Source organism: Bos grunniens, chromosome 13, assembly GCF_055505025.1.
Source record: "Bos grunniens cultivar Pamir isolate PY7600 chromosome 13, Bosgru_T2T1.0, whole genome shotgun sequence".
NCBI classification, from domain to species: domain Eukaryota; kingdom Metazoa; phylum Chordata; class Mammalia; order Artiodactyla; family Bovidae; genus Bos; species Bos grunniens.
The window spans coordinates 82466310-83617149 of record NC_141177.1 but is presented as its reverse complement, the minus strand read 5'-3'; the positions used below and the strand labels follow the sequence as shown (position 1 = coordinate 83617149).

The window sequence follows — 1150840 nt, the reverse complement described above, 5'->3', positions numbered from 1 at the left end:
AGGATATTTGAAAGATGATAGTGAAAGTCACTCAGTCGTGTCTGACTCTTTGCAACCCCATGGAATATACAAACCATGGAATTCTCCAGGCCAGAATACTACAATGGATTGCCTTTCCCTTCTCCAGGGGAATTTTCTGACCCAGGAATTGAACTTGGGTCTCCTGTACTGCAGGCAGATTCTCTACTAACTGAGCTATCAGGGAAGCCCCTAGGACATTTACTAGGCAGTAATTTATATGTTACTTATAAGAGCTGAGAAAACAGGGTACATTCTATAGGAGAAAATACAACTAAAATTTGACTGAAGCAAAAGTTCACATTTCACAAAAATTACTAGTAGTACCACTAAAGCATTAGCATAAAGAAAGAAAATGAAGTTGTTCAGTCGTGTCTCTTTCTGACCCCATGGACTGTAGCTTTCCAGGCTTCACCATCCATGGAATTTTCCAGGCAAGGATACTGGAAGGGTTGCCATTTCCTTCTCCAGGGGATCTTCCCAACCCAGGGACCGCATTGCAGGCAGACTCTTTGACGTCTGAGCCACCAGGGAAGCACAAAAAAGATCCTAATGACCCAGATAACCACCGTGGTGTGATCACTCACCTAGCGCCAGACATCCTGGAATGCGAAGTCAAGCAGGCCTTGGGAAGCATCACTATGAACAAAGCTAGTGGAGGTGATGGAATTTCAGCTGAGCTAGTTCAAATCCTAAAAGACTATGCTATACTAGTGCTTCACTCAATATGCCAGCAAATTTGGAAAACTCAGCAGTGGCCACAGGACTGGAAAAAATCAGTTTTCATTCCAATCCCAAATAAGAGCAATGCCAAAGAATGTTCTGAGTACCATAGAATTGCACTCATCTCACACGCTAGCAAAGTAATGCTCAAAATTCTGCAAGCCAGCCTTCAACACTATGTGAACCTTGAACTTCCAGATGTTCAAGCTGGATTTAGAAAAGGCAGAGGAACCAGAGATCAAATTGCCAACATCCAATGGATCATCAAAAAACCAAGAGTGTTCCAGAAAAGCATCTACTTCTGCTTTTTTGACTATGTCAAATCCTTTGACTGTGTAGATCACAACAAACTGCGGAAAATTCTTAAAGAGATGGGAAAACCAGACCTCCTTACCTGCCTTCTGAGAAATCTGTATGCAGGTCAAGAAGCAACAGTTAAAACCAGACACGGAACAACAGACTGGTTCCCAATCAGGAAAGGAGTATGTCAAGGCTGTATATTGTCACCCTGCTTATTTAACTTATATGCAGAGTACATCGTGTGAAATGCCAGGCTGGATGAAACACAAGCTGGAATCAAGATTGACAGGAGAAATATCAATAACCTCAGATATGCAGATGACACCAGCCTTATGGCAGAAAGTGAAGAGGAACTAAAAAGCCCCTTGATGAAAGTGAAAGAGGAGAGGCAAAAAGCTGGCTTAAAACTCAACATTCAAAAACTGAAGATCATGGCATCTGTTCCCATCACTCTGTGGCAAGTAGATGGAGAAACAATGGAAATAGTGACAGACTTTATATTCTTGGGCTCCAAAATCACTGCAGACGGTGACTACAGCCACGAAATTGAAAGATGCTTGCTCCTTGGAAGAAAAGTTATGACCAACCTAGACAGCATATTAAAAAACAGAGACATTGCTTTGCTGACAGAGGTCTGCTCTAATCAAAGCTATGGTTTTTCCAGTAGTCATGTATGGATGGGAGAGCTAGACTATAAAGAAAGCTGACCCCTGAAGAACTGATGCTTTTCAACTATGGTGTTGGGAGAAGACTCTTGAGAGTCCCTTAGACTGCAATGAGATCAAACCAGTCAATCCTAAAGGAAATGAGTACTGAATATTCATCAGAAAGACTGATGCTGAAGCTGAAAGTCCAATACTTTGGCCACCTGATGCAAAGAACTGACTCACTGGAAAATACCCTGATGCTGGGAAAGATTGAAGCCAGGTGGAAAAGGGGATGACAGAGGATGAGATGGTTGGATGGCATCACTGACTCTATGGACATGAGATTAAGCAAGGTCCGGGAATTGGTGATGGACAGGGAAGCCTGGAGTGCTGCAGTCCATAGAATTACAAAGAGTCGGACCGAATGAGTGACTGAACTGATACAGTGGACTATTAGCTATATAAAAAGAACAAAAGAATACCATTTGTAGCAACAAGGATGGACCTAGAGATTGTCATGCAGAGTGAAGTAAGTCAAACAGAGAAAGACAAATATCATGTGATATCACTTATATGTCAAGTCTGAATCAGACACACCTATGCAGTGCTGGGAGCCACAGCAGTTTGTTGGCGAGAACAGGGCCGAGCACAAAAGCACCTCCCACCCGAGATGGAGTCACGCCGGATGGTGCCCACACCAATCCTCAAATCAAACTCTGTGCAGCGGGCACAGCGCTTCCCAACTCCCCAACCTCGGCCTGCCAGCATTCAGATGTTCCTCACCAGCGAGCAGGAGGGAGATACTTCAGAATTACAGACGTGGTAGGATAGATTCTGTGTAACACCGTTTAGCCCAATTGTCAGTGATTTGCTGGATCACTGATGCTACTAATCACTTGTGGGATTAACAACCCACGACCCTGAGGCTGAGAAGCTCAGATTAGTTGAGTTTGCCAATTTCTGTGTGGTAACTACTCCCACATGATTGATTTCAAACTGCCAACTTGATGTCCAAGAACTAGTAGCATTTCTGAAAATTGATCAGTTGGCTTTTATAATCTCGGGCAAGACGCCTCCAGAAGCCCACTACAAGCACTGATAATACTATGCTACCACTTAATACAATGCTTATCCTTTGTTGTTCTGAATACTATAGAGGTGGATGTAAAAACTTTAAAATACTTTATATGAATATAGGTGTGTGAATGTAAGAACACATGAATATATGTTTTGCAGATTTGTGAACTTAAAATATTACACAGGATTCAAGTCTGTGCTTTGGAGCACTTATTAAATTTCTTTTTTTTTTTTCAGTTATTTTAAAACATAACTAAAGAACACATATTTTTAGATAAACTGTTAAAGCTCTTTAAAAAAATGTTTTTAAGTGAACTTTTCAGTTCAGTTCAGTTGCTCAGCAGATTTAACTGAGGCAGAGGAACAGAAACATGAGCTGGAAGATAGAATAGTAGAAGCAACTGCTGAAGAACAGAATAAAGGGAAAAGGATGAAAAGAGTTGAGGATAGCCTCAGAAACCTTTGGGACCATATTGAACACACCAACATTAGAGTTATAGGGGTCCCAGAGGATGAATTTTAAAAAGGCACTGAGAAAATTTTTGAAGAAATTATAGTTGAAAACTTACTCAAAGTGGGAGATGAAATAGTCAGTCCAGAAGTGCAGAAAGTCCCTTACAGGATAAACTCAAGGAGAAACACGCCAAGATACATATTAATCAAATTAACAAGGACTAAACACAATGAAAGAATATTAAAAGCAGCAAGGGAAAAGCAACAAGTAACATACAAGAGAAAACCCATATGATTAACAGTGACTCTTTCAGCAGAAACTCTGCAGGCCAGAAGGGAATGGCAGGATATATTTAAACAACTGAAAGAAAAAAAATCTAAAACCAACATTACTATACCCAGCAAAGATCTCATTCAAAATTGATGGAGAAATCAAAAGTTTTATAGATAAGCAGAAATTAAGAGAATTTAGCACTCCAAACCAGCCTTGCAACATATACTAAAGGGACTTATATAGCCAGTAGACACAAGACAAAGGAAAGACCTACAAAAACAAACCCAAAGCAATCAAGAAAATGCCAATAAGAACATATGTATCAATGTTTACCTTAAATGTAAATGAATTAAATCATCAACCAAAAAATACAGACTGACTGAATGGATACAGAAACAAGACCCATATATAGGCTGCTTACAAGAGACCCATTTCAGACCTAGAGACAAATACAGACTGAAAGTAAAAGGATGGAAAAAGTTATTCCATAAGAGTGGAAACTAAAAGAAAGCTGGTATGGCAATCCAATTTCAAATAAAATAGACTTTAAAACAATGAATATTAAAAGAGGCAAAGAAGGACACTACATAATGATCAAAGGATCAATTTAAGGAGAAAACATAGCAATTGGAAATATTTGTGGACCCAACGTAGGAGCACCTCAGTACACAAGGCAAACATTAGCAGTCATAAGAGGGAAAATTGACAGTGACACAATAATAGTAGGGCACTCTAACACCCCACTTACACTAATGGACAAATCATCAAAACAGAGAATCAATAAGGAAACACAAACATTAAATGAAACATTATACTAAATGGACCTAACTGATATCTTCAGGACTTTCCATCCAAATGCAGAAGAATACGCTTTATTCTCAAGTGCACATGAAACATTCTCCAGGATAGACCACATCTTGAGCCATAAATCAAGCCTCAGTTAGTTTAAGAAAATTGAAATTGTATCAAGTATCTTCTCTGACCACAATGGTATGAGACTAGATATTACAGATATTACAGGAAAAAAAAAATTCAAACTCATGAGAATTAAACAATATGTTACTAAATAACAAAGATGTTACTGAAGAAATAAAAAGGGAAATCAAAAAATTCCTAGAAACAAATGACAATGAAAACACGATGACCCCAAACCTATGGCATTCAGAAAAAGCAGTCCTAAGAGATCCTTCATACCTCAAGAAACAAGAAAAACATTGAATAGACAACCTAGGTCTACATTGCTGGAAAAGGGGCAAAAAACCCCAAAGTCAACAGAAGGAAAGAAATCATAATGATGAGAGCAGAAATAATTGAAAAAGAAATGAAGTAAACAGTAGCAAATATTAATAAAACTAAAAGCAGTTTCTTTGAGAAGATAAACAAAATTGAAAACGCACTAGAAGACTCATCAAAAATAAGGGAGAGGGGATAAGATCAACAGAATTAGAAATGAAAATGAAGTTATAACAGACAACACCGAAATACAAAGGTTCATAAGAGAATATTATGAGCAGCTATATGCTAATAAAATGGACAACCTAGAGGAAATGGACAGATTCTTAGAAAAGTTCAAACTCCCAAGACTTAAATAGGAAGAAATAGAAATTATAAACAATGCAATTAGAAACAGTGAAATCAAAACTGTGATCAAATATCTCCCCAAAAACAAAAGCCCAGGGCCAGATTGCTTCACAGGGGAATTAGATCAAACATTTAGAGAAGAGCTAATGCCTATTTTTCTTTAATTCTTCCAAAAAGTTGCAGAGGAAGGAACACTTCCAATCTCATTCTATGAGGCCACAATCACCCTGATACCAAAACTAGGCAGAAACAACACACATAAAAAAAAATTACAGACCAATATCATATCATTGATGAATATAGATGCAAAAATCCTCAACAAAATTCTAGAAAACAGAATTCAACAACACATTTAAAAGCTCATACACCATGATAAAGTTCAGTTTATTCCAGGGATGCAAGGATTCTTCAATACATGCAAATAAATCAAAGTGATACACCATATTAACAAATTGAAAGATAAAAACTATGTGATCATCTCAATAGATGAAAAAATGCCTTTGACAAAACCCAGCACTCGTTTATGATTAAAAAAAAAAAAAAACACTTCAAAAAACAGGCATAGAAGGAACCTACCTCAACATAGTAAAGGCCATATATGATAAGCCCACAGCAAACATTCTCAATGGTGAAAAACTAAAAGCATTCCCTCTAAGATCAGGAACAAGACAAGGGTGTGCAGTTTCATCACTATTATTCAACATAGTTTTGGAAGTCCTACCTATGGCAATTAGAGAAGAAAAATAAATAAAAGGAATCCAGGTTGGAAAAAAAGAAGTAAAACTCTCACTGTTTACACATGGCATGATGTTATACATTGAAAACCCAAAAGAAATTATCAGAAAATTACTAGAGCTAGTCAGTGAATTCAACAAAAGTTCAAAGAACACAAGGTCAATACACAGAAATCAGTTGCATTCCTATATATTAACAATGAAAATTCAGAAAGAGAAAGTAAGGAATCAATCCTATTTACCATTGCAACAAAAAGAGTAAAATATCTAAGAACAAACCTACCTAAGGAGAAAAAAGACCTGTAAACAGAAAATTGTAAGACACTGATGAAAGAAATCAAAGATGACATAAACAGGGAGATATTCCATGTTCCTGGATAGGAAGAGTCAATATTGTGAAAATAACTATTACCAAAAGCAATCTACAAATTTAATGCAATCCCTATCAGACTATCAATAGCATTTTTCACAGAACTAGTAAAAAAATTCACTATTCATATGGAAACACAGAAGTCCCCCAAATAGCCAAAGCAGTCTAGTCTTGAGAAAAAAGAATGGAGCTGGAGGAATCAACCTTCCTGACTTCAGACTATACTACAAAGCTACAGTCATCAAGATAGTATGGTACTGGCACAAAAACAGAAATATAGACAAATGGAACAAGATAGAGAACCCAGAGATAAACCCATAAGGCCATGGGTAACTTATTTTTCACAAAGGAGGCAAGAATATACAATGGGGCAAAGATAGCCTCAGCAATAAGCTGTACTTGGAAAACTGGACAGCTACATGAAAAATAATAAAATTAAAACACTTCCTAATGCCATACACAAAGATAAACTCAAAATGGGTTAACGATCTACGTTTAAGACCAAAAACTATAAAACTCTTAGAGAAAAACATAAGCAGAACACTCGATGTCATAAATCATAGCAAGATCTTCTATGACCCACCTCCTAGAGAAATGGAAATTAAAAAAAAAAAAAAAACAATAGGGAGCTAATTAAATTTAAAAGCTTCTGCACAGCAAAGGAAACTACAAACAAGGTGAATAGACAACCCTTAGAATGGGAGAAAACAATAGCAAATGAAACAACTGACAAAGAATTAATTTCCAAAATATACAAGCAGGTCATACAACTAAATACCAGAGAAACAAACAGCCCAATCAAAAAGTGGAATGAAGAGCTAAAAAGACATTTCTCCAAAGAAGACATACAGATGGCTAAGAAACACATGGAAAGATGCTCAACATCACTCATTATTAGAGAAATACAAATCAAAACTTCAATGATATTCCACCTCACACTAGTCAGAATGGCCATCATCACAAAGGCTACACACAATATATGCTGCAGAGGGTGTGGAGAAAAGGGAATCTTCTTGCATCGCTGGTGGGAATGTAAACTGATACAGCCACTATAGACGATGGTATGGAGATTCCTTAAAAATCTAGGAATAAAACCACCATCTGACCCAGCAGCTTTCCTGATAGCTCAGTTGGTAAAGAATCTGCCTGCAATGCAGGAGACCCTAGTTTGATTCCTGAGTCAGGAAGATCTGATGGTTAAGGGATAGACTTTGACTGTGTGGATCACAATAAATTGTGGAAAATTCTGAAAGAGATGGGAATACCAGACCACCTGACCTGCCTCTTGAGAAACCTATATGCAGGTCAGGAAGCAACAGTTAGAACTGGACATGGAACAACAGACTGGTTCCAAAGAGGAAAAGGAGTACGTCAAGGCTGTATATTGTCACCCTGCTTAGTTAACTTCTATGCAGATTACATCATGAAAAACACTGGGCTGGAAGAAGCACAAGCTGGAATCAAGATTGCTGGGAGAAATATCAATAACCTCAGATATGTAGATGACACCACCCTTATTGCAGAAAGTAAAGAGGAACTAAAAAGCCTCTTGATGAAAGTGAAAGTGGAGAGTGAAAAAGTTGGCTTAAAACTCAACATTCAGAAAACGAAGATCATGGCATCCGGTCCCATCACTTCATGGGAAATACATGGGGAAACAGTGGAAACAGTGTCAGACTTTAGTTCTGGGGGCTCCAAAATCACTGCAGATGGTGACTGCAGCCATGAAATTAAAAGACTCTTACTCCTTGGAAGAAAAGTTATGACCAACCTAGATAGCATATTAAAAAGCAGAAACATTACTTTGCCAACAAAGGTCCGTCTAGTCAAGGCTATGGTTTTTTCTGTGGTCATGTATGGATGTGAGAGTTGGACTGTGAAGAAAGCTGAGCACCAAAGAATTGATGCTTTTGAACTGTGGTGTTGGAGAAGATTCTTGAGTGTCCCTTGGACTGCAAGGAGATCCAACCAGTGCATTTTGAAGGAGATCAGCCCTGGGATTTCTTTGGAGGGAATGATGCTGAAGCTGAAACTCCAATACTTTGGCCACCTCATGCGAAGAGTTGACTCATTGGGAAAGACTCTGATGCTGGGAGGGATTGGGGGCAGGAGGAGAAGGGGACAACAGGGGATGAGATGCCTGGATGGAATCACTGACTCGATGGACCTGAGTTTGAGTGAACTCTGGGAGTTGGTGATGGACAGGGAGGCCTGACATGTTGTGATTCATGGGGTCGCAAAGAGTCGGACATGACTGAGCGACTGAACTGAACTGAAATGACCCACTCCAGTATTCTTGGGCTTCCCTTGTTGCTCAGATGGTAAAGAATCCACCTGCAATGTGAGAGACTTGGATTTGACCCCTGGGTTGTGAAGATCCCCTGGAGAAGGGAAGGCAACCCACTCCAGTAATCTGGGCTGGAGAATTCCATGGACTGTATAATCCATGCCGTTGCAAATAGTCGGACACGACTGAGCAACTTTAACTTTCACTTTCACTTCACTGACCCAGCAGTCCCATTCCTAGGCATATACCCTCAGGAAATCAAAATTGAAAAAAGACACATGTACTGCAATGTTCATTGCAGCAATATTCACAATATCTAGAACATGGAAGCAACCTAAATGTCCATCAAAAGATGAATGGATAATGAAGCTATGGTACATATATAAATGGAATACTAGTCAGCCATAGAAAGGAACACATTTGAGTCAGTTCTAATGAGGTGGATGAATCTAGAGCCTATTATACAGAGTGAAGTAAGTCAGAAAGAGAAATATAAATATCGTATACTTATGATATATATGAAATCTAAAAAGATGGTACTGATGAATTTATTTCAGGGCAGCAATGGAGAAACAGACATAGAGAACAGACTTATTGGCACAGGGGGAAGGGAAGAAGGAGAGGGTGAGATGTATTGAGAGAGTAACATGGAAATTTACAATACCATATGTAAAATAGATAGCCAATGGGAATTTGCTGTATTACTTAGGAGTCTCAAACAGGGTTTCTGTGACAATATAGAAGGGTGGAATGGGGAGGGAGATTGGAGGGAGGTTCGGGAGGGAGGGGAGGTAGGTGTACCTATGGCTGATTTTTGTTTATGCATGACAGAAAACCACAAAGTTCTGTAAAGCAATTATCTTTCAATTAAAAAATAAATTAAAAAATTAAAAAAAAAACTAAAAGAAATAGAGGCTGAATTTTATCAAATATGTGTTCTTCACCTTTTAAAAATATCACAGAATTTTTTTCCTCAAAAATTATCATGTTGCACTGTATTAACTGACATGTGAATATGAAAGCAACCTTTCATTCTTAGGGAGAGCTATCTTATATTTCAGTTCAGTTCAGTTGCTCAGTCATGTCCAGTTCTTTGCGACCCCATGAATCGCAGCACGCCAGGCCTCCCTGTCCATCACCATCTCCCTAAGTTCATTCAAACTCATGTCCATCGAGTCAGTGATGCCATCCAGCCATCTTATCCTCTGTCGTCCCCTTCTCCTCCTGCCCCCAATCCCTCAAAGCATCAGGGTCTTTTCCAATGAGCCAACTCTTCTCATGAGGTGGCCAAAGTATTGGAGCTTCAGCTTCAGCATCAGTCTTTTCAATGAATATTCAGGGTTGATTTCTTTAGGATTGACTAATCTGATCTCCTTGTAGTCCAAGGAACTGTTGAGAGTTTTCTCCAGCACTATAATTTGAAGGCATCAATTCTTTGGCACTCACCCTCCTTTATGGTCCAGCTCTCACATCTGTACATGACTACTGGAAAAACCATAGCTTTGACTATATGCAACTTTGTCAGGAAAGTGATATCTCTGCTTTTTAATTTTCTGTCTAGGTTTGTCATAGTTTTTCTTCCAAAGAGCAAGCTTCTTTTAATTTCATGGTTGCAGTCACTGTCCACAGTGATTTTGGAGGCCAAGAAAATAATCTGTCACTGCTTCCACTTTTTCCTCATCTATTTGCCATGAAATGATGGGACTGGATGCCATGATCTTAGCTCTTTGAATGTTGTTTTAAGCCAGCTTTTTCACTCTCCTCTTTCACCCTCATCAAGAGGTTCTTTAGTTCCTCTTCACTTTCTGCTATTAGAGTGGCATCATCTGCATATCTGAGGTTATTGATATTTCTCCTGGCAGTGTTGATTCCAATTGATGATTCAGCCAGCCCATCATTTGTCATGATGGACTCTGCATATAACCTTAATAAACAGGGTGACAATATACAGCCATGTCATATTTCTTTCCCAATTTTGAATCAGTCCATTGTTCCATGTAAGGTTCTCTCTGTTGTTTCTTGGCCCACATACAGGTTTCTCAGGAGACAGGTACGTTGGTCTGTTATTCCCATGTCTTTAATAATTTTCCATAGTTTGTTGTGATCCACACAATCAAAGGCTTTAGTGTAGTCAGTGAAGCAGAAGTAGATGTGTTCCTGGAATTCCCTTGCTTTCTCTATTATCCAACAAATGTTGGCAATTTGATTTCTGGTTCCTCTGCATTTTCTAAGTCCAATTTGAACATCTGGAAGTTTCAGTTCGTGTAGTGCTGAAGCCTAGCTTGAAGGACTTTGAGCATAACCTTACTAACATGCAAAATGAGAGCAACTATACAGGTAGTTTGAACATTCTTTTGCATTGCTCGTCTTTGGCACTGGAATGAAAACTGAACTTTTCCAGGCCTGTGGCCACTTCTGAGTTTTCTAAATTTACTGGAATATTGAGTGCAAAACCTTAACTGCATCATCTTTTAGGATTTGAAAGAGCTCAGCTGGAATTATATCACCTCCATTAGGCTTGGAGCTATTACTGCTTCCTAAGGCCCTCTTGACTCAGACTCCAGGATGCCAGGCTTTAAGTGAGTCATCACACCATTATGATTATCTGGGTCATTAAGATCATTTTTGTATTGTGCTTTTGTGTATTCTTGGCACCTCTTTTTAATCTCTTTGCTTCTGTTAGGTCCTTACAGTTTCTGTCCTCTATCATGCTCATCTTTGCATCAAATGTTCCCTTGGTATCTCCAATTTTCTTGAAGAGATCTCTAGGTTTTCCCATTCTATTATTTTCCTCTATTTCTTTGCACCGTTTGTTTAAGAAGGCCTTCTTATCTCTCCTTGCTGTCTCTGGAACTCTGCGTTCATTTGGGTATACCTTTCCCTTTCTCCCTTGCTTTTTGCTTCTCTTCTTTGCTCAGCTATGTGTAAAGCCCCCTCAGACAACCACTTGCATTTCTTTTTCATTGGCATGGTTTTCATCACTGACTTCTGTAATAATGTTATGAACCTCTGTTCATATTTCTTCAGATACTCTATCAGGTCTAATATCTTGAGTCTATTTGTCACTTCTACTCTATAATCATATGGGATTTTATTTAGGTCATACTTGAATGGCCTAGTGATTTTGCCTTCTTTCTTCAACTTAAGCTTGAATTTTGCAATAAGGAGTTCATGCTCTGAGCCACAGTCAGCTCCATGTCTTGATTTTGCTGTATGAGCTTCTTCATCTTCAGCTACAAAGAATATAATCAATATGATTTTAATATTGACCATTTGGTGATGTTTATGTGTACAGTAGTCTCTTGTGTTGTTGGAAAAGGGTGTTTTCTATGATCGGTATGTTCTCATGACAAAACTCTTTGCCTGAGTCATTTTGTACTCCGAGGCCAAACCTGCCTGTTACTCCAGGTATCCCTTGACTTCCTGCTTTTCCATTCCAGTTCCTTATGACGAAAAGGACATCTGTTTTTGGTGTTAGTTCCAGAAGATCTTGTAGCTCTTCATAGAACCATTCAACTTCAGCTTCTTCAGTATCAGTGGTTGGGTTATAGACCTGGATTATTGTGATATTAAACGGCTTGCCTTGGAAACAAACTACAATCATTCTCTCATGTTTGAAATTGCACTTAAGTAGTGCATTTCAGACTCTTTGTTGACTATAAGAGCTTCTCCATTTCTTCCTAAGGATTCTTGCCCACAGTAGTAGATATAATGGTCATCTGAATTAAATTCTCCCATTCCTGTCCATTTTAGTTCACTGATTCCTATGATGTTGATGTCCATTCTTGCCATCTCCTGCTTGACCATGTCCAATTTACCTTGATTCATGGAGCTAAAATTCCAGGTTCCTGTGAAATACTGTTCTTTACAGCATCAGACTTTACTTTCACCACCAGAGACATCCACAATTGAGCATTGTTTCCACTTTGGCCCAGCTGCTTCATTTTTATGGAGCTGTTAGTAGCTGCCCTCAGCTCTTCCCCAGTAGTATATTAGACACTTTTGGACCTGGAAGGCAGATCTTCTGGTGCCATATATTTTTGCCTTATCATATTTTCATGGGGTTCTCAAGGCAAGAATACTGGAGTGATTTTCCATTCCCTCCCCCAGTTGACCACATTTTGTCAGAACTCTTAACTAAGACCCATCCGTCTTGGGTGGCTCTGCAAGGCATGGCCCATAGTTTCATTGAGTTATGCAAGCCCCTTTGCCATGACAAGACTGTGTTCCATGAAGGGCATGTTCTTGTTTAAACTGTACTAAATACTAAAATCAGTAGGTGTGGCATATAGCCTGTTGTCAACCATCTGAAAGACACTTAGAAACAGTTTGTGGCTTTAATTTATTAGAGGCCATTGTCACATTGAGCCATGTGCATTTATAGAATAGTTTCAACCTCACACGTATTACATTATAAACCCTTCACAAGCTCAGATTTGTAAGTGAGCAGCTGGTGTTAAGAAGTACACAGTGAAGAAATTTTCAGTTAATTTGTTATCAGAAAGTTACCCCTGACCCTATATTGCAGATGGGAAATATTTTGCAATATTTAAAATACAAAATTTGTAACATATACAAACACTTCTATTTGTTAAAATGGGATTTTATTCCAGAATGACCAACTTTGAATTCATAAGCAAGTCAGGAGAGAGGATGTAGAGACACCCACAGGTTTTGTAAAGTGAGTTTGTTCATTTTGTGATAATTCATTGGGTTATACACTTCTGTTTCATGTGCTCTCTCTCTATATATATGTATATGTAATGTTTAATGTTTATTTAAGTATCTACTTGCATTTTCTGCCCCCTTTATTTTTTCATGGCATTTTTGTTGTTGTTGTTGTTGTTTTGTTTATTTTTAGGCCATGCCATGTGGCGTGCAGGATCTTAATTTCCTGACCAGGAATCAAACTAATGCTCCTTCATTGGAAATGCAGAAACTTAACCACTGGACATCCAGGGAAGTCCCCGTATACTTTTATATATGCATGTATTACGGTATCTGAAGTATTGGAAATTTTCATATTCTTGAGTTTGTTTAACATATGACCATGTTGATCATGTTGGAAAATCAATACATTAGGTAGGTTATAAAATACCACAGTAGTATAATATCGTGTTGGAAAAATACACAAGCATGTTCATGCACTCATAAAAAACTGAATATATATTCACCAGTGATTTTCTAGGCTGTTAAAGAATAGTGTGCAGCTACAACTAGTCTAGTTATAGATAGTACTATATTAGTATATAGGAACAATCAAGAGTTCCTTGATTTTTTACCACTTCAGTATTTATGTATAGTTTCAGTTTTCTGTTGATGACATTTAGTTTATTTCTAAACTTTACCCTCCTAACATTGTTGCAATGAATAATTTTTACACATAATGTATTGCCTGAGTGCAAGTCTATCTATAGAAGAGTTTCCTAGAAATAGAATTGCTGACTTAAGGGTATATGCATTTGTATCTTTAACAGCCATGGCCCAATGGTCTTTCAAAGAGATAGTTTCAATTTTATGTTCCCATAAGCAATACACAAAAGTACCTGTTTCCACATCACACTATGTATGAAAGTACTTTCCTGTCAATGAAATTTGTTTGTATTCTGTTCCCCACTCCCCAAAATTTGCTTAATGCAGAAATTATTAAAGCTACATGACAAATAAATACTTTGGATGGTATTATAAATGATCACCTACCCCCCATTTTTTGCTTGGCTTTTTTCTTAGATTTTCAAATTAACAAGAAAAAAAATCAAGCTACCGAAGAGTATGCATAATATGCTACCATGTGTATAAAAATATTAGAAAAATTATATTAGTGTATATTTATGTATGTTCAGAGAAGTTCTCTAGAAGTCGAAATAGTTCATAAATTCCCATGAATCAAAGAGTTATTTCCTAGTCCTGAGCTTTGTTAAGTATGTCAAGGGCATACAGAACCAAAATGCTGAGATGAAGCAGACAGAGGTCTGTGAAGTTACAGAGCCTCCCCTTCTATCCCACATCAGCTGGAGCTTCATTCTCACTGTGGGATCCCCTCCCACAGTGGGAGCATTCAATTAGAAAGCATCTCCATTTTATACCTAGATATAGCCCATGACATTCTTCTTAAATGCCCATCTCTATGAAGCTGGGTTACATATACTATAGGCTTTCCTTAGCCAGGAACATCCACCAAGGGCCTTTAAGAAATAGTGCCTCTGCCTTCCAATAGGAATCAGTAATTCTGCTTACCTGGAGGTCCAGGAACGGAGGTCCCTTACCTGCCTTTTCCATGGGGGATAAATCCTCTGTAAAGACATGAGCAGATCTCAGGCAACTGATTTAACTCTTTCTTCCTGAAGGATAAAGTACCATGCCTTAAAAAAGTTGAATAGCTGGGAATAGGGTGAGATGGAGGTTTTAAACTGAATATATTTTTTGTCCATATAAATGTATTACCTATTAAATGATCATATAAATACAAATAGCAAAAATAGTAAGTTAGAAACATCCAGTTTATAACCATGAGAATATGATATTTCTGGATCTTTATTTTGTCTGTACTCATGGAAAATATTTCTATGTTATGTTTAAACATCACTAACTTAATTCTGGTAATGGAATATTTGGCACAGGAAAATTTGAGAATGAGAAAGAAAGTGTAACAAGATTAAACTCTTTTGGCTAAGAACAATACAGATCCTTGAGTTTGGATTTGAAGCTTTGCCTAATAATAGCTTATTTTTTCATCCTAAACTATATTAGTGGATTTTATGGGCACTCTGGTGGATTAATGACATTTCAATTTTTAGGGGTGACCATTGTATTTTATTGTGTTTTCTTAAGTAATGGTGAGGCTTCAGGACATTGTACTAGCCCTGTCCTTGTCACTTTATTGCCTTAGCAAGGCATAACTTTTTTGTCTTAGATGCAGATGTAATATGTTACAGACCTAGAATTTGGGCCACTTCTTACTTGTATGACTTCAAAGTTATTCAGCTTCTACAGGTTTCACTAATATTCTTCCCATCTGTAAAATGGGGAAATCAGTGACAACTGTTTCAGCCCAGATCCTTAGAAAACAAAGCCTGAGGCCAGATCAAAAGCAATGATGCTTAATGTGTTGGGTTCATGAAAGTCTGAAACAGTACAAAGTCAGGAGGTATGGAGTCATGGAGGTATGGAGTCAGGAGGTATGGAGTCATCAGCAGAAGTATCCACCTGGCACAGACATCCTGGATAACAGGAAAGAGTATCCTTGCACCAGATGAGTTCTTCAGAAGAAGGAAAAAGAGGGAATGTTTTGGCTAGGTGTCACATATCTCCTCTTTCCCACTGGAAAAAGTTCCCATCAAATGGACTTCAATCCCCTTCACTGCCAAGTGGCATCATTTGGCCCTTTCAGCTGCCTCTTGGGATGCTGTAACCCAAGTCCTGTGGTGTAATATTTTATCAAAATCCTCAAGTGTCTGGAGGAATCAGAACTTTAGATGGCCTGCCTAGCTACAAATTATATATTTCATCACAGGTTATATTTTTTGGAGATATCTATTCTCAATTCTCCTACATCAAGTCAGATAAGAAATGAAATTCAATGTTTTGTGAGAGAAATATTATTTGATTATATCAAAAAACCTATAGCTTTACCATCATAATTATGCCCAATATCTATACATTTTCACAGCCCAGCTGTGTTCTATAAAAATAAACTATTAATTAAAATCTTTCAAGTTTTTCTGTAGGCCTTTGATGTAATTCTTTCAACTATTTGTCTGTCCATTAACTTAGTTATCTCTGAAGAATAAGAAATGTCTGCTATGATTTATTTTAAAATAGTAAAATCATTTTAAAATAACAATTCTCAACAGTTTATAAATACTTTGCTACATTTTCAAGCTATTTCGAAATAGTTGACTGAATACACATTTTTTTCTTGTTTCTCTAAAATAGATTTCATCCCATTAGAATGCTGAAAAGTTCAATCTCTCTGTCTATATATATATATGTGTGTGTGTGTGTGTGTGTGTGTGTGCATACCATTTATATATACACATAACATTTCTTTCTAAACATTTGAGGTAGCCCAAGTCATATAGCTATGTTTCAAGACTAACTCCGGAGAAGGCAATGGCACCCCACTCCAGTACTCTTTCCTGGAAAATCCCATGGATGGAGGAGCCTGGTAGGCTGCAGTCCATGGGGTCGCAAAGAGTCGGACATGACTGAGCGACTTCACTTTCACTTTTCACTTTCATGCATGGGAGAAGGAAATGGCAACCCACTCCAGTGTTCTTGCCTGGAGAATCCCACAGACGGGGGAGCCTGGTGGGCTGCCATCTATGGGATTGCACAGAGTCGGACACGACTGAAGTGACTTAGCAGCAGAACCAGCAGCAAAACTAACTCAGCACAAGAACAGTGAGAAAAGATGAAGAGGAAATAATATTTTTAAAAGGTTTAAATGCAATAGTAAGGCCAATCCCATTCAATAGGAAAAAGAAAATCTTTTCAACAAATGACATTGGTAAAACTGGATACATAATATGCAAGGGAATGAAGCCGGACTCTTACCTTACACTGTTTTTTAATTCAAAGCAAATTAAAAAGAACTAAACATAAGGATGAAACTATTAAAGCCTTAAAAGAATACAGGGACAGCTTCAAGATAGTGGATGTGGCAATGATATCTTGAATATGATACCAAAAGCATAGTCAACAAAATAAAAAACAGATAAATTGGACTACATCAAAATTTTAAATTTATGCACAAAGGACACAATCAATAGAGTGAAAAGATAACCAATAGAATGGGAGAAAAATATTTTCAAGTCATATATTTGGTAAGGGGTTAATGTCAAAAATATATAAACAATCCCTACAACTTAATGACAACAAAAACAATGCAACTGAAAAAATGAACTTTAATAGATATTTGTGCAATGAAGATTTACAAGTGAACAATAAACACAGAAAAGATGCTTGACATCATTAATCATTCAGTTCACTTCAGTTCAGTCGCTCAGGCTGTCTTACTCTTTGTGACCCCATGGCCTGCAGCACGCCAGGCCTCCCTGTCCATCACCAACTCCTAGAGCTTGCTCAAACTCATGTCCATCGAGTCAGTGATGCCATCCAACCATCTTGTCCTTTGTCATGCCCTTCTCTTCTTGCCTTCAATTTTTCCCAGCATCAGGGTCTTTTCCAGTGAGTCAGTTCTTCACATCAAGTGGCCAAAGTATTGGAGTTTAAGCTTCAGCATCAGTCCTTCCCATGAATATTCAGGAATGATTTCATTTAGGATTGACTGGTTGGAACTCCTTGCAGTTCAAGGGACTCCCAAGATATTCTCGGACACCACAGTTTAAAAGAATCAATTTTTTGGTGCTCAGCTTTCTTTATAGTCCAAACCTCACATCCATACATGACTACTGGAAAAACCATAGCCTTGACTAGATGAACCTTAGTCAGCAAAGTAATGTCTCTGCTTTTTAATATGCTGTCTAGGTTGGTAATAGCTTTTCTTTCAAGGAGCAAGCATCTTTTAATTTCATGGCTGCAGTCACCATCTGCAGTGATTTTGGAGCCCCCCCAAAATAAAGTCTGTCACTGTTTCCATTGTTTCCCTATCTATTTGCCATGAAGTGATCATTAATCATTAGGGGAATGCAAATCAAAACTATAAGGAGATGGCATCTCATTCCATTAGGATGGGCTACTGTCAAAGAAAACAAAATAACGAGTGTTGAAAAGATGTGGAAAAATGGGAACTTTTATGCACTATTTGTGGGAATGTGAAAGATGAAGACACTGTGGATAAAAAGTATGGTAGCCCCTCAAAAAACTAAAGAGGAACTAAAGAGCATCTTGATGAGGGGGAAAGAGGGGAATGAAAAAGCTAGCTTGAAACTCTACATTCAAAAACGAAGATCATGGCATCTGGTCCCATTATTTCATGGCAAATAGATGGGGGAAAAGTGGAAACAGTGACAGATTTTATTTTCTTGGGCTTCAAAATCATTGCAGACAGTGACTGAAGTCATGAAATTAAAAATCACTTGCTCCTTGGAGGAAAAGCTATGACAAACTTATACAGCATATTAAAAAGCAGAGACATCACTTGGCTGACAGAGGTCCATATAGTCAAAGCTATGGTTTTTCAAGTAGTCATGTACAAATGTGAGAGTTCCACCATAAAGGAGGCTGAGTGCCAAGGATTTGATGCTTTTGAATTGTGCTGTTGGAGGAGACTCTTGGGAGTCCCTTGAACCTCAAGGAGATCAAACCAGTCAATCCTAAAGGAAATCAATATTCATTGAATATTCATTGAAATCAATATTCACTGAATATTCATTGAAAAGACTGATGCTGAAGCTCCAATATTTTGGACATCTGATGTGAAGAGCCAACTCTTTGGGAAAGACTCTGATGCTGGGAAAGATTGAAGGCAGGAAAAGGGGTCGACAGAAGATGAGATGATTAGATAGCAACACCAACTCAGTGGACATGAATATGAGCAAATTTTGGGAGATAAAGGAGGATAGAGGAACCTTGCATGCTGCAGTCCATGGGTTCACAAACAGTCAGATAAGACGTAGCAACTGAACAACAACCAAGTACTAAATATAGAATTACCATATGATCCAGTAATTTCACTTCCAGCTCTATATCCAAATAATTGAGAGAAAGGTCTTATAAAAATATTTGTACAGTCATGTTCATAGCATCATTATTCACAATAGCCAAGAGGTGGCAACAACCCAAGTGTCCATCAACCGGATAAATGGATAAACATAACGTGTAGTGTAAGTATAATGAAATATTATTCAGCTTTAAAAGACAAGTAAATTCTGACACAAGATGCAGTGTGAGTGAAGCTTGAGGATATTATGCTAAGTGAAAACTTCAATTCAGTTGCTCAGTCATCTCTGACTCTTTGCAACGCCATGAACCACAGCATGCCAGACCTCCCTGTCCATCAGCAACTGCTGGAGTACACCCAAACCCATGTCCATTGAGTTGGTAATGCCATCTAACCATCTCATCCTCTGTCTTCCCCTTCTCCTCCTGCCCTCAATCTTTCCCAGCATCAGGATCTTTTCAAATGAGTCAGCTCTTTGCATCAGGTGGCCAAAGTATTGGAGTTTCAGCTTCAACATCAGTCCTTCAATGAACACCCAGAACTGATCTCCTTTAGGATGGACTGGTTGGATCTCCTTGCAGTCCAAGGGACTCTCAAGAGTCTTCTCCAACACCACAGTTCAAAAGCACCAGTTCTTTGGCACTCAGCTTTCTTTATAGTCCAACTCTCACATCCATACATGACTACTGGAAAAACCATAGCCTTGACTATATGGACCTTTGTTAACAAAGTAATGTCTCTGCTTTTTAATATGCTGTCTAAGTTGGTCATAACTTTCCTTCCAAGGAGTAAGCATCTTTTAATTTCATGGCTGTAATCACCGTCACATGAAGTGATTAGAGCCCAAAAAATAAAGTCTGACGCTTTTCCCACTGTTCCCAAATTTGCTGGCATATTGAGTGCAGCATTTTCACAGCATCATCTTTTAGGATTTGAAATAGCTCATCTGGAATTCCATCACCTCCACTAGCTTTGTTCATAGTGATGCTTCCTAAGACCCACTTGACTTCACACTCTGAGATGTCTGGCTCTAGGTGAGTGGGGGTGATAATAAGTTAGTCACAAAAAGGCAAATTAGTATGATTCTAGTTATATGAGGTACCTAGAGCAGTAAAATTCATAGAGTGGAAAAGTAGAATGGTGATTGTCCATGCTCGGGGGAGAATGAAAACGGAGGTTATTGTTTAAGGCTGCATAGTTTCAGTTTTACTAGATGAAAATTCTCTACTTAATGCACAGGACTGCACACTTAAAATTTTTAAATGATGACTTTTATGTTCTATGTATTTTATCACAATTTAAATAATTATATGAAATAAATACAAATGCAATTTCCAAGAAATTGGAACACATGTACATTATGGTTGAGAATGTAAAATAATGCAGTTGCTGTGAGAAACAGTTGGGTGGTTTCTCAGTAAGTTAAATATAAAATTATCAGATAACTCAATTACACTCGTAGGCATATACTCAAAAGATTTTAAAACAGGAACTAAAATAGATCTTTATGCAAATTATCACAAAAGCATTATTCAAATAATCAACAGGTGGAAACAACCCAACTGTCCATCAACAGATTAATATATAACCAAAAAATGGCATTTACCTACCATAGAATATTCTCCAGCCATAAAAGGAATGCATTTCTGTGAACTTTAAAAGCAATAAACATCCCAAGTGGCTCAGTGGTTTAAAAAAAAAAAAAATCTGTCTGCCAATGCAGGAGATGCAAGAGACGGCTGTTGGATCCCAGTGTTGGGAAGATCTCCAGGAGAAGGAAATGGCAACCCACTCCAGTATTCTTGCCTGGAAAATCCCAAGGACAGAAGAGCCTGCCAGGGTACAGTAAATGGTGTTACAAAGAGCCAGACGTGATTGACCAACTGAGCATGGATACACAAGTGAAATAACCCAGACACAAAAGGACAAATATTGAAAGATTTCACTTTTATGAAATATCTACATCGGAAAATTCATAAGGACAGAAATGATTAGAAGTTACTAGAAGCAGAGGAGGAAGGAAGGGAGTTATCGTTTAATGGGTTGTTGTTGTTTTTCAGTCACTCAGCCATGTCTGACTCTTTGCAACCCCATGGATTGCAGAATGCCAGGCTTCCCTGTCCTTCACCATCTCCCAAAGATAGCTCAAATTCATGTCCATTGAGTCAATGATACCATCCAACCATCCAACCATCTTGTAATCTGTCATCCCCTTCTCCGGCCTTCTATCTTTCCCAGCATCACAGTCTTTTCCAATGAGTTGACTCTTCGCATAAGGTAGCCAAAGTATTGGAGCTTTAGCAACAGTCCTTACTATACTATTCAGTGTTGATTTCCTTTAGGATTGACTGTATTTGATCTTGCAGTTCAAGGGACTCTCGAGTTTTCTCCAATACCATAGTTCAAAAGCATAAATTCTATGGCATTTATCCTTCTGAGGTTCAGTTCTCACATCCATACGTGACTACTGGAAAAGCCATAGCTTTGAGTAGACGGACCTTTGTTGGCAAAGTAATGTCTCTGCTTTTAAATAAACTGTTTAAGTTTGTCATCGGGCCTCCCTGGTGGCTCAGCTGGTAATGAATCCACCTGCAATGTGGGAGACCTGGGTTGAATCCCTGGATTGGGAAGATCCCCTGGAGAATGGAAAGGCTACCCACTCCAGTATTTTAGCCTGGAGGATTCCATGGACTGTATAGTCCATGAGGTTGCCAATAGTCAGACATGATTGAGTGACTTTCACTCCTAGGTTTGTCATAACTTTTCTTCCAAGGAGCAAGTATCTTTTAATATCATGGCTGCAGTCACAGTCCTCTGTGATTTTGGAGCCCAAGAAAATAATGTCTTTCACTGTTTCCATTGTTTCCCCATTAATATGTCATGAAGTAATCAGACTGGATGCCATGATCTTAGGTTTTGAATGTTAAGTTTTTTTAAATTTTTTAATTAATTAATTTTTATGTAAGTATAATTGCTTTACAGAATTTTGTTGTTTTCTATCAAACCTCAACATGAATCAGCCATATTTATACATATATCCCCTCCCCATCCCACCTCCTAGGTTGATACAGAGCCCCTCTTTGAGTTTCCTGAGCCATACGGCAAAATCCTATTGCCTATATATTTTACATATGATAATGTGAAATACATTTCCATGTTTCCAAAAATTTCGATGTTGCTCTTTCCATACGTCTCACCCTCTCCTCCCCTCTCCTCATGTCCATAAGCCTATCCTCTACGTCTGTTTCTCCATTCAGTTCAGTTCAGTCGCTCAGTCATGTCCAACTCTTTGCGACCCCATGAATCACAGCACACCAGGCCTCCCTGTCCATCACCAACTCCTCGAGTCTCCTCAAACTCACGTCCATCGAGTCGGTGATTCCATCCAGCCATCTCATCCTCTGTCGTCCCCTTCTCCTCCTGCCCCCAATCCCTCCCAGCATCAGGGTCTTTTCCAATGAGTCAGCTCTTTGCATCAGGTGGCCAAAGTATTGGAGTTTCAGCATTACCATCAGTCCTTCCAATGAACACCCAGGCTGATCTCCTTTAGGATGGATTGGTTGGATCTCCTTGCAGTCCAAGGGACTCTCAAGAGTCTTCTCCAAAACCATAGTTCAAAAGCATCAATTCTTCGGCACTCAGCCTTCTTCACAGTCCAACTCTCGCATCCATACTCATTAGAACTGACTCAAATGCATTCCTTTTTATGACTAGTATTCCATTGTGTATATGTACCACAACTTCTTTATCCACTCATCTGTCGATGGACATCTAGGTTGCTTCCATGTTCTAGCTATTGCAAATAGTGCTGCAATGAACAATGGAATACATGTGTCTTTTTCAATTTTGGTTTCCTCAGGGTGTATGCCTAGGAGTGGGATTGCTGGGTCATAGGGTGGTTTTATTTCTAGTTTTTTAAGGAATCTCCATACAGTCTTCCATAGTGACTGTATCAATTTACATTCCCACCAGCAGTGCAAGAGCATTCCTTTCTCTCCACACCCTCCCCAGCATTTATTGTTTGTAGACTTTTTGATGATGGCCATTCTGACTGGTGTGAGGTGATATCTCATTGTAGTTTTGATTTGCACTTCTCTAATAATGAGTGATGTTGAGCATCTTCTCCTGGGTTTGTTAGCCATCTGTATGTCTTTGAAAAAATGTCTGTTAGGTGTTTTTCCCAGTTTTTGATTGGGTTGTTTATTTTTCTGGTTGTATGAGTTGCTCGTATATTTTGAAATTAATTCTTTGTCAGTTGTTTTATTTGGCATTATTTTCTCCCCTTCTGAGGGTTGTCTTTTCACCTTTCTTGCAGTTTCCTTTGCTGTGCAAAAGCTTTCTGTTTAACCAGGTCCCACTTTTTACTTTTGTTTTTATTTCTGTTACTCTAGGAGGTGGGTCATAGAGTATCTTGCTTTGATTTATGTCATCAAATGTTCTGCCTATGTTTTCCTTTAAGAGTTTTATAGTTTCTGGTATTACATTTAGGTCTTTAATGCATTTTGAGTTTGCTTTGTGTATCATGTTAGGACACATTCTAATTTCATTCTTTTACATGTAGTTGTCCAGTTTTCCCATCATTTATTGAAGAGGCTGTTTTTGCCCCATTCATATTCTTGCCTTCTTTGTCAAAAATAAGGTACCCATAGGTGCATAGGGTTATTTATGGGCCTTCTATCTTGTCCAATTGGTCTATATTTCTGCTTTTGTGCCAGTATCATACTGTCTTGATGACTCTATCTTTGTAGTATAATCTGAAGTCAGGATGGTTCATTCCTCCAGCTTCATTCTTCTTTCTCAAGACTGCTTTGGCTATTCAGGGTCTTTGTGTTTCCAAAAGAATTGTGAATTTTTTTGTTCTAGCTCTGTGAAAAATGCCATTGGCAATTTGATAGGGATCAAACTGAAACTGTAGTTTGCATTTGGTAGTATAGTCATTTTCACAACAGTGATTCTTCCCACCCAGGAATATGGAATATCTCTCCCTCTGTTTATGTTATTTTTTATTTCTTTCATTAGTGCCTTATAATTTTCTGTGTACAGTTCTTTTGTCTCTTTATGTAAGTTTATTCCTAGATATTTAATTCTGTTTGTTGCAATGGTAAATGGGATTGATTCCTTAATTTCTCTCCCTTTCTGATTTTTGTTTGTTTGTTTGTTTTGTTTTGTTTATAATTTCTATTTGATCTTGGTTCAGTCTTGGATGATTGAACTTTTCTAAGAATCTGTCCATTCCTTCAAGGTTATCTATTTAATTGCCGTATAGTTATTCATAATAGTCTCTTCTAACCCTTTGTATTTCTCCATTGCCTGTTGTAACTGCTCTCTTTTCATTTCTAATTTTGTTGATTTGATTCTTCTTTTATTTTTTTTCTTGATGAGTCTGGCTATAGGTTCATCAGTTTGTTTATCTTCTCAAAGAACCAGCTTTTAGTTTTATTAATCTTTAATATTGTTTCTTTCATTTCTTTTTCATTATTTTTGCTCAGATCTTTATGATTTCTTTCCTTCTACTAATTTTGGGGATTTTTGTTCTTTTTCCAATTGTTTTAGGTGTAAAGTTAGTTTGTCTATCTGATGTTTTTCTTGTTTCTTGAGGTAGGATTGTATTGCTATAAACTTCCCTCTTAGAACTGCTTTTGCTGCATCCCATAGGTTTTGAGTTGTGTTTTTGTTGTCATTTGTTTCTGTAAATTTTTTAATTTCCCTTTTTATTTCTTCAGCAACCTATCAGTTATTTAGAAACATGTTGTTTAATCTCCATATGTTTGTGTTTCTTACAGTTTTTCCTTGTAATTGATATCTAGTCTCATAGCATTGTGGTCAGAGGAGATGCTTGATACAATTTCAATTTTCTTAAATTTACTGAGGTTTGATTTGTGACCCAAGATGTGGTCTATCTTGGAGAATGTTCCATGTGCACTTGAAAGAAGGTGTATTCCTCTGCATTTGGATGGAATGTTCTGAAGACATCAATGAGATCCATCTCATCTAATGTGTCATTTAAGACTTGTGTTTCCTTTTTAATTTTCTGTTTTGATGATCTGTCCATTGATGTGAGTTGGGTGCTAAATTCTCCTACTATTATTGTGTTGCTGTCAGTTTCTCCTTTTATGTCTGTTAGTGTTTGTCTTATGTGTTAAGGTGATCCTATGTTGGGTGCATAGACATTGACAATTGTTATGTCTTCCTCTTAGATTGATCCCTTGATCATTATTTAGTGTCCTTCCTTATCTCTTGTAATATTCTTTATTTTAAGGTCTATTTTGTCTGATATGAGGATTGTTACACCAGCTTTATTTTGCTTCCCATTTGCATGGAATATATCTTTCCATCCTCTCAGTTTCAGTCTATGTGTCTTTAGGTCTGAAGTAGGTTTCTTGTAGACAGCATATATATGGGTCTTGTTTTTGCATCAATTCAGCCAGTGTGTGTCTTTTGGTTGGAGCATTTAATCCATTTACATTTAAAGTAATTATTGATATATATGTTCTTATTGCCATTTTCTTGTTTGGGGTTGATTTTGTAGATCGTTTTTCTTCTCTTGTATTTCTTGACTATATAAGTCCCTTTAACATTTGTTGTAAGGCTGGTTTGGTGGTACTGAATTCTCTTAACTTTTGCTTGTCTGAAAAGCTTTTTATTTCTCCATCAATTTTGAATGAGGTCCTTGCTGGGTACAGTAATATTGGTTGCAGATTTTTCCCTTTACTATTTTAATTATATACTGTCATTCCCTTCTGCCCTGCAGAGTTTATGCTGAAAGACCAGCTGTTAAGCATATGGGGTTTCCCTTGTACGTTACTTGTTGCTTTTCCCTTGTTGCTTTTAATATTCTTTCTTTGTGTTTAGTCTTTGTTAGTTTGATTACTATCTGTGTTTCTCCTTGGGTTTATCCTATATGGGACTCTATGTTCTTCTTGGACTTGATTGACTATTTCCTGTTCCATGCTGGGGAAATTTTCAACTATAATCTCTTCAAAATTTTTCGTATACCCTTTATTTTTCTTTTCCTCTTCTGAAAGTGAAAGGAAAGCGAAAGTCACTCAGTTGTGTCTGACTCTTTGTGACCCCATGGACTATACAGTCCATATAATTCTCTAGGCCAGAATACCAGAGTGGGTAGCCTTTCCCTTCTCCAGGGGAACTTCCCAACCCAGGGATCAAACCCAGGTCTCCTGCATTGCAGGCAGATTCTTTACCATCTGAGCCACAAGGGAAGCCCTATAATTCCAATGTTGGTGCACTTGATATTTTCCCAGAGCTCTCTGAGACTATCCTGTTTTTTTCTTTTTTTTCATTCTTTTTACTTTATTCTGCTCTTAGAAGTCATTTCCACCATTTTATCTTACAGCTCACTGATTCATTCTTCCGCTTCAGATATTCTGCTATTGATTACTTCTAGAGTATTTTTAATTTTAGTAATTGTGTTGCCTGTATGTTTATTCTTTAATTCTTCTTCTGCTGCTGCTGCTAAGTCACTTTAGTCATGTCTGACTCTGTGCGACCCCATAGACAGCAGCCCACCAGGCTCCCCCGTCCCTGGGATTCTCCAGGCAAGAACACCGGAGTGGTTGCCATTTCCTTCTCCAATGCATGAAAATGAAAAGTGAAAGTGAAGTCGCTCAGTCGTGTCCGACCCTCAGCAACCCCATGGACTGCAGCCTTCCAGGCTCCTCCATCCATGGGATTTTCCAGGCACAAGTACTGGAGTGGGGTGCCATTACCTTCTCCGTTAATTCTTCTAGGTCTTTGTTATTTGATTCTTGCATTTTCTCCATTTTGTTTTCAAGGTTTTTTTTTTATCATCTTTATTATCATTATTCTGAGTCCTTTTCCAGGTAGTTTGCCTATTTCCTCTTCATTTATTTGGACTTCTATGTTTTTAGTTTGTTTCTTCATTTGTGTAGTATTTCTCTGCCTTTTTTTTTTAACTTATTGTGTTTGAGGTCTCCTTTTCCCAGGCTTCAAGAAAAGTTTAATTCTTTCCTTGAAGAAGGTTGAATTCTTTCTTCCTTTTGGTTTCTGCCTTCTTAAGGTTGGTCCAGTGGTTTGTGTAAGCTTTGTATAGGGTGAGATTTGTGCTGGGTTTTTGTTTGTTTTTCCTCTGATGGGCAAGGCTGAGTGAGGTGGTAATCATGTCTGCTGATGACTGGACTTGTATTTTTATTTTGTTTATTGTTTAGGTGAGGCATCGTGCACAGGGTACTACTGGTGGTTGTGTGATGCTGGGTTTTGTATTCAAGTGGTTTCCCTTGTGTGAGTTCTCACTATTTGATACAACCCAGGGTTAGTTCTCTGGAAGTCTAGGGTCTTGGAGTCAGTGCTCCCACTCCAAAGGTTCAGGGCCTGATTTCTGGTCAAGAAGGAAGATTCTACAAGTGGTTTGTTTTGGCATTAAGTGAGATTAAGGCAACTAATCAAAGATGAACCCCAGACAAATAGCAGTTACAAAATCAGGCAAATAATAATTAAAATAATGGAATATACACAAATACATATACAGCAATGAACAAAGCAAAAACAGTCTAACAAAAATAAAGTACAGTAGATTGACTCAGGGAATGAAGGAAATCAAAAATTGTATTTACCAGTTAAGAACAAAACTAACTAAAGCACAAATGGGAAAGCAAACCTGAAGCAAAGAACCAAACGGGGTATAAAGCACTGAAAACAAAACTAACAAATATGTTGAGAGCAAAGGAAAGAAAGAAAAGAGAGAAACAGTAGATATGCAAAGTTAAATAGAGTTAGATAAAGAAGATTTATATACATTAAAAATTAACTGTAAAAGGAACAGTAAGAAAAGCAAATAAAGGAATAAATGTAGAAAAAATAATAATAGGTTTAAAAAATTAAAGCTAAAAAAAAAGAAAAAGAAAACTCCACAGAACTGTAAAAGCTCAATGTAGAGGCAGAGGTTTATAACAAAAATAAAAAATGTGACTGAGAGGCAGTCCTAAGATGGCAGAGGAATAGGACGGGGAGACCACTTTCTCCCCCACAGATTCATCAAAAGAACATTTGAGTGCCGAGTAAATTCCACAAAACAACTTCTGAATGCCAGCAGAGGACATCAGGCACCCAGAAAAGCAGTCCATTGTCTTCAAAAGGAGGTAGGAAAAAATATAAAAGACAAAAAGAGAGACAAAAGAGGTAGGGATGGAGCTCCATCCCAGGAAGGGAGCCTTAAAAAAGAGAGAAGTTTCCAAACACCAGGAAACACTCTCACTACCAAGTCTGTGGTGAGCCTTGGAACCACAGAGGGCAACATAACTGGGAGGAAAAATAAATAAATAATTAAAACCCACAGATTACATGCCCAATGGTAACGCCCCCAGCGGAGAAGCAGAGCAGATGCCTGCATCCACCACTAGCAAACGGGGGCTGGGCAGAGAGGCACTGGCTACATTGCTTAGAGTAAGGACTGGGCCTGAATGCCCAGAGGGCAATCTGAGGGCACTAACTTGGGCTAGCAAGCCAGACTGTGGGATAGAGACCACGTGAAAAGCCCTAACCTAAGACACCACCAGGCCCACTCACAGAACAAAGGACCGAGCAGAGCTAGCTGGCTGCAGACCATCCCCCTCCAGTGACAGGCAGCCAGAGCCAGAAGGGGGGAATCGCGGCCCCAGAGCGGCATTATCTACCAAACTGCAAGCAGGCTTCATTGCTAACTAAGACTTCTTGGGATTCTGGACAGTCAACAATCGCCTGAGAAGGTGCACTGGTTGTACACCCAGAAAACTGAGTGGCAGGGACGGGGGAGGCGATAAGTCACAGCGACCGCGCTCGCCAAACACCTGGTCACCTGAGCTGCTCGGACCTGGGAGGGGCACAAAACACAGGCCCAACCGAGTCTGCACCTCTGAGGAGCACCCGAGTACCTGAACCTGAGCAGCTTAGACTTGGGAAGTGCATACAACCCAGGGCCGGCTTCGGACGGTTCCCGGTGGAGCAACCTAGAGCCTAAGCAGCGTAGACAGGGAAAGCACACACGCCGTGAGCGGGGGTCAAAACCACTGTGGCCGAGACACTGCGAGCACTCCCCACAGACACCAGTGATATCTGCTTGCAGTGTCCCTCCCTCCCCACAGCACGACTGAACAAGTGAGCCTAAAAACGTGTCCACCACCACCCACTTGTGTCAGGGTGGAAATTAGACACTGAGGAGACAAGAAAACAGAAGAAGCTAAAACAGAGGGAACACCCTTGGAAGTGACAGGTGCAATAGATTAAAACCCTGTAGTTAGTACCGACTACATGGAAGGGGCCTATAGATCTTGAGAAATATAAGCCGGACCAAGAAACTATCCGACAATGAACTGACCCCACAACTGCCCACAACACCAGAGAAAGTCCTAGATATATTTTTACTATTTTTACTATCATTCTTTTTTTTTTTTTAATTTTTAAGTCCTCTATTACTCCTTTAATTTTAATTTTTATAACCTACTATTAGTTTGCAAAAAAAAGAGAGAGACGTTATTTTTTAAAGCAAACTTCATATTTTATAATTTTTGTGACTTTTTTTTCCATTTAATATTGTATTTTTGAAAATCCAACCTCTAGATTTTTAATCTTTGCTTTTTGGTATTTGTTATCAATTTTGTACCTTTAAGAACCCAATCTTCAGTACTCATTTTTAATTGGGAGCGAGATTACTGGCTTGACTGCTCTCTCCCCCTTTGGACTCTCCTTTTTCTCCACTACGTCGCCTCTATCTCCTCCCTCTGCCTTCTCTTCTCTACCCAACTCTGTGAATCTCTTTGTGTGTTCCAGATGATGGAGAACAATTAGGGAACTGATTACTGGAGCAGATATCACTGGCGTCTGTGGGGAGTGCTTGCAGGCTGGATCTGTCTCTCTCCTTTTGATTCCCCCCTCCCCTTTATCCTCCTGGCCACCTCTGTCTCCTTCCTCCCTCTTCTCTTCTCTGTGTAACTCCTTGAACATGTCTGAGTGGTCCAGACTGTGGAGCACACATAAGGAAGTGATTACTGACTAGTTTGCTCTCTCCTCTTTTGATTCCACCTCATCTCATTTGGGTAACCTCTATCTCTCTCCTCCCTCTTCTCTTCTCCATGTAACTCTGTGAACCTCTCTGGTGTCACTCACTGTGGAGAAACTTTTCATTTTTAACCTAGATGTTTTATCAACAGTGCTGTATAGATGGAGAAGTCTTGAGGCTACTGTAAAAATAAGACTGAAAATCAGAAGCAGGAGGCTTAAGTCCAAATCCTGAGAACACCAGAGAACTCCTGACTCCAGGGAACATTAATCAACAAGAGCTCATCAAACTTCCATACCTACACTGAAACCAAGCACCACCCAAGGACCAACAAGTTCCAAAGCAAGACATACCACACAAATTCTTCAGTAGCACAGGCTGCCCAAAGTCACCCCAAACCCACTGACATCTCATAACTCATTACTGGATACTTCATTGCACTCCAGAGAGAAGAAATCCAGCTCCATCCACCAGAACACCAACACAAGTTTCCCTAACAAGCCACCTGTACAACCCCACCCACAGCGAGGAAACTCCACAATAAAGAGAACTCCACAAACTGCCAGAATACGGAAAGGCCACCCCAAACACAGCAATATAAACAAGATGAAGTGACAGATGAATACCCAGCAGGTAAAGGAACAGGATAAATGCCCACCAAACCAAACAAAAGAGGAAGAGACAGGGACTCTATCTGATAAAGAATTCTGAATAATGATAGTGAAAATGATCCAAAATCTTGAAAACAAAATGTAATCACAGATAAATAGCCTGGAGACAAGGATTGAGAAGATGCAAGAAAGGTTTAACAAGGACCTAGAAGAAATAAAAAAGAGTCAATATAAAATGAATAATGCAATAAATGAGATCAAAAACACTCTGGAGGGAACACATAGTAGAATAACGGAGGCAGAAGATAGGATTACTGAGGTAGAAGATAGAATGGTAGAAAAAATAAATCAGAGAGGAAAAAAGAAAAACGAATGAAAAGAAATGAGGACAATCTCAGAGATCTCTGGGACAATGTTAAATGCACCAACATTCGAATCATAGGAGTCCCAGAAGAAGAAGACAAAAAGAAAGACCATGAGAAAATACTTGAGGAGATAATAGTTGAAAACTTCCCTAAAATGGGGAAAGAAATTATCACCCAAGTCCAGGACACCCAGAGAGTCCCAAACAGGATAAACCCAAGGTGAAACACCCCAAGACACATATTAATCAAATTAACAAAGATCAAACACAAAGAACAAATATTAAAAGCAGCAAGGGAAAAACAACAAATAACATACAAGAGGATTCCCATAAGGGTAACTGCTGATCTTTCAATAGAAAGTCTTCAGGCCAGGAGGGAATGGCAAGGCATACTTAAAGTGATGAAAGAAAATAACCTACAGGCCAGATTACTGTACCCAGCAAGGATCTCATTCAAATATGAAGGAGAAATCAAGAGCTTTACAGACCAACAAAAGCTGAGAGAATTCAGCACCACCAAGCCAGCTCTCCAACAAATGCTAAAGGATCTTCTCTAGAAAGGAAACACAAAAAGGGTGTATAAACTCGAACCCCAAACAATAAAGTAAATGGCAACGAGATCATACTTAATAATTATCTTAAACATAAATGGGTTGAATGCCCCAACCAAAAGACAAAGACTGGCTGAATGGATACAAAACAAAACCAAACAAAAAAACTGGAAATAGAACTGCCTTATGATCCAGCAATCCCACTGCTGGGCATACACACTGAGGAAACCAGAAGGGAAAGAGACACGTGTACCCCAATGTTCATTGCAGCACTGTTTATAATAGCCAGGACATGGAAGCAACCCAGATGCCCATCAGCAGATGAATGGATAAGAAAGCTATGGTACATATACACAATGGAGTATTACTCAGCCATTAAAAAGAATACATTTGAATCAGTTCTAATGAGATGGATAAAACTGGAACCTATTATACAGAGTGAAGTAAGCCAGAAAGAAAAACACCAATACAGTATCCTAACACATATATATGGAATTTAGAAAGATGGTAACAATAACCCTGTGTACGAGACAGCAAAAGAGACACTGATGTATACATCAATCTTATGGACTCTGTGGGAGAGGGAGAGCGTGGGGAGATTTGGAAGAATAGCATTGAAACATGTATAATATCATGTATGAAATGAGTCGCCAGTCCAGGTTCGATGCACGGTACTGGATGCTTGGGGCTGGTGCACTGGGACAACCCAGAGGGAGGGTATGGGGAGGGAGGAGGGAGGTGGGTTCAGGATGGGGAACGCGGGTATACCTGTGGCGGATTCATTTCGATATTTGGCAAAACTAATACAATATTGTAAAGTTTAAAAATAAAATTAAATTAAAAAAAAGACCACTATATATGCTGTCTACAAGAGACCCACCTCAAAACAAGGGACACATACAGACTGAAAGTGAAGGGCTGGAAAAATATATTCCACACAAATAGAGACCAAAAGAAACCAGGAATAGCAATACTCATATCAGATAAAATAGACTTTAAAACAAAGGCTGTGAAAAGAGACAAAGAAGGAAAAAGGATCAATCCAAGAAGAAGATATAACAATTATAAATATATATGCACCCAACATAGGAGCACTGCAATATGTAAGCCAAACGCTAATAAGTATGAAAGGGGAAATTAACAACAACACAATAATAATGGGAGACTTTAATAACCCACTCACACCTATGGATAGATCAACTAAACAGAAAATTAACAAGGAAACACAAACTTTAAATGATACAATAGACCAGTTAGACCTAATTGATATCTATAGGACATTTCACCCCAAAACAATGAATTTCACCTTTTTCTCAAGCACACACAGAACCTTCTCCAAGATAGATCACAACCTGGGCCATAAATCTAGCCTTGGTAAATTAAAAAAAATTGAAATCATTCCAAGCATCTTTTCTGACCACAATGCAGTAAGATTACATCTCAATTACAGGAGAAAAACTATTAAAAAATCAAACATATGGAGGCTGAACAACACACTGCTGAATAACCAACAAATCACAGAAGAAATCAAAAAAGAAATCAAAATATACATAGAAACGAATGAAAATGAAAACAGAACAACCCAAAACCTGTGGGACACTGTAAAAGCAGTGTTAAGGGGAAGGTTCTTAGCAATACAGGCATACCTCAAGAAACAAGAAAAAAGTCAAAAAAGTAACCTAACTCTACACCTAAAGCAACTAGAAAAGGAAGAAATAAAGAACCCCAGGGTTAGTAGAAGGAAAGAAATCTTTAAAATTAGGGCAGAAATAAATGCAAAAGAAACAAAAGAGACCATAGCAAAAATCAACAAAGCCAAAAGCTAGTTCTTTGAGAAGATAAATAAAATTGACAAACCATTAGCCAGACTCATCAAGAAACAAAGGGAGAACAATCAAATAAATAAAATTAAAAATGAAAATGGAGAGATCACAACAGACAACACAGAAATACAAAGGATCATAAGAGACTACTATCAGCAATTAAATGCCAATAAAATGGACAACTTGGGAGAAATGGAAAAATTCTTAGAAAAGTATAACTTTCCAAAACTGAACAGGAAGAAATAGAAAATCTTAACAGACCCATCACAAGCACGGAAATTGAAACTGTAATCAGAAATCTTCCAGAAAACAAAAGCCCAGGTCCAGATAGCTTCATAGCTGAATTCTACCAAAAATTTAGTGAAGAGTTAATACCTATCCTACTCAAACTCTTCCAGAAAATTGCAGAGGAAGGTAAACTTCCAAACTCATTCTATGAGGCCACCATCACCCTAAGACCAAAACCTGATAAAGATGCTACAAAAAAAGAAAACTATAGGCCAATATCACTGATGAACATAGATGTAAAAATCCTTAACAAAATTCTAGCAAACAGAATCCAACAACACATTAAAAAGATCATACACCATGACCAAGTGGGCTTTATCCCAAGGATGCAAAGATTCTTCAATATCCACAAATCAATCAATGTAATACACCACATTAACAAATTTAAAAATAAAAGCCATATGATTATCTCAATAGATGCAGAGAAAGCCTTTGACAAAATTCAACATCCATTTATGATAAAAACTCTCCAGAAAGCAGGAGTAGAAGGAACATACCTCAACATAATAAAAACTATATATGACAAATCCACAGCAAACATTATCCTCAATGGTGAAAAATTGAAAGCATTTCCCCTAAAGTCAGGAACAAGACAAGGGGGTCCACTTTTGCCACTACAATTCAACATAGTTTTGGAAGTTTTGGCCACAGCAATCAGAGCAGAAAAAGAAATAAAAGGAATCCAAATGGAAAAGAAGAAGTAAAACTCTCACTGCAGATGACATGATCCTCTACATAGAAAACCCTAAAGACTCCAGCAGAAAATTACTAGAGCGAATCAATGAATATAGTAAAGTTGCAGGATATAAAATAAACACACAGAAATCCCTTGCATTCCTATACACTAATAATGAGAAAACAGAAAGAGCAATTAAGGAAACAATTCCATTCACCATTGCAATGAAAAGAATAAAATACTTAGGAATATATCTACCTAAAGAAACAAAAGACCTATATATAGAAAACTATAAAATACTGGTGAAAGAAATCAAAAGGGACAAAAATAGATGGAGAAATATATCGTGTTCATGGATTGGAAGAATCAATATAGTGAAAATGAGTATACTACCCAAAGCAATCTATAGGCAGAGTACATCATGAGAAACCCTGGGCTGGAAGAAGCACAAGCTGGAATCAAGATTGCCGGGAGAAGTAACAATAACCTCAGATATGCAGATGACACCAACCTTATTGCAGAAAGTGAAGAGAAACTAAAAAGCCTCTTGATGAATGTAAAAGAGGAGAGTGAAAAAGTTGGCTTAAAGCTCAACATTCAGAAAACGAAGATCATGGCATCTGGTCCCATCACTTCATGGGAAATAGATGGGAAAACAGTGAAAACAGTGTCAGACGTTATTTTTGGGGGCCCCAAAATCACTGCAGATGGTGACTGCAGCCATGAAATTAAAAGACACTTACTCCTTGGAAGAAAAGTTATGACCAACCTAGATAGCAAATTGAAAAGCAGGGATATTACTTTGCCAATAAAGGTCTGTATAGTCAAGGCTATGGTTTTTCCAGTGCTCATGTGTGGTTGTGAGAGTTGGACTGTGAAGAAAGCTGAGTGCTGAAGAATTGATGCTTTTGAACTGTGGTGTTGGAGAAGACTCTTGAGAGTCCCTTGGACTGCAAGGCGGTGCAACCAGTCCATTCTAAAGGAGATCAGCCTTGGGTGTTCCTTGGAAGGAATGATGCTAACTCTGAAACTCCAGTACTTTGGCCACCTCATGCAAAGAGTTGACTCATTGGAAAAGACTCTGATGCTGGGAGGAGTTGGGGACAGGAGGAAAAGGGGACGACAGAGGATAAGATGGCTGGATGGCATCGGTGACTAGATGGACGTGGGTTTGAGTGAACCCCGGGAGATGGTGATGGACAGGGAGGCCTGGTGTGCTGCGTTTCATAGGGTCGCAAAGAGTTGGACACGACTGAGTGACTGAACTGAACTGAACCGAACTGATCCAAAGCAATCCATAGATTCAATGCAATCCTATCAAGCTACCAATGGTATTCTTCACAGAGCTAACAACAAATAATTTCACAGTTTGTATGGAAATACAAAAAACCTCGAATAGCCAAAGCAATCTTGAGAAAGAAGAATGGAACTGGAGGAATCAACCTGCCTGACATCAGGCTGTACTACAAAGCTGCAGTCATCAAGACAGTATGGTACTGGCACAAAGACAGAAATATAGATCACTGGAATAAAATAGAAAGCCCAGAGATAAATCCACCCACTTATGGACACCTTATCTTTGACAAAGGAGGCAAGAATATACAATGGAGAAAAGACAATCTCTTAAACAAGTGGTGCTGGGAAAACTGGTCAATCACTTGTAAAGGAATGAAACTAGAACACTTTCTAACACCATACACAAAAATAAACTCAAAATGGATTAAAGATCTAAATGTAAGAGCAGAAACTATAAAACTCCTAGAGGAGAACACAGGCAAAACAGTCTCCGATATAAATCACAGCAGGATCCTCTATGACCCACCTTCCAGAATATTGGAAATAAAAGCAAAAATAAACAAATGGGACCCAATTAAAAGCTTCTGAACAACAAAGGAAACTATAAGCAAGTTGAAAAGACAGGCTTCAGAATGGGAGAAAATAATAGCAAATGAAGCAACTGACAAAGAATTAATCTCAAAAATATACAAGCAACTCCTGCAGCTCAATTCCAGAAAAATAAACGACCCAATCAAAAAATGGGCCAAACAACTAAATAGACATTTCTCAAAGGAAGGCATACAGATGGCTAACAAACACATGAAAAGATGCTCAACATCACTCAGTTAGGTTCAGTTCAGTTTAGTCGCTCAGTCGTGTCTGACTCTTTGCAACCCCATGAATCGCAGCACGCCAGGCCTCCCTGTTCATCACCAACTCCTGGAGTTCACTTAGGCTCATGTCCATCGAGTCAGTGATGCTATCCATAGAATCATTCAATTTCACTCATTATCAGAGAAATGCAAATCAAAACCACAATGAGGTACCATTTCACACCAGTCAGAATGGCTGCTATCCAAAAGTCTACAAGCAATAAATGCTGGAGAGGGTGTAGAGAAAAGGGAACCTTCTTACACTGTTGGTGGGAATGCAAACTAGTACAGCCACTATGGAGAATAGTGTGGAGATTCTTTAAAAACTGGAAATAGAAATGCCATACGACCCAGCAATCCCACTGCTAGGCATACACACTGAGGAAATCAGAATGGAAAAGAGACACATGTACCCCAATGTTCATCACAGCACTGTTTTAATTGCCAGGACATGGAAGCAACCTAGTTGTCTATCAGCAGACGAATGGATAAGAAAGCTGTGCTACATATACGGAATGGAGTATTACTCAGCCATTAAAAAGAATACTTTTGAATCAGTTCTAATGAGGTGGATGAAACTGGAGCCTATTATACAGAGTGAAGTAAGCCAGAAAGAAAAACACAAATACAATATCAGTTCAGTTCAGTCACTCAGTCATCTCCAACTCTTTGTGATCCCATGAATCGCAGCACACAAGGCCTTCCTGTCCATCACCAACTCCCGGAGTTCACTCAGACTCACGTCCATCGAGTCAGTGATGCCATCCAGCCATCTCATCCTCTGTAGTACCCTTCTGCTCCTGTCCCCAGTCCCTCCCAGCATCAGAATCTTTTCCAATGAGTCAACTCTTCCCATGAGGTGGCCAAAGTACTGGAGTTTCAGCTTTAGCATCATCCTTCCAAAGAAATCCCAGGGCTGATCTCCTTCAGAATGGACTGGTTGGATCTCCTTGCAGTCCAAGGAACTCTCAAGAGTCTTCTCCAACACCACAGCTCAAAAGCATCAATTCTTCTGCATTCAGCCTTCTTTATGGTCCAACTCTCACATCCATATATGACCACTGGAAAAACCATACCCTTGACTAGACGGACCTTTGTTGGCAAAGTAATGTCTCTGCTTTTCAATATGCTATCTATGTTGGTCATAACTTTTCTTCCAAGGAGTAAGCGTCTTTTAATTTCATGGCTGCATTCACCATCTGCAGTGATTTTGGAGCCCCCAAAAATAACGTCTGACACTGTTTCCACTGTTTCCCTATCTATTTCCCATGAAGTGATGGGACCGGATGCCATGATCTTCGTTTTCTGAATGTTGAGCTTTAAGCCAACTTTTTCACTCTCCTCTTTCACCTTCATCAAGAGGCTTTTCAGTTCCTCTTCACTTTCTGCCATAAGGCTGGTGTCATCTGCATATCTGAGGTTATTGATATTTCTCCTGGCAATCTTGATTCTAGCTTGTGCTTCTTCCAGCCCAGCGTTTCTCATGAGGTACTCTGCATATAATTTAAATGAGCAGGGTGAAATATACAGCCTTGACATACTCCTTTTCCTATTTGGAACCAGTCTGTTTTCCACATGCAGTTCTAACTGTTGCTTCCTGACCTGCATACGAATTTCTCAAGAGGTAGGTCAGGTGGTCTGGTATTCCCATCTCTTTCAGAATTTTCCACAGTTTATTGTGATCCACACAGTCAAAGGCTTTGGCATAGTCAATAAAGCAGAAATAGATGTTTTTCTGGAACTCTCTTGCTTTTTCAATGATCCAGTGGATGTTGGCAATTTGATCTCTGGTTTCTCTGCCTTTCCTTAAACCAGCTTGAACAACTGGAAGTTCATGGTTCACATATTGCTGAAGCCTGGCTTGGAGAATTTTGAGCATTACTTTACTAGTGTGTGAGATGAGTGCAATTTTGCAGTAGTTTGAGCATTCTTTGGCATTGCCTTTCTTTGGGATTGGAATAAACACTGACCTTTTCCAGTCCTGTGGCCACTGCTGAGTTTTCTAAATTTGCTGGCATATTGACTGCAGCACTTTAACAGCATCATCTTTCAGGATTTGAAATAGCTCAACTGGAATTCCATCACCTAAACTAGTTTTGTTCGTAGTGATGCTTTCTAAGGCCCACTTGACTTCACATTCCAGGAGGTCTGGCTCTATGTCAGTGATCACACCATCGTGATTTTCTGGGTCGTGAAGATTTTTTTTTTTCTTTTACAGTTCTTCTGTGTATTCTTGCCAACTCTTTTTGATATCTTCTGCTTCTGTTAGGTCCATAACATTTCTGTCCTTTATAGAGCCCATCTTGCATGATATGTTCCCTTGGTATCTCTAATTTTCTTGAAGAGATCTCTAGTCTTTCCCATTCTGTTGTTTTCCTCTATTTCTTTGCATTGATTGCTGAGAAAGGCTTTCTTATCTCTTCTTGCTATTTTTTGGAACTCTGCATTCAGATGCTTATATCTTTCCTTTTCTCCTTTGCTTTTCGCTTCTCTTCTTTTCACAGCTATTTGTAAGCCCTCCCCAAACAGCCATTTTGCTTTTTTGCGTTTCTTTTCCATCGGGATGGTCTTGATCCCTGTCTCCTATACAATGTCACGAGCCTCAGTCCATAGTTCATCAGGCACTCTATCTATCAGATCTAGGCCTTTAAGTCTATTCATCACTTCCACTGTATAATCATAAGGGATTTGATTTAGGTCATACCTGAATGGTCTAGTGGTTTTCCCTACTTTCTTCAATTTCAGACTGAATTTGCCAATAAGGAGTTCATGGTCTGAGCCACAGTCAGCTCCTGGTATTGTTTTTGTTGACTGCATAGAGCTTCTCCATCTTTGACTGCAAAGAATATAATCACACTGATTTCAGTGTTGACCATCTGCTGATGTCCATGTGTAGGGTCTTCTCTTGTGTTGTTGGAAGAGGGTGTTTGCTATGACCAGTCCATTTTCTTGGCAAAACTCTATTAGTCTTTGCCCTGCTTCATTCCGTATCCCAAGGCCAAATTTACCTGTTACTCCAGGTGTTTCTTAACTTCCTACTTTTGCATTCCAGTCCCCTGTAATGAAAAGGACATCTTTTTTGCGTGTTAGTTCTAAAAGGTCTTGTAGGTCTTCATAAAACCATTCAACTTCAGCTTCTTCAGTGTTTCTGGTTGGGGTATAGACTTGGATTACCGTGATATTAATGGTTTGTCTTGTAAAGGAACAGAGATCATTCTGTCGTTTTTGAAATTGCTTCCAAGTATTGCATTTCAAACTCTTTTGTTGACCATGATGGCTATTCCATTTCTTCTGAGGGATTCCTGCCCATAGAGGAAGATATAATGTTCATCTGAGTTAAATTCATCCATTCCAGTCCATTTTAGTTCACTGATTCCTAGAATGTCGACGTTCACTCTTGCCATCTCTTGTTTGACTGCTTTCAATTTGCCTTGATTCATGGACCTGACAGTCTAGGTTCCTATGCAATATTGCTCTTTACAGCATCAGACCTTGCTTCTATCACCAGTCACATCCACACCTGGGTATTCTTTTTGCTTTGACTCCATCTCTTCATTCTTTCTGGAGTTATTTCTCCACTGATCTCCAGTAGCATATTGGGCACCTACTGACCTGGGAAGTTCCTCTTTCAGTATCCTATCATTTTGCCTTTTCATACTGTTCATGGGGTTCTCAAGGCAAGAATACTGAAGTGGTTTGCCATTCCCTTCTCCAGTGGACCACATTCTGTCAGATCTCTCCACCATGACCCACCCATCTTGGGTCGCCCCACGGGCATGGCTTAGTTTCATTGAGTTAGGTAAGGCTGTGGTCCTAGTGTGATTAGACTGAGTAGTTTTCTGTGAGTATGCTTTCAGTGTGTTTGCCCTCTGATGCCCTCTTGCAATACCTACCATCTTACTTGGGTTTCTCTTACCTTGGATGAGGGGTATCTCCTCACCGCTGCCCCTCCTGACCTTGAACGTGGAATAGCTTCTCTAGGCCCTCCTGTGCCCACGCAGCCACCACTCCTTGGAGGCGGGGTTGCTCCTCCAGGCTGCTGCCCCTGGCCTCGGGCATGGGGTAGCTCCTCCCGGCCACCACCCCTGGCCTCAGATGTGGGGTAGCTCCTCTCGGCCACCGCCCCTAACCTCGGACTTGGGGTAGCTCCTCTCGGCTGCCGCCCCTGACCTTGGACGTGGGGGAGCTCCTCTCAGCCATTCCTGTGCAGTCGCAGCCTGGCACTCTCAGCCTCTGCGCCTGACCTCGGACATGGGGTAAATCCTCTTGGCCGCCTCCTCTCGGACATGGGGTGCTCCCGGCTTCTGCCCTTGACCTCGGACTTGGGGTAGCCGCTGCCCGCACTAAATTCGCTGGTTGCAGCCGCCCGTGCTAAATACAATATACTAACGCATGTATATGGAATTTAGAAAGATGGTAACGATAACCTGTATGTGAGACAGCAAAAGAGACACAGATATAAAGAACAGTCTTTTGAACTCTGTGGGAAAGGGTGAGGGTGGTATGGTTTGGGGGAATGGCATTGAAACATGTCTAATATCATATGTGAAATGAATAGCCAGACCAGGTTCAATGCATGATGCAGAATGCTCGGCGCTGATGCAATGGGATGACCCAGAGGGATGGTAAGAGGAGGGAGGTGGGAGGGGGGTTCAGGATGGGGAACACGTATACATCCGTAGCGGATTCATGTTGATGTATGGCAAAACCAATACAATATTGTAATTATCCTCCAATTAAAATACATAAATTTATATTTAAAAAAATAAAAAAATAATGTGACTGATGGGGGGAAAAAGCTTAAAAGCTTAATTGGATTTCATATTGCCAATAAAATCGACAACTACAACAGAGGGGGAATAATGGGGGGGGGTAGAAAAAAATGCAAAAGAGTATACAGAACAAGTCAAAACATAAGAATAATAAAGGTTTTTCTTGAGTCACTGCTGTCAGAGTCCTTTCCCTCTCTGGGAGTCATAGTCCACCTCACCTCCCTAGGATGCCCTCCAACACTGTTCTGGTCTCTGGACCTGCTGTGTGGGGGCAGCTCAGATTCTAATCTGGTCCTACTCCTCTGTGTTCTTGCCTTCAATGTCCACTGCTATCAAAACTACTGAGTTTTCTGTTGTGGGAGCTCTCAGTGGCTTTTATATATTCCATAGACATAGAGTCTGCCTATTTGATCATGTGGATTTAATCTGCAGCTTGTACAGCTGGTGGGAAGGTTTGGGGTCTTCTTCCTTAGCCACAGTCCGGGATGGCTGGGAAGGCCAGCAGGGAAGGTGGCTCAGGTGCCCTGTCATCCCCTTGTCCCCCTCTCTCTCTGGAGGTGGGGGCGGGGTACTGTGGGGGCGGGCCAACCCCCGAGTGTTACAGCCCCCAGCAGCAGCACTCCCCAAATCCAAGGGCTGAGGGAGCCAGACCTGTTGCCACGCTCTCCCTCCTCCTGGTGCCCACCCCTGCAGGGGCGTTCCTGCGAAGGGGCGTTCCCCATGGGGACGCCCGGGTGTAACCTGGCCTTGGCCAGGTTTGGAGGGGCGAGCCACCCCTCCCACGGTGCGACCACAAGAGTGGGTTTCAGTTGTGGTTTTATTTCCACCTCTTCATGTGGGTGGTCAACTGGGGTTTGCTCCTGAGGCTTCCCTGGAGGACTTGGGTTTGCCCCTGTGAGGGCCTGGTGTGGAGGTGGTGCAGCTGCTTGGGTTGCAGCATTTCTGGCAGCACCAGGTACTCAGGGGAGTTGGGGGCTAGGGCAGCAGGAAATACAGTGCTCTAGAAGGGTATGGCAACCAGTATTAGCCAACACTCTCTAGTATTCTTGCCTGAAGAACTCCCACCCTGACAGAGAATCCTGACAGGCCACAGTCTACAGGGTCACAAAGAGTCAGACATGACTGAAGCAACCCTGTGCACATAGATGCAAGACATTTTTTGCCTGTGGCAGCTCTGCCCCAGTGAGGGTTTAGTTTGAAGGTGGCACACCTGCTTGGCTTGTGGGGACCCTGGCAGAATCTAGTGTGCAGGGACACGGACTGCCTCCACCACAGGAGTTATGGCCCTATCAGGGTCTTTTTTTGAGCCTCTTGTAGCTGGCCATCAGAAGGCCTCTTTGGCCATCAGAAGGCCTCTTTGGCCAGTCTTTCTCCATAGCTCTTCCAGTTCGGGCACTTAGAAGTCTCCCTTGCCTGGGGTCCTTCTCTGTTGTTCAGTCCATCAGGAACATAGAGACCTACCTCCTGGATGGGGTTCTACCCTTCAGATGGATGCATCAGTCACTTAAAGGAGCACCCTGGGTGGGGTCCTGCTCTGTGGTTCAGTGCATCAGGTGTTTGAAGGGCCAGCCTCTCTATTTTTCAGCTGCCGATGCTGGCGTGTGGGCAGAAAGGCTATGGTGATGGTTCCACCTCCTACACATGACTCAGCAGTATCGCCTTGCTTCCATGGCTGCTGGGTTTTCCTCCATAGGCATTTCCCACCACAGTCTTCTCCCTCACATCCCCTCGATCTGTCTCTCCACAGTCAACAGCAGCCTTCTCCCTGTGATTGCTCCACAAACCCCAAACTCCAACTCCCAGTCGCTGCGCCTTCCAGGGGACCTGCATCCCTGTCTGGGGTATGTAGGGCTGTGGCAAGGACTGTCTGTTTCTATTTCCATTTAGGCTGCCACAGATCAGCTGTTTCACTCTTAGCCTTAAATGACTTCACCTATGACTTAGACAACTGCCCTGATGTGGGGATCGGACCTCTGCTTCAGTTCCCCCAACCCACTGAGGGCAGGTCCAGTCCTACTAACACTCTTGTTTTTCCCCCTAGGTCCTTTATCCTACTGAGTTTTGCATGATTCTATGTATTATTTTCCACTGGTCAGGTATTCCTGTCTGCTCTCAGCTGGTGTTCTGCATGCACTTCTGTGCCTGAAGGTGTGTTCCTGATGTATCTGTGGAGAAAGATGTACTCAACGTCCACCTACTCCTCCGCCATCTTGTTCCCCCCAAATGTTGAGTTTTAAGCCACCTTTTTCACTCTCTTCTTTCACCTTCATCAAGAGGCTCTTTCATTCCTCTTCAGGTTCTGCCATAAGGGTGGTGTTATTTGCATACCTGAAGTTATTGACATTTCTCCTGGCAATCTTGATTCCAGCTTGTGCTTCATTCAGCCCAGAATTTCACATGATGTACTCTGCTTGTAACTAAAATACACAGGGTGGCAGCATACATCCTTGACACACTCCTTTCCCAGTTTTGAATCAGTCTGTTGTCAGTTATGTTCAGTTCTAACTGTTGCTTCTTGAGCTGCATACAGGTTTCTCAGGAGGCAGGTAGGGTGGTCTGGTATTCTCATCTCTTTAAGAATTTTCCACATTTTGCTGTGATACACACAGTCAAAGGCTTTAGTGTAGTCAATAAGGCAGAAATGGATGTTTTCTGGAATTCCCTTGCTTTTTCTATGGTCCAACGGATGTTGGCAATTTGATCTCCAGTTCCTCTGCCTTTTCTAAATCCAGCTTGTACATCTGGAAGTTCTCAGTTCACATACTGTTGAAGCCTAGCTTGGAGGATTTTGTGCATAACCTTCTGTTTAATGGGTAGAGTTTCTATTTCTGATGATGAAAAGTTTTGGAAATAGATAATGGTAGTGATTGTACAACATTGTAGGTGCTACTAATGGCATAGAATTATACACTTTAAAACAATTAAAGTAGAAAAAAATTTTAATATATTTTATTATAATTTTAAAATATATTGAAAAACAAAAAAGTATTAATACAGTTCTTAAAATTGGTTTTTAGGAAGTGAATGAAGGCAAGGAATTGGTGATCACCCTAAGATTTCATGGGATGTGAGGCTACTCATGCTGTCAAAACTGAACCCATAGAAAGAAGAGGGATGGAATTGTGCAAATGACAAGGAATCTGGCATTTTGATGATGTTGAATTTGAGATGGTACAGTGCAGAAATGACTATTTGGAAATCATTATCATTTAGTGGTAGCTGAGAAAAATAACATGATAATTAAAACGTGAGACAGTTTCATGAAAATTTAAGCTTCTCTTCTAGTCTAATAAATATTATTACATTTTACTGGGAAAAAAACGAATAGAAAATAGCTTCCTTCTAAATGGCAATCATAATTCTTTTCTCAACTATTCTCAGAATGGAAAAAATCAGAGAGAATATTATTATACTACTTCATAGCAACAACCTAATTTGATTTTCTTTTGATTACTGCCAAAAGTTTAAGTAGATACATAATCCATGATCATTAATAGTCTACTTATTCTAGAACACCATGGGCTTTTGAAGGTTGATTCTGAGAACTATCTTACTTAGATACCCCCGTGCCCTCTGTGGTAGTACAGACTGTTGCTAAGACCCCCTAGATATATGAATTTGGATATTGCCAGCAAAGATTAATGGACTCTATCCTGGAATGACTTCACATTATAAAACCCCGAAGCCAAGATTCAAATGGTGTAATGTGTGAAAAAAATCTTGAGAATAGTTTAAAGTTCTGTATAAAAATTATTCATTATTATGATGATGATGATACAATAAGGCTTAGTCGATCAGCTTACATTGTTAGTATAAACATGTTAAGAAGGAAGAAGTATGAGTATTTTTTTTTAATGTGTGTAAAACTAGCTGGGTGTATGACTTAAGAATTCTGATTTGGTACTTAAAATAGTTCCTTAAAAAAACATACATTTAGCATATTCAACAGCATTGATATTTTGCACCAGACAATTCTTTTGGCGGGGGGAGGGGGGGTGGGCAGGGTTGTCCTGTGCACTGTAGGTCATCTAGCAACATCCACAGCCTCTATCCACTAGATGCTGGTACCATCTCCCCCAGTGCTGACAATCATCAATATTTCCAAATTTGCCAAATGTTCCCTGGGAGCCAAAATTGCCTCTGCTTGAGAACCCTTGCTTGTATATACAGGTATGTACATCTTAACTCATTTATAATAATAAATGTACATAGTATTCAAAGTAGAGCTCTCATCATTACATAATTGAACTACTTCCTTTGAGAAATGCTAAGGAGAAATGCTTAACTACTGGGAACAAAGGAGTTAGCCTAAGTGCAGCAGTAGATAGCAGGTGCCTGACAACACAGGTAGCCTTTAGAGCCACCAAGCAGAGCCACTGAATAGTGATTAGGTGAAGATTTTCCCCCCTTCCTGGAGGCTTTTGTACTCTAATTTCTGTCTTCACTTTCTTAGTCCCATCCCTCTCCGGTCATACCAAACAACACAACAGTACCACTGTCATAGAATAAATCATCCTGGGAAGAGAATGCAGTTTGCCCTGCTCAGGGAGAGATGGGTAATTTCTTTCATTATTTTTCTTATCAGTTTCTAAGAAGTCAATAGAACATCAAGGCAGTCATAAAAATTCAAAACAATAACCTCTTGGTTCTCTGGTGGAAGCAAGAAAACATACTGCACATTTATGGATAATATATAAGCTATTTAGAAAGTCTGTGTTTTGTTGCTGTTGCTTTTAAAATACAAATGTGAAGTTCAACTTAAGGTACATAGAAAACTGAGGAGGCTTTTCTTTTTAGTAAATAAAAAATAATATGAACTAACACAAGCACAGAACGTAAGTCCAAGAAAGAGAAAACTAATGTTTAATACAGACACATACATATAGTACATCAAAATGCATAACTTTTAATTTTGAAAAGATTTTAGATTTGAAGAAAAATTATAAAAAAGAAGACAGTTCCCATTCACCCCTTACCCAGATTTCCCTGATGTTAACACCTGCTGCTGCTGCTGTTAAGTCGCTTCAGTCATGTCCGACTCTGTGGGACCCCACAGACGGCAGCCCACCAGGCTCCCCCGTCTCTGGGATTCTCAAGGCAAGAACAGCGGAGTGGGTTGCCATTGCCTTCTCCAATGCATGAAAGTGAAAAGTGAAAGTGAAGTCGCTCAGTCGTGTCCAACTCCCAGCGACCCCATGGACTGCAGCCCACCAGGCTCCTCCAACAATGATCAAACTTGTATGTTAGTCACTCAGTCATGTCTGATTCTTTGTGACCCCATGGACAGTAGCCTGCATTGCAAGCAGATTTGTTACCATCTGAGCTACCAGGGAAGCCCCTTGGATGGAACTTGGTTATGAGACAATTCTTTTCTGTAGCTGAGCTAGGGAGAGGAGGGAAGGAATCTAAAGGTTCTGGGGTCCCCTGAGAAGGAGGTCACTCCAGGAAAGCTGAATCAGAGGTGGAAGGGGCACTGAGCCTGATGACATCCCTGAGCTCCCAGACCTGAATGGGCCCTCCCACCCCTTGGCTTTTCATACATGAAGCCCATCACAGATGATTCTGTCCTCGCCACCTCAAGAGCTGACAGGACTCCAGATACCCTGACTTTGGCAGCATCCAGACCAGGGGCTGGACACTTGCAGACATTGACACTTGCAGACATGGGAGGCAAGCAAGCTTTCCCCTGGGCCTCCATCAAAACCAGGATATAAACAATTGGTACAATATTATTTGCTATGTTACTTTATTTGAAGTTCACCACTTTTCCCACTTATGTCCATTTTTCTGTTCCAAGATCTAATTCAAAACACTAGAATATATTTATTTAGCTGCCATGTCTGCTTGTTCTCCAATCTGTAACCGTACTACAGTGTCTCCTTGTTTTTCATGACCTTGGCAGGCAGAATATTTCTTGATTTGGGTTGACTTGGTATTTTCTCAGGATTATCTTGAAGTTCTGCATCTGTGTCTAGAACAGCACACCAGAGATGCTGTACCCTGCTCAGGGCATCTTATCAGGAAGGTGAGATGAAAATATGTCTTATTATCAGTTATTCCTGTTCTCTTGGTAAAGGTGTTGTCTGCTAGGTTTCTGCTCCATAAAGTTACCATTTTTCTTTTAAAATTAGTATCCTGGGGAAGACGCTTTGAAACTATGCACGAAGCCTGCTTCTCAAACTTTGCCTGCTGCTTTCAGAATTTATGTTGGTGACTCTTGCCTGCAATAATTATTTCTCTGGTGTTTGCCTTGTCATGATCTATTCCCTCATTCCTTCCATATTAGAGTCTTTCTATAGACAGAGCTTTCTGTTTTCTCCCACATATTTATTTATTCAGCTATTTGTTCTATCAGGAGGAATACATGGATATTTCCTTTATTCTGTGGATTAGAAGCCAATACATATTCTCATTATTTATTTTTTTGCTCAAAATGATGTAACTTTTGGCCTCTTTCAGTTGAAGCCTAGGTCCTCTCGACATGTCCACATCCTTTTCTGATCACTTTCTAATTTTCTGGCACCAAAGGAGATTCTCAGCTCATTTTGTAATTTTGTAATTTTAAAATGAGAATTTCTCCTTTTTTTCATTTAAAATAAAAACAATTTTCATGCAGTTAATAAAAATGACTGGGATTTACAAAAGCCAAATAATTATCCTGGAAGAAAAGTGATTTAATCTCCATACAGAAGAAAGATGGTAAGTTGTAAGAGAAAAAGAAGGAAGGAAAATACAGAAGAGCAATGTAAATGATACTTAAGAAAACAGATAAACTTGAGAAGAGAAACAAAGTGAGTGGAAAAAAGAGAAAGACTTTTTACAAAATTTAAATGACTCTAAAGCACAGTAAATGTGGAGAAAGTAAATGAAAACAAGAGGTGTAATGACAGTTTTTTTTTAAGTAATTTGTATTTGACTTTATATAACATTTTGTCACTTTATAATATTAAAATTAAACACTTAAACATCATTATTTATCTTACACAATAAAATAGAAAATCTGGAGTTTAAAAAAAATTTAAATACTTTGCATAAAATTCTTATGAAAATTTAGGAAACTAAATTTCCAGTCTTTTATTGCTCAAGCTCTTTTGGTGTAAGATTTATTAAATTTGTGGAGTTTCTTCTCTGAGATAGAACATACTTTGATTCCTTTTTTTACGTTTAAAATTTTTTCATAAAAACATGATGGAGGGGACAAAATTTCCTCCTTATCAGTTGCAAAGCTAAGCTTGGTTAGCTGCCACCCTCCCCCATTTCTCTTTCAGTCTCTCCTTGAAGTTCTAGTTCTAAGCTCTGGAGCTGGTATTGATCCCCTGTCACCAAGAACTGATGACACAGATGTTGACATTCTCTTCCCAGCCTTGGGAACGGACACATATAAATGATTATGTTGATATGATATATGAGGGAGAGTTTGCTAAACTAGCCATATGTCAAGCTTCAAAAAGGGTCCCATTCTAGACCAAAGGCCTCCCAAGGGCTAGGGCTCTGGTCTGTGAGCAAAATGCTGTTTCACCAGAAATGAAGAAATGCTACAAAGCCATTGTACTAAAGGCAAAATTCTGGAACCATATAGAAAAGTCAGAAAACAAGCACATGTGTATATGGAGACTTGGCATAATATAGAGGTGGCACTTCTAATCAGTAGGGAAATGATGACTTGTTTACTAGAAGGTGTAGTGTTGAGAAAACTGGACAAACAAATAAAAATAAACCTTTGTCACATTATACCTTCAACAAGTGTTGGGGTGGGTAAAAATGTCTTAAAAAACACACTAAAAAAAAAAAAAACACAAATCATAAGGCAAAACTATGGACGGATTAACTTTACAAACACAATTCAGAATTCCTGTTCAGTGTAGGAATCATAGACAAAGTTGGGGAAGTGAAATGCACTATAATCTATGTTATTAATATCAATAATATACAAGGACACTAGAAAAATAATGGGCAACCCATAGAAAAATAGGCAAAAAGTAAGACTGAGGCATTCTTAGTAGAAACAAAAATGACTAGAAAGACTATGAAGTTTATCACCCTAGAGATCAGATAAATGGAATGCTACAATAATGGCCCTATCTTTTTGAAAAAAAGAAGAAAAAAACACCAGTGATATACCAAGTGATAGCAAGGCCACAGGAAAATGTGAGTCATATTGAACTTCAGGTACAACTTCAGACAGTGCAACATTCAAAAGAAAGATAATAATTTTCTAAAATTATTCTTGCAAAATCCTTATGAAATACCTTTGCAAATATAAATCAGAGAAAAACCTGCATAAAGGTTGTATGAAAGGATGCTTATCTAAGGTCTCAGCGATGTCTTACTTGTGGTACCAAGCATTGAGGCAATCCTATTGGCTACCATTAGAAACACAGGGAGACAAAAAAGTGATGGATACTGTGTAATTAGATGCAAAGAGCTATAGCAGAAACAGCAAAAGGAGGATTCTAAAAAGAGCTTGGGGGTGAAAAGAAGAACTGAATGATATCTGGAGCATGATACTTGTGGTGTGAGGAGAGGGGAAAGCAAAATAAAATGAGAAAGAAATTTTGCATGAAATAATGATAGCATCCTAAGAACTGTCTGCTTGTGCAACTAGCTAAGCAAAAGCAAACATTTCTGAAGTTTTCTCCACTGCAGATATGTAATATATCTTATTTCTTCCACTGTCTACATGATTGATAGATAACAGGCTTCTCTGGGGTTCAGTTGGTTGAAGAATCTGCCTGCAATGCAGGAGACTTGGGATCAATCCTAGGATTGGAAAGATCCCCTGGAGAAGGAAATGGCAACCCACTCCAGTATTCTTGCTTGGGAAATCCCATGGATAGAGGAACCTGGCGGGCTACAGTCCTTGGGACATGACTTAGGGTCGTGTCCAAGAGCCAGACATGAATTAGAAGTAAATCACCACCACCAAGTGGTAGGTAAACATTAAAGCCATAGCCCAGCCCAAACAAGCTTTTATATCTTATACATCTCCTGTTTTTACACTCAGAAAAAAATTTAAATTATTTTTACTGTAATCATTGATCCAAGTGCTTGTCATTTTTACATAAATCAGGAAACCCAGGTTGAGACATATTTATTCAGTTACACACATGTCCTTTCCCCCAAGGTCAAGTTATGGGTCTTCCAAAGCTTAATTGGTTTGTTTTCTTAATACAATGCTACACTAACCTTTTAAACAAAGAGTTTACCTTTTTTTTTAGGTTGATCATTTCCCTGAATCTGATTTTCATCTGTTATCAAAGTCAGGAAAACAAAGTTTAGAAAAAAAGTCGTACCTTCAAACAGTTTAAATAAAAATCATCGATAATTCTCATATCTTTATTTAAAAGAAAATACTATAAGCACTGTTTCTGAAGCCACAAGTACCTTTCATATAAGAGGAAAAATAAAAATTTTCCTAAAATGATAACTTAGTTTTTATGCTAAGTGAAATGGTGCAAACATATCTTGTATTCCATTGATACAATTTCCTTCTGAACCCTTCTTTTAGAATCTAAATAAGGAACCTATACTTCACATGGTAACTCTCCAAACCTGCATACTGGCTGGGAGCAAAAAAGAAGATCATATTCTAGGGCATTTGGTTCTTGAGAACAATGCCCTGTGCTCCCAAGGCAGGTGGCAACCTGACTGTTCTGTGGATTGGTTCTAGCCAGCTTTTAAGATTTGCGCCACAAGATGGCAATAGAGTCTATAAGTATACAGTCCTTTCTTTTCTGTAGGATCTTTACAAAGCTCCATTATTCTTGCATTTGATTTATTTATTTTAGATTATTCGTTATAATACAAACATAATTGTTACTCAGATACTTGAATTTCTAGATGACAGAAGCCTTGTCTCTGTCTTTGAAGTGAAGTGAAGTTGCTCAGACGTGTCCGACTCTTTGCAACCCCATGACACCAGGTTCCTCCATCCGTAGGATTTTCTAAGCAAGAGTACTGGAGTGGGTTGCCATTTCCTTCTCCAGGGAATCTTCCTGACCCAGGGATCGAACCCAGGTCTCCCACATTGTAGACAGACGCTTTACCATCTGAGCCACCAGGGAAGTCCTATTGTCTCTATAGCTTTGTGTAATCTTTAATACTTCACCTCAGTAGTATATATTTTTTTAAATAGCATATATTTAGTAGGAATCTGTTAGAAGAAACGGAGTAGCTCTCACAGTCAACAAAAGAGTCTGAAATGCAGTATATGGGTGCAATCTTAAAAACAACAGGATAATCTCAGTTCTTTTCCAAGGCAAACCATTCAACATCACTGTAATACAAGTCTGTGCCCCAAACACTAATGCCAAAGAAGCAGAAGTTGAACGATTCTATGAAGACCTACAGAAGCTTCTGGAACTAATAGCAAAAAAGATGTCCTTTTCATCTTAGGGGGCTGGAATCTGGGAAGTCAAGAGATACCTGGAGTAACAGGCAAATTTGGCCTTGGAGAACAAAATGAAGCAGAGCAAAGGCTAACAGAATTTTGCCAAGAGAACGCACTGGTCATAGTAAGCACCCTTTTCCAACAACACAAGAGATGACTTTACATATGAACATTACCACATGCTCAATACCAAAATCATATTGATGAGTCAGCCCTTCGAATCAGGTGGTCAAGGTATTGGAGCTTCAGTCTCAGCATCGTCCCTCCAATGAATATTCAGGATTGATTTTCTTTAGGATTGACTAGTTTGATCTCCTTGCAGTCCAACTCAATGGACATGAGTTTAGCAAGCTCTGGGAGATGGTGAAGGACAGGGAAGCCTGGTGTGTTTCAGTCCAGGGAGCCACAAAGAGCCGGATATGACTGAGCAACTGAACAACAATATTTACTGTGGGCTTTCCTGGTGGCCCAGGAATAAAAAATCCAGCTCCAGTGCAGAAGATTTGGATTGCATCACTGGTCCAGGAAGATTTCCTTGGAGAAAGAAATGGCAGCCCACTCCAATAATCTTGCATGGGAAATCCCATAGACAAAGGAGCCTGGTGGGCTATGGTCCATGGGGTTGCAAAGAGTCAAACATGACTGCATGATTAAACAAACAAAACAAAATATTAAGTATGTAAATTATATATGCCACATATTATATAAATATATAATCCGTAACATAAAGGCAGGTGTTAAATAGCAACATATGCTCCTTTGTTGTGTTGTTTTAGTTGTGACTCATGTCCAACCCTTTTGTGACCCCATGGACTGTAGCCCACCAGGCTTCTCTGTCCATGGCATTTCCTACAGAAAAATACTGGAGTGGGTTGCCATTTTCTTCTCCAAGGGAAATTCCCAACCCAGAGATCAAACCCACCTCTCCTGCGTTGGCAGACGGATTCTTTACTACTGAGCCACCAGAGAAGCCCACACTCCTTTGTTACTGTCATATAAATAAGGACTTGCTGGCTTTCATGTTTGAAGAAGTTTTTTGTTCACACTGTTTATTCAGTCTGAAAACAGCAAGAACCAAATAAATATTTGTTGAATGAATGAATGTAGTCACTTGGCTCGCATCTTCTTCATTCTACCTAAACTAATAAATATCACTTCAAAAATATGCTATTTCTTTAAAATCACAATTAAGTGACTATTGAATTTGACAGCGGACAGTTACTACAGTGAAACAACACTTTGTTGCATCTCCTAAAACAATCATATTTTCCTATGTTTATTTTAAAAGTTTCCCTGTTACAGTAATCAACACACGGGGTGGGGCGGGGGAACTATCCTTCTTTGAGGGTCTAAAATCAAATGCAGCTGAAACGGACCGCGTGACTATAAACGAAAGACAGAGTGAATTCCACATCTGCTTGGCTCTTCCTGTGTAACTTGGAAAAGTCACTCCACGTAACATAATAGCCATATAATAGAATAGATCCACTTAGTAAGATGAGAGACGTACAGAATATATTCAGCCAATGGCTATATTTTCCCTACATTGTTTTCCCCACCCGAGACCAGGTTATTTCTGATCCAGTCCTGAATTTTAGAGTGAACTTTAATATGCACCCAAGTTTTTCTCACTTTCTGGGGCCCGTCCTCTGAGCCCAGAGACCCCACCACCAGCTGCCCTGTTCCTCCACACAAGTCTGAGTGGCAGGCCCACAGGACCCCTCCTCCAAGTGCAATTCACCAGCATCTTCTATGTAGAGACCCGAGGTTCAGGTCTACAGAACCCCTTCTTTAAATGTCTAGTTTTGATTAGTCCAACACTTTCCCTTTTCTTCTCTTAGCCTTATGAGTGCTAGTTGTTTCCTGCAATTTTAAGTTGAGAAATAGTTTTTTTTTTTCTTTTCTCTCTGCTGCATTAATCATTCTTTGTACTGATTTCTCACTGACAACAAAACTGGCATGATTTCTGTTCCCTGAATAGACACTGACCAATAACCCTTTTGTCACTTGGAAGCATATTTCAAATCTTCCCTGTTGAAAATTTGGTAAATTTCTCATCCAGGGTAATGAGACATGAATTAACACTTAGCAAACTTTCATCTGTATTCTAAAATGAAATTGAGAGATATTGCTTATGGCAATATAGAAAAAAAATCCAAAGAGGCATCTAGCAAAGATGCTATTTTTGCAAAATATATGCTTGGATTCTACAACAAAAGTATCTTTGAAAATTCAATTATTACTTAAACTGACTGGGAAATTACAGTTCAACAACTTCAAAAATGGGGAACATACTTTGACCCTGAAACAGAAACATCAGTATCCATAAAACAGTAAAAGAAAACTGGACATGTTTGTAATCCTGGCTTTTACATTGTCTACAAAGTTACTTCAACCCATTGTGTTTTTTACATCTTCTTGCTTCTCAGAGTCAAAAGAAACCATTCAAATATTTCATTTTCATTCAACAGCATGCCTTTCTCAAAGGGCAGCCCCAGTTTAATTGGGAAGGAATTCTGTCAAAGGAAAGTTAAATGAGCTGGATTAAGATGCAAGGATATGATTTCTCATCTGTTTTGATAGCTTTTGTTTATCTGTAACATTTCCCAGATAGCGGACTAGGAAAGCTGGCTCAGTTTTGTTTAGTTTTCTTAATGAGATGTCCTGGCTTGCTTTTCTTATTACAGTATGTGTTACCATGGCTACTATATTTTTGAAGATTTAAGGTTTTTCTCAAGCAGATACCTTTATTGAGCTTTCCCCCCAGATTACATAAATAATGCTACATATAGAAAAGTAAAGATCATCTGAAATCTCACCACTCTGCCTCACTATTAATTTACATACTTTTATGTAAAATCTATGATAAAAACTTTTAAAATACCACTTTATAAAATTATTTGTCATTATCTTGTAAAGCTAACCATATGCATAGCCTGGCAATTCAAGCCTTAGGTATATACATGATGGGGAAATTCAGCAGACATAGATTGAGATGATTGTAATAGACTCCCAAAGAGAGTAAGCAGCACAATTGTGCATCGCAGAGGTAGAAAAAATAAATTGTGGTATAATCATAACTAACAGATTATGTAGCAGTGAAAATTAATAGACTAGAATTCTCATTTGCATGAATTTTAGAATATAATTTTTAAAGGAAAAAAATGTAAGTTACAAAAGAATGCACATAATTCCATTCTTATGAAGATAATAAACAAATGAAACTCAACTTTATCTAGGGATATGTGGTTAATCTGTGAACAAAAGCAAGAGAACGATAAAGCACCACAGTCTTCTCCTGTTTCATCACCTCTACCTCACCCTCACCCTTTAGTCTTATGTTTTCACCCCTACCAAAATCCCAGTATATGTTCAGCCTTGGAAATGTGCTGCTTGGATCTCCTTTCAGGAAAGAACTGGACACTGAGCTGCAAGGAACACAGTTAGTTAAAAGCCATGAACTTCAAGCTCCCCCTCAGCTTTTGAGTTGATGCTGCACAGCTTGGGACAGAAGTCAGCCAATGACTGGGCATTTGTGCCCTACGTGGGACTTCTTCAGTGGGCAATTTTAGTTTCAGGACTTCCCATTGTACTGGTCAAGGCTTTGACAGAACTGAATTATAGTCTATGGCTTGCTTTATCCTATCCTGCATTTTCCCCCCTTCAATCTTTCAGACACTAGCCACCACAAAACTTCTTGCACTCTTAAACCCATCTCAACATCTCTTTCCCAGTGGACAGAACAAAAATATCTATTTTCTCCAACTGACCTAATTTTATAAAAAGCACACATTAGAAGGTTTAGTATTGTTTAAAAACTGTGATGGTATCACATATAATTCTATTCATTTGCTTCTGCCACTTAAGATAGTGTGGCTCTGGCTCCAAGTCCACCTTAGAGATTTAACTTGTTATTTTAATGGCTGCACAACATTTGCTGGCATAGATGTCCCTCAGTTGATCAGCTACTCCTGTTATGGGAATTTTTGTTTTCAATCATTTAGTATTTAAAAGAGTGCTGCAATAAAAATACTTGTATATATAATGCACATTTTATATACACAGATGTACCAAACTTTTTATTTCAATGGGATATATTTTCAAAGGACTTCAGGAAGTATGAACATGCATATTTTGAATTTGAACAAGTATTGCAAATTGCATTCCAAAAGCCCCTTTTACAGTACACATTCTCATCAGCCAGGGGAGAGGATACCCTTCTTCCACAACTATGCCAGAAGCAGGTGTAGTGATTCATTTCCAGTCTGAAAGATATAAAGTTTTATCTGCTGTTACTGATAATTCTACTCTCTAAGGGACTGGGAAAATTGAGCATTATTTCCACATGTTTATTGCTTATTTGTATTTTTTCCTCTATAGACTAATTTTTCATAGAGTCTAATTTTCCTATAATTCTTTAATTTGTTATACCTCATTGAGTATTATGTAGTATAACTACATACATTTTATTTTTTTAATTAAAGTGTAGTTGATTCATGGGAGAAGGCAATGGCAACCCACTCCAGTACTCTTGCCTGGAAAATCCCATGGATGGAGGAGCCTGGTAGGCTGCAGTCCATGGGGTTGCTAAGAGTCAGACACGATTGAGTTACTTTACTTTCACTTTCCACTTTCATGCATTGGAGAAGGAAATGGCAACCCACTCCAGTGTTCTTGCCTGGAGAATCCCATGGATGGAGAAGCCTGGTGGGCTGCAGTCCATGGGGTTGCACAGAGTTGGACACAAGTGAAGCGACTTGGCAGCAGTTGATTCACAATATTATGATCGTTTCAGGTCTATAACATGATGATTCAATATTTTTATAGATTATACTCCATTTAAAGTTATTACAAAATATTGGCTTTATTCCCTGTAGTATACAATATATCTTAATATCTTATTTTATTTTATTTAAATTTTGTTTTTTATAACACAAAAATATTTTGTATTGGGATATAGCCAATTAACAATGTTGCGAGAGTTTCAGGTGAACATACACATGCATCCTTTCTCCCCCAAACACCCCTTCCATCCAGGCTGGCACATAGCATTGACCTGAGTTCCACGTGCTATACAAACAGGCTTTTCTTGGTTATCCATTTTAAATATGGCAGTGCACAGTATCTTCCCAGAGTCCTTAGCTATCCCTGCCCCCCGGCAAACCCTGAATTCGTTTTCTAAGTCTGTGTGTCTCTTTCTGTTTTATAAGTTCATTTGTATCATTTCTTTTTAGATTCCACATAAAAGGGATATTGTATGATATTTCTCCTTCTCTGACTTATTTCATTCCATGACTCTCTCTAGGTCCATTCATGTTGCTGCAAATGGCCTTATTTCATTCTTTCTAATGGCTGAGTAATATTTCATTGTGTATATATACCACATCTTCTTTTTCCATTCTTCTGTCAATAGACATTTAGGTTGTTTCCATGTCCAATGTTTCCAACATTTAGTTGCTGCCATTGTAAACAGTACTGCAATGAACATTGGGGTGCATGTTATCTTTTCAGGCCATGTTTTCTCTGCCTAGGTGTGGGTCTGCAGGGTCATATGGTAGCTCTACTTTTAGTTTTTAAAGTAACCTCCATACTGTTCTCCATAGTGAGTGTTCAGTTCAGTATAGTCACTCAGTCATGTCCAACTCTTTGTGACCCCATGAACCACAGCACGCCAGGCCTGCCTGTCCATCATCAACTCCTGGAGTCCACCCAAACCCACGTCCATTGAGTCAGTGATGCCATCCAGCCATCTCATCCTCTGTCGTCCCCTTCTCCTGCCCTCAATCTTTCCCAGCATCAGGGTCTTTTCCAATGAGTCACCTCTTTGCATCAGGTGGCCAAAGTATTGGAGTTTCAGCTTCAACATCAGTCCTTCCAATGAACACCCAGGACTGATCTCCTTTAGGATGGACTGGTTGGATCTCCTTGCAGTCCAAGGGACTCTCGAGAGTCTTCTCCAACACCACAGTTCAAAAGCATCAATTCTTCGGCACTCAGCTTTCTTTTTTTTTTTTTTTTTTTCAACTTTCTTTATAGTCCAACTCTCACATCCATACATGACCACTGGAAAAACCATACCCTTGACTAGACGGACCTTTGTTGGCAAAGTAATGTCTCTGCTTTTTAATATGCTATCTAGGTTGGTCATAACTTTTCTTCCAAGGAGTAAGCGTCTTTTAATTTCATGGCTGCAGTCACCATCTGCAGTGATTTTGGAGCCCCAAAAACTAAAGTCTGACACTGTTTCCACTGTTTCCCCATGTATTTCCCATGAAGTGATGGGACCAGATGTCATGATCTTCGTTTTCTGAATGTTGAGCTTTAAGCCAACTTTTTCACTCACCACTTTCACTTTCATCAAGAGGCTTTTGAGTTCCTCTTCACTTTCTGTCATAAGGGTGGTGTCATCTGCATATCTGAGGTTAGTGATATTTCTCCCAGCAATCTTGATTCCAGCTTGTGCTTCCTCCAGCTCAGCATTTCTCATGATGTACTCTGCATATAAGTTAAATAAGCAGGGTGACAATATACAGCCTTGACATACTCCTTTTCCTATTTGAAACCAGTCTGTTGTTCCATGTCCAGTTCTAACTGTTGCTTCCTGAGTGTGCCAGTTTACATTCTCACCACCAGTGCAGGAAGGTTCCATTTTCTCAACACCCTCTCTAGCATTTATTGTGGATTTTTTTGATGATGCCATTCTGACCAGTGTGAGGTGATATCTCATTGTAGTTTTGATTTGCGTTTCTCTAATAACTAGTGATGTTGAGCATCTTTTCAAGTGCTTTTTGGCCATCTGTATGGTCTCTTTACAGAAATGTCTACTCAGGTCTTCTGCCCATTTTTTGAGTGGGTTGTTCATTTTGATTCTATTAGGTGTCATAAGCTGTTTGCAAATTTTGGTGACTAATCCCTTATCAGTCAGATCATTTGCAAATATTTTCTCCCAACTTGTGGGTTATCTCTTTGCTATGTTTATTGTTTCTTATGCTGTGCAAAAGCATTTGACTTTAAGTAGGTCCCATTCATTTATTTTTGCTTTTATATCCATTATTCTGGGAGATGGATTTAAAAAGATGTTGCTGTTATTTATGTCAGAGTATAATCCACCTAAGTTTTCCTCTAAGTGTTATAGTGTCTGGTTTAACATTTAGGTCTTTAATCCATTTTGAGTTTATTTTGTGTATGGAGTTAAGGAATGATCTACTTTCATTTTTTTACATGTGCTGCCCAGTTTTCCCAGAATCATTTGTTGAAGAGACCATCTTTCCACCATTGTGTAGTCTTGCCTGCTTGGTCATAGATTATTGACCACAGGTGTGTGGGCTTATTCCTGGGGTTTCTATCCTGCTCCATTGATCTAATTTCTGTTTTTGTGCCAGTTTCATACTGTTTTGACGACTGTAGCTTTTTAGTAGAGTCTGAAGTCAGGGAGCCTCATTCCTCTAGCTCCATTTTTCTTTTTCAAGATTGCTTTGGCTATTTGGGGTCTTTTGTATATCCATACAAATTTTGAGATTTTTTGTTCTAGTTCTGTGAGAAATTTCATTGGTAATTGGATAAGTATTGTATTGAATCAACAGATTGCCTTGGGTAATACAGTCATTTTTACAATATTGAGTCTTCCAATCCATGAACGTGGTATATCTTTCCATCTGTTTATGTCTTCTTTGATTTCTCTCATCAGCATCTTATAGTTTTCAGAGTACAGGTCTTTTGTCTCCTTAGGTAGGTTTATTCCTAGGTATTTTGTTCTTTTTGATGCAATGGTAAATGGAATTGCTTATTGAATTTCTCCTTCTGATTTTTCATTGTTAGTGTATAGAAATGAAACAGATTTCTGTATATTAATTTTCTAATCTGCAGATTTACCAAATTCATTGATGAGTTCTAGTAGTTTTCTGGTAGCATCTTTAGGATCTTCTTTTTTTTATTTTTATTTCTTAAATTAGTTTATTTTAATTGGAGGCTAATTACTTTATGTATAGTATCATGTCATATGCAAAAAGTGACAGTTTAATTTTTTTTTAGTTTGGTTTCCCTTTACTTCTTTTTCTTTTCTGATTGTTGTTTTTAGGACTTCCAAAACTATGCTGAATAAAAGTGGTGAGAGTGGACATCCTTGTCTTTTTCCTGATCTTAGAGGCAATGCTTTCAGCTTTTCACAATTGATTATGATGCTAGCTGTAGGTTTATCATATATGGCTTTTATCATGTTGAGGTTTGTACTCTCTGTGCCCACTTTCTCATGAGTGTTTTCTTTTTTTTATCATAAACAGGTGCTGAATTTTGTCAAAAGCTATTTCTGCATCTATTGAAATGACTATATGGTTTTTATTCTTCAATTTGTTGGTATGGTGCATTACACTCACTGACTGGAAGATGCTGAAAAATCCTTGCATCCCTGGGATGTATGACCTTTTTTAATGTATTGTTGGATACAGATGGCTAGTATTTGTTGAGGACATTTGCATCTATGTTTATCAGTGATGTTGGCCTGTAATTTTCTTTTTGTGGTATCTTTATCTGGTTTTTCTGTCAGAGTGATGTAGCCTCATAAAATGAGTTGGGAAGTTTTCCTTGATATGTGACTTTTTGGAACAGTTTCAGGCATATAGGTGTTAACTCTTCTCCACATGTTTGATAAAATTTGCCTGTGATGCTGTCAGGCACTGGACCTTGGTTTGTTAGGAGGTTTTTAATCATGGTTTCAATTTCAGTGCTTGTGATTGGTCTGTACATATTTTCTATTCTTCCTGGTTCAGTCTAGGGAGACTGTACCTTTCTAATAATTTGTCCATTTCTTCTAGGTTGTCCATTTTATTGGCATACAGTTGTTTATAGTGAAAACGAAGTTGCTAAGTTGTGTCCAACTCTTTGCGACCCCATGGACTGTAGCAAGCTCCTCCATCCATGGGATTTTCCAGGCAAGAATATGGAATGGGTTGCCATTTCCTTCTTCAGGGGATCTTCTTGACCCAGGGATCGAACCTGGGTCTCCTGCACTGCAGGCAGACTTTTTACCATCTGAGCCACCAGGGAAGCCCACAGTTGTTCATAGTAGTCTTTTATGATTCTTGGTATTTCTGTGGATTCATTTGTAACTTCCCCTTTTCTATTTCTAATTTTACTGATTTGAATCCTCTCCCTTTTTTTCCTGATGAGTCTGGCTAAAGGTTTACCTATCTTATCTTTCCAAAGAACCATCTTTTAGTTTCATGGATCTTTGCAATTGTTTCCCTTGTCCCTATTTCATTTATTTCTGCCCTTATATCTATGATTTCCTTCCTTCTACTGACTTTAGATTTTGTTTGTTTTTCTTTCTCTAAATTTTTTAGATGTAAGGCTAGATTGTTTACTTGAGATTTTCCTTGTTTCTTGAGGTAAGATTGTATTGCTATAAACTTCTTTCTTAGAACTGCTTTTGCTGCATCCCATAAGTTTTGGGCCATTGTGCTTTTGTTTTCATTTGTCTCTAGATATCTGTCTTATTTATTCTTTGATTTCTTCAGTGATCCAATGGTTGTTTAGTAGCATAATGTTTAACCACTACATGTTTGTGTTTCTTAGAGCTTCTGTCTTGTAGTTTTTTTCTAATCTCATAATGTAGTATTCAGAAAACGTGCTTGATATGATTTCCATTTTCTTAAGCTTGCCTTGTGACACAGCATGTGGTCAATCCTGGAGAATATTCCAAAAATATTGGGGAAAATGTGTGATCTGCTGCTTTTGGATGAAATGCTCTATAAATATCAATTAAGTCCAACTCATCTAAAGTGTCTCTGAAGGCCTATGTTTCCTTATTGATTTTCTGTCTGGATGATCTGTCTATTGATAAAAGTGGGATATTAAAAGTCCCCTACTATTATTGTGTTACTGTTAATATCTCTTTTTATGTTTGTTAGTATTTGCCTTACATATTGAGGTGCTCCTATGTTGGGCACATATATATTTATAATTATTATATCTTCTTCTTGGATTGAACCCTTGATCATTATGTAGTGTCCTTCTTTGTCCCTCTTTTGTTTTAAAGTCTATATTATCTGATTTGAGTGTTGCTGCTCCAACTTTCTTATAATTTCCATTTGCATGAGATACCTTCTCCCATCCCCTTACTTTCAGTCTGTAAGTGTCTGTAGGTATGAAGTGGATCTCTTGTAGACATATATATAAGTCTTGTTTTAGTATCCACCAGCCACTCTATGTCTTTTGGTTGGTGCATTTAATCCATTTATATTTAAGGTAATTATCAATATGTGTGATCCTATTACCAGTTTGTTAATTGTTTGGGGTTTACTTTTTGTAGATATTTTCCTTCTCTTGTGTTTCCTGTCCAGAGAACTTCATTTAGCATTTGTTGTAAAACTGGTCTAGTGGTGCTGACTTCTCTTAACTTTTGCTTGTTTGGAAAGCTTTTGATTTCTCCATCAAATCCAAATGAGAGTCTTGCTGGATAGAGTATTCTTGGTCATAGGTTATTCTCTATCATTACTTGGAATATATTATGTCATCCCCTTCTGGTTTGTAGAGTTTCTGTTGAGAAATCCACTGATAACCTTATAGGTTTTCCCTTGTATGTTGTATTTTTTTCCCTTGTTGTCTTAATATGTCTTAATAACATATTTGTCTTTAATTTTTGTCCATTAGATTACCATGTGTCTTGGTGTGTTCCTCCTTGGGTTTATCCTTCCTGGGACTCTCTGTGATTCCTGGACATGGCCGACAATTTCCTTTCTCATGTTGGGGAAGTTTTCAGCTATTATCTCTTCAAATATTTTCTCAGGTCTTTTCTCTTTCTCTCCTCATTCTGGGACTCCTATACTGTGAATACTGGTGCATTTAATGTTGTCCCAGAGGTTAAGCTGTTAGGTTGTCTTCGTTTCTTTTCATTCTTCTTTCTATATTCTGTTTTGCAGCATTGATTTCCACCATTCTGTCTTACAGGTCACTTATCTGTTCTTCTGCCTCAGCTTTCTGCTGTTGGTTCCTTCTAGTGTATTGTTCATCTGTGTTTGTTTGCTCTTTAGTTCTTCTAGGTCTTTGGTAAACATTTCTTGCATATTCTCAATCTTTGCCTCCATACTTTTTCTGAGATCCTGAATCATCATCACTATCATTATTCTGAATTCTTTTTCTGGGAGGTTTCCTATTCATTTCATCTAGTTGTTTTTCTGGGGATTTATCTTGATCCTTCATCTAGGACACAATCCTATTTCTTTTCATTTTGGGTAGCTTTTTGTGATTGTGGTATTAGTTCTAGAGATTGATTGGGTTATGGTTATTTCTTCTGTGTGTCCTCTGGTGGATGAGGTAAGAGGCATGTGCAAGCTTCCTGATGGGAGGGACTGGCTGTGGGGTAAACTGGGTCTTGCTCTGGTAGGCAGGGCTGTGCTCAGTAAAACTTTAATCCAATTGTCTTCTGATAGGTAGGGCTGTGCTCCCTCCCTGTTATTTGTTTGGCCTAAGTATATAGGCTTCTACAGTAGGGCTATTGGTGAGCTCCAAGAGGACTTAATGGTGAGACACATCTCCTGGGGCAGGCCACTCCCAGCTCAGGCCTCTGCAGAAGACCTTCAAGCACTCACAGGTGGGTCTGGCTCAGTCTCCTGTGGGGGTCACTGCTCCTTTCTCCTGGGTCCTGGTGCACACAAAATTTTGTTTGTGTCCTCCAAGGGTCTCTGTTTCCCCCAGTCCTATGAAAGCTCTGTAATCAAACCCTCCTGGCCCTCAAAGTCAGATTCCCTGGGGATTCCCAGTTCCTTGACCAAATTCCCAAGCTGGGAGCCTGATGTGGGGCCTATAACTTTCACAACAATGTGAGAACTTCTTTGGTATTATTGTTTTCAACTTTGAGTCACCCACTCAGTTGGGTATAGGATTTGATTTTATCATAATTGTTCCCCTCCTACCATTTCAGTGCGGCTTCTTCTTTGTCCTTGGATGAGGGGTATCTTTTTTTGTTGGGTTCCAGAGTTTTCCTGTTGATGACTGTTCAACAACTAGTTGCATTTTTGGTGCTCTGGCAAGGATGAGCGCACTACTTAATCTTAATCTTGTTACTCTGTATCTTATTTATTACATAGTTTGTGTCTCTTAATCTTCCATGCCAATCTTGCCCCTCCACCCCCACCATCTCCCTACTGGTAACCACTAGCTAGTTTGTGCTCTATATCTGTGAATCTTTTTCTTTTTTTATATGCACTAGCATTTTTTAACTTTTAGAGTCCACACATATCATGCAGTATTTGTCTTTCTCTATGTATTTCACTAAGCATAATATCCTCCAAGTTTTATGTTGTCACAAATAACAAAATTTTCATTTTTATGGCTTTGCAGTATTCCACTCTGTATATGTGTGTGTGCATGTGTATGTGTATCTAACATCATTTTATTCATTCATCTGTTGATAGGTACATAGGTTGCTCTCATATCTTAACTATCATAAATAATGCATTGTGATGCTTTTGTCTTTTCAAATTAGTGTTCACAGTTTTTTTGGATATATACCCAGGAGTAGAATTCTGGGCCATACAATAATTCTGTTTTCAGATTTTTGAGAAAACTCCATACAGTTTTACAGAATGGCTGCACTAGTTTACAAACCCACCAACAGTGAACAAAGGGCCCTTTTTCACCATATCCTTGACAACAGTTGCTATTTATGTTCATCTTCATGATAGCCATTCTGACTCATGTGAGGTGATATCTCCTTGTGGTCTTATTTGTATTTCCCTGGGCACTGAGAGAGGACATCAGAGAGCAGACAGACTGAAACCACAATCACAGACAACTAGCCAATTTGATCACATGGACCACAGCCTTGTCTAAATCAATGAAACTAAGCCATGCCCTGTGGGGCCACCCAACACTGATGAGTCATGGTGGAGAGGTCTGACAGAATGTGGTCCACTGGAGAAGGGAATGACAAAACACATCAGTATTCTTTCCTTGAGAACCCCATGAGCAGTATGAAAAGGCAAAAAGACAGGACACTGAAAGATGAACTCCCCAGGTTGGTAGGTGCCCAATATGCTACTGGAGATCAGTGGAGAAATAACTCCAGAAAGAATGAAGGGATGGAGCCAAAGCACAAACAACACCCAGTTGTGGATGTGACTGGTGATAGAAGGAAGGTCTGATGCTATAAGAGGAAAATTGCATAGGAACCTGGAATGTTAGGTCCATGAATCAAGGCAGATTGGATGTGGTCAAACAGGAGATGGCAAGAGTGAATGTCAACATTCTAGGAATCAGAGAACTAAAATGGACTGGAATGGGTGAATTTAACTCAGATGACCATTGTATCCACTACTATGGGCAAGAATCCCTTAGAAGATATGGAGTAGCCATCATAGTCAATAAAAAGAGTCTGAAATGCAGTTCTTGGATACAACCCCCAAATGACAGAATGATCTCTGTTCATTTCCAAGGCAAACCATTCAATATCACAGTAATCCAAGTCTATGCCCCAACCAGTAATGCTGAAGAAGCTGAAGTTGAATGGTTCTATGAAGACCTACAAGACCTTTTAGAACTAAAACCCCAAACAGATGTCCTTTTCATTATAGGGGACTGGGATGCAAAAGTAGGAAGTCAAGAAACACCTGGAGTAGCAGGCAAATTTAGCCTTGGAGTAGAGGATGAAGCAGGGCAAAGGCAAATAGAGTTTTGCCAAGGGAATGCACTGGTCATAGCAAACACCCTCTTCCAACAACACAAGAGAAGGCTCTACACATGGACATCACCAGATGGCCAGCGCTAAAATCAGATTGGTTATATTGTTTGCATCCAAAGATGGAAAACTCTATACAGTCTTCAAAAACAAGCCCAGGAGCTGACTATGGCTCAGATCATGAACTCCTTATTGCTAAATTCAGACTTAAATTGAAAGTAGGGGAACCACTAGACCATTCAGGTATGACCAAAATCAAATCCCTTATGATTATACAGTGAAAGTGAGAAATAAATTTAAGGGACTAGATCTGACAGAGTGCCTGATGAACTATGGATGGAGATTCGTGACATTGTACAAGAGACAGGGATCAAAACCATACCATGGAAAAGAAATGCAAAAAGGCAAAACAGCTGTCTAAGGAGGCCTTAAAAATAGCTGTGAAAAGAAGAGAAATGAAAGACAAAGGAGACAAGGAAAGATATAAGCATCTGAATGCAGAGTTCCAAAGAATAGCAATGAGAGATAAGAAAGCCTTCCTCAGTGATCAATGCAAAGAAATAGAGAAAAACAATAGAATGGGAAAGACTAGAGATCTCTTCAAGGAAACAGAGATACCAAGGGAACATTTCATGCAAAGATAGGCTCAATAAAGGACAAAATTTTATGGACCTAACAAAAGATATTAAGAAGAGGTGGCAAGAATTCACAGAAGAACTATACAAACAAGATCTTTACGATCCAGATAATCACAATGGTATGATCGCTCAACTAGAGCCAGACATCCTGGAATGTGAAGTCAAGTGGGCCTTAGGAAGTATCACTATGAACAAAGCTAGTGGAGGTGATGGAATTCCAGTTGAGCTATTTGAAATCCTAAAAGATGATTCTGTGAAAGTGCTACACTCAAAATGCCAGAAAATTTGAAAAACTCAGCAGTGGCCACAGGACTGGAAAAGGGCAGTTTTCATTCCAATCCCAAAGAAGAGCAATGCCAAAGAATGTTCAAACTACCACACGATTGCATTCATCTCACACACTAGTAAAATGATGCTCAAAATTCTCCAAGCCAGGCTTCAGCAATACATGAACAACTTCCAGATGTTCAAGCTGGTTTTAGAAAAGGCATAGGAACCAGAGATCAAATTGCCAACATCCACTGGATCATCGAAAAAGCAAGAGAGTTCCAGAAAAACCTCTATTTCTGCTTTATTGCCTATGCCAAAGCCTTTGATCATGTGGATCGCCTTAAACTGTGGAAATTTTGAAAGAGATGGGAATACCAGACCACCTGACCTGCCTCTTGAGAAGTCTGTATGCAGGTCAGGAAGCAACCATTAGAACTGGATATGGAACAACAGACTGGTTCCAAATAGGAAAAGGAGTATGTCAAGGTTGTATATTGTCACCCTGCTTATTTAACTTATATGCAGAGTACATCATGAGAAGTGCTGGGCTGGAGGAAGCACAAGCTGGAATCAAGATTGCTGGGAGTAATATCAATAACCTCAGACATGCAAGTGACACCACCCTTATGGCAGAAAGTGAAGAACTAAAAAGCCTCTTGATGAAAGTTAAAGAGGAGAGTAAAAAAGTTGGCTCAACATTCAGAAAACTAAGATCATGGCATCCGCTGCCATCATTTCGTGGCAAATAGATAGGGAAATAGTGCAAACAATAGCTGACTTTATTTTGGGGGGCTCCAAATTTGCTGCAGATGGTGATTGCAGACATGAAATTAAAAGACGCTTACTCCTTGGAAGGAAAGTTATGACCAACCTAGACAGCATTTTAAAAAGCAGAGACATTACTTTGTCAACAAAGGTCTGTCTATACAAGGCTATGTTTTTTCCATTAGTCGTGTTTGGATGTGAGAGTTGGACTATAAAGAAAGCTGAGTGCCAAAGAATTGATTCTTTTGAACTCTTGTGTTGGAGAAAACTCTTGAGAGTCCCCTGGACTGCAAGGAGATCCAACCAGTCCATCCTAAAGGAGATCAGTCCTGGGTGTTCATTGGAAGGACTGATGTTGAAGCTGAAACTCCAATACTTTGGCCACCTGATGCGAAGAGCTGACTCATTGGAAAAGACTCTGATGCTGGGAAAGATTGAGGGTAGGAGGAGAAGGGGACAACAAAGGAGGAGATGGTTGGATGGCATCATCGAATTGATGGACATGAGTTTGGGTGGACTCCGGGAATTGCTGATGGACAGGAAGTCCTGACATGCTTCAGTTCATGGGGTCACAAAGAGTAGGACACGACTGAGCAACTGAACTGAACTGAATGATTAGTGATACTGAGCATTCTTTTATTTGCCTGTTGGCCATCTGTATGTCTTTTTGGGGAAATGTCCATTCAGCTCTTCTTTGCTTTTTGATTGGGTTGGTTTTTGTATATTTGATATTAAGTTGTATGAGTTGTTTATGTATTTTCAATATTAACCCCTCATAAGGCATATCATTTACAAATCTCTTTCCCTATACAGCAGACAGTCTCAAAGTAGTGGTGATTAGTGACAATAGTAGGCATCTCTTTCTTATTTTTTATTTTAATGGGTATGGATTTAGTGATTCTTAATCAGAATGGTGGCAATTATTTTTTGAAGTGGGAGAATATTATTTTCCTTATTTTATTTACATTTGTATAGCAAATGGTGCTGAATTTTCTAAAATTCCTTTTTAATGTCTGTATGTTGTATTTTTGCTTTCTCTTTAACTTGTTGTTTAGTCACTAAGACTGTTTGCAACCCCATGACTGCCTCACAGCAGGCTTCTTGTCCTTCACAGTCTCCCAGGGTTTGCTCAAATTCATGTCCATTGAGTCCCTGATGTCATCCAATCATGTCATCCTCTCTTGCCGCTTCTCCTTCAGCTCTCAATCTTTCCCAGCATCAGGTTCTTTTCCAATGAGCTGACTCTTCGCATCTGGGGCCAAATTATTGGAGCTTCAGATTCAGCATCAGTTCTTCCAGTGAATATTCAGGGCTGATTTCCTTTAGCATTGACTGGTTTGGTCTCCCTACTGTCCAAGGAACTCAAGAATCCTTTCCAACACCACAATTCAAAAACATAAATTCTTCAGCACTCAGTCTTCTTTATGGTCCAACTCTCACATCCATATACAACTACTGGAAAAAATCAATCATAGCTTTGACTCTATGGACCTTTGTTGGCAAAGTTATGTCTCTGACTTTAATATTCTGTCTGGATTTGTCATAGCTTTCCTTCCAAGGAGTAAGTATCTTTTAATTTTGTGGCTACAGTCACCATCCACAGTGATTTTGAAGCCCAAGAAAACCGAATTTGTCACTGCTTCCATCTTTGTGCCTTCTATTTGCAATGAAGTCCTGGGACAGGATGCCATATATATATATATATATATATATATATATATATATATATATATATATTTTTTTTTTTTAATGTTGAGTTTTAAGCCAGCTTTTTCACTCTCCTCTTTCACCTTCATCAAGAGGCTCTTTAGTTCTCCTCACCTTCTGCCATTAGAGTGGTATCATCTGCATATTTGAGACTGTTGATATTTTTCCTAGCAATCTTGATTTTAGCTTTGATACATCCAGCTTGGATTGCAAGATGTATTCTGCATATAAGTTAAATAAGAAAGTGACAATATACAGACTTGTCTTACTCCTTTCCTAATTTTGAACCAGTCTGTTGTTTCATGTCTGGTTCTTACTGTTGCTTCTTGACCGGCATATAGGTTTCTCAGGAGACTGGTAAGATGATCTGATATTCCTATGTCTTTAAGAATTTTCCTCAGTTTTAACTACTACTAATTTTCCTCAGTTTTAATAACTACTGATTCTCAGTAGTTATTGTAGAAGTAGATGTTTTTCTGGAACTCTATTGCTTTCTCTATGATCCAACTTATGTCAATTTGGTCTCTAGTTCCTCTGCTTTTTCAAAATTCAACTTGTACATCTGGAAGTTCTTGGTTCCTGTACTGTTGAAGCTTAGCTTGAAGGATTTTGAGCATTACCTTGTTAGCATGTGAAATGAACAAAACTGCACAGTAGTTTGAACATTCTTTAGTATTGCCCTTCTTTGGGATTGGAATGAAATGAAAATTGACCTCTTCCAGTCCTGTCGCCATTGTTGAGTTTTCCAAATTTTCTGGCACATTGAGTGCAGCAGCATCTTTCAGGATTTTAAGTAGCTCAGCTGGAATTCCATCATTTCCTCTAGCTTTGTTCATACTCATGCTTTCTAAGGCCCAGTTGACTTCACACTCTAAGATGTCTGGCTCTAAGTGAGTGACCACACCATCGTGGTTATCCAGGTCATTAAGACTTTTTTGTATAGTTCTTCTGTGTATTCTTGCCACCCATTCTTAATCTTTTCTGCTTCTGTTAGGTCCTTACCATTTCTGTCCTTTACTATGACCATCTTTGCATGAAATATTCCCTTGATATCTTCAATTTCTTGAAGGGATTTCTAGTCTTTCCCATTCTATTGTTTCCCTCTATTTCTTTGCATTATTCACTTAAGAAGGCTTTCTTATCTCTCCTTGCTATTCTCTTAAACTCTGCATTCAGTTGCGTATATCTTTCCCTTTCTCCTTTGGCTTTTGCTTCTCTTCTTTTCTCACTATTTCTAAGACCTCCTCTTACAATGACCTTGCCTTCTCACATTTCTTTTTCTTTGGAATGGTATTGGTCACTGCCTCTTGTACAATGTTATGAACGTCCATCCAGAGGTTACGAGATCTGATAATTTGTTGACAACATAAATGGAAAGATTTTTCTGATATTTTACTGTCAAAATATTCCTGGTATCCACCTTATTTTTCCCAATGTATTATTTTTGATATTCTGATTTTATATAATGAAGAGGGGTAGTTTTCCAAGTTTTTCCTCCACTAAGGAGTTAATATTAAACATATCTTTTCTGAAAAACATAGCAATCACTCATTTGGTTTTAGTGCTATTTTCATATTTTTTTAAAAGAATAATTGTTTTCCTTCTGTCCTTAGGCAAAAGAATTCTTCATATTTTTTACAAATTTGGGGGTCAATTTTGAAAATATTTATTTTTCTAAGAAAGTATATATTTTCTTTAAACTTTCTAATTTTATGTCACAGAATTCCATATAATCATTTCTTTTTATTTGTTTCATCTCTTCACTTTTATATCTTCTTTTTCATTCTTATTAGTGAATATTTTTTTACTATCTCTTTTATTCATTAACCATTTTTATCTATTTTAGGTCTAGGATTTGTTTATCAATTGTTACTTTTTTATTTTCTAGTTTTAAATTTTCATTATATATCTTTATACATTACCTCTTTCTATTTTCATTTATATTAAACAACTTTTATTTTTGTTTTTTGCTGTGCCTTGTGGCTTTCAGGATCTTAGTTCCCAGACCAGGGATTGACTGGGGCAGTGAATGCAGCTAGTCTTAACCACTGGAACACCGGGAATTCCTTTCTTCAACTTCTTAAGATGAGTTTTAATATAGTGATTCAGGGTGTACAATGGAACCAGACTTCTCTAGTTTTGAAGATTCATGCTACCACTTACTATGTTACACTCATCAAGCTATTTAACCTTTCTGTGCCTCAGTTTCCTCATCTAAATAATAGGGATAATATTTCCCTCCTAAAATTCTGTGAGAATTAAATAATGTGATATAGATAAAAAACACAGAACATTATCTAGAATATACTAAGCATCTTAAGTACTGTTTTCTTCTTTATTCTCTTTCTCTTTATTAATAAAAACATTCAAACTATGTTTTCCTGAGATTACGCTTTAGTTATGTCTCAACTGGTGTGAACTCTATAGTCATTTATATGTAGCTTCTCATGTTAACTTTGTTTTTCTAATTAACTCAAAGGTCATTTGGTGTTATATTAATAGCTTGAATTCTTTAGTTTGGGGGTGTATTTTATTATGTTTAGAGATTTCAATCAGAAGATTTGGCTTATAAAATTGATTTTTTCATGTTCTGGGTTGTCAATTATGTAAGCAATTTTTATAAATGTTCCATGTATATGGGGAAGTTACATATTCTCTACATATAAATATTTGCTATATCATAAAATCCATGTTTGATTGTCCCTCATTTCCTGTTCAAGAGCTTACTGATTCTTAAAATGATGTTTATAATATCTCACCATAGTTCTATTTTATTAAGATCTCTCTGCACCTCTGACTGGTTTTGTTGGCAGATTTAGCTGTCATATTCATTAGTCTATAACTTGTTATCTTCATCAGTAATTGTACCTTTTCTTGTGCATAATGTTCCTTTATCCTGTTAGCACTTTCAATCTTAAATTCTCCTTCTTTACATTGTTATTACAAAATTTATGTTCTTTTTAGTTTTGATTACCTTGGAGCTACCATGCCAATTCTCTCTCTCTCTCTCTCTCTTTTTTTTTTTTAAGGAATTATTTTCTTTCTTTTTTAGATCTGGTATAAGTTGCTACTTATGCTTGAAGTTCAGAAATTTTTCCAGGATATGTCAAGACTCATCTTATCAGCCCTGTGAGGAACTTATTCACCCCTTTAACTATGAAGAATTTATCTTCCCTCCACTAAGAGAAAATTTATCCTATTATTGAGTTGTTACCTCTTCTCCATCCTTTCCTTTATCTCTATTTGGGGTTCTTATTAATTGCATACTAAAGCGTCCGGGGTGGTACTCAAATGGCTTTTGATTGCATCATGATTTCCAAATCTTTATAATTAATATTTGTGTTTAGAGATATTTGTTACTCAGGGTTTTCCTGCCGGTTGTTTCTGATCTCAGCTGTGCCTACTCTCCCTTTCAATATCTCTCCTGAAGCATAAATAGAAAATCATTTGATTTTGTTCTCAAAAGAACTTTCTGTTTTTTAATTTAATCCTTTTTATTTATTTAGTTAGTTAGTTAAGGTTGCCATCTGTTCCTTGAAGGAGTTCTTTTTTGATTAAAGTTACCATTTTGGGTAATCAGACCCATCACTCTCTCTCTGACTTCTGGGTTCACCACGCTTTATTGTTATTTTGCCACTTACTCATGAATCGCTTATCAGGGCTTCCTTGGTAGTTCAGTTGGGAAAGAATCTGCCTGCAATGGAGGAGACCCAAGTTTGAGCCTGGGTTAGGAAGATCCCCTGGAGAAGGGGAAGGCTACCCACTCCTGTATTCTGGCCTGGATAATTCCATGGAGTGTAGAGTTCATGGGGTCGCAAAGAGTTGGATATGACTGAGCGGCTTTCACTGACTCACCGACATGAATCTCTTACTTTTAGGACTCAACTTTAAGTATGTATTTAGTATCTATCAGAAGCTTCCAGCAAAAATCATATTTATCAGTGAAATGTAAGAGGAATTCCTATCAAAATCTTAAACAAAGCAAAGGTCATTATCAAGGTCACTATATTGGTGATAATAGCCAATGTAATAAACAAGAAAGGAGTTAAATCACATTTATTAGAAAGGAAATGACAAAACCAACATTAATAACACATGATATCATCTGCCCCCAAAATTTGAATAGAAATCAAAATATCATTACAACTGAGAAGAGAATTTGTCGAGGTGGTCAAATGTAAGATTAACATACAAATCTTAGATACTATTCATGAACAGTAATAAATACTCTTAAATGTCTAGCAATAAATCTGCCAGGTGATAACAATACAGTATATAAAAAGATAACTCTACCAAAATGAAAAGTGCATGAATATACAGAAGAACATGCACAAATTTTAGAAGAGAAAATTCAATATTGTAAATATTCCACTCTACACAATGTTCCTTAAATTCAATGCAATAATAAATAAAGTCTACATTGGTGTTTTTATATGAATTTTTATATAAACTTGAGAAAATACATTTAAATTTCATCTGGAAGAAGAAAAACAAACAAAAAATATAGCCAATATAATTGGTTGTTTTTTAGTTGCTACATCATGTCCAACTTTTTGCTATTCCATGGACTGTAGCCCACCAGGCTCCACTGTCTATGGGATTTCCCGTGCTAGAATACTGGAGTGGGTTGCTATTTCCTTCTCTAGGATATCTTCCCAATCCAGGAGTCGAACCCATACGTCCTGCATTAGCAGGCAGATTCTTTATCACTGAGTCACCAGGGAAGTCCTAGCTAATATATGTTGTTATTATTGTTCATTCGTTAAATTGTGTCCAACTCTTTGTGACCTCATGGACTGCAGCACGTCAGGCTTCCCTGTCTTCCACTATCTTTCATAGTTTGCTCAAGTTTATGTCTATTGAATCAGTGATGTTATCTTACCATCTCATCCTTTGCTGCCCTCTTCTCCTCCTGCCTTCGATCTTTCCCAGCACCAGGGTATTCTTCTGGCTCTTTGCATCAGGTGGCCATAGTATTGGAGCTTCAAGCTTATCATCAGTCCTTACAGTGAACATTTGGGGTTCATTGGTTTGACTGGTTTGATATCCTTGCTATCCAAGGGACTCTCAAGAGGCTTCTCCAGCTCCACAATTCAAAAGCATCATTTCTTCAGCATTCAGCCTTTTTATGGTCCAACTCTCACATCTGCACATGACTACTAGAAAAACAATACCTTTGACTATATAAACCTTTGTTGACAAAGTGATATAAAGCCAATGTATTATTTTCTTTAAACAAACAAAGTAATTAGTAACTTGTCTGGCCTGATAACAAAGTTTACTCTAGATCTACAGAATAAAAGCAATGTGACAATACTTTCAGAAAATACAAATAGAAAAATCAAATAGGCTGAATGATCCAAATGCAGACCTGTTTTCAATGGGAAATTTAATATATAATAAATATGACATTTAAATCAAAAGGATTAATTGTTTAGTAAAAGGTACTGAGATTGTTAATTTTGCATTTGGAAGAAAAATAAATTCAGTTAATTTTTTCTAATTCGTTGGAGATCAGTTTCCCTAAGAAGCAATTTTCAAGACGGATTTGTTGGCAGGAAGTTTATTGAGGATTTGCTCTCTGGATCAGTACCTGAGGGGTATGAGAACAAAGCAGCAGTGGGCAAGAGAGAAACTGGGTTGCAATTTAGTCTCAGTGGCTTTGGCCAACCCTAAGTGGAGCCTCTGAAGCTGAGTATCCAGCGCTGAGGTTGGAAGAAAGTGTCCTGTACAGGAATCAGTCATTGGGTGCATGCTGCCCCTGCGAAGGGGGCGTGACCTTGAGCAAGGCAGCTCTCCCCAGCTGAGGGCAAGTATTCCATGGAGAGCTGACACCACAATAGTCACAAAGTGCATTCCAGATGTATCTAAAACTATCTGTAGGAAACTAAAATATGGAATGTGAATTTTTTTAAGTAGAACATATTTATAATCCTAGGGTAAGAAGGTCTTTCTAATGATAGATTGATTAGCTGACTTAGAGTCGAGAATGTCTATAAACGTATTATAACACAAAGAAAACCAAAGGACAGACTAGGGAAAAACATCTGCAGTGTGTTTTAATGAAGGCATGGTGTAAGGGATATAACAAAAAGTAACATTACTTGTGTCTCCCAGTGGACATATTAAAGATGATTTAAATAGGAGAAGCTTTAATGGGTATCATGACTTTTCTGTACTATGTTCATGTTAAGTCAGAAACACATTCTCATTTTGGTCCAAGGTATTAATTAACACTTCAAACTTCTCTCTTAGATAAGATTTCTCCTGCTCCTCCTCTGCCTTTTTGGAGCCCCAGCTCTTAGGGAAGGGAATATGGTTGTGGTTTTAGACCCTGCCTGATGGTAAAGTGTACAATTAAGGAAGGAACGGTAAAAGGATAAAGCAGGGAAGTTCCTGTTTAGCTAGGGGTGGCCTCTGTCACAGCTGATGTCTTGTACTCTGGGTCTGATATGTTTGAAGGAGACCCTCCTGGGAAATTTGGTGTGGTCTTTGGAAACCAGGATGATTCTCCCCAGCCCCAACCATACCTTTTATGACTCTCTGGTCCATACTTCCAGTAACTGGCAGACCCCTCCTCAGGGGTCGCACAGGTGGACTCCCACCTCCCTGTACCCCTGAGTGGGAAGAAGTTATTCTTCCAATGCAGCCCTTTATACTCTCTCTCTTTTCCATCTCTCACCTTCTGTACATATTGAGCAGGAGACAACCAGCAGTCAGATTTTCCCCAACTGCAACCTTACAGGCAGCATTGCTCACTTAGATGTGAGGAGAAAACAGGACCATTTACCCAGGGTCAGGGTTGGGCAGGGATTGAACTCACATCAGAGGCTCTCCTAAGAAATCCCTTACAAACCTCTGCCCATCTTCTCAACCCCTGTGGATGAGGTTGTGTGCATGTGTTTCAAAATGGACTCTCTTTGAAAACATCCCTTCAAAATATGTAATAGAAAAATGATTAAATCTAGAACATATAAACAGCATCTACAAATCAACCAAATTACAGAAGACAAATACAAAAGGGCAATTAAAGGAAGAAAAGGTTCTCAAACTCACTGATACTAACCAGAATAGAATTTAACCCAACAAATGCTTGGATTATTAGAAACAAGGAAATTCAAAGCATCTAGCTTGACAAACATGTAGGAGAATGAATATTCTCATTTATACCAGTGATGAATTGTCAATTTGACAAGAATTATTAAAATATGGAGTACAATTTTACTAGATTATTTACATTTTAAGCCCTCATAACCTTCAATGCAGCAACTATATCAGAAGTGACTGTATTAAGTTTTCCCAATAATGAGTGAAAATGATTATCAGAGATCAGGAAAATATGTAGAGCATAAAAGAGATTTTTTTGAGGGTACATATCTAATTTGTTACTATCAAAGTTCTGGCCATAGCATATGCTTTACTGAAGTTTCTATAAGAATGTATTCCTGTAATACTATGTACTTAAAATATTTTAAGAGATTATAAAAGTTTATTATTGGTTTACAATAACTTAAGTGCAACAAATTCAACATTTATTTCATAAGACATAAATGATATTATCAGTACACTCTTGCTCTTTTCCAGGCTACTGGCTTCAGAGAAGATAAACAACACTTTTTTTCACAATCATTTTATTGCAGGCAAATGATTTTTTAAATAGAAGCATTAGAAAAGCAAGACATTTCTTTAAGCCCAGTAGGTTTCCCAATTTCACTTGGCCATTACCTATATTGTCTTAAGATTATAAACACCAGATACAGGTGGCCAATAAACACATGAAAAAAATGCTCAGTATCATTCAAATGCAAATCAAAACTACAATGAGGTATCACCTCACGTCAATCAGAATGGCCATCATCATCAAAACATCTACAAACAATAAATGTTGGAGAAGCTGTGGAGAAAAGGGAAATCTCCTGTGCTGGTGGTGGGAATGTAAATTGATATAGTCACTATGGACAACAGTATGGAAATTCCTTAAAAAACTAAGAATAAAACAGCCATATGACTCAGCAATCCCACTACTACATATATACCAAGAGAAAACCATAATTGAGAAAGACACATGTACCCCAGTGTTCATTGGAGCACTATTTACAATAACTAGAATGAAGAAGCAACCTGGATTCCCATCAACAGATGAATGGCTAAAGAAGATGTGATGTATTTATACAATGGAATATTATTTAGCCATCAAAAAGAATGAATCTGAGTCCATTTTAGTGAAGTGGATGAACTTAGAGCCTCTAATACAGAGTAAAATAAGTCAGAAAGAGAAAAATATCTAACATTAACTCATATCTATGGAATCTAGAAAAACAGTACTAGTGAAAGTATTTGCAGGGAAGGAGTGGAGACACAGATGCAAAGAACAGATTTGTTGACACAGTGGGGTAAGGAGAGTGTAGGATGAATTGAGAAAGTAGCACTGACATACATACACTATCACATGCAAAATAGATAGCTAATGGAAAGCTGCCATATAACAGAGGGAGCCCAGTCTGGCACTCTGTGATGACCTAGAAGGGTGGGATGGGAGGGAGTAGGGAGGCTCAAAAGGAGTGGATGTATGTATAATTATGACTGATTTGCATTGTTGTACAGCAGAAACCAGTAAACATTGTAAAGCAATTATTCTCCAATTAAAAAATAAAACTCTAATTCCACAATTAAAATAGTTTCTATAGACCTAAAATGGACAGCTCAGTTCAGTTCAATTCAGTCACTCAGTCGTGTCCGACTCTTTGTGACCCCATGAATTGCAGCATGCCAGGCCTCCCTGTCCATCACCAACTCCCGGAGTTCACTCAGACTCATGCCCATTGAGTCAGTGATGCCATCCAGCCATCTCATCCTCTGTCGTCCCCTTTTCCTCCTGCCCCCAATCCCTCCCAGCATCAGAGTCTTTTCCAATGAGTCAACTCTTTGCATGAGGTGGCCAAAGTACTGGAGTTTCAGCTTTAGCATCGTTCCTTCCAAAGAACACCCAGGGAAAATCTCCTTTAGAATGGACTGGTTGCATCTCCTTGCAGTCCAAGGGACTCTCAAGAGTCTTCTCCAACATCACGGTTCAAAAGCATCCATTCTTCAACACTCAGCTCTATGTTAAAACCATCTTTTAATTAAGAAGGGTCTGTAGAGCTCATTTCTCCTTTCTTAGAGTTGTTTTCTAAGAGATCCTGGGCCTCACAGTCATGTTTTTACTACAGGATCCTGTTCAACCTGTTTCTAAAGTTGACTGAATCTGAATGACCCAAGATCTATAATTGGACTATGTCTTCATGAGTGAACTTGAGGGACACAGGAGATTCTGGACCAGTTGCTTGAACAGAGGACAGAGAAGCTCAAGAGAGACAACAAAGTAAGACATGTATTCAGAAAGAGGGCAAATCATTCTGCAAAGACAAGGGTAAGATTAAAGTGGACACACAGAGAGAGGCTGAGAGGGAAATAGAGAACAGTTGCCTGGGTTCATAGTGATTTTCCTTGTGTTAGAAATAATCACTATTAGTAGTGATACTGGACTTCCTGGTGGCTCAGATGGTAAAGAATCTGCCTGTAATGCAGGAGGTTCAAGAGACTTGAGTGCAATACCTGGGTCAGGAAGATCCCTTGGAGAAGGGAATGGCAACCCACTCCAGTATTCTAGCCTGGAGAATTCCATGGATAGAGGAGCCTGGTGGGCTACAGTCCATGAGGTCTCAGAGAGTTGGACATGACTAAGCGATTATCACTTTCACTTTCTGTAGTGATACTGAGCTGGCAGTTGTTCTATTTTACACATGATGTCCTCTCTCTTTCAATTCACATAACAAAAGATGACCGAATACTCTTAGCAACCTTACAAATGTAAAAAGAGTTTATCTTTGTATGGTCTCAGAGCCCCCAAAGAGAAGAGCAACAATGTTAACCCAGGTGAATGACTCCAGAGCCTAAGTGTGTTCTCTCTTTCTCTCTCTTTTAACTTTTTACTCTATTCTTTTCCCCAAGTTTTTATTTTGAAAAGTCCTTCTTTGTCCCTAATATTTTCTTTAGGTTGTTTTTGCCCCCAAAGATGTAATGAAGATAAACATAATGAAGATACAAACATCTACATAAACAACATGTTAGTTGTCAGATTACCTTCAGTATAATTTAGTTCAGTAGCTAAGTCATGTTGGACTCTTTGTCACCCCATTGACTGCAGCACAGCACATTTTCCTGTCCTTCACTGTCTCTTGGAGTTTGCTCAAACTCCTATCCACTGAGTTGATGATGCCATCCAACCATCTCATCCTCTGTCATCCCCTTCTCCTGCTGTCAATCTTTCCCAGCATCAGGGTCTTTTTCAATGAGTTGGCTCTTCTTATCAGGTAGCAAATGTATTGAGTCTCAGCTTCAGCAGCAGTCCTTCCAATGAATATTCAGATGACTTTCTTTAGGATTGACTCGTTTCATCTCCTTGTTATCCAAAGGACTCTCAAGAATCTTCTCCAACACCACAGTTGGAAAGCATCAATTAGTTGGCATTCAGCCTACTTTATGCTCCGATTCTCACATCTGTGCATGACTACTGGAAAAAACATAGCTTGGACTATAAGTACTTGGATGCAATCTCAAAAATGACAGAATGATCTCTGTTCACTTCCAAGGCAAACCATTCAATATCACGGTAATCCAAGTCTATGCCCTGACCAGTAACGCTGAAGAAGCTGAAGTTGAACAGTTCTATGGGACCTACAAGACTTTCTAGAACTAACACCCAAAAAAGTATCTTATTCATTAGAGGGGACTGGAATGCAAAAGTAGGAAGTCAAGAAACACCTGGAGTAACAGGCAAATTTGGCCTTGGAGTGGAGAATGAAGCAGGGCAAAGGCTAATAGAGTTGTGCCAAGATAACGCACTGGCCATAGCAAATGCACTCTTCCAACAACACAAGAGAAGACTGTACACATGGACATCATCAGATGGTCGACACCAAAATCAGAATGATTATATTCTTTGCATCAAAGATGGAGAAGCTCTATACAGTCAGCAAAAACAAGACTGGGAGCTGAGTGTGGCTCAGATCATAAACTCCTTATTGCCAAATTCACACTTAAATTGAAGAAAGTAGAGAAAACCACTAGACCATTCAGATATGACCAAAATAAAATCCCTAACGATTATACACTGGAAGTGAGAAATAGATTTAAGGGACTAGGTTTGATAGACAGGGTGCCTGATGAACTATGAATGGAGGTTTGTGACATTGCACAGGAGAGAGGGATCAAGACCATCCCCATGGAAAAGAAATGCAAAAAAGAAAAATGACTGTCTGAGGAGGCCTTACTAATAGCTGTGAAAAGAAGGGAAGTGAAAGGCAAAGGAGAAAGGAAAAGATATACCCATTTGAATGCAGATTTCTGAAGAATAGCAAGGAGAGATAAGAAAGCCTTCCTAAGCGATCAATGCAAAGAAATAGAGGAAAACAATAGAATGGGAAAGACAAGAAATCTTTTCATGAAAATTAGAGATACCAAGGGAACATTTCATGCAAAGATGGGCTCAATAAAGGACAGAAATGGTATGGACCTAACAGAAGCAGAAGATATTAAGAAGAGGTGGCAAGAATACACAGAAGAACTGTACAAAAAAGATCTTCACGACCCAGATAATCATGATGGTGTGACCACTCATCTAGAGCCAGACATCCTGGAATGTGAGCTCAAGTGGGCCTTAGGAAGCATCACTACGAACAAAGCTAGTGGAGGTGATGGAATTCCAATTGAGCTATTTCAAATTCTAAAAGATGATTCTGTGAAAGTGCTGCACTCAAAATGCCAGCAAATTTGGAAAACTCATCAGTGTCCATGGGACTGGAAAAGGGCAGTTTTTATTCCAATCCCAAAGAAAGGAAATGCCAAAGAATGCTCAAACTGCCGCACAACTGCACTCATCTCACACGCTAGAAAAGTAATACTCAAAATTCTCTGAGCTAGGCTTCAGCAATACATGAACCATGAACTTCCAGATGTTCAAGCCTGATTTGTAAAAGGCAGAGGAACCAGAGATCAAATTGCCAACATCTGCTGGATCATCGAAGAAGTAAGAGAGTTCCAGAAAAACATCTATTTCTGCTTTATTGACTATGCCAAAGCCTTTGACTGTGTGGATCACAATAAACTGTGGAAATTTCTTCAAGAGATGGGCATACCAGACCACCTGACCTGCCTCTTGAGAAACCTGTATGCAGGTCAGGAAGCAATAGTCAGAACTGGACATGAAACAGCAGACTTCTTCCAAATAGGAAAAGGAGTACGTCAAGGCTGTATATTGTCACCCTGCTTATTTAACTTATATGCAGAGTACATCATGAGAAGTGCTGGGCTGGAGGAAGCACAAGATGGAATCAAGATTGCTGGGAGTAATATCAATAACCTCAGATATGCAGATGACACCACCCTTATGGCAGAAAGTGAAGAAGAACTAAAGAGCCTTTTGATAAAAGTGCCAGAGGAGAGTGGAAAAGTTGGCTTAAAGCTCAAGATTCAGAAAACTAAGACAATGGCATCTGGTCTCATGACTTCATGGCAAATAAATGGGGAAACAGTGGCTTACTTTATTTTGGAGGGCTCCAAAATCACTGCAGATGGTGATTGCAGCCATGAAATTAAAGGACACTTACTCCTTGGAGGGAAAGTTATGACCAACCTAGACAGCATTTTAAAAAGCAGAGACATTACTTTGCCAACAAAAGTCCATCTAGTCAAGGCTGTGGTTTTTCCAGCAGTCATGTATGGATGTGAGAGTTGGACCATAAAGAAAGCTGAGCACAGAAGAATCAATGCTTTTGAACTGTGGTGTTGAAGACTCTTGAGAGTCCCTTGGACTGCTAGAGGATCCAACCATTCTATCTAAAGGAGGTCAGTCCTGGGTGTTCATTGGAAGGACTGATGTTGAAGCTGAAACTCTGATACTTTGGCCACCTGATGCGAAGAGCTGACTCATTGGGAAAAGACCCTGATACTGTGAAAGATCGAAGGTGGGAAGAGTAGGGGATGACAGAGGATGAGATGGTTGGATGGCATCACCGACTCAATGGACATGGGTTTGTGTGGACTCCAAGAGTTGGTGATAGACAGGGAGGCCTGGCGTGCTGTGGTTCATGGGGTCACAAAGAGTTGGACATGACTGAGGGGCTGAGCTGAATTGAACTGAACTGACTATAAGGTCCCTATAGTGATGCCTCTGATTTTTAATACACTGTTAGGCTTGTCATAGGGGCTTCCTAGGTGGTGCTAGCTGTAAGAACCTGCCTGCCAATGGAGGATTGTCCCCTGGGTGTGGACAATCTCCTGGAGGAGGAAATGGCAACCTACTCTAGTACTCTTGCCTGGAGAATCCCATGGACAAAGGAGCCAACAGTCCATAGGGTCACAAAGAGTCACACACGACTGAAGCGACTTAACACAAGCATAAGCAAGCTGGGTTTTTCATATCTTTTTTTCCAAGGAGCATCTTTTAATTTCATGGCTGTAGTCTCCATCCACAGTGATTTTGCAGCCCAAAAAATAGTCTGGCATGGTTCCCATTTTTTTCTTAATCTTATCTGCTTCTGTTAGGTCCTTACCATTTCTGTTCTTTTTGTGCCCATCTTCACATGAAATTTTCCCCTGGTATCTCTGATTTTCTTGAATAGATCTCTAGTCTTTCCCATTCTATTGTTTCCCTCTTTGTTTGCATTGTTCAGTTAAGAAGGCTGTCTTATCTCTCCTTGGTATTCAGTTTACTTAAGTCTCCTTAAATCCAAGAAATAGTCTCTGATTTTTAAGGTGTTTTGTTTTGTTTGACCTTTTGCCCCACACGTTGTTGCAGTTATCTACCATTGCCCAACAAGCTACCCTACAACTCAGTGGTTTAATGCCAGTATACAGCCACCATCCTTTAATTATGGTCACAGATGCTGCAGGTCAGAATCATGGACAGAGCACAGTGAGGATGGCTTGTCTTTACTCTGGGATGCCTGATGTCTCATCAGTTATTTGGCTAAAAGCTGGGATCATCTGAAGGCTTCTTCACTCATACATCTCTTACTTGAACTGTTATGATTCAAAGACTGGACTCAGCTGTGTTTGTCAACTGGCGCACCTACATGTGTGTGGGCTTGCCATGTTGCTTAGCCTCCCTTACAACATGGCAGGCTCAGAGGAGTTAGGCTCCGGACTTAACACCAAGTGTTCTAGCACTATATTGTAGAAGCTGCAGAGCCCTCAGTGACCTTGCCTCAGAAGCCACATAGTGCCACTTCTGATCTACTGTACTGATTAATACAGAAGAAGGTACACAGATTATCTACCTTTTAATGGGAATAGTGTCAAAGAATTTAGGCTGTGTTTTAAACCAACAGAATATCATTAATCTCTTTGAAGAATCCAAACTGCTTAAATGCATTTCTAACATCATGACATATTGATTCTTTTGCAAATTGTGCTATTAACTCTAGCTCTCAACTTTTCTTTTATAATTCTAGTTTGGAGCAGATTTTGGTTAGTTAAGTTAAAAGAGCTCTAAAAGAGTTAATAAGGGACATATTTCAAAAATTTTTATTACATTGAATCCTAAGTAGGTTGTGTTGGTAGCAAGCAGGAGGGCCTTCAACAAAACTGCCTTTTACTGATGAAAGAAAAAGATTATGTATGACCTTCATTTCCTATTACCCACATCAGTAAATCAAAGCAACATATAACACCTGTAAACTCAGAAAGACCATTGACCCATACCACCTCATAGTCTGCACCATGTGCATTGCGGCATGCTATGTAAAGCAAGAGTGGTGTGCTGTTCTTCTAAAAAGTAAAAACAAAATGGACTTTTCAACCAAGAACAATTTTTAAATAAGGTTTGTGTGTGCTCAGTTGTGTCTGATTCTTTGCAAACCCATTGACTGTAGCCCATCAGGCTCTTCTGTCCATGGAATTTTCCAGGCGAGAATACTGGAGTGAGTTGCCATTTCCTACTCTAGGGGATTTTCCCAACCCATGGATCAAATTCATGTCTCTGGTGTCTCCTGCTTTGGCAGGTGAATTCTTCACCCCTGCGTCACAAGGGAAGCCCTATCGATAAGTTTATTAATGTATAATTTACATACAGTAAGATTCATTCTTCCTTGATACACCATTCTATGATTTTTGACAAATTAAAATATATGATCCCAGTCAGATAACTACTACCACAATTATGTTGTTGAATAATCCCATCACTTCAAGTGATAATCTACTGTGCCTTTATAGTCAGCTCTTTTCATCCATTTCCAGCCTTTGGCAACCACTGATCCCATTTCCCCATAATCTTTCAGAGGAGGTCATATATGCGGAGTCACTTACTATAATGTATTTGAGATTCATCCAGGTTGTATTTATCCATAGCTCATTACCTTCTTTTTTTTTTAATTTGTTCTTTTTTTTTTTTTTTTTCAACTTTACAATATTGTATTAGTTTTGCCAAATATCGAAATGAATCCGCCACAGGTATACCTGTGTTCCCCATCCTGAACCCTCCTCCCTCCTCCCTCCCCATACCCTCCCTCTGGGTCGTCCCAGTGCACCAGCCCCAAGCATCCAGTATCGTGCATCGAACCTGGACTGGCGACTCGTTTCATACATGATGAGCTCATTACCTTCTCTTGCTGTGTAGTATTCTAAGTATTGTAAGACTATCAGTTCAGTTCAGTTCAGTTACTCAGTTGTGTCTGACTCTTTGCGACTCCATGAACCATATACCACATTTTTAAAAATCTATTCACCCAATGAGGAAAACTTGGGCTGATTTCAATATACAACATTTAAAAAATAACAGAAAAGAGTAAAAATCTATCTTGCCATAGAGTCTTTAATTTCTCAACTGTCTTCATAGTTTCAAGTCATTTTTAGTTTTTTACTAACAAAAGTTAGAAATAATCAATCTGATGGAAACCATGCAAGTTTGGCGGGGAGCAGTGGTCTCTTTCTAATCAATCATATTCTCACTGAATTCCTTCTGGTTTAATGCAGTTGCTTTTGCTTCCCAACCAGCGTGTTTATGGAGAACATCGAAGGATGATTATGTTCCAATGAAGAACAGCTGGCCTCATAGCAACTGGATGACAAAGGGATTATCCAAGTGTATAATTTGTAAAAATTGGGCCAGAAGTCAGATTTGGGGATGGAACACCCTCTCTGGCTGATGTTTAAGGCTCAATCCTTGATAATGCTGTTGATTAGGCTATCATGAGCTTTCTGCAGGACAGATAGTGAACAGTCAAGGGCAGTGGGAGGCCCCTTGGAGAAAGAACATGAATATTTCTGCTTTTTCCATTATCCGGCTCCTTCTCAGCAATAACTCAGTGAGTCATTGCACATGGTGTACAAGATTTCAATAGGTTAGAAATGAATTTTAAATCCATTAAAAATTAGCCTGTATCTACATTGTCTCCATGACCCCTTGCCTTTAAAACAACTGAGAACAATGCTGCCTCACTGATTTTCTCCTGCTACCATACCATTTTCTTAAAATAGGGGTAACACAAACATTTCCCTGTCAACTCCACACAATGTGTTTGCCCAATTCTCTAATTTCACTATCAGTAATCTTTTCTCCTTTGTTCAAAGGCTCTCCAAATCACTGTAAGTAATGCCAATGCATGCTGAATTTAAGTTAACTCATACCTGTGCCTTTCCCACTAACTTTGAATCTGGTTTAAAACAAACAAACAAAAAAAAACAAGACCTAAAAAATTAGAGATGAGTCCTGGAGTGAGTCACTCACTACTCAAACTCTCTGATTTTGTGACAGCCAATTTTTCTAAAAAGAAGAAAAATAATAGGAAAAGAAAAATGTTACCCATCATGCTTCAAGCTTCAAGTTAGATGGGTTTTAAAGTATATTTTCAGCTCTTTTCATTTTATAATACTTCTTTGCTTTAAGGAGTTTCAATCAAAAACCTAAAATGAGTCCCAACTTAGATTTGCCTGTCATCCATCTGTTTTCTGTTTTTCTCTCCCAACTAGTTCCCACTGTTACTGTCTCAGTAACTCTCCTCAGCAGTGTGCTGGTTATATCTGACTAGACATTCAGGGTTATCCACAGATACTTCAACCAGGGACCACAAAATATACACTTATTTGTCTACAGTGTTCATTCTTTAATTGGAATATTATTGCTTTACAATGTTGTGTTAGTTTCTGCTGTACAAGAAAGTGAATCGGCCATATGAATACCCATAGCCTTCCTCTTGACCTTCCCTCTCCCTCCCCAGGCCATCCCTCTAGGTCAAAACAGCATCGAGCTGAACTTCCTGTGCTTTATAGCAGCTTCCCACTGGCTATCTATTTCACACATGGTATACACTGTTCATGTTTGCACAATGACTGGGAATGAAAGCAGATTCTATTATTTTCATCATCCATTAGACTGGTATTTATAAATAAGTACTTAACCAAATGTATTGCTTCATGGATCACAGCTTTGTCATGGTGAAGAGTTTTGCATAACTCAATGAAGATATGAGCCAGGCAGTGCAGGGCCACCTAAGACAGACAAGTCATAGTGAAGAGTTCCAACAAAACGTGGTCTACTGGAGGAGGAAAAGGAAAACCACTCCAGTATTCTTTCCACAGAACTCCATGAAAAGTATGAAAAGACAAAAATATATGACACCAGAAGATGACCCCCATAGGTTAGACGGTGTCCAATATGCTACTGAGGAAGAGTAAAGGGCAACTGCAAATAGCTCCAGAAAGATGAAGCAGCTGGGCCAAAGTGTAAATGATGTTAGGTTGTTGATGTGTCTGGTGATGAAAGTAAAGCCTGATGCTGCAAAGAACAATATTGGACAGGAACTTGGAATATTAGGTCCATGAATCAAGGTAAATTGGACATGGTCAAGCAGGAGATAGCAAGAATGAACATCAACATCATAGGAATCAGTAAACTAAAATGGACAGGACTGGGCAAATTTAATTCAGATGACCATTACATCTACTACTGTGGACAAGAATCCCTTGGAAAAAATGGAGTAGCCATTATCGTCAATAAAAGATTGCAAAGTGCAGTATTTTGGTGCAATCACAAAAATGACAGAATGATCTCAGATCCTTTCCAAGGCAAACCATTCAGCGTCACAGTAATCCAAGTGTGTGCCCCAACCACTAATGCTGAAGGCTGGTGTTGACTGCTTCTCTGAAGATTTACAAGGCTTGCTAGAACTAGCGTCAAAAAATATGTCCTTTTCATCACAGGGAATGTGAATTCAAAAGTAGGAAATCAAAAGATATATGGAGTAACAGGCAAGTTTGGCCTAGGAGTACAAAATGTAGCAAAATGAAGGGCAAAGGCTAACAGTTTTGTCAAGAAAACACACTGGTCAAAGCAAACACCCTTTTTCAACACAAGAAAAGACTACACATGGACATTACCAGATGGTCAATATCAGAATCAGATTGATAAAATTCTGTACAGCCAAAGATGGGAAATCTCTATACAGTCAGCAAAAACAAGGCCTGGAGTTGATGGTATCTCAGATAATGAGCTCCTTATTGAAAAATTCAGGCTTAAGCTGAACAAAGTAGAGAAAACCACTAGGCAAATCAGGTATGACCTAAATCAAAACCTTTATGATTATATAGTGGAGGTGATGAATGGACTCAAAGGATTAGGTCTGGTAGATAGTGTGCCTAAAGAACTACGGGTGGAGGTTCATAGCACTGTACAGGAGGCAGTGATCAAAACCATCTCAAAGAAAAAGAAATGCAAGAAGGCAAAGTGGTTGTCCAAGGAGGCTTTGCTGAGAAAAGTGAACTGAAAGGCAAGGGAGAAAGGGAAAGATATACGCAACTGAGTACAGAGTTCCAGAGAATAGCAAGGAGAGATAAGAAGGCCTTCTTAAATAAACAAACAAATAGTGCAAAGAAATAGAAGAAAACAATAGAATGGGAAAGACTAGAGATCTCTTCAGAAAAACTAGAGATATCAAGAGAATATTTCATGCAAGTGTGGGCATGATAAAGGACAGAAATTGTAAGGATCTAACATAACCAGAAGAGATTAAGAAGAGGTGGCAAGAATACACAGAACAGCTCTACATAAAATGTCTTAATGACCTGGGTAACCAGGATGGTGTGGTCACTCACCTAGAGCCAGACATACTAGAGTGTGAAGTCAACTGGGCCTTAGGAAGCATGACAACCAGCAAAGCTAGTGGAGGTGATGGAATTCCAGTTGAGCTACTTAAAATCCTAAAAGAGGATGCTGTTAAAATGCTGACTCAACATACTGGCAAATTTGGAAAACTCAGCAGTGGCTACAGGACTAGAAAAGGTCAGTTTTCATTCCAATCCCAAACAAGGGTAATGCCAAAGAATGTTCAAACTTCCATACAATTGTTCTATTTTCACATGCTAGTAAAGTTATGCTCAAAATCCTTCAAGCTAGGCTTCAGTAGTACATGAACTGAGAAATTCCAGATGTACCAGCAGGGTTTAGAAAAGGCAGAGGAATCAGAGATCAAACTGTTAACATTTGTTGGATCATAGCAAAAGCAAGGGAATTCCAAAAAACTCCTGCTTCATTGACTATGCTAAAGCCTTTGACTGTGTGCATCACAGAAAACTGTGGAAAATTCTTAGAGACGGGAATATCAGACCACTATATCTGAAGGTCAAGAAGCAACAGTTAAAACTGGACTTGGAACAACTCACTGGTTCCAAATTGGGAAAGAGTACAAGGCTGTATATTGTAATCTGCTTATTTAATTTCTATGAGGAGTACATCATTCATAATGCCAGGCTGAATGAATCACAGGCTGGAATCAAGATGCCAGGAGAAATATCAACAATCTCAGATATGCAGATGATACTACTCTCAGTTCAGTTCAGTTGCTCAGTCGTGTCCGACTCTGTGACCCCATGAATCGCAGCACGCCAGGCCTCCCTTCCATCACCTACTCCCGGAGTTCACTCAGACTCACGTCCATCAAGCCAGTGATGCCATCCAGCCATCTCATCCTCTGTCGTCCCCTTCTCCTCCAGCCCCCAATCCCTCCCAGTATCAGAGACTTTTTCAATGAGTCAACTCTTTGCATGAGGTGGCCAAAGTACTGGAGTTTCAGCTCTGGCATCATTCCTTCCAAAGAAATCCCAGGACTGATCTCCTTCAGAATGGACTGGTTGGATCTCCTTGCAGTCCAAGGGACTCTCAAGAGTCTTCTCCAACACCACAGGTCAAAAGCATCAATTCTTTGGCGCTCAGCTTTCTTCACAGTCCAACTCTCACATCCATACATGACCACAGGAAAAACCATAGCCTTGCCTAGACAAACCTTTGTTGGCAAAGTAATGTCTCTGCTCTTGATTATGCTATCTATGTTGGTCATAACTTTTCTTCCAAGGAGTAAGCATCTTTTAATTTCATGGCTGCAGTCACTATCTGCAGTGATTTTGGAGCCCAAAAAAATAAAGTCTGACACTGTTTCCACTGTTTCCCCATCTATTTCCCATGAAGTGATGGGACCAGATGCCATGATCTTCGTTTTCTCAATGTTGAGCTTTAGGCCAACTTTTCCACTCTCTTCTTTCACCTTCATCAAGAAGCTTTTCAGTTCCTCTTCACTTTTGCCATAAGGGTGGTGCCATCTGCATGGCAGACAAAAAAGAGGAACTAAAGGGCCTCTTTAGTTGAGGTGAAAGAGGAGAGTGAAATGAGGAGAGTTGATGAAGGTGAAAGAGGAGAGTGAAAAAGCTGCCTTAATGCTCAACATTAAAAAAAACAAAGATCGTGACATCTGGTCACATCACTTGATGGCAAATAGATATGGGAAAATGTACAAGGAAATCAAACCTGTCGATCCAAAAGGAAATCAACCCTTAATATTCTTTGGAAGGACTGATGCTGAAGCTGAAACTCTAAAAGTTTGAACACCTGATGGGAAGAGCCAACTCACTGGAAAAATCACTGATGCTGGGAAAGATTGAGGGCGGGAGAAGGAGTGACAGAGGATGAGATGGTTGGATGGCATCACCAAGTCAATGCATGTGAATCTGAGCAATCTGAGAGACAGTGAAAGGCAGAGGAGCCTGTCAAACAATGGGGTCACCAAGAGTCGCACATGACTTAGCAATGAACAGCAACTACTACTAATTGTGTATAAGTGAAAGTGAAAGTTTTAGTCGCTCAATTTTGTCCACCTCTTTGTGCTCCATGGACTGTAGGCTGCGAGGCTCCTCTGTTCATGGTATTTTCTAAGCAAGAATTCTAGCGTGGGTTGCCATTTTATATTCCAGGGGATCTTCCCGACCAAGGGATCGAACCTGGGTCTCCTGCACTGCACGCAGATTCTTTACCATCTGAGCCACCAGAGAAGCCCAATTGTGAATAATTATATAAATATGTATCTATATTTTAAAATGTTTATCTAATGAATATACAGATGTACAGGCATACATATGTGTATGTATAATGCATAATGTCTGTATAACTTTAGACATGAATGCAAGTTTGTGGGATTCCCATGATGGAACCTTCAGTGACTCATGGCACCTGCAGGTCTCTGACATTGTCCCTTTCTTTCACTTGCTTACTTCACTTTGACCTGCAGGCCTCTTAGTTTCTTAAATGTATCAAACTATTCCCTTCATTCTGGTCTTTGTCCTGGATGTCCTCCACCCCAGGAAGCTCTTCCTCTGATACAAGCAGCACCAACTCCTTCATGTCTTGAATATTTCAGCTGAGCATCAACACTGAGAACGACTTTTCTTTGCCAACTGAACAGAGCTACCCATTCATTCTAGTTCTTTTTTGTTTCTCTTGAATTTTCCTTTCTTCCTAAATGTACTGCCAGTCCTCTGCAGCAAGGGTGGGTCCTCTAATGGCTCCCCCTTCCCGTGTCTTCCACTCTATGGGATTCCCACTCTAAGAATCCAATATTTTCTGTATGGGTCTTCCTCTGGCTACAAATCATGCTCAACATGCACAAAGGAGCTGGCCAAAGTGCCATGTGTTCATGTCCTATGAGCAGCCCTCAACCAATGATGGCTGAAAACTGATGGGCCATGGGGTGGGACTGCTTTGAGCTGTACTTTGTGACAGAGCCTAGAAAGACAGAGCAGCACTCAGCCCCAGTTGCCCAGAGCACTAACAGTTCTTCAATATACTCTTGCCTGCTTTCCTTCCCACCTAACATCTTTCACGTAGGCCATTCATCCCATGTACTTGTTTCAGATCTATTTCTGAGACATCCAACCTAAAACATTCCATAAAGCAGAATGTAAACCTCACTAAAAGCAGGAAACATCTGAAACTATTTATCATTATATTCACACCCCACACCTCTCACCCTGCCCCATCTCACACTCAAGATAGATATTTGTTGAATGATAAGGGATTATATTTGTATGCATGTCTATGCTGTAGGACATGATTTGTATATTAAGAGGCTTTGTCGTTGACCCTAGGATCTGCCTATCTACCAATATGAAAAAAGTTCTTTATTGCTTGGGGCCTAAGTATTGAAGAGAAAACAAAACCATACAGAGGAAATGAAAGAACAGTGGGGAATTTAGGGGATTCTAAGTTGATATTTAAAATGTGTCTGAGAAGTTGGTTTGACTTTTCAGAGGAGGATTTTTTTGAGAGAGAAGAGGCTGTTTGAACATTCACCTTGTAAGAGAGATCCAGTTACATGGCAGGGAGTGAGGATCATGGATCAGGGGACCTAGGAACTTCCCACTCCACCATCATCCTGTGGTATTTCTCCACCAAACTTTTTCTGCCTCAATTAGAGAGGAAAAGGGACAATTAGATACCTGGAGATTATCAGTGGCTTTAATAAAGTCATATGTTACTATCATTCACTCAAAAATAGTTATCATGGACTTCCCTGGTGGTTAAGAATCCGCCTGTCAATGCAAGAGACACAGGTTTGATCCCTGGTCCAGAAAAATTCCATATGCCAAGAAGCAACTAAACCTATGTACCACAATGATGTGCTCTAGACCCTGTGCTCCGCAACAAAAGAAGCCACTGCAATGAGAAGCCCACTCATGGCAAATAGAGAGTAGCCCCCACTCACCACAACTAGAGAAAGCCTGCTCATAGCAATGAAGACCCAGCATAGCCAAAAATAAATAAATATTTTTTAAATAAAAATAGTTATCGTATACCTATTGTATATTCCCAGGAAATGTTTTAGGCTCCGAGGTTATTGCCATGAACCAACAGCAAAAAACTCTTGGTCTGATAGAGCTTAAGTTTGAGTGGGCAGAGGCAGTTCAATAAGTAACATTTTAAACAGCATAGATAAGAATTTCAGTGATGAAAATAAATGTAAGAGAGTAGGGAGAAATGTTGTTGTTGTTGTTTTTAATTTAAATTTATTTATTTTAATTGGAGGCTACTTACTTTACAATACTGTATTGGTTTTGCCATACATCAACATGAATCTGCCATGGGTGTACACGTGTTCCCCATCCTGAACCCCCGTCCCATCTCCCTCCCCATACCATCCCTCTGGGTCTTCCCAGTGCACCAGCCCCAAGCTTCCTGTATCCTGCATCAAACCTAGACTGGCTATTCGTTTCTTATATGATATTATACATGTTTCAATGCCATTCTCCCAAATCATCCCACCCTCTCCCTGTTCCACAGAGTGCAAAAGACTGTTCTATACATCTCTGTCTCTTTTGCTCTCTCACATACAGGGTTATCATTACCGTCTTTCTAAATTCCATATATGGAATTATATATTAATTAGAAATTAGTTATTTCTAAATAACGCATATATGCATTAGTATACTGTATTGGTGTTTTTCTTTCTGGCTTACTTCACTCTGTATAATCGGCTCCAGTTTCATCCACCTCGTTAGAACTGATTCAAATGTATTCTTTTTCAGTTCAGTTCAGTCACTCAGTCGTGTCCAACTCTTTGCAACCCCATGAATCGCAGCATACCAGGCCTCCCTGTCCATCACCAACTCCCAGAGTTCACTCAGACTCACGTCCATCGAGTCAGTGATGCCATCCAGTCATCTCATCCTCTGTTGTCCCCTTCTCCTCCTGCTCCCAATCCCTCCCAGCATCAGAGTCTTTTCCAATGAGTCAACACTTCTCATGAGGTGGCCAAAGTACTGGAGTTTCAGCTCTGGCATCATTCCTTCCAAAGAAATCCCAGGACTGATCTCCTTCAGAATGGACTGGTTGGATCTCCTTGCAGTCCAAGGGACTCTCAAGAGTCTTCTCCAACACCACAGTTCAAAAGCATCAATTCTTTGGTGCTCAGCCTTCTTCACAGTCCAACTCTCTCATCCATACAAAACCACAGGAAAAACCATAGCCTTGACTAGATGGACCTTTGTTGGCAAAGTAATGTCTCTGCTTTTGAATATGCTATCTAGGTTGGACATAACTTCCCTTCCAAGGAGTAAGCATCTTTTAATTTCATGCCTGCAGTCACCATCTGCAGTGATTTGGAAGCCCCCCCCCCGAAAAAAAATTCTTTTTAATGGCTGAGTAATACTCCATTGTGTATATGTACCACAGCTTTCTTATCCATTCATCTGCTGATGGACATCTAGGTTGCTTCCATGTCCTGGAAGCTGCGATGAACATTGGGGTACAAGTGTCTCTTTCAGTTCTGGTTTCCTCGGTGTGTACGCCCAGCAGTGGGATTGCTGGGTCATAAGGCAGTTCTATTTCCAGTGTTTTAAGGAATCTCCACACTGTTCTCCATAGTGGCTGTACTAGTTTGCATTCCCACCAACAGTGTAAGAGAGTTCCCTCTATAGATTCAATGCAATCCTTATCAAGCTACCAATGGTATTTTTCACAGAGCTAGAACAAATAATTTCACAATTTGTATGGAAATACAAAAAAACCTCGAATAGCCAAAGCAATCTTGAGAAAGAAGAATAGAACTGGAGGAATCAACCTGCCTGACTTCAGGCTCTACTACAAAGCCACAGTCATCAAGACAGTATGGTACTGGCACAAAGACAGAAATATAGATCAATGGAACAAAATAGAAAGCCCAGAGATAAATCCACACACATATGGACACCTTATCTTTGACAAAGGAGGCAAGAATATACAATGGATTAAAGACAATCTCTTTAACAAGTGGTGCTGGAAAAACTGGTCAACCTCTTGTAAAAGAATGAAACTAGAACACTTTCTAACACCATACACAAAAATAAACTCAAAATGGATTAAAGATCTAAACGTAAGACCAGAAACTATAAAACTCCTAAAGGAGAACATAAGCAAAACACTCTCCGACATACATCACAGCAGGATCCTCTATGACCCACCTCCCAGAATACTGGAAATAAAAGCAAAAACTAACAAATGGGACCTAATTAAAATTAAAAGATTCTGCACAACAAAGGAAACTATAAGCAAGGTGAAAAGACAGCCTTCAGAATGGGAGAAAACAATAGCAAATGAAGCAACTGACAAACAACTAATATCAAAAATATACAAGCAAGTCCTGCAGCTCAATTCCAGAAAAATAAACGACCCAATCAAAAAATGGGACAAAGAACTAAATAGACATTTCTCCAAAGAAGACATACCGATGGCTAACAAACACATGAAAAGATGCTCAACATCACTCATTATCATAGAAATGCAAATCAAAACCACATTGAGGTACCATTTCACGCCAGTCAGAATGGCTGTGATCCAAAAGTCTACAAGCAATAAATGCTGGAGAGGGTGTGGATAAAAATGTTGTGTTTTACATGTGGGGCTGAGGGCAGGTCGTTCTGATGAGAAGATATTTAAGCAGAAGCATAGAGGAAGCGAGGAAGCAAGCTCTGCAGATACCTTTGAGGGACAGCTCCAGGCAGAAACCATGAGGCTCAGGGCAGAAGCCATGCCTCCTGCTTGGCAAGTTTAAGCAGCTGCCAGAAGACTTGAGTCTGGGGGATGAAGAGTGAGATTCTGGGGGACAAGAGACAGAGCAAAGACCCTCTGGTGTGGAATGAAACTCTCCATTATTTTCAAATTATCTTTATTTAACCTCAAGTCAATTAATTTGACAATCGTGCATTAATTGAGGAGTGAATGTATGATGAAGTTGCTTCATGGTCACAAAATGGCTGCTCTCCTCCAGCCTCAGGCCACAAACTTAGGAAAAACAGCAAATGTTTACTTTTATACATAAAATTTCATTTGAAAAATGACAAGCATGTTGAAAAGTTTAAAGATCATGTTTGCAAAGAGATGAATTTTCATGAACTGAACACATCCATGCAATAAACATCCAGTGGTGGTGGTTAGTTGCTTAGTCGTGTCCTACTCACTGCAACTTGGACTGTAGCGCACTAGGTTTCTCTGTCCATGGGATTTCCCAGGCAAGAATATTGGAGTGGTTTGCCATTTCCTTCTCCGCAGAATCTTCCTGATCCAGGGATTGAACCCAGGTCTCCTGCACTGCAGGCAATCTCCTGCATTGCAAGCAGATTCTTTTTACCGACTGAGCCACCTGAAAAAATAAAATGTGACTCAACTTCCCAAAGGTAGCCATTATTCTAACTTTTAGCATTATCCATTGCTTATCTCTTTTGAACTCTCTATAAATGGGATAAAATAATATGTATTCTTTTGTATCTGATATGTTTTGTTCAACATTATTCTGTAAGATGCATCTGTGTCATTGAATGTAGTTGTATTTTGTTCATTTTGTTTGCTGGGTGTGAATTATTTGAGTTGAACAAACTACAATTCATTTACCCATTCTGATATTGGTGGGTGTTTGTAGTTTTGTTTGGACTACTACAAATAGTGCTGCTATGAACATCTTTATATCTTTTTGGTACACATCTTTGTGTCTATTTAACTAGGAGTTGAATTGCTAGGTTAAAGAAAAGGCATTATTTTTTAGCTTTAGTAGATTTTGCCACATAGTTTTCCAGAGTGATGGAACAATTTTTTTTTTCTCCCTAAAGCAATGTGTTAGAATTTCTACTGATTCATATCAGACAACTGACAATGTCTTTGTCTTTAATTGGGGAATTGGAGTATACTTGCTTTACAATGTTGTGTTAGTTTCACCTGTGCAAGGAAGTAAATCAGCTATACACTTATCTCCTCCCTCTTAAACCACATTTTAGCCATTTTATGTCAAAGTATTAAACTGTAGTTTTCATTTCTATTCCCTTGGTGATTAATGAAGTTAGCATTTTATATTTCCATTGGCAATTAATTGTTTATGTTTTAAAGGCTGCTAATAATTCATCCTACAAGTAGTTATGGAAATTATAAATGAAGATAATAATAGTATCTATAACACAGAGGGGGCAATAATTACATGAAAAGATCCATGTTCAAACACTCAATATGACACCTGGCAGAGAGTAAGAGCACAAATTAACATTATATATTAATGTCAGTATTTTATTTGATAAAGAATAGCCTAAAAATGTGATGATCTTTGCTACTAAATATTCCATTTGACATTTGTTGGCAAAGTAATGTCTCTGCATTTAAATATGCTGTCTAGGTTGGTCATAACTTTGCTTCCAAGGAGTAAGCGTCTTTTAATTTCATGGCTGCAGTCACCATCTGCAGTGATTTTGGAGCCCCCAAAAATAAAGTCTGACACTATTTCCACTGTTTCCCCATCTATTTCCCATGAAATGATGGGACCAGATGCCATGATCTTCATTTTCTGAATGTTGAGCTTTAAGCCAACTTTTTCACTCTCCACTTTCACTTTCATCAAGAGGCTTTTTAGTTCCTCTTCACTTTCTGCCATAAGAGTGGCATCATCTGCAAATCTGAGGTGATTGATATTTCTCCCAGCAATCTTGATTCCAGCTTGTTCTTCCTCCAGCCCAGCATTTCTCATGATGTACTCTGCATGTAAGTTAAATAAGCAGGGTGACAATATACAGCCTCGATGTACTCCTTTTCCTGTTTGGAACCAGTCTGTTGTTCCATGTCCAGTTCTAACTGTTGCTTCCTGACCTGCATACAAATTTCTCAAAAGGCAGGTCAGGGGGTCTGGTATCCCCATCTCTTTCAGAATTTTCCACAGTTTATTGTGCTCCATACAATCAAAGGCTTTGGCATAGTCAATAAAGCAGAAATAGTTGTTTTTCTGGAATTATCTTGCTTTTTCCATGATCCAGGAGATGTTGGCAATTTGATCTCTGGTTCCTCTGCCTTTTATAAAACCAGCTTGAAGATCAGGAAGTTCACGGTTCACGTATTGCTGAAGCCTGGCTTGGAGAATTTTGAGCATTACTTTACTAGCGTGTGAGATGAGTGCAATTGTGCGGTAGCTTAAGCATTCTTTGGCATTGCCTTTCTTTGCGATTGGAATGAAAACTGACCTTTTCCAGTCCTGTGGCCACTGCTGAGTTTTCCTAATTTGCTGGCATATTGAGACCATCACTTTCACAGCATCATCTTTCAGGATTTGAAATAGCTCAACTAGAATTCCATCACCTCTACTAGCTTTGTTCGTAGTGATGGTTTCTAAGGCCCACTTGACTTTACATTCCAGGATGTCTGGCTCTAGGTGAGCGATCACACCATCGTGATTATCTGGGTCGTGAAGATCTTTTTTGTACAGTTCTTCTGTGTATTCTTTCCACCTCTTCTTAGGCTATGGTTTTTCCTGTGGTCATGTATGGATGTGAGAGTTGGACTGTGAAGAAGGCTGAGCGTTGAAGAATTGATACTTTGGAACTGTGGTGTTGGAGAAGACTCTTGAGAGTCCCTTGGCCTGCAAGGAGATCCAACCAGTCCATTCTGAAGGAGATCAGCTTTGGGATCTCTTTGGAAAGAATGATGCTAAAGCTGGAACTCCAGTACTTTGGCCACCTCATGTGAAGAGTTGACTCATTGGAAAAGACTCTGATGCTGGGAGGGATTGGAGGCAGGAAGAGAAGGGGACGACAGAGGATGAGATGGCTGGATGGCATCACTGACTCGATGGATGTGAGTTTGAGTAAACTCCAGGAGTTGGTGATGGACAGGGAGGCCTGGCATGTTGCGATTTATGGGGTCACAAAGAGTCAGACACAACTGAGAGGCTGAACTGAACTGATTCCATTTGAAGATGAAATCCAGAGTCACTGCTGAGTGAAAAACAAACAAACAAACAAACAAACATGAATCACTTTCATGGAGCCAATAAAAATGAACGGGCACTGGAACAGAAATAAACTAATCAAAGTCACTTCAGACACTGTACTATTTTTGTTTCAATGATAAATATAATCTTAAATGTCAAAGTGAGGGCCAAAATAATGACATTAAAAGGTTTTATCTTTGACAATGTATATGTACTATAATTTGATTTTTGACATTTCATTGACCTAGATATTTTTATCTTTGGTCCATGAATGAATGATATTTTAATATCTATAAGATACACTGATAATACTCAGCACAATTAATCTGAGGCTTATTTTCATAATTATCACCTTTTGATATCAGTTGAACCATTAAGTGGAGTCTGGACTGTACTAGTCTACTGCATAGGCAGATGAAATAAAAATCGACATGTAGACGTTTTAATACCAAAGTAGCATATGGGGTCGCACAGAATTGGATATGACTGAAGCGACTTAGCAGCAACAGCAGCAGCATATGATATAAACCTTAAAGGATGAGTAGGATATATTGGAGTTGAAGGCAAGAAGAACATATCAAGTCATTAAAAAATAACAATGAAAGAACTGACAAAATATTGTACATGTAATGTTCAGAGGATCATAAGATCTGGAAACACTGGCACATAAAAGGTAGTAGAGGGATACAGGCTGCAAAGATTATGGTGGATCTTGACTGTCTTTCTGGATTTTGTTTTGTAGCCTTTAGGGACTAGGGAAGTGGTTTTGAATTGATAAAAAGATGTGCATATAATCTGGGAAGGTAAATTTAGAAACCTTGAAAAGAATGGATGCAACCAAATTAAGTTTGGTAGCAAGAAAACCAGAAAGACTTTTGCAAGAGTCGGTATATGATGTGAGCCTGATCATAGGCTCAGTTCAGTTCAGTTACTCAGTCATGTCCGACTCATTGTGACCCCATGAACCACAGCACTCCAGGCCTCCCTGTCCATCACCAACTCCCAGAGTTTACCCAAACTCATGTCCACTGAGCCGGTGATGCCATCCAATCATCTCATCCTCTGTCGTCCCCTTCTCCTCCTACCCGCAATCATTCCTAGCACCAGGGTTTTTTAAAATGAGTCAGCTCTTTGCATCAGGTGGCCAAAGTATTGGAGTTTCAGCTTCCATATCAGTCCTTCCAATGAACACCCAGGACTGATCTCCTTTAAGATAGACTGGTTGGATCCTCTTGCAGTCCAAGGGACTCTCAAGAGTATTCTCCAACACCACAGTTTAAAAGAATCAATTCTTCCCCACTCAGCTTTCTTTATAGTCCAACTCTCACATCCATACATGAACACTGGAAAAACCATAGCCTTGACTAGACAGACCTTTGTTGGTGAAGTAATGTCTTTGCTTTTTAATATGTTGGTGAGAGAGAAAATCTGAAAGGGTTGATTCATTTGAAGTATATTTTTGAAACAAGCTTGATTAAATTTGATAACCTGTTGAATGAAGAGAATGGAAGAGTGGTCTAAATTACACTGAAGATTTTAGGTCACCACTAGTACTTCTGTACAAAAAAGATCTTCACGACCCAGATAATCACGATGGTGTGATCACTGACCTAGAGCCAGACATCCTGGAATGTGAAGTCAAGTGGGCCTTAGAAACCATCACTACGAACAAACCTAGTGAGGTGATGGAATTCCAGTTGAGCTATTTCAAATCCTGAAAGATGATGCTATGAATGTGCTGCACTTAATATGCAAGCAAATTTGGAGAACTCAGCAGTGGCCACAGGACTGGAAAAGGTCAGTTTTCATTTCAATTCCAAAGAAAGGCAATGCCAAAGAATGCTCAAACTACCGCAGAACTACACTCATCTTCCACGCTAGTAAAGTAATGCTCAAAATTCTCCAAGCCAGGCTTCAGCAATATGTGAACCGTGAATTTCCAGATGTTCAAGCTGGTTTTAGAAAAGACAGAAGGATCAGAGATCAAATTGCCAACATCCCCTGGATCATGGAAAAAGCAAGAGAGTTCCAGAAAAACATCTATTTCTGCTTTACTGACTATGCCAAAGCCTTTGACTGTGTGGAGCACAATAAACTGTGGAAAATTCTGAAAGAGATGGGGATACCAGACCACCTGACCTGCCTCTTGAGAAATTTGTATGCAGGTCAGGAAGCAACAGTTAGAACTGGACATGGAACAACAGACTGGTTCCAAATAGGAAAAGGAGTACACCGAAGCTGTATATTGTCACCCTGCTTATTTAACTTATATGCAGAGTACATCATGAGACACGCTGGGCTGGAAGAAGCAGAGCTGGAATCAAGATTGCTAGGAGAAATATCAATCACCTCAGATATGCAGATGATACCACCCTTAAGGCAGAAAGTGAAGAGGAACTAAAGAGCCTCTTGCTGAAAGTGTAAAAGGAGAGTGAAAAAGTTGGCTTAAAGCTCAACATTCAGAAAACTAAGATCATGGCATCCGGTCCCATCACTTCATGGGAAATAGATGGGGAAATAGTGGAAACAGTGTCAGACTTTATTTTTCTGGGCTCCAAAATCACTGCAGATGGTGACTGCAGCCATGAAATTAAAAGACGCTTACTCCTTGGAAGGAAAGTTATGACCAACCTAGATAGCATATTGAAAAGCAGAGACATTACTTTGCCAACAAAGGTTCGTCTAGTCAAGGCTATGGTTTTTCCTGTGGTCATGTATGGATGTGAGAGTTGGACTGTGAAGAAAGCTGAGCGCTGCCAAAGAATTGATGCTTTTGAACTGTGGTGTTGGAGAAGACTCTTGAGAGCCCCTTGGCCTGCAAGGAGATCCAACCAGTCCATTCTAAAGGAGACCAGTCCTGAGTGTTCATTGGAAGGACTGATGCTGAAGCTGAAACTCCAATACTTTGGCCACCTCATGAGAAGAGTTGACTCTTTGGAAAAGACTCTGATGCTGGGAGGGATTGGGGGCAAGAGGAGAAGGGGACGAAAGAGGATAAGATGGCTAGATGGCATCACTGACTTGATGGGCATGAGTTTGAGTGAACTCCAGGAAATGATGATGAACAGGGAGGCTTGGCGTGCTGTGATTCATGGGGTTGCAAAGAGTCGGACACAACTGAGCAACTGAACTGAAGTGAACTGAACTAGTACTTTATAATTTTACAAAGTCTTAATAGGACTGGATGGTCCAAATTTGGGAAGAAGACAATGAGTTTAATGTGAGACTTTTTAATCTGATAATTTAATTCCTTTGAATTTATTAATGCAATGAGAATACTGATGAAAAAAAATGTATTACCAAGATCAGAGCATTGTGGGGGAAATAATAAAACATAGGAAGAAGCAGAAAAGTAAACATAAAACATGGGGTAACTTTGTTAGACAAACAAATCTGGACATTGAAACAATAGAGATTCTATACTGATGATATGTTTTATGATAGACATCTAAAACATACGATAGATTTCTCTGTGAATACAAAAATTCTCCTTCATGGTATCTTCATTCCAAAATCCCAATTGAATGGGAAGTCATCAACACCATAAAAAATGAGTAGTTAAGGGAAATCATATTAAGTAATTTCCATATTTTTGAATGCTTTTATAGGGGTTACTGGAGGGCACAAACAGAACCTTGTGCACCAGGACCCAGGAGAAAGGAGCAGTGACCCCACAAGAAACTGATCCAGACTTGCCTGTGAGTGTCCAGGAGTCTCCAGTGGAGGTGTGGGTTGGTGATGGCTTGCTGCAGGGTTGGGGGCACTGAGTGTAGAAGTATATACAAGGTATCTTTTGAAGGAGGTCACCATTTTCTTCATTACCTCCACCATTGTTTGTGAAGTGAAGTCGCTCAGTCGTGTCCAACTCTGCAACCCCATTGGGCACCAGGCTCCTCCATCCATGGGATTTTCCAGGCAAAAGTACTGGAGTGGGGTGCCATTGCCTTCTCCAAATAACCAACCTAGACAACATATTAAAAAGCAGAGAGGTTACTTTGTCAGCAAAGGTCCGTCTAGTCAAGGCTATGGTTTTTTCAGTAGTCATGTATGGATGTGAGAGTTGGACTATCAAGAAAGCTGAGTACCGAAGAATTGATGCTTTTGAACTGTGGTGTTGGAGAAGACTCTTGAGAGTCCCTTGGACTGCAAGGAGATCCAACCAATACATCCTAATGGAAATCAGTCCTGAATATTCATTGGAAGGACTGGTGCTGAAGCTGAAGCTCCAATACTTTGGCCACCTGATGCGAAGAACTAATTCATTAGAAAAGACCCTGATGTTGGGAAAGATTAAAGGTGGGAGAAGAAGGGGATGACAGAGGATGAGATGGTTAGATGGCATCACCAGCTCAATGGACATGAGTCTGGGTAAACTCCAGGAGTTGTTGATGGACAGGGAGGCCTGGCATGCTGTATCCATGGGGTCGCAGAGTCAGACATGACTGAGTGACTGAACTGAACTGAACTGATATGGGAAAAGAGATCTTCCAAATAAGTTGTCTTTTTATTATTATATTAGTGCTGTATCACTGTAGTTCATTCCTCTGGAAGATAATTTTAAATTTCCCAACTGTTTCAGGGATTGTTCTAAGCACTTGGATATAGGAATGCATACAATCAACCTCAAATCTTAATCTTTCTCAAGAACCTTTGTGCAGTTTGTTATCCAAAAAGTAACCCTCCTCCCCCCAAAATTAACATTAACTTATCTGTTTGTTTATACTCTTCCTCCCATTATCAAAGGTAACCACAGCCAAATACACCCACGATTGTAAGGTACAACCTGCAATGGACTTGGCAATCACAATGGGCTGTGTGATATCTAATAGAGGTAAATTAGTATTGAGATTTCAGTACAACTATGTTAACTGTAAAATGCAAATAAACATTTAAGTGCCTCCAGTGATTCAGTAAATGAAGTCAGTATTTTGTGAGTATGTATTAATCTATGTGCGTGATTGCTCCAATTGTTCGCATGGTGAGAGCTTTAGCCTTACACTGTTCATTTTCTCAGAAAGGACAGTGAGTCCTTAAAACAATTATTTAACTAACCTCTGAGTGAACTGGCTCTGCTGTCATTGTGAAAATTTGGATGTTCTCATTGTATTAATAGGCTTTGGCTTACTTCTCTTCTTTACTTCCGTCTTTTAAGTCTGGATCTTATTCTAAGTGGTGTCCTTTACAAAAATATAAAAGGCATATTTTATTTGTTTGTTTGAGAGAAGAACAGAATTTATTAGCGTGAGAGTTGCTGTTAGAACAGTGGGCTGGCTCAAGGGAAAGCAGACCCCTTCCAGGGCTAGTAGCCCATTTCAGTGGTAAAGAATCTGCCAACCAATGCAGGGCACGCATTCCTGGTTCAGGAAGATACCTGGAGTATAAAATGGTAACCTTCTCCAGTATTCTTGCCTGGAAAGTTCCACAGACAGAGGAGCCTAGCAGGGAACAGTCCATGGGTCACAAAGAGTCAGACTCGACTGAGTGACTGAGCACAGACACACACACAGCCAATTTCACAGCCTTAAGACAGAGAAAATTCCTACTGGAAGGATGTCATTAGGTCATTGGTTAGGATGTTATACTTTCAATAAACTGCATTGCTGCTTTTTACTATTATTTCCCCTTTGAATTTGATTCTGGAATTCTACATAGTTGTCATAAAATACAAGGCACTGCGGACACTTCACTGTGAGAAATCCCCGTATATAATGTTGACTCACACTATTAAAACTGGCTGATGCTTTATCTTAGTCCTGGAAAAGTTCCCAGGATTTGAAAGTAAATATATACTTTCTTCAATTGTCACTAAAAATCAAAATATCTACAAACAGGATGTTAGTAAATATTTATTTTAAAATCATATTCAGACATACTTTTATCCTAGTTGAACTATGGCCTCTGTGTGTTGTAAATCTTGCCTTGAAATTTATTATTATTGCTACTTATTTTGGGCTGCTTTAACTAACACAGTTCAAGGCTCACAGATGTAAAAGTTGCCTAAAATACTAAAATGTAACTGAAATAAGACAAAACATTTCAAAATAGCCATCTGAAAGAAATCCAGAATTTAAGAGGATATTCTTACCTTGAATGAGCACTATTTTAGAGTAAAAAGATTCTGTTCATTGTATTTATAGATTTTACAGCTGTCTTGAAATACGTTTTTCCTCTGAGAGAATATAAAGAAAGCTAAATATCTACCAGAAGTCTTGAAAAAGTAAGTTTAAAAAAATCTATGTGAAGAAGTTAAAAAAAATAAAAGTGATGAATAGATTTTTTATTTTTCTTAATGCCAACTAGTTTCTCTTGAAAAGGTTCCAGCAGGGGAAATCATAAAATAAAACTATAAATAAGATAGCTTGCTAAATTTATTTTGCATGAAAAGCTTCTTCTATAGTGTGTTAGTCATACATTAACTACATAATCTATTCCTTGTCACTATGTAATCCAAAATCTTTAGATTAGATCTTGAATCTCTTTATACATTATACCTCCAAGATTTTATTTGCAGTATTGGCTTAATTTTTCAAAACACATGATTAAGTTGGCTTATCTGCTCTTTTATTTTTAACACCACACTAAGTGTATCTTTAGAGGCTTAGATGTGATTGTTTCATGAAAAATACTGAATGGTTTTGATTGAAGGAATGGTATGCACAGTTTCTCTCTCTTTACTGGAATTCAAAGTTCATTTCTCACCTTACTGAAGTTCTGAATTTATTTGTCACTCTACTGAAGACTGCAAGATATAAACAAATCTTTTAAAAAATTAACTGCCAAGAGTGCAGTGGAGATGAGCAACATTTTGGTATTTCTTTGAGCAAAAGTCAATCATGTGAATAGAGCTTCCATAGTCTTCAAGTTGTTCGAAATAGCTGAAAAATATTGAGGCATGTATGTTTTGGCCATGACTTGGGATTTTAATAGTGAGCTAAAACCATCCTTTTAGCTTCCCTGGTGGCTCAGACGGTAAAGCGTCTGTCTGCCTGTAAGGCGGGAGACCCAGGTTCGATCCCTGGGTGGGGAAGATGTCTTGGAGAAGGAAATGGCAAACCACTCCAATACTCTTGCCTGGAAAATTCCATGGATGGAGGAGCCTAGAAGGCTGTACAGTCCATGGGGTTGCAAAGGGTCGGACATGACTGAGCTACTTCACTTTCACTTTTAAATCTATCCTAGTCTTGTAAACAATCAAATTGGTTGGCCAAAGCTGCCAGGAAGGTGTTCCTTAGTTTATGGCTCCTGCAAGACCACCATATTTTGAGGCTGCACGACCTAGGTCAGTAGCAATCCAGTTACTTATTTCCATAGTTTACATCATTGGAGAAGGTAACAGGCTTTCAGCTGGGCATGGGAGGTGGTGACAGGGAAAAGTCACTTTTATTTTCAGAGAAAACTGAGATGTATAACAATTGACAGAAACTCTCAGACTTGCTTTTTACCAAGGCAAAAGAAACATTTTCAGTTTTTAAATGGCAACATAGGTAAAATTCAGTGAATGGTCATGGATGCATTAGAAGCTTTTAGAAGCTTTTGATAAATATTGCATAGCTCAAAAATACATTTCTGCATTCTTAATTTTTAAAAATTATTGTTTCTAATAGAAAAGTTTGTAATGCTACTACTTATTGTTCATTTTATATTGGCTTCCTTCTTATTTTGTAAGGACCCCAACTCTTTTTATTAAAATTAAAGGCAAGTAAATTTGTAATTCTTAGGTGTTAAATTTTGGGAACCATGAATTTCCTTTATTTACAGCAAGCAAGGTAAGGAAAGTATTTTTGGATGTTCACTAACTGTTAGGTACTGGGCTGTAGATATATACATCAAGATGTGAGAAAATGGGTGCATAAATGTATATTACAAAGGAGAACATGGCTATTGCTAATAACTGGTACAGACAATAAGCACTATGTGGATTTAAAGGAGACAGATTGCTTGATGGTAGGCAGTCAGAGAAGGTTTTATGGGGTGGGAGAGAAAGCAGAAACTAAAGAGAAAATAGATAATTAAAATATGTTGTGACAATTTTCTGTGATAGTGGTACATATAAGAGTTTTGGCATCACTGATAAAGAGAGGTCTTGTAGGATTAAATCTTTAGTGAATCACATTATTTCTCATTTGTATTTATTCTAGGACATCCTGAGACACAACTGGATTGTGGAGGAGATGTCACCAGTACCCTGTTACTTCCTGGATCACCTTCCAAATATACTTCTTGCATTCAAATCTTTGTAATCGACTCTGCTAGTCAAGGCTATGGTTTTTCCTGTGGTCATGTATGGATGTGAGAGTTGGACTGTGAAGAAGGCTGAGTGCTGAAGAATTGATGCTTTTGAACTGTGGTGTTGGAGAAGACTCTTGAGAGTCCCTTGGACTGCAAGGAGATCCAACCAGTCCATTCTGAAGGAGATCAGCCCTGGATTTCTTTGGAAGGAATGATGCTAAAGCTGAAACTCCAGTACTTTGGCCACCTCATGCAAAGAGTTGATTCATTGGAAAAGACTCTGATGCTGGGAGGAAGTGGGGGCAGGAGAAGAAGGGGATGACAGAGGATGACATGGCTGGATGGTATCACTGACTCGAGGGACGTGAGTCTGGGTGAACTCCGGGAGTTGGTGATGGACAGGGAGGCCTGGCGTGCTGCGATTCATGGGGTCGCAAAGAGTTGGACACGACTGAGCGACTGAACTGACTGACTGCTAATGCAGGAACCCAGATGGAGAGAGATGGAATGGGTTATGTTTAATTGACTTAGTATTAGCTGATGGAGTCATGTTTGAGTAGTGCCAAAAACTATGCATGCGTATACGTGTAAGTGATATAAATTGCTAAAGAACAACTTACTGAAATGCAATCACTTTTATTAACTTTCTCTCTTAAGATGCTAAGTGCTCTGCTCTATCTTCACCAATAAATTTAGAATAATATTATATTTTCTCATTATCTTAAAATTGAAGCCTACTAAAAATGTAAAAAAATGTAATCTGAAAAAAAAAACATACAATTCACATTATATTCCTTTTTTTTTTTTTTGTGGTCCAGACATTACAAGCTTAAGGTGGAACATGTGACAGAAGGATAATACTATTGGTGATAATATTTGGTGGTAAGTGAGCCATTAACATGAAGGGAAGGCCATTTCCCATGTGTATGATTTGTTTCATAGTCTTTATCTTTTCCAGTGGATTTCCAGATAATCACAAATTTCATTTTATAAGAATGATATCAGATTCCACTTAGTAACATTATTAGGTTTATATATTTTTGGTGAAATGCTAATAATTCTCTTATCTCATGTTAGAAGAAAGGAAGTAGAATTAAAGACAGAAGCTATTACAGGGGCTGACCTGAGAAGGCATATTCAGTGGTCTTACTTAGTTATAACCTAAGCGTTATAGATTACACAACAGGTAGAAAATGGACTTTTATCAAATTATATTCCCAAATTATATTTACTTACCTAGTAAAGCTCATATTCATTTCAAGTCACTTTTATTACCTGCACTTTGCAGCTCCCTTGACATTAGCACACACACAAGTAGTATACAGTGAACAGACCAAGTGCTGGCAAACAAATCACTTGTTCAAATGACCAACATGATAAAAAAGTAAAATGTGACTTCTGCCCTCAAAAAAAGGAAGGAGGAGAAGGATGATCTATAAAAAGTGTGATGACTTCATTCTTTTCCCTGGAACATATTCCTGTCAAAAACTGGATTGATTTCCTCCTTAGCTGTAAAATGTAATGCCTGCCTCAAATCAAATTGTAAAGAAACAATTTGTAAATATTAGTGACTCTTATATAGCATAACCTAATTAAACAAATTACCTTTAGAAGTAAGCTGAGTCTGTCAGAGGTCCAATTTTTACAGAAAATGAAATTAAGAAGCTCTCCTAAAATCTCAAAACTGATAAATCTGGATCTAGAAACTACCCTTTACCATTATGGGATGGCTAAGGAGAAATAGGACCCAGGACAAATGTGACCTAAGGTCTGTTTATTTGAAAAACTGGAGATTGAGAACTTGAATCTCTGCCCTCATAAGCAGCTGCAACATTTTTGAACAGAGAAGAAACTAGTGTTAAATTCATTAGAATATTCATAATTTATGTACTATTCTCCAATTTACCAAAAGAATAAAAATTCAAAACAGACATTGTTATTAGACTTTGAAAATATAAGTATTTTTACTTCCTTTGCTGTGTCTTTGTTCTGGAGCCAATCATGTATATTTTGTGGGAAACAAACAACTGAGGGGAATCTCATTCCAGAAACTCTGCTCGGTTCTTTTTCAACCTTTCATTACTTAGGTCAATCTTGAAAGAAAAATCTCATCTGATCATATGGCAGTTTCTCTGTTAATGAATTAACTGTGATGACATCTAAATAGTCATCAAAAGGGACCATAGCTCATATTTTTATTTAGTTCCCATTCTTTTTCTGTATACTTGGCTATGTCTTTGAAATATAAGTAACTGGGAAGAAACAAGTCATGAATGCATTTTTAATCTTTTAGTGATATTATGTAGTTCTTGTGTAAAGCAACAGAAAGTAGTAAAATTGTGCCAAATCTACTGATTAAGCTATATCAAAATTTTCATAAGTTCAGGTAACTTTGTCTAGCAGGAGCTACACCCATGTCAAAGAAAGAAGCATATTTAAATCATTTAAAGTAGGAACAATTATGTAGGTCTTCTCTCCGGGTAACTTTCTTCCCCCTAGTGACAGGAAGACTAGTCACAAAGATCCTTGTATCTCTACTCAGGAGTATGTCTCAAATTGCCTATGGTATCAACAAATGACAGAGGGCCAAAAACTGAGCCCTGGGACGGAAACGAATTAGGTAATGACACTTGACTCAGTGCCTTTGTCACTGTCACATTAAGAGAAAAAATACATAATAAGTTTCAAAGTTGTAGAAAATAAGCACTTACAAAATATGTGCCTATTCATGATTTTTAAAGAAAACAATTCACTAAAACTGGAGTAGAAGACAATTTTAAGTTCTGCCAAAAATTAAAAAACAAAATCTAAAACTAGATTAAACATCATTCTACATGAAGCAACATTTAAAATACCCTCTTAAAATGAATTATAATGATCTCTGGTATCATTACTTTTACATATTATATTGGAGGTCTTGTCTAGTGCAGTTGAGAAGAAAAAGAAATGAGACACATAAGGATTTGAAAAGTTAAGAATTGCATTTTTCACTATTTACATGGGATGTTTGTTTCACTATTTGCATGGGTCACAGAAACCACAAAAAATTCACAAACATATTATTAGATGTAATAGAGTTGCAGCTCAGCTGGTAAAGAATCAACCTGCAATGTAACAGACCCTAGTTCAATTTCAGGTCTCCCGCATTGCAGGCTGATTCTTTACTGTCTGAGCTATAAGAGAAGCCCTTAAATACCTAGGAAACATAATTAAAGAAAATGATACCATATACAATAATATCAGAGAATACCAAGGACCTAGGAATAAATCAAACTGAGAATATGCATGACCACAACAGAGAAAATTATAAAATTGCATCGAGATAAACCCGTGGTATTGGAGAAGACTCTTGAGAGTCCCTTGGACTGCAAGGAGATCCAACCAGTCCATCCTAAAGGAGATCAGTCCTGGGTGTTCTTTGGAAGGACTGATGCTAAAGCTGAAACTCCAATACCAAAGAGTTGACTCATTGGAAAAGACTGATGCTGGGAGGGATTGAGGGCAGGAGGAGAAGGGGACAACAGAGGATGAGAAGGCTGGATGACATCACTGACTCGATGGACGTGAATTTGGGTGGACTCCGGGAGTTGGTGATGGACAGGGAGGCCTGGTGTGCTGCAGTTCATGGGGTCGCAGAGAGTCGGACATGACTGAGCGACTGAACTGAACTGAAACCAAAGAAATAATAAATAAATGGAGAGATTTTTATGATTAAATTGTTGTTATAAACATTCTAATCCGCCCCCCACCCCAATTACCTATAGAGTTAATGAAATTCCAGTTAAGATCTTGACAGAGCTTTTCCTGGAAACAGAAAAGATAAAGCTTCAATTTACAAGGAAGTATAATAGGCTGGGAATACTCAGGACTTGTTTGAAAATTCCTTCTGAAGCAGAAAGAGCCAGCTTGCCCTACCAGGAATCCACATATATTTTTAAGCTATGAAATTTAAAACAAGGAGGTAATGACACAGGAAGAGAAATATTAAATGATGAAATTTAACAAAAATGCAGAAAGAGGCCTTAGTAAGCAATGAACTTTGGTCTATAACAGGTCAAAAATGGATGGATCGTTCAATAATAGAACACAGGTAAAGTGGTTGGTTATTTGGGAAATAATGAAGTTGAATTTCTATTTCATATCATATTAAAAAAATGAACTCCTGATGGATTAAAGTCTTGAATGTTTGAAAAAGGTTGAGAGTTTTAAAACCATCAGTAACTATGTTTTAAATATTGGGTCAGGGAGAGGAAATCAAAGGAAATTATGAACATAGGATTCGGGATAATAGTTATCTACAGCAATGAGAGATAAAGGTGGGAAGGGAAGGGATCCTATTTAGGAAGGTTATGATCATAAGTTTTGGAGAAGGCAATGGCACCCCACTCCAGTACTCTTGCCTGGAAAATCCCATGGATGGAGGAGCCTGGTAGGCTGCAGTCCATGGGGTCGCTAAGAGTAGAACACGACTGAGCGACTTCACTTTCACTTTTCATTTTCATGCATTGGAGAAGGCAATGACAACCCACTCCAGTGTTCTTGCCTGGAGAATCCCAGGGACGGGGGAGCCTGGTGGGCTGCTGTCTATGGGGTCGCACACAGTCAGACACGACTGAAGCGCCTTAGCAGCAGCAGCATGATCAAAAGTTTAGCTTTTGGACTTCCTTGGTGGTCCAGTGGTTAAGAATCTATCTGCCAGTGCAGAGGAGATGAGTTTGATCCCTGGTCTCAGAAGATTCCACATCAAGGCAAATAAGCCTGTGTGCCACAACTACTGAGGTCATGCTCTAGAGCCCAGGAGCTGCAAATCCTTAGCCCATGGGCAACAACTCCTGAAGCCTGTGTGCCCCAGAACCCACACTCTGCAACAAGAGAAGCCACAACAGTGAGAACCCTGAGCACTGCAACTAGAGTAGTCCCTGCTCAGCAAAACTAGAGAAGCCCCGTGCACAGCAACAAAGGCCCAATGGAATCATAAACAAATAAGCAATTTTTTTTTTAAGTTTAGCTTTGGTTTTGATGTGTGTCCGACTCTTCGTGACCTTGTGGACTGTAACCCCCCAGACTCCTCTGTCCATGGAATTCTCCAGGCATGAATACTGGAGTGGGTTGTCATTTCTTCTCCAGGGGATCTTCTGGACCAGAGATTGGACCCAGGTCTCCTGTGTTTCAAGCAGATTCTTTACCATCTGAGCCAACAGGGAAATCCCTCTTTTTTTGGTAGTTGGCTGATTTATTATTAAGTAAATAATATAGCCACAAAGGTAAGCTGTACATGAGAGTGTCACATACCAGGGTGTGTGATTAATCCAATTCTAAATAATCAAGGTCTTAATACAAAAAATAATACATTGTCATTTTAAATATTTTTATGCTTTATAATTCAGAGTATATGAACAAAAGAAACATTATAACCATACAATGCTTATAAGCATGGACTTCAAAGTCAAGAAGACATTCTAATTTTGTTATTTCAACCTAGGATGCTAGTTTGTTACCAATTCTAAAGCCTCAGTTTCCTCATCTGGAAAAAGGGTATCCAAAATTTTGTCTTATGTTAGTTTGAGATTTAAAACAGGAACATGAGATCACTGATGCCACTGATCCCCAAATATTTCATAAAAGTTTTCCAAATAGAAAAGGACAGAATAGTTATCTCTGGGTAGAAGAAAAAGCACCTTCCACAAGCATCTGTTTTCTTGGGACTGTGGACTATTACCTCTAAAATTTCATCTAATTTTGACTATTTTAGGTCCTCTTTATAAAATGGTTTAAATTACTTATCATTAGCAATAATACGGAAAAATAAAATTGTGACAGAAGACCCAGCAAAACTCAATTTATGAGTGTGTGTGTGTGTGTGTGTGCATGCAGGGATCAAACCTGCATCTCCTGCATTGGCAGATGGATTTTTTACCACTGAGCCACCTGGAAAGTCCCAAGAGGTGGGTACATGCTGCAGGTTGAATCCTTGGAGACCATCTTAAGAGATCCTAGCATCAGTCTGAACATGGGAAGAATATTGTATAAGCCTTTGCATGACCAAGAAAATCCCAGCACAGCATAGCTCAGTGGATTGGTGCATTTTCCACTAAGAACAAACACCAGCAAGAATCAAATTAGAGTTTAAGGTCCCATTATTCCTACCCATACAGGAGAGGAAGTTTGAGCTCCATAGCTCTGTAATGTTCATAAAGCCACAAGGATTTGATTCTATAGCTTCACTAGAGAGGGCCTGACACACATTCTAATTTAATTTTAAACAATAAATTAAAATGAGAATCCTTGTGCTTACATTTTCATGGAATAATTCTTATCTGTTTCTGTCTAGTTAATAAAAGAAATTATGCTGACTCAGTCTTCCCATACCAGAAAACTGGGTCACACTGAAGAGAGCAGTTACCTTATACAGGCAATGTCCTTTTTCCATTTTCGTAAACCAATATTGTGAAAACCCAGATTTACTCAAACAGAAGATTTGGACTTTATATATATATATATATATATGTATATATGTGTGTGTGTGTATAAATATATATATATATATATAAAATCTATGTAAAAGGTAACTCAAAATGGTAATAAAAATTACTAGATGTCTAAATAAATTTGAATAAATAATCTGAAACAAAAGCTGTATAAGCCCTTTTTGGAGAAAATTTGTTTTAAAAAATTAAAAAAACAAAAGAAAGACCTTATGAAATGGTGAAATATATCCTGGATGAAATAATCCAATATAAAAAGATTTCCATTCTTTTTGTGTCTAGCCATAACAGAGAATATAGTCAATTCCAATAAACAGTAAACACAATTTATCAAATAATTTGACAAACTTATTTTAAGATGTATAGAAGAGGAAAAGTAATGGAATAACTAAGATCATTTTGAAAAAGTAGAAGAAAGATTACTTTCCTACCAATTATCAAGATGCATGATAAAGATACCATAACTAAGATATTTTTTTTTAAAGTGTAGTAGTGGTACTTCAATAAATAAATAAACTGAATAAAACAAAAGGAAACAAAATCATGCATGGGACATTGATATGAGAAAAAATGAGGATTTGAAATTCTGAGTGGCAGATGAATTAGCATATTTGGTTTCCTATATGGAAAATGTAATCCAAAATTCGTATCATAAAATATGCTAAGTGGGTAAAGACTAACTTTGAAAAAAAGTGAACCTATAACAGTATTATCTTTTCTACCTCAGAATATAGAATGATTTTTTAATATAGACTTAAAGGAAAATTTAAATCGTAAACAAGTCATTATTGAAAGTAATAGATTGACAGGTTGAATTACATCATAATTAAAAGCTTCTGTACAAATAAGATATTGAAGTAGGTAATCTCTAGCAGGGTCCCCAAATATTCATTTACCTTGGTATTAATGACTTTGGGTAATCCCCTGAAGTAGCTTGCTTCTAACCAACAGTAACCCCCAAAATACAGGCAACTCATTTCCATGATTAGATTACTAAATGTTCTGACAACTGTCTTGCCGGTACCTTCTCTCCTTTGATTGCTTTGATGAAACAAGTTGCCATGTTGCCTTTTCAACAGCCAGAAAAGAAGTTAGTCCCTTAGTCTAGCCCAAAGGGAACTGCATATTGCCAAAAATCATATCTGGGGGGAGTCTTCTTTGGCTGGTCCTTCAAATAAGACCCTGACCCTGTGTGACGTCTTGATTGTAGCTTTGTCAGAAGTTCTGCATTAAGGCACATCTAGATTGCTGACCCACAAAAACTGTAAGATAAAACACATGTGTAGTTTTAACCTAAGTTTGTGGTCATTTGTTTTACAGTAATAGATAATTAATACAGATACCAACAACAAAAAGACATGAGTCAGAGTGAGACAAGACATTATAACACACATAACAGTCAAAGATTTAGTACAGTATTCAGAAAGCATAGTACATATGAAAATTATATCAATTAACATAAAAATAATCACTAAAAATGGGCAAATGAAATGATCAGGTACTTCACAGAACAGAAACCTGCGTTGATAGTAAACAAATGAAACTGGTTATTTTTGCTAACATTCAGGGAAATAAATGAAACTTAAAGAATAAGTATATACCTATTTGATTGACACAATCTTTACAAGTTTGATAAAATCAAGTATGGCCTGAGTATGTGAAAATGAGAATTCATATGCTCTGTTGGTAAAAGTGTAAGTATCACAACTGCTGTGGAAATCAATTTAGCACCATTTTATAAAAATTAAAAGATGCATAGCTAGGAAACAGATTGCCATTTCTAGGTATATTCTCAATAAGATATGAACAAAGGTACATATTTTGGGCTTTTCTGCAATAATGAAAATAGAAAACACCCCAAATGTCCATCAATAGCCAAATGTTATAGTTATGCTTTGAAATTATATGTTAAAACATCAAAAATATTGAGATAAATAAAAATATATAATAGTGATTCTTTATTATTATTATTTGAAAAATGACCAAATATACACCAAATTCATGATAACCATCACCTTGGAAAGGAGAGAAGAAAGTGATTCCAGGAGAAACCAATAAAAATTTTATTATTTTATTTTTAGGCCTGTTTTTATTATTTCTTTAAACACATTATTATTAATATAAAATATAATCATGCTTAAATGTGGGGTGAATGATATAAACATTTTTCTTATCCTTCTATTTTTATATTATTTTTCAAAATTAAAAATAAAAAGGATTCTGTGTGGCAATTGTGTTCTCTGTGAATAATATTAGCCCAAGAGAGTAACTGGGGCTTCCTAGTGGCTCGGTTGATAAAGAATCTGCCTGCAATTCAGGGGACCCAGATTCAATCCCTGGGTCAGGAAGATCCCCTGGAGAAGGGAATGACAACCCACTCCAGTATTCTTGCCAGAAGAATTCCATGGGCAGAGGAGCCTGGAGGGCTCCCATGGACAGAAGAGCAAAGAATCAGACATGACTGGGGGACTAAAACTTTCACTTTCTTCCAAGACAGCAACAAAGATTTTCAGAAAACTGCCTAAATTAATATACATGACAACATTTCTCACTGCTGTCAGTAAAAATGTCTATGATGAAATCTCCTTGCTTTGAAGTCTTATCACATGTCACATCTCAGGCTGGAAAGCTGATGTGAGTTGGACTATTTGTTGCAGAGTTGGACACAATTGAGTGACTGACACTTTCCACTTCTCTTCACATATAAATAAACGAAGAAACTCAAAGACATATAATCTTCACTATCAGCTTTTGTAATTTAACTCACAGCTTTCTAGTTCATCGCTGTAATCTGATCACATGTAATATCACAAATTCCTGGTTAACAAATCACTCCAAATCTTAGTGGTTTAAAACAATAATCACTTGTTACTTTGCATGGATGTAGCGCTCATCTTAGTAGGTCTGCTGATCTTGTCCAGGCTCACTCATGTGTCTGATGTCAACTTCTGGGTTGGCTGAGTACTGGATGATGCAACATGTCTTCAGCGGGACAGCTCAGGTCTCATCCTCTGAAGTTTAATCCACACATGTTCTTGAGGTTGTGCAGGGGTCCAAGAAAGAAAGTGAAATACCCAAGTGCTTTTTCAGAGCTCTGTTTGGGTCAATAACTACCTGTCCAAAGCCACAATCAGTGGAGGCAAGCACTACCACAGACGCAAGGAAGTGTGAAAACTTCAGGATATTAGTAAGACTCATCTACCATACATACTCATAAGTACTCATGGTTTTTCTTGTAGCCTTATAAGAATATTTACTAAAGTGGTCAACTTCAAAAACCAATTTATTATTCAGTTTGTGACTCTATGTTATTTGTGGTACAAATAACATTCTTTATTCAGTTCCCAGACTGTTACATTTTATTCCCCACTGTTAATAATAGAAGCTCTGAAGTGAGTTTACCCAGCTTCACAATTCCAGGAATCTACTATTTGTAAATATCAAACAGACAGGGAGAAAGTGGTCCTATCCACTTCGGCCTTACATGTTGGAGGGATGCTGGCTGTCAGTAGAAGTTCCAACTTCCAATTTTGAAGCAAGCATGATTGGTGGGGTTACACTTCCGTGCTACATTTTCCTCAAGATTGAACTGAGCTCCTGCTGGGAGGATTGGTGTCCTTATTCAAACATTTTCTCCAGGTGTCATTAGACTCAGAATATTGGAGAGAGACTTGCTCTTTGATGAAGACCCTAGGAAACCCTACTGAGAGTAAGCACATGGATAATTTATGTGCAACTCACAAATCAAACATGGTTTGTAGGCCACAAGGATTCTTTAAATAAGAGTTTCAGGACAGAATTTATCAGAAGCAGCCTTATTGCATACTTGGAAGAGATAACCAAGGTTAGTCAGCTTCTGGCTTTTACATTTGATATAATTCAGATGACTGTGATTTTGCCAAAGTTATAAATAACCAACAGAACCTTGACACATTTTATCATGAAGTGTAAGTTTTATGTCTTCTACTTTGGTAAATTTTACAAATGCCAACTAGAAGCAGCCATTAGGGAGAAAACCCATGGACCCAAATAACTTTTTCTTCCTACTCTCTTGAGTGACCCTTTATATATGGAAAAAATACATTACCATTATTTTAAAGGACTGAAGTGCAGCAGTCAGTCCTTTAAAAGCATATACAAATACTTCTAGAAAACATGAAACATTATACAAGAATGCAACTCAAAGAAGAATCAGTTCCCAATATTTAGGGAATTGATTTCAACATGTAAAGAATTGTGAACTGGTATAAATTTGTCCCCAATAATTAATAATACACATGGCAAAAATTATTTTTTGAAAAAAAGAGAGAAAAAGGCTGAGATCAGCCAACCATTGGCAACTTTATATGGTCAGAAAAAGCAGTAACTCTTAGGATGCTTAATAGTGAATTAGGCCTGTGTTTTAAAAAAAAATTCTGGCAAACAGAATCCAACAACATATTAAAAAGATGATATATCATGACCAAGTGGGCTTTATCCCAGGACTGCAAGGATTCTTCAATATCCACAAATCAATCAATATAATACACCACATTAACAAATTGAAAGATAAAAACCATATGATTCTCTCAATAGATGCAGAAAAAGCCTTTGACAAAATTCAACATCCATTTTGGATTAAAAACTCTCCAGAAAACAGGAATAGAAGGAACATACCTCAACATAATAAAAGCTATTATGACAAACCCACAGCAAACTTTATCCTCAATGGTGAAAAATTGAAAGCATTTCCCCTAAAGTCTGGAACAAGGCAAGGGTATCCACTCTCATAGTTTTCGAAGTTTTGGCCACAGCAATCGGAGCAGAATAAGAAATAAAAGGAATCCAGGTTGGAAAAGAAGAAATAAAACTCTCACTGTTTGCAGAAGACATGATCCTTTACATAGAAAACCCTAAAGACTCCACCAGAAAATTACTAGAGCTAATCAATGAATATAGTAAAGTTGCAGGATATAAACTCAACACACAGAAATCCCTTACATTCCTATACACTAATAATGAGAAAATAGAAAGAGAAATTAAGGAAACAATTCCATTCATCATTGCAATGAAAAGAATAAAATACTTAGGAATATATCTACCTAATTTTATGTGTTTATTTACTTTCGGGTGAGCTTCGTCTTGGTTGCTGTGCGGGCTTTTCTCTAGTTGCGGTACGTGGAGCCTACTCTCTACCTGTGGTGTGCAGGCTTCTCACTGTGGTGGCTTCTCGCTGTGGAGCATGGGTTTTAGGGTATGCAGGCTTCAGTAGTTGCAGTACCATGGGCTCAGTTGTTGTGGTTTCCAGAAGCACAGGCTCAATAGTGTGGTGCCTGGGTTTAGTTGATCCGAGACTTGTGAGATCTTTCAGGATCAAGGATGGAACTGTGTCTCCTACATTGGCAAACAGATTTTTTACCTCTGAGCTACAAGGGAAGACCTGGCTTGCATTTTTAGAGGCATTTTTGAACACATGGTTTGATGTTTCATATTAAAAGTATTTAAAAATGAATATGGTAATTTTCCAGGATGAAAATTTTGTTTTGTTTTGATACATTTATTCTAGCAAACAATAGGAACATTGGGAATTAAATCATTCAGTTCAGTTCAGTTCAGTCATGTCTGACTCTTTGTGACCCCATGGACTGCAGCATGCCAGGCTTTCCCAGTTCTTCACCATCTCCCAGAGCTTGTTCAAACTCATGTCCATTGGGTTAGTGATGCCATCCAACCATCTCACCTTCTGTCATCCCCTTCTCCTCCTGACTTCAATCTTTCCCAGGTTCAGGGTCTTTTCTAATGAGTCAGCTCTTTGCATCAGATGGCCAAAGTATTGGAGCTTTGGCTTCAGCAGCAGTCCTTCCAATGAATATTCAGGATTGGTTTCCTTTAAGATTGACTGACTTGATCTCCTTGCAGTCCAAGGAACTCTCAAGAGCACTTTGAGTAGTCACCAATACCAGCATTCCCACCATATATGTACCCTCTCTTCTGTTTTGTGATGCTTGTATGTGGGCGCATAAGAGTGTGTGGATGTTTGTGAATACATTCAGACACTTATAAAAATATAGAAAACAAGTGCAGTTGAGTTTATTTTCCACATACTGGCCATTTGCATTTCCTTAGGTATGGATTTCCTATTTCCTATGAAATTCAAGGGAAGACCTTATAGAAATATAAATATATAGGGATTTTTGATATATGAATAATTTAATATACTTGTATCTCTATCTGGGTTATTTAGAAATGCCTCAGAGTTCTTGCCTTGTCAGAACATAAAGAACTGTTCATCTTTTTTTAACCACCATGTATAGTTGTTTTGGAGGAGAGATTGGAAATGTTTTATTTAACTGTTTCTTTGTATTTTATGAAAGTAGTTTCTTGTCTAATTGTAAAAATCATTTATATATCCTGAATATCTATTTAATTTGTGTGATATATTGTTTCCCCTATTTTCTGACTTTTCTTTTAACTTTAATCATCATATATTTTATAATTATTTTAATAATTAACTAAAATTATATGATTAAAATTCATCAAACTTTCTCTGCATAGCATTTTCAGCACTTTGCCAAAGTCTTAAACGTATTCTGTCACTTTTGCTATGTTTTGTTTATATATTTAGATGTAAACCCAGCTGGAAATAACTTTTGTGAGTAGGAGGTAGGGTTCCAGCTTTATTTTTTCCAGATGAAAAATCTATTTCCCAATATCATTTAGTGACTACTTCGCTGATGAGAGATATCACCTAATTAATACACGAAATTCTCATAGATGTATACGTATTCTTGACTCTCTAGTTTGCATGCGTGCATGCTCAGTCACTTCAGTCATGTCCAACTCTGTGACCCCATGGACTGTAGCCCGTCAGGCTCCTCTGTCCATGGGATTTCCCAGGCAAGAATACTGGAGTGGGTTGCTATGCCCTCCTCCAGGGATCAAACCCACAGAAGGATTAGGAATTTAATTATGATTCAGTTCAGTTCAGTTCAGTTGCTCAGTCATGTCCTACTCTTTGCGACCCCATGAATTGCAGCATGCCAGGCCTCCCTGTCCATCACCAACTCCCGGAGTTCACTCAGACTCACATCCATCAAGTCAGTGATGCCATCCAGCCATCTCATCCTCTGTCGTCCCCTTCTCCTCCTGCCTCCAGTCCCTAGATTGGCAATGATTAATTATGTTCTTCGTTCATTTAAGAGTTTACTGAGTGCCTATTATTTGCCAGTCACCCTCTCCTAAGCCCTGGGAGAAAACAGTGACTGAAACAGGCCAAATCCCTGCACTCTGGCTGCAGTGCTCTGTGTGGGTCAGCGTGCCCAAAGACGCCACAAAGCCAGTGGCTGACGACACAGCAGATCTGCAAGACGTCAAGCTTAAAAAGTGGTGACCTTCTCACAGGTAGTGTTTAACAATATAGATCCATTCTAGCTACACCAAAGTCTATGTAAGGTACTTGGTTGGTTGTTTGTTTGTTTTAATGACCCCATATCTAAACTGCACATCAGTAACAAGCAATATGCAAAACTCTAAAACTACAAAAAAAAAAAAGCCATGGCAAGTTCTTGGCCCCCAAACAACTTAAACTCTATCTGGAGAAATGAGATATAAACAAGACAAATGATATGACTTAAATAGAAAAAAGTAATAATAAATGAGCAGCTTCAAGACAGCACAGCATTAATTTTCAAGTAAATAGAATAAACCATAAAAACCATGCCTGTTTGGGAAAGCAGATTATTGTGCTGTGGAAAGATTGAGCTAGACTCTGAACTCTGACCGTAGCTCTGGAAAGGCAAGTACGCAGACACGATGCGCATGCGGTTCCCAATCAGGGGAGTTCCTCAATCCCTTGAGTCAGTTTATCTGAAACAGAATAAATGGAGGATATGTTATTAGAGAAAAGACCGAAAAAACAGTATATATAGATAGAGAGAGTTTTAAACAGCTAAGAAAGGACTTTCTTGGTGGTCCAGTGATTAAGACTTCTATGCTGCCAATCCAGGGGACATGGGTTTGATCCCTATTTAGGGTACTAAAATCCCACATGCCATGTGGTGTGGCCAAAAGATTTTAAAAATAAATAAATATTTAAAAAATTTTTTAAATAAATAAATAGCTAAGAAGCTGGTCATATGTTATATACGTTAAGGGAAACCAAGAGAAAACTTTTAAGCAGAAGGAGAACTTGATCCCCTTGTGATTTCATAAACTGATATACCTGGAAATCTTGAAATCAGGACTTCCCAAGACAAAAGATTGTCTTTACTGATCTTTTGTTTGAGAAAGTTGAAATCCTTTCATCTCCTCAGTGTGCTCCATGTTACTGGCCCAACCTTTTCTCCTGCACAGTGGCCTTCCATATTTTGATTCCCCTAGAAATACTAACTATTCTTCTCTGCTTTTCAACCCTAAAGAAAAGCAAATGAACCTAAAGATGATCTGTCCTCCTGACTTCTCATGTCTGCTCCTGAAAGTAACTCTCCTGTAAAACACACTGCATTTCACATAATTTGGGGATCAAGAGATAGAAAACCCTTTCCTAGAAAGTATGTGACAATATCAGCTTCTGGGGCAGCCTGGGAGAAGAGATGCTTTTTGTCTTAGGGGAGTTTCTGGTCCTACAGGAGCCTCTAACATGGCTCCTGATGACCACTCCCTCTGGAGTTTCATGACTGATATAATCCTTCTTTTGAGTGTGGGCCAGGCTCAGTGACTTGCTTGCAACTAACTGGATGTGGCAAAAATGACAGGATATCACTTCTGAGATTTAGCTACAAAAGATTAAGTTTCAACTTGCTTATCCATTCTGGCTTTCTCTTGCTCATTAGAAAGCCAATGCCACATTGTCAGCTGCCCTAGAAAGAGGCCTGAGTGAAGAACTCAAGAAGGACTCTGTCCAACAACCTGGGACAGAATCCTATCAGCAACCGTACAAGCAAATTCTCCCCCAATGGAGCTCTGACTCATAACAGGATTACAGCCCTGTGAGAAACCTTAAGATGGAAGACCAATTAAGCCACACACAGATTCCTGACCCACAGAATCTGTGAGATAATAAAGGTTTATTGCCTAAAGACTTGTTACCTAAATTGGGGGTAATTTGTTATTCAGCGTAGGTAACCAATACAGGCCACCTCACAATGGAAAATTCTGTGGGTATTGTAAAGTATCCAGAATCTTGGGATAGGAAAATACTTTAAAATCAACTAGCTCCATGCCCCATTAAATGTTTGAGAATCTCTATAAAATTTCTGCTAATGATGGCTAAAGCACACTTGAATACCTCCCCTGTTCTGAGCATTTTAGCATGATTTTCAGTTGGGTTTGGAAATTCCCCTGTAATAGTTTCTTGATAATGATAAAATTTCATATCTCTGTCATCAACTGTTATTGGGATAAAGCAAATTATATTATTGATTAAGGCTGATAGAAAAAGTATGTTATTTAGGAGAAAGTCTAATGAGTTTTTCTGTAGTCATGTTTCCTGTGTAAAACATGTCACTTCCAGAAAATGGAAATGGAAAACAATAACATAATCATGCTCTGAAAAACATGATAGAGAGTAAAAAATGAATTATCAACAGAATGGTAATAAATACCCACAACTATTTTTTAAAACAGACAAAACACATGTGATGTTTGCCTAGACATGTCGATGATTTTGCTTCTTTAGGATGAAAATTTATACAATAGTAATCCAGATCAGACTATTCGATGAACTTGTCCTTGTTAATAACAAGCCTCAGACAGCTGCAATGCATCTTGGAAACCTACAGCTTTTCCCAACTACATTACTAACCAATTGAAGTCATACACCAAATGTGGTGAAGCAATTCATTCAATAGCAGCTGGAAAAGATTGGTAGCTTAAATAGACTCTAAAGATAATTTAACTGGGAAGGACACTTGAAGGAAGGCCACATTCCTGCTTGATTTATGTAGCTGAGGCTGTTAAGAGCCTGCTTTTTCTCCCATGGTACTCAACTCTACACTAGGAAAGCTATTTAGTGCAAACACCTGCTGCTCTCTGCCTGTTAGCTTTCATTCTGGCCCATGCTCTTGGCAAGCCAGAAATGCCAGAGGGAGGATAATGTTCTGGATGCAAAGTCCAACTGATGTTGGCACAGAGATTAGAAGACAGATGCACAATCTCCCTTGCCACTCTGTTGGCATAATTCTAATATGTATTCTACGCTGTCTCCAAGAGTTCCCCAGCTACACTGAAGAAACAGTTACCCACAGTAGTAACTTATTTGATGATGTAAACTTTATTGCCTGATTTCCCACTCTGTTTCAGTTCCCTATTCCACTATCAGTGTTTCCTGCTGCTGCTGCTGCTAAGTCACTTCAGTCATGTCCGATTCTGTGTGACCGCATAGATGGCAGCCACCAGGCTCCCCCGTCCCTGGGATTCTCCAGGCAAGAACACTGGAGTGGGTTGCCATTTCCTTCTCCAATGCCTGAAAGTGAAAAGTGAAAGTGAAGTCGCTTAGTCGTGTCTGACTCTTAGCGACCCCATGGACTGCAGCCTACCAAGCTCCTCCATCCATGGGATTTTCCAGGCAAAGTACTGGAGTGGGGTGCCATGAGATAACATCTAATAACAATCAGTGTTCCTGGGGCCATCCATATCTGGACTCAACTCCATGTCTCAGGTTCAGTTGCTGGTTGGATTCAAATCACATCTCAGGAACCCGACCTGACACCTTATTTGGCAATTTTGCACATTTAAATCAGATTCTACATTCTGAAAGAATTTGGGGAAGTTTTAAACCCTCTGAAATGTTTTAATATAGGGCATACAAAAAGCAGTAAGTTTTCTTCATTTAGGAGCCAAATTCAGACTTGGTATGTCACCTTGATGTATTTATTAATTTTTGGTACATTTTCTCTTTCTTATCTTTAATTTTGAGGTGATCCCAGAAGGCCAACTGTTTTTGCTTCAGCAGAGATTTCCAGCATGGTCTCTAAACTTGCATGAAACTGAGGGTAAATATACGATTCCTCAACCTAAGAGAATTGCGGATTGACAAAAAAATGGTTCACAACACACAAAAAAATCTAACTTACTAAAAACTTACATGAGTCAGGAAACATGCTAAGTGCTTTATATATGATTACTTATTCTATGGCTAGTAAATCTTGAACTCTAGATACTGTTCTTACTGGACTTTTTTTTAATATATAAATTCACTCTTTACATGAAAACTGCACATATTTACAATGTGCAGTATTTTAAGTTTGCATATATCCATGAAACCATTACCACAACCTAGATACCCACATCCCTAGAAGTTTCTTCAAGTTTTTTATAAGGATTTTTTAAAAATCCTTTTTTATAAGGATTATTTCCTTCTCCATTCCTTATCTCTTCTCTTCCTCAGAAAATAGTCACTATAGATTAGTTTGCATTTACTAGAATCTTATATAAATGAAATAATACAGAATATATTATTTTACAACGTGATGTCTTTCACTTATGGCTATTTGGGGATGCATTCATATCATCGTGTATATCTATAATTCTTTCCTTTCCACTGCTGAGCTTAATCCATTATGTGAATATCCTACAATATGTTTGTCTGTTCATTATTGAAAGATACTTGAACTCTTTCCAGCTTTAGATACTCAGTTAGGTTAGGTTCAGTCCCTCAGTCATGTCCGACTCTTTGCAACCCTATGGACTGCAGCATGCCAGGCCTCCCTGTCCATCACCAACTCCCGGAGTTTACTCAGATTCATGTGCATTGAGTTGGTGATGCCATCCAACCATCTCATCCTCTATCAACCCCTTCTCCTCCCACCTTCAATCTTTCCCAGCATCAGGGTCTTTTCAAATGAGTCAGTTCTGCTTATCAGGTGGCCAAAGTATTGGAGCTTCAATTCAGCTTCAGCATCAGTCCTTCCAATGAATATTCAGGGCTGATTTCCTTTAGAATAGACTGGTTGGATCTCCTTGCAGTCCGAGGGACTGTCAAGAGTCTTCTCCAACACCACTGTTCGAAAGCATCAATTCTTCGGTGCTCAGCTTTATTTATAGTCCAACTCTCACATCCATACATGGCTACTGGAAAAACCAAAGCTTGGACTAGACACACCTTTGTTAGCACATTTGTTAGATATTACAAATGTGAGCATTTATGTTGTTCAGTCACACAGTCATGACTGACTCTTTGTGACCCCATGGACTGCAGCATGCCAGTGCTTCCCTGTCTATCATGAACTCCCAGAGCTTACTCAAACTCATTGGGTCAGGATGAGACAACCGTCTCGTCCTCTGTTGTCGCCTTCTCCTACTGCCTTCAATCTAGGGTCTTTTCCAGTGAGTCAACCCTTTGAATCAGGTGGCCAAGATATTGGAGCTTCAGCCTCAGCATCAGTCCTTCCAATGAGTATTCAGGATTGATTTCCTTTAGGATTGACTGGTTTGATCTTCTCGCAATCCAAAGGACTCTCAAGAGTCTTTTCCAACACCATAGTTCAAAAGCATCAATTTTTCAGTGCTCAGACTCCTTTATGGTCCAACTCTCACATCCATACATGACTACAGGAAAAACCATAGCTTTGACTATAGAGACATTTGTTAGCAAAGTAATGTCTCTGCTTTTTAACATGGTCTCTAGTTTGCCATAGCTTTTCTTCCAAAGAGCAAGCACCTTTTAATTTCATGGTTGCAGTCACCATCTGCAGTGATTTTGAAGCTCAAGAAAATGCAGCCTGTCACTGTTTCCATTGTTTTCCCATATTTGCCATGAAGTGACGGAATTGAATGCCATGATGTTATTTTTTGAATGTTGAGTTTTAAACTAGCTTTTCCACTTTCAGCTTTCACCTTCATCAAGAAGCTCATTAGTTCTCTTTCACTTTCTGCCATAAGATTCGTGTCATCTGCATATATGAGTTTATTTATATTTCTCCTGGCAATATTGATTGCAGCTTGTGCTCCATCCAGCCTAGTATTTCGCATGATGTACTCTGCATATAAGTTAAGTTAGCAAGTACAACCTCAATGTACTCCTTTCCCAATTTTAAACCAGTTCATCCTTCCATGTCCTGTTCTAACTTGCTTCTTGGCCTAGAAGAGGTTTCTCAGGAGGCAGGTAAGGTATTCTAGTATTCCCATCTCTTTAAGAATTTTCCACAGTTTGCTGTGATTCACAGAGTCAAAGGCTTTAGTGTAGTCAATGAAGCAGATGTTTCTCTGGAATCCCTTGCTTTTTCTATGACACAATATATCTTGGCAATATGATCTCTGTTTCCTCTGTCTTTTCTAAATCCAGCTTATATATCTGGAAGTTCTTGGTTCACACACTGTTGAAGTCTAGGTTGAAGAAATTGAACATTAACTTGCTAGCATGTGAAATGAGCACAATTGCACAGTAGTTTGAACATTCTTTGGCATTGTCCTTCTTTAGCACTGGAATGAAAACTGAACTTTGCTAGTCCATTAGCCACTGCTGAGTTTTCCAAATTTGCTGGCATATTGAGTGCGGCACTTTAACAGCATCATCTTTTAGAATCTGAAATAGCTCAGCTGGAATTCCATCACCTCCACTAGCTTTGTTGGTAGTGATGCTTCCTAAGGCCCAGATGACTTCACACTCCAGGATGCCTGGCTCTAGGTTAGTGACCACACCACTGTGAGTATCTGGGTCATTAGGACCTTTTTTGTATAGCTCTTCTGTGTATTCTTGCCACCTCTTCTTAATCTTTCTGATTCTGTTAGGTCCTTACTGTTTCTATCCTTTATGTGCCATCATTACATGAAATCTTTCCCATTCTATTGTTTTCTGCTATTTCTTTGCACTGTTCACTTAGGAAGACTTTCTTATCTCTCCTTGCTATTCTTTGGAACTCTGCACTCAGATGGATATATCTTTCCTTTCCTCCTTTGCCTTTCACTTTTCTTCTTTTCTCAGCTCTTGTAAGACATCCTCAGACATCCATTTTGCCTCTTTATCTCTCTTTTTCTTGGGGATGGTTTTGATCACCACCTCCTGTGCAATGTTGTGAATTTCCGTCCATAGTTCTTCAGACACTCCGTCTATTAGATCTAATCCCTTGAATCTGTCACTTTCACACTATAATTTTGATTTAGGTCATACCTGAGTGGCCTTGTGGTTTTTCCCTTCTTTCTTCAGTTTAAGTCTGAATTTGGCAATAAGTAGTTCATTATCTAAGCCACAGTCAGCTCCCAGTCTTTATTTTGCTAACTGTATAGAGCTTCTCCATCTTCAGCTGCAAAGAATATAATAATTCGGTATTGACCATCTGGTAATGTCCATGTGTAGAGTCTTCTTGTGTTGTTGGAAGAAGGTGCTTGCTATGACTAGTGGCATTCTCTTGGCAAAACTCTGTTAGCCTTTGCCCTGCTTCGTTTTGTACTCCAAGGCCAAACTTGCCTCTTACTCCGGTTATCTCTTGACTTCCTACTTTTGCATTCCAGTCCCCTATGATAATAAGGACACCTTTTTTGTTGTTGTTAGTTCTAGATGGTCTTGTGTGTCTTCACAGAACTGTTCAGCTTCACCTTCTTCGGTATTAGCGGTTGGTGCATAGACTTGGATTACAGTGATGTTGAATGGTTTGCCTTGGAAGCAAACTGTTGTTTTTGAGATTGCACCCAAGCACTGCATTTTGGGCTCTTTTGTTGACTATGAGGGCTACTCCATTTCTCCTATGGGATTCTTGCCCACAGTAGTAGATATAATGGCCATCTGAGTTAAATTTGCCCATTCTGGTCCATTTTGGTTCACTGATTCCTAAAATGTTGATGTTCACTCTTGACATCTTCTGTTTGACCACTTCAAGTTCACCTTGATTCATGGACCTGACATTCCAGATTCCTGTGCAGTATTGTTCTTTACAACAGTGGACTTTACTTTCACCACCAGACATATCCACGACTGGGCCTTGTTTCTGCTTTGACTCAGCCTCTTCATTCTTTCTGGAGTTATTTTCCACTCTTCTCCAGTAGCATATTGGGTACCTACCGCCCTGGGAAGTTCATCTTTCAGTGTCATATCTTTTTGCCTTTTCATACTGTTCATGGGGTTCTTGAGGCAGAATACTGAACTGGTTTGCCATTCCTTTCTCCAGTGTACCATGTGTTGCCAGAACTCTCCATCATGATCCATCCATCTTGGGTAGCCCTACACAGCATGGCTCATGGTTTCATTAATGTTAGATAAGACTGTGATCCATGTGATCAGTTTGGTACATTTGCTGTGATTGTGGTTTTCATTCTGTCTGCCCTCTGATTCATGAGGATAAGAGGCTTGTGGAAACTTTCTGATGTGAGGGACTGGTTTTGGGGGAAACTGGGTCTTGCTCTGGTGGGCATGGCTATGCACAGTAGATTTTTAATCCAATTATCTGCTGACTGGTGGGGCTGTGTTTCCCCATAGCCTGTAGTTAAGGCCAAACTCTGGTAGGGGTAATGGCAGTAATGGTGACCTCCTTCAAAAGGACTTACGCCAGCACACTGAGGCTCCCAGGACTGTTGTAGTCAGTGCCCCTGACTCTGTAGCAGGCCACTGTTGATCCACACCTCTGCCAGAAACTCCTGGACACTAATAGGTAAGTCTGGTTCAGGCTCTTGTGGGGTCACTGCTGTTTCTACTGAGTCCTGGTATGCACAAGGTTTTGTTTGTGCCCTCCAAATGTCTGTTTCCCCAGTCTTGTATTAGTTCTATAATCAAATCCCACTGAACTTCAAAGTCAAATTCCCTGGGGATTCTAAGTCCCTTTGCCAGACCCCCAGGTTGGGAAATCTGTTGTGGGACCTAGAACTTTTTCAATAGTGTGAGAACTTCTTTGGCATAATTGTTCTCCAGTTTCTAGGTCATCTGCTCAGAGGCTCTGTCATGGAGCTTATGATGACCTGCTGCATCTCCAGCTCTGCTGCAGCCAGAGCCCCTGTCCCCCTGGGAGGCTATTGCTGACCCATGCCTCTGCAGGAGACGCTCAGATACTCAAAGGCAGATCTGGCTCAGTCTCTTTGGAAGTCACTGCTCTTTTCCCGGGGTCCTGGTGCACACGAGGGTTTGTTTGCTCCCTCTGAGGGTCTCTGGAGGGTATGAGATTTGATTTTAAATGCAGTTGTGCTCCTCCTACCATCTTGTTGGGGCTTTTGCTTTGCCCTTGGACTTGAGGTATCTTTATTTGGTGGGATCCAACAATCTCATTCTCCTGTTGATGGTTATTCAGCAGCTAGTTGTGTTTTAGGTGTTTTTACAGAAGATGACCACATGTCCTTCTACTCTGCCATCATCTGAGACACCGTGAACTTTTATGTACAATAGCTTATATACATTTATGCTTTCATTTCTCTTGGGCAAATAATCAGGATTGGAATAAGTGTATTGTATGACAAATGAAATGTGTCATAGTTTAATAAAAGGTCATTTTATGTTTTATATTCCACCAGCAATGTATGAGCATTCTAGTTTTTTCACATTCTCACCAGTACTTGGTATAATTACACTTTTTATTTCCAGCAATTCTTGCAAGTGTGCTGTGCTATCCTATTATAGCTTTAATTTGCCTTTCTCTAATGACTAATAATGTTGAGCATCTTTCCACATGCTTATTTCATGCACCTTCTATGTGTCTTCTGTGATGAGGTGTCTGTTCAAATAATTTGCCCACTTTAATTTGGTTAGGTGTTTTATAGTTTGGGTTTCAGGATCATTTACTTATTCTAGATACAAATCCTTTATCAGATATATGATTGGCAAACATTTTCTCACAGCTTGTGGTTTTTCTTTTTATTCTCTTAAAATTGTCCTTTGAAGACAAAAAAATTTTAATTTTGGTAAAGTTCAATTTATAAATTTTTAATAGATTATTCTCTAAGTATATTACTTAAGAACTCATTGCCTACCCTAAAAGCATAAAGATTTCCTCCTATAGTCTCTCTTATAAGTTTAAAATTTTTAAGTTTATCATTGCAGTCTACAGTTCATTTTGTGTTTATTTTTATATGTGGTAAGAGATATGAAGCAAAGTTTAGTGTTTGCATATCCAACTGAGCCAGTACTATTTGTTAAAAAAAATGTTTCTCCACTGATTTCTTTCAGTTGTCAATATGTGTATGGATGTCTTTATGCACTTTTTATTCCAATGCATTTATCTAACACAAGACACTGTCAACTATTATAGCTTTATGAGTATTAAAATAGAGTTAGTCCTTAATTTTGCTCTTGTTTCTCCATTATTTTGACTCTTCTACACTTTCTCATATGAATTTTAAAGTCACTTTGTCAATTTCTCCAAAGAAGTCTGCTATATTTTATTGGTACTGCATTGAGTCCATTCATCAAATTCAAAAAAAAATTATCTTAACAATATTGAGTCTTCTGATCCATTAACATGGGATGTCTGTCTTTCCATATATTTAGGTCTTTTTAATTTCACTTAAGAATATATTCTAATTAAATCTGTAGTTTTCAGTAATTAGGATTTCTGCATGTTTTGTCAGTCTTATCCCCAAGAATTTAATATTTTGATTCTATTCTAAATGGTGTTATTTAGTTTCAATTTCTGATTATTAATTACTAGTATGTTTGGAGAAGGCAATGGCACTTCACTCCAGAAATCTTGCTTGGAAAATCCCATGGACGGAGGAGCCTGTTAGGCTGCAGTCCATGGGGTTGCTAAGAGTCCGACACGACTAAGCGACATCACTTTCACTTTTCACTTTCATGCATTGGAGAAGGAAATGGCAGCCCACTCCAGTGTTCTTGCCTGGAGAATCCTTAGTCTTTAGTCACTCAGTAATGTCTGATTCTTTGCCACCTAATGGAGTGCAGCATGCCAAGCTCCTCTGTTATCACTCACCTAGAGCCAGACTTGGACATGAGTTTGGGTGAACTCCGGGAGTTGGTGATGGACAGGGAGGCCTGGCGTGCTGTAATTCATGGTGTCGCAAAGAGTCAGACACGACTGAGTGACTGAACTGAACTGAGAGCCAGACTTGCTGGAGTGTGAGGTCACCTGGGCCTTAAGAAGCATTACTACAAACAAAGCTAGTGGAGATGATGGAATTCCAGCTGAGCTATTCAAATCCTAAAAGATGATGCCGTTAAAGTGCTGAACTCAATATGTCAGCAAATTTGGAAAACTCAGCAGTGGTCACAAAACTGGAACAGGTCAATTTTCATTCAAATCCCAAAGAAGAGCAATGCCAAACAATGTTCAAACTACTTTACACTTGCACTCATTTCACATGTTAGCAAGGTAATGCTCAAAACTCTAGCTCAAGGTAGGCTTCACTAGTACACGAACCAAGAACTTCCAGATGTTCAAGCTGGATTTAGAAAAGGCAAAGGAACCAGAAGTCAAATTGCCAACTCTACTGGATCATACAGAAAGCAAGGTAATTCCAGAAATACATCTACTTCTGCTTTATTGACTACATCAAAGCCTTTGACTGTGTAGATCACAACAAACTGGAAAGTTCTGAAAGAGATGGAAATATCAGACCACCTTACCTGCCTCCTGAGAAACCTGTATGCAGGTCCAAAGAAACAGAAGAGAACATGAAACAATGGACTGGTTCAAATTTGGGAAAGGAGTGCGTTAAGGCTGTATATTGCCACCCTGCTTATTTCACTTCTATGCAGAGTACATCATGAAAAATGCCAAGCTGAATGAATCACAAGCTGGAATCAAGATTGCTGGGAGAAATATCAATAACCTCAGATATGCAGATGACACCACCCTTATGGCAGAAAATGAAGAAGAACTAAAGAGCCTCTTGATGAAAGTGAAACAGGAGAGTGAAAATAATGGCTTAAAACTCAGCATTCAGAAAACTAAGATCATGCCAGTCCCAACACATATGACAAATAGTTGGGGAAACAATGGAAATTATGACAGATTTTATTTTGGAGATTGGGCTCCAAAAACACTGTGGATAGTAACCACAGCCATGAAATTAAAAGACACTTGCCCCTTGGAAGAAAAGCCATGACAAACATAGACAGTGTACTAGAAAGCAGAGACATCACTTTGCTGACAATGTTCCATACAGTCAAAGCTATGGTTTTTCCAGTAGTCACGTACTGGACTTGTGAGAGTTGGATCATAAAGAAGGCTGAATGCTGAAGAATTGATATTTTTGAACTCTGGTGCTGGTGAAGACTCTTGAAAATCCCTTGGACAGCAAGGAGATCAAACCAAATCCTAAAGAAAATCAATCCTGAATAGTCACGGGTAGGACTGATGTTGAATCTGAAGCTCCAATACTTTGGCCACCTGATACAAAGAGCTTACTCATTGGAAGAGACCCTTATGCTAGGAAAGATTTAGGGCAGGAGAAGAAGGGAGCAATAGACCAAGAGATGGTTTGGTGGCATCACTGACTGATGGACATGAGTTTGAGCAAACTCTGGGAGACGGTGAAATACAGGGAAGCCTGGCATGCTGCAGTCCATGAGGTCACAAAGAGTTGGACATGACTTAGAGACTAAACAACAACCAAAAGGCTCCTCTGTCCATGGAATTTTCCAGGCAAGAATACTGGAGTGGGTAGTCATTCCCTTTTCCAGGGGTCTTCCCAACCCAAGGATCAAACCCAGGTTTCCTGCATTGCAGCAGATGCTTTATCCTCTGAGCCACAAGGGAAGCCCCAATTACTAGTATATAGAAGTATGATTAATGTTTACCTTGATCTTATATCCTGCAACTTTGTTAAACTCATTTAGTTTGAGAAGTTTTTTTATAGATTCCTTTGAATTTTCAATACAGATTAGCTGATCTCAGAATGAAGGCAATTTTGTTTCATTCTGTCCAATTTGAATGACTTAAACTTGTTTATCTTGTTTAATTCAGTAGATAGAATCTTCAGTGCAGTGTTGAATATAAGTGATGAGAGTGTACATCTTTGTCTTGCTCCTAATTTAAGGGAGAAAGAATTCAGTTTTCACCATTAATTATGATGTTAGCTATAGTTTTGTCATGAGTGTTCTTTACCAGGTTAGAAAACTTACCTTTTATTCCTAGTTTCCTGATTTAGATTTTATCTAATACAAATTTGTTGTGGTCCATACAGTCAAAGGCTTTGGCATAGTCAATAAAGCAGAAGTAGATGTTTTTCTGGAACTCTCTTGCTTTTCTGATGACCCAACGGATGTTGGCAATTTGATCTCTGGTTCCTCTGCCTTTTATAAATCCATCTTGAACATCTGGAATTTCATGGTTCACATACTGTTGAAGACTGGCTTGGAGAATTTTGAGCATTACTTTGCTAGCTTGTGAGATGAGTGCAATTGTGCGGTAGTTTGAACATTCTTTGGCATTGCCCTTCTTTGGGATTGGAATGAAAACTGACCTTTTCCAGTCCTGTGGCCACTGCTGAGTTTTCCAAATTTGCTGGCATATTGAGGTCAGAACTTTCACAACATCATCTTTTAGGATTTGAAATAGCTCAGCTGGAATTCCATAACCTCCACTAGCTTTATTTATAGTGATGCTTCCTAAGGCTCACTTGACTTCACATGCCAGGATTCAGGATGCTGGGATGATGCTGGGAAAGATTGAAGGCGTGGGGAGAAGGGGACAACAGATGATGAGATGGTTGGATCGCATTCCTGACTCAATGGACATGAGTTTGAGTAAATCCCAAGAGTTGATGATGGACAGGGAGGCCTGGCATGCTGCAGTCCATGGGATTGCAAAGAGTCGGACATGACTGAGCAACCAAACTGAACTAAGTAAATATTTACAGAATTTATCAATGCTTTTTCTCCCTCTATAGAGAAGAAAATGGAGCTCTTCTTTTTTAGTCTATTAATATTGATAGATTTTAAAAATTTTATTTAGTTTAATTGGAGGCTAATTACTTTACAATATTGTAGTGGGTTTTGCCATACATTGACATGAATCGGCCATGTGTCCCCCATCCTGAAACCCCTCCTACCTACCTCCCCATCCCATCCCTCAGGGTTGTCCCAGTGCACCAGCTTTGAGTTCTGTGTTTCATGTATCGAACTTGCATTGGTGATCTATTTCACATATGATACTATACATGTTTCAATGCTATTCTCTCAAATCATCCCACCCTCACCTTCTCCCACAGAGTCCAAAAGACTGTTCTTTATATCTGTGTCTCTTTTGCTGTCTCTCATATAGGGTCATCGTTACCATCATTCAAAACTCCATATATAAGCATTAATATACTCTAATGGTGTTTTTCTTTCTGACTTACTTCACTCTGTATAATAGGTTCCAGTTTCATCCACTTCATTAGAACTGATTCAAATGCATTCTTTTAAATAGCTGAGTAATATTCCATTGTCTATATGTACCATAGCTTTCTTATCCATTCATCTGCTGATGGACATCTAGGTTGCTTCCATATCCTAGCTATTGTAAACAGTGCTGCAATGAACATTGGGGTACACTTGTCTCTTTCTGTTCTGGTTTCCTTGGTGTGGATGCCCAGCAGTGGGATTGGTGGGTCATGTGGCAGTTCTATTTCCAGTTTTTTAAGGAATCTCCACACTGTTCTTCATAGTGACTGTACTAGTTTGCATTCCCACTAACAGTGTAAGAGGGTTCCCTTTTCTCCACACCCTCCCCAGCATTTATTGCTTGTAGACTTTTGGATAGCAGCCATTCTGACCCACGTGAAATGGTACCTAATTGTGGTTTTGATTTGCATTTCTCTGATAATGAGTGATATTGAGCAACTTTTCATGTGTTTGTTAGCCATCTATATGTCTTCTTTGGAGAAATGTCTGTTCAGTTCTTTGGCCTATTTTTTGATTGGATCATTTGTTTTTCTGGTATTGAGCTGCGTAAACTGCTTGTACATTTTTGAGATTCATTCTTTGTCAGTTGCTTTATTTGCTATTGTTTTCTCCCATTTGAAGAATGTGAAAAAAGAACTTTTATTTACTATTGGTGGGAATGTAAATTGGTACAGCCATTGTGAAAAGCAGTATGGAATTTTCTTCAAAAACTAAAAATAGAACTACCATATGGCCTAGCACTTCTAATCCTGTGCATATATCTGGAAAAAAAAAAAAAACTAATTCAGAAAGATACATGAACCCCAGTGTTCACAGCAGCATTATTTACAGTTGTCAAGGTATGGAAGCAACCTATCTATATCCATCAGTGAATAAATGGATAGAGAAGAAGTGGTGGAATACTATTCAGCCATAAAAAGAATGAAAAATTTTCCATTTGCAGCAATGTGGATAGACCTGAAAGGTATTACGCTAAGTGAAATAAGTCAGAGAAACACAAATATTGTATGATATTATTTATTTGTGTTTTCTAAAAAAACACAACTAACTAATGAATATAATGAAAAAAGCATACTCACAAGTACAGAGAATAAGCGAGTGGTTACCAGTAGGGAACAGGAAAGGAGAAGCACAGTATAGTGGTAAGGGATTAAGAGGCACAAACTATCAGGTATAAAATAAGCTGTAAATATATATTATACAACAGTATATAGTGTTTTACAGCAACTATAAATGGAGCATAACCTTTAAAAATAGAGACTCACTATATTGTACAACTCTAACATATAATTTTGTGCATCAATTATAATTCAATAAAAAATAAAATAAATTTTAAAAGAAAACACAGCAAAAGTTCTTGCTTATAGAAAAGAAAAAAGATGTTTAAATAAATAAGAAAGATAATCACCATATAGTTACACATGTAGTTATCATTTCCAGGGTACTTCATTTTATTTTCTATAGATTTATATTTCTGTCTGTAGTCATTTTTTATTTGCCTAAAGGAATTTCATTAAGATTTCCTATAGTGTGGATAAGTTGCAAGAGATTTTTTTCAGTTTTTGTTTATTTGAAAAAATATCACTATTTTACCTTCATCGTTGAAAAATATTTTCCTTATGTACAAAACTCTAGGTTGATAGGATTTTTCTTTCCTTTTTTTTTTTTTTTCCTTTTCTGGCATGGGGATTGGGGAGGGTAGGGAGGCTTCAGTATTTTCAAGATGTTGCTCCATTGTCTTCCCTCTTGTGTTGTTTCTGACAAGACATCTGCTAAGTTAATTTAGTTTCCTTACACAGAACATGTTCTTTTTTTTTTTCCTCTTGCTGCTTTTAAGGTTTTATCTTTATTACTGATTTAGAGCAATTTGATTATGCTGTACCTAGGTATACTTTTGGAGAAGGCAATGGCAACCCACTCCAGTACTCTTGCCTGGAAAATCCCATGGATGGAGGAGCCTGGAAGGCTGCAGTCCATGGGGTCGTTGAGGGTTGGGCACGACTGAGGAACTTCACTTTCACTTTCATGCATTGGAGAAGGAAATGGCAACCCACTCCAGTGTTCTTGCTTGGAGAATCCCAAAGATGGGGGAGCCTGGTGGGTTGCCGTCTGTGGGGTTGCACAGAGTCGGACACTACTGAAGCGACTTAGCAGCAGCAGCAGCAGCAGCAGGTATACTTTTAAAAATATTTCTTGAACTTGTTCACTGAGCTTACTGGATTTGTTTTGTTTAACATTCTTCAAGTTGGGAAAAATGTCAACTTTTCTGTCTTTGAATAGCCTCGCCCTCTTTGGAGTCCCTGTTCACACATACAAGTAGGGCAATTGACAGTTCCGTGGCTCACTGATGCTATTTTCAAGTTTGTCTTTCTTTCCTCCCTTGGTATTTCATTGTGGATAATTTCCACTGTTATATCTTTAAGTCTCTAACATTTTATTCTGCAATTTGAATCTGCTGTTAATCTCATCCAGTGTATTTTTCATCTCAGACACCATAGTTTTTATTCCTGGATTTTTAATTTAATCTTTTACATCTTTTATTTTTCTACTTACCTTTTCAAATGTATGGGAACTATGTCTATGTCCTTCTCTACTAATTCTAACACTTGTATCAGTTCTAGATCCATTTCAATGGATTAATTTTTCTTCTTATGATGAATATTACTTTCCTGATTATTTTCCTACCTAGGAATTTTAATTGGATGCTTCATACTGATTTCAATTTTACCTTTTTGGGGACGCTAAAATGTTTTATATTACTTGAAATATATTTGAATTTTATTCTGGAAGAAAGTTACTTGAAAACAGTTAGATTATTTTTTTAGAGTCTTGCTTTTATAATTTGGCATATTCATGGGATATTTAGTTTAGGGCTAAGTATTCCCAACTACTAAGGCCTACTACTGAGTACCTTCTAAGTACTGAACCCAATGTCTTGTCCTGTGAAGCTGGAGGTAGTTGGTACAGCTACTATTACCAGTCCTGAATGAATGCCAAACAAGGTTAATGTTAACCCTTTCATATGATTTTTTTCCTGACCTTGGATAATTCCTTTTTATGCACATATTGATTGATGCTCTGCTGAATATTCAAGGGAGGTCCTCTACATATCTCCAGGGTTATCTTTCTGTTCTCTTTCTGCAGCTCACCCCTTTACAGTGCTCTGTCAAGAGATGTGAAGCCAACTTATTCTCAGCTATCTCGCCAATTCACAGAATCTGTTGGAGCCTCCTGGGTTTCTCCTTCCCTGTGCCAGAATATGGAAATTCTCTCAAGGCTGTAAACTGGGCCCATTACAAGGCTCATCTTTTTTTGTTGTTGTTTTGTTTCATGTCTCTTAAGGATTACCATTGTTGGGTTTCTGATGCCACTGTCTTGAAAACCATCACTTGTCTATTTTTTCCAGTTATTTCATTATTTCTGATGGAAAGGTAAATCTAGTCCTTTTATTTCATCTTTGCTAGAAGCAGAATAAGGAATAAGTAATGTCTTATTATAATTTAGCAAATGAATGAACTGAAATAATGGTAATAATTTCCTCAAGTGGTAAAACCATAATTCAAACATATATTTTCAGACTCCAGAGCATTAATTCTTGACCCCTACTCCCTACAAATTATGTAAATAGTATTCCAGAGCTTGCCACCTAGTTAGCACTCAACAAGTAGTCCTTATTTTAATATAATAACAAAAACTATTACATAGAAGTAAACAATTTTAATGGGACCAGAAATATGATTTTAAGGATCAGATTAGTTATATACAGGCAAGGGATTCTAGATCTTATAAACAAATTATATGAAATTTGTGAAAAAGTAAGTAATTCAAGTGTAGACTTTAAAAAATTGTTTTGAAATAGCTAAGTTTGACCAAGAAGAAATAGATCTAAATCCTAGCACAATGGATTCAGATTAAACTTTAAGAAGTTTTTATTTTTGAACATTTAAGAACTCTTGGGTTACTGAAGGTTGTGAATCTGGGATCTCTCTCTCTCTCTCTCTCTATATATATATATATATATAGAAAGAGATCTAAAATGGATTTCTCCAAATAGTTTTCTGCTGAAAGTCACTGTTTTTAATCTTATCAGAACTGATTTATGAGAAATGGGCCAACATTTCTGATTAGTTCAGTTTTGGGAAATATGTGAATGAGAGGGCCAGGTGATTATCAGAGTTAAGAGGAAAAAGGAAGGTAGATGTCACCAATAATCTATTGTCACATATTTTTTATTTTTAAAAATGGGCATCTTTATCATTTTGTTTCTGAAGCATGTATATAAAAGTTTGTACTGAATTAGTACTTACATTTCCCAAACCACAAAAGGCTGATAAACCTAGAAGTGGCATCTTAAAATCTCTTCTAGCCGTACGCTTCTATCTGATTAATTCTAACCATTTCTCATAACTTGCTGTAGCTGACAGCTAATACTTTGCATTTGCAGCTGATAAAGTGATGTTTATTGCAAACCTTGAAGTAGAAAAGTATATGAAATAGCTCCTCTTTTTCATCCCTTGTTGCCTCCAAATAGCTAGAGAAGCTTGCCTAGTGCCTGGTACAGAGTAGGTGCTAGGTGCCTAATATTTGGCCCCTTATGTTTCTATAAATGAACATTTGAGGGGATGAAAATATTACTGGAGGAGAATATAATGTGAAATTTGAGAGAAAGGAAAAGAGTAAGGGAGGACAGTGTACCATGGCTCGGAATAATTTAGCATTCACTCAGAAACAGGAAAACAGGCAGAAGGTATAGATAAAACAGTGGAGAATATAAGGAATCTGTTTTCCTTTTGGATCAAGTTACCAACTTATCAAAAAACCCTAAATGGAAGGAAATATTTAATAAGCATGGTTAGCCACCATATCAACTGACACACAGGACAACCTTTATTTTCAAAGTACTTTGGAGGCTACTGAATCAAGAAAAGAAATGCAAGGCTGAAGACTTCAACAGGATTGGGGAGCATGAAGGAGAGTTGAAAGTGGAAGTGCAGTCACTTGGTCGTGTCCAGCTCTTTGTGATCCCATGGACTTCCATATTCCTTTGTCCATGGAATTCTCCAGGCAAGAATACTGGAGTGGGTTGCCATTCCTTTCTCCAGGGGATCTTCCTGATCCAGGAATTGAACCTGGGTCTCCCGAATTGTAGGAAGATTCTTTACTGTCTGAGTTACCAGGGAAGCCCCGAAGGAGAGATAATTATATTTAAAAAGTAGATATTTCTGGATAAATGATAGGTCAGGCTTGGACAACAGATGCCTTCCCCATCTTTGGTGATTCTATGTGACTCTAATGTGTGTGTGTGTGTGTGTTTTCTAATTTACTTACTAATGCTTTAAAAAAAATGTTTTGCATATTTAACATCAGTGAAACAGGAATTGAGTATGTAAAATACTCCAAATAGTTAAAGGACTATCTACATATTTTATCAGACAATTTTATGCAGTGAGCATAAACCTTCTATTACTTTTTCCTTGTCTTTAAAAAAAGAACTACTTTCAAATATTTTGTATTAACATCTCATGATTCTTCAGATGAGATTCAGTCTTTCTTTTGGAATTTATTACTAGTTCCGTTTGCAAGCCCACTGTTCTGAATGGATTTTAACTCACATCTGTAGTCCCCTTGTGTTTTTTTTTCACCTATTCAGGAAATAGAAATATGATTTTTGTAGGCAATGGTTTTGTTATCTGTAACTCCCAGAAGACACAGTTCCTTAGATATTCTAAGTATTTCATCACAGTCCCAACCAATGCACATTTAGGAGTGAACTGAGTGTCCACTTGAGCAAGATATTTCTGTGGTTGCAAAAATTATTCTGGAGAAATTACATTTTCCTCCTCCTTCTTATCATTTAATAGCATGCTTTGAAGTGCATACACTTTAAGGGGAGATACGCTCTCTGTCCAATGGGGTTATTGCTGAAAGGGCCCCCACTGACCTTTTTCCATCAAACCGACATCTACTCTTTGTCTAAACTCATTTTTTTTAAAGAAATTATAGATGTATTTGACTCTGTATTGGAAAATAAATGGTATCCAGGGCTGAGTGACTTAGCAAACAAATGGTGCATGGAAATTGCAAAGCCATCTACTCTCTTGAATTGTCTCACAAAATTGGTTTAATGGGAACGAGATGACAATTAACTTTTTCCAATTATCATTTCTCTAATTCAACATTTGGTTGCTGAGTGTCAAAGGGAGCACCACAAATCATTCAGGGGTCAACAATTAAACTCCGTGACTAGAGTTTTAATGATCTCACTTTCTCTTTTTAAAATGAATTTGATAATCTTTTAATGTGCCTACTTCCTTTTTAAAATATCAGGGCTGTGGGCAGTGCCTCTCATTTATTCCAAAAACACAAGGGAAAGATAGCTTTAGATCCTATGGCTTCAAAGAACTCTTATATCTTTGTCGAGATGAGAAGAACCGCTGAGAACATGGCGTTTGAGAACATGGCATTTGAGATCAAGAAAAACTAGATCTGACTCTCAGATCTTTCCATCCCAGCTGTGACATAATAGGCAAGTTGCATAGTCTCTGGTTCCTATGTAACTGGCTATTTTCTAGAGCTGCAATGAGGATTAGATGAACATGTAAAGTGCCTGAGAATGAATAAATTAACACATGTAGTGTCTGAGAAGGCAATGGCACCCCACTCCAGTACTCTTGCCTGGAAAATCCTATGGATGGAGGAGCCTGGTAGGCTGCAGTCCATGGGGTCATGAAGAGTCAGACACGACTGAGCGACTTCACTTTCATTTTTCACTTTCATGCATTGGAGAAGGAAATGGCAACCCACTCCAATGTTCTTGCCTGGAGAATCCCAGGGACGGGGGAGCTTGGTGGGCTGCCGTCTATGGGGTTGCACAGAGTAGGACACGACTGAAGCGATTTAGCAGCAGCAGCAGCAGCAGCAGCAGCAGCAGCAGCAGCAGTGTCTGAGAATGAATATCAATTCCTTCTGTTTTCATGGTAAGGCACATACTGTGAGTTTGAATCATGTTATCTGTCAGTGGTGGAAGAATCAGGGAAGTATCAATACATATCTTCCCAGATTTATGACTTAAAGTGATGTATGGGCTAATTTAATATTACAAGGAATATTGCCCTCTCTTAGTAGATGTTTTCCCAAGGAACTTGTATAATTCATCTTAGTATTTCTCACCCATCACAGTCCTAAAAGCAACTAACTGCTGTGGTACATATAGAAAAACTGGGAAAAAAATATCTATTCCTTGAGCTAGAGCTTAGCAGATCCTTTGAATCTTGCTAGGCTACCTAGAAGCATGCTCTGATTCAACTCTAGGAGGTCCTAAAACCATACCCTATCCTCAAAATTTGCAATATCCAACATTTTGATGCCCAAATCAGTAAAACAGTTTGTGCAGACCATCTCTAAAATAAACTTATTTATAAATGACATATATGCTCTTCCATACTAACACAGTACACACGTTTTAAAGTATAGATAAAAAACAAGTAAAATGGAAGTGTTAGGGGAAACACTAATTGAAACGACCCGTCCTAGCCAGACACCACAGTAACCATTTGTATGTTATTTTACCACAGGTGGTCCTGGTTAGGAACACAGAACGACAAGCCACCACTAACTAGAAGAATTTGGAAAAGATCAAAAGGAGATGCCAGTCCACATTTTCTACCAATTCATCTTTACTGAGCAGTGCTTGGTCCTTGGAAGGAAAGCTATGACAAACCTAGGGAACATATTAAAAAGCAGAGAATACTTTACCAACAAAGGCCCATATAGCCAAAGCTATGGTTTTTCCAGTAGTCATGTATGGATATGAGAGTTGGACTATAAAGAAGGCTGAGTGCTGAAGAACTGATGCTTTTGAACTGTGGTGTTGGAGAAGACTCTTGAGAGTCCCTTGGACTTCAAGGAGATCAAACCAGTCAATTGTAAAGGAAATTGGTCCTGAATATTCATTGGAAGGACTGATGCGGGGCAGTATTTTGGCCACCTGATGTGAAGAACTGACTCATTGGAAAAGATCCTGATGCTGGGAAACATTGAAGGCAGGAGGAGAAGGGTGTGACAGAGGATGAGATGGTTGGATGGCATCACCGACTCAATGGACATGAGTTTGAGTAAGTTCTGGGAGTTGGTGATGGACAGGGAAGCCTGGTATGCTGTAGCCCATGAGGTCACAACAAATTAGACACAACTGAGTGACTGAAGTGAACTGAACTGAGCTTGCATATGCTACCAGGAAGAGCCCTGAGTCAGAATGATTGGCCAGAGACAACCTAGAAACTAATCCTGTCACCATAGCACCCAAGATGGTGAGCCACATGGCAGAGCAGCCCTCCTGATTTCCCTTGCCCTGCTGCTCTCCTCGCAGGTGCCCTGCCCAATAAAGTCAAGTCTTGCTGTCAGCACCGGTTTCTCCCCAGACAGTTGATTTCCAAGTGTTAGACAAGAGCCCATTCTCAGGCACTAGAAGGGGTCCCTCTTCCCAGGACAAGAGTTCAAGTCTTTTCTTGCCAAGTTCCAATAGATCATCCTGTGCGCTCCGTGGTGTGCCTTCCATGTGGTGTGAGACCTGTTGCTTTTCTTGTTGAAACTTGCCCCATGGTGGAGCACGCATGAGACAGGGCAGTGGATGCTGGAGACTAGCATTGCTTTTTATCGGCCATACCTACCACATGGTAGGTTCTCCTGACTTCATTTTACAGGCAGCTGAGTCGGGTTCCTTTACTTTGTCAACAAAGACTGGAGGAAACTGGACTTTTGGCCCAGGACCAGCCAACTCTTTTGTTGGCTTTATACTTTTCTAACCAAATATTACATCGTGTCCTTTGAGATTTACAAAACTGGCTTGAATTCCCACTCCGAGTCTTATGTAAATGTTCTTTCCCTCCTTAATATTTCCAAGTTTCCAAGGAGGGTTTATAGCCTCACAGTTGGCAGTTAGCCACTTTCTTATTTGTGAAATTCTGTCTTAGAGTTTACTCTTGTAACTCAACAGGGCTTCTATTCTCTCACCTTGTGCCCCTCAGGGAGGATAGGGGTCACTAGCATAGGACACAATTGTAACAACTGAAGAGGGTGTTACATCACAGCACAGAAGAGCAGATATTTATAATTAAATATTGCCATCCTGTGATCTTTATTTTTAGATTCCCTTAGTCCTTATCTAAGGACTGAAGGTCTTAGATATTCAGAGCTGAATTTCCTCTTAGATGTCTCTGACTTTTCACTAAAATGATATGTCAGTCTCTCTCAAGATTATCCATCCACCAACCACTATCTTGGGCAATTTTTCAGACGTGGATTACAGGATAGGGGGGGCGGGGCAAGACGAGACCTACCTGACAATACTTGATATAATAACTGTTGATCTTTATGTCTTTGATTGATGCTTTTGAACTGTGGTCAAAATTTTGTGGTGTTGGAGAAGACTCTTGAGAGTTCCTTGGACAGCAAGGAGATCCTAAAGGAAATCAGTCCTGAATGCTCATTGGAAGGACTGATGCTGAAGCTGAAACTCCAATACTTTGGCCACCTGATGCAAAGAGCTGACTCATTTGAAAAGACACTGAGGCTGGAAAAGATTGAAGGTGGGAGGAGAAGGGGACGACGGAGGATGAGATGGTTGGATGGCATCACCGACTCAATGGACATGAGTTTGAGTAAACTCCAGGAATTGGTGATGGACAAGGAGGCCTGGTGTGGTGCAGTCCATGGGGTTGCAAAGAGTCGGACCTGACTGAGAGACTGAACTGAACTGATCCTTGTGTCACTGCACTGAGGTGTCACAATCTATTGTGAAGTGAGAGCAAGTAATTTCTTACTATTGTACTGTGAATAATATTTATTATCAAGTGAGGATGGATTCAAGATTACTTCTGCAAAAAATATCATAATTAGTTCTTTGCATTGTAATATAAATTCTAGAGTGGGAGAGAGAGAGGTAGAGTTGCAACAAGTATGTTGAGAAGTGTGCATAAAAGTGGTACATCCATGAGAGTGTGCTCCTTATGTGAACATCAGCCTCATTAAGGCTTCAGCAGACAAGTGTTCTCACTTATTTAGACCAATGCATCTCCAATGTGGGGTCCGTACCCAAAGACATGAGCAAGATGATTCAAGGGGCAAAAAGGAAATATTACAGCTTATGTTGATATTTATTTTTATCTCATGGTTTTTAAATTTGTTTTTTGAGTGCATGTAATGTCACGTGCAGAAGGGTTAAAGCAAAGCCAGAAGTACTTTGACATTTCTCCTATGAAGAGATGAGTCCTTGTCCCCTTCTCTGAATTTGAATTTACTTTACATTAATAGAGTGTGGCAGAGGGAAGACTATGCAACTCCCAAGCTAGGTCACAAAAGGCCGTGCAGCTTCTATCTAGTTTGCTGAAACATTTGCCCTGGCAAACCTGAGCCACTGTGGAAACCACTATGCTGTGAGGGAGCCCAAGTTATAAAACACCCTGATCTTTCGAAAGTATCAGCTGAGCTCAGACAAGGCACCAGGCATGTGATTAAAGAAGTCTTCTGATGATTCCAGACACAGGCAACTGAATTTCCCAATTGAAACTCCAAACATTACAGAGCAAAGAGAGACCATCATTCCCCATCCAAGTTCCTGATGCACAGGGTACATGAGCATAAAAAATGTTATATTATTAGGTTTTGTGACAGTTTTTATGTATTTATTTTTTTGTGACAGTTTTTAATGCAATAACTGATCTGAATAAAAATGTATAAATATATTAGTACATAGACAGATATGTTGTGATGGTATATGAAAAAAAAACAAAAACAAAAAAACAATTTTTACTGATGGAGTTCAAGGCCAAAATATTTGAAGATTACTGAAGCTAGACATTAGATAGTGATCGTGGGCATACAGACACTAAAGATAAGAAGTTTGCATAACCAGATAGTCTAGTTTGATCCAACTACAGAGCTGAACAGCAAAGAGAAAATACAGTAAATTGGTCAAATAAGTGGTCAGAAATCAAACTGGACAAATGTAAGAATCAAAGTCTCCACAGAGTTTAGATAAATGCAATTACATAGGTGAAGTAGGCAAAATATTTCAGATAATTTGAGGTGACCTAGAGACCTACAGGAAAATTTCAGTTCCATTAAGAGCTCCCATGGAATGTCTGTTAGGTAGAAATGTAGAAATAAACATCAGGCCAGTGAGGAAGCGGAAGTCAGTAGTGAACGCACCAAACTGGAAATGAGGACTGAAAGTCAGCACTAAGTTAGGATTTTCTTGATCAGAAGAGACCTGTTACTTTCTCCTCCGACTCTGCACATTTCCTTCAAAGTATTAAGACAATTCACCCACCATAAAATTTACCCATTAAAAGTGTACAATTCAGTGGTTTTCTGTATATTCACAAGTTGTACAACTGTTATCACTATTTGATTCCAGAATATTTTCATCATACCCTGCCCCCAACCCACAAAAAAACCCTTTGAAAATATTAAAGTGGGAAGAATTGGAATTGATCTGTTTGGTTTTAACATTTTTTTATGCAGGTACAGTAGTCAAGACTGTGGTATTGACAGAAGAATCGATGTATAGATCAATGGGCCAGAATAGAGATACAATATGAATTTGATTTCGACAAATTTGTAAAAGTAGTTCAGTGGAAGAAGAAAAGCCTTTTCGATAAATGTTGTTAAAGCCATAGGCCAAACATTCATAAGCAAAAGAAAAATAAAATGATATAAAAACTTTAATTTAAACTTCACATTTTATTATGAAATTGCATCAAAACTGATCACAGACAAATATAAAATGTAAATCTATAAACTTTTAGATAAAAATTATGAGAGAATCTTTGGGATCTAGGGCTAAGCAAAGAGTTCTTAGACCAAAAAAAAAATCATAAATTTGACTTCATTAAACACTGAAAAACAGTGCTAAGAGGATGTAAAGTTAAGCTATAGGATGGCAGAAAATATTTGTAAATCATACATCTTAGTCCATTCAGGCTGCTATAAGAAAAACACAGACTGTATGGCTTATAAAAAGCTGAAATTTATTGCTCATAATCTTGGAGGCTGAAAGTCTGAGATCAGGGGACCAGTAGAGTATAGTCAGGTCACATATCAAAGGACTAGTTAGTATCTAGACTATATAAAGACCACTAAAAATTCAAAAATAAAAGACCAAGCAGTCCAATTAGAATATAGTCTAAAGATATGAAGAAACATTGGTGCTTTGCAGCCTTGGGAGTTTACTCAGTGAAATTTGAAACTGGCTCCTGTTCTAGGAGATCAAAGAGAAGAGACAGACTACTCTAGATTCGTAGGTGTCAAGGTTTGTGGATTTTTTAAAAACATTTTTTAGTTGAAGCATAATTCATTTACAATGTTGTGTTAGTTTCATGTATACAGCAAAGTGATTCAGTTATACATGTACACATACATATGTGTGTGTGCTGGTACACATATATATTCTTTTTTAGATTCTTTTGCATTATAGGCTACTATAATATAGGCTACTATATTCAATATAATTTTTGTGCTATACAGTTCAGTTCAGTCAGTCATGTCCGACTCTTTGCAACCCCATGGACTCTAGCACGCCAGGCTACTCTGTCCATCACCAACTCCCAGAGCCTACTCAAACTCAAGTCCATCTCATTGGTGATGCCATCCAGCCATCTCATCCTCTGTCATTCCCTTCTCCTCCTGCCTTCAACCTTTCCCAGCATCAAGGTCTTTTCCAATGAGTCAGTTCTTCACATCAAGTAGCGAAAGTATTGGAGTTTCAGCTTCAGCATCAGTGCTTCCAATGAATATTCAGGACTGATTTCCTTTAGGATGGACTGGTTGGATCTCCTTGCAGTCCGAGGGACTCTCAAGAGTCTTCTCCAACACCACAGTTCAAAAGCATCAATTCTTTGGTGCTCAGCTTTCTTTATAATTCAACTCTCACATCCACACATGACTACTGGAAAAACCATAGCCTTGACTAAATGGACCTTTGTTGGTAATGTCTCTGCTTTTTAGTATGCTGTCTAGGTTGGTCATAGCTTTTCTTCCAAGGAGCAAGTGTCTTTTAATTTCATGGCTGCAGTCACCATCTGCAGTGATTTTGGAGCCCTCCAAAATAAAGTCTCTCACTGTTTCCATTGTTTCCCCATCTATTTGCCATGATGTGATGGAACTGGATGCCATGGTCTTAGTTTTCTGAATGTTGAGTTTGAAGCCAACTTTTTCACTCTCCTCTTTCACTTTCATCAAGAGGCTCTTTAGTTCTTCACTTTCTGCCGTAAGGGTGGTGTCATCTGCGTATCTGAGGTGCTATACAGTAGGCCTTTATTGTTTATCTATTTTATATATAGTAGTGTGTATATGTTAATCCCAAACCCCTAATTTAGCTCTCCCTCCCTCCTCCAGCTATTCCCTTTGGTAACCATAAGTTTATTTTTTGTCTTTATTTGTATTTTGTAAATACATTCGTTTGTATCATTTTTAAGATTCCACATATAAGTGATATTTTATGATATTTGTATTTCTCTGTCTTACTTCATGTAATATGATAATATCCAGATCCATCCATGTTGCTACAAATGGCATTGTTTCATTCATTTTATGGCTGAGTAATATTCCATTGTGTGTGTGTGTATATACACACACACAAACATATACCACACTCATCTGTTGATGGACATTTAGGTTGCTTCATGTCTTGGATATTGTAAATAAGTGAACATTGGGGTGCATGTATCTTTTTGAATCAGACTCTTCACCTTTTCCAGATATACACCCAAGAGTGGGGTTGTGTGATCATATGATAGCTCTATTTTTAGATTTCTAAGGAATCTCCATACTGTTTTCCATAGTGGTGGCTGTGTTAATTTACATTCCCACAAACAGTATAAGAGGGTTCTTTTTCCCTCAATACTCTGTTCAAGTAGGTGTTTGTGTTTAATAAGCAAAGAACTTACAAATGAAGCTTTTCTTGGACTGTCACAAGATAAGTAGGTCTGCACCTGCCTGCCAGAATCTTAAGAATTTGTGTAGATGCCTTAACCAAGTTCAATCATGTATCCAGCCCAAATGGTCTCAATGACATGTTTGTCTCTTAAGGTTGTGACCTTGAAGTGGCTTCTAGTGCAGAAACCATGGGTGAAACTACATTGTAACCATAAAGGAGGGAGTAAGCAGCCCGGTCCAGTGTTGAGCTTGACCTAGCAGTCATGTCCTCTCAGCGACCTCCTCCAGCAGGCATTGAATTAAAAAGATATACAGATGGCAAATAGGCACATAAAAAGATGTTCAACATCACTAGCCATTAGGAAAATACAAATTAAAAATCCAATGGGCTATCATTAGAGGACTATCATAATGACTAAAATAAAAAATATTGATAACACCAAATGCTGTTAATAATGGAAAGAAGTTAGATCACTCAGCTGTTGCTGAATGGAATGTAAAATAGTGTATCTACTCATGGAAAGAGTGTGTTAGTTTTGTAAAAAACCAAACATGCAACAACTATACAATCCTGCAATTTTATTCTTTGGTATTTGTCCCAGAAAAGTAAAGACTTATGTGTATACAAAAACCTGTACACAAATGCATATAACAACTTTATTCATAATAGTATAACACAAGGCAGATTTTCAACAGGTGAATGGCTATATACTTTGTTATATATCCACACTATGAAATGCTGCTCAACAATTAAACTATTGATACATGCAGCCTTTTCAGGGGGCTCAGTGGTGAAGAATTTGCCTGCAATGCAGATGTGGGTTTGATCCCCGCTTAGCAAAGACCCTTTAGAAGGGAATGACAACCCACTACAGTATTCTTCCCTGAGAAATCCTGTGGACAGAGAAGCCTGCCGGGCTATAGTCCACGGGGCTGCAAAGAGTCAGAGACAATTGAGCACGTAAGCACACGCTGATACGTGTCACAACCTGGGTGGATCTCCATGATATTATGCTGAAGGGAAACAGCCAATCCCCAAAGGTTTTATATGATATGATTCTACTGTATAATATTCTTGAAAAAAATTTATAGAAATGGAGTACAGATTAGTGGTTGCAAGGGTTAAGGAAATGGAGGAGTTAGGAGGTAAGCAGGTGTGTCTATAGCAAGATGATTTGAGGGATTCTTGTAGTGACAGAAGCGCTCTGTATCTTCCCTGTATCAGTGTCAGTATTCTGGTTGTGATACTGCATTACTGTTTTCTAAGATATTACCTTTGGGGGAAATTGGGTAAAATGTACAAAGGGTTTCTTTATATTATTCTTAAAACTGGATGTAAATCTACAATGGTGTCAAAATAAAAAGTTAAATTAAAAAAATATACAGATGGAACTGACATTCTTAGTTGAAGAATTGCAAGACACTTGAGCCTGGATTCGATCATGGTAGCGTCAGGATGATACAATGCTTGTCAGCTTGTCACTATACAACTCATTAAGTAAAGGAGGAAAAAGAACTAAACTTTCAGCCTCACAGGTACAAAGCTTTTGTGTGAACAAAACAAATTTTTTCCACTTATGATGCAACCCACTGAGACACTTAGCTTAGCAAAGCAAAAACAGAGTAGATTTTAGTCCCCAATAGCTAACCACATGAGGACAACAAAAGCCCTTCTGATCTTAAATGACAGGGATTAGACACAGAACAGAAAGAGCAGTCATTTTCAGTCAAAGAGAATTGCCAATAAGAAAAGTGTTGCAAAGGAAGCATGAAATTTCAAGGGGGTTCTTTAGGATGCCATTGGTAGAAGACACTTTGCAAGGGCATTTGAACTAGCATACCTTGTTAAAAGTTCCTTCACTAAGCAGTGCACACAGGCTATTGGGGCTTTGCTTCTTTGTGACCCCATGGACTGTAGCTTACCAGGTTCCTCTGTTCATGATTTTAGGGTGGAGTTCAGTGAGAAAAATTAGAAAGTGTTTTAACAACATTCACACTCCAGATACTCATGTGGTATTCATATCTTGTTTTTGCTATTTTAGTAAATTTATTTCTAAGCCCAGTCTTCCTCATCTGTAAAATATAAAAGTATTTTATATTATAAATATTCCAAAATATAATATTTTATATTATAATAAAAAATTATACTATAAAGTATTTGGAAAAATGGAAAACGTGAAGAAATTCTCTATGAACAAGGATTTATTCCTGTACTTATATGTTCTTATATATCTACTCCTTATCTTCTCTATTCCTGATCTTATATGTACTCATATATGTACTTATATGTACTCAATAATGTTTAGAGTTATACTCAATGAAATTATCTTCTACAATTAACCGTGACAAGTATGTGTTGGAGTATTGTGTGTATCTTTTAAACCTGTGTTGTTTTAGCTGCAAACTCATAGACTAATTATAGAATTAAAGTTTTGTTATTGGTTCAAATAACTAGTTATTTCTGCTGTGACTGCCTATTATATTCTATACTGCAACTTGACTTGGGAGAAAGTTTAAAAGTTGCCTTTTTCATAGACAGACTTTTCTATTTGTGTTGCATTATAACAGATAACATTCCTGGTGTTCATACATTAGATATCGCACATCACCTGTGAAAGTTTTCTTGGATATCTTTTCAAGACATTCTACTTTATTCTTTAAGTTTCAGTGAAAATGAGAAACAGAAAACCAAAAATTTAAATTTTGTTTATTTCTTATAAAAATAATATATATATATAGAAACAAAAGTTTAAATACAATGTTACCGTGCAAATGAAAAGTAATTATTGACAAGAATAATGGAAACAAAAGCAAAAATAAACAAATGGGACTTCCTTAAAACTCAGATGATTTTGCAAAAGCAAAGGAAACAATAAAACAAAAAGACAACCCACAGATTGGGAGAAAATATTTGCAAATGATGTGACTGATAAGGGATCAGTCTCCAAAATTTACAAACAGTTTATGACACTTAATAGCATCAAAACAAACAAAAACTGGGCAGAAGGCCTGAACAGACATTTCTTTAAAGAAGACATACAGATGGCCAAGAGGCACATGTAAAGATTCTCATTATCACTAGTTATCAGAGGATGCAGATCAAAACTACAGCGAGACATCACCTCATCAGAATGGCCATCATCAAAAACTCCACAAACAACAAATGCTGGAGAGGGTGTGGAAAGAAGGGAACCCTCCTGCACTGTTGGCGGGAATGTAAATTGGTACACTCACTATGCAGAACAGTATGGAGGTTTCTTAAAATACTAAAAATAGAGCTACCATATGACCCTGCAATCCCAGTCCCAATCCAGAGAAAAATATGGCCCCAAAAGATACATGCACCCCAATGTTCATTGCAGCACTGTTTACAATAGCCAAGACATGGAAACAACCTAAATGTCCATCGACATATGAATGGCTAAAGAAGACGTACTTTGGCCACCTCATGTGAAGAGTTGACTCATTGGAAAAGACTCTGATGCTGGGAGAGATTGGAGGCAGGAGGAAAAGGGGACAACAGAGGATGAGATGGCTGGATGGCATCACTGACTCGATGGACATGAGTCTGAGTGAACTCCGGGAGTTGGTGATGGACAGGGAGGCCTGGCGTGCTGCGATTCATGGGGTCGCAAAGAGTCGGACACGACTGAGCGACTAAACTGAACTGAACTGAAAGAAGATGTGGCACATATACACAATGAAATATTATTGAGCCATTAAAAGAATGAAATAAAGCTATTTTCAGCAATATAGATGGACCTAGTGAAGTAAGTGAAGTAATTGAGTGAAGTAAGTCAGACAGAGAAGGAGAAATATCATATGACATCCTTTACAGGTGGAATCTAAAAAGATACAAATGAACTTACAAAAGAGAAAGAGACTCACAGACTTAGAAAACAAACTCATAGTTGCTGTGTGGGAAGGGATAGTTACGTACTTTGGGAAGGTCATGTGTACACTACTCTATTTAAAATGGATAACCAACAAGGACCTATTGTATATAGCACATGGAACTCTGCTCAATGTTATGTGTCAGCCTGGTTGGGAGTGGGGTTTGGGGGAGAATGGATACATGAATGTATATGGCTCAGTCCCTTCGCTGTTCACCTAAAGCTATCACAACATTGTTAATTGGCTATACCCCAATACAAAATATTTTTGGTGTTTAAAAAATTTTTTTTAATTTGATTTCAGCTATTGATCTTTTTAATTTATCCAGATCTCAGGGTGCTTTCATGTAGAAGACTTGTGTTTTCATTTAACAATGAGAAGTTTTTGCTATGATTTCTGTGATTATTTATTTACCCTGTGGCTCCAACTCCTCATCTTCAGTTTCTGTTTTCTTTTTGGGGGGAACATCTATTATGTAGATGTTATATTTCCTAAACTGAACTTTGATGCTTTTAACTGTGCTTTAAAATAATTTTTCTCCTTTACATCCATGGTTTTAGTATTAGCATTTTACCCAATACAGTAGCCAGAGTGAACTAGGCTTAGCATAAGTCAGGTCATGATGTTCTTACTCAAACCCTGTAGTGGGTCCCCATTTCTCTGAAAGCAAACACAGTCAATCAGTTCAGTTCAGGCACTCAGTCATGTCTGACTCTGTGACTTCATGGACTGCAGCAAGCCAAGCTTCCTTGTCCATCGCCAACTCCTGGAGCTTGCTCAAACTAATGTCCATTAAGTCAGTGATGCCATCCAACCATCTCATCCTCTGTCGTCCCCTTCAATGTTTCCCAGCATCTTTTCCAGTGATTCAGTTCTTTGCATCAGGTGGCCAAAGTACTGGAGCTTCAGCTTCAGCATCAGTCCTTGGAATGAATATTCAGGACTGATTTCCTTTAGGATGGACTGGTTGGATCTCCTTGCAGTCCAAGGGACTCTCAAGAGTCTTCTCATTCTTTGGTGCTCACTCTTCTTTATGGTTCAACTCTCATGTCCATACATGACTACTGGAAAAACAATAGCTTTGACTAGAAGGACCTTTGTCGACAAAGTAATGTCTCTGCTTTTTAACATGTTCTCTAGGCTGGTCATAGCTTTTCTTCCAAGGAGCAAGCGTCTTTTAATTTCATGATTGCAGTCACCATATGCAGTGTTTTTGGAGTCCAAGAAAATAGTACGTCATTGTTTCTATTGTTTTCCCATCTATTTGCCACGAAGTGATGGGACTAGATGCCACGATCTTCAATTTTTGAACGTGAGTTTTAAGCCAGCTTTTTCACTCTCCTCTTTCACTTTCATCATGAGGCTCTTTGGTTCCCTTCACTTTCTAACAAAAGGGTGGTGTCATCTGCATATCTGAGGTTATTGATATTCCTTCTGGCAATTTTGATTCCAGCTGTGCTTCATCCAGTCTGGCATTTTGCATGATACTCTGCATATAAGTCAAACAAACAGGGTGACAATACACAGCTTTGACACACTCCTTTCCCAATTTGGAACCCGTCTGTTGTTCCATGTCCAGTTCTAACTGTTGCTTCTTGATCTGCATACAGATTTCTCAGGAGGCAGATCAGGTAGTCTGGTATTCCTATCTCTTGAAGAATTGTCCACAGTTCGTTGTGATCCACACAGTTAAAGGCTTTGGCATAGTCAATAAAGCAGAAGTAGATGTATTTCTAGTTGCTTTTTCTTTTTTTTTTTTTTAATTTTATTTTATTTTTAAACTTTACATAATTGTATTAGTTTTGCCAAATATCAAAATGAATCCACCACAGGTATACATGTGTTCCCCATCCTGAACCCTCCTCCCTCCTCCCTCCCCATACCATCCCTCTGGGTCGTCCCAGTGCACTAGCCCCAAGCATCCAGTATCGTGCATCGAACCTGGACTGGCATCTCGTTTCATACATGATATTTTACATGTTTCAATGCCATTCTCCCAAATCTTCCCACCCTCTCCCTCTCCCACAGAGTCCATAAGACTGTTCTATACATCAGTGTCTCTTTTGCTGTCTCATACACAGGGTTATTGTTACCATCTTTCTAAATTCCATATATATACGTTAGTATACTGTATTGGTGTTTTTCCTTCTGGCTTACTTCACTCTGTTTAATAGGCTCCAGTTTCATCCACCTCATTAGAACTAGTTGCTTTTCCTATGATCCAGAATATGTTGATCTCTGATTCCTCTGCCTTTTATAAATCTGGCTTGAACATCTGGAAGTTCTGGTTCATGTACTGTTGAAGCCTGGCTTGGAGAATTTTGAGCATTACTTTGCTAGCATGTAAGATGAGTGGAATTGTATGGTAGTCTGAATATTCTTTGGCATTGCCTTTCTTTGGGATTGGAATGAAAACTGATTTTTTCCAGTCCTGTGGCCACTGCTGAATTTTCCAAATTTGCTGGCATATTGAGTGCAGCACTTTTATAGCAGCACTTTTTAGGGTTTGAAATAACTCAGCTGGAATTCCATCACCTCCACTAGCTTTGTTCGTAGTGATGCTTCCTAAGGCCCACTTAACCTCGCATTCCAGGATCTGGCTCTAGGTGAGTGATCACATCATCACAGTTATCTGGATCGTTAAGACCTTTTTTTTTTTTTTGTATAGTTCTTCTGTGTATTCTTGCCACTTCTTTTAATAGCTTCTGCTTCTGTTAAGTCCATACCATTTCTGTCCTTTATTGTGCCCATCTTTGTATGGAATGTTCCCTTGGTATCTCTAATTTTCTTGAAGAGATCTCTAATCTTTCCCATCCTATTATTTTCCCCTATTTCTTTGCATTGATCGGTGAGGAAGGCTTTCTTATCTCTCCTTGCTATTCTTTGGAACTCTGCATTCAGATGGGTATATCTTTCCCTTTCTCCTTTGCCTTTCACATCTCTTCCATTCACAGCTATTTGTAAGGCCTCCTCAGACAATCATTTTGCCTTTTACATTTATTTTTCTTGGAAATGGTCTTGATCACTGCCTCCTGGATCACTGATAGAGTGTCTGAAAAACTATGCATTGAGGTTTGTGACATTTGGAAGAGGCGGTGATCAATGCAGTCAATAATAGCCAATAAAATCTTACATGATCTTCCTCTGGTATCCGGCTTCACATCTTGCTACCCTCACCTTGTTCACCCTAATCCAGCTCCATAGCCTCTTTGCTCTGTCTCTACCTTCCAAGGCACACTCCTGCCTTAGAGACTTTGTGCAAGCTCGTCCCTCTGCCTGGAACTGCCATTTCCCCAAGATACTCAGTTGCCCCACTCTCTACCCTCTCTCAAGTCTTTGCTTATATCTTAATTAAACAGTAAGCTGTCCCCAGTGGTCCTGTTTAAGTTGTAAAATCTTCCCCCTTCCCACAGTATTCCCAAGTTTGTTTTCATGCTCTTGAAAGTTAAAGTCACTCAGTCGTGTCCAACTTTTTGCGACCCCACGGACTGTAGAGTCCATGAATTCTCCAGGCCTGAATACTGGAGTGGGTAGCCATCCCCTTATCCAGTGAATCTTCCTGACCCAGGAATCGAACCAGAGTCTCCTGCATTGCAGGTGGAGTCTTTACCAGCTGAGCTACTAGGGAAGCCCTTCCATGTTCTTATTTGTTGCCTAATACTCTGATGTTTATCTATTTATTATGTTTATATTTATTGTCTTTCTCCAGCAGCTAGAAGGTCAGTTCTGAAGGACAGTGATCTGTATCTGCTCCCACTGGTATAACTGAAGAACCTAATATATACTATCAGAACGAGGCACATAGTAGATATTTAATTAATAGTCATTGACTGAATGTGTCTTAGAAAATTAAATGGTTCTTTCTTCCAGTTCCTCAATGAAACATTTCATTCAATAGCTTTATTTTGAATTTACATGGATCCTTTCTTTTTCTCAAATTATTCATTGATCATAGTTTCCTATGTTTGTTTTACAACTGCAAAATCATCTCATATTGCTTTGAAAATAGTAATTAAAATATTTCAAAGTTCTTTTTTCTTCAAAATTTTTTAAGCAAAAAGGTGGATCTTATTTTCCAATTAATTCAGTTATTTTCATTTTAAGTTATATGGTGATATGCAATAATCAAGACTTGATTGTCACTGCCAGATATGTAAATCAACTTAGCTTAAGCAAAGAAAGGATTTTTCTCCTCTTCCTGCTGATGTAATTGAAAACTCCATGTGTTTATTTGGCTTAATTTATGGATGAATCATCTATCTCACTCTCCATCTTCTGAACACTCTATTCACAGGAGCAAGATGCCCGGGGTACATGGGAGTCTTTCCAAGTAATTGCAGCAGAATCGTTTCAGTGAAGATTTGATTGTCTTGCCTCAGGTCACATGACAAATCTTAAGCCAAATTTTGTGGCCATGTATTTGAGATTCTCTGACTCTTTTAGACCTGGATCATGTGTTCCCAGGTGAAGAGAGGTAAAAGATGAGCACCCTAACCTAAACTATGTGAATTAAGTTCTCTCAAAGAGATACTAATATTGCTTTAAGAAAGGGAAGACAAAAGTTGTGCATCAGACCTAACATCTGTGTATTTTGAGGAAAACAACTGATTCTTAATTCTTTTGTCAAATAGTTCAGCTAGAAGTTTAAAGTTACAGAAGATCATTTATCTGCAAGGAAAGCCACCTGAGTACAACCAGCAAACTATTTTATTAATTACTTTCTAAATTAGTTGAAGCAATGTCTTCAACTCCTATCTGGGCAGATTTATTTGTGGCTCAACAGGATTCCATTTACTTTGTGAGTTAATTTTTATCATCTATCATAAATACTGCTTGCTAAAAATGAGACTAAAGTCATAAGTTTAGCTGTTCAAAATGTTTATTCTTACTTCTTTAAATTCATGCTAGTCAAAATTTTTCCTGGAGAGAAGTAATACCTAAGTTTCTGATAAAGATGGGGAGGAACTAACACTATAATTATTTCATTTTAAAAGGATAGGGCTTCCCTGGTCGCTCAGCAGTAACGAATCTGCCTGCAATACAGGAGACACAGCAGAGGTGTGAGTTTGATCCCTGGGTCAGGAAGATCAGGATGAAATAGGAAATGATGACTCACTCCAGTATTCTTGTCTGGAAAACCTTCTGTACAGAGGAGCCTGGTGGATTACAGTACAGGAGGTCATAAAAAGTCATAAAAGGATAAGGAGTAAAGCAGATGACATAATGATAACATGATAGTAATACTTCTACTAATAACTTTACTGTTGAATATTCTTAATTCTTTCAAAGTGTTTTCACTCATAGTACCAAATAACTTGTTTTCTCATCTCATGAAATCAGCAGGACAAATATCATTGTGTTCGTTTACTGAACAAGGATACCGAAGGTCATGTAGGTAAACATAACACATATAAACCATCACATATTTGCTCATATTGTACTCAAGATCTTTATGTCTCTACCTCACCTGTTTGGATTATGAGCTTCACAGGGGTGGATATCTTGCATTTATTTTTGTATTCCCAGATCCTAGCCAGTGCCTGGCATATGTCAGATGACTAGAAAAAAGTTTTCAAAGTAGAATTTAATTGCCTGTGGTCACAAAACTAAGTCACATAAGACTGGGATGAAAACCAAGTTTTTGTGCTTTTCAGTACAGCATGTAAATGGCTCATTAAATTGCAATCAATGTCACATATGTTTCAGAATAAATGAATACAATAACCTTGAGTGGGTCTAGCGAGATGCCATCCAACAAAGAGTGAGTCAGGGGTCCCAGCAGAAAATAGATGACACACTCAAGCTGAGTAAATGGGGAGGGCTGATAAAAGGACTATTACATTATTATTATAAAGGTCAAGGAAGAAGACAAAGGAGAGTGCAGGACACTGGGCCAAGTGATCAGAACTGGGAGTTTCTACCACTCCTAGAACTGGAGAGGTAAAGAGGAGCTCCTGGAACCCATGGGGAGAGCATCACATAAGGGCAACTAAGCAGGAGTGGGCTCTTCAGGAGATGGAGCCAGCTAACTCACAGAGATCTAGGAGGCAGGGGACAGGAGAATAAACGCCCTGACTTCACTTTCCTTTCTTCCTCGCATTGCATCCTGGTGTGTACCACGGCAGAAGCCAGAAAATGAAGAGAAAGATATTTTTTTTTAATTTAAATTTATCTTAATTGGAGGCTAATTACTTTACAATATTGTATTGGTTCTGCCACACATCAACATGAATCTGCCACGGGTGTGCACGTGTTCCCCATCCTGAACCCCCCTCCCACCTCCCTCACCGTACCATCCCTCCAGGTCATCCCAGTGCACCAGCCCCAAGCATCCTGTATCCCGCATCGAACCTGGACTGGCGATTCGTTTCTTATATGATATTATACATGTTTCAGTGCCATTCCCCCAAATCGTCCCACCCTCGCCCTCTCCCACAGAGCCCAAAAGACTGTTCTATACATCTGTATCTCTTTTGCTGTCTCGCATACAGGGTTATCCTTACCATCTTTCTAAACTCCATATATATGCGTTAGTATACTGTATTGGTGTTTTTCTTTCTGGCTTACTTCACTCTGTATAATAGGCTCCAGTTTCATCTACCTCTTTCTGTTGATAAATCTGTCCAGATTAACACCCGGAGGGCCAGGGCGGAGGGCAGGAAGGAGGATGGGGAGGGGGTTCGAGGAGGTCGACAGAAGACAGCGCAGAGCACCTGTCGCCCCCAGCCTTCCGGGACAGAGTGAAGCTGCCATGAGCACTCAGTCTCCGCCTGCTGGAGACTAGGGAAGCCAGTGTACTCGGAAGGGTGTGCTGTGTTAACGAGGCTGGTGCCACGCTTTGGAAGAGTGACTCGTTCTTGTCGAGGAGCATAAACAGATGGGATCCGCGGTTTAACTCACCACGTCCATGGTGTGCGGCTGTCAGTAGCGGCTACAGTCCTGGGTTCCAGAGAGTTGCAGGCCGTAATCTGCACTGCAGATCTTCCAAAGAACAACTGGCACACTCTTTGCCCAGTAACTACAGGCACAATCTAGCCACACTGCTAGTATCAAAGGATATTCTTCATTAATTGATTATGACAGTGCATTTACCCCTCTTTTTTTGAGAGAACAAGATACTTATTCAAAGATTGTTCTGACGATGAACTCCAAACAACACACACCACAGAAGCCAATGAATCAGTTTGGTCTATTGCTTCATGAATAGATTCTTCTGTGTGGTGTGTCCAAATGAGTCCGAGCTTGAAAATTCTCAGCACCGCTCATCCAGCAGTAGTCTCCCCTTTAACTTACTTGGCGTGACATTTCCTCTTGGACCATGATGATCTCAGCTGTGTTGGTGTGCAACGTGTGCACACAGAATATTAAGGAAGTGATCTGAATAAATCTCTTTCAAGCAAAGGGTCAGACTCAAGCTTCTGGCAACAATGTCTAAAAGTGGGATGAAATACATCTGGTTCCACCACTGTATGACCCTGTGAACTTGTTACCTCTGCAAAGTTGGGTATTTCCATCTATGGATAGGAAACATTTATTTTCCGTTCCTGCATCCCCAGGGTTTGGAAGTCTCTAAAGTGCTACCTAATTATAATATAACTGCATAATACATAGTTATTAAATAATCTATAGTTATTAAACATCAATTTAAAATATTTGAAAGGGTTTACATTTGCCTTTTGTTTTCTCCAGAATAGTGCCTGGGGTTCATGAAGTAGCAATGTCTTAATTAAAATAAAGGAAATGTGCTTTTATTTTAACCAGTCAGGAAAGTTGCATGATAAAGGAAAAATTACTTTACTTTTAAGATTTAGACTTTCTTTCTATGTGAGAAATAAGGGTAATCAGAATTTATTTCCTGAATTTTCTCTAGAACCAGAAGTGCTTTTAAAAAAATGAAGTCATAAAAATGAAAGTTACTTTTTAGGTTAGTGCAGATGATGAGTCATAATATTTGAAACATCAGTTTATTTTCATGTTGCATAAATACTGTTGTGTTACTGTTGATCAATATTAGAGTCAGGATTCTAATCGGTGAAGATGGAATCTTTCAGCATTTCTAAAAAGAAAATATGAAATTCATGACCGAAGTGACTTCGGTCAAGTGGAAGAAACTTGGATTTGTAAAGAGAAAGAATACTAAAGACTTATATATATATATATTTAAGTTTTTAATAAGTTTAGCAAAATTTTGGTTTACAAGCTAGGGGTATGTGTACTCATAATTTATCTATTGCTGCTACAATTGTGTGTTATAAACCACTTCAAAACCCAGTGGTTTAAAAAAGCAGACATTTATAATTGCTTTTGAGTATGGGGTCAGCTGGCTTGGCTGGACACACTCATGTCTGCAGTCAGCTATGGGTTGGGAGGCAACTGTGTTGACCTTGGCAGGGGTCTAATGCATGTTTGGAGGTGGACTGGCTCTAAGCTGTTTTGGATAGGTTCAGCTGGAATGACTAAGCTTTTCTTCATTGGTTTCTTCCATGCATCTAGCAGGCTAACTGGGGCTTATTTTCATCATGGCTATACAGGGTTGAGGCTTGGGCTCAAAAGTGGTCTATTGCCACTTCTGCATTTTTTTTTTTTTTTTTTTTTTTGGGCAAAGCAAGTTACAATGCTGGGCTAGATTTGAGGGGTAGATAAAGACTCCACTGCTGGATGGAAGAAGCTCCAAAATCACACTGCAGTGTACAGCCACAGGGGGAGTGAGAGAACTGGGGCCATTTTGGCATTCGGCCTTCCATACTACTCAACCTAAATTGTCTTGTGAGCAATAAGCAAGGGCTTATAAACATCTGGAAGGTTTCAGAATTTTGACATTGCTATGCCAACATGCCACTGCAATAAGCGATCTGCATGCACAAAGCCAAATTTGTACTTAGAGGGATAAAACATGTCATCTATTTTTATGGATGTACAAGTTTGGCTGACTTACATTTTCTAACATCTGGAGTATTTCACTTGTGCAACCTAAGCAATCAAATAAGATACAGTAACTGGTGGTGTGACACCTTTCTCTGCCACCTTTATGACAGGATAATTCTTAAGACTATTTATTTTATGTATTGGATTTAATTTTCAGAATAAACATATGTCATTTTCTGAAAACTTCCATCTCACTTGCTTATTTTTTAGAGGGAGGAAAGTTATCTTTACTTAATCATATTTGGAAATGCAGGCCTTTGTACAAAGGGTGGTTATATAGTGCAATCATTCATAGCTTAACACTAAAAGGTGAGTGTGTAGACGGGGAAGCTGGTGGATTATTTGCAAGTCTTTGCTTCTGCAGTGTAGACACTTTCTTCATTTAAATATGGAGCTTCAAAGAGGAATTTAGATCAATGAAAATAATATATTTTTGCTTGGCCTTTGTTAATAAACTTTTTTTGCCTGTATCTTCATAAATATGGACAAAATAAAATTAAAAATATTATTAGGGTTCATCTACAGATGAATGGGTAAAGAAGCTGTGGTACATGTACAAATGGAATACTACTCAGCCATAAAAAGGAACGCATTTGAGTCAGTTCTAATGAGGTGGATAAACCTAGAGCCTATTATACAGAGTGAAGTGAGTCAGAAAGAGAAATATAAATATCATACACTGATGCATATGTATGCAATCTAGAAAGATGGTACTGATGAATTTATTTCAGAGCAGCAATGGAGAAACAGACAGAGAGAACAGACCTATGGACACGAGGAGGTGGGGGAGGGAGAGGGTGAGATAGATGGGGAGAGTAACATGGAAACTTACAATTCCATATGTAGAATAGATAGCCAGTGAGAACTTTCTGTGTGACTCAGGGAATTCACCAGAGGCTCTGTGACAACCTAGAGGGGTGGGATGGGGAGGGAGACTCCAGAGGGAGGGGACGTGGGTGTACCTATGGCTGATCCTTGTTGATGTCTGACAGAAAACAACACAATTCTGTAAAACTATTATCCCTCATTAAGCATATTAGCTATTACTATTACATTAAGGATAATAAAGCTATTATCCTTTATTAAAAAATAAAGTGGTAAAAATATTATTAGGAAAGTAAAACTAGATAATATAATAAATTCAGCTAAATCAGATATAAACTATTATATATAGGATGGATAAACAACAAAGTCCTATTGTATTGCACAGGGAACTCTGTCTAACATCTTGTGATAAACCATAATTGGAAAAGAATCTGAAAAAATACATATATATAAAACTGAATCACTTTGCTCTGTAGCAGAAATTAAATACAACATTGTAAATCAACTATACTTCAATGAAATTAAAAAAAAAAAACAAATCAAAGCAGAAAATTTTAAATTATATAATTGAGAAAACAGTGACTATAACTCCACTGATGGCTTTAGATATTTCAAAATACAGCCTGGCCATGGTCATTCTTAAGAGAAAGTTTGAAATTATAATAAAATATAGTAGTAAATATAATAAATTAAAATAAAATACAGTATAATAAAATATATATAGTAAGAATAAAACTTTCATGATATTCTGCAACCTACAGGGCTTTTACTCATTCTAGTCAGGATTAAAAATGTCAGATAGTGTATATAACATACACTTAGTGGGTTATATGAGGAAACTACTGTTACTCTAATATTTCACTGTCCAAAATTCTAATTGGAATTCTTGTTTCTCTCAAATTTTCCATCTCTTCAGCTTGTTGAACTGCCTTTGAACTCAAAGGCCTGTGACAATCTACAGGCTATGCTTGGGGATTAAAATCTTGTGTAGCCTTCTGTTTCAGAGTTCTGTTTGGCTTTTATTTACTGAACATTAACTGATTGTCTATTGTAACTTTTTGTTCACTGAATTCATGTATTGAGTGAGATATTTGCAACATTTTAAAATAATAATAACCTTTAAGGATGCAGAGGAGAAAGCTGAGTTTAAGAGTTAAATCCTAGCTCCTATGCTGCTAATTAGATGACACTGATAAGGGGGTGGGCTTCCCCAGTGATTTAGTTGGTAAAGAATCCACCTGCAATGCAAGAAACCCGGGTTTGACTCCAGGGTCAAGAAGATCCCCTGGAGAAGGGCATGGCAACCCACTCCAGTATTCTTGCATGGAGAAGCCCATGGACAGAGGAGTCTGGCGGGCTACAGTCCATGGGGTCACAGACAGTCAAACACCACGAAGTGACTAAGCATGAAAACACAAGGGAGTAGTTCACCTTCTAAACCTCATCTTCTCACATCTAAATTGGGGATAATAATGTTACTTATTTAATATGATTATTATAATAATACATGAAGTAATATATGTAAAGTCATAGTGAGCTTTCAATAAATGACGATATCTAGAATTTATGCTTTGTTTAAAACACACTCATAGTAACTTGTGGAGAAATTTTTGCTTAGAAATCTGACTAACATAAGAGGAAAGACTAAAAACATTGATACTGAAGTTACACAAGGAAATATTGCAGTCTGATCACCCTACAGAGCAAGCCACATTTCCTAAGCTTTGCCCGTGACTTTGGAAGTCTTAATTAGTTTTTATTTTTCTTTGCTGCTGCTGCCGTTGTTCAGTTGCTAGGCCATGTCCAATTCTTTGTGACTCTATGAACTGCAGTAAGCCAGGATCCTCTATCCTCCACTATATCCCAGAGTTTGTTCAAACTCACATCCATTGAGTCAGTGATGCCATTCAACCATCTCGCCCTCTGTTGCCGCCTTCCTCCTCCTGCCTTCAATCTTTCTCAGCATCAGGATCTTTTTCAATCAGTTGGCTCTTTGCATCAGGTGGCCAAAGTACTGGAGTTTCAGCATCAGCCCTTCCAATGAATATTCAGGGTTGACTTCCTTTAGGATGACTGGTCTGATCTCCTTGCAGTTCAAAGGACTCTCAAGAGTCTTCTCCAGCACCACAATTCAAAAGCATAAATTCTGTGTTGTTCAGCCTACTTTAATGGTTCAACTTTCACATCCATTCACCCCTACTGAAAAAAAACCCCATAGGTTTGACTATATGGACTTTTGCTAGCAAAGTGATGTCTCTGGTTTTTAATACACTGTCTAGGTTTGTCATAGCTTTCTTTCCAAGGAGCAAGCTTCTTTTAATTTCATGGCTGCAGTCACCATCCACAATGATTTTGGAGCCCAAGAAAATAAAATCTGTCACTGCTTCAACTTTTTGCTTCTCTCTTTTAAACAGACCACAGCCAGAAATCACCAGATATTTGTGGGAAGTTTCTGTTATGAAAGACAGACACAAAGGAAGCAGGAGAAATAACCAGGCAGGAACAAAGACCAGCCACCAGAAGACTTTAAAAATAAAAAGTCAGTTAATACCCTGGAGGGAATTGGAAACGAAACCAAGATGCTATAAAAATGATTATTCAGAGAACAAAAAAAGAGCTCCTTAAAAGTCATAATATGATAGCAAGAGGAAAACTGGAACAGAAGAGAGAAGGAAGGTAAAGTTAGAAAATACCACAGAATGTAAAACAAAAAGATAAAGCAGGCAGAGAGAAAAGATAAGAAAATTACACAAACAACCCAGAAAGTCCAATATTCAAGATAGGAAGTGTTTCAGAAGGAGAGAAATTGAGATGTGGAAGTAATAAATAAAAACATTTAGAACATTTCTCAGAATTACAACACCGTTTTTAAAATTGAAAGAACTCAATGGATGCCCAGTGTAGTGAATAAAAATAACCCAAACCGAAGTCCAAAATTCCTGTAAATTCAGAACATTGAGGGCAGAGAGAAAGTCCAACAAATTTTAAGAAAGAAAAAAAAAATTATTCATAAGGAAAATCAAGAAAGAGAACTAGCTTTTAATGCTGGAAGCTAAAAGACAAACCCTTCCAAATTCTGAGAGGAATAATTTCTAAATTAGAATTTTCTGTTCAGCCAAAATATCAATTAAGTTTGAAGAGTGGAATGAAAACATCAAAATGTTTATACATATCAGGTCCCAAATAATGTATCTCTCTTCCATACTTTCCCAGGAAGCACATAAAGATAAAATTCTTGAAACCAAAGGGTTAAGCAAAAATGAGGAAGAAAAGAATTGGAAGTTCCAGCACAGTAACAAGGCAAAGGTAATCCACTCTCAACCTTCTGAAGAAGAAGCCTGAGAAGATAGTGGAACAAAGATCTGGACAGAGGATTCAGATTGGAGAGGGTCAGAAGTCCCAGGGACGACATTTTCATGAAAAAGATTGTAAGACTGTCAACATGTTTCCACATGTCATGAGATGTCAGCAACAGAGGCTGTAACTATATGGAGTTAGCAATAAGTAAAAAAACAATCTGACCAAATGATAAAACAAGGTATAGGGAAAATAATATTGTGCAGGAAATGAAAAGCAATTATGACAGTTGCTTGACTCACCTATGATTATAATATATATATATATATATATATACATTCACATATGTATGATTAGTATTCATAACACAAACATGAAATATAACATATTTCATAACATAAATATGAAATATAAAGCTAACCAAACTTAAGATATACCTACATTTATAGTGGGATAATGACGGCAGAGGAAAGATGAGGAAAGGATGATAAAAAGCAAATTCCTTATCTTCCATATTGAGAAGTCAACAGATAGGGGACAGAGTGAATCAATTAGTCATAATCAAAATGTACTGTTCAGTGATACGCAGCTAACTGTCAAAAGAATCAGATGACACGACTGAAAGTACTTACATTTGAAGAGAGGGAAATTGGGTGGGGTTGGGACAGGAAGTTGCGCCTATGAGAAGCTCTATAAATTCATTTGGCACTTAAAAACAGAGTTTGTGTAATTCGATGAACATAAAATCTAAATAAAAGCAATGTATCCATGACATTGCTTTTATTGGAAAATGAAGACAAATATTTCCCCAAATAAGCAGGTTTTTGAGAGTTTTTAAACATGAACATTCTCTCTCTCTCTCACACACACAGAGATATTCATCACTATCACCAAGCAATTACTAGTATTTTCTAGTCATGAAACATATATTCCCCCTATGTGTGAGTACTACAGTTCTTTGTCTAACTTTTGTCTGTAGCTTTAATCTCACACTCTTGGGAACCCAAACCTGCCAAGCAACTTTATAGCTAAGGCTAGTCCACAAGAAGCAGTGACCAACCTTCTTTTGCCATTTCTCTGGAATAAAAAACAATTATGCAAGTATAGAGCATATTTTATTATTTAAAAAATGTTTCCAAAAATGAAGCAAGGTAATAATTGATCTCATCAAAATTTATGTCTTTGCCTAAATGAGGGATCAGAAATTAAATGCATACAAAGGAGACAAATCATTATGTAAACAGAAAATCTCAATATTTAAAAATTCAAATATCAACTATTAGCAAGTAGTGCATTTTTGGGGGTAGCACTGGTTGTTTTACTATCATAAAAAAATCAATACTCCCAATGCTCAGGGATGAAAAAGAGAGATTGCATCAAGACAAATAATTCTCCGAGCATAGAAATTAAGCAGCATGTTAGCTTTCTCATGTGGTGCAACCTTAGTTTTCCACAATAGCACCATTAAACGTATCCTAACATCTGCAATTAGCAAGTTGGTACGTTGCCCATGGAGTGTGGAGTCAATATGGATAGTTGCTCAACTTTAACAGTCCATCAAAGTTTAAAGTGTGACATTATATGAAGTTGACTTCAGCTATTCTGTAAAGAACACATATCTCAGGAAGTGAGGCTAAAGATGTATGCCTGGAAGGCACTACGATTTAGTATTTTATGTGTAATAAAATAGATTCTCCTCAATGCCAAGATATTCCTTGGGAAGAAATTGGTTACTTAGTAAGTTGGAATCATGACTCCAGGATACTGGACAATCGCTTGTCTATGACACTGTTACACTACAGAGGCACTTAGAGCATGCATGCATGTCCTGCATGCATACTGATCCCTTGGGCTTTGGATAAAAGCACACTATGATACAGCGGTCTGAGGTGGCCCAAGATTCTGTATTTCTAAAGAGTGTCCCAAGGCTGTTGCCAGTCTGTAGAATACAAATTGAATAGTTAGGTGCTAAGTGATATCATAAGATTCTCATTGACTAGAGAGCTAAGTTTCCTATGTTGCCATAAAAGAGAGAAAAATAAGTATAGAGTTTGAGTTTAATAGATTACCTACCACACAGTAGGAACTCAGTTTATATCTTTTAAGAGATTGTGCTATCCTTGGGTAAGTATGGAGTTGAAGAGAAACCCCAGAGAACATATGTTAGCCATATTTAGTGAGAATTGAACTCTGTATTTCTATATGTTGAGTGCATATATTTATTCAAATTTATTTAATAACACTGAGAAGTGCTATTTTAACAACTGAATTTCTCACATATTTGCAAGAATGGTTAATCTGAATAATTACCAATTAGATATACCAAACATTATTTTATGGGCAACACGATTTTGCAAGATGATTTCCTTAGATTTTCATTACTGCAGGTTTTGCTATTGCCAGTCTGTTTTTGTTGGTAGGGGTTGTTATGGGCCACATTTTATATTCACTTATATTCACCTAGTTCAGACAGTTGCTTGTCTTCATGTATAGAATATATTTTGGGTTTGATCTGCTGTATTATGTGGGCTTACTTCTTTATAGTTTACTAGTAGAATTTATTGGAGCTACACATTCCATGCCACAGAGAAATAAATGGGACATTTATGATGCAATAAATGTTCAATTACTTTCAGGGAAAGGTTCAAGAAGTCTTGAATATTTTTCTTCCTATAGAACAGAAGTTTGCAGACTACAGCCTATGGGCCAAATCCAGCCTGCCACCTGTTTTGTAAAAAGAGTTTTATTGGAACACAGACACACCCCTTAATGTACATACTGTCTATAGCTATTTTCAGTCTACAGGGATGGAATTGAATAGTGATAAGATCATGTGACCATGTGACCCACAAAGCCTAAAATATTTACTCTCTGACCTTAAAATATTTGCCCAGCAATCCTGCCATACAACTAAAGATAGTCTTCCTAATAAATTAATTTGAATAAGTGACAGGAGAGAATATTACTATCTTCAGTTGGTAAGATTAGAATTAGAATACAGGGTGATTGCAAATCTTACACTGTTTCATCCTTTGGAAGGCACAGGGGCAGCAACATAGCTCAAATAACAAAAGATGCATTTTATTTGGAAGGGGGCAGTTTCCTCCATTGTCTATTTACAAGTTAACTTTTCTTTTTAACTGTTTTCCCAAACAAAGGTGACTACTTCTTTTTAGGGCATTTTCAGTTTTTTTTCTATAGTCAAGTAAAGTGGGTGTTTTGCATCTTCAAATTTATAATCTGATTTTTTTTACTACCACTTTAAGTAAAACATTTTCCAAGTTATTTTTCTTTTAAAATGTGTGACATAGTCACTGCCATCGGTTCCTTGGCTTAGCTGTTCTCTGCTCTTTGTACACATTTGTATAAGGGAATCTGCTATTTAATGCATACCAGTGCAGGTAATCTATATTAGAGAAATGCATATATGTTCATAAAATATCTGTATTTAACCAATAAATACATGTACAATTTGACTCAATTTTTTATCTGCCTTAAAGTGCTAGCCTGGTACTTATTTTGTGAATACAAAATTTCAGCTCAACATTATTCTTAATCTATGATTCAGTTTGGCATTACAAAGCTGGATCGATAAAGATGTGGGATTATTTATTTATTTATGTCTTTAAAATTAAAAGGAAGCTGAAATGTATTTCTTTCCTTTCAGTCATGCTATTTAGTATGATAAAGAATGAAACCCTTATTCTGTCAATTCCCTGTATGTGTGCTCAGTCGTATCCAACTCTTTGCAACCCTGTGGACTGTAGTCTGCCAGGCTCCTCTGTCCATGCAATTTTCCGGGCAAGAATAGTGGAGTGGGTTGTTATGCCCTTCTCCAGGGGATCTTTCCAACCCAGGGATTGAACTCGTGTTTCCTATGTCTGCTGTATTGCAGGTAAATTCTTTACTGCTGAGCCACCCAGGAAGCCCTGTCAATTCCCTAGCATATTATAATGTCAGCGTTAAAGTAAAAGATGGTATGCAAGTTAGAAAAAGCACAAGTTCACAGTCTCTGTAAATCATCATAGCTTGACATACATGGCGACATCCATCTCTACTTATGTAGCTGCTATAGTAGCACTGGGACTTATTTTTAATAAAATGCATCACTATGCCATCTCTCTTATTAACTTCACAAATACTTTGATACAATTCTTTTCCACGAAAACCAGTGTTCCTACCCTCATCCTGAATTGGTGGAATGACTGAAAACCAGCAATTTCTTCAGGAACAGAAACCCCGAGGAAATATATGAAAAAACAAAAGACATTTTTCATAACCTGCTGGCACAGAGCACTGAAAGTCATTTAGAAAACTGATGAGGAACAAAACTACAGCATCAGAAGCTACTAGAGTGTTCATGTTTGCTTCTGAATCAGTCAGCGCTGGTTATGGCTGCATAGGTGGAAACCCATGCCCCCACCCCCAAATTGAAGGGATTTTAAACAAGATAGAATTTTTTTTTTCTGAGTTAATATCTTGGTGGTCTTGGTGATGTGATTGTTGGAAAAACCAAGGACTTTTATCTTTTTGATCTACCTGTCTATTTTCTGACTTCCATTCTCAAGGTCACCTCATGGCTCCAAGTTCAGCCCTCAAGTAGGCATTCAGTGCAGCAAGAATCAGAAAGAAGGGCAGGTGAACAAAGCACACAGCCATCCCTGATTCTGTGGGAGTCTGTTGCAGGAGGTCATCAAGAAGATGTGACCTGTTTGGCCACAAGCCGAATCTGAGCAATAGATTTTTTACCTGTCCCATCTCCTGTCCCTGAAATGTACATTCTGCCCAACTTTCACAGTGGGAGCAGTTGTCAAGAACGCAGCCCCAGAAGGACTGAGTTGTTGAGACCATCTGAATGGGCCATATGACTGAACCCCATTAAGTATAAAGTTTACGATTCTGGTGGGCCAGTGGAGAGATCCACTCTTCTTCCGGTGTCGGAGACAAACCAGGTATATAGTGGATTGGACAAAAATTTTGTTTGGTTAGTAAATATGTTGTTCAATAAAGTTCTTGGTGAAAAAAAAATGTCTATTACTTAAAATCAAATGAACTTTTTGGCCAATCCAATAGGTTCCCTTGCTTTTTAACCTGCCACCTACCAATCTGGAGTGTCTGCCTCTTTCTTTGGTCTCTTCCTGCCCTCTGGTTTAAAATCCTACCCCCCAACCCACCCCCCACCTACCCCCCGCCACCGGAAACTTTTGAAATTTGGAGCCAAAGGAATCCTTCTGCTTTTGATCTCTAGGAAAATGGATACTGGATAGGCAATCAGACTCTCTCTAACAGAGACTCCATGAGGAGCATCTTTCCCTACTGATTTTTTATGTTTTACATAATTGTATGATTGATTATAATGGAAAAGGTTGCTCTAGACCCCTAAGGTGGAGCAACCATAGTGAAATGAGAAAATGCCAGAAAAGAGAAGTCCAGATAGGAACCAAAGTCATGTTCTTGTTTGTTAAAAGACTGGGAAAATACAAAAAGATGGTTATCCATATTTTATGTATGTCAGTGTACCAGTAAATGGTGATTGAAATCTTTCCGTAAGAAGAGGCTCAAAATTAGAGAATTTAATTTCAGTTTAATTAGGTGGAGCATTATTATCTGAAACTAGTCAGTAGGCCAAAATATTTTTTTAATGTGAATTCATTTATTCATATATTCAAAAGCTCAAAAGTAACACATTTCCTTTAAATTCTGGTGAGATATCCCTAGGGACCTAAAGATTGCTGGTTATGTTGATATTTGAAGTAAGAGAGGATTAGGGGGGTTCTGACATTACTTTATAGAACAGAGAAGATAAAATGATTCATGAAGATTATATCTTGACCTGGGTGTCTCACCACTCTATCGGGGGGTCTGGAGATGTCAGGAGAGAAGCAGGTGAGGTGCAGTGGTTTTTCTCTGATGCTTCCTGTCCTGAGGCATTGCTTCCGTGGGCCATGCACTCTAACACCTGCATCTTCTGTGAAATTGAATTCTTAGACTGTCTCTCTTTAGACATTTTTGGATCTGTGCTTCTAATTTTTTCCCCCAAAATGCTGTTTAAGATGATCAGACAGATTTCAGTGAAAGCTTTTACTTTAAATGAAGGACAAAATAGAGTGTAAATGAATATCAGGTCATTTTTCTTGTTTTTCAAGAAGGAAAAAACCTACCATTTTTGTAACATAACTAAAGCAATCTGAAAGCTTTTTTTTCTTTTGTATGATAGAATTTAGAGAAAATGCATTGTGCTATTAAGAAAGGGTTCAAGCGAGAGCCCCTGGGGAAGCAAAAGCATAGCTTTTCTCCAGACACTGGTGATAATTTTAAGCTGTCTTTTTTTTTTTTTTTTTTTTTGAGTCCTTGCCCCATCTTAGGGTTTTACTTGATAACAGAACTCACTGAGTCAGAACTTGGTGATTTCATCACAATGCCCATTCTTACCTACCATCTAGGATGTTCAAATCTTAACTCATATTGATATGAAATTTAATAATGGTAATAATGATGGGAATGACATTTACTTCTTAGCTTGAGTACTCTAAAAGTTTAACTCTTGATAACAGAATTGTACTGTGCAAGTGGCCGCATGACCTTCAGCCTGCGTCCTTCAGAGACCAGGCTGACTGAGGCTCTGTCTCTTCAACACATGATCCTCAAGGTCACTGTGGGGGTCATCTTCATTCCAGACAGGCAGGCAGGGGAAGGGCATGGAGCAGCACAGATGGAAGGTTTTACATCCCAAAGACTATTTAATGTAACCCAGATGTGATTATGAGAAAGCTGGTTCTGACCACTTTTTCCTCCATATCTCTGTGTTATTTCCAAAAAGATAGAGGAACCCAATGAAGAACTGACTCATTGGAAAAGACTTTGACGCTGGGAAAGATTGAATGCAGGAGAAGAAGGAGATGACAGAGGATGAGATGGTTGGATGAGATCACTGACTGGATGGACATGAGTTTGAGCAAGCTCTGGGAGCTGGTGATGGACAGGGAAGCCTGGCAAGCTGCAGTCCATGGGGTTTCAAAGAGTCGGACATGAACTGAACTGAACTGAGAGGAACCCTGATGCTTGGATGCAATTAGAACTCATTTATTGGTAATGGAAAAGAATTTTTGAATTCTAGAAGGTTAGAGATGAAAATGGATATGATTAAAGTTTATAGAATCAGTGCAGGGAGAAATAAGTTGACTAAATCACAGACCACAGAATTAGGATGCTGTCTTTGAATAATGCTCATAAAACATTATTCTAGAGCACACAAAGGCAATATAGTACAATTTTAGAATAATTATAAGTGCATTAACTATTAGTGATTAGCACTGTGTGATAGAGACTAGCATACATGATTTCATTTGATATTCACAATAACTCTTCAAGATAGCATAGTGTGGTATTTAAATGTCTCCTCCAGGGCCAAGTCACCTGGGATTTATTTCTGGTTCTTCCACTTACTAGCTGGAAAAATCTTGTACATGTATTTAACCCTTCTCTGACTCAATTTTCTCTACTATAAAATGGAGATGATAATGATAACCCAGTTCCTGTGGTTAATGTGAAGATTAATGCATTAAAAGTGTAAAACTTTAGAAGCGTGCCTGGCACATAGTAGGCCTTCATCACCATTATTAATTACTATTAATATGTAAGGCTTATGTATTTCAGAAGGGGGAAGACACTCTCCCATTGTCACACAGCTAGTCATTGGTAGAGCTGGCTTTTAGAAAGAGCCAGCTGTTCAAATCAAAACACCCTTCCTTCCCACGGTGGCATGCCTTGAGTGAGTGATGAACTGCCGAGAGACTGGGCTACATACTAGTTTTCCAGAAGAATTGGGGTTATTTACATTACACTGTAGTTCAATAGGGGAAAACTACTCAGATCTGAGTTGTTAGTTCTAGAGGTACCTAGCATGGTGGTTAAGAGTTAAGTTATCAAGTCAGATATCATAGGTCTCAAACCTGGATCCAAGTTGGGTAACCTTAAGCAGGTCAAATCACTTCTCCAAGTCTCAATTTTATAACAATAAAATGGCCCCAGGCTTAAGCAATAACAACACTTAGTGCCTCATTTATCAGGAATTCTAGAGATGTTGAAAGGGTTAACACTCTCATGAAGGATTGATCAGCCTGTTTGCCTGTTTCTAGCTGGCTGTCCTCTTTACAGGGTGATGGAGACAGATAGGGTCAGGGAGAGGAACACACTCTATCTCCCTTAATCCACTGGGCATACCAGGGTCTCCTAATGGCCTTCCAAACCAACCATAGAGAAGACGAAATGTGATTCTATAATTGGTTTAGACCAACAGACCTATCAGAGTTCATTTTCTGGGAAGAGGAGGAGCCCCCTCCCCTGAACATGTTGCTATTTGACCAAATCATGGTTTGCTTACCAAGGAAAAGAGGGTGGGAGGCTGCTGTTGCACAGTAAGTGTTATGCTGTTGGGTATCTGGGAAGTGCTTAGCCCAGTGCCCTGGCATATGGAGAATACTCAATAATGGTTAGCTTTGCCAACTCCCCAAGGCGAGCATTCCCAAGGGCAATTCTGTGCTCTCACATAAAACAGACCTTTCTCTTGTTTTAAAAACAGAACAGAGCACTGAACTTGATGGATCACAGGCCTGGCTCACACAATTTTGGATGTTCTTGCCGAACCTTTTGCATGGCAAAAGTCCCCACCTTTAGAACTACTTCTGTCTTGTATCTTAAGCAGAGGTGTGGAAAATGAGGGAGTTGAAACAAGTTGCCTCAAGCCTCATCTTACATGTTGAAGAAAGTTATCCCACAGCTCTCCTGGATCAAACTACATCCTTCTGCTGGCAGAAGAAGCTCCCAAAGTCCATGTCTGTCTTGAAGCCAAGCACTGTTCAGAATTCTACAGCTTTACTCTCCTTACATTCACAGCAAGGAGCAATAGCTGGGAAAGATCAGGAATACTAGCTGGATGACTCAACCAGCTACTTCCACAGGAAGCGTGCATAACAAATGATCCCATAGTCCCTGGCCAGCTCGGTAGACTCAACAGAGAGCATATACTGTCATGCTCACAAGTCTGCAGTGGCTGGGCTCTGGCAGACCTAAGATGGGTTCTGCTGGATTTGCCTCCAGGCTGTAGGTCGGGCCTACATCTGCCCCATATGGCTTCTTGAGACACATTTATCTCATGGCAATAATCAGAAATCCAAGAGGGCAAGTAAACTTCAGCCCATCCTCACGAGCATATTTCAAACCTTTTCTTAGGTCAAGTCTTCTAACATCTCATTGGCTGATATCAGTGGCATGAATACACAGGTCACTATAAGGTCACATGACAAAGGGGAAGGGACAGGGAATACAGAGAGATGATGCAATCGGCCACCACGAACAGGCTGAGTCTATCTTGTCACTTAGCCTACAGTCTATTTCTAATCCTCCAAACCCCTCTTCTAGAGGGCATATTTCTGATCTGTCTTACCTTCTATGTCACTCTGGTGTAAAGCCTGCTGCTGCTGCTGCTGCTAAGTCGCTTCAGTCATGTCCAACTCCGTGGGACCCCATAGACAGTAGCCCACCAGGCTCCCCCGTCCCTGGGATTCTCCAGGCAAGAACACTGGAGTGGGTTGCCATTTCCTTCTCCAACGCATGTAACTGAAAAATGAAAGTGAAGTCACTCAGTCGTGTCTGACTCTTAGCGATCCCATGGACTGTAGCCCACCAGGCTCCTCCATCCATGGGATTTTCCAGGCAAGAGTACTGGAGTGGGGTGCCATTGCCTTCTCCGGTAAAGCCTAATAGACCACTAATCTTTTCAGTAGATAACTGAGAGATTGTGGCAGTCAGTGGAGGAATAATAGAAAAGAGAGAAGAACAAGCCTGGTAGGACGAGTTGTAAGCACAATTGAGAAGGGCAGGAATGCTGTGAGTGGAGTTGTGTTGCTGTTTTCTAGAGCAGAGAGGAGCAATGTGAGAATGTGATGGGGCTTTCTGCATGTAGCAAGCCAAGGCCGCTGATAGAGGGTCTTTGGACAATATACTCAGGTTTCAGTTTAGGGACATATGATCAAAACGAAACAAGTCAGTCTTTAAAGAGATTCTTTTTAGCAAGTGGCTTCCAGTTCAGTTCAGTTCAGTTCAGTCACTCAGTCCTGTCGGACTCTTTGCGACCCCATGAATCGCAGCACGCCAGGACTCCCTGTCCACCACCAACTCCCAGAGTTCACTCAAACTCATGTCCATCGAGTCGGTGATGCCATCCAGCCATCTCATCCTCTGGCGTCCCCTTCTCCTCCTGCCCCAATCCCTCCCAGCATCAGAGTCTTTTCCAATGAGTCAACTCTTCGCATGAGGTGGCCAAAGTAGTGGAGTTTCAGCTTTAGCATCATTCCTTGCAAAGAAATCCCAGGGCTGATCTCCTTCAGAATGGACTGGTTGGATCTCCTTGCAGGCCAAGGGACTCTCAAGAGTCTTCTCCAACACCACACTTCAAAAGCATCAATTCTTTGGTGCTCAGCTTTCTTCACAGTCTAACTCTTACATCCATACATGACCACTAGAAAAACCATAGCCTTGACTAGACGGACCTTTGTTGGCAAAGTAATGTCTCTGCTTTTGATTATGCTATCTAGGTTGGTCATAACTTTCCTTCCAAGGAGTGAGCGTCTTTTAATTCATGGCTGCAATCACCATCTGCAGTGATTGTGGAGCCCAGAAAAATAAAGTCTGACACTATTTCCACTGTTTCCCCATCTATTTGCCATGAAGTGATGGGACCAGATGCCATGATCTTAGTTTTCTGAATGTTGAGCTTTAGGCCAACTTTTCCACTCTCCTCTTTCACTTTCATCAATTGGCTTCCAAGGATCAGCCAAAACACCCAAAAGAGAGCAGGAGTTAGGACACTCGTTCACCAGATTATTCTTGGTGATTATCATAGCGTCTAGTATACAGCTGCTAATCAATACATAGTTTTTGAATGCATTGATGTATTTAATAGCAAATTTCCCCATCATATTTTGGGTAATATTTTGACCAAGTTTGTAAACACTGGGCCTTGGAAGCCTCAGGGGCAGAGGAAGAAAGAAGAAACACTTAAGAGAAAAGACTGTTTCTCTCCTTCTTTGTTCATATTCTGTTTCTTGTTTTTTAAAATTAACTTTATTGAGATATAATTTACCTACAATGAAATGTACTCATTTCAGGTGTACAGTTCTGCAATTCTGTATTGTGTACACACATGATATGGAACATTTCCATCACTCTCAGAAGTCCCCTGGTTTCCCTTCCCTGTCAATCTCTGCCCACTCCTGGCCACAGGAGTCAACACAGAGACTGCCTGTTCTGGAATCCCTCAAATAGAATTGTACTGTATGTAGACTACTGTGTCCAGCTTCTCTCACTAGGTTTAGAGTCTATGTGATTTGTCTGTGTGGTTGTATGCCCATTCCTTTTTTTTTTTTTTTAATTACTGAATATTATTCCATAGTTAGACATACCACATTGTGTTTATCCATTTACTTGTTGACTGACGTTTGTGATTTCCAGTTCTAGGGTATGATGAAGAAAGCTAGCTATGAGCATTACTGAACAAGTCTGTGTGAAGATACATTTTCATTTATCATGGGCAAATGCCTAGAAGTGGAACTTCTGGGTTTTGTGATAAGTAAATGTTTAACTTCATAAGAAACTGTTTTTCCAAGTGGATTTACCATTTTATATTCTCTGTAGCAATGGATGAAATCTCCAGTTGCTCCTCACCCTCTAAACCACTGGTATTACATGTCTTTTAAATCTGATCTGTTCTGAAGGGGGTATCTCTTTCTTTGTTTTAAAAGAAATAAGCAATGTTTGTTGAATGAGTGCAAAAAGCATCTTTACCCCTGTGTTCCTAAATGAGCAAGTTTCTATTTGTAAGACACCTTTCTTTCCTCCGCTGTCTCACACGGACACACACACACACACACACACACCCCACACACACACTCACTCGGGGGCCTTCTGTCATCCTGGGAAATAAAACCATTGTTTCTCGTAGAAAGGGCTTGCTTTCTCAGAAGCACAACAACCGGGTGCTGGGGCTTCAAGACTAGGGCGCTGCAAACTCTCAGGCGCAGCGAGCTTTCCCCAAAGAGCTCTCACTCCAAGCCTCTCAACTGCTCCCTTCTCTACCAATAAATAATAATTGTCTCTTCCAAAGAGCTGGTGTGTGGTCAGCGCTGGAGCGCTCCAGCTCGAGAGGAACGCTGCGGGTTGCCTCTCCGTTCCCTCCCCACGGTTCCATTTTCCACCCCGTTTGGACCCAGAAACACCCCGGGCTCTGGCGCCCGCTCCTCAGCCAGCCCCCGGGAACCCGGGCCCCCTGACCCCCGGCAGCGCGGGCACCGCGCCACCGGGCACCGGGCATGCTCAGAGGGCGGCGGCGCAGGCGTCGGCTGCAGTGGGGCCCGGGCGCCGGGAGGTGCCGCTGCGTCCACGCTTCCCGGCGCCTGACCCAGCGCGCAAAGTTGGGCTGGAAGCCGCCAGGGGAAGGAGGGACGGAGCGAGCGCGGCGGCGGGGAAAGGGGGCGGGAGGCGGCAGGGGAAGGAGCCGGGCGGGGGGGCGCCGGGCGTGTGTCACTCGCGCGCTCCCTCCGAGTCGGGAGGATGTGCTGAGCGCGGCGCCGGGAGGCGGCGGGGGCCCAGGAGCCGTACCCGGCGGGGGCCGAGGAGCCGTTCCCGGCGGCGGCTGGCAGCCCGGGCTGCCGCTCGGCGGCTCTCCGCCCTCCGAGGCTCCACATCCCGCGTCCCGCCCGGGCATGGCCGGGCGCCTCGCCCCCGCGCGCCCCGGCTGCTGAGTCTCGCGGGAGGCGGTGCGGAGGCCGGGAGGCCGGGGAGGCCGGCGCGGAGCGGAGGCGAGCGCCCCCGGAGCCGGGCAGGAGCCCGCGCCCCGCGCCCCGTCCCTGCCGCGCGCGCCCGGGTCGCCCGGAGCCCCGATGAGCCCTGATGGCCGGGGCACAGCCTGGAGTGCACGCGCTGCAACTCAAGCCGGTGTGCGTGTCCGACAGCCTCAAGAAGGGCACCAAATTCGTCAAGTGGGAGGATGTAAGTGGGGGCGGCCGGCGGGGGCGCGGGCGGCGGGCGGCTCGCGGGGGCGGGGCGGGGGCGAGTTACGCAACGGGCGCCCGGGCGGGCGCGGGGCCTCGGGGCGCGCGACGGCGGCGCTGGGCACACGCTCCTGGGCCCTTAGGTCGGCAGTGGGCGTCCGGGCTGGGTCTGACCGGCGCCCCGTGAGGGTCTGGGATCTTGGGGCCAGTGGAGCAGAAGCGCAGGAGGGGCCGGTGTTGCCGGTGACTGGTCCTGAGAGTTTGGAAAGTGGGGAGGGTGAAGTTGGCACCCGCTGGAAATTGCTGGGATGTGGACAAGTAGCGCCCTTCTCCGCAGGCAGATGCACACCCCGCCCCCGACCGGCACCTCCTTTGGCCCCTTTGGAGAAGGAGCTGCCTCGGAGTCCGAACTGTTGAGTGGTGGCTCACCTCTTAGCGCTTTTCTGGGTGCCCACGCGGCAGAGGCAAGAGGACACGGCGGCCCAGCCGACAGGTGGCTGGTGATGCCAAACTTCAGCTCTGGGCTCTGCAGGGAAGGGCCCAGAGAAGTGTCGGGAGGACGCACCGGGGGAGGGCACAGGAAGTCACTGAGGGGTCAGCGGGGCGCGCTGGGCCTGCAGGCTATGGGAATGCGAGTTTCTGAGAACTGAGCTGGCTGAGTCTTCAGTTCGAAATAGACATAGAACACGAGACATTCCTTCGATTTACCTTTATCTTTTGCCAGGACGGGCAAAAGCCCAGCCCGGATCTCCAGTGACCCTGGACCCTAGGACTTAAAATGAATCCCCCCATTGCTTTCAAACATTTAAATTAATAATTTTGTTGTATACATGGGGATCTTCAGATGGAGAACAATAAGTTCTGAATTTATGTCTTGGGTGTCATTTAAGGTGTCAGTCCTTAGATCCTTGAGCCGCTGGATCAGAGGATAGTTAGGTCCAAATGACTAAGGCATCTCTTAAACAGGAGAAATTATAGGAGAATCTTTTCTTGTTGAAAAGATTTTCCACTTAGTAAATTATAGTCTGTTATTCTCCAGAGTATTTTTCTTTAATCTCCTTAAGACATTTTCCAGTGTTTGAAAACAATTTAAATATTCCAGGTAGAGAATCCAGTTACTTAGCAGAGCTGGTCTGTGTCTGTATTTTATCCATTTGGAAGTGCCAACGGGACTTAAGAGGCTGAGTCCACAGCTTTCCTGAAAGCTCATACCAATTATTAAATGCTGTAGCAACCTTTTACTATGGACTTTACACCTTTCTCCTCTGTCCTAGTCTAATGACTGGATGTTTTGTATAAATGGAATATAGTAGAATCTAAACAATAAATTCAGCCACAGATGAAAGGCTTTATTTGTGTCAAGGAGAAACAAAGACAATGCAGTTAAACAACAAATAAAACAGTCTTGCTCTTCTGGAGATCCTTAGATAGAGAGCTGATGTGATGATGGATTTAGTGAGAAAAAGAATGAAGAGTAGAAGGAAAAGAGAGAGAGAGACTTTGCAGGATAGAGAAGGATATTCCAGTATAAGCTCTGGATTTATTCACAGCCATGTTTTTAAATTGCTTTTTAAGTAATGATCCAGAATGTCTTGTTTGGAAGAAAATATGAGTGTCACTGGAAGTGACGGTCTTCCCTAGAAACACATTTTGATATATCCAGGTAGATAATTTTTATTATGTGCATTTATGTCACACGTATTTCTTTCTTACCTACTAATGCCAGGCCCTGGACTAGAGCCTGGTGTGATACAGAAAACGGTAACCCTTCTGCTGACCTTATAGCAGACCTTATAGCCTAGGTGAAGGAGAAAAAATGTTTTCTAGAGGACCGGTGATATAGAGAGTATGAGGGATGCAGGGAGAGTGTTGGAGAGCCTGCTAGTTGAACGCCGCCTGCAGATGCTAAGAAGGGCTCCCTCTGAGCATTGAACAGTGAGTTTCTGGGACAGCCCTGTAGGAGGACTGTGGGGACTAAGGAGAGAGCCGGTGGAATCTCAGATTTTTCGAAGGTGAGAACCCAGGCTGCACCCAGGAGTCAAGTTATCTAGAATGCAATTCAAGTTCCTTGTTTGGTCTTCTTGGTCTCCATGGTGATCTGTGGAGTGAGAGAACCCAGACTTTCTTAGGATGGTTTTTTTCTTCCCTAGTGTCACCCTTCTCCTCTTCCCAGTTCATATTTGTTCTTCTGGGATCAAACCAGTTTTGATTATCTGGCTAATTATATTGTATATTCATGAAACTGTGTGTTGAAGATGATGGAGAACTAGATTTTTCAGTCCATGAGTACCTTCTGATTCTTTTACCAGTCAGCTGTGTGACTTTAGCTTAGTCACTTAACCTGTCTGAATCTTCGGTGTGTTTTGCACAGTCTGAGAATGCTACATTTCCTGTTTCTTCTGAAAGTTGGCAGTAGCTGATACTGTACTTCTCACACTTGAGCATACTTAAGAAACATCTGTGGAGCTTTATAGGATTCAGACGACTGGGACCCAGCCTCAATTTCTGATTCAGAAGGTCTGAAGTGAGTCTGGGAATCTGCATTTCTCATAGGATCTTGAGAATAGGATCATTTCTCACCAGATCTTGAGATCTGGTGCTACTGGTTTGGGGAACCACACTTTGAAACCACTGAGATAAGATTTGTGGGGACAAAAAAAAAAAAAAAAAAACAAAACTTAGAAAGTATGGTAGAGAGCATAATCTTGTTGGCTTGCATATATTTCCACTGGTTTGTTGATTTCATTTTATCTCTGTTTGCATTTTGAGAATTCTTCCAACTGTTACCTTTCTGCCTACCTAGGAGGTAGAACAACCTCAGTAACATAATCATGGATAATCTTTTTAGATCTTCTGGGATATTTTAGGAACGGTCTCTGATGCCCAGGTTGACTTAACTCACATTCATGCATTTCTTTTGAATTTCTTACAGTCAATGAAACGTTTTCAGCATTTTCATCTGCTTCTAGTGGGAGTGTTAGAAAAGGAAAGGAAGCAGAGAAACGTTTTGAGAGGCTGTCTAGTCTGACTTCCTGCCTTTGAGCAGGGGAGGCTGCTGTGTTTTTCCTTTTGGATCTGACTTTGGGAAATACCTGCTGCCCCCTTGCCCCAAGGGTGTGCCCCATCTGCTAATGAAGAAAAGTAAATTCTGGAAATAATTTAAAATACCTCAAATATCTGACCTCACTTAAAAATTGTAAGCCCTCTTTGATCTTTAAGAGTGAGGATGGGCAACTCAGAACAGATTTTCAATAACCCATTAGAAAGTTTAATGGTACATTTGGAAATGATGCATTTGGGGCTGTTTAGAATTGTGAAGAGACTCTCCCTTGTTCCTTGAGTGGCTAAAGCACTGTAGTCGCCAGTCCTGCTGTCCTGACCCCCATATAGAACAGAAGATGTCACCCAGAGGGTGCAGTGCCCGCATAGTCTGTTGGCTACCTACCAATGTCATGGTGAGGCTGTGGACACTCTTAAGGGTGGTAGTTTAAAGCTTTGACACTGGAGTTAACCAATCACAGCAGACAGAAAGTGGGGGTGGAGCTGGAATGGGGTCCTGGAGAGATCCTGTTCCATTAAGTCCAGATATTAACCTTTCTTTTGCCCAATCATGGGAAGGCCTGGGGGTCCCCAGTGTCTCCAGGGACAAATGGAAATATTTCCATCTTTGAACAACTGTTCTTGTTCAGTCTCTAAGTCGTGTTCGACTCTTTGTGACCACATGGACTGCAGCACACCAGGTTTCCCTGTTCATCATCAACTCCTAGAGCTCGCTCAAACTCATGTCCATTGAGTCGGTGATACCATCCAGCCATCTCATCCTCTGTCATCCCCTTCTCCACCTGCCTTCAATCAGGGTCTTTTCTAATGAGTTGGCTCTTCACATCAGATGGCCAAAGTATTGGAGCTTCAGCTTCAGCATCAGTCCTTCCAATGAATCGGTTCATTTCAGTTCAGTTGCTCAGTCATGGCTGACTCTTTGTGACCCCATGGACTGCAGCACTCCAAGCCTCCCTGTCCACCACCAACTCCCAGAGCTTACTCAAACTCATATCCGTTGAGCCAGTGATGCCATCCAACCATCTCATCCTCTGTTGTCCTCTTCTCCTCCTGCCTTCAATCTTTCCCAGCATCAGGGTCTTTTCAAATGAGTCAGTTCTTTGCATCAGGTGGCCATAGTATTGGAGTTTCAGCTTCAGCATCAGTCCTTCTGATGAATATTCAGGACTAACTTCCTTTAGGGTGGACTGGTTGGATCGCCTTGCAGTCCAAGGAACTCTCAAGAGTCTTCTCCAACACTATAGTTCAGAAGCATCAATTCTTTGGCGCTCAGCTCTCTCTATAGTTCAACTCTCACATTCGTACATGACCACTGGACAACCCAGAGCTTTGGATATATGGACCTTTGTCAGCAAAGTGACGTCACTGTCTAGGTTTGTCATAACTTTTCTTCCAAGAGCAAGCGTCTTAATTTCATGGCTGCAGTCACCATCCACAGTCATTTTGGAGCCCAAGAAAATAAAGTCTTTCACTGTTTCCATTTTTTCCCTATTTGCCATGAAATGGTGGGACCAGATGCCATGATCTTACTTTTTGAATGTTGAATTTTAGGCCACTGTTTTCCACTCCCCTCTTTCACTTTCATCAAGAGGCTTTTCAGTGCCTCTTCACTTTCTGCCATTAGGGTGGTATCATCTGCATATCTGAGGTTGTTGATTTTTCTTCTGGCAATCTTTATTCCAACTTGTGATTCATCCAGCCTGGCACTTCACACAATATACTCTGCATATAAGGTGAATAAGTAGGGTGACAGTATACGGTCTTGACGTACTCCTTTCCCAATTTTGAACCAGTTTGTTGTTCCATGTCCGTTTGTAACTGTTGCTTCTTGACCCGCATACAGGTTTCTCAGGAGGCAGGGAAGGTGATCTGGTATTCCCATCTCTTAAAGAATTTTCCTCACTTTTTTGTGATCTATACTGTCAAAGGCTTCAGCATAGTCAGTGAAGCAGAAGTAGATGTTTTTCTGGAATTCTCTTGCTTTCTCTATAATCCAGCGGATGTTGGGAATTTGATCTCTGGTTCTTTTGCCTTTTAAAAATCCAGCTTGTACATTTGGAAGTTCTAAGCTCATATACTGTTGAAGCCTAACTTGAAGGATTTTGAGAATTACTTTGCTAGCGTGTAAAATGAGTGCAATTGTGCGGTAGTTTGAACATTCTTTGGCATTGCTCTTCTTTGGGATTGGAATGAAAACTGACCCATTCCAGTCCTGAGACCACTGCTGATTTTTCCAAATTTTCTGGCATATTGAATGCAGCACTTTAACAGCATCACCTTTTAGGATTTTAAATAGCTCAGCTGAACAACGAATAATGGTGTATAGGTATATTTAGTTGAACATCAAGGCCAGGCCTTGCTGTCCAGAGCTTGGCCAGTAGATAAGGAACTAACCTACGGTGGCGACTTGTTTCATCAGTGTTTTGAAAGGATGTACCTTGCTTTTATTTTGCATTTGTATCTGATCAGACTCTGGTGGTAGGAGGTGTGTGTACAGGACTGGGCATTTGAGAGAGGTCTGTGAGATATGAGTTACTTTCCCCATCACAGCTAGGGAATTTGGGAGATTATGAGCTTGACCCCTCTCATTTCTCCATGTTGGACAGGATGTGGAGGAAAAGACAAAGGTTTCCCAGTCCTGGATTTGCCCCAAACTCATCATTTTCGAGTGCACCATTATGCTTTCTAATGGGTCATTGAAAATTTGTTTTCTAAGTTTGCCCATTCTTCCTCTTAAAGATCTGTGTCTTTGTTCCACAAACTTTGGAGCATGGAGGGCTGCTCATTTGATTGTTTCCTTTTCTCTACTCTCACCCTCCAAATTCAGAGCTCAGTTGTGGATGAATAGCTTGATGCATTGCAACTTCATTTTCCTCATGTGTAAGGTGAGGCTTGTATTATCTCCTGCTGCACAGAGTAGCTGGTACCATTAAAAGAGCAAAGGTACATGCCTTGCTCTGTGTGGTGCCTGACACACAACACTCAATAAAGTATGTTTTAATCTTTATTTTATTTTTTATTAATTTTTATTGGAATATAGTTGCTTTACAATTTTGTGTTTTTACTGCTGTACAGCAAAGTGAATCAGCTTTATGTTTACATATGTTGTTGTTGTTGTTCAGTCACCCAGTTGTGTCCAACTCTTTGCGACCCCGTGGACTGCAGCACATCAGGCCTCCTTGTCCCTCAACATCTCTTGGACTTTGCCCAAGTTCATGGTCATTGCATTGGTGATGCCGTCCAGCCATCTCGTCCTCTGAAACCCTCTTCTCCCCTGGATCTTTCCCAGCATCAGGGACTTTCTCAATGATTACCCCTCCTTTTTTGATTTCCTTCTCACTTAGGTCACCACAAAGCTTTGAGTACAGTTACCTGTGCTATATAGTAGGTTCTTAAACCATCTTTTTAAAGTGATGCATACATACTAAGTCACTTCAGTTGTGTCTGACTTTGTGACCCTGACTGTAGCCCTCCAGGCTTCTCTGTCCATGGAATTCTCCAGGCAAGAATACTGGAATGGGTTGCCATGTCCTTCTTCAGGGATCTTCCCAACACAGGGGTCGAACCCACGTCTCTGGTGTCTGCTGCATTGGCAGGCAAGTTCTTTACCACTAGTGCCACCTGGGAAGAGTGATGGTCTCCCAATAATCAGAGGGCCGTGAACTCTATCAAGGTGGTCAGTATGTGTTGGATGACAGTTTTATAATCCAAGTGGGAGGAGATAGACCTTCCTTCCATTTCCTTTAATGTGTATTTTGATTCTCATGCTTTATAATTTGAAAAGGAAAAAAAATCCATTTTTTTACCCTTTTAAAAAATGTATTTCAGAGAAATATATAAATGTATAAAAAATATATAAAAATCAGCACTCTGTCTCTTTAAAGCAAGTCAATTTCCAAAGTGTTCTAAATTTTTATTTCTACTTAAAAACCTTAATATATACCCCCCCACACCCACACACAGAATAAGTACACAGGTTTGATGCCTGGAAAGGGGAGGAAACAGTGAACAATATTCTTGTGATTTAGCAAGAAAAAGTTATATATTAATAGATACATGTAAATCTCGCATTGTACATTGTATGTCACAAGAGTAATCTGACATTGGAAAGTCATAATTGCTAGACTGGGTACATTGTTTGGGAAAAAGGCTGAAGAACTGAAGCAAGTAACGCCCTCTCCTTTCTACACCACTCTGCCCTCTGCACCAGAAAACCCACAGCTAAAACAGGTAATGATAATAAAAAACCTTAGTAGTATATCGTGCTTTTCCCAACATCCTACACAAAAGCTCAGTTAGAACTTTCGGATTATGTAGAATCTGAAGTTTGCAGTTTCCAAAGCGGTGACAAGATGACACTGACGATATTAATGAGGAAGGAGATGGGAAGGTTTCTGAGGTGGGAAGTCAGCAGCATTCACTTGGAGCGAGCTGCCTGAGAGAAAGGGAGAAACAGTGCTGGTCGGCAGATTGTGGATCCAAAGGTAGCCCCAGAGGGCTGGCAGGTGCCCTCTCAGGGAAAGTTGCTCAGTCATGTCCGACTCTTTGCGACCCCATGAAAAGTCCATGGGGTCTCCAGGAAAAGTCTCCAGGCCAGAACACTGGAGTGGACAGCCTTTCCCTTCTCCAGGGAATCTTCCCAACCCAGGGGTCAAGTCCAGGTCTCCCACATCGTGGGCAGATCCTTTACCAGCTGAACCACAAGGGAAGCCCTCTCAACTTAAATATGCTCAGATACGTCCGCTTTTCATTTCCAAAGAGCTTTTGTGACTTTCTCATTGACAGTGATTACTGCAGCCTTAAGTGTAAGAATATCACTTTTCCAAAGTGAACCAATAAACCTATTTCAAGCTGTTGATCAGAGTGTAACATTCATGAAGTTAAACTTGCAAACCTTGTGTCCAGCTGGATCAGTTTTCACCAAATGAATGCTGTGATCAGCACCAGATCGAGATAAACTGCTTTGCTAGCCCTCACCTACGAGGTCCTGAGTGCTGCCTTCCAGCCCCCTATACCCACTCCTCTGACTTATAGCTCTATAGGTTGCTGTTGCCTCTCTTTGATCTAAGAAAGCTATTTTGTTTTTATTTTCAATGAAAACAAAAACCTAAAGCACTTTTATTACTGCTTTAGGACCTTCTTCAGCAATAACAAAAATGACTTATCCTGGGTTTAGATGGACCTTGATTAGATCCTTATCTATCTGTCCTAAAGCCTGGGAAGTGAAGCAGGTAAATGCCCCCAAGGAGAAAACAGTTAAACAAAACTCTGGTAATTGAGCAAAGAAATATAATGCCTACAGGTTTTTATTGGCATAGCAAAGCATAGTAGTAAAGTGCTGTTTCTGGAATGTGTTTTTCTCTAGTAGTTTTTCTCTTATCTTCCCTGACCTGATATTCCCATCTGTGGCACATTAGGATAATTTACCCTGGCTATTAGCATATCTCCAATCCTTCCCAGGAAAGTTTTATCCTATCAGTAAATACCTTCAAATGATGTTTACCTGCAATGACTGTTTAAATGGGCGAGGAACAGTTTGCTTTTTTTATATCAAGCTTCGTTATCTATGGTTAGGTGTTTCTTATCAGGATCATTTCACTTTATCATGAACAAGGAGTGCCGGTAGAAAATGGAATGGGATTGATTGTGAATTGTTAACTAACACTCTGGGTCTCCACCTAAATGACAAATCTTTTGTAACTGAAGACCTTAGTTTTCCTGTTACTGGAGCTAATAGAAGGTCTATTTAGGCTTTGGATCCTATTGTAAATTCCATCAGCTCAGATAGATTTCATAATGCTCCCCTTTCCCCATCTATTCCTTATCAGACCCCACAATCAGAGCCAGTGCCCCTGTATTGCGCTAAGGTAAGGAACTAGGACGTGTTTCTGAGATTTACACATGAGACCCTGAGGATGCCATCGATTTCTGTAATTAAAAAAAAAAAAGTAAATGAAATAGAATATAAAGAAAGCTAGACTCTTGGAGAATTCTTCAGGTTCCCCTCTGACCACTTTGTGCTCTGAGATTTGATTTTATTATTTTCTTCACATATTATTTTCAATTTGGGGAAACTTTCATTTTGTTTTTGTTTTTGTTTTTTTTTCTGAAAAATGCTGAAATATAATTGATGTTGATTAAATCTATATGCATTTATCAAGAAACAAAATTATTATCAATGGAGAAACATTATTATATAAAATTTTGAAAAATTTAGTGTTAAAGGGCAATTAAAAGCATCCTACATATGGTTTTCAAGGATTCTTTTTTTTTTCCTTCTTAATTCCAAATGTGTGTGTGTGTGTGTGTGTTAAGTCACTTTAGTTGTGTCTGACTCTTTGTGATCCTATGGACTATAGCTTGGCAGGCTCCTCTGTCCATGGGATTCTCCAGACAAGAATACTGGAGTGGATTGTTGCCATTTCCTCCTCCAGGGGATCTTCCTGATCAGGATTGAACCTGTGTCTCCTGCATTGGCAGGCGGGTTCTTTACCACTAGCACCACCTGAGAAGCCCAATTCCAAGTATGCTTTTCTTTACTGTTATTTTTAAATAGGAATATAAGTGCTTTACAATATGTGTTTTTGCTATATAATGACGTGAATCAAATACACATATATCCCCTCCCTCTTGAGCAAGGACGTTTTTACTTCACAATATTTGCTCTTTTTTTTTTCTTTTCATCACAGTGAAGTTTTATAAACAAGTTCAAGGAGAACAAATTAGTTAGCAAAGTGCTTTTATCTAAACTAGTCATGGTGGCTATTAATATATAACATTGATACATAGATTAAGAAAATCTATTTTCAGCAAAAAATCTTTTTTGCTGTTAAAAATCAATTTTTCTTTGAAACTTGTTTATAAAATAGGTAAAGGAAAGTTAATTTGATTTGTTTTGTAGAAGAGGCCAAATAAGCTGAAAAAGAAAGATCCCAGAGCCAGTCAGCAAGTGGTCCAGTCGATTAAAAAATGATGAAGGAGGCTGACTAGGACTCTCTGTCAAGTGTGCTGTTTGGTTGAATGTCACTTAGCATCCGTCCCCTCATCCTCTTTGTGGGACTTTTTATAATACAGAGTCTGGGAATCTAAAGCCATATTTACTGGACTTCCTGGAAGCATCTACTATTTTGGCTGTAAATTCAGCCCCACTAGTATGAGATGCACTTGTATGGGCTGTGGAAGGCTGATCTGTGAAGGAGGCCCCTTCTCTGCCGTCTCTGAGTTGTTTCTGCAGACACGTGGGTTGTTGCAGGAAGAAGTGCTGTCTTCTGTGTCCTTTCCCTGAGTCTGATTGCAGAGAGGTGGTGGCCATCATGGCTGCTCCCTGTTCTCGGATTACTCTTCCTTTGTCCAGCTAAGCTGCTGTGTGTGTGACTTCAGGAGTTTCGTCTTGATTTCTCACCTTTCTGAATGGAGTGGAGGCAGCGGTTCCACTCCAGGGTCAGTGTATCACATTCCAGGGTCATTCACAGAGACCCAACCTGAAGTCTACTTCTCCGGTCCTTTTAATGATGCCGTCAAGTGCCTGTGATTAAATTCCTTTGTGTACAAAGCTTCCAGAGAGGTTTCTGTTTCCTTCATTAATACCTGCCCAACATGGCCTTTTACGGTTCTAGGATTCCGTGACTTTCAGTCCTGAGATGCAATAACTATCCACACAGCCTATGTAATTTTCTCCTTCAATATTACATTTGAGTATAATGAGTTTTGCTATAATACTACCTCTCGGGTTCAGTGTTGAGAGTGAGTCCTAGTAACAGGCCCTGATATTTACAAACCACTATCATTTATTTACGCATGCTAAGTTGTCTCAGTCGTGTCCAACTCTTTGTGACCCCATGGACTGCAGCCTGCCAGGCTCCTTTGTCTGTGGGATTCTCCAGGCAAGAGTACTGGAGTGGGCAGCCATTTCCTTCTCCAGGGGATCTTCCCGGCCCAGGGTTTGAACCCTTGTTCCTTATGTCTCCTGCATTGGTAGGTGGATTCTTTACCATTGAGCCATTGGGAAGGCCATTATTTATTTATAGCCATGCCCATTCAGTCATCAAGACCACCTCAAGTGGTAGGGAAAGATCAAGTGTTGCTGCTACTGCTAAGTCGCTTCAGTCGTGTCCGACTCTGTGCGACCCCATAGATGGCAGCCCACCAGGCTCCCCCGTCCCTGGGATTCTCCAGGCTGGAGTGGGTTGCCATTTCCTTCTCCAGTGCATGAAAGTGAAAACTGAAAGTGAAGTCGCTCAGTCGTGTCCAACTCTTTGCAACCCCATGGATTGCAGCCTACCAGGCTCCTCCACCCATGGGATTTTCCAGGCAAGAGTACTGGAGTGGGGTGCCATTGCTTTCTCTGGATCAAGTGTTACTATTCCTATTTTATGTAGATGTCAGCTGGGGCTAGTGGGTGGTGGGTTGCCCAAGTTGCCCACAACTAGTTAGAGGCAAAGTCAGGTCTTTAGGTTAAATTATGGGCCTCTTCTAGTCTCTGGAGAAGGAAATGGCAACCCACTCTGGTATTCTAAACTGGAAAATCCCATGGACAGAGGAGTGTGGCCGGCTTATAGTACCTAGGGTTGCAAAGAGTCAGACATGACTCAGCGACTTCACTTTCCAGTCTACTGTGGCAAACAGGTTTGAAATAGGAACCTTTGGGTAACAAAACGCTTTTAATAGAATTCAAATGAATACAAGCTGAAATTGCTTCACTGACTTTTCCAAAGAATCCCCCGATTTTAGGGGGCTGAGATCCTTGCAAACTCATCCCTCTTTGCTAGTGTCTTCATAAACAGCTGCAATATTTTTATGATGTACACAGAAAGTCCACTTTTGTTATACAACATAGGACTTGGAAATGTAGGAAAACGTCATTGCTGCTTTGAGGCACAAAGACAGTCTAGTCTTCAAATGTTCTACATTAGTCAGTATAAAACATGCTTATGGAAAGATATTTAAGAATGGTGTTTAAAGCAAAGGTCATTTTTTCATTACCTAGTAAGTGACACTTTTGTATCTAACAAGACTCATTACATGTGCTTTTCCATTTTTTTCTCTTCTGAACATACTTGCAAATGCTGTCTTTTGTTGGATTCCCCTAAGACTGATCCCACAGCTTCCTATAAGAAATTTTTGATCTTGGAAGATGGAAGATAAGGTGGGCATGACGGAAGTGTAGAAGTTGCCCCATGAGCCCAGGCAAGAGGCAGGAATTCAAGGTGGTGTCAACTGAGAGGTCAGATATAAGCCGCCAGGACAGGAAGGTACCTCCAGGGAGGTGGTGATACCTTAACTGGACCAGGGCTTCTGTGTTATTCATCTTCTTTCCCTAGGACAAAGCAGAGGCTTGGCACTGACTTGGTGCTCAGAGAATGTTTGTAGAATAAAGGAATCATCTAGTGTGTGCCTCCCTCACAGTGGGTTCTTGGGAAGGGAGGCAGGCGGTCTTAGGAGGACTTGGAGGACAGTCACGCTCCCAAGACCTCTTCATGCCATGTTGAGTGTGGTGCTGGGTCCATCCTTTCATTGCTCTGAAATCTCCCGCAGTCTGAGGGACTCTGCGGCCTTCTTAACTTTGGTTTCTCCATGTGAGTTCCAGAAGCAAAACGTTTACTGTCAGCACATAGATTGCAGCCACAGGCACGCATTTCCTGTGAAGGCTAAATACGGCTTAAAGTTGAGGGTGCACTCAATTGTGATTCAATATTGGTTGAAAATTATGATGCTTAGTGTATTTACATCTCTTATTCTGGATGTTACCAGTGGCTTCTGTTTTCTGAAGATACACATTTACCCAGATTTTGCAAGGAAAATTGCCCTTAAAGAAACTCGGAAGTGTTGGGAGTGATGAACAAAGGACTGACGGTTGTGAAAACATCCTCTCTATCAGGATAATGATTCACAAGGAGAAAAATGAATATGTGAGTTTTATTGCCAAAATGAGAAAAATAGCAAGTAAAAGACATATAGTTTTAAAATATTATTAATACTAAAAATTCCACCTACACTGTTTCTTCTGTATAGAGGGAATGGAAGTTACCAGGACAATAGCATTGATGTATGTCCTTCCCCACTCCTAGTTCAAGGTACTTGGATCACCTCCATGGTCCTGCCTTCTCTTCTGTTCCTGGGGAAGCAGCGTACCTTCTCTGTGTCCGGGGGCCCATGCCTGCTGGTTTCTCTGGATCCTGGATTCATAATTATCCTCCCCTTTGACAGTGTCTGTGAAAGATTCTTCTCTGCTGACGCTCTTCTAAGAACATGGAAATACGCCTTGTAGTCCCACAAATGCAGGCGTAGACTCCAGCAGAGCCCTCCACCCACCTTCCTCTTCAGCTGCCGCCCTCCCCCTCCTCCCTTCCTCTGCAGGGAGATGCAGCTCCCCCTACCCTCTCCTCCCCTCCCACCTGTCCTCCAGAGCCTTGTTCTGCCTTTGCCACTGCTTTGGTTTCTCTTGCCAATGCTATTGGCAGGTGATATTTTGCCAGCTGATATTTTTCAGAATCGACCTTGCTTCTTTTTCTGCAGTTTCCTTCCATCCACCCTTTTGTTCAGAGTTCCTACTTTAAATGTGTATTGATGCCTCTTATAAGCTGGACATTTTGCTAGTGTTGTAGATTGATGATGATAAATGATTTGGTTCCCACCTTCATGGAGTTGATATTCTGCTAGGGGAGATAGATGCTCAGCAAATAGAGGTAAGGGATGTCACTCTACTTGTGCTAAGTACTACAGAAAAAAGTGCAAAAATACAAATGAGTGTAAGAAGTTTGGAAGGAGTCCCTAGAGAAATTCTGTGTAGGGAAAGACCTGAGTTATAAGTAGTTCTTCAGCTAACAAGAGGATGGAAGTGTGTGAGTTCGAAGGAACAGCACTGGTGAGCATCCCAAGGAGGGAGGGCACAGGGGACTTTGAAGGACAGAGAAGAATAAGCAAATGGGGAGCTCAATGGGTCGGATAATGAGGAGAGAGGGCAAGGGGTTGCATATATGCTGCTTAGGCCATTGCAGGATTTTATCACGAAGGCAATGTGAAGCCACTAAGTGAAGTTTCTCAACCTCAGCACTATTTACATTTGAGGCCAGATGATTATTTGTTAAAGAGATTGGCCTGTGCACTGTAGGATGTTCAGCAGCATCCCTGGCATCTATCTACTGGACGCCAGTAAAAAACTGCCAGTGTAACAACCAAGATTGTTTCTGGGCATGGCCAGCATTTCCCTGGAGAGCAAAACTGCCCTGGTTCAGAATCCTTGATTAAAATGTAAGCCATTGATTTAAATCTTAACTGATTAAGTGTTGAGCCAGGACCTTCCTGATACTTCAATGGTTAAAACTCTGTGCTGCCATTGCAGGGGCAGGTTTGATCCCTGGCTGGGGAACCAAGATCCCACATGCTGTATGGCATAGGCAAAGAGAGGGAGAGACAGAGAGAAAGGGAAAGAAGACATTATCATATACAAAAAGTATTGGATCACTATATGTGCGTGCACATGCACATGGCTAGTAGGCGTGTGAAAAGATGTTTATCACTTGTCATTAGTCATCAGGGAAATGCATTAATATGATAAAACCACAGTGAGATGCCACCTTACAGCCACCAGACCTACATCTATATCTTCCTGAAATGATTGGTTGGGGGATCTGGATGTTCATTTGAATCCCTGGTACAGACCTGCAGTACCTTGTGTAGTATTTGAAGGCGCATGCTTTCAACTGTTTGTTGTATTTTGTTAAAAGAGATTTTTATACTTGTCAGTAAACGGAGTTATTTTAATGGCGCTTCTCTCAACTGTTTGCCTGCTCCATCCTGGACTTTCTTCCCTCCTCCACTTTCCTGTTCTTCGGGAAATTTCAGACTGGACAGACCCTGGGGAAAAGCTTCTCATGCATGCTGTTGCACCTAGGTTTACTTCACTGATCCTAGTCTCATACTCAAACATCTAAGACCACCTTTGTTGTGTGTGTGTGTGTGTGTGTGTCTGTGTGTGTGTGTGTGTGCATGTGTATCTCACAGTCAGGGCTATGTTGCTGACATCGGTTGGGCATCACATCTGATTTTCTGCTACCCTAGGAATTCTTTTTCTCTCACACGACTCTTCCCCATCATATATGTGTTTTCCATCTTTGGCTCTGCTGCTTGTCTGAGGCAAGTCTAGGGTAATCCCTTAGAGCACGGCTGGTTCTTTTCCCTTGTTGACTCTGAAACATTGATGAGTTGAGAAGCACGCATCTCTTGCTGCTTGTGTTCTCTTGTTCAGTAGCAAGAGGATGTGGACTCACCGTGGAGTCAGGCCCACAGTCAGCCTCGGTGGGTGGGTGGGCTTTCTGACAATGTGGGCTGTGGGGCTGTGGGCTGGCCCTCAACAAAAGGCGAAATGGGTTACAGCCTTCCTGTTACAGCTTGTATCAGTTTTCTGAGGTGTCCATAAAGTAGCATGGACTGAGAAGCTTAAACTACAGAAATGTATTTTCTTATTTTTTTGGAGGCTGCATGTCTGACATAAGGTGTTGACAGAGTTGGCCCCTCCTGAGGACCCTGAGGGAAGGACTTGTTGCCTCTCTTCTCAGTTTGTAGGTGGCTGACTTCTCCCTGTGTTTCACGTCATTTTCCCTCTGTATGCGTCTGTGTCCAAATTTCTTTTTTTATAAGGACGCCAATCCTACTGAATTAGGGCCCACCTTTAATAAATTCTTTTAACTGAATCACCTCTGTGAAGATTGTCTCTAGATAAGGTTGCAGTCTGAAGCACTGCATAGCACTTGAACATATGAATTTGGAGAGGGACAATTCAGTTCATTATGTACCTGGCCTGGTAAAGGAGAGCTCAGAGAGCAGCAGTGTATTGGTTCTATTCAGATACTTGAAGAATTGACATTTGGAAGCAACTAGATTTTGGACTGCTTAGATGTTAAAACTGAATGGTAGCTGCATACATAGGAAAAAGTACTGAAACTTTCTAGCTAGAATTATCTAAACAAGTTTACTGTGAAAAAGATTTCCCTATTAAGGAGAATACTTACTGTGAGCTGCTCTGCCCAGTAGAAATATAAAATAAGTCACACTAGAAATTTAAAATTTTCTAGTGCCATATTAAACCAAGTAAAAAGAAACAGGTGAAATTAATTTTAGCAATATACTTTATTTAACCCAATATATTGATTTTCATGGACTTCCCTGGCAGCCCAGAAAGTAAAGAATCTGGCTGCAATGCAGGAGACCCGGGTTCGATCTGTGGGTTGGGAAGATCCCCTGGAAAAGGGAATGGCAACCGACTCCAGTATTCTTGCCTGGAGAATTCCATGGGCATAGGAGCCTGGCATTGTAGGTGGCTGACTTCTCCCTGTATTTCACGTCATTTTCCCTCTGTAGAGAAGGATTCCCTGTAGAAGGGAATGGCAACCCACTCCAGTATTCTTGCCTGGAGAATTGCATGGGTGTAGGAGCCCGGAAGGCTACAGTCTGTGGGGTCACAAAGAGTCTGACATGACTGAGCGACTACTGCTTTCCCACTTTCATTGATTTAAATGTATAATCAATATAATAACACATCTTGGCCAAACTTGTCACATTTCAAATGCTTTGTGGTCTCAGGTGAGCCCATATTCAGCAGCGTAGGTAGAGAGCATGCCTTCTCAATTGGGACCAAATCATCTCCAAAGAAATGAAAAGTGGTTCTTAAGGGATAAAAAGCTTAACTCTATTTATTTTATATAAAGCACAGTATACACACAATGTCTAAATAAATATTCAGAACATCTGTGATATTAACATTTCATGGAGGATGATTAGAAAACTAGATTTCAAAAGAAGCTCTTCAGCAGGTCAATAATGAAATATCACTGAGTGGCAGTGGTGTAGAGTCTATCCTAAAGGTTTAATCCCAGTACCACCCTTACTAGCTTAGCTAGGTTTCCTTGGACAAGTTAGTTAAGTTAAACCTGAGTCTATTTATCTGTAAAATGGGGATAATAATAGTGTCTACCTCTTAAAATTTTATAAATACCAAAAGAAAAAATCCATTTAAAGTTTAAACGCAACTCAGATAAAAATTTTTAGGATATGTCTGTTATTATTTGGTCAGGGAGTTTTTGTAAAGAATATTCTACTATCAGGAGGGAGTTTGGATTATTTTGTCACTGCTTACCAGTTTCTTTAGGACATTTTATTTATTTGTTATTAAAGTATGGTTGATTTATTATGTTAGTTTCAGGTGTACAGCATATTGATTCAGTATTTTTATAGATCATACCCCAGGATATGTAATTTATTTTATAGTTATTCATTTTCACATTTCATCATTTTAGTGAGATATGATTGTCATATAACATTGTATTAGCATTTATTATTGCTTTATATCAACATGAGTTGCTAAGTCAGGTCTGACTCTTTTGTGACCACGTGGCCTGTAGCCCACCAGGCTCCTCTGTCCATGGGATTTTCCAGGAAAGAGTACTGGAGTGGGTTGCCATTTCCTTCTCCAGGAGATCTTCCCAAACCAGGAACTGAACCCATGTCTCCTGCTTTGGCAGGTGGATTTTTACCGCTGAGCCACTTGAGAAGCCCTCATATCAGCACATTGATGAGCAAATCATGAGCGAATAAAGCTGTCATAGGATTTTGTTGATTGTAATATTGATTCCAGTGACTTTTTCTTGCTGTACTATCTTTCATTTTTTTTTTCCCCCAAATTGAGGTTTTATGGAGGCCTTTTACTTTGTTCCTTGACTGTCTTTTATTTGACCTAAAATCTTTTTTTGGGAACTCATGTAAATAGCAAAACAGCAGCTTATATCATTATAATACATTTCACTTTTGAGGCGTTAGAGTTGAGAGTGAAATGGTTTCTAGAAGGAAAGAGAGGTACATAGAAGTTTACTGTACATTATCCACAATTACTAACTTAAGACAGTGTGTTTATTAATTTTCTTCTTTTCAAGGTGGAAGTTTATTGGAAAAATACCTTATAACTTTAAATAAGCAAATTAAAGTTGAATTCCTGGATACAAGCCATTTACTTACAAGAAACAGGGACGTCTACATTTTAAGCTTACTGGTGTTTCTTGGCATTTGCATCATTGTATTCCTGACATCACTGAAAACTTAAGTTGAAATGCAGATTCTCAAACTCTATTCCGGTTTGAGAATATCTCCTAAATGAGAAACTTAAGAGAAAAGGCTCAAGAGTCTGTGTTTTAACAAGTCCCCCCTGTAAATCTGATGCACCAAAAGTTTGAAAACCACTGTCCTATGGAATAGACATAGATATTGATGGAGAGAGAAAGAATAAAAACTAGACCATATGAGAGTTATCTCTGTTATTCTGCAGTGAAATGCTGCAGTTGCCTTGGAAATGAAGGATGGCCATGTATTTCAAACTTCAAACTAGAGCAGATATTCTGACAAGTAAGGATATTTGATCTCTGCGTCTAGTGTCTCTATTTCTGCTTTGCCAATAAGATCATCTATACCATTTCTTTTAGATCCCATGTAGATTCTTCTAATGTATATATGCATTAATGTACAGTATTTGTTTTTCTATTCCTGACTTACTTCACTCTGTATGACACTCTCCTGGTTCATCCACATCTCTACAAATGGCACAATTTCATTCCATTTCATGGCTGAGTAATCTGTTGTATATATGTACCACAGCTTCTTTATCCATTCCTCTGTTGCTAGACATTTAGGTTGTCTTCCTAAATGTCTAGATTGCCTCCTAAATGTTTATAGACATTTAGGTTGCTTCTTAAATTGACTATTGTAAATAGCGATGTTATGAACATTGGGATTCATGTGTCTTTTTGAATTATGCATTTCTCTGGGTATAAGCCCAGTAATGGAATCACTGGGAAATATGATAGTTCTATTTTTAATTTTTAAAGGAAATTCCGTACTGTTTTCCATAGTGGCTGTATCAATGTTTACTTCCACCAACAGTGCAGGAGGGTTCCATTTTCTCCACACTCTCTCCAGCACTTATTGTTTGTAGACATTTTGATGATGGCCATTCTGACCAGGGTAAGGTGATATCTTATTTTAGTTTTGGTTTCCATTTCTCTAATAATGAGTAATGTTGAGCATCTTTTCATGTGTTCATTGGCCATCTATATGTCTTCTTTGCAGAAATGGCTACATACTCCATAGCACAGGGAACTCTATTTAATGTACTATGTTAACCTGAATGGGAAGGAAATCCAAAGGGGAGGAGTTATATGAGTACATTGACTTCCCAGGTGACCGAATGGTAAAGAATCTGTCTGCAATGCAGAAGATGCTGGAGATGTGGGTTTGATCCCTGTGTTGGGAAGATCCCTTGTAGGAGGAAATGGCAACCCACTCCAGTATTCTTGCCTGGAAAATCCCACGGGCAGAGGAGCCTAGAGGGCTACAGTCCAGGAGGTTGCAGAGAGTCAGACATGACCGAGCAGCTGAGGACATACGTATAGCTGATTCATTTTGCTGTACAGTAGAAACTAACGCAACACTGTAAAGCAACTGTGTGCCAATAAAAATTAATTTAAAAAGGAATACTTGAGGTTTGGGTTGAGTGGCTACTTCACTGGGGGGAGAAAATAGACACTTGCTGCTATATGGGAGGTGGGGAAAAAACCAGTGGAATTGAAAATGGATATTCATGTATTTCTGGGTAGGATCCTGCTTTGCATGGCAAGAATGCCAAGTCCCAGCTGATCTTGGAATGTTAGAGGTGATTATGGAGGAAGTAGGCAGAGATCCGAGATAAATGATCATTTAGCAGAAGAACTGTGGCAGGAAGAGTGGGGTCAAAACAATATTGAACAAAGGAACTTTAATTTTGGAGGAGGAGAAGGAATAAGCTAGGAATAGCAGTATCAGAAGCACCAAGACAGCCTAACACAATGTTCCAGCATATAAATTTGAGCAGTTTTACTCTGCTAACTTTAAGTATTTGATTGTCTGGGATCCTGGCAGTGAACTGTCACCAAGATTTTGATGAGAATCTTATCCAATACTCTTGTCAAACACCCTGATAAGAAAAAGAACTGACATGAGAATGACAAGTTACATCTACAGGTTAATTGCAAATTTACCTGGAAATGGGGTTGTGTGTTCTGTGAAGCCTGATGGAAACTTTTATTTCGCCCAACTCTGGAAGAGTAGGTGATGTAATGGAACTGAAAATATTGCTATAATTTATTGGAAATATTGCTCTGAACTTTTCTGCATGTAATCTCATAGGAGAAGCCTAAAATGTTTTAAAAATTATTCTTGCATTATAATATCAAATTTGTTTCCAAATGTCTTTTTTTTTACATTTAGAAATAATTCTGGAATTTTAAAATTCCAGCTGAAGTTCTATGCAGCAGCACAAGCCTTGTAAAGGATATTTTCAGACTGCACATTAAGTACGAATTTTAAGAATGTCAGGGTAAAACATAATGGCAGTTCCTCAGAAAATTAAATATAGAACTATCATATGATCCAGCTACTCCACTTCTGAGTATATATGGAAAAGAATTAAAAGCAGGGATGCAAACAGTTATTTGTAGACCATTTTCATAGCAGCATAGTTCACAATAAGAGAAGGTTGGAAACAACGCAGATGTCCATTGATGGATGAGTAAATAAAAATGATCAGATCAGATCAGATCAGTCGCTCAGTCGTGTCCGACTCTTTGCGACCCCATGAATCGCAGCACGCCAGGCCTCCCTGTCCATCACCAACCCCCGGAGTTCACTCAGACTCACGTCCATTAAATCAGTGATGCCATCCAGCCATCTCATCCTCTGTCTTCCCCTTCTCCTCCTGCCCCCAATCCCTCCCAGCATCAGAGTCTTTTCCAATGAGTCAACTCTTCGCATGAGGTGGCCAAAGTACTGGAGTTTCAGCTTTAGCATCATTCCCTCCAAAGAAATCCCAGGGCTGATCTCCTTCAGAATGGACTAGTTGAATCTCCTTGCAGTCCAAGGGGCTCTCAAGAGTCTTCTCCAACACCACAGTTCAAAAGCATCAATTCTTCAGCACTCAGCCTTCTTCACAGTCCAACTCTCACATCCATACATGACCACAGGAAAAACCATAGCCTTGACTAGACGAACCTTTGTTGGCAAAGTAATGTCTCTGCTTTTGAATATGCTATCTAGGTTGGACATAACTTTCCTTCTAAGGAGTAAGCATCTTTTAATTTCATGGCTGCAGTCACCATCTGTAGTGATTTTGGAGCCCAGAAAAATAAAGTCTGACAGTGTTTCCACTGTTTCCCCATCTATTTCTCATGAAGTGGTGGGACCGGATGCCATGATCTTCGTTTTCTGAATGTTGAGCTTTAAGCCAACTTTTTCACTCTCCACTTTCACTTTCATCAAGAGGCTTTTGAGTTCCTCTTCACTTTCTGCCATAAGTTTGGTGTCATCTGCATATCTGAGGTTCTTGATATTTCTCCCGGCAATCTTGAGTCCAGCTTGTGTTTCTTCCAGCTGGACTGGAAGAAACATTCTTTCTCATGATGTACTCTGCATAGAAGTTGAATAAACAGGGTGACAATATACAGCCTTGACGAACTCCTTTTCCTATTTGGAACAAGGCTGTTGTTCCATGTCCAGTTCTAATTGTTGCTTCCTGATCTGCATACAGATTTCTCAAGAGGCAGATCAGGCGGTCTGGTGTTCCCATCTCTTGAAGAATTTTCCACAGTTTATTGTGATCCACACAGTCAAAGGCTTTGGCATAGTCAAGAAAGCAGAAATAGATGTTTTTCTGGAACTCTCTTGCTTTTTCTATGATCCAGCGGATTTTGGCAATTTGATCTCTGGTTCCTCTGCCTTTTCTAAAACCAGCTTAAACATCAGGAAGTTCACGGTTCACATATTGCTGAAGCCTGGCTTGGAGAATTTTGAGCATTACTTAACTAGCGTGTGAGATGAGTGCATTGTGTGGTAGTTTGAGCATTCTTTGGCATTGCCTTTCTTTGGGATTGGAATGAAAACTGCCCTTTTCCAATCCTGTGGCCACTGCTGGGTTTTCCAAATTTGGTGTCATATTGAGTGCAGCACTTTCACAGCATCATCTTTCAGAATTTGGAATAGCTCAACTGGAATTCCATCACCTCCACTAGCTTTGTTCGTAGTGATGCTTTCTAAGGCCCACTTGACTTCACATTCCAGGAGGTCTGGCTCTAGGTCAGTGATCACACCATTGTGATTATCTGGGTCGTGAAGATCTTTTTTGTACAGTTCTTCTGTGTATTCTTGCCATCTCTTCTTAATATCTTCTGCTTCTGTTAGGTCCATACCATCTCTGTCCTTTATCGAGCTCATCTTTACATGAAATGTTCCTTTGGTATCTCTGATTTTCTTAAAGAGATCCCTAGTCTTTCCCATTCTGTTGTTTTCCTCTATTTCTTTGCATTGATCGCTGAAGAAGGCTTTCTTATCTCTTCTTGCTATTCTTTGAACTCTGCATTCAGATGTTTATATCTTTGCTTTTCTCCTTTGCTTTTCGCCTCTCTTCTTTTCACAGCTATTTGTAAGGCCTCCCCAGACAGCCATTTTGCTTTTTTGCATTTCTTTTCTATGGGAATGATCTTGATCCCTGTCTCCTGTACAATGTCATGAACCTCATTCCATAGTTCATCAGGCACTCCATCTATAAGATCTAGGCCCTTAAATCTATTTCTCACTTCCACTGTATAATCATAAGGGATTTGATTTAGGTCATACCTGAATGGTCTAGTGGTTTTCCCTACTTTCTTCAGTTTAAGTCTGAATTTGGCAATAAGGAGTTCATGGTCTGAGCCACAGTCAGCTCCTGGTCTTGCTTTTGCTGACTGTATAGAGCTTCTCCATCTTTGGCTGCAAAGAATATAATCAATCTGATTTCAGTGTTGACGATCTGGTGATGTCCATGTGTAGAGTCTTCTCTTGTGTTGTTGGAAGAGGGTGTTATGACCAGTGCATTTTCTTGGCAAAACTCTATTAGTCTTTGCCCTGCTTCATTCTGTATTCCAAGGCCAAATTTGCCTGTTACTCCAGGTGTTTCTTGACTTCCTACTTTTGCTTTCCAGTCCCTTCAGTCTTAAAAAGGAAGGGCATTTTGATACCTACTGTGACATGGATGAAGCTTGAGCACATTATACTGAATGAAATCGACCAGATACAAAAGGAAAAATACTTGTACGATTCTACTTATGCGTGAGTGTTAGTTTCTTAGTTGTGTCCGACTCTCTGCAACCCCATAGACTGTAGCCCACCAGGCTACTTATATGAGTTATCAAAGAGCAGTCTGGTCATAGATACAGAAATGGTGATTGTCAGGGCCCGGGGCAAAGAGGGAATGGTGAGTTAGTGTTTATTGAGTATGGAGTTTGAGTTTGGAAAGGTGAAAACGTTCTGGGGATGGGTGGTGGTCATGGTTGCATAGCAGTGTGAAAGTACATTAAATACTTTGCTTAACGAACTTAATGACATTACACTTAAAAATGGTGACTTTTATATATGTATATATAAATATATATATATTTGTGTATATATATATATTTACCCCAATAAAAAAGAATACTGTAATAGTCATTTAATATTTTAATAATTCAACTTTTAAAAGTTACTACAATAATATACTACAATAATAATAAATATTTTTATGTGCCAAGAATTGATCCAGGTGCTTTACCCAAATTACCCTATTTCAGTTCAGTTCAATTGCTCAGTCGTGTCTGACTCTTTGCGACCCCATGAATCGCAGCACACCAGGCCTCCCTGTCCATCACCAACTCCTGGAGTTCACTCAAACTCATGTCCATCAAGTCGGTGATGCCATCCAGCCATCTCATCCTCTGTAGTACCCTTCTCCTGCCCCCAATCCCTCCCAGCATCAGGGTCTTTTCCAATGAGTCAACTCTTCGCATGAGATGGCCAAAGTACTGGAGTTTCAGCTTTAGCATCATTCCTTCCAAAGAACACCCAGGACTGATCTCCTTTAGAATGGACTGGTTGGATCTCCTTGCAGTCCCAGGGACTCTCAAGAGTCTTCTCCAACACCACAGTTCAAAAGCATCAATTCTTTGGTACTGAGCTTTCTTCACAGTCCAACTCTCACATCCATTCATGACCACTGGAAAAACTATAGCCTTGACTAGACGGACCTTTGTTGGCAAAGTAATGTCTCTGCTTTTGAATATGCTGTCTAGGTTGGACATAACTTTCCTTCCAAGGAGTAAGTGTCTTTTAATTTCATGGCTGCAGTCACCATCTGCAGTGATTTTGGAGCCGAGAAAAATAAAGTCTGTCACTGTTTCCACTGTTTCCCCATCTATTTGCCATGAAGTGATGGGACCAGATGCCATGATCTTTGTTTTCTGAATGTTGAGCTTTAAGCCAACTTTTTCACTCTCCTCTTTCACTTTCATCAAAAGGCTTTTTAGTTCCTCTTCACTTTCTGCCATAAGGGTGGTGTCATCTGCATATCTGAGGTTATTGATATTTCTCCCGGCAATCTTGAGTCCAGCTTGTGCTTCTTCCAGTCCAGCGTTTCTCATGATGTACTCTGCATATAAGTTAACTAAGCAGGGTGACAATATACAGCCTTGATGTACTCCTTTTCCTATTTGGAACCAGTCTGTTGTTCCATGTCCAGTTCTAATTGTTGCTTCCTGACCTGCATACAGATTTCTCAAGAGGCAGGTCAGGTGGTCTGGTATTCCCATCTCTTTCAGAATTTTCCACAGTTTATTGTGATCCACACAGTCAAAGGCTTTGGCATAATCAATAAAGCAGAAATAAATTTTTTTCTGTCACTCTCTTGCTTTTTTGATGATCCAGCAGATGTTGGCAATTTGATCTCTGGTTCCTCTGCCTTTTCTAAAACTAGCTTGAGCATCTGGAAGTTCATGGTTCACATATTGCTGAAGCCTGGCTTGGAGAATTTTGAGCATTACTTTACTAGCATGTGAGATGAGTGCAATTGTGTGGTATTTTAAGCATTCTTTGGCATTGCCTTTCTTTGGGATAGGAATGAAATTTAATTCTAACTTAAAACCTCTGAGGGAGGAATGATTATTATCTTATTTTTTTCCCCAGTTTTTGTTGCGTACATTGAGGCACAGGGAGGGCACAGGCTGTGATTTGAGCTCAAGGGATTGGCCTGCAGTTACGAGTTGACCTGACTTTAGAGTAAAGCTTACCATGTGCACAAAGCCTTAGATCCACTCTACCCATCAGGAAGATAACTCTAAATTCCAAAATTATCTCTGCAAGTTCTAAATTTATTACAGATCTTTTTGATCAAGAGGATATGACGTACCACAGTTATAATGTGTATGAAAAAGTTGGAATAAACTGGTTATTTATGTCTCTTTAAAAAAAATGCAATCCCTGCAAAGACCTCAGTGTTTCAGTATAAAAATCCATATCCAGTGACATGTGTTTTTTTGTGCAGATGGTATGCCTCTGTGAAAATTGTCAAAAGAAAAGAACACGTATTTTAGAAATGTTAAATATTGTAATTACAATGCAGGCAGTTTTTGCTTTGTAATACGCATGCTTTAAACTCAGAAGACTATGATGTTTTTTTATTGTGTGAAATTTAAATTTGAAACAATTTTGTGTATAGCTTTCTGAAAATGTAGAAGATGGCCTTATTTACTGTTACCTTGGAAATAGCAATACCTAAATGCTGTGTTAACTCTCTTTAGTACAATTAAGATCATTTTATAGAGCAAATGTAGTTTAACATAATATCCTCAAGCATGGATTTTAATTAATTTTAATCATATAAAGTGTGTAATGTTTAGTGTTGTATTTGGAAAACTAAATATAGCTTTTTAATAGAAAACATGCCAATGCCTTTAAAAACGTGCCTCAATCAATAAATACATGCATCACTGACCTTTTACTTTTTAAATAGTATTCTAATTATGAGGAGAGCATCTCCAGTTATGTAATTAATAATCCTCTGATGTTAAAGATATCATGTTAGTTTTTTGAAAGTTTTACTAATATCGATGGTCTTGGAGAAACTCTTAATTGCTAACTTGTTAAGTCATCCCAGGTAAGACTTTCTACTGTGGCATATATTGATACACATGTGTTTTCTTACACTTCTAGGACTCCACTGTTGTCACTCCGATTATTTTGAGGACTGACCCTCAGGGATTTTTCTTTTACTGGACAGATCAAAACAAGGTAAGAAGTGAGATATGTCTCTTTTACATTTTCCAGCGAGTTGTTGATTTGCAAAGTATTCAGGTTTCTATTTGTTTCATGGATGACTCTTTGTAATTTATTTAAAGATTCTACTTAAAAAGAATGCCTAAAATGGAAATGTCTGGAGAGTTTCCAAGGACTGTAGCCTGAAGTATTAGATGTGCTAAATCCTAGAACATTTGGCACTTTTCAGGACAAGAGCACGGAACCGTGAATTGCATTTGTTGTAGAGGGAAGTTAGTCGGTGTTACTGCTGTAAGTCTCCCCCCAGCTCTATCCATAGGGAATGAAGAAAAGGGATGAGAGAGCCCCTGTGGCCCAATGACTGTAACTGTGACTTTCCCTTTCTCTTCCTCTGCCCTTTGTTGCTTAGGCAGCCTCCCAGCCTCGTCAGGAATTTGGCTTTGATAATTGGTTCACATTAGAAAATCAGGAATAAAAGTCTTTCCATTTTTGGGAATTTTTTCCTGTTTTAGCTTTCTGTCCACCATATCATAAATTTAGAATCTCATTTATTATGGAACCAATTGAGCTGATTCCATATTGAATTATTAAAAAGTAGAATGTCTGCAGATCATAAAATTTATTTGGAGTTTAACAGGCAGTTAGACCGGACTATTCATAGAAAGTGGTTATTATTTCAATAGACAATGCTGTGGTTCTGCACTTGAATCTCCAAGGCGACTGACCACAGTATATTTTGGTCCTGTAAGTTCTGATATTTGGAAAGATGGGGCAGGTTTTATTGAGATTTGCCAAAGTGATACTGAAACGATAAAATATCTGGACCAAATTGTGAGGCACTATTAACCTTTTCACATCCTGGTGTTACGCCTCTATATCCAGGGTTATTGGCTGTCAGCCTAGCTTTCTGCCTTTAGGGGCGACCTGGACTTCATCAGTGAGTAATGGTACAGAGACTGCTCTGTGCAGTGGCTCGTTTGGGGTCAGGTTGGAGCCCGGGGGAATTCTTAGGGGGCTGGAAAGTAATATATGGCCCCCAGGGTGGGTCCTGAATGTGTCTCTTTAACATATCTTCCAAAGGACAGATTTTACCTGTATTGTCCTGGAGCTGCTTTCTGAATATGGGCCTTATAGTCACCTCTGGCGATAGACGTGGGGCCACAGATATAGACCCCAAGCTAATGTCAAAAGCCGCGTTTGAGTAAGATTTCATACTGACTGTTCATGTTTATTACTGGGTGTGTTAATCACTTTGGCTTTGACATTCTGTTTGGTTTCCTGCTGTTATGTATAAAACAATGGCTTGAAAGGGTTCTTTTTCTTTTTTTTTTTCCTCCTAAAGGCTATTTTTAGAACTGTTGAAGCTATATTCATGAAAGATATATTTATAATGCTTAGAGCATTTTTAAAGTTGGGTATTTGTACAAGAGACTGGACTGTCAGTTTGATTTTTCAGCTTGTAAATCAAGCTTCTACAAAAGCAGCAGAAGATATTTTGGGGATTTTAAATAATTCATAGCAACTCAGTTAAGCTCCCCTTTAAAACCAATCATAAATATTTCTTTGCTTGAGAAAGAGAAAGTGTTTAGGACCAGAGGCTCTTTGATGTACATCTCTTGTTCCATGAACCCAGTATTTTGACTAATGCTTATTTTCAAATATAGGAAAAAAACTCAGTTTTTGAATACAGACCATTTTCTCTTGGTTGTAATGCAGTTTATGACCAGATGAAACAGATGTTGTGGTAGCAATACTTCTGTCTTTTTATTACTTTTCTTTTCATGAGCATCAATCTTTCAGTTCTAGCCAAGAGATGGTAGTTTCATTTTTCACTTTCCACTTTCTAAGTCAACCATCAGTCATATATCAGAGTTTGGAGGTTTGTTTTTTTTAATGATCATATATTAATATCTAAAAGATGAGGTAATTTAAGAAAAAATGAAACTTTACATGATTCCAAGTTTGTAATCTTCTGGCTTTAAGCCCAGTTCTAGAGCCAGAGAGAGTGATGAGTCCACTTCTAGGAGATGGACCCCTGTGAGTGATGTATTAGCAGCTTAAATGCATGTGAGCAGAGATGGTGCTCACAGGTGAGCAGTGGCAAGCAAGCTTTAAGTCCATGTTTTTGCATAACATTATTTGAAGGGATGGGTTGAATGTTGCAATCATGATATTGCTTAGAGGCCCACTTTCTTTAAAATATTTTAATTGACAGTTAGTCTTAGTGATGTGAATCTATCACATGTACTACAGAGTTTACATCTCGGAAAAAAAAATATGATACTTTTTAAAGTTTATCCCCCGATTCCCTCCTCACTTCTGCTTGAAAGCTTGCATTGGTATCTGTGTGATTCACCTCTTTTCCCTGGAGCTTCTTCTTTCATCTTTGTCCGTGTTTCTCCTTGGTCCATGAAGCCTGTACCAAAGTCCTTTGTTTTTTAAAATGTTTATTTTTAGTTGGAGGATAATTGTTTTACAATGTTGTATTGGTTTCTGCTGCACAACAAACATTGGTTTCTGCTGACTCACCTTTCCGTATACATAGACCCCCTCCCTCTGGAGCCCCCTCCCACCTCCCCCATCCCCCTAAGTTATCACCGAGCACCAGCTGAGCTCCCTGTTTTATGAAGCTCTTTGATTAGTGATCAGTTGAAGCCTAGTCTGCTCAGAGGTGAGCTGAGTGGCTTAAGAAGTAAAGAATATTGTTACAGGATTTTCTTTTTATAGCCATCAAATGTGAGGGTTCTTATCCAGATGCTCTCTCCTGTCCTGACCACACTGTACCATGGACCACTGATTTGAAGCCAGTGATTTTGCTCTTTGTGAACCTTGACACGTGTCCTATAACCCAGCCTTTGATTTGCCACCATAGAATTGGTAGGTGGCAAAGAAGATTGATAACCCAGATAACAGATTGGAGAATGTAAAAAACCAGAGCTGGCTTTTAGGTAGCAGAAATGTGTTTCTAATAACTTTAGGTAGCAGAAATGTGCTTCTGATGAAACATTGAAGGCATGTTTGGGGGTTGGTGGGGAGCAGATAAACATGAACATCATCTTAAGGGAAATGTTCATCCTTGGTATCAGCTCTGGGCTTATTCTAATCATTCTTTCCCTTTTAATGTTGGCTCTGTAAATTTTACTGACTGTAATTAGCAGAAACGAGATTCTGAATATGACTATCTTAAGCATGGGGTGTTTTCTTATGTCAGTGCGTGTCATGTGAAGAGGATCAGTTTATTTGTGATCATGAGTGAGAAAGGGCTCTTGTACAGGCTGAGTATGGAAGAGGTTTCCTGAATTAAATTATGACTTTTCTTTGGAGCTATGCCGTGTCAGGACCGGAAACCAAGGTAGGAAGCATTATCCATGAAAAACATGTGAACTACAAGAAGAATCTGTATGGGAGCCAAAGAAGAAAAGGGGGGTTCATGTAAAAGGTGAACCCAAACATAGTCTGTTAGAATATGAAACAAAGTAGACCTCTGCCTTGCAACCTGAGGCCCTGACCCTGGGCCAAGATTGGTGTAAAAATAAAACTAGTCACCACCAGTTCAGATACAAGAAGTTCAGTATAGTTTAGTAAACTCTTCCTTGTATCCCTAAAACAGGAACTTGGGGAAGGGGAAAGAGGATCACATAATGAAATTAAAAAGGAAGAGAAGGAGAGATACACGTTTTAAAGGAAGCATTCCTACTACTTGATCTTTTTCTGTTACAGATATTTATTTTTCTTTTTGTTGCTAACCTGCAAATATTAATAGGTTCTTTTTGTAAGAGAGTAAAGCACTGTTGATGTCCTTGACTCCTCCCCACCTTTGACCACAATCCTGGCCTTGTCCAAAGTCAACTGCTGGTGGGACTTGCCTGGTGATCCAGTGGATAAGACTCTGCAGAGGACCCAGGTTTGATCCCTGAATAGGCAACTAAAATCCCACAAACTGTGCAGTGCAGTGTGAAGTCAACTGCTGGGAACAGCTTCATGGTATATTTCCAGGTCTCTCTTTAATGAATTTGTGTGTGTATTAACTGTGGAAATATTTTGTTTTGTTTATATCCATCTGTATCCTAAATAACATCATTCTATTTTTATTTTTCCACACACTTGATTTTCACTTTACAGTATGTCTTACAGAACTTTTCATGTAAGTACATGTGTATCCACTTTATTATTCTTATACCTCTATAATATCCCGTGGAATGGCTGTGTGTTTAGTCACTCAGTTATGTCCAACTTTCTGCAACCCCATAGATTGTAGCACACCAGGCTCCTCTGTCCAGGAAATGTTCCAGACATCAGTACTGGAGTGGGTTGCTATTCCCTGCTCCAGGGGATGTTCCTGATCCAAGGATTGAACCTTAGTATCTTGCGTCTCCTGCATTGACAGGTGGATTCTTTGCCACTGTGTCACCTGAGAGGCCCAGGGAATGGATGACCAAATTTTATTTAACAATAAAATATTCTCCTTGGTGGACTCTTGGTATTTGTTTCTAGTTTGGGGCTACACGAAAACAGTCTTGTACTTTGGAGTAATACTTCGTCTTATGTATCTCTCTCTGAGTATATGGGTCAGGCATCCCTGAGGTAAATTTTGAGAAGTACAGTTGCTGATTGAAGGCTATATATATCCTAAATTTTACTTAATGATTGTGTCATTTTATAGCTTTTCCAGTCTTGTGTGAGAGGAACTTTTTCCTCAATTCCCACCAACACTATTAAGAAACATTTTAATTTTTGTCAATTTGATGCAACCATTGTATCTCTGCTCTGATTTGCTGTTGCCTGATTTGCTACTGAGCAAATTTGCTACTGTGTACATTTTCCAGCATTATGGGCAATTTCTGTTTCCTCTTACATCAATAACCTGCTTAAATTCTTTGCCTTGTGTTGAGAGTTGTCCGTTTATTTCTGGATGTTAATCCTTTAGCTGTTAGGGATATTTCAAACACTTTCTTCTTGTCTGTGGCTTATCTTTGAATTTCTTAACTTTTATACATGACAAAAGATGACTTGACATTTTCAAATTTGGTATATTCGCATTCCAACTTTTTTTTTTTTTTTTTGCTTTATTTAAGATTTTTCTTATTCATTATACTCTTACCCATCATTTTTATTAGTTCAGATTTTTAATTCATGTAAAATTGTCTTAGTCCATTTGAGCTGCTGTAACAAAACACTGTAGAATGGGTAGTTCATAAATGACATATTTCTTACAGTTCAGGAGGCTTGAAGTCCAAGACCAGGGTATCAGCATGGCCCAGAGTGACCCCTCTTCTGTGCTGCAGATTTCTTGTGTCCTCATATGGTGGAGAGGGCTAAGGGTCTCTGGGTTGGTGCTTAATCACTTAGTCGTGTCCAACTCTTCACAGCCCCTCTTCTGTGCTGCAGATTTCTTGTGTCCTCATATGGTGGAGAGGGCTAAGGGTCTCTGGGTTGGTGCTTAATCACTTAGTCATGTCCAACTCTTCACAGCCCCTCTTCTGTGCTGCAGATTTCTTGTGTCCTCATATGGTGGAGAGGGCTAAGGGTCTCTGGGTTGGTGCTTAATCACTTAGTCGTGTCCAACTCTTCACAGCCCCATGGAGTGTAGCCCGCCAGGCTCCTGTGTCCATGGGGTTTCCCAGGCAAGAATACTGGCATGGGCTGCTATTTCTTCCTCCAGGGGATCTTCCTGACCCCGGGGTTGAACCTGAGTCTCCTGCATTGCAGGTGGATTCTTTACCATTGAGCCACCAGGGAAGCCTGAGGATCCCTCTGGAGCTTTTTTTATAAGGGTACTAATCCGATCAAGGAGAACTCTGCCCTCAGGACCTAATCACCTGCCAAAGGCCCAATCTCCTAATACCATCCTTGGGTATTAGGTGTTCAACATAAGGATTTGGCATGGAGTGTGGGGACATAAACATTCAGACCATAGCAATGATATCATGTATTTTGAGGACTGATGATCTCAGAAATCTAATTTCTTCAAATGGTTAGTCCTGTCTTTGGGTGGTCCCTGTTTTTTCTGGTTGGAACTGGTATCACTATCTGGCATGTAATTTTCTTCTGGCTGGGGTGTGGAGGGTATGGGAAGTGCGAACTATGATGGCAAATTGTCCTGATTAGATGTTCCCACTTCACTCCCAATGCTGACACCTCCCCCACCTGGTTTGGGTGGTCCAGATCTATTCCTGTTTTAATGCCTGTTTCTGGGGTGTCACCTCCTACTTGGTTTTTATTCCATTTATCTTCTGCCTTCCATGCTTTCTGATTCAAGAAGTACAACACCTTCTGTTTACCCATGATTCTAGATTATAGACATACGTTTATGCCTGTGTATTCAGTCATTTCTAGGGAACAGGACATGGGAGGACTCCACCATCTGTTCCATCTGTTGTCTTGTTCTGGCCTATTATTTTGCATGAGACAGTCATTGGGGATCCTTCAAAGTGGTAAGTTTCTGTTAATTAAAACTATAGACTGCCTTCTCTTATAGTAACCTTATATTTCTATACTGAGTTCAAATGCAAAGTTCAGAAATTACATATTTACATATTACATGGTGATATTTTTCAGCAAAGAAGTCAAGAGTTTGTAAATATTTAAACTGTTGTATCATAAACCTCTATAAAAAAAGCTAGTAATATTGTGTTAAAAAATAGTCTGGGCTCCATAAAGAACCACCAGGCACCACAGATTTTATTAATCATTGTTTATCAACAGCACTTCTTCTTTCACACACACTTCTCTAGAATATACCAGAAACATCAGTTTTGAACTTTCTTGTCTATGGTAATTGGGGTAGGACACTCAACTGTCCATTGAGCACAACAATGTGATTATAAATTAAAAGATCAGCTCTACACACTTTTATTTGGTAGCTTCCCCCGAACCCTGAAACAATAGCTGATTTATCTCAGAAAACAATGCAGAGCATGTGCATATCACTGCTGGAAGGCTGGTATCTTTGCTAGGCCTGTAGCAGGACGCCAGTCATTGCCAACAAGCAGCAGCATCAATGGATTAAGTCCTTTCCTTCACCTTCACCAGGTTTCCTTCACGTAAAGAAATTAATAGACACAACATAGTCCCAACTCTAAACCCCAGTCCTTACTGCTCCTGTGGCTGAGAGTTAGACCCCAGTGCCTTTTGCATTCCTTTGCTTTTTTTGACCTCTGGAGCTCATGACACTGCCTGGGAGCTGACACCCATACAAGAGACAACTGTACACATGGATGTCACCAGACGGTCAATACCGAAATCAGATTGATTGTATTTGCCGCTGAAGATGGAGAACCTCTATATAGTCAGCAAAAACAAGACCGGGAGCTGACTGTGGCTCAGATTGTGAACTCCTTATTGCCAAATTCAGACTTAAGTTGAAGAAAGCAGGGAAAACCACTAGACCATTCAGGTATGACCTAAATCAAATCCCTTACAATGATACAGTGGAAGTGACAAATAGATTCAAGGGATTAGATTTGATAGACAGAGTGCCTGAAGAACTGTGGACGGATCTTCATGACCCAGATAACTGCAATGGTGTGATCACTCAGCTAGAACCAGACATCCTGGAATGTCAAGTGGGACTTAGGAAGCATCACTACGAACAAAGCTAGTGAGGTGATGGAATTCCAGCTGAACTATTTCAAATCTTAAAATATGATGCTGTGAAAGTGCTGCAGTCAATATGCCAGCACACTTGGAAAACTCAGCAGTGGCCACAGGGCTGGAAAAGGTCAGTTTTCATTTCAATCCCAAAGAAAGGCAATGCCAAAGAATGTTCAAACTAATTCACAATTGCACTCATCTCACAAGCTAGCAAAATAATGCTCAAAATTTTGAACATTCTTTGGCATTGTTTTTCTGGACCTATCTTGCTTTTTCTATGATCCAACGGATGTTGGCAACTTGATCTCTGGTTCAAAAAGCAAGAGAGTTCCAGAAAAGCATCTACTTCTGCTTTATTGATTACACCAAAGCCTTTGACTCTGTGAATCACAACAAACTTTGGGAAATTCTTCAAGAGACGGGAATACCAGACCACCTTACCTGCCTCCTGAGAAATCTGTATGCAGGTCAAGAAGCAACAGTTAGAACCTAACATGGAACAATGGACTGGTTCCAAATCAGGAAAGGAGTACTTCAAGGCTGTATATTGTCACCATGCTTCTTTAACTTATGTGCGGAGTACATTATGCAAAATGCCAGGCTGATTGAAGCACAAGCTGGAATCAAGATTGCCAGGAGAGATGTCAATGACCTCAGACATGCAGATGACACCACCATTGTGGCAGAAAGCGAAGAGGAACCAAAGAACCTCTTGATGAAAGTAAAAGAGGAGAGTGAAAAACCTGACTTAAAACTCAGCGTTCAAAAAACAAAGATCATGGCATCCAGTCCCATTACTTCATGGCAAATAGATGGGGAAACATGAATACAGTGACAAGCTTTATTTTCTCGGGCTCCAAAATCACTACATATAGTGGCTGCAGCCATGAAATTAAAAGACTTGCTCCTTGAAAAAATAGCTATGACCAACCTAGACAGCATACTAAAAAACAGAGATATTACTTTGCTGACAAAGGTCCGTCTAGTCAAAGCTATAGTTTTTCCAGTAGTCATGTATGGATGTGAGAGCTGGATCATAAAGAAAGCTGAGTGCCGAAGAAATGATGTTTTTGCACTGTGATGTTGGAGATGATTCTTGAGTGTCCCTGCGACTACACAGAGTTCAAACCAGTCCATCCTAGAGGAAATCAGTCCTGAATATTTATTGGAAGGACTGATGCTGAAGCTGAAACTCCAGTACTTTCACCACCTGATGTGAAGAGTCAACTCATTAGAAAAGACCCTGAATCTGGGAAAGATTGAAGGCAGGAGGAGAAGGAGATGACAGAGGATGAGATGGTTGTATGGCATTACCTACTCGATGGACATGAGTTTGAGCAAGGTCTGGGATTTGGTGATGGACAGGGAGGCCTGGCATGCTGCAGTCCATGGTGTTGCAAAGAGTCAGACATGACTGAGTGACTGAATGAACTAACACCCACCTGAGCAAACAAGTTTGATGGGCAGATACCATAAACTTCTGGGTGGCATAACTCAAAGGTGCAAGCTTTCTGTTTTATCCTCGTGCACTCCAGAGGCAATAGGCCCCTTTACCCTCAGATGTAACTGGCTTGAGAACACACCCTTCATGGACTTCCTTCCTTTTCTGTCTCTATTCCACATGTGTCCTGGAGACACCTCTAAAATAAACTCATTTTAGTAGAATCCTCGTTTAGGAACTGCCTAACATGGATCCTTAATGTCTAACAACTTAATGGAGATGCCCCATAATTAAGGGATTTAAAAGGATTTCTTACTAAGAGGCACCGTAACTGGAACCTGTTAGGTAAATACTTTGTTTTAAGCCAGGGAGATTTTTTAGTTGAGTCTTCATATGGGAGGCCAGAACTTGAAGTCTGACTGATGTGGATTGGAGATCTAATTCTAGCTCATGTCCAGTGAGTCATATCTGATGAATCTCTTCAACCATCTGAGCCTCCATTTCCTCATCTGTAAGTGAAGTCACTCAGTCGTGTTCGACTCTTTGCAACCCCATGGACTGTAGCCTATCAGGCTCCTCCATCCATGGGATTTTCTGGGCAAGAGTGCTGGAATGGATTGCCATTTCCTTCTCCAGGGGATCTTCCCGATCCAGGGATCGAACCCAGGTCTCCTGCATTGCAGGAAGACGCTTTACCGTCTGAGCCACCAGGGAAGCTGTAAGACTGAGTGTTAACTTTCTCAGCATTGCTGTTAAATATGATACACAAAGCATGTAGCACAATGCTTTGTTGTTTAGTTGCTCAGTTTGTGTCTGACTGTTTGTGACCCCATGGACTGTAGCCTACTAGGCTCCTCTGTCCAAGAACGATGTATACCGCTTTGTAGACTCAGTCTTTGTGGTGGCTTTTTTAAGACTTAATTTTTAAATTAAATCAAAATTTAAATGTAAGTTTTCCTGAAGTATGGTTGACAAATAAACTTGTAAGATATTTAAAGTGTGCATCGTGGTGATTTAAAAAAAAATAAAAGTAAAGAAATTAATATATGTATCCATTGTGAAAGAGTTCCCTGCATCTAGTTAATTAGCACATCCATCACCTACCTCACTTATTTTCTTCTTTTTTTTGTATGAGAACATGTAGGTTCTATTTTCTGCAAATTTCATTCATATAATACAGTATTATCAACTATATTCACCATATTACACATTAGATTCTCAGCCCTTATTCATTTTGTAGTTGAAAATTCATAGCCTTTTACCAACCTCTTCCTAGTTCCCCTGGCTTCCCAGGTGGTCAGTGGTAAAGAATCTGCCTGCCAAACAGGAAGACATGGATTCGTTCTGTATCAGGAAGGTCTCCTGGAAAAGGAAATGGCAACCCACTCCCATGTTCTTGCTTGGGAAATCCCGTGGACAGAGGAGGCTGGCAGGCTGCAGTCCGTGGGGTTCCAGAGTCGGACATGGCTCAGTGTCTGAACCACCATCCCCCTGGCCCCACTGTGCCCCAGCCCCAGCACCCACATTTCTACTCTCTGTTCCTGTGAGTCTGACACCTCCGCACCTTTGAAGGTTGCACATATATGTGATGCCATGTCATATTTATCTCTCTCTGTTTGGCTTTATTTCACTTGACATAATGCCCTCAAGGTCCATTGTAGTAGTTTCTATTATTGGTATATAATTAACAGTCTCTGACTAAACAGTTAGTCCCTAACTAATTTTTAGGGACTACAAACATTCTGTTTTGAAAGCCAAGTGACTGTCTGTTTACATATATTTAAAAATATTTTTTCTTCTTGAAGGCAATAGTGATTGTTTCCTCTTTAGACTCTGTTGTGGTCTTTGATCTAAAGCATTGAGCCTTAGGTCTGTTTGAGCAAACAAGATGTTTATGTATTTCATAACATTTCAGGAGCAGAACTACAGAAGGCAAAAGAAGGGATTTATCGTTGTGAAGACTTTCCCACTGAGGGTAATCCACTAATAAATACTGCATCATAGGTGAAAGATTTTTGACCCTCAGGAATTGGAAGCATCTTGTGGAATGAACTTAAAGATGATTTAAAAGTCTTGGGTAGGAGAAATGCTATTATTCACAAGCAGACTTGGCTTCCACCATGGTTGTCTGTATCTTTTTTCCTAAGATAATCACTTTGGGATTTTCACTGCTGTATTGGCACCAGGCAGCTCCTCGTTCTCCATTCCAATAAGATCCTGAGAGAGTAAGCTTGCAGTTATTTGTGAGTATAATTTAGATAGTGGTCTGTTGGATTACTGAGGAGCAAGCCACTTTTCATCAATTTTGCTTCCAGATTAAGCTTTACTTATTTCCAACCTTTCTTTCACTGCCACAAGTCCCAGAGTTTTTGCCTCAATGAGTTCGAGCTAGTGTAGGACAGCCAGATGCTATGATTGCTTAGCCTATGTAGATGCAACAGAAGAACATGTTGTTAGAATGGAAGCCTTTACCAGGTTGTGATTCATGGTCTTTTGGTAAATGTATTTTGAAATCAAGCTGATTATTATGAAATGGCATCATTGTACTTTCTTTAGAATCGTTTTTAGGGTGTTAGTGAATTAATCTGATTTTTGTGTCTCTATCACAGCACTTCATCAGGCCGATAACAACAGCAGTGCTCATTTGAATATGTTGTAACCAGAGTTTAGAAATATATAGCACACTGGCTTTAATTCAAACTTCATCACCCCTAATATAATTTAATTACAAAATTTTGCCTCAGTTTTATGTGTTGCTTATATTTAGCTCTTCCTAGTCTTGTAGTAACAATTAAATTGGATGCTTTCCATGCTATGAAGTTATTATGATGGGTTATTTGTACCTTTTGATAAAAATTAGTTTGAGACACCAGATTAAAGGAATGTATAGAGGAAATACATCTGTATTGTTCATAATTCTATTCCTTGTTATGTGGAAACACCATTTGCCCTTATTGTGAATAGAATTCCCAGACACTTGGTATTGACCCACTGTCATGCTTCTTTGCTTGAATTATAGATGTTGTAGATAGAGTGAGCATGTTTGGTTGTCCTCTAGTTCATTTTCTTGCAAATGCAGAATTGTTTGATTCTACTGATGGGGTTCTTGTCAAACTCTTTCCATATTTAATCAGCATGGCAAGCCTCTTTTTTCCATCTGGTAAAATAAATAAAGGTGGAAAATTGTTTTACTTAAATTGTCATTTAAGTATTTACCCAAAATAGACCAAAATAAAAAATTTCCATTTTTCACATTTTATCTTTACTTTGTTTAAATAATTTTAAAAGGTTAAACAACCTGATTATTAGGAACTTGGTATCACATAAATTTCTTTTCATATGCACTAGTTCAATTTGCACACACCTTTTATCTATTGTTATTATTACTGTTATCATCATCACCAATAATAGCAATCACATATATGGAGTTTTCTGCACACCAGTCACTGCTGTGGTATATGTGTGCATGTGCATGCTGGTTTGTGTGTGTGTGTGTGTGTCGTTTCCACGAACCTGTGAGGCCAGGCCTCTTATCACTCCCGTTTCCAGGTGAGGACATTGACATATACACGAGTGCTGACCCTCATGACACAGTTCATGAAGAGAGATGGGAATAGAATCCAGGTAGCCTGGCTGTGTGTCCTGACCCTTAACTTCTTGCTTTTTAAAGATCTTGTTTAATTTGTAAAGCTGTTTTTCTCAGATTTTTTTCCCCCTTAGATCTGTCTTAAAAGAAATCTCAGTAGGCATATTGCATGTGCAAGGAAAAGGCAAACAGTGTGAAGTGGTTCTCAACTTGGGCTGCACAGGGAAACATTAAAATCACTGGGGGAGCTTCAAAAATTGTTGCTGCCTGGGTCCCATCCCCAGAGAATCTGATTTAATTGCTCTGGGGTGCAGTCAGGACCTTGGATTTTTTTTTTTTTAATGCTCCTTGTTTGATTCTAACGTGCAGCCAAGGTGAACACTGATAGGAAGCAAACTGACATTGCAAATCAATTCAGTGAAGTTCCTGAGGGGTTGTGCTCACTCTGCCTTTCCTTCTGTGGCCTCATTTCTATCAAAAATCAGACTCAGCTTAAGCACCCAGAGGCCCTACAAGACTCTGAATTATTTAGCTACAATTGAATAATATTCCCTATATTGTACTTAGGAAGGCAGGAAATTACTAACTTTTTTAGAAGGAGTCTTAGTATCCAAGATTGAAACAAAATAGATACTTTTGTTATATTCAGTTGATTAAAATTCATTTAATTTTCCATTCCCTGGATGTTCTAAGTACTAGGTATTCGTTTTATTTTTGCTGAACATGTCGTCAGCATTCATGCCTGTTTATTAACCTTTATGTTTTTCTAGATCTTCTGTTAAACCAAGTTGCTATTTGAACATATTTAATTAAACTAGCTATACTTTTGAATGAGCAAATGTGGTTTCAAAAATGATTTTATATAATTATATTATATCTTAAACTTCTTTTATGGATGCAAAGCAGATATCATCTTGGTAAATTATGACAACATGTCATTTTTTATTAATTTGTAGAAATTATTTCTTTATTGACACATTAGCCCAGCAGGGAAACCAGAGACAATGAGGTCATATGCAGGGGTGATAGGAAGCTGTGATATAATCAGTTCTAAATAATATATTTAAGTGGTAAAAATCCATATTTCTCCCATAAGAATATTTGGTTTTTACTTCAGTCTTCAATATGCATTGTTATGAGAAAGATTTTGCATGAGATTTCTCTTTAGTATTGTACATGGTGAACAATGCACCTGGTGAAGTGAATGCCTCAATGAAAAGTTTTATGGGGCAGAACCAGTTGCTATGCTAAGAAACTAAGTGTTGTGCTGATATACATAATGGATTCTATTTTTAGATGAACATATGTTCCTATAGCCTGGCTTCCTTATGGAAGAGGCCAGCAGTTTCAGCCCCACATTGTGAATATTGAGACTTAGATGATCAGAGGAGATGGGACTTTAGGTTGTGAAATTTTCATCTATTTTAGCCCTAACATATTTCATGACTGGGGGAAAAATTAAAAACAAAATAGATTAACATATAAACCCTACTATATATAAAATAGATAACCAACCAAGACCTACTGTATAGCACAGGGAGCTATATTCAATATTCTCTAAAACCTATAAAGAAGAAGAATCTGTAAAAATATATATGTATAACTTAATCACTTTGCTGTACACCTGAAACTAACACAACATTGTAAATCAACTGTACTTCAATAAACAAAACAGAAATCTAAACAAAATTCTAAAACAGTTTCAGCTTTTTAGTGTTTGTAGGGTGAGTTCTTCCAGAAGTTGACCTCAAAACAAAGATTCAAGTTCAAGTAGTTTATTTGGAAGGTGAGCTCCCGAAGCATGGACTGAGCAGTGGGGAAGTGAGACAGGCAAAGGAAGGCAGTGATAGAGGGTGAATTATCAGATACCCATTAACACTCTGGGCAACTGAATCTCCATCCCACTGGGACCTCTGGGCATGGAGCACACCCCAGCATTATCTTGATTGAGGTAAGAGAGCTTGATATCTACCACCAGTTCCCAGGTGTCTCTGTTTGAAGACAGCTTTTCCCAGGGCTGTTCTGTCCGTAGCACCTCTGCCAGCTCTTCTCTGTGTCCACGGAGCCTTCAGACTTGTGTCCCCAGACTTCGAGAAAGCTCTCAGACAAAGTTGCCTTTGAAAGCTGTCAATGGGCATGCATGGATACACAGGGCCACCAGCAGCAGTAACTACTCTGAAGGCTTTGATTTTAAGTGAGACTTAAAAAATCTCTACCACGGGTGCAGACAATTCACGGACAGATAGATCTTGCTTTGTTTGCATAACATCTTAAAATGTAAAAGCCAGCATTAAAAAATCTGAGAGTTCATATTGCAAATCTGTATTTCTCAGAAAATCAGAAGGCTTGGCAACATTGGTCACCATACCACCATGGCCACATGTGGCTACCTGCATCAGACAGGGCCTGTCGGATCCAGCCTCTTTCATTTCGGCTTTTGGGTGTACAATATCAGGTGTCTGTGGCAATATCCTTTACTGGAAGCTTCAATAAGCTAATGATTATGAAGGCTCCTGTGGAATGCAGTCAGTTCTGCTAGAGTGGGCTTGTTGGATTGCTGTGGTGTAAAGACTGATTTTACAGTAGAAAATGGCTGAAGGTCAGCAAATCCAGGCCTTACTCATAACTGCCAGAGCAAAGTAATTGATGCCCCAAGCCCATTTCTTCTCTATGAGATATGGATTTGAAGTGTGTGAGCTCTGAGCTCACTCTGAGCTTTAAAAGGTTATTATTCTAAAATGACTTTCACATGGCATTGTGCTGTGTTAGATTTATCAGTAACTCCTTGGCAAAAGATTTCTTGTTGAGTCGAGCCATTAATCTATAGGAAATAAAAATGGTGGGCTATAGGACACCAGGCAGAATGACTTTCCTTTGTGGAATGAATGGGGGTTAATTCCATCACCAGCTCAAGGCAGTGGGCACTGAGTAGCTAAGTCAGCTACACCCACCCATTCCCCACTGTAGATCTGCACTGTCCCATAAAGTGGCATGTTGAGTTTTACACTTGAATTTTAATTAATTAAAATATGAAATGCATTTCCTCAGCCACACTTGGCCACGTTCCAAGTGCTCCATAGCTACCTGTGGGCAGATAAAGTTAAAGAACATTTCCATCACTAACAGAAAGTTCTGTTGGGTGTCACTGCATAGAGACTGGGTCAGGAATAGGCTAGTCAAAGCCAGTGAAAAGTGAAAGTTTCCTTGAATTTATGGGGAAAGACCTTTCTTCTTTTTTGTTGAATCATGTCCTGTTAAGATGTTTTGTGGACATGACTTTCATATTTTGTTCCCTTGGATGAAGACGTTCAGGTGCTTCAGATACCACTTTGGGAGCCTAACAGGTAGGCTGATCCCACAGAAGACAAACCAGTGAAGGACCAGATCCTCAGCGATGTCATTTGAGACATAAACCAGACCGTCTCAAATCCATGAGCGAGTGAATCTCCTTCATTGTCTAAGCTGGTTTCAGATGGGACGTTGTCCCTTTTCAGTCAAGATTGCTAACTGAATCATAGGACATTCAGGTATTTGAAGGAAGGCAGGGACTCAGATATTTAGGATCCAGCTGCATCTGGCCCATAAATGTGAAAGAGGAAAGAGAAGACAACACTTCTGCAATCTTCTCTACAATCCCCTGTGCAAGACATCATTGTATGTTGTTTTGTGCATTTTTCTGTGTGGAGCTATAGCTCTCAGGAATGGTTGTAATGCATAATTAGAGAAGAATACATATTGAGAAACAAGGAGAACGTGGAAATTTGTGCAGCAAATGGAACTTTGTATATTAGTCTAATATACAAATTGGATTTTGTAATTGGTTTCAATTGTACCAGAAGGACTTCTAGGGAAGGAAAGGAGAGCTTATTGGTAGACCACTGTTTTGCACGCATCATGCCTGTGTGCCTTCTGTAGACTGTGTTGTTAATTTCTGGGTTGGTTTTCCCCATTTTGCACTGGGAAGCCGAGGCTGTGGCAGGGTGGCTACCCCAAGAAGGTATCCCACGCTCCCAGCCTAGAACGGGGCCCTTCCTCGGCCCCCCTGGTGTGCCTCGTGCTCCCCTTCAGCTTAGCTGTCATCATGTTCTGCTAATTGTGTCTCATTCATTATACTTGCCTAATACATCAGGAGGACAAGGCAATGGCACCCCACTCCAGTACTCTTGCCTGGAAAATCCCATGGACAGAGGAGCCTGGTAGGCTGTGGTCCATGGGGTTGCTAAGAGTCAGACACGACTGAGCAACTTCACTTTCACTTTTCAGTTTCATACATTGGAGAAGGAAATGGCAACCCACTCCAGTGTTGTTGCCTGGAGAATCCCAAGGACAGGGGAGCCCGGTGGGCTGCCGTCTATGGGATTGCACAGAGTCGGACATGACTGAAGTGATTTAGCAGCAGCAGTAGCAGCAATAAGTCAGGAAGTCTTTAAGTACTTTATCCAGTACGGTTGGCATGTCTAGTCCACTGCTAGCATACGACGATTGCTCAAATGACCGTTAATCAAATGAATGAAGTCTAGCAAGGCTGTGCCGCTCACCTAGGATCACAGGGTGCCAGGGGGTGGGAAGCCAAGTCTGTCAGGACCCAAAGCCAGTGGTTTTCCTGACTCTTTCTTGTTTATTAACAACTTATCCAGCTGCCTCTCCCCCAGTAGTTTTTGTGACCAGCTTCCTGGAAGAGAGAGGGAGTGTGGCGGTGGCGGGTGGGAGGGGGAGTCTCTCTAGCTTCTTCCTGCCGTGAGTCCCCGAAACCCACCTTCACCTTCATCTGCTCTCTCCTCCCATTTCCCTTCTCTTTCCCAGGCAGTGCCTACCTCTTTGGTCCTAGACCCTGACTTCCCAAAGATTTTGAACTAATATTTATCCCTTTTATTTCATGTATTATCAATATTCCCTCTTTCACCAGATCCATACAATCAGTCTTAAGCATGACAAGCCTGTCCCACCTCTAAAGAAAGCTTTAGGCACTCTCTTGACCCCAACTGGCTGCTTTCTTTTCTTTCTCCTTGTCATTTACATAAGCATCTTTAAAGACTTGCCTGTATTCTCTGCTTACCTTTCACTACCTCCTCTGTCCATAGCAACCTGGATTCTGCACACATCACTCCAAACTGTTCCTTCTAAAGCTACCACTGACCTTTATGTCAGCATCAGTTCAGTTCAGTCTCTCAGTTGTGTCTGACTCTTTATGACCCCATGAATCGCAGCACGTCAGGCCTCCCTGTCCATCACCAACTCCTGGAGTTCACTCAAACTCATGTCCATAGAGTCGATGATGCCATCCAGCCATCTCATCCTCTGTTGTCCCCTTCTCCTCCTGCCCCCAATCCCTCCCAGCATCAGAGTCTTTTCCAATGAGTTAACTCTTCGCATGAGGTGGCCAAAGTACTGAAGTTTCAGCTTTAGCATCATTCCTTCCAAAGAATACCCAGGATTGATCTCCTTTAGAATGGTCTGGTTGGATCTCCTTGCAGTCCAAGGGACTCTCAGGAGTCTTCTCCAACACACCACAACACCGCAGTTCAAAAGCCTCAATTCTTCGGCGCTCAGCTTTCTTCACAGTCCAACTCTCACATCCACACATGACCATATGGAAAAACCATATGTCAGCATATATTGGCCATTTTTAGCTCTTTGTGCTTGAACTTTTATCAGAATATTATTAGTATTGTTGATTGCCACATTTCTATGAAACATTTGATTTTCTTGACTTCTTTGCTTTCGTATATTTTCCTCTACCCCACTCAGTTTTCATGGTTGGCTCTACGTTGCCGTTCTTTTCTACTCTCAGAATCACATCTGTACTTGCAGCTTCTGGACACAAAGACTTGCAGATTTATGTCACCATCCAATATCTTGTCCCCTTGAAACCCAGAAGACAACATTTTTAAGGTGGGTAGTGATCTCTTCCTCCCTTCACCCTTGACCTGGTCCTTCTGCCTTACTGAAGGTACCACCTCCTTAGACCTGCACTATCTGGACCCTGGAGAGCTTCCTCTCCCCTTCCTTCTCCACCTTCCAGTCAAGCTCTTGGCCTCTTGCTTTCTGTGCTTCAGTCACACTAGCCGTACTGGTGAGACTACGCCTTCCCACTTCCTTCCACCTGGAGCCGTCACAGTACTTCCCCTCTGCTTGCAGGGTGTGTTCTTGCCATTTGCATCACTCCCTGCCTTGCTTTGCCACACTCCTCACAGTTGTCACAAAATATTTTGCACAAAGTTATATGGCGTCTAGCACCCCTGTTAGAATGTTGACTCAATGAGAGAAGTGTCCATGTTGTCCTGGTAAATGTTTTAACAACTGGCTCTCCTGCTGGGAAAAATGATTTGTTGGCATTTGCTGATTTCCATGATGTAAATTCTTCCACTGTGTCTGATTTTAAGCTACTGTTACATCACCACTGGACGCAAATTTGGGAAGAGAAGGACACAGTTGCCTCTCATAAGCTTAAAAGAAAATTCTAGCAGAGCACTAGGATATGGCCATTCTCTTCACTGCTGTGCATGTCATCATGACTTGGGGCTGTGCTAGGCACCTTGGTGATAGTGACTGGAGGGTGATAGTGATTGGAGGGTTAAATGCAGTGTCTTTATGTCATCATAGAAATGTAGTGGTAAAAATGCTAATATTTCAGACAAAACGGCATAAAATCTTTCATTTTAGAATTGGACCTGGCCTTAATTAAACTATCACAGCTAATCCCATCATTTTTGTCTCTTGTAATTGAGGGTCAGAGAATGGAATCTGGCACAATCATGTAACTAGCTAGTAAAGTAACTCAAGTTAAAGTGCACATCTCTTAATTACCAATGTGCATTCCTTCCAAAATAAGTAAAATTTTATAATACAAGTGATTTAATTCAGGTCGTGTTATTATATAGTGGCGGAGTTGAACATATCGTAAATAAACCTACTTTACAAAAGAAAAGGCACTGTTTGATCATCCTTATTAAATTTTAAGTTGTCTGTTCAGAGAGATTTCCCCTTTATCATTCCCCCCTTAATTATTTCTTGTAGTTATATACAGATTAAATATATTAGTTAGCTTTTGCTGTGCAGTAAACCACTCCAAAATATATTGGCCTTTCTTTCAGCCACTGCTATGTGGGCTGACAGTGTGGTGTAGGCTCAGGCAGACCCCTGTTCTGGTTTACCCAGGCTTCTCTGGTGACTGCAGGAAGCTGGGGATGGATTTGAAACTGTTGATCATGACTGTCTCATGTCTGAGGCTGCAGCTAGGATGCTGCTGACTTGGATCTGATCCCAGTGGTCCCTGATCCTTCATCTTGTTTTTGTGGTGGGTTGGCAGAGTTCTGAGAGAGAATGGAACTTGCAAGACCCTAGAGTCAAAATTGCTATATAGGTACTTCTGCCCCAAATTACGGAGAAGGCAATGGCACCCCACTCCAGTACTTTTGCCTGGAAAATCCCATGGGTGGAGGAGCCTGGTAGGCTGTAGTCCATGGGGTTGCTAAGAGTTGGACACGACTGAGCGACTTCCTTTTCACTTTTCACTTTCATGCATTGGAGAAGGCAATGGCAACCCACTCCAGTGTTCTTGCCTGGAGAATCCCAGGGGCAGAGGAGCCTGGTGGGCTGCCGTCTCTGGGGTCACACAGAGTCGGACATGACTGAAGCGACTTAGCAGCAGCAGCAGCAGCCCCAACTTATGTGTGAAATAAAATCATTCATAGGGTGAGGAAATAGATGCCAGCTCTTGATATCAAGGTCTGCAAAGCCATACTGCAAAGAGGTCTTGAAACACAGAAGGGGATGATTTGTAATACAAATCATCTGTAATACAGAAAAGGAATCTTTTCCTCAAATCATAGGAGACTCTGTAATAGTGAAGTGTCCCAGTGGGGCAGAACTAACAAATGGCTTCCAAGGCTTATTGAGATATTGAGGCAGTGCTAAATACCCTAGCCAGATTGTTGTGTTGACTGCATGCATGCAGCACTGAATCCTATACTGCTGTGAGGTGGGAGTCTCTCTTCATACCCTAGACTTTGGGTCTGCTGTTGATGTTTGGAGATGAAAGGATCCCTGTGAGGTGATGGGGCAGTGGAGCCACATTTCAACCCATGATGACTTGGGCAGCACCCTGTTAGTGACAGCTCTCAAAATCTGGAAGAACCCTGGGGAAGTGGAAATTAAACCTCAGGGTTCTTTACTGCTGGAAAATGATTGTGGGGAAATTTCCATAGTGGAGAGGTGGAAATCTTTCCAGATCTATTCTTCTGTCCTAGGCCGCAAATGCATTTTTCTGGAATGAGAAACACATGAGTTTGACTGAGGACGAGTTAGTCGGTTTTGTCAATGAAGCATGAGAAGGGATCAGTCCTTACTCTGAGCTCATCTTTTTTTAAGCTGAGTGTGCTCTGGGAAGACGCAGGCATCAGCATATTTGTATCCAACTGAGCCAACAGAGCCTGCAGTGAAAGGCAAGGAAGGCCATTATCCAGTGAGTGTATATTGGGCTGGGAGCCACTGAGGTTAAAACATTCACTTTATTGCCATCTCTTTATCTGTACTTTATAAAATTAGTTCACAATCTCCCTAATTGTTCTTTGGAGTAAGATCTTTGGAAGTGTTCTTTGGAAAAGATGCCCTGAGTAAGATAATTGACTCTGAAATCCAACCCCCTGGGTTCAAAACACATCTCAACATTGTGTGTGTCTCTGAGGAAGCTATTTAACCACTCTGAGCTTCAGTTTCTTCTTCTCCACAAGGAGAATAATATTGCTGCTTCATAAGAATCTGGTGAGGATTAAATGAGATCACACACCTGAAATGTTTGGTATAGCACACAGAGTAAACGCTCAGTGCTTCAGTTCAGTTCAGTTCAGTTGTGTCCAACTCTTTGCGACCCCATGGACTGCAGCACGCCAGGCTTCTCTGTTCATCACCAGCTCCTGGAGCTTGCTCAAACTCATGTCCATCGAGTCAGTGATGCCATCCAACCATCAAATTCTCTGTCGTCCCCTTCTCCTCCTGCCTTCAGTCTTTCCCAGTATCAGGGACTTTTCTAATGAGTCAGTTCTTTGCATTAGGTGGCCAAAGTGTTGAAGCTTCAGCTTCAGCATCAGTCCTTGCAGTGAATATTCAGGACTGATTTTCTTTAGGATTGACTGGCTTGATCGCCTTGCAGTCCAAGGGACTCTCAAGAGTCTTCTCCAACACGACAGTTCAAAAGCATCAATTCTTTGGTGCTCAGCTTTATGGTCCAACTCTCATATCCATACATGACTACTGCAAAAACCATAGCTTTGACTATACAGACCTTTGTCGGCAAAGTGATGTCTCCGCTTTTTAGTATGCTGTCTAGGTTGCTCATAGCTTTTCTTTCAAAGAGCAAGTGTCTTTTAGTTTCATGGTTGCTGTCACCATCTGCAGAGAATTTGGAACCCAAGAAAATAAAGTCTGTCACTGTTTCCACTGTTTCCACCATCTGTTTGCCTTGCAGTGATGGGACTGGATGCATGATCTTGGTTTTTGAATGTTGAGTTTTAAGCCAACTTTCTCACTCTCCTCTTTCACTTTCATCTAGGGGTTCTTTGGTTCCTCTTTGCTTTCTGCCACACGGGTGGTGTCATTTGCATATCTGAGGTCATTGATATTTCTCCTGGCAATCTTGATTCCAGCTTGTGCTTCATCCAGACTGGCATTTCACATGATGTACTCTGCATATAAGTTAAATAAGCAGGGTGACAATATACTGCCTTGACGTACTCCTTTCCCGATTTGGAACCAGCCCATTGTTCCATGTTCGCTTCTAACTGTTGCTTCTTGACCCGCATACGGATTTCTCAGGAGGCAGGTCAGGTGTTCTGGTATTCCCATCTTTTGAAGACTTTTCCAGTTTGTTGTGATCCACACAGTCAAAGGCTTTGGCATAGTCAATAAAGCAGAAGTAGATGTTTTTCTGGAACTCTCTTGCTTTTTCTGTGATCCAGTGGATGTTGGCAATTTGATCTCCAGTTCCTCTGCCTTTTCTAAATCCAGCTTGAATATCTGGAAGTTCACGGTTCACGTACTGTTGAAGCCTGGCTTGGAGAAATTTGAGCATTACTTTGCTAGCCTGTGAGATGAGTGCAATTGTGCTGTAGTTTGAACATTCTTTGGCATTGCCTTTCCTGGGATTTGAATGAAAACTGACCTCTTCCAGTCCTGTGGCCACTGCTGAGTTTTCCAAATTTGTTGGCATATTGAGTGTAGCACTTTAACAGCATCATCTTTTAGGATTTTAAATAGCGCAACTGGAATCCCATCATCTCCACTAGCTTTGTTGGTAGTGATGCTTTCTAAGGCCCTCTTGACTTCGTATTCCAGGATGTCTGGCTCTAGGTGAGTGATCACACCATCATAGTTATCTGGGTCATGAAGATCTTTTTTGTATAGTTCTTCAGTGTATTCTTGCCAACTCTTCTTAATATTTTCTGCTTCTAGAAGAAACATGGGTCTTCCTTCCATGGAAGGAATATAGGAATATGGGTGGAATTATTTTATTTATTATGCCTTTCATATTCAGACTTTCTTATGATGACTATGTATCACTTTTGAAAACAGAAACTAATATAATAAATAGGGTTTTCTTTTAAAGGAAAATGTCAGAGCAAACAGAAAACTAGGATATGGGGGAAAAAAAAGATGAATTTGGAGGTATAGTTGGTACACCAAAGAGCGCCTGCACAATGACTCAAAGAAATTTACCGTTTTGCAGTTTACTTAGTTTCCAAGCAGGACATACAGTTATTCTCAGTGTTGATTAAAGCCAATAGACTGGCCATTCAGAAGCTTTATGATGACTGTAGCTAATAATATCACTGCCATTGGTTTGGACTTTTCTCCATATCAATGGAGAAAACTGTTTTCTTCAAGTGTGTCCCTATAAAGAAGATCATGCCATCTCTTTTTTAGTGAGTGATACCTGCAGTGAAATCTCTGTAAGACACAGAAGCAGTAGTATTCACAGCAGTATTCACTCACAGTAAATATGAGTATTCACTCATATCTTTCTGAAATGTAGGTCAAAAACTACTCAGCACTAGCAGTTCTCTGAGAAATAAAGCATGTGAACCATGTATACAACAGCTACACTGTTGTGGAGGATATGTAGCCTCAAATTTTCCCTTGTCTTCATACCTCTGTAATTTCACTTTGCTGGTTCTCCCATTAAAAAAGTGGAGATTATTCCCTCACCTCTTGGAGTTTGGCTAGCATTGTGACTCTTGTTGTCCAGTGGAATGTGATAGAAATGATGCAGAGCCTAGACTACAAGAGTTCTTTTGTGCTTCTGCTTCTTTGTTGGTCAAGAGAACAAGCTCAGGCCTGCCTGATAGAAGCCAGCAGACCACGTGGAGCAGAGGTGAGTCCTGCTGGACTGTTGGCTAACCATGTGACTTGCTAGTTGATTGCATGTGTGTGAGCAAGACAGCTGAGCTCAGCTGAGGCTGGCCCAGATCAGTAGGTCCATTCATCTGGCCTATACCCTTATTAACAAAGTTAGATATATATTCTGTTGCCTTGAGGTTTTATGGTTGTGTCTTATGCAGCATTATTGCAGATAACAGATACAGCTGTCTTTATCCATTACAGACAAAGAGATGGACTGTATAGCCTTTGGGGTTCTAGTTCTCCATTTAACTAGATATTTGACTTTCAGCAAATATTTTAATATCTCTGATTGGCATATGTAAAATGGGAAAAAAAGATTTATCTAACTCACAAAATTGCTACTGTGAAATGAAGAATTTGTCAAAGAATTTAGTAGCTGTGAATTACAATTCAAATTTAGGTTAACTTGAAATTCTGTACTCTACACTTATATGTACACCATGTCTAAATTTTCTCCAATGCAGTTGATCTTTCACCTGCTAAATAAAACAAACAAGCATAGAGAGTATTTTAAGGCCATGCCAATCAGTTTTAAATTAATGCAGGTATGTTTTGACGGCAGCCCACCAGGCTCCCCCGTCCCTGGGATTCTCCAGGCAAGAACACTGGAGTGGGTTGCCATTGCCTTCTCCAATGCATGAGAGTGAAAAGTGAAAGGGAAGTTACTCAGTCGTGTCCAACTCTTAGCGACCCCATGGACTGCAGCCCACCAGGCTCTTCCATCCATGGGATTTTCCAGGCAAGAGTACTGGAGTGGGGTGCCATTGCCTTCTCCATGTTTTGATATACTGTTAATCAAATATGAAGTTAGCTAGAGAAGAAAATATTTTGTAGTTTTTGTAAATATGGCTTACAGAAGGGGGCCTTTAAATAAAATGAAACAAACTTTGATTTACTTTTTAGTTCAGAATGAGAAATATGACTATCAGGCTTCAGGTACATTAGGGTAAAATTTGCATGCTCTAATCAGGTAATGGCATGTGCAAAGAGAGAATTAATTATAATTGGCTTTTTAAAAATGCATTTTAGTTTTTTTGCTTCATGGTCCACAGATCACTATATGATTTTGAAGTATAGGAAATAATTTCTCAAATTAAATCTAAACAGTGTTCAGTTGTTTTATTTATAGCCACATAGATAAAAGTGACTCTTGGTATCTGATTTATTTAATTTATTTTAAATAAAAATTAAATAAAATTTTAAGATAAATTTTTATTCTAATTAATTTAATTTATTTATTAGTATAACAAAAAATTACTGTTTTATCTTTATCTTTCCAAGAAAGAAAGATGGTTTTGTTGGTTTGACCGTAAATTACATATTTTGCATATATCATCTTGAAAATTCTGACTACTTCTAGTTTTTAGAGTTTTAAATAACAGCTTTTTTTGAATAATGGTTTAACAATAAAGTTTAAAGTTTTAAATAACAGCTTTTTTTGAATAATGGTAAACAATAAAATTTAAAGTTTTAAATAACAACTTTTTTTGAATAATGGTATAGAGTCATTATAAAATGTAAAATAATAATACAATAATACAATAAAATAAATTTTTCTTCAGACACCTTCACTCAGAAACACATTAACTTTTGGAGAATATATTTCAGATATTGACCTATACATTTATACATATAGAAAAGTAACACATAAATAGAAATTCTTTTAGAAAAAATGGAAAATATGGTAATTATAATTCAATTAACATGTTAGATTTCATTTTACATCAAAGTTGCATGAAAAATAATCTGAATATAACCTAAAGGGTTGAACTCCAGATAACAATTTCACTGCAAAGTAAGTTGTTTCAAAAGGATCTCTCTAAAATTAAAGAAAAAATTTATGAAAGAAATTGAAGTTCAAGTCAGTACTTATGTAACCAAAATTTTGCCCTTTAACTGTGTGTAATTATTGCCATAAACAGTTAAGAAATTAGATAAATCTTGCATCTTTTTCACTTTACTCTCACAATCTCCAACTATATTAGTTGTAATATTAATTCTTATATTTTTAAGGCTTCTACCATGCCACGGTACTCCATGGTCATTACCCCTGAAATTATTTAAAGACCAGCAATCAAATTAAAATGGGAAATGCAAAAAGTGCTTAGATATGACAAAGAAAACCCAAGCATATTCATAATAGTAGAAATGTAAATTGTAACCACAGTGGATTTCCATTTTTTACCAATTGTCAATAATGGTAATTGTCAATAACTAAGATTGTCAATAATTGTGAAGTCTGACATAGACCTTATCGTGTATTGCTGGGAAAAGTGCAAATAAGTGCCACTCTCATGTAGTGTAATTCAGTACTATCTACCAGAACTCTAAGTGCATTTATCTTTCAATCCAGTAATTTCTCTTCTGGGTGTTTGCCTTTTTTTTGTATATCTCTGGTGTGTATGTGTTCTCAGTCACTCAGGCTTGTCTACCGCTTTGAGACCCATGGACTGTAGCCCACCAGGCGCCTGTGTCCCTGGGCTTTTCTAGGCAAGAATACTGGAGTGGATTGCCATTTCCTTCTCCAGGAGATCTTCCTGATCCAGGAATCAAACCTATGTCTCTTGCTTCTTGTGCATTGGCAGGTGGATTCTTTACCACTGCACCAGCTGGGAAGTAATGTATATCTGTACATGTAGAAAATGACATATGTACAAGGTTATTCATCTCAGAATGGCTTAACAAGTCTATCTTAAAACACCCTAAGTGTTCAACCATAAGGGACTAGTTGACATAATTTATTCTTTCATGTTTTGCAGCTAAGGAGGAGATGGGAGGAGGAGGGGAAAGGAGCAAGGAGAGCTCTTTGTATTTACGTAGAAAGATCTCTGAGATATGCTGATCAGTAAAATGTTCATGTTCAGAAAGTGTGCAATAAACAGAGATAAGAATGTTCCTTGTCTGTATTTGCATGTAGACAGTTATATGACTTTAGTGAAAGTATCTGCCTGGTGTGTGAATGGCTGGGCAGGAGACGCACTAGTGGACTCTAGCTCTCCAAAATCATTGTGATTTATTAGTCAGTGACCATTAGTTATTCCAAAAAGAAAGTTAAAGCATTAGCTGAATGGGTTCAATTCTCAGCATCACTTTTTTTGTCTCAGACTCTTCTTTCCTGACTTCTGTCATTTGGTTTACTTTTTGGTTAGCTGCATTTTTGTCATGCAGCCAGTTTAAAAGGAGGATTCATGAGGATTCTAGGTCTTAAATTGCTGCATGAATGAGAATATTTGCCTATCACAATTTGGTTTGTGAATCCTTACTAGGAAACACTTAAAATTCTTTGGTCTCACTTGTTTCTACCTCAAAATGTTGTTAGCATCATTCCACTTTCTTCTGGAATGAGATGGTGGTGTCTTTACCGAACTGTATTTTTTTTTTCTTTTAGCCTTCTAGTTTTCTTTTGTTGTTGTAGTTTTGGCGACTTTTTCTAAGATGAAAGAATTTACTAAAAATGGCTCATATTTTTTAATTTTACCCAGAAGTTTAGATTTCATTTTTAGGGAGTCTAGTATTGTTTCTTTATTTTGTGAATCTTAGTTTTAACTTTTGAATATGAAATTTATTCATGAAGGAATTTTAGTTCTCAAGTGGTTTAATTAATACATTCTTTGTGAAATTATATATATATATATATTCTCCATGAGTATGTGAATGAACTGCAAGGATAATCTGAGTTTTTGTACTTGTTTGTATTGCATGTATCATAAAACTGATGCTAATATTCTTAACTCTTTACCATATTGTTTAGGTTTTGCATGTATGAATGCTCTTTAATAGAGAGGTAGGTCACTTAATAACTTTATTCTTTATTGACTATGATATAAGCATTGAGGATAATTATTTTTCTGTGTGCAGAAGGTACAAAATGTTTTGCAAACCTCTTTGCCTGTGTGATGCTAAAACAGTCTGATTGAAACAACAAGGGGAGGAAAGTCACCTGGGTGCCTCCATGAGCCTGCAGTAGCCCAGATGATCTGAGAAGCAGATGCCAAGATGGGATTAAACCTGAAAAGGTTTAATTAGGGGAAACACCTCTGTGAGTGAACCTTGCAGAGAGCTGGGGAGGTTGGGAGACCCTTCAGCCTGCGTTGTAAGTTTGACCCTGAGTGAAAGAGAGAGGGAGAAGGGGTTGGTTGGAAGTATCCTAGACTGGCATGGCTTTTAAGGAAGGTACAACAAACTTGAAGGAGTCAAAGGCAAGAGGAGTTTCCTCACCTAGGAAAGGGTCTGCATCCGTCTCTCTCTAGGGTCAGGCATTGGTTGGGAGCGCCAGCTGGGGCTGTGGCCTTAGCATAAGTGTGGGTGATTTTCAGAGGAGCTAAGCAGGCTGAATCCATCTGTCCCAGGCTTACACTGGGCCTCTTCCTTTAGCGTTTGTTCTTGGATGACCTCTTCCATTCCTAGCACATGGACAGTCATTATTTAGTCTCAGTCTGTAGTTTTGATCACGTGCCAAATTTATTTTCCCATTGCCTTTTGTATATCTCCACTTTGCTGCCCTGCAAGCCCTCCAAACTCAACCCCCCACAATGAACTCATATTCCTTCACCCCTCCCCCATTCTGTGTCCCTATATCCCTGTTTCAGTTTATTGCATTATCTTATTTTCCTTCCCAAGTTAAAACCTTGGAGTTATCTTCACCTTTTCCTGCTCTTCATCTCAACTATCCAACCAGCTGTCTGGACCTTTTTTGTCATGACCAAAATTCTAGATTTTGGTTCCTCCTTCCATTTATTCTGTAACAGTACTGATGTAGTCTACAAGTTTCTCTTCATGATTAAAAAGATTTAACTTAATTTAATTTCAGTAATTTGATTCACATTTTGGTAAGCTAGACTTTTGTCATCTAGCTAATTTTAAAGGAGGATTTATGAATGTTTCATTACCCCAAAAATTGCTTAAGTGAATAGAATTGAATGGATAGGGCTTGCCACTCCATTTCTTTTATTTATTTGGAGTATAATTGTTTTACAATGTTGTGTTAGTTTCTGCTGTACAATAAAGTGAATCAGCTATTACATATATCCCCTTCCTCTTGACTCACCCTCCCACCTCCCCATCCCACCGTCTAGGTCATCACAGAATACAGAGCTGAGCTCCCTGTTTTATACAGCAGCTTCCAACCAGCTATCCATTTTACACATGGTAATGTATGTTTGTTTTTGTTCAGTTGCTTTGCCCTGTCCGACTCTGTGACCCCATGAACTGCAGCACACCAGGTTACCCTGTATTTCACCATCTCCCAGAGCTTGCTCAAACTCATGCCCATTGAGTCGGTGATGCCATCCAACCATCTCAGCCACTGGCGTCCCCTTCTTCTCCTGCCTTTAATCTTTCCCAGCATCAGGGTCTTCTCCAATGAGTCAGCTCTTAGCATCAGGTGGACAAAGTATTGGATCTTGAGCCTCAACATCAGTCCTTCCAATGAAAATTCAGGATTGATTTCCATTAGGATTGAAAGGTTGCAAGTTCCTTGCAGTCCAAGGAACTCTCAAAAGCCTTCTCCAACACCACAGTTTAAAAGAATCAGTTCTTGGGCTCTCAGCCTTCTTTATGGTCGAACTGTCACATGCATACATGACTATTGGAAAAACCATTGCTTTGACTATACAGACCTTTGTTAGCAAAGTAATGTATCTTCTTTTTAATATGCTGTCTAGGTTGGTCATAGATTTTCTTCCCAGGAGCAAGTGTCTTTTAATTTCATGGCTGCAGTCATCATCTGCAGTAATTTTGGACCTCAAAAAAATAAAGTCTGTAACGATTTCCACTGTTTCCCCATATATTTGCCATGAAGTGATGGGAGCAGATGCCATGATCTTGGTTTTTAAATATTGAGTTTTAAGCCACATTTTTCACTCTCCCTTTTCACTTTCATCAAGAGGCTCTTTAGTTTCTCTTCGCTTTCTGCCACAAGGCTGGAGTCATATGTGTATCTGAGGTTGTTGATATTTCTCCCAGCCATCTTGATTCCAGCTTGTAATTCATCCAGCCTGGTATTTCACATGATGTTATTTGCATATAAGTTAAATAAGCAGGATGACAATATACAGCCTTGGTGTATTCCTTTCCTAAATTGGAACCAGTCTATTGTTCCATGTCTGGTTCTAACTGTTGCTTCTTGACCTGCATACAGGTTTCTCAGGAGGCTGATAAGGTGGTCTGGTATTTCCATCTTTTTAAGAATTTCCCACAGTTTGCTGTGATCCACACAGTCCAAGGCTTTAGTGTAGTCAATGAAGCAGAAATAGATGTTTTCCTGAACCTCTCTTGCTTTTTCTATGATAAAATGGAAGTTGGCAATTTGATCTCTGGTTCCTCTGCCTTTTCTAAATCCAGCTTGAACATCTGAAAGTTTTAGTTCTTGGTGTATGTACTGTTGAAGCCTAGCTTGGAGAATTTTGAGTATTACTTTGCCAGCATGGGAAATGAGTGCACTTTTGCAGTAGTTTGAACATTCTGTGGCATTGCCTTTCTTTGGAATTGGAATGAAAAGACATTTTCCAGTCCTGTGGCCACTGCTGAGTTTTCCAGATTTGCTGGCTTGAGTGCAGCACTTTAGTGTGTATATGTCCATCCTAATCCCCCAGTTGGTTCCATCCCCTTGCCCTCCCCGTGCCCACATATCTGCTCTTTCCATCTGTGTCTTTATTCTCACCCTGGAAATAAATTCATCTGTGACATTTTTCTAGTTTCCACATATATGTGTTAATATTTGGTATTTGTTTTTCTCTTTCTGACTACTTCACTCTCTATAACAGACTCTAGGTCTATTAATGATCTCATTTTATTATTTTTTTATGGCTGAGTGATAGTCCATTGTATATATGTACTGCATATTCTTTATACAGTCTTCTGTTGGACATTTAGGTTTTTTCCATCTCCTGGTTATTGTAAATAGTGCTGCAGTGAGCATTGGGGTACATATGCCATTTTGAATTATGGTTTTCTTAAGGTATATGCCCAGTAATGGGGTTTGTAGGTTATTGACAGGTGTATCTCTCATCTTCCTAGAATTCTCCTTTTTGACAATTCTTCAGCACTTATATTTGTAATAAAGGCCAAAATCTGCAATGATGAATGAGGCAGAGTTGTGGCAGATTTTCTACCTGTAATGTTGTTGTGAATGATAATTTTTGTGTGTCATGGGAAAGTTCCTGGTGCTAGAGCAGACAGTGCCTAATCCATATGTAGAAATACAGAAAATATCAAAAGTAGGTAACTAAATCAGTAAATGTATAGTACTGTTACACATTTTATGGTGATCGTGGTACTGTGCCTGTGTATAAATATATGGATAAGATAAAGCATTACATAATTGATTACTGTATTAATAAGGTATTTATGTAACAAACAACCACAGATTCTTTGTTGCAGACAACTACAATCAATGTTTCTAGCTCTCATCTGCTGGTTGCTGGAGTTTAGCTGATTTAGGCTTGACTCAGCTAGGCTTGACTTCAAGTCTACTCCCGGGGCTTCCCTGATAGCTCAGCTGGTAAAGAGTCCACCCTGGTTCTATTCCTGGGTCGGGATGATCTGCTGTAGAAGGGATAGGCTACCCACTCAGTCTTCTTGGGCTTCCCTTGTGGCTCAGCTGGTAAAGAATCCGCCTGCAATGTGGGAGACCTGGGTTCAATCCCTGGGCTGGGAAGATCCCTTGGAGAAGGGAAAGGCTACCCACTCCAGTATTCTGACCTGGAGAATTCTGTGGACTGTATAGTCCGTGGGGTTGTAAAGAGTCGGACACGACTGAACAACGTTCACACGCACTCACAGTGAGCCTTGACTTCACGTCCACTCCCAGCTCTGGCTGTGGGTTAGGCTCTGGTCTTTCCTGCATGTTTTCACTGTGGAGCCCAAGCTCACAGACATCTAAAGAAGGCTCTCCTCAGGGTTAAAGCACAACCCACCGAACAAGTACATTTGCAGTCTCTCCTTATGTCATGTCCACGAACATTCCTTTAGCCAAAGCACATTACATGACAGACCCAACCTAGAGGGTCTAGTGAGAGGAACTGCAAAGAGACAGGGAGGGGTGAAGTACAGGAAACAATAATGCAGTCTAACACAATTATAATTATTGCTTTCCATAAAAAGAAAACAGTTATAAAAAACCTGGACTCTGTTGTGTGTACATGCCTCTCATGCTATATGTTTAATCTCATTAGGAGAAGAGATTCATTTTCCTATGAAAATTAAATTGAAAACTAAAAGAATGTCATTTAGGTTTTTATACAATAGATTTATGGCATTATTACATGCTAATTCTCTGATAAGAATAGCCACCGAATGACAAACTGGTTTCACAGTTCTTTGGAAACTTCCTGGGAATCATTCATTTTCGTTCACATTTGTAATCCTAGACCAATTCAGAGATCGAATTGATTGATAATATGATGTTTTTCACTTTTCAGACTAGTCTCAGCCACTTATGTTAGTGTCTCAGAAAATGAGATAAATAGTCAAACATTAACACATAAGCATTGGATATTGATTCCCAGGAAATGGATTCTCAGAAGGTGAACTCATAATTCTTAAAGTATTATATGGTTAACTGTTATAGTTAGTATACGACTAGTGTGATTGTGATTTGATTGGTAATTAAAATATTTTTAAGTGTTTCAGAGAAAAACTCTGCACATCAAATGATTTAGAAATTAAAATGAGATGTGTCCCAAGAGGTGAGTCATTGTAATATTTAAAAATAAGGTTGCCTAAATGAGCATGATTTAAGTTTCCTATTACTAGTATTAGGAAGAATTTTAATTTTCTTTGCAGGCAAAAGACACTTTCATTTGCATTTTATATGGAAGGAAAGACATTACACATAGAAAGTGTCTCTTCCTTCTATACCAGAAGTGTTGGCAGGTATACTTTTATCCAGTCATATGAGACACAATGAACTTGTGGTTGAATGTGCTAGAATTTTCTATTAAGTTATGAAATTTGTCAGAATTGCAGTACCTTTTCATCTGTGTCTTCTTATGAGACATGAATATGATAATGTCATTAATTTTCACTCAGATTTTCTTCAGTCATGTTATTCATGGTGAAATTCATTCAATAAACTTACCTTTTTTTAAATGAGAAGGATTCAAGAAGTGACAACTTCACACCTCTTTGATATTTGTCATTCTCCTCTCCTGTTAGCCTCAATACGTAACTGTTTACTGTGCTCTCATGGAATGTTTTATTAGGAAAAGAGTTGTACAGGTGTGGAATAGAAGAAAATATAAATTTTGTCCAATATTTAAGAAAGGGTCATGATGTGAAAACAAGGTAGCATGTCCTGAATTAATATGAAGAAGTGGCTTCACTGATCTTCTTTTCCCCATATATGGATATATAAATATATGAAAACTATAGACCCCATACCAAGCAGTAAAGTCGGAGTACTTATGTAAGTTAGTTTTTTAAAAACTAAATTCTGAATGGCACCTGACACTAGTACTGCTGTGTTCCTGAAGTATGGTCTGCATTCCCCATTTTGTTCATAACACATATTCCTAATCCCCTTTTTGTGAAACCTAGTTAATTATTAAATAGGTCAGAGTGTACACACTATTTGAAATTCTCAGATAAGTCATTTCTTAATATTTCTTTTGTATTTAGTGTTTTAAAAAGTTAGCAGTTTTTGCTTGATTCTGTGAAATTGTTCACTTTTATACTTTCTTTTTGAACTAATTGTTCCTGATTACTAATATTATAATTTTGAAGTTTGAAACACCCTGGGCCTCCCTGTCATGTACAAATTCTGTGCTCAATGAGCTCAATACCCACATATAGCTCTGTGTTTATGAAGGCACAGCAAAGTGAAGGTTTTAGACAATCATCTTGGCAGTAAGGCCTCTGGGCTGGCTGGCCGCTATGTTTATAGGCAAACCAAACTGGACACTGGGTTACCTACAAACAGCCTGGGAAGTACAGAAACTCCGATGGTTTTCTGTTCTCAGTGCCTGTGTCCCTGGCTGATAGAAGTTGGATATTTAAGGGTGAGCATTAACTCTCCAGGTTCACCACAGAACCATTTAATAAGTAACCAGAGACCTGGAGATGTTCATGTAGTTCTTTAAATACCCAGGTTTTGTTAAGGTGCAGTTCACTGAAGGTCATTCCACAGTTTCAAATATTTAATGTTCTTTCCCAAGTGAGTGACCCAGGTCTGGTAGACAAGCTGGTTGATTGCTTATTTGTAGCCGGCCAGTACATAGTCAGCAAATCAAGTTGATGACTGTAATAATTTGACAGGGAAAAGCTGATCATCGGATGAAATAGAAGCTCAGAGAGGCTGAAATAAATCTAAGGTATAATATAGCAAACTCATTAGATCAGAGTATATACACACATAAGAATTTTTGAACTGAATATCCTTTGAAGGAATACCTTTCCAGCTGAATATCTTTTTGGGTAACTTTTAATTCTGATATATTTCAAATTTACAGAAAATTTGCAAGACTAAAACTAGGAACAGCTCTATATCCTTCATACATATTCAATGATGTTTTATAATTTTTCCCACTGGTTTCATCATTCTATCTACCAAGCTATCAATCCACATATTTTTCTTTTCTGAACCATTTGGAGGTAAGGTGAAGACATAATACCTCTTGACCTCTAAATGATTCCACATATATATATATATACACACACACACACACACACAAACACATATATATGTGTGTATATATATATATATTGATATTACTAGAGTGTATAATTTTAAAAATCAGGAAATTTGATGATATATACCTAATTGTGTTTTTTAAATAATATGATATATAGAGAAACAAGAAAATGCAAGTGAATGGCTTCAATTCTGACATTAGTTGCACTGGGGCAAATTGTTATGCTACATCACTGTGAAATAAAGTGAACTTAATTATTTAATGGTCACATACTGGGCTAAATTTCAGTTATAAACTTGCTAAATGGTCCAAAAGCTGATTAGATGAGAGTCACTTATTCAATAACTCCTTTGCTTCTCTTAGTCACTTAGAAGTTTCCTCTTTTTTCCCAATGATTTGCCAAGGAAATGATTATTGGCACTTAGTCAAGCACAGTTTTTATACGCATTTGTAAAGCAGGTTTGGATTAAAGATCAAGGAAGGTTGACTTTGACCTTAATATCCAGCCATAACTGTTGTACCTCTTTGAAGCTGAATTTTCAGGTGAACTTCATTGCCGGTGTCCTGGAATTTGATCACCATATTGGATTTCTAATTTTAAGTATGGAATTTAGTGCAAATACAATTAAGATACAATAAAAAGTTGGCAAAATCTATCTAAAATAAAGAACATTCCTAACTTAACAATACAACCTGTGGGAGAGTCAGTGTAGCAATATTAAGTAATACAAACTAACTTTTAGGAAATCAGTTTTTTTTAAATGTCACAAATGTATTTAGACTTTCTAATGTAGCACTATTTTAGTAGTAATAAAGAAGGTTAAATCCTTCTACCTGATGACTTTAGGGAGATGCCTGCCCATTAGAATCATCTGTTTCTACTGACTCTCTCATGTTTATTTTTTTAAGTCTGTGTTTCAAGAAATGGTATTATGCCAAGTGGAGGTCTTTTGCCTTAGAAAGTAATTAAAAAAAAAAATGACTGGAGTGTAGACACTAAGTGGTGGGGTTAAGATGACCACTGAAGAATCTCATAAAGGGCAGGTGTAGCCAGGAGGACTGGTTTGATTCCTGGGTTGGGAAGATCCTCTGGAGGAGGGCATGGCCACCCACTCCAATATTCTTGCCTGGAGAATCCCCATGGACAGAGGAGCCTGGTGGGCTACAGTCCATGGGTCGCAGAGAGTGGGACATGACTGAGCAACTAAGCACAGCACAGCTGGGAGGATTACCCACCTGTGAGGATGGGTTAGAGGTGCAGGAGGAGGGCTCACCGTCAGCTGTACCTCCAGAGTAATTAACATGAAAGCCTCTTAGTTGGCATTCAGAGTTTTTGAAAAACAAGTGTAGTGTCACCTGGATGATCAGGTGGGTTATGGAGATATGACATGCATCAGTCCCAAGGCAAGTACGAAAGCAGAACTCATATCATGGACTGGTGGAAATGCCACCTGCCTAGCACCAGTGCAGTAACTAAGGGTTCAGGGGGTGAAGAGAGTGTCTTAGAGACAAACAGAGAAGACTTGGGAGGAATTGGACATGGACAAAGGTGGGAAGAAAACTTTCTAAGAAACAGTGTAAATAAAATGATACAGCTATAAAGAAGCAGGTAGCTACTGAGTATAGCCAAATACCATGGGAACTGGGGATGAATGCATATGTTGGAGATCTCCAGTTTGCTGTCAGTTCTAATGAAAATAGGGTGGAAAAGGAAGTGGTCCCTAACATCCTATAAGTATAATAGTGAAGTCTCTCAGTCGTGTTCGACTCTTTGCGACCCCATGAATTGTAGCCTACAACGCTCCTTTGTCCATGGGATTTTCCAGGCAAGAGTACTGGAGTGGGTTGCCATTTCCTTCTCCAGAGGATCTTCCCAACCCAGGGTTTGAACCTGGGTCTTCCGCATTGTAGGCAGTTGCTCTACCATCTGAGTCACCAGGGAAGTCTATAACTATAATAGATTATCCCTAATGGGTGAGTGACTTCCAAAAATCCATTTTTAGTACCTTATGTATGTACATTTTATTATATCTGTAACTCTGCTAAGATTTTTGTTCATGCCCATTACCAAAGCGATGTCCAGCCTTTGGAATTTTTGCCTTTGCATATAGAATTTATGATATAATAACAGGATACAGTAAGATGCTGACAAAAAATATCCAGGATAAAGAGAACTGTTAATTTGACACATATTTTGTAGAGAAGGCTGTGGGAAAACAGACACATTCACATGTTGCTAGTAGGAGTGAATCATAATGAAACATATGGAGAACACCTTGGTGATATCCATCAAAATTACAAATATGCCCTTTGTGCTGGAAGTCTAGCTTCTATAATTTTTCTTGCAGATTCACTTATGCACAGTGTAGAAAAACTGCACTGTGGTCCATTGTAACAGAAAAAGATAACAGCTCAAACGAAGTTAAAGTTTGAAAATGAGGACTGAACAAATCAACCCTGGTCGATCCAGCCATGCAATACTATGAGGTTGTAAAAGAAAAATTTCAAAGGGAAGAAATGAAGACGTGTATTATGTACTGATTTTGAAATAGCTCCTAGAGGGAAGGCAGGGATAATCTCATTTGCATGTACTTGCATGAAGAAACTGGAAGTAAATATAAAAAATGAATAAAAGTGTTGTGTGGTAGGTGGAAACTGGCAGATGGAGCCAGGGGTGGGTGTGAAAGTCTCCACTGTGTAAACCTTCTTATACTTTCAAATTTTTGAACTGTGTTCACATACTAGTTATTGAGAAAAAATTAAAAAGAGGACTATTGGATTCTTATAGGAATGGCAGAAACTGCAGATTTTCCGTCCAAACATCTATTCTGATTGTTTTGATTTTAAATCAGAACATTGTCCTCTAGGGTTAAAAAAATGTTTTCCTAGCTTCCCTTGCAGCTAGGTGTGGTTCTGTGACTAGTAAGATATCTTAGAGTTGCTGTGTACATGTTAGTATTTTTACATGGATCTCTTTATCCATGAGGGAGGGTCTTTCTCCCTTGCCTTTTTCTTCCTAAATATAGGTTTGGTGTCCAGAGCCTCAACAGACATCTTGGGCAGTGAGATGACCTTGAAATCAGAAACCATACGCTAAGCCAGCAGAGCAGAAAGATAGAATCATGAACCCCTGTGGGTGCTGTGGGGCCAACAGCATATGAGCCGCTTCCTGTTTTATGTTACATGCAAAAGAAAAAACATCAGAGCTAAAAACTAGCTTCTGTCTTGTGTGCATCACTCTTACTTTGACCATTATGTTGTGGAACATATGTAACAATCTAATCCAGTATTCACCCTCAATGTAGGAAAATCATGTTTCCCTTAAAATCTTTTCTTTTGTGAACTTCACTGGGGCACTCTCAGTCTCTGCCCTTGTTCCTTTTTCAAATTTAGTCCCTCTTTGGGTTGAAATAATATGGTTTGTGATAAATCTTTCCAGAGAATCATGAGATGTGACTCTTTTTAAAAAATTTTTTTACTGAAGGATAATTGCTTTACAGAATTTTGTTGTTTTCTGTCAAACCTCAACATGAATCAGCCATACGTATACATATATCCTCTCCCTTTAGAACCTCCCTCCCATCTCCTGCCCCATCCCACCCCTCTAGGTTGATACAGAGCCCCTGTTTGAGTTTCCTGAGACATACAGCAAATTCCTGTTGACTATCTATTTTACATATGGTAATATAAGTTTCTGTGTTACTCTTCTGTACATCTCACCCTCTCCTATCTATCATTGTGTTTTACAGTCTGAAGTGCTGGTCTTGGAAAGATTCCCATAAGTGCCTCATGTCATTTTTTAAAATATAAATGTACAGCTGCATTTTTAATATTTAATGGCAGTTAAAATAACCGTGCTTGCCATGTCAGAATAAATGTTCAGATTCTCAATCATGGACTTAAGGATGTGGAAATACATTGATTTTTGGAAAGGGACATGTCTGTGTTATCATATACCAATAATTCAGGCAAAAAGTATAGTGAATGATAAAGAAAAATACATGGACACATGGATGAAATTTATTTCTTCAATTCATGGTATATTTGTTTGATGATGGGAAGGACTGATCTATTTTCACCAAGACATCTGTTAATGAGACTAAATATCTATTAAGTAAACATTATTAAGTAAACATTAACCTTTTTCTTAAAGGTATATTGCTATCTCATTGCTGGAAAACTCATAGTTTTTTTCATATCAGAAGGGACAGGCATTTCTATCAGTGGTTGCACAGTACCATTTGTCTAAATCAATTTCTGCTCACTAAAAAGTGTTGCAATAACTTCGCTAAAGAGAAATCTAATAGATTGAAGAAGTAAACAGATTCAATTGGTATTTCATAATTTCTAATTTTCCATAGACCTTGAATGACTTCTTCTGGGGCCCTTATACTGATTTTATTTTGTACATACAATTTAGAAGCCACTTTCTCTGCTTTAAGTAGAAAAAAATATTCTACAACACATTTTTACATAATTATTCTACATTATGGAGATGGGCTTTCCCACATGCTATTAAGTGAAAAATATTTTAAGAAAGTAAAGAAGAAAATATGCAGAAAGAAAGTAGTTTTAGGGAAAGAAGTTTAGAAGATATAGCAGTCATTTGTCTTTATATCATTGAAGATAAGGCTTCTTCTCATTATAACACAATAACTTACACAGCTAGAGGTGATATGATCTTTATACCAAGTATATTCTTTATTCATTCATTTCTGTATTCATTATTCTGAAGGTACTTACTGATCATCTACTCTGTGCCAGAACCTTAGAGCTGGAGATAACAAAGTTGGTCTCTGATGTCATTAGAACTATGTAAAGGAGTCTTTATCATTCAGTGATAAAGTCATTCATTCAGTGAATGAATTCCTTAATAAATACTGGTGATTATAGACTGAGATAGGTGTTAGGGATGATAGACCATACTATAAGAGTGAATGATGAAGGAACCTGAGTCCATGGGCTCAGAAAGCATTTAGCAGGTGGGAGCTGAAGTCTAGGTAAAATGTGGCTCAAGGTCGGGTGCACCTCGTGTTCTAGGCAGATGAGTCCTGTGGATCTTTGCTTTGTAGGGAAGCTTTACTTTTGCCACATGTAGAGCTTACAGTATGAGGCCAATGAGGCTAGAGCTTAGAGAGCAAGAGGAAGAAGCAAATGAGATAAAGAGGGAGAGAGAGACTGAGCTTTAAAGACTTCCTTCTTTATCCTACAACCCTATATATTTTGTAACCTTTTACTTGCATGTAGTTTTAGATCTACATAGATCTAAAGTTGCAAAGGTAGTACAACTTGCTCTCATGTTACATCTCACATCCTCATAGTATAATTTTAAAAGCTAGGAAATTAACATTGATTCAATACTGTTAACTAATCTACAGACCTAATTTGAACATTGCTGTATTTCAGCTGTTTTTTGTTGTTGTTCTTGTTCCAGAATCCAATCCAGTATCCTGTGTTGCACTTGGTTATCAGGTTTCCTTAGCCTCCTGCAATCGGTGACAGTTCCTCAGTCTTCCCTTGACTTTCAGGTCCTTGACACTTTTGAAAAGTATGGGTCAGTTATTTTGTAGACTGTATCTCCATTTGACTTTGGAGATTTGGGGTGTTTTCTCATGATTAGATGAAGTTATGTGTTTTTGACAAGAACATCACAGAAGTGATCATGTACCCTTCTCATCATAATCAGGGAGAAAATGATCTTTTGCAGTATCATTTGACAAGGGGCTGTTTGACCAATTTTCCTCTAATTCAAGTTCTGCATCATCACTGAGCAAGCTTTTGGTGACCTGTAATTTTAGCTGCCTACTCTTGTATTTTACTCACAAAAGCATAAGGGAGGAGAGATGGAATTACAATTTAGCATTTTAGTCTGATATTTTTTCCTATACATATTGAAATAGGAAATTAAAATTTCATACCCAAATATTGCAAAGTGTTCTTATAAGCTAGGGTAAGAGGAGGGGTAAAGACAGTTGCTCGGAAGTGGGCTTGGGGAAGGGGCTGCCTCTCAAGTGCACCTCCCTTTGCAAACAACCTCCAAGACATTCCTTGTAGTCTTGCTGTAGGTCAGAGCATTTTTCTCCTTTTTCAAGGACTCCTTTATCCATTCTGGGTTGCCAAGACTGTGGGCCCTGGGAGGAAGCAGTGGTAATGGACAAATGGACAGGCACAGACAGACAGATGCACTGGAACCCACTGTCTGGACAGAAACACGTTAACTTTTCAGTATATTTTGAGATTTTTTCTATGTGTTTATGTAATTGTTTATACAATTACATTTACCAAAAGTGAGATAATTATATATACCCACACTATTTATTTGTTTTTACTAATAGAAATATTTTCCTTGACTATGAATACAGAGCAATAGATCATTTTTCAAGGCTCAGTAATGTTCCCTTCTGTATTCTATATTCCATACTGTCTTGAATTGGTCTCATATTGTTGAAAATGTCACCATTCTCAACACTGTTGCAGTTGGCATCCTTGTATGTTGATTTTGTATTCTGCCCATATATTTCCTTTTTGATATAACTCTAGGCTTGGATTATTAATGCAAACATACACATGTTTGAGTCTTTGGTTGCATATATTTAAATTGGCTTCCACAATAAGATTTTCTCAATTTTAACTCCCACCAATAGGAAATTGTCCACTTCTGTGGACATTTGCCATAATAGGAAAATTTCAACAAAATGAAAATAACTCATTGCTTCATTTTATTTCTTTGATTACTTTGAAGTTGAACCTCCTTGTATATATTATACCTTCTATTATCATTCATAAAGTGTTGGTTATAGTTTACTAATTTTTTAACTAGGTTGTATATCTTATTCTTATAAAGTTTATAGATTTATGTTTTAGTGATATATCAGTTATATTGCCAAAAATCTTCTATTTTGTAACTTATCTTTTAACTTCATAATTACTTAAATATTACTTACAGAAAAATTAAAAACATAAATGACAGACATCTTTGTACCTATGACTCATATTTAACATAAAATAATGAAGCAATACTTGTGCTTACTGTGACAGGTACTTCTCCAAGAATTTATGCATATTAGTTTATTTGATCCTTGGAAAACTTTTTAAAGATAGGTCCTGATTTTATATCCACTTTACAAATCAATATACTCAGGTACAGAGAGACTGAATAAGTTGCCTAAGCTCACATAGCTACTGGATGGAGACATGGAAATTCAAAGTCAGACAGTTGTTTTTAAAGTTCATGATTTTACCACTGTATTCTATTATTAATTAAAAATATGTTCATTTATGATAGATACTAATTTTTGTTGAATCATTTGCACTGTGAATATCTTATCCCATTTGGAAGTCTCTTTTTTAATTTTGTTTATGCTATTTTTTGACATGAAGAAGTATCTTTTAACCATTATATGATCATAATAATGAGATGAGTTTTATGAATCTTTCCCGTGGTGGATTATGTTTTTTTGTGTGACGTGCTTAAGAAATCCATCCCAGCTCTTGTATCATGAGGATAGATTCCAATACTTTCTTCAGAAAATCTATAATATTTATTTTTTAACATTCAGAGCCTTAATCAGCATGGAATTAATTTTTAATTTGGTATGAGACAGGAATTTTATCATTTCACTTATGTTATAGAAAGTATAGTTTCAGCAGTATTTGTTAATCTAATTTCTTTATAAAGGTCTTAGACCTGATATTTTATTATTTATTATTATTATTTATTATTTCTAGGTGTTTTTAAAGTCTTCTTGTGACAGAAAATGAACTCATTTTGTTTTTTACCTTTCCAAATTGGTTATTCTCGTGTGTAGGAAATGCTATAAAGTCTTAGGATGTTGCTTTACTAATCTTGATCAATTGTCTTTTGTATTCTAATAATTTTTTTCTGAATATTTTCTTGGATTTTCTGTGTAGGAAAGTAATAAGTATATAATCTGTACACAGCGACATTTTTCTTTCCAAACTTTTTACCATATTTTTTTCTTGTCTTCTCAACTTGGATATCTGGCACAATACTGAGTAAAGGCAGAGCTGCCTGGATCTGTGTTTTCCTTCGCCTTAGAGGAACCGCTTCTCATGGTTACTGTTAAGCATGATGTCTTCTTTAGATTTTTAGGAGATACTCCTTAACAAGTTAAAGAAATTCCCTTTTATATCTGATTTGCTAAGGGCTTTAGTGTTAATTTTTGTCAGAGACTTCTTTGCATATATTAAAATCAACTTTTATTATATGTTAGGATAAACTCTACTGCTCACTGCTAAAATCTGCTTGCTAATATTTTGCTTCTATATTCACAAGTGAGACAGACATAGAATTATTCGTTTTTGTACTGTCCTTTTCCAATATCAAGATAATATAGCTTCATAAAATGTTTGAAATATTTTCGTATTGGTTTCTTTGTTCATTGTTTACTGTTTTTAAAATATTTCCAAATCTTCTCAGTTATTTACTTTTTAGCCCCTGGTTTGAGTGTTATTAAGAAAGGGCTCCCTTGCCAACATGATAAAGAGTCACCTCCCTTTTTCTTCTATTTAGATACTGTATTTTATTGTGTTAACCTTTGAAAGAAAGTGAAAGTTGTTCAGTCGTGTCCAGCTCTTTGTGGTCCTATGGACTATACAGTCCACAGAATTCTCCAGGCCAGAATACTGGAGTGGGTAGCCTTTCCCTTCTCCAGGGGGTCTTCCCAGCCCAGGGATTGAACCCAGGTCTCCCGCATTGCAGGCAGATTCTTTACCAGCTGAGCCACTAGGGAAGCATGTTGACCTTTAAATTTTAAGTAATAAGCTTTGCTTCTTATCTGTTATAGAATTTCTTTCTTTATATACATGACCAAGACGAGGTTATGCAATTTTTATTTTAAAACCAGAGAAAAAGTCCAAAGCCATTTTTAGCAGAAGCCTCAAATATATTCTTCATGGCACCAGCTGGGGTGCCCAAGAGAATTGCTATAGTTTCAGGCTTAAAATAAATGTAGGTGTCTACCTAATTCAACAATGTGATTCCATACTTAACACAGAAGTAAGCCTTCATCTCAAAATATATTAAAAACAGACAAGAAAATTTGCTTCAGGAATCTTCCTAACTCATACAAACTATTACTCAGGTAGAACTAAAGATTTACTTTGCAAGCAGTTAGAATTCCCACGTATACATAAGCAAGGTGAATAGCTCAAAAAATGTGATGTTTTGCACATCTAGAGCAGCATTTACTTTAAGGATTTGCAATCAATGACACCAGTGACATTATTTTAGATTAATGTTGAATAAATTGAAAAGTGTAACTTAAAAAAAAGAGCAGATGCGTGAGGAACACAGTTTACCTACAGTATGAATAAAAACTCAGTTTTACCTGTACTAGGTTTTATAGGTCCTTCTTTTTTAAAAATTAATTTATTTTTTAATTGAAGGATAATGCTTAACAGAATTTTGTTGTTTTCTACCAAACCTCAGCATGAATCAGCCACAGGTATACATATATCCCCTCCCTTTTGAACCTCCTTCCCATCTCCCTCCCCATCCTACCCCTCTAGGTTGATTCAGAGCCCCTGTTTGGGTTTCCTGAGACATAGAGCAAATTCCTATTGGCTATCTATTTTACATATGGTAATGTAAGTTTTGATGTTTCTCTTTCCATACATCTCACCCTCTCCTCCCCTCTCCCCATGTCCATAAGTCTGTTCTCTATGTCTGTTTCTCCATTGCTGCCCTGTAAATAAATTCTTCAGTACCATTTTTCTAGATTCTGTATATATGAGTTAGAATTCAATATTTATCTTTCTCTTTCTGACTTACTTCACTCTGTATAATAGGTTCTAGGTTCATTCACCTCGTCAGAACTGACTCAAATGTATTATTTTTTATAGCTGAGTAATATTCCATTGTGTATATGTACCAAAACTTCTTTATCCATTCATCTGTTGATGGATATCTAGGTTGCTTCCATGTTCTAGCTATTGTTAAGTAGTGCTACAATAAACAATAAGAATACATATGTCTTTTTCAGTTTTGGTTTCCTCAGGGTATATGCCTAGGAGTGGGATTGCTGGGTCATATGGTGGTCTTATTTCTAGTTTTTTTAAAAGAATTTCCATACCGTCTTCCATAATGGCTGTATCAATTTACATTCCTGCCAGCAGTGCAAGAGCTTTCCCTTTTCTCCACACACTCTCCAGCATTTATTGTTTGTAGACTTTTTGATGATGGCCATTCTGACTAGTGTGAGGTGATATCTCATTGTAGATTTGATTTGCATTTCTCTAATAATGAGCAATGCTTTTGATCTGTCGTGTTGAAGAAGACTCTTGAGAGTCTCGTGGAGTGCAACGAGCTCCAACTAGTCAATCCTAAAGAATATTCATTGGAAGGACTGATGCTGAAGCTGAAACTCCAATACTTTGGCCACCTGATGTGAGACGACCCTAGAAAAGACCCTGATGCTGGAAAAAATTGAAGGCAGGAGGAGAAGGGGACGACAGAGGATGAGATGTTTGGATGGCATCACTGACTCGATGGACATGAGTTTGAGTAGGCTCCAGGAGTTGGTGATGGACAGGGAAGCCTGGCATGCTGCAGTCCATGGGGTCACAAAGAGTCACACACGCCTGAGTGACTGAACTGAACTGAATAATGAGCCATGTTGAGCATCTTTTCATATGTCTGTTAGCCATCTGTATGTCTTCTTTGGAGAAATATCTGTTTAGGTGTTTTTCTCACTTTTTCATTGGGTTGTTTGTTTTTCTGGTATTGAGTTGTATGAGCTGCTTGTGTATTTTGGAAATTAATTCTTTGTCAGGTGTTTCATTTGCTATAATTTTCTCCCATTCTGAGGGTTGTCTTTCACCTTGCTTATAGTTTTATTTGCTGTGTAAAAGCTTTTAAGTTTAATCAGGTCCCACTTGTTTACTTTTGTCTTTATTTCCAGTATTCTAGCAGGTAGGTCATAGAGGATCTTACTTTGATTTATGTTATCGAGTGTTCTGCCTATGTTTTCCTTTAAGAGTTTTATAGTTTCTGGTCTTAAACTTAGGTTTTTAATCCATTTTGAATTTATCTTTGTGTATGGTGTTAGGAAGTGTTCTAATTTCATTCTTTTACATGTAGCGGTCCAGTTTTCCCAGCACCATTTATTGAAGAGGCTGTCTTTGCCCCATTGTATATTCTTGCCCCCTTTGTCAAAAATAAGGTACCTATAGGTGCATGGGTTTATTTCTGGGCTTTATATCTTGTTCCATTGGTCTATATTTCTGTTTTTGTGCCAGTATCATACTGTCTTGATGACTGTAGCTTTATAGTATAATCTGAAGTCAGGAATGTTCCTTCCTCCAGCTCCATTCTTCTTTCTCAAGACTGCTTTGGCTATTCTGGGTCTTTCGTGTTTCCATATGAATTGTGAAATGTTTTGTTCTAGTTCTGTGAAAAATGCTGTTGATAACTTGATAAGAATCACATTGAATCTGTAAACTGCATTTGGTGGTATAGTCATTTTCACAATATTGATTCTTCCTACTCAGGAACATGTAATAAATCTCCATCTGTTTTTGTTGTCTTTGATTTCTTTCATTAGTGTCTTATAATTTTCTGTGTACAGCTCTTTTGTCTCCTTAGGTAAGTTTATTCCTAGGTATTTAATTCTTTTTGTTGCAATGGTGAATGGACTTGATTCCTTAATTTCTCTTTCTGATTTTTCATTGTTAGTGTATAGAAATGCAAGTGATTTCTGTGTATTGATTCTGTATCTTGAAACTTTGCTAAATTCACTAGTTAGCTCCAGTAATTTTCTGACAGTATCTTTAGGGTTTTCTATGTACAATATCATGTCATCTGTAAACAAGAAGAGCTTTACTTTTTCTTTTCTGATCTGTATTCTGTTTATTTCTTTTTCTTCTCTGATTGCTGTAACTAGGACTTCCAGAGCCATGTTGAATAATAGTGGTGAAAGTGGACAGCCTTAAATTGTTCCTGATCTTAGGGGAAATGCTTTCAGTTTTTCACCATTGAGAATAGTGGTAAATTATTAATAATGATAAATTATTCTCAATGATGAAAAACTGAAATTATTCTATAGGTCCTTCTTGATTCTTCCCAGTATTTAATACATATATTAGAATGAAAGTTTCCAACATGGTTGATCTTAATTTTATTTATCAACTAGGATATTCAGAAAGGCAGTATTTTGGAATGTTTTTCTTTATTTCTTGGTATTTGGTTAGTTATTTTTCACTCTTGTTAATATTTAGAACTTCAGCCATTGTATACCTGCATAATGCTCACATTATTACAAAATCTATTTCTACAGTGATATGTATCTGTCTGTGGATACTTGCAACATATTTGCAGACATTCAAATGCAGAAGATGTTTAGCTTTTTGGATGAAATTATTCTGATATCATACATAGGAGGTTGTTTGTTTAATTCAGTAACATATATTGAGAGAACATTGTGTGTGAGGCAATGCATTGTGTTCTGAGGTTTCACATACAAATAAAAGGTTTATAATAGAGTGGAGAAGGCAATGGCACCCCACTCCAGTACTCTTGCCTTGAAAATCCCATGGACGGAGGAGCCTGGTAGGCTGCAGTCCATGGGGTCACTAAGAGTCAGGCACAACTGAGGGACTTCACTTTCACTTTTCACTTTCATGCATTGGAGAAGAAAATGGCAACCCACTCCAGTATTCTTGCCTGGAGAATCCCAGGGACAGAGGAGCCTAGTGGGCTGTCGTCTATGGGGTTGCACAGAGTTGGACATGACTAAAGTGACTTAGCAGCAGCAGCAGCAGCAGAGAGAGGAGATTGTTTACAAAAACAATCACATCAGATAATTTGATGACTGGGAATCTAATGTCATGAAAAATGTGTTGAAATAGCACAGGAGAGAAATCAGTCAGTTTTTCAAAGGTTTGGTGGTGGATGTCAGGGCAGAGATGAGGAAAGACATACAGAGAAAATAGAATTTGGTCTAGGCCTGGAACGGAGGTGTCTTTCAGGTAGAAGGGGATGAAAGCATTGAATCATGGATGTTCTTTGCTTCTTTGGGGGAGGGCAGATTATATAGGGAGCGCAGTGAACGTCAATTATGGACCAAAGAAGTTTATGCTGAAAGGGTTTATGTATTGTGTTGTTTTTTTGTATAGATTGATCTGGTAGTTGTATGGAGAATCATGTACAGTCTGGAAAATGTTAAAAATTACTACCTGGTTGAGGATTCAGTTCATAGTTTGAACAATGGTATTAGTACTAGGAATGTGGGAGACAGATGAAATTGACGGCACATTTAATGTGGAGAATAAGAAAGAGGAAAAAGCAGAGATGATCTGGAGGTTTCTGGTTTGAGAAACAGGAGGGAAAATTATGTCATAACTGGAATGGAGAATTGGGAAGGAAAAAAAATGTTTATTATTATTATTTTTTAAATTTTATTTTATTTTTAAACTTTACAAATTGTATTAGTTTTGCCAAATATCAAAATGAATCCTCCACAGGTATAAAGTGGTTTCCAGTGTGGTGATGAGTAAAAATAATAGTGAATTCTGTTTTGAATAGGAGCTTGTCTATTTAGGTGAAGATGCCAGTGTGCAATGGGGGCAGTGAGTTTGGAGCTCAGAAGAGTGAGCTGTACATATCAGCAGGACCTGGGTAACGACTCTAGCAAAGGGAGAAGATGACCTTGTCCAGAAAGAGATGCACAAAGAGACCAGCTATCTGATCAGCAGAAACTTTTAAAGCTTATAATGAGAAGGAGCCAGCCCGCCTCTTGCTAAAGAACAGTCAATGAGATGGGGGAGAAAAGTTGGAGAATATTTTTTGAAAATTGAAGAACAAGTTTTTCCAGGGGGAATGCCCAAGAGGACTGTGGGCAGCAGTTGCTTCATAAATCCCCTGGTTCTTTGCCCTTCCTTTGGTACCACACTAACGCAAATTCCACAGTGTTCAAGTATCCTCCTGCAAGATTCAGCCCCAGTAAATCAGTTGTTCATTAGAACTCACCTTTCGTCACCTTCCTCCCTCCCGTGACTCACTTCTCAACTCCCCTCCCCGGGGTCACCTCCGGATAACCAACTTGCAGTCAAATCCTTGAGTTAGAGTCATTTCTGGAGAGCAACAAACCTAAAACAAAATGGAAATAAGGGTTCTTTTCTTCCTAAAAGTGAAAAGCTGATACAGGTCACACTTGAGGTGTGGAGATGTGATCATTCTTTTTTGAGGGGTAGGGCATGCTGCATGTAGCTTGTGGGATCTTAGTTTCCTGACCAGGGATTGAACCCTAGTGTTGGGCAGTGAAAGCACAGAGTTCTGATCACTGGACCAGCAGAGAATTCCTGAGGTGTGGTCATTCTTGATCATTTATTCTATTATTTCCTACAGAAAGAGACAGACTTGTTTATTGAGCATACCCCAGGATACTCTATTCATCCTTTGTGTATGATTATTATTCATTCAACAAATACTATTTATAAAGTGCACACTATGTGACACACTTGTGATTTTCTGGCTTAAGACACAGGTTCCCTTTCCATCTTTTTTCTTTTCCTTACCATTTATCTGATAGCACTGGTTGCTTCTACTTTTCTGATGCTGAACTCAGTTCAACTTTCTCTACTTTTACCACCTATGATAATAAAGTATTATCTTGGAAATATTTTTTGCATTTAAATTGAATATCCCTCTTGAAATTTCCTGTAAATTCTTTGTACTAAAATCCATTGATCATAATAATCAGGAAAGACAAAACTAAAAAATTTAATTATTTAAAATAGTTGATTTAGGAGTGTTGCTTTGAAATATAGCAGGACCATAGAAGGCATTAATATTCTAAAATTTGCCAAAATAAAGAAAAATTAATTTTTTTCTTGTCTGATTCTCTTATCTGGTTCTTCTCTGACTGCTAACGTTATTAGCATACACATATTACCTTTATATCATTAAAAGACTAGGTCCAACTATTGATTTTTTTTGGAACTACTAAGAGGAGAAGCATGTGACTAGTCCATAGGGGATACAAAGGCACAATACATACTACAGAAAATAGGAAACTCTTTAGGACAATCAGCCTGGCTTAGTGAACAAATAAATTTCAAGAAGAAAGATGACAGAAAGAGAAATTGTAGGTTAAAGTACTTAAAGGAAAGTAAAGGAAAGTGAAGTTGCTCAGTAGTGTCCAACTCTTTGTGAGCCTATGGACTGTAGCCTACTAGGCTACTCTGTATGCATAGCCTATATTTTGATTGTAGTTTAAAAAGAAAATTATGACATTTATGAGATAATTTGAACATTGAGTACTTGATGGTATATAAGAATTATTGCTAATTTGATGGTGTTTTATTATGTTAAGAGATAGAGTCCATTGCAAACATTATCCTCAGTGGTGAAAAACTGAAAGCATTTCCTCTAAAATCAGGAACAAGACAAGAGTGCACACTCTCACCACTACTATTCAAAATTGGTTTGAAGTCCTAGCATAGCAATCAGAGAAGAAAAAGAAATAGAAGGAATCCAGATTGGAAAATAAGAAGTAAAACACTCACTGTTTGCAGATGACATGATCCTCTACATGGAAAACCCTAAAGATTCCACCAGAAAATCACTAGAGCTAATCAATGAATATAGTAAAATTGCAGGGTATAAAGTTAGTACACAGAAATCTCTTGCATTCCTATACACGAACAATGAAAAAATAGAGAAATTAAGAAAACAATCCCATTCACCATTACAATGAAAAGAATAAAATACTTAGGAATAAATTTACTTAAAGAAACAAAGGACCTATACATAGAAAACTATAAAACACCGATGAAAGAAATCAAAAATGAAACAAATAGATGGAGAAATATACCATGTTCATGAATTGGAAGAATCAATATAGTGAAAATGAGTATACTACCCAAAGCATTTTAGAGGGTTGAATGATTTGAGAGAATAGCATTGAAACACATAAATTAACATATGTGAAATAGATGACCAGTGCAAGTTCGATGCGTGAAACAGGGCACTCAAAGCTGGTGCACTGGGACAACTCTGAGGGATGGGATGGGGAGGGAGGTGGGAGGGGGGATCAGGATGGGGAACACAGGTACACCCATGGCTGATTCATGTCAGTGTATGGCAATAACCACCACAATATTATATAGTAATTAGCCTCCAATTAAAATAAATAAATACATTTTTTTTAAAGTGTACAAACAATAAATGCTGGAGAGGGTGTGGAGAAAAGGGAACTCTCTTACACTATTGGTGGGAATGCAAATTGGTACAGCCACTATGGAGAACAGTGTGGAGATTCCTTATAAAACTGGAAATAGAATTGCCATGCAACCCAGAAAGATGATAATGACAATCCTATATGCAAAACAGCAAAAGAGACACAGATGTAAAGAACAGACTTTTGGACTATGTGGGAGAAGGTGAGGGTGGGATGATTTGAGAGAATAGCATTGAAACATGTATATTACCATATGTAAAACAAATGACCAGTGTAAGTTCAATGCATGAACCAGGACACACAAAGCTGTTACTCTGGGATAACCCAGAGGGATGGGATGGGGAGGGAGTTGGGGGTGTTCAGGATGGGGGGACACGTGTGCACCTGTGGCTGATTCATGCTGATATATGGCAAAAGCCACAATATTGTAAAGTATCCTCCAATTAAAATACATTAATTAATTTTAAAAAAACTAAAAAGGAAAAAAAAGCTGGAAATTAAAGTATAATTGTGAAAAAAAAGAGTCCACACCTTTAGAGATGCATCTTAAATTATTTACAGATAAAATTACATGATATTTGGGATATAATTAAAACAGAGTAGAGCAGTGGGGGGAGAGGATGATCTGTATATATGGTACAGATGGGCCATGGTTGGTAATTTGAGGATGGTTTATGGCTATGAGTGTTCCTTATACTGTTCTGTGTACTTTTGTGTATGTTGAAAATTATAACATGAAAATTAAATTAATTCTATAAGAATAAATCACCTTTGATGTTATGTTTCTATGAAAAATGTCTTATTATATGATACCATGGACTTTTAAATTCTCTGACAGAAATAATTTTAAGTAGTTCAAGAATCAATTAAAATCATACTATGATGTTTCATTGGAAATCCAGCTTTGACCTGTGTTCACAGAAGAAAAGAATATGAAAAGAACACATTGGTACATGTTCTTTCCCCTACTCATGGCTTGATAAATATTAGCACAGTGGTTTCGTTTTTTTTTTTCCAAAGGTATTTCGTCCCTCTCCCATCTTCCTGTTATCCTTCTTTATATTTTAATCATTACTATATATTGCCAGTATTTTGAATAAGATGTTTAAATCTTATGTATTGTCCCTCCATTAAATTTGCTTAGTTTTAGAATTGCCAATTTCAATAAAATGAGGTAGAAATGTTGGATGTTGGGTAGTTTAATAACAGAATGTAGAAATCTTTGTTACATTTGTAAAGGAAATGTCCATAGCTTGAGTTGGAAATTGTTACAGTCGCTTGTGTAATAGAGCAATTTGCCAAAATTAATATAATTTATTTTTGGAGCTGCATCTAGATTTTGCTTCTACCTAAAATATGAGATATGAAATAAATAATGCATTGTACTATGTCTTCATTAACACACTGTTTTAAATTATTTTTAGTCCTAAGTATGATAAGTATGCAAAATTATCAGAATTGCTATGCTGAATCATATAAATGTAACCCAAGAAAATATTTCAAAAAAGAAAAAATGTAAATACACATGAAGATAGTCACTATAGTATTTTCAAGACCAAAATAATTAGATATGAGTTGAATAGTAAAAACTTGTAAGAAGTAAATGTAATTCATGGTATTTCAGCAAAATTAATTAGTGAACTACTGTGAGAAATATATTTTTAAAATGAGGCAATATGGAAATATTTAGATATGAAATGAGGGGAAAAGACAAGCAGAAAAAATATTGTGCTTTCACCCTGATAATAAATATGTGAAATATGTTCATTTATAGATAAAGACTGGGAGGGTATATTTACTAATGAAGCCAGCTTTTGCATTAGAGTTGTGGTATTAAGAACGATTTATTTTTTTCTTTAAAATTCCCTTCTGTTGTTATAATGAAAAAAAGTTGAAGTGAAAAAAATGTGCATAAAACAACAAATTCTGCCATGAAAATCTCTAAGTTTTGCAAATAAAGTTCTAAAGGGAAGAAAATGGAAGATTAATCTTAAGTTAACACTAAGAAATACAATACATAAACTGCGATGGACTGGCTGGGTTTTAAATCTAGTTTGTATTATAAGAGACAATGCAGGACTTGTAATACATGGCTCTGGCCTTAAATAGAAAGGGAAGTGCTCTGCAAATTTTGTACTCTGAATGAATCACTGAATCACTATAAAGATAAACTCGATCCATTTCCCCTTCTGCAGTGACCCAGTACAACATCTGGCCCCAGGTGGGCACTTGAACACTAGTGGAGAGGTTGAAAGCATGGTTTTGAGGCCTTGCATCTCAGAGTCAGTGCTTCCCAGAAGCAGTAGTTTCTTCAACAATGTCATATTTTATTTTTCTTTAAAATTGCATTCCTTTTTAAATAATTGCCTTCTTTCTTCGTCTGCATTACAACTTTGGAATCGCAGATAATGTTTTCAAGTGCTAGCATTTGAGTCCTACTCTCCCCGTAGTCTTGAGGGGTATTTGCAATGCTGATGGATGGAAGAGGTTGGGGAGGGATTTGGCTTTTTGTTGGGGGTTATTGTACTCCTCCAGTGTTCTTGCCTGGAGAATCCCAGGGTCGGCGGAGCCTGGTGGGCTGCCGTCTGTGGGGTCGCACAGAGTCGGACACAACTGAAGCGACTTAGCAGCCCCAGCAGCAGTGTTGTATTCCTGGCATTTACAGAACATTTGGTGGTTTGTTTCCTATTGTCAGGATCCCAAAGAATAGACAGACATTGGAACCAAACTGTAGAACACTATTTTTCTTTTTGTCTTTCTTTCTTTTTCCCTCTGAGACACTGTAGGTGCTGTTCTAGGATCCAGTGGCTTGTTCCATTGACTTGAAGAAATTCTTGGAATGTAGGATCATAAGGCAAGATCATGTTTTGGAGTGTTTCTTTGGCTAATACCTTTTTAAAAAAATAATTTATTTTTTAATTGAAGGATAACAAAGAATTTTGTTGTTTTCTATCAAACCTCAACATGAATCAGCCATAGGTATATATATATCCCCTCCCTTTTGAGCTTCCCTCCCATCTCCCTTCCCATCCCACTCCTCTAGGTTGATACAGAGCCCCTGTTTGAGTTCCCGAGACATACAGCTAATTCCTATTGGCTATGTATTTTATATGTAAGTTTCCATGTTACTCTCTTCATACATCTTAGCCTCTCCCCCTGATCCCCATGTCCACTTAGCTAATTCCTTTTTACTGTACAATAAATTTAAAATTAGAAGTTCTGAAAAACCAGCTGTATTTTAAATGAAAATTATAGATACAACCTTTGATAAGGGTTGGCAATGGAAGGGGAAGGGAGTAGGTGTCATTTTCCCATATATTAGCAAACACAGACATGCTTGGTTCATTCTGCCACTCACATATTGCTGCTAGGAAGCAAATATTTCCCTGTCTCTTGTTTACGTATGCATTTTAAAAAGTTAATGAAAGGATTTAACAGGCATTATTTCACTAATATACAAGCAGGGCTTCCCAGGTGGCCCAGTGGTAAAGAATCCATCTGCCAGTGTCGGAGACACAAGAAACTCTGGTTTAACGCCCAGGTCAAGAAGATCCCTTGGAGAAGGAAATGGCGACCCACTCCAGTATTGTCTGAACAAGTCCATGGACAGAGGAGCTTGGTGGGCTACAGTCCACAGGTTCTCAAAGAATCAGACACAACTGAGTGAGCCCACTTACACACATAGAAGTCTTAATAAAACATAGACTTAATATCATTATATCCATTTTAGGGTGTACTCTTCTTCAGGTATAAAAGTATGGTCTCTGTCCCAAGGAGTTCATACACGTTTTTTGATATGGTTGTTTATAGATATCAAATATAAAAAATATGCAAATCAAATTAGCAGTGAGGACTAAAGCAATGTTTTTCATTTATTTCATGAGATTGTTGAAAATAAGGAAAAATGAAAATACTGTTTAAGATAAGTTAGTGTATAAAATAAACATTTTTATCCATGAACTTTATTTAATCAAATCCACAGATCAATTAAGTAAAATATGCAAGAGATTTTGGTCCTGCTTGATATGAACATTTTCCTCAGCTTTTCTTGGCTTTTTCAGTGAAGATTATGATCAGGTAGTCAAGATTGAATTTATGTGTTTGTTTCTAAAAGTGCTTTGCTGGCGGTTATATTTGGAGAGGATGATTAATACTGGCAGAGATAATATTAAAGAAAAACTTGTTCTATGGACTGTACAGATGGTCTTTGAGGGGCAGCCGCCTTGACCATAGGAACTTTGATTGCTATTTTAATTAAACTTGGAGGGCAGAAGAAAAGAACCTTTAACAAAAATAGTATTGAGGTTACACAAGGTGTTTAACCTTGAGGTTTGTCAACAGTTGTAGAATAAAATGAACAGTTCTCAGGAACCAGTATGCAGCTTTTCAGTTCAGCAACCAAATAACTTTTCCATTGTAAATAAAAGTAGGAAAGAAATTTCCTTGGCAAATGTAGCCTTTGCTCTCAGAGGAGTTAGTTATTGTCTTAAAACAATGGGTGTATGTAAAATGTAATTTTGGAAAATAAAAGGGATGTGTCATTTTATGGTAATTTTACTGTGATGTGTTGTATTATTTTACTTCTATAAGCTTAAAAATGCTTTTGTCATTTTTTAAAAATTACAAATGTAGTACTTGCTTAATGAAAGCAGTTGATGATAGTCAAACTGCAAAGTCAAAATCTCTATTGGAAAAAAAAAATCAAATGTATCTATATGTGATATAAAAGTATAGTTTGTCTTCATTTCCTGACCTTCCCAGAAGTCATGTTTGGGGTCAGTTTGGTGTGTTGCTATACAGAATATTTTATTTTAAGTAAGAGGAAAACTTAGAAATACATATAATCATTGTATTTAACATTGATGAGTGTTTACCCTAGCCCTGCCTCTACTTGAATGCTTTTGTAAACATTTATCATTTAAATTTTACAACCTTTTATGATATAGGTGCTATTATAAACCTCCATAATATACAGGGGAAAACAAGACAGGGAGAAATTAAAAGTAATTTGTACAAATTCACATGGTGAAAGCCTGAATTCGAATCCGAACCTGGCAGTATGTATACCAAGTCAAAACACTTAACTATGACACAGAACACTAAAAAAATAAACTGAATAGCTATGTATGTCCAGCTGTATAATATTTGTTTTTGTAAAAAAAAAATATGGTCATTAAGTGCATCGGCTGCATCTTCCTTTTTTTATTTTACAATAAGTCAATCCCAACTTTCCAATGTTTGTATATATAGCTCTATTTGTATTGTTCCTAAAAGTTTTATGACTTTTTAATAGTTCCATAGTTGGTATACACTATAATTTGTTTTAGAGATCTGCTCTTTCTTTAAGACACCTACGTTATTTCTCTTTGAGTTCTATTAAAAAAGTGACGGGCTCTTTTTTTAATATACATCCTGGTGCTCAAGTTGGACCATAAAGAACGCTGAGCACTGAAGAATTCATGCTTTTGAATTGTAGTGTTGGAGAAGACTCTTGAGAGTCCCTCGGACTGCAAGGAGATCAAACCAGTCAATCCTAAAGGAAATTAGTCCTGAATATTCATTGGAAGGACTGCTGCTGAAGCTGAAACTCCAATACTTTGGCCACCTGACATGAAGAACTGACTCCTTGGAAAAGACCCTGATGCTGGGAAAGATTGAAGGCAGGAGGAGAAGGGGATGACAGAGGAAGAGATGTTTGGATGGACTTGAGTTTGAGTAAGCTCTGAGAGTTGGAGATGGATAGGGAAGCCCAGCGTGCTGCAGTCCATGGGGTCGCAAAGAGTTGGACACGACTGAGGGATTGAAGTAACTGAACTGGTTCTCAAGTGGAGATATTGCTATAGTACTGATTCTTAGTAGTAGTATTGTTGAGTCAAAAACTGTGTTGAGGGACTTCATGGTTAAGAATCTGCCTTGCAGTGTAGGGACATGGGTTGGATTCCTAGTTGGGGAACAAGATTCCATATGCCACACAACAACTAGTCCTATGCACCAGAACTACAGAGACTGTGTTCCACAGTGAGAGATCCTGCATGCTGCAGCTAAGACTCAACTCAGCCAAATAAATCAATTATAAAAAAACTGTGGTGATTCGAAATTTGTGAAAGATACTCTAAATACTTTATCAGTTTACACTGTCACCAAAGGGCAGTTTGTAATAAAGTAGGAAGGACCATCCAAGAGAAATTTAATCATATATTTAATAAGTTAATTGACTCATATGCCATGCATTCAAGAGTACTGTCAAAGAAGAACAAAACATGATTCTTTCTGCCTGGAAACTTCTGATTTACACAGGGCAGAAATATAGTCAAACTGACACAGGCAATTTTTTCAGGAAAGCCAGTCTATAGTTAATGATGTTTCACAGTCTCTTAACTTTGACCTACTTTAGAGACAACCATCATTGGTAGAACAGACTTGAGCTCCACTTTGCCTGATCTTTTAGATCCAAGGTGACCAAGTGTTTCAGCTAACATACCCTTGAAAGAGCCTTCTTGTTCAGACACTCCGTCATGTCTGACTCTTTGCAACCCCATGGACCGCAGCATGCCAGACTTCCCTGTCCTTCATTGTCTCTTGGAGTTTGCACTGAGTTGATGATGCCATCCAACCATTTCATCCTCTGTTGCCCCTTCTCCTCCTGCCCTCAGTCTTTCCCAGCATCAGGGTCTTTTTCAGTCAACTCTTCTCAGTAGGTGGCCAAAGTATTAGAGTTTAGCTTCCAATGAATCAGTCCTTCCAATGAATATTCAGGGTTGATTTCTTCTAGGATTCATTGCTTTGATCTTCTGGCTTTCCAAGGGACTCTCAAGAATCTTCTCTAGTTTCATGCCTGACCAGGGATGGATCTTAGTTCCCACACCAGGAATTGAACCTGTGCCCCCTGTATTGCAAGGCAGATTCCTAACCACTGGATCACCAGAGAATACCCAAAGGAGCCTATTCATTGGAAAATATCCTGATGATGTGAAAAATTGAAGGCAAAAGGAGAAAGAGCCAGCAGAGGATAAGATGGTTTGATAGCATCACAGACTCAATGGACATGAATTTGAGCATACTCCAGGAGATTGTGGAGGACAAAGGAGCCTGGTGTGCCACAGTCCATGGGATTGTAAAGAGCTGGACGTGAAATAGCAACTGAACAACTACAACCACCCTTGAAAATAACTTTGATAATCTGTTGTCTCTTTACAAGTGTTTATGGTAATGTCTACATTTTAAAATCTGAGCTTAAGTAGCTGCAAAAGATGTAAATTCCACCTTTATTATAAATACTAAAAAAATTGATCTCCCAAAAATTGACCCTCCTGCTGTCTCCCATGGAATCCAAAAACTTTTTTTTTTTATGCCAACATTATCCAATTAGAAAACACTTAAGCTGGGACTTCTCTGGTGGTCCAGTGGCTAAAACTCTATGCTCCCAGTGCAGAGGGCCCAGGTTCAATCCTTGGTCAGGGAACTACATCCCACATGCCACAGCTAAATATCCCACCTGCCTACAGTGACGATCAAAGATCCTGTGTGCTGTAACTAAGACCTGGTGCAGCCAAACAGATAAATAATAATACTAAACAATGGAAAACATCAAAGTCCCCTTCTAATAAGAGATCTATGATTGCTTTCTGCTTTAACTTGAACTTCTATACCACTCCTGTAGAATTTTAATCCAAGATATTTATACTTGAAATACTTATATTATTTTATTATTTTTTCTGCAGCAAAGGTATATATATATATATGTGGGTATTTATATATGAATTTAAAAAATTCTGTGAACATAGACTCCAAGTGTTGAAAACATTATACTGGATGGAATAGTTTAATTATTATTAGTTATAATTGACAAACACAGCTATTTCTTGATAAATGATGATTAAATATCTATAATTTATATATTATAATAATTCTAAAATAAAAAGTAAAACTTTATTGGAATTATATCTATTAGTGAGACAATGCTATCTTTAAAAAATTGATGTATCTGTGGTGAAAATTATGATTGTTAAAATGAAATAAGCTTCAGCATCAAGAGTATTCCTTTTATTAACATACATACTGATAAGTATGCTCATAGATAGATGCTAATAGAAATACTTTTCTTATAGCAATGCCCCTCGATTCTTTGGACTCCTATGCTATATATCAAAAAAATGTTACTGATATATCACTAAAAGTCATTTTATTATTCTATTGACTGACAGACTCTTAATAAGACTCTCTAAATTTTGTTAAATTATTGGAAACAGTTTTACTTGTAAAATGATTTATTTGCCAATTTTAAGGTCTTTCATTTTCTGAATTTAAGGGAAAGACATCAAGAGATAATTCTCTCTACCAGTTAGTCTTTCACCTAAAGGCAGCAAGTGTAACCTTTGCAGGTTTTGGAAAATCAGCTTGTTGGTAATCTCAATACACTTTGAATATATAATATTTTCTGAGAAAAGCTTTTATCACAATTTTATTTCTACCCAAAGCTTGGTACTACAGTCTTAACTCATTCAGTTTATGGGAAATGTTCATCATGTAATTTAATTCAGAAACCTGGCCATCATTGTCAGAAAAAGCCTGATTTAATTTTACAATTAAAATAAACATGTTAATACAAACTGCCATGATATGCATCTAATTTTTGAATTCTGAGTGGGAGACAGAAGAGGCGTGAAGCTTTGCTGTGCATTTTTGTCTTGGTGAAGGGGCCCTATACTGCTGTTTAGACGTATTTCCACTTTGTTTCCATTTGTTCTCATGGAATGCCCCCTCAGGATGGGTGCATTTATTCCCTCGGGCAGGGGATGGGAGAGACACGTGTGTTAAATGAATATTGTAGCCCTCAAATTGCCTTACTTGACAACATATCTGCGCTTAGAGTGTACTCATGACAGACGGTCCAAAGCACCGTTACAAGCCTATGAATGATGTCTTAGATGCAGGAGCCTTTTATCATCCCTTTGTTTGGGTGCCCATGGGATAATACCTTTTAGTAAGATTCTGACTGGATGAGGGGCAGGCTTTGCTTGGTAAACAGTGCATTTCTTTCGGAAAATGTTGATGTGTTCACATGTCAGGAGAGTTGGTTATTAAGAGGAAAATGCCAGTGATGAGCCTTAATATATTTTCTTGAAGTTGAACTTTCAGATTCCCTACACATAATTATATTCAAATGAAATAGTCAGGGGGTGTGGACTGGTCTATGCTGTTGCTGCCGCTGCTAAGTCGCTTCAGTCGTGTCCGACTCTGTGCGACCCCATAGATGGCAGCCCACCAGGCTCCTCCGTCCCTGGGATTCTCCAGGCAAGAACACTGGAGTGGTTTTCCATTTCCTTCTCCAGTACGTGAAAGTAAAAAGTGAAAGTGAAGTCGCTCAGTCATGTCTGACTCTTAGCAACCCCATGGACTGCACTCCTCCATGGGACCCAGGCTCCTCCATCCATGGGATTTTCCAAGCAAGAGTACTGGAGTGGGTTGCCATAAAAGTCTTCAAAACAGGAATAGATGCAGAACTGTGAATACTAATGATGAAATAAATTAGGAAAATATTGACCAAGTTGTCTTTGCTTGCTGAAATTCTTTACGTTTTTCTTAAGTTTGTATTTTATAGTGGTACATATGTTTATTCCAGTTCTTACTGAAATCTATTGCAGTTCTTCCATGAATTATTATTGGGAAACATTGAAAAATCTCTTGTATCAATTTTCCTAAAATAAATTATTCAAAGCAGTTCATTATCTATAATTCTATCCTGAGTTAAAATAAAAATCTGCTTTCTAGGTCAATCTTCATTAAGCTATTAATATCCTTTTCATATTATAAGACTTTTTTATTTCCTTTATTAGCAACTAAAAGCTGCTGAAATACGAATGTTGTTGCTTTGGGCATTAACTGGGACTTGAATCCTGCTGATGTTAGCAGCCTTCAGTCTGGTATGCACAGGTACAAGATTTTTATTTACTGAACCATTTTTTAATTTATTGAACCATGCTTTTATTTAACTTCTGATGATGGATGTGCCTCTCTTGTATAATTTGCATGAGAGCAAGATTTAGAATTATTACAGAGACACTTAATTATGGGTACATTAGAAAAAGCTGCAATTTTATTACCCTACTTTATGTTCAAGAACATCAAAACCTTGAGCATAAATAAATGAGAAGCAACTTACAAAGTTTAGAACAGCATCTGATTTTTTGGCTCACTATATTAATTGATACGTAGTTTCTTCAAAAAGAATATCTATACATTTTAAATATATTTTATTCTAAACAAAATTTATATCAAGGAGATATGATTGGTGTAAAGACCACTGGAGTGAGAGTCCAGCTTCTCTTTCAGTTTTGTGGCCTTTGCCCAACAAATCCATCTCTATGTCTGTTTGTTGAGTCCCTTTGTCTCAAATTTATAAAATGAAATGATTGAATGATGGTGATTATTCTTATTCCAAGTTCTGTATTTTAGGACCTCATGGAGTAGCAATTTTAATTATTATTGTGTCTTAGGCTTATAAGTTCAATTCAGTCTCTCAGCTGTGTCTGACTCTTTGTGACCCCATGGACTGCAGCATACCAGGCCTCCCTGTCCATCACCAACTCCCAGAGCTTGCTCAAACTCATGTCCATTGAGTCGGTGATGCCATCCAACTATCAAATTCTCTGTCATCCTCGTCTCCTCCCGCCTTCAATCTATCCCAGCATCAGGGTCTTTTCCAATAAGTCAGTTCTTCGCATTAGGTGGCCAAAATATTGGAGTTTCAGCTTCAGCATCAGTCCTTCCAATGAACATTCAGGACTGATCTCCTTCAGAATGGGCTGGTTGGATCTCCTTGCAGTTCAAGGGACTCTCAAGAGTCTTCTCCAACATCACAGTTAAAAAGCATCAGTTCTTCAGGCTCATCTTTCTTTATAGTCCAACTCTCCCATCTATACATAAGATTATATTTAGGATTATAAAAGTGATATCAAGAAGAAAACACAAACCATATAGACAATATAACACAAAAGGCAAAATATCTCTACAGTTTCTAACCTTGGAAAAAAGGTTGTTCACTGTTTGCTTATGACAGATAGATGTGTCCTTGCATGAACACACCATTGCTTATTTACCTAAGAAAAGACATTTAGAGCACTTTTAAGTTTTAATTACACCCCACATACAGAGATTCCTAAAGAACATTCTTTTATATTGTTTGGAGTTCTTATGTGAATTTTTTTCATCAGAGTATGTGAGAATTTAATTTTTTACCTGTGCTGCCACAAAAGCCATTCTAAAAATCAACATTATGAACTTTTTATTGTTTGCAAATTTGAAAATTGTAAAGCAAGTCACTTCTTGTGTTCCTTTCCCCACTCTCTAAAGGCTCTTCAGCTGCCCTTCAGATACCATGTTTCTTGCTGGCACATAAGGACTCTATATTATCTCAAAACTGGATAGTGATCAAAATTATATTCAATAATTCACCCAAGAATTTATTAGGTCCAGAATTGCATTGGAGGCTGAAGCCACAACTGTGAACAAAAGCAGTATCTTCCCTAGCTTCCTTTATGAAACTTACAGTCCAGGTGGTCAGGGACACAGATGCGATGGAGATAATTGAAGGAAGGCATGTGCATTTCTTACCTGTGGGAAGAGGCCTGGGAGTACAGAAGGAGCTGGCTCAGTCTGATGCTGGTGACTGGCGGGGAAGGGCTCGCTGGGGACAGATCCTACCTCTGAAGATGCCTTAATAGAGAATTGCCATCATGGTGGTGGGTCTGGGAAGAGATCTGTAATCAAAGAAGACTGAATGTGCAAAGGCTTTGGGGCAGGAGGCAGCCAAGTGAGCCTGAGGAGCTGAAAGCATGTTTGGGACTGAGCTCAGAACACCAGGTGAAGGCTGGTGCAAGGTCAAGCCAGAACAAGGACTAGAATAAAGATTGCCTGGTTGGCCACGTTTATTTCTTCAGTGCAGTAGGAAGCCAGTGAAGAATGTAAGCAAAGGTGGAAGTCAAGGTGAGGTTGATGTGTATCTGTGTGTGTTTTCATAAGCAAGTAACATGATTCAGTTCACTTCAGTTCAGTTCATTCGCTAGTCGTGTCCGACTCTTTGCGACCCCATGAATCGCAGCACACCAGGCCTCCTTGGTCCATCACTAATTCCTGGAGTTCACTCGAACTCATGTCCATCAAGTCAGTGATGCCATCCAGCGATCTCATCCATTGTCGTCACCTTCTCCTCCTGCCCCCAATCCCTCCGAGCATCAGGGTCTTTTCCAATGAGTCAACTCTTCATACGAGGTGGCCACAGTATTGGAGTTTCAGCTTTAGCATCAGTCCTTCCAATGAACAGTGAGGACTGATCTCCTTTAGAATGGACTGGTTGGATCTAACTGCAGTCCCAGGGACTCTCAACACCACAGTTCAAAAACATCAATTCTAAGGCGCTCAGCCTTCTTCACAGTCCAACTCTCACATCCATACATGACTACTGGAAAAAGCATAGCCTTGACTAGATAGACCTTTGTCGGCAAAGTAATGTCTCTGCTTTTGAATATGCTATTTAGGTTGGTCATAACTTTCCTTCCAAGGAGTGAGCATCTTTTAATTTCATGGCTGCGATCACCATCAGCAGTGATTTTGGAGCCCCCAAAAATAGTCTGACATTGTTTCCACTGTTTCCCCATCTATTTCCCATGAAGTGATGGGACCAGATGCCATGATCTTAGTTTTCTGAATGTTGAGCTTTAAGTCAACTTTTTCACTCTCCTCTTTCACTTTCATCAAGAGGCTTTTAGTTCCTCTTTACTTTCTGCCATAAGGATGGTGTCATCTGCATATCTGAGGTTATTGATATTTCTCCCGGCAATCTTGATTCCAGCTTGTGCTTCTTCCAGCCCAGCATTTCTCATGATGTACTCTGCATATAAGTTAAATAAGCAGGGTGACAACTTATAGCCCTAATTACTCCTTTTCCTATTTGGAACCAGTCTGTTTTTCCATGTCCAGTTCTAACTGTTGCTTCCTGACCTGCATACAGGTTTCTCAAGAGGCAGGTCAGGTGGTCTGGTATTCCTATCTCTTGAAGAATTTTCCACAGTTTATTGTGATCCACACAGTCAAAGGCTTTGGCATAGTCAAGAAAGCAGAAATAGATGTTTTTCTGGAACTCTCTTGCTTTTTCCATGATCCAGCACATGTTGGCAATTTGATCTCTGGTTCCTCTGCCTTTTCTAAAACCAATTTGAACATCTGGAAGTTCATGGTTCATGTATTGCTGAAGCCTTGCTTGGAGAATTTTTAGCATTACCTTACTGGTGTGTGAGATGAGTGCAATTGTGCGGTAGTTTGAGCATTCTTTGGCATTGCCTTTCTTTGGGATTGGAATGAAAACTGACCTTTTCCAGTCCTGTGGCCACTGCTGAGTTTTCCAAATGTGCTGGCATATAGAGTGCAGCACTTTCACAGCATCATCTTTCAGGATTTGAAATAGCTCAACTGGAACTCCACTAGCTTTGTTCGTAGTGATACTTTCTAAGGCCCACTTGATTTCACATTCCAGAATGTCTGGCTCTAGGTGAGTGATCACACCATCGTGATTATCTGGGTCATGAAGATCTTTTTTGTACAGTTCTTCTGTGTATTCTTGCCACCTCTTCTTTATATCTTCTGCTTCTGTTAGGTCCATACCATTTCTGTCCTTTATTGAGCCCATCTTGGCATGAAATGTTGCCTTGGTATCTCTGATTTTCTTGAGGACATCTCTAGTCTTTCCCCTTCTGTTGTTTTCCTCTGTTTCTTTGCATTGATCATTGAGGAAGGCTTTCTTATCTCTCCTTGCTAATCTTTGGAACTCTGCATTCAAATGTGAATATCTTTCCTTCTCTCCTTTCCTTTTCACTTCTCTTGTTTTCACAGTTATTTGTAAGGCCTCCTCAGACAGCCATTTTGCTTTTTTGCATTTCTTTTCCATGGGGATGGTCTTGATCCCTGTCTCCTGTACAATGTCACGAACCTCCATCCATAGTTAATCAGGCACTCTGTCTATCAGATCTAGTCCCTTAAATCTATTTCTCACTTCCACTGTATAATCATAAGGAATTTGATATAGGTCGTACCTGAATGGTCTAGTGGTTAGATATATATTAACATATAAATTGTAATAAAATATGAAAATAATGCTTAAAGTTTAAAAAGTTACTATCTTGCTCACCTTGTCCCAGTTACTCATGTTAGCTGATAGTTCATAATTCTTTTGGAAGTAGTTCTTTTCAACAATGCAGTAATTTTCCAGAGGTTAGCAAAGAAATAATACTAACATCAATTTCCTACTGGACAGAGAGTCCCAGTCCAATGTAGTGTCTACAACTAACAGTGTCAATATAATTTAATCCTTAAGTACTTGACCAAAGCCAGGACATTCGTAACCGTGTTTTTAAAATCCTCCTCATTAAGGCTGTTAGTAAGCAAAAGTTAAGCAAAGGTGGTGGGAGGAAGGTACCATTTTGGATGGAATGTTTCAACTCTGTGAACAATATGCAAATGATATTGGTAGAAATAGGTCCAATGTCTGCTGATGAAAGTATCTGTGTCTTTATTCATTAAAGGGCTCCCTAAATGTACCTTACGTCATTTTGCAGTATTGCTTTCCCCCGATTTAGGACTAATGTTTTTTGTTTTAAGGACTAAAGTAGTCTCATTCCTATTTTATGTTCTAATATTCTCTGATGTGGCCTTTGTGTTGACAATTAAGTGATTATGGGGTTTGGATGGTGGTTTGGGGATAACGTGCTATTTAACTTGTCTTTTATTTTCTCAGATACAAAGGGCCCAGCACTGCTTCTGAATTATTTTGGAGACTCTTTGCACTTTCTTGCTTGAGGATTGTGTCTGTGGGATTGCTAAGCCTCTTCAAAGAAAAACTAAGCTAATTTGAAAATGGTGCAGTTATGGATGAAATATGTCTCTCACCATTTAATTTATTTGTGTGCTACTAGCTAATAAAGTCTTTTGTGTCTCCAACTGCACTTCAACTTCTTCAGGACTATTTACATCTAATCTACTAGGCCTAGTGCAGCAGCTAGGGTTTCCCTGGTGGCTGAGTGGTAAAGAATCCGCCTGTGATGCAGAAGATGAAGGAGATGTGGGTTCAATCCCTGGGTCAGGAACATCCTCTGGAGGAGGGCATGGCAACCCACTCCAGTATTCTTGCCTGGGAAATCCCATGGACAGAGGAGCCTGGGAGGCTACAGTCCATACGGTCGCAAAGAGTTGGATATGACTGAAGTGACTGAGCACACACTCAATGCAGAAGCTGTGTGCTTGCCCTGTGCGTTTAAGGCCACTTAAACAGCTGTTTTGTTTTTGTGATCTCTTGACTCCCAGAAAGCTCCCATCCCAGTTTTTTCCTCCCGCCTACTGCCACCAGATTATGAGTAGAAGCCAGCCCATAGGCTTTTTACATTTATGAATCTTGTGAATCTCAAAAGGCCATAAAAATCTGAAAACTTCAACAGCTTATGCAATCTGTTTGGAATTCTAGTTTGAGGCTCAGGCGGGCTTGTGAACATTGAGAGATCTGGGCCTGTCTTGACAAACTTGAATTTGCTGTATGCTCTGTGACTATCAGCCTTGTTTTGATTATATAGACCAAGTGCTCTGGGCATAGATCCAAAACTTGCACAAAATGATCAATCCTGGAAACAAGTTTGAAAATCTTAGAGAAGGACTTAAATGGGGCAAAATATTGAATAGTCTGCTGTACTTTAAATTTTATATGTAGTACATGCTTATATAGATATATTTACACTTATATAAAGGAGTAACACACACACCATGAATATAAGAGAAATATCTATTTTATGTATGGTTAATGTGATGATACTCTAAGCACTCAATAATTCAGTGTTGGACTGTCTTTTATTCTTATCATTTAAACAGCTATTTACATGATTTTGAAGAGTTTGTTCAAATTAGCTGATATTTTAGGATCCTTTGACATTTTGCATAATTCTAGGACATGGGGACATAACTTCAGAGAAGCTGGAAGGCTCCCACAGTCACAGAGATGCCGTATTTGGGAGTTCTTACAAAGTGTTATGTAAACTGTATGTTTTTGACCCAGGGAGTCTTTATAATGGAGCTAAGTCCATATTTTGTGCATAGACTTCTAGCCAGAGGATGAATATAGAAAATCTACTGGGGAAGATAGAATTTGAGGTTAGAGAACAAGAACACTATACAGACCTAAGGGTGTGGTGTGTCTCAAGCTCAGCATCAGGCTGTAGGACTTTTTCTTGACACTTGAAACAGATAGGAACCTGGGGCTACACTGGAATGGTGAAACTGTCTTCCAAAGAGCCAAAGCAGAGTTTATTGTGTTCTGTTTTGGTCTCCACAGTTTGAGAGGTATTTCTAAAACTGGGTTAGAGTTCAGAGATGCATCTGAGTTTCAAAAGAAAATTTGGAGAAAAGATATGAAGTGGGTATATTTAAGTAGGAATAGAAATCTGATCAAGATTTATGGTGCCCACTCTGCTCAAGATAGATTTCTGGGAAGTAGAAGATCCTTGCTATCAAAGAGGTCAATGTATACTATAGAACCATGCATACAAAAGATATATCATAAAAGAGAAATTGAGCTGATCCCCCTTGTTATACATGAACACAAAAATATCTGTTATGAGTATGCACGTACTTGGAGTTCTGTCTGCTAGTGGAACATTCAGAAGCCAGAACAAAATGAAATGGTGTTTAAGTCAACCAGTTTCTCTGACCTGCCATGATCAGGAGTGGAACCTCCGCATCCTCCTCCCTCCCCAGAGATGTTCTTCATGACGTGTCACTGGTACACAGCATGCCTCCGGTGCAGTTTGCCTCACTCCCTTTCTCAACATAACCTCTCTAATCATGTCCACATGATGGTGAGCGGCTGCTGTGCAGCCTCGGTCTACCTCTCCTAAACCTTGTTTTAAATACACTCTGCTTTACTAAAGGTGACATTATTCCCAGTCATTCCCAGACCACATCCCTTATCCACATTTCTTTTTAAAGTAGTTGGGACCTTGACCCAGAAGCTAAAGTATGTTCTCTAATTCTGAGTAAAGACACCTTCTGATGCAAGGGGTCTAGGATTATTATTAGCAGAGGGTCTCCACCACAAGTGGGGGTGAAGAGACTGGGTCATGGTGTTCAGAGATGGAAAGAGTTGACAAACAATAAGCTGACTGATCAGTTGACAGGGAAGAAAGCTCAGAGGAGGCTGAAGGGATGTGGTTCCAGAAGGAAATAGGTGGACAGAGGCTGGGTGGAAAGAGAGCAGCACAGAGGAACCTGCAGGTGGGGGAGTGGGTGGAGCTGCACGGTAACCTGGAGGTGATGGGAAGGATTTATGGGCTTTTGATGTCAATGACCCCAAGCTTCTTACCAAAGTAAGAGATAAAGACATCTGACCAGAGCATGAGTCATAAAATTGAGGATTCTGAGGAAAGTTGGAAAGAGTTGGATTAATTGCTGAAAGAGATGAACTTCTTCCCATTTACTCGCCCATCCATTCAGCAGTAGTTAGATTGTGCATCATATGGCCAAGGTTCAGAGGGGCTCACGTGGTGAACAACGCACGTGTGTGTAGTCTTTGCTGACATCAGTGGGGAATGTGGTGTGGTACTTTGCTATTCGAAGTCTAATGAACAGATGAGCAGCATCTGCTTCCCTGGGAGGATGTAAAAAATGGGCAATTCAATGAATGTTAAATTCTCTGTATTGGTACAGAGTATTGATTCTAGGTTCAAATCTCAGCTTCCGCTTCTTACTAGTTGTGTGGTCTTTGTCAGGTTTCTAAATCTTTTTTTTCCCCTTACCTAAACTGGCAAGAACAATAATACTTATTTCATAGAGTTTTGAAGATTAAATGAATTAGTATTGATATTTATAAAAATGTCTTGGCACATAGCAAGCACAATGTAAGTATTGGTAAATAACAATAGGTAGTTAGCTAGACAAAATCCAGAAAATAATAGAAAACACAGAGTGTGAATTAGTGGGTCTGAGGTAGTACCATGGTCTAGAATGTGTTTCAGGATTTTGTGGAGGGTGGTGGTTCTATTGCTTGGGGGTATGATGGGAAAGGGCTAGCGTATCCTGTACAGTTTTCAAATTTCCTAGCACACACGCAAGTAGGTAAAAAAAAAAAAAAAAAAAAACTTAGAATGTTCTGAAGTTACATATAGCTCCATCTTACACATAATTGCAAGAGTAAGGTGTTACGGAGTTTTATTACACACTGAGCTTTCCAGGACACAACTGCCTTGTGAATTGAGGGATGATCATACTTTATTTGGTTCAGAGCATTACCAAGAATTATTCAGCGTTTCAGAATGTCACTAATGCAACATCAGTCCCAGCGTAGGCATCCCGATGCAAGGCAGCCCCGTCAGCCTGAAGCACTCAGTGTGGGTCTCCTTATTTGTACAAAAATCTGAAGACTTCCCGTGTCTTCTAGTGAAGCTGTGCCAGGCACTGATATATTGAAATGCATGTGCTTTCAGAGTAACTCACTTTCTTTTTCTTTCTTTGTTCTTAAGCCATTTGTAAGTGGATGGCTAGATAATGGTTACATTCTAAACAAATTTTATTTTATTGCCAATATTTGTTAGATGGTGGCAGAACTGCGATTTATATGGGTGGGATCCACTGGTACAAGCAAGTGCCCTGGGGAAGCGTCTGTGAGAGGTGTGGAGCCTGGGCAATTGTTGGAGGCTGGACGGTGGCCTCTGTCCATGAGGAAGGTATTTGTTAAATGGGCACAAATTGTCCCATGAGGGATTTAATGTAATCTTAGCTTGCCAAGCTCTGTTTATTTGAGGATGATGTTGATAATTCTCTCTGAACTTTCGTACAAAAGGTAGAGGTTAGTGTCTGGTGAAGAACAGGCACTTCACCTAAAGCACGCTTGAATTTATGTCTAAACCCATTCACATACTCACACACTTCTGTATTTAAGCTCAGTTGCTAACACAAGACTGTTTCCCTAGATACTTTCCTTCTGCCTAAGAGTGTGACATTAGACAGATAGATAAGAATTTGAATCGTTATATGTTAGAAACTTACTCTTTCACAAGTGTAATACATTGTTACTTCTAATAGGTTTATATGGTCAGCTTAAACAATCTGGATTTCACAAGTGATTTTTGTGTGTGTGTGTGTGTCTAGATTGCAAACTGTTTGCAGACAAGTAGTCAGTTTTGAATATCATTGTGCATCTTGTGATTAAAACAGTGCCTGAGGTAGAATAAGAATGTAGTTTATCTTTGGGGAGTGGATGAACCCTTGCATGGGGCACTGGTGGGCTTGGGAAGGTAAAATGAGTTGGAGTCATATATTATAGGTATCACTTCCAGATACGACATTGAACTGAGTGTTGGACTTTGAGTGACTTAAAATTTTGTTTTCATCATCTAAAAGCTGAGGTATATATATTTAAATATATTTCTTGCCCAGTTTATTTTTAAAATCAAAAGAGAGAAATCAGATAAACCATAAAGTCCTAACCTAACTTGAAAACCATCAAGTCCTAACCAAACATTCAGTTCAGTTCAGTCGCTGAGTCATGTCTGACTCTTTGTGACCCCATGGACTGCAGCATGCCAGGCCTCGCTGTCCATCACCAATTCCTGGAGTTTTCTCAAACTCATGTCCATTGAGTCGGTGATGCCATCCAACCGTCTCATCCTCTGTCATCCCCTTCTCCTACTGCCTTCAATCTTTCTCAGCATCAGGGTCTTTTCCAATGAGTCAGTTCTTAGCATCAGGTGGTCAAAGTATTGGAGCTTCAGCTTCAACATCAGTCCTTCCAATGAAAATTCAGTACTGATTTCCTTTAGAATGGACTGGTTGGATCTCCTTGCAGTCCGAGGAACTCTCAAGAGTCTTCAACACCACAGGTCAAAAGCATCAATTCTTCGGTGCTCAGCCTTCTTTATAGTCCAACTCTCACATCCATACATGACCACTGGAAAAACCATAGCCTTGATTAGATAGACCTTTGTCGGCAAAATGATGTCTCTGGTTTTTAATATGCTGTCGAGGTTGGTCATAGCTTGTCTTCCAAAGAGGAAGCGTCTTTTAATTTCATAGCTGTAGTCACCATCTGCAGTGATTTTGGAGCCCCCCAAAAATAATCTCTCATTGTTTTCATTTTTTCCCCATCTATTTGCCATGAAATAGATGAGACAGGATGCCATGATCTTAGTTTTTTGAATGTTGAGTTTTAAACCAGCTTTTTCACTCTCTTCTTTCACTTTCATCAGGAAGCTCTTTAGTTCCTCTTCGCTTTCTGCCATAAAGGTGGTGTCCACTGAGGTTACTGAAGTCTATCTGAGGTTATTGATATTTCTCCTGGCAATCTTGATTCCAGCTTGTGCTTCATCCATCCCAGCATTTTGCATGATGTACTCTGCATATAAGTTAAATAAGCAGCATGACAATATACAGGCTTGACGTACTCCTTTCCCAATTTGGAACTAGTCTGTTGTTCCATGTCCAGTTCTAACTGCTGCTTCTTAACCTGCATATAGATTTCTCATGAGATAGGTAAGGTGGTCTAACCAAACATAAAGTTTAATAATTCCCACAGAAAGCATGGAATCGAATTTGGGTTTATTCACAGAGGAGTGGTGCATTCATAAGGGGTGTAGTGGGCTTAATAGTTACAAAATTCACACACGCCTGTAACCTCAGACTCTAACCTTATATAGAAATATTATTGTTTTTTTGCAGATTAATTAGTTAAGATGAGGTCATCCTGGATTTAGATGGGCTCTAAATCCAATGACTGGTGTCCTTATAAAGAGAAGAGACAGCAAACAGGGAAGAGGCCCATATAAAGACATTATAGAGATTGGCATGATTCAGCTACAAGCCCGGGAATGCCAAGGTTGTCACTGACCTCCAGAAGCTAGGAGGACTTCCTCTCTAGAGCCTTCAGAGGAGCATGGCCCTACTGACACCTTGACTTTGGGCCACTAGCGTCCAGAACTGTGTAAAGTCACCCAGTGCTTTGTGAAGGCAGCTCTAGGAAACTGATACAAGGTGTGGTTGTTTTTTCCTCCTGTGAAGAATGGGGCAGGACCAGAGGTAACTTCATGCTTCTGGAAGTTTGCCTAGCATCTTCGGCACCATTATCATTAACCAGACGTTCGTGGAAAGAGAAGCAGTAAGCATAAGATTTAAAAGCACCAGCATTTGAGACTGACATAGATGGGATCTCGGTTCTACCACTGGCAATGCTTTGGAAGCTTGGGTATACTCCACCTCTCAGCTGCAAAATCCAGGTGGTAATAGCTGTATCCTATTAAATGATCTGAAGGTTAAATGAGGCTTGGAAGGTATGTGTACATGTCATTTGGAATATTTTTTGAAGATTTCTGGTTATTTACTATACTAGGTAACTTGAGACAAAAATGAAAGTGAAAGTCACTCAGTCATGTCCGACTCTTTGCGATCCAATGGACTATTTAGTCCATGGGATTCTCCAGGCTAGAATACTGGAGTGGGTAGCCTTTCCCTTCTCCAGGGTATCTTCCCTACTCAGGGATCGAACCCAGGTCTCCTGCATTGCAGGCAGATTCTTTACCAGCTGAGCTACCAGGGAAGCCCAATAGTCCAATTCCATATATTTATTCTCTACCAAGGTATCAAAAAAGAGCTTAAACAAATGACATTTTCCATTTTGATTTCAGAGTTCTTGATCACCTTGCCTTCAAAGCATCAGAATATGCCTTTGTTGTGAGGATGATAACCCAAACTGGTCAATTAAACTCATATGACTGACTTCCATTTCAATTCTGGATGTATTTTTCGTTACATTTTTAAAGTAATTGCAGTAGCTTTTTGCCATTTATTGAGTAGGAACCCAGGAATAGAAAGTTAGGAGGAATTTGAAAAAGTCCTTGACCTTGCAGTTGCTTTGAAGTCTTGGTTTATGTTTCAAAATACAAGCAAGATTTGAAATGTCAGCTCCCAGAGTGGCTTTTTCCAGCATTTTTGATTGAGAGAGGAGCAAGCCAGACCCTCCTCACGCACTCTCACTACTTTCTGTGAGTCAGGCCAGGCTCTCCCGTCTCTCTGTCAATGAATTGTTCTCAAACAGCAGTAAAGTCTCAAAATAGCAACCTGAATGCATTTACAAAATAAGTATTACGAGAAACTTATAGAGGAGATCAAAGTCAAAGTTCAGATTCACTAAAAGTTTCAATATTTAAAGAGACCTGAAAATTCCATATTCCACAGGCTTGTATATTTATCAATACTTTTCAGACATCTGTTTGCTTGTTTTGTTAGACTGAAGTGAAAAGATCAAATGTCTGGAAATTTAGGCTTAGCTTAAATTTTTTTCATTATTTTAATATTGTGCCATGTTGTATAGATTACCAAGCAACCCTATAGGGCCATTCATGTGGTTCTTGGTTCCCTAGTATTAATAGTTGTGTGATAATTACATCTACGTACATTCTGACCCCAACAGGATAATGTTATAATTTTTCTTGAGCAGTATTATATATTTTAAAGAAATTCAAAAAAAAGTTATCTTTAAAAGAATTTACTCCCGTATTTACTGCTTCCAATGCTCATTATTCATTTCTGAAGATTCAGGTTTTACGTTTTGTGTCACATCCCTTCACTCTGAAGAGCTTCCGTTAGGATTCATCCTCAAAACATCAGAATTAACCTTTGTCATATTGACAATAATGAGAACTGGTCACTTAACCTCATTTGACGACTAACTTTCCATTTCAGTTCTAGATGTCTTTTCATTACATTTTTGAAGTAAGATCTGAAGAAAAAAATCTTAGTGTTTTTGCTTTGGAGTGTCTCTATTTTCCTTTCATTCTTGAATAATACTTTTCCTGGATATAGAATTCTAGGGTGACATTTTTTTTTTTTCCTTTCAACACTTTAAAGATGTTTGTCCAACTCTTGTCCCCATGATAGTAATTCAAATCATTGTTCATGTGTAGGTAGTATCTTGTTTTACTCTTTTAGCATCAAGGTTTTTTTTTTTTTTTTTCCCCCTCTATCTCTGCTTTTCAGCTTTTTAAAAATGAAGAGTCTAGATGTATCTTTCTTTGTATTAATTCTACTGAGGTTTTGTTGAGTGTCTAACTGCAAATTCATAACTTCACCAAATTTGGCAAATTTTAGCCTTTTTTTTTAAATATATATTTTGATATTGATTCTTTCTTCTCTCTCACTCCTTTCCTTCTGGGGCTCCAATAAATGTATGTTAGACTTTTTTTATATTGCCCCATCTTACATTATTTTAAGTATTTTTTTTAACTTATATCTTCAATACTGTAATCAGATACAAAAAAATGGTCTTTCTCAACCTTGGTTACTCTGGCCTTCTTGGTGAAATAAGTCCAGTGCTTTCACTGTATTCTTTTCATGTTGGGTCATTATTTGCTTGTTTTAAAAAATACTGTTCAACTGTCCAACAAGTATGCATGACCAGTCATTTATATAAACCAGCTAAATTACCACTTTAGTCATGAGCAATATATATAACTCAATATTTATTGACTTTCTCAAGCAGCTTTACTCAATTACATGATCAAGCTTCCACTAATAGGTAAATGTTCCAATCTCACTGGAGCACTGAGCAGTGGTTCTTTTAAGTGGCATTCTCTTTGACTCCATCTTTATTAAGCTTTTTTTGTTTATGTTCCATATACAGAGTTAGTTGCATTTCTACTGTAGAAAACATAGGGCAATTCTCAGGAGACTTACCCTTTTAGGATACTTGTCAGTCAAGTCAAATGTCTTCTTTGAACATTTGTATTGTCTCACAGCTCTATTACAGCTCTATTGGAGAAGGCAATGGCACCCCACTCCAGTACTCTTGCCTGGAAAATCCCATGGATGGAGGAGCCTGGTAGGCTGCAATCCATGGGGTCGCTAAGAGTTGGACACAACTGAGCGACTTCACTTTCACTTTTCACTTTCATGCATTGGAGAAGGAAATGGCAACCCACTCCAGTGTTCTTGCCTGGAGAGTCCCGGGGATGGGGAAGCATGGTGGGCTGCCGTCTATGGGGTCACACAGAGTCGGACACGACTGAAGTGACTTAGCAGCAGCAGCAGCACAGCTCTATTTAGAAGGAGGCTATAAGACTGTCCTGAACAAGACTTACAGATTCATTCTTACCGTCACATTGGCAAATACCCTGGAGGCCAGCCATTTGGAGGAACCCGAGTTGAGCTTTCAAGCCTGAAGGCTTGGTAAAGTCCCAACACTGACCTTCCAGTCTTTCTTTTCTTAAGGAAATAGAAGAATGACTGCTTACAATTGATTATAATGTGTATCAACTTTTAAAATTCAGCAGTTGAGCATTAAACTTGTTTTACTGTGCACATTTGCTTTTGTTGAATTAAGTCCAGGTCTCTTCATTTCCCAGGGCATAAAATCTTGGTTAAATTCCATGGGAAAGGATTAAGTTCTGGATATATAAACATCCAGTCAGATACTTGTAAAATTTGAAAAGAGCATACATTCTTAACAGTGACTCAATTCAAACACATGCATGTAGATTAAACTTCCTTTTCAAGGAGGCATATTGTGTTAATAGTTTTAAAAGTGACTTTTCCAAGAGTGATTCAAAGAACTCCATTCTTCAGAATAAAATGCATGTTCAGTTCAGGTGAGGGAATTAGCATCTACCCTAAAGTACTTGCTTGGAGAGAGACAATTAAATTTTAGAAATCACAAGAGGCATAGAGTCAGTACATGAATTCAGGAGACTCAGCATGTGTGATTCGCATGTGTGAGGTTGATGGAATTTTTAAAACCAAACTATTGCTTACAGTTTCAAATTGTTTTCATTTTGAGTTATTTCACTTAAAAACAGAAACCCAAATTTAAATAAACATTCTGCTTGATGTAAAATAAACATGTAACTTAATTTTCACATTTGATGGATGCTTGTTTTGGAAATCATTGTGGTGAAATGGAAATAGTCACATAGTTTTCTGAGCCAGGTAAGTGTGGGTTTGAATTCTGGATGACTAGCTCTGCGGCTTTGATCAAGTAACTTAACTCCTTTGAGTCACAAATTCCTTTTCTATACATGAAAAATGATGCTCACCTCTTAGGATGGATTGAGGGGTTAGGAATTCAACCAGCACCCAGTGGGTCTCCAGTAAATGTTATCATTATTGGGAATAGACAAGACCAGAACATGAAAGCATTTTGTTTATGACTAATACTTTTTAAGTTATTTTGTTTTCATAGTTGTGATGTTAGGTTGAAACAACTGAGACTATATATTAAAATCTCTTAGTGAACCTTGTGTCTGCTAAGTTGCTTCCGTGGTGTTTGACTCTGGACTCTGTGACCCTAGGGACTGTAGCCCTCCAGGCTCCTCTGTCCATGGAATTCTCCAGGCAAGTGTACTGGAGTGGGTTGCCATTTCCTCCAGAGGATCTTCCCAACCAGGATCGAACCTGCGTCTCTTATGTCTCTTGCATTGGGCAGTGGGCTCTTTACATCTAGTGCTACCCGGCAAGCCCACATAAACCATAAATGTATGTTTATGGATTGAATGGTAGCCAATACTCAATGTTTCAGCTTTCTGAGGAAATTTTAAAACATTTTATACATAAACATATGGAGTTATACATACAGAAGAGTATGTGGGTAATGAATACTCAATTCAAGATAACTTTCACAAAATGAACAAATCCTGTAACCATTGTCCAGATCAAGAAATACGACATTCTCAGCACCAACCAGGGTCCCTGTCTGCTCCCTCCATTCCATCTTCTCCTCACCAAGAGTACTGTGACTTCTCTTACGTAGATTAGTTTTTCCTGTTTTTCAACTTTATATGTGTGGAATCATATCATGTGTACTCTCTGATGTCTGGCTTCTTTAGCTCGGTATCATATGTTTCTGATATTTTTTATTAAAAAAATTTTTTTTTAATGAAGTATAGTTCATTTACAATGTTGTATTAGCCTCTGCTGTACAGCAAAGTGATTCAGTTATATATATATTTTTTCATATTTTTTCATTATAGTTTATTGCAGAATATTGAATATAGTTCCCTGTGCTGTACCATAGGACCTTGTTGTTTATCCATTCTCTGCTATTTATTTTTAAAGACTTATTTATTATGGAAAGTTTCAAATGTACCCAAAAAGAGAAGCACAACAAACTCTAACATGTTCAGTTCAGTTCAGTTCAGGCACTCAGTTGTGTCCGAGTTTTTGTGACCCCATGAATCACAGCCGCCAGGCCTCCCTGTCCATCACCAACTCTCGGAGTTCACTCAGACTCATGTCCTTTGAGTCAGCGAAGCCATCCAGCCATCTCATCCTCTGTTGTCCCCTTCTCCTCTTGCCCCCAATCCCTCCCAGCATCAGAGTCTTTTCCAGTGAGTCAACTCTTCGCATGAGGTGGCCAAAGTACTGGAGTTTCAGCTTTAGCATCATTCCTTCCAAAGAACACCCAGGACTGATCTCCTTCAGAATGGACTGGTTGGATCTCCTTGCAGTCCAAGGGACTCACAAGAGTTCCCTCCAACACCACAGTTGAAAAGCATCAATTCTTTGACGCTCAGCTTTCTTCACAGTCCAACTCTCACATCCATACATGACTACTGGAAACACCATAGCCTTGACTAGACGGACCTTTGTTGGCAATGTCTCTGCTTTTGAATATGCTATCTAGGTTGGTCATAACTTTCCTTCCAAGGAGTAAGCGTCTTTTAATTTCATGGCTGCAGTCACCATCTGCAGTGATTTTGGAGCTCCAAAAAATAAGGTCTGACACTGTTTCCACTGTTTCCCCATCTATTTGTTCACTACCTTTTAAAACCCAAATTTAAGTCATAAATACTTTGTTTCATCAGAACAGCCACCTAATTTCTGCTGCCCCAAAGCACTAGATGACTTTATTGAACTACCCTATCATTTCATCCATAAATATTTCAGTATGTGTCACAAGAAGAGGATTCTTTTTGTCACACCTAAAAATGTAGCAGTAATTACATTATATCAGTATCCTATTAGGAGTCAAATATTTCCCCATTGTCTCAGAAGTGATTTTTTTTCCCAGTTGGATTTTTCACAACAGGGTCTGAATAAAGTGTGCATAAACCTTTTTTTTAAATGCCCAGTGTAAGGCTGGGAATTGTGTTTTATTTATATACACTGAATATTTGAGTGGTTGTATGGTTCTTTTTTTTTTTTTTTTTTTTTTTTTGCCACCTCTTCTTAATATCTTCTGCATCTGTTAGGTCCATACCATTTCTGTCCTTTATCGAGCCCATCTTTGTATGAAATGTTCCCTTGGTATCTCTAATTTTCTTGAAGCCATCTCTAGTCTTTCCCATTCTGTTGTTTTCCTCTATTTCTTTGCATTGATCACTGAGGAAGAGTTTCTTATCTCTCCTCGCTATTCTTTGGAACTCTGCATTCAGATGCTTATATCTTTCCTTTTCTCCTTTGCTTTTCGCTTCTCTTCTTTTCACAGCTATTTGTAAGGCCTCCCCAGACAGCCATTTTGCTTTCTTGCATTTCTTTTCCATGGGGAAGGTCTTGATCCCTGTCTCCTGTACAGTGTCAGGAACCTCAGTCCATAGTTAATCAGGCACTCTGTCTATCAGATCTAGTCCCTTAAATCTATTTCTCACTTCCACAGTATAATCATAAGGGATTTGATTTAGGTCATAGAAGAATGGTCTAGTGGTTTTCCCCACTTTCTTCAATTTAAGTCTGAATTTGGCAATAAGGAGTTCATGATCTGAGCCACAGTCAGCTCCCAGTCTTGTTTTTGCTGACTGTATAGATCTTCTCCATCTTTGACTGCAAAGAATATAATCAATCTGATTTCAGCGTTTACCATCTGGTGATGTCCATGTGTAGAGTCTTCTTTTGTGTTGTTGGAAGAGGGTGTTTGCTCTGACCAGTGCATTCTCTTGGAAAAACTCTGTTAGCCTTTGCCCTGCTTCATTCCATTTTCCCAGGCCAAATTTGCCTGTTACTCCAGGTGTTTCTTGACTTCCTACTTTTGCATTCCAGTCCCCTATAATGAAAAGGACATCTTTTTGGGTGTTAGTTCTAAATTATCTTGTAGGTCTTCATAGAACTGTTCGGAGAGTGAAAAAGTTGGCTTAAAGCTCAACATTCAGAAAACTAAGATCATGGCATCTGGTCCCATCACTTCATGGGAAATAGATGGGGAAACAGTGGAAACAGTGTCAGACTTTATTTTTGGGGGCTCCAAAATCACTGCAGATGGTGATTGCAGCCATGAAATTAAAAGGTGCTTACTCCTTGGAAGGAAAGTTATGATCAACCTAGATTGCATATTCAAAAACAGAGACATTACTTTGCCAACAAAGGTCCGTCTAGTCAAGGCTATGGTGTTTCCAGTAGTCATGTATGGATGTGAGAGTTGGACTGTGAAGAAAGCTGAGCGTCAAAGAATTGATGCTTTTCAACTGTGGTGTTGGAGGGGACTCTTGTGAGTCCCTTGGACTGCAAGGAGATCCAACCAGTCCATTCTGAAGGAGATCAGTCCTGGGTGTTCTTTGGAAGGAATGATCCTAAAGCTGAAACTGCAATACTTTGGCCACCTCATGCGAAAAGTTGACTCATTGGAAAAGACTCTGATGCTGGGAGGCATTGAGGGCAGGAGGAAAAGGGGATGACAGAGAATGAGATGGCTGGATGGCATCACGGACTCGATGGACGTGAGTTTGAGTGAACTCCGGGAGTTGGTGATGGACAGGGAGGCCTGGTGTGCTGCACGCATGGGGTTGCAAAGAGTTGGACACGACTGAGCGACTGAACTGAACTGAACTGATGGTTCTTTTTGACACATATGAAGAGAGAAAAAATTTTAATCTAGTCATATTAGATCAGTTACTGGGCTTTACAATAGCTTGAAGTCCTAAAAATTGAGCAGGTCCTTAATTTCCTGACATTTTATGTCTTTGCATACTTTAGATACCTCTTCAGCTTTGGAGGTGAGCTTTTAGGCAGATCTGTTTTTTTTTTTTTGCCTTTGGTATTATAGAGTTCTTTTTTTTTTTTTTTTCCTGCTGTTTTACTGCTTTGATTTACCTACCAAGTGATAAATACAATGGGCTATTTTAACTCCGCTTGTCTGAAGAGATTCTTCACTGATCCCTGAGAAGGTTCCCTGAAAAGAGCTCTGTAGAGAAAGCCAATGTGTTCACACCTCAAGTTCTCACTTCTCCAAGTGGGGCTGGAATTTAAAAGTAAACCTGATTAAATTTTATCTTATTTTCAAGCTGTTAATATTCCTGAACACAGAAAACATTTGAAGTTTCCAGGTAAATATCTCTCAGTTTTTTTCTAGTTTAAACTTCAGCTCACTCATTGGTCTTTTAAAGTTTCCACTTCATCACCTGTCACTTGTGTGAGAATTTGGCTTTTTGTCCCTCCCATCACAAGATGGCAGTTGCGTGCACAGGGAGGGGCATCTTGCCCGTAATAATGCTCACAGGTTGATGGAGGGCTCTCGTCTTGTTTGATGTGAAGCCAAGTCTTCTGTGGTCACTGAGAATTCAGTATCTTTTGGAGGTCGCCCTGGCCCCCGTTGTTAATGACCTTCTCAGTTGCCTCTAGTCACAAGCTCCCCTCCTGATCTGGTCTTCCCAACCCCAGTCCTTCATCTTTGCACTGATCCTTGGAACTTGTGTGCTCTTGGCTGTTGTCTCCTCTCCCTGTGTGGTTTGCTGGGCTCTGTGAGGTCACCCTTTGGCCCAGTCATCTCTCTCACCTTTGCATTAGATTGTGCCTGGGTCACGCTGAGAACACTGTCATGCGGATGGCTTGTTGCTATTGTTCAGTTACTCAGTCGTGTCCAACTCTTTGCAATGCCGTGGACCGCAGCACACCAGGCTTCCCTGTCCATCAACAACTCCCCGAGCTTGCCCAAACTCATGTCCATCGAGTCGATGATGCCATCCAGCCATCTCATCCTCTGTTATCCCCTTCTCCTCCTGCCCTCAATCTTTCCCAGCATCAAGGTCTTTTCCAATGAGTCAGTTCTTTGCACCAGGTGGCCAAAGTATTGGAGTTTCAGCTTCAGCATCAGTCCTTTCAATGAATATTTAGGATTGATTTCCTTTAGAATTGACTGGTTTGATCTGCTTGCAGTCCAAGGGACTCTCAAGAGTTTTCTCCAACATCAAAGTTTAAAAGCATCAATTCTTCGATGCTTATCCTTCTTTATGGTTCCAATCTCACATCCATACGTGACTACTGGATAAACCATAGCTTTGACTAAATGGACCTTTGTTGGCAAAGTAACGGCTCTGCTTTTTAATGTGTTGTCAAGACTTGTCATAGCTTTTCTTCCAAGAAGCAAGTGTCTTTTAATTTCATGGCTGCAGTCACCATCTGCCAACTCTGTTTTTCCCTCTCCTCTTTCACTTTCATAAAGAGACTCTTTAGTTCCTCTTTGCTTTCTGCCATAAGGGTGGTATCATCTGCGTATCTGAGGTTACTGATATTTCTCCTTGCAATCTTTATTCTGGCTTGTGCTTCATCCAGCCCAGTATTTCACATGATGCATATAAGTTAAATAAACAAGGTGACATTATACAGCCTTGATGTACTCCTTTCCCAATTTTGAACCAGTCTGTGGTTCCATGCCCACTTCTAACTGTTTCTTCTTGACCTGCATACAGGTTTCTCAAGAGGCTCATAAGGTGGCCTGGTATTCCCATCTCTTGAAGAATTTTCCAGTTTGTTGTGATCCACAGTGTCAAAGGCTTCAGCATAGTCAATGAAGCATAAGTAGATGGAGATGACTAAGCTTAGATTATACACTGCTGGATTATACACATTATTACTTAGATCATACACTTATTATTATACTATATTATTATTATTATACACATTATTACTTAGATTATACACTTAGACTCTACACTGTGGAGAAGCAGTGTGTATGTATATATATATATATATATATATATATATATATATATAGTGAATATATATATATAGCAATGAACCATAATTGAGTGCTTCTCTCACATCTTCTAGGTTATACTTGGAGAAGTTCCCAGGACTCTTTGAGCTTTTTCCTCTTTATCTTCTTTACATTATAGCCTCCTACTTCTTTTTCCAGGGCTTACTGTTAAACTCTGTGCATTTAAGTCTTTCAGGATTGATTTGGTGCTTTCCTTAAAGTTACATGTGCTTGCTAAGTCGCTCCAGTTGTGTCTGACCCTGCTTCCCTATGGACTGTGGCCTGCCAAGCTCCTCTGTTCATGTGATTCTCCAGGCAAGAATACTGGAGTGGGTTTCCATGCCCTTCTCCAGGGAATCTTCCTGACCCAGGGATTGAACCCATGTCTCCTGTGTCTTGCGCATTGGCAGGTGGGTTCTTCACCACCAAGTTACATAGGTAATATTAAATATTCTTGTTGCCACATTATGAAAAATAAAAGGAAAATATGTGAAACTAATATAAAAATATTTTTGATTCAACTCCATATCTAAAGTATTTATAATTTCAGCATGTAAATAATATAAAAAATGATTGAAGTATTCTACATTTCTTTGAACAGAGTCTTTGAATTCCAGTGTGTATGTTTTACACATATGACAAATATCAATTTGAACCAGCAGCATTCAGGACTAATGGCCACCATATTGGACAGCCACGGTTTAGGTGACCCAAGGTCCCCTAGAAAATCTCCAGATAATTTAAAAGAAAAACAAACAATAGATAAACGAAACAATTAGAAGAGTGCTGTTTTCACTGCCTAAGTTGACTTCTGAATGAGTACATTTTAGTTATTTAACCCTAGATTCCCAATTCTGTACCTTCCCTTTTTTTGGTTTAAGGTTCATACAGCCACACTTGGGGAAGTTTTCATTATGCAGCGTTTGGGAGTTAATATAGAGAAGTTGAAGTTGTACAATAAAAGTGGAAATTTTAGGGCTCGAATGAAGAGTGCCTCAAGGATTTAGGAGTCAGAAGCTGTCCCTTAACTACGTATAAAATAGATAACTAATTCTACTGTGCAGCACAGGGAACTCTACCCAATGCACCGTGGTGACCTGAATGGGCAGGAAGACCAAAAGGGAGGGATTGTATGTACCTGTGTGGCAGCTTCATTTTGCTGTACTGCTGCTGCTGCTGCTAAGTCGCTTCAGTTGTGTCCAACTCTGTGCGACCCCAGAGACGGCAGCCTATCAGGCTCCTCTGTCCCTGGGATTCTCCAGGCAAAAACACTGGAGTGGGTTGCCATTTCCTTCTCCAATGCATGAGAGTGAAAAGTGAAAGTGAAGTCACTCAGTCATGTCCAACTCTTCGCGACCCCATGGACCGCAGCCCACCAGGCTCCTACGTCCATGGGATTTTCCAGGCAAGAGTACTGGAGTGGGGTGCCATTGCCTTTGCTGTATAGTAGAAACTAACACAACATTGTAAAGCAAAAAAACTCTACTAAAACTTAATAAAAAAAAAAAAATAGTCACTGACTTTAACACTCACAGAAATTCAAGAAAAATATATGGTATTAGCAAACTTTCTTAAACAACTCACTCAAAAAGATGATTTATCAATAGAAGGATGAGACTGGATTAATTCTTATCTAAAAATAAGATACGATGATATATGAAAGTGATCATTCTAATTAAGTGCATTTCAATATGACTGAGCTACTTTCACTCCAGTAAGTCAGTCAGCTACATCTGGTGGTGGTGGTTTAGTCACTAAGACGTGTCCGATTCTTTGCGACCCCATGGACTCTGTCCATGGGATTTTCCAGACGAGAATACTGGAGTTGGTTGCCATTTCCCTCTCTTCCACACTCGGGGATTGAATCTGGGCCTCCTGCATTGCAGGTGGATTCCTTCCCGGCTGAGCTAGCAGGGAAGCTCCACATCTCTTATGAGTGAGGTATTACTCTAATTACAAAACAGATTCTGCCCCTGTAGAGGATGCTGGGTTCAGTGACCATACAAGCACATGCCCTCCACCCACACTCATGTACTCAGTCACCAAATCTTGGGGATTATGCCCCTTCCATTCCTCTTGGAACTGCACTTGCTTCTCTATCTTCACTGTCCACCAGGATTTCTGGAATGGCTTCTAAAAATCCCTTTGATTTGCATCCCTTCCTCCATGTTTGTCCGCAGGGCTAGTGATTTGCAAATGCTCACTGGAGAAGACCACTCTGTGGAGGAAATTTTGATTGGACAGTGCTAGTATAGTCTCTAGTTCAGCATCCAGAGGTCAGCATCATCTATCCCCTGCCTACCTCTCAAGCTCCAAATCCTGCAGTGCCCCAGGTTGGCCTTCTCTCTGACGTGAATGATTATGTATTAATAGTTGAGTTCTCATGTGTTTTCATACCTGCTGATCCTTTGTCTTGAACACAATTGTTTCCTTTACTTCTCTCTACCAAAGTCCCCACATTCTTCAATTAACCTGTATGTTCATCTCATGGGTAAACTGCTCCAAAAACCTTTTCTAGAAGCCATCCATATACCCCACCCCCACACGCATGCACAATTTTACATTGTCCCCCTTCATTTCTTAGGTATAAGGCTATGTGTGCATATGTTGCATTCTTTGTTGTGGTTGATTTATTCTCTCCCTTTAGATCAGCATTTCTCAGTCTTGATACTTTTAACATTTTGAGCCAAAAGTAGGGAGGTGCTCTGTGCATTGTGTGATGTTTAGCAGTGTCTTTGACCTCTACCCACCATGTGCCGGGTAATACCCCCAGTTGCAGCCACCAAAGATATTTCCAAACATTGTTGTCTGTTTCCTGAGTGACAAAATTACCAATGATTGAGAAGCACTACTTAGATCTATAAACTCTATAAAGGGAGTCTCTCAAGGTGTATGTGATACTTTGAATTCATAACACTTCAGTTTCTGCACACAACTGGTGTATGTTGGTACAAATATTGAATGAATGATTGTAAAATCTATCATCAGGTCTTTCTTTACTTTCTTCCTCTGTCCCCTTCTTCCTTTTTCTTTTATTTCATTCTTTGCACAGTAAGCAATGTATTCTCATGTCTATAATTTGATATCCTGAGTGAACTCACCAACCCAGAGGGAGGGTCCCACAGAAAGGATCGTCTCTGGTCAGATGTATCTCCCAAAGTCAGTCGGTTTGATTGGCTGATCCACAGTAGAAGGATGGACAGTCATCAGTCTCCTAAACTGAAGACATAGCCTGGGAGTGAATCAGAGGTGACAGTCCCCCTGTGATGCTCAGTTTAATTGTTTTAACTGTGATCCAGTATTGGCATATCTGTTAGCTTTTTAAGCAGCTATTAGCTAAAGAATTTAGAATTTGGAGGAACCTCAAAGATCATGCATTCCAGACTCCTCATTTTATCTGTGGCTGTGTGGATGTTTTGTTACGTCGTACGCTGGTCACCAATAGCATCCTAGATGAACATAGAGTTTTGTGGCTCCATCATTTATAGCTAAATAATACAAAGTTACAGAACGGTGAAATTCATGATCTGAAAGTCCCAAGCATTGTATTCTGCTGCTGTTCTGCTCTCCAGAAAGGGCCCTGGCACTGGAGAAGGGTTATGGGATGGTGACCCAGCTTAGCTCTCTGGTTGTGCTCCAGCCAAGCAGAAAGGACCCAGGAGTTATATCCTAAGTCTCCACCATCACTGGGGTCTGCTTTTCTGCTTTACTCTTCTTTCTAGAATCCTCTGAGAAGACTGAATCAGCCCTTCTCAACATTCGGAAAACCTGGGCTTCATAATATCTGCCCTTCAGGCTGGGCACTATCTCTCCCCAGAGGTTTCCCATGTCTTAATGCCAGGCTCTGATGGGCACGACATTGCTGTTCTCTTGTTCTGGACTGGGAGGGTGATGAAGTCCTCTTCCCATCTTAGTTCATCACTCTTGCCACTGCCTGTCTAGACTTGATCATATTTGATCCTAGCAGACTCTGGGGTCCCCTTGCAGCAGCTTGTGTTAGCATCTCACTCTGACATTGCCTTGATGCTATGGTCAGGCTCTAAATGGAAATGTGTCAACATTTCTTTTTCATGTATGGTGGGTAAAATACACATACTGTATAACTTACTATCTTTATCCTCAGTTCAGTTGGTATTGTTGTTCAATCGCTGCCTTGTTTGACTCTTTGCAACCCTATGGACTGCAGCATGCCAGGCTTCCCTGTCCTTCCCTAAGTCCCAGAATTTGCTCAAACTCATGTCCATTGAGTCAGTGATGCGATCCAGCCATTTCATCCTCTGGTGCCCCCTTCTCCTCTTGCGCTCAACCTTTCCGGCATCAGGGTCTTTTCCAAAGTGTCAGCTCTCTGCATCACATGGCCACAGTACTGGAGCTTCAGCTTCAGTATCAGTCCTTCCAATGAATCTTCAGGGTTGATTTCCTTTAGGATTGACTGGTTTGATCTCCCTGATGCCCAAGAGGCTCTCAAGAGTCTTCTCCAGCACCACAGTTGAAAGCATCAATTTTGGGGCTCTCAGCCTTCTTTATGGACCAACTCTCACACCTGAACATGACTACTGGGAAAACCATACTTTGACTATATGGATTTTTGTCACCAAAGTGATGTCTCTGCTTTTTAATATGCTGTCTAGGATTGTCATAGCATTTCTTCCAAGGAGCAAGTGTCTTAATTTCATGGCTGCAGTTCTCATCTGCAGTGATTTTGGAGCCCAGGAAAATAAAACCTGCCACTATTTCCAGTTTTTCCCATCTATTTGCATGAAGTGATGGGACCAGATGCTGTGATCTTATCTTCTTTTTTTTTGAATGTTGAGTTTCAAGGTAGCTTTTTCACTCTCTTCTCTCACCTTCATCAAGAGACTCTTTAGTTACTCTTCACTTTCTGCCATTAAATTGGTGTCATCTGAATATCTGAGGCTGTTGATATTTCTCCTGGCAGTCTTGATTCCAACTTGCACTTCATCCAGCCCAACATTTTGCATGAAGTTAAATAAGCAGGGTGACAGTATACAGCTTTGATTACTCATTTCCCAATTTTGAACCAGTCTGTTGTTCTATGTCCAGTTCTAACTGTTGCTTCTTGACATGCATACAGATTTCTCAGGAGACAGATTAGGTGGTCTGGTATTCCCATATTTTAAGAATTTTCCACAGTTTGTTTTGATCCACACAGTGAAAAGCTCTAGCGTAGTCAATGAAGCTTCTGATAAATCATCATTCTACTTTCTGTTTCTTTGTATTTAACTCTTTTTTTTTTTTTTTTAAATGATTTCACATGTAAGTGAGATCAGGCAGTATTTGTCTCTCTCTGTCTGGCTTATTTTACTTAGTAGAATATCCTCCTGGTCCATCCACATTGTTTTAAAGGGCAGAATTTTCTTCTTTTTTTTTTCAAGACTGAATAATATTCCACTGTGTTTGTGTGTGTGTGTGTGTCTGTGTGTGTGTATGTGTGTGTATTCTTTATCCATTCATCTGTTAATGGACATTTGGGTTATTTCTGTGTCTTGGTTATTGTGAAGATGGCGATGAATATGACAGTGCACGTACTGCTTTGAGATCCAAAGGAAATAAAATCACTATCGTGAGGGAATGTGTATACATTTCCTTATCTGTATACACATTTACATTTCCTCATAGCAAAGTGAACTCCCTCCCCAACCCAGGATGTACCTTTCTCAGCCTGAGCACACTCTCATTTCTGGATGGCAATTTTTGCTTCCTTTGTAACTCAACTACATGGTCAGTTAAATGGACTGAGAAAATAACTCACATGTCACCTGGGACCTGCTAAGCAGTCCTGGAGCTTTGTTACAGACTTTCATTCTATCCCATCAAATATTTATTAGATACCCACTCTGTTCTAGCCCCTGAGGGTATGGTTAAGATGTTGTCCTGTGCTTCAAGCTGCTGATCATCTAGTGGGAATGGAAATGAAGTAAAAACATGATTACAGCACAGTGACAAATAATTATATAAAGTGATATGTAACACAGATAAGGTGTGAGTTAGAGAATGATAAGAATAAATACACTTTGGGGGGCAGTCTTTATGCCAGGGTCTGTACTAGTTATTTTATACAATATTTACACTTCTGTTTAAAGTCTCACAACCTTTTGGTAGGTGGACAGGTGTCTGAGATAGGGGAAACTCCCTTGAGAAATTGATATCTGTCTGAGCTTTCTTCTTTCTTTCTTGTATATATTTTATTGAGATACAAAATACAGTTAGAAAAGTACACAGTTCCTGAACTTTTACAACATGAGTATGTCCATGTAATCTGCACCCTGACACCCAGATTAAGGAACAGGACATTCCCAGCATCCCAGAAGTCCTCACTTACTCCCAACCTAACCCTCAGTACCCCTGCCCTCCTTACCCTGCTCCCATCCAGATGCTCCTGCCCCTCCGCACAAGGGTCACCTCCTGCCTTGAACAGCATGGATTAACTGTGTCTGCTTCATACTTTATATCAATGGAAACATAAGGCAGGGCCTCTTTTGCTCTGGGTTCTTTCACTCAACATAGTCTGTAAGACTAATCCATATTGTCATATGCAATTGTAATTCTCGTTGTTGAAAAGTATTCCACGGTGTGATTGATCCAATATTCATCTGTCCATTGTAAAATTATGAGCATTTGGCTAGATCTAGTTTGGAGCTGTTGTTAATAATATTACAGTGGATTTCCTAGTGCATGTCTATGTTGCACATGTGGAGAAAGCATGTCTTCTGGGCATGTCTGTAACACAGAGTGAAATTACTGAGTTATAAGCAGTCATGTACTCAAACGTAGAATAGAGAGGACATGTGTACAGTGTGCTCATGAGCTGGTGGATGCCAGCCTGCACACCGCTAATAAATAGACCGTGCATACATACAGTTTCAGTAAATATTAACAGTTTTCCAAAGTGGTTTTACCTAGTGCTCAGTTTCAAGAAGCAAGTAAGAGCCATAGAGTTAAAAAGGAAACAGGAAAGAGTTTTCCAGCAATGCACAGTGTATGATTGTCAAAATTGGTTGTTACTGGTTTAGCCATGTGCATGAATTTGAAATCCTGCCATGAGTTTGCCTTGCTTATTCTGGCCTGAAATTTCCAGCCATAATGGAATGTAACACTTCACCCTTTTTGAACTTCTTCCTTCTCAACATAGTACTACATTAAAGGTCAACTGTAAAATTTCCACATCCTATTAAATCTTGTTCCTGGAGCCTGATATAATGCTTCACAATGCTACTCCATTCAAAGACATACACATACTCATTGTCATGGAAGGATCTAGTGAATGTGAATTTTTTTGTTTGAAAATCTAGGGTTTTTTTGGCCTCTGTTGTTATTGCTGTGACTTTGTGGCTCTGGCAACAATTGGTAAAGTTTTTTGGAGTAGCAATTTATTAGGTTGAAAGCAGTATTTTACTAAAAATAGACCTCTTGGCTGATCCTCAGTGTCTCAAGAGACAGTGTGAGTGTCTGTCTCTATTTACCACGATGTTAAGAATCACCGGGAACATAATGCTGACAGCTTAACCCCTTTTGTCTACGATGTCATGGCTAGAACTTATTTTTCTCTTTGTTAGAATCTATCTTTGGGAGGTTCAAAATTACCTAGTGAATGTGTCAGATGAATAATGATTTCCGAGGTAGTCATTTAAAAAAGAAGTAATTTCCCCTAAAAGGGAGCACTCCTTTAGTGCTATTTCACCAAGTCCAGTTTGTGTAACTTCTTTTGGGGCTAAGAGACTAGTTATTGGACGTTTCTGAATATGTACTTTATTTATGATTTTCTTGGAAATTATTACCTATGATAATTTTAAAGCCTTTGTTCCAACAATGTTGAAATATATGTGGAGCATTGAGGAAATGAAAATATTTCCTGCATTACTTCCTATTCATTCATGTAATGTATTTCATTTATAAACCATGATGCAGAATTAGTCCTTTAGGTGAACAAGATTGAATGTGTCTATACATACAATCTAGCAGGATAAGAAAAATACGACATAATAAAGTAGAGATTGATCCTGAAGTGTAAGAATATTCTAATACTGGAAAAAGTATCCATATTAGCACTACCTCAACAGTCAAAAGGAGGAAAATGATGAGATCATACTGTGCTGTGCTGTGCTTAGTCGCTCAGTTGTGTCTGACTCTCTGTGACCCCATGGACTGTAGCCTGCCAGGCTCCTCTGTCCATGGGGATTCTCCAGGCAAGAATACTGGAGTGGGTTGCCTTGCCCTCATTGAGGAGATCTTCCCAACCTAGGGATTGAACCCAGGTCATACTGATAATGTGACAAAAAGATGGAATAAAATTCAACATCTACTCCTGATAATCTTTAAGAGATCTTGCAAATTAAGAATGGTAAGATTCTATGTCAAACTAGCATCCAACATCATATATGATAGTAACATTCTGGAGACATATTCCCATTAAATTGATAAGGAGCCAAGTTTTTAACTGTCATTCATATTAGTGAACATTGGCCAATAAAATGAAATTGAAAACTATAAATATTAGAAAAAAATCCACTTTATAATTTACATATAGTATGATTGTCTACTCTAAGATTACAGGAACAACTAAAAAGATTAATGCTAATGAAGAATTCAGTAAAGAGAATATTTCCAAAACAAATTTATGAAATGAGAAGCTTCCTTGTGTTTGGTAATGAAAATTTTGTGAAGATGATAGTCAAAACAGCAACCCAACCCAAAAAATAAAATACCTACATTAAAAAAAAAATCTTATGGAGTGGATGGAATCTATACATTAAAAAAAGAAACAAAAACTAAAACATTTTCAAAGGAATAAAAAACAGTTTTAAATAGAGATACCATATTTATAGATATAATAAAATGTTAAAGATACACACCATTCCCAAATTAAATGAATGCAAATTCAAAGTTAAAAAGTTATTTTATAAATTTGGAAAACAGCTCAAGAGAACATGAAATTTTGGGGGGAAGCTACTTGCGAAACACTAAAAGGGAATGTTGCTTTTAAATTGATTAAATTTTCAAACACAGTGTAAGACAGATAATGCAGCGTTTTATTGACAATGGAAATCAACACATCAGTAAAACAAAACAGAAAGTCCATAAACACACCTAACAACTATAAAACAAATAGACAAACAAAATTAATACGTAATAAAGATACTAAATCAGTTGGTTAATAGTAGATTATTCAATAAAAGGTAGAATCTACAAAAAGAAAGTTAAATTTGACAGCATTGTAGATTTGAATTCAGTATTTACTTCTTCTCTGAGGACATAACATCTTTCTCAGAAAGAAAGTGAATGGTCCAAAGACTTGACAAAATACTTTCTGAATTATGCCCTCAGGATGGCCCTGGTAGGAGTGAGTTGAATGAAGTGAATAAATGATGATTTGTGCTCTTGAGAAATTTATTGAAAAGAAAGGTGACTTGGAGTGTGTAGGGAGGACTAAATGATGTAAGACTGGGATTTCAGTTAAGCTGACTTGAGGAGCTGGCAGACTACCCAGGTGGAAATATCCAGCAGGCACTTGGGATTATGGAATTGCTCTTGAATGAGAAGTAACAGGGCGATGATTCTGATGTGGGAACCAGTTGCCGAAAGTGACAGTGGACACACTGGGAAAGCAGGGGTTCCACGTGGGTTCAGAGACCCCTGATTGCACAAGTCCGAGTCCAAGGACAGCTCTTCTCATTCTGTTCTCTGAGGGTATGCTCGAGGGCAAGCCACTCACATAAGCTATAGTCAGATCAGTGTCCCTTTATGCCTTCATCATGCAAGGTGGCACATACTAGATGAGTTCTCTAAACAGAGCAAGACAGAAGATGTGTAAGGACTGTCACATTACATGAAAGATGAGAGGGGGAGACAGGAGGCAGTGAGCTCCTGGGAAGAAGGAAACGGGGCAAATTTCAGGGAGTGTTAGGATCGTGGTGTCAAGTGATTTTAGGCAGTAAGGAATGAGACAGGCCACTGGGCCTAAAAGTATAAAGAAATGGACAGTCTTGGAGACAGTGGAGTCTACGGAGTAACAGGAAAGATGCCATCAAGGCACCCGGGAGCGGAAGCCAGTCCCTGGGGAGGGAGAAGGACGCTGTGTTCAGAGGGGAGTATCCTTGATTGAAGGGCCTTTATTTCTATTTAGAGAAGCCTGAACGTTTCCATGTAGAACAAAAGGAATCAGGGGAAAGGGGAAATTGGAGGTGCAAGAGAAAGAAAGGAAGTTTCGTAATTAAAGTCCTGAGGAAGGCGGGATGAGATTGGATTATCAAGCTCAGTATTGAACCTAGAAAAAAGGAGAGACTCTCTTTTCTCAGGATGAGACTGAGAGGGACAAGGAGCTAACTTCTTCCAGAAGAGAAATCAGTTAGGTCATGGAATTCAACTTAAAACCTAGTTGGAATGTGAAATAAAGTCATGAACAAGGTCTCTCACGAGTTCTCAGACACTTAAATTTCTTGTGATAGATGCAGAAATACTTTTAAGCCGTTGCTTGCAGTACTAATAATACTCTTTCATAGTGTCACCATCAACGGGTGTAAGACATAGGGGACCAATTTAGAGAGTTTTACAAATGAACCGGTAATGAGCATGGAGACATTGGAGATTGTGCCAAAGGTAATTTGCAAAAGTCTTACATTTTGCCTCCAGTAAGTTGTACTTAGTTTTACTAAATAGTGCTTCAGTTTTCTATAATTGTGTTTCCTCTCTCTAATACTTGGGGAAGAAAGATAAAGTCAAATTAGGTATATTCTGAGATGAATCTTGAGAAAAGAATATTGATTGGATTATTGAGTTGATTGGTTAATACTTTTGAAAGATATGATGCGTTATAGCAGTCTTTTTTACTAAACACAAAATAGCATTTCATTCTCTGTGTTAGTAATTTGTTACAGAATTAGCAACACCAGTGTACTTTGAGCTCTTTCAGTCCAGAAGAGCCCAACACTGTAGCCACTAATATGCTATAAAGTGGGTCCTTTGTTGATGCTGACTTGGAAACTGTGGTAAAAATCCTGCCCAAGGCTCTAAGAATTTGGTTACAAATCTATAAAACTATTTCACATTTATGTCACTTCCTTTTGAAATGATAAGTAACTATCTGCAACTATTTGCTTATAAATCAGATATGGTTTTACAAAATACTAGACTAACAGATATTAAAGACTAGTTAAGTTTGGTGTTAGTTGCTTAGCTGTGTCTGACTCTTTGTGACCTCGTGGACTGTAGGCCACCAGGCTCCTCCATCCATGGGATTTTCCAGGCAAAAATACTGGAGTGGATAGCTGTTCGCTTCTCCAGGGGATCCTCCCGACCCAGGGATCAAACCCAGGTCCTTACATAGCAGGCAGATTCTTTACCATCTGAGCAGCAAGGGAAGTTTAGGTATGTTAAGATGTGAGATATGTTAAGATTTCCAACTAAGAAATCATCCATACTTTCTCAACAAACATGGAACTCAGAAAGGGCTTTGAGATTGTCTAGGCTAAGACTTTAATTTAAAAAAAATAATTGTAATTATACATAGAATCTATGAATGCCTTCTCTGTCTAAAAACCGAAAGCAACAAAATGAAGTCAGTGTCCACTTTGGCATTTCCCAGCTTCCCAAAGAAGCACTGGCTATGTGATCAGTCTACTCTGCAACCTTCTGAACTTGTCTTGAACATTGAGATACGAATATGTGTATCTACAGAAAATACATATTACCATTTAGTGTGTGTGTAATAAATAGCACCATGTTTTATGTAACTTGCTTTTTATATTTAATGATATGTCTTAGAGACATTAACTCTGCCTATTAACAAACAGCTGTTTCACACGTTTTATCAGATGTGGTGCAACTGTTACCCCATGTTTTAACACCGTATTTCATCATATGGATGGCCCATAGTTTGTTTCATGTCACTCTCTCAGATGGATATTTGGCTTGTTTCAGAATTTCCCCTGTTATGCATAGTGCTGGAATGCACAAGCCTCTTTGCACTGGCTTTTTTTAGGACACCAAAGAGAAGGGGGATGCTGGTATTAAAATGTAAGAAGTTTATAGGCACTTTACATTTTAATAGACATTGCCCACTCCAGTACTCTTGCCTGGCAAATCCCATGGGTGGAGGAGCCTGGTAGGCTGCAGTCCATGGGGTCGCTAGGAGTAGGACACAACTGAGCGACTTCACTTTCACTTTTCACTTTCATGCATTAGAGAAAGAAATGGCAACCCACTCCAGTGCTCTTGCCTGGAGAATCCCAGGGATGGGGGAGCCTGGTGGGCTGCCGTCTCTGGGGTCGCACAGAGTCGGACACGACTGAAGTGACTTAGCAGCAGCAGCAGCAGCAGCAGCAGCAGCAATTACCTTTTAAAGGGCTTCCCTGATCATTCAGTGGGTAAAGAATCTGCCTACAGTGTGGGAGACCTCGGTTTGATTCCTGGGCTGGGAAGATACGCTGGAGAAGGAATAGGCTACCCACTTCAGTATTCTTGGGCTTCCCTTGTGGCTCAGCTGGTAAAGAATCTGCCTGCTAATTTTCTCTCCGACCAGCAATCTTTTAATTTTAGGAATGAGGAAAATGAGGCACAGAAATTATATAACTTGGCAAATATAAAAATCTAAGGAATAGGAATCAGGTGTACTATCTCCCTGACAGATTTTTAATGCCTGCACCAGCGAAAGAAAGTGAAAGTGAAAGTCATTCAGCTGTGCCTGCTCTTTGCGACCCCATGGACTGTAGACTGCCAGGATCCTCTGTCCATGGAACTATCCAGGCAAGAATACTGGAATGGGTTGCCATTCCCTTCTCCAGGGGATCTTCCTGACCCAGGGATCAAACCCAGGTCTCCCACATTGTAGGCAGATTCTTTACGATCTGAATCACTAAGTAAGTGGACCAAACTGCCTCCAAATTTATAAAAGAGGAAATGTATGTCGGAAATTATTAATGTAAGTGTATGTTCAGTTCAGTTGCTCAGTCGTGTCCGATTCTTTGTGACCCCATGGACTGCAGCACACCAGCCCTCCCTGACCGTCACCAACTCCCAGAGCTTACTCAAACTCATGTCCATTGAGTCAGTGATGCCACCCAACCATCTCATCCTCTGTTGTCCCTTCTCCTCCTGCCTTCAATCTTTCCCAGCATCAGAGTCTTTTCCAATGACTCAGTTCTTCACATCAGGTGGCCAGAGTACTGGAGTTTCAGCTTCAGCATCAGTCCTTCTATTGAATAGTCAGGACTGATTTCCTTTAGGATAGACTGGTGGGATCTCCTTGCAGTCCAAGGGACTCTCAAGAGTCTTCTCTAACACCACAGTTCAAAAGCATTAGTTCATCTATAAAAGAAGGAATGTATGTATGAAATTATTATAGGAATGTATGTAGGGAATTATTAATGTTTGTAGGAAATGTGTATATGAAATTATTAATATGTATTAAGCTGCTGCTGCTAAGTCACTTCAGTTGTGCCCGACTCTGTGCGACTCTATGTACAACAGCCCACCAGGCCCCTCTGTCCATGGGATTCTCTAGGCAAGAATACTGGAGTGGGTTGCCATTTCTTTCTCCAATGTATTAAGCTAGCCTCCTTGAAACTTTGCTCTATATTTGTCTTACTGTTTGCTAACTTGCAAAACCATTTCTGATTGGTCATTTAAATCAACAAGTTGAAGAATAATATAATTATAGTTTTCAATTTAGGAGTTATGGGAAACTATTAAAAACAAGGTTCTTTACTTATTGGTTTTATGTTTTCCAGGTTGTGTGATCCTGTAATCTTGTGTCTACTAAAATTTTCATGGTTGGAGTATTTCCTAATGTAATTGAAATTCTTCTGGTTTAGAAATTTTATTTTCATATACTTATCAACTAAGTCATCTTTATTTTTTCGCTTGATATGTTTCCAAGTATAAGAAAATCTGCAGAGTGAGTTGATGGGAAAAATACAAACAAGTAATATACTTGAAAAATTAAATCTTTAGCTTCTAGAAAAAAAAATCATTTTAATGGAGTGAGGATTTACTCTCCAGAAGTCCTTTCATATCCTGGGGTCAGGATGGGTCATAGCCACCTAGTGATCTAGGACGGGCATTCAGTCAACTTCATTTGGGTTCTCTTCACTTCTTGACATGGAAGAATATATCACTTGAACTTTCCAATATTGGAAGGAAATTGGGCCCGCATCATACATATTTCTGAAGAACTGATATGTCTTTGTTGCTGCCTAGTGGCAGCTTGATGTTGAAGCAAAAGTTCTATAGGAACCAAAAAAATGCAAGAAATACAATGAACTTTTCAGTAGACCCTGAATAGAACCAGGAACTGACTAGACATTTTCATGTATGTTGTCTAATATAGGCTCACAAGAGACTCATGGAGGGAATTTTATTTTATTCAAGTTCTGTATTAGGAAATAGAGTCTGAGAGAAGAAAGGAATATATAACAAGTAAATATAAAAGTTCTTAAGCCTCTTCTCCTTCTTTCTACCACCTTGCCTCCCATCTCAGCAGAAATCAGTGAAAGCTGGAGCAAAGAGAGCCTCTAGGAAGAAGTGCAGTGGAGCTTGAGTTAAGTCTGAAAAAGCGATGTTAGGAGTCTGATGAAGAGGGGTGGGTAGCAGTTAAGGCAGAGGAGGAGTCTTTACAGAGACACACAGCTGCGAGCAGGTAGGGTGTCAAATATGGCTTACTCACATTTAACAGCGAGGATCAGAACCCTGTGCACCTGGCTTTGGGCAGCATGATTTTGGAGGATAAAGGACTTTGGCGAGAAACCCAGTGGGGACTGATGAGAAATAGCAGCTAGAAATGCGGAGTGCAGAGCTCAGATGACTACCTGTGTCTCTCGAGGGAAGTTAGTGTCTCTTCCCTCCTACTACTTCCTTCCTGCTACTTTCTTTCTCTCTAGGAGAGCTCGTTTGCTTTGCCCTGGGTATGGCTGCCCCACTGCAGCAGAGGTGCACTAGCATCGGTGGGCTGCGGTGCCAGATTCCAAGGGCCAGAGGTCCACCTCAAGTGCAGTCAGCTTCCCGTGCTCACTTCCCTTGGCCTGGGAGCGGGGTCTTGTATATCGTGGCACAGGCAGCTTCTCTAAGAAGGCATTTGAACTACAGGAGTGAGAGATGGGAGGTGAGTGTGGTCAGACTTATGGAGTATCTTGAAAGCCAGTGAAAACACATGCACTTGGCTCTCTAATTGAGAGAGGAAAGTGTGCAAGGTGAAGGGGTTTAGTGAAGGGTAAGTTGCAAGGGTGCGAGACTGGCACAGAGATGAGCTAAGAGATAACAGAATAGGCCGTGGCGACTAGATTTGGAGAGATGGGAGTGGAGCAGGGATGGCAAAGCAGACAGAAGCTACTTGGAGAGGACAAGCAGGATTATTGACTGGTTATAAAGAAAAGACAGCTTTCAGGTCCAAGTATTAGACAAAGCTGTGAGCCTTTGGGAGATAAAGGAGGAGAAGGAATGCAATTTTGAGGAGAGGGAGAACACATCTGTTGGGAATGTGGTTTCAGATCTGTCTGTGGTGGGTGAACACTGGCCATAGGCTACACGTGCAGTGGGCAAAGGGAATTTGATAGGGTGGTAAGCCATGGTAATTTGAAGTTAAAGAGATGAGATGGGGTTTGGGTTTTGGAGGACAATGAGGAACTGAATCAGTGGCCAATTGCCTTCCATCCAAATTTGCATCATTTTGTGCTATCTCTGCATTTGTTGACTGAGCTTCCAGGTGGACAGGTCAGTCTTGAAATACCTGAGAAATATCATGACCTAATATTGTACTGAAACAATAGTGATAAATGAGGTCCCTCCAGTAGGGAAAAATCTAGAAGAAAGTCCAATGTTACTGTGAATAAGACTGAGGGTGAGATGGTGGGGATGTGAGGCAGGCTCAAGAGGGAGGAGGTATATGTATATTTATAACTGATTCATATTGTTGTACGACAGAAACCAACACAGTTTGTAACAGGGTAAAGCAGTTACCCTCCAATTACAATAAAAAATACCTATGCTGGAATCTGCTTTCATGCCTGTGCTAAGGCTTATGTCCAGTGGTTCCCAAACTGTGCCTTAGACTACAAAGGCAAACAGGAGATGGTTAAATTTCAAATACGGGGATAAACGTTTCTTCCACTTCTACTAGTGGGACTTAGCCTAATGCAGATAACATCGGTCTCAAAAAATGATTGTGTTTTGGCCAAGACACAAACTCCTTTTTGAGATTCTGCCAGTTCCTGGTGGAAGCCAGGAAATGTATTTTTAGATCTCTATAACTCGAGCTAAGAGGACTATGTACCGCTTAATGGTTGTCATCCGATGTGTATAAATAGAACCTTTACGGAGACAAGCCATATGCTTTGTAGTGGTTACCTTATTTAACTACAGATCTGACTTACAATCACTTTAATTCCTAAAACCACTCAATTTTATTCATTAAGAATATGATTGCACATAGGAATGCTTTGTAATTTGGCTGTAGAATCAGAAACCAAGAATATTTTCCTCCCCAAAACTTGCAATAAGGTCAAACACTAAAGGATTATAATAATTGTTTTTAGCTGTTCTCTTAGAATTGAAAACAAATATCATCTAGTTTCCAAAGAGCAGTGTATTGCTAATCATTTATTTGTATAATAAATTTCAATTTCTTCAACATTTTTATGCATTACCTCAAAATTAAATGTGGCAAATGCTTTAGTTCTCTAATTTTTGAACAATTAAAACAGTAGTCTTTTACTGATTAAGATCAGATTTATCCTTTGTATCTGAGATTTGTATGGATTTTGTATGGTAAAAATTAATATAGCAAACTAATAATGATATACACTTTTAATCAGTATAAAGATATGCTGCATGACCACCAAAATGGCAAAAAAATTGAAAACACCAACATTACCAAATTTTGCAAAGATGTGGATAATTGGAACTCTCATGCATTGCTAGTGGGAGTGTAAATTGGTTAGGACCACACTGGAAAACTTTTTATTAGTATTTGTTAAAGGAAAGCATGTGTCTACCATATGAATTTAAGATAAATGAACATATGTGTTCTTAAGGAGACAGTTATTAGAATGTTCATAAAATTTTTTATTTGCAATAATCCCAAGCTGCAACTACCTAATCATCTATCAATAAGAGAAAGGATAAACACATTGTTAGAATGAACTATTAATACATGCTGTATTATGAATGAAATCTCAATAATGTTATATTGAATGAAAGAAGCCAGATGCAAAAGATACAGCAAATTCCTTTTGTATGAAGCTCAAGAAGAGGCAAAACTAATCTCTGGTGATAGAGATCAGAATAGTGATTTACTTTCCTTCTGGGGAAGATAATGTTGGAAAGTGGCACCTGAGCAGTTGGGAGTGATATAGAGATGCTGCAGATCTCAGTTCAGATGGTGTCTCCATGAGTGTAAACATATGTAAACATTCATCCAGCTGTGCCTTAGAGAACCTCACCACATGCATATTATACCCCAGTAAATGTATGGAATTCATGCTGTGTTTTCCTCTTTCCAATTCTGGTGAGCATGGACAAGCTAATTCTAATGCAGAAGGTTGCTACTTGGCTAAATTGAGGAGGAGATGGGTGCAAATGAAGTATTGAGACAAATACAGGAGGCTTTAACTTCCTTGTATTTATTGCAAAGAAGTACATTGGTTCTATTGGGAAAGTAGCAAAATGATGTGGCTTTGGAGATATTATGTTTTTTGGCCTGTAGACTAAGTAATAATATTTTTATATTTTATACCATATTATATATATTCAATAAAAGAATATTTTCAATTTTCAGTATATTTTTACTTAAAAATTGTATATCTGTGTATCCATATATACATACATACATACATATATATACACCATGTCATGTAAATAGGATCATATGCTTACTTGGAGGATTTTTTTTTAGTGCAGTTTATTTGAAGTGGTTCTTCTCCCCATGTCACTTCCTCACTTGGTGTCACAATCTACTGTGTATCTTACCTAATTTTTTTATGCTTATATGGTAAGGCACATTTATTTCATATATATAATTAGATGTATATATGTATGTATATGCCCATAGATACAAATTTCTTTGTCCTTGTGCTGCAAAAATAGTATAATATCATATACATTTTATTACATCTTGCTTTAATCCTCCCAATAAAACTCCATGAAAATGCCAGCAAATCAAGTGATATGTTATGGTGCTTAATTGTTCATGGGGTAGATATGCCATAATTTACTCAAACAATCCTGTGTGTCTGGGCTTTGGTTGAGCAAGGTCTTTTGTGCACTGTGGTGAGAAAGTCTTGAATTCAAAAGCAGTGAGTAGATTGTGTCACTTACATTGTCTGAGCCTGTCTCTTCATCCATCAAAGGGGGATATATTTATATCTACCCCCCCAACAATACAGGGAAGATAAAAGAATAAAAAACATGGTATATAGGAGTATACATGTTTGATGTGAGCACCACGTGAGGTGCTGTATGTTATTATTTTTCCCATTTTCCAGATGAAAAAAGTTGAGGTAATTTATACAAGGTCAACAGGAGATGTCAGATTAGAATTGTGCATGTCCCATTTTGAGAGCCTATGATTTTAGCTGCCATGCAACACTGCCTCTCAAACGTAATGTTCATTAGACATTTTATTTTATATATAAATATCTACAGAAAACATAAAATAGAATGCCTCTCAAAAAAACGTTGGAATTACACTATCAGTTGTCAATGTTCATAACAAAAGCAGAGGTTTGTATCAGATAACTATTTATGTGTAGGAAATCATCCAAAATTCAGTGGCTTAAAACAACAGCCATTTATATTGGTCATGATTCTGTGAGTCTACAATCTGGGCTGGGCTTAGTTGGATGGTTCTTCTGGCTTAATCTGGGATCACTCAAGAATCTGTGTTAGCTGCTGGGTCCGTTGAGCAGCGCAGCCTGGAGTGTTCCTGACTGTAACTGGGACTGTGGGGACAACTGGTCCATGGGGTATCAGACTTTGTCAGGTGTATGCAAACAGTTACCATGTAGTTTCAAGAGGGAGAACGGAAACACAAACTCTTGAGGCCTACACTTAGAACTATATCACCATGGTTTCTTCCACATTCTCTAAATCAGAGCAAGTCACAAGCCTATCCCAGATTCAGCCACTTGATGGGAATTGCCACCAACTCACAGGGCAGGAAGATCTAGGATGATGAAAAATTTCTCTCATCCAAAATGGGGAAAAAAAAGGGAAAAATAAGTTTTACTCCTTTTGTCCCATAGAACTTGGCACTGATTTCTTATCAGTGCTGTGTTTGTGTTTCTGCTGAAAATGAGATGTGTATTCTTTGGCTTGCAAACAGCTGGTTTTCTTTTGGCTCAGTCTGTATGTCTAAGCTGAATTAAATCTCTCAGGCTTTTGAGCCGTTCTCATGTTCTTGATTGAAGTTCCTCTGTATTGAATGATTTTAATCTCTATTTCTCAGGAAGCCAGAGGACATGCCATTATTTATGGCTTTTCAAAGGAATGTGACTATTTGGCTATATAATCATTGTATCACAACTAAATTCTCTAATTCATGCGGCTTATAATGTACGTAAGTTGTGCATTTCCCAAAGAACACTGTCATGCTTTCTTTGGAAGACAGGTACCCTTCTTACATCTTCAGCATCCTCTCGTAATACTCTCAGTTCCCAGCATCCTTGCCCACTGTGCTAAAGAAGGGCATGCATTTAACAGTTAAATAATCTGAGGCATAGGAAAATATGTCAGTTTCATACAGCATTCATTGACTGAGATGCAGGATTTTCTCACTTCTTGGTTGTTGGCCATATACACTGTCTAATTTGATTTTCACGTTGTTTGAGGATTTTCTAGGAACCATCTCTGTTTTTCTTTTGGAAGCTTAAAATGAGATATTTGTTAACTCATCCTTTCAACATGATATTTCTACTAGCTGAAGTGAAGTGATGGAGGCGTAGAAAACCATGTAAAATTTGTTGGTTTAGTAAATGGTCCTTTTTTGTTTTAGTCACATGGTATAGTAGATGAAGATATGGATTCAGGAATTGACCAAACTGAGATTCATATTACAGATTTTCCACTTATAAGATGTGTGACATTAGGCTACACACACACATGTTAGTCTGCCACATTGTGGTAAAAAAAAAATAGTAAATGTTTATTATTATTATTACTCTTTCTTACTGAGGAATAGTTAATGTTATTCATTATAATATGTAACACTATGTTAGTTTTATATATATATATATGTATAACATTATATTAGTTTCAGTATACAATATAGTGATTAAATATTTGTATATACTAAGAAATGATCACCATAGTAAGTCCATCCATTACCATATATAGTTAATAATTTTTTCTTGTGGTAAAAACTTTTACAGTTTACTCTGAGCAACTTTCAAACGTGCAGTGCAGTTTTAACTATATTAACCGTGATACACATTACATCCTATGACTTTTATAACTGGAAGTTTGTACCTTTTGGCTCGCTTTTACCCATTTTTCCACTCCCTTCCCACTGTATCTGGCAAAGAACAATCTGTTCCCTGTATTTTTGAGCTATTTTGTTTTTCAGAGCAAAAATATGTTAGAGTGTATTATATTACTTTGTCTGACTTATTTTACTTAGTACAACACCCTCCAAGGTCCATCCATGTTTTCACAAAGGGCACAATTTCCTTTTTATCGCTGAATAATATTCCATTGTATATCAGTGCCATATTTTCTTTATCTGTTCGTCCATCAGTCCACACTTAGGCTGTTTCCCATACCTTGTCTATTGTAGATAATGATGCAGTAAACCTGGGGTATGTATAGCTATTTGAGCTAGTGGGGTTTTTTGGTTTCAGATAAATATTTAGAAGTGACATTACTGGATCAGATGGTGGTTCCATTTTTAATTTTTTGTGGAAGTTCCATACTGTTTTCCATGGTAGCTACACCAATTTATATTCTTACCAATAGGGCAGAAGGGTTCTCTTCTCTTCACACTCTCACCAACATTTGTTGTCTGTTTGATGATAGCCATTCTAACAGGTATGGGATGATCTCTCATTGTGGTTTTGATTTGCATTTCCCTGATGATTAGTGACTTTGAGCATCTTTTCATGTACCTATTTCCATCTGTATATCTTTATTAATCTTACTCTTGAAAACAAGGAGCAGAATAGATGTATGCCCTTATTATGTCAGATATTGGAGGCCACAGGACAGTGGATCACTTGTGCAGACTTTCTTGTGCTTCTCTATCTTAGGTTTAGAGTTTTCTTTTAAGTGTCCAGACACTCCATGTATCATATTTTGGTAAGATCCAATGAAATAATGCATATAAAGCACCTAGTGCAGGGTCTATAAATACTGACTTTCTTTCTCTTTTACTCCCTCTCCTGGCAACTGAACAGCCCTTACATCAGCCTTTTATATTAGTTTGGGTTCCCCAGATTCAGACTCCGAGATGTGGGTTTTGTGCAGGGGATATCAGGGAAGGATCCCAGGAAACAGTGCAAAAGTGTGGTGGCAACAGGCCAGGGGTGGGGAAGAAGCCAAATAAGGGCTTCATTTCAGGGGTAGTTTGAGCCTCAGCATGGTCTGTGGGGTGCTCTAGAGTGTAAATGTGTCTTGGAATGTGTCCTGCCTTGAGGTGAGAGAGCCTCTTTTCATTCTCCTGCATCAGTCTCTACTGGTCATGGGTCATCCTGGGGTAACTTCCAGGCCCTTCCAACTCTTCATACTGCATGGGCAGCCCTTAGTGGCCCTGGGGAAACCTGTGAGGAAGGCTATGGTCGCAAGCATTTAGGAACAGAGCAGATAGAAGCTGGAGGCAAGTGTGTGGAAGTTACAGAAAGGATGGAAGTGGCAGATCTTGGTGGGCAACAGCAGTGTTCACTGCACCCTCTCTAGGGAACAGCAAGACAAATCTCTGGTTAGATAGTGGCCCTCCGGTAGCAAAGACAAGGCTATTGCTTAGGTCAAAGTCACGCATTATTCTGGGGAGCAGCAACTAAAGCAATATCAAACAGTAGGAACAAGTCCATCTCTAAATATCAAACACCCAGGAAGTCAGTGTCAAGCTTCAGTCTCCCCTGTTAGTCTTCTGGCAGGTGTCATCTGAGTGTGGCTAGGGATATTTGATGAGGGGATTAGAGACCAAGGAAGATTGTGTTCAAGAATCAGCTTTCTTACTATTCCTTTTAAGGAAATAACTGGTGATTCGTTTTCAGGTCATATTGGGCTCTTCCTCCTAAAAGAATGGCTAACCTAAGAGATTTACTTCTAAAAGAGTGAACTTTTAACTAGAGCTTTTAGGAATGGGCAGCTTAGAAAGCAAAGAAAGTTTCAGGATTGAGAAGGAGTTCTAAAATTCCTCTTTTAGAAAATGAAATACTAAGTTTCATAAATATTTATTAAAATGAAATATTCTAGTTACAGAAATTTTCCATTATAGTCTTTTAGTTGAGAAAATTAAATAATAAAATCTGAGGGCTTGATTTAAATAAGAGAATTATTACAAATAGGAAATTGCCAAAAAGCTGCTCATGGTGTTTGACATATTTAAAAAGGCACTTATATTTGTGAAAAATGAGCTATTTAAGATATAATTATTTCCAATGATCCTTATGTTTGGGTCTCATGAGAAATTAGAAATTGCCAATAACCAATTTTGATAATTTTGGAGATAAGTTAGTAAAACACTTTATCTGTGACTCATGGCTTTTGGCCCATAAAGAAGGCTGAGCACCAAAGAATTGATGCTTGCCAATTGTGGTGCTGGAGAAGACTCTTGAGAGTCTTGGACAGCAAGGAGATCAAACAAGTCTATCCTAAAGGAAATCAACACTGAATATTCATTAGAAAGACTGTTAATGAAGTTGAAGCTCCAATACTTTGGCCACCTGATGTGAAGAGCTGACTCACTGAAAAAGACCTTGGTGCTGGGAAAGATGGAAGGCAAAAGCAGAAGTGGGCAGCAGAAGCTGAGATGGTTAAATAGCATCACTGACTCGATGAGTTTGAGCAAACTCAGGGAAAGGACAGGGAAGACTGGCATGCTGCAGTCCATTGAGGTTGCAGAGTCAAACATGACTTAGCAACTAAACAACAAGAATATGGTTTTTATTCCTCGTACATTATTCTTGTCTGAATGAAGGACTTGTCTATCACTGGAAGCAGCTGGAAAAAATACTTTGTCTAAAGCTGCTTGAGAACTGGAATCAGAATCTTCAATGGTGAATGGCGGCAAGATTCCAAAATTAATTATGAAGGCTATTGAAATGATGTGGCATTTTCAACCTATTTTGACTGACAAAAGGTATCACAAATGGAGAGCTCATTTTCCACTTCCCCTTGTTTCCTGTGACTTTGGGTCTCACCCACTCTGAAATGGCAACCCACTCCAGTGTTCTTGCCTGGAGAATCCCAGGGACAGGGGAGCCTGGTGGCTGCCGTCTCTGGGGTCGCACAGAGTTGGACACAACTGAAGTGACTTAGCAGCAGCAGCAGCCACCCTGAAATCTGAGCCTCCGTGGAAGCTATGTCTTCAGGTATGTCAGTCTGAAACAACAATGATGAGATGGCTTGTCTAAGTATCTGACTCCATCAGTTCTCATACTCAGAAGGCCTTAAGCTTCAATTTGTTTCTTTTGATTATTGGCAGATTGCTGTCTGTGCCATCTCTCTGATGTGACTGCTTGAGTGTATTAGCTATGCCCTCCCTAATTATTCATGCTTCCAGTGTTACCCATTCAAAATTTATGACAATGAGGACAGTGGATTAGAAGCCTGAGGAACTGAGGCTTAAGTCTGCTGCCAGAGAGTTACCGTCATTGTTTTCGGTGCAGAGTACTAACAGGACAAATCACTCCAATTTCTGGCTGGGTACGTTTTGTGTAGAATTATCTAAGAAAGAGCACATTTTCTCTTATATACCAGAAAATCAAACAAATCAGGAATTGTTGAAACCTAAGATTTAGGTCTAAGCCTATTATTCTGTGTCTGATGGGCATCACCCTGTATATGTAAGGATCTGAAGCCAGGGTTGTAACATGCAGGCTTAGACAGAGGTTTCAAGGTATGTCTCAAAGGCTGTCTTACTGCTTTGTGTTCCCCATTTAATACTTGGCAATTATTCATTAGTTTATTAAAAAGAAAATTATTGACTAATCATATAGCATCAGTTGTGTTCAGTCACTCAGTCTTGTCCAACTCTTTGCGACCCCATGGACTGCAGCACACCAGGCTTCCCTTTCCATCACCAACTCCTGGAGCTTGCTCAAACTCATGTCCATTGAGTCAGGGATGCCATTCAACCACCTTATCCTCTATCATCCCCTTTTCCTCCTGTCTTCAATCTTTCACAGCATCAAGTTCTTTTCTAAGAGTTGGTTCTTTGCGTCAGGTGGCCAAAGAATTAGAGCTTCAGCATCAGAACCACTCCTTCCAATGAATATTCAGGATTGATTTCCATTAGGATTGACTGGTTGGATCTCCTTGCAGTCCAAGGGACTCTCAAGAATCTTCTCCAACACCACAGTTCAAAAGCATCAATTCTTCGGCACTCAGCTTTCTTCACAGTCCAACTCTCACATCCATACATGACTACTGGAAAAAGCATAGCTTTGATTAGATGGACCTTTGTCAGCAAACTAATGTCTCTGCTTTTTAGTATGCTGTCTAGCATACAGCATAAATCACCACTATAAATACTTCACCTTCTGTGATACAGTCTTATTTATTTTACTTTATTATTGTATTTATCAAGATTGCCAGGAGAAATATCAATAACCTGACATATGCAGATGACATCACCCTTATGGCAGAAAGTGAAAAAGAACTAAAGAGCCTCTTGATGAAAGTGAAAGAGGAGGGTGAAAAAGAGAGTTGGCTTAAAACTCAACATTCAGAAAACTAAGATCATGGCATCCAGTACCATCACTTCATGGCAAATAAATGGAGAAACAATGGAAACAGTGAGAGACTTTAATTTTGGGGCTCCAAAATCACTGCAGATGGAGACTGCAGCCATGAAATTAAAGACTACCAGGTCGAAAGAACAAAACCCTCCAGAGCCGCCATAGCTACCAGTGACTCTGCTTTATTGGAGAATGAAGTGTAAGTCAAGGAGCAGCTCCAAAAAAAATGTTAAGCAAATCTAAAAAAATAAAAGAAAGAATAGATGTAGTTGAGAGTGGGTGGAGCTCAGATCATAAAGAGCTATAAATGCTGTTCAAAGTGGTTCCTATCTTCATTGCCTGGCAGGTATTGGAAGGATGTGTCTCCTTCTGGAAGGCATCTGTTATGATTCAGACAGGAAAGAGAATGTGCCAGTAATGGAACTTACATACTTGTGACTTATACTCAAACCCAAACCTTTAGAGGTGGAACGGATTTTGTGATGATGAAGTTTGAGCTCATTTGTTTGTTTCAATAGCAATTATTGGATTTGAGAATGGCCATAAATGAATGGTGTTTATTGCCCTAGACGTAGGAATCATGGTATGAGTGCTTTCTCATTGTTGGGTCAACACTGACAACTGCTCTTTGTAAGCCCTTTGAAAAGGCAGGAAGTTCTGGAGCACCTGGATGATGTTGCTTGAGGGCTCAATTAAAGGTCACTATTGAAGACTTCCCTGGTGGCTTAGACAGTAAAGCATCTGTCTACAATGCAGGAGACCTGGGTTTGATACTTGGGTTCTATCCCTGGGTCGGGAAGATCCCCTGGAGAAGGAAATGGCAGCCCATTCCAGTACTCTTGCCTGGAAAGTCCCACGGATGGAGGAGCCTGGTAGGCTGCAGTCCATGGGGTCAAAAAGAGTTGGACACGACTGAGCGACTTCACTTTCACTTTCACATTCAAGGCTAGAGAGGAAGGTAGTCCGCAAAATATTGATGATGAGAGATCAAGGATAAAGTGATACATCCACTGTAGACTGGAAAGGGAAAAAAGAAACCTAAGAAGAACTTGGGGCCTCCATATACAGCTGCTCAAATAAACATGGAGATGCTGTCTTTGGCCAAGCTTAACTCTCAAGGGGCAATACTTGGAATCAGGCATCTGGTGGTCTCATGTCCAATGGGAACACAGTACTTCCAGTTTGTAAGGAGTGATATCCAGGTCTTGCAGATGGCATGAAATGACTGGCTTCATTTGGGAAAAACTATGTCTAATTCAACACAAGTGTTAGGGTTACTAACACCAAGAACACCTTATATGGTGCACGCATGCACGCACAGTCGCTCAATTGTGTCTGATTCTTTATGACCCCATGGACTGTAGCCCCCCAGGCTCCTCTGTCCCTGGCATTCTCCAGGCAAGAATACTAGAGTGGGTTACCGTTTCCTCCTCCATCTTATATGGTATCTCCTTTCTATTATGCCTGAAGAGTGTTGAGGAAAATAGGATGAGAAGTGGGTCTTACAAATCTGTAATGGCTAATTCTGATCTAGTGATCTCATGTATCAATAGAATAAATATGAGCTTCATTTTGAAGACATTTCAGATTTATTCAATAGCTGTTTTCATGCATAAGCAATGCAGCTGGACTACACTATTCCTGAGATTCCTTTAATCATACCTCATTGACACACCGAGGCAGATCGAATTCTCACTTGATTAACCCTCCCACCACCCCTCATTTAAGTCTGCAGTACAAAGCTCTGAGTTAGAATTCCACGAGCCAGTACACTGAGTATTTGATGGAGAAGCGCATGAAGGGAATGTACTTTGTCTACATCCTATCTTCCTCTCAAGGCTAAAATTAGTATCAATTAAATAGGTGTGAGATAAAACAGTATCTATGGTGCCATTGTAGTTTTTGTTTGACTTGTTTGTATTTGGTGTATTTAGGTGACCACATATTTAAATTTATTGGGGACAGTCCCATTTGAATGACTTTATATATGTGAGTTTATGCACTCCCTTCTATTATATTGATCTGTGTCTTTTACACTGATACAAGAGAACTGTATTTATCCCCACATGACTATAATATGCCATCAAAGTTAGACAAGTCGTGACTGATTGCCTATGGCAGAATGCATTGCTGATCTAACTGAAATTGGGATTTTATTCACCAAGTAGGGATATTGAATTGACAGATAACAGTGACTGCTGCTGCTGCTGCTGCTAAGTCACTTCAGTCGTGTCTGACTCTGTGTGACCCCATAGACGGCAGCCACCAGGCTCCCCTATCCCTGGGATTCTCCAGGCAAGAACACTGGAGTGGGTTGCCATTTCCTTCTCCAATGCAGGAAAGTGAAAAGTGAAAGTAAAGTCATTCAGTCGTGTCCGACTCTTCGCGAACCAATGGACTGCAGCCTACCAAGCTCCTCCATCCATGGGATTTTCCAGGCAACAGTACTGGAGTGGGGTACCATTGCCTTCTCCGAACAGTGACTGCTACATATACATTTAAATCAAAGGTTGTATTTAAGAAAAAAAGTGTTATGTATAATGCTTTTATTCGTTTCGTAGAACCTCCCCCACCCCCCAAATCGTCACATGACTTTTGGGAATATAGCCCTTTTTTTTTAAGCCACTGGAGCATCTTTTGGAGTCCTCTAATTGAATTTTGAACTTCCCAGGTGGTTCAGTGTTAAGAAGCCACCTGTCAATGCAGGAGCTGCTGGAGATGCAGGTTCGATCCCTGGGTTGGGAAGATCCCTTGTAGGAGGAAACGGCCACCCGCTACAGTATTCCTGCAAGGGTGACCCTGTGGGGAGAGAAGCCAGGAGGACTGCAGTCACGGTGCTGCAGAGAGTCAGACGCTGAGCGGCTGAGTGCACACACACACAATTAAGTTTTCTGGGGTGAATCTATCCAGTTCTTTTTATATTATTTGAAATGCAGCAATTTTTGGAACCTCAAATGATACAGCCACTGGAAATTTTAGCCCAAGCCATAAATATCATTTGCAAAAATTAGGATAGATGTTTTTGGCCAAGAATCCTGCATATATTAGAGGAGATATGTGAACTTACTTTATGTGTTTATTTTAAAAATGATCCTGATAAGGTCCCTTTAAATTACATACAATATTTGCAATTGTCACATCATGCCCACCTAGGACTAATCCCCTTACTTTCTGTTATACTAGTTCTATTTAGAGAAACCTCTAAAGGTATCAAAACTAGGATTAATAAGAGGCAATTACAGGCTAAGTTATCATTCCCATATATTGTACTATTATTCAAATTAAAGTAGTTAAGAAACCATGGTAGCATTAGTGACTTTATTCAGTTCAGTTTAGTTCAGTCACTCAGTTGTGTCCGACACTTTGCAACCCCATGGACTGCAACACACCAGGCCTCCCTGTCATCACCAACTCCTGGAGTCCACCCAAACCCATGTCCATTGAGTCAGTGATGCCATCCAACCATCTCATCCTCTGTCATCCCCTTCTCCTCCTGCCCTTAATCTTTCCCAGCATCAGGTTCTTTTCAAATAAGTCAGCTCTTCTCATCAGGTGGCCAAAGCATTGGAGCTTCAGCTTAAACATCAGTCCTTCCAATGAACACCCAGGACTGATCTCGTTTAGGATGGACTGGTTGGATCTCCTGGTAGTCCAAGGGACTCTCAAGAGTCTTCTCCAACAACACAGTTCAAAAGCATCAATTCTTTAGCACTCAGCTTGCTTTATAGTCCAACTCTCACATCCATATATGACTACTGGAAAAACTATAGCTTTGACTAGACAGACCTTTTTTGGCAAAGTAATATCTGCTTTTTAATATGCTGTCTAGGTTGGTCTTAAATTTCTTTCCAAGGAGTAAGTGTGTTTTAATTTTATGGCTGCAATCACCATCTGCAGTGATTTTGGAGCCCCCCAAAATAAAGTCAGCCAACTATTTCCACTGTTTCCCCATCTATTTGCCATGAAGTGATGGGACTGGATGCCATGATCTTAGTTTTCTAAATGTTGAGCTTTAAGCTGACTTTTTCACTCTCCTCTTTCACTTTCATCAAGAGGCTCTTTAGTTCTTCTTCGCCTTCTGCCATAAGGGTGGTGTCATCTGCATATCTGAGGTTATTGATATTTCTCCTAGCAATCTTGATTCCAGCTTGTGCTTCACCCAGCTCAGCATTTCTCATGATGTACTCTGCATATAAGTTAAATAAGCAGGGTGACAATATACAGCTTTGACAGACTCCTTTTCCTATTTGGAACCAGTCTGTTGTTCCATGTCCAGTTCTAACTGTTGCTTCCTGACTTGCATACAGGTTTCTCAAGAGGCAGGTCAGGTGGTCTGGTTTTCCCATATCTTTCAGAATTTTCCACAGCTTATTAGGACTTTACCATAAAGCAGGCCCTTTGTTTCTGAGGGACACTTGTCAAGAAAAAATTTGCCACTTATATCTAGGCTTATTAATTGTTTTCTAACTACAGACTTATTTTGTAATTGGAAGATAATTGTTTCACAATGTTGTATTGGTTTCTGCTGTACAACAATGCGAATTAGTCATAATTATATATATATTCCCTCTTTCATAAGCCTCCTACTGCCTCCCAATGTTCATTACAGATCTTTTTAAAAATCTTTATTGAAATATAGTTGATTTACAGTGTTGTGTTAGTTTCTGCTGTATAGCAAGGTGATTCAGTTGTGTTCACTGAAAAATAATTTTCTTATTTTTTCTATTATGGTTTATCACAGATTGTTGAATATACTCCCTGTGCTACACAGTAGGATCTTGTTGTTTATATATCCTTTATGTTGTAGTTCGCGTCTGCTAATCCCAAACCCAATCCTTCCCTCCGTTATCCCCCTCCACTTTGGTAAACACAGCCTGTGACTATAGGTCTTTGACTTTGAGAATTCTTTAGACCATGGCTCAAAGTAGTAACTTCTAAACAAACGAGCTGCCAGTCCAGGTTCGATGCACGATACTGGATGCTTGGGGCTAGTGCACTGGGACGACCCAGAGGGATGGTATGGGGAGGGAGGAGGGTTCAGAATGGGGAACACATGTATACCTGTGGCGGATTCATTTTGATATTTGGCAAAACTAATACAATTATGTAAAGTTTAAAAATTAAAAAAAAAAAAAAAAACACTTACCCAAACCAGAAAAAAAAAAAAAAAAAAAAAACTGCAGTCTGACATGGTTGATTTATTTTATATGGCTATGAGAAACAGAAAGTGAAGAAGAACTAAAGAGCCTCTTGATGAAAGTAAAAAAGGAGAGTGAAAAAGTTGGCTTCAAACTTAACATTCAGAAAACGAAGATCATGGGATCTGGTCCCATCACTTCATGGCAAATAGATGGAGAAAGAGTGGAAGCAGTGACAAACTATTTTTTGGGGCTCCAAAATCACTGTAGGTGGTGATTGCAGCCATGAAATTAAAACACGCTTACTCCTTGAAAGAAAAGCACTGACCAACCTAGACAGCATATCAAAAACAGATACATTATTTTGCCAACAATGGTCCGTCTAGTCAAGGCTCTGATTTTTCCAGTAGTCACGTATGGATCTGAGAGTTGGACTATAAAGAAAGCTGACAGCTGAAGAATTGATGCTTTTGGACTGTGTTGTTGGAGAAGACTCTTGTGAGGCCTTTGGACTACCAGGAGATCCAACCAGTCCATCCTAAAGAAGATCAGTCCTGGGTGTTCAGTGGAAGGTCTGGTGTTGAAGCTGAAACTCCAGTGCTTTTCCCACCTAAAGCGAAGAGCTGACTCGTTGGAAAAGACCCTGATGCTGGGGAAGATTGAGGGCAGGAGGAGAAGGGGACGACAGTGGATGAGATGGCTGGATGGCATCACCAACTCAATGGACATGGGTTTGGGTGGACTCCAGGAGTTGGTGATGACAGGGAGGCCTGGCATGCTGCAGTTCATGGGGTTACAAAGAGTCAGACACGCCTGAGCAACTGAACTGAACTAAAGATAGGCGTTTTGGTTCAAAGACTGTGTATTTCTTTGAGAAAATCCCTGTGCATCACACATTCAAATCTAAATTACTGTGACATGTGAAAATGGTATGAGGTATCTTACTTGCTGAAGGTTCACTTTATCTTGAATAATAAAATTACAAGATCTACCACAGTTAAACTTAATGGCAGAATATTGTGTTTCATTTGCCAATTAACCCAATCGAGGTTTGAAGTAATATATATGAAAATGTTTTGTAATCACAAAACCACTAGGCAGTTGTTAATCGTTGTCATTACTGTATTGAAAAAACTGCCCATGGCCACTCAGAATAGAGAAAAAGTCTTAATTGTGAGCAAAGAACAGCTTAACCCTTAGGCAAGTACTTTATCATGAAAATGTTTTTCAATGACTATGATTCATAGCAGATGGAAACTAACTCCTGAGACAATGTTTTTCAAACCAGAGGTCTTGAGTAGGTTGTAAAATCAGTTTATTGGTTAGAGATCAGGATTAAAAGAAAGAAAAAAAAAAAGAACAGTAGAATAGAATACATATATAACAGAGATTTTAAGTATAGATATTGTTTTGAGAAATATATACATATTTATATACATATATTTATATCTCACAGAAGAAACTAAATTATTATTTTACTTATAGTATATAGGGGGGCTTCCCAGCTGGCACTAGTGGTTAAAGAACCCTCCTGCCAATGTAGGAGACATAAAAGACATATTTATATAAATATATATAGATTGTGTAAATATATATATGTTTACCCAAACACTGGATGGAAATTAAAATATCCTTATTGAAAATCACTGCTGAAAAGCAAAGCAAAACAAACCCAATACCAATGAATACAACTGCCTTAATCTTTGTTTAAAATTTTTTATTTTTAGGTAATTATTTTATTAAATGTAAATTGTGACAAAAAATCTTAAGGTATTTGTATGTCATAAGCCTATTATTTCTGAATCCAGAATAAAGGTTATTGTCTTTGTTTTTATACATTTTTAAAATTTATTTTTAATTAAAGAGTAATTGCTTTGTAATATTTTATTGAGTTCTGCCATATATCAACATGCTTCCCTGGTGGCTCAGACGTTAAAGTGCCTGTCTGCAGTTTAGGAGACCCAGTTTCGATCTCCGGGTTTGGAAGATCCCCTGGAGAATGCAATGGCAGTCTACTCCAGTAGTCTCGCCTGGAAAATCCCATGGACAGAGGAGCCTAGTAAGCTACAGTCCAGGGGGTCACAAAGAGTCAGACATGACTGAGTGACTCCATTTTCACTTTCATAAATCATTGAGTGATTGACAACCAGATATCCAGTTCAGTTCAACACATTTTTTGAGAATTAAATATATATATAAAAGTTACATCAAACAAATGAAATTGAGATTATATAATTGTTTGCAAGTTGTGTCTGACTCTTTGTGACCCTATGAACTGTAGCCTGCCAAGGTCTCTGTCCATGGAATTCTCCACGCACAAATATCGGAGTGGGTTGCCTTGCCCTGCTCCAGGGGATCTTCCCAACCCAGGGACCAACCCTGTGTCTTTTATGTCTCCTTCATTGGCAGGCAGTTTCTTTACCACTAGTGCCAGATGGGAAGCCCCTCTATATACTATACGTAAAATGATAATTTAGCTTCTTCTGTGAGATATAAATATCTCATAAATAGATGATATTTAAAAGGCTGTTACAGATTTTGAAATATCATTTAAATTATTTTTACATGTATTCTCCTGTGTCAGTTATTGCTGTGTAACAAACCATCCCAAAACAAGCAACTTAAACAACAGCCATTTATTTAGTACCAGCTCAGCAGGGCTGTGCTTTAACCTCTGCTAGCCTGGGTTGCTCTGGATTTGGTTGGCTCCCTTGTGTGTGTAGTCAGCCCTGAGCCTGCTAAGCTCTGGTTCTAAGGGTTGGCTGGCTGTTGACTGGGGTGCTTCAGCTCCTACCCACCCCAATTGCCTCTCATCCTCGAGTAGTCTGTTCAGAAGTCAGAGACAGGGTTGTGAATGAGAAAGAAAGAAAGAAGAAGAGAAATAATGGAAAGCATGCTGAGGCTAAACTGGATCTGGAACAGAATTACTTTGACTACATCCTTCTGGCTAAAGCAAGTCACAGTTCAGCCAGTTTTAAGGGAAGAGCAAATAGACTCTACCTCCTGATAAGAGAAATGGCAAAGTAGTCACAGGGCAAAGGACAGAGATACAGAATGTTATTAATTGGAACCATCAGTGCAATCAACCTAACATTATTTTTCTCTTGCTGTCCTCTTCTTCGGAGCAAGGTAAACGGATTTTCAGATAAATGTCCATAAGGACCATCTTTCCTGCTTCTGTCTGAACTTCTAGTAAAAAGAAGATAAATGTGGAAATTAATATTACTCAGCCATTAAAAAGAATACATTTGAATCAGTTCTAATGAGGTGGATGAAACTGGAGCCTATTATACAGAGTGAAGTAAGCCAGAAAGAAAAACACCAATACAGTATACTAACGCATATATATGGAATTTAGAAACATGGTAACAATAACCCTGTATGCGAGACAGCAAAAGAGACATAGATGTATAGAACAGTCTTTTGGACTCTGTGGAAGAGGGAAGGGTGGGATGGCACTGAAACATGTATAATATCATATGTGAAATGAATCGCCAGCCCAGGTTCGATGTAGGATACAGCATGCTTGGGGCTGATGCACTGGGATGACCCAGAGGGATGGTACGGGGAGGGAGGTGGGAGAGGGGTTCAGGATGGGGAACACGTGTACACCCGTGGTGGATTCAGGTAGATGTATGGCAAAACCACTACAATATTGAAAGTAATTAGCACCCAATTAAAATAAATAAATTTAAATTAAAAAAAAATAAAAGTTCACTCAAAAAATGTAATTGATGCATTAATAAGTAGAATATTTACTTTAACTGGTCAGTTTTTCTCTCAGTTTGATCGCAATAAATACTATGCTTTAAAAGTTGACTGTTTCTAATGGAAGGACTGTGTTTATTCTCAGAACATTATAAAGTATGCCTTACTGAATAAATGCTTTCTTAAAAGAGTGTGGGTAAATAGGACTGTAAGTCAAACCAGATTTTGATATTGAGGCTAAAATTTAAAGAGGTCCTTTTACATATGTTTTCTTCCCACAGATGTATCTGGAAGTCCTAGTTTTTGCAATGACACGTTCTCCAAAGTGACCTTCACCTGTTGAACGTAATTGCTATATTTAGCCCAAAACTTGGGCCAGAAAGGCTAATGTGTCATTTAAAACTTGCAGATAAAATGAATATAATCTGCTGAGAATAGTTTCATCAACTAAGTCTAGAAATAACTAGGTACTCGAGTGATTTTTACATAATCATTTGTTTCATTTTGAACAAATTAGAAAGGAAATTAGAGGCAACTAGAAGGGAATTAGAAAGGGTGGTGCTAAATGCCTATTTATATGGCAATAATTGTATAAGGAAAACTTAAGCACAATATGGCATTTGTATATACTTGTCTTGCCTGCAACTATTGTATGTAGTCTAATATAATTAGCAAGTTAGTCTTATGAAGTAGAGGAAGGTGACTGATTCCAAAGACAGACTGCTTGGATTTGAATTTGAATTCTATCACGCGTTACCTGTGTGTCCCACATTATCTTATACACCTCTCAGTAGAATGGGGATTATACTGGTACCTGACTTATAAGTTTTTGTGAAGATTCAATAAGGAACAGTGCAGTGGCCATGGGTGATACACATTCAATAAATGTTAGTTCTCACTATCATTTTTATTTCAACCTTCATGCATTTTCACTGATTCATTCCAGACTTGCTTGAACTCATGTGTTCTGTCCTGTATCAGGAGTCTGAGAGACACAAACATAAAACAAAGGTATTCTCCCAAAGAGCTGGAAGCCTTCGATGAATGCCCCCGCCCCAACACAGATGCACGCGTGGTGCTGCCGCCCATAAAGGGGATGTTAGCTTGAAGGTCATTGAGAAACTGTTTCTTTTTTAAAACAAGAAACTTGTTTCTTTTTTAAAAAAAGATTTCACACATACAGTTCTCTGAACCAAGGTGTATACTCTTAGCTGTCAACTAAGGTATATTGAATTAACTGGATTTATTGAAGTTTATACTCAGCTTCTATATTTCTCAGAAATATACAAAAAGTATATTATTATATTATTATATTATTAAATATTATATTGTTAAGTATCATAAATCATTATACAGAAATGTCCCAATATTATATAAGGCATGCTTTTTACAGAGAGTATATTAAGCCTTGGACATGTGACTCATCCTTCACTCTTGCAGTGTTTAAGGACTTTAATCTTCATTTGGTGGTTTCTAATTATCCCCTGAAAATGAGCCCTCCATACCAAATTTAATATTGACTGAACTCTGCCACAAAGAAAAGGAAGTAATTATAATTCTCTTCATAGATCCTTCGACCCCATAAAATGCATTGGTTGGTCGTGGAGCTGGCCTGGATAACAGGTTACGTCAATACCGTAAAATTTTTACTACTGACTTTGCTACTCTTGATTTGGTTCCACCCCCTTCCCTGCTGTGGATTTGTTTTGAGAGGGGTGAGCTATGTGGTAGGAAAAATTGTGGAGTATGACTTTCATTTGCTGTTTGAAGAAATGGGTCTCGAGGTCAGCCTTTTCCTGCCATATGCCCAGTCACTGCATCAGTCCCCAAAACATAGAGCTGACAAAGACCTCCCGTACCCCATGCCTGTGGAGAAATCAAAAGATGCGTTGACTTTGGCTTTTATCTGCTCCTGGTCCGTGAGAACAGCAAGCAGTGTCTGAACAACTTCCTTGTCAAACAGATATAGTGAAACAGATATTTAGATGGGATTGATTTTTTGGAGGGCTACTTTAAATGTTTTTTCAATAAATACTCCAACAATCTGATATGCAATGGATTAGGATTAATTAATTATGAAGAAATATTCATTATAAATTAAAAGTAATTTTTGAGGACCCAGTGTTTTCGAATTTCTCTTAGAATTCAAGATTCTGAGGCTCACAAATTGAAAATGGGCAGAGATTCTTAAGGCTATAAATAAGTAAGTGAATTATGTTTTTTACTTTATATTATTTTTTGCTTATATAACAAAGAATTTATTGGTAAATTGTCCATTATTTTTAAAATTTTAGGTATAATTTGCATAGAGTTAGATTTACGTCTGTAAGTCTACATTTCTGTGTTTTAAAATACTAAATGTTATAACTGTCACCACAACCAAGATATTGAACAGTTCTGTCATCCCTCTCCCCAAATTCCCATGGACCCTTTCGCAATTAGCCCTTTCCCCCCAGCCCCTGGCAAAAACCGGTCTGTTTTCCTTCCCCATAATTTTACCTTTTCCAAAATTAGAATAAGTGGAATCATACAGTATGTAGCCTTTTGAATCTGGCTCCTTTCATAAAGCATAAGGCATTTGAAATGCATCTGTATCGTTGCTTTTGTCAGTAACTCATTCGTTTTCTTGCTGAGTAGTATTTCATTGTATGGATCCAGCACGGTTGGTTCATTCATTTTCCCGTTTGAGGGAAATTTGTTATTTGTTTCTAGTTTCTGTTAATAATAAGTATTCTCAATTATGTTTTTACTCATTTTGGAAGCAGTGAAATAAGATGATAAAAGAAGTACTAATACTTTTTGTGTGGGGAGTGAGGGTTGCGGTGAGGAAGTGTTAGTCCAAAGGTGTTGTAAGAACAGTGTATGTTGCCAGCTCAAACAATCACCACTGCTCCTTTGTTGCTTAAGTTCAAAATTTGCTTCTCTTTTTCTGATTTTCACAATGTAGTTAAAATGTTGCATTTTCAAAATCTTAAGTGTACCTCTAATGAATTATGTGAAATGCTTTTGTCTTTCACGGAACATAAAATGATACCAGGTTTGACACAATAGCACTGCCCTGGCTTTCCTGCAGTTGCATCAGGTAATTTGGGGGTAAATGACATAATCATGTAACTGCCAGGTGCTCTGCCCCCCAAAAAGAGGGTGTTGTATGCAAAATATTCCAGTTCATCAGGATGTTAAAATAGGACTCTTGTGCCCTCTGATGGAGAAGGATAAGAGGCTTATGGAAGCTTCCTGATGGGGGAGACTGACTGTGGGAAGACTGGGTCTTGTTCTGATGGGCCGGCTGTGTTCCCAACCTGTAATTGGACCTGAGGCCAAACTATAGGGGAGGTAATGAAGATAAGGGCACCTCCTTCAAAAGGGCCCATGCACGCACTGCTGCTCTGAGTGCCCCTACCCTGCAGAGACCACCGTTGACCTGCCCCTCCCCCAGAGACGCCTCGACACTCATGGGCAAGTCTGGCTCAGTCTCTTGTGCAGTCACTGCTCCTTTCTCTTGGGTCCTAGTGCTTAGAAGGTTTTGTATGTTCTCTTCAAGAGTCTGTTTCCCCAGTCCTGTGTAAGTTCTGTCAGCTCTCTGGTGGGGTTAATGGTGACCTCCTCTAAGAGGGCTTGTGCCATACTCAGGTCTGATGCATCCAGAACCTCTGCCCTTATGACAGGCCATTGCTGACCCGTACCTCCACAGGAGACACTCAAAGCCCAATCTGGCTCTGTCTCTGTGGGATCTCCTGGTGCGCAAAAGGTTTTGATTAAGTTTTCTGAGTATCTCTGGTGGGTATGGGATTTGATTCTAAATGCAATTTCATCCCTCCTGGGCCTTAAAAAGCATCACTATGAACAAAGCTAGTGGAGGTGATAGCATTCCAGTTGAGCTACTTCAAATCCTGAAAAATGATGCTGTGAAAGTGCTACACTCAATATGCCATCAATTTGGAAAACTCAGCAGTGCCCACAGGACTGGAAAGATCAGTTTTCATTCCAATCCCAAAGAAAGGCAATGCCAAAGAATGCTCAAACTACCACACAATTGCACTTATCTCACATGCTAGTAAAGTAATGCTCAAAATTCTCCAAGCCAGGCTTCAGCAATACGTGAACCATGAACTCCGAGATATTCAAGCTGGTTTTAGAAAAGGCAGAGGAACCAGAAATCAAATTGACAACATCTGCTTGATCCTCAAAAAGGCAAGAGAGTTCCAGAGAAATATCTATTTCTGCTTTATTGACTATGCCAAAGCCTTTGACTGTGTGGATCACAATAAACTGTGGAAAATTCTGAAAGAGATGGGAATACCAGACCGCCTGACTTGCCTCTTGAGAAACCTATATGCAAGTCAGGAAGAAACAGTTAGAACTGGACATGGAACAACAGACTGGTTCCAAATAGGAAAAGGAGTATGTCAAGGCTGTATATTGTCACCCTGCTTATTTAGCTTACATGCAGAAGTACATCATGAGAAATGCTGGGCTGGAAGAAGCACAAGCTGGAATCAAGATTGCCGGGAGAAATATCAATAAACTCAGATATGTGGATGACACCATCTTTATGGCAGAAAGTGAAGAGGAACTAAAGAGCCTCTTGATGAAAGTGAAAGAGGAGAGTGAAAAAGTTGGCTTAAAGCTCAACATTCAGAAAACTAAGATCATGGCATTTGGTCCCATCACTTCATGGCAAATAGATGAGAAACAATGGAAACAGTGTCAGACTTTATTTTTGGGGGCTCCAAAATCACTGCAGATGGTGATTGCAGCCATGAAATTAAAAGTCACTTACTCCTTGAAAGGAAAGTTATGACCAACCTAGATAGCATATTGAAAAGCAGAGATATTACTTTGCCAACAAAGGTCCATCTAGTCAAGGCTATGGTTTTTCTAGTGGTCATGTATGGATGTGAGAGTTGGACTGTGAAGAAAGGTGAGCGCCAAAGAATTGATGCCTTTGACCTGTGGTGTTGGAGAAGACTCTTGAGAGTCCCTTAGACTGCAAGGAGATCCAACCAGTCCATCCTAAAAGAGACCAGTCCTGGGTGTTCATTGGAAGGACTGATGCTGAAGCTGAAACTCCAATACTTTGGCCACCTCATGCGAAGAGTTGACTCATTGGGAAAGACCCTGATGCTGGGAGGAATTTCGGGCAGGAGGAGAAGGGGACAACAGAGGATGAGATGGCTGGATGGCATCACCATGTGTTTATGTGTTCATAGACATGAGTTTGAGTGAACTCTGGGAGTTGGTGATCGACAGGGAGGCCTGGCTTGCTGCAATTCATGGGGTCACAGAGTCGGACACGACTAAGTGACTGAACTGAACCATCTCGCTGGGGCTTCTGCTTTGCCCTTGGATGTCGGAATCTTTTTTTGCTGAGATCCAACATTCTCCTGTCAATGGTTGTTGAGCAGCAAGTTGTAACTTTGGAGTTAGCAGGAGATGAGCACGCATCCTTTACTCTGCCATCCTTTATTTTTTTATTTTTTTTTCTCTAATTTTATTTTATTTTTAAACTTTACATAATTGTATTAGTTTTGCCAAACATCAAAATGAATCCGCCACAGGTATACATGCGTTCCCCATCCCGAACCCTCCTCCCTCCTCCCCCCCCATACCATCCCTCTGGGCCGTCCCAGTGCACCAGCCCCAAGCATCCAGCATCATGCATCGAACCTGGACTGGCAACTCGTTTCCTACATGATATTTTACATGTTTCATTGCCATTCTCCCAAATCTTCCCACCCTCTCCCTCTCCCACAGAGTCCATAAGACTGTTCTATACATCAGTGTCTCTTTTGCTGTCTCGTACACCGGGTTATTGTTACCATCTTTCTAAATTCCATATATATGCGTTAGTATACTGTATTTATGTTTTTCCTTTTGGCTTACTTCACTCTGTATAATAGGCTCCAGTTTCATCCACCTCATTAGAACTGATTCAAATGTATTCTTTTTAATGGCTGAGTAATACTCCATTGTGTATATGTACCACAGCTTTCTTATCCATTCATCTGCTGATGGACATCTAGGTTGCTTCCATGTCTTGGCTATTATAAACAGTGCTGCGATGAACATTGGGGTACACGTGTCTCTTTCCCTTCTGGTTTCCTCAGTGTGTATGCCCAGCAGTGGGGTTGCTGGATCATAAGGCAGTTCTATTTCCAGTTTTTTAAGGAATCTCCACACTGTTCTCCATAGTGGCTGTACTAGTTTGCATTCCCACCAACAGTGTAAAAGGGTTCCCTTTTCTCCACACCCTCTCCAGCATTTATTATTTGTAGACTTTTGGATCGCAGCCATTCTGACTGGTGTGAAATGGTACCTCATAGTGGTTTTGATTTGCATTTCTCTGATAATGAGTGATGTTGAGCATCTTTTCATGTGTTTGTTAGCCATCTGTATGTCTTTTTTGGAGAAATGTCTATTTAGTTCTTTGGCCTATTTTTTGATTGGGTCGTTTATTTTTCTGGAGTTGAGCTGTAGGAGTTGCTTGTATATTTTTGAGATTAGTTGTTTGTCGGTTGCTTCATTTGCTATTATTTTCTTTAGTCTAGCCTTGTCTAACTCAGTGAATCTATGAGCCATGCCCTGTAGGCCACCCACGTCCAACAGGTCCTGGTGGAGAGTTCTGAGAAAGCGTGGCCCACTGGAGAAGGGAATGGCAAACCACTTCAGTATTCTCCCTTGAGAACCCCATGAACATTATGAAAAGGCAAAAAGATAAGACACTGAAAGATGAACTCCCCAGGTCTGTGTGTGGCCAATATGCTACAGGAGATCATTGGAGAAATAACTCCAGAAAGAATGAAGAGACGGAGCCAAAGCAAAACAACACCCAGTTTCTGATGTGTCTGGTCCAATGCTATAAAGAACAATGTTGCATAGGAACCTGGAATATTAGGTTCATGAATCACGGTAAATTGGAAGGGCTCAAACAGAAGGCAAGAGTGAACATGGACATTTTAGGAATCGGTGAACTAAAATAGACTGGAGTGGGTGAATTTAACTCAGATAACCATTGTATCTACTACTGTGGGCAAGAATCCCTTAGAAGAAATGGAGTAGGCCTCATAGTCAATAAAGAGTCCAAATGCAGGGCTTGGATGCAATCTTAAAAATGGCAGAATGATCTCTGTTCATTTCCAAGGCAAGCCATTCAATATCACAGTGATCCAAGTCAATGCCCCAACCAGTAATGCTGAAGAAGCTGAAGTGGAATGGTTCTATGAAGACCTTCAAGACCTTTGAGAACTAACACCCAAAAAAGATGTCCCTTTCATTATAGGGGCCTGGAATGCAAAAGTGGGAAGTCATACGATACCTGGAATGACAGGCAAATTTGGCCTTGGAATACAGAATGAAGCAGGGCAAAGGCTAATAGAGTTTTGCCAAGAGAACGCACTGGTCATATCAAACACCCTCTTCCAACAACACAAGAGAAGACTTTACACATGGACATCAACAGATGGTCAATAATGAAATCAGATTGATTATATTCTTTACAGCCAAAGATGGAGAAGCTGTATACAGTCAGCAAAAACAAGATCAAGAGCTGACTGTGGCTCAGATCATGAACTCCTTCTTGACAAATTCAGACTTAAATTGAAGAAAGTAGGGAAAATCACTCGACCATTCAGGTATGTACTAAATCAAATCCCTTTCAATTACACAGTGACGAAGTGACACATAGATTCGAGGGATAGATCTGATAGACAGAGTTCCAGAAGAACTATGGATGGAGTTTCTTGACATTGTACAGGAGACAGTGATTAAGACCATGCCCAAGAAAAATGCAAAAAGGTTGTCTGAGGTGACTTACAAATAGCTGTGAAAAGAAGAGAAGTGAAAAGCAAAAGAGAAAAGGAAAGATATACCCATTTGAATGCAGAGTTCTAAAGAATAGCAAGGAGAGAAAAGAAAGACTTCCTCAGTGATCAATACAAAAAAAAAAAAAAAATAGAGGAAAATAATAGAACGGGAAAGACTAGGTATCTCTTCAAGAAAATTAGAGATACCAAGGGAACATTTCATGCAAAGATTGGCTCAATAAAGGACAGAAATGGTATGGACCTAACAGAAGCAGAAGATATTAAGAAGAGTTGGCAAGAATACACAGAAGAACTATACAAAACATCGTAATGACCCAGAAAACCATGATAGTGTGATCACTCACCTAGAGCCAGACGTCCTGGAATCTGAAGTTAAGAGGGCCTTAAGAAGTGTCACTACGAACAAAGCTAGTGGAGGTGATGGAATTCCAGTTGAGCTATTTCACATCCTTAAAAGAGGATGCTGTGAAAGTGCTGCACTCAATATGCCAGCAAATTTGGAAAACTCAGCAGTAGCCACAAGACTGGAAAAGATCAGTTTTCATTCCAATCCCAAAGAAAGGCAATGCCAAAGAATGTTCAAACTATCACACAACTGCACTCATCTCACACGCTAGCAAAGTAGTGCTCAAAATTCTCCAAACCAGGCTTCCAAAGTTTGTGAACTATGAACTTCCAGATCTTCAAGATGAATTTAGAAAAGGCAAAGGAACCAGAGATCAAACTGCCAACATCCGCTGGATCATCAAAAACGCAAGAGAGTTCCAGAGAAACATGTACTTCTGCTTTACTGACCACACCAAAGCCTTTCACTGTTGTGGATCACAACAAACTGTAGAAAATTCTTAAAGTGATGGGAATACCAAATCACCTGACCTACTCAAGAAGCAACATTTAGAACTGGACATGGAACAGACTGGTTCCAAATTGGGTAAGGGGTTCGTCAAGGCTGTATATTGTCACCCTGCTTATTTAACTTATATGCAGAGTACATCATGCAAAATGTTGGGCTGGATGAAGCACAAGCTGGAATCAAGATTGCCAAGAGAAATATGAATAACCTCAGATATGCAGATGACACCACCCTTTTGGCAGAAAGCAAAGAACTAAAGAGCCTCTTGATAAAAGTGAAAGAGGAGAGTGAACAAGTTGACTTCAAACTCAACATTCAGAAAACTAAGATCATGGCATCCGATCCCATCACTTCATGGCAAAGAGATTGGGAAACAATGAAAACAGTGAGAGACTTAATTTCTGGGGGCTCCAAAATTGCTGTAGATGGTGACTTCAGCCATGAAATTAAAAGACGCTTGCTCCTTGGAAGAAAAGAATAGTAAAGTGAAGTCACTCAGTCGTGTCCGACTCTTTGCGACCTCATGGGCTGTAGCCTACCAGGCTTCTCTGTCCATGGAATTTTCCAGGCAGGAGTTCTTGAGTGGGTTGCTGTTTCCTTCTCCAGGGGATCTTCCTGACTCAGCGATTGAACCCAGGCCTCCCGCATGGTAGGCGGATGCTTTACCCTTTAAGCCACCAGGGAATTCTTTGGAAGAAAAGCTATGACAAACCTGTGGCTGCTGCTAAGTCGCTTCAGTCGTGTCCGACTCTGTGTGACCCCATAGACAGCAGCCCACCAGGCTCCCCCATCCCTGGGATTCTCCAGGCAAGAACTCTGGACTGCGTTGCCATTTCCTTCTCCAGTGCATGAAAGTGAAAAGTGAATGTGAAGTCGCTCAGTCTTGTCTGACTCTTCGTGACCCCATGGACTTCAGCCCACCAGGTTCCTCCATCCATGGGATTTTCCAGGCAAGAGTACTGGAGTGGGTTGCCATTGCCTTCTCCCTATGACAAACCTAGACAGTATCAAAAGCTGAGACATTACTTTGCCAACAGAGGTCCGTCTAGTCAAAGCTATGGTTTTTCCAGTAGTCATATATAGGTGTGAGAGTTGAACTATAAAGAAATCTGAGTGCTGAAGAATTGATGGTTTGAACTGTGATGTTGGATAAGACTCTTGAGAGTGCCTTGGACTGCAAGGAGATCCAACCAATCCATCCTAAAGGAAATCAGTCCTGAATATTCATTGGAAGGACTGATGCTGAAGCTGAAACTCCAATAATTTGGCTACCTGATTGGAAGAATTGACTCAATGGAAAAGACCCTTAAGCTGGGAAAGATTGAAGGCAGGAGGCAAAGGGAAAGATATTTCATGCAAAGAGGATGAGATGGTTGGATGGCATCATGGACTCAATGGACATGAGTTTGAGCAAGCTCCCAGAGTTGGTGATGGACAGGGAAGCCTGGTGTGCTACAGTCCATGGGGTCTGCAAAGAGTCAGACATGACTGAGTGACTGATTTCGTGTAAGCCAGTGAAAAAACAATGTAACAAATGTAACAATGTAAAAACAAGGGGTAAAAACAATGCCTGCTACATTGGTTCATGTAGATCACCAGGAATAGCCCGATGCTTGGAAAGAGTGAGAAAGTAGAGACTAGAGCTTGGAAGAAAATTTGTGTGAGAGCTCTTAATGTTCTCTGATTCCAATCATACATGTCTAGTGTCATGAGACAGGATTCAGTTGGGCTTTTTTCAGAATAACCTGTGGCTAATATGGGGTCTCTCTCTATCTTTTCCATGGGGGCTCTCAGGAGGGGCACTTGGAACCCAGCAGAAAAGAGCTAGGATTATCTATGCTTAGGGGCTTCCCTGGTGGCTCAGACAGTAACGAATCTGCCTGCAATGCAGGAGACTGGGTTTGATTCCTGGGTTGGGAAGATCCCCTGGAGGAGGGCATGGCAACCCACTCCAGTGTTCTTGCTGGAGAATCCCCATGGACAGAGGAGCCTGGCAGGCTATAGTCCATACAGTAACAAAAAGTTGGACTTGACTGAAGAACTAAGTATAACACAGCATGTCTATGCTTAATGTCAAGGAGGGAATAGAAAATGAGCTGCTAGATAATATATCGTGCCCATCAACAGAGTTGCAGGTAGAAGAGCCCTGGGCAGGGGAGAGAGGTTAGCATGTGATGGTGCTCTGGCCTCATCTGTACCTGAGGAGCTGCATGCATCGGCAGGCGACTGTGGGTGCCAGCTGCTAGCAATTCATAGTTGCTCTTATTCTCTGAAGGACCGCCCTGGCTGACAGGAGCCTCCTTGCCCAGAAGTGCCTTGTGGTTTATGGCTCCCATCAATCTGGAGGCTGCCCATGGCCATTGACTGAAAAATACAACAGTGTAAAAACTCAGCATCTTTGCCTCAAGGCATTAGAGCCGTGCTCCAGAGCTCTCCAGGGACCAGGCAGATAATAAACTTCAGCTAAAACAAGCTCTTTACCAACCTCTTTCTTCTGTCTCATCTTACTCATCTTGTTTAGAGGTTTCTTTTGAGAGCTCTCTCTCGAAAATCTTGTGCACAAGAATCCCTGTCTCAGGCTCTACATCTAGAGCACCTAACCTACAATCGGGATCTCTGAAGAATCCACAAAAGCAGGAAAGAGAAAGTGAGAATGAGAGAGACAGACAGATGTGGATTGTGTATTTTGAACATGTGCAGTTTACAGAAGTTAATTTCAGCTTACTACCATAGCAGTGAGGGAAGAGCTGTCCTGCCTCCCCCAAGTCTTCACTGTTTCTCAGTTGTCAGGAACCGTGATGGAAAGGCAAGAAGGCAGTACCTGACCAAGCTGCTCAGGGAAGGAGAGCATTATGAACCTTTCCTTCCTCCAAGATTCCAGTCTTGTCACTGGCCTCGTACCATGGGAGGTGAAGCCTTGACATGAAATCAACATGACATTTTTATGATCTGAGGTACTGATTGGGTGCCCTTGGAAAGTGTAGCTGAAAAATCCATGGAGTCTGCCTAAGTTTTCATCTAGGAGTGGGAGAATAACCAACTCCCTCTGTTCACTTAAGGAGGTAGTGGGGAAAAGTGAATCTTGACCATTTGGTTACTTGTTACCCTGGAATAATTGAAAGGACAAAGTCTAATGAATTGCTGGACCCTGACAGATGAAGGCACACAACTCACTTTCCTTCTTAAGCAGAGGGTATGAGTATTCTAATTAGTACTAACGTTAATTATCAGTGAGATATATTCTATCAAACACACAAGTCTCTATGCCTTGGTCATCCTGGCAGACCCAGAGACCTCTGACAGGGAACTCTGTGGGTGTGGGGAGAATGCTTGGGATCTACCCAGCACCCTTCAAGTGTACAGTGATGCATTATTAATTACAGTCACTGACAGGGTGCTCTTGGTTGCTCTCTTCTTGATAGCAGCTGGATCTTTTCCTTCCTTTCTTATCAGAAGAAATACCCAGACACCTGGAGGAAAGAAAGAGTGGGGAATGCATAACCATGAGGTCCTTGCTTTATGAAAACCTCAGTGAAGGAAACAGGAAGACAGTTTAGAGCACAGAACTGAGCAGAAGAGAATCAAATTTAGAATTGCCTCCAATTATTGGAAAACCCTTGCTGTAACTGATGCTCTTAGATACCTAGAAGCCCAGTTTTATTTTGTGAATTTCTTATGTTCCCCTGTATTTCTGGTTCTAATGCAGCATAGAAATAATAGAGTCAGCATTCCAATCATATACATCATACAGTCGTAAATTGACTACCTGAGGACCTTGAACAAGTTAATCTCTAAAACTTGATTCCGTCCTCTGTTAAATGGGGAAGAATTAGTAAATGTCTACAGCAACTAAAATTGTGTGTGACACATGCTAAACATTCAATATTATTGTTGTTATTTAGTCACTGAGTTGTGTCTGACTCTTTTGCGACCCTATGGACTGTAGCCTTCCAGGCTCCTTTGTCCATGGGATTTCCCAGGCAAGAATACTGGAGTGGTTTGTCATTTCCTTATCCCGGGGATCTTTCTGACCCAGGGATCGAACCTGCATCTCATGTGGCTCCTGCATTGGCAGGCAAATTCCTTACTACTGAGCCAACAGGAAGCCCTGTTGTTAGTTTAGATTAAACCCTGAAATAGTTAACTGAGAAATATTAATAACAATTATTTCATCTATAAGGAAACACTGGACATCATATTGTCAACAAAATATTCAGCTGATATAATATTTCAAATTGTGACATTAAATGTCCTGAGATTGTTTCCTTAAATATGACATCAGTTGACTCAATAAATTCAGAAGAAATTTGACTGCCTACACTCTGTAACACAAAGCTGAGAATTCAATTCTTACTTTACATTTATAAATATATAATATGTACATATATATATATTTCTTCAGATCAGTCACTCAGTCATGTCTGACTCTGTGCAACCACACAGACTGTAGCACGCCAGGTCTCCCCGTCCATTACCAACTCCGGGAGTTTACTCAAACTCGTGTCCATCATGTCGGTGATGCCATCCAACCATCTCATCCTTTGTTGTCCCCTTCTCCTCCCACCTTCAATCTTTCCCAGCATCAGGGTCTTTTCCAATTAGTCAGTTCTTCACATCATGTGGCCAAAGTATTGGAGTTTCAGCTTCAGCCTCAGTCCTTCCAATGAATATTCAGGACTGATCTCCTTTAGGATGGACTGGTTGGATCTCCTTGAAGTCCAAGGGACTCTCAAGAGTCTTCTCCAACAGCACAGGTCAAAAGCATCAATTCTTTGGTGTTCATCTTTCTTTATAGTCCAACTCTCACATACATACATGACTACTGGAAAAATCATAGCTTTGACTAGATGGATCTTTGTTGGAAAATTTGTGAATTTGTCTCTGCTTTCTTTTTTTTTAAATTTTTTAAAAAATTTTATTTTATTTAACTTTACAATATTGTATTGGTTTTGCCATATATCAAAATGAATCTGCCACAGGTATACATGTGTTCCCCATCCTGAACCCTCCTCCCTCCTCCCTCCCCATACCATCCCTCTGGGTCATCCCAGTACACCAGCCCCAAGCATCCAGTATCGTGCATCGAACCTGGACTGGCGACTCGTTTCATATATGATATTATACATATTTCAGTGCCACTCTCCCAAATCATCCCACCCTCTCCCTCTCCCACAGAGTCCAAAAGACTGTTCCATACATCAATGTCTCTTTTGCTGTCTCGTATACAGGGTTATTGTTACCATCTTTCTAAATTCCATATATATGCGTTAGTATACTGTATTGGTGTTTTTCTTTCTGGCTTACTTCACTCTGTCTCTGCTTTCTAATATGCTGTCTAGGTTGGTCATAACTTTTCTTCTAAGGAATAAGCGTCTTTTAACTTCATGGCTGTAGTCTCCATCTGCAGTGATTTTGGAGCCCAAAACATAAAGTCTCTATCACTTTTTCCACTGTTTCCCCATCTATTTGCCATGAAGTGTTGGGACTAGATGCCATGATCTTAGTTTTCTGAATGTTGAGTTTGAAGCCAATTTTTTCACTCTCTTTCACTTTCATCAAGAGGCTCTTTAGTTCTTCTTCGCTTTCTGCCATAAAGATGGTGTCATCTGCATATCTGAGGTTATGATATTTCTCCTGGCAGTCTTGATTCCAGCTTGTGCTTCACTCAGCCCAGCATTTCTCATGATGTACTCTGCATATAAGCTAAATAAGCAGGGTGACAATATACAGCCTTGACGTACTCCTTTCCTGATTTGGAACTAGTCTGTTGTTCCATGTCCAGTTCTAGCTGTTTCCTGACTTGTATACAAATTTCTCAAGAGGCAGGTCAAGTGGTCTGGTATTCCCATCTCTTGAAGAATTTTCCACAGTTTGTTGTGATTCACACAGTGAAAGGCTTTGGCATGGTCAGTAAAGCAGAAGCACATGTTTCTCTGAAAGTCTCTTGCTTTTCCAATGATCCAACGGATGTTGGCAATTTGATATCTGGTTCCTCTTCCTTTTCTAAATCTACCTTGAATATCTGAAAGTTCATGGTTTACTATATAGAAGGTTAATATTTATTGGCATCAAAGGATGTTTCCTCTCAACAGGAGTCAGATTTGAAGTCTCATGCTAAAGATTTTTGGTATTTCCTTCATATTTCCCTAGGAAAATCTATCAGTTCTGCATGAGTCACCAACATCTACAATTGGGATGCATTATGAGAAATGATTAATAGGGAAACCTTGAAATGTGGATCCAGATTCTCCAACTCCTTGAGCAGAAACTCTTCATAAGGCCAGGACCTGGCCATGTCAAGAATTACCAAAATTCAAAATATCAAAATCATGTCAAAATTTGTCAAAAACTTATCATTTGTCTAACTTTGTACATAATTCTGAATGTTTAAGAGCAAACATACTTGAGTTCAATCCTACCAGTTATTAGCTGTGTGATTTTGGACAGTGTCAGTTTTCTCATCCATAAAACGGGAATAGCAGTGCCTAGCCTATAGGACAGTTGTGAAAATTAAGAGTAATGCATATAGAACAATTGGTCCTGAATCTGGCATGTGGTGGGACTAGGGTAGTTATTGTTGGAATTATCTAATTTAAAACACTTTCATTTTAAAAGGGAATGACTAAATATCATTTGAGATTTGCCAAAGGGTGGGGGAGCTGTTTAACATCCAATAATGATATCACTGATAATTTCTAAGTTGAGGTCATTCCATAATTTTTAGTACCAGGGATCTTTGATGGAATGTAGAGCTAGCTCTTTCATAAGTATTTTCATCCTTTCATCTATGCTTTCAAAAATATTTTCAGAGCACCTATTCTTGTTGGTAAAGCCCAGGTTTACATCTTAATGTTATCTTGTACTTAAACTTTTTTGGTTCTGTACTGCCTATACTTCAGTAATTTCTAAAATAGAGAATTTTGGAGCATAAATACAATTTTCAAATATGTTGCTATGTTATCACAATATTATTAACAAAATCATAAACTTTTCACCATAACAGTGACTTAACAGGATGAGCATGTGCCAAGACAGAAGTAACAGATTTTAGTGATTTTTGAACCATTGTTTTATTTTTTTCTACAGTCACCATTAGGAAATCATGTGAGTGTCATGGCAAAAATAACTCATTAAGATTAGAGTGGAGAATTCATTTTTTAATTGTAAAAATAGTTGTATTGACCTGGATGTTTATGTAGAGTTTAAATAAGATTGTCTAACTTTTAAAGTTCTTTACTTTATTGAATGCTGTCTTAACATGTTGACAAACCTCTGAATTCTCCTTGGTCAGCCAATGCTGAGGCTTTGTGTGTTGGCAGTTGAATTGTGTATCAGTTTGCTGTTGCCTCAGTAATGCTGTGTAACAAGCTACCCCAAAACTCAGGGCTTAAAACAACAACTACTTGTTGCTTCTTGCAGTCCAGATGTGGTGGTCCTGCTGATTTGAGCATGTCTCAACAGCATACATGCAAGTATCTGCAGTCAGCTGTAGGTTAGCTCTTAATATGTGGTGTCAATGAACTTGACTAGGCATTCACATGGCCTAGCCTGACACTTTTCTTGGTACCACATCAGTGATAAAAATTTATGTGTATTTTGAGTCAAAATAGGGTTAAATTGAAAATAATCTTTAGGGTTGTGGCCAGAATGATTGGTAAATAATTTACCAAAAACAATTGTTTATTCTTCCTGAAAATCAAATGCTAATGGGGATTTTTCAAAACACTGTGCACCAAATTTACATACTCAGAGGGCCAGTGTCTGCAAGCAGATCTCCTCTTAAAATCACTTTTCTAATCACATTGCATTGACTTATTCATTCTTTCTTTTTCCTTCCTTTTACTTGGTGAAATACACACTGTATGTCCTTTCTTAAATACCTTTTTTGTTCAAAAATATCTTTTCAGAAATTTGAAAAGTTCAAGAGAAGGGAAAAGTGTTGGCAGACTTAGATTCCAAAAAAGGCTGACACTGATTATGACATAATGGTGGATATGGTGGATATGACATACACGGGCTTGAAAATCGCCAAGGTTGTTGATACTGGTTAATATGTGGGGTCTTTGGACACAACTGTCCACATGTAGTACTGCATGTTCATTTAATGAAGGAAAGATATATGTTTAGATCAAGCAATAGATTGATTAATCTGGGGGAAAACAAGAGAATGGAATTTTGCAAAGAAAACCTTGGATTGAGAATTCCTAAGATTAAGATTTTAAAATTCTTTTTCCTTGAATCTGCTCTCTGGTGTGTGCTAATCTTGATGTCTGTGATTAAAACCCAATGTTGCTCTTCTTCTTCACTTCTTCACTTTTTGAAAGTGAACACTGGCGGAAGATTTTTGTTTCTTTGTCAATAATGTTTGGAATAAGTCATCTGTTTTTGGATGAAATGCCTCAGTCATTTAAAATTTATAGAACTGCTGTTATATAACTGACTTCAGGCTCATCTTGCACCACTTCTGCTGACAGAGCAAAACAAACCTACGCAAATATGGAAGAAATTATCCACAGTGGACACCAACCCCTGTGCCACACAATAGAATGCATTGTTGCACCTAAACTCAAAATGAGAATACTGAACATTCTTCAACCAGGACCGTGTGTTACTTGCCATGCCATTGTGTTTTGTTTGCTATTTAAATTTTTTTCTTTACAGTAAGTTTCACTGAAGGTGGTAGGGATCATTCCCTTTGAAGCTTTGGTTTGCCTAGAAGAAATGTCAGGAAAATAGAGAGAGAGAGAGAGAGATGGAAATAATAACATTCTGGCTAACTCCCATTTCCCTCCTGGGATTTGGTCTAATCTCATCATTTTTTGTTGATTGTATAACATTAACATTTAAGGCATTCAATAGCAGGTTATATGATTGAAATTTCTGGCCATCTGTTGTATATTTCTTGAGCTTTCATGAAGATTTTGCTACATCCCTCCCCAGTATAATCACAAAATCATGTTGTTTTATTGCCACCCTTGAGAGAATTAACCATATTCTAAACTTAATTAAAACTTGAAAATTAGGTTAAATTATTTTAAAACGATGCTGTTGCCTTAAACTGTGGTCAGTCCTTGTTTCTTACATTGTTATTACTTCCGGACTCATTTGATCTAAGGTAGAGACATTTCTGCGTAAGATTATTTAAGTAGCATATAAAATAGCTGGGGCATAAGAGAGCTTGGCTTATGAATTGTTTGATTAATAGAAAAAGAGGCAGGGCAGAGTGTCTTGTATTCAAAGAAAGTTGTCCTTAAAAGTGTAAAATTAGAGCTTGAAAGCCTTGGAATCAAAGGACAGAAATAAAACTAATATTAATGTAGGTGTATGGGCTTAAGTAGATCTTCCCTGGTGGCTCAGATGGTAAAGAATTCGCCTGCAGTTCAGGAAACCTGAGTTCAATCCCTGGGTTAGGACGATCCTCTGGAGAAGGGAATGGCAATCCACTGTGGTGTTCCTGCCTGGAGAATGCCATGGACAGCGGAGCCTGGCGGGCTGCAGTTTGCAGGATCCCACAGAGTCAGACGTGACTGAGCGACTTAACACTGTTGCCACTGCTATGGGCTTACATATCCTACAACCCACTTACAAAACAGGGGAGAAATGAGGTGACTCTGGTATACCATCTTGTAAAAGAAGAAGTGTAGTTATATAATTAGTCTACATTTATCAACCAGCCCATTCCACCTACCTAAGCTCCGAAGATGGAGGAGGTGGATAGGGAAGGATTTCTAAGGAATGACGACTAAGAACAGTTTGTTATGTGCCTTGGTTCCTTTCAAACTTTTTTTTTTTTTGGTATCCTGCATAATATCAGTCAGTTGCCTGGTGATCTATAGTTTTATTCTTTAAAGTCCTTGATCAAGACAACCTTTGAAACAACAACAGAAAAAATGAGCTCAGTGATTTGAGAAACACCCAATACTTGCCCTTTAAGATCTGAGTCTACGGAAGAAAAGCAAGAATCTCTACCTAAGAACATATTTTATTTGGATAGATTGATTTTTGTATTGGGAAGGAGAGGTACTAGGTATATGGAGAGCATGTTATTGTGCCTTGGGATGTGTGAGCTAGAAAATTGGACTAATATATGATTAGCACAGTTAAAAATAATGCAGGTAGTGGCATATGTTTTGTTAGTCAAACAGCATCTTGGGAAGATAGAAAAGAGAGGGAAAAAAGGAAGATGATAATAAGTGGTTTTATTGTAGGAATCAGCGGTCCTGGTTCTAAGGGGCAGTTGGTACAGCAGAATCGTTCCAACTGCCATGTTCATAGTTCTCCTGTTCAGTAGCAGTCTTAATAGGACTTTTCTCTCTCCTGTGCTATTAAGTCAGAAACAACAGTAATTCCTGATGAAGATGTTTTCCTGATAGTCCTTGAGTACACTCAATTGGAAAAATCTGAACCACTTTCTAGATTTTTTCCTACTATTTTCTCCAAAGTCAGAGTTTGTTGACAGCAATGAACCATCTAGAAATATGTCCCGATACCATTTCTGTCAGATACCAGGAGTTTAGTGCCTTTTGATTGCCTCAAATTTTGGGTGACAACTTTTAGTTTAAGAAATAAAAAATTAAAGTGTCTGATGAATTAAATGTAATTGCTGAAATTGACAGCATTGTAATTCATACATAGCCATTTTGCTACCTTCTACATTTGTAATCCTCTGAATGCCAAACATCTGGTGATGAAGATACAATGCATCTGTGACTTCCCTGTTTTCAAGGGAATTATTCACTCATTGACAGAATTTTGAAACTCAAAGGAGAACAAATAAGAGTTAAGCAGTGACAATAAATACATGAAAACAGTTCCTGAAACCAGCTAAAGAGATAGTAATAAATAGAAAATAAAGTTGATCAAACAGGTAAGAAAACTTGCTTCAATTTCTACCCTTTAGAAATTACCATCATTAATGTTGGATGAACTAAATTTTAATAAGGGAGGTTTGCAAATAACCAATTCATATTTAAAGATATTGGTGGGTAATATAATCATTTCATAGTATTTATCTCTCATTTTATGACTTGGCTTTTTATTTCATTAATATTAATGAACAGCTACTTACTTTTGGCTGCAATGAACTTCAATCTGAATGTCTCAGAAATTGAAACTGGCAAGAATGAATTGCTTTTAAAACTCATTTCTGATTGTTAATTTGACTCATTTCAAAATGGGGGCTATATTTCCCATATATGCCATTTGGCAACAGTAATTTGCTGCTAAACTTTCACAGTGGAAAATAAATTACCAACTTGGTGGTAATGTAGGGAGGCCCTGCATCAGTGAAATGCTCCCACTTTGCTGCTTCAAAGCATCCAGATTGAGAATGTTTGTTGTTGTTGTTGAGTTGCTAAGTCATGTCCAACTCTTTTCTGAGCCTGTGAACTGTACCTTGTCAGGCTCCTCTGTCCATGGGATCTCCTTGGCAAGAATACTAGAGTCGGTTGCCATTTCCTTGTCCAGGGGATCTTCCTGACCCTGGGTTCAAACCCTCATCTCCTGCACTGTCTGGTGGATTCTTTACCACTGAAACACCTGGGAAGCCCTAAGAATGTTTATAAGCAGGCGAACTGCCCGATGGCTGAGCCAAGGCAAAGAATTGCCTCGCATGTGCTCCCTGTATATGAATTTTTCAAAGCTCCTTCAAAATACTGGATTTTAGGAATATTAAAATTTTCCATTTATTTCATGAATTTGATTTTCAGTACATTTCAAAGGCATTAGTTTTCTACATGGATACATTAAAAAAATAGAGTAAGATAATAAATAATTTCTAAAATAATATGGTATAAACACCATCATGGGCCGAGACAGATCTGGGCTCTGATGTCACCTCTTCTGTATAAGATGTACTTGGACAGACCTGTTTCCTAATCTGTGACATTCAGATAACAATAGTTCAAGGGGTAACAACATAGAAGATGGAAAGGTATCTCCATATATAAACACTGTTGAAAGTGATAGAAAAGGAAATACAAGACAAAAAATCCTATATTAATAGATGTGATGAGTGAAGACAGGAGAAACTGATGGAGATTTTTAATATAAAAACTTATTTTAGATGATAAAGAGCCAGCATTAACAACTTTCCACAATAACCTCAGATATGCAGATGACACCAGCCTTATGGCAGAAAGCAAAGAACTAAAGAGGCCTTTGATGAAAGGGAAAGAGGAGAGTGAAAAAGTTGGCTTCAAACTTAACATTCAGAAAACTAAGATCATGGCATCTGGTCCCATCTCTTCATGGCGAATAAATGGGGACACATTGGAAACGGTGAGAGACTTTATTTTTGGGGCTCTAAAATCACTGCAGATGGTGATTGTAGCCATGAACTTAAAAGACATTTGCTCCTTGGAAGAAAAGCTATGACCAACCTAGACAGCATATTATAAAGCAGAGACATTACTTTACCAACAGAGGTACATCTACTCAAAGCTATGGTTTTTCCGGTAGTCATGTATGGATGTGAGAGTTGGACTATAAAGAAAGCTGAGCACCGAAGAATTGATGCTTTTGAACTGTGTTGTTGGAGAAGACTCTTGAGAGTCCCTTGGACTTCAAGGAGATCCACCATCCACCCAGTCCATCCTAAAGGAAATCAGTGCTGAATATTCATTGGAAGGACTGAGGCTGAAGCTGAAACTCAATACTTTGGCCACATGATGTGAAGAACTGACTCATTTGAAAAGACCTTGATGCTGGGAAAGACTGAAGGTGGGAAGAGGAGGGGATGACAGAGGATGAAATGGTTGGATGGCATTACCGACATGATGGACATGAGTTTGAGTAAACTCTGGGAGTTGGTGATGGACAGGGAGGCCTGGCGTGCTGCAGTCCATGGGGTTGCAAAGAGTTGGACACGACTGAGCGACTGGACTGATATTTACTTTCAGTCCTTTTTTAAAACACGGCACTATTTTTGTATTGCACACACATATATTCATGTATGTATATATGTATATGTTTGACAGATAATAAAATAAGACAAAAATAAAAATTTCAAATACTGCCTGAAATCCTAATGCCCAGAAATAGCCATCATTAACATTAGGTCAATGTCATTCCAAATATACTTATAAGCATTTATATATAGATAAAAATATAGCTAGAAGGATTAAAATAGTTGTATAAAAATAGGATAATTTTGAAGAAACTGTTTTAACATGGAGTCTTAAAATTTCGACCTGTACTGAATACCTGTCTATGAAGCATGAAAACATTCATCCCCCAGTGTCTCTCCCTTTCCACCTGGCCCCATCTCTCCGTATTTGTTACCTGTGTCATGTTTACATTAAAACAATCAGATTTTTTAAAAATCGCATTGTCCTAGAACTATAATTTCCATGTTTGATTAGTTTTAATCCTGTATTTCAGTGAAGTCAATATTGTCCATCCACCATTCACCATGGGTTTGCATTTCTAAACTGTTTACAGTCCTCTCTAAATTGGCTCTGTTTCATGGTCAAAGTCTATGTAAAGATATATTTCGGAGGGGTTCAGAAGTAGATGTGTTTCATGAAGGCTTCCATTTTTGCCAGTATCACTCTTTTATGTTAAAATACACCTTGATGTGAAATTCTTGGGTCACATTGCAGCCGTTATTCCAGTATCTTCTAGCACTAGATGTTGCCTGGCAAAGAGTCTAAGGAGAACCTGATTTTCCCCGGCAAAAGGATACAGTATTTGTTTTTGATGCCCAGATGTTTTAAACATTCTTTTCTTTATTTACCTCTATCCTGGGATATTTTGCATAGTTGCTTTGCTCTTTTCTTGATTGAATGGTCCTTTTGAGACATTCTGGTTTTTTTCCGAATAAAGTATTGGTGACGTCTGGACTTCTTCCTTTATCTGAGACCAGAGTGTTTTCCCTTCACAGGCTATGGTTTGAGAGCTGAGAGTTGTGAGTTCTTTCTGTTTTTCTTCAAAAAGAAGGCTGGCCAAAGTACTGAGGGGCCTGTACATTCTTTCTTTGAATTCTAGGGTTTATTTTCCCTTCTGACATTTTGGTAAATGTCCTGTATCAAGGACAAGGGGTGCCTCCCTTTCCTATAGGCAGGCATCCTCAGTCTTGAGATAGCTTTCTCAATTCATTCTGCAACACTTGATGGATTCCTCCCTTATTTCAGGGAGAATCATTCTCTATCATGTCCCTTACCCAGAGGCATGTCTGTATTTCTCAGACAAGGGAAACTATAAGGAAAACTTATTCAGCCTATTTCTTTCTTGATTTGTGGGTAGGACACAAACTCCCAGTAAGTTGGACTCCCTCATCGGCTTGTGGGAAGGATTGGTGTTTGAAGTTTAACAGTGACTCACAGCAACACTCTGCACCAGAAGTTTCTCTTATTTTCTTAGCTGTCTGAGCTGTTGCACTGGGTCAAGCTTCATTTCTTGTTTATTTGCTTTGGTTGTATCTTGTGTTTATCTGTTTTTGTTCTTTTTAAAAAATGTGTTCTGCAAAGCAGCTTTCATCCTTCATCTTAACCTGAAAATCAGTACAGGATTTTGACCTAAGCCCAGAAAGCTGCTTCTCTGGCCTTTGAAGGTGGTGTGTTGTCTCTGTGGGGAGGCAGTCTGGAGGAGTAGAGTCTCCTGTGTGAGCTCAGCTTCTGAGAAGGATATTTAACTGAACAGCCGCTTTCATATTTTTACTCTTAGCTCTTGACAGTGTCAAGGGTCTCATATCTTTTCCAGTTTCTTTTTTTTTTTTTTTTTATTGTTGTTACCACTAAGAAGCTGGATAAGAAAGAAAATTCACACCTCCTTGACTTTTCTGTGGTTGGAAATTCTTATTTTTTTCTCTTGATTTATTTTTCTTTGCTGTGAGATTTATAAACCTAAAGGGAAATGGTAAGCAGTCAGATAAGATACATTATCAAGACTGTTTAAAACTCCAGTATCTTTAATGCTTTGAAAGCAAAACGTTAAAAAGGAAGTAGCTAAAATAAAGTATGTCTAAAATTGGAAGATCTTTTTCTTTCTGAAATATATTCTGCAGGAATTCTCACTGATTTGAAAGGCAGAATGACATTGGATTAGTATCTCCAGGTGAAGAGCTAGGACTTTCTGTACTTTCAAATGCTAATTGATTTTTTTTTTTTTTCCCATTGAATATCCATCTTGTTTACATGTGAGAATAACAGGGTACACTTAGATTTTCTTCTCATCTTTTTACTCTGTGTAGAGCGCTGCTTGAGAAACCTGCCTCATACTGCAGCTATGAGAGTGAAGTGAGCAAATACATAGAAAGCACTTGGTAAGTGCTTTCTGAGTATTGTCTACAGCAGCAACAACTGAAGTCTCCTCATTTGGCTTTGTTATAATAAAAACATTCTCTTTGAGGAGTTTTGGCCTTCAATGAGATTTTGCATAATATTTAAAGTGTAAACTCTATAGGTTTTCCATTTGAACTTTTGTCTGGAACATGTTGGTTTCACTGGTTAAAACATGATGTAAGTAAAGTCAATGGATTCTGTTGGGGACGGACCTCAGATGCACTTTCTATCAGTACAGTGGTCCCCAGGAACAGGTTTAGTTTTCTCAACCTGTGTCCAGGCCCAGGGCAGTAAGGAAATCCCATATGTGACCACACACCCATGGCCCTTCCATGAAAGGTCACTAGAGTTGAGGATTTGGATTGCTACATCCTTGACTTGATCTCAACCTCACTTAAGCATAGCTCACTGTTCATTATGTTGCATTTCTCCAAGAGGTTTATTCCCTTTGCTCACACAGAAATTATACATGGAGTCAATTTTTATGAGGATGCCGTCATACTTAGCTACATAAAATGAGAAGGTATTTTGAGTGTTGTCTTCCCTGGTTTGGGAAGATCCCCTGGAGAAGGCAATGGCAACACGCTTTAATATTTTCACCTGGGAAATCCCAGGACAGAGGCGCCTGGGGGCGGGGTAGGGAGCTACAGTCCCTGGGGTCACAGAAGAATTAGACAGGATTTAGTGACTAAACAACAAAATTTTGAGTGCAGCATCTTAAATCTGGATTATTTTAAATGAATGACTGTTTTACTTGATTTGCTTCTCTAAGTTGCTTTGAATGTTTTGTACCATCCACACTACTCAGCTGGGCACTTGGATCTGCAGTGTTAGCACTTCCTGAGAGTGTGTCAGGAATACAGAAGCTCACACCCCAGCCTAGATATTCTGAATCAGAATTTTCATTTTTCCAAGATTCATGAGAAATTCACATATTATACTTCAATATTATAAGTTCAATATTATAGTTCCTATGTATCTAGATGTTCTTTGATAAGGGAAGTCATATCACTCAAAAGAAACCTGGATATAAAAGACTTAAATCTATGACATAGAAGCTCATTATGAATTTTATACTTCAAATGGTTAAAATAGTCAGTGTTATAGTGTGTATGTTTTTACCATAGGAAAACCCGTTACAATATATTCATAGAAGAGAACAGAGATGAAAATAAAGGTGTTACAGCTGCACTCAGTATGATGAATCTCTCAAACCCAATGTTGCACACAGGGAGCTCTACAGGACATAATGCATAATGTTAAATGTACATAAGGCCATTTATATCCATGATAAAACAGGCAAAGCTAAATTATAGAGTGTAGGGGTGTAAGTGAAGTGATGCGAGTAACGCAGGCTCTGCAGGAGTTACAGCAGCAGCAGGGTGGAGGCTGTCTTTTGTGAGGGGATAGAGTCAGGACGAATGAGGGGTCCTCCGAGGTGCTGGCAGTGCTCCGTTTCTCTGGGTACTCACTTTATAAATTTTTTTTTTTTTTATAAAATTTTAACTGTACATTTTGAATCCAGTTTTCTGTGTTGTTATATTTCACAATAATTTTTTTTTTTCTAATTTTATTTTATTTTTAAACTTTACATAATTGTATTAGTTTTGCCAAATATCAAAAAATAATAATAAAAGCGGTTATGTGGTAAAGATAGTAGTGGAAGAATCGGATGGAGTGAGTGCGATTTTCTTAATTTTATTCCATTCTATTTAATATTTTAGCTATGTCATTAGTATGTTTAATTCTTAAAAATTTAAATCGTATATCAATAAGCTATCAATAACCTGAATTAGATAACTGCAAAAAAAATCTTGATTTTACATATTCAATCTCTATCACTTTCCAGAAAATATAAACAATTGTGCAAATATTTAAAAAAAAACATGTATCTCAACTATGAATGTTAAATTTTATTTTTCTTCAGAATCCAACTTTCTGTATTAAGTTTCCTTGGAGACCCTTTTTGACCTAGGTCATTGAACACTAGGCATTTAAGTATTACAAATAAAAAAAAACTGTGAAGGAAGATGGATTTCTTTGTTTCTTTTTTAGACTGAACACTGTTTGGCCAGGGCCTGAACCAGAATAGCAGTTCTCCCCACAGACAGGCCTCACAGCAAGCCAAATTGACTTCTTTGTTTGGATCACACATTAAGTTTCTGAATAAAGTCATTTTCCCCATTGAAAATGTCTCATTTTGCAGTAAGATGGCATTGAAAGTTGAATCAAAAAATCAGGGTAAACAATGTTAGCATGTTTCTTTTGAAAATATGCATTTAGCTCTGAAAGCAACATCCTGTTGGAAATGTTATCATGGACAGCTTATCATGGACAGTGAGTTTAAGAAGAGGTGTGGTACTTTAGGACGCTCAAGGGTTATATGTAGGAAGCCATTCTTAAAATCACTGGGACTTTTTATTTATGTTTTTAAAAAAGTCATCTAAGTAAACCTAAGACTCTTTTTTTTTTTTTCTTTTTTAAGTGTAGTTGATTTACAGTGTTTCAGGTAAAATGATTCAGTTTTATATATATATTCTTTGTTGGATTCTTTTCCATTATAGATTATTACAAGACATTGAATATCGTTCCCTGTGCTATGCAGTAGGTCCTTGTTGTTTATCTGTTATATATAGAGAGAGAGAAGTACATGTCTATTAACCCCAAACTCCTAGTTTAGCCCCTCCCCCTCTTCCTCTTTGGTAATCATAAGTTTGTTTTCTCTGTAGGAATCTTTTAAAAGCAGTTTCTTCCTGTTTTTCTCCTGTGCTATGTGTTTGATTAAATTATTTTTGAAAATCATTTTGTTGTAGACACCATGAACTCTACTCAGTAAATAATTCCGCAGCAAAGATCAGATTTTTAAAAGTGCATATGAAGGGACGATGTTTGTTTACTGGATACTTTAAACTGTCAGACTCATTTTACCAATAAATCTTCACACATCCAAAATTAAATATCTACACAGAGATTTCGATTAGGTAGCCTTTCTTTTTTCCCCTTAATTCACTTCCAAATTGACTTTGTGTCTTTGGCCTTAAAAATTTTCAAAAATATAGGTAGAATTTGGATGAAGGTGTTGCCTGCTGCTATTTTCTTTTATTTTTTTTTTTCTCTTTTGGTATGGTGGTTTTCAATTATTCCCTTTTACTTTTGTCCTATTTTTCTTTTAAGTTAACAAATAATAACTGATATACTTATCTCCATTTAGAATACTCCCTTCTTTTTATCCTTTACCATTCTAATTGACAGGGAGGCCTGGCATACTGCGATTCATGGGGTCGCAAAGAGTCGGACATGACTGAGCGACAGATCTGATCTGATCTGATTCTAATTGTGGAAGGTATTGCATATATATTACTGTAACAGGCAGTATTCTAAATGCTGTCTACTTAGTAATTCAGAATTTAGAGATGTTTGATTTTTCACTTTATTTTTGTGTTTTCCTAGTATATTTGTTGTACAGCCACAAATTATTTTCATTAAAAAGAAAATTTTAGGTAAACTATCATAGTAAAATCTAACCAGGAACTTTTAAAAAGCCATTTAAAAATTTTGTGTTCAAATGCTCAGGTTTTCGTTTCATATTTAATACCTTGTAACTGTTGTGTACATTGGTTTGCATTTGATGTGAGTCGCTGTGATCTCCTATCGGAATGTATCATTTTTATGCAGCAGTTTCTCTGGCAGCATAGATAATACCTACTGTGGGAATCAGCTGTATGTGAAGCATTAATGTTGTCCTTCCTGCTATTTTTAGTTACAATAAAAGGGGGAAGAGGATAAAGATGAAACATAAGCAATCTAAAGTGTGTAAATCATGCTTTCTCCCTTATGATCCTAATCTTGGTTTTTATTGCCTCTTTTGGGGACAAGGTTTTATATATATATATATATATATATATATATATATATATATTTATCTATCTATCTCCAGGCTATTTGACCTAGGTTAGGTCAGCTAGCCATGTTGGGTAAGAGAGCTCTTTGGCTCTCAGCTTTAAAGTCATCTGATATTTTAAATTTGCATTGAGAGACAATCAAGAAGTGTAACTCATATTCTCTTTTCCTTTCTTCATCAGGAAGCTATTTTGTCAACTCTTGGTTCAGATTTTTGGTTATCAATGAAATAACCTTTATTTTCTGCTATATCCAGCAAAGAAAATGACAGCAGCGATATGGAGGCAGGATGTAGATAGATTTTATTACCTCAAATCTACTTGTTTAAAAAATAAGGAAAGTAAGGGAAAATAATCTATCAAAAGTTTATAATTTGCTTTATTTTTTGACTGTGTGCATCCAAGTTGTCAGACAAGCTGCTTTCAATTAAACCTCCATTTCTCTTTATTTTGGTACTATTTTTTCTCCCATAAAATTAATAAGGTTTTATGGTAGAAATTTTGAAAAGTGTGAATATTGGTTAGAATATCATCTAGTTACTATAACAAAGGTCCAAGTGTCTTATGATTAGAGTTTATTTCTGTCCCACATTAGTCTGAGATGAACAGTCAAGAGCTGACGTGGTGCCTTTGGTACTGAGGACGTGGACTCCTTTCATGTACTATGTTGCCCTCATCAAACGTTGCTTTTGGCTCGTAATCTAATATGGCTGCTTCCACTCCAGACTTCATAGTTACCTTTCAGCGAGGAGTAGAATAGAGAGAAGAATATTCTGGACATTCTTAGAGGTAGTATACATTGCTTCCATGTAAATTTCATTAATATATGCTCAGTGACACAACAGAAACTGGAAAATTTAATTTCAGATAGTCATGTACTTAGGAACAATTAGTGGTTCTATTACTACAGGAATAGCTGGTGATCTTTGCCACCATACATAAAAGTATAAAGAAGAAAATAAGTATCTCTCATAAACTCACCACTTAAAGATAATCTTGCCCTTAACTTTTGAAACATTTCCTTTCATTACTTTAATGCAGTCGATATTGTAAAACAGAACTGTACTACATGTTAAAATATACTGTGTTCATTTTTTTATAATAACTTACTATGAACACCTCTCCCCAAATTTAATGAACTTCACTATATTCTCTTAATGACTGTATGATATTTACCTACAGCAGCAGCAGCATGATAAATATATATCATATATTTAAATGAGGTCATACTTTTGAATATATTTTTTAAAATCATCCACATTTATAAATCTTTTCATGTCAAAATCATTAACTTAGAGATGAAATGACCATTTTGAATTTGTTAATAATTTCAGACTTGTGATACAAATTTAGACTGTCACAGTTATATCTAAGTGTACATATTATACCAAGTGTTTCCTACTACTAACTAGTATAATTTTTTAAGATTGGAAGTTAATAAGTGATCTCTTATTATTGTTTTAATTTCAAATGCCTTGATATTGAACAACACTGAACCTTTAAAAAAAATTTCTTGGTAATTTGAGAATCTAGTTTAAATTTCCTCTTTATGCCCCATATCTCTTTTCATACTTATTAAAGTATGAAAATACTTTGTATTTTATACTTTGTATAATAAAGATATTAACATGTCTTTAATTATGGTCAAATAATTTCCCAGTTTCGGTTGCTCGTTTGTTTCAAGTATTTATATTCTTTGAAATGTGTTTTGTTACCAAATTTGCAAGTCTTTATTCACATTGAGTAAGCAATTGATAAATGTTTATTTAGAAATAATGCCATTTGCAGAAACATGGGGAACCTGAGATTATCATACTAGGCAAAGTATGTCAGAAAGAGAAAGACAAATACCCATATATCACTTATATGTGAAATCTAAAATACAATGCAAATCACCATATCTATGAAAAAAAAAACAGACTCACAGGTACAGAGAACAGACTTGTATTTGCGAAAGTGAAGGGGTGGTGGGGAAGGGAAGGGTTAGGAGCTTGGAGTTAGCAGAGGTAAACTATTATGTATAGGAAGGATAAAGACAAGTTCCTACTCTATAGCTCAGGGAACTATATTCAATATCCTATGATAAACCACAATGGAGAAGAATATGAAAAAGAATACATATATATTGTATATATATGAATAATATATGCATAATATATATATATACGTGAAAGTTGCTCAGTCGTATCTGACTCTTTGCCACCCATGGACTATATGTCCATACAATTCTCCAGACCAAAATATGAGTGGAAATCCCTTCTCCAGGGGATCAAACCCAGGATTAATCTGCCTGCAATGTACAAGATCTGGATTCGATCCCTGGGTCGGGAGGATCCCCTGGAGAAGGGAAGTATTCTGGCCTGGAGAGTCCCCTGGACAGAGGAGCCTGGCGGGCTATAATCCATGGGGTTGCAAAGAGTCAGACATGACTGAGCAACTAACACGAATATATATATATTTTTTATATATATATTTGTTATATTGCACTCATCTCACACGCTAGTAAAGTAATGCTCAAAATTATCCAAGCCAGGCTTCAGAAATACGTGAACCATGATCTTCACGATGTTCAAACTGGTTTTAGAAAAGGCAGAGGAATTAGAGATCAAATTGCCACAGTCTGCTGGATCGTCGAAAAAGCAAGAGAGTACCGGAAAAACATCTATTTCTGCTTTATTGAGTATGCCAAAGCCTTTGACTGTGTGGATCAAAATAAACTGTGGAAAATTCTGAAAGAGATGGGAATACCAGACCACCTGACCTGCCTCTTGAGAAACCTGTATGCAAGTCAGGAAGCAACAGTTAGAACTGGACATGGAACAACAGACTGGTTCCAAATAGGAAAAGGAGTACGTCAAGGCTGTATGTTGTCACCCTGCTTATTTAACTTACATGCAGAGTACATCATGAGAAACGCTGGGCTGGAAGAAGCACAAGCTGGAATCAAGATTGCCGGGAAAAATATCAATAACCTCAGATATGCAGATGACACCACCCTTATGCAGAAAGTGAAGAGGAACCAAAAAGCCTCTTGATGAAAGTGAAAGAGGAGAGTGAAAAAGTTGGCTTAAAGCTCAACATTCAGAAAACAAAGATCATGGCATCCGGTCCCATCACTTCATGGGAAATAGATGGGGAAATAGTGGAAACAGTGTCAGACTTTATTTTTTTGGGCTCCAAAATTACTGCAGATGGTGATTGCAGCCATGAAATTAAAAGACACTTACTCCTTGGAAGGAAAGTTATGACTAACCTAGATAGCATATTCAAAAGCAGAGACATTACTTTGCCAACAAAGGTCTGCCTAGTCAAGGCTATGGTTTTTCCATTGGTCATGTATGGATGTGAGAGTTGGACTGTGAAGAAAGCTGAGTGCTGAAGAATTGATGCTTTTTACCTGTGGTGTTGGAGAAGACTCTTGAGAGTCCCTGGGACTGCAAGGAGATCCAACCAGTCCATCCTAAAGGAGATCAGTCCTGGGTATTCATTGGAAGGACTGATGCTAAAGCTGAAACTCCAATACTTTGGCCACTTCATGCAGTGAGTTGACTCATTGTAAAAGACCCTGATGCTGGGAGGAATTGGGGGCAGGAGAAGGGGATGACAGAAGATGAGATGGCTGGATGGCATCACGGACTCCGTGGACATGAGTCTGAGTGAACTCCGGTAGTTGGTGATGGACAGGGAGGCCTGGCGTGCTGTGGTTCATGGGGTCGCAAAGAGTCAGACACGACTGAGTGACTGAACTGAACTGATACACACACATATATATGTATGTATGTATAACTGAGTCACTGTCTGTAGAATCAAGTAACATAAAATCTGGTAATGAATCTAATTGCTTACTCTTTCAGCCTTTTATTAAATGAACATTTATATTTTAAAATCATATTCAATATAGTTGATTTACAGTATTGTGTTAAATTTCTGCTGTACAGCAGTTTTTCATCTTTTTATCACAATTCCCCCATTCTTAAGCTATAATTTTGATTTGTATCTAGTTGACTAGAATATACATTTTAGTGATACTTTTGAGAAATATTTCATATATATTAAGCTTGATATTCTCATGCATATCAAAATATCATTCTATTAATTTTACCCAAGTACTAGGATAATTGTATAGACTCCTTCATTACAGGATTTTTCTCTGAAACTCTGTTGACCTGGTATGTGATAAAAGAAGTCCAGGTATCCTGATTTTTATTTCTTTGTAAGAAATTCTTGCTGCTTTTATCTTCCTTAATGTTCTAAGGACTTTTTTTTTTATCCCCGTGAAGTATTTTTGTAAAAATCAAGTCATTATCATATGTATTGACATTGATAATATTTTATAACTTTCACTTGGAATCTCAGGAATTTTTTTAGATGGACAGATTTGGAAACGTTTCCTTCTGCTTTTTCCTTAATTCTTAATCCTGCTGGATTTATCTGGCCTTAGCCTGTGGAGTATCAGTTTGCACTATTTGTGTGTACTTTTCATATGTGTTATCTTCTTTCTCATTGATTTTATCTTTTTAAAATAAAAACACTCTGAGTTTAAAAGATTTTTTTTCTGTATCAGTGGCTCAATTTTTCTGCTCTGACAATTAGGCACCGTATTTCTAGCAAAGACTAATGTTGCTATGATATTTTTCTTTCTTGATGTTGTCTTCTGTCTTCTTTGGCTATTCAGCTCTGATATTATTTCTGCCTGTGTCTTAGCTCCTGTTTTATCTCATCCTCTGGCCTTGTGTTTTCATTATTTATATACTTCTTGTTTCATGGAATTTTATCGGTGTCATAAAGCAGATGCTTCACTTGTTTTTCTCTGTTAATGTTTCCCCAAATATATGTTCCTTCTCTTTGTTTTATATGTATACATATATGTAAATACACACACACATAAATGCAGTATCTTTAGGGATCAAACTTTTAAAACATTATTATTTGTTTTAATATTTCTCCGTCTTTGAACAAAGAGTCATCTGGATATAGACCCGACATTTGTCTGTAACACTGAAATAATGATGATTGGATCCTTTCCTATTTTTACAGTAAAAAAAAAATTAATTTTTAAAAAAGGAATCCTTTTCTGGGTGTTATATTAATATATTTATATTGCTAGTTCAGTGACTTAGCTACTTGAAGGTGTATTGCTGATCCTGTTCATGATGCCAGTTATCTTGCTGTTCCCACTGTCCGCACTGTTTGCTGAACCCAGGATAGGCAAGACTTGAGCTAAGAGGCTGGAAAAAGACGCGAGGAGCCGTAGGAACTGCAGACAGGTTTATTCTCTCCTGGCTAGCATGACGGCCATAACACAGCCTCTCTCCTGCTGACTCAGCAGCCGTAGCAACAGCCATAACATAGCCATAGCATAGCCATAACATAACCTCACAAAACATAACCATGATACTGCCCCAGTGTAGCCCCAGTGCCGCAGCAAAGCTTTCCCAGACGGTGCCCATAGAGGCAAGCTGCACAAAGTAGCCTGCGACCAGGTGAGCACTTTGGGACGTGCTTGTGTAGTGCCATAAGCAATCTCAGCTGTTGAACAGCTGTGAACAGTCATTGCTTGTAGAACATGGGGTGAGAGGGTGTGAGATTCTGGGGTGAGAGGGCCTGACTGACACAGTCTTGTTAATTTCCACACAAAGGACATGGTGGTTTTCTGTATTTAATTTTTCTCTTGGACTAGTCTCCTTGTCAGGCACACAATGGGTCCAGACTTGACGTTCTACTTGCTGCATCATCGAAATATACTGCAAGTTAGGAAGATAATAAAAATTTTGTTTGAGTAGATGGTTCATAATGCTGGGGACTCTCCACTGGGGTAGGCTGCTCTTGCGGCCTTCTCACTTGTATCCACCATTTCTAGGGATGTGTTCCTAAGATCCTGCAAAGATCACTTTCGACTATGTTGTGTTTGTTTCTCAAGATGGAAACATGCAAGGTAGCCCTTGGTGTTTTCCTTCAATGTCCCTTCCTTTTATGTGTAGTGTAAGTTTAATTTTTAATATTGTTGGTATTGTTTCAGGGCTGATCTGTTATTTCCTGCCTGTTATAGTCCATTGGTGATTTTAGATGGGATCTGAGAGGCATAGCATAAGATAATAAAGTGTGTTTTCTCAGATTGCCTTATATATGTGTCACTAACTTAAACTATAAATATATTTATGACCTGCATAGTATACAATAACCATGTGAAAAGTGAAAGTATTAATCACTCAGTCATGTCCAACTCTTTGCAACCCCTTGGACTGTAGCCCCTCAGGCACCTCTGTCCGTGGGATTTCCCAGGCAAATACATTTACATACTCCATTTACTCTATTTACATACTCCTAAATGGAGTAGGTAGCCATTTCCTTCTCCCGGAGATCTTCTTGACCCAGGGATCAATCCAGGGGCTCCCTCATTGCAGGTAGATTCTTTACCATCTGAGTCACTAGGGAAGCCCTATAATGACCATATTTCTATATTATTTGGTATTCTTGCAAACATTATTTGAATGATTTCTTTCTAGTCTGTCAAAGTATCATACATTGTTTTTCTACCTCCTCCTGTTGCCTAGACATCTTTCACCCAAAAGAGTCACTGTTTAGCTGAGGTTCTGTCGGTTCTGGGTGAGGCAGCTCACGTTTGCTCGAAGGCAATTTTCAGAAAGGGCCACTAGGAGCTGTTAGCAGGCAACATTCAAGAGCCGGGTGATGGTGATTACAGCACCCCATATGTGGTCCTGCATATTGCCTTCCCTGTAAATTGTATGTGTGTGCTCTTTACCCATTTCCCTGTTTGGTAGTTAAGTGTTAATTATTGAAAAAATAAGTATATAGTACCTATTATATGTTAGAGATTGGGAATATTTCTAAGAGATTTACTTCGGTGCAACTCCAGAGGTCCAGAGCTCTTTATATTGAGAGGATCTCTTCACAATAATCATAACACTTTTATCTATTAGATTTGTAGTGAAATATCTTCCTAACTTCCTGTTTTCTTTTTAAGACATACAGTGGTTTAGCCTAAAGAATTTGAAAAATCTTTTCCTGTTGAAATTATCCGTGGCTTTCTTTATAATTCTTCCATTCATTTTATGTATGAAAAAAATATTCAAGTGACCTATAAGACTGATATATACCCACATCCGTATTTTTCATCTTTTGTTTTAATAGTTACCTTTAAAAAAGTTTGACAGGACTTTATTACATTTTTGTGATAAGTAAGATTCAGATGAATATATTTTCTTCAGAAATCAGTAGCCAATTTTTACTGTGCTATTTCTTTAAAAAAATAATAATAATTAAAAAAAATTTTTTTTACTGTTCATGTGTGACTTTCTTTATCCTGTACTCCAAAGGATCACACTTCAATATTTTATATATATATATATATATATATATTTATATTTATGTATGCATATATTTCTGGAGAATTCCATGGACAGAGGAGCCTTATGGGCTACGGTCCATGGAGTTGCAGAGCTGGACACAACTGAGCAACTAACACTATACACTAAGTGTATTTTTGTATATTATTTATAATACATGTAATATATCTATGATATAATATTATTGGATGTAATATGAGCATAAATTTATAAATTTGTGTATATATATATTTAGCATTGTGTTACAGGTATCAGGAATGTTTAATAATATAAAATTTGTGATGTGAATAAAGAAGGAGATAGGGTGTCCCCAGCTTATTGATGAGCACAGCCACCCAAAATCTTCATCTGTCCCAGGAGGCTGGCTGGGTGTGGATGGAGGAGCCTGGTAGGCTGCAGTCCATGGGGTCTCTAAGAGCCAGACACGACTGAGCGACTTCACTTTTACTTTTCACTTTCATGTATTGGAGAAGGAAATGGCAACCCACTCCAGTGTTCTTGCCTGGAGAATCCCAGGGACAGGGGAGCCTGGTGGGCTACCGTCTTTAGGGTTGCAGAGTCGGACACGACTGAAGCGACTTAGCAGCAGCAGCAGCAGCCACCCAAAATGCTTCATCTGTCCCGGGAGGCTTGCTGGGCGTGTGGGGAGGGCAGGGAGCCAGATGGCACCCGTGGTTCCGTGCTGCTGATCCCTATGGGGTGGAGAGCAATCCCTCAGCACTGGTCCTCTGGGAAGCTGCCGGCAAGGCAAGCATGTTCCCTGTCTCCACCAGGTGTAATAAGCCAACAGAATCATAGTATCTGCTTGATGGATGTACAGAAAATCAGCCTGGACCCTTTCAACCTGTTCATCATCTCAGCATCACCTATACAGACTGGTAATTGATCAAGGAATTTATTGCATTGACATATGACCACGAGTTTTGCCTCCCAGCTACCTCAGAAACCTAAAGTACTCTGGACAGTTAAAAACTTGTTAGTGACCAGTGAATCTTAAGCATTAAGGGTTGAGACCTTCTCATCCTTCTAGAAGAGGGCCATAGGTACGTGCTGCCTTTGGCGTTTTGATACGTATAATTGGCACCTGTGTGTGTTAAGCACACTGTAAGCTAGAGGATTCCTCTGTTCACGCTGTAATCCTCAGTCGTGTGTCTCTCCATGCCTCAGGCTGGTCGCCAGTAAGCTGGACAGCAGGGCGCTCTCCCAACCAGGATATCAAGAATTCTTGGCAGACCTTGAGGTCTGTCTTTTAGGTCTGCCCTTCTCCACTCCTGCCTTTCCATCAGGAGGCCAGTGCGAGTGGAAGTGGGGCCTTTTGCTACCCTGATTCCTCTCCTGGAGGGCCTGGAGGCCGTAAGCAAATGAGAGCAGTGGCTGCTCATTTATGGCTGGGACTCTTGCCCAGGGCTGTGTAGGGAAAGAGAATTCTGGGGAGAAGAGAAGTGGCTGTCTTATGTAGGGTCCCTTCGAAGCAGAGTGGGATTCCCCCACAAGCTGTGTATTGAGGGGATGCTCTCAGGGGAAAGAGAGTGAGGGAATCCGAACAAAGTAGGGCTGGAAGGAAGTGAGGAAAGCGCGAAAAGGGTCCCGCCTCAGCCTGATCCCTCAGCTAGCTCCGGAGTAGGAGTTGTCCCTCATGGACTGCAGCCCATCCTTGGCTCCCCACAGCCTCTCTGGCCCAGGGGTGGGTTCCAGCTGCCTCCTGCCAGAGTGGTGCCCTTCTGCCAAGCTGTACTCTTCAGAAAGGGACCATTCTCCCCAGCAGAGTGTGGGTGGGGCTGGTAGCAAAAACCTGCCACGTCTGTGGAGGTGGGGCTCCTGTCCAGCAGAGGGGATCCGCGTGGGGTGCTGCAGTTCCAACTGCAGTTACCAGCTTCACTTCCTCTCCAGGCCCCAGAAGTCAGTCTATTACTCTGCATATACAATCTTAGCAGGTATCAGTGGTGGGAAGTATCTTCTACATCTGTGTGTTTACTGCTTATTATTGTCTGTTCTCCATAGATTTCATAAGCCCCATATTTCATCACTACTCTATCACCAGTTTCTAAAACAGTACCTGGCACTTAGTAGATAATCGGAACATAATTTGTTGACTACATGAATGAGTGCCTGGGGGTGGCGCGAGGTAGGGTGTCAAAGGGGCCCATTTGGGATCATCCGACATCTGGGTAGTGCCTGGCTGTATTGGGCCGTGTCAGCTTCGTGCCCAGATGGTCTTGGGTCCCTGCTTCTCGGTCCTGGGTTCCCATCCCCCCCTTTCACATGCTTCACTCCCAGCACCTGCTCCCTTTTCAGAAGACAGCCCTTGACTCCTCTTCAAAGGTGCCAGGAGTGCCTGGGAGTTTCCTCCTGGGGACGTTGTTGGCCAGCAATTGACTGGAGTATGAAGATGAATGTTCAGCTTTCTCGCCTCAAGGCTAGAAACGCTGATATAATCTACACTCTGGAGCTCCCTATAGGATCAGGCAGAGGCAAACTCAACTTGGCTTCTATATCCTGTATTTCCCCCCCTCCACTATCTGTTTCCCCTTTAAGTCAACAAATCACATATCCAAGTACCTTCCCCTCAAGGATTTCCTTTTAGGAAATTGGGTCTGTGACATGAGCTAATAAGTTAATGAGAAAGATGTGAATCAGGTAACTATGGAAAATATATAAAAGGGTGACTGTAGCATGTGCCGTAAAAGAATGGTTTCATAGAAGCACTTACATAGTTTTTGGAGATCACAGTCCATGGGGTCGCGAAGAGTCGGACACGACTGAGCGACTTCACGTTGACTTTTCACTTTCATGCATTGGAGGAGGAAATGGCAAGCCACTCCAGTATTCTTGCCTGGAGAATCCCAGGGACAGAGGAGCCTGGTGGGCTGTCATCTATGGGGTCGCACAGAGTCGGACACGGCTGAAGCGACTTAGCAGCAGCAGCAGCAAAGACTTTCCTAGGGTAACATCTCATTAGCTGAGATAATAATAGTGAAAATTGGACACTTTTAGCCTGTTGAGCTCTGCTTCAAGCACTTGACGTTTGTTAGGTCAGTGCTTCTCAGACTTTAATGTGTACACAGTCCCCTCATGATTGTAAAATGCAGCCTCTGGTATAGGCGGTCTGGTGTGGGGCTTGAGGAATTGTATTTCTATCCAATTCTTTACTGCCAATCCTGCTGGACGTAGCTCAACTCATTAATCTTTATAACAGCTCCATGATGTAGATTCTATTATTATTTCCATTTTATAGATGAGAAAAGTAAGGCACAGAGAGGTTAAATAATTTGCTCAAAATTACACAGCTGGTTAGAGGTGGAACCAGGGTTTGAACCCAGGCATATTGACTCCTAAATATGCCATCTTAAATGCTATTAAAAGGAAAGTCTTTGCTGAAAGATGAAGTTCTGAGTAGGGTTGATCAGGCCAATAAGTGAAGCCTATGTGTCTGATCTCAAGATGAATGAAGCCTTGATACGGCCCCAGGAAGCTCCGGCTCATTGAGTGTGTGTGACTCAAAGAAAGGATTTCCAGCACTGTATCTTCTAGCCTCCGTGATTTGAACCCATTAGGTGCTGGGTTCTGATAGTGTTTCCCAGCTGCTTAAAAGTAATGAATGAGTGAGTGCCAGTGCCTAATAGAGGTGAATGATAACAGTTATAAATAAGTTCTCCAAGATCATTTGATTTGTCTTTTGCGATATTTCAACATGTAATGTTAAACAGCAGGCAACTGGAGATTTATAGCCCGATTCACTCTAATTGATTTCTTGGCTTCTTGTGTCTCATTAACTTTTTCTGGGTACCTAAAATGGTGCGGTAGGCTTCCTGAAAGCTGTTAGAAGGAAGCTGTATAATAACAGTTATGAAAATTTGAGACTTGCCTTTTATTTGATAGGTAAGTAGAAATTGATTTTACTGTTGAGGTACAGACAGAAAGGAAGAAAATTGACTCCCAAACCTCAACAGAGCACTCTGGATTACCCCTATCCTGGTTTGAGTTTCTCTGGCAGGGTGGAGGGGGAGGAGATTCTGAGATAAGGGTCTTTGTGCATGTAGTTTTTTTTGGAAGGCAGTGCCAGGAAACCCCTGTAGGTGATGGGAGGAGAGAAAGGGAAAGAAGACTCTGTAACACCCATTCATTGTGGGTTCATTGTCAAACTAGTTACCACTATGGGAGCTCCATCTCTGGGCTTCTCTGAGGGACAGCATAGGTCTTCTACTTTAGAGTGATTCCAACTAAGGAAAAAGTCAGCTAGGATATTCATTCACCGCTCCCACCAGCCACGTGTGGAGGGGTAGGCCTTGGGGGAAAGGCGTGAACCCCCAGCCCTTCTGCGCATAGGCCTGGCAAGCGAAGGCAGCCAGAGAAAACCATCAGTCGAAGAGATGGAAGTGCTTTGGCACTTAGGGCAGTGGCCTCGGGAGGACGTGAGAATGGTCAGTGTCGAGGGGGTGTGGGCCGGGCACCTTCGGCATCTGTTAGTGTCCATGTATCAAGGGCTTTGATCTTATTTTGTGTACCAGCAGTGCCCTGCCTCCTACCAGTCCCCAGTCTCTTGCCCCTAACCTTGCGTAGTACCCAGAGTCTGACTGTGTCACGACTCGGAGACATTTAACTAGGGCTGTTACTTATCTTACATTTTATAATACAACTGTCTCCCAGTCTAGAATAACAGAGTTAGACTCTGTCTATGGATGAGATTATACAGACCATAAAGTGCTTTGGGATTTTTTTTCATCAGTTTATTCAGAAAGCTATCATGATGGCAAGTTGGCTTCAAGTGGACCCTTGAAAAAACAAAGTATTTCCAGCCAAACTAAAAATTGAATAGAAGCTTCTATGTTGTAATATTTTTAATGGGTTTAAAAATTAATCTTGCAAATGCAACATTTATGTTTAGCACTGTCAGAGGAGAAGGAGGAAGAAGAAAGTACATTCCAGGGCAAGGAGAAATAAATTCAGCTCATTCCTAGGGACTGCCAGCTCTGCGGTGTCATCCGGCTCTCCTGACTGGGACCACGTGGGCATGGTGGTGCCACCATGCCACCTCTTGTGACCTCTCAGACCCAGCTGCTGTTTGCTCACCTGTGTGCCTTTGTCCTGGCCACAGGAAGAAAATAAAACAGAAGCAGTGTGGTCTGACACCAGACTCAAGGTTTGGGAAAGTCTCTCCCCTCTGACTGTATTGTCCCCACTGTGAAGGTACTCAGAGAGGCCAGGGAGTACTCATTGTTGACATGTATGCTCAGCCACCCGCTAAGAACACGTTCCTGATGGGCCTGACGGACCCGAAGGATGCATGACCTCTCTCTGATTTACTCTGAGATATGAGAAATGTGTGTTCATCTTTGTGTGCTTTATTATGTAATTCAGTAAGACAATTTCATTTTCCTTATATTTTAATCAACAAAGCACAGTTGTTCACCATATGCCAGACAAATATCCCAAGCATTTGTCAAATTATCCTCATTTCATCTTCATCACTTTGCCATGACGTAGGTGCTGTTTTTACCCCCGTTTTACAGTCATGGAAATTGAAGCACTGAGAAGTCAGCACTCTCGTATCTCATGAAAACAGCATTATGAATGATGAAATGCATGTTTTAAATAATTCTGTTGTCATTGTTTAGTCTCTAAGTCGAACCCAACTCTTTATGGACTGTAGCCCACCAATCTCCTCCGCCCATGAGATTTCCTAGGCAAGAATACCGGAGTGACTTGCCATTTCCTCCCCCAGGGATTTTCCTGACTCAGGAATCAAACCCATGTCTCCTGCAATGGCAAGCAGATTCTTTACCGCTGAGCTGCCAGGGAAGCCCTTAACCCATTTTGACTCCTAGGTTAATCCTCTGTCCCTTCTTGCTGCCACCCTACATGGCTTCAGGAGTGCTTTTTGCTATAGATATTGGAGGGTTTTTCTGTGTTCTCTCTGGATTATTGTAAGAAAAAATGTTGCTCTGATTTAGTTACAGTGAAGGATGATTGTAAAGTCAGTCCATAGGGGAGAAAATGCCACATCGTCAAAATTGCCCTTGAAAGTACTCCCAAATGTCTCCAAGCCATTTCTATGTAATTTTAAGTGCACAACCCTCTGCAGTAATTCTAGGACATTCTGAAGTTCTAAAACAACAGAGCTCGACTAAAGAAAGGAACAAAAAGAAAATCTAGAGAGACTCTTGATGACTTTCTCAGATCAGCGAATTTTAAGATAACCATCAAATCCCTAAGTATCAATGAAGGTTGGATGAATGAATCAACAAAGGTTTTGCTTGCCTGCCAAGTTGATTCCTTTCTATTTTCACATCAAGCTTCTCAAATCTTAATAACTGGTAATCGGTTTGTCATTTCTGAAAATGTGAACCCAAGAACAATTGGACTTTACAAGAAAGTATAGCCTGCTGCTGCTGCTGCTAAGTCGCTTCAGTCGTGTCTGACTCTGTGCGACCCCAGAGACGGCAGCCCACCAGGCTCCCCCATCCCTGGGATTCTCCAGGCAAGAACACAGGAGTGAGTTGCCATTTCCTTCTCCAATGCGTGAAAGTGAAAAGTGAAAGTGAAGTCGCTCAGTTGTGTGCGACTCTTAGCGACCCCATGGGCTGCAGCCTCCCAGGCTCCTCCGTCCATGGGATTTTCCAGGCAAGAGTACTGGAGTCGGGTGCCATTGCCTTCTCTGAAAGTATAGCCTAATGGTTAACAAAAGGATCTCAAAGGGCAGAAGGGCTGAATTTAACGCTCATCTTCTTGTTAGGTATTTAACACTGACAAATTACATTAAGTTTTAAACCTCAGTTTCTTCATCTGAGCTATCAGGGCTTCCAAGCTCTGATAGCTCAGTTGGTAAGGAATCCATCTGCAATGCAGGAGACCCTGGTTCGACTCCTGGATCTGGAAGATCTGCTGGAGAAGGGATGGGCTACCGACTCCAATATTCTTGGGCTCTGCTTGTGGCTCAGCTAGTAAAGAATCCGCCTGCAAAGCAGGAGACCTGGGTTTGATTCCTGGGTTGGGAAGATCCCCTTTAGAAGGGAAAGGCTACCCACTCCAGTGTTCTGGCCTGGAGAATTCATGGGCTGTATAGTCCATGGGGTTGCAAAGAGTCGGACACGACTGAGCGACTTTCACTTTTCACTTTCACTTCTTCGTCTGTTAAATGGGCACATAATCTACACTTAACTTCCTAGGATTAACTTCCATTAAGCTGTTTGAAGGGTCCCTAGAACTTACTAAGGATGCTCTGAATGTTTGGTGTTATTGTTTTTCTAAAGTCAGAGGGTAATTTAAAGAATTTGTAATGAGATTAAACTGTATCATATTGTCCTGCATAATAGTACTATGATGAATAGACTTAATAAGCTCTTGTTTCCATTCCTTGCAAGCTTGTGACCTAATCAAGATACTCAACCTCCCTATGGCTCATTTTCCCCAACTGTAAAATGAGGTCATCAATACTGCTTTTCTCATAACATTATTTTAAGCATTAACTTAATTAATACATACAGAACTTCTCTGAGGTGTCTGGAATTTTTGTCTTTTTGTTATTACTAATCTGTACCAGGACCTAGCCTAGCGTAGGTGCTCAATAATGAATGGATGGTCAATAGCCACTGTAGAGATGAGCTTTCCATGTTAAAGTATATTCTTTGGTTGTTGCCATAGTTCCCAGGACATATTATTTGGTCTTAGCATGAACGGATTTCATATATGAACCCATTCATTAATATTATTACTACCACTGATGTCATCAGATAAGTGTATATGCATTGAAAGCTGTGAAGCTCATGGTGATGGATACAAGTTTTTCAAAATACTTTGTGTTCAGAAGCTTGCATTTTATCTCTGGCAACAAATGCTGTCAGTTATTTACCTCAAAGTGACAGACTCTATTCATTTTCAGGAAAATATCTGCTATGTCCCCAAGTCTAAATAACCATGATTTTCCTGTCAGGCATTTTTTCAAGTAAAAGCAAGGTTTCACATGGGAAGAACAGCTTTATTTTGCAATTCAGTCAACCCCATTATGCTTCAGTATCCTACAGGAGTAAAACTTCCGCATACTTCCTGTTTGCCACACAAAATATTTTTTAAAACATGCTTTAAAGAGTCAAGTTGTAATAAAATTGGTAAGTGTTACTACTTCAAGAAGGACATATTTTCTAATAGTGTGTGAGAAAGAAGAATCCAATGACTTCGGATACCCTAGAAGCTGGTGCTATCATCTTGATTCATGTGAAGTTACCAGCAGTATTATCTACTGTTGCTTTTGTGTAAAAAGTGTGACTGTCAACATATTGAAAAAAAGGAATGACCTCTTGGGATCCTTATGAAATATTTTTGACCTCAGGGATGCTCCAAAAGGGTCCTAGGATAACTGAGTGTCTGTGGACCATGCTTTGAGACTCACTGAGCTACAGATACAGTCAGGAGGTAAAACTGTCAGGATTCTACCTTTAATAAATGGTATAACAGAGTCAAGGTTATATGAAAGGTATATTAAAGGCATGGAAGGTATAACAGAGCCAAGGGTGACTTACTGTTCCATTCTGAGAATGTGCGTCGGCACAGACAGCGCCGCAGAGAAAGCAAAGGCTAGAGGAAGAAAAGCAAAGGCTTGGGGTAGAAAAGATCATTTCCACTTTGGAGCATGAAGTGGTTGGAAGATATCCGTTTTGAGTTGCTCATCTTCGGGCATCTTATGCAAGTGTTCATTCATGAAAGATTTCATGATAGAGCAGCCACTGGTGCTGGGGACAATAAGAATGTACTTCATTCTGAACTTTGTTCATGCAGGAGTCATTTTCTAAGTGAGATTGTAAGCTTCCTTAGAGGATGACCTAAATTATATATTTAGAAAAAAAAATTATTACCTGGTCATGGTGCAAGGCAATGACAAAGTATCCCAGTTTACCAAAGACAACATTCTCCTCCCTACCTCCCCACAGTGATGTAAATTTTTCCTCCCTCCTTTGTCTCTAATCAGATCAATATATAGTCATTCTAATCTCATCATTAGTCAGAGAAATGCAAATATCCCAGGAAATGCTGTCTACTCAATAGATTGGTGAAAATGTAAAAGGTGGTCAATCCCAAGATGGTGTGCATTATCAAGACTGCTTTTAGTCTTCCAGTTGGGTGTGGGGATCACTCTTGCAATTTGGAAAACAGTTCCATAACATTTTGTGAAATTGAACATTATATTTTGTACAATCCACAAAATCCACCAGGGATAAACTAGCAAAAGTCTGGCACAGGTTCACCAAGATAACTGCAAGAAAATGGATAATAGCATGCTCACGATGGCAACAGAAAAAAAGATGGTAAAAATCGGAATGACCCTCAGTTAGAGATTAGTGGTGTATTCCTACACCAGGGTACTATGCTACAGAGAAAACAAATGAACTGCTAAATGCGATAATATCTGTAAATCGAAGAAATACAAACTTGAAAAAAATAAAATTCTAGAAAACTACATACTGTAGATACACTTTTTATAAAGTTCAAAGCAAACAAAACTTAGGTGTGCTATTTATGGATATTACCTATTTGATAAAACTGTACAAGAAATAACACCGGCCTGCAGTCAACTCCGAATTTTAAGGAAATGTTTTCTTCTGGCAGCTGTGTAGACAAAAAGATGTGATATGGAAGGCAAATATAGGTCATGCAATGGTATTGGTCGTCTACACTTTCAATTGGGGAGGTGGATAAATGGGTGTTTATTTTAATTATTTAGAGTACATGCATATATATAATATATATATTTATAACAAAACATATACAAGTTTTATACATATATATTTGTAACACAATATTACATCATGTTGGAGAAGGAAATGGCAACCCTCTCTAGTATTCTTGCCTGGAGAATCCCATTGAGAGAGGACCTTGGCAGGCTACAGTCCATGGGGTCGCAAAAGTTGGGCTCAACTTAGCAACTAAACCACCATTGTATCATGTAATATGTCATTTCAAATATAAATATATATATAGTGACAAAATAGTATTAACACGTAAAAAAGAGAAGTTTGCTTATTAAGGTTCTCCCTCACTATTCAGTCATTTCGTGTTTTTTGCCTTGTGTTGTGAATTTGAGTTTATCTGCATATTTCCTGAGAATTTTCAGAGCTTCCAGGGCAAAATGTGACCTTATTTTAGTCATGTTTATATCCTGCCTTAAAATAAAAATATTTTGAGGATATATAAGGTACCAAATCTGTTTGTAACCAGAAATATTTAATATAGTATACATAAATAAATAAATCGAACACATTTTCTGGGTTGATCTGTAAGTTCGAAATTCACTGATTTTTCAATTATGTCTTTGACCTAAAGACATTAGCTATCATTTGGCTATATTCAGAATATATATAAAATCCTCAATTATTTTTCCCACGTAGGATTTCAGGTAAATATTCTATGGGTTATATTTTACATGCATTCACATGAGAAGGAATGTCTCTTTGTGTTTGGTTTAATGCTATTAAATAGTTATTCAACCTACTGAGATGAATAAATTTTAACATTTTTTTTTAAATAGGAGAAAGATCGCTGAACTGATTTTGACTGTTTACTGAATAAGTTTGCCTTGACCAACTAAGTCAGGGAATTGACATCTATGCTAAGATAATTACTATAGTTGTTTTCATGGTAAGACCATCTGTCAGAACAATGCCATATTTTACAAACAAATATGTGTTATAGTAACCAGCCATTGAATATGTCAATCTAATTGCATCCACTAAGCCTTCGTGTGGCTTGATGTGAGAAATACACAGGTTCATTTAGTGCAATGCTGTATCTTAAACAATGTGTGTATATGTGTATCATGTCCAGCTATCTGGCAAAATTATCTGTAGTCATTCCCCAAACCCATCAGTGTTATTCGGGCATCGTAAGGATTATCACTATCCTCATTCCTCTGTGTCCTGCCCTCTTAACCTTCATATAGTAAGGATGGTGGGGCATAGAAACAAATACATACTCACCAAGAACCAGGAGTTCTCTACATCTCGTCCAGCTGAGGCAATAACACAAGCTTATTTGCCTAGCAGATTTCTCCTAGGTCCTTTTACCCGTTAAACTTCAGAGTTATAAAGACCAGTCTTGAGGTTAGGAGGAAAGGTGACTTGAGGAAACAAGGGAGAGGATGGAGGGAAGACATGAATAGTCATTTTCTCCTGAATTACGTCTCCTTGTTTTGTGTTCCTTCCTCTAGGTATTTTGTTAAGTCAGCCAAGGTGTGTCCAGCCTTTATTATCCTGTTCTTCTGCCACCAATCATGGCACAGATGGAAGGTCTCTGGAGTAGTTACCACTCTTCATAAAGTGTGGGGCAGGTACAGAGAGAGGTTGTAAGAGTGTGTAGTAACTGCACATGCTACAGCTTCATCTAGACATGAGCTGTAGGTGATGAAAGTATCATATGTTTGAGTGGCCATTTATATAGAAAATGAGAGGGTTTAAATGTTTACTTTTTTTGTATAGCAGTTCTATTGATTTGGGAACCAGTTAGAAGTGTCCTATTCTTTTAATTTTATGATTATTGTCTCTTGGGTTGACTTCCTCTACCCCCAGATTTATTAAGGTATAATTGACAAGTAAAAATTGTGCATATTTAATAAAAGTGTGTATATTTAATTATATATATTTAGTTGTGTGATGATTTAATATGTGTATGAATCGTTAAATGATTACCACAATCAAGCTAATTAATATAGTTATCACCTTATTGGTTCCCATTTGTGGAAACGTTTACTTTTTGATACAAAATAATTTTTATTCAGCTATAGCCTGTGTTATATTATTGTACCAACTTTTCCCTTAGTTTGAAAGATAACAGTAAATTTATTTATCTACATGTAAAATCAAGGATTAGATGGCCCTGGTATTGAACTATATCACTTGAGGATTTTTTCCTTTTATTGAAAACTATCAGCCATTTTCCTTATCTGCAAGGAAAGATGAAGCTAAATTCAAAAAAGGAGAATAGCCATGTGAGTGGTAATAATGTCCAATATACCGAGATCAAATGAGTATACTGATGTTCGAAATTATCAATACCAAAGTAGTAGGAAAAAGTATGCTAAATAATGTGTTCTCTTTAATTGTTTATTGATAAGAAATTCCAAAGAGGAATGGGAGAAGATGGGGAAGAGCAATTTAAAGGCAAATCATAATAATGATGACCACTGAGGGATGGCTGAGAGAGGATGGTATTGATTGGCCACAAAAAGCTTTCCTGGGACTCAGGATGTCGGTATCATTAGTACATGACCATGGGGAAGGAGTTTTGACATTGTTCAGGAAGGTCTGAGGCATTCTGGTCAGTCAAGACCTGTTAATTTCAGTGCATTCTGCCGGCGTTATATGAGCAGCTCCCATATGGGGCCACCTTTGCTTTTTAACGTCCACGTGCATTTGCTGTCTCAGTACCTAGGGGTGTCCTTTTTCATTTTGCTGCCCAAAGCTTCTCTATATGATTTGGCAGGCTCTCACACTTTTCATTTGTCATTTTGAATCACAATCCCACCAAACTCTGGTTTTCTTTAATAAGGTGAAGTAAGAATTTGAATCAAGACTGTAAAGCTGAAAACACAGAAGAATCACTAATAGCTTCTGTTTTCCATTCAACAGTCCTTGAAGCTCACAGGTACTGAGGAAAAAATACATATTGTTTTCCTGTTCCTCAAAGTATTCATTATTTTAAGAGATAGGACTCAGTCATAGTCATAATATTTGTTGTTTAAACTGATATACTTTAAAGTACTGAGAAAAGGCTTTATTCAGTGACTGAACAGGGACTTCCATTTAGAAGTGTGGAATCTGGGTTTCTTTTTCCCCATGGCATGAACCAGTGTGAACCACTGATTCTTTATTTAAGTATTTGAATTTTGTTCTTTTTACTCTTTGTATATGTTATGATTTGTTGCTCAGAAAAATGAATCAATTCAGTTCAGTTCAGTTGCTCAGTTATGTCCGACTCTGCAGTCCGGAGGACTGCAGCACACCAGGCTTCCCTGTCCATCACCAAATCCAGGAGCTTGCTCAAACTCATGCCCATTGAGTCAGTGATGCCATCCAACCATCTCATCCTCTTTGCATGAAATCTCTTTCCCTTCGCCTCCTGCCTTCAATCTTTCCCAGCATCATGGTCTTTTTAAATGAGTCAGTCCTTCGCATCAGGTGGTCAAAGTATTGGAGTTTCAATTTCAGCATCAGTCCTTCCAATGAATATTCAGGACTAATTCCCTTTAGGATTGATGGGTGTAATCTCCTTGCAATCCAAGGCACTCTCAAGAGTCTTCTCCAACACCACAGGTCAAAAGCATCACTTCTTTAGCACTCAGCTTTCTTTATGGTCCAACTCTCATATCCATACATGACTACTGGAACCATAACGTTGACTAGACGGATGGACCTTTGTGGCAAAGTAATGTCTCTGCTTTTTAATATGTTGTCTAAGTTGGTCATAGCTTTTCTTCCAAGGAGCAAGTGTCTTTTAATTTCATGGCTTCAGTCACCTTCTGTAGTGACTTTGGAGCCCCAAAAATAAAGTCTGTCACTGTTTCCATTTCCCCATCTATTGCCATGAAGTGATGGGACAGGGTGCCATCATGTCTTAGTTTTTTGAATGTTGAGTTTTAAGCCAGCTTTTTCACTCTTCTCTTTCACATTCATCAAAAGGCTCTTTAAGTTCCTCTTTACTTTCTGTCATAAGGGTGGTGTCATCTGAGTGTCTGAGGTTATTGATATTTCTCCCGGTAATCTTGATTCCAGCTTGTGCTTCATCCTGCCCAACATTTCCCATGATGTGCTCTGCATATAAGTTAAATAAACAGGGTGACAATATACAGCCTTGATGTACTCCTTTCCCAATTTGGAATCAGTCTGTTGTTCCATGTCCAGTTCTAACTGTTGCTTCTTGACCTGCATACAGATTTCTCAGGAGGCAGGAAAGGTGGTCTGGTATTCCCATCTCTTGAAGAATTTTCCACAGTTTGTTGTGATTCACACAGTCAAAGGCTTTGGTGTAATCAATAAAGCAGAAGTAGATGTTTTTGGGGAACTCTCTTGCTTTATCTGTGATCCAACAGATGTTGGGAATTTGATCTCTGATTCCTCTGCCATTTCTAAATCCAGTTTGAACATCTGGAAGTTCACAGTTCATGTACTGTTGAAGCCTGGCTTGGTGAATATTGAGCATTACTTTTCTAGCATGTGAGATGAGTGCAGTTGTGCGGTGGTTTGAACATTCTTGGGTATTGCCTTTCTTTGGGATTGGAATGAAAACTGGCTTTTTCCAGTCCTGTCGCCACTGCTGAGTTTTCCAAATTTGTTGGTATATTGAGTGCAGCACTTTCACAGCATCATCTTTTAGGATTTGAAATAGCTCAACTGGAATTCCATCACCTCCACTAGCTTTCTTTGTAGTGATGCTTCCTAAGGCCCACTTGACTTTGCATTCTAGGATGTCTGGCTCTAGGTGAGTGGTCAAACCATTGTGGTTATCTGTGTCATTAAGCTCTTTTGTATAGTTCTTCTGTGTATTCTTGCCACCTCTTCTTAATATCTTCTGCTTCTGTTAGGTCCATACCATTTCTGTCCTTTATTGTGCCCATCTTTGCATGAAATGTTCCCTTGGTATCTCAAATTTTCTTGAAGAGATCTTTAGTCTTTCCCATTCTATTGTTTTCCTCTATTTCTTTGCATTGATCACTGAGGAAGGCTTTCTTATCTCTCCTTGCTATTCTTTGGAACTCTGCATTCATATGGGTATATCTTTCCTTTTCTCCTTTGCCTTTCACTTCTCTTCTTTTCTCAGCTATTTGTAAGGGCTCCTCAGACAACTGCTTTCCCTCTTTGTATTTCTTTTTCTTGGGGAATGGTCTTGATCACTGCCTTCTGTACAGTGTCATGAACCTCTGTCCATAGTTCTTCAGGCACTCTATCAGAAAAATAAATAATTGCATGTAAAACCATTTCTTCTTTAATTTCAGAAGTGTTTATTCAGCACTAATTGTATTCCAAGCTTAGATGATATTACACAACACATGGAAATTTAAATGCAGTGGAGCATCCCAAAGGACCCAACAGATGCATGGGGCATATGTTCTGCTAAAAGAAAGAGATATCCGAAGTACCACTCTAACAATAAACATGCTTCATTACAATTAAAGAAACGCAGGGAGAGAGAAAGAATAAAAAGAGAGAGCGAAGGAGGCGGGAAAGGAGGGAAGGTGAGGGGAGGGTAGACAAACCACATTTATTCATTAACTTTTTACTGAAGAAATAGCAAAAGAAAGACTGTAAAAGTTCCCCAGTTATCTTAGACAAAGTCCCAGTGTTACAGCAGCTGTTCTTACCCTGATTCATTCACACCACCACGGCTCTCTGGATCTGTTTTCTTCCAGGAGTGTCTCCGTGACTTTTCTGAAAGACATCTGTTTGGAATCTTTTCTTAGACTATGCTTTGCATTATGCTGACCAACTGTAATGGCTAGGGGGAGTCAAGCAACCCAATAACTGTGCCTTAGAATGGTGTCTTTGAGTTTTGGGGTTTTGTTTCTGATTGAAGTCACAATAAAACATATTCTTCAACATACCTCAATATACAAATGAACAACAACAATGCACACACGCACACACACACACACACACACACACACACACACTTCTTTCAGGCCCACACGTTCCTTTATTTTCAGCCAGCAGTCTTGCTCAGAGGCGTGTCATTCGGTCTCACAGGCGGAGATAAACCTGCTGTCCTCTCGCAACCACACTCTTAGCACCTTCCTTCTCCGGCCTCCTGATCCCGGGGCTCCAACACTGCCGCCCCTTGTCTGCCACACTCCCTGACTCCACGTCCGCGCTGAACCCGTAGCCTCCACACACCCCAAATGGCATCCCCCTTCTAGTAAATTCCATACCTGTCTCCTGAGTGGCCTACCCTGGATACATAGGGTCATCCCTGGGTGCCTCTTGAAGCCTTGTCTTCCACTATCTGATCTATCACAATGTCCTGCTGATTTTATATCCAGTATCCGTCCTGAATCCACACACGGCCCTCCATGTGCACTTTCTCTCAAGGCCAAGGACTTCCGGTGGATTTTCTTGGCTGCCCCTTCCTTAGCACTCAGCACCAATGTAACCTTGTATGTCAGTGATCTCTTGTCACTTAATGCTGTTTCATAACCACGAAGCCTCCCTGGCATGCAGGACAACAGTGGGCATTTGTTGTTCACGTATTTTGGGGGTGGTGTTTGCCCTGCTCACTCTGCCAGGCTTAGCTGAGCTCACTCGCCTGTCTGGTGCCCGGCGATGTGTTGGCCGATCTGGGATGGCATCAGCTAGGAGGCTGGGTTGTCTTGGTCCTAATCTATGTCTCATCCTCCAGCAGCCCAGCTGGAGAATATTCTCCATGTGGATAGCAGAACTCAAGTAGAGACCCCAAATCTGTTACTCTGGGTTATCACATCTCCTAGCATCCTATTCCTTAAAGCAAATCACATTTTTGAATTTGGGATCAAAGGACAGGGTATCAGACTTTGCTTCTTGTGTAAAACCTGCAGATTCCACGGCGAGAGGCATGGATGGAGGGAGGAGGATGAAATGGACCCATTAATGCAGTAAATCTGCCATACCAAAGTCAGAGATGCCTTTCTCCCCAAATTAGAGTCCTACCTCTCTAGGGCACCCTTTCAATTACATCATAGCCGTATGTTTGGAAGTGGTTATTTTAAAATTCCTGTTTACTACTTCCATTTATTATCCCTGAGATAACAGGAAGAGATGAGCTTCCTTTTGTTTCTTCCATCTCAGAGTCTAACACAATGCCTGGTTCATGGTTAGTGCTTGTTGATGTGGAATATGTGACAGGACAGAATCAGCAGTAGGGGTGGGTCTCAGTGTGCCCCAGAGTAGGGTGCTATTACATCCGCAGCTAGAGATAAGGACTTCAGGCCCATGGTGAATTGGCGCATTTCCCATGAGACCCTTCATTGTGAGCCTTTGAGAAATGCCCCACTTCCTGTGGCTGTAACTGTGATGGCTTTTCTCCCTGGACCAGAAATGCGGGCAGGAATCAGCACTATAATACTGAACTCAGAGGAGTCTTCCCTGTCTATTTCTGCCTGTTACACTCTTGGCTAAAATCACAGGAACCAGTCAAGGGAGCTGGAGAAACCCTACTGTTACCTGGAAATTCAACTCTCCTTTCAGGGAATGTATCCTAAGGAATGTACACCCTGCTAATGGTGAGTGAGGCAGTATCATCTTCCACTAAAAGGGCAACATTTTTGTTAGTAAAACTTTCTTGCAGTTCAAAAGCAAGCCATTTCCAAGAGCTGAGTTTGGTAAATCACAGTTTAATAGTTAAGTCATCCTCTGTCTATTGTAAAGCGTTTTCAGAAGAATTCATTAAGAACTAAGGAGCCCTTGAAAGATCCATAATATTCTTTTTTTTTTTTTAAACAAATAACCAGTGCAAACTTCACAAGTACAATTGAGCAGTTGCATGGATTCAAGAGGAATCTAAATCCTTTGAGAAAAAAGTCATTAAGAGATGTGGTACTTGAGCCCCATCCACTGCTCTGCCAACCAGCCACTACGCATCCCATTCCACCCTCTGTACACTGAGCAAATGAACCGCCTATTGCTGCTGGATCCTGAGCCCCATCAGCCTGCTGCTCATGCTGTTTCCGCCATCTGGAATACCCTCTGCCTCCCTTCCTAGTCTCTGCGACAGGAAGCACCAGATATTATGAAAATTTTGTGCATATGCTTTGAGCCAGTGGATTTGTTTTGAAGGATAGAACTGAGTCTGTTGCTTTGAGATTTCATGGTAAGACTCCAGAACATCAGCAGTTTTTCTGTCATTTCCCGAGTGGAAATCTGTCAACCAGGGATGTGACTTTGGCATCAGATTTCCTGGGTTCAAATCCTGGCTCTGCTATTGGCTAGCTGTATGACCTTGGGCAAATCACTTAACTTTTTTGGCCCAAATATCTTATACTTAAAATGAAGTTAATATTAGCACCTTCCTCCCAAGAGTAGTTGGGAAGATTTGACGTGTCAGTAAACATGATATACTTTGAATGGTGCATGGCACACAATAAGAAACTTTGCACATGTGAATACTTATTGTTTTCAGATGTGTTTTCATTACTTGTGGATTTTTCTACTTTTTTTTTCTTGCTGCAGTTGCTACTACTAACAGAATTACATTGTACTTTTTGTATTCTGTGAAACATTTTACCTGGGGCTTTGGCTAGTATAGATGTTCCACAAATAATTCTTAATTTGTCAAGAAAAATAATAAAGGTCTAAAATTAAACTAATTTCTCTTAGAGGAATGCATGCCAACTCTCTAATTTGAGGAAACTACTTCTCTCTTTTTTTTTTTAATGGTCCTATGAAGACCTACAAGACCTTCTAGAACTAACACCAAAAACAATGTCCTTTTCATCATAGGGGACTAGAATGCAAAAGTAGGAAGTCAAGAGATACCTGGAGTAACAGGCAAGTTGGGCCTTGGAGTACAAAATGAAGCAGGGTAATAACTAACAGAATTTTGCCAAGAGAACGCACTGGTCATAGCAAACACCCACTTCCAACAACATAAGAGATGACTCTACACATAGACATCTCCAGATGATCAATACCCAAATCAGACTGATTATATTCTTTGCAGCCAAAGATGGAGAAGCCCTATACAGTCAGCAAAAACAATACTGGGAGCTGACTGTGGCTCAAATCATGAACCCCTTATTGCAAAATTCAGAGTTAAATTGAAGAAAATGCTTTTTCTCTGAAGACAGTAGGTCATTCCCTACAAACCATTCAGGTATGAACTAAATCAAATCTCTTAGGATTATACATTGGAAGTGACAAATAGATTCAAGGGAGGGATTAGATCTGTTAGGTAGAGTATACAAAGAACTGTGGATGGAGGTTTTTAACATTGTATAGGAGGCGGTGATAAAAATAATACCAAGAGGAAGAAATGCAAAAGGATTGTCTGAGGAGGCCTTACAAATAGCTGAAGAAAGAAGAGAAGTGAAAGGCAAAGGAGAAAAGGGAAGATACATCCATCTGAATGCAGAGTTCTAAAGAATAGCAAGGAGAGATAAGAAAACCTTCTTAAGGGATCAATGCAAAGAAATAGAGGAAAAGAATAGAATGGGAAAGACTAGAGATCTCTTTAAGAAAATTAGAGATACCAAGGGAACATTTCATACAAAGATGGGCACAATAAAGGACCGAAATGGCATGGACCTAACAGAAGCATAAGATATTAAGAAAAAGGTGGCAAGGACTGGAATGCAAAAGCAGAAAGTCAAGAAACACCTGGAGTAACAGGCAAATTTGGCCTTGGAATACGGAATGAAGCAGGGCAAAGACTAATAGAGTTTTGCCAAGAAAATGCACTGGTCATAACAAACACCCTCTTCCAACAACACAAGAGAAGACTCTATACATGGACATCACCAGATCGTCAACACCAAAATCAGATTGATTATATTCTTTGCAGCCAAAGATGGAGAAGCTCTGTACTACAGTCAGCAAAAACAAGACCAGGAGCTGACTGTGGCTTAGACCATGAACTCCTTATTGCCAAATTCAGACTTAAATTGAAGAAAGTAGGGAAAACCACTAGACCATTCAGGTATGACCTAAATCAAATCCCTTATGATTATACAGTGGAAGTGAAAAATAGATTTAAGGGCCTAGATCTGATAGATAGAGTGCCTGATGAACTATGGAATGAGCTTCGTGACATTGTACAGGAGACAGGCATCAAGACCATCTCCATGGAAAAGAAATGCAAAAAAAGCAAAATGGCTGTCTGGGGAGGCCTTACAAATAGCTGTGAAAAGAAGAGAGGCAAAAAGCAAAGGAGAAAATGAAAGATATAAACATCTGAATGCAGAGTTCCAAAGAATAGCAAGAAGAGATAAGAAAGCCCTCTTCAGCGGTCAATGCAAAGAAATAGAGGAAAACAACAGAATGGGAAAGACTAAAGAAAAAGAGATACCAAAGGAACATTTCATGCAAAGATGGGCTCGATAAAGGGCAGAAATGGTATGGACCTAACAGAAGCAGAAGATATTAAGAAGAAATGGCAAGAATACACAGAAGAACTGTACAAAAAATATCTTCATGACCCAGATAATCACGATGGTGTGATCACTCACCTAGAGCCAGACATCCTGGAATGTGAAATCAAGTGGGCCTCAGAAAGCATCACTAAAAAAATAAAAATAAAAATAAAAGAAAGCATCACTAAGAACAAAGCTAGTGGAGGTGATAGAATTCCAGTTGAGCTATTCCAAATCCTGAAAGATGATGCTATGAAAGTGCTGTACTCAATATGCCAGCAAATTTGGAAAACTCAGCAGTGTCCATAGGACTGGAAAAGGTCAGTTTTCATTCCAATCCCAAAGAAAGGCAATGCCAAAGAATGCTCAAACTACTGCACAATTGCACTCATCTTACACGCTAGTAAAGTAATGCTTAAAATTCTCCAAACCAGGCTTCAGCAATATGTGAACCGTGAACTTCAAGATGTTCAAACTGGTTTTAGAAAAGACAGAGAAACCAGAGATCAAATTGCCAACATCCTCTGGATCATGGAAAAAGCAAGAGAGCTCCAGAAAAACATCTATTTCTGCTTTATTGAGTATGCCAAAGCCTTTGACTGTGTGGATCACAATAAACTGGAAAATTCTGAAAGAGATGGGAATACCAGACCACCTGATCTGCCTCCTGAGAAATTTGTATGCAGGTCAGGAAGCAACAGTTAGAACTGGACATGGAACAACAGACTGGTTCCAAATAGGAAAAGGAGTTCGTCAAGGCTGTATATTGTCACCCTGCTTATTTAACTTATATGCAGAGTACATCATGAGAAATGCTGGACTGGAAGAAGCACAAGCTGGAATCAAGATTGCCAGGAGAAATATCAATCACCTCAGATATGCAGATGACACCACTCTTATGGCAGAAAGTGAAGAGGACCTAAAAAGCCTCTTGATGAAGGTGAAAGTGGAGAGTAAAAAAATTGGCTTAAAGCTCAGCATTCAGAAAACGAAGATCATGGCATCCAGTCCCTTCACTTCATGGGAAATGGATGGGGAAACAGTGGAAACAGTGTCAGATTTATTTTTCTGGGCTCCAAAATCACTGCAGATGGTGACTGCAGCCATGAAATTAAAAGACGCTTACTCCTTGGAAGGAAAGTTATATCCAACCTAGGTAGCATATTCAAAAGCAGAGACATTACTTTGCCAACAAAGGTCCGTCTAGTCAAGGCTATGGTTTTTCCACTGGCCATGTATGGATGTGAGAGTTGGACTGTGAAGGAGGCTGAGCACCAAAGAATTGATGCTTTTGAACTGTGGTGTTAGAGAAGACTCTTGAGAGTCCCTTAGACTGCAAGGAGATCCAACCAGTCTATTCTAAAGGAGATCAGCCCTGGGATTTCTTTGGAAGGAATAATGCTAAAGCTGAAACTCCTGTACTTTGGCCACCTCATGCGAAGAGTTGACTCATTGGAAAAGACTCTGATGCTGGGAGGGATTGGGGGCAAGAGGAGAAGGGGACGACAGAGGATGAGATGGTTGGATGGCATCACTGATTTGATGGACATGAGTCTGAGTGAACTCTGGGAGTTGGTGATGGACAGGGAGGCCTGGTGTGCTGCGATTTATGGGGTCGCAATGAGTCAGACACGACTGAGCAACTGATCTGATCTGACGTGATACAAAAAAAGATCTTAATGACCCAGATAAACATGATGGTGTGATCACTCACCTAGAGCCAGACATCCTGGAATGTGAAGTCAAGTGGGCCTTAGGAAGCATCACTACAAACAAAGCTAGTGGAGATGATGAAATTCCAGTTGAGCTATTTCAAATGCTGAAAGATGATGCTGTGAACGTGCTGCACTCAATATACCAACAAATTTGGAAAACTCAGCAGTGGCCACAGGACTGGAAAAGGTCACTTTTCATTTCAATCCCAAAGAAAGGCAATGTCAGAGAATGTTCAAACTACCGCACAATTGCACTCATCTCACATGCTAGTAATGTAATACTCAAAATTCTGCAAGCTAGGCTTCTTGATTTACATCTGGAAGTGAACTGAGAACTTCCAAATCTTCAAGCTGGATATAGAAAAGACCAAGGAACCAGAGGTCAAACTGCCAACATCTGTTGGAGCATAGGAAAGAGAGTTTCAGAAAAACATCTACTTCTGTTCTATTGACTATGCCAAAACCTTTAACTGTGTGAATCACAGAAAACTGTGGAAAATTCTGAAAGAGATGGGAATACCAGACCACCTGACCTGCCTCCTGAGAAATCTGTGTGCAGGTCAGGAAGCAACAGTTAGAACAGAATATGAAACAATGAACTGGTTACAAATTGGGAAAGGAGTATGTCAAAGTTGTATATTGTCACATTGCTTATTTAACTTATATGCAGAGTACATCATGAGAAATGCCAGACTGAATGAAGCAAAAGTTGGAAATAAGTTTGCAGAGAGAAATATCAATGACCTTATATATGTATATTATACCATTCTAATAGTAGGAAGCAAAGAAGAACTAAAGAACCTCTTGATGAAAGTGAAAGAGAGTGAAAAAGCTGGCTTAAAACTTAACATTCAAAAAAAGAAGATCATGGCATTAAGTCTGATACCTCATGGCCAATAGGTGGGAAAACAATGGAAATGGCAACAGACTTTATTTTCTTGGGCTCCAAAATCACTGCAGATGGTGACTGCAGCCGTGAAATTAAAAGACACTTGCTCCTTGGAAGAAAAGATATGACCAACCTAGACAGCATATTCAAAAGCAGAAACATTACTTTGCCGACAAAGGTCCATCTAGTCAAAGCTATGGTTTTTCCAGTAGTCATGTATGGATGTGAGAGTTGGACCATAGAGAAAGCTGAACGCCGAAGAATTGGTGCTTTGAACTGTGGTGTTGGAGGAGACTCTTGAGAGTCCCTTGGACAGCAAAGAGATCCAACCAGTCCATCCTAAAGGAAATCGGTCCTGAATATTCATTGGAAGGACTGATGCTAAAGCTGAAACTCCAATACTTTGGCCACCTGATGCGAAGAACTGACTCATTTGAAAAGACCGTAATGCTGGGAAAGACTGAGGGCAGAAGAAGGGGACGACAGAGGATGAGATGGTTGGATGGCATCACCAACTCGATGGACATGAGTTTGAACCAGCTCCCGGAGTTGGTGATGGACAGGGAGGCCTCAGTTGCTGCAGTCCATGGGGTGACAAAGAGTCGGACACAACTGAGTGACTGAACTGAACTCATCTTCTCTTTTATGGTAGCATCTGAAGATTTTATGACAATTTTTCAAGGCCCTGGTAACTTGAAATTAAGGCCCAGATAAGTGATCAATTTAAATAAGCTCTGAGTCCAATTTAAACAGGGTACGTTAAGTCAAAATTAGCCTTTTAATTATACTGTATTTAACATGAGAAATCAGTGTTGTACTTTATATATTTGAAACTTTGGCTTTCCATGAGAAATGTAATAGTAATGCATTGTATCTTCTCATTGCATGTGCAGAATATAGCTTTCTAGTTTTTTTTCCTCCTTCCATTAAAGAACATTCAAATCACAGCTGCTGACAGAAGTTGATAGTTGCATACTCTAATGACTCTTTCAATTTTTAACTTTCATTTCATAAACTCTTGTTTATTCATATACAGGATTGGTGCTACATGGGCACCAGTATTTGGAACGTCTTCCAAAAAAAACCCTAAACTTATGGCCAACCAAATATGAACTCTTCAAGACAAATTATTTTTGTCTTCTCTTTCAGGTAAAAAACCTAGGGTCTTTTTTTTTTCCCCCAAGCAACAATTTCATTGATCAAATACCATGTTAAGTCGTTAATATAGTATCTGGACAAAGGGATAGAGGGTTGAAAATGGTAGGAGACAGGCCTGGTATCAAAAGATGAAAAGGATAAACAGATATATAGAATTGTAACAGATTACTTGGATTTCACCATTATTTGTGAGGTGGGTACATATGGCTTGGTACACGTGGAGAGAGTCAGTGGTCTCTACTAGGAGAACAAATAGAGAATATTCTTTCCTGGACCAGGCAGGATTGACCCATCTCAGTATCCTGTGTACATGCCTAAAGTGGAAGTTCTGCTGCCATAGACACCCCCCGAAAATAGAAGAGTGTCTGGGCTGAAAGAAGGGTTCCTGCTCCCTTTATGTTACATAACTCTTTGTATAGATCTGGGATTTCAGAGGAAAGATCATGATTTTATTTCCTGGGTTGTTTTGTCTCTCAGTCAGTTTGTCTTCGCAGCAAGGGGAGCTGCTGCTTCCTGACCCTGCCAAGAGGGCTGGGCTTCTCCTCCTGAGCAGATGCACATACATTTTAAAAGGGGTTTGGGAGAGAAATGAGGGAAATTCAAAGCAGATAAATCATTAACTTTTTACTACCCTTCTTATACATGGTACATTACTTCTTTCATAAAAGAACTAGAGAAGCATAATATTAAGAGGGTCATTTTAAAATTTGCAAATGGGATGTTCTCATATTTTGTCCTCCAAATTGGCCTTTTATGTCCAGCCTTAGGTAGACGTTTTTTTTTTTTTTTCCTGGCAAAATCAGCAGGAACTTCCAGGTGGCTAAAATCCACCCTGTGCATTGTCGCTGAGAACATTTATAGCACATTGTTCGGACCAGAATAGCTGTGAGCGACAGGGGGCTCTTGAAATGCCTCTTTGAGCCCTAAATTGGAGACATGTTTTTGTCATTTCAAACTTTCAATGGTGGGGTCTAGTATTCAAAGCAAATACCACTCCTGTGGAACACCAGCTTTAATTAATTTCCAGCGGGAGATGAGCGATTGCCAATAAGCCATGAATTAAAATGGAATGGTGCACCGAAGGCCAGGTTCTCATCTCAAATGAATAGCATTTCTTGCTGTTTTCTTGAAAGATCGTCTCAGACAGAGAGGTGAGCAAGCTTCCACGCCAGCTCCCCAACTCTGAGGGGTGAGCAGTTAAGTACCAGCAGACACAGAGAAGCAGGTTCTAGTTGCAGCAGGAAAGAGGGAACAAATCTGACAGGCTCAAAGGCATTTTGTCAGTGTCTCCAACATTAATCGCTGGCGTATTTATGGAGCATCTATGTTCCTGAACTCATTATTTCTTATATCGTCATAAACCTCAGGCTCGGGAGGATTTGTGAAAGTTGTCAGTTCCCATCACTTGGTTGATGCTTGCAGGGACCATTTCTGCCAAAGGCGTACCCAGTGCTGCTTGGATTCTCCTGTGACCTGAAACTCCTCCTCCAGGAGCAGCTTCATCTCTGAGTGGCTAGGCCAGTTTACATTTTTTTTTTTTTTTTCTTAAACTGGAGCCAAAATGAATCCCCTGCTGCTTTAATCCACTGAGGCTGATTTATCCCTGAGGGCCAAACACAATGAATCAAAACCCTTGTTATGCCCAATAGCTCTTTAATAAAAGGGAAGGCATGTCTCACACTCTCCCCCTTCTATGGGCAAAACATCCCTGAATCTTTCAAACAGGCTTCATGGGGCATGATTGTGTGTGTGTGTGTGTGTGTGTGTGTGTGTGTGTGTGTGCACCTGGTCTTGTGCAAATGATAATTATTATTATCATAAATAGTACATGCATTGGTTCAGGCAGTGTTCTAAGAGCTCATATAAATCCCTACAGCAATCTTCTGAACTGATTACTAGGATTATCCCATTTTACAGATGAGGAAAAATGAGATAAGGATTTGAATCCAGAATGCACACATCTCCTATGCTCTTATTTGTCTGTTTCAACCATACCTTTTCGGAAGACAGAAGCCATTTACAATTTCCTGTGGGAAATTCATGTTTCTAAATTTGTTCCACATGAACATGTGCTTGTAACTTGTAATGTGTTGTCTTGATTAAGCCTCTCAACACTCAGCAAACACTATCAGCCCTGTCTGTCCTGCTGAGAAATAGACTCAAAGTGATTAAAGAATAACAATTCAGTAGAGAGAAAAAAAAAAAGATCAGGCACTTCTGGGTCAAAACCATGGAGGTTCCATTCTACTGAGGTTTGCCCTGGGCTCCAACTGCCTGTGGTGAATGAATAAGGAGCCCCTTCCTACATCGCACAGCCAGGCCCCCCATGACTAGTGACCCCTAGCAGTATGAGAATGGGGCAAGGGGCTTTCTGGTTTATGGTTTGTTCTCAGGCATTCAGAGGAAAAATCACCCCCAAAACTGGTTACCTGAACCTCCTTCAGCCTTACTATTTATCTTTTCCTTAATAGGAAAAGATACAGAGTCTTTAGGAAATAGGAAAGTCTACAGAGACAGACTTTAGGGGAATAAGTGATTTGTTGGAAAAGGAGGAATCAGAAAGGGTGGAAAGATCAAAGGGTGTCTCAGGCTTGTCATCTCTTGGCTTTCTCCAGCTCTTTCCTCTCCATCTTAATTATAAATCATTAGGTCTGGAAGGTCCCACTTGGATTCCTGGACACATTTAGGTCCAGGTCACTAGTCACTGATCATGCCAACCTGTGGAATCTTGTACATAAGGCAAGTGTAAGAAAGACACTCATTATCTTTTGATCAAATTTACCCAAGTATTGGATTGAATGCTGTGTCAGTTTCTCACTTTGGGCAAATTCTTCAGTGTCTGCAGTCCACAGTGTTTTCTTCTGAAAGTGAAACTAATACCGACTTTTTGAGACTTGGGAATTGGGCTAATGTCTTACACTGTCAGAGTAATGCTTGGCACGTGGTAAATGCTCAGTAAAATACAATACCATTACAATTATTGTTGTTTGAATATTAGATTGTGTATTTATTGAAAAGTGAATGAAGATTTCTCCTTTTACATAGTTTTCTTTTCAATTTAAATAGATATTTGATTTGGAAACAGAGAATCCTTAAAAATTATGTTGAAACGGTACATCAGAGAACTGCCCCTGCAGTTTAGAAGCGTTAACCAATCCTCTAGAATTAAACTAGAACTGAGTGGTTTCTTAGCAAGGAAGTTTGGAGTTTTCAGACACATCTTTTTTTCTTTTACCTCATTTGCAAATACTTATCTCTGATTTAAATCATTCAAATGACTTCAGAAACACAATGGAAGCAGAGCAGAACTAAGTGTTTCCAACTGTCAGGTCTGCTGAGGGATGATGTAAAATGGGACATTTAGCTGGCATCCTGCAATTATCTGTAAATAGAATAAACTAAGCATCCACATTTAGTGGTTAAAAATAGTGTTTCTTGTAAATGCAGTGTGCCTGGAGACCTCAGGGTTGACGTGGGTGCCCATGGGTCTGGGCAAATGTGCTTGCAGGCAGGAGCACTCCGATAGGTCAGGTAAAAGGTTCTTAGTCTCTGGATTCAACTTTAATTGGATAAAATGAAGTAAAACTGGCCTTTCTTCTTTCTCCGATGTCATCTTCAAATGAATTATGGACTGAATCTGCAGAGGTAAATCTGGTGGAAGAATTGAACAATCCATTGCTTTACTACCAATTATCAATTGAAATAGTCCACTGAAGACCTGACTACAAAGACAAGGCTGCTCCCCTTCATCCTTCAGACAGTATTTCAGTGTTAATAAGGTTTTGGTTTTTTGTTGTGTGTGTGTGTGTGTTTAGCAGACTCCCCTCACTGTCCTATTCATCGTTAATTGTGTTGTTAGTTAAGAACACGTGTAGTTGACTTATGGTGCTTTATTTCTTTTCTACAAATTATACAGTAGAGCTATTTATTGTCTGTTTTACAGGGAGCTTTAAAAATAAAAGTGGGTTAATCCAGAAACTTTTGCTTTGATTGAACAAGCAAAATATGTTACTACTTTATGCATGAGACCTTCTTTCAACAAGGGGACAGTGTTTCACAGCCAACAATGAAAAGCCACATGAGATAGGAAGGCCATATCAATTTTTTTTTTCCTGAGTAAAACATTTGCTTTTAATTTATTATTCCACGCATGTATATATAGCAGTTACCATCTTCCAAGTAATCTCTATTCTTTGCAAATACCATTTAATCTGCATAAGGATTAAATGAATAAAGCACTGTAAACTTTCCTGTTTTATACATGGGAAAACAAAAACACAGAGTGAAGCTGAGCAACTTGTCCAAAATTGTACAGGTACTAAGTGGGAGAAGTGGATCTGAACCCAGGCAGTGTTTATGAGCTCAGTCAGCACTCTATGAGTTGTTCACACCTCTAAATTTAGTGTAATAAAAGCTACAATAAGCACAGCAATAAAGCCTGCCAGTGTAAACATTGTCGCTCTTGTGCCTTTATAATGCTGTTCGTTTTGAATCCCATATACAAATTCTCATCCATGCTTTCTTTTTGATATGAAAATAACATCAAATTTGGTGATTTTGAATAAACAGCCAAATAGGAAATTTTGAAAAGGTGGACCTAAAAGCAAGTAGTATTGGGAGAAAACATTGTAGACTTAGAACTGAGTGTTATCGGGAAAAGCTTTATGTTTGGATCTGTAGGGAAAGAACAGATTGGCCAAGATGGCCGTGGTCAGGCTCTCTCGACCCACGATTTGTAAATACATGGTAATGTAACAGCTGAGATCACTTATCGCACTGCGATGCACCTCACATGTACCTGCTTGGCCATGGGCCACTTTTACTCCGTAAACATATGTAAGCTCCAGCTGAAAAGCCCTTGTGGCTATGTTATGGCCGCATTATGGCTGTGTTATGGCTATGTGCCCAATGGGTCAACCGCGAGAGAATATGGCATCTCTGCTTCTACTACAGCTACTGTGCCAGCCTGGAGAGAATAAACATGTCTGCGGTTCCTATGACTCTGTAGGTTTTCTTTCAGCTTCCCCGCTCATGCCTTGCCTACCCAGAGTTCATAAACAGTGAGATACAGCGAGACACGGTCAATAGTGCGGCCCTTGGGATCATCACCTGATGGGGCTGGAGGCTCAGTACTTTTTTTTAACCTTTATTTTTGGAGATGAAGAACCCGAGGTAGGGAAGGGGGAGTGACTGAACCAGAGTCATACCTCCCACTAGATGTATGTGCTCTCACAGAGCTCCATCTGGACACATGACTTCCAGCTCCTAAACCAGCCTTTCTCGTGGACCATTCCCCTGAAATAGCTTCAGACATCGCAGCCCAGAAGACAGGTCAAAGACATGCTGATGTCTGAATCCAACAGATGCCCTTGGTCTTTTCCATATTCTCCAAGCAGTTTAACAGTTTTTCCATAGAATCTAGAACAATATGTGTGCCAGGTGCACAGGTTGTCTGGCTCTTTGGCACGGAGGAGATATCTATTTTTTGAAAAGATGAACAACTGGTGATTATCACCTGGATTTGTCTTCTGTTAATTGATGATGAGTGTTTTCAGTTCATTTCAGTCACCTAGTCGTGTCTGACTCTTTGAGATCCCATGGACTGCAGCACGCCAGGCTTCCGTGTCTTTCACCAACTCCTGGCGCTTGCTCAAACTAATGTCTGTTCAGTCGATGATGCCATCCAACCATCTCATCCTCTGTCATCCCCTTCTCCTCCTTCCTTCAATGTTTCCCAGAATCAGGATCTTTTCCAATGAGTCAGATCTATGCATCAGGTGACCAAAGTATTAGTTGTAGCTTCAGCATCAGTCTTTCCAAGGAATATTTAGGACTGATTTCCTTTAGGATTGACTGGTTTAATCTCTTTGCTGTCCAGGGGACTCTCAAGCATCTTCTTCAACCCCACAATTCAAAAGCATTAATTCTTCAGTGCTCAGCCTTCTTTATGGTCCAACTCTCACATCCATTCTCACGGGCTTCCCTTGTGGCTCAGCTGGTAAAGAATCTGCCTGCAATGTGGGAGACCTGGGTTTTATCCCTGGGTTGGGAAGATCCCCTGGAGAAGGGAAAGGATACCCACTCCAGTATTCTGCCCTGGAGAATTCCATGGACTGTATAATCCATGGGGTCACAAAGAGTCGGAGATGACTGAGTGACTTTTTGTTTCACTCACATCCATACAAGACCACTGGAAAAACTATAGCTTTGATTTTACAGAGCTTTGTCTGTAAAGTAATGTCTCTGCTTTTTTAATATGCTGTCTAAATTTTGAGAGAGTCAATTCTTAGGTAGATTGATAAGAAATCTGGGGTCCCTGAGGAGGAGAAAGGGGTCTGGGGCTCTCAGGGAGAACAGGACAAACATTTATGCTGCATTGCTTTGTCTTAGTCAATATAGCCATGTATCTTGCTCAAGGACATGTTTCTCTTTCTTTACAGGAACCTTCTGACTAATTGTGTTATTTTAAGACTATGTTGTGAGAATGGGTCTGATAAAACCTTTCTATTGCTAATTCTAATCTTGTTAAATTAAAATGTATGTTGTGGGAGTGGGTTGGTAAAAGTGTATAAGGCCTTGATAAGACTAGTGAGGGGGCTCTCTGCCCCCCTTCTGTCTCTGTGTCAGAAGCTTTCTCTGTCCCTTATACTTTAATAAAACTCTGCTACACAGAAGGTCTTAAATGATCAAGCCTGATCCCTGGTCCCAAAGCTAAATCTTCTTCAGAGATCGCGAATCTGACACCATTCACGGTAAGCTATCAGATTGTCATAGATTTTCTTCCAAGAAGCAAGCATCTTTTAATTTCATGGCTGCAGTCACCATCTGCAGTGATTTTGGAGCCCAAGAAAATAAAGTCAGTCACTGTTTCCATTGTTTTCCCATCTATTTTCCATGAAGTAATACTTTGGCCACCTCATGCAAAGAGTTGACTCATTGGAAAAGACCCTGATGCTGGGAGGGATTGGGGGCAGGAGGAGAAGGGGACGACAGAGGATGAGATGGCTGGATGGCATCACCAATTTGATGGACATGAGTTTGAGTGAACTCCAGGAGATGGTGATGGACAGGGAGGCCTGGTGTGCTGCGATTCATGGGGTTGCCAAGAGTCTGACACAACTGAGCGACTGAACTGAACTGAATAGGACTGGATGCCATGATCTTAGTTTTTTGAATGTTGAGTTTTAAGCTAGCTCTTCCACTCTCCTCTTTCACTTTCATCAAGAGGCTCTTTAGTTCTTCTTTGCTTTCTGGAATAAGGGTAGTGATGAGTTTTTTAACATGGTTCAGTTTCAGTTTTCTCAACTATCAATGGTCATGTCAGATGAACTTCTAGAGTGAGCCTGACTGGTACTTGATTTTGGAAAACCAGAGTGAAGACACCCTTTGGTGGAACACAATTATCAGTGTCCCTTACCATTTTCCAGAGGTGGGAATATCACTGCAGCATTGGGGGCTCCGCTGCACCAGGGCTCAGGGTGGGATGTCACGTGCTTTAGCTGGAGGGGGAATTTTCTCTCAATCCGCCATGGCCTTGCAAGGTGTCCAAGCATCTGCTCCCATCTGTCTTGGGCTGGGGAGTGCATGGAACACTGAGTCTGAAGATTGTTCATGTAGGGTGGGCTAACTGGATGGGGGCCTGGAGAGACTCTCTGGGCAGGGCTGTGGATGCTCACCCTGGGTCACTTATGAGGTCTGGGCAACTCAAGGGCCAGTTTGATGCTGATGTGGCTTTCCTGCAGCTCCAAGACACTGTTGGGAGATTAGTGGTTGTTAACCTCTTCCTAAATATCATATTGAAAAGCAGAGACATTACTTTTCCAACAAAGATCCATCTAGTCAAGGCTATGGTTTTTCCAGTGGTCATGTATGGATGCGAGAGTTGGACTGTGAAGAAAGCTGAGTGTCAAAGAATTAATGCTTTTCAACTGTGGTGTTGGAGAAGACTCTTGAGAGTCCCTTGAACTGTAAGGAGATCCAACCAGTCCATTCTAAAGATCAGCCCTGGGTGTTCTTTGGAAGGAATGATGCTAAAGCTGAAACTAGTACTTTGACCACCTCATGCGAAGGGTTGACTCATTGGAAAAGACTCTGATGCTGGGAGGGACTGGGGGCAGGAGGAAAAGGGGACGACAGAGGATGAGATGGCTGGATGGCATCACCGACTCGATGGACATGAGTTTGAGTGAACTCCGGGAGATGGTGATGGACAGGGAGGCCTGGCGTGCTGCGATTCGTGGGGTCACAAAGAGTTGGACATGACTGAGCGACTGAACTGAACTGAACTGAACCTCTTCTGAGTTGTTGGCCCCTTTGATGAAGCCCCTGGAATAATATTGTTGTCAGCATTTTATTAAGGTAAATTTTCATATTGTAAAATGAACATATGTTATGTGCAGTTGTGACAAATGTATGCATAATCACCTCCCTATCTTAGAGGCAATAACTGTTATTTCTACCACCAAAGATACTTGTGAACTGCATGCTATCTGCAGTCTTTTGTGTGTAGCTTTTTTCCCTCCTTATAATGTTTTTGGGCTTCATGTTATTGTGCATATAGCTGTTTGTTGGTTTTATTATGGCATAATTCAATAAGATTTTTAAAATAAGATTTTTAAGTATATAATTTTATACATGAACAGGAAGCTATTCTGAAATACAGTTGTCAGCATATTTTTGGAAAATATTATGTAATATTTGGTAATTATTCCTCTTTCCTAATGCATCTGATATGTATTTGGTATGTATGCCTCTTTTTTAATGCATTAATAGTAAGCTCTAGCCATGGGTCTAATAGTCGAGTAAGTACTGTAATCGTGAAGTAGCCCTGAGCATGTGTGATGGACATCTGGCATATCTGTAATCCCATATGAAAACATCTGTCATGGTTTTATTGGTGGAAAAATAACAAATATTACCAATATTAAAGTGGTTTATTATCTACACCCTTAATTAAAGAAATTACTTCATTAGAGGCTAGTAAAAAGAAAGCTGTTTTGCCCTCCTGACCATGGGCCCCCTGACTTCCATGGACAGCATGCTGTAAACCCTGGTGATTCATTGTTGTTACATGTGCTGGTTGTCTTGGCTGCATCATTCCTGTCACTGTGTTTTTGGCCTTTGAAATCTCTAATGCAGTCTTTGGGGGCTGGACAACTGTCTTCACCAACTCTTCTCTTACATGTGGAACGGAAGCTTTTAGTCAAAAGGTCTGTTCAGGTCTCTGAGTGGACTCGGGGAGGCACTATGGATAAGAGAAATACTTCTGTGAACAAGAGAGTCACATACAGTTTTCTAAGAGAGTAATGATTAGTCCTTGGAAATATCCCTTCTGAGGCATTAAGAGAGAAATTCTCTCTTCCCCCAGAAGAATGCCCAAGACATTCTTAGACCACAAGGGTCATGCCAGTAGAACCAAGGACAAGAGAATTCCTGTTGCCCACATAACAACTGACATAGAAAAGCATTCATTTTATTGTTTGAATGCAAAGCATAACATTATATTTCTATAAATATATTCCTTAGATCTGGAAATAGTAACTAAAATAATGTCACACTTTGATGTCTGTATTCTAAATGACTAAAAATTTTGTCAGCTGAGGCTACAAATGAGAAGTAGAGGCCCCATGATGATCTAGTCCACTGAAGTGTCAAGTTTAAGTTTCCTAGTTCAGAATTAAGGGAGCCACAGGGTGAGAAGCAATCTGTGTCCCTAATCGTGTTGACAGCACTTTTCTTCAGGCTCTGATTCAGAGCTCATCTGCTCCCTGCAGATAGATAGCCCTGAGCTCAGCATTGCCAGGCTGGTTTCCATGGTGCTAATTTGCATACCAAACCAGGACTTGTATTTTTGTGTTTGCCTCACACATTTCCAGTGCTAAGTGTTCTTCTAAGAAAGGGATTAGCGTGCTAGCCAATTAAGAGAGTATGCCAGAAATAAAGCACCCAGGGAATTATTCTTCAAGTTATAGTACTGCTGTTATGCCCAAGAACAGAAAAATGGTCGGTTGGCTTTCTTAGGCCAGCTCTGAGTCTTAAAGATAAAATGTCTCCAGTGAGATCTGGAGTGGTGTTTTTTCTTTCTGTATGTTTTAAGACATTTGCAAATGATTAAAACAGATTGTGTGTGTGTGTGTGTGTGTGTGTGATCTTATTGTGGAGCAGGAGTGGATTTCTGGAAGATTGACTTTCAAGATTTTGTTTGTTTTTGTGGCTGTGGGTCTCTCTAGTGGAGACATATTGCCCCGTTCACTTTGAAATATTTTCTTAAAAGACATCATGTTTTTTAGAAATTTTCCAAATTCTCTGAATCAGTGTTTTTAATCAGCTTTAATCATCAGGACTATAGCTGGAAGATGTTTGGTTCTAGAATGTCTCTATTGAATACTACCTAGCAACACAAAAGATTGAAGGTCTGATACAACCACATGGATGAATCTCGAAAACATGGTGCTGAGTGAAAGAAGCTTTGACAAAAGAGTGTATACTGTTTGATTCCATTTAAGTGAAGTTCTAGAACAAGGAAAATTAATTGATGGTTTAAAAAAAGGACCAGTAGTTGCTTTTCAGTGGTGGGGGCAAGGATTGGGGTGATAAATATGTTTAATATTTTGATGGGGTTTGAGTTACATGTGTGTACATTTAAGTCTCAGGAAGGTATAGTTAAGATTTGTGTGTTTCACTATATAATGTATATTCAGTTCAGTTTTATCTCAAAAGTATGCTTCCCTCATAGCTCAGTTGGTAAAGAATCTGCCTGCAATGCAAAAGACCTGGATTCAATTCCTTGGTTGGGAAGATCCCCTGGAAAAGGAAATGGCAATCCACTCCAGTGTTCTTGCCTGGGAAATCCCATGGACAGAGGAGCCTGGCAGGCTATAGTCCATGGGGTCGCAAAAAGTCAGGCATGACTTAGCGACTAAACCACCACCATAAATTAATAAAATATTTTATTGCAAAATCTGGGGTTATTGTATTAGATATTTAGAAAAACTAAGAGCTCCATGGTGCAGTTGGTTAGCATGCAGTACTTAACACACAAAAACTGGACTTTGAACTAAAGTAGCATAATTAGTGGCAGTTCAATCAACAGTACTTGCAAATCATGCGTGCATATGTTCATTCTGTTACTTCAGATATTTACCTGAATCTCTAGATCCCTGTAGAAAGGTGTCTGCTTCCAGAAACACTATCTTGGTTTATAATTTTTATGTGCTCAACCATGATTTGATTGGATTAGAAAGTGGACCATTTGGCCTTCGTTTTGATCCATCTTCCTTCACCCTGTTTCTCAGGGAAAGCTTAGTTTTTAATCTCTGTAAAATGCATCAGTTCTCAGACAGTGAGCTGACTGATGGTTCAGAAAATCTTGGCTTCTAAAATGCTACTATAACTCTGGAGTGATCTTTTGCTTTTACCAATACTTTGGCTTTGAAAAAAGCCACTTGAACTTGGCAAGGAACCTGAGGAAGTGGGACATGAGGCAGATGGGTCTGATGGAAGTTGGCTCTGAGTTCTTGCCTTGAAGTTACAGTCAGTCCTTATTACACAGTTGATAGAAACGTGAATGCACAGATGAGGGCTAGGAAAGTGAGCAACAGAACACACCTTCAGTAATGTCTAGGTGCAGAGAGAAGGACTCCTCGCTCTCCATCTATCTCCTTGGTGGATTTTTTCCTCTGCTGATGCCTCTCTCTCCTCTGACTCCATGCTGCTGGAGAAATCACAGGCTAGCTCATCCACGTTCCCTACACAAGGCTGTGCATTTCCATCCCAGCTGTGATGCTTTCTGAGGCTTCCTCCCTCCGCAGAGAATTACCCTTGTCTGATGGAGCTGTCTTGTCAGAGAAATACAGATCCACCCCCAACACACACACACACACACACACACACACACACACCCCTCTCCCCTCAGCCAACAGGCCTGTTAAAAGTAGTCCAGCTCCAGAGTTCCCTTGGGGATCAGGGCAAAGGCTGTGCTCAGACACTTGTCTTCCTATTTATCTTCCCCATGAGAATGGTGAAGGGCCTCAAAGGAACTCTAAGGGAACTGATACTAACCAGACTTCTTGGCCTTCTCCAGTCAATATAAATTGATCAGAGGCCAGTCAGGAACTTCAGGCAGGGCTTTACTGGGGCCCCTGCACCCACAGGAGGGAGTAAAAATAAATCGTTTCCTTTCCTAGCTACCCAAGGCAGGTGTGGGAGAGCTCCTTACATGGGGTGAGGTAGAGGTGTGTCCAGGGGTCGGATCGGGAGGGGGTGCTTGGGTGGTTTGCCCAGCTCTACGGTGGTGTCGAGTGCAAGGTGCGTGTGCAGACCCTGCTTTTGCTCCCGGCACCATTTATGCTCCCAGATCTTCCGAAGTGGCAGTTGGCCTTTTTGGGTCCTTTCGTATCTTATTGTCCATAATTTGTCCCAAATGTGCACACACACAGTAATTTTTAGTCCCTTGTAGTTTCTTTGTATTTTTTTGCTTGAGGAGATGTTTTTCCAGGTGCAGGCACTGCAGTCAAGGGTCCCAGGTCCCAGTGTGTCTCAGGACCAAGGGACCCACCTTAATCAGTAAGTAATCTTAATATTAGAGTCAGCAGCAGTGCTGGCTGCCTCTAATATGAATTTACATGTGGTACTTAGGTCTGTGTAATTAGGTATTGGCCGTTTTCATGTTTTCCTTACCTGAAACCAGCTGCATCTTATGCTTGGGGAGAGTGACTTTTCTTGTATGAAACAGAACCAAGAATAATCACCCTCCCACATATTATTAATAATATATGAGAGAAAAACAGGAAAAGCATGCTTTCAACATTTACTTGTCTTGCTTCCTTACACCATCTGAAAAGTCTTCATTTACACTCATTCCATCTGTAGAACTTTCAACAGGAGGGACACATACAGAAGTATAAATCCTTGAGTCATTAGCACATTCATTCCAGACACTTTGTAACTCCTGGGAGCCAAGAGCCTCTATGTTCTCTCTCTGGGGAAAAATGACTTCATCCTTCAGTCACCTCTTCTGTGTCTGAAAGGGCCACCATTTGTTGCAAAGTGACTGTTCTCTTCAAAGTAACTGTGATGATAGAGTCATGGAAAAAATTTACCTGTTTACTCTGCTTACTTTACATTGAAAATAATGTTTATGCTCATTTGCATTTTAATGAAATGTGAAAGGAAGGGAAATCCATTTCTTTGTCTCTAGAGAAAAAGTTGGGGTGCCCTGGAGGGCTTCTCAGCCTACTTGCAGCATGAATTTTGTTTTAAGCAGAAACCCTAGCAGTTTCTTTTTAAGTAAGGAGAATCAACAAGAACAGTAAAAGACTGTTTCAAATAGCTACAGAACAGCACTGCGTGATGATTGCAGAATCTGCATTTCACCCACAGGGAGGACGCTCTTCCGGCAGTTCTTCCGGTCCCAGGGGGCTCACTCCTGTGCCTGGTGGTCAACTGGTTATTGTTTGGAGCCATCCGGATGGCTGAACTGTCTCTCTCTCATTCTCCAGCAGCCAGCCTGATCATGTTCTCCTGAAAAACAAGGATGAGAGCAAGCAAGCTATCCACTCTTCATGCCTCTGCCTGGGTCACATTTGATGAGATCCCACTGGCCAAGCTATGTAACGTAATCAGGCCCGGGGTTACTGTAGGAGAACCTGCAAGATGAGTGGGCAAAGGTGTGAATACTGGGAGGGATTAAGAATTATAGGCATTGATGCATCAGGTTTACACAACTCTAGAATTTTATCAGGTGAAATGCAAATCTCCCTAGTTGGAACCTTAAAACTCGAATTTTAACTTCATATTTTCTTTCTTTTTTTTTTCCTATCCAGACACCTGGCTCCTACTCATTTTGATCTTTTTCATTTACCATTAGAAATTTTGCACAAATCATTTCTCCTCTTGGAATATCTTTCCCCCCTCTTCTGTTTATCTATCCAAGCCCCACGTACTTCTCAAAACCCAGCTCAAATTCACACTTTCCTGGAAACCAAATGTCAGTATCATTGCTCAACACTGACATACTACCTGCTATTAATGATCATGTTTATGTGTGTAAATGTCTTATGACTTCAATATAAGTTCCAGTAAGTTTCTTAAATTCAGGGTCCATGTCTTATTTGTCTTATTTGTGTCCCCAAAATGTGTTTATTCTATGTTATTGTTCAGCCACTCGGTCATATCAGACTTTTGTGACCCCATGGACTAAAGCACAGCAGGCTTCCCTGCCCTTCACCATCTCTGGGAACTTGCTCAAACTATAGTAAGAGCTTAATAAGTATGTTGATTAACTGGAGGTCTGTTCTCCAAATTCAATGCCGAGTTCCTCTTCCTCATCTCTACCTACATTATATTCCTTTTCTAAGTTAGCTTCTTGAATATCATCTTCAGTCAGTACCAGCTGCCTTAGCTATGATATTGAGAACAACTCTACAGTTACACGCAGAGTACATCATGTGAAATGCCAGTCTGGATGAAGCACAAGCTGAAATCAAGATTGCCAGGAGAAATATCAATAAACTCAGATATGCAGATGACACCATGCTTATGGCAGAAAGCGAAGAAGAAATAAAGAGCCTCTTAATGAAAGTGAAAGAGCAGAGTGAAAATGTTGGCTTAAAACTCATCATTCAGAAAACTAAGATCATAGCATCCAGTCCCATCACTTCATGGCAAATAGACGGGGAAACAGTGGAAACTGTGACAGACTTTATTTTTTGGGGTTCCAAAATCACTGCAGATGGTAACTGCAGCCATGAAATTAAAAGACACTCGCTCCTTGGAAGAAAAGCTATGACAAACCTAGACAGCATATTAAAAAGCAGAGACGTTACTTTGCCATCAAAAGTTTGTGTAGTCAAAGCTATGGTTTTTCCAGTAGTCATGTGTGGGTGTGAAAGTTGGACTATAAAGAAAGCTGAATGCCGAAGGATTGATGCCTTTGAGCTGTGGTGTTGGAGAAGACTCTTGAGAGTCCCTTGTACTGCAAGGAGATCCAACCAGTCCATCCTTAAGGAAATCAGTCCTGAATGTTCATTGGAAGGACTGATGCTGAGGCTGAAGCTCCAATACTTTGGCCACCTCATGCAAAGAACTGAATCATTGGCAAAAACCCTGATGCTGAGAAAGATTAAAGGCAGGAGGAGAAGGGTCGACAGAGGATAAGATGGTTGGATGGCCTCACTGACCCAATGGACATGAGTTTGAGCAAGCTCTGGGAGCTGGTGATAGGGCAGCCTGGCGTGCTGCAGTCCATGGGGTTGCAAGGAGTCAGACACAACTGAGCGACTGAACTGAAGTGAACTACAGTCATAACCAGAAAGAGCTGGAATGAGCATCATCACGGATTACTAACATCTGTTATGGATGCAAGAAGGGGATGAACCATTCATATTTGGTACCAAAGCAATTCTTAGTTCTTCTTTGAATGGCCTTACATTTTCTAAGCTCTGGAGGAAAGTAGTGATGATAATCATTAAAAAAAAAATTCGTTCAAGCACAGTATCTTCATAAGAGGCAGTAAAGTGCTAAGGGTGGGGCCTCGGTTGACCAACCTGACTATAGATTCTGGTTTTGCTGATTTCTAACTCTGTGTCTTTGGGAAAACTATATAATCTTAGGTTTCCGGCGTTTCCTCATGTACTAAGAAATAACACTATATGACACATGATGAATAGGGTTGTTCTTGGTCCCTAGTAAGCACTCAACAAATACTAGCTACTAATTTATTAGTAAGCAGCAGAAAAATTTGCAAATGAGGCAAATATACATTTAAAATGAAAATAAATACAACTCCTAAGTTGGAAGTCTTAGATGGTGATAATTGATGAGAGGAATGGGAGATTGTTGAGCCTGGGTCTAACAACATGTCAACCACCTGCAAGAAACCAGGAACTACTTTGAGCAATGATTCCATCAGCACCTAATTTCAGTCAAGTTTAATTCCAGATGGGGCACCACCAACTCAGATTTGTTACAGGGATTTATAGCAATTGTAACTTAGACAATTGTGGGGGCTACTAAACAGTGTCTGTTGGTCTGTCATTTGCACATCTGAAGCTGGAACTTGAAACCTACAAGGAAGAGAAGACAAGTGTAACATGGGCAAGAACAGTACAGGCTGGAACTCATGACCAGGAATGGGACAGATGCCACCAAAACAGACTGAACCTGTGACAATTCTCACTTCCTCTGACCTTGACAGGCAGGTATCCAGGAGAAGCCTCTTCATGGAGCTAGACACATGACTGACCAGGAGGCATAGAATGTAAGAGCAGAAAAAGGCAGAGTCATTGTGTGTCCATTAAGTGATCCATCAGATAAGGCAATGGACTTGAACTAGAAACATGGTGTGTGTGAGCTTCTGAGTGTGAGGACCAGTATGGTTGTCGCTCCCTTCTTCCAGCTTCTGCACAGCATCTCTTGGGACCCACCCTCATCAGAGATATGCAGGGAAGGAAACTGGGACTTTGGTTCAGCTCAGCTAAGCTGACGCATGGCAGAGTGGCCACTAGTCACCTTGTCTGACAACAGGAAGAGAACCAGCTTCAGCTTAGGAGATCTGTCCGTGTGACCTTAGGTACAACCACATAACCTCTCTGTCTCGGTTTTAGGTCTTAATACTCAGGAAGAGAACCAGCTTCAGCTTAGATCTGTCCGTGTGACCTTAGGTACAACCACATAACCTCTCTGTCTCGGTTTTAGGTCTTAATACTCTCATGTGTAATAGGGAATGCAGGGGTGACTTTTTCAACCCTCGAGGCCCCTTCCAGTTCTAAGTCTATACTTTTGTCATCCTGCCTTTGTTCCATTTCTTGTGTCTGTCAGTCTTGCTTCCGTATTTACTGCAATTCTGTGAGCTCAGCCAGAGGGAAAGCCAGGTAAGAACAATGGAAGGAGCCCGTGTGTTAGTCTAAGCGCTCAGAGCCGCTGAGGTAAATGCTGGGGTCAGAGGGCAAGTGTCAGTGCTGGAATTAAATATTTACTGCGTTAACCATGACCACTCGTGGACTTCCGGGGAAATTGACCATATTGACTGAGATGTTTCACTCCGGTTTTTCTAATGATTAGCAGTCTTGACTCAGTTTGCCAGCTCTCAGGGGACTTCATGGTATTCATCTCCATTAATTTCTTTGCCTCCCTCCGGTTATAAGCAATGATCATCCTGGCAGTTTTACTCCTCGAGTAAGCACTGGCGCGCCTCTTGACGTCCTCGGGCTGGTGCCCTCCATGCAGACGCTCATTTAGGTTCTGACATGAACTCAACCGAGTGCTCTCACCGCAGAACCACGCTGGGGGGGCGTTCTCGGGGAAGATGCTATCATGGCATACTCTGGAGCAGAAGATTCTGGGAAAGCTGAAGGGAACTGTTTTGGGGGCTTTTACTTACGTCTTTCCCCTCTTACCCCAAACTGGTGAGTTAACCAGTCCTAGGTACTGGTTCACAGTCTCCCCCTGGCAGTCCCCTGTCTGGGGATTGGTGTTGTCCAGAGAGAGCTGTCTTGCTCATCATTACATCCTTTCTTGCTGCAGACATCCAGTAAGTATTGATTCCAGTACAGGAATCAACCTGTACTGGATTCCACCCCGCTCTCCAGTTCAGGACAACTCTGTAGGGTCATCTCAGTTCATAGCTCCAGTAGGGTTGGCTGAGACTTCTTTAGCAACTGCGTCACAGACTAAGTTCTCCTTCCTGGACCTGCTTCCTTCCCTTCCTACTTTTCCTCCTTTCTCCTCCCTTCTGTAGGTGCTGATCCCATAGGTATCTCATAATAGATACTTGTGTAGAAATCTCTATCTCAGTGTCTGCTTTCCAAGTAAGCAAAGCTGCAACTGCTGGAACATGGAGAGACATCAAAACTGGGGAGGCAGAGACACATGGGATGGAAGCTACCTAGTAACTCCTGGTTCCTGGATGTTGAGTTTCTTCTCCCATTTATAAATTGGCTTTGTTGAGAGGATTAAAGGCCACTTGCTTACTAAACAAGCACTCTGCTTATAAACACTCTCCTTTTAGCCCCTCACAACACTTATCACCTTCCAGCCTATCTAATCTGCTCAGGTATTGGACAAAGATCTTTGTTTTGTTTGATAATATGTTATAAACACATAGTAGGTGTCGAGAAATACTGAATGAATGAATAACTGAGTAAAAAGAGGCAGTGTGAGACTGTGAGAGCAAAATAGGGCAGAGGCCACAGAGGCTGAATGACACAAGAGAAAGGAAATGAGAAAAAGCAGAAAGTCTCTGAGGATTTGGGGGAAGTACAGTACATAGAGGGCTTCCCAGGTGGCACTTGTGAAGGAACCCAGCTGCCAAAGCAGGAGGCACAAGAGACGTGGGCTCAATCCCTGATCGGGAAGATCCCCTGCAGGAGGGCATGGCAACCCACTCCAGTATGCTTGCCTGGAGAATCCCTTGAACAGAGGAGCCTGGTGGGCTACAGTCCATGGGGTCGCAAGAGTCGCACGTGACTGAACGACTAAGCAACCAGCACACATGCAGAGGACACAGAAGAGCTTTAAAAACAACCTCAGTTTCTCAACTTTAAGGTGCATCCGATTCCCCTGGAGGGCTTGCTGGGCTCCACCCCAGAGGGTCTGATTCTAGAGGTCTGGGTGGAGCCTGATGATTTTCATTTCTGATGCCTTTCCAGCTGAGGTTACTGTGCTGGTCTGAGTTCACACTGGCTGAGAGCTGGCCTCTGGCTTCCCCCATGGTTTCCAGCCTTGTCCTCTGCTCTTGTCCACTGTGCTTACCCTGCTCTGCTCACTAATGTCTCCTTGCGGTTCCTTGGACTCATCAGTGTTCTCACTTGGAAGAGGTTGTGTCTCCTAATCTTCCTTTGGCTTTGAGACCTTTTCTTTGAGATCTCAGCTCACTTGGGGAGTTCTTGGGAAGCCTTCTTGAGCCTCTCAGACTAGAATAGACCTTCTGTGAGTCACTGCAATAGGCATTCTGTAATCACGACCTCATTTCAATAATGATGTCTTTAAGGAAAGTCCACCATCATGGACTAACAGCTCCATGGTGGCGGGGGTGGTCATGCTTAGCACACTCTGTCTCCTGGTACCTCCTGGAATGCTTGGGGTAAGTATTCGTTGAGTGAGCAGTTTTACCAACCCTCCCCCCAAACACATGCAAGTATGTGAAATTAGAGAAATTGCAAATCCTTTGTATCACAAAATTAAAATAACAGTTCCTATACCCCATTTGTTCCCAGAATTGATATATAAAAGCTAAAAACCAACCCAGGTTATTGTTAAAGCTGTACAACAGGAGAGGATCCTCAGCCTCTTCTGGTACCTGCTTTTACTATTAATTGTTTACCCATCTTGATTCAGTTTAATTTTGGTTATTTTGTTCATTGAAGACATAAAGCATAAAATGTTAGTATTCACCTTGTAACAATAAAACTATAGTTTTAAAGATAATTATTAATAACTCATTCATCTGTTCTCTTTTAGTCTATTTGAAACTCTCATTTCTTATTTCCTCTCAAGCATTATTAGCATTTTTTTTTATTCCAAGGAGAATACATTAAGAGTTATTTCTTTTATTTTCTTCTTTTTAAATTTGGTATCTCAACTTCTATATCAGAATGCACAGGCCAACAGTGAACTTGGAATTCATAAATAAAATGGCAGTTATAACCAGGCATTATTTCTCTAAAGCCTGAGCTCTATCATAATATATCCCAGTATTCATTCTAGGAGTTAATAAAACAATTTTTTTCTAATTTTTTGTACAGTTTATAAGACCTTCAGGGTTTTTATAAAATTCTTTAATCACATCAAAGATAAGTATTTGTATCATTATTAACTCCTCCTTTGATGTTACTGGGGAAAATTTTTACTGAATACAGTGCATCGGAATTAAGACCATTTTGACTAGTCAAAAGCAGATCTTCTGAACCTTTCATTTTGGAATATTTTTAAAAGTACTAGGCTAGATGTTATTTTTTAGAAACTCCCCATTCTTTTTTTTTTTAAAGTAGCTTCTATGTTGCTACTCAGTTACACAGAACAATCAGGAAAGGACTAAGGCTGGTTTATTCATCCCTGGGTTAGCAGGGTGCCTTCCACATGGTAAATGCATGGTCAGTGTGTGACGGGTGCCATTAACAAAGTTTCATTATTATTGCTTTACCCAAGGGCACTGCATTTCCTTATGTATGTATTTTGTGGGTTTGCATGACAGTATTATGTTCCTTGAAGAGCAGATAAGAAAAAGTTAGGAAAACGATGTTTTTGATAAACCAATAAAATGCTTATCTTTGTGTATAATTCTGTGGTCTGATTTCAAATAATATTGAGAGTCAAATAGTAAAATCCTTAAATATAATGCTTTATAATCTGTTAAGTATTAAAAGTGAGAGTTATGCTCTCTCATTTTTTAAAAATTGTCACTTATTTTTTGTTTGGCCAAAGTGATATATTTTTATTCTCCTTTCCACAGCTAATCCACCCCACTTAAAGTAGGCTTTGTTTAGTTGTATGGTAGTTTATTTTTATCTGCATGTGTGTTAAGTTGCTTAGTCATGTCTGATTCTTTGTGACCCCTTGGACTATAGCTGGCCAGGCTCCTCTGTCCATGGGAATTCTTCAAGCGAGAATACTGCAGTGGGTTGCCATGCCCTCCTCCAGGGGATCTTCTCTACCCAGGCGTCGAACCCATGTCTCCTATGGCTTCTGCACTGCAGGTGGATTATTTACCCCTGAGCCACTGGGGAAGCCATTATCTGTGTCTACTCAATATATAATTTTGTAATGTAATGTATTTTATATATACATACATGTACACATATATTTTAATTATGCAGTGACTGTTTTTGTACAGCTTCAAGGACATAGGTCTAGTATTGGAATCTTACCCTCACTATTTTATCAGTTATCTATTGCCAAATAATGCTGCATGACAAATTATTCCAAACCTTGGTTGCTTTAAACAATAAGCATTTACTTAGCTCCTGTACATTTGGGTTGGAGTGGGCAGAGGCCACCTGGGCAGCTCTGGCCTTCTGGTGTGGCTTACCTGTGTGTCTGGCTGTTGTCCTCTGTCTGTCACCAGTTGGCTGACTACGGTGGCAGGGGTGAATGAGTCACGGGTCTCATCCTTCAGCCAGGTGGTCCAGGGACGTTCACACATTGGCTAGCCTGGGCTCTGAGAGAGAGACAGAGACAGAGACACAGGAAGATTGCAGGTCTAGGCTCCACATGACACGCTGTCACTTCTGGTGTGTTCTCATGACCAAAGAACATCACAAGGCTAGCCAGATTCAATCTCATGACCAAAGAACATCACAAGGCTAGCCAGATTCAAGATCTGTTGGAAAGAGACCCAGTTTCTTGCTGGCCGAAGGTGTGGGTATGGAGAGTCTGCTGACCTGGGGCCATGCGTGCAGTCTACCAAGCTGTTCATGAGCCAGTTGGAGCAATGTCCTCACACCTCTTCTGGGTAAGGAGGAATGGTTAATGCTTTTCTTTTCTGTATAGTGGTGCTTTTCTGTCATGGTAGTGCATTACTTTGATGAAATAAAGACCCTCTCCCTCACCACTAAGGCACAGAGTGAGGCCCATGCCCAGGGTCACGGCCCATGTGATGTGATGAGGGGAGGAGCAGCTTATTGAAAGTATTAGCACCAGGTTTGCAGTGACAGGGTGAGATCCGTGACTTGGTGTTTTGGCTGCCTGTGTGCACCTGGCTTTAGATCAGTGCATGGAACTTTTCTCAGAGGTATACAATGCATGAATGAATGTGCTTCTCTTTATATTATTATTGTGTTGTTATTAATAAAGTAAATAAGTTTTCACTTTAGGATCTTTCAGAGGAACATGGACACACGTACATACAAAACTGAGGATTGTAGGAATCAACCACAAATATCTGAAAGTCCATACAACAACAGTTAATGCTTATGGAGTATCTGTTATATGCTAGTCTCTGTTCTAGGAGCCCCCTGTATTAGCACATCTGAGTTTTAGAAGATACATATCAGGCATCATGAATGTCCCCTTTTTGCAGATGAGGAAATTGAAGTTCATAGATACTGTGTTGTTCCAAGTTACACAGCTCATAAATGGCAGTGGCGAGATATACTCTCAAACAGGGTCGTTCCAGGCTCAGAGCCCTAAGCCCTTGCTCCAGGGGGGACTGCCACACGTGGTCCCCTCGCTGTTCTGGCTGCTTTCCTTTAGGTCACCGCTCAGGAAAGCCCAGCCACGACTGCCAGCTGATTCCGTGGGCACTGTTCACCAGGCTCTGAGTCTACCCTGTTCCCCGCTCAGTACCTAACTAACAGGATTTTCCTTTGCCGTCCATTCACATGTTATCATGAAATGGAAAAGGATTTTAATGAGAAATAGTTTCTTTCACCTTTACTGATTTATGAGTGACAAATAAAAATTAAGTATACTTTAGTGTACAGCATGATGTTTTTGTATACAAAAAAGTGTTTAACATAATCAAGCTAATTAATAAATCCATCACCTCATATGACTTTTTTATGGTGAAAACTTTTGAAATCTACTTTCTTTACAAATTTCAAGTATACGTTAGTATTGACCAGAGTCACCATGCATGCAGTAGGTCACAAGAATTTAATTTTCTTGGAACTGAAAGTTTATATCTTTTGATCCACACTTTCTCTTTTTCCCTGCATCCTAGTTTCTGGTATTCTCCATTAAAAAGAAATAAAGGAAAGAAATAAGGGAAAAAGGAAGAAAATAAAAATAAAAGGACAGAAGGATAAGAAGAGATGGAGGGAGAGGAAAACACAAGAGAAGAAAAGCAGAGTGGATTTCAGTATTTTTCTATTGTCCTCAGTTTGGGGTTCATCCACCCATCACTCTGAGGTGCTCTAAAAGCACACATCATTGAAATAAATTATTTAGGTAGTAAACTGGTTTTCTATGTTCGAAAGAAGATGGTATATGATCTTGCAACTTGCAAAAGTATTCTCCTTGGTTTATTTTGTTTTTATGGTTCTGTACTTGTTTCATTTTATAACAGAATGTAAACACACATGAAAAAATTGCAATTTAAAACAGATTTAAAATCAGGCAGCCCTTTGCCTGCTCCCAGTTGTTACTCATCAAACCCCTTATTGTTATTCTCCAAGTACTTCATAAATTTGTTTTTCAGTCCTCTGCTTTCCTCATATAAACTTTTATGTTCTGCTGCCTGTGTGTTTGGCATATTTGTTAGTAAAAATAAACTTTTTCAATAAACAGTTTTGCTTCCCTGGAGGTTAGGAGAGACTCTGAAGCAGTTGGAGGGGTGATATGGGTCCTGGGATAGAGACAGTAGGCTTCTGATAATAAGCCAAAAGGGCAAGGGATCCTTTAAATATTTTTATCAATAGTCCCTGGTTGTTAGAATATCACCTAAAATATACTCCATTGGTACTGGATTAGCAATAAAATTAGACTGACTTTGGTAGCAATGCTGCTGCTGCTGCTGCTAAGTCGCTTCAGTTGTGTCTGACTCTGTGCGACCCCAGAGACGGCAGCCCACCAGGCTCCCCCGTCCCTGGGATTCTCCAGGCAAGAACACTGGAGTGGCTTGCCATTTCCTTCTCCAATGCTGAAAGTGAAAAGTGAAAGTGAAGTCGCTCAGTCGTGTCCGACTACTAGCGACCCCATGGATTGCAGCCCACCAGGCCCCTCCGTCCATGGGATTTTCCAGGCAAGAGTACTGGAGTGGGGTGCCATTGCCTTCTCCGTCGGTAGCAATAGAGCTACGTTAACCAAGTCATCAAGATGTCTCCGTGGAAGTGAAAATTCCTAGTTAACGATCACTGCCATCCTCTGGTCTACCTTGCACATGGGGTTGGGGAGGAAAAGCATTGATCACCACCATCCTCTGGTCTACCTTGCATGGGGTTGGGGAGGAAGAGCGTTGATCACCGCCATCCTCTGGTCTACCTTGCACATGGGGTTGGGGAGGAAGAGCGTTGATCACCGCCATCCTCTGGTCTACCTTGCACATGGGGTTGGGGAGGAAGAGCGTTGATCACCACCGTCCTCTGGTCTACCTTGCACATGGGGTTGGGGAGGAAGAGCGTTGATCACCGCCATCCTCTGGTCTACCTTGCACATGGGGTTGGGGAGGAAGAGCGTTGATCACCGCCATCCTCTGGTCTACCTTGCATGGGGTTGGGGAGGAAGAGCGTTGATCACCGCCATCCTCTGGTCTACTTTGCACATGGGGTTGGGGAGGAAGAGCATTGATCACCACCGTCCTCTGGTCTACCTTGCACATGGGGTTGGGGAGGAAGAGCGTTGATCACCACCGTCCTCTGGTCTACCTTGCACATGGGGTTGGGGAGGAAGAGCGTTGCTGCGGCGGAGGTGTTGGTTCCACCACCCGTGGCCCCTTGGCAGCGTTGCCTCTTCTTGCTGTAGGTACTTGTGACTTCCTAGCTAAGAGATCTCTCTGGCCTCCGGAATGTTCTTAGCATGTGCTGGGCAGGCCGAAAGTGTAGAGTTAAAGCACCTGGAAGCAGCACTCTGTCAGTACGGATGGGTTTGGTCGAAGCCCAAGTCGCCAGGCTCTCAGCTGGGCAAACCCGTGGTGCTTTCTCCACAGCAGGATGGAGACCCATCACCAGTAACGGTCCCTGTTTAATAAGTACCGGCTTCTGGCTTCCTTTACCTCCCTGCCCCACAGCCCCACTTTCCTCGACGAACTCCTGGCACTTCAGCCTTTATCTCAGGTGTGTTTCATAGAGAGCCCTACTGAAGACATCTACCATAAGATTCCAACAATTAAATGAGTAAACCATCCTAATTTTTCAATTAATTTTTCTATGATTTTTTTCCCTCTGTCAACCCTTCTCCTTTTCTCCATTTCCCTTGCATTCTAAGGTTACATAGCCTCATCCTATAAGGTAAAGATCACTGAGATAATGTGTAAGAACACTACCAGTGAAGGGATAATGTATAAATTGAGACAGTCGGCAGGTAGAATACAGTGCTGTATGTAGAATGTGACGCTGGACTCTTAATAATTCTTGTGGATGATGCCCTTAAGAAACATAACTCATTAAATTATAAGATGGTTATGCTGCTGCTAAGTCACTTCAATCGTGTCCAACTCTGTGCGACCCCATAGACAGCAGCCCACCAGGTTTCCCCGTCCCTGGGATTCTCCAGGCAAGAACCCTGGAGTGGGTTTCCATTCCCTTCTCCAATGCGTGAAAGTAAAAAGTGAAAGTGAAATCGCTCAGTTGTGTCCGACTCTGTGTGACCCCATGGAGTGCAGCCCACCAGGCTCCTCAGTCCATGGGATTTTCCAGGCAAGAGTACTGGAGTGGGGTGCCATTGCCTTCTCCGATAAGATGGTTATAAAAATAGAATAAAGAGTAGGAGATATTCTACAAGCATTTCTTAAATTACTTTTAAAGAGCTTTTATGTCATCAGACATAAAGTAGAAAAACACTTATACTTAAAATCAACACTTGGTATTTCTCAGAAAGTAGAAGTGCCCATAAATTTATTTCCAGTGTTTTGAATGAAAAATAACAGATGAAGGAGAACATTCGGGAAGGTTTCCTCAGAATTCTCCTGCACTGAGTGGGGTGGGCAGCCTCCGTGGTCTGTCAGAGGAGAGGGAATCACTGCTACTGACCAGACAGATGTTGAATTGTTTGGGGCTGGACTGCATGTCAAAGTCCAACAGACCTGACATAAAAAATATACCTTGTGATGTGTCAGAATTGAAAGGAACTGTTTGTGTTCATTAAAGAAGTGAAGCTTTTCTGAAAATTTTATTGCGGTAGTCAAATGTCCATCCCACCGTGTGAAAAGAGTTTCCAGTCCACACTAGATCACCAGTTGCTTCGGAAACTGAGTCCCAAGATGGACTCAATGCCAGAATTACCTTTGATACACACGCATTTGAAAAATCTGGCCATTCTTTTCTTTTTGATATTTGGCATCCTTTCTAAAATATAGTCATGGGTACTTTAAAGTAGGACAATTTATTTACAAGTACACAATGTGACTCTTTTTTAATTTTATTTTATTTTTAAACTTTACATAATTGTATTAGTTTTGCCAAATATCAAAATGAATCCACCACAGGCACAATGTGACTCTTAAAGGAAATAAACCCTGAATAGTCAGTGGAAGGACTGATGCTGAAGCTGAAGTTCCGATACTTTGGCCACCTGATGTGAAGAGCCAACTCATTGAAAAAGACCCTGATGCTGGAAAAGGTTGAAGGCAAAAAGAGAAGGAAGCAGCAGAGGATGAGGTGGTTAGATAGCATCACTGATTCAATGGAAATGAACCTGGGCAAATTCTGGGAGATAGTGAAAGACAGAGAAGCCTGGCATGCTACAGTCCATGGGGTCACAAAGAGTTGGAAACAACTTAGCCACTGAACAACAACACGTAATGTAACAGTTATCTATGGGTATATAATTGTTGTATATAGATATATAACATATCTCAAATGTAGTTCTGTAAAACAGCAACAATCATTTGTTACTATTATTTATTATGATTCCAGGTCCCAGATGGTAATAATCATTGGAAATCTCTAAGGAATCCTCACTCAAAAGGTGCCTGGAGCCCGAATTACCTCAAAGGCCTCCTTTTCCACCCATACATTTTTCATGACTCATTTTTATTTACTTGTTATTATTTATCTTTAAAAAGTCTTTACTTTTTGTCTGTGGCATACAGCACGTAGGATCTTAGTTCCCTGTCTAGGTATTGAACCCGCATGCCCTGCGTTGGAAGCTGGGAGTCTTAACCACTGGACTGCCAGGGCAGACCCTCCACTCAAACATTGGTTATCTGGCAGGAAAGACGCCAGCAGCTGGGGTGTGGAGCAGCTGGGGCTCCTGGGCATGAGCATCTCTGTGTCTGTTTTTTCCATGTGGTCTTTGAGCAGCGTGGATTCAGGAGAGCTGGGCTTCTTACCTGGGGCCCCAGTGTTCCAAAGGGGCAATGTCAAGAGAGAAAAAGAGAGAGAACCAGGCAACCAGCTGATTTATGACCTCGGCCTTTGTCAGTTAGAAGCAAATCATTAAAGCCCCATGTGTAAGGAAAAGACTCCACTTCTTTTTTTAAAAAAACAATAATTTATTTATTTTGGGGGGTGCTGGGTCTTCGTTGCTGCTTCGGCTTTCCCTCTAGTTGCCAAAGGCGGGGGCTCCTCTGCAGTTGCCCTGCTCAGGCTTCTCTTGTGCAGAGCACAGGCCCCGGGGCCCTCAGGCTCCAGTGCTTGTGGCACGTAAGTTCAGTAGTGGCAGCTCCCACGCTCCACGGAGCAAGCTCAGTAGCTGTGACACACAGCTTCGTTGTTCCATGGCATGTGGAATCTTCCAGGATCAGGGATTGAATCTGCATCTCCTGCATTGGCAGGCAGATTCTTTACCCCTGACTCACCAGAGAAGCCTGAGACTCCGCATCCTGAGGAAAGGATTATCAAAGAATTTTAAGATTCTCAAAACCATGTGTGCAGTGCTCTTTCATCATTACAGGGCCTTATCAGTTTTGCAATCCCATTGCCTCTGGCCTAACACTGTGTTTGGTCACTGCTGGAAAAAAAAAAAGGCTAATTTATCAAAATTATTATACAGCAGTACTTTTGCTAATTTGAATGTGGTGTCTAGCTGTTCTTTTAAATGTATTTATCTAGAGGGCAGTGTTAAACAGGAAAACTGGAGATTCAGAAGGAAGATGTTGACTTCTAAGTCAAGAAGAAACTCATACTCTTGCTTTCTCCCTTGAATTCAGCTGACATCTGCAGTGGGTGCTACAGGCATAACACTGGGCTAGGCTGCTGTGATGAAGACAGCTATCTAACACTGTAAATCAATACCTTAGTAATGTTTTAACTCAAAGAACATTTATAATATAGAGGAACTAAACACAAAGGAATGCTGGTGAGGACTAAGGAAACAGAAAGAACAAATAAAAATAAAATAAAATTATGAATAGAAGTAGTCCAAGGTCTTTCAGGAGCTCACAGTTGTTTGTCAACTCATTAACAAAGATTATTTACTCATCACTGCAGAAGTCACACTAACAGAATATTACAGAAAAATGGGTCTTAATATCCTGTAGAAGCACCAGGGAAAACTTCCCAACATTCTCCCAAATCCATAATCAACCCAAAGAATGCTCTAAATAATAGACCTTGTTAGAGAGGGTACAAAAAAGGCTAATCACATCAGCCAACAATTACTTGGCTGATATGTTTCTGTCCTGTAAATTATAATTTATGTATCACAAATATCATGCAAATGTTTGCTGAATGAGTGAAACTTTGCCTAGTATTATTGGACAAAATCTGCCATTGACAGGTCTTCTACCTGGGGACCAAGGAGTCCTGAGATCTCTTGAGAGAGAAGTGTTGCAAGAGAATAAGAGCACTGATTTCCTCTCACTTTATTTTATTAAAGTGTAATTGAAGTGAAGAGGCATTTTCTCATTGGTCTTCAGTGCTATTTTGGTCTCAAGAGTGGGTAGGCATCAGTATCCCAATCCATTTCCGGAATCACTTTCTCAATGAGCAGACACAGGTTGTGTTTATTTCTTAGGTTCTTTCTCCCAATTATTTAAGTTCTTTTCCTTCTGGAGCTTATAAATGCACGGAGGATTGACCAGGCATAGTGGATGCCATCAGCACCCACTTCTCTTCCCCTCAAACCTGTCAGTGCGCTCAGTCCCTTTCCCGATGCTCAGATATACAACGTGTGTCTGAATTCTGCTCCTTTTATTTTTTCTCAAAATTCTGAATTGCTCTGCTAGAACGTGTAGCAGCCGGATGTGCCACTGAGTGTTGATAACCACTGGAGCAGGCCTCAAACTGCAACTTTTGGAAATCGATGTGCAAGTGCCTGGCTCCCTCCGGCCTTGGGCGTGACAATTTGACACATGTTTTACTCTGGCTCTGAGAGTTCTAATGAGATCTTTCCAAAGGTCTGCAGAACCAGTCTTTCTTGATATCACACATTTATTGGCTTTCAGCCCCTCCCTCCCTCCCTCTCTCTCTTCACATTCCAAGAAAAAATGACTGTGCTCAAATCCTTGTCACAACCACTGCTTCTAGAAGAAAACCCAAACTGTGATGCTATGACTGGGGTGCTAGATATTTGCCAGGTACTCATAGGGACTATCTATATAAGGAGAATTTTCTTAATGATTTTCAGAGAGTGAAAATACCAATTTTTTAAAATAATATTAGACACTGACACAATAAGGAGACATGCTTTCAGTTACTTTTCTTGTGAAACATTGCCTTTAAACAGAAGTTTTTCATGTAACAATCATGGTACAAGCAGTTAGAAGGCACTCACTATTCACTAACTATTCATAGAAGTGAAAGTCATGGGAGTTAACAAGTGAGGCGAAAGAAAAGAGAGATTTCAGACTTTCTTTCTAATAAGTAAATGACTTAAAACTACTACAACTTAATGTCTTGGTTAGATATATTAATGCTTTAAAGATATATTCTTTAAAGCAGTCTTTTAGATTTCAATCTCAGGTCTTCAAAGGAAGGACAGACATTCTGAGCTAAGATTTTGCATTTCAGACCATCCTTCTGGAATCTACTCTTGAGATAATTTTGTTAGGTTGTGGCCATCCCAGCGTTTCATGGAGTTATGTTTCCATTGGAAAAGTTTTGAATATTTGAACAGCAATGCTTGCTTGTGAGATTCATATTATCCTTGAAGCTAGCTTGCTATAGTGTTAATCTACCTTTAAGTTGTTTTTAGGCATTTGTGAAATCAGGAACTGATTTGAAAAAAACACTTATATGGCACTTACTATGTGCCAGTAATTTGTCTGAGATATTTATTATTAATTCATTTAACCCTCAGACTTGCTTGCCAATTTAATAATGTCACCTGTTTTAGAGATCAGGCTCTGGAAGGTAAGGTAACATGCCTAAAGTCACATGCATATGATTTGATGTAGCTAGGATTTGAACGCTGGTTGTCTTAAAAGTTCATGCTCTTGAACATCTAGAGCTGTTTTCAAGGAGGTCCTAGTTAAATGGGATGATGGTGGACAAACAAATAATCACACAATTAAGTGGTATAGCATAATGTTAAGAAAAACCTTGAAAATGCAGAGGATGGGAGGCTGACTTTGCCTGGGGATTTGAGAGCTCCAGGAAGGACAGCACCCTTGACCTGAATTGCAAAGGACACACCATTTGCCGTGATTTTGGAGCCCCAAAAATAAAGTCTGTCACTGTTTCCATTGTTTCCTCATCTTTTTGCCAGGAAGTAATGCATATAAGTTAAATAAGCAGGGTGACAATATGTGTTGGATCATAGAAAAAACAAGAGAATTCCAGAAAAAACAACTACTGTTTTATTGACTACATCAAAGCCTTTGACTGTGTGAATTGCAACAAACTATGGAAAATTCTTAAAGAGATGGGAATACCAGACCACCTGACCTGCCTCCTGAGAGATCTGTATGCAGGTCAAGGAGCAACAGTTAGAACTGGACGTGGAACAACAGACTGGTTTCAAATTAGGAAAGGAGTATGTCAAGGCTGTATATTGTCACCCTGCTTATTTAACTTATATGCAGAGTACATCATGTAAAATGCTTGGCTGGATAAAGTACATGCTGGAATCAAGATTACAGAGAGAAATACCAATAAACTCAGATACGCAGATGACACCACCTTATGGCAGAAAGCAAAGAACTAAAGAGCCTCTTGATGAAAGTGAAAAAGGAGAATGAAAATGTTGGCTTAAAACTCAACATTCAGAAAACTAAGATCATGGCATCCAGTCCCATCACTTCATGGCAAATAGATGAAACAATGTTAACAGTGACAGACTATTTTTGGGGGGCTCCAAAATCACTGCAAATGGTGACTGTAGCCATGAAATTAAAAGACACTTGCTCCTTGGAAGAAAAGCTATGACCAACCTAGACAGCTTATTAAAAAGCAGAGACATTACTTTGACAGCAAAGTCTAGTCAAAGCTATAGTTTTCCAATAGTCATGTATGGATGTGAGAGTTGGACTATAAAGAAAGCTGAGTGCCAAAGCATTGATGCTTTTGAACTGTGGTGTTGGAGAACACTCTTGAGAGTCCCTTGGACTGCAAGGAGGTCCAACCAGTCCATCCTAAAGGAAATCAGTCCTGAATATCCATTGGAAGGACTGATGCTAAGGCTGAAGCTCCAATACTTTGGCCACCTGATGTGAAGAACAGACTCATTAGAAAAGACCCTGATGCTGGGAAAGATTGAAGGCAGGAGGAAAAGGGGACAACACAGCATGAGATGGTTGGATGGCATCACCGACTCAGTGGACATGAGTCTGAGTAAGCTCTGGGAGTTGATGAGGGACAGGGAGGGCTGGCGTGCTGCAGTCCATGGGGTCTCAAAGAGTCGAACACGACTGAGTGACTGAACTGAACTGAACTGAGCAGTTTATTAAAGAAGCTGTTTTTTCCAGGGAGCAAATCATTTTAGAATATATTTAAAATCTGTATGAAGCTATAAAGTACTTCTACTTGCTTTTCTACTCTAGTTAAGAGTAATTAAAAGTTAATTCTTTTAAAAGAGATTTACCTTTTGGGATAGTGTAAGTAAATATTTTGCTCTCTGTTACGTGTTCCTACTTGGAAGTGTAAATATCTCCGTATGTGTTTACATGGGCCTCTCTAACTTCAGAAAGATTCCTAAGCTATATTCTTAAAACTCTTGACACTAAGAACTAATTCTCTGGAAATGGTGGAGTAAATATTGACCTCTATGTAATAGATTTTCAATACAAAGCAATTTATGTGGTTTTAATTTTGTATTATTGCTCATTTGTCAGCTTATAAATGTTCACCCATGTACCAAGAATAAGACTCCAGTGCTGGAAGATTTGCATTCCAGACCAGCTCCTGAAGCAGAGCAGAATGATGCCCAGAGCTGGTAATTTGCAAGTGTTCTAAGGCTTTCTAAGAATAATAGGTTATGGTTTTCCTTGGCCTATGATTTAACCAGTCTCTAAAAGTACATTTCTTTCTCATGATTCAGAAAATTGTTCTTGGTACAGGCTGTTTACTTCAAATTTCTACTCTGACTTAATTCAGCTAGCAAACAATGACATTTTGAAGCCACAGAGTACCTGTTACTAGACATATCTTCTGTCTAGGTAACCCTCAATGTCTCCTCCTTTTAAAAACAAATTTTAAAAAGAAATCAATAACCAGGTCACATCTTGTTTTTATTTGCTTCTGTGCCTTTCCAGAAGTTCCTCAAAAGTATACCAGATTATCAAGCCTGAAACATACACTGAAGCAAAAGTTAATATTTGATATTGGATAAACGTTGAATGTTGGTGGCTCAGACAGTAAAGCGTCTGTCTACAATGCGGGAGACCTGGGTTTGATCCATGGGTTGGGAAGATCCCCTGGAGAAGGAAATGGCAATCCACTCCAGTATTATTGCCTGGAAAATCCCATGGACAGAGGAGCCTGGTAGGCTATAGTCCATGGGGTCACAAAGGGTCGGACACGACTGAGGGACTTCACTTTCACTTTTCAAATGTTGAGTGTTGCCATGGATACTTTCATGGGACCCAAACAAAAGAGGTAAACAAGATGGAAGGTTTCTTTCTTTTCCACGTTCTTTCCCATGTGTGAACCTATGGACAGTTGAAGGTGACCCTGCCCCAAGTAGTACAGATACGCTTCGTTCTTTTACCTCGATTCTGCCCTGTGTGTGCTGGAGTAGTTATGTGGCTGAATATGGGTCACAGCACCATATGCTTGTTCCAGCTGGGGAAGGGAGAAGAAAGTAGAGGACAAGTGGTTGTCTTTTAGAGGCGTGATTTAGAGTGTTAATAGATCATGGTGTTCACATACTATCATCAAAAATAGAGTCAAATCACCAGGCTTGCTGCTGCTGCTAAGTCGCTTCAGTCGTGTCTGACTCTGTGCGACCCCATAGAGGGCAGCCCACCAGGCTCCCCTGTCCCTGGGATTCTCCAGGCAAGAACACTGGAGTGGGTTGCCATTTCCTTCTCCAATGCATGAGAGTGAAAAGTGAAAGTGAAGTCCCTCAGTCGTGTCCAACTCTTCGTGACCCCATGGACTGCAGCCCACCAGGCTCCTCCGTCCATGGGATTTTCCAGGCAAGAGTACTGGAGTGGGGTGCCATTGCCTTCTCTGTCACCAGGCTTAGCTGCAAGGAAAGATGGGAAATGCAGTCTCTAGATCAATGGCCAAGAGTCCAACCAACAGTAGACGTTGCACTTACCAAAAGGAAGAAAAGCAGTCTGTATATTGGAGACCAGTTAGCAGTCCCCACCAGAGAAAGCTTTCCCATCATAGTTTAGGTTGGTGGATAAAAGGGTTTTCCTAATTTGGCTTCATGTGCAATTCTATATTCCAATTTTGAAATGCTCTTGGGGAATACTTAGGCCTCCAGATACTTTTCTGAGGCTTTTCTGTGGGCTTCCCTCTTGCTCAGTGGTAAAGAATCTGTCTGCCAATGCAGTAGACATGGGTTCAATCCCTAGGTTGGGAAGGTCCCCTGGAGAAGGAAATGGCAACCCACTCCAGTTTTCTTGCCTGGGAAATCTCATGGCCAGAGGCAGGCTACAGTCCATGGGGTTGCAAAGAGTCAGATGTGACTTAGCAGCTAAACAACAGCAAATTATTTAATAGATAGTTGAAAAGGTTATTGTGTTCTAGGTTTCACCATATAAAACCAGTTATCTTTAATTCATTTCACTGATATATAATACATAAATACTAGTATATATATGCATATGTGGTAATACACTTGCATGCACACATAAACACACACATGAGAACATAATTAGGGGTGATTTTCTTATATTGGTCACCAAAACTCTGTTCCTCTCATTCCTTTTGCTAAACTTCTTTGTCATAGCTAAAATCTGAATTCTGCTGCTTATGCAGAGTGCTCAAAATGGAAAGAGGAGGCAGATGCAGGAATTGCTGGTGTCTGCAGCCAGCCTTTCTTGCCACTGTGTTGGCTTTTCTTATCTTAATTTTGAAGCATATGACTCGTGTTTCTTTTTTTTTTTTTTTTTTGGTGCATTGCTTGATAGTGGTCCTAGCCATTCCATTTTAATTTTTGTTATTCTGCATAATTTCTCTTGGTTTGCTTTATTTTTTATGTCTTTATTCTAGGAGGACATATATTTTGTGCCCAGTGCCCAGTCATGTTCGACTGTTCATGACCCCATGGACTGTAGGGTACCAGGCTCCTCTGTCCATGGGATTTCACAGGCGAGAATAGTGGATTGGTTACCATTTCCTCTTCCAGTGGATCTTCCTGACCGAGGGATTGAACTTTCACCTCTTGTGTCATCTGCGTTGGCAGGCAGGTTCTTTACCACTGTGCCACCGAGGAAGATGTATATATTTAGGCATTATTATATAGGAATTATATAATATATGAATTAAATAAGTACATAGACATGTAAAACCATAGCTTACTACAGTTCTATTGCTTTGCTACCATAGGCATGTTAAAGTTGATGCTATTTTGAATTGTAATATGCTCTGAGGTAGACTTCCCAAAATAAAATATCTCAAGAGAGTTCTTGCTGCTCCAGGGTTCCTAGAAGACTCCCTGGGGAAGGAGCAGGGAGATTGCTTAGAAAGAAAAATGAGCCATAAGCATAATATTATATTATGATATCACCAACTAATAATGGACATCTATTCAACTAATTGGGCTTCCCAAGTGGCAGTAGTGGTAAAGAACACACCTACCAATGCAGGAGATGTAAGAGAAGTGGGTTTGATCCCTGGGTTGGGAAAATCCCCTGGAGGAGGTCATGGAAACCCCCTACAGTATCCTTCCTTGGATGACTTCATGAATAGAGCAGCTTTGTGGGCTACAGTCATGAGGTTGCAAAGAGTCAGTCATGATTGAAATGACTTAGCACACAGCATGCATTCAACTAACTGCTGCTAAGTCACTTCAGTCATGTCCGATTCTGTGCGACCCCATAGACGGCAGCCCACCAGGCTCCCCCGTCCCTGGGATTCTCCAGGCGAGAACACTGGAGTGGGTTGCCATTTCCTTCTCCAATGCGTGAAAGTGAAAAGTGAAAGTGAAGTCACTCAATCGTGTCTAACTCTTCTCAACCCCACGGATTGCAGCCCACCAGGCTCCTCCACCCATGGGATTTTCCAGGCATGAGTACTGGAGTGGGGTGCCATTGCCTTCTCCAATTCAACTAACTAACTAGATACAAATAACTCAGCCTTGAGTGCAAAATCAGGAAACACATTCAACCTTCAGTTTGGTTCAGTTCAGTCTCTGAGTTGTGTCCGACTCTTTGCAACCTCATGGACTGCAGCACACCAGGCCTCCCTGTCCATCACCAACTCCCAGAGTTTACTCAAACTCATGCCCATTGAGTTGGTGATGCCATCCAACCATCTCATCCTCTGTCACACCCTTCTCCTCCCACCTTCAATCTTTCCCAGAATCAGGGTCTTTTCAAATGAGTCAGTTCTTCATATCAGGTGCCCAAAATATTGTAGTTTCAGCTTCAACATCAGTCCTTCCAATGAACATTCGGACCGATTTCCTTTAAGATGGTCTGGTTGGATCTCCTTGCAGTCCAAGGAACTCTCAAGAGTCTTTTCCAACACCACAGTTCAAAAGCATCAATTCTTTGGCCCTCAGCTTTCTTTAAAGTCCAACTCTCACATCCATACATGACTACTGGAAAAACCATAGCCTTGACTAGATGGAATTTTGTTGGCAAAGTAATGTCTCAGCTTTTTAATGTGTTGTCTAGGTTGGTCATAGCTTTCCTTCCAAGGAATAAGCATCTTTTAATTTCATGGCTGCAATCACCATCTGCAGTGATTTTGGAGCCCCCCAAAATAAAGCCTGTCACTGTTTCCATTGTTTCCCCATCTGTTTGCCATGAAGTGATGGAATCGGATGCCATGATCTTAGTTTTCTGAATATTTAGCTTTAAGCCAACTTTTTCACTGTTTTCTTTCACTTTCATCAGGAGGCTCTTTAGTTCTTCACTTTCTGCCATAAGGGTGGTGTCATCTGCATATCTGAGGTTATTGACATTTCTCCCAGCAATCTTAATTCCAGCTTGTGCTTCATCTAGCTCAGCTTTTCTCATGATGTACTCTGCATATAAGTTAAATAAGCTGGGTGACAATATGCAGCCTTGACATACTCCTTTCCCTTTTTGGAACCAGTCTGTTGTTCCATGTCCAGTTCTAGCTGTTGCTTCCTGACCTGCATACAGATTTCTCAAGAGGCAGGTCAGGTGGTGTGGTATTCCTGTCTCTTTCAGAATTTTCCACAGTTTATTGTGATCAACACAGTCAACCTTGAATGGCGCCAATATTTTCAAAATCCAGAGTCCAGTAAGAATGCAACATTCAAGTGATATCCTCACTCAATACTACTGCTCAGTTGGATAGCTTTGGGATGTTTTAAATAACATTTAATTCTGTGTTCCTGCACTTATAGCCAGTATTCTATAAGGGAGAAGTTTGGTTTTACATGTGTCCCTGTTAATATCAGCCTCTTTCAGAGATGACTTCTAGAATATTTACTTGCCTTTCTACCAGATGTTTTTGGAAATGATTGGAAGTCTCTCAACTAGAGATGCCAGATGTGAGGTCAGGCAGCATTTTGTCCTACCAGCCTAAAATAAAGACTCATTTCTATCAGCCACATTTGCAGCCATTGTTTTCTTTCCACCTTGCATGCAGACAACAGTACCATTCCCTTCTTTCAACTGCAAGAAAAATCTCAGTGATCCAGCTTCCTCTTGAAGCTACCATATTTTGTCATATATACAATGATAAGGCCACCAGTGGCAAAGATATCTTTCTCTGCTGGTGGAGCCCAAAGCTACATTTGCAGTGAGACTGTTCAGCGTTGTTCTTTTGTGAAAATCACCATTTGATTGGGTTGTGGTTCACTCACGGAGTTTGCCTCAGACTTGACCTGAACAATACTCAGAGCTCTGTCCCAGCATATACACTAGAGTTAGATCTCCCTAATTCTAGGCTGGCTCAACATAGTGCCATGTCATTAGGACCCCACATTATGAATTTCATGAAACCTCTGACAGCATAAATGGGCATTAAAATAAGCATTACTTCAGTGTTTGTAAAGGAACTGTGTTTCAGATTTCTTTCTTGTCATTAAATGCTTTTTTTGTATTTAAAATAGAAAAATAGGTGACAAGGTCTTCAAGAATAATTCTTTCTTGGTTGCAAAACCCACTTAGTTAAAGACCCTCTTTCACTCCTGCTTAAAAAAAATGTAGGATTCAATTTGGGGCCTTAGAATGAATGGAAATAGTGATATTAAATCATTAATAATAGTTATCATTTATCAATTGTTTATCCTGTGCTGGGCTATGTTCTTAGAACTTTACACTGTATTAACTCACTTCATCAGTGCAGCAACTAGAGGGGGCATACCTTACTCTCATTTTCGGTTTTAGATGGGAAACTGGAGAAAGGAGAGATTAAGTAACTTGCATCGAGTCTCACAGCTACAACTATAAAGGTGATATTTGAACCCAGACAGTCTAATTCCTGAGCCTTAACAAGGACATAGTTCTTGAGCTTAGCAAGGACATAGTTCTTTCTTATTGCATGTAAATATTCAAGAGGATGAATTTTATAGCCATAGAAGAGCCATGCTGCCTTAGTACAGAAGATTCATCAGAAGCCTCTTGAGTGTTGCTCTAGGTGACTGGATGGGGTTAACCAAGCTCCTTCCATTGGTTCAGTGGCATCAGACCAATGCTCATATCTTATATCCACTGATTAGCTCTAAGTTCTGTGATTCTGATGAACATGTCATTGTTTAGAGCTTTCCTGTTTCTGTAGAAGAGACTGGTTCGGATTTCTATTTTCTCAATAGTGTTCAAAGTTTCCTGAAGTCAGCAGAGCGTTCTGTAGGCCTACTTTAAGGATAAGCTCATTGTCACATAACAGATTCTGAAAGCCTGTGTCTGGGCATTTTGATGGCATTTTTTATTGGTTGAGTTTGAGGAATATTATCTGGATCTTTGATAAAAACCTCTAAGTTCTTTGCTGTGTCATAAAGGATGGATGTAAAATAGAATGAACTATGAAGGAGAGAAGTAGGAAGTATGATGTCATATTCTTCTAGGGCATGAAGTAGGTTTTCAGTGTACATTGCATTTTTCATATATATTAGGCATTTCTTGAATATGTGGGGTTGAGCCCTAAGAAATAGCCATTTTTGTAATTCAAAAACAGTGGACTAGCAGAAATTTCCTCACATACACATGCACACATATACACAGACCCACATATACATACACATCAAAAGATATTTATAATGTAAACTCAGCCAATAAAACAAATAAACAAAGCTTTAATATACCTAGTGGGATTTTGCTTGACTTCCAGATGATATTAAAATCTTGCATAGCTGAAATTAGGAGTTGGCCCTGAGAACCAATTCTTAGGGTTTTATCTGAAAAGAATGTTTTTGACATAGAGACTTGCTTTTGTTATGTTATGGTTGCTATCATATTCTCAAGGCCAGATTTACACCTTAAAAGAATGAGACTCAATCCATGTGAAATTTTTTCTTATTAAAATCACTGGAAGCATATTACCCAGAGCTGACATTTGAGATTTTTCTTTTTTACACTATTCTGCTGAAGATGAAGCCTCTGTTCTTGGCAGGCTGATGCTGTTCATGAGGTTTTGTGGTTGGGGGAATATGTTTGCCAAACTGGTGAGAGCTGTTTTTCGTGTCCATCTTTTTGACGGAAGTTACTGAGTTGTGACATCCACATGCACCAAACCATTTCATCTTTCATTATCAAGCCTCCAATGGAAAGAGGGGCTTTGGAGTATTTTGATCTTTAACAAAGAGGTTGTTATTGGAGTAAAGTTGCTGGTTTCTGTTTTGTTTTTATTAAAGAAATAAGGTCAAATGCTCACAGAAGGTGGGGACTCACTGTCATTTTGGGAGAAATATCTCTTAAACTGGAAGAGGTGTTTGTGTATGGGAAAAACTGGCAGCTTCTGCACAGTTACTCTGTAGACTTCTGTATTTGCCTCATGTGGCTTATATAACTTCCCTCTGTAGAACGTGGAGTATAAAGTAACACAGATAGGAAAGCAGCATAGATAAGGCAGTTGGCCCAAGAATTAGCAAACGTGAGTTTGGGATTCTTGTCTCTTATTTAACCACCCTTCTGTCTGGGCCTTTGTTTCCTCATCTGCAAAATAAGATAATTCAAAACCACGAACTGGAAAGCGAGGTTGGGTGCGGGGTTTCTGTTCTCGGCCCTAGAGTTTCTGGCCAGTGAATTGACAGAAGAACACGCAAAGCATTTGGTCTTGCTTGCATCTTTCATAATGCTGAGTGCTGCCCTTGGTATTTAAATGAACATGATTCTTCTGCCTTGCCATCAGTGGGGCTTGCACTCTGGGCTGCATTCCAGTAGGGGGAGTGGATTTGCACTGATTCATCTGCACTTTCTTTCCCAGTTGCCTCCTCTCCTGGTTTCTACTGTAACTAGCAAATCTGCCAAAGTCAATGAGCCTTTACTTGTTCTTTGTAAATGTGGACGAACCTGAAAAGTGAAAGGGAAAGTCACTCAGTTGTGTCTGACTCTTTGTGACCCCATGGGTATACAGTCCATAGAATTCTCCAGGCCAGAATACTGCAGTAGGTAGCCTTTCCCTTCTCCAATGGATCTTCCCAAACAGGGATCGAACCCAGGTCTCCCACATTGCAGGTGGATTCTTGGATTCTTTACTATCTGAGCCACCAGGGTAGCCCAAGAATACTGGAGTTGGTAGCCTATCCCTTCCCCCTGGGATCTTTCTGACCCAGGAATTGAATTGGGGTCTCCTGTATTGCAGGGGGATTCTTTACCAGCTGAGCTACAGTAGAGAAGCCCTGTGGGCAAACCTAAATAGACTTCCAAATTCATAGAACTAATGTTGATGTGTATTGGGCAGACAATTCTGTAAATTTGCATATCATGTATTATTTCTTGTGGCATAAAATCAATAGCCAAAATTTTGGACATTGTATTAAGTACTTTCTATATATCATCTCATTTAAAGTTCATCTCCACCTCTATGATTATCCTTAGATGTGGAAATGGAAGTCTGAGGGACTAAATTACTTGTCTGATGGCACATGTAGCTGTTAATGGTACAGACAAATCAGACTCCAGTGACAGTGACTATAACACCATTCCTCTTTTTAGCTAATGTCACTCTCTGTTATTCTTAACACACATCACCTGTGCTGTGGTTGGAAACCCTCCACTGAGACTCAGATTCTGGGGTTCTGTCTCTATGATATCACCCTCAAGTCACAGGAACTACCCATGTCTAAACTTCACCATATATAAAATGGAGAAATAAGACATATACAAGTGCAATCATATTTGTCTAACTTACAGGGTTCTTATTAGGCTGGAGTACTTATGTAGCTGCCTTTGGGAAATACAGAATCGTGGCACAGATGGCTAGGAAAACACTAAAAATACATATGCCTTTTCACGATGTTGGAAAAAGTTTTCCAGTAGTGCAGGACTGCCGGACCGTTTTTCCCCTAAAGACGTGAGGGCCTATGTGGGTGCGTCCTGGTTGATGTGGTTACAGACGCCCTCCTCACCATCCCCTGCTCACTCTCACTGGCCAATTAAATGGAGGGGGTTCCAGTCACGCGTTAAAGATGATGGGACCAAAGACATCTGAAGATGGGGGTCCTGAGTGAGCACCTGGAGGAACGCCGTCTGACAGGCACACCTCACTGGATTATAAGGATGAATCTTGCAATGAGATAAGATACTGGGATTTTGTCTGTTACAGCAGCTGGAGTCACTTAGTCTATCTTCTATGAAGGCCCAGGACAAGGGTGCTGTTGCCTTAATCTAGGTTCAGAGTCAGAACCAACGATTCTGTTATTGTCCACCCTTTAAACTGCTGAGCAAGTCATTGAATTTAGCAATGCCTTATGCCACTCTTCGTAGAGAAGGGGTTTCCCTGGTGGCTCAGTGGTAAAGAAATCTGCCCGTAATGCAGAAGACTCAAATTAGATCCCTCGGTCGAGAAGATCCCCGGAGAAGGAAATGGCAACCCACTCCAGTATTCTTGCCTGGAAAATTCCATGGACAGAGGAGCCTGGTGAGATACAGTCCAAGGGGTCACAAAGAGTAGGACACGACTGAATGACCAACACTTTCGCTTATGTTACTCTTCAGTAAAGAAAACGTTTGTTTCGTGTCTTCAGGGCAGTGTTTCTCCAATCAGAGCAATTTTGCCCTGTCCTTCCCTCTGCAGGAGGCATTTGGCAATGTCTGGAGACCTTTTTTGTTGTCACAACTTGAGGGAAGGCATGTCATGGGAGCCAAGGCTGCTGCCCAGCACCCCACAGTGCATGTGGCAGCCCCGTACAACAGAGAGATCATGCGGCCCACAGGTCTGCAGTGCTGAGACTAAGACAGTTTCGAAGTGTATTTCTTTCCAAAGAAAAACTAAATTAAACTTAATATTCAGCTGCAACTCATATGGTTCCAGTTTTTATTCCAGGCCCTTGACAAAGAAGTAGGAAACCCTCTATCAGCAGTGACTTGGAAAAATGTTGCGATCCTGCCCACTCCCCTGTGGTCCTTCTTGTTCTTTGTGGGCTCTGGCTCTTTCGTTTCTCATTCACATCCTAAGCTAGTCTGTGCCCATGCATCACTCTGCTCCATGCTTTTCCATGCATGGCTGCTCCTGTTCTTACATCATGGTTGGTAAGACCGTGCAGACTGTGCCCAGGTGCTCTTTGCAGGGGCTCCAAGTTCAGACACTGGGTTAGAAACCTCATCTGTTTTCCACAGCCATTGCTATTTCTGAACGCAGTGGTGTCAGCCCAGATTAACACAGTACTAGGCCTTAATGCAGAGAAGGCAATGGCACCCCACTCCAGTATTCTTGCCTGGAAAATCCCATGGACAGAGGAGCCTGGTGGGCTGCAGTCCATGGGGTAGCTAGAGTTGGACACGACTGAGCGACTTCACTTTCACTTTTCACTTTCACACATTGGAGAAGGAAATGGCAACCCATTCCAGTGTTCTTGCCTGGAGAATCCCAGGGACAGGGAAGCCTGGTGGGCTGCTGTCTATGGGGTCACACAGAGTCGGACACGACTAACACGACTTAGCAGCAGCAGCAGCAGCAACAGGCCTTAATGAGTCTTCTCTGGTGGCTCAGATGGTAAAGAATCCACCTGTAATTCGGGAGACCTGGGTTTGATCTGGGTAAGGAAGATCCCCTGGAGAAGGAAATGCCAACCCACTCCAGTATTCTTGCCTGGAGAATCCCATGGGCAGAGGAGGCTGGCGGGCTACAGTCCATGGGGTCGCAAAGAGTCAGACACGACTGAGCGACTAACACAGGCCTTAATGAACAAGAGTCTACCCATCAAGGCTTGCACTATACGTGTGTCTTTCTGTTGCTTGGGGAATATTTTCTTTGCTCCACTGCTATAATATATGTTTTCAAAATAGCCTTGAAAGTTGACAGGAAAAAAAATATCTTTTTATACTAGGGTTTCTGAATAAATATTTTTGTGCGGGGGAAGGTGGATCAACATACACAGGAAAAATATAATGTGTCTGCAATTCCCTTGGTGCTAGAGGTGACCAGCTGGGGTCTTCAACTGACCAGGCCTCACCCAGTTATGCCAAGAGGCAGACCTGTCACAGCCCATCTGTGTCATGCTGACTTGTTCTAGATTTCCTTGACATTGAATTATGAAAAGTGAGTTTCACACAAAGTTCTACATACCCACTTCTAACCCCTGGCCCCCTAACTATTTCCTATTAAAGTTCTTTTCTTGGTTTATATTTTCTAGGCTGTTACATCAGTTGTCACCTTATTTGTAGGAACTCAATTACATGTTCTCGACTACTCCTGTTGGCTAACCTTGAGTATCTCTGTGTGCAGATCTCCCCCTGCTACTGCTACTGCTAAGTCACTTCAGTCGTGTCCGACTGAATTCTTGCTCTCTTCCTGTCTTGAAAATTGCAAAGTGCCCCTATATTGTCTTCCTGTCTTCAAAATTAAATGTTCTCAACTGTTCCTGTTGGCTAACCTTGAGTATCTCTGTGTCCAGATCTCCCCCATGATACCCCAATTCTTGCTCTCTTCCTGTCTTGAAAATTGCAAGGTGCCCCTGTATTGTCTTCCTTCAAGGACTGTACACAGGACAATTATTCTTTTGCTTCTGTTCCACAAAATTAATGCATTTTAGGGCTCTTCCTAGCATTGACAATACGTTTGGAGCATCTCAAACAAAAATAACTCTAATCATTTATGTTATTTAGGACTAATTTCTATCATGGCTTTTAAAAATGACATTTCCAAATGAAGTTATTAGCTAAGAAGAAAGCATTCCTGGAGATCAGCTGATTGCTAGTGCTTGTCAACAAGACCTGGGTTCTGGCATTGCTTCTTAGAGACCTGTTTTCAGCACGGAGGGATCTAGAATGGGGATGTAAGGATGTTGCAACAGCAGGAGCCACTGAGAACATTTGGAACCTTTAGCTTGGAGAGAAGAAGTCCAAGGGGAAGCAGGGAGTTATTTCAGCTCTCTGAGGAAGAATTAATAGAAAACTGATCTTGAATTTTCCAATGGATAAAAACTAGAGTAAAGGGTTAAAAAAAAATATAGTCACAGTCAGAGATTCAAACAGCATATTTAAAAGTTACTTACTAGCAGCAACAGTAGGGTGATATCTTTCTAGAAGTTTCTTTTTTTTTTTTACATAAACTTAAACCTACATCTATTTACTTATATGTATATATACACAAAAATATATTTAACCTAATGTGTGGATCTGGGAAATAGGCACTATTATCCCATTTTATAGCAAAATAAAGTGAGGTAGAGAGAAACTAATAATTTTCCCAAGGTCACCCAGCTCTAAAGCTAGCTCCGCAGCTGGTGATCTCAATCATTATAACCACAGTGGGATAATTCATTAGGATGATCTGAAATATCACAGTGTGGGTTTTCATTTTATTATCAATAGAGTATATTTTTGTGATAACTTAGTCTTTTAAATATACTTTGCTTAGCCTTTGAGAGATCTGTGATGTGTTTTGTAAATTCTGATTTATTGGTGAAAAGGTCTTGAAGGTATGGGATCCTTTGGACTAATGGTTCATTAAATAAAACTTAAAATAGCATTTGTAGGATGCCTATGAGACTTTTTTTTAATTTATAGATATAATTTTATGACATTTGCTAAAACTAAAGGATATCTGCATCTCAGCATTGATTTGAGTAATTTAATTTTTTTTGCAAAATTATACATAATGCCTGAAGTATTCTATATCATCTTTAAGAAAGAAGTTAATTCATATATGCATTTTTTTTCCAAAGAGGCTTATTTTCTTAGTAAGTTAACTATGCTTAAAATTTAGTATTCATTCTTTAAGGTTGTTGTTGTTATTTTTTTTTCTGTAAGCAAGATGAAAAGGAGTAATTAAATAAGAGTGAGTTCCTGGTATCATAGGGCTTCCCAAGTGGCTCACTGGTTAAGAATCTGCCTGCCAATACAGGAGATGCAAGTTTGATCCCTGGGTTGGAAAGATCCCCTGGAGTAGGAAATGACAACCCATTCCAGTATTCTTACCTGGAAAATTCCATGGACAGAGGAGCCTGGTGGGCTATAGTTCATGCGGCTGCAAAGAGTCAGACATGACTGAGTGACCAAGCACACACCCCTGATAACTTAAGCCACAAATGTGTCCATAGCAAGGAAGTATACCCATTTCAACAGATTGTGGCCACTGCTAAAAGTTGGAGAGAAAGATGAGAAGTGGAATAAGGCCAATGCCCCAAAGGTGCCCATGACGAAGATTCTGATGCCCAGAAGTGCTGTTGACATGGGGACATCGGTGTTCCTTGTGGAGTGAGTGAGTCATAGTTCTAGGAATTAGCGGAGGCTGTTTGTTTCTGTTTTCCGAATACTGAAGTTTATTAAATTTTAATAACAGATAATACATTCCCATGATTCCAAAACCATTTAAGGCAGGATTTTAACAATGAGAGGCATGTTGATTGTTCATAGAGCTTGGCACATTCTCAGGAAAGCTCACGTACCGTCCTTTTTCTCTGCAGGAGGGTAACCCGCCAATGGAGCCCCAGCATGATCATTCAATTGTTAATGTTAACGGTACATATGTGTTTTTATCAATACCGTCATATAGGGAAAAATCGATAAAATGATCCAGGGCAAAATTAGTTGTTGAGTCGCTCTGGTGCAAGTTCCTTCATGTGTTGGTTTTCTTTGCATTTTGTGATGTGTGATGATGCTATGAACTTGATTAGCAGACCTGAAAAAGGATTATAGAGTCACCAGGGAAGTCACTTAAAAGTCACCAGGGAAGAGGTTTTCTTTCCCCAGTTCTCTGAACAAGGACAGTTTTTAATATTTTTATTTTGCATGCTAATGGTCCTTCTTTGAGACATAATTTATATATAGTACAATGCACAAATCTCAAATATGTCACTGAATTTTGACAAATGTATACACCTGTGTAACCATAGAGTAGCTCAAGATAGAAGACTATCCTGACACCAGAAATTTCTATCTTGCCCTTTCCAGGCAGTGTCTATCCTGCTGCTCCCACACATTCCTAATAACCACCCAGCTTCGTTCTACTGATTCTTAACCCTTCTTCTGAATGGCATCACACAGCATATTTTTATGTGTCTGGCTTCTTTCACTCCACACATTGTTTTCGAGATTCATCCATGTGGCTTCATGTTCTGTTGCTCATATTTATTGCTGTGTCATATTCCTTTGTGTAACTTTACCACAGTTTGTCCGTTCTCCAGTGGATGGATGTTTGGTTTGTTTCCAGTTTTGAGCTATTATGAGGAAATTTGCTATAAACAGTATATACATACTTTTTGTGAAATACGTTTTTCACTTCTTTTGGGTAGGGGACTTGTTGAGTCATAGGGTGGGTGTCTATTTAACTTTATTAGAAACTCCTAGTTTTCCAAAGAGTCTGTGTTACTTGTATTCTCACCAGTAACGTGTGAACATACAAGGACGGTCCTGATCACAGTGATAAGCTCCCTTTGCTCCTAATGTGGGAGAAGGCAATGGCTATCCACTCCAGTACTCTTGCCTGGAAAATCCCATGGACGGAGGAGCCTGGTGGGCTGCAGTCCATGGGGTCGCACAGAGTTGGACACAACTGAAGTGACTTAGCAGAAGCAGCAGCTCCTAATGTGGGCAGCTCCTCAGCCTTATGTATCCTTGAGCTGGAGAGAGTAGGAAAGAGAGAAGGCTGGGGATGGGAGACATGGAATGAGAGTTAGTGCCCAGGAGAGGTAGCTGCCCTTTCCCATCATTAGGACGTAATCTCTTTGCAGCCTGGTGATGCCTGCCAACCTTCCATTAAAAATGACACCATTGGCAGACTGGCTGTGTTACAGAATTAATTCTGGGACTGGTTTTCATCCCACTTGCACCTTGACCTCATCTCTGCTTGTTCTCTCTCCACACCCACATTGCATTCTTTCAGCTTTACAAAATCCCTGTCCTTCTATTTTTGGTGATTAAATTCATTGGCCCTCTAACCCTGAAGCACTGGAGTCACATGTTCACAGGAGCATGTAGCTTTGGGCAAGTCACTGACCATCTCAATGGTTCTGTGCCTCACCTGTGAGACGGGGATGAGGATGCTGTGAGTGATGGACAGTGGGTCCCGGGTGCTGCGCCGGCTCTGGTGACACAGCCTCTGCTCTGCAAGTGCTGAAGGCGTTGATCCCTGCCCGACCCTTGCTGCTCTGCTTCTTATGTGTGGCCTCTCCAGTCCCGTGGGTCTCCTAAATGATCATTCCTGTCAAAAGCCCTCCTTGGAACTGCTCTATGAATACTTATCCAGGTCCCTTCCCTTTTCAAGGCTCAGCCAGAAACTTACTCTGAAAAATAAGACAAAACAGGAACCATTTCCACTGTAGACTTTCAAGTCCTGCCTGTTTGGTCTGGGGCCCTTCAGAGTTCCTCTTCCCTACTTCCCAGGATAAGGATTAAGTTTTAAGTACCTTAGGCTAAATATAGATCCCTCTTTTGCATTTTCTAGGGTTTTAATACATTGGTTCACTCTGTTCTTGACATGTAAAGAGTGCCTCCCCTTTAAAACTTGTTAGCACATGCTGAGCACATGCACAGAGTTACCCTACATTATCATCATCCTAGGATCACACAGATGCCAAGGCTGCCTTACAGATGATGACAGAGGGCACTTGGTGAGTCCTGGGGACAGAGAGGTCATGGCTTTTGTGTTAAACTCTGCCATCTAACAGCTGCTCACTTACCCAAGGTCTTCATCATACAGCATTCAGGCAAGAGGCCCGTCCCTAGTCTGGCTCATGTGCTCACTCCCTGCTGCCTCCTTCTTCAGCTCTCTGGAGCCTGCTCGTGGACCTCCCTCCTTCCGCTGTGATCCCCCGCCCCGGGGACACAGTCCAGCCCTGTGATTCTTGTCTCTGTGCCTTAGGTCGCCTCACCCCATCTCTGATTAGTGCTTCCTTCTCACCATCTTGGAGTCAGCTGACTTGCCGTATCCGTCATGATAGGACTCCAGTGTGCCCGTCTCTCCCATTTCTTCTTGCTCCCCTTCTGCTTCCCTCCCAACTCTGCTGAAAAGGTCCTTTCACAGTCACCCTTTCCTACGCCTTGTCATCTGTTTTCATCTCACTTGATGCCTTAACATCACTTGACATGGGATGTGGCTCAGGGACCTACTTCTTCCATGAAATTCTCTCTTCTTTATCATTTCTGCAGCACCATCCTTGCCAGTTTCACCTCCTGAATTCTCTTCTCCCAGATCATCATGGCAATGTTACTTCTCATGGATTTAACCTGCTTACAGAGGCTTTCTTAGTTCTGGACTGTCCTAACCAAAGCAGCTTATGTTGTTCCTTTGCCTCAAGTTCTACCTATAAAAAAAACAGCATTTATCTGTACTTGACACTCTCATTGATTGATATGCGTGCTAACATTTCATGGCACACTCTCTGTCAAATTGCATGTCTGGCAATACTGATAGGTGACATTTATGACCTGCTGCGTGCTGGTTACTCTTCTTAACATTTCGCATACTTTCATCTATTTCATATTCACAATGACCTTGGGAAGTAGGAACTATTATCTTCATTTTATATATGTGGAAACTGAGGTACAGAGAAGTTCAGTAACTCGTGCTTGTCAATAACTGTAGATGTCAGAGCAAAGATTCCCATCTCGTCATTCTGACTCCAGGAGCTGTCAGCAGAGTTGCTGCAGTGAAAATCCCTGCATCGCGCTGCTTCCGCGTGCTTTCTGAGAGGATGGGGAAGACTTGGTGGGTTAGAACATCTTTTGTGACAGCAACTGGGAAGGACCAACATTTTATGTTTCCTTGGGAGTGAGCGCGGAGAAGGCAATGGCACCCCACTCCAGTACTCTTGCCTGGAAAATCCCATGGATGGAGAAGCCTGGTAGGCTGCCATCTATGGGGTCGCACAGAGTCGGACACGACTGAAGCAACTTAGCAGCAGCAGCAGGGAGTGAGCATTGAGAATTTCAAGGTTTGGCTTTATAGTGACTCAAAAAGGAATATATCAGACACCAAGAGACATTCATCTCATTTTGCACTGAGTGTGGCAAAGAATCATTACCTGATGAGGCAGTGCGTTGTAAGTCCTGTAACAAGTTTTCAAGTAAGAATATACATCTGTGAAACTTGCAGCTTATAAATTACAAGATATATATGAGTTTACTTGTTAATGAATCAATAATCTAGGATGAACTGGAACTAGCTTTTAATTAAAGCAAAGAGAGGAAGATGAGCCGATCTCCGTTTTCTTCCCTCTGACTCTAGTTAATCATGAAATCCATGCTCTCCGTGAATTACTGGCATGGAGCAGCTGGCTGTAAGACACTCTGTGGCGAGAGAGAGCAGGTGTTGCCTGCGTCGGGTTCTGTGTCCCAGGCTGGACTTTGCCTTCTCTATCCAAATCTGCAGCACACTCCCTTGGCTTGTTCACGCTCCTGTGAACTGTTGACCTGTGGCTGGCAAGCGAAGGTAGCTCTGAGTCATGGCTCAGAGCTCTGAGCTGGCACCCAAAAACCTCAAACTGGGGATCATCTGATCGCAGCAAATCCCATCTCTGCCTCTCTGGTGGCTCCACATGGCACCCTCACCTTCTGCCTGTGCTTCCCAAAAAAGAGACGAAAAACTCAGATGCATTGTATTAATGAATTCATATATAACTTCCCCCAACCCCAAAATGTTTGCATTTGAGGCAAAGAGGACAATTGGAAAGGCTGATTGTGGAATTCCACAGGAGGAAAAATCGCTGTCATTCAGCTGTGGTAGACCCTGGGGACCCTCAAGTCTCAACAGGCCAGCAAACCCAGTCCTCATGGGTATCTGAGGGGTAGTTTTATATTTTGTATTGGATTAGATTATAAATGAAATATCAGTGCTGTTCACTAACCCCCCAAGGCATTCTTCCAATCTGCCCGTCCTCCCCACATCCACAGTGACTCCTTCTTCTAGGATCTTATTTACTACCTGGTCCAGGTTTTCAAACTAATAGACCAACTAAGCACCTGGACTCTGGATAAGACAGAGATGATGACTCATCGTCATCTCTGGGGTAGGGCCTGAGATTCCCCATTTCTAACCATCTTGCTGACTGGAGCCCACACACTGAGAGCCACTGCCCTCAATTATTGTAGCAGCCCCTGACTTGTCTCTCTGCCCCCTCTACTTTCTTTATCAAATCACCAGAATTCTCCTTAAAACCCTAAAAATGAGGATTTTCTCACCTTGTTTATACAACTGCCAATGAAACTCAGTGGGCTATTGAATGCATTTCTAGACACTTCAGCGTGATGTCACATATGTCTGGGGACAAGCATCCTGAGATGGGATTTTGTCAGAAGCCTGCCTCTTGGGCTGTCTATTGGCAGCGGTAGCCACCGTCTGCCGGGCATTCATGCCTGTATGTATCAGGGCCTCAGGCAATTCTTTATTTCAGGGACTTCTGCAGACAACAGAAGCCTTTGTTGAGAATGAACAAACATACAGTAAAGAATGATGTCTGTAAACTTTTTAGTAATCTGTAATAAAAACATGATACCAATGATGGGCTCATCAGACCATACATCAGAATTTTACTGTCAACCCTGAGTCCAGTGTCTTGGGAAACTGACAAGTGTCAGCAAGAGACACTTCCTCCCTGTCTCCTGACCTGAGCTGTTCTGTGCTCTGCAGTAGTTTTGCCAGTTCTCTCCTGTGAGACCCCAGCTATTTCTTTTCCAGACTGCTAGATGTGAGGCTTATTTGTTGCTGCTGCTACTGCCTATTTTGTTGTGGGGATCTTGGTCCTAATTCCTTTTCTTTGAATCTGTAAATACTCCAAATGCAGCCCATAAAGAGGCTTGACTGGCCTCCAGAATGCACTGCCAGACGCAGGCTTCCAGCTTTCCTGACCCACCGGAGAGCTGGATTTCATGGGTTGGTTTAGTCTTGCAGTCTGTGCCAACTGGGCACCCTGTCCTCGGTCCACCTTCTTCTTTGCACACAAGTAAAAGGGAACACGTTATTCTTTCCTGTGGGTGGAAGCAGTCCCTTTATTTATGGAGCTGTACTAAAATTTGGTTTCCCGATGGCCTGATGCTCTGGCTTTGTCTGTGTCAAGTGACCTTCCTTGCTATGTTTCCATTTCACGGCCAAGTTCTTCTAGGCTTCTGAGAGCATCTGAGCCCTTGGTGGCCCTGGTCTTCCTCCAGCCCCTGGCACTGGGGTTCTGCTTCCTGGGGCCCCAGAAATATCACAGACTGATACCTCCCTTGCCTCTGCTCTGGTTCCCTCCCCAGCCTGCTGACACCCACATGTGCAGGCCTCTTTCTAAGCCCATTGGAAATCATGTGCTTTGCCCCAAAAGGCAATAGCCTCTGTCGTGTCCGCATTTTTATTTGGTCTGGTCTTCCTAGGAATGTGGGAGGGAGGGAGGAGGTATTCGCTGCAGGCGAATGTCTGACCATCAGCAGACTGAGGGGAGCAGGATGTCTTGGCACACCGAGAGGAACGTCTGCCCCTTAATGATCTCCACGTTCTGTTTGTAAGACCTAAGGCAATTAAAAGTGGGAAACTGCTCTAACCAAACTGACGTTTATTTTTCAGTATATGTGGTACACTGTATACTCATTCTCCATATTTTGTAGAGTTTTTGAAAAGTAAAAAGCTTGAAAACTGTCAGGAGCTGACTCTCCCTTTACTCTTCACTGAGCCTTAGAAGGAAAAAGGGAAGTGCTGGGCTGTTTGTTCTGGGTTTTTTAGGTGTTGACACAGATGCAATTGAAAGATTTGAAATGAATTGCAGGCTGAAATTTGAGTTTCTTTTGCTCATTACATTCTTCTGCATTTTCGCCCATCAGTACCCTTGTCGTACAGTCTCTCAGTCGTGTCTGACTCTGCAACCCACGGACTATTGCACGTCAGGCTTCTCAGTCTTCCACTGTCTCCTGGAATTTGCTCAGATTCGTGTCCATTGAGTCAGTGATGCCATCCAACCATCTCATCCTCGGTTGTCCCCTTCTCCTTTGCCTTCAGTCTTTCCCGGCATCAGGGTCTTTTCCAATGAGTCAGTTCTTCGTATCAGGTGGTCAAAGTATTGGAGCTTCAGCTTTAGCATCAGTCCTTCCAGTGAATATTCAGGGTTGATTTCCTTTAGGATTGACTGGTTTGATCTCCTTGCAGTCCAAGGAACTCTCAAGAGTCTTCTCCAACACCACAATTTGAAAGCATCAGTACCCTTGATTAATATTATATATTGTTCATTTCAGGAAACAGACTACGTGCTTAGGATTTTGATGTTTTTAGTGAAAAAAGCAGAATGTCCTTACCCCCAAAAGGGAGCTAAAAATCATCACATCTGAGGTTTTGAGATAGTATTTTTTAAATTATGCACATATTAATGAGTAGTATCTTCACTCTTTAGGACTATAAATTTGGAAGCCTTGAGAAGCTGATGACATCAGTCTTCTGACCAGACCCCTTTGGGGTCAGTGCACCATCCCTCTGCTGGTACAGATTCTGGCCTGGGCATTTGAGGAAGGGCAGCCGTACCAATGTCCTTTATCCAGAGATGCCAGTATCATGCTACCACACTGGCAACCAAACTGTCTCCAGGCTTTGCTAAATGCCCAGAGCTCAAGGTGGAGGAGCAGTGAGTAGCAAAACTGTTCCCTGTGGACAACCACTGGAGAAGGAAATGGCACCACTCCAGTATTCTTGCCTGGAGAATCCCATGGACAGAGGAGCCTGGGAGGCTCTAGTCCACATGGTAGCACAGAGTCAGACATGATTTAGAGACTAAACCACCACCACCATGGAGAACCATTGGTCTACTGAGAATCTAAAAGTGAGCTGGACGAAAGCCAGGTCTTTCCCTAGAATTTTTATAAGAACGAAGGACAGAAGAGATAGTCTGCAATTTCTCTCCTCTTCAATTTTAACCAAACTTTAACTATGATGATTTCCTCACACATTCAAAATGACTGGAGAGAGAAGATGAGATGCTTTCTAGTTTGATGAGAATAAAGAGGTTAAAAATGGTCCTGATATAAAGTAGGGAGGCCAAGGATATTCATGTTTTATGTTAGATTGTGGCAGGGTACAAAATTGTAAAAGAGCTTTAATAGTGTCACAGACTTCTACAATATTTTTTGAAAGAAAAGAACTTACTGAATATAATTGCCTGATGTTATAAAGACGGAGACACACTATTCAATATGTTACCCCCAAATCATGGGCCTGACTGAACTAATCTTAACCTTTTCCTGCTGATAAATTTCACCCTTCCATGTTCTTCCTTAGTTTTTATCTGCCTCTGCAACTCAGTCCTTCACATTTATCCTTCCACGCGTAGGAAGGCCTACACGTGGTAGAGATAATTAAGCCAATCTGATTTTCAAGGCTTGAATAATTAATTACTATGAATTTGACATTTTAAGACTGTGATGTTGACCTTGTACTTTGCTCAGTAGTGAGAATTAGATGTAAGAGATATGCATCAGAGGAAGACCCTTCGCATAATAAAGATTCAGTTTATACTGTTTCCTGGTGTTCTTTTTGGTCTGCACTGCCCACATCGTGCCTTTTCCCAAGGTAATCATTAGTTATTATTTGAACTGTTAAGCACGCACCTCTGTCATTTAGTATTATGTTGTTACATTAATCAAGGCAGTAACAAGCAAAATTTTGTCCCCACATCCTAACCTGCTTTAAAATAAAACTGATGTTCACTTTTTAAATGAGCCATTAAACATATCCACTGATTTGGGGGGTGAAAAGTATTCTTTCTTGGGAGCTCAAATTGCACTTGACAATTGCCTTTGGAATGTGTTCCTTCTCCCAGAGAGACAAACAACAGTAGGATTTGTGTCCTTGGAACACTTCTTCAGTTCCAAAAGGCAACTTCTGTCCTCTCCAGAGAGAAATCAAAGAGGAAAGGCAAGAATCATCTGGAAGAGAATTCAAAAAGGAAATGCACAGCTTGGTAAAAAGCTGGCCAGTGAGAGAGACAGAGGGAAGATACAGGATTAAAAGAGAAAAGGGAATTTTCAAGTGTTTGTGGGGTGGAGGAGAGAAAACTATAAACAAAGCCAAGACTCTAAATATAGAAACTATGAAAATAAATAGTCTTTGCTCCCTGGATAGTCTTAGCTTTGATGTTAAGCAGTAAAACAACTCTGAATGGTTCCTGTGTAAAGCTACAAATAGGAAAGGGTTAAGAATATGCTGATTAAGAAAAGCAAATATGTCTTACCTTTGAATTTTGCTATTTATTAAATAAAAGGCAAGAACGTCCAAGCAAGCGTTTTTGTACAATGAAAATTCTAGTGTATGCAGGGTAAAAGCATACTGTCCATTGTCTTGAAATGTCTTATTATGCAATTTGTTGCAAAAGAGTAGGTGTCTTATTTTAATTATCTGTGCTGACCAGGAAAGAAACCATGGTTGTGAACTCTGAGGAGCAGGACTGAAACCAAACCCGCAGGTGGAGCTGGACTAAAGGGAGAATCTAACTGGAGCTAGATGACGAGTCTAAAGTACATGTCATGAGTGCTTTTTTATTGCCATGGATTGGTTTTCATGGAAATTTTCATTAGTTGGATGATACTGGGTACATAATGGAGACAGGCACTCCTTTATTTGCTGTTAGTTGAGAATGTGGCTATTTTAGGGGAGTTGGAATGATTGAAAAATAAATAGAACAGCTCCTCAAAATATTGTCACACTTACTGTTTCTTTTAGAGCTTCTTCCAATGTTTACTGACAGTGTTACTATTACAAGGGACTGACTTAGACATTAGAGTTAAGAAAGCATAAGGTTGATGAATTTTTTTAAGTTAAATTTGCACTTAATTCTATGATGAGAGATTTATAAAATCTCAAGTTTCCTTTAGTTTCAAGTAAATCAAAGACAGAAAAGTCACAGGTCCTTAAGAAGCCAGGTACTAAGATGGTTAATTTTTCGCCCAAGAGAAAAAGATTGGGAGTACTCTGGGGGGAGATGTAGGCATATTGCAAGTTTCTGTTGGAAAAGAGGTGTTTGCAGTCATCTCTGAGAGATCATGTTCTTGAGAAGGTCATAGGACAATCCCAGAGAAGGGGGGGATTGTTCATGCACTGACTCTATTGTCTTTTAGCAAATGCTTATTTCTTTACTGTTGAACACACAAGTTGTGTTAATACACACATGTGCAGAAATGTCCTACTTCCAGACAGAGGAAGTCAGCTAGTAACTGAGCTCTTCACACTTCCCGATGTCCCTAGCAGCTAGTGTGTGCCCGTGAGAGTAAATTCTGGCTCAGAGGTGTAAGCAGAAGCCTGTGAGCCTTCGCAGATATTTTCTTAGAAGAAAGGGCATATGCTGTTTAACCCTCCCTCTTTGCTGAAATGGGAGGGTTGAAAACTCCATCACATATTGGCTGAAGTGTTCCCAATATAAATTGTGTTTGAGCAGCTATCTCTACCATGAGGTCTATATCACACACTGAGGACAGAGACACTGTCAGTCAGAAAAGGTGGGACACCAGCCGCCTTGCAGTGCAGCCCTCCCAGACCGTGCTCTTGTCTGCAGGACTTCTTTACCTGAGAAAGAAGTGAGTCTCTAGCCTGTCTAAGCTACTGTTATTTTCACCAGTTTTTTTAACTTATCGCTGAACATACATTCACTATGATTATAGGTAGGATTAAATGACATTTATATTCAGAAACTTACATGATTTTCCCAGTTCATGCTAAAATTAGGGCAGAATGTTTGCTTAGAAACAGATATTAATCAATTAAATGTATTTGTATATGGATTGAAAAGAAGTGTGAAATGGAATTTTGGCCTTTAAGAGATTTTCTTTAAGGTGAAAAAGCACTGAAAAATGTGCATGCGTGCACACACACACACACATACACACGCTCACACGCAAAACAATAGAAAGCATCCCATTGTGTAGCACTTCAATCCAATAGAACCAGTGGAGCAAAGAGCAAAAGATTAGCACAGGAAATGAAATCCTCAGCCCTTCAGAGGAAACAGCTGAAAAAGACTGAAAGAGACCAGGGAGTTTGGGCAGAGAACTAGATTTTGAAGATTAGAAGGAAAGATTAGATAGGTGACAAAAAGAGGAAATGGGATACAGTGAATATATTGTCAACAGAATGAAGGGATTTTAGATGTTTATCTTAGTATGACATGTTTTCCGCTGACGTCCTGGTGAAGGATCTTTTGCTAATGCTCATTTCCTTCAGCTGCTCTTGATGGAGTGTCACACCGCCATGATAGACCGTGTAGTTCCCCTGGCTGTATTTCCAGGAAAACTTTGCAACTGGTGCCTGGATTCTTTCTATGAACAAACCTTACTGTTTGCATTTCAACTTGCAATTCTGTGGTCAAAGAAATGAGTGGATGATTGCAGTGTGATGACTGTATCTGCAAAGCAGAAAAGTGAAGCAGGGTGCTTTGTTGGGGGTTGGCGGCATTTCTCATGGAAATTGGAAAGCTGGGGCATTTAAAATGACTCAAGTGAGAGGAACAAAGTAAGATGGAGAAATGTGACAAGCTGGTTTGAGGGGACCAGGTGGAGAAACAGTACTCTGAGGAGAAATATGGGGTTGCTGGTCAATGGAAGAAGTACCATTGAAGTTTTGGCAAGGGTTCTCTGATACCAGTGTCTTAATTACTATAGCTTTATAGTAAGACTTGAAATCTGGCAGTGTGAATTTTCCAACTTTATTCTTTCCTTTTAGTGTTGTGTTCACTAATTCCCAGTTCTTTGCTTTTCCATAAACATGTTTAAGTGTGTTGATACCTTAAAAAAAATGGTTTCTGGATTTTTAGTTGGGACTACATTAAATCTGTAGTTTAGTTGGGAAAAACTGTCATCTTTACCATATTGAATTTTCCCATCCATGAGCATGAAATATTTCCCAGTTTATTTACAACTTCTTTGACTTCATTCATCAGTATTTTGTAGTTTTTCACATGTCAGATCCTTGACATAGATTGTCAGACTTAACCTGAAGTGTTTCAATTTTTGGTGTGATTATAAATTTTATATATATATATGTATTTAAACTTCCAATTTTCATTGCTGGGATATAGAAAAGTGATTGACTTCTTATACATTGACTTTCTTGCTACAATTTTACTGGAGTCCTTATCCAGATGTAGTTTTTTCATAGCTTCTTTGGGGGTTCCTGTGTAAAATATCTTGTCATTTGTGAGTAAAGACAATCTGAGTTCTTTACTTTTTTTTTTAATTCACCAATTTTCTTCTTCCTCAGTTGGGCCATCATTGGTACTGTTTCCAGGCCCTTAGAGGATTCAGTGATACCCAGCCACATGCAGAGGGCAGTCTGCTTCTCTCAGCCTGTGTGTGATAGTCACTCAGTCATGTCCAACTCTGCGACACCATGGACTGGGGCCCTCCAGGCTCCTCTGTCCGTGGATGTTCCAGGCTCCTGCCCACTGGAGTGGGTTGCCATTCTCTTCTCCAGGAGATCTTGCTGACCCAGGAATTAAACCAGGGTCTCCCACATTGCAGACAGATTCCTTATCATCTGAGCCACTAGGTCAGCCTACTGATTCTAATGCTCATGTCATTCCAGAAATACCCTCACAGACACACCCAGATGTTTGGCCAATATCCAGGTACACCATGGCCTGGTCAAGTTGACAGCACATATGATTAAAATGACAGTGTGTCTCTGATGTTTTATGATCTGAAATGGTTGGGTTTGTCTTTTACTTTTTTTAGATAAAAAAGTTCATATGAGCCTTATATTACCTGGAGTATCCTAACTATTCATTTCAGTTCAGTTCAGTTGTTCCATCATGTCTGACTCGTTGCAACCCACAGACTGCAGCATGCCAGGTTTCCTTGTCCATCACCAACTCCCAGAGCTTGCTCAGCTCATCTAGTCAGTGATGCCATCCAACCATCTCATCCTCTGTCGTCTCATTCTCCTCCCACCTTCAATCTTTCCCAGCATCAGGGTCTTTTCAAATGAGTCAATTCTTTGCATCATGTGGCTAAAGTATTGGAGTTTCAGCTTCAGCCTCAGTCCTTCCAGTGAATATTAAGGACTGATTTCCTTTAGGATGGACTGGATGGATCTCCTTGTGGTCCAAGGGACTCTCAAGAGTCTTCTCCAACACCACAGTTTAAAAGCATCAATTCTACTCTCACATCCATACTTGACTACTGTAAACACCGTAGCTTTGACTAGATGGACCATTGTTGGCAAAATAATGTCGCTACTTTTTAATATGCTGTCTAGGTTGGGCATAGCTTTTCTTCCAAGGAGCAAGTGTCTTTTAATTTCATGGCTGCAGTCACCATCTGCAGTGATTTTGGAGCCTCCCAAAATAAAGGCTCTCACTATTTCCACTGTTTCCCCATCTATTTGCCGTGAGGTGATGGGACCAGATGCCATGATGTTAGTTTTCTGAATGTTGAGTTTTAAGCCAACTTTTTCACTCTCCTCTTTCACTTTCATCAAGAGGCTCTTTAGTTCTTCTTCACTTTCTGCCATAAGGGTGGTGTCATTTGTGTATCTAAGGTTATTGATATTTCTCCCGGCAATCTTGATTCCAGCTTGTGCTTCATCTGGCCTGGCATTTCTCATGATGTACTCTGCATTTAAATTAAATAAGCAGGGTGAGGATATACATCCTTGATGTACTCCTTTCCCAGTTTGGATACAGTCTGTGGTTCCATGTCTGGTTCTAACTGTTGCTTCTTGACCTGCATACAGATTTCTCAGGAGGCAGGTCAGGTGGTCTGGTATTCCCATCTCTTGAAGAATTTTCTACAGTTTGTTGTGATCCATACAGTCAAAGAGTTTGGTGTAGTCAATAAAGCAGAAGTAGATGTTTTTCTGGAATTCTCTTGCTTTTTTGATGATCCAGAGGATATTGGCAATTTGATCTGTGATTCCTCTGCCTTTTCTAAAGCCAGCTTAAACATCTGGAAGTTCATGGTTCATGTACTGTTGAAGTCTGGCTTGGAGAATTTTGACCATTACTTTGCTAGTGTGTGAGATAAGTGCCTGACTTGGAGAATTTTGAGCATTACTTTGCTAGCGTGTGAGATGTGTGCTATTATGCAGTAGTTTGAACATTCTTTGGCATTGCCTTTCTCTGGGATTGGAATGAAAACTGTCCTGTGGGCACTGCTGAGTTTTCCTAATTTGCAGGTGCATTGAGTGCAGCACTTTAACAGCATCATATTTAGGACTTGAAATAGCTCAACTGGAATTCTATCATTCACTAGCTTTGTTCGTAGTAATGCTTCCTAAGGCCCACTTGACTTCACAGTCCAAGATGTGAGGCTTTAGGTGAGTGATCACACCATCATGGTTATCTGGGTCATGAAGATCTTTTTTGTACAGTTCTTTTGTGTATTCTTGCCACCTCTTCTTAATATCTTCTGCTTCTGTTAGGTCGATTGTGCTCATCTTTGCATGAAAAGTTCCCTTGGTATCTCTAATTTTCTTGAAGAGATCTCTAGTCTTTTCCATTCTATTATTTTCCTCTATTTCTTTGCATTGATCACTGAGGAAGGCTTCCTTACCTCTTCTAGCTATTCTTTGAAACTCTGCATTGAAATGGGTATATCTTTCCTTTTCTCCTTTGCCTTTAGCTTCTCTTCTTTTCTCAGCTATATGTAAGGCCTCCTCAGACAGCCATTTTGCTTTTTTGCATTTCTTTTTGTTGAGGATGGTCTTGTTCACTGCCTCTTGTACAATGTCACGAGCCTCCATCCATAATTTTTCAGTCACTCTGTCTATCAGATACAATCTCTTGAATCTGTTTGTCACTTACACTGTATAATCATAAGTGATTTGATTTAGGTCATACCTGAATGATCTAGTGTTTTTCCCTACTTTCTTCAATTTAAGTCTGAATTTGGCAGTGAGGAGTTCATGATCGGAGCCACAGTCAGCTCCTGGTCTTGTTTTTGCTTACTGTATAGAGCTTCTCCATCTTTGGGTGGATGTTTGGGTACTATTGGATTGGGAAGATTCCCTGGAGAAGGAAATGGCAACCCACTCCAGTACTTCTTGCCTTGAAAATCCTATGGACGGAGGAGCTTGGTGCAGGCTACTATCCATGGTGTTGCAAAGAGTCGGGCACAACTGAGCACTTCACTTCACTTGGGTACTATTATAAAATATAAAATCTGGGATGTCAAAGTATTAACGTAAGTATTCTAGTATTTCTTATTCACTTCAGAGTTCAGTGTCAGTATATCTGGTCTAAAGATGCCTATTCTCTACCGATGACCAGGGACATAGGCTGTGTTCAATCTTGTGGTTCCAGTATCTCTTAGGCTCTCTTTGACCTCTGTGTAATATAAGAAGGGGGACAAAAGGCTCGGAAATGGTCCTCATCCCTTCCATTTATGTTCTGCTTATGAAAACTTCTCATGTGACCCTCCTTAAATTAAAAGGGTGCTCTGAAATGTGATTTATGATTGGGTGGTGAAATTCCTGCAATTCCTTGCAGTTTGTAAGGCAGAGTGCAGACTTTCAGTGGACAGTTCTCCACGCTTCCTTAGACCCTGCACTGGCCATTAATGCTGATCTTCAGGAGCCCACCCACCTGGGTACAGGAAGCAGTTGGCACTATGAGAACACAGTCCTTCAGAATTGCCAAGTGCCATGGTGCAGTTAACCCTTTAGTTCTGTGCCCTGTAAATGACTTAATAATAATTCTATCAGAAAGTGTTGTTAAAGCTCTTGGGAATGCTTTCATATTACTAAAATAATATTAAGGAAATCACTCACTCCAGTCTCAGCATCAAATGATATTTTATGTAACAAAGAACCTCTTTGTGCTGTATTTTTCTTTCTTAAATACAGACTTGCAGAATGAATATGAGATAAATGAGGACTGTCGTGTCTGTAACATACTTCCCTTTGTACTTGAACTGGTAGATTTTCTTCCCTCTTTCTCTCACTTCCTCTCTTCCCTGGCATCTCAATTTTCAATTATTCACATATTTTTATTTTAAAATAGCATCTGATCATTATCAACATCAATGATTTTCTTTAAAGAATGTGAGGTACTTTTTCTTTAATTTGTGTGCTTTCATTTGAATGTGAGCTTTTATAAGTGAAGCAATTACAAGCAAGAAAGCCACATGCTGTTTGTTTCCGCTTTATGTGTGTCCATGTCACAGTGTTTCTAAAACTTGAGAGGATATCAGGATCATCTGGAGGGTTTGTTAGAACACAGATTTCTGGATCCCACTGCCAGAGTTTCCTCTTCAGTGAGTCTGGGATGGGACCCATAGATTTCTTTTTCTAGCAAGTTCCCAAGTGATGCTGCTGCTGCTAGCCTAGGGACAGTACTTTAAGTAAAATTATCTTTCTATCAAATAATATCAAAGAAGGAGGGATAAAGTTACTGAATTTATACAGTTTCTTGAAGGTTGGAATATTTGATATGTCCCAGCTTTTGTACTAAAAAAAAAAAATAATACGAATGCCAAAAGACATACAGTGCTTAAGACTCAAGTTAATTTAATTCCATAATCATAAGGTAGAACAGTACCAAATTTGGTACATGGAGACTTCTGTACTTAATTTTGACTGACCCACATAGAACAAATATGATTTATCTGACTTAAAATTGAAAACCCAAATAAGCTAGGTTGGAAAATGCAATTCATTTTTATTATGGGGCCTAAAAGGAGACAAACTGGTTATTAGAATTGTAAGAGTGATTGGGCCAACGCTACAGGTGAGTAAGTTGCTCTGACATTAAGCAAAATAACCAGAAAATTATGCAAATGTTATGAAAAATCAAGCTACAATATTTTCCATAAGCATGAGTGCAGGGTCTGAGCTATACAGATTTAAGAATTTTCTCCTAGACATTTACTTTCTTAAGTAATTCTGAAGACAATTTATTTTTAAGGCTTTTACCTAAGCGAGAAGAAATCTGTTGTACAATAATGAAAAAAGGAAAAGAGCTCTGTTCTCTGGATGTTCAACCGTTCTGTTAAGGATTCATAAGTTATTTGTTTGGAAAATCATATACCCGGGGGCTCTGAATGTGGTCGAGGTGGTGCTGGTGGGAAAGAACCTACCTGCCAATGCAGGAGACATGAGGTGGGTTGAAGCCCTGGGTCAGGAAGGTCGGCTGGAGAAGGGCACAGTATCCCACTCCAGTATTCTTGTGTGGAGAATCCCATGGACAGAGGAGCCTCGCAGGTTATATTCCATGGGGTTGCAAAGAGTTAGATATGACTGAAGTGACTTAGCATGCATGCATAGAAGATTATAAAATTCAATTGTTGTATACTCTAGAGAATAGAGTAGTTTAACCTAACATGAAAAACTGTGGAATGAAAGAATAAGAATTACATTGGGTTGGTTTTTTAAGTATGGAGCCTGCCTAAAGTCAGCATATAGGACTCACTTCAAAAGGTGACCAGTGATGATCAATATGTGATTCTTCAAGGAGATGATCTGGAGTAAAAAGACAATTTACACACCAGCAAGGTAACATTCAAGCAGCCAAGGAGAGTCAGAATATTTCTTTGGACTTTTTTCTTTTCATAAAAAATGAAAAATTTTATGTAATTATTTATCTCAATTATATTTACAAAAGAGGCATTAGCAAGGAAAATGTCTTGATTTGAAGGAAGGAAAGGATACAAAGAAATTCTGCCCTGCCTTTTGCCAGTTTTATTTGGGATCTATTCCATTCTCCCTTGCTTCTTCTTTCATCACCTGATTTAATATTTCAGCAAGGTTATCCCAGGAAGGGTTTTTATGGTTGTTTTCCTTGGCACGACTCTACACTTCCTCTGTGTATTCAGAGTGTTCTGCCTTGAGGAGGTGCATCTCATGCCTAAGCATGGACAGAAACCCAGGGTCCAGTGCCCCTCTGTGCCTCAGAGTCAGTTTTCAGGGAGTCACATTGGCACGCTTGCCAGTGACTGTCATCACACAGCTTCATCACGCAGCGAGGTTGTCCTGGGCCCCCTGCTTCTTTTCTCCTTCTCGATTTTAGTCTTGGGTTTGCCCATTCTGCTGTGACTCTGCCCGGTAATGGCCAGCCTGGGAGCTGACCCCAGCATATCTGATCTCCTGAGATGAAATGCCACATGAATTTCATGTAAAGGTCAAGACAAGGATGGGTTGGAAAAAGACAGTATCTTCTATTAATTTTCCTTCTGTCTTGTTTCTACCTGCTGTTCTGAAGCTGTAATTGGAGTAAACATTAGGCCTTGTGAAAGAAATTTTACAAAGTATGAGTACCTTTTTTATGTATGGAGTGCAAATGTGGAGGATATAGGTGTGTTGCTTCAAGCTGGGGTCCAGCAAGTTCATTCACTCAAGCTTCCTTTGAACAAGTAGCCTACTTCCCACCTCCCATTGCTGTCCACATCTTACTCTGGTAATTTAAAATTCTATAATTCCTCCTTAAAACATTTTAATATTTAGTGACCTTTTAGAGTTCATTAAACTTTATGTTTAATAGAATTCCTTCTTTCCATGTTAGCCACTAAAGTCTGATTCCTATAAATGTGTAAATCCCAATTTTATCTCTCTTCTAAATCTGTGCTAGCTCCATGTTATCCCCAAATTCCTGTGATAAACTTCATGCAGCCACTTGCCTTCTTCTTGATCTTTATCCTTGTCTGACCCCTTAATGGTAGTTCGGTCTTTTCTTTCCCCTCTTCCTGTAGGACTCTCCCCTCAAGAGCTGTAAGTTTCCAGTTTAACAGTCTTCCCTACATCGTCTTTCAAATCTGCCCCACTCTAGGTCTTACTGTGCTTGCTTCTCACTTACTCCCTCACCATTTATAAAGAAGTAGTAATACCAAAATAATAGGGTTTGTGAAAAATACCTAGAAAAGTGATGTTGTTTATAGGAAGGTTTTTTTTTTTTTTTTAAGTCATCTTTATTCACATTTAAAGTTTTGATAAAATTATAAAATGAATTATTTTTATTCACCTTTGGAGTAAAGTGTGTATGTTCTCCCTAGGGGTATATTTTTTTAAAGAAGGGAAACCATAGTAGGTGGTTGAAAATAGAATAAATCTTTACCAAAAAGAAAATGGCCTGAAATATAGTGGGTATGAACATATTTCTTTCCAGCCCTAAATATGACAAAAGGGAACTCTAGTTTGGAAATTAGGTAAGCTGATGTTTTTTATAATCTTTTTCTCACTAGGAAAAAGAGAAGACTATTTACATGTTAGATTAGATGATATATACTCATATAACTATTTCCAGGAAATAATCAAAATATTTTAACACTGGATTAAGGATGACACAAGATAAAATACCGTGTACAGTGACCAAGAATCACTGTCTCAAAAAATGCTCATTTTAGTAGATGTATCATAATAGTTCTTCAAAGAAAATTTAAGAATTCCAAAAGTACACAGAATATATCAAAGGTCAAAGACAATAATAAATATAAAAATGTGATTTTAAAATTTGTATGCACGTGATTCAGAATGCTTTTGAGTTTAACATTAATTTCTAAGTTGATTATTTGGAAATGATAGCTATCTTGGATCATGTTCTCCAAATAGACCCAAATACAAGTGGTAGCGAGCAAGAGATTTTATTAAGGTAGGGCTTCCCCGAGACAACAAGAAGAGAGAGGGAAACAGGACCATGAAAGAGCAGACGCCAACCTAAGGGGAGCCTTGGCCTGGGAATGTGCTCAACCCGAGACAAGGTGGCTGAGCTGTGGTGCTCCCGTCCCTCCTGAACTCTCGCCCTCTGCTGCATTGCCCCCCAGGCTCTTCCAAGTCTCTATGCAAATGGGCTGAGTGCTCCAGGAGGCCAACGGCAGTCAGGGTCAGTGCTTAAGAGAGGATCACTCAGGCACTGGGAATGGTGTCCAGTCAGGAAAGGGAATTGGCGAGCATCAGAGTGGGCATCAATAAAGTTTCCTACAGGAAGTTTACTAGAATTTCCTGGTAAGCAGGACATGACCCTGGATTTAGTGAACTTTTTCTGTTATTTACAGTTCTCGGTATGAATAGCTGGCTTTTTTATGTGTACTTGCGTTAGGTTGATCAACAGTCAAATAGAAAGGAGTTTACCTCTGATGAACTTAGAGCACACAGTCAAGACCTTAGGAATGATGTGTTCACTGACTCAATGACTATTCGTCTTCTAGGGACAATTCATTAAGCATGTTACTCCTCATTGGACATATACCCAGTCCTTATCCCTACACGTGAACATTGGAAAGAGCTTTGTTGGCTTTTGTCTTGCCAGAAAATGAAAAGTGATCTTAAGAAGGAAGTCTTCTTTGAAAAGAAAATGATATGTTGTATACTTGTCAACTTCAAATATCTCATTTTAGAAGCTACATTAACTCCTTGCGTGTTCAGGATGTCATGTGAGATTAAAAGATCACCAAAACCCCAGGGTTATTCCTTTTCCCACATCCCATACATGCTGATGTTGTGTTTTCCTTCTGTTTGTTTTAAGATATTGTCTATTTTCACTTTTGATTTTCTCTTTGATTAAATTGTTGCTCAAAAGTATGTTGTTTAATTTCCATGAATCACAGATTTAAAAAGGCTTTAGAATATCCTTCATGAAGCCATAAAAGTTTTATTAAATCTTAAAAAAACAGATGTGTGGTTGCCAGAACACTGGGAGAGTCATGGCAAGATAAAAGCAAACTTTTGGACAGAAACATTTGTGATAATGTGTTGGAATGTGTAGCTGAGGGAGAAAACATGAGACTCTGATGTGATATTGTTAATACAGTGTGATTACCAGGGAAAGCAAGGACAAAGACGTTTTTGTATACTTCAGAAAATTTGAAAGTCATCATACATGCCATGACTGTGTGATTGAAAAGAAAAGGAAGTATCTCAGTTACCAACCTGGCTACAGGGTTGAATCACAACATCTGACAATAGGCCAAGCATCTTTAGAACCTCTCCTTGACTTTGTCCAGGCTCTAGGGCATGATAAGGAAATCACTGGTTTAATCTGTAACGATACTGATGCTATTGATAAACTTAGTAGTCTGGAGACTTTTCTCAAACAGTCTTATTATCAGTTCTCTCATTGCTCTGGGGACTCTGATGCAGTTATTTCATATTACATGATATAGGCAATTTGTCCAGCCTTCTACAGAATGTTTTACAAGCTCCAGCCCTGGTGAAGTAGCCTTCTCTATGCGCAGCTGTTGTCTCCATTTAATATCTAGGATAGAGGATCTCAAACTTAAGATTGCTTCTGAATCACCCCAAAGCTTAATTAAAATACAGATTTCTGGGCCCCACCCCAGAGGTTAAGATTCAGTAGGTCTAGGCTAGGGCCTGAGAATTTGCGTTTTGCACATATTCCAAGGTGATGTTGTTGTTGATCCTACTGGTCCAGGAACCACATTTTAAGAACTACCAGTTTAGGGAAATGAAAGAGTTTAGGTCATGGAAGCAGATAAATGGTATGCTCAAATATTCTAGTATGGTAAGATTAAGAGACTAGAAGCAGCTTGAACTACCAGATAAAAAAACTTGGCTGGCTGTTCAGCCATAGGGAAATAGGTGTAGACCAGAGATAACATTTTAGATGATTTAAGGGGAAAATCTGACTGTGTTTAAATTATCTGGACTTTTCAAGTGGAAACAGCTTGTTTGCCTGATTAATCTATATTATTTCCATATTTCTTTTTAAGAGACATTTTATGGAGATTGGATATTATGCTCACCTAAATATCCATAAAGATAGTTTTCTACATTTATGAAACTATTTGCCAATAAATGCTGTTTCTAGTTCATCTGATTAGCCTGAAATTAGGACTTTCACTGAGAAAGGGCATAATAGAAAAATTTGACAATGCAATATTTATCACTGTAATACAATTTTTAAAAAACCCTGAGTCTTTAGCAAATGCAATATCATTATTTGTCCATAAACATGCCATGAATCCCTCCTTGGGGATACATATCCTGTTAATAGATATGAGCTAGGAAAATAAAACATATTTTCATAAACTTTCATTATACTCCTGAATATATCTTTAGTATATGTATAGATTTTCCTTGTTGATTATAGTCTTTTTCTCAGTTTTTAAAATAATAATCAAATAAGTTTAAAGTAAATCCAGCTACTATCCATTTAAGTCTCTCCAGGTTTTCATTCATCATTTTAAAAAATTGCTAAAATATATTTTCTGATATTATATGCTCTAGATCTCTTTTCTCCCATAGTCTTACATGCATGGGCTTATACATGTGTAATTATAACCATGTATGCTGTTAGAATTAAGTTTTATTAATGTTATATTGTAATAATAGGTTTGGTGCTATGGATATAATTTTATGTTCAGTTGCATTAACTTTCAACCTAAGCAGCTTTTTTATTATTAGATGAATATATGAAAGTTTTTCAGAGAGTTGAAGAAGGAAGTTAGAAGGAGGAAATTTGGCTGTTGCATAATAAGGGGCTGAACTATCTTTCTGGTTATGTACAAAGGAAAAGTTAAGTAGGTATTTGTCAGTATACTTCACATATTGTGACCCAGTTTCACAGCCTCTTTAAACTTCTGTTACATTAAAGACAATTATCATGAGAATCATGATAAAGAATCATTTATCATGATTCTTTTTTTTTGGTACATGAATAAAGACACATGTTCATTTTCTACTTGTATTATTCTGCTAATATTCCTGCTATTTTTTAATACTGAAAAAGATTTCTTTAGTGGAAAAAAAATATAGATCTGGGGGAAAATGAATTCTTTTCCTATCCCGTATTCAGTCTCAGTGATCTTTGGCAATGGATATATTTTTCTCTGAAACTCAGTTTCCTCACCTATGATCTCCTCCAGTACCAAAAGTCTATGGTTACATTACAGTCATTGTTTCCTGTTGGATGTGTCAAAAAAGATGACAGCTTTGCAGTCATTTTTATGCTGGGGAGAGTGCCAAGATATGTAAAGTCATTTACATTTTAATTAAATGCCTTAGAATGTGGAAACAATGGGATAGTGTCTTAGTTATCCACTGCTGCATAGGAAGTGACCACAAACTTAGTGGCCTGAAGCAACTCACATTTATTAATATTATCTCAAAGTTTCAAGTGGGTCAGGGTCTCATCTGCTTAGGGTCTCACAGGCTGCAACGAAAGCATCTACTGGTCTGCGTTTCCATTTGGAGCTAGACTTTCTTTACCAAACTCATTCATATTGTTGCCACAGCTGACAAAGGTCTGTGGTTCTTTGTCACCATAGGACTGAGGCCCTTAGCTCTTAGAGGCCTTCCCTTTCCAGAGACAATCCAGGACCAAGCCAGCACGTGAGCATCTCTATGGCTTCGAGTCTATCGCTGCCAGTCACTTCTGAAGGACTCACCCAGGATGTCTTTGTTTTAATTAAATTTAAGTTATCTGTTCAGAGATTTCATGACGCCTGCAAGATTCCTTCACATTTGCCACATAAGGTAACATAATTGTGGGAGGGAAGAATAGCCTTTGCTATATTCTGTTGCCTTGAAGCAAGTTGTAGGTCCTGACCACAGTCAATGAGAGAGGTTTCCACAGAGGCACAGAAGTCAGGGGCAGGAGTTCTGGTGGTCAGCTTGGAATTCAGCTTGCTACAGGTGGGCAAAAAGTTGAGATTCGTGATACAGTTATTCAACTGATGAGCAGTAGTCATTTAAGGTCTCCGTTAGTTCTCCTATCTTCAAAGTAGAGGAACATGGTACCGATGCTACAGTGGTGCAGTCAAGACTAACGAGATAATATGTACAAATTATTTACAATTCTTGGCACATTGTCAGTTCTCTATTATTAGTTAAAATTATTATTATTGTTGTCATATTAATTATATTACTTGATTTTGGTTCTTTTTGTCTCATTCAATAATTTTTCAGTTTTATTTGATTGGCTGAAAACTATGTCAATATTTATAATAAAATTCATAAGACATGCTAGTTCACGTGTTCTCAATTTCAAATATTAATTTTATTTTGCATTTAACTGTGACACTGAAAGTAAAACCAACTTCCTTTCCAAGTGGACTCAACGTTTAATGAAATATCTCAAGTACTAGATTTTCATTTTTGTTTGTTTTCTTGTTTGCTTTCTGTGCTTTTCGTCTAGGTGCTTTACTTACACGTTACTGGCTTTTCTCCTGGGGTCCTTTCCCTTTCTCTTGGCATGACAACTATTGCCAGCATAAGAATTTATATAGATGCAGGAGTCCCTGCTAGCTAAGTGGAGATCTCAGTTTAATATCTCAGTAGATTAAACAACAGCCCACTGAGAAAGATATTGATGGCATTGGCATCTCTGTTTGATGCACAAGGATTTAAGAAACAGGCATCTGTAGTAACTGACTTAACGGTACACAGATTACAAATGGTAATTCCAAGAGACAGCTTAAGTGTTCTGCCTTCTAGTTCTATGAAATTTGCACTATATTACACCAAGAATTTTTTAAATAAAGAAATCCAGATGTGTCATCTTTCTCTTTCCTCTGCTGTGGCTGGTATTGGTGACCTGGGCATCTCATTTCCTTGTGTGTTTCCTCCTGAGGCTCCGTTGCAGACTGGGGAGGGAAAGACATCTGAGGCTGGGCAGCAAAGAAAGCAAGAGACCAGGTGAAGGTGGGTGCAGGGAATATTTTTTTGGGAGGTATACTAAACAGATTTTCACTCCCTCAGGATAGAAATCAAGTTAAAGAACACAGAGTCTATTTTATCTGCTTCTCTTTAAATTAAAACACTTCATTGAATGATGCTCAAGTTGCTTTATTTAAACATTGGACATTTTAGGGGGTTGGCAGCCAATAAAACATATTAATGTCTTCTACTTTTGGTAAATTGGGGTTGAACAACTTAATGTATATAACACATGGGGAAGTATACATACCCAGCCATTAATATCTTCCCTGTGTAATATTTATGACTGTAATTGCTGCTCTGATTGTATATTGTGTGAACTTGAAGCACATTAATGTATTGGATGACTAATAGAATTTGGTGACAATGCATAGAAATTGGTATTCTGGAAGAGGGCTGAGTTTTAAATTGTATTCTTTCCTGAGTTTGCAGTGCATTTCATGACTCATCTACCTCACAGTGTATTGGTGGCTGACGAATTGAAGTCTTTTTGCTGAATAATAAACATCAGAGACAGTTTGGTCTTCTCCTAGCTTTTCTGTCTTGGTTTTCTCATCATTCATTCAAAGTATCAAAAATAAATCATTGATTACTGTTAATTGACTTTTATCCATTCTGACTTAGAGAGAAGGCACGTTTGTCAATATGTCACTGTATGTATGAGGGGGGGGGTGCTAGGAATATGGTCTCTGAGCTCTGCAGGGGCCATTGTGTGCCTTGGAAATAAAAGGGGGTCTGTTAGTTCATTCTTCATTGACTGTTCCAGGTTGATCACAGGCCTTTGCGCACCTCAACCCTCTTTCCTTGTTGGGTGGGCTTAGAGGTGAGACAGAAGGACACATTTTCTTCTTTTACTTTGCTAAATGTCTTTAATGTTACAAAGTGTAACACAAAAGTTGTATAGTGTAGCAATTTTCATCAAAAATCAATGATTGCTTAAATTTACAAGCAGGAACATTTATTCTATGGAGTAAAATCTAATGGTAAGTACACATTAGAATAGGAGATAGTGGCTTTTGTCATTCAATAGTTTATCTTCAATAGATAAGATCTGAGCCTAGGTTAATCACCATTAGTCACACTTTTGCTTTTAATAAGTGTAAATTTTTATTTGCCCATTCTGTGTATAAAGAACTAAGCATTTAAAATTTTTCATGCAACATAGTATAACATATAATGCATAGTTTTATCTGTCATGTTCACCTAAAAAGCCTTATAATAGCAATTCTGTGAATGAGTACATCCACGTTTTCCATTATGGTCCATGGAACAGCATCACAGGAGAGCGGGTTAGAGATGTGGACTCTTAGGTGAACCCAAGTCCTGCTGAACTAGAAATGCTGATGAACGGTGCTCAACCGTCTATGTTTTGCACGTGTTCTAGGTGACTCCAGTGTGGTCTATGAGAACCACTGATGTAGAAAGTATTATCATACTCATTGTATAGATGATACAGTTGATGCTCACTGTGGTCTGATGATTGCACAAATAAATGGCTAGTTCATTTTAGGGCCCTTCCTCAAACCCAGGTATTAAAAATCATGGGGCCTCCCTCTCTTAAAGAAAATAATAAAGAAATAGTGAATTCCATAGACCTGGAAAACAGTCACTCTTAAATGAACTGAGAAAGGGGCCATTTCCTTGCTTTCGCATCATGAAAGTGGGTTGTTAAAACTATTAACACTAGAAAATTAACCTAGAAAGAGTTTTAATGGCGCAAGTAACATTTTTGCAGTCCCTCCATTGTGTTCCTCATTTTCTTTTTAGTGGAGTGCAAATAGGATGTAGTTAAATCCCAGAGGGGTGGCGGTTGCATGTTAATAGAAGTGGGAGGCTGTTTTAATCATGTCTTCCTAGCCCAATGAGTCTGTGGATAGATTTCCACCGGGGCCTTTCGCACACCACATTACCCATGCTCAGAGTGCCCTGTGGTGGTTTTCCTGCATGCACAATTTTACACACGCAGCAGAGAAGTTTCTAAGTTGCTGTGGTATCAAAATGAATGTTAACTACCCCTCTGTGACTTGGGAAATGAGTGTTTGCTCTTGAGCTGGAAGCAGAAAACAGTGGCCATTATCTGTAATAGGACAATCTGTAGAGCGCTGCTTGCGGAGGCCTGTTTCTTTGCGAATTCAATTTGGGCTTTGTGCTTAAAACAAATAAGTGAAGTTTAAGTCTATTGTTTATTCAACTAGGAGAAATTTCCTTGAATAGAAGATGTTAGTGTGCAATTAGGTAAATGTACCATGTATCTGGGTGTGATTTTTATTCTGCATATATATATAACATGATGCTACGTTTATGGGGAAAAAAAGCTTGAAAAACATGTCAGTGTTTTATGAATAATTACAAAGAGAACATACAGGTAACAACTGCTAAGTTTGGAAGTGATTGGTGACTCTCTACGCACTTCTGCGGTGTGTCCAGAGTGACCTGTTTTCTGCTCAGGACTCCTGCCTCTTCGCATTTGTAATTGCTGTTTCCTTTCCCTGGAGCCCTCCCCCCAAAACGCAGAATTAGAAGGCTGGCAGACTCCTTTTCATCCTTATTTGGCTGAAAAGATGCCTTAGCCCTTTGTGGCCCATGTCTGCAATGCACTTTGAAATGTCTCCTTTAGAGTATATCATCAGCTTTGTGCATGAGTGTCTCTTTATATTTTGAGGTGTCATTCCTCAGTATCTAGTCTGTACCTGACACATTGCTGGATTCAATAAATAATGCTTCCTTGAATTAATGACGGGTATTTCCAAATGGATGAAGTCCTCAAACCAGCATCTCCTCTATGCACTGTTGCTTTTGCCCAAACTTCTGAGTCCCAGTGAGGAAGCTGGAATCCCTAGAGCTGTCAATGCCTTCTCTCTTTACTTTAGTCAGTTCTACCTCCTATCATCAGTTTGGTTCAGTTCAGTCCCTTGGTTGTGTCTGACTCTGCGACCCCATGGACAGCAGCACACGAGGCTTCCCTGTCCATCACCAACCCTCAGAGCTTGCTCAAACTCAGGTCCATCGAGTCGGTGATGCCATCCAACCATCTCACCCTCTGTCTTTATTCCTAACACCTTGACCTTCATCTGGTCTCTGTCTCTCAACACTCCACTCAGTTCTTGTCTTTTAGATTAAGTTTCTTCAAGCTTGGTTCCCTTCCTGTTTCTCCTCTTTCAGTAAATGTTTTGGCTGCTGTTGCCATGAAGATGAAGAAACGTGGGCCAGTTGGCCCACCTCCTATCTCCTGAATCCTCTGCATGCCTTTGCCTGGGTGAAGTCTTAATTCCCACATTTGAGAGCTGTCCGTTCCTAACTCTCACCAGGTGACCTTTGATACTGTGGATGGTGCATCCTTGGAGGAAGCATCATGCCCGCTACTCTGTCCTGCAAGATCCTTGCTGGTTTTGCTTCCTGTCACACACCAGGGTTTGGGAGGGTCTCCACAGAGTCACGCACAATAACGGGTTAAGGAATTCACTAAAATGGGGGAAAGCAAATTGTGAAGGCCAGTGTGAGTGAAAGCAGAAAAGGCATTGTTTGCTGTGCTCCCTTCCGCTCGTGGAGAGCTGTGCAAGGCCCGGGGTTCTGTTGTACCTGCTGTGGGGTTTGCACCCCAGTGTAGAGTCCATCACATCTTTGACCCTTATTGTCCTGCAATCATGAAATCAACCTTCAGTTCAGCTCAGTTCAGGAAAATAATCAGACCATTTTGCACCAAACATTTGGAGTCGGGGGCGGCTGTTTGAAGGGATTGGCTGGGAATCCCAGGTGCTGGTCCTCATAAAAGCCGGGGCCTATGAGAAATTACCGCCCCTCCTGTGAGGGTGCAGCACCTCCCGCTGGGAGAAGGGGCGCAGAGGAGCCATCCCAGTGGCTCCTTGTCTAACGCCCAGCTTGGATGTCTCTGCTCACTGCACCAGTCTCATCTGGCTGGTGGCAGAGTTCTCTGTGTAACTCGGTGATGTGCATGTCCCAGACTCCATGGCTCAGTGTCCCTCGCCAGACTTTTAGGGTTTCTATCCTTCTACCCAAATCCATTCTGGTCTTCTCGCTCCCTTTTATACGTCCTGTGCCCACGGCGGAATTCTGCATGCCGCCTGTGCACGCACCTTCCTGCACCACCATTGTGGCTTCCCTTGCGCCTTCCCTCACTCACTCGTTTTTTAATTAATTAACAATTTTTTTAATTGAAGGATGATTGCTTTATGGAAATTTGCTGTTTGCTGTCAAACCTCAACATGAATCGGCCGTAGGTGTACACAGATCCCCTCTCATCCCTTTCTTCCTTTGCGTCTCCCCCTCCCATCTGCTTCCCACGCACTGTCATCCTTCTCTGAGCAACTAAGAGTCACGAAGACCTCAAGGTTCTGCTCAAACCTCTGGTCCTCTCTTGGCTGGATGTTTGTCCATGAGGGACCTCCAGTTGGGGGAGACCTTTATCTCCTCACTTCTCTTCTCCAGACTCAATGACTCCTCCACAGAATTTTTTTTCTGAGCCTCTAGGGGAAAAGTAATCTTTTCTTTTTAACCCCCCTCCATCATAGCAGTTAACTTTAAAGTTGGCGTTAACACACTCTCCCTTGTCTTATGTGTATATATATTTCTTTACTTTGCAAGTCCATTCAGAGAAGCTGCCGTATCTTATGTGTCTTATATCCTGGAGTAACTTGAATATTATAGACATTCAATAATGTATAATGAATAAATGAAAAGATAGGCCTAAAGGGTGTGTGCAAAAGGCTTGGGGTGCAGGTATGGGAGGCGTACCCATCTCTTTAGCTTGGCCATGTGGGCTGGGTATGCTGCGAGCTGGGGGTGGCACTTCCTCCAACTCCCACCCTAACACCTCACCCCACTCACAAATCCTCCAAACACTCAGAGTGACTCTCAGGATTATATTTCAACAAGGGAACAGGAAAGCCTGACTCATCATGACTTAGGAATGACTTATAGGATAGACTGGGGACCCAAACCATTGTACTTTCAGAATGCATTATGATATATGAAGCTGAGAACTAGTAGGTAGCTGTCTTTTCTTTTCCACTCCCATTCCATTGACAGGCAGTGCCTGTAAGAGGAGAAAAATATCCCAACTGCAGGGAAATTTTCAGGCAAGTCTCAAGATAATATTATTTTTAAAGTGATGTCAATGCTATGAAACAAAAGAAAAAAGATCTGTGTGGATGCTTAACGATCTCACACTTTTGCCTTCCAGGAGACGGAGCTGTTAGATCTCAGCCTTGTCAAAGACGCCAGATGTGGGAAACATGCCAAGGCGCCCAAGGTAGGAAGTGGAGCATGCTATACACACCAGATGCTGCCTTGATTATTTAGCTGTGTCATGGTATCAATTAATTGCCCCAATTAAAAGTTTCTCTGTTGTAGAATGACATAAAATGCAATAAAACAGCCAGTCCTTCCAGAAGCCAGTATGTCCAAACAGTACCATTTTTTATAAAAGATGGAAACAATGAGCAAATATACAATCAGTGGACATAGGACTTGCTTTATGCCCTTGGATCTTTTTTTTTTTTTTAAATAATAATGCAAAAGTTATTGGGTAATTCTAAATACTCAAAATGTGCTTTAAAGTGTTTGAAAAATTCCCTGAGCCTTTTAAGCGTATGTGAACCTACCTTTTAGACAGATAAACAGGATCTTTTAGCTCAAATGTTTTGCAGTTGGAGGCATTTCATCCCTGAAGCCAGAGTGTCAAATCTTTTTGCAAATGTTCCTAGTGAACACTCACAGACATTGGGATCAGTTATATGGAATGTCAACTTACTTGGATTTGAAAAACTTACTGAAGAAACATCTAAAGCAGTGTTTGCAATTTAGTTTTGGAAGATTGTTTTAAAACGTTGAATATAGGACTTGCCTGGTGGTCCGGTGGTTGAGACGCCGTGCTTCCACTGAGGAGGGTGCAGGCTTGATCCCTGGTCAGGGAACTAAGATTCCACATGTCATGTAGCATGGCCCCCAAAATGTTGAATAAAACATTACATATATTTTAAAATTTTAGATTATCTGGTAGGGTATAGTAGCAGGATGTATTGACTTGTTATCAAACTGGGAAACTACGCGTTAGTGTATTTAAATTTTAATACTTCTTTAGTATTTTAAGGACTTCTTCTGTAGCACAGAGAGAATGTTGGCAAATAGGAAAGTGCAGGTGCCATTCAGGGACTCTCCTCCTTCCATAATTGATATAAAACCAGCTATTTTCTATTTGAGTATCTACCTGCATGTTTTGCTTTATTCCTTAAAAGTCAAAACATATACTTTGACATCAAAAATTATCTGTTGCTGTGGAGATGCAGCGAGGAAAGTCACGCAGAGTGATAGTCTTCAGATACCTAACAGTGTGGTAGTTGCTGGCAAATTTTGTCATAGAGCAAACAGCCAAATACAATACAAATTTTATTGCTGAAGAGGTTAAAATGACCTACAGGAAAATGTGGTAAATGAAAAGAAAGAAAAATCAAAATTATTTTCAGAAAGGTTTCTGTGTTTCACCTGAAAATTGTCCATTATTTGCATCAATCACTTAGAAATATGCCTGCAATGCAGAACACCTGGGTTCGAGCCCTGGGTTGGGAAGATCCTCTGGAGAAGGGAAAGGCTACCACCCACTGCAGTATCCTGGCCTGGAGAATTCCATGTACCGTATAGTCGATGGGGTCGCAAAGAGTCGGACGTGACTGAGCAGCTTTCACTCACTTGCTCACTCACTTAGAAATACAATGGTATTCCAATAGTTTGGTCTTTCATTTTCGTATCAAGCTTATTGTTTTTAATGTTTTGTTGCTGATTCAGAATTGTTCAGTTTTCAGGGTAGACATTTTATTCTTCTCCCAAGATTTTAGACAGGTTTTACATAAGCCTATTAGTTCCAAGAATTATATTGATAACAATTACAAATGTTGTCTTTTGATGCAAATTCATTGGCCTAATTTGAAGTTTCATGGTCATTATTGGCTAAAGTCAGTTGCCTGCCCTCCATCGGACCCTTTTTGTTTCTAGGCTTTGGGAGTTCAAGTCAGTCCCTCTGGCACACAGAGACCTTTTAGGTTTGATTCTTTTACTGCAGCCCTCAGCCTACTTAAGTTAAATATTTCATATATGGACACAGTTTGATAAATGTCTACTGAATGTTGAGAAATGAACAGCACTAGGGTATGTATTCTGTTTGGTTGATAAACCACTATTTGATCCTAAAATGCTACCCTTCAGGACAGATTTCAACCTCAGAATACTCTGGCTTTTAAAGTTTGCTCAACCTAGGTTTGTGTTCTCTATTTTTTTAATCCACATTCTTGATTTTTTTTTAACTTTACATTCCTTGCTGGAGTTCAAGCATCTCAATATACTTTAACGTTTTCAAAGCCAGTTTCTTTGCATGTTGTCATGGTTGTTCAGTCACTCAGTTGTGTCCGACTCTTTGCAACCACATGGACTGCACCACACCAGGCTTCCCTATCCTTCACCATCTCCGGAAGCTTGCTCAAACTCATGTCCATTGAGACAATGATGCCATCCAACCATCTCATCCTCTGTCATTCCCTTCTCCTCCTGCCTTCAATCTTTCCCACAATGAGAGCCTTTTCTAATGAGTTGGCTCTTTGCATCAGATGCCCAAGTACTGGAGCTTTGGCATCAGTCCTTCCAATGAATATTCAGGACTGATTTCCTTTAGGATGGACTGGTTGGATCTCCTTGCAGTCCAAGGGACTCTCAGGAGTCTTATCCAGCACCACAGTTCAAATGCATCAGTTCTTAGGCACTCAGCCTTCTTTATGGTCCAACTCTCACATCCATATATGATACTGGAAAAACCATAGCTTTGACTATACAGACTTTTGTTTGCAAAGTAATGTCTCTGCTTTTTAATATGCTGTCTAGGTTGGTCATAGCTTTTCTTCCAAGGAGCAAGTGTCTTTTAATTTCATGGCTGCAGTCACCATCTGCAGTGATTTTGGAGCCCAAGAAAATAAAGTCTGTCACTATTTCCATTGTTTCTTCCTCTATTTACCAGGAAGTGATGGGACTGGATGTCATAATCTTCATTTTTTGAATGTTGAATTTGAGGCAAATTTTCACTCTCCTCTTTCTCCTTCATCAAGAGGCTCTTTAGTTCTTCCTCGCTTTCTGCCATAAGGGTGGTGTCACCTGCATATCTGAGGTTATTGATATTTCTCCCAGCAATCTTGATTAAAGCTTGTGCTTCATCGAACCCTACATTTCACATGATGTATTCTGCATACAAGTTAAATAAGCAGGGTGACAATATACAGCCTTGACATGCTTCTTTCCCAATTTTGAAACAGTCCATTGCTGCATATCTGGTTCTAACACTTGCTTCTTGACCTACATACAGGTTTCTCAGGATGCAGATTAGCTGGTCTGGTATTCCCATCTCTTGAAGAATTTTCCACAGTTTGTTGTGATCCACACAGTCAAAGGCTTTAGCATAGTCAATGAAGCAGAAGTAGATGTTTTTCTGAAATTCTCTTGCTTTTTCGATGATACAATGGATGTTGGCAGTTTGATCTCTGATTCCTCTGCCTATTCTAAATCCAGTTTGAACATCTGGAATTTCATTGATCACATACTGTTGAAGCCTGGCTTGGAGAATTTTGAACATTATTTTGCTAGTGTGTGAGATAAGAGCAATTGTGCAGTAGTTTGAGCATTCTTTGGCATTGCCTTTCTTTGGGATTGGAATGAAAACTAACATTTTCCAGTCCTGTGGCCACTGCTGAGTTTTCCAAATTTGCTGGCATGTTGAGTGCAGCAACTTAACAGCATCATCTTTTAGGATTTTAAGCAGCTCAGCTGGAATTCCATCACCTCCACTAGCTTTGTTTGTAGTAATGCTTTCTAAGGCCCACTTGACTTCACCTTCCAGGATGTTGGGCTTTAAGTGAGTGATCACACCATCATGGTTATCTGGGTCATCAAGATCTTTTAATAATTCTTTGGTGTACTCTTGCCACCACTACTTAATAGCTTCTGCTTCTGTTAGGTCCATACCATTTCTGTCCTTTATTGTGCCCATCTTTGCATGAAATGTTCCCTTGATATCTCTAGTTTTCTTGAAGAGATCTCTAGTCTTTCCCATTCTTTGTTTTCCTCTATTTCTTTGCACTGATCACTGAGGAAGGCTTTCTTACTTCTTCTTGCTATTCTTTGGAACTCTGCATTCAAATGGGTATATCTTTCCTCTTTTTCTTTGCCTTTCACTTCTCGTCTTTTCCCAGCTCTTTGTAAGGCCTCCTCAAACAACCATTTTGTCTTTTTGCATTTCTTTCTCTTGGGGATGGTTTTGATCATCACCTCCTGTACCGTGTTACAAACCTCCATCCATAGCTCTTCAGGCATCTGTCAGATCTAATCCCTGAATCTATTTCTCACTTCCACTGTATAACTGTAAGGATTTTGATTTAAGTCATACCTAATGGTCTAGTAGTTTTCCCTACTTTCTTTAACTTAAGTCTGAATTTTACAATAGGAGTTCATGATTTGAGCCACAGTCAGCTCCCAGTCTTGTTTCTGCTGACTGTAGAGTGCTTCCCCAACTTTGGCTGTAAAGAACATAATTAATGTGATTTCAGTATTGATCTTCTCATGATGTGCATGTTAGAGTCATCTCTTGTGTTGTTGGAAGAGGGTGTTTGTTATGACCAATGCATTCTTTTGGCAAAACTTTGTTATCCTTCCCCTGCTTCATTCTGTACTCCAAAGCCAAACTTGCCTGTTACTCCAGGTATCTCTTGACTTCATACTTTTGTATTCCAGTCCCCTGTGATGAAAAGAACATTTTCATAGAACCGTTCAACTTCAGCTTCTTCAGCACAGTGGTTGGATTACTCTGATATTGAATGGTTTGCCATGGAAACGAACTAAGATCATTCTGTCATTTTTGAGATTGTACCCAAGTTTCAGACTCTTTGTTGACTATGAAGGCTACTCCATTTCTTCTGAAGGATTCTTGCCCACAGTAGTAGATATAATGGTCACCTGAATTAAATTACGCATTCCAGTCCATTTTAGTTCGTTGATTCCTAAAATGTCAGTGTTCACTCTTGTCCTCTCTTGTTTCACCACTTCCAATTTGCCTTGGTTCATGGACCTAACATTCCAGGTTCCTATGCAATATTGATCTTTACAGCCTTGGACTTTCCCTTCACCAGCAGCACATCCACAACTGAGCATTGTTTCTTAGACACTAGATACTAATAATAAAAATGAATACTTCATATCATTGTTGTAATGGTTAAATCAAATAATTCATTAGCAAACTACCAGCAGCAGAGTTCTCAAATTTAAGCGCTTATAGAATTCCTGGGGAGTTTTAAAAAATGCTGACCCTTGTTTTCTACTCCCAGAGATGCTACAAGAATCTAGTTACTGTGTGTAGTGTGGACATTGGGTTTTGAAAAGTAAATTTGTCACAAAATTTGAACACCACTGCCTGAAGTTATCACTACTATATAATAAGCACTCATTAAATAGTAACCATTATCATCACTATTATCATCATTATTTTTTATTTATCATTATTTAAATCTCAAATTTACAGAAATCAGTTTCATTTCACTCAAACTAGAAAAGCTTATGTTGTAAAAACAGTTTGGAGCAGAGGCTTGGCTGAAAGGGACTTGGTGGAATGACAGGCAAGAAAGAGTAGGTTATTAATACCAGATTTAAGATCTTTAAATTGCAAAAGAAAATCTTATCTTGAACTGAATAAATAAAAAGTTAATTTATTAAAAATGATTGGAATGTGTTCAACAATTCAATGAAATTTCTGAGTTTGCATTGAGTCTCATCCAGCTGCTCAAGAACTGTTACCAAGGAATATATGTCTTTTTCTTTCACTGAACTGGCTTCTAAGGTGTTGGAAGGAATTCCTCTTTCATCCTCAGGGTCCTCATGGTGGCCATCTCTGCACATCACCCCTGGCAGCACCCGGCTTCCCACACTGCAGCAATTCTGTGTAGCAGGCACCAAAAGAGAGGTTAGCTTCCTACAGAGTATTCCAGAAAGACTGAAGCATAACCGCCTCATAGAAGGAGGCGTCTGGTCCGGAAGAGGAAAGCTCAGTAGGAGGGGACCATTGTGTTGGCGAGACTAGATGCAGCAGGATGACGATTAGTGAGAAAAGTTGGGAAGCTTAGGACAGGAAGGTGATGCAACATGGAGACAGACTGAGAGGAAGGCTTTCTGTGGGGACTAAGATCAGAGGAAGGCAGAACATGTGTGGAGCAGAGAGTGTTTATCAAAATACGCAAGCACCCCACAGATATTTATCCATGTAGTCCTATTATTTTTGTTTTTCACAGCATCTCATTATAGAAAAATTCACAATCTAGTTGAAGATGACTATTTCCTATGCCTGCTGTGATTTGAAATAACATTTATAGGAAATAAAAAAGCTTCTATGTGTTAATGAATTTTAAATGTCTACTCCCGACACAATGCATTCAATTCCAGATCTGCTTTGCTGTATACAGCTTTTGTTCAGGTTAGCAGGTCTGCAGTTTCTCATTGGAGAGAAATTAGGAAATGTTTTATTCAAATAGAAAAGCTAAACTAAAAGTACCTTATTTTTTGAGATATAAAATGTGTTTATGTTTCCCTTTTTATACTCTCCCTCTGCTCCCTTTCCGCTCCTCTCCTGTCCTCTGCACCCCCAGGTTTATAAAACCATGTAAGAAAAGGAGTCTATGTTATATGCATCTTATCTATGCCATATACACACACTCACTGGATCTTCATTTCAAAAGGAGCTTTGATTTTTAAAGGAGTGTGTATCACTTTGGTTTCTGATCTATTACTGGTATAGCATTAATTAAATAAAATAGGCTTGACTAGAATGAAAAAGATCAGAGTCTTGTGCAGAGCAAATTTTGTGATACTTTTTTTGTATGTGTGAGTTTATGCTCTGGAACAGAACAAAAAGTATATTTTTTGTATGGGCTATCCCAAATCCTCATTGCACACATGCTCGGTAGTGTTCGACTTTTGCGACCCCGTGGATTATAGCCCACCAGGCTCCTCTGTCCCTGGGATTTCCCAGGCAAGAATACTGAAGTGGGATGCCATTTCCTTCTCCAGGGATCTTCGCAACCCAGGGATTGAACCTGCATCTCCTGGGGGATTCTTTACTTGTCCCAGAAAGTTTTCAGAAATGCTGCTAAAAAAGGTAATTCCTTTACCTCTTAGGAAGTATCTCATCCTTAGGAGTGTTGAAAAGTAGATGGGCCTAGGGAAGTGGAGCTGTGGTCTCCGATGCCTGCCCTGCCATTAACGAGCTCAGGTTGTTCCATGCCTCTGCTTTCTTATCGATGAAAGCAGTGTCAGGGGAGCACGTGATTTTATGCGTGTAAGTTTTGTTAGCTGCTTATTCCAACGTTTAAGGGCAGTTAATCAAGCCAAGGCACTCCATCTTTCAGTTTATAAAACTGAGGTAAAACTTCCTACCCTGGTCATAGCAAATCATGAACTTAAAAAGAAGAAAGACATGTCAAATTTTGCACATGTCTTCTTGGAAGCAGTTCTAAGATTGCCCTGGATTCCAGAAGGAGCAACACCACACTTACACGCTCCCGGGTTTATTCAGGTCTCATGATACATATGCCGCAGTATCACTGACAAGGATTTCCATGGTTGTACTTTCAAACTGTGCTTTATGCAAAGTAAACTGTTTCTCTTGCTCAACGGATAATTACCCAGGAGATGCAAGAGACGTGGGTTTGATCCCTGGTTGGGAAAGATCCCCTGGAGAAGGAAATGGCAACCCACTCATTTTCTTGCCTGAAAATTCCATGGATGGAAGAGACTGGCAGACTGCAGTCCATGGGGTTGCAAAGAGTCGGAGATGACTGAGCACAGCACAGCAGAGCCTTGTATGTATCCAGGTTGCAGTTAAATTCTAAGTGGTACAGCGGGTCCCGGCACAGCAGTGCAGCAGCAGCGTGCAGTGGTACCAGAGCACACCTCGGGCACATGGCAGCACAGTCAGCAGGACAATGGCACAGAACAGGGGTACAGTAGTGGGGTGCAGTGGTATAGTAACAGAACAGCAGTGAAGGGCCCAGCACAGAGCAGCAGTATAGGTGCCCCATGCTTTTCCAAAGTTCACTGTACACCACTTCATTTTATGAAAGACCTACATTAGCACCTGCTTTGGCTCTATGAAAGAAATCTGAAGAGGATTTTCACTTTTACAAAAAAGAATAAAAGCAAAAAGTGGGAAAATGACACTCAGCACTTGTTTGCAGCAGAGGAGCCCTTACAGAGGCAATATACTGTGAGCTTTGAGGGGGCACCACCAAGCTCCTTCCCCGGGAACTGTCCTCAGCAACTCAGCAAGCTTTGCATTGCCTCTGTGAGCACCGGTGCTTTATCTCGACTTATTTTGTGCCTGGCTTAGCAAGATGTGTCTGAAGGCAACTGCTTCTCCACTTTATGCCATTTCAGCTTATGGAAACTTTCACAGGAATGGTCTACTTTTGGATAATGCGGGAAACCTGTGTATATATCACCACACTCACATAAGGCAGGTTAGGGTAAAACTAAATACAAAAAGCTGATCGGGTTTTGTTTTTCTAATCCTTATAGCAGAATGATGCCTTTTCAATTTCACTGTTGCTTTGACACATGACCATTGACTTTCTGCTTCTGCCAGGCACTGTTATGGGCACTAGGAAAAAAACAACTCTGTTCTCATATAACATACTTTTTAGGAGCAGGAAACAGGTGGTGGTGGTAAACTGGCTTTCCAGGAAAAAAGCAAAAGAAAGAAAGACAGGGAGGGAGATAGAGAGAGAAGGAGGAAGGGAGGGAGGAGTAGGAAGGAAAGAAGGGAGGAAGTGGGGAGGAAATCCCTGATCTGCTGTGTTTCTTCATTTCCTTTGGGTGAATATTCCAAACCTGGGGAGTTTCAAACCAGATCCTGCCATCACCTAGAGCTCGAAAGCAATGTGCACACAGCCTAGAGCCCTGTGAGCAGGTTCCCTCCAGCACCCCTTGGGGTCGGGAAACAGATGGCAGATAAGTCCCACTGAAGTGAATCAAGCAAGGATAAGGGGCCACAGGTCTTGAGTGGCAGAGAGGATTGCTGGTTTTCTGAGCCCTAGCAGAGTAGGCTCTCTTGGTGAGATCAGGTGAGCAGAGACATGAATTAAGGGAAGGGGAAGGATTCCAGGCAGAGGGTGCAATAAGAGCAAAGACCCTGAAATAGGAACAAGCTTGGCATGTTTGAGGAACCAACTCTGTGCGCAGTGTGGCTACAGCGAAGTACAGCAAAGAAAAGCAGAAGTCAGATAGGTGGCTGTAGGTGGCTGGGGGCCACATATTTTGGGCTTCATAGGCCGTGTTAATGATTTTGGCTTTTCCTCTGAGAGACATGAGCAAGGATCTGAATGTTCTGAGCAGAGGAGTGACAAAGATCTGACCTAGCTTTTAAAAAGCATCATTGGCCACAGCCTTGAGAACAGACCACAGAGGACAAAGGAAGAAGGATACCAACCAAATGGCTGTTGCCAGTGCCCAGGCAGTGTTGATGACGATTTTTGACCAAAAGGTGTAGAGAAAGCCAGAGTCTAATGTGTTTTAAAGACAAAAGGTTTTGCCAGTGCCTTGGGTGTGAGGGATGGGGTAAAGAAGGGATTCAAGAACAACTTTTAGCGTTTTGACTTTGGAAAGTGTGGGAATTGGGTTTTCATGCAGATGGGAAGGAAGAAGCTCATTTAAACAGAAAAATTTAGTTTGGTTTTTGGATATTTAAAGCTTGAGATGCTTATCAGGCTTCTACCTGGTATCGTATTTGAATCTACAAATCTGGAGGTGGGGTAATGTTGGCCATGGAGTTAATAACTTTGATTCTTCAAAACTCAAAGTCAAGGGAGGCCTTTAAGGATTATAGGTATAAAAGAAACTTCTGATATCTAAACCATGCTATCTCCAGCATTTAGGCTTCAAGGGGATGAGGAGGAACAGTGAGAGAGACTGAAACTGGTTTATTCCCCAAGGAGTGGAAAGCAGGAACCGTAAAGGTACTTATATACCAGTGTCCATGGTGACGTTACTTACAAAAGGTGGAAAAACCCAAATGTCCATCAGAAGATGAAAGGATATACAAAATGCCCTAGATACACACAAGGGAATAGTATTCAGCCTTAAAAAGGAATGCAATTTTAACTGCTACAGTAAGGATAACCCTAGGAAAAGGTATGCTAAGTGCAATAAGCCAGACACAAAATGACAAACATCATGCGATCCCTCTTAGAAGAGGTACCTAGAATAGTCGGGTTCAGAGAGTCCAGAAGTAGCATTGGCGGTTTCCAGGGGCTGGATTGAGGGAGCACGGGGAGTTCCTGTTTAATGAAGGCAGAGTTTCAGTTTGAGAAGATGAAAGATTCTGCCGATGAACGGTGGTGATAGTGTATACCAATGTAAATTTGTTCAATGTCACTAAACTGCAACACTTGACAATCACTAAAATAATAAATTTTATGGTATGTGTATTTTGCTACAATAATAAAAATAGAGACTGAGAAGGAAGGAGAATGAGAAGAAGGTATACCTTGGAAGCCTAAGAGCATTTAAAAGGAGGAAGGAGTCATCGTTTGAATAAAATGGTAGCTTCCTGCTACTCTTTTTCTTTTTAGTTTTGCATACTTGTAACTTTATTGAAGATAAAATTTTATACACACTTTTAATATTTTCCTTATATGATCAGCATTCCTTGCTAATATTCAAAATAGGCTACTTATTTAAGGGTTGTCAAATCTTAAATAGCTCATCATAGAATCTGGATGCCAATATATAAAATCTCATAATGAGCTGTTATTTGGATGTTATACAACAGTGGTTTTAATGAATCATCCTTGAGGCCTGGAATTGTGCTTTCTTTATTGTCTCCCTTTGCTGATTACAAGCTATTTCCCTGATTTTTGAAGATTCCACCATTATGTGAAACCACAGTCATAATTTGATGTAGATATTTGAGGTTTACTAAAGAATAAGAAAACCCTTTATACAACAAGATAAAGGTCTCTCTCTTTCCACTCACTTGCTGAGGAGATTTACCTTTGGCCCATAATCTTGGTTCCAACTGTTTCGTAATTTACCCGACATGGTGCCACAGCTGATTTGGGGTAAGAGGGGTACAGGATTTTCTTCTGTCATTTTATTTACATAAATGTTTATTTACATCTTTACCAAATGGAGAAAAAAAGGGTTAAAAATTCACAGAATTATCAATGTGTGCTTAATCGTTTTGACAGCTAATCACATTTATCTCCAGATGTAAATTATATGGCATAGCTCCTTTTTCATGTTCATTAAATTCCATAGATGTCAGTGGTTTCCTTGGAAACAAAAACCTTTATGTAACTAGTTGGAGATTTAGTAGCAGAAATATCAGGATGCTAAGGAAGGTAAGGAATGGTTCCTTTGGTAGATCTTTGTGTTTAAAACTCTTCAGTCTCTTCCACCTGCCCCTCAACCTCATGGACATTCTATAATGAATAAGGGAAGGCTTTTAAAGCTACCATTAAATTATAGAATATCTTCTCTAATGGTTACAAGTTTTTAACTTCTTCATAACCAGTCACAGATAGGATAAGTCTCTTCTGGGATGTTGGTATAAATTACTAAATTTGCGAAGGGGTTGGTGTGTCTCTTATCAACAATTAAATCTGAATATTTGAGTGATACCTCCATTACTCAGTGTACATAAGTGTGTGTCCATCTGTAAAACATGGTGAACTAAATATGTGTATGGCTGAGGAAAGATTCTGTTTTTAAAAAAGAATAGCAAGCCTCTGTCTTAGTATCTACTGCCAAAGAGTTCAAAGGCCCCTGAAGAGTTCTTGAGGGGCCAGGGAGAGGTCACAGTTTTGGCGGAGGTTAATAGTGGGTGAAGGCCTTGACAGCTAGGAGCCTTCTCCTTCTGGCCGCGACGGACCTCCTGTGGAAAGCAGGGTGACAGGATTAGTACCACGCGTTAACTAAACTTCAGGTCTTTTTAGAAGGTTCTGACTCATTCCATCATTGCTCCTGTCTTGTGTAACTTCAACCTAAATGCAGTCTGCTTTGCATGCAGTGGTACAGAGTTGCGTTTTGGAAACATTTCTCAATTTTAATTCTTTCAAATGCCATAATACGCCACCTTGTGGATATAGCTGATAATACTTTAATTCTACACAGTGAATTTCTCTCTAAACTAGGGTTTGCAAACTTTGTTTCTAATATAGAGATATGAGAAACACTGGGGAAGTTTTAAAAATCTCAATGTCCAAGCCTCACCCAGATAAATTAAATAAGAATATCTTTTGTGGGGCTCAAGCACTGATACTTTCTTTAAAGCTCCCCACAATGGCACCCCACTCCAGTACTCCTGCCTGGAAAATCCCATGGACAGAGGAGCCTGGTAGGCTGAAGTCCATGGGGTCGCGAAGAGTTGGACACGACTGAGCGACTTCACTTTCACTTTTCACTTCCATGCATTGGAGAAGGAAATGGCAACCCACTCCAGTGTTCTTGCCTGGAGAATCCCAGGGACGGGGGAGCCTGGTGGGCTGATGTCCATTGGGTTGCACAGAGTCGGACACAACTGAAGCGACTTAGCAGCAGCAGCAGCAGCAGAGATTCCCATGTTTAAATTTCCTTGGTTAAAGTCTGCACTGCTTTCATTAAAAAAAGAAAAGAAAAAAAATCGGCTTAAATAGATGTTTCTCTTTTTAAAATAAGGACTTTACACAGTAAGGTACTGAGAACTTTCCTATAATATTCCCTCATCAAAAGTCTAGTTTTGAGTCTAGTCTTCCCTCAACTTTCCCAGCTGTACTTAATATAACAAGAAGTGTGCTTCTCGTAGGAGTGTTTTCCAGCTGCCTAACAAAGTTCCAAAGATGGGGTGAATTAAACAATGGAAACTTGTATTCTCATTATTCTGGAGGTTTGAAGCCTGAGATCAGGTGTTGGCAGGCATGGTTTCTTCTGAAGCCTCTCTTGTCGACTTGTAGATGGCTGGCTGTTCCCTCTGTCTTCACACGGACCTCTCCCTGTACTTAACTGTGTCCTGATCCGTTTCTTGTAAGGAGTCAGTGTATTGGACTAGGGCCCACCCTAATGGCCTCATTTTATCATGATTTCCTTGAAGGATTCAGGACTTTAATGAAGTGAAGTCACTCAGTTGTGTCCGACTCTTTGCGATCCCATGGACTGTACAGGCTCCTAAATCCATGGAATTTTCCAGGCAAGGATACTGGAGTAGGTTGCCATTTCCTTCTCCAGGGGATCTTCCCAACCCAGGGATCGAACCCAGGTCTCCTGCACTGCAGGCACACTCCTTACTCTCTGCATTCTGGTTAACAGATATCTGTGGTGCGGGTGGCTAGGAATACAGGGGAAGGGTGGGAGACACAGTTCAGCCCATAACAATATTTTCTCACTACATGCAAAGGATTATTTCACAATAGATCTAATATAAATAATTAGATTCTTTATAATCAATTTGATTGTTAAAGTGGATAGAAATGTATAGTTGGAATTATTTCAGAAATACACATTATTTATTGCTTTTGCAGAGGATCCGTATTGCAGCTTATATTATTTTTGTATCATCATTACATTTGTGCCCATTCTTCTGTACCCCAGGCCCCCAACATGTGTCTTTGCACATCTAAGTGCCTACTATAGTATAGTCATTACTTGTACAAGCTTTGGGTCAAATGGCCAAGCCAAATCCAGTTACTAGCTATATATAACCCAGGAAGTGATTCCACATCTCTGAGATTTAATTGCCTGCCCCATATGAATTATGAAAATAATCTCTATGTTTATCTTATTTGGTTGACGTAAAGACTCAGTGGTTAAATGTATCTGAAGCACTTGACACAACTCCCATGTCCACGTGTATGTTAAATACATTTTAGCCTTCACCCTAAATGACTTTTAGTAAGTAAAATGTATAACTGATGCTCATGCCATGTATTGTAGCAGGCAAAAGCAAGTTAGTTACCTATTTACAGTAGAATTCAGGTACTGCTATGACTTACTCCACATGAGAGATTTATACCTTTGGAGAAAGCAATGGCACCCCACTCCAGTACTCTTGCCTGGAAAATCCCATGGATGGAGGAGCCTGGTGGGCTGCAGTCCATGGAGTCGCTAAGAGTCGGACACGACTGAGCAACTTCACTTTCACTTTTCACTTTCATGCATTGGAGAAGGAAATGGCAACCCACTCCAGTGTTCTTGCCTGGAGAATCCCAGGGACGGGGGAGCCTGGTGGGCTGCCGTCTCTGGGGTCGCACAGAGTCGGACACGACTGAAGCGACTTAGCAGCAGCAGCTCTACTTAAACCTATCTGTAAACATCTAGTTTTATATATTAACTGTAGAAAAATGAACTTGAAGCATACTTATCCTTGCAGCCAAACACCTGTCTGTCATGGACCATCACAGCAACTCGTTGTGCTAAGACTTAAAATTCTTATTTAGAAAACTGCCTAGATTTGTAAAGAGTTAAATAGATTTTCTCAACAATCAAAATAATGTTCAGTTCAGCTCAGTCGCTCAGTCATGTCCTACTCTTTGCAACCCCATGGAGTGCAGAATGCCAGGCCTCCCTGTCCATCACCAACTCCCGGACCTTACTCAGACTCATGTCCATTGAGTCGATAATGCCATCCAACCATCTCATTCTCTGCCATCCCCATTCTTCTCCCACCTTCAATCTTTCCCAGCATCAGGGTCTTTTCAAATGAGTCAGTTCTTTGCATTAGGTGGCCCAAGTATTAGAGTTTCAGCTTCAAAACCAGTCCTTCCAATGAATATTCAGGGCTGATTTCCTTTAGGATTGACTGGTTGGATATCCTTGCAGTCCAAGGAACTCTCAAGAGTCTCCAACACCACAGTTCAATAGCATCAATTCTTTGGTGCTCAGCTTTCTTTATGGTCCAACTTTCACATCCATACATGACTACTGGAAAAACCTTGAGTATACGGACCTTTGTGGGCAAAGTAATGTCTCTATTTTTTGATATGCTGTCTAGGTTGGTCATAAGTTTCCTTCCAAGGAGTAAGCGTCTTTTAATTTCATGGCTGCTGTCACGATATTAGAGCAATTTACTTTCAGTTAAGAACAGTTAAGAACATGTTGGTATCTTTTTCTGCACTTTGAAACCACTGAAGTAAAATTAGAAGCACTGTTTGGAAAGGGAAGACCAAAGTTATTTAAAGAGACTCAGAGTCAAATCCCAGTGCGTCATCTTAACTGAGAGATCCCGAGAAGGTTTCTTAGCTTCTCTGTGAGAATAATACCAGTTAGATTTAAGGTTGTCTGGTGAGTTGAATTATCATTGGTAACAAGACACACATCCTAATGTTGGATACACTCTAGGAGTTCACTCCTTGTGACTTAACTGCCTGCCTGCCTTGGGTTCAATATTGGTTTATTCTTCTTAAGTCTCAGTGAATCTGATGGGTAATTAAGCACATGTATTACTTGAACTACCTTCTTGTTGGAGATTAGCTTCTAATGTACTTTTCCTGTAATTTAACATGTGCACAAACAGGGTGAAAAAGTGGAATGTAGTTTGACCCGTGATGTAAGAGAAGAAAAAGTTGGGGGAGTGAAAGTAATGTTTATGACTACCACGGAGTCATTGTGAGAATTAAATGATGCATATACCCGAAATGACTTTGCCAGCCACAGTCACGAGCAGCTTGGTATAATGGAAGGAATTTGAAAATGTATACAAGATAGATAAACAAGGTCTTATTGTATAGCACAGAAAATTATATTGACTATTCCATGATAAACCATAATGGAAAATTGCTATATTTAAAATTGATGGCCAACAAGGAACTCCCTGTGTATAGGATAGGGAACTTTGCTCAATATTATATAGAAACCTAGTAGGTAAATAATTTGAAAAAGAATATATACATGTATATGTATAACTTAATTACTTGGCTATACAACTGAAACTAACACAACATTGTTAACCAACTATACTGCAGTATAAAATAAAAATGTTTAGGAAAGTCATCCTGAAGTTTAAAAAAAGAATGTATATAAATGTACAACTGATCACTTTCCTGCACAGCAGAAATTAACACAATATTGTAAATCTACTATATTTCAATGAAAATAAATACAAATAAAAAAGAATATATAGTAATTCATTTTGTTACCCTTCATTGGAAAATGACTGAAAATTCCTTAATTCCTTTTGTCTACCACAATAGTACAAAATCCCAGATTGCAGATTTTTTTAATTTATTATTTTAATGGGAGTATAATTATTTTACAATGCTGTGATGGATTTCACCATATATCAACATGAAGCGGCCGTAGGTATGCATGTGTCCTCCCCTTCCTGAGAATGAGATAGCTGACACAAAGGTATTTTCAGGGATGAAAGAATGCTTTCGCTGTAGTTTTCTCTTGTTCCTGAATATGAACATAATTAACATTCTTGCTATCTAAAATACAAAATTTCAGGTACCCTAAGAAATAGCCTTGATTTTGTGTAAAAAGTGACATTTAAAATAACATAGTGAACTATTTGCTACTTAACAGATCCTTGTTAAAGGCAGAAATGAGCTTTCCAGAGGCTACTGAAATTAACATCCATAGAGGTTTATAGAAGGTAGAACAGCCTAACTAATTAAGCAAAATATTTGTTGTTTACCTGTGAAACAGCACCATTGGTCCTAAGAGGTTAGGAAATTCACCTTTGATTCTCACACCAGCACATCTTCTCAGTGCCATTTCATGTTTCAGCATCCAGTTGTTTCCTGATACCGTAAGTTGCATCCAAGCTTTACAGATTTTAGGAAGACCAGTGGAGCTGGAAGAGCTTGTTGATCACTGTTGGCCATGAATGGATAGATGTAACTTTGTGAAGATGATGTATTTTACTTTTTCTTAGACAGAAAATTAAAAAAAAAAAAAAACAGGACCATATTTCTCCACATGAGTTCTGGAATACTAGCAGTTGTTATGAGTAAAAAATGTCAGCTAAGCTTCATAAATGTTGGGTTTCTCTATTACAGGACTTCTCAGAGCCTTTGATGTATTGGACATGGATTGCGGCCATTATCCTTTTTTGTTTTGTCTTGTTTTGACAACAGGCTTCTTTGTCAAGCATATCTCACAGGAGTAGTGTTCTTGCTGAATTACCTTTGGTGAATATTTTAATAGTTGGTTTTTATGAAGTTAATCACACTCCATATTGAGGCTGAAACACTAGTTTAAGAGTGGTGCTTATTCCTATTCAGTAATACAGATACCTAATTAGAGATGTTTAAAGATCAAGGTTTTGAGTGATCTAAACCAGATAAGTCTTTCTATAGGTAAATATCCCTTGATGATATGCAGTTTAATTTTATCTTGTACTATATCATGTGTTATTTTTGATTTTAAACTTTATTAGCATTATCCTCCTCATTTTATTAAAAAATGTAGACCTTGGCTTATGATAAAAGGTCATCAGCGGGGCTTCCCTTGTCTCAGTGGTAAAGAATCCAGCTGCCATTGCAGGAGACAGAGTCCAAGCCCTGATCTGGGAAGATCCCACATGCCCCACTGAGCCTGTGTGCCACAATTACCAGGCCTGTGTTCCAGAGCCCAGGAGTTCCAAACACTGGGCCCATGTACAACTCCTGGAGCCCGCGTGCTTAGAGCCCCTGCTCCGCAAGAAAGAACCCACTCAGTGAGAAGCCTGTGCTCCACAGTTAGAGTAGCCCCAGCTCGTGCAACTAGAGAGAGCCCGAGCACAGCAGCAAAAACCCAGAGCAGCCAAAAATAAGATAAAATTGAAGAAAAAAGTCATCAGCGTTACCAGTATTCAAATTGACAAAAGAATTGATTTATTTCCATGGTATTTGGGATGTGGTTTGGCATTTAGACAAATGCTTGTGTACTGCTAGGAGGGCATTCCAGGTCTGCTGATAATTCTGGAGATCAGTTTCCTACAGCTTTATATCTTATCACTTGTTTAAAATTGACACCGCTTAGATTTTGGGAAGGATGTGAAATCAAGATAAAGCTTGAATTGAGGTTAAAGTAAAAGTAAGTTAAGTATTACTTGGGGACCAATAATTTTTCCAATCATCTCTTCTTCTGGTTCCCTTATAGGTGTGTGTGTGTGTGTGTGTGTGAGAGAGAGAGAGAGAGAGAGAGTCTGTCTGTCTGTCTATGTGTGAGATGACTATCTAGTCACATAAATTGACTTTAATGCTTTGAAGTGAGACTTTAATTCTGTTAACCTCCTGTTAAAGGGACAGCAGTGATTCAGAGCCCCAGTCAATGTTATCTTTGGGGCTACAGTCAGAAATCAATTTCTCTGTGACTTGATTTCCTTATTCGTAAAATGAAGCTCATAATACTGTTTTTCAGGGTTGTTGTGAGAATTAAAGAACATGATGTATGTTTCACAGTTGGGACTCTGTAACTGCAGCTATCCTTACTCCAAAAGCTAAAGGTCTTTGGCATATACATTTAATAGAATTGAGGTCAGGGCTATTATTTGACAAATTAGACTCCTTTCTTGATCACCTATAGTTTCAATATGTTCCTTTAGATACTTGCATTTGCTATCCACATTACACAGGCTTTCCCCTCTGTAGCAGATTTCGTTTTAATCATATCTTGAAAAACATTTTTTAAAAATAATTTTTGCTCATTATTCATATTTTAAATATTTAATTTTTAAATTAAACATATCCTTCCAAGAAGTTTTCGGAATTTGTAATGTCTGATCCAACACTGCCAAGCACAGGGCCTTTGCTTGTGGTTCAGGGGTTGAGCCTCTGCTCCTGTGCACATGTGCTCAGTTGCTCAGTCACGTCCAACCTGTGAACTGGAGACTGTCGTCCCAAGTGAAGTAAGACAGACAGAGAAGCAGAAGCATTGTATGGCATCCCTTATATGTGGAATCTTAAAAAGATATCGTGCAAAAAACTTTATTTCCAAAACAGACTCAGATACTTAAAAGACAGACTGTTGTGGGGAAGGATGGCAGAAAGCGATCATCAGGGAGTTTGGGATGGACAGGTGCACATTGCTATGTTTAAGATGGATAACCAACAAGGCCTTACCGTATTGCACAGGGTACTGCTCCAGCTATGTGGAAGCCGGGACGGAAGGGAGTGTGGGAGAGAATGGATGCATATATACGCATGCATCCCTTTGCTGTCCACCTGAAACTATAACAACATTATTAATTGCCTATACTCCAAAACAAAAAACAGTTTAATAAAAAGAAAAAAAACAAGCATAAATTTTCTTTTTACAAATATTAACTAAAAATTGAAATTCACCGTTTTTAGTAGAAATTGTCATTTTCTATCTGTGCATGAACTACATTTGCTTTCATTATTAGAATACCTTAATGTGAATTTAATAAAGTTTCCTGGGTTAGGACAGATACGCTGATTTGAGAAATTAATTAATTATTGACAATTAGTTTTCAGTGCAGTTCAGTTCAGTCACTTGGTCGTGTTTGACTCTTTGTGACCGCATGAACTGCAGCACACCAGGCTTCCTTGTCCATCACCAAATCCCAGAAATATTCAAATTCATGTCCATCAGGTCAGTGACACCATCTAACCATCTCATCCTCTGACATCCCCTTCTCCTCCTGCCTTCAATCTTTCCCCAAATCAGGGTCTTTTCAAATGAGTCATTTCTTTGCATCAGGTGGCCTAAGGATTGGAGTTTCAGCTTCAGCATCAGTCCTTCCAGTGAATATTCAGGACTGATTTCCTTTAGGATGGACTGGTTGGATCTTCCTGCAGTCCGAGGGACTCTCAAGAGTCTTCTCCAACACCACAGATTAAAAGCATAAAAAATTCTTCAGCACTCGGCTTTCTTTATAGTCCAACTATCACATCCATACATGACTACTGGAAAAACTATAGCTTTGACGAGATAGAGCTTTGTTGGCAAAGTAATGTGTCTACTTTTTAATATGCTGAATAGAAGCACAGAAAAGAAAAGCATAGCTTTTCTTCCAAGGAGCAAGCGCCCTTTAATTTCATGGCTGCAGGCACCATCTGCACTGATTTTGGAGCCCCCAAAAATAAAGTCTCTCACTGTTTCCATTGTCCCCCCATCTATTTGCCATGAAGTGATGGTCCCAGATGCCATGATCTTAGTTTTCTGAAGGTTTAGCTTTAAGCTAACTTTTTCAATCTCCTCTTTCACTTTCATCAAGAGGCTATTTAGTTCTTCTTTCCTTTCTGCCATAAAGGTAGTGTCATCTATGAATATGAGGTTATTGATATTTCTCCCAGAAATCTTGATTTCAGCTTGTGATTGATCCAGCTCAGCATTTCACATGATGTACTCTGCATATAAGTTAAATAAGCAGGTGACAATATACAGTATTGATGTACTCCTGTCCCGATTTGGAACCAGTCTGTGGTTCCACGTCCAGTTTTAACTGTTGCTTCCTGACCTGCATACAGATTTCTCAGGAGGCAGGTCGAGTGGTCTCCTATTCCCATCTGTTGAAGAATTTTCCAGTTTGTTGTGATCCACACATACAAAGGCTTTGGCATAGTCAATAAAGTAGAAGTAGATGATTTTCTGGACCTCTCTTGCTTTTTTGATGATCCAGCAGATGTTGGCAATTTGATCTCTGGTTCCTCTGCCTTTTCTAAATCCAGCTTGAACATCTGAAAGTTCACGGATGACTTACTGCTGATTCCTAGCTTGGAGAATTTTGAGCATTACTTTGCTAGGGCACCCAACTCCGGTACTCTTGCCTGGAAAATCCCATGGATGGAGGAGCCTAGTGGGCTGCAGTCCATGCTAAGGGTCAGACACGACTGAGCGACTTCACTTTGACTTTTCACTTTCCTGCATTGGAGAAGGAAATGGCAACCCACTCCAGTGTTCTTGCCTGGAGAATCCCAGGGACGGGGGAGCCTGGTGGGCTGCCGTCTATGGGGTTGCACAGAGTCGGACACGACTGAAGTGACTTAGCAGAGATGAGTGCAATTGTGTGGTCGTTTGAGCATTCTTGGGCATTGTCTTTCTTTGGGATTGGAATGAAATATGACCTTTTCCAGTCCTGAGGCCATGGCTGAGTTTTCCAAATTTGTTGGCATATTGAGTGCAGCACTTTCACAGCATCATCTTTTAGGATTTGAAATAGCTTAACTGAAATCCATTACCTCCACTAGCTTTGTTCATAGTGATGCTTCCTAAGACCCACTTGACTTCATATTTCAGGATGTTTTGCTCAAGGTGAGTGATCACACCATCGTGGTTATCTGGGTCATGAAGATCTTTTTTGTATAGTTCTTCTGTGTATTCTTGCCACCTCTTCTTAATATCTTCTGCTTATGTTAGGTCCATACCGTTTCTGTCCTCTATTGCACTCATCTTTGCACGAAATATTCCCTTGGTATCTGTAGTTTTCTTTGAGAGATCGCTAGTCTTTCCCATCCCATCGTTTCCCTCTATTTCTGTGCATTAATCAGGGGGGAAGACTGTCTTATCTCTCCTTGCTATTCTTTGGAACTCTTCATTCAAGTGGGTATATCTTTCCTTTTCTCCTTTAACGTTTGCTTCTCTTCTGTTCTCAGCTATTTGTAAGGCCTCCTCAGACAACCATTTTGCATTTCTTCTTCTTGAGGATGGTCTTGATCACTGCCACTTCTGTACAGTGTCATGAACCTCTGTCCATAGTTCTTAAGGCACTCTGTCTATCAGATCAAATGCCTTAAATCTATTTGTCACTTGCACTGTATCAACATAAGGGATTTGATTTAGATCAAACCTGAATGGTCTACTGGTTTTCCCTAATTTCTTCAATTATTATGATTATTGTTCTTCAATTAAAATGATTATCTTTGCTACAGGCAAATCCCTGCTGTCTAAAATAGGAATTGAAAAAAGTTTATTTTTATTGAAGACTCTGAAAACACTTCCACTGTATAATCATAAGGGATTTGATTTAGGTCCTACATAAATGGTCTAGTGGTTGTCCCTATTTTCTTCAATTTAAGTCTGAATTTGGCAATAAGGAGTTCAATACAAATAGCTGTGGAAAGAAGAGAAGTGAAAAGCAAAGGAGAAAAGGAAAGATATTCCAATTTGAATACAGAGTTCCAAAGAATAGCAAGGAGAGATAAGAAAGCCTTCTCATATAAGAAACAAATCGCCAGTCCAGCTTCGATGCAGGATACAGGATGCTTGGGGCTGGTGCTCTGGGATGACCCAGAGGGATGGTACAGGGAGGGATGTGGGAGGGGGGTTCAGAATGAGGAACACGTGTACACCTGTGGCGGATTCATATTGATGTATGGCAAAACCAATACAATATTATAAAGCAATTAGCCTCCAATTAAAATAAATAAATTTAAATTAAAAAAAAAAGAAATAGAGGAAAACAATAGAATGGGAAAGACTAGAGATCTCTTCAAAAAAATTAGAGATACCAAGGGAGCATTTCATGCAAAATGCATATAATAAAGGACAGAAACGGTATGGACCTAACAGAAGCAGAAGATATTAAGAAGAGGTGGCAAGAATACACAGAAGAACTGTACGAAAAAGATCTTCACTACCCAGATAATCACGATAGTATGAATACTCACCTAGAGCCAGACATCCTGGAATGCGAAGTCAAGTGGGCCTTAGAGAGCATCACTATGAACAAAGCTAGAGGAAGTGATGGAATTCTAGCTGAACTATTTCAAATCCTAAAAGATGATGCTGTGAAAGTGCTGCACTCAATATGCCAACAAATTTGGAAAACTCAGCCATGGCCTCAGGACTGGAAAAGGTCATATTTCATTCCAATCCCAAAGAAAGGCAATGCCCAAGAATGTTCAAACGACCACACAATTGCACTCATCTCACACACTAGCAAAGTAATGCTCAAAATTCCCCAAGCTAGGCTTCAACAGTATGTGAACTGTGAACTTCCAGATGTGCAAGCTGGATTTAGAAAAGGCAGAGGAACCAGAGATCAAATTGCCACATCCGCTGGATCATCGAAAAAGCAAGAGAGTTCCAGAAAAAAATCTACTTCTGCTTTACTGACTATGCCAATGTCTTTGACTGTGTGGATTACCTCAAACTGTGGAAAATTCTTTAAGAGATGGTAATAACCTGATCTGCCTCTTAGGAAACCTGTATGCAGGTCAGGAAGCAACAGTTAGAAATGGACATGGAACAACAGACTGGTTCCAAATCAGGAAAGGAGTACAACAAGGCTGTATATTGTCACCCTGCTTATTTAACTTATATGCAGAGAAACGTTTCTCTTACATCATGAGAAACGCTAGGCTGGATCAATCACAAGCTGGAATTAAGATTACTGAGAAAAATATCAATAACCTCAGATATGCAGACACACCACCCATATGGCAGAAAGCAAAGAAGAACTAAAGAGCTTCTTGATGAAAGTGAAAGAGGAGAATGGAAAAATTGACATAAAACTCAACATTCAGAAAACTAAGATCACGGAATCTGGTCCCATCACTTCATGGCAAATAGACGGGGAAGCAGTGGAAACAGTGACAGACTTTATTTTGGGGGGCTCCAAAATCAGTGCAGATGGTGCCTGCAGCTATGAAATTAAAAGACACTTGCTCCTTGGAAGAAAAGCTATGACCAACCTAGACAACATATTACAAATAGAGATATTACTTTGCCAACAAAGGTCTGTCTCGTCAAAGCTATGGTTTTTCCAGTAGTCATTTATGGATGTGAGAGTTGGACTATAAAGAAAGCTGCGTGCCAAAGAATTGATGCTTTTGAACTGTGGTGTTGAAGAAGACTCCTGAGAGTCCCTTGGACTGCAAGGAGATCCTAAAGGAAATCAGTCCTGAATATTCACTGGAAGAACTGATGCTGTAGCTGAAATTCCAGTCCTTTGGCAGCTGATTCAAAGAAATAACTCATTTGAAAGGACCTGATTTTGGGAAAGATTGAAGGCAGGAGGAGAAGGGGATGATAGAGGATGAGGTGGTTGGACGGCATCAATGACCCGACAGACATGAATTTGAGTAAGCTCCGGTAGTTGGTGATGGACAGGGAGGCCTGGCGTGCTGCAGTTCATGGGGTCACAAAGAGTCATACACAACTGAGCGACTGGAGTGAACTGTACTGAAAACACACTTCTATATTAATCTAGTTCTACCCATGTAATTTTATTTGAAGATTAAAGATTCTTTAGAAGTCATTATCTATATATTTTTGCTTACAAATATGGATACCAGATGAAAATTAAGTAAAATTAAGATCTCATGTTAGTTTTGTCTCACACATACACCTAAGAATGTGGAATAGCTGAACAATGAAAGAAAATTTCTTTCTTTACACATTTTAATAGTTAGTGATGCTTTCAAATAAATTATCAGTGCCCAATATTGAAAGAGAAAAAGTTCTTAAAACATCAAGAAAGATGATTGCATGAGAGATTTCATGAATTAATGATTGATGGATATTTTGGAAAGCATGTTAAAGAATAAATTGTGTCAATAATAGCAAACTAGATTGGATATCTAATTTTATGGGTAGCTGCTCAAATTTTCATGTTTCTAGTTGATAATTCTTAGTCGCATAATTTGTTTGAAGGATACTGTAGAGCATAGTGGAGATGTACAACAAGATCTCTTATTTTTTCCATGAAAAAAAAAAAGCAAATTAAATTATTATTCTGGTGCATAAATTACAAGAAATCATATAGTTCGATTCTCTGCTCTGTAAATTTTTTGACTGATACTTAGCTTTGCTACATTACCCCAAATTATTTAGGTAAATTTTCAGAAATGCTTCAAGAACTGAGAAATTTATCAAGCTTCTTTTAATTAGATTTTAAAATGTTTTGGTTTTAATTTACCAATATCCGTGCCCAATTTGAGATTATGAATTGAGAAAATATGAAGTGGCAAGAGAAAAGTAATATGTTGTGCTGAACCAGGCCTTGTCTTTGTAAATTGAGCTAGCTTATCTGGCAACAAGATGTTAAATGATAAATAATGTATCAAAACCATGCAGTCTTGGAGGCAGGGAGGAGCAAGAAGTTCAGGGCTGTTACTTGACTTACGTTGATGGTGTCTTTGCCACAGTGAATAAGTTGTGGTCTGGTTAACTCAAGGGCAGAAATTCAGACTGGTGAATCAAAGTCCATCACAATATTTTCTTTAATCATAACAAAACATATTGCTTTAATAGAATTTGTTGCTATTAGTTGCATGAGGCAAAAAATTCATGCGCCATTAGTTCTAGCAGTGCACTGAAACACTAGAATTATGCTGCCTTGACTCTAAATAAATCCTCTTGGCTCTGAGTGAGGAGAGAAAGCCAATTATTTTAGAAGCCAGTTCTAAATTATTGCCTTAATAAAGACTCAGTCACCAACAATGAGAACTTGCATAAGGAATAGTTTAAGAACAAGCTAGAGAGAGTGATGGAAGGAGATTCGGTCTTCAATTTTGGCAACACTGAAGCTATTACAAAAATGTATTTAAAAAAAAAAAAAACTTAAGTTACATTAAAGCTTGAATAATTCCAAATATGTTAAAAGAAAAACCCAATCATGTGTTTATCTTCCAAAAGATCACACTCTGTTCATCTATGCATTTGCATACATGACACAGTAAAGTTCTTTTATTTAACATGACAAGGTAAGCACAGACATGGTGCTAAATACTTTTCATACTTATCACTTTTATGGCTGAATAATAATCCACTGAAATGGGAAATATTTACCATCAATTCACTATGTAATAATTACACAATTTCCATTTTATATCTGTTATAAATAACTCTGAAACAAACCTCTATTATTTTGTGTCTTTATTGTTATTTCCTTAAATTGTAGTCCTAGCAGTGGAATTACTCGTTCAGATACATCTGATCACACCTGCTATCATGGAGTTCGTTTTCTCTCGGTCCACGTGCGTGTGTCTTCTTTCTCACAGTGGCAGTTCTGTTCCCTAAGGGCGCCCTGTGGGTACCCACACCTGCTGGTGTACAAGCAAGGAGGGCCCTCTCTGTTGGTCCTGGGGTCTTTCTCGTCCCTGTATACAACAGTATATTACTCCACTGCATGGGGTACTGTAGTTTACTCAACTGGTCTTCTGTGGATGAGCATGGAGGTTGTTTCCAGTAGTTTACTGTATGAAGCTGCAATTTCAAAAACAGAACCAACAAGCACGCAAAACTTCATGTATGTCTTGCCATACATATGCAGAGGTTTAGTTTCAGGATAAATTCCTAGGATTGATTATTTTGCTAAGCTCTCCTTCATAGGATTTTTGCTTTGTTTCATTTGCTTTTATTCCCCCTGTAATGTATAAGAATATCTTCCCCCCCTTACTCTCAGCCTTAACACAAGGTATATTGTTAAGTTGTATATTTTTGTCAGTTTGATAAGATATGTTATTAAAACAGTTTTAACTTGCATTTTTCTTACTCTGCTTGAAATTAAGCATTCTTTCATGTGTTTAAGAACCATATTTATTTTTTCTGTCAGCTTCTGTTCATATATTTTGCATTTTTCTACCTGCTTTTTTAGCCTCCTTAGTTTTTTCTTACAGTTCCTTAAGATAGTTACCTCTATCTATCATAAAGCTGCAAAAATGTTCTCCTGCTTTATCTTTTGCCTTTTGATATTGCTTATGATTTTCTGCCATGCAAGTAAGTCTTCACTTGTTATTTTTATGTAGTCAACTTGTTAAATTTTTATTTTATTGCCTTTGGATTTTGAGTCACAGAAAGTCTTTTTCTGTATCTAAAAACATTCACCTGTAGTTTTCTCCTAGTGTGGTTTCGTGTTTTTTCGTTTAGATGTTGGATCATCTAGAAATCTTTTATGTTGTATTGTTTGAGGTATGGATCCAATTTTATCTTCTTCCAACTGGATATCCTTTTGTTAAAACACTATTTTTTAAATTTTAAATTAAGTAACTTATTTTAATTGGAGGCTAATTACTTTACAATATTATGGTGGTTTTTGCCATGCTTCGTCGACATGAATCAGCCACAGAGGCACATGGGTCCCCATCCCGAATCCCTCTCCCACCTCCCTCCCTACCCCGTCCCTCTGGGTTATCCCAGTGCACCAGCTTTGAGTGCCCTGTTTCTTGCATCGAACTTGCACTGGTGATCTATTTCACATAAGGTAATATACATGTTTCAATGCTATTCTCGGAACCCTCTTACACTGTTGGTGGGAATGCAAACTGGTACGGCCAGTATGGAGAAAAGTGTGGAGATTCTTTAAAAAACTGGAAATGGAACTGCCATACAACACTATTTTTTTAAGTCCATCTTTTGCATTAATCTGGTGTCAAGGTGTTTCAATACCATTTAAGAATCGCATTGTATCTTTTTTCAGTTTGTTGTGCACTTGTGCCAACACCATTTATTATAAAGTCCATTTTTTACACAATTTATTTAGCTGTCTAACTTTTGTCCTAGTGAGTTGAAGTTCTACTCTTTTCATATATTAATCTTTTGACATGTGCCTGAGCCTATTTCTGGACTATATTCTATTTCACTGTTCAGTAAACTTGGGTTCTACAAAGGGAAAGTGAAATATTACTCCAAAATGACAACAAAAAAAAGGAAGTTATACTTTTTTTTTAATCAACCCATATGTCTGCTGAATTTTGCTCTCAATACTAATCTCTCCTTTACTTTAAACTTCTCATAGAAAAATTATCTTGCCCTGAGGCAATTCTTGTTTATTTTATGTAGTTATGACATGACTTTGCTAACTTAAAAATGTTTAATTTTTTTAATTTTATTTTTTTAAATCCCTAGAAATCAAAAACAAAATCATTATCAGATAAGCAATTGATATTGACATCTTGTAAATTTAACCACAAGATGCAAGAAACAAAAACAAGAGAACATGTGTGGTTTTCTGCCTTACAGTTTTGACTTTTAGAAAACTATGCCATCCTTGAGTTGTCCATTGTATAATTTTTGAGCATGTTTTATGTAAAAATAACTCCTGTGCATTATTCATGTTGGCAGGCCCTTTAAATAGCCATAAAACACGTGGGAGCAGATTAATGCTGCATCTGCCCTGTGCTTTTTAAGTCTGTCAACTTTATGGACTACAAATCTTACATAAAGTCTTTTTTACATGCCCTTTTGCTTGTGGTGGCCGAGGGAAGTACTGGAGCTGCATTATGTAGGTGAAAATGTCACATTTTCTGATTGGATTTTCATCTAAGGAAGGTGAGAGCTGTCAGTTTCCCATTCTAACAGTTAAAATGATGTTCCAGGTTGACTAACTTTTCTTTTCAAAGATTAATAGAAGTAGACAGGTCTGTGACCTGTCTATTTGAGTCAGAATTTTTCTTAACAGTGATCACCAGGAACATAACCATTCTTACCATTTATAACCTTTGAGATGTGAGCATTCAAATGTTATTAGTCATTTGAATAACAGGAGAATTGGTCTAGCTTAATGTATTTAAATTGTTTTTATTCTTGGAAAAAAAGCAATACATGCATCTAACTAAAAAAATAAATTCTAACAATGTTAAAGGTTATCATTAAAAAGTATACATTCTACCCTTATTTCTTCTGCTCCCTTCCCAGAAGCAGCAGTTCATACTTATTTCCTTCCCACCACTACCCCCCCACTGCCACACCCCACTGCCCAGGAAATCTATGCATTTACCAGCCCAATTAAAAACATTAAACTCTATATAAATGATGACATACTATCAAATGCTATTTAACTCCAACAATATGTCTCAGAAATTATGCCATATATCTACTTCATTCAAAACTCTATTTTATTTTATAGATGCACCAGCATTTATTTTTTGAGTTACTTCTTAATAAGTATTTTATTATTTATAAGTTTCTGCTGCTCCAAATAATGCTTCAATATGGATTTATTGAATATATTTTGGGTTATAATATGGGTACATTTGAATTTCCTACAACTGAAATTCTTGTATCCACATGTATTTTAAATTATAAAACATATTACCAATTTGCTTTTGAAATTGGGTCGATTTATACTTCCATCAATAACATTCAAATTACCTATTTATTTACATTGTTAATAGTGTTTTACTAACCTTTTTTGATTTTTGTAAATATGATAGATGAAACACTGATAGCTCTTTATTATTAAAATTTGTGTTTCTCCCATGATGAGTGAAGAACTTTTTCTTCTATGCAGTATATTTGTATTTCTTCTTATAACCTTTGCCCAACTCTATGGATTGAGTTTGAGTAAGCTCCTGGAGTTGATGATGGACAGGAAAGCCTGGCATGCTGCAGTCCATGGGGTCGCAGATAGTTGGACATGACTGAGTGACTGAACTGAACTGAACCTTTGCCCATTTTCCAATGGATTATTTACTTTTTTAAGAATTGCTTTATATTTTGATATGTTAAGAGCTGTCTGTCATGTGTTATTTCCAACTTTTTAATTTGATTTTGTGGAATTTTTGCTTTCCAGATTTTTTGGTCATCAGATTTGTTAATCATTTTCTTTGTGAGCTTCCAATTTAGAGTGCTACTTGTAAGAGTCATCCATTATAAAATAATAAAGATAATTTTGTGATTTATTCTGATCTTTTTATGTTTTAATTTTTTATGATTGTACCTTTAAAAGCCATCTGGACCTTATTTTATGACAGTGACAAAGGGATCTTCATTAGTCAGGATAGGCTAAGGTAGTCCCTGAAAACAAGCAGCTGCTCAATGTCAGTGGACTAGCACATCAGAAATTTCTTACTTCCTCTGTTTGCTGGAGGTCTGAAACCTTCCAAACTACCCTTAGCAATATAGGCTACTTATATTTTGAGCTCTGCCATCTCAACAGAAGGCCTTTACTTTTGCTGGGTAAGGAGATGAGAAGCAGCTGTGGAATCAACAGAGACTTCAATGGGTCAGCCCAGAAGTGACCCATATTCCCTCTACTCACATTTCATTGGCCAGATCTAGTCACATGGCCCAGCTCAACTGCATGGGGACTGGGCAGTATAGTTTCCAATATGCCCAGAGAAGAAGGGAAGACCAAATACAGTAAGTCCAGTATGTACAAACCTTCAAGTTGCTGATTTTCAAAGATCTGACCTTGTGTTGGCATGTCCAATCACGTAAGTTAGTTCATGCGTCTCACGCAAAACATCACGTGCGTGCATGCTGCACAAGTGGTTGTGCTTTCGTCTACTTTGCAGCACTGTACACAACACAGTAGTGCAGTATCTTTATTTCAAGCCCAGGATGTCCAGAAGGAAGCATAAAAACAGCAGTGATGTAAATGGTACTGCTAAGCAATATGTGTACCTATGGCTGATTCACGTTGAGGTTTGACAGGAAACAGCAAAATTCTGTAAAACAACTATCCTTCAATAAAAATAATATAAAAAAGTGAAAATAATTGAGAGATTGAAGTGAGGCAAAAAGATGATAGGCTGTACTTGTTCTCATAACATAAATCTTTCAACCATTGGCATGATTCTAAAGAACAAGGACAAAATCATGGAGCATGTGAAGTTTTCCGTGCTGATTATGTCAGTAATAATACTGAAGAATCATGGAAAAGGATGGAGGAGATGGAGAAGCTTCTCAGTGTGTAGAGGCAGAATCAGCGTCACTGGTGAGTATTGTTCAGCTTAATGCTGATTCAAGAGAAAGCTAAAAGCATTTACAAAGACTTGAAGAAGAAACATGGTGAAGAATCAGAGTGTGCATCTTTTAATATGAGCCATGCAGGTTTCATCAGTTCAAGGCTAGAACCAGACTTCATTATGTAAAAGTAAGTGCAAGACAGCAGGTGCAGATATGGTAGCTGCCCGGGAATTTCCTGAAATGCTTCAAGCAATTTTTGATGAAGGCATGTATTTACCCAAGCATATTTTTAATGTGGTGAGATAAGACTATACTGAAAGAGGGTGCCAGACCAAAGTTATTCTGTATCAGTAAGGAGGAAAAGTTGATGGGAGGGTATGAGCAGCAAAGGATAAGCTCAATCTGCTGTTTGGTGGCAGCGCTTCTGGCAATGTAAAACTGAAGCCTATCTTAGTTTATCATTCACAGAATCCAAAAACCCTTAAAAATATAGCCATGGGCTATTTTCCTATTCTGTGGAAGAGTAACCCCAAAGCCTGGTTACAGAGGCCATTTTCCAAGACTGGTTTTTCCACCACTTTATCCCAGAGACAGAGAAATATTGCTTGGAATAGAGCATCCTATTCAACATTCTTTTGCTGCCTGACAAATGGGCCACACTCCCTACACATGGCCGACTTTCATTCCAATGTCAAAGTAGTACATCTAACACCCAATGCTACATTGCTCAGCCAAACTATGGACCAGGGAATTATAGTGACTTTTGAGAAATATTATTTATGTCATACTTTTCATCAGTCAGTAAAGGTGAGCGACAGATCAGGAATAGCCTTGCAACAATTTTGGAAGGACTAACATCTACAAGGCTATAAAAAAACATTGGCTTTGCTTGGTGTGAAGTTATGGCCATCACCATGACTGGAGTTTGTAAGAACATTTGCCCACAGTTTGTTCATGAGTTTCAGGGATTTGCAAAGATTGATGAGGAGTCCAAAGAAGTCTTCAGCAGCTTAGTGACTCCCAGTGAGAAGCTGGAGCTAGACCTCCAAGAGGACAACTTCACTGAACTTGTGCAATGTGAGGAGCTGACGAATGAAGCCCTGATGGAATTGGAGCCCAGAGAAAGGAAGAAGAGAGACAAGCGGGAGAAGTAACTGAAGCACTGAAGAGATTCATGGTACAGGAAATGGCAAGGGGATTTTCTTTATTTGAGGAGGCGTTGTTAGATTTTGTGGCACAGGACCCAAACTTAGAACAACACACAAAGGTTGCAGCAGCCATTCAGAATGCAGTCCACTGCTACTGTGTCATCTATGACAAGATGAAAAAAGAGCTGCTACCTCGACATCCGGAGAAGGCAATGGCACCCCACTCCAGTACTCTTGCCTGGAAAATCCCATGGACGGAGGAGCCTGGTGGGCTGCAGTCCATGGAGTCGCTAAAGGTCGGACACGACTGAGCGACTTCACTTTCACTTTTCCCTTTCATGCATTGGAGAAGGAAATGGCAACCCACTCCAGTGTTCTTGCCTGGAGAATCCCAGGGACGGTGGAGCCTGATGGGCTGCCGTCTATGGTATCGCACAGAGTCGGACACGACTGAAGCGACTTAGCAGCAGCAACCTCGATGTCACTGGATCATTGTTTCAAAGGGGTAGATGCGATTGAATCCAGCAGAATGTATGTCATGAGTGTCAGATGTGAGTGAAACCCCAGCTTACTTCACATCCTATTGCTGCTGACCTCTCAGCTCCACCATCTCCCGCCTCCTCCCCCTCCTCTGGTCGGAAACTCTTCCTGCCTGTTCACTCAGTGCCAGCCCCTGTGTGCCAGCTGTTATACTTTGCAAGACACTGTACTGTAAAGTTAAAAAATGTTTTATTTATTCTTGTGTTTGTTTTTTATGTATTATTTGTGTGAAAATTATTATAAACCTGTTACAGTACAGGACTGTGTAGACAATTGTGTTAGTTGGGTACCTAAGCTGACTTTGTCGGACTTACAAGCGAACTGAAACAGAACTCATTTGTATAATCTACAGGGAACTTACTGTATTACTGACCTCGTAATGTCTACTACAGTATCAATATTATTGAACTCTACATGGCTACCTTGTTGTCCAACATTAATTATTGTATAATCTCTCTTTTTCTCACTGGTTTTAAATGCTATCCTGATTATATTCTGAAAGCCTCTCTATATTCTGGTATCTTTGAACTTTCTATATAGTTTAGACTAATACTGAAGTGTTTTAATTTTTGTAGCTTTCTAATACATATTATTATTTAATGGAGATAGTCCTACTTCATTAAGTTTTTTTTAACTTATTTTTATTTTCATATGAATTTCAAGATCAATTTATATTATTTTCCTAAAATTCCCGTTGATTATTTATTCTGGTCTAGTCTGCATCTGCACTCAGTCATGTCCAACTCTTTTGCGACCCCGTGGACTGTAGTCCACCAGACTCCTCTGTTTATGGAACTTTTTAGGCAAGAATACTGGAGTGGGTTGCCCTTTCCTTCTCCAGTGGATCTTCCTGACCCAGAGATTGAACCTGAGTCTCCTGTATTCCAGGCAGATTCTTTATCACTTAAGCCATCAGTAAAGATTACTTATTGGTATTACTAAAGTGTTTAGATTAATACAGTAGCAGTTTATATATTTAGCATACTGAGTGTTTCCATTCAAGTAGAGCATGTCTGTATTTTTATTCCGGTTGTCTGTTACATGCCCTCTTAATGTTCTCAAGGCTTCATTCAGTGGTCTCTGATCTTTCTGGCACCAGGGACTGGTTTTGTAGAGACAGTTTTTCCGCAGGTGCGGGGTGGTGGTTTCGGGATGGTTCAGGTGCATTCCACTCATTGTGTAGTTTATTTCCATTATTATCACATCAATTCCACCTCAAATCTTCAGGCATTAGATCCCAGAGGCGGGGGGCCCATAGAACGTACACATTTAAGTTGTTTTCTTGGATATTCCATCACTTTGATGCTGTTCTAAGTAGAGCTTTCATTCATATTTCTAAGTGCCTTGTATTTAATGAAGAAAAACTGATTTGGGGTATATTGTTGCATATCCAGGAACTTCACAGAACTATTTTCAGTCTTTTTCACTTGATGTTTTTCTTTCTAACATGTATATAGCCACACCATATGTAACAAATGAAAATGTTGTCTCCTCATTTTTAAATTTTATATCTATTTTTTTTATATTTGAACTTAAGTATGTATTTTGATGATTTGATAAAGTTCTCCTCCCTTTATTGCTGGGAAAAAAATTAATCAATGTTGTATCCAATATTTCACTAGATTCTAAACTCTTTTTGAATTAGAACTGTCTAATTCAATAAAGGGCTTCTTTGGTGGCTCGGGTGGTAAAGAATCCGCCTGCAATGCAAGAGACCTGGGTTGGATCTCTTGGTCAAGAAGATCTCTAGATGAAGGGAATGGCTACCACTCTAGTATTCTTGCTTGGAGAATTCCATGGACAGAGGAGCCTGGTGAGCTACAGTTTATGGGGTCACAAAGAGTAGGACATGGCTGAGCAACTAACACACACACACATACACAATTCAATAAAAATTTTAAACACCTCCCACTGGAACATCCCTATGATTTGTCCCAAATGATATAAAAAGAGAAATGAAACAAAGTCCTTGCTCTCATAGTTCTTATACTTGAAACAAGAAAGCGGCATGTAGTATGCAGATGTCTATAATTCAAATTCAGATGTGGAAAGTGATAAAATAGGAAGGCAAAGAAAGCATTCAGGGATAACACGAATTTAATTTTGTCCTTTGGGGCTGGGAACTGAGATGACAGGAGTGGGAGAAAGCAAGCAAGGCTGCACTGCAAACATAGCATTTAAGTGGAATCTCAATAGATGTTTGAAAAGGAGACAGGGGTGCGTTGCTGCGGTGGCCAATCTAGGTCCAGAGGTCAATCAGGACTCATTTTTGAAGGATAATTTTATTCAGCACCTAGAAACAGTCTGCCAGTGCTCATTCAAGATCATTTGGAGACTGCATCTCTGTGGGGATGAGACACAAGTAGCTCATTTTTCTTAATTTGGATGTCCATTCTATTGCAAATTAGAATAATTTCTTTTTCATTAATTGAGAGCCAGAGATTGTCTATAATTTCATTTGTTGTTCAGAATCCATCCTGAACTTGGACTTATAAATCAGGCTGATTTTGGTCTCATAGATATTTACGTATGAACAGAAGTTTTCTACTTTTTACCTGTTTTTAATAAGTGAAAAGGGCAATATTCATTTTGTACGAGTAAAATTGTTGTTTTCTTTGCAGACAAATTTTAGTTTAAGGAATATTGCCAGTCTGCCATCATTAAAAGCAATGAGTTTTATGATTTTATGGAAAGAATACTCTGTGCTAAGAGTTTGTTGGCATAAGTTTTTATTTCGGGGAAGTATCTGTGGGCATGAAACCAGTTGCCATCAGGTTCCTATTGTGTTCAATCAAGATATGGAATCATAACATTCCTAGGTCTCGTCTCTCCTGAATGGTTTTAACCAACCCCGATTTTGCCTTGTACATCCCATGGTTTGTATTTCTCTATGCAGAGAAATGCATAGAGAAGTTCTGGTGCTGACCTAAATATAAGAGATTGAAAAGAACCTTGTACAAAGGACAAAAGGACGATTCCCAGGATTGTTTTCTGTTATCATCCTTCTTTGCTTTTTACCTTATTACTCTCAGAAGCAAGGTATTAAGCTCTTTGGGGAGTTAAAATGTTTTGACAGATTATTAATCCTCAGTTTATCGTACACATGACAATCTTCTCCACAGCACCTGTATCTTTTAGTACGTTTTTTTTTTTTTTTTAAATTGGGATATAGTTGCTTTACAACAATAAAGTTGTAAAGATTAGTTTTAGTTGTACAATGAAGTGAATCAGTTTTTTTTGTACATGTATATGCCCTTCCTCTTGGACTTCCCTTCCACCCCCAATACCATCCATTTAAGTCTCTTAGTGTTGTTCAAGACATACTTTGCCTTTCCATAAAAATGTCTGAGCAAGACAATGCATAAGATTCTGCAAAGATCCAATCATAGAAGGGAGTTTGAGTATTCTATGACTTTGCTGTTAGATATTTGAATTTATTCCTCATCACACTGTTTATTTCAAAGCTTTAGACAATTAATCTTCGTGATCAATTAAAGTCACTTGTTACTTATTTCCCTTTCCTTTTGAATACTCTGCACAATAAGAAAATGTGTATTATAGAAAGAAAATCTAAGAAGTCTTCAGTTCAGTTCACTTCAGTTGCTCAGTCGTGTCCAACTCTTTGCGACCCCATGAATCACAGCACGATAGGCCTCCCTGTCCATCACCAACTCCCGGAGTTTACTCAAACTCGCGTCCATCGAGTTGGTGATGCCATCCAGCCATCTCATCCTCTGTCGTCCCCTTTTCCTCCTGCCCCCAATCCCTCCCAGCATCAGAGTCTTTTCCAATGAGTCAACTCTTCACATGAGGTGGCCAAAGTACTGAAGTTTCAGCTTTAGCATTATTCCTTTCAAAGAACACCCAGGGCTGATCTCCTTTAGGATGGACTGGGTGGATATCCTTGCAGTCCAAGGAACTCTCAAGAGTCTTTTCCAACACCACAGTTCAAAAGCATCAACTCTTTGGCTCTCAGCTTTCTTCACAGTCCAACTCTCACATCCATACATGACCACTGGAAAAACCATAGCCTTGACTAGATGGACCTTGTTGGCAAAGTAATGTCTTTGCTTTTGAATATGCTATCTAGGTTGGTCATAACTTTTCTTCCAAGGAATAAGCGTCTTTTAATTCCATGGCTGCAGTCACCATCTGCAGTGATTTTGGAGCCCAAAAAAATAAAGTCTGACACTGTTTCCACTGTTTCCCCATCTATTTCCCATGAAGTGATGGGACCAGATGCCATGATCTTCGTTTTCTGAATGTTGAGCTTTAAGCCAACTTTTTCACTCTCCTCTTTTACTTTCATCAAGAGGCTCTTTAGTTCCTCTTCACTTTCTTCCTTTAGAGTGGTGTCATCTGCATATCTGAGGTTATTGATATTTCTCCCGGCAATCTTGATTCCAGCTTGTGCTTCTTCCAGCCCAGCGTTTCTCATGATGTACTCTGCATATAAGTCAAATAAGCAGGGTGACAATATACAGCCTTGACGTACTCCTTTTCCTATTTGGAACCAGTCTGTTGTTCCATGTCCAGTTCTAACTGTTGCTTCCTGACCTGCATATAGGTTTCTCAAGAGGCAGGTCAGGTGGTCTGGTATTCTCATCTCTTTCAGAATTTTCCACAGTTTATTGTGATCCACACAGTCAAAGGCTTTGGCATAGCCAATAAAGCAGAAATAGATATTTTTCTGGAACTCTCTTGCTTTTTCGATGATCCAGCGGATGTTGGCAATTTGGTCTCTGGTTCCTCTGCCTTTTCTAAAACCAGCTTGAACATCTGAAAGTTCACAATTCACGTATTGCTGAAGCCTGGCTTGGAGAATTTTGAGCATTACTTTACTAGCTTGTGAGATGAGTACAATTGTGTGGTAGTTTGAGCATTCTTTGGCATTGCCTTTCTTTGGGATCAAAATGAAAACTGACCTTTTCCAGTCCTGTGGCCACTGCTGAGTTTTCCAAATCTGCTGGCATATTGAGTGCAGCACTTTCACAGCATCATCTTTCAAGATATAAAATAGCTCAACTGGAATTCCATCATGTCCACTGGCTTTGTTTGTAGTGTTCTGTGGCAACCTAGATGGTTGGGGGGAGGGTGGGGCAGGAGGGAGGTCCAAGAAGGAGGGGATATATTATGCTTAGAGCTCTTTCACTTCATTGTTCAGCAGAAACTAACACAACATTGTAAAGCAACTGTACCCCAAGTTAAGAAATATATATGCTTTTAATTACCCTTCCCCTGAAATACTAGTCTTTACTAGTGGTGTTTCTTAAAGAGCAAGTCTTAGCTTTCAGAAGCTATTAAATTGTATCAACTTTAAAGAAAATGCATTACCTTGAAAGTAGGCAAATTTACTAAATAAAAAAAAAGTAAAATTACTGAATACCCCTACCATGTCCTGCTTATTTTTATTATTATCTATGCTCTCAGTGTTATTTACAATTATAATATCTAGATAGTGGAAATGCTATATAATGGATCACTATTGCATATCAGTGCTCAAATCTGTGCCTCATGTTGATAGCTTGAAATTGACCACCAAAGTATTTACAGTTCTAGAATTGACAGACACTACTAATCAGGGCCCTTTTTTTTTTTTGATATATGCTTTTTAACATTTATCAACACATCAGTGACTGTAAGTGTGATGGAGGATTTGGAGGCTTAAGTCAAGTCCTTCCTTTGTAGCATGAGTTACAAATTCACCTTATCTATTCTTTTTTTAAATTGAGATATAATTGATATAAACATATTAGCTTAATATTTGTATGTATTGTGAAATGATCATCACAATAAGTCTTTTTAACATTCATCACTACATGTAGCTACAGAATATTTTTCTTGTTATGAGAACTTTTAAGAGATAATCTCTTAGCAACTTCAAATGTGCAATACAACACTATTAACTATCCTCTGCAATAATCCCATGACTTAGTTATTTTATAACTGGAAGTTTGTATATCTGACCCTCTTTACCCATGTCACCCACCTCCCAGCACCACCACCCACCTCTGGTGAGCACACATCGGATCACTTTTTCTAAGTCGGGCTTTTGTGTTGTTGTTGTTGTTGTTTTAGATTACAAATACAAGTGAGATCACATACAGTGCTTGACTTTCGCTGTCTCATTTACTGTACTTAGCGTAATACCTTCAAGGTTCACCCATGTTGCCACAAATTCACCTTAGTTATTCTTATATGTTCTATTGCTTCAATTTAAGAAAGCAAAAATACAGAGTAATTGCAGAAACTAAATGTCCTAAATGTGCAGTTTAAAGTCAATGAAGACCATAGTGGGAACAGCTGCTTTTGTCTTTCTTTGGTGAACTCTAATGTTTAGAAATGAAAACGTAAATTAATTCAAGTTACTAAGGTACAAGCCTAACATTAAGGTTGTGTGCAGGAATAAGGTGGCATTATTTCACATGATAGCCACGGTCATAGCATAGGGTATATATGTTCATGCAGGAGAAAATTGCCTTATATTAAGTGTTTTCAACACATTATTTTAGGACAAGCTTTATGCCTTAAGAATCAACAGAAAGCAAGTTACTATGTTTTATCTCTTTGTGATTAGAGACCAGGTCTTATTTATTTTCCCAAGTTGACATTTGCCTTCCAGTATTCCCACACGGCAAAAGGTCATTCCATCTACACAAAGCCTGTCAAGCAGAAAGCCTTTTTAGAAAGAAAGCTCACTGAAGAAGCACTAGAAAATAGATAAAATACAAAAAGTAAGGCTACTCAAGTCCTATAGTTTGGTCGTATTAACTTCATTGTGAATTCCCAGAAAAAGCAAGAATTTGCAGCAGTTCTGTGTGAGGATCAGCTTCACTGGGCTATACATTCTTTTAAAAATCCTTTTATTAAGAGTGCTTTGATGAATTGTTGGACTATGGTATTGCATGGTGAGAACTTAGGATAAATGATATGATGTTTTAGAGTGGGAAAATAATAGACTGGTAACTAAGTAAAGAATCAAGATTCAGTTTCTGCCTCTAATAGCTCTTAAGAAGGTCGTTTTCTTAACTTTAAGTCCATTGCATCACATGTGTTTGCTCAGTCGTGTCCGACTCTGCAGTCCTGTGGACTGTAGAGCACCAGACTCCTCTGTCCATGGATTATCCAGGCAACAATACTGGAGTGGATTACCATTTCCTTCTCCAGGGGATCTTCTTGACCCAGGAATCGAGTTTGCATGTCCTGTGTCCCCTGCATTGCATGCAGATTCTTTACCGTTGAGCCATTAACTTTCGGTCCATAATCTCCTAATATTTTATTTGTTACAGATAGCCAACGGCTAAAAGGTAGAATGAATCTTGTGATATTATAATGAGACATTGGTATGAATCCATGTTCAGCTTAACAAAGATACACATGATAATAGGTAAATAATATAGATATGTGTACATAAACAAGTATATATATATATAAGTGTTTTATATAAATGTAAATTGGGAAGATCCTCTGGAGAAGGAAATGGCAACCCACTCCAGTACTCTTTCCTGAAAAATCCCATGGATGGAGGAGCCTGGTAGGCTACAGTCCATGGGGTCGCAATGAATTGGACACAACTGAGCGACTTCACTTTCACACAAATGTATGTGTGTGTGTGTGTGTGTGTGTGTGGTAAAAGAATCAACCTGCCATTTCAGGAGACATGGGTTTGATCCCATGGCTGGGAAGATCCTCTAGAGAAGGAAATGGTAACCCACTCCAGTATTCCTGCCTGGGAAATTCCATGGACAGAGGAACCTGGTGGGCTACTATCCATGTGGTTGCAAAGAGTCAGGCACAACTTAGTGACTAAACAACCACCAGAACAACACATATGTATTTATATGTATACACATACACACATATATTCTCAAGCTCTGCCCCCTAACAAAACTTAGGAGCAATAATACTCCCCAGAAGCAATAAGAACATCAAGTTCGCAGAACTTGGTTTCTAATACCATTCTCTAATAACAAGAACAGGGCTCCGGGGAGAGGTGGCTGATCCTGGAGCTGTGACAGAGAATTGACATGATAAGCTTGGCTCATTTCTGAGTCCATAAAGTAAGTAGTCAAAAAATTAAACAATGAGGGTGTATCAAAGGAACACTAGAGCAATCTGAAATAGCTCCCGAAGGTTATGCTGGAACCATGTGAGCAAGAAAATAAATAATGTAATATTGGCTTATAACCCAATGTATTAAATACATTTCTGTGAGTATATAACTATATGATTGAATAAAATTTTAAAATGGGAAATAATAGATAATAATAGAAAATTCTCCCATAGAGAAGAGTCCAAATAACTGATGTAAATAATGATCCCTTAATATGGTAGAATATTAAGACTCTAAGTGTGGGCTTCACATGTTGCCTGCATTCCAAAGAGAAAACTATGGAAAGGAGGAGAAAGAGAAACTTTACGTTAGGGCAACCCACCAACCACTGCCTCAAAGTAGTCAGGGTCAGGATATCAGCACTGAATCAGGTTGATGACTGTTGTTCTGTAGTCACTGAGCTGTGTCTGACTCTTTGAGACCCCCCCTGGACTGCAGCATGCCAGGTTTCCCTGTTGCTCACTGTCTCCCGGAGTTTGCTCAAATTCATGTCTTTTTAAGTCGGTGATGCCATCCAACCATCTTATCCTCTATCCCCTTTCTCGTCCTGCCCTCAAGCTTTCCCAGCATGATGGTCTTTTCTGATGAGTTGGCTCTTCGCATCAGGTGGCCAAAGAAGCATAAGTCCTTCCAATGAATACTCAGGATTTATTTCCTTAAGGATTGACTGGTTTGATCTCCTTGCTGTCCAAGGGACTCTCAAGAGTCTTCTCCAGCACCAGTGTTCGAAAGCATCAATTCTTCGGTGCTCTGCCTGCTTTATGGTCCAAATCTCACATCCATACATGGCTACTGGAAAAACCATAGTTTTGACTATACAGATTTTCATTAGTGAAGTGATGTCTCTGCTTTTTAATATGCTGTATAGGTTTGTCATAGCTTTTCTTCCAAGGAACAAGTGTCTTCTTTTGATTTCATGGCTGCAGTCACTGTCTGCAGTGATTTTGGAGCCCAAGAAAATAACATCTGTCACTATTTCCATTTTTTCCCCATCTTTTGCCATGAAGTGATGGGACCAGATGCCATGATCTTAGTTTTATGAATGTTGAGTTTTAAGCCAACTTTTTCACTCTCCTCTTTCACCTTCGTTAAGAGGCTCTTTAGTTCCTCTTCACTTTCTGCCATATGTAACCTTTATATGATGTCATAAAGGTGACACTTTAGCTAGTGGTCTTTCTCCTTAAAATTGACAATTTCAGTCCAGTCATGAGCCAAACATCAACAAAACATATTTTTCAAAATGCCTGAACAGTACTCTAAACTGAAAGTCATCAACAAAAAGGAAAATCTAAGAAACAGGCACAGTAAAGTACACTATGGAGACTTATAGGCTGAAGATTATCTAGTATCCTGGGTGGAATCCTGGAACAGATTAAAAAAAAAAGTAGATAAAAATTAAGAAAATTTCGCTGAAGTATGCATGTTCGTTCAAAAAGATGCATCAGTATTTGTTCTTTGTGTCTCTGTGTGTCATTCGCTCAGTCATGTCCAAGTCTTTGTGACCCCATGAACTGTAGCTCGCCAAGCTCCTCTGTCCATGGAATTCTCCAGGCAAGAATACTGGAGTGGGTTGCCATTCCCTTCTGCAAGGGATCTTCCCAACGCAGGGATCAAACATAGATCTCCCACACTGCAGGCATATTCTTTACAATTTGAGCCACCAATGAAGCCCATTGGTTCTTTAGTTATAACAAATGTATCATGCACTGCCTTCTCCTATAAGATAGTAACAACTGGGGAAACTTTATGTGGGGTTTAGTCAGATTTTCTCAACCATCTTGGCAACAGTTTTTGTGTGTCCATTGACAGAAACCTAACATAGTTGCTGTAAAAATATACCAAATTGGAAATTTATTATTTGTATTTTATTGATGTATAATTGACATATAATATGTTATTAGTTTTAGATGTATAGCATAATTATTTGAAATACCTATAAATTCTGAAGGAAATTTTATTAAAAAATTACAGTGACATATGGGACTTCCATGGTAGTTCAGTGGTTGGGCATCCACCGTGCAGTGCAGGGGACACAGGTTCAATCCATGGTCAGGGAACGAAGATCCCACATGACGTGGGGCAGCTAAGCCTGCGTGCCACAACTTAGAGAGCCTACGTGCGACAACTGTGACTCAACCAAAGTAAACAAATAAATATTTCTTAAAATTGCAATGACAGAAATGCTAGGCTTCCATTACCAAATGTTCTTATATTTTAAAGATGTTTGGATATATTATCTTGTTCGATTTTAAAGTTAAGTGTAGTGTCAATTTGTAGGTAGTAGATAAGACATCCTCAATACAATGATGCTTAATTTGGGGAAGCTTTACACCTTGAAGCATATTAGCACTTTAATCTAAGTAGCTGAAGTCACACTGTAAAAATGACAGCTTTGTTACAGTCTGTTTCTAGCTGTGCCACTACCAAGCGTGGCAGCTGAGACAAATTTCTTAGTCTCATACTCATCAGCTTTTCTAACCATGTTGTTGTTTTTCAGTCACTCAGTCATGTCCGACTCTTTGTGACCCCATGGACTGCAGCCCGCTAGGCTTCCATGTTCTTCACCAACTCCCGGAGTTTACTCAAACTCATGACAATTGAGTCGGTGAAGCCATCCAACCATCTCATCCTCTGTCATCCCCTTCTCCTCCTGCCTCCAATCTTTCCCAGCATCAGGGTCTTTACAAATGAGTCAGCTCTTCACATGAGGTGGCCAAAGTGTTGGAGTTTCAGCTTCAACATCAGTCCTTCCAATGAACACCCAGGATTGATTTCCTTTAGGATGGACTGGTTGGATCTCCTTGCAGTTCAAGGTACTCGCAAGAGTCTTCTCCAACACCACAGTTCAAAAGCATCAATTCTTCGACGCTCAGCTTTCTTTATGGTCCGACTCTCACATCCATACATGACTACTGGAAAAACCATAGCTTTGACTACATGGATCTTTGTTGATGAAGTGATATCTCTGCTTTTTGATACACTATACTTGTCATAGTTTTTCTTCCAAGGAGCAAGCAAGTATCTTTTAATTTTGTGGCTGCAGTCACCATCTGCAGTGATTTTGGAGCCTAAGAAAATAATAATAGTCTGTGAAGCAGTGGTGGATGATTTTTGGAATTCCCTTGCTTTTTCTATGATCCAATGGATGTTGGCAATTTGATCTCTGGTTCCTATGCCTTTTCTAAATCTATCATGTATATCTGGAAGTTCTCGTTGGTGTACTGCTAAAGCCTAGCTTAAAGGACTTTGAGCATTACCTTACTAGCTTGTGAAATGAGCTTAAAAGTCGACATTCAAAAAATAAGATCTTGGCATCTGGTCCCATAACTTCCTGGCAAATAGATGGGGAAACAGTGGAATGGTGTCAGATTTTATTTTGGGGGGCTCCAAAATCACTGCAGATGGTGACTGCAGCCATGAAATTAAAAGACGCTTACTCCTTGGAAGAAAAGCTATGACCAACATAGACAGCATATTAAAAAGCAGACATTACTTTGCTAACAATGGTCCATCTAGTCAAAGGTATGATTTTTCCAGTAATCATGTATGGATGTGAGATTTTGACCATAAGGAAAGCTGAGCACCAAAGAATTGATGCTTTTGTGCTGTGGTATTGGAGAAGACTCTTGAGAGTCCCTTGGACTGCAAGGAGATCCAACCAGTCCATCCTAAAGGAAATCATTGGAGGGACTGATGCTGAAGCTGAAACTCCAATACTTTGGCCACCTATGCGAAGAACTGACTCTTTGGAAAAGACCCTGATGCTGGAAAAAACTGAAGGCATGAGGAGAAGGGGACGACAGAGGATGAAATGATTGGATGGCATCACTGACTCGATGGACATGAGTGTGAACAAGCTCCGGGAGTTCGTGATGGACAGGGAAGCCTGGTGTGTGGCAGTCCATGGGGTAGCAAAGAATTGGACATTACTGAGCGACTGAACTGAAGTGAACTGTGTTGTAGTTTGAGCATTCTTTGGCATTGCCTTTCTCTGGGATTGGAATGAAAACTGACCTTTTCCAGTCCTGTGGCCATTGCTGAGTTTTCCAAATTTGCTGGCATATTGAGTGCAGCACTTTCACAGCATCATCTTTTAGGATTTGAAATGGCTCTGCTGGAATTCCATTATCTCAACTAACTTTATTTGTAGTAATGCTTCCTACAAAGTCAGGAATGTACTTTGCACTGACTTTGCACTCCGGGATGTCTGGCTCTAGGTGAGTGACCACACCGTTGTGGTTATCCAGGTCATTAAGATCTTTTTTGTATAGTTCTGTATATTCTTGGCACCTCGTCTTAATCTTTTCTGCTTTTGTTAGTTCCTTGCCATTTCTGCCCTGTATTTTGCCCATCTTTGTATGAAATGTTCCCTTAGAGAATACAAGCCTATTATTTAACACCTTCTGCTTCCTCATCTTTAAAACAGAGGTAACACCGTGCCTGTCTTATAAAGTTATCAGAAGATTCATGTGGTTAGACCTATGAGGAATGTGCACAGCACCTGACACAGAGATTATAGTTCTTGTCTGCATCTGTTTTCTTGTCCACTTAACTAATTAGTTTGCCCTTAATTTAAAATAATGAAATATATGTATATGTTTATGAACTTTTCAAAGAAAACCAATATAGAAGAAATACACTAGCATGTTAATAGTGCCTATATTCGGGTTTTGGCATAATGATTTTTTTTAATGAATTTAGATAGTTTAAAAAATTTCCACAGTGATCTATATACATTTTAACAGATAATTTACCCAGTGTATTGAATCACATGGGGAAATTCCAGCTCCAATATTGTTTATTTCCAAAAAATTTCACCAAATTATGTAGATAATCATGCAAACATTGAAGCTTGTTTTGTTTTCGTACATTGGATTCCCTAGAAAACTTCTATTATGTACATATATATGTGAATTTGATTTCTAATAATTGATTCAAAGTTTACTTTATATTACATCTTTTCATCTGTGTAACCAGTAATATCATCCATTTATTTCTTGCCTTACCCTCTTGTTTAAAATGGTACAGGATTACTTGTTTCCCTCTCTCGGGCAAAGATGGGTATACTGCCACAGTAAACCTTTACTATAAGCAGATACTCTCAGGTTTGTTTTAATTGTTAAAATTTAACAGCAGTAACACAGAACAGTGAACAGCCTGGGTTTTTCTTTTTTTCAAGTTGTCAATATAAATAAATTAGGACCTTTGAAAATATGAGGTTCTGCTTCCACTACCAGTCTGCGTAATTAATGTGCAGGAATTTTATCAAACACTTGAAATAGGCTGAGTGTTTTGTTGAATTGGCTCCAGGTCTTGGAGTTGAGTTGATTCCTACTTGCTACTTTTCACAGGCTCTGTCAAAGTACTCTAACTAAATATGAAAGGACTCATAGTGGTTTTTATTTGCATTTCTCTGATAATGAGTGATGCTGAGCATCTTTTCATGTGTTTGTTAGCCTGCACTAGGACGACCCAGAGGGATGGTACGGGGAGGGAGGAGGGAGGAGGGTTTAGGATGGGGAACACGTGTATACCTGTGGCGGATTCATGTTGATATATGGCAAAACCAATACAATATTGTAAAGTTAAAAAATAAAATTAAAAAAAAAAATGAAAGGACTAACATTGGAAGCTTCCCATCACTGCTGTTTGACCATGAAGGTTAAGGACAACCGGGAGACAGCCCAGTTCTAGATCCTTCTCTATTTTGAGGATCAGAAATATTATGTTCTAATTTTTTTTTAACCCTCCATGTCTCAAATTTGATTTAGAACTCAAGAGCTAGAAGGATTGAACTGGTGCCATTTCTAGCACCTTCCATAGAAGAGTTGCCTACAGCATATTCTGCCATCTACTATAGTTCTCTAAATCTAAGTGCTTTTCATTATAATCAGGCAATTCATGCTGCATTTGAACTTTGGGTGTATCTATATATTCTAGAAAAATTGTTATCCAACAGCCAATCCTAACTTTCTGAGACATTAACAGATTAACCAAGAAACAAACAAGTATGTTTCTGAAGTATTTTCAGCTTAGGGAGATAAATTACAATATGATTCATTTAGAAGTATCATTTTTATGAAAAGGTAGTTTGAGAGAGCACTATCAGGACAAAGGCAGAAATCTTTCTTTTTTTATTTGAAGTGCTTTATTTTCTCAGACTTGACACTAAGACATGAATGACTTGTACAAATATTGTGTTTTGGTTAATAAAACTGAGAAAGATTATTGCTGTGGCTAGTATTCTAAGAGGACATTTAAGCCATATCACATTTAGTGTGTTTGCCCCAAACTGTCTAAATGAATATGCCATTCACTAAAGCTTAAAATATAGACTAGAAATAGGATAGTTATGGAGGGTCCATCGTTTAGATAGCCTGTGGAGTTTCAACCAATTCTTGGAGAAGATGTATTCAGAGAATGCCTGTGAGTCCCCCATTGCAGAATTCTTATGAAAGTGTAAAAAACAAGAACAGAAACTCCACAGTGTAGAGAACTGGAGGGGAGTAGGGAGTGGGGAAGGTAGGAGAGAAAGATTAAAAGAGTAATAAACAAAAGATATCTGCGAACATCTCTCCAGTGTTTAAGGTAATGTATCCAATGAACTTTTTTGCATGGCTGGAAATGTTCTCTGTTTGTGCTCTCTAGTATGGTAGGGCCACTTAGCCTTATGTGGCTACTGAACACTTAAAACATAAGTAATGTGGGATGATTTGAGAAATAGCATTGAAACATGTATATTACCATATGTGAAATAGATCACCAGTCCAGGTTCGATGCATGAGACAGTGCGCTCAGGGCTGGTGCACTGGGATGACCCTGAGGGATGGGATGGGGAGAGAGGTGGGAGGGGGGTTCAGAATGGGGGACACCTGTACACCCGTGGCTGATTCATGGCAATGCATGGCAAAAACCACTAAAATATTGTAAAGTAATTAGCCTCCAATTAAAATAAATAAATTAAAAAACATAACTAATGTGACTGAGGAAAATGAAATTTTAATTTATTTAATTTCTAATTTAAATAAGCACATGTAGCTAGTGGCTGCCTTAGGGGAAGGCACAGGTTCACAGCTTTACAGCTCAACGTGTGGTCTTTGCATCAGAAGTATCAACATCTGGGAGCTTATTAGAAGTGCAGAATCTTGGCTCCCACTCAGTCCTACTGATCCAGAATATGCATTTTAACAACATCCTAAGGCAAGTAGTATGAAAGCTTGAAAGGCCCTGCCCTGGAGCAATTTTCACTTTGCTATAATCACCCATTCAGAAAGAAACTCTATTCTTTATTTTACCACGGGCTAAAACGCATTAGGAACATGCTCATTTTACCCACAGAAGAGTGATGCTGTCAGGGTGAGCTATAATAGCGCTGGAACTGCTTACTTTAAATCTTTTCCAAGCATGAATAAAATGTGTCCCCTTGAATGATCCGTTGATTCATCCATTTATGAGAGAAACACAAAGTCCTTGCATAGGAGGTGCTGTCTGATATTTACTGAGCATCTTCAGTTAAATCTGAGCATGTTCTTTATTTCTCTGAAGTGAAGGGAAAGGGAGGGAGGGATAAACACGTTGCCAGTTTCATTCTTGGGACTGAGATTTTAAAGTTATCATTAAAAACTTCGAAGTAAGACAATGTCCTGAGAGCTAGAATTGGAGAATGATGTTGGTTAAACAGTTTATTGTATTTGAGCCCTTATTATATGTCTTACTTTGATTTCCCCTAAATCTGACTCTGAGACAAGAACCTGGGGACGTCTGTTTGCCAGTGATCCCGAGAACCACGGTGAGTGCAGTGGTGAGAGCAAAGCAGGGATAGGAAGGAGGGCAGTGCAGGGCACACTGCCTCCTGGGTCACAGATGTGGTAACTGGGGTTCAGTTCCTCTGGGGAACATCTGAGAAGCTGTGGGGGTTCGAGGGAGGAAGACGCCAGCATATCTGGGAACTGTCTGCCTCAGATTCTGGTGACTTCCTAAGTGGTGATGATGGTGGGGAGGGGCCTGCAGATTTTTGACCATAGTGTTCATTGCTTCTGTAATAGGCTCTTACCCTGGAGAAAGATAATGAGAGCTACTGGGGAGTGAGGACTAAGAACCAGGACAGTTGAATCTCACCTAGGTCTCCTAGTCTTTAATTATTTGGCTTAGGTACCTTGCTCTGGGCCCCAGAGTACAGCAGCTTTTGTAAACCCTAGACAGTATTCTCTGCTCTAATGTCATTATTCTTCTGTACCCTTCCTCATCAATAACTGTGTTATCTATTATCTGAGATATCTGTTATCTGTTATCTGAGATAACCATCAGTTATGTCTGTTTTACTGAGACTAACCCTTTCCATCTCTTTCCCTACTCCTCCAGAAACACAAAATAACCTAGATGCTAATGAATGTCAAAAAGCATAGGCATGATTTGGGTTGAAGTTCCATTTGGCCTGTGTGTGTTTAGCTACTTCTAAGTTCAAGATATTGTATTTGAATTATACTTACAGAAGCAAGAGAATGGACATGCATGGTATGGTAAAGGAGTTCTTTATTCCTTGTGTGCCTTCATTTATGTTTATCTCAAAAATTACTGAAAACCATTTGCATAAGTTCCTAGTACAATAAGTTCTGGATGGGTAGAAAATAAGGGCAAGTATTTATAGAAAAAAAAGTCCTTTAGATTTAAAAATATTGCATAAAATCAGATTTAGTTATATATTATCAGGTTGACTTTCCTACATAAAACACAATTCTGAAGGCTCTACAATAAAACCCAGGACAAGTAGTCCTACTAATTGCAAAGGATGCAAAGATACGTTCCCTTCCTTTAAGCAACCTGTTGTCCCTTTGGGAGGTAAGATATTAATATATCCCTAAGAAGAAGAAGCATAACCTTTGAATGAATATATTTTACCCACAATCACATGAGTAGGACCAGAAGGAGATTCTGTGGATATTTGGGAGAATGTGTGTGTGAGAAAGCCAAGGGGAGCACCAAAGCTGTCTCAGTAAGGACTCTTCTGGACATGGGAGCATTTGAACCAATGCTTGAAGAATTAGAAATAGATATAGAGACTTCCAAGAGGTTCATGCAAACAGAGCTGGGTTTGATTGTGTTGGGCTTAGAGGACTGAGTGTAAGTAGACTGACGAAGGAGACTATTTGGCAGAAAAGGGAAAGTTGAACATGCCAGGGGGGCCGTGAGTGCCAGGAGTATAACGACTGCTGTAATCCTAGGGACCTCTTCCGCAGCTCAAAGGACCAGGTTCGCTACACATGTAGTTTTTGCAAGGTGGACTTGATCATGGCAGTAGGACGTTATTGTCCCAGTAGTTCTTTTTTTTTTTTTTTTTGTCCTGTATAAGACCAGTGTTTGGGGGTTATTCGTTAAAGAGTTCATCCATTTATTACTTTTGTTGAGTCCTTGAATTAGAACTGCAACACTGAACAGAAGACCTCACCCTACAGGTTGACAAATGATTTCAGTTCAGTGTAATAAACCTAAATAAAAAAATGTCCATGAAACTGTATACAGCCTAATTAGATTCTCTAATTGATTTGTTATTTAATTTCTATTTTCAATGGAATCCCACATACTTTGTAACAAGACAGAATGTCTAGCAGAAAATCTTACAAGAGAAAATCCAGTTCATCAGATACTAAAAGGCCATTTTTATTCTTGCATAATAATTCTTCTAGAAGGATGTTCTGAGGCATGCTTAAATAGCCTGCAGACCTACCTCTAGGAAAGCCAAGCTGCCCACGAGCCTTATACATGGTGTCACTAGTCTGCAGTTGACCAGTTGGAGTGGGCAGCAACCTGCCGTCCTTGAACTCAGGGTGGATCCTTTTCATCAAGTTCAAGCCTGAAGCTCATGGGTGTTCTGCAGGTCCGCGGAATATAAGGTTGAAGGTGCTGGGAGTCAGACCTGGTTGCCCTCACTGTTTCCCGCTTCGTTCCCATCTGTCTTTCCAAGTTGCCTGATGTACAGCCATGTGGGTCCCACCAGTAAATGCAAAAGCACCAATCTTCCATAGACCCCTTCACCAGCTCCCACAGTTTTGTGAGATGGACTTCCTCTAGTAACCCTGCTTCCCTGTCACTCTGAGTGGCTCTGCCTCCTGGATCTTGTGCCAGCTGCATTAGCATCTGTTCCCTCCATCCCACTCGTCAGGCTGCCTCCAAGCCTTAAAGCATCATGAGATCAGGGACACTTATAAAGTCACAGACCAACCCTGGGATTGAATATCTTCAGAACATGTAGATCATGGCTTCTGTTCACATGCTCTAAAAAGAACTTAGAAATGAGCATATGTAAATTCTTACTTTGTTGAAATCTGTAGTGAGTGATTAAGGGCAGTCTCTTAGTGGAACACCTTCTGAAAGCTTTCTTTGTTCTTTTTCTTTGTTTTTTCAAAGATGATCTTTGGGTTTTGAAAAAGTAGGCTATAATGAGAAAATAAAAATCTACATTTTAGAAAAAGGATAACTACTTTGTGACCTTCTTCTCTAATTATAGTCTAATTTTCATACAATGACTAAGTATTTTTGATGTCTGGGTTGACTCAAACACACTGATGATTCTGACTATCTTAACCTAGCTATCCTGGAGAGAGACTGGAAAAAATGGTTTTGGGTTTCCCCAAAACCCCCAAAGCCACCTTGCCTACACAGAGAAGAGGGAACAACACTGAGCTTTCTAAGGGTCCCACGAACCTTAAAATCCCCACCAGTATTTTATATTTTTATATTTTTTTTTATATTTTATATTTATAGGATGTTTCCATTAGTTCATTAATATAATTTTCACATGATAATTGCAGTTAAGCTCATTAGTGTAATTTTCACATGATTATTGTAGCTATTGTTTATGTAAGCATCCCTGATCATGTGGAAAATTAAAGATGTTAAAATATTGACATTGTGGAGAAGGAAATGGCAACCCAGTCCAGTATTCTTGCCTAGAGAATCCTGTGGACAGAGGAGCCTGGTGGGCTCCTGTCCATAGGGTCGCATTGAATCGGACACAATGTAAGCGACTTAGCATGCATGCCTTGGAGAAGGAAATAGCAACCCATTCCAGTGTTCTTGCCTGGAGAATCCCAGGGACAGAGGAGCCTGGTGGGCTGCCGTCTATGGGGTTGCACAGAGTCGGACACTACTGAAGCGGCTTAGCTGTAGCAGCAGCAGTGTCACAAAGTGAAAATATAGGTCATTAACTACAAACCACCAAACGGTTCCATTTCCACTTAAACCAAGGTCATACACTTTATGTCTGAACCTTTTTTATTTTTTGTCTTCATTCATATCTTGGTAGTTTTCCTTGCTTTCCAATAAAGTTTTTCTATGAGGGCTAAAAAAAAAAAATATTGACATTGATGACAGTAAGTAGTGGTTGTTTATAAGATGTCTAAGTTTTGAAAGCTTTTTCATATAATCTTTTAAAATCAAAGTTAACATGTCTTTGATGTATAAAATTAAACTTGTGACACTTATTTTGAACTTCACACAATGTTTAGCAGCTTCTGTAATACTTTTTTCTTTTTTTTTTAAGTTGAACTACAGTTGATTTGGAGAAGGCAATGGCACCCCACTCCAGTACTCTAGCCTGGAAAATCCCATGGGCAGAGGAGCCTGGTGGGCTGCAGTCCATGGGGTCGCTAAGAGTCAGACACGACTGAGCGACTTCACTTTCACTTTTCACTTTCATGCATCGGAGAAGGAAATGGCAACCCACTTCAGTGTTCTTGCCTGGAGAATCCCAGGGACGGGGGAGCCTGGAGGGCTGCCGTCTCTGGGGTCACACACAGTCAGACACGACTAAAGCGACGTAGCAGCAGCAGCAGCACAGTTGATTTACAGTGTTGTGTTAGTTTATGTGTGCAACAAAGTTATTCAGTTACATATATGTGTATATGTACTCTTTTCAGATTCTTTTCCATTATAGATTATTATAAGATATTGAATATGTTAAATAGTTCCCTGTGCTGTACAGTAGGTCCTTGTTGTTTATCTGTTTTATATATAGTAGTGTGTATCTGTTAATCACAAACTCCTAATTTATGCCTGCCCAATTTACCCACTTGGTAACTATAAGTTTGCTTTCTATGTCTGTGAGTCTATTTCTGCTTTGTAAATAACTTAATTTATATCATTTTTTGATTCCACATGTAAGAGATATCATATAATATTCATCTTTCTTTGCTTGAATTCCTTAGTATGATAATGTCTAGGTTCACCCAGTTCAGTTCAGTTCAGTCTCTCAGTTGTGTCCCATATTTTGCGACCCCGTGGGCTGCAGCACGCCGGGCCTCCCCATCCATCACCAACTCCCAGAATTTACTCAAACTCATGTCCATTGAGTCGGTGATGCCATCCAATGATCTCATCCTCTGTCACCCCCTTCTCCTCCCGCCTTCAATCTTTCCCAGCATCAAGGTCTTTTCCAATGAGTCAGTTCTTCACATCGGTGGCTCAAGTATTGGAGTTTCAGCTTCAGCATCAGTCCTTCCAATGAATATTCAGGACTGATCTCCTTTAGGATGGACTGGTTGGATCTCCTTGCAGTCCAAGGGACTCTCAAGAGTCTTCTCCAACACCACAGTTCAAAAGCATCAATTCTTCGGTGCTCAGCTTTCTTTATAGTCCAACTCTCACATCCATACATGACTACTGGTAAAAGCATAGCTTTGACTAGACTTTGTTATCGAAGTATATCTCTGCTTTTTAATAAGCTGTCTAGGCTGGTCATACAGAGAAGGCAATGGCACCCCACTCCAGTACTTTTGCCTGGAAAATCTCATGGACAGAGGGGCCTGGTTGGCTGCAGTCCATGGGGTCTCTAAAAGTCGGATGTGACTGTGCGTCTTCACTTTCACTTTTCACTTTCATGCATTGGAGAAGGAAATGGAAACCCACTCCATTGTTCTTGCCTGGAGAATCCCAGGGACGGGGGAGCCTCGTGGGCTGCCGTCTATGGGGTTGCACAGAGTCGGACATGACTGAAGTAACTTAGCAGCAGCAGCAGGCTGGTCATAACTTTTCTTCTAAGTAGCAAGCATCTTTTAATTTCATGGCTGCAGTCACCATCTGCAGTGATTTTGGAGCCCCCCAAAATAAAGTCTGTCACTGTTTCCACTGTTTCCCCTTCTATTTGCCATGAAGTGATGGGACCAGATGCCATGATCTTAGTTTTCTGAAATTGTTAGCCAACTTTTTTACTCTCCTCTTTCACTTTCATCAAGAGACTCTTTAGTTTTTCACTTTCTGCCATAAGGGTGGTGCCATCTGCATATCTGAGATTATTGATATTTCTCCCAGCAATCTTGATTCCAGCTTTTGTTTCATCCAGTCTGGCATTTCTCATGATGTACTCTGCATATAAGTTGAATATGATGTTAAATAGGTTCATCTATGTAGCTGCAAATGGCACTATTTCATTCTTTTCATGGCTGAATAATATTCCATTGTGGGCTTCCCTGGTAGCTCAGGTGGTAAAGAATCTGCCTGCAGTGCAGGAGACCTGGGTTAGATCCTTGGGGTGGGAAGATCCCCTGGAGGAGGGCATGGCAACCCATGCTAGTATTCTTGCCTGGAGAATCTCCATGGACAGAGGAGCCTAGCAGGCTATAGTCCATGGGGTCACAAAGAGTCAGACATGACTGAGCAACTAAGCACAGCACAGCACAGTATTTCATTGTATATGTCTACATCTTCTTTATCCATTCCTCTCTTGTTGCACACTTAGGTCGCTTCCTTGTCTTGGCTATTGTAAATAATGCTGCTATGAAATTGGGATACATGTATCTTTTCAAATTGGATTTTCCGTCTTTTCCACATATATTCCAGGAGTGAGATTGCTGGATCATATGATAACCCTATTTCAGCTGTTTAAGGAATATCAATACTGCTTCCCACGGTAGTTTCCTCAATTTATATTCCCACCAGCAGGGTAAGAAGTTTCCCTTCGTTTCACACCCTCACCAGCATTTATTGTTTGTAAACTTTTCAATGATGGCCATTCTGACCAGTGTGAGGTGATACCTCATTGTAGTTTTGAAGTGTGTTTCTCCAATAGTGATCTTGAGTACCTTTTCATGAGCCTGTTGGTGCTTCTGTAACACTTTCTGTGGCTTTTGTGTTTGTCACGGGAAACATCTTTTTACTAAGTAAGCTTATATTTTCAGAAATGTGACTTAAATAGGCCTGGGACAGTGCTTACCTTATAAAAACCATCCAAAAATGTTCGTGATTGTTAGGATAATTTCACAGGGAAGTAATAGCAGGAAATTGGACTATTTGCTCAAAAGTACAGTTTATTTGTAACTCAGATATTTATGTATCCAGTTTGCTTATAACGTTTGAAAATTCTGAGATAACTATTCTCTTAACACTGTGGTAGGTTTGTCATTGTCTTTGATTTGTAGGCCTTGGGCATCTATGTGAGCATCAGTTTGTATCTGAAATTATTATGAATGTATTTGCATATTAGAAATGAGCCTGTCGAAGTTCCATTATTTAATAAGGTCACAGCAGTAATTCTGATTAATGGAGCTGACTCTTGACAGCTCTGAGGATACCGCTAAGACACTTATAAATATACATTTTCATAACAGAAAATGCCCTTCATTTCCTTGCCTGTAAAGAATGGGTAATAACATCTACCTTATGGATAATAATGAAAATGAGAGAGGTTCCTGAATTAGCTCAATGAGAACAAGCGAGCAGAGCCGAGTTGCAGGTATTGGGCCGTCACCGTCACTGGTCTGCATGTCCTGTTCCTGCCCCTGATCCTTGCAGAGGGCATGACTCCAGTTTATAATGTTTAAATATTCCGTGACCCCTCCTCCAGGTTTGTTTGGGAGTATTTGAAATATAAATGTGAAATCTTAGAGTAACCAGAGTTTACTGAATAGCTTTAGTGATGTTTTTAATGTTATCTTCAGTAAATACTGCTTCCCTGCTGGCTCAGATGGTAAAGTGTCTGCCTGCAATGCGGGAGACCGGATTCAATCCCTGGGTTGGGAAGATCCCCTGGAGAAGGAAATGGCAACCCACTCCAGTAATCTTGCCTGGAAAATTCCATGGACTGAGGAGCCTGGTAGGCTACAGTCCATGGGGTCGCAAAGAGCCGGACACGACTGAGCAACTTCACTTTCACTTCACTTTCACTAAACACAATTTTGAAAGCCTGTATATTAAATCAGTGCACCTAGGTAGCTAAAACAATACTATCATAAGACAATGAAAGGCTGTACTTCAGAAATCCAAGTGTGTCTGTGAGAGTAATGGAAAGATTCCAGTCAGAAAGAGAAATTTGCCATCACCATTCTGAATTTCTTAAGCTTACTAGAAGTGCATATTTTTAAAGTCTATTTGTATTTTAAATACCTCAATAAGATAGACCAGTTTGACACTCTAAAAGAAATTTAAAAACTCAGCTGTCAGACAAATATCATGTCCCACGTAAGAGGCATACTGAGGGAAAGTCACTATTTAGAGAAATAACAGAGGACTGAGTTTCCCAGTTAAGCTAGTGAGAGGAATGAACAGCATTGTTACGATGTGGGAAAAATGAATCCTATAAGATAACCATTATTTGTGAAACTCATTGATGCCAATAATTTACTTTCATAGGTTACATCGTACACAGCTTTCTAGCTACCCACTTTTCTTTGTTTTTAGGCATTAAGTTGCCAATAATGTAGAATCTTAGCCTTCTGGCCCTGAAAGTTCATGGACTCTATAATTTCAAAAAGGTAGAAAAAGAAATAAGGAATATGAAACAATGGGAAGTTTTGTGTTTTATTTACTTTGTCAAGATAATCAAACGCTTGAGAGAGCTTCCTTAGAAATACTAGAAGTTTAGGTTCAGAAGGATCTACAGGGTCCCTTCACCCTACTGGATAGGCAGTGGACCTATCTGATGCTCTTCAAAAAAAGTGCTCCTTGATCTAATAAACATGGAAAATTTCATATACCATAAGTAACAATTTGCATTAGCCTGTTAGGGGTTCTATGAGTCCTATCTTAAAGAAACCATTTTAAATTTAACCCAATAACCCCTAAATTTATTTTAGCAGAGTCCCTTTTATGCTCTAGAACTTTGGCACATCAGTAAATGTTTATTTAATCCGACCTTAAATTTGTCCTGAGTACTCACTCAACTTGTGGTCTTTGGGCTACTAGCAGCAGCATCACCCAGAACTTTGTAGAAATTCAGACAGGTATGGGCCCAGCCCCATACCTGCTGAATGATAACTTGCATTTTAACAAGATCCTCCGATAGTCCATAGGCACATTCAAGATTGAGAAGCACAGGCCTATTTTCATTCTGATTTACCACCTTCACTTCCATGAGCATGGCATCCGGTCCCATCACTTCATGACAAATAGATGGGGAAACAGTGGCTGACTTTATTTTTGAGGGCTCTAAAATCACTGCAGATTGTGATTACAGCCAATAAATTAAAAGCCACTTACTCCTTGGAAGGAAAGTTATGACCAACCTAGACAGCATATTAAAAAGCAGAGACATTACTTTGTCAATGAAAGTCTGTCTAGTCAAGGCTATGGTTTTTCCAGTGGTCATGTATGGATGTGAGAGTTGGACTATAGAGAAAGCTGAGCACCGAAGAATTGATGCTTTTGAACTGTGGTGTTGGAGAAGACTCTTGAGAGTCACTTGGACCGCAAGGAGATCCAACCAGTCCATCCTAAAGGAGATCAGTCCTGAATATTCATTGGAAGGACTGATGTTGAAGCTGAAACTCCAATACTTTGGCCACCTGAAACAAAAAGACTCATTTGAAAAGACCTTGATGCTGGGAAAGATTGAGGGCAGGAGGAGAAGGGGATGACAGAGGATGAGATGGTTGGATGGCATCACCGACTCAATGCACACGGGTTTGGGTAGATTCCAGCCATTGGTAATGGACAGGGAGGCCTGGCGTGCTTCGGTTCATGGAGTTGCAGAGAGTTGGACATGACTGAGTGACTGAACTGAACTGAACTTCCATGAGTTAGAGATCTGCTGAGAAAATACCTCCTGTGCAGATTTTAAATAGTTTGGGAACTTCAGGGAAGGTGTGGAACCCAAATAGTATCTGTATGTACCTTCTCTCTAGATTTTAGGATGGTAGGACACATCTTCAGAGACCTGCTCCATAATCAGTGGGCTGTGCGTGATGAGAGTCTAGATTACAGAGGACAATGGAGCCCAAGCCTTTGCCCAAGCACCGTGTCAGCAGGTGGAGTTATGGAAACAGAGGTATTGAACCAAAATCAAAGTGCAACTAACACTTCTGAAGAAGATATGCATATGAATATTATGAAACAGCAAAAAGATATGACACTGAAAGATGAATTTCCCAGGTAGGTAGGTGCCCAATACGTTATGGGAGACGAGTAGAGAAATAACACCAGAAAGAATGAAGAGACGGAGCCAAAGCAAAAACAGTGCCCAGTTGTGGATGTGACTCATGATGGAGGTAAAGTCCAATGCTGTAAAGAGCAATATTGCCTAGGAACCAAGAAAGTTAGGTCCATGAATCTACTTAGGAGATGGCAAGACTGAACATTGACACTTTAGGAGTCAGTGAAATAAAATGGACTGGAACAGATGAATTTAAATCAGGTGACCATTATATCTACAACTATGGGCAAGAATCCCTCAAGAGAAATGAAATAACCATCATAGTAAAGAAAATACTCGAAAATGCAGTACTTGGGTGCAATCTCAAAAATGACAGAAACATCTCTGTTCGTTTTCAAGGCAAGCAATTCAATATCACAGTAATACAAGTTTATGCCCCAACCAATAATGCTGAAGAAGCTGAAGTTGAATGGTTCTATGAAGACCTACAAGACCTTCTAGAACTAACACACAAAAAAGATGTCCTTTTCATTATAGGGGACTGGAATGCAAAAGTAGGAAGTCAAGAGTTACTGGAGTAACAGGCAAATTTGACCTGGGAGTACAAAATTCAAAGTCAAAGGCTAACAGAGTTTTGCCAAGAGAACACACTGGTCATTGCAAACACCCTCTTCCAACAACACAGGAGAAGACTCTTCACATGAACATCACCAGATGGTCAATACCAAAATCAGACTGATTATATTCTTTGCACCCAAAGATGGAAAAGCTCTATACCATCAGCAAAAACAAGACCAGGAGCTGACTGTGGCTCAGATCATGAACACCTTTTTGCCAAATCCAGACTTAAATTGAAGAAAGTAGGGAAAACCACTTGACCATTCAGGTATGACCTAAATCAAATCCCTTACGAATATACAGTGGAAGTGACAAATAGATTCAAGGGTTTAGATCTGATAGAGTGCCTAAAGAACTATGGACGGAGGTTTGTGACATTGTACAGGAGGCAGTGAACAAGACCATCCCCACGAAAAAGAAATTCAAAAAAGGCAAAATGGCTGTCTGAGGCAGCCTTACAAAGAGCTGAGAAAAGAAAAGACATAAAAGGCAGAGGAAAAAAGGAAAGATATTTTCATTTAAATACAGAGTTCCGAAGAACAGCAAGGAGAGATAAGAAAGCCTTCCTCAGTAATCAGTACAAAGAAATAGAGGAAAACAATAGAATGGGAAAGACTAGAGATCTCTTCAAGAAAATTAGAGATACCAAGGGACCATTTCATGCAAAGATGAGCACAATAAAGTACAGAATTAGTACTGACCTAACAGAAGCAGAAGATATTAAGAAGAGATGGCAAGAGTACACAGAAGAACTATACAAAAAAGATCTTCATGACCTAGATAACCATGATGGTATGATCACTCACTTAGAGCCAGACATCCTGGAATGTGAAGTCAAATGGGCCTTAGGAAGCATCACTATGAACAAAGCTAGTGGAGGTGAATTCCAGCAGAGCTATTTTAAATCCTAAAAGAAGATGCTGTGAAAATGCTGCACTCAGTATGCCAGCAAATTTGGAAAACTCAGTAATGGCCATAGGACTGGAAAAGGTCAGTTTTCATTCCAATCCCAAAGAAAGGCAATGCCAAAGAATGTTCACATTACCCCACAATTGCACTCATCTCCTATGCTAGCAAAGTAATACTCAAAATTCTCCAAGCCAGGCTTCAACAGTACGTGAACCGTGAACTTCCAGATGTTCACGCTGAATTTAGAAAAGGCAGAGGAACCAGAGATCAAATTGCCAACATTTGTTAGATCATCGTAAAAGCAACAGTGTTCCAGTAAAACATCTACTTCTGATTTATTGACTACACCAGAGCCCTTGACTGTGTGAATCACAACAAACTGTGGAAAATTCTTGAAGAGATAGGCATACGAGACCACCTTCCCTGCCTTCTGATAAATCTGTATGCAGGTTAGGCACGAACAGTTAAAATTGGACATGGAACAACAGACTGTTTCCAAATCAGAAAAGGAGTACGTCAAGGCTGTATATTATCACCCTGCTTATTTAACTTATATGCAGATTATTGTGCAGAATGCCAGGCTGGATATAGCTCATACTGTAATCAAGATTGCTGGGAGAAATATTAATAACCTTAGACATGAAGATGACACCACCCTTATGGGAGGAAGTGAAGAACTAAAGAGTCTTTTGACAAAAGTGAAAGGAAAGTGATAATGTTGGCTTCAAACTGAACATTCAGAAAACTAAGATCATGGTATCTGGTCCCATCACCTTATGGCAAATAGATGGGGAAACAATGAAAACAGTGACAGACTTTATTTTGGGGGGGGGGGTCCCAAAACCAGTGCAGGTGGTGACGGCAGCCATGAAATTAAAAGACTCTTGCACCTTGGAAGAAAAGCTATGACCAACCTAGACAGCATATTAAAAAGCAGAGGCATTACTTTGCCAGCAAAGTAATGTCCATCTAGTCAAAGCTATGGTTTTTCCAGGAGTTATGTGTGCATGTGAGAGTTGGACTATAAAGAAAGCTGAGGGCTGAAGAATTGATGCTTTTGAACTGTGGTGTTGTAGAAGGCTCTTGAGAGTCCCTTGGACTTCAAGGAGATCCAACCAGTCCATCCTAAAGGAAATAAGTCCTGAATATTAATTGGAAGGAATGATGCTGAAGCTGAAACTCCAATACTTTGGCCACCTGATGTGAAGAACTGACTCATTGGAAAGGACCCTGATGCTGGGAAAGATTGAGGGCAGGAGAAAGAGATGACAGAGGATGAGATGGTTGGATGGCCTCACCGACTCTATAGACATGAGTTTGAGTAAACTCCGGGAGTTGGTGATGGACAGAGATGCCTGGCGTGCTGCTGTCCATGGGCTCGCAAAGAGCTGGACACGACTGAGCAACTGAACTGACTGATATGCACACAAAAGGGCAAGAAATACAGAATTTCAGCTTGCTTTTGAAAATTGCAATGGATATTGTAACTTTCAAATATGACTATTGGCTTGTACTGGCAGGTGAAACATTGATGAGAAATCTAAGCACTGTTTGGATGCAAAACATCAACAGAAGCAACTAAAATGGATACAGTTGATTGAGACGGGACAGAATGGACTCTTCTTGGCTGATGGAAATGGTATCTTGATAGATGTTCCATGGGTATATGTATTTGTCAGATTTGGTAACTTTTTTCACTTAAAACCTATATATTTTATTATATTTTAATTACTCTTCAATAAAAAAAGTAAAAGATTTTATCTTATGAAATTTAAATACAGTTGATATTAGATGCAGCAATGCATTTTCCCTTGAAAATGTGCATTTGGTAATACCCTTTACTCGGTATAGGGCAAGTATTTCATTGCAGGGCATAGCCACATGGGTTGTGTAGGCTGGTTTATGTTAATGTTATAGGCAGGCCAAGTGGGGTGCCAGATCTCCAGGGAAGCCATGCCTAGGGGTTAGAGTTCATGTATAAAACGGCAGTGATAAATGTATTTTTTGGTAGTCATATTTTCAAGAATGAATGATTTAATATTTTTAAAGAACTTAGAGTAGTCCTTGTTGTTGTTACTCAGTGGCCAAGGTGTGTCCAACGGTCTGCCATCCCATGAACTCCAGTATGTCAGGCTTCCCTGTCCTTCACTATCTCCCTGAGTTTGTTCACACTCATGTCCAGTGAATCAGTGATGCCATCCAACTATCTCATCCTCTGTCACCCCGTCTCCTCTTGCCGTCAGTCTTGTCCATCATAAGGGTCTTTTCCAGTGAATTGTCTCTTTGCGTTAGGTGGCCGAAGTATTAGAGTTTCCACTTCAGCATCAGTCCTTCCAATGAATTCCAATTCAGGGTTGATTTCCTTTAGGGTTGACTGGTTTGATCTCCTTGTTGCCCAAGGGACTCTCAGGAATCTTCTCCAGCACCACAATTTGCAAGCATCAATTCTTTGGTGCTCAGCTTTCTTTATGGTCCAGCTCTCACATCCATATATGACTACTGGAAAAACTATAGCTTTGACTATATGGACCTTTGTTGGTAAAGTGATATCTATGCTTTTTAATACACTCTCTAGGTTTGTTATAACTTTTCTTCCAAGGAGCAAGAATAATCCTGCTAAGTCACTTCAGTCGTGTCCGACTCTGTGCAACCCCATAGATGGCAGCCCACCAGACTCCTCCATCCCTGGGATTCTCCAAGCAAGAACACTGGGGTGGGTTGCCATTTCCTTCTCCAATGCATGAAAGTGAAACGTGAAAGGGAAGTCGCTCAGTCGTGTCCGACTCTTCGCGACCCATGGAGTGCAGCCCACCAGGCTCCTCCGTGCATGGGATTTGCCAGGCAAGAGTACCGGAGTGGGGTGCCATTGCCTTCTCCAAAGAGTAATCCTAGCACATAGCAAAGGTTATATATGTTAGGTAAGTAAAATGGCTCAAATAAAGTAGCTACTATAACTACCATTTCTCTCATCTTCGCCAGTTTTATTTTCTTAACCGCACTTTGCACTGTTTAAAATGATCTTTTTGTGAAATTTTTTGCATGTTTATTGTCAGGCATGCACCCAGCTAGTCCATGAGCCTCAAGATATAATGAACCAATCTGTACTGTTCATTGCTGTACCTACCACCCCCATCCCCTGTCACCACAACTCAGCACGGAACAATGCCTGACACATAGTAGATGCTAAATGACATATTGAATGAATGAATATGTGAATAAAGTTTAAACCAAACCAGTTCTTAAAGAAGTTAATTCTGAGATGTAATCTCATTTTCTTCGATAGTGAATAAATTATTATGGACCTATCACATGTACTTAGTGATAACAGCTTCCTGAAGCTGAGGAGTCTGTTTTGATGGGATTAAGAAAGCATCATTAATGAAAGAGGAAACATTTGGAAAAGCCAAGAAATGAGCATTTCAGGTTGAGGGAAATGCCATTGCTAGGCCCTGAATCTCCAGTGGTAGTAGCTCATTCCAGAATCTGAAGAAATTTTGTTTATCAATATTTAGAATAAGATTTTATTTGTCTCAGAGAAACAAAAAATTCTGCTTTTCAGAATACACAGAAGCTTAGCCAAGACGTTCATTATAGCATCTAGTTATGCTAGATTTACCTTTTTCCCTTTAGGATAATACGTCATCTAAGATTAGGTGGTTTATATTATGATTGCAGTAAAGCCAAGCTAACAACAGAAAAGTTTTGACCTTCAAATTCGGCAAGTGCTGTATTTCCATTAATCTCTGCACCTGGCTTCAGACTCCAGGGGTCATTCCTCTGTGTACCTTTTAGAAACTTCCCAAAGTGCTTTGTACATCATAAGCACAATCAATATATAATGAACGTATATGAATTGAATTTGAAAATGTAGACCACAGGCCCAAGAGCTTGAGACCCAGGATTTACAAAGAAAGGTTTAGTGTTTTACTAAGATTCTGGGAGGACAGAGGGGTCACCCCACAATCCAGGAATTAGACACACTCCTTATAGCTTGCAATTTTCTTATTGACCCTGCTCGGCCTGCGGTTTATCCCCCTACTCTCAAAACACCGACCAAACATAGTAATGAGCGTGGAGTTGCTTCCACAGCTATGAGTTATGAGATAAGCTGCTAGAGGCAAGATTTTACAACACGGCAGAATATGTTGTGAAGATCTATGTTTGAGTCAAAGAACAGGAACTCAAACATATATTTCCACGGAGCTCAGATAACACACTTATGTTTGAAAGACAACAAGGTATGTTCAATAACACATTTATTATTTTGTTGAGATGAACTTAATTTCTCTGATTTTCACTGTGACAGCATCGTTTTAATACAGGAGGTGGAGGGGGGCTCTTTTTAGCATTTGTAGAATGTTTTAGGAAAAACAGTATTTGATATAAGACCAAATCTCCCTTTTGACTCTCTCCTCGTACCTGAATTTCTGAATATTTTTATGGTAAGAATACATTAACCCTCTAGGCTGTCTTCCAGCTTCACCACTATCATTTTTAATAGTCTGAGTTAAGCACAGATGGTTTAGTTTAGCAGAACTCCTCCACCTCTATACTTACCAACACTCAGAGAGACCCAGTCTAGTCAGCTAGGACAACTACAAAGTGTATCCTGCTACTCAAGCTACAAAGTGCATCCAGATCCCCTGGAGAGCCTTTTAAAAGGTCCTTCTGCTTCCACAAGTCTAGGCTAGACCTGAGATTCTGTATCTCTAACAAGTTCCCAGGTGATGCCATGGAAGGAAATACATCTGTCACTTATCTGGAACTGATCCCTTTTTCTTTTTCATTTTTTAAAGAAATCTCATCTTCATCCTTGAAACATCATTGCATATCCTTTGCCTCTGAAATGGAAGGATAAAGCTGCTAGGCAATGTATGCAAAAGTCTTACACACCATCAGCAGCTACGTCCAGAAGAGCTGAGCCCTTAATTTCTAGACTCTCCATTCCACTCAGCTGGTGTGTTATGTCTACACTACACAAGTTTAGAAAAAAAAAGTTTTTGCAAGTTTTTCAAGAGAGAGCCCTACTGTGCTGTTTTTAAAACTTCCTTCTCATTTTTCTGGTATCTTCCAGCAAGCAGTGGGGAAACCTGCTTAAGTTCATCCCTCTTTCACTTTGAATTTCATGGTGACACTTTTCTGGCACCACTGTCAGCAGATCCTGCTTTTATGCAAAGTTGAAAAGACCATGGAAAGTACTGCTTCTTCTCTGTCTGGAAAAGCAAGAGGCTTGGTGACAATGTGATTTCTTTCCCTGAAATGTGGAAGGATGATTGGAGAAAATGAAACACAGCACAGAGATCATTCTTCACTGGGGACCAAGGCCATGAGCTATGCGCTTCTTTAACTTTCAGTAGTTTCTGGACAAGGCTTAAAATAAATCATAACACTAAGGCAGGAAGAGGTCTATTTCTTTCCAGTGGTATTTAAGAAAATAGGAAATCTATGCAATTTGATTTTCACTCCATTCATGAAAACCAAAGAATTTAACTAGTTTCCTTTGTACACACACATGCTTGTGTATTTATACACACACATACACACACACACCAAATTTGAAGCTCAAAAAAGAAATGATAAGGAAAATGGAATTTAAATGTAAGCCCATTTACAGTTCTAAGCTTCAGACTGTCATATAGGCTGAGATATTCAGAACACAGAGGAAAATAATGAGGATGAGAAAGTGCCCAAAGTGGAAAAAAAGATTATTATCACAAGAGAATAATAAAGACCAGGAACATGGATACACCCAGATTCCCAGTGTAGACTCATGAAAGATGAAAGTCTAGTCTGTTCCCCCAACTAGAGGGTCTAAAAGGAAACCTGGCGTCTGAGCACCTTGAAATTTGATTCGCTAATCATAATTGATCTTCACTGAGTTAGAGAATAAAGGGGGATGGGGTCAGATGGAGCTTGAGGAGTGAGGGATTCACAGAGAGCTGTCTGAAGAGGGAAGTGTTTAAAAACTGTTTGAATAGGCAGAAAACTCGATAACATAAATCAAAATAAACATAAAGCAAAATCTTCTATGGCCTACCTCCTAAAATAATGGAAACAAAACCAAAAATAAACTAGTGGGACCTAATTAAATTTAAAAGCTTTTGCACAGCAAAGGAAATTGCAAACAAGGTGAAAAGACAACCCTCAGAATGGGAGAAAATAATAGCAAATGAAACAACTTACAAAGAATTAATTTCCAGAATATACAAACAGCTCATACAACTCAATACGAGAAAAAAAAAAACAACAACAACAACAGCCCAATCAAAAAGTGGGGAAAAGACCTAAAAAAAGACATTTATCCAAAGAAATTCTTGTTGATTTTTGTTAATATATGACAGAAAATCACAGTTCTGTAAAGCAATTATCCTTAAATTAAAAAAAAAAAAATTTAGTGGCAAAAAAAAGCAACAGGTTCCAAAAAAAGGAAAAAAAAAAAAAAAAAACTGTTTGAAATAAAACTGAGGCAGGAAGATAAGACCAGAGGTGGGCCCAGATGGACATACTCAGCTGAAGCTTTCATAGCCTGAGTCTCAAAAAGTAAATCTGAGGTCAATGGTAAAGGTTTTTATGACTATGTTTAATTTTTTTTTTAAAAAGAAAGAAATTGCACAGTAAAGAAATGTGTAGTGTCAGTAGAATGGGCAGTGGGATTATTAACCTCTGGTTTGTATTCTGTATCCTCCCAAAACACTTAAACTGCAAAGACATACTAAGCATTATGAAGAGGGAAGTGTGACACATTAAATATTAAAGATGAGTTCAGAAATCTTAGTGAAGGGGTGAGTGCAGACTCAGGCGATCCATATTGTCTTTGAGAAATGATGGAGAATAGGAGTGTGTCAGAAGTTAGGAGCTTCTTTGACTTCTATCTAGAATTTTGCTTGGTATCTTTGTCAAACAGTTCTCAAAAATATTAGAATTAAAGTGGAAAAAGTTTTCATTCTGTGCCATGGCAATTGATAAAGAATTTGTGTACTGTGGGTTAGATTTTTGATTCAGCCATCAGTGGCTCCTAAAAGAGAAACATTCATAAAAGCCTCCAGGACATGACACCCAGTAAGAAAAGAGGAGTTCCGTGTCTATACAAGCATTATCTGTGGATCAAAGTTGTAAACAACTTTACTCATTTGTGTCCTTTCCTCCTCTGACCTGGGAACATGCTTCAGATAGGAGATGTCTGGATATACCTTCTTGCTTGTCTTCAACATTTTAGGAGTTTGCTAGGAACATCGAGTAGCTACCCAGTTACTTACTCATTCAATTTTAATTTCCAGAGGAGGGACAACTCTCTTGGATTTTTTTAAATTTTCTAAACTCTTTAATAACTACACAAAACAGCTCAAGGTATGAAGACTTCCTATAGCTTTTCGGAAGTAGCATCATAGATTTCACCCATCCATCTCTAAGGTCATACAATGAGGTTATCTGTCAGGGATTTTCAGATCCTGACCTATCTGTGGGTTATGAAATCAATTGTGAGGGTTGTCTTTTTAAAAATGAAATAGAATACAATGGAGTATAATATAGTAGAAAACAACACAGTGTAACACAGCTAATAAGGTTAAGGGCTAATTTGTGTATGTTTCACATACATATATATCTATACGTATCAGTGTACTGAGTGATGATGTGCATTTTGACTGAGAGGGATAATCAGAAAAATGTAAAACCTCTGACAAACATCAATGTATCTCAGTTAGGAAGATTTTTAAATGATCCTCTTTAGAGTAAAAGGAAGGAACACTAAAAATGGGAGGATCTCTTCTACAGTCCTTTTAACCTCTACTCTCTAATCCTCTTAACCTGTGATTGTTAGATAATAAATACTAAATGGACTGGAATGGGTGAAGTTAAACTCAGATAGCCATTATATCTACTACTGTGGGCAAGAAACACATAGAAGAAATGGAATAGCCATCATATTCAACAAAAGAGTCCTAAATGCAGTACTTGGATGCAGTCTCAAAAACAACACAAGATCTCTATTCATTTCCAAGGCAAACCATTCAATATCACAGTAATCCAAGTCTATGGCCCAACCAGTAATGCTGAAGAAGCTGAACTTCAACGGTTCTATGAAGCCCTACAAGACCTTCTAGAACAAACACCTAAAAAAAGATATCCTTTTTGTTATAGGGGACTGGAATGTAAAAGTAGGAACTCAAGAGCTACCTGGAGTAATAGGGAAATTTGGCCTTGGAGTAAAAACGAAGCAAGTCAAAGGCTAACAGAGTTTTGCCAAGAGAATGCACTGGTCATAGCAAACACCCTCTCTCAAGAACACAAGAGATGACTCTACACATGGACATTGCCAAATGGTCAGTACAAAAATCAGATTGATTATATTATTTGAGCCAAAGATAGAGAAGCTCTATGCAGTTAGCAAAAAAAGGCCAGGAGCTGACTGTGTCTCAGATCATGAACAGTTTTTGCCAAATTCAGACTTAAATTGAAGAAAGGAGGGAAAACCACTAGACCATTCAGATAGAAGTGACAAATAGATTCAAAGGTTTAGATCTGATAGACAGAGTACCTGAAGAACTATGGATGTAGGTTCAACATTGTATAGGAGGCAGTGATCAAGACCATCGCCAAGAAAAAGAAATGGAAAAAGGCAAAATGTTTGTCTGAGGAGGCCTTACAAACATCTGAGAAAATAAGCTAATAGCAAAGGAGAGAAGGAAAGATATACCCATCTGAATGCAGAGTTCCAAAGAACAGCAAGGAGAGATAAGAAAGCTTTCCTCAGTGATAAATGCAAAGAAATAGAGGAAAATAGTAGAATAGGAAAGACTAGAGATATGTTGAAGAAAATTAGAGATACCAAGGGAACATTTCATGCAAAGATGGGCACAATAAACAACAGAAATGGTATGGACCTAACAGAAGCAGAAGATAATAAGAAGAGGTGGCAAGAATACACAGAACTATACAAAAAAAGATCTTCATGACCCAGATAACCATGATGGTGTGATCACTCACCTAGAGCCAGACGTCCTGCAATGCAAAGTCAAGTGGGCCTTAGGAAGCATCACTATGAACAAAGCTAGTGGAGGTGATGGAATTCCAGGAAAGCTATTTCAAATCCTAAAAGATGATGCTATGAAAGTGCTGCACTCAATATGCCAGCAGATTTGGAAAACTCAGCAGTGGCCACAGGACTGGAAAAGGTCAGTTTTCATTCCAATCCCAAAGAACGGCAATGCCAAAGAATGTTCAAACTACCACACAGTTGCACTCATCTCACACACTAGCAAAGTAATGCTCAAAATTCTCCATGCCAGGATTCAACAGTACATGAACCGTTAATTTCCCAGATGTTCAAGCTGGATTTAGAAAACGCAGAGGAACCAGTGATCAAATTGCCAACATCAAAAAAGCAAGAGAATTTCAGAAAAGCATCAACTTCTGCTTTATTGACTACAACCAAAGCCTTTGAGTGTGTGGTTCACAACAAACTGTGGAAAATCCTTAAAGTGATAGGAATACCAGACCACCTTCCCTGCCTTCTGAGAAATATGTATTCATGTTAAGAAGCAACAGTTAGAACTGGACATGGAACAACAGACTTGTTCCAGATTAGGAAAGGAATACATCAAGGCTGTATATTGTCACCCTGCTATTTAACTATGCAGAGTACATCATAAGAAACACTGGGCTGGATGAAGCACAAGCTGGAATATGGATCAAGATTGCTGGGAGAAATATCAATAACTTCAGATATGCAGATGACACCACCATTATGGCAGAAAGTGAAGAAAACTAAAGACCCTCTTGATGAAAGTGAAAGAGGAGAGTAAAAAAGTTGGCTTCAAACTCAACATTCAGAAAACTAATATCATGGCATCTGGTCCCATCTCCTCATGGCAAATATATGGGGAAACCGTGGAAACAGTGACAGGCTTTATTTTTGGGGGTTCCAAAATCACTGCAGATGGCGACTGCAGCCATGAAATTAAAAGTCATTTTCTCCTTGGAAGAAAAGCTATGACCAACCTGCTGCTGCTAAGTCGCTTCAGTCGTGTCCAACTCTGTGCGACCCCATAGACGGCAGCCCACCAGACTCCCCCGTCCCTGGGATTCTCCAGGCAAGAGTACTGAAGTGGAGTGCCATTTCCTTCTCCAATGAATGAAAATGAAAAGTGAAAGTGAAGTCGCTTAGTCGTGTCCGACTCTTAGCAACCCCATGGACTGAAGCCTACTAGGCTCTTCTGTCCATGGGATTTTCCAGGCAAGAGTACTGGAATGGAGTGCCATTGCCTTCTCCAATGACCAACCTAGACAGCATATTAAAATGTAGAGACATTACTTTGCCAATAAAGGTCTGTCTAGTCAAGATTATGGTTTTTCCAGTAGTCATGTATGGATGTGAGATTTAGACTGTAAGAAATCTGAGCACCGAAGAATTTGTGCTTTTGAACTGTGGAGTTGGAGAAGACTTGAGAATCCCCTGGACATCAAGGAGATCCAACTAGTCCATCTTAAAGGAAATCAGTCCTGAATATTCATTAGAACGACTGATGTTGAAGCTGAAATTCCAATACTTTGGCCACCTGATGTGAAGAACTGACTCATTGGAAAAGACCCTGATACTGGGAAAGATTGAAGGCAGGAGGAGAAGGGGACGACAGAGGATGAGATGATTGGATGGTATCACTGACTGGAACATGAGTTTGAGGAAGCTCCGGGAGTTGGTGATGGACAGGGAGGCCTGATGTGCTGCAGTCCATGGGGTCACAAAGAGTCAGACATGACTGAGCTAGTGAACTGATTAGGTATTATGTTTTACTACTTTTATGGTTGAACCCTTAATGGCTTATAAAGGGGAATTGATGTCTGTGGCTTAAAAAACCAAGTTAACTTTAGTCTCTTTGTTGCTTTTGTCAGAGCCTGAATTCGAACATGGATCTGCATTAGCCACAGTAAATCGGTTGTTAGAATTCAAAATTGGGCAACAGAAGCACAGATCAGACTGAGAAACTGGAAGCATTTGGTGAGGGTGAGAGTCTGAAACCTAGAGTAAAGCCAAGGATTATTTACTTTGTGATTGGGCAATTAAAAGTGTGAATCTGAAGACATGTCTAAACTAGAAGACATGTATATATATATACATGTTTAATTTCTCCATGGGAGAAGCAGAAAAACGTACAATGTGTTTTCAGTTAAATTTGCAAAAGAGCAAAGTTGGGTTCAAGATGGAAGAATTTCTAAAGTAGAGAGGGTAGAGGTGATCAGCAAAGGTTTAGGTCACTGGAGAGAGGCTGCAGGTGATTTGAAAACCAGACATAGTTAGAGGCAAAGGAAACAGGAGGTTCTCCCAGATCGCTTTTAAGGCTGAGATTATACTTCTCAGGAAAATTGGGCACATGGCTAGAGCAGGCTGAGCTGGTACACCTGTGCACACTAACCTCAGGACCACCTTGCCAGGGAATGGAATGGATGCAGAGCTGGGCCAAGAATGCAAGTTGCAGGTAACATGTTTGATGAAGCTAACTGAGAGCATTAGGGCACCAAGGATGTTAGGACTCAAAGTGACTCGATGTAAGAATTTACTTTTCAAAAACTAAGCTAACAAAACTATAGCAGTGCTAATGAGGGAAATTTCCATTTTACTTTTTCGTCGAAAGAAAGATGAGAAAGTGGAAATCAGGGGAAAATATTTTCCCACAATTTCTCATTGTTTATTGATTGTTGTTGTTTAGTTTCTCAGTTATGTCCGACTCTTTGCAACCCCGTGAGCTGCAGCACATCAGTCTTCCCTGCCCTTCACTATTTCCTAAGTTTACTCAAACTCACGTCCTTTGATTTGGTGATGCCATCCAATCATCTCATCCTCTGTTGTCCCCTTCTCCTCCTGCCCTCAATCTTTTCTAGCATCAGACTCTTTTAAAATGAGTTGTCTATTAGGATAAGGTGGCCAGAGTATTGGAGCTTCAGCTTCAACATCAGTCCTTCCAATGAATATTCAGGACTGATTTCCTTTAGAATCGACTGTTTGGATCTCCTTGCAGTCCAGGAGACTCTCGTGAGTCTCTTCCAACACCACAGTTCAAAAGTATCAATTTTTTGGTGCTCAGCCTTCTTTATGGTATAACTCTCACATCCAAATATGACTACTAGAAAAATTATATCTTTTACTAGACAGACCTTTTTCAGTAAAGTAATGTCTCTGCTTTTTAGTTTGCTATCTAGGTTTGTCATAGCTTTTCTTTCAAGAAGCAAGTGTCTTAATTTCATTGCTTCAGTTACCATCTGCAGTGATTTTGGAGCCCAAAAAAATAGTCTATCACTGTTTCCATTGTTTCCTCATCTATTTGTCATGAAGTAATGGGACTGGATGCCATGATCTTAGTTTTTTGAATGTTGAATTTTAAGTCAGTTTATATAATGTATATTGATTTAAGATATATTGTTTTATTCAATATTAAGCTTATATATTTTTAAGTTTACTTAATTCTATGTTCCAAATGAGGTAGAAAAGAAAACCAAACAAAAAACCTACTCAGTTTGAAGCATTCTTCCAAATGTTTAAGTTCTTTAATGTGAATAACAAAACCTCTACAATTCTTATCATTAGACTATTTTCACTGTCATCGGATAGACATGAACAGTGGGTTATGATTATCATCAGAATGCTATACTAGAAGAATGTTTACCTGAGTGGGAATGTCACTGCTTTTTACTTTTGTAAAAAGAAACAATGGAAAGGCAGATGGAGAGGGAGGAGAAAAAAGAAAAAAAATTATTTCCAACCAAATGCAACAGATGTATGGATCCAAGTGTGATTTTTAAGTACCATAAATTGTTTTTCATTCTTTCTTGATAAGTTTTGCCACCAAATGAATTTACTGCAAACTCACGGCCATATTTGTGGTTTCCAGAGATTTTAAAATTTCCAAATTTTTAATGGTGGACTTCAGATCCGTATTTGGCGTGTGCAGTGTGGGGAGGGCTTCAGTGTTCTTTGCGATGTCTCCTTTCTGGATTTTTGTCCATGTTGGCACATTCTGCACAATGCTATGAAGATCTCCTGATAACAGTGTCAGTAAAGTTTACTTTGGAGTTCAAATTTTCATGTGAATGTTTCACAAAGAACAAATTCTTAGATGAAGTTTAATTTAACAATTTGATTTGAAAGGGCTTGGATGCTGTAATTAGTCTGCTTGGGCTGCCATAACAAAATACCAGAGGATGGAATTTTTAAAAACAGAAATTCATTTCTCATATTCTGGAGGCTGAGAAACCCAAATTCAAGGTGCCAGCAAGGTGAGGTTCATCTGCAGGCTCCTTACCGTGACTGGCAGATGGCCGCCATCCCCTGTGTGTGCCTTGTGAGTACAGACAGAGAAAGAGGGCCTTCTCGGTGTCTCTTCAGGTAGGACCGCTAGTCCAACAGCCCCAGTACTGCACTCTTATATTCATTTGATTTTCATTAATTCCCTGTTTATCATCATGCTGGTGGTTAGGCCTTCAATGTGTGATTTGGGAGAGTCACAAATCAGTCTGTAGCGTATGCTAAAATTCAGAAGTGGCTTTCACTGTTTGTCAGATGATTAGGGGCTGTGGTTAATGATAGTCTTTTTAAAATCCTATTTTCTTTCAATTCCATGTTTGCTTCTTTTCTAAGAATCTCTTTCCTGCATGATCAAAGAGACAGGAACCCAGAAGTGTCATTTGAAGTTGCTAACATTAAACCTGTGATGGATGGCGCCTAGCTCTCAGTAGAAAAAGGAGGGAAGATAATCACTCAGCCTCCTAAATTCACAGCACAGAGGTACAAAAATTCAGCTGGCATGGAAACTACTTCCTGTCCTGAGTTAAATTTAGTGCTGAACCCACCATTTCTGACTGATTTCTCCCTAGAGTGTCCGCAGGGGTGTGCGGTGTGACTCCCCTTGCCTGTGCCATCTGCAGGCTTTTCTCATCACACATGGGATCCGTTCACCAACCCTGGCTAGAACCAGTTTCCTGGAATGAATGGATTCAGCATCATGGGTACAGTCAGCTGAGGTTAACCAAACTCCTAATTAGACCCAGAATGGTTTATTAGCGCAATTAACTTTCTGGAGGACAGTTACAATAGGAAGTAAATTCCTTGCAACATACTCTCCTTTTTTTACACAATGTTAGTTGGTCAAGAGAGAAAGGCCTCAGAATCAGGAGTGCAATTGTTAACATCTAGGAACTTAACTTTTTAATAACTGTAAAATTTTAACTATAAAGTTTCTAGTAATTGTAAATGAAAATCTAACTTTCTAAGAACTGTGGAGTAAGAATGGATTTTAGAAAAATTGCCTGGAAATTAATTGTTAAAGTCTGATGGTTTTAAATTTGGGGAGAATATGGTTATTTTGATTTGCAATATGGAATACATTTTTGCACATGCTTTCTGAAGGTCTCTCAAAAAGAGAGGACCTATGAATTAATTGCAAAGTCAAGCACAGGTGGTGTGGAGTGACTTTGCTGGTGTCGTATTCTGTCTGTGTGAACTTTGGCAAGTTTTCTAATCACCTGTGCCTCAGTTTCCTAACTTTTAAATGCAAGTAGTAAAAGCAACTGTCTCCCAGGATTGTTGCAAGGATCAAAGGAGAAAATATACAAAGAACATAGAGGAGGAGTTGGCACTGAGTGAGCATTCAGTAAATGATGAATACACCACCACCAGCATCATCACCTTCTGTATCATCAGCATTATTGTAATGGGTGGGTTTTATCAGATGATAATGGTTGTATCCATCTTATAATATTCCACTGCTAATTGTCCCAGGAAATAGTGTGAAAGAACCTGTATATAGATGCTAAAAGTGTTTAGTTCTAACTCTATGAATCTATGATAATTGTGGGTGGCACCAGGGGACAAGCTGATTCTCTGGAAGAATAGTAAACTTCCTTCTATTGAAAAGGATGTATTAGTCAGCCCATCATGTTTTTTGTTCTTGCCCTTATTACCAGAAAATTACAAGATGATCTTCAATCACAGTGACTATTAGTTTCTGTGATTAACATGCTTATTTCTTTTCCTTCTTATGAATTTGATTTTATATTCATAAACTAAAAAGCACACACATTCTAAAATGTGTGTTCCTGGAAAAGACAAAGTGAGTTGACAATTTTTTAATTCCTGAATTGATTCCAGTTAGTTAGTGTCTGCACTTCCTTCTGAAATGTAAACATTTTTGAAAGCATGGTCTTTATCTTGTGGGTTTTTAAAAAATTTTTTCATTCATATGAAATTTGGATGAATTTATTCAAAACACTAGACACTAAGGTTGCACAGTAATGAAGTACCAAGCCTCTATCTTTTATGGTATAGCATGTAGCAGAGGACACAGTTAAAAGAAATAGTAGTAATAATATCTATACTTTCTGTATGAACATGTAGGATCAGGAGAGTGAGCATTTCTTTCTTATTAACTGCTTTATCTCTACTCCTAAAACAGTGCCTTGAATAGATCAGATGCTCAATTAATATTTCTTTAATAAATTGCCATAACAAACATTTTGTATATATTAAAAATATAAGAGCTAACATTTATTGTGCAGTTCATATCTATACACTATGCACTGTACGTGGCATTTCAGCAATACTATGAATCAGAAGCCATTATTAATGTTATAAAACAGAAGTGAGCATCAAGGTCTTGAGAGGTTGTATAGTTCACGCATGGTCATACAGCTTATAGGAACCAGATGTCACTTCCTGGTTCCAGAGTCTGTAGCCTTAACCAGTACTGCCATCTTTCACACTGTCTTACCCTAATAGCACAGAGGTGGAAGGACTGTCCCTTCCCCTTTATGGGTAATGCAGCTGAGACTTCCTAAGGCAGAACTGTTTAGTGGAAAGGATGTTCACACTGACAATGTCAGGACTCCAAATGTGCACTGTTTCCACTCTATCTACCTAGCCTCTTAAGCACTTGGACAGTAGACACACACACATTCTAGTGAAACTGTGTACACATTGTCCTGGGACCTTGCCATGTAGTCACAGCTCTTGATCCTATGACATGTGACATGTCTGCAGTAGGATACCTGTTGAATTAAGCTACATAGTTAACCCATCGGGGATGGAATTTGGTGTGAAACTTACAAGCTACCTGCTGATTTGAATTGTTCACCCTTTGCTACTCTGCTTAGTTCTTGCATAATTACCTTCTAAACAGTAAGACACTTTGTATTCTTATACGAAACTGTAGAACATAGATGTGGTAGGTGGAATTCTAGATGGCCCCTGGGTCCCCCACCCTCTGTTTCCAAATCTTCCATAATTCTTCCCCGCCCCCCAGAGGGTGGGCAGAATTAAGGACTTGGTTGTAGAATATGACAAAGGTGAAGGGATTCTGAAGACATAATTAAAGTCCCACATCAGCTGACTTAGAGTGATTTAAAATGGAGATCACACTGGGTGGGCTTGACTTAAGTGGAAGCCCCTAAGAAAGAGACTGGGCCATCCCTAAGTTCATAGACTGGCCTTAGAGACTTGATGAAGATTGTGGCCATGTTGCAGGGGGTCCACATGGCGAGGACATGGCAGATTCTAGGAACCATGGGCAGCCCCTGGGATCTATGGAAGCCAGAAAAAATCCAGGCCCTTCAAGCACACAGGTCATGGAATTGAACATGACCAACAACCTGAATGATCGCAGAACAGAATTACTCCCCAGTCCAGTCTCTTCTTGATAATTTAGCCTGGCTGATACCTTAGTTGCAGCCTGGTGAGCCTCTGACAGAAGATTCAGCAAAACTTTTGCTCATACTCAGACATGGAAACAGAGAAAATGTGTGTTGTTGTAAGCTGCAAGATTTGTGGTAATTTCTTACATAGCAATGAAAAGCTAATAACTGTGGTTTAGTGACACATCAGTTGTAATCAGTTGTAATGCAAATATCACCATTATGTCACTGGTTTTATTCCTGTGGTTCTATTTCTCACAGGTAAGCTTTTGGATTCAGAGAAGTTAATATTCCATTTCCCCCTATCAGAGAGACTAAAATTCAAACCGTTATTTCCCAAAGAAGCTGTTTTTCTTTTTAATTAATTAATTTTTTTTAATTGGAGGCTAATTACTTTACAGTATAATAGTGGTTTTTGCCATACATGGAGGTGAATCAGCCACGAGTGTACATGTGTCCCGTATCCTGAACCCCGCTCCCACCTCCCTCCCTACCCCATCCCTCTGGGTTGTTCCAGAGCATGAGCTTTGAAGTGCCCTGCTTCATGCATCAAATTTGCACTGGTCATGTATTTTACTTATGGTAAAAATACATGTTTCAATGCTAGTCTCTCAAATCATCCCACCCTCCCCTTCTCCCACAGAGTCGAAAAGTCTGTCCTTTACATCTGTGTCTCTTTTGCTATCTTGCATATAGGGTTGTTACCATCTTTCTAAATTCCATATATATGCGTTAATATAACGTATTGGTGTTTCTCTTTCTGACTTACTTCACTTTGTATTATAGGCTCCAGTTTCATCCACCTCGTTAGAACTGACTCAAACATGTTATTTTTTATAGCTGAGTAATATTCCATTGTGTATATGTACCACAACTTCCTTAAGCATTTGTCTGCTGATGGACATCTAGGTTGCTTCCATGTGCTAGCTATTGTAAACAGTGCTGCAATGAATGAGGTACATGTGTCTCTTTCTATTCTGGTTTCCTAGGTGTGTATGCCCAGCAGTGGGATTGCTGGGTCATATGGCAGTTCTATTCTATTTTCTTAAGGAATCTCCACAGTGTTCTCCATAGTGGCTGTACTAGTTTGCGTTCCCACTAGCAGTGTAAGAGGGTTCCCTTTTCCCACACCCTTTGCGGCATTTATTGTTTGTAGTCTTTTTGATGACAGCCATTCTGACCAATGTGAGATGGTACCTCATTGTGGTTTTGATTTGCATTTCGCTGATAATGCGTGATGTTGAGCATCTTTTCATGTGTTTGTCAGCCATCTCTATGTCTTCTTTGGACAAATGTCTGTTTAGTTTTTGGTGCATTTTTTGATTGGGGCATTTATTTTTTGGTATTGAGCTACATGAGATAATTGTATATTTTGGAGATGAATTCTTTGTCAGTTGTTTCATTTGATATTATTTTCTCCCATTCTGAAGGCTACCTTTTCACTTTGCTTGTAGTTTCCTTTGTTGTGCAAAATGTTTTTAAGTTTAATTAGGTCCCATAGGTCCCATGTAATATGCCAGCAAATTTGGAAAACTCAGCAGTGACCACAGGACTGGAAAAGGTCAGTTTTCATTCCAATCCCAAAGAAAGGCAATGCCAAAGAATGCTCAAACTACCACACAATTGCACTCATCTCACATGTTAGCAAAGTAATGTTCAAAATTCTCCAAGCCAGGCTTCAACAGTATGTGAACCAAGAACTTCCAGATGTTCAAGCTGGATTTAGAAAGAGGAACAAGAGATGAAATTGCCAACATCCATTGGATAGTGGAAAAAGCAAGAGATTCCAGAAAAACATCTACTTCTGCTTCATTGACACTGTCAAAGCCTTTGACTGTGTGGATCACAACAAGCTGTGGAAAATTATTAATGAGATGGGAATACTAGACCATCTTATCTGCCTTCTAAGAAACCTGTATGCAGGTCAAGAAGCAACAGATAGAACCAGATATGGAACAATGAACTGGTTCCAAATTGTGAAAGAAGTAGGTCAAGGCTGTATATTGTCACCCTGCTTATTTAACTTATATGCAGAGGACATCATGCAGAATGGAGGGCTGGATGAGGCATAAACTGGAGTCAAGATTATAGGGAGAAATATTAATAACCTCAGATATGCAGATGATACCACCCTTATGGCAGAAAGTGAAGAGCAACTGAAGAGACTTTTGATGAAAGTGAAAGAGGAGAGTGAAAAGTTGGGTTAAAACTCAACGTTCAAAAAACTAAGATCATGGCATCTGGTCCCATCACTTCATGGGAAATAGATGGGGAAACATCTATTTGTGGCAGATCTTATTTTCTTGGGCTCCAAAGTCACTGTAGATGGTGACTGCAGCCATGAAATGAAAGGACACTTGCTCCTTGAAAGAAAAGCTATGACCAACCTAGACAGCATATTAAAAAGTAGAGACATTACTTTGCCAACAAAAGTCCATATAGTCAAAGCTATGATTTTTCCAGTAGTGGTGTATAGATGTAAGACTTGCCTGTAAAGATAGCTGAGCACTGAAGAATCGATGCTTTTGAACTGTGGTGTTGGAGAAGACTCTCGAGAATCCCTTAGACTGCAAGGAAATCCAGCCAGTCAATCCTAAAGGAAATCAGTCCTGAAAATTCATTGGTAGGACTGATGCTGAAGCTCTAATACTTTGGCCACCTGATACAAAGAACTGACTCATTGGAAAGACCCTGATGATGGGAAAGATTGAAAGCAGGAGGAGAAGGGGAGGACAGAGGATGAGATGGTTGGATGGCATCACTGACGTGATAGAAATGAGTTTGAGCAAGCTCTGGGAGTTGGTGATGGACAAGGAAGTCTGGCATGCTGCAGTCCATGGGGTTGCAAAGAGTTGGACATTACTGAGCAACTGAACTGAGCTGAACTGAAGTCCCATTTGTTTATTTTTTTAAATTTCAGTTACTCTGGGAGGTGAGTCATAGAGGATCTTGCTGTGATTTATGTCAGAGAATGTTCTACCTGTGTTTTCCTCTAAGAGTTTTATAATTTCTGGTCTTACATTTAGATCTTTAATCTATTTTGAGTTTATTTTTGTGTATGTTGTTAGAAAGTGTTCTCTTTTCATTCATTTACAGGTAGTTGACCAGTTTTCCCAGCACTATTTGTTAAAGAGAATTTTTTTTCTCCATTGTCTATTTTTGCCTCCTTTGTAAAGATAAGGTGTCCATAGGTATGTGGATTTATCTCTGGGCTTTCTATTTTGTTCCATTGATCTATATTTCTGTCTTTGTGGCTGTACCATACTGTCTTGATTACTGTAGCTTTTTAGTATAGTCTGAAGTCAAAAGGTTGATTCCTCCAGTTCCATTCTTCTTTGACAAGATGGCTTTGGCTATTCGAGGTTTTTTGTGTTTTCATACAAATTGTGAAATATTTGTTCTAGTTCTGTGAAAAATACTGTTGTAGCTTGATAGGGATTGCATTGAATCTATAGATTGCTTTGGGTAATATACTCATTTTCACTACATTGATTCTTCCAATCCATGAACATAGTATATTTTTCCATCTATTTGTGTCATCTTTGATTTCCCTCATCAGTGTTTTATGGTTTTCTATATATAGGTATTTTATTTCTTTAGCTAAATTTTTTCTGAAGTATTTTATTATTTTCATTGCAATGGTGAATGGAATTGTTTCCTTAATTTCTTTTTTCTCATTGTTAGTGTATAGGAATGCAAGGGAATTTCTGTGTATTAATTTTATATCCTGTAATTTTACTACATTCATTGATTAGCTCTAGTAATTTTCTGGTGGTGCCTTTAGGGTTTTCTTTGTAGAGGATCATGTCATCTGCAAACACTTAGAGTTTTGCTTCTTCTTTTCCAATCTGGATTCTTTTTATTTCTTTTTCTTTTCTCATTGAAGCTGTGCATTTTGAAATACCATTATTGTGGTTGACTAACTCCAGGTGAAAAGATGAACTATAATAAGATTTCAAGCATCTCTAAGGATAAATTAGAAAAATGCTGGATGATCCCTAGATGAGTTGGGTTAAATTTCATTTCCATATGAGAAAGATAATGATGTGTTTCTATACTTATTTTGAAAGTTCCTGCATTAAGAATATTGATATGTGAGTACATACATTAATTTTTTGATCAATGCCTATTTCTGCTTCACTAAATCTAGAAACCTCACTTTGTGTTCAAGCAGGCAAGCACTTCAAGGCAATGCTTTTGCTTTGTTATTACATGGAAAGAGGTTTGTAATTTAAAAAAAATCTGTTATCATCTAATATGTTTCTGTTCCTTCTCTTCTTCTTCTCTCTCCCCTCCCCTATCATCTCTCAGATCATAATATCTGTTAGCTCCCCTCCATGCAGTCCTGCCCAGTTCTAGACTTACATACTTCTAGCTCCAATTCAAGAAAGAGCCTTGGTTCCCTTTGCTCCAACAAGAACCCTGGTCTACCTTTCCTTGAACCATTTTATATCATGGGCCAACCCCTGACCTAGTCACTCTGGCCATGAGCTTTGATGATCTGGTAGCTTGGCTTGAAATCCAATCCCTTCCTTGTAGCCAGAAGCAAGGTTGGTTAATCAAAACCATGTGGACTGGAGTTCTGTTTGCAAATAAAGGGAAATGAATGAAATTTTTTTTTCTCTGAAAAGACTTCAAAAAAATAGAAGTTTTTTCAAGGGGTGGAAGTTGGAAAACATATTTACAATCATCTGAAGGTTTTGAGGGAGTTAGGGTTAGAAGAAAGAACATTCCAAAGAGCCTATTTACTAAAATATTAATATCACTTACTAGTATAGGAAGAGAAAACTAGATTAGTGGAGTACAAAAGATTAGAAACTATTCAGATAGGCATGACTCATTTAGAATGGCTGCACTGAATGCTAATTCATTATAAAGCTATTGTTTTAGAAATGTTTTTAATAAACTATATACAGACATATGAACACACATCTTGTTGTCCTTAGTGCATTTAATATATATTTCTCAAATAGCCAGTCATCTAGTAGAGTGAAAGCTTATTGAATTCACATCAATTTATTCTCTCTGATGTGGTGTCTCTTTCTAGCAGTATTTTTGTATTATCATGAACATTTTTGAGCCAAGATGGCTAATAAAATGTGCATATGTTAGCTGTGGCAATATGCACAAAAATGGAAAAGAAAAATATCCAATTTGATGTTAAATACAACTTTTACTGGGCCCTTGGGTGCTCTCAAGATGATTATCAGGAAATATTAGGTAAAATTACCAATCATATAGTAATTAGGTATTAGGAAAAATCTTTGAGAACTTAGTAGGTCATGTACACATTGTTGCAACCCTAGAGGATGGACAGCTGGGGGAAAAGAAATTACCCTTAAGGGGTACTGAGATCACATCTCTTTATAGACTATACAAACTATGCAATGTTTGAATGTCATGCATTCAAACATAAGTAAATTACATGAATAATTTTATACACTTTATATATTTATCAGATCAGATCAGATCAGTCGCTCAGTCGTGTCCGACTCTTTGCAACCCCGTGAATCGCAGCACACCAGGCCTCCCTGTCCATCACCAACTCCCGGAGATCACTCAGACTCATGTCCATCGAGTCAGTGATGCCATCCAGCCATCTCATCCTCTGTCGTCCCCTTCTCCTCCTGCCCCCAATCCCTCCCAGCATCAGAGTCTTTTCCAATGAGTCAACTCTTCGCGTGAGGTGGCCCAAGTACTGGAGTTTCAGCTTTAGCATCATTCCATCCAAAGAAATCCAAGGGCTGATCTCCTTCAGAATGGACTGGTTGGATCTCCTTGCAGTCCAAGGGACTCTCAAGAGTCTTCTCCAACACCACAGTTCAAAAGCATCAATTCTTCGGCGCTCAGCCTTCTTCACAGTCCAACTCTCACATCCATACATGACCACAGGAAAAACCATAGCCTTGACGAGACGAACCTTTGTTGGCAAAGTAATGTCTCTGCTTTTGAATATGCTATCTAGGTTGGTCATAACTTTCCTTCCAAGGAGTAAGCGTCTTTTAATTTCATGGCTGCAGTCACCATCTGCAGTGATTTTGGAGCCCAGAAAAATAAAGTCTGACACTGTTTCCACTCTTTCCCCATCTATTTCCCATGAAGTGGTGGGTATTTTACACCTCTATGTTACATTTTATTTTGTATATATTAGTATTTTATATGTGTATGCATTGAGAGGGAAATGGCAACCCACTCCAGTATTCTTGCCTAGAAAATCCCATGGATGGAGGAACCTGGTGGGCTACATTCCATGGGGTCACAAAGAGTCGGACACGACTGATTGACTAACACAACATATGTATACATAATTTCATGTATGTTTAGTTTTGGTAATTAAGCATGAGATGGTTGGATGGCATCACTGATTCAATGGACACAAGTTTGAGCAAACTCTGGGAGACAGTGAAGGACAGGAACCCTGGTGTGCTTTAGTCCAAGGGGTTGCAGATAGTTGGACATAAGTGAGCAACTGAACAACAACAAGATAAGTGACATTTCCAATTATTTGGGAAATTGTATCTTCTGTAAGGGTTTTGGGCAAAACCTTTATATTTTGTAATGTTTATATGTAATGCAATTCATTTTGGCACCCTGCCTTACACTGTGTAAATAAAAAAGTTCCAGAAGGAATAAATGTCTAAAACATTGAGGGAAATACAAAATTACTAGAATATGTAGAAAATGTGCTTTACATTTGTGGAGGGGAAGAAGACATTTCTAGACATAATATAAAACTCAGAAATCTGAAAGGAAAACGCAGGCAGGCTGTCTGTTTAGGACTGTTGAATCTTGGTTTGGCCAGTCATGCTCAGTCGTGTGCTCAGTTGTGTCCGACTCTTTGTGACCCCGTGGACTGCAGCCTGCCAGACTCCTCTGTCCATGGAATTTTATAGGCAAGAATACAGAAGTCGATTGCCATTTCCTGTTTCAAGGAATCTTCCTGACCCAGAGATCAAACGCACATCCCAACCCAGAGATCGTCTCCTGCATTGACAGGCAGATTGTTTACCACTGAGCGACCTGGGAAGCCCAAAAATGCAGACAAAGGTAAAAGACAAGTTATAGATTGAAATAGAACCTTATGAGGTATATAGATAGATACAGATGTATATGGCTTATATCAACATGAAAGGAGGTTCTTGGGCATCTCAGTGCAAGCCTCACTGTCTCCTGGCCACACAGTCTTTCAGCAGTCAGTTCCTTCTGCCTCTGGCTGGGTGCTCTGAGGTCTGCCTTTCCATGGCTTCTGTACAGGAATCCTTCCCAGAGGATCCTTGGGACCCAGCTCATCTCCTTGCTTCTTAAGCAGCCACAGAATTCTCAGGCCTCACCCCAAACCACAAGGAGAGTGTCTGCTTACTCAGTGACCGCTGGCTGTCTCATCTGGCCCTGAGGTGAAGGAAACCAAATCCCCTGCTCTTCCTAAGGAACTTGGCACAGTGCTTCTGACCTTACGTGTGCCCTCCAGACACTGGCTGTTTGGTCTCTGGTTGTTGACTTCACTCCAGAAAGAAAACTGGGGAGAAAAGAGGGTCAGAACACACTCTCAGAAGACCATGTTCTTCAGATCCCCCTCTCAACAGTAATTTCTGAGCATCTCTTGAGAGCCTGTAAGGTTCCCTTAAACTACCTTAGCATCCCCAGTGCTTTGCATAGAACCGACATGCAGTCAATATTTCGGCAAGACTGAGCAAACAATTTAGCCTTTAACAGAGAGCAAATTGCCGGCTCCCTCTGTTTTTTCCATCCACAGGATTCAGAGTCAGTGGCTGAAGTAGCTGTGGTAGAGGTGTCGGGCTTTGAGGTGGTCATTAGCACACTGGTGTGTTTCTTATGACCAAGGAATTCTTTTACTGACCCTTTCCAAACAATACCTAAAACATAAAGCTCTTCTTTTATAGCCTTCAAGAGATGGCAGGATGTAATTTTTCCCTAAATACATAAATACAATCAACATAAGCTTACTATTTCAGAAGAAAAACTGTGCTACATAAATACTCAGATACTTAACCAAGGAAGCTGGATTTTCTATCAGAATTTTTTTTCAAAGGCGTATATGGCTCATACTATTCAGACCACATCCCAAGCAGGCCTTTATTACTCTCTAAAATCACAACTTGGCATTTGGATATTTGGATGTATGACATTTAGATATTTAGGTAGATGATATGTGGATAGGAGATCTGTAAATAAGACTTGAATCTTTTCTAATATTATCCTCTTCTACTATGTTTTTTAAATTCTGCCTTACATTTGATTTAAATCTTTCCCCAATTCTTTTGACTGGCTAGATTTTTTTCTTTTCTTTTTTATGTATCATGTACTGAAGTTCTTAAACTTTTAAAAATTTACTTTGACTAAATCATCCCTGGTTCATTTTTGAAACTATCATGACCTTTACTTTCTATTTTATAGTTGGCTTAAAGCTCAACATTCAGAAAACTAAGATCATGGCATCCAGTCCCATCACTTCATGGGAAATAGATGGGAAAACAGTGGAAACAGTGTCAGACTTTATTTTTGGGGGCTCCAAAATCACTGCAGATGGTGACAGCAGCCATGAAATTAAAAGATGCTTACTCCTTGGAAGGAAAGTTATGACCAACCTAGATAGCATATTCAAAAGCAGAGACATTACTTTGCCAACAAAGGTTCGTCTCGTCAAGGCTATGGTTTTTCCTGTGGTCATGTATGGATGTGAGAGTTGGACTGTGAAGAAGGCTGAGCGCCGAAGAATTGATGCTTTTGAACTGTGGTGTTGGAGAAGACTCTTGAGAGTCCCTTGGACTGCAAGGAGATCCAACCAGTCCATTCTGAAGGAGATCAGCCCTTGGATTTCTTTGGAAGGAATGATGCTAAAGCTGAAACTCCAGTACTTGGGCCACCTCACGCGAAGAGTTGACTCATTGGAAAAGACTCTGATGCTGGGAGGGATTGGGGGCAGGAGGAGAAGGGGACAACAGAAGATGAGATGGTTGGATGGCATCACTGACTCGATGGACGTGGGTTTGGGGTGGCCTCCGGGAGTTGGTGATGGACAGGGAGGCCTGGCGTGCTGTGATTCATGGGGTCGCAAAGAGTTGGACAGGACTGAGCGACTGAACTGAACTGAACTGAGAGATTTGCTAGTTTATTTGTAGGGACATATATATTATCTTGTTAAGTGTATAGGAATGATTCATATAAAGGATTATCTTAGTTTCAAAGCATTTTGTCCTAAAGAACCAATGGGATCCTGAAAAGCAGAATTTCACATATTCAGAGCTTTCATTAGAGCATTTGAAATATAAGCTGATCACATCAAGGTCACCATGAAATGGGATGATTTAAATTAGCTGTATTTGGATAGAAATGCTTGTACTTGAAAGCCAGCAATCAATCAATGACTGGAAAACTTATCTCTAAAGCTGGAAAATCATTTTAATGGTGACCAATATTTTGCTGGTAAGAAAGCCTTAAACATTTGGAATCCCATAGTTAATATTTTTATAGATGATGATAAATAAGAATTTATCATTTTTATTGTAGTTCTCATTCTTCAAAAAACTTTGAACTATTTTATTCACATTTTTTTGTCTAAGAAAACTGCTTAACAGTTATAGCTGGTTCACTGAAAAGAGAAGGCGAACTCAGAGCAAAGGCGTCCCCAGAGATTACTTGTTTTCTGGACTTTCCACAGGAATTGACTGCTATTGTTGTTTCTTCTCACCCTTTTAACCAGTAAAATACTTGTCTCTTCAGGCCTTACTCATGTTTGCAAATATCTGGGAAGTCTGTGTATTACAGCTAGCACACAGCTAAAAATTAACACAGTTGCACTATTTTACAGTAGAGAGACTTTAAACAGGACAAATTCAAAAGTCTTTGCTGTCATTCAATAGTCTTTTCAGAAAAAGCATCTGATACAAGAAATCTGATTGTATCTCTGCAAATAAATAGCTACATCTCCTGATCACCATGTTCCAGTTATTATTATTATACACAGTTCAGTTCAGTCGCTCAGTCGTGTTCAACTCTTGCAACCCCATGGACTGCAGCATGCCAGGCTTCACTGTCAATCACCAACTCCTGGAGCTTGCTCAAACTCATGTCCGTCAAATCAGTGATGCCATCCAACAATCTCATCCTCTGTCATCCCCTTCTCCTCCTACCTTCAGTCTTTCCCAGCATTACAGTCTTTTCTAATGAGTCAGTTATTCGCATCAGGTGGCCAAAGTACTGGAGCTTCAGCTTCAGTATCAATCCTTCCAATGAATATTCAGGACTGATTTCATGATTGACTGGTTGGATCTCCTTGCAGTCCAAGAGACTCTCAAGAGTGTTCTCCAACAGCACAGTTCAAAAGCATCAATTCTTCAGCACTTGACTTTCTTTATAGTCCAGCTCACATCCATAATATGACCACTTGAAAAATCATAGCTTTGACTAGATGGACTTTTGTTGGCAAAGTAATGTCTCTGCATTTTTGTATGCTGTCTAGGTTGTTCATAGCTTTTCTTTCAAGGAGCAAGTGTCTTTTAATTTCATGGCTGCAGTCACCATCTGCAGTGATTGTAGAGCCCAAGAAAATGTTTCCCCATCTATTTGCCATGAAGTGATGGGACAGGATGCCATGATCTTAGTTTTCTGAATGTTGAGTTTTAAGCCAAAGATAAGTCATTGTTTCTAACTGTTGATGGTGCAATTAAGGCAGTATCACCATTTGTTCATTGGCTTTGAGCAATCTTATTTCTGAATTTGAGTGCAAAATTTTACCCATGTGATTCTCTTTAATAAAAAGAATAAATTCAGAATTAGATGGTAGTAGTTGAAATCTATAGGAAAGTATCAATTTCAAGCTTGCAGACCATAATAGGATACTTACAGAAGAGTCTGATAATAAAGGCCATCAACCAAAGACTTCCTGAATATGACATAAATTTCTAAAGGGTAGAGAGATTGGTTATAAGAAAGAATTGCTTTGAGTTCATTTTCTAACCAACACTTTTGATACCCTGCAGTGTACTGGTTGCAAGATAATCTGATCACAGAGTAAGGAATTTAATCAGTGTAATTCCAACTCATGAAAATAGGAAATAATAATTACTCCTTAATCTGGAGGTTTGCTGAGTAACTTAACATTTCTCTAAATATAGATGGTTATGCATGAACACTTGGAAGTATGTTTCCTTACTAATTAATGAACCAAGTAGATATGAAACATGAGCAATGACCAAACAGGACAGAAGATGGCTCTGAAAATATTCATGTTTCCAGTGGGAGTAAGAATTCCTAAAGGGTAGGTGGGAGAATCGATCATCTTCAAATTCTGGTTAGGAAGAAGGACCATTCCCCTTGGCTTGCTCAACTATGAAGCTCTTTGTGTTGGAAATTTTTCTTAAGCCAACTTAATTATCAGTAAGGAGGATTAGCTGAGCAGTAGCAATAAGGTACCTTATCTTTACCTGTTATATAATTAATATAAGGAAGCACTGTATCAGGATAAATGAATGTACAAAGAAAGATTTGGTTTTAAGAAATACACTTTGTTCTAGTTCTGATTTCATGTAGAAGAAAATAAGATAAGACACAACGAGTATAACTGAATTTTATTTTGAGAGTTTTCTAAAGAAGTCTGTATGTATCTTTAATACTTAATTTGCCTCTTTATTTTTAAAATAATTTCTTGATTTAAAAAAAAAATTAAAGTCCAGTTCAATGAATAGCTATATTAAAAGTTTAGTGAAAGCCCAAATCAAAATTATCTTCTTTTGCAACTGATTCAGTAGATATTTCTTGACATCAGTTATCAAGATATAATATTATCTTTTCAATTCTTCTTGGTTTTATTGATGAAACTCAGGAGATTCAAGTACTTCTGCCATGCTATAGAAAAACTAGTAAAACAGCCAAACATAAAAAACCAAGTGTGCTGGGATAATACTATTTAATTATGAAATAGCTACTGAGTCATCTTTATTTTCTTGAACCTTAGTACCACCCAAAACAACTCAATAAAGCTGTTTTCCAGAGAACAGGAAAAAATTGCATTTGACATTTTGATTCTAAAAGTGCATTGTGAAGTTTAATGCAAATGGCGCTTGATGGTGGGTCCTGGCCTTAGCCTCTATTTTTCTCTAGAATTGCTAGCTGGTATGGAAGAGGCCAGTTCCTGCATCTTGATGGGGTGAGACCCCTGATTTTTACCTGGTAATGGAAGAGTATGTCATTCAATATCAATTTAAAAATCACATTTACCAATGTGATAAAGGAATTGGCAAGAAAGTTTTTGACCATTAGCCAAGCTGTAGAAGGGACAGATGCTGATTTTTCACTCTGCTTCCTCCCACTCATTTCGCCTCCCCTGAGGTCAAGTCTCCACCATTGTCTTCTCGGCTGCTTGCCCTGGGACGGTGACTGTTGGGGAAAGTTTGAGTTTGGCCAGGAGGAAACCTATCAGGCTATTGGAGGGCAGGGGGAGGGAAATGCAGGGTGTTTATCGTCTACTCCTGTCTCCTTCAGCACCACATTTCTGGCACTGGTGGAATATCTCCTCACCTGTATCTCCCCAAAGGTAGCCTGTCTTTTATGGCTGCAGCTCTAACCACATATAGTCCCTCTTTTCCCATCATACCTCTCCTTCCACTTCACCCCATCTGTTCAGACCCAGCTCCCCACAGGGGCTCATCCTACCTATACCAGCTTCCCTTATTGGCTGTCCTAACCTGCCTAGAACACTGTGTTCTATACCTTCATTAAAGTCTCTTCACTTCATGTATATTGTGATTAAAATTGGGAGGGGGGCATGAGTGGGTGGGATCTTGACTGATATGGGGTTTTGTTTAAGTCCCTTGCTTGCGGATACTTAGACAAGAACAAGATGAGCATCAAGAGACTGCAAAAGTAGGTCATTTAGCCAAGTAAATTAGTATCTCTTTGTATAGTCATCCCCAATGAATGGGTGTTTATGATGGCTTATATCTCAGGAGTATAACCTTCTTCTGATCAGTTATTTTTACCAAGAAAGTCTATGAAGGTATCATGGAAGATGTTATTTTCAAATATGTGATACACAATTTTGGAGATGCAGTTAATTCAATGATGATTCAAAGAGGTCTCAATGATCTAGAATCCTGGATATATAGAATTGGAGTTGCATTGAAATTGGACACAAATTACAATGTGCATATATGACTGGCAACATACTGAGTGAATTGTTTTGATCATAAATCCAGTGTCAGGTAACTGTGATTTGGCTGTATAAAAGTATTCATCACATTCTAGGCAGCATTAAAAGAAATCAAAAGCCAGCTATACACAGTACCAACCAGACCACAGCTGGAGACATGCTTCTAGTTTGGCACACTCCCATGAACAGGTAAACAAACAAGAAAGCTGTATAGCAAATGGTTCCGAGCAGAGGATTTGAGTGCTGGATTTTAGTGGCCTAGGTTTTACTCTCAGCTCCTTCACTTACTGGCTGTGAAATTTGGGACAGAAGGATGCCTCATATTCCTCTTCTCTGAAGATCCCAAGACATGATGATTATTCAATGAGAAAAAAATTACATAAAGCTGTGCTGACCACATACTCTACAAATTATACCTAGACAACTACTGATAATCACTAGGGTGTTAATGGTCTGCAAACCAAGTTACATGAGAAACAGTCCAGGATATTGGGGAGAGTTTTGTTTCTGGTTGAAAAGACATACTGAGGAGTGGCATTGGCTTTACGAAAATGTGAAAGATTGTTCAATAGGAAAGATGTTCTAGAGAGTCAGAAGAAGACACAGTGGAAATTACAGGGAATGTCATTTTGCCTGTCATCACAAATACCTTTCTAGTTTCCTGATGTCCTACAGGAAACAGACTAATGAAAGCCTTTTTGTCATTGTCAGTAAAACTGGATAATTACTATGTGGAATATGATTTTAGCAGGAAATCCTGTAATAAAGATAGGACATGGAAAGATGAACACCCCAGGTTGGTAAGTGCCCAATATGCTACTTGAGATCAGTGGAGAAATAACTCCAGAAAGAATGAGGAGATGGAGCCAAAACAAAAACAATACCCAGTTGTGGATGTCACAGGTGATGGAAGTAAAGTCTGATGCTGTAAAGAGCAATATTGCATAGGAACCTGGAATGTTAGGTCCGTGAATCAAGGCAAATTAGAACTGGTCAAATAGGAGATGGCAAGAGTGAACATAAATATTTTAAGAATCAGTGAACTAAAATGGATTAATGGGTGAATTTAACTCAGATGACCATTATATCTACTACTATGGGCAAGAATCCCTTAGAAGAAATGGAGTAGCCATTTTGGTCAACAAAAGAGTCCAAAATGCAGTACTTGGATGCAATCTCAAAAACAACAGAATGATCTCTGTTTGTATCCAAGGCAAACCATTCAGTATCTCAGTAATCAAAGTCTATGCCCCAAATAGTAATGCTGAATAAGCTGAACAGTTCTATGAAGACCTACAAGACCTTCTAGACATAACACCCAAAAAAGATGTCCTTTTCATTATAGGGGACTAGAATGCAAAAGTAGAAGTCAAGAGCTACCTGGAGTAACAGGCAAATTTAGCCTTGGAGTACAGAATGAAGCAGGTCAAAGGCTAACAGAGTTTTACCAAGAGAACACACTGGTCATAGCAAACACCCTCTCTCAATACAAGCGAAGACTCTACACATGGACATCACTAGATGTTCAATACCAAAATCAGATTGATTATATTCTTTGAGCCAAAGATGGAAAATCTCTATACAGTCAGCAAAAACAAAACGAGGAGCTGACTGTGGCTCAGATCATGAACTCCTTATTGCCAAATTCAGACTTAAATTGAAGCAAGTGGGGAAAACCACTGGACCGTTCAGGTATGACTGAAATCAAATCCTTTATGATTATACAGTAGAAGTGGCAACTGGATTCAAGGGATTAGATCTGATAGACAGAGTGCCTGAAGATCTATGGACAGAAGTTTGTGACATTGTACAGGAGGCAGTGATCAAGACCATCCCCAAGAAAACAAAATGCAAAAGGCAAAATGGTTGTCTGAGGAGGCCTTACAAATAGCTGAGAAAAGAAAAGACATGAAAGGCAAAGGAGAAAAGGAAAGATATACTCATTTGAATGTAGAGTTCCAAAGAATAGCAAGGAAAGATGAGAAAACCTTCTCAGTGATCAGTGCAAAGAAATAGAAGAAAACAATAGAATGGGAAGCACTAGAGATCTCGTCAAGAAAATTAGAGATACCAAGGGAACATTTATGAAAAGATGGGCACAATAATGGACAGAAATGGTATGGACCTAACAGAAGCAGAAGATATTAAGAAGAGGTGGCAAGAATACACAGAGTTCAGTTCCATTCAGTCGCTCAGTCATGTCCAACTCTTTGCGAATGCACAGAAGAACTGTACAAAAAAGATCTTCATGACCCAGATAACCATGATGGTGTGATCACTCACCTGGAGCCAGACATCCTGGAATGTGAAGTCCAGTGGGCATTAGGAATCATCACTAGGAGCAAAGCTAGAGGAGGTGATGAAATTCCAGGAGAGCTATTTCATATTCTAAAATGCGATGCTGTGAAAGTGCTGCATCAATATGCCGCCAAATTTGGGAAACTCAGAATTGGCCACAAGACTAGAAAAGGTCAGTTTTCATTCTAATCCCAAAGAAAGGCAATGCCAAAGAATGTTGAAACTACCACAGAATTGCACTCATCTCACAGGCTAGAATGGAGAAGGCAACAGCACCCCACTCCAGTACTCTTGCCTGGAAAATCCCATGGATGGAGGAGCCTGGTGGGCTACAGTCCATGGGGTTGCTAAGAGTCAGACATGACTGAGCGACTTCACTTTCACTTTTCACTTTCCTGCATTGGAGAAGGAAATGGCAACCCACTCCAGTGTTCTTGCCTGGAGAATCCCAGGGATGGGGGAGCCTGGTGGGCTGCCATCTATGGGGTCACACAGAGTCGGACATGACTGAAGCAACTTAGCACATGCTAGAAAAGTAATGCTCAAAATTCTCCAAGCCAGGCTTCAATACTATGTGAACTGTCAACTTCAGATGTTCAAGCTGTGTTTAGGAAAGGCAGAGGAACCAGAGATCAAATTGCCAACATCTGTTGGTTCATTGAAAAAGCAAGGGGGTTCCAGAAAAATATGTAGTTCTGCTTTATTGATTATGCCAAAGTGTTTGGCTGTGTGGATCACAACAAACTGGAAAATTCTTCACGAGATGGGACTACCATACTACCTTACCTGCCTCCTGAGAAATCTGTATGCAGGTCAAGAAGCAACAGTTAGAACTGGACATGGAACAGCAAATCAGGAAAAAAAGTACAAATCAGGAAAGAAGTACATCAAGGCTGTATATTGTCACCCTTCTTATTTAACTTATATGCAGAGAACATCATGAGAAATACTGGCTGGATGAAGCACAAGCTGGAATCAAGATTGCTGGGAGAAATATCAATAACTTCAGATATGCAGATGACACCACCCTTATGGCAGAAAGCAAATAAGAACTAAAGAGCCTCTTGATGAAAGTGAAAGAGGAGAGTAAATAAGTTGACTTAAAACTCAACATTCAGAAAACTAAGATCATGGCATCCGGTCCCATCACCTCATGGCAAATAGATGGGGAAACAATGCAAACAGTGACATACTTTATTTTTGGGGGCTCCAAAATCAGTGCAGATGATTCCTGCAGCCATGAAATTAAAAGACACTTGTTCCTTAAAAGAAAAGCTATGACCAACCTAGACAGCATTTTAAAAAGCAGAGACATTATTTTGCCAACAAAGGTCCATCTAGTCAAATTGTGGTCTTTCCAGTAGTTATGTATGGATGTGAGAGTTGGACTATAAAGAAATCTGAACACCAAAGCATTGATGCTTTTGAACTGTGGTGCTGGAGAAGACTCTTGAAAGTCCCTCGAACTGCAGGAAGAGCCAACCAGTCCATCCTAAAGGGAATCAGTCCTGAATATTCATTGGAAGGACTGATGCTGAAGCTGAAAGTCTAATACTTTGGCCACCTGATGGGAAGAACTGACTCATTGGAAAAGACCCTGATGCTGGGAAAGATTGAAGGCAAGAGGAGAAGGGGATGACAGAGGATGAGATGGTTGGATGGCATCACCAACTCAATGGACATGAGTTTGGGTAAACTCCAGGAGTTTGTGATGGACAGGGAAGCCTGGCGTGCTGCCGTCAATGAGGTTGCAAAGAGTTGGACATGACTGAGCTACTGAACTGAACTGAACCTGTAATAAAGGCTGGCATGGGGGAGTGGCATGACAGAAGGAAAAGGTGACAAGATGACCTTTAATTTCCCCTTGTGACTCTGTGATTTTCGAGTCTAGTGTGTTAGATAGAATATCAGGAAAATGGCTGCAACCTTTGTTTATATTTGTGTTGCCTTTTTCACATGGGCTCTTTGGAGGTTGTCCTGAGACATGTTGTCCCAACAAGGCCTGACAGTACCAGTTATATTTTCCTGTGAAGAGGATTTTGCCTGCTGGATTTTGCCTTTGGGTGGCACACAATGGCTTCTGTCTCACCAGCTTTGCAGACTTCTTCAAGAAACTGTATTTGGTGCTAATATCTCACTGACTTGGAACAAAGCCCTTTGAAAAGGGATTTCTTTTCTTGACCAGAATGAAAAATGTACTGAGTGGGAAGAACACGTCACAGAGTTTGTGTTTTCCTTTTGGCCTCACCTGGTATTTTTACCCCGATGGAGCAGCCTCTGGAAACCTGTGGCACACATCAGTCTTGCATCTATTTCTGTTTGTACCATTAGGAATGGATAATTACAGCTTTTCAAAGATACACAACACACGACATATTTTTGATGAAAGCAGAGCTTTTGTGTGGAAAAGTGGCTAATATACTTTCAAGCAAATCTGTAGATGTGTTGTGTTTAGGAGGCTGCCGAAGAGATCTGAGCTGGCAGAGTAATCGCTGTGCTAGGGCACCGCTGAAGACAAGCAGTGCCCCCCGACCGTGAAAGCCCTTCTTATATAAACTTGTTTCATCATCCGGGTGGAAGTAGCATGCCTACCATTTCTGATCAAATCTGGAGAAAATGTCAATGTAATATCTCAAGGGTAATTCATTTTTGAAAAATGAGTGTCCTTTCTACTGACTACTTCTTTTTGGAAGAACATTTTTAGCTTTTCAAACTGTGCTTTGCTGCCCTGTCTGGATTTTAGCTGTTTGTATGAGAGGTGATGAAAACAAAGTAAAGAAATGGCTCTCACCCAAATCAGTCTCAATTACTGAGGTCAACAGGCTTCTAGTTAAGAAAGGAATTTTCATCTGTGGAGAGGCAGGGCACAAGCCTCTGGATGGGCTGGTCTTGGAGCTCCCTTTCTTTTCTGATCTTTTCTGATTCCATAGCATAGCAACTTCCAGGGAGTGTGACATTTCATAACCCATCAATAGGCTATTTCAAATGCCAACTAAAGGGAAAAGGAGTGTAGCATAGGCTTCGGGGAAAATTAAAGTAAAAAGACTAAAAGAAATTGGATACATTTTCTTGGCTTGGTGAGCATTTCTGGTGATCAAAAAAAGATGTTTAGAAATATTTCTTTAGGAAAATGAAATCAATTCATTACCCTGAATGCTTCCTACATGCTAGGTCCTCTATCAGACACTTTATGCGCATTGTAGACTCTATTATTATCACCATTTTATTGATGAGGAAACTGCAGAGTATAGATAATCTGTAACAGTGCCATGGAACTGACACTAAACAAACACTATTTCAGCTACTATTCCATCCTTCATCTCTATAACTGATGGTGGTAATTCACCATTCATCCTTGGCCCCTAGACACTGGAGCAGGTGCCACCAGCCCCTCACCTCTAGTGCATGTGGGAGGTCAGAGACCAGTCAGTGGGCAGGTGCAACATAGAATACAGGGAAGTTAACGTCCTCGAGGGACAGCCTTCAACCTGTGGAATGATAGAAGATGTTTTTTGGGTAAACTCACAGGCGGTCTATCCCCTAAGAGAATACTTCTTAGGCAGAGTTTCTGAGAATGTTACCAGCAGGACTCAGCCACCACTCAATGCACAGTTGTAATAAACTCATTATTGTATCCTTCATCAATAATTTTTCCTTCCCTGTCTCATTGTCCACAGCCCTCTTTTCTACTTCTGAGATCTTCTCCCAGATAAGCTTCCTGCACTCACATCCCGAAGTGAAGATGCTGTTCTGGGTGAAAAACTAAGACATACCCTAGTTACATGTAACTGCTGTATTTGTCACAGCCACCTCACTAATGGACTACAAGGTCCATTGCACTGTGGTGTCGACTTCAGAAAACCTAAGTTAATGGGGGATTATTTCTGTGGCATCGAATCTCTAATTATATAATAGTTAATATATTGAGCTTTGCTCTTTGGAATTCAATTATTCAATAAAATAAAAGAGAATCTTTACCCTTTGAAGTCCTCAAAAAGCCTAATGATTTAGCAGGAATATTTCAAGATCATTTTTCTAGGCTTCCTACCAGCCCTCTCCCGAAAGTGTCTGTTGTTTATTTCCTGTGGTCTTAAATGAGTCAGAGATTGTAGGTGAAATGATTGTGTTTTCATTTCTTTTGAAAAATTGCATGCCAAATCTCTTTCCACATACTTCAAACCTAATATTTAGATCTAATGGATTAAAACAGCTACAAAAAGTTTTATTGAAAGTAGTGAACAAAATCATCACATATATTTTTCTTTCAATTTCTTGTCAATCTCTGAAATTAATGAACAGGTAGAAGTATCCATTGGGACCATTTATTTTCTTTTAAATTTCTGGGCTCTGTGTTACCTTCCATTGCATTGGGACCATTTTTAGATGTTTGTTTGTTTTTTTTTTTTCCCTTACATGAAAAAAGTACAATTCTGGAGTAATAAAGCTTGTCCACATTTGTCACATCAGAATTCTACAAATGTACCACTATTTTCATCTTTTCTTTCTTTAGTCTCTGCTCCTCTGGTATCTGGAGACTTTGCTTTATGCTCCAAGAAGAGTACTAGATTATGCATACTTTTTTCCCTTAGCCTTTAGAAAGCATGCTTCTTTTTAAGGACTCTGTTTTTAGTAAAGCAGCCACCAGAGATTCTACATTTTGTGCCAACAGTGAATCTAGCTGGAAGATTTTCTTTGAGAAATTCTACCATCCTCCACTAATCCACCACTAATGACTCAGTGAAAGTGAAAGTGAAAGTGTTAGTCGCTAGTCATGTCCTACTTTTTGCGACCCCATGAACTGTCAGGCTCCTCTGTCCATGGGATTCTTCAGGCAGAAATACTAGAGTGGGTAAAAATAAGAACTGGTTCCTGGTATCTATGCTACCTCAGACAGTTGACAAACATTTTGTGAAGGAACTGTGGTACTAGAATAAACCCCAACTAATAGAAGCCCCCACACTAGACTTCATCACTTTGCTGCTAAGCTGTAAAGAGAGAGTTTGTACCTAAAGGAAATACTTTACAGATTTGGACGCGATGCCTGTAGGAGATGTGTACCAAAGGGCAAGGTGAGATAAGGTCCTCATGCCACCGTGCTCTAGACCTATCCCAGCAGTTGAATACTAAACTTTGCAATAATACACAAACCATAAGCTTGCTTCTCATCAGTGGTAACACAGTCTTCATTTTTGAAACACGGTATTCATTCATGGATTCTGTATTCAGCTATATCTTTTTGTGTTCATATCAAATGTTATTTTCCTTTTAATAATGCACTCTAACCTTGTGATAAGAAATAAAAGAGTTAGTTACAAGAAACAATTGCAATTTGTATTTAGATACAAATTTTAAGTGGACTTGGTTATTTCTGACTCATCCTATAAACCTGCAAGAGCTTGCCTTCTTTAAAAAAGCTTATACTTCTTATGAGCAATTTCTTCCCTTCCTTCTTTCCTTATTTCTTTCCCTCATCTAAAAAAAATCCTGTGATATAGATGTTTGGGGGGACTGATATCCTCTGCAAAGTTCCTTGCAACTCAGTTTTAGAGTTCTGTCATATTTTTATAATTTCTACCAAGTATAATGAGATCTACTAGGAAAATTTGAAACCATTTCTATGGTGAATTTTTGCTTAAATGGTAATATTCATAAAACAACTGTACTTCAGATGGTTATTAATTTGCAAAACATCATTCCATTTAACTTTAACTTTCTTTTTTTATGCCTCTGCTAGGAAATAAATATTCTCTGGTAGAAAGAGATTATTCTTTTTAAGTTTTCTTTTCTGAAGATGATTTTCACTCAACTCTTAACCTTCTTTGCCAAAGCTGGAAGTTCAAGGTGAAAGGTGAGTAGGGCCCTCCTGGGAATTTGTTAGCCCTGTGAGAACATATGCTGAAATGACTTAAAAAGATGCAATATAGCCTACTGGAAAACATTGAAATTTTAGGGAGAGGAATTAGATTCATACCCCAGCTCTGCTATTAGTTAATTATCTTGGGCAAGTATCAAGATTCTCATTTGGGAATTGAAGTTGAATTTCCAAGCATTTATGGTGTTTCTCCGGAGAAGGCAATGGCACCCCACTCCAATACTCTTGCCTGGAAAATCCCATGGACGGAGGAGCCTGGTGGGCTGCAGTCCATGGGGTCACGAAGAGTCGGACACTACTGAGCGACTTCACTTTCACTTTTCACTTTCATGCATTGGAGAAGGAAATGGCAACGCACTCTGGTGTTCTTGCCTGGAGAATCCCAGGGACAGCGGAGCCTGGTGGGCTGCCGTCTATGGGGTCGCACAGAGTCGGACACGACTGAAGCGACTTAGCAGCAGCAGCAGCAGCAGCATGGTGTTTCTCAAAAGTGCTAAGCACGTGTTGGCATGCTGAAGATGTGAGTTGAATTAACATATAGGTGGTGTATTTCAGGAATATCACGGAAGAGAGTCTGAGCTAAAACAAATAATGGTTTATGTGCCAGAACACAGCCAGCTTCTACAGTGGGAAGCTCTGCTAACACAGTTCAGTGAACCCTGGAAGAGTAGCATTTGTTTCTGTACAAAGATGAAGAGGCAGAAAAAACCAAGGAGAATAAATATTTCTAAGCCTGCAGTGTCCACCTCTGACTGCATTCTGGTTGAATTTATCTCAGACCTGTAACTCTTGGTTCTGTGGCTCTGTGGTATGTGGTGGGGAAGCAAGCGGTGAGGGAAGTGGCTGTGGATGGTCTTTGTCCTTGGGCAGCCCCCACTCACCACTGTCATGCAGATGGATGCTTATGCAGATTGCCTGCTTCCTTCATAAGCGCTCATCCTTGTGCTGAGTATTAATTCTCATCTGTGTTCAAGGATTGTAATCAAGACAGGACAGTAATCAAAATGATGTGTACATAAAAATCAAGGCTTTTTACATCAAAATCAAAATTGCATGGTAAATTAGAGGAATACATATTATAGTTTAATCAATGACTGTGATCTTGCTTTCATGATTGATGCAGAAGGAACCAAAGATTAGGTTTAAGAGTGGCCAAGAGGAAAGTATAAAGAATTTATCTCATAATCTTAGCTTATTAAGACTTGTTTTTAAGAAAGAAAGATTTTGATGTATGTCTTACCATATTATCCTTCTCCTTTGAAACATGGGACCCCCCAAAAAATCCATAAAACAAAAAAACTTTTAGTATCTGCCTTTACTTAGTTTCTTACAGAATAACCTGCACCCCAGGGGCAGAAAAAGTTCTTTACAAGTGAAATGATATAGGCATGAGATAAAATGGCTAATATGCTTATTCACAGTGTTAAGTAGATTCCTGTCTTTGCTGTGCTTTTTAAGCAAAAGATTTGAGGTGAATTTTTTGCTTCGTTCTGGTAAATGACAGTGTTGTTAGTTTGGTGCCAGTGCCTTATCTTCACAAGTTGCACTGTTGATTTTCTTTTTACCTGATCACCCCCTTTGAAGTAGCAGTTAAGGAATAGGTTTTTCTGCTTTTAAAAGCATGTACTTCACACAGGGAAAATTAAATACATTCTAATATGAAAGAAAAGAATTAACATGCATAGAAGGGAAAGAAAAACATCCTACTATCTTTATATATGGTGCATTTTATCCAGAATTATCCTCCTCGGACTTGGTAGAGGTCGTTAGATTTCTTAACCGATTATCCTTTTATACAAGAACATGTATTTTTGTGTATGTCACCTCCACCAGCAAAGGGAGAGAGAGTTCAAGTGTAGAGCACGGTCCGTTGTCATTCAGCATCTAAGTCTACCTGGGATGTAGCATGTTCAGGGGTGATGTGAGCTTCCCAGGCTTCCATCATCTTGACCTTGTGCCCCACCTCTACCACTTAGCAGATGTTCTTAGTTATTGTTGGGATTTACTTCCTAAGTTTTTATTCTCCATGAGCACGTGGCCTAGAAACCTGGAGTAATTCTTAGTCTTCTCTGGTTTACTCTGTACCATGGCAGTTGTGTGTCTGTAACGTAAGTATAATTTCTAACATACCGCCAATGTTTAGGTCTTTAGCATCTGTCATCTGGACCACAGTGATGATTTCCTAGGCATACTCACCTCATGGATTCCCTACCACCCATCCATCCCCCATCCTGTTGCTACAGTAACATTTTATAAATTCAAATGAAATCCCATTAGTTCCTATTTAAATGTTTTGACTGTTCTTATAATTAGAGGATAAATGTATATAGACATGCAAGTTTGTCATTAAAGTCCTCATGATCTTCCTGGCTTCTTTGTTCAAAGTCATCTCATACTTATACTCTCAAGCACACACACACACACACACACACACCCCTACACACCTCTTTACCCTCCAGATACACTCAGCTGTCAGTACTGTCCTTAGCATGCCATCCTGTGTGTCACTCTGAGTGCCTTCCTCTTTGTAAAATCACTCTCTTCATTCACTTTCAGGATCACTTTTTTGTGTGTGTGAACTGCTGTTTTTATTAAATTTTTGTGAATATGACTGAATGATATGAATTCACTACACTTTATTTTTTTAATTTTATTATTATTATTATTTTATTTTACAATATTGTATTGGTTTTGCCATACATCAACATGCATCCGCCATGGCTGCACACATGTTCCCCATCCTGAACCCCCCTCCCACCTCCCTCCCCATACCATCCCTCTGGATCACTTTTTAAAGTTGTTTTAAATATGTGTTTGTGGAAATAAATGAAGACCGTGCAAATGTGAATTAACAAAACTATTCATTTAGACCTGGCAAGGGTGTCAGCAACGATTACTTGTATTTGGCAGAGACTCCAAGGCAGGCAGAAGAATAGGAAGCCTTTACATTAAAACAAAGAAGTTTTCAGGTAGGGTTTTCTGGAAGGATTTGGGCATGGGGAAGCTGGAGTTCAGCTGACTAGAAGTGGGCATCTGATGTGCTTGAGGAAGCATACTTGGCTTCCTCTGGTTGATCCTGAGTTGGAAGGATGGTGGGGACGTAAGTAGGAAAGATGAAAGTCATTGACCAAATAATGGTTGTTTGTAGCCAGTTGTTGCAGAGCTTTTGGTTTTGCTTCATAGTCTGGTTACCACAGAGGTCGTGGTCAGAGTTGTCTTGTCATATATGGTCTGGCCGTTGTCTGTTTGTATGTTCAATTTGTCTGGTCAATTAATATCTGTTGAATGAGCAGATGAACATTTTAGCTTACTAAGTGTTCATTCCCTCCACTTCCAACTTAATGATAAATTCCAGTGTTCCAGCTTCTTTATCTGTCAACAATTATAAGTCCTTTGCTTAATGTATAGAAAGGGAACCTTCCACATAGGTCTGGACATGCTGATTCCAAGGGGAAGGAGATTTCCTTGTCCAAAGAAATGTCCAAAGCTTTTACCCTTAAGCACTAGGTGACCCCACCATCCTCAGGTGAAATGGAAAACTTGAGTTCCGCAGTCCGTTACTGCTGCTTGTCCCGTTTGGTCAGTGATGACCTCACTGACATCACCTGCCTGAGATGAAAGACGTGTACGATTGTCGTTCTCGATTCTTATGTGACTTCTTCCTTTACAGATAAAGAATCTGACCTTCAAAAATAACTTTTCTTACTTAAAAACAGTGATAATAATGTGCCATCCAGTCCAGAAAGATCACTCAGATGCATGAAATGTTTGTATAGAGCTTGACACTCTACCAAATATTCTAATAACGTGGTGTCTACTCTATGAAATGTTTAGATTTTATTTCAACAGAATTAAAAGTCAATGTAGGATAAAATGTAAATTGCTTGTCAAGATTTTTTTCTAATTTTATTTTATTTTTAAACTTTACATAATTGTATTAGTTTTGCCAAACATCAAAATGAATCCGCCACAGGTATACATGTGTTCCCCATCTTGAACCCTCCTCCCTCCTCCCTCCCCATACCATCCCTCTGGGTCGTCCCAGTGCTCTAGCCCCAAGCATCCAGCATCGTGCATCGAACCTGTACTGGCAACTCATCTCTTACATGACATTTTACATGTTTCAATGCCATTCTCCCAAATCTTCCCACCCTCTCCCTCTCCCACAGAGTCCATAAGACTGTTCTATACATCAGTGTCTCCTTTGCTGTCTCGTACACCGGGTTATTGTTACCATCTTTCTAAATTCCATATATATGCGTTAGTATACTGTATTTATGTTTTTCCTTCTGGCTTACTTCACTCTGTATAATAGGCTCCAGTTTCATCCACCTCATTAGAACTGATTCAAACGTATTCTTTTTAACGGCTGAGTAATACTCCATTGTGTATATGTACCACAGCTTTCTTATCCATTCATCTGCTGATGGACATCTAGGTTGCTTCCATGTCCTGGTTATTATAAACAGTGCTGCGATGAACATTGGGGTACACGTGTCTCTTTCCCTTCTGGTTTCCTCAGTGTGTATGCCCAGCAGTGGGATTGCTGGATCATAAGGCAGTTCTATTTCCAGTTTTTTAAGGAATCTCCACGCTGTTCTCCATAGTGGCTGTACTAGTTTGCATTCCCACCAACAGTGTAAGAGGGTTCCCTTTTCTCCACACCCTCTCCAGCATTTATTATTTGTAGACTTGTGGATCGCAGCCATTCTGGCTTGTCAAGATTTTACATGGAGGCATAAGGCTACATCGATGTTGTCGTTGTCGTTCAGTCGCTAAGTCGTGGCTCTTTGTGACGCCCTGAACTGAAGCACACCATGTAGAGACAGTCCATCGTTATTTCCATGAGTTTGCTGAAACTCACGTCCATCAAATCAGTGAACACTCAACCATCTCATCTTCTGTCACCCCCTTCTTCTCTTGCCCTTAATTTTTTCCAGCATCAGGGTCTTTTCCAATAGTCAGCTCTTGGCATCAGGTGGCCAAAGGTATTGGAGCTTCAGCCTCAGCTTCAGCATTAGACAGTGTCAAAGCTGAGATCTAGCAGTATCTCTGAAGAATGTGATTGGTTTGAAGCGAAGGAAGTGACAGTGGTATTTATTCATATCCATCTTTGTAGGAACACAATGGGCTACAAGGTGAACCAAAAAAACCCTTATGCAGCTACATCATGGAAATCTGTCTACTTATCTCCAAGAAAAAGTTTTGACTAAGCAAGTTAATTTTATCATAAGGTATTTGCATAGTAATTGTATTTGGATCTGAATGTGCATCTGTCTGGAAGTCATCCTTTGCTTTTTGATAATATTCTTTGGACAGGGATTAATATAGTTCCTAGAGAATCGTTATATAGTAAATTATTGACATTGAGTACTTACTTTTGTGGTCTGGTCCTTTGTAATGTGATGCTTGAGACTCTAGTCTGTTATGTGTTGCAGCTGCCTTTATTGTTGTTACCAGGTTCTGGTCACTTGAATTTTGTGTGCAGACTTGATTTAGGGTCACTAATAAATGCTCTTATATAGTATAAGATTTCAAGTATTAAAAGAATGATAGTTAAGTATGCTTTTATGAAATAGGTGTGTGATATTAACATTTTTAATGTGACTACCATGATGCTCATGAAAAATGTGACCGAATTAATTATCTATTGAGATTGTTCCAGGAACCTCAGATGACCTCAGATCATTGAAACCATTGCATGCCATGATCTTCCCTGGAGGTCACGACATTTCTACATGCCCCCACTATATTCGAGATTATTTCACAAACCACTACTTTGAATGGTACAACTCCTAGGCAGGGTTTCTAAAAATTACCTTGGAGTGATGAATGAGAGTACATTCACCAATAGGATTTCCTAGAATTAGTGAAAGGTGTGTAATCTACTTACTGTGTAATATCTTCCCCAAGTCTAATGAATGTAAATATCAGACAACTGAATTACATTCATATTATGCCAATTTCATTGGTAATTCTTAGTTTAGAAGATGTTTGTGAACTAATGTATTATGTTCCTAAGCCAGTTTGGTCTCTATGGATAGAAAAGACTTATTTGTGCAGATCTTCTTTGTTAACAGAAAAGTGGTAGAGATTTTCTTCCATACTCAAGATTAGAATGAGGCAATAGCAGAGACATTATCATGGTGGGTTCTGATTTCCAGTACACCCTTCTTAATCACAGCATTCACAGCATTTTCTAGACTTCTTGGCTATAGTCACATGTGGAGATCACCCAAGAGCAATCAGAAGGGGCCCCACAACTACTTTCCTGGCCTTCCCTCAGAGCTGGGAAGTGATCCTGTTCTTACTCAGGGCTTCGAGCATAATTTCTAGATACATGCTTGCTGACTCTCAGTGCGTCTACCTCCAGTACACCCTGCTCAGAGCCCTGTGAACGCCTCCTGGAGATTGTTCTGCTTGCTCAAGTTCCATTGAAAACAGTCCCTCTTCTCAAACATTTGTCAGAACACAAGGTGAATGTGCTGTCTGCACCAAGCACAGTCCAAAATTCTGTCCACAAGAAGTGGTTGCTTTTAACATGAGCAAATCTCTGTTTGCTGCTTGATATGTAGGTTATCCATATTTGATGACCATTCATTTTATTACTGACACTTTAAAAAAATTTTATTTATTTAGCTGAGCTGGATCTTCACTGCTGAGCACAGGCCCCTCCAGTTGCAGTGAGAGGGGCTGCTCTCCAACTGAGGTGCTCAGGCTTCTCACTGTGGTGGCCTGTCTTGTTGCAGAGCAGGGCTTTAGGCATGTGGGCTTCAGTCATTGTGGTGTGTGGGCTCAGTCGTTGCGGCTCACAGGCTCCAGAGCACGGGCTCAGTAATTTTTGCCCACAGGCCCCGTTGCTTTGCAGCATGTGGAATCCTCCTGGACCACGGGTTGAACCCACTACCCCTGCACTGGCAGGTGGATTATCAACCACTGGACCACCAGGGACGTCTGTTATTATTGACCTTCTAGTGTTTGTTCTGGATATAAAATCCTCTATAGTCTTCTAAATATTCCTCACTGTTGCCCTCTTCCACACACTCGCCATCTCACATATTTTACTTGGTTTGAGTGGGGAAAGCTTTAAGCTTTTCTATAAAACACCTCATTTAAGATTTGAATATTCATAGCAATCACTGGGGGCTTTTGCAATTGTTCTGATTCAGTAGGTTTGGTATGGGGCCTGAGATTCTTCATGACTAACCAGCTCCCAGGTGATGAGATGATGCTCAGAGCAACCATGAGTCCCAAGGCCCTCGAGCAGTGCCTTTTCATAGAACTTTCTGCAGCAGTTAAAATATTCCATATCTGCATTGTCCAAAGCAGTGACCACTGCCCCGTGTGAGTACTGAGCACTTGAAATGTGGCTAGTGTAACTGGGAAACTGAAATTTTATTTTACTGATTTTAATTAGTCTGTATTTTAATAGCTGCCCACAATATTTGACTACATCAGAGGACTTACAATAAGGTCTTTACAGTTCATTGATTTTCCCCAGTCTCGAGAAGGGTGATCTCAAGATTGACAGCTTTTTACATAGACAGCATATTAAAAAGCAGAGACATTACTTTGCCAGCAAAGGTCGATCTAGTCAAGGCCATGGTTTTTCCAGTGGTCATGTATGGATGTGAGAGTTGGACTATAAAGAAAGCTGAGCACAGAAGAATTGATGCTTTTGAACTGTGGTGTTTGAGAAGACTCTTGAGAGTCCCTTGGACTGCGAGGAGATCCAACCAGTCCATCCTAAAGGAGATCAATCCTAGGTGTTCATTGGAAGGACTGTTGCTGAAGCTGAAACTCCAGTACTTTGGCCACCTGATGCAAAGAGCTGACTCATTTGAAAAGACCCTCATGCTGGAAAATATAGAGGGCAAGAGGAGAAGGGGACAACAGAGGATGAGATGGTTGGATGGCATCACCAACTCAATGGACATGGGTTTGGGTTGACTCCAGAGTTGGTGATGGATAGGGAGGCCTGGCATGCTGTGGTTCACGGGGGTCACAAAGAGTCGGACACTACGGAGCGACTGAACTGAACTGATCTCTGAACTTCCAGAATCTTGCATAGGGCTAAGAACATTATGTGTCCATGTAAACAGCATTCCTAGTGAGAGATCTATTTCCAATTTTGAAAGCAGGTTCATGGAACTGTCATACAACAAAAAATTGTTTTACTTTAAAGCTACATGGCATAGTGTGTAGGTAGTTCTGCCTCCACCAATTACAGGATAATTTCTGACAAGTCACTTAATCCCTCTAAGCTTCAATTTACTCATCTCAAAATAGTAATCATGATTATGGTAATACCTATCACATAGGGTTGCTATTCACAGGTGTTATTCACATGAAATTTTTGTCAAATCACTTTTTCAAGTGATATTTGTTCTGGAAATGCTAGTTTTTGTTGTTATATTAGCATGTGTTCTTTCCGTCCCCTAAATATTTTTATTTCTGGTGAACTAATAGAGAAAGATGTCTTATGTGGACAGGATGGCAGTCTTAATTGGGAAGTGAAATGATACCACAAACTCATGTGCAGTTTGTATATTTCTTCATGGGGAGAAAACAGATCAGATGGTCAAGGAGGAAGACTTTTACAAGTTTCTCTCACTGTATGGCATTGCATTGCTTTGTTTTAGAAATGGATATAGTATTTTTGCTTGGGAACTATGTGCTCTTTGATTAGATTTGCTAATAAGTGTGGGTCATAAATGTCTTGCTAAGTGTAATTGGAATTGTATGAATCCATTTCATCTTAAATATACCCCACTCCAACTCGCCAAAAGCCTAATGTCCCACTTGTTTATAGTGATCAAATGAACAACAGACATATTTTCTTGAGCAGATTGGCTTTGGAATAGCCTTTTTTTCCCCACATCCCTTTTCAATAAAGCATTGTTTGCTTCATGAGCATAAGAAAAATCACAATAGCTAACATTTAGCAAGTGTACAGACTATTTGAAACACTTTACATGTATAAACACATTGAGCTGCCATTGAGACTGAATAAACTTTTTAAGCTCTTTTTTTTGTTTGCAAATGTGTTGAGTTCTGAAAATATTGATGGCCTTCTTACTACTGGTGGTGGCATGGAACAGCCATCCAGTGACCTTTCTACAATCATGATTTATAAATGCATTGAACTGAGACCTTCATCAGAATGATTTAAGAATGATTGATTAAGACAAATCAAGGCATTTCTGAAATAGGATGGATTGATTTTATGTTTCTCAGTTGAAGTGTTTATAGCTTATAATGCAGCTGTCTGATTTTATGTATTCTTAAATAAGCTCCATGAACGTGAACGTGAAAGTTGCTCTTTGAGACCCCATGGACTATACAGTCCATGGCATTTTCTAGGCCAGAATACTGGAGTGGGTAGCCCTTCCCTTCTCCAGGGGTTCTTCCCAATGCAGGTATCAAACCCAGGCCTCCCACATTGCAGGCAGATTCTTTACCAGCTGAGCCACAAGGGAAGCCCTAAACCTTATTAAATACATTGTTTTGTTTAAAACTTGATATTGCAAAATTCATCTTCCTCTTTGCATTCATCAGTGTTTCTTTATAGACATTTTACCTTCACTATACATTACATTTTAAAGTAAATCAGCCAGCCTTGATAAACTAAAAACCAACATGGTGTGTTAACTGTTAACAGTTTCTTAAGACTGAGTCAACACTGTCTTTGGTCTGAGTTTTTATGGCAGGAAAAAGGGCCCAAACTCCAACTGTCTCATCACTGAAGTGTGTTTTCTTTCCACCTCCCTCCGCAGTAAGACTTGGATGAAAAATACTTTATTTTCCTAATCATGTCTCAAATGTTATAGACCATGAACTACCACTGGTCAATAAGCAGAAAACACTATGAAGAGCCTCCTTCCATGAATGAAAAAAACAAATAATTCTGAGAATACCTTTTTGTGTTATTCCAGTCTCATTCAAATGAAAAATTGAGGCCTGGTAACTATCTTGTGATCATGGAGACAAAATCCACAGTGTGAAAATATCAGAGCAGAAAAACCTAAAACCCAGAACCCTAAACAGCTGTAACAGCCCTACAAACCTGCAGACATTGTTATGTAAGCAAAAGAAAAACTTATATGTTTGCTGTTTTTTTCTGCATCAAGCATCCATAATTAGGAGTTCCACTATCAAAGAGGAAACCAGAGAATTGCAGGCTGTTGTAGAAATATCATGTGAAAAATGACCATATGGGTATAAAACATGACCATAAAAATGTAAAACATAGTTCTGGACAGCCTCTGAAAGCCTGGTATCTATAAAGCAAGAGAGATGTTTCCATGAAGTATAAAGTGACCCAAAGGGAAATTTTCATATCTGAAGATTGGCTATGCATGCAATGGCAACCCACTCCAGTACTCTTGCCTGGAAAATCCCGTGGGTGGAGGAGCCTGGTAGGCTGCAGTCCATGGGGTCGCGAAGAGTCGGACACGACTGAGCGACTTCACTTTCACTTTTCACTTCCATGCACTGGAGAAGGAAATGGCAACCCACTCCAGTGTTCTTGCCTGGAGAGTCCTGGGGACAGGGGAGCCTGGTGGGCTGCCGTCTATGGGGTTGCACAGAGTCGGACATGACTGAAGTGACTTAGCAGTAGCAGCAGCATGCATGCTAAGTCGCTTCAGTCGTTTCCAATCTTTGCAACCCCATGGACTGTAGCCCTCCAGGCTTCTCTGTCCATGGCATTTCCAGGCAAGAATACTGAAATGGGTTGCCATGCTTGCGTCCAGGAGATCTTCCTGACCCAGGGATCAAATCCACATTTCTTACATTTCCTGAATTTGCAGGCGGGTTCTTTACCACGAGTGCCACCTGGGAAGCCCAGGTTGATTATGTGCTCAGTCTCTCAGTCGTGGCCGACTCTTTGAGACCCCATGGATTGTAGCCCGCCAGGCTCCTCTGTCCATGGAATTCTCCAGGCAAGAATTGTGGAGTGGATTGCCATTTCCTTCTCCAAAGACTGACTATAACATGTTTCAAACGTTATCTAACACCAGAAATCCCATAAGAAGGCTAAATCTGTCCTTATGCAAATATTTTAACTCCTCCTGTGTTGCCAAATTTCAGCTCTGAACCATGTCTGAGATAGAGAGCAGAATGTCTGCCCTTTAATAAACCTGAATCTATATGACTTCATAAATTGCCATGGATCAATACTAACTTTTTCCATGGATCCGTCTAACCAGTTGACTATAAAAAGCACCTAAATGCTATAAAAAGCGTCCTGAAGCCATTTAACTTCTCCATTCTTAGATGGAAAAACTGCCGTTAGTTCATGTAATGATATTTCCAATGCCCTCTGATTTCTAGACACCTCCCTGACATGATGACCTTTATTTTTTCAGATTGTGTTCATCTCCTTAAACTAAGGTTTCTACAAATAAAGGCATTTTTTTCCAGGAACAATCTGACCTGGCACAGAACAGCATATTAGTGTGTGTGTCTGTGTGTCTGTGTGAGTTTGTACTTGCACACACATGCTTTTAATTGTGTATTGCATATATACTGAAATGTTTATAATGCATATAAAATATTCAAAGAATAATAATAAAATGGGACTTCCCAAGTGGTACAGTGGTAAAGAATCCACATGCAGTGCAGGAGATGCAGGAGATGTGGGTTCAATCCCTGGGTCAGGTAGATCCCCTGAAGAAGGAAGTGGCAATCCACTCCAGTATATTTGTCTGGAAAATTCCATGGACAGAGGAGCCTGGCAGGCTACAGACCATGGGGTCACAGAGTTGGAAACGACTGAGTGACTAATCAGCACATACATGAACACCACCAACTTGCCCTATCTTGGAAGCTGTCTGTGCATCCCACCCTATCTCCAGCTTTTCTTCCCCAGCAATAACCGCTGTTATGAATTCCATGCTTATTTTTCCCATCCTTCTCTTTATAGTTGTACTACAGACCAAAAAGCTCTAAAAGTATGTTGTTTAATTTTACATGCTTTTAGGAGCCTTTGACAAAAAATCACACTGAATATAAACAAAATCATATTGTATACATCCCTGTGAAACTTGATTTTTCATTCAGTAGCGCTACTTGTAATTTATTTATGTTGATGCAATTAGCTACAATCATTCATGTTTCACTGCTCTATATTTGTCTCAGTTTTTCCAGGTTTATTCTTTTTCTTTTCCCTGCTGAGTTAGTTTGAATTTGCATATTGTATTCTTTTCTCTAATCTCTTGGTTATCCTGGAAATTTTAACTTAATACTTAATTCTTATTTAATCAACATCTTTATATTTGTCTTAAATAATAAAAATGTTAAACATTCAAATTTCAGCTATTATCCAATATTTATTTATTTTTTATCTTCTTTAGCCACACAAATAGTTATTTTAATATAATCAATGCTTATTTAAACTCACTTGTATGTTTACTGGTTTCTTAGTTTGCCTATGTGTCTCTGATTTTTCATTTGCATTTGTAATTATTTTCCTTCTGTCTGGAGCATTCTGTACAAATTTCTCTAGTTAGGATCTGTTGTTAAACATTTACCTTTTTTTTAAAAATGAAAATAACTTAATTTTATCCTTTATACTGAAAGATTCACTGGGCTCTGGTTCTGGGTTGACACTGGTTGCCTCTTGGCACAATGACAAGGATCTCCCACAGTCTGGGACCCACTAAAGCTGTTGACAAGTTGGCTGTCAGTCCAGTTGCTCTACCTGAAGTTACCTTTTCTTCTGGTTGCTCCTTAGGAGAAAAGCTATGACAAACCTAGGCAACATATTAAAAAGCAGTGACATCATTTACCAACACAGGTCTGTATAGTCAAAGCGATGGTTTTTCCAGTAGTCATGAATAGATGTGAGAATTGGACCATCAAGAAGGCTGAGCGCTGAAGAATTTATGCTTTTGAACTGTGCTAATGGAGAAGACTCCCTTGGACAGAAAGGACATCAAACCAGTCAATCCTAAAAGAAATCAATCCTGAATATTCCTTGAAAGAACTGATGCTGAAGCTGAAGGTCCTGTGCTTTGGCCACCTGATGCAGTGAGCCAACTCACTGGCAAAAACACTGGTCCTGGGAAAGATTGAGGGCAGGAGGAGAAGGGGGCGACAGAGGATGAGATAGTTGGAAGGAATCATTGATCCAACGGACATGAGTTTGAGCAAGTTCTGGGAGATAGCAAAGGACAGGGAAGCCTGGTATGTTGCAGTCTACAGGGTTACAAAGGGCTGGACACAACTTAGCGACTGAAAACAACATTTTTACAGTGCCTCGCTTGTTCTCCGGTTCCACTGTTACGTCTCCAGATGTGGGTTTTCTTTTAGGTATCCCTCAGGATTTGTTCACCTTCCTAAAATGAGGATGGGTCGATCAGTTCTGAGGCATTCACATCTGTGGTGTCTTTGCTGCCTCTCTCCCATGTCATTTCTCTCTGCTATATACCAAGGAAAGTGTCATATGGTAACTCTGAGTTTAAATTTTCAGGAAGCTCCAGATTGTGTACACAAAGAGTTGCATTTTTTACTTTCTTATCAGCAGTCAGTGGGGTCACAAAGAGTCAGACACGACTGAGTGACTAACACACACCCACATCAGCAGAGCATTACAATTCCAGTTTCTCCCTATCCTCAGCAACGCCTGTGATTATTTGTCTTTTTGTTTATAACCGTTATCCTAGATATGAGTTGATGTCTCATTTGCATTTACCCAATCTTAGAGATGGTGAGCATCTTTACATGTGCTCGTTGGTCATTTCTGTTTCTCATTTTGGAGAATATTTATTCAGATCCTGTTCTCATATATTTTTTTAGAACTGGGTTATATATCTTTATAATTGAGTTGGAAAAATTGAGTCGGAAAAATTGAGTCGTGATTTTTGTGGGTTTGTTTACTTTGCTCTGGTTAACCATTTGCTTTTGTTTGAAAGTGATTAATTAATGAAATGAGCACGGTGAAAGAAAGGAAGAGGTGAGGGGAGGGACGAGCTTTCCCTTGTAGCTCAGCCAGTAAAGACTGGCTTTCACTCTTCTCTTTTACCTTCATCAAGAGGCTCCTTAGTTTCTCCTCATTTTCTACCATTTGAGTGGTATCATCCACATGCCTGAAATTATTGATATTTCTCCCATCGGTCTAGATTCCAGCTTGTGATTCATCCAGCCTGGCAGTTCACTTCATATAGTCTTCGTGTAAGTTAAATAAGTAGGGTGACATTATACAGGCTTGTCGTACTACTCTCCTGATTTTGAACTGTTCCATGCCCAGTTCTAACAGTTGCTTCATGACCCACATACAGGTTTCTCAAGAGCCAGGTAGGTTAGTCTGATACTCCTGTCTCTTTAAGAATTTTCCACCATTTGTTGTGTTCCACACAAAGACTTTCAGTTCAGTTCAGTTCAGTTGCTCAGTCGAGTCCTACCCATTGCTACCTCATGGACTACGGCACACCAGCTCTTCCTGTCCATCATCAGCTCCCGGAGCTTGCTCAAATTCATGTCCATTGAGTTGGTGATGCCATCCAACCATCTCATCCTCTGTTGTCCCCTTCTCCTTCTGCCTTCAATCTTTCCTAGTATCAGGGTCTTTTCCAATGAGTCACTTCTTCGCATCAGGTGGCCAAAGTATTGAAGTTTCAGCTTCAGCATTAGTCCTTCCAGTGAATATTCAGGACTGATTTCCTTTAGGATTTACTGATTTGATCACCTTGCAGTCCAAGAGACTCTCAAGAGTCTTCTCCAGCACCGCAGTTCAAAAGCATCAATTCTTCAGCACTCAGCTTTCTTTATAGTCCAACTCTCACACCCACACATGACTACTGGAAAAATCATCGCTTTGACTAGACAGATCTTTGTTGGCAAAGTAATGTCTTTGCTTTTTAATATGCTGTCTAGGTTGGTCATAGCTTTTCTTCCAAGGAACAGGCATCTTTTAGTTTCATGGCTGCAGTCACCATCTGAGGTGATTTTGGAGCCCCCAAAATAAAATCTGTCAGTGTTTCCATTGTTTCTCCATCTATTTGCCAGTAAGTGATGGGACCAGATGCCATGATTTTAGTCTTCTGAATGTTGAGTTTTACCAACTTTTTCACTCTCCTCTTTCACTTTCCTCAAGAGGCTCTTTAGTTCTTCTTTGCTTTTTGTCATAAGGGTGGTGTCATCTGCATATCTGAGGTTATTGAATTTCTCCCGCAAAGACTTTAGTGTAGTCACTGAAGCAGAAGTAGATGTTTTTCTGAAATGCCCTTGCTTTTTCCATGATCCGACCAATGTAGGCAATTTGATCTTTGGTTCCTCTGCCATTAAGAAGTCCTCAGTTCCTGTACTGCTGAGCATAGCTTGAAGGATTTTGGAGCATAACCTTGCTAGCATGTGAAATGAGCACAATTATATGGTAGTTTGAACATTTTTGGCATTGCCCTTCTTTGAGACTGGACTGAAAACTGACTTTGCCAGTCTTGTTGCCACTGCTGTTTTCCAAATTTGCTGACACACTGAGTGCAGCGTTTTAATAGCATCATCTTTTAGGATTTTAAATACCTCACCTGGGATGCTATCACCTCCACTAGCTTCATTTGAAGTAATGTTTCCTAAGGTTCACTTGACTTCAGACTCCAGGATGGCAGGCTTGTGGTTATCCAGGTTATTAAGATCTTTTATGTATAGTCTTCTGTGTATTCTTGTCACCTCTTCTTAATCTTAATCATGATAACTAAGATTTGCCAATTAGTAACAACAGGTCAATATTTGGTTTAATAGAGTAGGGGAGGAAAGCGTTTTCTTTGACCCGCTTAGAGTCCCTGGCTAGATCTGAAAATTAAAGTGATAGAGACAGATTAACAGGAGAAAAGCATACAAATTTATTTAATGCAAGTTTTACATGACACAAGAACCTGCATAGGAAAAAAACAAGACCCAAAGAAATAGCTGATTAGTATTTTAGGCTAGATTTGTTGAAGAATGACAGGTGTAAAGACATATGATAGATCCAGGAGTACAGGTAAGTGTTATAAACTGGGGCAAACTTAGGAAGGCCTGTTTGTTCAGAATCTTCTGGACATCTCTTTATCTTTGGATATAAGGATGCTCCTTTCCTCCAGGAGGAGAGCACTTCCCTCTGGATGGTCTTATAACCTGTTTCACGGAAGAAGAGCAGAGGAGAAGTCAGAATTACCATCCTCTTTATGCTACTTTCGAAGAAGGCAATGGCACCCCACTCCAGTACTCTTGCCTGGAAAATCCCATGGATGGAGGAGCTTGGTAGGCTGCAGCCCATGGGGTCGCTAAGAGTCGGACATGACTGAGCGACTTCCCTTTCACTTTTCACTTTCCTGCATTGGAGAAGGAAATGGCAACCCACTCCAGTGTTCTTGCCTGGAGAATCCCGGGAACGGGGGAGCCTGGTGGGCTTCCGTCTGTGGGGTCGCACAGAGTCAGACACGACTGAAGCAACTTAGCAGCAGTAGTAGCTTATGCTACTTTACAAACTCCTTTCATTTAAAATACTTAGAATGTCATGGTCCCGTGTTTTGGTCTGCGACCCCATGGACTGCAGCACACCAGGCTTCCCTGTCCTGCACCAGCTCCTGGAGCTTGATCAACCTTAAGTCCATTGAGTCAGTGATGCCATCCAACCATCTCGTCCTCTGTCAACCCCTTCTCCTCCTGCCCTCAATCTTTTATTTTTTTTCACTTCTATACTATATTCAGGACAACATTAATATGACCTACTGTTTAACACATGAGAGTTTTTTCATTTTCCTAACTGTAGTCTTGGAATGCTTAAACTGGGAACTTTTTGTATAGTTACTCTTGCATTGTTTTAACTTCTACTTAGGTAATATCACAACATCAGTTGCAAAGAAGCACGTTTTACTTAATGTCATTATCTAGAAGGGGAAATAAATATTCCATAGATCTTATTTTTAATCATCCTCAAATAATAAGCTTGTGATTTTTGTACAAAACTTCCTTCAGGAGTCTTTAGAACGTCTGCAAGATTTTATTTTATTTTTTTTTTTTGCTTTGGCATATGGGTATACAGATTTATTCATTCATAGTATTTTTAAAATATTATCTAGAAGATACAGTATGAGTCTCAGAAATTGAATGTTTCACCATTTACTGTAACTTTCAGTTGGAGTGTCATGTTGCATTTAAAGACATTAATCAAAATAAAATTTATAAAGCAATTCTTCAGTGGAAGGAATAGATATGTATTTTTTTAAAATTACATAAACCATGCACATAGTTTGATGAACTTTACTGTAATAAAGGAACAAAATAGGTAGAAAAATTCCATAATATAAATAGTTTAGATTTTGATAACTTCTATTGATGCCCAAAACACTTGATAATGATTCTGGAGCCAATGGGACTGATTGTTGTTGTTATTCAGTCTCTCAGTTGTGTTGGACTCCTTGCAACACCATGGTCTGCAGCACACCAGGCTTCCCTGTCCTTCACCATCTTCCAGAGCTTGCTCAAACTCACATCCACTGAGTCAGTGATGCCATCCAACCATCTTATCCTCTGTTGTCCCCTTCTCCTGCCTTCAGTCTTTCCCAGTATCAAGGTCTTGTCCAGTGAGTCAGTTCTCATCAGGTGGCCAACGTACTGGAGCTTTAGGTTCAGCATCAGTCATTCTAATGAATATTCAGGACTGATTTCCTTTAGGATTGACTGGTTTGATCTCCTTGCAGTCCAAGGGACTCTCAAGAGTTTTCTCCAACACCACAGTTTAAAAGCATCAATTCTTCTGTGCTCAGCTTTCTTCACAGTCCAACTCTCACATCCATACATGACTACTGGAAAAACCATAGCTTTGACTCAATGGACCTTTGTTGGAAAAGTAATGTCTCTGCTTTTTAATATCCTGTCTAGGTTGGTCATAGCTTTTCTTCCAAGGAGGAAGTGTCTTTTAATTTAATGGCTACAGGCACAAACTGCAGTGATTTGGGGGCTCAAGAAAATAAAATATCTCACTGTTTCATTGTTTCCCCATCTATTTGCCACGAAGTGATGGGACCAGATGGCAAGATCTTAGTTTTCTGAATGTTGTATTTTAAGACAGCTTCATCACTCTCCTCTTTCACTTTCATCAAGAGGCTTTTTAGTTCCTCTTCAATTTCTGTGATTCAAATGGTATCATCTGCATATCTGAGGTTATTAATATTTCTCCTAACAATCTTGATTCAAGCTTAGGCTTCATCCAGCCTGCATTTGCATGATGTACTCTGTATATAAGTTAAATGAGCAGGGTAACAATATACAGCCTTGAAATACTCCTTTCCCAAATTGGTACCACTCCACTGTTCCATGTCCAGTTCTAACTGTTGCTTCCTGACCTGCATACAGGTTTCTCAGAAAGCAGGTAAGGTGGTCTGGTATTCCCATCTCTTCAAGAATTTTCCACAGTTTGTTGTGATTTACACAGTCAAAGGCTTTAAAGTAGTCAATAACGCAGAAGTAGACTTTTTTTTTAGAAGAAATAGAGTAGCCATCATAGTCAACAAAAGAGTCTGAAATGCAGTACTTGGATGCAATCTCAGTTCAATAACATGGTAATCCAAGTCTATGCCCCAACCAGTAATGCTGAAGAAGCTGAAGTTGAATGGTTCTATGAAGATGTACAAGACCTTCTAAAACTAACACCCAAAATAGATATCCTTTCATTATAGGGGGCTGAAATGCAAAAGTAGGAAGTCAAGAAACACCTGGAGTAACAGGCAAATTTGACCTTGGATTACAGAATGAAGCAGGGCAAAGACTAATAGAGTTTTGCCAAGAGAACACACTGGTAATAGTAAACACCCTCTTCCAAGAACACAAGAGAAGACTCTACACATGGACATCACCAGATGGTCAACAATGAAATCAGATTGATTATATCCTTTGCAGCCAAAGATGGGGAAGCTCTATACAGTCAGGAAAAACATGACTAGGAGCTGACTGTGGCTCAGATCATGAACACCTTATTGCCACATTCAGTACTTAAATTGAAGAAAGTGGGGAAAACCACTAGACCATTCACACACACACACACACACACACACACACAGAAGTCGCTCACTCATGTCCGACTCTTTGCGATCCCATGGATTGTAGCCCACCAGCCTCCTCTGATCCATGGGATTTTCCAGGCATGAATACTGGAGTGGGTTGCCGTTTCCTTTCAGGTATGACCATTCAGGTATGACCTAAATCAAATCCCTTATGACTATATAGTGGAAGTGGGAAATAGATTGAAGGGACTAGATCTGATAGATAGAGTGCCTGATGAACTATGAATGGAAGTTTGTGACATTGTATAGGAGACAGGGAACAAGACCATCCCGAAGAAAAAGAAATGCAAAAAGGCAAAATGGCTGTCTGAGGAGCCTTTCAAATAGCTGTAAAAAGAAGAGAGGCGAAAGGCAAAGGAGAAAAGGAAAGATATAAGCATCTGAATGCAGAGTTCCAAAGAATAGCAAGGAGAGATAAGAAAGCCTTCCTCAGCGATCAATGCAAAGAAATAGAGGAAAAGAATACAATGGGAAAGACTAGAGATCTCTTCAAGAAAATTAGAGATACCAAGGGAACATTTCATGCAAAGATGGGCTCGATATAGGACAGAAATGGTATGAACCTAACAGAAGCAGAAGATATTAAGAAGAGGTGGCAAGAATACACAGAAGAACTGTACAAAAAAGATCTTCACAACCAAGATAATCACAAAGGTGTGATCACTCCCACTCACCTAGTCCCGGACATCCTGGAATGTGAAGTCAGGTGGGCCTTAGGAAGCATCATTATGAACAAAGCTAGTGGAGATGATGGCATCCCAGTTGAGCTATTTCAAATCCTGAAACATGGTGCTGTTAAAGAGCTGCACTCAATATGCCAGCAAATTTGGAAAACTAAGTAGTGGCCACAGGAATGGAAAAGGTCAGTTTTCATTCCGATCCCAAAGAAAGGCAATGCCAAAGAATGCTCAAACTACCGCACAATTGCACTCATCTCACACACTAGTAAAGTAATGCTCAAAATTCTCCAAGCCAGACTTCAGCAGTACGTGAACCGTGAACTTCCAGATGTTCAAGCTGGTTTTAGAAAAGGCAGAGGAAGCAGAGATCAAATTGCCAACATCTGCTGGATCATCAAAAAAGCAAGAGAGTTCCAGAAAAACATCTATTTCTGCTTTATTGACTATGCCAAAGCCTTTGACTGTGTGGATCACAATAAACTGTGGAAAATTCTGAAAGAGATGGGAATACCAGACCACGTGACCTGCCTCTTGAGAAACCTATATGCAGGTCAGGAAGCAACAGTTAGAACTGGACATGGAACAACAGACTGGTTCCAAATAGGAAAAGGAGTTCGTCAAGGCTGTATATTGTCACCCTGCTTATTTAACTTATATGCAGAGTACATCATGAAAGATGCTGGGCTGGAGGAAGAACAAGCTGGGTCCAGATTGTGGGAGAAATATCAATAACCTCAGATAAGCAGATGACACCACCCTAATGGCAGAAAGTGAAGAACTAAAGAGCCTCTTGATGAAAGTGAAAGAGGAGAGTGAAAATGTTGGCTTAAAACTCAATATTCAGAAAACTAAAATCATGGCATCTGGTCCCATCACTTCATGAGAAATAGATGGGGAAACAGTGGAAACAATGGCTAACTTTATTTTTCTGGGATCCCAAATCACTGCAGATGGTGACTGCAGCCATGCAATTAAAAGACGCTTACTCCTTGGAAGGAAAGTTATGATCAACCTAGTTCAGATCACCTAGACAGCATATTAAAAAGCAGAGATATTACTTTGCCAATTAAGGTCCGTCTAGTCAAAGCTATGATTTTTCCAGTAGTCATTATGGACTATAAAGAAAGCTGAGCACCGAAGAATTGATGCTTCTGAACTGTGGTGTTGGAGAAGACTCTTGAAGGTCCCTTGGACTGCAAGGAAATCAACCAGTCCATATTTAAAGAGATCAGTCCTGGGTGTTCATTGGAAGGACTGATGTTGAAACTGAAACTCCAATACTTTGGCTACCTGATGCAAAGAGCTGACTAATTTGAAAAGACCCTGATGCTGGGAAAGATTGAGGGCAGGGGGACGGACAGAGGGGATGACAGAGGGAGGGGACGACAGAGGATGAGATGGTTGGATGGCATCACCAACACAATGGACATGGGTTTGGGTGGACTCCTGGAGGAGGCCTGGACAGGAGGATGGACAGGGAGGCCTGGCGTGCTACGGTTCATGAGATTGCAAATAGTTGGACACGACTGAGCAGCTGAACTGAACTGATAGGTTTTACGGAATTCTCTTGCTTTTTCTGTGATCCAACAGATGTTGGTAATTTTGATCTCTGGTTCCTCAGCCTTTTCTAAATGCAGCTTATACATATGAAAATTCTTGGTTCACATACTGTTGAAGCCTGAACTGGAGAATTTGGAGCATTTCTTTACTAGCATGGAGATTAGTGCAATTGTGTGGTAGTCTGAACATTCTTTGGCATTGCCTTTCTTTGGGATTGGAATGAAAACTGACCATTTCTAGGCCTATGGCCACTGCTGAGTTTCCAAATTTGCTGGCATATTGAGTGTAGCACTTTCATAGCATCATCTTTATGGTTTGAAATAGCTCAACTGGAATTCCATCACCTCCACCAGCTTTGTTTGTAGTGATGATTCCTGTGACCTGCTTGACTTCACACTGGAAGATGTCTGGCTCTAGGTGAGTGATCATACTGCCATGGTTATCTTGGTCATTAAGATCTTTTTTTTACAGTTCTTCTGTTTATTCTTGTCACCTCTTCTTAAAATCATCTGCTTCTGTTAGGTCCATACCTTTTCTGTCCTTTTTGTGCTCATCCTTGCATGAAATATTCCCTTGTTATCTCTAAGTTTCTTGAAGAGTTCTCTAGTCTTTCCCATTCTATTGTTTTCCTCTATTTGTATTGTTCGTTTAGGAAGGCTTTCATATCTCTCCTTGCTATTCTTTGGAACTCTGCATTCAGATGGGTATATCTGAATGAATGTTCCTAGATGTTAATAGCAATTCTGCAGCTTGAAAGTCTGTAGAACCTTAGATTCAATAAGTAGAATGCAGTGTCTTAGCTAAAAAGCTTCCTAGAAACTTTAATATGTAAATGAGCATCATAAGTGTTTTCTGTGGGGGTTGGGCTTGCGTCTACAATAGTCTCCCCTTATCTTGGGGAATATGTTCCAAGACCTCCAAGATACCTGAAAGTAATATATGTTCTTTTCTCCTATATATACACATTAGAGTTGTTAGTCTCTCATGATGTCTTATAGGTATAATTTCCTACTGTAGATCTTAGCAACCTCGCCATACATATTTTTTTCCCTTTCTCTAGGAAGTCAAAAATTTTTATTAATACCTTTGCATGTAAAGGAAGCACTTTACCATATAATTTATATATAAATTATATGACAAATATAAATATACCTATGGTATAATTTATAAATAATACATTATAAGAGACTAACAAGAATAACTAATAATTAAATATGACAATTAAAGCAATATATTATAAAACAATATATTGTAATAAAAGTTATGAGAATGCAGTCTTTCTCACAAAATATCTCATTGTCCAAATTTAATCCCTTTGCTCTTTAACTATGCAATGACCAAGCACTGTGGCTATTAGTTTTGCATTGTTACAGCAAAATTAGCAAATATTTGTTTTTCCTTGTTCACAATATCACAGGTAGCAGATATCTTCCTAAAACCTGAAACTGTTAGTTGCTCAGTCGTGTCCAACTCTTGTGACCCCCATAAACTGTAGCCGTTCAGGCTCCTCTGTCCATGAGGTTTCCCAGGCAAAAATACAGGAATGGGTTGACATTTCCTTTTCCAGGGGATCTTCCCAACCCAGGGAGAGAATCCAGGTCTCCTGCATTGTAGGCAGATTCTTTACCATCTGAGCCACCAAGGCAGCCCTTAAAAATACTAGATTCCATGATAGAAAGGGAGTTACTCTTGGGAGCTCTGATGGTGATGATAGGACAGGGATGACAGCCAGGTGGAGAAGCAGCAATTGGTAAGTCACCTGTTGCTGCTGCTGCTGCTAAGTCACTTCAGTCGTGTCCGACTCTGTGCAACCCCATAGACGGCAGCCCACCAGGCTCCCCCATCCCTGGGATTCTCCGGGCAAGAACACTGGAGTGGGTTGCCATTTCCTTCTAAGTTACCTGTTACATTATCATAATTAATATTGGAAGGAGCCTGAGATTTTACCAAATGAAAGTTAATATTAATTAAGCAGAAAGGAAAACAACTGGGAATTTTTGAGACAAATAGTTTGTGATTCCTCTCTGCTAGCTGCCATGTTGATTTTTCACTAAAGTTCATGATTGACCTCCTGGTAAGTGAATTGGAATATGCAGGCCTTCTTTGTTAGGTATTTCAAAGAGCTTGAAACTCAACACATGCTGATTTTCAAGGTGTGAGCTTTGACCAGCCTTCCACTTATGGGCTATAGGTCTAGCTGGGAAAGTTTCTCTGTCCCTATTAAATGAAACCAAAATCTTCTTTTTAATGAAGCAAATGTAATTCTGGGAAATATCATTTACATAATATTTTGGTGAACCTGAAATTTTCTCATAAATGTGTAGGGAATACAGCTATTTCTGGAAATAGGAATTGAGAGTTTATTTGTTCCTGGCTCTCTTATTGCCCTCACCCAAACCACAAAAAAATAGCTTTTGCCAGTTACTGTTGCTTCGGGTTGAAGATATAAAAGATTTTTAAATGATCCAATGTTCATAATACACGCAAAAATGATCATCTAACAAATTTCCCCTAAGGATACTAGTGATGTGCTCCTTAGGAAATTCGGCTTTTAATTTTTGTTTTGTTTTTGGCAAAGTAGTTGAATTTTTGTTTCAAGGCAAATTAACCATAGATAACTTGATTCTAAAGATATTATTGTTTGCAAACCACTGTGGAATTTATTTTCGGCCAAAATAAATTACTGCATATAACTCAGAAAAGTTTTTTTTTTTTCTCTTTTTGTTATTTTATTTCATTTAACTTTAACATTTTGCTTATTTCATGTATTATTCATTTTATTTTTGTGCCCATGGTACTAGTGATGGTGTTCTGATAATTAGTTTTATTATTAGGTAGAAGGTAGATGTTGTGTAAACCAAGCTCTGATATAATAGTTAAAGCCATCTCGACCAGCTACACTGATGCCAGGAATACCATCATTTTGTAGAATGACTCTCCGAAATGAAAAGTGATCTTAATCATTGAGATTTGTTGATTGAAAAAAAAAATTCACAACCTGAAATTTGAGAATCATGTTTTATTTGGTGGACTTTCTGAGGACTTTAAGCCCCGGAGACAGCTTCTAGAATAGGTCTGAGAGACTGCTCCAAAGATTTAAGAGGGGAACCAGAATGTGTAGGGGGTTTTGCAACAAATACCAGGTAGCTGGAAGATCAAAACATTAAGATTAAAGAAACCAGACATCTCAAGTTGATGAATTTAGCACTTTTCTGTGTCTGGGAAGATGCAAGAGTCTGGGCTCCTTGAAATAGTTGCTTTGATCTGGGCCTCAGCTGTCTGGGGCTAAGATCTCGTTCTTTCTCATTCTGAATCCCCCAGGGTATACCAGTGGGGGCAGGTGCCCTGGCTGAGGGCTTGGCAGCTGGCAGCCCATTTGTCTCCATCCGGAGTCCCCTCAGGGCTCACTCTGGAGGAAACTAATGAATTGATGGCGGTGACATTCTTTGTTATGGCAGGCAACAGTTTTCATTTACAGATCTTACAGTGATCACTCAATTATTCTGGATGATTAAAGAATGACATCAAAGCACTAGATTATAAAGACGGGATGCAGGTAGAAGAAGGGTAAGAAAGGAGTCCATTTTCCTCCCTGATGCCAGATGCTAGAAAACATGAACCTCCAAATCTCAGGAACTTGACTCTACGTGTGTTGTTTACAAAATGCTCCAGATGGTGGATTGTTCTTTTCAGGCCATGACTTACAGACCCAGGATTCTTACATTTTATAGCTCATCATCTTCAAATAGAGACTTCCAGTTTACCCTGCTAAGCTGCAGCAGGCCAAAAGGGAAAGGAACATGGAGGATCACCAGTGGAGGTTGGTTGTTAGCACACACTTTAGGTCTTATTCCACCAGCTAGAGGTTGGTCACTTGACCACATCTTCCCTCTGGAATATGTACCCCATGGGGATTCCTAAAAGAGGAAATGCAGCTGTGTTGGCCACAACTCTCTCTGGATGTTTGCTTTTTTGTATTTTTTCATGGTGTTAAAATTAATTTGAGTCATGAAAAGGAGTTAGTTATCTACAAAGGAAATAAAACATACACATTAATTATGCATTTTAAATTCAGCCTAATAATTAATATATATCATTTTAAGTAATTTCCTAAATAAGTTCTTTTCAAATTGCTTCAAAGATTTTTTTTTTTTTTTTTTGGCATTCCTGGTAAGGCAAATTTTATTGAACAAAGGATCTAGTTTCAATTTACAAACAAATAACTGGCTCATTTTTATATCTCTGGAATCCCTTACAACATCAGACTGAGTAGCTGAGCATCACACCTGACTGGAGAATGGATTTTGACAGCCCAGCCTTGTTATGATCATTCAAACAGCTACCATTAGCAGGAAGATTCCACCACCTGCCATATCTCCAGCGTGCTAATGGAAGTAAAGACCTACCCAAGCACCCTGGCCTCCTTTCTGAAATAGAAAATGATGTCATGTAATTGGTTTTGTCTGAACTGCCCAGTGGCTGAAAATGTGATTCTGAGGAGTTAAGGCATGATGTCATTATTCCCAAAGCAGATTCTCAGGGAGACTGGGCACTCAGCAGTCTGATTCTTGGAGCCAGAAGCAGTACATAGACCTGGTGAAGAACTTTAATCTCTTTTGTATAATGTAGTGACTTTTTTCTCAAACGGAAATGTTACCAAATCCATGGTTTGTCGGCTCACCACGTGACTGACCAATAATCAGACTAGGTGTTGAGGCAAGGAATAGTAACTTTATTCAGAAAGTCAGATATCCTAGAAGATGATGGACTAGTGGCGTAGGGCACCATCTTACTGGGCTCTGGATGACAGTTTGTTTCATAGACAGAGAGGGTGAGGAGGTGAGACTATTAAGTAAAAAGGCCATAAATCTTGCAAAACATCTCCTGGCTTGGCTAGCATTGGGGAAGAGGGTATGCTGAGTTCTTCTTTTCTGCAGCCATTCACAGGTGAGCAGGGTCAGAATGTCTCCCTGTAAGCTGGACAAAGGCACTTTAGCTTAACGTTCAGGCAGAGGGGCAGGGTTCCTGAGGCATGCCATTATATGCTTACAGCTATAGACAGAATCCTTTTGGTGACTGTATTAACAAAAGCAATGAAAAGCAAAGGTTAAAGTAAAGGAAACAGATCCAACGTATAGTCAGATTTTGTTCCTCCCTATTACAGAAACCTCATGCAAGAGCTGACTCATTGGAAAAGACTCTGATGCTGGGAGGGATTGGGGACAGGAGGAAAAGGGGACGACAGAGGATGAGATGGCTGGATGGAATCACCGACTCGATGGACGTGAGTTTGAGTGAACTCCAGGAGTTGGTGATGGACAGGGAGGCCTGGCGTGCTGCGATTCATGGGGTCGCAAAGAGTCGGATGAGACTGAGCGACTGAACTGAACTGATTACAGAAACACGGTGGGTTATTTTTAAACACAGGAAATGTGCTCCAGAGCACCACTGATGCCTCTAAGAGAATTTATTGAATTGAAAAATTGTTATGATGCTGACTCTGGTCAGTGTCTCACCTGAGCACATATTGGAGACTAGGTAGGCACATCATGACAGCCTTCCTCTCATTCCAATCCCAAGTGGCAAAGAAGGACAGAATAGCGAGATGGTTTTTAGTTACATATTTAGCAATACTGACCACCTGCTATGTGTCTGATAGTAACCTAAGTGCTGGAGATTTAGCAGGGAATAAAATAAAATCTCTCTTCTTATGGATAATAAGCAAATAAAGCTGTTGTCTAATGCCAGGTCGGAGGTACATGACGGGAAGAAAAAGTGGTCTGAGTGTATGACATTGAAGCAGAGAGAGAAGCAAGGAAGTGAGGGGAAAATTATGCGGAAATCTAGGGGGAGAAGGTTGCAGGTGGTGGGAACAGCCAGAAGACAACTCCATGGGCTGTCAGTGTGCTTGACAAGTTTATAGAGCAGCAACAGGGAAGGAGAGGGAGAGGGGTGGAGAGTCTGCTTGGGTGAGCCGGGACGCAAAAAAGCCTGTAGGTGCTGCTGTCGACTGCCGTAAAGACCCACAATGCTACCCCACTGAGGCCTCTCTTTCGTGAGGGAATACCAGGAGTGATGATACTTGGCGCTGACATAGCTGAGGACTGCTGCTGCTGCTGCTAAGTCGCTTCAGTCGTGTCTGACTCTGTGCGACCCCACAGACGGCAGCCCCCCAGGCTTCCCCATCCCTGGGATTCTCCAGGCAAGAACACTGGAGTAGGTTGCCATTTCCTTCTCTGAGGACTACAGTTTGTCATTTCTGGGCCTTGGATGATTGGAGAAGGTGGAGAGGGCTTGGATTCAGGCAATAAGGACATACATCGTCCATGAAGAATTTAAAACAATTATAAGTGCTCTTAGAGTTGGTCTACTCTTTGTTATCATAATGCTTGAACAATTTCAGGGATAAAATACTCTTCCCTTCAGGGCCAGACCACTGCTATCTCCCCGCGTCCTTTGGTATATCACTGCTTTCTCCTGAAGATTCCTGTCATAATCAAACATTGACTAAACAAAAGCCTCCAGACATCTAACAACAATATATAGTTGTTTCAAAAAAGAAGACTATATGTACATGCACATACACACACAAACATACATATATATTCTTTAGCATATGTAGCAAGGACAAATAATGAAATATTAATATAGGAATTTAAAATGAAATTTAAAATATTTGGAATCAAAGATCTTACATGGAAAATGTGAAATTATTAAGCTAAACTAATATTTACTCAGTACCTAGGATGTTCTAGGCAGCCTTTTTCCTTACATTTTGATTTGTTCAAGAACCATTTTGCGACCTGTGGACACGGGGAGAGGGGAGGAGGGAGAGGGTGTGATGTATGGAGAGAGCAGCGTGGAAACTTGCAATCCCACTTGTGAAATAGACAGCTGACGGGAACTTGCTATATGGCTCAGGGAACACATGCAGGGCCTCTGTGACCATCCAGAAGGTGGGACGGGGAGGCAGGTGAGAGGGAGGTTCAGGAAGGAGGGGACATGGGTGTAACTATGGCTGATTCTTGCTGATGTTTGACCGAAAACCACAAAATTCTGTAAAGCAATTATTCTTCAATTAAAAAAACAAAGTGGTGAAAAAGGAAACCATTTTGTGGCGCTTACCTGAGTTTCTGAAGAAATAAAGAACAAAAGCAAGGTGCTTGTATCACACCACAAAGTATGGCTTGACGATTCCAATTTTACAAACGAGAAAACTGAGATTTGGAGGTTCAATCTGTACTCAATCCACAGAGCTAATAATGAAGAGTTGGAATTCAAATGCCATTGTTTTCTACATGTTTTCTTCTGGGAAAAAAAAAAAAAAAACAAAGTTCAGATACTTGCACTAATTTTAATTTTTTGAGATAATTGGCATTGTGAAATATCACTATCCATATAGAATGCGTGTATATTTGGATGGATATATAACATCTAAGCGGAGAAGGCAATGGCACCCCACTCCAATACTCTTGCCTGGAAAATCCCATGGGCAGACGAGCCTGATAGGCTGCAGTCCATGGGGTCGCAAAGAGTCAGACATGACTGAGTGACTTCACTTTCACTTTTCACTCTCATGCATTGGAGAAGGAAATGGCAACCCACTCCAGCGTTCTTGCCTGGAGAATCCCAGGGATGAGAGAGCCTGGTGGGCTGCTGTCTCTGGGGTCGCACAGAGTTGGACACGACTGAAGTGACTTAGCACAGCAGCAGCAGCATAACATCTAAGAAAATACAATTAACATCCATTTGGGAGCATTGTTTATATGCAGTATAAAAACATACAGGATAATCCAATACAAGTAGAATCAGCTCACACAGAATTAATTAATACTGGGATATATGGCAAAGCATACATGATTTTTTCTTTAAGAACAAGTCTTCATCCCCCTGAGATAGCTTCTATTAATTCTGTGACTCACAATCACACATATGGCTGCTTCTCTATCTGGACAGTATCTAACACCATATCATATACCAGTGCTTCTCAATTTTTAAGATATTTATGACTCTCTTAGAGATCTTGTTAAACTGCAGATTCTGATTCACAGGACTAGGCTGGGGCCTGAGATTCTGAATTTCTAACAAGCTCCCAGGTGACACAGACGCAATGGTCTGGACACTTTGAGCTTAAGGTGGTTACAGTCATTTCTGGCACCAACCAGAAGCTGTATCTGGGTCCCCATCTCCTCCACTGGTTACTTTTGCAAGAGTGTTTACTGGGCAGACTGTCCAGTAGAGCAACTTCCGAAATTTGAAGAGAGTGTAGAGTAATGGGAAAGGGTTAAAAGAAAAGGGTTAAATATACAAAAGGAACCTGGACCTCACTCCTGAAGCAACCACACCCCAATCATTTACTCCTTGTTAGGAGAGTCAGCACAGCTGATCTGAAGACATGTGCCCTTAGGTAGAAAAGCTGTATGTAACCTTGAGGAATGAATATTCTGCTCTTTGCTGTCACCTCAGTTTTATTTTGCTGAAGCAAGACAAGAAGAAGCCAACAGTGCATTCCCTCATATTACTCATTCTGGCTGGATGCTAAAGTTAATTTTCTTAATTGCTTTGGTCCCTGTATTAAAGTCATCCCATTTGTGAAATGAATCAATGTGAATCATTTGAACACATGCAGGAGAATTTCTTCATTTGAGCACTGTTTCTGAAATTTTAATGAGCAAACCTATCACCTTAGAATTTGATTAAAAATATAAATTTTGATTCATTGAATTTGAGGTGGAGACTGAAATCTTGTATTTCTTAGAATCTCCTAGGTAAGGCTAACACCATAGATCCTTGGGTCACTATGAGTAGAGAGGCCTTACTTGACCTTATCTTGCATTAAAATGTCTCATGTATCTATATATGTGTATGTGTGAGGTATTCAAAGTGGTGAGGAAGTTATATACTGTCAAATAATTTGAAATGTTAGAAGGGAGGCATCCTCCTTATCACACAGAGCAGTGATCAAAAGTTTCACAATCACAATATTTTCTTACCATGAAGGACTGTTCAAATACCAGTGTTACAAAAAAAGACTTTTGTTAGTAAGATAAGAGTGCGTTCCAGTTTTTGTCAGTTCAAGATCTTCTTTAGATCACTCAGCATGTTCTAAGAGCGTAGATACTCAGGCCACCCCGTCTCCCCACCTCCGAGACCTCTAACTCAGAATCTTTAGGCCTGGATCTAAGAAGTCATCTCTAGACCCGCAGCAGTGGCACCTGCAAGCTTATCACACATAGAGACTCTCACACCCCATCCAGATCTAGTGAACATGAATCTACAGTCCAAACAGTCCCCCAAGCATTCTAATCCACGTTCAATTTCCAGAGACACTACTGAGTGGGAGGCAAACCTGGATAGTTGCCACAGCAACATAATTGTAAGGTATTAAATGCCTCCTTTCCTGTCTGATAGTTTGGGCCTCTGCCTGATACTAAGACTAAAAGAAGACAAATGGACATAATGGTACTTCGACCTAACCTGAAGCTTCTGAGATGCTGTAAAATAATAGGAAGAAGGTACGGAAGTGCACCCAGGTCACTATAACTAGTGCTTTATATCAGCAATCCATCTCTTTTTAGCCTTGTTTTTCATGATTTTTCCTCAACTTTTTCACAGACATTTTCATCACTTGCTTTCAGCTTCAAATCTACTGAGTATAAGGTAATCCGAAGGAAACTGAATAGACAGTTGAAGTCTGGAATTTCTTGGCCATAAAGACAGCTATCCTCATATTCTTGCTACTTTGCAGGGAGGCAGTTCCTGTCACTGGGCTAAAACCCAGGAGAGGCAAGGAGTGATTTGCTGAGTATTTGCTGAGGAACTACATTATGCCTGGCATCATGCTAAAGATGATGGAGATGAATGGGAATAGTCACCTGCTTGAAACTTGTTGAAGTCATGAGTATTTAACTAACAAACAATATGTAAATAGTGTATTATTAAGTTCTGAAGTAGTGAAAAAGCATCAAGGAAAGGCTTAACAGCAGAGTATAGATAGTCTGAGCAAAAAAAAAAAAATAGAGAAAGGCAATGTCAGGTTTTTTTGTTTTTATTTTAAATTTTTATCTGCTTTGGGTGTGCTCATTGCAGTGACTTGTCTCTTGTTGCCAAGTACAGGCTCCAGGGCGCATGGGCTCAGCAGTTGTGGCTCAACTGCCTGTGGCGTGTGTAATCTTCCAGGGGCCCTGGATCAAACCTGTGTCCCCTGTATTGGCAGAAGGATTCTTAACCACTGGACCACCAGGCAAGTCCAGGGCGATGTCAGTTTGAGCTGAGCTGGTGGGCCTTGACTTGAATAGATACAGGGTGGAGGACATTCCATTTAGAGGCAACAGTTTTAACAAAGGCAAAAGAATTAAGCAGCACATGATGATAGGGAACAAATAGTATGATAAATTACTCTTAAACACGTAACATTAATTTAGAGCTCGCATTTTTAATTGTGGGTGCAGAATTTTACACATATTGGGAAAATTGTAGCTGTTTTTCTAATTCTTATTAAGGAAGGGAGTTAGTTCTAAATTAAACATATTTTCAAAAGTTATCACTTTCATTATTTTTTCCTCAAGGGTATGGATTATGGTGTTTCCTAGTAATTTTTGCTAACTTTAAAATGGAAAGTATAAAGATTCAATAAAATTTTAATTTTTTAAAAAAGTTTTCCTCTAGTAATGATCTAAAAAAAACTGCAAATGTTAATTTGAGTAGGTTCTTTATATAAATTAAAATTGCTCAAGATTGCTTGGATGTTATGGTCTGATATTTCATGAACTTCATTCTGTTATACTTGTAAAATCTTCACTATGTAGTTTAGAGAGACAATTTTGCAGTCTGGCAGTCACGCCTAATTCTTTAGATAGATGCTATTTGGAATCCCTGTTCTCAACTCTCCCATGTAGAAAATGGGATTTATAATTCCAATATAAATAAGTGTGCTTTATTTTGGGGTAATAATGTGTTAATAGTAATAATAATATTCAAAATAGTACAGAATGATATGCTGAATAAATTCACGTGTTTATTTCATATCTTTTTTATTATCAACTGCACTTGTTTTACCTTATCTACTTTAGAATGCTAATAGTAACAAAGTATACTGTTTATAGAATGGAAGTAGGCCACCAAATTATGTATTTATATGCAAACACTTTTATTTAGGCTGTAGAAAAATGCAGTGTGCAGAAGGAAATGTCAGCCCACTCCAGTATTCTTGCCTGGAGAATCCCACGGACAGAGGAGCCTGGTGGGCTGCAGTCCATAGGGTTGCACAGGGTGAGACACGACAAACGACTTAGCACTCACACAAATGCAGTGTATTCTCAACAATAAGAGTGCTGAAATGTATTTCAGGAGATACAGGATTACTAAAACACACAAGAACTTGTAAAATACTGGCTTACATGAAATAATTTCTATGTTTGACCTTTGATCGAACAGCTGTGATCTTATAAAAATCTGTGACTATAAACTGGCAGTGGAAAGTTGTGGGAGGAAAATCGTTGTGTGCTGTGTCTCTGCCTCCACTCACAGAAGATGCTACAGAACGCACATGGTGGCTCACTAGACTGCAGGCTTGTTCGGAACAGACTTGTTTATATGCTTCTTACTCTCACAGCCTGAACACCCATGTAAACAGCATCATGAGTTCGCATTTCTTTTGCTCCCCATCTTTGCTACGGTTGGGTGTGTGGAATAAATAGTAGCAGATCCCACCATAGTACAGGTCCTGCAGACACCAGTCTGTACCCAAAAAGCACCTGCATGCTGTCATGGTTCTGGGATTTCTGTGAATGGGCATCCTCTAAGCTGAACTCTAGCGTGTGATGCTGGTAGGGAAATAGCCAAATACTGGTTACTAGAGGTTTTATGTGTAGTGAGACAGTCGCCAAGAAACAGAGGAGAAATCAGCCAGGCCAGCAGCCTTCCCCATCTCTGGGGCTCCTAAGTACTCAGTAATACAAAGGAAAAACATTGGGGTCAAGCGCTTGCTACCGGAAGATTCCACAAGCTGTGAATTGGTGCCTGAGTGGGTGGCAAGTCAGAGTCCCTGTCCAATGCCCAAGCTGGGCCGAGGGTAAAAACTCAGGGATGAGATCAAGTGCTGTTCATTCAGCAGTGCAAAATGAACAGAAAAATACCAATATAAGTTTAGCTGACAATTGGTAGTTCAAGGGATAAGGAACAAACTTTAAGCACTGGGAAAAGGTTAGTCCAGAAACTGGAGGTGGAGGAGGTGGAGAGGAGCTGTTCCTAAGGAGATTACTGAGAAAGGCATGTTTATCTTCGAAGGAGTCCTCTGGGGCCTCCCTGCAATTTTATAGTAGTTTTGGTGTGGACAGATTACAGTCTTTGTGTACAACCTCTGTCACAAGCGGAAAGCGGAAGGTTCCATATCTACTGATAACCGCTGTACAAGGGGGGTTTCGTATCAAGTCCTCCAAATTCTAACCAGACAATGGTCCCAGGAGTGGGACAGCAGCTGGGTGGAGGGAAGCTTCTGATGATAGCTGAGAACCACAACAGGAACTGTGTTAAGGTTGGCTTTAAAAAGTAAAACCAGGGAACTTTGCTCAATACCATGTAACAACCTAAATGGGAAAAGAAGTTGAAAGAGATTAGATACTTATGTATGTATAACTGAATCACTTTGCTGTATACCTGAAACTAACATAGCATTGATAATCAGCTATATCCCAATATAAAATAAAAAGTTAAAAAATTAAATTATAGTGTATTAAGGTTTTGTACATGTTATCACCAGGCAAACAACAAAAATATCCATACATATTGCTTTAAAAGAGTCTTGTGGCATCTTCTGATATTAATTGCTAACAAATTCCTAGTGAAATTGAACTAATTTGAAAATACTAAATACTGTGGATTTTTGGATGACTTCTGATATGTATATTTTATTTTGAAAGTATTGTTTTCTTTCCTTTGTTAATAATAATAGTGTTAATAATACTAATACTCAATATTCATCTTATTTTCATTTGTAGCTGATTACTGCATGCTGTTTGCCTTGTACTTAAAAGGTAATGATTTAGGAAGCCGTAATTAGTTGCTGCTAACAGGGGTTGCGTTTAGTCTGACCAAAGTGAATCCTTAGTAAGCATTTTACATTGATTGTTCTTTCTTGGCTGTGCAATGAATTTAGTTCATTTTTGTTAATTTTTTCAAATGGAATCATAGACTACTTTATATGTGCATGCATGCGAAGTCTCTTCAGTCATGTCTGACTCTTTGCAACCCTATGAACTGTAGCCTTCCAGGCTCCCCTGTCCAGGGGATTCTCCAGGCAAGAATACTGGAGTGCTTTGCCATGCCCTCCTCCAGATTGAACCCATGTCTCTTACTTCTCCTGCATTGGCAGACACATTCTTTACCACTAGCAACACTGGGAAGCCCACCTTATATGTAATAGTCCTTAATTACTATTTTGGATGGGACTATTTTTTATTCTATTTGTTTTTTCCTCGACTAGATTGTGCCTTATTTGTCCTTTACTTTGATAATATTACTTTGAATGTAGTAGGCACTTGGCTGGATGGCATCATTGACTCGATGGACGTGAGCCTGAGTGAACTCCGGGAGTTGGTGATGGACAGGGAGGCCTGGCGGGCTGCGATTCATGGGGTCGCAAATAGTCGGACACGACTGAGCGACTGAACTGAACTGAACTGAGGCACTAAACAAATAATTTGAACTGATTCCTTGATCTGAAATTCACAGATAATAACAGCAACTGAAAGCCAGTGCTTTTGTGAATAATATTTTACTTTAGTAAAGTAAGAGTTGGTGTCTATTATATACCCTTCTCTTATGAAAGATGAAAAATTAAATATCAGGAAATCTTTCTGGCTTAGAATTAAAAGAAAAAATAAAGCTTAATAGTGATATGAATTTTCATGAATGGCTACAGCTAAGAAATTATTTAAGTATGTCATTTATTCACAGTTCAATAAAAGCTATGTTTTTCTGCAGCTCAATTTATTTTGTGCTTGAAGGAAATGATTTTAAAACTGTGATTCTGTAAGCCTAGGGTGAAATGTGTGTCTTTTGTCAAGCTTCACAAAGCAGTATGCCCATTAACCTATAGCAGTGAATTTTAAAAGGTTATTTCTCAATATATTTGTATAACATTCAATAAATGCCGCTAATTGAAAGTGATAAGAGCAATATTTTCAAAATTATTTAGCTATCCAGTCAACCACATATAGTCTTGATTGTAGAGAAATGTTTGAGAATACTGCCTGCAGATATAATTTACACTCAGAAAACCAGAAAGCAATTTAATTACAAAGGACTTGATTTTATATATTGGGATATATATATATATATTGGAATATATTATATTTCTATATATATATGTGTATGTGTATGTGTGTGTGTGTGTGTGACTGCTTGCCAAATGGGACTGTACATAATAAAGTGGGTTTTGAAAACTTATGTTCAAAACATAATCAGAAAGTCACAGAGTGTGAAACTGCTATAAATGGCAAATAGATATTTGGCCGATGTGAACAGAACAGGATGTTTAACTTTCTTTCTTACCCCTTTTTCTAAAGGTTCTCTACTAACTGAGTGGAGTTACCTAGGCTGAGGAAATGGTGGAGGAAACAGTGTGGGAGCAGCTTTCTCTCTACTTGTCTGAAGCCTATCAGTTCAGTCAGTTCAGTCGCTCAGTCATGTCCAACTCTTTGCGACCCCATGAATTGCATCACCTCCCTGTCCATCACCAACTCCCGGAGTTCACACAACTCATATCCATCGACTCGGTGATGCCATCCAGCCATCTCATCCTCTGTCGTCCCCTTCTCCTCCTGCCCCTAATCCCTCCCAGCATCAGAGTCTTTTCCAATGAGTCAACTCTTCACATGAGGTGGCCAAAGTATTGGAGTTTCAATACTTTAGCATCAGTCCTTCCAATGAATACCCAGGACTGATCTCCTTTAGAATGGACTGATTGGATCTCTTTGCAGTCCAAGGGACTCTCAAGAGTCTTCTCCAACACCACAGTGCAAAAGCATCAATTCTAAGGTGCTCAGCTTTCTTCACAGTCCAACTTTCACATCCATACATGACCACTGGAAAAACCATAGCCTTGACTAGATGGACTTTTGCTGGCAAAGTAATGGCTCTGCTTTTGAATATGCTATCTAGGTTGGTCGTAACTTTCCTTCCAAGGAGTAAGCGTCTTTTAATTTCATGGCTGCAATCACCATCTGCTGTGATTTTGGAGCCCAGAAAAATAAAGTCTTGCACTGTTTCCACTCTTTCCCCATCTATTTCCCATGAAGTGATGAGACCAGATGCCATGATCTTAGTTTTCTGAATGTTGAGCTTTAAGCCAACTTTTTCACTCTCCTCTTTCACTTTCATCAAGAGGCTTTTTAGTTCCTCTTCACTTTCTGCCATAAGGGTGGTGTCATCTGCATATCTGAGGTTATTGATATTTCTCCCAGCAATCTTGATTCCAGGTTGTGTTTCTTCCAGCCCAGCGTTCCTCATGATGTACTCTGCATATAAGTTAAATAAGCAGGGTGACAATATACAGCCTTGACATACTCCTTTTCCTATTTGGAACCAAGCTGTTGTTCCATGTCCATTTCTAACTGTTGCTTCCTGACTTGCATACAGATTTCTCAGAAGGCAGGTCAGGTGGTCTGGTATTCCCATCTCTTTCAGAATTTTCCACAGTTTATTGTGATCCACACAGTCAAAGGCTTTGGCATAGTCAATAAAGCAGAAATAGATATTTTTCTGGAACTGTCTTGTTTTTTCAATCATCCAGCAGATGTTGGCAATTTGTTCTCTGGTTCCTCTGCCTTTCTAAAACCAGCTTGAACATCTAAATGTTTACGATTCATGTATTGCTGAAGCCTGGCTTGGAGAATTTTGAGCATTACTTTACTAGCGTGTGAGATGAGTGCAATTGTGTAGTACTTTGAGCATTCTTTGGCATTGCCTTTCTTTGGGATTGGGATGAAAACTGACCTTTTCCAGTCCTGTGGCCATTACTGAGTTTTCCAAATTTGCTAGCATATCGAGTGCAACATTTTCACAGCATCGTCTTTCAGGATTTGAAATAGCTCAACTGGAATTCCATCACCTCCACTAGCTTTGTTCATAGTGATGCTTTCTATGGCCCACCTGACTTCACTTTCCAGGATGTCTGGCTCTAGGTCAGTGATCACACCATCGTGATTATCTTGGTTGTGAAGATCTTTTTTGTACAGTTATTCTGTGTTTTCTTGCCACCTCTTCTTAATATCTTCTGCTTCTGTTAGGTCCATACCATTTCTGTCCTTTATCGTGCCCATCTTTGCATGAAATGTTCCCTTGGTATCTCTAATTTTCTTGAAGAGATCTCTAGTCTTTCCCATTCTGTTGTTTTCCTCTATTTCTTTGCATTGATCGCTGAGGAAGGCTTTCTTATCTCTCCTTGCTACTCTTTGGAACTCTGCATTCAGATGCTTATATCTTTCCTTTTCTCCTTTGCTTTTCACTTCTCTTCTTTTCACAGCTATTTGTAAGGCCTCCTCAGACAGCCATTTTGCTTTTTTGCATTTCTTTTCCATGGGGATGGTCTTGAACCCTGTCTCCTGTACAATGTCATGAACATCCGTCCATAGTTCATCAGCCACTCTATCTATCAGATCTAGTCCCTTAAATCTATTTCTCACTTCCACTGTATAATTGTAAGGGAATTTTTTTAGGTCATACCTGAATGGTCTAGAGGTTTTCCCTACTTTCTTCAATTTAAGTATGAATTTGGCAATAAGGAGTTCATGGTCTGAGCCACAGTCAGCTCCTGGTCTTGTTTTTGCTGACTGTATAGAGCTTCTCCATCTTTGGCTTCAAAGAATATAATCAATCTGATTTTGGTGTTGACCATCTGGTGATGTCTGTGTGCAGAGTCTTCACTTGTGTTGTTGGAAGAGGGTGTTTGCTATGACCAGTGCATTCTCTTGGCAAAACTCTATTGGCCTTTTCCCTGCTTCATTCTGTATTCCAAGGCCGAATTTGCCTATTACTCCAGGTATTTCTTGACTTCCTACTTTTGCATTCCAGTCCCCTATAATGAAAAGGACATCTTTTTTGGGTGTTAGTTCTAAAAGGTCTTGTAGGTCTTCATAGAACCGTTCAACTTCAGCTTTTTCAGCGTTACTGGTTGAGGCATAGACTTGGATTACTGTGATATTGAATGGTTTGCCTTGGAAATGAACACAATATTCATCTACACAAACAAAGAGAAAGGAGACTGGTTAAATCAAACTTTAGTTGATTAACCAGACCAATATTCTTTGAGAGCACAGTCTTCTGCACCAGCCGTCTTTTTTCATCTAATATACATTAAATTCAAACACACTGAAGCGTGTGTACTCTCTTTCTAATTCTGCTGTAAGCTCAAGAGAAAAAGTCTTCTACTTTGTCCTCTTGACCAACAGCTGATACAATATTTTATCCACAGAAGATCCTCCAGAAATACTTTCTGCTGAGATTATTGATGTTACTCTTCCTAAATGTGTACCTCTGAGCATTTAACCAGCCTCCCACCTCAGTCTGTTCAATTGTACAATGAGGATAATAAATTTCACCTGCAGTGAGCATTGCAGATAATGGGTACAAAGTACGTGGTGTATAGTAGGGCTCCATGACTGATGGACCCTCTGTCTCAGCATAACATTTCCTGATTATTCTTGTTCCGTCCTTTCCCACTGTTTCATTTCCCTGCTCCATAATGTGGCACTCACACAAAGATTGTATAAATATACATATAATTTATTTTTTAAATTTTATTGTATCCAAGTATAGTTGATTTACAATGCTGTATTGATTTCTACTATACAGCAATGTTGTGCTTTGATGCTTTATTACACAAAGTGATTCAGTTTTATATTATTTTATCAGTATTACTCTCCCTCACCCATTCTTTTCCATGTTCTTTACCTTTATAGATTATAATGGGATATTGAGTATAATTCCCTGTGCTATACAGTAGGACCTTGTTTATCCATCCTATATATAATAGTTTGCATCTGCTAATCCCAAACTCCCAATCCATCCATTCCCCCAACCTTTTCCCTTTGGTAACCATAAGTTTGTTTTCTGTATCTCTGAGTCTGTTTCTGTTTCCAAGATAAGTTCACTCGTGTCATATTTTAGAATCCACATATGAGTGATATCATACTCATATATTTTCATAGTTTCATTAATTACATGCCACATGCTAATATACCAGCTGAAATTGTTTCATCAAATTGTTAAAGTTAACATTAGTGATATGAACTTGGTCCTCAAAAATGTGGAACACATTTTTTTCCAGTGATTTGCTGTTTAAGATTATTCTTCTAAATTCTTGCCAAGTGATTCACCTGATCAACCCTTCTCTACTTCTGATCAAAGCACTTGAATCAATAGTTCTTTGAGGTCTTTCTGATTAAAATTATGGAGTTAGTACCTTAAATTTATAAGCAACTTTGGGCCATTTGATTTGAGTAAGGTTAGAATAATACTTCACTTCATGGGAAATAGATGGAGAAACAGTGGAAACAGTGTCAGACTTTATTTTTGGGGGCTCCAAAATGACTGCAGATAGTGATTGCAGCCATGAAATTAAAAGACGCTTACTCCTTGGAAGGAAAGTTATGACCAACATAGATAGCATATTCAAAAGCAGAGATATTACTTTGCCATCAAAGGTTTTTCCAGTGGTCATCTATGGATGTGAGAGTTGGACTGTGAAGAAAGCTTAGTGCTGAAGATGTTTTTGAACTGTGGTGCTGGAGAAGACTCTTGAGAATCCCTTGGACTGCAAGGAGATCCAACCAGTCCATCCTAAAGGAGACCAGTCCTGGGTGTTCATTGGAAGGACTGATGCTGAGGCTGAAACTCCAGTACTTTGGCCACCTCATGCGAAGAGTTGACTCATTGGAAAAGATCCTGATGCTGGGAGGAATTGGGGGCAGGAGGAGAAGGGGACAACAGAGGATGAGATGATTGGATGGCATCACCGACTCAGTGCACATGAGTTTGAGTGAACTCTGGGAGTTGGTGATGGACAGGGAGGCCTGGCGTGCTGCGATTCATGGGGTCGCAAAGAGTCGGACACAGCTGAGTGACTGAACTGAACTGAGAATAATACTGTCCAATAGAAATTCAGTGCCAACCACACATGCAATTTAAAATATTCTGGGCAAACAGTGTTGCAGAGAATGTACTAGGGCTTTGAACAAAGAATTGTGTCTTGCCAAAACCATTTAACTCCTTTGGCAATCTTTCTTCATTCTGTAAAAGACCAAAGACAACTGAGGCAAAGTATATTCAATAAAATAACTATAAAACAAGAATTAGAGCCCGTCCAAAAAATAAATTAGGAAGCCAAAAGCAAGGCAAACAAAACCCGGATACACAGACCTAACAGCCACGCTGGCCTACCTCTCAGAGCCTTTGCTCTTTCCTATTCTTGCACCGGTCAGTTTCCCAGATCTTTTGATCACTCCTTTATGTGCTGTGGGTCTCTTTTGAGATATCAGTTTTTCAGAGATTGTCTCACTGACCACCTTGTCCTCATAAGCTTTTCAGTCACCTCTGTCACCTCCCTTTGCTTTATGTTCTTTGGAGCAGTCATCAAAACCAAGTAGTTTCTTGTTCACATATGTGTTTATGTGTTGTTATCATTCTTCCACAGCTGAAATACCAACTCCAGGAGAGCAAGGGCCTTGCTCACTCCAACTTTGAAAAATGTGCCCAGGGCAAGAGGATTCTTTATAAATAATGTTAAGTGAAGGAATGTTCTTATGAAGCTGTCATGCGGCCCTAAGCTTTCTGGAAGTCAAAATTGAGAGAAGGATGCTTCCCAGAACTCCTATTGCGTGGGACCCCATTCAGGGGGAACTGACTGAGGCAGTTAGATTCCTACAGTAAACATGGAAACAGAAGCCTCCCAGCTATATCTTAAGGTTTCTTCAAATAAAAAATAAATGGAATGTGAAAGGCACAACTGTCACATAGAATGTTGCCTTGGAGACAAATTTACATATCTGCATCTGAAACTTTCTGCTAGGTTGGCTTTGTCTGAACATAGACCTTGGATTAAAAGAGTAAATAATTGCATATTCCTCTGCTAACCCTCCACAAATCTCCTTTCTCACTATTGCAATTGTGACAGGAGCGGGAGAAAAAACAAACAGTAACAACTGAAAGGAAAGAAAGGCTATTCAATATTTAACTTTTTGAAGTTTCCTTTTCTTCTTGCATTCATGATTCATTTTAATGCCTCAGATAAATTGTAAGCTGATTAAGGGCAGAAACTGTAGCAAATTTTATATTTCTTCTTATTCCTAGAACATAAAATAGTCCCTATACTTGACTGGTATTAATTGAGAATCAAGGTTTGCTTTAGCTATTATATGCATTCATTAGTCACATAAAAATCTGTTATATGCATAAACAAATTTTATCATCTGTACCTTTTCAAGCCAAGTTCTAGGAAACAACATGAGCCAGAGTTGGGCACAGAACTTCAGAGCCAGAGGGCTTCAGCCAGTGAATTTGGATCTGAACAAACACACCTAGTTATTGACAGGTTCATTCTGCTGTGCCAGTGTTAACAGACAAGTGGGAACATATTTACAAAGTTAAGATTTTATGAGCAAAAATCAACTGGAATCAGCAGCATCAATTGAAAATGGTTAGGAGTACTCTACTAACAGGGGCTGGGGCAAGGACTTTTATAGAGAAGACATGGAACCAAAGTGAAGAAATTGTTTGATTGGCTGTAGTGTGAGCGGTTGCCTTCTTTGGGAAAGTCTATTTGGTGTTTGTCATGGGTTGTAATTAGGTTTCAGTTTCCTAACTTTGAGGCATTACAGGCTTAGATTTTTGGTTTGCTGCTAAGGCATTAAGGTCACTTCAATCTAATACTCTTATTGTTTAATTAACTTAATACCAGTGATTCTTCAAAGTTAATGTACATCTAAGTTACAGAAGGAAAGCATTAAAAATGTAGATGTCTGGACTCTACTCCATATTCACAGATGCAGGATGTACAGAGATAGCCTTTAAATTCTCTCCAGATCTTGGCAGAATACACTGCAATTCAAGGAAAATAGATAAAGTATCTAGGAGAAGTAGAGAAACTTAGATAGAAGGATCTAATTAGCTACTGCACATAAAAAAACTACTCCAAAACTTAAGACTTGAAACAACTGTTTTATTACTGTTATTGCCATGGCTGTGGGCAGAGTATTGTGGGTAGAGACTTGTCATAGCTCCACAGTGTCTGTTATATCCTGAGCCAGAGAGTGGAAACAGCTGGGAATGGTTAGCATCACTGTTTTCCTGGAGAAGGAAATCACAACCCACTGCAGTATTCTTGCCTGGAGAATCCTGTGGACAGGGGAGCTTGGTGCCATCCATGGGGTCGCACAGAGTCGGACATGACTGAAGCGACTTAGCATACATGCATGCATTAGAGAAGGAAATGGCAACCCACTCCAGTATTCTTGCCTGGAGAATCCCAGGGATGGAGGAGCCTGGTGGGCTGCCGTCTATGGGGTCACACAGAGTCAGACATGACTGAAATGACTTAGTAGCAGTAGCAAAACCTCTCTAGATGTTTCTCAGGTGACACTCCCCCAGCATGGCAACTTTAGATAGTCTGACTTCCCTTGGCTCAGGGTGTTCTGAGACAAGAAGAGGAAGCTGTCAGTCTCCTAAAGCTCAGTCTCAGAAACTAGCACGATATCACTCCCACTGCATTCTATTAGTCACAGCAGAGCCCACTGAGAACTGTGGGTGGGAGAGAGAAACAGAAACACCTCCTCTCCTTGGGGGCAGTGTCAAAGATTTCCTGATCTTCAGTCTACCACAGATACCTTAAACAAGTACGACTTCGGGAAACCTTAGTCTGACTTCACAGTTTTAACAGGACATTTGTTTTTCCACCTCACTGAACCAAGAGCAGGAGCTGAAAAGTTTTCTAACAATACAAAATATTGCTTTTACACCATAAACCTTAAAATATGTGGGACTGCAGACCCTGTTAAAATTAGACTTAAAACGTTTGTTAAATGTTTTGGACTGTACATAATAGAGGATTAGTAGGATGATTAGTCCTGTTTTCATTTATTATAGATTAGTTTTTTATTTGACTTGGTAACACAGAAAGGACCATTTAAATGATAGACAAAATGTTTCAGTGTTGTGTTAGGAAATAGAGGTTCTGTTAAAGTAGCTATTTTAGGAGTTTTTTCAGTTGTTGTTCAAGTCCAAAAAATGTTATATTGTTATGAGGAAAGAAAATATAGAAATTAAACTTTACTGAATTGAATGCAGATGTCAACACAGGCAGTGTTTACAGTATATGTGTCAAGTGGAAAAATAATCTGGGTGGAGTTAGAAAATTTAATTTCAGTGTAGGCATAGAACTCTGGAGTGTTTTATGCTCAAAATAAAATGCCAAAACATTTCAAGGCCAATGAGAATGTTAGTGTTGCTTGCCTGTGTTTTCTGTCCTACCCAGTCCCCTCCCTGTGCCTTAAACCTGTACACTCAGAGTTTTCACAGGCATGAATAATCATTTATTGTCTTAAACTTGCAGGATACTTTTAACTCAACAAGATGTTTTAGTAGGAGTCTGGCCATTGCACTTTAGGTAACTAAAAACTAGTCAGCTTTCTCACACTTTAATCTCTTATCAAATTAGTCATCTATAATGGGAGGTTTTGTTTTGATTTTTGGTGATGATATTTCATCTCTTTCATTAAGAACGTGTTTTAGAGCACCCTGAAATTCCCAATTAAGTGCCTGACTCCCTGCTTTCATCTCTCTCCTGTCTTTAACTGTAGGTGACTGTTATGGTGCATGGTAGTTTTGTTTTGTTTTGTTTTGAATATGATGGTTTTGTAACTGGCAGAGGCTCCCTGTGTGGTTTTGAGATTAGAATGAGATTAAAAAAACACTGAAGTAGATTATTTATATGAGTTAGACAAAAACAATCATTGCTTCCACTGGAAATGCAATAGTTGTAGACTTTTATGAGAAGTTTCTATACTTCTTTATTCTATACTTTCTATATTCCAAATTCTCATCATTTGGAAATAAATGGCGTGCTACTTGGTAATACAGATGGCTTTTTAAATAAGGACATATGACTTGAATTTAGGAAGAGTCAGTGTGAACTGACTCACTGTGCAATAGATGCCAAATACAGTAAGATCTTGATTGTTCCATATTGGAGCTCAAATTATTGCTATTATCTGTAACACATTCATTTTCTCTAACTGGCTTCCCCATTTTATCCAAAATCTTTTGCATTGTTTATTTCCCCATCAGTTACTTTGTAATAACCAAGTAAACAGTTATTATTCACCCTTATGGCATAAACTAAAGATGTTCTTGAAAGATGTACTATTTTCCCAGATGGTAACAGACAGAAATAACATATAATTTGCTGATCAAACCATACCATGAGCACTTAATAGTCAATCGGATTATGATTAAGACCATCCCTCTGAAACACTAAAGGAACTATAAGCTTTTAGTTCTAGAGTTTGTTATTAGTGGCATATTTAGAAGGATCTTTCCTTTGATGAATAATAAAAGATTAATTTCAATAGGAATCAATAAAAGAGAAGTAGCTTGATGTTGTCTGTATACCCATTACTTTGAGTTTCTGAATATTTTCTGGGAACACAGAAATTTGTTATGAAATTAAATAAATAGTCAAACCTGTTTGGAACAAGCCACTGCACGTACATTCCAGAGAAGCAGGATGGCCGGGAGCGGTGGGTTTCCACTGTGGTGTCCCCAGAACCTAAACAAATGCCTAGTGTGTAAGTGCCCACTATCTGTTGGATGAATGACACTTAATGTCCTGGCAGTGGCAAAATCTGAATGTTCCTGTTCTAACTCTACAATTTAGCTACGATATGAGGAGGCATATTAGTTGATCAAGCTGTTCTTGTCCACTAATTTAAAAGGATCTTAATCTTTTCAGGAAAGATAAAGCAGAGAAAAGGCAAACTCCAACCGAGTATCTCAGATATCTGTGATTCTAATCCATCCAAATCTATACCTTTGTTCAGTGCGATAGTTACTTTCCTAGTTTAGACTTCCAAGGTGAAAAAAAAAATTGAGATTCAGAAAGATAAAATAGCCATATAGCAAATTCATTTTTCATTTTTTCCTCTCAATTGTTTCTATTCTAAAATCTCCAGAGTTGCTGACACCTGTGAAGGTATATGTTAATAAAAGAGAAATGGCATCTGTTTATGAACATATCTCTTTCATATCAAGAGATATGTTCAAACATATCTCTTGTGATATGAACAGTAGAAATAGATCATTGCATCCTCATCAGGACTGGATGCAAGTGACATTGGGTTTGCTATTTCATATAATCCTTGTCCTCTAAACTCCACATGGAAAGAAATCTTGTTGCATTTGCAGCAGTAGACATCTTTACAGAAATGTGAGCATTTCAAGTGCTTTATGTTCTCAAGTCCTTCCTAACACTTCTCTTTCATATTAAAAAATGAGCCATGTGACTTTGTATGCATGTGGATACATTTGCATGTGCACACGTTTGTGTGAATTCAAAATCTTATCCAGTTACAAGATATTAATAGAATCAGAAGATGGAGTCCTTGCTATTCTCAGGTTTTTTTTTTTCTTTGTTCATATATATTTTTAAAATTTAAGTAGAAATACTTATGTAACACATGTTAGAGATGTTTTGTGACTAAATCCCCAAAATTGCAAAATAGGTCCAGCATGACATTTTTTCCCCCACTTTGGGTACTGGTTTGGCCATATCTGATTGGATTTCTGAAAGAAAGGAGTGGAGGACTGCAGCTGCACCTTTATCAGTGCTTCCAGAAGACATAGCAAAGACTCCAGCTACTCTTGTCCTGGACTTCTCCAGGAGATCAGCACTTGCCCTGCATCATCTGTGGTGATGACCCAGATTCAGAAGGGTTTGAAGAACTACTTTGTAAGATGAGATTGGCTGTCTTCCACTTCCTCTGGGATGACCAGCATTTTTCAACATAGGATAGGCACCAAGTCTTTCTTAACGGGTTTGATCAGATGCAGGGGGATGAGCAGACATATGAGACTTCCAAGCTAGAGCTCTTCTTACCTGCTGCAGAGAGTTTCTACAGCAACCCATGGCCCATCTCTTTGGACAAAGGAGACAGGTTGATGAAATTATCTGTTTCAATAGATGACCCATTTCAGAGGTTGGCCTGGAAAAGTGGAGTGGTTTTTAAAGATAACCATTTATTTTTTTTACCAGCTTTCTTAAGGTATAATTTAGACACATTTTTGTAAAAACATTTGAGGACTGAAGACAAAGAACCTATTCATTATAGAAAATTTGAAAAGTACAAACAAATATAAACTCACAATTTTCCAATAATACCCTCTTAAAAATTTTATTTATTAACACCACTTTTTTTCTCTATCAAACTATTTGTGTGTGTGTGTGTGTATACATACACAAAGTTATTGGGATAGCATTTTATATAGATTTTTATAATCTGAGTTTTCATGTAAAACATTAAAAGTTTAAGAGTTCATCATAAATTCTTCAAAAATCTTGCATTAATGTTTATGATGAAAACATTCAGCTTGACAATTTCTTCAGAATAATCAGAGAAGGGGAGTGAGGCCAATGAAACAGGTCTAGAGAATACAGGCTAGCACTTGGTTGATGTTTGTTGCGTGCAAGTCCTTATGGGACCTCTGTGTGCTTCTTCTGTACACTTGTGGACTTCCGTGGTGACTCCGATGGCAAAGAATCTATCTCCAGTGCAGGAGACCTGGTTTCAACTCATGGGCTGGGAAGATCCCCTGGAGAAGGGAATGGCTACCCACTCCAGTATTCTTGCCTGGAGAATCCCATGGACAGAGGAGCCTGGTGGGCTATGGTCAATGGGCTGCAAAGAGTCGGACAAGACTGAGCAACTAAAACTTTCACCTTTCTGTACACTTGCATAAGTTTGATATTTTCTGTAGTAAAACAATGGAAAGCCTTGTTTTGGGTAGCTATGCTATACTTCAATTTGGATGTTTTTTAGAGATTTAGATTGTTGATAGTTCTCTACTATTGAAACCATCACTATCATAAACAGAAATATTTTTTTTAAAGCAGCGAATGTGTTAGTGTCCAGCCCACATCCCTTTCACTAGGGTGGTGCTCCCTGCTCTCAGTTAGACTCCTCAGATCTTTTAAAACTTCATGGTTCTGAAGTAACCAATGAACATTTTTACAGTTTTTCTGTCTTCTCATCATAACATAGTGTCAAAATTTATTGAACTGTATTTGGTAACTATATTTTTGGTGTTAAACACAGTAAACCTCCTAATAAAAGAATTCAGTGAATCTATGTAAATTTCCTAGATTTAATGACTCTGTTTTAAACAGTGTTGTCATTGATATGAATGTTTGATTGATAGCTCATATAATGAAAAATGCAACACGACGAAGACTCATAGTCCTGTTTAATCTCAGCAGTGGCATGTTAAGAAGACAGATGGAGATTAGGAAACATTTTCCTAAATAAAATACCTCATTTTACATGGTTCTGATAAGCAGTGTTTACAACATTAAATAATTTAGTGCTCATATATTTATTGAATACCTTAAAAGTATATACACTCTGCTAAGGTCTGGGGGAAACCAGAAGAAGTAGAATATGGATCTTACTCCCAAGAAGAAATGCACAGTCTGTTGGGGGAGGGAAGGGGGGTGGTTGAGGGTGATCTCAGATCTGTAAATAATTTATAAGTAAACATCTGTACCTCAGACCTGTCTATAACATGGCAAAACAGAGAATCTGAGCAAAGTGCAAAAGAAACTCAGAGGAAAGTTCTGCTAAGAACTGAATATTATTCTCAAGATCAGTATTACATAACTAAAATATTTCAGCTGAATGACCTAGAAAGATAAATAGTCACGGGAAATGAAAATGTCTTCATATCTTTATATAGCTGCTCATTTTGTAAAACACATAACTTGGCACACCTTTTCTATTTACCCTCTTCCTCCAATAAATTCTTGGAGTTCAAAAGCTATCTTTGATTTAGTAGGTTTTTCAAAATGTTTATATTGTATCAAGTTATGGATTGGATCAGGGAGGTGGTAAAAACCATAAACCCCTCCAGAAGTCAGGTGGGTCTGAGCCTTGGACTGGCGGGGTTCTGGGTGAACTGAGGTTGGCCAGAGCACAGATGCAAGGCCGCGGATCATATTAACAGCACCAGGGTAGCTCCAAAAAGCTCTCACTTTGGGGAAGTACTGGTTTGAAGAGAATTTTGTAGGGTTATCATGTTTACCCTGGAACCTTCAATATCTGAATCTAAAGAGGAGCCCTTTCTTCTCTGCAGATTTGGGACTCTCAGATGGGGCTGCAGGAGTTCCACTGGGGTAATTCAATTCAGTTCAGTTCACTCACTCAGTCGTATCTGACTCTTTGCGACCCCATGAACCGCAGCATGCCAGGCCTCCCTGTCCATCACCAACTCCTTGTGCATCACCAACTCCTGGAGTTTACCCAAACTCATGTCCATTGAGTCGGTGATGCCATCCAACCATCTCATCCTCTGTCATCCCCTTCTCTTCCTGCCCTCAATCTTTCCCAGCATCAGGGTCTTTTCAAATGAGTCAGCTCTTTTGAGTCAAATGAGTCAGCTCAAATGAGTCAACCCCAATGGCGATGCTACCATTGGGGTAGATATTTGGCTTATTTATTAAGAGTCTTGCCTCCTTGCTGGCATCTGAGAACTCATTCACAGTGATCTAGTCACCTCTGGAGGTAAAAATAGAAGGAATCCAGGGAGAACACTATAGAAAATACCTTGAACCAGGCAAGAGAGGATTCCAGTACTGTGGTGAGTTAAATTATTGTCAGATATTTACTGCTCCTTCCATCTGTCTTCCCTGTTGAGTCCTTTCATTCTAAAGGACTATTCTTCATGCCCCATTGCTGTAAGGATGGGACGCATGTCTTGCTTTGAACTCTGATATATAGGAGAAGCAGTGTAAACCATTTTCTCACAAAAGTTTTAAGAGACAATTAGTGATTCAGCTATGCAATTCCATCGGTCATGGATTTTGATTGGGATTGTGCTAACTATATAGATGAGTTTAGAGAAAATTTACAATTTAAAAAATATTGAGTTACCTGACCCGTGAACATGGTATGTCTTTTCATTTATTTAGTTCTTTTTCAAAAAACTCTCTATTTTTGGCTGCACTGGGTTTGTTGCTGCACTAACTTTTTTCCAGTTGCAGAAAGCGGGGACTATTCTGTGGTTGCGGTGTGCAGGCTTCTCGTTGCGGTGGCCTTTCTTATTGTAGGGCACTGGCTCTCTAGGGCTCTCAGGCCTCAGAAGTTGTGGCCTGTTGGCTCAGAAGTTGCATCTCACAGGCTCCAGACAGAGGCTCAGTAGTTGTGGCGCCCTGGCTTGGTTGCTCGGCGGCATGCGGGATCTTCCCAGATGAGGGATTGAAAGCTGGTCTCTTGCATTGGCAGGTGGATTCTTTGCCATTGAATCACTAGGGAAGAACCTATTTAGTTTTTCTTTAATTTTTTCAATGATTTTTTTAGTTCTCAGTGTACACATTTTTTGCACCCTTTTTTTCCCCCAAGTTATTGCTGAAAATTCCATGCTTTTATGCTTTTGCTTTTTTCATTTCAATTTTATGTTCCCATATACGGAAAAAAAAAATTTACAGAGATAAAATTGATTTTTGTATTGGTCATGAGTACTCCAATTATGCTAAACTTATTTGTTATAATAGTTTTTAATAGATTACAGTAAATTTTCTACAATCTTGTCATTCTTTCTAATCCAATTGCCTTGCCTTATTGCATTGGCTAGAATGTCCAGGACGATGCTAAATAGTAGTGGCAAGAATGGTGATGTTTATCTTGTTCTTGATCTTAAAGGGAGAGTATTTAGATTTTCATGATTAAATATTGATATTACCTGTAGATGCCCTTTATTTAAGAGACAAAAATCCCTATTTTGCTGAGGGTTTTTTTTTTTTTTTATCAAGAATATATTTTGGATTTTATCATTTTTTTTGCATCCATGAGGTGAGCATATGATTTTTCTTTTTAGTTTGTTTTTATGATTAATTGCATTGATTAATAAGCCCACCTTTGCATTCCTAGAATAAAGCCCTCATTTGATCACTCAATATAGTTTTTTGCATATATTATTAGATTCGATTTGCTTCCAAATTGGCATCTGTACTGATAAAGCATGTTGAACTCTGATTTTCTTTTCTCATGATTTTGTCTGATTTTGGCACTTGGTAAAGCTGGACTATGAAATGAGTTGGGGTGTTCAATTTTCTTTTAATGTTCCATAAGAGTTTGTAAATTATCAGTATTATTCATTTTTTGAATGCTTGATAGAATTCACCAGTAAAGCCATCTGGGCTTCAAGTGTCATTTGTAAGATTTTTCATCTCACATAGTGTAATTTTGTTTCTAGAAGTTTTTTTTTTTTTTTTTAATTTATATATTTTTAAATTGAAGGATAATTCCTTTATAGAATTTTGTTGTTTTCTGTCAAACCTCAGCATGAATCAGCCATAGGTATACATATATCCCCTCCCTTTTGAATCTCCCTCCCATCTCCCGCCCCATCCCACCCCTCTAGGTTGATACAGAGCCCCTGTTTGAGTTTCCTAAGCCATGCAGCAAGTTTCTGTTGGCTATCTAGTTTACATATGGTAATGTAAGTTTCCATGTTACTCTCTCCATACATTCAGCCTCTCCTCCCCTCTCCCCGTATCCATAAGTCTGTTCTCTATGTCTGTTTCTCCATTGCTGCTCTGTTAATAAATTCTTCAGTACTACCTTTCTAAATCCATATATATGCATCAGTATACAATATTTATCTTTCTCTTTCTGGCTTATTTCAGTCTGTATAATAGGCTCTAGGTTCATGCACCTCATTATGACTGACTCAAATGCATTATTTTTTATGGCTGAGTAATATTGCATTGTGTATATGTACCACAACTTCTTTATCCATTCATCTGTTGATGGATATCTAGGTTGTTTCCATGTTCTAGCTATTGTAAATAGTGCCACAATGAACAATGGGATACATACGTGTTTTCCAGTTTTGGTTTCCCCAGGGTATATGCCTAGGAGTGGGATTATACAGGGTCATATAGTGGTTTTATTCCTAGTTTTTTAAGGAATCTCCATACCATCTTCCAGAGTGGCTGTATCAATTTACATTCCCACCAAGAGTGCAAGAGCATTCCCTTTTCTCCACACCCTCTCCAGCATTTATTATTTGTAGACTTTTTGATGATGGCCATTCGGACCAGTGTGAGGTGATATTTCATTGTCGTTTTGATTTGCATTTCTCTAATAATAAGCCATGTTGAGCACATTTTCATGTGTTTGTTAGCCACCTGTATGTCTTCTTTGAAGAAATGTCTGTTTAAGTATTTCTCCCACTTTTTGATTGGGTTGTTTGTTTTCCTGCTATTGAGTTGTATGAGCTGTTTATATATTTTGGAAATTAATCCTTCGTCAGTTGTTTCATTTGCTATTATTTTCTCCCATTCTGAGGGTTGTCTTTTTTTCACCTTGCTTATAGTTTCCTTTGCTGTGCAAAAGCTTTAAGTTTAATCAGGTTCCACTTTTTGACTTTTGCTTTTATTTCCATTACTCTAGGAGGTGGGTCGTAGAAGATATTGCTTTGATTTATGTCATCGAGTATTCTGCCTTTGTTTTCCTCTAAGAGTTTTATAGTTTCTGGTCTTACATTTATGTCTTTTATCCATTTTGAGTTTATCTTTGTGTATGGGTCTTTTTTAATATCTTCCATGTCTCTACTTGAGTGGCTCAGTGGTAAGGAATCTACCTGCAAAGCAGGAGACACAGGTTCGATTGCTGGGTCAGAAAGACTCCCTGGAGAAGGAAATGGCAACCCACTCCAGTATTATTTTAGCCTGGGAAATCCCATGGACAGAGGAACCTGGCAGGATACAGTTCATGGGGTCGCAAAAAAGTTGGACACAACCTAGCGACTCAACAATATGTCTCTACTTAACATTTTGCACATGTGTAATATAGTCATGAACACTGTTTAATATGTCCTTGTATGTTACTTCTAACATTTGTATGGTCTGAGTCAGTTTCAATTGCTTGATTTTTTTCCTTTTTGTGTATTTTATATTTCTACTTATTTGAAAATCTGTCAAGGTTTAATTGGATTTCAGACATTGTAAATTTTACATTGTTAGGTGCTGGAAATTTTTCTATTCCAATGGCCATGGCTTTGTTCTAGACACAATTAAGTTACTAAGAAACTATTTAGTCCTTGCGAGTCTTGCATTTAAGATTTTTTAGACTGCAGGAGTATTCATCCAACCTACTGTTAGATATTTCTTATTATCAAGACAAAAACCTTTTTGCTTTGTTTCTCCCTGCAGCTCTCCTTTCTCCAGTCCTCTTGACTTAGTCTGCCTATTTACTCAGCTCTATGTCCTCAATTCAGAGAATCCCTGGAATCCGCGTAGGTCCCTTCTCCTTGCACCACAGACTGCCAGCTCTCTCTAGACAATAGCTGGGTTATAATAAGACTCACCTCATTTGTTTACCATCACCCAGATACCACTGTTCTTTATTTGATTTTCTGTGTCTTAAAAAGAGTGGCTTCATGCATTTTGACTGTTGTTTCAAGTAGGAGGGTTATTCTGATCTCTGTTACTCCATTCTGCTTAGAAGTAGAAATAACTAAATTGACTTAGAAATCAGTACATAGTCTTTTATTTTATTTTTATAACACCAAAAATATTTTGTATTGGTGTATAGCCAATTAACAATGTTGTGATAGTTTCAGATGAACAGCTAAGGGACTCAGCCATACATATACATGTATGGTGGACGAAAGACAGGTCCAAATTGTATTATTTATCTTAGCCACACCATTTGCTAGCAAACCTTCTCATTTCTAATGAATACTTGCTTTGCCAACCATTTTTATCCAACCAGCACCTCTCGATTGTTTTTTCTTTTAAAAACTTGTTGCCCACTTCCTGTTGACTTACAATAGAGCTCCATTATTTAGAATTCTGAAAATAGCCTTTCTGTCATGTAAAGAACATATTTGACTGCGTGTGTGAGTTACTCACTTTTGTGTAGTTTGGATAGTCAACTGCATCTTCCAAATGGTCATTCCAAATGGAATTCTGGTGATGTTGATAAACTGTTCAAATAAATCTTTTTAAAGTTTGCATCAAAGAAAGTTTTATGGACATGTTTGGCATAACTGTCTTTTCTTGCCTTTTAAAAAATAGCATGGCATAACGGTAAATAATTTAAGCAGGAAATTTTTTTTTTAGTCAGATTTCCTCCTGTACCAGTGTTAAGGAATAATTTTAGCAGCATATAGTTTCAGTGTGATAAAAAGGAGGAAAATGATGCATTTCCTCTGGGCTCAAATTATAACGTAGACATAAGTCAGGATCTAAGAATATCGCTTTGGAATACATAATAGGATTAAATTTAAGCACAGATATTCCCAGAGGTAGATTTTTTTCATGTAATAACTTAGTCTTAAGTTGGGACTTTGTTTTCGTGCCTTAATTTCCATAATACAAAGGTTATTTTATATGTGCTCATTTTTCTGTTTATTTCTTGAATTACATTTTTGACTACGTATGTACATGAGTAATAATAGCATTCTCATTGTAACAAAGTCAAAAAATTCAAATAAAGTAAAATGTATTTTCTTATCTCCAATATCCTTGTATTTTCTTTTTTTTTTAATTTAAATGTATTTATTTTAATTGGAGGCTAATTACTTTACAATATTGTATTGGTAGTTGTATTTTCTTATCTCCAATATCTTTCTTTCCCAGGAAGTCATCACTGAAATGAGTTTGCTGTGAATGATTCCCAGTGGTAGTCCCCAAATCCCATTCTTCATCCATACTTGCCACCTTTGAGGTGTGAATTCTCATAGGCAGCTCTCTTCTTTTGTAAAAGTCTGTTTCTGCATTATGATTTTTTGTTTCAGTCAATTCTATATGTCATTCATCTTTCACTGATTTCTTGATGTTTCTGATCATCAAGGGCCCTACATGTTCTATTGCTTGGAACAGAAAGTGGCAAAAAAGGAACACAAACTTGGATTATTACAAAAGCAAGTTTTGAATTTAGAATGAAAGTAAATATATCATTGATTAAATCTTCTCTTTAAGTTGTACAATGAATTTAATTTTTATCTAATCCAAAGATTATGCATCATTAGAATTTAATTATGGAAAAGGCAATGGCACCCCACTCCAGTACTTTTGCCTGGAAAATCCCATGGACAGAGGAGCCTGGTGGGCTGCAGTCCATGGGGTCATGAAGAATCAGACATGACTGAGCGACTTCACTTTCACTTTTCACTTGAATGCAATGGAGAAGGAAATGGCAACCCACTCCAGTGTTCTTGCCTGGAGAATCCCAGGGATGGGGGAGCCTGGTGGGCTGCTGTCTCTGGGGTCACACAGAGTCAGACACGACTGAAGTGACTTAGCAGCAGCAGCAGCAGAGTTTAATTAATGTTTTGATTTTATGGCAGTTTCCAATTGTGGCACAGTTTAGGATAGATGAAGGACTCTGGTTTATTCTGGGTGTCTGGATAAATTCTTAAATCTCTGAATGATTTTCAGGACCTAGCAAATAAGAAGCTTTTGATAGTTCATTTCTTGTACAGTTTTCAGAGTACTGTGTGTTTTGGCATGATTAAAAGGTGAACATCAGGTAGTCCTTACCTTGATCTGCCTTTCCACTTTAGAAGATTATGAAAATGAATTAACAATGTCTTGAGCGTTTGATACATTGGAAAATTAATAGCATTTTGGAAAACTGTTTTCCTTCTACTTTTTAAATGTTTCTATTTTGTTTTCTCTAGATTTTTCAGTATATGTTCAGAAGTATTTTGGTTTGAATTATTGTATGTTTAAGGAATTCTAAGATGATAATTAGCAGGAAATTAACTCAAATTATATAAGAATACATTCGAGACAAGATAGGTCTTGTATTGTTGTAGTGGGGGAAATGCCAGGATCCATCATAACATTTTAAAATTAGTAATGTATTTTAAGTACTTGAATGTTTTCTTTCATCTCAGAAGCTAGCTTGCTCTTAAATCTGAAAACAAAGGCCAGCTGCCAGAGTGAAGGAAGTACTTTAGGAACTAAGAGAGGAGGTAAAATAGACCATTCTCAGGCTGTGATTCCGGGAGTTGTTTCAATGTGTCACAATGCTCCCCTAGCTGACTTTTTACATAAGTTTCTACTTCTTTCTTTATTAGGCAGCGTTCAATAATGCTTTTCCCCCAGGACAATTGGCTTCCACCCCTTTGGCTTTCTGGCCCTCCCTTCCTCCTGTCTCCCTCCTCTCTCTCTCTCTTTCCTCCTTTCCCTCCCACATTTCTTTCATTCTTTCTCTTTCCTTCCTTCATGCCTTCCTTCCTTCCCTCCCTACCTCTTGTGGTTTACAGACCAGCTCTACTACTAGGTTCTTTTGGAGCTTGAATAGTAACTTAACTTTTCACTTTCAGCCTCCTGATCTGTAAAATACAGATGATACTTTTCTATGTCAGAAATTTCTTACAATGATTGAGCCACAGTGAGAAAGCCCAACATGATATTTAGTACCTAGTCCTCAGTAGGGCTTTTCTGGTGGCTCAAATGGTAAAGCATCTGTCTGCACTGCAGGAGACCTGAGTTCGATCCCTGGGTTGGGAAGATCCCCTGGAGAAGAAAATGGCAGCCCACCCCAGTATTCTTGCCTGGAAAATCCCATGGACGGCGGAGCCTGGAAGGCTGTCCTTGGGGTCGCAAAGAGTCGGACACGACTGAGCGACTTCACTTCACTCAATAAATATTATTTTTCTTTTTCCTTTCTCTCTCTCTCTCTCTCTTTTTTTTTTTTTTTTTTTGTTTTTAAACTCTACTCTGTGATTTTTCCCCTCATCTCAGATTTAGTTCAAAATCTTTAAAAAAATGTTATGGAGAAGAAGAGGTATGAAACCATGAACAGAAGGAAAAGAATAGCACCAGCCACTGAGAATTGAACACTGACTCACCATTTTAAGCCCTTCCCTTGCATAAATTTGTTTTATCATTGTCTGTTTTATACTGAAGGAAACAAGACTTTAGAGAGGATAAGCCAGTAATGAGTGGAGTCGAATGTGACATTTTGGTTTCAGACCCTACAGTCTCAGTTCAGCTGGGCTTGGGTAGCATTGATGTCTCTATAATGTGCTCATGCTCTCCTCGGTCAGGCCTTACCTGCCTTTCTTAGCAGTCATGCCACTGACCTGCACTGGCCTCAAAATCCAACTTCTTTCCTACCTCAGAGCTTTTGTATATATTTGATTCTCACCACAAATTTTCCAGATCTTTGCAGCTTAGCAAAATATTATTTTCCCAAAAAAACCTTCTGTGATCACTCTCTTCAAAGTAATAGAGTCTCTTCCCACCAACCACTCATGTTTCCATGGTTTGCTTTATTCAGAATACTTATCGCAGTAAGATATTATCGTCTATATTTACTAGATTTTCTTCCTTGTCTTCTGTCCGCCATCTGAAGGAGGGTGTTACAGAGTTTGGACGTTGCTTTTTTGCTTCCTGTTTTCTTTTCAGTGCCAAGTATTATCCCTGACATATAATAAATGTCTGCTTCTGCTGCTGCTAAGTCGCTTCAGTCGTGTCCGACTCTGTGCGACCCCATAGACGGCAGCCCACCAGGCTCCTCTGTCCCTGGGATTCTCCAGGCAAGAACACTGGAGTGGGTTGCCATTTCCTTCTCCAAATAAATGTCTACTGTGAATGAAAAACTGAGAGGCTTGTATTTTACACTGCAGTGATGGTTTGTCCTAGACTTAAAGCATTTAAGGAGAATTTACTCTTACAAATATGGGGTCATTTATACGTATCACAACTTTGCCATAATTAATAACTAGAGATGTCCTCAGTTCTGTCTATCTTCTGGGCCTTTTAAAGAGAAGCTGATGAACAGTGTCAAAAGATACCTTAAGGCCACTATAGAAGTAGATTTTCTTCCAGGGTTAATTTTTGGCACAGGGTTGGCTAACGACATTTTTAAATGCTATCTACATTGATGTAACTTGGAAACTGGTCAATGACAGCCTGTGGTAGAGTGGACCCTAAGTAAAAGAATGAACCCTGCAACGTATAGTCTTTTGTTCATACCAAACCTTCATACTCAAATGGATGCCTCAAAAATTATCCTTCATTTTTGAGAATAATACAGTTAGGCTAGAAATTGAAGAGATTGAAGGCAAAAGGTGAATGGAGCAGTAGAGGATGAGACAGTTAGGCAGAATCACTGACTCAATGGACATGAATTTGAAAACACTCCCGGAGATAGTGGAGGACAGAGGAGCCTGGTGTGCTGCAGTCCATGGGGCTGCACAGAGCCAGGCACAACTTAGAGACGAAGCAACAATTTAGAGACACAACGTGGAGAACAGAAGTGTGGACACGGCAGGGTGAGAGGATGGGTGAACTGAGAGACCGAGATTGACGCATGTTCTTGGCCAGGTGTTAAACAATATACAGCTGGTGGGAACCTGCTGTAGAGGGCAAGAAGCTCAGCTCAGTGCTCTGTGATGACCTGGATGGCTGGGATCGGGGGTTTGGGGAGGGAGGTTCACGAGGGAGCGGGTATATGGATACATATAGCTGATTGATTTTGTTGTATAGCAGAAACTAATACAACATTTTAAAGCAACCATACCCCAGGTGGAAAAAGAACAGTGCCTGGCACAAAGCAAAAGGTACATAAATGTTAGCTCTTAAAAAAAAAAAAAAAAATGCTAGCCTGTATGAGATCTCTGTGTACTTGGGCTGAACTATTGTGAAGATATTAGAAGCTTGCTTGACATAAGGTTGTAAAGGACCATTCTGTTTGCAGGGATATTATGTATATGTAATATATATGTCTCTGAGGAATCTGATACCTAATTATACATTAGATGAGCTAATGAGGGTAATTGCTTGGAAAAAGGAAAGGTCTACAAAATTTTTATTTAAGCTCATGCATTTTATGTAGAAAAAAACATTTAATTTTGGAAGCAAATAGAAAATCTGCATATTACTTTGTATATACCTTCTGTTCACATGTTGATAGCAAAATATTTTAATTTATTAAATGCATTATCAGATATTTGAAATACCCATATGTTACTGAACTTAAAAATGATATGTAAGGATTAATGTAAATACTGTCTGTCCAAAAGTAATTTTGGAAAGTAATTTAGAAGATAATATTTTGAATACAGTTCTGGCAACAGTTACTAAATATGTTTTGAGGAGAAAATTACTATCCAAATTACCCATCTTATCCTTGGCCTTTTCTGAAAAGCAAGGCAATTTTTTTTTTTTTTTTTCCATTTTGGAAGGCTGCTCACAGCAGTAACAAGCCAATTAATTATAAATGATTCAACCATGCACTTGACCATAAAATGGATTGGTTGTGACTGGTGGATTATACTTTTAGATGATTTTATGAAGATCCAAGCATTACTTTGACTTCCTGATGACTACAATGATTATCTGTGCGTGCCTACTCAGTCACTAAGTTGTGTCCAACTCTTTGTGACCCGCAAGGCTCCTCTCTCCGTGGAATTTTTCAGGCAAGAATACTTGAGTGGGCTGCTGTTTCCTTCTCCAGGGGATCTTCCTGATAGAAGGATCAAACCTGTGTCTCCTGCACTGGCAGACAAATTCCCTACCACTAAGCCACCTGGGAAGCCCAATTATCTCTATGAATGATCAAAACAACCCAGTAAGATTAACAAGATATTTTTCCTGGTAAACAAACTATGTTTGAATAAATAAAGTTAAATAAATAAGGCATGGAGAATATCTAAGCTCCTTATGAATTTTTAAAATTAGTTAATAAATAGTAAACAGGTGAGAAGATCACTAACTACAGACATTTAGTCTTATTTCTTAGGGAGTGTTTCTCTTTAATCACTACATTCATTTGTTCATCTAGGGCATTATATTTTTCACAAACGTGTAAGTTCTGTTTGCATTTGTCTTTTTATGTGATAGTGACTGTCGTGTGTGTGTGTGTGTACGTGATTTCCCCCTTGGTCACTAGTTATCTTTTAGGAAGATCATGAAGTCTATAACAAAAATCTATTCTTATAGTAAGCTAAATGCCAAGAATTGAAATGTTCATTTTATAGGTTATTTCATTTAACCTTCAAAATAATTGTATGAAACATTCATTTTTTTCACTCCACAAATGTGTATTGAGCTACTGATAATTATGAACTCTTTTGAGACTTTGGGGCACATGGTAAAATAAGGCTGCCAAAGGCCCCTGTCCTTATAGAAATTATGTTCTGAAGGGAAGAAACATCCAGAAGGAGGATAGTTAAGACATATGACTGTGTAATAGTGACCAATTCAGTTATGCTTTACTGCGTCACAAGCTGTCTCAAAATTTAGTGACTTAGGACAACTCTTCATTTAGGCTCATTTTCATCTGGTTGCAGTGTGGCTAGGCTTAGCTGTCTGGCTCTGCTGATCCAGGCTGGGCTAAGTTGATCTCAGTTGGAGCAACTTCTGAAAGTGCTCTCAGCTTCCAGATCAGCTGGAGACTGGCCAAGAGTATCTTCAACTGAAATGGTTCATGCCTGCTTCTGATGGTCTATCCTGTTAGATTTTTCACATAATGGTGGTTAAAGGGGTTTCAGCTGCAGCAGAGATCCTTGGGAAAAATAGCATTTTTGCCTCAGTTTCATTCTTCTGAGTGTATGCTGAATAAAAGTAATCAGATTATCCACAAATCTTCCTGTTTCATTTGTCAGGGTTGAAAACCCATGAGAAAAATAAGACTCAATCTGCTGAGGGAGTGGTAGAAGTGAACTTTTGAAATCTGCCCTTGTGCCAAGATGTACATTTGTTGAACTTCAAACCAGTTATGTGATTTTCATTTAGAGAAAAACTATTTTACTATGACCACTCTAATGAGTCAAGTCTATAATAACAGGGACTTATGTGATATTCCAGGTAAGGGTAAAAAAAAATAATTTGGGGGAAAATACAGATACTGCTTTTTTATAATATTCTCCTACATATTTCTCTTACACTTGTCTCAGTGAGATGCCTTCTCATCTATCCACCTGGCCTGTCAAACACTAATGCAATATTAAAAAACACAACACTGAGCAGGAGTTACATTGGGAGAAGTCAAAAAACTATGCAATTTTTATTATCATAGGGAAGCAAGAAAGATATACAGATGTCCTTACAGATACTGCACATTTGCTTCCAGACCACCACAATGAAGCAAATTCAAAATGAAGTGAGTCACACAACAATTTTGGTTTCCCAGTGCATGTAATAGTTATGCTTAGACTATACTATAGTCTATTAAGTGTGCAATATCATTATATCCAAAAAACAATCTACATAACTTAGTTTTAAAACATTCTATGCCAAAATATGATAACTGTCTTCCTGAGCTTTCAGTGAGTCATAATTATTTTGCAGTGGTAACATCCACTGCAATTGGAGATCACTGATCACAAATCATCATAACAAATATAATCAAAAGGAAAAGTTGAGAATAATGGTGAGAATTACCAAAGTGCAACACAAAGACATAAGGTGAACAAATGCTGTTGAAAGATAGTGCTGATAGAAATTGCTTGACAGAAGGCCATCACAAACTTTCAATGTGTAAAAAGGCAGCAAATTGAGATACAAGGGGGTATGCCTGTACAGAATCAGTGCCAGACACTTCGTATCAAGTGTTCAGTGAAGAGAAGGAACAGAAGATCATCATATGGGGAAGAATCATGTATACACTCTAGAAAATTTAGGGTTATTTTGGTCCTTCTTTGAATTCATATAACACATGTAAAATAAAATTCTTTATTTTATTGTGTGGAAATGCTATAATGTGGAAAATACTAGAACGTTACATTGGAATTAGAAATATCAATATTCACTCATGTACAACAAAATTACTTCTTTGTTCTGTGGAATAATCATCATATTCCAGCAGCAGCAGCATGCCTAGCACCCAGATCATGGTTTCTCATGTTAGCCACTTGGATATCTTCCGTTGTGAAATGTCTGCTCAAAGCTTTTCCCTGTTTTTATTAGATTGTTCCTGTTTCTTGTGATGGAGTTTAAGGACTTCTTTCTATATTCTAGGAAAGGGTTCATTATCACATTTATGTTTGGGGAATATTTTCTTGATGAGCACTTCTTAATTATGATGAAGTCCAATGCACTTTTTAAAAATTTTATTTGTTGTTCAGTTGCTAAGTAGTGTCCGACTCTTTGAGACCCCATGAACTGCAGCACCCAGGCTTCCCTGTCCTTCACAATCTCCACAAGGTTGCTCAAACTCATGTCCATCGAGTCAGTGATACCATCCAGCCATCTCATGCTGTTGCCCTCTTCTCCTCTTGCCCTCCATCTTTCCCAGAATCAGAGTCTTTTCCAGTGAGCTGGCTCTTCACATAAGGTGGTCAGAGTATTGGAGCTTCAGCTTCAGCATCACTCCTGCAATGAATATTCAGGGTTGATTTCCTTTAGGATTGACTGGTTTGACCTCCTTGCTGTCCAAGGAACTCTCAAGAGTCTTCTCCAGCACCACAGTTGAAAAGCATTAGTTCTTTGGCACTCAGACTTCTTTATGGTTTACCATTCACATTTGTACATGACTACTGGAAAAACCATGGCGTTGACTATATGAACCTTTGTCAGCAAAATGTCTCTGCTTTTTAATTTGCTGTCTACGTTTGTCATAGCTTTTCTTAGAAGGAGTCACTGTCTTTCAATTTTGTGGCTATAGTCACCACCACAGTGATTTTGGAACTCAAGAAAATAAAATTTGTCACTATTTCCACTTTTTCCCCTTCTATTTGCTATTAAGTGATGAGACCAGATGCCATGATATTAGTTTTCTGAATGCTGAGCTTTAAGCCAACTTTTTCACTCTCCTCTTTCACTTTCATCAAGAGGCTCTTTAGTTCCTCTTCACTTTCTGCCATAAGGGTGGTGTCATCTGCATGTCTGAGGTTATTGATACTCCTCCCAGCAATCGTGATTCCAGCTTGTACTTCTTCCAGCCCAGCGTTTCTCATGATGTACTCTGCATATAAGTTAAATAAACAGGGTGACAATATACTGCCTTGCTGCTGCTGCTGCTAAGTCGCTTCAGTTGTGTCCAACTCTCTCCTACCCCATAGACGGCAGCCCACCAGGCTCCGCTGTCCCTGGGATTCTCCATGCAAGAACACTGGAGTGGGTTGCCATTTCCTTCTCCAGTGCATGAAAGTGAAAAGTGAAAGGGAAGTCGCCCAGTCATGTCCGACTCTTCGCAACCCCATGGACTGCAGCCTACCAGGCTTCTCCGTCCGTGGGATTTGCCAAGCAAGAGTGCTGGAGTGGGGTGCCATTGCCTTCTCCATACAGCCTTGACATACTCCTTTTCCTATTTGGAACCCGTCTCTTGTTCCATGTCCAGTTCTAACTGTTGCTTCCTGACCTGCATATAGGTTTCTCAAGAGGCGGGTCAGGTGGTCTGGTATTCCCATCTCTTTCAGAATTTTCCACAGTTTATTGTGATCCACATAGTCAAAGGCTTTGGCATAGTCTATAAAGCAGAAATAGATGTTTTTCTGGAACTCTCTTGCTTTTTACATGATCCAGTGGATGTTGGCAATTTGATCTGTGGTTCCTCTGCCTTTTCTAAAACCAGCTTGAACATCTGGAAGTTCATGGTTTAGTTCAGTTCAGTTCAGTTCAGTCGCTCAGTCGTGTCCAACTCTTTGCTACCCCATGAATCGCAGCACGCCAGGCCTCTCTGTCCATCACCAACTCCCAGAGTTCACTCAGACTCCTGTCCATCGAGTCGGTTATGCCATCCAGCCATCTCATCCTCTGTCGTCCCCTTCTCCTCCTGCCCCCAATCCCTCCCAGCATCAGAGTCTTTTCGCATGAGTCAACTCTTCGCATGAGGTGGCCAAAGTACTGGAGTTTCACCTTCAACATCAGTCCTTCCAATGAATATTCAGTACTGATTTCCTTTAGGATGGACTGGTTGGATCTCCTTGCAGTCCAAGGGACTCTCAAGAGTCTTCTCCAATACCATAGTTCAAAAGCATCAATTCTTCGGCGCTCAACTTTCTTCACAGTCCAGCTCTCACATCCATACATGACCACTGGAAAAACCATAGCTTTGATTAGATGGACCTTTGTTGGCAAAGTAATGTCTCTGCTTTTCCATATGCTTTCTAGGTTGGTCATAACTTTCCTTCCAAGGAATAAGGGTCTTTTAATTTCATGGCTGCAGTCACCATCTGCAGTGATTTTGGAGCCCCAAAAAATAAAGACTGACACTGTTTCCCCATCTGTTCCCCATGAAGTGATGGGACCGGATGCCATGATCTTCGTTTTCTGATTGTTGAGCTTTAAGCCAACTTTTTCACTCTCCACTTTCAATTTAATCAAGAGGCTTTTTAGTTCCTCTTCACTTTCTGCCATAAGGTTGGTGTCATCTGCATATCTAAGGTTATTGCTGTTTCTCCTGGCAATCTTGATTCCAGCTTGTGCTTCTTCCAGCCCAGCGTTTCTCATGATGTACTCTGTTTATAAGTTAAATAAGCAGGGTGACAATATACTGCCTTGCTGCTGCTGCTGCTAAGTCGCTTCAGTTGTGTCCAACTCTCTCCTACCCCATAGACGGCAGCCCACCAGGCTCCGCTGTCCCTGGGATTCTCCATGCAAGAACACTGGAGTGGGTTGCCATTTTCTTCTCCAATGCATGAAAGTGAAACGTGAAAGGGAAGTCGCCCAGTCATGTCCGACTCTTCGCAACCCCATGGACTGCAGCCTACCAGGCTTCTCCGTCCGTGGGATTTGCCAAGCAAGAGTGCTGGAGTGGGGTGCCATTGCCTTCTCCATACAGCCTTGACATACTCCTTTTCCTATTTGGAACCCGTCTCTTGTTCCATGTCCAGTTCTAACTGTTGTTCCTGACCTGCATATAGGTTTCTCAAGAGGCGGGTCAGGTGGTCTGGTATTCCCATCTCTTTCAGAATTTTCCACAGTTTATTGTGATCCACACAGTCAGAGGCTTTGGCATAGTCAATAAAGCAGAAATAGATGTTTTTCTGGAACTCTCTTGTTTTTTACATGATCCAGTGGATGTTGGCAATTTGATCTCTGCTTCCTCTGCCTTTTCTAAAACCAGCTTGAACATCTGGAAGTTCACGGTTCACGTATTGCTGAAGCCTGGCTTGGAGAATTTTGAGCATTACTTGACTAGTGTGTGAGATGAGTGCAACTGTGTGGTAGTTTGAGCATTCTTTGGCATTGCCTTTCTTTGGGATTGGAATGAAAACTGACCTTTTCCATTCCTGTGGCCACTGCTTAGTTTTCCAAATTTCCTGGCATATTGAGTGCAGCACTTTCACAGCATCATCTTTCAGGATTTGAAATAACTCAACTGGAATTCCATCACCTCCACTAACTTTGTTCATAGTGATGCTTTCCAAGGCCCACTTGACTTCACATTCAGGATGTCTGGCTCTAGGTGAGTGATCACACCATCGTGATTATCTGAGTCATGAAGATCTTTTTTGTGCAGTTCTTCTGTGTATTCTTGCCACCTCTTCTTAATATCTTCTGCTTCTGTTAGGTCCATACCATTTCTGTCCTTTATTGAGCCTCTGTTTGCCTGAAATGTTCCCTTGGTAACTCTAATTTTCTGTAAAAGATCTCTAGTCTTTCCCATTCTGTTGTTTTCCTCTATTTCTTTGCATTGATCACTGAGGAAGCCTTTCTTATCTCTTCTTGCTATTCTTTGGAACTCTGCATTCAGATTCTTATATCTTTCCTTTTCTCCTCTGCTTTTCACTTCTCTTCTTTTCACAGGTATTTGTAAGGCCTCCTCAGACAGCCATTTTGCTGTTTTGCATTTCTTTTCCATGGCGATGGTCTTGACTCCTGTCTCCTGTACAATGTCACGAACCTCCATCCATAGTTCATCAGCCACTCTATCTATCAGATCTAGTCCCTTATATCTATTTCTCACTTCCACTCTATAATCATAAGGGATTTGCTTTAGGTCATACCTGAATGGTCTAGTGGTTTTCTCTGCTTTCTTCAATTTAAGTCTGAATTTGGCAATAAGGAGTTCATGATATGAGCCACAGTCAGCTCCTGATCTTGTTTTTGCTGACTGTATAGAGCTTCTCCATCTTTGGCTGCAAAGAATATAATCAATCTGATGTCAGTGTCGACCATCTGGTGATGTCCATGTGTAGAGTCTTCTCTTGCGTTGTTGGAAGAGGGTGTTTGCTATGACCAGTGTGTTCTCTTAGCAAAACTCTATTGGCCTTTGCCCTGCTTCATTCCATACTCCAAGGCCAAATTCGCCAGTTACTCCAGGGGTTCCTTGACTTCCTACTTTTGCATTCCAGTCCCCTTTAATGAAAAGGACATCTTTTGGGGGTGTTAGTCCTAGAATGTCTTGTAGGTATTCATGGTACTGTTCAACTTCAGCTTCTTCGGTACTACTAGATGGGGCATAGATTTGGATTACCGTCATATTGAATGATTTGCCGTGTAAATGAACAGTGATCATTCTATTGTTTTTGAGATTGCATCCAAATAGTGCATTTCGGAATCTTTTGTTGACTATGATGGCTAGTCCATTTCGTCTAAGAGATTACTGCCCATAGTAGTAGGTATAATGGTCATCTGAGTTAAATTCACGCATTCCAGTCCATCTTAGTTCACTGATTCCTAGAATGTCGATGTTCACTCTTGTCATCTCCTGTTTGACCACTTCCAATTTGCCTTGATTCATGAACCTAACATTCCAGGTTCGTATGCAATATTGCTCTTTACAGCATCGAACTTTGCTTCTATCACCAATCCATTCACAGCTTACCGATAGTTGGATATTAAGTGGATGACTCAGATTTTCTACTTTTTAAAAAGAAGGTACTGATATTTTTTTTAACAATAATCATCATATAAGAAATTTACCAGGGAATTAAAAAAAAAAAAAAAGAAATTTAGCAGGGAATTGCATGACAGTTGAGCTGGATCAAGTATTCCAGTGCTTTTTTAAAAGTAGTTTATTCATTTAGGGAAAGGTCACTTTGATATGAAACATCTATTAAAATCAGGCCATGACCTATAAAGAAGCTAAGGAAAAAGAAGCAGAGTCTAAGCATTTACACAGAACATGTTAGAGATTGTTCAGTTTTCTTTCTTATCATACAGATTGTTCTCTCGAGAGTTCAAAAAGTCAGATATCTTAACCACCAATACAGCCAATGTTTGGGTATGGGTTCTATATACTCTTCTAGGCTCTAGGATTTAAAGCCATTTAAGATATATGAAAGACCAGTCCTTGCTGACATCTAGAGCTTTGCACAATCCTTGTCCCATGAGTAGTAATGGTAGCTGTGTGCCAAGTCACTCAGTCGTGTCCAACTCTTTGCGACCAGGCTCCTCTGTCCATGGGATTTTCCAGGCAAGAATATTGGAGTGGGTTGCCATGCCCTCCTCCAGAGGGATCTTTTGGACCCAAGGATTGAACCCACATCTTACGTCTCTTGCATTGGCAGGCGGGTTCTTTACCACTAGCCCCACCGGGGAAGCCCGAGGAGTGATGGTAGAAATGACAAAATGACAGGGATCATGGAAGTCATAGTTAGAATTCACTATGTGCACAAAGAGTTCATAGCCTTTAAGTACTGGTTTTTCTGTCAATTTAGGAAAGTAAACTTTCACCAAATCCTTTATTCCTTTATTATGTATCTCTTATTAGTGATTACAAGCCCATATGCAGATCAGATTTTTTTTTTTTTTTTTTTTGCCTGAATCCAAGTCTTGGAGTCAATTTTACTATTATTACCACTGTGGGCAAGTGGCTTAACCTGCCTAAAATTTAGCTTCCTCCTCTGTAACATGGAATTCATAGGGTTGACTCTAACTTGCTGGTACAGTGATTTTGAGGCTTAAAGGAGATCATGCCTGAAATAGTTTACAACAGGGCCAGGAGCATCACAAGCTAAAACTAACACAACATTGTAAATTAACTATACCTCAGTTTAAAAAATTCCAAGATATCCTAACCTTTAGGTCCAGACAACACATTGATACCTAGAGCTGATCCCAGGCCCTCCTCCTCTCTCTCTCTCACGGCCAGCTGCTCTGAGAGAAATGTAACGTGGACCAACCAGACAGAGGGCATATTCCCTTCAGGGCCGGGGACAGACAAAGACCAACCTTGCCAAACCAAATCACTTGGCACAATTTCCAACTCAAAATTCACTTCACTGATTTGCTCAGGAACTTCCTTCTCGGCAGTCAGACAGCCTGGGAGAGACAGTGAACGTTCCTGTACACAGCAGGTGCCTAGCAGAGGCCCTCAGTGTGCTGCTAAGAAAGCAAGATGAAGTGCACTCTGCAGTCGGATACAGTGTGCTCATCCAGGCCACCTCCACTGTGCCCCTGCGAGGGCTTCTGGATGCTGCCCACCTTCCGGGCTTGCTCTGCAGAGAAGGCCCTGCCCGCCTGCTGCACAGCCCCTCCTACACTGCAGGGCGTCAACCCCAGCCCCACGAGATTTTCAGGCTGAGGCAAGTGGAGTGTCCGTCTGTGGTCATGTCCCTGCTGCAGTCCTAGGCTGTTCCATGAGTCTTCTGTGGAGATGAGCTTCCCCTACACGAGTGCTTTTTGCTTGGTAGTGGAAATGCTTACGGTCTTAAGAAGTATTTCCAGACAGTCTCCTTTCTAAAAGATATTAAAAAGTACAGCAGTGTTTACCATGCTACTGTTTGTGGGACAAGTTTTATACATATATATCCTTTGGGTTTCTCTTCTATAATGCCTGTGTTTTACCTCTTCTAAGGTTGGTACTTTCTTCTAAGGCATGAAGAATACAATTCAAAAATAAATAAATAATCAAATATAAAAGTATATAAAATTTATAGTCAATGACTTCCCTTTCTTTGTTGAATGAATTTAACATTTGTCTTCTTTTTTTTTAAGTTTGAAAATATATTTATTTAGTCATTGTTGAGTACATTCATCTGTAATATCAATTCAATTTAGTTTGTTAATAGTGTCCTTCAGATCTTTGAGATCTTTTCTAGTTTTTTTGATTACTTGTATTAAATGCCAAAAGAAAAATATTGCAATCTTCAATTGAACTGCAGTTTCATCTACTTCTATTTGACTTCTATCAATTCTTGCTTTATGTATTTTTAACATATGGTAATAGTTGCATACACATTTAGGATTGCTATATCTCCTTGATTAAGCAATGCTTTCATTCTTATAAAATGGTCCTTTATTTCTAGTAATGTTCTGTTTCTCAAACTTTGATTGATATGAATATAACTCCATTAGCTTCCTTACGTTTGGATTTTGCATCATATATCTTGGTTCCAAACTTTTACTTTTAATCTAGCTCTTTATACTTAATATACTTTTTGGAATCTTCTTAGATTGCTTTTTGGTATTTATTTATAGTTTAATATTTTTATCTTATCATAATCTGAATGATATACATCCTTTAATGTGTATCCAGATATGTTTAATGTCCCAGCATTTGGTCAAATGTGTACATGTAAATGTCAGGATTATTCTTAAGTGGTTGGCTATGATGTAGGTCTATGTGGGTGACAGTGGTTTTCAGGCATCTGTGCATTTATCTTCTTTATTACTAACTGCTCTCTATTTTAAATACATATAATGACTACCGCATAAAAATACCACTATATAAACTAAAATTAACAATGCTTATGCTAAAGATAGCGTAACTATGAATATATGTATATATTTAAAGTATTCCGAAAAGGAAAAATACTTGACATGAACTGTTCTGACATTTAAATCTTTTCTTACTCCTGTCAGCTCTGTCACAGTGAATGACAAAGGTAGTATTAATAGCCATACGTTTTTCTGAAAATTAATTTCCTAACATATTTGTAACATTTTCTAATTTTCTAACAATGACAAGGCAGATATATATGTTTACACTTTGAAAATCTTTAATTTACAGTTATATATCATATTTTACATGCATACGTGTCCTTATTTAGAGGAAATAAAGTGTTTATTTATTTTTTGGCCCACTGATTTGCATTTAATTTAGTTTTTCCATATCTAAGTGCATTTATCCACTGAACATTTTCAAGTTCTTGTTATTCTTTAAATAACTGCATTCTCATAGATTATAAAATTTGCAAAGTTTTGGTTTATACTAACTCTATTGTTTGCTGTGAGTAGTTTTTCAAGTGCTACTCTCCAGACCTTGGAGAAAATATTTTGTTCTGTGTGAATTTTGAAAAATTCTTGGACTATTTCTTGGTGAATGTGTACAGATCCCAACCCAAGACAACATTTTTCCATTTTGTTGGTAATTTTTAGAATACGTTCACAAAACTATGTAATTTTATTTTATTACCATGTCTCATGTTTTCCTATTTCCTTTCTCCAAGTTATAGAAAATCCATAAGCCTTGGGCATATTCAATGTCCTCTACAACTCAATTTCAGTCAGTCACTACACTTCCACAGTCCTGGGCAGGGCTAAACAGGAAAGAGTGTGACCCTTTACTGACCAGCTATGTGCTGGGAAATCTTGGTACCTGAGTTGACCATTATCTGAACAATGAGAAAATGAGATCCACCTTACAGCTTAATATGAAGATCAAATTAGTTAATAGAGAAGAGGATACACTGGACACTTAACCATGAAAGCCACCAATAGTAAAGGAATACTAAGAAGTAATCTTTACAGTCTCCAATTGATGAAATGTTTCCTCCAACACACTTCCAATAATACACAACACACCTCCAATAATATAATGTGTCCAGACTCCTAGAACAACATCCAACTCTCTAACCATGGTGGTAGCTGCTCAGATCAGCTATTTCTTTTATTTCTAAGAGATGCTACCTTTCCCTGGGAAACATGCAATTAAAACTATGCCTTTGAAGTAAAGCTTTAGTTTTACTAAAAACTATAGCTTCTTCCTTTTCCTGGGATTTCTGGCAAGATGCTTCTGTCCAACTCCTACATGTAGCTCAATCCCATCCCCTCCTTGACATCACTTCTTCCCTCCAACTCCGTTAATTTCTCTCTTACCTGAAGGGTCAGTAGACGCTCTATCTGCTACATCAAAATACATGAAAAATACTCCACAGACCAAATCTTAAGAATATCAGTTTTGTCCCTTCTCTTTTCTTACCTATTGGACAACTTTTTGGATGAATATGGAGAGAAAAGAAAGTTACTTAATTTCTTATCTCATAAACTTTTAACCAAACTCTATTGGTTTATTTTCCTTTTTTCCTCATAAATTACAATGATTTAGATTGCTTATTTACAAATAGTCTCTCTTAAAAAAAGATATTTAATATGACAGTGTGTGGGGTCTCCTGCATTGCAGGCTGATTCTTTACCTTCTGCGCTCTCAGGGAAGCCCTGATACTTCCACAGACATAAAAAGTAAAAGTCTCTGGAAGGAAAAATGTGTATATTTAAAACAAACAAATGAACAAGGACTTCCCTGGTGGTTAAGACTTCACTTTCCAAGGCAGGAGGCGTAGATTTGATCCTTAATTGGGAAACTAAGATCCCACATGCCTCCTGACCAAAAAACCAAAACATAAAACAGAAGCGATATTGTAACAAATTCAATAAAGATTTTAAAAAGAAATAAAAAGGAATTGAGGGTTAGGATTGGGCTGATAGAATCAAGCCTTGGAGAAAGACTTCATTGTTTACATTTTTAAAATTTTGAATCATGGGAGTATATTTCTCATTTAAATATTAAACATTTAACATAAAATTTTAAAAGCCCAGGAGAGTCTAATATGAAACTCATTCATTTAAAAAGCCTGTAAACTGGTAAGTTTGCAGGAGAGAAAACAATGTAGCTGGGTTTGTCCCTGTTTCTACCCTTGTCTATTTTTCCTTCATTATGCAGGATGACACTCTGACATCTCTAAAGGGCTGGAGCTGGGACAAGGAGAGGAAGAAGGGACATGAGGCTTTACTTCAAAGGCATAGTTTTAATTGCCTGTTTGGCAGAAGAGTTTAATACAAAGCATATTTCTCAGTCGAGCTGCACTGCAGTCGGGTTCTGCCTGTGGACTGGCAGGCGCTGTGCTCTGCGTCACGTTCACTCTGAGGACCCTGTGACGGAGCAGCCCCCATCGGTTGCATCAAATCACTCCGCCAGTTACTGCAGCAGAAGGAAGGAGCAGTGACAAATCATGTCGTAGTTCTTGAAAGTGTCCACTCAAAGTGACCCCGGCCACTCCAGTTGACATACCCTGGGTGGAGACTTGCAGTTCTTCCATGGGTCCAGAAATATCAAATTGATGGCAAACACACTGATAAATATTTTCTGAGGAATATCAATCAAAAGCAGAAGTCCTTTTAAGTTTTAGTTGTTTCCTGAGCCCCAATATTTTGGGGGTTTCATATGAAATTCACATAACTAAAAAATAATATGCCTGTGCCTCAGCCCCTGCTCCAGACTTTCTTCTCTGTCTCTCTTATTCGCCTTCTTTTGAGTTTCTCTTATCTTTTTCTTTGACCTCACCCTAAAAACAGTTTTTCCCATAAGTCACCAGGAAAACAAAAAGCAACATAAAATGAGACTATCTGGAGGCCCCTAAAGCCTGAATTGTCCAGTATTTCCAGAACAGCATTGAGACCTGAGCAGCTCTGCTCTTCTGTAGCTTTTCTCTCCAGAAGGCACATACAGGGTAGTTCCTCCTACGAAGATGAAACTACAAGCCCTTACTCAAGGAGGACCGGTGGCAATTATTTTTGCCCTATGCTTTCTTCCAGGGTCATTTCTTTTTCTTGTGTCTGTTGCCTCTTCTCTAAGTGAGGAGAAGACACTCTTGAGGCTCAGTAACTTGCTCTGTGTCAACCCTCTGTGACTATGAGGGAAACATGTGCTGGGATGTATGGAATAGATATTGATGTTGGTTATCCCACCAGAGACATTTTGAATTAATGCAGTTGGTGAATAAAATAGAAATTAAATGTGTATGTCCTTTTCCAATTAGTGGAAGAAAGAAGTAGAAAGAATAAAGAAATAGAACCTTGGTGTCTGTTTGGTGTGTTCAGATAAAAATTTAAAAGCCTATAAAGTCTTTACAATGCCAAATTTCTCATTGCTGGGATATCAAGTGAAATGCTCTGTAAAATATATCCTGTTTTGCTAGATTTGATGGAGACAATTTTCTGAAATCGTCAAATTGCTCAGTGACATTAACTCTTCTCCAAGAAGCCATGGAAATTTTAGCATGTAAAAAAGAGAGGAAGGGAAATACAGTGGGCTCAGCTGAGAAGCAATCTTCGAGCTGGTAATTATGTCACATCTGTTTGGAGATACAAGTTGGCCTTTAAGGGAGTGAATGGGATAACAACTTAATTAAAGATGGGTTAGATTACATGCAAATTACTTGCTATTATTACTGGAGAAATCTGTTAAAACAGACAACTGGGAAAGCACTGTTTTTCATTTTTCTTGAGGGAATAACTCGACACAGGAGAAGAATTTAACTTGTTTTTCTGGATATAAGTTTTAACTCTGGTGTGTGGATGGATATCATCTGCATATCTGATGTTGTTGATATTTCTCCTGGCAGTCTTGATTCCAGTTAGCATTTCATCCAGCCTGGCATTTCACATGATGTACTCTACATGTAAGTTAAAAGAACAGGATAACAACAACAGCTTTGTCGTAATCCTTTCCCAATTTTGAACCAGTCGGTTGTTCCATGAAGGTCTTTAACTGTTGCTTTTTGACCTACTCATGGTTTCCCAGGAGACAGGTAAGGTGGTCTGGTATTCCCATCTCTAAGAATTTTCCACAGTTTATTGTGATGCTTTCACGTAGTCAAAGGCTTTCACATAGTTAATGAAGCAGATGTTTTACTGGAATTCCCTTGCTTTTTCTATGATCCAACAAATATTGGCAATTTGATCTCTGGTTCCTCTGCCTTTTCTCAATCCACCTTGTACATCTGTAAGTTCCCAGTTCATGTACTGCTGAAGCCTAGTTTGAAGGATTTTCAGCATAACCTTACTAGCCTATGAAATGAGCTAGTAAGATAGTTTGAACATTCTTTGTCATTGCCCTTCTTTGGTATTGGAATACAAACTGACCTTTTCCAATACTGTGGTCACTGCTAAGTTTTCCAAATTTGCTGACATGTGAGTGTAGCACTTTAACAGCATTTTAAATAGGATGTTATTATTGAAATATTATCTTTAAAATATCTTCAATACAGCTGCTATATGTGGCTATTAATATAATAAATCCTGCTCCTTAGTCAAAATCCTTTTAGTCTCACAAGTGTCATGGTTTCAACAATAAGTTATAAGATCATGGTCATACTAGGTAGGAATTAGTTGACCTCAGTAAATCTAAGGTTACTTCAAGGCTGATCTGAGAAAGTAACAGTTGTCAAAATCATAGTAAGTAATACGTTGCAAACCCTTTGGGATAGTTAAAATGTTAGGGAGTATGTTTTCCCACATGCTGCAATCCATAGTAAGCAATTATTAAAGTCAAGGTAGAATGAGAATATATAGTTAAATAAATATTACGACCACATTATGGAACACTGTTCACCATCATTTGTGGCTATGATTATAAATTCCAACCCACAATTGAGAACTGCATAATGCTTTATTTGATTGACTAATTAATGTAGATCTCATGGCTAACAAGGGGCAAAGAGTCTGAGAAGATTATCTAGGAATGTAAAAGTCACCACTTTGTCACTGTGTTGAGACCCAAATAAATACAAACAGTTACATTTATAGAGAGAATTGTATTTCATATGTGTCTTATGAAAATTCAGTAGGAAGCTCAGCAATTGTTTGAGCCAACAGAGTTTTCTTTTGCGGGAGAAGGGAGGAGGTGAGAGCGAAGTATTTTATCACTGACTTTGTTAAGAATTGCCAGGAAAGGATGACAGTAATAATAAAAAAAACTTGTAGTTATAGATGTTTAGAAGTTCTTTCAGATAATCCATTCCTCCGTTATCTGCTCCTGGGGCAGACAACTTCCTCCAATTCACCTTTGTCTACATGACTGCCTAAATATTTATATTTTAGTATTTTCTTTTAATATCTATTAAAAAATACAATTAATTGACTACCAAAGTTTTGTACTTTTTCAGTAGTAGCAATTCAGTGTTTAAACTTCACTGGTATTACTAACGTTTGGGGTCTTCATGCTGTATTGTAGCAGAAACATCATACGAATCCTCTGCCTGGGTCTGGGTAGACAACGACAATGCACTTGCTTCAGAGTGCCTCCAAACAAAAATTACAAGAACGAGCACTAATCCTTGTAAGATAACTGGAAATGAAGTCATCACTTTGAGCTGAAAGCAGGGAGGTTATTGAACGCATTTTCCATGTGCTTTGTAAATACACACAAATTCAAATGAAAAATCCTTCAGTGAGGTCTAATCAAAGGCAGTTGATGGTTACCATCTTGCTTATATTCTAACAGAAAGCTAGTTAATGCTGTTCATTGAACTATATTATTCTTTCTGCTTATAAAATATAATGAAGAAAAAAATGACAGTAGCTGTAGAGTTAACTAACATTAAGTTGGTTTAGTTTTTAGATAGTGACACCCTCTACTAAAGACACTGGCATGAGAAAAACCATTAAAAATATTAGATGTCAGTTAAAAAAAAATGTTGTTTTGTCAGTACTTAGACTGTTGAGGTGACTTCAGGCTAGCTTTGCTTCTGAAGACCCAGGAGTAAATGTACATTTTCAGGTGAATGCTTGGTACCCCATTGCTCCATTAAGCCACTTAAGGGCTGGTGGAGGCATGAAAAAGCATTGCCATCTGCTTTGTTTATATATCTGCTCATCTCTTTGTTTATGTTTCTGCTTTCTTTTGAGGAACTACATTAGGGAACACTTACTCACCATCATTTCTGACAGTGACTATAATTTTATGATCCACAGTGCAGGACTGAATAATATTTGACTAATTGATTAATACAGATTTTATGGATAACAAGGGACAAAGAGTCTGAGAAGATTTTCTCAGTATGTAGAAGTCATCATTTTGTCTACTATGTCTGAGCCCTAAAGATTCGGTGATATCAGAGGGAGTTTAGTGTCGAGTATAATGAGGATCTTGTTTGTTCTAGTAACCAAATGACTTCAGAACTGGGACAGGTTGCTTCCAAGTGAGAAATTTTCACTAGCCAAAATGAATCCTCTATATTTATAACAAAATTAATTGTCTGAATTGTATTTTGGCGGATAATACTGATCTTTTTTAATCTGTAATTTTTAAATTTACTCTTCTCACAGAAGAAGAGAATTAATTTTTAATTACTTTTCTGCAGAAGTTAATTAAACCTCAGCTGGACTACTTCTAAAGGAGAGGATTTTTACCATGTTTGCACCTATTTTTTTTTAGATAGAACAATCATTATTTTAAGTAGAAGCAGAAAAAATATTTTGTATTCTAAAATTTCAGTCCATATGACTTAAATTTTATTGGATTTGTGGTTAAGTGATTGATTATTTTGGAATTAAAAGAATGATGAAGTTCTAATCACAAAACTGTAAAGTGCAATCACCACTTTTAAAATATTTCTTATTCATTGAGATAGTGTGAGCATTTACAGAAAAATATGTAAAGAAACTATAAATAAGTTACTGTTTCATAACAAAAATCACAATTTAGACATGGGTGATATAGTTTCAGTTTGTTGTTTATTCAGTTGCCAAGTCATGTCCAACTCTTTGCAACTCCATGGACTGCAGCCGGGCCTCCCTGTCCCTTACCATCTCTCGGAATATGCCCAAGTTCATATCCATTACATCGGTGATGCAATCCAACGATCTCATCCTCTGTCGCCTTCTTCTTCTGCCTTCAATCTCCCAGCATCAGGGTCTTTTAAGTTCTTTTAATTATTTCATAGAAGTTATTATTACTAAATAATTTCTTTTCTTTGCTGTGGTTGTGTTTGGGGAAAGTATTGAAGCTGTGTAAATATAAACCTACTACAACTTCTCCAAAATATTCTTTAAATAAATTGTTTTAGATTTTTGAAGAATTTATATCAACTTTTCTCCCCTTTTTTATTATGTGGCTTCTTTCTTTAAATGTTGAAACAAAAAGTTTCAATATATAAATCTGACATAAACAAGTCCATATGTCACAGCTATGGTTTTTCCATTAGTCATGTATAGATGTGAAAGTTGGACCATAAAGAAGGCTGAGCACTGAAGAATTGATGCTTTTGAACTGTGGTGTTGGAGAAGACTCTTGAGAGTCCCTTGGACTGCAAGGAGATCAAACCAGTCAATCCTAAAGGAAATTGACCCTGAATATTCATTGGAAAAACTGATGCTGAAGCTGAAGCTCCAATACTTTGACCACCTGATGAGAAGAGCCAAATCTTTGGAAAACACCCTGATGCTGGGAAAGGTTGAAGTCAGGAAGAGAAGGGGACGACAGAGGATGACGTGATCAGATGGCATCACTAACTCAAGGGACATGAGTTTGAGCAAGCTCTGGGAGATGGTGAAGGACATAGAAGCCTGGCGTGCTGCAGTGCATGAGGTCACAGAGCCAAACACAGCTGAGTGACTGAAATGAACTCAACTGTATTATTCTATGCATGTGATGGACAAGAACAGGCAAAATTAATCAAAGAGAAGAGACCAGAGATATTTTTTCATCTAAGAGAAAGTCACATGAGCTATAGATGGGGACAAATTTCTTAAGCCATGAACTCAATATTAGAGTCTCTGGCAGTAATGAAGGGCGTACATGTATACTCACTCATTTACTGCAGGAAAAGTAATCTATTAAATGACAGCAGGGTACAGAATGCATTTCATGTTAAGTTTCAGTAAGACAAATTACATTCTATAAATATAAACAGTTATCTTTGTTTTAATGCACCAAGTATGTTAGAATATCCTGAATAATTCAAAATGTTTGAATTGAACTCTACTTACAGCAAGTGCTGAAAACAAGAGTTACATCCCCATTAAAGTCTTGTAAAAATTCTATTCCCCCTACTGCTAGTTGCTGTCATTAAATAGCATAGTGTTTCCTAAAACTTACTGGGTGAAGATAGGGCCAAATTAATAGTTTCAGATGAATGTAAAGGATGCAAGAGGTGAAGAAGCAAAATCATTTTAAATTTCATTATTAAAAAGAAAGTTAATTTCATTATTAAAAAGAAAGATAATTTCATTATTAAGGAGATAAAAATAAGAAATCCTATCCCTAAGCAATATTGTGCCTATTTTCCCATAATGTTGTTTCCGCCCTAACAAAGAAAACTATGGTTAAACATTAAAACAGTAAATTTTAGTTTATTCATGATATAGCCCATATAGTATGGATAAATGAATATTCCTATAGTATTATATTTTGCTTCAGATGTAAAGAAATTCTTTAGAAAGGAAACACAGAGCTCAGCTTCTCAAACTGTAATATTCATACAAATCACTTGAATATCTTGTTAAAACTGAGATTATTCTACAGTCCTGCAGGGATGGGCTGAAGTGCTGGGTTCCTAACAGTTCCCAGGTGATGCTAAAACTGCTGCATAGACCACGTTGTTACTATTGACTTTGATTCAATTATATAGAAATAAACCCTGGATTTTACCATGTAATTTTGGACATTAGATTTTTAATACATTTTTGTGATAAGGAGCTATTTTTACAGCAGTTTTGCATATTTTAATGTGCATATGAATCTTGCTGTAGTCAGACTCTGGTTCTGCAATTCTGGGTTAGACCTAGAGATCACATAGCTAGGTCTTAGGTTAAAAGATATTTCTACTTACTGACATGAATTAACTTATAAAAGTCAGGAATGGCGGTGAAGGAGAACCAAAGGCAAATGTTAGTCAAGACAGAAAATGCAGTTGACCTTTGAATAACATGAGTTTGAACTGCTTGGGGTCCACTTAGGCGCAGACTTTTTTTCAATGAATGAATAGCCACTATAGCTCCACATCCTTGGTTCCTTGAATGCAGAAACACAAATGGGTGCCACTAACGCCCACATTGGTCAGGAGTTAACTGTATCGCTATGTAAAAAATGGTAGCTGTTTAAATATATTCCGCCCAGGAGAAACAGTCCCGCACTCTAACAGTAGTACCACTTCTTTAATGTTCCGTTTTAAGGTGATTGTAATAATAGCCCTTCAATTAAAAACTGTTTCAGTACTAGCATCTGCTTTATTAGAGCAGTGATTTTATTAAACTAATAACTGTTAGCATGAAGACACCATTACTGTAATTGTATTTGTAATTATGACAGTAAATATACTCAGGTCATATATAATTATTAGAAATGTTACCCTAATCATTTACCTCTCCCACAACTTTCTTCCTGTCATACAGTCTGAATTTGTGTCAGTGTTGGCCAGCTTTCAAATGTAGCTGTTTTCCTGTGTCCCATAGAGTTATGCAAATTGATGCATGCTCTGTCCAGAAACTTATATCATCCCTTTAAAGAGTAGTTAATTAGAACTTCCTTCCCAATTTCTACTTCCCCCAGCATGGATCAAGTCAGTGTTTAGGGCTTCAATCAGAAATAACTTACTGTCTAGCTGGGCATGTCTTTGGCTTTGAAGGAGGCACCGTATAAAGAAATGTCTTTATAGAAAATGCACATATTAAGTGTTAATGTGTAACAAACACCCCTAAGTGCAGAGGTGTAAACAACATTTATTCTCACTTCCGTCAGGTCAGCTGGGCAGCTCGGTGGGGAGACTGGGGGCCCATCTGCTCCTCAGGCTCCTCCTCTGAGCCTTGCCCTAGCAATGGCTGGTGCATAGAAGAGTACTTCCAACCCCGCAGGCACATTGCAAGCCTCCTCCGAATCTGCTCCTATTATTATATTGGTCAAAGCCAGGCTCTCAGTTCATCCCAATGTATAATCCCTCTGCTCCTGATGAGGTTAAACCAAGTCACATGACCACGCCCAGATTATAAGGAGCAGAGAGATGTCATCCTTTCTTGGGTTTGAAGGATAATGAGTGATCCTTTCAGGACAACAATCTAACCCACCGGGGGCAGTTTGCCTTTTACATGTGTAAATACAAGTCATGTCTAAAGTCTGTGAGTCAGTTAATTTTATAATATGCCAAATAGCCATAGCTATATTTAGCCAACTTGGAACACTAGGATTGAATTGTTTCTTTAAGAATCTCAGATGTGTATAGGCAGAAAGAAATTAACGCCCTAACATCCATTTATGCATTATTTTTTAGTTTAATTTTCCATATTACTAATTGCAAATAAGGGTTTTAAATTTCAAAACTCTGGTAGCTAAAATCTCAGGCAAGATGGATGTAATAGTCAAGTCATGGCAACCCACTCCAGTGTTCTTGCCTGAAGAATCCCAGGGACGGGGGAGCCTGGTGGGCTGCCGTCTATGGGGTCGCACAGAGTCGGACACAACTGAAGTGACTTAGCAGCAGCAGCAGCAGCATAGTCAAGGTGGCAGGTCATTCATTCAACCAGGAAACCACTCCTCAAAGCTTTTCCACGTCCCCTTTATTATGGCCACAGAGAGGAATTCGACACAGTTCCAGGCTTCGCAATTCTTACAGTTACAGATGAATGAAGAACACATTCAGTAAAAGGTGACAGGTCCTGTATACTGTGTGTATGCCACTTCTTACAGAGAGTGAGTTTAACCACTGAAGGGTGGGAACTGGATCCAAATATTGAAAAGGAAGAAAAAAATCCATCAGGAGGTTAGAGGAGTTAGGCAATTTGCATAGAGAGATAGCATCACACTCCATTCAGGAAACTGCAAGGAGTGGGTCAGGAGTATTTTGTTAGGACTAACGGTCCCCAGCCTTTTTGGCACCAGGGGCAGGTTTCATGGAAGACAATTTTTCCACGGACTAGGGTGGGGTGGGAAGATTGTTTCGGGATGATTCTCATAAGGAGAATGCAGCCTAGCTCCGTCACATGCCGATTCACCATAGGGTTCAGGCTTCTAAGAGAATCTTGTGAACCCGCTGAGCTCAGGCGGTGATGTGAGTGATAAAGTGGCTGTAAATGCAGATAAAGCATCTCTGCCTGGCCCACCGCTCACGGCCTGCTGTGCGGCGGGTTCCTAACAGGCCATGGACCTGTACCGAGGGCTGGGGAGCCCTGCGATACCTTCTCCCTGGCATCTTGCCCCTAGGGTGTCAGACCCTGAAGGGACCTGTGTCAGAAGCCTGGAGTCTAGGATTGCCAGAACATGGGAAGACTTGAAACAGAGGTAGATCCTCTCAGAGGCATTGTCTACATTTGGAACTGAAACCAGTGCCAGGCTGATGAGACCGCAGGGTCACCGGTCAGAGCCATGGGGTCTGACAACCAGTGAGAGTTCACCTTTTTATGAGTGGTGTTGGTCCAGTTCAGGATGGAGAGCAGTGAAGTTAGAGGCTCCAGTGACTCCTGTGTTGCAGAAATAGTTTCAGCAGCTCCAGCAGCACTCACATCCTTCCCTCCTCTTCCTAGGCACACGTTAGGCTGCATTTCAGGCCTGCCAAGTAGTTACGGTTGTTGTTCAGTCACTGTCCTGTCTTTTTGCAATCCCATGGACTGCAGTGTGCCAGACTTCCCTGCCCTTCACTGTCTCCCAGAGTTTGCTCAAACTCATGCCCATTGAGTCAGAGATGCCGTCCAAACATCTCATCCTCTGTTGCCCCCTTCTCCTTCTGCCCTCAGTCTTTCCCTGCATCAGGGTTTTTTAGAGAGTCAGCTCTTTGCATCAGGAGGCTGAAGTACTGGAGCTTCAGCTTCAGCATCAGTCCTTCCAATGAACACCCAGGACTGATATCCTTTCAGATGGACTGGTTGGATCTCCTCGCAGTCCAAGGAACTCTCAAGAGTCTTCTCCAACACCACAGTTCAAAAGCATCAATTCTCAGTTCAGCTTTTTTTATGGGCAACTCTCACATCCATACATGACTACTGGAAAAACCATAGCTTTGACTAGATGGACCTTTGTTGGAAAATTCATGTCTCTGCTTTTTAATATGTTGTCTAGTTTAGTCATAGCTTTTCTTCCAAGAAGCAAGCATCCTTTAATTTCATGGCTGCAGTCATCATCTGCAGTGATTTTGAAGCCCCCAAAAATAAAGTGTCTCACTGTTTCCATTGTTTCTCTATTTTGCCATGAAGTGATGGGACTGGATGCCATGATCTTCATTTTTTGAATGTTGTGTTTTAAGGCAGCTTTTTAACTCTCCTCTTTCACTTTCATCAAGAGGCTCTTCAGTTCCTCTTTGCTTTCTGCCATAAGGGTTCTGTCATCTGCGTATCTGAGGTGATATTTCTCCCGGCAATCTTGATTCCACCTTGTCCTTCATCCAGCACGGGATTTGACATGATGTACTCTGCATGTAAGTTATATAAGCAGGGTGACAGTATACAGCTTTGAACTACTTCTTTCCCAGTTTTGAACCAGTCTCTTGTTCTAGGTCCAGTTCTAACTGTTACTTCTTGTCCTTCATACAGCTTTTTCAGGAGGCAGGTCAGGTGGTCTGGTATTCCCATCTCTTTAAGAATTCTCCACAATTTTGTTGTTATCCACACAGTCAAAGGCTTTACTGTAGTCAATGAAGCAGAAATAGATGTCTTTCTGGAATTCTGTTGCTTTGTCTATGATCCAACCGATGTTGGCAATATGATCTGTGGTTCCTCTGCCTTGTCTAAATATAGCTTGAACATCTGGAAGTTCTCAGTTCACATACTGTTGAAGCCTGGCTTGGAGAATTTTGAGCATTACTTTGCTAGCGTGTGAGATGAGTGCAATTGTATGTTAGTTTGAATATTCTTTGCCATTGCCTTTCTTTGGGATTGGAATGAAAACTGACCTTTTCCAGTCCTGTAGCCACTGCTGAGTTTTCCAAATTTGCTGGCATATTGAGTGCAGCACTTTCACAACATCATTGTTTAGGATTTGAAATAGCTCAGCTAGAATTGCATCACCTCTGCTAATTTTGCTCATAGTAATGCTTCCTATGGCCTACTGACTTCATACTCCAGGATGTCTGGCTCTGGGTTAGTGATCACACATCATGGTTAATCTCAGACTACTGATTTATCCCTCCCTCCTTTCCCCTTTGGTAACCATGTTTGTTTTCTATGACTGTGAGTCTGTTTTGCAAATAATTTTATAATTATAAAATTATAATTTATAATTTTTTTAGATTCCACACATAAGTGATAGCACACAATATTTGTCTTTTATTTAGTATGATAATGTCTAGGTTCATTCATATTGTCGCAAATACCATTATTTCATTCCTTTTTGTTTCTTAGTAGTATTCCATTGTGTGTGTGTGTGTGTGTGTGTGTACCACATTTTCTTCATCCATTCATCTGTCAATTAAAGGAATTATTAGAAAAACCAGTTGGGTTCCTGTATTCATTCATATAAATGAAGTTTTACACAGGCCTGAAATTTTACTTAAGTATTGGCTGCTTCATTTTAATTGATGATGTCATGTTTTCTAGGTGCACGCATTTTTTATCAAATGTATTCTAACATTTTCTCAGTTTTTTTTTTTTAAACTGGGGCCTTGTTTCTGTAATGCAAAACCTATTTGCAATTTCCAATATATTATACAAATTAATATCATCTGACCAGTTGGGATTAGAAAGTCTCTTGGTTTATATGGTGCCCAAGCTTCACCTCTAAGCCTTAGCTCTGATTTTTCTTTATATCATCCATTCCTGGGTAATGAACATCTTTATTGTCCTCCAATATGGTAAAATTGTGTGAGAGTTGTCTTTACTCAAAGTATACTTTTGAATCCATGCTGCTCTTCCAGGATACTCAATTCATTACATTCTGAATAATTTTGTATACTGATGTCTTGGGGGCAATAATGCCATTTTAATGAAAAATGGCCCCAATTAGCAGTAATATGATAAGTTGTCTTATCATTCACCCACTGTTTCAGTTTTCTAGTAAAGCTTGTGGTGACTGAAGATAACAGTTTATTCTGAAAATCATGCCTGGTAATTACATCTGTCATTAAATTGGCTTTCGATCCTTCATCTCTGGCACCTTGGCTTTAGCTTTTATTGAAGAGTGGAGAAAAGCAGGGCTAGTGCTATCATCCTCTGATAATTGTTTAGATTTTTACCTGGTGCTCAAGCATTTGCAGTTCTAAAGGACTGATCTCAGGTAATTGTTAAGCCATGCACAGGGATATCAGAAACAGCTGCTAAGTCGCTTCAGTCGTGTCTGACTCTGTGCAACCCCATAGACGACAGCCCACCAGGCTCCCCCGTCCCTGGGATTCTCCAGGCAGGAACACTGGAGTGGGTTGCCATTTCCTTCTCCAATGCATGAAAGTGAAAAGCAAAAGTGAAGTCGCTCAGTCATGTCCAGAAACAGCTAGATGATGTTAAATACACCTGGGTATGCATTCTTGCTGAGTCACATACTAGCCTTGTGACATGTGCAATCAATCTAGTTTCCACTCAGCCTCAGATTTATTATCAGAAAATGGACATAACTGTCCCTTGCTTATTGGGTTATTGAAAAGAGCAAATCAGATTATGGATGTAAATTTCTTAGATAGCACCTGGTATGCAGCTCTGAGCTCCACAAATGGTGACCGTTATTTTTATGAAATACTGGGTGGTGCTCATTCCAATCAAATTAAAAATTAAGCTCTACTTTGTCTTTTAAACCTTGCATATGAGAATAAATATGTATAAACGGTTTAACTTATATGAAGTTTAAACAGAAGCACAGTCATTTTACAGGATCAGTGTCAGAGTAGCAGTTGCTTCTGTAAGCCCTGGTATAGTCTAGGAGAGATGTAGTTTCTAAGGTGCTAAAAATATTCTTTCTTGATCTAGGCCATAGGTAGTGAATTTTATATTTGTAAAAAATTCACTGAGCTGTATGCTTAAGTTCTATCCTTGTTAAAACTCATTAAAATAGAAAGAAGTGGCTTAAAAACAGTAGATTTCTCAAAATTTTGAGGCAGTGTAAATTACTCCAGATTTTTGTAAAGTAAAAAGTGATGATAATACACTAACTCTTCTCCTGTTGTCTCAAATAAATATCCCAACAGCAGAAATATTCCAGCAACAGATAAAAATTAATTTCACGAAGGCATTAATTGCAAAATTTTCTATTTGTTTTAAGACAGTAGTATTGAAAACAATATAAATTAATTGTCCAACAGTATAGAAAAATTACATATTTGATGATGCATCAATTCTAGAATTATGCAGTCATCAAAAATAACTGCAAAATAGTGCTGTAGCCATTTTAGAGGGAGCAGTATTTTGTAAACCTAAACATACGTTGGACCTATGACCCAACAATTCCACTTCTGGATTTTTACCCAATAGATGTATGAGTGCACACAAAGACGTGCACATGAACGTTCATAGCAATCTTATTCAAACAGTAGCACAAAGCTGGACACAATCCAAATACCTATCCATAGGAGAATGGATAAAGAAATTATAGTATATTCATACCACATGATACTATTCAACAATTACTGTCATGTGAATGAATGTCCAAAAAAAGTTAAAGAAGCCAAATATAAATGATTAGATACCGTGTGATTCCGTTTATATGAGATCCAGAAGAGGCACAGTTAGTCTATAGTAATAGATACTAGAACAGTGATTGCCTGTAATTGGAAAGTGCAGAATTGCCTGATGATGCAGAGTCTTTATCTTGTTTGGCAGCATCTGCAGCAGCCATATTGTGACCTTGAGGGTCTGCCCAGTAGAACTGTAAAGATGCCAGTCCTGAAATTGTTAAGCTGGTAAACCAATGACAGAATCCATATACTTCATACTTCTCGTGTAAAAGAAGATAAAGTCCTATTTGTTTAATCATTGTAGCTGATAACATCCTGTAAGAGAAGACTCATGGAATTGCTGCTTTGATTTGTGTCAGTGTAAAAAGGAGTTATTAATGAGAGTTACAGGAATTCTAGAAGCCACTAGTGGTCACGCTAGCATTATAGAATGATAGGCATAGAAGGGACATTATCATTTACCGAAAATGACACTAAAACCCACAGAGGTTATGTGTCTTCCTTATGGACACATATGGCCAAGATTAGATCATATAGTATTCAATTCTCAATCTCCCTAATGAGAAAAAAAGGAGATTAAAAACTGTGACAATTCCTATAGAAACTGAAAGGGTATTTCCTATATAACTCTAAAAGATCACAACAGACAAGATAAAAAAGTTTGAGGAGATTCTGCTAAAGTTGTGACTGTTTGACAGTGAAAATAGAGCTCCACACACCAACCTCTTAATGATTTCTCATTGTGGAGGCACAGGTAGGTCCATATGTGGATATTTGCATGTTCAGTCTCTTCAATAATAGATTTGTATCATATCTCAAGCACACATTAGTTCAGTTCAGTCACTCAGTTGTGTCCAACTCTTTGTGACCCCATGAACCGCAGCACGCCGGGCCTCCCTGTCCATCAACAACTCCCAGAGCTTACTCAAACTCATGTCCATTGAGTCGGTGATGCCATCCAACCATCTCATCCTCTGCCGTCCCCTTCTCCTCCCACCTTCAATCTTTCCCAGCATCAGGGTCTTTTCAAATGAGTCAATTCTTCGCATCAGGTGGCCAAAGTACTGGAGCTTCAGCTTCAGCATCAGTCCTTCCAATGAATGAATGTTCAGGTCTGTCTCTCCCCTGAGGAAGCTTCCATAAGCCTCTTACCCTTCTCCATCAGAGGGCAGACAGAATGGAAACCACAATCACAGAAAACTAACCAATATGATCACATAGACCACAGCCTTGTCTAACTCAATGAAACTATGAGCCATGCCCTGTGGGCCACCCAAGACGGACAAGTCATGGTGGAGATTTCTGACAAAATGTGGTCCACTGGAGAAGGGAATGGCAAACCACTTCAGTATTCTTGCCTTGAGAATCCCATGAACAAACTCACATACTTGATGTTTTTACTTTTCACTGATTTATTTTGCCTGTTTGTTCTTGGTCTATTTTAAGAAGTGTTGATAAATTTTAAATTGTGTTCTCATCAAGAAATTTATGAAAATCTGTAGTAATTTCATGATTTTATTTAATTATATCTCCATTTATCATTTTCCAAAAGACTAAAATATTCACAAATGTGCCCCTCTGTGTTCTTGATGGCAATATTAACAGTTTCTTGTATCTTTGAGAAAAAGATAATTTCAATTTTCTGTCAGTTATTTTAAATATATTTTACTTCTTCTCCAAGACACTATGAACAACAGCACTTCCTGCACAACTTATGACACATGCCCAAGGAACATTTGCGGGGGTTTTCAGTAACCCTGTGGCTTCTTGTGATATGTTTTTATAGATCAGGAAAAGTTCCTTAAAAAAGGAAGTGCCATTTCTATGGTATTTGGCTAATCATTGACAGATTTTTTTGGTTCAGTCTCTTAACAGAGTCCTAGTAAATGAGAACTGGATGGTTTTATTTTTATTTTTTCATGGTCTTTTATTTTATCAGTAGTTCATATTAGTGTTGTCTTGCAGTCACCAAATTCAAAGGGAACAAATAAACGATGGATGATAAAAAGCATGAGTCTCTCTCACATCCTTCTCCAGTCCATTCTGTCCTCTTCTCCAGAAATAAAATATTCAAATAGTTCAACATCCCTTTGTTGTCTACCTGAAGCTATCAGAACACTGTTAATAGGCTATATTCCAATATAAAATGAAATGTTTTTTACAAAAGGAAAAATGTATAAAATGATGCAGAATAAAAAGCCCACTCTTAGCTGTTTCCCATCCACCCTGTTACTTTCCCTTCAAACAATGATCTTGATTTTTCACATACTTTAAAATAATTTTAAATTTACAAGTATATATATTTTTCATCCTATTTTATGAGTATGTTGTTGACATATTATATACAATGCTGTAAGTCTTTTTTCAACAGTGCCTTTGAAGTCTTCATGCACTAAGTCATAAGGAGCTTGAAGGATCTTTTCTTTGGCTCCGTTGTATTTCATTGCATGGATGAACCCTAGCTGAGTCAACCAGCTACTCTAGAATATGACTTAGAAAGTTTCCAATATTTTACTGTTACAAACAGTGCTGCAGTGAATTACCTTAGATGCACATTACTATCTGTGGGGGGTTATTTTTGGTACTTAGTTTTATAAGAGTATGTGCTTTGGCGATTTTAGTAGATATTAGCTTGCTCCGTGGGTCGGGAAGATCTCCTGGAGGAGGAAATGGCAACCCACTCCAGTATTCTTGCCCAAGAAATCCCATGGACAGAAGAAACTGGTGGGCTCCAGTCCGTGGGTCACAAAGGGTTGGACACGACCAGTGCGCGCAGGCGCCATGCTCGCTGTAGGGCGATTCTGTGCTATCAGAGAATGTCCCTGGCGCCTGGACACTCCCCGCGGGCCCCTCCAAACCCATCCCGACGCTCCTCCCTCCTCTGTCCTGAATGTTTATTTATGATGCCCTGTGTTTTCTTTATATTTTTACCACTTCTATGAAGTGAAGTGAAGTGAAGTCGCTCAGTCATGTCCGACTCTTTGTGACCCCATGGACTGTAGCCTACCAGGCTCCTCCGTCCCGGGGATTCTCCAGGCAAGAGTCCTGGAGTGGGTTGCCATTTCCTTCTCCAGGAGATCTTCCCAACCCAGGAATGGAACCAGGGTCTCCCACATTGCAGGCAGATGCTTTATCATCTGAGCCACCAGGGAAGCTCACTGTATATAGAAGAACCACTTCTATATATGTGTATATTTATAAGTAGCATAGTGTAATGTTAGTCACTCAGTCCTGTCTGACTCTTTGGGACCCCATGGACTGTAGCCCACCAGTCTTCTCTGTCCATGGAATTCTCCAGGCAGGAATACTAGAGTGGTTGGCCATTCCCTTCTCAAGAATAAGTAGAGTAGGTATACATATATATATATAGATTCATATATATATATATGTATACATATATAGGTTCCTAAATAATGTATTACTTTAAAATATAGGTACCTAAATGGAAGCATTCAGTATAAATTCTTCTGCAGTTTGCTTCTTCCTCAAAGCATTCTATTTCTGAGATCATTCATATTGATCTGTGTGAGCATAGTTCTTCTGTCTTTGCTTATACGATATTCCATTGTAAGAACACACTGTAGTTCATGTATCCATTCTAGCAGTAGACATTTTTGTACCAATCAACATTTTTACTATTTCTGTATTGCATGAATCTTCTTGTCAACGTCTTCCATTGTACATGTTTTCAAAAATTTTGTAACTCTTGGAGTATAACTAACAGTGAAATTTCTGCATTATGGACTGTGAGCATTTTCAACCCAATTATGTTATTATTAACTTTTCCAAACAGGTGGTCTAATTTATCTTAACATCAGGAGTAGGTGAGAGTTGTTGTGAAACCATATCCTTGCTAGTACTTAAAGGTTAAGCTTTTCAGTTGAGTGAGTGAAATGATATCATTTGTCAGTTATATTTTGTAAATCTCTAAATTGGATGTAGCATTTCTTAATTTCAAGCCTATTTTATTCTCTGATTTAAATATATGACTAGTTAATTTTTCTTGAACTGTTATTTTGTCTCGGTCTTACCAACCTTAATGCATAGTACGTCTGTAATTCATCTCTTAATACATATAGTCTAGTTCCATTAATATTTACACTTTGACTCACAAACTGTTTAGAAGTGTGTTTTCTACCTATAAAAAAGTGGGGCATTTCTTGTAATTTATTTAAATTAAATTGCATGTGGTCAGAGAATATGTTGAATATGATACTAATACTTTGAAATTTGATAACATTAGCTTTATTGCTAATATGTGATCATTTTTCAAAAATGCCTACATATTCTTGAACACAATGTATGAACAGGGCTTCCCTAGTGGCTCATTTGGTAAAGAATCTGCCTGCAATGCAGGAGACTCGGGTTTGATCCCCGGGTTGGGAAGATCTCCTGGAGAAGGAAATGACAACCCACTCCTACAGTATTCTTGCCTGAAGAATCCCATGCACAGAGGAACCTGGTGGGCTACAGTCAATGGGGTCACAAAGAGTTAGACATGACTGAGTGACTCACACTTTCACCTTTTTAAACACAATGTATCTTTTCCTCTAAATCAAAATTCAAGATTGTACTTTTAAACAATTCTACATCTTTACTATTAGACCAATCAATTATTAAAAAGTCTTATCTGTTATTAGCATAACTAATGCTTTCAGGTTTTATATACAAACATATTTGGTTGTTATTTGGTTGTTCTGGGTTTATTGTGATATAAAGTGTGAGTCTGACCCAACTTTTTCCCAGATCCTAATAATGATAGTAACTTTTATAATATATGTATTTATACAATTGAAAATATCAGATCAGATCAGATCAGTGGCTCAGTCGTGTCCAACTCTTTGCGACCCCATGAATCGCAGCACACCAGGCCTCCCTGTCCATCACCAACTCCCAGAGTTCACTCAGACTCACGTCCATTGAGTTGGTGATGCCATCCAGCCATCTCATCCTCTGTCGTCCCCTTCTCCTCTTGCCCCCAATCCCTCCCAGCATCAGAGTCTTTTCCAATGAGTCAACTCTTTGCATGAGGTGGCCAAAATACTGGAGTTTCAGCTTTAGCATCATTCCTTCCAAAGAAATCCCAGGACTGATCTCCTTCAGAATGGACTGGTTGGATCTCCTTGCAGTCCAAGGGACTCTCAAGAGTCTTCTCCAACACCACAGTTCAAAAGCATCAATTCTTTGGCACTCAGCCTTCTTCACAGTCCAACTCTCACATCCATACATGACCATTGGAAAAACCATAGCCTTGACCAGACGGACCTTTGTTGGCAAAGTAATGTCTCTGCTTTTCCATATGCTATCTAGGTTGGTCATAACTTTCCTTCCAAGGAGTAAGTGTCTTTTAATTTCATGGCTGCAGTCACCATCTGTAGTGATTTTGGAGCCCAGAAAAATAAAGTCTGACACTGTTTCCATTGTTTCTCCATCTATTTCCCATGAAGTGATGGGACCGGATGCCATGATCTTCGTTTTCTGAATGTTGAGCTTTAAGCCAACTTTTTCACTCTCCACTTTCACTCTCATCTATACAAATATATAGTTGTTTAATATTTATGTATAAGTAATATATGTATCTAATATAATAATATTTTATAAAATTTATTTATACAATAGTGGAATAATTCATCATTTCCACTACCTACTTGTTATGTCAACTTAATTATGGACCAAATAATTGTGTTTTTGGTTTGCTTGTGTATTTCTATTCTTTTCTACTGATCTATTAATATAACTATGAATCTTTTTGATTAGATGACAGTCAGCAGTAAAAATTAAAACTGAGCTTTGATGGAATAATACACAGAAGGGCTAAAGGATGGACAAGTGAAGTAGAGACTTTAGAAAGATAGGTAGAATCATAATCTTTTTGCCTAAAGAGGAGTGAACCTAGAATGGATGAAAATGCAAGTTTCATCAGAGGAAAATACACACTGTTAGCAATTTATTTAAACTCTATAGAAAGGACTCTGCAATGCTTTCCTCTTTAAAAGGCATGATGTGAGGGAGATAAACATCATACTAAATTACACTTGCAGCACATATTTGTGATCCAGAGAAATGGTGAATATGGTTAATGCATGTTCTGTGCTGTTTTGACTCTAGTCTAAATCAATTAGATTAAAGAAATTTACTTTATGAACAAAAATGGCAAGACATAGTAGCTGCAATTAGAATGTTATGTTGAAGTTAGTACCTGTATTCCTCATTCCTAGAACACATCTTCCTAGTAAATGAGGCCGACATTCCACATTTGTATTTATAATCTACTCTCTAGGATATGTGGAGCTCATGTAAAATTAACGCTCTTTTATGTAATTTCATCAATGCTTCTTAAAACTCTGTTTCTCCCCTCATGCATTAAATAATTCATCCTGACCACCCCAGTAGGGGCTTCCCTGGTGGCTCAGTCGGTAAAGAATCCAACTGCAATGCAGGAGACCTGGGTTCAATCCCTGAACTGGGAAGAGTCCCTGGAGGAGATCATGGCATCCCACTCCAGTATTCCTGCCTGGAGAATCCCATGGACAGAGGAGCCTGGTGGGCTCCAGTCCCTGGGGCCGCAGAGAGTCGGACAGGACTGAGCGACTGAGCACACACACGTGCAGCACCCCTGGGTATGGCTGAGTCCCTGCATTGTTCACCTGAAACTGGCACAGCACCCGAGCAGACTGTGGGTAGAAGGGAAGATATAGAAAAAGTGGTTCACCAAGAGTTTATAACATTTTCTAGACTAAAAAATATATATCTTGAAAATGTTGTGATGATGTTATATCAAAAACAAAATCATTACCACTTATCCAAGATTTTAGGACCCATGAAACTGTTAAAGAATAAGTAATTTTTTAAAAACAGTTTTAGTTTAATTTTATTTGACTATATTTTTAAAACCTAGAAATTAAAAATAACATATATATATATATATATATATATAGCAATGTTCAAATAATAGTGGATTTAATGGTAAAGTCTGATCTACTGGCCTCTGCTTAACCTGTAAGTTGGGGTATGGAGAGACCCATTACCTTTTCTGAGACATTATTATTTTGTTTCCTTTCTTACTCTAGAAAGTGCCTTATCTGACAGTCTAATATGCTTTGTGAACCAACTTTACATTGCCTGCATTTATTTCTATTTAAATAAAACAAAATGAGCATCTAAACTGGAAACTTAGTGAGGTCTTCTGAGCTATTGGTAGTATTAGATTCTTCAGCAAGAAAGCTGTTGTATCAGTCACTAAACACACAGACACTGTATAATCTCGCCCATTAAAAGGCAGGTGAGGTACACGTCTTGGTTGCCAGGTGTCAGGAGGAGAAGCAGGTCCTCCCAGACCCGTGGCGCACAGGCCTGCCCTCCACACCAGGCTCCCCAAACTGGCCAGAGAGTCGCTAGGGAGGCCCTGGTGTCCCTTCCTTTGTTTGCCGTTTCCCTGGCACAGACACACCATTTGTGTGTCCGCTTTTGTCAAGGGCATTCCTGGGTGAATTTACATGGTAAATTTATATTAACTGATTATGAAGACTCACAGTGAACAGAAATAGAATAAAGCCATAAACCCATTTGTGGAATTTGAGAGTATGCTGCTGCTACTGCTAAGTCACTTCAGTCGTGTCCGACTCTGTGTGACCCCCTTGACGGCAGCCCACCAGACTCCCCCGTCCCTGGGATTCTCCAGGCAAGAACACTGGAGTGGGTTGCCATTTCCTTCTCCAATGCATGAAAGTGAAAAGTGAAAGTAAAGTCGCTCAGTCGTATCCGACTCGTAGCGACCCCATGGACTGCAGCCCACCAGGCTCCTCCATCCATGTGATTCTCCAGGCAGGAGTACTGGAGTGGGGTGCCACTGCCTTCTCCATTTGAGAGTATGGATGAGAATATATTAAGATTTAAAGACAATCTATGTTTCACTTCTATTTTCATGAAATTTGGCAAAAAGTCTTTAGAAGAAAAGGAAAAAATGGGACAGTGAAGGGGAGAGAAGAAAAAAAAAAAAAAAGAAAAGAGGGATTTGGGGAAAGAAGAAAGGAAATGCGGGAGGAAGGCAGGGGAGATGGAAGGCCAAACCACCCTGATCGGTCCTGGTACGTGAGCGTGGACTGCCGTGGAACGTTCTCACAGGCAGACTTTATGCTGCTTGTCTACCTGTACTATGTCAGTTCCTTTCTTCAAAACACACTAAAAGCCATTCAGTTTCATTAATGAACATATATTAATTTCCCATATAGTCTCAATAAAGTCTTTCACAATCCACTGTATGATCCTCAATCAAAATTCAGATCACAGGAATTCAGAATCATTCTTCTTCTTCTGATACAATACTCTGAGAATTGTGAATTTTATGTTTTACATTGCAGAGGCTATTCATTAAGTAAATTTGTAAGTGTACATTAATTTTGTGATCTCTTAGGGAAGGATTACCTATACTTTTCTTGGGTATCTGTGAATATGTCTTTATATCAACAATGTTAACTAATATTTATGACTTCTATCTATTGCTTCTATGAGTATTTGTCAGAAATTTGATGAACAGTCATCTTTTCATCTTAAAAAGTAAATGGCACATTCTTTTAAAATTTAAACAGATCCTCTGTGTGCAGGCTGCAGTCCATAGGATTACACAGAGTCAGACACAGCTGGTGACTTAGCACGCATGCACAGCCTTACTTTAATACAGAGACTGATTCCTTGAACTCTTACCTAATATTCACCTATAGGAATATTTTAGATCAATGACAACATCATCTCCACTTAGCTTTTCACCTAACAACAGTACCTACCTAGTGGCTGAGAGCTTTGGCCATCATAGCTGAGCAGGAGCCAACGGCGAGGCAGGCCTATGGGAGAAGGCTTGTGGCCTCCTCAGAGACAAACCCCATTGGGCCAGGCAGCTCAGAGAGGCGTGCCCAGCTCCTTAAACACTAGGAAACTGGAGTAAAGCAACCGGAGGTAATGTTTCCAACATGTGGGAAAGAGAGTCAGGCTTGAGAGATTTCTGTCAGAGACAGATATTCACAGCAGGCATCAGAGCAAAAAAGCCATGTTTTAGATTCTCTTACTGACACATAAAAAGTGAAATCTTTGTTGATCTCTGGGGTTGGGGGTGCAGGGGGACTCCAGAGCTGCAGTTCATTTCCACCATGAGGTGGAGACCCAGGCTGGCGAGCCTGCTCTATCTTCCCTGTGCAGAGAGCGAGCCCAGCAAGAAGCCAACAGTGTCCCCAACCCAGCAGGCCCATCACACTGAAACAGCTTTCCTACTTGCTTTCTGAATTCACATATGGGCTTTCCTTGCGAAGGGCTAAACTGGGCAGATAGTGAGGGAAACAACACACTGGAATGATGTTTTCAAGTCCCTTCTCCTGGTTGACAGAAGTAGAACGATTCTGTTCCAAAATATAAATTTTTTACTTTTAAAGTAAGAAAAGGGGGAAGAGTCAATTCAGAATTTCTTTGCTGAGCATTCTATAGGAGGGTAGACTATGAGACAAAGTTAGAATTTATCAGCAAGATAAGTGACTTAAATATAATCATATAACTATATTGTCTAGCTTAAACATAGTACTTTGTGATTCATTATAATATATAATTATATGATGAACCTACATATATACTAACTTGTGTTGCCCTATAATTAAGATAATGGGAAGGGAATTTGACACTATACATCAAAAGCCATATTAGTGCCATTCTCTTTAACATAATAATTCCATTTCTAAGAGTTTAACTTAAAAAGTTAAAACTTGAACAAAATTATATTCATGAAAATGCTTCAATTATAATGGAAAAAAAGAAATAATATAAGTAACCAGAGTAGGACTTTTATTAGGGCAGTGGCTCTCAAAGGGAGGGGCAGTTTTGCCCCTGAGGAGACATTTGGTAATGCACAGAACTATCCACCTCAACAAAGAATTACCCACTCCCAAATGAAAATATCAATAGTTACAAGGTTCAAAAACTCTGCCTCAGGGCAAGTAAAGGACACTAACTCAAAAGGAAAATATGCAATCTTTAAAGCTCGTATCATAAAGGCTAGGCTTTGACATGGAAAATTATTTTGATATATACTATGAGAGAAAATAAAATATAAATATATGTGTGTATTCATTATGTGCATGCATGCTAAGTTGCTTCAGTCCTGTCCTACTCTTTGCAGCCCTGTGGACCCAGGCTTCTCTGCCCATAGGCTTCTCCAGACAAGAATAATAGAATGTGTTGGTAAGAATCCACCTGTCAGTGCAGGGGCCATAGAAGAGGTGGGTTCTATCCCTGGGTCAGGAAGATCCTCTGGAGAAGGAAAGGGCCACCCATTGCAGTATTCCTGCTGGGTAATTCAATTCCATGGACAGAGGAGCCTGGTGGGCTACCGTTCATGAAGTTGCAAAGAGTCGGACACGACTGAGCTGCTGAGCATGCGGCATGAGTGTAACCTAATCTATAGGGCCTCTCGTTTATACAAGCCCCTCTAAAAGCTCCTAGAGACTTTGTAGCAATGTGTTTCATATGGTTATATATTTTTGGAAAGAAAATTTTTAAGTAAAAGTATTTAAATTTCCTCTCGAAATAAGATTTTTCCTTCCCCCCACCCCAATTACATTATATAAGTTTCAGGTACCACTAGCCTAGATCCACCCTTGGTTATAATGCTAATATCACAAAATGCACATGATCAAGGGGAAAAAAAATACTGATGGTAATTTCCCAAAATAGCTAACTGCAATGATGTAAGCCTGGTGGAGTTAGGAGAATACTTTTTTCTTCTCCAGTTTCCAAGTGTTTTGCTAAACTGTTGTATTAGTTTATAATGGAAGAAATTATTTTTAAAAGAAAGAAAATGTATAGCTATATATAAAAAAAATGTGAGGAAAATCACCATTTTAAGCCCCTAATAAATTTTTTAAGGTTTAAATCATGATGAGCTTCTCATGCTGCGCCTTCTGGCTTATAGTTTACCTTGGTCTCCATCAGTCATACTAGTGTTCAACTATTTCCCTAAAAAGGCATGTGGCCCAAGTTGCCTATTGCTATATGTCAAAGTGCCCCAGTCTATCGGGTTTGACTACTTAGAGCTTCCTTGGTGACTCAGACAGTAATGAATCTGCCTGCAAAGCACGAGACCCAGGTTCAATCCCTGGGTCCGGAAGACCCCCTGGAGAAGGGACTGGTAACCCATCTTTGAACATCAGCTGCCGCTTTCTGGAATTGCCACAAATTAGACAGGGGTCTGCAAGCATCTTTCTTACAATAAGGATGTGATGAAAATGCTTATTACCGTATGGTGATATCCTCATGCCCATTAAGTTCAAAACTTTTCTTCCTACATCCAGAAACTTTGCTTAAGAAAAATATTTAGGATTGGGAATAACCTCAACAGATGTCAGATTCCCTTATTTATCAATAAATTTGGGTGTATTTATTTAAAATTTCATTTACTTGAAATACCTCTCTTGTTTGACCAAGAGAGTCTTTACTGTCTGAGCCACCAGGGAGCCATAGCGATCCTAAGCATATCCACTTCTTTCTTAGAGTCAGGCATCCATATCAGGGAATGACTTCCACAGCTGGGTACTACTTTCCCTTGTACTCGTGCCTCTCCCTTGTGGCTCAGCTGGTAAAGAGTCTGCCTGCAATGTGGGACACCTGGGTTCAATCCCTGAGTTGGGAAGATCCCCTGGAGAAGGGAAAAGCAATCCACTCCAGTATTCTGGCCTGGAGAATTCCATGGACTGTATAGTCTGTGGGGTCACAAAGAGTCAGACACAACTGAGCGACTTTCACCTTTCATACCAGTCCTAAAGATTCTGTTCTTAAGCTGTGTTATACTGTCATCAAATATGAGAATATCTTTAAAAGTCAATGGATTTATTAGAAGAAAAAATGAGTCTTACACTGAAGTTCACAGTTCCCGTCTTCCTCAAGTGTTTGTGTGCAAACACTTGTTTGTGAGGAATTTTGATTGATGGGTATTGCAGATCTTCCTGGGCATTCAGAGTGAATAATGAATTATATGTAGAACTGAATTGCATTCTCAAAAGAAAAAAAATAGTATCAAGATATGCATGGGAGGGGAGTCTGTGGAGAATGGACACATATATGTGCACATGTGCTAATTCGCTTCAGTTGTGTCCAACTCCTTGCAACCCTGTGTACTAGCCTGCTAAGTAGACTCCAGGCTCCTCTGTTGAGATTCTCCATGCAAGAATACTAGAATGGGTTGCCATGTGCTCTTCCAAGCGATCTTCTCAACCCAGGGATCAAACCCACATCTCTTATGTCTCCTCCTGTTCTTTCACTTGGTAAAGAATCTGCCTGCAATTCAAGAGACCCAGTTTTGATCCCTGGGTCAGGAAGATCCCCTGGAAAAGGAAATGACAACTGACTCCAGTATTCTTGCCTGGAAAATCCCATGGACAGAGTAGTCTGGTAGGCTGCAGCCCATGGGGTCCCAAAGAGTCATACAGGACTGAGTGACTGAGCACACACACACACAGCACCTCCTGGCATGGCTGAATCCCTTCGTTGTTCTCCTGAAACTATCAAAACATTATTAATTACTATACTCCAATACAAAATAAAAAGTTTTTAAAAAGACATATCCATACTTCAGTTCAGTTCAGTTGCTCAGTCGTGTCTGACTCTTTGCGACCCTGTGGACCACAGCACACTAGGCCTCCCTGTCCATCACCAACTCCCAGAGTTTACACAAATTCATGTCCATCGAGTTGGTGATGCCATCCAACCATCTCATCCTCTGTCATCCCCTTCTCCTCCCACCTTCGATTTTTCCCAGCATCAGGGTTTTTCCAATGAATCTCATCGAGTGGCCAAAGTTTTGGAGTTTCAGCTTCACCATCAGTCCTTCCAATGAATATTCAGGACTGATTTCCTTTAGGATGAACTGGTTGGATCTCCTTGCTGTCCAAGGGACTCTCAAGAGTCTTCTCCAACACCACAGTTGAAAAGCATCAATTCTTCAGCACTCAGCTTTTTTTATACTCCAACTCTCACATCCATACATGACTACTGGAAAAACCGTCACTTTGACTAGACAGACCTTTGTCAGCAAAGTAATGTCTCTGCTTTTTAATATTCTGTCTAGGTTGATCATAGCTTTTCTTCCAAGGACTAAGCGTCTTTTAATTTCATGGCTGCAGTCACCATCTGCAGTGATTTTGGAGCACAAGAAAATAGAGCCTCTCACTGTTTCCATTGTTTCCCCATCTATTTGCCATGAAGTGATGGGACCAGATGCCATGATCTTCGCCTCTCACTGTTTCCATTGTTTCCCCATCTATTTGCCATGAAGTGATGGGACCAGATGCCATGATCTTCGTTTTCTGAATGTTGAGCTTTAAGCCAACTTTTTCATTCTCCTCTTTCACTTTCATCAAGAGGCTCTTTGGTTTCTCTTCTCTTTCTGCCATAAGGGTAGTGTCGTCTGCATATCTGAGGTTATTGTTATTTCTCCCAGCAATGTTGATTCCAGCTTGTGCTTCATCCAGTCCAGCATTTCACAGGATGTACTCTGCATATAAGTTAAATAAGCAGGATGACTTAAAGCATACTTAAAACATCCATACCTAAAACACGCAGAGTATCTGACCATCAACTATAGAAAGTGAAAACTCTTAAGCAGCATTTTGCCAAGTAGAATGCTCTAATAAAAGGACCTTCCTGAAATCCTTCAGTATAATTTTATATTATGGAAAAAGCATTTAGGTGAAATTTTTAAATATTTACTTATAATAACACATATAGTTAAATGGATAGCAAACTAATATTTGGATTGAAAATTTTTGAAAGAGAAGATACAAATTATTTTCTACTGAAGATAAGTTTCTCAACCTTAAAATCACTGTCTTTCCATGACTGTGGAGTGCCTGGGAGAGTGAGTAGAAGCAGAACTCACTAAAGGCCACCCGCATCAGCACTGACTCAATCAAGACTAGTGACTAGTGTTCCTCTTTGTGAGATCACTGGAGATTCGCATTATGTGTCTAAATGTATGAGTAAATGGTATTTTGTTTGCATTGGGGATTGATATTCCATGGATTCAGTTAGTCTTATGTGTAATTAATGAGCAAATAGTCAATTAAAATATGTACATGGGGTGAAACAGACAATTTGCAAGTATCAACACAGAAGGACAAACTAAATCCACTTATTAGAAGCATGCTGCTGCTGCTAAGTCGCTTCAGTCGTGTCCGACTCTGTGCAACCCTATAGATGGCAGCCCACCAGGCTCCCCCGTCCCTGGGATTCTCCAGGCAAGAACACTGGAGTAGGGTGCCATTTCCTTCTCCAATGCATAAAAGTGAAAAGTGAAAATGAAGTTGCTCAGTCCTGTCCAACCCTCAGCGACCCCATGGACTGCAGCCCACCAGGCTCCTCCGTCCATGGGATTTTCCAGACAAGAGTACTGGAGTGGGGTGCCATTGCCTTCTCTGAGAAGCATGCTAATACACCACAAATTAACCAGCACTTAGCTGTATTTTTGTTTCTTTGTACTATATTTCACGCTACATCTGACATTTTGTCAAAGCTCTCTAACAATCCTATTTCTTGATATCAAAGGACAGTGCCTCAGTTCTGGGACTGTAAGAGAATAAATTTAAAATATCTTACCCTTACCAGTCCCCCATTTCATTTCATGGCTAACTTCTTAACTGTCTCACCCTAAAAAAAGTCATCAAATATTTTCACCGTACTCTTAATTCTCACAGATAAAGCAGAAGTGCCATTTACAAAGAACAGACAACCATTTCTTTAGTCAATTTTATGGCAAAAGAAACCATTTAGTAAAGTGCTAGTTCTGATGTCATGAATACTCTAAAGAAATGCTTCTGGAAAAATAATCTGAAATCATATTTCTCTGATTTTTGATGCATTTCAAATAAACTTGTGAAATATGTTTTCCCAGCCTGTACCATACCAGTTCATGTTCATTTATTCAGGGACCCAGTGAACACATATTTAGTAACTATCTTAGGTACAATGCTGATGCTGAGGATAAACAGAACTAAAGATAATAAATTACAATCTCTCCCCTGGAGAACAGGAAAAGACTCACCTGTCTTGTTTGCTGTTATATTGCCAGTGCCTGAGATTATACTTGACACGGACCAGATGCTCACAATGGTCTTTTCTTCCTCTCTGTCTTCCTTTCTATCTTTCTCTCTTTCCTTCTGTTTGTCCTTTTTTCTTTTTGTTGTTTAATTGAGTGACATTTTAAAAACACAAACACCAATGGAAATACACAGAGATAAGAATGTAACAAGCTTATCAGACTGAGAGTTGACCAAATGGTCTTCCGTATCTTAACAGCCCTGATGGAGTCGAGGTCATGTCAGTCTTATTCCCTACTAAATAATCAATTAATAATTGATAGTAAGAGGAATGATTCAATATATTTTCCATCTAGGACAGCATACTCATGGATGCTCATAGAATGATATTAGTTTATTTTTTAAAATGTTAAGTGCTCTTTATACTCAAGGCAGAAAAGAAAAAGGTTTACAGATTTTTTTCATTCATCTGAAAAATTCATTTATATTGAAGTCCTTATTTAACTTTGGGGTCCAGTGAATGAGCAATTCTTTGATATTGTCTTTCTGTGTCAATAACCGTCTCATCCAGAGAGCAGGGTGGGATTTTTCATCCCTCTAGCTTTCTTGATGTGGTGAAGCTTCTGTCAAAACATGTTATCTCACTGGGAACACACGCCACAGTTTGCAGAGACCCACAGGTGGTTGAAACCTAACCCAGTTGTAAATCACAACATGGAAAAAGTCTTGCATATTTTAGAAGACAGAAAAGGAAATAACTTTTCAGCCAGCAATTAGAAGCACATTGTGTCTCAGAAAGCCTGTGCCTTGTACCTGTCAGGCTAAATGGCTCCTTTCACACAAACCTTCCTCCTGATTCATTTGGAACCTCCAGACAACTCCCTCCCTCTCATCTCTCAAGTTACCCCTCAAGCCTTCATGACCCCACAAGCCTGTTTTCCTTTAAAATGTTTCCAAACCACTGGAGCGCACCTGGTCATAAACCCCCATTGATGAAAAGTGGAATGGAGGTTGTGTCAGATACTCTAATGACTGGAATTATTCCCACCTTCTCCACATTGTTGACAGACGGTGAATAAAGGCAGCATTGTTACACCTTCAATTGAGCTATTGAAGTTAGTACTTGTTTTTGGCTCATGAAAATACCACTTTTTTCCAGGGCTGTTACAAGCCAGTGATTTAGAACCCTGATTCCTTATATTTATTTGTTTGTTTAATAATTCTCCTGCTCATGCAGTGAGGTGTGCTATTTTTTATCATGTGGACAGCCTGGCCTCGGACAGTGCTCGTGTGTCATATGTGCAAACACGTGACAAGAAAAGGCATTACCGACCCTGCGTTCAAATAGAAAAGGAAGGCACACCGACCTGTTTTTGTTCCGTCTCCTCTATTTTAAGTAATGAGGTTCTTGCCTCGGTTGTGTGGTTGCTCAGTCGTGTTTGACCCTTTCTGACCCCAGCCTGCCAGGCTGTCTGTCTCTGTCTGTGGAATTCTTCAGGCAAGAATGTAGGAGTGGGTTGCCATTCCCTTCTCCAGGGGATCTTCCTGACCCAGCGATCAAACCCACGTATCCTGCATTACATGCAGATTCTTTACCATCTGAACCACTTTAATGGATCCCTTATCTCAGTTAAGCACTTCTAGATTAAACATAGATTGTATGATAAGCTGTATGATTAGAAATTAGTTGTTAAGGCTTTAGAACCAACCCTGTGAGGGATAGTATCTGGGCGCCATCATTTAGTAGTAATATGACTTCTGGCAAACTGCTAACTCTCTTCAAACCTTGAGGGAGGTCTTGAAGGTCATTCCAAGACATTCAGACTTTCTTGAGAGCCGAGCCTTTGGTGGTCATGGGACAGAAGAGTAACATGCTAAGAGGGCAGACTTGCAATGACTTGCAAAGTGGAGATGTCAATGCCAAGGGTCACTAAGCCCCACTCTTCTGGACACACAAGTGTGCTCTATTTCTGGCAGTGTTGTTCTCCTCATTTTATAAACAAACAAATAAAAAGTGCTGTAAATGGTTGTGATGATTGAATAATTAATCAACAAATCCAAGTGAAGAAAGAAAGATGATAAAATGGGGGTGTGTACTGATGAGCATTCAGGACAAGGTCTATAATCTACTGTTCTTTTGGATGATTTATATTCATTTTTTTGGAAGTAGCTGAGTAAAAACATAATTTGCTCCATGCCTCATGTAATGGTTTAATAATCCAGTACTGAATCAACACTGACCTTTAAGCAGTGTCTCAAATCCAGAAGCCACAAAGACTTCTGAGATGTAATTTTCCCTTCAAATTTCCCTCCCTTTATATTTGCATAAAATTTTGAAATAGCAGTAGAGTTCAGATCAGATAAATAGGAATGAGGTGGTTTCAGCTAGCTACTGAACACAGATGTGACTTTGTTACCCAGCTGTGAGTAATTTTCCTCCCAATCAGAGGTAGAATTTTAAATAGACTGAAAGCACATTCTGTAGCAGAAGCACTGCACACAAGATGCCCTGTCAATGCAGGCACTCGTTGATTTAACTCATATAGTAGTCTCAGACAGCCCCCCTTCCTCTTCTTTCTGCCATGCTGAACATGCATATGAATGGCCAGGTCAACATTTCAGAAGTGAATGGTCTCCAGGCTTCTGTGTTGGCATGACATTTTCTTTCATAGACAAGAATTTGACCATGTGACAATCCATTTGTGCCTCAGGTATTCACCTTATCTTTGCCTAAATGGAAAGGGTGTATTTCTTAAACCCCAGCAAGTAAAACCCAAAAGCAAGCATCAGTGGGAATCCTGACAGTGAGCTAGCGAAAGTGGCAGCCACTTTTGATCGTTTTGAACACAATAGATGTGTTCTTCCCACATTCTCCACATTAATGGATCACTCTTGTCAAACGTCTCAGTGGCTATTATGTAGATTTGCCTAAGTATCCTTGTGGCTGTGAGTATGGTCTAGGACCTGTTCTGAAATCACATGATGGAAGCTTTTGACCAGAAATGGTGGAGTTCAGGGGAAAGAACAACAGAATAAAAGGGTTCAGTGACATGAGCAAAATTGCCTTTCTTTCTGATTTGATTGGAAAATTATTTTTCAAATTCTAGGGAGTTATTGTTCTCATATACTTAATATAATAATATACTTCGAACCAAAAAGGTCCTTAGAGGTGATGTTCAGTGTCTTTTGTACAGATCAGGACATTGAGACCCAAAGCTAATTGACCTGCCCTATAGTTGCAAATGCAAAGCACAGCTTCAAATGTTAGGCAGAGAGCGGATCAGTGGTGGCCTGGAAATGGGGCATGGGCTACAAAGCCTGATGGAAACAGTCTGTATCTTGACTGTGGGAAAAACACACATAGCCGTTTGTCAAAACCCATCTATGCATCCACAGAATGAATGCATTCTATGAAAATTATCCCCAAAAGTTAAAAATAAAAAAATGTCAGGCACATCCTACCAAGGATAAATTTAAATAATGTAAAATAAAGCAGTGAGATAAAACGTTTTATGAAGTGTTACAGTTGAAGCCACACTTCCCTCCAAACTTGGGGAGAAACAGCATGTGTGGCATGTATAAGATTGTATGCTGCAAAAAATCATTCCTGGATCCCCAAAAGCTTAGGAGTTGGCAGAATAAAAGAGAATCCAACGAGATACTGAAATGAAGAAACACCTAATCAGCATCTAGAAGACATAGTTTTCTATTTCTGTTTCCACTTCTACTATTTCCCAGCTTTGTGACCTTGGGTGAGTCACCTCTCCTTGGGAAGACACTTTCTTCTCTCTCAAGTAGTGATCAGAACCCCTGTTCCCACTTTACGGCTTAAGGGTCAGGTGCACCATAAGAGCTGGGAAAGTGCTTTGAAAGTTCAAAGTGACCGTATAGATGAAAGTGGTTACTAACATTTCCATCCTTGTTTACATTCATGTCAACGAGACCAAGAAGCTGGAAATGACTCCAAATATTGGGTACTAGTGACACTGACAATTTCAGGATGTGGTCAGCTTTTATGAATGTTCACATACATGTGCTGCTGCTAAGTCACTTCAGTGTGTCCGACTCTGTGCGACCCCATAGACGGCAGCCCACCAGGCTCCCCCGTCCCTGGGATTCTCCAGGCAAGAACACTGGAGTGGGTTGCCATTCCCTTCTCCAATGCATGAAAGTGAAAAGTGAAAGTGAAGTCGCTCAGTCGTGTCTGACCCTCAGCGACCCCATGGACTGCAGCCTTCCGGGCTCCTCCATCCATGGGATTTTCCAGGCAAGAGTACTGGAGTGGGGTGCCATTGCCTTCTCCATACATGTGCTGCTGCTGCTGCTGCTAAGTCACTTCAGTCGTGTCTGACTCTGTGTGACCCCACAGACGGCAGCCCACCAGGCTCCCCCATCACTGGGATTCTCCAGGCAAGAACACTGGAGTGGGTTGCCATTTCCTTCTCCAATGTATGAAAGTGAAAAGTGAAAGGGAAGTCGCTCAGTCGTGTCCGACTCTTCGAGACCCCATGGACTGCAGCCTTCCGGGCTCCTGCATCCATGGGATTTTCCAGGCAAGAGTACTGGAGTGGGGTGCCATCACCTACTTCTAATACATATTTTAGGTAGATTCTTCTCAATAAAAGAAAAAATGGTGAAAGGCAAAAATGTGTTTAGTAAAGAAAGGACACATGTAACAAATTTGAAAGTCACAAAGTAGATTTGAAAAGATATTTACATTCATGTATTCAATGACCTTTTTGAGATTCTAGCATGAGCAAGGCCTGGAATTATATACAAAGATGAATAAAACACAGTCACTGCTGCTGCTGCTGCTAAGTCGCTTCAGTCGTGTCCGACTCTGTGCGACCCCATGGACAGCAGCCCACCAGGCTGCCCCGTCCCTGGGATTCTCCAGGCAAGAACATTGGAGTGGGTTGCCATTTCCTTCTCCAATGCATGAAAGTGAAAAGAGAAAGTGAAGTCGCTCAGTCGTGTCCGACTCTTTGTGACCCCATGGACTGCAGCCTACCAGGCTGCTCCACCCATGGGATTTTCCAGGCAAGAGTACTGGAGTGGGGTGCTATTGCCTTCTCCAAAAACACAGTCAAGGAAAAGATAAATAAAACACAGATTCAGTGTCATCTGGAAGGATGGATCATATATGTCTAAAAGTAATTTGAATGCAAAACCATATGTGGAAAATATCAGAAGAAAAAACGTAGTACAATGGAGTTGGAAAAGGGATAAACACTTGTTTCTTGGAAGACTTCATGAGAGAGATGGTGTTTGAAGTGAGCATTCAGGAGTGAGTAGGGATCCCCTGAGAACAGGAAAGGAAGCTCTGGTGGAAAAGTAGGAGTCCAAAAAATACAGGGCATTTTAGAATGGTGTTCAGGGCACTAGTGCGGGAGACCAGGCTGAAGAAGGGGAATTGAGGACAGGACCCTGGAAGGCTTTATGCGACAGCCTTTCTTGGCTGGAAATGAGAAACCACTGGAGATTTCTGAGCAGAAGTATGACTTGAAGTGTGCCAGTGGAAAATGAATTTGGCAACTTTGCTGTGTGTGCACTCATGTTGGGAGATATCAGTAATAGGGAGGCCAACTAGGAAACTAATGCAATGATCAAGGGGACAGAAAGTGAAGCTTTGAACTAGTACAGTAGGTAGGGAGAAGAAGCTAAGTGCTGCAGGAAACTGAGGTGCCAGAGGAGGGTCAAGTCCCAGGTCGCAGGTGAGTCCCTGGGATGGGCCACCACATGAGGGGCCTTGGTCTAGTGCACGAAAGAATTCAACAGTGAGTCATAACAAAGTGAAGGCAAGTTTATTCAGAAAGATATGTACTCCACAGACAGAGTGGGGGCCATCTCAGCAGGAGAAAATCGTCCCAAGGAGAGGGGTGATTTGATTGTATGGGCTGGGTTGTTTCATAGGCTAAAGAGTGGGAGGAATATTCCAACTGCTATGGGGAAAGGGCGAGGACTTCCAGGAGTTGGACCACCATCCACTTTTTTGGCCTTTATGATTAGCCTCCGAATAATCATGGCCCCTGTGCGTGCATCATTTAGATTCTGATGTATTACAGTGAGTATATAATGAGGCCAAGGTCTCCTGGAAATCAAATCTTCTGCCATCTTGGGCCTAGTAGGTTGTAACTGGGTTTTGTGGTTGTATAATATTCTTTTTTTGGGTTTTCTGTTTTTCTTAGTGGTTATATAATATTTTTTAATGGTTGTGCCTTGCCCATTTCCTGTCTCATAAGCACAAATACAAGTAACATTGATATTAAAAAGGGGCTGGACTTTAAAACTTCCTGGGTGTGGGAGGTAAACAAGAAGTATCAAAGAAGATGTTCAGATTTCCAGCCAAAATGAAAATCCTTGGAAAGAATGCTTTGGATGAAAGATAGTATATTTATTTTTAACACATGCCAAGTTAGTTGTGCCAGTGGTACAGCTAATATTATTGGGTATTTTTTCTATACTGAATACATATGCATCTGTTATCCTATTTAATCTTCAAGATGGCTTTGTGAGAAGAGTAAGGTCATGTCAGTTTTACAGATAGAGGGATTTAAGCTCAAGTTAAAGTAACCTACTTAAGGTGGCAAAATTATCAAAAAAAGAAATAAATATTGCATTCTTTGTGTATCACCATTGCAGAATATCTAGCAGAAAGCTGTATGTGGAATCCACATGGTGGCTTTACTGGAAATTTTTGAGAAAATGTAGTTTTCTCCTTCCTGACACAGTGCAGAACACTAGAAAATCTATTCAATACATCTGCATAGTCTTACACAATCTAGAACATAGAGATGATTTCCTGGTCCAGTGATCACTTTGGATGGATATCAAAGATCATTCCAGTGAACTTCTTGGTTGTATTTTGTTAACATATGATACATTCACAAATTAGTTCCTAAACTGTGTTTTGAGACAACACTGTGATTCAGAACATTCTTATAATGCCAAGAATGCCACTCTGATTCTACAGATAAACTCATATCATACACTTACAATGTGGGAGAAAGAGAATATAATGCAACCTGTGTATCAAAGCTTAGTCACCCCCTAAACAGACCTTACTACAAAAATAAGTATATTCAGAACATGGATGACAAATCTCAGATCTGTGGCTGAAATTAGCAGTTGATGATATTTTAATAAACATTATTACCATTGTTGTGGGCTGGCTGCTTCTTATTCAAGTGGTGTGTTTGTAGGAAATAACTAGTGCCATAAAGCTTCCTGACAAAAATCACATTTCTATTTTGCAAATAAGAGGTTTTTATTTTTTTAATGTCACAGCAAATGAGTTCTTCTTTGGAATTCGCCTGTGCTTTTCTTAATATTATCTGCTGGCAGTGGCTTTGTATACTTCATTGTTTCCACAGAACATATTTTGCTATATGTATCTGAAGCTGTATATAATTGCACCTCCTGGTTGTAAATCAAGAGTTGGCGTTAATTAACAGTTAGTGCTGTAATGCCCCACTGATAAAACAAATGTACCCATTTCTTCTCTGAAGAATCAGAAGTGGCAGGCTGTCACTTTGCAGAACTTTCTCATTTCCCTAAACTCGTAATAAAGCCAGCTCGTTGTCTCTTCAGGCTACTCAGTCAGCATCCAGCAGTTTGTGTCTGTGCTCATTCCATATCTACTCTCGCTCTTCTGTTTACTGAAGCGCTATAGCTGATTTCAGGATCACTTTTTAAAAATAAACAACTACAGTACTTTCGAATTTGGGGTTTTACCCAAAAGAGGATCTAATTATCCATCACAGATCTGGACCAGACAGTTATTCCTTACGAAACCTAAGGTTGATTCAAAGGAAATTATTCCTGCATGGGGACATGTGTCAAGTGCATTGTAACAGTGCTGCCTCCTTGGTTTATATGGTGTCCCCTCCTTCCGTCCAGTTTTGTAGGCTGGGGATTTAAGTGTCATCTTTTATACTTTGTCCTTCCAGTCCATTTCCAGACCATTCAGTGTTCCTGAATATTACCTCTGAAATCCATTCTAGCATGTCGTGGGTGCACTCATTTTCTCTTTTCCAACCATCCCTGCTTTGTCGGTTAGTGTTTCACAGTGACTTCCTAACTGGTTTACCCACCATTCACTTGTGCTCCTGTCTAGCATTTGGTCCACATTATAGTCAAAGTGATATTTTCAGATTAACTAGTATATCAAGTGAGCCCCAGATTTAAACCCCTTCAATAGCTTTCATTGCTCTAAGTACCAGGACCAAAGTCCTGTTCTAGACCCATTTACTTCTCCAGACAATCTGTTACTATTCTCCTCTCCTTCAAGAGAAGGAGAGCCCCTCCATCAAGACTGCATTTTATCTCCCATCTCTTCTCTTGGTTCATTCTTTTCCTTCACCTTATATCTCAAGTGCCAGTTCCTCAGAGAAGTCTGTGTAACTACTGAGACTCTGCCTCTAGGATCAATCTTTATCTGTGTGTCTGTCTGTCTATCTATCCCTTATTTATCCTATATGCACATGTTCAGTGGACTGACTCATTGTACTTCAGAGCCTTTATTTCCATTTGTAAATTTATGTTTATTTGTGTCCACCATCTCCACCACTAGACTGTAAATTCCATAAGAACATTGGTTGTATCTATTTAACTTTATATATTCAATATCTAATTCAATATCTAACCCATGTGGGTTCTCATGAATATTTGTAGAATAAGTTAGAGTGTTTTGCTGTGCTTTGAATGTTGATCAAGAAGACTTAACCACTGGAAAATTATTGGATTCCAAGAAAGTGAAGTATTTTACCATTTCTCAACAAATAGTCTTCAGTGATGCAGAAAGGAAAAGGAAGACATATTTCTTGAAGACCAAAAGAAATTAAAAGGGATATGAGGAGATAAATTAAGCACATAAAAATGAAACCCTCCCTTCAGCTACTCTTATATTTGAGAGAAAGTGGAATTAAAGAAGGAAATCTAGACCCAGTTGTCAGTGGTTGCTTTTATGTATTCTTATTTTTTTAAGCCAATTAGTAATTAAAAACAGTTTCGGAGCAGTTCAGGACACACTGGAAAGTCCAGATGGCAAAGTGACATTTAACTTTTTAAATTTATTTTATTGAAGTATAATTGATTTACAATGTTGTGTTAATTATGTAATCTGTGTAAAGCAAAGTGATTCCATTGTACATACCATTTAGCTCTGACTACTAAAGTAAGCCCTAGCTCATACTCTTCCCAAACCTCCCTTCGTTCTCTGGACCATCACAGTGCCTTGAGTTATTCTTAGTGTCAAACTTTAAACCAATGCTTTGCTTTTAAGTTTTTTCTATGGTTTCTTGCAAACCTTGCACGAAATTCATGATGTGTAATGAATTAAAAGAATAACCCTGAGCAGTTAAGATGTTGGAGAATCCCAGCTTACTAGCTAATCCATTCTCTCTCCCTCTCTTTCTTTCTCTGAATGATGAAATTTTTACCAGGACCAAACTAAGAGCTATACCAATTTAGATTCTAAAACAGAGAAGTGAGGTGGACAAAGAACAGACATTTAGACTTTGCATTAAATAAGATCTGGGCTGATTAACAGGAATAATTTGAATTAAGTGTAATATCAAAATTGTCTTGAATGTAAAATATTAGTGACTGCATTTCACCACAAATCACTCATAAATTCCTTTCTTGCTAAATTGGGATTTTTTTAGTTTTAGTTTAATTGGGATTTTCTAGAAGGGTAGAAATTTTACCTTTAAGTTGGCTCTAACAAATGCTACAAAAAAAAAAAAATCTTTATATGAGAAGAGATCTACTGTAATTTTTTTTTAATGAGTAGATCAGAGCAGTAAATAAATATCTGCTTTAAAAAGTAAATATTCTCAGTCTTTTATTCTAATTTATGAGAAACATTTTTTGTATTTCTAAACACTTGGTCACTTTTCTTGGTTCCAACTGAAATGTGTACTCAGCTTTCCTCTTTCATGGGCCTCATGTCTTCTAAAGGCCTGATGGAGGTGTTCTGGGTGGTGGTGACCTTTCCTGTCTGTCCTGCGCTCCCTGCTGTCTCCCACCCTGTAACTGGATGTTTTTGCCCAGGGCTTTCTCTGATGGACAGTCCATTTGGGCACTGGGGGTGAGCACTCCCAGAAGCAGCCTGCAGCCCGTGCTGTCCGGGAGTTAACACTCGGTTCCTCAGCCCCAGCTGGCCACAGCGTCCGCAGAGGGCCCCAGTGACAAAGGCCTGTCATCTAAGTGCTCACTGCTGTGTACCACTGCCTCACTGCCCCATACCACTGCCTCACTGCCCCCCTTCCCTTCTCACTTCCGTTGCCCACCAGTATTTTCCGAATAAATTACTTGTGTTAGAATCCTTGTGTTGGCTTTAGATTTTTCTGTGAAAGGGAATGACTTTGGATTTCTGTAAGAAGGTCTACTTCTGAAAGAACAATCCAAACGGAGAGAGCGGGCTTGGTATTCTTGAAAAGCTGAGATTAAATTGAGATTTGAGGCTTAAGGCTAGGCTTATCAGACTATTATGTCCAACTAATTGTTAAAATATTGAAGTACTTTTATATCAGTTAGTAAAGAGCTGCTTCTCCAAAGTCTCTAGAGGACTTGGCCACTGCCCTGGTACGAGTTTCTGCCCGTGATTCCACAAATGAGGGTCAACATAGACCACGACAGGAGATTCCAAGACCCTCGTCTTGTGTTACAGACACCAGCTGTTCTAGGTGATCGGTGTGCCTGCCGTGTGGGTTACTAAATATTTTAGTATTATTTGTGATTAATTTGGCACCTGCCCAACCCAGATTCAAAGTACATTTCTTCTGAGGACTTCCCTCGTGGTACAGTGAGTGGCTCAGACTCCATGGTGCCAATGCAAGAGTCCCAGGAACTCAATCCCCACCTGTCACAACTAAGAGTCCTCATGCTGTGACTAAAAAATAAATACAGAAATAAAATCCCACATGCCACAGGGAAGATCCTGTGTGCCACCCCAGAGACCTGAGGGTTCAGGATGGGGAACACATGTATAATTTTTTTTTAAATTAAAATTGAATAAAAAATAATAATAATAAAAAAAAATTAAAAAAAGACTAAAAAAATAAATAAATAAAAAGAAAAAAGAAAAAAAACAAATAAGTAAATAATCAATAAAATAACTATTAAAATGTAAATGTGGTTTAAAAAAAATAAAAAGAGATTTCTTCCTTTGCTTACTGTGTAGAGAAGACGTTGAAGTTCTATTTCCCTAACTCAGTATTTATTACTTCTCTGAATAGACATCCTTGGCTCTTGGTGTTCCACCATATTTGCTAGATTTTTAGGGATGTGGATAAGAGGAGAGAAATAGGAGAATGAAGGATGGGGAAAACAGTCAATACCTGATTAACTTCTGGGAAATTGTGTCAGCATTTCAGGTTGAACTGCCCTTACAAAAAATAGGATGCCGACTAGAATACAATGGATTGGACTTTGCTGGGATTACATTTCTACCTCTGCTTTGTTTTATAAATTTAAAAAGTTCATTAGGAAAGAAATGTAAGGCCAATCCCCCCCCCACCACAACCACCACACACATACATGTGCAATTGCATAGTGAATACTTGCTCTTTGACCAAGTGAGTGTGGTAGACTAAATTCCAGGTGCATAGCCAGATGCCAGAGCCACTCCCTGCCACCACACACAGACATGTGCAATTCCATAGTGAATACTTGCTCTTTGACCGGCTGAGTGTGGTGGACTAAATTCCAGGTGCATAGCCAGATGCCATTCCCCTCATCGCCACCCCCAGGCAGCAGACATTTCACATGTGGCCCAGCACTCCCAGTTCCCCATCCAGGTTGTAAGTTTTATACCTGGAAAAGCATTTTCAAGCTGATTTCATAGTGATTATGTGTTAATCACCTTGGGGAGTTACTAAGAATCCAGGATAATCTTGGGTTGGTAAGCAAGGAGCATGTGTCTAAAGAAAGCTCCTCCTGAGCTGCACACTCATAGATGCAATGACCCCCAAAAACAGTCCTATTTGCATCCATAACTGCCTTCTGTGGTGTGGGGCTGAAGCTTCAGCAGCTGAGCTTTGTGCCCAGTTCCCAAGTGGAGGCCATAGTTATGTCAGATATCAGGACCAGGGTGATTTTATAACCTGTGTGCATTCAATAGTTTCTCATGACACACACAGTAATCACAACTCAAAAGGCACACTCGTTACAAGTACAAAAAAGGCAATTTCAGGGTTCCTTTGGGTTTTGCTGTAAGGCAGAATGTGGACAGTTTCTCACTGTTTAGATTTGCCATTGAAGTTTTAGTGGAATGCCAAAAATCTCAGTTAGCGAATGTTGGTCCGTGAGGGCAACACAACTGCAAGTTCAAAGTGAAATAACTTCCTGAAATAAAACAAGAATCTGATGCCTAGAAATCTTGTTTTAAGATCCACAGAGTTCTCAGTCTTTGAATGCTTTTTATTAAAATAACAAAACAACCGGACTTTCCTAGGGACTCTGCTCTCCCACTGCAGGTACAGCAGGTTCAATCCCTGGTCTGGGAACTAAGATCTTGCATGCCCAGAGGTGCAGCCAAAAAATAAAATTTAAAAAAAATCAACCCCCTCAAAAAAAAACAACTCCAGATTCTTATACAGGTGTACTTTCTGCCATGTGCCTGCTTCTGATATTTGCACACATAAACAATGAAACATTTGTTTTTCTAATCTTGTGTGCATAATGTTTTTCTTATTCTTGTGTGCAACTATTGATAGCATTTGGGAATGTAGAAATATTTTAAAAACAAAAAAATTAGCAAATGAATCTAGAGAAAAATAGGAGCCTTAATAAAATCATTTACTACCCACCCCCCCAAAAAAAAACTATTCTACAACTATATATTCACTAAAGTGGCTTAAATTTTTAAAGGTACTAACAAGATTCAGTTCAGTCGCTCAGTCCTGTCTGACTCTTTGCGACCCCATGAACTGTAGCACGCCAGGCCTCCCTGTCCATCACCAACTCCCAGAGTTTCCCCAAACCCATGTCCATCGAGTCAGTGATGCCATCCAGCCATCTCATCTTCTGTCGTCCTCTTCTCCTCCTGCCTTCAATCTTTCCCAGCTTCAGGGTCTTTTCAAATGAGTCAGCTCTTCACATCAGGCAGCCAAAGTACTGGAGTCTCAGCTTCAACATCAGTCCTTCCAATGAATATTCAGGACTAATTTCCTTTAGGATGGACTGGTTGGACCTCCTTGCAGTCCAAGGGGCTCTCAAGAGTCTTCTCCATCACCACAGTTCAAAAGCATCAATTCTTCGGTGCTCAGCTTTCTTTATAGTCTAACTCTCACATCCATACACGACTGCTGGAAAAGCTATAGCCTTGCCTAGATGGACCTTTGTTGACAAAGTAATGTCTCTGCTTTTGAATATGCTGTCTAGGTTGATCATAACTTTCCTTCCAAGGAGTAAGTGTCTTTTAAGTTCATGGCTGCAATCACCATCTGCAGTGATTTTGGAGCCCAAGAAAATAAAGTCAGCCACTGTTTCCCATCTATTTGCCATGAAGTGATGGGACCAGATGCCATGATCCTCATTTTTTGAATGTTGAGTTTTAAGCTAGCTCTTTCACTCTCCTCTTTCACTTTCATCAAGAGGCTCTTTAGTTCTTCTTCACTCTCTGCCATAAGTGTGATGTCATTTGCCTATCTGAGGTTATTGATATTTCTCCTGGCAATCTTAATTCCAGCTTGTGCTTCATCCAGCCCCATGTTTCTCATGATGTACTCTGCATATACGTTAAATAAGAAGGGTGACAATACACAGCCTTGACATACTTCTTTCCCAATTTGGAACCAGTCTGTTATTCCATGTGCAGTTCCAGCTGTTGCTTCTTGACCTGCCTACAGAATTCTCAGGAGGCAAGTAAGGTGGTCTGGTATTCCCATCTCTTGAAGAAATTTTCACAGTTTGTTGTGATCTACACAGTACATTGGACTGTGAAGAAAGCTGAGTGCCGAAGAATTGATGCTTTTGAACTGTGGTGATGGAGAAGACTCTTGAGAGTCCCTTGGACTGCAAGGAGATCCACCCAGTCCATTCTGAAGAAGATCAGCCCTGGGTGTTCTTTGGAAAGAATGATGCTAAAGCTGAAACTCCAGTACTTTGGCCACCTCATGTGAAGAGTTGACTCATTGGAAAAGACTCTGATGCTGGGAGGGATTGGGGGCAGGAGGAGAAAGGGACAACAGAGGATGAGATGGCTGGATGGCATCACTGACTCGATGGATGTGAGTTTGAGTGAACTCTGGGAGTTAGTGATGGACAGGGAGGCCTGGCGTGCTGCGATTCATGGGGTCGCAAAGAGCTGGACATGACTGAGTGACTGAACTGAACACAGTACATTATCTGTATATCAATCACATCTCAATAAAGGAATGCTAAGGCAATGGCAACCCACTCCAGTACTCTCACCTGGAAAATCCCATCGACGGAGGAGCCTGGTAGGCTACAGTCCATGGGGTCGAGAAGAATCAGACATGACTCAGCGACTTCACTTTCATTTTTCACTTTCATGCATTGGAGGAGGAAATGGCACCCCACTCCAGTGTTTTTGCCTGGAGAATTCCAGGGACGGGGCAGGCTGGTGGGCTGCCATCTATGGGGTCGCACAGAGTCGGACACAACTGAAGCGACTTAGCAGCAGCAGCAGCAACATTAACTAAAGATATTGCCCAGCTTCTGAGTTCCTGATTAACAATACTGGTATTATCTGTTTGGGGTTTTTTTTCTACTTTAGCTTGGAAGCTAAATTCAAATTCAGCCTATGGTATGATCTAATTCATGTGAAATTACTGGAATCAGTACTGTTCTATTTAAAGAAACTCTCCAGAAAATTGAAACTTACCCTGTCAATGGCCAAGTTAAAAAAAAAAAAAAAAATCAGTTTCTTGGTAAAATCTGTGATTGCTTTTATTTTGTTCCCTTTTAAAATAGGGCCTCATATTGAATATCTAAAGTTGCATTGAGAAAAATTTTCCCACATTTTAATATCCTTCAAAGTAGCCAGATGAGTAAATTCTACACACTGACATTTCATACATCAGAAAGATTTCCAATATGTGGAATATAGCACAATTCCGTTTACTTGTGTCTTTCTCTAGTCCTATTGCCCTATTGCTTGATATTAATGAATAGGCAGAATTGTTTATGATTTGAAAAAAGCAAAATGATTAAACTGGGAGAAGAGAGATGGATGTGATCACAGGATCAGGTTGAAGGAAGCTGACAGATACCCAAGAGATTAGACACATTAACTAAAAGAATTTTTCTTTTTTTTCTTAAAAAAAAAAAGAAACCTTATTGAAGTATAGTTGATTTATAATGTAGTGTTAATTTCAAGTGTACAGAAAAATGATTGACTTATTTTTTTTTTGATTGACTTATTTATATACATATATCCACTCATTTTTAGACTCTCCTCCCATATTGGCCATTACAGAGTGTTCAGTAGAGTTCCCTGTGCTATAATTAAATCCTTGCATGCGTGCCTGCTAACTTCCTTCAGTTGTGCCCCACTCTTTGTGACCCTATGGACTGTAGCCCACCAGGCTCCTCTGTCCATGGGAGTCTGCAGGCAAGAATACTGGAGTGGGTTGCCATGCCCTCCTGCAGAGAACTTCTCCAGACTCAGGATCGAACTTGAGTCTCCTGCACTTCCTGCATTGCAGGCAGATTCTTGAGCCACCAGGGAAGCCCAGCAGACCCTTAGTAGTTATCTCTTATATATAGTAGTGTGTATAAGTCAATCCCAGTCTTCCCAGTTTTCCCTCTCCTGTTTACCTCCTGTAACCATAAGTTTGTTTTCTACATCTGTAACTCTATTTCTGTTTTGTAGATTTGTTCATTTGTACTCTTTTCTTAGATTCCACATATAAGCAATATTATGTGGTATTTATCTTTTTCTGTCTGACATACTTCACTCAGTATGACAATCTCTAGGACCATCCATGTTGCTACAAATGGCATTACGTTGTTCTTTTTTATGGCTAAGTATATGTGTACCAAATCTTCTTTATCCATCCCTCAGTTGGTAGACATTTAGGTTGCTTCCATGTCCTGGCTATTGTAAATACAGCTGCAATGAACACTGGGGTGCATGTAACTTTTCCAATTATACTTTTCTCCAGATACATGCCCAGGATTAGATTGCTGGATCATATGGTAGCTCTATTTTTGGTTTTTTAAGTAACTTCTATACTGTTCTCCATAGTGGCTATACCAGTTTACATTCCAAGCAACAATGTAGGAAGGTTCCCTTTTCTCTACATCCCCTCCAGCATTTATTGTTTGTAGATTTTTTGATGATGGTCATTCTGACCAGTGTGAGGTGATACCTCACGTACTTTAGATTTGCATTTCTCTAATAGCAACCTAGATAGCATATTCAAAAGCAGAGACATTACTTTGCCAACAAAGATTCGTCTAATCAAGGCTATGGTTTTTCCTGTGGTCATGTATGAATGTGAGAGTTGGACTGTGAAGAAGGCTGAGCGCTGAAGAATTGATGCTTTTGAACTGTGGTGTTGGAGAAGACTCTTGAGAGTCCCTTGGACTGCAAGGAGATCCAACCAGTCCATTCTGAAGATCAGCCCTGGGATTTCTTTGGAAGGAATGATGCAAAAGCTGAAACTCCAGTATTTTGGCCACCTCACGCAAAGAGTTGACTCATTGGAAAAGACTCTGATGCTGGGAGGGATTGGGGGCAGGAGGAGAAGGGGATGACAGAGGATGAGATGGCTGGATGGCATCACTGATTCAATAGATATGAGTCTGAGTGAACTCCAGGAGTTGGTGATGGACAGGGAAGCCTGGCGTGCTGCTATTCATGGGGTCACAAAGAGTCGGACACGACTGAGCGACTGAACTGAACTGAACTGAACTGAATAGCATCTTTTCATGTGTTTTTTAGCCATCTGTATGTCTTCTTTGGATAAATTTCTATTTAGATCTTCTGCCCAGTTTTGATTGGTTTGTTTGTTTTTTAATATTGAGCTGCATGAGCTATTTATATGTATTGGAAATTAATCCCTTTTTGACTGCTTTGTTTGCAAATATTTTCTCCCATTCAGAGGGTTTTCTTTTCATTTTATGGTTTCCTTTGCTGTGCAAAAGCTTTTATGTTTAATTAGGTCCCATTTGTTTTTATTTTTATTTTCATTAATAGTCTCTTCAATACATGGTGCTGGGTAAACTAGATAGCTACATGTAAAAGAATGAAATTTACTCCCTAATACCACACACACAAAAAAGCTCAAAATAGATCAAAGACCTAAAAATAAGGCCAGAAACTATAAAACTCTTAGAGGGAAACATAGGCAGAACACTCTTTGACATAAATCACAGAAAGATCTTTAGTTCAAAGAATTTTTCAATCATAACATTAACCTAGATGTTTTGGTTATTATCAGATAGACCTTTGATCATGCAAAGATGGGGTGCTCAGCATATCCACAGACACTCATGGTCACTGATTAAATTTCTGTTTATTTAAAATTCAGTCATATGACTGACTCACTGTTCTTTCATGTAATTTTAGTCAGGTCTAGAAATTACTCAAAAAATTCTTTCTGAAAATAATATGCTAATTTTTGATGGAAAAGAGAAAGTTGGATTTATCTTTATTGGTAAGAATTGTCTGAGTTGTCAGTAACTGATTATTTGGGGCAGACATGGAAATTATAGTCTATTCCCCTCCAACTTAAGCAATTTTCTGATGCTTGTAATGAAGCCCTGACAACTAATAGCTCCTGTAGCATTTATGATGACAGCGGGCACCTTAACCTACCCTAATATACACACTGGATCCAAACTTACCATTAAAGCAAATTGTTTCCACTTGCTTTTAACTTGTCACATTTGAGAGAAACACTTAAAAATTAAAATACAGCCAGAAATTTATAGAAAATGCAAGTGTGTGACCTTGCCAGAGAAGTCTTAAGACCAAGTAGGAGGGAGAAAGTATGTCTTAGAAGTACTTACATTGTAAAAGCTGCCTCAAACAGCTAAAGCTAAGTTCTTACATTCAGTGAGATGCCACCCTCCAGGTGGTGGTGGATGGTCAGACTGTGAGTTGGTGTTTACCTCATGCTTCTGAATTATATGATGTAAGTTGAGAAGAAGGGGAAAAAAGAGGGGATGTGTGTCCAGATTGTATCAGACCTGCCTCTTTTACTTCAAAGCTCATACCACTGGCTTGACATCATAATCCTCTGCTTGACCTGCCGTGTCAATCCAATTCAACCCTATTAAAAAGGTTAAAACTGACTGGAAAAGGTCAGTTTTCATTTCAATCCCAGAGAAAGTGAAGTCGCTCAGTTGCGTCCAACTCTTTGCGACCCTGTGGACTGTAGCCCACCAGGCTTCTCCATCCATGGGATTCTCCAGGCAAGAATACTGGAGCACATTGCCATTTCCTTCTCCAAGGGATCTTCTTGACCCGGGGATCGAACCCAGGTCTCCCGCATTGCAGGCAGATGCTTTAACCTCTAAGCCACCAGGGAAGACTTCAATCCCAAAGAAAGGCAATGCCAAAGAATGCTCAGACTACCACACAATTGTGTTCATCTCACATACTAGCAAAGTAATGCTCAAAATTCTCCAAGCCAGGCTTCAATAGTATGTGAACCGTGAACTTGCAGATATTCAAGCTGGATTTAGAAAAGGCAACCAGAGATCAAATTGCCAACATCTGTTGGATCATTGAAAAAGCAAGAGAGTTCCAGAAAAACATCTATTTCTGCTTTTTTGACTATGCCAAAGTCTTTGACTGGATCACAGTAAACTGTGGAAAAGTCTGAAAGTGATGCGAATAGCAGACCACCTGACCTGCCTCTGAGAAATCTGTATGCAAATTAGGAAGCAACAGTTAGAACTGGACATGGAACAATAGACTGGTTCCAAATAGGAAAAGGAGTCTGCCAAGGCTGTATATTGTCGCCCTGCTTATGTAACTTATATGCAGAGTACATCATGAGAAATGCTGGGCTGGATAAAGCACAAGCTGGAATCAAGATTGCTGGGAGAAATATCACTAACCTCAGATATGCAGATGACACCACCTTTATGGCAGAAAGTGAAGGGGAACTAAAAAACCTCTTGATGAAAGTAAAAGAGGAGAGTGAAAAAATTGGCTTAAAACTCAACATTCAGAAAACTAAGATCATAGCATCTGGTCCCATCACTTCATGGCAAATAGATGGGGAAACAGTAGAAACAGTGACAGACTTTGTTTTCTTGGGCTACAAATTCACTGCAGATGGTGATTTCAGCCATGAAATTAAAAGACACTTGCTCCTTGGAAGAAAAGCTATGACCAACGTAGACAGAATATCAAAAAGCAGAGACATTACTTTGCCAACAAAGGTCCATCTAGTCAAAGCGATAGTTTTTCCAGTAGTCATCTGTGGACTTGAGAGTTGGACTATAAAAAAAGCTGAGTGCCAAAGCATTGATGATTTTGAACCTGGTGTTGGAGATGGCTCTTGAGAGTCCCTTGGACTGCAGCCAGTCTCCCTTGGAGATCCAACCAGTCCATCCTACAGGAAATCAGTCCTGAATATTCATTGGAAGGACTGATGCTAAAGCTGAAACTCCAAAATTTTGGCTACCTGATGCAAAGAACTGACAAATTTGAAAAGACCCTGATGCTGGGAAAGATTGAAGGCAGTAGGAGAAGGGGATGACAGAGAATGAGACGGTTGGATGGCATCACTGACTCAATGGACATGAGTCTGAGTAAACTCCGGTAGTTGGTGATGGACAGGGAGGCCTGGCGTCCTGCAGTCCATAGGGTCGCAAAGTCGGACACGACTGAGACACTGAACTGAACTGAACTGAATAACCCTATTAAAAGTATAAAGTTATAAATGTGAGGTTTAGTGATAAAGTCAGCAAAAATAGAAGACTGGGAACTCCAAGGGTCCACTCCTCCACAGAAACACCAATAAAACTAGTAAAACTTATCATAATCAAACATGAAAAATGGTCAAAGATTTAAAGGAACCAAGCAAAAGGTAAATCAAGGCAAACGCCACTTAAACACTATATGAGAGCTCTGTGACATTTAACCTAGCCTTGCCCCATACCCTCCTCAGGAAGTGGCTGCAGTCTGATGGCTGCTGGATGGCAGGTGTTCTTTCCTTCCTGTTCCCTCGGGGCTCACCGGCTCACCATCTGCGACGGCTGCAGTTGCTGATGACTGTGCCATCTTTGGTTTACTGATATGGCAGGCAATCGTCCATTTCTCAAGGCAAAAAGTAAAGTGGTAGTTTCCATGGGCTGTTGAGGAGAATGAGGAGTTATTGCTTAATGAGGACAGAGTTTTGGTTTGCGAAAATAAAAACGTTCTGGAGATGCTGACAGTGATGATAGCACAGCACAACAATATGAGTTCACTTAATGCCACTGGACCAAATACTTTAAAATGGTTAAAATGGGAAATTTTAATATGTATATTTTACCATGGTTTATATAATTCACTAAACAAAGAAACAATTCCAGCCCATAACAAGCAGCAACAACAAACACTGAGAAGGGGAAAGAATCTGATTTTCAGAGTCATCACATAATATTCAAAATATTTAGTTTTCAACAAAGAGTTATGAGGGAGGCATGCAAAGAAATGAGAACATCTGACCATTCACAGGAAAAAAAGAAATTACCTGGAATTCTTCTCAAGAAAGAGCAGATGTTGAACGTATTAGAAAAAGACTTTAAATCAACTCTTAAATATGCTCAAAAATATAAAAGCAACCAGGGTCAAAAAAAGAGCTAACTAATCATACACGTTTTCCCATCCAATCTTGGCCATGTGCGTATGTTTTATCCAAATCATACATTTTGCAGTTTCAAATTCTGCAAGAGTATCTTTAAGTTGCCGGGGACCAGCCCCGGCTGAACCAGGGTATTCGAAGGAGAGACGGCGTCGGCGAAGATCAGGAAACAATTGCTTAATTAAACGTTAATTAAGGATATAAAGAGTAATAGAATGAGGATAGCTCAGTAGGAAAATTCAGTGGAGAAAAGAGGCTGAGATAAGGATAGCTCAGTGAGGAAATTCAGTGTAGAAAAGAGGCTGAATAATTCAGCCAGAAGGTAAGAGAAAGAACGACATGGTGAGACCAAGTTTCGGTGAACAAGGCCCACACTTTATTTTTCAAAGTAGTTTTTATACCTTAAGTTATGCACAGAGGATAATGGGGGAAGGGGTAGAGTCAGGCAGCAAGCCAGGCTTTCTTCCTGCAAACTTAGCATATGCAAAAGTTAGGTGATTTGCATCATCTTCTGGCCCGGAGGCCTGTTAACATTTTAAGACCTTTTCTTCAGAAAACTTATTTTTCTCTAAAGGTGATTGGTCAGGAGCCACCCTCCAAAAGCATTAGATAAAGTTGCATTCCTACAGAGCAAAGGTGTGGTGGGCTATAACAAGAAAAAGAATTAACTCAAGGGTCCCAGGTTACAAACATTAAAGCTACTATTTACACCAATTATATTAATCAATACACTGCCAGGGACACAGCAGGTAAGGGATATGGAAACTTAGCAGCAAACATTGGCCCAACAAGTGAAAATCCCTTCACCAATACAATTTCTAATCAATCTTTTAACTACTCAAAAGAATCTGTGTTTAGACAGTTTAGGACATCTCCTGCCTCTCACAGTTGGGAGGCTCCGAACAATCACATGAGGCCGGAAAAACCTATTCAGGCAGGCTAGAGGATTTCCAAAGGAGTTTGTAGGTTAAACACTGTCACACCCAGGAATTATTAACTGGAGCTGTAAGCTAACTTTTTTCAGAGAGGTAGTGGGGGACAGCCCCCCGTAAAGTCAGAGGTGTAGGTGAAAGCACAAAGCAGAAAGTAGGCAAACTCTGGTTTTGGGGGTAGATTGCTCGAGAATTTCCAGGGAGACTCCTGAGGCTTGATCCCGCCTTTGCGTATGCCAAGCCTCCTTCCTCATGACCGTTGCCAGAGGCAGAGCTCGCTCCCCGCATCTCCCCCTTTTTTATTTCTTAAAACAGCCAGAGGCAGCTCAGTCGCGAGCTTTTGAATGCTCTGCCGAAGAATCCTGACAATACAAGGAAGAATGATTATGAGAAGCAAAATTAGAACTAAAGATATTAGACAGAATGCTTTTTCCAGAAGTAAAGTTAGAGAAGGTGTGAAATAAGTCATTAGCTGCTCCAGCGGTGGTAAAATCCAGTCGACAGTGTTCCAGGGTCTGTATTTGATTATGAAATTTCCCTAAGTCCAGGCCAATGTCAGAGCTGTTGCAAACACCTGAGATATGTTTTTTTATTTTTTCCCCTTCATAATCTGTCTCGTTTACCTTTAAAGATGTCACGCATATCCACCGGTAATCAGAGTGGCAAGACAGAGCCATTTTCACTTTTAAAGCCTGTAACTCAGTCCCAATATGCATTATTGCCTCTTCTAAGGCCTCTACTCTCATCTCCAATTTTCTATCTATAACTTTCTGTGTTGCTAGAGTTAAAGAAACATTTTTAGACATGGTATCAACATATTGGGCAGTATGCACTTGTTGAGTCAATGATATTGCTGCCACAGTAACAGAAGTAATTGCTGCTATTAAAGTTGATATTCCTAAAATAAGTAAAGCCCACAAATCGTCGTGATCACATTAAATCTTGTAGTTGTTGTAACATAGCAAGACTATAGTTAACATATCAATAAGTGGTTACATCATAAGATAAGGTGGACATTGTAACACTATAAAGGAGCAAACATTATATTGAGGGTTTAAACAAGATGAGAGCACGCATTGTTCACAAGTCACTACATTGGGTCCACCAGTGAAAGTCACATGTACATTAAGTTTTCCAGAATCATTGGTAAAGAGAAAAACATAAGGAGAGGGTAGACAAGCCAAAACAGAGTAAGTAGAATTATTTTCTGGTTGGAGTTCGCGCTGCAGCAGCCCTGTCGGTCCCGCCGGGATCTCGATGTTTATCTTGCCTCCCCTTCAGGCGGGCTCCTCTTTTGTGATCGAAGCAATGGGGGAACTGGATGTCTGGGGGTCTGCAACATGGCGAATCAACCTGTCCTGGATCTAAATTGGAGAATCTGCATCCTGTGGAAAAATACAAGCACATCCTCTACCGCTAGTTAATAATGGGTCAGGACCCTTCCATTGTCCTGAGAGGAGGTCCTTCCATTTGACTAATGGTTTTGCATTTAATTGCTCCAGGCACCAATGACGAAGCATTGCAGTAGTTCCAGCCAGATCAGTATTTAGAATATTTATTACGAAAAGAGCATGTTGCAAGATTTGATGGGGAGAACTATACTTAAACTCCCCTTCTTTTAGTTTTTGAATTTGGATTTTTAATGTTTGATGCGCTCTTTCAACAATGGCCTGTCCCTGGGGATTATAAGGGATGACAGTATTATGTTTAATTTGAAACTTTATACAAAATTCCTGAAAAGACTTAGACGCAGGAGCATTGTCAGTTTTCAGAGCTTTTAGCAGGCTCAAATATGAAAAACAAGTAAAGAGATGTTGTATTACATCTTTAATTGCTTCCCCTGTATGAGCAGTTGCAATAATAACATGAGAAAAGGTGTCTACAGTTAAAGAACAAAGGACAGTTTTCCAAATGAAGAGACATGAGTTACATCCATTTGTCAGAGTACGTTAGGTTTGAGACCGCGAGTATTAACTCCCATAGGTAGACTATTATAAACAGTGGGGCAATATAAGCAAGAACGAACTATCTCTCGAGCAGTCTCTCTGGGAATTTGGAATTGATATCTTAAAGCAGTAGTGTATTGATGATGAAGTGAGTGAGAGGCTCTGGCCTCCTCAATCACAGTAGCCACTGTATTTCTGGTTAACAAGTTAGCCAAATCATTAAAGGCATTTTAAGGGCCGGGCAATCTGGAATGAGCCCAAATGTGTCCAATGAAAAATATTTTATTTGTTTTCCAAATTTGTTGCTGTAATTTAGTTAACAAATGAAATATGGTAGTTTTATTTTCAGGCAAAACCGCAGTTTCAATGTGTGGAAACAACCTGACAATATACTGAGAATCAGAATAAAGGTTAAATTCCTCATCTGCAAACATAGCAAAAGCCTCTATGACTGCTATTTCAGCGCTTTGAGCTGAAGTTTCCTGTGTTTTTAAAACCTTTTGGTGATTTTTAGTAACTATGGAGGCTTTACCGTTTGCTGACCCATCAGTAAAAACTATCTGAGCATTTGGAATAGGAGATTGTTTACATCTGACAGGAAAAATAATTGGATGTCTGGATATAAAATTCAGCAAAACATGCAGGGTAAATGATGCAAAAATTTTGACCAAAATAGTTTCCTATAGCAATCTGCCAATTTTCAAACATTAGAAGAGCACCAAGTTGTTCCTTATTATATGGAATTACAATTTCTGATGGCTCTTTACCAAATAATCCAATGTTCCGCTTTTTTCCTTTAATATCAAAGTAGCTGTCAATCCTGGATAAGAAGCCACTACAGTTTTAGTTTGAGCGGGAAGATGGACCCACTCTAGGGGACTGTTTTACTATAAAACCAATTTTTTGTCTGGTTACCCCAATTACACCTATGGGGGTTTTATTGCAAAGGAATTATCAAGCAGTTGTCAATTTAATTTTTAAAATTTTTAAAAATTTACATTTTAACAACATAAATTTAGAGATATGTTAATTTAGGTCTAATGTTTAGTTTAGGTCTCTATAAATTTAAATAATAAATGTATAACCTCCTTATCTCATTTTGGTATACAGATATACCTAAATGTAAAATGTATTTATATATGGCAACAAGTATAAACTTATTGACATACAATATATATAAATCAATATACTTGAATTAATCTTATAATTAATATATCAATTCATATATATTACAGCAATACAACACACACACAGCCAATACCAACCAACACAAACCAATGTACTGTAATAATACATGTCACACATATATAATTATACAGCATACAGAACATATATCATCACAGCACATCAATCCATACCAATTAATATCAGCCACACACATTATATTACTGCAATATACATTTAATTATACAGTATATATATAATACATATATTGATTTATATACAAATTAAGTAAGTATAGATCTATAAATAGAATTAGGTATACCTTTATTATATTTTATTTATACCCATATCTAATTAGGCAAACTGTAGTTAGGCAAATATATTTATATTACGTATTTATAACAATATATAAAGTATTGTTAATTGTACCACCTGTTGATAACTAAGAAATTGAGAAAACCCTTCTCTGAGTATCTCCTATTTGAGACAGCACGTCCCTCCCCCATAGGGTAAAGGGGAGCGTAGGAACTACATACGGTTGGAAAGTTCCACAGGTATCCTCAAACTGCCAATCTAACATTTTTGAACTTTTAACGACTGTGGGGGCTTGAGGGCAAATGAAACAAAATTTGACCCCTGAAATCTATCAGGGCAACTTGCCAATCATCACTATTTTGTAGAAGACTTGCAGTTGATCCTTATTGAATGGAATTACTATATTTGCTACTCTTTTTTTTTTTTTTTTCTCTAAAAAGTTCCACACTTCTTTTTTCCTCCTTTTATAATTAATTGTGCCACTGAGCTAGGATAAGATAAAACTATTTTTCTTGGGATCACTGGTAGATGGAACCAATGGGCCTTTTTGTCACAAGCACCCTGTAGGTGTATGTTTTGTTGGAAGAATAATTTAATCTCATCTTTTGGTAGTATTAATCCTAATTAACTGATCATTTAAAGTCTCATCTACTTTAACAAGAGCCAACTCTGTCTCACTAGTCAACTTAGAACTGGAATTAGGGTCACTTTTTAAGCAATTAAACAAAGGCTTTAAATCTGCAGTAGTCAGTTTTAAATGTGGGCATATCCAATTAATGTCCCCTAATAATTTTTGGAAATCATTTAAAGTTAGTAAACAATCTCTCCGCAGCCTCAAAGGGGCATTACCAGTTTTTAAAAGTTTTGGCAGACCTAAATATGAGAAGCAAGTAAAGAGGTGTTGCACAACATGTTTATAAGCTTCTCCAGTTATCGTTTTGTAACCTAAATCTGGTCTATAGCTTTTTAGATGACAAGCAACCATCTAATATTTGCTTGAATACTTCCAGCAACGGGGAACTCACTACTCTTCAAGGTTTTAAACTCTCCCTCACCTTTTTCTCTACAGCATTCCCACCCCGCATACCAGTTTCTCTGATCTCAACTCATTTTTAGTAGTATGTGTTGGCCAGGAGCTGGGTCAGTCTTTCCCAGCAATGTTAAGAGACGTCTGTTCCTGTGTCTAATAGCCCTGACATTTTATTTTCTTGAATTAAAAGATCTTTTAAAGGCCTTGGAGCTGTAATTTCCTGCACCCAAAAGGCTGGATCACTAGATCTAAACGCTCTGTGGCTCTTAGCTTGAGAAGTCAAGTTTTTTCCTGCCTGATAAGGTAAAAGCAAAAACTGTGTTATTCTTTGACCTTTATTAATTTGCACAGTTTTGGTAAGCGGCGAGATCAAAACTATAATTTCTCCAATATAATCAGAATCTACCACACCATATACCACCGAAATTTCTTGAAAAGAAAGCGAGCTACACCCTAGCACAAGTCCTATAATGCCCTCAAGAAGAGGGGCCAGCCACTCCCCTTGGAATCGGAGCAACCGGCATATCAGGGGTTAATATTGTTGCTATATCCCTTTACCGTCCGCTTTTTTCTTAGCCTGGGTGAAGGAGCACTGCATATTGTGCACGCAGTCTGTTTTAAAATCTCCACTGTTCAAAAACCTTCTTATCTTCCTCAGGCTTAGGCAACACTTTGAGAGGCTTTGGGGGCAAAGTGGGGAACTCTTGGGCCCTGGAAGGCGCAAACGGAGGCGGCAGCAATGGCCTTAAATCAGAAAGTGGTGGATAAGTTGTTTTTTTTTTTTTTTTTTTTTTTTTTTTTTTTTAAGGTTTGCGCAGAGGGGGTGGGGGGGAGGGGGAGCTCGCCAGGGCACCTGGTCACAGCGTCTCTTACAGTCTCTCTCTTCCTCTCTTCCTGCTTTTCTCACTTTTTTCTCCCCCTTCATTTTTCGCTACCCTTCTCTTTCCTTCGTTTCTTTCCCTTTACCCTCTTTCTCTCTTTTTCTTCCCTCCTCCCTCTCTTTCTCTCTGTATCTCTTTTTCTAACTTCCTTTCTTCCTTTCTCAATCTTGCTGCATTCCCTGATTCCTTCCTTCTCTGTTCCTCCTTTTCACTCTTTAGCTTTTTCTCTATCTTTAGATCTTTCTCTATTTTTTCTTTTTTTTTTTTTTTTACTTTTTTTTTTTTTTCTCTTTTTATTTATTTATTTATTTTTGCTTGGGTGAGGCCCCCCTGAGGGGGTTTTCTTCAAGGAGCAGGCTCTGTATATTGTGTATTTTTTTTTTTAAAAAAAGCTCCTTTGTTTAAAAGAAATCTTTTTTATCTTTTTCAGCTTTAGGCAATGCTCTGGGAGACTTTGGATGTAAACTGGGGAATTCTTAGGCCCTGGGAGGTGCAAGCGGAGGTGGAGTAGTCACCTTAAATCAGAAATTGTTGGATAAATTTTTAAAGGTTTGTGTAGAGGGGGAGGGGGCTCGCCAGGGCGCCCGGCCGCAGCGTCCTGTAAGCCCTCTCCTTCCTCCGAAGGTAGAGCACAGTCTCCCTCCTTTTCTTCGTCAATGGCAGAAAATATGATCTGCGCAGAAGGTGGAGACCCACTACCATCCACCGCTATAGCCTCTCCCATAGACTATCCCACAGCCTCATGACGAGGGTCCAGAACATTTTTAATCATATTTATAGGATAAGTTTTAGTTGTTTTTTACCTTCACCCAAGTATCTAAATTAACAGTAGCCTCTTTAACAGTTTCAAGATTACTTGTGTAAAGAGTTGCCATTCTTAGTTTCAGTGTTACCCATGTCAGAAAATTAAGTATAATAGAAGATAAAGCTTTTAGCTTTTAAAAGATCAGGCTCTTCTTTGGCCTTTTAACTTCAGAAACCGTTTTCTCTCTCTAAGTCTAACTCTTTTAACACTTTCAACACTTCCCACTCCTCTCGCCCTGTCTATCCTACAGGGGGGTCCGCGGCACCCTTGAGTGGGGTCCTAGCCGTCCCGAACCCTGGAAGAACAATAGGGCTGGTGACCCAGATTGTCCCGGGGGAGGAACAGTAGGCTGATGGCCCAAACTGTTCCGAGGGAGGAGCAGTAGGGCTGGTGACCCAAACTGCTCCGTGGGGGAACAAGAGGGCTGGTCACCCAGTTGTTCCGAGAACGGGGAGCAATAGGGCTGATGGCTCTGATTGCTTTGGGGAGCTTACCTTCGAAAGTCCCTGTTTCGGGCGCCACCTGCCGGGGACCAGCCCCGGCTGAACCAGGGTATTCGAAGGAGAGACGGCGTCGGCGAAGATCAGGAAACAATTGCTTAATTAAACGTTAATTAAGGATATAAAGAGTAATAGAATGAGGATAGCTCAGTAGGAAAATTCAGTGGAGAAAAGAGGCTGAGATAAGGATAGCTCAGTGAGGAAATTCAGTGTAGAAAAGAGGCTGAATAATTCAGCCAGAAGGTAAGAGAAAGAACGACATGGTGAGACCAAGTTTCGGTGAACAAGGCCCACACTTTATTTTTCAAAGTAGTTTTTATACCTTAAGTTATGCACAGAGGATAATGGGGGAAGGGGTAGAGTCAGGCAGCAAGCCAGGCTTTCTTCCTGCAAACTTAGCATATGCAAAAGTTAGGTGATTTGCATCATCTTCTGGCCCGGAGGCCTGTTAACATTTTAAGACCTTTTCTTCAGAAAACTTATTTTTCTCTAAAGGTGATTGGTCAGGAGCCACCCTCCAAAAGCATTAGATAAAGTTGCATTCCTACAGAGCAAAGGTGTGGTGGGCTATAACAAGAAAAAGAATTAACTCAAGGGTCCCAGGTTACAAACATTAAAGCTACTATTTACACCAATTATATTAATCAATACACTGCCAGGGACACAGCAGGTAAGGGATATGGAAACTTAGCAGCAAACATTGGCCCAACAAGTGAAAATCCCTTCACCAATACAATTTCTAATCAATCTTTTAACTACTCAAAAGAATCTGTGTTTAGACAGTTTAGGACATCTCCTGCCTCTCACAGTTGGGAGGCTCCGAACAATCACATGAGGCCGGAAAAACCTATTCAGGCAGGCTAGAGGATTTCCAAAGGAGTTTGTAGGTTAAACACTGTCACACCCAGGAATTATTAACTGGAGCTGTAAGCTAACTTTTTTCAGAGAGGTAGTGGGGGACAGCCCCCCGTAAAGTCAGAGGTGTAGGTGAAAGCACAAAGCAGAAAGTAGGCAAACTCTGGTTTTGGGGGTAGATTGCTCGAGAATTTCCAGGGAGACTCCTGAGGCTTGATCCCGCCTTTGCGTATGCCAAGCCTCCTTCCTCATGACCGTTGCCAGAGGCAGAGCTCGCTCCCCGCAAAGTAAGCCACAGGATGGTCTTCTTTTCACTATGTTCATTGAGGAATGACAATAAGAATAAACTCTCGTATCAGCAGGATAATTAGGGTTTTTCATTAGAAAGAGCTTAATGGTCAGTAGAGTTAAGCTGTCCAAAAGATGAATGTGTGGATTAATCAAGTTATGGGAAGACATGAGCAGAGTCCTGTCTAAGAGGCCAAGTGATGGGGAAATTGCCGTGGAGAGATGACCTGGGATTTGTCAAGGATGGTTTCAGGTAGAATGTTGAACACTATGGGTAGAAATTATTTGCCTATTCATGTATCTTTTAGTTAGAGAGCCTTCTGTGTATACTTTACCATCTTGTTGTGATGTGTGACTATATCTTCTAGCCTAAAGTAATGGAACTAGATTTACATTTTCTATTGTAAAATTTGGTATCTTTAACTTAGAACATAATATGATTGTGACTCATGTAAATAAGATTTGTATTGAGCAGTGGAATGATGTATAATTCTGGGACCCTCATTCTTAGTCTCGGAGAAGGCGATGGCACCCCACTCCAATACTCTTGCCTGGAAAATCCTATGGATGGAGGAGCCTGGAAGGCTGCAGTCCATGGGGTCGCAAAGAGTTGGACACGACTGAGCGACTTCACTTTCACTTTTCACTTTCCTGCATTGGAGAAGGAAATGGCAACCCACTCCAGTGTTCTTGCCTGGAGAATCCCAGGGATAGGGGAGCCTGATGGGCTGCCATCTATGGGGTCGCACAGAGTCAGACACGACTAAAGTGACTTAGCAGCAGCAGCAGCAGCATTCTTAGTCTGTACTTCTAAGACAGTTGGGACATAAGCAGTTTGAAAATATGTCTATTAGTTAGCTCAAGTTGGCACCAAGCCCACATAACAATGGAAACTAGAAATCTAATAGGTTTGACATTTCAGGTAGATGTCCAAGAACACTTTCTGTTCTGTCATGTTGAAATAACTACTAAGGCTTAATTCTGTCAATAAAAGTAAAGTGTTTTTTTTGTTTTTGTTTTTGTTTTTAACATTTTTCCTCTACTCATTACCTTTCATTTGTGTACATAAACTTGTTTTAGTGCCTCAATTTGCACAAAGATTAACTTTCATTAACAGATGCAATTAGAGACTGTAGTTTATAGAATAAACATGCTTTATATTGTAACCAAATTAACATCAAGTCATCAATTAAGAAATCCCTTAAAGAAAGTCAAGTCTACAGTTAATGGAATTTTTTGTATAAAATGAAGAACATTCACTACAGTCAACACACATGAGCTAATATGTCATCCCCCACACACATACTGCGTCACTTGAAATTATAGAGCTAAGTCAATTTGATATCCTTGCAGCAAGAAATTCTCCCTGGTATGAGATAAAACAAAGTCTTAGCATGCTTTCTGATTTCCTTTTAGCAGATTTTCCCCTGGGTGAAGAAAGATGGAGGGGAGGGAGATCTTTGCTCAGTTAGCTCTTAGCCTGTTTAACCACACTCCATCATAGCTAAATGAGGAAGGGCTGCCTGAGTGGGACACATAAATTAAACCCACATTCTACACACACCTTGAACCGTGTCCTTTTATAGCAGTGGTGCTCAACCATGGCTGCACGTTGGAATCACCTTGGGTGCCTTAAAAGCTTTAATGTCCAGCCCCACTCCAGGATCTTGATGTACTTGGGATGGAGTGAAATCCAGGGACTAGGAATCTGAAAAGTTATTCAGTGATCCAAATGTATGGTCGTGTTTGAGAACTTCTGCTTTATAGAAAGCAGTGCTTTATCTGTGGCCTGGTAAAGCAAGGGTGTATCTGAGAGTTTGGGAAAGGAAAGGTAATTGTTTCAATAAGAGCAAAAAAGCAGACTAAGTGTCCCTGCTCATTGAAATAGTTTTTGCTTTTGCTGCATATTTAAGCAAAGACCATGCCAAAGCAATCTCGTTTGCTCTGGCTGCATTAATTTGTATGAAGCCAACTCTCCCAACAGAATGGTATGCAGTCTTTTAGCCAAATTGTACACCAACTCCTCTGTGGACAGGAAATAGCTCTTCAAAGAAAAGGGTGGCATTTTTAATAAGCATAACATGGATTTAAATTAGGCAACATTGGGGGGATAATCTTAATATTAGAAATCCCTGAAATGAAGTAATTTCTAAAATATTTCTAATCTCAAATGACTAAGTTTGGGTGACACTCTATTTTTACTAACTAGAATAAATTCTAAATCAGGAAAAGTACAGCATGGAGATCTGGATTGTTAAAGTAAACATCCTCTCACCTTTATGAGAGACACATTTCTGGCCAATCTGTGGACCATGAATGACATTACCTCTCCACTTGCCTGAAACTGCACCTTCCTGGTGGCTTATAATGTAGACCTCTGAGGCTGACAGCCAAAAAAAAAAGGAGTGTACATAATATATTAAACCACAAGGTAGGAAGGCAGATAATTTGTAAATGATTTTCAGTTGTAACTGTCCTTCTGTGAATTGGAAAATAAGACTTGCATTCACTCAATGAATTGAAACTTTGCTTAAGAATTAGAAAGCAAGTACTTGATTTTCTTAAAATAGTATGGGGAGGGGTGGTACAACTTTATCAAAGAAAGAAGACAAATCGAGTTAAAAGATCTCATTTGAAGAATAACAAGTTTCCATCTGTAAGGGTTTGGACTTAGCTTGAGCAGAAGGAATAAAGGCTCTTTCACTTCCCTCCCCGCACTTTCAGTCTCCCATTGGGGTGTCTCATTGTCCAAACTCCAAGGAAAGCCACAGATTGAAGGCTGATGGCTATACGTCATTGAGGTCTCTCTCCTGGAGCCCATAGCAGGATGAGGAAGACTGGAAAGTAGGTCTGAATGAGCACACATATATACACAAATATACAGTGTATTTGCTCAACCAATACCCTTTCCCTCCTTTTTTTCAGTAATATTCACGGTGGCAATGTAATCAGCTGAAAGACTAGGTTTGGTTGTGTGACTAATTTATGATCAAATGATGTAGGCAAAAGCATAAGGTAGGACTTTAAAGTTTTTTCCAACAGGGTATGTCTACCAAGGTCAGGTTGTCCCCTTTATCCTCCCTGCCTTTGTTTTTCCTGATGCCCATAGGACAGAGGTAAAGGTTGAAGCTCCAACTGCCATTTTGGACCATGAAGCGACTTTGCAGTCAGAAGTCATTGCTAAGGATGGTAGAGCCGGAATTTACAAGGCATTTGTATGCCTACTGAATGAAGCCACCACATCAGCCTGGATCCCAACTCTGGGTTTGCTTCATAAGAAGGAAAATCAGTTCTTATATATTAAAAGAAAACAAAAACAAACTCAACAGTTCCAAAGTTTCACCTCATTTTTTGCTATCAACTACATAACTTAAATAAAGAATCAGCCTGCAAGGCAGGAGACGCCAGAGACATGCGTTCAATCCCTGGGTTAGGAAGATCCCCTGGAGAAGGTTACGGCAACCCATTCTAGTATTCTTGCCGGGAAAATCCCATGGACGGAGGAGCCTGGCAGGTTACGGTCCATGGGGTTGCAAAAGAGTCAGACACAATTGAAGTGACTTAGCACACACACACAGAATTTAGATATGACATAGATATTTTAAAATAATTCCTTTTTTAATTTTTATATTAGTTTTAAACCTCCAAATTGGTTCCAATTTTACACAGTATATTTGACAACCTTACAGTAGCCACTGTCTACTTGTGAGCTGTATTTCTTTGAGAAATGTACCTCAAACCAGCCTGTACCTCATTCATAGATGGAGACATCATTATATATAAAGAATGTTTGGACTCAGCAGGAGAAGGCAGGGGTGGGATGATTTGAGAGAATAGCATTGAAATATAAAATAGATGACCAGTGTGAGTTCCCTGCATGATGCAGGGCATCCAAAGCTGGTGCTCTGGGATGACCTAGAGGGATGGGGTAGGAAGGAGGGAGGTTCAGGACACATGTATACCTATGGCCCATTCATGTTGATGTATGGCAAAACCCATCACAATATTGTAAATTATCCTCCAATTACAATAAATAAGTTTAAAAATATATGCCAAGTGAATGGGTGAACCCACACTTACAGTGTTTTTTTAGTCTATGAATCAAGTGCATACTTCACCTAAAAGTTGCTTTTTACTAATAAACAGGACAACAGATATCCCAGCGCCTTCAAAGTCAAACAGGGCTGAGAAATAATGGAATAATGTGTGGTTTATCTTTGGAAATGTGAAACATAACGTTTCTCCAGAATCATGTGACTATGAGTGAGATGGTGATCATTATTTAAATATCACCAAAAAATATAACGTTTCCATTGGACACCTTTTAAGCAGTTGAAGTTCCCGTAGAATATATTTTAGCTTTGTTGTGCTTGCTTGATAATCATAGCATGAAATTTAATAAACAGGCATTATTGAGTTTCCTTGGACTATTCCCAGTGATGTAACATAAATTTAGTGCACAATTAGCTATGATATGTGACTATATAGTACTTAAGGGTGCTGGAGCCTGTTTTAGAGTTTCTGGATCTCAGGTACCTAGCTTGAGCTATCTTGAGAGTATAATTCACTTCTGATTTTTAAAAACCACACATTCAGGAAACATCACATCTATATAGAAGATCCTTTCTGTGATCCAGTCAGAATATGCTGATACTCCAGTTTTGATAGTATCAGTTGTACTTCGGGATTCCTCAGATTACTCTGCAACAGACAGTTTAGATTTGCCGGGAGAGCTGGAGCAGGAACAGCACTTGGGACTCTGGCTTTGCATCAGGTAACTTGATCAGACCACATCTAGTTTTTCACAATGAGGGTATTATTGGTATTTGGAGCCATTATGTGATATGGACCTAGGAATTTGCCTCATAAACATTGGAAGGGAGTAGACTTTTCAGCCAGCTAAGCTAATATAGGTTTCCAGGAAGCCTCTTGACTGATGTGTTCTGAATCTTGAGCTCCGATTAGGATGGACCAAACCGGGGATCAAGTATTTCAGTTACAAGATAAAGAGGACTGTTAAAGCAGTGGCTCTGGTGGAGGTCTGTGGTGATTTCATTCAGTCTCCCCCTCTCTCTTGAACCCTTTCACTCAATTATACTAACAGCTTTTAGCTTAAGTTATTCAGACATCCCAATCTTTACACCTCATTTTGGCCTTGTAGAAAGCCCGAGTCCTGAGCACATGATGTTCATAAGTGCAATATTCTACAACAATGTTAAGATCTGGATGGAACATCTCTCTAAATTATAACGGCAAAATCTTCCTTACAGGTTTCATACATTTTGAGTGAGTATTGTGATTCTATAAGCCTGTAACATCACTAGTATACATCAGAAACAATTTCATTATGCTTTGAAATAAGTTAATCAATAATCATTATTAGTAGGTGGTACATGCTCCTGTTCGCCTCAAAAGCAACAAGTGCTGAAATGCCCATTGAAGTTGTAAAAATTTCTTTAAAAATATTATTTAGAAGTTGTGGCTTAGCAATCAAAGACATGACTTTGAAGTAAATGACTTTAAAGGGAATTTAAGATCAGTTGAATTATGGATCTCATACTGAACTATCCAAAGAAGTTAGAAGTTCTAAAATGCAGTATTTGGAAAGGATACACATGTATAGCTGTGATATTGTCTTAGCAACAAACTATCTTTTGAAAGAAGAATTTCTTTTTATGTTATGAATCCTTAGAACAGTAGGTCATATATACCTGGATAATAGACTCTTCATAAAATCTGTAAAACACCATCTAAATTCCAGATGAACTTCAAATAGCACAAACCAAATATATTCTGGAAAAAAGTGCATTGTGGTTGTTGGAAAACTTTAAAATATGAAAAGTTCCCATTACTCTTGCTGTTTTACCTCTGAGAATTTCCTAGCCAAAGCTCTATTTGAACTGAAGTCAAAAACCAGTTATTATGTGGGCTTTTCTTACAGGATAAATTTAATGAAAGGGCCTAGTTATTGCAACAGATGCTGCCTTCCTTTCAAAAGATTTCCTTAAAGCATGACGATTGAAGCCTAGGGAGAAAGAAATTTGTACTTATCAAAAACTCTAAGAATTCCCCCAGAGGGGAAAAACAAACAAACAAACAAATCCCAAAGCTACAATATAACAAATAAATATTCCTTTTAGATTAAAAATCATAACAAATCATTAGCTATTTTTACTTCTTTTTCTTTAATGTGTTTTAAGAAATTTTAAATAGTGAATGTACATTGTACAAGTACTTCTGTTTATTTCTAAAGAAAAGTGAACTGCTTCATTTTGAATTTGAGGAGTTCTAATGTAGAGTAGGGAAGATTTTATATTCTCTGTAAGTATTAAGTTATTATACCATAATAAATCTCACCTGATGCGTGTCTTAAGTTGCATACCCTAGAGAGAGACAGACTGGGAGAAGGTTTTGAGCACAGAATTTATTTGGAAGGTGATGTCAATAAGCACCAATATAGGAGTGAGAAATGATGCAGGAAAGGGAAAGCAGCCAACATGATGTGAATCATCAAGAAACTGACAATATGGACAACTGGAACTCAGTCCCACTGGGGTGCTCTGAGCGAGAATGTAAAGACTTGGCCTCACTGTTTTCCACATGAAGGAGAGGAAGCTGGGGTAGTTATATGCTAACTCCTATCAGATTTTGAATGATGGATGCTTCTGCTTTGTGTAAGGGCACTTGAATCAAGCATTTCATGCTTGTCCCATTCTTGGATCAAGTGAACACCAGCAACAAATCTCTTAAGCAAAGAGCTTCTGCTGTTTTCTGGGAAAGTCATTTATCTGGGTACATGGGAGTGATGAGAACTCAGAAGATATCACTAGGATACTGATAGCATTGGCCGCAGTGAGTTTGAAAAGCTCACTATAAATTCCAACTATGAAGTGACAAATGTTTCCCAAAGGAATAAATATCAATGATAAAATATATATGAGAAATTATCCAAACATTAAGAATCAGAGAAAATGCAAATTAAAATATACAAGAAATCAAATATTAAATGCATTTAAATTTTTTTTAAAAAGTGAAATTGTGACAAAGTCCAATACAAGCAGAATGCTGATGGTATTAAATATTTAAATCATTTTTATGTAAGGTGTTAGAAAGTGTTCTAGTGTCATTCTTTTACAAGTGGTTGACCAGTTTTCCCAGCACCACTTGTTAAAGAGATTGTTTTTAAGCCATTGTATATTCTTGCCTCCTTTGTCAAAGATAAGGTGTCCATATGTGCGTGGATTTATCTCTGGGCTTTCTATTTTGTTCCATTGATCAATATTTCTGTCTTTGTGCCAGTACCATACTGTCTTGATAACTGTGGCTTTGTAATAGAGTCTGAAGTCAGGTAGGTTGATTCCTCCAGTTCCATGCTTCTTTCTCAAGATAGCTTTGGCTATTTGAGGTTTTTTGTATTTCCATACAAATTGTGAAATTATTTGTTCTAGCTCTGTGAAGAATACCGTTGGTAGCTTGATAGGGATTGCATTGAATCTATAAATTGCTTTGGGTAGTATACTCATTTTCACTATATTGATTCTTCCAATCCATGAACATGGTATATTTCTCCATCTATTAGTGTCCTCTTTGATTTCTTTCACCAGTGTTTTATAGTTTTCTATATATAGGTCTTTAGTTTCTTTAGGTAGATATATTCCTAGGTATTTTATTCTTTCCGTTGCAATGGTGAATGGAATTGTTTCCTTAATTTCTCTTTCAGTTTTCTCATTATTAGTGTATAGGAATGCAAGGGATTTCTGTGTGTTGATTTTATATCCTGCAACTTTACTATAATCATTGATTAGTTCTAGTAATTTTCTGGTGGAGTCTTTAGGGTTTTCTATGTAAAGGATCATGTCATCTGCAAACAGTGAGAGTTTTACTTCTTCTTTTCCAATTTGGATTCCTTTTATTTCTTTTTCTGCTCTGATTGCTGTGGCCAAAACTTCCAAAACTATGTTGAATAGTAATGGTGAAAGTGGGCTCTAAACGTAAGACCAGAAACTATAAAACTCCTAGAGGAGAACATAGGCAAAACACTCTCTGACATACATCACAGCAGGATCCTCTATGACCCACCTCCCAGAATATCAGAAATAAAAGCAAAAATAAATGGGACCTAATTAAACTCAAAAGCTTCTGCACAACAAAGGAAACTATTAGCAAGGTGAAAAGGCAGCCTTCAGAATGGGAGAAAATAATAGCAAATGAAGCAACGGGCAAACAACTAATCTCAAAAATATACAAGCAACTCCTACAGCTCAACTCCAGAAAAATAAATGACCCAATCAAAAAATGGGCCAAAGAACTAAATAGACATTTCTCCAAAGAAGACATACAGATGGCTAACAAACACATGAAAAGATGCTCAACATCACTCATTATCAGAGAAACGCAAATCAAAACCACTATGAGATACCATTTCACTCCAGTCAGAATGGCTGCGATCCAAAAGTCTACAAGCAATAAATGCTGGAGAGGGTGTGGAGAAAAGGGAACTCTCTTACACTGTTGGTGGGAATGCAAACTAGTACAGCCACTATGGAGAACAGTGTGGAGATTCCTTAAAAAACTGGAAATAGAACTGCCTTATGATCCAGCAATCCCACTGCTGGGCATACACACTGAGGAAACCAGAAGGGAAAGAGACACGTGTACCCCAATGTTCATCACAGCACTGTTTATAATAGCCAGGACATGGAAGCAACCTGGATGCCCATCAGCAGATGAATGGATAAGAAAGCCGTGGTACATATACACAATGGAGTATTACTCAGCCATTAAAAAGAATACATTTGAATCGGTTCTAATGAGATGGATAAAACTGGAACCTATTATACAGAGTGAAGTAAGCCAGAAAGAAAAACACCAATACAGTATACTAACACATATATATGGAATTTAGAAAGATGGTAACAATAACCCTGTGTATGAGACAGCAAAAGAGGCACCGATGTATAGATCAGTCTTATGGACTCTGTGGGAGAGGGAGAAGGTGGGGAGATTTGGGAGAATAGCATTGAAACATGTATAATATCATGTATGAAACGAGTCGCCAGTCCAGATTCGATGCACGGTACTGGATGCTTGGGGCTGGTGCACTGGGACGACCCAGAGGGAGGGGAGGGGAGGGAAGAGGAAGGAGGGTTCAGGATGGGGAATGCGGGTATACCTGTGGCGGATTCATTTCGATATTTGGCAAAACTAATACAATATTGTAAAGTTTAAAAATAAAATAAAATTTAAAAGAAAAGAAAAAAAATAAAAAATTTAAAAAAATAAATCATTTTTACGAGCAATTTGGCATTGTCTTTCAAAAGGAAAAACAATTTACATACATTATGACCTAATAATTAAATTTCTGAGTAAAAAGCATTAAGAAATTAAATTCAGTTCAGTCACTCAGTTGTGTCCGACTCTTTGTGACCCATGGACTGCAGCATGCCAGGCCTCCCTGTCTATCACCAACTCCCAGAGCTTACTCAAACCCATGTCCATTGAGTCAGAGATGCCATCCAACCATCTCATCCTCTGTCATTCCCTTTTCCTCCCACCTTCAATCTTTCCCAGCATCAAAGTCTTTTCCAATGAGTCAACTCTTCACATCAGGTAGCCAAAGTATTGGAGTTTCAGCTTTAGCATCAGTCCTTCCAATGAGTATTCAGGACTGATTTCCTTTAGGAGTGACTAGTTGGATCTCCTTGCTGTCCAAGGGACTCTCAAGAGTCTTCTCCAACACCACAGTTCAAACACATCAATTCTTCAGCACTCAGCTTTCTTTATAGTTCAACTCTCACATCCATACATGGCCACTGGAAAAACCATAGCCTTGACTAGACGGACCTTTGTTGGCAAAGTAATGTCTCTGCTTTTCAATATGCTGTCTAGGTTGGTCATAGCTTTTCTTCCAAGGAGCAAGCATCTTTTAATTTCATGGCTGCAGTCACCATCTGCAGTGATTTCAAAGCCCCAAAAAAGTAGTCTCTCACTGTTTCCATTGTTTTCCCATCTATTTGCTATGAAGTGATGGGACCAGATGGTGTGATCTTAGTTTTCTGAATGTTGAGTTTTAGGCCAACTTTTTCACTTTCCTCTTTCACTTTCATCAAGAGGCTCTTTTGTTCCTCTTTGCTTTCTGCCATAAGGGTGCTGTCATCTGCATATCTGAGGTTATTGATATTACTCTCAGCAATCTTGATTTCAGCTTGTGCTTCATCCAGCCCAGTATTTCACATGATGTACTCTGCATAGACGTTAAATAAGCAGGGTGACAATATACAGCCTTGACATACCCCTTTCCTGATTTGGAACCAGTCTATTGTTCCATGTCCAGTTCTAATTATTGCTTCTTGACTTGCATACAGATTTCTCAGGAGGCAGTTCAGGTGGTCTGGTGTTCCCATCTTTTTAAGAGTTTTTCACAGTTTGTTGTGATCCACACAAAGTCTTTGGCATAGTCAATAAAGCAAAAGTAGATGTTTTTTTCTGGAACTCTTGCTTTTTTGATGATCCAGCAGGTGTTGTCAATTTGATCTCTGGTTCCTCTGCCTTTTATAAATCCAGCTTCCATCTGGAAGCCCATGGTTCATGTACTGTTGAAGCCTGGCTTGGAGAATTTTGAGAAGAAATTAAAGCATAAGTGATAATACCCTATGTGTCTGAAAAATGGACAAATGGTTAAGTTATAGTGTATGCAATCAGTGGATATTTATATAATCAACAAGACTATGGTTGTGAAGATAAGAATTAGCATGAAAGTCAATATTTATGCTATAACAATAACTAGAAGAAAATTATATGAAGCTATATGTGCATTCTGGTTACAACTATCTTACCTTTTAACAGCTTTAAAATTTACTGGAAGAAAATATACCCAAACTGCTAATGGTAATTAGAATTTAGCGCCATTGTCAGGTACAGTGTTTTATTTGCAAGTAACAGAAAATCCAATTTGTACTTGCTTGAGCAGTGAATGAGTGAACCCAGTGCCCTGTGTAACTGGAAAGCCCATGGTTGGGCTTCAGGCTTGATCCAGCATGTCAGTCAGTTTGTTGAATCTAGTTGGTTACTTTCTCTTCACTCTGCCTTCTGGAATGTCTGCTTTCACATGCAAGCAGGCTCTTCTCTTGGTTGTCACTCTGATACCAGCAGAAACTAGAACTAGATGCTGCTTTGGTCATGTTGAGGCTCAGAATAGGACTTCTCTTCCTCAAGCATTGAACAAAATGCCAAAGTTCTGAGTTATATGCCCACCACTGGGTTATATGTGAGAGCTGGACCATAAAGAAGGCTGAGCATCAACGAATTGATGCTTTCAAACTGTGGTGTTGGAGAATACTCTTCAGAGTCCCTTTGACTACAAGGAGATCCAACCAGTCCATCCTAAAGGAAATCAACCCTGAATATTCATTGGAAGGACTAATGCTAAACCTGAAATTCCAATACTTTGGCCACCTGATGCAAAGAGTTGACTCATTGGAAAAGATCCTGATGCTGGGAAAGACTGAGTGCAGGAGGAGAAGGGGATGACAGAGGATGAGATGGTTGGATGGCATTATCGACTCAAATGAACATGAGTTTGAGCAAACTCTGGGAGATGGTGAAGGACAGGGAAGCCTGCCGTGCTGCAGTCCATGGGTCACAAAGAGTCAGACAGGCCTGAGTGACTGAACAACAACATGGCCATCACTGAATCAAAAGTATGGCCAGATGATAAGACTGACTTTAAGGCAATCAGGGCACTGCTCTACAACTGTAGATGGGCTGATTCCATTCAAAATTGGTGGCTATTACACAGTGAGCATAAGTGCTGAGGAAACAATGCCAGTACCTACTATGGTATGCAAATATACATGTATACAGGTAGGTACATATATGCACAGATATAGACACACATACACACCCATCTCCAGAGGAAGCACAACTGAGCCACCAAGCTGATTCATTTGTTCATACACATTTAGTATATACATATTCACTAAGTACCAATCTGATTCCAGATACTATTCTAGCTACTACATACACAGCATTAGATGAGACAAGTAAGCTCCCTGATCTCATGGAGCTGATATCTCCATGGGAGAAAACCAACAATAAACAAATAAACAAATAAACAAGACACACGATGTGAAGGAATTAAAGAAAGATGCCTGTTAGAGTAACAAGATGAATTTTTTTCTGTTTGGAAAGGTTGGTTAAAGGACTCTTGAGGAGAAAAGGTTTAAGTTGAGATGTGCATGAAGAGAAGAGCTTTCCAGGCAAACAAAGTCATGGTATAGATCAAGAAGGTCCATTAGTATTTTTTTTTATCTTTTTATTTGTATTGGGGTGTAGGCGATTAACAATGTTGTGATAGTTTCAGGTGCACAGCAAAGCCACTCAGCCATACACATACATGTATTCATTCTCCCCCAAACTCCCCACCCATCCAGGCTGCCACATAGCATTTAGCCAAGTTCCCTGTGCACAGGGACTTTGTTGTTTATCCATTTTAAATATAGCAGTGTAAGAAGGCCTGTTAGCATAAGAGGCCTTCCCTGGTGGCTCAGATGGTTGCAGTAGAGAATCTATCTGCAATGCAGGAGACCCTGAATTGGAACCCTGGGTTGGGAAGGTATCCCCTGGAGAAGGGGATGACTACTTATTCCAGTATTCTTGCATGGAGAATTCCATGGAAAGAGGAGCCTGGAAAGCTACAGTCCATGGAGATGCAAAGTGTTGAAGACAACTGAGCAACTATATCTTATCTGATCTCTTATCTTAAAGTTCAAAAGAAACACAAATGTAAAGAACAGACTTTTGGACTCTGTGGGAGAAGGCGAGGGTGGGATGATTTGAGAGAATAGCATTGAAACATGTATATTCAGTTCACTTCAGTTCAGTCACTCGGTTGTGTCCGACTGTTTGCGACCCCATGAATCGCAGCACGCCAGGCCTCCCTGTCCATCACCAACTCCCAGAGTTCACTCAGACTCACGTCCATCCAGTCAGTGATGCCATCCAGCCATCTCATCCGCTATCGTCCTTTCTCCTCCTGCCCCCAATCCCTCCCAGCATCAGAGTCTTCTCCAGTGAGTCAACTCTTCACATGAAGTGGCCAAAGTACTGGAGTTTCAGCTTTAGTATCATTCCTTCCAAAGAACACCCAGGGCTGATCTCCTTCAGAATGGACTGGTTGGATCTCCTTGCAGTCCAAGGGACTCTCAAGAGTCTTCTCCAACACCACAGTTCAAAAGCATCAATTCTTCAGCACTCAGCTTTCTTCACAGTCCAACTCTCACATCCATACATGACCATTGGAAAAACCATAGCCTTGACTAGACGGACCCTTGTTGGCAAAGTAATGTCTCTGCTTTTGCATATGCTATCTAGGTTGGTCATAACTTTTCTTCCAAGGAGTAAGCGTCTTTTAATTTCATGGCTGCAGTCACCATCTGCAGTGATTTTGGAGCCTAAAAAAAAAAGTCTGACACTGTTTCCACTGTTTCCCCATATATTTCCCATGAAGTGATGGGACCAGATCCCATGATCTTCATTTTCTGAATGTTAAGCTTTAAGCCAATTTTTTCACTCTCCACTTTTACTTTCATCAAGAGGCTTTTTAGTTCCTCTTCACTTTCTGCCATAGGGTAATGTCATCTGCATATCTGAGGTTATTGATATTTCTCCCGGCAATCTTGATTCCAGCTTGTGCTTCTTCCAGCCCAGCGTTTCTCATGATGTACTCTGCATAGAAGTTAAATAAGCATGTATATTACCATATGTGAAATAGATCACCAGTCCAGGTTCAGTGCATGAGACAGGGTGCTCAGGGCTGGTGCACTGGGATGACCCAGAGGGATGGGATGGGGAGGGAGATGGGAGGGGGGTTCAGGATGGGGAACACATGTGCACCCATGGCTAATTCATGTCAGTGTATGGCAAAACTACTACAATATTGTAAAGTACTTACCCTCCAATTAATTTTTTTTTTTAAAAATGCAAAGGATCCTGAGCTTCTGGAGAAACGACAGTCCTGTGAAACAAAGATATGGGGTATGAAAAAGAGTGTGGGCTGAGAAGAGTTTGGAGCAGTTCATAGATACCAGATTATGTAGAACTTTGGAAAGCATAGTAATTTCATCTGAGTTTCATGCAAAGAACAGTGAGACATACTGGAGTATATTTAGCAGGGAAGGGCAAATCTCTGTATGTCTTTAAAAGGTCTCTTGAACCTATTGCAAATTTTGTATATCTTTTCTAAACCATTGGACATTTAGACTATTTCTAAATATAATTTTTTCTATTTTAAAACAAATATATGTATGGATGCTTACATATACATCTGTTTTTCAAAGTGGTTGTACCAGTTTACACTTCCATCAGTAACAAAAAGAATTCCCAATTAGTCACATTCTAATTCATGAGTGTTAGACTCTGGCCACATGATCCTTATGATCCCTCTGTAAAAAGATCAACATCTAAATGGTTTCACTTTGAGTTTCATGTCGATATCTGCTAATCAAGCCTTGCTCCAAGCTCCCAAAATCATGAGTTCTTTTTTTCTTTTTCTTTTTTTAATTTCACTTATTGTTTCTGTCCGAGTGGAACTCTGGAGTATCAGTGGGTGATTACAGCGATATTTGCTGTCATGACTTTCAGGGAATGATCAAAGGTAGACAAGGCAAAAAGCCAAGAATTCCACTCCTTTTTAAGCCTGTTTTTTCATGATAATTGAGCACTTATACTTTGCTGTCTGTAGTTGATGATCATCATTTAGTGGGCAAAAGAAGAGTAAAATAAATGTGAACATTTTAAATTTTCCTCTAAGACTTTGTTTTTATAGTCTGATTCATGTTTGAAGCATATATTAATAGATCTCAGAAATTAATAGCAATCAGTGTACACAGCAAATGCTAAGGTTAAGACTAGGGAATCTTCAGATCATAGAATGTCAGAGTCAATAGAAAATAGAAAAATAAACATTTATGATCCTGAATTATTTTTCACTGCAAAACACTTAGTAGTGGAAAGTATCTTAGTTTGTTGCAGGTCCTAAGTCAGGGATTTGACTGGAAATAGTTTATTCTGAAGGAATTCTCAAGAAATAACCCTGGAGGTTTGGGAAAGTGAAACGGGGAAGTGAGACAGGGAAGGAATATAGTCAGTAAAGGATGTGTTATTGAGCTAGTTACCACCGTGGGCAACCAGAATCAATCCCACTGGAAACTGGAAACTGGGATTGAGTACAAAGCTCAGGTTTCCCACCTGAGATGCAAGGGAGCTAGAGTATTTATCCACAAACTTCCTTTAGTCACTGGTTGAGGGTGTTTATGCTGCTGCTGCTGCTGCTAAGTCGCTTCAGTTGTGTCCGACTCTGTGCGACCCCAGAGATGGCAGCCCACCAGGCTCCCCGTCCCTGGGATTCTCCAGGCAAGAACACTGGAGTGGGTTGCCATTTCCTTCTCCAATGCAGGAAAGTGAAAAGTAAAAGTGAAGTCGCTCAGTCATGTCTGACTCTTAGCGACCCCATGGACTGCAGCCTACCAGGCTCCTCCATCCATGGGATTTTCCAGGCAAGAGTACTGGAGTGGGATGCCATTGCCTTCTCCGGAGGGTGTTTCTAGGGAATATTAATTCTGTGGCACTTCCAGGCTGCTAGAAACTAAGCAGTCTCTGGACACAGAAAAATCACTCCATCCAAAAAGATACAAAGGCTGGCAGTTGAGGTCAAGTCTAAACACACAATAAAATGATAATGGGGGAATGATCAGGATGCCAGCAGAGGTTTGGTGGAAGGAGACACATGGAAGTTAAAACAGAGTTCCTCCAGTGCTTGTTGCTAGTAGTCCAGATGAGGCTCCCATGACCCCATTGGAAATCAGCCACCGAGGGACTTCTTTGGTGGTGCAGTGGCCAAGAATCCACCTGCCAATGTTGGGGATGCAGGTTCAATCCTTGGTCACGGAACAGGATCCCTCATGCCACAAGGAAACCAGGCCTGTACACTACAAATGGAGAGCCCATGCCACAGCTACTGAGCCCACAGGTTACAATTAGGGAAGCCTGTGCACCACAATGAGAGAGAGCTCACACACTGCAATGAAGACCAGTACAGGGAAAAAAAGTCAGCCACTGAGTCTAAATCACTGATCAACATATTGAGGTCATAGTGACACTTAGTGACTTGCTCCAAGATGCACAGATGTGATAGAGAAATCAGACATCCTGATTTTTAATATATGAGTCTTATGGAAATCAGTGAATTGTGCATCTTCAAATATTTAGAGAGGAAGAAATTAGCTGTCTTGGACTTTCAAGTGAAGCATTCAACGTGGGAACTGCTTAACATATGTTTAGTCCCAAGCAGAGTCAGAAGCAGACACGGAGACCTGAGTAGACAGCATCAGGACCCCATGGGGAGTTCTCCGTTCTCCTCTTACCATGAAAGCTGATTATTGTGCCCACAGCATGTATCTGGGAATACATAGATTTCCTGTGACTGCCATGTTTTTGTTCTTGACTCTGACATAAATTGGGCAAAGAAAATTTATAAGAAGTGGGGCTAACATTCCTTTTGTCTTTTGAACTAGACCTGGACCAAGTGGTGACCCCATCTTAGCACTGTATCTGGAAATAAATTCTCCTGGATTGGTGTTTTGGTCATCACTTTGGTGGATGGAACTGATTGACCATAAGTGGGGAAACTCTTGGTTGTTTCTCAACTCACCTGAGTGCTCACAGAGGGGCTCATGTTCATCTGCACATGAGGATTTCAGTTTGAAATTTTGAAATTACAAATTAAAGCTGGATTTCAGGTGGAATTCTGACCCGTAATCATCTTGGTTTGATTTGCCTTTCCCCCAACATTGTATATGAGTTGATGTTCAACCCACCTTCAGAAATGGTCCGTGCTATGTTTTATCTCTTTATTTTACACCAATAACAAGTTTAGAGATGTACATCAAACACCGTTTGAAACCGATTGATCAAATTGAGTGAGGACCAAGTCTTCCTGCTTCATGGGGGATACCCATACTTCAAATATATGCATATTAACTAGGTCATTAACAGACTAGACTAATTTATACAATACAATAAAAATATCATCCCAGTTAAAATCACACATGCTCACATATATTCAGGGGCAGAATGCTTTTTTTTTTTTTTAATTGTTTAAGAAATATAATTGCTTTAATTGTATAAATTACTTCACAATTGTAATATTTGAAAAACATCTGATTGTTGGGGATTTCTGTCTAATTTTCATGAAAGGCAAGTAGCTTAGCTTGTCCTCCTGAAGCACTTAACCTGATTTCATATCTTAATTTTCAAAAATGCTATTTAGGAGTTCAAAGACTGTGCCAGACTGTTAAAGGCTTTCCTATGAACCTATCTTCATTACTGATGCAATTCCTCTGTCTGGGATGAGCAGAGTATAAAGCAATAAAAAAGACACCAAGGAGAATAAAAGAACTCTCTCTGACTAGATATTCTTAATTTTAAAACAGAGATTAATAATCTCTTTTCTCAGTTTTAGCAAAAGGTTTGGAAACAACATAACACTGACATACTTTCAAACAGTATTTCCAGACAATAATTTAAATTTATAGTTTCCCAGTTTTTCATGTAAGTATATGTATATTTACTTTCATAAGTATATATGTATACACATAGACACATATCGGAGAAGGCAATGGCACCCCACTCCAGTACTCTTGCCTGGAAAATCCCATGGATGCAGGAGCCTGGAAGGCTGCAGTCCATGGGGTCACTGAGGGTTGGACACGACTGAGTGACTTCACTTTCACTTTTCACTCCCATGCATTGGAGAAGGAAATGGCAACCCACTCCAGTGTTCTTGCCTGGAGAATTCCAGGGAAGGGGGAGCCTGGTGGGCTGCCGTCTATGGGGTCGCACAGAGTCAGACACGACTGAAGTGACTTAGTAGTAGTAGTAGTAGACACATGTATGTGTGTGTATATATATATACACACACACTTAAATAATGGAAATTCATTTTAGAAATATTTGTATAACATGGATATATAAGGCTTAGAAAGAATTCATTACTCATTTTTCCTGGTAATATTTTTAGGCATTCACTCATTTTTAACTTTATCTAGCCAAACTAAAATTGAATGTGGGATCATGTTTCCTGCCATTTCTTGTTTCAATTTTTTAAGTGGTAGTCCTCAATGAACTACATAATATTCTATAAACCTCCTAAATTTCTGAGATTTTAAAAGCTATGTGTGATGGTGAATGATACCTCTAGTTGAGATGAAGACCAAACAGAGGTCACTATAGGAAGTAAATAATATTGCAGAATTGATCTTAATTCTATAAGATCAAGTCATGGAAAGAAAGTAGAGAACCCTAACAGAGGAGATGGAGATAAAGAATGAATGGTAAAATAAATTCTGTTAAGGAAATACCAGTAATCAAATCATGTGTTATATGTAGATGTATCACAGATAAATATTTTTCAGTCTTGAAGGCAACACATTCAGTCATAAGACAGTTTCACATATTCTTTGATGACCTTCTAGCAAAAGAAAAAATTAATTAAAATTATCTTATGATACAGTGTCCTAGTTTAGTATCTAAAGAGTCTGATGAGAGCTGGTATTAAAAAAAAAAAAAAAAAGCTTAAAAAATAAATTTAAAAGACTAAAAGTAATCAAAGAGGACACTAATAGATGGAGAAATATACCATGTTCATGGCTCGGAAGAATCAATATAGTGAAAATGAGTATACTACCCAAAGCAATCTATAGATTCAATTCAATTCCTATCAAGCTACCAACGGTATTTTCCACAGAGCTAGAACAAATAATTTCACAATTTGTATGGAAATACAAAAAACCTCGAATAGCCAAAGCAATCTTGAGAAAGAATGGAACTGGAGGAATCAATCTGCCTGACTTCAGGCTCTACTACAAAGCCACAGTCATCAAGACAGTATGGTACTGGCACAAAGACAGAAATATAGATCAATGGAACAAAAGAGAAAGCCCAGAGATAAACCCACACACCTATGGACACCTTATCTTTGACAAAGGAGGCAAGAATATACAATGGATTAAAGACAATCTCTTTAACAATTGGTGCTGGGAAAACTGGTCAACCACTTGTAAAAGAATGAAACTAGAACACTTTCTAACACCATACACAAAAATAAACTCAAAATGGATTAAAGATCTAAACGTAAGACCAGAAACTATAAAACTCCTAGAGGAGAACATAGGCAAAACACTCTCTGACATACATCACAGCAGGATCCTCTATGACCCACCTCCCAGAATATTGGAAATAAAAGCAAAATTAAACACATGGGACCTAATTAAAATTAAAAGTTTTTGCTCAACAAAGGAAATTATAATCAAGGTGAAAAGACAGCGTTCAGAATGGGAGAAAATAATAGCAAATGAAGCAACTGACAAACAACTAATCTCAAAAATATACAAGCAACTCCTACAGCTCAATTCCAGAAAAATAAACGACCCAATCAAAAGATGGGCCAAAGAACTAAATAGACATTTCTCCAAAGAAGACATACAGATGGCTAACAAACACATGAAAAGATGCTCAACATAACTCATTATCAGAGAAATGCAAATCAAAACCACAATGAGGGACCATTTCACGCCAGTCAGAATGGCTGCGACCCAAAAGTCTACAGGCAATAAATGCTGGAGAGGGTGTGGAGAAAAGGGAACCCTCTTACACTGTTGGTGGGAATGCAAACTAGTACAGCCACTATGGAGACCAGTGTGGAGATTCCTTGAAAAACTGGAAATAGAACTGCTTTATGACCCAGCAATCCCATGGCTGAGCATACACACTGAGGAAACCAGAATTGAAAGAGACACGTGTACCCCAATGTTCATCACAGCACTGTTTATAATAGCCAGGACAGGGAAGCAACCTAGATGTCCATCAGCAGATGAATGGATAAGAAAGCTATGGTACATATACACAATGGAGTATTACTCAACCATTAAAAAGAATACATTTGAATCAGTTCTAATGAGGTGGATGAAACTGGAGCCTATTATACAGAGTGAAGTAAGCCAGAAAGAAAAACACCAATACAGTATACTAACGCATATATATGGAATTTAGAAAGATGATAATGATAACCCTGTATGCGAGACAGCAAAAGAGACACATGTATAGAACAGTCTTTTGGACTCTGTGGGAGAGGGAGAGGGTGGAATTATTTGGGAGAATGGCATTGAAACGTGTATAATATCATATAGGAAACGAATCGCCAGTCCAGGTTTGATGCAAGATACAGGATGCTTGGGGCTGGTGCACTGGGATGACCCAGAGGGATGGTACAGGGAGGGAGGTGGGAGGGGGGTTCAGGATGGGGAACATGTGTACACCTGTGGCAGATTCATGTTGATGTATGGCAAAACCAATACAATATCATAAAGTAATTAACCTCCAATTAAAATAAATAAATTTAAATTACAAAAAAGACTAAAAGTAAATGCATATACAGAAAACCATGCTAATTCTCTTCTCTAAACTAATTTATAGGTTATTAATTACTTTTGGCTTCTTCCCTGTGTCGTTTTTGTTTGATTTTGTTTTCAAAGTTAAAATGCCAAGGAGCTCATTATTGCTAACTGTATTTAACTGCCCTGTGAAAACCACTTGTGCTTTTATATATACCAGATTCTCATTACAACTGGGTCCATGCAGTGTGGGCTGTGGGGCCTCTGCCTTTGTGATCACTTCTTAAAAATTTGCTCCAGCAACTAATAAACCTGGTCCTCTAGGCCATAGAGAGCTCTTTCATCTCTTTATTCTAATAAAACTTAATAACAACTATAATCTTAACCTTTGTAAGCCTTTGTAATTTACTTTGGTGTACTCATTTCTTTGTCTTCACTGATGAATAGCTTAGTCAAGGCAAGGACAATGCCAACATTGTGCATGTGTGTGTGTTGTGTTTTCCAGAGGCTAGTCCAGTGCTTGGTATATATTATATCTGCCATTAATATTTTTGCTGAATGAACCAACTTTCTTTGGATGGACTTGAGACAGGCACTTCTATATAATACCTTTTTCTCTCCAGGATGATTAAAGCAATATTTCGGTGAAGGTTGTACATGATCAGAACTGAATAGTCTTCAGTCTGTTGAAGCACAGAGTGAAGGGAACAAAGATATTGACCCATAAAAATTAATCAACAAGAAATAACTTCTCCTAAGTAAGCAATGGAAACAAAGGATGTGTTGACTGATCAAAAGGATCATGATTAGAAGTTATGATAGAGAACATATCTAAGTTATTTATAAGAGAAGTAAATATATTACAAAGTTGTATGCAAATTTGTTCCAACCAGTATTGTTTAAAGGACTATCCAGAGTGTAGAAATGAAATTAAATTCTTAGGTAAAATATCCCTTTCTTACTCTTCAGTTTTCTCTAGGTTTTTAAACAGTACACTTTTCTTCTATGTCCATTACCAGTCAGGGTCATCAAAAAAAGAACCCAACTGTGACCTGGATTCCTGAGAAATAAATCACAATTTCATGCAATGAAGCTCTTGATTCAAACTGTTTTTTAAGCAATGATTCAAGCTCTCTTTAAGCCTCTCATATATAATCACAAGTGAGTAGATCAATAATAAAATGGAGCAGTCACAACATCTTGATAGGAATAAATATTAGTTCAGTGCAATTAATTTAATAAACATATGTCTGCATTCCCAAGCATTCATGACAGATGGTAGAATATTAATCTAGTTTGTTTTCAGAGCATCTATTTTCCTTTAGATATTCTTGCTGCTGTTTGCTTTGTTGGGAGATTGATTGCTTTCCTGGCCCCAGCTCTTCACTGTGATGTGCTCCTCGTCCTACAGCCATGCCCTTAGACATGTAACTTTATAATTGCCTTCTGCTCTGACTTCAAGCTCAACCAATGTGATTCACAGTGGCAAGTGAAGTGGTGGCTAATGTGAAATTCACAGACAGGAATTCATAGTGCAGTCAGGCTTACTCTTAGAGTTGCCCTCAGATGCCATAAGAAGAACTTGCCCAGGCTAACCTGCTCGAAGAGGAAGCACGTGGAGCAGAGCTGGTACCCTCAGCTGTCTCAGCCAAGACTAGCCTAAGTCAGCTGACAGCACTTCTACCTGCAGGCACGTGAGCATACCGGGTTGGGACCAGCAGAACCACACAACCCACCCACAGAAGTGAGAACCAAAGAGCTGCCTATTGTTTTAAGCCATTATTTGTTGGGTCAGTTCATTCCATGGCATTAATATGATAATTCCTACCTGATACAATTTGATTTCTCAATATGCAAATATATAATTAATTGTCACTTGTTAATTATAAGTATAAAAGCACCTGGGCAATGAACAGAAATTCTTAAAATATGTCCATGATTCTATTTTAAGGATATGGTATCAAATTAAAGTAAAAAATGCAATAGATTTATTTTTGTAAGTTCTGAGACTGTTCAAACTGTGATCTCTTCATTTTTCCCCCATAACAAGAATTGAACAAATACAGAGGAATGCACCTGGCCTGCTCTTGAATTCTCTAGAATTATATGAAGTTTTTCCAATTGCTGGTATGACAGTAGACTTTAGTAATGCTCTGGAAGGCAGTTTCCTCAGCTGCATGGAACAGAATGGGACAATGAATGCTTATTATTTCTCACTATTCTACAGGTTGACTAGGCAGATCTAATCTGAGGTAGCATCTTGCCAGTCAGCAATGACCTCACTCACATGCCTAGGCTCTCAGCTAGGATAGCTGAGACCTCTTGCCAAGAAATCTTTTGTCTTCCAGTGGGCCAGCTTGAGTTTGTTCCGATGGTAGCAGAGGCACTCCCAGCAGCAAAGGAGGATGTGACCAATGGTCAGGAACTTTTAAAACCTCTGTTAGCATCACGTTCAGTGCTGTCCCATTGGCCAAACCCAGAGTTAGTCGTTGGGGTAGGAGAGACATGAGGGAAGGGAGCCTTGCATGGTCATTGTTACAGAGGGCAGAATCATGACAGCCATTTTGTAGATAATCTACTTACATCACACTTGTATCTTCTTGATGGGGGACTAGAACCCTACATGCCTATATGTCCTTCCTACATTCTGGCTCATGGAAGATGATCCCACCCCTGTTTTACAATGTAGGTTTTACTATTCATAGTTATGGTGAGACCAACAGATCAGAAGACAGCTGCCACTGGAAAGCCAGTTTGCTACTCATAGTGCCTGAAAGGAGGGCACACACCATGGCACAATTGGCCTTATGGAGAAGCAGTAGGGTCAGTCAGAAGGAGAAAGAAGAAAAGGGAAGATGTAGACAAGAGCCATACTGTGGCTTCTCCTAGAAGGAATGGGCGATGTGGGGTCAGCAGGCCAAGGATTGGCTGGTTTGAATAATTTCAGTGGGAGCTGGGGTGTAAGTGTTAGCCCTGGGTGATCAGGGCAGGGAGTAGAAGGGCCCAAGAGTGGAAGTGGGGTGGGCTGGGGGTGTGGCTCTGAATTGGTTGGTTTGTATATGAACCTTCAGCATGAACTGTTTACTCTTCTTGGTAAACTATCTACTGGCCTGGAAGGGGCCAGGAAGTTAACCCTGGAAGGGGCACTCCCTTGAGTGTCATCAAGGCCTGAGGAGATGTCAAACATCAGAAAAGTAGAAAATAAAAAGGCTTGGTTAATACAACCCCCATTTGAAAATTATATTCCTAAAGCAATAATATATTACTGTTCTGAGAGAGTTCAGTAAGTCTCAACTTTATTTCATAAAATCATGTAAACTGGCCCCCTGGTGATACAATGACCACAGCATTCTCAAAATATTTTTAAAGGATTTCTCAGTCCCATTTGACTTCTGGCTATCCTGTCTTTTTTCTGTGATTTTTTTTTTTTTCCCCGCTGTGTTCAACATTAACACAGGCCTATCTTAGCATTCTGCTAAATGTGTATGGAAAATATATGACATACTCTCTGAATGGACAAAAATGTTTCAGGGGAAGCTATCTCAGGTAAGTAGATGGCAGGTCAGCTAAATACACTTTAATGATGATTTATTTAGTACCTGCTATGTGCCAGGCACTATGATAAATGCTGCGGGATTTTAATCAAATGGCACTTAGACTCTCAAGGGGCTCACAATTTACTGAGCACAAATTATAGGAAAACAAATGATTGAGCTACAGTTAGAAGTCAACTCTGTTGAAATGAGTCACAAACAGCTTCAGATAGATCTTCAAGGATGAATTTGATGCTTGGGTGTGGGTAACATCTCAGGCAGTGGGAACTGTATATTCAAAGCCACAGAAGTAGAAATGAGCTAGTCATAAGGAGCTAAAAACACTTCCTGTATGACCAGAACCTGGATGCCTATGGAAAAGTGGTGAGAAATTAGGCTAAGCAGGAAGTTCAGGATCAAGGAGGGCCTTAAATGCTGTACTAAGGAATTTACCCCACCAACAGTAAGGGACAATTTATGAGTTTTAATCAGAAAAATAATATGAAAAAGCTTCATTTTTTAAAGGTTTTAGGGGCTCTACTATAGAGGATCCTGTACTCACTTAGGGTAGGGACTCTATCTGTCTTTTCCACATCTGTTCCCCAGCACCTAATGAAGCGCCTGGTCCTTAGTACACACTCATGCAGTTGAGACCACTGTGCTAATTATGTGTCCCAAATGCTTTCCTGCATTTCCCAGTTTTCCTTGCAGTTAAATTGGAGCCTTGTAATTAGCTCTGGCCAATGACTGTTAACAGAAGTGATCTGGTGACCATTTGGATATGGATGGTGAAGATGAGAGATGAACCTAGAATGACTCTCAAAATCTTGCTTGGATCATTCAGAAATGATTATGAGGAATAAGTTTGGGGATAAAGATAATTGGCTCCATTTTGGATATCTTGAGTTCAAATAGCTTTTCATCAGAATAGAGCTAAATGTTACAATGCATAATATAGACAATTACTATGGGCAATCAGAAAGAACAATATTAAAACATATAGCACTTTATGGGGAATGCTAGGGTGGCCTACCAGCCAAGGTTGCCTGTCCAGGATTGAGGAGTTTCCCTGGGATGCAAGAGAAAGTTTCTGTGCCAAAACTGAGATAGCCCAGGTAAACAAGGATGGCTGGTCACCCTTAGGTCTGCTTTGCAAGACCACCTGAATTCAGAAATCTGGATTAGAGAGATCTAGACTCTTCCAAACTTCTGTATCTCAGCTACCATTCAGTTCCAAAGACCATGAATCTTGATTTGGCAAGATAAGGAATAAAATGTGAATGCTGTAAGCCAGAGTCATGCTGGTACCAACTCACATCAGCTCACAAGAGCTAATTCTGCTCATTTCTTCCCAATTCCATATTTAGGGAGTCAGGCTGATAGGTCAGAATTGGCTATGCTGGTAGAATTCCTATGCTAGACATTGGCAAATAGTACTACAAATCAGGGCCACCCAAGGACTGGGTTTTAAATGTTTACGAGCACACCACTGCCCAAAGCTGAGTTGAAAAAGTGTGGCAGACGTTGCATGATGGGCTCAGTCATTGGAGGTGCAGCTGGTGCTCCACACCATCCCTTTCCTAAGGCAGTGCGTCTGTCCTCCAGATGCTGTGTGTCCTGGCTGCCAACAACTCTTAGCCACCCCCTTCATCTGAGAACTGTCCTCAGCTGATGGGAGCTGCCTTGCCTGGAAATGCATGGATGGTAATATCCTGCACCCAGTGGTGGCCTGTAGCCAAAGACTGACTCATAGCAGTAGCATCCAAGGTCAGCCCTCCTGCCACGAGTTGGGACAACACTGTGGTACCCTGTGTGTGCCAGTGCTCCCTCTGGGATCATGCTGAGACTAGTCACAGATGAAATCACATCCTTGCCCACCTGCTTCCCCTTCCCCATCTTGCTTCTCTTATTTCCTTATGTGTTTTTTTCCCCAAGAGTCTCTTTTAAAAAATCACTGGCTTAAGAGTTCCCATCTTGACCTGGAGATTTTCATACTCAGTGAAGTAAGGCAGACTGAGAAAGACAAATATCATATGATATCACTTATATATAAAATCTTTTAAAAAGGATACAAATGAACCCATTTACAAAACAGAAATAGAGCCACAGACATAGAAAACAAACTTATGGTTACCAAAGGGGAAAGAGGCACGGAATAAATTAGGAGTCTGGGATTAACATATGTAACTCCTATATATAAAACAGATAACCAACAAGGACCTACTGTATAGCACAGGGAACTCTAATCAATATTTTGTAATAACCTAGAAGGGAAAAGAATCTGAAAAACAGCATAAGAGACTCCCCATTTTAGGCTCTGCTTTTAGGGAACATGACTTATCATACCCAGTCCAGAAGAACCTCCATTGAATGAGCATATGATCCCTGGTATATCTCATGTGCTAACTAATGAATTGTCTAGAGAACTTTTGATCTTCATCCTTCCTTTGAGCAAAGAGCATCCCTTTGATTCTTGAGGTTTCTGGAATCTCATTTGTAATTCTCCCTCCTTCCTTTGTACATATCTAGTAGTAACCTCAAAATGTTTTTGAGGGGAGTTTTCAATTTTGCATTTTGAACTTTGGATCCTCCTTTGTTTAACCAAGTTGAGAGAAGGAGAAATGAAACTCCAGTGTATTAGCATGACATTTAAGGTAGAGCAATTTAGAGGCAATAGGCAATCACGTGGAGCAGCCATTAAGGGCTAAATTATACCATCTGTAGCTACTTAACATGCTGAACCATTCCTCTCCGTCTGGAAAAATCATAAAAAGGGGCCTGTCAGCACTATGAGTCACTGCTAAGAAGCTTATGCATCCTCACACCTGCATTTAAATGAGTGTTTCCGGGGCAAAATACAAAAACCTTAGAGAAATTAAATGAAGCACTTTAGCAGTGAAAAATAATATTAGTTTCCATCTGCATTTGTAAATTAACTGCAGGAAGAACACTTCTGGAATTAGCTTATTAATAAGAATCATTTTGAATACTTTCTAAAAAGTAACACGTATTTTTAAAACATGGATAGATTGTATAAGGATTATAAACAAGTGGCAAAATTTGATGATATCCAAAATATGAAGGAATAGTAACTGGCAGGATGCCTTGATCCATTCCAAATAGGAATTCTATAAATATGGAAATACATAAATCATATCAGCAGTAGGATTCAGAACCAGAAATTGTGAATATCTCATCTTTAGTTTCCTCTTTCTTAAATTTTGGATGGAGGAACCTGGTAGGTGACAGTCCATGGGGTCGCAAAGAGTTGGACACGACTGAGCGACTTCACCTTCTTAAATTTTATATTTTATTAGGGTATAACTTACATTGAGTATAGGGACTAAATCTTAGCGGTATGTCTTGATAAATTTATAGACACATACATACACACAGTCATCACTTACATAGAGATAGAACATTTCTAGTACTCCAGATATCTCCCTCAATTATCTCCCCACCAAAAGCAACCACCATCTGACCTTACACTGTAGATTTTCCTAGATTGTCATTTATCTGTGGAATAATCGTTTCCCTTAATACTAGGACTAGTAAGTCATAGTGACCTTTCATTGCCTATTTCAAACATCTCTTTCATCCACCATTATCTCAAGACTCATTAGCCTTTTGCTACTTGGAAGAGCGCACCCTCTCATCAGCCCCACTGGGCACCCTTACCCATGTGATAGTCACAGTCTCAATGTGATCCTTGGAGATTTTGCCCAGTTTCTGGAGCAAAACACATCCCAGACTCTTAGCACTTCTGTTCTGGATGCATATCTGCAAGTTGTAGGACCCAAATCTAGATCCTTTCAGGATCTCTTAGCTGCCAGAGGTAAGTCACACTCAAGCCAGTGCCACCGTACCATCATATGAGCAAGGGCCATAAGGGATAGACTCCATTGCCACTCCTCAAGTTTACTAACTTAAATATGCACACCTCAGAAGACGTCACTGTTTGACTCCTCCTTAGACCAGCCTCTTGCAGAATTGTTCAGGATGAGATGGAGTGGCAAAAAACTACAACCTCTTCTCTTTGCATGGTGCTGTATACTCATTTCACTCCGTTACAACCCAGCAGTGTCTAATTTCTGGTATACCATGTTGGTTCATGTCTCCACACCTTTAATCATATTGTACATCTTTTTAGAACTACCAAGTTTTTACCTTTCTTGACTTCAGTTCTTTTCCTTTCCCTCCAGTCTTGGGTGAATTGTCACAACCTAGAATGCCAAGTTTTTGCCTTTTCATACTGTTCCTGGGCTTCTCAAGGCAAGAATACTAAAGTGGTTTGCCATTCCCTTCTCCAGTGGACCACATTTTGTCAGAACTCTCTACCATGACCCGTCCGTCTTGGGTGGCCCTGCATGGCATGGCTCATCGTTTCATTGAATTAGACAAGGCTGTGGTCCATGTAATCAGATTGGTTAGTTTCCTGTGATTGGGGTTTCCAGCCTGTCTGCCCTCTGATGGAGAAGGATGAGAAGTGCATGAAAGCTTCCTGATGGGAGAGACTGACTGAGGGGGAAACTGGGTGTTGTTCTGATGGACGGGGCCATGCTCAGTAAATCTTTAATCCAATTTTCTATTGATGGATGGGGCTGTGTTCCCTCTCTGTTGCTTGACCTGAGGCCAAACTATGGTGGAGGTAATGAAGATAATGGCACCTCCTTCAACAGGTCCCATGCATGCACTGCTGCACTCAGTGCCCCTGACCCTGCAGCAGGCCACTGCTGACCCACACCTCTGCCAAAGACTCCTGGACACTCACGGGCAAGTCTGGGTCAGTCTCCTGTGTGGTCACTGCTCCTTTCTCCTGTGTCCTGGTGCTCACAAGGTTTTGTTTGTGCCCTCCAAGAGTCTATTTCCCCAGTCCTGTGTAAGTTCTGTTGGCTCTATGGTGGGGTTAATAGCAACCTCCTCCAAGAGAGCTTATGCCATACCCTTGCAGGTCTGTTGCACCCAGAGCCCCTGCAGCAGGCCACTGCTGACCTGTACCTCCACAGGAGGCACTCAGACACACTTTTGGCTCAGTCTTTGTGGGTTGGGCATGCGTTTTTGCCTTCCCAGCTCTGAGCAGCTCAGACGACCAGGTGCTTGGTGAGCGCACTGTCCCAGGTGGGCCGTGTGTCTTAATCACTTCCCCGGTCCTGGCCACTCAGTTTCTCAGTGTGCCGCAAGAGCACCATCTCCGATGTGCTGTATGTCTCCTCTGGGGAGTGATCTCAGGCTGTATCCTCCTGGATGATATCAACCATCCAGGATCTCAGGAATATGTGGTTAGCAGCTGGGAGCCTGCTCACAGTTGGCTGGAAGATACCGTCTCTGGGGCTGAGATTATAGCAGTCCCTTGTCTTCTGACTCTGGCTGTCATAAGCCTGCGTCTCTGCGGGGAGGGGCAGTACCCAGCCGGCTAGCTCTCCTTTGGTAGTCACTCAGTCCTTTGTTCTGTGAGTGGGCCAGGCTGCCCATTAAGTTGTTACGTTAGAGTCTTTCACAGGAAATTTCTCTTTTCGGCAGTTGTGGTTAGCTGTGTGTTATGTTGTTTTTTTGTTTTTTCTTCCAGTTTTGTTGCCTTCTGAGATTCCAAAACTCCCCACAGACCTGCCTGTTAGAGGGTTTCCTATTGTGTGGAAACTTCTCCTTCACAACTCCCTCCCCAGGACAGGTTTCCGACTCTCTTTTGTCTCTCTTTCTGTCTTTTATATTTTGTCCTACCTCCTTTCGAAGAGAATGGGCTGCCTTTCTGGTTGCCTGGTGTACTCTGTAAGTGTTCAGAAGTTGTTTTGTGGAAGTTGCTCAGCATTCAAATAATCTTTTGATGAATTTATGGGGGAGAAAGTAGTCTCCCCATCCTATTCCTCCATCTTGGTATGAAAAGGTAAAAAGGTATGACACTGAAAGATGAACTCCGTTGGCCTGTAGGGGCTCCATAAACTACTGGAGAAGAGTGGAGAAATAACTCCAGAAAGAATGAAAATAAGGAGCCAAAGAAAAAACAACACCCAGTTGTGGATGTGACAGGTGATGGAAGTAACGTCCAATGTTGTAAAGAGCAATACTGCATAGGAACCTGGAATGTCAGGTCCATGAATCAAGGCAAATTGGAAGTGGTCAAACAGGAGATGGCAAGAGTGAATGTCGACATTCTAGGAATCAGTGAACTAAAATGGACTGGAATGGGTGAATTGAACTCAGATGACCATTATGTCTTCTACTGTGGGCAGGAATCCCTTAGAAGAAATGGAGTAGCCATCCCAGTCAACAAAAGAATCCAAAATACAATACTTGGATGAAATCTCAAAAATGACAGAATGATCTCTGTTCATTTCCAAGGCAAACCATTCAATATCTCAGTAATCCAAGTCTACACCCCAACCAGTAATGCTGAAGAAGCTGAAGCTGAATGGTTCTATGAAGACATACAAAATCTTATAGAATGTTCATACTACCACACAATTGCATTCATCTCACATGCTAGTAAACTAATGCTCAAAATTCTCCAAGCCAGGCTTCAACAGTACATGAACCGTGAACTTCCAGATGTCCAAGCTGGATTATAAAAGGCAGAGGAACCAGAGATCCAACATCCTCTGGATCATCAAAAAAGAAAGAGAGTTCCAAAAAATATCTACTTCTGCTTTATTAACTACGCCAAAGCCTTTGGCTGTGTGAATCACAACAAACTGTGGAAAATTCTTCAAGAGATGGGAATACCAGATCCCCTGACCTGCCTCTTGAGAAATCTGTATGCAGGTCAAGAAGCAACAGTTAGAACTGGACGTGGAACAACAGACTAGTTCCAAATCGGGAAAAGAGTACGTCAAGGTAGTATACTGTCACCCTGGTTATTTGACTTATATACAGAGTACATCATGAGAAATGCTAGGCTGGAGGAAGCATGAACTGGTATCAGGATTGCCAGGAGAAATATCAATAACCTCAGATATGCAGAGGACACCACCCTTATGGCAGAAAGTGAAGAACTAAAGAGCCTCTTGATGAAAGTAAAAGAGGAGAGTGAAAAAGTTGGCTTAAACCTCAACATTGAGAAAACTAAGATCATGACATCCAGTCCCATCACTTCATAGCAAATAGACAGCAAAACAGTGGAAACAGTGACAGACTTTATTTTCTTGGGCTCCCAAATCACTGCAGATGGTGACTGCAGTGGTGAAATTAAAAGACGCTTGCTTTTAAAAGCTTGGAAGAAAAGCTATGACCAACCTAGAGAGCCTATTAAAAAGCAGAGACATTACTCTACCAACAAAGGTCCATCTAATCAAAGCTTTGATTTTTCCAGTAGTCATGTATGGATGTGAGAGTTGGACTATTAAGAAAGCTGAGCGCCGAAGAATTGATGCATTTGAACTTCGTGTTGGAGACTTTTGACAGTCCCTTGGACTACAAAGATATCCAACCAGTTACTCCTAAAGGAAATCAGTCCTGAATATTCATTGGAAGGACGGATGCCATAGCTGAAACTCTGGCCACCTGATGCAAAGAACTGACTCATGGGAAAAGACCCTGATGCTGGGAAAGATTGAAGCTGGGAGGAAAGGGACGACAGAGGATGAGATTGTTGGATGGCATCACTGATTAGATGGACATGAGTTTGAGTAAGCTCCAGGAGTTGGTGATGGACAGGGAGGCCTGTCATGCTGCAGTCTATGGAGTGGCAAAAAGTCAGACACAAGTGAGCAAGTGAACTGAACTGACCTGAGAATGCCAAGCTAAGTCCTTATCCTCTGAGTCCTCATGCTATTTTTTTAAAGTATTACTTCCACTGTTTCCCAAACTTGAGGCAACCCTGCTCCTTAACATCTCCTGCTCCTTGACAGCTCCATGTGTTCAATATTCTCCATTCTTTAAATTCAAATTTGGACACTACCTCTTATTTCCAGTTCCTATCGAATCAAATTTATTGCTTCCTCTCTATGCAAATTTAACAGTTTGTTAATACTTCTTCATGGTTTTCACGTTTTATATTTCCTGCCAAATTGTAAAAACTCCTTGAGAGAAGGAACCATGTCTTATTCAATACTGTATTTCAATCCACTCTAGCACCCAGCTCAGCACCCCCAGATTCAATTAACCCCCCCTGCCAAATGCATGCAGACCTAGTGAAGAAACATGCCTTATTGATTAATTACATCAATTAAACTGGGTCAAAGACATTTTATGATATTGTTTCCACTGTCTGACTTTTAGAAAAGCAGTATGACTTACAGAATTGACATGTCCTTGATGTCACAGAAGATATGTCTGAAGAGTCAACTTTCTGGATCATTTCACCAATCTCAGTCTTTGACTTTTATTCTAGGCACATTTTTTCACAAAGAAAACATGTTAAACAACTAAATGTAATGATGGAAGATTTCTTATCAATATGAAACAGAGTAGAAAAGGAAATTTGCCTTTAAAAGCAGATGATGGGCCAGTGGCTAGGCCAGGCTTGCTAATTTCCCTACTCCCTGATGGCCTTGTATAGTCTAATACTCACCATGACAAATCCCAATGTGCCATAGACCCTAGTGATCATTCTCAAATAGGAAAAACTTGTAATATTAAATTTGCAGGTTTGACAGGTCTCCTTTTCACATTTGTTGTTGCAATATTTGTTTTGATGAAAATTAGATTAAGAGCAATTTAAGTTTCCCTCTATACCTTGTGAGTCCAGAAATCCAGAACCATGATATTAACTCAAAACTCTGAGCTATAAACACGGAGACCCTTATATAAATACACTGTGGAATCTTTGAGACATATGTCTTCAGCATCACATGGTATGTTTTAGTTTAAGAGTTCATAAAAGTGTAGAGGATGAGCTCTCAGAAGTTATATAATGATGGTATTTTTATTAAATTTGCAGGCCTAAAAATATCTTTTAGTAGATGAAAGTATTTTTACTTCAAAAAAGCATTATATAGTTTGTAAAACTGTGCCAAAATCTTAAGAACAAAAAGTGATCTGCTGTCTTTGCTATTTTAGAAGACTAATGTCAAAGCTATAAAATATAAAAACTGTTGGGAACTCCAAAAGGGAAATGATGAAGGATCCACTTAGCTCTGAGCATTACCAATAGAGAATTCTCCTAGGGCTTATACTAAATGAGTTGGGTTATTATTAATTGATAGAAACTAAAACAATTATCTGACCATGCACAGCACTATTCTTACTGTGTACCCTGCCAGGGACTCTCTCGAGAGGGAGTGTGTTAGTTTAATTCTATTCTTTCTTATATAATAATATCATTATGGTTCAAGTAAGGGGGAATTCCAACAAGAATGTATTCCAGGGACTTCACTGAAGATCCAATGGTTAAGACTCCACACTTCCAATATAGGGGGTATGGATTTGATTCCTGGTTAGGGAAATAAGATCCTGTGTGACTGAAAAAAAAAAAAAATATATATATATATATATATATATATATATATATATATATATTCCAGCCCATCCAAGGGAGAACTCCATGGCATTCCAAGGAGTTAGAAAAAACCAAACATGAAGTAGCAAAATAAACCTGGGAGCAGAGACACCCCTTATTGAAGACCTCGGAAGTCTTTTGTTTTTCCATTTTCTAATTTTTCTTTCTATTTTTGAGAGTACTTGCACTCATCCTGCAAGCTTGAATGGGGGAGAAATAACATAGCTGTACATTTTCACCATTGTGTCCCATGGCGTGTTGCAGTCCATGGAGTTGGGAAGAGTTGGACACAACTGGGCGACTGAACAACAACGACGACACTTGTCACCATTGTGTCCCAGTTAATAACACTCTTACCTGAGGTTGTAAATTTTCCAAATTAGTCGAGTAGTAATACAGAATTGCTTATACTGGCATTTGTGTAGGTAACATAATAATTAAAACCCAAGAAACAAGTTGCACATGAAGTCAGAGGTCCTGAGTTCTAGTTTTCCCAAGCAGGGTGGCCATGGACTAATTATTTGTTAAATGTTCCAGTCCATGACTGTAAAACAGAAATGTTGAATCAGGTGACTTTTCAAGTCACTTTTAAAATTGTAAGATTTCACATTACCACTTCTATATCCACTAAAATAATTTCAAAAAAAAAATCAATTGAAACCAATTGATTTTTTTTTTTTTTGAAATTATTTTAGTGGATATAGAAGTGGTAACCAAGTTTGCTTGTCCTTTTGGACAAAATTCCTTCTAGTCAAAGCTATGGTTTTTCCAGTAGTCAAGTATGGGTGTGAGAGTTGGACCATAAAGAAGGCTAAGTACCAAAGAATTGATGCTTTTAAACTGTGGTGTTGGAGCAGACTCTTGAGACTCCCTTGGACAGCAAGGAGATCCAACCAGTTGATCCTAAAGGAAATCAATCCTGAATATTCTTTAGAAGGACTGATGCTGAAGCTTAAGCTCCAATACTTTGGCCATTTGATGTGAAGAACTGACTCATTGGAAAAGACCCTGATGCTGGGAAAGATTGAAGGCAGGAGGAGAAGGGGATGACAGAGGTCGAGATGGTTGGATGGCATCACCGACTCAATGGACATGAGTTTGAGCGAGCTCCAGGAGATGGTGAAGGACAGGGAAGCCTGGTGTGCTACATTCCCTGGTGTCATAAAGTGTCAGACTTGACTGAGCAACTGAAAACAACAATGGGGCAAAGCAAAACTCACCCAGGGGGTCATTTCTAAACCAGATGACCCTGAGCTAGTTTCCTTTGTATCAGAGTAAAGTGGAGGCATCCATATTTGTTGGAAAACTTTTAGATGTTGATGGAGAGCCAAGTTTGAAATGACAAGTCATCTAAACCTCCTTATGTTAACTGGTGTGATCTCCCCTTACTTTGAGACAAGGTTTGTTCTGAAAAACTCATTAGTTTCATGGTTCTATTTATGTCTCTCGCCCTCCTTCCCTTTTTCCAGCTCTACCACCATTGCTACTACTATTTAATCTCCTACAACTGCATGAGTTCTACTTTAAGGAGACTTGAAGTTCATCTAATTTCACATTCTTAAAAACACATTTTAGGGACTTCCCTGCCAGTCCAGTGGTTAAGATGTTCCCTTCTAATGCAAGGTGTATGTGTTCATTCCCTGGTCAAGGAATTAAGATCCCATATGCCTCACAGCCAAAACAAATAAAAAGAAAAAATAGAAGCAGTATTGTAACAAATTCAATGAAGATTTAAAAAATGGTCCACATAAATTTTTTTTTAATTGTAAACACGTTTTCAAGTGGGGCATCACCTTTTCTAAGATAAGAATTCAATTTGTCTGATGAAACTGGTTTGAAAACTGATCATAAAAAACAAAGCACAGTTTTCTAATATCCATATGGATGTTCTATATAAAGGACAGTGTTTGACACCAAATTTTGAAGCCTTTTTTTTTTTTTTTTTTCATTAGAAAAGGCAAGTTTGACTGGCAAATCCCAGAAGAAGGCTTCTTAAGTTAAAGGAGGTATATAAACTACAAAATGGCATTTAAAGAGGGTTGGAGATACTAATTAAAATGGGTTTACTGAAATGCCAGGAATAGCATCACTTCTGAAAATTGAATTAAACACTGAATGTCAATGGTGAATTAACATGAATAGACTTATCTATCCCTGTCCAAAAGTATTTTATCTACAAAATGTGTAATACACAACCATTAATCAGAGGTCATGGATTCTAGCTGAAACCAAATCAAAATTTTTAGAATTCTAATAGATGAATGCATTCAGGTCAAAGAATATTAACAGAAAAGCTTCCATTACTGAAAGGGCAAACAGAGAGAGTCTTTAAAGAAGCTTAGAAATTATGCTTAATTGTTCTCTTGATCTATTGTTCTTGATGATTTAGAAAACCTGTGCGCTGTGAGTTACACTACATTAATTACAGTAGTGTCAAATATGTAGGCTTTTCTTTTTTAAAAAGAGCTTAATTTCTATAGCTTCTAAAAGTGAACTGAACAGTTTAAAGCTGGTGTCTCAGTTGAGATCTTTCCTTGCTCTTCCCAAGCAGTAGAATTTTTCTGAAGGCTTGCCTATTAGAGAACCGGGCTCCAAAAAACAGTTAAATCCCCCGTTAGAGGCCCAGCATATAGCTTTTGTTTTGTTTTTTTGTCCATAGCACACCTTGGTTTCAAACACCCCAGATACATAAAACTCACTGTTAAAGCACTACATTGTTTGTATTGTAGGATCATTGGAACTGTATTAAGAACTCTGCAACCATAAAGAATGAAAGATTTATTGTCTATGGAAAAACAGGATAAGTGCTCTAGCAAGAACCCACTCCAGTGTTCTTGCCTGGAGAATCCCAGGGACAGAGGAGCCTGGTAGGCTGCCATCTATGGGGTCGCACAGAGTTGGACACGACTGAGGCGACTTAGCAGCAGCAGCAGCAGCTCTAGCAAGAAAGAAATTTTGATTTTCACTTATTTTGAAAAACTGAAATATTCCAGATGCTTTTGTTTATTTTTTATTATTTTTGCTCATTGACTTAACTCACTATGAAAGGAACTTGTCAGTAAAAATACATTTCAAGAATCAAGTGCCCTTTTTTTTGGTATACATTCCTCTAAATCTATGATTAAGCCCAATGTTTAAGGTTTTCAAAGTGGCTCTAGTCCAAAATCAAGTTAACATTTGCACTTTTCCTGAAGTGGAACTCCCAAGATAGCTTTTGAGCTATCCCTGATGGTGGGTTTTAGCATCACCAACTGGCTCCAACTGGGCCATTTGCTCTCTCTACGAAGAGGAGGGAGTCTTAAAAACTGAAACAAGAGTCAAAGTTTGTCAGTTCAACTGTTTCTGAATTCATAGGTCAGTGGTTATCAAATTTTGATCCGAAGACCAGCATCCTCTAGGAAATTCTTAGAAATGCAAGATCTCAGGTCTCACCTTATTGAATCACACTCCTGGGATGGGGATCAGCAATGTGTATTAACAAACCCTGTAAGTGATTCTGATGCATATATAAGTTTGAGAGCCACTTTTGCACTAATAGATACTTGTTTCAACTTGATACTAACCAATAATTCCATCGTTTAGAATTAGCAGGTTTTGCTTTTTTTTTTAATGTTAATATTTTATTTAACCTAGTATATCCAAAATATCATTTCAGCATGTAACTATTTTTTAAATAATTAGTGGATATTTTATATTCTTTTTTATACTCTTTTCAAAATCCAGTGTGTATTTTTTTAATTTTTTTTTTATTGAAGGATAGTTGCATTATAGAATTTTGCTGTTTTCTGTCAAACCACAGCAAGAATCAGCTGTAGGTATACATATATCCCCTCCCTTTTGAACCTCCCTCCCTTCTCCTTCCCCATCCCACCTCTCTACGTTGATACAGAGCCCCTGTTTGAGTTTCCTGAGCCATATAGCAAATTCCTGTTGGCTATCTATTTTACATATGGTAATGTAAGTTTCTATGTTACTCTCTCCATACATCTCAACCTCTCCTCCCCTCTCCCCATGTCCATAAGTCTATTCTCTATGTCTGTTTCTCCATTGCTGCCCTGTCAATAAATTCTTCAGTACCATTTTTCTAGATTCCGTATATATGAGTTAGAATACGATATTTATCTTTCTCTTTCTGACTTACTTCACTCTGTATAATAGGTTCTAGGTTCATCCCCCTCATTAGAACTGACTCAAATGTGTTCCTTTTTATGGCTGAGTAATATTCAATTGTGTATATGTACCATGACTTCTTTATCCATTCATCTGTCGTTGGACATCTAGGCTGCTTCCATGTTCTAGCTATTGCAAATAGTGCTGCAGTGAACAAAGGGATACATGTGTCTCTTTCAGTTTTGGTTTCCTCAGGATCATCTATGTTGGACAAGTAAAAGTGACCAATTTCAACTACTTAGAACACTAGGTTTTATTCTGCGGTCCTGAAAATGTTTTAGAGCTAATTAGAGGTTAACAGTTGTGTAACATTGCAAATGTACTAAATATCACTGGATGCTTCACCTTAAAAAATGGTTAATTTTGTTACATGACTCTTGCCACAGTTTTTAAAAGATACAATAAAAATGAAAGCACTTTGAAATGCAATTGCTCAGTTATGCCAATCTAGACCATAAACCTAGAGATGAAAAAATTCTCTAACCCATAATCATTTGATATGGGATATATCATAATTTTAATATTTTTTATAGATACATGATACAGTTTAAATGCATGATTACTAAAGTTTTCTGAGTATACAGTAGAACATAGAGTATTCATAAAACTAATTTGAGTGCTGGCCATGGAAATTTTCTTACTAGAATTTCTTCATGAGTCAAACAGGATTTTGAACTATAAACAGAACAAGGGAAATTTTTTGTTGCCTATCATTGTTAGCATGAGGATTAGAAAAGAGGCAGAAAGGATAAAAATGAGCCTTTAAAAATTTAATTTCAGAAAATGTTCTACAGGACCCCCCTTCTGATACTATAAAGCAATTATATAAACAGTTATATATATTCCATGAGTAGAGTTTTATTCCTTATGGAATCTACTTGTTTTAATTTTTAATATTCTTTTCCATAGTGATTTATCACAGCATGCTGAATATAGTTCACTCACTGTGCTGTAGAGTAGGACCTTGTTGTTTATTGTCTTTAAGGACTCTTATATAGATGTTATCTTTTATGATATGCTCTCAGAGTGTCCCCTACAGTTATGCATCATAAAATTCTTCAAGTATTGTCTTTTGTGCGTAAAGAATTTGTTAGCTACTGGACATATATTAGTTTTATTAGGATATTTTTTCAGTAAATAAAAAAAAATCTTATGAAGATTCACTTAGAGTGAAAAGCAAAGATTAAGTCTTAAATTAACATTTTATTATATAAACCTCCCAACCATCTATTTATCTATCTCTAATATAAAATATATTTTATATTAGAAATATTATAATTTATGTATTAGAAATATTATAGAGACAAATATAAAAAATAGAAAACAATTTTCCTGAATCATCACAACTAAGAAATAACATCCACTGTATCTTGTGAGCACAGAGCACACATGCACACACAGATACAGTTAATAATGCACAACAGATTCCAGTTTGAAACCTGTTTTCCCCTTAGCATATCATATTTCCCTTGACAGGAAGTGTTCTTCCATATTATGAGTACCACTTTAAAGGCTGCCTAGTATTCCAGCCTACAGATGTAATTTACTAGATTAATTGATTAATTGTCCACAAGTGAATATAATCGTTGTATCACTGTGAACTAATATCCTTAGTTGTCATTGTTCAGTTGCTAAGTCATTGCCAACTCTTTGTGACCCCCCAGGCTACAGCATGCCAATCTCCTGTGTCCTCCACTGTCTCCCGGAATTTGTTCAAATTCATGTGCATTGAGTCAGTAGTGTTATCTAACCATCTCTGTTTCTGCCACCGCTTTCTCCTTCTGTCCTCAGTCTTTCCCAGCATCGGGGCCTTTTCCAGTGAGTCAGCTCTTCACATCAGGTGGCCAAAGTGTTGGAGCTTCAGCTTCAGCAATAGTTCTTCCAATGATTATTCAGAGTTGATTTCCTTTAGGACTGACTGGTTTGATCTTGCAGTCCAAGGGACTCTCAAGATTCTTCTCCAGCACCACAGTTCGAAAGCATCAATTCTTTGGCACTCAGCCTTCTTTATGGTCCAGCTCTCATATCCATACATGACTACTGGAAAAACCTTAGCTTTGACTGTAAGGACCTTTGTAGGCAAAGTGATGTGTCTGCTTTTTAATATAGTGTCTATCTGTCTAGGTTTGTCATGGCATCCTTATACCTACATTTTTGTGCTTTTACTGAGTATTTTTCCACTGTATTGATATGTAAGGTCTCTGTTTACACTAAAAAATATCAACCTTTCTCTTTATCTGTCAAATATTTGTTCCAATTTTTTCCAATATTCTTTTTAATATTGTCTTCCTATCTGAATATTATATGAAAATATGTCTGATGCAGAATAAGCACTTGATCAGCATTAGATTACCACTACTGCTATGAGAAGTAATATTTAATTATTATTGCCCTCTCCAGCTCAAAATGCTACTATTCTTTCTAAGACATTTATATATTCAGAAGTCAGTGGTCTGTTTTTGTTTATGCTAGCTTTGTCAAGCTTTTAATAAGGAACTTGTTAATTTCATTTTTATTTCTAATTATTGATGTAAAATTGATTTTACATTACATTTGACAGAATTCCTCTCAAACTTGTATGAGCCCTGAACCTTTCTTTAAGAAGTTGAAAACCATTTCAGAGTTTTCTTTGATTTGGAGATCTGTTAAAAATTTTCTTTTCTTTTAGATCAGCTTTGGTAAATAAGATTTTTGTCTAGAATGAGTTGCTAGAAACATGCCGAAAGGTATCCATCACTAAGGAAGTTTTTCTAACAGTCTATTCAGGCGATATTGGTCCTGTCTCCTAAATTTATCCTTTTTATATAATCTCAGTCTCAGTATATGGCAACACCTTCATCCCTATTAGAAGGCTCCCTGGAAACCTCCCTAATTCCTTTCTTCAGCACCACCTGCCACTGTGACTATATCCCATCCCTCAATAAGGCCTGTCGCCTCTTGTCCAGATCACATCCAAAATGACTCCACTGCCATCCCTACTCCACGTTAATCCAACCACCATAAAATAGACTGAAATAGCTTCCTAATTGGCCCTCCTGTTTCCAGCTTTTCACATGGCGAAGTGAATTTCCAAAAGTGTAAATCAAATCACGTCAACCCCCTGCATTAAGCTTAACAGCTTTCCTGTGTTCCATACAAGTGGACTTCCATACAAATCCAAACTCCATCCTGACAAGAGCCCACATGATGGCCCAGCCCAATTAACCTCACCATAGATTACTGTGCCCTTCTCCTGCTGTATTCCAGCCTTTTTGATCTTTATGTTCCTTGCATAAGCCAGTGCTTTCCCACCTCAGAGCACCGCCACTGCCTGGAACATCCTTTTCCAGACTTTTGTGTGGCTCCTTCTTCTGCAGTCTGGGCTTTGCTATGGAGCCCTCATTTGTCACTCCATCTAAAATTGGCCCTGTAACCTCAATCTACTCGCTATTTCACCTTGTCTCACTTTATTTTCTTCATAGAGTTATCTCTTTCTGGAATTTTCTTATTCATTTAGTTGTTTGTCCATTGCTCTTCTATACTATAAACATTATATGTGTTGTTTACATGTCTCTGGCACATGTTTGCCTTCAATAATATGCATTGAATGAATGAATGCAGTCAGGATGATAAAACGTGAGTGAATTTGAGAGACTGAAGAATGAGAATATTTTTAAAATAGATATAAATGTGACTAGAAAATATGTATGTCAAGCTGTAGACTTAAAATGAATGCACTCTGTACTCTTTAATGTGCGTAGGTTATCTCTTAAAATAAATTCATGAATATTTCCTTAAAATAGAGAAAGCATGAAGCGTAAGTAACATGCCCAACTCAGAAGATTCCATTTTCACATACTCTAAGACCTAATACCCTCCTGTACAGTGTCACAAACCTCCTTCCATAGTTCTTCAGGCACTCTGTCTATCAGATCTAATCCCTTGAATCTATTTGTCACTTCCACTGTAAGGGATTTGATTTAGCTCATACCTGAATGGTCTGGTGGTTTTCCCTACTTTCTTGAATTTAAGCCTGAATTTGGCAATAAGGAGTTCATGATCTGAACCACAATCAGCTCCTGGTCTTGTTTTTGCTGACTGTATACAGCTTCTCCATCTTTGGCTGCAAAGAATTTCATTAGTTGGATTTCGGTATCAACCATCTGGTGACGTCCATGGTTCAGTCTTTTCTTGTGTTGTTGGAAGAGGGTGTTGGAAGAATATTCATGACCAGTGTGTTCTCTTGGCAAAACTCTATTAGCCTTTGCCCTGCTTCTGTCTGTACTCCAAGGCCAAACTTGCCTGTTATTCCAGGTAGCTCTTGACTTCCTACATTTGCATTCCATTCCCCTATAATGAAAAGGACATCTTTTGGGGGTATTCTTTCTAGAAGGTCTTTTAGGTCCTCATAGAACTGATCAACTTAAGCTTCTTCAGCATTACTGGTAGAGGCATAGACTTGTATTACTGTGATATTGAATGGTTTACCTTGGAAATGAACAGAGATCATTCTGTCATTTTTGAGATTGTACCCAAGTACTGCATTTCGGACTTTTTTGTTAACAGTGATGGCTACTCCATTTCTTCTAAGGGATTCTTGCCCACAGTAGTAGATATAATGGTCATCTGAGCTAAATTCACCCATTCCAGTCCATTTTAGTTCACTGATTCCTAAAATGCAAATGTTCACACTTGCCATTTCCTATTTGACCACTTCCAATTTATCTTGATTCGTGGACCTAACGTTTCAGGTTCCTATGCAACATTGCTCTTTACAGCCTTGGACTTTACTTCCATCACCAGTCACATCAACAACTGGGTGGTTTTTTTTGTTTTTTGTTTTTTGGTTTTTTTACTTTGGCTCTGTCTCTTCATTCTCTCTGGATTTTTCAGACCATCTCCAAGGTAAAGAAATGCAAAAGGGCAAAATGGTTGTCTGATGAGGCATTACAAATAGCTTAGGAAAGAAGATAAGCTAAAGGCAAAGGAGAAAAGGAAAGATATACCCAACTGAATGCAGAGTCCCAAATAATAGCAGGGAGAGATAGAAAACGTTCCTCAGTGATCAGTGCAAAGAAATAAAGGAAAACAATAGAATGGGAAAGACTAGAGGTCTCTTCAAGAAAATTAGAGTTACCAAGGGAACATTTCATGCAAAGATGGGCACACTAAAAGACAGAAATAGTATGGACCTAACAGAAGCAGAAGATATTAAGAAGAGGGGCAAGAATACACAGAAGAACTATGCAAAAAGATCTTCATGAACCAGATAATCACGATGATGTGGTCACTCACCTAGAGTTAGATATCCTGGAATTGTGAAGTCAAGTGGGCCTTAGGAAACATCACTAAGAACAAAGCTAGTAGAGGTGATGGAATTCCAGTTGAGCTATTTCAAATCCTAAAACATGATGCTGTGAAAGTGCTGCACTCAAGATGCCAGCAAATCTGGAAAGCTCAACTGTGGCACAGGACTGGAAAAGGTCAGTATTCATTCCAATCCCAAAGAAAGGCAGTGCCAAAGAATGCTCAAACTACCACACAATTGCACTCATCCACGTGCTGCTGCTGCTAAGTTGCTTCAGTCATGTCCGACTCTATGCGACCCCATAGATGGCAGCCCACTAGGCTCCACTGTCCCTGGGATTCTCCAGGCAAGAACATTGGAGTGGGTTGCCATTTCCTTCTCCAATGCATGAAAGTGAAAAGTGAAAGGGAAGTCGCTCAGTCGTGTCTGACTCTTAGCGACCCCATGGACTGCAGCCTACCAGGCTCCTCCGCCCATGGGATTTTCCAAGCAAGAGTACTGGAGTGGGTTGCCATTGCCTTCTCTGCATCCACATGCTAGCAAACTAATACTCAACATTCTCCAAGCCAGGCTTCAACAGTACGTGAACTGTGAACTTCCAGATGTTAAGCCAGATTTATAAAAGGCAGAGGACCCAGAGATCAAATTGCCAACATCCACTGGATCATTGAAAGAGCAAGAGAGTTCCAGAAAAACATCTACTTCTGCTAAAGCCTTTGACTGTGTGGATCACAACAAATGGTGGAAAATTCTTCAAGAGATGGGAATACCAGACCACTTGACCTGCGTCCTGAGAAATCTGTATGCAAGTCAGGAAGCAACAGTTAGAACCAGACATGGAACAACAGACTGGTTCCAAATTGGGAAAAGAGTATGTCAAGGCTGTATATTGTCACCTTGCTTATTTAACTTATATGCAGAATACATCATGCAAAATGCCGGACTGGATGAAGCACAAGCTGGAATCAAGATTGCAGGGAGTAAGTAATATCAATAACCTTGGATATGCAGATGTCACCACCCTTATGGCCGAAAGTGAAGAGGAACTAAAGAGCCTCTTGATGAAAGTGAAAGAGGAGAGGGAAAAAGTTGACTTAAAACTCAACATTCAGAAAACTAGATCATGGCATCTGGTCCCATCACTTCATGGCAAATAGATGGGGAAACATTGGAAACAGTGAGAGACTTTATTTGGGTGGGCTCCAAAATCACTGCAGATAGTGACTGATCCATGAAATTAAAAGACACTTGTTCCTTGGAAGAAAAGCTATGATCAACCTAGATAGCATATTAAAAAGCAGAGACATCACTTTGCCAACAAACGTCCATCTAGTCAAAGCTATTGTTTTTCCAGTAGTCATGTATGGATGTGAGAGTTGGACTATAAAGAAAGCTGAGCACCGAAAATGGATGTTTTTGAACTGTGGTGTTGGAAAAGACTCTTGAGAGTCCCTTGGACTGCAAGGATTTCCAACCAGTCAATCCTAAAGAGTATCAGTTCTGAATATTCATTGGAAGGACTGATGTTGAAGTTGAAACTCCAATACTTTGGCCACCTGATATGCAGAACTGACTCATTGGAAGATACCCTGATGCTGGGAATGATTGAAGGTGGGAGGAGAAGGGGATGACAGAGGATGAGATGGTTGGATGGCATCACCAACTCGATGGACATGAGTTTGAGTAAGCTCCAGGAGTTGGTGATGGACAGGGAAGACTGACGTGCTGCAGTCCATGGGGTCACAAAGAGTCAGACACGGCTCAGTGACTGAACTGTACTGAAGACCTGATATTTTTTTTTTTTTTAAACTTTACAATATTGTATTAGTTTTGCCAAATACCGAAATGAATCCGCCACAGATATACCTGTGTTCCCCATCCTGAACCCTCCTCCCTCCTCCCTCCCCATACCCTCCCTCTGGGTCATCCCAGTGCACCAGCCCCAAGCATCCAGTATCGTGCATCGAACCTGGACTGGCGACTCGTTTCAAACATGATATTATACATGTTTCAATGCCATTCTCCCAAATCTCCCCACCCTCTCCCTCTCCCACAGAGTCCATAAGACTGATCTATACATCAGTGTCTGTCTCTTTTGCTGTCTCGTACACAGGGTTATTGTTACCATCTTTCTAATTTCCATATATATGCGTTAGTATACTGTATTGGTGTTTTTCTTTCTGGCTTACTTCACTCTGTATAATAGGTTCCAGTTTCATCCATCTCATTAGAACTGATTCAAATGTATTCTTTTTAATGGCTGAGTAATACTCCATTGTATATATGTACCACAGCTTTCTTATCCATTCATCTGCTGATGGGCATCTAGGTTGCTTCCATGTCCTGGCTATTATAAACAGTGCTGCGATGAACATTGGGGTACACGTGCCTCTTTCCCTTCTGGTTTCCTCAGTGTGTATGCCCAGCAGTGGGATTGCTGGATCATAAGACAGTTCTATTTCCAGTTTTTTAAGGAATCTCCACATTGTTCTCCATAGTGGCTGTACTAGTTTGCATTCCCACCAATAGTGTAAGAGGGTTCCCTTTTCTCCACACCCTCTCCAGCATTTATTGCTTGTAGACTTATGGATGGCAGCCATTCTGACTGGAGTGAAATGGTACCTCATAATGGTTTTGATTTGCATTTCTCTGATAATGAGTGATGTTGAGCATCTTTTCATGTGTTTGTTAGCCATCTGTATGTCTTCTTTGGAGAAATGTCTATTTAGATCTTTGGCCCATTTTTTGATTGGGTCATTTATTTTTCTGGAGTTGAGCTGTAGGAGTTGCTTGTATATTTTTGAGATTAGTTGTTTGTCAGTTGCTTCATTTGCTATTATTTTCTCCCATTCTGAAGCCTGCCTTTTCACCTTGCTAATAGTTTCCTTTGTTGTGCAGAAGCTTTTAAGTTTAATTAGGTCCCATTTGTTTATTTTTGCTTTTATTTCCAATATTCTGGGAAGTGGGTCATATAGCACATGCAAAATAAATATTTCTTTGAGAATAAGCTTGTGGATTTTGTGAAGATTTGGGGTTCTACCATAAGGTTGATAAACAAAATTCCTCACCTTACTCAGGTAGTAAATGGGCCTCAAAATATAATCATCTCTAGCTTAAAATAAAAGGATATACCCATGGACAAACTTGTTTCAGCCCCAAAAGGACTTTATCATGCTCACCTTAAATTAGATAGCTCTATATTACCATGCGACATTTGCTAAATATCCAAGTGAAATATTTTCCTGATGTTTAGACAGTGATACTTTGATTAGTAGAGTGGTTGTTGCATGAGACACTAATGCTTTTCATATGAAGCTTCAAAAACACAGTTTATAAAAACATAAACATGAGCCATTTGGCATAGGGAAATGCACACTGTAGAAACTCAAATATTTTCTGAATAAATAAGTAAATGAGGGTTAAAAATTTTTTAAACTAGAGGTAGTTATTTGGGGTTCCAAACAAAGCTTTGTTTTATTTAAAGATTCAAATATTTGAATGAATTCAATTTTCACTTAATCATAATTGTTGATCAATTGTACAAGAGTGGTGAACTGTATATTTGTTCCTAAAATGTTTTGAAATATAAATAGATACCCTAATCTTTTAAATATACCCTAAAGAACTGACCTCAGCATTCCTAGGACTTTTAAGTTTAGGGAAATTTAAATACCTTTCTCTGATTCCTTTCCCAATGAGAGAAACTTTATTGGTTGATAAGTGTTCTTTTCCTCCAACTTTTTTGCATTTTTTCATTCATTTACAGAGCAGGCTGGGCAGTAGAACAAAAACAATGTTAGTTACTGGGGATTAGATTCCCAGTAGATAGACATCAGATCAGAGCAGATCAGATCAGATCAGTCGCTCAGTCGTGTCCAACTCTTTTCGACCCCATGAATCGCAGCACGCCACGCCTCCCTGTCCATCACCAACTCCCGGAGTTCACTGAGACTCATGTCCATCGACTCAGTGATGCCATCCAGCCATCTCATCCTCTGTATTCCCCTTCTCCTCCTGCCCCCAATAGGCTGTGACTATATATTTCCCAAAGAATTTAGTCCTAGTTTGAGCATTTTTATCTGTGGCTTAGAGCTTAAGAATGAGGAGATGGACAGTTTAGAAGCTCCTCAGCATTTGAAAAAGTGGGAATGGTGAGGATTAGCCTAAAGGAGTTGTCATTGAGCCAGGCTAACAGTATACATTAAAATTCTAAAGTAATTAGCCTTCAATTAAAATAAATAAATTTATATTTTAAAAATAAAATAAATTAATTTTTAAAAAAAAGCTGTGGTTGTTATAAATGCTGACCACAGGGCATCTTCCTAGTTAGCCTCCATTGTTTTAAGCATCTTCTTTCCCTTCAATTCACTATTAGTCCAAGAAAACTCTTCAGTTACCAAGAATAACTATATTTTGACGCCTTCTCCAAAAACACTAAATTCCATTTTTACTCATGTCTTCTGTCTGAGACATAGAGCCGATTTTTTCACAGCATAGTAGAGGTACACAGATACTTTAGGGGGCACCTGGGTGAACATTTGTATTCTCACACCAATTAATTCACCCCAAGAATATTCTCACCATTATAAAACATGAACAATTGCACCCTTTCCTGTGCTCATGAACAATCGCACCCTTTCCTGCCTCCAACCAGACCCTGATAATTATTAATCTACTTTCTTTCACTATAGATTTGACTATTTTAGAGATTTAATGTCAGAGAAGGCAATGGCATCCCACTCCAGTACTCTTGCCTGGAAAATCCCATGCACGGAGGAGCCTGATGGGCTACAGTCCATGGGGTCGCTAAGAGTCAGACACGACTGAGCGACTTCCCTTTCACTTTTCACTTTCATGCATTGGAGAAGGGAATGGCAACCCACTCCAGTGTTCTTGCCTGGAGAATCCCAGAGACGGGGGAGCCTGGTAGGCTGCCGTCTATGGGGTTGCACAGAGTCGGACACGACTAAAGCAACTTAGCAGCAGCAGAGATTTAATGTAAACAGAATCATACAATACATGGTCTTTCATGACCTGATTCTTTAGCTTAGCATAATATTTTCAAGATTCACCCATACTGTGCTGTGTAAAATACTTTGTTGCTGTTCATTGCAGTATACTATTTCACTGTGGAGACAGACCAGCAGATGGACATTTACTTTGTTTCTACTTCTTAGCTGTTTTGAATGTTGCTACTATGAGTTTTCATGTACAAGATTTTGTTTGTACATGTTTTTATTTCACTTGGATGACTACATAGGAGTGGAATTGCAGGATCACATGATCATGTTATGTTTAGCAACTTGAGGAACTGCAAAGCTATTTTCAGTGACTGCAGGATTTTCCATGGCCCCAGCAGTGTATCTATTAAATTTCTTATCATATAGAATTTACAAATATTTTCTCTCCATCTATCACTTTTTACTTTTATGGTGCTCTTTGAAGCACAAAGTTTTCAGTTCTGATGAAATCCAAATTATCTCTTTTTTCTTTTGTTGCTTGTGCTCTCAGTGTCTAAGAAACCAGAGCTGAATCAAGGATTACATAGATTTTTCTTCTAAGATTTTTGTAGCTTTATCTTTTACATTTCAGTCCAGTTCAGTCACTCAGCAATGTCCAGCTCTTTGCGAACCCATGGACTGCAGCACACTAGGCTTCTTTGTCCATCACCAACTACTACAGCTTACTCAAACTCATGTCCATTGAGTTGGTGATGCCATCCAACCATCTCATCCTCTGTCCTCCCCTTCTCCTCCTGCCTTCAGTCTTTCCCAGACTCACTGAGTCTTTTCCAGTGAGTCAGTTCTTCACATCAGGTGGCCAAAGTATTGGAGTTTCAGCTACAGCATCAATCTTTCCAATGAATATTCAGGACTAATTTCCTTTAAGATGGACTGGTTGGATCTCCTTGGGACTCTCAAGAGTCTTTTCCAACACCACAGTTCAAAAGCATCAATTCTTTGGCACTGAGCATTCTTTATAGTCCAACTCTCACATCCATACATGAATACTGGAAAGACCATAGCTTGGACTGGATGAACCTTTGTTGGCAAAGTAATGTCTCTGCTTTTTAGTATGCTGCCTAGGTTGATCATAGCTTTTTTTCCAAGAAGCAAGTGTCTTTTAAATTCATGGCTGCAGTCACCATCTGCAGTGATTTTGGATTTAGTGATTTTACATTTAGATCTCTGAGTTATTTTGAGTTAATATTTTTTAATATAGTGTAAGTTTTAGGTACAACTTCATTATGAGCATGATAATAAGTTTCATTTTAAAATACTGTATTTTAATTTAAGAAATTTGACAACCAAAAAAGAAAAAACCTTAAATGAAAGCTAAACTATAAGCATCTAAGAAATATATCATATTTTTAAGCTTTATAGAAAAATCAGTCTATGTTCCATATCACTGAGGGAATTTATACCTAAATTTTTACTTTATTTTAATTTATAGAGGGCTATGGCAGAATATAACCCTCTATATTCTTGAGAAACCTGTACGAAGGTCAGGAAGCAAGTTAGAACTGGACATGGAACAACAGACTGGTTCCAAATAGGAAAAGGAGTATGTCAAGGCTGTATATTGTCTCCCTGCTTATTTAACATATATGCAGAGTACATCATGAGAATCACTGGGCTGGAAGAAGCACAAGCTGGAATCAAGATTGCCAGGAGAAATATCAATAACCTGAGATATGCAGATGACACCACCCTTATGGCAGAAAGTGAAGAGGAACTAAAAATCCTCTTGATGAAAGTGAAAGTGGAGAGTGAAAAAGTTGGCTTAAAGCTCAACATTCAGAAAACGAAGTTCATGGCATCTGGTCCCATCACTTCATGGAAATTAGATGTGGAAACAGTGGAAACAGTGTCAGGCTTTATTTTGGGGGACTCCAAAATCACTGCAGATGGTATTTGCAGCCATGAAATTAAAAGATGCTTGCTCCTTGGAAGGAAAGTTATGACTGACCTAGATAGCATATTAAAAAGCAGAGACATTACTTTGCCAACAAAGGTCCATCTAGTCAAAGCTATGGTTTTTCTGGTGGTCATGTACGGATGTGAGAGTTGGACTATGAAGAAAGCTGAGCGCTGAAGAATTGATGCTTTTGAACTGTGGTGTTGGAGAAGACTCTTGAGAGTCCCTTGGACTGCAAGAATATCCAACCAGTCCATTCTAAAGGAGATCAGTCCTGGGATTTCTTTTGAAGGACTTATACTAAAGCTGACACTCCAGTACATTGGACACCTCATGCGAAGTGTTGATTCATTGGAAAAGACTGACACTTGGAAGGTTTAGGGGCAGGAGGAGAAGTGGACGACAGAGAATGAGATGGCTGGTTGGCATCACTGACTTGATGGACATGAGTTTGAGTGAACTCTGGGAGTTGGTGATGAACAGGGAGGCCTGGCATGCTGCAATTCATGGGGTCGCAAAGAGTCGGACATGACTGAATGACTGAACTGAACTGATGGTGGAATAGGGAAGTACATATATATATTTGTGTGTGTGTGTGTGTGTGTGTGTGAAGCTGTGTATTAGTGCATAATTTTATTTTAAAGTAAAAGCCCTTGTGTTTTAAAGGTTAGAATATGTATGCAAGATGGCCTCATCAGACTCTATCTTCTTGAGCTATTAGTTATGAAATAAAGAAAGAGTTCCATGTACTCATTTCATTCACATCAAGTTACCTTGTTGTCTATCTGATAATGTTAGAAGCCTCTATTAAGGCTTTATTTTAATAATAAAATTATGAGTTCCTCAATTCCTAAAAACATGATTTCCATATATTTTTCACTTGTAGAAGCTATAAAAACAACTTTTTAATGAGGACTAGGATTACCGTGAAAGCTAATAACATGAACTGGAAGTAATTTTATTGGTCAAACACAGCTTAAGGAGTTTTATTGGCTGGGTGTGCAGAAAGCACTGACCCTTTGATCAGCATTCCAAGTATTTCTACTGGTGTTTTCAGAACAGTTCCTTAGCATTATTCATGTGTCTGCAAACTCTTAAGAGCTATAGTCTTGAGACAACTTTTTTTCTGTTGATAAACCAACCAGCTTTATACATGTGGAATCTAGAAAAAAATGGCATACATGATCTGATTTGCAAAGCACAATTAGAGACACTGATGTAGAGAACAAATATATGGATACCAGGGGAGAAATAGTGGGGATGGGAGGAGTTGGGGGATTGGGATTGACACATATACACTACTACGGATAAAATAGATCTGAGAACAGACTGTACAGCAAGGGGACGCTACTCAATGTGCTGTAGTGACCTGGATGGACAGAAGTCCAAAGGGAGGGGTGTGTGTATACAGTTGATTCACTTAGCTGAACAATAGAAATGAATGCGACAGTGTAAAGTGACTGTACTCCAGTAAAAATTAATTTAAAAAGAAGATAAACCAACCAGCTTTAAAGCTGGTTTTAACTTCCTTAAATATAGTCGGTGGCCTTCTTTAGTGCTCCCAAAACATTTCTCCCATTACACGCTAAGCGTCTATGTACATTTCTCCTCTACCTGATTATCAGAATCTTGAGAGCAAAGAGTATGCCGTGATACTAACATAGCACTAATACAGAGCAAACTCCGGGAGATGGTGAAGGAAGGGAAGCCTGGGGAGCTGCAGTCCCTGGGGTTGCAAAGAGTTGGACATGACTGAGTGACTGAACAACAAACGTATAGGGAAGGAAAATAGAAGCATAAAGTTTGTTAAATTAATGGAGAGAGTACAACTGAAAGAATACCTCAAAAAAGCATTTTTGTGATTAAAGCTCTCAGAATATTGATTTGTACATAGGTGAATCAGTTCTTATACTAACGGTCACCAGAAGTAAATATTCACCGTTTTCCTGGGATTCTGTGATATAAAGATACAAAAAGCAGTTTTGAAGAAGGCTGACCAGAAGGCCTCATCTTTGTTGCTCACTGGATGGGCACAGTAGAGAAAAGGTGGTGTGTAGACCAAAGCTAGCTGACCCTCCTCAACCCAGTACCCTGTACATTCCAGGTCCTGTCTCCTCATGGCCTTATTTTCCGTAGCCAAGAGCCCTGTCCTCTACTATGACCAAGCGGAGTTCTAGAGTTGGAGGAGAACCATCACCCTCTGCTTGTAGATCCTGGAGGCATTACATGGAGCACCCTGTGTTCCCTGAGTGCCCTGGGTTATCACGGACCCACTGAATGCCGCAGCTCTGCAGGTTACCACTGACCTTTCTGCCCCAGTTACAGCTGGATCTCAGCATCTGTGGACCCCCATAGCCCACCCTGTGAGCTTTAAGCCCCTTCATGGCAAAGCTTCATTATGCAAAAAGGAAACTACCAACTCAATTAATGAAAAAGCCACCCTTCCTTCTGAACAAAGGGCATTTTCTGAGATGATCTGGAGAAAGTTACCTTCTGTCAAAGACCTTCCAGGAAGAACGTGAGGGTCCTACATGGATGGTGCATTCAAGTATGTCAGCCAGACAGGTTAGGGCTTCACAGAGAAGTAGAAGTGAATCTGGATGTGAGGTGGGTGCCTGCAAGGCCATTCTATTTGCTTTCTTTTTAACCATAAAGCAATGAAGCTTGAAACTGTGAATATTGGCTCTACTGCATGTATTAAATATCTAAATATGAGTCTCTTTATTTCTCTAAAAGAAAAAAGATGTTTAAAGGTCTTCAAGTTATGTCCAATACTATGTTGAATTTGTAATCTCTCCTGAACATGATAAAGCTGTGTGCCACACACATAGGAAAAACAGCAGTCATGTAAAATGACCACTATCAAGTATTTTTTTTCAGCATCCCATCTAATGCTTAAAAGCTGTGTATGTGCATACATGTATATATTTCAAGTACTCAGGTATTAGAGCATGATTATTGCAGAGCCATTTCAAGGACTTCTAGAAGTATATTCAACAATGATGACATTTGGGTACTGACTTCAGGAACATTAGCTGTATTCATTAAGCAACCCTATGGGTATTGCAATAACCTCAAAGGGGAAATTCAGAATGTATGCTCACAGACTGCTCCCTTCTATACTAATATGTAACCTTCAGTCAATAGCATAAGATTCTCTTACAAAGTCTAACATTTGTGAATCCCCATCTATCAATGGAAAAGAAAATGGTAGCACAAGTTCCCATTTAAAAGAAAACTTGATTTTTAGTTTTTTTAAAAAGCGTTTTCCTCATTTTATTTTTCTTGTTATTACAGTAATGTATTAAGAATGCATGATTCTTGTAAACATTTTCAAATTACAGAAAGGATAGAGAAAAAATAAATTCTTATAAACTGATTATTTCTGTAATATCACACATGACAATATATCAGAAAATAAATGAAAAGACTGAAAGATATGAATATCAGAATCTGAAAATTTTCTATCAAGGAAAAATGCATCATGACAAGCATTTATGACAAATGGCACATTTGGAAAAAAAATATTGCAACATATATACCAGGCAAAGTGTCAATAAAAGCAAAATCTTCTTATAAATTAACCAGAAAGAGAAATATCCTACTAGAATGAGATAACAGCCTGGACAAACAGTTCATACTATAAAAGACATCTGAATAGCCAATACATAGATAGATACTTATCCTCACAAATAATTTTAAAAACAAAATAACAATATATTATCTTTCTTCCAGTAAACTATCAAAGATGAAATTGCCAACAACCCGTGTTTGAGACCTCATCAGGCATTTATGGAGTTATAAACTAGTAAAAACTTTAGAGGGCACCTAGCAATATGCCTCACAGTACAGATCATGTATTGCAGATACCCGTGACCCTACCTCAAGCAGATCTTCAGTCAAGTACATGATAATGTAGATACAAAGATGTTTGTTAAAGTATTGCTTATAAAAGTAAAACCTATCCAGTGATGAAAGACATACTAAATAAATCATGGTATATTTATATAATGGAATATTGTGGGGTCACTTCCTCAGTGGCTCACTGATAAAGAGCCAACATGCAATGCAGGAATTCTAGAATTGTCCAGGCAAGAATTCTAGAGTGAGTTCCCATATGCTTTTCCTGGGCATCTTCCAAACCCAGGGATTCAACCCAGGTTTCCTGCATTGCAGGCAGGTTCTTTCCTGACCACCAGGGAAGCCCCAAGTATTCAGTACTTGAATACTAATTGTGGCTAATGCAACCCTACTGGACAGCAGAGACACATAAGAGTGCCGTCAACACAGAAAGTTCTATCAGGCAACACTGATCTAGAAAGGTGCTTTCCGACGTATTTTTAGTGGTTGCTTCAGGCTGGTGGAATTTACAGTTAATGTAGTTTCATTACCCTTTTCTGAATTAGTTGACATTTTATGAGTATGCAACATCTTCACATTCAAAACTTATTTTCATTTGAAAAAAATAGCATCTCACAATGTAGGCCTGAGCACTGCTAATACTGGGTTTGCCAAAAAGTTCATTAGAGTTTTTCTGTAACACATGATGGAAAAGCCCAGACAAACTTCTTGGCCAACTCAATCAGTTCAGTTCAGTTCAGTCACTCAGTCATGTCCGACTCTTTGCAACCCCATGAACCACAGCATGCCAGGCCTCCCTGTCCATCACCAACTCCCAGAGTTCACTCAAACCCATGTCCATTGAGTCGGTGATGCCTTCCAACCATCTCTTCCTCTGTCGTCCCCTTCTCCTCCTGACATCAATCTTTCCTAGCATCAGGGTTTTTTCAAATTAGTCAGCTCTTCACATCAGGTGGCCAAAGTATTGGAGTTTCAGCTTCAACATCAGTCCTTCCAAGAACATCCGGAAATGATCTCCTTTAGAATGACTGGTTGGATCTCCTTGAAGTCCAAGGGACTCTCAAGAGTCTTCTCCAACACCACAGTTCAAAAGCATCAATTCTTCTGTGCTCGGCTTTCTTTATGGTCCAACTCTCACTGGAGAAACCATAGCCTTGATTAGATGGACCTTTCTAGGTAAAGTAATGTCTCTGCTTTTTAATATGCTGTCTAGGTTGGTCATAACTTGCCTTCCAAGGAGTAAGTGTCTTCTAATTTCATGGCTGCAATTACCATCTGCAGTGATTTTGGATCCCAGAAAAATAAAGTCAGCCACTGTTTCCACTGTTTCCCCATCTATTTGCCATGAAGTGATGGGACCAGATGCCATGATCTTAGTTTTCTGAATGTTGAGCTTTAAGCCAACTTCTTCACTCTCCTCTTTCACTTTCATCAAGAGGCTCTTTAGTTCCTCTTCATTTTCTGCCATAAGGGTGGTGTCATCTGCATATCTGAGGTGACTGAGATTTCTCCTGGCAATCTTGATTCCAGCTTGTGCTTCCTTCAGCCCAGCATTTCTCATGATGTACTCTGGATACAAGTTAAATAAGTATGGCAACAATATACAGCCTTGATGTACTCCTTTTCCTATTTGGAAACAGTCTGTTGTTCCATGTCCGGTTCTAACTGTTGCTTCCTGACCTGCATACAAATTTCTCAAGAGGCAAGTCAGGTGGTCTGGTAGTCCTATCTCTTTCAGAATTTTCCACAGTTTATTGTGATCCACACAGTCAAAGGCTTTGGCATAGTCAATAAAGCAGAAATAGATGTTTTTCTGGAACTCTCTTGCTTTTTTGATGATCCAGCAGATGTTGGCAATTTGATCTCTGATTCCTCTGCCTTTTCTAAAACCAGCTTAAACATCTGGAAGTTCATGGTTCACATATTGCTGAAGCCCGGCTTGTAGAATTTTAAGCATCACTTTACTAGCATGTGAGATGAATGCAATTGTGTGGTAGTTTGAGCAATCTTTGGCTTTGCTTTTCTTTGGGATTGGAATGAAAACTGACCTTTTCCATTCCTGTGGCCACTGCTGAGTTTTCCAAAATTGTTGGCATATTGAGTGCAGCACTTTCACAGCATCATGTTTCAGGACTTGAAATAGGTCAACTGGAATTCCATCACCTTCACTAGCTTTGTTCGTAGTGATGCTTCCTAAGGCCCACTCAACTTCACATTCCAGGATGTCTGGCTCTAGGTGAGTGATCACACCATCGTGATTATCTGGGCCATGAAGATCTTTTTTGTACAGTTCTCCTGTGTATTCTTGCCACCTTTTCTTAATATCTTCTTCTTTTGTTAGGTCCCTACCATTGCTGTCCTTTATCGAGCCCATCTTTGCATGAAATGTTCCCTTGGTATCTCTAATTTTCTTGAAGAGATCTCTAGTCTTTCCCATTCTATTATTTTCCTCTATTTCTTTGCATTGATCAGTGAGGAAGGCTTTCTTATCTCTCCTTGTTATCCTTTGGAACTCTGCATTCAAATGGGTATATCTTTCCTTTTTTCCTTTGCTTTCCTCTTCCTTTCTGTTCAAAGCTACTTGTAAGGCCTCCTCAGACAGCCATTTTGCCTTTTTGCATTTCTTTTTCTTGGGGATGGTCTTGTTCCCTGTCTCCTGTACAATGTCACAAACTTCCATTCGTAGTTCATCAGGCACTCTGTCCATCAGATCTAGTCCCTTCAATCTATTTCTCACTTCCACTGTATAGTCATAAGGGATTCGATTTAGGTCATACCTGAATGGTATAGTGGTTTTCTCCACTTTCTTCAATTTCAGTCTGAATTTTGCAATAAGGAAGTGATGATCTGAGCCACAGTTAGCTCCTGGTCTTGTTTTTGCTGACTGTATAGAGCTTCTCCATCTTTGGCTGCAAAAGATATAATCAATCTGAATTCAGTGTTGACCATCTGGTGATGTCCATGTGTAGAATCTTCTCTTGTGTTGTCGAAAGAGGGTGTTTACTATGACCAGTGCATTCTCTTGTCAGAACTCTATTAGTCTTTGCCCTGCTTCGTTCTGTATTCCAAGGCCAAATTTGCCTGTTACTCCAGGTGTTTCTTGACTTCCTACTTTTGCATTCCAGTCTCCTATAATGAAAAGGACATCTATTTTGGGTGTTAGTTCTAGAATGTCTTGTAGGTCTTCATACAACCATTCAACTTCAGCTTCTTAAGCGTTACTAGTCAGGGCATAGACTTGAAAATCCCTGATATTGAATGGTTTGCCTTGGAAATGAACAGAGATCATTATTAATATCATGTGTATAACTTCTTAGAGTTGCTCTTACATATAATATTGAATCATAAATATGACTTCTAAATGCTGCATAAAATTCCATTCTATGTGCTTAAGTGATTTTTGTTTTATATGTTGACTTGAAATACCACTAAATTACTTAAGAGTTTTGCAAATCACTTGGATTTTGTAAAATCAAATTCATAATAAAGACACTAATTCATAGTTCTTTTGTTATAGTTACATAAATATCTAATATATCACACTTTGAAGATGCTTTGTTTATTCTAAATCAGTATTCAAAATGACCCTCTTAAAATATAATGGGCTTAGAAATCAGTATGTTTGATAAAGTGCCTTATAATTCAATCATCTACTTCCACTAACTAAATGTAACAATGCAGAGAAATCTTTGTTAACATCTGTCTTGCGGGGAGACCTATTCAAAATGTGTCACCTCTCTTTAAGCCATTTAAAAATTGTTCTTTAAATGTATATACTTCATTTGGCTTCCTTAGGCTACATTTTGATAAATATAAAATGCTTTTAATGATATGAACCAAAGGAAAAAATATATATTTGACAGGTTAAAGAACAATGACCTGAAATCCATGGAAGAGGAGAAAGTAACAAATCCATTTGACATCTTGCTCTGCAGGTTGTTTTGCTGTATTTAGGATCTAATCCAGGGTAAACCTGAAGTCAGGGGCTTTCTTTCTGTAGCCATTCTCTGGTAGAGAGGACTCTGGCAATCAGATTCCTTCACAAGGAGGAATGATCTCCAAGGCACCTCAGACTGGCGTATTAAAAACCCAGTTCATGACCGTACCATCTACTCCCCCCAGACCTAAATTTGTTACTGGTTATTAAACATAGCCATTATCATAAATTCAAAAAGATGAATTTACAAGCAAAGAAATTATATTAAAAACAAAGGTAATAAATGCTCAAAACATTGCTTTCTATGTATTGTGTTGTATTTTGTGATTATCTGTGATCTTGAGGCTATCTGTAGCTCTTATATCTGTGCAGTGAAATATTATATAATAGCGTGCTGCTGTACATCTCTTTCCACGTCTGACTTCAGTGATGTTATTCAGGCAGCTCGCATTTGCTGTGGTGATAGTATTCGCACTATGAAAAGCAGGAAATGCCACAACTGTGGCCCCCACAGGGCTGTGGGAGCTTTCTTCTTGTTTGCTTGCTTGGGTTTTGTTTTTGTTTTTGTTTCTTTTTTACCTTTGAAACCCTTAAACATGTACCAGCATACCATGAGAGGCGACCGATTTCCGCATGCGTGTGTGTTGTTTCTGTTGTGTCCACTCTTTCTGACCCTATGGACTGTAGCCCACCTGGCTCCTCCGTGGAATTCTCCAGGCAAGAATACTGGAGTGGGTTGCCATGCCCTACTCCAGGGGATCTTCCCCACCCGGGGATTGAACAAGCATCTCTTGTCTCCTGCATTGGCCGGCGGGTTCTTTACCACTAGCAGCACCTGGAAGCCCACCCTATTCATGGTTCAGTGTAATCTATTTTTGTCCTTAATTGTTGAAATTTGCCAACAATGCTAGGAAATCACTGGACTGAAATGAAACTGAAGAAATCTTCCAGTATTGTCTGAAGCATACTTTGCACGAAAAATAGTGAATGGGAATCATTAAAGAAAAAAAAAAAAGGAAAGTGCGTGAATCAATCCTCTTGATTCCATTTTATATACTGCTCTATTTTTGAGCCCCCAAGTCAGTTTGCTATGAATTAATCATAAAGCAAATATTTGAATGAATTAATTAGAGAACTCAAGAAGTGGAATAATTTGAGCTAATCCTTGACAATAGGATGGTTTCTCTTGATATGAAACTGGGTTACTTTAAAATTCATTCTAAAACAGTCCATGCATTAAATGTTAATCTTCTTAAGATGATGTCAAAACATTTAGTTTGCCAGTTTCCAAAGGATTTAAAAAATCCCCCAGGGCCTACTTTGATAGAGAAGAGAAAAGATGACTGAAAAGAGTGGGAAGGAGCAGAAAAGATGAAAAAGAGGGTAAGTGATATTTGAGAACAAAGTTAAAGTAAATGACTTTAAAAGTGATCAAACGCTGCTGGTAAAACTGGTCAACCACCTGTAAAAGAATGAAATGAACACTTTCTAACACCATACATAAAAAGAAACTCAAAATGTATTAAAAATCTAAATGTAAGACCAGAAACTATAAAACTCTTAGAGGAAAACATAGGCGAAACACTCTCTGACATAAATCACAGCAAGATCCTCTATGACCCACCTCCCAGAGTAATGGAAATAAAAGCAAAAATAAACAAATGGGACCTAATTGAACTTAAACACTTTTGCACAATGAAGGAAATTATAAACAAGGTGAAAAGACAGCCTTCAGAGTGGGAGATAATAATACCAAATGAAGCAACCAACAAAGAATCTCACAAATATACAAGCAGTTCATGCAGCTCAATACAAGAAAAATAAACGAGCCAATCAAAAAATAGGTCAAAGAACTGAACAGACATTTCTCCAAGGAAGACATACAGATGGCTAACAAATACATGAAAAGATGCTCAACATCACTCATTATCAGAGAAATGCAAATCAAAACCACAATGAGGTATCATCTCACTCCAGTCAGAATGGCTGCTATCAAAAAGTCTACAAACAATAAATGCTGGAGAGGGTGTGGAGAAAAGGGAACTCTCTTACACTGTTGGTGGGAATGCAAACTAGTACAGCCACTATGGAGAGAAGTGTGGAGATTTGTTTAAAAACTGAAAATATATCTGCCATACAACCCAGCAGTCCCGCCTGCTGGGCATTCACTCCAAGGAAACCAGAATTGAAAGAGACACGTGTACCCCAATGTTCATCGCAGCACTGTTTACAATAGCTAGGACATGGAAGCAACCTAGATGTCCATCTGCAGACAAATGGATAAGAAAGCTGTAGTACATATACACAATGGACTATTACTCAACCATTAAAAAGAATGCATTTGAATCAGTTCTAATGAGGTGGATGAAACTGGAGCCTATTATACAGAATGAAGTAAGTCAGAAAGCAAAACACCAATACAGTATATTAATGTATATATATGGACTTTAGATGGGCTTCCCTGGTGGCTCAGAGGTTAAAGTGTCTGCCTAGAATTCAGGAGACCCGGGTTTGAGAAAGATGGTAATGATGATGCTATAAGCGAGACAGCAAAAGAGACACAGACGTAAAGGACAGACTTTTGGACTCTGGGGTAAGGCGAGGGAGGGATGATTTGAGAGAATAGCATTGAAACATGTATATTACCATATGTGAAATAGATCGCCAGTCCAAGTTCGATGCATGAGACAGGGTGCTCAGGGCCGGTGCACTGGGATGACCCTGAGCGATGGGATGGGGAGGAAGGTGAGAGGGGGGTTCAGGATGGGGGACACATGTACACCCGTGGCTGATTCATGTCAATGTATGCAAAACCACTACAACATTGTAAAGTAATTAGCCTCCAATTAAAATAAATTAATTAATTTTTAAAAACTGAGTGCAAGTGGACAAGTAAAATGCAAAGAATTGGCTAATAATGTCCTGGGAATACTTAATTGCTTTTTTGTACAATTTTTGTAAAGTTTTGAGAGCTTCAAACTCATTGAATTCTCGTTTCATTCCTGTTTAGAAATGTACTAACAATCTTGGTGATATCATAATGGCATGGAGATATTATTGACCTGCCTAATATTACTGACTAGAAACATTCAAATAACTCTCAAGATAATTGTTTTCTCATTGAAAGTTCTGGTCTTAGAGATGACAACTTTGGGCTTCAGGTAAAATGTTGGGTTATTTTGAAGGATGGATAGCAAAGAGCTTTAGAAAACATTTTCTTACTTTCAAAGAGAAGCATGTGCATAAAAAGGCATATTTAATACAGGACTTGTTTAGATGCTACTAGTTATTTCTTGTAAAAGTAGGCATCAGACCTCCTCCAGACTTTGAATTATAAAGAGCTTTATAGCTCTATGTTCCTGAATTAATAATACATTATTGATCTCTATTCATTATGGAATATAGTTAATTTATCTAGAATAATGGAAAAGAAAAGAGATATGAGTAAAACTAGGATATAAATCTGAAAATTTGAAATATTTTTAGAATCTTTAATAAACACATATTCCATCTATTGGATTGGCCAAAAAGTTCATTTGCGTTTTTCTATAAGGTGCTATGGAAAAATCTGAATAAACATTTTGGCCAACTCAATATATTTGGGTTCTAGATAAATTATCCAATTCACTTCAAACTCCTTCAGTTTCCTATAACACATTGACAGGAAAATTTCTCTCCTATAAACTTCTTTGTGTGCATGCTAAGTTGCTTCAGTCATGTCTGACTCTGTGCTACGCTATGGACTGTAGCCTGCCAGGCTCCTCTGTCCGTGGGATTCTCCAGGCAGGAACACTGGAGTGGGTTGCCATGCCCTCCTCAGGGGATCTTCCCAGCCCAGGGATGGAACCTGTGTCCCTTACGTCTCCTGCATTAGTGGCACCTGGGCAGCCCCTGAGCTTCCTATTTCTCTATAATTTTAATAAGGAGAGATAAGGAGGTAAGCAGCTTACAGTCTTTTCACTGCTATTTTTCATGTGATACTTAAGTTTATTATGTCAGTCATCACAAGAAATATATGAATTATTTCTTTACATGTGACACAGTACAGTTGCAGATTTAATTTTGATCACCACACTAATGCTTTAAGGTGAGTAGGCATCATCATCAAGCATATGAGTGAAAATTAAGCTGAAGCTCAGAAAAAATAAGTCGAAGCTGCTTAAACATAGGAGTCAGAAACATAATAGTTGTAGAAGTGTCTTTTAGCACTCTTTAAATTATGCTTCTTGTGGAAGAGCAAGTTAAGGAAAATATAAAAGTTAAGTGTGTGTGTGTTTAAAATATAGGTAGAAGCTGTAAATATATGCATGTAAATATAAATATATGTTTTTCTTGGTAAGTCACAAAGTAGATAAATAAATATATATATTTATAAATAAACATATATATAAATATATATATTTGTAACTAAATATTTATAAATATTTACATATATTTATCTACTTTGTGACTTACCAAGAAAGACATATATTTATGTTTACATGCATATATTTACAGCTTCTACCTTTGTTTAACATGTTCTGGTGCCCTTAAGAAATTAAATTATCCAGTAGATGCCCCCATATTGTATTTCATTTTCAGGCTATTGATTTCTTTTTCAAGTATTGATTTCTTGTTATGTGCTGCCCTGAGCACTTAACGTATAATTATTCATTTATTCCTGTAACAAAGAAACTGAATCACAGAAGGGTTAAGAAAACTCAAGAAGTTGCATTACTTTTAACTGGCTTACTCAAAACTCAGTCAGTGAAACAGGATACAATTTCCACAGTCTCCCTCCAACTGTCAGAAGTCCTTAGCATCTATGCTAAGCACTCAGATTTTCCAGAAATGGCAAAGGGAGCATTGTTTGTGTTTGTCATTAGTAGGGAATTTTTGGACCTTCTTTTTTTATATGCTTAATTTAAACTTATGTTCTGAGGTTTCAGAAACCCCGTGGGTGCCCTCTAACTGTGTCAAATAAGGAGGCAGATCCCACAACAAAATAGGAAAAAAAAAAAATCTAACCAATAAAGGACTCACGGCCTAGAGACAACTTAGTAAACATTATCTGCATTCTTTTAACAAACAGGGCTCATTATTCTAAAACTTGGGCACAGTGATATTGAAACTTACCCAGAAGCAGCTCACACACACAAAGCTGAAGGGGACTACATGTCACCTTTCTATGGTGGATTTTAAACAGGAAGGAAGATACGAGGGCTAATTGCCTGATTTGCACAGACCACGAGCCCTCAGGACGTGTGGCTCTTCATGCATTGGAGTGGAAATGACTGTGCATATGAATTTAGCTGAGAGTTAGGTGGTGGCTGCATGTGTCAAAGAAGGCCACGGGGAGAGTTTGAGGAATGAATGACAAGCTGTCTATACTTTAGAATTTTTCAGTTTGACAAATACTGACTAGATGTGGTGGAGGAAACTGACTACTTTTCCCACTGACTTTTCGAAAAAAAAACAACTGCTATATATTTCATGCATTTGACATTCCATAAAGATGATTGACAGGCAGGCCTGGCGTGCTGCAGTTCATGGGGTCGCAAAGAGTCCGACACGACTGAGCGGCTGAACTGAACTGAACTGAAAGATGATTGTGCTAATAATGATTGAACTTCGCTGTTTAGCTTCCATTCTTTCTGAACAAGACAAGAGGCGCCATTAGACCATATTTCTTTCCTATTTTAATTTCACATTTGGATTATTTTATATTTTAAGGAGCTGCCTAAAATATCACTACAAAACATGACTTGAATGGATGCCAGTTTATTTAAGTTTGTTCTGCCATCTGAACTATTTGCTCAATTTTTATACCAACTCCATCAAATTGTATTTATATTTATATTTCAACAGTTTGTTAGTCTTTAGCTCAATAAAATAATATCTGGCATCTTCAAGGCACTTTATTTTGGATGGATATGCATAGCCGGGCCAACTAAACTTTCTCTTCACCACTGAAAGATTTCTTTACTCGTACATGGAAGTCTCCCATGTGCGGTGGAGATTGTATGCAACTTCATCACCACTATACCCAAACAAGCTATGATAATGATAATGCCTCTGTAAGATAAGAAGGTTGGTACCGCTCTTTTTCTTTCTAGTATTTGCTGATAGTCACTTTTCTTTGCTATAGTCAGTCTATTCTCACCTAACTCTTCCTTCCATCTAAAAGAAAAGCTGAAAATATTCAAGCTCCCCCATTGTCACTTACAGGAAAAAATGGATAAACAACATCCACCTGGGCTTCCCAGGTGGTAGTAGGGGTAAAGAACCCACCTGCCAATGCAGGAGACATAAGAGATGCAGATTCGATCCCTGGGTCGGGAAGATCCCCTGGAGGAGGGCATGGCAACCCACTCCAGTATTCTTTCCTGGAGAATCCTAGGGACAGAGGAGCCTGGGGGTCTACAGTCCATAAGGTTGCAGAGTCAACCACACTGAAGCAACTTGGCGTGCACGCACAGCTCGCACGTACTCCAAGTCTTCCCCTCTGTGGAGGGGGGTGTTCAGGGCTCGGCATTTTGGTGTTCAGTCCATGCACGTGGTGAGTGTTTATCCAAAAAGGCTTGCTGGCTGTGTGAGCTAAAAACTACTGGTACATCCTGAAGAAGAGAATGGTATTCCTCATGACATTTGATTCATTCATCTATTTTTTTTATTTTCCAAAAGTCAAAAATTAAATTCATGACTTTTATGGAAAACCATCCTCAGCATAAGTTTATATCTTTCTTTCACAACAGAGTTAAATAAAGCATAAACATACTAACGTCATTTTAGTTTAATAATTAATCTATCTCTTTCATTTCTGATTGCTGTACTGAGTTTTAATAGACTTTTACATACCTGGCTTTTATGTAAATGATGAATTAAAGTTACATCCATTTAACTGTAATTCGGATTGAAAACGCTGTATTAAGTGATAGGAATGAAATTAGCCTAATATGTAAATTGCCTCCATAAGCCTAACATCCAGTCAAGATGTATTTTATGGGGATAAAAAATGAGTGAGGTATGTTTTCTGCACCAAGAATGTTTTCTTGTGTCAAAATGAAATCTAAAGGTATTGAAAAGATTTTTTATTTTGTGAATATCTGAACTACAAATAGTTTTTCTTTAAAAGTCATATAAATCAAAGAATGAATGTTGAAACTGGAATTTGACTGTTTTAAAAATCATCCTTTAGCTTGTGATGTTCTCTTTTATTCATTTCAACCATGTTGAATGATATAATTATAGTAACACACACTATCTCAGGTGTAGACTAGTCTTGACTTTTTCAGTTGCCTTTTACCTGGAAATGGGAATCATTAATCTGAGCAGTTTAGCTTTCTTTGCAGTAGAACTGAAGTAATTTAATCATGAATCCTGATGATTGAGAGAAAATGAGTTTATTTAGTCAGACAGTCTCTATTTTGTAACTTTTATGGCAACAGAGATGATCCAGCACTTAACTTTAAAAGTACATTTAACTGCCAGGAGTCTTTGTTGGTCTGGCTAATTCCAGCTGTGGAGACATCATGAGGGCTCTTCTCTGGGGAGAGTAGGCCTGAGTGACAGATTCCTGAAACTAGAAATTCCAAGTTCACCTCACCTGATTTTTTTCTGAGCTATACTCTTTCAGGCTCTGCAACAGAGAAATTTAATATTTTTATAGAGTTGTGGAGATAGCATGTTTTTTTCTTTGTAAAAATTGCAAAGAATGTTTATCATTTCAGAAACTAAGAAATATGTCTGAATCTCGTAGTAACCCATGTAGGTAAATCCTTTTCTGAAAACTGGTCAGGAGATTCCATCAATGAGAAGCAAGATATAAATTTCCTTAGTAGAATAGGTTCTGGGGAGGGGTTTTATGCAAATTGTCTGTAGATTTTTGTTATTGTTACAGCATAGTTTTATTTTGTTTGTTTTTGAAATGCAGCCACTCATGTCCCCAGATCTGAGAAACAGTCCCCCAGAGGCAACCATAGTTTAGACATGCTTATTTTATTTTTTGTTTGTTTTTGTTTATTTGTTTGTTGGCTGTGCTATGCGGATCTTTGTTCCCAAACCAGGGACTGAAACTGGCCGGGCAGTGAAAACGCCAAGTTCTAGCCACTGGTGCCAGGAACTCCCTAGACACGTTTACTTTCAGGCTGTTCCACTTAGAAGTTTCTGCAAACACTGGATGCCTTTGATCTTTATTCTTCCAGATAATTTCCCTCTTTTGCCTACTCTCCTAGGATTTCCTCTGCGGAAAACAATAGAGGGCAACTTTTGGTACTTGAAAGGATCAATATCTTTTTCGAAAATACCCTTCACATATCAATCTGCTCAGGAATGAAGAATGAGGCTTGAAGCCACCACATCGGATTGAGCTGTTGTGTTCAGAATGAGAAAACTTTTAGAGTTTAGGGGAAAAGAAAAGTGAAGTCATGTCTTCAGGAAGGCATTTCTAATATAATCAAGTTTGGTGTTGATAAAAATGAAATAGATGAAGAAAAGGGTCAGTTTTAAAGAGAAATAAAATCATTAAGGATGGAAAAGAAAGATACAGTTTAAAAATTCTGATCCATCACCAAGAAAGGGTATTAGAAAGTTGCTTCTTATATATTTAAATGATTTCTCTGTTTACTTTCAGAACTACATGACTCTAAACTAGTGAGGTTTCCCTTGAAAAAATAGTTCCAAATGTCTTGCTTCTCCAGTTCATGCTCAATAATCTTCTTTTCATTTATTGTATAATTGTTAACTGGCTTCCCTGGTGGCTCAGCTGGTAAAGAATCTGCCTGCAATATAGGAGACCTGGGTTCTATCCCTGGGTTGGGAAGATCCCCTGGAGAAGGGAATGGCTACCCACTCCAGAATTCTGGCCTGGAGAATTCCATGGACTGTATAGTCCATGGGGTTACAAAAAGTCATACATGACTGAGCAACTTTCACTTTCATCTCAGATACATAGAGATATAATAATAAATCCTCAAATAACTACCCCTCATATTCAATCATCACTGTCATTTGCCAGCCTGCATTATCCTTGCAATCCTAGATATCACTTCTAAATACTTCATTACAAAATTTTAGTTACATAAAACCAATAGCTTTTAAAAATATGTATGAACAGTCATTAGTGGGAAAACTTAATGGAAATTCCACAGAGTCATCTTTCTTATAAATTCTGTACCTAACAGTATTGTTAGAGAGAGTGGGAATTCTAGAAGTCTTTCCAGAATTATTTTCTATTCTGGGCACATTCTTTGGATGCTTTCTACTTGCCTATTTCTCAAGGGAAATTCTAATGAATCCATGAATCAACTATTGATTGATTTAATCAATATTCAACTATTGATTTAATAAGTGGGCCAAAGTATTTTTAATGGACATGTGAATCAGGCAGGAAAGTGTATAGAAGGAAGAGAAAATACTTGAGAGAGAAAAGAGCCAGAGGATAGATCACGTGGCTCTCACTGAAAGGAAGGAACGGTACAAAGTCAGAGCCCTTTCATTTCCCCAAATTGTCCCATTCAATGTAGAAATAAGGATATCAATGAACGCTACAATCACTAGAGATTTATAATTACAAGTTTCAGGTGGTTTCTGAGGATTATGATTTTCTTCAAGTACACACAAAACAATTTAAGTACTGATCAATGTGCTTTCTCTCTGAACCTCGCCTCAGTGGTGTTCAAAACCTGGACGCAGTTAATTGTTTCACAGAACAGCTGGTATCATTCTTTAATCAGCCTTCAGAAAAAGTTCATTCTTTCTGAACATTTTTCCTTAATCTTACATTAATGGTAAAGTGATAAAAATTTCCCGTTTTGCTAGGTTTGTTTGTTTAGCATTTTTTTTACTGTATTCCTTTCCTTTTCTAGGTCATGCAAATTATGTTTTTGTGATAGCGTTTGATCTTTCACAAAGACCTGATGTTCTTGATAAATTATCAACGTGTTAGTCAAACTGAAGTTTCTATTATATTGAGTGCAGCTTTGAAATGAAATTTTCTCTCTTCCTAAATTACCTGAAAGGGTTCCTCTTCATGCAGCCAAACAGAGGAGAAAGTTTATTAAGTAAAGGGAGAATTAATGTCACCAAATAAAATAACTCACCTGGAAAGATATTGCTTTCTTCTTTTTTGTTTGTTTGTTTGTTTTTATAGTTCTCTATTTCTTTACAAGGGTGCTGTGTATAAAAACCTCAGAAGGGAGATCAGAATAACCAGCCTAAGTCATTAAGCTGTGTTGATCCAGCATGTAGCTAAATAAATAAGAATGTAAGTTATTCCTTGCTCAGAAGCTGGCTGCAAATTTGCTAAGTGATTCATTTGAGGCTAATTTTCTGCATGACCCTCTCATTGTCTTCAGGACCTGTCTTATGGAAGGAAAATAAATTCAGCCAAACCAACAGAGCACTAGGGTAGATTTTATTATGAATTCAGAAACTTTGGAAACATCCTTTTCCCAGCAGGTCTAGGTCTTCAAAAGATACATGCTTCTGATTTCCTAAAGAACATCTGCTCTGCAAAGACTGCAGAATTTCTCTATGTCCAAATCCCAGTATTTGTGAGGCTAGAATAGAGATACCAAGGGAACGTTTCATACAAAGATGGGCATAATAAAGGACAGAAATGGTATGGACCTAACAGAAGCAGAAGATATTAAGAAGGGGTAGCAAGAATACACAGAAGAACTATACAGAAAAGATCTTAATGACCAATATAAGCATAATGGTCTGATCACTCACCTAGAGCCAGACATCCTGGAGTGTGAAGTCAAGTGGACCTTAGGAAATATCACTAAGAACAAAGCTAGTGGAGGTGATGAAATTCCAGCTGAGCTATTTCAAATCCTAAAAGATGATACTGTTAAAGTGCTGCACTCAGTATGCCAGCAAATTTGGAAAACTCAGCAGGGGCCACAGGACTAGAAAATGTCAGTTTTCGTTTCAACTCCAAAGAAGGGCAATGCCAAAGAATGTTCAAACTGCTGCACAATTGCATTCATTTCACATGCTAGCAAAGTAATGCTCAAAATTCTCCAAGCTAAGATTCAACAGTATGTGAGTCAAGAATTTCCAGTTGTTTGAGCTGGATTTAGAAAAAGCAGAGGAACCAGAGATCGAATTGCCAACATCCATTGGATCATAGAAGAAGCAAGAGAATTCCAGAAAAAACATCTACTTCTGCTTCACTGACTGTATACTAAAGCCTTTGACTATATGGATCACAACAAGCTGTGGAAAATTCTTAAAGAGTTGGAAATACCAGACCACCTCACCTGCCTCCTGAGAAACCTGTATGCAGGTCATGAAGCAACAATTAGAACTGGACATGGAACAACGGACTGGTTCCGAGTTGGGAAAGGAGTACGTCAAGGCTGTGTATTGTCACACTGCTTATTTAATGTATACTCAGAATACATCATGCAAAATGCCGGGCTGGATATGTAGAAGCTGGAATCAAGATTGCCAGGGGAAATATCACTAATCTCAGATATGCAGATGATACTACCCTTATGACAGAAAGCAAAGAGGAACTAAAGAGCCTCTTGATGAAAGTGAAAAAAAAGATTGAAAAAGCTGGCTTAAAACTCAACATTCAGAAAACTAAGACCATGGCATCCAGTCCCATCACTTCATGGCAAATAGAAGGGGAAACAATGGAAACAGTGACAGACTTTATTTTGGGGGGCTCCAAAATCACTGCAGATGGTGACTGAAGCCATGAAATCAAAAGACACTTGCTCCTTGGAAGAAAAGCTGTGACAAACCTAGAGAGAGTACTAAAAAGCAGAGACATTACTTTGCTAACAAAAGTCCATCTCATTTATGGAAGTGAGAGTTGGACCATCAAGTAGCCTGAGAACCGAAGAATTGATGCTTTTGAACTGTGGTGTTGGAGAAGACTCTTGAGAGTCCCTTGGACTGCAAGGAGATCCAACCAGTCCATCCTAAAGGAGATCGGTCCTGGGTGTTTAGTGGAAGGACTGATGCTGAAGCTGAAACTCCAATACTTTGGTCACCTCATATGAAGAACCGACTCACTAGAAAAGACCCTGATGCTTGGAAAGATAGAAGACAGGAGGAGAAGGAGATAACAGAGGTCGAGATGGTTGGCTGGCATCATGAGTTTGAGCAAGCTCCAGGAGATGGTGAAGGACAGGGAAGCCTGGTGTGCTGCAGTCCATGGGGTCACAAAAAGTCAGGCAAGACTGAGCAGCTGAACAGCAGCAGTCGCCTGTGCTGGCATCTTGTTGCGTCTCACAGCCGTGCTTTCTCCATTGCTGATGCTGGAGGCGGCCCGCGCTGCGCCCTCAGCTAGTTTCCTGACCCAGCCCTAGATGGCATTGCTGTGCTTTGATTCCGCCAGAACCACCTTTTTCATTTAAAATGTGTCCATGAGGAGAGGGATGAGATTTTTGCATTTCAATTCATGGGTTGATTGGAGGAAATCGAGGGAGAATTGTGACACATAAAAATGTGTTACTGAATGACAGAATGACCTTGACTGCAGAGGTCTTCCTTCCAGTTCTATTGAGATATAACTGACATCACCTTGTGGAAGCTTAGGTGTACAGCATGTTGGTTTGTTACACTCATATGTTGCAAAATGGTTACCAGCAGAGTGTTAGCTAACACCTCCATCACCTCACATAATTATCACTTCTTTTCTTCTGGTAAGAGCATTTAAGATCTACTCCCCTCCTATTTTTCAAGTATGTAATATAACATTATCAATATTAATTATAGTCACATGCTGGACAATAGATGTTCACACCTTATATCTGGAAATTTATACCCTTTGACCAACATCTTCCCATTTTTTCCCATCCTCCAGTTCCTGGTAACCACCACTCTATAATCTCTGTTACTATGACTTCAGAACTTATAGATTACAGCTAAGTGATATCATGCGGTATTTGTCTTTCTCTTTCTGACTTCTTTCACTTACCATGAGACCATGAGGATCATAAATCTTGATCCAGAAATCCTTTCTCCACAACCTTTGGGCAAATTGTTTCACCTCTCTGGACCTTTCTGTGGTGAGAGACTTCAAGTCATACCAATTTCTATTAAGAATAAAAGGCAACTTTGTCCTGAGAGTATCATACTAAGTGAAGTAAGCCACACAGAGAAAGACAAATATCATATGATATTGCTATATGTGGAATCTAAAAATATGATACAAATAAACCTATTTACAACGCAGTCATAGAAAACAAACATGGTTACCAAAGAAGAAAGGAGGGAGGAAGAATAAATTAGGAGCTTGGGATTAACATATACACACTAGATATTCTGTAATAATGTATGAGGGGAAAAAATCTGGAAAAGAATATATACATATGAAAAGTGAAAGTGTTAGTCACTCAGTCATGTCTGACTGTTTGCAACCCATGGACTGTAGCCCATCAGGCTCCTCTGTCCCTGGAATTCTCCAGGCAAGAACATGGAGTGGGTTGCCATTTCCTTCTCCAATGCATGAAAGTGAAAAGTGAAAGTGAAGTCGCTCAGTCATGTCCGACTCTTTGCGACCCCATGGACTGCAGCCTACCAGTCCGCTCCATCCATGGGACTTTCCAGGCAAGAGTACTGGAGTGGGGTGCCATTGCCCTCTCCCTCTCTGTCTCTGCTGCTGCTGCTGCTGCTAAGTCGCTTTGGTCGTGTCTGACTCTGTGCGACCCCAGAGACGGCAGCCCACGAGGCCCCACCCCATCCCTGGGATTCTCCAGGCAAGAACACTGGAGTGGGTTGCCATTTCCTTCTCCAAAATGTTATATTACATAGGGAAGCTTTACATATGTGTGTATATATATATATATATATAAACCAAATCACTTTACTATACACCTGAAACTAACACAACATTGTCAATCAACTGTACTTCAATAAAAATTTTAAAATTAAAAAAAAATCAAAGAATAAAAGGAAACTATTTTGGGGGCATTCTAGCTCTAATTCTTCTGAAATTATGCTGCCATGTTGGGATCTCTAGCTGACTAATGTTTTCAATCTTTGTTTATTATCCAGGACCCTAAATTACGTGAACTTCTGGATGTGGGGAACATTGGGCGCCTGGAACATCGCATGATCACAGTGGTGTATGGGCCTGACTTAGTGAACATCTCCCATTTGAACCTCGTGGCTTTCCAAGAAGAAGTGGCCAAGGTATGGTGGATTGAAACCTTTGAAGCTGATCACCTCAATCTGAATTCGTATATTATCCTGATTCCTTTGAAAGACTTTGAGTTTTCATCGTATTTATCTTGTGTTAAAATTCCATCTAAAAATCAACTTGCTGCCAATTAGAAGTGTGATTCAAACACTTTCAAATAATGGCGTTGACTTAAAATTATGGATTTTTTCCTTAGAAATTGGGCATTTGATATCATTTCTTTTCAAACGAGAATATAGATGAAACCACATTCCATTTCATCTAAACATCTTATCCCAACTCATTTTCTCTTAGCCTTACCTTCTTCTTTCCATCTGTCTCCTCAAAGGCAGACATTTTCAATACCTATTCAATTTCTTTTACAATGGGCAGCACCTAATCCATGATTATGTACATAGTAACTGCTGAATTAATATGAGAAAGGATGAAAAATTCTTAAAATTTTAAATAAAAATCTTAAATAATAAAAAATATTTATTCAGCCATGTACTAGAAAGATGAATTAGATAAGGATTCTTCATTAAAGAGTTTCTAATTTACTAAGATAGTGGGCCTTTCAGACGAATACAGAAATAATCAGAAGAAAGGCAGGGTATATCAAATAAGAAGCTATGAACTTCTGGGCAACTTGGACTCAAGTAATTTGATGTTTTCTCTAAAACTATTCAATTGCCATTAAAAGAGCTTGAAATGAACATATTGAAGGGAAAGGTTTCTTTTTCCATGATTATAGTTTGTAAGATACTAACGATGGTCCTGGGGCTTCCTTGGTAATTCAGCTGGTAAAGAATCCGCCTGCAATGCAGGAGACCCCGGATTGATTCCTGGGTTGGGGAGATCCACTGGGAAGGCATAGGCTATCCACTCCAGTATTCTTGGGCTTCCTTTGTGGCTCAGCTGGTAAAGAATCCACCTGCAATGTGAGACACCTGGGTTCAATCCCTGGGTTGGAAAGATCCCCCTGGAGAAGGGAAAGGCTACCCACTCCAGTGTTCTGGCCTGGAAAATTCCATGGACCATATAGTCCATGGGGTCACAAAGAGCTGGACATGACTGAGCAACTTTCACTTTCAATGTTGATCCTGACCCTACACACAGTTTCTTTCAAGAGGGGACATGGCTGTAACTATGGCTGATTATTGTTGATGTTTGACAGAAAACAACAAAACTCTGCAAAGCAATTATCCTTCAATTAAAAAATAAATTAAGTGGCAAAAAAAAGTATATGAATCTAAGTAAAAGTTGAAATCTGCATATCATATCTGTGGCCTTATATAGCTTCTCACATCATGGATGACAACTATGGGGTCATGTCAGGCCAGTGTTCATTGTCTGAGCATTATGATCTATAATTTTTTGACCTTCTGTGCTCTGACATTTTTCTGAGCTACATGCACCAAATAATATGTCCTGACTTCTAATTTATTAGTGATTATTTGTTGTTCAGTCGCTCAGTCATGTCCTACTCTTTGCAACCCCAACCCCATGGACTGCAGCATGCCAGGCTTTCCTGTCCTTCACCATCTCCCAGAGTTTGCTCAGGCTAATGTCATTGAGTCAGTGATGCCATCCAACCATCTCATCCTTATCATCCTCTTCTTCTCTGTCTTCAGTCTTTCTCAGCATCAGGGTCTTTTCTAATGAGTCATCTCTTTGCATCAGGTGGCCAAAGTATTGGAGTTTTAGCTTCAACATCAGTCATTCCAATGAATATTCAGAGTTGATTTCCTTTAGGTTTGATTGGTTTGATCTCCTTGCAGTACAAGGGATTCTCAAGAGTCTCTTCCAACACCACAATTCTAAAGCATCAATTACTGATTATGGTAGAGGTTTATTTCCAAAAGTTGCATAATAGCAATTTCAATTCTTACAATGGAATGAATAAAATACTATCTAGTTTTGATACTCTGGAGTCTTGAGAAGCTACTTTTTAAGGCTGTTTTACAAACTCAATCTATTTTATATCTTCAAGAACTAAGTCACCCATTTACATCTATGGTATAATTTGTGCTTGGAGAGACTTCAGTTCAGTGAAACACTGTCTGTGTGGCCGCATTGTACTTGCTTTGCAATCCTTATTCCGGTACCAGCTGGTAATCAGTTGAGTGTATACACTTCACTTCTCAGTATATGTATGTATGATTGGATGGATGAATGAACATAGATAAATAAATACTAAATATTTCTACAATAATTTTAAAATATCACTGCTAGACTACGATCATATTCAGTTCTTAGTAAAATGACCAATTTATAATATTCATTAACTCTCAGTCAGAAGGATTTACTAAATGACAGTAACTTACAGGGAGGCTTTTCCTATGAGTGAATATAGATTTCATATTACAAACCAATCTGCATATTTTATGTCACAATAAACCTTTGTGCACTTATGTTCTAAACATTTTAATTTTCTCCTCTCTGTGGTCTTCTGCTCATTAATTTCCTTTAGAGATTGTGATTAGCAAGCCCTGTAGTATTCCCTGTCAGAACTACATCTATAGACATTTTTCCAGCAGCTACTTGCCTGGTATAATTAATGAAGCTACAGAATATGTTTTGCCTTCCCTGACTGTGATATTCTGTAGGGTATTTTTCCCCCATTGAAATTGCTCATCCAGAAGGTTTAGATTTGCAAACACCATGTGCTCTGAAAACTTAATTTCCACCCTTGTAATTGTCAGTACTCTCTCATAACATCACACCCTCTATTTAGTCTCGGGAGCCAACGTACATAGTACCTTGTGTAGTGGCCGCACCGAAGGAGACAGTTTGCCTCATTGTATAGAATGCCCAACAGGAACCTGAGCTGCTCTGAAAGCCAGATGTCTCCGGAAGAAATTGTTGACAAAGGGATTCGGACTCATTCATTCATTCAACACGCATTTGTCAGGTGCCTTCTCTGTGCCAGTGTCAGGGACACAGCATTCTGTAGAAAATAGAGAAATCGTGATGATGAAGCACACTGATTGTGGGTCAGATGGAGGTCTGTGTGGAGGGATAAAGCAGAAGAAGAGTGTGATGGTGGAGGAAGGGGAGTATTTCTTGATGGAGTGCTCAGAGAAGGCAAAAATCTGAAGGAAGTTGCTCAACTGCAACAGTATCATCGATTCCTGAGAAATCTGTTAATTTTTTTTGTCAGAACCAGGACTTCAACTTTCCTAAATATATTTTTCCAGATTTTCATGCTTTCTTGTTACATAAATCACTTGAGATTGACTTTTTTATTTATTTTTTTAGACAAGTGACTCCTTTCAAAGATGGATTGGGGAGAAAACTGTATCTTTAAATTTTTCCCTCTGTGGTTGGACTACAAAAGTGGTATCTTTTGTAGTTAAACAACAGTATTCTTCTTGATATGCAGCACAATTTGCCAACCCTGTGTGTCCTAAAGATCAGATCTCTCTGCTCCCTCAAGGGATACCTCCCTTTAATAGACTTGGAAAATAGGGGGTTTGTTTCACCTCTGTCCTCTGAGTCTCACACTTCTTCCTGCATCTCCTACTGCCTTGAGGACCGATGAGCACATCCGTGTTTGTTGTCCCTGACTTCAGCCCCCCTCTCTGGGATGCCCTGATTCCTCCTCAGAGCTACAGAGAGATGGAGGGTATCATCATCCTTCCCTTTACCCTCCACTATTAACTCCCAACAGTCCTCCACACACTTCACACACAGGTATTAATACAGGACTCCTGGCAAAGTTGGAGGTACCAGCAAAGGAAATTAGCAAAGGCAATAGAAGTTGATTTCTTGTTTTGTGGTGTAGGCTTTTGAAGGACTTTATTTTGAGGGATATGGAAGCCACTGGAGGGTTTGGAGCAGGTGATAGACATGATCTGACAACTCTTCAGTCAATGATTGACGGCAAGGGAAGAGACAATAATGGAAACAGGAAGATCAGTTAAGAAGCTATAGAAATGTTTTAATTAGATTGTTAGTGTCTTGAAGGAAGAGGGAGCTTGTAGAGATAAGAAGGGAATCTGAGTATCTATATCTACATCTACTTAAGGGTACCATCAAGAGCATGAACAATTGTGATTGTATGTTGCATTTAAGAGAAAGAGAAGAATCAAGAATGATGTTAGACTTGTGACCCAACAGACAGAAAGGATGGAAGTACCACGTACTCCATAGGGAGAATTTAAAGTAGAACACATTTGGTGGTGTACAGCAAGGGTTCAGCTTTGATTATGTTTGGTTTGAGATTATTATTAGATACCCAAGCAGATATGTTGAGTAGGCAGTTAAATATATGAGCCTGGCATTGAATGCATCAATTTGGAAGTCATCCTGTTATAGATAGTATTTAATGAGCCAGGATGAGATCAGCCAGGAAGCAACTGTAGATAGAAAAAATGTTCAAGGCCTGAGTCACTGATACGCCAACTTGAAGAGACTGAGGGGATAAGAGAGAATCAGAAGAAGCAGTCTGACAAGGAGTGGTCAGTGCCCTGGCAGTGAGGCAAGTCTGTGAGTTTAGAAGTCAGGGGAAGACAGAATTTCAAGCAAAGAGTGATCAACAGGGCCAGCTGTTGCTCTCAGGTCAAGTAAGATGACGGCTGACAACTGACTGTCGGATTCAAGGGTATGGAGGTCACTGGTGACCTTGATTAGGGCAACTCCGTGGAACAGTGGAATCAAAAGTCTATTGGAGTGGGCTCTGCAGAAGGAATGGCAACCCACTCCGGTATTCTTTCCTAGAGGAGCCCAGTGGGCTGCTGTCCACAGGGTCCCACAGAGTCGGAAACAACTGAAGCGACTTAGCAAGCATGCATGCCTTGGAGAAGCAAATGGCAACCCACTCCAGTAATCTTGCCTGGAGAATCCCAGGGATGGAGGAGCTTGGTGGGCTGCCGTCTATGGGGTCACACAGAGTCAGACACGACTGAAGTGACTTGGCAGCAGCAGCTCAGGAATCAGTGGAGAGAAATGAAGAAGACAAAAGAGATTGTTCTTGTGGGAAGTTTTGGTGTAAAAGGTAGGGGAAAGATGAGAAGATTGCTGGAAGAGGGAAGCAAGATCAAGAGATAGTTTTAAGATGGGAGAAACCACAACATGCATGTATGCTGGTGGCAATGATCCTGTGGACGGTAAAGAATACAAGAGAGTTGGAGAACTGCTGGAGCATGTCCTTAAGTAGGCAAGCATGGCAGGACCTAGTATAGCATTCAGGAAAGTATAGCCTGAGGTCAAGCCTGACCTATCACTTGTTTTTATATAGTTTTATTGAAACACAACAAACCCATTTCTTTACATATTGTCTATGGCTGCTTTCTCTAGACATAGTTGAGTCATTATGACATAAACCATATGGAGTACAAAGCCTAAAATATTTACTATCTGGTCCTTTGTTAAAAAAAAATTGTGTTAAAAAAAAAAATTGTGGAATCTGTCTTAGTTCACAAATAGAGGGACTGGGCTCAGACAGGAGCAAGGACACTTGACTGATAAGAGGAGGAAAAGTGGAGTCCATCAGTAGAGATGCTGGTAGGCGGTCCATGTGGTAGAGGGAATGATGGAGGTTTTCTGGTTGCCTCTGTTTTCTCGGTGACAAAGGGAATAGAAGTCAGTAGCTAAGCATAAGTAAGTAAGTATCCTAAGTAACTTTTAAATCCTCAAGGCTTTTTCTGCACCAGTTGGTGAATTTCTTTAAAGAGCTGACTGGTGAGGACTTTGCTAGTGGTCTGGTGGTTAAGACTCCACGCTTCGAGTGCAGGGGATCTGGGTTGAATCCTTGGTCAGAGAACTAAGATCTCACATCCTGCAGAGTAACTAAGCCCACGGGTCACAACTGCTGAGCCTGCACGCTGCAACTAGAGAAGCCAGGTGCTGCAATGAAGACCCAGTGCAGCCAAAATAAATAATTGAAATAAAATTATATATATAAATGATCTTACTGGTAAGGTTAATATGGACTGCAAAAGACAGATCATTTACATCAACCCAAAAATCTATATCATGTGAACAAGTTAACCATTCATCAGGTCCATGCAAATTTTTCCATTGGTCAAAGAGTCTGAAGATAAAATAATTTTCCTCTTCCTGACCAATTCTAGTGCCTCTTTCTAATATTCTGCTTTCCTTTGAGGTGGGAGGCGATGCAGAGGCATCTAATTGTGCTTCTTCCTGAAGTCATGCAGCCTAAACACCACTGTGTGGGTTGGAAAACAGATTGCTCTGAACCAGGGGCAGGATTCACAGGATTGCAATATGTTGGTGTTTGCTATCAAGTCTCAAGGATCCAGTGGGAAACCTGTCTTCATCAAAAAATTTCAGTAAGAAATGGAATCTGTCTTATGATTAGTGAAGAATCTCTGTGTGCAAAGGCAGCAGAGGTGAAGCCTTCTCTATTTGGATTAAGAAATCTAAAATTATTTTCTGCATGTCTTCCTCTGGGTTCAGGTCCCTTTCCATGGCTGGGTCCCTGGACACTCATCCACCTGCCCAGTTCCTATCCCAGATCCTTGTTCAGTGCATTATGATAGCGAGATAGCCCATCACCCCAAGAGACAGAATTCAGCTTTGGCATGAACACTGAAGTGGGTAACCATTCCCTTCTCCAGGGGATTTTTCTCAACCCAGTGATCAAACCCGGGTCTCTTGCATTACAGGCAGATTCTTTACCATCTGAGCCACCAGGGAAGCCCAAAGCTTAGATGGATATTGCCAATTTTCCAAACTGTTAGAGTTAGTTTTTTAAATGTTAACTCACTCATGCAAAAAAAAAAGAAAAAGTTTAATAGAGGATCTCTGTTAAAATGTTAGCTATTAAAGTAGCTGTCACAAAATAAATGAGCTCTCCAAAAAAAATGTTTTATATACTGACATCAGCCTTCAGGGTATATTTTAGAATTTGGGGGTAACATCTGTTACTTGAGCAGGTATGAATATCATAGAGAGTCTAGTTCACTCATTTGGGAAGTGTCATCTGGAAGCTTGCCTTAACTTCATCCACACCAGTTGGTTACCCTCCATCCAAATATGTTGCAAGCTCTCTGAATTTCCTTATTAGCTCCCACCTCTCCTTCCTCATCCTGCTACCCTCTCCCATCTTGTTCAAGTCCATGACAGGTCTTCTCTGTAACTACCTTCTACCTCCTTTTCTAGAATTCTCTCTTTGTTCTCCAGCTCTGTGTGTCTATCTGCTAGCAATGATCCTTAAAAAGCCTCAAACCTGATCAGACTTCACATCATTTCTGTGGCATTATTACCTACAAAATGAAGTTTTCTGTCTATGTGGTTGTCATTCATTTAGTGAGTAAATATTCTTTGAAGGCCTAGCATGTGCCAAGCACTAGGGAGTTGCCAGTGGTGCAAACAAGCATAGCCTGTGCCCTTAGGAGCTGCCGAATCGCTGCCTGGACCCAGCACCATTCCGCCTCAGCAGTTCCTAACCACTTGCAATTCCTCCTGCCTTCATAACCAGTGCCTTCGGACTTACGTGCTTTCCTAGATATCCTTTCTCCACTCTGTCCATCAGCAGAATTTCCAAGCCTCCTTTAGAGACTCACCGTGTATACAACTCACCTGTCTCCCCTCTGTCCCATGATTTCCATGAATAACTGAGTTTCTTCCTTTTCTTTGATCATCCCATGACTATTTTCTATTGCATTTATCACACTATAATTATCTGTCACTATGTCTGACACCCTATCCTGGATTTGTGAGCTGCTCAAAGTCAGAAAATATAGTTCAGTCATTTGTGTTCCCAAGATCTTAGTCTCAACTGATAATAGGTACCCAATAAATGTGTCTTCTGCGGGGGCAGAGGAGGACGTTTAAAAAAGGAAAGAAGAAAGGAAAACAGGACAGAGTGCAGGAACGAAAGGACCAAGAAAGGAAGAAAAAAGCTGGTGGGTCCTTGAAAACAGTCAATAGCTCATGGAATATTATAGAGCTCCCGAGACTTTGAACATCATGTGCTCTAATCCCCTTGTTTTTAAGTTGAAAATATTGAGGCCCTTGAGCTAGTTATTCCAGATTTCTTGCTCTGAACACGGGCCTCTTCCAAGGTCTGCTAGGATGCCCAATGGCTTCCACCTTCTTCATCCTTCCAAGCACAACCCAGAATCATTTATTGTCCTCCTCCTCCTCTACCCATCAGTTACCACATTTTTCTGAAGAAAAGGAAAAATATCTTCAACTGGCCAAATAGTTGAGATGGTTAAGGGAAGGGAATAAGAGATTGTACCACAAAAGGGGCGCTTTTTAAGAAAAAGAAATTATAGTCTACTAAATGAAATAGAAAAGGGAAAGTGGGACTAGCGAATGGTCCTGCCTCAGTCCTCTGACCACTCCTGATATAGAACTTGATTCCTCAAAAACTTTCCACTTTTCTTAGACTTCCCTCCTAATTAATAGTATAGATATTTTAAAATAACCTCAAGAGACATGAAGTTCATATATTTCTTTTTATTCTGGGGACATATATGTTGAGATAAGAATTTTCAAACACTAACAGGTTTTCTGTACACAATTAAGTTTATCTCACTTTCTTTTTGAATTTAGCACCAACTTATGGTGGATGAACAGTGGCTATAAGTTTGACTTTTTAAACAAAAAGTGATGAAGAAAAAGAGAATAAGGTACCATATATTCTTTTCGGCAATATACTTTGGAACATAATGGAAAACTGTGCTGATGTCCTTGGAGGTAGAATATACATGCCAAAAATATGACTGTATTGAATATATATTGCTTTTTACACATGTGAAAAGTTAGCCCTCTTGGTTATTGTGTTTCATGAGATCTTCATTCACTGGCATTCTCACTTTCTCATATTAATAAGCCATACCTATATCATCTTAGGATATTCCTTCATCCAGTCATAAATAAGGCCCAAGTTCTTACAAGGTCCATATATTTCTCTGTTAGTCTTAGGATTTGATAGTCGTGGATGTTCTTTTTTGGAAAATGAGATCCACCCCACATTCTGCACTTGAATTTCAGATGATTATGGGGCAGATAAAGGATATATATTTTAAACTTTTAAATTGTGAAAATGTCACCCGTCTGGAACATCCATATAAAGGTTTAAAAGTTCAAAGTCACACCCCCCCAAAAAAAAAAAACATTCGTTTTAAAAAAGGAAGAAGAAAAAAAGGCAATTCAGAAATTAATCTCTTCTTACATCCAGATAAGAACAACCAATTGCTATTCTGTTGACTGTGGCAGAAATCATACCTACCCACCTTCCCCAGGAGAGCTTCTTTTGAGCCAGGCAGTATTCAAGGGTGCCACAAAGAGGAATCAATGCCCAAATTAAGGGAGGATATATATGCCCAGACTCAGAAATAAGCATGATTTCAGACTGTGGGCTACTGTGAGTGCAAGTCTGCTTTTCCCCAGGAAAAAAGTCAGAAACTGATTAAGCAGCAGCATCTTCCCTTTCTTTCCAGTCACCCAATAAAACAGAAATAAGCTGCTTCCTCCTTATTCCTCTGCCTCTCTGGCAGCTGAGAAAGCCCTGATTGTATTTCCTGTGTATCTAGCCTTAAAGAAGACACAAAAATACTTTTTAAAAAACTATAATTTTTGGAAAGGAAGAAGAAATCTAAGAAAATTTGGCTACCATGCTTCATTACTATGGAAAAATACCTGACACCCTTTGAAAGTGGCAGGTTGATCTGTTTCATCTACTGCCTTAATATCGGTTGTTACATTTATGTTTCCAATGCATCAAATGCTCCCAAGGAATAGGCTGCCCTTAAGAATAAATTTTTTTTTGAAAATTACATTTTAATATATTGGTTATATAATAATAATCATTCACTCAACAAATACTTCATTGCCTACTCTGTACCAGCCACAGTTTTGAGTGCTGGGGATAAAATAAACAAAAATGATTGTCTTCATGAAGCTTACTTAATGGTGGGGTAGGGTGATGATAAACAAAATAAATAAGACGGTAATAGGGGCTAGGAAGGAATAAAGCAGAGAAGGGAGATAGGAAGCATTTGGGGGGATACATAAGAAACGAATCACCAGTCCAGGTTCAATGCAGGATACAGGATACTTGGGGCTGGTGCACTGGGATGACCCAGAGAGACCGTATGGGGAGGGAGGTGGGAGGGGGGTTCAGGATGGGAAACATGTGTACACCTGTGGTGAATTCATGTTGATATATGGCAAAACCAATACAATATTGTAAAGTAATTAGCCTCCAATTAAAATAAATTAATTTTAAAAAAAGAAAGGAAAAGAAAACAACTGAATTTCATACTTTAGATGGATGAATTATATCTCAATAAAGTTTTTTTAATCTATATGAAAATAATAGCAGTATGTTGTGTAGTATATTTTAAATTTAGAACTAAACATGTGCCAACAATAGTCTGAAGCATAGAAAGAGAAAAGTGAAACATGCTGTTGTAAAGTTCTCATATTTTACCTGAAATTGTATAATAGTATTTGAACACAGACTGTGATAAGTACATATTTCCCTAAACACACAAGCACATAATACAGAGGTAAAACTAATAAGGTAATAATGACTATGAAATGGAGTCATAAAATAAATAACTAAATCAGTTCATCAGCCAGAGTCACACTAAGATACGATGATCTGTGAGGGAGACCTTGCAAATGATGGAGTGTGTCAAGTGGTCATCACAGAGGAGAGTGGTGCTGAGGTAGGTATGACCCAGCACATTGGTGGAGGGAATGATGAGCAGGGAGAGAGCAGAGGGAGAGGCTGGGTGTGTCGGCAAGTGACCCAAATAGCGGTAGGTGGCCACTGTGAGAATGATTTTACTCTCAATGACACAAGTATCTATTACATTGTTTTGAGTAAGGGATGGATTTGGGGTGACATTTTGACAGGATTGTTCTGATTCCTCTGTTGAAAAGTTGTAAGTAAGGGTATAGAAACAGAGATAGGGAGAGCAGAGTCCTGGAATAGAGGTGGTGAGAATGGTTAGGTTCCTGACACATTTTGAATGTGAAGCCAGAAGATTTACTGAATGAACCAGATACATGACATGAGAGAGAGAGAACTAAGGATGATCTCAGAGGTTCTTTTAATTTAATTTATTGAAATAAATATTCCTATCTGGGAAGATCAGAAATTTGGTTTTGGACACAAATTTTAAAATAGTATTAGCCCAAAACAGCAAAACAAGCATAGGTATGACGTCTTATCTCTCTTGAGGTACTGTGAAAATAATGATAAAGGAACATAAATACACAATGATGAAGAGAACAAGATAGGTCACTAGGACATGACATATTTCACTAAGTTCGCAGAGGGGGAGAAAAATGAAGAGATGTCATAGTGGAGAAAACAACAGATGAGAAAGTCCCTGACCTGCTCAGAAACAATCAAGAGATGCTCCAGGCTTGAGTTCCACCAGCCCAGCAGAACATGGACTAAGAAGTGGGAGTGAAAAAAACAGCCTTTCATTCCCTACTCCTGATCCTCATATAGAATAATCAATAACCAATTACTTTCTGCATCAAAAATTTGAGTGGTGTGTCTTTTATGAAATTGGATAAATGATTGAAAAGTATCATTGTGGGTAGCACTGGAGTTCAAGATCCAGAGTAAAGTTCTCATTCTAACATTTGTGGATACCACACCATGGTGGCTGGAACCCACATGCTCACTGGAAAAGAAGTCGGCTCGCTGGTCAACCCCACTCCCATACTCAGGGCTCCCAGCCAGCACTTCTGTTGCCCCATCTAAGATGGGAACTGACAATAAAATATCCAGAAGCTATTGAAAAAAACCTACAATACTGATTGATAAGGATGCAAAGATGAACAGAAAAAAGAAGTAATAATAAAGTGAAGTTGCTCAGTCATGTCCAACTCTTTGCAACCCCATGGACTTTAGCCTACCAGGCTCCTCGGTCCAGGGGATTTTCCAGGCAAGAATACTGGAGTGGGTTGCCATTTCCTTCTCCAGGGGATCTTCCCGACCTAGGGATCAAACCTGGGTCTCCCACATTGTAGGCAGATGCTTTACCGTCTGAGCTACCAGGAAAGCCCCATTAGTATAACTAAGTAAACAGTTAAAAAAAAAAAAAACTAGGAAGTATCTTCAGAGAGAATTTTAAATATATTTTACCCTTAAGAAAAGAACAAGATGTAATGAAAAGCGGGTAACAAAAATAAGAAAGTTCTCTTAGAAATAAAATATAAAATAATGAAACAATAATTAAAATTCTACTAAACTACTAAAAGAGGAGGTGAGGGAAATGTCTCAGAATGTGGAACCAAGCAAAACAACAACAATGAAGGCAGCAGACAAACAACTAGAAAGTGAAAGATAAAAAAAGGATAAGAAAAGTGAAGATATAAGAAATATAGGTATAATCAGTCTAGCTAGGGTGGTAGCCAATGAAAAGAGAAAGCAGAAGAGAGGAAAATATGAAAAACATAATACAAGAAAACAAGTTAGAGCTCAAGGAAGGTGTGGTCTTGAAGCTGAAATAGAAAGTGTAGGATTGGAATAGGTTCAGGAAATATGAGTAGGAAGCTACAAGATATAAGATAAATGCAAATGGCTTAAGCTTCTTCTCCCTAAAAGAAAATTAAAGTTGAAAAAGAGATAAATGTATAAGAAATGCACTAGTTAAACTCAAACCATGCTGAAAATATACAGGATTTTCAACAATAGAAGGAGCAGTCAAAAAAGATCCATATTGTGTTGGTATTAGGAATGTTTTCTTTTGAAAGTCATGTAGTTCATGGTGGTATAACTACAGCAAGTAAAATAATCAAAGTCTAATATATGACCCAACAGAAAAGTATATTTGCTTTTTATGCAGTCATGTAAATTTTTATTTTTATTAGTTTTAAACTTTTAGACTCAATCTATATGCAAAATATTAAAGTCAGTTGTGGATACTGGATAAGACAAACATATTTCAACTTTGACAAGTTAGAAAGTAAATTTAAACAAGAATCAGTGGTGAAAAGATTTGCAGGTAAATGTCCTTTCACAAACAGAGAAGCGAATGATACTATCTTTAATTGGTGGATTACAAAGTGGTTTGAGTATGTTGCTTGAAGTTATAGTGATGGGGAAAAAGAAAACTAGTGATGACAATTCTATCAGGAGGAAGGAGAAAGGGGAGATGGGAGATATGGTAACAGATTTAAAACCTCATCAACCTCATCAGTGCAGAGTGTGTAAGTCAAAGAGAGAAAGACAAATACTATATATGAACACATATATATGGAATCCAGAAAGGTGATACCAATGATCCTACATACAGGGCAGCAAAGGAGACATAGATGTAAAGAACAGACTTTTGGACTCAGTGAGAGGAGAGGGTGAGAATAGCATTGAAATATATACATTACTATACATGAAATAAATGACCAGTGGGAGTCCGACGCGTGAAGCAGGGCACCGGGAGCCTGTGCTCCGTGACAGTGTAGGGGGTTGGGGTGGGGAGGGAGGAGGCTTCAGGGTGGAGGAGACACGCATACCTACGGCTGATTTATCCTGATACATGGCAAAAATCATCACAGTGTGGTAAAGTAATTACCCTCCAATTAAATAAATTAAGAAAACCTCATCAACCAGAGTGAAAATCAATAGTTAAGTTCTAAAACCAGTCAATTAAAAAAAAGTACTGCAAATATATTGTTTATAAATATTAAAGAAACCCCACAAAATTTAAGAAGAGGAATGCCTCTGCCACTCCAGCTATCCGTGTTCCCAGCAGCAAGACGACAGAACCCCTAATCAGGAAGCACACTTGCCCAGAGCCTCCCCGTAGACTCCCGACGGCGCCAGACACCGTGTGTCACCTTGCCACTCTCACTGCTGGAGACGCTGGGGAAAAGTAGATTTTTCAGTTATATTTTCTGGCCTGAATAATGTTAGATTTCATTCAGGACAGAAGGAGAAAATGGACATTAGCTCTCAGTAGGGGTTCCACAGCTAGACAGTGGCAGAGTAGGGTTCTGAAACCCAATGAAATATATGTTTAAATAAACTAGTAAAAGCATAAACAATATAAGAGTCAATGAGAAGCATTAAATAAACAGGTATCAGTATTGTAAATTTAAATGAAAAGACAAGCACAGATTGTGTTTAAGACTCATCCTTCCTTCACCCTCATAGGCAGTGAAAATTGACCGAAGGTGAGGCCATCAGAACCAAGGACAAAGACTAGTTATCAGAGAGAAAGGACTAACAGGTGAAGTCAATTACCAAGGGCCAAATACTCCTTCATTAAAAAAAAAAGAAGAATCTGGCTTGAAAAAAGTTTTAAAATAAACGTGGAGGTGGGCATAATTAAGTTTATTTGAAACAAATTGGTTTCCAATAGAGAAAATTATATTTTAAAATTTTGTGTACTAAGTTTTAATGAGCAAGTACCTGCGTGTAGTTACTAATCAGTTTCATGGAATGCAGTTTTGGCTTTGTCAAACAAATTCCATTTAACAAAAAGCAGCACCACTTAACTCCCAAGAAACTGTGATTGCTCCTCTTTTTTCAGCCTTGATATGCATCTTACTAAAGAAATTAGCTGTTTTTTCTCTTTTAAATTTTTTTCATTTGATCTCCTCAAATAGACTTGCTTAAAAAATATAGTATCAATTATAATTTCAGAACCTGGTTACATACATTTTTACTGTCTATAATACATAATACCTTGGTAAATGCAATCAAGGTAGTAATTTGCATGGATACTGCTAGGCTTAGGGTTCATAATAGCAAGTGTTTTTGTAAAAGTGAGATGAGCGTTTTGGACAGAACCACTTTAAGAATATGGTGGAATGACATGAACGCCATGGAAGCAAAGCTTTGGAAATTTCATCTGAGGCATTTGATGGACCTTTCTCAGTTATACAAATAAACAATGACTCAGGAACTAGCTGGACAGAGAGGTGGATGTCTCCTGGATGCTTGGGGCTATTGCACTGGGACGACCCAGAGGGATGGTATGGGGAGGGAGGAGGGAGGAGGGTTCAGGATGGGGAACACATGTATACCTGTGGCGGATTCATTTTGATATTTGGCAAAACTAATACAATTATGTAAAGTTTAAAAATAAAATAAAATTAAAAAAAAAAAGAAAAAAAAAATACGTGAGACTCACAGTGATACAGCTGAAAACCTCTCATCATGAAAACGTAACCAAAGCAAACATTTTTCTCTTTTTCCACTCTGTACCAAGTATGTTGCTCTTTGGGGGTTTTTCTCCCCTCTCTGAAGAATTCTCTTAAGATTTTTTTCAATTTGCTGTTACCACATTAAGCTTTTCCCATTGCTCAGTAGAATGTTAAAAGGTGTAAGAGCAGAGATTAGGGATATAGTAGACTGTTAGCTCTCAAAGTGTGATTCTTGCATCCATATCTTGAACACTGCACTTGAACACTGAACTCTTCCTTAGACCATCAGGTACCATTTATTACAGCGTGCTTCACTTATCCAGGGAAAAATAATTGAGCAACAAGTCTTCAGAAAGCATTCCCAAACAGAACAAAGCATAAAGCATATCTATGAAGCCAATGTAGATGCTCTAGGCCCTAAAACTAAAAATTCTGTACTTTATTAATTGGAAATTGCTATGCACAGGACTCTGAGTTCTTATAACCTATTCTAGCACAGTTCAAATTACAATAGGAAATGTGTGAAGCTATTATCCAAAACACCAGAGCAAACCATGGTGACTAAATACTTATAACAAGGGATACATAAAAATGAATTTCACAAAGCATAAATTATATAGCATGGATGTAATTCCCTTTTATTTACAGATTCATTCACTCATGCAGTCAACTCAGGTCATCAAGTGCATATCTATTTCTTGGGATATAAAAAGAAGGGTTACAGAGCTGTGAGATCCCACACAGGTTGTGGGATAACACATATCCTTTTTTCCTCCTGCTTTTTCATATACTCCCATGAATGGCTATATGCAGTGTTTTCTATACTCTTCATGCTTCTACTCACTGCTTCTCTTCCAGGCCCAGTGATCTGGTTCTCATGGACATCCAAATGGATTGTTCTAGAGGTAGAGCAACCAGTCAGAGACCTTTCCCAGGATTTTTCCTACTGGAAGTAGGAAATCAGTCAGACTCTCTCTAGTGATGAGAGGAGCCACATGTGACAATTCTTGGTGCAATTGGTGACCATGGAGAAGAAGCTGGTCAATCAGGAAGAAAGTAATGATATCAGGAAGAGAGAGAAGTGAAAAAGCAATGAAGAAAGTCTTTCTGCCATTCAGGCCCCTGGTTCCTTATGATCTTATAACTACACAAGTTTTTGCTGCAGTTTGTCAGATGTTCCCTCCAGTTACAGTAATGATCCAGTGTCCTTGGCAAATTCTCATATTTCCTAGGCTAATTTGAGCTGTGGTTTGGGCAACTATAGACTAAAGATATTTGAATCACATCGTCTGAAAATAACTATGCACCTTTCCTTGATATTATGTCATTTGAGTAATATGATTTTTCTAGTATCCCAACTCTGATAATATTGGGTTGTTATATGCTTCCTGGTTTTTGTTTTGTTTTGGTAATTATGTTATATTTGTATCAGGTGAACATTTTGAATGTAAGATATAAGATCAGCACTGCCACCTAAAACAAGGGAACTGTATCAGAAATTTTGCCAAAATTCTAAATACTCAATATAGACCCATAAACTCGGTTACTACTCAGACAGTCTTTTCTGCTTTTAATGAAAGTCTTTGCAGCTCATATACCGTCTTTCATGATGAAAACATTCTTTACTGTGCCATTAAGGCAAATGCATGGCAAGATGAAATCTGATGCCTGCCAGCAGGTAAGAGAAACATGCTCAGCCAGGCAATGCAACCCTGAATGAGCCAGGTTGGGATTTCTTACTCAAATCCCAACCTGCTGCCTGCTCATGAGCAGAAGTAATAGAAATGACACCATTATCAATTATGGCAATAGGAGTTTGCCAACAAACTAAAAAATAATGGAAAGCTATTAAAATTGTTAGGACTTTCACATAGCTCACAAATATTAAAATATTCCATTTTAAATTATTATTTATTCCAAGAATCTTTTATTTAAAAAAAAAAAAAAAACATAGATTGAGGTTTCCAAATCAGGTACTTTGAAAATACTTGCTTTTAGATTATCATTTGTGACTCCTTTTATTTCATTAGGGTAACCATTGGCTCATAATTGGTTATATTCAATATATGCAGAGAGATTGATTCAGTGTTCCTTTTAGAATGTTTTTGTTTCCCCAAAGATCTCACTGAACAAATACATGCTTCTGAGGACAGAGTTCACACTCTGCCTTTTCTTTGTGACTCCAGCTGCTTGGTGTCAGGTCACAGCCGTAAACTGGGTGCCTGGCATGACACGATCGTAGGTGGCATTTACAAGACAGTCATTGTGTGTCTCTGTTTTTGTCAGTAAGACTGAGACTGACTATTACCCTGTGTTTGAGCACAAACCTCCAACAAACAAAACTTTCCTCTTTTTAAAGACAATAAGCACAAATAACCAAAAGAAAAATGAATGTTAACAGGACATTTGCAGAAAAGATAAAGTGGAACAGCCCTGACAGGAATTAAACAAAGCCAACCAGACAGGTAAATCAGTGATGGCAATTAAGGCCAATCCAAGGTCCCACATTGCATCTATCAGATTTGCAAACAATTTCTGAAAGGCTGATAATAGCAAGTGTTTTTTAAAATGTAGAAAAACACAAGCTCTCCTACACTGCCAAAAGGAACATAGAAGGTCCTTACTGCTTTGGTGAGCAAGCAGCGAGCGGCATCTGGTACTGCTGAAGATGCCGCATCCAAAGAAAACATCACGATAGTAGTTACCCGAGAGAAACTTCTGGATGTGGCTTGAGGCAGCAGGAAGTTGGTTTGTGCAAAGAAACCATGTGTGTCCATCAACAAAAGAAAGGATTAATAAATTTTATATTCTTATATATATAAGAAGCAACTGGAGGGCTTCTCAGGTGGCTCAGTGGGTAAAGAACCTGCCTGCAATGCAGGAGATGCCAGAGATATGGGTTCAATTCCTGGGTCGGGAAGATCCCCTGGAGCAGGGCATGGCAACCCACTTCAGTATTCTTGCTTGGAGAATCCCATGGACAGAGGAGCCTGGCGGGCTACAGTCCATGGGGTCTCAGAGTCAAACTTCAAGCGACTGAGCACACATTCTTATAGTGGAATAGTTTAGTAGTTAAAATTAATAACTTTGATCTAAATGAGAAGTAGGAACACATTTTAAAGACATAATGTTGATTGCAAATAGCAGCTGGGCAAAGGATGCATCCAGTTTGATATGATTTATGTAATACTTTATATAGCCATATAGGAGTCCATACCAGGACTGGCAAAATTTTTTTCTGTTAAGGGCCAGTCAGTAAATACTTTGCCCTTTGGGAGTCTGTGTTGGCAACTATTCAACTTTGCCCCTGTAGAACAAAAGCAGCCATGGACAATATGTAAATGAATAAGCATGGCTGTGTAGCAGTAAAACTTTATTTACAAAAACAGGTGGCAGGCTGGATTTAGCCTTCAGGGGTTTGTTGAACACTGATAAAGACCATTGTCCTCAGAATATCATATGAAAATAGATATTCTTTATGTCTACTTTTCAAAATAGAGCTTGCTCCTAAGAAAGCAAGAAGAATGGAATCAAGCAGAAGAACAACACAGAATAAGTCTGCACCAGGGTCTTAAGTATATAACAGTTAAAAAGCACTAAAGCAAATATCACAAAATGGTACCAGTTGTTACATTGGATATGTGTTAGTTACACTATTTTCTGCATTTTCAGGTATAACAGAGATATGTAGTGCTGAAAAAAGGAAAGATTAACAATACATTAAAATATTAAAGATAGTATGCATCAGAACAATGGGAAACAGAAATATCTGTATTTCAAACAGAAATATCAACTTGTGTTCATAAGTTGAGCCAAAAAGTTAAGAAGTGTGAATTGCCAATAGGAGAAATGTTCTCTAAACTGTGAACACTTGTTGAACAACAGCATGACTGGTAGACATGGCATGACTAGATCCAAAAGTTTGGACTGAATCTCTCTCTTCATGTGAGTCCAGTCAAGTTTGAGTTGAATCTGTGACTTCCTCTATCCAAGTTCAAAGGCTTTGGACTGACACTTTGTGATCAACCTCAGCCCTGTTATCATTTCCCCTCTACCATCATTATGACATAGTGGTAAGGTATTTATAAGCTTTGCAGTTTGTTTCATCACTGTAGCATAGTTAGCAAGGTGTTTAGTCTCCGGAGGCAAGCTTCTTGGTTTCAAATCTCAGGTGTGCCTGTAACTAGATGTGAGACTTTACGCTTGAATTGAATGCCTCTGTGTCTCAGCTCTCTCATTGGTAAAACTGGACTGATAATAACATTAATATCTCACTGTGTGATTGTGGGGATTAAATGAGTTAGTTACTTACAAAAATGTTAGAACAGTGCCTAGCCCGCAGCAACTGTAAATCAGTGTTTTAAATACAGTAACGTGGACTTATCTTTTTTTTATCTTGTTCAACTATATGTTCAGCCACCCTAAAATTATCTAGGACAAAATGATAAAAAGCATAGTATCTAAGAGTATAGGATTTGGATCCTAAGAAACCAGTGATCCAACCCCAAACTTGTTTTATTAGCTCTGAGGATATAAATAAGTTTTATAAGAGCTTTGAAACCTTAAATTTTCATCTGTAAAATGAGGCTAATAACAGTACCTGCCTCCAAGAGAATTACTATGAGAATTAAGTTGTTGGATGCAAAGTATCTACTAATACTAAATAGTACGTGCCTCAGTGCCTAGTAAATACTTAAACAATACCAATGAGAGTAACTGAACATTGTGAAACAATTGTTAGTAATATTAAGCAAACACATAAATCCTGTGGCAAGAATGACAGAACTGAAATAACTTTAGAAATAAAAGTAGAGTAACTTTGTGAAGCAAAAGGCAAGGAAGAAAGGGAAAGGTATACCAAACTGAACACAGAGCTCCAAAGAATAGCAAGGAGAGGTAAGAGAGCCTTCTTATGTGAGCACTGCAAAGAAACAGAGGGAAACAGTAAAATGAGAAAGAGTAAAAGTCCCTTCAAGAAAACTGAAGATATCAAGGGAATATTTCATGCAAGGATGGGCATGGTAAAGGACAGAAACAGTAAGGTGCTAACAGATGCAGAAGACATTAAGAAGAGGTGGCAAGAATACACAGAAGAATGATGTAGAAAAGGTCTTAATGACCCAGATAACCATAATGATGTGGTCATTCGCCTAGAGCAAGACATCCCAGAGTGTGAAGTCAAGTGGCCTTAGGAAGCATGACTACAACTCATTGGAAAAGACCCTGATGCTTAGAAAGATTGAAGGCAAAAGGAGAAAGGGGCAGCAGAGGATGAGATGATCAGATAGCATCAGTGATTCGATGGACAGGAATCTGAGCAAACTCTGGGAGACAGTGGAGGACAGAGGAGTCTGGTACACTGCAGTCCATGTGGCAAAGAGTCGGACGTGACTGATCGACTGAACAACAACTTTGTAACAGGTTTGGAAAATTTAATAGTGTCAAGACTGAGATCTCAGTAATGACCCTGGGGTGAGGGAATTGCCGAAGTCATCACAGAACACATGCATTTAAGCTCCAGATGAAATTCCATGACAGGTGATTTTTAGATCTGTTTTCTCTAGTTCAGGCCTCTGTAGTCCTCATCAGGAAAAGAGATTGATCCTAAGGCAGAAAACTTAACTTAAAGAGTTTCAGGATTTAGACAGCAGGGGCTGAACCCAGCTTAGTGGTAATCATCAGAACTTTGCCTGGGAAAGTTGAAATACAAATCCTCCAGATTAAATAAGAAGCCATCCTTCCAAAGCTATACTAACTAGGGCCCAGCACTGGAGAAATGAGAACACTGCCAGTGTAGGATCCATCTACCCTGAAGCAAAGCCTGTGTCATAATCTCATGATAAGCCAAGGCTGCTCTAAGCTGCTTTGGCCACACTTCTTAGCCACATTGTTCTTAATACAGCTGGAAGGGCTTTGGGGTTATTCTAAAACTAATAGCCAAAATTATTTCCTTCTTTGCTTGGGAAGCAAGTAGACAAAGATTAGAGTAATGCTTCCTAAGTCAGGTCCTGGAGCAGGTTGCTCCTCAAAGTGCTGTCCCTGGCCCAGAAGAATGCTTACACTTTAACATGCATGAAATATATACAGGTTTCTTGGGGAAATGCAGAGTTTCAGTCAGATGATTTGGTGTGGAGCTTAAAGTCCAACATTTCTACCAAGTTTTTGGTCAGGGCTGTAAATCCTCCTGCTTCCAGCATGGCCCTCCCCTGGGATGAGGATTCTCTGCCTCCAGTCCCCAGCATCCGCATCAGCATCTATCTACACAACAAGAATCATTAAGTGATCTGTATGCACACAGAAGTCTGAGCAGCCTGGTTCCAGAACCTGTGTGAACCAGTTCTCCGATCCTGTGGTTGCCCATCTCCCATTTACACAGTGTAGTTTCTTCTGGTACACAAACAAACGTCCTGGAATTTGTTATCCTGCTGCTGCCCATAGCAGTGCCCTGCCAAGATCCCCTCCAACCGTTTCACCAGTTCACACACAACTGGGGACTGGCTTTAACTTTCAACAACCTGCACCCATGTCTCTTTGTTGGCTGTGCCCTCTGGATGCCAGATCCCCCTTTGCTATCAAGGAAAGCAGAAAAGGCCTGAGGATTGCCATCCCCTTCAGCAGCCCTGACCCAAGACTGACAGGCACAGTTCAGTTCAGATCAGTTGTTCAGTTGTGTCTGACTTTGCAACCCCAAGGACTGCAGCATGCCAGGCTTCCCTGTCCATCACCAACTCCTGGAGCTTGCTCAAACTCATGTCCATCGAGTCGTTGATGCCATCCAATCACCTCATCTTCTGTCATCGCCTTCTCCTCCTGCCTTCAATCTTTCCGCATCAGTATTTTCCAGTGAGTCAGTTCTTCCCATCAGGTGGCCAAAGTATTGGAGCTTCAGCATCAGTCCTCCGAATGAATATTCAGGACTGATTTCCTTTAGGATGGACTGGTTGGATCACCTTGGTTGGATCACTCACCCTTGGAAAGTCTAAGGGACTCTCAAGGGTCTTCTCCAACACCACAGTTCAAAAGTATCAATTCTTCAGTGCTCAGCTTTCTTTATGTCCAATTCTCTCAGCTTTCTTTAGTCCAACTCTCACATCCATACATGACTACTGGCAAAACCATACCTTTAAATAGATTGACCTTTGCTGATAGAATAATATCTCTGACTTTTAAATATGCTGTCTACGTTGGTCATAGCTTTTCTTCCAAGAAGCAAGTGTCTTTTAATTTCATGGCTACAGTCAACGTCTGCAGTGATTTGGAGCCCCCCAAAAATAAAGTCTGTCACTGTTTCCATTGTCTCCCCATCTATTTGACATGAAGTGATGGGACCAGATGCCATGATCTTAGTTTTTTGAATGTTGAGTTTTAGGCCAACTTTTTAACTGTCCTCTTTCACTTTCATCAAAACGCTTTTTAGTTCTTCTTCACTTTCTGCCATAAGGGTAGTGTCATCTGCATATCTGAGGTTATTGATAGTACTCCCGGCAATCTTGATTCCAGCTTGTGCTTCATCCAGCCCAGAGTTTCTCATGATGTACTCTGCATATAAGTTAAATAAGCAGGGTGACAATATACAGCCTTGACATACTCCTTTCTCAATTGAGAACCAGTCTGTTGTTCCATGTCCAGTTCTAACTGTTGCTTCTTGACCTGCATAAAGATTTCTCAGGCAGCAGGACAGGTGGTCTGGTATTCCCATCTGTTTGAGAACTTTCCACAGTTTTTTGTGATCCACACAGTCAAAGGCTTTGGCATAGTCAATAAAGCAGGAGTAAATATTTTTCTGGAACTCTTTTGCTCTTTCGATGATCAGGTGGATGTTGGCGATTTGATCTCTGGTTCCTCTGCCTTTTCTAATTCCAGCCTGAACATCTGGAAGTTCATGGTTCACGTACTCTTGAAGCCTGGCTTGGAGAATTTTGAGCATTACTTTGCTAGCCAGAGATGAAGGCAATTGTGTGGTAGTTTGAGCATTCTTTGGCATTGCCTTTCTTTGGGATTGGAATGAAAACTGACCTTTTCCAGTCCTGTGGCCACAGTTGAGCTTTCCAGACTTGCTGGCATATTGAGAGCAGCACTTTTACAGCATCATCTTTCAGGATTTGAAATAGCTCAACTGGAATTCCATCACCTCCACTAGCTTTGTTCATAGTGATGTTTTCTAAGGCCCACTTGACTTCACATTCCAGGATGTCTGGCTCTAGGTGAGTGATCACACCATCGTGATTACCTGGGTCATGAAGATCTTTTTGTATAGCTCTTCTGTGTATTCTTGCCACCTCTTCTTAGTATCTTCTGCTTCTGTTAGGTCCATACCATTTCTGTCCTTTATTATGCCCGTTTTTGCACGAAATGTTCCCTTGGTATCTCTAATTTTTTTGAAGAGATCTCTAGTCTTTCCCATTCTATTGTTTCTTCTATTTCTTTGCATTGATCACGGAAGAAGGCTTTCTTATCTCTCCTTGCTATTCTTTGGAACTCTGCATTCAAATGGGTATATCTTCCCTTTTCTCCTTTGCCTTTCACTTCTCTTCTTTTTACAACTATTTGTAAGGCCTCCTCAGACAACCGTTTTACCTTTTTGTGTTTCTTTTTCTTGGGGATGGTCTTGATCACTGCCTCTTGTACAATGTCACAAACCTCCATTCATAGTTCTTTAGGCACTCTGTCTACCAGATCTATTCCCTTGAATCTATTTGTCACCTCCACTGTATAATCATAAGGGATTTGATTTAGGTCATACCTGAATGGTCTAGTGGTTTTCCCTACTTTCCTTAATTTTAGTCTGAATTTGGCTCATGATCTGAGCCACAGTCAGCTCCTGGTCTTGATTTTGCTGACTGTATAGAGCTTCTCCATCTTTGGCTGCAGAGAATATAATCAATCTGATTTCGGTGTTGCCCATGTGGTGATGTCCATGGTTGTCTTTTCTTATGTTGTTGGAAGAGGCTTTTGCTATGACCAGTGTGTTCTCTTGGCAAAACTCTATTAGCCTTTGCCCTGCTTCTTTCTGTATTCCGGCCAAATTTGCTTGTTACTCTAGTATTTCTTGACTTCCTACTTTGCATTCCAGTCCCCTATGATGAAAAGGGCATCTTTTTTGGGTATTAGTCTAGTAGGTCTTGTAGGTCTTCATAGAACTGTTCAGCTTCAGCTTCTTCAGTATTACTGGTCAGGGTATAGACTTGGATTACTGTGATATTGAATTGTTTGCCTTGGAAATGAACAGAGATCAGTCTGTCATTTTTCAGATTGCATCCAAATACTGCATTTTGGATTCTTGTTGACTATGATGGCTACACCATTTCTTCTAAGGGATTTTTGCCCACAGTAGTATATATAAATGTCATCTGAGTTAAATTCACCCATTCTAGTCCATTTTGTGGAGAAGGCAATGGCGACCCACTCCAGTATTCTCGCCTGGAAAATCCCATGGGCGGAGGAGCCTGGTGGGCTGCAATCCATGGGGTCGCTAAGAGTCAGACACAACTGAGCAACTTCACTTTCACTTTTCACTTTCATGCACTGGAGAAGGAAATGGCAACCCACTCCAGTGTTCTTGCCTGGAGAATCCCAGGGATGGTGGAGCCTGATGGGCTGCCGTCTCTGGGGTCGCACAGAGTCGGACACGACTGAAGCGACTTAGCAGCAGCAGCAGTCCATTTTAGTTCACTGATTCCTAAAATGTCAGTGTTCACTCTTGCCATCTCCTGTTTGACCACTTCCAATTTGCCTTGATTCATGGATCTAACATTCCAGGTTCCTATGCAATATTGCTCTTTACAGTATCGGACCTTGCTTCCATCACCAGTCATATCCACAACTGGCTGTTGTTTTTGCTTTGGCTCCATCTCTTCATTCTTTCTGGTGTTATTTCTCCATTCTTCTCCAGTAGCATTTTGGGCACCTACCAACCTGGGGAGTTCATCTTGCATTGTCTTATCTTTTTGCCTTTTCATGGTGTTCATGGGGTTCTGAAGGCAAAAATACGAAGTAGTTTGCCATCCCCTTCTCCAGTGGACCACGTTTTGTCAGAATACTCCATCATGACCCATCTGTCTTGGGTGGCCCTATATGGCATGGCTCATAGTTTCACTGAGTTAGACAGGGCTGTGGTCCATGTGATCAGATTGCTTAGTTTTCTGTGATTGTGGTTTCCAGTCTGTCTGCCCTCTGATGGAGAAGGATAAGAAGTGTATGAAAGCTTCCTGATGGGAGAGACTGACTGAGGGGGAAACTGGGTGTTGTTCTGATAGGTGGGGCCATGTTCAGTAAATCTGTAATCCAACTTTCTGTTGATGGGTGGGGCTGTGTTCACTCCCTGTAACTTGACCTGAGGCCAAACTATGGTGGAGGTAATGAGATAATGGCACCTCCTTCAACAGGTCCCATGCATGCACTGCTGCACTCGGTGCCCCTGACCCTGCAGCAGGCCACTGCTGACCCACGCCTCTGCCAAAGACTCCTGGACACTCATGGGCAAGTCTGGGTCAGTCTCTTTTGTGGTCACTGCTCCTTTCTCCTGGGTCCTGGTCTGCACAAAATTTTGTTTGTGCCCTCCAAGAAGGTTAGGCACAGGGATCTTCAAACTCCAGCTCCCTTTCTGCTCATCAGAAAGTTCAAGTTTTAATAGTGTTCTGCACAGGGAAGAATTACACCAAAATTACCATCTGCAGAGTTTGCTTGGTACTTCACCCTTCTGGCTCTTCCCTTCCCATTCCTGCTCACTTCCTGATAATGTTGCCCAAGAACACTTCATAATAAACCCATTTCTCCTAAATCCTGTCTCAGGTTCTGGGGAGCCCAAAGTAAACACATGTTGTTTTTTTGTTGTGCAGTTGCTAAGTCATGTCCCACTCTTTGTGACCCCATGAACTGCAACATACCATGCTGTTTTAGCTCCATATAATATGGACTGACACCAGTACCTAGCCAAGGATTGTGTTGTTTCTAAAGTTGTCTTGGTCACTGCTTGAGACCTTGAGTCTTTGATTCAGGCTGGATTAGATCTTCTGCATACCTCAAAAGGCTACAGGAAATCAGTGGATTCTAGGAATTCCATACTTGGAAATTTAGATGCTCACATTCTGAGAATGTGATGAAATAAGTTATGCCTTACTTTCTGAATGAGCTACGACTGTTCAGTGAATGTGGTAATGATGCAGTCCTTCAACTGGCTTTATAAAGAACCCATAGAAAGAGCAAAGGATCTAGAAGACATGTCCTGACCAATAACGCAGCCACAACTCCCAACTATGTGTGGATATTGAACCCTTGAAAGGTTGCCAGGGCAAATTAAGATAGCTGTAAGTGCAGAATGCACACCTCATTTCAAAGACCAAGTGCATAAGAAGAAAAGAAAATTGCCCAATAATCTTATGTTGATTATATAGCAAATAATATGTTTGAAATATTGGGTTAAATAAAATTTATTATTCAATTTATTTCACCTGTTTATTTCTACCTTTTAAAAAAGTGGCTTCTGGAAATTTTAAATTATTTGTGTACCTCCCATTATATTTCTATTGAACTGAATGTAATAGAGGTCTTAGCTTTCAACCTTAAATGTCAGGCCAAATTAAATCTCCTTAGCTCTTCATAATACCTTCACTGTACCTATTTCTGGTGTGCAATTGGCCCCCAGTAAATATACAAAATGGTACACTGCCCTCAATTATAAATACTTTTACCAATGCATAAGGTTGCCATGGACTTCCCTGGTGGTTCAGATGGTGAAAAAGAGTCTGCCTGCAATGTGGGAGACCTGGGTTTGATCCCTGTGTTGGGAAGATCCCCTGGAGAAGGAAATGGCAACCCACTCTAGTATTCTTGCCTGGATAATTCCATGGAAAGAGGAATTGGCGGGCTACAGTCCATGGGGTTGCAAAGAGTCAGACATGACTGAGCAACTAACACACACACACACACACTCAAGGTTTCCTTGGAGTTGGAAAAGTCTACAGTTTGACCCCTAACCTGAAAAATATTAAGTATTATACCAGAAACATATTTTGAAAATCAGTGCCAGTAGTTATTACTCTTAGTTTAAAGTAATCTAATCTGAGAACATTTTATTTTAAAGCTATTAATAGTTATTCCAAAGTTTTCCTCTGTGTCCATCAAGTTTACTTCACTGACAGCTCTTCTGTACTGTCTTCCCCAAGCCCTCCACTAACAATCTGTAGAGTGTCAATACTTCTCACCTGGACTATGACAGCTTCATAATTGAGCCCCCATAATTGAGCATGGAGTCTTAACCAGTGAACCACGACAGAAGTCCCCAAACTCTACTTTTCTTTTTTAATTTATTTTTCCCCAACTCTACTTTTCTTGTTACAACTTCCCTTCTTTTTTTCCAATTCATTTTAGGCTACTCCCCATTCTCACTAAATTCTGCCAGTAAGTTATAACCCACAGAATAATGTGAATCTTTTTACAGAACATATGGTGTATAATGTTATCTGAGATTTTTCTTTGAAGTCCAAGTTATTTCAGGTGATAATTTAAGTGGCTTGATCACACTTATTTGTGCAAAATTGATCTGTGCTTAATGTGAATGTTTTTTGCTTAAGTTTATATAACCCCAGAATTTAAAAGTCTTCAGGGAAAATTCAGTTCAGTTCAGTTGCTCAGTCATAGCCAACTCTTGGACTGCAGCACACCACGCTGCAGTCAGTTCTTTTCCAATCAGTTAGTTCTTCACATCACGGGGCCAAAGTATATGAATCAGAGCTTCAGATTCAGCATCAGTACTTCCAATGAATATTCAGGACTGGTTTCCTTTAGGATTGACTGGTTGGATCTCCTTGCAGTCCAAGGGACTCCCAAGAGTCTTCTCCAACATCACAGTTGAAAAGCATCAATTCTTCGGTGCTCAGCTTTCTTTATGGTCAAGGAAAATTCAGTTCAGTTAAGTTCAGTCGCTCAGTTGTATCCGACTCTTTGTGACCCCATGGACTGCAGCACACCAGGCCTCCCTGTCCATCACCAACTGCCGGAGTTTACTCAAACTCATGTCCATTGATTCAGCGATGTCATCCAACCATCTCATCCTTTGTCATCCCCTTATCCTCCCACCTTCAATCCTTCCTAGCATCAGGGTCTTTTCCAATGAGTCAGTTCTTCACATCAGGTAGCCCAAGTATTGGAGTTTCAGCTTCAGCATCAGTCCTTCCAATGAATATGCAGGACTGATTTCCTTTAGGATGGACTGGTTGGATCTCCTTGCAGTCCAAGGGACTCTCAAGAAAATTAAAGATCTTTAATTTAAGGAGTTACATATCTATACTTGAATGGATAGGAGCATCTGTCATTGATAACTATTTGTGTGGCAGTTTATATTGTGCTGATTTTTCTAAATAAGCTCAATATTTTAAAATAAAAACAAACACACAAAACTCTGCTTAAAGTGTCCCTTTCCCTCCCTCATCACTTGGTACCCCAAGTTTTACCTCTATTATTTCTGTATTACATGATGGCATATTATTTGCATATTATCATAAACCAGGAGGCAAAACACAAAATAACAGTAAAAACTATAGTAGAAATAACAAAATTAGATGGAAAAGCTGTTGAACATTGAAGAGGGAGTCAAGTCAACTACAACATCAGATGATTACATTACTTAGCTCTTATCTCATCTTCTCTTAGAGACTTTTTTTGCAGCCCAGAATGTTGAGTGTTCCAGATCATCACCCAGAATGGAACTTCAGCTTTTTTTGTAGATTTGTTCTTTTGCATTTTTTATTTTGGATGCCAAGAGAAATCAGAGTTGGATGGTGTGAGGTAGGGATTGGGATTAGGACAGCAGTAAGGAATGGACAGAGCTGAGGGGAGGGAACAGTACTGAGTACCGTGTGACACTGGGACTGCAGCTAGTTGAGACATTTCTAGAACTGTACTTAACATTTAAAGATTCCCTGGTGTAGCTGTTTTGACTTGAGTAGTAAAATAGGAAGATCTTATTTGCAGATGTGTTGAAAATATGCATATGTGCTAAGTTGCTTCAGTCATACCTGATTCTTTGGTACCATATGGACTGTAGCCCGCCAGGCTCCTCTGTCCATGGCATTCTCCAGGCAGGAATACTGGAGCAGGGTGCCATTTCCTCCTCCAAGGGATCTTCCCAACCCAGGGATCAAACCTGCATAGGCAGGTGGCTTGTTTACTACTAACGCCACCTGGGAAGCCCTGTTGGAAATATAATTGACTACATTTTAAAATTCTCTATGTGTTAATAATGCAAGAAAAAGAGTGAGACATACTTGGTTATTAAAGGCAATACATCAGTTCTCTTATCTCTAGGTATTTTAAAAAGCAGGTAAAATTTTGTTCATGGGTAAAGAACATTTCCTTAGGAAAAGAGTAGTCATTCCGTGATCTGAATTTAATTGTGTCATTTTAACAGAGGGAAAAAAAGGGAAAAAACCCTTAGGCATACAAATTGAACTAATTTGTCTTCCTAGTAGCCTCGCTAAAAACATATGTCTAATGACTGCACAGTATTTAAGCTAATGAAAGTGTGATTCACATTTTTCAGGAATGGACAAATGAGGTTTTCAGTTTGGCAACAAACCTGCTGGCCCAAAACATGTCCAGGGACGCATTTCTGGAAAAGGCGTAAGTAGCTCTAATTTTATTGCAAAGGGTGTTGCTTCATCTGAGTCAGTTTCCTTTCTCCTTTGTGAGTCTTTTGTTTATGCTGCACTGGCTTCTCACATTGATAAACATAAATTTCCCTCTGGGACTTGTTAGAGAACTGATAGGTTCACTGCTTGGAATTGGAATACTTCCAGTAAAGATTGCTCTTTCCTCTGAGCTCTACATCTGTGTTACACTGAGAATGTCAATGCCTTTGACACTCAGTAAGGAGATACTTCTAAATCCTGGCAACTATGCCCAGAATCAAAAATTATTCATCTCAGAGAGTCTTCAGCCCTACATCTGCCTGCATTGTATTGATTATTAATCTGAGGAAGAGAACGAACAACATATGGGACTCAATTCTCCAGAGTCTAAGATCTCTGATAGATGCAGCTTAAATCAGTTAGCTGATGTCCTGATTCCTGTTCTTCTAGACAATCATAGCAACTGTTAGTAAGAAAGGAGAAAAAGAATGTAAGGGGAAAAGCAGAATGAAAAGGAAAAGAAAAAAAGCAAATCAGGAGTACCCAGTCACTCTTGAATTACATAGTTTTTCTGAAATTTATTTGACCAAGGAAAATAATGATTTCTGCCAGATGAGCAAGTAGGAAAGCTGGTTGTGATCAGTTTGGACACTGGATGTTCAGGAGGTTGGAAAGCCTTGAAATCAAAACCACAAATGGAAACATTACTAGGTGGTCCTCTATTTTTATTTAATAACTTTCTGTCTTCCCTCTTCTGTAAGACATACCCATCATTCCAAACCAAAGACTCCAGTCCACATTTCTTTCATACTCTTTCTTGAATTTCTTTTGCTGTTAACCCGGACTTCACAGGTTTACTCAAATGCTCTTTCGTGTCATCCTCTCATCGCATTACTTTGTCACCTTCAGGACCCTTTCTACATGCCTTCCCCTCTCCTCCTCCCTTTATTCTGCTTTTTTTTGTTGTTGTTTCAATTGTCTCCTTACCATTCTTCATCTAACAGACTTTCTGGAAAATCTGCTGTGCCACACAGAATGTTGGTGGAAAGTGACACGTAGACATAGCATGTTACAGCTAGTAAAACAGCTAGTTGGCTCATCATGCCTATTGCAGATGTCCACTTCCAACAGGCATCTCCCTATGAATAGCTGCTATGGTCATTCTAGAGCGTGCCTTTTGGGGAACACGCTGTAAGCATTTCTGTCGCATCTACACCTAGGAATGGAATGGCTGTGTGCATGAGCAGTTGGTGTCCCAGTTATATACTCCTCAATAGAGTTTGTAAGCATATTAAAAAGCAGAGACATTACTTTGCCAACAAGGTCCATCTAGTCAAGGCTATGGTTTTTCCAGTAGTCATGTATGGATGTGAGAGTTGGATTGTGAAGAAAGCTGAGTGCCAAAGAATTGATACTTTCAAACTCTGGTGTTGGAGAAGACTCTTGAGAGTCCGTTGGACTGCAAGGAGATCCAACCAGTCCATTCTAAAGGAGATTAGTCCTGGGTGTTCATTGGAAGGACTGATGCTAAAGCTGAAACTCCAATACTTTGGCCACCTCATGCGAAGAGTTGACTCATTGGAAAAGACTCTGATGCTGGGAGGGATTGGGGGCAGGAGGAGAAGGGGAAGACAGAGGATGAGATGGTTGGATGGCATCACCGACTCAATGGATGTGAGTCTGAGTGAACTCCGGGAGTTGGTGATGGACAGGGAGGCCTGGCATGCTGCGATTCATGGGGTCGCAAAGAGTCGGACACGACTGAGCAACTGAACTGAACTGAACCGAACCGAACTGAAGCTTTCCTATGCCTTCTCTCTGTCTACATGCCCAGAAGCAGTGAAAGAGATAAGTGCAGTTTTATATTCACACAATGGAATACCATACAGCAATGAGAGTGAAAGATTCATAGTGAAAAGCAAATATATGGATGGATCTTGAAAACATAATATTGAGTGAAAGAAGCCATAAAAGAGTGTGATTCTATTATGTAAAGTGCAAAATTAATCTGAATGTTTAAAGGCAGGATAATGGTTTGCTCTTGGGGGACCAGCTCTGGAAGGGGCATGAGAAGGGCTCCTGGGGTTCTATTAAAATAAGAATATTCTTTTTCTTGATGTGGGTGCTGATTGCAGAAACCTGGACAATAGGTGAAAATTCAGCCAACTGTACATATGAAAAAGCCTTTTTCTATGCATTTGATTCTTCAATAAAAAGCTTTTTTTAAAAAAATTAAACACTGTTTTCTGCTTCTCCAACAGGTATACTAAACTTAAGCTGCAAGTCACTCCAGAAGGACGCATTCCTCTCAAAAAGTAAGCTGTGCAAGCGATTCCCATTATTTTCTATTTCTGTTTCCTCAGAGACCTGAATCTGTGCTGTGCCTCTGCTCTGGTCCAGGGGAGCCTGGAGCTGTGTGGTCGCCAGGCCCCACATGCACTGTATGTGCATTGGTGCAGCTGCTTTCCTCACAGAGGTTTCCTGGGCTTCCTCCTTCCCCGTGGCGTCACTTTCAAGGAACACCAAAGCAGGAAGTGGGTGGAGGGGATGGGAGACCTTTGCTGTTAAACCTAAAAGAACATCTGAGACCCAGATTTAGTGTAGGAATGGGAATTAGGCAACCGTGATGCCTCTTTCTTCCAAGATGACACTAGCCTTGAAAAAAGGGTTGCAAACTCAAATGTCAACAGAAGTTAGGCAGAGAACATCCATGACAAAGCAGGCCAGGGGCAAGAAGGAAAACTGAAGAATGAAATCTGTCTCAAAGAGACAAGGATAACTCAGCTCTACCAGATTTCCCATGGGGCTAGTGGTTTCCAGGTGATAGATTTCCTAATGTTTCAATAGAACCCATAAATCCAAATTATTAAACTGTCCATTATTTAAGTTATATATTTTAAAGCAAAATCACTGACCAAAAAAGTGCATTTCTAGACCATATTCAGTCAAAAGCCTTCAACTTTTGACAGCTACCAGTGAGCTTCTGCTCATAAAAAGGTATTAATTAATAATAATATTAACAATGTACACTTTCAGAGCAGTGGGTAGCAGCAAGGAAACAAAATTGTTAAGATATTTATTTTAAAGCTTAATACTAGAAGCATTTTTAATGCAATGGTTTTTAATTGGGTCATCATTGTCTCAAAATATTAATTTTCTATTAGACACTTTGATTTTGAAAAGCACACACATATATCTCTCAGAGCGCAGATGCTGATACTGGAGCAAGTGTTATATTTTAGGTCTTTACAGGTGAGGGATGCCGAGGTTTGAGTGAGTGGGGTGTTGCGGCTGGCATCTGCAGCTCTCTCACCTGGCCTGCTTTCCCTTCACAGCATATACCGCCTGTTCTCAGCAGACCGGAAGCGAGTCGAGACAGCTTTAGAGGCTTGTAGTCTTCCATCTTCAAGGGTGAGCATGACGCCTTCCTAAAATTACCACTGCTTAATAGCTCTGGATAATCATGCTAAAATATACCATGCCCTGATATTATCCAAACATTTTTAAAGTTAAGAATATGACTTATTTGTTAATATTTACAATATATGGGTCTCTATGTATCTTTTTCAATCCCGTAATCCCAGTATTTTCAATAAGAAAGCCCCTTGTTCTTTGTAAATTTTTTAAAAAAATAACCAACTAATGCCAAAAATGTATTGGCAAAAAAATATTAACATTATCAAGAATTTAAGCTGCTCATTAATAACAAATCCTTTCTTGATGTTCCTTGAGATATTAACTGATGATTAAGAATTATGATTAGGAGGATTTTAAAATATTAATTTCATTTTATCTCCCTTTTAAAAGTCTAGGTTTAAGACTGATAAGTTAATAAGTAGAATGGCAGTACATTTTTATAAATAAATGTTATTTGCATACTATGCAGGGCAGTGCTCAAAAGGCTTTGTCTGGGAAGGGTGCAGAATCAAAACATTTTGGATGTTGCCTACTTTGCACCTAAGTGACAGATAGGTGAGAGGACAAGGATGTGAGATGCTTTTGGTTTTTCGCCTAGTGCGTTTGAGGCACGTAGTATATTACGGAGAAGGCAATGGCACCCCACTCCAGTACTCTTGCCTAGAAAATCCCATGGATGGAGGGGCCTGGTAGGCTGCAGTCCATGGGGTCGCTAGGAGTCGGATACAACTGAGCGACTTCCCTTTCACTTTTCACTTTCATGCATTGGAGAAGGAAATGGCAACCCACTCCAGTGTTCTTGCCTGGAGAATCCCAGGGACGGGGAGCCTGGTGGCTGCCGTCTGGGGGGTCGCACAGAGTCGGACACAACTGAAGTGACTTAGCAGCAGCAGCAGCACTATACATTAACCTCCTAAAAAAAGTAATTTGCCTTCATTTAAATGCATTTCTACATACTTGGTTCTAAAACAATTTACTGTTGTTTCTGGGGTAACTGGGTATATTGCATAAAACCTTTTTCTTGTCCTCTATGCAGAACACTCCTTTCTTTTACAAATTATTTTTATCCTCGTATCTAAGCAACAAGTAAGCAAAAATAACACTTATACCCAAGAAAGAACCTCTGAGTCTCTTGAAACATACTGGCAACATTGAAGTTGCACTGAATGAAGTTGAGAAAACATTCTTAAATTGTGAATAAGTTATGAAAAGTGTCAAGAGCTGTTGCGTTGGCCAGTTCTTATTGAGAATTTTTTTGAAAAAAAAAAATGAAACAGATTAAAGACTTTTGTAGGTAACAGAAAAGAAAAGAGTGACTGTTTGCTGTCAGTCTCTTGCTGTCTGTGGAAAAAGTTGCTGATGCTGCAAACAGGACAGAACTATGGAAGGGCTCCCCAAAACGTTTCAGCATCACTTTAATAAGCAAAAGAAAATGATCAAGCTTGTTATTATTGCTCTTTTGTTTCATGCTTTGGAGCCAGAAGATGTAACAGTTAAGATCCTGTCCTTGACTCAACAAATATGTCTTTTTTAAATTCGACCTGTAGTATTTTTTCTTATTTTTTTAATTGAAAAATAATTGATTTATGTGTGTTGATTATGCTCTACAGCAAAATGATTCCACTATGAATACAGTTTTTTCCTATGCTATACAGTAGAACCTTGTTATTTATTTATCCTGTATATTAATATAATAGTTCAGTTCAGTTCAGTTGCTCAGTTGTGTCCGACTCTTTGCGACCCCATGAATCACAGCACACCAGGCCTCCCTGTCCATCACCAACTCCCGGAGTTCACTCAGACTCACGTCCATCAAGTCGGTGATGCCATCCAGCCATCTCATCCTCTGTCATCCCCTTCTCCTCCTGCCCCTAATCCCTCCCAGCATCAGAGTCTTTTCCAATGAGTCAACTCTTCGCATGAGGTGGCCCAAGTACTGGAGTTTCAGCTTTTGCATCATTCCTTCCAAAGAACACCCAGGGCTGATCTCCTTTAGAATGGACTGGTTGGATCTCCTTGCAGTCCAAGGAATTCTCAAGAGTCTTCTCCAACACCACAGTTCAAAAGCATCAATTCTTTGGTACTCAGCTTTCTTCACAGTCCAACTCTCACATCCATACATGACCACTGGGAAAACCATAGCCTTGACTAGACGAACCTTTGTTGGCAAAGTAATGTCTCTGCTTTTGAATATGCTATCTAGGTTGGTCATAACTTTCCTTCCAAGGAGTAAGCGTCTTTTAATTTCATGTCTGCAGTCACCATCTGCAGTGATTTTGGAGCCCAGAAAAATAAAGTCTGACACTTAGCATCTGCTAATCCCAAACCACTAATCCACCCCTCCCCCCATCTCCCCCTCACCTCACCTTTTCCCTTTGGTAACCCTAAATTTGTTTTTGATATCTCTGAGTCTGTTTCTATTTCATAGGTAGATTCATTTGAGCCATATTCTATATTCCACATATAAGTAAAATCACATAGTATTCTTTCTCTGTCTATTTTATTTCACTAAGCACGATGCTCTCCAAGTCTGTCCGTGTTGCTGCAAATAGCATTATTTAATTCTTCTTTAAGGATGAATGGTATTCCATTATATACACCACGTATATTCCACTATATTTTTATCCACACCTTCTTTATCCATTCAGACTCAAGGAGTATCTCTTGAGCTCTTATTGTGTGCCCTCCATCCCTGATAATATGGTAGTGAGAAAAATAAAATTCCAGTCCCAGGATTCAAGGACTATACATTCTCTGAGGGTGCCAGTTAAAAAATTCAACTGACACATGTAAATTGGGGAAAACGCCATGAACAAATGGAATGGAGCATTGCTATTGAGAATAAGAGAAATTCATTCCAGAAAAAGAAAACTGTGCAGCACCATGAGTCTGGAAAAAGTTTACCAGTTTAAGTAACTGTAAAAATATCACTGTTTTAAGCATGAAAAAAGAAGCGTGAAACATTTAGAAAGATGTGCAAAGAATTTGTTTTCTCTGTAGTTGTTCCTGATTTGACCTTTACCTGATTTGACCTAACATCTTGTTGTGGGGGAGGAGATAAAAAATGTTAACTTGTTACTATAAATCTAGCCAAGGGAAAAAGGAATAGAAGAAACTGAATAGAAAATCAAATCCATCAATCAGTTCTCTGCAAATTACAACTTTCTAAACAATTGGATTCTGAGAATTCAGTCAATAATTACAAATTGAGTCTTTATAATCCACTGTGTCTTTTATTTATAGGTTTGCACTTTCAAACCAGTGTCAACTGGAGACATTTTTAAAGGAAAATGAGATTCAAATAGCAGGGTTTAAATTGAAACAATATTTATCTTTAGTAAATTAAATGTTATGACAATTTTCTGAAAACAAATTGGAGATTTAAAAAAAAATCAACCTCCATCATAAAGTTTTTAAAACTCATTATTCACAGTAAAGTATACTCTACTTGGAGGAGTGGTAGAATTAGATGCTGTGAAAAGATCTATAAACCAAAGTCAGTTTCAGAGCTAGGAAACACATGTTTCCTGGAACTGGCTATATATTTTGAATCTTTGCTGTAATTTCATATCTACAGAACAGTGGCTCTAGAAAATATCCACTAATTACCAAAGGTGTACTGACAAGAGGTGTTTTAAACGCTTCACAGAAGAAAAGGTTACATAAATGGCAGATTGTGTTAATTACGGTACATATGGGGAGCCTCGTACAGCCGGTGGTTGTGCAAACTCATTTGAAAGGACCCTGATGCTGGGAAAGGTTGAAGGTGGGAAGAGACGGGGATGACAGAGGATGAGATGGTCGGATGGCATCACCGACTCAATGGATATGAGTTTGGGTAAACTCTGGGAGTTGGTGATGGACAGGGAGGCCTGGAGTGCTGCAGTCGCAGAGAGTCAGACACGACTGAGTGACTGGACTGAACTGAACTGTTCAACTAGGTTTAATTGTGTTCTGTAAATAGATACATTACCAGAAATACTGTGGATATCCTGTTGTGATTTTTTTAAACATTATCTTTGTGCACATTGTTAGGGATAATTAATGTGCTTGAACTCGTATCCTGATCAACATGATCCATCGAAATAACAATAACAATAACCTTAATGGGTACTCCTTTAGCTATTTCAATTGCTTATTAAAGTTACCTTAATTGTTTAAAAGTAGTACTGTATGTAAAAAGAGAGGCAAACCAATGACTGTCTTCTATTAATAATCCAAATATATATTTCAGTGAGAACTTTGAGACCTTTCCATATTCATAAAATTGGTACTTTGCCCACAAGCTTTCTGAGAACAGAAAATAATTTACTTGCACCAAATTCCCTTAGATTTAAGGCTTTTTTAACTTGAAAAAAAGCTTAGTGACATTTGGAATCACATTATAATCTTGGCATAGCACTGGCCTTTTAATGAAAAAAATAGGAATAAATCTATGTATTTTTTAAATAATAAATTTTACTATAGCTATCAACATACATGTAATACAACCCCCCCAAAAAAAGTGATTATTTTGGATTTACAGAATTTGATACATTTTAGTAAAGAATAGTATGAATGAAATTCACAAAAGAACTTCTCCCAGGATAACTGCAATATGTTGACTTTCTCCTATACCTTATACCCAGAATGTAAATTAGGAATAGAGTTACTTATTCAACTGTGAATGTTAAAATCACTAATACACAATTCCATTTTAGAACCACATTAAGTATTTGGTTCATTATCAGTAGCTTACTTGTAATTATTTCACATCCTCTCTGGCTGTAACTTTTGTTTTATCTCTTTAGAACAAAAATATTAAGAGCAGGTTGAAATCCTGAATTTACTGGAAAATGATTCATTTATTAGGCAAGATAAAATGTGCATGTGGACTCCTTATTCATTAGAGTCCACTGAAATTAATGTTTCAGAATAACACTTCTGAATGTTAAATAATTATTTATTACAGAGTTTTTAAATCTATAAATGTATAAATAAGAAAATACAAACAATATCCAAAAACTGGCTTGAAATTTAGTTTTCTGGATTACAGCATGAGTTGAGGAATCAAGAAACCTTAATTTAAAACATAGAAAACCTGCCCCCACCAACTTGATGCCATAGACAAGTTTTCAAAACTCCCATCTCCTTAGTGTTTGTATCTGTAAAAGTGATCACTAACCATTCCGACCTCATAGAGCTGACAAGGAGTTAAATGAAAGCATTCAAGTAAAGCTCCTGGATCTATATGCTTGGCATATAGTAAGTGCTCAATAAATATTTATTCTTATTATCCTCTGAGAATTATTTATATGCATATATAAATATGCATATCTCTCTCTTTTTTATGTACATGTATTTTTTCCCAGATTCTTTTTTTCCCTTATGGAGCATCATGAAATACTGAGTATGGCTCCTTGTGCTATGCAGTAGGTCCTCGTTGGTTATCTACTTTACGTACAGAAGTGTGTGTGTATTAACCCCAAGCTCCTGGTTTACCCCTCCTCGCCCTTCTCCTTTGGTGACCATAAGTTTGTTTCTATGCCTCCGGGTTTATTTCTGTTTTGTATGTAAGTTCATTTGTGTCATTTGTTAGGATTCTACATATAAATGATATAATATTTGTCTTTGTCCGGCTTACTTCACTTTGTTATTTTTAATTTGGCACGTAGGTATTTCATAACGTGTTTTTGGGATCTGGAAATGTGAACACCATCGGTACTACCTTCAAGTTATGCTGAAGGTAGATTCTTTGTATTCAACCACAGAATTGAAGCAACTCCATTTTTAATGAAAATACTTTGTAGTTTCTGGAATAAATGGGCCTGATTCAGACTGTATTAGCCTTCTTAATCCTTCTTCCAAAAAAGTTTGATAATAATGGCAACAAATAATCATTGATGATCTGTTTTGTGTTGGAGGCATGATGAGGTAAACGAAGTCCTGGACCACAAGACAGATCTAAGGTCTGGTGCCATAGCCTGAGGGAATTCAGCAAACATTCATCAGGTGTATATTATCTGCCAGGCATTATTCTAGAGACACAAAGGAATTAAATAAGAGCTAGTGCGCCTTATTCAAAAACACACAGTCTAGTCGATGATCAGAAATATAAAAACTAAAGGAAACTGTGTGGTGGGTGCTATAGAGAAGGTACATGCAGGTGGATTGCAGACACGCAAAACAAGAACGTGTCATCTCTACCTGGTTGGTTAAGACGTGTTCACAGAAGAGTGTCTGACGTTTTGGTATGCTCTTGAGCCTCATCCTTGGGTTTCGTCCTGCTCAAACACAATGAGTCTGTTCTATCCACTTTACCAAATCATGAGACCCTGGAAAATAAAATACGTGAATGATCTTTGCACATTCCAGCCTTACTTAAAATGTAAGGAATTATTAACTGACCATAGCTTTTCCCTCAATATCTCCTCCATATTCTTTCACTTTAGCTTTCAGTGATGCTCATTTCAACTTATTGCTCCAAAACGTTTTTCCCTCATTTTTACCCACTGACCCCAAAGGGTATCCTCATCAGTCAAGTTGGGCCAAAGAAAAATGAAACTGTATTGAAACATTTTCCATTTTCTAGGTGCTAACATCCGACTGGTAATAAAAGTAATATTGTGTTTATTCAGATTATTTCATCAATGTGTTCCCTCTAATAAGAAGTTCTAATTTATAGCTGGTAAATTAAAAAATAGAGTTTTAGTAAAGTATGTCATTTTATGAAATGTGTATGGACTCTTTTGTAAATGGCTTTAGTTGAATCTGATGTCTTGTGGGAAGCATATTTGCTATCAACTTCCATCTTTTTCATAAATTACATTCATTCATTTAGTAAATATTTATTATGGACCCGCTATATGCTACAGAGACTGAGAAGTTAACAAGCAACACACAGGTCCTAGTTTGTGTCGGTCTGCAGGTTAGCAAGTAACACGGAAAACTGTACAGTTGGAAGCACAAAACCACGTTAAATAAGAACTGAAACAGGAGACAAGATGGTGTGAGGGTAGCACAGAATGGAAATTAAAACCTGGTGTAGGAGGAAGAGGTTTTAAGCTAAGACAAGAAGGGAGGAAGATAAAGGAAGCCGCTAAGAAAAGGAAGACAATGATTGATACCTTCGACAAAATCTGCTTGTATGCTTTTAGTGAGATCAGGAGGAGGGCAAGTAGAGTGAGCTCTAAATAGTAATGAAATAGTGGGGAGTATAAGAGAACAAATTTGGGGTTCATCAACTCCAATAAAGTCTGATGCTTGAGTTGGCCAAATGAGGCACTGATTATTTCCTGGAGATTTGTTTTTAAATCTCTCTTCCCTGTATCTCTCGGAATAGCAATGCTCATTTTTGTCTATTTTCAAAGCTACTTATAAGAGACATGGGTGTCTAACTCAGAGAGTGTGGCAGTTAAAAAAGTGTACATTCTCCAGTCAAAAGGATTTCTCTCACTTTGTAAATTAAATGGAATTTTGGAAACCTGTTCATAGGTTAAACTTTTCCCCATTTTATGAGTGGCAAAACATCATGAAACAATATGTTGGAATTTCCTTCTTGGAACTGGCTGCTTGTACTCATGATTTCAAAGTTAGTGTCCAGGTAACTGAGCTTAATCATTTAATGCTTCTTGCTATATATAAATGATATGCGTTGTTTGGTTGTCTCAAAATGCTATTTTGCAAAATGGACTTTTTTCCTGTTCTATAAATCAATTTAGTAAAGAAAATGTTATTTTATTTATTCATTTCTCAAATATAGGACTCCTGCTGTTTGCCAAGTGGTGAGCTAAGTTTTCTTATCTGTTAGCAAGCAGTGCAGTCTCAGACAATAATTTTTAGATACTTCTATAAAAATATATTTACAAAAATATGTATGTGGTAAAAGGAAGGATGTTTTCTTTGATTTAAGGGCTTAAAAATAAAAATAATCATATAAACACATACCCGAAATAGGAAAAGCGGCGTGAAGAGTGTCCTTCCTGTTAACAAATGCTGGAAGACATGCTTCCAGTTTCCATGGCAGCTGCACTAAACAGACAGTTTAGTCACAGAAGTCAGCTTTTATATCAGTGACTTGCTTTCTAAACAGTAGGACTGAGGGGAATCAGTGACCAATAATGACTGGTGTCCTACTTAGGAAAACTGTGTTGCAACTTATCAGTTTACTTTAAAAAAGAAAGAACACTGTTTGAAAAAAAAAAAAGACACAAAATTGGAATTTTATGTTTTCATTTTGAAAATATCTTTCTCCAGGTTCTTGAAAGAAAAATACATTCATTCAAAAGTCTGCTAAACAGCACATAAGCAATGTGAATGTCCTTCATGCCACTGATCTGTACACTTAAAAGTGGTGAAAATGACTTATTTATGTTCTGTGTATTTTATCACAATTAAAAATGAGGTTAAAGTCACCAGGAAAAGCAACCTAAAAGAAAAAAATTGCTGAACAGACCATGTTTCACTAGGTCTAACTTACTTTAGAAATTGCCTTAACATCCCTTCAGAAGGAGAAAACTCTTAAGCTTAAAATATAATGAGAAAACAGAAAATTAGTTTTTGGTACCTCAAAAACTAGTGTCCCTGTAATGCTAGCCCATAGATGCTTTCTGAGTGCTTACCCTGAGCTCTTAAAAGAAAAGAAAGAGGAAAGGAGGAGGGAAGGAGGAAAGAGAGACAAAACAGGGAGGAAAGATAATGAAGAAAAAGACCATTTACTGACCCTCTTATTTTATTCCCCAGAATGATTCGATACCTCAAGAAGATTTCACTCCTGAAGTGTACAGAGTTTTCCTGAACAACCTTTGTCCTCGACCTGAAATTGATAACATCTTTTCCGAATTGTAAGAGAATACATTTTAACCTGTTTGTTCCTGCTTACAGTGGTACTCAGTGGTACTCAGTGTGGCTGTAGTGGAGTGGTAGAGGGAGATGTCAGAAATTCTTTGTACAATGAGTAACAGCAGTGTTTCTGCGTCATTTGTTGGAGACCATCACACATTCCTACCTCTGAGGTTCAATCACTGCTTGTAATGAGTGAAATTTGCTGTGACTTGTTGCAGGGTGTCATTGTCTTAATATTCTCGAGGGTCTCTGCATGGTTTGAAGACTGTGGCTAGAACTGAGTGGCATGTAGGCAAGAGTCTTTGCAGAGATAGTCTCATGTTGTAGAAAGAATGCTGAACCGGGAACCTGTCATCATACTTCTCTGCATTGCATCAGTGAAATGAGAATTTCAGATCACTAACCCTCCCCCCCAGCTGAAAATTGTTTGCTTTTATATTAGAAATTATACAGACATTACTTTTTTTAAATGATTTTTTTAAGAAGCAAATCAAAACACCAAGGCAAATATGGGGAAGTAGCAATTTAACCTCCTTGATACACTGAAATCCACATGCTGACAGACCAATCCAAAATTGATAAGCTAAATAAAAATTTTTTTCATATGGAAATCAAGCACAGTACTTTGCTGAGTTCATTGCCACCAGTTATTGATAGAACATCTGCAACATCTGTACCTCTGAACTTGTCTTTGGGTTGTCAACGGGATTGAAATGGGAAGTTTGAATCACACTACATTTCAGAGTTATAGACTCTTGCTGAAACATAATGTTAATGAAAAGGAAAATGTCCCCAATCATATTTGTTCTTTTTAGTAATGAGTAATAAATACATCTTTAGGGTGATTAAGCAGAATATGAGAATTTGATGACTAAACCAGTTTAGCATCATAATCAAAACAGCAACCCATAACCTGTGTTCCCTTTAGAGTGCTGCACCTTCACACACAGAATACATGTTCCCTACTGTGGTTTTCTTTTGCATCTGGTATAGTTCAAGGGCATTGGGATTTGGTGGCAGTCATTGCAAAGTGTTTGCATCCCACAGAGATACAGCAGTTGTGATGGAGCAACACAGTGTGTTTAGGGCAAGATAGGAATTCCAGTATAGCATGCTCTTGCCAGGTATGGCAGGCATTTATTTCTACAGAGCTGCTAAATGCAAATACATGCATGAGACTTGACAGAAAAACCTGCTAATTTCCTGGTGTTTAACTGTTTTTAGTGGTGCCAAAAGCAAACCATACCTTACAGTTGATCAGATGATGGATTTTATCAACCTCAAGCAGCGAGATCCCCGGCTAAATGAAATACTTTACCCACCTTTAAAGCAAGAGCAAGTCCAAGTGTTGATTGAGAAGTATGAACCTAACAACAGCCTCGCCAAAAAAGGTCAGTTCACTTTTTCCCACACCAGAATGAGGCTCGAGTTCTAATTGTGAGTGGGCCACTCTTCATAGTCACGGACATCAAGGGTCATTTAGGGTTTTTTGTTTTTTTTTTTTAAGTTTGGTATGTGATGTTTATCTGGTGGCTCATTTGGTAAAGAATCTGCCTGCACTACAGGAGACCTGGGTTTGATCTCTGGCTTGGGAAGATCCCCTAGAGAAGGAAATAGCAACCTACTCTAGTATTGCTGCATGGGAAATCCCACGGACAGAGGAGCCTGGTAGACTACAGTCCATGGGGTCACAAAGAGTCAGCCATGACTGAGCAACAAAGCCGTCGCCATCACTGTGTGATGTTTGTGTTGTTGTTATGTATACATGTGTATGTAACATCATTTTGGGGACTTCCCAGGTGGTGCTCGTGGTGAAGAACCCACCTGCCAATGCAGGAGACTTAAGAGATGTGGGTTCAATCCCTGGGCTGGGAAGATCCCCTGGAGGAAGGCATGGCAACCAGCTCCGGTATTTTTACCTGGAGAATCCCCTGGACAGAGGAGCCTGACGGGCAACAGTCCATGGGGTTGCAAAGAGTCAGACACAACTGAAGTGACTTAGCGTGCATGCAACATTGTTTTTTAAATGTCTAATCATTTGTTTTGTTTTAAATTTTCCCCATGACTGAATGCACCTTTCTTCAGACAGGATACTCACTATCTTAAAAATTACCCTTTTGGTTCTGTTTCTAGTTCTGTGACATGACCCACAGATATTTCTAAATCACTAACACTGAAGAGAATACTCAATCCATTAGAACCTTATCTTATTCTAGCTTACACTATTGAATTTTTCCACTTGAAATAATATTTTAAACTTTGTTCTTCTGTGCTTAAAGAATTTAGTGTTTGTAAGAGGAAAAAACTGGTATCAGATTGATGAACTAAATTGCCAGAAAGTTATTGAAATATTTATATCTTTGATTCTGGAGAAAAGACTTGCAAAAATAAATCATGAAAATTCAGTTTCAAGGAGTTTCTAATCGTATTAATATGTGACATCATTGTCTCTGAACTGGATCATCAGTTCTTCCTTTATCACTAGTGACCAAGTCTCCCTGGATTGAAATTCCTTCACTGAGAAAATTAGTATGTTATTACTGATGTTACTGTAAATTGCCTAGATATTGTCCAACTTGGACAATATTCCATAAGGAGTAAAGAAAATAAAGTGCAATTAAATAATTATTAAGAAGAAATATATTTCCTGTTAATATGCAAGTAATTCATAAGTAACAGACAGCTCTGGTAAGCTTATGGTCATTAATAAGAATAGTTATCATAAAAGTAGATTTAAAAGTTAGTTTTGCATATTGCATTTTTTTCTGGAACTAGTCCTCTAAATGAGAAATGGAAGTATTTATTAATATCAAAGTAATATTCTTTCCTGGAGAATCCCATGGATAGAGGAGCCTGGTGGGCTACAGTTCATGGGGTCGCAAAGAGTCGGACACGACTGAGCGACTTCACTAACGAACTAATATCTTATCATTAATTCTATTCTACATGTTATTAGTTGAGAATTTAGAGATGATTTACTTTAGTTTTTAGTTTTATTACTTTACATATTTTCATTCTAGTCTGTTTCTGTGTCAGGCACTTTGCCTTTGCTGTAGCATCATTCTTGCCGTTGCTGACGTTGAAGGAAACGACTGGCCCAACAGCACATGTTGGTGTTGCCAGGCCAGCCCTCCAGCCTCCTCAGGTCTGGTGCTCTTTCTTCCCTGGTGCCATAGACTTGGGATTTCTCCCTATCATTAAACCAGAGACTCCTCGGGAATTTCGCATGGATAGCTTGACCGTTCCCTTCTGAAGTCCAAACTTCGCCAAAAATAACTAACAGTGTTTTAACAAGTCCGACAAGACTTCTAAAAACAGCCCATGACACCAGGAAAACAAAAAGCTCTTGTGAAACCGATGAGGCCCTTCAGAATCTAAACCGTGCCCGTTTCTCATCCCCTCACACCACACTGCTGATGGTCCGAACTTCATCTAGTGTGTGACACCCCATACATGACTCAGACAAAGTAGAGGATACAAAGGAAAATGTTCTGATAGGTTATTGTAAAACTCTGTCATCCTGGAGAAACCAATTTTGATTCTAATGGAAATTAAGATTAGACTCTTGCAAATGCAAGAGTGTTTAGTGCCGTTTTGCAGCCATACTAGATATAAATTCCATAATCATGCAGACATATATAATTCAGGTATATTTAATACAGCAACTCTGAGGACTTACCTGGTTAAAGACTCCATGCTTCCACTGCAGGGGGTTTGTGTTCAATCTCTGGTCAGGGAATTAAGATCTCACAAAACAAAACCAATAAATGAATAAATAAAATTTAAGACATAAAATAGCAATTTAATTTATTTTTCTACAACTTTATTTTTTCTACACCTTCATATGGTAATTGATTGTGAAGTCTCCATGTCAGCCTTGATGTGATTTTTTTTAACCACAGTATTCATTTCTCAATCCCAAAACTTCAATAAGAAGATGAACTTGTGATGTCTCACACCAAGTCGTTTTGTCTGCTGCTTGGGCTCTGTTTATGTGAACAACAAAGATTAGAGAAGATTGTTTTGTTTTTCTAGAAACTGTTGTAACATTGTCAAAAGGATAACAATTTTGAAATATGTGTTTGTAGTAATAAGAAATAGTTGGATTAGACTTCAATTTTTTAGTAACGAAGACTTTGAGATATTTTTTCCAAATTTGTTCAAAGTTTTTTTTGACATTGCAGTTCATATTATTTGATGTTTGACTTTTAACATATTTTTAGGAACTCCTTTATATGTCCAACAAAGTACAATTTAATAAAGTATTTATTATATGGCTTCATTGATTGATATGCAAGGAAATTAGCTTTCATTTATTATGTGACTTTCAAAATATACATTATCATTTTGCAAAGCAGGAAACCAAATCTTTGAGATCAAATGTATACCTGTGGCGGATTCATGTTGATATATGGCAAAACCAATACAATATTGTAAAGTTAAAAAAAAAAATAAGATCTCATATCAAGATACTCTTCAAAAAAGCAGTTTTTAATTTTCAATGAGCTAATATCTTTTTTAATTAATTTATTTTTTACTGAAGGATAATTACTTCACAGAATTTTGCTGTTTTCTGTCAAACCTCAACATGAATCAGCCAAAGGTATACATATATCTCCTCCCTTTTGAACCTCCCTCCCATCTCCCGCCCCATCCCACCCCTCTAGGTTGATACAGAGCCCCTGTTTGAGTTTCCTGAGCCATACAGCAAATTCCCATGGGCTGTATATTTTACAAATGGTAATGTAAGTTTCCATTTTAATCAATAAACACCTAAGAAAATAAGTAGTGAAATTTAATATTATATTTTTTTCTGTTGTACTTTACATTTTGCCTAGTTCTTCAAATGTGTTCAAGCATTAATTAAAATGACCCCCAAACTCAGTCTCAAAAATCTGAGAAAAACACTTCCATATTTGCCTATATTTGATATAAAATGATGGGAATAAGATACATACAGAATATACAAGCAGGCATGCTAAGTTGCTTCAGTCATGTCCAACTCTGTGACCCTATGGACTGCAGCCCATCAGGCTTCTCTGTCCATGGGATTCTCCAGGCAAGAATACTGGAGTGGGCTGGCATGCCCTCCTCCAGGGAATTTTTCCCACCCAGTGATCAAACCCACATCTCCTGCTAATCTTGCATTGCCAGGTGGGTTCTTTACCACTAGCACCACCTGAGAAGCCAGAATATACATATGTAATAACAAAAATGCACTTATACCCTCTGATATCAAAAAACGTATTCTAAAGTTAGGTGCATAACAAATAGACAACACACAAACTTGACATGTGCTAATGTTTAGTATTATGTGCATTTTATAAAATTTCAACATAGAAGGTAATTTTCATTTAAATGAAAAAATTTTAATGTAGCTAAAAGCCTAATGGCTAAGACTGAGCATAGGCACAGCACCTGGAAACATGAAATGAAAACCCGGAAGAGCTGACCATGGGTGATGCTCTGTGCTGCTATCGTCAGTGTGTTATCCACATTCCACACTGGAGTTTCGGTCTCTGTGGATATGCACTGGTTATAAATAATTGGAAGGTTTCTGTGCTGTCTAAGGCCAAACGTTCATGTGTTTGGGTTGCACAGAGTTGGAATCTTGTTGCAGAAGCTACTGTTCTCAAGGGAGTTAGATTTTAGATTTATTTCTATAATTTAAAATCACACACTAAAAAATTCATGCGGCCCCAAGTCAGCAAATGTTTCTTCCTTACCATGTTGTTTGCACTTGAGGACTAACTATGCTTAACATAGGGCTACACAATGACCCCTGCCTCTATTGAACAGTCATGAATGTAAGTTTGAAGATTAATGTTTCTTAAACTGTTAATTTTTTATCACTTAAATTCTTTAGAAGGAAGACAGTGAGTAAAATTCATATGAAAAATGAAATATTTGTATTGGTGCCTTAGGTAACAGCCTACAGACCTCTAGATTCAGCAGTTATGTCTGTGAAAGAAGACCAAATACTGTTTAAGCTGCCAAACCAAAAGAAAAGTTTAATTTGTTCATACTTTTATTCTTCTGTGAAAAGCAGGTGTTCATAAGTATTTGTTAAACAATTGAATTAATATAATAGATTATAATATGAGCAAATGTTTCAAGGTAATTTTCTTTTTTAACATGTTCTTTCCCTGAAATTTTTACGAGGTGTGGCATATGAAAGCTTCCCTGCTTTGTTGCAATTAAATTATTAAAATACTGTGAGTTACTAGTTTAATAGGTGAACTCAAAATGAATAATAGCAGAGCTATTTTGTTTTAAACCAAGCAAATAGAAGTTCAGGTATAGAAAGCATTTTTGTTCCAAATCCACCTACACTAATAATGATTTGCATCACTAGAAATAACCCCATTGTATTTTCAATATCATTTTAAGAAACTCCTACAAGTGAACTATATTGTGTCATTATTATCAGCAGCAAGAAGCACTCAGAGTGTGCTAGATTGGGCACTGGGTTTGGCAGTCTTGCAGCTTGCAGTATTAGGTGGAACTCCTTTAGTTGAAAAATGACAAACTTAAACAAGCACAGAAAGAAATTGATGCATATAAACATATATGCTTATAATTGGTGCATAAAGGCAAAAAGCGAGTGTGTTAATGACTTGCAGCATAACTTTATCCAGGGGCTCAAATGATGTTCTCAAGACCCATCTTTCATCTCCCAGTGACGTTCTCTGTACTGACCGTAATTCTTGGACAGACTCTCCTGGCAAGAAACCCACCAGCAGCTCCAGGCCTGCCAGTCTCAGTATGCAGAAACTCCTCTTACTCATAGTTCCATCAAAATCCCAGAAACCAGAGCACGGCTTAAAAGTCACCCAGGACCACTCCTGAACTAGGACCCCTGTGGCCTGGAGGATGGAGTATACCAATTGGACAAACACTGGTCACATGACTCCCCCTAGAGCCAGTAAAGAGTCAGATACCTAAACTACTTGGATTGAGAGTGGGAGAGAGGTGGTTCCCTGAAATTAAGCCTGAGTGTGCTACCTGGAAAAAAACTAGTCACCAGGCAGATAAAACAGCAGGTCTCACTAAAACTGGTCAGAAATCAACAACTTATCATCACTGTTTATCCACCTATTATGATACCTTAGGAAGCCATTTAAACCTTTGACTGTTTCCACCCCCTACTTTGCTCATCTTTGAATATATTCTGAGAGATTTACTGGAAGAATTAAATAAGTTGCTCATGATAAGAAGGTTGCATATCTTAACTGTTGCCCATTGAACTCTTGTTGGTCTGAACTAATGAAAAATAAGAATTAGTATTTATGCTGAATAATTTCAACCCATTTGTGGGTCTGAAAGTGAGATTCAGAGCACTGGGCAAGACTTTCCTGAATGCTCCTGTGTCTTGGCTAACAGGCTTATTTAACTTATTGCAATTAATAATAAATTAGACTCATTTGATGATGAAACCTGAAAAAATATGGCAAGTCGTTTCTGTGCAGAAATGTTCATTTCTGACTCAAATATTTTATCTATATTTTTATTAAGTTGAATTATAATTATATTTTAAAGTATAAATATTTATACTGGAATCTTACTATTTACTTTAACACTTAATTTTCCTACTAGAATTTTAAAAATCATTATTTTCCCAGCACCATTTCTCTTTACTAGGTAGAAGTTATCAAAATGATGATTATTTTTATAAATGTGTATTGTGTATCCTCAAGAAGTGAAACATGCCATAATTTTAAAAAGAAGCTGGTGTTGTGTTATGGTTAAGCCAGTTAAGTGACTTTGACTTGTCTTGTTGAACTTCAGGTTCCTCATCTGTAAAATGGGATGATACCAACACTAGTAAACATCAGTGCTTACTCCCTATCCCTTGGCATTCATGGTTCCAATTTAGTCCACAGCATCTTCTGCAACTCTCCAGGTCTTTCTTTCTCTCAGCCCAACTACAGCCAACCTCCAAGGGTCCAGGACTTCATGTCCCCAGGAGTAAATTTCCCTCGGGAAGTAGTACCTCTCTTCCTTGCCCACTGTGTGGGACAGTTAAATAAGTATTCTCCATATCCTCCAAAGCTCTCAAGTAGGTTTAAAACCCAGTTGCCAACAACTGTAACCTACTTTATAACATTCCGTTTATTAGCTGCCTTTTCGTCCCTTCTCGTTTCTGCACTCCCCTGTTAGTTCCTAGGTTACCTTCCACTGTTGCATTCAAATCCTTATCTCAAAGCCTACTTTTAGAAGAACCTAAACTAAGGCAAACACTTTTCTACAAATGGCCTTAACAGAATCTAAAGTGAAAGATGGGTAAGGTCAGTGTAGCTGAACACTGAGAGGAAAAAAATAAATAAAGGGCTGTGCTCATGGCTCATCCTTTCTCACCTGTCACTAAGGTCTTAGCTGTTATCACTCCTGAAGTCCTGGCTGGAAGCCTCAAAATCACAGGATCTCTTGTGTACAAGCAACTTATCCCTTTAGCCCTATCTCACTGGTCGTAGAAGAGGCAGCTAAGGAAGTGACAATGTTGAGAGTAGAACTGTATTTTCTGTGTCCCAGTGCGGAGTTCTCTTCACTACTCTGGACTCCACTTGGAGCCCTCTGTTAGGACTTGCTCAGAAAAGGCAGTGTCATCTATTTAGAAGTTAGCAATTTGCATCCATAGCAGTAGTTTTCAGACCACCTTTGACACAGGATACTTCTTCTAACAATGGCTCACTCATTGGTCAATGTGTAAGAAAAACTTTTTGGTTTTTCCAACCAGTAGAAGCACTATTTGGTTGAATTGGGGACCGTGCATTGTAGCTGAAGACAGCTGCCCTACTCCTGTTTCTTCTTCTGCTCCATACCTTCCTCTGAAGGCACTTCTGCCAAACCCCAGGAGATTCAAGATGCTCAGTCTAAAACCACTCATCTGGAGGTGATATTGACTGGCCTAATGATCTGTCTCACCGTTAAGGTGGCATTCACTTAAATATTTTTATATGCATGATCTGTGTAGCAATACAAGAAATAAAAGAACAGAAATCAATGAACAGAGTCAACTCAAATAAGATAGGTTTTCTTCCCAAAAGACAAAGACAGATAAAAGCTGTGTGATAAAGCCAGTTCTTTTCATGCCTTAAAGTTCCTATACTGAGAAAGCTGCTGAAAAGCCACTGTAGTATTTTACTGATTATGAGCCCATTTAAATCCCACCTATTGACTTTCTAACCTCTGTGGAAGGTCATAGAAGAATGACATTAGCTTCTGTGAGTATATTCCAAGCTCCTCTTAACTCTGTGTTTCATCTGTTCATAGACTTCTCTGAAATATTTGAGATTGGCAGAAATGAAAAAAATATATATTTTTTTCTAGAGAGCCATTATGAGTCCATTGTTTGTTAGTTCACTTGGTAACTTCCTTGGATTTCCTTTTCTGATTGCATTTCCTTGTTTCCCAGGAGGCAGGAAGTGGGCTTGAGGAAGGCAAATGCCTGGTCCAGGAGTCCTAGTGTTTTTCTCTCAGTAACCTCAGTGTCTGCTAAGAATCACAACTCTAGCCAGAAAGCCACAACTGGGTTCATTCACAGCTGAAGTGGCCTCTGTTCAGAAAACAACCAGTCTGGTTGTTTATATCATAAAAGACGAAAACAAATGCAAGTTTTAAGAGGTAGGGAAGGGAATTGGTAGCGTATTCCACCCCAGTCTGCCAAGTCTTTTTAAAACATCTTTCCCTCATCAGATTATGCCTTCCCAAGATGCGTTGCCATTGCGTGTGAGAACTACTGGGACAAAGCAGATAATGGCTGTTTTCCTCTAGATCTCTAGACCTCCCATCACAAAAAAGCATTAGCAGTCAGTATTACACATTTTCCCTTCTCAGCAGGGGTAGGGATGGAGGCCAATGACTCAGTTAGAAGAAACAGTTTAGCAGTTGCACTGTGCTGTAGAAAAGCCTTGAAGCCACAGGCACTTGGCCCCAAAGTGTGCCACAGCTGAGTTTGGCTGATAGTTGATTTTATACCAAATAAGTGGGAAGGAAATTGAATGCAAAGGGAATCAACTCCATGGAAAATATATGATGACCACAAGGAAGCCAGATGAAGTGAGGTGTGGGCTGTCTACCCTAATGCTTCACAAAAAAAGCTGAAATATATGCCATGGCAAAGGCTGATTAATGTCAGGAAGCTGAGACTGATCAATAATTTCATTCATTCATTGCAGAGATGGTAGGAGGCCTGTCTCTCTGAACCAGTGCCATCTGTAGGACTCCAGTTACAGAAGCAAAATTACCTGTAGTGTAGGGATAGCACAATTTTAAGAAGACAAATGAGGATGTTTGAAAAAAATCAAACTCCTCACCTAACACTCTACCTTAAATGTAGAAAAGGAACCTAAAGTGCTTCTTTTTCATGTTGCTATTTCTCTTTGTTTAGATTCGAAGAATCTAAACAGACGTCCTGGTCTAGGACCTAGAACATTTTGGTTTCCTTTGTGTTATTGTCAGCGGGCTTCCCTGGTGGCTCAGATGGTTAAGAATTTGCCTGCAATGCAGGAGACCCAGGCTCGACCCCTGAGTCAGGAAGATCCCCTGGAGAAGGGAACAGCTACCCACTCCAATATTCTTGCCTGAAGAATCCCGTGGACAGAGGAGCACGGCACGCTACAGTCCATGGGGTTGCACAGAGTCGGACATGACTGAGATTCATTGTGAAGGGTCTCCTCTGATAGAGCAATGTGATGCGCACTAATAAAATGTGATAGACTGGTTCCCTACCCTCTGTGTACCTCTAGCTTTAAATGATCAATCAGCCCTTACATAAATTTAGTGGAAAAAAAAAAAAACACTCCAAACCCATGTTTAAGAATGTGGAGTTTTAATCTGGATTTTGTTCTTATCTAATCATGTCAATTTAAAAGAACTGCTTAATCTCAGTCAAAGTTTATCTGTCCTGTTAAATAATAAAATGCCGTCTTACCTACCAAGTAGAACAGTGAGATGCAAAGAAATTGCAGATGTGAGAATACTTTGAAAAAGGAAAAGTGCTAATTCAAAGCGAGGTGTTATTATTAAGAACTTCCATACAAACCACATTAACAAGTTCAACTGAATGCAAGTAGAACTACATACAGGGGCACAGAAGCCATGACAGCTGGGTCATGAGGTTGATCTGCAGAACACATATCCATTTAATGGATATTATCATTGGTATCTTGGACTTGTATTTTTATATAGTTACGGTTATAGAGAGAAGGAAATGACAACCTGCTCCAGTATTCTTGCCTGAAGAATCCCATAGACAGGGGAACCTGGCAGGCTACAGTCCATGGGGTCGGAAGAGTCGGACACGACTGAGCAACTGAAGAGAGAGAGCGAGCGAGCAGTTTTTGCCATCAAGATAGATTAAGAATGCATGACACTTTCCAACCTAAGATAAAATAATAATGTGTGAGGACATTTATGGAGTATAGTAACTCCAGAATTGGAAAGAAATGGGTAAAATAGACAAAGAAGCCAGCAAAGTTCACATATTACACAAAAACACAGCTAGTTGGCAAACATAATAGGCAAATTTGTGCCTGAGAAAAGATCATTAAAAAGGGGGCATTTAATAGATTATTTCTGAAATAACAGGCAAATAGATTTTGGTGAGCCCTGGGATATTGAACTATCTGCACTTACTTTCTCCTAGCTGGTCTAGCAGAACACACATCACAGTCACAGCACTGAGAACCAATATGAGCCAAGGAAATTACTTCTGAGGGCTCTGCTTGGAAGTGGTTTTAGGAGGTGCTAAGCCGTCGGACCAGTAACTTTCCAACATGCTCTGGTATCATTACAGTAAGAGCAGGGTTTGAATGATGATGAATGGATTTTCAACTGCCTAATCCCAGTGACATCCAAACATGTGAGTGCCAGATCCTGCCCAATTGGCATTTGACTCCAAAAAGTGAGGCTGGTGGCCACGCTAGCTGGCAGAGATATTGTCCAGTTGCCCATCTCAACTGTGTGATAACTCTGTGAGGATTCTTAGGCCATCTGTTTTCCAAAGCATAATTTGTAGAGATTTCTCTGTGCTTCCAGCCTTGAAAGATAATATTTGCATGCATTTGGCTGTTCCTTTTAAAAGGTAACCTGTATATTTTTTTTCAAAACCCACAAAGCAATATCACAGCCTCTGTTTAGCACTTTTGCTGTGCTTACCTTGGCACAACATGTTTTTCCTGTGTTTTATTTTTCTTTCTAAGAGTTAGACTCATGATTGGGAGAATAAAAATGCTAGCGGGTGCCTCTAAATTACTTGCAGAGAATAGAATGTAAATTAAGTCTGGAAAAGAATTTTAGACCTTGATAGACAAAGCCAAATCAAAGAGCTAATCCTTCCTTATGCCTCTGCCAGATGGGTCATTTGTCCTGCCTGAGCCCAGCTTCTTTTAACAGAAAGATTAAAGTCACACGTTTTGGAGAGATAAGTAAATCATGGGAAAAAATGCTTCCTTGGTCACATTTGGGGCTATTTTTAGGACTAATCTGTGGTGCCCAGATTGACGCCAACTGCTACAGAGGCAGGGTTCTCTCCTTTTCATCATCCTTGTTTCTCATCCGGGCTAGTGCTGGGAAAGTTATGGAGATAAAACATCGTCAGTCACACTCACTACCATCTGCCTTTCTGTTGCCCTGGCACTGCCTCCAGCACTCAAATTGAGTACCCCTGTGACCTTAGACAAGTTGCTAACCTCTCTAAGCCTTAGTTTGCTCAACTGAAAATGGGAATTAAAAAGTACCTTTCTTATAGGATTTCTGTGCCTGGCACATGATCACTGCCCAGGTAATGCTAGCCCTTCCTGTTGGGATGATGATGATGGTGATGATTTATTGATGCCTTTTTCCAGTACTAGAGTATGTGCTCTACAGCAGGCTAGCATAGTAGTTAATAGCATGGAACAAAAAACCTGGTTTTGCATTCAAATCCCATTTTATTCACTTGTAAGCCATGTGACCTTGAGCAAGCTACTTGCCTGGAGTTTCTCATTCATAAAATAAGCATAAAAATAGTACCCACTTCAGAGAGTTACTGTGAGGATGGAATGAATATTTGCTTATAGCAAACAGTATACGGGCTTCCCTGGTAGCTCAGACTGTAAAGAATCCGCTGGAAATGCAGGAGACCTGGGTTCAGTCCCTGGGTCAGGAAAATCCCCTGGAGAAGGGAATGGCAGTCCACTCCAGTATTCTTGCCTGGAGAATTCCATGGACAGAGGAGCCTAGCAAGCTACAAATCCATGGAGTCACAAAGAGCTGGACACGACTAAGCGACTAAGCACGCAAACAGTATATAAAGATTTGTTAAGTACTATACAGGAAATAGACTAAATTCACTAAACTCTTCAAAAGCTGGTTCTCTTTTTCCTTACCATCTTGCTTGCATATATATAGTATATTTCCTTTCAAGTAAGAATACATTCTTTTTCTTAGCATTTTTTTTTCAACATAGACAACCGTATCGTCTTTTTTTGGCCCTTCACGGCATCATCACTGTTTTTTACTTTAGCGCTGTGCCACTGTTCCCTTATGTCTGCTGTCAGGATGAACTCAGCAGCCGTCCCGTGTTGCTGCTTGAATGCCATGATGAGGTCATTTGCAAGGTAACCATCCCAGTAAAACACATACACTGAACAGGAAAGAGCCTGACCAGGAACTTTCAAAACAAGGCACCTTAGTAATGAATCATGAATTTTGTTTAGAGATTAGCTTACAACCATTCCCTGCTGTCCTTTTCCCTCCTGGCCAGAGAGCCCATGTAAAGTATCATGAGTGAGTCTGGTGCTACGGACTTGCCATCACCTCCTCATCAGTTCAAGGAGGACCATCAGCTTTTGTTATCTAACGTCACTGAAAGTCACTTTTATAAGCTTCTGGGTAGAAGGCAAGGGCCTATGGATTTTTTCAAATAAACTTCTTACTTGTGAATTTCAAAAGAAATTCTAGCAATACTGATCAAAGAAGTTAGGAGGAGAAAGTATTAATAGAGCAGGTAACTTATGTCTATGTCAGGCAGGACAGTCAACTCTTTTATTGTTTGAGGATTGACTTACTCTATTGTGAATTATTTTAGTCCCCTGCTTCTATTTTCATGGTTTTAGACATTTAATGCTGACTGTGCCAAAGCCTTTACCGTGTGGATCACAATAAACTGTGGAAAATTCTGAAAGAGATGGGAATACCAGACCACCTGACCTGCCTCTTGAGAAACCTATATGCAGGTCAGGAAGCAACAGTTAGAACTGGACATGGAACAACAGACTGGTTCAAATAAGAAAAGGAGTACATCAAGGCTGTATATTGTCACCCTGCTTATTTAACTTACATGCAGAGTACATCATGAGAAACGCTGGGCTGAAAGAAGCACAAGCTGGAATCAAGATTGCCGGGAGAAATATCAATCACCTCAGATATGCAGATGACACCACCCTATGGCAGAAAGTGAAGAGGAACTAAAAAGCCTCTTGATGAAAGTGAAAGTGGAGAGTGAAAAAGTTGGCTTAAAGCTCAACGTTCAAAAAACAAAGATCATGGCATCTGGTCCCATTACTTCATGGGAAATAGATGGGGAAACAGTGGAAACAGTGTCAGACTTAATTTTTTGGAGTTCCAAAATCACTGCAGATGGTGATTGCAGCCATGAACTTAAAAGACGCTTACTCCTTGGAAGGAAAGTTATGACCAACCTAGATAGCATATTCAAAAGCAGAGACATTACTTTGCCAAGAAAGGTCCATCTAGTCAAGGCTATCTTTTTTCCAGTGGTCATGTATGGATGTGAGAGTTGGACTGTGAAGAAAGCTGAGTGCCGAAGAATTGATGCTTTTGAACTGTGGTGTTGGAGAAGACTCTTGAGAGTCCATTGGACTGCAAGGAGATCCAACCAGTCCATTCTGAAGGAGATCAGTCCTGGGTGTTCTTTGGAAGGAACAATGCTGAAGCTGAAACTCCAGTACTATGGCCACCTCATGTGAAGAGTTGACTCATTGGAAAAGACTCTGATGCTGGGAGGGATTGAGGGCAGGAGGAGAAGAGGACGACAGAGGATGAGATGGCTGGATGGCAGTACTGACTCAATGGATGTGAGTTTGAGTGAACACTGGGAGTTGGTGATGGACAGGGAGGCCTGGCGTGCTGCAATTCATGGGGTCACAAAGAGTCGGACACGACTGAGCGACTGAACTGAACTGAACTGTTAGTGCTTCCCTCAGGGGCTAGGCAGAGGGAAAGAATAAAGATAAAAGTTTCCCTGTGGTCCAGTGGTTAAGACTCCATACTTCCAGTACAGGGGGTGCAGGTTCAATCTCTGCTCTGGGAACTAAGTCACCGCCATGCCAAAGGGCCAAAAAATAAAATAAAACTCTTCTGCTTTTCCAGCTGATGGGGAATATGGGGGCTTGGAAATTTCTGGAGCATCTCTGGGGAAAGGAGCCATAGGTTTCTTTCTTCAGGACTTGGGATGTCCCCTAGACTTGGGGACAAGGAACCCAATAGAGTATCCTTAGAACCAAATAGAAAAGGTATTCTTTAGTTTTCCTTCTCCTCTGTCTCTCCATTCCCTGAGACAAAGCTATAATGCTTTGTTGCCACCTGTATCAGAGCAGGGTAAGAGGGTCTTAGAAGAAAGGAAGTATCTCACCTGTTAAATACTCCCACCTGATAAGTACCTGGGAGCTCAGGCTGCCTTTGTGACTGACCTCCTACCTGGGAAAAGATACAGCATGGAAAATATGGCTGACAAATTATCCATACAATGCCATTTGTGGTGATATGAATCACTGCATACTTTTCACCAAAAATATATGAATTAAAGAAAACCAAGGAGATTCATCATGAACCCCTGGCCAGGTAAAGCAGGACTATGACAGAGAGCCTTCAGTTTCTCTCATTTGATTTCCTTTTGCCTAAAAATAGTGGGATTAAAGAACAAAGCATATGAAATCTAACTTTTTAAACTTAATTAGCAAAATTTTGCAGTCTGGTGTAGTAGAAAAACCATGGAACATCAGGATAAATAGAATGGCCTAGACATATTCATATAATTAAACTCTCTCTTAAGACTACATGAAAATTGCATTAAAAGAGATATTTTAAGGCATAATTGAGCAAGGGTGGAAATAATAATAGGATGAAAGACAATAGCCTCATAATTTTGGCAGCTACGTATAGGTTTCTAGCTATATCATATCTGAGAAAACTGATCATAGGTTACTGTGTGAGACTTTGGGGACCAACCTAAGTTATTCTGTGAAAACCTTAAAAGTCTCAGAAATTGATCATGTTAATTTCCTCTGAAGTGGGTTTAGAGCCACAGTCTAAAATAAGGAGAATCTGTTGACAGCTGTGTAAGCAATAATCAGAACTCCCTGAACTTGCCTGAAAAATTCCGTGGACAGAGGAACCTGGCAGGCTATAGTCCACGGGGCCTCAGAGAGTCAAATAAAACTGAGCGACAAAGCATGTGCGTGTGCACACACACACACACACACGTACACACATAGAACTCCCACCTGGGAGGAAACTAAAGACTCACTTATTGGAGACAAGAAAACAGAGGGTCTGGGGAAGACAAAGCCCCAGGTGAAAGCAGAGCTACCTATCATTTGAAAGCAAAGCAATATAAGGATCATAAACATACTGGCTACTTCTTCCCACATTAGCTCTGGAAGGCTGGCGTCCAGGCTTTTATTCTCCCTGCAAGTAATTAAACAGATTTCTCAGGACTTGATCAGCTCAAGAAGAAAGACCTAAAGGTATTGACATTAGGAGTTACTCCAAAGAGACAAAGACTGATGATCCCTCTACAATAATGCCTTATTAGCTCTCATACTTTTAAGATTCACTTTCAGATATATTGATGATATGAAAATTCCAATTATCTTTTTAGTCCACCAATTTGAAATATGAACAGACAATTAAAAATCACTAGATATATAAGGAAAACTTCCTTAAAAAGTAGAAATAAATAGGAATAAAACTACCTTGGGGAAAACAATGAATATGTAGTGAGAAGAAAACTCCAAATATATATATATATATATATATATATATCTCATTAATATCCTTAGAATGATAATAGAATATATTAAGCCATTGGAAAAAATGCTATTTTTAAAAGAAATGTCAGAGAATATAAACTGACTTTTAGATATTAAATAGAGGGTAACAGAAACAAAACACTCAAAGAAGAATTGGAAATAAAGTTGTGGAAAGCTCCTAGAGAGTAAAGCAAGGAAATAAAAAGAAAACTTGGAGGGATATGTATAAAAATGTAAAATTTGATCAAATATTCCAGAATAGTGAGAACAGAAATAAGTACAGAGATAATTTATAAAAATGTTCCAAATAGGAAAATAGCTTTCCAACTCCAAAGGCTCCAAGAATATCCAGTACAGGGGATAAACCAATAACAAAGCATATCATTGTGAATTTTAAGAAACTGGGACTGAATAAGATATTTGAAATTTCCAAAGAGACAAAATAAACAAATAAGAAAACAGGAAAGTGAAAGTGAAGTCACTCAGTCGTGTCCGACTCTTTGCAGCCCCATGGACTATAGTCCACCAGGCTCCTCCGTCCATGGGATTCTCCAGGCAAGAATACTGGAGTGGGTTGCCATTTCCTTCTCCAGGGAATCTTCCCGACCCAGGGATCGAACCCAGGTCTCCCGCATTGTGGAGAGCTACCAGAGAAGCCCCAAGAAAACAGGGCATATATGTTTTCAGGATGATCAATCAATAAGTCTTTAAATCTCTTAATAGCCATACTAGAAGTTAAAAGACAATGAAGCCAATTTTCTGTCAAAAACTAAAAGAAAATATTATACCCAACTAAACCATCAGTAAAGGATACAAAAGTCATGAAGCGATTTTTAACCATCCAAGGCTCAAAAAATTCAAAAGCTAGGAACCCTTTCCCAGGAAGCTACTGACAAATGTGGTCACACTAAAATGAAGACTAAATATGAAGGAGGAAGACATGGTCTAGAAAAAATGAAAGAGATTCAACAAAGAATAGAAGTGGGAAAAAAGTGACTGAAAATGAAACTGGGAGAATACTTATTGTGTTTGAACAAATTGCAAAGAGGTTTAGATAACTGTGTCTTCTTGATGTAGAGACTTAAGCTGAAATATCTTTTCTTAGATGCCTGGAACAGGAAGTCAAGCTTGAAAGTTCTGTGGGAAGTAGGTTTCTAAAAGTTAATAGATAATGAGTGTCAGGACTAGAGAAAATAAGAAAACAAGTCCAGAAAGCAAAGATTGTTCCATTCTGTTCTCCAGAGCTCCCTTTTCTGAACACAGATCTTCCTATTCTTAATTGTTCCAAAGGTCCACAGGATGCTTCCCGGTTTAAAGAAGGCAGTGGAATAGCTTGTTCCCCAGTATATATTTAAAGGCCTTGGCATGCACTTGTAAACATGAAATGGATCCAGCTGAATGTCCTAGATTTACTGTAAGATATAAAAGCTTCTCTGGTGGTCCAGTGGTTAATAATCTGCCTTCCAGTGCAGAGGACATGGGTTCAATCCCTGGTCCAGAAACTAGGATCCCACATACCATGGCTCAACTGAGCTCATGTGCCACAACTATTGAGCCAGCACTTTAGAGTCTGCAAGTCACAACTACTGAGCCCACACACTACACCTGTGGAAGCCCATGCCCTAGAGCCTGCTCTCTGCAATGAGGAGCCACTCCCATAAAAAAAAGCCCTGCAGCTAGAGAATAGCAGTGCTTGCTGAAACTAGAGAAAGCCCTAGAGCAGCAGCAAGGAGCCTGTGCACCACAACGAAGGCCCAGCAGAGCCAAAAAAAAAAAAAAAACACTTTTTTTCATTAAAAATAAGTAAATAAATAAAAGCATCCCTGGAAGGTCTCCTTTTGTCACAGAATTTCAAATTTCTGTCTTTCTGACATGTTCAGGAAGATACCAGTGGAGCCTCAGTCACTATCTACAAGGGGACAGAGAGGTCAAAGGAGGCAGAGGTCCAGTTCCTGGCATTCCAAAGCCACCTGACATTTGCCAGTTTCTTTGCAGTGAAGATATTGCTGAGAAATGAGAGGTCGTATAAATGGCCATTAGGGACCATCATTTTGTCATTCCACTTTCCTCTCATATCCCTTTATAAGATGGTTCCTCCCCATTTAAATCAGATCTTTTCACTTTTGATCACCAGCCTTTTTTCTCAATATACATGAGAACTTCTTTTGAACCAAAAAGCTTTGTAGAGCATTGTTTCTACATTCTGTGAGAGATGTATTTTTCCTACTTTGTTCCAAGAAGTTCAGATAATGTATATGCTTATAAAGATCTTTAGGTGCCATTATAAGAGTGACATGTCCACTTGGAAGCATATCAATCTTTTATTAAGAAAATATGTAAACGGCTTTATTTTTAGCCTTTCCCAGCTGGCATTATCCTTCTGAACTTCTTTTCCTGTTGATTTTATTCCATAAAATCATCACATTGCTTTTAATTTTGGTTTGATGTTTCATAATCTCATTCTAATACATGACATTTTGTTTTATCTGGTAATTATCCCTAATATATTTAACTACTTGAATTCGTAGTATTTTAGAATTGAAAGAAACATACGAGCCCATCTAGTTTTCTCTCCTGTAGTTGAAGAATTTGTCACTGATCGGTTACTGCTGGCAGGAAAGGAAGCCACATATCTTGTACTGTTACTAATTTTGACAAATTTGTTTAGAAAAACACTGTTTTTCCTATCTTAATTCACAAGGCTTTTCTTTTGTCTGCATGCCTCAGTGGACCTGAAAGAAAAAATCGTAAGCAGCTTTGCAAAAACAGTAAGACATTGGTGGAAAAGTACTGGTGCATTTAAGTCAACAGCAACAGCAATATTCCAGCTGTTGGTTACATGCAAGGAAAGAACATCCTCTAAGGGTGTGTTTTATTCTGAAAGCCTTTACTAGTCAGAACTTTATTTTTAGGCTAATTCATTATGTCAAACATATCTACATTTTTGCAAATGAACTTTTGACCCCTTTAGCTGATGCCTTGTAACTTACAAACCTCCAACTCCCTCTTTACTTTTTCATTGGCTTTTCTTGATTTCAACATATCCCTGTCTAATCATTTGACACATTAAAAGTCTTGCATATTTGCTCCTTTAGTTAGCAAGACAAAGCTTTGCGGTTGAAAAGTTACTCCCAGGTGTCTGCCTACTTGCAGTCTGCAATCATATTCTGAACTGTCCTCCAGACTCACATGTCCTTATTCAGTGAAGGCAAATTCCTTCACTGCTGCTGTTGCTGCTGCTGCTAAGTCGCTTCAGTCGTGTCCGACTCTGTGTGACCCCATTGACGGCAGCCCACCAGGTTCCTCCATCCCTGGGATTCTCCATGCAAGAACACTGGAGTGGGTTGCCATTTCCTTCTCCAATGCATGAAAGTAAAAAGTGAAAATGAAGTCACTCAGTCGTGTCCGACTCTTAGCGACCCCATGGACTGCAGCCTACCAGTCTCCTCCATCCATGAGATTTTCCAGGCAAGAGTACTGGAGTGGGTTGCCATTGCCTTCTCTGAATTCCTTCACTGGGGATTTTGAAATTATTTGATATAATTAATTGTAAATAATCCTTACAAACACTGACTCACTTAACTCTGTTTTTTACTGATGTCAATCTATGCTAAAAATTATGTTAAAATCTTTAATTTCCAGGAAATAATAAAGGTAGAGTAGATAACCCAAAGGATACACTTAATTAACCTATAGAACTTTAACCAGGTTTATATTGAATTTAGCTATATTTTTATAAGTTTGGTTTTGGTGTTGTTTGTTTGTTTGTTTGAGAGGGGTTCTGACATACATATATGTATGTGTCAATATTTCATAGCCTCTTTTGAAATAGATTTGTCATGTTCCTGATTTCCTCATTAATGAACTAAATAAAATTTTGACACGTGTTCTTTGGCATGTTTCAGAGCACCAATTGACCATAATTTTAATATTCTCATTTGGGAATAACTTTCTATCCTGTACCCATCACTGTCATAAAAATTAATCACAAGCATGGTTCAGAACCTTTCTCAACATAAGGCACTAGAGGTAATACATAGAAATTGAGGCTAAAAAGTTAAAATTAACTTATTACCCAAACCATATTGGCATACAGTTTGTTTTAATTGCTTTTACAAGTTGCTGATCAGATCAAAGAATGTTTATTCTCAAGATATCAGACACAAACACAGACTCAGTGTTCACTGCAGCAACATAAAAAGTGATATTTGTGGCCACACCATATTTGCATGCCTTTAGAAGAAGTATACACTTGCGAATTTTCCTTGGGGCACACTTTATTCCGGGAGTCATATTACCTTCCTTCGTTGGCCCCAAAGACACCTGCATTTACTGTGTGCTTTGAGGAATAGCAGTAGAAATTGAGTTGTATGAAACTGTAGGTTAAAAATGCCAGATTTTAACAATTTCGTATGATTCGACCTAAGCAGATAAAAGAATCAAAATTATGCCATCCTTGGTGATTTTCCAGTTTCAAAACAATTTCTCTTCTATTTTGAATCACTAATCATCAAAGTAAGTGCTGACTTTGTACCAACTGTGCACAGAGAATCATGGTAGTTCCCAAGGATGACAAAGAGACATGCATGTCCTGCTCTGGAGTAGTGCATGCCTGCTGTTCAAGGGGTGAATGGTCTTATTTTCTGTTACATTATGATCTATTTGAAGGCAGAGGCTTTGCTGTGCTTTATATTTCTGTGAATTCATTACATTGCAGAGATTCAATAAATGTTAAGTGAGTCGAAGGTAAGCAGACAGAGGAGAAGGAAGAGATGAGGGAGGGAGGAACGGAAACTCATTTGAGAAGAAGCTGGCAAAATGGCATTAATCAGAGTGAAATGATTATTGTACACAATGCAGATGAAGGACCACCCAAACTTCAAATGACAAACTGAAAATCACTTTACAAAAAAATAAGTAAAAATAACACCCATTTTTTCTATTTTAAAAAGTCCCAATGAGGCAGAGCAGGAAAAGACCCAGGACCTGGCGCCCCAGTAGCCCTGATCCTAGCAAGGCTGTCTCACCCTGGCTTCTAAAGCTTAATTTAAGTATCCCAGATCTTCATCTTTTGTACTCCTGCTATATGATCTTTGTTCCTACTAATAAAAGGGATGAAATAGAAAACTAGGAAGAAATTCAATTTTTTAACAAATGTTTTACCTCTACATGTTTTAAGTTTTAAAATATTGTTGGAAACTACCCACTGAAACAACTTTGGCCCTAAGTGGCATTGACATTGACTTTGGTTTGCTTACAAAAATTGAAACCAGTCTGAAAGAATATAGGCATCCCACTGTAAATGAATTTCAAAGGAAGGCTTCAAAGGTAGTAACCGAAGAGTACTCATCAATCAGAATGATTGAAATGATCACTTTGGTAGGTGATGATTATTTGAAGATATAAACTTTTGCCTCTATTAGGAATTGGTCACACAAATATAACAGTGTAAGGAATGTTGTGTCACATTTCTCATTTCTAATGCAAGAGAAACTATCTTAGCACTTTTTCCTTTGGTAATTATTGATATTAATCAAGGTGCATGTTAGAGTAGATTTTTAAGCAGTTTGTAGTGCAGATAATTGTTCCTCTTTAAGATTTCCATTTAAATAGCTCCACTCATTCAAATCCAATAACCAGATTTCTTCTTTTCATTTATTTATTAATTCCTGGAAAATATAAAGGACAATTTAACTATAATGTTTCCAGAATTAGGGAATGTACTCATCAGTTATTTTGAGAAATTTATTGGATATAAAAAATTTACACTGTGAGTAAACAGTTTTTCCATTTACAGGTGACGTATCTCTTACCATTCAAGGATAGTTCAGTTCAGTTTAGTTCAGTCGCTCAGTTGTGTCCGACTATTTGCGGCCCTATGAATTGCAGCACTCCAGGCCTCCCTGTCCATCACCAACTCCTGGAGTTCACTCAGACTCATGTCCATCGAGTCGGTGATGCCATCCAGCCATCTCATCCTCTGTCGTCCCCTTCTTCTCCTGCCCCCAATCCCTCCCAGCATCAGAGTCTTTCCCAATGAGTCAACTCTTCGTATGAGGTGGCCAAAGTACTGGAGTTTCAGCTTTAGCATCAGTCCTTTCAATGAACTCCCAGGACTGATCTCCTTTAGGATGGACTGGTTGGATCTCCTTGCAGTCCAACGGACTCTCAAGAGTCTTCTCCAACACCACAATTCAAAAGCATCGATTGTTCAGTGTTCAGCTTTCTTCACAGTGCAACTTTCACATCCATACATGACCACTGGAAAAACCATAGCCTTGACTAGATGGACCTTTTTTGGCAAAGTAATATCTCTGCTTTTGAATATGCCACCTAGGTTGGTCATAACTTTCCTTCCAAGGAGTAAGCGTCTTTTAAGTTCATGGCTGCAATCACCATGTGCAGTGATTTTGGAGCCCAAAGAAATAAAGTCTGACACTGTTTCCACTGTTTCCCCATCTATTTCCCATGAAGTGATGGGACCAGATGCCATGATCTGCAAACAGTGAGAGTTTTAGTTCTTTTCCAATCTGGATTCCTTTTATTTCTTTTTCTTCTCTGATTCCTGTAGCTAAAACTTCCAAAACTATGTTGAATAGTAGTGGTGAGAGTGGGCACCCTTGTCTTGTTCCTGACTTTAGGGAAAAGGCTTTGTTTTTCACCACTGAGGATAATGTTGCTGTGGGTTTATCATATATGGCTTTTATTATGTTGTTGTATGTTCCTTCTATTCCTGTTTTCTGGAGGTTTTTTTTTTTTTTTATCATAAATGGATGTTGAATTTTGTCAAAGGCTTTCTGTGCATATACTGAGATAATCATATGGTTTTAAGTCTTTCAATTTGTTAATGTGTTGTATCACATTGATTTACAAATATTGAAGAATCCTTACATCCTTGGGATGAGGCCCACTTGGTCATGATGTATGATCTTTTTAATATGTTGTTGGATTCTGTTTGCTAGAATTTTGTTAAGGATTTTTGCATATACCCATCAGTGATATTGGCTTGTAATTTTCTTTTTTTGTGGCATCTTTGTCTGGTTTTGGTATAAGGGTGATGGTGGCCTCATAGAATGAGTTTGGCAGTTTACCTTCCTCTGCAATTTTCTGGAACAGTTTGAATAAGATAGGTTTTGGCTTTTCTCTAAATTTTTGGTAGAATTCACCTGTGAAGCCATCAGATCCTGGGCTTTTGTTTGTTGGAAGATTTTTGATTACAGTTTCAATTTCTGTGCTTGTGATGATTTAGATGATTTAGCTTTGTTAAGATTTTCTATTTCTTCCTGGTTCAGTTTTATAAGGTTTTACTTTTCTAAGAATTTGCCCATTTCTTCCAAGTTGTCCATTTTACTGGCATATAGTTGCTGACAGTAGTCTCTTATGATCCTTTGTATTTCTGTGTTGTCTGTTGTGATTTCTCCATTTTCATTTCGAATTTTGTTGATTTGATTCTTCTCCCTTTTTTTCTTGATGAATCTGGCTAATGATTTCTCTATTTTTTTAATCTTCCCCAAGAACCAGCTTTCAGTTTTGTTGATTTTTGCTATCATCTCCTTTGTTTCTTTTTCAATTATTTATGCCCTAATTTTTATGATTTATTTCCTTCTACTAACCCTGGGGTTCTTAATTTCTTCTTTTTCTACTTGCTTTAGGTATAAAGTCAGGTTATTTATTTGATTTTTCTCTTGTTTCTTGAGGTAAGCTTGTACTGTTATGAACCTTCCCCTTAACACTGCTTTTACTGAATCTCATAGGTTTTGGGTTGTTGTGTTTTCATTTTCATTCATTTCTATGCATATTTTGATTTCTTTTTTTATTACTTCTGTGATTTGTTGGTTATTCAGAAGTGTGTTATTTAGCCTCCATATGTTTGTATTTTTAATAGATTTTTTTCTTGTAATTGACATCTATTTTTCCTGCATTGTGATCAGAAAAGATGCTTGAAATGATTTCAATATTTTTGAATTTACCAAGGCTAGATTTATGGCCCAGGATGTGATCTATCCTGCAGAATGTTCCATGTGCACTTGAGAAAAATGAGAAATTCATTGTTTTGGGGTGAAATGTCCTATAGATATCAATTAGGTCTAACTGGTCCATTGCATCATTTAAAGTTTATGTTTCCCTGCTAATTTTCTGTTTAGTTGATCTATCCATAAGAGTTAAAGTGAAAGTGAAGTCGCTCAGTCATGTCCAACTCTTTGCGACTCCATGGACTGTGGCCTACCAGGCTCCTCCGTCCAAGGAATTTTCCAGGCAAGGGTTCTGGAGTGGGTAGCCATTTCCTTCTCCAGGGGGTCTTCATGACCCAGAGATTGAACCCAGGTCTCTTACATTGCAGGCAGACGCTTTACCATCTGAGCCACCAGGGAAGCTGGTTTATCCATAGGTGTGAGTGGGGTGTTAAAATCTCCCACTATTTTTGTGTTACTGTGAATTTCCCCTTTCATACTTCTTAACATTTGCCTTACATATTTGCATTGCTTCTAAGTTGGGTGCATATATATTTGTAATGGTTATATCTTCTTCTTGGATTGAGCCTTTGATCATTATGTAGTGTCCTTCTTTATCTCTTTTCACGCCCTTTATTTCAAAGTCTATATTATCTGATATGAGTATTGCCACTCCTGCTTTCTTTTGATCTCCATTTGCATGAAATATTTTTTTCCAGCCCTTCACTTTCAGTCTGTGTGTGTCCCTTGTTTTGAGGTGGATCTCTTTTAGACCATATATAGAGGTCTTGCTTTTGTATCCATTCAGCCAGTCTTTGTCATTTGGTTGGGGCATTCAACCCATTTACATTTAAGGTAATTATTGATAAGTATGATCCTGTTGCCATTTACTTTGTTGTTTTCGACTTGAGTTTATAAACCCTTTTCTGTGTTTCCTGTCTACAGAAGATCTTTGGCTTTTGTTGAACAGCTGGTTTGGTGGTTCTGAATTCTCTCAGCTTTTGCTTGTCTGTAAAGCTTTTGATTTCTCCTTCATATTTAAATGAGATCCTTGCTGGGTATAGTAATCAGGGTTGTAGGTTTTTCTCTTTCATCACTTTAAGTATGTCCTGCCATTCCCTTCTGGCCTGAAGAGTTTCTATTGAAAGATCAGCTGTTATATTTATGGAGATCCCCATGTGTGTTATTTGTTGCTTTTCCCTTACTGCTTTTAATATTTGCTCTTTGTGTTTGATCTTCATTAATTTGATTAATATGTGTCTTGGGGTGTTTTGCCTTGGGTTTATCCTGTTTGGGACTCTCTGGGTTTCTTGGACTTGGGTGGCTATTTCCTTCACCATTTTAGGGAAGTTTTCATTATTATCTCCTTGAGTATTTTCTCTTGGCCTTTCTTTTTGTCTTCTTCTTCTGGGACTCCTATGATTCAAATGTTGGGGCATTTAACATTGTCTCAGAGGTCTCTGGGATTGTCCTCATTTCTTTTAATCTTTTTTTTCTTCTCTGCTTCACTTATTTCCACCATTCTATCTTCCACCTCACTTACCCTATCTTCTGCCTCAGTTATTCTACTGTTGGTTCCCTCCAGAGTGATTTTGGTCTCAGTTATTGCATTATTCATTATTGATTAACGCTTTTTTATTTCTTCTAAGTCCTTGTTAAACAGTTTTTGCATCTTCTCAATCCTTGTCTCTAGTCTATTTATCTGCAATTCCATTTTGTTTTCAAGATTTTGAATCATCTTTACTATCATTATTCTGAATTCTTTTTCAGGTAGACTCCCTATCTCCTCCTCTTTTGTTTGGTTTGGTGGGCATTTATGTTTCTTTACCTGCTGAATATTTCTCTGCCTTTTCATTTTGTTTAGATTGCTGTGTTTGGGGTGGTGTTTCTGTATGCTGGAAGTTTGTGGTTCCTCTTTATTGTGGAGTTTGCTCCCTGTGGGTGGGGTTGGACTAGTGGCTTGTCAAGGTTTCCTGGTTAGGGAAGCCTGCATCTGTGTTCTGGTGGGTGGAGCTGGATATCTTCTCTCTGGAATGCAATGAAGTGTCCAGTAGTGAGTTTTGAAGTGTCCATGGGTTTGGTGTGACTTTGGACAGCCTGTATTTTAATGCACAGGCCTATGTTCCTACGTTGCTGGAGAATTAGCATGGTATGTCTTGCTCTGGAACTTGTTGGCTTTTGGGTGGAGCTTGGTTTCAGTATAGGTATGGAGGCTTTTGGATGAACTCTTGATTAATGTTCCCTAGAGTCAGGAGTTTTCTGGTGTTCTCAAGTTTTGGATTTAAGCCTCCTACCTCTGGTTTTCAGTCTTATTCTTACAGTAGCCTCGAGACTTCTCCATCCAAACAGCACAGATGTTAAAACATCTAGGTTAATGGAGAAAAGATTCTCCACAGTGAGGGACACCCAGAGAGGTTCGCAGAGTTACATGGAGAAGACAAGAGGGAGGAGGGAGATAGAGGAGGCCAAGAGGAGAAGAGGGTGAATCAAAAGGGGAGAGAGCAATCTAGCCAGTAATCAATTCCCTATTTGTTCTCCACAGTCTGGAACACTCAGAGAGGTTCACGGAGTTACATAGAGAAGAGAAGAGGCAGGAAGGAGACAGCAGTGACCAGGAGGAGAGAAGGGGGAATCAAAAGGAGAGAGACAGATCTAGCCAGTAATAGGTTCCCTAAGTGTTTTCCATAGCCCGGAACACCCAGAGAGATTCACAGAGTTGAGAAGAGAAGGGGGAGGAAGGAAATATAGGTGACCTGGGGAGAAAAGGGAGAGTCAAAAGGGGAGAGAGCAATCAAGCCAGTAACCACACCCCTAAGTAAAAATGTGTACTGAGGATTAGATTCTTAAAGGTACAAAATTGATAACAAATGCCAAAAAGCAAAGATTAAAAATCTAGAGTAGAGGTTAGACTCTCAAAAATACAATAATAAAAAAACAAAATAAAATTGCAAAAATTATGAAATATATATATATATGAATTTGCTTTAAAAATAGTATTTTTTATAAAGTAATAGGTTATCAAAATGAAAATTAAAGGAGTAATAACTTAAAAATTAAAAAATGATAATATTAAAAATGTATCTAGGAATTTCTCTGGAGCTGTTGAGGGCAATGTGGGATCAGTTCAGTTTCAGATAGTTCCTTGTTCCAGCTTATACTTCTTCTCAAGGTCTATAGGCCCCTTCCAATGTAGTCAATGCTAATTATAGGGTTTTAATCTGTTGCACTTGTCACTTCCAGAGCGGTTCCCTCTTCTTTGTTTATTTTGGCTTCCTCTGTTTGCAAGTATCTTCAGTGTCTAATTTCCACCCTGACACGAGGGGGCAAAGGTGGTCACTTATTTAGGCTCACTTGTTCAGTTGTGCTGTGGGGAGGGAGGAGCACTGCAAACAAATATACTGGCGTGTGTGGGGAGTGCTCGCAGTGCCTGGGCCACACTGGGGTTCCGCTGCTCACGGCATGTGTACTTCCCCAGTCTACACTGCTCAGGCTCCAGGTTGCTCTGCAGGGAGCTGTCTAAAGTGGGCCCTGGGTTGCGTGCACTTCCCAGGTCTAATCTGCTCAGGTTCAGATTTTCAGGTACTCCACAAAGGCACAGACTAGGTTGGGCCTGCAATTTGTCCCCTTCCCAGGTCCGAGCAGCTCAGGCGACCAGGTGCATGGTGAGCGCAGTCTTCCCAGCTGGGCGGGGCATTTTATCACCTCCCCTGTCCCAGCCTCTTGGTTTCCTGGGTGCGCCACGAGAGTGCCATCTCAGGTGTGCCTTGTGTCTCCTCTGAGGAACTTATCTCTAACTGCGACCCTCCTGGTGGATGTCAACTGTCCAAAATCCCAGGAAGATGTGGTTAGCAACTGGGAGCCTGCTGACAGTTTGGTGGAGGATGCCATCTCTGGGGCCAAGATTGCCCCTTGCCTTCTGCCTCTGGCTGTTGCCTGCCTGCCTCTCTGCCTCCGGCGGGGGCTGGGCTGGTCTGTAGCTGGCTAGCTCTCCTCTAGTGATCTCTCAGTCCTTTGTTCTATGAGTGGGCCAGGCTGCTCAAATCAAAAAGATGTGAGCTTTTTGTGGGAAAATTCTCTCTTTTTTTTTCTCTCTCTGGCTATCCCACAGTTTGGGTTGCTATCTCACATTAGCTCCCTCAGATTTCCCTCAGGGCATTCAGGCCCAGTCCTTACCCTAAGCGTGCAGCCTGCACCTCACTGTTCAGCCCCCGCTCGCTGGTGGTGAATGCGAGTGTCTGGGCTACTTCTCCGCTGGGAGTTGCGGTTAGACACATAGTCTGTGGGTTTTTTTTTTTTCCCCCTCTCAGTTATGATGCCCTCTGAGATTCCAAAACTCCCCAGAGACCTGCCAGTGAGAGGGTTTCCTGGTGTTTGGAAACTTCTCCTTCAGGTCTCCTTCCCCAGGACAGGTCTCCATCCCTAATTCTTTTGTGTCTCTTTTTATCTTTTGTATTTTGTCCTACCTCCTTTCGAAGAGAATGAGCTGCCTTTCTGCGTGCCTGGTGTCCTCTGCCAGCATTCAGAAGTTATTTTGTGGAAGTTTCTCAGCATTCAAATGATCTTTTGACGAACTTCTGGGGGAGAAAGTGGCCTCCCCATCCTATTCCTCTGCCATCTTAGGACCACCCCCCTGCTATCATGTTTTTACCTCTGAGTTTGACATCGGGATGAAGAGAAGGCAAACCATTGGTGAAAGAGTAAATTGCTAGAACTTTTAACAGAAAGCAAATTGTTACGTATACTAAAAGTCTGAAAAATATGCAGTCTTTGAACCAGCAATTCTATTGCAGAGGACTCATTCTGAGGAAAAAGTTTATACAAAGATTCAGCTACCAGAGTATTCAATACAATATTATTTATACTAGTGAAAAATGAGAACTCCAAAGATAATGGAATATTCGTTAGTCATGTTATAGCTCTATATATTTTATAATACAGAGGTTTAAGCCTCTGCCCGCAATGCAGGAGACCTGGGTTCGATCCCTGGGTCGGGAAGTTCCCCTGGAGAAGGAAATGGCAACCCACTCCAGTATTCTTGCCTGGGAAATTCCATGGCTGGAGGAGCCTGGTGGCCTACAGTCCACAGGGTCGCAAAGAGTCAGACATGACTGAGCAACTTCACTTTCAAAATATAAATATTAATATTATATGATGATGTTCATAATATATTTTTCAGTATATATATATATGACTGCATCTTCATAAAAGAACTATACATACACATGCATACATACATTTCTTCCTCTGGAAGTGTATATACTAAGATTTTAATAGTAATTCTCTCTGAATGAAGAGTTAGGCATGTTCAGAAAAATTTCAGTTTTCTTCCCTCTCTGCTCTTGTCATTTCCTATTTTTTCTTCCATAAACATATACTACTTTTATATTAATAGAAAACTTTTTCAACAAGGAAAAAGAAATACTATCCTCTAATATTTACCAGAAAGATCTTCACTATTCACAAATGACCTGGTGGTTGTGTTTGTTTTGTTTCTTTGGTTGGTTGGTTGGGTTTTGAGGCTTTGATTGTTAATATTGAAAAAACAAGCTCTGATGATGAGCCAAAACCGTGAAGATGGCTCTCTCCATGTATTATATAAAAATTACTTTAGTAATGATAAAGAATTATCTCAATATTTAGTATTAGTCACCTCAGAAATATTACAACAAAAGAAAAATTCTAAATAGAATCTGAGTAAGCTAAAGTGTGAGTCATATTTCTTTCATTTGAAGAAAAGTCATTCTAAATAAGAAATGTTAAGGACCTTCATTTTTATGAACATTCAGATTTTTATTCCTCAGTTATGGTCATATTTATTTCCTTTTTCAGAGGAAAAAGATTATTATTTGAAAACATTTTCACTTTATTTTAAATAATAAAACCATGTGTGAATAAGTCTTTTGATCATAAAAGTAACATGTTTTTATGAGAGAACATTGGGAAATGTACCCTTAACTTTACTACCCAGAGATAAGCACTAAAAACATTTTGGTGTCCATGCATAGGATTGTAACCATTCTTATATTTTAAAAGCAGTTGATCCATGTTTAGGTATTTAAATTCTCCGAAAGTGTGTGAGACTCTTGTAATTACATTTTCTCTATAATTTCTGGCATTCGGGGATAAGTATAGTAAAGCAGCATGACCCTAGACTACTGTTTATCCGTATCAAATTGCAGTTGTGGCTAATGTTTTCCATCTTGGATGCTACAAGAGTTTTCTGCAAAATAATAATAATATGATATCAGAAACCCATAAAAATATTACATTCACATTCCTCTTAACTCTTCATTTCCTCTAGGACAGATATCAGTGGATGGATTTATGCGCTATCTGAGTGGAGAAGAAAATGGAGTCGTTTCACCTGAGAAACTGGATTTGAATGAAGATATGTCTCAGCCCCTTTCTCACTATTTCATTAATTCCTCACACAACACCTACCTCACAGGTATGAATTTATAGTTCTTTGACAATTATTGTAGCCAGTCTCACTGAATGTCACCAACCTCTGCTTTCTGTTATTCAGAAGTACAGGTGGATTTCCTTTCACTTCCTGTGAAAAATCCTTTGAGAACTGGGGGTTCCATGACTAAAGGCTCTTCCCAAAAGTAACAATATCATTTATTCACATGTCCTTCTTGCCTGGAGATCGCCATGGACAGAGGAGCCTGGCAGGCTACAGTCCATGAGGTCGCAGAGTTAGACACGACTGAGCAACTAATACTGTAACATACTTCCTACATTTTCAACTCATCTGAAATGTATCCATGTCTGATATCTTCAGACCAATGGAATTTTTATGTAACTGTATTCATTCTTCAATGGACTTCAATCCATTTATTATCCTGTCTAGTTCTCTGGACTGTTTTCATCTACAGAAAATTTCCAAAACCCTAAATAACTTTGGCTTTAAGGTAAATTAATAATTTTTCTCAAAGTGGACAGGGCTTTATTATTGCTGTTGTTTAGCTGCTAAGTTGTGTCTGACTTTTGTAACCCCATAGACTTTATCACACCAGGCCCTTCTGTCCACAGAATTTCTCAGGCAAGAATACTGGAGTGGGTTAGTGGGTTACCATTTCCTTCCCCAGGGGATCTTCCCCACCCAGGATCAAACCCGCATCTCCTGCTTGTCAGGCAGATTGTTCACCACTGAGCCAGGGAAGGTACAGGGTTTTAGACATAAACAAATTTCTTGTGGGCAACAACTTATACTTTGTTGTAAATATTATAAGGCTGCTGCTACTGCTGCTAAGTTGCTTCAGTCGTGTCTGACTCTGTGCGACCCCATAGACGGCGGCCCACCAGGCTCCCCCGTCCCTGGGATTCTCCAGGCAAGAACACTGGAGTGGGTTGCCATTTCCTTCTCCAGTGCATGAAAGGGAAAATGAAAGTGAAGTCGCTCTGTCATGTCCGACTCTTCGCGACCCCATGGTCTGCAGCCCACCAGGCTCCTCCGTCCATGGGATTTTCCAGGGAAGAGTACTGGAGTGGGGTGCCATTGCCTTCTCCAAAATATTATAATAAAGGAGGAAAAAAGCAACACTATGTTTCCTAACTTGGCCCTAAATTGAGGAATATCAATTGAGTAGATTGACAATCTAGTCTTTAGTAGATTTTTAAATAGAAAAAATATTAAAACATATATATATATATATATATATATATATATATATATATAATCTCTATATAGTTTAGAATTAAAAGTTTAATAAATACCAATTTCTATAAGCTAAAAATGTTTTTATAATAAAAATATATTTCTTATAGAATACTCTCTGATTACTAGCTTTGGAAAGACTGTAAAAAAAGACCTACTGGTTAAAAAAAAAAAAAAAGACTTTTAAAAACCTTACATGCTCTTTCTTCACATAATCCATTATCCAAATGAATATAAGATAGTCAGACCTTATGTACCATAATGCAAACAAAGTAAAGTCTGGGGTCTCATTTGGTATCTGTAAACAGTAGCTGCTCACCATGCCTTAGGGGTGGTTCTGATGCGTTTATAGCTTATTGTCTGGGGGCATGTGGTTTGTGTAGCAAGACAGACCAGCAGTGCCATGCACATAATGGCAGTGAGATCCAGGCACTTAATATGTGTGAGGTTTTCACAGGGCTCAGCCATCTGACAAACAAGCAGTTCTTTCTTCTAAATTCCTTAAAGGAATTCATTCCTCTAGACACAAATGTATGTTGTGCTGGCATCAAATCCAGGGTTGGCCTGGTAGCCCATACTTGGTGAAAATAGCTTAGAGTAGAAATGCCTCTTAGACAGATATGTGGCCGCCGGAAAGCTGGAATGGGCACTCTCAGGATGGTTCCATATGATCCTAGACCATCTAGTCAGAATCATATACTGAGTTCTACCATCAACTGAACTGCAACGGCATGATTTTCTTGAAAATTGGATGGCTCTCAGACTATTTGTGTGGCCTGTTTTGATTCAACCACATTGCCTACTAAGAGAGATTCATGGTATAAAACTAATTAGATTCATGTTTGGCTCATCATAAACCCATTCTGGTCATCTCTTCTCGTATCACATAAACACTCATGGGCATAAAAGAGCCACCGTTTAATTTTGGTCCATATTCTATAGGTCAAGAACTCAGACAAGGCACAGAGCAGATGGTTTGTTCCTGTTCTCTGTTGTCTTGGGCTCCAGCTGGGAAGCCAATGCCTGGGGTGATGCAAACACCTTGGTTGTGGGAATCATCTGGAAGCTTCTCCACAAGCATGTCTGGCTCTTGGGCTAGCGACACAATAGCTGGGCTTAGTTAGGACTGCTGACCTAATTGCCTATAAGGCCTCCCTGTGTGGCTTGGACTTCCTCAGGTTAGGTGGGCATCTTACATGGCAGCTTATAGCTGCCAAAGCAAGTGTCCCAAAGAACACGGAGGAAACTTAATTGTCTTTGTGCACTTAGCCTCTGAAGTTCCATACTGTCACTGCTTTGTCAAAAAAGTCAGAACCCTGCCCAGTTTCAAGGTAGGGGACACAGACCACAGCCCTCAGTGGGAGGAGTGTTAGAATATTTTTAGTCTTCTTTTAAAATTACTACAGGTTTCATAGCTTCAAGAAGAGAGTCTCCACTTAGCCCACTTTCTTGGATTCTGTTTCCTAGGCTTATTACAAAAGTTTTGCAGCTCCCACTCAAATTGTTAAGACTTTGTAAAGGACTTTTTTCCCTCTCAGAGATCCTTAATCTTATTTGGTGTCATTGATGTATATGGCACTCTGGTGAAGCCTATGAACCCTTCTAAGGATGTTAAATGCATAAAATAATGTATGTAAAATTAAAGAGGAAATAAATTCCATTGAAATATTTTTATCAAATATTAAAAAACAAATTTTTGATACAGTTGTGTACATTTTACTAACACAATTTAAATCATATGTATTTTATTAACACAATTTTTAAGAATCATAAATAATGCATGTGATATTTGTAACAGTTGAAATATGATATGAAAATGTCTGTGATTTCTAGTAGTTACAAAGTCATAGTATCACTAATACTACAGTGATTTGTGACCTACATTCATAACTGAAGAGAATGTTAAACTGCACATGGTGGTTTGAGTTGAAGATGTAATCATTTTTCTCATCTAAGTTTGAGGAGATCTATGGAAACTCAAGAATCAGCCTGCAAAGCAGGAGACCGCAGTTTAATTCCTGGGCTGGGAAGATCCACTGAAGAAGGCATAAGCTACCCACTTCAGTATTCTTGGGCTTCCCTGGTGGCTCAGACAGTAAAGAATCCGCCTGCACTGTGGGAGACCTGGGTTCCATCCCTGGGTTGGGAAGATCCCCTGGAGAAAGGAAAGGATCCACCCACTCCAGTATTCTGGCCTAGAGAATTCCATGGATTCTATAGTCCATGGGGTCACAAAGAGTCGGACAGGACTGACATGGAAGCTCAAGTTAAGAGTCTAGATCTTTGACTTAATAGGATACTAAGAAATGTAACTGTGAAGACTTTGACACATGATTGAATCTTGCATTCATCATATACTTAGGACCACAAAACTCATAAAAATGTATGTTCGGGTGAATTCTAGATGTTGTTTCATCTAGAAGTCACAGTATGCAGTAATTTTACAAATAGCCCCTTTTAAGTCCAAAAATGAATATATTTACATCCATTAGTATCTATATTATTTGCCATAAAATAAAAGAGGCAATGGTACCAAAACAATTGAGTTGCAAGATTGACTGGGTGTGTCAATTAATGTGTATCATTATGGACCTCAAGTTTTCAGAGTTTATGTAGATTCACTCAACCACAGCCTCTATTCTCCTTTTGATGTCAGATTGTCTCAGCTGTGGTCAGTGGGAACATTTTTTAGGTTGGCTGCTCTCTCTTCTTCACATGACCCATTAATCTTTGAAGATGGCCTTATTTTCTGGCACATAGAGATCTTGCAGACTCACCTTGTTCCTTCCTGCACCATGCATGGAATCAGACTTTACCCTCAATGAGTCCTTGTTGCTTTTAGTGTGAAAAATATGTGTATGGATAACAGCAATTTGAACCCTGTGCTATGGAATGTTTCTGGACCATTTCAGTGAACAAAGCAAGAAAAGATACTTTTTGTTTTCTTGTGAAGGCACAAGAGTTCACTTAACTATTTCTATTCCTTCCAATTTAAATTCTTGATTCTATAGCTGTGCTTCCTTTATCAGTCTTGATTCCTTCCAAATTATGCATAATCACTCATTTGCTTGACTGGCAACACAATAATAACTGTAAGAAACTTGTTCAATATCAATGCAAGCAATAAAACTACAAAATACTGTTAACTTTTTCTTAGCAGCTCTGTTTTTTTAACTGCTTTTTACTAAGTATTTTTAATCCAATTAATTTCTTAATTTGCCCTCCCTCTGATTAACTTGTTTAAGCACATATGAGGTAAAGAACTTGGCTTCTTTGTGTAAGTTGGGTTTGGGATGTTAGCATATTAATGGCCGATAGTTTTCAGAAAGTGGGTCTTTCAGCTACTAAAAAAGTGAAGGGTCCACTCTATTTTTCATTGAAGAAAGAACTCCAATAGCTAGCTCCAAATTTCTAAACAGTGATTTCATATCACCACCATCTGATATACATGATTTCTGACCAAGTATACCAACTCTCCCCAATTTTTAAATTTCTTGTAGTATTAGAATTCACATATTTTTAAATATTCAATTTTTAAAACTGTTACTATGTTAGATCATGTTCTGATCTTTAAGGTTGTTTTTAAACTAATCTTCTTCATTTTTCAGAGCCATATATTGTCAAACTAAAGTTTGCATTATGTAAATTTCCATGCTTAAAACATTATTTTGTCCCAATACCAGTCAAAATTTCTTATTTTCCTTCTGTGGAATTAAGGAGAATTCTATATTATTAATTTTAAAAACGACATATAAATTCTAATATAGGATCTTGAGATTATGACTGAAATCCTCTTTTGAGGTAAAATTTGGTTTTACTTTGTATGATATTCATATGATATTATTAGTGTCCTTGTTTTAAATATAGATAAACCTCATGTACAACTCATCTTTCAGAGATCTTTGGGTAAATATGAACATCTGTAATACAGAAATTCAAACTTCAAAAAGCCAATCATGAATATTATAAAATTTTAATAACACCATAGAATCCAGTTAAATGTTAAAATCAGTATCTAGAAAATGAATTAGATTTTATACTTTACAAGCAGTTCCAGAAGAAGTAGAAACATTTTCTATAGAAACATTATTTCATACAAGGTGTATTTGGTGGAAAAAGAAAAGTTTTTCTATTCACGTGAGCCTTTAAAATGCTAGGCACAAAGAAAGGTTGGCACTTACTGCAGTATGTTTCAAATACAGGACAAAAGACTTACAGAGACACTCTCACTAAGGTTAAGATCAATCCTCTCCCCCCCCGCCGCCCCAAGTCATGACCACACTACTTATTTCCTTGGAACATTTTAAGAACTTATCTCCTTGGAGTATTTCCTGAGAAATACCAGTCTAAATTCAAAGGAGAATTTCAATATTTCAAATGTTTTCTTTTGAGCATTCTAAGGAAGTGTAAAAATTAATAAACAGTATAAAAACCAATCCATTTAGCAATGCATTATTGATTATTATGTCTATTTCCCTGCTCATTATTGCCCCTTTGTTGACTATCAAGACACCCAGAAGGAAAAATAAAATTGGATCACTGAGAGAAATACACTCACAAAATAAGTAGATTTTTAATTACAATGGTCATTTTCTAGGGTTTTGGATAGACTTGGCAGTACATCAAGTAGTGACTATGATTTAAATTATTGTTTTCCTTTGAGAAATCTACCCTTATGACTCAAAACAAGATTGTTTCAGGACTGAACTGGAGAAGGCAATGGCAACCCACTCCAGAACTCTTGCCTGGAAAATCCCATGGACAGAGGAGGCTGGTAGGCTGCAGTCCATGGGGTCGCTAAGAGTTGGACACGACTGAGTGACTTCACTTTCACTTTTAACTTTCATGCATTGGAGAAGGAAATGGCAACCCACTCCAGTGTTCTTGCCTGGAGAATCCCGGGGACGGGGGAGCCTGGTGGGCTGCCGTCTATGGGGTTGCACAGAGTCGAACGTGACTGAAGTGACTTAGCAGCAGCAGCAGGACTGAACAGTGTCCATTCATTTCAACCTAAAATTTTTTAGCTCTAAGTAAATCTTTCCATACTCCAAACAGTATGGGAGGTGTTGTTCAGTTGCTAAGTAATACCTGACTTTTTGAGACCCCATGGGCTGCAGCACCTGAGACTTCCTTGTCCTTCACTATCACCCTGAGTTTGCTCAGACTCATCTCCATTGAGTCAGTGATGCCCTCCAACCATCTCATCCTGTCACCCCCCTTCTCCTCCTGGCCTCAATCTTTCCCAGCATCAGAGTCCTTTTCAGTGAGTCAGCTCTTTGCTCGGTTGTCCAAAGTATTGGAGCTTCAGCTTTAGCATCAGTCCTTTCAAGGAATATTCAGGGTTGATTTCCTTTAGGATTGACTGGTTGGATCTCCTTGCTGTCCAAAGGACTCTTGAGTCTTCACCAGTGCCGCAATTCAAAAGCATCAACTTTTTGGTGCTCAACCTTCTTTATGGTCCAGCTCTCACATCCGTACAGGACTACGGGAAGAACCATAGCTTTGACTATATGGACCTTTGTCAGCAACATGATGTCTCTGCTTTTTAATACACTGTCTCTGTTTATCATAACTTTACTTCCAAGGAGCAAACAACTTTTCATTTCATGGCTACAGTCAGTGTCCACAGTGATTGTGAAGCCCAAGAAAATAAAATCTGTCACTGTTTCCACTTTACCCCCATCTATTTGCCGTAAAGTGATGGGGCCAGATGCCATGACCTTAATTTTTGGAATGTTGAATTTCAAGCCAGCTTTTTCACTGGCCTCTTTCACCCTCATCAGAGGCTTTTTAGTTCCTTTTCACTTTCTGCCATTAGAGTGGTATCATCTGCATATCTGAGGCTATTGATATTTCTCCCAGTAATCTTGATTCCAGCTTGTGGGAGATAATGGCTGCATATACTCAGGAAAAGCAAAGTGATGTTATCTCTGAATAATTCACATTTTTTATTCAGCTTAGGAAATAAAGCAGTACATTGGAGGTTTTAGCTATCAGTCTAATGAATTAAACTATCTGATTATTCGACTCCTAAGATGTATGTTCTTGACTGCAGAAAAGCTCTAAAAATATACCTATACCCTTTAAAATAGTTTCACTCTTGTCAGAATCAGTCATTCCAACCTCGGTTGGTTGTCAGTCACTACCAACCCTGGCTTACTGTCACTCCCTCTCTTCATCTCTTCGACTCATTTAGTCCTTGGCATATGCAACTTTTCATAATCTATTTTTTGTTTAAAGAGCACATATGTCAATTGAAAAAATGCACAAGATGGAAGTTGTGAATTACGTTTTATTGGGGGCAAAATCAGGACCATAGCCTGGGAAACAACATTTCAGATAGCTCTGAGAAAGTGCTCCAAAGAGAGAGGGAAGATAGTATTTATGATTTTAGTGAAGATGGGTATGTGTGGTCAGAGGCTATGGAGGCTTTGACAGAGGCTTGCTGCTAGTCACAAGGAGCTGGTGTCACTGTTAGACATTTTAGTGCTTTTCTAGGGATGAGAAGATGCAACAATTGGGCTTATAAGATCTTCTCCTGGAGATATATAAGTATCTGAAGACCAGTTCTGCTAGTTTTTTCCCAGAGCATACAGTGGTCTCCACCCTGAACTCCTTTCAGTGTGTATGAAGGTCTACAGGGACTAGTGACCTAATTCTTGTAGAGGCAGATGGCAAGTGCCAATTTTTAGTTAGCACACAGGCCAATGAAAGTTGGGTGGTAGAATGTAAAGAGTTGAGCTTAGCAAATAATAAACAGACCACGTTTAATTTTGTGTTTAAGTAAATGAACTCTTCTCAACTTTAACTTCTTCATTTAGAAAATGAAAGGAAGTTGAAACAGCCAGTATGTTTTGGGTGATGTGTGCCAAGTCGCTTCAGTCATGTCTGACTCTTCATGACCTGATGGACCGAGGGTCACCTGTCCACCCCATGGGATTCTCCAGCCAACATTACTGGAGTGGGTTACCATGCCCTCCTCCAGGGGATCTTCCCAATCCAAGGATGGAACCCATGTCTCTTCTGTTTCCTACACTGGCGGATGGATTCTTTACCACTGGTGCCACCTGGTTATGTAAAAGGAAACTATTACTCCGTGGTTTAAACATTAAGAAATTTATTACCTCATACAACAAGAAATCCAGAAGCAGAGTGATTGAGGGTCGATTAAATCCGGAATTGTTGGTGTCGTAAGAGACCCAGATGCTTTCCATATTTTCGCTCCTCTTACAGTTTCAAGACGGCTGTGCACCCGGGGCATCACCTCCTAAGAAATAAGCTCCACGTGTGGCCCAGGGACATCTCTGTCTTGTGGCCCTTTGTGTGAGTGAGGTTCCCCACTCCCCACCCAGTAGACTTTCCTTTATTCCCTACTGGATGTAGAGCAGAGTTACACCATATAGCAATGACCTACAAATAGCATTAGCAGGGGCCACAGAACGACTATGACTGGCTGAGAAGAATTAAGATTTACCCCAGACCTGGGAAGGAGACCCTAAAACTTATTAGAATCTAAACAGATTATTCTGTTGCCAAGGAAAGAGAGGAAGAAATGACAACCAGAAGTGTGATAGTGGGGTGTGGGTTTAAATTCCCTGACACATAAGAATGTTCCCCTAAAAAAAAAAAAATGTTCTCCTTTCTTTATACAATACTTACCTCCCTGCCTAAATGGTAAGGGTAAGGAAGATGTCTTGTGTCATTTTTGCATCCTAAGCCACCAGTATTTGCCTCCCACGGAGAATGTTTGAGAATGTGCATAGACCCTAGTGGTGAGGCTCCTATAATCAATAAGGAATATGCTTAAAGTTGTTTTCCCACTTGCCTAAGCCATCCCATGGCAATTGGGTCTATTTCAAAAGAGCTTCATGGTGATAAACCATAATGGAAAAGATTGTAAAAAAGTATATACACACACATTGTGTGTGTTTGTGTATAACTGAATCACTTCGCTGTACCATTAACATGGCGTGGTAAGTCAACTATACTTCAATTTAAGTATAAGTTGGCAGATAGAAAATATGGAAGAGAGAGATCAGATCAAACCAATAGTCCTAGAGATGGTCAGGATGAACAACACATCCTCTGTATTTTGAATAGTTTTCTCAAGTGTAGCTGTTGGTTTCACAGAATTTCAAGCAAGGAGAAATGGTCCCATCTCCATTTTTTGAAGGAGACAGTGTTTACTGAAGAAAGCCACTGAATTAACAAATGCATCACATTCTATAACCTTCTTTCCCTGAGGTTGAAGAGAAGACAATAAATAATAGTAAATATAAATATAGGCAATCAATCATCATAGTCCACAAGATGAGAAATTTCTCAGAAGACTGTGTTAATGGAGGAATTGTTATTTTCAGTTTTTGGTCTCTTCCATCTATGGATGCCTTGGATAATCTGAGACAAAGCTCAAGCGAATGGAACCAGCTGCCCGAAATGAATGCAGTCAAGTGAAAAGGTGCAGAGCTATGACTCCGGGTGGTATTATGAATTAATCTGAGATAGAGTTTCAGTTCCAAAGTTCAATCATGGGCTTGGAATGTACTCCAAAATATGTTCACAGCCAGGCAGAGATGATGTCAGATACTAGTTTCAGAAACAACAAGGGTTGAATGACTCATGACATATCATTAATCCTAACCCACAGCAATCCCCTGGCCCCAGAAGGTCAATTTATCAGATCTAATAAAATGAAAATATAATGAGTGGATGGAATATAATAATGAGGAGTTAGAAATTTTAGAGAACAATAAACCAGCTTTGAGGCTTTAAGCAGAAATGGAGTAGGGGAGAATATCAGTAATAATTCATATATTTGGAAAAAAGCTCCATAAATGAAGGAAAACACGGAGAACCAAATATGCATTCCAAGCAATAAGGCAATTATGGATAAATGCATGGTTTTTAATGCTTCCTTTGAGAGGTTTCCATTTCAAATACAAATTGTTCATTTTGAGAATGAACCAAATTACCTTAGAGAAATTTTGGGAGTCTTAGATATTGAAGAGTAAACACCACACAGACACACACACTCACACACAAACACACACATATACACTCTCCCCCTTCCCTTTCTTTGTTTTGATTTGTTTTTCTTCTCAGAATCTTTCTGTCTCACAAACTCAACTCCATGCCTTACCATGTCTTTCAAAATATTAACTGATCAACATTCAAAATGTATATCAAATCCCTTCTATTTGAATGATAAAAAAATATATGTGTAGAAAGCAAATCCAAAAAAAAAAAAAAACTGTTTTGGAAACATTTTGAATCTTTTATGACAAACACTCTGCTGTGGGTTAAGTAAGATATACCTTCAGTGTGAAACCTTGCAACTCAGGATGGAATTTGAGCCCACAGTCTTTTAACTGAGATCACACACCTGGTCTCAAGACTTAATGAAGTTCTGGTTCTTGATGTCTCATTGTAGAAAGAATTCAGTGAGAGACAGTGATAGGTAAGAAGTGGACTTATTTAGAGAGAATTACACTCCACAGACAGTGTAGACCATCTCAGAAAGCAAGAGCAACCCTAAAATGTAGTGTGGTTAATTTTTATGGGCTGGATAATTTCATGGGCTAATGAGTGGTAAGATTATTCCAACTATTTGGGATAAAGGGCAGAGATTTCCAGAAATTGGGCCACTGCCCAATTTTTTGGTGGTCACCCTTGGATTATATCATGCAAAATGCCAGGCTGGATGAAGCACAAGCTGGAATCAAGATTGTGGAGAGAAATATCAACAACCTCAAATATGCAGATGACAACATGCCTATGGCAGAAAGGGAAAAGGAACTAAAGAGCCTCTTAATGAAAGTGAAAGAAGAGAGTGAAAAAGCTGGCTTAAAAATCAACATTCAAAAAAAAGAAGATGATGGATCTGGTCCCATAACTTCATGGCAAATAGATGGGGGAACAATGGAAACAGTGAGAGACTTTATTTTCTTTGGCTCCAAAATTACTGTGGATGGTTACTGCAGCCATAAAATGAAAAGACACTTGCTCCTTGCGAGAAAAGCTATGGCAAACCTAGAGACATGGACTTCGCTGGTGGTCCAATGGTTAAGAATTGGCCTGCCAATGCAGGGGAAATGGGTTCGATCCTTGGTCCAGGAAGATCCCACATGCTATGGAGCAACTAAGCCCCACCACTGAACTCATTCTATAGAACCTGTGCTCTGCAACAAGACAACCAATGAGAAGGCTGTGCACCACAACTAGAGCGTAGCCTCCCCCCAACAACTAAAGAATGCCAGCACACAACATTGAAGACCCGTGCAGCCAAAAATAAATAAATAAAATTAAAAAAAAAAAAGCAGAGACATAAGTTTGCTGACAAAGGTCTGTATAGTTCAAGCTATGGTTTTTCTAGTAGTCATGTAAGGATGTTTGAGTTGGACCATAAAGAAGGCTGAATGCCGAAGAATTGATGCTTGCAAACTACGGTGTTGGAGAAGACTCTTGAGAGTCCCTTGTACTTCAGGGAGATCCTAAAGAAAATCAATCTTGGATATTCATTGGAAGGACTGATGCTGAAACTCCAATAGTTTGGCCACCTGATATAAGGAGCTGACTCATTGAAAAAGACCCTGATGCTGGGAAAGATTGAAGACAGGATGAGAAGGTGACCACAGAGGACAAGATGGTTGGGTGGCATCACCAACTCAAGGGACATGAGTTTGAGCAAATTCCGGGAGATGGTGAAGGACAGAGAAACCTGGTGTGCTGCAGTCCATGAGGTCACAAACAGTCAGACATGACTGACTGAACAACTACTTGGAGCTGTCATGGTGCCTGTGGGTGTGTCATTTAACTTGCTGATGTGTTACAATGAGTATATTCTGAGGTTTGAGGTATAGTGGAAGTGGACTTGTCTACCATTTTGGACGTGAACTGGTTCTAATCAGTTTATGTCATGTCCTTGGGCTATGTCATTCTTCTAAAGCTTGTTTGCTACCGACAACTTCCTTACCGAAGTTCAGATCAGTCACTCAGTCCTGTCCGACTCTTTGCGACCCCATGAATCGCAGCACGCCAGGCCTCCCTGTCCAACACCAACTCCTGTAGTTTACTGAGACTCACGTCCATCAAGTCAGTGATGCCATCCAGCCATCTCATCCTCTGTTGTCCCCTTGTCCTCCTGCCCCCAATCCCTCCCAGCATCAGAGTCTTTTCCAATGAGTCAACTCTTTGCATGAGGTGGCCAAAGTACTGGACTTTCAGCTTTAGCATCATTCCTTCCAAAGAACACCCAGGACTGATCTCCTTCACAATGGACTGGTTGGATCTCCTTGCAGTCCAAGGGACTCTCAAGAGTCTTCTCCAACACCACAGTTCAAAAGCATCAATTCTTCTGCGCTCAGCTTTCTTTATAGTCCAATTCTCACATCCACACATGGCCACTGGAGAAACCATAGCCTTGATTAGATGGACCTTTCTAGGTAAAGTAATGTCTCTGCTTTTTAATATGCTGTCTAGGTTGGTCATAACTTTCCTTCCAAGGAGTAAGCATCTTTTAATTTCATGGCTGCAGTCACCATCTGCAGTGATTTTGGAGCCCAGAAAAATAAAGTCTGACACTGTTTCCACTGTTTCCCCATCTATTTCCCATGAAGTGATGGGACCGGATGCCATGATCTTCGTTTTCTGAACGTTGAGCTTTAAGCCAACTTTTTCACTCTCCACTTTCACTTTCATCAAGAGGCTTTTTAGTTCCTCTTCACTTTCTGCCATAAGGGTGGTGTCATCTGCATATCTAAGGTTATTGATATTTCTCCCGGCAATCTTGATTCCAGCTTGTGTTTCTTCCAGTCCAGCGTTTCTCATGATGTACTCTGCATATAAGTTAAATAAGCAGGGTGACAATATACATCCTTGATGTACTCCTTTTCCTATTTGGAACCAGTCTGTTGTTCCATGTCCAGTTCTAACTGTTGCTTCCTGACCTGCATACAGATTTCTCAAGAGGCAGATCAGGTGGTCTGGTATTCCCATCTCTTGAAGAATTTTCCACAGTTGATTGTGATCCACACAGTCAAAGGCTTTGGCATAGTCAATAAAGCAGAAATAGATGTTTTTCTGGAACTCTCTTGCTTTTTCCATGATCCAGCGGATGTTGGCAATTTGATCTCTGGTTCCTCTGCCTTTTCTAAAACCAGCTTGAACATCAGGAAGTTCACAGTTCACATATTGCTGAAGCCTGGCTTGGAGAATTTTGAGCATTACTTTACTAGTGTGTGAGATGAGTGCAATTGTGCGGTAGTTTGAGCACTCTTTGGCATTGCCTTTCTTTGCGATTGGAATGAAAACTGACCTTTTCCAGTCCCGTGGCCACTGCTGAGTTTTCCGAATTTGCTGGCATATTGAGTGCAACACTTTCACAGCATCATCTTTCAGGATTTGGAATAGCTCAACTGGAATTCCATCACCTCCACTAGCTTTGTTTGTAGTGATGCTTTCTAAGGCCCACTTGACTTCACATTCCAGGAAGTCTAGCTCTAGGTGAGTGATCACACCATCGTGATTATCTGGGTTGTGAAGATCTTTTTTGTACAGTTCTTCTGTGTATTATTGCCATCTCTTCTTAATATCTTCTGCTTCTGTTAGGTCTTTCTGTTAGGTCTTACTTACCGAAGTTAGTAACACTTAACAAAATATTAATGAAATTGCACATTTGTAACACTATTGGATATAGTCAGTAATATACTTAAATAATATCCTAGGTAGTACACAAGAAAATCTGCTCTACTCTTGAATAGCTGTGCAATTTTCTGCAGGAGCTAGCATTTTTAATGAGTTAACCTGATTAATTATTTTAATTCTTCACTTCTTTAGCTAAAGTAGCCCTCCCTTAAGTTTAACATGTAAATGAACATCATTTTTCCTTCATTCCCACTCTCCCTTTTTTGTTTATGCAGAAAAGTCTTTATTACAACAAACTTTGAAGCTATTATCAATGGTAAATTAATTATCTAGCATCAGAAACTTTCTAGGGTATTTTGTCAGCATTTCTGCTTTTGCAAATATTTGTGTATTTAAAATGCCTTATTTTTTCCAGTAAAGAAAAGTGATTTTGCAAACCTACTTATTCAGCCTTTCCATGCATTTACTAGGGCTCTATAGAACTGAAAAATGTCACCCTATTGCTATGCTGATACTGGATGTTGTGAAATGCATATAAAACTAAAATTAAGCCATAGGTTTAATCCCATTTTCTCTGTCCTGTGTGTCTCCACTAAGCAGATCTTGTCCATTTCAAAATCATTTTGGCAGTTTTCATTGATATATCAGTTTTAAATTACTGCTGAAAAAATGGAGGCACATAGAATATAAGTCACAGGAAATCTTTAATGTGGAAATCCAAAAACTTCCACTTGTGTGTTGATGGTAGTGGACTTGCCTCAAAAATTACTTATTATTAATCTTCAAAAAACTTTATCAAAGAAATTTCCTGGTAATCCAGTGGTTAGGACTTGGAGCTGTAACTGCCATGAACCGAGTTCAAGGCCTGGTCAGGGAACAAAGATCCTGCAATCTGCAAGGTGCAACCATAAATAAATAAATAATTTATCAAGAAATTACAACCTTCCATTGACTTCTTAAGTGAAACAGAAATAGTTGGGCTTCTACGCCTGCCCACAGATTTCTCAAGTGCTTGTTGACTACAATTCATATCACTTTACTGGAGATTTTCAGTTCTGCTTCCAGGGGTTTTTTATTTTGGTACATTTTGTCTATTTTCTTTGCTATTTGTACTTTTGATGTCTTATCTATGAAACAATTGCCTAACCTAAGTCACAAAAATTTACCTCTACATTCTCTGTGTAGAGTTTTATCATTTTAGCCCATACAATTAGGAGCTTCATTGATTGCGTGTGTGTGTGTGTGTGTGTATTCTTTGTATGATGTAATAGGAATCCAACTTCACTATTTTCCATATGGCAATCCAGCTGTCCTAGCATCATTTCTTAAAAAGATGATTTTTTGCAGTGAATTGTTTTAGAATCCTAGCTGTCAGTCAGTTTAACATAATTGTGAGGGCTTATCTCTGGAGTCTCAATTTTATTCCATTGACCTATGTATCTAATCTTATGGCATTACCACTCTGCCTTGATCACTGGAGTTTGTAGTTAAGTTTGAAGCTGGGAAGTCTTCCAACTTTGACCTTATTTTTTACGATCATTTTTGCTATTCTGGGTCCTTTAAATTTCCATATGAATTTTGGGATCAATTTATACAAAAAAGACTGATAAGATTTTTATGGGAATTGAATTTGTAAATCAACTTGAGACATAGTGCCACCTTAACAATTTTAAGTCTTCTGCTCCGTGAACATGGGATGTCTTTCCATTTATCTAGGTCTTGTTTAATTTTGTTAAACAGTGTCTTATAGAGTACAAATTCTACACTTCATTTGTCAAATTTAAATTTAGTTCTACAAAGTTATTTCCATTTTGCAAAGATAATGTTTAGCTATGCTAAGTGTTTGTGCCTCGGACAAAAATGACAGAAAGTTTGACTTGTATAATACAAGAGCCTGTCAGTAATACTTACTCATAGGGAGGGTCAGAATGACAAGACTGAGGTTTGAAGTTATAATCCTGATCTTCCACTTACAGGCGTTGGGAACTTGGACAAATAAAATGTTCTATGCCATGTTTATTATCTGAAAATAGGCATTTAATAACAAAGATATTGGGCAGATTTTTGTGAAGATTGAATGTAGTAATATATATAAAGTTCAAAGAATTATAGCTGGCACATGGTTAGCAGTTAATAAACATGAGTTGCTGTTATTGTTACATATCCTTTTAGTCTCTCTTCTCCAAACCCCTGCTAGGGGGCAACAGTTCCATTTGGGATTATGTTACTACCTCTGGTATGTTGAGACAGAAGAAAGGCTGAGAACTACTCAAGGTCTTGAACTCTTTGCTTTCCCATTGTTGAAGATCTCTTCTAGGAAACCATCAGTGTGTTCCTTGCTTTGTGTGAGTCTGAGATTCATTTTATTGACATTTTACAGCTGGCCAGCTGGCTGGAAACTCCTCTGTTGAGATGTATCGCCAAGTGCTCCTGTCTGGTTGTCGCTGTGTGGAGCTGGACTGCTGGAAGGGACGAACTGCAGAAGAGGAGCCAGTCATCACCCATGGGTTCACCATGACCACAGAAATATCCTTCAAGGTAGAGTGAATGAATATTACTAAGAGAAGAAGCTAGAGAGACCTGACCCCCTTTTTGGGTAAAATCTGCTTCAGCAGGTTTAGCAGTATAAGGATCACAGTTAAGTCCATAGGCTATTAATCATATTTGTAATTTCTGAGGCTAAAATTTAGCAGTTTTCACATGAGTGATTGGCATTAGATGAACTGATCACCAAAATCTAAGGAAATTGTCTTATAAAAGGAAATAACAATTTATTTGCCTATTTAGCACATTCTCTTTTTTTAAATTGTATTTTGTCATTGCAAAATACAACATATATAAAGAATTTGCTGTGCTAAGTTGCTTCAGCCATGTCTGACTCTTTGCAACCCCATGGACTGTAGTCCACCAGGCTTCTCTGTCCATGGGATTCTCCAGGCAACAGTACTGGAGTGGGTTGCCTTCTCCACATTGGGAGCATTGGGAGCAAAAAGTTTCCAATTCCCAGCTTTTAGCCCTGGAACACTTGGGATGTGATAAAATGAACATCTATCATTTGAGAGGGCAGCAAAAAGAACCAAGATTTTCAAGGGACAGCCAGGATTCAGTTTAGACAAATGGATTTCCTAATATTTTACTTGACAGCATATATATGTTCAGAAGGAATATTTACACCTTAAAATGTATTTACTATGTTATGAAATTGACTTTTCATGATTTCTGAAACTTCAGTTCAGTCACTCAGCTGTGTCCAACTGTTTGCAACCCTATGGACTGCAGCACACCAAGCTTCCCTGTCCATCACCAACTCCTGGAGCTTGCTCAAACTCATGTCCATTTAGTCGGTGATGCCATCCAACCATCTCATCCTCTGTTGTCCCCTTCTCCTGCCTTCAGTCTTTCCCAGCATCAGAGTCTTTTCCAGTGAGTCAGTTCTTCACATCAGGTGGCCAAAGTATTCTGAAACTTAGGTTACTATATAGCAATTACCCACTCCAGCATTCTGGCCTGCAGAATTCCATGGACTGTATAGTCCATGGGGTCGCAAAGAGTCAGACATGACTGAGTGACTTTCACTTTCACAAAATTTTACAACAATGTTTAATATGGGGTTGACCTTAATTCTGATGAAAATCTTTAGAAGTTTTATCTGCTCCTGAAGTTGAGCACTCTTTTTTTTTTTTTGGTATTTCACTGCTCAGATTTTATTGAGCTGGTAATCAAAGAAAAGCAATAGAAAACTGTTCAATTCTATCTCACTGTGGAGCAATGAATTTGGGCATCAACATAGCTAAGTTTGAATCTTGTCTTTGCTTTTATCAGTTGGGTGTCCTTAGACAAATTATATTAATTGTTCTGTAAGTTAACTTTTCATCTGTAAAACTGATACAATATTACCTTCACCAGGTCATTCATGGGGTGAGCACTCAATGTCTTTTGGTTTTTCTTTAATGGAAGATCCATGTGTTTTGGTTCCATTTCTGTAGTCCCCCACCTTCCCATCTCCTGCCATGGTCCCTTGTCGGCTAAGATACCAGCCCTAACCTGTTGGGATCTTTTTAAAAAGTGGGGGACACACAACCATTGTGTGGAGTGGATGCAATATGGGTTCATCCATCTGTTGATGGATGAAGAGGATCATGCAATGGGAGACAACACATCCAGATGGAAGCCTTGTGAGCTAGGGGACCGATGGACTTGTGCACATACCCACTCCAGGAGGGCCACTCACAGCCCTGCCCACCACCCACTCATGAGTCCATGTGAGGAGCAATTATATTTTCTTAAACATTTATAATCTTCAAGGTTGTCTGAGTTCCTTTAGGGGTAAGGGGGACTACAGGGGGAATATAAACACCAAGCACATTCTAAGGCATATTTATTTTATATGAAGCTTTTGCTTCTTGCCTCAGCCATCAAGTCAGCTTGGAATGAATCTCCCTGTTCACTCGACCTTACAAGTGGTCCTTCAATCACATTTGTGACCCCAGAGTCACGGGCTGGTGAGCATCTATTCCTGGGCTCCAGAAGCACAATTTTTCAACCACATGCACACACTTGTTGACAGATTTAGAGACTAAAAAACTAAATCTAGCTCAGAATTCTGCTTCCTCTCTCTGCCTACGGCAGTTGAGGGTGAGGTACGGCCAAAAAAGAGCAGGAAACTCGTCATCCTGGCGGTTGATTGGCACAGCTCTGCTTCCTGCTATTGTGTGTTTGCAGGATAGATAATTTTGTCAGAGATGTGAGTGTCTGGTGGTGGTGCTGGGTGGGGATGAGTGTGAGGAATAGAAATTCCAGCCTGTTTTGCAGAAACAGAGCAGGAACTCTCTGCATCAGGATTAGGACTAGAGGGAGGTGAGCGAAATGTCTTACATGCAAAACTTATAGAGGTGTCTATTCTCACTGGTGTGTAAATGCAGAGGTGGCACCTGAGATTGAGCATCTCTTTAAATTTTGCACTTAGGCACCTCATCTGCCTCACCCAAGTCCCAGCCCCGCTCTGCCTGATTATCAGCATGCAGCCTGCTTTTCCAGCACCGACTGTGTACAGTGACTTTTTCATAAAGGGTAAGAAGAGAAATGGGGCCACGGCCCTGTGCTCTCTCACCCTCAGTCACCCTGCCCGTGACTCCCTGGGCTGCAGCTCCACGGACCTCTGTGCCATTTCCTGACCAAGCTAGGCAGGGACACCTCCCAGCCTTTGTCAGTTTGTGCCTCTGCCTGAGACAGTCTTCCCCAAGTTATCTGCATGGCTCACCGCTCAACTCCTTGCAAGTGTTAGTTGCTCGGTCGTGTCCGACTCTTTGCCAGGCTCCTCTGTCCATGGAATTCTCCAGGCAAGAATACTAGAGTGGGTTGCCATTCCCTCCTCCAGGGGATTTTCCTGGCCCAGGGATCAAACCTGGGTTTCTTGCATTACAAACAGATTCTTTACCATCTGAGCCACCAGGGAACTCCTTGAAGTCTTTCTCAAATGCCACCTTCTCAGGGAGGCCTCCTGGGACCTATTTAATACTGTGACCAGCCATCACACCCACTCCTACCTCCCTGGTCTGCTCCCATCACTTTATTTCTTCCATTTACCAAGTGGCACCTTCTAACACTCTGCTTAATTTACTCAGTTATTTATTGAGTTCCTTCTTTATTGGCTGTGGTGTGTGTTCACTCAGTCATGTCCAACTCTTTGTGACCCATGGACTGTAGCCTTGGAATTTCCCAGGCCAGAATACTGGAGTATGTTGCCATTTCCTTCACCAGGGGATCTTCCCAACCCAGGGATCAAACCTGTGTCTCTTATATCACCTGCATGGGCAGGCAGATTTTTTACCATTAGCACCATTAGCTGTGGCCTTCTAATAGCATTGAGCACCATAAAAAATAGGGATCTTTGTTTTGTTTTCTAATCTTCCCCAAGCACTTTAAAAAGAGGCTGGCAAAGGGCCTTCCCTGGCAGTACAGTGGCTGAGACTTCACCGTCCAATGCAGGGGGTGTGGATTCAATCCCTGGCTGGGGAGCTAAGAGACCATATGCTCGTGGCCAAAACAGGAATAGAAGCAATATTGTAATAAATTCAATAAAGACTTCAAAAATGGTCCAGAAAAAAAATCTTTAAAAAAATGTTTAAAAAGAACTGGCATGTAATAGGTACTGGTGAAAGGAAGCCTGGCATGCTGCAGTGGGGTCACAAAGAGTCGGACACGACTGAGCGACTGAACAACAATAAAATTTTTTAATTAATTTATTTTTATTTAAAGATAATTGCTTTACAGAATTGTGCCACTTTTTCCATCCCTGGTGGCTCAGACTGTAAGGAATCTGCTTTCAATGTATGAGACCTGGTTCGATCCCTGGTTTGGAAAGATCCCCTGGAGAAGGGAAAGGCTACCCACTCCAGTATTCTGGCCTGGAGAATTCCATGGACTGAGGAGCTTGGTGGGCTACAGTCCATGAGGTCTCAAAGAATCAGACACAAATGAACAACACTTTCTCACTTTATTTCCACCCCCAAACAAATAGACAAACTATAGTGGAGACTTCATTTTTAGTCTTTCTTGCCTCTGTTCATCAGGAAGATGAATTTTGTCTTTCTCCATTTTTGCTGTAAAATTCCTATGTTGATAGGTGGTGAAAAAATTCTCTCAATGTTTGCCTGTCTGGGCTATCCTGTATATTTGGACCTGATCTGCATGGTGTAATTAGACTATATTCTATAGCCACAGTGTGTATTGCAGCAGCAAAATAAACCAAGTGCAAAAGTCCATCATTTTATGTCACACAGTTTATCTGCTCTAAGTCTATGTGATCTGGAAAGCTTTGTGAGGTCTATGATGTATCCCCACAGCGGAAGTTCCTATTGGCATCTACCGCCTATTTATTGTTGGGCCAAAATAAAAAGGTGTGTTCTGGGAAAGTGGACATGCTGTAATTCAGCCTCTTTATGGAGGACTTTTTATTTTGCATTCTGGATTTATTTATTACACACCCCATATATCTGCCCGCTGGTGTCTTTGCCTCACTGCCTTAGTCTCTCCAATGGTCACGACATAGTAATTCGCCGTTTGGTCTGCATTCTCTCTGCTCCCATGCAGTCTTCTTCCTCCCACCCTGGACGCCCACCTGCCTCCTCCACCCCCAAGCTGCTCCTGCCCCCCTCCCCCAGCCCAGGCAGCTCCTTTGTAACAACCAGCAATTATGTAAGATGGAAAACAGAGTCAAGTGATAAAGTATATAATAAAAATATATTAAATTTGAGTATGTGGTTAAATGGAGCATTTCTGGAAATAAAGCATCATTCTCTGGGAGAAGTAATAATAATTTAGGATGCAATTTAACTGCTACATAAATGCTCACATAAAATGGATATCCAAATACACCCTGCTATTGTCTGTCAAGGGTAAAGGATTTCAAGGGCAGTTTTTCCCACTGGAAGCTAGTAATTGAGCCATATAGTGTATAGATTACTGGATCCAGTATTAGAAATCTATGAAAAAAGTGATTTTGGCTTAATAAGGGGCAATCAACCACTAAGGTACTTTCAGGCCCGTCGTCCACTAAGGACAGCTTATGTGAAAGAAGTGAAGTGAAGTGAAGTCGCTCAGTCATGTCCAACTCTGTGCGACCCCATGGACTGTAGCCTGCCAGGCTCCATCCATGAGATTTTCCAGGCAAGAATACTGGAGTGGGTTGCCATTTCCTTCTCCAGAGGATCTTCCTGACCCAGGGATCGAACCTGGCACCAAACTTAAAAATTATGACTGGTCTCATCTTCAGCAGAATCCTCATCCTCGGATGCCCCATGCAAAGTATTCCAAAGGTATGAAAAACCAAAAGCCCTCACAGGGAACTTGTTTTTTAAGTTCTCTCAAGTAAAATTGTTAGGGTTTCCCAGGTGACTCAGGTATAAAGAATCCTTCTGCCATGCAGGAAACACGGGTCCGATGCCTGGATCAAGAAGATCCCCTAGAGAAGGAAATGGCAACCCACTCCCAGAAGGAAAATCCCAAGGACAGAGGAGCCTGTCAGGCTACAGTCCATGGGGTTACAAGAAGAGTCAGACACGAGTTAATGACTGAAAAATAACTAGTAAAATTGTAAGATGAAATTCGGCAGTGTTTAAAGGTTCAGAAAGGTTTCCAAGGCTAGAGCTATGGTGGAGATGGGGAGAGCGAGGAGGGCGAGTCTGGGAGGAAGAGAGCAAGGAGACTGTTGAGGTTCAGAGTGCAGTTCTGGAGCTGCCGGCTGGGGTTCTGGCACTGACTGCCTGCACGACCAGGGGAAGCTCCCTTACAGATCCAGCCTCTTTCTCAGGAGAATATGGGGATGATAACAGTGCTTACCTCCTAGAGGTGTGCTGAGCATTCAGTGCTGTGCTTAGTCGTTCAGTCGTGTCTGACTCTTTGCGACACCATAGACTGTAGCCCGCCAGGCTGCTCTGTCCATGGGATTCTCCAGGCCAGAATACTGGAGTGGGTTGCCATGCCCTCCTCCAGGGGATCTTCCTAACCCAGGGATCGAACCCAGGTCTCCCACATTGCAGGTGGATTCTTTACCAACTGAACCACCAGGGAAGAATTCAGTGACCCTACTTAATATACAACATGGCTTAGAATGATACATGGTACATAGTGAGTACTCTATAAATGTTAGCTACTGACATTATAATTGAAACTTTTAAAGCCACACTTTTAAATAGTAGCAGTATTAAATATGCAAGGTGTTATTAAGTCAGGGTGAAGTTGGGGGTTGAATGAAGTCATTTGTAAAACTGTCATGATAGAGGATGTGGGGAGTGCCCAGACACAACGTTTGGCCTCCACTTCACCTCTAGGAAGAGGCCAGAAGGCCACACTACGTGGCAAATGAAACATAGCCCAGTCTTGGTAAGAGGCCCAGTGGGAGCTGAGAAGGATGTAAGTGGTGTGTTTGCAGGCTTCAGTGTGAACATGGGGCCCTCAGTCAAATGCAAAGACCAAATGTGTACAGTATCAGGGGCAGGAAAGGGGCAGGCAGGATACACAAAGGGCTTCCCTGGTAGATCAGTTGGTAAAGAATCCACCCCCAAGGCAGGGTTTGATCCCTGTATGGGGAAGATCGCTTGGAGAAGGGAATGGCTACCCACTCCAGTATTCCTGCATGGAGAATTCCATGGACAGAAGAGCCTGGTGGGCTACGGTTCATGGGGTCGTGAAGAGTTGGACATGACTGAGTGACTAACACTTTCACTTTCTCAGGATACATGAGTCAAGAAGGTCTAGGAAACCTAGAATTCAGCAGCATTTCAGGGCACACCAGAATCTCTACTATGGGAATAGAGAGAACACCACCCAGAGAACAAGAAAGACAGGTGGGGACACGGACTCTACAAATGTGTGCATTTCATTGGTCAAACACAAAGCGACATAGGCCCTTGGGTTTTCACTCACCTTCAGGCCTCTCATTGGCCTAAATGGTGATACGCAGGTCTGGAATTCAGTTCAGTTCAGTTGCTCAGTTGTGTCCAACTCTGCGACCTCATGGACTGCAACACACCAGGGCCTCCTTCCATCACCAACTCCCAGAACTTGCTCAAACTCATGTACATCGAGTCAGTGATGCCATCCAACCATTTCATCCTCTGTCGTCCCCTTTTCCTCCCACCTTCAATCTTTCCCAGCATCAGGGTCTTTTCTAGTGAGTCAGTTCTTCATATCAGGTGGCCAAAATATTGGAGTTTCAGCTTCAGCATCAGTCCATCCAATGAATGTTCAGGACTGATTTCCTTTAGGATGGACTGGTTGGATCTCCTTGCTGTCCAAGGGACTCTCAAGAGTCTTCTCCGACACCACAGTTCAAAAGCATCAATTCTTTGGCTCTCAGATTTCTTTATAATCCAACTCTCACATCAATACATGACTACTGGAAAAACCACAGCTTTGACTAGATGGAACTTTGTTGGCAAAGTAATAATGTCTCTGCTTTTTCACATGCTATCTAGGTTGATCATAGCTTTTCTTCCAAGGAGCAAGCATCCTTTCATTTCATTCTGGCAGTCACCATCTACAGTGATTTTTGGAGCCCAAAAAAATAAAGCCTCTCACTGTTTCCACTGTTTCCCCATCTATTTGCCATAAAGTGATGGGACCAGATGCCATGATCTTAGTTTTCTGAATGATGAGTTTTAAGCCAACTTCTTCACTCTCCTCGTTCACTTTCATCAGGAGTCTCTTCAGTTCTTTGCTTTCTGCCATAAGGGTGGTGTCATCTGCGTATCTGAGGTTATTGATATTTCTCCCGGCAATCTTGATTAAAGCTCGTGCTTCATCCAGCCCAGCATTTCTCATGATGTACTCTGCATATAAGTTAAATAAGCAGGGTGATGATATACAGCCTTGACATACCCCTTTCCTGATTTGGAAACAGTCTGTTGTTCCATGTCCAGTTCTAACTGTTGCTTCTTGACCTGCATACAGATTTCTCAGGTGGTAGGTCAAATGGTCTGGTATTCCCATCTCTTTAAGAATTTTCCACATTTTGTTGTGATCCACACAGTCAAAGGCTTTGGCATAGTCAATAAAGCAGAAGTAGATGTTTTTCTAGAACTCACTTGCTTTCTTGATGATCCAAAAGATGTTGGCAATTTGATCTCTGGTTCCTCTGCCTTTTCTAAAACCAGCTTGAACACTGGAAGTTCACAGTTCATGTACTGTTGAAGCCTGGCTTGGAGAATTTTGAGCATTACTTTGCTAGCGTGTGAGATGAGTGCAATTGTGCAGTAGTTTGAGCATTCTTTGGCATTGCCTTTCTTTGGGATTGGAATGAAAACTGACCTTTTCCAGTCCTGTGGCCACTGCTGAGTTTTCCAAATTTGCTGGCATATTGAGTTTCATAGCATCATCTTTTAGGATTTGAAATAGCTCAACTATAATTCCATCACCTTCACTAGCTTTATTCGTAGTGATGCTTCCTAAGGCCTACTTGACTTTGCACTCCAGGATGTCTGGATCTACGTGAGTTACCTGGGTTATCTACCCAGTTATCTGGGTCATGAAGATCTTTTTTGTATAGTTCTTCTGTGTATTCCTTCCACCTTCTCTTAATATCATCTGCTTCTGTTAGGTCCATACCATTTCTGTCCTTTATTGTGCCCATCTTTGCAGGAAATTTTCCCTTGGTATCTATAATTTTCTTAAAGAGATCTCTAGTCTCTCCCATTCTTATTGTTTTCCTCTATTTCTTTGCATTGATCACTGAGGAAGGCTTTCTTATCTCTCCTTGCTATATTATCTGCAATCCATACAGAAAAAGCAGCACCAATCTGAGATTGCTCATTGCAATCAGAAAAGAAAAATGGCAAAAACCAAGATGGTTCTCTAAAACCCGTTCAACAAAACTCTGTGTCATTTTCACATGCATTTCAACAACCAAAACAAAACACAAGGCCATGCCCACTTTCAACAGATATCACAGGAAGGGGAGTGAATATGTGGGGATGACGACAAAATCTATCCCAGCAGTTAGTACAAGGATTTTTGACCAGGATGATAGAGGTGGGGGTGCTAATATTTGGTTATATTCCAAATATATATTTGGACAGGATTACATATGAATTAAAAGATGTGATAGAAAGAGGAATCAAGAGTGGCTCTCATGTGCTTTGCCTGTAGCCAATAAAACAGTGCCAAATTTAGGAAATAAACAAAATCTAGCCCCCTTTTATCCCATGTATCTACCCACTTCCCTTATGATATCTCTTTGCAGTTCTTTTTTTTTAATTGAAGTATAGTTGATTTATAATGTTTTGCAAACTCTGCCATACAATATGACTCAGTAATATACATATATACATTCTTTTTTTATATTCTTTTCCATCATGGCATATCCCAGGAGATTAGATATAGTTCCTATGCTATACAGTAGGATCTTGGTGTTTATCCATTCTATAAGTAATAGTTTGCACCTACCAACCCCAAATTCTCAATCCACCCCCCCTCTCCCTTCTCCCCTTTGGCAACCACAAGTTTCACCTCTATGTCAGTGAGTCGGTTTCTGTTTCATAGATAGGTTCTTTTGTGCCATAATTTAGACTCCATATATAAGTGATATCATATGGTATTTGTCTTTTTCTGATTTAGTATGATAACCTCTAGTTGCATCCATGTTGCTGCAGAAGGCATTATTTTGTTATTTTTATGGCTGAGTAGTATTCTATTGTATATATATACCACATCCTCTTTATCCATTCATCTGTCAACAGACATTTAGGTTTTTTCCATGTCTTGGCTGTTGTGACTAGTGCTGTGTGATTCTTTCGAGGCCTTTGATCTTAGGTGGCTAAGGTTATTAGCTGCATGCTGCTGCTGCTAAGTCACTTCAGTCATGTCCAACTCTTTGCAACTCCATAGATGGAAGCCCACCAGGCTCCCCCATCCCTGGGATTCTCCAGGCAAGAACATTGGAGTGGGTTGCCATTTCCTTCTCCAATGCATGAAAGGGAAAAGTGAAAAGGAAGTCGCTCAGTCATGTCCAACTCTTAGTGACCCCATAGACTGCAACCTACCAGGCTCCTCCATCCATGGGATTTTCCAGGCAAGAGTACTGGAGTGGGGTGCCATTGCCCTCTCCAATTAGCTGCATGGGATTTAGCAAAATAGTTAAGCACACAAACTCTAGAGTCAGACAGAATTTCCTGGGGTTTCTTGGACTCTCTTCTCTGTGATCTTGGGCATATTGGTTAATATCTCTTGAGTTTTCATTTTATAATCTGTAAGATGACATATAGTATTTTCCTTAGGGAATGTCTATGACATGAGATAAGATCTTTGTCTGGAATGTAAATGCTCATCTAATGGCAGCTATGTTTGTATTAGTTGGGTTTAGGGTGAATGGAGAAGGAGGCATCAGCAAGGTAAGTAACCTTGGTTCCCTTGAGACTATCTGCCCATCACAAGCTGCGTCCTTTATCTCCTCTCTCTGCATCCTCACAAGCTTGTGGAATGAGGCTTATTACTCCCACTTTGCAGGCCAGCAAGCTAAATGTACAGAGGTATTAAGTGATTTTTCTCAAGGTCACACAGCTTGTAAGGCTAAGAAGAAGGATTCAAATACAAGCCTGTTTGAATCCAAAGCCCACACTCAAATAAATCAAATAAAGAGTTTAAAATCTGACCATTGCTTGCTATTTATAGCACACTTATTTTTGATGGTATCAACTAAAATAATGTATGAAAGGCAATCTGTGAATTCACTGTTAGAAACAGTGAGTGATTCTTTTGCTCCATGCAGTCAATTCCTTCTTAGAGGGTATATGCAAATGCAGTCTAGAATTAGAAAGCCTTATTTATACTCTGCGGCCAGAGAAATAGCTTCCTGGCATGGATAGAAAGCAAGCTATGAATTCTTCAAGGAAAGTAGAGAAGATAATGGAAAGGCCTCAGGCATAAGGATTCAGAGTAAAAATTCCTACTTGGAAGGAGAAGATGTAAAGAATAAATGTAAACAAAATTAAAAAAAAAAAAAGGATGTGAAGCCACAAGAGTATTGACAGTGATATAATTAAAAATAAATAAGATCCATCCTTTAACACCAGCTCCTTTAATACCATCCTTTAATACCAAGGAAAACATTTTGAAAAACTAATGTCCAAAGTTGGTGAATATGCATTGAAAGCTCCTCTATTATTCTAGGGAGTCTAAGATGAAAGGTAATTTGGAGAAACACAGGAGACTAGAAAAATATTCTTATTTTTAATTTGATAATTCCCCTTCTGATAATTCATTCTTTAAAAATAATTCAAAATTAAAGGGAAAAATGAAGAGTTTCTTTGGAGAATTATTTGAATGATAGCTCTTAAAATATGGCTGTCCAACAATTGGATAGTGGTTAAATAAATTATGATATTGCCACTCCCTAAAATTGTATACAGATATTAAAGCTGTGACCTATACATTAAAAAAATAGATTAAAAAATGAAGTACTGACACATATTACAGAATGGATGAACCCTGAAAGTAGGCTCAGTGAAGGATGCCAGACATAAAAGGCCACATGTCGTATGATTCATTTATTTGAAATGTTAGGAGTAGGTGAGTCTATGGAGATAGAACATGGATTAGTGGTTGCCTATGTCTGAGTGTGTGGGATAGGGTTGGGAAAATGTAGAGTGACTGCTAATGGGGACATAGCTTTGTGGGGGGGTGACTAAATGTTTTAACTTAGACTGGTGAGATGATTGCAAAGTGTGAATATTAAAAATTTTCAGCTGTATACTTTGGATGACAATATTAACAATACATAGCAATATTAAACAATATAAACAGTAAACATAACAATAAACAATATTCATAACAATATAAACAATAAACAATATTCATAACAATATTAAAATACAAATAAAATATTTACTAAGTTATGCAAATACACGAGAAACAAATGTAGAAATAAATATAACAAAATGCCTGCAGTGGTTTGATTCAACAGGTGAATTTATGGATGAAAAATTTTGCCTTCTCTTTGTCCAAAATTCTTATAATGAGATTAGAATTCTTTTATTATTAAAAAAAAATAAATGTAATTACCAAAGAGGAGAACCATTCCCCTTCACAATTATGACTCCCCTCCACCCAAATCCAGTTTTCTTTCTTTTATCTTGCTAAGATAAGAGTAATAAAATTTACAATCCAGCAGCCCGCAAACCCCTTCTAGCTATTTTAGGCCATTTGATACAATTCTATGAATGAAAAAGACAATGGTATTAAAGGGTTTAACTCAAAAAATAGACACATTAAACTTCTGGCTTATTGAATACATATGTTCTCATTTCTAGGAAGTGATTGAAGCCATTGCTGAATGTGCATTTAAGACTTCACCTTTTCCAATTCTGCTTTCATTTGAGAACCATGTGGACTCGTAAGTATTCAGCACATTCAGTAGTGAGTCCTTTCTCCAGACAGAGCAAGTTTAATCATTGTTCATCAGATTTAAGATATTTGACATTATTAATGCTGTTCCTCAATTAAGCTGTATATTAAGTGGCATATGTTCATCTGTATATGATGGGATTCATCGGTTTAAATTTCATTAATATTAGAATGATCCATTGGACTTGTGGAATCTATTTTCTTGCCATGATAGGGTTTTAATTTAAGGACTCCTCTTTTTACAATGAAATGAAACCCATTTCCTTATATAATACATGTCTCTATTTCAGTGGCTGCTCTTATAACCCTCCTTCATTAGCTCTTTCTACTGTGTGCAAATTTATAGTCAGTTTTGCCACCCTAAAATGGCCGGTTCTGTACACACTAGAGCTGATAGAGGTGAGTTAAATATATTAATTATATTTTGCCACTTTGTACTTACACAGAACTCAGACCACCAAATTCTCCCTCCTTCCTATTTTTGTTGGTTTCCCATTTGTTAATATTTTATTTCAAAACAATGTGAGTTTTTTGCTGAGCCACATAAAAAATAGGTAATTTTTACTTACCTCTTTCATTCATTTTAAGGCAAAGGATCAGAGTTAGGCACATTTACATCAGATACGTACATATTAATTTATCACACAGTTACTCAATCTAAAGAGCTTCAACGTGAAAGATTTTCATCTAAGTTGAGTCAAAATTGAACAAACTAAAATTCTAGTCTCTGGAATTAATGTCTGGAGACTAGTCAGACACTATGGTCACTAGTACTGACCACCACTGCTCACAAGAGCGTTTGGGAAGCTCTCTGTTTCATTCAAGCATCTAAGCTGCCACCTAAGCCAGTTTTCTCCACTAAAAGCCTACAACACCTATCCCAAGTTGGCCCACAGATTTCTTAGATCTCTTTTTATCCTCCTTTCAGTAGAAAATCTTTTCCAGGCCACTGATTCCCTTTGTCCAACTAATTTGCAACACAGGCTTCAATTCACTAATTCTTAAAGAATTCACTAAACCTTAAAGAACCAGTTAGGTAGTGACCGAATTTCAGCTTGAGCAATTTCAAAATAGTTAAATCATTTGTTTATATATATGTGAAGAGAGACCTTATTTAGAAGTAACCAAATTATAATTATTTGTATTTCTAGTTTGCCCTCAGGAAATCCATACTACATTTACCAGCTCATGACTCTATTTCATTAGGAAACAACACCCAGTGAATAATGTAATCATTTGGCACATAGTTTTTCTAGCACTCCTGCACTCCTGAGGGGCAACTGAAGAGAAAAGCATTTATTCTGTTTCATTGCAATTTCTTTTCTAATGAAAGGAGAACCTCTTTAGTTCCTGTATTTAGTACTTCACTTGCTGTGACAACTCTGGTGTGCGTGTGACTTTCCTCATCTTGGCCCATCTATTTGTAATTGGGCTCTAACAATGCCTTTTTTTCAAGAACACTACTTCCTGGAGAGATTGACGTGTCCTTTCCTTTTTGCAGAAATATCTCCAAGTCTAGTACACTCATTTTCTTCAGGAAATGTTTCTATGTAAGTTAGACAAAATGAAAAATTCCGGTACCATCCTTGAGTGTCATAACCGTGAGTGTCCACCCTTGAGTGTCATTGGACTTTACCATGTAGCCAGAGAGGCATCAACAACCACCAGCACCACAAACTAAACAATGGCTAATATTTATTGACTATATATTATGTGCCAAGCAAGGTTCCAAGCATTAGCTCATGTAACCTCACCACAAACCCAGGTGCTCCCAGAAATAAATATTTTTATCATTGTCCATATTTTACAAGTGATGAAACTGAATCCCAAAGAGGGTGAGTAACTTGCCCAAGGCCAGGCAGCTAAAATGTGAGAGTGGGGATTTAAATTTGGCTAATGTGGCTTCAAAACTCATCTGTTTAAGCAATACCACCCCCAAGCCTAAACCAAAGGATCATGAGCATTCCAAACATGGATAAAGACAAGCAGAGCATTCCACAAGGCAACAGCCTGCAAGTGGTCATGTTTTTGTGGCTCATGACCTTAACCACAGCATATTTTTTTAGTCTTCAACCCCAATCATACAGAGAGCCAAACTGAGCATGAAAACTAAATCTACAGTGGACATAACATAAAAAAGATTGTCCCCTAATACAGCCCTTTCAGGTTGGAAAAAAAAATGAGAAATTGAGCTGCAGAAGTTCATTAATAATGCATGAATAACAAAAGAAATCAGGAAAACAGCCTTCCTAGGATGCTATGATATTGATCCCAAACCACTGAGATGATGGAATGGCAGTGAAATCCTGAGATGCTGAATTGTATTGTGGGAGGAAGTTTTTTGCTTCCTATTTCCATTGTCCTTGAGCCTCACACACATATCAACATCATTCAGCTACAGTTCTTTCCTGGGAGGACTGTCACACACCCCAAGAAAATTGACAAGCTTCCCCTTTGCCGGTAAAACATTATGTTTGACTCGTGGGCCATCCCACCTCATTGCTGAACAAATCAGTGGTGGATACCATTCATCAATTATAGCACTCCTCTCCACTGAACTAGATACACCAGATACAGAATCTTACTCAATACAGGACACACACACCCAAAATATCTGAAACCTATATGCCATCTCTGCTGCTAAGTCACTTCAGTCGTCTCCAACTCTGTGCAACCCCATAGACGGCAGCCCACCAGGCTCCACCGTCCGTGGGATTCTCCAGGCAAGAACACTGGAGTGGGTTGCCATTTCCCTTTCTAATGCATGAAAGTGAAAAGTGAAAGTGAAGTCGCTCAGTCGTGTCCAACCCTCAGTGACCCCATGGACTGCAGCCTACCAGACTCCTCCGTCCATGGGATTTTCCAGGCAAGAGTACTGGAGTAGGGTGCCATTGCCTTCTCCATCTCTAGCAAGTAATTTTTTTCTCCTTTGTACTGTGTATACAAAATGCCAGAATCAGAACCCTAGTCCCAGCCCACTTGAGCCATGCATTCAAAACAAACCCACATTGGAAAAAAAGGAAGGAAACCTCTGAATTTTTTTTGGTTTTCTCTCCTAATATTTGAAACTACCTATCAATGAGTGACAAGGAGAAATCTTCAGTGAGCAGCTGACAAATTTTCTTCCACCTGCTATGTCACAGCCCCATAAAATGCAGAATTCCTGAGCTTCACCTCCACACCTGTATTTGAATTTGTATAGTAAGACTTTGAATCATATTTTTTACAAGTCCCAGTTAACTGATGGGCCACCTACTTTGTAATTTGTAAACTAGCACTTTCACTAAAAGAATTCTCCACTACACTCAAGTGAAGAAACCACCACACCTGGTTCAGCCACAGAGAATGTGAGATTTTGGATGAAGTCCTTAATTGCCAGAAGTTGTAAATCCTTTATATATAGGAAGGGATTTGTAAATCCTTCATATATATTTCATATATAGAGAAGGAGGTTGGTTTAGTTCACCTTGGATGATGTGGGCTTGCTCCTTGGTCAGAAAACTGATCATCTTGCCAATGTTTAACATGTCCATATAAGTCTGGTGTGGCCTGAAGCTCAAAATGTATTTGTGAATATTTTCCTCTCACTGTATCTCCATGGTAGCCAGTGTTGATGTTCTAAATGCTTTAGGATTTTTTTTTTTCTCTCTCTCATGGCAAATGTAATGCCTTGTTTGTGCAATTATGACCCACAATTAAAGTTTCTTTGTTCTCCTCTGACTTCTTCTGCTCAGTTTGCTTTCTGTTCTAGTTAGGTCCCCTCTAGATGTGCATGTGTGTTTGATCTTCAAACACATCTTCCTTTATCCATGGACACTGCCTCTTGTTATCCCCATCTTGGCTCATGGTGAAGCAGGTTTTAGAGTTTAGGTCAAACACAGATCCTTGCTCTCCAAAGTGTGGTTGATCCATGGACCAGCAGCATCTACATGATCAGGAAGCTTGTTAGAAATGCAGAATCTCAGGCCTCACCCCAGTCTTTGCCTTGGAATCTTCATTTTCTTAAGACCCCAGGTGATTTGGTGAAGTGATAGAGCACTGCTCTAAACACTGAGGTTCATTAACCAGCTGTTTATTACCTGCAGGCTTGTTACAAATGCAAGTTCCAAGGCTTCACTGCCAGCTCAGTGAATCAGGGGCCTGGGGACAGAGCTCTGGCACCTGCAGCATTAAAAGCCGAGGTGATTCTTTAGTGGAATCGAGTAAGATTTTGGCTTAGCAAAATCCTCCCCAGGGTCTGATTTGGGGACCGCATGACAGAGGACAGAGTCTACCTGCCACCTGTTTAGACACACCTGGGACATCATCTTGAAGTTCCTCTAAGAGTGAGAATATAGCTCCACTAGAAATCCCAAAAGCAGGGTGTTAGGGAATAAATCCTTCCTTTTCACTCCAGGCTTCTGAGCAAAGGAACTTGGGGCTCTCAAGGAAAGTGACATCCTTGAGGAACCTGGTGAGTTAGTTCACCCATCACAGTGGTTCCCCAACTTGAGTGTATATGAGAATCCTCCAGAGGGGGCCTCTTGAGACCCCTGAGCCCTGCTCCCGTCTTTCCTTCCTTTCTGACTCAGAACCTGAGATTCCAACATGGAACTTGCCTGTCTTCCCAGGAGGCCTTGAATCTGCTTTTCTAACCAGCTCCAAACCCTGTTGATGCTGCTAATCTGTGGACCACACTTGGAACAGAAAAACTCCATTTAATAGCATCATTCCATGAAAGTGAAGTGGAAGGGTTGGACAGTTTCTTTTGTGCAGCCTGGAAAGTAGTTGCTGTTGTTATTCACATTGTTATTGTTGTTCATGGACCACAGCTTTGCCGTGGTGAAGGGGCTTGTGTAACTCAACGAAGCTAGGAGCCACGCAGTGCAGGGCCACCCAAGACGGACGAGTCATAGTGAAAAGTTCTAAGAAACCGTGGTTCACTGAAGGAGGGGATGGCAACCCACTCCACTCACCTGGAGAACCCTGGGGCAGCATGGAACATGTAGGCCCAGGCTCAATGGGCTTTTCTAATCTACAGCTGCAGAGCCCACTGGCTTGGTGGAGCCCTGGAACCAGCTGTCTTTTGGGCAAAGGCGTCTGAACTGTGAATGCCCAGGGATGCTTTGCCAAATCAGCCACTTCTGCTTGTCCCTCAACTATAACACGTTATCCTTTAACAACCACTCCCAGTGCTTTTAGGATCAGTTCTTCAGTTGGCAGGGTTTCCTCCATCAGTGATACTGCTGGGAGAACTGCAGGATATTCCAAAGGCTGCGTGAGTCACACAGGATAATCCCCAACTGGTCAAAACGGGTGTCATGAGAATTTGGGAGTTGTCGTGTAGAGTTTTGCAAGTTCTGTGAAGCTCTGCTTTGCCTCCCCTTGCAGTTCAAGAAGGTAGTGAACTTGGGCTTGAATGTGAAGCCCAGAGAACTCATTTGACACCTCCTCTAAATATATGTTTTTTAGAAAGGGGATATGAAGAGTGCTTTCCCTATGGATCCATTGCAATATGATTTGACCCCCAAAACATCCCCCTTCCCAGGAAAAAGCATGGTCCATGATCCAGGTATAATAGTCATGGTAAAAGGAATGAAAATTAGAATTACATTTGTTAATCAATTTGCACTGTAGTAAAGAAGTTTTATCACTTACTTATTCTTACTACAGCCCCAGTTCTGCTAAAATGTATTAACATTGCAGCACGTAGAGACAACTATTGGAAATCCAGTCCAACAGCCTATAGATCAAAATCACAGTCCATAAAACCTGATGGAATTGGATACCTTTATAATGATATTTAACATCCTACAGAACGAGAATGGCTTTTTAAAAGGTCAAGGGAAGCAGTTTTCAAAGATTATGGATGTTCCTTCGTATCAACTCTGTTTATACATGAGCAGGCTCTCATTCCTCCCGTCTAGCTGGCTGAGGCTTCCTTGCAGCATTGGGATCATCTTCCTCTTCAAAGGTGTTTGCATCTATGACTTCACTTCGTCTCCTCAGCATCCTCTGCCCCTTTCCAAGAACAATTATTTTCCTCTACTTTTTATAGACCCTGAGAGGTTGAGAGCCTGGAACTCAGCTCAACTAACTTAACAGCTCCAGCCTTTTCCCATCAGACCAAGTTACCCTGGCACCTCATTAGGCTGACACCAGCTTTGTGCCCCTCTTGTGCACAAAAGGGCTGCAGACACCGTTCCCCAAGATGCCTGCTTCACTTGTCTTTCCTTCAGTGCCCTCTCCCAAGTGGACACACTTCTGCCTGTCAGCCTTTTCGCTTCTGCATTTTTAGATTCTCTCTTTTTCTCTGTCCACCTTCCTCCCTGTTTCTTCACCTCCTTTTAAATACTTCTTTGCAGTGCAACTCCATCTGTTAGACAAATCTCACCCAAAAATTCACATAGAGTCATGAATGAGTTCTACCCCCAAGTATCTGGCATTTGACTTAGAATTGGGAAATTAACCAAAAGGGACTGAGTCTCTAACCCTGGGACATTCAAGCATCCAGGAATAGGCAGGTGACCTGCTGTCCCCTCCATCTGTGTCCTCGGTGGAAGAGCCTCCTCTCTCCACCTCCCTGTGGCATTCACATCCACACAAGTGGGAATTGCAAGCAGGAATTCAGAAAGATGAAAGCAGTCCCAACGGTAAGGGGAGGAATGCCGTCTGTCTGTGACCTGTACGGTGCAGCCATGCTGAGTGAGGCGCCTCTTGCATCACCGCCCGCTTTCGCCTCTCTCCCCTCAGGCCGAAGCAGCAAGCCAAGATGGCGGAGTACTGCAGACTCATCTTTGGCGACGCCCTCCTCATGGAGCCGCTGGACAAGTACCCGGTAAGCGTTCTGAGCCCATCCCTATGACCGGCTTAGGGGGGCTCCCTTAGCCCGCTCCGTGTGTCTGTCTCTTGGTGTGTGTCACGCAGTTGACTGTGAGCCCTCGGGAGGCTGGCGGGGAGCCCCTGAGGGGGCAAACCCCTGTCTGACTGCTCCTCTGCCCTCACCCTGCTCCGCTCCCTGCCCCTCGAGAGCCAGCCGGGGCTGCAAAATCCCCACCACAGCATCCGCCCACGGAGGGAGCCCCGGGGCGCAGGCTTTGAGCACGTCTGGGATCCTCACCTCTGAAAGACGCGGGCCAGGAAAACAGGACGTTGAAGGCGGTGGGGGGCATTCCAGCCTGCCCCTGCTGGCCACGCTTCTCTTTTCCGCATGTGCCCAGCACAATCCAGGCTGCCCTGTTGCTGTGGCCGTATCCCTGCTTGGGGAAGGAAAGCAGCAGAAAGATGGTCTCGTTGCCTCTTCCCTCCTCAGCCCCTGCCCCACTCTCCACCCGTCTCTCCTGTTTTCACACCAGTCCTCAAATTGGTTGCAAGTGAAGAATCGAGGACCCGCTTACAGAAGCCCATAGACTTTCTAAAAATAACGTGTTTTGAGACTTGCACACATGCTGTCTGATATATAATATCCTTCTCATGGGAAATTGATTTTCCCCATTAGATGGACAAGCTGAATACACTAGAAACAAGGCTTGCAAACAGCTTGAATCTCAGGGCAGTAGGTAAATCTGAAGCCACCCAGTCCACTTCTGCTGAGGCCAAGAATATGTGCCACTTTACAGTCTCATGCCAGGATGAGGACTTTGCTGCTTTTAAACTGCATCATCTGAAAAGTGGATTCTGAGGACTTTCCCAGAAGCTCCTGCTTGTCTTTGCCATCTTCCTGGCAGGAGTCACACTGTGACAGGTTTCCATCCTTTGATAATCCAAGCCGAGGCCTTCCAATCTGTTCTAAATCAAGATGGTTGGATTCATACCCAACAGAAAACTCATGAAACTTTAGGTTAGCAGGCCAAATCACCCAATACATGTCTATGGCTGTATTCATGTGTATTTCTTGTGGAAAAATAAAGGGTACAGTATTTAAAATATACCTTTCATGTGAAAAAAGGAAGAGCTATGAACCAGCCCCTACATAAGATACTTTAATGAGCTGTGTTGAAGGTAGTAAAGAACAGTCTAGAAGCTTGTGGTATCTAATGCAGTCCTTGGGTTTGGGGATAGAATCTGAAAGGAAAAGTCAGTGTTTTTAAAGAACGTGTTTTTCTTTCTTAGTTGGAATCTGGAGTTCCCCTTCCAAGTCCTATGGATTTAATGTACAAAATTTTGGTGAAAAATAAGAAGAAATCACACAAATCGTCAGAAGGAAGTGGCAAGAAGAAGCTCTCAGAACAAGCTTCCAACACGTACAGCGACTCCTCCAGTGTGTTTGAGCCCTCGTCCCCAGGAGCCGGTGAGAGGCTGGTAGACTCTCATTCCTCTGTTATGTGTGGGTTTAAGAACGGCTGCTCTGGAAGTAACTTAGAAGGACTTTTAACATTTCCACCTGGGCACAGTAAACTGTGTTGGTTTTCTATTTCTGTTTTAAAGCCAGTGGTTTAAAACTGCACAAACATATGAGCCCCCAGTTCTGTGAGGCAGAGGCTCATGTGACCTCACCAGGCTGAACTCCAGGCATCAGCAGGGCTGCTTTTCCTTCTGGAGCTTGAGGGAATCATTCCTTGCACTTTCAGCTCCTAGAGGCAACCCACATCCATTGGCTCATGGCCCCCTTCCTCCAAATTCAAAGCCAGCAAGATCCCATCTCACTTCTTCCGTCACCATGTCTCCCTAGGACCACAGTTGGAAAAGGTCCTCTGCTTTTAAGAACTCACGTCATTACACTGGACCTATCCAGATAATCCAGAATAATCTCTCCCGCTTCAAGGTCCTTAACTTAATCTCATCTGAAAAGTCCCCTGTGCCATGTATTCACAGGACACAGGAGATGTTCACAGGACATGGACATTTTGGGGAGGTCGCCATATAAGCCAAATAATCTCTGGAGGAGCCAGGTGATTTTTAAGCTTCTCAGGACAGTGATCCCTTGACATTAACTGCAGATCTGGACCCAAGATGGTCACCAAATGCATTCTCATTGTTGAAGAGTTCTGAGTCATTCAGTTCATCCATATTTTCCAGAACTCTTTTAAAATGTAAATGGTAGGTTACTTGAATTATCTACTAGAGCTACTAGATGATGTTTAGTATCATTTATTTTCATATTAGATTTAAGTTGAAATAGACTTTTGTGATTGACGAAAAAAGAATTCAAAGCAGTCACCCATTTCCTTTGAATTATTTGTCATTCAGTCTAAGTTTTTTTCCAGTTCTAGTCAGAATCTTGGTAGTCTGAAAAGATCTGAAGTGATGGCATTATGAAGATCTCCTGATTGGAGGCTGAATATGTGAAGCAAACTTTAAGCTTGAATCTAGAAAGTTCTTCAATAAAAATTTAGCTAACATTGGGACAGTGGCTTTGGAAAAGGGTTTGGCAGCCTCTACAGAAGCTAAACTGAACAGATGCATATGAAGTCCCTGTACCCCAGAGAATTCTATTCCTAGGTCTATAGCCAACAGAAGTACATGTAGATGCTCACCAAGAAGTATGGGCAAGAACTGCTTAAAGCAGCACTATTCAGAATAGCACATCAACAGATAAATACATTGTGCAATATTCACCTCATGGAATAATGTGTAGCAGTCTTCAGTGCACACAACAACATAGATGACTCTCATTTAGAAATATAATGTTGAGGAAAAGATGTCAAATGCAAAAGTAAGTATCCACTGTCTGATCCCATTTATATAAAGTACAGAAATGGCAGAACTAACCAGGACTTTTGGAGGTCAAGAGAGGGTTACTCCTGGTGAAGAGGTGACCGGAAGGGACCCAAGGAGGCTTCTGAACACTGGTTATGTTTTGATCTGGGTACCATTACTGTACACATGTGGTATGCATACTTCTCTGTATATCTATCATATGTCAATTAAAAGATTTAAAAATAAATTTAAAAAGTTAAAATACAAACTCTAGGTAAATCAGAAAAAAAAAAAAGATTCATCAAGAGCCTGACTTATCTTTTCTTCTACTTTTCCATCATAGTTACCAATTACTTTTATTGTTTACATTAAAATCCTTGTCCACAGACATTATGTAATTCCTAGAAAGATTTTTTTGGTAGTTTTTAAAAGTGTGTTTAAAACATAACTACACAATTCTGATTCTTTTTTTCAAAAATAACTTCTAGTCTCAGTGAGAATGTTCTTTTTGAAGTTTTGGAAAGCAAGTCACTAACAGGCCACCAATCTCCCAGCACGATTCTATCCCTTGAGTAAACCAAGTCTTCCCTTGTGTGTGGGAGCTTGTTGTTTTACCTTCGCCAGTTCTCTTCTTCTTATTAACTGGATGCATGACACAAATGACGATTTTTACAGGCGATGAACATTATTGCTTAATTCAGAGAAAGAGCTACAATCTGTTAGTAATTCAGTGGATTTCCTAAACCAGCCCCATTCTTTGTTGTGCAATATTTATTTATTGTGATGGAAATTTTTTGACATTTATATATGTAAGTGGGCCCCTGAATAAAGACTGCTACTAATTTGCCATTTGGCTTGTCGGTGTGCTCAGTATTGGGAAATCAAGTAACTTGAAAAATGAAATATTTCTTATACCAAAGCTAATCTACTTTTCTTAGCACCTCTTGGTGGGATCTTCCCCCAAGAGATCCAGCCCTTTGCCTGTACGCTTGTTTAAAGAACTAGGATAATTTATTATTATTAACATTACGCAACAGGATTCCTTCAAGTTCCCTCCAAAATCTAAGGGAGAAACCAGATCCCTACTCATAAAGGATGACAAATCCTTTCTTTCTCACATAAACCGGAGAATGGCATGATTATTTGAAATTCTGGTGTGTTGTAGCATGAAGCACACTTAAATTAGTCAATAAAAAGAACCTCCTCTTTAATTTAAAAAAAAAAAAAAAAGTGGTTACCAAAACTTGAGACAATAAATTTGACTGTAAGAAATTTTGCATCAACCTCTTAAAAGAATGTATCTCTATAGAATAAGCAGTGTTTTCTATTCAAAGTGGAATTGATTCACCCTTATTAACTAACACAATATTAGCTTCATAAAACAGTTATATGTGGCTTTCTTTAACAAACAAGCCGTAAATAATAAACCATGTTGGTCCCAGACAACTTTTTCCTCTGAAGATTATTTCATGAATACTTTGCCCACTGCTCTCGTTGTCAGCCAAATGAAAACATTAATAATCTTCTTGGAGGCAGTGGCAGTGCCTTTTACAGAGCCCGAGCAGGGGAGTTAATTTATAGATGGCAGGAAGGGGAGGTGCTGGCCCATGTAAACTGCCTTGTTGTCGAGCCATGATTGCCATCTACTGGGTTTATTATGCTATTGCACTGTCTGGACACTGGAAGTCAAATCAAACAATTTAGAAGTATGCTTTCATTACTTTTTACTTGAAAATCTTGTTATGTAACTGATATCACTGGGTCTAACTGAATCCCAGAGCTGTGAAGAACATAATGCTGCATGCCAATGTGACTCTTTAAGTATGTAATGATGATTAAGGATGTAAACATCCACCTCAACTTTAGAGAGAAAAACAATCTACTGAAAAGCCAGCATATTGGCTAAATATGAAACTGCATGAGATCTGACTGAGGGAGATTCCCATGCATAATTACTTAAGATTCATCCATTTTATTCTGCCCTTTTAAATAGAATATGCCATTTGTAAAGATACATGCATTGTTTAGACAACAGTTCATGCCTGTGTGCCTGCTAAGTTGCTTCTGTCGTGTCCAGCTCTTTGCGACCCCATGGACTGTAGCCTGCCAGGTTCCTTTGGCTGCGGGATCCTCCAGGCAAGAATACTGGAGTCGGTTGCCATGCCCTCCTCCAGGGATCTTCCCAACCAAGGGATCAAATCTGCATCTCCTGTCTCCTGCATTGGCAGGCAGGTTCTTTACCACTAGTGCCACCTGGGAAGCCCTTAGACAACAATGCCTCCATCAGATAAGCCTGCGGGCAAATCACAGGATACAGTCAGTACCTTACAGTTCTGGAGAATCAGGTTGCTGCTATAGCCCCTGTTCCTGTCCCAGCTCTTGTCCTCTACTTCCACTTTCATGAAGTCCTCTCTGGCCAAGGTCACTGAGCACTGGCCAAGAATCGCATGAAGAGTTAGGGCTGAGAAGAAAAGGGAAAGATGGAAAAGTGATTGTTTATCTGTTTTAGGTCATAGAGACCCTGAAAGAGGATGTATACATCAAGATAGGATATGTGTACCAGAGAGAGCTAACTGTAAAAGATGCCCTATGCTTTGCAAAACATAGATAAAAATGCTAAGACAAGCATCTTTTATAGAGTTTGGAAATTTCACACATCAAATATAGAAAAACAATTCAAACCCAGTATAACGCTTTATAATTAATAAAATTTAAATATCCAAAAGGATAATTTTAGTGAAAGGCCAACTTTCAAGGAAATGTTTGGTAAATATACATGTCACATGTGCTTCAAACCTGTAATTGCTTGTTTACTTCATGGTCTGTTATTAAAATTTGACAGGAGAAGCTGATACAGAGAGTGACGATGATGACGATGATGATGACTGTAAAAAGTCTTCAATGGATGAGGTAGGTTTCTAGGGCTTGACTTCTGGTCAGAGAGTTTTCACCAACTTGCCATTCCAGTCCGCTCACTCTGAATGTAGTTCTGGTCACATTCTGCCATCTAGTGGTAAAAATAGTTTAAAACTGAAAATGCAAAATTGATCACTAAACCAAGTATTGTGTTAAGCAAAGTTCTAAGGAACAGTTTTGCTGAGGCTGTCTTTCATCAAATGTAGTATCTTGAGGGTGAGTTCAAAATTTGTGATCTCCATCTTCCCACTTCAGTTTTCGAGGCAGTTAAATGGATGTCATGGTCCAAAGTCCAGAGAAGACATGAGGTTTGGAAAAATGTTTGTAAACTTGACATTAATTTCCTCGTGGTGATTTTGACCTTTGTTTGGCTGCCTGGCTTGTAGGATCTTAGTTTCCTGACCAAGGATTGAATCCAAGCCCCAACAGTAGAAGCCTGGGGTCTAATCACTGGACCTTCATGGAATTCCCCATTCTTATAATTTTGGAACCACTAGAGATTTCTACTGAATATTTACGTATGTTTAATATTTAGAAGTTCAAGATTCCCCAAATAACTCAGAAGTATTAATTGCACAGACTCTAGAAGCAAATCAAGGATAGGTCAATTGACATTTTAAAACTTTTAGCAGGAGTCCTGTTCAAAACATTTATACTGAATCTGCTTTCAAATATATTGAAAAGTATGTCTCAGTAATTATATCTTTACAATTTAATTAATAAAGATAAATAACAAATAATAAGCTGTTCTGACATAGTGTTCTTCCTCTTATAATTATTTCCTTGAATGTAGTCTAAATTCTTAATTATTTTTTCCCCACTAAATTTCAACTTAATACCCAGAAGAAAAACTATTGCAAAGTAGCTTTTCTTGAGAATTATTTCAATTGTGTGAACTTTTTATCAGTAACTTTTGATCATTTTAAAACTATTTGGATAACCATTTACAATGGCTGTTTCCTATTTAGCATTTAATACTAATCTTGCTACAGAAGTTTTCAGAAGAAACCTTGTCTCCCTTGTACTCTGCCTTCTAAAAGTGGGAGAAAATGTTAAATCAGCCTACAGAGGTCTGCCCATATCAGTTACTGCAGTGTAGGTTTTCTTCTTTATTAAAAACTTCATCAAAGTGGTATTTATAGAATAGCTAATATTAGCTAAAGTAACATGAGGCTTTAATATGCCAGGCACTGTTCTGAGCTCTTTCACATAAGTTAACACACTTAATAATCACAAGAATTCTATTTGTTATTGAGACTGATTTTTTCCTGATTTTATAGGTGACCAAACTGAGGCACAGAACAGTTAAGTAACTTGCCTCAGACTGGCTCTAGAACCTGAGCTCCTGACCTTCTATGTATTGTTGTATAGTCGCTAAGTCGTGTCTGACTCTTTGTGGCCCCACCAGGCTCTTCTGTCCATGGGATTTCCCAGGCAAGAATACTGGAATGGGTTGCCATTTCCTTCTCCAAGGGATCTTCCCAACCCAGGGATCGAACCTGTCTTCTCCCACACTGCAGCCGGATTCTTTACCACTGAGCCAGCGGGAAAGATGCATTGTGCTGCTTGCTTAATCGGCGCCCAGGAGCTAGGAAGGGAGGCCGATCGGAAAGGTTCTAAAGAAAAGCAATATTTGTTTGTCCACCCCAACCCACTTTCACTGGCGACCCTTTTCAATAACAATTTTCCATTCATCCAGTGATCACCTACATGCTCATTTTCGTATTGTATGATGACTTCTTTTTAAACTATTGATTTATCTGGCTGTGTCAGCTCTTAGTTGTGGCCTGCAGGATCTTGGTTGTGTCAGAGGGACTGTTTCCTGGCAGCGCACAGACTTTCTAGTTGCAATCCAGGAGCTCCAGAGTGAGCGGGCTTCAGTAGTTGCAGGGCACGGGCACAGTGACCCCTCGGCATGTCTTGTACAATGAATTCTCGATATATTAACTTCAGACATCACCTGCAGACTCCCTGCTTTGACAGACGGGACACAGCTCGAGGCTTCTTCGACTTTGCTGTGCGTTTGGGTCACCTTAGTACATTACAGATCCTGGTTCAGGAGGGTTGGGAGGCTGCTCTCCTGCAAGCTTTCGGGTGGTCCTGACGCTGCTGGAACTGGGTGCTCGGGGAGCCGCCCTGGCCCACCCCTCACTGTGTAACGCGAGGTGCTGCTTTTCCTTTCTCCTCGGATCCATTTTCTGTTGGCAATAACTGTTTTCAGAAAAGGAGTGATCCTTTTCTGCCCTCATGGGTCATTTGATCATTGCCCTGGGAAAGCAACCCTCAGTAACATAATGCTGACTCTGGGAACACTGCTTTTACTCCTGCTTCCAGGGGACCGCAGGGAGCGAGGCCATGGCCACAGAAGAGATGTCTAATCTGGTGAACTATATCCAGCCAGTCAAGTTCGAGTCATTTGAAATTTCAAAAAGTAAGTTTGCCCTGGAGAAAAACCCCTGGTGTAGTATATAATGAGTATATTATACCCGCAAGATAATTAGACCAAAGAAATATTACCCTTATTAGAACTATTCTATGAAGTTTTTAAAATATGCATGTCTTTACTGTTTGATTTTTATATATCTAAATAAACATACATGGTAAGTAGGTTCATCGTGTCCAGCTTTTTGAGACCCCACCAGGCTCCTTTGTCCATGAGATTCTCCAGGCAAGAATACTGAAATGGGTTGCCATGCCCTTCTCCAGGTGATCTTTCCAACCCAAGGATCAAACCAGAGTCTCTTAAGTCTCCTGCATTGGCAGACAGGTTCTTTACCACTAGGGCCACCTGGGAAACCCCAGATATACATAAGTATATATTTATATGTATTGTATACATCTATATAACCATATGAGAACATATTCCATGATATTTTCCCAAAATTCTAAATAGACCTATAGGCTATATATGATTATCTAAAAGATACCTGACCAGAGTACAGTTAATTGAGGATTTTACATTGTTTTTCATTCATGACCACACAGGGCAATTATATAAATGACAGTGTTGAAATAAACTATTTAGCCATCCTTTAAAAGGAAGCAGAGACTTGATCGATCCTGATAAATAGAAATGGAACCAAATCGGTTGACCCACATTTCATTTGTTCAGCCTATGTTTTATATACTTAGGGGAATATATAATTAACTTCACATCACTTGATGTTTTACTTCATCCGACAACCCATCCATACTGGATGCAAGAGAAAGGAGCCATTTTATCAAAGTGTTCAGTCGTGTCTGACTCTTTTTGCAACCCCATGGACTATAGTCCACCGGGCTCCTCTGCTCATTGAGTTATCCATGCAAGAATAGTGAATTGGTAACCATTCCCTTCCCCAGGGATCAAACTGGGGTCTCTTGCATTGCAGGCAGATTCTTTACTGTCTGACTCACCAGGGAAGCCTAACTTTCAATAAGGTTTAGACATAAAAATTTCAACAGTTTGTTTGATGTTACAATTACTAGTCTTCTTACCACAAGCTGTGAAACATCCTATAAAGTGGTTATTTTTATATTACTATGACTGTCTTTGGCTGCTAAATGTTTGCTTAATTCATGATTCAAAAGCTCCCAGACAAGTAGCCAAACTGGGAAGGAGCTGGTACATTTAGGCCTTAAGAACCTGATAACAACAGCACCAGCCAAAGATTTACAAACAAGTACTTTCTCCTTGTATCTTACACCATTTTCTCACTTTTTCCAAAAGAACACTGCACATAGTTTACAAAGAACCTATTAAAGCAACTTAATTTTAATTAACAGCTGTGCTTAAAATAGTCATATGAAAGTAGAATTTTGATGGGCCAAGAGAAGCAAGCGTTTCCTTTAGAGCTGACTAAATCGGGAAAGGTGAAGAGGTGGATAAAGGAGGAATGTGGGAATGACTGGGAAGAAAAATGAGGCTTTAACTCTGGAAAATGGGCATCAAAGAGGGAACAATGCCTGACGGTAACTTGGTTTAAATCACTGAGCTCCAAGTCACATGTCTTTATATGTAGCAGTGTGATTTCTAGTTGGAAAGAGGTCAGAGAAGCTGTTTGGCTCTTTGTCTTTCTAAACTAAGATAACTTCTTTTGCTTTCTCTCACTCTAATTGGAAGCTTGACTTTCGCTTTCAAGATGTTGCTCCGTGTCCAAGAATATTGAGACCTTCTAGGATATTCACCTCTGTGGCCCCTGACATGTAATCTGAAAATGAGGCCATCCAACTGGAAAATGTTCAAGGATCCTTCTGCTTTAAAATAACAAAATTCTAAGGTCACATTAGTTCTTTCAACCAAAAGGGTACCTACAAGCTTGCGGTGATGACAATGTGGGTATAGTCAAGTGCTGACATCTGGCAGGAATGTACATGTGGTCGTGGTCTGTATTGTTAATTCTCAGTGATGGCTTCAAGAAACCAATCCAAATGGATTTAGAACAAAAGGTCCTCTTTTGACAGATCAGCTTGCCTGGCCACACTCTCCATGTCTAAAATTCATCTTCTAACACTGAGGCCACCGTGTCCCTCACTTGCACAACACCTAACCAGGTAGCAAATATTAGAAGATACAACTAAGACTGAAAATTAAAATTAAATATAAAAGTTATTTGAGGGTCTTTGCCCTCAGTTTCATGGGACATTTGCCTACTTCTTATATGCTATTATTTATAACACTGAATTTTATTTCTCACTTGTTTTGCTGTCGTTAACACAGAAAGAAATAGAAGCTTCGAGATGTCTTCCTTTGTGGAAACCAAAGGTCTTGAGCAACTTACAAAGTCTCCGGTGGAATTTGTAGAGTATCCTTGGACATGTGCTGAATTGACATAAATGAAGTCTTGTGCTATTGGTTTAATTTTTGTCTTTTATAAGGGAAAGCTTCATGAAATGGCTAAAGTCTGTCACTTGGGAGTGATAAATACTTTCAGGTTTCATATGCAGTGGTGAGAAGGATAGTCTGGCCCGTGGAAGAGAACTGGCCTTGGAGTAAAGGACAATTTCAGGTTACCTTCACACCATCAAGCTCTATATCCCTTGGCAATTCCAAGTTTTCTCACCTATAAACAGAAATGATGATACCAGCTTTGTGGCTTGCTGTTTGGGTTAGGGATCACATATGTAAAATGTGTGTGTGTACTTTATACATATGTAAAATATGATGTGCGTAAAGAATATTATATAGATAATAGAGATACCTTTCTGGTGTCTCACATGCTTACGTGTAATAGACATCCATTTGGAAAATAGTTGGGATGATGAGAATATAAATATATATTACTAATAATATATAATATATATAATAAATATATATTACTAATAATGGCTTTGTTGAGACTCCTGATGACAGTTTTTTAATTTCATTCCTGAATTAAAATAAAATGTCATAAACATTAGAATTTTTTTCATAAAATTAATATTAAATGTCCTAGTTATATAAAAGAAAAAATATCATCTTTAAAGTTCATTAACAATAGGAGAGGAAACAGATGTAAACTCCATAAACAAAGTGATGATAGACATAATCATTAGTAATCAATAAGTACTAACTACATGGTAGACTTTTGTTATGTCTTAATGTAATCCTCACAACAGCCCTATGATATAGGTATCATATATATTTTATAGATGAAGAAACTGAGGCACAGAAAAGGGAAATAACTTGTCCTGGATCATACAGCTAACAAGTTTCAGAATTAAATTTCAAACCCTCTTTGGCCTAAGTCCCCTGTCAAGCCCAGAACCTGAGCTGACCTCTGCCAAACTTGGTAATGTGTGTGTGTGTGTGCGCTCAGTTGCTCAGTCGTGTCTGACTCTTTGCAACCCCATGGACTGTAGCCTGTCAGACTCCTCTGTCCATGGGATTTTCCAGGCAAGAATACTGGAGCAGGTTGCATTTCCAGGTTGATCTCCCCAACCCAGGGACCTAGCCTGTGTTTCTTGCATTTCCTGCATTGGCAGGAGCAGTCTTTAAAGCTTGGTAATAGCAATAGTTAATTGTGTTTTAAAGATATAGCATCATTCAATAACTAAAAGGTTCTCAGGATAGAAAACTGATGATGGTAGGAATCAAAATATGAGTCAAAGTCTTCTGTGCTATATTAACCTTGTTATCAGTCATAAAGAGTACCATAGTTTTGGCAAAGAGCATTTCCTGAGAAGATTAAGAAAATGAGCAGAGAGCATTTCAAAAATAGCTGTACAGTTCATGTTATCTGCTTCTGCCAAGCACAATATCATCCTGTCCTATGATTTGCTACATTTGGATTTCCTTTTATGTCCTTAATCACTAAGCCAGTCCTTAATAATCTCCAAAAAATTGCATTGACTCAACCATTTTTGCTGCTTCATTAGTTTTTACCCACAAGGCTCTGCAAAGATGACACTCCATTTGTATTATAAAAGCACATTTATTCTGTTTGTTCAGAAAGCTTTTTACGTATTTCACTCACTAGTTCAATGAGATCATCCATCTTTAATTCATTTCCCCCTCAGAGAAAGATGGGAAGCAGCTTCTCAGTTAGTATTATTGGCTAATTCTTTTTGTAATTGTATTCACTACTTAACATGATGGCCCAGATATAACAAAATGCAGCTTAGCAGGATATATCCAAAGGGAACACGCGTGGATTCATCTAACTATATGCCTCAGCTCTTCTGGAATGCAGGCTGCCAAATGGTTGCTCTTAATTTCCAAACAGTGGGTAAGTCACAGTTAGTATTCATTTCCATCCTATAAAAGCCACATTTCCAAGTGCCTGAAAATCATCCCAAGGAGGAGAAAGACTGCCACACTGGATTGAAAAAACAAACAAAACACATTTTCATAAGGAAAATATCATTACAAAAAAGGCAAATTTTGAATATTGAGGAATTATCTCTGATAGTTTATAGATGTCTTTATTTAGATTTGTTTTACTTATTTTCAAACAAATTTTTACACTTTTAAAAGTAATACACATTTATTCTAAAAAATATTACAAATTCAAAATAAGTATAAAGAAAATAATAAAACTTCCAGGAATGTTTCCACTCAGAGATTCTCTCAACATTGTTAACTTCTGGCTTTGTGATCTGTAAGTTTTTGGCTATGCATATATATGCTTTTTCACTTAATACCTTGTTAAAATATATATCTTCATATATATTTATTATATGGAAACATGAATTTTAGTAGCTATATATTAAGTACATCTCAGAATTAACAAAAGCAGATTTCCTATCACTGAACTTTAGGACTTTTTTTTCTGCTATAAATAATGCCCTGAGAACAGGCTGAAATATAAATTATCAAGTTTATCTCCTAATGTTCTTTTGGAAAAGTTCCTAAAATAGAATTAAGTGAAAGTTTTAAGAGCCTTTGTACAATGCCAAATTGTACATCAAAAATGTGGCACGAGATTTCTTCTCAATCAGCAGTATATGGTATGTTTTTCCCTCACATTTGTGTTCTTGGTTAAGTATTATTAAATAATAGTAATAATTCAGACAAATATCTCCTTGTTCTTTTTCATTTCATTTCTTTGAGTGTTGAACATTGTAAGTTTGTGCTCTTATTTTTGTTGTTGTTAAGTCACTAAGCCTGCAACCCTCTGCAACCCCATGAACTGCAGTACCCCAGGCTGTCCTCCACTCTCCTCACTGTCCACTGTCCTCCGTTATCTCCTGGAGTTTGCTCAAATTCATGTTTGTCCTACACAATCTCCTGGAGTTTGCTCAAATTCAAATTCATCGTAGTCAGTGATGCTGCCTAACCATCTCCTCCTCTGCTCCCCTTCTCCTTTTGCCTTCAGTCTTCCCCAGCGTCAGGGTCTTTTGCATTGAGTCAGCTCCTCCATCAGGGGGTCAAAGTATTAGAGCTTCAGCTTCAGCATCAGTCCTTCCAATGAATATTCAGGACTGATTTCCTTTAGGACTGACTGGTTTGGTGTCCTTGCAGTCCAAAGGACTCTCAGTTCTTTGGCCCTCAGCCTTCTTTACGGTCCAACTCTCACATCCATACATGACTACTGGAAAAACCATAGCTTGGACTATAGGACATTTGTCTGCAAAGTACTGTCTCTGCTTTTTAATAATGCTGTCTAGGTATGTCATAGTTTTCCTTCAAAGGAGCAAGCATCTTTTCATTTCATGGCTGCAGTCACCATCTATAGTGATTTTGGAGCCCAAGAAAAGCAAATATGTCACTGCTTCCACTTTGTCCCCTTCTATTTGCCGTGAAGTGATGGGACTAGATGCCATGATCTTAGTTTTTGAATGCTTAGCTTCAAGCCAGCCTTTTCAATCTTCTCTTTCACTTTCATCAAGAAGCTCTTTAGGTCCTCTTCCCTTTTTGGCAGTAAAGTGGTATCGTTTGCATATCTGAGGCTGTTGATATTTCTCCCAGCAATTCTGACTCCAGCTTGTGATTCATCCAGCCTGACATTCCACATGATGTACTCTGCATATACTTTAAATAAGCAGGATGACAATATACAGCTTTGTCGTACTTCTTTCCCAAATTTGAACCAATGAGTTTCCATGACAGATTCTAACTGTTGCTTCTTGACCTACATACAGGTTTCTCAAGAGATAAGATAGTCTGGTATTGCCATCTTTTTAAGAATTTTCCAGTTTGCCATGATCCACACAGTCTAAGGCTTCAGCATAGTCATTGAAGCAGAAGTAGGTGTTTTTCTGGAATTCTCTTGTTTTCTCTATGATCTATTGAATGTTGACACTTTGATCTCTGATTTCTCTGCCTTTTCTAAACCCAGCTGGTACATCTGAAAGTTCTCAGTTCACATACTGCCGAAGCCTAGCTTGAAGGATTTTGAGCATAAACAGACTAGCATGTGAAATGAGCATAGTAGTACAGTAGTTGAACATTCTTTGGCATTGCCCTTCTTTGGGATTGGAATGAAAACTAACCTTTTCTAGTCCTCTGGCCACTGCTTAGTTTTCCATATTTGTTGACATATTGAGTGCAGCACTTTAATAGCATCCTCTTTTAGGATTTGAAACAGCTTACCTGGGATGCCATTACCACCACTAGCTTTGTTCATAGTAGTGCTTCCTAAGGCCCACTTGACTTCACACTCTTGTATGTCTGGCTCTAGGTGAGTGATCACACCATCGTGGTTTTCCAGGTCATTAAGACCTGATTTCCTTTAGGCAATTAATTTTTAGGCTTTTGAAGTTAATTTTCTATAGTTCTTCTGTGTATTCTTGACACCTCTTCTTAATCACTTCTGCTTCTCTTAGGTCCTTACCGTTTCTGTCCTTTATTGTGCCCATCCTTGCATGAAATATTCCCTTGATATTTCCAGTTTTCTTGAAGAGATCTCTAGTCTTCCTTATTCTATTGTTTTCCTCTGTTTCTTTGCATACTTCATTTAAGAAGGCCTTCTTATCTCTCCTTGACATTGTCTGGAACTCTCCTTTCGTTGGGTATATCTTTCCCTTTCTCCTTTATCTTTTGCTTCAGTTCTTTTTCAGCTGTTTATAAAGCCTGCTGAAAACCACTTTGCCTTCTTGCATTTCTTTTTCTTTGGGATGGTTTTAGTCACTGCCTCCTGAATAGGGTTATGAACTACTGTCCTTAGTTCTTCAAGCACTCTGTCTACCAGATCTAATCCCTTGGATCTATTCATCCCCTCCACTGTATAACCATAAGGCATTTGATTTAGGTCATACCCAATGGCCTCATGGTTTTCCCTACACTTTTCAATTTAAGTCTGAATTTTGCAATAAGGAACTGATGATCTGAGCCACAGTCAGTTCCAGGTCTTGTTTTTGCTGACTGTCTAGAGCTTCTCCATCTTTGGCTGCAAAGTATACCATCAATCTGATTTCTGTATTGACCATCTGGTGATGTCCATGTGTAGAATCCTCTTGTGTTGTTGGAAGAGGGTGTTTGCTATGACCAGTGTATTCTCTTGGCAAAACTCTTTTAGCCTTTGCCCTTTTCCTTTTGTACTCCAAAGCCAAACTTGGCTCTTACTCCAGGTATCTCTTGACTTTCTACTTCTGCACTGCAATCCCCTATGATGGAATGATATGGTTTTTATTTTTGCATTTCTGCTTTTATTCAGGACTGCTATCAATTTTTCTGTTCATTTATAGCAGTACTTTTAATATAAAAGTTATGTTGTCTTATTTTATGGGACAAATGAGATGGGATTGATTAATGTTTGGTTTTATGGAATCTTAGTTTACTCTAACAATCACAAGCTCCACATCTGAAAATCAATCCATGCTTACTCCTATTTCTTTCGTAGTTTCTTTTTCACATGTAATTTAACCCTTTCATCTACACAGATTAAATTTTCATGTATAATCTTGGTAAGAGATCAGTCTTTTATACTAGAGGTTGCCTTTTTCATTGTTAATTTGGGTCCATTTTTTCAATTTATAAGTCTTCTCCATTAATAAATTTTTCACCTTCCTGGAGCCAATAACCTTGTTATTATTATAATGTTTAATAATATGGTTTAATATATGTAAAAGGAAATTCTCCTTTTGTATTACCGTTCAGTGTTTCTTTGCCTTGGACTGACTGTTCTAAAATAATATTAACAAATAGTATTAAGAGTGGACACTTCATCTTGACACTAATGAGAATTTCACATCATGATGCCTATGAGTAGATGCTAGCTGTGACTTTGAGACAGTCTTTTACACACTAAAGGAATCTACACATGGCCTAAATGACAACACTGGTTTTAGGAATTTATGTTGAATATTATTAAATGTCTCTTTGGCATCTATCAGGATGATCATATGTTCATTTCCTCTTTGTGAGAAATGTGATAAATTTTATTAGTATATCTCCTAATATGTAAGTATCGTTTTGTTCCTGAGAAAAATTCTACTTGCTTATGTATTGTTTTTTTAGAAAATATGACTTGGCAATTAATTTTTAGGCTTTTGAAGTTAATTTTTCAAGCATAATTTTGGTAGTTTATCCAATTTTGGTATCACAGTCATAATAACTTACAAAATGATAAATAAAAATTCACTGACTTTTCCCTGTTACATGAAACTTTGAAATAATTCTACTATCAAATTCTTTTTTGTCCATCTAAATAGAGATGAGTTGTAACTCAGACAATCTGGAACAAATTGATAGCTTCTCAAATTCATTATGACTTTAAAGCTTGTTTGTTTAGCTCTAGCAATTGCAAATAATGTAGACATTTATTTCATACATTGATCAAGTCTTAGCAAACTTTGACCAGGAATCTTTGTCCATTAGAAACAAGTCAAGGAGTGATTAGATATTGGTAGTAAGTAATCAAACAAATAAAAAAAATTAAAAGAAAAAATTTTTCCTATAAATTAAAAAAAGAATTATAGTATCTACTGTTGGTTAAGTATGAAGAAGTCCATCCTCAAAAACATGGATTGGAGATTTAAACTTTCTGAAGGGCATCTTAGTAAGAATTATCAAAAGGCTTTTGCAATAAACATATTTTCTGACCTAGAGAATTCACTCCTAAGAGCATCATTAATGATGTCTTCAAAGATTTCAAAGATTTCACCTCAACAACGTGGTAAAATCAAAACATTATATGTAATGATAAAAATTTGGAAGAGGCATAAATATGTCCAGAGTGGGGCCTGGTATAGTCCGTGTATTCAGGTATATCTATCCAAAAATATTTTATACAGTTGTTAAAATTAAAGCAAATGAATATTTAATGAAATGGACATACTGCATATAATTTATATATTCAAATATATGAATATGTTTTAAATAGAAAAACAAAATATACACCAACCTGTTGGCAGTGGTTTACCTCTGAATTTGGAGATGACAGCTTGGTTTTTTTTTTCTTGTCTGTTTCCTAAGTTTCTATAATAAGTCTTTCTTCTTAAAGGGGGAGCAGAAGTGTATTGTAATACAATCTTATGTTCTTGCTCCAGGTGTAAATACAGTCCCAGTAAGGTTTGTGTGTTTTATTCACAGACCTGGCTATGCAGATAAACATGGGGATGTATGAATACAATGGGAAGAGTGGCTACAGGCTGAAGCCGGAGTTCATGAGGAGACCTGACAAGCACTTTGATCCATTCACAGAAGGCATCGTGGACGGCATAGTGGCCAACACTTTATCTGTTAAGGTATGTTCACCCCATCACACGACTGTACCCAGCAAAAGTCTTCAACAACACCTATTTTGTGTAAAGTAATTTAGTCATTAAGCATTTACTTCCCAATAAAGTCTTCACTTCCTTCATATTCATATTAAAAGTTTCAGAAAGTTCATATTAAAAGTTTTAATATTAAAAGTTATATTCATATTAAAAGTTTTCATTCACATTAAAAGTTTTCATATTCATATTAAAAATTATTTAAAAGTTTTCAAAAGCTATATGCACAAGATGCCCCACTTTTTAATGGGCTAAAAATTAGATCCAAAATCAGTGAAGCAAGTTGCTGAGATTCACCTAAAGAAAGGCTAGTCCTTTCTTTAGGTGCAAAGATCCTACAGAGAAATGTACCACAAAAGCTGTGTGCGTGTGTGTGTGTGTGTGTGTGTGTGTGTGTATGCGCTTAGTCACTCAGTCGTGTCCACCTCTTTGCAAACCCATGGACTGTAGGCTGCCAGGCTCCTCTGTCTATGGGTTTCTCCAGGCAAGAATATGGAGAGGGGATTCCCTTCTCCAAGGGATATTTCCGACCCAGGGATCAAACCCAGATCTCCTGCATTACAAGTGGATTTTTTACTGTCTGAGCCACCAGGAAAGCCAAAACCACAAAAATCAGTGACTCATATTGGAGAAATCTGGTCTTCTCTCCCACCGTTAGTTTTAGAAAAATAGCCACACTGAGCAAAATTAGAGAAAATAAAGGTATTCTCTAAATAAATTATTAAATATTGAATAAAAGTCCTCCAGTTACCATAGCAGGCTTTTGAAAATCTATCAGAGTATTCAGGAATTTATAACACATAGTGAGTAATGGTATTAAGGGCTTCCCTGGTGGCTTAAATACAAGAATCACATCATTAAACATATATCTGACCCTCAAAAAATTAATTGCAAATGATTTCTGCAGTCTTTGAAATTGATTTTATAGGAGATACAAGGTATTTTTTAGCTGTGAGAAAATATTTTTAATACTACAAATGGGAAATCATTTTTATAAAAAACTTTTTACATGAACCCTATAAGCCATTGATTGTTGTAGCTAAGTTTCATTTACTTTTTTTTTAATTTTATTTTATTTTTAAACTTTACAATATTGTATTAGTTTTGCCAGATATCGAAATGAATCTGCCACAGGTATACCTGTGTTCCCCATCCTGAACCCTCCTCCCTCCTCCCTCCCCATACCTTCCCAATGGGTCGTCCCAGTGCACCAGCCCCTAGCATCCAGTATCGTGCATCGAACCTGGACTGGCGACTCGTTTCATACATGATATTATACATGTTTCAATGCCATTCTCCCAAATCTCCCCACCCTCTCCCTCTCTCACAGATTCCATAAGACTGATCTATACATCAGTGTCTCTTTTGCTGTCTCGTACACAGGGTTATTGTTACCATCTTTCTAAATTCCATATATATGCGTTAGTATACTGTATTGGTGTTTCTCTTTCTGGCTTACTTCACTCTGTATAATAGGCTCCAGTTTCATCCACCTCATTAGAACTGATTCAAATGTATTCTTTTTAATGGCTGAGTAATACTCCATTGTGTATATATACCACAGCTTTCTTATCCATTCATCTGCTGATGGGCATCTAGGTTGCTTCCATGTCCTGGCTATTATAAACAGTGCTGCGATGAACATTGGGGTACACGTGTCTCTTTCCCTTCTGATTTCCTCAGTGTGTATGCCCAGCAATGGGATTGCTGGATCATAAAGCAGTTCTATTCTTTTCTGTTTAACTGGATAATTGCAGCACTAAGAAACCTTTTTAATAAAGCATAAATGCAATTTTCCGATTGACCCTAAACCAAAAGCATATAAAAAACTGTGTTAAAAAAGTACTCTATATAGTCCACGAGGTCACAAAGAGATATGACTTAGTGACTGAACAATAACAATAACAATTTCACTAATTTATATCTATTCTAAGCTTGTTGAACCCTTTTTTACTTTAAAATTTATGTCATTTACACTAGAGATTAAAAATAAAGTTGCACTGGAGTGTTTCTCAATGATATCATTTGAAATTATTTCACCCCATATATCTGCCAAGTGGAGTTGGCAGAATTAGAGCTTCAAGATTATATTTAGTTTCGGAAATTGTTTTCAGCAAAGGATGTTTAATTCCTGTCAAGTTTGATTAAGATAAACTCAAACATCACTCACAGATAAAATGCTATTTTAGAATTCTTGTTAACTGTAGTTGTAGTCAGGTCAAACTGATAGTGATATTTTATCAAAATAATCTTTTGTCCTTGTTTGACAATTCATCTCATTTTATATGTTTGCTTTGTTGTTTATTCTTTCTTGAAAATTCTACCATGACAATGTAAGTGATTATAAATAAACACATAGAGAAACTGGGGAAAACAGTTGAGTCCCAGACAGGTGTACACTGCTGCCCGAGTCCAGAGTGGAGACGCTGCTCTGGAGATGTCAGTGTCCTCTGAATGGACAGGCCATAATGCCTCAGAGACCCTGCAGCAGAATCCTGCCTTCACCATGACGGCTGGAGCCAAAATGCAGCTCACATCCACCCAGTATTGCCTTTGTTTTGATCCCCTGACATAGACTTTATAATGCCAGAGTGGACCTCTGAGCTCTGGTTGTGTTCCATGATCCTATTTTACTTAAGAGAATATTGAGCCTCAGTGTTATTAATTTAGTTAAGAAGTCTATTTTAATCAAAATCTTAAGCATATTGTCACTTCCCTGGGGGTCCAGTGGTTAAGATTCCACACTGCCAATGCAGGGGGTGCAGGTTCAATCACTGGGTGGGGAACTAAGATCCACATGCTGAGCAGATAAAGTTAAAAGAAGGAAAAGAAAAAATTTAAAACTCATTTTAAAAAAATCTTAAGCACACACCGTCTTTGATGCATCTGAATTCCCAGCATGACTCGTTTAACTTGGAAGTTTCAAACATACTATAAAATGTCTGCTACGTTGTTCTCATGTAGAACCTCAAAGGAAACAAAGAGATTGTTCCTTGCAGGTCTCATGCACTCAGGCACAGAGAATATTCAGGAGAAATGCATTTTCCCAGGGTAAATGCATTCCCAGGGTAAACAGCCTCCTCCTCATAACTTTCTAACTTGTGTGGCATCTCTAACCACATCAGCATGCAGCTGCCATTGGCCTCCCCAGTCACCATGGCCATCCCCAGGCTGCCATTGTGTCCGTTTCCAGCCCAGCCATCATCTTGGTGATTCTGTCTCCTGTCACCGACTGGAGCTCAGAAAGTGAAGCTTTGTCAATCAGATAACACAGATCACTGAGTCCGTTCCACCAACACTTGCTTTCCACATTTCCCTCTCTGTTGTTAAAGCAGAAGGACATTGTGTCTGTCTCCATTAACTTTTATAACATTTGAGAACCCCTCAGATTCTGAAAATTATGAGCGTGTAGTTTTAAAACCTCATTTAATTCCATGATATTCATTAGCTTTATAGCTAGGCAAAGGATACCACAATCATGTGGATGGTTAACCAGTGCAGTTAGGAGTGATGATAAACTGAGTTTAATAGTTTAAAGTTGGTATTTGTTTTTAGTACTTTTATCATTATTGTGGCTTTTTATTAAAGTGTAACAATTTTGAGAATTGGAGAGCATGGTATTATAACTAGTCTGTCAAATTGAATTTTATGAACAAGAAGATTTTTTTAATCCTAGACTTTCTACTATGCTATGTGTTAAATTTGTACTCTTAAGCAACCTTTTAATTTCATCTACAATCATGGTTCAACATCAGTCCTTCCAATGAATATTCAGGACTGATTTCTTTTAGGATGGACTAGTTGGATCTTCTTGCAGTCCAAGGGACTCTCAAGAGTCTTCTCCAACACCACAGTCCAAAAGCATCAATTCTTCAGCACTCAGCTTTCTTTATAGTCCAACTCTCAAAGCCATACATGACCACTGGAAAAACCATAGCCTTGACTAGACGGACTTTTGTTGGCAAAGTAATGTCTCTGCTTTTTAATGTGCTGTCTAGGTTGGTCATAACTTTCCTTCCAAGGAATAAGCATCTTTTAATTTCATTTAATTTTCATTTTCATTTTGGAGCCCCAAAAAATAAAGTCAGCCACTGTTTCCACTGTTTCCCCATCTTTTTGCCTCAAAGCGATGAGACTGGATGCCATGATCTTAGTTTTCTGAACGCTGAGTTTTAAGACAACTTTTTCACTTTCCTCTTTCACTTTCATCAAGAGGTTCTTTAGTTCTTCACTTTCTGCCATAAGGGTGGTGTCATCTGCATATCTGAGGTTACTGATATTTCTCCCAGCAATCTTGATTCCAGCTTGTGCTTCATCCAGCCCAGCGTTTCTCATGATGTACTCTGCATATAAGTTAAATAAGCAGGGTGACAATATACAGCCTTGACGTACTCCTTTTTTCCTATTTGGAACCAGTCTGTTGTTCCGTGTCCAGTTCTAACAGTTGCTTCCTGACCTGCATACATATTTCTCAAGAGGCAGGTCAGGTGGTCTAGACTGATGTTGAAGGACTGAGGTTGAAGCTGAAACTCCAAAACTTTGGCCACCTAATGCAAAGAGCTGACTCATTTGAAAAGACCCTGATGCTGGGAAAGATTGAAGGCGGGAGGAGAAGGGGACAACAGAGGATGAGATGGTTGAATGGCATCACTGACTCAATGGACATGAGTTTGAGTAAACTCCTGGAGTTCTTGATGGACAGGGAGGCCTGGTATGCTGCAGTGCATGGGGTCACAAAGAGTCAGACACGACTGAGCAACTGAACTGAACTGAATCATGCTAAAATGAGAATTTTTTTCTCTTATAAAGTTATTAAGTATTAGAAAAATCCTTATATTCAGTTGGCTCTAAAAATCAACTTTTAACTTTTAATAGATAGTATCTCTCAAATGTAAAAGCCATAATCTCATCAAACTTTTCATGCTTGTTCATGTATTTCACCCCTATACAACTTTGTCTTATTAATTAACCCCTAACCCTGGCATTATCATTATTCTTCTAACAATTCTTTAACCAGAAAAGAAATAATATTTGTACTGTTGTTTATGTTTTACTTTGATTATGGCTCAACATTCATCATTAGCATTTGTCCCTCCCTGAAGTTTTCTCTTGTATAGTTGTTATTCATTTTTAAGAGTTTTTTTTTTTTTAATTTAAAAAAACTTTCTAGATTATTTCAGGTCAGTTTCTCTCTGATAAGAAAGTCGGGACTTATGTGGAAGTGGATATGTTTGGTTTGCCTGTGGACACAAGGAGGAAGGCATTTAAGACCAAAACATCACAAGGAAACGCTGTAAATCCCATCTGGGAAGAAGAACCCATTGTATTCAAAAAGGTTGGTCTTATGTCCTTCACGTTAGATGTTAATGCTTCTTCTAGGTGTTTTATGACTTACCTGGTGGTTCAGAGAGTAAAGCATCTGCCTACAATGTGGGAGACCTGGGTTCAGTCCCTGGGTCAGGAAGATCTCCTGGAGAAGGAAATGACAACCCACTCCAGTATTCTTGCCTGGAGAATCCCATGGACAGAGGAGTCCATGGAGTCGCAAAGAGTCATTTCAGGTGTTCTATACAGCAGCAGCATACTGGAAAAAATATGAAATGAGGAATTACTTATTGTTTCATTTGGGAAGTTACACATTAATAATATAATAGCATTTTCAAAACTATCTTGAAAACCTCAAGATTTCTGTGAATTGCTTGCTTGGATTTTTCATAATTGTGAATCAGTTAATTCTAGGATACCTCATTTGGAAGACCAGAATAACATGTAATTTTAACTCATAGCCTCTCGTAATACAAGTGATAAATGATATATCTTCACTACAATTCGAATGAAGTGGAATGGTAAGTAGGGAGTAATACGGTAGCCAAAATAAAGGAAGTCCGTGCTGCCTTTAAAAAGCACAGCAATTAAACTCCTGGAATCTCCGTGCTTCCTTTAAAAAGCACAGCAGTTAAACTCCTGGAATCTCCGTGCTTCCTTTAAAAAGCACAGCAATTAAACTCCTGGGATCTCCAACCACTGGTACTGGTCTTTGTAACTTGTCTGGATTCTATCTGATAGAGTCACCTTTTACATTCAACTTGTCTTTCCCTCTGCTTTCACCAAAAACCAGATCTTTTTCACACATGGTTTAAACAAAAAGTAAGACATTAAGTGCAGTAGAAAGTAGAGTGCACTCTTTATCACTTTGCTTTTATCTGGCCAAAATATCTACAAAGGCAGTCTTCTGCAAAGAGGGTATCCTATCTGTGGTAAAGATCTCTGCACTCCAGCTTTTTTTTTTTTATGTTAATTGGATTTAGTAATACTGTCTACACCATAGCATTCTTATATGAGTATTTTCTAAATATACTGAAAACATTTAGAAAATATCTAACCCATTGAAAGTAGTCAATAAATGTTAGTTTTCTTATGATCTAAAGAAATACATATCTAAGGTATAATTGGCCTCATGGTCTTGACATGTTGATATAGTATAGTTGCATATGTACTCCAGATGTTTTACACTGAGAGAAAAAAAAAAGTAATTTTTTTTTTTTAAGTCGCTCGGTCGTGTCTGACTCTTTGCGACCACATGGACTATAGCCTACTAGGCTCCTCCAGCCATGGGATTTTCCAGGCAAGAGTACTACTTATGGCTAATTTGGGAATTTACAAATAAATAAAGCAATCTTATTTTGAAAGCTATCCTTGAAAGCTACTTTATAATTTTTGCATTTGCTCCAAAGTACAAAGGTAGTTTGCTTTGAAAATATAATAGTGAATGCTCAAACTGTGATTAAACCATTAACTCACAGAATTTAAACATAGAACTTTTGTCATTTCTGCCTTGAGAATGTTCATGTCAAAAGAAAATGGTCTGTTTGTTGAACAGATTCCTCATTTTGAAAAGGTGATAAAACACAGATGAAGCCATATCTCTGGTAATCCTTCTCTTTTTGAAAATCTAAATTATAGAGCAGTAACTTAACTTTTTATCAATTGGCTCAGCAGAAACTTCTACTTGGATTTGGAAAAGTAGGGCCTGTTTGAATATTACCTTTCTAATTCTCTCTGGGAGTCACTCCTTTTTGTAACCACATGTATTCTCAATGTCCTATAGGTGGTTCTTCCTTCGCTAGCCTGTCTGAGGATAGCAGTTTATGAAGAAGGAGGTAAATTTATTGGTCACCGAATCTTGCCAGTACAAGCAATTCGGCCAGGTATGGATAGCATTGTGGGAAACTTTTTATCAAAGTTGTAAAGAAAATCATCACTGCCTTAGAAGATTATTAAAGAATGATGTAGGAAGCTACTTGTTGTTTTGGTGTTTCACTCTGTAAAAAGGATTATGAGATTATATATTTCATCTGGCAATATTATGTTTTTGTGATGTGCTATGACTACTAGGCCAGTCGACTCTTGCCAGATGTAATGTGTAACAAACTACCTGAAAATTAAAAGGCTTATAAAAGGCGTTTCATCTTCGTGCTCACAGGCATGGAGTAGTAGGGCTTGGTGAGGTTTGGCTGTGCAGCTGTGCTTCAGGCTGTGGGCTTCCCACACCTGCTCACGCAGGGGCTCCAGGTGAAGAAGCAGTTGCACTCCCAGGCATCTCACGGCAGCCCAGTGGGATGCACGCTTGTATCTGCAAGTGCGTGTGAAGCCTCTGCTTGTACACATCACTAACATCCCATTGTCCAAACAGGCTAACCCCCCAACCAAGAAATCATATACAGGGCACAAATTTGGACTGATAATTCAATCTGTGACACATGGTTTCAAATTCTCTCTTGTGGGGAAAAACAGGGTTGGAAAGGGAGAAAAAAAATCAGAGTCAACATTAGTTTCCTGTTTGATGAGAAAAATAATAGCCTATCAGTCAAGAGCATATGATTAAAATGAGGTAGAAGTAAGCTGTTGGTCATCCAGAGTCATCTGAAATAAGTACTCCGATTGAACAGATGTTTCGCATTATGAGAAACTGTGATGCATGGTATCATGTCACCCCCCAGGCTATCACTACATCTGTCTGAGGAATGAGAGGAACCAGCCTCTCATGCTGCCAGCGCTCTTTGTCTACATAGAGGTGAAGGACTATGTCCCAGACACATATGCAGGTAAACCACCTAACCCGGAAGGATAGCTCCATCTGGGGTCATCCGTATTTTTGTGACTCAGTGGAAAGAAAACAGGACTAAACAAAGGCAAGAGAGTGTGACCTCAGAATCACCTCTATGTTTGTATGCATGTTTAGAAGTAAATTCATCAAACCTTTGTGAATAAATTTTAGTTTAAATCTCAATAAATTATTGAGCATTTTTATCCATTGGTAATATTATTCTCATGAGTTCAGTACTTTCTAACCAATGCTACCTGATACTACACAGTCTATCTAGGTCTGTGCAGTGAATTTGCCTTCAGCCAGTTTTAGAATCCTGACCCTTTCTATGAGTGAAATCTTAAACTATAGAAATTAACTTATGATGATGTCAGCCTGGAATCATACATTTAAATGCTTGTGGTGCCAAGGTACCTGAGTGGAAGATCCTGGGAAGTGGTGGAGACTATGGCAGTCTTGGAGCAGGTGTCCAATCTGAAGACAGCAGCCATAACTCATTCCAGCTAGACAGCATCATGTTCAAATGATACCCATATTGCTAAATCACTGGGTTGTTTCAACAGTCTGTAAAGCAGCCTTTCTATGGGAAATGTCTCCCCTGTGAATCACCAGTGTGGGAAACAGGACAGATTTGTGGGCCATGTCTGAATTGGATGAAATGCTCAAATAAAACTTAAAAATTTGGAGCACTGGCACATCCTGAATTGGAGCTTGTCCAGTGTGACTCAGAGATGACCTTTGAGTTCTGTCTTCCTGAGGTTCAGCCAGTGGGCTCTTGTCCATTTCCAAAGTGTTGGATGGATAAGTAGATAGTTATATGGGTAGATGGAAGATGGATGGTGAATCAGTAAATGGATGGACAAGTAGAGAGATGATGAACAAATACATGGATGGATGGGTGATTGGAAGGATGGATAAAGGGATGGATGGATAGATTGATGCATGGTGGATAATCAGTATCTCCAGGACCATCAATCTAAAATGTCTCTTTCCTATTTAGATGTGATTGAAGCTTTGTCAAATCCAATCCGATATGTGAATCTGATGGAGCAGAGAGCTAAACAACTGGCTGCTTTGACACTGGAAGATGAAGAAGAAGTGAAGAAAGAGGTGAGAGGGTTGTTCTAGCCTTGTGCATGGCATGAAGCATGATTTCCGAATCTTGTTGCTAGCTTTTCCTACATAACATCACCCTCAGGAAAGGAAAAGAGAACACTGGAAAACCACTTTAGTGGAGTTCAGCCTCATCTCCCAAAACATCTAGAAGATACCCTGAATTTTTCATATTTCATTCTCTTTTGGCATTCTGTGGCCACCACCAGCATCTTCTTTTGTGACCACATTAAACAGTAGACATCTTGCTGTTTGAGGGGAAATTTTCTAGATCATTTCATGTTGATTAAAGGTGAATAAAACATGTAGAAAAGAAGAAGATCATCATCATTTTCTTTTGTCTTTAAAGTACAGGGTTTTCGAAGTGCTTTTGTGATTTCTTATAGTACAAAAGTTAACACAGTACCTGTTGTTATATAGGCCACAAAGTGGCAACTATTATTACTGTGTATTTATGTATTATAATACATATTCCCAAAATAATTGGTGTGTTATTCTAAATTAGATGTCACAATGCAAAGAATAGGTAAGAAAGGGCCTAGAAATATTAGAAGTGAAGTTTAAAAATATGAAGCTTCCTCAAAATCCTGGTGAATTTGCCTTGTCATCTGATTGATTTAGTAATTAATCGAGTTGAATAAAATCTTTGAAGTGTTTATTTAAAAAAAAAATATGAAGTTTCCATGTAGACTGAAATAGAATTTCATGATTATTGGGATGACATAAACATTACAAATAGTGATTAAAAACTAGCTATTTTCACACTTCATTTGAATATTCAGAGGATAGATTCAGGGAAACAGATGAAAAATTGGAGAATTATCAGTATAGGAAAAAACCTTGAAATTTGTTTGGGTTTCTTTAATAGCAAGTCCACTCAAGTTGATATTATTAAATCAGCTTTTTCTTATTCCAAAAGAATAAAGAAACCTAGAATTGTCATAGAAAAATTTTTAAATGGAAATGAGAAAAGAAAATCCCAAATACATCACCTTTAATCCAAACACCCAAGCCACACAGAGATAACACTGTACACGTGTGCGTCATGTGTGCTAAATCACTTCAGTCATGTCTGACTCTTTGTGACCCTATGGACTGTAGCCCTGCCAGGTTCCTCTGTCCATGAGATTCTCCAGACAAGATTACTGGAGTGGGTAGCCATTTCCTCCTCTTAGGGATCCCGACCCAGGGATTGAACCCACGTCTCTTATGTCTCTTGCATTGGCAGGTGGGCTCTTTACCGCTAATGGCACCTGGGACTCCCAACACTGTACACGCAGCTAGTCTCTTTATGCACATAAAGGGTATACACGCAGCTAGTCTCTTTATGCACATAAGGGGTATACACGCAGCTAGTCTCTTTATGCACATAAGGGGTATACACGCAGCTAGTCTCTTTATGCACAATTAGTACTTTTTCATAAAATGGGATAATATTCACAATCTGTGTTTTAACCTTTTATTTTCATTTAATGCAAACAGTTCCATGTCCTAAAATATTCTATGACATGACTTTTAATAACTTTGTAATCTTCCATTACATAGCTGCACATTATCTTTCTAATCTCTATTTTAATTGGATATTTTGAATACTTTAATATTTTAAATAGGTCTTCAGTAAACATATAACTATGTTTTTTAGCACATTTATGATTATTTCTTTGTTTTTTGTATAGAATTTTAGAAATTTGTGATCTAAGATGTTGAGTTAATTGAATGTGAGAGAAAATGAAATGAAAAAAAGAAAAATATGGTTTTCCCTGGTAGTCCAGTGGTTGAGAATCTGCCTTGCAATGCAGGGGACACAGGTTTTATCTCTGGTCAGAAAACTAAGATGCCACATGTCTGAGGAGCAATTAAGCCTGTGTGCACAACTAGAGAGTCCATACACGACAGTGAAAGATCTTGCATGTCACAGTGAAGATCCTGCATGTCAAATAAATAAATATTCTTTAAAAAAAGAAAAATATCTAATGTCAAAATAAAATTTTTCAGGCTCTTATTTACACTGCAAGCATCATATCCTATAGAACCCATAAATATATTGTCCTGTTTGATGAAATTTGAAGTTAGCCTGGAAAGTTTCATAAATAATGTTTTTATTTGTATGCAGAAAATGGAGTAATAGGGAAAGTTTACACTCCTGGAAAAGTACACCTAACAGTAGACATGAATTACTTCCAACGTTGTGTCTTTGACACCTATACTTAGCATATGTTTCTTTTTCATATGTTAAAAGCCACTTAGCTTTTACTTGTCTGTAAAGCTTTTCCTTGTATACCTGTGGCCAATTCATGTTGTTGCTTTGCTGTGCTTAGTCGCTCAGTTGTGTCCAACTTTTTGCAACCCCATGGACTGTAGCCTGCCAAGCTCCTCTGTGCATGGGGATTCCCCAGCCAAGAATACTGGAGTAGTTTGTTAGGCCCTCCTCCAGGGCATCTTCCCAACCCAGGGATCAAATCCAGGTCTCCCACATTGCAGGTGGATTCTTTACTGTCTGAGCCACCAGGGAAGCCCAAGAATACTGGAGTGGGTTGCCTATCCCTTCTCCAGGGATCTTCATGATCCAGGAATGGAACCAGGGTCTCTTGCTTTGCAGGCAGATTCTTTACCAGCTGAGCTACCCGGGAAGCCCAATTCATGTTGATGTATGGCAAAAACCATCACAGTATTGTAAAGTAATTATCCTGCAATTAAATAAATAAATAAATTTTAAAAAGAATTGAATAAAAAAACACCACTTAAAAAAAAAAAAAGACAGCACCACTTAGGCCTACTGCTTGAATTTGAGCAGTTAGTCTGAGCACTCACTGCTTGGCTGGTCCAGAGGGCACAGAGAGCAAGCATGTCATCCATGCTCTAAGCAGATTTTGCTGGTACCAGCCCAGAGTTCCTTTGCAGAGCTGCTGCAGGGTGGGCTGAAAACAGCTCATGGCCGCACACTTCTCCAGAAGCCTGGCCTAGGCTGATAGGAACTGCCTTGCAGATTCTATCAGATGTCTAGCAGATTCTTCTTTCAAGGAGGTGACTGTGTCCTGTGACTGTCAGATACAGAATAACAGCTCAGGCTCTCGCTTCTGGATGGGCACCTTCAATGCTGCAGTTCAAGCTCCCATGCCCCACCCCACCCGCCACGCTACAGGATCAGGCTGAGGCTAGACTCCAGCTGAAACCACTCTGGGTTTATCTTGTTTCCCTGTCTTAGTCTGTTTTCCTCACTTCCCTGCAGTTTTCACCTGAGAACATCTTCTCAATTTATCACGCAAACAAGAATCCCAAGTACAATTCTGCTAATAAGGAATCCCAAAGATTGAATACACTTTCTGTTTTTTTTTTTTCTGGGAACTAGAATTTAAATGTTTGACAATAGTTACATCTTTAATTTCAGTGTTTTTTCAAAGATAATATTGTTTTTTTTTTCTTTGTAATGGCCTTTGAAAAGATTAAGACTAGTGAATTTCTTGTTTTACTCATATAAACACCAATATGAAATTAAAGGCTCCCCTTAGATATCAGTGGGTTTCCAAGCTCTGAAACTCTTTTCTCTTCTACTGACTTTAACTTAATAACATGTTTCATAAAATATAATTCATGGTAAAGATAATATGCTGCTGCTGCTGCTAAGTTGCTTCAGTCGTGTCCGACTCTGTGTGACCCCATAGACGGCAGCCCACCAGGCTCCCCCGTCCCTGGGATTCTCCAGGCAAGAACACTGGAGTGGGTTGCCATTTCCTTCTCCAACGCATGAAAGTGAAAAGTGAAAGTGAAGTCGCTCAGTCATGTCCGACTCTTCGTGACCCCATGGACTACAGCCTACCAGGCTCCTCCGTCCATGGGATTTTCCAGGCAAGAGTACTGGAGTGGGGTGCCATCACCTTCTCCGAAAGATAATATATGGAGATATAATTAGATTACTATTAAGCCTTCTCTAATTAGAAAACAGGAATCTCTTTAATCAACTGGATGCAATTTATTTTCTTAAAAAAATAGGTGTTTAAAGAAAGCATTTTCAGATAAAATTATGTTTTACTACTATTTCAAAACAATACTTTCTGTATCATCGACTTGTACCTAGATGTTGGCCATCTTCTCCAAGGAGTAAGCTCTGACTTGAAGAGATTTCAAGACACCACCAATTTCAGCTTATATAATATAGTAATAGAGGTAAAAGCCTTGTAATGAAACAGTTAGAGACTGTTTCTCTAATGAGAAAAATGTCACTTTGCAGAGTAGGAGACCTAAGGCCTTTGAGACTGCAGATCTTTTATGTCACTGTCCTTTCAAAGTACCAGATACCACATACCAAAAAGCTATTTGGATTCCACGTATATGTGATATCATGTAATATTTTTTTTCTCTGTCTTACTTAACTAAAAAGTGATACAAATAAACTTATTCACAAAACAGAAATAGACCCACAGAGGTAGAAAACAAATGAGTTGCCAGTCCAGGTTCGATGCACGATACTGGATGCTTGGGGCTAGTGCACTGGGATGACCCAGAGGGATGGTATGGGGAGGGAGGAGGGAGGAGGGTTCAGGATGGGGAACACATGTATACCTGTGGCGGATTCATTTTGATATTTGGCAAAACTAATACAATTATGTAAAGTTTAAAAATAAAATAAAATTAAAAAAAAAAAAGAAAGAAAACAAACTTATGGTTACCTAAGGGAAAGGGAGGAGGGACAAATTAGGAGTTTAGGATTAACAGATACACACGACTATATATAAAATAGATAAACAGCACACATAGCAAACAGAACTGTAACAGCCTATAATGGAAAAGAATCTGAAATATATATATATATATATATATAATTGACTGCTTTACTGTAAACCTGAAACTAACACCATTGTAAATCAACTATACTTTAATTTTTTTTTTAAATAAAAGCTATTTGTGGAGAATATAAGAATAATGGATATAAAAATACAGAAGTAGAATTTTAGGTCAACATTACTTTTGTTTTTCCTCTAAAACAATGGTCATAAGGATTTTCAGTAAATGTATAATGTTGGTTACACTCAAATAATATTTGAACATTTTCAGTTGCAGAAATAATTTTAGAAGCATTGAATCACATAAATTTCACATTGAATCGCATAAATTTTACATGGTCCTGTAGAAAATACATTTTTTTTTCCTTTGAAATGTCTAAACCCTTAACTGACCTCATTTCTAAAACTCAAGAAGAAAAATTATTTGCCCTTACCATATAGTGCTGCGAGAAAAATGGCATTTCACACCTTTGAACACCAGCATGCCCTTTATTTTGTCTTGTAATAATGTAAGTTTGTTTGAATGAGGCCACTGAAAAGAAGTAACTATGGTTTTCTCAAAAGAAAATTCTATCTAGGACATGGCAGACACTGGAGACACTATTTTAGCAGCAAAGACTTTTTTAGTATAATCCTTTTAACTTGGTAGTTATAAAGGTCATTTCTATTTGAAAATGAAAGACATTATTGAACTACAAAATATTCCCAGAATTATAATAGTCTAATAAATTGTCTTCATAGGTAATTGGCAAACCAAAAAAGTAGGAAATTTAAAAATTCCCCCATTGCTTTGAACAATAGACATTTGTTTCAGATCATGTGAAAAAAAATATATAGTTACATATATATATATATAATTCCAGTATATAATTAGAAATTAAGGAATAATAGATTTGAGTTGCTGAATTTATTTTGTCTCTTTTAAAGTCATAAATCAGGATCGTGGGTTAGTAAAGTCGTAGAAAGTTACCTAATCTGAGTCATTACTAAGGCTTTATAATATTTTTAGTTACTTCTCTAGATAAAATGGTGTATAAAAATTTTAAAACATAATAAAGAAACAAAAAGGCCTCTCAGTAATCTTGCAGATCAGGTTAACATTTTTGGTGGTCATCATTCTAGCATGTTTTCTATGAATGTATAGTATTCCTTTACAAAAGTTCTTAATTAAAAATAAATTTTCCACAGCTCTACTAGTTTAATGTGGTTATTAGAGATGACTGATGAGCTCAGACGGTAAAGTGTCTGCCTACAATGCAGAAGACCTGGGTTCAATCCCTGGGTCGGGAAGATCCTCTGGAGAAGGAAATGGCACCCCACTCTAGTACTCTTGCCTGGAAAATCCCACGGATGGAGGAGCCTGGTAGGCTACAGTCCATGGGGTCACAAAGAGTCAGACACGACTGAGCGATGCCACTAATGAGATATCAGTACCACTTTTATTTTCTCTTTTTCAAAATAAACCTCTGAAGAGCATAAAGTAAATATCCAGTGGCTTGACTGCAAAATAGTATGTGATATTCCAAATGCACTATTTGAACATGACTTCTTTTCAGCACAAGGAGTGAAGAAATATTTTACTGAGTGTTTCCTGTGAACTTGGCACCATTCTGACCCTTTTCATCTATTAACACATGTGAAGTCCTAAAATGTCCGTATTTCTTAATGATTATTTATTATTCCTACTTAACAGATGAAGAAACTGAGGCACTGACTGATTCTATTCCTTGCCCAGTGCCACACAGATACTAAGGAGCAGAACTGAGATTGAAATCCAAGCAATCTGGCTCCAGAATTCATGTTCTACATCAACACTGCTGGAAGTTTATGTGCAGGGCGGGGCATCATGACAACATGCTGACCCTGGTTTAGTGTGTCTGGGCTAGGACGTGGGCCTCAGCATCTCTGACAAGCCCCAGCGATGGGATAGCATCGTTGCATGGCTCACACCCTGAGTAGCAAAGGTCAACACTACACCACATTGCACTACCTCAATAACAAAACTGTAGTTTTCTACTAACCTTTAATAAGGACTAGCCCTTGTTCATCTTTCTGGCCCCTTTAGCAGGTCACCTGGAAGACTGAGCACGGAATATAAGACATTTACCTTAAATAGTAATACTTTGAATTCAGTATTCTGTTTAATCAAATGTCAAGATTTCTTCCTTTAAATCACTGGATATTATTAGCACTTGACTCTTCAAAGAGTTCAGTTTATATATGTGGGATCTGTTAGGTTAATTTGTACACTGCCTGCTAGCCCTCTATCATCTGTATGTGCATGATACAGGTGAAGTGTGTGAGTGATCTTCACGTCCTTTTAATGTTGAAAGAGAAAGCTATTTGCTAATACTCAAATTTCAGTTATTCCAAGAGGCCTACTTTTTTAGTTTTCTCACCCATGCTCTTATAAGTGAGCTGAAATTTATCTAAAACCATTTACTTCTTAGTTCTGTGTGTAGCACACTGGCCATCTTCAAAGGGTTTAATTATTCAGGATGAAAAATATCCTATGGTCTAGTGTGAATTTTGGCAGTAAAATAATCCAATAGCAAAAAGTCCAAGGTGGTGCTCTCAAAAACGTATAGTGTTTAAACTCAATAAGGCATTGGATGTCATTTAAGTTTTCCAAGATGGAAGCTTGACACTTTATCCACTATTTAAGAATTTGGCACTAATTTTAAAAAATGACAGTTTTTCACTCTGCCTTAGAGCAAGACTTCTCAAATTTTAATCTGCATACAGATCTTGCTGCTGCTGCTGCTGCTGCTAAGTCGCTTCAGTTGTGTCCGACTCTGTGCGACCCCAGAAAAGGCAGCCCACCAAGCTCCTCTGTCCCTGGGATTCTCCAGGCAAGAATACTGGAGTGGGTTGCCATTTCCTTCTCCAATGCATGAAAGTGAAAAGTGAAAGTGAAGTCGCTCAGTCGTGCCCGACTCTTAGAGACCCCACAGACTGCAGCCTACCAGGCTCCTCCGTCCATGGGATTTTCCAGGCAAGAGTACTGGAGTGGGTTGCCATTGCCTTCTCCGGCATACAGATCTTGCTATCGTGCAAATTCAGATTTAATAGGTCTGGAGCAGGGCACAAAATTATGCATTTCTAATAAGCTTCCAGGTGATGCCGGTGCTGCTGGATCATGCTTTGAGTAGTGGAGCTCTCAGACGTTAGTATTATTGTGAATCAGGATCACCTGGATGGCTCCTAGAAACACAGATCACTGGGCCTGCCCCCACAGTTTCTGGTTCCGCAGATCTGGGATGGACCAGGAACTGGCACTCTGACGAGTTTGCAGCAACGCTAATGCTGCCGGTCCAGGGCCACACGTTGAGAACCATTGGCTTGGAGCCCTATGTCTGTCTCTCAAGCACGTGGCTCTCCCCACATGGAATCAAAATGAAATTACAAAGTCAAGAATTCTATGCATTCTCAACTGTCGTCTGGAAACTGGGAAGGGTGACAGGAAAAACTCTTCTTGGGGAATTGTCCAGAATCTGTTCTTTTTCTGTAATTGGAGGATACTTGTTTCACAGAGCTGTGTTGGCTTCTGCCCTACAACAATGTGAATCAGCCACAAGCATACACGTCTCCCTTCCACACACCCCACCCCACCCTCCATGTCATCACAGACCCAGAATATGTTCTGTGAGTGATAGGCCATAGTCATTGCCAAATGATTTCACTTAATTAATATGAAAGACACAAAAAAATGAATGTGAAGGGTGGTTGGTCCACGACTTCTTTAAAGGAGAAATCCATGATTTCTGCCTGACTCAAAGAGTTTGTTTCTGCTGATTTCTTTGGAGACTATATCAAAATATTTCCAATAAATTAAATTTGGTAAAAAGAGTAACATACGCAACACAAAATACTCAGCAGAGCTATGTCCTGTCACCATTTAATCTCCTTCTAAATAAATTATTGCAACTATGAATTAAATGCAGATTCTCTAACCACAGACAACAGGAAGAGCAGCATCTTCATATTTTTCACCCATTGATTCATTCATTCAAAAAATATCTTTTTATCATAACATTCAAGTGGTTCTTTAATTTCAGGACTCTGTCACTAATACTTCGTTTATTGATTATACATGAGGAGGAAACAAACGATTTCTTCATGCATTCATTTTAATAAATTTGGGTTTTTTTAACACACTGTGTCAGTTTCCATACTGGGCAATATAGAGATATAATGATTAGAAAAATCAGATGCTTTTATAGTCCTTACAGTCTGGAGGAAGAAACTGACTTTAATTAAAATTCACACATATGCATGTAACTTGCAGCTGTCACTAAGGCTTCATCAAAGAGATACCTCGTGAATGCTGATAGTTTCTTTGAATGATGATGACACATATGATGACAAAAACTGAAATCAACAAATGAATTTGCTCAGCTCCTTAAAGCTGTCTTTTGCTTCTAACTCACTCTGATAGACTCTTAAAAAGATAGAGGCTTTGTCGTAACGTATTATAAAGATTTTCAAACATGCACTAATGTTGAAAGAATTATACAAAGAGCACCCGTATATCACCTGGATTCCACAATTCCGATTTTGATGCATTTTCTTTATCACATATATATCCATCTGTGTATGGATATATAGATCACACATGTAACCCCTCTATTCTTTCATTATTCCATCTGATTTTTAATGCATTTAAAAGTAGGCTGCAAATATTAGCATACATCATCCCTCAGTGCTTTAGAACACATACATTAGGATACAGGTTTTAGAAATGTAAATTTTTTAGAAATGTGGGGCAGATACATAATCTAATTTCACTCAAGTAGTATAAATTTAAGGTACCAATTGTACAGGTGTTTAAGAAAGCTCTTTGTTAAGGGAAAGGCTGGTTTTGATGTAGCCACTTCCACTGCCTGAATTAATCCTGAGTGAACTAGATCTCTACATGGTGAAATTATGAGCCTTGACCTAAATATTCTGGAGACAGTAATGACTTTGCCCTTGCCTTCACCCTTCTGGCATCCAAGTGAAGATAGTATTATCCTAACAATGACATGGAAGGCACTGTGGTTTTTTTTTTTTAATTAATTGATTTATTTTAATTGGAGTCTAATTACTTTTGTATTTTTAGATGACTCAGGCAGAACACCAACACCACCAATAGCCTAGTCACACATCTGGTATTTGGAAAACCTTTTACTTTACCATATGAACCTCCTCCCTAAATTCCCTAAATGCTAGTTCTCTATTGCTTAATTGTCAGACCCAATTTTTAATGCCTGGGACTGAAGTCTTTTTACCTAGCATTCCACGTAGCCTTTCCTCCTCTAAAACTTGTGAAAATGGTCTTTCTAGTTATATTTTTTACTGATCCACTTATGTTATATTTTAAGGTTTTTCTGTTCATATTGGAAATAGGAAGGATAAAAATATTTTTTATAAAATCTTGGCTTTAAAAACGTCTACTATTTCATGTTTTGAAAGAAAAATAGTGTAATGCTTCCACTTGGCCACTGGAGAGTAGTGAACTATTTCTGTTGTAACTCATTTTTCTCTACTCACATAAGCAAAATTTAGTGCAAGTGAAATAAACTTCTGAAACTTCTTTCCTTGAAAATTTGTTTAATTGGATCCCAAGAGTCTTGCCATTAAATTGAGAAAATATTTCTAGTTCTTTTGTTTCTATTGTAATTTTCAGTGCAATGAGAAAGGATTGCAGGTTTATTTTATTCTAACTCATGAAAAAGAATATTTGGACTGGGGAGAAATAAAGTCACAAGTATTGCCTTCCACTTATGCTTGTGAGTGGGGCAAGGGATCTGGTTTTTGCATTTCATCTCATGTGAATTATTCAACCTTTCAATGATATTAGAAATTATAGTATTGCATTGGGCTCCCTCCCACAAATTCTTGTGTTTAGCTGTTTTATTCAACTCATTTTTAATACACGAATGCTTTTTTAGTGCAACAGAGTAAGCTCTTTGAGAATAATGTTTACATTTATACATCTCTGTAGCTCATCAATAAAGTAAGTTACTATTATAGTTGCTTAAGTTGCTCTTATCAGAATAGAGGGTGAACTAATGCGGTAGAAAAACCTAGACTTTAGACTGTAACATATATTCAAACATTAATGCCCCTGTTAACATTGTGGCTTCCAGCAAGTTACTAGTGACTTTTAACAGAGTCTTTAGTAAAGACACTTACTAATGCCCCTGATGGTTTGAGCAAGCTCTGGGAGATGGTGAAGGACAAGGAAGCCTGCATGCTTCAGCCCATGGGATCGCAGAGTCTGACCCGACTGAGCGACTGAACAACTAATCTCCGCCGTCTGATGGAGTTGAGTGACTGCTTTCCCTGCTGGCTGAGATGAAGCTGGCATGTGTGACAGTGTCTGGCACATGGTGATCTTCATCAGGGAGATGCCAATTCAAATCTGTATATACTGCCCTTCTTTAGCAACATATTTTAAGCATCAGTCTGATGCTTATGCCACTATAAATTCTCACTAGCTTATAATCAGTTTCCAGGAAATCCTAAGAGGTCTCTGACAAGGGTCAGTCTGCACAAGGGGCCCCGAGTCCTTAGCGTTCAGCATTCTGCCCTCCTTTGCTGGCCCCGATAAGGAAAGTGGGCGGGGAGTGCAGGCAGGTGGCCCCACCCACTCGGTTTCCAGCCGTCGGGTGGGCCCACAGCTGGCCCAGACGGACTGAAATCCTGGCAAGCTCTCTCCTCCGAGCGCAGAGCCCAGGTGCGCAGCTTCTCAGCCAAATGCACTCTGAAGATGAGCTTTGTTTGGCTTCTCAGTGGTTTTAAAATGGGAGACAGCTGACAAAAACGCAGTTTTCCAACTTTCCTGGAAGCCCGAGCTGAAAGCAGTCACCGCTCTAAGCGGCTCCTTCTCCAGGTCTGGGCACAGCCTCGCTTCGCCCTGTGGCATTCCATCTCGTCTGCTTTGCTCATCTCCATCATTTCTACCAACTGCTTGTTACAGTGCAAGGGGCCCCACGTGACCCTGGGATTATGTATGCCATGCAGCCTGCCCTTCCTGGAGCAGGACCCCCGGACCAAGCATTTATCCAGAGCCTGCCCCAAATCCAGCTCCAGGCTTTGACGATCTCTTGATCCTCAGTTGTAACTACAAAATTTTTGCCAGTTGTATTTCCTCAACGTTAATCTGCTTTAAAAAAAAAAAAATCTGTTTATTTTTCAGCTGTGCTGGGTCTTCCTTGCTGCACACGGGCTTTCTCTAGTTGCGGGGGGTGGGGGCTTCGCTTCGTTGTCCTGTGTCTGCGATCCACTGCGGTGGCTTCCCCAGAGCACCGGCTCCTGGGCGCCTGAGCTCAGTCGTTGCGGTGCACAGGCTTAGTTGCTCCAAGGAATATGAAATCTTCCTAGATCAGGGATCCAACCAGTGTCCCTTCCGTTGCAAGGTGGATTCTTAAGGGAAAGCCAACATGTATCTGCTTTTTTAAAAATGTCTTTGAATTCATACATTATATCAATTTCTGGAATGTAAGGGCTTTGTCTTACACACCCTTGATAAGCACAGGTTTCTATTTCCTGCATCTCAACTAGAGTTAATGATTGAACTTGATTTCCCAAGGGGACACATTGGCATGGAATACCTGCAAACTGGATACAGGTGAAATAACCTTCTGCGTTCATTTTGAATATGCCTCCAGCCTGAGGGCCCCTGACACTCCTCCTAATTGCCAAAAAGCAGCCACACATGATTGCCTTCATGGAAACTGACTTTCCACCACCTCCATTCTTTGCTCCATAAAAATTGTCCTCTTCCCTGTCTTCCTCCAGATGGCTGGTATCAGCTAGCTGTCATACCGGAAAGAATCTAGTTTATTCCCCTCATGGTTCCAGAAACCTGCCCGGATATAAATGGGTTCCAGATTGCCCATGGAACAGAGCACCTTCTGTCCCTACTTCCCAGGTGGCTGAGTTTGATGACGGTGGAGACCCCCTACAACTGGGAGGCGTAAAATTTTCCCTCACAGTATTCAAGCCAGAGGACAAAGCTGAGGGTAACTTTGCTGATGACCCAGTCCTCTTTCCAGCACTCCCTTTACTTCAGCTCTCTTCTGTGCAATGTAAATACACTTTCTTTAGGAATTTTGTGGTCAAACATCTCTGATAGTTCATTCTTCTCAAGTGTCTCCTGCAAACCCAGTGACTACAGGACCAAGGCAGGTAAATGAGTAAGATGGAATTGTGCTAAAGGAGCAGAAACCCCTCTGTTCTCATCCAGAGTGAGATTGCAGGTCCAGTGGTACCCTATATGATTTTTCAAGTGAAGTAGGAAATCCATTTTATTAAGGTAAAATCTCCTTCATTTTAAAATCTGGCAACACTTAGCATTTCCATGCACTCTAGTGGAACCATAAGCCTTCAGGTTGCAATCTCTTGCTGAACAAAAAATATGCAATCCCCTCCTGGGCATCATGATTTTAAGGAGAATTTTCCTGATGGATGTAACTGAATAACACACACCAGAACTTCCCCCTTCAGAGCAGCCATCTTTCAGAAGCCAGCGTTCTGTATCGTGAGTTCCACAGGCCTAGGTTCTTGCCTCCCTGCCCCACCATCACCACTGACCCCAGCTCATCTCTTGCATCTCAGCGTCACAGCTCTGAGCAGAGCAGGCTGTGGTAGGTAAACAGGGATTGTTCATTGAATTAAAATAAGTTTGCCATCCATCACCAAAAGCAGTGTTGGAACATGTTTTAAAGATGCTTTGGGGGACAGATTAAAAGTCACTTATATGGCAAAAACCACTACAATATTGTAAAGTAATTAGCCTCCAATTAAAATAAATTTTAAAAAAGCCACTTGTGACAATGAGAGTAATTATTTTCATTCTCATCTTACATTTTCTAAAAATGCTATTGTAATACAACCTGCTTTCTGTAATTACATGACAAAATGTCATAACATTGGGCTCTAAATGACTTCTGGCCATTTCCTAATTATATTTTTAATGATACTGCAAAGTAGAGCATTGGGGTAGCCTCATTGTCAGGAAAATCCACCCTGAACTCAGAAGGTAATTCTGAGAAAAGAATTGTAGAACCCCAGAAAGCACCACTGAGATGGTATATAATTATGGAGGCAACTGTTTTATTAAGATCAACATTTATTCATCAAACATTAAATGTTTGCTCTGCACAGTGCATAGCAGACTCGCTGCTACAGGGAATGCAGTAGAGATTTCATAGAAAGTGAAAGTGAAGTCGCTCAGTCATGTCCAGCTTTTTGCGACCCTGTGGACTGTAGCCTACCAGGCTCCTCCGTCCATGGGATTTTCCAGGCAAGAATATTTGAGTGGGTTGCCATTGCCTTCTCCAGGAGATCTTCCCCACCCAGGGATCAAACCCAGGTCTCCTGCATTGTAGACAGACCGTCTGAGCCACCAGGGAAGTCTTGAAATTTCATACATGTTAATAGGGCTTCCCTGGTGGCTCAGAGGTTAAAGCATCTGCCTCCAATGTGGGAGACCCAGGTTCGATCCCTGGGTCAGGAAGATCCCCTGGAGAAGGAAATGGTAACCCACTCCAGTATTCTTGCCTGGAGAATCCCATGGATGGAGAAGCCTGGTAGGCTACAGTCCATGGGGTGGCAAAGAGTCGGACGTGACTGAGCGACTTCACTTTCACTTGATGTATTTGTTACTATTATTCATTGGTAGTGTTATACAAGCTTAAATGTTTTGTCTCTTTAACATGCACATATATACTGTGGGCCAGGAATTATTCTAAGCACTTTATAAATAGTAACTTACTTGATTCTCTAAACAGCATTACAATGTAGACAATATGATCCCCAGTACATATCGAGTTGGCCATAAAGTTTGAGTTTTTTTTGTAAGGTGTCTCAAAAAATGCAAATGAACTTTTGGGCCAGTCCAATACATATCCTCATCAATAAAGATGAGAAAAATGAGTGGCAGACAGTTAAGTGACTTGCTCAATATCACACTGTTGATAAGTGGCAGGGCCTTATAGCCCAGATAAGTCTGACTTTAAAATCAACACTTATAACCACTGTCAGTTGGTTACTGCTGCATAACAAATAGTCCTACAATTTAGTGGCTTACAACATCAACTGCTTATTATTGTTCATGAGTCATTTGGTTAGCTGGGCAGTTCTGTTGATCTGGACTAGTCTCAGCTCATCTGAGCTGGACTCACTTAAGTTTCCATGGTCAGCTTGGGGCTGCCTGGTCCAGGATGTCCTTGCCTGTGTGACTCAGCTCGCCTCCACATGGATTCTCATGCTCCATGGCTATAGCAGGGGTCTGAGAGAGAAGAAACATTTGCACACGGCTTTTCAATCCATTGCTTACATTAAGTTTGCTGCTCTTTCATTTGACCAAAGCAAATCACATGCTCAATTCCACTGTCAGTATGGGAGGACACACTCAAGGGCCAGAACACAGGAAGGCATAGATATTGGGGCTTTAATACAATTAACCTACCACAATCATGGTTCAATACCATGCTGTTTTTATCCTGCTTTCCACATAGATTCAAATGTGATAATTCAGAGTCCAGATGCGTTGTGGAAATGGCATCAAATGTAACTTTGTGGGTTTCAGAAGATAACAAAAGAACTGTAAGAAGTGTGGAAAATGAAAGTATGTCTATGATTTTAGGCTGATCCTGGGGAAACACCATCAGAAGCTCCAAGTGAAGCCAGGCCAACTCCAGCAGAAAACGGGGTGAATCACACAACGTCCCTGACACCCAAACCACCCTCCCAGGCTCTGCACAGCCAGCCAGCTCCAGGTAAATATTCCGAGGAAAGAGCTGCACTACGTAAACAGCAGTCTCTAGTGTGTCCACACTAAAAGCGGGCAGCATGACTGAGTTAGCATCATGAGGCGAGGGAGACACATGGACTTAGGAGGCGGTCCAGGAATGTTTGCTGAGGGATGAATAACAGAAGGAAGGAAGGGAGGGAGGAAAGAAAGAAGGACTCGTAAGTCCTTTATGAGACTCGTAAATGCTCATCTGGCTCTGCTGATAACTTGTGAAACCAAAACAAAATATCACCCAGATTCCCCATATCTTTATTTATTAATGGATGTTGGTCCATCTGCTGGCAGGGTGTTGAGGGGTTCTTCAAACACCTTATACTTTATGCTTTAGAAGTACATTCTTAGTTCTGCTTCACTAAATTAAGTCTCTACCAAGAATTCCTTCCCGTCTTTCTCCAGCTCACTTTTCACTGATTTTAAGTGCCAACCACGTGCTGAGCATGCTCAGCCCTTCACATGGATTATCTCATTTCACTCTCAGACCAGGCCTCTGAGGGCTGATTCCACCATCGTCCCCACAGTACAGATGAATAAATTGCAGTTTTAAATTGCAGAAACAAGTTACTTCTTGAAGGCCATGTTGCTAATGTAGAGTGAAGGCAAAACTGACACCATTCTCCATGATCCTAAAATTCTTCCCTTTAGCTTCTCTGCTCCTACGGAGGCTACTTAAGAAAGGAGATTGTTGAGATTAATATTAAGGAGTGACAAGTATAAACAAGACGTGATATTTTCAAATGAAGATTTTATGTACCAAATACAAACATTCTGTGTGTTTCTAGAATATGAATAAGTTTTTTAAATAGCGAATAACCTTGTGCTTTTGAGAGTAGGATAAAACTTAGCATTTTAGCATTTGATTTTTTTAACTGGGTGTTTTAGAACCATTTTTGAAATAACACAGAATACATTACAAAGATGGATTCCTTTTCTCTGGTGTTAACATCGGTCAGAGTCAGACCAGGAAATTAACATTGGCATAGTGCCTTGAATTAAACCATAGACTTTGAACCTCACCTGCCTTCCACTAATGTCTTTATTGTTCCAGGTTCCAACTCAGGATCCCACACTGTATTAATTGTCATGTGTCCTTAGCGTCTTTGAATCTGCAACAGTCCCTCAGTCTGTTCATTTTTCCATGCCCTGTGTACTTTTAGAGTACTGGTCCGTTATTTTGTAGACGGCACCTCAACTTGGATTGGCCCGATGTTTTCTCACAGGTAGACTGGAGGTGTGCATTTGTGACAGGAACGTCACAGAAGCGATGCTGTTCTCAGAGCATCATGTCAGGAATACCTGATGTTGCTGTACCTCATGTTGGGTTACTTGATTAAGGTGCCACCTGCCTGATTCCCCCACTTAGAGTTGTACTTTTCCCCTTTATAGTTAATAAATATCTTGGGGGAGAGACTTCAAGACCATGAGACTATCCTGTTTCTCCTTAAACTTTTAACCAGTGACTTTGGCACCCAATAGGTCTTGCCTGAAACTTTGTTCCTGCCTGCTGACCTACCAGTGGTCTTCACTTGTCACTCCTGATTTTGCCAGAAGGTGGCGGTAGCATTGTCAAAACTGAATTTGTTGACAGAGTTTTGATTCAAAGTGGAGAGATGTCCTTTCTCTCTATAAATGGAGCATATAGGTTCACATTTAATTTGTTTGACACAAAATTACAAAATGAAGACATGTCTTAGAATGTTTTTAGGATAATTTTCTTCAGGAATTTGTAATCTGTAATAAAGAAACTTAGAGACCAGAGCCAAACGTTGTTTTACAGGAAGAAGATAATTTTAAAAGTTATAGGAGGCTATTTATTTTGTCTTTTTATTTTAGGTTCTGTAAAGGCACCTGCCAAAACAGAAGATCTTATTCAGAGTGTTTTAACAGGTAAATACCATCTTGCCCCCTATGGATTTAGACACCTGAATATTACACAGTGTAAGTATTTAGAAGAGAGGAAATTTTATCTTTGAAATATAACATGATTGGTATTTCTTTTCTAAAACCATCTACAGATATATCCTGGTTCAACCCATGTTACATAATGTAATCACAGAGAAGTAACCATACTTGGTAGATAGGACCTTATTGATATAAAAAATAACATATTTTCATATATTTTGGAATCAAGGAATAGTTTCATGTTGGAAATGTGACCCAATGAACAGGAATGCAGTCTTCCCGAAGTACCCACAATAAAGCATGTTTTAGAAATGCAGAATATGGACTATTTGTGACCATAGAATACACGGTGTTTGAGAATGATGATACAGTTTGCAACTACTTATAGTCAGTAAGTTTCTTAAACTAGTAGGACTAAAATTGGTATGACCTTTCTTTAATACAGTGAGCAGTGTGTAGCTTTATGTAGCATGTTGGCCCAATATACAACAGAAATGTACACCAAAAGCAGAACTACAGGTCAGAAGCCCAAACCGTAAACAACCCAAGTATCCATAACCAAGAGAGTGGATAAATAAATTGTGGTTGAGTGACAGAATAAAATAGGATTCATCTGTAGATATAAACTACAATTACACAGAACTACATGGATGAAATTTATAAGCATAATGTTGGAGAAAGGAGAACAGGCACAAAAGAGCACTTTCTTTACGATCCCAGCTACATAAAGTGCAAAAACAGGCAAAAGTGATTTGTGTTCTTAGAAACAAGGATTTGGATTCTACATGGAGGGTGGGTGCAAGGGCAGGAGTCACAAAGAGGCCTCTGGGGTCTGATAATATCCTGATTTTGGTCTAAGTGGTGGCTATAGAAGCCTGTTCACTTTGTGAAAATTGAAAGGAATGTGTATTTATGATTTCACCAAAATAACACATAAAATATGCATCAAAATTATTTTAGAAATGTATGAAAAGAAAACATGTGTTTATAGACTTCATTCCATGAGAAACAATAAAATGTTCACACACAAAACGAGAAAAAATAAATCAGAGCATGATTGCAATATTATTTAAAAATACACAAATGCATAGATGAAAAGTGGGTATTTGTATCAATATATTAGCAGTGATTATATCAGGGTGGTTTGCTTATGAGTGCTATCTATTTCCTTATATAAATGGACATTTTCTTTATGTTTAAGGACATATTCAAAAAGTAGCCTTTTATCCACAGGTTTTTTTTTTTTTTAAATAGTACTTTCAATGGGATTATTTTAAATCATAAATTGGAACACCTGGAGCCTTGTTCCTAAAACTTGCCACAGCTGACACATTGCACATCATTTTTAAAGAAGTGGGGTTGAATATGTCACCAAAACGGCAGTGATTCCTTAGGATTATAAATTTTAACATAATAACTCATTATGCAACCATAGTAAGTTCACTCAGGCCTGAGGGAAACTGTTAAACAAATGGACGTGTTTCTTTCCCTCGCCTCTTTCTCAAAAGGAATTGAATGTCAGGAGAATAGATCCATTATTAAAAGGGAAGCATATTTCAATTGCTTAAAGACCTTAGCATTTAAGAACATAAATTATTACTCTGATATCAATGTTTATCCACTAGACATTCCATTTTCTATTTAGGTCTGTTGTTATTCATGGCATATATTATCTCTGAATCTCTTGACAGTGCTAAATATTTATAATGACTTATTTTTGTTCCCAGAAGTGGAAAGTTCACATCAAAGGATTGGAAACATGTGAACCATGACTTAATCCAGGTCTAAATAAATGATAATTCATTGAATTTAAGGCACCATCCGTTTTCAGGTCTCCCGTTACTCATGGAGTGCCTAGAAGGAAAAGCACCAACAAATTGTGACTATCCATTAACTATATGATGCATCTTAGTTTTAGAAATGTTAACATATTTTTAAGTGCATATTCTAAAATTGATTAAATAAATCAATAAAATGCAGACTGTTTTAAGCTCAAGCTCTGTCACATTAAGTGTTTTCTTGGCATTAAATAAAACAGTATGTAGTCATGTAAGCTACCACTAACCTCATGGTGCCTTTGGGCAAATCACAGTAAGGACCTTCCTTCATCTTACTGATTTATACTGGAGCAATTTATGAGAAACATACAAACCTGCCATGTCCATCCTGTGAATAGTGCCCCTGAGAAATGGTGCTCAAGAACCTGTGCACACATTTGTTAAGCCAGAAACTGTTAAAAACTGCATTAATTCTTTCATCATCACCATAACAACCTTAAGAAATAGACATTGTGTGATCCTTGAAGTGAATCCTTTTGGTGCCCACCCAAGTTGCCTCTGCCATCTGGTGCTCCCAGCTCCCAGCTGTAGTGAACGTTGGTTGCTAACAGCTCAGAACTTCCTCTGCTTTTGAAAACTGCCTTCACGGAAGGCACACTGATCGGGAAGAGGGATTTCTCATCTGAGAAATATCTAGCTGCTGTGTCAGGTACTCGATCATGCAGCATATCTCATTATATCCCTTTGAGCTACTTGTTACACAGCTGTGTCTCTGACAATGCCCTGATGCATTTGATGTTCTAGGCATCAAAGATTTGTATCAAAGCAGGTGTATTGCTATTTGCAAACATTAGCAAACCACACGGAGAAGGCAGTGGCAACCCACTCCAGTACTCTTGCCTGGCAAATCCCATGGACTATGGAGGAGCCTGGTGGGCTGCCGTCCATGGGGTCGCACAGAGTTGGACACGACTGAAGCGACTTAGCAGCAGCAGCAGCAAACCACAGGGATAGATGAAGATTGTGTAGGAGGTCTTTCATTAAAAGAAAGAAAATTGCCCCCAGCTGAAAGGAAGCCCCCTCTCCAGGGAGCTTATGCCTCTCCCACTGTCATTGCCAAGTATGTTGCTTCAAGGTGAAACTGACGCTGTAGTCTCAGCTGCAGAGCGCCCCCTGGGGTCAGGCAGAGCAGACCCCGGCCGAGACCGCATCAGCTGCTGCTGCTTCTGTACACGCTGCCCTCACTCCCCTCCTGAGGGCCCCGTGGTAGATCACACATGCCTGAATCCCTCCCTTGGGCTCTGTTTCTGGGGAACCCTAACTTGCCTGGAGAACCCCATGGACGGAGGAGCCTGGTAGGCTGCTGTTCACGGGGTCGCTAGGAGTCGGACACGACTGAGGGACTTCACTTTCACTTTTCACTTTCATGCATTGGAGAAGGCAATGGCAACCCACTCCAGTGTTCTTGCCTGGAGAATCCCAGGGACTGGGGAGCCTGGTGGGCTGCCGTCTCTGGGGTCGCGAAGAGTCAGACACGACTGAAGCGACTTAGCAGCAACGTTTAAAAAACTTACCAGTAAAGAAACTGAGTCTGAGAAATTTGGTAACATAGTCACAAAGTTAGCACGCAATAGCCAGCAGCCGGGAGCACCGTCCAACCTCCAAGCCCTGCCCTCCAGCCTGTGGGCCAGGGTCAGACAGATAACTGCTCAGCAGCCGCGGCTCTGCCCGCCCAGCCCTCCCACTCTCTGAGCTTTCCTACCCATTTGTTGCAGAAGTAGAAGCGCAGACGATTGAAGAGCTAAAGCAGCAGAAGTCGTTTGTGAAACTTCAAAAGAAGCACTACAAGGAAATGAAGGACCTGGTTAAGAGACACCACAAGAAAACCACCGACCTCATCAAAGAGCACACTACAAAATACAATGAAATCCAGAACGACTACTTGAGAAGGAGAGCAGCTCTGGAAAAGACAGCCAAAAAGGACAATAAGAAAAAGTAAGTTGAATGGGTATTTTTTGTTTGTTTTATAGTATAAAGAAAGAGTGTTATTTGTGTGCATTTTCAATGTTTTTTTAATGGACAAACTACAATTTATCTAAATGATTTTCTATTGTTGAACATAAGGGTTGTACCCCACTCCAGTACTTTTGCCTGGAAAATCCCACGGACGGAGGAGCCTGGTAGGCTGCAGTCCATGGGGTCGCTAGAGTCGGACACGACTGAGCGACTTCACTTTCACTTTTCACTTTCATGCATTGGAGGAGGAAATGGCAACCCACTCCAGTGTTCTTGCCTACAGAACCCCAGGGACAGGGGAGCCTGGTGGGCTGCCGTCTATGGGGTCGCACAGAGTAGGACAAAACTGAAGCGACTTAGCAGCAGCATTGCAACAAATGTAGTGATAAATATGTATGGATAAATCTTTCACATATTCTTAATTATTTTCTTAAAATTCTAGAAATGAGATCCCTAGATCAATTTAAAGACATTTCTATTTCAGTTTGTAGCTATCAGCAAGATATGAAAGTGCAAACTGATGGAGGAAAAAGTGATGCTTTTAGTATCTTAATCTGCACTTCTTTATTAAGTTGAATTTTTGGTATATTTATTGTCAATATATATTTCTTCCTTTGCAAATTGTCATATTGTGGTTTTTACTTGACTTTTTTCATTGAAATATAGGTGATGAATTTTCAGTGTTTTGTACCATGGTTTGGATCTATACCACTGCAAGAAGGAACACCACCCAACCCCCTCCTCTCTCTACAGCTCTGGTGTCCCCTCAGTTCACTTTTGCCTGTAAATTTCTTTCTTTGACCAGATTTTGAGACTAGATACACAGGAAGTTCTACCCTTGAGTTCTAGCCTGTAGGCCCAAGACCAGCTGGTTGACTAGCCATATTGCAGCTGATACACAATGCAGGAGACACAAGTTCCATCCCTGGGTCAGCAAGACCTCCTGGCGGAGAGAATGGCAACCCACTTCAGTATTCTTGCTGGGAAAATCCCATGGATAGAGGAACCTGATGGGTTACATACGGTCCATGGGGTTGCTAAGATTTGAACATGACTGAAACTATATGCAGGTCAGAGCAACAGTTAGAACTGGACATGGAACAACAGACTGGTTCCAAATAGGAAAAAGAGTACGTCAAGGCTGTATATTGTCACCCTGCTTATTTAACTTATATGCAGAGTACATCATGAGAAACACTGGACTGGAGGAAGCACAAGCTGGAATCAAGATTGCCGGGAGAAATATCAATAACCTCAGATATGCAGATGACATCACCCTTATGGCAGAAAGTGAAGAGGAACTAAAAAGCCTCTCGATGAAAGTAAAAGAGGAGAGTGAAAAAGTTGGCTTAAAGCTCAACATTCAGAAAACTAAGATCATGGCATTCAGTCCCATCACTTCATGGGAAATAGATGGGGAAAAAGTGGAAACAGTGTCAGACTTTATTTTTTTGGGCTCCAGAATCACTGCAGATGGTGACTGCAGCCATGAAATTAAAAGATGCTTACTCCTTGGAAGAAAAGTTATAACCAACCTAGATAGCATATTGAAAAGCAGAGACATTACTTTGCCAACAAAGGTCTGTCTAGTCAAGGCTATGGTTTTTCCAGTAGTCATGTATGGATGCGAGAGTTGGACTGTGAAGAAGGCTGAACGCCAAAGAATTGATGCTTTTGAACTGTGGTATTGGAGAAGATTCTTGAGAGTCCTTTGGACTGCAAGGAGATCCAACTAGTCTATTCTAGAGGAGATCAGCCTTGGGTGTTCATTGGAGGGACTGATGTTGAAGCTGAAACTCCAGTACTTTGGCCACCTCATGCGAAGAGTTGACCATTGGAGAAGACTCTGATGCTGGGAGGGATTGGGGGCAGGAAGAGAAGGGGATGACAGAGGATGAGATGGCTGTGTGGCATCACTGACTTGATGGATGTGAGTTTGAGTGAACTCCTGGAGTTCGTGATGGACAGGGAGGCCTGGTGTGCTATGATTCATGGGGTTGCAAAGAGTCGGACATGACTGAGTGACTGAACTGAACTGAATTGAAGCAAGTAAGCATGCAACTTGCAACCTGGGGGATATGACATTTTGCTGTGGACTAGAACCTCACTGAAGGGGCAACTGGTCTTACTGAAAAGAGAATCTCTACTACCCTTTGCTGCCCTATCTGAAACCCACAAACCTCTGTCCAGATAATGCCTTGTCAGGGCCTAAGCCCCACAGCTCCAGGTACTCAGATAGTTCTGGGGAGAAGCATCTCTCACACATTTATTCAACCAATGGGGACATAGCAGTGAACATGACCTATTCAGTTATCACCCCAGTGTGCCTAAGGTGGTAATGTGGGAAAATATGAGAGCATAAAAACTGAGTCAGGAAGACTGTACCATTCCTTCCTTTTACTTCCTTACTCAGTATTCCAATCCTGATGCCAAGTTAGAGAGAGGTAAGAGGCCTTTTCCAGATGCATCTTGTGACATATGTTTTAACATGTGTTTAACTTTAAAACAATCAAAATCTAGTACATGGGCTTTTTAAATCTGCAAAATCATCATGTTTTAGACCTGGAGCAGCCTTAGAAGCCATCTAGGTGAACTGCTGTCAATTCTTCAGGGGGGAATCTGAAAACTAAAGGCTTAACATTTACCCACAGTTACAAACAGTTAAGGAAAACTTGGCCTAAAACTTCTCCTGAATTTCTCTTTTAGTGCTATGTATGTAGTCATTTGTTTATTCCTATATTTATTTACTTATAAGTCATATCCTGCAAACTTCCAATAGAATACTGAAATAACTTATCATAGAAGACATAAAAAAAATCCTATAAAAGTAGGAAAAAAACCCAAACGCACACACATACACACAGCCTGTCTACCAGTTGCCAGACCTGCTGCCTAGTACGTGAGTCACCAGCCACAAACAGCGACACAGTGTAATTAAAGTGTTTTTCAAGTACAAGATACACACCAGAATTCAAAGACTTTACTAAAAAACTCATGTTTTTAAATTAACATATATTGATTTTAGTTTAATTCTATACTGAAATAATCAGGCTATGCAAAATACATTATTAGAATTTATTTTACTCATTTCTTTTTTCTTCTTAAGATAGCTATGTCAAAAAAAATCAAATACATGGCCCATATTATATCTCAACTGGACAGCACTAACCTTTTAATGTAATTTCTGTCCTTGAACCCTGAAGTTAGGTCTTAGCTTCTTAGAAAAGGAAATATGGGTTAGATAATTCTCCTTATCTGGTTAAAGGAAACTTGCTTTCTTTTCTAAGAGGAAGAAACATTTTCCTGGTATCACTAATAAATTACAAAGAAAAAGATTCAATGCATCTCTTGGATCATATGCAGGCAAAATTAGGCATCAGGGAATAATGTCTTCAACCTTGTTTTTGAAGATGATGCAGAAACATCATCCCTTGGTTATTTTCCTATACTTTCTTTCAACAAACAAACAAAAATTCTTAAGCATCTAGCATCAGAAAATACATCAGGAGAGACTTTTTTTTCCAAGAGGCAAAGCCACTGAGATCTGATTGTTTGTCCATCTCCCTATGATACATGTAAAAATCCTGAGAACACCTCAGAGTAATAAATGGATGCAATGTCCATAAAAATCCCACTAACTTTCTTTGTGTTTAGAAAGTATGGCTATTTTTCACAAAATATATTAATGTGTGTGTGTGTGCTGTGCTTAGTCACTCAGTTGTGTCTGACTCTTTGTGACCCCGCCAGGCTCCTCTGTCCATGGGGACTCTCCAGGCCAGAACACTGGAGTGGGTTGCCATGCCCTCCTCCAGGGCATCTCCGCAACCCAGGGGTTGAACCCAGGTCTCCCACAGTGCAGGCAAATCTTTACCACCTGAGCCATCAGGGAAGCTCAGGGAATTAATACATATTAATATGTAATCAGCTTGTTCTTTTCAAATGAATTAATAACTACATTTTAGATGTATTTTTTATTGAGGTAACATTGGTTTGTAAGTTTCGTGTGCAAAATATTAGATTAAATTAGTTTCTTATTCAAATACCCATCATCTCAACTGAGCTTTCACCTAATGCAAAGAGCAGATCATTCAGACAGTTTCCATCGGGCACTGTGTTGTTCCCAGAGCATAGACTGCAGTTTCTAGACGGCTGTCCTGTGGTGAGCAGCACTGCCGCTCCCTTGTACTGTGTCCTCAGGAAAGTTGCCTCACTGAACCTCAGTTTCCTCAGATGCAAACTGGAGGTGGTTGTGCCTTCTTGTTGGCTTACTGTGAAAGCCAGAAGCCAAGCAGAGCACCCCTGTTACCTGCTGAGTGGTCACGAAAGGTTACCCTGGTGTCTCTGCTGGCGTGGTTGTCACTCATTCAAGCATCACCTCTGTTCTGGCTGCACCAACTTCCTGCTACAGAAGATGACAAATGTATCTCATGTCCATGCCAAGATGGAGGTTGCCCCACCAACACTCTGATGCTGATAAATAGACTTATATTTGTGCAGAATAGAGGGCCACTTCAGTGCTGCCATGCGATGCTGATGTTTAGATCTTTGAGGGAATCCTGAATGCCTTATTTGACAAATTAGGATCTTAACACTAGCTTCTACCAACTGCTTATCCATATGGCACTATTGTGTTGGCCTAATCCGAAGAGAAAGCAAGAGGAATCAGTACCAGCTGATCCAAGAAACCTCTTCCACTTGGTCACAAGTGAAACCACAGAGACAGAATCTGATATTCTGGGTGGTTCTTCCTGCAGAGGTTTCTATGTAAATGAAAAGAACAGACCTGCTCTTAGTACTGTTTCCAACACCGCCTCTCTATTTGACCTAAAGAAGTAAGAGCACAAAATTTGAAGGAACCACACTATATACTTTAGCACAATAATAAATTAGTGAGAACTGCTTTGTTTTGTTTCAACATTAGTCCTAAGCGTCTAAATATCTGTGTAATTATCTATGAATAACTCAAAGGAACTCCCCTTGCACAGAGTGAGCTCTTGACAAATGTATTATAATGAACTCAATTCATCTTCCTTTCTCTTGGAACCAAAGTGCTATTTGGGTGGAGATATCAATGAAGTTGGTTCAGCTCCCAGAGAAAACTATGTTAATGACAAATCTTTGTTATTAAAAGATGTCAAGAAACAGAACATGTCAGGTGGGAGTGTTGCCGTGCTGTCTGCCTATGCTCTCTGTTGTCGATCTGCATCATCTGGAAGCAAAATTCAGCATTTCTCCCCTACAGCATTATCAATGTTGTAGGGGAGAAATGTATAGGAAATGCATAGAAGAGATGTAGCTGGGAATTGTGTTATACATCCTATGTTAAAAAAACAAAAGCCTCAAAAAGTCCTTATTAGACATTGTTTTTCCCAAGGAGGTTTATCCTCTTCGGCACCATCGTGAGGAACCCTAGCTACCTGGCTTTCCTTTTCAGCCCCTACCTCTTTGTACAGCAACACAAATTTCCTCCACTTTCCGTGTTTGGAGACCCTCTCTTGCTAAGCTTGTCCTTGGGGTATCAGCCTCTGTCTCAACCACTTGACTATTTATTTCCAAACACATTCCTCTCTCTAGGAAGGACTTTGGTGAGCAGCCCTCTCTCTACCTTGCTCTGAACTGCACATTTTGTGAGCCGAGCTCTTTGTCTCTGCAGATCAGAACCCAGTAGCCCTGACCACGTCTCATCAACAATTGAGCAAGACCTTGCTGCCCTGGATGCCGAAATGACCCAAAAGTTAGTAGATCTGAAGGACAAACAGCAGCAGCAGCTGCTTAATCTTCGACAAGAGCAATACTATAGCGAAAAATACCAGAAACGAGAACACATTAAACTGGTAAGCCTTAAAAATGTGATTTATGTGTCTATACCCAAACCTTTTTCTCTATAAAGAATGTTAAAATTAATTTATGTATTTCAATTTAAGGAATAATTACTTTACAATATTGTGATGGTTTTCGCCATACATGGATTGGCCATAGGTATCCATGTTTGATGCTCTTGGATAATGTAACAGGAGGCAGCAGCAAGTTTGGCTGGCACTTTCATTTTGCTTCCTTATTGAATAATCTTATTTTGTTACCAGGTTATAGAGAGAGGTAAGATGCGTTTCTCAGATCCATATTGTGACATGTGATTTAACACATGCTTGACATAAAAGCATGATCAAAACTCAGGAGCTGGATTTTAAAAAGCAACAAAGACATCATTTCTTAGAAATGGAAATTACATGAGGCAAATAGCATCCACCCTACTAATATTTTGTAAATTCCATTATTCTAATATCTTTTCCAAATTCTTCTCTATTCTCCAATGAGGCTATGTTTTATTTTTATTTTCACTAATTCATTTCTTGGTTATAATCATTTGGGGGGATATTTTGAAAATCTTACAAGGAATTGGAAAACAGTTATATTTAAGAAAATTAAGAACACACTGCAAATAAAGGTTCACTTTTTATGCAGTAGTGTAGCTTTGCAGTGGTATAAAAAGAGCAGAAAAGTTTATACAATCCACTTGCCTAGATTTAGAAAAGGCAATATTTAAGTGGCCAGTATGGAATGTTGTCCACTCAGTTTCTGAGGCTCCCTATGAAAGGAAATGCCACCATTTCCATGAATGATCAGTTTTGTCCTCCAAAACGTTTTCTCAGTAATTGTGACACTCCATTTTTTTCTTTTTTTTAATGAAAGTGAAAGTGTTAGTTGCTCAGTCGTGTCCAACTCTTTGCAACCCCGTGGACTGTAGCCTGCCAGGCTCCTGTGTTCGTGGAATAATGGACAAGAACAGTGGAGTGGGTTGCCATTCCCTTCTCCAGGAGATCTTCTCAACCCAGGGACAGAACCTAGGTCTCCAGCATTGTGGGCAGATTCTTTACCATCTGAGCCACCAGGGAAGCCCTTTATTGAAATATAGTTGATTTATGATATTGTATTAATTTCTGCTGTACAGCAAAGTGATTCCATTATATATCAGTTCAGTTCAGTCCAGTTGCTCAGTCATGTTTGACTCTTTGCGACCCCATGGACTGCAGCATGCCAGGCTTCCCTGTCCATCACCAACTCCCAGAGCTTGCTCAAACTCATGTCCATTGAGTCGGTGATGCCATCCAACCATCTCATCCTCTGTCATCCCTTTCTCCTCCTGCCTTCAATCTTTCCCAGCATCAGGGTCTTTTCAAATGAGTCAGTTCTGCACATCAGGTGGCGAAAGTATTGGAGCTTCAGCATCAGTCCTTCCAGTGAATATTCAGGACTGATTTCCTTTAGAATTGAATGGCTGGATCTCCTTGCAGTCCAAGGGACTCTCAAGAGTCTTCTCCAACACCACAGTTCAAAAGCATCAATTATATATATACATACATGTTTTAAAAATTCTTTTCCATTGTGGCCTATCACAGGATGTTAAATATAGTGCTCTACAGTAGGCCTTTGTCGCTTATCCATCCTCTACATAATACTGTGCATCTACTAATCCTAAACTCACAGTCTGTCCCTCTCCCACCTCTTCTTGGCAAACACAAGTCTGTTCTCTGTGTCTGTAAGTCTGTTTCCTAGATAGGTTCATTTGTGTCATATTTTAGATTCCATATATAAGTGATATCAGATGGTGTTTGTCTTTCTCTGACTTCACTTCATTTAGTATGATAATCTCTAAGTCAATCCATTTTGCTGCAAATGGCATTAATTCGCTTCTTTATGGCTAACATTCCGTTGTATATGTGTACCACATCTTCTTTATCCATTCATCTGCAGATGGGCATTTAGGTTGCTTCCCTGTCTTGGCTACTGTCAATAGCCAATGTGCTGCTGCTGTGCTGTGCTCAGTGGTGTCCAACTCTTTGCGACCCCCTGGAGTATAGCCCACCAGACTCCTCTGCCCATGGAATTTTCCAGGCAAGAATATTGGACTTCCTACTCCATGGGGTCTTCCTGACTCAGGGATTGAACCCACGTCTCTTGTGTCTCCTGCACTGGCAGGCAGATTCTTTGCCACCATGCCATCTGAGAAGCCCCAGTAGCCAGTAGCCATTGGCTATGAACACATGGATGCATGTATTTTTTTGAATTATAGTTTTGTCCAGATACATGCCCAGGAGCGGTATTGCTGGATCAGGTGGCAAGTCTACTTTTACTTTTTTGAGCAACCGCCAGTTTTCCATAGTGACTGCACCAACTTGCATTTCATTGTTGTTGATGGCTTGACACCTAATAGGGACATGATAAATGTTTGGTGACAGGTAAATTAAATGAATCAAGCAATAAAGTAGCCTTGAAAATAAGTTTATGCCAAAAACAAAACAAATGAGTAAGTGTAATAGAAATTAGTGTACCTAGGGTAAATGGATTCTAAGAGGTGTTTATATGATTTGTTCATTTCATTGCTGGAGGCCTCTCCATGAAAGAGAATTCTGAAGCTTTCTCTGCTGGTAGGTGGTAAACAGTGGATGGTTTCGTCACGACTGTGTGTTAGATGGTTCAGGGTAATGCTCTTGTTCTATTACTGGTCTAGCTTGCAATGATAGTATGTGAAAGAGCAGGTCAAAATCACAGGAGGAGCTTGTCAAAAATCAGATTCCACTTGGTCAGTTAGTGTCAACCTGAGAGGCATCAGAATCACCTGGAGGGTGGTTAACTCACAGATTGTTGGACCCTATGCTGAACTGTCAGTTCAGCAAGCCTAGAGTGGTGCTGGCAATTCTGACACTTCTGGTCCCAGGCCCCCCTTTTGAAACCCACTGCTTTAAATCTAAACATTGGGCTCAAGGATTTATTTTTAAAGCTTCACATGCTGTTGAGGGGCTGCCTTATTTTTGAACTATTGAAATAAGATCAAGCAGTGAAATTACAGTTGGGTAGAGGTCAGGTTTCCTATAAGCTAGAGATTGCCTTGCCAGGCCTGAGAAAGTACAAGTGAATTTTAACAGGAGAGAATAGCTTTGGGAGCTACAGTCTACTACCATTGGTCTTCTCAGTCCCGCATATCTAGGACTCCAGAAATAATAACAATCATAAAAATTAAAGTAGCAACTGTATATTGAACACTCCCCATGGAACCATAGTAAAGTAAAGTGAAGTGAAGTTGCTCAGTCGTGTCCAACTCTTTGCGACCCCGTGAACTGTAGCCTACCAGGCTCCTCTGTCCATGGGATTCTCCAGGCAAGAATACTGGAGTGGGTTGCCATTGACCATACGCTGTGCTAAATCATAGAGAAATTATCCAATTTAATCTTCAGAACACTACCAGTTGGTACTGTTGTCAGCCCATTTTGCAGATTAAAAACTTGAGAGAAATGTAGTGACTTTCCCAAGTTTCCACGACGAACTAAATTAGTTAGTTTTTGAACCACAAAGACTTAAGCAATCCAGGCATAATCATTTGGAGTTTCCTCAGAGCACCAGTCCACAGCAGGATCCTTTCCCCAAGGAAAGAAACATGGCTATTCAGAAGAGATATGGTGGAATAAGAGGGAATCCCAGGATTCATAGCAGATTCCTGAAATAAAAATTAGGGGTGTGAGTGGAAACAGAAACCCACATATTCCAGAAAGGCCTCCTGGGGACAAGGAGGCTTGAGTTTCAGAAATGAGGTGCAGAAATCCCAAGAAACAGCTACACGAGCTCAAAGTCCCAGGGGTAATTTTATGTGAGTGTTGACACCACATCAGATACCACTAGATGGGGCATAGAAAGCTGCTGGACAGACTGTCCCCTGAAGGAGAAGGTTGGCAGGGAGCTAAAGAAGACCAAGCTGAACTTTTAGGTGGGAAAACCCACCGGAAGGGCCTGGTGCAGGTGACATCCCAGAACACGTGCTTCTGCCTCCTTCTCCCCAGGAAGGAATGAGTGAGTCCATAGTGAAAGCTTTAAAGGGTTTTCAGAAAAACAAATGCATATGTCCAAGCCAGGCTGCCCTTTCAGGCCAAATGTATGGAACCTGCTTGAAATGCTGCCTCTTTCACCACTGTGATTGTGGATCTGGGGTTAGAGAATGCCCCAGTGCCTTTGAACACACTTGTGTGGGCGCTTTTAAGAAGGCTCAGATCCAAACATCTTGGATTTAGAGCAACACAGAGTTTATTTTAAAGTCATTTCAGAGCATCCTCAATTTATATGACATGTCTTTATAGCTGACATGTGGATTAGAACTTTGTGTCAACCCCATTTGTAATAACTAGAAATTGTTCTACCAGGAAGTATTTTGATTGAAAGACGCCTGGAGGTGCCAATTCTATCTTTGGTTATGGTTCTGAATTAAAAATGTCCTTTTAAGCTAAATGAGACAAATGGAAGTGTAATTAAACAGCAAGTAGGCCGCAGGTAAAAAGGAGTATTTGGGTGATGAGGAAATTAAACAGAAGATATTTTATCTCCTAAAATTGCTTTGGGAATTAAATGCAAATGTAAACCCACAGTTTAAGCATTGAGAAAGAAACCACATCATCTATAAACTCCCTGCCAAATATTCATTACAACTTAATATCTGCCAAACCCTCTGATAGACACTGGAGATACAGATGAGAAAGGCGTGATCAGCACACACGCAGGGAACGTGTACTCCAGTCATGACACCACACGAGAAATGAAACCACAGATACCAGCAAACTGATACAGAGACACAGGTGTGGGAACAATTTGCCTAACCATAAAAATAAACACCAAAAGAATATTTTTGAGGTGACTGTTCATGTTTTCGTAGGAGGCACACCAAGCTTGATTGATACACTCTGTAGCTTCAAAGGACTTGTTCTACTGTCCAAATAAGAATAATTAGCCTTAAAATTCTATGTGCAAACAGCTCTGTAGCCCAATTACTCACAGTGCGATCCCCAAATCACCTGAAGCCAGCCTGTTAGACATGCAGAGTCTCAGGTCCCACCCCAGGCCTGCTAAATCACAATTTGCGTTTTGATAAGATGCCCAGGTGACTTGCTATACTTTAAAGTTAGAGAAACAGGTTTTAGAGCCTTTTCTCAAAATGCATTTTAGAATAAGCATAAGGTTCTAGGTTGAGATAGAAAATTTGTCTCTACTTCTCACACCTTGACCGTCAAGCTGAATGGTTATCTCTTAGTCATAAAGGGGACAGATGCTATAGAAATCCCCTCTGTGATTTCCTGCCTGTGTTCATATGATAGAAGCAAACACTTTCAGTTGGGCATAAGTGAAAATAAAGATGTCAGTTCTCTGACCCCATTCAAGTGTTTGCGCCCTCTGAAAAATTTTCATAAATATCTTGGGGGTTTGTGGAACCCAGTGAAGGCTCTGTGTTCAGGAAAGAACTCTTATGTTTGGGGAATCTGCTCTAACCTACCTGTTTTTCATCAGCTGCCATAGGCTGACCCTGACACCATTAGGATAAGGTCTTAATTTTAAATGTGAGCTTGATAAGAGAAATTCCTAGGGGGTCCCTCTGAGGGTTCTTGATTACTTTCAGAATCAGCCCCAGCATCACATTCAAGGCACAATACCCACAGCTCAAGAAAAAGAGGTTTTACAGTGACATCCATGGGGTCGCTTCTCAGTTGCCACAGGGTTAGACCCACTGTTCCGTCTCCCCTCCTCTTTCTCCCTTTCAGGGGCATCCCCTCTCACAGCACCCTTCTGTTTACCCTCTGCAGAGGCTGAGTGTGCTTTCCTCCCTGCCTTTCCTCCTCTTCTCATACTCTGTATCCCAAGTGTTCCAAGCCGTTCATTTCTCCTTCCTTCACGTGGATCTCATGGCGGGGATTATTCTCATATACCCTCCTATCCGTCCCATCGGCAAGCAGTCTCGGGCCTCAAACCCACAGTAGCACCTGCTGAGTGTTCACTGGGTGCCCCAGTTCCCTGTCAACTCTGGGGAATGGAAGTTATGTTTCACAGTGAAAGCCCTGGGTGGATACTGACCAGCTGCTAACGGAAAGGCCCATCAAGGTGTAAGTGGTGATGAGTGAGGGTGTGGGGTCAAATGTCATCATTTCTGGCCACCAGTCCCCCACCGAGTAGCTATGTGACCACTCAGGACTTCTGTTTTCTCATCTGTCCAGTGGAGATAAGAATAATCCTCACTTTATTGAACTGTAAGAAAAAATAGTGAGATAATGTACACAAATCACTGCTTTTAGTAAACGCCACCCCCCCCCTTTTTTTTAACAATACATGGATTGGCTAGGAATTCTTGAATTCAAATATAAACTTGTATTGCAATTTTTGATGTCCTGTTACAGACTGAGGGAGCTCAGCATCTTCTTTTCTGATGATTTCTATCAGCGTTATTTGCTGCTGCAGCCTTTCTGGAAGCCAATCTTGAGTTTTCTGCTGTCTCTGGTTCTATGTGTGCCAGGAGTAACTTCAGTGTCAGGAAGTAACTAATCTGCTGTGGCTGTGGTGGTGTGATCTGTCTTCTTCCAATATGCTGACTTTAATGTAGGTCATTTTTCTTGGGAAATTGATGATCTAGCTTTCCTGAAAACTTTACTTTCTCTACCAAAAAAGAAATGACAAATAAATAAAAGGCTTTAGTAGTGAAATAAAGAATGAAATAATTGTCAAAATGTGTTCTTATTTGTCAGTCTTCCTGATCATCATTGCATAATTCATTGAACTGATGTTGTTCTAGATTAGATAGATAGATTGAGTGAGTGAGTGAGTGAGTGCGTGCTAAGAACACTGGAGTGGGTTGCCATGCCCTCCTACAAGAGATCTTCCCAACCTAGGGATTGAACCTGAGTCTCTATGTCTCCTGCATTAGCAAGCAGGTTCTTTAACTCTAGTGCCACCTGCGAAGCTCAGATAGATAGATAGATACGGATAAATATATAGAAATGATATTTATTGTCATCTCTATTGATTTAATTATGATAAAAAATGAACATATTTCCATATGTGTATTGCCCATTTGTATTTCTTTTTTCTACAAACAATTTATATCCATTGCCTACTTTTCTGTTGGACTGTCTTATTCTTTTGACCTACAGAGTCTATGCTATGTCTTTTAATTTATTATTTTGGGAAGTTGGGCAAATTAGAGAGTATAAAATATGCTTATGTAATCATATAAGCTATAGTTACTGAAGGCCTACCACAGCTCTTATACTGGTAGGGGGATTCCCGTGGCCCCAGCCTAAATGTAGTCCCTACCCTCAGGGGCTCACCATGGTTAAGAACACAGTTGCGAAGACAGACGAACCTTCTAGTAGTATGCCTATCCATATTCGTTAGCTTTGTTGCATAATAAACATCTCAAAACTTAAAACAACAACTATTTATTTAGTCCATGTTTCTTTGTGAAGCAATTTGAACTTGACTCTCTGGAAGGATCTTCTACTCTTGGCTGAGCTCATTCATGATCTGTGGTTCAGTTGCCAGTTACCTAGAGGCTCTGCTCCTGAAGTTTGGCTGACTGTCAGCTGGCCCAGGCAGGTGACTGACACACATCTCCCATCATCTAGCAAGGCTAACTGGGCTTCTCTGTATGGAAATTGGAAAGGATTCTAATTGAGAGCAAGCAGAAGGGGGCAAGTTCCTGACAGGTCTTATAACATCTTCCTCCAAGCAGGTCGTAAGGTTCACCCAGATACAGGGGTAGGGAAATAGACTGTATCTTTTTCAGGGGACCTGCAACTCATTGCAAAGAGTGAATTCAGGGAATGGTGGAGCATGAGGGCCATTTTTCTTTGCAAAAATCAACACATAGCCCTCACAGTTTGGATGTGAGAGTCAATAAAATAATCCACAGAAAACCTAACACCGTGCCTAGAACATAGTCACCATTCTTTATCAAAGGACAGTTTGCACAAGATTTACAGTGAGAAGACATGGCTTCCATTTTTAGTTATGCAGCTTGAGCTAAATCATTTCACCATTTTAAGTGTATGTATCCTTATTTCTAAAAGAAAAAGTTTGTACAAGAATACTGGTTAAGTTTCCCTCTGACTTCTGGTTTCCCTCTGACTTCTGGTTTCCCTCTGACTTCTATAGACTACAGAGATCATTCAATTCTCATATCTATTAAAATGATAATTAGGGATTTCAGTTTAAATCAATAAGCAAATGTTGTTGTTGTGGGTGTGTGTGTGCACAATATGTCAGTGTATTTTTTGTGTTAACTGATAACTACTTAGGTAAGATGAAGGGAAAAGAGTCAGTAAACAGAACCCATCCCCAAGGCAAAGAAAATAATAGTCTTGTCTTATACCAACTTAAAGGATCTTAGAGAACAGAAGAAATTTTGCTGAAAGGATAATTCCAAAATAGAATCCACAAGTCTGATAATTTAGTTTGTGCCCTCTGGAATTACAAGACTCATTGCACTCCATCTGGTAAGTGAGAGATGTTTGAAATGATGTATTTTGCATTAAGAAAAAAAGGAGCTGACATGCTGTGCTGTTTATCTTCATGGGCAGATCTTCTAGGTCTAGCTTTCAAATGGACTACTGAAATATTAAGGGCTTCCCAGGCAGTGCAGTGTTAAAGAATTCTCCTGATAATGCAGAAGACGCCAGAGACGTGGGTTCAACCCCTGGATCGGGAAGATGCCCTAGAGTAGGAAATGGCAACCCATTCCAGTATTCTTGCCTGAAAAATTCCACAGACAGAGGAGCCTGGCAGGCTACAGTCCATGGGGTCACAGAGTCAGACACAACCGAGGGACTGAATACACACATTGAAATATTAAGCCCTTGATTTATTGCATTATTTCAGTTATGATCCATAGGACAAGTCTTGCCTCTTTTAGGCATGTCTCCTTTGCTAATTATTTGAAAACCTCCAGTTTGAAAGGTTATTGCTGTTTTCCCACATCTGACTGATAAGCAATGTTTGTTTATTTCATTTATTCTAAATTAAATGGTCTTGACATCTTTCAGAATTGTGAAGCCTTATCCTAAAATTTTGGTGGTTTGGATTTTTGTTTCCAATTGGTTTAACCAGATGTGATGATTCCAACTGATTTGATCCTATGCAATCTTTTTCTTTCAATTAAATCAAAAATTGTTGTTTCACCAACTTTTCAAAACTCTTACAAGTAAGTTCATTAGTCTTTTACAATTACAAAGGGATAAGTCTTTGCTTGTTATAAATTTTTACTTAAAGCTATATATAAATTATTTTTAATGAAACTTTTATCATAACATAAATTCCCTTTATCATTAAAATAAATATTTCATGGCCATAAATATCTACTTTTATTATTTTAGGACATTTTAAAATCATCATTGAATTCTAAAAAAATATTTATAATGATAGAATAACATAATTTTATAATTTATCAAAGGAATCTTAGCGATCATTTAGATGCCATATTTTACTGATGAGGAAACAAGGCTCAAGAGTTAAGATAGCAAAATGTAAGCATCATCTAGGGTGATAAAACATCTCAACTTCATTCAGTTTCGTTTACCAAATTTCTTGATTTTTTTCTTTCTTTTTTTATTTTTTTAATTATTTATTTTAGTTGGAGGCTAATTACTTTACAATATTGTAGGGGTTTTTGCCATACATTGATATGAATCAGCCATGTGTGTACATGTGCTCCCCATCCTGAACCCCCCTCCAACTTCCCTCCCCATCCCATTGCTCTGGATCATCCCAGTGCACCAGCCCTGAGCACCCTGTCTCATGCATCAAAGCATTTCCAGTTGATAGCCTCATAAAAGAATACCAGAAATATCATTCAAGGGAGTATGCTACATTGACCCATTTACATTTCCCAGAAACTAAGAAAATGACATTTACTTTGATATATTTCAAAAGCGAAAAATAATTTTAAATGTTATAGATTCATTAGGCCAACTTATTGACATTGATTAAGAGTTGCGATCAGATTTTCATTTTCATTTTTTGCTTTGCCCAGCAAGTAAAAAAGGAAATTTCAAGGATTGTTTAAATCTTTAGATTCAAATGAGCAGCTCCAAATTCTGTTTAGCTATGGAGATATAAAATGAAATTAATTTCATAGGTATGACAGACTGCCTCAGAAATGATCAAGATGGTTGCTCATTTAGTCCAAGACTTTCTCCTCCTTTGGAGAAGAGAAGGGAGCTGGTGGGTGAAATGAGCTCCACCTGGACAGGACTTGTCCGCCAGCTCCTAGCTGGAGCATCACACAGTATCCAGCACATCATAGGTGCTCAGAAAATACAAGTGGAATGAATAAATGAATATTTCTCAATTTGAAAAGCCAGTTTACATCCCAGTATAAACATTCCCCTTGTTTTAAAATTATCAATAATGTATGTAATACATAGATTGTTATTTAGTTTAGAAGCAACATAAATTAATTCTTCATAGAAAAAAAAATTATGGTAAGAGCTCAGAATGGATGCTTTGACTAGCACAAAAGAAAGTGCTGTCCAGGGAGGTCTGCTCAGCCTGGTCAGGAAGGGAGTTTGGGGGAGAATAATACATGTGTATGTATGGCTGGGTCAGTCTGCCGTGGCCTGAAGCTATCACAACATTGTTAGTCAGCTATACTCCAATATAAAATAAAAAAGTTTCTAAAAAGGCAAGAGTAGGTGCTCTCTCTCCCAGCTGTGAGTGGAAGGAGAAGGGAAATGAGTTTTCCTGAAGGATGAACATTCTATTGGGCTTCCCAGATGGTGCAGTGGTAAAGAATCCACCTGTGATGCAAGAGACACGAGAGATGTGGGTTCGATCCCTAAGTTGGAAAAAAACCCTGGAGTAGGAAATGGCAAGCTGCTCAAGTATACTTGCATTAAATTCCATGGACAGAGTAACCTGGTGGGCTGCAGTACGTGGGCCACAAAGATTTGGACAAAACTGAGCGCAATCATGAACATTCTATAGTTGGCTCTTTGCCCACTTCCCCAAATTATCCTTCTTAGAAGAGTTTCCAAACATGGCAATTTCCGTCCACATACTTTTTTCTTTTAATCCCTTTCCAGTTAGAGTTAAGGAATTATTATTCTCCTTGGAAACCATTCTTTCACCCTCAAATGACTTAACCAAGTGAAACTCAGCATGGAGCTGAGAATAAGCATGACATTATATTCCCCAGGGCTTTTCTTTTTCATTCCTTAGAAGGTTTGGAATACTTAACTAGGAGAGTTGTCATGAGTGGTAAATAAATAAGCAAAATAATTTAAATGTGTCTATTCCTTTGGGTCAGAAAAAAAATCATATTAAAAGTTAAAATTAAATGTTATTTACTGCATTTCAGTTTACTATGTACTCTCCTGATTTTTCTCCCCTAGGAATTCTAAACTAATCCTTTGTTCTTTTCTATCTTCGGTGAGTTTTGTGACTAATATATGATGTAACGGCTCTTTGATTAGAGCCTGTCTGCTTAAAAATACATTGAAATGAGGGTACCCTTAGGTTAGTTAAAAAGCACTTCAATTATTGTGTGAAAAATCCTTCTGGGTTCAGTTTTCATGCCTCATGCAATAGAAATCCTAGGCCTAATACTCAGAGTCCTTCATCTTATTTAGGGTTTAAGAGGTGAAATTTTTATGTATTTATTTATTTTTGTCAAGATTCTCTCAGTTGCAAGTGTTGGAAACCTATATTGGACTTGGACAAGATGAGTATATACTATAAAATTACACAGAGTAGATCACGTGAGAAAGGACTGACCTAAAAGGACTGACAAGGGAGGAGGAAAGGAGTGGACAGACACTTGCCAGAAATCACTTACAGCTCTTTCTATGTCTGTCTGCCTATCTACCTCTCTCTCTCCTGATTTTCTCTGTATATTAGTATTATTGTTGCTGTTGTTTAGTCACTCAGTTGTGTACAACTTTTTGTGACCCCCATGGACTGTAGCCCGCCAGGCTCCTCTCTTTATGGGATTTCCCTACAAGAATACTGGAGTGGATTGCCCTTCCCTCTCCAGAGGGTCTTCCTGACCATGGAACTAACTTGTCGCTCCTGCATTACAGGCAGATTCTTTACTGCTGAGCCACCAGGGAAGCCTGTATATTAGTATTATTCCTTTCCAAAGCAGCACACAGGCTTCTCCTTACCAGAAAATATATGCATAGATGTAATCTCATTGCTAGTTTAATGTGAGTCCGACAATGTTGTGATTGTTGAGTCGCTCAGTCATGTCTAAACCTTTGTGACCCCATGGACTGCAGCATGCCAGGCTTCCCTGTCTTTCACCAACTCCTGGAGGCTGCTTAAACTAATGGCCATTGAGTCAGTGATGCCATCCAACCATCTCATCCTCTGTCGTCCCCTTCTCCTCCCATCTTCAGTCTCTCCCAGCATCAGGGCCTTTTCTTATGAGTCGGCTCTTCACATCAGGTGACCAAAGTATTGGAGTTTCAGCTTCAGCATCAGTCCTTCCAATGAATATTCAGGATGTATTCCCTTTAGGATTGACTGGTTTGCTCTCCTTGCAGTCCAAGGGACTCTCAAGAGTCTTTTCCAAGACAACAGTTCAAAAGTATCATTTCTTCAATGCTCAGCTTTCTTTATAGTCCAACTCTCACATCCATACATGACTACTGGAAAACCAGTATTATTAACAAATTTATAATATTAATCACTCTGCCTCCTGGAATTTAAGTAGAAGAAGTTTAAATGAAAACAGTAAATGCTATAAGAGCAGAATTATAGTAAGAGTTTTTAAAAACAGCTGGAAAAGGCAGAATGTTACAGGGAAGGGTCTATAGTATGGGAGTGTTGGGGAGACACAGGGAAACTGAGCAGAGTGGAAGGACATTTGTCATATTAAACACAGATATTATCCTTTTTAAAACACATTTTTGGGATGCTAGGGAAATACTATTTTCATTAATTGCATACAAAAGCCACATTAAAAAAAAAACACATGCCTGGATTTCACAATAAGGCATTTGTTCCTAAAAGCTTAGCTTGTTAAATATCAAAATTATGTAGTTTTAAAAGTATTTTCAACAAGACAGACCATGGCTTGGACATGATGCACCAGAACTATCACCAAGGTCAGGGTCAGTACAGTTCAGTTCAGTCACTCAGTCGTGCCCAACTCTTTGAGACCCCATGGACTGCAGCATGCCAGGCCTCCCTGTCCATTACCAACTCCCAGAGTTTACTCAAACTCATGTCCATAGAGTCAGTGATGCCATCCAACCATTTCATTCTCTGTCATCCCCTTTTCCTCCTGCCTAAAATCTTTCCCAGCATCAGGGTCTTTTCAAATGAGTCAGTTCTTTGCATCAGGTGGCCTAAGTATTAGAGTTTCAGCTTCAGTATCAGTCCTTCCAATGAATACTTAGGACTGATTTCCTCTAGTATTGACTGGTTGGCTCTCCTGTAGTCCAAGGGACTCTCAAGAGTCTTGTCCAACACCACAGTTCAAAAACATCAATTCTTCAGTGCTTAGCTTTCTTTGTAGTCCAACTCTTACATCCATACATGACTACTGGAAAAATCATAGCTTTGACTAGACAGAGCTTTGTTGGCAAAGCAATGTCTCTGCTTTTTTACTATGCTGTCTAGATTGGTCCTAAGTTTTTTTCCAAGGACCAAGCGTCTTTTAATTTCATGGCTGCAGTCACCATCTGCAGTGATTTTGGAGCTCAAAAATAAAGTCTGTCATTGTTTCCACTGTTTTCCCATCTATTTGCCATGAAGTGATGGGACCAGATGCCATGATCTTAGTTTTCTGAATGTTGAGTTTTAACTCAACTTTTTCATTCTCCTCTTTCACTTTCCTCAAGAGGCTCTTTAGTTATTCTTCACATTCACATTCACCACTGCCATAAGGGTGGTGTCATCAGCATATCTGAGGTTATTGATATTTCTCCCGGCAATCTTGATTCCAGCTTGTGCTTCATCCAGCCCAGTGTTTCTCATGATGTACTCTGCATATAAGTTAAATAAGCAGGGTCACAATATACAGCCTTGACGTACTCCTTTTCCTATTTGGAACAAGTCTGTTGTTCCATGCCCAGTTCTAACTGTTGCTTCCTGACCTACATACAAATTTCTCAACAGGCAAGTCAGGTGTTCTGATGTTCCCATCTTTTTAAGAGTTTTTCACAGTTTGTTGTGATCCACACAGTCAAAGTCTTTGGCATAGTCAATAAAGCTGAAATAGATGTTTTTTCTGGAACTCACTTGCTTTTTTGATGATTCAATGGATGTTGGCAATTTGATCTCTGGTTCCTCTGCCTTTTCTAAATTCAGGTTGAACATCTGGAAGTTCACAGTTCATGTACTGTTGAAGCCTGGCTTGGAGAATTTTGAGCATTAATTTCCTAGTGTGTGAGACAAGTGCAGTTGTGCGGTAGTTTGAATAGTCTTTGGCATTGCCTTTCTTTGGGAAAGACAGACTGAAAACCACAATCACAGAAAACTAACCAATCTGATCACATGCACCACAGCCTTGTCTAACTCAATGAAATTCAATGAGCCATGCCATGTGGGACCACCCAAGATAGACGGGTCATGGTGGAGAGTTCTGACAAAATGTGGTCTACTGGAGAAGGGAATGGCAAACCACTTCAGTATTCTTGCCTTGAGAACCCCAGGAACAGTTCAGTTCAGTTCCGTTCAGTCACTCAGTTGTGTCTGACTCTTTGTGACCCCATGAACCACAGCACGCCAGGCCTCTCTGTCCATCACCAACGGCCGAAGTCAACCAAAAGCCATGTCCATTGAGTCAGTGATGCCACCCAACCATCTCATCCTCTGCCATCTCCTTCTACTCTTGTCCTCAATCTTTCCCAGCATCAGGGTCTTTTCAAATGAGTCAGTTCTTCTCATAAGGTGGCCAAAGTATTGGAGTTTCAGCTTCAACATCAGTCCTTCCACTGAATACCCAGGACCGATCTCTTTTAGGATGGACTGATTGGATCTCCTTGCAGTCCAAGGGACTCTCAAGAGCCTTCTCCAACACCACAGTTCAAAAGCATCAATTCTTTGGCGCTCAGCTTTCTTTATAATCCAACTGTCACATCCATACATGACTACTGGAAAAACCATAACCTTGACTAGATGGACCTTTGTTGACAAAATAATGTCTCTGCTTTTGAATATGCTGTTTATGTTGGTCATAACTTTCCTTCTTAGGAGTTAGCATCTTTTAATTTCATGGCTGCAATCACCATCTGCAGTGATATTGGAGCTCAAAAAATAAAGTCAGCCACTGTTTCCCCGTCTATTTGCCATGAAGTGATGGGACCGGATGCCATGATCTTAGTTTTCTGAATGCTGAGCTTTAAGCCAACTTTTTCACTCTCCTCTTTCACTTTCATCAAGAGGCTCTTTAGTTTCTCTTCACTTTCTGCCATAAGGATGGTGTCATCTGCATATCTGAGGTTCTTGATATTTCTCCTGGCAATCTTGATTCCAGTTTGTGCTTCCTCTAGCCCAGCATTTCTTATGCTGTACTCTGCATATCAATTAAATAGCCAGAGTGACAATATACAGCCTTGACATACTCCTTATCCTGTTTGGAACCAGTCTGTTGTTCCATGTCCAGTTCTAACTGTTGCTTCCTGACCTGCATACAAATTTCTCAAGAGGCAGATCAGGTGGTCTGGTATTCCCATCTCCTTCAGAATTTTCCACAGTTTATTGTGATCCACACAGTCAAAGGCTTTGGCATAGTCAATAAAGCAGAAATAGATGTTTTCCTGGAACTCTCTTGCTTTTTCGATGATCCAGTAGATGTTGGCAATTTGATCTCCGGTCCCTCTGCCTTTTCCAAAACTAGCTTGAACATCTGGAAGTTCACAGTTCACATATTGCTAAAGCCTGGCTTGGAGAATTTTGAGCATTACTTTACTAGCGTGTGAGATGAGTGCAATTATGCAGTAGTTTGAACATTTTTGCATTGCCTTTTTTGGGGATTGGAATGAAAACTGACCTTTTCCAGTCTTGTGGCCATTGCTGAGTTTTCCAGATTTGCTGGCATATTGAGTGCAGCACTTTCACAGCATCATCTTTTAGGATTTGAAATAGCTCAGCTGGAATCCCATCACCTCCACTAGCTTTGTTTGTAGTGATGCTTCCTATGCAGAGTATATCATGTGAAATGCCGAGCTATATGAAACACAAACTGGAATCAAGATTGCTGGGAGAAATGTCAGTAACTCCAGATATACAGATGACACCACCCTTACGGCAGAAAGTGAAGAGGAACTAAAGAGCCTCTTATGAAGGTGAAAGAGGAGAGTGAAACAGCTGGCTTAAAACCCAACATTCAAAAAACAGATCACAGCATCCGGTCCCATCACTTCATGGCAAATACATGTGGAAACAATGGAAACAGTGACAGAATTTTGGGGGGGACTCCAAAATCAATGCAGATGTGACTGCAGATGCGAAATGGAAAAATGTTTGTTCCTTGGAAGAAAAGCTATGACAAACCTGGACCACGTATTAAAAAGCAGAGATATTACTTTGCTGACAAAGGTTGGTCTGGTAAAACTGGGTTTTTCCAGTAGTCATGTATGGATGTGAGAGTTGGACCATAAAGCTGGACACTGAAAAATTGTTGCTTTGAACTGTGGTGTTGGAGAGGACTCTTGAGAGTCCCTTTGACTGCAAAGACATGAAACTTGTAAATCCTAAAAAAATCAATCCTGAATATTCATTGGAAAGACTGATGCTGAAGCTGAAGCTCCAATACTCTGGCCACCTTATGCAAAGAACTGAGTCCTTAAAAAGACCCTGATGCTGGGAAAGATTGAAGCAGGAGGAGAAGGGGATTACAGAGGATGAGGTGGTTTGATGGCACCCATCCAAAAATGGATATGAGTTTGAGCAAGCTCTGGGAGATGGTAAAGGACAGGGAAGGCTGGCCTGCTGCAGTCCATGGGATCACAAAGAGTCAAATGCTACTAAGCAACTGAACAGCAACAACAGATAACATATTTGAGGATAGCCAGTTAAGACTCTGGGACATATGAAAAATGCAATTTGGTATGGAGTAGAAAAATTCAGAAGAGACTGAAGGCAAGGAAGGAATGCTTGCCAAGTCCAGATAGGATTAATGAGAATCTGCACAGAGTATTGTGAACACAAAGTTAAGAGATACTTCATGACGAGATAAATGAACAAATTCCCATGACTCACTAGATGGGGAAATCACTCAAGGGGCCAGTCAAATGTAATGTACACTTTTTAAACTGAGTGATGATACCTAATGGGAAAATACGATGACTCATCTTCTATGAGAGATGTTGAGATGCTGGGGAACTGTCCTCAGCTAGAGATGCTCAAAGGCCATTGACACAAAAATGTACTGAAGCAGTTAAAAGAGTCAGAGAAGACTGATGTGGGAAATGTTGAAGATCCTGTAAAGGAAGAGAAGAGAGTTTCTTATGAGAGTGGTTGGCAGCTGACATACTATCAAGAAGATAAAGTCATGATTCCCAAACCGTGTGCTGTGGCACCACAAGATACCATGTTGAACTCATAAGGGCATTGTGAGATGTTTGCATTTTTGAAAGAAACAGCAGCATCTATTGGAATCTGTTCAAAGCACTTCTATTGAGTTATTTAAACCTAATCTCTTGATAAATGGAACTGTTCCTTCTTTTTTGGCTTAGGGGTGCCATGAAAAAATTATTGAGATCTTAAGGGTACTGTGAACTAAAAAAACTTGTGGATCTCTAGAATAATAAAAAGTTCACTACTGAGACTTGGCCAATGAGTTCAATAACAAAAGAGTTTTTGTAATCTTAAAGCGAAATCAGGTAAATGCCGATGGTTGGAGTGGAAGCGAGATGGTGGAGTTGAAGGGTGTGAGGTGGGGCATTACAGTTGTGGAAGCAGCCGCCAGTCTTCCATGTTAGGCACAGAAAGAAAAGGAAAGTCAAAGATGGAACAAAAGTTTAGTGCTCTGGAGGATAAGAAAATAGAGATGTGTTTTTAGGCAAAAGGAAAGAGTGTGTCCAATATGAAGAAAGTTTGAGAGAAGAAAGTGAAATGGTGGTCTTCCTGCAGGGGGGAAGATGGGAAGCAATGCGAGGGGAGCCCCTTTTTTCAGGGAAGGCAGGGTAAGGAAACCAAGAGCCTGTGACGTGGTGCATGTGGAATCGCATGTCCATCTCCAGCTTTCACAACCACCAAGGAAGAAAGCATTATCCCTGCCTCAGGGGTTGAGGAAGCTAGCTGAGTTTGGGGTAATGAAGACAATGAAGATAAAGTTTCACAGCTCTTTTGAGACAGAGAAGAGGGAATTTGAAAGGGTGCCTTCGAGCCTGGGTGGCTTAAACAACGCACATTTATTTTTCACAGTTCTGAAGGCTGAGAAGTACAACATTAAGATGCCAGTAGATTTAGTGTTTGGAGAGAGCCCAGTTCCTGGTTCATAGAGAGCTTTATTCTGTGTCCTTATGTGGTGCAGAGGGTATGGGAGCTCTTGGAGTGCTTTACAATTATGGGCACTAATCCATTCATGAAGGCTCCTAATCACCCAAAGTTCCCACCTCTTACATTGAGGGCCAGGATTTCAATATATTTATTGATATTTGGGAGGGACACAACATTCAGTCCATAACAGTTTCTATACTGTTTCCGTCTTCTTCAATAACGTGCACATGAATCTCCTGGGAATGTTATTAAAATGCAGATCTTTATTTAATCTAAAGTGGTAGGGGCTGAGAACTTGCATTTTTTGTTGCATTCTCTGGCAATGCCAATGCTGATGAATCCTGTCCCACACTTCAAGTAGCAGAATCTGTAAAGCCAATGCATAGCTCAGAGTTTCTAGAATAATGCCGGGTATTAAGTAAGCATTTGACAAATATTTGCTGAATGGTGGCTGATTTGAATAGTTTGGATGAATGTGTGTGTTCTGGGAGCACAGGAGGTGGGAACTAGCTCTGAAAAGAATAAGCAGCAAGTGCAGATGGTCCAAGGGAGGAGCAAGGAGGAAGGCCAGGGTGTGCAGCGCGCGGGAGGGAGGTTGGTGCTGGCAGCTGTGGGGGCGCTGAACACAGATGGAAGTCAACCTCAGAACCGAGTGAGCTGAAGGGCTGAGCGGTCTCAGGCTCAGTGGCTTCACTGCCTGGATGTTGGTGTTGCTGAGAAAGAGGGTGGGAGGGAGCTGTAAATGTGAGCAGGAGCTGGCAAAATCGAGAAATGATCCTGGACAAGGCTGAACGTTGGAGATGAGAACATGGCAGCAGAAGCATGGATATCACTGAATTCAGAAGCACTGCTGGGAGACTTAGCAGGGGCTATCAAATGAGAGACCACCGAGACCCCCTATATCTGGCAAAGAATCCAGAATCAACAGAGACTTTGGAAACACTGATTCCCCAGCCCTGTCCCTAAACATGTAGCGGCAATAGGCCTAGGAACAGGCCCTGAAATCTGTGTTTTCAAGCAGTTGCTCACAAGAGATTCTGATGTTGCCAAGGTTGGGGATCCCTGGATTACCCTCGGTAATTCCTTGGGCTGAACTGGGGAGGAGGAAGGTCCCCTGTGAGGGGAAAGCCCTGTGGGTACCTCTCAGTTAGAATAGAGGTGTTGTGAGAATCCTCAAGGAAATGGCAAGAGTCTGCAGTGGAATTTTACATCTAACTCATTTGATAAATAGCATTAGCAGGATGTAATATTTCTTGATTTCTTTAATTGTGACAGTCATGATCAGGTACTGTCTTTTGAATGATCAAATAGGTTTTCTGCTGCCCCAAGCTCCAGTTAATATTTGTTCAGATTTAATCTGCCTCACGGATGAGTGCATTCAATTTCATGTTAATGTCAAGTTAATGTGGATTCTTTATGGCAATTCTGTAAAAGAATTTCTCCCGCAGCTTCTTTTATTCTTTCAGATAAGAAGAGGTTATTAAAAACAATTTCTAAAATCATAACAAAAAGGTGGCCTGGGAAAGTGGTGACGACCACAAGCTTGGGAGCCTAATTTATCTGGGTTTGTACCAAGTTCCGCTCTTCCCAGGTGGTTGTTCTGGTGGTAAAGAACCTACCTGCTAGGAGAAATAATGAGGCACAGGTTTGATCCCTTGGTCTGGAATATCCCCCGAGGGAAGGCCTAGCAACCACTCCAGTATTCTTGCCTGGAGAATCCCATGGACAGAGGAGCCTGATGGGCTACAGTCTATAAGGTCTCAAAGAGTTGGGCACAACTGAAGCGACTTAGCATGCATGCACACACACATCCCCAGTTCTGCCAAGTACTTCTCTGTGGCCCTGAGCCCCAAATTTGAGTCTCATGTGTCAATATGACCTCATAGGACAACTCTTAGGACTGAATAAGTAAAATATTATAAGTTAGTACATTTAAAACTTATCAAACTGTGCCTGGCATGTGTAAATTATCAATGAAAGTTTGCTAGCATTATGATTATATTGCCTTTACTGTTGTAGCTACGGCATATATATGAATGGCAGCTGTATATGAGAATCTCCATCTCTGGGGAACAGGGTAAATGTTCAACAGGAAGTCCACACCATCTATTTGGTGCACCAGTAAGAAGGCTTAAGTCCAGGTGCTACTGCTGCCTAAGCAATGGCAGAAGGTTCCATAGGTTCTTCATGTAGAATAAAGAAAGAGCAGTGCTTGGAAGGCACAGTTACTCTCCCATAATTGACAAGCTTTTATTGAGCACCTACTGAAAGCTAGAAATTGTGGAGAGCTGGGGATTTGAAAACATAGCCACTGCCCTCTTGAATCTTAGTCTGGTAAGCAAATAAATGCAAGACAAAATTCAAAATGGTAGCACAGAAGAGAATTTCCAGTGCTCTTTGGAAGTTGCCCACACAGGATACAAAACATCAGTTTCCAAGATGGGTAACTCATATTATCCTTGAAGTGATTAAGCAATGAATAATAACTGGAAACCAAGAATTATAAATCACAGTTGATTATAACTTATGCCGGGAGCCGGCATGAGGACCTCCACCCATGGCAAAGGTCGTGAGGAAGGAGGCTCGACATATGCAAAAGCGGGATCGAGCCTCAGGAGTCCCCCTGGATATTCTCGAGCATCTACCCCCCAAAACCAGAGTTCTGCCTACTTTACTGCTTTGTGCTCTCACCTCTGACTTTACTGGGGGCTGTCCCCCACCACCATCTCGCTCTCTCTGATAAAGAGTTAACTTACAGCTCCAGTTAATAAAGTTCCTGGGCATTAGGAGTGTTTAAATCCAAACCCCTCAGATAGCTCTCTGACTCGCCTGACAAGTTTACCCAGACTCCTACAGCTATGCATAGGACTGTTTTCAGTCTCCCAGCCTCGAGAGGCATGGGAAGCACGGGAAGATATTCAAATCGCTTAGAGCCTCTCAGAGAGTTAGAAACTGTCAGAATAAAACTAGTAAAGGATTTCATTGATGAGCCAATGCTTGCTGCCAAGTATCCTTGAATGTGTATTAATTAATATACCTGGTATGTAGAAAAAATAAGTAGTGGCCTTGGTGTTAAAAACTTTAGACCCTTAAGGTAATAAATTTTTTCCTTTGTTGTAAACCCACTGCACCTCTGCCCTATAGGAATGCAACTTTATCTAACACCTTCAGAGGATGGTGCCAAACCTTAAAATAATTACTCTTAGAGAAAATAAGTCTTACTGTTGACAAACCTTTGTCAAGAGTCATAAAATGTTAATAGGCCTTCTGGCCAGAAGATGATGTAAATCACCTAAACCATTTGTGTAAGATAAGTTCACAGGAAAGAAACCCTGGTTTCGATAAGGATCAAAGACTGCTGACTTTGCATGATTTCACATCTCCTATTATCCTCTATGTGCAACTTAGGGTATAAAAGCCCCTGTTGAAAATAAAGCTACGTGCCTTGCTCACTGAAGCTTGGTCTCCCCATGTCATTCTTTCTTTTCACATTCTGGCTGAGTCTCCATATGGAGCGTGGAGGTCCTCTGCGACCATTTATTTGCCTGGGCTTCTAAGACCCACTAGAGAAGGTGCCTAAGGTGGGGCACCTTCCGCTATTCGAGAGGGCGCCTGCGGCCTCCATGGTCAGAGCTAACCTGATGTCACAGGTTATATTGATTTTCCACGTAAACCAAGCTACTCAGCCTCTTTTCTCCGCTGAATTTTCCTACTGAGCTATCCTCATTCTATAACTCTTTATATCTTTGATGAATATTTAAATTAATCGCCGACACTGTCTCCCCTTCGAACTCCCTGGATCAGCCAGGGCTGGACCTCGGCAAACTTACATTTGTATCACACTCACTTTTATTTTAAACTTCATAGTACCTCCAAGATAGAAAAGCATTGATTATCTCATTTATAACCAAGAAAATGTGGGTTCAGGAAATGGAGGCTCTATGACCAAAATCATAGTTTTAGTAGGTCATAGAGTGGGAATTGGTACCTGGGTCCACACTGTTAGCTATCATTGCACTTGGCAAAAGCAAGCCCAATAATCTAAGAAATCCTGTTTAATTAGAAAGAGATAGTAAGAATTACATATTAAAACCTAGATAATGTATAGTCTAAAATTATTTCCTTATTACCAATGTGTTGTAAAATGTTTGACAATTTTACTCTTGCTAACCTGGAGAAGCAAATGGCAACCCACTCATATTCTTGCCTGGAGAACCCCCTGAACAGAAGAGCTGGGTGAGCTGCTGTCCACAGGGTCTCAAAGAGTCAGAAACATCTGAAGTGACTTAGCACACGTAGCACAGAAACATCAATCACAGATTTTTCTAACCTCAGATACTGTTTGATGTGGGGTGGGGGAGGGAAAGGGTGCTTTGCTTGTGATCATGTAAAATAGCCACCTGGCGTGTTTTTTTTCTCCACCCCCCCCCCCCGCCCCCGCCAGCTTATTCAAAAATTGACTGATGTTGCTGAAGAATGTCAGAATAATCAGTTAAAGAAGCTCAAAGAAATCTGTGAGAAGTAAGCCTCCATTCTCTTACATTGGATTTGTATATGTAAATGTATTAAGTACAAATTGCTATTGAATTGACCATTTTTCCCTTTTGCTTCCATTTTGTCTTCAGAGAGAAGAAGGAATTAAAGAAGAAAATGGATAAAAAGAGGCAGGAGAAGATAACAGAAGCAAAATCCAAAGACAAAAGCCAGATGGAGGAGTAAGTAGAAAGAACCCTTTCTCCCACCTTTTACTCGGGGATTGTCCTATACAGAATAACAGCGGCTCAACCGTACAAAGACCTACCTGCGAAATTTCTCCTCAAATTAACCTACCAAAGACTCACTTTGTAAGGGTTTTCGGTGAAGCACTGAGGTGCCCACAGGCCCTAAGGAAAAAGCTCTATCTTCTCTTCTGATATTGTCAGACAGCCTTCCTGCCATTTAGTGAAAATAGAGCTTGTACCTTGGGTAGAACCTGACCTCTGTCAGAGCTGACAAGTTGTATCTTCCTTGCAGCAGTAAGAAGAAAGTTGAGAGTTCCGTAAACTTTCATCTGGAAACCTGCAGTTCCCATGTTTGTCGATGATGGATGAGTGCATGTGATGATTTCTTTGTCATTCACTTTCAGGGAAAAGACAGAGATGATCCGGTCATACATCCAGGAGGTGGTGCAGTACATCAAGAGGGTATGTCGTGTTCATGAATCCCTCTCTTTTGCAAACCGTGTTTGATGAGTACTGTGTGAGTCTCTGGAGGGAAATGCTACGCTTCACGGTAACTCTTTATCACCAGCACCCAGCCAAGCAACTGCCCAGAGCAGCCAGTGTGTAATCAGTGTTTCTGCAAGTTTAATTGCAAACCTCTGTATAGAAAGGTTCATCTCAAGATAGATGTTAAGAATCTTTTCTAGAGTCAGGAACCTAGAAACATGATGTCAAGGGGACCTCCCTGAAAAGAACCTTTTGTTGCTGCTGTTGTTAAGTTTCTAAGTCGTGTCTGACTCTTTTGCGACCCCATGAGCTGTAGCCCGCCAGGCTCCTCTGTCCATGGGATTTCCCATGCAAAGATACTGTAACGGGTTACCATTTCCTTCTCCAGAGCATCTTCCCACATCAGCGATCAGACCCGCATATCCTGCATTGGCAGGCAGATTCTTTACCACTGAGCCAGCAGGGAAGCCCCAAAGAAACTTTAGTTGTCACCAATGGTAGATGACAACTTCTAAAGGTTTTTAATTAATTTTAATTGGTATTATGGAGATTTTCAGACATTAACAAAGCTGTGAAAATGGTATATCCAGTGGTCATATCACTCCCACCCCTGTGTGCCCATCACCCAGCTTCAACACTTACATGTCTCCTATAAGGACAGTTCTGACCAGGATGTGAAATAGTTAAATGCATGCCAGAGATCTGAAAAGTTTTTTGTTTTTTTTTTTTCCTGAAAACATTCACTTGAATGTTTAGATGAAAATGACTTTCTCTGTAACTGTCTTACAGTTAGAAGAGGCGCAAAGTAAACGGCAAGAAAAACTCGTAGAGAAACACAAAGAAATCCGCCAGCAGATCCTGGATGAAAAGCCCAAGGTAAACTGAACCAAATAATCATACACAGTAACTTCATTTTCTTTCCATTTAATTAGAATAAAAGCTCCCTAGTTCATAGATCCCTCTCACACAGTCTCAGACCAGTTCTTGCACGTGAAAGTCATGTAACTTTCTCAATGATGGAAAAAAATCTTGACAGCAATATTCAGTAAGCATTTATCATCATTGCTGCTGCTGCTGCTGTTGCTGCTAAGTTGCTTCAGTCGTGTCCGACTCTACGACCCCATAGACAGAAGCCCACCAGGCTCCTCTGTCCCTGGGATTCACCAGGCAAGAACACTGGAGTGGATTGCCATTTCCTTCCCCAATATTGGTCAGCTTTAAAAACTGCAAATACATGAAACTCAGATCCTGAAGTTTGATTTTAGTTAGTCTTGGATGCAGCTCAGGCAGAGATATTTTTAAAGCACACCTTCCCCCTCCACCCCCTCACCCCCTACCTCCCAGGAAAGAAAAGAGAAGTTAGCTAAGCCTCTGTAGCTCTAAACAGATGATGTAATATTGTAATGTCAGGCTCTGTCCAGCAGAGGATGTCTTGTACCAAAATCACCCTGGTATTTAATCTAACAAAATATTCTCTTAAGCCAAAACAAACAAACAAACAAAAAAAAACAGAAAGAAAATAATTTTTTCCCCATAATAGTTTATTGGGGCTCCACTTTAAAATTACCTTATGTTTATTTGGTAAAAATCAATTGTTTCATGAATATTAACTTTAAATATACATATTTAAACTAAATATATATAAATCAAATACTCTCAGCCAAAACCTCAGTTTTAGATCATTCCATTAATTTTGATTTGTCATTGACTATTGTTCTGTTTGTGGAAAGTGTGCTTTTCAGTTTTCCTGTTCTTCTTTAACAGAAGATACCTTCTTGTAAACACCTTCTAAATTACCTTCTTTAACAGGCTCTGCCATTAAGTACCTGCAGAGATCAACTGTCACTTTTGTTTCTTTGAATAGTCCATTCCTCAGTCTACTTCTTAAAGGTTTCTTGTGGCTAATTTAAAATATTAATACATTTTTGTGGTTGTGTCTGCTCTTATCCTTTCATACTTGTTGGACAGAACTTTTATTTAATGTTGCTAATTCAAAGTTTTTTGACTTGGGAATATAGATTCTCTAACTGTGAGGAAAACCCAAGAATTAATAATTACTGAGGCATGCTGTTAATTTTTATATTTTTATATAAATACACAATTTAATACTGTTTCAGACAGCAAGGATTGAAAATGTATGTATTTGAATATATAACTGGGGAATCGTTATTGTTAAGGTGTTTCTGAAATTTCAGTCAAACCTGGATGTCTTGCTCCAAACATTTGAGCTTTTAAAAAATAAAATCAATCCTAAATAGAGAGCATTGCAATGTCTAAAATTATGTTAAAAGGTATTCCACCTTACTAATGCATAATCGACTTGAGAGGGTGGCTAAGAATATTTAATATTCTTATGTTCATGAATATTTATGTTTTATGTTTAAAATTTATGTTAAAAAATTTATATTTAAAAAGATTTATGTTTTTGTTCAGTTGCTAAGGTGTGTTCGACTCCTTGTAACCCCATGAACTGCAAATGTTTGGAACAAGAGATCAAAGTTCAACTGAAATTTCAGAAATGCCTTAACAATAATGAGTCCCCAGTGATATATTCAAATACATACATTTTCAATCCATGTTGTCTGAATTCCAATTTGTCATTGCTTTGTACACTGGTATGATATACTTAGCTTAAGATTGATATTTCACTAGCCAATTTTTATATTTCTACAAAATCTCTCTTGGAAAACATTGTTATTCCCACAAAGTTTTGCTTCATTTTCATTTTTGTCCAAAAATGTCAACTACTCTACGTGTGTGTGTGTGTGTGTGTGTGTGTGTGTATGTGTGTGCTCAGTCATTTCCAGCTCTTTGCACACTTCTGCCCATGGAATTTTCCAGGCAAGGATACTGGAGTGGGTTGCCATTTCATACGCCAGGGGATCTTTCTGATCCAAGGATCAAATCCACATCTCTTGTGCCTCCTGCATTGGCAGGCAAATTCTTTACTACTAGTACCACCTCAGAAGCCCACTTTACTCATAAATAAAATGCAATCACAAATGTGTTTAAGTCTCAGTATAAATAACTCTACAAAGGTTTTATGTTACTGCTCTGGTTCACCATGATTAAAATCAACTTCAGTAGTAAATGTCTTCATTAATATAACCAAATATTAGACCAAATAACTGTTGGATAATATATCAGTCAGTGTGCATATAGCAGCAACTTTACAGAAAACCCAGTTAAAACTGGATTATGCAATAATGTTTAGTAAATCACATTACTGGAAGTTCAAAGGTGATGAAAGTTCAAGAATAGTTAATTTAGTGGTTGAATAACCTCATCAAGAATCAGAGTATTTTCAGAATTTTACCTGTGTTATTTTATATTGTTGCTTTTCATCCCCAGGCTGCAAACCCACAGTTACAAGATAGCTGCCATAGCTCCATGCATTACAGCCTTACATAAAACTATTCAAAGGCAAATAGTCTTCATCTTGTAACTGATTATAAGTTTGAGGAAAACTTCCTAAATCTCCTCAATAGGCCTCCCCTCATTGGCTAGAATTGTGTCATATGCCCATTCCTAAACTAATTACAAGCAGGAGAGTGTAATTTTCATGATAGGCTTAAAGTAATTAGGACTTACCCAGAAGGGGAGAGGAAGTTCACTTTCTCCTCAGTTCCACACTCACCAGGCCTCTGAACAAAACTGATGTTTTCTTGTTAAGAGGAGAGACACCAATTAGGTAGGTAATTAACTGTGTGTGCCCTACCACATGTACAACAAGTTTCCATTTCTTTCTTGACCCCTTAGAAAGAGATCTGAAGTGTTTATGAATTTTTAGTCATTCAGTTGTCTTTATTTTTTATTGCAAATAGGTACCATAATGGTTTCTCTTTGCTTTTCACTCATGAGGTTGCTCTTAATGACCATCCTATTGTGTCTGGATTTGAAGGTTGCCCTCGAAGATCATTGGTTCTATATCCAACTAAAGCATTTATTGAGAAGTGTTCTTCAGGGCCTAAAAATTTTGTGCTTTGACAGCATGACATGTGCTTTGGAACCACACTGTAATAAGAAACCATGATTTTTAATATTGTAGGACACAGTGACTAATAAAGGGAAATGACCGTGACCAGAAGGAGCACTAATTATCAGTGGAATAAAACAGTAAGATCAAGTGCCTTTCAAATGGAGGACCAAAACACAGGATGGCTAACTGAGCAAGTGAAAGGCCAGGCCAGAAGAGCAGTCCTCCTTGCTCATGTAACTACTGGATGTGGACCAAAAATAGAATAGCACTGGCTTTGAAATAATCCCTCTTCACATCCAGTATTGGAATGCCCTTTAAAACCTGACATAGATGTGAGGGAAACTAACAAAAGTAGAAACAAAATAGAAAGAGGGGCAACTCAAGGAAATGAAAGTGACCAACAGTGTCTAAGAGAAAGGTTAATTGAGTGAGTTCCATTCAGTCAGAAAGATGAGAAGACAGGGTGATTTTATGACATGTAGAAATTTATAAACTGTTTCATCACTCAATGTTGGACAGGGAAATTGAGTTGACAATGTAGTAGGTAATATTAAGATAGCTGCAATTGTATGAATCCAACTCGATGGACGTGAGTTTGAGCAAGCTCCAGGAGTTGGTGATGGCCAGGGAAGTCTGGCTTGCTGCAGTCCATGGGGTCTCAAAGAGTTGGACACGACTGAGCGACTGAACTGAACTGAACTGAATTTTATGAAGAGGAAAGATGACAAACTTTGCCAGAAGTTGCCGAAGAGAATAAAGTTCCTCCTTCAAGTGTTTTTTTCAGGTGGGATAAGCAATTTTTAATTAGAAACCAGGAAAGGCTAATCTTTCACTTACAGCAAATCATGCACTACATGGCATCATATTTCTTCCCATTCATTAGTGGCTTTTGCCGTACTGTTGATCACAATCATTTTCTTCCTCTTCATACACTTATTCTAATGATTGTGATCATGTACTTTCTGTTCTTAACCTCCACTTAAACAAGGAAGATGCCCTTTTTCCATTCCTATTTTTCTCCAAGTGTCACTATTTGCAGTTTTCCTGAACCACAATCACAATCTGTGTGATTTTCCAAGTGTTTGGTAACCAAACAGTTCCTTTAAAAGTGAACTAACAAGTATAAAATTTTTTTTTGACCAAAGAAATTTGAAAATCCAGTTGCTCAAAAACAACCGTTCTTCAGAGGCAAGGAATTCTAGCTAGATTTAGAGCTAGTTAACGGATGTAGATTAATTGAAAATATAGCCTTTTATTCAACCATGTGCTTACGATCTTGAAGGATCAACTCAAGTTCCAAACGTTTTTACCCTTGCACAACAGAACAGAATAAGGTGCCTCAGGCAAAACCAGGTTAAAAATCCATTTCATTTCCACTCATGGGCAAGAACTTTCATCCTGCTGATATGTATTTGGTAGGGGACCAAATTTAGCAAGCTTCCTCCGCCCCCGCCCAGTGTGAAAGCTTATGTGTAGAATCCATTTTTCACATTTGAAAGGAGATTCAGTAAGTCTGTTTCTTTTGTGTGTAATTTTTGAGAGAGTTGAGGAAACTGGAAGTAAATGATCCCTAGAGGCAACTTATACAATAGAAACATTTTGGCCCTCAATTGGGCATAACCTTATATTGTACATTCCTGTACGTAAATCCCACGGAAATTTATTAAGTTCTTAAGAAAGAATACTCAGCACCTTGTCAATAGAGATCTAAATTCTGGAGATATGCTCAACTGCATGTTTATTTGCAGCCAGGTATTTGATTCAGTCTTTGAATGGCTGCTGTTTTTAGATTCGTTCAAAGTGTCCTTTTTTTTAAATCTATACCTTCAGAATTCTTAAGATGAATGCAATAAACCCTAACCAGTCTTTCAACTCAGTGACATAATTGCTTTCCTTGGGATTTCCATACTTGGGTTTGCCAAAGTCAGCAGGAAAGAGCTTATGTGTACAGTGTTAGAAACAACTCAAGGACCCAACTGCCAGTGCAAAGAAATAACACCTTTTGTGGTTATGTGCGACTCAGAATTGATTCGTTCTGAAAAAGATATCTGCCTTTTTCTTGAACACTTCAAAGAGATTTAGTTTAACATGTTGAAGCATCATTAATCAGGAATTGCCCTGAATCTGCTGTGGTTCTTCCAATATCTATTGATCATTTTGCAGCTATGGGCTATCATTATGAGAAGAATCATCTTTTCAGGGGACTTTTTAATGAACCATCTCCATAACCTCATAAAAGTCGATAAATATGTAATTTGCTTTTTCTCTGACGCTTAATTTGTCTTTGATGCTTCTTAGAACACAGGTTTTCTGTTTTAATTGAGCTCATCAGCAAGAGAGAATTCCAGGAAGCTTTAGGGCATTTTAATTTCTACCCAAAGAACATTTCATCATGTAGCTACTGTTGTTTCCCCCTCCCCCCCTCTTCACCAGGGGAATATAGACTGATTTTCCTCATTTCTCCTCTGACATCTTTGTAACAGGGTGAGTGTCTCATCCCTCTGGGTGAAGTTAGTCTTGTCAGACCCACCACTGGGCCCTGAGGTAGAACCCTACACGCAGTTATTTCAGTCTGCCTTCCCAGTGTTCAGAGAGAGACCAATTTAGGGATTTAAAGTAGATGCTCCTGTATTCCATGATTCATTTGTGCCTTCTCTGATCCTCTGGAAAAATGTGCATTCTCTCTGCCAGCATTCATTGGGCCCTCTCATAAAAGCCAGACCAAAGAGTACAAACTGGATGCTTACCAGTTTTACTTTTGTCAAGTCCTGGATGATCCATCCGTTGGTTTGGTTTTTTTATTTTTCTGGTTGGAAGAAATTTCCTTTTAATTTTTATCAATGTGAAGAATTGCCTTTTAAAAATATATATAGCTATTCATTATTTTCTTTAAAGTAAAGCTTAGTCATGCTTTACTTCCTTTGGGCAATATTCAAACATTAAAACAGTTTTTTAAACACCATTTGTCTCCTCTTGATTTATTTTTGAAATTTAATTATATAGATTTTTACACCCACAAGACATTATTATTTTGTGTTATATAGGCAGCATTCATTTAGATTTATCTTTATATTCACAAACTTCTTAGCTGGATACTTGTGTCTCAGATCATCCATTTGGGATCATTATCTGCTACATCCTTTAGAAGTTCCTTTCATAGAGTCTACTCATGGTAAACTCCTTGGATTTTTTTTGTTTGTTTGTTTGTTTTCATTTCTGTGTATAAATGTCTTTATTTGACATTCATTCTGCAGCTTTCACTGGGTATAAAATTTTCACTGGGTATAAAATTTTAAGTTGGCACTTATTTTCTTTTAGAACATTGAAAATAAGATTCATCCAGTTGCTCCTGTTACTGAGAAGTTAACTATAAATCCTAGTGTAATTCTTTTGGTGATAACCTGTATTTTTCCTCCTTTGCATGCATTTAGATTTTTTTTTAAGTTTTATGTAATGTTCTTTATGTTTTATGCACATTCCTTTAATGTATCTATATAAGCATTTGAGGTGACTGGATGGTTAGATTTCACTAGTCCTGTGAAATCTCAGCTATCATGTCAGTAAAATGATTTCTGATATGTATTCTAAAAAATTCCTTCCATCACATTATTTACATATAAGATAGAATGGACCTTCTTATTCTTTCTCCTTTTTTTAACTCTTTCTAGTATTTTCCATCCTTTGTGCTGTGGACAATTTTATCTCTGGTCCTTTTTCTAATTCCCTAATTCTTTGTTTATACTGCTATTTCACTCATCCACTCTGTTAATTATAGCTTTTGTATTTTATTTAATTCTAGAAATTCTATGTATTTTATTTTCAAATCTATGATTTGTGTGTCTGGCTTATTGTAGGAAAGGTTTCCTGTGAGATTCCTCATTCCTTCAAGCCACAGGCTTTCTTTGAATTTTGTCCTTATCCTAGAAGGCTGTCAAAAGATAAATTCAAAATTTCCAACATTAGCAAAAGCCCCTTAGGAAAAAAGCAACTTCCCTGCTAATTACCTGTGTAGGTTTTGCCATCCCTTGGAGTTTAGGCCTGATCATTCCTTAAATTTTTGTGATTCTTAGTTTCTTTAAAGAATATGGTTTTAATATCAAATTCAGCTTTTCTAGTTGTTTTTCAATGAGAATAATGGTCCAAATAACCTAACCATTACCAGAAATAGAAATTTTCCACATAGTGTTTCTAAAATACATTGGGTTTAGTGTCAGTTTGGACATTATGTGAGCATCTGTATCAGTTGGGGTTCAACTAGAGAAGCAGAGCCAGGAGGAGGTTATGTGTATGTGTTACAGGGGATTGGCTCATGTCATTGTGGGGGCTGGCTGTGCAGTCTCCACAAGGCTGTCTCTCAGTCTAATGTTGGACCCTGGCTGGCAGGAAGTCTGGAAGAGAAGACCACAGTGGGGCTTGGCCATCAGGATAACCTGAAGAAGCTGAAATTCTGTCACAGGGTTGAATACACACATGCACACACACGCCTAGCTGGCCTAGGAGTCAGAACAACTAAAGCAAGACCCAAGCAGGAGGGAAAGTGATTACAGGCCCAGTTGCTGCTTCACCCCAGGACAAGTCAACAGATCAGCAACAAGGCATGTGTGTTGTTATGTGGCTGCTGCCTTTCTAATCAGCCCTCCAACCCACTCTAACTGGGAACATACAGAAAGGAAACTCTGGCATATGTCCAGCCTAGCCAGGTTGAAGCCAGGATGAAACCATCTCACAATTATTTTTAAATCAGCACTTTTCTTATTCAATTTTCTTTCTTTAAAGATTAGATTATATAATTACAGGGATCCAACATGGAAACACATTTCTAGAACTGAAAGGAAGCTGCTCCTCAGACCTGCAGGGCATTCCCCAGGCTGCTGCATGCATCTCTGTTATCTGTTGGCCCCTACAAGACAACTGAGTTTGAGATTTAAACAGATTTGGAACTGAGATTCTCCTGGGCACCATTGATTACTCCCCTTTTCCTCCACCCTATTAACTTTCTTTTCCTTTCCTTTGTCCTTATTTTCCTTTTCTAAGGATGAGAAAATGTGTGGGAGTGTGGTGATGGGTGTAATGGATGGAGGAAAGTGGATCCAAAGACAACACTCAACACCTGCTATAACAGATAACATTTATATTGGTGGAGTTGAGTCTTCCCAACAGGCACTGAGTTTACCATCAATAAAGATGCTATCAATAAAGAAGTCCACTGAGATGGACTTCAACACCACTGACTTTCATCTACCCACCTGCCATAAACCAGAAGTCCAAAACCATGGATGGCCCACAGAACCTTTTGGATTTACTTTTCTTTCAACACTGTGTGCCTATCACTGTGCATGATTAATATGAATTTTGCCAACAGTCATTAGATGTTTTGTTCCTAATTTAGCTCCAGTTCAGTTCAGTTCAGTTTAGTTGCTCAGTCGTGTCCGAATCTTTGCGACCCCATGAATTGCAGCACACCAGGCCTCCCTGTCCATCACCAACTCCCGGAGTTCACTCAGACTCACGTCCATCGAGTCAGTGATGCTATCCAGCCATCTCATCCTCTGTCATGCTCCAGTTTGTTTTTAAAGCCCTGCTCTGATATAACTAGCATAGTAAAAATAATCAAACAGACTATTAAATGTAAAATTTAATAGATCTCAGGACACCAATATCTGATCTTTCTATGACCTTCAACATTTTCAGGGTGAGAATGGCCAAACTCAACCCAAGACAAATATTTACTTATAGAAGTTCCAAAAGGAAATGTGTTAGTGCTTTGAAATTTTTGATGAAGTGATATGTGGAAACTAGAGAAAAGGCTAGTGCAAAAAGGCACATGCTGAAGAAAGTTTCCGTTCAGATAGGAAAGCAATTTCTCAGAACAAGAGTCACTCTAGTTTCCACATATTAAGGCCAAATTAATGTAACAAATCTACCTACCACTTAGAGTCCTGCTTATACATTTCCTGTCAACAAAAAGCAGTTGACACAAGGTCCTGCATTTATTATACTCATTTGCTGAGAATAATCTTTGAATTTGACAAATCTTTGATTTTATAATTGAAACCAAGATGAATAATATTTTATATTTCAAAGAGTTTTATCAATAGAATTGGTTTTAACTTTTTCTGACTCTAGAATAGTTAAACAGTTTATCATGTTTCTGATAGTTTGGATGGGTTTTCCACTATGTACTCTTTATGGCCATTTCTCACACACATATACAACTTGATGCACTTAGGGGGAAGCTTAGTGTGCCTAATCATTTGGGCATCAAAACAGATTTTGATCTAGCTAATTATGCTAATAAATGGAAAAATCATATCTAAGATAGTAGCCATAGCACTAATATATTTGGTGACTAAAAAATAAATATGTTGTCTTCTAGCTTTGGTTGAAAAGGATTTCACTAGGTTGGGGAAATACATAATACGCTGTTTCAAGTCTTAAATTTTTATGGAGTCTCTGTTTTTGATGGAATGAAAATAACCCTAGGTCTTGAAAAATATTATAAAAGCAGTTAGGACATGTTTATAATCATTAAGCTATCAACTGCAGATCAATCATGCAGTGCAAAGTCACTGCCATCTTTCACCAGGATTTCTTAATAACCTCCTAAGGGGTCTTCCTGCTTCCATGTGTGCCCAGTCACAGACAGTTCCCAGCACAGCAGCCAGAGTCACCCTCTGGGAACATAAACCAGACCACTCTTCAAGATCCTTGCACGGCTCCCTTTATATCTCAGAGTCAGAGTCGACAAGGTGTGACGTGATCTGACCCCACTTAGCTGCAGCCCTGCCTGTCCTCACTGACCCTCCTCTCTGCTCAGGCCATCCTGGGCTCCTCTCTGGGCCCCAACAAACCAGGCCAATTCCACCTTGGACTACTGCACAGATTCTTTCTGCCAAGAATATTCATTTCTCACATGTCTGCTTGGGCAACTGTCTCCTGCCTTTCAAGTCTTGGCTCAAATCTGTCTTTTCAAAGAGGCCTTCCGTGACCACTTTAAGTTTACACTCCTTGTCCATCCTCCCATCCCTGGCATCACCTCTCTCCTTTATTCTGCTGCACTTTCTGGCTTTTATAGCATTTATTACCTCTCTTTAGTTCACCGACTTCTTTCTTAGTGTATTACTCAGTATGGGTTTCTCTCCATTAGAAAGTAAGCTCCATGATGGCAGGGCTTTGACTCACTGATGCTCTTGAGTTCTAGGCATCTAGGAACAATGCCTGATTCACAGCTGGTGCTCAATGCATATTTTTTAAATTCAATTTAATTTTCAATTGCTTATGCTGACAGATAACGAAACTAATTTCGTATGTTAAAAAATAGTTCTGTCTTTTCCAGAGGAAAGTATAGTCCCTAAAAGTATAGCTGTTAAGCAAAGACTCACTGGACTGTATTGTTCAACTACTGTCTGTGACTCAGTGCAGTCTTTTCTTAGGTTTCTTGACAGTAGTGCACTTTCATGGAGAATTTCTCAAAAGCAGGAGTTGTGAATATCTAATCCCTACAAAGGGAGGGAAGAACCAAAGAAAATTCCATTGCCAGTTCCACTGCATCTGTGACAGAAGTGTTGAAGCATAAAGGCACTGGAGGTTTTAAATCTCCATTCTAGAAGGCACTCTAACAGAGCTCCCAGACAGAGAATTTGAAACAGCACATGACTCGGAAATCAGTTTCAGTGTCGCAAAAATGACAGCCTCGCTTTTTTTCCACACAGGGGGACGGTTCCTCCTCATTCTTGTCGGAAACTTGCCATGAGGATCCCTCTGTTTCCCCCAACTTTACTCCCCCCAACCCTCAAGCTCTCAAGTGATGACCAGTGAGACCGGTGTCCTTCCGGCCAGGTAGGACACGATGGGAGGGGGCACTTTTAAGAGAAGGATGGCGTGTGGCCGTCCGGGTTACAGGCACTGTGCGTGGCCCTGCACCTCTGCTCCGCGCTCTACACTCTCACCATTTTCCTGCGTGGTCGGGTGGGTGATGTGTCTCTAATCTTCGCCTGTCTTCCTTGGGTGTTTACTGCTTCCTCACTGTTCTCTCTTCTTCTGTCATAAATTCCCTTCTTCCATATTGCTGTCTTCTGTCATCTTTTTGTTTTTCTCTTTGCAATACTGGCTTCCCCTTTGTCCTTGATCTTTCCTACACTCACACTATTATTTCCACTTTTGAAACATGTTTTAAATTCCTCCTTCTCAAAGCACTGGTTTCCAATCTTATGAACTTAAAATCCAATGGGGTTAAATTAACTCTCAGGAAATCTTCTTGATTCACTCCACTCAATTCATCACACCTCTCCTTTTAAAACTCCAGTAAAAGTCGTTGTATTCCTGCATGGTACTTTGACTCAAGGGGATATCTCAGGATTTACTGATTCTTTAGAACCAAGAACTCTTGTAACTATCTCACCAATAGGGAGCTTGGGCCAGGGACTTCTAGTTGGAACAAATTGAAGCTTGAAAATTAAAGAGGTTTTTAACTTGCTAGAGGAAATACATAATGATATCTATTTTCTAATAAGAAAATGAACTATGCCATTGCAATCGGTGTGCATTTCAGGGATAAAAGAGGCTTTGTTATGATTACAGAGAAAGCAAACTTCTATTCTGATGCATTGAAAATAGATTTGTAGTGAGATTTTTATTTTTTTTATTTATTTATTATTATTTTTTTTTGTAGTGAGATTTTTAATGGTTTTGTCTTCAAGTACTTGTTGATCTGTGAAGCAGTGCAGTTTAGAAACATGTTGAGGAATTAGTGAGAAACAGCTATTTTATTGAGAAAGAGGTATAAGTTTTTTGTCATCCTCTACATCAGTTGCCACATACAGTGATGCTGTAGCTCAGAGCATCATGAATTACCTGGAGGTCCTTAAAAAAAATGCAGATTCTGATTCAGGAGGTCTGGATGGGATCTGAGATCTGTATTTCTGACTCACTCCCATTGGTATCCTGGCTGCTGCATCTCCAGAGACCACATTTGAATAGCAGGGATCTAATGCTTCTGGCTGAAGCACCTGGAAGGAAAAGCTTTAAGCTGCCTTCATGATGTTTTATTGTGTTTTAATTTTTTGGCCGAATCAAGAGTCTGACCCTTTGATATCTTTTTATTTTGTACTATTGACTGTGACTGTAAATATCAATAACCTCAGATATGCAGATGAAACCACCCTTATAGCAGAAAGTGAAGAAGAACTAAAGAGCCTCTTGATGCAAGTGAAAGAAGATAGTAAAAAAGTTGGCTTAAAGCTCAACTTTCAGAAAACAAAGATTATAGTATTCGGTCCGATCACTTCAATGACAAATAGATGGAGAAACAGTGGCAGACTTTATTTTTTTGGGCTCCAAAATCACTGCAGATGATGACTGCAGCCATGAAATTAAAAGACGCTTGCTCCTTGGAAAAAAAGCTATGACCAACCTAGACAGCATATTAAAAATCAGAGACATTACTTTGCCAACAAAGGTTCATCTAGTCAAAGTTATGGTTTTTCCAGTAGTCATGTATGGGTGTGAGAGTTGGACTATAAAGAAAGCTGAGTGCCAAAGAATTGATGCTTTCGAACTGTGGTGTTAGAGAAGATTCTTGAGAGTCCCTTGACTGTAAGGAGATCCAACCAGTTCATCCTAAAGGAAATCAGTCCTGAATATTCATTTGAAGGACTGATGTTGAAGCTGAAACTCCAATATTTCAGCCACCTGATGTAAAGAGCTGACTCATTTGAAAAGATCCTGATGCTGGGAAAGATTGAAGGCAGGAAGAAAAGGGGATGACAGGGGATGAGATGATTGGATGGCATCATTGACTCAATGGACATGAGTTTGAGTAAGCTCTGGGAGTTGGTGATGGACAGGGAAGCCTGGCGTGCTGCAGTCCATGGGGTTGCAAAGAGTCAGACATGACTGAGCAACTGAACTGATTGACGGTGACACTAGAGGGCAGAGAATGTTAACTGAGAGTCAAACCACAGGGTGGCTATGAATTCTGTCCATGTCCTCCCAGCAGTGATGATCTTGTCCCTGTAGTGACCTTGTAATAAAGCTCACATTGGAAGATGGGGTGCAGGAGGGGTGAGTAGATTTCCCCAGGAAGGTGTCAGGGAGACCTTGAAGATGTCTTCCTCACTGGGTTATCAATGTTTAGGCTGCCTTTAAAGTCATTTATTATAAGCATTGGATTGCTTTTTTGTTGCACTTGCTGGTCCTGGTATTTTTGAGTTATTGTGAAACATTTAATACCCCAGGTAGAGTATTGAATTCTCTCAGAATGACAGTGAATCACAGACAAATGACTTGGGTTTTGTCTTTCAAAACAAATGCAATAGAGACTTAAAGGTTACATCTGTGCTCCATCAGACTTGTAATGGCTGGTTCGCAATTTGATCTCCCTTCAGAATGTGAGTGAACTTCCTGCTTAGCAACAATAATTATTTTCAAAAGAGAGAGAGATTCCCACAATACCTGGACATTAAAAAATCATCTAATCACATAGTTAGTTTGACCCCTTTAGTTTCCCATATATAAAAAGGCAACATAAAAATAAGCCAATTTCACACTTTCCATGGAAAAATAGATCTCATTGCTAAAATTTAAAACAATTACACTTTTTCTATTTGCAAGAGAGCAAAATTTTCTTCTTTTACAGCAGTATATGGAAAGTATATTTTGTACTGATAGCTTACCGTGAAGGATATCAGATTCATGGTCTCCAAAGAAGATTTAACTTCAGGATCAGGGACCAGGCTTGACCTCTCAGAGCTTTTGTGTGGCAGAAGTTTTATTAGTGAAAGAGGACAGAGGAAGCTTCCAACACAGATGTCAGAGGGGGACGGAGAGTACCCTGTCACTAGTCTTAGCAAGGGAGTTCTATACTTTTTCTATTAGTTATTAACAATAAATCAAAAGAATGTCTCAAGTTTGTAAAGGTCTTACTAGATCTACTCCTACAACTTACATTTTAAGATGACAAAATTAGTCAGAAGGTTCTTAAGAAGGACTTCCCTGGTGGCTCAGATGGTAAAAGCGTCTGCCTACAATGCGGGAGACCCGGCTTTGATCCCTGGGTTGGGAAGATCCCCTGGAGAGGGAAATGGCAACCCACTCCAATACTCTTGCCTGGAAAATCCCATGGACGGAGGAGCCTGGTAGGCTACAGTCCATGGGGTCGTGAAGAGTAGGACACTACTGAGCAACTTCACTTTCTTAAGGAGAAACATGTCCTCAAGCAGAATACATTGGTACAGAGTTTAAGGAAAAACATACCCTCGAGCAAGATGAGTTGTTTTGTTGTGTAATCAATCATTAGCTCTTGGCTTAAAGAAAAAAAAATGTCTATGTGACTAAGGTGAGTGAATGTAGAAAAAAAGTGTGTCCTTTTCTCTTCCTTAAGAGCCCCAGACCCCTTTTTCCTTGGACTTATCAACCTACCTAAGTCTCTCAGGACCAAGTTTAATATTTCCCTAAATGTCCCTTCTTCACCTTAAATGTATCTCCATTGATAAAGTTAAAAACAAAATGAATAATGAAAAGTAATAGTACCTAAAACTATCACACATTTGCTGGAAAGGAATGAGTTTTTTTTGCTATGAAATTGATCCCAAGAATATTCATCATATAAACACTTGAAATTTCACATCTTTTCATTCGTGAATGCAAACCTTCAGGGATAAAAAAATATATTTCTTGTTATTAACTAAAGACTAATAGGTGAAGCTGATCAGGTTGTCATTTTTTTAACTCTGTTAACTATTTTTTAATAAATATAAATCACTAAATAGGGCAAGATTAAAAACAAAAAAGGATGTTTTCTCATTGTATGTATGCATTAACCTTTAGGTAGAGTTATAAAATGATCTATTTAAATAATAATAATAAAAACAAAAATAAGTAAACAAAATTAATTTCTGAAAATGACAATGATAAAGCTTTGGAAAACCATCAATTTGCATTAAGTGTCTGCTTTATGCCTATTTTAATAGGGAACACAAAAACCACAGTTCTTACACACTCTTAAAAAAAAAAAAGAGCAATTCAAGGCCATAGAAGCACATTAACATTTTTTCCTGACACTTAAATAATAAAAACAAGAACAACCAGCATTTACTGAGCACTTAACTATGTTGCCGACACCTTCAAAGTGTATCACATGTGTCATCTTATTCTTGCCATTATACAGTTGAGTAAAGTTTGGAAAGCTTAATTACTTTATTAAAGTCATACAAGAAGTGTCAAGCCTTGGAGACTCCATGTTTTGAATCTTTCAGCCTCCCCAGTGAATATCAGAAACTATGATTTTGTGATATAGATGTCAGGGTGTGATATCACTTTCTAACATCTCATGGACAGGCAAGCAATAAGGGCACACCATCTGTGCCTCAGTATACTCATCTGTAAAATGGAGAGACTCCCAGCCTCTCTGCTGCAGGAAGCAGGTCTCTGGGTGTTTAGAAGGGCCAGACACCAGTCACATGGAACAAAGCTTGTTTGCTGGTGGCACACCCCAGCCTCTACAAATCACCACCAAATGTTGCCAGGGGTTTAGTCCCCAAATTGGTCACAACAGCAAGAGGAATTGGCAGGACATTAAGTTTCTCAAAATCACTTGTTATTAACAAATGTCTTGGAGAAGAACCTCTCCCAAGATTAAATGTTAGAAAACTTCCAGCCTGGTGAAAACAGGCCTCATCTCCAGGAAACCTGTGCTTGAGGTATGGGTAGCTGTTTTCTGTGTCTGATGCATCCAGTGGGAATGGTAGGCAGGGATTGTGGGAGGGAATCAGACATGGTGGGGCCTGCATGAGTACATTCAAAGGATCCATGCTTGGTGAACGCCCTCCCCCCCACTCCTTAAAGCACTGGGGTTGAGGTCAGACGTCCTTACTTCCTCCCAATCTTGTCTTTCCTCCTCCTCCCCGCGTCTCCACTCACAGACACCCAGCTTGTGTGTGTTGATGCTGAGACCAACCAGAGACTGAGGGGGCTTGCTTCCCTTGAGAATACCTTTCTTCTCATCTCTTCACACTCTGTCCTCTTAAACCCTCCTCTTTGCCCAGCTCTAGAAGAGCATCCTTGTTAACTTACCTACTTCTCCCATTTGGAAAGTCACATCCTGCATTATGAGAAAGGAGTTGGGGTCCACACACAGCTCTGCTCTGTGGTCTATTTGTATTTGTTAAAGAATTATTTTTACAGCTTTCAGTTTTTCATTCAAATAATATTTCTACTCAGTCCTAGTATTTACCCTGAGATTACTAGGAAATCCAAAGCAACATCTTGGAAGAGCAGTATCTCCTTTCAGATTGTTTGGGTTGTCCAGAAAGTTCACAAATGAACTTTTTGGTCAGTCTAATGTTTATGTCTGAGTTAAAACACAGAAAGGGGTTTCTCCAGAGCATAGGACGGGGGGCCCTGTTTTCCTTTTGCTCTGGAGTTAGAGTGAGAAGAACTGCTTTGGTCTAAATTATGAAAGACTTAAGCAAGAGAGAAAAGTTTCTGAGAGGTAGAATATCTAAACACCCAAAGAGATTCCCAAGGATTATTCCATGTCTTTTTGAGGATCTTTAAATGCGGCATCAAAGAGATTGTCTGAAAGTTGTGTACCAACTGCGTGACTTTTTATGGTCTCCTTTAGTCCATGAAGAATACAGTTAATTAAACTCAGAAGTTTGCCACTAAAATAATAGGTATGAGATCCAGAGAATTCAAGGTGTTGGAGGACTCATTAAATAGGTTTGCATAAATATCGTGCTGAAAGATTTAATGAGTCCATAGGGTCAGTTATAGAACAATGGAGCATAGATGACCTAGAAAAAAGAAATTAGAATCAATACTGGGCTTCTGAGTTAACAGCTATAGATTGCTATATGAACACCTGAGAGAGAAATTCTATAATTATATCTTAATGCTGCATATGGGTGTTCTCATCCCAGGGAAAATGAAATTTCTTAGTTTTCATTTACTTGTCAGTAATAAAAATAAATGTTTATATGTGTGTTCATTTCTCTGGTCTCTAGGAACCATGAATGCTTACGGAGCTACAACTATGTAAATAGCATCAATTTTTTTCTTTTAATTCAATTATTTATTGAATGCTACTGCATAGCAGGCACTGGGCTACGTGCTGGGAAAATAAAATGATGTAATAAGATTGCAGCCTTACCACACACACCCCCATTGGCCCCACCACAGATTGCTTACAGTCTAGTGCAACCCTGTCCAATAGAACTGTCTGCAGTGATGGAAATGTTCCATGTCTCAGAGTTCAGTGCAGTAGCCGCAGGTGTTAATTAATGTTTAAAATGTGATTAGTGTAACTGAGGAATTGAATGTTTAATTTTATTTAAATTTAATCATAAACAGCTCCATGCTGCTAGTGGCTAACATATGGACAGCCCAGAAAGGTAACATGCTGAATCTGGATTTCTAATGTATAATCTGCCTTTCTACAAAGGATTTGTGTTGGAACCAAACTCTTATTATCATCTTTATAATAGAGCTATTTATAGCAGAGGAAGGGCTGACTCTTCCTGGGGAAACCTAGGAAAGTTTCCCAGAGCTGGTAATCCCTGACCTACAGGATGAAGTCTGAGTTTATCCAGCAGAGGAGCAGATGGGAAGGAACTCCTCATGACATCATGAAAAAGTCTGCGGTGCAAGGATCGTGCAACTGCTGTGGAGTTGCACATAATTTCATAATTTAATGTTGTATTAGCTTAAGCTGCCATCACAAAATATTTCCAACAGGGTGGCCTAAACAAGAGAAAATTATTTTCTTACCATTCTGCAGTCTGAAGTCCAAGATCAAGGTACCAGTAGGGATGGCTTCTGTGAGGCCTCTTGGCCTCTTGTCTCCTTGTCGGCTGTGGCTTCTTGCTGTGTCCTTACCCAGCCTTTGACCTGCACTCGAGAGAGAGAGAAACTCTGTACATCTTGCTCTTTTTATAAGAACACCAGCTCTGTCAGGTTAGGGCCCTATCCTTATGACTTCATTTAACCTTCGTGGCTACCCCTGTGGTTCAGATGGTAAAAGCATCTGCCTGCAATGCAGGAGCTGCTGCTGCTAAGTCACTTCAGTAGTGTCCAACTCTGTGCGACCCCATAGATGGCAGCCCACCAGGCTCCCCCATCCCTGGGATTCTCCAGGCAAGAACACTGGAGTGGGTTGCCATTTCCTTCTCCAATGCATGAAAGTGAAAAGTGAAAGTGAAGTCGCTCAGTCGTGCCCGACTCTTAGCAACCCCATGGACTGCAGCCCACCAGGCCCCTCTGTCCATGGGATTTTCCAGGCAAGAGTACTGGAGTGGGGTGCCATTGGACCAGGGTTCAATTCCCGGGTCAGAAGATCCCCTGGCGCAGGAAATGGCAACCCACTCCAGTATTGTTGCCTGAAAATTCCATGGACCAAGGAGCCTGGTGGGCTACAGTCCATTGGGTCGCAAATAGTTGGACTCAACTGAGCAACTTCACTTCACTTTACTTCACTTCCTCAATGGCTCCATTTCTAAATAGTCAGTATGTTGGAGGCCTCAATATATGAATTTTGAGAGGACACAGTTCAGTTCATAAAACACATCATTCAAAAAACAAATATCTTTTTTCTGTTTTTTTTTTTCCCTGAGAGGAGATACATACCTCACACTCAGTTAACATATGTATGCAGAAAACTATCACCTACTGATCTAGCAACCCATGATTTTAATTCCTGTATTTTATTGGTCTATTAACCTATAATATAGGGTTCTGGAAAATTAGCAAGTTAAAAAAAAAAATCTAAAGCAAAGTTCCACCTCTCATAACTTGAATGCAATTAAATATTGCTTCAGTTCAGTTCAGTCTCTCAGTCATGTCCAACTCTGCAACCCCATGAACCGCAGGACACCAGGCGTCCCTGTCCATCATCAACTCTTGGAGTCCACCCAAACCCATGTCCATTGAGTCGGTGATGCCATCCAACCATCTGTCGTCCCCTTCTCCTCCTGCCCTCAATCTTTCCCAGCATCAGGGTCTTTTCAAATGAGTCAGCTCTTTGCATCAGGTGGCCGAAGTATTGGAGTTTCAGCTTCAACATCAGTCCTCACAATGAACACTCAGAACTGATCTCCTTTAGAATGGACTGCTTAAGCAATATTGCTTAAGCAAATATTAATATTGATTTTCCTTTTTTTCTGAGGAAAAACTAGAGGTGAGCTAGAGTTGGTTATACTAGCTCACAGGAACTTATTTAAAATTTTTCCAGGGATTCTGTGAGCTGGTTGTTAAACACAAACACTATTAAAAAGTGAAAAGAAAGTGAAAGTGAAGTCGCTTAGTCGGGTCTGACTCTTTGCGACCCCATGGACTGTAGCCTACCAGGCTCCTCCATCCGTGGGGTTCTCCAGGCAAGAATACTGGAGTGGGTTGCCATATTCCTTCTCCAAGGGATCTTCCTGACCCAGGGATCAAACCTGGGTTTCCCACATTGCAGGCAGATGCTTTACCCTCTGAGCCACCAGGGAAAAAATAAATTATATAAATTTACAGTTAAACAAATCATACTAAAAACAAAGGGATCTATAAGGGGAAAGATTCTGAAAAAGAATATACATATATATAAATCACTTTGCTGTACACCTAACATAATATTGTAAACTAACACATTGTTGTACTTCAATTTATAAAAAAGAGATAAAAAGGAAAAGGAGAAAAAAACAAAAGAAATAAATATCCCAAAGTCACCATTGCTAATTAGGTAAGACATTTCATTGTCGTCTGTGCCCTGGAGGTAAGTAACATCTACGGTGGCTGTAGCGGCACCGCAAAGGATTCCTACCACACACCTCTTCCTAACTCTCAGTTCAGGAGCATCATGTTAGAAACTTGAAATAGGCTACAGGGGGTATATTTACACCAAATCAACAAATGCTACAAAGCAGGCTATTTTCCCCCCAGGAGAACGGCCTATTAATATTGACCAGCATACCACTGACACAAATCTTAACTGTTTATGGCATAAGTTTTTGTCAGAATTACGCAGAGTTCCTTTTGCAAACATTCTTACTCATCTTTTGTAAATTAAACTTTCTACTAAAATGTAATATTGATATTGTTGTTGGTGTTCAGTTGCTCAGTCGTGTCCAACCCTTTGCAACTCAACTGAGGCACACTAGGTTTCCCTGTCCTTCACCATCTCCCAGAGTTTGCTCAAACTCATATCCATTGACTCGGTAATGCCATCCAACCATCTCATCCTCTGTCGTCCCCTTCTCCTCCTGCCTTCAGTCTTTCTCAGCATCAGGGTCTTTTCTAATGAGTCAGCTCTTTGCATCAGGTAGTCAAAGTATTGGAGCTTCAGCATCAGTCCTTCTGATGAATATTCAGGGTTGATTTCCTTGAGAATTGACTGGTTTGATCTCCTTGCTCTCTAAAGGACTCTGAAGCACTCAGTTTGAAAGCACTCAGCCTTCTTTATATATATTGATATATTACCTTTTAAAACCTTTTTTTATATGTTTCCTCCACCAGAGTCAATGCTGCTTTCTGGCCTGTGAACTCTCAGGCTCTGCACATGTCAAAAAATTGGAGAGCGACAGAAAAGTCCCCTCAAAACTAATCCAAGCATTGACAACATTTTTCTAACCCACTTAGCAATGTCTCCCACTGGAAAACTGCCTCAGCTATAACATAATATCCCCCCCACTGCTAATACTACCCCATAGTGAAAACTAAGCCAACACTGGCCTTGTTCATTTTAAAGAGGCCATTTTTGTCTCTACTAACAGTTTTAAGTAACAATAAATGAAATAAAATAGAAAACTACTGGGGTAAATAACAGCTTTCAGATGAAATTTTATTTTTTGTAGTAAACATTTCATTCCAATGTTACCCTTTTCTTCCAAGCCAGTTAGAAGTAGCTCAGACTTTGAAAATGAAATGTCACTTGGCACAATTCTCATTCAATCTTTTATTAAAACTAAAAATAAGTCACACCTATGGCCTCTAAACTCTGTAGCCCAGGAGGTAAAAGTGGTTTGTCCGAGTCACAGAGGGACAGTACTCATTGCCTACCCACGTCTTTCACTCCAAATTGACACCCCAGAACAGCTTGTTTTCTGACTACAACCCTGTTCATTTACAATTTATTTTATCATCAGCATATTGTATGAGGCGATCATGAGGGTGATGAGAGAAGAAGGCATTCAAGCAGAAAAGATTAAGTGACTTGAAGTTTTCACCCTTTCTCCAGATAACCTACATGTGCAAATGTTTGAGAATTGTGAATCTAGGTTGAACTGAAGAATAGGATGGATAAGATCCTTGGCATAGAGAGGGAAAAGAGAAAGTATCCTAGGACTGTTTCCAGACAACTCTTCATTTTAAGAAGTTTGGTAGAGGAGAAAAGGCCTGAAAGGGACAGGAAAGGGACAGAAAAGCTACACCCTGTGAGTCGGGAAGGAAACCAAGAGAAATAAAAGGCCTCCCTAGGAAGGGAGTCACCCATAGTGTTTCTGGAACTGAGTAGATGCTACTTCAGTGACCAGGCGTCACTTGAGTTTAGTGACCAGAAGGTTATTGGTGCCCTGGGTTTGAGTGAGGGGTCACAGGCAAGGTGGGAGCAAAGTGAAACAAGAGTGGGATGAGCCAGAGGCAAGGAACAGTAGACAGCTTGTCTAACCCTCTTCTCAAAGCCCAGACTTGAAGGAACCCAGAAATCTGGAATAGTAACGAGGGATGTCAGGAGTCAAGGGAAGACACACTTGAGAACAGATGAGTGAGCACATGTAACCTAGGATCCAGGCTAGTTTATCATGAGATTACTAAATAAATGACTGCCAAGGAAGTGGTTGGCAGGGTTATGTTTTCATCTGATGAATCAATAGTCAGCATAAAAAGGATATATTAATGAGAGTGCAGCATCAATTCAGTTCAGTTCTGTTCAGTCACTTAGTCGTGTCTGACTCTTTGAGACCCCATGAACCGCAGCATGCCAGGCTTCCCTGTCCATCACCAACTCCCGGAGTTTACTCAAACTCATGTCCATCAAGTTGGTGATGCCATCCAATCATCTCATCCTCTGTCGTCCCCTTCTCCTCCCACCTTCAATCTTTCCTAGCATCAGGGTCTTTTCTATTGAGTCAGTTCTTCACATGAGGTGGCCAAAGTATTGGAGTTTCAGCTTCAACATCAGTCCTTCCAATGAATATTCAGGACTGATCTCCTTTAGGATGAACTGGTTGTATCTCCTTGCAGTCCAGGGGACTCTCAAGAATATTCTCCAACACCACAGTTCAAAAGTAGCAATTCTTCTGCACTCAGCTTTCTTATAGTTCAACTCTCACATCCGTACATGACTACTAGAAAACCAGAGCTTTGACTAGATGGACCTCTGTCAGCAAAGTAATGTCTCCACTTTTTAATATGCTGTCTAGATTGGTCATAGCTTTTCTTCCAATGAGCAAGCATCTTTTAATTTCATGGCTGCAGTCACCATCTGCAGTGATTTTGGAGCCCCCAAAAGTAAAGTCTCTCACTTTCCATTGTTTCCCCATCTATTTGCTGTAAAATGATAGGACCAGATGCCAGCAAGGAAGAAGACCCTAATTAACAGGCCAGAAATCTTGGAAAAGAGAGATTTCAAGAGAGAAAGGAATTTCTCCAAATTCCTTTAGTTTCTTTTAACTCCAGGCCTGAAGGGCTAGAGCCTTACTAACCACCCACCCCAGGACTCAGGATATGACACAGGGAGAGGAGGGCCTGCCTTTTCCAACCCTAGGAATTGTGGGGAAGGAAAGGACAGTGAGGATAGAGCAGGAGGTGAGATGTGTATGTACCTCTCTGATTTCTTCTCTCCGGGCCAGCATCTGGAAGATTCTGGGCAAAGCTCCTGGCTCCCATATCATGTGTGCCTTGGAAGGACTGGGGCGTCTCTGAATGCCCCAGTGATGGGAAATGGTGGTGGTGGGAGTGGCCGGTAGAAGCTTAAGAACAAGACAAAGCGGTTTCCCCAGGTCAGTTGGTCCAGCCCATGGACTAAAGCAGCAGCCACCAATCAATCATCCCAAATGGGCAGTAGCCATTAGTCCATGGAAAAACCTAGAGCAGGCCCTTCACACTAGGGAAGCCTAGTGGGTCTCAGCCACCACCAACTCTTCTCCCACTTTGAAGACCCATGATCTATAGAGATTTAGCCACCATCTTGGAGAATTGAAAATAGGAAGAACATCTTGAAAGACTGCACTTTAGCTAAAGAGAGTGATACATGCAAGAAACATACGACTAACAGTATAGGAAACTGGAATTTTGAAGCAACTCTAAGGAAACTGACATTTCCTTTAATAGAAAGGCTAGCACAGTTCCTGGAGAAGGCAATGGCACCCCACTCCAGGACTCTTGCCTGGAAAACCCATGGACGGAGGAGCCTGGTAGGCTGCAGTCCATGGGGTTGCTAGGAGTCGGACACGACTGAGCGACTTCACTTTCACTTTTCACTTTCATGCATTGGAGAAGGAAATGGCAACCCACTCCAGTGTTCTTGCCTGGAGAATCCCAGGGACGGCGGAGCCTGGTGGGCTGCCTTCTCTGGGGTCGCACAGAGTCGGACACGACTGCAGCGACTTAGCAGCAGCAGCAGCACAGTTCCTCTCACCGTCATTTGAAGAACAGCTCCGATACCTCTAGGGAGAGTGGTTTGGGGAGGTGCCTCCACTGTGACTTAAATGACAGCCGCTTCACAGGCAGGGAGCTCAGGCACTGCGCTGTGCAGGGCCAGCCGCTCAGAGGCATTTGAAAAGGAATGGGTCACCTGGGAGTTTTCTAACCTGTTTGCAGGTTTCCTGGACACCATGTCCTCTCCTGACCCAGCACTTGCTGTGACACAGAGATGTTTGTAGTGAGGTGAATGACAGACAGTTTCATGAAGGTTAGGTCGCACAGGAACAAAAGGCATCCTTGCCTGGGTGGCGCGAACCTTTCCCTGTTCTCGCCCATCAACTTCTCTACCAAATTGAACTCTGCTCAAATGCTTCAGCAAGATTTTTAGTCAAAACCTTTTAAATGCTTATTTTTAGAAGAAGAAATGTTTACTGTTTTGGGGCTGAAAATTATGCTCAATTCTGCTGAATTTAATTCTGCAGAAATTTATTTTTAATGCCCATTTCATATGTAAGAGCTCAGAATACCCTTCTGTTAAGAGCAGCTCTAATATTAGATATTCCTAATAGATTAATAAGACTGGCTCTTGACAGCCACTTCTCTGTTATTTCAAAGGGTTAATCCTGTAGATGCATCCATAGGTGAAGGTACCTCCCAGCAAGGGCGCGAAGCCAGCAAAGCTTTCGGTCTGGCCTGCCAGTCTCCTCTCCATGCTGACACAATCCCCAGAACTGTGGCTCAGCTGCAACTTTCACAAATAATCACTTCTTTTTTTTTTAAAGCTTTGTACCTAAATATACAAAGTGTGTTGGCCAGAGTTTTATTATGATCATTTACATACTTACAATTCCTGAGTATTTAAATACTATTGGCAAACTAACATGGGTAAAAGCTATTATGTGAGATTTTGTAGGAGCCCAAGATGAAGAATAGACACTTGGGATGGTCCTCAACGCCCTTCTATCATTGCATTACCAGGATTCTGGCTTTCAGGAACATTCTCTCTAAGGATTAGAGCTAATTTAGTTGAAAAACCTAGGAATTGTTTATTGAGAACTATTTTATCATAGAGATCTCTAATCTAGGAATTATAGTACTCACATGTCAAGGAGTAAAATAGAAAATGGGTTTTCTTTTTAATATTTTTTTGTCTCTTGAAACTGGAGGGCAGTGGATTTGAAAGCAGTCCGTTTGTCTATTTGTCCATCCATCCATGACGCATACTTATACATATATATATTTATTTACTTAAATATGTTGTATATATTTAAAATATTTTCTCTACGTATATTGCATGTATTAATATATGTAAGCAGAAGCAGACTTACTCATTGTTTGGGTACATGCTATGCATGCATGCTAAGTCGCTTCACTCATGTCCGACTCTGTGCAACCCCATAGACAGCACCCACCAGGCTCCCCTGCCCCTGGGATTCTCCAGGCAAGAGTACTGGAGCAGGTTGCCATTTCCCTCTCCAATGCAGGAAAGTGAAAAGTGAAAGTGAAGTCACTCAGTCATGTCCGACTCTGTGCAACCCCATGGACTGCAGCCCACCAGGCTCCCCTGCCCCTGGGATTCTCCAGGCAAGAGTACTGGAGTGGGTTGCCATTTCCCTCTCCAATGCAGGAAAGTGAAAAGTGAAAGTGAAGTCACTCAGTCATGTCCGACTCAGCGACCCCATGGACCGCAGCCCACCAGGCTCCTCCGTCCATGAGATTTTCCAGGCAAGAGTCCTGGAGTGGGGTGCCATTGCCTTCTCCTACATACCTTTAATCTAAAGAAGCCTGTGTTGAAACTTAGTAACCTATTATCAGTGAAATTGTATTATAATACAATGAGGGTATGAGTGCCCCTAAATAACCTCTTACTCACTTTGGGTTTTGTACCATGTATATTACCTATCTCTTAAATTGGTTAATCGATTGACTTTTTAAAAACATGTGTAAATGTTATTATACACATACTTCTACTATGACATCAGCAAACATGTTCTAAAATGAGTGCATCTTGCTGTGTCCTGCTACACAGCTGTATCTACCCTGATTATATCCAGGTATAAGGCCCACTACTTGAAAAATCCAGCTCCCTTTGATTTCAGATCACGTTTCCCTTCTCTGTTGCGCAGACATCAGATAAATGTGATTTCTGCTCTATTTTGTTGTTTGTTCCATTCTTCTTCCTTCTGTGTTCTTTTCTTTATTCATTCTCAGCTGCTATTAATTTATACACAATTAAAAGGACAGAGAAGCATATTAATTGAAAAATTGATTACATAACCTTGAAGGCTTGCTTGCAGTGTCCAGGAACAGCATTTTCCCTGATTGATTTATCTGCCCTGACTTAATAGAGGATTTTTCTACCAACCTGACAACATCTTGTGTTCAGACTCTGGTGTCATGCTCTGCTGTTCTCATTATTCATGGAAAAATGCGTTGATGGACTGTGGACAAGTTGAATTTATAATCATTCAAAGGTGGGATAACAGAGCTATTGCTAACTCTGGTGATCCTAAGGTAGAAAATTTTAGAAAATCACATAGACAGCAAGAAGTGCGAGGGGTTTTGAGATAAGCTGAGCTGACACCTTCACTTAGCAGATGTAAAAAGCGGCCCAGAGGGTCCACTTACAGGCAGTGAAGGGACCAGGCCAGAAATCAGTCTCCTGCTTCCTTTGTCTTCCCGAGCCCACTCCTTTCTGCTCCCAATCACGTTGCATCTTAGCAAGTTATAGTGAGACCCAAGGAAAGAAAAAAGACCTATACATTTTGAACATTAAATTATCTGTTGATCAGAGGACAGCTGAAAACTTACATAAGAAAAAATATTATTTTTTGCATCCAGACAGACAGACACTGGATGCAATTTAAATAGTAAAAGTCAACAACTTTCTTCTATAGTAGCAATAATCACACACATGTATGTACATACACAGAACAATCATGTAAAATATAAAACAGCAGAAGCCATAAGATATGGTTTTACATACCTATTTATGCAAACTATGTATAATATTCTTAAGGAGGCTTGTATATTTCTGTAGGACAGATTCCTAGAAATGATGTTTTAAGTGGTTTCTCATAAAATGATAGTGAAAAAAAAATTGAAGAATACAAAGGAGGAGATAATGGTGTTTAGAAGATCAATATACAATTGGAAGGTAGAAGGCAAATAGAAGGGAGGTAACTGATTTTGCAGAAAAAAAGAGGGAGAAAACTAAGCACCCAGAGCATAGGACCCCCTTGTAAGACGGAAACCAAAAAGAAAACCAAGGGAAGCAAATTATCAAAGAAATATGATAGGAAAAATTTTCACAATTGAAGGACATTAGTTACCAAATTGAAAGGTTCAGCAATAAGAAAGGAAAAATCTACAGTAAGTTCCAAAGCTGGGAAGTTTTGGAGCACCAAAAACAGTTTCCAGAAAGAAAACTATAGGTCACAACTTGAAGGTCAGAATGAGATCAGGCTTCTCTAAGAAAAAGTGGAAGTTTGGAGGGAGTGAAGCAAAGTCTCCATTAAGTGATTTAATGCAGAATTACATATCTGTACTATTAAGCAAGAGAGTAGAATTTTAAAATATCTTCAGACACCACCTATATATTTTTTAAAAGCAGAACAAACTGTATTTCTTTCTGTGTATATGTATAGATATGACTATGAAGAATAGATATAGAAGTTCTGGACATTTACACAGCAAAGTTTTAAACTGTGGTTAACTTGAAGAAGGGGCTGAGATTGGAGAGGGTGGGCAGGATGCTATACACTTTCTATATTATGTATTTGCATGCGTTTCTTAAAATAATCTATCTCTATATATTATGTAGGTGATCAAAAATATTCTGAATTTTAATGTAAAAGACTCCATTACTGGTAAAAGTTAGTTCAAAATAGGAGACTGTTTGAAATTGTAAGCTTTTCTGTAAGTGTCCATCTGGGTCCACTTCTTTGTAGTGCCCTCTTTGTCTCATTTTCTAGCTTTAAAAAAGCCGGTTTAGACTAAAAGGAGCAATTATGGTTTCTGGATATCACTGCATTTCTGATAATAAGCCCTTCAAACTTGATAAGTTTTTAGTAGAATTACAGTGATTCCGAAGCAATCCTGAAGCCACCTGTTTTCCTCTGCCATATAAAAACCTACATCTGCTGTTGATAGGATCTAAAATGTAAAAACGTCCCAAAGCAAGTTGGAGAGTCCTGAGTTTCCAATGAAAACAAAGATTCTGTATTACTTTTAAAATATGTTTAAATAAGTCAGTGAATGGAAAAGAAATCAAGGAATGCTCAAAGAACATGCTCCTAGTGAAAGCAAGTACCCAGAGAGGCAGACAGAGCAGTAAAGCTGTCTTTCACCTTGAAGTTATCTGCCAGTTACTGAGCTTAGATTTTTCATGATGCATGAGGAAGGGGAAAACAGGAAATGAAGCGAAAGTGGGAAGTCTAGTAATAGACTCACCACATAAACCTGGGACTGCAAGAAGCCACATAATCTCAGGGAAGGCATGAATAAAGAAGCCGTCATCTCAGAGAACTGCAAGAAAATTGTTACTCGCACAACTAGGGTTTTAAACAGAGGTAGAAAAAAATCCTTCCTGAGAATTTGTGATTAAAAGCTCTCCCTCATGTGAACTTGAAGCCTGAATTCAATTCACACCACCTGACAAATTCAGAATTTAGTGTAAATCTGTCTCATCTTGGAAATCCTCTGGTCTCCTGGCATAACTAATCAGTTTGTCTATAAAAGAGGCTGTTTTCAAAGCAGGCTTTAAGCTATTAAAGTTCCAAGAAATATCAACTCATCAAAGCAATTACAGTGAATATAGAGAAAGTCCATGAGTGAGAACCACAGCAGAAACAGAAGACTGTAGAACGAGCCCTACAAAAACTTAGTATTTTGGTATTATGAGAACAGGATGTTAAAGAAGTACGTTTAAGACTGACAATACGAGTGAAGATCAGTCGGCTGAAAACAATGATGTATGTTTGAAAACAAACTGAATTTCTATAATTGAATAGATAATTACATTTAAAATGTAATGCATCGTTCCAGCAATAGAGAGAAAAGTAGTAAATTTAAAAAGAGGTCTATAATATGACTCAGGAATATAGAAGAATGTCAAAGAGAAAATACAATACAGAGATTAAGAGGCATGAAAGATAGAGTGAGAAAAAGAGGTGAGCAAAAATGAGGATAGTAAAATATTCAAAATATGTTGTGGACAGAATTGATGAAAGACCCAAACTCATAGATTCAGAAATCCTAATCAAGAAGCGTTTTAAACATCTCTATATCTAAATACATCACATTGATATTTCAGAAGGGAAAGGAAAAAGTTTAAAATCTTAAAGGAAATATCTTTAAAACAACTAAAGAGAAATAAAAATTAGATAATTGATTTCTTGGCAGTAACAATGGAAGAAAAAAAAAACAGTGGGATGATATCATCAATGTGCTGAAGGAAAATATTTGCTAATCTAGCAATTTATATCTAGGGAAAGTATCACTTAGAGTGAAAGCAATAAACGCACCTTCAATCAACTCAAGATGACTGTAGATGTTTAGGTGAGAGTGTGGCAGGAAGGGCTGAGTGTTTGCCATAAAAGGACCTTCACTGAAGGAAATCATAAATCTATATCCTAGTTAGAGGAATTAAATAAGTATGTCTGCTAAATTTTTCCATTTATAAACATAAAAGATTTTCAGCTCAGCTTTTTTGTTATGTTACTGTTGTTGTTGTTATTTTTAGTTACTTTGTTTAATAAGAACATAGCTGAAGAATGAGGACTAGGAAAGGAAAAGAAAAAATATACCAGGAAAATGCTAATCTAAAGAAACCTGCATGGGCTATGTTTGTATCAAATAAAATGAATTTTAAGGTAAAAAGAAAGAGGGCTGTTATGTCATGGTAAAATTTTCAGTTCTCTAACAGACTATAACAATTTTAAACTTCTGTGCACAAAATAATGTGCAGTCTTATAATGGATAAAGCAAAAATATTGGCAATATTGAATCTACCTCTCTAGTAGAAAATATTCATATTTCTTTTAGCAATCAATATTTCAAGCAGACCCCTCCAAATATATCCAAACCCTCCAAACCCCTCCAAAAATATCATTAAAGTATACAAAATTCAGATAAAACAACACAAATTGAAAACTTTAATAATGTTTTTATGTGCATGTACAACAAGACAAAACTCAAATCCAAGGGAAATTTCATACTTAAAATAGTCCTCTTAGATAAAGATGCCCACTGTTATTCCCTTATTATTCCCTTCTATCAAAGAAAAAGAAAAAAAAGTGGTATAGCAATTAGACATTATGTGAAGAAAAATATAATTTGCAATTGCTATGACTCTCTATTAAAAAGGATTTCCATATAAACTATTTTAATCAATAAGAGTTTAGCAAATTTACTGAGTATAAAATCAATATACAAAAACCAATTGCATATCTGTAAGTAAGCAATAGGCAGCTAGCATAATTTTAAAATTTCTAATACTGTAGCAGATATACAGTACCCAATAACTTTAGCAACATGTATTAGAGATCATGGAAAAATATATAACACTCTATTGAAAAACATCAAAGAAGACCTATTATAATATGCTAATGAATTAGAAGAGTCAATAGCATAAAAAAATGGGTTCTTCCAAATTGATCTATAGATTAAAGGCAATGCCAAAAAAAAAGTCCCCTCAACATTTGTAGAATTGGACAAACTGATTCCAAAATTTACATGGAGAAGCAAAAGCCCATAAGTTGCTGAGTCTCCTAAAAGGAACAAAGTATGAGTGTAAAGACTTATCATACACAGTCATCATGAAAATATAGTAGTTAAGATATTGGTGGAATTTGGCAAGTTGAACATTGACACAATAGGTGGTGTATAAACAAATGTACTGAGATGTGAAAATCTGACTTATGATAAAATTGGCACTCAAAATTTTATCTAAGAGACTAAGGGTTTTGGAGAAATGCTGTCAGGGCTATTGGTTATTGATATGCCAAAAAAAAAAAAAATTGGATCCTTACCTCACATCATACTCAAAAATCAAGTCCAAATGCATTTAAGACTTAAATATGAAATATAAAACTATGAATCTTTAGAAGGTAACGGAGAGTATGTTTGTGAACTGGGGAAAGGGAAAGCTTTTTCTAACAATATCAAGAGAAAAGAACAAGACATAAAAGGAAATATTGATGATTTGGCCTAAATTAAAAGCTATTTTGTTCATCAAAATACTCTAGAGGGCTTCCCTGGTGACTTGGTGGTGAAAAATCCACCTGCCATTATAGGAGACATGGGCGCTATCCCTGGTCTGTGATGATCTCACACGCCATGGAGCAAAACCAAGCCTGTGCACAACTATTGAGCCTGTGCTCCAGCCCAGGAACCGCAGATACTGAGCCCAGCACCACAGCTCCTGAAGCCCTAGAGTCCACGCTCCACAAGAGAAGACTGCAGTGAGGAGCCCACACACTGCAGCTAGGGAGTAGCCCCCACTGTCTGCAGTGAGAGAAAAGCCCACACAGCAACCAAGACCCAACAAAGCCGAAAATAAATAAGTAAAATTATGTATATGTATACATATATATATATATATAAAACTCTTTAAAGAAAGTGGAAAAATGTAACAGCAATACATATAACATCAAAAATTAATGTCCATAAGATATATAAGATTTCTATAGGTTAAGAAAAAGTATGTCAATTATACTTCAAAAATAAATAAATTATAAAATTAAAATATAATTACTATTGAAAAAATTACGACAATTATATAATACTTCAAAATTTAAAAATAAAAATATAAACTTAATTTCTATTAAAAAATGAAAAAGACAAACAATTGGAAAATGTGCAAGAACTTCCATGCTTCTGTTGAGAAGCACAAATGGCCAGTAACATAAGTACGCTGAACTTCACTGGTAACTGTGCTGTGCTGAGTCTCTCAGCCGTGTCTGACTCTCTGTGACCCCATGGACTGTAGCCTACCAGGCTCCTCTGTCCATGGGATTCTCCAGGCAAGAACACTAGAGTGGGTTGCCACGCCCTCCTCTAGGGGATCCTCCCAACCCAGAATCACACCCAGGTCTCCCACATTGCAGGTGGATTCTTTACCATCTGAGCCACCAAGGAAGCCCTCTTTGGTAGTTAAGGAAATGCACATTTAAGCCCTAACGTTATATTACTGTATACTGTCAGGTTGGCAAAAGTTTTATGTCTGCTGATGTCAGGTGATTTGCAAGAAAATGGTACGCCTAGGACAGTTCTAGATTGCTATCACTAGCAATGTAAACTGGTCCAAATACACTGGGCAACAACTTGACACAATCTAGGAAAGCTGAAGATAATACATTCCCAGGACCGGAAATTCCTCACCAAGGTAGAAACTCCCTAGAGAAGTTCCCACTTACATGCATCTCGAGAACTGGGCAAGAATTCATAACAATACTCTTTATACCAAAAAAACATTGGAAATAACTATACTTCAAGAATAGAATGAAGAAATTTTAATAGTATGTACACAAGAATATTACATGGCAACAAAATAAATATGAAGGGCTCCCCTGATGGCTCAGTTAGTAAAGAATCTGCTGGCAATGCAGCAGACCACCTGCAATGCAAGAGATACAGGTTCAATCCCTGGGTCAGGAAGTTCCCCTGGAGAAGGAAATGGCAGCTCATTCCAATATTCTTACCTGGGAAATCCCATGAACAGAGGAGCCTGGGGGGATACAGTCCATGGGGTAGCAACAGTTGGACACAACTAAGCAACTGAACCACCACCACCAAATAAATTTGACTTAGAGCCACAGACAGCAACCTGGACCACAGTATTTAGTGGAAAGCAAGTGGCCAGAGAACATGCTTCCACTTTTATGAGTTTAAAAACCTGCAAAGCAGATTAGTATGTTGCTTAGGAATGCAAACTTGGTAAAGTACTTTTTAAGTGTGGGAATGATAAGCAAACAAACAACAAAACCCTAGACTGCTTTTCCTTCTGAGTCGTCAGAGAGATGAGATTGTGGAGAGGCACAATAAGAACTTGAAGCCCAGTGTTTTATAAACTGGTCAGAAGGCAATGGCAACCCACTCCAGGACTCTTGCCTGGAAAATCCCATGGGCAGAGGAGCCTGGTACGCTGCAGTCCATGGGGTCGCTAGGAGTTGGACACGACTGAGCGACTTCACTTTCACTTTTCACTTTCATGCATTGGAGAAGGAAATGGCAACCCACTCCAGTGTTCTTGCCTGGAGAATCCCAGGGACGGGGGAGCCTGGTGGGCTGCCTTCTCTGGGGTCGCACTGAGTCGGACAAGACTGAAGCGACTTAGCAGCAGCAGCCTCAGCAGTGGGTATTAATTAGTAATAAACTGTTCTTGATATCTTATGAGTATTTTACCCACTTTTATATTTATTTAATATTTAAGAAACATAGGTTTTAAATAGAAAGAAAGAGTAATTATGATGTTTTGACACACTAAATTCAATTTAACAGGTGGGATTTTTCATATGCTGCCATCTTTAGTATTTTTCCTAGGATTGAAATGATTTGCCATGATTACATGTAGAAAGGGAAAATAAACTCACTCAAATCAAGTCGCTCCTTTGCTAACCGCCCTGTGGGCGTGTCGGAAAGTATTAAATGAAGCCCGCCTTCTCCGCGGGCTTCTCCGCTGCCTCACTCCCTCTGCAGTCTGCCCCTTCCCTCGTGCTGCGCGGCTCAGCCCAGCGCAGTCCTGGGCCAGTCCTCTCTGCCTTCTGCTGCCAGCCACCACACCTCCAGATTTCCCTGTGGCTGCTCCTTTTTCTTCAGTCCTCAGTTCAAATAGCAACTCCATACAGAGAACTTCTCAGACTACGTAATAGACTCTTATTGCCTCTGTCTGTTTCCTTTTATTTGCAACACTATCCCCTATCATGTTCATGTGGTTACGTGTTTGCTAGCGGCCTTACTTCTGCACAGGGGCCACATCTCTTTTAGTCTTGCCCTAAGTACCTGGCAGATTCCCAGGTACCTCAAAAGGTAAAGAGTCTGCCTTCGGTGCGGGAGATTTGGGTCGGGAAGATCCCCAGAGAAGGGCATGGCAACCCCCACTCCAGTATTCTTGCTTGGAGAATGCCATGGACAGAGGAGCCTGGCAGGCTATAGTCCCTGGGGTTGCAAAGAGTTGGACTCCACTGATCAACTTTCACTTTCACTAAGGTTGGCATGTAGATTGTCAATTAAAAATAATGGGGACGTCCCTGGTGGTCCAGTGGCTAAGACCCCATGCTCCCAATGCAGGGGACCTGGATTTGATCCCTGGTCAGGGAACTGGATCCCACATGCTCCAACTAAAGATTCCCAAGGGTCACAGCTAAGACACAGCACAGCCAGATAAGTAAATACTTAAAAAAAAATAATGGCATTAATAAATATTTTTGTTAAATATTTTGGGCAAAAAACTTAGCACTTTTTATTTTTATTGGAGTATATTGACTTACAATATTGTGTTAGTTTCTGCAGTACAGCTAAGTTATACATATATCCACTCTTTCTTAGATTCTTTTCCCATATAGGTCATCATGGAGTATTGAGTAGAGTTTCCTGTGCTATACAGTAGGTTCTTATAGATATCTGTTTTATATATAGCAATGTGTATATATGAATACCCATCTCCCAATTTAACCCGGCCCCTTCTTCCCTCTTTTGGTAACTGTTAGTTTTTTCTCTACATATGTGACTCTATTTCTGTCTTGTAAATAAGGTCATTTGTACCATGTTTTTAGATTCTACATATAATTTCGTCTGTCTCTGGATAATTTTTTTTTAATTTGGGAAACATTAAATTTCAAAGAGCCAGTTCCTTCCTTCCTTCATTCAACAAGTATTTGTCATCTTTAATGTGTTAGGCATTATACTAGATGCCAGGATGTAGGTTGAACAGAAAGGTAGTACCAGGAACCTCATGCTGGGGATGGACAGGGCTCCAGCTCTTAGGTGCAAGGGCTTGTAGAGGTCAGTGTAAAATCAAGAACAGAGTAATTTAGAGGCCAAGATACTGAAGAACTAAGGACAAGATTCTGGGTATTTCTGTTTAAGGATATTTGGGGGTATTTCCATAGTGACACCTCAAGACATCATGAAGATTAGAGGATGAGAATATCAGAGATAATGAAAGCTTTAGGATAGAAAGGTCATCATAGCACCAAATGCCAGAGCTTCCACCAGACAGCAAAAAATAAGAAGCAACAAAACATGAGTCACTGCATCAGTTTCTGAAATAATGGTCCTACATCTCTCTAAATGTTTCCTCATAAATATCATTGAAAAACCCAGCTGAGAAAACCCTTTTTAATTCCAAGACTGATTAGTGAAATCATGCTTCTACTTTTGGTCTGTTGCAAGAAAGATGAGAAATGACCCGGGGAGAACAAAGAAGTTGCTGCAATATCCCTGATACAATGCTACATTAGCTTCCTAGTCAATGCGCTCTACCCAGTTTTATATCATGCTAAAATATTACCATTTGATTAGACATATCTGTGTCCAGTTTTGAACAAGGCCATTTTTTAGCATAACTGGTTCACTGGTTGATGTAGGGACACTCGCCCCAACTATATCTTTGTTTTTATGGAATGCTCTGATTCCATTCATATTTTTTTTATTTACACCCTTTCCAACAGAGAACATGCTCAAAGCAAGAGGGTATAAAGGATGCAGTTACCCTCTACAATCTCTGTGAGATAGTTCAGAAATTCTTTGAGGAATTTGTGCTTTCTAACTACTGTAGGACACTACTGACCATGCCATAGGTTATCACAGTTGTCTGCTAGTGACCTTTCACTCCTTAGGTGCTGAAATGTGCACTCTTGGTTCTCAATGATTTTTGTTACCACTGCACTAGATTGGTAATGACACCTACCAACACATCCCATCACCCACCCTTGGGGAATTAGTTTTGCATTTTATGTCAAACCGATGCACTCAGCATTCAGACTATTCATGCTGAGTATAAGATAACCAACAAACCAATCTGCATTTTTAACTCAAAAGCTCAATTCTTTTATTTAATATTAAATCACAGATTGTTCAACTTCTAAGTGGGTCACACATTGTGTTAAGTGATCCAGCTCTGTCCTCTGCCATCTGGCTACATGAATCAATGTCAGATGGATGCAAATATATCTCTGAGAGGGAACCTTGGGAAAGAGTGCTGATATACCAAGCGTAGACCCTCAGACATTTACCCACTCCCAGAAGAATACATTGAAGGTAAATCCAAAGATCACAGCACAGGTTGAAATACTGGCTGTATGATTTCACTATTACTTTCATTGGATGCTATGAGTCTGAGTAAGTCCTATCTCTGCTTCGTTTACCTTAATTTTGTTGCATGCCCAGAAATTCAGGGGCATTCAAGGACAGCAGGGAGCAGATGATAAAGAATGTGTGATAAAAACTACAAGTAGCCTCAAGGACAAAAATAATAATAATAATACTAAGACAGAGAGGCTTGTGTATCCAACTGGCTACTGGGTTTTCCTTTGACCGTCAGAACTGGTTCCCAATTTGAACTTCAGACCTTTACTGGTACAGTAAGGACTGAGATTAATAAGTATAATTATAAATGTTATTTTATAAAAAGATTCCAATAAGATGGAACACAGATTAAAATAGTGTGTTCAGAATAGAAAGATAAAAATCAATAGAAAATAAATGAGGGAAATAAGATCAAGGGAAAATAAGAAAGGTAATTTAGAGGCAAGAAGGATTGAGTTTGTAAACCGTACACAAGAGCACACACCATGCTGCTACTGCTGCTGCTAAGTCGCTTCAGTCGTGTCCGACTCTGTGCGACCCCAGAGACGAGAGCCCACCAGGCTCCCCCATCCCTGGGATTCTCCAGGCAAGAACACTGGAGTGGGTTGCCATTTCCTTCTCCAAAGCATGAAAGTAAGAAGTGAAAGCAAAGTCATTCAGTCATGTCTGATTCCTCGCGACCCCATGGACTGCAGCCTACCAGGCTCCTCTGTCCACGGGATTTTCCAGGCAAGAGTACTGGAGTGGGGTGCCATTGCCTTCTCTGGCCCACACCATAATAACCTGTATATTAATTGGTGTTGGGCCACAGAGTCCACAGGTCAAAACTAGCTATATAGGAGAAAACCCCTTGAAGTACTTTGGGCTTGCAAAGAAGGTTGATATTATACACTTTCCCATATCCAGAGCCCTCCATGGACTCAATCACACTACCTCCAGGTCTCCATTGCTGCACTCACTCATCTACTCAAACATTTTGTAAATGTACTGACGTGCCAGCACCATGTCAGGTTCTTGGGAAACCATGGTTTGTGAAAGTAGACATGATCCCCGCTCTAATGGAGCTTCAGAGAAGTGACAGAGATAGACAAAAGCATATAATCACAAAAATGCATGAGACAAAATAATCACATAAATGAATGAGACACCTCTGTAGGAAAGAAACGTGGTTCTAAGAAGAAAACTACAGAATGATCTAATAAAAAGATAAAGATTAGGGGGAATTTCTTGAAGCAAGTAATGTTTGAACTGAGAGCTGAAGCTCAGTAGGACATAACTGAGTAAATGTTGCAGATCCATGGAGCAAGGGGGAGTGTATGGATGGAGGGAGGCCCTTGCTGTTGTTGTTGTTGTTCAGTCACTCAGTCATGTGGACACTTTATGACCCCATGGACTGCAGCACGCCAGACTTCCCTGTCCATCACCATCTCCCAGAGCTTGCTCAAACTCATATCCATTGAGTCGGTGATGCCATCCAACCATCTCATCCTCTGTTGTCCCCTTCTCCTCCTGCCTTCAACCTTTCCCCAGCATCAGGGTCTTTTCCAATGTGTCAGTTATTCACATCAAGTGGCCAAAGTATTGGAGCTTCAGCTTCAGCATCAATCCTTCCAGTGAATATTCAGGATTAATTTCCTTTAGGATTGACTGGTTTGATCTCTTTGCAGTCCAAGGGACTCTGAAGAGTCTTCTCCAAAACTACAATTCAGAAGCATTATTTCTTTAGTGCTCGGCTTTCTTTATGGTCCAACTCTCGCATCCATACATGACTACTGGAAAAACCATAGCCTTGACTAGACAGACCTTTGTTGGCAAAGTAGTGACTCTGCTTTTTAATACACTGTCTAGGTTGGTCATAGCTTTTCTTCCAAGGAGCAAGCATTTTTTAATTTCATTTTTTAATTTTTTAATTTCAATTAGTCACTGTCTAATTTAATTTAGATTTCATAGCTGCAGTGATTTTGGAGCCCAAGAAAATAAAGGGAAGCCCTTCTAGAAATAAGAATTAGTACTTGCAAAGACATTGTAGCTGTAGGGACCATAGTGTGTTCAAGAAACTGAACCAGTAGGGCACAGAGAACAAGGAGGAGAGTGTATGATGGGAAAAGAAATGTTGACAGAAGTGAAACCCATACAACCTTGGTTGCTGCCTTAGCAAGGTTGGTTTTTATTCTAATAAGCCTTAACCCTGGGTAGAGGTAGTGATATGATCTGATTTAGGTTTTGAAAAGGTTTCTATTGATTGAAGTGGAGAACAAATAGAAGGGTGGAAAAGTCAAACAGGATGCAAGAGGTTAGTTAGGACTCAATGCAGCAACAGACATTCACAGTATGGACTTGGAGATGGAGAGAAGTATAAGAATGTGAGAGGTAGAGCTTAGTACTGGGTTGATGATACAGTGTAGCGCAAGGAAGAAGTCAAGGAGTGATGTGGGTTAATAGTGTGTGCAACTGGGAGAGTATTGTCATCTAACACTGGCCTAGAGAATGGCAGGAGACAGCAAAGCTGAAGATGAGGAGAGGTTAGTACTGGACATGGTATGATTGAAATCTAAGTAGAGAAATTAAGGAAACGGTGAGATATATCCATTTGGAATTGAGAGAAGTCTTCTGGAGGAAAAAAAGATTTGAAAATCATATATAATATAAATATGGAAGAATGCCTGAGCATTAAATGAAGTTTCCAAGAGAAAGACTATCAAAAGAGAGAAGAGACCACAGATGGAGCCTTGAAGAGATTTTAAGATGCTCCTTGGGTTGGGGTTATTCTGAAAACAACACAAGATTGCAGGGGCAAGTCTTTTTCTTTTTTCCCCCAAAATTAACTTACACTTCTTTCCTATTTTGTTTTGTGTTGTGTTGTTTTACCAAGGATAGACAACTATCATCCATCTCTCACTCTAGAATTTCCTTAGTTAACCATGAATTGCCTCTTCCAGGGATGATAGGAGAAGTTTCACCATACATGGGTTTAATCAAAAGATATTTTATAATTGGGTTAGAGTTTCATGAATAGGACTTCATATGCCTGCTAAATGATGCTTGTTATCAAACCCATTTAAATGTTAGTGACTTTATGCTTTTGTCTTTTAAGGGTCAATTACTCTCTTCTTGATCTATCTGTGAGATCTGCATGAGGTGCTGCCCAGAGATGCTCTGAGATTTTATTTGAGATGACCTGGAGTTTTCACTGTCATTTACTTAGAAATGATCCTTTTGCATATTGTAGAAGAGGACACCCATTCAGTCAGTTTTGCAAGTTCATTATTGCAAAGTATAGCTAAAGAAAGTATAGAATTTTGTGACAAATAATTGAAGAAACCAACTAAAAAGCTTAAGTTCATGCTATACAATGGTTTTCATTGTCCAATATTGTGTTTCCATAGTAGGCAGTGCATGAGATGGAAAGATCCTTATTGATAAGCATGGTTTTCTTTCCATGATTATTCATTCACTGAACATGGTAGTAATGTCATGCCAAGAAAGAGCTGCATTGTGTTCCTGTGTGCCTGTGTGCACTATGAATATTCGCATGTTCTCTGTGTGTTTGCCCATATTTACTATGTAATTAAAACCAAAACACCAACCTGCAATATCCCCAGAAGGAGCACTAACTATATAACTTAAGCAGCAAGTAGGATTCCTTTTCTTTTGCTGTTCATTTTAATATAGGTAAGAGGAAATCATGTTTTTTCAAGATAGTAGGAAAGAATATAATGGAACTGCATGTCCAACATGGAAGCCACTAATCCACAAATAGTGACTTAATTTTAAATTAATTAAAATTAAAAATTAAGTTATTCCATCATACTGGCCACAATTCAATAGCGTCTACAGTATTGGACAGTGCCAATATCCAACTTTTACACCATCGCAGAAAGTTCTGTGAAACAGCTCTGAACTGAAGAAAGAATCAGAATCCAGGCTCCTACCAGTTTTTGCAGAGCCCACAAACTAAGAATGATTTTACATTTTGAAATGATTGAAAAACAATCAAAGGAAGAAACTTTTATTTTTTTTAATATGTATTTATTTACTGTGGTTGCACTTAGTTGCAGCAGGGATCTTTGATCTTCATTACGTGGCATGCAGGCAGGCTCTTTAGTTGTGGCGTGGGAATGCTTAGTTGTGGCACATGGAATCTAGTTCCCTGACCAGGGATCAAGCCCAGAGCCCCTGCACTGGGAGCAGAGTCTTAACCACTAGACCGCAGGGAAAGTCATTCGAAATTCAAAATTGAGTGTCATTAAATAAAGTTTGTTGAACACAGCTGAACCCCATCCTTTTCATTCTGTTTTTGACTTTTCCCCTGGCAGCAGCCCCATTGAGTAGCCATGATAGAGACCTTAAAGCCTGCAAAATCTAAAATATTTACTCGGGCTTTTCAGAAAAGTTTGCCCACATTTGAGTTAAAGGAGGGAGGGTAATAGTGTTGTTACCAAGTCCAAACTCATTCTGCTCACCACATGACAGGCCAGTTCACTGGAGACGAGGTATTGAGGCAAGGAATAATGACTTTATTTCAGGCTGACTGAAAAGATGGTAGACTGATCATCTCAAAATCACCATTTTATTGGGGTCTGGATGCCTGCTGGAATCCAGCAGGGTAGGAAGTGGGACAGTAAAGCAGAAAGGTCACAAGTCTTGCAAACATCTCCTGGAATGGCCCGCCTCAGGGAAAAGACATGTTAATTTCTTACTTCCTGTATTCGTTCACAGGAGTACAGGGTCAGATGTTTCCCTGAACAAAAGGCATTTTGGTTTAACATTTCAGGCAGAAGTGCAGGGTTCCCTGAGACAGGCCATTATGTATAGACAGTGTCCTTGCAGTGAACAGAAGCAATGAGTAGAAAAGGTTAAAGTAAAAGAAACAGATCCAACATATAGTCAGATTTTATTCTTCCCTGTAACAGTGTCACAACCCACTTTACTAGAGGCTGACCTGTATGGTTTGAAAAAGGACATCAGAGGAAGAGAACACGTGTGCAGAACCCATGTCTTGACTTGATTGCTGTAGGACACCACCCTGCCTTTCAGGATGTGACTGGAGTGTTAAGCCTCCAGAAATACTGGGAGGTCACCTTTAACATGAATCCTAAGGGCTTCATCAAACCCTCAGCTTTCTCAGTGTCTTTTTGTAATTTTTTAAAAAATACTGTCTAAAGCTCACTTCTCTCCGTGGTCCACTATCCTCCTCATTGTCAAAAGGCAAATTATATTCTCTCAAAGGCTTGACAATATGAAACAAGGAAATTCACTTACCCTCTTGACAGCAATGCCAATTATCTTTTTAACCTTCTCTTAGGCTAATGGCTGAGACAATGAAAAATTAGTTTGCAGTGGGACCTGGCCAACTCAGTATCCTTCAGCTCTTAGTCTATCCTCTCTTCCCACCTCTTGAGAATACATTCACTAAGACGAATTTGTAGTCTCTTATTAGGCCAGGCTTAAATCCATGCAAGAACTTAATGAAGTCATTCTCTATTAGAAATGCCACAAGGCTATCGAGAATTTCTGCAGGAGTAGGATTGTATCTTCTATACCTGTGAGTTGACTGGTCTGTTACAAAGCACCCTAGGGAGCCCAGCCTATGCATTTGATAAGTTGCTGGACAAGATTGTATCTGAGGGGCAGGGGAAATCCTTAGCAAATGTATTTCTTGTTTAAGCCTCTAATTCTTTAGCATTAGCTTTGAGCCTAATTGACTTCACAGGAATAATCATTAAGAAGAGTCCATGACCCCAAAGATTGCTGTCTAGGTTTTCCTGGGCATGACTCAAGTTCAGGCATGTGTACAAGTCTCCCCTTAGAAATGTGTGCCCACTGACCTCTCATGTCAGTTGACCTCAACCTGTCGTTGGCTGCTGGAGGGAATTCAGCTTAAGAACATGAACACTTATACTTCAGTCTCTAAGGTTTCAGAGCCTGAATCCTGTATACCTACCTTAGTTTGCACTTTCTTTATATCCTCCAGCCAACAGGTATATCCAGTGTCCCTGATTCATTAGAATGTTAACAGGAGCACTCCCGGAAGGAATCATTGATCCAGTATTTCCATAGTAAAAGGGAAGTGGTAAATATCATCCATTTTGACATTTAAATTTCCCACTGACATGCATCTGATTTACTTGATTTAATATTAAAGAATGGGGAGAGTAGAACAAACTAGAAATGTATAAGCTATTTGGCTTTATTTAGGCCATTTGGCTTTTAAATAAAACAAAACAAAAACCTTAGCATAAAACTTTTTATTACTGAAAGCATTTTGAAATTATTATTGAGATCCCTGGAGCACAGAAAAACATCTATTTCTGCTTTATTGACTATGCCAAAGCCTTTGACTGTGTGGATCACAATAAACTGTGGAAAATTCTGAAAGAGATGGGAATACCAGACCACCTGACCTGCCTCTTGAGAAACCTGTATGCAGGTCAGGAAGCAACAGTTAGAACTGGACATGGAACAACAGACTGGTTCCAAATAGGAAAAGGAGTACGTCAAGTCTGTATATTGTCACCCTGCTTATTTAACTTATATGCAGAGTACATCATGAGAAACGCTAGGCTGGAAGCAGCACAAGCTGGAATCAAGATTGCCAGGAGAAATATCAATAACCTCAGATATGCAGATGACACCACCCTAATGGCAGAAAGTGAAGAGGAACTAAAAAGCCTCTTGATGAAAGTGAAAGTGGAGAGGGAAAAAGTTGTCTTAAAGCTCAACGTTCAGAAAACGAAGATCATGGCATCTGGTCCCATCACTTCATGGGAAATAGATGGGGAAACAGTGGAAACAGTGTCAGATTTTATTTTTTGGAGCTCCAAAATCACTGCAGGTGGTGATTACAGCTGTGAAATTAAAAGACACTTACTCCTTGGAAGGAAAGTTATGACCAACCTAGATAGCATATTCAAAAGCAGAGACATTACTTTGCCAACAAAGTTTCATCTAGTCAAGGCTATGGTTTTTCCAGTGGTCATGTATGGATGTGAGAGTTGGACTGTGAAGAAGGCTGAGTGCCAAAGAATAGATGCTTTTGAACTGTGGTGTTGGAGAAGACTCTTGAGAGTCCCTTGGACTGCAAGGAGATCCAACCAGTCCATTCTGAAGGAGATCAGTCCTGGGTGTTCTTTGGAAGGAATGATGCTAAAGCTGAAAGTCCAGTACTTTGGCTACCTCATGCAAAGAGTTGACTCATTGAAAAGACTCTGATGCTGGGAGGGGTTGGGGGCAGGAGGAGAAGGGGACGACAGAGGATGAGATGGCTGGATGGCATCACTGACTCAATGGACGTGAGTCTCAGTGAACTCCAGGAGTTGGTGATGGACAGGGAGGCCTGGCGTGCTGCAATTCATGGGGTTGCAAAGAATCAGACACGACTGAGCGACTGAACTGAACTAAACTGGAGCACAGAGTATGGACCTAACAGAAGCAGAAGATATTAAAAGAGCTGGCAAGAATACACATAAGAACTATACAAAAAATATCTTCATGACCCAGATAACCACGATGGTGTGATCACTCACCTAGAGCCAGACATCCTGGAATGTGAAGTCAAATGGGCTTTAGGAAGCATCACTACAGACAAAGCTAGTGGAGGTGACGGAATTCCAGTTGAGCTATTTCAAATCAAAGTGCTGCACTCAATATGCCAGCAAATTTGGAAAACTCAGCAGTGGCCACAGGACTGGAAAAGGTCAGTTTTCATTCCAATCCCAAAGAAAGGCAATGCCAAAGAATGCTCAAACTACCGCACAATTGCACTCATCTCACACACTAGTAAAGTAATGCTCAAAATTTTCCAAGCCAGGCTTCAACAGTATGTGATCCGTGAACTTCCAGATGTTCAAAGTGGATTTAGAAAAGGCAGAGGAACCAGAGATCAAATTGCCAACATCTGCTGGATCATCAAAAAAGCAAGAGAGTTCCAGAAAAACATCAACTTCTGCTTTATTGACTATACCAAAGGCTTTGACTGTGTGGATCACAATAAACTGTGGAAGATTCTGAAAGAGAGGGGAATACCAGACCGCCTGACCTGCCTCCTGAGAAATCTGTATGCAGGTCAGGAAGCAACAGTTAGAACTGGACATGGAACAACAGACTGGTTCCATAGGAAAAGGAGTATGTCAAGGCTGTATATTGTCACCCTGCTTATTTAACTTAAATGCAGAATACTTCATGCAAAATGCTGTTCTGGATGAAGCACAAGCTGGAATCAAGATTGCTGGAAGAAATACCAATAACCTCAGACATGCAGATGACATTACCCTTATGGCAGAGAGTGAAAAAAAACTAAGGAGCCTCTTGATGAAAGTGAAAGAGGAGAGTGAAAAACTTGGCTTAAAACTCGACATTTAAAAAACAAAGATCATGGCATCTGGTCCCATCACTTGATGGCAAATAGATGGGGAAACAATGAAAACAGTGAGAGACTTTATTTTGGGAGGGGGGCCTCCAAAATCACTGGAGATGGTGACTGCAGCCATGAAATTAAAAGATGCTTGCTCCTTGGAAGAAAAATTACGACCAACCTAGACAGCATATTAAAAAGCAGAGACATTACTTTGCCAACCAAGGTTCATCTAGTCAAAGCTATGGTTTTTCCAGTACTCATGTATGGATCCGAGAGTTGAACCATAAAGAAAGCTGAGTGCTGAAGAATTGATGCTTTTGAACTGTGTTGTTGGAGAAGACTCTTGAGAGTCCCTTGGACTGCAAGGAGATCCAACCAATCAATCCTAAAGGAAATCAGTCCTGAATATTCACTGGAAGGACTGATGTTGAAGCTGAAACTCTGATAATTTGGCCAGCTGATGCAAAGAACTGACTCATTGGGAAAGACCTGATGCTGGGAAAGATTGAAGGCAAGAGGAGAAGGAGACAACAGAGGATAAGATGGTTGGATGGCATCACTGACTTGATGTGTCCATCAAACTCCGTGATGAGTTTGAGCAAGCGCCAGGGGATGGTGATAGACAGGGAATCCTGGCGTGCTGCAGTCCATGGAGTCGCAAAGAGTCGGACACAACTGAACAACTGAACTGAATTGAACTGGAGCACAGAGTGGCAGTTTTGGAAGCACTAGGTCTTTTTTCACCACACACAGTACCTGAGACCAGATAGATGGATGGCTTTGTCAGAAAATATCATGAGGCCAAACTGTCTTTCGTAATTATTTCAAATTGTCTGTGTTTATAACCCTAGGTCTCTTTTTAAATGCTTATTGGACCAGTGGTCTTTGATATATAACTGCTGTAGCAAGGAATAACCTGTTAATAATAAAACAGAGTCTTAGCTTCACCATGTGTCATTCCTAGAGGATGTGAATGCTGAGGCACTAACAGGTGTGCGTAAGAGTGAGGACTCTAGAAGTTGTGAGAAGAGGTTCCAGGCAGAGGGAGAGCAGGTATGGCTGCCCAGAGGTGAGGGGACCGCTGGCGGAAATGAAAAAAGTCCATTAGGATAGCGATGAGGCTGAGGAGGAACATGGAGCCAGAACAGGCAGATCACAGTAAGAAGCCATAAGGGCTTTGGAGTTTTACTCAGAGGACAATAGCAACCATTGAAGATACATGGTCCATTTTCCATTCTAGTAGAAAAGAGAACCAGGAGACTAGTTAGAAGGCTATTCGTGTCTATGCCCTTGAGAAGAAAGCAGAAGTAAGGATCACCCAATATATCTTTTGTAGAATAAGACTATTCCACAACCAATGATGAAGAAAGATAAAGAACACATTAGCAGACTGCTAACTCATTACTTCCCTGTTCCTTTATGTAACAGAACAACCACCCTTTCTAAATGAAACAAAACTATATAATTGCTTTTTAAAAATATTTGAGTCTCATGGTTACCTCTTAAATGTGAATCTCCATGTGTTATTGCAATCAAATGTATCCAAAGGCTTGCATCAGTATATCTAGGCAGAAGGTATATTCTAGCCCAGATTCCACAGGGATGACTCTGAGACCAGATGCAACCTTTAGAAGCAATGCTGTTCTCCGCAGGTGGGGCCCTCTGCGCTCAGAGTGTATGACATCTTCTCAAGTTCAGGACAGCCTGCGCAGGGAGAGGGCAGCCCAGCTTTGTCACTGGCTCACACGCCTGTCTGCCACGTGATAAGCCATCCCATCAGGTTTCATCCAGATGTCAACCAGAGGCTAACCAGTGACCTTTCCTCTTCTCAAGACTTATTTAGACTCTCCCTGCTGTTTATCCAAATCACTGCATAATTTGACCTTGGCTTCCAGTGCCTTCGGGTTATCAGCATGAAGGTCAGGTCATTATAAAAGAGTGACGTCCATCACTAATGACCTCAGGACATACCTTAGATATTGGGATGTTGAGTAAATCTCACCAGTTCCTTTTATTATAATGTGCCTCTTTTTCTTAAAAGCTAAGCCCTGAAATAAAAGAGTTTAAATGGGAATTTATTTTTTGATAAATGAATTTTGTGAAGTAAGTTTCACAAATACTTCCCCATTCTTCCAGTTAAAATGTAATTTTCATGGGATTTTGAAAGTTAAGTTCAGACTGTTCAGACTAATGAATTCACTTGGTAGCTATTACTTGCCATTTGTATATGACCTTGTAATAAACATGTTATTGACCTAGGGATGATGAGGACTAAGACTTAAGTGGTTCCATTTCTAACAGCAAAATAAAAACTATTACTGGCTGCAATAAAATTTAGTGGTCTTAAAATTGAAATAGAACAATTGTTTATACTTAATCAGAGAAATGGAGAGTTAGTTATGTATGATACTTAAATAAATTGTGGAACACTTGGTCCTAAAAAGTGTCCATTATGATACTTTAAACAAATTAAATTTCATTTAAAAGTTTCAGGTCTCCTGAATGTCAGGGGAAGGTGAAAATGCAGTCAGGAGATATAAAGGCTAGCACCAGGAAATACAGCCAGAAATTCTGAACTTGGATTTCTTTGCATGTCCTTGTACGGTATCATGGCTTGAAAAATGATCTTGATGACTACTGACATTTTGTAAACTTGAGTGGAAAGTGCATTGTATTTCTTTTCCATGGACTGAAGCACATGGTAGCTCTTGAGCCAGATTGTAAGAATCCCTATCATAAGATTATGGGAAATGAGTGGAAAGAATCCGGACTGAAAGCCTGACCCACACTTGACTCCTTGTTTTAAGGAAAACGTTTGATAATGCTTTCAACACATGGCTTCCTGAGCAAAGATTTTCAGTAAGTAGTTGTTTAAAATTTAACCACATGAATTAATCTGGGTCCTTAGGGAAATCCAAGCAGATGTGGACAAAGACTCACATCCCTCAGAAAGCAGCCCATATTGGCAGCTGGAAACAATAAAGAATTGTTGTATAATCATAGCAAACTCCAATTCTTTTCAAAACTATGGTGGATTGAAGGGTGTCCTCTAAAAGACACGTCCACATTCTAATTCCCTGGATCTATGAATATTACCTTATTTGGGGAAAGGACCCTTGGAAAATGTAATTAAGTGATGAATTTTGTGATGAAGAGGTCATCCTAGATTTCCCAAGTGGGACCTATATCCAGTAGGTCATGTCCTTATAAGAGTGAGGCAAGGATAGGTTTGACACACAGAAAAGAGGAGGCAATGTGACCACAGAGGCTGAGACTGGAGTGTTGAATGCCCAAGTCAAAGAAAGCTGGCGGCCACAAGAAATTGGAAGAGTCAAGGGACCAGTTCTCCACAAGAGCCTTTGGAAAGGTTGTGGTCTTCCCAACAACATCTTGATTTCAGACTTCTGGCCTCCAGAACTGTAAGAGAATAACCCGCTTAATGTATGATAATTTGTTACAGTCCCCACAAGAAACTAATATGCTATCTGGGTATGCTACCCCCCACCCTAGAGGAGGTAGCCTCTCCTAATGTCTGCTTTCTGGGTGAGATATCTTGAAGGTCTTTCTCCCTTCCTGCGCTTGCACATCCTTATCTGGAACATTCTCTGTGGCAGTAGTCTAAACCATTACAACCTCATTTCTTATAAATTGTATGTGTGAAATCTCTAGAGCTCAAAAAATAGTATTTGGCAAAAAGCAACTCTTATACTTTTTTCTCAAGTTCATTCATTCAACAGATATTTGAGCATCTTCTGTGTGCCAGGCATAGTTCTAAGTGGTGGGGATACAGCAGGGAAGAAAATGGACAAAAATGTCTGTTTCCATGAATTGTTCATAAGCAAGTAATAAGTAAAATAATGAAGCAAAATATATAACATGATGGGTGGAAACAAAAACTACAGAGAAAATTAAAGGGAGAGACGGGATGGGGAGTGGAAGTTCTCCATTCTTACTAGGATGGTTTATTGTAGTTGCTATTCTCTAAGTCGTGTCCAGCCCTGCAACCCCATGGACTGTAGCCTTCCAGGCTCCTCTGTCCATGGGGTTTTTCAGGCAAGAATACTGGAGTGTGCTGCCATCTCCTTCTCCAGGAGATCTTCCTGGAACAAGGATTGAACCTGCGTCTCCTGCAGTGGCAGGCAGATTCTTTCCTGCTGATCCGCCTGGGAAGCCTAACTACTAGGATGGCTGGGGAAGGCATAACCAAGAGGGTGACCTGGTGGAGGTGGCTCTCCAGAGAAACGGAGCCAATAGGAGATATAAAAGGATTTATTATAAGGAATTGGTTCACACACTTATGGAAGCTGGCAAGTCCAAAATCTGCAGAGTAGGTGTCCTAGTTCAAATTCAAAAGCCAGAAGTTGCTGTAGAACCAGGAAGATGCTTCAGTTTAAAGACCATTAGACAGGAGAATTCCGTCTTACTTGGAGGAGGGTCAGCCTTCAATGGATGATCCAGCGGGGTCTGGATTTAACATTATGTGTCATGTCCCAGTAAACCCGGGAAATAGATACTATCACAACTACACACACACACACACACCATGAAGAAACAAAGAGCTCAAACCAGCTAAGTGACTGATCTCACAACACACAGGTAGTAGGACAAGACATCAGACATGATTATAGCAGGCTCCAAAGCCTACTTTCTTTTCATTATTAGTTTTTTTTTTTTAAGTACTTCTAAAAGAAACTGCTAAAGCTGTGAACTCCAAAACATTCAAGGCTGATGTGTGTGTTGTTTTTCTTACGTACTTCACCAAGTGTTTTGTTCTCATTTCACTGCTGAGAATTCTTCAGCATTTGCGGTGCTGTCATAGGGCGCAAAAGTATCTCGCAGACTATTCTGAAGCAGCATTAATAGGCCTTCTCCTGTCTGAGCCCATGCACAGCCCTGCACCTCAATCAGCCAATCCAAAACTAGTGGGAGCATCTAAAGATGAAGGGCCTGGTCCCTGCTTTCAGTTGCTGGTAATCTCATTATGGTGATATAACAAAGTGAAATGATGAGAAGAGATAAGGGCCAGGCTGTGTGACTCTGACCTTCGGTAGACAAAAATTTAATAACAGCAAAAGAGTGATTAGTCTATGGAAGCTGCACAGGAGAAAGGGCATTGCAAGCTGGGTGGAGAAGAATATTGCAAACACCTAGGGAAGGTGCAAAGTCTTCAAAGGCACTGGGAAGTTGAGTGAATTATCTCAGAGCAAAGTATGGACTCTGTCTTTGAAACTTCCAGGCTTTCAAAACTTCCCAATAACTTTGGTCAGTATGCTTTTTTTTTTTTTTTGGAGGCAATAAATTCACAAATGCTGTAAGAGCAAATTGAACATGAAATCCTCAGTTGATTTCATTTTCTTTTTTAATTTAGTAAGAGACCTCTTCAGAATGAATCTCATCAAGAATAATGTGATCTGAGCCACCCATTGTACTGAATGACTTCCCCTTCTTTTTAAAATTGAAATCAGTTTTTATTTTATATGCAGGTATAGCATCCACAATTATAAGTAAAAAAAAAAAAAAAGAGAGAGAGAAAGCAACTAATAAAAACCTTTCTATCAGCATTTCTAGGATTGCAATCTATGTGCAGAAGTAGCCTGTTGTTAACTCATGAGGCAGTTTCCTTAAAATAAGTAAGTAATGGCAATTAAGTCACTATATGGAGTGATTTCTTAAACAATACACTCCATCATGTTACCTTAATTACCTTAAGCTATGGCTGTATTTTAAAGAAAAGAACCTCTTCTCATGACTGTTATAAATACAGACAAGTTATTTCTCCTCTTGTGGGAATCATGAGGCTAATGTTCTCACCTTTTTCTTTCTAAAACCAATCTTGATTTTTAAAAAATCAGAGCAATCATAGTACCTGGGATCAGCAGTTCTGTTGATTCTGTGTTCAGGTGGATCCCGAGTGTTTTCTGCCTTCATAATTCTGTTCTTCCATAAGACAAATCCTTTTGCTGGCAAGGGCTTTTCAGCAAGCACTGGGTAAACGTGTGCAGGCCACTCCTGGTTTGTAATTTCCATTCTTAACACCTGTGCCAGTATATATTAAGACCAGGATTCCAGAGTAAATGTCACTAAAGGAAATAAATCTGAACTATGCAGGTCATGATATCTGTTGGTTGTGTGTGTATATATATATATATATATATATATATATATGTGGGAGGCTCTCAGGTTCTGCAGTTTCAAATTCAGGTTCTCCACTGACTGAGCTCATGCCCTTGAATGTGTGATTCATGCTTGTTGTAACATCTTGGAGTCATTTTATAGGGATGTTGAACTTATTTGGAGCAGCTTTGACTGGATTCTTTTGCTTGGTGCCAAAAGCTAGTTATCTGATGTGGTCTCTGTTTTAGAGTAACAAGGGGGTAAATGTAAATAAGACATTAGCATTGTCCAACCTTTCTCATAGCTGGAACGAATACCCTTTGTCAGTAGTTTTAAGCACCTTGGCTTGTGTGGCCACTGTTGCCAATTGTAATAAAATCTGGACAAAACAAGGAAATGATGACATCAGTGTAAAAATAGAATGAAATTTGACCACTGCCAATACCGTACTTTACAACATCCTCAAAGCCTGAATAAAATGACCAGGGCCAGCTTCCTCATGGCTGAGTAATATTCCGTCATGTATGTGTGTATACATATATATGTGTATATATATGCATGTATATATACATACATATGCATACATATATATGTATGTATTAAAAAAGAAGAAACTTAATACTCTAAGCATCCGTCTCAAGAAAGTAAAAAGGAAAGAGCACCTTTAACCCAGAGAAAGTAAAAGGAAGGAAATATAAAAAATGAAACTAGGAATCAGCAAAATAGAAAATAAGCAATAGTCAAGAAAGTCCACAAGGCTAAAGGGTTGGTTCATTATTCTAACATGCTTAATAAAATTGATAAACACACCACTCCAAGACTGATATCTCTCTAATGAACTTAATTGCATTTGTTGCCCAGATACCAAGAAGTTTACTTTGAAATTGTAGTTGGCTAAACTTTCATCCAAGTCAATTCTCTTTCCATTATGCCAGGCTTCTGAAAGCCTGTTTTTCGTCAGTTAAGTTGAATCGTAATGATAAGAGCATGATCCGGATAGCAAAGGTGCTGAGAGCGGGAAGAATGCTCGGGAAATGAAGTGAACACGAACTGTGAACATGCTGCGCGCAGGGAGCAGGACGTTTAAAACGAAGCCTTCTAGGGGCCTCGGTGGACAGTGCAGGGAAGGAAGAACAACTAAATGTGAATGTTTTAAAGTTGGAAAAGAGCTTCTCTTACATTTCACCTTTCAGAAAAGTAGGAGAGCAACATGAGCAACAGAGCACGAACATTGGTGTTAACAGCGGAGACAGAGCAGAGCTGTAGGTGCCGTCTGATGCCCAGTCTCCTCCCGGGCAGGCGCTGACTGTTGAAGTAACACAGCAGGAAGTATACAATTCTACAACCAGGAAACTCAGGCAAACTGGTGGCACATAAAGGAAGCACTCCTACAGTTTGGTCTTTGCTGTCACCATACTGTTTAACCTGCTAATCAGTTTCTCAAACTTTAATATGCATGCAAATCACCTGGGCAATCCTATTAAAATGCAGGCTCTCATTTAGTAGGTCTGTGTAGCTGCTGCTGCTGCTAAGTTGCTTCAGTTGTTTCCGACTCTGTGCGACCCCCATAGACGGCAGCCCACCAGGCTCCCCTATACCTGGGATTCTCCAGGCAAGAACACTGGAGTGGGTTGCCATTTCCTTCTCCAATGCATGCAAGTGAAAAGTCAAAGTGAAGTCACTCAGTCGAGTCCATCGCTGAATGACCCCAGGGACTGCAGCCTACCAGGGATTTTCCAGGCAAGAGTACTGGAGTGGGTTGCCATTTCCTTCTCCAAGGCATGCATGCACGCTAAGTCACTTTAGTCGTGTCCGACTCTGTGCGACCCCATAGACGGCAGCCCACCAGGCTCCTCTGTCCACAGGATTCTCTAGGCAAGAGTACTGGAGTGGGTTGCCGTTTCCTTCTCCAAGGTCTGTGTAGACTTTATAACAAGTCTACCTTTATAGTCTGACTTTATAACAAGCTCCCAGGTGAAACCGATGCTACTATTTGGACTACACTGCGAGCAGGAAGACTCTAACTCAGACGCCCAAACACCAAATCATGACAGTAGCTGTTTCACTACTGCTGTGTAGAATTAGCTACTAACATATCCAAAGTGTGAAATCGCATGTAAGCACCTGGAGCTTCCCTTGAAAATTGGGATAAGCTGGCCAGAGCAAGCCTTCTTCCCACCTGGCCTCAGTCAGCTGGAGCCAGGTGGAGGCTGACACTTTTAGGGATGCCATGATTTACCCTCTAAAATAATCCCCAGCTCTGTCACACTGAGCCCTGGCCCACGATCCATCTAATCTTACTAACCTCAAGGGCTCTCACCCTTGGCTAAATACTACAATCACAGGCGATCTTTGAGAAGAGCTGATGCCTGGGACCCACCCCCTAAGAGCCTGATGTCATTGGTGTGGGATAAGGCCTGGTCACATTGAAAGCTTCCAGGCAATTCTGATGTGCAGCCAAGGTGAAGTACTTCTGTTTAAATAAATTTAGCAACCACTCCAGCAAGGTTCTCAGCCACGATCCTTAGATTGTGATTCAGAAGGTCAAGACCACCCATTTCATAATATTGGCAGGACCCAAGACAAAAGGAGACTCTCAACCCATGGCCTTCTCCCTTCCCTTCGAATGCCTCACCATCCACTCAACTCATTTTCTTGTATCCAACAGGATCTTCTGTCCACAGGAGGGGGCACCTCAGCACATGTGTCCAAGATCCGTCCTTATTCCCATCAAGCATCCTCCCTTGGTGATGCCCCAGACTTAGGTATATGCAAAATGGCAGCAAGGTCTGCCCTCAGGAGGACTGACTAAGAGAAGAAGACTATGTGGGCCTGGAAAGGGCGCCCAGAGCCACTTGGGAAGGAAAGCCTGGTTTCCCAGTGATGTGTTTCATGACACCAGCCAATTTTCTGAGAGTAGCTGGGGTCCTCCCATTCAATGCTGACCCTAACTTCTCCAAGTTAGCACAGACTCCACAGCTTAAGGTTTCTGTCCACAAGTCTGCTCCAACTTGAGATGCTCATCACAAGTCTTGAGCTCCCCATACTTCTGACCAATAAGCTATAAATTGGGAGTTTCCTCTTCAGGTTTGACAATTTGCTAGAACGACTTATAGAATTCAGAAAGGCATGTCACTTTCGTTAACCAGTTTGTTAAAAAGGGTACAGATGAACAATGGATAAAGAGGCACACAGGGCAAGGTCTGGAAGCATCCAGACTGCAGGACCTTCTGTCCCTAGGAGCTAGGGTATACCCTCCTCCCAGCAGGGTTTCTCCAATGCAGAAACTTTCTGAACACTGTTGTTCAAAAGTTTTTGTAAACCATTCTCAAGCTAACTCCTTCCTTCCCTGGTGATTGGTACTAGGGGCTGAAGTTTCCAACCCTGTCATCACTTGGTCCTTCTTTTGATTAGTCTCATTCTGATATTACCCAGGGGCCCTACTCTAAGTTACCTCATCAGCATTAACTCAGATATAAAGACACTCCAATCACTTAGGAAATTCCAAGGGTTTTAAGAGCACTGTGTAAGAACCAAAGACCCACTATATTTCTTACGACACACCACCTAAGTGTCCCAACACTGAGGAGGCCACACTTGGAATGTCAAACCAGGAATTCATCATGCTTTTTGCAGATGCATCATGTTTTGGGAGCTTGGTAGCCAAAGAGCTAGAGTTTCCAAACTATTAATTTGAGGAGAGTGGCCACAGGCTTTGAGAAAATTAGAGATTTAGGCTGGCTGCACCCTCAGCTTATGGGAGCTCTTTCTGCTAGAATGCTGTTATCACGTGTGACTTAGAAATAGCAGATTCATTTTGATATTTGGCAAAACTAATACAATTATGTAAAGTTTAAAAATAAAATAAAATTAAAAAAAAAAAGAAATACTGGAGAAGCCAAACAGCCAACTGGGCACTGCCTTCATCTGGATGTTCCCCTGGAAAGTGAAGCCCACCTTGGCTTCAGGATTTTGAATAAAGAGAGCTTATTTGAATGAGTTCTTTCTAGGGGCTTAAGCACTGAGACTTCTCCTGTGACCTTCCACTCTGTCTGTGGGGCTGATTCAGCGTCTTCATGTTATGCATGGAAACTGAGACTGAGATTCAGAGACGGGCCACTGGCCCAAGCTCCTGCAGCTCCTCACTGGCAGAGGTGAGACGTCAATCAAGGCACCTGGAACCTGGAAGTCCTTCTGCAAACCATTCCCCTCCACGACCTCCTAGAACTCACATGTGCAGTAAATGTGCTGCCGTTTTCAACTGGGAGCTGTGTGACTCCCAGCAGAGTTTCTGTCCCTTGAGACCAAAGGAGGTGACACTGTGAATGTTAATGTTTGTCACAGCAAGAGCAGACCCTGTAGCTTCAGGGTGGACCAAGTTGCTCAAAAACACCCACAAGACACATTTCTCCCTGAGCTTATAGAACCAAGAAATGCGCTTGGCATTTAAGAGGCTGTAGTTGTACCAATAGCCCTCATGAATCATGGATGAGGCAAATGTTCCTTAGAAACAAGGCTACTGCTGCTGCTGCTAAGTCGCTTCAGTCGTGTCCGACTCTGTGTGACCCCATAGATGGAAGCCCACCAGGCTTCCCCATCCCTGGGATTCTCTAGGCAAGAACACTGGAGTGGGCCACCATTTCCTTCTCCAATGTGTGAAAGGGAAAAGTGAAAGTGAAGTCACTCAGTCGTGTCCGACTCTTAGTGACCCCATGGACTGCAGCCTACCAGGCTCTGCCATCCATGGGATTTTCCAGGCAAGAGTACTGGAGTGGGGTGTCATTGCCTTCTCCAAGAAACAAGGCTAGGCTCCTTTTACTTGGTTAGGAAGAGATAAAAGGCTAAACTCCCCAGGGCAATTGATTGGCGAGTCTCAGCCTAAGTATCTGAAGAAATTACCCAGCCTGCTGTCAAAGTTAGTCTCTGAAAATCCTGCTCCAAGCAAAATCCATGAGCCAGATGTTGCAGACAGACAACCAGGCTGAAATAAACAGAAGAAACAATTTAGCTGACTCACCGTTGTCAGAGTACTTTTTCTTTACTATAATTTTCTCTTTGAACTGATTTCTAACTTCTAAAAATCAAGGGATTTCTTATTTTAAAATGTTTTCTGACTTCTTTTGAAATATTGGAGATCACAGCTGCATTGAGTCAATGTCACCAGTTGGCAGTGATTGGCTGGACCAGAGCAGTGGGTTCCCACTTTAGATGAGCATATGCGCTCCCTGTAGCCCAAATCACCATCTTTCATTGCTGCCTTACAGACACATACCACCACCACCATCACCACTGCTTTATACTCCAAACTTTACATCTCCTCCTTCTATAGGTGTTTATCGTTAATAACTGCAAGTTTCCTGTTGTTCAACATCCCTTGTCATTTATGATATGAGTATTTCCTTATATATGAACCTTGCTTCAACAGGTCACACTAGCCTGAGAGATAGTCATTGCTTGGCCACTGCTATACTGGGTGGCAAATAACCCCAAGTGCCCATCCAACCTTTAGTCCCCAAGTGTCTTATCCTGATGACATGTTTCTTCTTCCTTGCCACCTCCAACATATCGTGGTAGATGTCTGGCATTTTATGTTGATGAGGATTCCATGGCTATGCAGACTCCCCCAGAGAGACTGCCACAGTTGATTAGTAATGTCTGCCATGATCACCACAGCTGTGCTATCAGAGCCATCAGCTCTTTGCACTTTTTCTTGATTTTGTGCTTCTTCCCTGCCTCTCAATTATTCTGTCACTTCAGCCACACCTGGGATTACTAAGTGTCATTTCTAAACAGTAACTACTGACATTGGCATCTTCTCCTTAGGTCTCCCAAGAGAAAGGTTGATTATTTTTCTAACTGCTAATTGAAGAGCTTGAGCAAACTGCCCCATCACAGGCTGTACCTCTTCATCGACAACAGAGCCATCCTCAGGCCAGAACCCGGAAACCCTCACCCCCTCTAACCGGGAAGAGTCTGCTGCCGCCGGCCTGGGCTGCTCCCCGGAAGTGACGCCTGCTCTCCTATCCGCTTGTTCTATCGCCCCTTTCCCCTTCCTCTGGAGACTCATCAGGCCTAGAAGTGGGGACCCTCACCCACGCAGGCGCAGCTGGCTGAATCTCAGCGTCCTCAGGGTGGGCCTGTGGGTCCTCACCTTTCCCTTGCTCTCAGAAAGCACATCATCCAGGGGTCGGTCCTAGACAGATAACGAGCCCCAAGTTAAGAGGCATTCCTTGTTCTGGGATTGATTTGCTAAGTGTGAAAAGGGTCACTTTTAGAGCCTAAGAAGGGAAAGGGCCAGAGGTCCTCACAAACCTACAGAAGCATTGTTTTCTTTCTGATTCCCTCCACTCTTTCCTCTCTGTGTAATGTTTGTTGTTTTCTTGTACTCTTTGCCTGTCATTTGTACCTCCCTAGTGCTAGATACGGAGAAAGCAATGGAACCCCACTCCAGTACTCTTGCCTGGAAAATCCCATGGGTGGAGGAGCCTGGTGGGCTGCAGTCCATGGGGTCGTGAAGAGTCGGACACCACTGAGCGACTTCCCTTTCACGTTTCACTTTCATGCATTGGAGAAGGAAATGGCAAGCCACTCCAGTGTTCTTGCCTGGAGAATCCCAGGGACGGGGGAGCCTGGTGGGCTGCTGTCTCTGGGGTCGCACAGAGTCGGACACGACTGAAGCGACTTAGCAGCAGCAGCAGTGCTAGATATCCCAGACAGAGGATGCTTAATACGCCAGCACTACATCCAAGCAGCCCCTGGACCACCCCAGTGTCCGGGAAGTGAGCTCTGGTTTTAGCATGGCCCCAGGGTGGTGACCAGAGGTCACAGTGTCGTTTACAGGGCAACAGTCCATAGACCAGTGGGGAGATAAGGACCGGGGAGGAGAGATGAGCTTCCTTCAGCAGGTGAGTGGGAAGTAGCCCTCATAATCACCCCTACCAACCAGACACATTTCAAGATGGCACAAAAATGTGTATACACTTTGAAGTTTCTGAAAAGTAGCTCATCCAGGGAAAGCATTTCAAATAAATGACAGACATATTAAAAGTAAAATAGAGTATTTCCATGTTCACCTATTTCCATAGGGAATAAACATGGGAAGAAACATTAAATGTCCAGGCCGTAAGTGAACAGCTTGACAAATTTTTTAAAAGGTAATGAAATTGCCACTTATATCAATATAAGATATTGTACTGATATTATATAGATATCATATATATGATATATATTAATAATATATTATTAATATAATAATTATATATTAATAAATAATATATAATTCTGATATTATAATATATATCAGAATATTATCAGTGTCCTAGAACTCTCCTTATCCTCAGCTCCAATCAATACTACCTCCATAGTGAAGTAATCATTCCAACTTCAGTCAACTTAGTGATTTTTTTTTTGAAGTTTTGAAACTCTACATTAGTAGACTCATGCAGTCTGTGAAAGTGATAGTCGCTCAGTTGTGTTTGACTCTTTTATGACCCCATGGACTGTAGCCCATGAGGCTCCTCTGTGGATGGAATTCTGTAGGCAAGAATACTAGAGTAGGTAGCCATTCTTTTCTTCAGAGAATCTTCCTGACCCAGAGATAGAACCTGGATCTCCTGCACTGCAGTTATATTCTTCACCATCTGAGCCACCAGGGAGGTCCATGCAGTTTGTAGTCTTCTGCATCTGGCATCACTTATTTGTTGTATGTAGCCACAGTTGGGTGTATTTGAATACATCACAATTCATTTACCCATTTCACTCTTGATGGACTATTATGAGCAGTGCTGCTCTGAACACTTTACAGCAGAGAAAAATGTAAAGACTTAAGGATAACTGCCTCTAAGTTATAAATTCAATACAAGCAAGGGTGTGAAATTTCCCTGGAAAAAATCTCTTACTTCTGTGTGAATCTCCTGAACAATGACAGCCAGAATGGGATGTTTTCTGCCCCTTCAGCAGTCTTCTGTGCTGAGACATATTATGATTGGGTGGGATCCAGCAAAAGCATTCTTCTACAAAGAAAATGCTAACATTATTTGTCATAAACTGTTTCTAGTACAGGATCCCCCGCTTTTCCAAAGTTCACTTTATGCAGCTACATTTTTGTGAAAGACCTACATTAGGACCTGTTTGGCTAACCTAAAGAAATTCAAAGAGGATTTTCACTTTGAAAAAGGAGGAGAATAGTGTCCAGCATCTGTTTTGCGGCAGAACTCAACTCAGGAGATGGGTACCACCAAGCCACTTCACGGAACTACACTCAGCATCTAAACGCCAGAGATGTAAACTGTTTCTGTGAATGTCTGTACTCTAGCTTGGTTTATTTTGTGCCTCAGTTAGCAAGATGTACTTGCTTCTTCCTTCGCTGTATGCCGTTCTTGCTTACAAAGATCTCATAGGATCTTTTGAGGATAACCGGGAGACCTGCACGTTAAGGTAGCCTTTCACCACTAGAGGGCGAGAACGACTCCGCAGCACTTCCCTTTGCCAGACCTGAAGTCAAAATGATTTATCGCAAAACAAGGCAAAAACAAGAAGTCAGAGAGGAAAGGGGAGAGGAGCTGCTGCTGCTGCTAAGTCACTTCAGTCGTGTCCGACACTGTGCGACCCCACAGACGGCAGCCCACCAGGCTCCCCCGTCCCTGGGATTCTCCAGGCAAGAACACTTGAAGGCAAAATATACACCCATAAACTGAAACTTTTTTTGGGGGGGGGGGGGTGGGTATGAAAAAATTCACCTGTGAGTCACCTTCTAACTTTCTTTCTTTCCATCCTCCTTTTTAAAAATTAATGCCGCAATTCTCAGTTGTTGAAACTACAGCTCAGTAGGGTGGGACTGAGTCGGACAGATCTCAGCGGGCCTTTTTCAGCTCAACTTAGAGCTTTGATGAGGGTTAGAGGGAAGTTTATGAAACTCCCAAAGCGCCAGGGGTTTCAGCCAGCTATAGGGAATCCTGCCACCTCCTCTTCTTTGTAAGTGATATTTCTTCCAATAAAGCCACCGTGTTTACCAAAATCGAGCCACTGATGGGTAAGGCTGCCGGCTGTCACACCTCTCCTCTCTCCATCCTCTTTACCTCCTGCAAAATTAACCAAGATCACAGCCCAAGATGTGTTGTTTTTGCAGTGGGAGGAGAGGTTGGGAAATTCATTATGAAGGCGAGTTGCCTTGAGACTATTTATAATAAATTTCTACTAGAAAAGGACATTTGGCTGACAACCGTTTTCTTCTGCCTTCGCATGACCAAATACAGTAAGAATTCAAAATGCGAACGGTAAAGCAAGGAAGAGGAGTCTACAGCTGGAGCAGTCTGTTTTCACATCGCACCCTGGTGAATGACGAACTGGGAAAGGAGCCCCCTGTGTATTCCCTGTCCCCGTTAGCTCTCTCTGCTCCTCCGAAGGGCTAAGACGCCTTCTCTGTTAGCCAAGACTCCTTTGTGCTGCAGCTTAATTTTCCTGGCATAATTTTAAATACAGATCGTGTCTACAGTGCAGCAATTAGTGGATAGCCTAAAGACTTATTATTTCAAACTAATTGATATGTAGGAAAAGTTTAAATAACCTAACAGGGAGGGGGGGATTTTAAATGATGTGTGTGTGGTGAAATTTAGAATTTCTCTCTGCTTTGGAAGTAGCAAAAACATCAGATTAAGAAGGGAAAGTGATCAAAATGTAAAATTGATCTGGAAATCTTTCTCTATTGACATTCTTGAGCTTGTGATTAGAAAAGAGAAAGATTCAGACATTTCAGAAAAGGGGGGAAGAGAGGCCTGGTCCTCCCTGAAATCCACCCCTACAAATTCTAGGCGATTGTCTAATAAGAGAAATGAAGCCCAGAGTATACTTTGAATTGTGCTCTGAGGTAAGCAATAAGTGATATAAAAACAATGCCAGTTTTCCATTGAAACTCTGTGGTCAAATCTTCCTCTTGATTTAAACTTGAAGAGGGAAGTCTATAAAGGCCAAGTTTGTCCAGCTGCAACAGAACTTACCCCAAATCATCAGTGCTTCCCCAGGCAGGATTGCCTCCAACTTCTAAGAAATGTAAGAAATGTGATGCAATTCATGACATTACTGGCAAAACAGAACAAAAAGCCTACTTTTATAATTTCCTCATTCTGCGCTCTAGCAAGTTCGATAAGAAAGTTCAGCAAGTTCAATAAGTTCAGAAAATTTATCTGAAGAAAGAATACACTTCAAACGGAAGAAAGCAGGAATATTTAATTTTAAGAAGCAATTGATACCTCCAATGCTAGATTATGTTGGCAACATTTTCAACATCAGAACTTGGCATTTGTAAGGAAACAGAATTCATGCCATGCATAAACCATAGAGAAAGAAAACCAAACTGTCTTTACAATGTTTTTCCACAATGGATTCATGTCATGAAAAATATCTGAATGACTTTGGCCAAGTCATTTAAACTTCATGGTCTTCGATCTTTTCAAATATAAAATTGCCACATAGATTGGTGACTTTTGGGAAGCCCTTCTGATCAAACTGTATCCTTCATTTAGGTACCTCTACACATTTTTAAATGGATACTACATCAGGTGTACAGAATTGTGTACACCTGATAATAATCCTTAGTTCACGACACACCCTTCTCAGTGGTTCATACAAGACCATACTGGTCTATATGTTGTTTTTGTTTTTAGTTACCAAGTCATGTCCGACTCTTTTGAGACCACATAGAGATGCAGCCCAACAAGCTGCTCTGTCCTGGGATTTCCAAGGCAAGAATACTGGGGTGGGCTGCCATTGCCTTCTCCAGGGGGTCTTCTCGACCCAGGGATCGAACCACATTTCCTGCATTGCCAAGCAGGTTCTTTACCACTGAGCAACCAGGGAAGCCCCACTGGTCTGTTTATAATATAATACAATATAATATAATATATGCAGAAATGTGCACATATAGTCACCAGAAGACAAATACCAGAATGTTTATAGTTGTACTGTTTGTAATAGTCCCAAGTTGGAATCAGCCTGATGTCCATCAAGTGTTACATGGATAAATGGAGTGTAATATAGTCACATCATTGACTACTGCACAGCCATGAGACTGGATAGTCTGCAATGGCGCACAACATAATGAATGCTTTTTACAAGTGATATATTATGTGAAAGGAGCCAGATACAAAAGCATACATGATATTACTACATGTAGATTAAGTTAAAAGTATAGTTACTTTCAGTGGGGGACAGGGTGACTAGCAATTGAAAGATGGTAAAAGGGAAACTTCTCAAATGCTATTCTTGTTCTCCTGATCTGGGCACTGGTTAGATGAATGTGCTTACTTTATGAAAGAAAAAGCATAAATCCATTGACTTATTGTATTATCTGTGGTTGCATAACAAATATCAGTCAAAAACTCAGTGCCTAAGCAATAAGCATTTAGCCTTAGTCACAAGTTTTAGAGTTGGGACTCTTCTGGTCTTTCTCGACGTCACTCACATGTCAGCTGAACTCTGCTGAGCTTGGCTGGACGCTCTTTCAGGATTGGGAGTCAACTGGCTCTAGGCTGGTCTAGGTTGGCTTCAGGGAGCTCAGGGTCTCCCCACCTAGCTTCTCATCTGACAACAGGCAAGCCCAAGCTTATTCATGTGCTGGTGATGGTGTTCAAAGAGCAGGAATGGAAGCACAGGGGCCTTTGAGAAATAGGACGCGTACAGTGCCACTTTTGTCATCCTCTATTGACAAAAAATAAAATGCACAGGTGAAGAATGAAGTGTGGCCTTTTAAAGTATCAGTCTATCACACTTAGGATATACGTACTTTTCTCTGTGCATACTATGACATCACTGGCTCAATGGACATGAGTTTGAGCAAACTCTGGGAGATGGTGAAGGACAGGGAAGCCCAGCATGCTGCAGTCCATTGGTCACAAACAGCTGGACACGACTGAGCAACTGAACAACAACTATGTATAATAATCAGGTCAGATCAGTCGCTCAGTCGTGTCCGACTCTTTGCGACCCCATGAATCGCAGCACGCCAGGTCTCCCTGTCCATCACCAACTACCAGAGTTCACTCAGACTCACGTCCATCAAGTCAGTGATGCCATCCAGCCATCTCATCCTCTGTCGTCCCCTTCTCCTCTTGCTCCCAACCCCTCCCAGCATCAGAGTCTTTCCCAATGAGTCAACTCTTCACATGAGGTGGCCAAAGTACTGGAGTTTCAGCTTTAGCATCATTCCTTCCAAAGAATACCCAGGGCTGAACTCCTTCAGAATGGACTGGTTGGATCTTCTTGCAGTCCAAGGGACTCTCAAGAGTCTTCTCCAACACCACAGTTCAAAAGCATCAATTCTTCAGTGCTCAGCCTTCTTCATAGTCCGACTCTCACATCCATACATGACCGCTGGAAAAACCATAGCCTTGACTAGACGAAACTTTGTTGGCAAAGTAATGTCTCTGCTTTTGAATATGCTATCTAGGTTGGTCATAACTTTCCTTCCAAGGAGTAAGCGTCTTTTAATTTCATGGCTGCGATCACCATCTGCAGTGATTTTGGAGCCCAGAAAAATAAAGTCTGACACTGTTTCCACTGTTTCCCCATCTATTTCCCATGAAGTGATGGGACCCGATGCCATGATCTTCGTTTTCTGAATGTTGACCTTTAAGACAACTTTTTCCCTCTCCTCTTTCACTTTCATCAAGAGGCTTTTGAGTTCTCTTCACTTTCTGCCATAAGGGTGGTGTCATCTGCATATCTGAGGTGATTGATATTTCTCCCGGCAATCTTGATTCCAGCTTGTGCTTCTTCCAGCCCAGCGTTTCTCATGATGTACTCTGCATAGAAGTTAAATAAGCAGGGTGACAATATACAGCCTTGATGTACTCCTTTTCCTATTTGGAACCAGTCTGTTGTTCCATGTCCAGTTGTAACTGTTGCTTCCTGACCTGCATACAAATTTCTCAAGAGGCAGATCAGGTGGTCTGGTATTCCCATCTCTTGAAGAATTTTCCACAGTTGATTGTGATCCACACAGTCAAAGGCTTTGGCATAGTCAATAAAGCAGAAATAGATGTTTTTCTGGAACTCTCTTGCTTTTTCCATGATCCAGTGGATGTTGGCAATTTGATCTCTGGTTCCTCTGCCTTTTCTAAAACCAGCTTGAACATCAGGAAGTTCACAGTTCACATATTGCTGAAGCCTGGCTTGGAGAATTTTGAGCATTACTTTACTAGCGTGTGAGATGAGTGCAATTGTGCAGTAGTTTGAGCATTCTTTGGCATTGCCTTTCTTTGGGATTGGAATGCAAACTGACCTTTTCCAGTCCTGTGGCCACTGCTGAGTTTTCCAAATTTGCTGGCATATTGAGTGTAGCACTTTCACAGCATCATCTTTCAGGATTTGGAATAGCTCAACTGGAATTCCATCACCTCCACTAGCTTTGTTCGTAGTGATGCTTTCTAAGGCCCACTTGACTTCACATTCCAGGATGTCTGGCTCTAGGTGAGTGATCACACCATTGTGATTATCTGGGTCGTGAAGATCTTTTTTGTAATAGTAAGAATTTTTAATAAAATTAATTAGATCTGCATATGTGTGTTTATACTGTTGAATGTGGCTGTAGTTTGTTTTGCAGTCTAACATTTTACTCCATGAGTATATTACAGTTTATGCACTCTCCTTCTGAGGGGCACTTTAGGGATTTTTCGTTTATTACTGTGATACACAGATCTGCTATGAATGTTCCTGCACCTGTACCCTAATGTAAGTTTTTCTTTTATATATATATTTATTTGAGCATGTCAGATCGTAGTTGCCGTATGTGGGATCCATCATTGCAAATCTCAGACTCTAGCTGCCACATGTGGGCTTGGGCTTTGTTGCTCCACAGCATGTGGGATTATAGTTCCTGCAACAGGGATTGAACCCACATCCCCTGCACTGCAAGGCGGACTCTTATTCCCGGGGTCACCAGGGAAGTCCGAAGAGTTTTTCTTGATTGTATACCAAACTGTGAAATTGCTCCACTCCAGCACTCTTGCCTGGAAAATCCCATGGACAGAAGAGCCTGGTGGGCCGCAGTCCATGGGGTCGCTAAGAGTCGGACACGACTGAGTGACTTCACTTTCACTTTTCACTTTCATGCACTGGAGAAGGAAATGGCAACCCACTCTAGTGTTCTTGCCTGGAAAATCTGAGGGACGGAAGAGCCTGGTGGGCTGCTGTCTATGGGGTCGCACAGCGTCGGACACCACTGAAGCGACTTAGCAGCAAGGAATATGAATCTTCAATTTTACAAGACAAAGCCAAATGTCTTCCAAAGTAACTCTATCATTTTACACTTCCTAAGCAGTATATAAGGAACCCTGATCCAGACACTTGCCAACAGTCAATATTCAAGTCAGATTTCTAAAGAGTTCCCATTAAGATGGGAATACAGTGACATCTCATGAATGAGTGTATGTATTCTCATTTCTGTTTCTTTGCTGTAACTCTGGTTTTGGCTAGATGTGTTTCTTAAGTAAAATGCCTTTCTTATACTCATTTTAAAAACTGGTCATTTTTTCTTATTGCTTTATAGAAGTTTTTATACATTCTCAATACTGCACCTTTGTCGGGGGTCTATTGTGAACATCTTGGCCAAATTTATAACTTGTTTCTTACTTTGTTGACAGTGTCATTTGATTAACAGATTTCTTAATTTTAAGTGTTAAAATTTTTGTTTTAACGCTTAGTGTTAGCTTTTGAGGCTTGTTTAAGCAATCCTTAACTACCCTCAAGGTCTGAATTATATTTATTTATATTGTCTTCTAAAAGACATATTTGTGTATCAGTTCCTCTTTTTCCCAATGATCTGTCATGTCACCATGTTCATATATCAAAGTTGCATACATACACAGGCCAGTTTCTTAGCCACCCATCCCATTCCATTGGTTAACGTGTCTATCCGTGTGTGTGAACTGACCTCTTGGTTATGATAACTCCATAACACCCTGTGTCTGGTAAGATAGCCCTTCCTATTCCTAGTTGGTTCATCCACTTCTCAGGCCAGAACTTAGGAAGAAAGGATTCATCCTTAACTGGCTCAATACCTTGAATTTATCTCAAAAAAGCCCTGTATTTGTAACTTTCTTATAAATAACATCTATTGAAAAATAGAAAATATTTCAAAACAGCACAACTTAAACATTTTTCAGTTTAACCCTTCATATCCATATTTTAAAAATAATAAATATATTTAAATCCATGTTTCTCAAACTTTTGTATACATATGAATTACCTAGAGATCTTGTTCAGAATAAAAATTCTGATTCTCTTGGTCTGGGGTAAGCTTGATAAGATACTTTGAGTAGCAATGTACTTTGAGTACAAGCAAAAAAGTACTTTGAGTAGCAATGCTTTTAAGGTGATTTTATCCCACATAGCTGAGTTGGAGAACTTTTCCTTCTAGAGATGGCATTCTGGCTATCTTTGGAAAACCTCTTGAATTTTTTACCTCAGACCTATATTAATTCAAGAACCTGCTTTTTTTTTTTTTTTTTCCTTCTTTATCTGTCTGGTTATTTGCAGAATCTCTAATTCTGAGGTATTGGTATTGGTTTTTTACTGAAGTCTTTTTTCCAGTGTAGACTCCAAGTTGAAGTATATTAGACCATGTAAAATATTTTCAAAGATTATGGACTGTTCAGCAGAATAAATATCTACTTGAATGTGGTAAGACCTGGATAACACAGTGGGAACAGGAGAGGGAAGAAAAGAGAATATAATGTCCTGTCTCCATTCCACCTACCGTGATAGCATATATCAGTTTTGCCTTTGTTCTTCCTCCAGTCTATAAAAAAGCTCCTGCCAGCTTTCTGCTTTAGTGAATCCTTGAGGGAATGCACATATATGGCTTCTTGCTCATGTTTAATAGAAGAGACGGTTATTATAAGAGAAACTGTAGTGTAATAATAACATAGTTTGAATTCGGACTTCATTATTTACAGCTGTGTGACATAGCTACTAATTGATGGTAGTATTTACCTCATAGAGTAATGTACGAATTCAAAGAAGTAATAGATGCAGGTGATTCATGTTAGTCGTTTAACCAGTACCCAGCATATAATAAAAGCTTCATAAATATTCATAGTAAGTCATTGTTATTTGACAATATTACAGGAACATCGCTAAAGGCCTAGTGAAAGGAAACTTCTCTGTGCTTAAGACACTGGTGATTAGTTCATTTTCATGGTAACTAGAAGCTTTAATTTGATGGATTAGCTCAGAGGCAGGTCTCCCCACAGTGATTCACAGTTCCCAAATCAATAAAACATACTGAACAGGCAGTTCATCTTGTATGAATAGCTCATGTTATTTTGTAACTTTGACTTGGCTCACCAATTATATTTTAAGTTTCTAACCCTTAAGAGACAACTGTGAAACACTATTCAGAATTCCTCAAGCCAACTACCTCAGAGCCAACCATTTACATTAGTAGATGCTCAATAAATATTCATTAGCAATCCAATGATTAACTGAAAAAATTCATACACTTCAACAGGGACACAAGTGAAAAAAGCAGGAAAAGCATCTGCTTGAATATAATGCACTTCAAGACCAGTTAGATCTACGTAGATTCAGAAAGGAATGGCTTTTTCAGTCTAAATCTAGGCATTGGATGATTTAAGGTAGATCTTCAGCTCAAGTAGTTTATAAGCAAGTCAAATAATATCAATGTGCATTAGACACTGGGACACATCAATCTCAAAATTATAATAACCCCCCTGCAATTTTTATATGTTGTTGTTTTTGTTTAGTCAATGAGTCATGTCCGACTCTTTGCAACCCCGTGGACTGCAGCCCATCAGGTTCCTCTGTCCATGGGGTTTCCCAGGCAAGAAAACTGGAGTGAGTTGCCATTTCCTTCTCCAGGGGATCTTCCTGACCCAGGGATCTAACTCTCATCTCCTGCAGTGACAGGCATATTCTTTACCGCTGAGCCACCAAGGAAGCCCACCTAATATATGCCAGCTAGTAATTCAAAAGCTGAGCTAATGTCTTGGTTTGGGTACCCCCAGAGGCAAACCCTGAGACATCGACTTAAGTACATGCAGTGATTCTGAGAAGTGATTCCAGGAAACTAGTGGAATGTAGGGAAGGGAGATGGGAAAAGGAAGGTAGCAGTATAGGGTGTGTGTTTGTTAGCAAGTTAGACATCCTAGACAACGATGGAGCTGCGTAATGAAAAGGATATGGTTCTCTAAGTTTCCATGTGGAAGCATGCTGTCTACCAACCAGAAACACTCACACTGAATTGTTACATGACAGAGAAATAGAATTCTACCGTATTTTGGTGCAATTTATTACAGCAGCCAGTGTTATGCTAACTAATACATTCTCACATAATTTGTGTTGCATGATTTATGTTAAGGTTAAGGGAATATGTATAGATATGACAAATGTTTCTCCTAGTTATGATTCATATTTATTAGGCAATTTTGTACTGTAAAGATAGCTTCTTAAAGTTGCTTGGGAAATATTTGGTTATTCTGCATTTAAAGTAAAATTAGAGACTAATTCTAACAATAGATCTTGAGTACTTTATATACCTACTTTAACAGCTAAAAGAAAGAGCTGATGTTATGAATCCCAAAGGCATTATCACTTTCCATCAGTCTTTATTTCTCTTCTACAAGGAAATTATGGGGGTGAAAAAGTCTCTATTTTCTTCCATTGTCATCACTGTATTAAAATGTATACAGAACATACAGTCTATGGCTATCATGAAGCTATGCTTGTAAGGACAGAACTGGGTGACTTCCCAATTAAGTATTATTATTGCAAACCGATGTTAAAACGTTATTCCTTTTTTATCTGCTTGGAAAACAAGCAGAGCTAATTTACCAAATCTTACTTTCTGCTTCCACCTTCCCATGAGGTAACCGTCTCCTGGTGTGTATAACCCTGAGGCTACTTTCAAAAACCTGGGTGATTTCTTCAAATCACCCAATCAAGGGGATTAAAAGCCCTTCTGATGGGTCATGGGCATCTTTATTTACACAGGAATAAGTGGCTATTTAGGGAAAGCTACTTGATTCTACCAATCCAGTTCTAGTTCTCAGTTGACCTTGCCAGCCAGCGAGCCATCCTAGTCCCAAATATGTCACGCAAAACTCAGAACTGGGGATGAGGTGGGGCCTTGGCCGGCTTAGCCCTCACCCTAGACTGGACTAAGGAGCCGCGGCTTGGACCTGACCGAGAGTCAGGGGCAATCTACTCCAAAGGTTTCTATGGTATAATCACTTCTACAGTTATCCATACTTCTGAATAAATGAGAAGCGTCCCTGCCTTCCAAGATTATAATGCTGCAGCCTCCATAATCCAGAGTCCAATGGTATTGTATCTGGTACTTTATATCTGACATTGTACCCTGACAACAGTCAAATGTGTTTAGGTTTACAAAATAGTTTCCAAATCTGATGCTACTTTCTTAGCAAGACTTAATCATTAAATATATAAATGATTCTCAACAATAGTAGACAGCATGATTCCACATGGTAATTTAGATAACTATATCCTTTTCATTATGTAGCTCCATTGTCTAGGACTCTGCTGGAAAAGGGAAAGAGACAGTAGAGATGCCCCTATATGCCTGGAAGAAGCCAATCCTGATATTTCATTTGCAAGGGCAGGTCAAATGCCTACCCCCATCCCAGGGGCGAAGATGGTGAAAAGGACCTATAAGCACCGTCCCTGTCAAGGCAGCTGCCATCCAGGCACAGCAGACACTTTGGAGGGTGACTGTAAATTCAGGGGATGGCTGGTCATTGTCTACAATGTAGACACTGAATTAACTGCCACTCATGTAAGCGCTTCCCTGGTGGCTCAGGTGGTAAAGAATTTGCCTGTAATAAGGGAGACCCATATTCAATCCCTGGGTCAGAAAGATCCCCTGGAGAAGGAAATGGCTACCCTCTCCAGTATTCTTGTCTGAAGAATTCCATGGACAGAGGAGCCTGGTTGGCTACATACAGTCCATGGGGTCGCAAAGAGTCGGACATGACTGAGTGACTCTCACTTTCAGTTTTTGCTTTTCATGTAAGACCCCAAAGGTAAATTCAGCAGAGCAAACACTTTGTGTTCCAAATCACTTCTGTAGACTTCATGAACAAAAAAAAAAAAAAAGAAAGAAAGAGATCCATCAGAGAAAGAATCTGGCCTTAAAGACTTTAAAAAAAGCATTTCTATAAAAACACCTTGCAATTAGTTTTATCAGATTCCATATTCCAGACCCCATGGGTTTAGTAGTCATATCACCAGCTTTTGATAAAGAAGGAAATAGAAAAATAGACATCAAATTATTTAACAAGTTCCTTCTGGAGGAGCTGCCTAGAATAGGGTCAAAAGCTTATCTCATATATAAAGGGACTTCCCTGGTGGCTCAGACGGTGAAGCGTCTGTCTACAATGTGAGAGCCCTGGGTTCGATCCCTGGGTTGGGAAGATTCCCTGGAGAAAGAAACGACAACCCACTCCAGTACTCTTGCCTTGAAAATCCCATGGACAGAGGAGCTTGGTGCAGTATAGAGTCAAAAGCTTATCTCATATATAAGGATCTTCTTTTTCCCAATGATGAGCATCCTGCCACAGATTCAGGACACCAGCACAATATGGTTATGTCTCCATTCATGCAGCAAAGAGGGTGGTAGCCAGTTCCTGAGTGGGGAGGCCTTGGTAGACTTCTGGGTAGTTACCTATCAAGTCCAAAGACATACCCACAGAATATAGTACCCAGATAGTCTAGAAGTTGCAAATTGACCTGCAAGGTGTTTTTTAAATTTCTAATATAAATGCTAACACTGACAAACCAGAAGATTTAACAGGATGATCCAGACTGCTAGTTTTCTTTGAAAAATCAGATGTACCAACTTTGAGTAAACATGGAGCAGTCTAGTTGGCAAGATTGGGCAGCTCCTCTTGGTAACCAAGGACCCGAGGACCACTGTCTGTGATTGTAGCCTGGCCCCAGTCTCTCATTTACCTTTCTTCTCAGCCTTGTTTCAGTTTGCTGTCTCTAAGAAAATTCATCATAGTTTCCAACTTGACCTTGGATAGAGAATTCAGGAGTAACAACCAGACTTCTCCAAACCCCTCTGAGGCCAAGAGATCAAATGTCTAGTTTCCTCTCAGATCGAGTTATAAATGGTCAACCTAAAACCACAGCCTTTTAGGCAGAAGACATAAACATCATGTTTAGAAGGCGTGACTGTCTAGAAAATACTCACTCCCTAAACATCAAGATCAATTATCCTGATAAAACCCAAGTACAGCTAACCACTTGTGAAATACACATTTATAAAAAGAAAAACCAAAACTAATTTTAGGTGATCAGGAGAAGAGCATTCTCCAGGGACGTGGCTGAGTTCATTCAAGGACGCTCGACACAGTCTGTCTCTTGCTTTTTAAATGCACAGGCTTTAAGTCAAGAAAGAGCATTTTTAGCTGGAGATCAAGCGGGGCTAATTATGAATTAAAAGAAGTTAAGACAGAAGTGTGTACAGGTGAGGACACTGATCCAAAGAGAGGCCCATCAGGGCAGGACCTCCTTGAGAAAAAGCCTTGGGAGGCCACTCTGGCAGGTTTTAAGGGCTCCTATCCCAAGACTGCCAGGAGGACAAGTCCCTGGGACTCCCACTTATCTGAAATGATTACAGCACCATCTGTACTATAGACATTTGTTTCTAGTATGACTCAGCATAGGAATTGAAATCATAATGCAAGTTCAATTCTTCCCTGCTGGTGGCATTCCACTTGATGGAGAAAATGTACACACTTCATCTAAAAATAATTAGCCCTTGAATGACCTTATATTTCCATTGACCAGAGGCTTTTTATTGATCTTTCAGGGTTTCTGTGGTTGAGAGAACGAGATTCTTCTGGTGCTGTCTTCTTAGCATCCCTCCTGTAGACAGAAAACACCCTTTGTTGTCATGCCCTTGCTCTTTATAGAGCAGCTAAATCAGGAGCCACAAACTGCAGACTAAATTGAGCCTTCTATTGGGCTTTTGGTACATATTACCATTTTTTAATTTGAGTATTTTATACAGGAAATACAATTCCATTCGGCCACAGGTGTTGGTATTTCTCTATTGCCGTATACCAAACTGCTTTATGCCATATGCCAAACTGCTTTATGTAGCTTTATGTTGTTTCTGAATTTAGAGATTTTGAAATTAATGTTCCTGTATTAAATCAATTCATACATGAAAAGTCCTAAGAACTGTGCATAACAAACAGTAAACACACAGTAAAACTGCAATTACTATTTTCACTGTGTTACCATCGTTATTTTTGTGGTTCCCTATTTCATTGCAATTTACTAGCTATATATACTGGATAGGTTCTATCCCAAGAGATCTTTATTTTCTCTTTTAAACTAGAATTTTTCATTATTCCAGTTTTCCATTTGCTTATCCTTTCTTGGAGTAGCTGACTCTTTACAGAAATAGTCTGATTAAATTAGACTGCACTTAATGACAAACAGGAAAATAGCCAGCTGACCAAATAAACAGATCCTAAACTGAAAAATTGCATAGGGGGAGTGAACAGCCAGTGTCTTCCAAGCATGACAGACACAAACAGAAAAGCCCAGTGAAGGTTTAGAAATAAATCAGGCTAATTGCAGCCAGATTGGAGCCGTTATTATTTTCCATGGACCCATACAGGCATACCTTGTTTTATTGCACATCACCTTATCAGACTTTGCAGATAGCGATTTTTTATTTTTATTTTATTTTTTTACAAATTGAGAGTTTGTAGCAGCCCTGTTTCAAGCAAGTCTATCAGTACCATTTTTATAACAGCATTTGCTCACTTTGTGTTTTTATGTCACAGTTTGGTAATTCTCATAATATTTCAAACACATCACCAGCAAAAAGATTCTGATTCATGGAAGGTTCAGACGATTGCTAGCATTTTTAGCAATGAAGTATTTTTAATTAGGGTATGCACATTGTTGTTTAGATACAATACTTTTGTATACTTAGTAGACCATAGTATTGTATGAGTGTAACTTTTATACATGCTAGGAAACAAAAAGTTCATGCCACTTGCTTTGTTGCAATATTTACTTTATTGTGGTGGTCAGAAACTGAAACCACAGTATCTCCAAAGTATGCCCACACTCTGTTGTTGTTATTTTTTTAGCTTTTTGTTTTCTATTGGTGTATAGCCAATTAACAATGTTGTGGTAGTGTCAGGTGAACAGTGAAGGGACTCAGACCTACGTGTACCAGTATCCATTCTCCCCAGTGTACTCTATTATTAAAAGAGCATGTCAGTTAGACCCTATACTATGAAACCCCTCCTCAGCATCACTTTTCAGTAAAAGACACTTCCCAGTTATTTGTGACAGCAACTTTAAAATCCTAGACACATAAGGGAAATACGCTGAAGTTATTTGTTATACTTCTCTCAATGTGCAGAATATTAAAATCTTCACAAACCATGTTTTTACAGAAGGAGGAGATTGGCCTGGAATGGTAGGGGTGGAGCCTTGGTTAGAAGGCAAGAATTTGATGTTTAGACCTTGAATCTGCCCTAGACCGCTTAGATGGTAGGCTTCAGTTTCCTTATTTAAAAAATAATGGTTAATAATGTACAGAATATGTGTTCATTCAAGTTACTTAGCTCCCACAGCCTGGAGCACAGGTCTTCAAAGATTTAGACCATCTTTTGGTATTTTAAGTACAATAGCATCTTTCAGTTTGACAGGGTGTCTCTGGACTATGAATAATCATTTTGTTAAAATCAAAATTGTTTTTCTCTTTCACAGTCATTTTTATTCCCAGCTGTGATAAGCCCCAGTTGAGTCTTCCTACAGAAAGCAGCAAACTGAAAACAGAAAATTCCTAGTGTTACCAAGCACGCTGGGATCCACTTGCTTGCTGCACAGCAAAGCCAATCTGTTAACACTGGGTTGTACTGAAGCAAAGTACAGCATTTATTTGCAGGGCACCAAGCAAGGAGAGTGTGCAGCTCAAACTCAAAAGACCCAGACTTCCCAATGGCTTTCAAGGAAGGGTTTTTTAAGACAGTATTTGAGGTGAGGGCTTCAGGTTAAGTGACTTTCTTGATTGGTAGGTGGTGAGGTAACAGGGATCTTAACAGGAATCTTAACCATGAGGCTTCTAGTTCCAATCAGTCTGGAGTCTCTGTGCTTGTGATCAGCATATAGTCACCATCCTCCACCCGGGTGGGGGTATCTTATTTTTTACAGAACAACTCACAGGTATGTGTCAAACTGTGTGTATATCTCTGGAGCAGAAACTAGGACTCTGTTTTGTCACTGACTATTGTTTAAATGATCATTTCTTTTCTTGTTTAAATGTGTTTCCTTCGTTTCTGCATTCCTTCACTTCTCTAATTAGTAACTCCTTTGTGCCTGCTCTTTGGAACTCAGGAAGATATAGAAAACTAAAGGCTTTTTCTGCAAACAAGAAACAGGCGACAAAGAGGGGCTTTTATACCCAGGAGAGTCCAGCAGGGTCCTGCTCAGTTTCAATCTCCCCTTTTCTTTGGTATTCCTCAGTCTTAAAGGGAACCAGGGTGAACAAGAAATGGAATAAAGTTTTGAATAGAGAGATTAATCATAAACTCAGCAGGGGAACTCTGTTTTAGGAAGAGTCAGTTTCACTAGGATTTAAGAGCAGGCATCCATAAGACAAGAGTACCAAAGCATGTTCAAACTACTGTACACTTGCGGTCATTTCACATGCTAGCAAGGTTATGTTCAAATCCTTCAAACTAGGCTTCAGCAGTACATGAACCAAGAAATTCCAGATGTACAAGCTGGGTTTCAAAGAGGCAGAGGAACCAGAGATCAAACTGCCAACATTTGTCACATCATAGAGAAAGCAAAACAGAATTCCAGAAAAACAACCACTTCTGCATCACTGATTATGCCAAACCATTGGACTCTGTGGATCACAGCAAACTGTGGAAAATTCTAAAAGAGATGGGAGTACCAGACCACCTTACCTGTCTCCTGAGAAACCTGTGTGCAGATCAATAAGTGACAGTTAGAATCGGACATGGAACAATGGCCTGGTCCAAAATTGGGAAAGGAGAACTGTTGTACTTATATGCAGAATATGTTATGTGAAATGCTGGGCAGGATGAATCACAAACTGGAATCAAGATTGCTGGGAGAAATGTCAACAACCTCAGATATGCAGATGATACCACTCTAATGGCAGAAATCAACATGGAACTAAAGAGCCTTTTGATTAAAGTGAAAGAGGAGAGTAAATGGGCTGGCTTAAAATTCAACATTAAAAAAATTAGGATCATGGCAGCTGGTCCCATCACTTCATGGCAAATAGACAGGGGGAAAGTGGAAGCAGTGATAGATTTTATTTTCTTGGGCTCCAAAATCATTGTGGACAGTGACAACTATGAAATTAAAAGAAGCTTGCTCCTTGGAAGGAAAGCTATTACAAACCTAAACAGCATATTAAAAAGCAGAGACATCACTTTGCCAACAAAGATCTATCTAATCAAAGCTGTGATATTTCCAGTTGTCATGTACAGACATGAGAGTTCAACCATAAAGAAGGCTGAGCACTGAATAATTGATATTTTCAAGCTGGTGCTGGAGAAGACTCTTGAGAATCCCTTAGACTTCAAGGAGACCAAACTGGCCAATCCTAAAGAAAATCAACCTTGAATATTAATTGGAAGGATTGATGCTGAAGCTGAAGCTCCAATACTTTGGCCACCTATGTGAAGAGCCATTTCATTGGAAAAGACACTGATTCTTGGAAAGATTGAAGGCAGGAGGAGATGGCGGGGACAGAAGACGAGATGGTTATATAGCATCACTGACTCAATGAACATGAGTTTGAGCAAACTCCAGATGCTGGAGGACAGAGGAGCCTAGTGTGCTACAGTCCATGGGGTTGCTAAGAGTCAGACATGACTTAGAGACTGAACAGCAAAAACAACTCCAATTCTAACACAAAAATTTCAAGGTCTAGAATGCACAGGTTAGCTGGGATGAAGTGGCTTACCAAATGGCATAATTATTGCCTTACATTTTTGTATAGTCAACCCTCTATATGCATGCGTTCCATATCTGTGGAGTCAACCAACTTCAAATTGAAAATCTTTGGGAAAAAATTCCAGAAATTTCCAAAAAGCAACACTTGAATTTGCCATATGCCAGCAACTATTAGAATTTACATAGCATTTGCATTGAATTTACAGCATTTACATAGAATTGACATTGTATTAACTGTTTAAAGTAATCTAGAGGTGATTTAAAGGATATGGGAGAATGCTCATATGTTATATGCACCATTTTATATAAGGAACTTAAACATCCTCAGATTTTGGTATCCTTCACCACAGAGTTTCATGAACACTTTTGAGAGAAATTATGAGGGTCATGAGGAAATGCTACAATAACCACTGCGTAACAAACCACAAATCTTCACTGACATGCAATATTTATTTAATTCATGACTTTTCAGAGTTCAACTGATCTGGGCTGAATATAGCTGGTCTTAGTTTGGCATGTTCAACATCTATGATTAATAAAGTAGGTCATGTATGTGACTCTACTAATCTCAGCCAGACTTGTTCACGTCTCTGGGTACCAGTCAGCTGCTCTTTGATCTTTGGGCTGTGTGACTGGGATGACTGGGGTGACTAAGCTCTATTCCATAGGCCTCGTCCTCTACTAGACTAGTCTAGGCATGCTCCCATGCCCATGGCAGAATAACAGGAGTGAAAACTGAAATGTGCACGTGCTTTTCCAAGTGTCTGCTTGGGTGGTTTCTGCTAACATTCTATTGGCCAAAAACGGTGTTTGACCACCTCATATTCAAGTGGTGGAGAAATAGACTCCTTCCTAAGAGAAACTTAGAGTTATAAGGCAAAGACTGTGGGTGGAAACAGGGAGAGGTAAGCATCAGGCCATTAATCCAGTCAGTCTATTGTAGAGGAGAATCAACTAGGTTCTGGTCCTGCTTTTGCTATTAGCAAACTAAGTCCTTGAGAAAACCACTTAACTTCTTTCAGTCACAGGTTTGTACTAAGGGGAAAAAAGGTTTGACTATATAATTTCTAAAATTCCTTTCCAATACTACCTCATCTTAGAAGAGCTCACTATATAATTGCTAATGTCCCTTTCAAAGGTTTCTACAATAATCTCTAGACACCTGTAAATTGCTTACAAAAGAAATTATGAAATACATTTTAAGAATCAAAAAAGGTATAAATTACAGGTTAAGTTGGGAAATTGCAGCATTTCAAGAGACATTTATCTCAGAAAGGACAGTGAAGAAGAAATGAGGTTGGAGCTAGGAAAAAAGTCAAAGGAATCTGATTTTCTTTGATGTATGAAGAGCCACTTTTCTCGATGGGCAGTTTCATGGAGTATATGTATGTATAGAGGAGTTTACACACAAAAGCATCACCAACTCAATGGACACGAGTTTGAGCAAACTCCAGGAGACAGTGAAGGACAAGGAACGCTGTTGGACATGACTCAGTGACTGAACAACAACAACATATAAAAGCTATGCATTTGGCTTTTGGTTTGAAATAAAATTTAAAATGCAAATACATGTTAGGAACTATGCTTAGTAAACCACGGGATCTCTAGCTCCTGTTTTTCCTCTTTTATTGATTCAGTGTTTGGATCTACCACTTGATTCAGTTGTGTTGGTGGAGGGTTTTTTTGGTGGGGAGCAGGGAGGTAGTTGGCCATACCACACAGCGTGTGAGATCTGGGTTCTCTTACCAGGGATCAAACCCATGCCTCTGGCAGTGGAAGCACAGTCTTAACCACTGGACCTTCAGTGAACCAAGGAAGCCCCTGATTCAGCACTTGGATCTGTTGCCTACTTTGTCCTTGATCCCTCCATCTTTCCTTTCTATTGACTGGAAAATCCTCATTCTGCCTTTACTCAATAGCCACCAACAAATATTTTGAATCCAAATCTGAACACTGGCCAACTTCAGAGATTCAGAGGTATGAAATTTACAAAAAGAGGGTTTTTTAAAGATAAATCCAGATCTTGAAATAATATTTGAGTAGGGAAACCCAAAAAGAGAACTTTGTTGGACATCCTTTGTCTAAAGTGGTGTTATTCAAACAATGGTCCTTAGACCAGAAACATCAGCACCACCCCAGAACTCGTTAGAAATGCAGAATCTCAACGCCTCCACCCCAGATCTACTGAATCAGAATCTGCATTTCAACAAAATCATCAGGTGCTTTGTATGTACATTAACTTCTGAGAGGCACTGACCTGAAACTTGCTTATCATGTCGCTTCTAACAGGCAGCCATATTTTTGAAAAGTATTCTCAACCACAGACCACAAGGCTCCTCCATTGTAATCTGTGGCTAATTACATACACTAGAGAAATTTGGTAAAGATTTAATTTATATATTAGAGCAGACGCAAAGATATAGATATATAGAGAGACATATCTATATCTACTTACAGATGTATCCATATATAGATAAACTTGTACTTATACAAGAGAAGTTATAGCTAGAGAGCTCCAGCACCCCACCCTGGAAATTTCACTTATTATATACCCCATGGGGAGAAGTTTGAAAGCTTCTGCCCCAGGATAGTGATAATACCAAGTGTATTAGCAGACTCCCACAAAGCCCAACGATTTAAGCCCCACTTCCCTTGTGGCTCAGCTGGTAAAGAGTCTTCCTGCAATGCGGGAGACCTGGGTTCCATCCCTGGGTTGGAAAGATCCCTTGGAGAAGGAAAAGGCTACCCACTCCAGTATTCTGGCCTGGAGAATTCCATGGACTGTATAGCCTATGGGGTCACAAAGAGTCAGACACGACTGAGCGACTTTCACTTTCACTTCCTTCATAAAGTATTTCTCGGATCACTTCAAGACTCTGATCTACTCTTCATGTTTAACACCCATAGCACATCTTGTGGAGAAGGCAATGGCACCCCACTCCAGTACTCTTGCCTGGAAAATCCCATGGACGGAGGAGCCTGGTAGGCTGCAGTCCATGGCATCGCTAAGAGTCGAATACGACTGAGCGACTTCACTTTGACTTTTCACTTTCATGCATTGGAGAAGGAAATGGCAACCCACTCCAGTATTCTTACCTAGAGAATCCCAGGGATGGGGGAGCCTGGTGGGCTGCCGTCTATGGGGTAGCACAGGGTCGGACGTGACTGAAGCGACTTAGCAGCAACAATAGCAGCAGCACATCTTATCATGGCAGCCATTCAGCCTGACTTACGTGCCCGTCCACATCACTTGTCTCTCTGGAAAAATTCTAAGGTTTTCATTCTTCACAGCATGAAACACAAGACCTTGCACCAATCAGGGTGCTCAAAAATATTTGTTAATAGATGCTTCAAAAATCAACAGCAATCCAGAACAGAGTCCAAAAAAGAGAGATTTAACAAGCACCATAATTATCTTGCATTGACCAAATAATGACTCAAATGATATAAATGGAAACAACAAAGACCACTTAGTAAACAGGGTACTGGATGTTTTCATTTGTGAGTTCTTTTCTCTCTCTTCAGAGATAAAGTTACACAAAATTAATTAACAAGCAAGCACAATATGCTAGTTATTTAACATGCATTTTCTTATTTAAACTTTCCATAACAGCCTTGTCTATGGAAACTGATATTATTATTCCCATTTTATATATGAGACTATTTAAATTCCAAGACATTAAATAAATTGCCCAAGGTCAATAGTAAAATGCAACCACCCTGTGTGGCCAGAGGATCTTATCTATCCCTCAATGAAGAATCCACTTGTGTTGATCTATGACATCAGTTTAATTTGTTGTTGCTTTCCTTGCCCTTTGCAACAGGCTCTATTGTTTGTTGGCATTTGTTCAAAAGATGAAAATTCATTTTAACATCATTTTCAAGAAGATGTAATTATTTAGGAAAAATCTGCCAAAAATATAGGCATGCACCACAGTCCAGCACTTGATTAAAAGCATCAGGAATGTACCCCTATTATGAATTAATTGTATTCTTCCACATTAGCGTGAACTATTCCATTTATTTGTATGTTGGTCTGGAGTACTTTCCATTTTGACCTAGAAATAAGCAGATCATCATTTACTCATTTTCTTTAGATTTCCGTTGCTGATAGCAACCTTGAATCACAAGGTTGAACAAATGCTGCATTTTACCTGAGTGGTTTGTAATTTTGAACTTTGAGTTCAAGTTCAGTGGGAATTCTTTATCTACAGAAGTTATTCCTATCTTGGGTTGTAGAGACTCCAAATAGTCTGAACTTGCTGTGCCTCTGCTCTGAGACTCTTAGGTTTTATTAATTTTTGAACAATTTTTAAAAAATATTTTATTTATTTGGCTGTGTTGGGTCTTAGTTGCAACATGCAAGATCTGGTTCCCTGACCAGGGATGGAATCCAGGCCCCCCAGCACTGGAAGCTCAGGGGCTTCGCCAATGGATCCCCGAGAAGTCTCAATTTTTGAACAGTTATTTCTTTGTTTTATTGACACTGAGTACCCTTGAACAGGGGTAATGTGAATTTGGAAATTTCTCTCACTACTGTGCTGGTCTGGGTTATTGATTCCTTGTTGCTGACATTTTTCCTCCATTTAGCCCCATGAATCACTAGCTTCTTCAACTTGTCCCCAAGATTACAGATTGTGTTTTATGAGTCCTCATTTCAAGTGTGGAGACTCCAGGCTTTCTGCAGGGACTTTAGTTTCAGCACTTCAACATCCCAAGTTCTTAGGCCTTCTCCCCGTCGCCTTAGAACATGAAACCACCCAAAATAGCCAATCTACTTTGCCATCCATGAGCCTTTTGGCTTTGAGTTCCTCGGTATCCCCATGACTTTGGGGTTTCCTTTTCTCATATGAGAAATCATTTACAAATTTAAATAAATGAATACACTCTGTTTCATTTAGCATTTCCCTTTTTTTGGAGCAGAAAAAGGAATTGCTCCACCATTTTTACTCAAAGTCCCATTGTAACTTATTCTACAAAAATTTAGAGGAAAACAAATAAACACAACCAAGAATGATTGGGATATATAATGTAGTCCCATTTTCCCATATCCCATTTTCTGTCTATCCTCTGATAACCTGACTGACCTCACTCTGTAATTTTTATGTGATTCTGTTATTTCTATTCTTGGTCAAAGTACAAATTCATGAGATTATTCTAAAAATAAGACAAAACTTTGCAAGGTTGTTCAGACTGATTTTGAAACCATCCACTCTGAGTATGTACTTTTTTATACTTTTGTTTTTGATAGCCTCTTTGCTAATTAACTGAAGACATTAACGTTAAAATACCATAGTCTCTGTAATAATTTTTCATCAGGTTTTCCTATTCAGTCATCCACATTCACATCCACATTTGTGTTTTTCTATTTTGTATTTTTAAATATATATTAAATTTTGTTTTTCCTTTATAATGTTATTTTGTGCTAAAAATAAATATTCACATTATCATAAATGAGAAGTAAAAAATAAAAATATTCATAATCCCACCACAGTTTATATATCAGGATTTCTTTTCAAAATCATTCTATATTCTTAGAATATATTCTCATAACCACAGTACATATACTCCTGTATGTCGACTTTCTTCATTTATCACAGTAACATAATTATATATCCCTGTTTTCAGGAAAATTTATTGGTTTACATTTATTGGATAAATTATATTTCTTTAAGTGGAAGCCTTCTGTTGTATTTTACACAGATTCTAAGTTTCATTGATTTTTATTTGCTTGTTTACTTGTTTTATCATTTTCCTAACTTTTAGCATTAAATTTCAAAATACTTTGAACAAGATAATTATAGTACCATATTACTGTATCTATTTCCTAAAGGCCAGAGATATTTTTAAAAGGTAAAAAGGCTTTGAGCACTTAAATGTTTAAAATATAGCAGATGCTCTCAAAGAAAGAAAAAATGAAATAATCTAAAATGTCTAATGAGAAAACAAACTAAAACAATGACCTTATGTATGTATCAAAGCAACACAACTGTGCAAAGAATATAATTGTTTCAAGTGAATTTAGGAGTAATGTAATTACATTCTTCATGGGATTTATTCTGTGGAAGAAAAAAAAAGAACTTCAAAAAAGTTACAAGTTTCACTTGGTCATTTTATTAGGTCAGTTCAGTCTCTCAGTCGTATCCGACTCTTTGCGACCCCATGAACCGCAGCACACCAGGCCTCCTTGGTCCATCACCAACTCCTGGAGTTCACCCAAACTCAGGTCCATCAAGTCGGTGATGCCATCCAGCCATCTCATCCTCTGTCGTCCCCTTCTCCTCCTGCCCCGAATCCCTCCCAGCATCAGAGTCTTTTCCAATGAGTCACTCTTCGCATCAGGTGGCCAAAGTACTGGAGTTTCAGCTTTAGCATCAGTCCTTCCAAAGAACACCCAGGGCTGATCTCCTTTAGGATGGACTTTAGGGCAGTCCAAGGGACTCTCAAGAGTCTTCTCCAACACCACAGTTCAAAAGCATCAATTCTTTGGTGCTCAGCCTTCTTCACAGTCCAACTCTCATATCCATACATGACCACTGGAAAAACCATAGCCTTGACAAGATGGACCTTTGTTGGCAAAGTAATGTCTCTGCTTTTGAATATGCTATCTAGGTTGGTCATAACTTTCCTTCCAAGGCTGCAGTCACCATCTGCAGTGATTTTGGAGCCCAAAAAAATAAAGTCTGACACTGTTTCCACTGTTCCCCATCTATTTCCCATGAAGTGATGGGACCAGATGCCATGATCTTAGTTTTCTGAATGTTGAGCTTTAAGCCAACTTTTTCACTGTCCACTTTCACTTTCATCAAGAGGCTTTTTAGTTCCTCTTCACTTTCTGCCATAAGGGTGGTGTCATCTGCATATCTGAGGTGATTGATATTTCTCCCGGCAATCTTGATTCCAGCTTGTCCTGCTTCGAGCCCAGCATTTCCCATGATGTACTCTGCATGTAAGTTAAATAAGCAGGGTGACAAAATACAGCCTTGATGTACTCCTTTTCCTATTTGGAAGCAGTCTGTTGTTCCATGTCCAGTTCTAACTGTTGCTTCCTGACCTGCATACAAATTTCTCAAGAGGCAGGTCAGGTGGTCTGGTGTTCCCATCTCTTTCAGAATTTTCCACAGTTTATTGTGATCCACACAGTTGAAGGCTTTGGCATAGTCAGTAAAGTAGAAATAGAGGTTTTTCTGGAACTCTCTTGCTTTTTCGATGATCCAGAGGATGTTGGCAATATGATCTCTGGTTCCTCTGCCTTTTCTAAAACCAGCTTGAACATTGGAAGTTCACGGTTCATGTATTGCTGAAGCCTGGCTTCGAGAATTTTGAGCATTACTTTACTAGCGTGTGAGATGACTGCAATTATGCCATAGTCTGAACATTCCTTGGCATTGCCTTTCTTTGGAATTGGAATGAAAACTGACCTTTTCCAGTCCTGTGGCCACTGCTGAGTTTTCCAAATTTGCTGGCATATTGAGTGCAGCACTTTCACAGCATCATCTTCCAGGATTTGAAATAGCTCAACTGGAATTCCATCACCTCCACTAACTTTGTTCCTAGTGATGCTTTCTAAGGCCCACTTGACTTCACATTCCAAGATGTCCGGCTCTAGGTGAGTGATCACACCATTGTGATTATCTGGGTCATGAAGCTCTTTTTTGTACAGTTCTTCTCTGTATTCTTGCCACCTCTTCTTAATATCTTCTGCTTCTGTTAGGTCCATACCATTTTGTCCTTTATCAAGCCCATCTGACAGAATGTGGTCCACTGGATAAGGGAATGGCAAACCACTTCAGTATTCTTGCCTTGAGAACCCCATGAACAGTATGAAAAGGCAAAATGATAGGACACTGAAAGAGGAACTCCCCAGATTGGTAAGTGCCCAATATGCTACTGGAGATCAGTGGAGAAATAACTCCAGAAAGAATGAAGGGATGGAGCCAAAGCAAAAAGAATACCCAGTTGTGGATGTGACTCGTAATAGAAGCAAGGTCTGATGCTGTAAAGAGCAATATTGCATAGGAACCTGGAATGTTAGGTCCATGAATCAAGGCAAATTGGAAGTGGTCAAACAGGAGATGGCAAGAGTGAACGTCAACATTCTAGGAATCAGCAAACTAAAATGGACTGGAATGGGTGAATTTAACTCAGATGACCATTATATCTACTACTGTGGGCAGGAATCCCTTAGAAGAAATGGAGTAGCCATCATGGTCAACAAAAGAGTCCAAAATGCAGTACTTGGATGCAATCTCAAAAATGACAGAATGATCTCTGTTCGTTTCCAAGGCAAACCATTCAATATCATGGTAACTCAAGCCTATGCCCCAACCAGTAACACTGAAGAAGCTGAAGTTGAACGGTTCTATGAAGACCTACAAGACCTTATAGAACTAACACGCAAAAAAGATGTCCTTTTCATTATAGGGGACTGAAATGCAAAAGTAGGAAGTCAGGAAACACCTGGAGTAACAGGCAAATTTGGCCTTGGAGTACAGAATGAAGTAGGGCAAAGGTGAATAGAGTTTTGCCAAGAGAATGCACTGGTCATAGTAAACACCCTCTTCCAACAACACAAGACTCTTCACATGGACATAACCAGATGGTCAACACCGAAATCAGATTGATTATATTCTTTGCAGCCAAAGATGGAGAAGCTCTATACATTCAGCAAAAACAAGACTGGGAGCTGACTGTGGCTCAGATCATGAACTCCTTATTGCCAAATTTAGACTTAAATTGCAGAAAGTAGGGAAAACCACTAGACCATTCAGGTATGACCTAAATCAAATCCCTTATGATTATACAGTGGAAGTGAGAAATAGATTTAAGGGACTAGATCTGACAGACAGAATGCCTGATGAACTATGGACAGAGGTTCGTGACATTGTACAGGAGACAGGGATCAAGACCATTCCCAAGAAAAAGAAATGCAAAAAAGCAAAATGGCTGTCTGAGGAGGCCTTACAAATAGCTGCGAAAAGAAGAGAAGCAAAAAGCAAAGGAGACAAGGAAAGATATAAGCATCTGAATGCAGAGTTTCAAAGAATACCAAGGAGAGATAAGAAAGCCTTCCTCAGTGATCCATGCAAAGAAATAGAGGAAAACAACAGAATTGGAAAGACTAGAGATCTCTTCAAGAAAATTAGAGATACCAAGGGAATATTTCATGCAAAGATGGTCATTTTGTTGATAGATCATAATTTTCTATTTCAGTGTATTGCATGCAAATCAAGTAAGTAAATAGCTTAATGTTATCAGAAAGCCAAATACACAAACAAAGTACAAAATTTTAAAACCACAAATAAAAAAACCAAAGTTAAGAAAAAACTCTATTATGTGACATTTAAATTTGAAATATGTACTAATGATTTTTTCAAAATACGCATTCTGTCCCCTGAGATGGCCTAAACACAGCGACAGTCCAGTCGCAGTCAATGTTTTAGCACCCAGAGCTTGGCTTACCTTCTGCACAGGCTCCTTCGAAAAGTGCCTGATATCAGGTCTGAGGCAAGGAAAATACACAGGATGTCCAAGGTACCTTGTTAAACCTCAAAAATCAGCAAGTGCTCAAAAACTAAGAGGGGAGGGTGTATGGCAAAAGCACCCACGAGGCAGCCTGAAAGGAGCCCCCTGATCACATATGACAGAATGTGAGCTTCGGAAAGAATGATGACTGCAACTGATTTGGACAACAGGAATTAAAATATCATCTCCTGTTATTTTCAAAGGAAGAAAAGAAAAAGAAAACAGTTGCCATCTTTTGAAATAATTATTGTTCCAACTCCTTAACCACAATATATGTAATTAAACAAAAATCATTAAAAGATTGTCCTGCCTTTTGAGGAGGAATTATAGTTCATCTCCACGTCTTCCTTACAGAAAAATGCTAGGTAAATAAGGAAGAGTTTACCTCCAAAGAGATAAGCAAGACTCATCACATTCATGAAAGGGTTCGAAGGAAATTTTACGTGGATAGAGTTTTACCCCTCAGAATAAGTGTTGATTTCAAAAGAAAAAACATTAGACAAAGTTGAGGTCTGTTAGTTACTACTTTTAGCCAAGGGATCAGTCTTAAAACCAGATAATGCAACCACCTGGCACTCTGTGCCCTGAGGCAATGCAGACATATTGGGCTGGACAAAAAGCTCACCCAGCTGTATATAAAACAGGTAATTAGTGGAGCCTGCTGTATAACCCAGGGAACCTGGCCGGCCCTCTGTGATGACCTGGCGGGGGTGGGACGGGGAGGGGGTTAGTGGGAAGGCTCAAGAGGGAGGCTCGATGAAGTTACAACCGATTTGCTTTGTTTTACCCCGGAGGATAACACATTTGTGAAGCAATTACCCTCCAATTAAAAAAAAATTTTTAAATAAGTTCTTTTAGGCTTTTCTGCCTAAATGAACTTTTTGGCCAACCCCAAAAAGAGTTCCTACTAACTGTTCTTGCCCAAACAAATGTTTAACCTCCGTCTAACCAAGTCTAGATTCTTACTTCCAGTTTACAGAGAATTTAGGGTTTCTAGGATCAACTTAAATGACACCATAAGGAAATAATCAGACAAATTCCAAATGTGGGAATTCCACAAGGAAGTTGAATAGGGTTCTTCAAAGAAATCTAAAGTCATAAAAAAAAAGTAAAACAATAAATAATTCAAGTGCTAAGAATGAGAAAGACATAACAATCAAATGCAAAAATGAACTTTGAATTTTAGTTAAAAAAAAAAAACTAGAAAAAACTAGGAAGAGTAATGGGAAAATTGAACATGGTTGGGTGTTAGCTAATACTAAGCAATTATTAATTTATTTAAATGATTAAGGTATTGCCACTAGGTAGGAAAATTGTCTTTATTTTTAAGGGTGAAGTGCCTTGATGTCTGAAATTTATTTTCAAATGGTTCACTCCAAAATATAATGATAAACAATGACAATACACAGGTGGCAAAAATTTATTGAGGGTTTTTTTCTGGGTGTTCACTGCTGTTATCTTAGCTGTTATTTTTTCAGTTTTTGGCTCTACAGTGCTGCAGTAAGTAGGACAAGGCAATGGCACCCCACTCCAGTACTCTTGCCTGGAAAATCCCATGGACAGAGGAGCCTGGTAGGCTGCAGTCCATGGGGGGTCGCTAAGAGTCAGACACGACTGAGCGACTTCACTTTCACTTTTTACTTTCATGCATTGGAGAAGGAAATGGCAACCCACTCCAGTGTTCTTGCCTGGAGAATCCCAGGGACGGGGGAGCCTGGGGGTCGCACAGAGTCGGACAGGACTGAAGCAACTTAGCAGCAGCAGCTGCTGCAGTAAGTATGTTAGTGTTTCCATCCTTACCAGTTAGTATTTCTATTTCTCTGGGCCAGATTCCCAAACGTGGAGTGCTGAGTCGAGAGCTATGTACCTTTTCCTTTTTATAAATATAATCAGATTATTGTCTAATGTTTGAAAGTGTCAGTTACCCACTAGATGTTATTGCTTATCTCAAAAAAAAAAAGTTTTTTTACCAGTATAATGCCCTTTAAAAAGGCATTAGGCTATGGCACATCCCTGATTGCTAGTGAGAGTGAACGTCTTCTCATATGTATATTGAATATTTGCTTTTCTTCTCCTATGAACTGCTTGGGTTTTGCCCATTTTCCAGAAAAGGCTATTTTCACTTAGATAAATATACCTATAATACTTGTAGCTTATGATTTTTCTCTCTTGCTTAAAATGTCTCTATGTGTACATGAGTGCTAAGTCGCTTCAGTTGTGTCTGACTCTTTGCAGCACTATGGACTGTAGCCCGCCAGGCTCCTCTGTCCATGGGATTCTCCAGGCAAGAATACTGGAGTGGCTTTTCATGCCCTCCTCCAGGGGATTTTCCTGACCCAGGGATTGAACCCATATCTCCTGTGGCTCCCGAATTGCAGGCAGATTCTTTACTACTGAGCCACCTCTGAAGCCCCATGGTTATACAATTATTTCCCTAAGTCTTCTCTGCAAATTCTTATTGCTTTATGTTTTATGTTAAGGTCTTTGATATACTTCATTGGGTAAAATGACTTGAGTTGGACTTGAGGTCAAATTGTGACTATCTTCTTAATATCTGTGAATTGTTTGTAGCATTTTTTTAAGCTTCAGTAGTTCTTCTGTCTTCATTATCCCACTGTAGCTCATTATTCTCTGATTTTGTTTCCTTAAAAAATTGGTTTTGATTATATCACTTTAATAACTCAGTCATCTGGCTTATTTTTTATTTATAACACATTTATGCTATACTGAGTGTTTGAATTCATTTGTAAACGAATCTTTAAGAGTAACTTTGCTTTCTCCTTGGTTTTCACTTATATTTATGTATCTAAAAACCTTGCTTAACTAATCAGATCTCTATTTCTTAAGGCAGCTGAAAATAATACCAGAGACAGAAGAGCTCTGAGTTAAAAAATGTTGGACAATATAATCAGGGAGCACTGAACACATTTGAACTTGACTGTGTTGCCTTTTCCTGCTTAACTTTCCAGAGTTCACAGAAGCAATGAGTGGGCAACATCTTTTGAAAAATCAAGTTAACTAAGAAATTTAGAAATTGAGTCTAGCTAGTCAAATTGGCGGAGAAGGCAATGGCACCCCACTCCAGTACTTTTGCCTGGAAAATCCCATGGACGGAGGAGCCTGGTAGGCTGCAGTCCATGGGGTCGTGAAGAGTCGGACACCACTGAGCGACTTCACTTTCACTTTTCACTTTCATGCATTGGAGAAGGAAATGGCAACCCACTCCAGTGTTCTTGCCTGGAGAAGCCCAGGCACAAAGGAGCCTGGTGGGCTGCCGTCTATGGGGTCTCATAGAGTTGGACACGACTGAAGTGACTTAGCAGCAGCAGCAGCAGTCAAATTGGAGAACTCAGTCTATAAAACAAACTCTGACTATGCTTTTATGTATTAATATCTGAGTATAATGTAACAATTTGCCTTAAAATTGGAGATTAAATTCGACAGTGTTCTTCCCTGTTTTTTCCCATTTTCTAGAAATAGATCTTACAAACCTAAGGTCAAGGGAGCTCATGTTTACTAATATAGACAAGCTCCAAGGTATATCCTGCAAAATCAACCTTCTCATGACGATGTGTCTGTTCTGCGGTGATTTTTCCCTCAACAATGTGTTTAGAGGTCATAACAATAGAAAGATGGCACCAATTGAATAAAATTGTGTGTGATTCATGGATTTCCCCCCACTATATGTTATTGTCATAATACTGTTGATCTAACAAATAACCATGAAACTTTAAGTGCATAAAGCAAGCACTTCCTGAGCTCATGAGTCTGTGAACTGGCACAGCAGTTCTAATCTGGGCCAGCTGATCCCAGTAGCCTGGCTCTAGTCTCTGTTTGGCTGAGGGGTCAGTTAAGGGCTGGTTGGTTTATAATAGCTCCACTTTTATGTCTGGTGTTTGAAGTGATGGGAAAGAGTATAACTGGGCCATGTGTCTCCTCCTCCCGCAGGGTAGCTTGCGCTTCTTCACACAACACCTGAATAAGCTTCCAGCAGTGAGAGTGGAAACACACAAAGCTTTTTGAGGTCTAGGCTCAGAACTGCATACTGTATCTCTGGCTTATTCTACTGGACAAAGCAAATCACAAAGCCCCCCCAGACTCAGGAAAATGAAAAATACACCCCACTTTTGGTGGGAAGAGCTGCAAAGGTTATGACTACAAGGAGGGGTGAAGAATTGCTGCCCATTTGTACAGTCCATCTATGCAGAACACAAAGCTTGAGTTGCACAGAATTGAAGCTCGCTGTATTTGAGTACATGAACCATAAGGTGGCAATTAGATGGGAGATCATCCCCCTGGACACGAGCAGAGAGTAATCAAGAGTAAATGGTGGTGGTCAGTGGAGCTCACAATTGTAGGGAGAAAAAATGAAGAGGGATCCAAACTGAAATTCCACAGTGGGACCCAAACTCTCAGGTCCTCTGATCTCAGTCACATTTAAGTCTGTGAGGAGGGAAGTTAGAAACTCTCCACAATAGGACTCATGAGTGTGAACTGAATTGATTGCCAGTAATAAAAACTCAGGAGATCTTACATGAAAATTTGCATGTCTGACTTCTCTTGAAAATTAGAATCTGGCAAGCTTCTGTCTGAGCGAGGGTCTGGCACCCCTGTTAGATCTTTTAGACTGGTGTGTCCTCCCCAATGCCCACTTCCTTGCACACAGCCCACTTCTCTTTTTTTCCTGACTTGCCTTTTCCCCCGAACACCTGACTTTGCAACCCTTGGACCAGAATAGCTCTAGATTCCTCATCAATGGGGCTTTTAGGAAACAGAGCCAGATCCTGCACTACATAGTTTTCATGTTTTCTTACAATGAATAAGTGTTCCATTTACAAGAAAAATAAAAAAAGAAAAGCTCTAAGTTGGAATTCAATAATAAATGCACTTTTGTAATTCACTAATAAATAAGACTTTTTAAAGAGTGAAATATATGGTAATTTAATGTACATTTAATTTAGCTTATAAATTAATCGTTTGGATTTATTACAATAGTTTAGAGCATAATAAACCCATAATAAACTAACCCATGATAAAAGGAGGAATCTACCAAAATTATAGTTTAGCCACAATTGGATCAATTTTTAAATTTAAAAAATTACAATTAGATTATTATTATTATCATGATATTGTGATTTATAATAAGGAATATGCATTTGGTCTTCATCCCAGTTCCTGGCACAGAACTCCTGAAATCCTTGGAATTCCTAAGTATTAAAAGCAATAAAGGTGTCTTTTGTCATGTTGCTGCTGTTGCTGCTACTGTTAAGTCACTTCAGTCGTGTCCGACTCTGTGCGACCCCATAGACGGCAGCCCACCAGGCTCCCCCATCCCTGGGATTCTCCAGGCAAGAACACTGGAGTGGGTTGCCATTTCCTTCTCCAATGCATGAAAGTAAAAAGTGAAAGTGAAGTCGCTCAGTCGTGTCTGACTCTTAGCGACCCCATGGACTGCAGCCTACCAGGATCCCCCGTCCATGGGATTTTCCAGGCAAGAGTACTAGAGTGGGTTGCCATTGCCTTCTCCTTCTGTTATGTTAGGGAGGTGATTTAGGGGAGGCACCTAAGGATGGGACTGGTTATCAGGGGAACCATTCTAGTGATTGGAGAGTTGATACTTTCAGGTACTTCCTCTCAACCTGTGGAGAGAGAAGAGGGTCTGGAGATGGAGTTCAGTCACCAAAGGCAAGGAGTGACATCAGTCATGACTACATAGGAAACCTCCACAAACCCAAAGGACTGGGTTCAGAGCTCTTCAGGTTGGTGAACAGGTGGAGACTGGGCAGAGGGGCCCACCTGGGAAGGTCACGCAAGTTCTGTGCCTTTTTCCCATACCTTGTTCTGTACATCTGGCTGTTCTTGAGTTAAATCACTTTATAATAAACCGATGATCTAGTAAGTAAAATGTTTCACTAAGTTCTCAAAGAAACAGATCCCAGTGAGGGGCTTCTGGGAGCCTCCAAACTAGAGCAGGTCAGGCAGAAGTACAGGTGGCAACCTGGACTTAAGATCCGCATTAAAGTTGGGTGGGGGTGAGGGCAGGGCACAGTCTTGTGGACTGAGCCCCTAAACTGTGTGATCTGACTCTATCTCCAGGTAAATCATGTCAGAACTGAGTTTAATTGTAGGACACCCAGCTGGTCACAGAGGATTGCTTGGTGGTGTGAGAAAAAATAGCCACATATCTGAACTGGGTACAAAATCATAATTATTAAATTAGATTATTAAAATATTATTAGAAAATGTTAGTTTAAATGTTTATTTGGCATTTTCTCACATTTCATTTTTTTTTCATAAATTAAAAAAAGTAACAGCCTACCAGGCACCATGCGGTCTTGTCTACCAGTCATCTAAGAGAAATTGGTTGCTAGGTCAGGTACAATATATTTATAGCTGAAGGCTGCCCAAACTAACCTAAATGAAATCTGCTGTTTCTTAAATACAGGGCTCCATGCTTTCCTCCTTTTCCCTACATTCCTTGGAAGCAAAACTTTAATTGTCCATGTTGCTGAACTAAAACTGAGGCAAATCCATGATGAGGTCAGGATGGAGGTAAATGGAAAACATCAGACACCACACTGAGATTTCACTTATGCCTGAGTGGGACAGTGTAAAAACCCAACCTGGGGAGGAACTGGCCATGGTCTTGCGTCTGATCCTCCCATGGTTTGTCCCCTGACCCTGAGGGTGCAGCTGTCTGTGAAGGTGACTTGACCATCATGGCAGTGTGACCCTCAGGGCCCTGTGGGTATCACTGTCATAGCACGCTTCCTTCCTGGCTGATTGGAATTCATATGCCAGCAAAACATATTCATAAATGCCCGACATTTAATATTTGAGGAGAATAGGGAACTTTCAATACTCAGGCCAAGCAATTTTATTACGTACTTTTTGATATGAAAAGGAAAAAAAAAGGTCATTTAAATATATCCACAATTCAAGACTCTTGGGGCCTCTTGTTTTTCAAAATTCATAAATTTGCTGATTTTAGAAAGAGAATATGATGCATATACCATAAGCATGATATACCCCAAGGGGGCCTGGGTCACCCTCATAATCAAGCAAATTAATATAGCTACAGTACCATGTATGGATATTCACATGAAGTGGGATTAAACAATGATTACGAATAGCCTTATGATTATAAATACCCTTACAATTATAAAGTAGAAGTGACAAATAGAATCAAGGGATTCGATCTGATAGACAGAGTGCCTGAAGAACTATGGATGGTGTTTCGTGACATCAGAACAGGAAGTGGTGATCAAAACCATCCCCAAGAAAAAAAATGCAAAAAGGCAAAATGGTTGTCTGAGGAGGCCTTCCAAATAGCTGAGAAGAAAAGCAAAAGGCTAAGGAGAAAAAGAAAGGTATATCCATCTGAATGCAGAGTTCCAAAGAATAGCAAGGAGAGATAAGAAAGCCTTCCTAAGTGATCAGTGCAAAGAAAGAGAGGGAAACAATAGAATGGGACAGGCTAGAGATCTCTTCAAGAAAATTAGAGATACCAAGGGAACATTTCATACAAAGATGGGCACAATAAAGGACAGAAATGGATGGACATAAAAGATGCAGAAGATATTAAAAAGAGGTGGTAGAAGAACTATACCAAAAAAGATCTTAATGACCCAGATAACCATGATGGTGTGCTCACTTATGTAGAGCCAGACATCCTGGAGTTCGAAGTCAGTGGGCCTTAGGAAGAATCACTACAAACAAAAATACTGGAGGTGATAGAATTCTGGTTGAGCTATTTCAAATCCTAAAAGATGATGCTGTAAAAGTGCTGCACTCAGTTCAGTTCAATTGAGTTGCTCAGTAGTGTCTGACTTTTTGTGACCTCTTGGACTACAGCACGTCGGGCTTCCCTGTTCATCACCAAGGCCCGGAACTTGCTCAAACTCATGTCCATCAAGTTGGTGATGCCATCCAACCACCTTATCCTCTGTCATCCCCTTCTCCTCCCTCCTTCAATCTTTCCCAGCATCAGTGTCTTATCCAATGAGTCAGTTCTTTGCAACAGGTGGCCAAACTATTGGAGCTTCAGCTTCAGCATCAGTCTTCTCAATGAATATTCAGGACTGATTTCCTTTAGGATTGACTGGTTTGATCTCTTTGCAGTCCAAGGGACTCTCAAAAGTCTTCTCCAACACTATAGTTAAAGCATCAATTCTTTGGCAATCGGCTTTCTTTACAGTCCAACTCTCACATCCATACATAATTACTGGAAAAACCATAGCTTTGACTAGATGGACCTTTGTCAGCAAAGTAACGTCTCTGCTTTTTAATATGCTGTCTAGATTGGTCACAGCTTTTCTTGCAAGCAGCAAGCATCTTACAATTTCATGGCTGCAGTTACCATCTACAGTGCTTTTGGAGCCCCCCAAAATAAAGTCTGTCACTGTTTCCATTGTTTCTCCAACTATTTCCCATGAAGTGATGGGACCAGATGCCATGATCTTAGTTTTCTGAATGTTGAGTTTTAAGCCAGCTTTTTCACTCTCCTCTTTTACTTTCATCAAGAGGCTTTTTAGTTCCTCTTCACTTTCTGCCATAAGGGTGCTGTCATCTGCATATGTGAGGTTATTGGTATTTTTCCCAGCAATCTTGATTCCAGCTTGTGCTATATCCAGCCCAGCATTTCCCATGATGTACTCTGCATATAACTTAAATAAGAAGGCTGACAATATACAGCCTTGTTGTACTCCTTTCCTGATTTGGAACCAGTCTGTTGTTCCAGGTCCAGTTCTAACTGTTGCTTCTTGACCTGCATACAGATTTCTCAGGAGGCACGTCAGGTGGTCTGGTAGTCCCATCTCTTTTAGAATTTTCCATAGTTTCTTGTGATCCACACAGTCAAAGGCTTTGGCATAGTCAATAAAGCAGAAGTAAATGTTTTTCTGGAATTCTTTTGCTTTTTTCTATGATACAACAGATGTTGGCAATTTGATCTCTGGTCCCTCTACCTTTTCTAAATCCAGCTTGAACATCTGGAAGTTCTTGGTTCATGTACTGTTGAAGCCACACTTGGAGAATTTTGAGCATTATTTTGCTAGCATGTGAGATGAGTGCAATTGTGCAGTAGTTTGAACATTTCTTTGGCACTGGCTTTCTATGGGATTGGAATGAAATTGACCTTTTCCAGTCCTGTGGCCACTACTGAGTTTTCTAAATTTGCTGGCATATTGAGTGCAGCACTTTCACAGCATCGTCTTTTAGTACTTGAAATAGCTCAAGTAGAATTCCATCACCTCCACTAGCTTTGTTCATAGTGATGCTTCCTAAGACCCACTTGACTTCAGACTCCAGGAAGTCTGGCTCTAGGTGAGTGATCACACCATCGTGATTATCTGGGTCGTGAAGATCTTTTTTGTACAGTTTTTCTGTGTATGCTTGCCACCTCTTCTTAATATCTTTTGCTTCTGTTAGGTCCATACCGGTTCTGTCCTTTATTGTGCCCATCTTTGCATGAAATGTTCCCTTGGTATCTCTAATTTTCTTGAAGGGATCTCTAGACTTTCCCATTCTATTGTTTTCCTTTATTTCTTTTATGTTGATCATCGAGGAAGGCTTTCTTATCTCTCCTTGCTATTCTTTGGAACTCTGAATTCAGATGGATATATCTTTCCTTTTCTCCTTTGCCTTTAGCTCCTCTTCTCTTCTCAGCTATTTGTAAGGCCTCCTCAGACAGCCATTTTGTCTTTTTTGCATTTCTTTTTTTGGGGATGGTCTTGTTCACTGCCTCCTGTACAATGTCATGAACTCCATCCATAGTTCTTCAGGCACTCTGTCTATCAGATCTAATCCCTTGAATCTATTTGTTACTTCCACTGTATAATCGTAAAGGATTTGATTTAGGCCATACCTGAATGCACTCAATATTGCAGCAAATTTGAAAAACTCAGCAGTGGCCACAGGAGTTGAGAGGTCAGTTTTCATTTCAGTCCCCAAAAAAGGCAATGCCAAAGAATGTTCAAACTACCACACAATTGCATTCATCTCACAAGTTAGGGGTCACAAAGAGTCGGACACAACTGAGCGACTAACACACACTTCACACGTTGGTAAAGTAATGCTCAAAATTCTCCAAGCCAGGCTTCAAGAGTACATGAACCGTGAACCTCCAGATGTTCAAGATGGATTTAGAAAAGGCAGAGGAACCAGAGATCAAACTGCTAACATCTGCTAGATGATCAAAAAAGCAAGAGAATTCCAGAAACATATCTACTTCTGCTTTATTGACTATGCCAAAGCCTTTGACTGTGCAGATCACAACAAACTATGGAAAATTCTAAAAGAGATGTGAATACCAGACCACTTTACCTACCTCCTGAGAAATCTGTATGCAGACCAAGAAGCAACAATTAGAACTGGACATAGAACAACAGACTGGTTCCAAATTGGGAAAGAAGTATGACAAGGCTGTATATTGTCACCCTGCTTATTTAACTTATATGCAGAGTACATCATGCAAAATGCTGGGCTGGATAAAGCACAAGCCAGAATCAAAATTGCCAGGAGAAATATCAGTAACTTCAGATATGCAGATGACACCACCCTTATGGGAGAAAGCAAAGAAGAACTGAAGAGCCTCTTGATGAAAGTGAAAGTGGAGAGTGAAAAAGCTGACTTAAAACTCAACATTCAAAAAATGAAGATAATGGCATCTGGTCCCATCACTTCATGGGAAATAGATGGCAAAACAATGGAAATAGTGTCAGACTTTATTTCCCTGGGCTCCAAAATCACTGCAGATGGTGACTGCAGCCATGAAATTAAAAGACGCTTGCTCCTTGGAAGGAAGGTTATGACCAACCTAGACAGCGTATTAAAAAGCAAAGACATTACTTTGCCAACAAAGGACCATCTAGTCAAGGCTATGGTTTTTCCAGTAATCATGATTGGATGGGCAGGTGTGCTGCAGTTTTGGGGATCACATGAGTCGGACATGACTGAGCAACTGAACTCAACTGAATGTACGGATGTGAGACGTGGACCTTAAAGAAAACTGCACCAAAGAACTGATGCTTTTGAACTGTGGAGTTGGAGAAGACTATCTGGGAGTCCCTTGGATTGCAAGGAGATGAAACTAGTCAATAATAAAGGAAATCAGTCCTGAATATTCTTTGGAAGGACTGATGTTGAAGCTGAAGCTCCAATACTTTGACCACCTGATGCGAAGTGCCAACTCATTGGAAAAGACCCTGATGCTGGGAAAGATTGAAGGCAGGAGAAGAAGGGGATGACAGAGTATGAGATGGTTGGATGGCATCACCAACTTGATGACCATGAGTTTGAGCAAGCTCTGGGCATTGGTGATGGACAGGGAAGCCTGGTGTGCTGTAGTCCATGGAGTTGCAAAGAGTCAGACACGCCTGTGCGACTGGACTGAACTGATAAATAGGCTTATATCAATTAGTGTCACAAAGACCATTTTGTGACAAATTTTTAAGCTTCTTAATTATAGAACCTCGGAGATTTTAGAATTGCAGATAAGGGATTACTGATCAGTATTAAATAACAAAGTTCGGCCATACTTCCCTGGCATAGAAGCAAGGAGAAAAAGCAAGTGAACTAAAGGGGATGTTTCAAGCTGCTGGTGCTGTCCAGAATGTGGGTGAGAAAAGGGAATCAGGACATGGTGGGGCAGGTACCCTGAGGACTGTCTGTGCCCTCAGTGTTCCTCGGCATTCAGACTGCCCTGAAGTTGCAGATGGAAGACATACAGCCAAGTCAAGACCAAAGCAAAACTGGGAGCTCAGAGTAGAACCAGGACAGGAAGATCATCAGGGTGTCTGAATCAGGGACCAATCAGCCACATCCACATGGGAATTACCCGTGAGTTGCTGAGAAATGCAAGATCTTGGGCATTTAGAAAAAGCATTTGGTCTCACATGCGGCTTCTAAGATTAAGCCCCCTGCTTACCATTCAATAAATAAAGAGAATTCTATTCAAGATTCTGGGTTTCAATTGAACTCTGCTCAGCAGAGCTTCCCAGCAGGCAGCACGCACCTCCCCTCACCCCATTTCAGCCAGACTCCAGGCTTTTACCTGTTTTATGGCTGAGGCCACCGTACGTCTGCATTTGAAGAAAAGTTCTATAATTTTGAAATACCGAAAGTTGTCCAGAACATTAAACAGATAAATCTGAAGGAAGTTTAAAATTCAACAGAAACAGTTTACAAGGCAAATAAAAATTAGAATTAAAAAAGGAATCAGAATAAAGAGATGTTAAAAGAAGTCACTATAAAGTTCAAGTTGGTTGCCTAACTATGCCGGGTTTGTGAAACGCACTGAGCTCCTGTTTAGTAGAAGTGTTGGCTCCCCAGCCTCTGGGTGAGGCTGCACATCATAAAGCCCACTCCTTGACCATCTGTCGACTCCAGTGGACTCCTTGGCTCTCACAGCCTGACTTCTGGCTGACTTTGCACCCCCAGCTATCAGGAGTTGCCAGTCTCTAAATTTAAGAACTTCACATCATGGCAGATTACTTCTGTAAACTTTTTCAGCAGACCCACCTCTGCATGTATGTATTTATATTAAATAAATGGCCTTTAACTTTATTTTGCCACACATAACTCAGAATTGACTTTTAGGTAAGGACAAATGACATGTCCAACTCCCCTCGGATTTACATCTTCTCTGTAAGTAACCAGTTGTTATTGTTGTTGCTCAGTTGCTAAGTCATGGCCAACTCATTGCAACCCCATGGACTGCAGCACGCCAGGCTTCCCTGTCCTTCACTATCTCCTGGAGTTTGCTCAAACTCATGTCCACTGAGTCAGTGATGCCATCAACTATCTCACCCTCTATCACCCACTTCTGCCATCAATCTTTCCCAGCATCAGGGTATTTTCCAATGAGTTGGGCCTTCACATCAAGTGGCCAAAGTATTGGAGCTTCAGCTTCAGCATCAGTCCTTCCAGTGAATATTCAGGACTGATGTCCTTTAGGATTAGCTGGTCTGATCTCCTTTCAGTCCAAGGGACTCTCAAGAGTCTTCTCCAACACCACAGTTTGAAAGCATCAGTTCTTCATTGCTCAGCTTTCTTTATGGTCCACCTTTCACATCCATACATGACTACTGGATAAACCATAGCTTTGACTGGACAGACCTTTGTCAGCAAAGTGATGTACCTGCTTTTTAATACACTATCTAGGTTTGTCATCGCTTTTCTTGCAAGGAACAAGCATCTTTTAATTCATGGCTGCAGTCACCATCTGCAGTGATTTTGGAGCCCAAGAAAATAAAATCTGTTACTGTTCTCAGTTTTTCCTCTTCTATTTGCTATGAAGTGATGGAACTGGTTGCCATGATCTTCATTTTTTGATTGTTGAGTTTTAAGCCAGCTTTTTCACCCTCTCCTTGCACCCTCATCAAGAAGCTCTTTAGTTCCTCTTCACTCTCTTCCATTAAAGTGGTATCATCTACATATCTGAGGTTGTTGGTATTTCTCCCTGGAAATCTTGGTTCCAGCTTGTGATTCATCCAGTCCAGCATTTCACATGCTGTAATCTGCATAGAATTTAGACAAGTGGGGTGACAATACAAAGCCGTGACATACTCCTTTCCCAGTTTTGAACCAGGCCATTGTTCCATGTCTGGTTCTAACTGTTGCCTCTTGACCTGCATACGGGTTTCTCAGGAGACAGGTAAGGTGGTCTGGTATTTCCATCCTTGAAGAATTTTCCGTAGTAGGGACCAGTGGATGACATTAAAATTAATTGATTCCTCCGCAGTCTTTGTCCATCTCTCAAGGAGCTCCTCCATGGGTGTTCATAGAAACCTAAATGACATAAAATCACCCTCTGTCTCTTGCTGTCTCCCAGCTACAGGTGGAACTGGAGCAGGAATACCAAGACAAGTTCAAAAGGCTGCCCCTGGAGATTTTGGAATTTGTGCAGGAAGCCATGAAAGGGAAGATTAGTGAAGACAGCAATCACAGCTCTGCCCCTCCCCTGATGACCTCAGACTCTGGAAAACTAAACCAGAAGCCTCCTTCCAGTGAAGAATTGGAAGGAGAAAACCCAGGAAAAGAGTTTGATACCCCTCTGTGATCATTCCTGCCAGGCCTTCAGAACACGCATTGTCGCTCCAGCTCCATCAAACTCTCTCTTCTTACAAAGATCACTGCCCAGGAGCATCTTCCTGAGAGGCATCCCTTAGATTAAAATCCACCTGGAGGGAGAGTTCCAGAAGGATCCATGCAGCTTCCTGTGCCCAAGCTCCATGTGTCATGTGGAAACTACTGCAGATCTGCTAGTAAAGAGTGCATGTATGTGGGCTTCTGGTTTTCTTTCTAATAGTACATTCAAAGCAGGTAACTTCCAGGCTCAATGGAACATTTAATGAAGGATAGTGTCTTCTTTGAAGAAAAGCAAGCTCATGTTTTTATTTGAAGCTCTGGTGTAAAGTATGTCAAAGTAATAGAAATAGTTGAGAAATGCATAGCATTATTTAACACTATTGCACAGCCAACTTTGAGCTTTTTTTTCCCCTAACTGCCCCTCAGCTACCATATCTTTGGGTTAACATGCGTATTAAATTGTTTCATCCTTTGCTTTGCAAGCACTGGTGGCTTGCTGTTTGCTGATTTGTTTATCATAGAGGCATCAATGTACTTGTTGCTGACACGGCTTTATTGGATACCACAGTGACTTAATATGCTGGCTTTCTGCCTTCATGTTCAGTGAAGCCATCTCCAGACTTGACAACATGGCTTGTACATTTGGCTGCATAAGCAAGGTGGCTGCACACTTCCAGGCAGTGTGCTATCTGAGTCAACTATTGCACTCAGAGTCTGGGTATTCATTGGTCCTTGGCCTAAAATCATTAAAAAAAAAACTGCAAAGATCTGTTCAGTTGAATAAAACTCATTGAGCCAATGTCTGTTGAGCAGAGATTCAATCAGAGTGAACAGGTTCCAGCAGTCATTTTGCTGTCTGACTTCTTTATGGTTCCTTTATTTTAATACAGAGATAAAGATTGAATATTTATCTAGAGACTACACAGACCTACATATAAATGTTACAAGTTAATCTCCATGTATATATATATGCACTCAGCCATATAAGTGCATACACAGCACACACACATTCATATGAGTTTGGATATGAGTTTCTTAATTGGCAATGACCCAAATCTCTTCCACAAGACTTAAAACCAAATTCAACATAGAGAAGAAAACGGTCAAACATATAGATTATATGGAAATTAAATTGTGTCAAAATTCTAAGAAACAGTTGACAGATTCTGATGCAAGTTGAGGTAGATTGAAAACTTAGAATATGGTTTTGATGTGTATTTTGCAAGATCAAAAACTGGATTTTAAGTATTTTAAGCTTGTTTTAATGGTAAGAATATACAAAAATATATAGGACAGCAATATGGAAATGTATTAGTATTTTCCATAACTTTTATGTCTGACAGATTTCAATTTATTTCTCACATTAAAAAATCTTTCATTATATATTTGCTATGTACATTTAATTCACTTAACTGTTTTTTAATTAAGTTCCTATGTTAAGTGGTGTAAGAGAAACAAATTATATTATAATAAAATGGATCTAAAACATTATTGAAAGGTCTTAAGAGAGAATAATTATATAGAGGAAAATATAATTAAGAGAGTAACACAAGTAGCATTGAAGTTAAAGCCCTGAAGCAAGATGCTCAGTTTTATTTTACTTTAAAAAAACCTGCCTGATTGTAGCTTAGCAAAACATTTTAAAACACAAAAGCTAGTTGTGTCCTGAAAATTGTGTTTCAAGAATTTCATATTTTTATGAAAATTATTCTATTTAACTTTAAGCAATAACTAGGGATCACGATTAAGTTTTAATCAAAATGAAGGCTTAGTTTAAACATTAGGAAAGAGTATTTGATTAAAAAAAACACATCTAGGGAGACACAAGGGGAAAAAAATCCCATCCCCTTTGGAGATGATTATATTTTGATCTAAAGGATTTGGGGTGTTAATTAGACACTTAATAAAGCTTCACTTCTACTGAATGAGAACACTTTTGTACATCATTCAACTTTTGCACTTTGAAAGAAAGGCATTAATCATAAGGAAGCAAGAATGGTCAAAATAGAATGCTGCATTTTTATAAACAAAATTACAGACTGTATAAAATTGCAGAAGAATGAACTAACAATAGCATTAATAACCAAAACACACAGTGGTGATTATTACAGAACGTCATATCACATTTTAGTCCAGAGATAGACTGAAGTTGAATAACCTTGACTTACACAAAACTGTTTAGTAGTTGGATTCCATTATCTTAGTGACTGTAACCATTTTGCAATACGTTTGTATTTGGCCATTTCCTGTAATCACATTTTTAAATCTGTACAGTAACACTTTTTGCAGTTGTGGGGCTAGTGTGTAACACTGTCCATCTTGCATCATTGAAACTACTACAGTGATACTATCATTTAATAATATTAATATTACTTGAACTAGAGTAAGATAAAGAAAAAGGGTCTATATGGTGTGCAGTTTGTGCCTTTCTGTATTTGCCTTGTTCCTTGTTGAATGTGTGAAATTCTGTACTGTGGTTTTCCTATAATAGAGAGTAGAACTGTGTATTAAATTAGACTGTGCCCCTCTGATCCTTTACACTACTGAGAATAGCGTGGTTTTGGCCGTGTAAACCAATTTTCAAAGTTCTAATGACATGCCATGTGGTTTTGGTTTTTAACAGTTCATTATAACATTTCAGTATCACCATACATTAATTAATACTCCTGTGATAGATAAGCAGTCATTAAATAATTCCAAAAGAAAGGGCCATTGCTTGCATTACTTTGAATTTAATGTTGCGCTTGTGCACTGTATAAATATTGTTTGTGATGGATTGGACATTGTGACTTTTGCCTTTTCAGAAGAAAAAAAAAGATAGGACAAAATATTTGAAGCTCTTAAAATGTACATATTTTGGTTCTTCTATCTCAAATTATTTAAAATGCATAATTCACATTTTTGTAATAATTCTATGCAATTTTGTGGCATGATGTTTCTTCCACTTGTAATTTTATGTGCTTTCATCACAAATCCAAAGGAAACAATAAAAATTTCTTAACACAACCCAGCTATTATTTCGTGGTGTTGGGAGCAAGCTTCTTTTGATGGGCAGGAAGGTGGGAGCAGCTCTGATGCCAGTTTTTAGGGCCATAATGCCCACCCTCATGGGGCGCTTTAGTGCCTGTGCAGGAAATCCAGAGGCTGCAGTGCCTGTGCTCAAGGGCCCGGCTGCCAGCACTCCGCCAGTCCACCCCTCCATCCGGAGTGGCATTGAACTTGCCAGTTGCTCCTGTATTCAGGACTCTCCCTTATTCCCTTCCTTCTTCGACCAAAGGTAAGGAAGGCGAAACTGTCAAAGGATTTTTTGACAAAGAATGGATGTGACAAGCACTGACAGGGTATTTGATGTAAGTTTTCTTATACAAAAGATAAAAAAGAGTCTGCCACGTTGATTTTTGAAAAAGAAATATACATGTGAGTCATGAGAATGTCTCATAGGCCTCCAAATGCTTCCCAGGTGGCTCAGTGGTAAAGAATCCGCCTGCCAGTGCAGGAGATGCAAGAGATGTGAATTCAATCCCTGGGTTGGAAAGATCCCCTAGAGGAGGAAATGTCAACTCGCTCCAGTATTTTGCCTGGAAAATTCCATGGACAGAGGAGCCTGGCGGACAACAGTCCAGGGGCCACAAAAAGTCAGATGGAGCACATGCACGCAAGCATGCACATTTCACATTTCACACACACATTTCACTTTGGGAGCAATGTCACTCACATTGAAGTATATGAAAATATATGCACGGCCATCTGTGGAAAATTGAACCTGCCGCATACCGTATGCACCAAACCGAATTTCTTTACACTCAAACCTGCTCTATAGCCTTTGTTTTCTACATCAAAGAATAAAATCATTATCAATTCAGTTGCCCAAGACAAAAGGTGGACATCATCCCTGACAGTCCCCTCTCCCTCATCCCCCTTCCAATAATCCACCAACCTGGGTCAGTTCTGACCCTGTGGAATAGCCTGCGGATCCATTCTCTTTCTATCCCCTCTGCTAATGCTAGTTTCAGCCTCCATCTCCTCCCACCTGCCAAGGTTCTAAATGGTTTGCAGCCTCTAGTTTTAAATCATGTAACCATTTCTACGTGTTGGAGCCAGACTGATCATATACAAACAAAACTGAGATTAACAGCCTTTAAAAAAACCCCAGCTGTCTTCAGGATAAAGTCTAAATCCCATAATAAATGTTTAAGATCTTACATGATTTGGTTTGTACGTAACTCTCCACTCCTGCCTTATCACCTTCTGGGCTTTTTAAATACTATTCCCTCAACTACTTAGATTCGAACTTTCTGTTTCCCTTCCTTGAACCCTCCTGAAAACACACTTATACACACACTCAAGTTCTCTCTTTTCCCTAACTCTGATTGAACTTGAGGTTTATAGAATAAATTTCACTTCTTCTAGGAAGCTTTCATTGATCTTCCCAAGCTTCCCTTCACCTGTGCTTTATCAGTTATCTCTTGCTGCATTACAAACACCTCCAACACTCAGTGTTATATTTTTTAAAAAATGTTCCATTTATCGTGAGTCTACAGATAAGTACCTGGTTCTGCTCACCTGGGCTTGGCTAGGCTGATCTCATCTGGGCTCATCTGTCAACCTGCAGTTAACTATGAGTTCCTGGTGGTTAACCCTGGCTGGGCTATTTTACATGTCTGGAATGTTGGCTGGAACAACTAGACTGATTTGGCTCTTCTCTATGTGATTTTTTTCACCCTTCAGCAGGCTAGCAATGGGTTTTTCACATGTCCAAGACAGCAACCAGAGAACAAGCTAAAGCCTTTCAAAAGCCTTCAAGGCTTCTTGAAGTCTAAACTCAGAACTAGCACACCATTACTCCCAACACATTCTGTTGGTGAACATAAGCCACAAGACCAGTCCTGTATAAGATTAAAAGGATACTACGGTGCTATAGAGAAAATCATGTGGACACAGGGTGGCCACTGACACAATGAATCCATCAAAACCATGTAATTTCTTCCACATATAGAGACGTACCAACTGCAGTGTACTGGCCCATCCTCCATTGACAACCTTTCATATCAGAAGTCACATCTCATCCCCAAACACACCATAATTAAATCCCTCAGTAAATTTTCATTTATTGTGAATAAATTTGTTTACTTATCCAGTTATTAGTGCTAATGTAGAAAAAAATAACAATTTATATATGAAGAATAAGAGTTACTAACGCAAAGCTACAGTATTATTTATTCACAGCTCTCTGATAACAGGGCTAGACCGCACAGAACCACCCTTAGTTGCCGGACCAACCCCAAAACACAACACTGCGAGAGACAGATGAAGTCCATCAGTCACCAAATAGTAGATTCTGGAACACAGATGGAGAAAGCTAGTCTCACTTTGCATTCCAGTGCATATACTAACAGCCCCAATTTGCCCACAGCTGTGAACTCGGGAGCCATTCTTTGTCCCCTGGAATTCACGTACAGTTGTTTCTTTGGGCATTCTGCATATATTTTTAATTACAGTTTTATTTAGCAGTTTATTCACATACACAAAGTTCATCTTTTGAAAGTACACCTTCAATAGCTTTTAGTTTAGTCAAAAGTTATTCATCAATCACCACTCTAATTTCGGAACATTTTCATCTCCCCAAAAGGAAACCCCATCTTCATCAACAGGACTTTCCACTCTTCCTTTTCCCTGCCTCCTCTCTTTAACCCCCAGAAACCATTAGGCTATCTTCTATCTCTGTGGATTTATCTACTCAGGACATTTTAAATTATCAGATTTATATAATTCGTGGCCTTTTGGGTCCGGATTGTTCCATTTGGCACAAAAATTTTAAGGTTCAGTTTACAACATGAATCAGTAGTTATGTCCTCCTAATAGTTGAATAATACACCATTTTATAGACATTTCATTCCTTCATTCATCACTTGATGGACATTTTAATTATTTTTACCTTTTGACCGTTATAAATAAACAGTCACGTACAAGCTTTTGCTTGGAAATGTTTTCAGTTCTCTTGGGTATATACATAGAAGTAGAATTGCCCATTTGTATATTAACTCCATTTAACTTTTTGAGGAACAGCCAGGTAGTTTTCCAAAGTGGCTGCACCATTTTAGAACCCTAGCAATGTATGAAGAGTCCAGTCTCCCCTCATCCTTGCCAATGCGTGTTGTTCTCTGTCATGTTGATTATCAGCATTCTAGTAGATGTGAAAAGTATTTCACTGCAGTTTTGATTTGCATTTTCCTGATGACTAATGATGTGTGTCTTGACCATATGCATATCTTTTCTGGAGAAATGTCTATTCAAAATCTTTTTGAGTTTTTAATTGGGTAAATATTTTAAAATCTGGGTCCCCTTTCTTGATTTTTGTCCTCCAATCCCTTTTGTGCCTATCTATCCCAAAGCTTTATCTAAGAAGCCTCTCTCAATTATCATTCCTCCCTTAGTTACTGAATACCTGGAGTTAATTTGGAATATGCTCCTGGTTATTTTCTATGTGAAGCCAAAAAGTAATTGGTCTGCTTATTTTTTTTCACTAAATCTCATGTATGTGTTTATTTTCCAAGATTTGACTCTGCCTTTCAAGAACAAACTAAAAATTAAGTCCCATAAAAATGGGCTGAATTCACTGAGATTTAGTGAATTTTTTATGGAAGGAAATTTATTAAGGACAAGTGAAAGTTTGAATATTGCTAAGGAAATATTTACCACATAACCTTTGAGAATTGAAGCTAACAATTTATGTTATCAAACTTATGTTATCAAAAAACTCAATGTGTCAATAAGAACTATATCAATAATCTAGAAAAATCTTGCCAATAAAACTATGACTTTTCATCAAACATAAAGGCACACCCCAACTTCAGAAAGTTAAAAGTAAAAGTGTATCCCAGCATACTACTAAAGAAAATCATCAAACTATAGAGGAAGAAATAAAAAGAAGAAGAAATGAACAGAGAACTACAAAAACAAAGAGAAGACAATAAAATGCCAAAAGTAAGACTGATCTATACCAGAGGGAGGGTATGGGGAGGGAGGAGGGAGGAGGGTTCAGGATGGGGAGCACGGGTATACCTGTGGCGGATTCATTTCGATGTTGGGCAAAACTAATACAATATTGTAAAGTTTAAAAATAAAATAAAATTAAAAAAAATAAAAAGCCAATGAAAGAATAAAATAATGCTATTAGAAGCTAAAAAAAATAAATTAAATGCCAAAAGTACATATTTATCAATCCTTTAAGTGTCAATGAAATAAACATCCCAATCAAAAGACAAAGGGTGGCTTATTGGTTTAAACCAAAAAAACTCATCTATATGCTGGCTATAGGAGACTAATTTCAGAGCTAAAGACACACAGAGAATTAAAATGAGGAGATGTAAAAATATTTCAAGCAAATGGAATTTACAAGAAAGTAGAGGTAGAACTAAAGGGAACAAAAAAGCCTCTTGATGAAAGTGAAAGAGAAGAGTGAAAAAATCTGGCTTAAAACTCAACATTCAAAAAACGAAGATCATGGCATCTGGTCCCATCACTTTATGGCAAAAGATGGGGAAACAATGGAAACACTTACAGACTTTGTTTTTGGGGGCTCCAAAATCACTGTGGATGGTGACTGCAGCTATGAAATTAAAAGACCCTGCTCCTTGGAAGAAAAGCTGTGACAAACTTTAACAGCGTATTAAAAAGCGGAGACAGTACTTTGCAACAAAGGTCCATATAGTCAAAGCTATGATCTTTCCAGTAGTCATGTATGGATGTGAGAGTTGGACCATAAAGAAGGCTGTGTGCCAAAAAACTAATGCTTTTCAACTGTGATGCTGGATAAGACTTTTGAGAGTCCCTTGGACTTCAAGGAGATCAAACCAGTCAATCCTAAAGGAAATCAACCCTGAATATTCACTGAAAGGACTGATGCTGAAGCTGAAGCTTCAATACTTTGGCCACCTGTTGAGAAGAGCTGAGTCTGGAAAAGACCCTGATTCTGGGAAAGATTGAAAGCAGGAGGAGAAGGGGACAACAGAGGATGAGATGGTTGATGGTATCACTGACTCAATGGACATGAGTTTGGGCAAACTCTGGGAGATGGTGAAGGACAGGGAAACCTGGCGTGCTACAGTCCATGGGGTTACAGAGTCAGACACGACTGAGACACTGAACAACAGCAAGCAAAATTGGTCATAGCTTTCTGGGCTTCCCTCATAGCTTAGCTGGTAAAGAATCCACCTGCAATGCAGGAGACCCCAGTTCAATTCCTGGGTCAGGAAGATCCGCCGGAGAAGGGCTAGGCTACCCACTAGAGTATTCTTGGGTTTCCCTTATGGCTCAGCTGGTAAAGAATCTTCCTGCAATGTAGGAGACCTGGGTTCGATCCCTGGGTTGGGAAGATCCCCTGGAGAAGGGAAATACCTCCAGTATTCTGGCCTGGAGAATTCCATGGACTATACAGTCCATGGGGTTGCAAAGAGTCGGACAAGACTGAGCAACTTTCACTTTCTTTCCAAAGAGCAAGTGGCTTTTAATTTCATGGTCACAGTCACCATCTGCAGTGATTTGGAGCCCAAGAAAATAAAACCAGTCACTCTTTCCACTTTTTCCCCTTTTATTTGCCATGAAGTATGGCAAGATGCCATCATGATATCTTGATGACAAGATATCATCATCTTAGTTTTTTGAATGTTGAGTTTTAAGCCTTCTTTTTCACTCTCTTCTTTCACCCTCATCAAGAGGCTCTTTCATATCTGCATTTCTGAGGTTGTTATTTCCTCTGGCAATCTTGATTCCAGCTTGGGATTCATCCAGCCCAGCATTTCACATGATGTCCTCTACATAGAAGTGAAATAAGCAAGGTGACAATATATAGCCTTGACATACTCCTTTTTCAATTTTGAATGAGTCCATTATTCCATTGTTTTGTTTCATCATGTCCAATTTTTGTGACCCCGTGGACTATAACTCGCCAGTCTCCTCTGTCCATGGGATTTTCCAGGCAAGAATACTGGAGTTGGTTGCCATTTCCTCCTCCAGGGAATCTTCCCCATCCAGGGTACAAACCTGCATCTCTGTGTCTCCTGAATTGTAGGCAGATTCATTACCCACTGAGCATTGGTTATAATTGTTGCTTCTTGAGCCACATACAAGTTCTCAGGAGGCAGGTAAGGTTGTCTAGTATTCACTTCTTTAAGAAATTTTGCACAGTTTGTTGTGATCCACACAGTCAAAGGTTTTAGTGTAGTCAATGAAGCAGAAGTAGATGTTTTTCTGGAATCCCCTTGATTTTTCTATGATCCAATGGATGTTGGCAATTTGATCTCTGGCTTCTCTGCCTTTTCTAAATCCAACTTGTACATCTGGAATTTCTCAGTTCACATACTGCTGAAGCCCAACTTGAAGGATTTTGAGCATTACCTTGCTAGCATGTAAGATGAGCACAATTGTACAGTGGTTCAAACATTTCGAACATTTTGGCATTGCCTTTCTTTGGGTTTAGAATAAACACTGACCTTTTCCAGTCCTGTGGCCATTGCTGAAGTTTCCAAATTTGCTATCATGTTGCAGCATTTTAACAACATCATCTTTTAAGATTTTATATAGCTCAACTGGAATTCTATCACCTCCACTAGCTTTGTTCACAGTAATGCTTCCTAAGGCCCACTTGATTTCACACTCCAGGCTGTCTGGCTCTAGGTGAGTGACCACACCATCATGGTTCTCTGGGTTATTAAGACCTTTTTTGTACAGTTCTTCTTGACACCTCTTCTTAATCTCTTCTGCTTCTGTTAGGTCCCTGCCATTTCTGCCCTTTGAGTTCAGTCGCTCAGTCATGTCTAACTCTTTGTGACCCCATGGAGGGCAGCACGCCTGGCTTCCCCGTCCATCACCAACTCCCAGAGCAAACTCATGTCCATCAACTCGATGATACCATCCAACCATCTCATCGTCTGTTGTCCCCTTCTCCTCATGCCTTCAATCTTTCCCAGCATCAGGGTCTTTTCCAATGAGTCAGTTCTTCACATCAGGTGGCCAAAATATTGGAGTTTCAACTTCAGTATCAGTCCTTCCAATGAATATTCAGGACTTATTTCCTTTAGAATGGACTGGTTTGATATCCTTGCAGTGAAAGGAACTCTCAAGAGTCTTCTCCAACGTGGGAGACCTGGGTTTGATCCATGGGTTGGGAAGATCCCCTGGAGAAGGGAGAGGCTACCCACTCCAGTATTCTGGCCTAGAGAATTACAGTCCATGGGGCCACAAAGAGTCAGACACAACTGAGTGGCTTTCACTTCTGTCCTTTACTGTGCCCATCTTTGCATGAAATTTTCCCTCAGTATCTCCAATTTTCTTGAAGAACTCTTTCATCTTTCCCATTCTATTGTTTTCCTCTATTTCTTTGCATTGTTCACTTAAGAAGGCTGTCTTTTCTCTCCTTGCTATTCTCTGGACCTCTGCTTTTTCTTGGGTGTATCTTTCCCTTTCTCCTTTGCCTGTCACTTCTCTTCTTTTCTCAACTATTTGTGAGGCCTCCTTAGACAACCACTTTGTCTTCTTGTATTTCTTTTTCTTTGAGAGTGTTTTGGTAACTGCCTCCTGTACAATGCTACAAACTTCTGTCCAAAGTTCTTCGAGCACTCTGTCTACCAGATCTAATCCCTTGAATCTATTCATCACCTCCAGTGTATAATGTATAATCCCTTATGACTATAAGGGATTTAAGTCATACCTGAATGGCCTAGTGGTTTCCATACTTTCTTCAATTTAAGCTTGAATTTTGTGATCAGGCACTGATGATCTAAGCCACAGGTAGCTCCAGATCTTGTTTTTGCCTAATGTATAGAGCTTTTCCACCTTATGATCTACGATATGATCTCTATCATATAATCTTCCATATGTTCAAGCATTTTTACTCCTGGGTATATAACCAGAACAAAACAAAAACCACTAATTCAAAAAAATGCATGCTCTCCAATGTTCATAACATCCTTATTTACAATAGCCAAGATACAGAAGCAACCTAAGTCCTCTCAACAGATGAATGGGAAAAGAAGATACAGCATATTATTCAGTCATAGAAAGAATGAAATGCTCCTGTCTGCAACAGTGTGGATGGACCTGGAGAATATTATGCCTAGTGAAGTAAGTCAGACAGAGGAAGGCAAATATTCTATGATATCACTTATTCTTGGAATCTAAAAATAAAGCAAACAAATGCGTATAGCATAAAAGAAACAGACTCAAAGACATTGAAACCAAACTAGTGTTACCAGTGGGGAGAGGAAAGGGAGGAGGGGCTAGATAGGGCTATGGGACAAGGAGATAGAAACTACTATGTATAGAGACAGGTAACCAACAAGGATATATTGTACAGTACAGAGAATTATCTCCATTACTTTGTAATAACTTTTTTAAGAATTTATTTTTTATTGAAGGATAGTTGCTTTACAGAATTTTATTTTCTGTCAAACCTCAGCATGAATCAGCCATAGGTATACGTATGAACCCTCCCTTTTGAACCTCCCTCCCGTCTCCCTCCCATCCCACCCCTCTAGGTTGATTCACAGCCCCTGTTTGAGTTTCCTGAGCCATACAGCAAATCCATTGGCTATCTATTTTATATATGGTAATGTAAGTGTCCCTGTTACTCTTTCCATACATCTCACCCTCTCCTCCCCTCTCCCCATGTTCATAAGTCTATTCTCTATGTCTGTTTCTCCATTGCTGCCCTGTGAAAAATTCTTCAGTACCGTTTTTCTAGATTCCATATATATGTGTTAGAATATGATATTTATCTTTCTCTTTCTGACTTACTTCACTCTGTATAATAGATTCTAGGTTAATCCACCTCATTAGAACTGACTCAAATGTGTTCTTTTTTATGGTTGAGTAATATCCCGTTTTGTATATGTACCACAACTTCTTTATCCATTCATCTGTCAATGGACATCTAGGTTGCTTCCTTGTTTTAGCTATTGTAAATAGTGCTGCAATGAACAATGGGATAATGTGTCTTTTTCAGTTTTGGTTTCTTCAGGGTATTCACCTAGGAATGGGATTGTTATGTCATATGGTGGTTTTATTCCTAGTTTTTTAAGGAATCTCCATACCATCTTCCATAGTGGCTGTATCGATTTACATTCCCACCAACAGTCAAGAGCATTCCCTTTTCTCCACACCCTCTCCAGCATTTATTGTTTGTAGACATTTTGATGATGTCCATTCTGACCAGTGTGAGGTGATATTTCATGGTAGTTTTGATTTGCATTTCTCTAATAATGAGCAGTGCTGAGCATCTTTTCATGGGTTTGTTAGCCATCTGTATGTCTTCTTTAGAGAAATGTTTGTTTAGGTCTTTTTCCCACTTTTTGATTGGGTTGTTTTTCTGGTATTGAGTTGTACGAGCTGCTTGTATAGTTTGGAAATTAATCCTTTGTCAGTTGCTTCATTTGCTATTATTTTCTCCCATTCTGAGGGTTGTCTTTTCACCTTGCTAATAGTTTCCTTTGTTGTGCAAAAGCTTTTAAGTTTAATCAGGCCCCACTTGCTTACTTTTGTTTTTATTTCCATTCTTTTAGGAGGTGGATCATAGAGGATCTTGTTTTGATTTATGTCATCGACTGTTCTGCCTATATTTTCCTCTAAGAATTTTATAGTTTTTGGTCTTACATTTAGATCTTTAATCTGTTTTGAGTTTATCTTTGTGTAGGTGTTAGGAAGAGTTCTAATTTCATTCTTTTACATGTAGCTGTCCAGTTTTCCCAGCACCATTTATCAAAGAGGCTGTCTTTGCCCCATTGTATATTCTTGCCTCCTTTGTCAAAAATAAGGTACCCATGGTGCATGGGTTTATTTCTGGGCTTTCTATCTTGTTCCATTGGTCTACATTTCTGATTTTGTGCCAGTACCATTCTGTCTTGATGAGTGTAGCTTTATAGTATAGTCTGAAGTCAGGAAGGTTGTTTCCTCCAGCTCCATTCTTCTTTCTCAAGATTTCTTTGGCTATTCGGGGTCTTTGGTGAATCAATATGAATTGTGAAATTTTTTGTTCTAGTTCTGTGAAAAATGTCATTGGCAATTTGATAGGGATTGCATTGAATCTGTAGATTGCATTTGGTAGTATATTTTCACAATATTGATTCTTCCTACTAAAGAACATGAAATATCTCTCCATCTGTTTATGTCATCTTCGATTTCTTTCATTAGTGTCTTACAATTTTCTGTGTACAATTTGCCTCCTTCAGTAGGTTTGTTCCTAGATATTTAATTCTTTTTGTTGCAGTGGTGAATGGGATCGATTGCTTAAATTCTCTTTCTGATTTTTCATTATTAGTATATAGAAATGCAAGTGATTTCTGTGTATTGATTTTGTATCCTACAACTTTGCTAAATTCAATGATTAGCTCTAATAATTTTCTTATATTATCTTTAGGGTTTTCTATGTACAGTATCATGTCATCTGCAAACAATAAGAGCTTTACTTCTTCTTTTCTGATGTGGATTCCTTTTATTTCTTTTTCTTCTCTGATTGCTGTAACTAAGACTTCCAGAACTATGTTGAATAATAGTAGTGAAAATGGACACCCTTGTCTAATTCCTGATCTTAGGGGGAATGCTTTCACTGTTTCACCATTGAGAATAATGTTTGCTGTAGGCTTATCATATATGGCCTTTACTATGTTGAGGTAGGTTCCTTCTACGCCCATTTTTTGAAGAGTTTGAATCATAAATGGGTGCTGAATTTTGTCAAAGGTTTTTTCTGTATCTGTTGAGGTTATCATATGGTTTTTATCTTTCAATTCGCTAATGTGGTGTATCACATGGATTGATTTGTGTGTAATTGAAGAATTCTTGTATCTCTGGAATAAACCCAATTTGATGATGGTGTATGAGAGTTTTAATGTGCTGTTGAATTCTGTTTGCTAAAATTTTGTTGAGGATTTTTGAATCTATGTTCATCAGTGATATTGGTCAGTAGTTTTCTTTTTTTGTGTTGTCTTTGGTTTTGGTATCAGGGTGATGGTGGCCTTGTAGAATGAGTTCTACAAGAGGATGGAAGTGTTCCATCCTCTACAATTTTTTTAAAGAGTTTTAGAATGATAGACATTAGCTCTTCTCTAAATGTTTGATAGAATTCTCCTGTGAAGTCATCTTGTCCTGGGCTTTTGTTTTTTGGGAGATTTTTTAAATCACAGCTTCAGTTTCAGTGCTTGTAATTGGGTTGTTCATAATTTCTATTTCTTCCTGGCTCAGTCTTGGAAGATTGAGCTTTTCTAAGAACCTGGCTTTTTCTTTCAGGTTATCCATTTTACTGCCATATAGTTGTTCATAATAGTCTCTTATAATTCTTTATAGTTCTGCATTGTCTTTTGTAACCTCTTCTTTTTCATCTCTAATTTTGGTGATTTGATTCTTCTCTCTTTTTTTCTTGATGAGTCTGGCTAAAGTTTGTCAATTTTATTTATCTTCTCAAAGAACCAGCCTTTAGTTTTATTAATCTTTACTACTGTTTCTTTCATTTCTTTTTCATTTATTTGTGCTCTGATTTGTTTCCTTCTACTAAATTTGGGGGCTTTTTTTGTTCTTCTTTTTCCAGTTGTTTTAGGTGTAAAGTTAGGTTGTCTATTAGATGTTTTTCTTGTTTCTTGAGTTAAGATTGTATTGCTATAAACTTCCCTCTTAGAACTGCTTTTGCTGCATCCCACAGGCTTTGAGTTGTCATGTTTTCATTGTTGTTTGTTTCTAGAAAATGTTTTATTTCCCTTTCGATTTCTTCAGTAACCTGTTGGTTATTTAGAAATGTATTGTTTCATCTCCATGTGTTTGTGTTTCTTACAGTTTTTTTCCTTGTAATTGACATCTAGTTCATAGCGTTGTGGTTGGAGAAGATGCTTGATATGATTTCAGTTTTCTTAAATTTACTGAAGTTTGATTTGTGACCCAAGATGTGGTCTATCCTGGAGAATGTTCCATGTGCATTTGAGAAGAAGGTGTGTTCTTCTGCATTTGGATGGAATGTCCTGAAGATATTACTTCCATCCCATCTAATGTATCATGTAAGACTTGTGTTTCCTTATTAATTTTCTGTTTTGGTGATCTGTCCATTAGTGTGAGTAAGGTGTTAGTCTCCTACTATTATTGTGTTACTGTCAATTTCTCCTTTTATGTTTGTTAGGTTTGTCTTATGTATTGAGTTGCTCCTATTTTGGGTGCATAGATATTTACAATTGTTATGTCTTCCTCTTGGATTGATCCCTTGATCATTATGTAGTGTCCTTCCTTATTACTTTTAATATTCTTTATTTTAAGGTCTATTTTATCTGATATGAGGATTGCTACTCCAGATTTCAGAGAAGGCAATGGCACTGCACTCCAGTACTCTTGCCTGGAAAATCCCATGGACGGAGGAGCCTGGAAGGCTGCAGTCCATGGGGTCGCTGAGGGTTGGACACGACTGAGCGACTTCACTTTCACTTTTCACTTTCATGCATTAGAGAAGGAAATGGCAACCCACTCCAGTGTTCTTGCCTGGAGAATCCCAGGGACAGGGGAGCCTGGTGGGCTGCCGTCCATGGGGTCGCACAGAGTCGGACACAACTGAAGTGACTTAGTAGTAGTAGTAGTACTCCAGATTTCTTTTGCTTCCCATTTGCATGGAATATATTGTCCCATCCTCTCACTTTCAATCTATACGTGTCTTTAGGTCTAAAGTGAGTTTTTTGTAGACAGCATATATATGGGTCTTGTTTTTGTACCCATTCAGCCAGTCTATGTCTTTTGGTTGAAGCATTTAATCCACTTACATTTAAAGTAATTATTGATAAATATGTTTCTATTGCCATTTTCTTAATTGTTTGGGATTGATTTTGTAGATCTTTTTTCTTCTCTTGTATTTCTTATCTATATAAGTCCCTTTAACATTTCTCGTAAAGCTGGTTTGGTGGTACTGAATTCTCTTAACTTTTGCTTGTCTGAAAAGCTTTTTATTTCTCCATCAATTTTGAATGAGATCCTTGCTGGGTAAGGTAATCTTGGTTGTATATTTTTCCCTGTCAGTACTTTAAATATATCCTACCATTCCCTTCTGGCCTACAGAGTTTCTGCTGAAAGATCAGTTGTTAAACATATGGGGTTTCCCTTGTATGTTACTTGTTGCTTCTCCCTTTCTGCTTTTAATGTTCTTTCTTTGTGCTTAGTCTTTGTTAGTTTGATTAGTATGTGTCTTGGCATGTTTCTTCTTGGATTTATCCTGTATGGGACTCTTTGCACCTCTTGGACTTGATTGACTCTTTCCTTTTCCATGTTAAGGAAGTTTTAAACTATAATTTCTTCAAAAAATTTCTCATAGTCTTTCTTTTTCTCTTCTTTTTCTGGGACCCCTATAATTTGAATGTTGCTGCATTTTATATTGTCCCAGAGGTCTCTGAGACTATCCTCAGTTCTTCTCATTCTTTTTACTTTATTCTGCTCTTCAGAAGTTATTTCAACTGTTTTATCTTGCAGCTCACTGATTCATTATTCTGCTTCAGATATTCTGCTATTGATTCCTTCTAGAGTATTTTTAATTTCAGTAATTGTGTTGTTTGTATGTTTATTCTTTAATTCTTCTAGATCTTTGTTAATTAATTCTTGCATTTTCTCCATTCTGTTTTCAAGGGTTTTGATCATCTTTACTATGATTATTCTGAATTCTTTTTCAGTTAGTCTATTTCCTCTTCATTTATTTGGACTTCTGTGTTTCTAGTTTGTTCCTTCATTTGTGTAGTATTTCTCTGCCTTTTCATTGTTTTTTAACTTATTGTGTTTTAGGTCTCCTTTTCCCAGGCATCAAGGTTTAATTCTTTCTTCCTTTTGACTTCTGCCCTTTTAAGATTGGTCCAGTGGTTTGTGTAAGCTTTGTATAGGGTGAGATTTGTGCTGAGTTTTTGTTTGTTCATTTGTTTGTTTGTTTTTCCTCTGATGGGCAAGGCTGAGTGAGGTGGTAATCCTGTCTCCTGATGATTTGGTTTGTATTTTTGTTTTGTTTGTTCTTTAGATGAGGTGTCCTGCACAGGGTACTACTTGTCATTGGGTGATGCTGGGTCTTGTCTCTGTGTGAGTTCTCACTATTCAGTACTCCCTAAGGTTACTACTCTGGCTGTCTAGGGTGTTGGAGTCAGTGCTCCCACTCCAAAGGCTCAGGGTTTGATCTCTGGTCAGGAACAAAGATTCCACAAGTGGTTTGTTATGGCATTAAGTGAAATTAAAACAAATACGCAAAAATGATAAACCAAAGATGAACCCCAGATAAACGGCAATTACAAAATCAAGCAAATAATAATTAAAATAATGGAATATACACATATACATAAACACTCATAAGCAAAGTCAAAACAGTCCAACAAAAATAAAGTACAGTAGATTGACCCAGTGAACAAAGGAAATAAAAAATTATATTTACCAGTTAAGAACAAAACTCACTAAGGCACAAACTGGAAAAAGAAACTAGAGCAAGGTGCCAAGTGGAGAATAAAGCAATGAAAACAAAAGTAACAAATACGTTGAGAGAAAAGGAAAGAAAGAATAAATATGCAAAGTTAAATAGAGGTAGATAAAGAAGATTTATATACCTTAAAGTTTAACTGCAAGAGGAAAAGAACAGCAGTAAAAGCAAACAAAGGAATAAATGCAGGAAAAATAATTATAGATTTAAAAAATTAAGATTAAAAAAAGAGAAAACTCCATAGAACTGCAAAAGCCCAATGTAGAGGCAGAGGCTTATAGCAACAATAATAAAATGCGACTGAGGGGAAAAAAACCTCAAAAGCTTAATTAGATTTCATAGTGCCAATAAAATCGACAACTACAATGCGGGGAGTGGGGGAAGCGGGGAGAAGGAAAAATATCCAAAACAATCTACAGAACAAGTCAAAACATCAGAATAATGTTTTTCTTGAGTCACCGCTGTCAGAGTCCCTCTGGGAGTCACAGTCCACCTCACCTCCATAGGATGCCCTGCAACACTGTGCTGATCTCTGCCTGCTGTGGGGGCAGCTCAGATTCTAATCTGGTCCTACTCCTGTGTGTTCTGGCCTCCAATGTCCACAGCTATCAGAATTAGTGTGTTTTCTTTTGTCTAAACTTTTCTTTTGTCTCAATGCCCTTTTATATAATCCATAGACAAGAGTCTGCCTAGTTGATCATGTGGTTTTAATATGCAGTTTATACAGCTGGTGGGAAGGTTTTGGGTCTTCTTCCTTAGCCACACTGCCCCTGGGTTTCAATTGTGGTTTTATTTCCACCTCTGCATGTGGATCATCCAATGGGGTTTGCTCCTGAAGCTGCCCTGGAGGACTTGGGTTTGCCCATCTGAGGTCTACGTGTGGAGGTGGTGCAGCTGCTTGGGTGACAGGGGTTCTGGCAGCACCAGGTACTCAAGAGAGTTGGCGGCTAGGGCAGCAGGAAATATAGTGCTCTAGAAGGACATGACAGCCAGTATTGACCAATACGCTCCAGTATTCTTGCCTGGAGAACCCCCCTGACAGAGAAGCCAGGCAGGCCACAGTCTACAGAGTTGCAAAGAGTTGGACACGTCTGAAGCAACCCTGGGCACAAAGACACAGACTTTTTTTCCGCCTGTGGCACCTCTGCCCCAGTGAGATTTGAGTGTGAAGGTGGTGCAGCTGCTTGGCTTGCAGGGACCCTGGTGGTGCCAAGTGTGCAGGGACACAGACTGCCTCCACCACAGGAGTTACAGCCCTATCAGAGTCTTTTTTCAAGCCTCTTGTAGCTGGCCATCAGAAGGCCTCTTTGGCCATCAGAAGGCCTCTTTGGCCAGTCTTTTTCCATAGCTCTGCCAGTTCGGGCACTTAGAGGGCTCCCTTGCCTGGGGTCCTTCTCTGTTGTTCAGTCCATCAGGAATATAGTTGCTTGCCCCCCTGGGTGGGGTCCTACCCTTTGGATCGATGCATCAGTCACTTAAAGGGGCACCCAGGGTGGGGTCCTGCTCTGTGGTTCTGCGCATCAGGTGTTTGAAGAGCCAGCCTCTCCATTGTTCAGCTGCCGATGCTGGCGTGTGGGGAGAGAGAGGCTATGGTGATGGCTCTACCCTCTACATGTGACTCAGCAGTATTTCCTTGCTTCCATGGCTGCCTGGCTTTCCTCCACAGGCATTTCCCACCACAGTCTCCTCCCTCACATCCCTTTGATCCATCTCTCCACAGTCAACAGCAACCCTTTCCTGGGATCGCTCCACAATCCCCAAACTCCAGCTCCCAGCCACTGCACCTTGCACAGGACCTGCATCCCTGTCTGGGGTATATATGGCTGTGGCAAGGACTATCTGATTCTCATTCCGTTTAGGCTGCCACAGATCAGCTGTTTCACTCTCAGCCTTAAATGACTTCTCCTCTGACTTAGACAACTGCCCTGATGTGGGGATCGGACCTCTGCTTCAGTTCCCTGCCCCCTTCCCCACTGAGGGCCGATCCAGTCCTACTAACACTCCTGTTTTTCCCCCTAGTTCCTTCATCCTACCAAGTTTTCCATGGTTCTATATATTCTTTTCTGCTGGTCAGGTACTCCTGTCCACTCTCAGCTGGTGTTCTGCATTAACTTCTGTGTCTAAAGGTGTGTTCTTGATGCATCCGTGGAGAGAGATGTACTCCACGTCCACCTACTCCTCCACCATCTTGTTCTCTGTAATAACTTTTGAAGGCAGTGGCACCCTACTCCAGTACTCTTGCCTAGAAAATCCCATGGATGGAGGAGCCTGGTGGGCTGCAGTCCATGGGGTCGCTAAGAGTCGGACACGACTGAGCGACTTCACTTTCACTTTTCACTTTCATGCATTGGAGAAGGAAATGGCAACCCACTCCAGTGTTCTTGCCTGGAGAATCCCAGGGATGGGGGAGCCTGGTGGGCTGTGTCCACACAGATTCGGACATGACTGAAGCGACTTAGCAGCAGCAGCAGTCTATAAAAATATTGGATCACTGTGCTGCATACCTGAAAGCAGTATAACACTGTAAATCAATGAGACTTCAATTAAAAATGTTAGCAATTTTTAAAAACGTAAAAGTGTGTTCTAGAATCAATAAGATATCATAGTTTCCTTTCTTTCACTTTATTTCAAAGAAATTTCTACTTCATAAGAACCGACAGTTGTACATTTCATTTATTTAAAATTGCTAGAAAGCTCAATCTCCAGAGAGCACTGCATTCAAAGCAGCAACAGTCCAAGATCCAAAAAATAGCTGCAAAGGAAATAAATTTGTTGTGAAATATCTATAAAACATACCAAAATAGGATTTGGTTCATAACATGCTACAAAGTCTCTTAAAACTGTTTTTCCCATTTCTTTTTGTCTCTCTGTATATGATTATCAGGTATAAAGGATCTTTGGAAGTTCCCTGGTTGTCTTGTGGTTAGGACTCAGTGTTTTCAGTGCTATGGCCAGAGTTCAAACTCTGGTTAGGGAACTAAAATCCTGCAGGCAGCATGGCACTGCTTAAAAAATTAAATAAATAACTACATGCATACATGTATATGTATATAAATTCAAATTGAAAAAGTATTTCTCTCCAAATTTCAAGCTCTTGCCTTCTCTCCCCCATACCTTCATCTCTGGATTTATCCTATTTTCTTTAACCTTCTGAATGATCCTTTAACCTTACCAATGTAAATCATCCTATCCTTCTTGAATGCTCCAGTCTTGCTTAATTCAGCCCCCAAAAGACTCATAAGTGAAGTGAGCAAAAATAGAATTATTCTTATAATGGGAGAGGCTTTAAATACTCCAGTACCAACATTTTCCAAACATTCAGTTAACACAATTTAATAAACACCTACCATGTTCCCAGGAACCAGTTCTGCCCCAGACTCAATTGGATTGGAAGCTCAGCTTTTTTCTTGATTATAATTGTTTCCAGAAAAGTATATCTTTAAGGTTATCTCCTAAAAATGAATCATATTGTAAGGCTGTATCCCAGTAAAGATAAAAAGGGAAGGTTTAATTCCCTTTTATTGTGAGAGTGCCTCACATATGCATATGCACTCACACTCACCCAGACCAGGACAGAGGGTCTTCAGCATCAAATGGCATTTAATGCCTTTTGATCCTCCAAGAGTTGCTTCCCTAAGTGGTTCCCCAGTTACCTACAGCAAAGGGCAGACCCAGACCTGGCCACACCTGAATTTTCTCTTGAATATGCTTGATACTATACTTTGCTTTTTCTATTCCAAAGCTGTAGACTTTGGCAAAATGTAAATAATGTGTAAAGCAATTTGTTCTGATTAAGGAATCAAATTTATTTAATTTTATTACTGAAAGTTAAGACAACAGGTGTGAACAGAAATAATAAAAGAGTATATTCTTTTCATAGTAAAAACATTCAATATATTGAATTATTCTTATTATGTGCTAGATTCTAATTCTAAGGTTATAATATTATGCTTTTTGCTATTTGTCTTTTTTGTTACCTCCCTTGGCTCCAAATAGTTCAGTTCAGTTGCTCAGTTGTGTCCGACTCTTTGCAACCCCATAGACTGCAGAAAACCAGGTTCCCCTGTACATCATCAACTCCCGGAGCTTACTCAAAGTTATGTCCATCAAGTCGGTGATGCCATCCAACCATCTCATCCTCTGTCGTCCCCTTCTCCTGCCTTCAATCTTTCCCAGCATCAGGGTTTTTTCCAATGAGCCAGTTCTTCCCATCAGGTGGCCAAAGTATTGGAGCCTCAGCTTCAGCATCAGCCCTTCCAATGAATATTCAGGACTGATTTCCTTTAGGATTGACCAGCTTGATCTCCTCACAGTCCAAGGGACTGTCTTCTCCAACACCACAATTCTAAAGCATCAAATCTTCTGCACTCAGCTTTCTTTATAGTCCAACTCTCACATCCATATATGACTACTGGAGAAGCATAGCTGACTAGATGGACTTTTGTCACAAAGTAATGTCTCTGCTTTTTAATATGCTGTCTAGGTTGGTCATAGCTTTTATTCCAAGGGGCAAATGTCTTTTGATTTCATGGCTGCAGTCACCATCTGCAGTTATTTTGGAGCCCAAAAAATAAAGTCTGTCACTGTTTCCCCATCCATTTGCCATGAAGTTATGGGACTGAATGCCATGATCTTAGTTTTTTGAATGTTGAGTTTTAAGCCAACTTTTTCACTCTCCTCTTTCACTTTCATCAAGAGCCTCTTTAGTTCTTCTTCACTTTCTGCCATAAGAGTGGTGTCATCTGCATATGTGAGGTTATTGGTATTTTTCCCAGCAATCTTGATTCCAGCTTGTGCTTCATCCAGCCTGGCATTTCTCATGATGTACTCTGCATATAAGCTAAATAAGCAGGATGACAATATATAGCCTTGACGTACTCCTTTCCAAATTTCTTCATTTCCCAATCTCCTCATTACCTGTAAGCAAATATTTTGGTTTCTACTTTAACATTTTAGTTGTTCTCTACAGGAGAGTTACTCAGTTTCTCTTGGGTATATTTTGAAAATCTTAAGCTATTTGCCTAAAGGACATCCTCAGTTCTGCCTAGACCAGGTCCTACATCTGGATAACATGAAAATATTGCTACCAATAACCAGTTAGTATTAGTCAATTGGAGTCTAAAAGTTAAGTGGCTCATTTGTCGTTCTACAGTCTCCCTCATACATCTCACCTGAAATAGCAATTACATATGAAATATCAAATAGAAATGGTAAAAACTCTCCATATAATCTAAAGACCTTCAGATTGTCAAATGTACCTATGATATCCCTGGAAGCTAAATTTAGCATTTAGGGCTCCAATTTCTCCCTTAGATGTGTAAAAACTCATCTAGCCTGACAGTTTCCTGTTGGCTGCACCTCTGAGAAGTCAATTAGTCTCACTAAAGTCAATTTTAATTTATGTACACTATTTTACTCTTGAACTTTTTGCATGATTTTTAATAGAAGGTATAATATCAAATTTAAGGACTAAAGACTTTCAGGACAGTGATTTAAAAACAAACAAACAAAACTGATCCTGAGTTACCAAATTACCTAAAAAAAAAATGATTTGGTTATATGATATTTTTGACTAGGAAACAAGTAGAGGATTGACTTTATTATATCCCTAATGCTTATTGTAGCATTAGGCCAGACACAATCAATAAAGTATTACAAAAGACAATAAAGTTTGAATGAATTAATTAAGTTATGGTAGATTGATTAAAGGGCTTCCCAGGTGGCTCAGATGGTAAAGAATCTGCCTGCAGTGCAAGAGAGACAGGTTCAGTCCCTGGGTGGGGAAGATCCCCTGGAGAAGGGAATACAACCCATTCCAGTACTCTTGCCTGGAGAATTCCATGGACAGAGGAGCCTGGTGGGCTACAGTTCATGGGTCTCAGTCTGACATGACTGAGTGATAAACACACACACAAATTGATTGAAAACAAATGGCACTAATTTTTTTACAGCTTCTCTATGTTTTGGTATTGTGACTTAATAGATTCTGCCCTCAATGGGGTGATGTCTCATCTTCAACCATGAATCTGGGTAGGCTTTAAGATGGGCTTTGGATAATGGAGAGGGATGATTCCAATAATCCATTTCACAGACTAGATTCTACCTTTTGGAGCCCTGAGATCACCATGAGAAAAGGTCTGCGTAGCCTGCAGAAGAATAGAACCTCATGAAGCAGAGGTGACCTCATTTTCCCAGCTGAAGCACCAGATGTGACATTATATCAGATAATGTGTGATAGAGCCCAACCGAGACTGGCTAAGCCACCGAGCCAACCAACCACTGAACATGGACCTGTAGTGAGCCCAGTTAAAGAGGCAGAGAAAGCCCAATGCAGCAGAACCACTCAGCCAACCTGCATACTTGTAAACATGAATAAATGATTTTGTTTTCAGCTGCTAAATTTTTAGGTGGTTTGTTACACAGCAGTAACTAACTGATACAAAATATTTGTTACAAACCTTCCTAAGGTGTTTTAGAGGAGAGGATACCACATTGGGAATAAGAAGTCTTCAGTTTCAGTTCAGTCTCTGCCATAGCTTGCTAATCTTGTAAAATACTTCACCCTTTCTAAGTCTCAGACTTGTGGTTTCTTTAAGTTCTAATGTTCTGGAATCTAAGTTCTATTGTCTGGAATCTCCCAAAATGTTTTACTCTACATTTTGCCTAAATAGCAAGAAAATAGTGAGAAAAGTTGTTTTTTTTTAAATAGTAGGAAATTGTTTTTTTTTTTAATTGTTTTTTTTAAATAGTGAGTTAAATCACCTCCTAGGAATCTGCTTATGCATCAAGTATTGGAAATTGTAGAAACCTGAGCTGAATGTGGTCTTATTCTAAGCTACTCTCACCCCAGAAAGGGTATTTCTAGAACAAATCCTTATTGGAAGCAGTCTGTTATTTTTGTTTTCTTTTGATGTTGCCATTCTGTTCTCAAAGTAAAAGTTAAACAAAAAATCTATTAAAATAAGCATTCTTGTTAATCAAGGCTTTAGTGAACTTTATATTTTACCATTATCCCACAGGAGGACACAAAACAGGTTTCAGATCAGATCAGATCAGTCGCTCAGTCGTGTCCGACTCTTTGCGACCCCATGAATCGCAGCACGCCAGGCCTCCCTGTCCATCACCAACTCCCGGAGTTCACCCAGATTCACGTCCATTGACTCAGTGATACGATCCAGCCATCTCATCCTCTGTCGTCCCCTTCTCCTCTTGCCCCCAATCCCTCCCAGCATCAGAGTCTTTTCCAATGAGTCAACTCTTCTCATGAGGTGGCCAAAGTACTGGAGTTTCAGCTTTAGCATCATTCCTTCCAAAGAAATCCCAGGGCTGATCTCCTTCAGAATGGACTGGTTGGATCTCCTTGCAGTCCAAGGGATTCTCAAGAGTCTTCTCCAACACCACAGTTCAAAAGCATCAATTCTTGGGCGCTCAGCCTTCTTCACAGTCCAACTCTCACATCCATACATGACCACAGGAAAAACCATAGCCTTGACTAGACGAACCTTTGTTGGCAAAGTTTAGCAATAAACAAAAATACCACTCTTGTATCCATCTGGCTTTTACTAATGAGTTATGGTATTGGAGTAGACAGAGGTAGAAAATTGAACCTCACAATCTTCAATTCTAAAAAGTATAAAGGATTCATGTACACAAATGGACACAAACACACAGATTTGTGTCTCTGCAAGGGAAGTCCATATAACAGTGATTCTTATTAGGTAAGGATTAGGACGCTCTCTGAAGATATCATGAAAACTAGGAAACCTTGATTCAGAAAAGTCCATGCATGTACACATTCATATGGTGGACTTTTTTGTGATTTTTGCCTCCTCAGTACCTTATAAACACTGTTTTTGTGCTTGAGGATTTTTCCACCTTATGAACCTGCATATCCCCAGAAGAGATGCTAGAAATTCACTTCCTATAGATGCAACCGTGGTACAGACACATGGCCTAGGACCAACCATTCAGGTACAAATGTACAAAGCATTTGGAAGCAGGGATGTCCAGATTCATTCTGGCTAGGATAAAGGCCAAGATGGTGAGCTTTCAGAAACAGCATGGGTGGAGGTCCTGGCACTGGGCTCCGTGGCAGCTGGTGAGGTGTTGTGAGTTCATCCAAGAGCAGAGGCAGGAGTTTTTCCCCAGAGCAGTCTGAGCTATAACGTTGGAGTTGTTCCTAGCTGTGTAGTTTCCAAGCCTCGTTCTCAGACCCTTTTAGGGATGTGATGAGCTATCTAAACCCTTTAATAAATTCTTGAACTACGTCTGTAACAGAGAGCTCTGACTGTCCAAATTGTGTGCAAACAACTTTTGCACATAATTCCAATATTTTTTAAGACCTTTAGAAGACCATTCTTGGCTTACTTCTCTTAGAATACACAGGTGCTCATACATTAATAATATAATATGTGTAATAGTGTAATGCAAGTGGAAAAATCAAAAGTGAAATGGAGACTGGAGACACATAGGGCTTCTTGGAATGAAAGAATGCACATTGAGTGGAATAACAGATTTGGCTCTGGTCACTAACTGCCTACTCATTCAGCACTGGGTGGTATCTAAGTTCTGTTCCCTGAATCTGGGTGACATCCTGACCAATAGAATGAGATGATAGTAATTGCATGTCACTACCGAAGCCAGTGCCAGCTAGGTGTTACAGCCTCTGCCTCGAGCACCATGTAAGACTTTGAACAACCAGAGACCATCATGCTGTGAGCAAAAGACTGAATGAACAGGCATGTGAGATGCATCTAAGGTACTAAAAGCCAGTGTCACCTGCCAGATGGGCCTCCATAGCCATTCATGCAAATTGATAAACTAACCCAGAACAAGAGACATCAACCTGGACTATCTTGGGCAAAACTGATGTAGGGTCACCCTACTGAGAATCTCCTCTGAGCTAAACAGGGTGTCTTTCTTTACCTCTGTAGATTTCCTTAAAAGGAAGAGAGGGTTGTTGAGTTAGGAGATTATACAATTCCCAATGCCTGGTCCTTAAGGATGAGACAAGCAGCTGAATCACACTAGACAGCTGAAAATGAGTAACAGAACACAGCAGGGACTTCACAAGCTGAAAAGCATAACTAAGGGGAACGACTCAGCTCTCACATTTGTTATCGGCAAGAAATGTGAGCTCACCATTTTCTGGCATTCTGATTTTTTCTAAGAGATGCTAGAGATTCTAAAATTTAAGTTAAATTTTCAACTTAAATTTGACTTAAGTTAAATTTTCAACTTAAATTTGACTTTTTAAAATTTTCAACTTAAGTTCACACTTTAGACAGTTTTTAAGGTAGTCTGTATGGGCCAGAGGGGTTCGATGAATTTTTCAGCCTTATGGACCAAATTAACTTAAATGCTCTGACACTGCCGTTCAGTGTCTGCTAAACCTGGCTGTCTGTGGACTCACTTCAGGGCAATTGATGTTTGTGTTAGAGTGTGGCTTGCTGTGTCACAAGCCTCTGCTTTCTTTGGTCTCAGAATTCTAAATTGAAGCTAATTGAAGCTCCCTTCCATACCTTGTGTGAAAGGAGTTTTAACTCTATCATAGTAGTCTACATAAACATCCACCCCCACACAGAAAAAAAAATAGAAATTATTAACTCCATGTATTAGTCATCTACCGTCATCATAATGCTATGTAATAAACATCCTAAAGATCACAGATCTGGGCTGGATTCAGCTGGATGGTTCTGCATTAGGCTGTGGGTCCACCAGACTATGCATTGATTTCAAATTTGCTCTTCATAGGAGAGGCAGCTACCCAAAAGAAGCTCTTCTGAAAAATCACCAGGGTGAAAGAGCCATGCTGAACTGCACAAGTTCAGTTAAGACCTCTGTCTGCCTCCTACCTGCAAACATGTTATAAGCCAAGTAAGTTACGTGGCCAATCCCAAAATTAAAAGAGCAAAAGAGAATCCTCTGCCCACAACAGAAAGGGGAGAGAAGTGAATACTTACTAAAATAGAATCCAAATTCTAATACCCAAGAGGTCTTTTTCAAAAGCTCATTTTCTTTCTAAATAATTCCCCAAAATAAGCTCTCTCCCAGGCTTTGCTTGCTCCCTGTGGGGCTGACGAACTCTGGGACTTCACCACCAGCGGACTCTGGCCCACTGCAAAGCACGCGGTGGGTGGCAGTGGACGCCGGGGGCTTGGAAGCTCCCAGTACAAGTGCTCTAAATTAGGAACAAAGCATTCCTCGGACTGCGTCAAACTTTAAAAATAAGACTTTGCTCCATACACAGCTAATGACCTTGGTGAGGACATTCAAATGCCTCAGATGATGTGTTCAAGTAATTACTTACGAGCAGTTTCCATAAGGTTTTCCCATCCCATCTGTCCCTGCCTCTGAGGTCTTCATCCTCCTTTTGTCTTGGTCTCTGTTCCCAGGCAGCCTGTTCTGCACAGAACGTGATCCTTGGCCAGTTTCACAGATGTAATCTGTGCAGGAGAACTTCTTAAGCACATCAAGAGATGTCCTCCTAATGGAAGAAATCTGAAAGTAGGTTCTTTGATATGAATGTTGCTTGCTTATTCTACTGTCATTGTGCATTCTAAGGAGAAAAGTCAGCCACTTTCATGGTGTCATTTCTCTAAGACAGAGTCAAGGGACTAGGGAATCGGACACAAACTCCTTTCAAACATGTTTTTCTGAGGAAATTGCGGAGCAAGGTGAACTTATTGTGAATTCAAGCCTGAGCGGAAGTGCCCTGCCCCCCGAGATGCCCTAATGTTTCATAGCGAACCCTGGAACCAAGCTGCACAATAAAACCTTGAAGCAAATATTAGTCAGAGTGGATTGACAGACAGGACCCATCTCCTCAGCGACTCTCTATTCACTGTAGATCCCAGAGGTAACTGGATAACCGTGGCCAGCTATCAATCAATGTATGTGATCACATTCCAAAGAAACACAAGTCCCTAATTTTTTTAGAAAAAATTAAATGAATCCAAGAAGATGCAAAAGGTGTCAAGGTAGAGGTAAATATTATCACATGAGACAGTTTTCTCCCCATCATCAGCTTCTCGAAGTCCTAAATATCCCAGCAACTATTTAACCATATGTGTTTCTTCCAGTTCTTTCTATTTCTCCAAAAATCACACACACACAAGGCCTAGAACCTAAGTGGACAAACAGGAGATTTCTTGGGAGGTACAGAGGCAATGGATACATTATCCGTGAAATGTATGTCCTGGGCACACTTACTCTAGTCAATTTCCACGCCTCAGACCAGTGTTCTTTTTTACACTGGGCCCTAAGCCCCTTTGGTCAAGCATCATATTTAAAGTCACACTGTGTTACATGAAATAGATAATCAACAAGGACCTACTACATAGCACAGGGAACTCTACTCAATACTTTATCATAACCTACATGGGAAAAGAATCTGAAAAAGAATATTGTATGTATGCTGCTAAGTCGCTTCAGTTGTGTCAGACTTTGCAACCCCATAGATGGCAGCCCACCAGGCTCCTCTGTCCCTGGGATTCTCCAGGCAAGAACACTGGAGTGGGTTGCCATTTCCTTCTCCAATGCATGAAACTGAAAAGTGAAAGTGAAGTCACTCAGTCATGTCCAACTCTTCGTGACCCCATGGACTGTGTAGCCTACCAGGCTCCTCTGTCCATGGGATTTCCCGGCAAGAGTACTGGAGTGGGGGGCCATTGCCTTCTCCGTATTGTATGTATATGTATAACTAAATGACTCTGCTGTATGTACCCCTGAAACTAACACAACAGTGTAAGTCAACTATACCCCAATATAAAATTTTTAAAAATTTTAAGCCATATTTGTGATTAACAAAATAAAAATTCAACCTGAAGATCTTGGGTCAAAACTCAGTCCCATCACTTAACTAGCTGTTTGAATTTGTACAGGTTCCTTTGTTTTTGTTAACTTGTTTCCTCAACTACAAAATGGATAAAAGTTCCTACCTCACAGTATCATGGCCGAGATTAAATGATACACGGACTTCCCCAGTGGTCCAGGGGTTAATACTCCATCTTCCAGTGCAGGGGCAAGGATTCCTGGTCAGGGAACTAAGATCTCACATGCTGTAGGGCATGACCAACAATTTTAAATAAGTAAATAAACAAAAGTGGATCTATCATTAAAAAGTAACAAAAAATTAAATGATATAGTGAACGTGAAATCTGGAGACAAGTGGGCACTCTATAAACCTGTGCTAATCCTGAGACAGTCCAGGTGGGAAATATTACCTAGATAAATCATTTCTTGAACTTGCTCCCTCACTTTCTTCCTGATACTTAAGAAATATCAAAGCTCCCTGAGAAAAGGGCTTCCCAGTGTCTCGGTGGTAAAGAATCTGCCTGCCAATGCAGAAGACGCATGAGACACAGGTTCAGCCTCTGGGCTGGGAAGATCCCCTGGAGGAGCAAGTGGCAACCCACTCCAGTATTCCTGCATGGAAAATCCCATGGACAAAGGAGCCTGGGGGACTATAATCCATGGGGTCACAAAGAGTCAGATAGGACTCAGCAACTAAGCATGCACACACAACTTCTATAGGCAGGACATCCATTGTTGAGAGTTCTTCCCCATGTACTAGGAGTACAGTTAGAGTTTAAAAAGATGATGGGGGATGAGTCAGACTCCCTGGATCATCACTGACAGAAGGGCAAATTCCAAGGAGCTATCTGAATCTCTCCATATACCCGCTCAGTCCCACTCGGAGGTTTGCTCTGTTGGTGGCCCTTGTAAACTTCATTGAGCTTCAGTTTGTCTTTCCCTCCTTTATATGACTATCAAAACCATGCCTGAAATGTCTGGTCCTTGGAGAGCATTAACCAAGATATCTGGATTTTAGAATAGATTGCCATTTATCCAACTTGGTGTCAAACCCAAGAGGAGGTTTTCTGAATTGAGGAAATCAGGACAGCTGCATGAGCATATGGAATCTGTGGACCCAATGAAGGGGTGCTAAAGGATAAAATGAAACCTTGAGTCATAACCACAGCAAAAGGGATGTCGTTTTCATAACTCTATGCCTGTATTTTTAAATTACTCTCACAGAAGTTCTGTAGGATCTGGCCACAGTTCTGGAGAGTTTGATAAACTTTCTGGTCACTGATCTGAGGATATTAGAGAAAGGCCGAAACTTAATCTTCTTAGAGGAAAGAAGTTATTATGTGGACACGATCCATAATTGCTCTCAGGGCTTTTCAAAGAAGTCATTACCTACCAAGGAGAGAGAAAGCTTAGCTACTGGCCATAGACTAAACTCACATATTGAGTAGAGGGCCTCAAAAAAAGAGAAAGTACGTCATTTCAAAACAACAAACATTAGTTTTCACAGGAGAGTCAATCTGGCAGGTTGTCAAGAATTTGTGATTCCGTTTCATTCACTTAAGCTTCTGACGTTTTCTCACTGTTAGACAGTTTCCTGTACTAAGAAAACAGTCATCTGTTGCAGCCATATGCTTTCCAGGATAAGAATTCTTTCTCATTTTGCACCTGCTTTGTTGAAAGTTTCAATAACAAGTTTGTAAACAGAAATGTCTTCTCAGACATATGGAGAGAGAACTTCAGTGTTATAAAATTACCACACTGCCTAGAAACGGGTATCTGTCTCTTACACAAGACTCTGAATCACCATCCCCCGCCCCAGAGGTAAGGACATTATCTTTCTTGGCTTCCAATGCTTGAGATACAATAGATACCCAATCCATTCTTGCTGATGTCATAAACAAAGGGACTAAAGTGATGCAATCAGTTTGCATTGTCTTTCTTTTCAAAGGCCACTGTGAAACTTGTTCTACATTAGTTTAACAGGAAAGTATAAATGGCACATTCTTTTTAAAATTAATTTATTTTTAATTGAAGGATAAATGCTCCACATTATTGTGTTGATTTCTGCCAAACCTCAACATGAATCAGCCATAGGTATACAAATGTCCCCTCCCTCCTGAACCTCCCTCCCCCTCCCCATCCCACCCGTCTAGGTTGTTACAGAGCCCCAGTTGGAGTTCCCTGAATCACATAGCAGATTTCCATTGGCTATCCAGTTTGCATATGGTAGTGTGTATGTGTCCATGTTACTCTCTCCACACAGCCCACCCTCTCCTTCCCCCACTCCCCAGCGTCCGTAAGTCTGTTCTCCATGCCTGTGTCTCCACAGCGGCCTACATAAAGGTTTGTCAGTACCATCTCTCTAGATTCCTAAATGGTAAATTCTTGATGGATGGAGTCAGTTTTATATTTACACATATATGTGTGTTTGCTTTAGTATGTTAAATATTATATAGTATATTCTTTATATATATACATGTATGCATAGAGTCAGGCTTTGCCTCAGACGGCAAAGAATCTGCCTGTAATGCAGGAGTATATACAGAACCTCTTTCATTTTTTTTTAATCAGTACTTATAACTAGTAATTAACCTTGTCTAGCCACCAGTAAGTATCAGAAAGTAGATGGAATTTGTCACTGTTTCCAATTGATGAGCCAGAAATTTCCAAGTACTCCCTTTCTTGTTCAGGTAGTTGTAACCTGGTAAATCAATGCATTCAAACACTCTAAGGATGTCTCTCTAAACACTTTGTCCCCAGGTGTGGTCTTTGGACATCATCTAGGGGTTTATTATAAATATGGGACGTTGTCTCTACCCCAGACCTACTCAATCAGGATCTGCCTTTTAACAATATTTTGGGCTGCAGGCCATGGTTGCAGGGAAGTTTACAGGACTCTGTGATGGACTGCCCCACTATACCCGGAGAGTTAGCTTAGGCCTAAGAAAAGGAAGTTGGACTTCTAACAAAGAGGAGACTCCCATAGCCCCGCACAGATCTTGCATCTCTCTTCTTGGATTTGAAATCAATGCAAGGCTGGTCACTCCCAGACCCATTCCCCTCTCTTAGAACTGTTGACTGGGGATATTAAGTTCTTTGGATAGAATAGATTAAAAATGTTAATATTAACTCTGAATTTGGGAAATTATTTCCCCCATGCTTTGTTTTTTGTGCCTTGTCAGCCTGGGCTGTTTTTTCTTCAAATGAGGTAATTGTATACTTCCTCTCTATTTGACCTTGCACGGAGCTTATGAACATGCAGGTTTAGGTTTTTAGTGTTTCTAAAGATGATCACGATAGTGATGATGATAGTGATAATGCCATGTGGAGAGTACTTCAAAAGCTCTCTGCTAATCATTCTTACCCATCTGCTCAGAATTCTAGGGAACCCATGACTTTCAAACCAAGTTGTGTGGAGCCCAGGGTCTTACGGTCACACAGGCGAAGAAGAGGAGACAGATGGAGGGAGACAGACATGGGAAAGGAGGCAGCTGGACAGCTTGGCAAACCCCACAGAATGAGGCTACTATCCAGAGGATGAGGATGAGTGAGCATCTTGGCAATAATCAGTTTTCTATATTAAAGACAGTTTCTTTGCAAATAGTTTTATTTGGACATAGATTCTCCTCTTAAAGTAAGTCTTCAGCCTCAATTATTGTGGTGGCTGTATAGTTAGCAGATCTTGGAATATCTAGCGTTCGTGTTAGAGGAAACACTGAATCCGCCCACCCTGGCTGGGCACCATAGAAACCACTGGCGTGAGTTATTTTACAACAGGCGGTCCTGGAAAAGAACACGAAATTAACAAGCCACACCAACTGGAGGAATTCAGAAAACATCAAAAGGAGACACCGCATGTCTTACCAAACTCTCAGAATCCTACTGGCTGGAATCCCTTTTGGCTGAGCAATGCGTGAGCCACCAGGAAGGGCCCTGGGTCAGAATGATCGGCAGAGACAACCCAGAAACTAACCCCTTACTGTAAAACCTGAGACTGCAAGCCATGCGGTGGAACAGTTCTCCTGGGTTCCCTCACCCTGGTGCTTTCTGCCCGGGGAGCCCCTTCTCAATAAAGCATCTTTGTCAACATGCATGTCTCCTCAGACAATTCATCCCCAAGCATTAGACAAGAGCCCATTCTCCAGCCCTGGAAGAGGTTCCCCTTCCTGCAACAGTAAGATATTTCTGGAAAGGAAAGAGGAACATTTAAGAGAATGAAAAGCTACATTTTGGTTTAGAGCAGATTTTTCACCCCATGGATATTGACAGAATCTGTTTGCATATTTCAGATTTAGACCTAGGTTGCAATGATACCATGAGATGTAATGGTGAGGGAAATATAAACACTGATAGCATTTTAAAAAATTTAAAGGTTTCAAATTCTTTAATAAACCTGTAACACGCAATCAAAAAATTCTATAGAATCTCCATGTATGGGTACATTCCAGACAGGGTGATTTTTAAATCTCTCCTTGGAATGTGCTGCACTTGGTTTTGTCTGGAGTTGAGGGAATGTGCTAGATATTCCCTAATGACATGCTTCACCTCAACAGTTTCATCATTCTGAGTTTACTTTTCTTTCACTGAGGTAGAAAGCTGTATCAGTCCAGAATCTTAAATCTGGTTAAATCCTTATAGCAACAATTCATACTTCTGATCTCTCCTTTTGTTGTCCATTCATTTTGCCCTCATTCTGGTTCATGTTCTTATCAATTCTTAGAAATACACCGAAAAAAGAGAAGAAATAGGAATTACCTCCACCTTTGAATTGTTATTTTTCAAAGATGGCCACCAAATCCCATCCCATATGTTCTTCTTACAATGTGATGGTGGCATCCATTCCATCAAGTCATGAGGCTGTTTCCTTTCCCCTTGAACCTGGACAGATGTTTTGTGATTGCCTTTACCAACAGAACAGAAAGGAGTAACACTGTAAGACTTCTGAGACTGTATCATAAATAAAGCACTTACTTCTGCCTTGGTCTATTGGGAAACTTGCTTTTGGAATCCATCTACCAGGCTGTGAGGAAGTCCATGCCACAAGGGAAGATCATGTGTAGGTGTCTCGGCTGACATTGTCAACTGAGCTCCCAGTCTCTGACCACCAGACATAAGCCCAAGGAAGTCTTCAGAGGACATCAGCATCCCTGACATCATGACCGCAGCTCCATGAGCTACCCTGCCAGCCTGAGCCCTCTGAGCCCTCAGAATCATGAGAGATAACCAGAAAATCTTTACAGTTGTTTTAAGCCACCAATGTTGGGGTTATATATTACACAGCAATGGATCAAACCCTCAACATCCTATATTTATTAGGACAGAAGAAGCTGTGATCTGTGCTCAACTGAATTTTGTGTCCTGAATAAGTGATTCGTCATTAGAAATGGATGCTATTAATTTTAGGCTTATGCTTATAAACCAAGCATCACTCTACCCTCATAACTAATTTGACTAATTTCTCCACTTTCATCATGACAAACCATTCAGTTGTCAAGGTCTTCAGATACTTGATATTTGCAATGTCTTCCAAATATCCACATCCAGGGGCTGGCTATTCTCCAGCTCCTTAGCCTCCTGTCTCCATATTCCCAGTTCAACACACCACTACCAGACTTTTTTTAAATTACATTTATTTTGTCATTCTGTTGCCCCCAAATGCCCCCAAGATACCTACACTATTTAAACTAGAGTTCCAAACTCAGATAAAGGCAGAGATGAAAGACCAAGGGTCCTGACACTGTTCAAGTCTCCACTTCAGCCTCCTTCCCATACCTTAGTTCAGACAAAAACAAAAAAAAATCTATTTCTGTGTTTATTTACAGCAGTTCAAGTTGAGTTTCCTTCATTTGCAAGTAGAGAGGTCCTGAAAAATTGGGAGCATCCCTCAGAATCCAGCATAGTCCTGGGCCCATACCAGGTGAATAGGAAGGAATACAATGTGATATCGGACAACTGAAAAGGCTGACTAAAGTTTAAATAGACAAATAAGACCAACGTTGTCAAAGATGTGGGGAAACTGAGACTCTCCTACAGTGCCATGAAAATGAAAATTAGCTCAATCATTTTTGAAACCTATTTGACATTAATGAGTAGAACTGAATATGTAGGTATATTTTGGGAACCAGCAATGCCAACTTTAAGTACAGACACAATAGAAATGTAAAAGTTACATTAGTTGCTAAGTCATATCCAACTATTTGCAGCCTCATGAACTGTAGCATGCCAAGCTCCTCTGTCTTCCACTATCTCCCAGAGTTTGCTCAAATTCATATCTGTATAATCAAAGCTATGGATTTTCCAGTAGTCATGTATAGATATAAAAGTTGGACCATTATAAAAAAGCTGAGTGTCGAAGAACTGATGCTGTTGAAGTGTGGTGTTGGAGAAGACTCTTGAGAGTCCCTTGGACTGCAAGGAGATCAAACCAGTCAATCCTAAAGGAAATAAACCCTAAATATTCATTTGAAGGACTGTTGCTGGAAGCTAAGGCTCCAATATTTTGACCACCTGATGCAAAGAAAAAGACCCTGATGCTGGGAAAGATTCAAGGCAAAAGAAGAAGAGGGTGGAAGAAATGTAAATAGAATTCACAGAAGACATACAAGAAACCACTCTCTTCTTAGTAGCCTCAAGCTAGAAACAATTCAAGTGTCCTATGGTAGAATGGACAAATAAGTTGTGTATTTATACAAGGAGATATTATACAGCAATGAGAATGGATAAACCAGTCAATGTAACAACATAGGTAAGTCTCACAAATGCAACGTTGAGCATAAGAAGTCAAATACAGAAGTGTACATATTGCAGAATTTTTCTTATAAAATACAAAACAGGAGAGACTAATTTTCACTGTTAGAATCAAGGAAAAGCATTAGCCTTATGGAGGAGTTTTAATGGGAAGGGGACCTCAGGGCCTAATATATGGACTCCAGTGTGTGTAAACTCATGGTCTGTAGCACTTTTTTGAAAAATGTATTTACAAAATCAGAGTAGAAATGGTATTGTGGTTCCCTGGACAGTGACATGCCAGCCAGCTTCCTCAATCCCCTCTGGCACATCCTTTCTCTGCAGCTGACAGGGGAGGAGATGAGAACTGTGAGAAGCACAACTGTGCCCATAAAGGAGCAAAGCCATCAAGAGAAAACACGTCTGTGACAAGGGAAGAACACATTCCCCAATTTTCCCATCTGTCACACCATATGCAGCAGCATCTATCAACACCCAATTTGCTGTATGTAGTTAAGGACGCTCCTTCCGTGTAGGAGAATAACTCGTCTCAATTAGATCCTAAGATTTACATTTTTTGAAGTTTGATGTTCTGTGAGTCAAGTCATTATCATTTCAAGCAGCCTCAAGTCAACAGAATTGGATCCTGGACTTAATCAAACTCAGAACTCCACACCTACAATCTAAAATCCCAGTGACACCATCTCAGTCCACAATCTTTCAATTTTCCTTCCTTTTCATCATTTTTCTACACTTATTTATTTATTTATCTTTTTTTAAGACCTTGACCCACAGGCTGTTCAACTCTCAGGCATTATATGAATACCTTCTATGCATGGTAATTCCCCTGACCCATCCTCAGGGATTTAGTAATTCCTACTAGTCTGATTACTAACTTTTATTCTTTTGTTCTTTTGATCTTCAATAACATATACCTAGAAAAGCCTCAGTCCTACTATTCAGGTTGTTTAAAGCCCTATAACTAATCTTCTGAAATCCAATAGTGAAAAGTCACAACCATATTCTTACAAAGTCAGGTTCTCTGACAAATGCTGGGCCTTTATCTCTGCCCAGTAACTCTTTTTCAAGTCCATAGTCAGTATGATCTCCAAGTCCCCTGAAGGACAATTCCAAATTTCCACCCATTCCCTCATTTCAGCTACTCCAGTGCCTTCTCTTTCTTCCTATTTCCATAAGAAAATCCATCCAGTGAGATCTCCCTCCTTTAGTGTGGTTTCATGGGTGTTCAGCCCATCAGATCAGATCAGATCAGATCAGTCACTCAGTCGTGTCCGACTCTTTGTGACCCCATGTATCGCAGCACACCAGGCCTCCCTGTCCATCGCCAACTCCCAGAATTCACTCAGACTCATGTCCATCGAGTCAGTGATGCCATCCAGCCATCTCATCCTCTGTCATCCCCTTCTCCTCTTGCCCCCAACCCCTCCCAGCATCAGAGTCTTTTCCAATGAGTCAACTCTTCACATGAGGTGGCCAAAGTACTGGAGTTTCAGCTTTAGCATCATTCCTGCCAAAGAAATCCCAGGGCTGATCTGCTTCAGAATGGATTGGTTGGATCTCCTTGCAGTCCAAGGGACTCTCAAGAGTCTTCTTCAACAACACAGTTCAAAAGCATCAATTCTTCGGTGCTCAGCCTTCTTCACAGTCCAACTCTCACAACCATACATGACCACAGGAAAAACCATAGCCTTGACTAGATGGACCTTTGTTGGCAAAGTAATGTCTCTGCTTTTGAATATGCTATCTAGGTTGGTCATAACTTTCCTTCCAAGGAGTAAGCGTCTTTTAATTTCATGACTGCAGTCACGATCGGCAGTGATTTTGGAGCCCCCCCAAAATAAAGTCTGACACTGTTTCCACTGTTTCCCCATCTATTTCCCATGAAGTGATGGGACCCGATGCCATGATCTTCGTTTTCTGAATGTTGAGCTTTAAGCCAACTTTTTCACTCTCCACTTTCACCTTCATCAAGAGGCTTTTTAGCTCCTCTTCACTTTCTGCCATAAGGGTGGTGTCATCTGCATATCTGAGGTTATTGATATTTCTCCCGGCAATCTTGATTCCAGCTTGTGTTTCTTCCAGTCCAGCATTTCTCATGATGTACTCTGCATATAAGTTAAATAAACAGGGTGACAATATACAGCCTTGACGTACTCCTTTTCCTATTTGGAAGCAGTCTGTTGTTCCATGTCCAGTTGTAACTGTTGCTTCCTGACCTGCATACAAATTTCTCAAGAGGCAGATCAGGTAGTCTTGTATTCCCATCTCTTTCAGAATTTTCCACAGTTTAATGTGATCCACACAGTCAAAGGCTTTGGCATAGTCAATAAAGCAGAAATAGATGTTTTTCTGGAACTCTCTTGCTTTTTCCATGATCCAGCGGATGTTGGCAATTTGATCTCTGGTTTCTCTGCCTTTTCTAAAACCAGCTTGAACATCAGAAAGTTCAAAGTTCACATATTGCTGAAGCCTGGCTTTGAGAAATTTAAGCATTACTTTACTAGCATGTGAAATGAGTGCAATTGTGTGGTAGTTTGAGCATTCTTTGCTCAAACTGTGTTCAGCCCATGTAGGCACACAAAGCCCAGGCTTGGTTTAGTACACTGCTGACACTATCTTAAAATTCTTAATAACTTTTATACAGGCTCCCACACTTTCATTTTGCCCTGAACCTCACAAAATCATGTAGCAGATACTGCCCCCCTTCCATATGTGAACTCTAACTTCCTGTGTGACGGTTTTTGGCAGCAGGGTCTTTAGGAGATGAAGAGGTCACAAGGGTAGAGTCCTCACAAATGGAATAAGTGCCTCTATAAGAACAGGCCACAGAACTAGCTTGCTTTTTTTCAGCCATGTGAGGATACAGTGAGAAGGAAATAGTTTCTAAAACCCAGAAGAGAGTTCCCATCAGAACTCAACTAAGCTTGCATCCTGATCTCAGACTTCCAGCCTCCAAAACTATAAGAAATGCTTTTTTGTTGTTTAGAAGCCATCTGGTGTGGTACTATGTTATAGTAGCCAAAACTGACTGAAACACGCATACCATGAACAGCATTCAGTACACACTCAACTAATGCCTGATAAATCACTTTCAGAAGTTCCATATGATTCTGTGGTTATGTTACCAATTCTTAAGGAATTTTATATAGGAAGCAACAAAACATATCCAATGGGTTCTATGGAAAAAAACAGAATCTTACAAACTTAACTGGTTTTTGGTCATTGATATCTTTAAGAATCTGATTAAATCTGAACTCTGTCCCTAAAGAAATGGTCATATGAATACAGGAGGTTGAATAGAATTTTGTTAAATTCTTAAAATTCATCCATCATCTCTAACTTGAATTATACTCTCTCCCATGTATTTCTTGCCCTGAGAAACACAAGCTCTAGCTTGAAGCTGGGCAACAGAGAATTAGGTACCACCATAATTTCTGACCCAGAATTATGCCAGCTTTGCCAGCAAGGATGAGATCAGCCTTCACTTGAGAAATTCAGTACACAACCCAGCCCCAACCCTGTTCCTGAATAACCCAGGGAGCCCTCCATGCATCCTGGCCCATCTCTCCAACTCTGGGTTGAACCCAAGGAGCCTCAGTCAGCTTGGCCGAGAGCTGCCTGCACTGTTTCCCCAGCTGAGAGGTGGGCCACTGTCACAGTTGCTTTAATACTCTGGAGTCACACTGGGGCTAATATGGAAGCAAAACCCTTCCCCCTGCACCAAATACCCTCCCCTACAATGACCCAGCAAGAACAGCTTCTGCACCGCAAGCATGTGTCCTCCAGCATAATCTGAATACTGAGATGACATGAAGGCAGGAGATAGGACTTCTCACAATCAAAGCTGTAAGCGTGCAGTGATCCCTGGGCAGACCCTATGGAGGGCACAGAGCCTTGGAGGAGGAGCCAGGTGGCCACTGTCCTATCTACTAGGACATTTTGAGGTTTGAAGGGAAGGTAGGACATTTTTCTAAAAACAGCAAATATTTTCAGTTTTGTGGGCTTTATGATCTCTGTCACAAGTGTTCAACTTTCCCTTTGTAGCAGAGAGCAGCCCTAAACCCTCCTTAAAGGCATGGGTACAGCTGGGCTTGGCCTCCTGGGATTACTTTGCCAACCCCTGGGAGTGAGCGCTGCATTCTAGGAAACTGCTTCCGGGCACCGCCATAGGAGCTGGACCACACAGGGACGTTCCATCCTTCCAGCAATGTAGCCCTGGTCCTGTCCACAGGGAGACCGTGAAACCGTGTACATTGAAGTAAAAGATTGACTCGAGAGTTAATGGCTGGGAAATTTGAAGATGTAGAAAATAGCTCTTGGGCTGGGAAACTGCTAACAGTTTAGATCATAATTCTGCCACATAGCCAAACCACCAAATTCTCAGTTTCCAGAACAATATAGATAAAGGCCGGACACACATTCCTAAGTTGTTTTCACAGGAAGCAAACCTCTGGATGAACACTGCTGACCACAAGAACATTGACCCAAGACTGGTTGGAACCAGGAGATTGATAATGCCTGAAACTTCAGCTTGAAGCCAACTAATCCTAGAATTGTCCATGAGCTCCCTGAACCACACCCTGCTCCCTGAACACTGTAAAACTCACTACCCCCTCCAGATGGGCCACACAGTCTTGGGGGCATTAGCCCACTGTGGCCCTCTTTGTAGGGCAAAGCAAGAAAAGCCACTCTTTTCTACTTCACCCAAAACTGTCTCCACTTTTCTATTCAGCACCAGTGAACAGAGGCCAAGTTTCAGGAAAAAAAGGAGATATTCAGATTTCTGTGCCTCTTAAACTAGCAAATTTGGCTATGCTAAGTCCAACCCCAGGTGAGTGGATTCATTTGCACTGGAGATCTCACGGTCATTTTAAATTCTCCAAAGTAACAAATACCTTGCATTCAATACTTCTGGGGAGTGGCTGGAATTTACTTCTTTGTTGGAAGCGTAGAATTGCCAGTAGTATCTAGCCACCTCCTTGTTACGGTGTAGAATGTGGAGAGAGGAGGTGAGATAGTAGGACTCACCTGATACAGTGCCAAATCTGAGCCCAGTCTCTAAAGTTTTAGGAACCTTTGGTCTCTCATCTTCAACCAGGTGTTAAGGAACGCACGTGCCCCAGCACCCACAGAGCATCGCAAGACTTGAATAAGAGCCCAGGGGAAATGCTCTGCAGAAGCGGGAATCCTGACTCTTAGAACCACGGGACTCAGTATGCACAATGCCCTCTGCTAATTCATCTTTAACATAGAGAGTGCGTACTCCCCACCGAACTGTGATGAGGACTAAACAAGGAAACCACGTGAAGGCTGCAACATGGTCTCTGGCACATTCTGAACCCAAGACTAGCTGGCAGCCAGTCAACCAGCAACCAGCTGCTTGGCCTGTTCCAGATGAAACCACCACAGCCCCACCCATCAGTGCATTCCCTAGATGAGCTGAATTTTAAAAAACCAAACCAAACCCCTGTACTACCTTCTCAGCCATCTAGGTTAGGAGGCAGAAACTTAGAGTTGTTTCATTGCTTCATTTGGCCTCAAAAAGAACTTTTAATTGTTCATTATTGCCTGCTATTTCCATGGGGCCAACAATATACTCTAAAGCAAAATCTGCTATTTTAGCCTATGGAGGGTCTAAGGATGACTTTTTAAAAAAATTTTAAATAGGAACTGCCATTTCCTACTGATCTTTAACTCTCACTTCAGTACTTAAGTATCTCCTCCTTCATTCACTCATTACCGCATTCACAGTAGGTGCCTGAGCACCTACTGTGCGCAGGACCATTCATAGCAGTGAATGGACCTTATATTACAGTGTAGCTAAGAGGCAATAAATAAAAATGTGAAGTGTAAAAGTATTCAGATGCTGGTAAAGTGCAGTAGAGGAAAGGCAAACAGAGAAAGGGGGACAGGAAAGCTAGGATGGGGGGAGTCTGGCTACTTGATGCAAAGCAGCTGAGGAAGGCTGCCCCGGGAGCCCTGAGGAACAAGCTGTGCAGATAGAGGCAGGAAAGGTGATTCCAGGGAATGTGAAAAGGGAACTTCAGAGTGGTTTGTTACCATACTTAAAGGGTAAGGAAGTCAGTGTGAATGGAGCAGAGTGAGCAGGAGTAAAGTGCTGAGGTCACAGAGGAGAAAGCAAATGGCCATTATGCAGTGCCTTGTGGGTTTTGATCTGAGTAGGCTAGGAAACTCTGATGGTTCTAAGTAGAGCAACACCCTCTCTTCATAGGCTGGCTGCTGTTTGGGAGACAAACAGAAAGACAGAAGTATGTAAGGAGTCTACTGACAAATCCAGGGAGAAGAGATGGAGCTTGAGAACAGGGTGATAGCAGTGGGGGAGGTGAAAGTATTAGATTCTGAATGTATTTTAAGTAACAGTTGCCAGAATTTGCTAATGGCTTGGATGCCAGGTATGACAGAAGGAAAGGAGTTTAGGATGACTCTAAGTTATGCAAAGTTAAGGTGAGCAGACATATACCACTCTGGAGCAGCACTCCTCCAACATGAATGTGCCCCCAAAGGAGAGAGAGGGGCTCCAGGTAGGACATTTGCAATCAGCTAGCCTCCTCTTTGCATTTCCTGAGACAAGAGAGAGGTGGGTTCCAGTTGAGGAGTTTACAACCAGTCTCCGGTTTGCCCTCTGAAATGGAAGTAACAGCAGAAACAGGGTAAATAGCCAGTCTTTGTCTCTTGTAAGCATCTCAAGAAAATAATTATGGCAAGGACAAAGAGAGGCAAAACTCTATTTGAGCAAAGGATTAAGGGATCTCCACTTCCCCCTTTCTAGGATAAGAGAGACACAACATGTATGCAGAAAGGTTCCTTGGAGTCAAAAGTCAGAGGATAATTCCAGGCCATAAGCAGTCTTGCTCCTTCCAGAAGCCTTCACTTCAAGATCCATCTTGGCTAAGTGGTGTGCACACCCCAAGGGAGGGTCCTAAGGCAAATTAACCAGGGAAGGGGACAAAGCAAGACAATGGACCTGAGGGAAGACAAGTCCCAGAAAACTGCCCCTTTTAAAGAATTTAAACTTCCCAAAAGTGTGACTCTCTCTCAGCCTGCCCACGCACCTTTCTGCATGCACTTTTCAAAAGCTTTCTTTACTCTTTACCTTGTATGTCCTCACCTGAATTCATTCTTGACTAGGCAGGCAAGGACTAGGGACACTAGCCCTCACTGCCGGCCCCTCTGGTCCAGTGGTTAGGACTCCTGGTCTGGGAAAGTACTTCCAGCTACTGCTCACTGCTGCTTGCTACAAGCTGCCATTTACTGCTGTGCACGTTCAAAATCAAAGTCACCTGGGGTTAAAATTCAGGGTCTGAATCAACAGCTTTTGGAAGGGCCTGAGATTCCTCATCTCTAACAAGCTCCCGGGTCCTACTGGTGATGCGGGTCCATGGATCAAACTTTGCCCACTGTTAAAGGATGCCATTCAGCTTAGTCCAGGTAAAAACCTGAACTCTGGAGCCAAAATACCTAGTAGGTCCATGTCCTGGTGACACTCCTAACAATGTCACATGGACAAGCTGCTGCCCTGCTTATGTTTCAGTTTCTTCATCTGTTAAGATAAGAAATCACTGTGAAAATATAATGGGTTAGAAATATAAAGCACTTAGAACAATGCCTCAGTTCAGTTCAGTTCAGTCACTCAGTTGTGTCTGACTCTTTGCGACCCCATGAATCACAGCACACCAGGCCTCCCTGTCCATCACCTACTCCCGGAGTTCACCCAAACTCATGTCCATCGAGTCAGTGATGCCATCCAGCCATCTCATCCTCTGTCGTCCCCTTCTCCTCTTGCCCCCAATCCCTCCCAGCATCAGAGTCTTTTCCAATGAGTCAACTCTTTGCATGAGGTGGCCAAAGTACTGGAATTTCAGCTTTAGCATCATTCCTTCCAAAGAAATCCCAGGACTGATCTCCTTCAGAATGGACTGGTTGGATCTCCTTGCAGTCCAAGGGACTCTCAAGAGTCTTCTCCAACACCACAGTTCAAAAGCATCAATTCTTCAGTGCTCAGCTTTCTTCACAGTCTAACTTTCACATCCATACATGACCACTGGAAAAATCATAGCCTTGACTTGATGGACATTTGTGGGCAAAGTAATGTCTCTGCTTTTGAATATGCTATCTAGGTTGGTCATAACTTTCTTCCAAGGAGTAAGCGTCTTTTAATTTCATGGCTGCAGTCACCATCTGCAGTGATTTTGGAGCCCCGAAAAATAAAGTCTGACACTGTTTCCACTCTTTCCCCATCTATTTCCCACGAAGTGATGGGACCAGATGCCATGATTTTAGTTTCCTGAATGTTGAGCTTTAAGCCAACTTTTTCACTCTCCACTTTCACTTTCATCAAGAGGCTTTTTAGTTCCTTTTCACTTTCTGCCATAAGGGTGGTGTCATCTGCATATCTGTGGTTATTGATATTTCTCCCGGCAATCTTGATTCCAGCTTGTGGTTCTTCCAGACCAATGTTTCTCATAATGTACTCTGCATATAAGTTAAATAAGCAGGGTGACAGTATACAGCCTTGACGTACTCTTTTCCCTCTTTGGAACCAGTCTGTTGTTCCAGGTCCAGTTCTAACTGTTGCTTCCTAGCACATAGTAAACACATAAAGTGTATTGTTTGTTACTGTTGTCATCACTATTATCCTTATTTCCTTTTGGCCAGAGTTTGCCCTTTCCTCAGTCCTTTGGTTTGTACTGTGTTTGTCTTAGAAAAGTTGGGAAGATTCCACTGGGAACCAAGAAGTATTCTAGAAGACAAACTATCTAGAGATGGCCTGTGTCTTTGGAAGTTCTAAGTCAGTAAGATTCTGTAATAGTCTAGGGTGATCTTGACCGGGGTTTATCAAGAGAGAAGGAAACCAAATTCTTCAAAACACTCCTAATATGGTGGTAACTAAGATCTAGAAGTTGGTGAAAGGCAGGTAGGTGTTTAGCTCTGTGCCTGGCTGTATTTGGAAATCTTCTAAACCCAAACTCCTTGGCATTGTGGTGATATTTTGTAAGAACATCTAAGTAAGTAAAGAGAGATGTGGATGGACCTGCTGCTGCTGCTGCTAAGTCGCTTCAGTTTTGTCCACAGCTGCCACCCACCAGGCTCCCCCATCCCTGGGATTCTCCAGGCAAGAACACTGGAGTGGGTTGCCATTTCCTTCTCCACTGCATGAAAGTGAAAAGTGAAAGTGAAGTCACTCAGTCATGTCCGACTCTTTGCGACCCCATGGACTGCTGCCCACCATGCTCCTCCATCCATGGGATTTTCCAGGCAAGAGTACTGGAGTGGGGTGCCATTGCCTTCTCCATGGATGGACCTAGAGACTGTCAAACAAAGTGAAGTAAGTCAGAAAGAAAAACAAATTTTGTATACTAATGCACATATGTGGAATCTATAAAAATGATAGAGATGAGCCTGTTTGCAAAGCAGAAGCAGAGACACAGGTATAGGGAACAAATGTATGAACATCAAGGGGGAAGAGGAGGCAGGATGAGCTGGGAAACTGGGACTGACATGTATACACTACTGTGTACAAATAGATAACTAACGAGGACCTACTGTACGACACAGGGAACTCTGCTCGGAGATCTTCCTGACCCAAGGACTGAACATGCACCTCCTGCGTCTCTTGCATTGCAGGCAGATTCTTTACCCACTGAGCCACCTGGGAAGCCTATCATAACCCAATAGTGTTCCCCTGAAAATCACGTTGAAGCTCTAATCCATAATGTGATAATATTTGAAGATGGAGACTGGTGAGCTACAGTTCATAGGATCACAAAGAATTGGACACGACCGAAGCAACTCAGCATGCACATACATGCATAAACACTAAACAAAACTGATTTTCAGAGACTAACCTGGCGCATAATGCCAACACCTATAAGATTGAGACCACCATCCTACATCAGTGGGCAGTGTTCAAAGAGCTGTGTTTAGCAATGACACCGCATGATAGCAGATAAAAGCGTTAAACTGACCAAGTCTTCTGGACCCCTCTCTGCTTGGTCATGGGAAATAATGCTGACCCTTTGACCTGAGCTAGTGACCCATCTGCACTGGAATTCTAGACAATTCAGGAAGGAGAGAGGAGCCTCAAGAGGTTTCTTACTTGCTGAGACTGTGGCAAATGTGGTATCCTGTAAGTCCCCTACATACAAACCTTCAGGCTGTAAACTTACAAAGATGTGAATGGCATGCGCGTGTCCAATCATGTCAGCTGTGAGTGAAATTGCAGCTCTCTCTCCACCTCCTACTGCTGACGTTCCTTTAGCTGTGCATCTCCACACCTCCTCTCCCTCCTCAATGCCAGCCCCTGAATGCCAGCTGGGTTTTAAGGTACTGTAATGTAAAATTTGAAATGTTTTCTTTATCTTTTGTGTTTGTTGTGTATCATTTGTGTGAAACATATAAGCCTATTACTATACACTGCTATATGGCTGATTGTGTTAGCTGGGTACCTAGGCTGACTTTTCTGTGCTTATTGGACTTACAAACGTGCTCTCAGAACAGAACTTGTTCATATGTAGGGAACATACTATAATATTAAATAATATCTCTACCCCCAATGAGGTCAAAATGTTATATTAGTAATAAAAGATTTTCTTAAATAAAAAACTGAACCCTCAAAATTTCATCAGAGAATGTCTTATTTCCTAGGAAAGTCCTTCCAGAGTGGAAGGCATCAGGTGGATGTGAGAAAGTTACGCTTAGAAAGTAAAAAAGGTTATAGGTAAAAATAGATTGACTTGGTGAATATACCTCAGGGGTGTTTTGTGTAATATGACAAGCATATGACACCTGCTGTCCTTAATAACTGTTAACTTCTCTGCTCTTAATTTTATACTAGTTCAAAGAATAAATATGCTCATTTGGGTTTTGATTGGCAAATCTGAACAAGAAAGCTCTTGTTTCAGCAGGGTAAAATTTCCCCTTTTCCAAAATGCTACAAGTATCAGTGCCAGTACTGGTTGTGACAGTGTAGGCTTCTGTCCCAAAATAGCTATTAAGAAGCTTGATATCAAATGGAATAAGTAGAGAAATAATTGCTTCAATTAGTTTTGCAGAAACTGTAGAGGGAGAGAGAGTGGAGGAGGCTGTCTTGGTGTAGATTCAAATTCCAGTCCTGTCTGAGTATGGTCTCAGCCTTCTCTGCTGTAATAGGTTCCCTAAACAGTCATATAAACTTTGGGAGACCATTTACCACCTGAAAAATCTCTCTTTCAGATTATGATTGTGGTGATTTTAAAACATGACCCAAAATTCTTCGGGACCCTTCCCATCAAAAGGTGAGCTCTGTGTCTCCTCCACTTGAATCTGAGCCAACTATGGTGACTTGATTGAAATCAAAAGAATACCACTTCCAAAGTGGAGTCAGGAAAGGTTATCTAGCTTCTGTTGCCTCTCTTAGGGCACTTGTTCTGGGAAAGAGAGTTACTATACAAGAAACACAACTTCTCTGAGACTACCATGCTGGAAAGGCCATATGGAGCTGTTCCCATCATCAGCCGAGATGAGCTTCTGGCTGACAGTCACGTGAGCCCCCATGGACCTCAGACCCATCAGGCATCAAACATCAGTCAGGCCATCGGATGACTCTTGCCCCAGATATTTGACTTCAACCATATGAGAAGCCCCAGGAGAACCCTTCCCAATTTCTGAGCCACAAGATGGTGAACAAAAATTAAGTGACTGTTTTAGACTGCCACATTTTGTGGCAACTTATTCATGAATTATTGAAACAAAATAGTGATTATGGGGAAAGAGTTAATAGTTACTGGAATGACCATCAGCGCTGCAAGCAAACGCTCTGCCAGACTGTGAGCTCTCTGAGGGCAAAACCACATCCACTCTGTTCCCCCTTGTATCCTCTGGGTCAAGCCCACAGCAGATGTCTATAATAAGTTTGGAAAATGCTTTATTGCTCTTGTGCTTTAAAATAAATTAGCTTTGGTTATCTTTTTAAATCACAGAAATAAATGTTTACTGAGATTCCCTAACTGACTTCAGGTGGTAATTTTTCTGCTTATAGCTGAAATAGGCATTACAAATTAGGGCTTTGCCTAACTGCAGAGACCTTAGAACATAAACCTATATATAAGAATAAGAATAAACTGGGGTTGATTTCTTGAACATTGACCTATGCTTGCTGATTAGTCAGCTTACACTCCAGCTGTAGTCATTTGTTTATTATGAGAGCACACTCGCTTTGGTATTGATCTAAGGTACCCGGTCCGTGTGTAAATCTTCACGTCCTACACTGGGATATACACACACACAACTGAAATTTGCCTCAACACTTACAAAGTAGCCTGAGGCAGTTTGAAAAATTAAGCAAACTGTCAAATAGCTGAAGCCACTTTGAAAGCGCAAAGGCTGAAATTCCTGGATACAGCAGATGGGTAATCACCATCCTTTGTCAAGGACTTGACCCTGAGGTTACTGGCTGTGAGGAAGAAAAATGTGTGCGTTTCATGACCTGATCTCATATTCGCCTCTTCAGGCAAGCTCCTCTGAGGAACCAAACGCTACTTTTGTCTGCATATTTACAGCCAGGACAGTGTCTCCAGACACAGCTTTGCATAAGCATAGAAATATGTCACTTAGATGAGTCATTCTTGCTCATTTAGAATGACTGAGAGGATGGCCAATGAGCCAGACACCCACGGCAGACAGGGTATCTTCACAGATGCTGCTGTGATCCTGCCCTGATGGGTTAGTGGTCCAAATGCCGACTCCTGGTGGGGCATCCTTGAAGTTGTTGCTAGGGCACAGATCCCTGGCAGGAAGAGGCTCTGCTTCCAGGCGAGCTCATCAAACACCCCTTCATCTCCCCATCTCCAGCTCCCACAGTGCACTTCACAATCTCCTTCTGCTGTGGTCCCTCTGCCACCCGAGTATTCAGAGTAATGGAAAGACAGTGCCAGACCAGGCCCGCATTGGGTAAATGACCCAAATTCAAAAACTTAAAACCTTCTCTGTGCCCAAAGTGGAGGCAGGGCTGCTCTACTTCCCCTCCATGTCTTGACAATTACCTTCACTTGTGCGAAGTGTCAATGATCAGAACTACACATGCATGGAGCTGTCAGGCACAGCGAGGAAGTCCCTCTTGCTTCCAGGTAACAAGCCTCGTAGGCCCTTCTCACCTGGCTATGGGGAGGAAAGAGTATCTCCTTCCCACATCTCATAGAAGGGAGTAGTTTTCCACCGAAAACTCAATCCTGGTGTCTCCAATAAATTCCACTAAGACCATTTAGGCCGCAATAAGGAAGGGATGAGAAGATAGTTGAAGCAAAGTTGGTCCTGACCCTGTGAGATGTGTCGGGCAGCTCTTCAGTGTCTATGTAGTATTCACCTCCTACCATCTGCCATTCAAAGACAACGGGAGAAGTCCTGGACACTATTCTGCTTATTGTAAACGCCCTGGTTTACTCTCTGCATGGGTCTAGTTCTTTGTGCCCACTTTTAGACCATTACCTCCTTGAAGACAGGCACTGTGTCTTTCTGTCCAGCGTCTAACATATTGATAAATATTTCAGTGAACAGACACCAGTTAAGACTGGGGTTTCATTTACTTTGAAACCTTTACTTTCAGCTTTTATTTTAGCAGAGTTTTGATGATGCATGTTCTAGTTCTACCTACTAAGTCTGTAGGTATTTCTGAACTTGTCTGGAGACGGAAATGGCAACTCCCTCCAGTATTCTTGCCTGGAAAATCCCATGAACAGAAGTGTCTGGTGGGCTAGTCCTTTTGTCATTTTGAAATGGGATCAATAAAAACCTTAGTGTGAGCAGAGATGAGTCTATCTGACTGTGGGGATCTGGGTGTATGTGGCCCCATAGTGACCACAAATGTCATCCCAGGGGGTTGGATTGACCAGATGTAGATCTAGAAAGTACAAAGGAGCTCTGGTCCTTTAGAGACAGGCTCAAAAAGGATCCAGGCACCATTTTAAATCCATATGGAAACATGTGCCAACTGGTACCTGTTTCTAGAGAAGAATTTGACAGCTGGTACACTGAGAACCTGAAAGTGTGCACTTTAGAACCAGCAATTTTACTTCTAGGAATCATTCCTAAAAAAATTATCAGGAATAAGACACAGATGTGTGTAAAATGATGCTCATCAATGTGTATTAATTAAATTACTATATTAATTAATACGATGGGATATCATGCAGTTGTTAGAAGCCACACTGTACTTAATAAAACAGGGGAATGTTCATGATACATTAAGTGAAAAAAGCCAGCATGAAATAATACTACAGTATGATCTAGTTCTACGGAGGATGTGCAGAAGAAGATAGGAAAAAAACATTAACAGGTGTTATCTCTCAGGTCCAGAGAGATTTTGGATGGTTTTACTTTATTGCCTATACTTTTCTGTTTCCCATATTTTTTTCAGTAAGTGTATACTACTTTTATAATCAGACGAAAACAATAAGTAATATTTTAAACAAGAAGAAATAAAATACAGATGAACAATTAATTTATCATTTATAGCTGAAGGCAATAAGATTGAAGGAGATTTGGCCCAGAAGGGATTTGTAGGGGGATAGAAGGATTACCAAAAGGGATTACTTTGTTTTGATGATAAGGACATTCTTCTGTGATCTCGAGTTAGCTCAAGCAACATTCCAATTGTGTGTGTGTGTGTTCACAGGAGAATTATGAAAAGGAAAAAGAAGATGAGGAGGAATTTCCTGGGATTTAGCATGGCAATAATATTGATAGGTGAGGCTCCAGGCTAACCTCATGGTAACCCTGAATTATATTTAACAGTCAATATTTATCCATGGGTTACAGAGGCTAAGAGCTTGATCTCTTAATTGAGTTTGAATTGCAGTTCTATTACTATCTACCATGTGATCTTGAAAAACTGTTTAATCTCTCCCAGTCACTACCTCAGCAAATAACAACAACAATAATAACATCTACCACATATGATGGTTTTGAATATTCAGGGAGTTAAAACATATAAAGCACTGAGAACACAGTCTTGCATATAATACAAGTCTAATAACAGTTCAGTTCAGTTCAGTTCAGTCGCTCAGTTGTGTCCGACTCTTAAGTTACCTGTTACAACAATTATTATCGCAAATAAGTCCCTGTAACACACTGCAGTGGAAAACAGCAGGCTGAGTGTCAAAAAGTCTGAGCTGGAGGACAGATCCCACGATTTCTGAGGAGTGTGACTTGGACCAAGCACTCACATTTTCAGAACCCCCTTCTCTAAGATGGGCATAGGATATCTGTCTTCCCTCTTCCATAACACTAGTGAGGAGTGGGGGCGAGGCACAATTATTGAAAATGCTGATGAATAGAAGGAGGCTGGAGAGTTCCCACTCATCTTTTCCTGTGAATCTAGGTTTTCAGACTTCCCTGTGTAGAGAACTTTAGGCTGGCTCCGTTAGGATAAATCCAAGCTCTGGGATTATAACCAGGTGTCTGGATTAATAGCTTTTAAACTCTATCCCCTACACAGTGGAAACATCGAATGCAGTGACAATAACTCATCTGTAAGAACTGGTTGCAGAAATATGACATTCAGAACTTTCTTCTTCATTTATGAACATGACAAACCAAAAAATATCTAGGTGCTCAACAAAACACTTGGTTAAATGTGCAAAGGGATGTTGTGTTAGGACATTATAGACAGAAATTTATTGGAGAGGGAAATTGCTCATTATTATATAGTCAACAAAGCAGGTTCATAAAAATATAGTTTTATATATAACATGGGTGGAGTATGTATGGGAAAAAAAGATGAAGTTAACCTATTGAAGTCTTGCTGTACAGCAAGGGATTTAGGGAGTGGGTTATTGTTAAAAGAAATTCTCATCCATTGAAGTATGGTGAAGTCATTTTGGCTTGCACACGAGTTAACTGAATTTTATACTGACTAGAACAATCTGTTTGTGGCCTGCTGCTGCTTCTGCTGCTGCTAAGTCGCTTCAGTCGTGTCTGACTCTGTGTGACCCCATAGATGGCAGCCCACCAGGCTCCCCCGTCCCTGGGATTCTCCAGGCAAGAACACTGGAGTGGGTTGCCATTTCCTTCTCCAGTGCATGAAAGTGAAAATTGAAAGTGAAGTCGCTCAGTCGTGTCCAGCTCTTAGTGACCCCATGGACTGCAGCCCACCAGGCTCCTCAGTCCATGGGATTTTTCAGGCAAGAGTACTGGAGTGGGTTGCCATTGCCTTCTCTGGTTTGTGGCCTAGCAAACATATATTGCACACCTTCTTTAACTATTAAACAAAAGGGCACATTGACCAGAAGCAAATAATGTCCATGTTAAAAATAAAGATTAAATGCCTATCTTCCTGGGAAGAATTTCTGGCACTTCTTTGATAATAAGACTGCCTTCTCAGGTGCCAAGGCCATACTGACTCTCTGTATATATGTGGCTAGTCTGGTTCTTCAGTTTTTTTTTTTTTTTTTTTAATCTTAAAGGAACATATCCTTGATTTATTTAATGTTCTTTGTTCTTTTTGAAAACTAATTTTTATTGGAGTACAGTTGCTTTACAATCTTGAGTTAGTTTCTACTGTACAGCAAAGTGAATCAGGGATTCATATACAAATACCTATCATTTTTGAATTTTCTTCCCATTTAGGTCACCACAAAGCACTGAGTTCCCTGAGCTGTACAGAAGGTACTCACTAGTTTTCTATTTTATTCATAGTATCAAAGAAGAGAAAAATGATCAGTCATGTCTGACTTTTTGCAACCCCATAAACTGTAGTCCACCAGTCCTCTGGAGCCCAACAGTCTCCTCTGTCTATGGGATTCCCCAGGCAGGAATACAAGAGTGGGTAGCCATTTCCTTCTCCTGGATATATATATACACACACACACATATATATATATATATATATATATATATCCCCTGGAGATATGGTTCAGTGGCTCAGGTTCAATCCCTGGGTCTCAAAGATCCCCTGGAGGAGGGCATGGCAATCCACTCCAGGATTCTTGATTGGAGAACCCCATGGACAGAGGAGCCTGGTAGGCTTCAGTACATAGGGTCACAAAGAGTCAGACATGACTGAAGCAGCTGAGCACACCCATAAATGTGTGTGTGTGTGTGTGAGAGAGAGTTCCAATATAATTGCTCCCACTCCCTCTTTCTCCCTGGTTTTCATACATTTGTTCTCCGCATCTGTGTCTCTATTTCTGTTCTTCAAATAAGATCATCAATACCATTTTTTCTAGATTGCACATATATGCATTAATATACAATATTTGTTTTTCTCTTTCTAACTTACTTCACTCTGTATGACAGTCTCTAAGTCCATCCATGTCTACACAAATGGCCCAATTTTGTTCCTTTTTAATGGCTGCACTGGGCTTCCCTTAAATGGCTCAGCAGGTAAAGAATGCACCTGCAATGCAGGAGACCTGTGTTCAGTCCCTGAGTTGGGAAGATCCCCTGGGGAAGGGAAAGGCTATCCACTCCAGTATTCTGGTCTGGAGAATTCCATGGACTATATAGTTTGTGGGGTCACAAAGAGTCAGACACAACTGAGCAATTCTCACTTTCATGGCTGCATAGTTTCCCATTGTGTATATATATGTTCCCCATCCTCTTTATCCATTCCTCTGTTGATGGATGCTTTGGTTGCTTCCATTGTCCTGGCTATTGTAAATAATGCTGCTGTGAACACTGGTGTGCATGTATCTGTTTGAATTATGGTTTTCTCTGGGTATCAGTAGTGGGGTTGCTAGGTCATGGTAGTTCTATTTTTAATTTTTAAGGAACCTCCATACTGGTCTTCACAGTAGCTGCATCAATTTTAATGTTCTTTGCTCTGACAAGATACAAAACTGTACTGAAAACCATGCTTCTCTGGAGCAGTTTCTCAGAGTAATCTGGGGATAATGTGGCTTCTAGGTTACAGTCCTCAGTTTGGCTCAGATAAAACTCTTTTCTATTATTACTGATTGCTTATTGATTACTTTTAGCAACCCTGTAAATCAACACTACTCACCTACAGACCTCAAAACAATTAGAAAAATCAGGTGAAGTGTAACAAAAACTTAACAATGAAGCCCAGAACAGGTAGGAGACAAATTCTGTTTCAGCAAACAGCATCAGGGCAATTTGTTCACTGAGGGGAAAAAAGTCATAGTTACGTTACTATAAGGATTACAGATAGACCAGATGGAGATTTCAGAAGGAAATAAGTCTTGTAAGGTGGGGTGTGTTTTACTTCAGATACTCAGTTGTGTCCATTTTTTCTAGATTGCACATATATGCATTAATATACAATATTTGTTTTTCTCTTTCTAACTTACTTCACTCTGTATGACAGTCTCTAAGTCCATCCATGTCTACACAAATGGCCCAATTTTGTTCCTTTTTAATGGCTGCACTGGGCTTCCCTTAAATGGCTCAGCAGGTAAAGAATGCACCTGCAATGCAGGAGACCTGTGTTCAGTCCCTGAGTTGGGAGTCCAGAGTAGAAGTGCCTATTGTTTCTTCCATTATCCCATGATCTTGGAGCTCACCTAACCTCATAATGTCTTCAGAGCCAGCATAGTAGAGAAGGGTCAGGAAGTGAGCAAGTCCACTAGAATACCCAGGGCATGCTCACTAGACCCTGAGACAGTATAGGAAGGAGCTTCTAAACTGTCCTAGATACTATACTGATGGAATTTCTGCCTGGCCCTCTGAATATAGAAATGCTTTAAGTTCATTTAGAAACAAGAGAGTGACTTTTCTTTCACTGGGAGAGATGACAGAGTGAGATAGACATTGGTAATTTACTCACTGTGGATTTTCTGGCAGTAAGGGGCAGTCTCCAGTTAGATGAGTGGGCCTTTTTCCACTGAGAGGTGTCTATCCTCTTTTCCCCTTTCAGAAGGTAGCTAGAAATTCACCTTATGGAATGGAAAAGGAAGAAGCTAAATGAGTTAATGAAACTGATTCCAGAATGACTGTCCCACAGATTCCAAGTTTTTTAGTGTGCCCAAATGCCCCTCAGATTGAACTAAACTTTATTGATCACTACAGAAAATGTTGTGTTAATGGCCTGATTGTTTTTGCTCTCTATAAGTAAGCCCTTGGCCTTGTGAATTGCCATTCTATTCCCTCTGCTAAAGAAGTAGAGTCAATATCCCCAGTCTTTAAGCCTGGACTAGGCTGTATGACATGCTTCAGTTAGCAGAATGTAGTAGAAGCAATGTTATGCTACTTCTGAGCCTTGGCTCAAGAGCATTTTCTTGTTTCTGTTACCCTCTGTGCCCTTGTTCTCACCATAATGACATTTTCAGGCTAACCTGCTAGGATGAGATATAAATGGAACAGAACCAAATTACTCAATCATCCCAGCCAAGGCCAGCCTAGATCAGCTGACAGCCAGCCTAACCCCAGATACATAAATGAGTCCAGTCAAGAGCAGAGTTGCTCACCTGAACCCCAGCTGACCCCATATATGTAAGCAATCAGTTTACTGTTGTATGCCACTGTGGCTGTGTGGTTGTCACTGTTACATATTGCTGCAACCACAGACACCTGACATAATTGCCTTAACTCACCACCTGGAAGAGGTAATGGCAACACCTCCAGTATTCTTGCCTAAAAAATCCCATGAATGGAGGAGCCAGGTGGGCTACAGTTCGTGTGGTCAAAAAGAGTTGGACACAACTGAGCATGCATGCACATATAATCATTTAAATCTTCCAGTCACCAGTAAGACATGCATCATTATTTCTAGTCTGCAGATGAGGAAACTGAGACATAGTAAGACTAAGTGATTTTCCCCAAATCACAAATATACTAAGACAAAGACTTTTCATATGCCGAGTCCAGGAATCTCTCTAAGGCACTGCAGATGAATTGGGAGAAAGCAACATATTATACATATTTTTAAAATACATGTGAATGCAGATTGACTGTCCAGGTTAAAATTCTAGAACTCTCAGGAGGGAGTAAGAGGCTAGTGTGTGGATGTGTCTGCAAATACCTGAAGACAGAAGAAAGATCAGCTTACTAGAAAGCAGCACTCAGCTAAAACCTCACAAAGCCCAGAACTACAGAAAGAAGGCATTGTGGGTCTCCTGATTCTCCATTATCATCACACTGGCCCTGGTGGTGGCTGCCTTTAAAAGGTGGAAGCTAGAGGCAGAAGAAGATTGTGGAGGAGTAAGACAGGGAGATCACCAGCTTACCCACAAATATGTCAAAAATTCATCAAGATATGGAACGACTCCTACAAAGCAACCTCTAGGCGACAGCAGAAGACCCCAGGCCTCCAGGGGGGCCAGGTTAAGCTCCCAGAAATGAGAACATGGGCACAAGCCACCCCAACCAGCTGCTGCTGCTGCTAAGTTGCTTTAGTCGTGTCTGACTCTGTGCAACTCCACAGACGGCAGCCCACCAGGCTGCCCCGTCCCTGGGATTCTCCAGGCAAGAACACTGGAGTGGGTTGCCATGTCCTTCTCTACCCCAACAAGAAATCAACACAAACCATTCAACCAACCATTCCCTCCAAGGGCAAAAATCAAAAGGAAGAAGGAATATAACCCTAAAGCCTGGATAAAGGAGACCTCAAATGGAGCAAGTTGGAAAAATGATGAAAAGACAGAGAAATATAGCACAAATGAAAGAACAAGGTAGAAATTCACAAGAGCAAATAAGCAATCTACCTGAAAGAGAACTCAGAATAATGATAGTAAAGATGTTCTAAAGACTTGAAAATAGAATGAAGAAAATGCAAGAAACATTTAGCACAGTTAATACAGTCACCAAGAAAATGCCAATAGGAGCATATGTATCAATAAATGTAAATGGATTAAATGCACCAACAAAAAGATACAAACTGACTGGAATGGATACAAAAACAAGACCCATATATATACTTCCTACAAGAGACCCACTTCAGATCTAGACACTCACACAGATGGAAAGTAAAAGGATGGAAAAATACATTCCACGTGAAAGGAAACCAAAAGAAAGCCAGAGAAGCAATCCTTATTTCAGACAAAATAGACTTTAAAATAAAGAATATTATGAGACAAAGGACACTACATAATCAAGGAATCAATCCAAGGAGAAGCCATAACAATTGTAAATATTTATGCACGCAACATAGCAGCACCTCAATACATAAGGCAAACACTAACAGGCATAAGAGAGGAAATTGACACTAACCCAATAATGGTGGGGGACTTTAACACTCCACTTACACCAGTGGACAGATCATCAAAACAGAATCAATAAGGAAACACAAACCTTATATGAAACATTAGTCCAAATGGATCTAATTGATATCTTCAGGACTTTCCATCCAAATGCAGAGCACACTTTCCTCTCAAGTGCACATAGAACTTTCTCCAAGATAGGCCACATCTTGGGCCACAAGTCAAGCCTCATTAAATTTAAGAAAATTGAAACTGTTTCAAGTATCTTCTCTGACCACAAAGCTATGAGACTAGATATCAACTACAGGGAGGAAAAAAAAACCTGAGAAACACTAAGTCATGGAGATTAAACAATACATTACTAAATAACAAAGATGTTACTGGAAAAATAAGAAGGGAAATCAAAAGATTCCTAGAAACAAATGTCAATGAAATACAACAACCAAAAGTCTATGGAATTCAGCAAAAGCAGTTCTAAGAGGGAAGTTTATAGTGATACAATCATAACTCAAGAAACAGGAAAAGCATTGAATAGACAACTTAACTACATCTAAAGCAGCTTGAAAAAGAAGAACAAGAAAGTCCCAAAGTCAGCAGAAGGAAAGAAATCATAAAGATCAGAGCAGAAATAAGTGAAAAAGAAATGAAGGAAACACTAGCAAAGATTAATAAAACTAAAAGCCGGTTATTTGAGAAGATAAACAAGCTTGACAAACCACTAACCAGACTCATCAAGGAAAAAAGGGAGAAAAATCAAATTAACAAAATTAGAAATGAAAAAGGAGAGGTTACAACAGACAACACAGACATTCAAAGGATCATAAGAGAATATTATGAGCAACTATATACTAACAAAATGGACAACCTAGAGGAAATGGACAGATTCTTAGAAAAGTTCAACCTCCCAAGACTGAACCAGGACTAAATAGAAATCATAAACAACTCAATTACAAACACCAAAATAGAAACAGTGATGAAAAATCTCCCAAAAAACAAAAGCCCAGGGCCAGATGACTTCACAGGTAATTCTAGCAAACATTTAGAGAAGAGTTAATGCCTATTTTTCTGAAACTCTTCCAAAAATTGCAGAGGAAGGAACACTTCCAAACTCATTCTATGAGGCCACAATCACCCTGATACCAAAACCAGGCAAAAACAACACATACAAAAAGAAAATTCCAACTGATGAACATAGATGAAAAAATCCTCAACAAAATTCTAGCAAACAGATTTGATTAAAAAGCTGATGAAGCCAGATTTATTCCAGGGATGCAAGGATTCTTCAATATACTCAATCAATCAATGTGATACACCATATAATAAATTGAAAGATAAAAACCATATGATTATCTCAATATATGCAGAAAAGCCTTTGAAAAATTCAGCACCAATTTATGATAAAAAAAAAAATCTTCAAAAAATGGGCATAGAAGGAACCTACTTCAATATAGTAAAGGCCATAAATGATAAGACCACAGCAAATGTTATTCTTAACAGTGAAAAATCAAAAGCATTCCCTCTAAGACCAGGAACAAGACAAGGGTGTCCACTCTCATCACTATTATTCAACATAGTTTTGGAAGTCCTAGCTATGGCAATTACAGAAGAAAAAGAAATAAAAGAAATCCAGATCTGAAAAGAAGAAGTAAAACTCTCACTGTTTGCAGATGACATGATACTATATGTAGAAAACCCAAAAGAAACTACCAGAAAATTGCTAGAGCTAATCAGTGAATTCAGCAAGGTCAATACACAGAAATCACTTGCATTCATATATAACAACAATGAAAAATCAGAAAGTGAAATTAAGGAATCAATCCCATTCACCATTGCAACAAAAAGAATTACATATCTAGGAATAAACTTAAGGAGACAAAAGACCTGTATATGGAAAATTATAAGACACTGATGAAAGCAATCAAAGATGACATAAACAAATGGAAAGATATTCCATGTTCCTGGGTAGGAAGAATCAATATTGTGAAAATGACTATACTACCAAATACAATCTACAGATTCAATATGACCCCTATCAAATTACCAATGGCATTTTTCACAGAACTAGAACAAAAAATTTCACAATTCATATTGAAATGCAAAAGGCCGTGAATAGCCAAAGCAGTCTTGAGAAAGAAGAATGGAGCTGGAGGAAACAACCTTCCTGACTTCAGACTATACTATAAAGCTACAGTCATCAAGACAGTAGGGTATTGGCATAAAAACAGAAATATAGACCAATGGAACAAGATAAAGAAACCAGAGATAAACCCACGTGCCTCTGGGTACCTTATTTTTGACAAAGGAGGCAAGAATATACAATGGACAAAGTTAGCCTCTTCAATAAGTGGTGCTGGGAAAACTGGATAGCTGTGTGCAAAAGAATGAAATTAGAATGAAATGAAACATTTCCTAATGCCATACACAAAGATAAACTCAAATGGATTAAAGACCTAAATGTAAGACCAAAAACTATAAAAAGCTCAGAGGAAAGCATAGGCAGAACACTTGATGACATAAATCAAAGCAAGATCTTCCATGACCCACCTCCTAGAGTAATGGAAATAAAAACAAAAATAAAGTGGAACCTAAGCTTTTGCACAGCAAAGGAAACTACAAACAAGGTGAAAAGATAAACCTCAGAATGGGAGAAAATAATAGCAAATGAAACAACTGACAAATAATTAATTTCCAAAATATACAAGCAGCTCATACAGCTCAATACCAGAAAAACAAACAGCCCAACAAAAAACCCAATCAAAAAGTGAGAAAAGGACCTAAAACAACATGTTTCCAAAGAAGACATACAGATGGCTAAGAAACACATGAAAAGATGCTCAACATCACTCATTATTATTAGAGAAATGCAAATAAAACCACAATGAGATATCACCTCACACTAGTCAGAATGGCCATCATCAAAAAGTCTACAAACAATAAATGCTGGAGAGGGTGTGGAGAAAAGGGAACGCTTTTGCACTGCTGGTGGGAATGTAAATTGATACAGCCACTATGGAAGATAGTACGGAGATTCCTTAAAAAGTTAGGAATAAAACCACCATATGACCCAGCAATCCCACTCCTAGGCATATGCCCTGAGGAAACTTCAATTGAAAAAGACCCATGTATCTCAATGTTCATTGCAGCACTATTTACAATAGCTAGAACATGTAATCAACCTAGATGTCCATCAACAGATGAATGGATAAAGAAGCTGTGGTACATATACACAATGGAATATTACGCAACCATAAAAAGGAACACATTTGAGTCAGTTCTAAAGAGGTTGATGAACCTAGAGCCTATTATACAGAGTGAAGTAAGTCAGAAAGAGAAACATAAATATCATATACTGACACATATATATGGAATCTAAAAAGATGACACCGATGAATTTATTTTCAAGGCAGCAATGGAGAAACAGACATAGAGAAACGACCTATGGACACAGGGGGAGGGGAGGAGGGTGAGATGTATGGAGAGAGTAACATGGAAATTTACAATACCATATGTAAAATAGATAGCTATGGGAATTTTCAATATAATTCAGGGAACCTAACATGTGCTCTGTGACGATCTAGAAGGGTGGGGTGGGGAGGGAGATGGGAGGGAGGTTCAGGAGGGAGGGGACACAGTTGCATCTATGGATGATTCTTGTTGATGTACGACAGAAAACCACAAAATTCTGTAAAGCAATTATCCTTCAATTAAAAAAATTCTGGACCTTTCATTTACCAGTTTTAGAAATTTTTTGAAGATTTCTTAGCATTATGAAGTCACAGAATTTATTTCTATAAAATGGGAATTGTATGATCTGTCTTGAAAGTAATTCATTCCTCACAAATTAATGACTGATGACTAGGTCCCAAATACTGTTTTTAAGTTCTGGATATCCATTATTGATGGAAAGTGCAAGGGTCCAGAGGCAGTAATATAGTTGGCAAGTTTGAAGAACAATCTAAACTTTAGGAAAAAAGAGAGGATCTCAGTTTACATAGAACATTTTGGCCAGAAATGTGAAAGAAGAAGGATTTCTCTTGCTAAAATTTCTAACTAAATTCCTCTATTTGGAATTAGGATTAGGAAATTAGTGCTTGAGAGCATTCTGGGATCTGAGCACAAAGAGGAACAGAATGCCATCCCTTCAGTATTTCTTTTCTAAGAGATTCATTTGTGGGAAAACCCATGAAAATTCCCATGCTCTGAGAAGAGCTAAACTTTCTACTATAGAGGATATTTCTCAAAGACCTATGTCAACAGATGAATCAATGGTAATATTCCTGCCTGCTCCCTGCCCTCTAGAACTCTAGAATGCTAGAATTTTTCCAAATAATTTTGGAAAAGGCATACCTTGGATAGCTGCCCCCCACCCCAAATTAAATGACTGTGCCATACTAGAGGCATAGAGCTTCAAAATGTAAGTTATTCTGAATTATAAAAGGTAAAATTATATAGTTTTGCACACCCAATTTTTATTTATTTATTTATTTTTAAATTATAGAATAACTGCTTTACAGAATTTTGTTGTTTTCTGTCAAACCCCAACTTGCACACCCAATTTTGAAGTCTTAGATCTTATACTTTACTTAAAACCCACGTTGGCTTTTATAATTTTTCCTTATAAAATAAGGTAAAATGTACTATCCCATCCTTTCTATAGAAAAGATGGATAGCTCTCCACCAAAATTTGTGCTCCCTACTTAACTGAAAAGCAGCTGCCCACAAAGAGACTATATTTCCCAGAGTCCTCTGCATCTCACCAGGGCCAGATGATTAGTTCCCTGTGGATGGAGGTGATGTATGTCCTTTCCAGAATCAATTATCTTCTCTATTTTTCTCTCTTTGTTTGCTATCTAAATTGCAAAGGTCTCTAAACTTCTTCCTCTCTGGGGAGGGAGAAGCACAGAATGGGACTCCTGGATGTCACCTTCAAGGCTATCTGCTGACCAAGGATACTTGCATTGTACTACTGTGTGGGTGAGAAATAAATGTCTATTGTCTGAACCACTGATATCTGTGGCTTATTTGAAATAGCAGTTAATATTCCCTCAGTTAATAAAAAATCACCCCCAGCAAACCACAAAATGAACCAAGCCAAAAAGCAATGTCTAGGTTTTAAGAAACTAACTTTAGGAAAAATGGATTCACATTGTAAACATGCAGAATTAATGCTAGATTAATTAGAGGGTGTAGAAGTAGAATCCTTCCTAAAATAGCATTGCATAAAGTTGTGACTTAAGGAGTCTGAGTAAAGAGAATCTTTAGGTCTGACACGATGTTTCCTAGTTTTATACAAAAGAAGAGTCAACTAGTCAGATAGGGGTCTAAGTTGTAGGGAGACATCACAGCCTGTTTCCGTCCTATACCCTTGTTGATCCCAAAAGATCTCCTTTGTTTATCACAATCATCATTGCTGTTGGAGAGTGTTATTGAGCTTGCTTTTTTCTAACAGGTGTGAATTGCATGGATTCTATTTCCTAATATGAAGGTAGTGTCATTTGATATTTTCACATAAAGAGAGTTACCTCACAGCATGGCTTCTGAAGCTAACATTAACTTGTTCTTCATGAGTCCACTAACACTGTAAACTGCAATCAGAACTTTGATTTGGTTGGTCCTGTGAAACCTTATGAGCTCAAGGATTTCCTTAGTTCAATTTTTTTCTTGCCATAAACTTACCCTCAACAGAAAGCATAGACATTTTTAGAGCTGTATGCTAATGGATGCTAGGTCCAGAGGATTTCCGTGACTCAACGAAGATCATTAACATGGCACACAAAGAGTCAGCTCTGCATCTTTTGCCATTAAAAAAAATTATCAAAGACAATGGTTGCCATTCAGAAATTCTCCATGGTGGGAGATCAACAATAAGATCATAGTGAGCCCATATTCCAAAAACCATCACATTGGATATTTAAGATCTTCAGTGGACTTACTCCAGCTAAAGCAGAAAATTCTTCATTAAGCTGAATAAAATATTATAAACCCATTGAGGCCATCAATAGAATGGGTAAGTAAATTATGGTATTATATATTGGCATACTGGTGTACCATACTGCAATGAGAATTAACAAAATTCAGCTGCATCTGACCACATGTACAAATTTCACAAACATAACACCGAGTAAAAGAAACCCATACAAAATGATACATAATTTATGACATTTTTATATGATGTTCAAAAACAAGACAAATTAATTTATTGTGTTAAAGGTTAGAATAGGTAGAAACTGGAGGAAGATACAGACAGACTCCTAGGGAAATGGCAGTGTTCTGTTTTCATACTTGGGCTCTGATTTCCTAGGAGTGTTGAGCAGTAAAAAAAAAATCATTGAACCATATTTAGTAAATTTTTATATATATATATATATATATATTATATTTCAATAAACAACAAAAATCAAACAACACACTTAATGACCCTTGTAGAGATCTCAGGTAATGAATCAGGTCTCAGGTAATGAATGAACTCTCAGATACTCCCCATATACTTTTGAATAAAATTGCATCTTGAGTTTTGTCGTATGTCATCTTTAAATTCAACCAGATTAAAACCATTTTACAAAAACAGAGTTTACACAGATGTTTTTGAAATTGGAATCCTCTTCTTCCTTCACATCTATTGCAGTTTTCTTTTGTTTTGTAGGCAAACGTCACATTTTAAAGTGGTTATTAAGGTTCAAACGTGGTCTATGTTTCATAGATAATTCATGGAAGCAAAACCAGTCCTTGCTTGACAGTATGAAGCAGTCATGACATTTATAAGCTCAAAGAAGTCAATACTGTGAATAAAATGGTATCTCTAACACCCTAGTGGGGATGGGAGGCCACCAAGGCTTGGCCCTCAACCCAGTACTTCTGTCATGCTTTTTGTTTGAGTTTACCCTGGTGACAAAACTGAGTCACAATCAGTAAGTGTAAATGTAACATTTTAAAGCTATGTTATTTCACCATCACTTCCAGCATCTTTACCAACCATCTTGGTTGGTTACAATCATATCCATCTGGTATTGTTACTGCGTTTTTGGTTTTTACTGCTGGCAGTATTGCTACATACCAGGTTACCCCCCTGTTAAAAACATAGCAGCTTTAGTTTTTTTGTTTTTGGTTTTGTGGATCAGGAATTCAGGAATAGCTCAGCTGGGCAGTTATTTCTTAGGGTCTCTCAGACAGTTGCAATCAGGTGATATCTGGGTTACAGTCATCTGAAAGTTCAGCTAGGCTGGATATCCAAGATGCTTCACTCAAATGGCTGGCCAGTGGGACATGCTGTCAGCCAGGCTCAGCTAGGGCTGGTAACCAAAGCACTTCACATGCCTCCTCAGCATGACGGTCTCTGGGTACAGTAAGTCTCCTACATAAAAACCTTCAAGTTGAGAACTTACAAAGATGCAAGTGTGTGTTTGCATGTCCAATTACATGAGCTGGAGCTAGACATGCAAGAGGACAACCTCATTGAACTTCTTGCTGTGGAAGACGAGGAGGTTACTAGTGAAGATTTGATGGAATTGGACCCCAGAGAAAGGACAAAGAGACACAAGAGGAAGAAGAAGTAACTGAGGAGATTCAATATGCAGGAAATGGTGATGGGATTTTCTTTATTTGAGGAGGCACTGTTGGTTTTTAAGGCTTAGGACCCAAACGTAAAAGGGTACATGAAGTTTGCAGTTGTTCAGAGTGCAATCCAGTGGTACCATGTCATCTATGATGAGAAAAAAAGATCTACTACCCAGACATCACTGGGACATTTTTTCAAGAGAGTAGATAGAATTGAACCCAGCAAGGAACCAGAATCTATGCCATCAATGTCAGGCATGAGTAAAAGGGCAGCTCGCCCTCTGCCTCCTATTGCTGATGGCCTGTTAGCTCTGTCATCTCCCACCTTCTCTCCCGCCTCCAGTCAGCAACTCTTCTTGCCTGTTCAATCAGTGCCAGCCCCTGTATGCCAGCTGTTGTACTGGATTACTGTACTTTCCAAGGTACTGTACTGTAAGATTAAAAATATTATCTTTATTTTTTGTATTTGTTTTTTATATGTTTGTATGAAAAGTATTATAAGTCATTACAGTACTATATAGAAAATTGTGTTAATTGGGTACTTAAGCTAACTTTGTTGGACTTAGGAATGTGCTCTTGGAATTGAAGTCATTCATATGCAGGGGACTTACTCTGTTTTCTTGATTTTCTTTCTTTTTTTAATTAATTAATTTATTTTAATTTGAGGATGATTTCTTTATAATATTATAGTGATTTTTGCCATACATGGGCATGAATCACCCATGGGTACACATGTGTCTCCCCATCCTGAACCCCTCTCTGACCTCCTTCCCCATCCCATCCACCTGGGTTGTCCCAGAGCATTGGCTTTGAGTGCACTGCTTCATACATTGAACTTACACTGGTCATCTATTTTACATATAGTAATATTCATGATTTAATGCTATTGTCTCAAATCATCCCACCCTCGCCTTCTCCCACATAGTCCAAAGTCTGTTCTTTACATCTGCATCTCTTTTGCTGCCTTTCATATAGGATCTTCATTACCATCTTTCTAAATTCCATATATATGTGTAATATACAGCATTGGTGTTTCTCTTTCTGACTTACTTCATTCTGTACAATAGGCTCCAGTTTCATCCACCTCATTAGAACTGATTCAAATGCATTCTTTTAATAGCTGAGTAATATTCCATTATGTATAGGTACTACAGCTTTCTTATACATTCATCTGCTGATGGACATCTAGGTTGCTTCCATGTCCTGGCTATTATAAACAGTGCTGTGATGAACATTGGGGTACACATGTCTCTTTCAATTCTGGTTTCCTCAGAGTGTATACTCAGCAGTGGGATTGCTGGGTCATATGGCAGTTCTATTTCCAGTTTTTTAAGGAATCTCCACACTGTTCTCCATAGTGGCTGTACCAGTTTGCATCCCCACAATCAATGCAAGAGGGTTCCCTTTTCACCACACCCTCTCCAGCATTTATTGTTTATAGACTTTTTGATGGCAGGCATTCTGAACATCATGAGATAATACTTCATTGTGGTTTTGATTTGCATTTCTCTAATAATGAGTGATGATGAGCATCTTTTCATGTATTTATTAGCCATCTGTATGTCTTCTCTGGAGAAATGTCTGTTTAATTCTTTGGCCTACTTTTTGATTAGGTTGTTTGCTTTTCTGGTATTGAGCTGCATGAGCTTCTTGTACATTTTGGAGATTAATTCTTTGTCAGTTGCTTCATTTGCTATTATTTTCTCCCAATCTTAAAGCTCCCTTTTCACCCTGCTTATAGTTTGCTTCATTGTGCAAAGCTTTTAAGTTCAATTACATCCCATTTGTTTATTTTTGTTTTTATTTTCATTACTCTGGGGGGTGGGGGGCGGTCATAGATGATCTTGCTGTGATTTATGTCAGAGTGTTTTGCCTATGTTTGCTTCTAAGAGTTTTATAGTTTCTGGCCTTACATGTAGATCTTTAATCCATTTTGAGTTTATTTTTGTGTATAATGTTAGAAGGTGTTCTAGTTTCATTCTTTTACAAGTGGTTGACCTGTTTTGCCAGCACCACTTGTTTAAGAGATTGTCTTTTCTTTATTGTCTATTTTTGCCTCCTTTGTCAAAGATAAGGTGCCCATAGGTGCATGGATTTATCTCTGGGCTTCTATTTTATTCCATTCATCTATATTCTTGTCTTTGTGCCAGGACCATACTGTCTTGTTGACTGTACCTTTGTAGTAGAGCCTGAAGTCAGGAAGTCTGATTCCTCCAGTTCCATTCTTCTTTCTCAAGATGGCTTTGGCTAGTTGAGGTTTTTTTGTGTTTCCATACAAATTGTGAGATTATTTGTTATAGTTCTGTGAAAATTACCATTGCTAGCTTGATAGGGGTTGCATTGAATCTATAGATGGCTTTGAGTAGTATACTCATTTTCACTATATTGATTCTTCCAATCCATGAACATGGTATATGTCTCCATCTATTTGTGTCATCTTTTATTTTCTTCATCAGTGCTTTATAGATAGATAGTGAAGTTGCTCAGTCGTGTCCAACTCTTTGCGACCCCATGGACAGTAGCCAACCAGGCTCCTCCATCCATGGGATTTTCCAGGCAAGAATACTGGAGTGGGTTGCCATTTCCTTCTCCAGGGTATCTTCCCGACCCAGGGATTGAACCCGGGTCTCCTGCATTGTAGGCAGATGCTTTACCATCTGAGCCACCAGGGAAGTCTTTGTAGTTTTACAAAAAAAGTCTTTACAGTGCTTTATAGTTTTCTATGTATAGGTCTTTCGTTTCTTTAGGTAAATCTATTCCAAAATATTTTATTCTTCTCATTGCAGTGGTGAATGGGATTGTTTCCTTAATTTCTCTTTCTGTTTTTTCATTGTTCATGTATAGCAATGCAAGGGATTTCTGTGTCTTAATTTTATGTCTTGAAACTTTGCTATATTCATTGATTAGCTCTGGTAATTTTCTGGTGGTATCTTTAGGGTTTTCTATGTAGAGGATCATGTCATCTAAAAATAGTGAGTGTTTTACTTCTTTTCCAATCTGGATTCCTTTTATTTCTTTTTCTTCTCTGATTGCTGTGGCTAGTACTTCCAAAACTATGTTGAATAGTAGTGGTGAGAGTGAGCACCTTTGTCTTGTTCCTGATTTTAGAGGAAATGCTTTCAATTTTTCACCATTGAAAAATTGCTGTGGGTTTGTCATATATGGCTTTTATTGTGTTAGGTATGGTCCTTCTATACCTACTATCTGTAGAGCTTTTATCATAAGTGGGTGTTGAATTTTTTCAAAATCTTTCTCTGCATCTATTGAGATAATCATATGGTTTTTATCCTTCAACTTGTTAATATGGTGTATCAAGTTGATTGATTTGAGAATATTGAAGAATCCTTAATCTCTGGAATAAAGTCCACTTGATCATGATCTTTTTAATATATTGTTGGATTCTGTTTGCTTGAATTTTATTGAGGATTTTTCTATCTATATTCATCAGTGTTATTGGCCGGTACTTTTCTTTTCTTTCTTTCTTTTTTTTTTTTGTGACATTTTGGTCTGGTTTTGGTATTAGGGTGATGGTGGCCTTATAGAATGAGTTTGGGAGTTTACCTTCCTTGGCAATTTTCTGGAAGAGTTTGAGTAGGATAGGCATTAGCTCTTCTCTAAATTTTTGGTAGAATTCACCTGTGAAGCCATCTGGTCCTAGACTTCTGTTTGTTGGAAGATTTTTGATTACAGTTTAAATTTCCATGCTTGTGATGTGTCTGTTAAGATTTTCTATTTATTCCTGGTTCAGTTTTGGAAGGTTATACTTTTCTAGGAATTTGTCCATTTCTTCCAAGTTGTCCATTTTATTCGCGTATAATTGCTCATAGTAGTCTCTTATGATCCTTTGTATTTCTGTGTTGTCTGTTATGATTTCTCCATTTTCATTTCTAATTTTATTGATTTGATTCTTCTCCCTTTTTTTCTTGATGAGTCTGGCTAATGATTTCTCTGTTTTATTTATCTTCTCAAAGAGCCAGCTTTTAGTTTTGTTGGTCTTTGCTATAGTCTCCTTCGTTTCTCTTTTCATTTATTTCTGCTCTAATTTTTATGATTTCTTTCCTTCTACTAACTTTGGGGTTCTTCTGTTCTTGTTTTTCTAGTTGCTTTAGGTGTAAAGTTATGTTGTTTATTTGATGTTTGTCTTGTTTCTTGAGGTAGGCTTACATTGCCATGAATCTCCCTCTTAGCACGACTTTTACTAAATCCCATAGATTTGGGGTTGTGTTTTAATTTTTGTTTATTTCTATGCACGTTTTGATTTCCTTTTTGATTTATTCTGTGATCTGTTGGTTTTTCAAGAGTGTGCTGTTTAGCTTCCATATGTTTGTGTTGTTTATAGTTTTGTTTTTTTTCCCCCTGTAGTCAACATCTAATCTTGCCTCTGTGATCAGAAAAGATGCTTGAAATTATTTTGATTTTTAAAAATTTACCAAGGCTAGATTTATGGCCCAGGATATGATCTGTCCTGGAGAATGTTCTTGTGCACTTGAGAAAAAATGTGAAATCTACTGTTTTGGGGTGAAACACCCTGTAGATATCAGTTAGATCTAACCAATCCATTGTATCATTAAAGCTTGTGTTTCCTTGCTAGCTTTATGTTTGGTTGATCTATCCATAGGTGTGAGTGGGGTATTAAAGTCCCCCACTATTATTGTGTTATTGTTAGTTTTCCCTTTCATACTTGTTAGCATTTGCCTTATGTGTTGAGGTGCTCCTATGTTGGGTGCATACATATTTATAATTGTTATATCTTCTTGGATTGATCCTTTGATCATCATGTACTGTCTTTCTTTGTCTCTTATGATTGTCTTTATTTCAAAGTCTATTTTATCTGATGTGAGTATTGCTACTCCTGCTTTCTTTTGGTCCCCATTTGCATGAAATATCTTTTTCCAGACCCTCACTTTCAGTCTGTATGTGTTCCTATGTTTGAGGTGGGTCTCTTGTAAACAGCATATATAAGGGTCTTGTTTATGTATCCATTTGGCCAGTCTTTGTCCTTTGGTTAGAGTAGTTAACCCATTTACATTTAAGGTAATTATAGATAGGTATGATCCTGTTACCATTTACTTTGTTGTTTTGGGTTTGTTTTTATAAATCTTTTCTATATTTCCCATCTAGAGAAGATCCTTTAGCATTTGTTGAAGAGCTGGTTTGTTGAGGTTGAATTCTCTCAGCTTTTGCTCATCTGTAAAGCTTTTGATTTCTCCTTCATATCTGAATGAGATCCTTGCTGGGTTGAGTAATTTCGGCTGTAGGTTTTTCCCTTTCATGGTATGTCCTGCCATTCCCTTCTGGCCTAAAGAGTTTCTATTGAAAGATCAACTGTTATCCTTATGGGGATCCCCTTGTGTGTTATTTGTTACTTTCCCTTGTTGCTTTTAATATTTGCTCTTTGTGTTTAATTTTGTCAGTTTAATTACTATGTGTCTTGGGGTGTTTTGCCTTGGGTTTATCCTGTTTGGGACTCTCTGGGTTTATTGGACTTGAGTGGCTATTTCCTTCCCCATTTTAGGGAAGTTTTTGACTGTTATCTCAAATATTTTCTCATGCCCTTTCTTTTTGTCTTCTTCTTCTGGGGCACCTATGATTAGAATGTTGGGGTATTTAACATTGTCCCAGAGGTCTCTGAGGTTGTCCTCATTTCTTTTAATTCTTTTTTCTATTTTCCTCTCTGATTCAATTATTTCTACCATTCTATCTTCCACCTCAGTTATTCTAGTGTTGGTTCCCTCCGGAGTGCTTTTAATCTCAGTTATTACATTGTTCATTATTGACTGACCCTTCTTTATTTCTTCTAGGTCCTTGTTAAACATTTCTTGCATCTTCTCAATTCTTATCTCTAGTCTATTTATCTGTAACTCCATTTTGCTTTCAAGATTTTGGATCATCTTTAATGTCATTATTTTGAATTCTTTTTCATGTAGACTCCCTATCTCCTCTCCTTTTATGTGCTTTGGTGGGTTTTTTATCATGTTTCTTCATCTGATATATATTTCTCTGCCTTTTCATTTTGTTTAAATAGTTGTGTTTGCACTGCCCTTTCTGCAGGCTGGAAGTTCATGGCTCCTCTTAATTGTGGAGTCTACTTCCTGTGGGTGGGGTTGGACCAGTGGCTTGTCAAGATTTCCTGGTTGGGGGCACTTGTGTTTGCATTCTGGTGGGTGGACCTGGATCTCTTCTCTCTGGAGTGCAATGAAGTGTCCAGTATTGTTTTGGGGTGTCTATGGTCTTCGCATGGCTTTGGGCAGCCTGTCTTTTAATGTTCAGAGTTGTGTTCCTGTTTTTCTGGAAAATTAGCATGGTGTTTCTTGCACTGGAACTTGTTGGCTCTTCTGTGGAGCTTGATTTCAGTGTAGGTATGGAGACTTTTGGGTGATCTCTTGTTTATTAATGGTCTCTGGAGTCAGGAATTCTCTGATTCTCTAAAGATTTGGATTAAACCTCCTTGCCTCTGGGTTTCAGTCCTTCTTTTACAGTAGCCTCAAGACAGGTGAACACAGCAGCAATGCTCCTGCGAGCACAGCACTGGCAGCTTTGGATTTTTCAGCAAATGTTCCCCAGTGTGGGTGAGTGAAGAAGAGGGGCCATTCCAGCCACTGTGGGATAGGGCAGACAAAAGGAGCAGCTGCCCAGTCCCACTCCAGGTCGTGCTCTGGCAAGAACCCATTTTCTTGGCTTGAGTGTTCCCTGAGAACCCAGGAGAACTGACACTGACTCAGAAGATGTGCAACATCACTACTGCTGCATTCTGTTGGTTACACATGAGACACAACCCCACCCAAGCTAGAGGGGAGGGGATTAAACCCCACTTTTTGAGGGGAGGAACAACAATGAATTTCTAATCATTTTGGTCATGCTATGTGACCAAAACAATAACTATATTAAATGTAACTGATTCCTTCCTTATACTGAAGTTCCCTGGGGTCTTCATCTAGAATGTAACAAGTAGTCACAGAAATGCAAAACAACTAACAAAATTTCTTCAATATTTATCAAAAAAGAAGCAACAAGATGCTCCCCTGTAATGAAAATAGATCCTTGATCTGATAATGTAGAATAAGCACTGTTATCTAACTGCTCCATTTGAAGAAACTAAAACCTAGAAGGGCTCACAGTCCCCTAGCTGTTAAGTTGCAGGGTTAAAATCTCAACTTATGTTTTCTGACCCTACATCCAATGTTTATAGCTACAATTCTGTGAATTCAGAGTTTACATGAGTATCAGTCATTTCAGTGACCAATTCTGCATTAAGCCCCTAGATGCTTTGAACATGAGGATATCTTACTTCCCTGCACTGTATCCTGGGATATTCTGACCCATTTGCTTAAGCTGGGCATTGTACTAGTGCCAACTAAGTGAATTATTTGCTACCTTTCTGAGCAAAGAAAATGGAATAAGCAATCCTTAGGTTGTGCACTGGAACTATGCACCCAAGAGGGAAGAATATTTTACTCTGGATGCAGAATATCTTTATCAATTGCCTAGCTGAAGGAATTGAGAGTTAATAAGGATTAAAACAGCAAGCAAGATGAAACTAGATGGAGTTCCAAAAGCCTCAAGGGACAAGACTAGAATTCAATATAATCCTGGACAAATTAAAAAGCAGCTGGTTAGAAATGAAATAAACTACAGTGGCATCCGGTCCCATCACTTCATGGGAAATAGATGGGGAAAGAGTGGAAACAGTGTCAGACTTTATTTTTCTGGGCTCCAAAATCACTGCAGATGGTGATTGCAGCCATGAAATTAAAAGACGCTTACTCCTCGGAAGGAAAGTTATGACCAACCTAGACAGCATATTCAAAAGCAGAGACTTTACTTTGCCAACAAATGTCCATCAAGTCAAGGCTATGAGTTTTTCCAGTGGTCATGTATGGATGCGAGAGTTGAACTATAAAGAAAGCTGAGCACTGAAGAACTGATGCTTTTGAACTGCGGTGTTGGAGAAGACTCTTGAGAGTCCCTTGGACTGCAAGGAGATCCAACCAGTGCATCCTAAAGGAGATCAGTTCTGGTGTTCACTGGAAGGACTGATGTTGAAGCTCAAACTCCAATACTTTGGCCACCTGATGCAAAGAGCTGACTCATTGGAAAAGACACTGATGCTGGGAAAGATTTGAGGGTAGGAGGAGAAGGGGATGACAGAGGATGAGATGGTTGGATGGTATCACTGGCTCAATGGACATGGGTTTGGGTGGACTCCGGGAGTTGGTGATAGACAGGGAGGCCTTGTGTGCTGCAGTTCACAGGGCCGCAAAGAGTCGGACACCAATGAGCGACTGAACTGAACTGAACTGAACTGAACAGTGGAAACAAATGTAAAGATAGTTTATCTCAGTGAAAATCCAAGTAGCTGCAAATGTGGATAAGACTATCTGGATACAATCGTAGTAGATAAACCATTTGTCCCAGAGCCAATGGCACCGTGTGATGGGGGTGGGGGGTGCGGTAGAGGAATTAGCAATGTTAGTTTCAGTTGAGGAGCCCATGGGATAGAAAGAAACATTACCTTAAATACATACGGGCTTTCTCTGACTCCCTTGAATTAGAGCACCTACCCTTGTAATACATACTCAAGTTCCTCAGTCTTTTCTTTACTGGCCTTTATCACTATTGAATTTTTTTTAAATTTTGACATGAATATTTGACTAATATTGCATTCCCACTAATGGTGAGTTCCATAAAAGCAAAGTCTAAATCTATTTTCATCATGTATGCAGTGCCCACCACAATGCCTATTATATAGCTGGTGTCTTCTCAATGTTTATTGTATACATAAACTAATATTAGGATAAGAATAATTTAAACCATGGGTTAGCAAACTATAGCCCCCTAACCAAATGTAACCTGCCACCTGTTTTTGTTTGATTTCTGAACTAGGAATAGTTTCTACTTTCTTTATTTTTTTTTTTTAAAATCAAAAGAAGAATGGTACTATGTAATGTGACGATTATATGAAATTCAAGTTTCAGTGTCCACAAAGTTTTCTTGGAACACAGTGATTCCCATGCACCCACATACTATCTTTGTAACATGAAGCTTTTACACTTCAGTGATTTTCTGCTAAAACGATAGTGTTGAGTAGTTGTAATGGAGACCCTATGGCCCACAAAATCTAAAATATCTACTACCTCGCCCTTCACAAAAAAGTTGGTTGATTCCTTGATAAAATGTTACTTTCATCATTCTTGGGGTTCCATCTGTAGGGAATATATTCCTAACCTTTCAGCTGAACCCTAATAGTTAAAATGATTCTGTGACTCCCATATTGAAATACAGAAATAGTCACTCCTCTTTTCTAATAGGATAGAGGTTATTTTTAAAATGTACTCAGCCCTCCAGACTTGAGGGAACAATTATTGAATTAATAGATTAAAAATTGAGAATCATATAGACCAGGCTTTGGCAAGACTGTGAGCTTTGACATCATGGACAGCTTCATTCACACCCTCTACACATGTAGTCTTGGCAATTCTCTGAGCCTCAGTGAAACTTTTTTGTAAAATGGGAATAAAATTATCTTCCTTGTGAGATGCTAGGGTGATTAAATTAGAGACGAGAAATCCCTTCTAGGTGTGCTTGCCCATCCCAAAGTCCTTTCTCTGAGAACTGTCCCCCAGCTCCCAAGGTAGTCAGGGAAGGTCTCTCAACCTTCTCTGCTCTGGCCACAATCAACGGCATAAAGCACGAACACCAAATGCCAAATCTGTCCTGGGCCAACCATACCCTTCCTCCTAAATTACTGAAAATGGAACAGAAATTCTAGTTCGTTCATTTGAGGCACTTAGATTGAGTCACCTGTTTGGCCACAAGCAAAGGTAGAAGAAACTGGTTTGTAGACTGAGGATAATGAACAGACATGTAGCAAGATATTTATGTGGAGAGAATGAAAGCAGTCTCTTCCTGCTGGATGGAGCACTCTTGAACCATTCCCCTTGTCTCCAAGCCGCACACTCATCTCGGTCCCTCAAGCATCCACATCCTCTCATGGATAAGCCATAGAAACCAGGGAGACAAAGCATCTCCTGTGCTTCACTATGCATGCTAAACACTAAGTGCAGAGCCCTGCCTTTGGAATCCTCCAGTGTCAGAGACACGAGACAGGGAAAGAAAACAACTGTACCCAGAGACAGATGACCCCATAAAACCGGAGCTTTGGAACTTGAGCATCAAGACCAGCGAATCTCAGGAATGGTATAATCAGCAACACGTTGTTAAAAACTGCGCTTCAGACTGAAGTTGTTATAACAACTCCCTCACCACACACCCTCAAGTTCTGAGGACTGTATAGGAGTAGTGGATATATGCAAAATTTGATAAGACAGAACAAAAGCAGAGGGACCAGATTTCTCTTGCTATAGATTTGTCAGAGAAACATGACGGCTCTGAGAAACTTCTATTCCTGACAACTTTGCATTTCCTGCTTTCATGCCTTTGGGTTTCAACCAGATACTTTTGCCCTTGGTTCAGGGAGATAATGATGCACAGATGCTGCTTTTAAAATTAGTTCTAAGAAATTCCAGCCTCTTGTCACAAACATGCCCTGACTGAAGCAATACATAGTTTCTAGATCATAACTCCTCAATAATGTAATGGTGTTTATTATTTTTATTATTAGCTGACATTAATCCTGTGGAAATCAGTGGCCGTAATTTTTATGGATGCATATATATAGTACATAGTACTACAGTTTATACTGCAGTGTGTAGGCACAAATTGACATTTCTGATACTTGCTTCATAATAAATTCATACAAGTACATACAAGTGTTAGTCACTCAGTCATGTCCAATTCTATGTGACCTCATGAACTATAGCCTACCAGGCTCTTCTCTCCATGGAATTCTCCAGGAAAGAATACTGGAATAAATCTATAATAAAACTTAAGAAAAAAGAAAAGAAATAGATGAAGCAAGTGTGGCAAAATCTTGATAATCGTTGAATCTGGTGGTGGGTATATAGGAGTTCATTGTACTATGCATTGTAGTTTGTGTGTATTAGAAAATTTCATTAGAAAAAGTATAAAAATTATTTTTAGAGTCTAAAAAATTAGATTTTAAATATATTAAGTTGATTAAACAACAGCTCCAAAAAGCCAATTCGTCGTGCTTGTGTTTTGTTTTTGTTTTGTTTTTTTAAAAATTCCTTTAGAACAATTTATTTACCAAAAAAGAAAAAGAGAGAGAGAGATCAGTCATGGATGATGTGGACTGGCCCAGAAACACAGAAATGGACCAAGAGGTGTCTTAGAATTTCTCCTGCTGCAATCACCACACACACACACATACTTTTCCGCTCCACTACACTATCTTGGAAATTGAAGTGTTTCTCCCAAAACAAAGGCCAAGGTATTCTCCTGTCTGAGAACACAGAAAACCATCAATAATGCAGCGTGTACCTGCAATCTCTAGGTGGGAGAGGGAAGCATATTACTGATTTTTTCTTTTTCCAATACAAAATGCCATTGGAAATGAGAGATTTAGCGTCTATGTCTTCAAGCGTTCTTGTCGATGGTGGGTAAATCATCCCCTGGAAACTCCCCGTGCTGCCCTGGCCAGCTTCCTTCCACAAGTACATCCACCAATCTCCTTTGAGTATTGGTTAATTAAATCCAATTGCTCAGCACACTGGGCTTTTCTCAGTTTGAAAAAATGGGAGAAATAGAGACCAGATATGGTCTAGCCTTAGTCAGAGAGTATTACTTTTCAGCTGCATATTTGAGGGAAAGACAGGGAAACTGGAAAGAAAGAGGGAGAAAACCAAGACTGCAGCAGACTGAACCCCGAGATCCTCTGTAAAGCATTCATGCTCTCCATGCCAGAGGAGGCAGGAGGAGAAGTTGACCCATCCATCCCTGAGAGGGAGAGAGCGGCTGAAGCTGGCACAGCGCCTCTGCAACCCCTCATTCAGCCACTCATGGCTGTGGCCTGAAACTCCAAACTTCTGCCCATCCAGGCTGGAGAACTGACATGAAAATTTTCTACTTGAAAAAACAGATGATTCCTGGAGGCAAGTCAACAGAGGAGGTTGCTGAAAGGCATTCTCCAGAAAGGAACGAGGTGACACCCAGGATAGAACCTGGCCCAAAGGCAGTTTCTCCATAAATTCATTCATTCCTTAGAAACAATGATGAGTAGGTGTCTACTATGGTTCTGTACTAGAAATTCAGCTGTGAATAAAAGGGCATTTCCTGGAACAGATAGTCAGCTGGGGCGGGGGGGTGGCGCAGGGGTGGTGCAGGGGCTGGTGGTCTCACAGATGAACCCACGTTTGCTAAGAGTGGTAAGCAGAACAGCACTGATCTAGAGAAACTCTGGGATTCTCTCAGCGTTTTGTGCCCAGAGGCCCCCAGTGGCAGTATAACATGGTAACAAGCAGTTCAGAGTCTAGAAGGAGACTCTCTGGGATTAGAATCCCAGTTTCTATCACTATCTACCTGGGCGATTATAGGCCAGTTATTTAACCTGTTTCCCTATAAAATAGTGATGATAACAATAAAGTGAATATGAGATCCTGCCTAGCCCAACTCTGTGACCCAAGACACTGGTCTGTAAGGACTGAACCATCCGGCTCACTTGGCCCCTGGATTCTGGTTGGATTTGCCCAGTAGGAAGGCATTCCAGGAGACCGGACAGCCAAGGAAATGCCCCTGTTCTCCTGTCTGGTGGTCCTTTCCGAGGAACTTTAAAACTCCACCTCCTTCAGGCCAATCAGTGATAAAGACTATTGCTAGCAGGACAATATCCACTGTTACTTTACCCAAATATTTCCCCTCATTAAACACCTTTCAATCACTACTTTTGAGTGTATGCTGTGCTTTACACTGGGCTCCTGACCAGAGCACCTAAAAATATTCCCTGGCCCTAAATAAGAATTCAATAAACAGAAGATAATATTATCCAAGTAAAACTTTGTTTTAGACCTGTGCTATTTCATAGAAAATATCTATGATCCCCACACTAAAAATATACTCAGGGGAGGTAGCCCAACTTTTCCCAAATTCTTCAGGAGCATATCAAAATAAAATAAGGAAGTTAGGACCCCTTGAAAAAAGGGTAAGTGCTGGGATTAAGAACTAAGGAAAATCATGGTTCAATATCTTCTGGAATTCTCCTTTATCTAATTCATCGTTTGTAATGCAATGAAATTTCTATTTAATAAAAGTTTCAACTGTCTTCTTTTAAAAAAAAAAGTTAGGACCTGTGAAACACTCATGTCAAGCAGCCAGACCTGTGTAAAGCATTCATCATTTTGACCCCTCACAGCCTTTGCCCTGTGTCCAAAGATCACAGAGTCACTGTAAGAAACTGTAATGCTGTGGCACCTCTGACAACGATGAGAAAAGGGAGATTTTCCAGCAAGGCAGCCCTGTTATTTAAGGCAGTTATTTACCCACTTAAGACAGAAACTGTCCTCTCCCAGCTCCACATGATCTAATCCCTTAAGCCTCCTGCTGGCACTGGAAACAATGTTAAGCTTTGGGATCGGGCTTTTCGGCTTCTATAATCCTTGGGAATTTGAAGATGATAAACGTGTGGAAAGACTGAAAGCTCCTGACATGTAATTGGGGCCCAAGGGGAAAATAATTAGGACCGAGGCATGTAACTCCACCAGCTCTTCTCCAAAGCTCTGAATTGTGTAAGTCTCTTGCTGCAGCCTCCCTCTGCGTGCCCTATTTTGCCATGGAACAAGGAGAAAGGCAGAGGCGATGAAAAGCAGTGAGAAGATACTACTACTTATTAGCATCTGGGCTGAGGGATCCGATAGGGAACAAATTCCAACTGCTGTCACAAATACGCAGCAGGCTCAGCATCACCCTGAACTTACTCGGGTTTTCCCAGCCATTCCCGACCCTTGGTCACTCTCGCCAAGGATAACTGGCGTGTAAGAAAGAAGATCTAGTGCATAAGATTTGTGGGGGCAGGCTAGTCTTCATCACGGTGGCTAAGACTTCAGTACTGAACTTCAGAGGATGAACTATAGTTCCATTCATTTTGGCAGTAACTGTCACTGTAAATCGTAAATGGGGCATCTGCTAGGAGAACGGGCTTTTGCAGGATGTTCAAACAGTGGCCATGAAAGGTTAAGCAAAACCTCAGAAGATGAATTCTTATTTCTCTAGTTGTCAGAGACACTAACCTAAATTTGTCATCCAACCCAGGCCCCAAAGAGAGCCTGGGAAGAGCTGGGTGGGCACTGCCAGGGGGTCTGAAGTTGAGAGTATTGGCTGGGGTCAGAAAAGAGGGTGATGCCCCACATCTTGTCTGGTGTTTGCATCTATTTCATCTCTCTCTCACCTACAGTCTGATGAGACATTATCTGACCCCTTTTTATTCCATCAGATTTAGTTACAGCCTACATTGACCCAGAAAGGAGAGATCTTTGAGAGCCATCCCTGACTTTTAAGCCCAAATAGCTCTGAATAATATCTGGCACAGAGCGTGTTCTTTAAAAATGTTTGCCAGATTCAAATGGTGTCCTCATGCAAGACCTGTGGATGAACCAGCACCTGCTAGTCTAGCTGTTGGCTTGTCTCCTCTGGAGATAACCAGCATTCTGGGGGGCTTTTAAGCCCTGAGGAGAACAGGCTCAGCCATAAGCAAGGATGGAACCAGCACATTCAGGTATAAGGCACAATCTGAAGAATTGTAGGCCCACCCTATTTCCAGGCACTTGAACTTCCACTACTGGCAAATCAGTTTGGCTAAAAGGTAGGACCCCTCTGGACAGCAAATCCCATACAAGGACATTTTCCCCCCAGCACTTTGGACTTTTCTGTTTTCTCATCCCTTAACTTACTTGATTCCCAAAACTAGGTGGAATCTTTATTGGTAACCACTGGTTTTGGGTAAAGCACCATTTTAGCAATTTGACACGGGGATTTTAGAACAGGTGGCATTCAGAGTGTGCATGTATTTGGCAGAGCAATTTCTTTCATCATTGGAGATTTTAAACAGTAGGAAGCCTCAGGATCCCTGAGTTGGGAGCCAGAAGCCAAATCCATCAATGACTGCAAAAGAACTTGGCACTTCTGCCTATGGTACATTCTGAATAATTTAGTGAACTATTCTCAAATTTAAAACAGAGCCTAGACCACAAAATAATGAACCAGTTTTAAGAACACCTCGCCTGGGCACTGTGTGTGCACTGTCAGAGTGCAACTCTCCTTCCACCTGGCTGGCAGCGAGTCTCCTGCCTCATAATGGAGATTGATGCCTATGTCTCTGCTGGCCCTGCCACCTGCACACAAGATCCATCAAGTGGCTTGATTAAATATCCTAATTAGAGAGTTTCTTGAAAAGTTGCTGTGTAGAGCGTGTCTGTATAGCCTCACTTTCTTTTTTAGTTTTTATTTTATATTGAAGTATAGTTGATTTACAGTATTGTGTTATTTTCAGGTGTATAGCAAAATGATTCAGTTATGTATATACATACATCCACTTTTTTGGATTCTTCTCCCAAGTAGGGAATATACTCATATACAGAATATTGAGTACAGTTCCCTGGAATATACAGTAGGTGCCTGTTGATTGTCTATTTTACATATGCTGCTACTGCTAAGTCACTTCAGTCATGTCCAACTCTGTGCGACCCCATAGACAGCAGCCCACCAGGCTCCCCATCCCTGGGATTCTCTAGGCAAGAACAGGGGAGTGGGTTGCCATTTCCTTCTCCAATGCATGAAAGTGAAAAGGGAAAGGGAAGTCGCTCAGTCATGTCCGACTCCTAGCGACCCCATGGACTGCAGCCCACCAGGCTCCTCCGTCCATGGGATTTTCCAGGCAAGAGTACTGGAGTGGGGTGCCCTGTAGTGTGTATTTGTTAATCCCAAACTCCTTATTTATCCATTCCCACTACCTTCCCCCTTTAGTAACAATGTTTGTTTTTGAAGTGCGAGTCTGTTCCTGTTCTGTAAATAAGTTTATTTGTATCATTCTGTTTTAGATTCCACATAGAAGTGATACAATGTGGTATTCATCTCTGTCTCATTTACTCCACTTAGCATGATAATCTCTAGATGTTACTTTCAAATATTTATCTACAGGTAGACAGAAAGCAGCGGGCTCAGAAGGAAGACCTGAAAGAATTATTGCTAATACAGGGTCTTGAAAAATCAGTTCAATTCAGAGGAAGCAGAATGAGCAGCTACAGGAGGCAGCACACAGGTGAGCTCTAGAGACAGTCCTTGGGAAACATTTGCTCAGGAAGAACTCCTGTTTGGATCTGTGCCTTTAGACATCGTGCCCTGATTTCACCCTTTGGCTTCTGGTTTGGCTTGACCTGACCTAGGAATGAGTTGCCTTTGTTAACACTGTGTCATCTGCTTCCTCCTCTTGGGCCTCCTTCCCCACTGTCTTCTTTTTCTTTTTTTTAATATATGCTTTTTTTTTCCAAGTTTTACTGAAAAGTAATTGATGACCACCACTGTAAGATTTAACCTCAACAATTTTTCTTACGTATCTGTCTTGCAGCAGTGTTAGCTATAGTTATCTTTTTGTACACTGCATCCTTAGTACATTTTTGTCTTAAAACTGGAAGTCTGTAACGTTTGACCACCTTCCTACAGTTTCCCCTCCCCCACCCTTTGACTCTGGGAGCCACAAATCTGATCTCTTCTACTATGAGTTTGATTTGCTATTGTTAAATTTCCACATATAAGTGGAATAAATAGCGTTTGTCTTTCTCTGTCTGACATTTCACATAGCACAATGCTTTCAAAGTCCATCCACGTTGTCACAAAGGCGAAAATGTCCTTCGTTTCTATGGCTACATAGTATTTAATTTTATTAAATAGTATTATTTAATAGTGTTATTAACTTTAATAATCATTATTAAAATAATTTGATTTTATTAATATAATTAATTTTAGTCATTAATTTATGGCTAAACAGTACTTACTACCATTTCCTTATTCATTCATCCATCAGTTAACACTTGGGTTGTTTTCGTGTGTTGCCATTATAATGCTGCCATGAGCATGGGTTTGCAACATCTTTTTGAGTTAGTGTTTTTATTTCCTTTGGATATAGTTCCAGAAGCAGAATTGCTGGCTCATACGGAAGTTCTATTTTTAATTTTTGAGGATCTTCCATACTGTTTTCCACAGAGGCTGTACCAATTTACAATCCCACCAATATTTTTCAAGGGTTCCCTTTTCTCCACACCTGTGCTAGAGTTTGTTCTCTCTTGTTTTTTTGTAAATGGCCATTCTAACAGGCATGATGTGATATCTCATTATGGTTTTAATCTCATTTCCCTAATGACTGCTAAAGCTAAGCTTCTTTTCATGTTACCTGTTGGTCTTTCTTACATCCTCTTTGAAGACAACTCTGTTCACATTCTTTAGCCTTTTTTAAATTGAGCTATTTGGGGGGTTTGCTATTTAGTTTTATGAGCTCTTTATGTATTTTAAATGTGAATTCCATATCAGATATATGGTTTGCAAATTTTTCTTCCAATTTTGTAGATTGTCTTTTCACTTCATTGATGGTTTCTTTTGATGTGAAGAAGCTTTTTAGTTTAGTCAATGTAGACCCAGTTGTCCATTTTTTAGTTCATTGCTTGTGCATTATGTGTCATATCAAAAAAAATCAATGCCAATTCCCTTGTCAAGGAGTTTTATACCTGTTTTCTTCCAGGAGTTGTATAGTTTAAGGTTTTACATTTAAGTGTATAATATACTGTGAGTTAATTTTTTTTAGTGGTGTAAGGTATGGATCTAGTTTTATCCCTTTACATATGAATATTCATTTATCCAAGCACCATTTATTGAAGGGACTGTCTTTTCTTCATTGTGTTCTTGATTCTCTTGTCAAAAATTCATTGCCCTTATATGCTTAGGTTTACTTTAGTCTATTGATTCCTCAGTCTATTTTTCTGCTTTTATGCCAGTACCATACTGTCTGACTATAGCTTTATAGTATAGCATGAAATCAGGAAGTCTAATACCTCCTGATTTGATCTTTCTCAGTATTTCTATGTCTTTATAGTGGCTTTTGTGGCTCCATATAAATTTTAGAAGAGTGTTTTCTATTTCTGTAAAAAAAAAAAGCCTTTGGAATAATGATAGGAATTGCATTGAATCCATAGATGGCTTTTGGTCAAATTGACATTTTAACAATATTAATTCTTCTAGCCCATGAATATAGGCTACCTTTCCATTTATTTGTCTGTCTTTTATTTCTTTCATCAGTGTCTTACAGTGTTCAGAGTAGAGATCTTCCACCTCCTTAATTTTATTCATAAGTATTTTTGTACGCTATTGTAAATGGGATTGATTTCTTTCTTTTCAGAAAATTTGAATCCATTAATCAGATCTACAGTTTTTTGTTTTGGTTGAGTCTAGGATTTTCTATGTATAAAATTATGTCTTACATAAATAGAGACAATTTTACTTCTTCTTTTCCAATTCTGATATCTTTTATATCTTTTCCCTGCCTGATTGCCTTAGCTAGGACTTCTAGCCCTATGTTGAATAGGATAGGGGAGAGTGAGTATCCTTGTCTTGTTCCTTATCTTGAAGGGAAAGCGTTCAGCCTTTCATCATTGATGAAATGCTAACGTCATTGATGTTAGCTGTTAGCTTGTCATGTATGGCCCTTGTCATGTATGCATGTGTGCTCTTGTCATGTATAGCTTGTCATGTGTGGCTTATGTTGAAAAATGTTCCCTCTATGACTTAAATTTGTTAAGAGTTCTTATCATGAATGGATGTTGAATTTTTTTCAAATGTTTTCTCCATCTACTGAAATGATCGTATGGTTCTCTTCTTTCATTTTATTAATTTGATGTATTATATTGACTGATTTGTCTGTGTTGAACCATTCTTGCATCCCTGGATAAATCTCATTTCATCATGGTGAGTGATCCTCTTAATGAGCTGCTGGATTCAGTTTGCTAGTATTTTACTGAGAATTTTTGCACCTTATACAGCAGGGATATTGGCTTATAGTGTTTTCTTTTTTCTCCCCAGTAGTGTCATTTACATATGTTGATAATGCTGTCCTTGTAAAGTTTGGGAGTGTTCCCTCCTCTTTGGTTTTTTGGAAGAGTTTGAGAAGGATTAGTGCTAATTCTTCTTTAAATGTTTAGCTTTTTTTCTGTTGGGAGATTTTTGACTACTGAAATAATCTCTTTACCAGTAGTTGATCTATTCAGATTTTCTATTTCTTTCTGATTCAGTCTCAGTAAATGGCATGTTTATAATGGCATGTTTTTTGTTGTTGTTTAATTTCTTCTAGGCTGTCCAATTTGTTGGCTATGATTATTCATACCATTTGCCTTCTTTGTAACACCTGACATAGCAGGGAAATTTCACGTCCCACTTTACCCAGGTCTATTCCACTGCTTTCTTAATCTGGGGGTCAAGAAAGTGTTCTCAGACTATCTCTGAATTCTACGAATGGAAAACGGCAAAGGAAGCACCATAGAGAGGAAAATTCTTTTCAGAAAGCTTTCATTTCTTAACACATTATTGACCAGAGATAAAATGGGAATACCAGACCATCTGACCTGCCTCTTGAGAAACCTATATGCAATTCAGGAAGCAACAGCTAGAACTGGACATGGAACAACAGACTGGTTCCAAATAGGAAAAGGAGTACGTCAAGGCCATATATTGTCACTCTGCTTATTTAACTTATATGCAGAGTACATTGTGAGAAACTCTGGGCTGGAAGAAGCACAAGCTGGAATCAAGATTGCCGGGAAAAATATCAATAACCTCAGATGACACCACCCTTATGGCAGAAAGTGAAGAGGAACTAAAAAGCCTCTTGATGAAAGTGAAAGAGGAGAGTGAAAAAGTTGGCTTAAAGCTCAACATTCAGAAAACGAAGTTCATGGCATCTGGTCCCATCACTTCATGGCAAATAGATGGGGAAACAGTGGAAACAGTGTCAGACTTTATTTTGGGGGGCTCCAAAATCACTGCAGATGGTGACTGCAGTCATGAAATTAAAAGACGCTCACTCCTTGGAAAGAAAGTTATGACCAACCTAGATAGCATATTAAAAGGCAGAGATATTACTTTGCCAACAAAGGTCCATCTAGTCAAGGCTATGGTTATTCCAGTGGTCATGGATGTGAGAGTTGGACTGTGAAGAAAGCTGAGCGCCGAAGACTTGATGGTTTTGAACTGTGGTATTGGAGAAGACTCTTGAAGGGTCCCTTGGACTGCAAGGAGATCCAACCAGTCCATCCTAAAGGAGACCAGTCCTGGGTGTTCATTGGAAGGACTGATGCTGAGGCTGAAACTCCAATACTTTGGCCACCTCATGGGAAGAGTTGACTCATTGGAAAAGACCCTGATGCTGGGAAGGATTGGGGACAGGAGGAAAAGGGGATGACAGAGGATGAGATGGCTGGATAGCATCACCAACTCAATGCACATGAGTTTGGGTGAACTCTGGGAGTTGGTGATGGACAAGGAGGTCTGGCCTGCTGTGATTCATGGGGTCACAAAGAGTCAGACATGACTGAGTGACTGAACTGAACTGAATTGATATTAATATGTCTTTTGTTACCCAAACATTATTGATTAGAAACATTTCAACATCCACTTACATAACAAATTACTGACCACAGATGTTAGTTTCTGCAAAAATCCCTGGTCAGTAATGAGCTAACTCTACCAGTTGTCTATTATGCAATAGACCATGCAAAACTTCCTGGCTTAAAATGGCAAGCATTTTATCTCCCAATTTTAGGAGTTGGCACCTGGGCTGGGCTCAGCTAGGTAGCTCTTCTGAAGTTAAGGCTTGGCTTAGGCATCTATAGACTGGTGCTAATCAGCTGGCAAATCATGTCTTCAGGGTCTGGCTTGTCTAAGATGCTCTCACTCATATAGCTCTGGGTTGGCTAATTATTAGCTGGGTTGATAGGAGCAAATAAATCATGTGCTCCTCATCCTCCAGCAGGATAACCTGGGCTTATTCATAAGGCAGCTTGATTCAGCTCTGGGAGACAGCAGACAAGTATAAGACCTTTTGAAACATTGGTTGGAACTAGCACATTACTTTCACTGCATGCTATAGGCCAAAGAAAGTCAAAAGACCAGCCTAGAATCAAGAGTTGGGGAAGTAAATTTGATGGAAGGGAGTTAGTGCAAAAGCAGATAGAGGGAAGAGGGAAGAACTGAAGTCATTTTTGAATGACTCACACATGAGAATGGAACTACTGACCTAAGTTGTCTTTTTTCCTGACCACATAGACCTCACATTCTGCCCTTTGAACCTCCAGGAGTGGTTCAAATGGCCTACACCATGGCTCTATTTGTAGATATTCTTCAGGCCACTAGAGCTGCTTTGTCCCCATTTCTCAAGAGTTCTAAGTGCCTCAGACTCAGCGTGTTCACCTCTCTCCTTGTCTCCTGTGACCGTCAGTCTGAGACTGAGTTGTATGTAATGTAAAAGCCAGCTCCCTTCCTTCTGCTGGGGACAAACTCTGAGGCGTGTGTATTCTATGCTCCAGAGCCACCTCACTGGATCAGCCTGAGGCTGGAGCCTCACTGGAAACCACATCCTCTCTGGCTCCTTCCCTGTCATGCACCATTTCTTGTTTCTCCTGGGCAAGTTGCCTTTTGAAGAAAAAAAAAAAAATCACTGCACACAAATCCTTATCTCAGGGTATGCTTGAGGGAAACCCAGCCTAAGACAAAGAAGAAGTTACATGCATCTATGTAGGTTATGATAGACTCTCTGGTGGAATTATAACCACCTGCATGCCTTCTAGACAGTTTGGGTCAAATGGTCAAAGATGCCTACTTCAGAACCTGTCACTGTGAGTTAGCTTTCTATATCATCTCCACAGTAAAATCAGTTTCCTCCATGAATTGTGGGGTGTGATTTCTGGAGGAAAATGTCCCCATTGACAGGCTCACAGAGAGGCCTCCTGCCTCTGTCTCCTAAGACCGTCCAGCTCATTGCATCCATCCTGATCCAGAGCAGCACACTGGTTGGTGGAATATCATGATGTGAGCCCAGAGAAACCATATCATTGACTAAACCTCCCGTGATGTTTTGATTCTATCCTTCCTGTGTGTGAAGAAATCCAATCAACATTACCCTTCTGCAGTCTTCTCATGGTATTTTTCAAGGAACTAGAACAAATAATTTCACAATTTATGTGAAAATACAAAAAACCTCAAACAGCCAAAGCAATCTTGAGAAAAAAGAATGGAACTGGAGGAATCAACCTGCCTGACTTCAGGCTATACTACAGAGCTACGGTCATCAAAACACTATGGTACTGGCACAAAGATAGAAATATAGATGAATGGAACAAAATAGAAAGCCCAGAGATAAATCCACGCACCTATGGACACGTTATCTTTGACAAAGGAGGCAAGAATATACCATGAAAAAAAGATGATCTCTTAAACAAGCAGTGCCGGGAAAACTGGTCAACCACCTGTAAAACAATGAAACTAGAACACTAACACCATACACAAAAATAAACTCAAAAATAGATTAAAGATCTAAATGTAATATCAGAAACTATAAAACCCCTAGAGGAAAACATAGGCAAAACCCTCCCTGACATAAATCACAGCAGGATCCTCTATGACCCACCTCCCAGAGTAATGAAAATAAAAGCAAAAATAAATGAATGGGACCTAATTAAACTTAAAAGCTTTTGTACAACGAAGGAAACTATAAGCAAGGTGAAAAAACAGCTTTCAGAATGGGAGAACATAATAGTAAACAAAGCAACTGACAAAGAATTAATCTCCAAAATATACAAGCAGCTCATGTAGCTCAATATCAGAAAAATAAACAACCCAATCAAAAAATGGGCCAAAGAACTAAATAGACATTTCTCCAAAGAAGACATACAGATGGCTAACAAACACATGAAAAGATGCTCAACATCACTCATTATGAAAGAAATGCAAATCAAAACCACAATAAGGTACCATCTCATACTGGTAGATGGCTGCTATCAAAAAGTCTACAAACAATAAATGCTGGAGAGGGTGCGGAGAAAAGGGAACCCTCTTATTGTTGGTGGGAATGCAAACTAGTACAGCCACTATGGAGAACAGTGTGGAGATTCCTTAAAAAACTGGAAATAGAACTGCCATATGACCCAGCAATCCCACTGCTGGGCATACACACTGAGGAAACCAGAATTGAAAGAGACACATGTACCCCAATGTTCATTGTAGCACTGTTTATAATAGCCAGGACATGGAAGCAACCTAGATGTCCATCAGCAGACAAATGGATAAAAAACTTGTGGTACCTATACAGAATGGAATATTACTCAGCTATTAAAAAGAATACATTTGAATCAGTTCTAATGAGGTGGATGAAATTGGAGCCTATTATACAGAGTGAAGTCAGAAAGAAAAACACCAATACAGTATATTAACACATATATATGGAATTTAGAAAGATGGTAATGATGACCCTAGATGCAAGAGAGAAAAAGAGACACAGCTATAAAGAACAGACTTTTGGACTCTGGGAGGAGGCAAGGGTGGGATGATTTGAGAGAATAGCATTGAAACATGGATATCATCATATGTGAAATAGATGACCAGTCCAAGTTCCATGCATGAAACAGGGCACTCAAAGCCAGTGCACTGGGATGACCCTGAGGGATGGGATGGGGAGGGAGGGGGGAGGGGGGTTCAGGATGGGGGACACAAGTACACCCATGGCTGATTCATGTCAATATATGGCAAAAACCACCACAATATTGTAAAGTAATTAGCCTCCAATTAAAATAAATAAATAATAGTCTAGACAATCCTGTGCTCACTTTCTTGTTTCTCTGGATACATTGTATTTTTCTGTGGGAAAGATTTTGACAAATATCAACATGTCCAGAGAGCTCTTTCAAGAAAATATTAAGGCAGTTGCAGATGCTACTGCTATTGCTACTGCTAAGTCGCTTCAGTCGTGTCCAACTCTGTGCGACCCCATAGATGGCAGCCCACGAGGCTCTGCCATCCCTGGGATTCTCCAGGCAAGAATACTGGAGTGGGTTGCCATTTCCTTCTCCAATGCATGAAAGTGAAGTCGTTCAGTCGTGCCCGATTCTTAGCAACCCCATGGACTGCAGCCTACCAGGCTCCTCCATCCATGGGATTTTCCAGGCAAGAGTACTGGAGTGAGGTGCCATTGCCTTCTCCGGTTGCAGATGCTAAGGAACTTTAAAACTGAGGGGGAATAAGACAAAAATCCACACACTGGACTTCCTGGTGGTCTAGTGGTTAAGAGTCTACTTGCCAATGCAGGAGACGTGGATTCAGTCCCTGGTCCAGAAAGTCCCCACATGCTATGGAGCAGCTAAGCGCACAGGCCACAACTCCTGAGCCTATGCTCTAACGACCACTCAGCCCACGTACCCTAGAGCCGTGCACCGCAAGAGAAGCCACCTCCGCCAGAAACCTGCATGCTGCAGCTAGGAAGCAGCCCCCACCGCCGCTAGAGAAAGCCCACGTGCAACAATGAAGACAGCACCACCAAAAACGTCCATGTACTTACTGTAAGATAGCATAAATTTGGCCCACCATCAGACAAGACAGATGGCAGGCGGGGTGTGGATCCTCCCAGCCACACCTCCACTACACGGACCTGCCCTTGGCGTCTTCGTTCCTTCCAAGCAGAGGGATACACAGGAGGGAGAAGGGGGCCATGGAGATGGAGTGCTGTCATTGGATTTTTTTTACCTTTCAGTTCTTCATCCCTCTCCCTGAGGGCTTGAGATATCCTTTGCAGGTGGTTGACTATAAAGCCTCAATATTAATTCATTTGAAACACTGAGTGCAAAAACATTTTCCTTCCTTATACCAATTCTGGGTATAATTAAGTAATGATCACAGCAGCTGTATGGCCCCTACCTTGCCCCTCAGCCCACCCCTGAGTCATCCGCAGCTGTGGTGAAGACAGTTTCTGATTGCTCCTTCAGCTCCCAACCTGAAGCATCTGCTTCTCGCCTTTTCACTGTTTGAGGCCTTTTGCCAGAGCCTCAGAAGCTGCCTCAGCCTACCTGCAATGCAGCCCAGAAGTTGGGGATTTAATGCCACCAGGAGTAGCCCTCAGCTAATGAAAGACAGAAGTCAGTAGGGAAACACCCTAGCTTCTTTATTTCTTTGGGGTATATTATTCAGGGTTTTCCAGAGACAGAAATCCAATAAGATAGTACTAATATACAGAGATATGGCTTATACATACTGGGTTACTGACATAATGTGGTCCACTGGAGAAGGGAATGGCAAACCACTTCAGTATTCTTGCCTTGAGAACCCCATGAACAGTATGAAAAGGCAAAATGATAGGATACTGAAAGAGAAACCCCCCAGGTCAGTAGGTGCCCAATATGCTACTGGAGATCAGTGGAGAAATAACTCCAGAAAGAATGAAGGGATGGAGCCAAAGCAAAAAGAATACCCAGTTGTGGATGTAACTGGTGATAGAAGCAAGGTCCGATGCTGTAAAGAGCAATATTGCATAGGAACCTGGAATGGCAGGTCCATGAATTAAGGCAAATTGGAAGTGGTCAAACAAGAGATGGCAAGAGTGAATGTCGACATTCTAGGAATCAGCGAACTGAAATGGACTGGAATGGGTGAATTTAACTCAGATGACCATTATATCTACTACTGTGGGCAGGAATCCCTCAGAAGAAATGGAGTAGCCATCATGGTCAACAAAAGAGTCCGAAATGCAGTACTTGGATGCAATCTCAAAAACGACAGAATGATCTCTGTTCGTTTCCAAGGCAAACCATTCAATATCACAGTAATCCAAGTCGATGCCCCAACCAGTAACGCTGAAGAAGCTGAAGTTGAACAGTACTATGAAGACCTACAAAACCATTTAGAACTAACACTCAAAAAAGATGTCCTTTTCATTATAGGGGACTGGAATGCAAAAATAGGAAGTCAAGAAACACCTGGAGTAACAGGCAAATTTGGCCTTGGAATACGGAATGAAGCAGGGCAAAGACTAATAGAGTTTTGCCAAGAAAATGCACTGGTCATAACAAACACCCTCTTCCAACAACACAAGAGAAGACTCTATACATGACCACCACCAGATGGCCAACACTGAAATCAGATGGATTATATTCTTTGCAGCCAAAGATGGAGAAGCTCTATACAGTCAGCAAAAACAAGACCAGGAGCTGACTGTGGTTCAGACCATGAACTCCTTATTGCCAAATTCAGACTTAAATTGAAGAAAGTAGGGAAAACCACTAGACCATTCAGGTATGACCTAAATCAAATCCCTTATGATTATACAGTGGAAGTGAGAAATAGATTTAAGGGCCTAGATCTGATAGATAGAGTGCCTCATGAACTATGGAATGAGGTTCATGATATTGTACAGGAGACGGGGATGAAGACCATCCCCATGGAAAAGAAATGCACAAAAGCAAAATGGCTGTCTGGGGAGGCCTTACAAATAGCTGTGAAAAGAAGAGAAGCGAAAAGAAAGGAGAAAAGAAAAGATATAAACATCTGAATGCAGAGTTCCAAAGAATAGCAAGAAGAGATAAGAAAACCTTCTTCAGCGATCAATGCAAAGAAATAGAGGAAAACAACAGAATAGGAAAGACTAGAGATCTCTTCAAGAAAATCAGAGATACCAAAGGAACATTTCATGCAAAGATGGGCTCGATAAAGGACAGAAATGGTATGGACCTAACAGAAGCAGAAGATATTAAGAAGAGATGGCAAGAATACACAGAAGAACTATACAAAAAAGATCTTCATGACCCAGATACTCACGATGGTGTGATCACTGACCTAGAGCCAGACATCCAGGAATGTGAAGTCAAGTGGGCCTTAGAAAGCATCACTAAGAACAAAGCTAGTGGAGGTGATAGAATTCCAGTTGAGCGCTTCCAAATCCTGAAAGATGATGCTGTGAAAGTGCTGCACTCAATATGCCAGCAAATTTGGAAAACTCAGCAGTGGCCACAGGACTGGAAAAGGTCAGTTTTCATTCCAATCCCAAAGAAGGGCCATGCCAAAGAATGCTCAAACTACTGCACAATTGCACTCATCTCACATGCTAGCAAAGTAATGCTCAAAATTCTCCAAGCCAGACTTCAGCAACATGTGAACCGTGAACTTCCTGATGTTCAAGCTGGTTTTAGAAAAGGCAGAGGAACCAGAGATCAAATTGTCAACATCCGCTGGATCATGGAAAAAGCAAGAGAGTTCCAGAAAAACATCTATTTCTGCTTTATTGACTATGCCAAAGCCTTTGACTGTCTGGATCACAATAAACTGTGGAAAATTCTGAAAGAGATGGGAATACCAGACCACCTGATCTGCCTCCTGAGAAATTTGTATGCAGGTCAGGAAGCAACAGTTAGAACTGGACATGGAACAACAGACTTGTTCCAAATAGGAAAAGGAATACATCAAGGCTGTATATTGTCACCCTGCTTATTTAACTTATATGCAGAGTACATCATGAGAAACGCTGGACTGGAAGAAACACAAGCCAGAATCAAGATTGCTGGGAGAAATATCAATAACCTCAGATATGCAGATGACACCACCCTTATGGCAGAAGGTGAAGAGGAACTAAAAAGCCTCTTGATGAAAGTGAAAGTGGAGAGTGAAAAAGTTGGCTTAAAGCTCAACATTCAGAAAACGAAGATCATGGCATCGGGTCCCATCACTTCATGGGAAATAGATGGGGAAAGAGTGGAAACAGTGTCAGACTTTATTTTTTGGGGGCTCCAAAATCACTGCAGATGGTGTTTGCAGTCATGAAATTAATAGACGCTTACTCCTTGGAAGGAAAGTTATGACCAACCTAGATAGCATATTCAAAAGCAGAGACATTACTTTGCCAACAAAGGTCCGTCTAGTCAAGGCTATGGTTTTTCCTGTGGTCATGTATGGATGTGAGAGTTGGACTGTGAAGAAGGCTGAGCACTGAAGAATTGATGCTTTTGAACTGTGGTTTGGAGAAGACTCTTGAGAGTCCCTTGGACTGCAAGGAGATCCAACCAGTCCATTGTGAAGGAGCTCAGCCCTGGGATTTCTTTGGAAGGAATGATGCTAAAGCTGAAACTCCAGTACTTTGACCACCTCATGCAAAGAGTTGACTCATTGGAAAAAACTCTGATGCTGAGAGGGATTGGGCGCAAGAGGAGAAGGGGACGACAGAGGGTGAGATGGCTGGATGGCATCACTGACTCAATAGACATGAGTCTCAGTGACCCCTGGGAGTTGGTTATGGACAGGGAGACCTGGCATGCTGCGATTCATGGGGTCGCAAAGAGCCGGACACGACTGAACGACTGATCTGATCTGATCTGATATATATAACATTACAGAAATCCCAAATGAACTCTTTGGACAACCCAAAATACATGAGTTATTACAAGGAATTGGCTAACATGATTAGCAAGGTAGAGAGCCAGGAGAGCCAGTGGTTGAACTCCAGCCCCAAACTCAAGGCTTGAGAACCAGGAGAACTGAATATGTAAGTCCCAGATTGAGGGCAGATGAAGACCAGTGCTCCAGATCAGTTGTTAGGCAGACAGAACAAATTTGTCCTTCCTCTACCCTTTTGTTCTTGTCAATGAATTGGATGAGGCTCACCCACACTGGGAGGGCAATCTGCTTTATTCAGTCTACTGACTTCAATGCTAGTTCTTTCCAGAAACACTCTCATGGACATGAACAGCAATAGGCCCACCCAGCTGGGCCCCCTGTGCATTTGTGCATGTATGTGCAGCCACTAGGTTGTGTCTGACTCTTTGTGACCCCATGGATTGTGGCCTACCAGGCTCCTCTGGCCATGGGATGTCCCAGGCAAGAATTCTGCAGTGGATTGCCATTTCCTTCTCTGGGGGATCTTTCCAACCTTGGCAGGCGGACTCTTTTCCAATGAGCCATATGGGAAAACTAGTCAAGCTGAAACATAAAATCAGCCATCACACAAGGCAACCTGAGGCATAGGTCATGCCTGGTCACAGAGGGCCCCCAGGGAACTGAGTCCTGAAGCCATCTTCTCATTGGCTGCCTTTTATTGGCTTTTCTCCTTTTTCTGTTTTACTTCCTGACTTCTTTCCTTATACTTTCCTGGGGTATCCGTCCAAATCAACTACTTGTTACACTCTGCCTTTGGGGGAAAACCCTAATTAAAACACTGATGGTAAAGTGGAAAAAAATGTGATCCTTCCCTCAAAGACCCTTAACTTTCATCTAATACAATGCACCAAGCACAAGTTGAAATTAGGAAAAACTAAACATACTGGAGAAGGAAATGGCAACCCACTCTTCTTGCCTGGAGAGTCCCAGGGACGGGGGTGCCTGGTGGGCTGCCGTCTATGGGGTCACACAGAGTCGACACGACAGAAGCGACTTAGCAGCAGCAGCAGCAGCAGCAAACATACTAAATAACCTGAGAAAGTCAGTTGATCAAAGAGATCGGGAGAGAAATCAAGTTATCAAAACCATTACAGGCGCATATGTGCCTTTTGCAAATTTCAGAAATGTTTCATTTCCTCAAGACACTTTGCTTTCATTTACAGAAATATTTTATAATATAGGACAAGGCACTTTTAATGTCATCTGCCAGAAAATTATCATGATAAATACAAAATGTGTAATAGACAAGATATGCAAGGATCCCTGAGTACCCAGCTTTCACAATCAGATGTGGCCACTCTGCTTTTACCTTGGTTTCAGTGTCAATTCTTGTTCCCCCACAGATCAGCTAAGCCAGGTTCCTGCCCTTGGATTCTGGTAAGAATCCTCATCACATTCATCCTGTCCTTAAACAGAGTTTGGTGGGTCTCTGGCCTGAGAGCAGAAACAGAAAAGGTCCTCTGTCACTTCTCGCAATTACTACGAAAGGGCAAGACCCTTAGGACCAATGGTAAAATCAGTTACGAGGTCTCAAATTTGCTAAATGGACATTGATGAATTCTAGATAGGAAAACAACTAAATAACTTAAATCAAGTTTAATTAAATGAATTCTTTCAGGAGCATACAATTCTTAACATGGAATATAGCTTTTAATAGTGTTTTTTCTTTATTTAGAAAAATCATTTGTGTGTATTAGTCAGGTTTCTCTGATGAAAACACTCCATAACAAACAATTTAAACATCTCAGCAGCTTGAAAAAACAAACATTTGTTTTACTATCCCAGGTCTGGTGGGTGACTGTGCTTTAGTCATTTGGGACTGGATTAGGCTGGGCTAGACCTCATATTGAGTGAAGTTGGAGTCTGCTCTACATTCTCTCCAGGACTTAGGCTACAGGAACAACAGGTACCCAGGACACACTTTTCTGAAGGTCAAGAGGGCAAGTGTAAGAAGCCAAGGCAAAACACACAGGCTCATTTAAAACATTTGGATATTCCACGTCAAGTCTACTCATATTTCATTGGCCAAAGAATGTCTTTGGATTGAGGCCAGTATCCGGGGAGTGGGGACATACACTATGCCCCGGAGAGTGGGAGGAACAGCACAAATAGAAAAGGGCATACACGTGTGCACATGTGATTCTGTTACTTAGAGGGAGTGAAGCACTGGAAACTTACCACAATGTGGAAAATTTTGAACATATCCAAAAGCAGAGAGAATGTCATAACAATTTCCAATGTACCTATCATGTAGCTAAAAAAACCATCTCACCACTAATCTTGTTTCATTCCCCTCAGTCCCTCATTATTTTGAAGCAAATCCTGGATATCATGAGTGTCTTTTAATGGAAGAAAGTGAATCTATATTTTTGCAGGACATGGGAGATTACTTAGGCCTCAAAGAGCTTACAAAACAATAAAAGGGATTTACTGGTAAGTTAACTTGATGTGAAATAAAGTACAAGAACAGTCTCAAGAATACTGAGAACTGATTCCAAGATGCTGTCATGGGCAGTTTACACTGAATATTGATGAATTTTATATTTAACTGCCTGGTCTATTTGGAATAATGAATAGCACACACACATTAAAAAAAAACAACAACAACAACTAAAAGTAAATGCCTACTCCTTATCTAGTTCATGAGTCTTAGTGACAGAAGAGGAGAAAGAAGAAGAAAAGAAAATTTAAAGCAGCAGAATTTTAATCCATTTATCTCTGGACTAGAATTGTATTCCTTTTGGCTAAAACCTCACTTCCTCAAAGGCTTCCCTGGTGGCTCAAATGGTCAAGAATCTGCCTGCAATGCAGGAGACCCAGGTTCAATCCCTGGCTAGGGAAGATCCCCTGAGAGGGAAATGGCAGCCCACTCCAGTATTCTTGCCTGGAGAATTCCTTGGACCAGAGGAGCCTGGCAGTCTACAGTCCATGGGATCACAAGGAGTTGGACATGACTGAGCAACTAACTAATGTCAATTCCTCAAGACACTTAATATTCATCTATTGGACCATTTTAAAATAAGGGACAGTTACAGAAATGAACTTAAAATGAATAACAAATTTCAAAGGAGAATGAGACTTTTTTTTAGCACAAAAATGAGATGTATATCAAAGTGTGTTTAATGAAAGGAATCCCCAAAACAGTTTATTAAAATATTATTTTTTGCTCATATTTTAAATATCTCTATTTCTGTAATAGCCAATGGAAAAAATTTCTGAAATCATATGTATGATTACTGTACTAGTTTGCAAAAGATTCAATTCCATAGCAAAGTGCCTCAGATTAGGTGGTTGAAATAACAGACTATTTCCTCACAGATCTGGAGGCTGGAAGCCCAAGACCAAAGTGCAGGTAGGTTTGGTTTCTCTTGAGGCGCCTTTCCTGAGTTTGTAAACGGCCACTCCTTGCCTTGTTCTCATGTGGTCTTTTCTCTATGTGCATATATCCTTGGTGTTTCTCCCTCTTTTTATAAGGATAAACACAGCAGTTATATTGCATTAGGATCTCATTCTTATAACTTCATTTAACCTTAATTACCTTTCGAAATCTCCTGTCTCTATGTAGAGTCACAAGGGGTTTTTAGGGATTCAACATGTGAATTTTGAGGGAAAACAGTTCATAACAGTTACATCAGTCAGGACTGTTACAGCTACTTATAGCCAATATCACTACTATTAATAGTTAATTGGCAAACAACATAACAAATGATGGCTAATAGGTAGATATATCACACTTACTACATGCCAGGAACTTTTCTATGTGCTTTCAAATATAACTTCTTTAAATTAAAAAAAAAAAATCCTGTTATGTAAGTACTATCATTTCCCATTTTACATATGAGGATTTTCATCTCATTATAGATTAAAGCACAGACAGGCTCAATAAAGAAGTAGAGGCTTCCAATCCAAGATGGCAAAGTAGAAGGACATACGTTCATCTTCTCCTGTGAGAACATTGAAATTGCAACTGGCTGTTGAAGAACCATTGACAGGAGGATGCTGACAGTGAAAATGAAAGTCACAGTCGTGTCGACTCTTTGAGATCCCTGGACTATACAGTCCAATGGAATTCTCCAGGCCAGAATACCAGAGTGGGTAGCCTTTCCTTTCCCCAGGGGATCTTCCAACCCAGGGATCAAACCCAGGTCCTCTGCATTGCAGGCGGATTCTTTACCAGCTGAGCCACAAGGGAAGCTGGGAGGATGCTGGAACCCACCTAAAAAAAATATACCTCACATCTGAAAACAAAGAAGATGCTGTAGAGAGATGGTAGGAGAGGTGCAACCAGGATAAAATCAGATCCCACACCCATCAGGCGGATGCCCCATAGACTGGAGAACAATAATACCAAAGAAGTTCTGCCACTGTTGTGGAGGTTCTGAACCCCATGTCAGGTTTCCCAGCCTGAGGATCCAAAGAATGGACTGGGAATCCCTAGGGAAACTGACCTTGAAGGACAGAGGGATTTGATTACAGAACTTCCATATGACTGGGGGAAACAGACTCCAGTCTTGGAGGGCACAAACAAAATCTTGTGTACACCACGACCCAGAGGAAAGGAGCAGTGACCTCACAAGAGACTGAACTAAAACTTCCTGCTAAGCTAAACTAAAACCCCTGAACTAAAGGGTCTTCTATGGTGGTGTGGGCCACCAAGGGCTCAATGCAGGGACAGGGGCACTGGCAGCATCATGCAAGGAAGGCCCCCCTTGGTGTAAATCCACTTGGAGTTCCCCATTAACCCTAGCATAGAGCCCATAGACCCCAGGGCTGGGTCACCTCAGGCTGAACAACCACCAGGAGGGAGCACAACCCCACCCATCAGCAGATAACTGGATTAAAGGTTTAGTGAGCAAGGCCTGCCCACCAGAGCAAGACCTAGTTTTTCCCATCACCAGTTCTTCCCATCAGGAAGCTGGCACAAGCCTCTTAGCCTCATCCATCAGAGGGCAGACAGAAGCAAGAAGAAGCACAGTCCCACAGCTGCTAAAACAAAAAGCATATTACAGAGAATTAATCACAACAAAAAAGCAGAAAGTTATGTCCTAGATGAAGGGAGAGGATAAAACTCCAGAAAAACAACTAAATGAAGTGGAAACAGGCAAACTTCCAGAAAAAGAATTCAGAATAGTGATAGTGAAGATGATCCAGAATCTTGGGAAAACAATGGAGACAAAGCAAGAAATGTTTACCAACGACCTAGAAGAACTAAAGAACAAACAAACAGAGATGAATAATACACTAGAAGGAATCCATAGCAGAATAACTGAGGCAGAACAGATAAATAATCTGGAGGGCAGAATGGTGGAAATCACTGCCTCAGGAAAAATATAGAAAAAAGAATGAAAAGAAATGAAGACAGCCTAAGAGACCTCTGGGACAACATTAAATGAACCAACATTCACATTATTGGGGTCCCAGAAGGTAAAGGGAGAGAGAAAGTACCTGAGAAAATATTTGAAGAGATAAGAGCTGAAAACTTCCCTAACATGGGAAAGGAAACAGTCAACCAAGTCCAGGAAGCACAGAGTCCCAGGCAGGATAAACCCAAGGAGGAACACACCCAGACACATAGTAATCAAAATGACAAAAATTAAAGACAAAGATAAAATATTGAAAGCTACAAGGGAAAAACAACAAATAACATACAAAGGAACTCCCATCATGCTATCAGCTGATTTCTCAACAGAAACTCTACAAGCCAGAAGGGAATGGCATGATATATTCAAAGTGATGAAAGGGAAGAACCTACAACCAAGACTACTCTACCCAACAAGACTCTCCTTCAGATTTGATGGAGAAATCAAAAGCTTTCCAGACAAGCAAAAGTTAAGAGAATTCAGCAACACCAAACCAGCTTTACAAAAAATACTAAAGGAACTTCTCTAGGCAGAGAACACAAGAGAAGGAAAAGACCTACAGAAAATAAACCCAAAACAATTAAGAAAACAATAATAGAATCATACATATAGATAATTACCTTAAATGTAAATGGACTAAATGCACCAACCAAAGACATAGACTGGCTGGGCAGATGAAAACATGTGCATGTATGCATTTCCACTCTACCACATCAGTCTGTTTAACCTCCCAAGTTGTATGCAATTATTTTATATTAAGTTAATCATGTTCCTATTATGGCTTGCAACTGTAACATTTCTTTTATTTTTTTGTCTGGCTATTGATTGTAAAAACTGACAAACATCTTTTACTATTTAAATTAAAAAATGAAGAAGAAGAAGATATAGCCTTGTTGTTTCATTGCAGGATGTCCAGTTAAATTTGAATTTTAGATCAATGACAAATAACTTTTTAGTATATATATGACTTTATTTTGGGGGGCTCCAAATTCACTGCAGATGGTGATTGCAGCCTTGAAATTAAAAGACACTTACTCCTTGGAAGAAAAGTTATGACCAACCTAGACAGCATATTCAAAAGCAGAGACATTACTTTGCCAACAAAGGTCTGTCTAGTCAAGGCTATGGTTTTTCCAGTAGTCAAGTATGGATGTGAGAGTTGGACTGTGAAGAAAGCTGAGTGCTGAAGAATTGATGCTTTTGAGCAGTGGTGTTGGAGAAGACTCTTGAGAGTCCCTTGGACTGCAAGGAGATCCAACCAACCAATCCATTCTAAAGGAGATCAGTCCTGGGTGTTCTTTGGAAGGAATGATGCTAAAGCTGAAACTCCAATACTTTGGCCACCTGATGCAAAGAGTTGACTCATTGGAAAAGACTCTGATGCTGGGAGGGATTGGGGCAGGAGGAGAAGGGGACGACAGAGGATGAGATGGCTGGATGGCATCACCAACTTGATGGACGTGAGTTTGAGTAAACTCCAGGAGTTGGTGATGGACAGGGAGGCCTGGTGTGCTGCAGTTCATGGGATCACAAAGAGTTGGACATGACTGAGCGACTGAACTGAACTGAACTGATGTTCCATATATGGCATATCACGTACTTATACTAACAAAAGTGCAACTTGTTGATCTGAAATTCAAGTTTAATTGGACATCCTGTATTTTTATTTGCTGAATCTTATAAACTTAATTAGAGGCAAATGTGTCTTTTCTATTACCCTGTAGCATTTTAAATTTTAGTCAAGATATTCCAGAACTTTCCAGAAATATATTTGAAGGTTGCTGAAAGGGCAAAGGAGAAGAGCAATTAGATCTCCCCTTTCAAATAGAGGTACTTCTTTTTAATCTCTTTTATATACTGAGATTTTGATAGATTTTCATTTGAGAAAAATTATTTCTTGACCTAAGAAAAGTTTGCAAACCATCGTTTTCCAAGTAAAGCTAACAAACAATTTAGGTAGGCTTTTCTTTTTCTCTTTTTTTGGGGGTACAGGATTTGGGGGATTTTTTTGCAGAGTGGGTATTTTCCAAAAATTTTAACTTTGGCTTCTCCAATCTTGATATTCTCTAACTCACTGCCTCCACTAAGAAATAACCAAGATTGGCCACTTGCTTGGAGAACTCTGAAAGACTTTGCAACGATGGTCTAAGGTTTACAGGCCACCTGATTTTTGTAAAGTTGTATTGGAGTAGAGCATCATTCTCTCATTTATGTATAATCTACAGCTGCTTTGGGGCTATAAAAGTAGATATGAGTAGTTGAGAGAGAAATCATACAGCCCAGAAACTTACAATCAGGCTCTTCACCAGAAATTGTTTGCTAATTCCAAATCTGTAAGAACCTACTTCTGATGGCTGATGACATAGTTTAGTAACAAGTTGTCATGAATATTGTTCTGAGTTTAGAAGAAGTGAGATTGACTAGATTGATTTTTTATGATAACTCTTAATTACTTTATGTCACTTGGAAAAATTGTCCCATAAAATAGCACAGCTATCAGACCAAGTGTTTCTATTGAAGATTCAGTCACATGGATTGTTGCTGGTAATGACCTGTAATTCTGTAGAGAAAAAATAGAGATGAAGCATTTACTGGGACAAAATCTATCAACATTTTCTGCACTACTTGTGTTTCTTTTCATGAGTGATCTGTGAAGCAGAAACTCCATCATTGCTTCCCTGATTTCAGATCACTCTCTACATCAAGTCTCTAACAAATTACAATAATCAGCAGTATTAGAATTCCAGACAAGGCATTCAAGGCCACTGGATACTTATGATAACCAAAAAGGACTTAGGTTGACTGTTCCAGGATTAGCACTGAAAATTTTAATAGAGCTTCTGTGTCTTTGAAGTTACATCTTAGCATTTCCTTCATGAAAAATTGTCCATAACTCCATAAACACATTATCCACCACTTGAGCCTGGAAAACTCAGTTCATCATTTGCTGCTTGGTATAGCATTTTAAACAGTCATTCCTGTAGCTTCCCAGATTCTTCCTGAATAATCAGTAATCATAGTTATTTTAGGGCCATGAGGGGAAGTAATACCATATAGAAAAATTTCCTCCCTTTATACTTAATACTATGAACATCTGATGGTGGTACTAGCTGGTATGTGTATCAGTGACATTAATTTTCTTTCCTTCTATTTATTCATCCTTTCTTGTGATATGGATTATTTATGTTTTAAAAAAAAGAAAGAAAATATTTTGAAGGAAGGATATTATGATAAAATTTAATTTTTTAATTCATGAAAAGATAGAGTCATAGTCATTGAAACACAAATTTTTGCACTATTATCATGATTTGAATTTCCTTCCCTTTGAAGTCTTTAAAGGAGCTACATTAATAGCAGATTTCAAAAACCTATTCATTATAAATGAAAAGACAAGCCCTTTACACCATTTATAATGTCTACAGAAATGTCTCCCTGGGAATGAGACATTCTTTGGTCGAAACAAGGATCAGTCATTTTAGAGACTTTCTGAATGTGTAAAAAATGGTTTAAACAGATGGAGTAGTTAGGGAGGTCAATGTTCCCTATCAAGTCCAATCAGTCTTACCTACAATAACCTCATCTGTATCTGCCTTGGTGTCTCATTTGAGATTGGCATTCGTCCGAAGACACCACTTCAGAATGAAGAAAATTGATTTATGTCCAGGGCTTAAAGAATTATTTCCCCCTAGGACCACAGTAAGATTTCCAGGTAGAATTTGAAAAGATGTCACCTCAGGAGACCCATCAGGAGGTTGAGTGTTTTCCAGGTAGAATTAATCTTCACTTTTTTCCTCTAATAGAAATGGAGATAAATAATCAGCTTGTGAGAGTCCATACTCAAGGTAGAAGAATGAGGGCATTCAAATACCCAGACACAGCCCTAGTCAAGCCAATAACCTTCACTAGATCAATAAGTTGTCTGGGACTGCCCAGAGCCACTGCATACTGTGAAGTGATTTGTGCACTGCATTCCAGTTAAGAATCTTTCATTTGGATAGTGGTACTACATCTATCTGTGCCTAGGTTATTTTTTGTAATATTTTTTTCTTCTGTTCATTGTGAAAGAATAACTCATTCATTCATCAAAGAAGATGTGAATTTAGTGTCTTCTGTCATGCAGCAAGATACCAAGTCAGTGGCGACCTTGACAGGAGCAGTCTCCAAGGAATGCAGGTCAAGCATGGACTGAGTAAGGAGGCTGAGTTCAAGAAGGGGACACAATGAACCACTGTCCACAGAGGGGAACAGAGGCCTTGCACAAGAGCAGGAGGGAGAGAGGTGGTACTTTGGGTTGAATCTTGTTACATTCAAGTCAACTCTTGATTCCTGTGAATGTGAACTTACATGGAAACAGGGTTTTGCAGATGTAGTTGGTTAAGATGAGATCATATAGGTGTCAGTGAGTCCACGGAATGTGTGGCTGTTGTCCTTGGAAGAAAAGGGGAAGAGACGAGGACACACAAGAGGCAGAGTTTGGGGTGATGCTGCCACCAGCCAGCAAACAGCTGAGGCCCCCAGACGCTGGAAGGAGCAGGGAAGCCTTCTCCCTCAGAGCCTTCAGAGGGACGACAGCCTAGCCAACTCTGATTTCTCATAGGAATCTGAAGGATGTTCTCAACAAAGCAGGTGGAAAGGTGTGTGTGTTGGGGCTGGGGAAGTAACTGAGTGGGAAGCTTGAGGAGAGGCAAAGAGGTGTGAATGGTCATTAGGGAGGCCAGGACGTTGAACATTCTTGGGAAGTATTGAAGGATTTCAGGCCATTTGGTATTTGTGGCCTTGAATTTGAGGTAAGACTAGTCAGCATGGTGGCGCGTCTCACAAACATTCTGTGGTTCTGCCACAGACTGAGCAGGTATTTAAGTGCAGTTTTGAGTTGCATGATTTATTTTTTTCTTTTCTTGCCAGGTGACTGTGAAGAAACTGGAATTAAATAGCTTGCAAAGAGTGATTTTAATAATTCACAAAAATGAGCAATTTATTGGGGATTGGCGATTTTGCTGAGAGGACGGAGAGCAGACTAGCGGAGCCCAGAAGAACCAGCCTCAGGAGAACCATCAGACACGATCTGTGTGTCTCAGGCCCAGGCTGGGCTACAGAGAAACTGCTGGGAGAAAGCAATCTCATTCCTGGCTTTTGTAAAAGTAAGGGGAAAGTAAGGGATGAGGACACGGAGGCAGATTCCTATGACTGGGAAAAGGGGAAGAAGGAGATTCCTGAGACAAGGCGGCAGAGGCCTTGGCAGAGGGCGCCAGGTCTGAGCCCTGTGCGGGATCCCAGACAGAGGGATCCCAGACAGAGCCCTGTGAGGGGACAGGCCTCCCCGGCAGCTACAAGGGCACCTGACGCCCTGGGGCCTCAAGAGCTCTCTCATTGCCTGCAAGCCCAGGGTGCTGGGTTTCCAGGCTCTGGGCCGGCTTACACAGTGGGCCAGCCATGGACAGAGGAGGCACGAGGCCCCAGCAGATGCCTGAGACCACCCATCCCCCAGCCTAGGTTTGCTGTGATCTTTAGGGGACATGTAGGGGAGGGCCTTCCTACTAACTCAGAGGACTGTCCAGCAGCCCGATACCGTAGGGGCTCAAGATCAGGTCATTTGATTTTAAAGATTAAGAAAGGTGCCATCTGAGTCTCAACACATATACACAGTGGAATATTACTCAGACATAAAATGGAATGCATTTGAGTCAGGTCTGATGAGGGGGATGAACCTAGAACCTATTATACAGAGTGAAGTGAGTCAGAAAGAGAAAGATAAATATCGTATTCTAATGCACATACTCGGAATTTAGAAAAATGGTTCTGAAGAATTTATTTACAGGCAGCGATGGAGAAACAGACATGGAGAATAGGCTTATGGACATGGGGAGAGGGGAGGAGAGGGTGAGACGTATGAAAAGAGTAACATGGACACTTACATTACCATATGTAAAATCAGTTCAGTTCAGTCTCTCAGTCGTGTCCGACTCTTTGCAACCCCATGAATCGCAGCACGCCAGGCCTCCCTGTCCATGTAAAATCGTCAATGGGAATTTGCTGTATGTCTCAAGAAACTCAAACAGGGGCTCTGTACCAACCTAGAGGGGTGGGATGGGAAGGGAGCTGAGAGGGAGGTTCAAAAGAGAGGGGATGTATGTATACCTATGGCTGATTCATGCTGAGGTTTGGCAGAAAACAACAAAATTCTGTAAAGCAATTATCCTTCAAAAAAAATAAAAAATAAAAAAAAACCACTATGTTAAATAAGCCAGATATTTATACAAAGTTCAAAAGTAGTAAGCGACTGAAAATGGAACCAGGGGTCTCTCTGGGATGAGAGACGTGTTCTTCTCTTGACCCAGGTGAAGGTTACACCACCATCAAACTGTTCGTGAAGACCCGTCCACTTCATTGCAGGTACATTATATCTCGGTGGAGTACTGACTTGTAGCTCAATAGAGCCCCAAGCAGAGGGAAGGAAGGAGGGATGGAGGAAGGAAAGATGGACACCAAAGCGCCACCAGTTGTTTGACCTGAGCTGTCAGAGTTGAGTCACACTCTTCGCACATTTTTTCTTTTTTAAAAAAAATTATTTATTTTAAACAAAAGAAAGATGAATATTTTTGATGATAAAGGTACAACTCACAAAAAAGATAGACATCATAAACCATTAGACACCTTAACAGCAAAGATACATTAAATAAAAATCAGAAGACATATAAGAGAAAAGAAAAAATATATAACCATAGTGAGACATATTAACATTTCTCTGAGAGTATTTTATCAAGTGCAAAAAAAATAAGAATAGGAGATCTTGAATGATGTCATTAATAATTTAAACATAATAAATTTATATTTAATTAACATATTGATCTTATATTCTACATAAATATATTTAGTATTTTGTGTCTCATATGTTGTTATTAGATGTCTATAGCACATTTAGAAAAACTGGCAAATAGAGAAACATTACTAAATTTCAAAAAGTAGAATAATTTTTGTGTGCAATTCAGTTATACATATATATATATAATATATACATTATTTTTGAAATTATTTTTCATTATAGGTTATTGCAAGATACTATTTCTTTGTGCTATATAATAAACCTTGCTGCTTGTTGCTTATCTATCTTTTAAAATTAGAAATCTAGCATTCTAGTCATACTAAGTCAAGCAAGTGGAATCAAAATATCATAAATTTTTTAGTTAGACAAAAATTCATGTTTTCTAAAATATATATTGTATATGTTATATATATATATGTATATGAAAGCTTTTCTTCTACACTTGATAAAGGCTTGAGAAAGAACATCAAAAAAAAAAGAAGAAATGGAGAAATTGGAAAATATAAACAATTAAATGGGAGCACTGAATATGAAATAGAAAAAGTGAAATAAACTAGATAAAAGACCCTTATATAGTCCAGTTGTTTTTAAACATGGCTGCTCATTAGAAACATATCTGGAACTCTAACCAAAAAAAAAAAATAAAAGCAATACCTGGGCACTTGTATTTTTCAAAAAAATTCCAAGATAATTCTGATATGCATCTGGATTTTTAAAAACAATTACAGGGTTTTCTATTAAATAATAGTTTTCATGATATAGAATTCTATAATTTTTTTGTTGACCAGTCATGATACAATGATGTTAAGTGAGTAACAGTTACATAATCACAATAGTAAACCCTTGCACATTTGTGGCCAGTTTATTTCACAGACCTTTATTGAGCACTTGGTCTATGCCAAGTAGCCAAAAAGAAAAAGTAGAAGCAGATTGGTAAGTACACAGAGCTCTGACCTGGTGGGATTGGTTCTGCCTGAAAATGAAAAGTCTGAAGAGGAGATAAAGAAGCAGATGGGCTAGAGGGACTGGGGGTTCCTAAGACCTGAACCACCTCTGCTCGCATTTCCTTTCTCCTTAAAGACCTGAACACAAACTCAAGACCACAAAGCCCAGGACTTTCTGGCCAATATCCCCATGAAAGTTGCTCATGATGAATGCAGATGTGATGTTAGCCTGGCAAAGGACTCACAGAGATACAGGTTGCCCCAAGGAGACTTGGGAAAGTGACATTCCCTCAGAATGGAGGGCTTCCTGAGGTGACTTTCCAAAACACTAGTTTAAATTCACCTGAAAAAACATGTCCCTCAGGATCTTGGTGTCAATAAAGAATGTTTGAGACTGTTATCAGCATTGATGGACATTTGTTTGGGGTCAGAGGAAACAACAAGGCCACACACTGAAAATGGTGACACACAGCCTTCTGTGGAGCCACCTCTCTGCCCATGAACTTCAAAGCCGAACGATGTCAACTCTGGCCTCTCAGTATTTTGCTCTCAGAGAAAGACCCCAAGACCATCCTCTCCTGCTCATTTAAATGAAAACTTCCCAGGACACCATTCGTCAGGTGTTTGGCAGTTTAAATTTTGCTGACACCCTATAATCTAGGTTGTGATACCATTTTGCCAAGAGGCAGAGGTTTCTTTCTTCCCGTTCAAATGAATTAGAGATGTTCTGAGACAGTGGTTCTCAAAGTGTGGTCCCCGAGCCAGCACCATCAGCATCACCTGGGAACTCATTAAAGTGTGAATTATCTGACTCCACCTCAGACCTACTTAATCAGAGTCTCTAGAGGTATACCAGTAATCCATGTTTTAACAATCTCTCTAATGCCTGCTGAAGTTTGAAAAATACTGTTCCAAGAAAATCAAAAGCTAGGCTCTCTCTGGTACCAATTCAGTGAATTCAGTTCCTTTAAGGACTTTCAAAATAACATCCCAACATATAATGAAGTTCAGAAGTGGCTATGCTGAGCTAATCTGAAGGCTCCATGGTGTCAGGGGAAACCTAGGTTCTTTCTATTTGTTTTGCTCTTCCGTCCTTAGTATATGTTTTCCAACCTTGAGATGTCTTTATGGTTCAAAATGGCTGCTGGAGCTCCAAATATTTCATCTCTATTCCAGGCAAGGAGCAGGAGGAAGAGGGAAAAAGAAAGTAGGGTGCAAAAATTTCTAAAGGAATATTTCCAGATCCCACCCAACAGTTCCCACTTATATATTTTGGCCTTCCATAACTTTTAAGAGAAGGTTGGGAATACAGGCTTTCCCTTGGGTTAAAATTACAGTTATTGATAGGCAACTCACTTTCTCTGCCACCACAGGTCCAGACTCTCTTTTATAAAATATGCACAATTCCACATATAAATCAAGGTCTGACTCTTCTATCCCAAAGAAAGATCAAATATGATTATTACTGCATTTTATGAATTTCACGAAATAATATTTAATCATATAGTCAGAATTTCATAAATTGTCTTATTCAGACTTTTCATTTCACGGATGAACAAACTGTGGCCCCAAGAGCTAGATTTTCATGTCCATAGAGACAGAGGTGATTAGGATCAGACCTGTGGTACTAGAACCCAAGGGAGATTAGAATAGATGTGTGATGGTTAATGTTATGTGTCAACATGACTAGACCATGGGATGCCCAGATACTAGATCCAACATTATTCAGGATGTGTCTGTGAGGGTGTTTCTGGATGAGATTAGCATTTCAATTGGTAGACTGAGAAAGCTAATTACCCTCCCCAATGTGGGTTGACCTGAATAGAATAAAAGGCTGGGTTAGAAAAATTTCTTTTTTCCCTGTCTTCAAATTGAAAAGTTATTTTCCTGCCTTTGGACTTGAAGTCACATCAAAACACCATGGTTTCTCCTGATTCTCAGGCCCTCAGACTCAGACTGGAGCTGTACCTTTAGCCCTGTTGGGTCTATTGCAGACCCTGAAATTTTCAGCCAACATAATCATAAGAAAATTCCATATATACCTCCCCATGTATCTATCTCGGAGAAGGCAATGGCACCCCACTCCAGTACTCTTGCCTGGAAAATCCCATGGATGGAGGAGCCAGGTAGGCTGCAGTCCATGGGGTCGCTAGGAGTCGGACACGACTGAGCAACTTCACTTTCACTTTTCACTTTCATGCATTGGAGAAGGAAATGGCAACCCACTCCAGTGTTCTTGCCTGGAGAATCCCAGGGACGGGGGAGCCTGGTGGGCTGCCGTCTACAGGGTCGCACAGAGTCGGTCACAACTGAAGCAACTTAGCAGCAGCAGTACGTATCTATCTATCACCTATCATTTCCAATTGGTTTTGTTTTTATGGAGACCCTACACCAATGTAAAATATGAGACTTCCCAAAATATATTCTGAAGCAGTAATCTCATGAGTGACTCCACAGAAAAAGAACTCTCTGGTCAAGTGTTATCAGTCAACATAGCAAAGAATCTGGAACACACTATAATTTTTTTTTAAAGACTGCTCTTTCCAGAAAGGATATCTACATACATAACAGACATATTTTTTATTACTTACAGTGCATTCTTAGAACAATAAGAAATAAAATTGTTGCATAAGGAATCATTTTTATTGTAAGTTCTCAGAAATTATTTCTGAACTGCTAGGGCCTGTTTAGACTACTGCAGGTTCCTTTCATGGCCCATGGCCAACCAGTCTCAGTCTGGGGAGAGGGGAAAGGCTGCAGAGAGGAAAACAGCATGAAAAAGGAGTGCGTAAAGAAAAAGAAGGCGCCTGCCTCCAGATTATTTTGACACAAGAATCCTGATTAATTCATGCCTGATTAAACCACTTCCAGATTTTGCATAGCCTGATCCTTGCCTTCTCTGAGTCTGAAGGATACTCAGGGGTGCCTCCCTGCGGGGTGACTGCAGTAACTTGCTCATGTAGACTGACTCGCTTCCTCATGGGGACTCTTGCCAAGGCAGCTGCAGCTCTCTGGCAGCTGTTTAAATAATCAGCTGGAACGATAAGGCCAGGGCTGTCCTTTTGTTATTTCCTTGGGACTCTGTGCTCAGGAAAAATCTCCCCTGAACTGATGGGTGTTACCAGGGCAGGACCACATTGAAATCAAAAGTGGGAAGGAAGGGAGCCACCCCAGGAACTTCACCTGAATGCGATGACAAGTAAGCAAGGCACTGGGTGGGAATAACCAGGATCCACTGGGAATTTTGTTTTCAAGAGCAGAAACCAGTGGCTCTCCACACTAGTGGTATCCAGCAACACTTTGGAAAAGAAAATGGCATCAGGGTAAATTGAAGGGATTAAATCAAACAGGAAGGAGTCTCTAAGTGAAAGAATGGCATTATGGGAATACCAGTGTTGAATACTCCTATGTCAGTCTGTAATGAGGGCTGCTTTGCATAACCAGATGTCCTTACTGGCTGCTAAGAGGATTCGCTGCTCACAAAGATTTGTTTCTCCAGTGAATTGCCCTGGGGTGAACAGGAACCACATCACCCAGAGGTATTAGCCCCTCAGTCATCATTGATGGCTGGCTGAGCCTTAGGTACCAAATGCGCTCATCTCAAGGTGAGACAGCTCTGTGACACCACCCATGCACCCGAGCTCCCTGTGAATCAGGCCAAGACTCTCCCTAAGGACACATCCTTGCTCAGCTCCCAGCCTCGTCCTGCTTCCTTCACTCCCCATCTTCCAAGAGGCCCCTTAATAAATCACGCGTGCCTGCGTGAGTGTGTGTGCTCAGTCACTCAGTCGTGTCCAGTTCTTTGTGACTCCATGGACGGTAGCCTGCCAGGCTCCTCTGTCCACCCAAATCCTTATCTCAGGCTCAGCTTCTAGGGAACCCAACTTAAGACAGTCACTGAGTCTAGAAATCTTTTATGGAGCTATTCTAAATCCCTCCTGCTTTAGTTGAATGCCTCACATAAATCTTTGTTTCTATTTTGTGGTCACTCAGTTCAGTACAGTTCAGTCACTCAGTCGTGTCCGACTCTTTGTGACCCCATGAATTGCAGCACGCCAGGCCTCCCTGTCCATCACCAACTCCCAGAGTTCACTCAGACTCACGTACATCGAGTCAGTGATACCATCCAGCCATCTCATCCTCTGTCGTCCCTTTCTCTTCCTGCCCCCAATCCCTCCCAGCATCAGAGTCTTTTCCAATGAGTCAACTCTTTGCATGAGGTGGCCAAAGTACTGGAGTTTCAGCTTTAGCATCATTCCTGCCAAAGAAATCCCAGGGCTGATCTCCTTCAGAATGGACTGGTTGGATCTCCTTGCAGTCCAAGGGACTCTCAAAAGTCTTCTCCAACACCACAGTTCAAAAGCATCAATTCTTCAGCGCTCAGCTTTCTTCACAGTCCAACTCTCACATCCATACATGACCACTGGAAAAACCATAGCCTTGGGTAGACGGACCTTTGTTGGCAAAGTAATGTCTCTGCTTTTCAATATGCTATCTAGGTTGGTCTTAACTTTTCTTCCAAGGAGTAAGCGTCTTTTAATTTCATGACTGCAAACACCATCTGCAGTGATTTTGGAGCCCCCAAAAAATAAAGTCTGACACTGTTTCCACTCTTTCCCCATCTATTTCCCATGAACTGATGGGACCAGATACCATGATCTTCGTTTTCTGAATGTTGAGCTTTAAGCCAACTTTTTCACTCTCCACTTTCACTTTCATCAAGAGGCTTTTTAGTTCCTCTTCACTTTCTGCCATAAGGGTGGTGTCATCTGCATATCTGAGGTTATTGATATTTCTCCCGGCAATCTTGATTCCAGCTTGTGCTTCTTCCAGTCCAGCGTTTCTCATGATGTACTCTGCATATAAGTTAAATAAGCAGGGTGACAATATACAGCCTTGACGTACTCCTTTTCCTGTTTGGAACCAGTCTGTTGTTCCATGTCCAGTTCTGTTGCTTACTGACCTGCATATAGGTTTCTCAAGAGGCCGGTCAGGTGGTCTGGTATTCCCATCTCTTGAAGAATTTTCCACAGTTTCTTGTGATCCACACAATCAAAGGCTTTGGCATAGTCAATAAAGCAGGAATAGATGTTTTTCTGGAACTCTCTTGCTTTTTCCATGATCCAGCGGATGTTGGCAATTTGGTTTCTGGTTCCTCTGCCTTTTCTAAAACCAGCTTGAACATCAGCAAGCTCACGGTTTATGTATTGCTGAAGCCCGGCTTGAAGAATTTTGAGCATTACTTTACTAGCGTGTGAGATGAGTGCAATTGTGCAGTAGTTTGAGCATTCTTTGGCATGGCCTTTCTTTGGGATTGGAATGAAAACTGACCTTTTCCAGTCCTGTGGCCACTGCTGAGTTTTCCAAATTTGCTGGCATATTGAGTGCAGCACTTTCACAGCATCATCTTTCAGGATTTGAAATAGCTCAACTGGAATTCCATCACCTCCACTAGCTTTGTTCGTAGTGATGCTTTCTAAGGCCCACTTGACTTCACATTCCAGGATGTCTGGCTCTAGGTGAGTGATCACACCATCGTGATTATCTTGGTCATGAAGATCTTTTTTGTACAGTTCTTCTGTGTATTCTTGCCACCTCTTCTTAATATCTTCTGCTTCTGTTAGGTATATACCATTTCTGTCCTTTATCAAGCCCATCTTTGCATGAAATGTTCCTTTGGTAGCTCTAATTTTCTTGAAGAGATCTCTAGTCTTTCCCATTCTGTTGTTTTCCTCTATTTCTTTGCATTGATCGCTGAGTAAGGCTTTCTTATCTCTTCTTGCTATTCTTTGGAACTCTGCATTCAGATGCTTATATCTTTTCTTTTCTCCTTTGCTTTTCGCTTCTCTTCTTTTCACAGCTATTTGTGGTCACTACACAAAGTTAAAAATTCAAAGTCTAATCGTATATCTGCATCTTTATATTTACCCTAATATACAGCCTGAAATGCAGTGGTTTCCCTGTTGAGTCACAAACTTCCTGAGTCACTTTACATTGCTCTGCAGACTGCAGCATTCACATGATGCTGGGGATACAAAGCCATCATGAATAAAAATATACTACAACTTCTTAAAGCCTCCAGTTTCATTCAAAAATTTTGTAGGTAAAAAGCAGCCAGTTTTAGGTTCAGGTAAACATCAATATACATGGAATAAAGTGCAACATTCATATGAATTTCTAAGATGAAACAAGACATTTTAAAGAGAGTATGGGTTTCCTAGAACTGCTTTTGGTTCTTTCCAGAAAACCCCTGGACAGCATCTAAAGAGATATAAAGATGTGTCCATTCCAAACTACAGCCGTAAGAGATCAGCAAGTGCGGGAGACAGAAGCCTAAAATTTGAGACAAAACAGTAAGTGACCTAAGGGATTGCTTGCTAAAGCTGAACTTCTGAGATTGTATTGTGCATAGACATCACTCAGGGGTCCTGACTCAGCAGGGCGAGAGTGTATCCCAGGTTTCTGCATTTCTGTCACGCTCCCAGGTGATACCAAACTTATTGGTCCCGGAACACTCTTAGAGTAGCACAGCTGTAGAGCCAGCCTCCTGCCTGTGCTTCTACCCGGCTTCAGAGCATGGACTCC

General features: G+C 39.6%; 1 protein-coding gene and 3 long non-coding RNA genes across 5 annotated transcripts; 2 read left to right on the top strand and 2 right to left on the bottom strand.

Annotated features, from left to right (window-relative positions):
- The first annotated feature begins 63212 nt into the window (after positions 1-63212).
- On the top strand, positions 63213-85010 carry LOC147361314 (uncharacterized). The gene is made up of 3 exons (XR_015140035.1): positions 63213-63311; positions 77986-78137; positions 84788-85010. It is a non-coding gene; the product is annotated as an uncharacterized LOC147361314 (long non-coding RNA).
- A 20654-nt stretch (positions 85011-105664) lies between these two features.
- LOC147361313 (uncharacterized) lies at positions 105665-113897 on the bottom strand. The gene is made up of 3 exons (XR_015140034.1): positions 113587-113897; positions 109836-109881; positions 105665-109745 (listed from the first exon to the last, which is right to left on the bottom strand). It is a non-coding gene; the product is annotated as an uncharacterized LOC147361313 (long non-coding RNA).
- A 63402-nt stretch (positions 113898-177299) lies between these two features.
- Positions 177300-1041056, top strand: PLCB1 (phospholipase C beta 1). 2 transcript variants are annotated; one of them, XM_086335158.1, is made up of 33 exons: positions 177300-177723; positions 203856-203933; positions 452967-453035; positions 751182-751319; positions 780938-781017; positions 783287-783340; positions 784361-784436; positions 793164-793264; positions 794490-794656; positions 824555-824701; positions 840936-841093; positions 853360-853442; positions 860186-860270; positions 861545-861722; positions 865914-865981; positions 868322-868418; positions 870687-870771; positions 872549-872673; positions 877920-878074; positions 883275-883439; positions 885213-885312; positions 886105-886209; positions 887212-887321; positions 902742-902874; positions 904740-904793; positions 908362-908581; positions 914256-914436; positions 937299-937375; positions 937480-937569; positions 937980-938037; positions 938851-938937; positions 949753-949879; positions 1037794-1041056. In XM_086335158.1, exons 1-32 carry the CDS (start codon positions 177625-177627, stop codon positions 949846-949848), a joined length of 3519 nt encoding a protein of 1172 aa, XP_086191284.1. In that variant the 5' UTR covers positions 177300-177624; the 3' UTR covers positions 949849-949879; positions 1037794-1041056. The 2 variants fall into 2 exon arrangements, with proteins under 2 accessions (XP_086191284.1, XP_086191283.1); XM_086335157.1 differs by lacking the exon at positions 949753-949879.
- Positions 1041057-1070914: 29858 nt separating this feature from the next.
- Positions 1070915-1072209, bottom strand: LOC147361311 (uncharacterized). The gene is made up of 2 exons (XR_015140033.1): positions 1072081-1072209; positions 1070915-1071108 (listed from the first exon to the last, which is right to left on the bottom strand). It is a non-coding gene; the product is annotated as an uncharacterized LOC147361311 (long non-coding RNA).
- Positions 1072210-1150840: the final 78631 nt, after the last annotated feature.

Bases quoted from the DNA above. Each gene is read 5' to 3' on its own strand.
- PLCB1 (XM_086335157.1), top strand. From the start codon at position 177,625: ATGGCCGGGGCACAGCCTGGAGTGCACGCGCTGCAACTCAAGCCGGTG. The intron at 781,018-783,286 runs GTAAGTAGCTCT...CTTCTCCAACAG, and splicing joins GACGCATTTCTGGAAAAGGC to GTATACTAAACTTAAGCTGC. The intron at 886,210-887,211 runs GTAAACCACCTA...TTTCCTATTTAG, and splicing joins TGTCCCAGACACATATGCAG to ATGTGATTGAAGCTTTGTCA.